This window comes from Alternaria ethzedia (genome assembly GCF_023757985.1).
Source record: "Alternaria ethzedia strain BMP 0044 chromosome Unknown scaffold_4, whole genome shotgun sequence".
Classification (NCBI taxonomy): Eukaryota; Fungi; Ascomycota; class Dothideomycetes; order Pleosporales; family Pleosporaceae; genus Alternaria; species Alternaria ethzedia.
In genome coordinates, this window is record NW_026056197.1 from 1 (window position 1) to 1077916 (window position 1077916).

The 1077916-nt window shown below is 53.0% G+C and overlaps 375 protein-coding genes and 2 non-coding genes across 377 annotated transcripts in view; 183 read left to right on the forward strand and 194 right to left on the reverse strand.

The window, feature by feature from the left end:
- Positions 1 to 1826: 1826 nt before the first annotated feature.
- On the forward strand, positions 1827 to 2627 carry J4E87_002118 (uncharacterized protein; the record flags this gene model as incomplete). Its single annotated transcript, XM_049373757.1, has 1 exon — positions 1827 to 2627. One exon carries the CDS (start codon positions 1827 to 1829, stop codon positions 2625 to 2627), a length of 801 nt encoding a protein of 266 aa, XP_049235897.1.
- A 4185-nt stretch (positions 2628 to 6812) lies between these two features.
- On the forward strand, positions 6813 to 11273 carry J4E87_002119 (uncharacterized protein; the record flags this gene model as incomplete). The annotated part of the gene is made up of 3 exons (XM_049373758.1): positions 6813 to 9514; positions 9568 to 9660; positions 9719 to 11273. The coding sequence occupies 3 exons, from the start codon at positions 6813 to 6815 to the stop codon at positions 11271 to 11273; spliced, it is 4350 nt and encodes a 1449-aa protein (XP_049235898.1).
- Positions 11274 to 12128: 855 nt separating this feature from the next.
- On the reverse strand, positions 12129 to 18027 carry J4E87_002120 (uncharacterized protein; the record flags this gene model as incomplete). The annotated part of the gene is made up of 2 exons (XM_049373759.1): positions 12129 to 17444; positions 17491 to 18027. 2 exons carry the CDS (start codon positions 18025 to 18027, stop codon positions 12129 to 12131), a joined length of 5853 nt encoding a protein of 1950 aa, XP_049235899.1.
- Positions 18028 to 19810: 1783 nt separating this feature from the next.
- J4E87_002121 (uncharacterized protein) lies at positions 19811 to 20757 on the reverse strand (the record flags this gene model as incomplete). Its single annotated transcript, XM_049373760.1, has 2 exons — positions 19811 to 20590; positions 20644 to 20757. The coding sequence occupies 2 exons, from the start codon at positions 20755 to 20757 to the stop codon at positions 19811 to 19813; spliced, it is 894 nt and encodes a 297-aa protein (XP_049235900.1).
- A 1765-nt stretch (positions 20758 to 22522) lies between these two features.
- Positions 22523 to 23500, forward strand: J4E87_002122 (uncharacterized protein; the record flags this gene model as incomplete). Its single annotated transcript, XM_049373761.1, has 1 exon — positions 22523 to 23500. The coding sequence occupies one exon, from the start codon at positions 22523 to 22525 to the stop codon at positions 23498 to 23500; it is 978 nt and encodes a 325-aa protein (XP_049235901.1).
- Positions 23501 to 24002: 502 nt separating this feature from the next.
- J4E87_002123 (uncharacterized protein) lies at positions 24003 to 24791 on the forward strand (the record flags this gene model as incomplete). Its single annotated transcript, XM_049373762.1, has 1 exon — positions 24003 to 24791. One exon carries the CDS (start codon positions 24003 to 24005, stop codon positions 24789 to 24791), a length of 789 nt encoding a protein of 262 aa, XP_049235902.1.
- A 405-nt stretch (positions 24792 to 25196) lies between these two features.
- Positions 25197 to 28682, forward strand: J4E87_002124 (uncharacterized protein; the record flags this gene model as incomplete). Its single annotated transcript, XM_049373763.1, has 3 exons — positions 25197 to 25354; positions 25423 to 27190; positions 27237 to 28682. The coding sequence occupies 3 exons, from the start codon at positions 25197 to 25199 to the stop codon at positions 28680 to 28682; spliced, it is 3372 nt and encodes a 1123-aa protein (XP_049235903.1).
- Positions 28683 to 29011: 329 nt separating this feature from the next.
- J4E87_002125 (uncharacterized protein) lies at positions 29012 to 30393 on the reverse strand (the record flags this gene model as incomplete). The annotated part of the gene is made up of 4 exons (XM_049373764.1): positions 29012 to 29172; positions 29231 to 29524; positions 29575 to 29645; positions 29696 to 30393. The coding sequence occupies 4 exons, from the start codon at positions 30391 to 30393 to the stop codon at positions 29012 to 29014; spliced, it is 1224 nt and encodes a 407-aa protein (XP_049235904.1).
- Positions 30394 to 31075: 682 nt separating this feature from the next.
- On the reverse strand, positions 31076 to 32567 carry J4E87_002126 (uncharacterized protein; the record flags this gene model as incomplete). The annotated part of the gene is made up of 4 exons (XM_049373765.1): positions 31076 to 31620; positions 31669 to 32201; positions 32288 to 32432; positions 32504 to 32567. 4 exons carry the CDS (start codon positions 32565 to 32567, stop codon positions 31076 to 31078), a joined length of 1287 nt encoding a protein of 428 aa, XP_049235905.1.
- A 917-nt stretch (positions 32568 to 33484) lies between these two features.
- J4E87_002127 (uncharacterized protein) lies at positions 33485 to 35281 on the forward strand (the record flags this gene model as incomplete). The annotated part of the gene is made up of 6 exons (XM_049373766.1): positions 33485 to 33508; positions 33566 to 33693; positions 33745 to 33958; positions 34005 to 34254; positions 34300 to 35062; positions 35122 to 35281. 6 exons carry the CDS (start codon positions 33485 to 33487, stop codon positions 35279 to 35281), a joined length of 1539 nt encoding a protein of 512 aa, XP_049235906.1.
- Positions 35282 to 35536: 255 nt separating this feature from the next.
- On the forward strand, positions 35537 to 37217 carry J4E87_002128 (uncharacterized protein; the record flags this gene model as incomplete). The annotated part of the gene is made up of 4 exons (XM_049373767.1): positions 35537 to 35725; positions 35777 to 36045; positions 36096 to 36942; positions 36990 to 37217. The coding sequence occupies 4 exons, from the start codon at positions 35537 to 35539 to the stop codon at positions 37215 to 37217; spliced, it is 1533 nt and encodes a 510-aa protein (XP_049235907.1).
- Positions 37218 to 37300: 83 nt separating this feature from the next.
- On the reverse strand, positions 37301 to 39033 carry J4E87_002129 (uncharacterized protein; the record flags this gene model as incomplete). The annotated part of the gene is made up of 2 exons (XM_049373768.1): positions 37301 to 38581; positions 39025 to 39033. 2 exons carry the CDS (start codon positions 39031 to 39033, stop codon positions 37301 to 37303), a joined length of 1290 nt encoding a protein of 429 aa, XP_049235908.1.
- Positions 39034 to 41977: 2944 nt separating this feature from the next.
- Positions 41978 to 43254, reverse strand: J4E87_002130 (uncharacterized protein; the record flags this gene model as incomplete). The annotated part of the gene is made up of 2 exons (XM_049373769.1): positions 41978 to 43106; positions 43163 to 43254. 2 exons carry the CDS (start codon positions 43252 to 43254, stop codon positions 41978 to 41980), a joined length of 1221 nt encoding a protein of 406 aa, XP_049235909.1.
- Positions 43255 to 43577: 323 nt separating this feature from the next.
- J4E87_002131 (uncharacterized protein) lies at positions 43578 to 45535 on the forward strand (the record flags this gene model as incomplete). The annotated part of the gene is made up of 5 exons (XM_049373770.1): positions 43578 to 43602; positions 43671 to 43702; positions 43754 to 44935; positions 44984 to 45248; positions 45300 to 45535. 5 exons carry the CDS (start codon positions 43578 to 43580, stop codon positions 45533 to 45535), a joined length of 1740 nt encoding a protein of 579 aa, XP_049235910.1.
- Positions 45536 to 46267: 732 nt separating this feature from the next.
- On the forward strand, positions 46268 to 47307 carry J4E87_002132 (uncharacterized protein; the record flags this gene model as incomplete). Its single annotated transcript, XM_049373771.1, has 2 exons — positions 46268 to 46992; positions 47046 to 47307. 2 exons carry the CDS (start codon positions 46268 to 46270, stop codon positions 47305 to 47307), a joined length of 987 nt encoding a protein of 328 aa, XP_049235911.1.
- Positions 47308 to 47801: 494 nt separating this feature from the next.
- J4E87_002133 (uncharacterized protein) lies at positions 47802 to 48687 on the forward strand (the record flags this gene model as incomplete). The annotated part of the gene is made up of 2 exons (XM_049373772.1): positions 47802 to 47860; positions 48126 to 48687. The coding sequence occupies 2 exons, from the start codon at positions 47802 to 47804 to the stop codon at positions 48685 to 48687; spliced, it is 621 nt and encodes a 206-aa protein (XP_049235912.1).
- A 180-nt stretch (positions 48688 to 48867) lies between these two features.
- Positions 48868 to 49332, reverse strand: J4E87_002134 (uncharacterized protein; the record flags this gene model as incomplete). Its single annotated transcript, XM_049373773.1, has 2 exons — positions 48868 to 48994; positions 49049 to 49332. The coding sequence occupies 2 exons, from the start codon at positions 49330 to 49332 to the stop codon at positions 48868 to 48870; spliced, it is 411 nt and encodes a 136-aa protein (XP_049235913.1).
- Positions 49333 to 49597: 265 nt separating this feature from the next.
- J4E87_002135 (uncharacterized protein) lies at positions 49598 to 50653 on the reverse strand (the record flags this gene model as incomplete). The annotated part of the gene is made up of 1 exon (XM_049373774.1): positions 49598 to 50653. One exon carries the CDS (start codon positions 50651 to 50653, stop codon positions 49598 to 49600), a length of 1056 nt encoding a protein of 351 aa, XP_049235914.1.
- A 2159-nt stretch (positions 50654 to 52812) lies between these two features.
- On the forward strand, positions 52813 to 54168 carry J4E87_002136 (uncharacterized protein; the record flags this gene model as incomplete). Its single annotated transcript, XM_049373775.1, has 1 exon — positions 52813 to 54168. The coding sequence occupies one exon, from the start codon at positions 52813 to 52815 to the stop codon at positions 54166 to 54168; it is 1356 nt and encodes a 451-aa protein (XP_049235915.1).
- Positions 54169 to 56617: 2449 nt separating this feature from the next.
- Positions 56618 to 57956, reverse strand: J4E87_002137 (uncharacterized protein; the record flags this gene model as incomplete). The annotated part of the gene is made up of 3 exons (XM_049373776.1): positions 56618 to 57014; positions 57062 to 57666; positions 57714 to 57956. 3 exons carry the CDS (start codon positions 57954 to 57956, stop codon positions 56618 to 56620), a joined length of 1245 nt encoding a protein of 414 aa, XP_049235916.1.
- Positions 57957 to 58456: 500 nt separating this feature from the next.
- On the forward strand, positions 58457 to 63023 carry J4E87_002138 (uncharacterized protein; the record flags this gene model as incomplete). Its single annotated transcript, XM_049373777.1, has 3 exons — positions 58457 to 58895; positions 58946 to 62493; positions 62544 to 63023. 3 exons carry the CDS (start codon positions 58457 to 58459, stop codon positions 63021 to 63023), a joined length of 4467 nt encoding a protein of 1488 aa, XP_049235917.1.
- Positions 63024 to 66803: 3780 nt separating this feature from the next.
- J4E87_002139 (uncharacterized protein) lies at positions 66804 to 69118 on the reverse strand (the record flags this gene model as incomplete). The annotated part of the gene is made up of 3 exons (XM_049373778.1): positions 66804 to 66953; positions 67184 to 68847; positions 69091 to 69118. 3 exons carry the CDS (start codon positions 69116 to 69118, stop codon positions 66804 to 66806), a joined length of 1842 nt encoding a protein of 613 aa, XP_049235918.1.
- Positions 69119 to 69650: 532 nt separating this feature from the next.
- On the reverse strand, positions 69651 to 71306 carry J4E87_002140 (uncharacterized protein; the record flags this gene model as incomplete). Its single annotated transcript, XM_049373779.1, has 4 exons — positions 69651 to 70780; positions 70831 to 71006; positions 71061 to 71118; positions 71174 to 71306. The coding sequence occupies 4 exons, from the start codon at positions 71304 to 71306 to the stop codon at positions 69651 to 69653; spliced, it is 1497 nt and encodes a 498-aa protein (XP_049235919.1).
- A 682-nt stretch (positions 71307 to 71988) lies between these two features.
- Positions 71989 to 74100, reverse strand: J4E87_002141 (uncharacterized protein; the record flags this gene model as incomplete). Its single annotated transcript, XM_049373780.1, has 3 exons — positions 71989 to 72858; positions 72918 to 73824; positions 73871 to 74100. The coding sequence occupies 3 exons, from the start codon at positions 74098 to 74100 to the stop codon at positions 71989 to 71991; spliced, it is 2007 nt and encodes a 668-aa protein (XP_049235920.1).
- Positions 74101 to 74603: 503 nt separating this feature from the next.
- Positions 74604 to 76557, forward strand: J4E87_002142 (uncharacterized protein; the record flags this gene model as incomplete). Its single annotated transcript, XM_049373781.1, has 5 exons — positions 74604 to 74711; positions 75026 to 75039; positions 75085 to 75349; positions 75404 to 75961; positions 76009 to 76557. 5 exons carry the CDS (start codon positions 74604 to 74606, stop codon positions 76555 to 76557), a joined length of 1494 nt encoding a protein of 497 aa, XP_049235921.1.
- Positions 76558 to 77005: 448 nt separating this feature from the next.
- On the forward strand, positions 77006 to 78200 carry J4E87_002143 (uncharacterized protein; the record flags this gene model as incomplete). The annotated part of the gene is made up of 5 exons (XM_049373782.1): positions 77006 to 77050; positions 77107 to 77167; positions 77219 to 77298; positions 77350 to 77954; positions 78008 to 78200. 5 exons carry the CDS (start codon positions 77006 to 77008, stop codon positions 78198 to 78200), a joined length of 984 nt encoding a protein of 327 aa, XP_049235922.1.
- A 591-nt stretch (positions 78201 to 78791) lies between these two features.
- J4E87_002144 (uncharacterized protein) lies at positions 78792 to 80278 on the forward strand (the record flags this gene model as incomplete). The annotated part of the gene is made up of 2 exons (XM_049373783.1): positions 78792 to 78854; positions 78905 to 80278. 2 exons carry the CDS (start codon positions 78792 to 78794, stop codon positions 80276 to 80278), a joined length of 1437 nt encoding a protein of 478 aa, XP_049235923.1.
- A 7367-nt stretch (positions 80279 to 87645) lies between these two features.
- Positions 87646 to 89645, reverse strand: J4E87_002145 (uncharacterized protein; the record flags this gene model as incomplete). The annotated part of the gene is made up of 4 exons (XM_049373784.1): positions 87646 to 88774; positions 88826 to 89301; positions 89356 to 89537; positions 89597 to 89645. The coding sequence occupies 4 exons, from the start codon at positions 89643 to 89645 to the stop codon at positions 87646 to 87648; spliced, it is 1836 nt and encodes a 611-aa protein (XP_049235924.1).
- A 2868-nt stretch (positions 89646 to 92513) lies between these two features.
- On the forward strand, positions 92514 to 94586 carry PCN1 (DNA polymerase delta processivity factor; the record flags this gene model as incomplete). Its single annotated transcript, XM_049373785.1, has 6 exons — positions 92514 to 92594; positions 92692 to 92869; positions 93653 to 93693; positions 93741 to 94170; positions 94235 to 94521; positions 94569 to 94586. The coding sequence occupies 6 exons, from the start codon at positions 92514 to 92516 to the stop codon at positions 94584 to 94586; spliced, it is 1035 nt and encodes a 344-aa protein (XP_049235925.1).
- A 5562-nt stretch (positions 94587 to 100148) lies between these two features.
- On the forward strand, positions 100149 to 101860 carry J4E87_002147 (uncharacterized protein; the record flags this gene model as incomplete). The annotated part of the gene is made up of 3 exons (XM_049373786.1): positions 100149 to 100246; positions 100293 to 101252; positions 101305 to 101860. The coding sequence occupies 3 exons, from the start codon at positions 100149 to 100151 to the stop codon at positions 101858 to 101860; spliced, it is 1614 nt and encodes a 537-aa protein (XP_049235926.1).
- A 1108-nt stretch (positions 101861 to 102968) lies between these two features.
- Positions 102969 to 104333, reverse strand: J4E87_002148 (uncharacterized protein; the record flags this gene model as incomplete). The annotated part of the gene is made up of 1 exon (XM_049373787.1): positions 102969 to 104333. One exon carries the CDS (start codon positions 104331 to 104333, stop codon positions 102969 to 102971), a length of 1365 nt encoding a protein of 454 aa, XP_049235927.1.
- Positions 104334 to 105643: 1310 nt separating this feature from the next.
- J4E87_002149 (uncharacterized protein) lies at positions 105644 to 106296 on the forward strand (the record flags this gene model as incomplete). Its single annotated transcript, XM_049373788.1, has 2 exons — positions 105644 to 105779; positions 105875 to 106296. The coding sequence occupies 2 exons, from the start codon at positions 105644 to 105646 to the stop codon at positions 106294 to 106296; spliced, it is 558 nt and encodes a 185-aa protein (XP_049235928.1).
- Positions 106297 to 106817: 521 nt separating this feature from the next.
- On the forward strand, positions 106818 to 107876 carry J4E87_002150 (uncharacterized protein; the record flags this gene model as incomplete). Its single annotated transcript, XM_049373789.1, has 3 exons — positions 106818 to 106907; positions 106970 to 107039; positions 107095 to 107876. The coding sequence occupies 3 exons, from the start codon at positions 106818 to 106820 to the stop codon at positions 107874 to 107876; spliced, it is 942 nt and encodes a 313-aa protein (XP_049235929.1).
- An 89-nt stretch (positions 107877 to 107965) lies between these two features.
- J4E87_002151 (uncharacterized protein) lies at positions 107966 to 108733 on the reverse strand (the record flags this gene model as incomplete). The annotated part of the gene is made up of 1 exon (XM_049373790.1): positions 107966 to 108733. One exon carries the CDS (start codon positions 108731 to 108733, stop codon positions 107966 to 107968), a length of 768 nt encoding a protein of 255 aa, XP_049235930.1.
- Positions 108734 to 109471: 738 nt separating this feature from the next.
- Positions 109472 to 111030, reverse strand: J4E87_002152 (uncharacterized protein; the record flags this gene model as incomplete). Its single annotated transcript, XM_049373791.1, has 2 exons — positions 109472 to 110958; positions 111006 to 111030. 2 exons carry the CDS (start codon positions 111028 to 111030, stop codon positions 109472 to 109474), a joined length of 1512 nt encoding a protein of 503 aa, XP_049235931.1.
- A 1295-nt stretch (positions 111031 to 112325) lies between these two features.
- Positions 112326 to 113156, reverse strand: J4E87_002153 (uncharacterized protein; the record flags this gene model as incomplete). The annotated part of the gene is made up of 1 exon (XM_049373792.1): positions 112326 to 113156. One exon carries the CDS (start codon positions 113154 to 113156, stop codon positions 112326 to 112328), a length of 831 nt encoding a protein of 276 aa, XP_049235932.1.
- An 884-nt stretch (positions 113157 to 114040) lies between these two features.
- Positions 114041 to 115773, forward strand: J4E87_002154 (uncharacterized protein; the record flags this gene model as incomplete). Its single annotated transcript, XM_049373793.1, has 3 exons — positions 114041 to 114619; positions 114670 to 114910; positions 114971 to 115773. The coding sequence occupies 3 exons, from the start codon at positions 114041 to 114043 to the stop codon at positions 115771 to 115773; spliced, it is 1623 nt and encodes a 540-aa protein (XP_049235933.1).
- Positions 115774 to 116045: 272 nt separating this feature from the next.
- J4E87_002155 (uncharacterized protein) lies at positions 116046 to 117614 on the forward strand (the record flags this gene model as incomplete). Its single annotated transcript, XM_049373794.1, has 2 exons — positions 116046 to 116774; positions 116826 to 117614. 2 exons carry the CDS (start codon positions 116046 to 116048, stop codon positions 117612 to 117614), a joined length of 1518 nt encoding a protein of 505 aa, XP_049235934.1.
- A 412-nt stretch (positions 117615 to 118026) lies between these two features.
- J4E87_002156 (uncharacterized protein) lies at positions 118027 to 120799 on the reverse strand (the record flags this gene model as incomplete). Its single annotated transcript, XM_049373795.1, has 4 exons — positions 118027 to 119241; positions 119292 to 119342; positions 119392 to 119514; positions 119564 to 120799. 4 exons carry the CDS (start codon positions 120797 to 120799, stop codon positions 118027 to 118029), a joined length of 2625 nt encoding a protein of 874 aa, XP_049235935.1.
- A 1296-nt stretch (positions 120800 to 122095) lies between these two features.
- Positions 122096 to 123132, reverse strand: J4E87_002157 (uncharacterized protein; the record flags this gene model as incomplete). Its single annotated transcript, XM_049373796.1, has 3 exons — positions 122096 to 122750; positions 122799 to 122969; positions 123023 to 123132. The coding sequence occupies 3 exons, from the start codon at positions 123130 to 123132 to the stop codon at positions 122096 to 122098; spliced, it is 936 nt and encodes a 311-aa protein (XP_049235936.1).
- A 491-nt stretch (positions 123133 to 123623) lies between these two features.
- On the reverse strand, positions 123624 to 125191 carry J4E87_002158 (uncharacterized protein; the record flags this gene model as incomplete). The annotated part of the gene is made up of 5 exons (XM_049373797.1): positions 123624 to 124129; positions 124183 to 124687; positions 124735 to 124861; positions 124912 to 124943; positions 124994 to 125191. 5 exons carry the CDS (start codon positions 125189 to 125191, stop codon positions 123624 to 123626), a joined length of 1368 nt encoding a protein of 455 aa, XP_049235937.1.
- A 267-nt stretch (positions 125192 to 125458) lies between these two features.
- Positions 125459 to 127173, reverse strand: J4E87_002159 (uncharacterized protein; the record flags this gene model as incomplete). Its single annotated transcript, XM_049373798.1, has 3 exons — positions 125459 to 125790; positions 125842 to 126831; positions 126879 to 127173. The coding sequence occupies 3 exons, from the start codon at positions 127171 to 127173 to the stop codon at positions 125459 to 125461; spliced, it is 1617 nt and encodes a 538-aa protein (XP_049235938.1).
- A 449-nt stretch (positions 127174 to 127622) lies between these two features.
- Positions 127623 to 129050, reverse strand: J4E87_002160 (uncharacterized protein; the record flags this gene model as incomplete). Its single annotated transcript, XM_049373799.1, has 1 exon — positions 127623 to 129050. The coding sequence occupies one exon, from the start codon at positions 129048 to 129050 to the stop codon at positions 127623 to 127625; it is 1428 nt and encodes a 475-aa protein (XP_049235939.1).
- A 302-nt stretch (positions 129051 to 129352) lies between these two features.
- Positions 129353 to 130669, reverse strand: J4E87_002161 (uncharacterized protein; the record flags this gene model as incomplete). The annotated part of the gene is made up of 3 exons (XM_049373800.1): positions 129353 to 129797; positions 129841 to 130478; positions 130526 to 130669. 3 exons carry the CDS (start codon positions 130667 to 130669, stop codon positions 129353 to 129355), a joined length of 1227 nt encoding a protein of 408 aa, XP_049235940.1.
- A 266-nt stretch (positions 130670 to 130935) lies between these two features.
- J4E87_002162 (uncharacterized protein) lies at positions 130936 to 132392 on the forward strand (the record flags this gene model as incomplete). The annotated part of the gene is made up of 7 exons (XM_049373801.1): positions 130936 to 131032; positions 131084 to 131246; positions 131296 to 131552; positions 131602 to 131663; positions 131721 to 132179; positions 132227 to 132311; positions 132364 to 132392. 7 exons carry the CDS (start codon positions 130936 to 130938, stop codon positions 132390 to 132392), a joined length of 1152 nt encoding a protein of 383 aa, XP_049235941.1.
- A 597-nt stretch (positions 132393 to 132989) lies between these two features.
- Positions 132990 to 134740, forward strand: J4E87_002163 (uncharacterized protein; the record flags this gene model as incomplete). The annotated part of the gene is made up of 5 exons (XM_049373802.1): positions 132990 to 133458; positions 133514 to 133912; positions 133965 to 134161; positions 134211 to 134358; positions 134412 to 134740. 5 exons carry the CDS (start codon positions 132990 to 132992, stop codon positions 134738 to 134740), a joined length of 1542 nt encoding a protein of 513 aa, XP_049235942.1.
- A 99-nt stretch (positions 134741 to 134839) lies between these two features.
- On the reverse strand, positions 134840 to 135869 carry J4E87_002164 (uncharacterized protein; the record flags this gene model as incomplete). Its single annotated transcript, XM_049373803.1, has 2 exons — positions 134840 to 135522; positions 135575 to 135869. The coding sequence occupies 2 exons, from the start codon at positions 135867 to 135869 to the stop codon at positions 134840 to 134842; spliced, it is 978 nt and encodes a 325-aa protein (XP_049235943.1).
- Positions 135870 to 136216: 347 nt separating this feature from the next.
- J4E87_002165 (uncharacterized protein) lies at positions 136217 to 137300 on the forward strand (the record flags this gene model as incomplete). The annotated part of the gene is made up of 2 exons (XM_049373804.1): positions 136217 to 136247; positions 136297 to 137300. 2 exons carry the CDS (start codon positions 136217 to 136219, stop codon positions 137298 to 137300), a joined length of 1035 nt encoding a protein of 344 aa, XP_049235944.1.
- A 74-nt stretch (positions 137301 to 137374) lies between these two features.
- J4E87_002166 (uncharacterized protein) lies at positions 137375 to 139194 on the reverse strand (the record flags this gene model as incomplete). The annotated part of the gene is made up of 5 exons (XM_049373805.1): positions 137375 to 138001; positions 138051 to 138421; positions 138468 to 138643; positions 138690 to 138983; positions 139028 to 139194. The coding sequence occupies 5 exons, from the start codon at positions 139192 to 139194 to the stop codon at positions 137375 to 137377; spliced, it is 1635 nt and encodes a 544-aa protein (XP_049235945.1).
- An 879-nt stretch (positions 139195 to 140073) lies between these two features.
- On the forward strand, positions 140074 to 140752 carry J4E87_002167 (uncharacterized protein; the record flags this gene model as incomplete). Its single annotated transcript, XM_049373806.1, has 3 exons — positions 140074 to 140353; positions 140403 to 140415; positions 140491 to 140752. 3 exons carry the CDS (start codon positions 140074 to 140076, stop codon positions 140750 to 140752), a joined length of 555 nt encoding a protein of 184 aa, XP_049235946.1.
- Positions 140753 to 141536: 784 nt separating this feature from the next.
- On the forward strand, positions 141537 to 148118 carry J4E87_002168 (uncharacterized protein; the record flags this gene model as incomplete). The annotated part of the gene is made up of 7 exons (XM_049373807.1): positions 141537 to 141647; positions 141705 to 142395; positions 142457 to 142942; positions 143004 to 143313; positions 144122 to 144300; positions 144351 to 146613; positions 146981 to 148118. The coding sequence occupies 7 exons, from the start codon at positions 141537 to 141539 to the stop codon at positions 148116 to 148118; spliced, it is 5178 nt and encodes a 1725-aa protein (XP_049235947.1).
- A 288-nt stretch (positions 148119 to 148406) lies between these two features.
- Positions 148407 to 148836, reverse strand: J4E87_002169 (uncharacterized protein; the record flags this gene model as incomplete). The annotated part of the gene is made up of 3 exons (XM_049373808.1): positions 148407 to 148554; positions 148605 to 148723; positions 148777 to 148836. 3 exons carry the CDS (start codon positions 148834 to 148836, stop codon positions 148407 to 148409), a joined length of 327 nt encoding a protein of 108 aa, XP_049235948.1.
- Positions 148837 to 151945: 3109 nt separating this feature from the next.
- On the reverse strand, positions 151946 to 152895 carry J4E87_002170 (uncharacterized protein; the record flags this gene model as incomplete). The annotated part of the gene is made up of 2 exons (XM_049373809.1): positions 151946 to 152298; positions 152352 to 152895. 2 exons carry the CDS (start codon positions 152893 to 152895, stop codon positions 151946 to 151948), a joined length of 897 nt encoding a protein of 298 aa, XP_049235949.1.
- A 3429-nt stretch (positions 152896 to 156324) lies between these two features.
- TIM10 (protein transporter tim10) lies at positions 156325 to 156713 on the forward strand (the record flags this gene model as incomplete). Its single annotated transcript, XM_049373810.1, has 2 exons — positions 156325 to 156422; positions 156518 to 156713. The coding sequence occupies 2 exons, from the start codon at positions 156325 to 156327 to the stop codon at positions 156711 to 156713; spliced, it is 294 nt and encodes a 97-aa protein (XP_049235950.1).
- Positions 156714 to 157505: 792 nt separating this feature from the next.
- J4E87_002172 (uncharacterized protein) lies at positions 157506 to 159891 on the reverse strand (the record flags this gene model as incomplete). The annotated part of the gene is made up of 3 exons (XM_049373811.1): positions 157506 to 158657; positions 158706 to 159606; positions 159884 to 159891. 3 exons carry the CDS (start codon positions 159889 to 159891, stop codon positions 157506 to 157508), a joined length of 2061 nt encoding a protein of 686 aa, XP_049235951.1.
- A 223-nt stretch (positions 159892 to 160114) lies between these two features.
- On the forward strand, positions 160115 to 161640 carry J4E87_002173 (uncharacterized protein; the record flags this gene model as incomplete). Its single annotated transcript, XM_049373812.1, has 2 exons — positions 160115 to 160210; positions 160267 to 161640. 2 exons carry the CDS (start codon positions 160115 to 160117, stop codon positions 161638 to 161640), a joined length of 1470 nt encoding a protein of 489 aa, XP_049235952.1.
- A 165-nt stretch (positions 161641 to 161805) lies between these two features.
- Positions 161806 to 163188, reverse strand: DLH1 (carboxymethylenebutenolidase; the record flags this gene model as incomplete). Its single annotated transcript, XM_049373813.1, has 8 exons — positions 161806 to 161873; positions 161930 to 162115; positions 162165 to 162383; positions 162433 to 162504; positions 162551 to 162687; positions 162743 to 162846; positions 162902 to 163093; positions 163147 to 163188. The coding sequence occupies 8 exons, from the start codon at positions 163186 to 163188 to the stop codon at positions 161806 to 161808; spliced, it is 1020 nt and encodes a 339-aa protein (XP_049235953.1).
- Positions 163189 to 164191: 1003 nt separating this feature from the next.
- Positions 164192 to 165008, reverse strand: J4E87_002175 (uncharacterized protein; the record flags this gene model as incomplete). The annotated part of the gene is made up of 4 exons (XM_049373814.1): positions 164192 to 164385; positions 164433 to 164733; positions 164823 to 164868; positions 165001 to 165008. 4 exons carry the CDS (start codon positions 165006 to 165008, stop codon positions 164192 to 164194), a joined length of 549 nt encoding a protein of 182 aa, XP_049235954.1.
- Positions 165009 to 166192: 1184 nt separating this feature from the next.
- On the reverse strand, positions 166193 to 167986 carry J4E87_002176 (uncharacterized protein; the record flags this gene model as incomplete). Its single annotated transcript, XM_049373815.1, has 4 exons — positions 166193 to 166264; positions 166317 to 167051; positions 167111 to 167692; positions 167834 to 167986. 4 exons carry the CDS (start codon positions 167984 to 167986, stop codon positions 166193 to 166195), a joined length of 1542 nt encoding a protein of 513 aa, XP_049235955.1.
- Positions 167987 to 168467: 481 nt separating this feature from the next.
- J4E87_002177 (uncharacterized protein) lies at positions 168468 to 169853 on the reverse strand (the record flags this gene model as incomplete). Its single annotated transcript, XM_049373816.1, has 3 exons — positions 168468 to 168651; positions 168700 to 169474; positions 169526 to 169853. The coding sequence occupies 3 exons, from the start codon at positions 169851 to 169853 to the stop codon at positions 168468 to 168470; spliced, it is 1287 nt and encodes a 428-aa protein (XP_049235956.1).
- A 507-nt stretch (positions 169854 to 170360) lies between these two features.
- Positions 170361 to 173109, forward strand: J4E87_002178 (uncharacterized protein; the record flags this gene model as incomplete). Its single annotated transcript, XM_049373817.1, has 5 exons — positions 170361 to 170553; positions 170602 to 170672; positions 170722 to 170788; positions 171018 to 172341; positions 172389 to 173109. 5 exons carry the CDS (start codon positions 170361 to 170363, stop codon positions 173107 to 173109), a joined length of 2376 nt encoding a protein of 791 aa, XP_049235957.1.
- Positions 173110 to 173830: 721 nt separating this feature from the next.
- On the forward strand, positions 173831 to 175275 carry J4E87_002179 (uncharacterized protein; the record flags this gene model as incomplete). Its single annotated transcript, XM_049373818.1, has 5 exons — positions 173831 to 174375; positions 174456 to 174692; positions 174779 to 175002; positions 175054 to 175156; positions 175212 to 175275. 5 exons carry the CDS (start codon positions 173831 to 173833, stop codon positions 175273 to 175275), a joined length of 1173 nt encoding a protein of 390 aa, XP_049235958.1.
- Positions 175276 to 175349: 74 nt separating this feature from the next.
- J4E87_002180 (uncharacterized protein) lies at positions 175350 to 177626 on the reverse strand (the record flags this gene model as incomplete). The annotated part of the gene is made up of 4 exons (XM_049373819.1): positions 175350 to 175572; positions 175632 to 176295; positions 176733 to 176817; positions 176868 to 177626. The coding sequence occupies 4 exons, from the start codon at positions 177624 to 177626 to the stop codon at positions 175350 to 175352; spliced, it is 1731 nt and encodes a 576-aa protein (XP_049235959.1).
- A 293-nt stretch (positions 177627 to 177919) lies between these two features.
- Positions 177920 to 179236, reverse strand: J4E87_002181 (uncharacterized protein; the record flags this gene model as incomplete). Its single annotated transcript, XM_049373820.1, has 3 exons — positions 177920 to 178661; positions 178722 to 178967; positions 179016 to 179236. The coding sequence occupies 3 exons, from the start codon at positions 179234 to 179236 to the stop codon at positions 177920 to 177922; spliced, it is 1209 nt and encodes a 402-aa protein (XP_049235960.1).
- Positions 179237 to 180945: 1709 nt separating this feature from the next.
- On the forward strand, positions 180946 to 182468 carry J4E87_002182 (uncharacterized protein; the record flags this gene model as incomplete). The annotated part of the gene is made up of 2 exons (XM_049373821.1): positions 180946 to 181142; positions 181220 to 182468. The coding sequence occupies 2 exons, from the start codon at positions 180946 to 180948 to the stop codon at positions 182466 to 182468; spliced, it is 1446 nt and encodes a 481-aa protein (XP_049235961.1).
- Positions 182469 to 184010: 1542 nt separating this feature from the next.
- J4E87_002183 (uncharacterized protein) lies at positions 184011 to 184877 on the forward strand (the record flags this gene model as incomplete). Its single annotated transcript, XM_049373822.1, has 2 exons — positions 184011 to 184192; positions 184250 to 184877. The coding sequence occupies 2 exons, from the start codon at positions 184011 to 184013 to the stop codon at positions 184875 to 184877; spliced, it is 810 nt and encodes a 269-aa protein (XP_049235962.1).
- Positions 184878 to 186877: 2000 nt separating this feature from the next.
- On the reverse strand, positions 186878 to 188475 carry J4E87_002184 (uncharacterized protein; the record flags this gene model as incomplete). The annotated part of the gene is made up of 4 exons (XM_049373823.1): positions 186878 to 186961; positions 187071 to 187503; positions 187552 to 187763; positions 187819 to 188475. The coding sequence occupies 4 exons, from the start codon at positions 188473 to 188475 to the stop codon at positions 186878 to 186880; spliced, it is 1386 nt and encodes a 461-aa protein (XP_049235963.1).
- A 355-nt stretch (positions 188476 to 188830) lies between these two features.
- Positions 188831 to 189839, forward strand: RPL20A (60S ribosomal protein L20A; the record flags this gene model as incomplete). Its single annotated transcript, XM_049373824.1, has 4 exons — positions 188831 to 188864; positions 189216 to 189400; positions 189451 to 189627; positions 189681 to 189839. 4 exons carry the CDS (start codon positions 188831 to 188833, stop codon positions 189837 to 189839), a joined length of 555 nt encoding a protein of 184 aa, XP_049235964.1.
- Positions 189840 to 190140: 301 nt separating this feature from the next.
- Positions 190141 to 191276, reverse strand: J4E87_002186 (uncharacterized protein; the record flags this gene model as incomplete). The annotated part of the gene is made up of 3 exons (XM_049373825.1): positions 190141 to 190297; positions 190346 to 190813; positions 190939 to 191276. 3 exons carry the CDS (start codon positions 191274 to 191276, stop codon positions 190141 to 190143), a joined length of 963 nt encoding a protein of 320 aa, XP_049235965.1.
- Positions 191277 to 191760: 484 nt separating this feature from the next.
- Positions 191761 to 194946, reverse strand: J4E87_002187 (uncharacterized protein; the record flags this gene model as incomplete). The annotated part of the gene is made up of 3 exons (XM_049373826.1): positions 191761 to 192681; positions 192730 to 194822; positions 194940 to 194946. 3 exons carry the CDS (start codon positions 194944 to 194946, stop codon positions 191761 to 191763), a joined length of 3021 nt encoding a protein of 1006 aa, XP_049235966.1.
- A 907-nt stretch (positions 194947 to 195853) lies between these two features.
- Positions 195854 to 197775, forward strand: J4E87_002188 (uncharacterized protein; the record flags this gene model as incomplete). Its single annotated transcript, XM_049373827.1, has 2 exons — positions 195854 to 196037; positions 196085 to 197775. The coding sequence occupies 2 exons, from the start codon at positions 195854 to 195856 to the stop codon at positions 197773 to 197775; spliced, it is 1875 nt and encodes a 624-aa protein (XP_049235967.1).
- Positions 197776 to 198508: 733 nt separating this feature from the next.
- J4E87_002189 (uncharacterized protein) lies at positions 198509 to 199557 on the forward strand (the record flags this gene model as incomplete). The annotated part of the gene is made up of 2 exons (XM_049373828.1): positions 198509 to 199115; positions 199172 to 199557. The coding sequence occupies 2 exons, from the start codon at positions 198509 to 198511 to the stop codon at positions 199555 to 199557; spliced, it is 993 nt and encodes a 330-aa protein (XP_049235968.1).
- A 512-nt stretch (positions 199558 to 200069) lies between these two features.
- J4E87_002190 (uncharacterized protein) lies at positions 200070 to 204309 on the reverse strand (the record flags this gene model as incomplete). Its single annotated transcript, XM_049373829.1, has 4 exons — positions 200070 to 200086; positions 200199 to 203455; positions 203695 to 204041; positions 204094 to 204309. The coding sequence occupies 4 exons, from the start codon at positions 204307 to 204309 to the stop codon at positions 200070 to 200072; spliced, it is 3837 nt and encodes a 1278-aa protein (XP_049235969.1).
- A 1045-nt stretch (positions 204310 to 205354) lies between these two features.
- On the reverse strand, positions 205355 to 207625 carry CAT1 (catalase A; the record flags this gene model as incomplete). The annotated part of the gene is made up of 2 exons (XM_049373830.1): positions 205355 to 207346; positions 207395 to 207625. 2 exons carry the CDS (start codon positions 207623 to 207625, stop codon positions 205355 to 205357), a joined length of 2223 nt encoding a protein of 740 aa, XP_049235970.1.
- Positions 207626 to 214551: 6926 nt separating this feature from the next.
- Positions 214552 to 215859, forward strand: MDM12 (Mitochondrial distribution and morphology protein 12; the record flags this gene model as incomplete). The annotated part of the gene is made up of 1 exon (XM_049373831.1): positions 214552 to 215859. One exon carries the CDS (start codon positions 214552 to 214554, stop codon positions 215857 to 215859), a length of 1308 nt encoding a protein of 435 aa, XP_049235971.1.
- Positions 215860 to 220045: 4186 nt separating this feature from the next.
- On the reverse strand, positions 220046 to 220882 carry J4E87_002193 (uncharacterized protein; the record flags this gene model as incomplete). Its single annotated transcript, XM_049373832.1, has 1 exon — positions 220046 to 220882. The coding sequence occupies one exon, from the start codon at positions 220880 to 220882 to the stop codon at positions 220046 to 220048; it is 837 nt and encodes a 278-aa protein (XP_049235972.1).
- Positions 220883 to 221367: 485 nt separating this feature from the next.
- On the forward strand, positions 221368 to 222315 carry J4E87_002194 (uncharacterized protein; the record flags this gene model as incomplete). The annotated part of the gene is made up of 1 exon (XM_049373833.1): positions 221368 to 222315. The coding sequence occupies one exon, from the start codon at positions 221368 to 221370 to the stop codon at positions 222313 to 222315; it is 948 nt and encodes a 315-aa protein (XP_049235973.1).
- A 1313-nt stretch (positions 222316 to 223628) lies between these two features.
- Positions 223629 to 227252, forward strand: J4E87_002195 (uncharacterized protein; the record flags this gene model as incomplete). The annotated part of the gene is made up of 3 exons (XM_049373834.1): positions 223629 to 223724; positions 223774 to 226917; positions 226968 to 227252. 3 exons carry the CDS (start codon positions 223629 to 223631, stop codon positions 227250 to 227252), a joined length of 3525 nt encoding a protein of 1174 aa, XP_049235974.1.
- A 959-nt stretch (positions 227253 to 228211) lies between these two features.
- J4E87_002196 (uncharacterized protein) lies at positions 228212 to 229561 on the reverse strand (the record flags this gene model as incomplete). Its single annotated transcript, XM_049373835.1, has 3 exons — positions 228212 to 229355; positions 229411 to 229443; positions 229494 to 229561. The coding sequence occupies 3 exons, from the start codon at positions 229559 to 229561 to the stop codon at positions 228212 to 228214; spliced, it is 1245 nt and encodes a 414-aa protein (XP_049235975.1).
- A 640-nt stretch (positions 229562 to 230201) lies between these two features.
- On the reverse strand, positions 230202 to 232415 carry J4E87_002197 (uncharacterized protein; the record flags this gene model as incomplete). Its single annotated transcript, XM_049373836.1, has 4 exons — positions 230202 to 230546; positions 230595 to 231425; positions 231484 to 232253; positions 232313 to 232415. The coding sequence occupies 4 exons, from the start codon at positions 232413 to 232415 to the stop codon at positions 230202 to 230204; spliced, it is 2049 nt and encodes a 682-aa protein (XP_049235976.1).
- Positions 232416 to 233883: 1468 nt separating this feature from the next.
- J4E87_002198 (uncharacterized protein) lies at positions 233884 to 234951 on the forward strand (the record flags this gene model as incomplete). Its single annotated transcript, XM_049373837.1, has 2 exons — positions 233884 to 234181; positions 234230 to 234951. 2 exons carry the CDS (start codon positions 233884 to 233886, stop codon positions 234949 to 234951), a joined length of 1020 nt encoding a protein of 339 aa, XP_049235977.1.
- A 4-nt stretch (positions 234952 to 234955) lies between these two features.
- On the reverse strand, positions 234956 to 235934 carry J4E87_002199 (uncharacterized protein; the record flags this gene model as incomplete). Its single annotated transcript, XM_049373838.1, has 3 exons — positions 234956 to 235194; positions 235244 to 235767; positions 235825 to 235934. 3 exons carry the CDS (start codon positions 235932 to 235934, stop codon positions 234956 to 234958), a joined length of 873 nt encoding a protein of 290 aa, XP_049235978.1.
- A 797-nt stretch (positions 235935 to 236731) lies between these two features.
- Positions 236732 to 237644, forward strand: J4E87_002200 (uncharacterized protein; the record flags this gene model as incomplete). The annotated part of the gene is made up of 5 exons (XM_049373839.1): positions 236732 to 236738; positions 236770 to 237138; positions 237329 to 237442; positions 237492 to 237541; positions 237600 to 237644. 5 exons carry the CDS (start codon positions 236732 to 236734, stop codon positions 237642 to 237644), a joined length of 585 nt encoding a protein of 194 aa, XP_049235979.1.
- Positions 237645 to 237730: 86 nt separating this feature from the next.
- On the forward strand, positions 237731 to 237822 carry J4E87_002201. The gene has a single exon. It is a non-coding gene; the product is annotated as a tRNA-Asn (tRNA).
- A 522-nt stretch (positions 237823 to 238344) lies between these two features.
- On the reverse strand, positions 238345 to 239161 carry J4E87_002202 (uncharacterized protein; the record flags this gene model as incomplete). The annotated part of the gene is made up of 2 exons (XM_049373840.1): positions 238345 to 238977; positions 239039 to 239161. The coding sequence occupies 2 exons, from the start codon at positions 239159 to 239161 to the stop codon at positions 238345 to 238347; spliced, it is 756 nt and encodes a 251-aa protein (XP_049235980.1).
- Positions 239162 to 242248: 3087 nt separating this feature from the next.
- J4E87_002203 (uncharacterized protein) lies at positions 242249 to 243460 on the reverse strand (the record flags this gene model as incomplete). The annotated part of the gene is made up of 1 exon (XM_049373841.1): positions 242249 to 243460. The coding sequence occupies one exon, from the start codon at positions 243458 to 243460 to the stop codon at positions 242249 to 242251; it is 1212 nt and encodes a 403-aa protein (XP_049235981.1).
- A 662-nt stretch (positions 243461 to 244122) lies between these two features.
- Positions 244123 to 247239, reverse strand: J4E87_002204 (uncharacterized protein; the record flags this gene model as incomplete). Its single annotated transcript, XM_049373842.1, has 2 exons — positions 244123 to 246887; positions 246945 to 247239. The coding sequence occupies 2 exons, from the start codon at positions 247237 to 247239 to the stop codon at positions 244123 to 244125; spliced, it is 3060 nt and encodes a 1019-aa protein (XP_049235982.1).
- Positions 247240 to 247951: 712 nt separating this feature from the next.
- Positions 247952 to 248869, reverse strand: J4E87_002205 (uncharacterized protein; the record flags this gene model as incomplete). Its single annotated transcript, XM_049373843.1, has 1 exon — positions 247952 to 248869. The coding sequence occupies one exon, from the start codon at positions 248867 to 248869 to the stop codon at positions 247952 to 247954; it is 918 nt and encodes a 305-aa protein (XP_049235983.1).
- Positions 248870 to 250625: 1756 nt separating this feature from the next.
- On the forward strand, positions 250626 to 253142 carry J4E87_002206 (uncharacterized protein; the record flags this gene model as incomplete). The annotated part of the gene is made up of 5 exons (XM_049373844.1): positions 250626 to 250833; positions 250887 to 252155; positions 252695 to 252700; positions 252765 to 252857; positions 252946 to 253142. 5 exons carry the CDS (start codon positions 250626 to 250628, stop codon positions 253140 to 253142), a joined length of 1773 nt encoding a protein of 590 aa, XP_049235984.1.
- A 4315-nt stretch (positions 253143 to 257457) lies between these two features.
- Positions 257458 to 258252, reverse strand: J4E87_002207 (uncharacterized protein; the record flags this gene model as incomplete). Its single annotated transcript, XM_049373845.1, has 2 exons — positions 257458 to 258046; positions 258098 to 258252. 2 exons carry the CDS (start codon positions 258250 to 258252, stop codon positions 257458 to 257460), a joined length of 744 nt encoding a protein of 247 aa, XP_049235985.1.
- A 574-nt stretch (positions 258253 to 258826) lies between these two features.
- Positions 258827 to 259583, forward strand: J4E87_002208 (uncharacterized protein; the record flags this gene model as incomplete). The annotated part of the gene is made up of 2 exons (XM_049373846.1): positions 258827 to 258981; positions 259031 to 259583. 2 exons carry the CDS (start codon positions 258827 to 258829, stop codon positions 259581 to 259583), a joined length of 708 nt encoding a protein of 235 aa, XP_049235986.1.
- A 917-nt stretch (positions 259584 to 260500) lies between these two features.
- On the reverse strand, positions 260501 to 261182 carry J4E87_002209 (uncharacterized protein; the record flags this gene model as incomplete). Its single annotated transcript, XM_049373847.1, has 2 exons — positions 260501 to 261100; positions 261153 to 261182. 2 exons carry the CDS (start codon positions 261180 to 261182, stop codon positions 260501 to 260503), a joined length of 630 nt encoding a protein of 209 aa, XP_049235987.1.
- A 239-nt stretch (positions 261183 to 261421) lies between these two features.
- J4E87_002210 (uncharacterized protein) lies at positions 261422 to 262491 on the forward strand (the record flags this gene model as incomplete). The annotated part of the gene is made up of 2 exons (XM_049373848.1): positions 261422 to 261955; positions 262405 to 262491. 2 exons carry the CDS (start codon positions 261422 to 261424, stop codon positions 262489 to 262491), a joined length of 621 nt encoding a protein of 206 aa, XP_049235988.1.
- A 315-nt stretch (positions 262492 to 262806) lies between these two features.
- On the reverse strand, positions 262807 to 263906 carry J4E87_002211 (uncharacterized protein; the record flags this gene model as incomplete). The annotated part of the gene is made up of 3 exons (XM_049373849.1): positions 262807 to 263073; positions 263147 to 263722; positions 263808 to 263906. The coding sequence occupies 3 exons, from the start codon at positions 263904 to 263906 to the stop codon at positions 262807 to 262809; spliced, it is 942 nt and encodes a 313-aa protein (XP_049235989.1).
- A 489-nt stretch (positions 263907 to 264395) lies between these two features.
- Positions 264396 to 268541, reverse strand: J4E87_002212 (uncharacterized protein; the record flags this gene model as incomplete). The annotated part of the gene is made up of 6 exons (XM_049373850.1): positions 264396 to 264517; positions 264570 to 264839; positions 264888 to 267237; positions 267953 to 268111; positions 268160 to 268240; positions 268293 to 268541. 6 exons carry the CDS (start codon positions 268539 to 268541, stop codon positions 264396 to 264398), a joined length of 3231 nt encoding a protein of 1076 aa, XP_049235990.1.
- Positions 268542 to 269172: 631 nt separating this feature from the next.
- J4E87_002213 (uncharacterized protein) lies at positions 269173 to 269903 on the forward strand (the record flags this gene model as incomplete). The annotated part of the gene is made up of 4 exons (XM_049373851.1): positions 269173 to 269205; positions 269254 to 269277; positions 269334 to 269393; positions 269442 to 269903. 4 exons carry the CDS (start codon positions 269173 to 269175, stop codon positions 269901 to 269903), a joined length of 579 nt encoding a protein of 192 aa, XP_049235991.1.
- A 1062-nt stretch (positions 269904 to 270965) lies between these two features.
- Positions 270966 to 273091, forward strand: ATP1 (Alpha subunit of the F1 sector of mitochondrial F1F0 ATP synthase; the record flags this gene model as incomplete). The annotated part of the gene is made up of 5 exons (XM_049373852.1): positions 270966 to 271037; positions 271229 to 271437; positions 271491 to 271886; positions 271939 to 272109; positions 272287 to 273091. The coding sequence occupies 5 exons, from the start codon at positions 270966 to 270968 to the stop codon at positions 273089 to 273091; spliced, it is 1653 nt and encodes a 550-aa protein (XP_049235992.1).
- A 763-nt stretch (positions 273092 to 273854) lies between these two features.
- J4E87_002215 (uncharacterized protein) lies at positions 273855 to 275056 on the reverse strand (the record flags this gene model as incomplete). The annotated part of the gene is made up of 2 exons (XM_049373853.1): positions 273855 to 274557; positions 274605 to 275056. The coding sequence occupies 2 exons, from the start codon at positions 275054 to 275056 to the stop codon at positions 273855 to 273857; spliced, it is 1155 nt and encodes a 384-aa protein (XP_049235993.1).
- Positions 275057 to 276270: 1214 nt separating this feature from the next.
- Positions 276271 to 278598, forward strand: J4E87_002216 (uncharacterized protein; the record flags this gene model as incomplete). The annotated part of the gene is made up of 4 exons (XM_049373854.1): positions 276271 to 277193; positions 277244 to 277957; positions 278007 to 278179; positions 278228 to 278598. 4 exons carry the CDS (start codon positions 276271 to 276273, stop codon positions 278596 to 278598), a joined length of 2181 nt encoding a protein of 726 aa, XP_049235994.1.
- Positions 278599 to 279124: 526 nt separating this feature from the next.
- On the forward strand, positions 279125 to 280971 carry J4E87_002217 (uncharacterized protein; the record flags this gene model as incomplete). Its single annotated transcript, XM_049373855.1, has 2 exons — positions 279125 to 279858; positions 280206 to 280971. 2 exons carry the CDS (start codon positions 279125 to 279127, stop codon positions 280969 to 280971), a joined length of 1500 nt encoding a protein of 499 aa, XP_049235995.1.
- Positions 280972 to 280995: 24 nt separating this feature from the next.
- Positions 280996 to 281999, reverse strand: J4E87_002218 (uncharacterized protein; the record flags this gene model as incomplete). Its single annotated transcript, XM_049373856.1, has 3 exons — positions 280996 to 281423; positions 281498 to 281735; positions 281961 to 281999. The coding sequence occupies 3 exons, from the start codon at positions 281997 to 281999 to the stop codon at positions 280996 to 280998; spliced, it is 705 nt and encodes a 234-aa protein (XP_049235996.1).
- Positions 282000 to 282300: 301 nt separating this feature from the next.
- On the forward strand, positions 282301 to 282702 carry J4E87_002219 (uncharacterized protein; the record flags this gene model as incomplete). Its single annotated transcript, XM_049373857.1, has 2 exons — positions 282301 to 282372; positions 282433 to 282702. 2 exons carry the CDS (start codon positions 282301 to 282303, stop codon positions 282700 to 282702), a joined length of 342 nt encoding a protein of 113 aa, XP_049235997.1.
- A 633-nt stretch (positions 282703 to 283335) lies between these two features.
- On the reverse strand, positions 283336 to 284747 carry J4E87_002220 (uncharacterized protein; the record flags this gene model as incomplete). Its single annotated transcript, XM_049373858.1, has 2 exons — positions 283336 to 283489; positions 283561 to 284747. 2 exons carry the CDS (start codon positions 284745 to 284747, stop codon positions 283336 to 283338), a joined length of 1341 nt encoding a protein of 446 aa, XP_049235998.1.
- Positions 284748 to 285664: 917 nt separating this feature from the next.
- Positions 285665 to 286368, forward strand: J4E87_002221 (uncharacterized protein; the record flags this gene model as incomplete). Its single annotated transcript, XM_049373859.1, has 3 exons — positions 285665 to 285859; positions 285909 to 286073; positions 286123 to 286368. 3 exons carry the CDS (start codon positions 285665 to 285667, stop codon positions 286366 to 286368), a joined length of 606 nt encoding a protein of 201 aa, XP_049235999.1.
- A 1386-nt stretch (positions 286369 to 287754) lies between these two features.
- J4E87_002222 (uncharacterized protein) lies at positions 287755 to 289032 on the reverse strand (the record flags this gene model as incomplete). The annotated part of the gene is made up of 3 exons (XM_049373860.1): positions 287755 to 287810; positions 287861 to 288504; positions 288563 to 289032. 3 exons carry the CDS (start codon positions 289030 to 289032, stop codon positions 287755 to 287757), a joined length of 1170 nt encoding a protein of 389 aa, XP_049236000.1.
- A 704-nt stretch (positions 289033 to 289736) lies between these two features.
- Positions 289737 to 290280, reverse strand: J4E87_002223 (uncharacterized protein; the record flags this gene model as incomplete). Its single annotated transcript, XM_049373861.1, has 2 exons — positions 289737 to 290156; positions 290203 to 290280. The coding sequence occupies 2 exons, from the start codon at positions 290278 to 290280 to the stop codon at positions 289737 to 289739; spliced, it is 498 nt and encodes a 165-aa protein (XP_049236001.1).
- Positions 290281 to 293185: 2905 nt separating this feature from the next.
- On the forward strand, positions 293186 to 295113 carry J4E87_002224 (uncharacterized protein; the record flags this gene model as incomplete). The annotated part of the gene is made up of 4 exons (XM_049373862.1): positions 293186 to 293336; positions 293398 to 293493; positions 293569 to 294314; positions 294364 to 295113. 4 exons carry the CDS (start codon positions 293186 to 293188, stop codon positions 295111 to 295113), a joined length of 1743 nt encoding a protein of 580 aa, XP_049236002.1.
- A 638-nt stretch (positions 295114 to 295751) lies between these two features.
- Positions 295752 to 296837, forward strand: J4E87_002225 (uncharacterized protein; the record flags this gene model as incomplete). The annotated part of the gene is made up of 3 exons (XM_049373863.1): positions 295752 to 295830; positions 295887 to 295984; positions 296037 to 296837. The coding sequence occupies 3 exons, from the start codon at positions 295752 to 295754 to the stop codon at positions 296835 to 296837; spliced, it is 978 nt and encodes a 325-aa protein (XP_049236003.1).
- Positions 296838 to 300345: 3508 nt separating this feature from the next.
- On the forward strand, positions 300346 to 302244 carry J4E87_002226 (uncharacterized protein; the record flags this gene model as incomplete). The annotated part of the gene is made up of 2 exons (XM_049373864.1): positions 300346 to 300567; positions 300616 to 302244. The coding sequence occupies 2 exons, from the start codon at positions 300346 to 300348 to the stop codon at positions 302242 to 302244; spliced, it is 1851 nt and encodes a 616-aa protein (XP_049236004.1).
- A 773-nt stretch (positions 302245 to 303017) lies between these two features.
- Positions 303018 to 303628, reverse strand: J4E87_002227 (uncharacterized protein; the record flags this gene model as incomplete). The annotated part of the gene is made up of 2 exons (XM_049373865.1): positions 303018 to 303174; positions 303228 to 303628. 2 exons carry the CDS (start codon positions 303626 to 303628, stop codon positions 303018 to 303020), a joined length of 558 nt encoding a protein of 185 aa, XP_049236005.1.
- Positions 303629 to 304482: 854 nt separating this feature from the next.
- Positions 304483 to 305276, reverse strand: J4E87_002228 (uncharacterized protein; the record flags this gene model as incomplete). The annotated part of the gene is made up of 2 exons (XM_049373866.1): positions 304483 to 304727; positions 304781 to 305276. The coding sequence occupies 2 exons, from the start codon at positions 305274 to 305276 to the stop codon at positions 304483 to 304485; spliced, it is 741 nt and encodes a 246-aa protein (XP_049236006.1).
- Positions 305277 to 305585: 309 nt separating this feature from the next.
- On the forward strand, positions 305586 to 307256 carry J4E87_002229 (uncharacterized protein; the record flags this gene model as incomplete). The annotated part of the gene is made up of 1 exon (XM_049373867.1): positions 305586 to 307256. The coding sequence occupies one exon, from the start codon at positions 305586 to 305588 to the stop codon at positions 307254 to 307256; it is 1671 nt and encodes a 556-aa protein (XP_049236007.1).
- Positions 307257 to 308142: 886 nt separating this feature from the next.
- On the reverse strand, positions 308143 to 309981 carry J4E87_002230 (uncharacterized protein; the record flags this gene model as incomplete). The annotated part of the gene is made up of 2 exons (XM_049373868.1): positions 308143 to 308955; positions 309004 to 309981. 2 exons carry the CDS (start codon positions 309979 to 309981, stop codon positions 308143 to 308145), a joined length of 1791 nt encoding a protein of 596 aa, XP_049236008.1.
- Positions 309982 to 310827: 846 nt separating this feature from the next.
- Positions 310828 to 312338, reverse strand: J4E87_002231 (uncharacterized protein; the record flags this gene model as incomplete). Its single annotated transcript, XM_049373869.1, has 2 exons — positions 310828 to 312162; positions 312324 to 312338. The coding sequence occupies 2 exons, from the start codon at positions 312336 to 312338 to the stop codon at positions 310828 to 310830; spliced, it is 1350 nt and encodes a 449-aa protein (XP_049236009.1).
- Positions 312339 to 312611: 273 nt separating this feature from the next.
- On the forward strand, positions 312612 to 314261 carry J4E87_002232 (uncharacterized protein; the record flags this gene model as incomplete). Its single annotated transcript, XM_049373870.1, has 2 exons — positions 312612 to 312662; positions 312765 to 314261. The coding sequence occupies 2 exons, from the start codon at positions 312612 to 312614 to the stop codon at positions 314259 to 314261; spliced, it is 1548 nt and encodes a 515-aa protein (XP_049236010.1).
- Positions 314262 to 317398: 3137 nt separating this feature from the next.
- J4E87_002233 (uncharacterized protein) lies at positions 317399 to 319441 on the forward strand (the record flags this gene model as incomplete). Its single annotated transcript, XM_049373871.1, has 2 exons — positions 317399 to 318201; positions 318301 to 319441. The coding sequence occupies 2 exons, from the start codon at positions 317399 to 317401 to the stop codon at positions 319439 to 319441; spliced, it is 1944 nt and encodes a 647-aa protein (XP_049236011.1).
- A 2649-nt stretch (positions 319442 to 322090) lies between these two features.
- J4E87_002234 (uncharacterized protein) lies at positions 322091 to 324624 on the reverse strand (the record flags this gene model as incomplete). Its single annotated transcript, XM_049373872.1, has 6 exons — positions 322091 to 322121; positions 323097 to 323161; positions 323427 to 323733; positions 323829 to 323922; positions 323975 to 324014; positions 324064 to 324624. 6 exons carry the CDS (start codon positions 324622 to 324624, stop codon positions 322091 to 322093), a joined length of 1098 nt encoding a protein of 365 aa, XP_049236012.1.
- Positions 324625 to 325652: 1028 nt separating this feature from the next.
- Positions 325653 to 326953, reverse strand: J4E87_002235 (uncharacterized protein; the record flags this gene model as incomplete). Its single annotated transcript, XM_049373873.1, has 4 exons — positions 325653 to 325841; positions 325916 to 326090; positions 326377 to 326806; positions 326860 to 326953. The coding sequence occupies 4 exons, from the start codon at positions 326951 to 326953 to the stop codon at positions 325653 to 325655; spliced, it is 888 nt and encodes a 295-aa protein (XP_049236013.1).
- A 570-nt stretch (positions 326954 to 327523) lies between these two features.
- Positions 327524 to 328275, reverse strand: J4E87_002236 (uncharacterized protein; the record flags this gene model as incomplete). Its single annotated transcript, XM_049373874.1, has 2 exons — positions 327524 to 328064; positions 328115 to 328275. 2 exons carry the CDS (start codon positions 328273 to 328275, stop codon positions 327524 to 327526), a joined length of 702 nt encoding a protein of 233 aa, XP_049236014.1.
- A 2166-nt stretch (positions 328276 to 330441) lies between these two features.
- On the reverse strand, positions 330442 to 331157 carry J4E87_002237 (uncharacterized protein; the record flags this gene model as incomplete). Its single annotated transcript, XM_049373875.1, has 4 exons — positions 330442 to 330498; positions 330556 to 330771; positions 330823 to 330995; positions 331046 to 331157. 4 exons carry the CDS (start codon positions 331155 to 331157, stop codon positions 330442 to 330444), a joined length of 558 nt encoding a protein of 185 aa, XP_049236015.1.
- An 807-nt stretch (positions 331158 to 331964) lies between these two features.
- On the forward strand, positions 331965 to 334884 carry J4E87_002238 (uncharacterized protein; the record flags this gene model as incomplete). The annotated part of the gene is made up of 4 exons (XM_049373876.1): positions 331965 to 331978; positions 332030 to 332085; positions 332318 to 334326; positions 334378 to 334884. 4 exons carry the CDS (start codon positions 331965 to 331967, stop codon positions 334882 to 334884), a joined length of 2586 nt encoding a protein of 861 aa, XP_049236016.1.
- Positions 334885 to 335888: 1004 nt separating this feature from the next.
- J4E87_002239 (uncharacterized protein) lies at positions 335889 to 339085 on the forward strand (the record flags this gene model as incomplete). Its single annotated transcript, XM_049373877.1, has 6 exons — positions 335889 to 336093; positions 336146 to 336375; positions 336433 to 336741; positions 336794 to 338194; positions 338247 to 338804; positions 338855 to 339085. 6 exons carry the CDS (start codon positions 335889 to 335891, stop codon positions 339083 to 339085), a joined length of 2934 nt encoding a protein of 977 aa, XP_049236017.1.
- Positions 339086 to 339684: 599 nt separating this feature from the next.
- J4E87_002240 (uncharacterized protein) lies at positions 339685 to 341128 on the forward strand (the record flags this gene model as incomplete). Its single annotated transcript, XM_049373878.1, has 3 exons — positions 339685 to 340058; positions 340131 to 340902; positions 340961 to 341128. The coding sequence occupies 3 exons, from the start codon at positions 339685 to 339687 to the stop codon at positions 341126 to 341128; spliced, it is 1314 nt and encodes a 437-aa protein (XP_049236018.1).
- A 760-nt stretch (positions 341129 to 341888) lies between these two features.
- J4E87_002241 (uncharacterized protein) lies at positions 341889 to 342872 on the forward strand (the record flags this gene model as incomplete). Its single annotated transcript, XM_049373879.1, has 1 exon — positions 341889 to 342872. One exon carries the CDS (start codon positions 341889 to 341891, stop codon positions 342870 to 342872), a length of 984 nt encoding a protein of 327 aa, XP_049236019.1.
- Positions 342873 to 343562: 690 nt separating this feature from the next.
- Positions 343563 to 346157, reverse strand: J4E87_002242 (uncharacterized protein; the record flags this gene model as incomplete). The annotated part of the gene is made up of 3 exons (XM_049373880.1): positions 343563 to 345073; positions 345121 to 345822; positions 345872 to 346157. The coding sequence occupies 3 exons, from the start codon at positions 346155 to 346157 to the stop codon at positions 343563 to 343565; spliced, it is 2499 nt and encodes an 832-aa protein (XP_049236020.1).
- A 3133-nt stretch (positions 346158 to 349290) lies between these two features.
- J4E87_002243 (uncharacterized protein) lies at positions 349291 to 351813 on the reverse strand (the record flags this gene model as incomplete). The annotated part of the gene is made up of 1 exon (XM_049373881.1): positions 349291 to 351813. One exon carries the CDS (start codon positions 351811 to 351813, stop codon positions 349291 to 349293), a length of 2523 nt encoding a protein of 840 aa, XP_049236021.1.
- A 270-nt stretch (positions 351814 to 352083) lies between these two features.
- Positions 352084 to 352742, forward strand: J4E87_002244 (uncharacterized protein; the record flags this gene model as incomplete). Its single annotated transcript, XM_049373882.1, has 2 exons — positions 352084 to 352126; positions 352183 to 352742. The coding sequence occupies 2 exons, from the start codon at positions 352084 to 352086 to the stop codon at positions 352740 to 352742; spliced, it is 603 nt and encodes a 200-aa protein (XP_049236022.1).
- Positions 352743 to 352881: 139 nt separating this feature from the next.
- Positions 352882 to 355548, reverse strand: J4E87_002245 (uncharacterized protein; the record flags this gene model as incomplete). The annotated part of the gene is made up of 5 exons (XM_049373883.1): positions 352882 to 353440; positions 353495 to 354277; positions 354324 to 354439; positions 354490 to 354768; positions 354817 to 355548. The coding sequence occupies 5 exons, from the start codon at positions 355546 to 355548 to the stop codon at positions 352882 to 352884; spliced, it is 2469 nt and encodes an 822-aa protein (XP_049236023.1).
- A 437-nt stretch (positions 355549 to 355985) lies between these two features.
- J4E87_002246 (uncharacterized protein) lies at positions 355986 to 357266 on the reverse strand (the record flags this gene model as incomplete). Its single annotated transcript, XM_049373884.1, has 4 exons — positions 355986 to 356668; positions 356717 to 356969; positions 357019 to 357043; positions 357097 to 357266. 4 exons carry the CDS (start codon positions 357264 to 357266, stop codon positions 355986 to 355988), a joined length of 1131 nt encoding a protein of 376 aa, XP_049236024.1.
- A 1354-nt stretch (positions 357267 to 358620) lies between these two features.
- On the forward strand, positions 358621 to 359440 carry J4E87_002247 (uncharacterized protein; the record flags this gene model as incomplete). The annotated part of the gene is made up of 2 exons (XM_049373885.1): positions 358621 to 358841; positions 358894 to 359440. The coding sequence occupies 2 exons, from the start codon at positions 358621 to 358623 to the stop codon at positions 359438 to 359440; spliced, it is 768 nt and encodes a 255-aa protein (XP_049236025.1).
- Positions 359441 to 361156: 1716 nt separating this feature from the next.
- On the forward strand, positions 361157 to 362101 carry J4E87_002248 (uncharacterized protein; the record flags this gene model as incomplete). The annotated part of the gene is made up of 2 exons (XM_049373886.1): positions 361157 to 361532; positions 361578 to 362101. 2 exons carry the CDS (start codon positions 361157 to 361159, stop codon positions 362099 to 362101), a joined length of 900 nt encoding a protein of 299 aa, XP_049236026.1.
- A 10873-nt stretch (positions 362102 to 372974) lies between these two features.
- J4E87_002249 (uncharacterized protein) lies at positions 372975 to 374687 on the reverse strand (the record flags this gene model as incomplete). Its single annotated transcript, XM_049373887.1, has 2 exons — positions 372975 to 374478; positions 374530 to 374687. The coding sequence occupies 2 exons, from the start codon at positions 374685 to 374687 to the stop codon at positions 372975 to 372977; spliced, it is 1662 nt and encodes a 553-aa protein (XP_049236027.1).
- A 2199-nt stretch (positions 374688 to 376886) lies between these two features.
- J4E87_002250 (uncharacterized protein) lies at positions 376887 to 379516 on the forward strand (the record flags this gene model as incomplete). Its single annotated transcript, XM_049373888.1, has 4 exons — positions 376887 to 376890; positions 376911 to 377396; positions 377839 to 378627; positions 378681 to 379516. 4 exons carry the CDS (start codon positions 376887 to 376889, stop codon positions 379514 to 379516), a joined length of 2115 nt encoding a protein of 704 aa, XP_049236028.1.
- Positions 379517 to 379812: 296 nt separating this feature from the next.
- J4E87_002251 (uncharacterized protein) lies at positions 379813 to 380547 on the forward strand (the record flags this gene model as incomplete). Its single annotated transcript, XM_049373889.1, has 1 exon — positions 379813 to 380547. The coding sequence occupies one exon, from the start codon at positions 379813 to 379815 to the stop codon at positions 380545 to 380547; it is 735 nt and encodes a 244-aa protein (XP_049236029.1).
- A 2926-nt stretch (positions 380548 to 383473) lies between these two features.
- J4E87_002252 (uncharacterized protein) lies at positions 383474 to 386099 on the reverse strand (the record flags this gene model as incomplete). Its single annotated transcript, XM_049373890.1, has 3 exons — positions 383474 to 384218; positions 384267 to 385954; positions 386004 to 386099. 3 exons carry the CDS (start codon positions 386097 to 386099, stop codon positions 383474 to 383476), a joined length of 2529 nt encoding a protein of 842 aa, XP_049236030.1.
- A 712-nt stretch (positions 386100 to 386811) lies between these two features.
- On the forward strand, positions 386812 to 387948 carry J4E87_002253 (uncharacterized protein; the record flags this gene model as incomplete). The annotated part of the gene is made up of 3 exons (XM_049373891.1): positions 386812 to 387340; positions 387391 to 387808; positions 387858 to 387948. 3 exons carry the CDS (start codon positions 386812 to 386814, stop codon positions 387946 to 387948), a joined length of 1038 nt encoding a protein of 345 aa, XP_049236031.1.
- A 372-nt stretch (positions 387949 to 388320) lies between these two features.
- RPS15 (ribosomal protein S15) lies at positions 388321 to 389013 on the reverse strand (the record flags this gene model as incomplete). The annotated part of the gene is made up of 4 exons (XM_049373892.1): positions 388321 to 388565; positions 388616 to 388737; positions 388817 to 388874; positions 388977 to 389013. 4 exons carry the CDS (start codon positions 389011 to 389013, stop codon positions 388321 to 388323), a joined length of 462 nt encoding a protein of 153 aa, XP_049236032.1.
- Positions 389014 to 389863: 850 nt separating this feature from the next.
- Positions 389864 to 390258, reverse strand: ALTA5 (60S acidic ribosomal protein P2; the record flags this gene model as incomplete). The annotated part of the gene is made up of 2 exons (XM_049373893.1): positions 389864 to 390133; positions 390187 to 390258. 2 exons carry the CDS (start codon positions 390256 to 390258, stop codon positions 389864 to 389866), a joined length of 342 nt encoding a protein of 113 aa, XP_049236033.1.
- A 498-nt stretch (positions 390259 to 390756) lies between these two features.
- J4E87_002256 (uncharacterized protein) lies at positions 390757 to 391912 on the forward strand (the record flags this gene model as incomplete). Its single annotated transcript, XM_049373894.1, has 2 exons — positions 390757 to 390762; positions 390818 to 391912. 2 exons carry the CDS (start codon positions 390757 to 390759, stop codon positions 391910 to 391912), a joined length of 1101 nt encoding a protein of 366 aa, XP_049236034.1.
- A 1906-nt stretch (positions 391913 to 393818) lies between these two features.
- On the forward strand, positions 393819 to 394636 carry J4E87_002257 (uncharacterized protein; the record flags this gene model as incomplete). Its single annotated transcript, XM_049373895.1, has 2 exons — positions 393819 to 393823; positions 393859 to 394636. The coding sequence occupies 2 exons, from the start codon at positions 393819 to 393821 to the stop codon at positions 394634 to 394636; spliced, it is 783 nt and encodes a 260-aa protein (XP_049236035.1).
- Positions 394637 to 394854: 218 nt separating this feature from the next.
- On the forward strand, positions 394855 to 397660 carry J4E87_002258 (uncharacterized protein; the record flags this gene model as incomplete). Its single annotated transcript, XM_049373896.1, has 3 exons — positions 394855 to 395288; positions 395337 to 396212; positions 396307 to 397660. The coding sequence occupies 3 exons, from the start codon at positions 394855 to 394857 to the stop codon at positions 397658 to 397660; spliced, it is 2664 nt and encodes an 887-aa protein (XP_049236036.1).
- A 933-nt stretch (positions 397661 to 398593) lies between these two features.
- J4E87_002259 (uncharacterized protein) lies at positions 398594 to 399487 on the forward strand (the record flags this gene model as incomplete). Its single annotated transcript, XM_049373897.1, has 1 exon — positions 398594 to 399487. One exon carries the CDS (start codon positions 398594 to 398596, stop codon positions 399485 to 399487), a length of 894 nt encoding a protein of 297 aa, XP_049236037.1.
- A 640-nt stretch (positions 399488 to 400127) lies between these two features.
- On the forward strand, positions 400128 to 401362 carry J4E87_002260 (uncharacterized protein; the record flags this gene model as incomplete). The annotated part of the gene is made up of 2 exons (XM_049373898.1): positions 400128 to 401150; positions 401198 to 401362. The coding sequence occupies 2 exons, from the start codon at positions 400128 to 400130 to the stop codon at positions 401360 to 401362; spliced, it is 1188 nt and encodes a 395-aa protein (XP_049236038.1).
- An 834-nt stretch (positions 401363 to 402196) lies between these two features.
- J4E87_002261 (uncharacterized protein) lies at positions 402197 to 404051 on the forward strand (the record flags this gene model as incomplete). The annotated part of the gene is made up of 2 exons (XM_049373899.1): positions 402197 to 402482; positions 402592 to 404051. 2 exons carry the CDS (start codon positions 402197 to 402199, stop codon positions 404049 to 404051), a joined length of 1746 nt encoding a protein of 581 aa, XP_049236039.1.
- Positions 404052 to 406007: 1956 nt separating this feature from the next.
- Positions 406008 to 407690, forward strand: J4E87_002262 (uncharacterized protein; the record flags this gene model as incomplete). Its single annotated transcript, XM_049373900.1, has 3 exons — positions 406008 to 406133; positions 406184 to 406270; positions 406320 to 407690. The coding sequence occupies 3 exons, from the start codon at positions 406008 to 406010 to the stop codon at positions 407688 to 407690; spliced, it is 1584 nt and encodes a 527-aa protein (XP_049236040.1).
- A 2015-nt stretch (positions 407691 to 409705) lies between these two features.
- J4E87_002263 (uncharacterized protein) lies at positions 409706 to 411642 on the forward strand (the record flags this gene model as incomplete). The annotated part of the gene is made up of 2 exons (XM_049373901.1): positions 409706 to 409731; positions 409809 to 411642. The coding sequence occupies 2 exons, from the start codon at positions 409706 to 409708 to the stop codon at positions 411640 to 411642; spliced, it is 1860 nt and encodes a 619-aa protein (XP_049236041.1).
- Positions 411643 to 413887: 2245 nt separating this feature from the next.
- Positions 413888 to 415365, reverse strand: NUO49 (NADH:ubiquinone oxidoreductase 49kD subunit; the record flags this gene model as incomplete). The annotated part of the gene is made up of 2 exons (XM_049373902.1): positions 413888 to 414646; positions 414697 to 415365. 2 exons carry the CDS (start codon positions 415363 to 415365, stop codon positions 413888 to 413890), a joined length of 1428 nt encoding a protein of 475 aa, XP_049236042.1.
- A 231-nt stretch (positions 415366 to 415596) lies between these two features.
- J4E87_002265 (uncharacterized protein) lies at positions 415597 to 416838 on the forward strand (the record flags this gene model as incomplete). Its single annotated transcript, XM_049373903.1, has 3 exons — positions 415597 to 415635; positions 415689 to 415793; positions 415852 to 416838. The coding sequence occupies 3 exons, from the start codon at positions 415597 to 415599 to the stop codon at positions 416836 to 416838; spliced, it is 1131 nt and encodes a 376-aa protein (XP_049236043.1).
- Positions 416839 to 417420: 582 nt separating this feature from the next.
- On the reverse strand, positions 417421 to 418424 carry J4E87_002266 (uncharacterized protein; the record flags this gene model as incomplete). Its single annotated transcript, XM_049373904.1, has 2 exons — positions 417421 to 418200; positions 418296 to 418424. The coding sequence occupies 2 exons, from the start codon at positions 418422 to 418424 to the stop codon at positions 417421 to 417423; spliced, it is 909 nt and encodes a 302-aa protein (XP_049236044.1).
- Positions 418425 to 419654: 1230 nt separating this feature from the next.
- Positions 419655 to 420724, reverse strand: J4E87_002267 (uncharacterized protein; the record flags this gene model as incomplete). The annotated part of the gene is made up of 3 exons (XM_049373905.1): positions 419655 to 419914; positions 419964 to 420553; positions 420663 to 420724. 3 exons carry the CDS (start codon positions 420722 to 420724, stop codon positions 419655 to 419657), a joined length of 912 nt encoding a protein of 303 aa, XP_049236045.1.
- An 803-nt stretch (positions 420725 to 421527) lies between these two features.
- On the forward strand, positions 421528 to 424601 carry J4E87_002268 (uncharacterized protein; the record flags this gene model as incomplete). Its single annotated transcript, XM_049373906.1, has 5 exons — positions 421528 to 421576; positions 421775 to 422016; positions 422072 to 423916; positions 423967 to 424416; positions 424467 to 424601. The coding sequence occupies 5 exons, from the start codon at positions 421528 to 421530 to the stop codon at positions 424599 to 424601; spliced, it is 2721 nt and encodes a 906-aa protein (XP_049236046.1).
- A 2026-nt stretch (positions 424602 to 426627) lies between these two features.
- On the forward strand, positions 426628 to 427995 carry J4E87_002269 (uncharacterized protein; the record flags this gene model as incomplete). The annotated part of the gene is made up of 5 exons (XM_049373907.1): positions 426628 to 426670; positions 426729 to 426890; positions 426968 to 427531; positions 427589 to 427856; positions 427917 to 427995. 5 exons carry the CDS (start codon positions 426628 to 426630, stop codon positions 427993 to 427995), a joined length of 1116 nt encoding a protein of 371 aa, XP_049236047.1.
- A 674-nt stretch (positions 427996 to 428669) lies between these two features.
- Positions 428670 to 429327, reverse strand: J4E87_002270 (uncharacterized protein; the record flags this gene model as incomplete). Its single annotated transcript, XM_049373908.1, has 2 exons — positions 428670 to 429201; positions 429251 to 429327. The coding sequence occupies 2 exons, from the start codon at positions 429325 to 429327 to the stop codon at positions 428670 to 428672; spliced, it is 609 nt and encodes a 202-aa protein (XP_049236048.1).
- Positions 429328 to 431862: 2535 nt separating this feature from the next.
- Positions 431863 to 433062, forward strand: J4E87_002271 (uncharacterized protein; the record flags this gene model as incomplete). Its single annotated transcript, XM_049373909.1, has 1 exon — positions 431863 to 433062. One exon carries the CDS (start codon positions 431863 to 431865, stop codon positions 433060 to 433062), a length of 1200 nt encoding a protein of 399 aa, XP_049236049.1.
- Positions 433063 to 433689: 627 nt separating this feature from the next.
- On the reverse strand, positions 433690 to 434576 carry ATP3 (atp3 gamma subunit of the F1 sector of mitochondrial F1F0 ATP synthase; the record flags this gene model as incomplete). Its single annotated transcript, XM_049373910.1, has 4 exons — positions 433690 to 433709; positions 433759 to 433981; positions 434035 to 434486; positions 434546 to 434576. The coding sequence occupies 4 exons, from the start codon at positions 434574 to 434576 to the stop codon at positions 433690 to 433692; spliced, it is 726 nt and encodes a 241-aa protein (XP_049236050.1).
- Positions 434577 to 434781: 205 nt separating this feature from the next.
- Positions 434782 to 436474, forward strand: J4E87_002273 (uncharacterized protein; the record flags this gene model as incomplete). Its single annotated transcript, XM_049373911.1, has 2 exons — positions 434782 to 435407; positions 435457 to 436474. The coding sequence occupies 2 exons, from the start codon at positions 434782 to 434784 to the stop codon at positions 436472 to 436474; spliced, it is 1644 nt and encodes a 547-aa protein (XP_049236051.1).
- Positions 436475 to 437588: 1114 nt separating this feature from the next.
- On the reverse strand, positions 437589 to 438163 carry J4E87_002274 (uncharacterized protein; the record flags this gene model as incomplete). The annotated part of the gene is made up of 2 exons (XM_049373912.1): positions 437589 to 437881; positions 437935 to 438163. 2 exons carry the CDS (start codon positions 438161 to 438163, stop codon positions 437589 to 437591), a joined length of 522 nt encoding a protein of 173 aa, XP_049236052.1.
- Positions 438164 to 440719: 2556 nt separating this feature from the next.
- Positions 440720 to 442789, reverse strand: J4E87_002275 (uncharacterized protein; the record flags this gene model as incomplete). The annotated part of the gene is made up of 2 exons (XM_049373913.1): positions 440720 to 442373; positions 442422 to 442789. The coding sequence occupies 2 exons, from the start codon at positions 442787 to 442789 to the stop codon at positions 440720 to 440722; spliced, it is 2022 nt and encodes a 673-aa protein (XP_049236053.1).
- Positions 442790 to 444757: 1968 nt separating this feature from the next.
- On the reverse strand, positions 444758 to 447823 carry J4E87_002276 (uncharacterized protein; the record flags this gene model as incomplete). Its single annotated transcript, XM_049373914.1, has 1 exon — positions 444758 to 447823. One exon carries the CDS (start codon positions 447821 to 447823, stop codon positions 444758 to 444760), a length of 3066 nt encoding a protein of 1021 aa, XP_049236054.1.
- A 2543-nt stretch (positions 447824 to 450366) lies between these two features.
- Positions 450367 to 451366, forward strand: J4E87_002277 (uncharacterized protein; the record flags this gene model as incomplete). The annotated part of the gene is made up of 2 exons (XM_049373915.1): positions 450367 to 450644; positions 450691 to 451366. 2 exons carry the CDS (start codon positions 450367 to 450369, stop codon positions 451364 to 451366), a joined length of 954 nt encoding a protein of 317 aa, XP_049236055.1.
- A 1422-nt stretch (positions 451367 to 452788) lies between these two features.
- J4E87_002278 (uncharacterized protein) lies at positions 452789 to 454022 on the forward strand (the record flags this gene model as incomplete). Its single annotated transcript, XM_049373916.1, has 2 exons — positions 452789 to 452837; positions 452908 to 454022. 2 exons carry the CDS (start codon positions 452789 to 452791, stop codon positions 454020 to 454022), a joined length of 1164 nt encoding a protein of 387 aa, XP_049236056.1.
- Positions 454023 to 454535: 513 nt separating this feature from the next.
- J4E87_002279 (uncharacterized protein) lies at positions 454536 to 455388 on the reverse strand (the record flags this gene model as incomplete). The annotated part of the gene is made up of 3 exons (XM_049373917.1): positions 454536 to 454586; positions 454625 to 455291; positions 455348 to 455388. 3 exons carry the CDS (start codon positions 455386 to 455388, stop codon positions 454536 to 454538), a joined length of 759 nt encoding a protein of 252 aa, XP_049236057.1.
- Positions 455389 to 455884: 496 nt separating this feature from the next.
- Positions 455885 to 456539, reverse strand: J4E87_002280 (uncharacterized protein; the record flags this gene model as incomplete). The annotated part of the gene is made up of 2 exons (XM_049373918.1): positions 455885 to 456410; positions 456460 to 456539. 2 exons carry the CDS (start codon positions 456537 to 456539, stop codon positions 455885 to 455887), a joined length of 606 nt encoding a protein of 201 aa, XP_049236058.1.
- Positions 456540 to 457288: 749 nt separating this feature from the next.
- ARG4 (argininosuccinate lyase) lies at positions 457289 to 461069 on the reverse strand (the record flags this gene model as incomplete). Its single annotated transcript, XM_049373919.1, has 6 exons — positions 457289 to 457393; positions 457445 to 458809; positions 458857 to 459053; positions 459108 to 459124; positions 459183 to 460674; positions 460730 to 461069. 6 exons carry the CDS (start codon positions 461067 to 461069, stop codon positions 457289 to 457291), a joined length of 3516 nt encoding a protein of 1171 aa, XP_049236059.1.
- A 944-nt stretch (positions 461070 to 462013) lies between these two features.
- Positions 462014 to 462917, reverse strand: LCL3 (putative endonuclease lcl3; the record flags this gene model as incomplete). Its single annotated transcript, XM_049373920.1, has 2 exons — positions 462014 to 462466; positions 462546 to 462917. The coding sequence occupies 2 exons, from the start codon at positions 462915 to 462917 to the stop codon at positions 462014 to 462016; spliced, it is 825 nt and encodes a 274-aa protein (XP_049236060.1).
- A 1506-nt stretch (positions 462918 to 464423) lies between these two features.
- On the forward strand, positions 464424 to 467823 carry J4E87_002283 (uncharacterized protein; the record flags this gene model as incomplete). The annotated part of the gene is made up of 2 exons (XM_049373921.1): positions 464424 to 466643; positions 466693 to 467823. 2 exons carry the CDS (start codon positions 464424 to 464426, stop codon positions 467821 to 467823), a joined length of 3351 nt encoding a protein of 1116 aa, XP_049236061.1.
- A 1234-nt stretch (positions 467824 to 469057) lies between these two features.
- Positions 469058 to 471454, forward strand: J4E87_002284 (uncharacterized protein; the record flags this gene model as incomplete). The annotated part of the gene is made up of 4 exons (XM_049373922.1): positions 469058 to 469093; positions 469144 to 469284; positions 469344 to 469357; positions 469411 to 471454. The coding sequence occupies 4 exons, from the start codon at positions 469058 to 469060 to the stop codon at positions 471452 to 471454; spliced, it is 2235 nt and encodes a 744-aa protein (XP_049236062.1).
- A 1171-nt stretch (positions 471455 to 472625) lies between these two features.
- On the reverse strand, positions 472626 to 473593 carry J4E87_002285 (uncharacterized protein; the record flags this gene model as incomplete). Its single annotated transcript, XM_049373923.1, has 2 exons — positions 472626 to 473050; positions 473098 to 473593. 2 exons carry the CDS (start codon positions 473591 to 473593, stop codon positions 472626 to 472628), a joined length of 921 nt encoding a protein of 306 aa, XP_049236063.1.
- Positions 473594 to 474108: 515 nt separating this feature from the next.
- On the forward strand, positions 474109 to 474759 carry J4E87_002286 (uncharacterized protein; the record flags this gene model as incomplete). Its single annotated transcript, XM_049373924.1, has 3 exons — positions 474109 to 474243; positions 474297 to 474503; positions 474568 to 474759. 3 exons carry the CDS (start codon positions 474109 to 474111, stop codon positions 474757 to 474759), a joined length of 534 nt encoding a protein of 177 aa, XP_049236064.1.
- Positions 474760 to 477563: 2804 nt separating this feature from the next.
- On the reverse strand, positions 477564 to 478740 carry J4E87_002287 (uncharacterized protein; the record flags this gene model as incomplete). The annotated part of the gene is made up of 2 exons (XM_049373925.1): positions 477564 to 477691; positions 477741 to 478740. 2 exons carry the CDS (start codon positions 478738 to 478740, stop codon positions 477564 to 477566), a joined length of 1128 nt encoding a protein of 375 aa, XP_049236065.1.
- Positions 478741 to 483353: 4613 nt separating this feature from the next.
- J4E87_002288 (uncharacterized protein) lies at positions 483354 to 487798 on the reverse strand (the record flags this gene model as incomplete). Its single annotated transcript, XM_049373926.1, has 8 exons — positions 483354 to 483950; positions 483996 to 484037; positions 484098 to 484250; positions 484306 to 484456; positions 484510 to 485180; positions 485233 to 486692; positions 486744 to 487392; positions 487445 to 487798. The coding sequence occupies 8 exons, from the start codon at positions 487796 to 487798 to the stop codon at positions 483354 to 483356; spliced, it is 4077 nt and encodes a 1358-aa protein (XP_049236066.1).
- Positions 487799 to 490070: 2272 nt separating this feature from the next.
- J4E87_002289 (uncharacterized protein) lies at positions 490071 to 490727 on the reverse strand (the record flags this gene model as incomplete). Its single annotated transcript, XM_049373927.1, has 2 exons — positions 490071 to 490638; positions 490693 to 490727. 2 exons carry the CDS (start codon positions 490725 to 490727, stop codon positions 490071 to 490073), a joined length of 603 nt encoding a protein of 200 aa, XP_049236067.1.
- Positions 490728 to 490906: 179 nt separating this feature from the next.
- J4E87_002290 (uncharacterized protein) lies at positions 490907 to 493539 on the reverse strand (the record flags this gene model as incomplete). The annotated part of the gene is made up of 2 exons (XM_049373928.1): positions 490907 to 492968; positions 493031 to 493539. 2 exons carry the CDS (start codon positions 493537 to 493539, stop codon positions 490907 to 490909), a joined length of 2571 nt encoding a protein of 856 aa, XP_049236068.1.
- Positions 493540 to 494811: 1272 nt separating this feature from the next.
- Positions 494812 to 495644, reverse strand: J4E87_002291 (uncharacterized protein; the record flags this gene model as incomplete). Its single annotated transcript, XM_049373929.1, has 3 exons — positions 494812 to 495213; positions 495274 to 495499; positions 495550 to 495644. The coding sequence occupies 3 exons, from the start codon at positions 495642 to 495644 to the stop codon at positions 494812 to 494814; spliced, it is 723 nt and encodes a 240-aa protein (XP_049236069.1).
- A 1361-nt stretch (positions 495645 to 497005) lies between these two features.
- On the reverse strand, positions 497006 to 499003 carry J4E87_002292 (uncharacterized protein; the record flags this gene model as incomplete). Its single annotated transcript, XM_049373930.1, has 1 exon — positions 497006 to 499003. One exon carries the CDS (start codon positions 499001 to 499003, stop codon positions 497006 to 497008), a length of 1998 nt encoding a protein of 665 aa, XP_049236070.1.
- Positions 499004 to 500962: 1959 nt separating this feature from the next.
- J4E87_002293 (uncharacterized protein) lies at positions 500963 to 501589 on the reverse strand (the record flags this gene model as incomplete). Its single annotated transcript, XM_049373931.1, has 1 exon — positions 500963 to 501589. One exon carries the CDS (start codon positions 501587 to 501589, stop codon positions 500963 to 500965), a length of 627 nt encoding a protein of 208 aa, XP_049236071.1.
- Positions 501590 to 504309: 2720 nt separating this feature from the next.
- On the reverse strand, positions 504310 to 505393 carry J4E87_002294 (uncharacterized protein; the record flags this gene model as incomplete). The annotated part of the gene is made up of 2 exons (XM_049373932.1): positions 504310 to 504984; positions 505034 to 505393. The coding sequence occupies 2 exons, from the start codon at positions 505391 to 505393 to the stop codon at positions 504310 to 504312; spliced, it is 1035 nt and encodes a 344-aa protein (XP_049236072.1).
- A 650-nt stretch (positions 505394 to 506043) lies between these two features.
- On the forward strand, positions 506044 to 506509 carry J4E87_002295 (uncharacterized protein; the record flags this gene model as incomplete). The annotated part of the gene is made up of 3 exons (XM_049373933.1): positions 506044 to 506116; positions 506170 to 506315; positions 506369 to 506509. 3 exons carry the CDS (start codon positions 506044 to 506046, stop codon positions 506507 to 506509), a joined length of 360 nt encoding a protein of 119 aa, XP_049236073.1.
- A 1027-nt stretch (positions 506510 to 507536) lies between these two features.
- J4E87_002296 (uncharacterized protein) lies at positions 507537 to 508262 on the forward strand (the record flags this gene model as incomplete). The annotated part of the gene is made up of 2 exons (XM_049373934.1): positions 507537 to 507927; positions 507982 to 508262. 2 exons carry the CDS (start codon positions 507537 to 507539, stop codon positions 508260 to 508262), a joined length of 672 nt encoding a protein of 223 aa, XP_049236074.1.
- A 1555-nt stretch (positions 508263 to 509817) lies between these two features.
- On the forward strand, positions 509818 to 510528 carry J4E87_002297 (uncharacterized protein; the record flags this gene model as incomplete). Its single annotated transcript, XM_049373935.1, has 1 exon — positions 509818 to 510528. The coding sequence occupies one exon, from the start codon at positions 509818 to 509820 to the stop codon at positions 510526 to 510528; it is 711 nt and encodes a 236-aa protein (XP_049236075.1).
- Positions 510529 to 515739: 5211 nt separating this feature from the next.
- J4E87_002298 (uncharacterized protein) lies at positions 515740 to 516229 on the reverse strand (the record flags this gene model as incomplete). The annotated part of the gene is made up of 2 exons (XM_049373936.1): positions 515740 to 515922; positions 515993 to 516229. 2 exons carry the CDS (start codon positions 516227 to 516229, stop codon positions 515740 to 515742), a joined length of 420 nt encoding a protein of 139 aa, XP_049236076.1.
- Positions 516230 to 516507: 278 nt separating this feature from the next.
- J4E87_002299 (uncharacterized protein) lies at positions 516508 to 517425 on the reverse strand (the record flags this gene model as incomplete). The annotated part of the gene is made up of 1 exon (XM_049373937.1): positions 516508 to 517425. One exon carries the CDS (start codon positions 517423 to 517425, stop codon positions 516508 to 516510), a length of 918 nt encoding a protein of 305 aa, XP_049236077.1.
- Positions 517426 to 518799: 1374 nt separating this feature from the next.
- PRP10 (U2 snRNP component prp10) lies at positions 518800 to 522396 on the reverse strand (the record flags this gene model as incomplete). Its single annotated transcript, XM_049373938.1, has 1 exon — positions 518800 to 522396. One exon carries the CDS (start codon positions 522394 to 522396, stop codon positions 518800 to 518802), a length of 3597 nt encoding a protein of 1198 aa, XP_049236078.1.
- Positions 522397 to 523843: 1447 nt separating this feature from the next.
- Positions 523844 to 525445, forward strand: J4E87_002301 (uncharacterized protein; the record flags this gene model as incomplete). The annotated part of the gene is given in 3 exon segments (XM_049373939.1): positions 523844 to 523848; positions 523866 to 525162; positions 525335 to 525445. 3 exon segments carry the CDS (start codon positions 523844 to 523846, stop codon positions 525443 to 525445), a joined length of 1413 nt encoding a protein of 470 aa, XP_049236079.1.
- An 828-nt stretch (positions 525446 to 526273) lies between these two features.
- Positions 526274 to 527020, reverse strand: J4E87_002302 (uncharacterized protein; the record flags this gene model as incomplete). Its single annotated transcript, XM_049373940.1, has 2 exons — positions 526274 to 526569; positions 526627 to 527020. 2 exons carry the CDS (start codon positions 527018 to 527020, stop codon positions 526274 to 526276), a joined length of 690 nt encoding a protein of 229 aa, XP_049236080.1.
- A 1031-nt stretch (positions 527021 to 528051) lies between these two features.
- On the forward strand, positions 528052 to 529407 carry J4E87_002303 (uncharacterized protein; the record flags this gene model as incomplete). Its single annotated transcript, XM_049373941.1, has 6 exons — positions 528052 to 528086; positions 528209 to 528455; positions 528506 to 528543; positions 528591 to 528692; positions 528741 to 528990; positions 529054 to 529407. The coding sequence occupies 6 exons, from the start codon at positions 528052 to 528054 to the stop codon at positions 529405 to 529407; spliced, it is 1026 nt and encodes a 341-aa protein (XP_049236081.1).
- Positions 529408 to 531241: 1834 nt separating this feature from the next.
- Positions 531242 to 532693, forward strand: J4E87_002304 (uncharacterized protein; the record flags this gene model as incomplete). The annotated part of the gene is made up of 4 exons (XM_049373942.1): positions 531242 to 531482; positions 531680 to 532082; positions 532217 to 532552; positions 532603 to 532693. The coding sequence occupies 4 exons, from the start codon at positions 531242 to 531244 to the stop codon at positions 532691 to 532693; spliced, it is 1071 nt and encodes a 356-aa protein (XP_049236082.1).
- A 401-nt stretch (positions 532694 to 533094) lies between these two features.
- On the forward strand, positions 533095 to 534730 carry J4E87_002305 (uncharacterized protein; the record flags this gene model as incomplete). The annotated part of the gene is made up of 2 exons (XM_049373943.1): positions 533095 to 533331; positions 533387 to 534730. 2 exons carry the CDS (start codon positions 533095 to 533097, stop codon positions 534728 to 534730), a joined length of 1581 nt encoding a protein of 526 aa, XP_049236083.1.
- Positions 534731 to 535026: 296 nt separating this feature from the next.
- J4E87_002306 (uncharacterized protein) lies at positions 535027 to 538581 on the reverse strand (the record flags this gene model as incomplete). Its single annotated transcript, XM_049373944.1, has 1 exon — positions 535027 to 538581. The coding sequence occupies one exon, from the start codon at positions 538579 to 538581 to the stop codon at positions 535027 to 535029; it is 3555 nt and encodes a 1184-aa protein (XP_049236084.1).
- Positions 538582 to 539175: 594 nt separating this feature from the next.
- Positions 539176 to 539410, forward strand: VMA21 (vacuolar ATPase assembly integral membrane protein vma21; the record flags this gene model as incomplete). Its single annotated transcript, XM_049373945.1, has 2 exons — positions 539176 to 539230; positions 539277 to 539410. 2 exons carry the CDS (start codon positions 539176 to 539178, stop codon positions 539408 to 539410), a joined length of 189 nt encoding a protein of 62 aa, XP_049236085.1.
- Positions 539411 to 539881: 471 nt separating this feature from the next.
- On the reverse strand, positions 539882 to 541062 carry J4E87_002308 (uncharacterized protein; the record flags this gene model as incomplete). Its single annotated transcript, XM_049373946.1, has 3 exons — positions 539882 to 540696; positions 540747 to 540824; positions 540876 to 541062. 3 exons carry the CDS (start codon positions 541060 to 541062, stop codon positions 539882 to 539884), a joined length of 1080 nt encoding a protein of 359 aa, XP_049236086.1.
- Positions 541063 to 542266: 1204 nt separating this feature from the next.
- Positions 542267 to 544047, reverse strand: J4E87_002309 (uncharacterized protein; the record flags this gene model as incomplete). Its single annotated transcript, XM_049373947.1, has 4 exons — positions 542267 to 542443; positions 542494 to 542733; positions 542785 to 543428; positions 543480 to 544047. The coding sequence occupies 4 exons, from the start codon at positions 544045 to 544047 to the stop codon at positions 542267 to 542269; spliced, it is 1629 nt and encodes a 542-aa protein (XP_049236087.1).
- A 1798-nt stretch (positions 544048 to 545845) lies between these two features.
- J4E87_002310 (uncharacterized protein) lies at positions 545846 to 547748 on the reverse strand (the record flags this gene model as incomplete). Its single annotated transcript, XM_049373948.1, has 5 exons — positions 545846 to 546361; positions 546413 to 547066; positions 547112 to 547242; positions 547294 to 547576; positions 547629 to 547748. The coding sequence occupies 5 exons, from the start codon at positions 547746 to 547748 to the stop codon at positions 545846 to 545848; spliced, it is 1704 nt and encodes a 567-aa protein (XP_049236088.1).
- A 762-nt stretch (positions 547749 to 548510) lies between these two features.
- On the reverse strand, positions 548511 to 550359 carry J4E87_002311 (uncharacterized protein; the record flags this gene model as incomplete). Its single annotated transcript, XM_049373949.1, has 2 exons — positions 548511 to 549588; positions 549698 to 550359. The coding sequence occupies 2 exons, from the start codon at positions 550357 to 550359 to the stop codon at positions 548511 to 548513; spliced, it is 1740 nt and encodes a 579-aa protein (XP_049236089.1).
- Positions 550360 to 552346: 1987 nt separating this feature from the next.
- On the forward strand, positions 552347 to 554380 carry J4E87_002312 (uncharacterized protein; the record flags this gene model as incomplete). Its single annotated transcript, XM_049373950.1, has 2 exons — positions 552347 to 553741; positions 553871 to 554380. The coding sequence occupies 2 exons, from the start codon at positions 552347 to 552349 to the stop codon at positions 554378 to 554380; spliced, it is 1905 nt and encodes a 634-aa protein (XP_049236090.1).
- A 1369-nt stretch (positions 554381 to 555749) lies between these two features.
- Positions 555750 to 556202, forward strand: J4E87_002313 (uncharacterized protein; the record flags this gene model as incomplete). Its single annotated transcript, XM_049373951.1, has 2 exons — positions 555750 to 555975; positions 556114 to 556202. 2 exons carry the CDS (start codon positions 555750 to 555752, stop codon positions 556200 to 556202), a joined length of 315 nt encoding a protein of 104 aa, XP_049236091.1.
- Positions 556203 to 556629: 427 nt separating this feature from the next.
- On the forward strand, positions 556630 to 558102 carry J4E87_002314 (uncharacterized protein; the record flags this gene model as incomplete). Its single annotated transcript, XM_049373952.1, has 2 exons — positions 556630 to 557790; positions 557845 to 558102. The coding sequence occupies 2 exons, from the start codon at positions 556630 to 556632 to the stop codon at positions 558100 to 558102; spliced, it is 1419 nt and encodes a 472-aa protein (XP_049236092.1).
- A 76-nt stretch (positions 558103 to 558178) lies between these two features.
- On the reverse strand, positions 558179 to 559318 carry J4E87_002315 (uncharacterized protein; the record flags this gene model as incomplete). Its single annotated transcript, XM_049373953.1, has 1 exon — positions 558179 to 559318. The coding sequence occupies one exon, from the start codon at positions 559316 to 559318 to the stop codon at positions 558179 to 558181; it is 1140 nt and encodes a 379-aa protein (XP_049236093.1).
- Positions 559319 to 560450: 1132 nt separating this feature from the next.
- J4E87_002316 lies at positions 560451 to 560536 on the reverse strand. Its single transcript has one exon. It is a non-coding gene; the product is annotated as a tRNA-Asp (tRNA).
- Positions 560537 to 561062: 526 nt separating this feature from the next.
- J4E87_002317 (uncharacterized protein) lies at positions 561063 to 562281 on the reverse strand (the record flags this gene model as incomplete). The annotated part of the gene is made up of 3 exons (XM_049373954.1): positions 561063 to 561297; positions 561351 to 561521; positions 561569 to 562281. The coding sequence occupies 3 exons, from the start codon at positions 562279 to 562281 to the stop codon at positions 561063 to 561065; spliced, it is 1119 nt and encodes a 372-aa protein (XP_049236094.1).
- A 4185-nt stretch (positions 562282 to 566466) lies between these two features.
- Positions 566467 to 567635, forward strand: J4E87_002318 (uncharacterized protein; the record flags this gene model as incomplete). Its single annotated transcript, XM_049373955.1, has 4 exons — positions 566467 to 566469; positions 566521 to 566572; positions 566634 to 566930; positions 566977 to 567635. 4 exons carry the CDS (start codon positions 566467 to 566469, stop codon positions 567633 to 567635), a joined length of 1011 nt encoding a protein of 336 aa, XP_049236095.1.
- Positions 567636 to 567947: 312 nt separating this feature from the next.
- On the forward strand, positions 567948 to 569717 carry J4E87_002319 (uncharacterized protein; the record flags this gene model as incomplete). Its single annotated transcript, XM_049373956.1, has 2 exons — positions 567948 to 569073; positions 569122 to 569717. 2 exons carry the CDS (start codon positions 567948 to 567950, stop codon positions 569715 to 569717), a joined length of 1722 nt encoding a protein of 573 aa, XP_049236096.1.
- A 416-nt stretch (positions 569718 to 570133) lies between these two features.
- On the forward strand, positions 570134 to 571126 carry J4E87_002320 (uncharacterized protein; the record flags this gene model as incomplete). The annotated part of the gene is made up of 3 exons (XM_049373957.1): positions 570134 to 570151; positions 570198 to 570269; positions 570323 to 571126. The coding sequence occupies 3 exons, from the start codon at positions 570134 to 570136 to the stop codon at positions 571124 to 571126; spliced, it is 894 nt and encodes a 297-aa protein (XP_049236097.1).
- Positions 571127 to 571197: 71 nt separating this feature from the next.
- Positions 571198 to 574060, reverse strand: J4E87_002321 (uncharacterized protein; the record flags this gene model as incomplete). Its single annotated transcript, XM_049373958.1, has 2 exons — positions 571198 to 572158; positions 572208 to 574060. The coding sequence occupies 2 exons, from the start codon at positions 574058 to 574060 to the stop codon at positions 571198 to 571200; spliced, it is 2814 nt and encodes a 937-aa protein (XP_049236098.1).
- A 1327-nt stretch (positions 574061 to 575387) lies between these two features.
- On the forward strand, positions 575388 to 579368 carry J4E87_002322 (uncharacterized protein; the record flags this gene model as incomplete). Its single annotated transcript, XM_049373959.1, has 7 exons — positions 575388 to 575454; positions 575510 to 576568; positions 576624 to 576837; positions 577489 to 577704; positions 578061 to 578765; positions 578816 to 579017; positions 579054 to 579368. The coding sequence occupies 7 exons, from the start codon at positions 575388 to 575390 to the stop codon at positions 579366 to 579368; spliced, it is 2778 nt and encodes a 925-aa protein (XP_049236099.1).
- A 142-nt stretch (positions 579369 to 579510) lies between these two features.
- Positions 579511 to 580092, reverse strand: J4E87_002323 (uncharacterized protein; the record flags this gene model as incomplete). The annotated part of the gene is made up of 1 exon (XM_049373960.1): positions 579511 to 580092. The coding sequence occupies one exon, from the start codon at positions 580090 to 580092 to the stop codon at positions 579511 to 579513; it is 582 nt and encodes a 193-aa protein (XP_049236100.1).
- Positions 580093 to 582204: 2112 nt separating this feature from the next.
- J4E87_002324 (uncharacterized protein) lies at positions 582205 to 582747 on the forward strand (the record flags this gene model as incomplete). The annotated part of the gene is made up of 1 exon (XM_049373961.1): positions 582205 to 582747. One exon carries the CDS (start codon positions 582205 to 582207, stop codon positions 582745 to 582747), a length of 543 nt encoding a protein of 180 aa, XP_049236101.1.
- Positions 582748 to 584670: 1923 nt separating this feature from the next.
- On the forward strand, positions 584671 to 587526 carry J4E87_002325 (uncharacterized protein; the record flags this gene model as incomplete). Its single annotated transcript, XM_049373962.1, has 3 exons — positions 584671 to 585036; positions 585086 to 585802; positions 586996 to 587526. 3 exons carry the CDS (start codon positions 584671 to 584673, stop codon positions 587524 to 587526), a joined length of 1614 nt encoding a protein of 537 aa, XP_049236102.1.
- Positions 587527 to 588318: 792 nt separating this feature from the next.
- J4E87_002326 (uncharacterized protein) lies at positions 588319 to 589140 on the reverse strand (the record flags this gene model as incomplete). Its single annotated transcript, XM_049373963.1, has 1 exon — positions 588319 to 589140. The coding sequence occupies one exon, from the start codon at positions 589138 to 589140 to the stop codon at positions 588319 to 588321; it is 822 nt and encodes a 273-aa protein (XP_049236103.1).
- Positions 589141 to 589736: 596 nt separating this feature from the next.
- Positions 589737 to 592942, forward strand: J4E87_002327 (uncharacterized protein; the record flags this gene model as incomplete). Its single annotated transcript, XM_049373964.1, has 4 exons — positions 589737 to 590173; positions 590227 to 591153; positions 591385 to 591683; positions 591732 to 592942. 4 exons carry the CDS (start codon positions 589737 to 589739, stop codon positions 592940 to 592942), a joined length of 2874 nt encoding a protein of 957 aa, XP_049236104.1.
- Positions 592943 to 593123: 181 nt separating this feature from the next.
- TRM5 (tRNA(m(1)G37)methyltransferase) lies at positions 593124 to 594596 on the reverse strand (the record flags this gene model as incomplete). Its single annotated transcript, XM_049373965.1, has 2 exons — positions 593124 to 594268; positions 594323 to 594596. The coding sequence occupies 2 exons, from the start codon at positions 594594 to 594596 to the stop codon at positions 593124 to 593126; spliced, it is 1419 nt and encodes a 472-aa protein (XP_049236105.1).
- Positions 594597 to 595138: 542 nt separating this feature from the next.
- Positions 595139 to 600062, forward strand: J4E87_002329 (uncharacterized protein; the record flags this gene model as incomplete). Its single annotated transcript, XM_049373966.1, has 2 exons — positions 595139 to 595199; positions 595249 to 600062. 2 exons carry the CDS (start codon positions 595139 to 595141, stop codon positions 600060 to 600062), a joined length of 4875 nt encoding a protein of 1624 aa, XP_049236106.1.
- A 396-nt stretch (positions 600063 to 600458) lies between these two features.
- On the forward strand, positions 600459 to 601999 carry J4E87_002330 (uncharacterized protein; the record flags this gene model as incomplete). The annotated part of the gene is made up of 4 exons (XM_049373967.1): positions 600459 to 600467; positions 600651 to 601019; positions 601081 to 601728; positions 601838 to 601999. 4 exons carry the CDS (start codon positions 600459 to 600461, stop codon positions 601997 to 601999), a joined length of 1188 nt encoding a protein of 395 aa, XP_049236107.1.
- A 1665-nt stretch (positions 602000 to 603664) lies between these two features.
- Positions 603665 to 605512, reverse strand: J4E87_002331 (uncharacterized protein; the record flags this gene model as incomplete). Its single annotated transcript, XM_049373968.1, has 2 exons — positions 603665 to 603913; positions 603965 to 605512. 2 exons carry the CDS (start codon positions 605510 to 605512, stop codon positions 603665 to 603667), a joined length of 1797 nt encoding a protein of 598 aa, XP_049236108.1.
- A 2508-nt stretch (positions 605513 to 608020) lies between these two features.
- Positions 608021 to 609172, reverse strand: J4E87_002332 (uncharacterized protein; the record flags this gene model as incomplete). The annotated part of the gene is made up of 3 exons (XM_049373969.1): positions 608021 to 608805; positions 608859 to 609042; positions 609104 to 609172. 3 exons carry the CDS (start codon positions 609170 to 609172, stop codon positions 608021 to 608023), a joined length of 1038 nt encoding a protein of 345 aa, XP_049236109.1.
- Positions 609173 to 609814: 642 nt separating this feature from the next.
- TIF1 (translation initiation factor eIF4A) lies at positions 609815 to 611240 on the reverse strand (the record flags this gene model as incomplete). The annotated part of the gene is made up of 4 exons (XM_049373970.1): positions 609815 to 609825; positions 609881 to 610882; positions 610939 to 611082; positions 611207 to 611240. 4 exons carry the CDS (start codon positions 611238 to 611240, stop codon positions 609815 to 609817), a joined length of 1191 nt encoding a protein of 396 aa, XP_049236110.1.
- A 462-nt stretch (positions 611241 to 611702) lies between these two features.
- On the forward strand, positions 611703 to 613638 carry J4E87_002334 (uncharacterized protein; the record flags this gene model as incomplete). Its single annotated transcript, XM_049373971.1, has 2 exons — positions 611703 to 612052; positions 612462 to 613638. The coding sequence occupies 2 exons, from the start codon at positions 611703 to 611705 to the stop codon at positions 613636 to 613638; spliced, it is 1527 nt and encodes a 508-aa protein (XP_049236111.1).
- A 210-nt stretch (positions 613639 to 613848) lies between these two features.
- Positions 613849 to 614994, reverse strand: J4E87_002335 (uncharacterized protein; the record flags this gene model as incomplete). Its single annotated transcript, XM_049373972.1, has 3 exons — positions 613849 to 613972; positions 614022 to 614779; positions 614875 to 614994. The coding sequence occupies 3 exons, from the start codon at positions 614992 to 614994 to the stop codon at positions 613849 to 613851; spliced, it is 1002 nt and encodes a 333-aa protein (XP_049236112.1).
- A 353-nt stretch (positions 614995 to 615347) lies between these two features.
- Positions 615348 to 618122, forward strand: J4E87_002336 (uncharacterized protein; the record flags this gene model as incomplete). The annotated part of the gene is made up of 1 exon (XM_049373973.1): positions 615348 to 618122. The coding sequence occupies one exon, from the start codon at positions 615348 to 615350 to the stop codon at positions 618120 to 618122; it is 2775 nt and encodes a 924-aa protein (XP_049236113.1).
- Positions 618123 to 618420: 298 nt separating this feature from the next.
- Positions 618421 to 620374, reverse strand: J4E87_002337 (uncharacterized protein; the record flags this gene model as incomplete). The annotated part of the gene is made up of 2 exons (XM_049373974.1): positions 618421 to 619895; positions 619948 to 620374. 2 exons carry the CDS (start codon positions 620372 to 620374, stop codon positions 618421 to 618423), a joined length of 1902 nt encoding a protein of 633 aa, XP_049236114.1.
- Positions 620375 to 623328: 2954 nt separating this feature from the next.
- Positions 623329 to 624150, reverse strand: J4E87_002338 (uncharacterized protein; the record flags this gene model as incomplete). The annotated part of the gene is made up of 1 exon (XM_049373975.1): positions 623329 to 624150. One exon carries the CDS (start codon positions 624148 to 624150, stop codon positions 623329 to 623331), a length of 822 nt encoding a protein of 273 aa, XP_049236115.1.
- Positions 624151 to 624996: 846 nt separating this feature from the next.
- Positions 624997 to 625776, reverse strand: J4E87_002339 (uncharacterized protein; the record flags this gene model as incomplete). The annotated part of the gene is made up of 2 exons (XM_049373976.1): positions 624997 to 625379; positions 625773 to 625776. 2 exons carry the CDS (start codon positions 625774 to 625776, stop codon positions 624997 to 624999), a joined length of 387 nt encoding a protein of 128 aa, XP_049236116.1.
- Positions 625777 to 626146: 370 nt separating this feature from the next.
- Positions 626147 to 628863, reverse strand: J4E87_002340 (uncharacterized protein; the record flags this gene model as incomplete). The annotated part of the gene is made up of 7 exons (XM_049373977.1): positions 626147 to 626628; positions 626677 to 627343; positions 627393 to 627654; positions 627704 to 628242; positions 628298 to 628340; positions 628430 to 628524; positions 628780 to 628863. The coding sequence occupies 7 exons, from the start codon at positions 628861 to 628863 to the stop codon at positions 626147 to 626149; spliced, it is 2172 nt and encodes a 723-aa protein (XP_049236117.1).
- A 415-nt stretch (positions 628864 to 629278) lies between these two features.
- J4E87_002341 (uncharacterized protein) lies at positions 629279 to 630764 on the reverse strand (the record flags this gene model as incomplete). The annotated part of the gene is made up of 6 exons (XM_049373978.1): positions 629279 to 629695; positions 629743 to 630128; positions 630181 to 630337; positions 630390 to 630597; positions 630651 to 630702; positions 630758 to 630764. The coding sequence occupies 6 exons, from the start codon at positions 630762 to 630764 to the stop codon at positions 629279 to 629281; spliced, it is 1227 nt and encodes a 408-aa protein (XP_049236118.1).
- A 1000-nt stretch (positions 630765 to 631764) lies between these two features.
- Positions 631765 to 632126, forward strand: J4E87_002342 (uncharacterized protein; the record flags this gene model as incomplete). The annotated part of the gene is made up of 2 exons (XM_049373979.1): positions 631765 to 631918; positions 631972 to 632126. 2 exons carry the CDS (start codon positions 631765 to 631767, stop codon positions 632124 to 632126), a joined length of 309 nt encoding a protein of 102 aa, XP_049236119.1.
- A 406-nt stretch (positions 632127 to 632532) lies between these two features.
- On the reverse strand, positions 632533 to 633212 carry J4E87_002343 (uncharacterized protein; the record flags this gene model as incomplete). Its single annotated transcript, XM_049373980.1, has 2 exons — positions 632533 to 633120; positions 633207 to 633212. The coding sequence occupies 2 exons, from the start codon at positions 633210 to 633212 to the stop codon at positions 632533 to 632535; spliced, it is 594 nt and encodes a 197-aa protein (XP_049236120.1).
- A 192-nt stretch (positions 633213 to 633404) lies between these two features.
- J4E87_002344 (uncharacterized protein) lies at positions 633405 to 634419 on the reverse strand (the record flags this gene model as incomplete). The annotated part of the gene is made up of 4 exons (XM_049373981.1): positions 633405 to 633908; positions 633973 to 634002; positions 634057 to 634218; positions 634270 to 634419. 4 exons carry the CDS (start codon positions 634417 to 634419, stop codon positions 633405 to 633407), a joined length of 846 nt encoding a protein of 281 aa, XP_049236121.1.
- Positions 634420 to 635099: 680 nt separating this feature from the next.
- Positions 635100 to 635432, reverse strand: J4E87_002345 (uncharacterized protein; the record flags this gene model as incomplete). The annotated part of the gene is made up of 2 exons (XM_049373982.1): positions 635100 to 635231; positions 635289 to 635432. The coding sequence occupies 2 exons, from the start codon at positions 635430 to 635432 to the stop codon at positions 635100 to 635102; spliced, it is 276 nt and encodes a 91-aa protein (XP_049236122.1).
- Positions 635433 to 635760: 328 nt separating this feature from the next.
- On the reverse strand, positions 635761 to 636306 carry J4E87_002346 (uncharacterized protein; the record flags this gene model as incomplete). Its single annotated transcript, XM_049373983.1, has 1 exon — positions 635761 to 636306. One exon carries the CDS (start codon positions 636304 to 636306, stop codon positions 635761 to 635763), a length of 546 nt encoding a protein of 181 aa, XP_049236123.1.
- Positions 636307 to 636930: 624 nt separating this feature from the next.
- Positions 636931 to 638462, reverse strand: J4E87_002347 (uncharacterized protein; the record flags this gene model as incomplete). Its single annotated transcript, XM_049373984.1, has 6 exons — positions 636931 to 637024; positions 637072 to 637141; positions 637188 to 637807; positions 637853 to 637971; positions 638035 to 638094; positions 638145 to 638462. The coding sequence occupies 6 exons, from the start codon at positions 638460 to 638462 to the stop codon at positions 636931 to 636933; spliced, it is 1281 nt and encodes a 426-aa protein (XP_049236124.1).
- Positions 638463 to 638634: 172 nt separating this feature from the next.
- J4E87_002348 (uncharacterized protein) lies at positions 638635 to 640220 on the forward strand (the record flags this gene model as incomplete). The annotated part of the gene is made up of 3 exons (XM_049373985.1): positions 638635 to 638944; positions 638992 to 639962; positions 640011 to 640220. 3 exons carry the CDS (start codon positions 638635 to 638637, stop codon positions 640218 to 640220), a joined length of 1491 nt encoding a protein of 496 aa, XP_049236125.1.
- A 72-nt stretch (positions 640221 to 640292) lies between these two features.
- J4E87_002349 (uncharacterized protein) lies at positions 640293 to 641329 on the reverse strand (the record flags this gene model as incomplete). Its single annotated transcript, XM_049373986.1, has 2 exons — positions 640293 to 641215; positions 641293 to 641329. 2 exons carry the CDS (start codon positions 641327 to 641329, stop codon positions 640293 to 640295), a joined length of 960 nt encoding a protein of 319 aa, XP_049236126.1.
- Positions 641330 to 641584: 255 nt separating this feature from the next.
- Positions 641585 to 642321, forward strand: TVP23 (Golgi apparatus membrane protein tvp23; the record flags this gene model as incomplete). The annotated part of the gene is made up of 3 exons (XM_049373987.1): positions 641585 to 641681; positions 641766 to 642101; positions 642167 to 642321. The coding sequence occupies 3 exons, from the start codon at positions 641585 to 641587 to the stop codon at positions 642319 to 642321; spliced, it is 588 nt and encodes a 195-aa protein (XP_049236127.1).
- Positions 642322 to 642518: 197 nt separating this feature from the next.
- On the reverse strand, positions 642519 to 643983 carry J4E87_002351 (uncharacterized protein; the record flags this gene model as incomplete). The annotated part of the gene is made up of 4 exons (XM_049373988.1): positions 642519 to 642873; positions 642941 to 643160; positions 643249 to 643596; positions 643782 to 643983. The coding sequence occupies 4 exons, from the start codon at positions 643981 to 643983 to the stop codon at positions 642519 to 642521; spliced, it is 1125 nt and encodes a 374-aa protein (XP_049236128.1).
- Positions 643984 to 647079: 3096 nt separating this feature from the next.
- On the reverse strand, positions 647080 to 648790 carry J4E87_002352 (uncharacterized protein; the record flags this gene model as incomplete). The annotated part of the gene is made up of 5 exons (XM_049373989.1): positions 647080 to 647881; positions 647933 to 648321; positions 648371 to 648525; positions 648577 to 648669; positions 648715 to 648790. 5 exons carry the CDS (start codon positions 648788 to 648790, stop codon positions 647080 to 647082), a joined length of 1515 nt encoding a protein of 504 aa, XP_049236129.1.
- A 5514-nt stretch (positions 648791 to 654304) lies between these two features.
- J4E87_002353 (uncharacterized protein) lies at positions 654305 to 655214 on the forward strand (the record flags this gene model as incomplete). The annotated part of the gene is given in 2 exon segments (XM_049373990.1): positions 654305 to 654312; positions 654332 to 655214. The coding sequence occupies 2 exon segments, from the start codon at positions 654305 to 654307 to the stop codon at positions 655212 to 655214; spliced, it is 891 nt and encodes a 296-aa protein (XP_049236130.1).
- A 209-nt stretch (positions 655215 to 655423) lies between these two features.
- Positions 655424 to 656985, reverse strand: J4E87_002354 (uncharacterized protein; the record flags this gene model as incomplete). Its single annotated transcript, XM_049373991.1, has 4 exons — positions 655424 to 655616; positions 655679 to 656638; positions 656770 to 656874; positions 656927 to 656985. 4 exons carry the CDS (start codon positions 656983 to 656985, stop codon positions 655424 to 655426), a joined length of 1317 nt encoding a protein of 438 aa, XP_049236131.1.
- Positions 656986 to 657235: 250 nt separating this feature from the next.
- On the forward strand, positions 657236 to 660236 carry J4E87_002355 (uncharacterized protein; the record flags this gene model as incomplete). Its single annotated transcript, XM_049373992.1, has 4 exons — positions 657236 to 658019; positions 658068 to 658418; positions 658468 to 658554; positions 658603 to 660236. 4 exons carry the CDS (start codon positions 657236 to 657238, stop codon positions 660234 to 660236), a joined length of 2856 nt encoding a protein of 951 aa, XP_049236132.1.
- A 791-nt stretch (positions 660237 to 661027) lies between these two features.
- On the forward strand, positions 661028 to 662791 carry J4E87_002356 (uncharacterized protein; the record flags this gene model as incomplete). Its single annotated transcript, XM_049373993.1, has 3 exons — positions 661028 to 661340; positions 661388 to 661558; positions 661608 to 662791. The coding sequence occupies 3 exons, from the start codon at positions 661028 to 661030 to the stop codon at positions 662789 to 662791; spliced, it is 1668 nt and encodes a 555-aa protein (XP_049236133.1).
- An 8004-nt stretch (positions 662792 to 670795) lies between these two features.
- Positions 670796 to 672568, forward strand: J4E87_002357 (uncharacterized protein; the record flags this gene model as incomplete). Its single annotated transcript, XM_049373994.1, has 1 exon — positions 670796 to 672568. The coding sequence occupies one exon, from the start codon at positions 670796 to 670798 to the stop codon at positions 672566 to 672568; it is 1773 nt and encodes a 590-aa protein (XP_049236134.1).
- A 1869-nt stretch (positions 672569 to 674437) lies between these two features.
- On the forward strand, positions 674438 to 675621 carry J4E87_002358 (uncharacterized protein; the record flags this gene model as incomplete). The annotated part of the gene is made up of 2 exons (XM_049373995.1): positions 674438 to 674908; positions 674962 to 675621. The coding sequence occupies 2 exons, from the start codon at positions 674438 to 674440 to the stop codon at positions 675619 to 675621; spliced, it is 1131 nt and encodes a 376-aa protein (XP_049236135.1).
- Positions 675622 to 675969: 348 nt separating this feature from the next.
- Positions 675970 to 676537, reverse strand: J4E87_002359 (uncharacterized protein; the record flags this gene model as incomplete). The annotated part of the gene is made up of 2 exons (XM_049373996.1): positions 675970 to 676162; positions 676209 to 676537. 2 exons carry the CDS (start codon positions 676535 to 676537, stop codon positions 675970 to 675972), a joined length of 522 nt encoding a protein of 173 aa, XP_049236136.1.
- Positions 676538 to 677548: 1011 nt separating this feature from the next.
- On the reverse strand, positions 677549 to 681865 carry J4E87_002360 (uncharacterized protein; the record flags this gene model as incomplete). Its single annotated transcript, XM_049373997.1, has 3 exons — positions 677549 to 681463; positions 681606 to 681648; positions 681744 to 681865. 3 exons carry the CDS (start codon positions 681863 to 681865, stop codon positions 677549 to 677551), a joined length of 4080 nt encoding a protein of 1359 aa, XP_049236137.1.
- A 1936-nt stretch (positions 681866 to 683801) lies between these two features.
- Positions 683802 to 685061, forward strand: J4E87_002361 (uncharacterized protein; the record flags this gene model as incomplete). Its single annotated transcript, XM_049373998.1, has 1 exon — positions 683802 to 685061. The coding sequence occupies one exon, from the start codon at positions 683802 to 683804 to the stop codon at positions 685059 to 685061; it is 1260 nt and encodes a 419-aa protein (XP_049236138.1).
- Positions 685062 to 685915: 854 nt separating this feature from the next.
- J4E87_002362 (uncharacterized protein) lies at positions 685916 to 687852 on the forward strand (the record flags this gene model as incomplete). Its single annotated transcript, XM_049373999.1, has 3 exons — positions 685916 to 686195; positions 686247 to 687524; positions 687581 to 687852. The coding sequence occupies 3 exons, from the start codon at positions 685916 to 685918 to the stop codon at positions 687850 to 687852; spliced, it is 1830 nt and encodes a 609-aa protein (XP_049236139.1).
- Positions 687853 to 689272: 1420 nt separating this feature from the next.
- Positions 689273 to 691282, reverse strand: J4E87_002363 (uncharacterized protein; the record flags this gene model as incomplete). Its single annotated transcript, XM_049374000.1, has 3 exons — positions 689273 to 689632; positions 689682 to 690771; positions 690969 to 691282. 3 exons carry the CDS (start codon positions 691280 to 691282, stop codon positions 689273 to 689275), a joined length of 1764 nt encoding a protein of 587 aa, XP_049236140.1.
- A 559-nt stretch (positions 691283 to 691841) lies between these two features.
- J4E87_002364 (uncharacterized protein) lies at positions 691842 to 696572 on the forward strand (the record flags this gene model as incomplete). Its single annotated transcript, XM_049374001.1, has 8 exons — positions 691842 to 691869; positions 691946 to 692199; positions 692259 to 692881; positions 692948 to 693834; positions 693900 to 693987; positions 694337 to 695519; positions 695828 to 696439; positions 696492 to 696572. 8 exons carry the CDS (start codon positions 691842 to 691844, stop codon positions 696570 to 696572), a joined length of 3756 nt encoding a protein of 1251 aa, XP_049236141.1.
- A 493-nt stretch (positions 696573 to 697065) lies between these two features.
- J4E87_002365 (uncharacterized protein) lies at positions 697066 to 698109 on the reverse strand (the record flags this gene model as incomplete). The annotated part of the gene is made up of 3 exons (XM_049374002.1): positions 697066 to 697353; positions 697411 to 697599; positions 697660 to 698109. 3 exons carry the CDS (start codon positions 698107 to 698109, stop codon positions 697066 to 697068), a joined length of 927 nt encoding a protein of 308 aa, XP_049236142.1.
- Positions 698110 to 699156: 1047 nt separating this feature from the next.
- On the forward strand, positions 699157 to 702173 carry J4E87_002366 (uncharacterized protein; the record flags this gene model as incomplete). Its single annotated transcript, XM_049374003.1, has 3 exons — positions 699157 to 699683; positions 699761 to 701984; positions 702036 to 702173. The coding sequence occupies 3 exons, from the start codon at positions 699157 to 699159 to the stop codon at positions 702171 to 702173; spliced, it is 2889 nt and encodes a 962-aa protein (XP_049236143.1).
- Positions 702174 to 704241: 2068 nt separating this feature from the next.
- J4E87_002367 (uncharacterized protein) lies at positions 704242 to 707072 on the forward strand (the record flags this gene model as incomplete). The annotated part of the gene is made up of 6 exons (XM_049374004.1): positions 704242 to 704255; positions 704358 to 704447; positions 704612 to 704743; positions 704898 to 704926; positions 705276 to 705469; positions 706239 to 707072. The coding sequence occupies 6 exons, from the start codon at positions 704242 to 704244 to the stop codon at positions 707070 to 707072; spliced, it is 1293 nt and encodes a 430-aa protein (XP_049236144.1).
- Positions 707073 to 707709: 637 nt separating this feature from the next.
- On the reverse strand, positions 707710 to 708505 carry J4E87_002368 (uncharacterized protein; the record flags this gene model as incomplete). The annotated part of the gene is made up of 2 exons (XM_049374005.1): positions 707710 to 708240; positions 708293 to 708505. The coding sequence occupies 2 exons, from the start codon at positions 708503 to 708505 to the stop codon at positions 707710 to 707712; spliced, it is 744 nt and encodes a 247-aa protein (XP_049236145.1).
- A 549-nt stretch (positions 708506 to 709054) lies between these two features.
- J4E87_002369 (uncharacterized protein) lies at positions 709055 to 710378 on the forward strand (the record flags this gene model as incomplete). The annotated part of the gene is made up of 3 exons (XM_049374006.1): positions 709055 to 709214; positions 709278 to 709762; positions 709809 to 710378. The coding sequence occupies 3 exons, from the start codon at positions 709055 to 709057 to the stop codon at positions 710376 to 710378; spliced, it is 1215 nt and encodes a 404-aa protein (XP_049236146.1).
- Positions 710379 to 710906: 528 nt separating this feature from the next.
- On the forward strand, positions 710907 to 713240 carry J4E87_002370 (uncharacterized protein; the record flags this gene model as incomplete). Its single annotated transcript, XM_049374007.1, has 3 exons — positions 710907 to 711812; positions 711865 to 712235; positions 712286 to 713240. The coding sequence occupies 3 exons, from the start codon at positions 710907 to 710909 to the stop codon at positions 713238 to 713240; spliced, it is 2232 nt and encodes a 743-aa protein (XP_049236147.1).
- A 1183-nt stretch (positions 713241 to 714423) lies between these two features.
- On the forward strand, positions 714424 to 716773 carry J4E87_002371 (uncharacterized protein; the record flags this gene model as incomplete). Its single annotated transcript, XM_049374008.1, has 3 exons — positions 714424 to 714564; positions 714849 to 715703; positions 715796 to 716773. The coding sequence occupies 3 exons, from the start codon at positions 714424 to 714426 to the stop codon at positions 716771 to 716773; spliced, it is 1974 nt and encodes a 657-aa protein (XP_049236148.1).
- Positions 716774 to 717375: 602 nt separating this feature from the next.
- Positions 717376 to 718904, forward strand: J4E87_002372 (uncharacterized protein; the record flags this gene model as incomplete). Its single annotated transcript, XM_049374009.1, has 3 exons — positions 717376 to 717384; positions 717425 to 717526; positions 717912 to 718904. 3 exons carry the CDS (start codon positions 717376 to 717378, stop codon positions 718902 to 718904), a joined length of 1104 nt encoding a protein of 367 aa, XP_049236149.1.
- A 758-nt stretch (positions 718905 to 719662) lies between these two features.
- On the reverse strand, positions 719663 to 720896 carry J4E87_002373 (uncharacterized protein; the record flags this gene model as incomplete). Its single annotated transcript, XM_049374010.1, has 2 exons — positions 719663 to 720681; positions 720740 to 720896. The coding sequence occupies 2 exons, from the start codon at positions 720894 to 720896 to the stop codon at positions 719663 to 719665; spliced, it is 1176 nt and encodes a 391-aa protein (XP_049236150.1).
- Positions 720897 to 721022: 126 nt separating this feature from the next.
- J4E87_002374 (uncharacterized protein) lies at positions 721023 to 721417 on the reverse strand (the record flags this gene model as incomplete). Its single annotated transcript, XM_049374011.1, has 3 exons — positions 721023 to 721068; positions 721121 to 721175; positions 721309 to 721417. The coding sequence occupies 3 exons, from the start codon at positions 721415 to 721417 to the stop codon at positions 721023 to 721025; spliced, it is 210 nt and encodes a 69-aa protein (XP_049236151.1).
- Positions 721418 to 721711: 294 nt separating this feature from the next.
- On the forward strand, positions 721712 to 723190 carry GCN5 (histone acetyltransferase; the record flags this gene model as incomplete). The annotated part of the gene is made up of 3 exons (XM_049374012.1): positions 721712 to 722220; positions 722277 to 723102; positions 723161 to 723190. 3 exons carry the CDS (start codon positions 721712 to 721714, stop codon positions 723188 to 723190), a joined length of 1365 nt encoding a protein of 454 aa, XP_049236152.1.
- A 2848-nt stretch (positions 723191 to 726038) lies between these two features.
- Positions 726039 to 728081, forward strand: J4E87_002376 (uncharacterized protein; the record flags this gene model as incomplete). The annotated part of the gene is made up of 2 exons (XM_049374013.1): positions 726039 to 726484; positions 726539 to 728081. The coding sequence occupies 2 exons, from the start codon at positions 726039 to 726041 to the stop codon at positions 728079 to 728081; spliced, it is 1989 nt and encodes a 662-aa protein (XP_049236153.1).
- A 1715-nt stretch (positions 728082 to 729796) lies between these two features.
- On the forward strand, positions 729797 to 732029 carry J4E87_002377 (uncharacterized protein; the record flags this gene model as incomplete). Its single annotated transcript, XM_049374014.1, has 5 exons — positions 729797 to 729867; positions 729914 to 730322; positions 730369 to 730471; positions 730525 to 731093; positions 731148 to 732029. 5 exons carry the CDS (start codon positions 729797 to 729799, stop codon positions 732027 to 732029), a joined length of 2034 nt encoding a protein of 677 aa, XP_049236154.1.
- A 713-nt stretch (positions 732030 to 732742) lies between these two features.
- J4E87_002378 (uncharacterized protein) lies at positions 732743 to 733924 on the forward strand (the record flags this gene model as incomplete). The annotated part of the gene is made up of 1 exon (XM_049374015.1): positions 732743 to 733924. The coding sequence occupies one exon, from the start codon at positions 732743 to 732745 to the stop codon at positions 733922 to 733924; it is 1182 nt and encodes a 393-aa protein (XP_049236155.1).
- A 151-nt stretch (positions 733925 to 734075) lies between these two features.
- On the reverse strand, positions 734076 to 737168 carry J4E87_002379 (uncharacterized protein; the record flags this gene model as incomplete). Its single annotated transcript, XM_049374016.1, has 2 exons — positions 734076 to 734802; positions 735370 to 737168. The coding sequence occupies 2 exons, from the start codon at positions 737166 to 737168 to the stop codon at positions 734076 to 734078; spliced, it is 2526 nt and encodes an 841-aa protein (XP_049236156.1).
- Positions 737169 to 737886: 718 nt separating this feature from the next.
- Positions 737887 to 738344, forward strand: J4E87_002380 (uncharacterized protein; the record flags this gene model as incomplete). Its single annotated transcript, XM_049374017.1, has 2 exons — positions 737887 to 737902; positions 737971 to 738344. 2 exons carry the CDS (start codon positions 737887 to 737889, stop codon positions 738342 to 738344), a joined length of 390 nt encoding a protein of 129 aa, XP_049236157.1.
- A 588-nt stretch (positions 738345 to 738932) lies between these two features.
- J4E87_002381 (uncharacterized protein) lies at positions 738933 to 740594 on the reverse strand (the record flags this gene model as incomplete). Its single annotated transcript, XM_049374018.1, has 2 exons — positions 738933 to 740386; positions 740435 to 740594. The coding sequence occupies 2 exons, from the start codon at positions 740592 to 740594 to the stop codon at positions 738933 to 738935; spliced, it is 1614 nt and encodes a 537-aa protein (XP_049236158.1).
- A 1717-nt stretch (positions 740595 to 742311) lies between these two features.
- On the reverse strand, positions 742312 to 743855 carry J4E87_002382 (uncharacterized protein; the record flags this gene model as incomplete). Its single annotated transcript, XM_049374019.1, has 2 exons — positions 742312 to 743475; positions 743529 to 743855. The coding sequence occupies 2 exons, from the start codon at positions 743853 to 743855 to the stop codon at positions 742312 to 742314; spliced, it is 1491 nt and encodes a 496-aa protein (XP_049236159.1).
- Positions 743856 to 744556: 701 nt separating this feature from the next.
- Positions 744557 to 745996, reverse strand: J4E87_002383 (uncharacterized protein; the record flags this gene model as incomplete). Its single annotated transcript, XM_049374020.1, has 8 exons — positions 744557 to 744582; positions 744635 to 744669; positions 744723 to 744845; positions 744900 to 745134; positions 745181 to 745308; positions 745473 to 745705; positions 745751 to 745758; positions 745813 to 745996. The coding sequence occupies 8 exons, from the start codon at positions 745994 to 745996 to the stop codon at positions 744557 to 744559; spliced, it is 972 nt and encodes a 323-aa protein (XP_049236160.1).
- A 523-nt stretch (positions 745997 to 746519) lies between these two features.
- Positions 746520 to 747133, reverse strand: J4E87_002384 (uncharacterized protein; the record flags this gene model as incomplete). Its single annotated transcript, XM_049374021.1, has 6 exons — positions 746520 to 746684; positions 746747 to 746847; positions 746898 to 746906; positions 746959 to 746992; positions 747044 to 747082; positions 747131 to 747133. 6 exons carry the CDS (start codon positions 747131 to 747133, stop codon positions 746520 to 746522), a joined length of 351 nt encoding a protein of 116 aa, XP_049236161.1.
- Positions 747134 to 747311: 178 nt separating this feature from the next.
- Positions 747312 to 747616, forward strand: J4E87_002385 (uncharacterized protein; the record flags this gene model as incomplete). Its single annotated transcript, XM_049374022.1, has 2 exons — positions 747312 to 747407; positions 747458 to 747616. 2 exons carry the CDS (start codon positions 747312 to 747314, stop codon positions 747614 to 747616), a joined length of 255 nt encoding a protein of 84 aa, XP_049236162.1.
- A 1482-nt stretch (positions 747617 to 749098) lies between these two features.
- J4E87_002386 (uncharacterized protein) lies at positions 749099 to 749959 on the forward strand (the record flags this gene model as incomplete). Its single annotated transcript, XM_049374023.1, has 1 exon — positions 749099 to 749959. One exon carries the CDS (start codon positions 749099 to 749101, stop codon positions 749957 to 749959), a length of 861 nt encoding a protein of 286 aa, XP_049236163.1.
- A 9461-nt stretch (positions 749960 to 759420) lies between these two features.
- J4E87_002387 (uncharacterized protein) lies at positions 759421 to 760262 on the reverse strand (the record flags this gene model as incomplete). The annotated part of the gene is made up of 2 exons (XM_049374024.1): positions 759421 to 760017; positions 760071 to 760262. 2 exons carry the CDS (start codon positions 760260 to 760262, stop codon positions 759421 to 759423), a joined length of 789 nt encoding a protein of 262 aa, XP_049236164.1.
- A 1837-nt stretch (positions 760263 to 762099) lies between these two features.
- On the reverse strand, positions 762100 to 764051 carry J4E87_002388 (uncharacterized protein; the record flags this gene model as incomplete). Its single annotated transcript, XM_049374025.1, has 3 exons — positions 762100 to 762372; positions 762472 to 763818; positions 763872 to 764051. 3 exons carry the CDS (start codon positions 764049 to 764051, stop codon positions 762100 to 762102), a joined length of 1800 nt encoding a protein of 599 aa, XP_049236165.1.
- Positions 764052 to 765042: 991 nt separating this feature from the next.
- Positions 765043 to 766672, forward strand: J4E87_002389 (uncharacterized protein; the record flags this gene model as incomplete). Its single annotated transcript, XM_049374026.1, has 3 exons — positions 765043 to 765606; positions 765655 to 766068; positions 766121 to 766672. The coding sequence occupies 3 exons, from the start codon at positions 765043 to 765045 to the stop codon at positions 766670 to 766672; spliced, it is 1530 nt and encodes a 509-aa protein (XP_049236166.1).
- A 288-nt stretch (positions 766673 to 766960) lies between these two features.
- J4E87_002390 (uncharacterized protein) lies at positions 766961 to 771823 on the forward strand (the record flags this gene model as incomplete). The annotated part of the gene is made up of 6 exons (XM_049374027.1): positions 766961 to 767087; positions 767140 to 767770; positions 767821 to 768012; positions 768424 to 769007; positions 769302 to 769411; positions 769508 to 771823. 6 exons carry the CDS (start codon positions 766961 to 766963, stop codon positions 771821 to 771823), a joined length of 3960 nt encoding a protein of 1319 aa, XP_049236167.1.
- A 2821-nt stretch (positions 771824 to 774644) lies between these two features.
- J4E87_002391 (uncharacterized protein) lies at positions 774645 to 775416 on the forward strand (the record flags this gene model as incomplete). The annotated part of the gene is made up of 2 exons (XM_049374028.1): positions 774645 to 775133; positions 775240 to 775416. The coding sequence occupies 2 exons, from the start codon at positions 774645 to 774647 to the stop codon at positions 775414 to 775416; spliced, it is 666 nt and encodes a 221-aa protein (XP_049236168.1).
- A 1267-nt stretch (positions 775417 to 776683) lies between these two features.
- J4E87_002392 (uncharacterized protein) lies at positions 776684 to 777718 on the forward strand (the record flags this gene model as incomplete). The annotated part of the gene is made up of 1 exon (XM_049374029.1): positions 776684 to 777718. The coding sequence occupies one exon, from the start codon at positions 776684 to 776686 to the stop codon at positions 777716 to 777718; it is 1035 nt and encodes a 344-aa protein (XP_049236169.1).
- Positions 777719 to 778040: 322 nt separating this feature from the next.
- J4E87_002393 (uncharacterized protein) lies at positions 778041 to 779177 on the reverse strand (the record flags this gene model as incomplete). Its single annotated transcript, XM_049374030.1, has 1 exon — positions 778041 to 779177. The coding sequence occupies one exon, from the start codon at positions 779175 to 779177 to the stop codon at positions 778041 to 778043; it is 1137 nt and encodes a 378-aa protein (XP_049236170.1).
- Positions 779178 to 779859: 682 nt separating this feature from the next.
- Positions 779860 to 782032, reverse strand: J4E87_002394 (uncharacterized protein; the record flags this gene model as incomplete). The annotated part of the gene is made up of 2 exons (XM_049374031.1): positions 779860 to 781741; positions 781791 to 782032. 2 exons carry the CDS (start codon positions 782030 to 782032, stop codon positions 779860 to 779862), a joined length of 2124 nt encoding a protein of 707 aa, XP_049236171.1.
- Positions 782033 to 782318: 286 nt separating this feature from the next.
- On the forward strand, positions 782319 to 783401 carry J4E87_002395 (uncharacterized protein; the record flags this gene model as incomplete). Its single annotated transcript, XM_049374032.1, has 2 exons — positions 782319 to 782499; positions 782557 to 783401. 2 exons carry the CDS (start codon positions 782319 to 782321, stop codon positions 783399 to 783401), a joined length of 1026 nt encoding a protein of 341 aa, XP_049236172.1.
- Positions 783402 to 785012: 1611 nt separating this feature from the next.
- J4E87_002396 (uncharacterized protein) lies at positions 785013 to 786643 on the forward strand (the record flags this gene model as incomplete). Its single annotated transcript, XM_049374033.1, has 4 exons — positions 785013 to 785019; positions 785081 to 786075; positions 786128 to 786265; positions 786443 to 786643. The coding sequence occupies 4 exons, from the start codon at positions 785013 to 785015 to the stop codon at positions 786641 to 786643; spliced, it is 1341 nt and encodes a 446-aa protein (XP_049236173.1).
- Positions 786644 to 788428: 1785 nt separating this feature from the next.
- Positions 788429 to 789969, reverse strand: J4E87_002397 (uncharacterized protein; the record flags this gene model as incomplete). The annotated part of the gene is made up of 3 exons (XM_049374034.1): positions 788429 to 788520; positions 788575 to 789662; positions 789716 to 789969. 3 exons carry the CDS (start codon positions 789967 to 789969, stop codon positions 788429 to 788431), a joined length of 1434 nt encoding a protein of 477 aa, XP_049236174.1.
- A 2331-nt stretch (positions 789970 to 792300) lies between these two features.
- J4E87_002398 (uncharacterized protein) lies at positions 792301 to 795125 on the forward strand (the record flags this gene model as incomplete). The annotated part of the gene is made up of 3 exons (XM_049374035.1): positions 792301 to 792480; positions 792531 to 794998; positions 795050 to 795125. The coding sequence occupies 3 exons, from the start codon at positions 792301 to 792303 to the stop codon at positions 795123 to 795125; spliced, it is 2724 nt and encodes a 907-aa protein (XP_049236175.1).
- Positions 795126 to 796488: 1363 nt separating this feature from the next.
- On the forward strand, positions 796489 to 799652 carry J4E87_002399 (uncharacterized protein; the record flags this gene model as incomplete). Its single annotated transcript, XM_049374036.1, has 4 exons — positions 796489 to 796896; positions 796943 to 798840; positions 798890 to 799396; positions 799445 to 799652. The coding sequence occupies 4 exons, from the start codon at positions 796489 to 796491 to the stop codon at positions 799650 to 799652; spliced, it is 3021 nt and encodes a 1006-aa protein (XP_049236176.1).
- A 746-nt stretch (positions 799653 to 800398) lies between these two features.
- Positions 800399 to 802246, forward strand: J4E87_002400 (uncharacterized protein; the record flags this gene model as incomplete). Its single annotated transcript, XM_049374037.1, has 1 exon — positions 800399 to 802246. One exon carries the CDS (start codon positions 800399 to 800401, stop codon positions 802244 to 802246), a length of 1848 nt encoding a protein of 615 aa, XP_049236177.1.
- Positions 802247 to 802473: 227 nt separating this feature from the next.
- DUS3 (tRNA-dihydrouridine synthase 3) lies at positions 802474 to 804784 on the reverse strand (the record flags this gene model as incomplete). The annotated part of the gene is made up of 3 exons (XM_049374038.1): positions 802474 to 802561; positions 802612 to 804525; positions 804573 to 804784. 3 exons carry the CDS (start codon positions 804782 to 804784, stop codon positions 802474 to 802476), a joined length of 2214 nt encoding a protein of 737 aa, XP_049236178.1.
- Positions 804785 to 805174: 390 nt separating this feature from the next.
- Positions 805175 to 806019, forward strand: J4E87_002402 (uncharacterized protein; the record flags this gene model as incomplete). Its single annotated transcript, XM_049374039.1, has 4 exons — positions 805175 to 805195; positions 805337 to 805471; positions 805520 to 805620; positions 805668 to 806019. The coding sequence occupies 4 exons, from the start codon at positions 805175 to 805177 to the stop codon at positions 806017 to 806019; spliced, it is 609 nt and encodes a 202-aa protein (XP_049236179.1).
- A 569-nt stretch (positions 806020 to 806588) lies between these two features.
- J4E87_002403 (uncharacterized protein) lies at positions 806589 to 808461 on the forward strand (the record flags this gene model as incomplete). Its single annotated transcript, XM_049374040.1, has 3 exons — positions 806589 to 806725; positions 806771 to 807363; positions 807416 to 808461. 3 exons carry the CDS (start codon positions 806589 to 806591, stop codon positions 808459 to 808461), a joined length of 1776 nt encoding a protein of 591 aa, XP_049236180.1.
- A 2557-nt stretch (positions 808462 to 811018) lies between these two features.
- J4E87_002404 (uncharacterized protein) lies at positions 811019 to 811745 on the reverse strand (the record flags this gene model as incomplete). The annotated part of the gene is made up of 3 exons (XM_049374041.1): positions 811019 to 811112; positions 811162 to 811266; positions 811417 to 811745. The coding sequence occupies 3 exons, from the start codon at positions 811743 to 811745 to the stop codon at positions 811019 to 811021; spliced, it is 528 nt and encodes a 175-aa protein (XP_049236181.1).
- Positions 811746 to 815551: 3806 nt separating this feature from the next.
- On the forward strand, positions 815552 to 817391 carry J4E87_002405 (uncharacterized protein; the record flags this gene model as incomplete). Its single annotated transcript, XM_049374042.1, has 4 exons — positions 815552 to 815612; positions 815684 to 815731; positions 815796 to 816785; positions 816835 to 817391. The coding sequence occupies 4 exons, from the start codon at positions 815552 to 815554 to the stop codon at positions 817389 to 817391; spliced, it is 1656 nt and encodes a 551-aa protein (XP_049236182.1).
- A 221-nt stretch (positions 817392 to 817612) lies between these two features.
- On the reverse strand, positions 817613 to 818324 carry J4E87_002406 (uncharacterized protein; the record flags this gene model as incomplete). The annotated part of the gene is made up of 2 exons (XM_049374043.1): positions 817613 to 818268; positions 818318 to 818324. The coding sequence occupies 2 exons, from the start codon at positions 818322 to 818324 to the stop codon at positions 817613 to 817615; spliced, it is 663 nt and encodes a 220-aa protein (XP_049236183.1).
- A 383-nt stretch (positions 818325 to 818707) lies between these two features.
- Positions 818708 to 819525, reverse strand: J4E87_002407 (uncharacterized protein; the record flags this gene model as incomplete). The annotated part of the gene is made up of 2 exons (XM_049374044.1): positions 818708 to 819457; positions 819520 to 819525. The coding sequence occupies 2 exons, from the start codon at positions 819523 to 819525 to the stop codon at positions 818708 to 818710; spliced, it is 756 nt and encodes a 251-aa protein (XP_049236184.1).
- Positions 819526 to 820126: 601 nt separating this feature from the next.
- On the reverse strand, positions 820127 to 821371 carry J4E87_002408 (uncharacterized protein; the record flags this gene model as incomplete). Its single annotated transcript, XM_049374045.1, has 1 exon — positions 820127 to 821371. One exon carries the CDS (start codon positions 821369 to 821371, stop codon positions 820127 to 820129), a length of 1245 nt encoding a protein of 414 aa, XP_049236185.1.
- A 1986-nt stretch (positions 821372 to 823357) lies between these two features.
- J4E87_002409 (uncharacterized protein) lies at positions 823358 to 824254 on the forward strand (the record flags this gene model as incomplete). Its single annotated transcript, XM_049374046.1, has 2 exons — positions 823358 to 823420; positions 823475 to 824254. 2 exons carry the CDS (start codon positions 823358 to 823360, stop codon positions 824252 to 824254), a joined length of 843 nt encoding a protein of 280 aa, XP_049236186.1.
- A 107-nt stretch (positions 824255 to 824361) lies between these two features.
- On the reverse strand, positions 824362 to 825442 carry J4E87_002410 (uncharacterized protein; the record flags this gene model as incomplete). The annotated part of the gene is made up of 3 exons (XM_049374047.1): positions 824362 to 824796; positions 824853 to 825305; positions 825359 to 825442. The coding sequence occupies 3 exons, from the start codon at positions 825440 to 825442 to the stop codon at positions 824362 to 824364; spliced, it is 972 nt and encodes a 323-aa protein (XP_049236187.1).
- A 228-nt stretch (positions 825443 to 825670) lies between these two features.
- Positions 825671 to 828127, forward strand: J4E87_002411 (uncharacterized protein; the record flags this gene model as incomplete). The annotated part of the gene is made up of 3 exons (XM_049374048.1): positions 825671 to 826027; positions 826080 to 826352; positions 826403 to 828127. The coding sequence occupies 3 exons, from the start codon at positions 825671 to 825673 to the stop codon at positions 828125 to 828127; spliced, it is 2355 nt and encodes a 784-aa protein (XP_049236188.1).
- A 388-nt stretch (positions 828128 to 828515) lies between these two features.
- Positions 828516 to 831125, forward strand: J4E87_002412 (uncharacterized protein; the record flags this gene model as incomplete). The annotated part of the gene is made up of 4 exons (XM_049374049.1): positions 828516 to 828585; positions 828664 to 828850; positions 828907 to 829440; positions 829487 to 831125. The coding sequence occupies 4 exons, from the start codon at positions 828516 to 828518 to the stop codon at positions 831123 to 831125; spliced, it is 2430 nt and encodes an 809-aa protein (XP_049236189.1).
- Positions 831126 to 831571: 446 nt separating this feature from the next.
- On the reverse strand, positions 831572 to 833080 carry J4E87_002413 (uncharacterized protein; the record flags this gene model as incomplete). Its single annotated transcript, XM_049374050.1, has 4 exons — positions 831572 to 831884; positions 831937 to 832746; positions 832814 to 832894; positions 833019 to 833080. The coding sequence occupies 4 exons, from the start codon at positions 833078 to 833080 to the stop codon at positions 831572 to 831574; spliced, it is 1266 nt and encodes a 421-aa protein (XP_049236190.1).
- A 1495-nt stretch (positions 833081 to 834575) lies between these two features.
- J4E87_002414 (uncharacterized protein) lies at positions 834576 to 835718 on the reverse strand (the record flags this gene model as incomplete). The annotated part of the gene is given in 3 exon segments (XM_049374051.1): positions 834576 to 835086; positions 835098 to 835275; positions 835331 to 835718. The coding sequence occupies 3 exon segments, from the start codon at positions 835716 to 835718 to the stop codon at positions 834576 to 834578; spliced, it is 1077 nt and encodes a 358-aa protein (XP_049236191.1).
- Positions 835719 to 835958: 240 nt separating this feature from the next.
- Positions 835959 to 839409, forward strand: J4E87_002415 (uncharacterized protein; the record flags this gene model as incomplete). The annotated part of the gene is made up of 3 exons (XM_049374052.1): positions 835959 to 838165; positions 838571 to 838831; positions 838881 to 839409. 3 exons carry the CDS (start codon positions 835959 to 835961, stop codon positions 839407 to 839409), a joined length of 2997 nt encoding a protein of 998 aa, XP_049236192.1.
- A 484-nt stretch (positions 839410 to 839893) lies between these two features.
- J4E87_002416 (uncharacterized protein) lies at positions 839894 to 840799 on the reverse strand (the record flags this gene model as incomplete). Its single annotated transcript, XM_049374053.1, has 1 exon — positions 839894 to 840799. The coding sequence occupies one exon, from the start codon at positions 840797 to 840799 to the stop codon at positions 839894 to 839896; it is 906 nt and encodes a 301-aa protein (XP_049236193.1).
- Positions 840800 to 841705: 906 nt separating this feature from the next.
- J4E87_002417 (uncharacterized protein) lies at positions 841706 to 843250 on the forward strand (the record flags this gene model as incomplete). Its single annotated transcript, XM_049374054.1, has 1 exon — positions 841706 to 843250. The coding sequence occupies one exon, from the start codon at positions 841706 to 841708 to the stop codon at positions 843248 to 843250; it is 1545 nt and encodes a 514-aa protein (XP_049236194.1).
- Positions 843251 to 843316: 66 nt separating this feature from the next.
- On the reverse strand, positions 843317 to 845412 carry J4E87_002418 (uncharacterized protein; the record flags this gene model as incomplete). Its single annotated transcript, XM_049374055.1, has 4 exons — positions 843317 to 844245; positions 844307 to 844558; positions 844610 to 844776; positions 844832 to 845412. 4 exons carry the CDS (start codon positions 845410 to 845412, stop codon positions 843317 to 843319), a joined length of 1929 nt encoding a protein of 642 aa, XP_049236195.1.
- A 995-nt stretch (positions 845413 to 846407) lies between these two features.
- On the reverse strand, positions 846408 to 848518 carry J4E87_002419 (uncharacterized protein; the record flags this gene model as incomplete). The annotated part of the gene is made up of 3 exons (XM_049374056.1): positions 846408 to 848001; positions 848156 to 848266; positions 848514 to 848518. The coding sequence occupies 3 exons, from the start codon at positions 848516 to 848518 to the stop codon at positions 846408 to 846410; spliced, it is 1710 nt and encodes a 569-aa protein (XP_049236196.1).
- A 7226-nt stretch (positions 848519 to 855744) lies between these two features.
- Positions 855745 to 860345, forward strand: VPS10 (vacuolar protein sorting/targeting protein PEP1; the record flags this gene model as incomplete). The annotated part of the gene is made up of 4 exons (XM_049374057.1): positions 855745 to 856191; positions 856240 to 856430; positions 856478 to 859672; positions 859724 to 860345. 4 exons carry the CDS (start codon positions 855745 to 855747, stop codon positions 860343 to 860345), a joined length of 4455 nt encoding a protein of 1484 aa, XP_049236197.1.
- A 2668-nt stretch (positions 860346 to 863013) lies between these two features.
- Positions 863014 to 864429, forward strand: J4E87_002421 (uncharacterized protein; the record flags this gene model as incomplete). The annotated part of the gene is made up of 1 exon (XM_049374058.1): positions 863014 to 864429. One exon carries the CDS (start codon positions 863014 to 863016, stop codon positions 864427 to 864429), a length of 1416 nt encoding a protein of 471 aa, XP_049236198.1.
- Positions 864430 to 866589: 2160 nt separating this feature from the next.
- J4E87_002422 (uncharacterized protein) lies at positions 866590 to 868450 on the forward strand (the record flags this gene model as incomplete). The annotated part of the gene is made up of 4 exons (XM_049374059.1): positions 866590 to 867167; positions 867223 to 867490; positions 867542 to 867963; positions 868018 to 868450. 4 exons carry the CDS (start codon positions 866590 to 866592, stop codon positions 868448 to 868450), a joined length of 1701 nt encoding a protein of 566 aa, XP_049236199.1.
- A 3744-nt stretch (positions 868451 to 872194) lies between these two features.
- Positions 872195 to 874455, reverse strand: SDH1_2 (succinate dehydrogenase flavoprotein subunit; the record flags this gene model as incomplete). Its single annotated transcript, XM_049374060.1, has 4 exons — positions 872195 to 873638; positions 873687 to 873851; positions 873909 to 874201; positions 874414 to 874455. The coding sequence occupies 4 exons, from the start codon at positions 874453 to 874455 to the stop codon at positions 872195 to 872197; spliced, it is 1944 nt and encodes a 647-aa protein (XP_049236200.1).
- A 1282-nt stretch (positions 874456 to 875737) lies between these two features.
- On the reverse strand, positions 875738 to 877074 carry RPL3 (60S ribosomal protein L3; the record flags this gene model as incomplete). The annotated part of the gene is made up of 4 exons (XM_049374061.1): positions 875738 to 875993; positions 876042 to 876715; positions 876768 to 876924; positions 876983 to 877074. 4 exons carry the CDS (start codon positions 877072 to 877074, stop codon positions 875738 to 875740), a joined length of 1179 nt encoding a protein of 392 aa, XP_049236201.1.
- Positions 877075 to 877604: 530 nt separating this feature from the next.
- PAB1_1 (Protein phosphatase PP2A regulatory subunit B) lies at positions 877605 to 879393 on the forward strand (the record flags this gene model as incomplete). The annotated part of the gene is made up of 6 exons (XM_049374062.1): positions 877605 to 877648; positions 877757 to 877797; positions 877874 to 877971; positions 878025 to 878676; positions 878726 to 879321; positions 879370 to 879393. The coding sequence occupies 6 exons, from the start codon at positions 877605 to 877607 to the stop codon at positions 879391 to 879393; spliced, it is 1455 nt and encodes a 484-aa protein (XP_049236202.1).
- Positions 879394 to 880266: 873 nt separating this feature from the next.
- Positions 880267 to 881466, forward strand: J4E87_002426 (uncharacterized protein; the record flags this gene model as incomplete). The annotated part of the gene is made up of 4 exons (XM_049374063.1): positions 880267 to 880329; positions 880376 to 880401; positions 880452 to 880809; positions 880861 to 881466. 4 exons carry the CDS (start codon positions 880267 to 880269, stop codon positions 881464 to 881466), a joined length of 1053 nt encoding a protein of 350 aa, XP_049236203.1.
- A 593-nt stretch (positions 881467 to 882059) lies between these two features.
- On the forward strand, positions 882060 to 884534 carry J4E87_002427 (uncharacterized protein; the record flags this gene model as incomplete). Its single annotated transcript, XM_049374064.1, has 3 exons — positions 882060 to 882329; positions 882393 to 884025; positions 884119 to 884534. The coding sequence occupies 3 exons, from the start codon at positions 882060 to 882062 to the stop codon at positions 884532 to 884534; spliced, it is 2319 nt and encodes a 772-aa protein (XP_049236204.1).
- A 618-nt stretch (positions 884535 to 885152) lies between these two features.
- J4E87_002428 (uncharacterized protein) lies at positions 885153 to 887146 on the reverse strand (the record flags this gene model as incomplete). Its single annotated transcript, XM_049374065.1, has 2 exons — positions 885153 to 886910; positions 886976 to 887146. The coding sequence occupies 2 exons, from the start codon at positions 887144 to 887146 to the stop codon at positions 885153 to 885155; spliced, it is 1929 nt and encodes a 642-aa protein (XP_049236205.1).
- Positions 887147 to 887698: 552 nt separating this feature from the next.
- Positions 887699 to 888931, reverse strand: J4E87_002429 (uncharacterized protein; the record flags this gene model as incomplete). The annotated part of the gene is made up of 4 exons (XM_049374066.1): positions 887699 to 888158; positions 888208 to 888702; positions 888756 to 888846; positions 888910 to 888931. 4 exons carry the CDS (start codon positions 888929 to 888931, stop codon positions 887699 to 887701), a joined length of 1068 nt encoding a protein of 355 aa, XP_049236206.1.
- Positions 888932 to 889516: 585 nt separating this feature from the next.
- On the forward strand, positions 889517 to 892869 carry ADA1 (putative zinc finger protein; the record flags this gene model as incomplete). The annotated part of the gene is made up of 4 exons (XM_049374067.1): positions 889517 to 889526; positions 889583 to 891114; positions 891160 to 892280; positions 892335 to 892869. 4 exons carry the CDS (start codon positions 889517 to 889519, stop codon positions 892867 to 892869), a joined length of 3198 nt encoding a protein of 1065 aa, XP_049236207.1.
- A 1428-nt stretch (positions 892870 to 894297) lies between these two features.
- Positions 894298 to 899455, forward strand: J4E87_002431 (uncharacterized protein; the record flags this gene model as incomplete). The annotated part of the gene is made up of 6 exons (XM_049374068.1): positions 894298 to 894564; positions 894627 to 895723; positions 895772 to 896034; positions 896102 to 896530; positions 897642 to 897906; positions 898069 to 899455. The coding sequence occupies 6 exons, from the start codon at positions 894298 to 894300 to the stop codon at positions 899453 to 899455; spliced, it is 3708 nt and encodes a 1235-aa protein (XP_049236208.1).
- Positions 899456 to 901841: 2386 nt separating this feature from the next.
- On the reverse strand, positions 901842 to 903692 carry CCT4 (T-complex protein 1 subunit delta; the record flags this gene model as incomplete). Its single annotated transcript, XM_049374069.1, has 6 exons — positions 901842 to 902447; positions 902495 to 903331; positions 903379 to 903408; positions 903461 to 903483; positions 903539 to 903590; positions 903639 to 903692. The coding sequence occupies 6 exons, from the start codon at positions 903690 to 903692 to the stop codon at positions 901842 to 901844; spliced, it is 1602 nt and encodes a 533-aa protein (XP_049236209.1).
- Positions 903693 to 904016: 324 nt separating this feature from the next.
- RPT1 (26S proteasome regulatory subunit 7) lies at positions 904017 to 905485 on the forward strand (the record flags this gene model as incomplete). The annotated part of the gene is made up of 4 exons (XM_049374070.1): positions 904017 to 904111; positions 904164 to 904278; positions 904325 to 905325; positions 905377 to 905485. The coding sequence occupies 4 exons, from the start codon at positions 904017 to 904019 to the stop codon at positions 905483 to 905485; spliced, it is 1320 nt and encodes a 439-aa protein (XP_049236210.1).
- Positions 905486 to 905867: 382 nt separating this feature from the next.
- J4E87_002434 (uncharacterized protein) lies at positions 905868 to 907016 on the reverse strand (the record flags this gene model as incomplete). Its single annotated transcript, XM_049374071.1, has 1 exon — positions 905868 to 907016. The coding sequence occupies one exon, from the start codon at positions 907014 to 907016 to the stop codon at positions 905868 to 905870; it is 1149 nt and encodes a 382-aa protein (XP_049236211.1).
- Positions 907017 to 907806: 790 nt separating this feature from the next.
- Positions 907807 to 908848, forward strand: J4E87_002435 (uncharacterized protein; the record flags this gene model as incomplete). Its single annotated transcript, XM_049374072.1, has 2 exons — positions 907807 to 908646; positions 908705 to 908848. 2 exons carry the CDS (start codon positions 907807 to 907809, stop codon positions 908846 to 908848), a joined length of 984 nt encoding a protein of 327 aa, XP_049236212.1.
- A 488-nt stretch (positions 908849 to 909336) lies between these two features.
- Positions 909337 to 912331, reverse strand: J4E87_002436 (uncharacterized protein; the record flags this gene model as incomplete). Its single annotated transcript, XM_049374073.1, has 2 exons — positions 909337 to 911827; positions 912285 to 912331. The coding sequence occupies 2 exons, from the start codon at positions 912329 to 912331 to the stop codon at positions 909337 to 909339; spliced, it is 2538 nt and encodes an 845-aa protein (XP_049236213.1).
- Positions 912332 to 913865: 1534 nt separating this feature from the next.
- On the reverse strand, positions 913866 to 916316 carry J4E87_002437 (uncharacterized protein; the record flags this gene model as incomplete). The annotated part of the gene is made up of 1 exon (XM_049374074.1): positions 913866 to 916316. The coding sequence occupies one exon, from the start codon at positions 916314 to 916316 to the stop codon at positions 913866 to 913868; it is 2451 nt and encodes an 816-aa protein (XP_049236214.1).
- Positions 916317 to 916995: 679 nt separating this feature from the next.
- J4E87_002438 (uncharacterized protein) lies at positions 916996 to 917709 on the forward strand (the record flags this gene model as incomplete). The annotated part of the gene is made up of 2 exons (XM_049374075.1): positions 916996 to 917072; positions 917133 to 917709. The coding sequence occupies 2 exons, from the start codon at positions 916996 to 916998 to the stop codon at positions 917707 to 917709; spliced, it is 654 nt and encodes a 217-aa protein (XP_049236215.1).
- Positions 917710 to 918131: 422 nt separating this feature from the next.
- J4E87_002439 (uncharacterized protein) lies at positions 918132 to 919354 on the reverse strand (the record flags this gene model as incomplete). Its single annotated transcript, XM_049374076.1, has 3 exons — positions 918132 to 918398; positions 918813 to 919199; positions 919250 to 919354. The coding sequence occupies 3 exons, from the start codon at positions 919352 to 919354 to the stop codon at positions 918132 to 918134; spliced, it is 759 nt and encodes a 252-aa protein (XP_049236216.1).
- A 1177-nt stretch (positions 919355 to 920531) lies between these two features.
- J4E87_002440 (uncharacterized protein) lies at positions 920532 to 923219 on the forward strand (the record flags this gene model as incomplete). The annotated part of the gene is made up of 1 exon (XM_049374077.1): positions 920532 to 923219. One exon carries the CDS (start codon positions 920532 to 920534, stop codon positions 923217 to 923219), a length of 2688 nt encoding a protein of 895 aa, XP_049236217.1.
- Positions 923220 to 923601: 382 nt separating this feature from the next.
- Positions 923602 to 924056, forward strand: LSM2 (U6 snRNA-associated Sm-like protein LSm2; the record flags this gene model as incomplete). Its single annotated transcript, XM_049374078.1, has 3 exons — positions 923602 to 923615; positions 923670 to 923817; positions 923922 to 924056. 3 exons carry the CDS (start codon positions 923602 to 923604, stop codon positions 924054 to 924056), a joined length of 297 nt encoding a protein of 98 aa, XP_049236218.1.
- A 1784-nt stretch (positions 924057 to 925840) lies between these two features.
- J4E87_002442 (uncharacterized protein) lies at positions 925841 to 926338 on the reverse strand (the record flags this gene model as incomplete). The annotated part of the gene is made up of 1 exon (XM_049374079.1): positions 925841 to 926338. One exon carries the CDS (start codon positions 926336 to 926338, stop codon positions 925841 to 925843), a length of 498 nt encoding a protein of 165 aa, XP_049236219.1.
- Positions 926339 to 927224: 886 nt separating this feature from the next.
- J4E87_002443 (uncharacterized protein) lies at positions 927225 to 927599 on the forward strand (the record flags this gene model as incomplete). The annotated part of the gene is made up of 1 exon (XM_049374080.1): positions 927225 to 927599. One exon carries the CDS (start codon positions 927225 to 927227, stop codon positions 927597 to 927599), a length of 375 nt encoding a protein of 124 aa, XP_049236220.1.
- Positions 927600 to 928353: 754 nt separating this feature from the next.
- Positions 928354 to 929009, reverse strand: J4E87_002444 (uncharacterized protein; the record flags this gene model as incomplete). Its single annotated transcript, XM_049374081.1, has 2 exons — positions 928354 to 928721; positions 928781 to 929009. 2 exons carry the CDS (start codon positions 929007 to 929009, stop codon positions 928354 to 928356), a joined length of 597 nt encoding a protein of 198 aa, XP_049236221.1.
- Positions 929010 to 932057: 3048 nt separating this feature from the next.
- J4E87_002445 (uncharacterized protein) lies at positions 932058 to 935016 on the forward strand (the record flags this gene model as incomplete). Its single annotated transcript, XM_049374082.1, has 8 exons — positions 932058 to 932112; positions 932169 to 932213; positions 932262 to 932786; positions 932836 to 933168; positions 933218 to 933499; positions 933546 to 934099; positions 934147 to 934619; positions 934671 to 935016. The coding sequence occupies 8 exons, from the start codon at positions 932058 to 932060 to the stop codon at positions 935014 to 935016; spliced, it is 2613 nt and encodes an 870-aa protein (XP_049236222.1).
- Positions 935017 to 937869: 2853 nt separating this feature from the next.
- Positions 937870 to 939690, reverse strand: J4E87_002446 (uncharacterized protein; the record flags this gene model as incomplete). The annotated part of the gene is made up of 2 exons (XM_049374083.1): positions 937870 to 939462; positions 939517 to 939690. 2 exons carry the CDS (start codon positions 939688 to 939690, stop codon positions 937870 to 937872), a joined length of 1767 nt encoding a protein of 588 aa, XP_049236223.1.
- A 4815-nt stretch (positions 939691 to 944505) lies between these two features.
- Positions 944506 to 947559, forward strand: J4E87_002447 (uncharacterized protein; the record flags this gene model as incomplete). The annotated part of the gene is made up of 6 exons (XM_049374084.1): positions 944506 to 944839; positions 944892 to 945290; positions 945340 to 945641; positions 945861 to 946098; positions 946273 to 946931; positions 947260 to 947559. 6 exons carry the CDS (start codon positions 944506 to 944508, stop codon positions 947557 to 947559), a joined length of 2232 nt encoding a protein of 743 aa, XP_049236224.1.
- Positions 947560 to 948294: 735 nt separating this feature from the next.
- J4E87_002448 (uncharacterized protein) lies at positions 948295 to 949107 on the reverse strand (the record flags this gene model as incomplete). Its single annotated transcript, XM_049374085.1, has 1 exon — positions 948295 to 949107. The coding sequence occupies one exon, from the start codon at positions 949105 to 949107 to the stop codon at positions 948295 to 948297; it is 813 nt and encodes a 270-aa protein (XP_049236225.1).
- Positions 949108 to 949297: 190 nt separating this feature from the next.
- On the reverse strand, positions 949298 to 951871 carry J4E87_002449 (uncharacterized protein; the record flags this gene model as incomplete). Its single annotated transcript, XM_049374086.1, has 1 exon — positions 949298 to 951871. One exon carries the CDS (start codon positions 951869 to 951871, stop codon positions 949298 to 949300), a length of 2574 nt encoding a protein of 857 aa, XP_049236226.1.
- Positions 951872 to 953343: 1472 nt separating this feature from the next.
- Positions 953344 to 954246, reverse strand: J4E87_002450 (uncharacterized protein; the record flags this gene model as incomplete). Its single annotated transcript, XM_049374087.1, has 3 exons — positions 953344 to 953627; positions 953690 to 954049; positions 954234 to 954246. The coding sequence occupies 3 exons, from the start codon at positions 954244 to 954246 to the stop codon at positions 953344 to 953346; spliced, it is 657 nt and encodes a 218-aa protein (XP_049236227.1).
- A 160-nt stretch (positions 954247 to 954406) lies between these two features.
- On the reverse strand, positions 954407 to 955496 carry J4E87_002451 (uncharacterized protein; the record flags this gene model as incomplete). Its single annotated transcript, XM_049374088.1, has 2 exons — positions 954407 to 955157; positions 955207 to 955496. 2 exons carry the CDS (start codon positions 955494 to 955496, stop codon positions 954407 to 954409), a joined length of 1041 nt encoding a protein of 346 aa, XP_049236228.1.
- A 2154-nt stretch (positions 955497 to 957650) lies between these two features.
- On the forward strand, positions 957651 to 958512 carry J4E87_002452 (uncharacterized protein; the record flags this gene model as incomplete). The annotated part of the gene is made up of 2 exons (XM_049374089.1): positions 957651 to 957832; positions 957882 to 958512. The coding sequence occupies 2 exons, from the start codon at positions 957651 to 957653 to the stop codon at positions 958510 to 958512; spliced, it is 813 nt and encodes a 270-aa protein (XP_049236229.1).
- Positions 958513 to 960823: 2311 nt separating this feature from the next.
- On the reverse strand, positions 960824 to 965149 carry J4E87_002453 (uncharacterized protein; the record flags this gene model as incomplete). The annotated part of the gene is made up of 5 exons (XM_049374090.1): positions 960824 to 960900; positions 961449 to 963242; positions 963385 to 963445; positions 963524 to 964840; positions 964952 to 965149. 5 exons carry the CDS (start codon positions 965147 to 965149, stop codon positions 960824 to 960826), a joined length of 3447 nt encoding a protein of 1148 aa, XP_049236230.1.
- A 545-nt stretch (positions 965150 to 965694) lies between these two features.
- On the reverse strand, positions 965695 to 967215 carry J4E87_002454 (uncharacterized protein; the record flags this gene model as incomplete). The annotated part of the gene is made up of 2 exons (XM_049374091.1): positions 965695 to 966510; positions 966574 to 967215. The coding sequence occupies 2 exons, from the start codon at positions 967213 to 967215 to the stop codon at positions 965695 to 965697; spliced, it is 1458 nt and encodes a 485-aa protein (XP_049236231.1).
- Positions 967216 to 968535: 1320 nt separating this feature from the next.
- J4E87_002455 (uncharacterized protein) lies at positions 968536 to 969558 on the reverse strand (the record flags this gene model as incomplete). The annotated part of the gene is made up of 1 exon (XM_049374092.1): positions 968536 to 969558. One exon carries the CDS (start codon positions 969556 to 969558, stop codon positions 968536 to 968538), a length of 1023 nt encoding a protein of 340 aa, XP_049236232.1.
- Positions 969559 to 974863: 5305 nt separating this feature from the next.
- Positions 974864 to 975862, reverse strand: J4E87_002456 (uncharacterized protein; the record flags this gene model as incomplete). The annotated part of the gene is made up of 1 exon (XM_049374093.1): positions 974864 to 975862. The coding sequence occupies one exon, from the start codon at positions 975860 to 975862 to the stop codon at positions 974864 to 974866; it is 999 nt and encodes a 332-aa protein (XP_049236233.1).
- Positions 975863 to 976673: 811 nt separating this feature from the next.
- J4E87_002457 (uncharacterized protein) lies at positions 976674 to 977147 on the forward strand (the record flags this gene model as incomplete). Its single annotated transcript, XM_049374094.1, has 1 exon — positions 976674 to 977147. One exon carries the CDS (start codon positions 976674 to 976676, stop codon positions 977145 to 977147), a length of 474 nt encoding a protein of 157 aa, XP_049236234.1.
- An 878-nt stretch (positions 977148 to 978025) lies between these two features.
- J4E87_002458 (uncharacterized protein) lies at positions 978026 to 979252 on the forward strand (the record flags this gene model as incomplete). The annotated part of the gene is made up of 4 exons (XM_049374095.1): positions 978026 to 978264; positions 978347 to 978434; positions 978490 to 979074; positions 979124 to 979252. The coding sequence occupies 4 exons, from the start codon at positions 978026 to 978028 to the stop codon at positions 979250 to 979252; spliced, it is 1041 nt and encodes a 346-aa protein (XP_049236235.1).
- A 566-nt stretch (positions 979253 to 979818) lies between these two features.
- J4E87_002459 (uncharacterized protein) lies at positions 979819 to 981536 on the reverse strand (the record flags this gene model as incomplete). The annotated part of the gene is made up of 2 exons (XM_049374096.1): positions 979819 to 981345; positions 981396 to 981536. 2 exons carry the CDS (start codon positions 981534 to 981536, stop codon positions 979819 to 979821), a joined length of 1668 nt encoding a protein of 555 aa, XP_049236236.1.
- Positions 981537 to 981779: 243 nt separating this feature from the next.
- Positions 981780 to 984633, forward strand: J4E87_002460 (uncharacterized protein; the record flags this gene model as incomplete). Its single annotated transcript, XM_049374097.1, has 5 exons — positions 981780 to 981910; positions 981976 to 982280; positions 982332 to 983409; positions 983464 to 983950; positions 984004 to 984633. 5 exons carry the CDS (start codon positions 981780 to 981782, stop codon positions 984631 to 984633), a joined length of 2631 nt encoding a protein of 876 aa, XP_049236237.1.
- Positions 984634 to 989605: 4972 nt separating this feature from the next.
- J4E87_002461 (uncharacterized protein) lies at positions 989606 to 991129 on the forward strand (the record flags this gene model as incomplete). The annotated part of the gene is made up of 4 exons (XM_049374098.1): positions 989606 to 989710; positions 989760 to 989895; positions 989950 to 990625; positions 990679 to 991129. The coding sequence occupies 4 exons, from the start codon at positions 989606 to 989608 to the stop codon at positions 991127 to 991129; spliced, it is 1368 nt and encodes a 455-aa protein (XP_049236238.1).
- Positions 991130 to 991284: 155 nt separating this feature from the next.
- Positions 991285 to 991899, reverse strand: J4E87_002462 (uncharacterized protein; the record flags this gene model as incomplete). Its single annotated transcript, XM_049374099.1, has 2 exons — positions 991285 to 991820; positions 991893 to 991899. 2 exons carry the CDS (start codon positions 991897 to 991899, stop codon positions 991285 to 991287), a joined length of 543 nt encoding a protein of 180 aa, XP_049236239.1.
- Positions 991900 to 994970: 3071 nt separating this feature from the next.
- Positions 994971 to 995788, forward strand: J4E87_002463 (uncharacterized protein; the record flags this gene model as incomplete). The annotated part of the gene is made up of 2 exons (XM_049374100.1): positions 994971 to 995035; positions 995083 to 995788. The coding sequence occupies 2 exons, from the start codon at positions 994971 to 994973 to the stop codon at positions 995786 to 995788; spliced, it is 771 nt and encodes a 256-aa protein (XP_049236240.1).
- Positions 995789 to 996755: 967 nt separating this feature from the next.
- Positions 996756 to 997943, forward strand: J4E87_002464 (uncharacterized protein; the record flags this gene model as incomplete). Its single annotated transcript, XM_049374101.1, has 1 exon — positions 996756 to 997943. The coding sequence occupies one exon, from the start codon at positions 996756 to 996758 to the stop codon at positions 997941 to 997943; it is 1188 nt and encodes a 395-aa protein (XP_049236241.1).
- A 543-nt stretch (positions 997944 to 998486) lies between these two features.
- J4E87_002465 (uncharacterized protein) lies at positions 998487 to 999412 on the forward strand (the record flags this gene model as incomplete). Its single annotated transcript, XM_049374102.1, has 2 exons — positions 998487 to 998826; positions 998886 to 999412. 2 exons carry the CDS (start codon positions 998487 to 998489, stop codon positions 999410 to 999412), a joined length of 867 nt encoding a protein of 288 aa, XP_049236242.1.
- A 919-nt stretch (positions 999413 to 1000331) lies between these two features.
- On the forward strand, positions 1000332 to 1002064 carry J4E87_002466 (uncharacterized protein; the record flags this gene model as incomplete). The annotated part of the gene is made up of 2 exons (XM_049374103.1): positions 1000332 to 1000634; positions 1000769 to 1002064. 2 exons carry the CDS (start codon positions 1000332 to 1000334, stop codon positions 1002062 to 1002064), a joined length of 1599 nt encoding a protein of 532 aa, XP_049236243.1.
- Positions 1002065 to 1002944: 880 nt separating this feature from the next.
- J4E87_002467 (uncharacterized protein) lies at positions 1002945 to 1003805 on the reverse strand (the record flags this gene model as incomplete). Its single annotated transcript, XM_049374104.1, has 1 exon — positions 1002945 to 1003805. One exon carries the CDS (start codon positions 1003803 to 1003805, stop codon positions 1002945 to 1002947), a length of 861 nt encoding a protein of 286 aa, XP_049236244.1.
- Positions 1003806 to 1004908: 1103 nt separating this feature from the next.
- On the reverse strand, positions 1004909 to 1005806 carry J4E87_002468 (uncharacterized protein; the record flags this gene model as incomplete). Its single annotated transcript, XM_049374105.1, has 2 exons — positions 1004909 to 1004983; positions 1005039 to 1005806. 2 exons carry the CDS (start codon positions 1005804 to 1005806, stop codon positions 1004909 to 1004911), a joined length of 843 nt encoding a protein of 280 aa, XP_049236245.1.
- A 343-nt stretch (positions 1005807 to 1006149) lies between these two features.
- Positions 1006150 to 1007182, forward strand: J4E87_002469 (uncharacterized protein; the record flags this gene model as incomplete). The annotated part of the gene is made up of 2 exons (XM_049374106.1): positions 1006150 to 1006163; positions 1006222 to 1007182. 2 exons carry the CDS (start codon positions 1006150 to 1006152, stop codon positions 1007180 to 1007182), a joined length of 975 nt encoding a protein of 324 aa, XP_049236246.1.
- Positions 1007183 to 1007359: 177 nt separating this feature from the next.
- J4E87_002470 (uncharacterized protein) lies at positions 1007360 to 1010705 on the reverse strand (the record flags this gene model as incomplete). Its single annotated transcript, XM_049374107.1, has 4 exons — positions 1007360 to 1010196; positions 1010368 to 1010430; positions 1010479 to 1010568; positions 1010624 to 1010705. The coding sequence occupies 4 exons, from the start codon at positions 1010703 to 1010705 to the stop codon at positions 1007360 to 1007362; spliced, it is 3072 nt and encodes a 1023-aa protein (XP_049236247.1).
- A 344-nt stretch (positions 1010706 to 1011049) lies between these two features.
- On the forward strand, positions 1011050 to 1012181 carry J4E87_002471 (uncharacterized protein; the record flags this gene model as incomplete). The annotated part of the gene is made up of 3 exons (XM_049374108.1): positions 1011050 to 1011234; positions 1011326 to 1012046; positions 1012095 to 1012181. The coding sequence occupies 3 exons, from the start codon at positions 1011050 to 1011052 to the stop codon at positions 1012179 to 1012181; spliced, it is 993 nt and encodes a 330-aa protein (XP_049236248.1).
- Positions 1012182 to 1013182: 1001 nt separating this feature from the next.
- J4E87_002472 (uncharacterized protein) lies at positions 1013183 to 1017196 on the reverse strand (the record flags this gene model as incomplete). Its single annotated transcript, XM_049374109.1, has 4 exons — positions 1013183 to 1013410; positions 1013475 to 1013767; positions 1013947 to 1016569; positions 1016615 to 1017196. The coding sequence occupies 4 exons, from the start codon at positions 1017194 to 1017196 to the stop codon at positions 1013183 to 1013185; spliced, it is 3726 nt and encodes a 1241-aa protein (XP_049236249.1).
- A 661-nt stretch (positions 1017197 to 1017857) lies between these two features.
- Positions 1017858 to 1020621, forward strand: J4E87_002473 (uncharacterized protein; the record flags this gene model as incomplete). Its single annotated transcript, XM_049374110.1, has 5 exons — positions 1017858 to 1018062; positions 1018194 to 1018306; positions 1018357 to 1018431; positions 1018477 to 1020486; positions 1020535 to 1020621. 5 exons carry the CDS (start codon positions 1017858 to 1017860, stop codon positions 1020619 to 1020621), a joined length of 2490 nt encoding a protein of 829 aa, XP_049236250.1.
- Positions 1020622 to 1021424: 803 nt separating this feature from the next.
- On the forward strand, positions 1021425 to 1023083 carry J4E87_002474 (uncharacterized protein; the record flags this gene model as incomplete). The annotated part of the gene is made up of 1 exon (XM_049374111.1): positions 1021425 to 1023083. The coding sequence occupies one exon, from the start codon at positions 1021425 to 1021427 to the stop codon at positions 1023081 to 1023083; it is 1659 nt and encodes a 552-aa protein (XP_049236251.1).
- Positions 1023084 to 1023869: 786 nt separating this feature from the next.
- On the forward strand, positions 1023870 to 1025289 carry J4E87_002475 (uncharacterized protein; the record flags this gene model as incomplete). Its single annotated transcript, XM_049374112.1, has 4 exons — positions 1023870 to 1023875; positions 1024065 to 1024200; positions 1024432 to 1024510; positions 1024566 to 1025289. The coding sequence occupies 4 exons, from the start codon at positions 1023870 to 1023872 to the stop codon at positions 1025287 to 1025289; spliced, it is 945 nt and encodes a 314-aa protein (XP_049236252.1).
- Positions 1025290 to 1025509: 220 nt separating this feature from the next.
- J4E87_002476 (uncharacterized protein) lies at positions 1025510 to 1026325 on the reverse strand (the record flags this gene model as incomplete). Its single annotated transcript, XM_049374113.1, has 1 exon — positions 1025510 to 1026325. The coding sequence occupies one exon, from the start codon at positions 1026323 to 1026325 to the stop codon at positions 1025510 to 1025512; it is 816 nt and encodes a 271-aa protein (XP_049236253.1).
- A 2613-nt stretch (positions 1026326 to 1028938) lies between these two features.
- J4E87_002477 (uncharacterized protein) lies at positions 1028939 to 1030748 on the reverse strand (the record flags this gene model as incomplete). The annotated part of the gene is made up of 2 exons (XM_049374114.1): positions 1028939 to 1030051; positions 1030098 to 1030748. 2 exons carry the CDS (start codon positions 1030746 to 1030748, stop codon positions 1028939 to 1028941), a joined length of 1764 nt encoding a protein of 587 aa, XP_049236254.1.
- A 1673-nt stretch (positions 1030749 to 1032421) lies between these two features.
- J4E87_002478 (uncharacterized protein) lies at positions 1032422 to 1033194 on the reverse strand (the record flags this gene model as incomplete). The annotated part of the gene is made up of 2 exons (XM_049374115.1): positions 1032422 to 1033025; positions 1033073 to 1033194. 2 exons carry the CDS (start codon positions 1033192 to 1033194, stop codon positions 1032422 to 1032424), a joined length of 726 nt encoding a protein of 241 aa, XP_049236255.1.
- A 397-nt stretch (positions 1033195 to 1033591) lies between these two features.
- On the reverse strand, positions 1033592 to 1034461 carry J4E87_002479 (uncharacterized protein; the record flags this gene model as incomplete). Its single annotated transcript, XM_049374116.1, has 1 exon — positions 1033592 to 1034461. The coding sequence occupies one exon, from the start codon at positions 1034459 to 1034461 to the stop codon at positions 1033592 to 1033594; it is 870 nt and encodes a 289-aa protein (XP_049236256.1).
- A 1350-nt stretch (positions 1034462 to 1035811) lies between these two features.
- J4E87_002480 (uncharacterized protein) lies at positions 1035812 to 1038471 on the forward strand (the record flags this gene model as incomplete). The annotated part of the gene is made up of 4 exons (XM_049374117.1): positions 1035812 to 1035910; positions 1036008 to 1036400; positions 1036450 to 1038105; positions 1038154 to 1038471. The coding sequence occupies 4 exons, from the start codon at positions 1035812 to 1035814 to the stop codon at positions 1038469 to 1038471; spliced, it is 2466 nt and encodes an 821-aa protein (XP_049236257.1).
- An 861-nt stretch (positions 1038472 to 1039332) lies between these two features.
- J4E87_002481 (uncharacterized protein) lies at positions 1039333 to 1039794 on the reverse strand (the record flags this gene model as incomplete). Its single annotated transcript, XM_049374118.1, has 3 exons — positions 1039333 to 1039397; positions 1039482 to 1039665; positions 1039771 to 1039794. The coding sequence occupies 3 exons, from the start codon at positions 1039792 to 1039794 to the stop codon at positions 1039333 to 1039335; spliced, it is 273 nt and encodes a 90-aa protein (XP_049236258.1).
- A 408-nt stretch (positions 1039795 to 1040202) lies between these two features.
- J4E87_002482 (uncharacterized protein) lies at positions 1040203 to 1042447 on the forward strand (the record flags this gene model as incomplete). The annotated part of the gene is made up of 3 exons (XM_049374119.1): positions 1040203 to 1040340; positions 1040391 to 1041248; positions 1041299 to 1042447. The coding sequence occupies 3 exons, from the start codon at positions 1040203 to 1040205 to the stop codon at positions 1042445 to 1042447; spliced, it is 2145 nt and encodes a 714-aa protein (XP_049236259.1).
- Positions 1042448 to 1045229: 2782 nt separating this feature from the next.
- Positions 1045230 to 1046138, reverse strand: J4E87_002483 (uncharacterized protein; the record flags this gene model as incomplete). The annotated part of the gene is made up of 1 exon (XM_049374120.1): positions 1045230 to 1046138. The coding sequence occupies one exon, from the start codon at positions 1046136 to 1046138 to the stop codon at positions 1045230 to 1045232; it is 909 nt and encodes a 302-aa protein (XP_049236260.1).
- An 828-nt stretch (positions 1046139 to 1046966) lies between these two features.
- Positions 1046967 to 1048295, forward strand: J4E87_002484 (uncharacterized protein; the record flags this gene model as incomplete). Its single annotated transcript, XM_049374121.1, has 1 exon — positions 1046967 to 1048295. The coding sequence occupies one exon, from the start codon at positions 1046967 to 1046969 to the stop codon at positions 1048293 to 1048295; it is 1329 nt and encodes a 442-aa protein (XP_049236261.1).
- A 3141-nt stretch (positions 1048296 to 1051436) lies between these two features.
- On the reverse strand, positions 1051437 to 1052161 carry J4E87_002485 (uncharacterized protein; the record flags this gene model as incomplete). The annotated part of the gene is made up of 2 exons (XM_049374122.1): positions 1051437 to 1051906; positions 1051960 to 1052161. 2 exons carry the CDS (start codon positions 1052159 to 1052161, stop codon positions 1051437 to 1051439), a joined length of 672 nt encoding a protein of 223 aa, XP_049236262.1.
- Positions 1052162 to 1054086: 1925 nt separating this feature from the next.
- On the reverse strand, positions 1054087 to 1054991 carry J4E87_002486 (uncharacterized protein; the record flags this gene model as incomplete). The annotated part of the gene is made up of 3 exons (XM_049374123.1): positions 1054087 to 1054307; positions 1054386 to 1054767; positions 1054986 to 1054991. The coding sequence occupies 3 exons, from the start codon at positions 1054989 to 1054991 to the stop codon at positions 1054087 to 1054089; spliced, it is 609 nt and encodes a 202-aa protein (XP_049236263.1).
- A 298-nt stretch (positions 1054992 to 1055289) lies between these two features.
- Positions 1055290 to 1056135, reverse strand: J4E87_002487 (uncharacterized protein; the record flags this gene model as incomplete). The annotated part of the gene is made up of 1 exon (XM_049374124.1): positions 1055290 to 1056135. The coding sequence occupies one exon, from the start codon at positions 1056133 to 1056135 to the stop codon at positions 1055290 to 1055292; it is 846 nt and encodes a 281-aa protein (XP_049236264.1).
- A 1493-nt stretch (positions 1056136 to 1057628) lies between these two features.
- On the forward strand, positions 1057629 to 1058985 carry J4E87_002488 (uncharacterized protein; the record flags this gene model as incomplete). Its single annotated transcript, XM_049374125.1, is given in 3 exon segments — positions 1057629 to 1057634; positions 1057654 to 1057953; positions 1058002 to 1058985. 3 exon segments carry the CDS (start codon positions 1057629 to 1057631, stop codon positions 1058983 to 1058985), a joined length of 1290 nt encoding a protein of 429 aa, XP_049236265.1.
- Positions 1058986 to 1061415: 2430 nt separating this feature from the next.
- J4E87_002489 (uncharacterized protein) lies at positions 1061416 to 1062972 on the reverse strand (the record flags this gene model as incomplete). The annotated part of the gene is made up of 1 exon (XM_049374126.1): positions 1061416 to 1062972. The coding sequence occupies one exon, from the start codon at positions 1062970 to 1062972 to the stop codon at positions 1061416 to 1061418; it is 1557 nt and encodes a 518-aa protein (XP_049236266.1).
- A 588-nt stretch (positions 1062973 to 1063560) lies between these two features.
- J4E87_002490 (uncharacterized protein) lies at positions 1063561 to 1065248 on the forward strand (the record flags this gene model as incomplete). Its single annotated transcript, XM_049374127.1, has 2 exons — positions 1063561 to 1063741; positions 1064266 to 1065248. The coding sequence occupies 2 exons, from the start codon at positions 1063561 to 1063563 to the stop codon at positions 1065246 to 1065248; spliced, it is 1164 nt and encodes a 387-aa protein (XP_049236267.1).
- Positions 1065249 to 1066334: 1086 nt separating this feature from the next.
- Positions 1066335 to 1067299, forward strand: J4E87_002491 (uncharacterized protein; the record flags this gene model as incomplete). The annotated part of the gene is made up of 2 exons (XM_049374128.1): positions 1066335 to 1067054; positions 1067111 to 1067299. 2 exons carry the CDS (start codon positions 1066335 to 1066337, stop codon positions 1067297 to 1067299), a joined length of 909 nt encoding a protein of 302 aa, XP_049236268.1.
- Positions 1067300 to 1068975: 1676 nt separating this feature from the next.
- Positions 1068976 to 1070038, reverse strand: J4E87_002492 (uncharacterized protein; the record flags this gene model as incomplete). Its single annotated transcript, XM_049374129.1, has 4 exons — positions 1068976 to 1069261; positions 1069315 to 1069456; positions 1069506 to 1069929; positions 1069979 to 1070038. 4 exons carry the CDS (start codon positions 1070036 to 1070038, stop codon positions 1068976 to 1068978), a joined length of 912 nt encoding a protein of 303 aa, XP_049236269.1.
- Positions 1070039 to 1070942: 904 nt separating this feature from the next.
- Positions 1070943 to 1072947, reverse strand: J4E87_002493 (uncharacterized protein; the record flags this gene model as incomplete). The annotated part of the gene is made up of 3 exons (XM_049374130.1): positions 1070943 to 1072619; positions 1072679 to 1072835; positions 1072892 to 1072947. 3 exons carry the CDS (start codon positions 1072945 to 1072947, stop codon positions 1070943 to 1070945), a joined length of 1890 nt encoding a protein of 629 aa, XP_049236270.1.
- Positions 1072948 to 1077040: 4093 nt separating this feature from the next.
- J4E87_002494 (uncharacterized protein) overlaps positions 1077041 to 1077916 on the reverse strand; it is a gene marked incomplete at both ends in the record, with an annotated part of 3404 nt that continues 2528 nt past the window's right edge. The window contains one exon of the mRNA XM_049374131.1: positions 1077041 to 1077916. This exon is cut by the window's right edge and continues 1666 nt beyond it. Coding sequence (XP_049236271.1) covers positions 1077041 to 1077916 — 876 coding nt within the window.

The window sequence follows — 1077916 nt, forward strand, 5'->3', positions numbered from 1 at the left end:
TTATTAGTCTATGCAATACAACGCATAGACTAATATAATTAGTACTAGTCTAGATTATAAATCTAGAAGATAAGAAGAATTTAGCAGACTTAGATTATAAATCTAAGAATTAAGTAGATTTAATTATAAATTCTTATCTTATAGCAGAAATAGGCAGATATTTACGCAATTATTCTAGTAGCTATTTTCTATAAAAAAAATAGCAATTCTCTATAGTTATTCTTTACCTAGCAATAATATTATTACTTTTTACCTATTATCTACTTTATAATTACTTTATTACAATCTTTATTAGTTATACTATTTATTATAGTATTTAACTACTTTGTTTTAATAAAGCTATATTCTATTATTAGAGAATAGTTCTTGTTACCTATCTATTCTTTACACGCTTAGATTATCTAAAACAATTCTTAATAGTTTTAAAATAAAATAAGTAAGTAAAATTAGAATTATAGAAAAGAAATATATATATATAAATATATTCTTAGATATAAGTAAATAAAACTTACTAATAGTATTTTTAAGCTTATAACTACTATTAAAAGTTAGCTATAACTAGAATAAGTTATAAATATAAAAGAACTTTCTACTATATAATAAATTTTTATATCTATATACTAGTTTATAATATATAAAAAAAAAGCTTACTCTACTAGTAGTATAAGTTCTACTCTAAAGTTAAAGTAAGAAATTAAAAAAGTTAAGATACTATAGTGTAGTAGTATTAATAATAAAGAAAAAATAAAACAAAAGTAAGATATAAAGTACGTAAGGTATTTTATATTAATTAAAATTACTTATTTTTATATATTAATATAAGAAGTAATAATAATAAATAAATTATTATTATAGCTTAGCTTTCTTAGTTTTGTTTTACTAAGATACTAGTGTCTAGTTATTAGTTAAAAAAGAAAATATAGTATTACTACTTAGAAGATAAATCTATTATAGACTTAATAGTATTATATAGTACTAGTTTAGATAAGAAATAAGCTATTATAATAGACTATACTAAAAGAAGTTTTAATTTAAAAGTTTTAAAACTTTAGTCTAGAGTTAGCTAAGTTTAAAAAATAACTTTTAAAGTTTATAGCTCTTTAGAAAGCCTTCTCTTTCTAAGTAATTTAATTATTTATAGGTTTCTAGTATATACTTCTAGAGTTTATTTCTTATAAGCTTAATAATATTATTAAATTAATACTAGCTTTATTAGTATTTTAATCTTATAGTTTTTTTTTAAAGGTTAAGCTATTATATATTTAATAGTTATTAATATTAGTTTAAAATATATTTAGCTTAAAGCTAAAGACTTTATATATAAAAATAGTAATATACTAGTATAAATATTACTAGTTATAGAGCTCTTCTCTTAGTAGAGCTTTAGAAGTACTTTATTATTAGACTATATAAAAGCTTTTATAGTAATAGTAATATATATAAAATTTATAAAGTTTAAGAAATATTTAATTTTTTAGTAGTTCTAAAATAATCTAGAAGCTAAGTATTTTTTAATACCTTTTTACTATATAGAGACTTTGAAGTTAGATAAAAAGTACTATAGCTAATTCTATATAGCTATTAGTCTACTAATTACTATAATCTATAATTGTAAGTTGTACTAAAAAAAGTAAAAATATCTTGCTCTAAGAAGGGTTAGAGACGTGCGATTGTCTGATATCGCTAGGCGTGTAGGTTTAGCCTAAGTTGGTCCTGCGCCGCAACCTGCAGCCTAATCGCGGGCTACTATAGTCAGCATCAGCTACAAAGGCAGGTCGTCTCGGCGTCCCGCGCTTTTTGGTCACCTTCAACCTAAACATTCCGACATGTCCAGAGATATCTCTGAACCAACGGACAGCGCAAAACCACCGGCCTACGAAGTCTATCGCGAAGCGCAGCAGCCCATCGGTCTCAGTTTCGATGCCCAGCGTCTAAAGTGGGCGCTCGACGGCCCATTGAACCGCGCGATCGAGGTCATGCAGGCCATCAATTACGATCCCAACATCGCGACAGAGCCATATTGTGACCAGACGGCCTCGAATACCACCTGGCATCCGGTATCTCAATCGCCCCTCACCGAACCCAAAACTTCCTCCGTCATCGTTCATATTGACGTTCTCGAAGACTGGGAGTTCCAGTGGCTCGAAATGCACCGCTTTTGTCATGATCCTGAGGAGAATGGAGAGGACCCCGATGAGTTTCTCTTTGGAGAGCTTCAAGATTACGATTCGGACTCAGACGAGGTGGAGGAACCGCATCTATTAAGGTGTTGTCGCGCTAATCGGCCACGGAAGAAGGGTGAGACGCTCCTCGTCAAGGCCAGTGGCGCGTTCCTTACCATTCACGACTACGTCTCAGCGGTGCACCCCTGGTTGCTAGGCCGACGTGAAGACATCTTTGGGGCAGAGGGGGACTTGAAGAAGAATGAGCCTCTGGCGGCAGACACCAAGTTGATGATTAGCTATGGTTTGCCGGACCAAGTGAACTTCGAGACAGTGGAGGATTGGCGAAAGAGCATGTCAGTAGATACTGTGAAGATTGACTCCGCGGACTGGCGCTCCTCCGTCTTTCAGCGGCCTCTCGATTGGTCGTTTATGGACGGATTCAACGGACCGACCCCGTCGTAAAATTTCCCATTGATACGGGTGAACATGGAGAGCGCAGTGGAAAATATTGTGTCCAGCGAGGTACGTTTGATTTGCTTAATGAAAAAGATAGGATCAAGTGTGTGGTGAATCACGTAAGAGCTGCAATCAACACGCTTCCGTTGAGACAGTGTTTTGAAGTGCTAGGCTGGCGTAGCTACAGTCTGCATCTTGCTACCTAATCCATTCTTGCAATCGTCTAACATCAAGCTACCGGAGCCCTCACAATCTTGACGATGATATCTTGATGTTTTGCGCCTGAGGCCTTGTAAGCAGAAGTGCTGTATGCCGGGTCCTTGTCATCAACTGTGACTCCCATCATACCGCCTCCAGACCCGCACGCTCCCAGCAAAGACTCTGCCATTTGAGCGGATGTCGCCTGTGCACCACCGTCGATAGTGCGAGCAAGGTCATAATAGGTGACCGAGGAGTTGGTGCGTGGTTTAGTGTGTTTGGCGAGCACAAGCACAGTCCCGGCGTCGGCTATTGGTAATCCCCACTCCGAGCAGTCAAACTCGGGCGGCATTGTCCATAGTGGGTTGTTGCTGTTTTCGGCCAGAAATCGCAAGTACGACGCGGCGTATGCGATGTCGGCCTCGTCGATGTTTTGCGCCTCACCACCGCCAATCCCGTAGCAGACACGGCCGTTGGTTTCGCCGCAAGTTCTCTTTTGAATTGTGGCTTTTGTTCCCCCTCTCAAGTTCGGTACGGTATCTCGAGAGCTTCTAGATTTGAGGCTGGACCCTAGAGCGGGAAAGACAGAAATAAGGAGGAGTCCGAGTATCTGCATGACTGCGCTGGCGGTTCAGCAGAGTGAGTTTGCAGTGATGTTATGAATGTCACGATATTCGAGGAATTCCTGAACTGGCTTGGACAGAAACAAGTTCCTCGCAGCGGATGTTTCAGCCCACGAGATGAGTGCAAAAATGACATTAGCCTCAAATACATGCACATAGCCTTAATGTACGCAAATAGCCTCCATATTAGTGATTTCGTGTCTGCACGTCGATAACAAGCATGATCGTAATCACGGTCAATTACCTAGGTACCACGTCGCTTGCCGAATGCAACCCTAACTGTGCCACCAACCGCTACCACAACCATTCAGCAGCACAGAGACCTCCCTGAGGTTAAACTCTTCATTTTTTATCCATAATCATTTGATAAGTACAATTAATAGCAATGCATCGTGGCTCGGTGGCAGTGGGAGACAATCCCACGACAACATGATTATATTGCGATACGCAGAGGCAACACTGCCGTGCGTTACACGAGGTAGACTTCAGGCTATGTTGAATGCAGCAGTCTGTCGATCGCTCAACGGTTTTAGTACCGAGCTCCACAGAGGCTTACCCGAATCCACAGTGCGCATGCCACTAGTGTCCCGACGACTGCCCGATATTGAGGCAGACGAGTTTGTAGGGGCGTGCACCTACTAGTATGTTTCTACCAGTCCATGTAGCTCAGCGCATCGTTCAACAAGCACTAACTTCCCACCTCATTCAGTCCAAAGAGTCACGTCCTTCTGTCCTCAGAAATGTCTTCTTTCAGAAGGCATACAGTGTTCACCATTCTTTTCACGTTGGCATTCTTCCCAACCGATTCGATCGCTGATGATTGCCGACCCGTTACGTGGTCCAACGATGCAAAGATTGCTCGTTTTGCAGAGATGACAGGGACTGCTACGCTGTCGACGCCAATCGCGAGTCCTGTGAGGAACACTGGTGGCAGAATCAGGATTCTGGAAGTGAAGCCTGGCGAACTCAATTGTCGAGCTTGGGCCAGAACCCACGAGCATGTCAACTATTATACTTGCACAGAAATCTGCGACAAGTATCAAATCACGACCGACTATTTCTTCTGGTTGAACCCAACGCTGAAGACGGATTGCTCGGATATCCAGCCAAGATCGAGGTACTGTTACGATGGCTGTAAGTCTTCAATTACATACTCTTTCGAGCAAGATCAAGGTGCCAAGAATTGACACGAAAGATGCTAGATATCGAGCCTGTGAGGGCCTTGGATGGTCTTTGCGGCCCAAAGCACAACAATGCAACCTGTCTTGGGACCGAGTTTCCGTGCTGCAATGCCAATACATTTACTTGCGGCGCATCTGAGTAAGAATCTTAGCAGAAACAGAAGTAGGAAAATCGAATTCAGCCTGACAATCATCTAGGGAAGATTGCGCTGATGGCACGTGTTACGAGGGCGGCTGCTTGGGGGACAAAACATACAGCACCGACGGTACCTGCGGTTTTGCACACAGGGATCGGCTTTGCGCAGGAAAATGGGGACATTGTTGCAACCTTGACGGCAAGTGCGGCGATGGCGCATCTTTTTGCGATTTTGATTCTTGTCAGTCGGGGAACTGTACGCGTGCATCCCCTACTGCGACTATTCCGTTACCATGGCAGACTGGAACTACACCGGATGGTAGCTGTGGAGGCCCAAACAAATACACTTGCAACGTGGTTTATGGGGGCTGTTGCAATAAGAATGGTCAATGTGGGATACTTCCGGTTGACTGCGGTGCCGGCTGGTGAGTCTCCCTTCCGAACTCCATAAGACCTGCCCAAAATTCGTGTTAGCTGAAACTGACATCAATAAACACGTAGTCAACCTCAATTTGGGCAATGCGGCTCTGCACCGTCAACGAGTGTAGTCAACTTGCGTTCATCTTCGTCCTGAGGCAGAGCATCTTCTACTTCGACTTGTCACTGGAGAGCTTTGATCTACTTGGGTTAGCATGAAGAATTTCATTAACCGTTGTGTCCGCTTCAAGGTGGACCAAACAGCATGAATTATGTCTTCATCGTATTCTGCAACATTTGGCGCTCTGCTTGCTTTAGAACGTTTTGGTCCCACAGTAACGTGGTGAAGCCGCGTAGCCACGTCCTACGCATGGCTCTATCCTGACTCTTGCACGCGCAATATGCATTCGCCCTTGTCTATTGGCATTCAAATCTTTGCTGCATCTGTCTAAGAAACATGGGGGTACAAGCTTTGATCCAAATGACGTGTAACATATAGTTCATTCGCGCAACAATTTGGTGGCTGCGTGTGCTCGTCTGGATGTACAAGTAACTATCAATGCTTGGGCTTCGGACACTCTACTTACAGTATTCTCATAAGCAATGAGTAGGGATACCTTGGGTTTCGATTGAAAGGTATATTGCCAATCTACCTGGCAGATGTCTATGAGTCTGGTACACTGTTGAGCAAGGACTTTGGCTAAACTCTAGTCTCACAAAGTCGAAAGTCAAGGTGGTGTAGGGCCATACGACGGCTTCCACGGGTCAAATGTATTTCATTCGCTCCCAGTATAGTCTCCTGCGTGATAGCTTCTCTGGTTGCTACACGGTATTGTCCTTATTACCTAAGGTGGATATACCGCTCAGGAAACGACATTGCACCCTGAGAACAGACCTCTCTGCTCCTCATTGTCATCCCAAGAATGGCTTCATTGTATTTCTTGACGTGTCTTCTGGCCTTTCAAGGTGTGCTACTGGAACGTCTGGCCCTCGCTCAGCTCGACCAGGATTACAATGTCAGACGGGTGATCGATCCGATTACCAACAACTTTGTGGATGGATACTTCTAGTGAGTTTGGGATGACATTAGAGAGCTTGAAACTCGGCGACTAACGAGAGACTATGCAGCCGTCCCAATCCGAATGCGGCCGAGCAGCGCGTCATCGATGTCTCGCCAAAACAAGTGGTGCTAGTATATAACTGCAACTATTTGAGGGACATCTGCGAGAATGCCATGAACTGGTACAGCATTTCACCACGAGCACAAACTGGTAGTTCTAGTACACGTCGAACTCGTTTGCCAAACAGCATTTTCGGCTATGACTTCAACACTGGCAAGAGAGCCAGATTCCGGTCATACCAGCGTCGATCACAATCCTGCCCTGGATCTTGGAAAAACATTCATCCTTGCCCCGAGACGAGCCAGCGAGACGTAATGCGAAACGACGGTGTGTGGTGGCACAAAGATTTGGAGCCTGGCACTTCTATCAATCAGATCAGGAACCATCGCGTGGGCGCGATCACAACACTTTCCAAAATGCGGTATACGTGCGACGAATTTCCACCAGCTACATGGGTAGAGGGCGGAGGGGATCGCAGCGATCCTAACGTAGCATCACAGACACGCTGTGCTGCCATGAGTTGTGCACGAGGATGTAAAGCCGAACAGAACTGGCAGGCCGATGCGCATGGTAAGCTACAGCGTCAGCTCAAATCTATCATCGAAAAGCAGAGACGGGATTCTGGTTTCCGTCTACATCCCACATATCAGAGCAAGGATAGCGTAGCATTCTTCCACTTCAGAGCCATCAATTCGGCGGACGGCGTCGCAGCAAGGGTCTGGACGTTTGACGACCCAGCCGGTAATGTGCGTTCTGACGAGAGGGTCGTCAACCAGCAAAGACGAGATGCACCCGAGACACACTATGCAAACAGTTCAAGCAATTTTTTTGGCTCGAGACAGGTACTGGACATGGATCGTATCCAAGAGCTGATTGACGCCGGTCTTGGTAGCCAGTACATTGTCCCAGCAAATGACTCCGACGGTTACGACTCATGGTCAGATGCTGATCTGACCGGCACGACGATCCCAATGTCTCACATGAACCCCACTCGCTGGATGGATGAGGAGGACGATAACGATGACGACATCTTCGACGAGCATTACGATATCGATGAAGAGAGTGCGATGGAACGTCTTGAATCTCGTGAAGAGTCTACAAATGTTCAAACTGAGCCCCGCAACGAACAGGTGTCTCCATCGTACCCCATAATCGCACGAGAATCTGACACTAGAACCATGTCCGGATCTGATGTCACTCCTCTCTTGACCAACGCCTCACTGTCCGACCTGGCAAAAGCGCGAATCATCGTTGAGAACGCTATCGCGGAGTCTTCCAAGCTCAACCAAGCTCGGTTGTTGAGCCCTATGCGAAACAACTATGGGCTGAAGCCTGGCACTTTCATCGGGCAATCGAAGGTCAAGCGTCGTCTACGTGCAAGAGAAGACGGCACACCAGTGCCACCCCTCCTAAACATTACCGACAGCATCGCGGATGCTGCAGCTCTAGTCGCTGAAGCTGATGCAGCTGGCATACCCGGAAATTTAACGAAGCGCGCTGTGGCTGCCAAGGGCACCTACTGGATGGGCAGTATCGACAGGAAGGGTACGGTACCATGGGGCGACAACGCGACATACGCAGTTTTCCGGAATGTGCTCGATTATGGTGCAGTTGGTAACGGTGTTACCGACGACACCAAAGCGTTCAAAGCCGCCATGCTAGACGGCAAACGTTGCGGGAAGGACTGCAACGGCTCTACCCTCAAGAATGTCATTGTGTATATACCGCCAGGCACGTACCTGATCTCGACCACCATTCCCATGCCATTCGGGACGCAAGTCATTGGAGATGCAAATGACAGGCCAACCATTCTGGCATCTAAATCGTTTATTGGTATGGGGGTGTTGTCGACAGACGAGTACACTGGCGGAGGGACTGGCGCTGATGGTCTAGATGAGGAGTACTACATCAACACGGCAAACTTCTACCGGCAAGTTCGCAATGTGATCATCGACGTTAGACAGACCCGTGCTTCACAGAAGGCCTCATGTTTGCATTACCAGGTTGCTCAAGCTACGAGCACGCAGAATGTACTCCTCATCGCCGGTCCGACACAGAATGGCATGTATGCTGAGAATGGCAGCGGTGGGCAGATATCAGACATAACATTCCAAGGTGGAGCTATCGGCCTCTATGGCGGTAGTCAGCAATTCACAGCCCAACGCTTGAAGTTCGAGGACTGCACGATCGGCGTCCATCTCATTTGGGATTGGGGTTGGGTCTGGAAGTCCATTACCATGAACAACGTCGGCACTGGATTCAAGCTTGTACCCGACAGTACTTCCGGTGCAGCGGCGGGCAACATAGGCTCAGCGTCCTTCCTCGACTCGTCTTTCAACAATGTCAAGACAGTCGTTCAGATCTCACCTTCCACTTCGACAGTTGGGTCAGGCAGTACTGGGCTCATCCTCGAAAACATCAGGCTTTCAGGCGTGGGTACCACCGTCGCTGATACAGGAGGAAAGACGATATTGGCCGGCTCCTCATCCAAGATTGACGAATGGGCGATGGGCCCGGTTTACAAGGGCTCGGCTGATAAGAAAGACCGCGAATTCACGACAGGGGAAAAGGTCGGAAGTTTCCGCCGCCATTCAACTCTTGTCGATGGAAATGGAGCATACTTCGAGCGTGCCAAACCCCAGTACGAAGACCGTCCAGTTGGCGACTTCGTACACATCAAGGACCTTGGAGCCAAGGGTGACGGAATCACCGACGACACCGCAGCGTTCCAAGCTGCACTGCATTCAAGGCTGGGTAAAATACTCTTCGTTGACGCCGGCTCATACATACTCACATCGACGGTGACGGTTCCTAGCGGCACCAAAATGGTTGGCGAAACATGGTCGCAGTTGGTTGCTTCCGGGTCTTACTTCGAAGATGCGCTCCATCCCAAGGTGATGCTCAAGGTCGGTACCAAAGGCCAAACAGGAGATGTCGAGATGCAGGATCTGTTCTTCACTACAGTTGGGGCGACGGCGGGAGCTATCCTGGTTGAGTGGAATCTTAAAGCGTCCAGCCCCGGATCGGCTGCGTTGTGGGATTGCCACGCCCGTGTTGGAGGCGCTACTGGGACCAAGTTGACGCCGAAGGAATGCCCACCAGTCACCAGTGGTGTTGACCAAGGATGCAGCGCCGCAAGCTTGATGTTCCATCTTACATCGTCTGGCTCGGCATATCTCGAAAACGCTTGGTTCTGGGTTGCAGATCACATGATTGAGTGAGTACCATCTCTTCTTTCTCGCTCTGCGCCTTTGACTAACCCACCTGCAGCGACCCTGATCTCGAAAGCGGTGCCAACAACATGGAACAAAACTCGGTGTATGTTGCGCGTGGCTTCTTGGCTGAAAGTACCGAGCCGACATGGTAGGTCCAGCTCTCTCTCCGCTGTCGTGATCCTCGCAGTCCGACTAACGCAAACTAGGCTCTACGGTGTTGCATCTGAGCATGCAGTGTTTTATCAGTTCAACTTCCACAGAGCCCAAAACATTTTCGCGGGCTTGCTCCAGACAGAGTCACCATACTACCAACCCACGCCACCTCCACCCGCTCCATTTAAATCCGCGCTTGGTGTTTTCCCGGGCGACCCTACATACGAATGTGCGGCCGGCGATGAGTTCAGTGGGTGCGACGAGTCATGGGCGATCATAATGCGAGAGTCGCAGAATGTGTTCATTGCAAGCGCGGGCCTATACTCTTGGTTCTCCACCTACGCGCAGACCTGCATCGACCAGCAGCTGTGCCAGAAAGCTTTACTTTTGCTCGAGAAGAACTTCTCCAACGTTAGAATTCAGCATCTCGTTACCATCGGCGCCAAATATATGGCAATCATGGATGGTAAGGGCATACTTGCCAAGGACAACCTCAACGTCAACTCCCACCCTTTCTGGTCGCAGATCTCTGTGTTGGACGTCAGCAGCAATGGCTCCATGTACGACGAGTATACCTGGGTAGATCCCAAAATTTGGGACATGGATCAGCCAGCGTTCACCTGCTCGCCGCCTTGCAACGTCAAGATTCCTCCATGGACCCGTGCAACAAGCACACTGAACTACCCGTTGATCACTGTTAGCGACGGCGATTGGACAAGCACCATCACGAAACCGCCCATGACGATATCGGAGTGGATATTTGAACCCGTGACACTGACTGGACAAGCTGTCAACCAGAAGCGCCAGGGTTTTGAGGCCTTCTGGCCCAAACCCGCAACCACACCCCATTGGCCTTCGGTGATCTATGCCGGCCCAGATGGTGAGTCTACCACGGTAGGGCCTAAGATATCTTTTCCAACGCCACCACCATCTGTCGGTCCCAATGCGCAGCCACCACCGACAGGTAGCTGGCCCAAACGGCAAATTCAGCCAATCATCGGGCAGCTGGAGGAACCCTTGGTCAAGGAATGTAGCTTCATTGACTTCAGTTGCCTGACCGAACCATGGATCTTTGGCCAAAACAACACCATCTCAGATGGGGACGACGACGATTTTGATGAGAATTGGGAGGACAGCGACGTTGTATGTCCATTACCGAGCAGTTCCTCATCTAGCTCATCGTCTTCGACGAGGACGACGACTACCGAAGACCCACCAGAGCCCACAGCATCTCCGCGCGAGGGCGATCCAATGCAGAACAAAGTCGATTGTTACGGTGGTTTGGATCAGAAAACAGAACATGTGCGCATGGACAGTGCCATCAATAGCTTCTGTGGTGGACTAGGGAGCCCCGGTGACGTCTTCAAGGAAGACTACTTCAAGTCAATAACCTTCCCATTTCCCCAGGGTTCAGGAACCGGTGTTCAGATCCTCATATCGCTCAGCGTGGAGAAAGGCTGCCAGTTCAAGTATAGCTATGATCTGTGCCACAGATATCTGGAGGTTCCCGTCAATAGCTGTCAATGTGGAGGCACAAACGGTAAGCAGGGTGGTTTCTTGAACAACGACTGCTATGAGTGGAGGATCGATCCGCAGACTGTGTTTTAGTCGCGAAGCACTATTCGCTGCCTGTGTTTACCACTTCGCGATCTTGTGGCAGTAGATGTAATGGATTCAAAGAGTTCTTTAGCTTGTGCTGTATTCGCTTTCTAGCATGTAGTAGTCGATAGTCAACGCCAAATTAAGGCCGTGCGTGAATTCGAATGGACCGCCTGCCTAAGGATTATATGTGCCGCCCTTCCTTCATGGGTCGTAGTAGATCTGAGGCCTTCTTTAGTGAAACGTGTTTTCGGCTTTGAGAGAAGACCGGCTTACTGCGTTCTGGCTCTCACTGCAATTCCGGGGGGAAAATGTTTCCAATAACGGAGACAACATCAGAAGCTGCAGTTTGGACAAGGTGATCTCCATTCAGCTATTTACGGCTGTTATATCGGTGATTCTCAAACCCGGAAGTACAAAAGTTTCGCAAACTTCAATACGATAATAGTACACCTGATACAGGCAGCAGCCAAAGAAGAAGCGAGCGACAGTCTGAATCCAACGAGCACTTCGTGTGTGGACTGGGTAACAACTTCAGTAAAGGAATGACAAAAGTGCCTACTCCCAAGGCACATGATACGAACTCAAAAAACGTCCAAGCTGTGGTAAAGAGAAGAAGATGTTGACTATATGGACATTGCTTGGAAAACAAGGGCTCTCAAAACGACACGCAGTCGCGAAGCAACGAAAGTTGGACAGCGCGAAGAGACAAAGGAACTATGTCGAGTGCTTCCTGAACTCGCTGTCATTGGCGCACCTCCCGGTAGGAACACCGCCAACGCCATGCTGCGAAAGACGTGCTTAAAATGTAATATCAAGTGCGCAATTTAATGAATATGTGCGGGACAACTGCCACGATGCTGCCTAGGGGTCCACTGGACTGTTCGCTCGGAGGGTTGGGTCTGGGTCGGGTGTCGTGGCAGGCTTTGCTTTGGGCGTGGGATCCGGATCCGGATCCGGACTAATCACGTCCTTCTGCGCCTTGGGAGTTTCGATGACAAAGTCAGTCACATCATCGCCGGGTTCTTCGGGAAAGAGGACTGGCGGTGTGAGCGACGTAGGCGCGACTGCAGGTACATCAAGGCTACCCTCATATTCTTCTGCCGCACGCTCCTCTGTTATCATTGGAGGCGGAGAGGAAGGTAGGGTTGAATCTGGCTGCCCAGGGTCTTCGACAGAGATGACACTGCCTCTACTGTTCGTTCGCATCATCTCAATTCCAAGTTTTGACGTAGACTTTGGTCTTGACCTTGGACTCCGAGTGCGCACTGGAGCATGACCCAACTCGTCGTCTTCATCGTCCCCAGACTCTGCCGACTCGTGTTTGCGGGTCTCCAGAATGCGACGTTTGGCGCCGACTTGCTCTGTCGATCTCTGGCGGCGGATCGTTGCCTCCTCGAGAACGGCTGGCGCGGAGTCCCCGTGGGGCAGGTCAGGTGCACCAACACGATTGGGAACAGCTGCTTTCGCATCGGCATTAGCTGCATCGTCGCAAATCCCTAAGCCACTCATAGCTCGTGCGATGTCGCGCTCCCGCCAATCGTCGGCGTTGTGGATTCTTACTGGCATATCCTCGCCTGCACGACTGTCGTTGTCACCGAAGAAGCTTGAACTAATAGAGTCTTCGCGGCTCGAACCTCGGTAACTGGCAGAAGGGACGGGTGGGTATCCTGAAGAATTCGAGGTCGTGGGGCTGTCCTCCTGGCGCGAAGACTCTTGTCGAAGCCCAGAGGGCATCATCGATGGGTACAACTGGTTCGGCGTCCAGCCTGGCGGGGGTGCTTTCCATTGGCACAGTCTGCTCAACGTGTCCGTAAGCTTCGCCACAGTAGGAGGCTTTTCGATAAGTGCATCGAAATAGTGAGGCGCCTGCAGCTCCTTCAGGTATCCAGTAACAGCGACAATCGGAGTATGCGTATTGGCGTTCTTGGTGTCTCGGATCATGCGAGCGACATCTGCACCATTGACCTGAGGAAGGCGGAACTCCATCATGATCACATCAAATTTGACCTCGCCCATCGCATATCGTATAGCTTCTGAGCCATTGGTAACGGTCAAAGTGCGGCAGCGCAACTTCTCGAGCAGCTTCTCCATGACAAGCCGTGACACTGGGTGGTCCTCGCAAATCAATACGTCTAATGGCCGGAAGAAAGGACCGTCGCCAAAGCTGATCTGCGAGAGTCTTCGAGAACTCTGACGTCGTCGCTGGACACGAAGCAGCGCTTTCGCACGAGAGTCTTCCGTGTCCGACGACGATGGGGATACATCAAGCACCTGACTCCGGCGCTTGTAGTGCCCAGGTAAGAGATCGCGCACAACATCGTCCTCTTGAGACCCAAGCGTTTGGGACCGAGCACGTGGTGAAGAAGCATTGGTTTGTGCCGATGACTGGCGTTGTCCAGTGACGGGCTTCTCTTGAGAAGCCACGGGAGGTGCCGACGGTGTCTTTGAAAGCCTGTTTGGTGAGACAGCTTCTGGCGATGGTCGCAAGCCTGACACACGGGAAGGATCGAAGAAGCTTCCAGGTTGTAGCGAGGATGGGTTGCTGGTCGAATGCGACAACGTAGACGAGCTGCTAGACGTCTTGCGTCGGTCATGTTGTCCCGTGCTAAACTGTACGAGCAGAGGAGATGAGGGCTGTGAACCACGACTTGGCGAAGAATGTGGCCCGCTCATCGAGGGGGAAGAGGGCCGTCCGGTGGCTCTGTTGGAGGATAGCGTACGTTTGAGCGGGCCGGGTAGCATCGGGCTGTTCTCCAGCGATGGCGATGGCGACGTGACACTGGGCGACTGCAGAGGCGGTGCGGGCTTGTTTTGTGGAAGCATAGCTTCTGCACGCAACTTCTGGATGACGTCCTTGTTCGCTTTCTCCAGAACAGGCAAGTTCTTGTAACTGAAATTACCAAAGTCGTCAGTTGCCATTGGTTCACTGAGTCTCCTAGACCGGCCTTCCCGCACATGAGCTGGGATATGGAGAGGGATCAGTCCTCGCTTCATAGTCGAGACAGTCACCTGAGAGCGTACTCTGGACAACGCATCGTGTGGTCGGTCAGGATAATCGGTACTTGGCGTTCCTGCTGGTGTAGTAGCTTGGTCTTCAAACTCAGGACTGAAGTTTGCCATGGCGGCTCCTCTGGTGTCGAAATATTCCGTGTCCTCTGGGTTTTCAGGAGCAGGAATGAAGGATGCTTCGTCATCCCGCAAGGTCTCCCAGTTGACATCCGCAAACCACGGATGGCTACGAATTTCCTCTCCGCCACTAGCGTATTTGTCGTCCTTGTTCGCTCCAAGACGGTGTGCAGGATCAGAGCACATCAACCGATTCATCAGATCCTTCGCATCGTCTGATATATCGTATAGCTCATCATCATCTTCTGGCCAGTCGATTCTACGCGCGAGAATGTTTTGGAACACCTCATCGGGCGTATCAGCGTGGAATGGAGGATATCCGTACAAAGATTCGAAGAGGATGCAGCCTAAAGACCACCAATCACTGACTTCATCCTGGCCATTACCAGCGATAGTTTCAGGGGCAAGATAGTCCGGTGTCCCGACGAATTTGCGGTCGCTATCCTCTGGGTCGAACAGAGCCATGGGTGGCGGTGGCATTGCTGACGACGAAGGCGCCAACGCACTATTTTGAACTACTGCAGAGTGACTCAGAGAATGTGTAGCAGGGTAGAGGTCGGGAGAACCATCGTCGCTGTAGGCCTCCTCTTCTATCGGTGACCGTCCACGAGGCTGACCAAAGGAATCGTCAGCTATACTGAAGCGACGGAACATGGCTTGTAGCGCATCACTGTCTTGGCTGTCGCTCCGAGTGCCCGAAGTCCGCCTTGAAGGCTCACGACTTTGTTGGGAACCGTCTCGATTGAGGCTAAAGTACGACGGTTGACCGATGTCTCCAGCGAGAGCAGGTGTCATGGAAGGCGTCTGTGAAGGCGAGTGGTTTAAGTCAAAGGATGCAGATCGTGAAGAGCCTACAGACGTAGCGCGATGGAACGGGCCGGTTTTGAGCAGGTCCGGCGCAGGCTCGACAGACTTGAGTGCACGTTTCTGTCTGCCAATCATACCCATCCGCGATAGACCGAAATCAGTCAGTTTTAGATGACCTTTTCCATCGATGAGCAGGTTGTCCGGTTTGAGATCGCGGTGGACAATGCTCCGACTGTGCAAGTGTTCGACACCAAGTACCACCTCAGCGAGATACTTCTTTGCCCAGTCTTCTGGCAAAGCACCCAGGACCTTGATGAGCGAGGCACAATCGCCACCGTTCAAATATTCCATGACGAGATAGAGATAGTCCTTGCTAGAAAAGGTCCAATACAGCTTGGCAACAAAATCACTCTCGCCTTGCCACATCATGATAGCTCGCTCAGCCTTCACGTTGGTGACCTGATTCTTGGCTACCATGTCGGCCTTCTTCAACACTTTGATAGCGTAGTATTCTCCAGTGGACTTTTTCTTGGCGAGGTAAACGCTTCCGAAAGCGCCTTTGCTGATGGGTTTGATAATCTCGAAATCCTTTATTGACGGTGGAACTGCGCGTGGCTGTGGCTGAGTGGTGGGAATCAAACGAGGAGAGACGGGTCTTGGGCCGTCTGATCCAGCCGTAGACGACTGTCTCCGGTGGTGGTTTAGAGCATGCACCATTGCTGGCGAAGAGAATTCGGTAGTCGGCAAGATTGGCGACGTGATCGGTGATTGTAAGGCCTCCATGCCACTAGGCAGGCGCGGCTTGTTTGTTCGCAGAGGTGAAGATGGCGGAGGTATCATGGAACGGGCAGGCGAATGTTGTCGACTAGACATGACACTCGGCAAGATCAGACTCTTGCGTTTGCGTTCACGTGAACTGGCTACCCTGCTCAGTCCTACGTCGGATGTCGCTGGTGAATCAGCTCGGCGAGGGCCAGAAAGCACTGATGAACGCATGCTGGTATCACTCTCAGCACCAGCATCGCTCTCGAAATGCATGGATTGGCGCTTGCTGTGGGTGGCTATACTGATGGCGCCCGCGTGCGACCGCGGTGTTTGACAACCCCCTTTAGGACTGCTAGATCGATTTGAACCGGCTACAGAAGACTCACGCCGTCCGACTCGTGCTGGTAACGAGGCGTCAGAAGTATTACGGAGAGCTTGTGCCATGGAAGAAGGCGCATCGAAAGATCCAGGGAATATGCCTTCTTCGCCGGGAGCTGTATCGGTGTCATTGGCGTCGGATTGAACCTCTTCTTCGGGTCGCTCGTCTTCGGAGGAGCTGTCCTCGCCGGCAGCGATACGAGCAGCTTTCAGGATCGCGGCCTCGATGCATTCCTGAACCAAGATGTCGAATTCAATGCGCAGTCGTTCAGAGTACTCAAGCACCCTCCTATGGCGAGTGACTGCATCGATCTTTGCCCTGGCAAGCCTGCTGGTATCTTCACACAATAGCTTCAGGCCCTCGGTGTGGTCGACCGAGCCTGTGGTAGGCGATTGCCATTGGAGGACTTGCGAGATGCGGTTCTCCGACTGTGGCGATTGTGTGCGAATCTCCGTGGCTGCTTGACCACGTCCATTGTCTTTGACTGCTGGTGTATTGATCTCGAGTGCGGTGTCGCACAAGTCCAGAACTAACTCAACGATGCGGGCTAGAGGCCTCCGAACGGCGAATGATCGCGCGCGGTGATGACCAAAACCAGACGAGCGCTCCGAGCGTTCGCGTGATCTTGATGGCGGCGAAGCAGGAGAGTTGCGTCCAGAGGGTGTGCCAGACGATGGCGTCGATGTCGCGTGGATGATGAGGCCCTTGTACTCGGCGGGCTGGATTGGCTGTACCGAGTCTACTGCCGCAGCTCTTGAACGCTGGCTGTGAGACTCCAGTGTATCGAGTACCTTGACGATGGCATTGCGGTGCTCAGCAAGAGTCTCTTGTGCCATCTGTACATCCATTTCCGCACGGTGCTCTTGTAGACACAGTTCAGAGTGCTTCTCGAACCACCAAGGTGTGATTTGCCGTTCGCAGATTCGGCAGAGTACCGGTAGCGGCGGTGCGTGTTCGCCCGGGTTGGTTGCGCTTTGCTCGGCGAGGCCAGTGAGGTAATGGGCGAGAACCTCAGCGCCGACTCCGAGAGATTCCACGAGGACTTCCGGGAGGTCGATTGTCACTTCGCGAATGATCGATGGCCGGACCATCCACATAGTCTGTTGCGGTTAGTCTAGTCCAAGGTCAGAATGGATTGGTACGTACGTGGCTCTCCGCTCCAGTCGTGCGGTCGTATACCATGATTCCTTGAGCCTCGAGATTCAACAGCTGCTCCTCCTCTTCCTCTACGTGGGTAGGCGACATTGGCATTGACTCGGGGGCCTCGGTGGCATGCCTCGGTCGCTGCTTGCGCAGAATGGAATGAGGGCCCAGTCGTACGGTGAAACGGGCAATGTGACTCCGGGAGTCGTCTTTCCTAACCGACTCAATCGTCTCGGCGAATCCGTCGGCACCGCCGCATATGATTTCGAGTACAGGCTTGCCCGTGACTTCCTTGGGCAGTGAGCCAATGACGTCGGTCCACGAGGGGCTGACATAGCGGATCTTGCCCTCGAGGTCCAGGTCCATGATGATGTTCAGACTGTGCTCGGCGGCCTCCTTGAGGTCTGCACGCTCGTTGCGCATGTCCTGACTAACACTGCGCTCCATGTTCTGTCGGTGGCCGCTGGTGCCGACAGCCTCCTGCTTGAGGGCAGTGACTGCGGGCGGGGCCAGCGTCGGGGGTTTCTTCTCGTCGGCCATGGCTGGGGTGGGTGGTGCTATCGTCGCGAGAGCCCGTCGCCGGGGGGGATTGGGCGGGTGCCCGAGGGCTGGCGGGTGCTGAGCTATGCGCAGAGAGCTGCCAGGACCATGGTGGGAAAAAAGCGACGGTCCGGGAGAGTCGGGCGTGCAGCTGGGGAAGGAACGCGTTGACGAGCAGTGCGGTAGTGCTTGCTGACTGCAACGAGAGTGGGTCTCGAAACCGGGATGAGGGGACTAGACGAGCTGCATGGTAGTGCGAGCGTGCGAGAGGGCGAGGGGGGCAATTGGGCGATGTAATGAGCGTCGCGGGCTGGGGATGGATGAGGGCGGTGGGTAGCAGGCGGCGGCCGTGGCAGTCGTCGCGGTCGTGGTGGTGGACGGGGCGAGAGGGGTACACAATGGGCGTCGTCTCAGCCGGCAGCACAAGGCGTCGGCAGAAAGGCGTTGACAAAAAAGAAAGCACGCCAGGCGGGCGGATGAGCAGCTGCACGCATGGGATGGGCCTCGTCGGCACGCTATCCAGCTGGCAAAAGTCCCCACGCAGCACCCAAGCACGCGTCGAGAGAAAGTCACACGCAAAACAGCCGTGCACCAGCTGCGCGCGGAGCTAAAGGGTCACTGGCCCGAGCGCCCGACCGTGACGGCACATCCTGGCCGCCAACACAACGGCAGAACCTCTCGCGGGCTTGTCCAACAACACGGCCACAGTGCTGCGGCATTGGCAATCAATCGCGAATCAATCGAGACGGCCGTTGGCCTGTCGACAAGGCGGGGTACAGCACTGCAGCAGTCGTCACTCTCTGCTCCCATTGTCATGACCTGCCGCAGACTCCCCCTCTACTGACCGCTTCGCTGCATGCTCCCGGTAATCCCTGGACGAGTGCAGGCCGTTGTGCTATTTGCTCGCCCATGTCTTTGGTCAGCTTGGGCAACACGAGACGAACCACGGGCAGCGCACTCCCAGACAGCCTGCGCGCACCTAAACACTATTCTGCAAAACAGCGCTTGTGTGTAATCAGCCCTTAGTGATCGCCAGCCCCTCCCCAAGGCCGGCTACGACAAAGCCAGAGGACGACTAATCCGTTCGGACAATAACATCGAACGGCTGTGCAGCATCGCGAACGCATGTTCACGCCATCATCAGCCGAGCACCATGACCGCTGCCCCCTCGACAAGACGGCCCAACGTTGCACGACTGCCCTCGTTATTGCGCGCGACAACAGACGAGCCCCTCGCCAGGACCTGCAGCGTCGCCGTGGATACACCACCTGGGGAGACGTGCAGATCGCTCCTGCCCGCCCAATCACACCCTCGTCGCATGCACCTCTGCTCCTTCCCCGTCTTGCCTGGATGTGGCCCAGGCCCGCTACGTCTGCAACTAAGCCCGTCCTGTCGGCGGTCATATAGACGTACACACAGCGGAGCGAACAGCTTGCCATTCCCGCTCCGTACACTTCCTATTCGACCTTCGCCTGGTGAACCACGTCCAGACCTCGACGTTGGATGCATCCAGGCAACTACCTGGGTTTGAGTGCCGCATCACACCCTCACAACACTAGCTCTGCGCTACTGACAATCGCCACCTGGACCACGACGTGCATCGAGTCTGGAGTAATAGAATGGTTTTTGTTGACACAGCACTGCTGCTACATGCTACGGCACCTCCCTATTCACCGACGCCGAATAACGAGGATGACACCCGTGGACGATTCAGTCTGTCACGTGCTCTTCCGAACGTCCGTGAACTCGTGCTTCCAACTCCAGTTGGCAACACTACCATGCTCTAATCGAAGTACACTGCCTCGGGCTTGTGTACACAAATCTTCCCCGATGCGTCGCTCTTCAACACCACCCTGGGATCCTCTTTGCTTGCCTTGACCTTCTTGCCGTCGACCTGCTTTTCTTCGTACAGAACCTCCACAACCTCGCCGTCAACGTAGCCAGGGAGCGAATGCCATTGAACTTTCTGGCCCTTCTTCGGCACACGGGTTATGTCACCGGCAGCTGCAATAGGCTTATCGTGCTTGTTGACTGTGCTCTTCTGTCTCTTGTTGGCACTGGGAGCCTCTATGTTTGCGCCACGTCCTCGCTTTTGACCTGGATGATCGTCCTGCGGGGGACTCTTGGATTTCCGGCTGCTTTCCAAGAACTTTTGGTATGCGCGTTGATCCTCCTCCATATGGTCCGGGTCGTCCCATTGCGTGGTGCAGTCCGTCTTGCTCTTCTTCTCGATCTTGGTGAAGCCATTCTTCTCACCGTCTTTGGTGGCATCTTTCTTCGCTTGTGCAGCCTTGGACGTGTTGGCGACATGTTGCTTGCCCTCCTTGCCTCCCTCCTGCTTCTTGGCATCTGTCTCCTCCTTCTCCTTTTCGCTCATCTCTTCCCATGCCTTCTTCGGCAGGTAGCGGTGTTCCAAGCCGTTCTTGTCTTTTGCGCTTCCGCTGCCGTCCTTTGTCTGCCACTCTTCTTCCGTCCACTCATCCAGATGATTCGCTTTCTCGTCTTTCTTGTCCGTGGTATACCCTCCGCCGCGTTTCTTGTACTCGGATGCCATCATCTGTGCCTGCAATTGACTGTGTCAGTGGTGCAAAGAACACTCGCACTAGTCAAGCCTACCTTTCTGGCTGACCATTGGCCGGGCTCGCCTCCCTTGTCACCAGATTGGATCTCCTCCTTGACTTCATCACGCAGTTGCGGATCCGTGTACTTGTCGTCGGTCTTGGAAGGCATTTTTGATGAGACTGAGCGAAGAGCAAGTCGAAGAGGAGTTGTAGTCACACGAGGTGCGCGATATGCAGCAACAAGCAAAAACGGTCGGGGGAGAAGCGTGCGATACATTCCAGAAGAACGAGCGTCCAGCAAACAATCTTTGTACTACCCCAGATTCCCTCCACTGACGTACAGGTACCTGCGCAAGCTTCAACCGTTCTCATCTTAAACAGCCAGCCACCCTGAATCACCTACATCATGAAGTCTTCACGATTCCGTATGGCGCCCAGAGCACCTTGGAATCTGGTAGGACACGTCTCGTTCCTCTCAAACGCGCGCCGGGATGACATCAATGACCTCTCGATAGACCGATTCGGGTTGGTGTGAGCGCTCGGACCTGATCGTGCGCTGAGATCGAGGAGAAGCCAGCTAGCGTGCGTCTGCCAGATCACCTACGTCCATGCCTTCTGGACTACCTAGGAAAGGGCGACCCAACATTTGTGCGCAGGCTGCTGCTTTTCCCAGCCACCCTTCTCATTTCCTTGCTTTGACGGGAAGTTGCTCGTGCGTCAACTGTCGGATGCAAAAAGCTCCTTGAGCCATGTCTGCCCCAAGCCGATATGGGCCGGTCCGTACGTAGCGTGCCACCGGCGTGTGCTATAGCATAAGTGCAGCCACCGCCCGGCAGATGTTGCACACTGTCTTGGAATCGTCCGTGCGAGCAACTCGCACATTCCCTTCATCGTATGTCTGTCTGGTAGCAACGGCTCTGAAGCCAATATCAGTGCGACTTTCAAACGTCTCGTCGCGATACCGATACCAATAGCCCCTCTCGCAGCGAGGTAACACGAACAAACCAAAGTACTTGCCGCAGACTTCGCAGGGCATTATCGCAAGCCATCATCGTTCGTTCTACAATGACTCCATCTGGAATCTCTTCATTAGTGGTGTAACATGACAGTACCTTTTGTAAAAATGACGGTCGCATCTCACCGGGAAATGGAGGACACGTCAGCGAAACCCTACACAATGAGACAATGCTCCCGTCATCTTCCAGAGCCATTGAGGGCGCATGGGAGAGTGTTCGTCTTATACCACGGCCTTTGTAGCCGTGCTGGAAGAGGTCACTACGTTCCGAGCAGCCGACGTCTTATATCTCAGTGACTGGTGCGAAAACAGGTCAAATCATTTTCGATTTTGCGACTTTTCCGATTGGCTCACATCTTTCGATGCAATTAATGTGGGCTGGCTAATGTACGGTTTAGTAGAAGTACGGTACACACTACCTTAGCAAGAGCTGTTGGTACCTCTCCATCGTGGCATTCTGGGCGCGCCTTGACTGAAGCCAGGAGTGCAAGAGGATCGACCGTCGTTCCGTTCATCGGATTCATCTAGACGTGATGGAGAGGCTAAGATACCAATGAAGTCACAGCGACGCCTTTCTTCCACGCGGCTTCTGATAGCTTCTAAATGTCTACTAGAATCCACCTCCTCTACACTCGATGAAGGCTTCCGGTCGGGTTCTAGGGCACACTACAGCATGCCGGCGTCCTTTCGGCCATGAGGTAGGAGTATCTAGGCCCGAGAAGGAGCGCCTGACTTACCCCAACAGGTGTCTACGGAAAAGGTCTGCCAAACACTGAACACTACTACAATTCGTGTATGACGCAACGCGGCCAGTGTGACATAATGGGAGTCGGTGATGCCATATAAAACCGTGAGCATGATATCGCAGGAACAAAGATATACTGATTTCGTTCCACTGTCTTCGCTTCCAGACTTTACAATGCGTCTCACCCCATTTATCTTCGTGGCATCAGCCACAGCCCTTCCCGCCATCTTCCGTTCCCGAGCAGCTCTTGCAGATGCCCTCCTGCCCGAAATATCCCTCCCAATCGATTACTCTTTCGGCGTGCGGGTACCAACATCTTCCAACCCATCATCATCCAACCCTCTGGCACTCCTTGTGAACGGTTACACGGTCAAAATCCCACTCATCGCCAGTTCAGGTACTCTCGTCTCCTGGATAGCCAACTACGCAGACGGAAAGGCGTACAACACACAGTTCACTTCCATCAACCCCTCAGCGCCTAGGAACATCACCACAGACTCAGACTCCACCTCGCAGCAAGGTGGAAACAGCGTCTCAAACGCAACGGCGCTGGCAGATGGCCGACAAGCTCGTGTGATCACAACGTCCTTCTCCTCAGGCAACGCCGCGTCCGCGGCAGCAGCCGCCCTCGACGGCACAAACTCCGATTCCACATCCTCATCCGGCGCCGCAAACAGCACCGCAGTCGCTACAACCAATGCCCTAGGCGAAGTCTTCATCTTCACCTCCGCCAACACCGCCAACGCCCTAAACTCCCAGTCCATCAAGAACGCCAAAGGCGCTGAAGCAGCCTCATCCTGCGCCGCCGACTCCGGGCCTGCTGCATCCGCGCAAGCAGAGCAGGTCAACAGTCTTTACATTCCCATTGGCACTTCTTCAGACGGCAAGGAAACACAATGGCTGAAGAGCTCGGCTTATGCGGCGTGTGCGGCGGGTGTTGATTCGCCGAATCAGGGAGGTAGTTCGAGTTCGGGGAGTCAGTCTAGTTTGACGGGCGTGAAGAGTAGTGTTACTTGTAACGGGGCTACTAGCACTGATCAGACGAAGAGCACCACATATAAGGTTAGTGTCAAGGGAAGGTACACGCTGTTGAAGGGGTTTAACGGTGCGGTTGGTGGGCAGAGGGTTGCCGATAGTAAGAGTCAGTGTTAGATGTGTCGTGGTTGTTCAATGTTCAGAGGGCTTTGTAAAGTTCAGTCAAGAGTGTTGTCTTTGGTTTATATCATTTACCTAGTTGAACAGCACGTCTTGGACCCTATAGTAATTATCACAATGCAACAAACATCGACGTCTCACTTCATCACATATCCTTCGTGTGAACATTATCACACATGCTTCTAACTATCACAATATTCTCAACATCATATATTTCTCTCTACTGCGTGTCTTCTTATCCTGATTTCTGGAGAATCGGGCTGATCCATTTCACTTTCACCTTGGAATTCCCGTGCGCACCTTCACTTACCCTGCACCGACGCCGGTATGGTCAAGTCGCACAGTGAATACCGTCTCCCAAATTAGACTAGTTTGACGCGCACTCCGCTTTGACAGAGACAATAGCAGAAGCTCAATTGCCTTTACGATGTCAAAGCGCTTGCTTCGCAAGATACTCATCTCCTCATCGTCAAACCCATTTGCACATCATCCCAGCGACATGGCTGACTTGCTATCTTCATTAATTCTCACACCTTTGGCTAGTAGGCCGCCACCTCCCGACGTCTCGGACTTGACATCGTCCCTGCTCACCTCATATCCGCGCCCAAAGACACCATGGCGCGACCCATACTATCCCATATATGGTCACAGCCCGCTGCGAGCCGAATACATATTGCCCAATGCATGGCCAGACGGGCGCAATGGTGAGGCGACAAGTCCCTTGATGTATCGAGACTCCTCCACACCACTCTCACAGGAGCCAACGTCGTCCTCAGCCAGCCACGACAGCTTGACTGCTGAGGCTTTCGAATCGCTTGAAGTCGAGCAGGGTGATACAGGCTATCGAGGTCCAGCGGCCAATCTGGTGGCCAGCAGACTACCGCGGGTAGAGGCTGATAAGATGGCCCAGCGTCGTGAAATCGAAGACGTCTACAGCATACGAAATATTTTGAACAAGAATCGACAATGGGAAGATCGCATGGCGGTCTTGCTTGGTGACAAGATGCTGGCAAATTCTATCAATAGACATCTGGGAGCCACGGAGGTGAAATATCCACCAGAAGATGAAGATACAATGGGGAAAGGGACAATTGGTACAAACGGGCACCGAAGAATGCACGAATTCCTGCACAGTAAGGAGAAGAAGAGGAAACGAAGTGTTGAAGACATTGGGAATGAGGTCACGGATGATAAGGGTGCCGAGAGGACGCGGACAGTGCCTCGGGGCATATTGAAGATGCACACCGAGAAGAAAGATCGACTATTAGCCAGCAGACATACCGGATGAACACAACATGGACCTGGCATACGAGAGACAAGTCAGACGCAGACGGAGTACAGCGCAGCGAAACCACATGTCGCGCCTGCATGATCAGCCCAATGTCACCCAAATACGCTACAACTTCAGTCTGGATGGACGAGTATTGGCAGATCCACCGCCTTGAGCTGCCGATTATCCGCAAAAGATGGAAAAGGAAGTTTGACTGCAAGATGGGACCAAGTGGAGATGAGTGGGTAATGGATCATGGGGCAGGGAGCATGGGCCTCCATCGCCAAGATGCGGGGAGAGCTCCTCCCCAACACAGCCGGAGCCATGCAAGGTACCACAGCTGCTGTAGCGTGCTGTTGACGTTGTCGACATTTCCACACCGCCTCGACCGAGTTCCAATCCCCATCTCCAGCCTCATCCACCATGGGAGGAGAATCGCACCGCAACATGCCCGTCCCCGTGGCCAAAGACTACCCACAGCTGGCGGCTGGTCCCGTTGGCAAGCAGATCCACAGCATCTACCAGAGCCGACTGAGGCAGTTCCTCGATGCAGGACAGTACAGGGAACAGAGTCTTATTGGGTGAGTCTTGAGCTTCACGCCTTCCTTCTCCTCCATCCCCAGCTCCAAGATGCTCATACGTCATACAGCAAGCTCACCGAAGCTGTCGCGTCCGGTACCGACTGGGTGAAGCTCTCCGTCTACTCGCCCCCGAACCTCTCGCGCCCGCTCTTTAAGGAAGCCACCGCCCATGCCTTCCATCCCACCAAAGTCGGCGAGTCATTTGGCCCCAGTTGGTCGACCCACTGGTTCAAGGTCCAGCTCACGGTGCCCAAGCACATGCTGGACAAGGAACATCTTGAATTCGTCTGGGACGCGAACAACGAGGGCCTGATTTGGACCGAAGATGGGCATACTGTCCATGGACTGACGGGTGGCGGCGAACGCACACAATGGATCCTGCCCGAGGAGTTCAGAGACGGCAAAGAGCATACCTTCTACATCGAGATGGCCTGCAACGGCATGTTCGGCAATGCCCCCGGCGGCGACTCGATCCAGCCGCCAGACCCAGACAAATACTATACGCTGCACACTGCTGAAGTCCAAGCAGTCAACCTGGAGGCGAGAGGGCTATATTTTGACTTCTGGGAGATTGGAGATGCCGCTCGCGAGTTCCCTGGGGACTCGACGCAAGCCCACGATGCCCAGCAGGTCGGCAACCGCATTATCGACACTTTCATTGCGGGCAATGGAAGCCAAGAGAGCATCAAAGCATGCCGCAAGATCGCGGCTGAGTACGTCGGCAAGGACGTAGACTCGCACAAAGTATACGAGACGGACCAGGAGGCTATCGTACACGGTATAGGCTACTGCCATATCGACACGTGCTGGCTCTGGCCGTTCGACGAGACTAAGCGAAAGGTCAACCGATCCTGGTCGAACCAGTGCGACCTCATCGAGCGATACCCCGAGCTTCGTTTCTGCTGCTCACAAGCGCAGCAATACAAGTGGCTCGAGCAGTACTACCCTTCCACATTCGATCGCGTCAAGAAGAAGGTCAAGGAAGGAAGCTTCCAGCCTATCGGTGGCAGTTGGGTCGAGCATGACACCAACCTTCCTGGCGGAGAGTCGCTTATCAGGCAATTCTTGTATGGTCAGCGCTACTTCGAGAGCAAATTTGGCCAGCGTTGTCGCACCTTTTGGCTACCAGACACTTTCGGGTACTCGACGCAATTACCACAGATCTGTCGCATTTCGGGTATGACTAGATTCCTGACTCAAAAGCTGAGCTGGAATAATATCAACAACTTCCCACATACGACATTCAACTGGGTCGCGTTGGACAACAGTCAGGTCATCTGCCACATGCCGCCATCTGAGACGTACACGTGCGAAGCGAACTTCGGTGACGTCAAGCGCAGCGTCACGCAGCACAAGTCGCTCGATCAAGACAAGTCATCGCTGATTGTCTTCGGCAAAGGAGATGGAGGCGGTGGTCCGACATGGCAGCACCTTGAGAAGCTTAGGCGTTGCCGTGGTATCAGCGACACTGCTGGTCTGTTGCCTCGCGTCAAGCTAGGCGACTCAGCAGACGACTTCTTCGACCGCCTAGAGAAGAAGGTCGAGAATGGTACTGAGCTCGTGACATGGTATGGCGAGCTGTACTTCGAACTTCACCGTGGTACATACACTACACAGTCGAACAACAAGCGCAACAACAGGAAGTCTGAGATTATGCTAAGAGACATTGAGTACCTGGCGACTCTGGCGACAATTAAGAACGGCTTCGGCAAGAAGAGCTCGTACAAGTACCCGAAGAAGGACATTGATGACATGTGGGAGAACGTGCTCTTGTGTCAGTTCCATGACTGTCTGCCTGGAAGCTCCATCGAAATGTGCTACGACGACTCCGATCGGGTATGTTGCTGATCCCCAAACTTGACTTTATGACTGACCTTTTTAGATTTACGCCGAAGTGTTTGCTACTGGAGAGAGGCTGCTTTCCGACGCCCTTGCTGAACTTGGCTTCAACGATGAGACTAGCTGGGATCAAGACACAAAGCTATTTGCGATAAACACCCTGCCATGGAGCCGTACCGAGATCATCAAGTTGCCGAGTGAGGCAAGTCGAACGAAGTATAGTCCCCCAGGGGCGGAGTACGGTCTTGCTCATCGTAACGGATCTCAGAAGGGCTTGGGCGCTCTGGACGTATTCCCACTCCACTCTGCGTACCCTGCTCAGAAGGCGACTATTGAGGAGATCCATCCCAATGTTTACGAACTCCGCAACTCGCAATTTGTCGTACAGGTCAACAACGGTGCCATCACCTCGCTCTTCGATATTGGCGCCGATCGCGAACTGATTACGAAGGGTGCCAAAGGCGGTCAGCTTGTAATCTACGACGACAAGCCACTTTACTGGCAAGCGTGGGACGTTGAAGTCTACCACCTCCAGTCCCGCCAAGAACTCGAGCCCAGCAAGGTAACCATTGCGGAGAACAGCGTTCACCGTGTGAGCCTGGTGATTGAGACGAAGGTCTCAGACAAGTCGTGGGTCAAGACGACCATGAGTCTACCTGCAGCCGTAGGAAACACACCCAGTGCTATAGAGTTTGACGCAGAGATTGAATGGCACGAGACAATGAGGTTCCTCAAGGTCGAGTTCCCAGTCGACATTGTGAACACAGAAGCCAGCTACGAGACGCAGTTCGGTATCGTGCGCCGACCCACGCACTACAACACTACATGGGACATGGCCAAATTCGAAGTCTGCTGCCACAAGTGGGCCGATCTTTCCGAGGCTACCTACGGTGTCTCGATCCTGAACGACAGCAAATATGGTTTCGCAGTCGCCGGAAACGTCATGCGTCTCTCTCTTCTCCGCTCTCCCAAGGCCCCCGACGCCCACGCCGACATGGGCAGCCACAAGACTCGCTACGCCATCTTCCCCCACAAGGGCGGTCTAGACGAGCGCACAGTCCGCAAGGCCTTCGAGTTCAACAATCCACTCAAGATTGTTGGTCGCCAGGGCCTGCACGCCCCGCCATCCGCCATGCACAATGGTCTTCTGAACCCCTTCCACATCTACGGCGCCCCCAACCTTGTGCTAGACACCATCAAACGCGGCGAGGATGATGAAGATGTCAGCCGTGGTGAACTGCCCATCAAGAAGGGTCATTCGATCATTCTACGCATCTACGACAGTCTGGGTGGAAAGAGCAAGGGCGTGCTTACCTGGGGTGATGTCGATGTGAAGAAGGTGATCAAGGTCAATGCGCTGGAAGACGAAGAGGGCGAGCCGCTGGACATAAGCGACATGAGGGTAGGAGCGGAAGAAGTGAAGGAGAAGGGTGTGCCAATCGAGGTTCGCGCATTTGAAGTGGCGAGTTACAAACTGTTGTTGGCGTAGGTATGGTAAAGGGGAAACGGTTGATGGGTAACGAGTAATGAGAGTATGGACGGTCCTTCGATCACTGGGGAACAGCTTTGTTGGAGTACTGTCAGGGCGTTGAGTATACATAGTTGGGCATCAAGCATAAGCAATATCACTTTTCGTAACCAGGACGGTCAACCTGTTGTTCAAGACCAAGGTGAAAATAGTATCATTGTGTCCAGAACGCCTATAATGCCGTATCCCATGCTCTATATCTCGATTGATGCCATCACGCTACCCTAATCCTAGAGTAGGCTTAGTTGCACTCGAGACTAGCATTCCGCTCGCCTGGCTAGAGTGCAGACCTAGTGGATGCGATCCAACTTGAGCCTGTTCCTGGCAATCTTGTCATCGACCGAATCTGTCTTGCCAGTGATGCGTGTAATGTGCGTGTTCTGGTTATCGACCTCCTCACCCATCGCGCGACCGAGTTGGTTGAGGTTCTTGGCCATGCCATGAAGTTGGTCTGTTGAAAGAAATCTGTTAGAATGCACGCATCAATGGAATAGACGGGGAATACGTACCCAAGTTGTTATCGATCTCATTCTCCATCTCATCGTCCTCCTCGTCCGCCTCGAACTGGAACTTCGAACGTGCAGCCAGCGAGCTCTTGTTGTTGCCTTGTGGACCACCGCCTGTCGCCAGCTTACGCTGAGCTTCGTTTGCGCGGGCTCCAGACTCCCATTTGGCCCGGTTAGTTTGTTCTCGGGTGTCACGGTCGCGTGCGTGCTGATCCATGGCTTGTTGCATTTGCTTCTCGCGCTTGGAGTTGCCTGTGAAGGGGTTGGGGACGATGGAGAACATGCTTGCGTTGATGCCTGGAGTCGGGTTAGTCATGAATGATACGTGTTGAGGGGTGCGTCCTTACGGGCCAGTTCCTTAGTCTGTCCATTTGCTCTGTCGCTCTGGATAGAGGCAAGGTCGAGATTGCGTTCCGTGCTAGAGACGAGTTAGCTGTGTATCAGCATGTGAAGATGAGTCCAACGTACTTATGAATACGCTCTCCCTGTGCTGCTAGTGTGCCTAGAGTCCCTCGACCGGTTTCCAAAGCCTGCTCAGCTAGACGGAGAGCGTTTCTGGTGCTCGCAACATCTTGCTGCTTCATGAACTTGATCTCCTGCTTTGTAGCGTCGATGTCTTCCTCTTCTTGTTCTTCAGCCGTCAATTGGCGGTCCTCGTATGCTCCGTAGCCACCAGGCGCAGAGCCATAGCCACCGGGAGCACCAGCCCCATATCCGCCACCGGGGGTGCTCCCATAGGCACCGCTTTGCCCAAGAGCGCTAGGCTGCTGAGGTGGCTGCGCTTGCTGGCGTTGGGGAGCGTTGCCAAACAGCTCATTACGGCCTGCCTCGGTGCTCATGGTGTCGTTGGATGCAGTTCTGCCCAGGCCTCCGTAGCCGCCGGGCCGCTGTGGTGCGCCTCCGCCATAGCGATCAGCTCCATAGCCTGACTGTGCGCCGTAGCTGCCTCCTTGCGCGCCATATCCGCCTGGTCGCTGTCCGTAGCTCTGGCCCGGGCCGGTGACAGCCGGCGTCTTCTCTTGGCGGAACGAGTTGTCCTGGCCTTCGTTCGAGTACGAGGGCGGTGGTTGTGCGTATGGGTCCTTGCCTACAGGCGCGGCATACGGGTTCTGGGCGGCTGGGCTCTCCTTTCCGCCCTTGTCCTTCTTCTTGGAGAACAGACCCATGATTCAGGTGTAGAGTTTTCGGTGTGGTGAAGAAGATGAGGAGATGAGTCGCGTCTTGTATGCGTCGACGTCAGGGGTGGGTGCGGTGAGGGCTGACGGGTCGGGGAGCACCAAGGGAATTGTGGGGTGCGTTCCAAGGTTATCGATTGGGCGAGCCAAGGTTCAGGGTCTCGCGGCGGGAACTCGAAAAGTGAATGAAGGAAGGCACGAGATGAAGAGGTGATGCAGTAGTATATGAATGTCACAGGTAGAGGAAGTCGCGTTTGAGCAATGAATGTTTTGCTGCGTCTGGCGTTTCAATCATAAGAAGCGCCCAATGCCACTAGCGAAGGCGGAGCCCTGGGGTGAGTACGCCACCGCTTGTGGCTGAGGGCCGCTTGCAAGGAACCGCTCAAAATAGCTACAAGACATGTTCCAACCGTGGTTCGAGTGAAAGCACGAAAGAATCTGCATCTTGTTTCGAGAGTGTGTCCTGAGCAGCGGGTTGCAAAGTTGAATACGAAGATTGGTAGGGCTGTCGCATAGCTGGGCCCACATCATTTGGTCCCTGCAGCCGCACTCAGGCACCGCGCCTAAATTGGCCCTTTGAAGGTCCACCCGTACGCATATATTGAGCTCTCCGACATTGTCTGGGTATCTTTCGTCCTGCAATCTATAGCGTGGATAGCAAGCATCTGCGACGCTACGTCGTCCAAATCGCGCTGTCCTCCTCGTGTGTAACCTCGCCGTCGGAAGAGGGTAAATCTTCGTGCTCCTCTTTTGTCCAGATCTCGTTCCCCGTTACCACTGGAAACGATGTCAGGACGCGGCTTATGTCTCCCCACCATACTTCGCCGAACCTCCGATACCAATCCACTGTCACCTTCAGACCTTCATCAAAGCTTGTCTTGGGTTCCCAACCCAGCGCGCTCAGCTTGGTCCCGTCCGTCGCATAGCGCTGGTCGTTGAACGGTCGGTCTTCAGTGTGCTCGACCCATTTCGACAGCTCGGCAGGTGAGTCATGGGATATTTCGAAGACATCCAACAGCCTGCGACATATGTCCGAATTCGATATCTCGTCCTTTGACGCGATATTGTAGATCTGGCCGATGTCGCCCTTGTGCAGTATCGTGTCTAGTGCATCTACAATGTCCCCTGCATATAGGTATCGTCTCGTGGGTGAGCCGTCCCCGTGAAGCAGTAGCTTCTGTTTTCGTTGTAGAAGCATGATGAACTTCGGGATGATCTCTGCATAAGTCAGCTCAGTCATCAACCCCAAGATCTAGGATGGCCTACTCTCGGGGAACTGATGTGGTCCATATACGTTGTTCGCTCGAACCGTAATCAGCGGCAGCTTGAAGCTACTCCTGTAGGCGCTGACCATCATCTCTGCCGCTGCTTTACTCGCCGAGTATGGATTTGTAGGTGCCAGTATGCTCGTCTCGCCCAGGTCTGCCGCTCCAACAGGAACATCCCCATAGACCTCATCTGTCGAGATGTGTATGAACCTATTGATACCATGTTCCCTCGCTCTTTCAAGCAGAACATGTGTGCCATATACGTTGGTATTCGTGAATTCATATGAATTGCCAAAGCTAAGGTCGACGTGCGATTGTGCCGCGAAGTGGAAGAGCGTGTCGATTTTGTGTTTTCGCAAGACGCGCTTTACGTCCGCCGGTGACGTGATGTCACCCTGTTCGAAGGTGAAATTGGGTCGATCATCGAGGATTCGCGTGTTGTTGAGCGCAGCGCAGTAGTCCAATTTGTCGAATGATACAACATTGTAGTGTGGGTATGTAATCACTAGATGCCGTACGAACCAGCAAGCTCTACTCAGTGGTCAGTTGTGATGCATCATGACGAAAGATCAAGAGACGCACAGCTCACAACTTTCCGTGCTCTCGTCGCAACGTACATGAAGCCAGCTCCACCAGTTATCAAAATGTTCTTCGCGTCAGGAAGAGGCTCGAAGTTGGTGCTGCCAATGAGTATCGGCGCCTGCTTCCATAGTTCCTGCTTGACATGCGACCTCGCATTGAGAACGGTCGACCGTCGCCGGCCTGGTGATGTTAGCGTCGGGGTTGGACTGTGCCTTGCATTGCATCGTGCAGGTGCCCAGGTGGAGACTCACGCTTTACGCCATTGGTGCCATTGGGCACATAGTGGGTGCTGTCAGAGCCTTGGGTGGAACCCATAGTAGCGGTAGCTTGTGTTGTCATCTACCAAGCGTCGTCGAACGCTTGCTTGACATGCTCGAGTTTAACATACAATAAGTTGTACTGGTCACGTATGCGCGCGCTGCTGGCCGCGTGTCTGCGACGAGCGCGATACGGCACTAGCCCGACACGGAGATGCATCCGTCATTGCGCGTTACGTCATCAGAATGGCGAATCTGTCCAGGTGCTCAACACCAGCTGGGCGAGAACGCTGCATCAACACCGCATATGCCCGCATTGCGACACAGCGAATCGTTAGGTCCCGATACATACCACGCATTGGAGCTTCGTTGAGCGAAGATCAGCCGTCTGCTCCGTAGATACCGTGTCTACCGCACCGAAAGTCGAGCCATAACAACGCTATGCATCAGTCTGAGCGAAAGGCGCATATTCTTCTAATTCGAAACCAAGGATCTTCTCCGGCTGGCCAGCGGAGTCTGTTCCATGTATTTGTACTTCAACGGAAGCCAGCACACGAGACGTGACAGGGACGGCGTTACACATACCCCGCTTCCCACCCATCCCGTCAACACCTATCTACGCGTCTCGTAGCTTTCGCAGCGAATTGGATATGTCGGCGCGATACACATGTTGCGGATTACGCATGTCTTTATTCCCGGCCCTCCCGCGAACAGCCAAAGCGGGCTGCCCCACCACTGTAATGTGGGGATGATCCCCAGCCGTAGCATTCGAAAACAAAGTAACGGGTATGATTACGTGAAGGCGCGTGTATAAGCTTCTCTTTAAACATCATGACCATTGCTGGCACAAAACTCTCTGCACCCACCAGCTTCTTGGTTTGCTATTGAGATAATCGCCTTTCTGTAATTGCGAGCATGTGGGCTACTTATCTTATTCTTTCGGGCATCATCGCTCTTGTACTTGACTACAGCCGCATGCTGTACCTAAGATGGCGAATGGTAGTTCCTCACTCCTTTGCCAGCTTCATGTCGGGTCTGACACTAATACGCCAACAGCCTCCAGGACCGTTGCCTTGGCCTATTGTTGGAAACACCTTCAGTCTACCGGAGGAAAAGCCCTGGTATCTCATGGAACAACTATCGAAACAATACAAGTCACCGCTCATCACGTTCTGGATCGGGCGGTTAGTTCCACAGCAGTTTTGCCGTTCTGAACAGTGAATAACACAGCACAGGAGACCGACAGTCTGGGTCAATGACGCGTGGACTGCTGATGAGCTTCTCGTCAAGCGGGCAAACATCTACAACTCTAGACCCCGCATGCTGATGTTTGCGGAGCTGATGTCCGGCCAAATGAATCTGCTGCACAAATACACGTACACAAAAGAACAGCGTGAAAGGTTTCGCGACCTCAGGAGAGTTACTCACCAGGGTGTTGGGATACAGCAGGTCAGCGTAACACAGGGTTTCATGTTACTCATACTAACGTTACCAGATAAAACGCCATCGAAGCCTTCAAGACGACGAAAACAAGATAGTAGTATGCGACCTACTCGACACCCCACACAAATTCGTAGCTCATTTCGAGCGCTACGCTACGAGCGTTGTGTCCATCATCGGCTTTGGACGTCGGATTGGAGACATACAAGATCCGTTGATCACTGAAGTTATCGCGCAGATGCAGACCTCTGCTAAGATGGCAGTCGTCGCCAAGGATTTTCCGCGACTGATGGAGACCTTCCCATGTAATTTACGAATCCACCTACTCAAATTCATACTAACAATGACAGGGCTGGCCAAGTTTCCCAATTGGATGGCTCCTTGGAAGCGTGATACTCGACGTTCAGCAAAGCCCAAATACGGCCGCAATGATTTCTTCTATGCTTTAGCCGAGGAAGCCAAGCAATGTCCAGAAGAGAACTACTCCAAGTACCTGTTTCGCGAAGCACCTCACCTCAATCTTCATCCTCTCGAAATCTCCAATCTCGCCGCTAACCTACTCGGTGCTGGAGCGGACACTTCAAGTAGCACTCTACAAACAGCGGTACTGGCAATGCGCGCCTTCCCCGAGACCCTTGAACCCGCATGGGAAGAGCTAGACCGTGTAGTGGGTCGATCGCGAAGTCCGACGCTCGATGATGATCTTCCGTATCTCCGCGCTTTTGTCAAAGAAGTCTTCCGCTGGCGTTCGGTCGCAGTGATAGGAGGTACTGCTCACGCACCCACACAGGATGACTATTACAACGGCTACTATATCGCGAAGGGTACCTGGGTGCAAGGCAACGTTTGGGCGATACATCATAACGAGCGCGAATTTCCCGACCCTGATCGCTTCAATCCAAGGAGATTCCTCGACACGGATGATAAGAGACCGTTTCCTGGTGAGAAGGGATATATGACTTTCGGATGGGGCAGAAGAAGCTGTGCTGGTCAAGCGTTGGCTGAGCAGGGTACGCATCTCAGCATTGCGCGATTGGTATGGGCATACAAGGTGGAGCCAGAATTGGACCCAAGAACGGGAGAGGAAGTGCCTGTTGACATCTTCAAGTTCACGTAAGTCGTGTTTCGAGACCCCAAGGCTATAAAGCGTTATGGGTACCAACTTTTAGCAGGAGCGGATCGAACTGGCGACCTCAGCCATTCAAAGTCAAGTTCACACCCAGACACGAAGAGATCAAGCAAACGGTTATCCGAGAGGCGCTGCAAGCACGGCAAGATCTGGCGAAGTATGACCGCGAAACCAAGTACAAGTTCAGCACGTTTTACGAGTAGGGACTGGTTGAGATGCGATATCATTCATGGATTGTATGTATGCGTCGACTCGCTAGGTCGATCAACTCTCGAAATGGCAAGGTGTCGGGCATTTCCATACAGCTTTGCATAACACCCCTGCCAGTGCGGAGAAGACATGGGTTTCTCCTCACTGCCCCACGATGCTAACCTCGCCTGACTCGCATATTTCGCTGTATAAGGCTGCGATCCCTTCTTCTCGCAGACGGATACCGGTCAGTCTCTGCGTGGGCAATAATGGCAAAACTTCAGGAGACGTCCTTGTGGGCGAATCGCAAATGCTTACTGATATGCTCCGCCGTCGCTATTGCTAGCATGCAGTACGGCATCGATACCGCTGCAGTAGGCGGTCTGCAGGCGATGCCTGGGTTTTTGATGGTGTTTGGATATGAGGACCCGACAAGCCCGCTTGGCTATGGTATTGATGCAAGTCCACATAGCCTATGACATCGCGAAAGCTGCTGACGCGCAAGATAGTCGACGGTGCAACAGCTCATGACCTCTTTGCTAAATCTGGGTTCGTGCGTATCTGCCATTGCTGCGGGTGTGTTTGGCGGCTACTTCGGTCGCAGGAAGGCTTTGTGGCTCGCATGCATCATATGTCTGGCTGCAGTGTCGGTACAGATTGGCTCTACCTCCAAGGCCGGTTTATACGTTGGTCGTCTGTTGCTAGGCTTCTCCAACGGGTTCTTTGTCGTATTTTCGACCGTGTACTGCAGCGAAGCAGCACCTGCGCATCTCCGGGAGTACGTTTCTGGATCTCTTCACAGACGATAAACACACTAACAATCAGCAGAATCATGGTCGGACTCTTCTCTTTCTATGTGAATCTTGGAAGCATCATCGGTTCCATCATCGACAACTACACTTCACGCTACCTCTCGAAACTCTCCTACCAAGTCCCTCTCGCCTGCATGTTCATCGTCCCGGTTCTACTCGGCACAGCGCTTTTCTTCGTCCCCGAGAGTCCGCGATGGCTTTTACATCGTGACCAGCATGATGCGGCGCGCAAGTCTTTGGAGCGTCTTCGTTTCGACCATGGTGAAAAATTGGAGTTGGAGTGGGCAGAAATGATCCGTGGTGTGGAAGAAGAGCGTAGGCTCAGTCAAAGCTCAGGCTTTCTGGACCTATTCCGCGGCAACGACTTGAGACGCACACTACTTTGTTGGGGCACGATCGCGAGCCAGTCAGCGAGTGGCGTCTGGTTCTTCATTGGTTATCAAACCTACTTCCTCGCCATCGCTGGTATCACGAAAGCCTTCGAGTACAGTATTATGACCTCGTGTATCGGTTTCATCGGTGTTCACCTTGGTCTCTTCTCCATGAACAAACTCTTTGGCCGAAGAACGATCATGATCGCTGGAGCGATAGCGTGTGGTTTATGCGAGCTTGCTTGCGGGATCGCCAGTAGCGTAAAGCCCAACCCAGTCGAGACTGGAAACGTGTTAGTGGCTTTTACGGCACTGTTCCTATTTTGCTACAATGCCGGAGTGGGCGTTGCGACAAGCCCTCTAGCGACAGAGCTTGTCAGTTCAAGACTTCGAGCTTGGACGGTTGGCAGCGCGAATGCTCTTGGATACTTCCTGGCTTGGCTGATCGGCTTTTGCTCGCCATACTTCATCAACCCTCAGGATCTTGACTGGGTGAGTAAGCATGCTTTCTCTTCTCTATAACGCTAACACGATCTCAGGGCCCGCAATACACGTACATATGGGCAGCTTCGAACTTCATATGTGTGGCCTGGTTCTACTTCTTCCTCCCGGAGACGAAAGCGCGATCACTAGAGGAGCTGGATGAGATCTTCGAAGCTAGAGTGGCGGCACGAAAGTTCAGGCTGTACGAGTGTAGGATTGTGGAGGATGCGAAGCAAGATGTTTATGGGAAGGAGACAGTTGAGACAACAAAGCAAGCTGCTTGAGGGACTGTGTACGTTTTGGGCAGATGTAAAGTTTTACGCTGCATACTCTACGTTTCTCTGCAGCTTTGCATGCTCCTCTATCCCTACTCATCCTCATGAGGCACTTTCACTCGGATTCTCACAATCTCATCGACGATCGTGGACGGGTCGTCTGGTGCGGGGAGTTCATAGGACATTTTCCATCCCAGAGAAGGCAGGGCCAATACTTCTTCACGAGTCCGATTGGGATGCCAATGCGACTCCTGGAACCAGTGTGAAATCCATTGCCACGGGATCAATGCCTTCTCATAGCTCGTGAAGTCAGTCGTGGCCTTGTAAGTTTTGTCGCCAACGGTGAAAGTAGATGATGTAGCAGTACCACGATCGTCTTTGTGGCTGAAACTCGCGACGGCAAGGGCAGCGATATCTGTGTATTTCATTGCTATTTTGCTTTGGTCAGCGACGAATTGATGGAAACGGATGCAACGGCCTTGGAAAGTTGCCCGTTCCCAGGAGAGACCGCATTCGGGAAATGCGAAAATCCTGGCTTCTTCCTCGTTAGCAAAAGCTTCCATCGATAGACCTTGGGGATCATTGCACTTGAAAATCGGAAACTTGTCGAGACAGTGGGCCAACTCGTGAAGCAAGACGTGGGCGAGAAGGAATTGGGGTCCAAGGTTCTGTACGCTAGATGGAGGGGGAGGACCAGAATCATCTGTCACAGTTGTCTCGGAGTCTGGATCGAGCACTTTGCGAAAGAATGAGTGCAAGAGCACGCAGGGACTTGTCGGTGCTCCCCTCTCTGGTCGAAACCGCAAGCCCTCGCCCATCATATCGGCGCAATAAGCCAGCATACCGTTACGTACCTTGGCGCTCCTATCCGCTTCGCGCCAATTGCAAAGCCTTAAAACCTCGTTATAAGTCTTGTCATTGGTCGCGTGGTCTGAGAAGGTTGTTCGGAGCTCATCAAAAGCGAAAGTTAATCCCAAATCCATGTCTGTCGGGGTACGGTCGGATTCTTGCACCTTCCAAGTCAAAACGCTAGTTAGGTTATCCAGTTTCTCCCTCCATTCGGCCATCAAGACGGACTTCTCTACTAGCCGATAGTTTGAAACGTAAATTAGCGGGGGCGGGGCATCTCCTACGAAGGTCTGGGAAGGTAGTGTCCGACTCCTCATCTGATGCCAGAAATAGTCAAGAACTCGTTCGTCTCCCACGAATCGACTTGCAAGTTGCAGAGCAGGCCTCATGTTATCATACATGTGCTGCGAAACGCCGATGAACCGGTTGCGGGCGAAAATTGGTGAGATCTCGTTATTGAGAGTACTTGTACTCGAAGTGACATTGAAGAAGCCTTGTTCCTGGAGATGCTGGATCGCGTCTTTCTGTACGTTATCGACATGGCCTTTGAACTCGTGCATGATTGGTAAGATACGAACTGTCGTACTGCGCCCGTCTGGACACTTTAATAGTGATCTCCAGGGTATGCTTGCTGTTAGCAAAGTGTGTCCTGATGCGATGCTACTAGTCACGATGGATATGTAGATTAGTTTGCAGCAATCAACAACTTATCCAACCACACCGAGATGATCGGGAACTCGCAGGGCTTTGCAGTCATCATGAAGTATGGCCATTTGTATGTAGTTCAGTGTATATCTCCATGCTCGCTCAAACGTGGCCATCAACTAAAGCCAAGCCAGAACACTGAGCGTTGCAGCCATTGCTAATGCTGTCATACCGAGCTTGTGCGCGGCCAAGGTGTTTGTACCAGCGTCTTGTTTAATCAGCAAGCTGTAGTAGTACGAAATTAGATGAGACAGATACATACCTTCGACATCGGGAGTCTCCGTTGCGTCAGCGCCATCCTCTTCTGACTCAGTGGTGGAAGGCGACGCCTCAGTGGACTCGGGCGTCTGAGTCTCTGGGGAAGTAGACGGTGTCGATGCGACTCCGGTGTTGGATGATGACATCGCTGAAGTCGAGCTCGCAGACACGACTACACACGGTCCGCCAATGAAAGGGTACGGTCCTCCAAGGAAAGGGTACGAAGAAGGAGCCATGTCGTTGACGCAATCGAAGAAATCGCTCCCATTGTCTGCCTCGCACCACTGAGTGCAGTCGTTCAGGACACGGACCTCGGCATCGCTGTTGCAGCAGGATGTGATGTTGATATCGTTCGGAGGAACGTTGACCTGACAGATTTGACCTGTGAGTCCCGTAATGTTGAGACCATTGGGAGCGATGCCTGGAGAACAAGACGTGGGTGTAGGCAGGGCTACGCTCGATGGGATCGTAACGACTTCTGATGCGATCGAAATGAGTGTTGAAGTCATGGTGTTGGGGAGAGGTACAGTCTCTACAGTGAATGCTGAAGTCATGATGTCGGTTAGAGATTCAGTCTCTGTAATGAAGACGGCAAAATGGAATGAGCGAAGTAAGAAGGCGAACAGGGAGAGCACGATACGTGGTAATGCTCAAGTATACCTAGGTAGGTAGCAGCGATGCAACAAACGCGACGTCATCTGTCATACTGGAAGCCGACCGTCCCGGAACCGTGTCTTGGTACACAGCCAAGACAGAATAAGGCAGAATCAACATAACATCACCCTTTGTTGTCTCAGTGCATCGTCCACTCTGATGCCGCCTGGGAGTGCGCCAAGAGCGGGCACGGTTAGCGCGGCACTACTGGCGCCTTCAGGTACCCGTGCCTCTCACACCTTTACTTCCAGTTATCCGGTAACCTTGATGATACGGTACGCCCCGTTATAGCGGCGCTTGAAGTGATGTTGCTGTTGCGAGTTCGAAAAGGGGTAAGATCGTCGTGGCTTTCGCATCAAACGGAAGGTTGCAGCGTTGTGGCAAAGTTGACGGCTATTATATCACCGACGTTTGTGCTATCTGGACGCGTCCCTGACATGAGCTCCATGTTAAATATCGATTACGTTTATACAGCGTTCTTATTAGGACGATGAGAGGAAGCGTATTATGATCGTTACACACGATATTCAATAGCACTCACTGCTTGGGGCTGGCAAACTCCAAGAGTGAGCAGCCAAGATGCAGTGTTAGACTGTATTAGCGTGTGCAGCAGTCACTGTAAGCCGCTTAAGCAACTATGTTTGACTGTGTTTACCCGTTTCGTGCTTTGCCACGGGTAACGGCTTTATATACTTCTACCCAAGTTTTGAACGACGTGAACTGTCGCCGGAAATGGAAGGAAGAATGGCATCTTCATGTTATCTCGCGCGAGGGTAACATACCAACAACAGCAATTCCTAATTCATATGAAGTACAACTTAGTTGTTTTGTAAACACGGATTTCATACTTTGCACGAACGACTAAACTAGTAGTTCTACAATCAAGAGATTATCTAAAACCCAACTTCTCAACTTCTTAGATTTTCGACTTTGTCTAATAGTTACTTCATTAATGTAGCATCTATCCTACTATCTATTATCTACAATTACTAAGATAGCGAAATGCTAGACTAGCCGTTCTGTAATGTGCTTCTTATCTTTTCGGTAGAATCTCCAGAACGGCAAATCGCCAGAGCGGGAATTCCACAAATCTGCTTCCTACCTTTGTATAGAATTGCCGGATCGGCAAGATACCAGAGCGGCAATTATACAACTCTAATTCTTACCTTTCTGTAGAATTGCCAGAACGGCGAATTGCTAGAGCGGCAATTCTACGAATGTAATCCTGATCTTTCTGTAGATCTGCCAGATCGGCAAGATACTAGAGCGGCAATCCTGCAAATCTAATCCTAACCTTTCTGTAGAATTGGCAGAACAACATAATGCTAGAGCGGCATTCCTACAAATGTCATCCTAGTCTTTCCGTGGAATTGCCAGAACAGCAGATTGCCAGAACGGCGAATCCACAAATCTGCTGCTCATGCTTTTTGTAGACTTGCCAGAACGTCGAAATGTCAGAACGTCAGATTTCCAAAAAGTCACGCTGCCAAAACGTCAGATTGCCAGAACGTCAAATTGCCAGGACGGCATTTCCTCAAATGTGTTCCTAACCTCATTTGTAGGATTGCCAGAACGTCAAACTGCCAGAACGTCAGGTTGTCAGAACTTCAGATTGCTAGAACGTCAAATAGTTAGAACGTCAGATTGCCAGGACGTCAGTTTGCCAGACCGTCAATTTGTCAGAACGTCAACTGGCCAGAACGACAGATTGCCAGAACGTCAAATCGCCAGGACGGCAATTCTTCAAATCCGTTCCTCGTCTTTTCTGCCTGTGGACGAAAATACCAATTCCTTTTTGTCGCAGAACTCACTCCCGCAAGGCTCTAGACGAGCTTTCTACGTAGTTATACCTGGACAGATATAGACAAGCCCGCGAGAAGCTTCCCTTATAAGGGCGCTTCCCCGCAAAGCTTACGATACAATCATCACATTTGCTAGGGCGGTAGACTCGTGGAACACGACACTAGTGACTGGCAGCTATGAGCTATACGAGGATGAGGATGTTGAAGTCTTGATTGAAGGGCTAGTCTAAGCTCTTTGTCGCTTGCTCCTACGTGTGCCCTCTTGCTTCATCGTGACCACTGGCTGCTCCTTGTCGGGCTCCTTCTTTATACGCTCCCGCTTGGCAGCCTCCTTTTTGGCTGTTGTATGTTTTTGATCTTTTTTGCGTGTGAGGGTAAAAAGAGCTTTTTTTTTTGGTTGCAGCGGTGCAATGATCGAACGTGACACTACGGTGACGGACAGCAATGAGCTGCCCGGTTGTACGAGGATAAGGGTGTTGACCTGTTGATTGTAGGGCTGACCTAAGTTCTTTGTCGTTTGCTCCTGCGAGTTCCCTCTTTTTTCACCATCACAGTCGGCTCCTCCTCGGGCTCCTTCTTGATACGCTTCCGCTTGACAACCTCCTTCTTGACTGTCTCTTCGAGAACAACGTCCTCTTCCTCCTTTTTTATTGTCACCTCTTCCTCCTTGACCTCAACCTTGGCGACAACCCGATCTGAGAATGCCTTGAGGTCCGCCGTGAACAAGACGGAATGCGCCCATCCAGCTTCTTTACCCCACAGCTTCCGAAAGAGGTTTCCAATGGCAGCGTATGTAGCAGCGGTCAAGCTGCTGTGCTTGCCCTTGCCGAACCTGTAGTCCTTCTGCGCAATCTGCCAGACATGGGTGTCGACGGGAACAGACTCGGACCAGCCGAGTCCGAAGAGACACACACAGTCTGCGACCTTTGGACCCACGCCGTGGAGAGCAAGAAGCTCTTCGTGCGCTTGACGGTATCCTTCTCGACCACCTTCGAGCATCTCTCCGGCGGGCTTCTCTTCCATGCCAAACTGCGGACACTCGGGATTGCTCAGGTCCTCCAACCACTTCATGCCCTTGTCCTCGGAAACCATCCGCGCAGTCTTTGCAATATACTTGGCGCGGTATCCAAACCCAAGCTTCATGAGATGCGCTTCGACGTCGGGGCCCGAGAGGGCGTCGGGTGTGGGGAAGTCGTGGTAGGGTATGTCGTCGATGGTGCCTATATGTGGTCCGTAGTGCAAGCATAGATTGTGTACCATGCCCGATATGCGACTGATATTGTTGTTGCTACTGCATATGAAGCAGATGAGGGCCTCCCAAGCATCTTGTCGCAGGATCCTGATACCCGTGAACTTGGGTGCGCGCTTCTTGAAGTTGGCGTCGGAGGCTGCCCATTGCTCGTACAGCTGGCCAAGATTGGGCGCGAGGTTGAAGTAGTGCTTGATAAGAGCAGCAGTATCGTCTTCCTCGGGGGCGACTGAGGGCGCTTTGGAAGGAGGTGGCGTAGGGAGAGCGGTGGTGGCAGGTGGGTAGGTGGCGCGGTAGTGGAGATATTCGGCATCCTGACGGAGGGACAGTATGCGACCATGGAGAGCCATAGACCACACGTCATCAGCTGACTTGCGCCATCTGGTCCCATGTTAGGAAATGTTGCGACTCGAGTACTTGAGGAAGGGCGAAGGTACCTGAATGATTGTCCACATCGCAAAGTCGTGTTGATACATAGCTCAGTGAGGCTTGTAGGCAACTTGTGCCATTCAGCGGCGCGTAATGCCATTGTCGTTATAGTCGTGGTCTGCGCCAGGAGTGAATGATGCATCATGGTCTGGCCTCGGTGACAGGGGTAAGGCGCCAAGGGAACGGCGCGCTAAGGCAGGCCCCGACTTTCTCTCACACGTTTTCCGCGACGGCAACCGCAACCACCGCACAAGCATCGCGTCCTAGAGCCGGGACTGTTGCGAGTTGCTGATTCATCCACTGTTTCTTGATCAGATCTGCTAATTGCAGCTTCTCCCGCCATCTCACTCCCGACAGCAGCAGCATCTTACGCGGCTGAACACACGAGGGCGCAAGAGCTCCTAGCACCCACAACCGCCCACCATGAACGGCGATAGCTATTCCAGAGGTAAGCGAGTCTATCAGTACACGTACTGACTAGTGCACAGCTCCCAGAATCAAGACTAACAAAAGCAGACGGTGGCCGATCCAGCGGATCGCGCAACTACGTGAGTGCCGACACTCGTCGCGACAAAAGCGAGCGTACGCTGACTGAACAGTCCTCGAGAGATGACCATCGCGATCGCGGCGAACGGGGCGACCGTGGTGGCGACAGGCGCCGCCGTCGCTCCCGCTCCCCACGCCACGGCGGAGGCTCCCGCCGCGACTACGAGGTAGACACGTACTCTTCCAGCCGCGACTACCGTGAGCGCGAGCGCGAAGATACATACGCCCGCCGTGAGCGTCGCGATGACCGGGGCGAGCGTGGAGGAGAGCGTGGTGCCGAGCGCGGTGCCTGGGGCGATTCCTACTCCCGACGCGACCGACCTCGAGGAGGAGACCGCGACCGCGACGACGACCGTGGCCACCGACGAGAACGCGGAGACCGCAACGAAAGGGGCGGCGACCGATTTGGAGGCGAAGAGCGCAGAGGCGGACGGGGAGGACGTGACGGTGGCTTCGGCGGCGGACGTGATAGGATGCGTGCGCAAAAAGAGGAGTCTCCGCCATTTAACAAGCCGCGCGAGGCCACCCCCGATCTTACCACCTTCACCAACATCCAGAAACGGGAGCGTCGCATGACCCAATGGGACATCAAGCCAGCAGGTTACGAGAATATCACCGCCGAGCAGGCCAAGCTGTCGGGCATGTTCCCGCTGCCAGGAGCTCCTCGCGCTGCGCCCATGGACCCGTCCAAACTCGCCGCCTTCATTTCGCCTTCTGCAGGAACCGCCACCGCTGCCGCCCTCGCAACATCTGGCGCGAAGCAGTCGAAGCGTCTTTATGTACACAACCTGCCCCAGGGCTGCACTTCCCAAGAGATTATGGAGTTCTTCAACAACCAGCTCAATGGTCTCAACGTCGTCTCTGGCAACGACCCTTGCCTGTCTGCCCACATCGCTACCAGCAAGGAGTACGCCGCATTGGAGTTCAAGGCAGCCGAAGACGCGACCCTCGCCCTCGCTATGAACGGCATTTCCATGCGCGATGACGGAGGCGCACCTGATAGGTCGGGTCTATCTATCCGCCGTCCCAAGGACTACATTACTCCCACCGCCGACGAGAACGCATACCCGCCTGGCGATGAGGTTTCGTCCGTTGTTAAGGATAGTCCAAACAAGCTGAGCATCGTCAATATCCCCACATATATCGAGGAGGAGCAGATTCGAGAGCTCGTCGAGACCATGGGCAAGCTCAAGGCCTTCACTTTGGTCAAGGACACAGGAACCGACCAGCACCGTGTAGGTATCCTCCTAACCCACTGAACCTACTGAACTAACACAGCCCAGGGTATTGCCTTCTGCGAGTATGCTGACAACGGAGTCATCGACGCCGTTATCGAAGGTCTCAACGACATCCCACTCGGCGATGGTAACCTAAAGGTTTCGCGCGCAACTGTCGGACTTCAGCAGACGACTGGTCTCGACGGTGGAGTCGGCGCCATCTCAATGTTGGCAGGAGCCAGCGCTGCTGAGAACCACGAGCACAGCCGTGTGATCTGCCTGATGAACATGGTTACCTCGGACGAGCTGCTCAACGATGATGAATACGAAGGTAAGCTCGGCAACATTACTTGAAACATTGCGCACTTCTAACATCGAACAGAAATCAAGGAAGACATCGAAGAGGAGTGCGGCAAGTACGGACCCATTATCGAGACCAAGATCCCCCGCCCCGCTGGTGCCCGCGTCAACCTCGGTGTTGGCAAGATCTACATCAAGTACAAGGATACAGAGTCTGCGCAGAAGGCTATCAAGGCGCTTGCCGGTCGTCAGTTCTCTCGGAGAACCGTTGTCGCAACGGAGTTCTCTGAGGAGGGCTTTGACGTTGATGCCTGGTAGATATGAGATTGTTTGAGTTGCGCGTTCGACTTCTTCGGGTTGGTGCAGTTGCCCACCATTATTGCCGCGTTGGGGAGTACCAAAAAGGGAGAGTGAAGCTCAGCATTTGTACACTAATTTGGTTCCAGGGGATGTTAGCATGCCCATCGCTGAGATGGTACGAGTATGTGGTCGTATCTTGAATACCTAGGCTAGAGTGCCAGGCGCTCAAAGTAGCTTGCCTAGATATCACACCGCATTGTTATTGCACTCGATGAATTTGCCATGTGAACACTGTTTACCGTTTAAAAACTGGTGGCCTGAACCCGCTGCGGTACTGTTGGACCGCCCGTGAGATGATGATGAATTGGAGCTAATTCCGCGTTAATGCCGTAGCTGCCGTCGCTAAGCCCGACGCTACTGAAGATGAGGGAATCGTTTGGTCCGTCACGGTCCTATGTGGTTCGTCGCACTCCACAGTAGCTGGTTTTGGCGTGAGTCTCAAGGATGCTGCCCAGGAAGGTCTGGAACTCGGTGATATCATATCCCAAGAATACACCATTTCGGTGCGGGACGGAGGGATTGAAAGCGAACCCCCGAGCGCCGTCAAGGTGCGCGCTTGCCCTAGTCAAGCGCGACCTTCAAGCCCACCGTGATATCACGACGTTAAAAGCGCAAGAGCGCCCTCAACTTCGAAAGCCTTCATCACCTGTTCCGACCAATACCTCCCACACTCGTAGCCCAGCAACGATCATGGCCAGCATCAGGCGCTTCTTCTACTCCCAACTTTTTGTTACGCCACCCAAGCCCACCGGCGACCTGACTGGCAAGACTGTCATCGTCACTGGCTCTAATGTCGGTCTTGGAAAGGAATCCGCACGTCACTTCACCCAGCTCAACGCCTCCACCGTCATTCTCGCCGTGCGCTCCATCGAGAAAGGCGAGGCAGCGCGCAAAGACATCGAATCAACCACAGGCCGCAGCAATGTAGTCAAAGTCATGCAACTCGACATGTCATCCTACCAATCCGTTCTCGATTTCGCCCAGAAAGCAAGCAAAGAGCTCGAACGAGTGGACATCGCAGTTCTCAACGCCGGCGTGACCCGCGCCGCGTGGGAAGTTTTCGAACAAGACGAGTCTACCATCACCGTGAACGTCGTTTCCACCTTCTTACTGGCCTTTGCCTTGTTGCCTAAGCTTAAAGAAACGGCAAGCAAGTTCAACATGAGACCCACGCTTACCATTGTGAGCTCCGAGGTGCACGAGTGGGCGACTTTCGACGAGAGGAAAGCACCCGATGGCAAGCTCTTCGAAAGACTGAACGAGAAGGTCGTTAATGGGAAGGATGTTAGCCTGAACAACCGGTATCAAGTTAGCAAGCTACTGGAAGTACTCTTTGTACGCGCATTCTGCGAGAGATGTCCCGAATCGGACATTCCAGTCACAGTAAACTTGGTCAACCCTGGCTTCTGCCACTCGTAAGTTTACCGTACACTCCTTTACTGCCCGTATTATGCTAATCCTTTGAAAGCGAGTTCGGTCGCGAAAATGGCATTGCCGTCGCGATTGGACGCTTCCTGCTTGCGCGGAAAACGGAAGTCGGGTCGAGGACTCTCGCGCACGCTGGTATTTCAGGTGTTGAGACGCACGGGAAGTATCTCAGTGATTGTGAGATTACGGAGCCGAGTCCTTATGTGCGGAGTGAGGAGGGGAAGAGGGATCAAGAGAGGGTTTGGAAAGAGTTGACGGCGAAGTTGGAGGGTATCAAGGCTGGGATTACAGAGAGCTTTTAGGGCGATGATACAATGAATCAGCTTTTGAACTAGATGAGCTGCAGTCAGTGACTTACAGAGCTCACTTCAACTGGCACAGACATTCTTGGCTGGGTATATTCGCCTGTATTTTGGAGTTAACCCCCTTGCAAAGTCCTGACATTCACCAGTTCTACCCACACACAGGCCCAACTGAGAGCTCAGGTCTATAGCCATGGCCACCTGTATAGATACTGACTATCCGCTTGTCCCAATTCGAAAGTATCTTAATACTATCGAAGACATGGTCGTACCATCTAGTCTTTCAAAGGTCCCGGGCCGCGCATCTAGACATCGACCGTTATCGCCATTTGAACGGTTACCATTGGAACTTCGTCAAGAGATCTATGGCCGGCTTGGCGTTCTCATCGGTGGTAAGGTATGGAGGTATTACTATCCTGGTCGTGTCTATTACCGCGCGACTGTAAGATATTTCCTCTTCCCGCGATGGGATTTGCGCCCGGGTGGTTCATATGATGTCACGTATGCAACTGAACATCCATCAATACGATCTGAATGCTATGGGTCAAATGAGGTAAGTTCCACAAGAGTATATCGTCCATCGCTAAAATCCTGCAGCATCTTTGGTGGCCATCACAACTTCTATTCGTCTCCAAAGGCATTCGACGTGAAGTCTGGGACACGATGTTCCAGAGCACTGACGTTGCGTTCGGTTTCCAAGTCAGCAGCAAGGCTGTTCATTTTAGTGACCCACACGGAGGATGGAACTACGGTAACGATCGACCAAAGTAACCTTGCCACAACGCTCATATCATTGGTGTTGGGGGCTGACATTTTAGGGGCTTCTATCGCATGCATCTCAAGGATGAGCAATTTGCCAATCTGACCAAGGTCACTCTCACTGAGAAATGCGGTCATACATATTCCACCGACAACCCTCATCGCATGGCCAAAGTATCACCCCGCTCCATACTAGTCCGCCAAGCACACTCTGTACGCTACATCGCAGATCACTGTCGCTTTCTTGTCTCCTTCCGGATACAGCCCTACCTTCAAGGTTCAGTGACTTGGAGTGCACGGAAGCGACGTGGTCTTCGTGGCGTTGCGCCAAAGTCTACAGAAGCTCTCATCCAGGCCATCGTATACCTCGTAGAGACGTGTGAGCATCCAGAGACCATCTGCATCCGATACGTAATCGAAGTTCACGAGACAGAGGACTGTTACCTGGATCAGAGGCTGTGCGAGGACTACTTCAGCGATTCGTGCAAGTGCCGGGAGCAAGACTATGAGTTTCTAGTACCAGAAAGGGGTTACGTAGAACGTCTAGAGTGGGCAGAAGAGTGGACAAGGGATCATCTTGATTGGTTGCGGATGCAAAATCCAGAATGGGAAATGCTGTAGCCTCGCAACACTCAACGCAGGTGATATTTTTGTGTAATATCCCGAAAGACGTCAAATACTCGGACCAAAGCTATAGCATGGAGCTTCAACTGCTCCTACATACACTCAATGACTAAATATCCTGAGAAAAGCTTGTACTGTGCGCCAGCCTAAGTTCATCTCACTGCTAGTTGCTTGTCCTCACAAATCTATCTGAGCCGCAGGTCTCGCGATGTTGGTACGCCAGGTGTGCTCATCCACTGGGTTCTTCTGGTAGATGTTGACTTCGAAAAACTTGTTGTGAGCCGCACACTTGAAGTTCTTGTACCTAAAATGATGTTAGTCACAAATAGCGTCAATTCATTGTCTTCGCCACACTCACGTGTTCACCTTCTCGAAGTCCGCGTCAATGAGCCATTGCTCAGTTACCTCAGCGAATGTGCCGTCGGAACCGGTAACAAAATATCTCTTGCTATCCAGTGGGCCATAGTTCGTTTGCTTGACAACTTGAACTGCGAATGTGATGTTGGTCGCTGACGGCGGAGTACCCGTGTCACTTGCTTTGGGGTATTTTGCCCAGTCCATGAATGTTTCGAACTTGGATTCGTGGGACAGATAACGGTTTCTATATCCCTGGATATCTGAGCAGCAGAAGATCGAACGCATTATTGGCAAGCAAATTGGATATCCGTTATAATGAGCGGTTTCTGTGGCAGGGTAATGAGCTTCGCAATTGATGTGTCGCTCTTATAGTTGCGCAGTGTTTGTTAGCGACTCATCAACCGCAGATATGAACAAAAGAGGCCCATCACGTGCAGTTTGTGTCACTGATTCTTGTAACTAGGGCATGACTGGTGAGAAAGTAAGGCTCAATTCGTCTATACTACACAAACTACAACTAAAGGGTATCGTCTCATCTAATCATAAGCTCCTAGTTCTTGAGCACGTAACGGTACCTGGGAAGGCCCTTCTCGAAGTCAACGATGACATCGTTGGCCTCCGACATAGGCCTGACCTGAACCCAAGCCTTGAGGTTGGTCTTCTTGGCCAACTCCAACATGTCGCGGATGTGCTGCCTGGTACCGATCAAGCTACCAGCGATCTTCAAGTTCTTGAAGATAAGGCCCATGGGGGAGAAAGAGGGCAATGGGTCGTCGGGGGCACCGAGCTGAACGAAAGTACCGTTGACGTCGAGGAGGTTGAGGTACTGGTCGAGAGGGAAACCACCGGAGATGGTGGAGATGATGATGTCGAGGCCAGCGGCGTTCTTGTTCATCCAGTCGGGGTCCTCGCCGGTAGCGATGAACTTGTCAGCACCGAGTTCAAGAGCATCGGCCTTCTTGCTGGAGGAACGGGAGATGGCGACAACCTCGTCGCATCCGAGGGCCTTCGCGAAGAGGAGGGCGAAGTGGCCGAGACCACCGATACCGACAACACCGACACGCTTTCCTGGACCGGCACCGTATGAGACGAGAGGGTTGTAGACAGTTACACCACCGCACATGAGGGGGGCGGCGAACTCTGAAGGAAGACCCTCGGGGATGGGGATAGCGAAGGCGGCAGGTCCACGCCAGTTCTTGGCGTAACCACCCATGGCCTTGTCGCCAGTGCTGTACTTGGCGTTGTAGGTCATGACGAAGTTGTTGCAGTTGCTCTCCTGCTTGGTCTTGCAGGGCCTGCAGCCCTCGCAGCAGTCGCTCTGAGCACCAACACCAACGCGGTCACCGACCTTGAGGTCTTTGACATCGTCTCCTACACGGGTGACCTTGCCGATGATCTCGTGACCGACGACGAGGGGGTAGTCTGAGGGGCCCCATCCGGAGCGGAGTGTGTGGATGTCGGAGCCGCAGACACCGCAGTGGCTGATCTCCATCTCGATGTCGGTAGGCTCGAACTTCTTGGGGGTGTAGTCACCCCATTGCATGTTGCCATCGGCGGCGGAGGGGTCATGGGCAACCCATCCCTTGAAGTCTGGTGAGGAAGACATGTTTGTTTGGTGACGTTACTGAATGGAGGGAAAGGGATGAATTGTTGTGAGAGACGTTAGAATGGTTTGATGAGATGCAGAATCTACTACTACTTCTCGTCAGTCTTATACCTATGCACATTTTCTAGAAGTTTTCCAGCATTTGTAATACATCAAGAGACGGTATGAGGTTGCCGTTTCGTTATCCTAGTGTTTTGCTCTTTCGCCGATCTACGCCGACGGCATCGGACCCACTTTGACGACGTTTTTGAGCCTCAAGCGGTGCGTGCACAGCATATCCGTTAAACCCGCCCTCACCGGTCCGATAAGGGTATGGGTCTGAGGCGACAAGACTGCAAAACTCTCGGACGAGGCTCGCGGTGAAGACGTCAATCTGGGGCCAGTCCCGTAACGTGTATCATCGATCTGCCGCGACACGTGGGAAGCCCAAGGAGGAAGGCGTTTCGAACAGCGCTAATCTAGTTCCCGTTGACGTGTCGGGATTTAGAATCGGTTCGAATCTTTCTGTGCTTCTAGACCTGGTGGTGTTGTTATGTCAACATCTCAGAGATCTCCCTTTGCGTTGACCGCCAGGCTGAACACGCGCGCTCTCTTCAACATACAACCCACCTCATGCCATTGTCTCATGCAGTTGGCCTGACACTACCGGTTTTTATATCTCTCAGAAAGGGCCGGGGTTGTCATGCACAAGATCGTGTGACCGGAAGTTGCATCACCACAAGTTAGCATATCAGGGACCAAATGAAGTAATCGCAGATCTCAAGGAGAGACACTGCAGTCTTATTAGCGCGGAGATATTCCTTCCTATCATGCAAGTTTCTCCTTTATCCACTCAAGACCTTTTTTCAGCGCATGCTTCGCTTCTTCGTACTCTTGCCACTGAAGATTCACTTCGGCCCTTTTACGTTCAAGCGGTTCGCGTCCTGGTATCGAAAGCCTTGCGTCATAGGTGTCGGCGCCATCATCGAGTTTGATCTTGATGATGCGCTCCTCTTCGACATGACCGCAAAGGAGATCCCATACATGTTTCGTCACTTTGTCGAGTAAGAGCGTTGGTCTGTTGTCTTCGTATCGACAGATAAGTGGCAGCTTGATGGAGAATCCGGAGGTGCGAGACCTCATCTCCAGTGGTAGTGTTCGTTCTCCGAAACCATGTTCGGAGCCATATAACGACTCATCCAGGGCCTTGAGCGCACTTGTCCTCATAGACACTGTAAGCTTTTTTAGAGACATAGAAAATCAGCTAGCCAGAGTATGTGTGTAGAAGTTGAATGTGGGTTGCTTCGCGCAGATGACAAGGATCTTAGGTACTGTGTATTTTGCTTACCGGTAAGCAAGCCCAAAATTGCGCTGAAGTCACGCCTGCGGTTGAAATGACCGTGCAAAAACCTTTTACAGTCGCTCAATGACAAGTCATATGTAGCTTGATGGAATCTTTGAAGGCGTGAGTTGGGCAGCGCCACGACTGCACCACGAGGCGTTTTAGCTTAGCACTTCCAGCCGCTGCGTCCGCGGGTATGTGAAGCATGGCGGTGAATTCTGGATACCAATATAAAGACATCAATAAAGTTCACAAGCTGCTGATAATATGGCGATGAAGAACAATGGCTATGTTGAATTGCAGCTGTTGCATCGTGAAGATTGTTGGTGTTGAGATCTCGGGAGACATGGGCCGAGGCGGAGATGACGTCTAGCGTCTTGGCAGTCGTCATAGCCCAAACTCCCGGTGGCAGACGATTCGGGAGAAACCACGATACCCTTCTACAGTCCCGAATTCGAACGTGTAACGTTTGGAGTCCACGCGGAAACGAGTATCATGGGCTCAGTATGGATGGACCGCGGCGGGCAGCAATGTGAACATCTGAGTCCATGTCTCCAGATGATTGAGACAATGACCACGGCTACGAGACATCAGCAAGACCGCCTTCTTCACTGTGTCTAGGTGACTGTATAGTCTTTGCATGTGCGACAAACACAGAGTTCAGGTTTCACATCATGTAAGCCAGAACAAAGAAACTAATACTTATTTCATTGACAATGTATGCCCGTTGGAGCTTTGCTCAAAATCTGACAACACCATCTCTCCCCGTCAATATTCGCGGTGCGCGAGTCGGAATTGGACGAATTGACTATTGACACACCTCCATCAAGTGGACAAAATGGCGGCTGCTGAACCCTTGACCGATAAGCATGCCGTAGGCGACCAGACTGAAGCTGATGCGGTCTCCGTCATTAGCGATGATGAAGACATTGGAGAAGACGCGCGGAAAGATGTCCCGCTACCACCAGAAGTCAAACGCGGACCTGAAGATGAGCCTTTCGAAACTCTTAAGCACAAAGCTTCGCAGCTCATCCTCGATCTTTTTCCTGGTTACTGCGCCCGAGACGTAAAAGTCGAACGCATGCAAGACGGAGAAAACAATCGCTTCCTCAGCGTCACGCTTTGCAAGATTCCACCTAAGGCGCCATGGTACACTCCCCAGAGAATTCGCGAACTACTTCAGCCATGTCTAACAGGTCGGCCGACACGTCAAAATAAGCGAAAGCGTCTTGTTCTACGAATACCACACGATACTGATCAACACATGCACCATCAAGCTGTCATGCTAGCGTATCTGGGCCTGAAGCTCGAACATCCAGTCCCCAAGATTGTCACCTTCGATCCGACCGCACATAACGCGCTTGGTCGATCCTTCATGCTCCAAAAGCGGCTGCCTGGCCACCGCCTGGACGTCCTCTGGCCAACGTTGAACCAAGTCCAGCGACTCAGTGCCGTGCGAGCCATCTCCACCATCTTGCTAGATGTAAGGAAGATACGGAACAAGTGCCCTGGTCTCATCGGCATCCGCAACACGACCCGGGACCTCAAGAATGATTTCGTCAGCACGGAGCCGATACCCATTCCCCGTTCCCGGGACACAACCCACCAAGTAAGCGTAAACGTCGCACTTTCAGAGCCGCAAAGCACGAAAGACTTCTTGCTCGATCTCTGTGCTCGCCAGCGTGCACATGCGACTGCTGCGAAACAACCTGGTGGCAAAGAAGTCTGGGTTAGGATCGTCAAAGTGATTGAGACATTACATGAGTCCGGCCTCATCCCGGATTCTTCACCGTTCCACTTCTACCATGACGACTTCAATGCACACAATCTTCTTGCCTCTGTCACTTCGGAGTCAGAAATAGCCATCACTGGAATCGTAGGCTGGGATTCCGCGCTATTCGCGCCGGCTTTCATGAGCACGCGCGCACCGTTCTTCCTATGGAGTGGCAATGTTGGTGAAAGAGGCGAGGACGGCGGTGCGTTGGATGAACCGGAGGGGGCGGATTTGTTGGAGGCTAAGCGCGCTTTCGAGGGTGTTGTGGGCGAGAGCTTCCTGAAAGAGGCGTACTCCCCAGAATTAATTCTCGTGCGTCAATTGTGGCGTTTTTTGGTTAGTGGTTTCACGAATGGAGCGGATATCTTTCTTGCGGAGGAGATCGTGGAGGAGTTTGAGAGATTATATTCATCAGCGTAGGCTGGGTGTGGATGAGCAGTACGGAGCTATCGGGACGTAGGGTCAAATTGTTCGTCGATACAGTGGTAGCCGTTTAAAAAACCCCAAATTTCGTCGTTTAACAGTAACGCGGTGTGATTGTACTAGATGTTGACTCGGCAGCAAAAACAAAGAGGCTTCCTTCTCTGCAACGAGGTCGCTATGCGATCGCTTCCACCCCATATACAGGCAGCTATATTGGTATACTTACAGTCAGTCGTCATCGCGCTCTTGAGTGCTCAAGAAGATACGCGTCGTCGTATGTATCGAAGAAAGCGGGTTTCGAGATACCCTGTAGTTGGTGGCCACACGGTTGCCAGCTATTCGATACCCAGCCATCTGGACAATAGAGGTGCTGCATGTACTCATTCGCAATCTCTTCATTCGCTGTAGGCCATGCTTCAATAAAAGCTGGTAGAACTGTACACGTATAGTCAGTACGCGGAACGAGACATGCCAGTTGTGGGGTTGGCCTTACTATCTCCATGAGTGCGAACTTTGATGACAAAGTCAAAGTGAATCCCGCATTGTCTGCACTGGATGGCATATTCGTGGAAGTTGAAGTGTGCGTCAATCTCCGTCTCTGAGACGTCATGATTCTCGCCCAGCACATACATTATGATGCCAAATTTCTGAAGACGAATGCTGCCACTCTGACATGCATCAAGTAGGCTTTGGACATGTGGATCGCATTGAGGTCGTTCATACCGTAAGTCAAACACGCCTCGCCCGCCGCAAGAGTCCCAGCCCTTGCTGAGTACGAGTGTTTCCAGACCCATTGGCAGAAGCTTGTCGAGACTTCGCTCTTCCGGCTTGTCGAGAGGACCTAGCGTGGGTTAGCAAGTTACAGATCAATGACGGGTATTGCATACTAATCAAGAGTTCAAACGGTACAGCAAGATACCGCAGACTGGCAAACTTTTGGAGTGTACCCAACCTCGTATCGCTGTATTCACGGCGTTCGCACAACTCCAGAGCTTGGAGTCCGGGTTGTAGCGTCTCCAACAAAGCCTTAGCCTCAGACCACTGCCACTGAGTATTGCCTGTGGCATGTGTTGACGACCCCCAAGAGAAGGATGTAAGTGCCTTGCATGCGCCAAGAAGATTTTCCAACAATCCAAGGTGACACTCGAAGTTATCCAGTCGTATTTTTTCGACCTTGGACGTCTTTGAGGGACATCCCCAGGTAAAAGGGGGGTCGCTGTGACTGGATTCAACGTAATCATGGTCTGACAGGACTACTTCCCGTATAGAGTCTAGCCGAAGGATGGGCGATAGAAAATTGATGTGCAATCCTCGCATTCGGACACTCAGTCTTTTCAGCCTTGTGAACTGGTGCACACGACCAAAAGGTATCCCTAGGCTTGCGCAGATAATGGGTTTCAACGCCGCCTGTGGCTCGCGCTCGACATAACTCCGATTCTCTCCTTCGGCACGTGCTGCTCTTGGACAATAATTCAGAGCGACGGTCTCGATGTTGGGCGTGAGCCACAGGATCAAGGCTGACTCCAAAGCACTGAACGCGTCTTCACCCTTGCGGAAAAGTGTAGCATATACTTCTCCGGTAGGAATGCCGAGACTCTCAATTCTAGAGCAAATCATCTGTACGTTTTGAGAGCTGCGAATGCGAGACTTCATGTGCTCGTCTCCGATAGATGAACTGCCAATCTCTTTCATTTCTTTAACCAACGCACCTAGCGCGGGGTTGGTGATCAGACTCCTGATGAATCGGGTTGATGGTTCGGTATCGTAGCAATGATCATACTTTCTATACATCATGGTTGTGGCGGCGCGGTTAAGAGAGCGGCATGTCAGAGCTACCGATGCATAGTCGAGAATCGGCCGTCGGGGCCGGATTGCGTCGCCTTCGAGGTCTGTCACTGTAAATTTACTCGTTGGGTGCACAATATCGGGTAGGTATTCCAGGATTCTCAGTAGTATCTCGTCCGGTAGTGCACTGATGTGATCTCCCTTGTTCGTCGATGCGTCCTTCGAAAGCGGGAGGGATTCTGACAGCCTAACGCCGCCTCTGGCAAGGCTCCTTGTGGTCGGCCGTTCGCGGTTCGTCGTCTTGACCATGATGATTGATGGGACTTTCGAAGTATGGGTCGTTGTAGAGACGTATGTGCCACGGTGCCTGGAGAGGATGGGATGGATCGCACGGAAGGTGGGCCCCGGCGGTCAAGCTCGCTCCGGCAGCCGGTTGCCGCTAAAATCAAATTTGACCCCACCCGGCTGCTCCGCCGACGCGTCAGTTTCGCGTTCGCCGCGACGCGCATCTTGGCGACACTTGATCACGACATTGACACTCAACAGTATATGCGAGACTCACTTTTCGACGCGATCAAATTGTCTGCACCTTAAATTTCCAATAAGAAAATAACACAGCTATTTGGCCAGCGCCACTGATGCATCGAGCCTCAAGTTCTCCTTAAGCAGCCACCGTCTGTACATGGAAAGGATAGTCTGTGTACCCCTTTTGCGGCGGATCAGCGCCATAGAAGGTGTCGCGATCATACTGATTCAGCTCTAGGCCCTCAGCGAGGCGCTTCGGCAGATCCGGGTTCGCTATGAACCACCGACCAAATATGACGAGGTCAGCATCTCCGGACTCTACCTTCGGCGCGGCATTGTCTCTATTGAATCCACCAGCCGCAATGAACTTCACGCCACCCTTCTTTAAGATGTTTCGGAAGTTGACGAGCGTGTTGCCCTTGACCTTGACCGTCGCCTCCGCCTCCACGCCCTTGCCTCCTTGTGTGGTGTAAGCGGCCAGAGCGTCCATCTTGGCTTGCTCGTCGAGGACTTCATCGAAGCGCGGTTCGACCCTGGCTATCGTCAGCATCAGCCTGGGGGCCGAAGTGGTTCAACTCACATGTGGACATACGCCGGCCTCTCACCCTGCGGAAGCGACGCGATCTTCTCGCATAGGTACTCCCAGTGATCGTTGGGATTGCTGTCCTTGGTGTTCTGGAAATAGTTGTATGGGCTGAGACGGATGCCAACTCTGTCAGCACCGATGGCTTTGGAGCAGGCTTGGATGACTTCAAGCGGAAAGCGACTGCGTCCTTCGATTGACCCGCCATACTGATCCGTTCTCTTGTTAACATTGTCGTGTAGGAACTGATCGAGCAAGTATCCATTCGCGCCGTGAATCTCGATACCGTCGAAACCGGCCCCAACCGCCTTCTTCGCGGCTTCTGCCCAGGTCTTTGTCAACCCTTCAATTTCTTCAACAGTCAATGGCTTAGGTGGATGATCGGCGCACGCGACACCGTCAAGCCAACTACCCTCCATGGGCACGTCGCTCGAGCTGACCGTTGGCGCTCCGGCCCGGAAGGACGGTGGACTAGCACGTCCAGTATGCCACAGCTGGCAGAAGATGTACCCGCCTTTTGCGTGGACAGCATCGGTGACCTTCTTCCAGCCGGCGATTTGGGAGTCCGAGAATACACCCGGTACACCTGGATATCCGCTGGCCTAGTACAAGTCAGCGCGTTTGCTTCGACTGGTCGCGCACTACCCACGTATTTGGCAATGTCAGTAGCCTCTGTCAATTGCAATCCACCTTTGCTTACGCGTTGGCTGTAGTACTCAACGTGTAGCTCTTTCGGCACGAATACTCCATCTCCCTCTTTGGTTGCTCGCATGCGTGTCAATGGTGCCTGCACTATTCTGTGCTCGAGATACAGAGGGCCGAGTTTGAACGGCGAGAAAAGCGCAGTCTCTTTGAGTGGCTTGAAGCCTGTCGGGCTATCTGCTTTCGGCATATTTGTTGGTATCGCACTTGCACTGATGACTGAGAAAAGGAGAGAATGAAGTCGTTGCTGCCACAAAAGATTTGTAACAGCTACATGGCTGCTGCTCAGGGTCTCCTATGTACCTGGCGCTAGTGCCAGAAACGGTGGTCGCCATCGTCGCAGATCCCATGTTAGGGAGTGGTGTTTGCAGATACAGAAATGGGGGAGGGGCAGATGCAGCAAAGCGTATGACGAGGCTGATGTTTGCGGAGTACGAACGAACCGCCATCTGTACGACGCTGCTGCGCTGTGGTCCAAGAGTGGGGTACTGTGGGCCCGGCCATCGGAAAGGCGAAATCGTCTATCATCGGAACAGTCGTCTCGCGCAAACAGGCCAATCAGCGATCGCATTACGTGAGAAGGGTGTGAATACTGCGGAAACGGATGTTGGGTGAGGATATTATGAAGAGAACATCGCATTCTCTATCTCTTCGGCCTCATTACCTGTCTGCTTAGGTTTGACACCCGTCATGTCTCTGCCGATTCCGCCGAAAAGCAGTGCAGATCCGCCGCGGGGCCTTTCCGCTACCGAAGCCCTCACACCTCTCATCGAGACGACATTCAGAACACCAGACATAACAACGTGGATCAACGGAAGGAAAACAATCATCACTAACCCAAACCCGCACTGGACTCTGCTAGACTACATCCGCGCTCAGCCGAACCTCAAAGGCACGAAGCTGGGATGTGGCGAGGGTGGATGTGGTGCATGCACCGTTGTTCTGCAGGTTGCAGATTGGCAGTCTGAAAAGAAGAGAATCAAGCATTTATCGGTGAATGCGTGCCTATTCCCTCTGGTCGGTATCGACGGCAAACATGTCATCACCGTGGAAGGCATCGGTAATGTTGGCAGACCGCATCCTCTGCAAGAGAGGATCGCGAAGTTGCACGGCAGCCAATGTGGCTTCTGTAAGTCAACGAGGCTTTGTTTCCTACACTGAAACTGACTATCTCCATAGGTACGCCTGGTATCGTGATGAGTTTGTACGCAGTGGTGCGCAACGCATACGACCCGGAGACGAAGAAGTTCCATCTCAGCGCACGAGAGATCGAGATGGAAGGTCACTTGGACGGCAACTTGTGCCGCTGTACAGGTTACAAGCCGATACTTCAAGCTGCAAAGACATTCGTCACCGAGGATCTGAAAGGTCAATTAGCAGAAGAAGACGAGCCAACGACTGCCGACGCCGAGAACTTTGAGAAAGATGTCATTGATCTGACTCGCAATGGCTGTGCAGGTCCTTCCAAGGTCTCCTGCGGGCGACCGGGTGGCTGCTGTAGGGATAGCCCGTCCGACAGCAGCTCAACAGACACCAAGTCAGATACCTCGTCACCTCCAACGGAGCCAACATCGGCGTCAGAAGACGAGCACATCACTGCCGTTCTGGATGCAAAAGAACAGCCGCAACCGGATCCCGAGATTAGCGGCGCTGACTACGCGAAACCGCTAAAGAGTAAAGAGCATGGTGCGGCTGCCGAATCCAAGACTGTCACATCCACTATCGAGGCACCGGCGGCCGCTTCAGAGAAGGGTGTCCCCAAGATCGAGTTCTCTGAATACGTTCCGGACACCGAGCTCATTTTCCCTCCTGCATTATGGAAGTACGAGCCGCAGCCACTGTGCTACGGTAACGATAAGAAGATCTGGTTTCGTCCTACAAAGCTCGAGCAACTTGTGCATTTGAAAGACGCATACCCCTCAGCCAAGCTCATCGGCGGTGCCAGTGAAGTTCAAGTGGAGGTTCGCTTCAAAAACTCCGACTTTGCTGTCTCCGTCTACATTTCAGATATACCAGAATTGAAGCAAACGCGGATGCCAAAACATGCTGAGCTTGAGACAGCCAAGGAACTCGTCGTTGCAGCGAACACTCCGCTCACTGAGCTTGAGGAGATTTGTAAAAAGGTTTGCACAATGCTCGGAAAGCGTGCGATGGTGCTAGAGGCCCTTCGCAAACAATTGCGATATTTCGCGGGTCGTCAGATTCGTAACGTTGCATCATTAGCTGGCAACATTGCAACAGCATCGCCAATCTCAGACGCCAACCCTGTGCTGCTTGCGGCTGGTGCTACCTTGGAAGCTGTAAACAAGAAAGATGGCAGCGTCGATCTCCCCATGTCAAGTTTCTTCATCGCCTACAGAACCACATCACTCCCGCCTGATGCAACGCTACATCGAATTCGAATCCCTTTGCCTCCGAAAGGATCACGAGAGGTTCTCAAGGCTTACAAGCAAGCCAAGCGCAAAGACGACGACATCGCAATCGTCACGGCTGCATTCCGAGTGCGTCTAAATCCTGACGGCCTAGTGGTGGATGCTTCGATTGTATACGGCGGCATGGCGCCTATGACGAAAGAGTCACCCAAAACCCAGACTGCCCTCTTGGGTAAGCCCTGGTTCCATTCGGAAACCCTTGATGCTGCTCTCACGGCGTTGTTACAGGACTACGATCTTCCATATGGCGTCCCAGGTGGCATGGCAGACTATCGGAAAACACTTACCCTGTCGCTTTTCTTCCGGTTCTGGCACGAGTCTGCTGCTGAGTTTGGTCTTGGCAACGTTGACGAGCAGGTGATTGATGAGATTCACCGGGAGATCTCCAGTGGTGCTCGTGATGATTACAATCCCTACGAGCAGCGCGTAGTAGGTAAGCAGGTGGCACATCTATCTGCTTTGAAGCAGTGCACTGGCGAGGCGGAGTACATCGACGATATGCCACGACTAGATCGTGAGCTATTCGGTGGACTCGTCATGTCGACAAAGGCCCACGCCAAAATCCTGAACATCGATTGGGAGCGAGCGCTTGAGCTGCCTGGTGTTGTTGGCTACATCGATCGACATAGCATACCCGCGGATGTCAACATCTGGGGCTCGATCAAGAAGGATGAAGCGTTCTTTGCGGAAGACAAGGTTCTCTATCACGGTCAGGTCATTGGCATGGTTTACGCAGAGTCGGCTTTGGAAGCCCAAGCGGCCGCGCGGGCTGTGAAGGTCGAGTACGAAGAACTACCCCCTACTCTCACTATCGACGAAGCTATCGCAGCCCAAAGCTACTTTCCGCATGGGAAGAATCTGAGGAAAGGTCTTGCAATCTATGACAAGATGGGCGATGCCTTCGCCCAATGCGACAAGATATTCGAAGGTGTAAGCCGGCTAGGCGGGCAGGAGCACTTCTACCTCGAAACGAATGCAGCGCTTTCTATACCTTCCGGAGAAGACGGGGCTATAGAGGTCTGGTCGTCGACACAGAACACCATGGAAACTCAAGAGTTTGTTAGCTCGGTGTTGGGGGTGCCAAGCAACCGCGTCAATGCCCGCGTGAAACGCATGGGAGGCGGTTTCGGTGGCAAGGAGTCTCGCAGCGTGCCGTTCGCCGTATACACAGCGATAGCTGCTCGGAAGGAAAAGCGGCCAGTGCGCATCATGCTGAATCGCGATGAAGACATGCTGCTCAGCGGCCAGAGACATCCTTTCCAGGCTCGTTGGAAGGTCGGTGTTTCGAAAGAAGGCAAGCTCATCGCGCTTGAAGCTGATGTCTACAACAACGCTGGCTTCTCTCAAGACATGAGCGGAGCTGTCATGGATCGATGTCTGACGCACTTTGACAACTCTTATGAGTGCCCACATGTGTTCTTGCGTGGTCATGTATGCAGGACCAACATCCACAGCAACACTGCCTACCGAGGATTCGGAGCGCCTCAAGGCATGTACTTTTCCGAAACCGTCATGTACAACATTGCAGAAGGTCTGGGTATGGACGTCGACGAACTACGATTGAAGAACCTTTATAAGCCTGGAGAGCACACTCCATTTTTCCAAAAGATCGACGAGGACTGGCACGTTCCTATGCTTTTGTACCAGCTGAGCAAGTCTGCCGACTACCAGAATCGCAAAGCTGCTATCAAAGACTTCAACTCAAAGAACCGATGGAGAAAGCGAGGTATTTGCCTCGTTCCTTCAAAGTTTGGTCTTAGCTTTGCGACAGCTCTACATCTCAACCAAGCCGGCGCTTATATTAAGATCTACCACGACGGCAGCGTGCTACTACATCATGGAGGAACAGAGATGGGTCAAGGTCTCTACACCAAGATGTGTCAAATAGCGGCCCAAGAGCTTGGCACACCGCTCGATGCCATCTACACCCAGGATAGTCAGACGTACCAGATTGCGAACGCATCCCCTACTGCCGCGTCATCCGGATCCGACTTGAACGGCATGGCTGTCAAGAATGCATGCGATCAGATAAACAAACGCTTGAGACCGTATCGCGAGAAGCTAGGAAAAGAAGCGCCACTGAAGGCGCTCGCTCATGCAGCTTATGTCGATCGTGTCAACCTCGCAGCGAATGGCTTTTGGAAGATGCCAAAGGTCGGGTACACGTGGGGCGATACAAATTTGGACACCGTCAAGCCTATGTACTACTACTGGACCCAAGGAGCGTGCTGCTCCGAAGTCGAACTTGACCTACTCACTGGCGACCACACCGTGCTGCGAGCAGATATCATGATGGTAAGCGCGCATGCCGATGCATTCATTTCAACATGCTAACAACACTGCAGGACGTTGGCAACTCTATCAACCCAGCCATAGACTACGGACAGATTGAAGGCGCGTTTATCCAAGGCCAAGGTCTCTTCACCATCGAAGAGACACTCTGGACTCGAAACGGCCAGCTTTTCACTCGGGGTCCTGGTACATACAAAATCCCCGGATTCAGCGATATTCCACAGGTCTTCAACGCCAATATGCTTCGTCATGATAATGACGGCAACCCGCTGTCGTGGAACCACTTGAGGAGTGTTCAAAGTTCCAAGGGTATTGGCGAGCCACCGCTCTTCCTGGGATCAACGGTCTTTTTCGCGCTGAGAGAGGCGGTGTTGGCGGCGAGGAAGATGAACGGGAAGAATGACGAGGGATGGAATTTGGATAGCCCGGCAACCTGTGAGAGGCTCAGGTTGGCGGTTGGAGATGACCTTGTTGACCGGGCAAGGACGGTAAAGAAAGAGGGTGAGACGAATTTCTTGGTTGCTGTAGCGTGATCATGGGTATGGGAACACGCGTTCACCATTCCATATAACATTTCATGTAATACATGTATTCATTCATGCACGGCGCCTCTCTTGTGCATTGCTTGTCCGAGGTTTGACGCGTCCCATACGCGTGCTACTCTTTGCTTGGCAAGAACATAGATGCCGTCGCCCGTTTCAACATCGCCTACAGCAAATACACTGGCTCTCTTCCGATAGCCTTTATTACAATGCCGTCGGTTGAGAAATGCCTATCGCGCAGCTTATCGGAAAGCACAGCCGGTAGCGATGACCTCAGCGGTGGCATGACTAATGGTCGCGCGGCAGTGTGTCAGGAAGTCGCGTCGGGCCATGATAGAACAAACCAACACCAATCCTCTAGGGCTACCCCCTTGCATGAATGCAGCTTGCCTGAACAGGTTCCTAGAACTTCCGTGCCGTTTAATATGACAGCTCCACATGAGGCCACCATGGTCAATCCACATGCGAACCACGCGCGGCGGAGATAACCGCAAATTCTCCGCACCTTACTGCTGACGCGCCCGACAATCGAGCAGCATCGTCAACCACCGCCTACGTGCCTGCTGCCGTTTGCCAGGCCGACACACGGAAACCAAGATGGAGTGAACGCGCTTGACGATGGATGTTGATGGCGTTGGGAAACCTCACCCCCACTCTTGGAAATGCGTTCCCAAAGCTACGCCACCACGCGCAACCCCGCCCACTAGCGGCACGACTCAACTCCACACTCGGCCGCGATAGTCGGACTTGTCGACCCCGATAAGCATGGCCTCTATCCGACGCGATATCGTATAGCATTCCGGGAAGCGGAGTCTTGAGCCTCTCTTCACCCCATTTCATCTCCAGTGCCCCCATCCTTTGATCAGATCATCGAAATAATCTCTCAGATCCTGCGCTATGGCATCCACTACTGTCGACAGTGCGAGCTCAGGGACCCGCGGGCGCAAGAGAAGGAACTTGAGCAAGAATGAGGGCAAGAAATTCGTCTGCACGAATGACGGGTGTGGGCGGTCTTTTACTAGAGCCGAGCATTTGCAAAGGCATTTGCTGAATCATTCGACGGGGGAATACACGTGTGATCGATGCAGGGCTCACTTTAAGCGGAGAGATCTTCTTGGTAAGAATGATGCACTCTTTCCTTGGCTTCGAGAATGTATGGCAGTTTTTGCCCATGAGCTGCTCTTCGCTGAGACGCACGAAACTACATGCCCTCAAGATGCCGCGCTCCAATCGTGCTACAACATGAAAGAGCTCTCCATGAAATTCAGCATCTAGACTCTTGTTTGTTGGTTCTCGCATCTGATGTGTAGCATCGCGTCGTTGCTCTGTTATTGATCGTGGTCACTAACCTATTCGCGCAGAGAGGCACATCAGTCGGCATCGCCAAAAAGACGAAGAAGCCGGCGCTGAGGGTTGTGGAGTGCTCAATACCCGAAAGCGAATGTGGAAAGATGCCGAGGGCAAGATAGTAACGAAAAAGCCCACCTTATCTGACGACAGTCAGAAGACCGGGTCGCTGTCGCTATCGCAAACCGAGGACCTCTTGCAGTCGATGCCAGACTTTGCCGAGTTTGCAACATACCAGGGTCTTCCCATATCACCACCGACATCGAGTGGCCCGTCCCTATCTCATTCGTTGGATGATAGAGACTCTGGGATAGGAATTAACTGCCCCCAAACAAACCTCGATCCAAATAGCATTCCTTCATCTAGTTCATACTCGCCCACAGATCAGCGCTTCTGGTCCGCCAACAACACGCAGTCATCAGCCGAGTCACTTAACTCTGGGATTTACGACAATGCGCCATTTGACGAGATATTCAATCCAGATACAGCAAGTTCTTTCAATGCGCCCTTTACGACCATGAGTAATTACAATTGGCTTTTTGATATGGACTGGACTAGGAACGATCAGGCCCAACAACCAATCATAGAAGACCCATTCCCTGCCCTACCCTTCGAGAACAATACGATCTCTCAATCGATTCAGGGTTTGGATTTTCAATTGGATCAGGTGGACATGGAAGGTCCACTATCGACGGTCGGCCAATTTGGCTCACTTCCGTCCCAGCCAAATGAGTCTCTTCACCACCAGCACCACCACTCACCAACTGCACAATTGATCACGCCGCCAATCGATGAGACGAACAAAACAGCTGGTTCGCCGTCTGATTATGAGCCCTCCGGATCAGCGACAGACACTAGTGCTTCCCTCGACATTGAGCGACCACTGTCTTTGCTGCAACCATCGCGAAGCCTACCGATCATTGATGAGCTAGCTCGTCAGCAGCTACTTGACCTCATCGACATCGTACAGCCTACTGTACCAGACGGTAGTATAGTCATGCGAGACCACCCGCTGCTCTCGTTATCATGCTTGCAGACATACTGCGACCTGTTCTTCACGCGTTTCAACACCACATATCCGTTGATACATATGTCTACTTTTGATCCATCAGAGGTCGACACACTTCTTCTTGTATCAGTCTTGCTGTTAGGCGCAACGTACGGAGAGAAAGACGCACACCAGCTTGCAGTAAGTGACCACGCAATATGGTTTTAAGCTCCGACTCACCCGAACTAGGTATGCATCCACGACGTGCTGCGTCCACAGATCTTTGCCAATGCCGGTTTTTCGGCGAAGCCTGATCTCTGGGTTCTTCAAACTATCCTATTGGTCGAGTGTTTTGGTAAAAGCAGAGCTGGACAAAAGCAACACGACATGTCGCATCTCTTCCACGGCTTACTCATCAACCTCATTCGGCGGAGCGATTGCCAAAGTATCCGGCCACCAACACCGGAAGAAGCCACAGATGATCTCGAAGATGACTGGCGGACATGGTGCGAAGCAGAGCAAAAGAAGAGGTACGTATTCATCAACTGAACCCTCAAGGTACCTAGCTCAAAGTGCGCAGGCTGGCGTTCCTATGCTTCATGTGGGATACGCAACACGCAGTGCTTTTTTGCCAGTCGCTCTGCATGTCCGCTTTTGAACTCCGTTCCAACATGCCATGCGATCAAGCCATTTGGGAGGCCGACTCAGCCGAAACATGGCATCAGTTGCGACAGAAGCAACCGACGACCCCATTGTTTCTATCGTGTCTGAAGATGTATCTTCACCCCGATGCTGCGACTATCCCCAAGAACCTGAACGCTTTGTCTCGGTCGTTGCTTCTACATGGCCTAATGTCTGTAGCATGGGATATGCAACGGCGCGACCAGACATCGCTGGGCGTCATTGAGTCAAACCCACTCGGCAATTGGCAAGCTCGTCTCGCGGCCTCATATTCCGCGTGGCACGCAGACTACACTGCTTTCTGCGCCGCATATATTTCGTCGCTTCCACCATCCACACCCTTCCTCGCTAGAGAGTTCCACGTCTGCCGCACCGCCACACTAGCGCTTTACCACTCCGCGCACATACTGCTTCACACGCCCTTCCTGGACCTCCAAATCTACGCCGGATCGCGACATATTCTCGGCCGCCCAGTCGCGCGCCATGACTACGCACGCTCTCAGCGTGTAGTAAAAAAATGGGTAGCGGAGAACACAGAAGAAGCCGGGAAAGCAGTCTGGCACGCCGCCGCTCTCGTCAGCGAAGGCGTAGAAGTTCTTGACGGCGACCTGAGCTGTTCAGACATTAGTGGAGGGAGACTTTGGCATCACCCTTGGGCCGTGTACCTTGGTACGTTGGTGGTATGGGGTGTATGGTATGCTCGGCCAACTCCACCACCGCCTTCTGGAGGTCAATTACCGCATCATCTTCAGCATCTAGACGATGAGGATGAGATCATCTGGGATCCTGCTGCGGAAATGAAGACGTTGCTTGGCGCCATTCTTGTAGCTCAGCCTGAGAAGCTGCTTGAAACCGGCAGTGAAGGCGTTTTCGCTGGCGGTCTGGGGAAGAGGGGGACGAATGGGCTTGCAGCTGTAGTGAGCAAGTGTTTGAGTAAGGTGCGGTGGGCTGTCGTTCATGATGGCATGATGGTTCTTAGAGGGCTTGTACAGTGGCGTTTAGTTGGCGGTAGTGGTGGCCTATGAAATGCCAATAACTAGAGATTCCATCGCGACATCTATCTCTTCGGCACCTAGTCGCTTCCTTCTCCCCGTGTAATTCCAAGCCATCTATGGCGATGACCAAGAGTCCTTACAGGCTTCTTATATGGCCACTGTGCGTTCACCTTTGCTGATCTGGCCGGGCTATCATCGTTGGCGGTCGAGGATCGGGGACTAGGAGTCGAAATACCTGAACCAGTGGTGGACGTGCGCATGTTTTCTGCGTCTTTAGTGACCTCGGCAGTCGTTTCAATTTTCGGTCTATCGTGCGTGGTTGCGTATTCTTCGTAGAGTGTTTTCACCAGACTAGCAGCCCAAGACGAGTCGCCTAACCCCAAGCGATATCGAATGGACGAACCGAGCGCAAAGTCCTTTAGCTCGCTAGCCAAGTTCAGCTCAAACTGAACGTACTCTGCTCTGGTGGCGGCCTTTGACTCCTGTTGTATGCGCTCGATACGTGATTTCTCTGCCCGATACCGCTTCGTGTGGGTTGATGTACAGGAGTGATACAATCGAGTTTTCGCAATCTTGAGCTGCTTGTTTGCGGCCGAATATCTCTGGGAGGCCAACTGCCTCGGGCCAGCGCACTCATCTAAATACCTCTTGCCATATACTGTTAGCAGATCTCTGTACTTTTGCGTCAGAATGACGAGGGAGCTATCTTCAACAAGCCAAGCAATGCTCTGAGCATCAGCAAGCAACTCCTCAAGACGGTCCAGATTCACCTCCGTGAACTCGTGTGCATACGCATTGCGGATGAAGCGAAGAGATTCAAGCCTTCTCTGGATGATCTTATAGAGGTGGCGCCAATGTTCGTCCTCTCTTAGGAGTTTTTCAAAGTCCCAGATAGATAAACCTTCGGGGTCATTCAGGTTCTTCTCTTGCATTACATCGGGAAAATAACGTCGGCCAAATACGAATATGGCTCGTTTGAACCGTTCATGAACATCACCCAGAATGTGGTGTTGGACTTGGTACGGCACCATGACCATGACGGGTTTCGAAGCTCCACGGGCAGAAGTGGACCCCGGACTAGAGCCCAACTGCTGACCTATCGTGTCTGTCTCTGGCTCGATTGACAACACAGACGTGTTTTCTGCACGGAGTCTCTCAAGATAGTCGCCGGAAAAGAGCAGCTTAAGGCTAGTAACCTTGCTTTGCTTTTCAAGGACATGTTTTGACATCCCATCAAGCTTTGTGGTTGGCTTCAGGTCCTCCAGTGTTTCATTATAGAATGAACTCTGAGCTGCGCGCCAACGCTCCATCTGTTGAATCTCCTGTCGTAGAGTAGAGTGAGAGGCTCTTGTGAACGGATTAAAGGGCCGCCTCAACGTCGCAGTATCGATGGATGCATGCCCGAGTATTCGAAGCTGTCGGTACGATTGGTCGATGTCGTGCAGGAGTGCAGTAATCGTGCGTTTCTGAAGGCTCTTTGCTGAGCCCCTAGTTTCGTATTCTCGTGCCTTCGCCAACAGTATCGCGGTCGATTCACGAAAGAGCCTCGTTTGCTCATCCGGCGGTAGCCTTGGGGCAACGCGCCTGAACCAACCTTTTGCCATGTACTCATCATTGGCAAGCGACCTCTCAACGAATTGCGTGAAAGATTTTCGGGGCTCCGCCTTCTCCCCCTCTAGATTCGTGCCGGGACTCTCGTCACTTGCTTTGATCTGCTTCTCATATTCAACGATATGATCTTTGTGCTTACCCAAGAGCCGGAGTCGGCGTCTTAGGCGATCCCGTGGTGCCTTTTGTCCTGGCACTGTGCGCTTGTACAATGATCTCGTCAGTATGATATGAGGCCGCAAAATCTCCAACAATGCAAGAGCCGCTGCTCTCTTATCAGAGGGTGTAGGTAAGAGTTTAACGTAATGCATCCATGGCATCGCGGTCGGGAAGCTTTTGTCGTCATCGATCGCAGCGCTAAGCGAATGAATAGCAGCTTCATGCCGTGACTTGGCCTCTGATGTCACTTCGTGTACAACATCTGCATCGTGCTTCGTACTTGTATCCAGGGCTGTCCCATCGCCCATTGATGGGTCCTGTTGCTGGGTGGCACGCGTCTCTTCCTCATCATCTCGCTTCTGCAACCCTTGCGACGACCACCGTGACGACGAGAACTGTATGCCTGCTGGCCTGCGCGAGACTAGAACCTTGCTGTTCCAGCTTTGTCCCAGCGATGACGTTGCTGTATTTCGTGAAGCAAGCCATGCTCGGCAACTTGCGTGTGAACCGAGTGCAAGACTGCGCCAGAGAGTGTCAAAGTGCATCAATGATAAGGAATGTGCGATGAATCATCGAAATGGACGCGTGAAGGGTATGGCAACGCGACGACAATTGGGGCTGCTATCTCGAAGGAAAATGTGGATCGAAGAAGGCCGTGCGTGCTAGTGACTGCGCTTACCGTATCGGGCGGTGTCAACGCCATTGCTTGAGGGCGGGAACAGCGGAACGCAAAGCAATCCAACCGGTGACTCTTGCAAAGAAGTGAGGTTGCATTCGAGTATGCATTCCATCTGCGCAACCTCTCGAAGTCACCCAGAAAGATAAACGATGCAGCTCTGCCTAAGTGAAGTATCGCCACATCTCGCTCTCTTCCCCGTCGCCCAATTCGCTAGTTCTAACATCATCCGCCCTCAGTCTAACACCTTGCACCTTATCTCTCCGTCGATTCTCCAGCTTCATCCACCCTCCCAGCCACAGTGTGAAGCAGATACACGTAACATTACAAGCCGCAGTTGCATAAAGCGTCGGCAGATACTTTGGCGCGTACTCCTGTCTAAAGGTCGCAGCGGAGACGATGCCTCCAAGATTGCCGAGTCCGACCATGAGGCCCGTCGTAGCAGCGCGAGCGTTCTCATTGAGATTGTTGTTGTTGTGCCAAGAGTGTACGAGACAGGAAGGTACGTACGCGCCTGCACATAACAAAAAGCAAGCGAAATATGCGACGGCTTTGTTGTTGAGAACGTCGATGGTCGCGAGAACGATGAGTCCGGCGAGAGAAATGCAAAGAGCGCCGCAGATGTGGAACGTGCGTTCGCGGAAGAAGTCGCTGCTGTACGTTATGCAGAGCAAGACGACGAAGCCCACCGCGTTTGGCGCTACGGTCCAGAGATTGGTCTTGATGACGGAGAATCCGAGGCGTTGGACGATCTGAGGCAGAAAGTTCGAGGTCGTGCTGAAAGCTACAGGGTAGGTGAAGGCGATGATGCACCAAGGAAGCATCTTCCACGTGTTCCACTCCTTGAAACACTCTCGCATGTTAAACTCGTGGGAGCCGGATGAGGATAGATCGCGCAGTGTGCGACGCTCGGCTACGTTGCGTTCAGCCTCGTCCAAGAACCACGCCGATTGAGGAGTCGCTGGCAACCAGGCATACGCTATCAAAGCGAGGACCACAGTAAGAGCGCCCTCTATGATGAAGAGAAACTTCCAGCCGGGAATGTTGGTATGCTCGATCTGAAAGACGCCGAAGGAGATGAGGCCGCTGAAAGCACCGGCAAGAAGTGCACTGCCAAAGAATAGTGCGATGCGGAAGCCGAGTTCGCCGCGCGTGTAGAAGAGCGTGAGGTAGAAGACGACGCCAGCGAAGAACCCGGCCTCGAAGGCACCGAGAAGGAGACGAATGACGAGCATGCCTGCGAAGTTGTGTGCTGCGCATTGGAAGAGAGCCATTGCGCCCCACCCTACCATCACTGTGGTTTATCGTCAGCTCATGTTGCGGGATCTGAGAACACGGACTTACAAGTCGGAAGCATAACTCTGCCACTCCATTTCTTCGTCAACATGTTGAGTGGAAGATCGCAAAGTCCGTTCGGGATGTAGAATAGCAAGATCAACAAGCTATACTGTTCGCCGGTAAAGCCAAGGTCCTTGTCCATTCCATCCGTCTTCGCATTGCCCAGATTCGATCGGTCAACGCTTGTGTCGGGTCAGTCTGCCATGAAGGTGAGAGTATGAAGGAGACGAGCTCACCTGTTGAAGAAGTACATCAGCGAGAGGAATGGCAACAGATAGAAGTCGAGCTTTCGGACTGCATGGTCTATCAATATGTGGTCATTGTTTGGTAATGACAAGTCAGAACATACCATAGGCGCTCTCGATATTCTTTTCGAAAGTGTCAATGACTATGCCAGCTTCTTCTTTCGATGTGCTCGAACCGGATAGCCTTCGGGGCTTCTCTTCAATCATGGTGATGTCTTTCTGTTGCTCGACTGGCATGGCAAGGTGCGCACCGAAGCAAGGGTAGACCTGAGAGGGTCGAAAATACTAGAGAAGATGCTAGCTAGCTATTATAACGGTATTTGCTCAGTAAAGCGCGATGGCTTTAAGTAGTATCCTGTCATGTAGTGTCTCAGCTGTTACTTATGCATATACAACGTCACTGAGCCTCCCATCTTTGAACCCAGTGCACATGCGTCTGTCTTGCCTATCGCCACCGAACAGATCAGCAGCGTAGCGCATAAACGGTGTGAACCGAGCGTGCAGCACATTGGGGCCCGAAGGATCGCGCTGCAAGCGAACTTGATTGATAAAGCGGAAGTCTGAAAGAGGAAATGTTGATAAGAGTGGGGGAGAGACACATGCAGAAGACTGACTAGGTGCAGCGGACATATGCTGGAGATAGGCGTAGGTCTGGCTAATGCCAAGCCCGCAAGAGAAGGGCTTGCCAAAGTTGTATACGGATTTCCTTGGACGGGAGCTTTGTAACCATAGCCATGATTGCGATACACTAAAGCCAAGACTTACATTCGACACGTGATTTGTTACCATGATGGTAGGAAACAGCGGTAATCATAGTCATGAATCTATCTCTGCCAGGTTGATACCGTGAATATCCCCCAAACTCCGAAGCCATGCACCTCAATCTCGAAATTGTCGAGATGACCCAAAATGTCTGCTTCTACGTATCTCGCAGGAACTGCTCGTAGTATTCGTCCATCCATTGTACAGCAGCCATCCCGTTCTCCCTGGTGCCGTCGGCGAATCTCCGCACTGTTCCGACATAGCCATCTGGACGTACGTTGACAACAACGACTTCCTGCTCGTCAAGACCGTCCAGCCACTTGTCCATGCATGTCTGCTTCCGAGTGTCCTTGTCTGGAACATCGTCAAGGTATAATGTGAAGGCGGACTCGCGAAGTACGGCTGGTAGGTCTCGGATTTCGAAGTTGTTGCGATCCTCGTCAGTCACTAGAGCATACGTGAAGACACCACTGACGGGAGTGTATCGCTCGGGCAAGACAAACTGGTCGTGGGGTGCTGCGAGAGGTGGCTGCATGGTGTATGAGGCGTTGCCGGCAGCTGTTACGCGGCCGACATACGAGTTGTTTCCAATATGCGAGTGGCACACATTTTCCAAGAACGACATGGATGCATGGACATTGTGGGTGAAGAAGTAGATGCGGAATTGACCGAGGGCGGGTATGTCGGTTTGGATGTCGACCGGATTGGCATCGATATAGCGTGTGACCTTGGCAGGTGGCAGCAAGTAGCCCGGCTTCAGATGCCCTTTATTGTAACCCTTCGCTTGCACGTTGAGAGTATTGAGGTCGTAGCTGACACCGTAGCCAGAGATGAACGCGACGTTCTTCGCGAAGTTCGCCGCAAGTGCTACCGGGTCTCCGTCGTGGAAAGCATTGGCGTGCTCGTAGTCGAAGTCGATCAGGTCTTTGGCAATTTTCTGTCGTTCCTGCTCGTACGTTTCGAGAAGAGCAGGCTTCGCAAGGCCGCGCGTCGCGAAGTTGAGTTTCCAGGCCAAGTTCCACGCATCCTACAGAGGTAGAAAAGTCAGTGCATGTTTTGCGTTCATTTCGTCCAGTAGGCACTTACATGCATCCCTGTGTTCATGCCCTGCGCCGCCTTGGGAGAATGAGTGTGACTAGCATCGCCAGCAATAAACACTCGTTGCTCGTGGTCAGTGAAACGCGCTGCGACACGCTGTCCGATCTTGTAGCGTCCAAACCACTCAACAGTCTTCCACTCGAGTCGATATGGGCGTAGTATAGCCCGCGCTCGCTTTTGAACAAACTCTTGTGTAGTCTGCTGGGCTCCCACTGCCTCCGTCGAATCCGGCCGCAGTTCAATGTATAGACGGGTCAGACCTCTCTCGCGAGGGATCATCAAGACAGAGCCTAGAGCGTCTGACTGTATGACCACCTTGCTCCAGATATCAGGAAAGTCGGTTTCGAGGACACCATCGAGCACGCCCCAGACGGCATCGGTTGATGAGCCTACAGGTGTGGCTCCCGGTATGCAATGGCGCACTTTTGAGTGAGCTCCGTCGCAGCCGACTACGTACCGTGTGGCGAAGGTCTTCTTGGTGTGACTGACGTCTTGCTGACAGTTGACCGTCAGTGGACGGATGGACATGGGTGTGTAGTCAAAGTCGACGAAAGCCGTGTTCCTGGAAACGACGACGCCCCTTTCCCGTAGGTCGTCTTCCAAGACGCCTTCGACCATGCCCTGGTGTACCAGCAAGATGTATGGATCGAGTAAGTCGACTACCGGCGGGTAGTGAATCTCACGACCGGTGCGGTGAAGCGACTTGTCGGCGGTTGACTTCCAGAAAGCAATGTCATAGATCTTGACACCCTTTCGCAGTAACGGCTCGGCAAGGCGCATCTGTCGCAAAGTCTCGATCGTCTTTGGTTGGATTCCGTCGGCGCGTCCGGTCGAGGTGCGGTCGGGTCGGTCGTCGATGATGCGCGTCTTGATACCATATCGTACCAGGTTGTCGCTGTCACTGTTAGATGGTGTTTGCTTAACTGGCCTGCATTACCTACGCAAGCATCAGACCGGCCGGTCCTGCACCAACGACCATGACATCGCTCATGAAGTTTGAGTAGTCATCGTCTCTGGTATACGAGATCTGCGACGCAACCTCCAAGCTGTTGCCCGACGAACGAGACTCGGAGTCTGGCACCGTAATGCCAGGAGCCATCTTCTGTCTAACCGAAGACGGCGGGCTGTTGGATGTTGAGCGCTTCATTAGATTCCATAATGAAGGAGCCATGCTATAAGGCCTATGGGCTGCGCTGATGACCGGCCACTAGGGGCAAAGATGGGGGTCCGGGTATACGTGTGGAGGATGGAGGGGCATCGTTTGACTCTCTGGCAAATATCTGCCCATTTTGATGCCATTGAAGAGTGCCATGACGTCTGCAAGAGTGCGTCAACATGCCGCTGAGCGCGAAAATGTTTGCTGCGATGGGGTGATGCGAGGCAAGGGGGAGTAGCAGACACATGCACTCCGCCGTGGACGCGTTCAGTCCGGCGGGTGGGAGCGCGCGCCCGTCCACCTCGGCATCCCTGCATCATCTCCCCCACCTGCGCCCCAAACGCCAGCAACACTACGCGCCTGCGAGGGAGATCAAAAGCCGATGGATCTGGAATTGCCGTTATCTATACCATGCTGACGTTGTGCGATGCGTCTGATATGCGGGCATCGTTCATGGATTCATGAGTGACTTCAACGCCTCTCCAGGGTTCCCTCCCAGCCGTTCAACTACGCCCAACATGACGACATCTGAGTTACCGCAGTGGCTTCAGACTGCTACTGAGAAGCGCAAGCTCCGGAACGACGCTATTCAGAAATTCATTGATGCACAAGCACCGCTGGCCGAGGTACTTTACGCTCGAACGCGCCGAAGACACACATTGACGACGCCAGCAGCCCAATGGAACCGGGGAATCCCATAGTAATCAAGATGTGACAGCCATCGACGATGGCCGACTCATTCCAGAAGCCATAATGTCGCGTGCTGTGACGGCATCGCTGCTGCTCAATGCCTACATCAACCGGTGAGGTCCGCGGCTTGCTCTTGTATCGTACCATTCTCACGCCACATCTTCCAGCGCCATAGACGCCCACAAACAAGTACGACCCCACAATGGTGTCTCAAGTTGTGAACGCGGAAATTTGCTGACATATATCCAAGACGAACTGGCACGTGTCTAACCCATGATCCTGCCTAAAAATACTTGCTGATCTACGTAGCCTTACCGAGATCCTTTTTGACGATGCGATCAGACAAGCCAAAGCGTTGGATGATCAGTTCGAAAAGACTGGTCAACTGGTAGGGCCCCTTCATGGGGTGCCCATGACTCTCAAGGATCAGTTCGATGTCAAAGGCTACGATAGTACGCTTGGGTATGTTGGGCGCGCCTTCAAACCTGCCCGGCAGGACTGTGTGTTGGTGTCGCTGTTGAAGGAGATGGGCGCGATTATTTTTGCCAAGTCCAACCTCCCACAGAGCATCATGGTACGTCTTGCGATGAGCTTTTGCGCATGGTAGCATGACACTCAAATCTCTTAGTGGTGCGAAACCGACAATCCGCTATGGGGCCTCACTACTCACCCGAAGAACGCCGACTTCACCCCTGGTGGCTCGACCGGTGGAGAGTCCACACTTCTCTCACTCCAAGGCACTGTGGTCGGCTGGGGTACTGATATTGGCGGCAGCGTGCGAATACCTTCACATATGAACGGGTTGTACGCACTAAAGCCTAGTAGCACTCGCCTTCCATACCAGGGCGTATCCGTATCAACCGATGGTCAAGAACACGTTCCCTCGGTCATTGGGCCGATGACACGCAATATGGGTTCGCTTACTGCAGTCACAAGAGCAGTCATTGACGCAAAACCATGGGAACAAGACCCAAAGTGCTGTCCGGTACCATGGCGATCTGAAGCTTTCGAAGATGCGCGTACACGACCGCTAGTAGTTGCTATCATGCGTGACGATGGAGTTGTGAGATGCCATCCGCCCATCGCCCGCGTTCTAGATGAAGTCGCCGTAAAGCTTCAGAAGGCCGGACATGAGGTTATATCGTGGACTCCGGGCACCCTCCACCAAGACTGTATTGATATCATGGTAAGTGTGTGAGATCAATGTATTCATTTTGAGCTAACCAGGATCAGGATCAATACTATACAGCAGACGGTGGTGAAGACATCAGGCGAGATGTTGCTGCTGGTGGAGAGCCATTCATTCCGCACGTAGAAGCTCTCGTCAACAGGGGAAAGGCCATCTCCGTCTACGACTATTGGCAGCTGAACAAGAAGAAGCTTGAGCTACAGAAGCGCTACCTCGACCTCTGGAATTCGACAAAGTCTGACAGATCTGGCAAACCGATTGATATTCTTCTCACACCTGTCATGCCTCATTCGGCGGTACCTCATCGGAAATGCAGATGGGTTGGATACACCAAAGTCTTCAACTTCGTCGATTACCCGGCAGTAGTCCTGCCAGCTGGTGAAGTCTCGCAAGAGCTTGACAGGGAGGCTGCGAAGAAGATGGGCGAGTATGAGCCTAGGAATACACTAGATGAGTGGAACTGGAAGACTTTCGATTTGAACACGATGAATGGTATGCCGATAGGCATTCAAGTCGTTGCCAGAAGACTACAGGAGGAGAAGGCTCTAGGCGCGGCCACGGCTATCGACAGCATCTTGAAGAAGCAGGCCTAGGATAAGTCTCTACTATCACCAATGTATCTTGCATGTATAATTCGTCCAAACTTACGATCCAACTGTCTATCTTAGCTGTGTCGCTCTGCAAAAGTCCAAACTTGAAGATTGCGTTGTCCATACTAGTTGCCGAGTTCGCAGGATGAACGCTAATGCACGTGTCCACGCGAGCACGCGTTGATAAGCTCCGCAGCAGCCGTCGGCAGGTACGATGAATCATAGCATCACCCCACCTTCCAATCGAGCAATCAGCTCCACCAGATGGGTTACCCAGCATTGGCGGTTCGAAGAATAAGCGGGGTAGCCACACATGCTATCATGAGCTATGCGACCATTGATCGCTCTTGCTGCGTGTTTGCAGTAAATCTCACTGTCTTTATTCCTGCCCGAATCATCGCGTCAACTTCTACTATACTGCAACATTATCGCGTCTGGAATAACAAACACTATGGGAAAGAAGAAGGTTCTTGTGAGCTATGGAGTTGACATCGATGTAAGACTTGTTGTGAGCAGCAAGTTCTTGCGCAATTACTGACTGGGCGATACTAGGCTGTTGCTGGCTGGCTTGGTTCATATGGAGGTGAAGACTCCACGAGTGACATCAGTCGGGGTATGTTTGCTGTCTGGCACTGGAGTTCGGGCTCTTGCTTACATGATGCAGGTCTCTGGGCTGGAACAATAGGAACACAGCGCCTGCTGAAGCTTTTCGACAAGTACGGAATCAAGGCAACATGGTTCATCGTAAGCCCCAAAGCTTTCCAAAATCAAGATCGCTGAACTGATGGTTCATAGCCCGGTCACTCTCTCGACACCTTCCCCGAAGACTGCGCTGCCGTACGAGATGGAGGACACGAGATTGGACTACACGGCTACTCGCACGAGAACCCTGCCGACATGACCTTCGAGCAACAACGCGATGTTCTTGACAAAACCTACAAACAACTCACTGCTTTCTGCAATGGTAAACCTCCGCGAGGCTCCGTCGCACCATGGTGGGAGACTTCCAAAGAGGGTACCGAGCTACTGCTCAGCTACGGCATCGAATACGACCACTCTATGTCGCACGAAGACCATCGCTGCTATTGGCTACGCACGGGCGATGAGTGGACCAAGATTGACTATACCAAGAAGGCGACAGAATGGATGAAACCCCTCACGAAAGGGAAAGAAACGGGTCTGGTAGAGATACCGGGCAGTTGGTACATTGACGACCTACCGCCAATGATGTTCATGAAGAAGAGCGCGAACAGCCATGGATGGGTAAACCCTAGGGACGTGGAACAGATATGGACGGACCACTTCGATTACTTTTATCGGGAGTACGACGAATTTGTCTTCCCAATGACAATCCACCCGGACGTCAGTGGAAGGCCACATGTTGTGCTCATGCATGAAAGGTGCGTTCAGTGAGCAAGTGAAGTATGAAGAAGCGCACTGACAATTGTGGTAGGATAATCGAGCATATCAACAAACACGAGGGCGTAGAATGGGTGACCATGGAACAGATGGCGGACGACTTCAAGAAGAATAACACGGTACCCGAAAATGCGATGATGCCGTCGCCACGTGGTGAAATCCTGAAGTTGCAGAAGGAAGGGAAGGCGTACTCTCTGCTTGATTACGATGGTCCTATGCCAAAATAGCGACCAGATAGTCCCATTGCTGTATAATTCAATAGATGCGCAGAACTTCATCAGCCGTGACATCAGTCGTCTCCATGCCTGTGAATGAGACCCGCGTGCCTATCTCGGAATGATCGGAACAGGATTCCGCGGGTTGGAGCTATGGCCACCGCGTTACTGCATACCCCTCACGCCAGCCACCTGTGCATCTTCCAACCATCACGTTCCCCCCACTCTTGCATCAATGCACCAAACCACCATCCGTAGACGCGATTATGCCTTCATACCCACCAATCGAGCGTTCCCCCATCTTGGACCTCCACTGCACCAGAGCTTGGATGCCGGACTAGCTCGATAAGCGCCATGGACTTGACCTCCTTGCATCGGTCCAGTGACTGTCAGCCAACTAGCTGTCACGCGTATCAATCGCGATAGGTGGGTGAGCATGGCCATGTGTGATGACGGTACGAGTATTGAATGTATGCTGGAAGTGTTTACACTCTTCATGGTCGATACGTATCGACTGTAACGCTGGTATCGACCTTGCTTTTTCCTTGGTTATCCAGTACTGAACTTACTTTCTTTCGTTGAGAGCATCATACTTGTGACATCATGGTTGGTGTTAAACCCCAGGTTATCCAGAAGCAGCATAGAGATGAGTCCAGCAAGCTCGACGTAAGATTCGCCGACAAGCCTAGAGAGCGACAGCTAACGCGAATATCAAGGTCATAATCGTCGGCGCTGGTTTGGGTGGTCTCGGAGCTGCCATATCAATCCTCCTCGCCGGTCACAACGTACATATCCTCGAATGTACTTCAGAGATAGGCGAAATCGGCGCTGGCATACAATGTCTCCCCAACTCCTCGCGCGTCCTCATAGCCTGGGGTCTAGAAGACTACCTGTCGAAACACGCTACCTCGCCACGGCTGTGCAACATGATCGGTTGGAAAGGCAATAAGATAAGCGAGATGGACTTCCACGAATACGAGAAGGAATGCGGCACACCCTTCTGGGACTTCCACAGGGCGAACCTGCACATGGGACTTTTGGAAAGAGCGGTGGAGCTTGGCGCGAAGCTCACGACAAAGGCGCGTGTCGTAGATGTTGAGTACGAGGCTGATGTGGAGAACAACGCCGCAAGAGCCGTCGCCGTGTGCCAGGACGGGACAAGACACAAAGCCGATCTGGTTGTAGGCGCCGATGGCATCAACTCGAAATGCAGAGAGATACTGCTCGGCCACGAGGACCCACCACAACTCACTGGCGACCTGGCTTACCGACTACTGCTCAATACCGCGGACATGCTCAAGGATCCTGAGCTCAGAGGCTTCGTGGAAGACCCGCAGGTCAACTACTGGATAGGTCCAGATGCCCACGCCGTCAACTACGTCCTCCGCGGCGGCAAGCTCTTCAACATGGTGCTGTTGGTGCCCGATGATATGCCCGCCGGCGCGAACACACTTGCTGGGAATGTCGAAGAGATGCGTGCCCTGTACAAAGACTGGGATCCACGGATACCCAAGTTGCTCGCACTCTGCCAGGAGGTGGCCAAGTGGCGGCTGATGATTCGGCCTGGTCTCGATCCCACTTGGTCTCATGAAACGGGTGCATACACCATCCTCGGCGACGCTGCACATGCCACTCTTCCTTACCTCGCGTCGGGCGCTGGTATGTCATTGGAAGACGGACATGTTCTTGGCCTATGCTTGGGTAAGATCAAGAGCAAGTCCACGGCAGAGAAGAAACGTGCACTAGCAGTTTATGAACGCTGTCGTCGCGAACGTACGGAACGCGTCGTTTCGCGCGGCAACCGTCAGCAATATCTCTATCATGTCCACGATGGGCCTGAACAAGAAGAACGCGATAGGACGCTGCGCGCTTTTGGTGAGTTCAATGGTAAGGGAAGGATAAGCAAGGAGCAATATGAAGAAAAGGGACTAAAGGTTGGTGATGACCCTTTGGCGTGGAGATGGGGTGGTGTGGGTAGCTGGCTCATCACATATGTTTGTGAAGATGATGTTGAGAAGAGGTGGAAAGATTTCGAGAGAGAGACGAGGGCTGAGGCAAGAAGTAATGGTGAAGTGAGGGCTGTTTTGTAAATTACGGATGATTAATGGGGTTGTTGTTGGTATTGCCGACTTTAAATGAAGAGCTGTATGTAATGAAACCATCTAGATTTTATCCGCTGGGTATCCAATTTGCGTCGAACTGACTTGTCTCTGCGAAATACCTTGTGTCTGCCTAGAGAAGTATCTATCTACGCCACAACCTGCAGGGTCTGTTATGAGCAGGCATCAGCGCCACCACCATGCACAGCCGCAATGCTGCCACCATCGTCACTGACGCCAACAAGCCAAGCAGGCAGAACCACCACGTCAGTCACCTTGAACTCTAAACATCCAAGCACCCAAATCGTGCGTGATGTATCCTACGTGTCAGGCTCTCATTTCCCGCCTTCCAAAAGACGTGGCACGCCAGCAGTGGTATACACGCATCAGGCTGACCACTCCGCCTCGTCTTCTGTGACGCAGCAGGCCTCATGGTCGCCCTCGATGCTGCAGCGGAGGAATAGCAAGGCTTTACGTTTTTGACTTGCATCGTCCGCTTCACTGTTTGGGAGACGAGGGCAAGTTGTAACTGATGCCCAACATGGTCGAATCGTATATCAAGATAGCGCATCGTCTTGCTTTCTGGTTCACCTTAGCTCCCGTCTCGCATGCTGCTGTTGTGCCCTGTGGGGCACGTTTTCTTTGCGCAACGAAGTGCTGTTGCCCCGCCGCCACAATTCGTCGATTACATTCACTCAGCCACGGTCGAGGAGCTGTCAGGCGTTGAGCTACCCGCCATCACTCGGATTGGCTGTGTCGGACTTCTGAGTATGCTTATTCGCTGACTGAGAGTACAACGATGGATTTAGTGACCTAGATCGCTCTAGTATGCCTTGCAGGACTTACAGCGCTACCTGCACTCGTGCGACGTGGACTCGAAGCAAAAGAGTAGGCAGACAATCCAGGGTTATCCCGGATAGCCCTCAGGGCGACATCAGATCGTTTTGCGACACGTTGGACTTGCTAACACATAGCGTGCGCCGAGACACTTCGCCATTTCTTCCTGAGGCCGCCCTTTCGAGTCCGAAATGCCGGTATGGGCGCCCCCCGCCATGCACAGCAGAGACCGTCATTCGTCCACGTAGGTTGGAGGACCGGTGAAGGAGAAGGCAACTAGTCGCCAGCTAATCGCAAAAGCGAGGCAACCACTGCCGTCAGCTTGGGTTGGGCGGCATCCGTTCCGACAGCTACTTTGCAAAGACATCACTCGCCTCGAAATTTCAATGGCAATGAGTTGTCCACGACACAAGGCAGGCATGAGCTGTCGTGTCCGAAGTGTCTCTTTGAAGACAGCGGCTCTTTGAAACAGTCAGTTCAGCGGTCCTGATGTGACTGGTTAAAATCGTTGGCTACCCGGTTCATGGAATTTGCGTGTACTTACAACCGTACGCCTCACACTTTGTAATCTAACCTGACCTACGGAGCTTGAACCGACTGCTAGGTAGACCAGGCCTACGATGCGGCCATGATGCCTGTGCGGAGACAACAACCCTACAGATGGTCTCCCGATGTTGGCGGTATGGTTAGTAGAGCGACGCAAACCTCTTGGTGGTAGTGATCGTGCTAAAGCAGATGCAGCATAGTCCAGATGAGTACGGCCGAAACGAGACGTACGATGATCCGGGCATCCATGACCACCAAACCGGACACAACTACCATCCCGGCTCATTGCCATCAGGAGATTACGCTTTTGATGCCTGGCCGCCGTCCATATATGAAGCTGCGCAGTATGCGTATCCGGGGTTTCTGCCATATAGGCAACCTACCAACCCTCCCTTCGAGCTTACCGTACACCCGGCTGGCGAGTCATACGACTCAGTTGGTGGACCAAACTCAGCAAGAGATGACGCTGGGCCATCAACTTTCGATCATGGCAGAGGACATGGAGGCCTCAAACCAAAATCAGCAAAGTAAGTGGCCCGCCTTATCTCGTTTACGTACATTATTGATCCTCCTACAGCAAGAAGACAAGTCTACGTTGTCTAGTATGCGTAGAAAAACCCTTGTTCACTGGCCAGTATGCGCAGAGGAACCTGAATCGCCATATGGAAAAGCACAAGGCATGCACAGGAGCCAGAAGTAATAGGCATATCCGTTGCGGGCAACCAGGATGCACGTCAACATTCGGACGAGAAGATGCACTGCTCGTCCATCTCAGACGAAGCCATCCAGAGCTGAACACCCCACCTGCGAAGAAGCGGAAAAGAGAAGACTAGACCAAAACGGGCAGTTAAAGTCTTCATTGGGTGCTTCCTAGGCGTTACAATCGGGGTCTTCATTTGGGTTCGCGGGTGGTGTTTCCATGCGCTCTTTAGACTTTTGGTCTTGCATCTCAGCGTCGAAGCACAAACATGAGTGCTCATAGATTCCGCAGGATCGTTGGTCATTCGTACTACCACTCTGTAATCCCACGTTGTTAGAATAAAGTTAGCGTAACGTTGCTTCTTGATTGTCGACTGATGGTACGACCAGCGCACTTGACACTACTTGATACGTCTGTCGTGTAAGAAGATTTTCCCTTGGGTCATGAATCATAGCTTGCCGATAACCTCGATAGCGGACATACAAAAGGTTTCGTAGCATATCAATAGGTCTTTGAATAAGACATAACCATGCCGTCCGCGAAGCCTGACATCGTTTCGTGCTGGTGCTGCGGAGAAGCCTTGCCAGCCTTCGACGACACTGCGATGACGTATGCTGATGGTCGGACAGCGTGTGCAAGGTTCCAAATCTATCTCGCCATGTACTACGAGCAACTTTAGAGTAACATGCTTCGTAAGTTTGCTGATATCCCTCTCGAGCTCTACATGCAGTGCATCACGTTGCGTGCATGGATGATTCGTCTTCCCATGCATTTACTGCCCAATGTGGCGAGGGCGCAGCCTCGGGCCAGAAGGCCGCCAAATCCTCCGACGCATTGACAGCTTCAATGACTTGATCGGTGAGCATGGCTGGTTGAGGCGCCATCTTCAAGCATTCGACATTCGCAGGCGCTGCATTTGAAGAAGCTCCCAGACTGTGCAGCTTGCAGAGAAGGCAAACTTGCATGTCCACGATTGCAGAGCTTCACCGCTTTTTCTTGCGCGAAGTCCTTTGCATGCGCACCCCGACATGATTTACCGCTGGTTATGGACTTCGAATGTGGGGGCTCTTTTGGTAGGTGAGAACCATCTGAGAAAGGCCAAGAGTAATGCAGCCATGTTGCTACTGCTCGTGTGTGCAATCCTTTCCACCAGTGTCGATCAGTGCGCGCAGAGCATGCATGCACATATCGCACTATTTAGTAAGAACCCTGTTCACTTAGTGCCATTTTGTCGAATAGTTGCACGCAGTGGTGATCAGAAGCGCGACGAGATGTGATTCGGGCCGTCATACATTCTTCGACCTAAGCCTCAGGTGTATGTACACTCCCGCATCCCAAACCTTGTTTGCCGCGGGTCGTGTGGCTATGCAGCCATCTTCGTCATCGCCCTAGTAGCACGGCAAATCGAAACGTCGGTGTATGGAAGAGCGTAAAGAGTTTCTTTGTTCCGCAGGCCCGGGTCGCACCCACTACTATGGAGCCAAGTAGCCGGGTATACATTTCGCGGCGGCAGTGAAAGAGACTGTTTCAATGGGTTGACTCTTTCCCAGAAGGGCACCCCTCTCGTTCCTCCTTTTCTGGATCCTCGTAGTTCCTTGCACCATAGTAGCGACCCCAGTGGGACAGTGAATGTAAGCATATGGGTCCAGAAATGTATTCGCCTGCTGTGCCTCGAAGTGACGCCTTTGCCGACAGACAGTGAATGCAAACATGCTTCATCATGCGGGAAGTTGCTCCCTGCGAATGGGAAAGGTCTCGGGCCGGCCGTGCTGATCGGTTAGGCACGATTGTGCGAGAACGTGTTCCACTAATAGCCGGTGCTGCGCCGGTCACGAGCCGTCCCGTCAACCCACTCTCTTTTTCGAAAAGACCGTCCTCGATACTGCAATATGCGTACCTGATCGGGAGAGCCCTTGATAGACGCTAGATGTTGGCGAAACGCCATGCGGCTTGGTATTCGTCACAGTGCCGCTGCAAGTAAGACGCGCAGATGGCAGGCACGGGCGACCGAGGCTAGAACGTATATTATACTCGTCCGTTCCGCCCGTCCTGGGTCCTGTTGCCTATATCCGTGATATAACCATCAGATCTTGTACTAGTCTGACATTCCATTACGGCTATCCAGTCAAGAAGGTGCTAAGACGAGCATACAATGGCTAGAATACAGCTGGATTTGCTTGTCGATTGGACTCGTATGAGCATTGGCCTTGTCAATGCGCTTTGAGCCTTAGTGGCGGGAAACCGATGGTCTACGCCTAGTGTTCAGAGATAAACGACTATGCGCGCACATGGCTTCAGGGTAGCCCGGCAGGAAATAAGCGTATATGCTTTTCCTGGTATATCTGCCTGCTTCTTGGGGTGGTCTTTGAGGATAAGCGTCCCGCTGCAGCAGCCGCAGCCGCAGTACACATTGAGCGACAAGGCCCATCGCATAAAGACCAACAAGTGTCATGTGCTGTGCCGCATCTGGTGCTACTGTTGCGTATCTGATTGGTGTACTGTAAACTAACGAATGTCGCACAATCCCTTGCCGTTTAAGTTGAGACGCAGATACGTCGACAGGGCTGATCCGCGTTCCGGTTCGACACTCGAACACGCGGTGAGGCGCGACATGCCCTGGCGTCGACTTTGCCGACTGTCGTGTCTCAGCTCAGGGTCCTCCATCGGCTCCAGCGCGTCTTCTTCCCCAATCGAATCGGTCGCCGTTGGATACGGATAGCGGCATAAACACTGTGCGGACCCCAGGTCACTAACGAAATCGCTCCTGCGTTCATTCTGTTTCTTTGCATCTGGGAGACTCTGGTTTGTAAGACTGGTTTTTTGTGGGGTAGTCTCTAGTTGAAGCGTGATAAAACTGACGGAGACATAGCGCACGGAGGTGCTTCGCTGAACTCAGTACAATTTGGAGGCCTTCGGACGAAATTCGCGTCACCTCATGGGCGTCGTCAAGATCGTTCTCTTGAAAAGATCATCCCTTTTCATATCTCTTCGTGGCCCAACCCTGCTCCACTTTGATCCGGGACGTTGTTGGGTAGCTCTGGCCGCATGGCGTACGATCAGACGCAGGGTGGCGACGAGGGCTCGTGGTCGCAGCGAAGCGATGCGTATAGAAGAAGAGCCCCGTTCCCAGCGACAGTAGTTTGCGATACTGGAGCTGAGCAGACTTTGAGAGTAACCGCACCTTCATCCGGATTCGGCGGATATCCTCAGCGCTGGGTGCCGGTATCGCCTGAGTATCCTCAGCCTTATGGAATACACTATCCCAACAGTGGTTACCAACAACCTCTGTCGCCAGGACACAATACCGTCGAGAGTAGTGCATATCAAGGTCATACTGACGCAGTAAGCGCTCCGCAGAGTAGTCCCATCGCGCAATTTGAGTACGCACCACCGAATCCCTTCCCTGGTGGGCACCGGTATGTGTCTGGATAAAGTCCAATATCGTCCGCCCGCTGACTGAGTAATAGCTACGTAAGTACCTATCCACCAATAGGATACAATACGCATCAAGGATACCATGCCATGGGAACGACCCAAGCGCCTTTGACGAACTCCATGAGTGCTAGCTAGTATGTGGTCTCCTCAAAGTTCGTTCGCTTATGCTGATGTTGCTGTGAAGCCAGGGTCCAACATATCCTTACGTGGCTCCGGCATCGAGCGTACCGGCGTCGCCTCCTACTGCCATATACCCGATACCGCCGATACAGGTTCCTGAAGGATCCCACATCGACGCCGAGTATAGCGTACCGTGCCCGTATCGCTGCGGGACCGTTCTGACAGGTGTACATGCGCTGGGAAACCTAACGCGTCACCTCAAAACCCAGGCTTGCGCAGGGTCCAGTCGGGCGAAGGTTCGTTATCCTTGCCCCATCGACGGATGTGGAAGACAGTACGCTCGTTCGGATGGGTTGAGAGTGCATATGCGCAGACGGCATGGTGCGCCTCCACCTGTGCCGAGGACCGATGGCGTCGTTGATGAGGATGAAGACTGAACGAGTTCCTGGCGGTGCCGTCTGTGTGGAGGGTTAAGTCGGCCCGATACAGCCATTCACAAAGAAGGCATTTTGTATGCTCGCTGGTCGTAGCTCTTTCATTATCCGTCTCTTTTGTGTGTTCATCTGTCAATTTTGACTCTTTCTGTTATATCGTCGATATCTTGGAGGGTTTGCTGCGCGCATATGTCGGTGTTGATGACGGAAAGAGCAATCAGGCGGTCTACGTAATCGGTAAAGGTCAGGGTCGTTAGCTGCGCTTTCCGCCGGAGACCCGGAAGAAGGCGCTCATGTCGGGGCGTTCGTCATCGGCAAGAGTTATAGAACAATGGTAGAATATGGCAGACTCAGTTGGGGCTCACCATGACTGGCGTGAAGCGATGGGTGAAGTGACGATGGTTCTCGGGGAAAGTAGAAACGGCGTCTGAGGTTCATGGCAGGGGCACTGAGTCGTCAGGCAGCCCAACGGGAAGGATCACCCGGTCGTCTTGGGCAAGAGCGGTTAGTCCACGGGTCGCAGTCGATCGTGAACCCAGTTTCAGCTGCTCCTCATCACCCTGGAAGCGGAACGTCACGGGCGTTTTTGCAACTGCCATCCAAAGCATCTCATGTTCATTCGATCCAGTAGTCATACGTTGTCCATTCGACTCTGCGCACGGATGAATCACGCCTTTCGCTGCTGAGGTCATCTGTCTTGCCTCCCATGTTGGTGGAGTAAGATTGGACCTAGATGGATGCCGTTTGCGCAAGAGCAAGTGACAGCGTCTCGCATCGTCATACAGTACCACGTACCTGACGTCAATACAATACGTATTGAGTGCATGAGGTGGTTTCGCAAGCCCTCGCATATGCAAGCTGTCCCAAAAGGCGTATACTATATAACTTGCCAATAGCCGCATCTCGCTACCGTGAGGTCCAGGGATGGTCAATTCTCCGCGGCCAACACCCGTCAGCCACGTCGACGCTCCATGGCCCGGAAGCCAAGTGCCGAGCGAACGACAGATCGTTTGAGAGCACCCCGGCTGTGGTTCGCTGTGGTGGTATTGATATTTGTCATTACTATTCTGTGTGGATGTTCTGACCACAAGGTATGCGTTATAGACATTAAGCCTTCGACTCCAAGACATGTGTAGGAAAGTAAATGCGACCGCGGCAATGGTATAGCGTAAATGCCCAAAATCAAATTGAGACCCGATGCGCGCCAAGAAGTAGAGCAAGCGAAAGAAACGCGGCATCTAGCGACCGTCGTTAGTCCAACCGTATAAACAAAAGGAAAAGATGCCTCAAAGGCTCGTAATTCGAGCGCCAGCAGGGGGCGCCGAGACTCGATGTGGTCTGAGATTGATGACAGACTCTAATTCTCTCAGCATGTTGGTACTCGCATCTCGCTGCTCACGTAGCGAAGCTTGCCGAACGCGGTCTTCTTGGATCTTCTGCATCCGCTCTTCTCTCGACATAGTGGCTCGTGTCTTGGGTATAGCAATAGCTTCGAACACTTCGTCGTCGGAATTGCTGCCTTGATCGCTCGACGGAGCACTCTGATGGGGGCTCAGCAAGTCACCATTGAGGGCGCGTAGAGCATCAGACGGACTGCCTTCATCTACAGCAGTCAGGCCGCCTAGGCTTGGAACTGGCGAGCGCAGCCCACTCGATGCCTGCGATATTCTGCGTTCGTGGCGATCGATGTTCAGAGCCAGCGCGTTCTTGCCAGCTTCCCAAGCTTGGACCAAACTCTTGAGATCCGCGCCAATGGAGTCGTATTGCACTAGGAGAGAGTGGCCCAGATCGGTTACGTCTTCCGTGTCCTCTAAGCTTTTGCTGGTCTCTTCGCGAAGCACCTGCATCTTGGCTTGCAATCCTCGGATGCCACTCGACAGGCCCGACAGTTTGCGCACGGAATTTCGTATCTTTTCTCGGCCAGGGGTGGGTGCAACCTTGGCCGGCGATGGGAGTACGAACTGCTCTTCCTCGGCGAGCACGCGGTTGAACTTCTCACTCCATTCTCCCACAGGACGAGCCGTATTGAGCATCGAATCTACGACTGTGGACCACCGCGCAAAGTCAGGCTTGCCGCCGTCTGCCTCCATGGCAAGAAGGGAGCACAGGTATACGCGTCGGAGAATGGACAATCGATACTGCAGGATGCGCAGCGCTTTCAGCGTTTCGGCGTCATCAAATTCGGATTCGCTGTAACTCAAGGCGGCCTCTTGCATGTCCGGGTTGCTGATTTCGTACACATCGAGGTACTTTTCCAGATCATCCTCTTGTATCAATTGCTTCAGATTGTGACACTGTTCGGCGAGGATGGGGACGATGTCGGCGTATGCAGCGCGGAGGTTCCGACGCAGTCGCTGGCAACGGCGGGTCTGTCCCCTCTCTTCCATGCGCGAGATGGGAGGCAGAGGACTGCTCCTGCGCGACGTTAGTGTGGATACCATGGGCCGTGGTTAGATGGGAACGTACAATCGATAGCCACGAGAGACGAGTTCGACCTCCTGGATCAATGCAAGGGCAGACGATGTCGAGGCTTCGAACGCCTGCAGGTTCGCGACCAGGTCGGATGCGCCCTTGACTGCCTCCTGCCTCAGATACTGCAGCCATTGCCGTCGCAGGTACGTGTAGCCGGCGGTAGCAATGGCAGCGAAGACGAGAATGACCAGCAGGGTCCTACTCTTGCTGAATGCAGGTTGGCGTCGCGACCAGTGAACCAGCCATGCCAGTATGAAGGTCGCCGTGCCAATGAAAGCGGCGCCGACGGGGTTTATCGCTGCGACCTTGAATTCGTGAGGGCCAGGGCGTCCGTTGGCCGCGAAGCTGGGAATGGCGGATGCGCGAAGGCCTCCCTGCTCGCCGAGCAGCTGGGAAGCGACGATGAGGTAACGGAACTGCTCCAAAAAGCGCTCATTGTCGGCGCGCCCAATGCGAGAGTTGACGGCTTTCTAAGTCACGTTAATAAGCATCCATATGCTGCCGGGGGAATATCGCAGTCGTACCGAACACGCCGTGTGTATGCGAGCGATGGAGCCATGGCGGGCGTGGATGCGCAGCGGCTGGGGCAGCCTGTCTCGTATCCGCGATTGCAGCGTCGAAGGGCCTCGGGGCGCGAAGCTCTGCGGGAAGGCGGATTGCGATGGGGATTGCGCTGGGGAGTTGTCGGGTGACCCAGTACCTTGACCTAAGCCACAGCGGTTAGCATCCGCAATATCGTCATCGTCGTGGTGCGGCGGGTCGCACCTTCTAGTAACTGCGCAAGAGGCGAGCCGTCGGATATGATGTTCTCCATGTCGCTACCGCCGCATGGTGCGATTTCGAGTGTTGTTGTAGGGTCCCGCTCCAACGCTTGTGATGACTGCGGGTGCTCTAGGCTAGGGAGGGAAGGTGCCCGTGATATGGAAATGGCGGGGATGGCTGCTGCAGGGGCCGGCGCGTGTTGTGCGTGGGATCCAATCGTGGGCACTGTCAACGGGTAACGAGGCGGCTGGTGGCAGGAAAGGAGCGTGGGAGACACATGCGCGGTGTAGGTGAGTGTGAGTGGTTCTGGTAGTAATAGTGGTATAGGTCAGGGTCCGGAAATGAACTCGTGATTGGTGTGAAACAATCATGGGGAACGTTCGCTCGTTTACGCACCCCTCGACAAACGTGCCCCTGGTTCCTTGCATACGCGCGCCTGCTCTGTCCTCGAGGCCGGTGTGGATGACGACTCACGAGCATGGCATGTGCGTGCATGCTGTGCATCGTCGTTTCCCCTGTTAACATCTGGCTACACACCAACAACGACTCATCTAACGGCACTCTTAACTATCACTTCCACGGGTCGTTCACTCGCTCTCCGATATCGAGGCTGCGAGTCAGCCGCACGTCCTCCGACATGCCATCCTAGCCCTCGCACAGATGCTCCGGACTAATCTGTCCATACCCATCTCCGCCGCATTGTATTGGCACCGGCGGTACACTAATTGCGCAGTTGCTGCGATGCACTCGGCCTTCCACTTCGACAATAACGTTGCCATGCTCGAAGAAGCGGAACCGCCTGAATTGGGCACCAAATGTAAACTTTACCTGTATTATGCTTTATCGGTAAAGCGTTGCCCGGGTACCTGAGCCTTCTGCAATGTATGGTACAACCAAAGAAACAGCCGTTTCTATCCATGGATAATCGATAACGCTATCGATGACGTACCTGCAGCATCGCATCTACAAAAGCATGTGGCTTGCAGATCCCGCAAAAGCAACCTCCAGGTCGCATTCAAAATTCTCCGTGCTGACCGCGGAAGCTAATGGAAGTGTGAGCCTCAAGCTTACAAAGCATGGAACGGCCGCTGGTGAATATCCTCCCGTGGATAACTTCGGCGTTACAGACGGAACAAAACCGCAGGCAACGTGCTGAGTACGATGTATCGACAACATCTCGGAATCGCCTAGATGTCACCTCTGACCGCTCGCCGCCACTGCTTCCTTGGCCGGATATAACTGTTACAGCCACGAGCATGAAAACGTCGCGAAATAGTCCTTCTTCGGTGCTTGATGCGCAGACTTGTCCGGGTGGGTGACTGGGTTGCAGACTAATCGGTCAGCTTACACTACACCTACACATGCAATGACGAACAACGTTCGGCAACTCCCATTCGTCTTCCAGTCTATCCGGACGTCAAGAACAAGGCTGCGCCTCTGGACAGTCATACCGTGACAGGGTAACAAACGCCACAGATTGTCAAGCAGGCTGTATCTTGACTTTATACTTCATGTATTGTCTTTGTCACGATCATGTGTAGCAATCATTGCTTTTCCCACCTAGCATTCATCATTTTCTTATCAGCATGGACAACAGTATGATCGAACGTTTACTGACTACTGTCGACCTGATCAATACCAATCTCGATACGTCACCTGATTCGTGGCAAGACCAATTACCAGCCATTCAAAGCATTACTGCCTCTTTCGAGATAAACGATACAACTCCCGACGAAGCACGCCGGCATTGGCAGGTACCTCTCATCAGCGTCTTTCAGCGTGTGGCTTTTGTCGATGCTGATCATGGTGCTGTCAAAGACTTAGCAGACTGGTGCCTGCGTCAGCTACTAGTCCTTCTTCAAATATACCCAGACGACGTCGACATCCAGGCTTGTGGGTTTTCTCCAGATGATATCGAGCAGCGCTGACTGCTGCAGTAATTGGCCGCAACTGGTTACTGCGAGCGCAGAGGGCTTTTTCAAGCATCTCTCGGGCGGAGAGGGCATCTTTGAGCAGCGAAACAAGCAACACTGGATCGGCAACGAGGGCTTCGGTTAAAGCTGAAGAACGACTGCATGAGCCAGATTATGTCGAAGCCAGAGGATTGCTTTTACCAGCCACCGAATATCTCCAGCGTGCAGTATACGCAGCGACGGAACAGGGAGTGGTTACAGGTTACCTGCTGTCTACAATAAGTAAAGCCACAGTTGATACGTTCTCTCGTTAACTTTAACCAGGCTGCCGAATCGTTCATGAGTCTGGGAAATGTCACGTCAGTAAGAGCCAACGGTCGATATTTTCAGCATGCGATTGCATATCTACGAGCCGCAAGGGAAATGCCAAATTACTTCCTGGCCCCACATTTGGATCGGTGAGTGCTCGTCCTGTACGATGAAGCGGCGCATCGGGCTGACAGATCAAGGTATCTCGAGGGATATGGTCCCCTTTATGACGATATATGAGTGTATGTAGAGAACAGTAATCTCATTGAATAACTAGAGCGAAACCTAGATTATAGAACTCGTGCTGTCAGACAAATTAAAGGGTGATGTGACAGGTGTTCGTGGGTCGTTCGTGTTCGCGGGCGCATCCATGGATGATGGCAGGGTCCAGGCACGGGCCACCCTCCACTCAACTCCACTACCGTCGGAAGGTCCAGCCAGCACTGCGACTACCCCAAGCAGCCAGCACAGCATCATCGCGCATTCACACGACACTTCGCGCATTCCACATACATCGCGGGCCTTTCCACCGCCTGCATATATCTACGACGTCACAATCGATCCTGCACAGAGGCGCTCCGGACGAAGCAGCAACCACACGGCCGAACTCATCGCCCGTGTCTTGACCGAACACCTATCTCCGCAACAACCAGTCGGGATCTGACGCTTCAATTGTCCAAGATCACAAGACATACACAATGGCGGCATCGGCACTGAACGAAGAGCGAGAACTCGCCATCCACCCAATCGTCGCAAGCAGCGTACAGCACAACACTCAGGTACGCCCTCCACCAAGCCCTTTGAGCCCCATTGCGCGGCACCGACCTTTCCTCCCTCCCTGTTCAGCCTTCTTGGACTAACATGAGCCCAATACAGGTCATCTCCAACATCCGCAGTCTGACCGCATCACTCTTCGGCGTCGCCGCAGGCACATTAGGCCTCGAGTCGTACACAGGCTTCATATTCTACCTCCTCGGATCGCTCGTGGTATCGGCGCTGCTGTTTGCGCTCAAGACAAATGGCAAGCCCGGCGCATACTTTTACCGGCCGCTGGGTGACTTGTGGCTGGGCGATGTGTTTGGGGGGTTGAGTGGATTCGTTCTTACTTGGACGCTGTTCTACGGCTTGGTCAGAGCATGAGAAGGCGATGTTGCGATATAAATGGACCATTTGGTTGAAGGCGCATGTATACCGCGGATGGTATGGTATCGATGGATTATAGAAGCGCTGGGCTTCCATGCCTGTGTGGTGGACACGACCGCAAGCGACAGATGTGTGGGATACAAGCACATGGCCATGGAAAGAAGCACTCTGTGGCAGCTCAGAGCCTATGCAGCTGGTAGAGTGAGCGAGTAGTAATCGAAGGTGCGAGGAGTACCATCGGGATGCGGATGGGTTGTTTCTGCATCACTTCATGATACCCACCTGAATAAATCAACGCGATGTTTGATATCTGAATCAAATTGACATGACAACGCATGTTCTGAAATGTTGCGAGCCCTCTAGTAGAAGCGTACTATCATGTCAGACACTCAAATAACAATGAATGTATGCATTGTCAGGAGCAATTAGTACAGCAGCAATCCGGAACCAGTCAAGCACGAAGGGTATGGTCTTGGCGGTACTTTATGCCCTGTGCTGAGTTAGCGCGTGGCCGACGCGTTCGCCAACCACTTTCGCGTTCCCCTCCATTGATTGTTGCCTCCACCGCAATTGTCTCCTGCACCACCGCGCTTTGTATACCCCCGTCAGCGTTATCGTACCCTCTTAATCTCAATCCATAGTCAACAGTATGTATCTTCGTTGACATGTGGCTAGCATAGTTAACCATCTGCAGTGCTCGAGGCAAAACTACCCCAGGCCCAAATCCTCAAGAAGGTGCGTTCGCGTAGGAAGCGTAGCAAAAGCTCTTCTGACAGCAACAGGTCGTCGACGCCATCAAGGACCTCGTACAGGACTGCAACTTCGACTGCAATGATTCGGGCATCGCGCTCCAGGCCATGGACAACTCGCACGTCGCACTTGTTTCCATGATGCTCAAATCCGAAGCCTTCGATCCCTTCCGCTGCGACCGCAACATTGCGCTAGGAATCAACCTCGGTTCTCTTACAAAGGTTCTTCGTGCCGCTGGAAACGATGACGCCCTTACCATCAAGGCTGAGGACTCGCCTGATGTCGTCAACCTGCTCTTCGAATCCAGCACCACATCGAGGCTGAGCGAGTACGACATTAAGCTCATGGATATCGACCAGGAACATCTCGGTATTCCTGAGACGGACTACGCGGCAACAGTCTCGATGCCATCGGCTGAGTTCCAGCGCATCTGCAGGGACCTAGGCGCATTGTCCGAGTCAGGTACGTCCCGAACCAGACGCGACAGCGCGACAGCACACTATACAACAAACTAACTTTGCTTCAGTTTCGATTGAGTGCACCAAGGATGGAATCAAATTCGCATGCTCTGGCGACATTGGTTCGGGCTCCGTCATCCTCAAGACATCCACCAGCGTCGATAAGCCAGAGGAGAACGTTTCGGTTGAGATGAATGAACCTGTCTCACTCACTTTCTCTCTCAAGTACCTGATCAACTTCTGCAAGGCGAGCGGGCTGTCAACTCAAGTCAAGCTCTGTCTATCTAGCGAGGTTCCCCTTCTTGTCGAATACCCCTTTGAGTCCAGCTACCTGAGGTTCTACCTCGCGCCCAAGGTATGTATCTATACCGCAAGACACCAACACATTGCTAATATGGACAGATTGGCGACGAGGACTAAACGCATCATGACTTCATTCACGCACGAGCGGCATGTTTCCAGGATAGATGTGGGGGATTTGCGGCGCAATGGCTTTGATATGCATCGAGCGTCTGTTAGTTCAAGGTTCTGGCGTGCGACATTGGCGAAAACGCGGTGCCGCGTGGTGTGTTCCGCGCCCTAGGCACAAAAGGAAAGCTACTGCCCCACCAACGGGTTCACGTCATGTCGCGGAATTTCAGATAAGGAGATCAACAGTAAATCAACAACGTACCCCGCCTGCACGCTCTATTTCACCTCCCTTACTTGACTGTTTCTTACTATCATACATCATGGCTTCTGACACGCTGATACCGGACACGCGCGTGCTCGCGATTGCCAGTCATGTAAGACTCACGCGCGGGATATTGATTCTAGCTAACATGCTATAGGTGGTTCATGGGTGAGTCGCGTGTTGTCGCGATAGATGCAGTACACTGACATTGAGCTGAGCTATGTTGGGAACAAAATGGCCACTTTTGTCATGCAATCGCTAGGTTGCGACGTCTCTGCGATCAACACTGTGCACTACAGTATGTACATCATTCCCGTCGACTGGCGCATAGCTAACAGTTCAGGCAACCACACAGCGTACAAGCAAGTCAAAGGCACAAAGACATCCGCGAACGAAATCCTCGAGCTCTACGAAGGGCTACAGCAAGCGAACCTTACCAACTTCGACGTCCTCTTGACCGGATACATGCCTAGTGCCGAGGCCGTACAAACGATAGGGACGATTGGCAGAGATATCAAGTTCAATGCTGGCACGAAGCCGGGCAGCTTCTTCTGGGGTGGGTTCACACTTAAGGTGGTTGGAGGCAGGACTGACAGAGACAGTACTCGATCCGGTCATGGGCGACAATGGCAAGTTGTATATTCCAGAGGATGAAGTACCAGAGTACAAGGGACTGCTGCGCGAGGCAGATCTCATACTCCCAAACCAGTTCGAGGCCGAGTGCGTATATCCGAAGACCGGTCCAGCACACGCAGCAATTACTGACAGAGACACAGACTACTATCCGATACCCCCATCACCGACCTCAAGTCCCTCGCCGCCGCCATCCAAGTCCTCCATAAGACCTACCAAGTCCCCCACGTAATCATAACGTCCCTCCGCCTGACGCGCGATAACCAGACCATACCCTCGCGCCCAGTATCGAAAGCCGGCACCGGCACCCACACTCCCTCAGACCCCCATCACCTCGACGCATCACCATCCCAACCAACCCCTCAACTCCAAGCCCCCCAAATCGACCTCTCCTCCATCGAAAACCTCACAATCATCGGCTCAACCGCAACCTCAGACTACAAACCGCGTCTCTTCCGCATCGACACCCCGCAACTCCCGCTCTTCTTCTCAGGAACAGGCGATATGTTTGCCGCGCTCACGATCCCTCGTCTTATCGAAGCCGTACACGACGCGTCTACGCCCGAGTTTGATCTACATGCGAAACCGAGCTGGCGCTCACCAGACGATGTGGCGGCGCAGGAACTGCCGTTGGCGAAAGCGTGTCAGAAGGTTCTTGCGTCCATGCAAGCGATACTTACACGTACGACGTCTGCGTGTCAGGAGAAGATGGCTGCGTATGATGCGCGTGCTGCGAAGGAAGGGCGGGGCGAGGGGGATGAAGCGGATGAGGAAGTTAGCAGGAAAAGGCATTTGGCGCTTATGAATGCGAGTGAGGTTACTGTTCCGCGGTATGTCAAGGAGATGATTGATCCACCGGATCTTGAGCGGTTCAAGCCACGCGCGGTGTATGAGGGGCAGAGTGTACCAGCGGATGTTGGGGAGAGGAAGCCGGATGAGTTGAACGTGCTGCATTTGGGTGTTGGGACGAAGGATGGTGGGGCGATGCAGGTGCTTCAGTCGGGGACGCAGGGCAAGATTGTTGGAGAGGGAGAGAAGAAGGAGGCGGGTGATTCATGATATTGGGTTGTGTAGACGTTACGCGTTGAATTCTATGAATGCCAAAGCATCGTCAGTTCGTGGCTACCACCTCATACAAGAAAAAAACTAAACAGGCCTGCGGATTACATCAGGACAAAAACCTGCAAAATGGGTGACCTAACGTCAACGTAGGCTCTAGAGTGTTCATTTTTTTCCTAAGTTGGCGTGCAGCCACCTAAGCCTTCACACTGTCCGCGGCTACTTCTGCCACCTCGGCAGCTTCTGTCGCGGTCTCCGCCGCCTGGGTTGCAACGGCCGCCGCTGCGCCAAAGCCTCCTGTGCTGCCGAAGCCACCGGCACCCCTTACTGTGTCTTCCAATTGATCGACGACGACTACGCTGGGCATGACGACGCGCTCGACGATGAGTTGTGCGATGCGGTCACCGATCTTGACGGGGAAATCGTTCTCGGAGAGGTTGGCGAGGATGACGCCGACGGGGCCGCGGTAGTCTGCGTCGATTACGCCGGCGAGGGTGTCGATGCCGTGCTTGTAGGCGAGACCTGAGCGGGGTGCTACTCTTCCATCTATTGAACAACGATTAGCATGGTGTCTACGGCAACCTCCTCAAGGGCTGGAGTATAGGACATAATACGTACACGTCCCATCCGGTACTGAGATCTTGATATCCGTCGCTACCAATGCTCTCCCCCGCGCTGGAATCACAGTCTCTACTGCACTGTACAGATCGTGTCCAGCAGCGAAAGCGCTTCCCTTTGTCGGCGCCTTGGCATTCGGGCTCAGCAATTGTACCTGCAATTGTTGCTCCGCCGCCGCTGCACTAGCTAATGACGAAGCACCGACTGGCGCTGAAGGTTGTAGTGCTGCCATGTTGTCGTGGCTGGGGAGGTGTGAAGCTGCCAGAGGTGTGGGTGTAGCGGCGCCCGAGTCTGTACCTCGTGGTAAAGTGGAGGCGTGGGAGAGAGGAGTGGGGTCGATGACTTTGGTTCGCTTGGGGAGGGGTGACGATGGCAGAGACGGCGGCTCGTGGATAGGAATTGGCGTGTCTGACATAATTTTTCGAGAATGGAAGTTGGGTTGTTTGGAGGGGCGGTGAGGGTGGATGAAGGACGCGTTTGGTGGGGAAGAGACGACGCGTTGGGGTGCGTTGTCATTGGCTGGTTGGCGAGGAAGGTGCGACTTGCTTCTGTTGACCGTGAGCACCTTTCTCTTTCTATGACTTACTCAAGGTTCTGCATCAGCTTGATGTTTGCCAGAACGAGATACCATGACATCTCCTGGATTAGAGCTTGAATCGAGTGTTGGGTCCTCAGACTACTTGTAACCCTCCTGTAAGCACCGAACTCGTCTCAAAAGTCGATGAGATCTTCCTCTATTGCAGAGTACCACATTGAGCTTGAAATGATACAATGGTAGTGGAGAGCTCCAAGAGCAGATGAGATTGGTGCCAGGTCGAGGAACGTCGCTTGCCTGGCCATCATTGCTTTCTGCTAATGGCGAGGAAAAGTCGCATTCGCTTGCGAGTGTATATATGCGCATTGAGTGTATCCATTTTTAGATCGCGGGCAGGGCTTGTCATTCACATGTCAAGCGCGTACTGCGTTCCGTGGTAGACCTGGTGCTGCGTGCGCATGTTCTTCAGCTGATGTCGTGTCGCTCGTGACCTCGCAGACAGTGGCGGGAACATTGTGGCTTGCGTCGATCCCCCGCATTGACCGCATTGGTTCACACTGCGCAGATGCTGTCGTCATGGCTCCAGGGATATGAGGGAGCGCATGAGACCCTTACAATAAGATCGCTTTCAATTGAGACGTTGTAGCCCAGCCATACAGCAAGGAGGACTTCATGAGAGTGTGTCATGACATGCTCATACCGAGAACACCACTAGTCAGTGCCTCCGACTTCTCGGATCGGAGGAAGCGACTATCCGGCCTGGCGACAGCGTGCCTCGGCCAAGCCGTCTTGGCTCGCGAGCTTGAACGGGGATCCGACGAGCTTGACCTGACCTGCGACTTTGGCACAAACCCGTCATCTCTGCAAAATCGCCATCATCCTGGCACAAATGTCACGAGACAGCTGAATATCGAGTCTCGTGATCCCCATGAAACTCGTACTCCACGGGGAGTCACGCTGGTGTGACGCGCCCCATGCATAGTGGAGGCGACTCCGACTTTACCAACACTCCGTGCCGCGATTCTCTCTAGACACGCCATGTCGGAGCCGCCTTGGTGGATCTCGGTATCCAGACCACATGACCAGCCGTGTTCTGTTCCAAGAACACGTCTCGAGTGGACCCCGATTATTGAGCGGAGTTGCTGCCAGACTCCATGCATACGAGATTTTCGCCTCCAGATGCATTGCGCAGCTAAACACTACCGGACTGCCAGCCCTACATCGGTTAGGCCAAGAAAATCCTCCCGACAGTTCGACCAAGCGCTGGGTGCATGGTTCGAGGCTACCGTAGCCGCCCCATCTGGTTGGCCGAGACCACGCTATCGTGCTCTAGCATGCTTGTTGAGCCTCACGGAGGGCATGGGAACTAATGCACCCCGTTTACCCTGGGGTCTTTCTGCGACTTTGGCGCGGCCAGAAGCAAAATCCTGCACGCTACTCATCTCCCCACCTCTTCGTTATGAGCTTGCTTTCCCACAGACTACCCGCTGGTACCAGCTCTTCGGCCAATGTTAGCAACACCGAGCACCGGAGTCGCGATATTCCAGAATCCTTCTACAACCATACTGCAAACAGTTGGATGCCGTCCGTCTAAGCAATCGCGCATGGAAAGGCTTGTCTGCATACGCGTTGCCAATTGGTGATCGTATTGACCAGCGAAACATCACGGATTCGTTGAGTAATGTGCTGTGCCCGTCTGGCGATCAACAGCAGACGAACATCAGTTGATGGTTTGCTCCGCAACCACGTCTATCGAGCAGAGGCGATGAACGGTGTCTGCCTGCATACCAAGATGCATCCCCGCAGAATGAGGTCAGTGGTTCATGGCTTACACGCACCCGACTTGACAGGTCATGACGGCTAAAGGCGACGCTTACCATCTAGTGTCCTATCAGCTAGCTGCTCCTACGCCCCGTCTTCGCCCCGGCACGCGACTGTCATCTCACTGTTGGGTGCGTGTGCCAGCAGACTGACCATGCGTGTCACGTAACCCGACGACATTTGCCATCGTTTTCCAGCAACACGAACGTGGGACCGCTGGGTAACGTTGCGCTAACTGAATCTCGGCTCCATGATTTCCAAATCTACTAGAATTGGCTCACGATGATTTGAACGCTATGGCATCCACAGGCCAGCGACGTGCTAGTGGTCAGCGTCTGGTCTGCTCTAGCTCCAACACCATCATGGCTAAGACCACCCACTAAGCTACCCCAGTCGCTTCGGACCTACTGTCGCTAGCCTGCTGGCCAGCCGCGGGACTAGCGTGCTCACCCCATGCTTCCAGTCTCCAGACTAGACAGCTGCGCATGGAGATCCCCAGGCTCGGTGAACAGTTCCCCAAATGTACTTAAAGATGGGCAGCCCGCCTTGGAGTGATAGTCATCCTCATCCGAGTACTCAACCATCTCTCTGGACTTGAGTCTTCCTTCCACACCCATTTTACTTCCACAGACAGTTGCCAATCATGGGTCTGATGCTGAAGAAGCCTGAGGGCGTAGCTGGCTCGACCGCGCCCGCCATCTTGGTCGGCCTGTTCGTTGCCTTTGGTGGTGTTTTGTTCGGGTATGCAAACTCGATCCCTCTTCAAGAGTTCTACTAACAAGTATAGTTATGATACTGGTACCATTGGTGGCATTCTTGGAATGCACCACTGGCGACAGCTTTTCAGCACTGGCTACGTCAACAAGAAGGACAACATGCTCGATGTCACCGCCGAGCAGACCTCCTTGATCGTCTCTATCCTCTCTGCCGGTACCTTCTTCGGTGCTCTCACCGCAGCACCCACTGCTGATTTCCTCGGTCGCCGCCTCGGTCTCGTCGTCAGCAACATTGTCTTCTGTGTTGGTGTCATTCTCCAGACCGTCGCCACTGCCATCCCCATGTTTGTTGCTGGACGTTTCTTCGCCGGCTACGGAGTCGGTATGATCAGTGCCACCATCCCGCTCTACCAATCCGAGACTGCCCCCAAGTGGATTCGTGGTACCATTGTTGGTTGCTACCAGCTTGCTATCACTATCGGTCTTCTACTCGCTGCTATCGTCAACAACTCCACAAAGGACAGGACCGACACTGGCTCCTACCGTATCCCTATCGCTGTTCAATTCGCCTGGGCTATCATCCTCTTCACCGGCTGCATCTGGCTTCCTGAGACTCCTCGCTGGTTCATCAAGAAGGGCCGCCCAGAAAAGGCTGCCAAGTCTCTCTCTACCCTTCGCCGCCTCAACGTTGACGACCCGGCTCTTGTTGAGGAGTTGGCTGAGATCACTGCCAACCACGAGTATGAGATGTCTCTCGGCAAGGCCACATACCTCGACTGCTTCCGTGGTAACTTGGGCAAGCGCCTTTTCACTGGTTGCGCCCTCCAGTCTCTCCAGCAACTCACTGGTGTCAACTTCATCTTCTACTACGGAACATCCTTCTTCCAGAACTCGGGCATCAGCAACCCCTTCGTCGTCACCATGATTACTTCCTGCGTAAACGTCGCCTCCACCTTCCCCGGTCTCTACCTTGTCGAGAAGTGGGGTCGCCGCAACCTTCTCCTCTTCGGTGCCGTCGGTATGGCTGTCTGGTAAGTTCTGATATCAAGAAGTGCAAATGAGACATATACTGACTTTCTGCAGCCAATTCATTGTTGCCATCACCGGTACCGTTGCTGGTATTGATAACCAGGCTGCCCAACAGGCCTTGATCGCATTCGTCTGCATCTACATCTTCTTCTTCGCCTGCTCATGGGGACCTGTCGCATGGGTTGTGACTGGTGAGATCTTCCCCCTCAAGGTCCGCGCCAAGTCGCTCTCCATGACAACTGCATCCAACTGGCTCCTCAACTTTGCCATCGGATACGCCACCCCCTACATGGTCAACGACGGACCCGGCAACGCCAACATGGGCGCCAAGGTCTTCTTCGTCTGGGGCGGATGCTGCTTCATCTGCATCTTCTTCGTCTGGGCCATGATCTACGAGACCAAGGGTCTTTCCCTCGAGCAGGTCGACGAGCTCTACGGCAAGTGCTCCCAGGCCTGGAAGTCTCCCGGCTTCGTCCCCTCCATCTCCTTCCAGGACGTCCAGGACATGCATGCCGACAACCGCCGCGCCAGCCTTACCGATATCGAGGCTGATGCTTCCCGCAAGAGGAGCGCTACCTACACTGAGTACCCTGAGAAGACTGTTGTCTAAGCATGTACCTCACGGATTCTACGAAGAGTTATGAGAGATTCCCTACCACACTTGTAAATACCCCGACTAGCTGTTTGATTTTCGCTTGATAGCGCAGCATTGTATATATCCATCATCTATGAATTATGATACTATCACTTCCATCTACATTACCACTTGCTGTGCTCCCTCTTCCATTCCACCTGTCTTCAATCTCCATCTTTCGTGTCTATCGGACTCATTCCACCGGAGCGAATATAGCTCATAGTCCAGCTCTAATACAGGCCTCTCCACTTGTGCGCCATTTTCCCAGCATGTCTTTAAGCGGACCAACCAGCGTGCGGGCCGTCTCACAACTGTATCTGCCATCGACATCCAGCCGGAGACACTCCGCAGCGCCACGCGCGCTTTCCCCAGATCTACCCCAACTTTAGTGTTGCGACTAAGCTAGCGGCGGACTTGCATCGAGCCGCTCGCAACCTTGATATGCATCACACCAGATGGCTTTTGGTCAGATGTTTGATCAGCGAGTGTGATAGACGGCGGAGATGCGCGTAGGTTGTGATCAATAGTGGATGTGGCTTGTCTAGAGATGCTAGATGGGTCTTCTGTAGGCTGGGAGTAGGATGTCTCTTTGCACATCACGACCCCTCACTGTTTCAGGAAACAGTTACTTTTGATCTGCAGAGGGATGCGCCGCCTGAGCTGGGTGATCCATGTGAGAGATATGCGACAATGGATGGTGGTCATTTAGCTGTTTTCAGAACTTGAGCTGTTCACTAGAGAAAGCATATCCAGTGGGTCTATGGTTGATCTGCAACGCATCAATTGCATCATGTTTTTTTAAAGAGGAGAATCTGACATGGCAGTACAACTTAAAGAGAATACTTATTCTACTTGGTTATAACAACGTTAGAATCCTCATCAACGAAATCTATGAGGATAACATAGAGCAGATAAATGAAAACGATTTGCAGGTAACGGCTTGCAATGGTATGACAAGAGAAGAAGGGTAAGTGTTTCAAAGTTACCGAGAACAGCCAAATAGTACACACGTGGTATGTCATTCATATGTTTCTTGTAATTTTCTTGTACCATTATTGCGACAATATAGCACAACCTCTCAACTCTAGTCTTCATCTTCCTCAAAATCAGACATTCCACACACCTTCAAATGCGGGAACATCTCGTTCCACTCCTTAATAATCTTCTCGGCGACATCATAGTCCATGTTAGAGAAGAAGCCCGTAATAGCCAACTTTGCGATACCTCGCGCAAGCCTACACTCCTTCGTATAGGCCCACTTGCAATACTGCTCACCAACACCTTCCTCAAACGCCTTTTTCACAGCCGCACGGTCAGCGTCGTTAGGTGTGACATGAGCATCAGCCTCATCCATGTCATCGTCATCATCATCGTCTTCATCGACTTCACGATCCCAGAGCCAGAATGGCGGTCGGCAGTTTGTGAAAGCCGGGGCGAAGACGGTCTCATCCCAGTCGAGGATTGCAGATAGCGAGGCAGTGGTGGGTGACACAACGTGAAGGAGCATGTTTCGGGGCTCTAGGTCCATGTGTGTTAGCGCGTAAATGTTATGGTTCAGGTGACCCATTGTGTGGAGATATCGGATGATGGCTTCGAAAGGTTTCCATGGGTTCAGATAGTCGCGGTGGAGGGTAAGATCGTATGCGCGTTGACGAGCGAATTGCGACATGAAGAATTCGTAGACGGTCTGGGGCGTACATGGTTCGGAGACGTCTTCAGACTGACGGAATGCGTTCCGTGGAGGGCATTGTAAGCGGAGAAGCTGGGTGTCTGATGATCCAGCGAGTATGCTATCAGGATTCAGTGTACCGGGAGAGGGGGATTGAATCTCGCCCATCTGCTTCAGTGCGCGACCCAGATCTCTTGCGAATGAAACACGTTGTTGTGTGTTCAACTCAAGATAGACCTCAGTTACTGGCTTCCCCGGAAGACGTGGCTGGATCATATATGGGCTACCGACTGGGTTCTCCGCTGAGAGGCTGAAGATTTTAATCCTGGGTACCGGAAGGTTCGTCGCTGCGAGAAACTTGAGGATTGAAACTTCATGTTCAACCCACGCATGCTCCTGGCGTGGTATACGCAGGACGTAATCTTTGATCTCTGTCTTGCGGATTACACCCGGGCAAACCGTGCGAAGAAACATTTGTGCTTGACGCTTCAGCCAGCTCGTCTGCCTCCAAGAGCCGTCAACTCGGACGCCAAGGACGCGGTTGTAGGAGCCTCCATCCATACGTGTGATTGTGAAGGCGTCCTTGGAGAGATGCGGCCACTGCTTTTCGCACAGCTCCACCGCTTTGAACTGGAAGGTATCAAAGGGCTCGTGTTCAAACTCCTCAGTCGAAGTGGTCGAGTTCTCAGAGCTCGCGATGGAAGCCGCATCATTATCAACCTCTGGTGCAGGCTCTACATGCTCGGCCACGACCCTAGGTGACTTAATGTTATCCGACATAGTTGTTCGAATTGAGAGTCCGATTGGATCGAGCTGACAGATGGAGACAATGGTATAGCTGAGTCTGGCGATATAAAGGTCTTCGTGAACGTTGTGTGAAAGCTGACAGTGTCGGGACAGTGACTTTCACAGAGTAGTTGCTGTGACCAAGTTGAGACCGAAAGACTTTCCGTATGCGAGTGAGATGATGAATGAGCACTTATCGACAGCAGTGATCACACTGCTTTTCACTAATACTCAGCAGGTTATCCAATCGATACTTAATGCGAGCTGAGTGCTCCCTCGTTCAGCAGACGCAACAGGAGAATACTCGCCCACATTAGCAGTCAACCGAATAACTTACTGAACTTTTCTGAATCCTAAATATGGTTCGCACGCTTACCTCGAAGGTAACGCACCACTGTTGGTGCGGTAAGACTGGCCGGTGTCGGAAGCATATAGCGCGATGCCCACAACACAACGTTGACTACTATGACAACGGTAAATGCAAGCACTGCATAGGCGAAGCTAGCGCTGTGGATCGAGAAGAGCACAAGCAGCGACAAGACCAGAGGAAGCAGACCGAAGAGGCAAAGAGACTTGAAGAAGAGTCTTGGTACAAGGAGGGCAAAGGTCGGAAATAGAGATGGAGCTACACTTTTCACGGAATGGAGTTGGGCGTGAGTCGCGACGTTCCGGATGTCGTATGACCTGGGTATTCAGAGGATCGGAAACATTGCCCTAGCAATTCCTGGATGTTAGAGCCATGATAGAGCGGATATAAGCTTGCTATGATACGAGACAACAGGTTTTCCCGAGAAGACGGTTAACAAAGAGAATGAGACAAAGAAAGTGGAGTGGTTTGAACACGTTCTAGAACGCATCTGGAAATGTCGCCCCTGTTACCTTCTGCCATGGCTGAGTGTTGAGAACTGAGTACCTGGGCATTATTTGTTGTTGTACTGCATCGTTGCTCAGCGTGTGTGCGGCGTGTTTTAGTCATTTGTGAGGCAGGGAGGCAACCGGCCGAGCTCGAGGAAACAACTGCAGCGTCCTGAGTATGGGCCAGGGTAGGGGTGCAAAACGAGATTTGCTACCATCAGCAGTACCACAAGACTCGTACCCATACGCTGGCAGAACTGTTATCTGACAGCAGTCAGCACCTCGTATGATGTTTGTGTCTTCCGTAATGCATCGGAGGTAGCCGAACCTTCCTTTGTCGCCATAGCTCAGCGCCCCACTGGCAAACCTCGGCTGGCGTCATCCAGTTCCCCCAAATGCTCCCCGCGTCGCGTCGCACTCTTCTCTTCCCTTCCTTTCCTTTTCCCACCATGTCAACGACCGCCGTACCAAAGTTCAGCCCTGGTGAAGCTGTGACGGAGAAAGATGGGTTGATCCATGGCGTTTCGGCGCAGGAGCTGCAGGTTTTGGGCGAGCAGTGCTTTGATGCTAGGGCGAGGGCTTATTGTATGTTTTCCTGGCTTCTACGATGCAGCGCATGATGGTAGAGGATGCTGAGGACATTTGGATTGGGGGTTGGTACTAACATAATGCTTGATTAGGCCCATACTCGCTCTTCCGCGTCGGCGCATCCCTCCTCCTGACCACCTCCTCCGCAACCGATACTTCCGCAGCCCACACTATCATCGGCGCAAACGTAGAAAACGCGGCCTACCCCGTTGGAACATGCGCTGAGCGTGTCGCCATGGGTACCGCTGTCATCGCAGGCCACCGCATCGGAAGCTTCAAGGCTGTTGGTGTTACAACCGACATCGACGACTTCTGCTCGCCGTGCGGAATGTGCAGACAATTCTTGCGCGAGTTCCTCGCACTAGAGACACCCATCTTCATGTTTAACAAGGAAGGAAAGTGGATTGTGAGGACAATGGGCGAGCTGCTTCCGCTCAGCTTTGGACCCGACGTGCTGCCACCAAGGGAAAAGCTGAGGCAGAACCAGGAAGATGATAAAGCGAAGACGGCATAGAGTGTGTCATGGGAAGCAGGCATTGGCGGCGTTGTGAGGCAGATATCCGGGGTCTGAGCATCTTGAAGGGCGTTGGTGGGAGGTGTATGAGTATGATGGGACTGGCTGTCAGAACCACGTGGTGAATGCTATACAACAGAGCTTCAAAGCTCATAAATGCACATCTCGAATCTCCCTCACAAATTCATCTCCATCACGCGTATACTCATTGGAGTTGTCTGTAAATGAAGCTACCCAGACCCTTCCCTGCCCCACGAGAGCCCCGCGGAAGCCACCATGCAGCCCGATAAGAAGCCGATAAGCTGCCAACCCAGCCAGCAATCGTACGCCTGTTCCGCATCTCCGCGCCCCGTGGATATGTACACTGACATAATACCTCCTGCCCAAGCAAGCAACAGTCAATCAATGGTTAACGATGATGTGATGTCCTATAGACGCGCTGGTGCGCGTGTCTTCTTTTTCATGTTGTCCTTCGTTCATCGCGAATTCCCGATACCCAAGACCCGTGGAGACTTGTGACCATGGCCAACAACACGAACGGAACTGGCGTTAGGGACGCTGGTATCACTGATTCTGAGCACTTTTCGCCATACAGAGCAGATGGGAAATTGGTGAGTGGTCGTCATCCTGGGAGACGAAAAGCAACATTGGCTAACATTGCGATATGATATAGTATGGCTTCGTATGCGTAGTAACAGGCGCAACACAACCCGTAGGCAAAGCAATCGTCGCTGAACTCGCCGGTACATCACACCCCCTCAACCACACCCACAGCTACTCGCTAACACCCCCCTCCAGCCCACGGCGCAGCATGCATATACGCCTGCTCCTCCCTCCCCTCCGAACCCTACGCCTCACTCGCCGACTCAATAAACGCACAATACCCCAACACAAAAGTAATCGGCTACCCCTACAAGATCAACTCCGAAGAAGACACCCTCGCCCTAATCGACGACGTGCTAAACTCCTGGGGCCGCCTCGATGTCTGGACGTCTTCGACCGGTCTACTCGGTCCGCCGTCCATCAATCAAACAGGTCCAAAGGATCTGTACGCCGCGTTCGACACGAACGCCATGCCGGCTTTCTTCGCGCTCAAGTACGCGCCGGCTGCTATGCAGAAGACGACGCCCAAGGGGAGTTATCCTAATGCTGCGCCGAAGGATGTTCCGTATGGGAGTATTATTGTTGTGACTAGTGTTGCGGGGACGTATGGTGGGTGTTGGGCTCCTGCTTTTACTATGGCGTCGCATGCTGCGCTTGGGGTTGTGCGCTCGGGCGTTTTGGTGCTCAAGGGGACGGGTGTGCGTATCAATGCTATTACAGCTGGGCAGATTGATGTTGGTGTCGATTTGAAGGACTGTGGGGTTAAAGAGATGGCGCAAGGCCAGTTTCCGCCTGCTGCGTTACAAGGAGAGGAGAGCCAGAAGAGGACGATTGGGCTGGAGAGGGCGGGTAGGCCGGAGGAGGTGGGTAGGACGGTGGGCTTCCTGGCGAGTGGGTTTAGTAGCTATATTACAGGTGCTGAGTTGAGGGTTGATGGCGGGGCGGGGGTGATGAACCCCATTACTGTTCCTGTTTAGAAGAGATGAACAGCCGATGGATGGCTGTATAGCTTCGGCATTTCGAGTTGTAATATCGTACAAGAGCCTCCCAACCTTCCACCACACATCTAATGTTGCAGCACAACCGGCGCCCCCTTCTCCCAATTCTCAATGCTCTCTTTGATATTGACCCAATACCTTAACTTGACCGCCTCGCTCTTCGCAGCCTCTAAATCGTCCCTCTTGAATGCCTTGTCAATTATCTCCGTACTCTCCGCTATCCTCTCTTCATTTCGCTCCCGCATCTCCACCAGATCTTCTTCATTTTCTGCCTCTTCTATGCTCTCTCTGGCGTCCAAGACCTCCATCAACAGCTCCGGGTCTTCTACCTTCGCTGTCTCATCTTCTGCGACCTCTATTCCGCGTAAGGATAGCAGGTATTGCGCTCTTAACAGCGGGTTCTGGAGTGTTTTGTAGGCCTCGTTGATGCGTGATGAGAGGGCTTCGGCGCGCTTCTTGTCGGCTTGTGGATGTAGATCGGGGTGGGCGCGGGCTTGTAGTTGGAGGAATTCCTTCTTGAGAGCGGAGAGGTCGATGGCGAAGGGGCCTTCTGGGGGCGGGCCGGATGGCAAGGAGTTGGGGAAGAAGGAGTAGTGTGTTTGTGGAACTTGGGAGGATTGCGCTGTGGAGGATTGCTGTGTCTCGAATGGCTTTTCGACTTTATTGGAGCTGGAAGATGAAGATTGGAATCGACGTGATATCGTCTGGGGCGGCATGCGATGTGCGCAGAGCATGCACGGTGTTGCGCGTGGTCGCGTGCGGAATGGCGAAGTGGTGGTGGTTTCGGTGAGGGATGCGCGGATTCTGCGCGCTGCAGATGAACGTACGGAGCGCATTATGGAGATATTAGGAGGTGTATAGGATGGTGATTAGGATACGCGATGCGGTGGTGAGTTTCGTGGTCAGAGTGAGTCTTCTAGAAGCGCAGAGGCGAGAGATTTCCGCGTTGAGTTCCGAATGGTTACGTCATCCGTCGCCGTCTCTCACCCACGGCGATATTGAGGAATGCCGATGAATATGCACTAGATACGTTCAAGGAGCTTTGTACGGCATTTCGTGCACTATGAACAATTCGAGTCATAGTCTGCACGCGGCCTAGGTGAAACCTGGCCGTCTGGATCTTTTGAATATTTTACCATACACAGGAAGCTGACTACAAGAGTAGCTTCCAAAGTGCTTCGACTTGATTAATGTACCCCAGGGATAGACTGCGTCTCTTGCAATAAGAGCAGCCCCTTCTAGTGTCTCAACGACACTGACAGGATCATCCACAGACAACGCCACGGATTTGCGTAGAGAGCATCGTTACTGCCTAGGTATCGCAGCCCACACGGCTTGTTGTGCTATTCTAGCTATGTATGTTCGCGGATGTATTCGAGCCATCGGGCTGACTTCGCGACGTGGTTGATAGTTCATTACTCGCCGTATTCAAGCAAGGCATGCATACCTACAGGCCAATAGTCTCATGATATCAGTCCTTGCAAGGTATCTGACCGAGCAACCTATAACGCCTGGCTTCAACGAGTTGGCTCATGACAAAGGCAGAGTATACCCAAGCGCGACAAACATCCATCTCAAGTAGGTTTCTGCTCACCATCCGAACCAACTCCGCTTTGGCGAGGCTTTTCTTTCGCCTCCTCATCAGCCTCACGCACCCGATCCTCAAACCGTCGCAGCAGACGCCCAGTGGCTTCGACGTTCTTCCGCATCTGATCAGCATCCTCTTTCAGACGCTTTAGGTGCTCAGCGACGTGGAAACCGCTATCGGCTTCGGATATCTCACTGGCACGGGCGGCAGCGTGGTCGAAGTGTCGCAACAACTCTTTTTGTCTTGACCAGGTTGTGCGGATTCGCTCGGTGGCGATGCGTGGGCCACGGTGGTTGCTCTGAGCAACCTCGGCTGAATCGTGTGGAAATTCGTACGGCACCGTGATGGATTGGGATGTTGCGTCGGACTCGACGCTTGATCCTGTTTGCTCGATTTGCCGTAGTTGCTTTAGGGCATCGCGTTCGTGGTACTCGAGGATTGCACATCGGGTAACTATATCAGCGGCCATGTTGTTCAGCAGCTGGATTTCCCGTCGGAGCAGATCCTTCTCTCCATCTTCCTCTGCATGCTGATAAAACTCGTCTTCTTTCTGCCCAAGGCATCCCCAGACGTATTGCCATTCCGAACCGATCTTGTTCTTGAGCTCCCGAACTTGCTCCAACCAGTCTTGTATTTTGCTTGCATCTCTTGACTTGAGGTTGTCTTTGTACGCGCGGTAGCCGTTCTCTACATCGGGTCCTGCAAGTTCGCCCTCCTTGAACTCGGTCTGGAAGACAGTCTCTTTGTCCATCTCAGCCTTCAATGCATGTAGCGGGCTACCATGCGGTGACTGCTGACCACCAGGACTACCGCTAGATCCTCCTATCCCTCCGATACCGCCGAGTTGTAGAGGACTCCGAAGAATAGTCATCGTCTGAGACGTGTGGTACCAGAGCGCAAGTTTGCCGATTCGAGAAAGGGACGATTTGGCCTTTTCGTTCTCCTGCAACTTTTCATACTCTCGTGCCCGGTTTGCGGTTATCGAGTAATCGAAGAGCTGTAGGAGTTGTGGGGGCAGGCGAACGATGTAGAATTGTCCGGCCTTGTAGCCGAGCGCACACCCAACTGTAGCCGCTCCGAAGAATCGCGCGAAGCCGTAGACGCCGGGTAGGGCACGCGGGTTCAGTGCCAAAAATGCGCCCACCACTCCTCCCCCAAGTGTCGCATCTTCCCACGTCCAGTGCTTTGTCCGTTCCCATAACTTCCCCGGCTTGGGCTGTATCCCTTCCATCTTGAAGACGCCCCGGTGCAGTTCATGTCGCCCATAGATTCCCGATGCGGTAAATGTGAGGTCTACGGCACTGATCAAGGCGGCGGACTTGAGGAACACGCCAGGTCGTGAGCGGCCAACAAGGGCGAAGCCGCCAGTAACGGCTGCAGCGGCGATTGAGGACCTCCATGGCGATGCGATCAGATCGCGTTGTGTGGCGATTGCGCCAGGTGGTCTCCCGGTGATGGCATGCTGACTCTCGCCTGGACTATGTTAGAATACTGGAGCTGGGCCTGGTCGCGTAACTCACCTTCAGGAACCAGCAACCGCACCATGGTGGATTATGACTTTTCCAACGTGTGCAAAGGTGGAGGTAAAGCCGTGGTCGCCATCGGAGTTTGATGTTGCGACGTTGATGCGGCGTAGACGGAGGTGCTGGAAGGTACGCGCGCTTCCAAGATTCCGAGGAGCGCGTCCATGATGTCGAGGCGAAGATGCAGCGACCCTTGCGATAGCGCATCCGCTGCGACAATCGTACTTTGAATACCCTTGCATTACCATTGTTATCGCCAGTGCTGAATCTCGATAAAATGCATGCGCCTGGGAATATTTTTTCGTATGCAATGTTACCCTGGTATTACCCTGTGAATCTCCAGGCTGTTGTATCTTGTTGTACGCATCGTTGATTGAACTTAGTGTGCTGCTTGTTTGGAGTGGCAAAAAGGATATTGTGTATAAGAGTACCACGTCAAGCTTACAACCCGAGGTTACTTGAGCTTCCGACTATCTCAACAACCAATGGTCAGATCACTCTAGGACTATCAGTGTGCATCGTCTCTACCATCGTAAGCTAGTCAGATTACCCCTCCATCGTTCGTGTTCGTGTTGTGGTCCCCACATGTGGGAACTCAGCCGCTCAACACTGAGCCGTAGCTCCACCGTGACTTAACCAATTACTTCATAATTGCTGTGGGTTGTTGATGCAGAGCGGGGCAACGGGGCGCGGCCAAACCATTTGCACTCAGATTATATTGTGACTAATTGGCCATCCCTCCATCAACAGCTGCAACAGCACAAAATTGGTCTTATGGTGTATGTACAACGCATTCGACTTCCGACCAACAAATTCTGACATACAACAGCTAGTGGTATGATTCTCGCTTAGTAAGTCGACTCAGAATCAACTAGCTGCCTTCCCATCCTAACAAGTTCCAGGGGTAAACCCAAGCACAGCTTGCGAGAGGCCCCGCGTTCGAGTCGCGGTAAGACCCATCTTTTTTGCTCTTCTGCACTATTCGGTAGTGCCAGAAGGATCAGGAATGGCAGCAGAAACTATTTTTGCATTATTAGGTAGACTAGTTAGATGTTTAGAGCGGTGTGTTGACAGATACACATGCTCCCGTCAAGCAAATCAACTTAGTTGTACGGTAACGTGTCAAGACTTGATATGTTTGGTGCGCAGCGATGTCATACTCTATCTCGTGACAAAGAGAATGCCTGCACTGCGATTATAATCTAGTGTTACGTCTATGTTGCACTACTAGCACATCAATCTAAGGAAGTTTGAACACGTACACTCACACATTGGAAGGCCATGACGAGGATAGCAGTAGTTCGGCATCTACTCTATCTACGTTCCATTCGACTTCGCGGTGTCACCCCCCTGATTTTGCGCAACCCCAAATGTTGCGCCGCCCTCCTCCATAAACCTCCTCTCCTCCTCTGTACTAGCCCTACCCAAGGCAGCATTTCGATGCGGATACCTACCAAACCGCTCCACTGGATCCCTGTGTTCCTTCGCAGCTTTCTGGTAGTTCTCAATCAACATCTTCGTGCCATTGTACCCGTCCAACCCCTCGAGTTCTTGCGCGAACTCCGCTATTATCTCCTCGGCGAGATCGTGGGCGGACAGGTCTTCAGAATGCATGAGCGGCATGTAGAACCAGGTCCTATGCGCGGCAGAGAAACGGAGCGCAGGATGTTTGTCGGGGCGGCCAATGGGCGATAAGGGGGATAGAAGTTTGCGGACGAGCGCATCGCCCATGCGATCGTAATGCCCATACACTAGGCGCAGCCCTTCGTCTGTGCGGTAGATATTCCGCGGCATCTGGTCTAACAGGAGTGCGAAGCTCAGTGCTGTCCAGACAGCGTCTTCTCCTGTCGCGCCATCTGCCTTGTTCTCTTCCTCCGCGACGCGCGCAATCTCGTCCAGGAAAGGTTGCGCATTCGCTTCTGGGAACCTTTCTGGGCCAATAGCCTCCAGGGCTTTGCCGCAAACATCTCTACATTGGCCGTCGAGGGCAAGTCGCTCTTCGGGACTGCCTGCGAACCAGCGCTTCGCGATGCTCATGTCAAACTCCTTGCCGCTGGTGTCGACGCCAGGGAACCATATGTCTGTTATCTTTTTGTATAGTGTCTTGTTGAAGATTGTAGAGTCGAGGGTGAACGTAGAGGTAGACATCGTGCGCGGTAATGTGTTCGGGACGTTCCACGATTGGAGGTTCGACGGGCGCAGACTGGACAGATACAGGCTGGATGTGAGGAAGCGCAAAGGCGTGCGAGCTGTGAGACGAGTAAGCATATCCTACGATGTCAGTCATGAGATTATGCGCGCAAGCCTTTATACGTAGAGCTGAATGGACTCTATGACGCGCCTCGTGAGCTTGTTGCGCGCCTGAATCACGATTCTCTGGCTGCCTGGAGGAACGATGGATGCGCTCGGTGGCTACGAAGAGCCGACAGGGACGGCTGACTAAACGACTGCCAGAATTCCGGATCTGGGATCGCTCGGCCTTCGTCGCGCACTCTGATTACCCGAGACAATCTAATCATCCTGCGCATGTCATCGCAATGGAGGTAGTGTGCAGACAAAGTTAGCAGTACGCGATGTGTCCTTGGTGATGAGGGTGACGCGACGGACATCGGCCGAGCTTGCGTCGGCGCGCAATCTTGGAAGTACGCGCTACGAGACCTTCCCCAACACCAAACTCGAAGTCTTGCCCAGGTGTACACGGACCGAATACGTCAGAAGTTGGAGTAACGTACATGTCCAAACAAGCTCACCAGCATAGCTCCAGCACCTACTCCGCATTCCCCTCTCCCGCTTTACGTACGCAAAGGGTACCTAGGTAGGATTCATCCACCCGAACATGTGGGGAACCTGCATGACGGTGCATCAAGCACTCTACGCTTCGCGATACGTTGATATACTATGGGCATGTCCGCGCATGTCAGATCATTAAGATAGGCGGATTGTTAGACGCAAAATTCGCTCCTATCTAGATACTTTTGTTCAAGTTTCCTTCTGAATACTCCACGAGCGGTATCGTCTCCAAGTAGCCCCACATGTACACCATCACTTTACTCCTGTTATCCGTTTTGGGCTTTATACTGTACACGCGATACAACAACAGACCACCAACCGGAACGAAAGTCGCACCAGGTCCTGCTGGCCTTCCGGTTCTCGGGAATGCACACCAATTAGGCCAGCAACCGCACCAGCAAATCACTGCGTGGGCTCGCGAGTATGGCGAGGTGTACAAAATCCGTCTGGGCTGGAACGACTGGTACATGATTTGTTCTCCCGAAGCATGCAAGGAGATTCTGGATAAACAATCTGCGCATACAAGCTCTCGAACGCCGTTGCCGGTATCTGGTGATGCACTTGGTGGTGGCATGCGATTCCTGTTTATGGAATATGGACCGGAATGGCGGAAGCTGAGAGGCATCAGTCATAAGCTTTTGACACCTGCTGTCAGTGCGACGTTCAAGCCCAGTCAGGATTTTGAGGCGAAGATGTTGCTTGAAGAGATACTGAAGGGTGCAGATGCAGCGAAAGGGAATGGAGTTAGCTACAAGGCCATCCGAAGATACACTGTGAGCGTCATCATGACTAGCACGTATGGGAGACGCATTCCAGAATGGGTGAGTAGCGCTTTTGAGCAAATGAGAATATCAATGCTGACATGTGGCAGGATTGCGACGAAGTGCACGGCATTTATGACATAATGAACGACTTCTCCACGATCGCGAAACCAGGGACGTACCTAGCAGACACGCTTCCGTTTCTCGGCAAGCTACCCCCGCAACTACAATGGTGGCGTAAGGGCGTCAAACCCTACTTTGACAAACAAGCCAATTTGTGGATGTCTTTCTGGAGTACACTCAAGACTCAGATGGAGACCAAACAGGCCCCGGAATGCTTCGTCAAGCAATGTAAGTGATGTCGCTATGAGAACTTCATGTGAGATATATCCTGACCCCTTACACCTGTAGTCATCGAGAGCGATTACGAGAAGCAAGGTATCAGTGAACTGCAGGCGGCGTTCTTAGCTGGTAGCATGATCGAAGCGGGCAGTGAGACAACATCCGCGGCACTCAACACTGCTATTCTCTACCTCAACGCGAACCCGGACGCACGACAGAGAGCAATCGACGAAATCAGAGGTGTCATTCCAACTTCTCGGTCACCAACATTTGAAGACGAACCGGGGCTGCCCTTTATCCGTGCCATCGTGAAAGAGACTCTACGCTTACGCCCCGTCACTAACATCGGTACACCACATTACACGACTGCGCCTATAACCTACAAAGGCATCCACATACCCGCGAAGTCAGTCGTATGTCTACAACAATACCCGATACACTACGACTCCAACGTGTTCGAGGACCCTCATAGCTTCAAGCCCGAGCGCTATCTAAACCACCCTCATGGAAGTGGACACTATGCAGCCGGACCAGCTGCAAGCCGCGATCATTGGGCCTTTGGTGCGGGCCGCAGGATCTGCTCGGGCGTGCATCTGGCCGAGAATAGCATGTTCATCGTGTTAGCCAAGCTGTTATGGGCTTTCGACATCTTGCCGCCGATAGATCAACAGGGAAATGAAGTGCAGGTAGATACCAGCGATGAAGCGTTTGATGCTGTCGGAAGCACGACCATGGCGAAGCCGTACATGGTGAGATGGAAGGCGCGCAGTGAGGAGACCGAAGAGACGATTGTGAGAGAGGCTGCTGAAGCTAGGAGGGATGGATACGTATTGAGGGGTGTACGTGTTGGTGAGGAAGGTGTAAAGTCGTAGGCATGCTGATCTGGCTGTCGCGTGCGCCTGTTATTACTTATCCCAACTTTGTTCAGACGTGCTTGCCCTGTCCTGATTTCGTCATCGCGCTTGTTCGTTGTTTGTCGTGTCCACTTAGGCCAGCACTCTCCCGTCCCACGCCTCGTTCCTACCTCGCCGTCGCCTTCCATTTGATCGCGACTACCTCAACCAGGGAGGCATTATTCCACGTGTTTATCATGTCGTCACCAAACAACAAGACCCAAGATGATCCGCGGCCACCACCGACCGTGATGCCTTCCACGCCACCTCGACCAACCTCACTAGACGATAGCCAATCTCTGCAAGGGGACGACAATATGAGCTCACGCTCAACACCCACCAACTCACGGGGTTCCAACTTTTCCCCAGCCGACTGTCGCACCCTCCAAAAGATTCTCCATGACGTACGCAGCCCTTCACCTCTCTCCGCAACGTCATACTTTGACGAAACACCCGCAAGGAAGCTCAATCTCACTGCGACACCTACTGGTAGCCTCGCGGGAGAGCGGGTCGCCCAGAAGGAGAAGGTGTTCGATTCTTGCGATGAACGAGAGGAAGGCTACGAGGATGAGGATGACAGCATGGAACTGAGCGATGGTGAAGACGCTTTTGGTGTAGACGGAAAGGAAGCCGGAGACACAATCGAGGATGTTATGAATCTTCCTGGTAAGATTGCGCCACCTGCGCCTGTTCAGGACTACAGCAGGTTCTATGCTCACGATAAGTCCACGCCTGATGAGCCTGGCAAGCTGCAGCTTCGTCGCGCTTCGATCGAAAAAGACTTGAAGGAGCAATGTCGCCAGCAAGAACGCGCATCAGCGATTGCTGCAACAGACGGCGTCTTTGACACCGACGCGCTAAACCACGGTGTGTCAAGCCAGACGTTAGCTATCGATGGGGGCAGTGCTCTCAAGAATCTCCAAGAAGATATTGGGATGCACCCAGTGGAAGACGAACAGGTGGCCGTCAATGCGCTTAGTGTGAGTGTCTACCATGGAGAGCTTGATCGACGTATACTGAAAATTTAACAGTCCCTTGAAGCCCACAGCGACCGACCTCGAGCGCGCATCTCACCTCGAAACGTCCGCCGTGCGTCTGAAGATGCACTACCAGTGTCAACCTCGTTCATCGCCTTCCCTTCCCCTGCACGTGCCGTCGTTCAAACTCCCAACGGCAGACACATCGACTTTGCGCCTCCAGCTACTACACCAGACACGCCTTCAGCGAACACTCCCGGTTACTTTGATTCTCACCAAGTCAAAGACAGGACGCCGCACAAGAGTCGCCGTAGTGCCTCTTCGCCGACAGAAATTGTCGACCTAGCACGGGAGGCTAGAGTGGAAGAGGAGGAAGCGGCGGAGCAGAGGGAGCTCATGAATCTAAATCGATTTAGGGACATGGATCTTGCACCGATAGAGACTGTCATGGAGGGCGGACCAGCTGGCGACTTGATCATGTGCGCAACTCCCGTGAGAGCCAGAGATAATACCTTGTTTCTCCAAAGCGCATCTGATACCGCGGATTCCGAGATTGAAGAATGGATCGACCTACAACGCCCGCAGTCCAGACTGCCTTCACCACGTCGGCCAAACCTGCTTATCGAGCAGGACGAGGAGAATGACGCCGATGTTGAGGAGTCAGATAGTACATCTGACCCAGAACAGCAGCAGATCGCCGGTCTCCCGCGATACCCTACTTTCATCACTGTCATCAGCATGATACCAGCGGCTGTCTTCTGGGCTACTGCTGCATCAATCGTTGACTGCAGTAGCAAAGCATTCGATATGCTCATCGAGAAGCTAACTGGGCTAAAGGTCTAGAGTGGGACTGGGCTCCAGTGCAATACTATTACTGTGTTCCCAGAGAAAGGGATCACTAGGAGAAATGGCGCGTTGCATGATTGGAATGAAGTATGATATATTAAGTAGATGGCCATGAGGAAAAGACTGCTTTTTCGAGACCTCGGATCCGCATCCTAACTCTGCCTGTCGCTGTGCAACACCGTTACTATGCGACTCAACGCCACCCAATGCAAATCGTATACACCTTCCTGGACCAACAAACCCTCCGTACTGTTCTATACCACGCTGTTGAAGCGTGCCGAACTAGCTCTGATCACAATCAAAGACCACCAATAGATCTTTTCTTTTTCGGTCATCTCCATCATCCTCTTCCCCACAGGCCTTGCAATTGAGTAATTGAAAGACACTGCTGAGAAGAGGACGCTAACCGTCACCGGGAATTCCTTTCGCCCTCTTCCCCATCACCCTCAATCTCATCGTCCCCATCGTCGTTGCCGCGACCGTCGTAATCCGTTAGATCGTCGCTCATGATGTGTAGTATCTGGCTGAACGTCCTGCTCTTCCACCGACCCATGCCCTCCATGAGGTCTGAACAATGTAGCAGAGTACGGCGAGCAGCAAGATAACCGCCTTCCAGTGCGATTCCTGTTATGCTGAAGCTGCCGCCGCGGTGTATGAAGTTGACGACTTGGGTGGCGTCGCCGAATCCTATGGGCGATTGTGGGGTATCGATGAAACCGAGTTGGCCGACGGAGATCCAGTCTACAAGGTCGAGAAGCTCAATGCAAGAGTCGCTCATGGGCCTATTGTCGGTTGGTGGAAGAGCGAAGATGTACAGGCCCAGGACGAGGGCGGCGTGGAACAGCGCTACCACGCTGTGAGGGTTGACGATGTCGCTGACTTTGCGGTCGAAGAGCAGCTTGTATATATGTGCAGCGTGCAATACGCTCCTTCTTGCGCTTGGTGTTTGGCACCACATCGAGATGTCTTCTAGAGCGTTAACGGCAGGCTCCGGACCGGAACGTCCTGCTGCGAGTTCGAAGTAGCGTATATTTGCACCGAGCACCATACAGGAGGCGTGCCAAAGGACGGCAGAGTTCAGATCCGCAGTGCGAAGTGCGTCTATTGAAGAGCCGGAGAGGTTCACCAGCAAGGGAAGAATGTCTCGACTCCGGGCATCCTCGGCGTATATCCGCCAGGGCTCAAGCTGCTTCTGATTTCCTGTCGCGGGAGCAAGTCTGTCATTGCTCTCGTAGATGCGTAGTAAGAGGAGAGTTAGTAATGATCGGAAGCTTGATGCGTCGAGCTTGAGGCCTGGGGTCGGATGGAACGATGGTGTTATCCTCTGTGAGTGTATCCTCGCACCGCGCTGCACGAGATGGAACCACTTCGCCGCACTGTTGACGTGGTAGAGCGAATAATCCGAGGGCGGCAGAATCTGGACTGTTTCGGGGCGGATCATTGGAGCTGTGGAGAGGTAGCCTGCCCACCAGCAGTCTGCTTCGATAAGACCAAAGATGATGCGTTTACTGCATTCGACCTTTGACCAAGCCTTCCACTTTGAGTCAATGTCGATCATCTCATCCAAGAGAGGATCTATCTTCACGCCCTCGTTGGCGGAGAAGAGACCTTGGCTTTGCGCGAACTACGAAAGTCAGTCTGATGTACGAAAGCGTAGTACAAGCGGCTACATACCCCGATAAGCTCTGCATACATCTTCTCGGCTTGCGCAATACGGCTTTTCCGCTGCGTGAACGTTAGCTCATGACTTGCATGATCAATGATTACTACCTACTCCGGTGATAGACGCTAGATTCAAGGCTAGCAAGCTAGTGGCAATGATCCGCATCTGCCGATGTGGCGGATGATCTGTTGTTGGAAGGGTCTGTAGCTCGGCCAACGCGAGTTGTAACACAGCCTTATTAAGGGTCAGTATATGTGAGATATACAGCTATCGCGTTGCTTACCGGGAATGTGCGAGTGACAAACTTGGCTGCACCTGCGGTACCAAGAATGCTCAGGCCGATGAGACACATGCAAAGTAGTAATGGCCGTGGCGCATTCTTTGCAGAGAACGTCGGAATGTGGATAATCGGAAGGGTCGGGTGGAAGTAGTAGAGATACATCTCTAGAGCGATGTCCAAGATCTCGGCAGGGGGAAACTGTACACCTTCGATGCTCGGACTTCCTGCGGCATCCCCGCTCGAAGATGCAGTATCGCCATATGATTCAGATCTTGGTGGATTAGATGCCGGTAAGTTGTGCAAGGCGCTTTGAAGTCTGCCTCTGCACTCCTCGTCCAATCCCCATCGCGAGTTACGCCGCTCTCTTTCACTCATAGGCGTCTCCATTGCTCCAGAGCCGACCTCCGACAGTATGTTGGTACATTCACATGCTACAAGGTTTTGCCACAGATCGGGCATAAGCCGGGAGGACTTGCGATTTCGGGAGGGCCAACAACTTTGGACTCGCTGGAATCGTTCTCGCGGCACTCTGCTTGCTATTGAAACACTGCTGCCCGATGGACTGGCCTGGTTTTCTGGGAGTGCTTGGAATGCTCCGTGCTCGAAAAAGCCTTCCACGCCGAGGTGATGCGATCCTTGGGGAGTGTTCATATCGCCCTCGAGCGGAAACAGCCACGTTTGTAACGCATCAGCGGGAGTGCGATTGGGGACTGGGTTGTTGCTTTGAACGAGTTCGAAAGCCCACTGGTCCAAACTTGAGACATGGCCGGCTGGCGAGAACGAGAGCGCTTCCATAGCTGGGTCGATAGGTGGACCCATACTCTCATGGGGATTTCGATTTGACACCTGGACATTTTCGGCACGCGCGATAATCATAGGCGATGGTGACCGCCATGGTGTGTCTGCTCCAGGCTCGAGATGTTGGGCCGCGTTGATCAGCGCTTCGATCCGGTCCTCACCGGGTGAGGGCGGTTGTAACCGCGATGAAGAATGACGGCCATCCGTGGGGGGTGATAGATGCGCATTGTAGTGGTTATTCACATTTATCTGCGGTATTTGCGATTCTCTCCTCCTGGACATGGGCGAGAAGTTGGAGTCTTCGCGGATCAATGGTGTTGCTGCTGGAGTCGGGCCGTTTACGTTCCGTGAGGCAGATGGTCGTGATGTTTGATTCTCGTCCATGGAGTTGTGTCGGAACTCTTGCTGGTCGTTGGTGTTTTGTTGTTCATTACTCTTCATCCGGTTCATCGCATTCTGCGCATGGCCTTTGCAGTGCCGAAACAGGACATCGCTATATGAAGAGGTTGGACGCTAGTACGGAGGTTTTTCATTGGGGGCCTCACCTGCGCGAGAAGTGCTTTTTGCATGTCGGGCACTCATAGGGGCGCTCTCGTGTGTCTGAGATGGTGTTTAGCTCACTGCTGATGATGGAGGTCTGAGATGGACGAACGGGACCGCTCGTGCCGCTTCACGTGCTCTACTGGAATCGGGGTCAGTACACTTTCTACACGCGTTCGGCAGCCACGTACACTTGGTGAATGTGCGATCGCACATGCTGCACTGCTTTAACGCCATGTCGCTCGTCGCAAAGATTTGATGTGTTGGCTGAGGATCGGAGGACCCTTCGCAGGCCGGAGTCTGCAGGTGCTGTCGGTCGCCAAGCGATCGCGGCTGCGGGGGAAAGCAAGACCATGACTCGGCCTAAGCATTATAGGCTCATCTCAACTCATCTACAAAATGCATATAAACCTGCAATCCTGCTGCTGCAGATTGCGCCGCGCGCACATCTGCGCATCCGAAGACTACAGCTGATCCTTACGTTGGTGGTCCATAGTCGCCGCTTGGAGATACCTCCGGCGCTCGGGACCCTCATCTGATCGCCAAACACCGTACCAGCTCCTAGCACCACCGATCGCTCCGTGCCTTATCACGGCCGTTGGATGACGAGGTAAATGATCCTTTGAATCGCCCTCAAATTACCAGACTTCTCGAAGGATTTCGTCCTACACCAACCCCGGATCGACTCGCATGTGGGACTATGAGGCGTACGCTAGTGGGGCCTCCCCTGACTGCTGACCGTTGTTGGAATCATCCACTGTCTCATTCGCCTCATTAAGGTGGCTAGCTCTGCTTGATCTGGTGCGTAGAATCAATCAATTGCTACTTTGGATATCGGCTAGCTGCGTTTCGTTGCGTCAATCTTCCGCTAGAGGGTCGCACATCAGACAATGGCGTCTCAGATAAGTAATCAGCTAATCGACACTGAATCGCTACAAGCACAGCGGCAGGTGCTAGCAAGTTTGTGACATGTCTTTGCCTAGCTCGACGAGATTGTGAAGCTGTATAGTATTGAATGTTTGGTCAATACGCAGGGGCATGCAGTTGGCCATGGTCTGATACTCTCTGCCTTCGGCGGTGTATTGGAACCTCCGATATCAATGTCAAAAATAGGCAAGCGAAGCACATCATCTTGAACCGAACGGAAAGTCGGAGATCATTGGCACCGATACTTCCATTTTCAGAACACGAGGATGTCTATGCCACCTTGGCGAACATGTCCAACACTGCGGAATACACCACCAACAATACGCCACCACCAGGTCCAAACCTTAAGATCTTCGCCACATAGCCCTTGTACAACGCTCTGAACCCTTCTTCCCTCGCAACAACCCCCAAGCTTGGCCACGCCCAAGCGTACTTTTGTCTTACACAAGGCGTCTTGGCAACGCTCTGTATACGACTCTTGACAACATCCAGTGGTGTGTTGAACGTCGTCCCTACAACACCGCCTACGAACCCTGCTATGAGGTCGTTCCCCATCTTCTGCCTTCTTGGATTGCTCGAGGTTGCCGGGGAAGGCAGCTGAGCCCGTACCTGGAAGATGCAGCCAAAGTACCCAGCATTCCATACAATATGTCGCCACAGAGTAGCTTCGAAGCCGTTGTATAATGCCAATGGACCTTCTTGACGGACGACCTTAACAAGACAGTCGAGCAGCCCATTGTACCGTGACGCGGAGGTCTTGTCCTGAAGTCGGATCTTGAGGAGCTCGAAGGGAACGACAACAAGAGACTCGGTTGCGCCAGCGCTGGCACCGGTGAGGATGGCGAGAGGTTGGGTCAGGGTTGGGGCTGAGAAGAGGCGTTGATAGAACTGCGTGAAGGAGTCGTTTGCGGAGAACTTGATAGCACTGTTTTCAATCAGTCGCAATTGAGGAAGGTGTCAACTCAGGTCATACCGCTTGGGCACTTCCATCAGTATAGGCGCAGTGATGCCACGATATAGTCTTGATACACCTTCATTGCGAATGATCTTTCGGAAGCAGTCCAGAACACCATTGTACCCTTCACCGTCGACAACTTTGCCATGCTGAAGTTGAATTCGTGTTTTGACTACATCAAGCGGGTACCTATCTACATTCTTAGCACTCTCTTCCGACCTCCGATACCAAGACAATCTCACATTACCAAGATCTCCGATATCCCAGCTACAGCCCCGGCAGCAAATTGGTAGCGGAAAGGCAGTGGTGCTGCATCGTTGCCATTCCCAACGGTAACCTTCTTAGCCGCCATGTTGAAAACACGTACTCTCTACTTTCACGCGTTCAGTACGCGGTTACCAACCATACAGCCCTTCCACCACACTACCAGTACGCCTCCCACCCCCACTACCTCCATCATTCCACACGAACGGCTCTTGCAATATCCAGGCCACATGGCACATGCAGGGCACAATACACCCGCGATATGGCCAAGAGCGTGTCGCGTGAAGGACGTTGTGGGGTGCATGGCGATGGCGCATGTGGGGCCAGGCGTTCCGGTGAGATGTGGGGCCTACGCGAAACGTCACTTTGCTGACAATCGACACGCGGCTTAGGAAATTTCGGTGGCTGACTCTCGGACAGTTGCGTCCCAATGCGTCGGAAGAATCGGACCTCGGAGATGAAGAGTCTGAATCATGTGAGGACGTGTGTGCTCGCGCTTGGTACTCTAGTTGTTTGTTTTCGGACGCGTCTTCGCGATGGGAATTTGGAATACTGGGTACGCGACTACTGCGCCACTGTCTATGCGACTATCTTCTTTTCTCTCAGCTCTCTGATTCCGGCCTCGTCGTACCCCAGTACGTCCCTCAATATCTCATCCGTATGCTGACCCAACAACGGCGGCGGACTCCTGATCCGCGGCTCTGCTCTCGAATATTTGACCGGATGATTGACAAGCTTCACCTTGCCTACTGCAGGGTGCTCAACCTCTTCGATCATATTACGCGCAAGAACGTGCTCGTGCTCGACCGTGCCCTTGATGTCGTTGACAGCCGCGTATGGCATGCCGCTACCCTCGAAGATTTCCAACCATTCCTGCGTTGTCTTGGTCATGAGCTCGGCCTCTACGAGCGTGTCGATCTCGGTACGATGCTTGACGCGTAGTGCGTTCGTGAGGAAGCGGGGATCGGTCTTCCATTCTGGACGCTGTAGCTTGTCGCAGAGGATGCCGTATAGGCGGTCGTTGCACCCGCCGACTGCGATGTTGGTGTCTTTTGTCTTGTAGGCTCGGTAGGGTACTACTGTTGCTGTGGTGGAGTCAACATCGCCATTCTGGCACAGAACTCATGTATGCGCTTACCATGTGCAGTCCCCCATCGTCCGCTGTCGCCCTTACCTGTCACCAGCGCGCTGCTGGCGATGTTTGCCAAACCCGATACCTGCACGTCGCTTAAACTCGCGTCGATCCACTGACCTAAGCCGGTCTCTTTCCGCGAATACAACGCTGCTTGTATGCCGATCGCAGTGTACATCCCGGTCATGATATCCGTCACCGCTACGCCGACCTTGACTGGGGGCCCGTCGCGCTCGCCGGTGATATGCATCAAGCCCATCTCAGCCTCAACCATCACGTCGTAGCCCGCGCGGTCGCGGTATGGCCCAGTTTGCCCATAGCCAGTGACAGACGCGTATATCAGGGAGGGATTGAGCTTCGCAAGCGTCGCGTAGTCGAGTTGGTACTTGGCGAGTGATCCGGGGAGATAGTTTTCGACGAGGACATCGCACTCTTGGGCTAGTCTATGGAGGATGGAGATACCGGTGGGGCTGTTGAAAGCTAGCCCGACCGACTTCTTGTTGCGATTCACCTGCATAATGTTAGCAGTATGAACAGCATAGCCGTGCGGCAACCTACAGAAAGATAGTATGCACTTTCGCCAGGGAATTGACGCTCGATGCCATCGATATAGGGCGCATCTGGTGGACCCCAGGACCTCGTGTCGTCGCCTCTTGTAGGGTGCTCGATTTTGATAACGTCCGCTCTGAATGCTCGTCAGCATATGTAATGTTCAAGTTTCCATTCATTGCTTACCCCAAATCTCCAAGAATCTGTGTACAGTATGGCTACTCGATGTTAGCGACCATGATCCTCCGTCGGGGAAACATTTACATACTCCTGCAAGCACCCGCGTCATATCCAGTACTTTGATGCCGGCCAAAGGAAGTTTCTCAACCATCTGCTTGTTTACATCACTCTTCGTCGCAATGTTCCTCCTCCATATTTGCCACGTTCGACTCGAGATCCGATTAGCCGCATGTCGAAAGTGCGCGCGTTGAGCCGCTTTCGCGACAGCTCCAAAAGAATACGACATGGTCTTACTCCAGACCTGCCATGCCAACACACAGTCATGTTAAAGAACACGAGCATGACTTCTTGAGATTCCTGCCCCACATGACGCTTGTGGGGTCGGCAAAGGGCATGGAGTGTGAATGCACAGACGTTTCTAGTTCGCTATGTCAAAGCTTGCGATGCTCATTGTATGGAATTGGAATTATCGTGTACATGTAGTATCGGAGAATGCAAAATTACATCGCTAAAACGCCTACAAACTCTCAAGACCGTGAAAATAGAGACCCAATCATGCGTGGACGCCGTTCGTCCCGTTGGTCTTTGACTCGGGGCTCAAATATTGCTTGAGCTCCTCCGCGTGGACACCGTCTGTATCGCTGGTGTTTGCGCCGTGTGAAAAGCCACCAAAGTAGTATGGTGCAAGTCTTTTCTTCTCAGCGATCTTGTCGTCTTTGATCCGGGCAAGCAACTCCTGGGCTCTTTTGTTGGCGGAGAAGCGGTCCGGAAGAGCATCCCAGACCTTGTAATCCGTACCGTGGGTCTCGATTGTTCCGCAGCCTTTACGGGCGTACTCGGTAAAGAGGAACAGACGGCTCGATTCGACCATGATGGTCAGTTGGTCTGGTTACCGGTCAGTATGCATACAACCACTCGGCGATGGGATGAACTTACCAGTCAATATCTTCTCGGGTTGATTCTCATGTATCCGCATGCCGTGCTGGTATCCCTCATGAAATCCTCCGTGAGGCGTGTGGCCACCCTCGAAACTACCACCGCCGGGCTGGAAGTCGTCGCTTCGTCCAAGACCTTGTCCGTATAAACAGGCAAGGAACTCTGACGCGGAATTGCGGTGGAAGTATGGTAACCGGAATGTGTTGGTCGCAACGTCCCATCTTGGGCCGAACCAGAGAAAGTCCGCGAGCGGTGTCATGGGATCACGGGACTTGGCTGTGAGCACTGTGAAGATCGAAGGATCAGTGTGGTCGATGGAGGTACTGTTCTGCGACGAGAACTTTGTCAGATCGTATTTGTAAGGTACGACATTGCCGTGCCAAGCGACAAGGTCGAAAGGGCTGTGGTCTTGTTGGATCGCCACGAGCTGACCGTTCGTCTTGTTGACAATCTGCCAATCGACGTGCAAATCATCGTCGATAGCAGCTACCGGGTAGAGGAAATCGCGAGGATTGGCAAGACCGTGGCCGCCTAGTGGGCCGAGATCAGGAAGCTCCCACATAGAGCCCCATACTTCTGTGATGTAGCCACGTGCCACTGGCGTGCCCGGGGCTAGATTGAGGCAGAAGCGGATGCCGCGCTGGATGACACAGATCTCACCGGGCTGTAGGAAAATCTTGCCCATCTCTGTCTTGATATCTAGATTACCCTGTTGGGCACAGATGAGGAAGTCACCGTCGGTATTGCAGAACGCTCGCTGCTCCATACTAGAATTGATCATGTACACGTATAGCGCAAGACCCTCCTTGATGTTTGGGTCCCCGCTACCGCAGAGAGTATGCAAACCATCCGCGAAGTCAATCTTCTCATCGTCTTTCGGCAGTGGGAACGGACGCCATTCTGCTTGTTCGGGGAGCGTCTCAACCTTGGGATTGATGGACAAGAAGCAGTTTGTGATGTTGGACTTCGTCTGGATCGGAATGTAACCCTCTGTCACATGTTAGCCAATGTTTGCGAGAAAGTGCCGCAGTACATACTGTGAGCAGCCGCTGGTCGACACCGGTACATATAGGTACTGAAGTTGTGTGCACGAGGAGCTGCGAACGCTGAATATGTAATGCCTTCGGTGTAAAGTCCAAACCGGACTTCTTGAGGGTTGTTCTGAGCGACGGGCAGAGTGCCAGGAATGACCTCAGACTGGTGTCGATTTCCCCATCCTGCTTGGTAGTCGTAAGGATCGTTTGCACGCGTTGGCTTCAGTCTTTGGAGATCGGTGAAGTGAAACGCCTTCTGGGGGTCGGTGACGAGCTGGCGTTCTTTGAAGTCTTGCATGGTGTTTAGCGTATGACGATGATTGTAGGAGTGATCTAGCTTACCATGTAAAGATTTCAGCCTTATATTGGAGTATCCATGGCCGTGGAATGCTAGGCCGACATCTGCCGCACTTGGGTGGTCCGGCCTGCGCATCGTATGTGGTGGCGGGGCCCGACCCTGATAATAGCGGGGTTTCCGTTTCGGTAACTGGGCTACGGGAGCTGTGAGAGGCCCACATAGTGGCCGTGACCGGGTTAGTGGAACTCGTCAGATGAAAGTATGATGGCCTTTCCCACATGGAGGTCATGGTAATGTGGACGTGGCGCACTTGCGGGGTTCTTGATTACTTCTGAGAAGAGCACCAATCGAGAGTATAGTGCTGACTCAGATGAACCAGTCGGAATGTGATTCTCTCTCATATCTACGCATGGCGGTTGTTATGCCCTGATGAATGACATGGATGTGATCTATTTGGATGCAGCTAAGACCTCGTCCACCATGAGTCCACATGAGCCTAGATAGTTCTTTGCGTCGCACAATGAGCTCAGCTCTTCACCGGAGATCTTATCGGTAATCTCGGGTCGTGTCTGTAGAGCTTCCAACAAGCTGGTGTCTTTCTCAATGCTTTCTTTGCATGCCTCGTAGACAACATCGTGCGCTTTTGACCGACCGACGTGTGGAGCAAGACCCATCATGACAGCTTCTGCGACAATAAGACCTCTAGTGGAGTAGAGGTTCGTGAGCATCTGCTCCGAATTGACTACAAGACCAGAGAGCGCAAAGTCAGCTTGGTATAGCGCTCCAACAGCCATAACGAAGCTCTCCGGGACGGCCACCCATTCGAGATGCCATGGACCGGAAGCACGCTCGAAGTCCGATACCATGCCATCCAGCACCAAGCCAGCATTCGATCGCAGGACTTTCGATGCGGCTAAGATGACCTCGCTCGAGATGGGATTTCGCTTCTGAGGCATAGTTGAGGAAGCACCGCGGTGTGGTACAAAGGGCTCTGACACTTCCGAGAGCTCATTGGAGGACATGATGATAATGTCTAGGGCAAGCTTGCCGAGGGTACCACCAACAAGCGCGAGATAGTTGGTGATCTCTGCAACACCATCTCGGGCGACGTGCCAGGTGATCGGAGGATCCGTCAGACCCAGATCTCTTGCCATTTCCTTTCGAACACGAATGCCATCATCGCCCGAACCTAGTGAAGCCAAAGAACCTGCGGCTCCTCCGAACTGTACCATCAAGGCGCGAGGTTTGAGCTGCTCAAGACGCTCGAGATGCCGTTGGAACCCAGATAGCCAAATAGCGCACTTGTGGCCAAAAGTGATAGGAAGAGCATGTTGAAGATGGGTGCGACCAGCCATGGGCGTATCCCGGTGCTTCCTTGACAGGTCTTCGAGGTTTTTGATGACGGAGCGGAGTGTGCGCTCAACGATCTCGAGGCCCTCCTTCATCTGCAGAATGCTTGCCAGATCCATAATGTCCTGCGTTGTTGCTCCCCAATGCACGTATCGCCCAGCCTCCTCACCGCATGATGCAGAGAGCTGTCGCACCAAAGGAAAGATGGGGTAGCCGACGATCTCAGTTTCGTTGCGTAGCCTATCGTAATCCAATTCGACTTCGCGAGCTTTGGATGTCACAATCTCTCCGATGTGAGATGGTATGACATTGCATTTTGATTGCGCTCTTGCCAAAGCAGTCTCAGCATCAACGCATCGATTGATATACGCTTTGTCGTCGAAGACCTTCCTGATCTCATCGGTTCCAAATAGCGTACGGAAGATTACTGAGTCGATAGCGCTCACGCTGCCGAGAGATCGCCGTTGGAGACGAAGGGTGGTTTGCCGGGGGATGGCACGCAGTGGGACGCGTCGAAACAGGAACATGATGTGTGTTGCAGTTGTGCAGCACCTCAATGAGTCAATGAGTGACGAAGGGGAGGTGAAGCTCCAAAAGGAGCTCCAGCACTATACAAGACATAGCGGCCTTGAAACGGTGGACGTGTGGGACGCGGGTGCAGCCAGCATCCATGGATCGTGTGGGGAAGACAATGCCGGCCTACAAGCTCGGAAGCGCCCAGCCTCTGCGTTCCGCGCTAGCAATCCGAAATGGCTAGAGCCATCCGACACGTGACCCGCGCGACACTTTCGTGATTCTCATCATCAAAGCCTCTAACATTTCTACGGAACTACGACTCTCGGACGAACAACGAAGCAACGCCTAAGCCGGTACTCGCGCACATGCTGACGATACCCATCTCTTTGTCCTGACGCAGCAGCTCGCCGAACAATGTGGCAGTCTGCCGTGCCCCGGTCGCGCCGGTGGGATGCCCAAGAGCTATCGCACCTCCGTTCGGATTGACCTTGTCTTCATCAAGACCCAGCTCCCGAATGCACGCGATGGTCTGGCTTGCGAACGCCTCGTTGAGCTCAATGATGTCAACGTCTTTGAGCCCAACGCCTGTCCACTTCAGCAATGCTGGTATGGCGTATATCGGGCTAATGCCCATCTCGTCGGGGGCGCAACCCTTGACCTGAGTGCCAACGAAGCGGCCAAGTGGCTTCAATCCACGCTCTTCAGCCCACGAACGTCGGGCAAGTATGGTAGAGGATGCGCCGTCCGATATTTGAGATCTGAAAGTCAGCTTTGCGAGGGCTTTGAGTCATGTCCACTTACGAGTTGCCTGCGGTACTCTTGCCGTTCTCGCCGAACACAGGCTTCAGCGTCGACACTTTCTCAAAGGTCAACCCATGCCGAATGCCGTCGTCCTTGGTGACCTCGTGCCCTGCAGGCTGGCCTGTTGTCTCGTCCATCCTCTGAACCGTCACAGGCTCGATCTCCCAATCAAAGCGACCTTCCTTTTGGGCGCGACTTGCGCGCCCATGACTTCGCACCGCATATTCATCTTGCGACTTCCTGTCAACCTTGTATCTTTCCGCTACGTTCTCAGACGTGATCCCCATAGGCATAAGACAGTCGCGCGCATCTTTGACGGTCGACCCAAGCAGCGTGGGTGAGACATCGGCTGGGATGCCCCGCGAGCTGTAGTTTCTCGACATGCTCTCTACACCGCCAGCCAGCCCCACGTCAATCTGACCCACCATGATCGAGTGTGAGATGTGGGTGATGGCTTGTAGACTGCTCGAGCATTGCCGGTTGACTGTATGGAAGGTCGTCGAGTTTGGAAAGCCGGCATGATTGAGCGCCATGCGTCCTGTCTTCGCGAAGCCCAGTTCGGCGAGTACATTCCCAATCATAACATCGTTCACGTCGACTTTTTCGATGCCAGCTCGCTGTACTGCCGCTTTCATAATCTGTTGTATTCAGCAACGGTGCAGCGCGTTCTCCTGCCGAGACTCACCGGCATCAGGATGTCTTCTGGATGAGCATCTTTGTAACCGCCCTTGAAACTACGATTGATTGGCGACCTGACCGCAGAAAGTAAAACTACATCGTTCGGGCTTTTCTGCAGCACATTCCGCGCGGCTTTGCTAAAGGACGCCATTTCGGCACAAGAACTGACAGTCTACGCGTCGCATTGATACATGAATGCCTATTGTATGATCTCACAGGGCCGAGGAAGTGCCGCATCGTGGTTGCGGCCAGAGCTGTGGCGGGGCGACGTGTATGTGTGGGGCAGGAGCGAGAGACCCCTCCATGCCGACTCGGGCAACAACGCAATGATGCTTGCCCAATCTAGCTTGCATGCGGACGCGACCATTTACTTTGAACATTTTCACGCGCAAACTGATCTCAACAAGACATTACACGATGGCGCTCCCGAACAAGTACCAGAATGGCAACATTGACTCCTCTGCCAAGGGAGTGTACAGGGCATCGCCCGTCAAGCTCATGATTTACGGAAATGGTAGGCAGACTGCGAATAGTGATCGAGGAAAAAACTTACAAGTTCGCACAGGAACGAGCAGCCAGCTTTCAGATGTCATTGCCGAGCTCGGTGCTACAAAGGCCTTCATCATCACCGGACGATCCTTAAACGAGAAGACTCCCGTGATCAAGAATATTGAGCAGACACTTGGTTCTGCGCATGGTGGTACATTCAGCAAGATTGGACAGCATGCGTATGTGAAGAGCCGTTGAAATATGGACAGCAAGGCTGACAATTCCAAGACCGATCCAAGATATCAAAGAAGCCACCGCGCTGATGACCAAATCCGGATGCGATGTACTCATATCCATAGGCGGTGGTTCGCCCATTGACTCAGCCAAGGCTATTGCATACAATATCCACGAGGAGACCGGAAAGTGGATACCTAGTATCGCTGTACCAACGACACTGAGTGTAGCTGAGACGACGCAAAACGCTGGCTTCACCACCGAAGAAAAGCACAAGATCGCCGTGAGCAACCCAGAACTTGTACCCAAGGGTAAGCACGATGTCGGACGATCGGAGAGACTCAGGCTAATCAAATTCAGCTGTGGTATACGATGGTGAGCTTGCCGTGTACACACCTTTGAACCTCTGGACAAGCACAGGAGTACGTTCATCACCTCCCCAGGCGCTGAAGTAGAACCTATCTCTGACACACTCGCAGATTCGATCACTGGACCACGCAGTTGAGCTGATGTACCACCCCCTGGCCGCCGAGATCCCTACAAAACGCATGTCTCTGGAAGCTATCAAGGATCTCTTCACATACCTACCGCAATCGAAAGCCAACCCCAACGACGCCGAAGTGCGAACAAAGCTCTTCGTTGCTTGTTACTCCTCACTCTTCCCCTTCCTGTACACCGGCGGAGTCGGCCTCAGTCACAGCATCGGCCATGCGATTGGTGCAACGTACAGCATTCCGCATGGCATCACCAGCTGCCTCAGTCTCGCACCGACGGTTCACTTTAAGGCGAGCAACCCAGAGGAGGCGAAGCAAATCGCTAGGATCATCCCATACATCGGGAAGCAAGGTACTGGTAGCGATGAGAAGGATTCCCACGTCGTTGCCGATGCCATTGCTGGACTAGTCGAAGAGCTGGGACACAAGACCACCTTGACAGCTGTAAGTAGCTGAAGTATGTCGAGGAGGTCATTGCTAACGTCCAATAGTACAACGTGCCGTCTGGCGATGCGGAAGAAGAGGCTATCGCATCTCGTGCGCTACACAGCAAAGACCACAAGGACTTCGCTAGCTGTACGTTGTCGTGCACATTCTCCGAAAATCCTTTAGCTGACATTTGCTGCAGTGAAGCAAATCGTGCACGATCTGTACTAATCGACTCGATGAGTTTGTCATGTAGTGTCCATAGTAATACATATCTACCAACTCTTCAATATAGACATCCAAATGTGCCCGCAGCCCGTCAATGACCATCAGCCTTTCGCACACGCGTTGGCTCGTCAGCACGTGAGCCAGCTATCGTGGCTCGGCCTTGGAAATGTTTTCCACGTTGCCTTTTTCCGCGTGTGGCTTCGCCCAATGAACGTGCGTTTTGGCCGCAACCTCCGCATCTTGGCCGGCTAAGTCCTCATCCACCTCCGATTGTGGAGCTTTGCTCTTACCCGCCATCGGCACGGCATTTGCATCGGTCTGACCCAATCGGTTATTTGCTGTCATGCATGCCCTCGTGGTGCTCGTGTGGGGAGCGTCATCTCCGCTGTACACTACAATTCTACACGCGATCTTTGTGCACTGAGGTTTGTGGAGGGTCTGACGCTTCGATCTGGTGTCAATTGAGCTGAGCTTACACTTTGGAATTGGACAACCCATCAACAACCTCTGTGCCATTACAAGCTGAGCCAAGCGATCCGAAACCCATCGTTCCGACTTCACTTCCTCGATACTTTGCGACTCACGACTACGAACCTCACGATGCAACGTTCTCTCCTTTTCTCGGCGCGCCGACGCGGCCCAGCGACGGGCATGCGATTCTTCTCTGCCAGCGCCTCTCGACCAGCCATCAACAAGATCGTCTCCTCCGCACAAGAAGCTATCAAGGACATGAAGTCCGATTCCACAGTTCTGGTCGGTGGATTCGGCTTCTCTGGAGTCCCCAACACCCTCATCAACGCTCTACGCGACCGAAGCGACCTTACAAACTTCACAGTTGTCAGTAATAACGCTGGTATGCCCGGCGTTGGGCTTGGACAGCTTCTGGAGACGAAGCAGATTGGCACGATGATTGCGAGTTACATTGGCGACAACAAGGTGTTCGAGCAAATGTACCTGAAGGGTCAATTGAGTCTGCAGTTGACCCCTCAGGGTACCATCGCAGAGAAGTGCGCTGCTGGTGCTGCGGGTGTACCGGCTTTCTACACACCAGCGGCATATGGAACAATAGGTATGCGGATCTCACCATGATTTGACAAGTGCAGGGCACAGCTAACACCCTCCAGTACAAACCGGCGAACTCCCTGTACGATACAACACCGACGGCACCATTGCGAAAATGGCCCCTCCGAAAGAAACCCGCGAGTTCAACGGCAAATCCTACGTCATGGAAGAAGCCATCTTCGGTGACTACGCCTTCGTCAAAGTCGCCAAAGCCGATCGTCTCGGCAACTGCCAGTTCCGCAAAGCACAGAACAACTTCAACGAAGCCATGGGCAAGAACGCGAAGATGACGATTGTCGAGGCCGATGAGATTGTTGAGGATGGAGAGATCGCACCAGAAGACATTCATCTCCAGGGCATATACGTCAAGAGGGTGATCAAGAGCACAGTGGGCAAGGAGATCGAGCGGAAGGTCTTCTGGAAGAGCCCCGAGGAGCAGAAGAAGGCACGGCTGGAGGGTGGCAAGTTCACGCAGATGATGGCATAAGAGACTGTGGCTAACGAAGGTACTAGGCTCGACCGAATCATCACAGAAGCGCGAGCGCATCATCAAGCGCGCAGCACAAGAACTGAAGGATGGCATGTATGTCAACCTCGGTATCGGCATGCCGCTGGCAGCACCTGCCTTCCTGCCCGAGGGTACCGAGATCGTTTTGGAGTCTGAGAACGGAATTTTGGGTATGGGACGGTATCCCAAGCCTGGCGAGGAGGTGAGAATGCGATAACGGAGTAGTGTTACAGTGTGGCTAACGCGCTCAGGACCCCGACCTTATCAACGCCGGAAAAGAGACCGTGACTCTGATCAAGGGTGCATCAACTTTTGGCAGCCACGAGTCTTTCGGCATGATCCGATCAGGTCGGATAGACGTTGCCATGCTGGGTGCCATGCAAGTAAACCAATACGGAGGTTCGTTCCATACTGTTATCACACATACCCTTCTTCCCACTAACTATTGCTAGACCTCGCAAACTTCATGCTTCCCGGAAAGGTCAAAGGCATCGGCGGCGCAATGGACCTAGTCGCGAACCCCACACAAACCAAAGTCGTCATCACCATGGAACACGTCGACAAGAAGGGCAACCCCAAGATCCTAAACCAATGCACATTCCCTCTCACAGGACAAAAGTGCGTGAGCACTATCATCACGGACCTGGCAGTATTCGACTGCGATCGCGTTGAAGGTCTGACCCTGAAGGAGCATGCGAAGGGCGTCACCGTGGATGAGATCAGAAGCAAGACGGAGGCGCCATTCAAGGTCAGTGAGAATCTGAAGGAGATGAGCGTGTAGGAGAGATGAGCAAAAAAGATACCAAAGAACAATTTCCATCACTGAGCGAGCAAGCAAACAATTTCTATCCCTTCATTCGAAGATTGTGCTAATCTGAGCCTATCTACTACCACCCTCCACAGCATCCAAAAACACATACGCCGGCGCCGGCATATCCTCACTGATATCACCCCAAGCACTCCAATGTTTCCAGACCAATTTCTTCTGCTCAATCTCATTCGCAATTGCAATCGCCATATCCGAGACACTAATCCCCGTCAACCTCCCCTCAAACACATCTTTGCCCTCCTGCTGCTCCCCCAACAACACCATCTCATCAACACTAATCTCGTACTTCCCAGTCCTCTTCCCAGGACGGTACAAAGCAGACGGCGAAACAAAACTCCAATCAAAGTTCTTCCGGTCCTCAAAGAACATGTACGTCGTTCGCCCCGCTTTAATAAAGTCTGATGCGTTGTCTTTGGCGCGGATTTGTTTCTCGTAGTCTGCGATCACAGTTCTGTCTTCTTCCGTGGTGATCCCGGAGCTCTCTGCTAATCTGGCTTCGCGGTATCGTCGCAGTGAGGTGCCCATGATACCGAGGCGCTCTTCCATGTATGCTATATGCGCTAGTGATGTGGAGATGGCGCGGCGGTAGGCGAGGAAGAAGTCTGGGTGGTCGACGCAGGAAATGTTAGTGCCGGGAACGTGGAGGGAGCCTGCGCCGCCGACGAAGATGAAGTATGACGCGGGCCGTAGCTTGTAGGCGAGCAGGATCTTGCGAACGGATTCTAGTAACGGCACTGTTGTGGATCAGTCATTGGTTACTGGTATCTTGAATTGGCTGAAACGTACTGTACAATAAAGCCCCAGGACCAGCTGTATGCGGTCCAAACTCGCTGACCAGGACATCCAGGCCATCGAAAACTTCCGATAGTTCCTCTATCGAGACTTGGTCGACATCTACTGGCCTGGGGATGTAGCGCGGATGCTTTCCTACTTTCTCGGGGTTGCGTGAAATGCCAATCACGGTATGGCCTCGATTCAGCAACTCGACAGTGAGATAGGATCCTCCGAAACCTGCAGGGCCGATTACGCCTACCCGCAGGGGCTTTGATGACATGATGGAATAGAACAATAATGAAGTCATTTGGGATTGCGCTCAGATTTTGGCACTTGAGTGTGAAGTAGGTGGGCACATGTCGCGTCGCGTTCACATGACCACTATGCTATGTCGTCAAATGCAAGGTTACGCGTGTTCAATGGCAACGATTTCGGAGTAGTACGCCGAGGTTGTTGTATTGGGGAAAGGCAATTGGGGAAGTGAGGGGATGATGTGGGGCTTGGGTAAACACCAAGGAGCGAATGACGCTAGCCGATCCAGCGAGTACATTGGAAGAAAGACGACGAGCGTTGTGAACTAAGGCATCTTGAAGAGGAAAAAGTATCAGAAGGTTGATCCTACTACTGTTTCAAGATAGAGTATCATTTGGAAACATGGCGTTGGCAGATAACTACGCATTCATCGGTGAGCACTCCTACTCAGTACCTTAGTAGGCATTTCTAATAACGACAAGGTCTCGGAGCGATGGGCTACGCGATGGCAGCCAACATCCGCAAGAAGATCGACCCATCTTCGACCCTCTACATCAACGACATCAACGCCTCGGCATGCTCCCGCTTCAAAACCCAATACTCGTCGCACGGCCATATAGAAATCGTCGCTACAGCACGCGAAGCAGCGGAAAATGCGAAAGTACTGATATCCATCGTACCAGGAGGTGAAGATGTAAGGAAAGTGTATCTAGACGAGAAAGACGGAGTGATTGCAGCGAAGAAAGATCAGGAAAGGATAATGCTAGAATGCAGCACCATCGACGTCAACACCACGAAAGAAGTAGGCCAAAAGCTCAAAGAAGCCGAAATGGGAACATATATCGACGCCCCCGTATCCGGCGGCGTTCCAGCAGCAGAAGCAGGCACACTATCGATGTTAATCGGGCACCCACCGCCAGCACAAACACCAACTTCTTCCGCTTCTCCAGACTCTCGAATTACGACGATCCTCACGATGCTTGGCCCACCATCCAAAGCCTTCTACCTGAACACCCTCGGCGCCGGTCTCACCGCTAAAATATGCAACAACTACCTCTCCGGCACCATTCTCCTCGCCACCGCCGAAGCCCTCGCAATAGGCGTATCTCACGGCCTCGACCCCTCCGCTTTATACTCCGTGATCAAGAACAGCACTGGTCAGTCTTGGATGTGCGATCACGTCATGCCCATTCCCAATGTGCAGAAGGAGTATTGGGTGCCGAGTAACAGTGGTTATAAACCGGGGTTCAAGACGCAGATGATGCTCAAGGATTTGGGATTGGGCATTGAGAGCGCGGGTCAGGTTGGGGTGAGGCCGAGTATGGCGGAGAGGGCGTTGGAGGTTTGGGAAGAGGCGGCGAAGGACGAGAGGTGTGTAGATAGGGATGGTAGCAGTATATATTTGTATGTTGGAGGTCGTCTACCGAAGGGATACGAAGACAAAGGGAGAAAGAATGAGGATGGAACGTGGGAGTTTGCGGAGTAAGGCTTCTGTCATCTTTAATATACATAGTGGTGTTGCGGACCTGTTCTGATGCACTCATGTAGTCTTAATACCGTCTACTTTCCTTGAAAGAAGTTCTGGAAGACCTCCATAATGGCATCAAACCCAGCCGTCTCTCCCAGCTTGAGTACCCTCTCATCTCTTCCAATCTTTGCTGGGTCACCATCTGGAACCCATCTGCTCGTGACACCATCGGAACTAGGCCCGTAAACCTTGGCACACAACTTGTCGGTCTTTACAGGCGGCCAGGGGTCCTCACCGTTGACGAATTTGATGAAGTCTTCTCCGTACTCTCGTGCTACCTTCTGTTGCGCGTCGTCCAGGTGCTCGTTGTAGTTCTGGAAGAGGTACGATACATCGAGAATGTGGCCTGCTTCGCCCTTGAAGCGGCCTTCCCAAGGTATTCCTTCGTTGAAGTGGTAAAGGAAGAACTTCGAGTCGGGTGTGTTGGGCCAGCCTTGAGCGAAGGCACGAGCGGGCGCATAGAAAGATATCTCGGAACCAAAGCGCAGTATTGAAAGCATAGCCTCTTCGTCCGGGGTCTCGGGGGTTATCTTGTAGGATGTGAGAAGCTGTTCCGCAACCTCTGGCTTGGCGGACAGTGTGGCGTTGCAGGAGTCGATGAACTTTTGCGCGACGCCTGGTTTGCGAGCATCGAGACCAAGGTATGCGATGATGTTCGCCTAAGAAAAATGAGCTCACATATCTTGAGTATCGCGATAGTAAACTTACGTCCAACTTTGACTCTCCAATCATGAAGGCCTTGCACCACTTCCTGCCCGGCATCATGAAAGCTGGGCTGTCTTCTTGAGATGAGACGGTAAGGAAATCTGGTGAGCCCGGCATAGTATCTTTGTCAACTGAAGGCAGCATCGGTGCTGTGGGTGGCACCTTCTGCCATAGATCATCCAAGGGTATACTCAGGAGGGCCTTGATACGATCCTCAGGCGACTTGTCCGTCAGACCAAATGCTTCGATGGCTTTTTGGTACGAGGAGTCTGCCACAAAATCTGGAATGGGCTTGAACAGTAGCACAGCTCCTCCAGTACTAAGACATCGCTTCATCAGCGGCTCCTCCGAGCAGAGCAATACTGTCGCAGACACTGCGTACGTTAGTCGAGCTCTAGATCAACAGCGTCCAAAACATACGTCCACCGGCGCTCTCTCCGCATACTGTGATCTCATCTGCGTCACCCCCGAATCCGCCTATGAACTTCTTGATCCACTGTAGAGCCGTGCGCTGGTCGTGAAAGCCGTTGTTCGCTTTGTATCCTGCTTTGCGCAATTCTTCGGAAGTCGCAAACCCTGTGAAACCCAATCGATAGCTGTATCTGTTAGTAGACGAAGTGTGTTTCAGGTTGTGAGACCCACTTGATGGTAATGCCGATGATGGGTTTTTTCCTCTCGACAGACATCTTCACAATAGGAGCTGGATCATAGTGCGGGTACCAGCTACTCCCAACAGCAAAACCGCCTCCATGTATGAAGACAAAGACAGGCAACTTCGCGTTGGAATCAACAGCTCCATCCTTGTTGGTCGGCACCGTGATGTTAAGGTTCAGACATTCGAGGTCGGAATGCGTCGGAACCTCTGGGAGTGGCAGGGAATGTTGAATGAAGCCGAACTCGCGTTCAATGGCACCGACTGGAGATACTGGAGGAGGACTGTTCCATTAGTAAATGGTAACCGGCGTCACCAGTTGACGTACCCAAATTTGGTGGCGTCCGTAGTGCCAGATCCATAGCTATCAACGAGCTGGGGTGCAGCCAAGCGATCTTTTAACGAAGCATACTTCAGGCCAAGAAATTGCACTGCGCCATCTACTGGCTTTCCTTCTATTTCACCTAGGTGTTGGTGCTTGAGGGTTTCCGACATGTTGGCTGCTGCATGGGATGGGATGGTAGGAAGCAAAGGATCGTTCCATAGACTAACGGATTGTTTACTATTGCCTAGTGTCTGCTTGGATTGGCTGAAGGAAGTTGCGCATCCCTGAAGCTGCTTCTCTGGAAGCAGGTACGTTGGGGGCAATGATGGTCCGACAATTACCCCGCACCTGTACCTGCCATTTTAGTAGTGGGGCAATCACCCGCGACCAAACATCGCGTGCGGGATGTGGGGGTACTGCAGCGACTGCGCCTCGCATCGATGAGGATATCGTATTTCGTCCGATGTCTGAGCTCGGCAATTAGCAAGCATGTGTTCGGCTAGATAGAGTGCTACCTAGGTAGATGTACATGTTACACGCAGTCAGTTTCTTGCGCAAATGACACCAACAATGAAGGCCGGCCTCCCTCATACTGACGCCTTTGTCAGTCTTGCTCTCCTCGATGGCGGCAGCTTTCTAGGAGATCTGAGCCGCTTGCATGCTGGTGAGAGTGGCACATTTCGCATGTACAACTGGGCGTTTTACATCTCGCACCAGGGAAGACACATACTTTGGGATCTTGGGTTGGATGAGGTGCGTAGGCCAATATCGGGTTTGGCTACCTCAATCTTCTTCTAACTAGTTTCTTGAAGGACCGAAGTTGTTATACCCCTTGGGTTAACAAGTTCATGTTGGATCTCGTCAACCACGTCGGGCCAAGGAGAACTATCGTTCAGCAGTTGGCGCAAAGAGGCGTAGCTGCGGAAGATGTCGATACTGTCTTGTTCAGGTATGGTAACAAGGCTGGCGTGAATGAAGTTCGCTGAGCAGCCTACAGCCACGCTCATTGGGATCATTCGAGGCCTATCAGCGATTTATTTCCAAATGCGATGGCGTACTTTGGTCCCGGTACGAGAGCAGCATGTCAGCCAGGGCATATGAGAGATCCAAGCCTACAGTGGGACGGCCGCTTCTTTGATCCGGAGAACTCGACAGAAAAATGGGATGAGCTACATGGCGCGTGGAAGCCCTTTGGCCCTTTCGAAAGAGCAATGGACTACTTCGGAGACGGCAGTTTCTGGATCCTAGATGCACCTGGCCATATGCCTGGTAACTTGGCTGCTGCTGCAAGACTGCAAGATGGCGAGTGGGTAATACTTGGCAGCGATTGTATGTTATCCCATGGAGTTTCCATTGGCGCTCGCTAATCTTGTGCTAGGCTGTCATTCGCGGTACGTTAAATTGATTGCACCAGGCGTTTGCTGACGTGCATGGTGTACACGACCGGGCGTTTACTGACCGGTCAGGGATTTGCTGGACGGCACGCGAACAATTGCAGAGTTCCAAGGCCCAGGGGCAGTGAGCATGTCACTGCATACAGACCTTTCTTCGGCGAAAGAAACCATCGCTAAGATAGGACTGCTTGAAACCAAGTTTGGTGCTCATACAGCGCTCGCACACGATGCTAGCTGGCTGAAGAAGGGCACGGACCAGGTGCTCATGTCACTGCTGGACGACGAGATGCGAGTTGCAGCCCAGGAAAAGATACCGTATGATGAGATACCGTAGATGGAGTTTGAGACACGAACCAGATTTAGTAACCGAATGTTGGAGGCCTAATGATCAGTAAACGCGTCAGTGGGTTCGCTACGCGTTTTTTCGTGGCGCGATTGCTGTCCGCAGGTTGGACGCACGAATGTGGAATGCGTCAACGTTGTCTTGCTAGATGTCGACAAAGCAACAAGCCAGACGTGAAATGTTTCGAGGTCGCTTAGAGAAGTAAATGCAGACGTCCATTTTGCTGGGCGATGCTCGCGCATAGTCTATTCCAAGGTTGTGAGTTGGCTGTCTCACCATAGCCATCACGCTAAAGACGCGCCTAGCTGAACACCAACATCATGACGTCTCGCGTCGCAGGGTGCTGTAGCGCCCACACTACAGACAACGCCCCGCCAGCCTTACAAGATATACCGCAACCTAGGAGCCTAAAGCGCATGGTAGGCAATGGCAACGGAGGAGATGAAAGAGATGTTCAATAAAGAATACGTGGTGACGTCAGTGGCCATGGCTCAAGCAAGCAACGCCATCTTGTCACACCCTGAAGTTCATCTCCAACATCGCAAGCCTTTGACGAAACGGGATCGATGCTTCCACGGCCGCAATTTACAAACACGCGCCTTTCCAACACACGCTAGAGATATCCCACCACCAAGCGCCACAGGATCGCCTAGTGCTGATTTACTCCACTCAAGCGCCAAGATGCCACGATCGGGGGGCCTGGATCAGCACGACCTCATATACATAGGTACTTCAGTCCTCCACACCTAGCAGACTTTACACTTAGCCCTTCACAATGGCGCTTCGTGACCTACCATGGGTGACGATACTCTTCTCTGGCATCATTGCGGCGCTCGCATATGGCGTAATGAGATTGATCCAAGTTCGGCGATTTTACAAAGATGTCGTACGTTGGCAGTGTTCGGCACGGGCTATAATCAAGACAGTACTGACGGTATATCAGCCCAAACCGCCTCATAGCTTCTTCTTCGGTCATTTGAAACTGCTCGGCGAGACCTTCAAATCGCTACCCAGTGATGTACATTATCAGGCAGCGGTGGTTACGATCGCCAGGAAGTACAACATGCCAGGTGTCTTCTACCTCGATTTGTGGCCTGCCTCATTTCAGCAAGTTGTGGTGACAGATCCGGATGTTGCACTTGACATGACAGTCATCCGGAATCACCCCAAACATGAAATGGAGGCAACAATGGTCGACCCCTTGATTGGAAGCGGCAACATCGTCACAACGAACGGACCACAATGGAAGTATCTCCACAAGATGTTGAGTCCTGCTTTCGCCACTTCGCACATCACCAACATGAGGCCGATGGTTGCTGACGAGGTTATGAAGTTTCGGTCGAAACTTTCCGAGAAAGCTGAATCGGGTGAGGTTTTCAGGTTGGAGGACCATACTCTGTGCATGACGTTTGATGTCATATCGACTATGACCTTTGGCCGATCTCTTGACGCGCAGACCAAAGGTAGCCCTGCTCTGCAGCACTTTGAAAAGATGTGCCGTGCTTTTATGATCACGCGAGAGTCTCATAACTATATCCGCAACTTCTTTGTCAACCGGACGGTTTTCGCCGAACGCGCAAAGTTTGATGCTATTGTGGAAGGGCTCATCAAAGAGAGATTCGAGATAGTCAAACGTAAGAAATCCAATGGAGTCCCTGCATACTTGAACTTCGTGCGGCTAACACATAGCTGCAGGCGACAAGCTCGATCTCTCGGAGAAGCGAGGACTAGGGATCATGGACCTCATCTTGCGAGACTATGTTGCAGAGCGACAGGGTGACGTAAAGGAGCTCGACCCCCAATTCACCAAAGATGCTCTCACACAAGTGAAGACTCTTTTGATCGCTGGACTTGGAACTACGTCGGATACCATCTGTTTCGGAGCTATGCTGCTTAGCGTTCACCCTGAAGTGGTACAAAGGATGCGCGAAGAGCACGACCGTGTTTTCACCCCTGGTATCGAAGCGACGTACGAAATGCTTAAGAGGGAGCCGTATAAGCTGAATGAGCTCACCTATACGAACAACGTCATCAAGGAAGTCCTGAGGTTCTATCCGATAGGAAATACCGCACGCAAGGGCATCGATACTCTCACGTATCAGGGTCGCGAATGGCCGACCAAAGATCGCATGATCTGCCCCGTCCAACTGGCTATGCATATGGATCCAGCGATATTCCCAGGCAAGTGACATCTATCGATCCTTCTTTGTGACACACATCCGGTGGCTAATGCTTCGTCCAGATCCGCTCAAGTTCGATCCAGACCGGTTTACACGAGAAGACCATCCGCGGCACGCCTGGCGTCCATTCGAGAGAGGACCGCGTGCGTGTCTGGGCCAACCGCTGGCTATGGACGAGTTCGTGATCGTATTCCTGCTGACAATACGCGATTTCGACTTTACTTGCGCGGATCTGAAACCCAACAAGACGCCTCGAGCAGAGTGGAATGATCTGGATCTGACATTTGGTGATCGCGCCTACCAGGAATTTGTTTTCGAGGCCAAACCACGAGACGGCATGCCGATGACCGTTAAGAAGTCCAACTGGTCAAAGTAAGCGCGGCAACGGCTGCCAATTCGGGTCAATAGACGACATCAGTGGCGGTCGCTAGTATGGACCATCCCAGGGCTCCTGCTCCGCAACGCATGTGTGTATGTATTGACTCGGGAGGGGCGGATGGCGGATTGGGGTCAACGTGTCATGGGAAATTAGGAAATGTGCCATGGTTGTCATTCGGAGTCTTATTGCCTGATGCACGTTGACAAACTGCCGCGCGACACTGACGGAACCTGGGGTAGGTAACTTCCAAGGTTGGAAGCATGGCTGTTGAGGCATAAGCAAATACCATCAAGGTTCCATCCCGTCTTCCGTCAGCCCACATTGGCGCATCCCTTGCGGATGCTCGGCTGGTGCTTATGCGAGACCATCCTGCAATTCCAGTATTTCACCGACGTCTTGTGCGTGTAGTTGCCGTGCCTTAAACTTACCGCTTCTCGGGTGTGATGCTTACAGTCGCAGATTTACATTCAGCCTGAATGCATAGCCAGGCGCAGCCAATCGGAGGGCGGGGAGATCCACATAGCGCGAACCCCTCACAGATTTTGCAAGTACCATGGGGCTCCGCATGCGGCTCGGGTACAATCTTGGCTGCCGTATGCCTCTGGGCCAAGCATCGGGAGTGGCTTCGGACACAAGACTGGCTCGGCGCTCGGAAATAAGTGGACTGGCGACCGCTGCTCAACCGCGTGGCCGACGAGACCATGACGTACAGGAATCGTGGGCTATGGTGTTTACCAACCGCGTGCTGACGCAGGGTCGGTGACTACGGCTATTTACTGTGCTATAAGACATGGAGTGAAGACGACGACGAGCTGCATCCGGACCATCCGAACCAAACCAGACAACCGGCGTCATGTTTACCTCGACGCGTGCGCTGCAAGTATTGGCCTTCGCTGCGACAGGAGCGTATTCTCAATACGTGTTCCCGGACTGCAGCAGTGGACGGTTGAGCAATGAGACCATCTGCGATCCTTCGGCGTGTACGTTCATCTCTACTACACAACATTTCAGCCATACTAACGCTTTCCAGCTCCGCTAGCTCGTGCGAGAAACCTCGTGTCTCTCTACACTCTCGAGGAGAAGATCAATGCTACGAGCAGTGGCTCGCCAGGCGTTGCTCGTCTCGGCATACCACCTTACCAGTGGTGGAACGAGGGTCTTCACGGCATTGCTGGCCCTTACACCAACTTCAGCGATGAGGGGGAGTTTAGCTACTCCACCTCGTTCCCCCAGCCCATCTTGATGGGTGCGGCTTTCGACGATGAACTCATCACCGAAGTCGCAAAGGTCATCTCCACCGAAGCGCGTGCTTTCAACAACGCGAACAGGACTGGCCTTGACTTCTGGACACCCAACATCAACCCGTTCCGTGACCCTCGCTGGGGACGCGGACAGGAGACACCCGGTGAAGACTCCTACCATCTGTCTTCTTACGTCCAGGCCTTGATCCACGGTCTTCAGGGTGACGCGTCTGACCCGTACAAGCGTGTTGTCGCAACTTGCAAGCATTTTGCAGGTTATGACGTTGAGGACTGGAACGGAAACCTCCGCTACCAGAACGACGTGGAGATCTCACAGCAGGATATGGTCGAGTACTATCTCGTTCCATTCCAGGCCTGTGTTCAAGCGAACGTCGGTGCTTTCATGTGCAGCTACAATGCGGTAAACGGTGCCCCACCATGTGCCGATCCTTACCTGCTGCAGACCATTCTGCGTGAGCACTGGGGCTGGACGAACGAAGAGCAATGGGTCACATCCGACTGTGATGCTGTTCAGAACGTCTACCTCCCGCACCAGTGGTCATCATCTCGTGGTGGCGCTGCTTACGACTCCTTGAAGGCCGGTACCGATCTCACGTGCGGTACTTACATGCAGGAGCACCTTCCCGCTGCCGTCCAGCAAGGTCTTCTCGATGAAGCTGTCCTTGACCAGGCCCTTGTCCGTCAATACTCTTCGCTCGTCCGTCTTGGCTACTTCGACTCTGCCGACAACCAGCCCTACCGCCAGCTCGGCTTTGACGCGGTTGCCACCAACGCTTCGCAGGCACTCGCACGCAGGGCCGCTGCCGAGGGTATCGTTCTGCTGAAGAACGATGGTACGCTGCCGCTCTCTGTCGATTCGTCTATGTCAATCGGCCTCTTCGGTGACTGGGCGAACGCAACCGATCAGCTCCTCGGTAACTACGCTGGTGTTGCCACCTACCTTCACTCTCCTCTGTATGCTCTCGAACAACTCAACGTTACCATCAACTATGCTGGCGGAAACCCCGGTGGCCAGGGCGACCCAACGACCAACCGTTGGTCCAACCTTTATGGCGCGTACTCTACCAGCGATGTCCTAATGTACGTCGGCGGTATCGACAACAGCGTTGAGGCGGAAGATGACGACCGCACTTACCTCACATGGACTGGAGCTCAGCTCGATGTTATCAGCCTGCTCGCCGACACCGGAAAGCCAGTCATCGTTGTGGTCACTGGAGGTGGACAGATTGACAACACCCCTCTCGTCAACAACCCCAACATCTCTGCCATTCTCTGGGCCGGATACCCTGGTCAGGATGGAGGTTCCGCCATCATCGACATCGTTACCGGAAAGACTGCTCCCGCTGGACGTCTCCCTACGACCCAGTACCCCTCCAACTACATTGCCCAGGTCTCCATGATGGACATGAACATGCGCCCTGGTGAGAACAACCCTGGTCGCACTTACAAGTGGTACAATGGTTCCGCCGTCTACGAGTTCGGTCACGGTCTGCACTACACCAACTTCTCCGCTGAAGTCACTAGCGAGCTTCAACAGAGCTACGCCATCTCTGCCCTCACGCAGAACTGCAACAGCACTGGAGGTTTCCTCGAGCGTTGCCCCTTCGTATCTGTCGATGTTGAGGTCTCCAACGATGGCGATGTTAGCTCTGACTATGTTACTCTTGGCTACATTGCTGGAGAGTTTGGTCCTGCGCCCCACCCCAAGAAGTCGCTTGTCTCTTACAAGCGTCTCCACAACATCGCTGGAGGCTCTTCCGCCACTGCGACTCTCAACCTCACTCTTGCGTCTCTTGCCAGAGTTGACGAGATGGGCAACAAGGTCTTGTACCCCGGTGATTACACCATGATGATCGACAACCACCCGCTTGCGAGCGTCAACTTTACCTTGACTGGAGAGCATGCGATGCTAGACATGTGGCCTCAGCGTCCCAACCAGACCGCTCAGGGCGTCGAGTACGTTGGTGACTACTGGTACGGAGGTTACGGCAGCGACTATGGTGCTGAGCCTGCGGAGTTCCAGAGCACCATGTAAATGGACTTTCGTATACCTATACATACAAAATGTATATAGCAATCTACCAAGTGACTGCAATTCTTACTGAACACTTGCAACATGTGAATCTACTTCCATCTTCATCTCACCTTCACCATCGAACTTGCGCTCGGACCATAATGTTTGTTTGCTACACCGACTGGCTCTTTCCACCTTTTGTCATCCGCTCCTTCCCACACATTTTTCCACCCCCGATACTGAACGACCGATCAAGACAGCGATGACCCTTTGCGACGAGTGCGACAACGAGAGCAAACTGCGTTGCAGTGGTTGCGGCGCAAGCTGGTACTGCTCGAAAGAGTGCCAGAAGAAGGCGTGGCCTCTTCACAAGATTCTCTGCAGATCCACCAAGGACTTCCAAGACCGCCCCGAAGCCGGAGGACCTGGTGAGAAATACACTCGCGCTATCTACTTCGATCCCGATGAAGGCGCACCCCGATTCGTGTGGCTCAAGACTATGACCAAAGATGGAGAGTACGGACACCCTTGCCTCACAGCTTGCCCCGGTGCGCTAGCCGCCAACAACGAGAAGGAAACAGAGTCTGAAGAGGAAATTGGTATGACAGATATGAAGATCCGGCATAATCACGCGCTCGCCCGTCGTCTCCCATACAACTTGGTCTTGTCCTACCGCGAGAACTTTCTCCACGATGGATCGACGCACAACATGGCCATCGACAAGATCATCGACCCTAACTCTCCTCACCTACACGCCTGGCGGGGTCCGATGATTGCTTATGGAACCGATGCTTTCGATGACGTCCCTTTCAGTCAAGATCCGTCGTACAGCCAAGATCTCGGTCCTTCCGGCCTTCGTATTATCGCGCACAAGCTCAACACTTACTACTCCAAGTACGCTGTTGGTCCAACGATTGAGGACATCAAAGAAGAGTTGAGTAGCGTGATCGGCGTACGCATCAACTGCGATGGCGACGTCGAAGTTGAAGGCCGCCCTCGCTATGAGCCTATGGAACTTCCGGCCTACCGCTCATTCTTCCACGCAGCCACCGATGTCTCAAAACACATTGAGCTACCCTTCACTGTTCAGCGCATTCCTGGAAGTGTCGCCAAATGGAAAAAGCGACCGGAGACTCCGTCGGGCAAAAAGTCTTGGGTCAATGTTGCTGGTACATTCCTCAACATTGGCTGCAAGCCCGAGCGTGCGGACACCGGCTTCAATTGGGGCCTCGCACCACCAGAATGGCAGAATGACGTTGGTTCTGTTGTCGTCATGCGCAAAGACAAGAGGCCTCTCCTTCCGATACACGTCTTCGCTCTCGCCGACTATCATCAGCATCGTCTCATGGATGTCTTCGAGTCGGAGGGGGAGAGTGTGCATTCAGATAAGGAGCCTGAGCTGAAGCGCGACAAGGCGTGGATCATGAAGCAAATCACCAAGGACAAGTTCGAGGAGTACTACATGACTTGGAAGTCGGGAATGACAAAGGAGGTGCCCCGCATCTCGCCTTACGACTTCTAGTATTGTTGTGAGCTCGGCGCCAGGCAACGTGGGCTTTGTCTTCTCGTTCAGAGATCTATCATGTCGAAGTTGGCGTCCATATCCGGCTTGTAGTACCTGAAGCAGACGACGCGCGCACAGTTTCCATGGGTGTTGGCAATGGTTTCGAGAAAGGTCGTTACCTAGCTGGTTATTAGTAAAGCTCGACTGATACAACATGAATCCATCCAGATCACACTCTCGTTTCGTAGGCTTGGTGACGTATTTGCATCCTTCATTATCGTCTAATATGTATTGATTCCACCCAGCCTACAACTTGCTCTTGAAACCGCCTACATCCTTAACGATCATAACCGACATCGGCTCCCTAAGTAGATCCTCCCCGTTGACCGCCGCTTGTAACTTCTTCAATCCCGCGCTCTTGGCATGGAACATCAGAGCATCTTTGTCCGCATATCTGATGACTGTCAGTTTTGAATTTACCTCAGACATTGCGGCGTGACTTACGTTTCGAAGATGACAAAGCTCGGCGCGTCGCCCTTGGTTTCGCGCTGTAGGTGATACCGGGTGGTGCCGGGCTCGGTGGCTTTTACTTCTTGGGCTGCGATGTTGAGCAGTTCTTCCACCTGTGGAGGGCATTAGTTGTTTGTAATTGATGAGATGTCAATTTCACGCGTACCCTGTCTTGGTTGCCAGGCTTGGGCTTGAGGATGGCGATGATTTCGTAGCCTCTGGACATGATGACGTAATGTTCGACGCGCGATCGTTGGCTTGAGGAGATGCAGATGTTTCAGCGCGCAAAAGAACTATAATATGCAGGAATATTGAGAGATGCGGGATATTCAGATAACGCAGCCAAGCCACAGGTCGCGTCGTTGAGCTCGTTGCCGTCAGCTTACTTTCTCCGCTTTCCCAAAGTAGCGCCGAACCGAAAGATGCCGAGGCACGATTCAGGAGGTATCCACGCGTCGCAGCACATACTGCGCGTTCACTCTACTACCCGTCACATCACGGTCGCAATGTATAGCGGTTTTGTGACGAGAGTTGCCGCTTGGCAATACGACTGCATACTCCACACGCGCCTCTGCCGATGCAGTTCGCTTGCAAGCATCGAGAGGTCACGAGGTGCGGGGCAGACGCGCACCCAGTCCGTGCCGCATCATTCACTCTAATACCTAGGTACTTATGATTCTAGTCATCACCATTTTCAGATACATTGACAATCATATTATCCTTGTATACGTCAGTATAGTATTCAGATAAGCTCTGGGAACTTGTACGTGCTTTCATATGGCAACGCTTAGCGCGATCTATTCTTCCAAGGTTGTTATCGGTGCCAGGGTCTTGTTCTGCGAATTACATCCGATTGACCAAGGCCACCAGGAGCGATAACAGTTTGATAGACTTCATCAAGATGGATCATTCTGAAACACCGGAATCGACAATAGATTTGAGCACGACAGATTTGTCACTTCGATCGTTGTGGTCCGAGAAAGAGAGACTTTTAGCAAGGCTCCATCAGCTCGCAGACGAGATGTCCAAGGAACGGGCCGCACAGCTTGAAGATCCCCAAGCCGAAAGGGCCGAGTCTGGAGATGAAATTGTAGTGACAACGTCAGTCGGTGAAGGTCATGTTGACGTTTGTCCGGCTGCTGGACGGCGGTCGGACTTCACCATGAGCTGGGATGCGTGGGCGGTGTGCGTTCGATCGGGCTGTCCAGCATGTATCCTACGCCGCAAGATCGTACTGGACTCTGGGTACACAATGTCTCAAGACTCTCAGGACTTGCCCGCCCTCGTTCTTTATGATCACGACCTTCTATTCGACAGCTTTGAGTTTGATAAGAAGCTTTTCGAATGGGTCGTCGAAAAAAGCGACCTGGTCGAGGAGTGTGAGATATATGACAGACAAGTGAAGTTCGGTGGCACGGGGACTTACGGGCCAGATGTTGGGCGAATGCTACAACCATGTGATCCGAGTTTCGGGGCGAATCTACCCATGGCATTAGACTGGATCAACAAATGCGACAATGAGCATCCTTGCATAGCCGATAAGCTCCCACCTTTACCGAAGAGGCTACTGGATCTCCGCGATGGAAGAGTACGGCTTGCTCGAACAGAGGGGAAGCGTGGGCACTACGCTTGTCTCAGTCACCGATGGGGCTCGACCCTGATGTTACAGACAAACGCGGTAACAATGAAGAAGTTTGAACAGGATATTCCGTGGCTAACCATACCACAAACATTCCAAGACGCGATTAAATTTACACGTGGGCTTGGACTCGATTACCTATGGATCGATTGCGTGTGTATAGTCCAAGACGATGCAGTGGACTGGCAGGAGCAATCCGGCGCGATGGCTGAGATCTACAGCAACTCCTATATTACCTTGGCGGCAGCTGTGGCTGAGGACTCTAACTCGAGATGCCTGTCTCACGGCGATCGGAGGTCTAATTTTGAGAAAATGCCCGTGGAACTTACGGTAAATGGGGTCGAAATTCCTGTATTTGGCAGACAAGCTTTAGAGCACGGTTCTTTCCCGTTGCTAAAGCGCGGCTGGGTTCATCAGGAACGCCTTCTTGCGCCTCGCATCATCTACTTTGCCAGCGAGGAGCTGCTTTGGGAGTGCCTCGAGAAAGAAGATTGCGAATGTCAAGGCCATCATGGTTGGCAGCCCCGAGCTAAGATACCTAGAGAGTCTGCAGCCGATGGGCCCAACGATGACTCTAGCGATGAGACCAGCGACAGTTCCAGCGACGGCTCCAGCGATCCCTTCTCTGACATGATGGATCCCAAAGATCCCCACGAGATGTGGCGTGTTATCGTGGCCGACTACTCCACACTGGACCTTACCTTCCCAAAGGACTGCTTACCAGCCTTGTCTGGAATCGCTCAAGTTTTCGGCAGAGTGATGGACGACGACTATGTAGCCGGCCTGTGGAAGAAATTCCTCATATCGGATCTGCTCTGGTTCAGGAGTCTAGAAGAAGCTGAAATGATCGCGGAACACTGGAGAGCGCCATCCTGGTCATGGGCGTCTACAGAGTCGGTAGATGAGGTTCAATTTCATGATGTCGAGCGGCCGCTTGCAGAACTTATCGAAGCGGTTGTCGAACCAGCAGGCAGGGACCCTTACGGGGAGCTGACCTCTGCATATATCCGGATCAAAGCGAAGGGGATTTGCGCAAACATCCAGCGTGATCTGACGTCGCCGACAGGATATACTGTAACTTTCCGTTCGGGTGACGACGCCCCCCTTCGCTTGAATCATTATGTCTGTCCACTATTCAGCTTACGAACAACCAAGATCAAAGCGGAGGCTCTACAGCAAGTTATCATTGTCCCAATTGGGAAGAAGATCACATCCTATGGAGTAGCGATGCATTCAATACCTGAACATGGACTCAAGATTGGATTCACATATCCAGATGAGGCGCTATCATGTCTCCTAATTTCCAAGGACAAGACAGGTGAAGAGCGATGGCAGCGGATTGGGCTACTGCACCTTGGAAAATTTCCATTCCGGAACAAGGAGGATTGTCCCGCTACTGAGGTATACATGCCGCGCGTGTATTTAAAGCTGAAGAGGCAGCATGGCATGTCAGACAAAGAGATTCAGTCGAGATACGAAGAAGGGTTTGAAGCTCAAGAGGCCATTTTTCGCGCTTTCGATGAGGAGCCTATGCAGGAATATACCCTTTGGTAGCTACCCGACGTCGCAGTCGTCACCGAGTTATACCCTAGCTCTATGAACAGTATGCTTTACCAAGAAGAGCGTGACTTTGGGCCTCGCAAGACGTCCATCGTAGATCTTGGCAGGCCTTCTCCATCATGTCAATTCAGCATGATCATGCGTCGTCACCACTGCCAGTACTTTCCGGCTCGATAACTGCTCTAGCTTCAAGATCATACCTGTCACCTTCCCGCAAAAAGTAAAACCTCGCGTTAGACGGCGGTAGAGGCCTCTCCCAGCTTCCTTCTCTCGACCAAAAACCACCATCGTATACCAATGCATACGTGCTGCCGATGACTTCCATCTCGTTCTTGTTGACCACCAGCGCAGTGTCTTCGTCAATTGCTAATCCTAGCAGCTCCGGGTAGGCATTTAGGATCTCAAACATATCGAAGTGCCTGTTGCGTACGAGGACATGCTGATCGATGGCCGAGTTCTTCAAATATCCAAAGCCGACCGTATGATCGCCTGCAAACCACGTTAGTCTTTCTTCTTCTATGACATGTATCCGAGAGGCTCACCTATCATGATGGTGTTGTTCGCGGTGTCACCACGAGCAAGGAAACTGCCAATGATACTCGCGCCAGCACTGGATCCAGAGATAACACCTCCAGCATCGAGGACGTCCTGAAACGCTGCTTCGGTCTTGGTGCCAGCGTAGGCATCGACAAGTCTCCATTGCCTACCTCCACCGAAGAAGATGCCCTTCGCACTCAACAGTGGGGCAATGAATTCATCGGTATCGGCAACCGCGGGGTCGTATGTATGCAATACCGTCACGTTGTTGGCACCATACTTGCGGAACGCTACTGCGGTCGTGAAGTTCTGGTCGTATGTATCCTCGCCGCCTGCCGTGGGAACCACAACAATCGAGGCGTCGGGGCCGCCAGCAAGGGCAATGATGCGCTGGTAGATGCTCTCGCTCTGCAGATTTCCTCCAACGATTACGAGGTGGCCGTTTTCTGGACCGACATAAGTCGTGTTAGTGCCATTTGTTCCGTAGATGGGAGTCGCGATGGCCGTAACCGCAAGAGCGGCGGTATAGAAGAAGGTGGTAAGCCGCATGATGAATATGTTGATACCCGACGGAATGGATGACACTCAATGCGCAAGCCTACTAAATATACTGTACATCTTCAGTGACGGCATCTTATCACATAGTTAATGCTGGGCATCGCATCATCGTGGGTCTTGATCTAATTGGGCGGAGATCGACAGCACCTGCCTGAAAGGTATTAAAACCTCAACGGCAACCCCACTCATCCATTTCCCGGGGCATTGGCACGGAGATGCGCAGCGCAAGATTGAATAGTTTTGCACGAAGTTAGTGATTTGGTGATGGAACTTGATACGAGCTGTTGGGAGGAGTGAAAACACGCGGGGCGCTAAGCGAGGTGATGATGTCATGCGTTCGGTACCTTCAATTCCAGGATATGGTAGATTACTGCTACCATTTATTTTAACACAATCCATTGCCTATTCTAAGTGCGAAAAGATTGGCATCCGTTCACCATCCGGCGTAGCTGGGCTTACGAGGCCAAATCATGAGTGCTAAGCTGTCCCACATTTCGCCAAGCGATATACAGCCTTCTGGGTGAAGAAACTCTTCCTGGTATCGCAAGCTTTGTTTATATCTCTTCGCTTTCTTCGATATCGATTCTTGATTTGTGAACACCTGAGACTGGTCTGGTAGCATCTTGATGACATCATCCGCGTGATAGACGAGCTCCACTGGATGACCCTTGCCGTTGATGTAGACAGCCGGACAGCGCCCATGCTTTCTGTAGTCCTTGTCCTCGAAGACTTGAGACAGAACGATGAATACTTTCAGTCTCAGCTGTTTGAGTGTGAATGAGGACTGGGTGTTACTGCTGACACCGTCGCGTGATGAGCGCAACCGAACAGTTATGACCATGGACGGGCGCGATTGATACGTGGCTCGAAGCAGCTCGATTATGTTGATGCGAACATCATCCAAATTCTGATCTTCCGGCCGAACACTAATCCCAAGCAAAAGTTGGAAGTTTCTCGCCAAGCGGTCGACATCGCTGGCGAAACCGTGGGGCCAGACTTGAGCTTCATTTTTTGAGTCGGCTCTTACCATACGCAATCTCTCTATATGTGAGAATCCGCCGAAATTGGGTCGGAGACCTTCTGAAGCGAGCATGAAGACGAACTGAGTGGCTGTATACGCGTGGTACAGGGCGTCTGACCGTACCTTGCGATTGACACGGAATACAGGGGACTTCCAGGGCGGCAGTATCGTAGAGAGTGGGCTGGCGAAGAGCTTTACGGTAGGCCGGACTGCATATGCAATGATAGCATGATAAACGGATGCAGGTAAAGCTGAGAGCTCTGGTTTCCGCGGAATTTGGCTCATAGTGACTACCTTCCCTTCATCTGAGCATGAGAAAGTAGATTGCACGTTCGCTTCGGGGGTGGTGCTTGCGAAGGTAACTGTGCCCGTGGTCCCTTCAACCCTCAAGATCACCGATGCAAGTAGATTTGAATACCGTCTGAGGTTTAGCTGGTCTTCCTGAGCAATGGATCTGAAAGCGTTGTTGAATATGGCGGGCGTATCATTATAACTTGAAGTCTCGATCGAGATTTGCAGCATTGCTCCAGACTCGGCCCAAAGCAATCGTAGCAACGGCAGCAAGTCGAGAGCGACTACCCAACTAGGGCCGTGATCTTCCTCCAGCTTGGAAGACAAAGCGGCGTAATCGATGGTGACATGCCTCAGGGATTGCGCCCGAGGACCTAGTTGTTCGGACCATCTCTTGAAATAAGCCTGTTCGTACCAGGATGACACGAAGAAGTGGTTCCGTTGATATAGAACGCTGGCAGCTTCCCAGTAGATTTGACGACAGCTGAAAAGTAGCCCCAAAGTCGGTGCCACTTCTGATGGGACACCTCGTGCGCACGTGTCCCATATAAAGAGTTGTTCATCAAAGACGTACAGTAGGTCGTATATCTGATTTCGGATCTCTGAGGGGAGCGAGATGAAAGAACGTGCGCTTGAGTTCGCCGGCAATGAGTACGTCTCTGGGATTGCCGTAACCCTGTCTTTCTCGTTGGGTATTACGGTAGTTGATTGCTTGGCTCTGTCATGTGCTGACAGGGGACTTGATATGGCCGTATGCTGTTGAAGGCCAAAATTTCCGTTGGGATTGTCCGAGCCGAGAAGCGCCTCCAGTGCAAGTGACGTGCCATACCCCCCGGCGTCCAGAAACCTTCTTGCATTCAGATCGCGTCGACCCATCAGAGGTTCCATGGCAGAACTGATGATGTGTGAGAAACAGTCGAGTGTAAAGTATAGAGGAAAGTACGAAGAGTAGAAGACAAGCAGTGTGATCCACCGGGGATATAGGAAGTAGAAGTCACGCCCTGTGCGCTTTTACCTACACAGGCGGCGACTTACCGCATGCGGCCTCGTGCGCAACTTCGCCGCTCTCACGTCGGAAAGTGGGTCCTCGTCAAGGCTCCCATTTACTCACCACGCAGCTCTCAGACCTTCACCCCATAGCGCGATCCTCAGATCGTCCCACACCCTGATCAAGCTACCCGGAAGTCCACCTCAAACCTGCCGGGCTGGGCTTCCAGTACGTGAGACAGGATAATAAAAGCGTTAAGCTATACATAGCAGAGGGTGAAGGCGCTTTCGTAATGCGCCTTGTAACCATTTTTCCCAAGATAAGTAAATACGCATTTGATGATGGCAGTAAAAGGTTTGTCCCATGTTGTCGTTGGAGTAAGTCGATGATGCTGATCCGTACGCTCTTCGGCGACGTTCCTCTGCTCAAATTGAATCCAAACTTAAAGTGAACAGCTTTCATCTACCCCAGACTGGCCCGTGTGTCTTTCCTGACTCTCGACTGAGCCGCCTTCTCTTCATTGTGTTCGTGTCGCTGCGTACCTTTGGGGTTAGCCTTCCATCGTCTCATTCTTACATCATTCTCCTTTTCGTACCCCGTCGCAGACCAAGATTTGAGTTTCGAAGACATGTCTATAGGCTCACCTGGACACGTAAAGCTTAAAACCATCGATATTAGTATCCGGTGCAGGTCTGGACAGTCGCGTCTGTTTGGGGTCTAATGCTATGTTAGCGGCGACGAATTTGGGACATCAGCCATTGCGTCGGGTTTGAGGAGATTGTAACGCGGATAATGTCCTGATACATTGAATAATCGACGCCGATTAACAAGTAGCCATGACCGCGAAGTTTGCCTAGCGACGAGGAGACAGATTGGTGGTTGGCATACCGCGTCATCAAGCCTCCTCCGCCGCACGTCCCCCACCGCGCACCCAGCTCCAAATTCCTGCTCGCGCGACATCATCGCCCGCCGTCACCCATGTCCAAATCCATCACCACGGCCACTCCACCCCAACAAGCCACCACTTACCTGTCCCGTACCTACCAACCCAACCAACTCGCCAATTGCGCACCTCTATCACCTACCCTAGAAAGAAAACAACGACCCACCACCATCCAAGATGTCAATGTTCTTCGGTCAAAAACCCCAAATCTCTTCGGAGCAAAAGATTGCACAGGCCGAAGCGGAAATCGACATGGTTTCTGACATGTACAGCCGGTACGTCTGAATCACTCTCTTAACCCTCCCTCAACCCTCTCTTCTTCCCTCAACCTCTTCAAGAAACAAGCATTTACTAACTTCCACTACTCCAGCCTCGTCAAATCCTGCACATCCAAATGCATAGACACATCGTACCGCGAAGCCGACCTCAACAAGGGCGAATCCGTCTGCCTCGACCGCTGCGTATCCAAGTTCTTCGAGGTCAATGTCAAGGTTAGCGAGAAGATGCAGGGTGAGGCGCAAGGAAAGCAGGGTGGTGGCGGTGGCATGTTCGGTGGTGGCATGTAAAGAAGGATGCTATATGGAATGCGCGATATGCTGAGGCTGGATGATATGGAAATGCCTCTTTGTTTTCGCGTTGGGCTATGGCAGGTCCTGCATTTGGAAGTAGAGGCGCCATGTCGTTGGGTGACCACGGCTGGGTAGGAGCACCATTGCAGCAGATGTTTCTCTAGTTTGAGATGCTGAAGGGTTGCTTTACGTACTCCACTCCAGCCTCTTGACGTGCGACTGTTGATGTGGTTGCAGTCTCAGCAATGATATAACACGATATGAAGGACATGTACAATACAAAGTTTATGTTTTCAATTCGACCGGTCTATGTATCAGGGTATCTCCCAATGTCGCACCTTACGTGTTGGCATGTAAGTGCAGTCCGATCAAGTAACTCAGTGTCCAGTCGTTCAGTCTTCTAACCATTAGGTGATGTCCTTGCTGAATAATGAGCAAGACATCGTGTCGGTCCATGAGCGTGTGCTTTCATAGCATCGCGAAACCGTAAACTCATGCAATCGTTGGGTATCGTACAATCGTCCCGCCATGGTGTCTCTCTCATGTGAAAGAAGTGTCGATAAAAGGAAATGTGGTGTACAAGAGGTCATCTGGTCCAGTAAAAACCGGAAAGCCCAGATCCACGTAACAAGATCAAGTCGTAGATATGACCTTGCGTCAATCATGCAAAAACGAGCCCCGAATAACAGTCGGATGTGTTCAGTAGCAGAGCATACGAAGCGGTGTTCAAGGCGCGCTATTCTTTGTCAGCTGTTGGTTTATGGATACATCAAGAATGCTACCATACCTTCAACATGCTGTATGAAAGCCCGGCATAAATCCTCGGCGAATCTCCTCTCTCGATCGTTTGCGTTCAAATTTAGGTAGGAAACTCTTGATGTATCTCGTGGACTCAGCATCCATCGGCGTGGTGTCGAGTAGCTCGCGCAGGCGTGTGAACTCAGACGTGACACGGTCTGCATGATATTCCGCTTCAACAGCACTCTTCCTCGCTTCCATCGCGCTGATATTGGCCTTGCGAGAACTGTCGGCGGCCGAAATGATACACTGTTTATTTCGTACAGTCAGGACAAGCTCTTCTTCAGCAATGGTTTTCAATCGGAGGGCTTCATCCGCGGTATTGATTCGGAGGGCTTCACTTACCTCTGCAATCTCCACGTGACGCAGACGCTCTTGTGAGTTCTCAGGTTGCGCGTCTATGCGGTCGACAATGTCGTGAAGCATCTCATCTGCGTGGCTCGGTCTACCAGACGATGGCTGTTCGGCCGGGGTGGCTCTACCGCTGGGAAATGCACCGAACATGCCTGGCTGGAAGCTCCTCTTATTAGAGACGTGATCAGACTCAGTCTCCAGCTTCGGTTCAGTCTTTCTAGGCAGATGAACTTTCGAGAGGCTCTTGGAATCGCGCAAGACCTTAGCGAGCGAGCTTCGCGTGCTACTCATGAATCCTTGTTTGGACGCCGCCGCCTCTGGTGATTTTGGGCTTGTCTTCTCACGGTTGAACAGGTTGCGAATGCTGCGTTTGGCTTTGATCCTGCTCGTCACAGTTTCCTTATCATGGTTGTCCGGGGGTGTATCTTCTGCAGGTGACGAAGAGACCACAGGTGTGACGTGGCGGCGGAAGGGCTGACGGGCTTTAGGTATTCCACGGCCCAATGGGTTATCAATACTGATCGACCTGGCAGTCTCCGCGGTCCTTGGATTGGGAGGAGCCTGGGTGCGGACCGTCTCGCGTGAAGGCTCGGCGTGAGGCAGTGACGAAGAACTCAATTCGGCAGCACTGGGGTTTGCGGTCGAGTCGTCCTCGACAGTAGGGTAAATCGAGCTTGGTGAGGGACTCGCATTTTCGCATGCTGGTGCTGTCCGCCTGACTTTGCTCACGGTGAGGGAGTCGTCGGGTCCTGGTACAATCGTAGGCTCAGAGAGCTCCTCAAGCTGTTCCTGAAACAATTGTTAGTACCGTCACGCCACGCAATCGAGTTCACATACCTGATAGGCGTCCCAGGAATCAACAGGCGGGTCAGAGGAGTCTCGAAGCAACGGTACAGACCTGGGCTCAGGTGTAGGCGTCGCAGACCTATCTGAGATCGGCGATACACTGCGCTCAGTCTCTACAATTACCTCAGGTGTGTTACCGACAGTTGTCGCGTCTGGGAAGATCATAGACGGAGACGAAGGCAGCTGGGGAGAATGAGCATCAAGACTAGGCTTCCTCGCTGGCTGCATCGATCGAATGGGGCTGATCTTGACAACTGGGCTGCCGTTCGCCGTGAGTTCTGCCGTGCTGTGTACTGGCGATGTAGTCGCAATGCTCAAGGATGCTTTGGACGTTGTCGCCCTGGTGATTCGACTAGCAAGAGCACCTAGAGAACGCGGCTGAGGGGTACGCTCTGGTAGTACCGCGGGGATAGCGGGTACCGCCGGAATAGAGTCGCGCTGACCGAGAATGACTGCGTCTGCATCGGCAGAGATCGTGAGGATAGGTCCAGTTCCTGAGCTTGAGCCCGACGCCGTCGAATGCCATGATAGTCGCTTTACCCTGTTGCCTTCCTTGCCATTGGAAGGCGTTTGACGGCCAGAGTTGATCCCGCTTCGCGTAGGGAGCGAGCTCCTCTTGGAACTCAGGCGAGGGGGGATGTTCTCCGGGGCGAGAATGGGCCAGTTCTCCAGCGTTGGGCTCGGCGTAAAGGCATCCACCAAGGTGCGCGCAGCCTTGGGAGGCGAGTTGGGGTCTACCACCTGCGCGACAGGCGGACTCGGCAGCGGTTTCTCGCTTTGAGGGCGACGAGGGAGGCGAGAAGTGCCCGTAGGCGTCGTCGTCGCGCGCGTTGCCGGCGACAATGCCCTCTCTGGCAGCGGACTTCTCACGCCAAACGAGGCCGGTCGGATGCTGGGTATCTTTGATTTGTTAGCGCCCGTCATGTTAGCATGTGTTGACAGCTTTGACAAGCTGTCAGGAGGTCACAGCAAAGAGGTTCGGCACGTGTCGCGGCGGGGCGGTCGCGATGCGGTGGGAAGGCGCTTGAAGTCTCTATTGTAGCTGCCAGATCTGGAGTTCTGCGCACGGACGCGTCTACTCATGGATGAGCAGTGATGGTGAAAGAGGAAGTCCGGATACGTGCAGTGCACTCCTACTCTTTCTGGCATCTCTGGCGAAAATCACATACGGTTCCATGGTATCGGTGTCAGCTTTGACTGCTAGTCCTTGGAGTTTGGTCATATTCTCTACATCACGCTGTGCGGTGTGTAAAGGAAGGGGTGTGGAAGTCGCGATGTGTGAGGTCATCAAAGCTCGGGCCATGTTCCGTTTGCGAAAAGGCCAGCCAGACGCGTCAGGATGCACCAACCATTGCATTGTATAGTACACGACCAACTCGCGCAACGTTCTTTCTAGCATCATGGCGAAGACATACAAGCAAATGAAGGAGGCCTGGGTGTCCGGACACACGGGGAGCTCCGTAGCAGACGTGAACAGCGTCTCGCTCGCAATGCCTGTACCGTACACACACCCACTACTCAAGCAATGCACTCTTACTAACCGCATGCACAGCTGAGCATTCTACTTTGGTCCGTCATCCAGTCGCGCATGCGCCTCTTCACGCCGTACACGCCGCCTGCCTTCCTCGTCGACTTCCTGCTCAACTGCGGCGCCACGTTGTTCGCGACTACCATATACTCCTCCTCGCCATGGATCCTAAATCTCCTTCTGCTGCTCCCGGCAATCACGTTGTACGTCTTCGAGAAACCGGTCGCGGTGAAGGACGCTCCGAGACCACCGAAGATCGATCAGCCGGAAAAGGACACGAAGCTCGATGCGCTGCCCGTCAAGCCGTTTATAACGAATTACCGTGGCGCGATGATGGTTATAACGTGTGTTGCTATTCTGGCAGTCGACTTCCGTGTCTTTCCGAGGCGTTTCGCGAAAGTGGAGAACTGGGGTACATCGCTCATGGATATGGGTGTGGGATCTTTCGTCTTCACAGCCGGGGTGGTGTCTGTCCGGGCGTCTCTCAAGGAAGGAGCTGGTCTTCAGCCACTGTCAAAGCGCTTGACAGCATCGGTCAGACATGCGATTCCCCTCCTTGTCCTAGGCATCATACGGCTCATCTCTGTAAAAGGACTGGACTATGCCGAACATGTCACGGAATATGGGGTACACTGGAACTTCTTCTTTACCCTGGGCTTCCTTCCCCCATTCGCCGCTCTTTTCCAATCAGCCTTTGACTTAGTACCTTCTTACGCTATCCTTGCGTTTACTTTGGCTGCCGTCTACGAGATCGCTTTGGACTGGACCTCCCTCGGGTCCTTCATCCTGATAGCCCCACGAACGGACCTCTTCTCTCAGAATCGAGAAGGCATATTCTCCTTCTTCGGCTACCTCGCCATCTTCCTCGCCGGTCAATCGTTGGGCGCCTCCGCACTACCTAGGCAACAGCAGATTCCCAAGGATGCGTCATTTCAGACGAAGCTCCGGCAATCCACATTCGGCAAGCTGATCATGACCTCCATGCTTTGGACCGTGTTGTTCTACTTCTCAACCAGCTACTACGGTCTCCGACTTCCTGTATCGCGCCGCCTAGCCAATCTGCCCTACTTCCTCTGGGTCTCGTCGTTCAACAGCTACCAAATCACCATTTGTTACGCTATCGAAAGTTTCCTCTTTCCAAACTTGTACAAAGCTACGACCAGAAGTGAGGAATCGCGGAGAAGCAGGGATGCTACCAGCACTGTACTATATGCCTTCAACCGCAATGGTCTCGCAGTCTTCCTTGTGGCGAATCTGCTCACAGGTCTGGTTAACATGACGTTCCCGACCTTGCACATGAGTGTTGTGCAGTCCATGGCAATACTCGTCGCATACATTGCTGCGGTCACCGCAGTTGCAGTGGGTCTAGATATGTACAATCTTACTATAAAGCTGTAGGCTTGCTGTTCGTAGACTACTGCAATGCGACTACTAAGAAATGTCTCCACATACAGCCTTCTCATGACCGAGAATCAATGAAGTACATTACTCCGTCTCGTAAACCACCACCTGTTCGTAAATCTTCCCTCATAGATGCACCGAAGCGAGATCACTACATATCTGTCACACCTTCTCCGGATCGTTGATACCGCCGTTGGTAATGATGTACGTCGCCTCCTTCTCCGGCATGTCTGACGCGGTCAATTAGCGGAGGCAGGAAGAATAGCAGCAACAAGGGATGACATACCAGGAGAGTCTTGGATCTTGGCAACACGCTCCTCGCCGCGACCTTTGCGGAGCAGAATCCTCGTAGCAGAAGCGTGAGCGAGGATGTGGCCACCGATCGGCTTGCGCCCGTCTGCGCCAGCAAAGAGAGCGCTGGCACCGGGGTCACTCTGGACTTGGTTTGTCAATAGCACGGCGACATTGAACTCTGGGCAATGTCAGCAGAGATCGAAGATCAAGGGTGATATTCCGCGCACCTTCAGCGACATGCGTCAACTTGGAGAGGAACTGGTTGAGCTTCTGCTGGCGCTCATTCAGTTCACCTCGACCTGTATAATCGACACGAAACAGGGCCATGATACTGTCGATGATGAGTAGTCGGTACTCGTTGCTGACGAAGAATTCGGCGACTTTGTTGAGAAGCTCCATCTGATGCTCCGAGTTGACAGCGCGGGCATATGTGATGTTGTCTTGGGCTATGGACGGTCAGTAGAGACGCGATAGGGATATGAGAACGGTACCCACCAGTCTCAGGGTCTACTCCGAAACGCTCTGCGATCTGGGCTATCCTCTCAGGCCGGAACGTACCCTCAGTATCTGCACAGTGGTTAGCCGGGTTCGAAAAGAGCGACACCCAACGTACCGATGTATGCCACTTTGCCTTCTGCGCCACCCATGTCCTTCGGCAGCTGCGCAATGACGGACATGGTATGAGATAGCTGAGTCTTTCCGCAGCGGAACTCTCCGAAGACCTCGCTGATGCTCATGGTCTGGAAGCCACTGTTGTATATCGTCAGCGTCAATGCTCGGAAGATCAACTGCGATGTTGACTCACCCCCCAAGGACCGCATCGAGTGCCTTGCTGCCAGTGGAGATCTTGATCACACGCTTGCGTAGATGTCCGAGCTCATGGGCGGTCTGGAAGCCTCCACCAGAAGGCTGCAATGGATGTCAGTGATGCGCACTCGTGTGCTGGCCCACTGCAGTGACGTACCTGGCATTTGGCGATGGCGTCCTTGACTTTGTCAACCTTGATCTCACTGAAGCCCTTGATCTTGAGGAGGTTGCGACGAGTAGCCGAATGCACCGATGCGATCGTATAGTAGCCGTTTGACTTGAGCTTCGAGATGTCGACAGCACCGATGCCGTGCGCCTGGATCGCATCGATATCGACGATGAAGCCGTCCTTTTCGTGGTCAGTCAAAACCCATCCTACTTTGGAAAGAGGCAGTCACTCACATCGTTGTTCGAGTCGTCGCTGGCCACTGAAGAAGCACCCATAGTAACTGCTGGTGATAATTGACGGGAAATGGTATGAAAAGGAACGACACGAGCGAATTACGAATGATGCGTATGTGAGCGATGCTTGGAAACACGAGAGGGAGATTATGCGAGGAGAGGACGGAGAAAATTCTGCGGAGGTGAGATCATGGAGGAAGGCATGATGGGAAGGAGCACTAGGCTCAACTCCACGTGTGTGAATGAGAGGAAGGAAGGAGCAGCCACCACCAACGCGATAGCCTTCAACCCTGAGATATAGCTGAACTTGCACCGGCTCGATCGTAGGAAGAGTCCGAATACAAAGACAGTAATGTACGTCCCTGCCTGGTATGTTCATAAACAGACATCGCGACAGATCTTAAGTTTGGGTAGTTTAGATGCTTGCGGCCGTGACTAGTGTCGGCATTGAAGTCAAAACTTGAAAATAATTGTTCATGAGATTGCATATATTCGAAATAGATGATACAATCTAGATCTATCATATGCAAGCACAAAGAAGTGTAAACATGATAACAGACAGATATACCGACTCAGCTCCCGACAAACACACAGTCTCCTTCACTCTTCCCCCTCAACCCCTGGGGGCACTCTTTCCACACCAAACCACCACAGCCGCCTCCAGCTCCATAAGCGAACCTGATCTATCCAAGCATATTCGCATCAACAACGCTTCTGCCGAAGCCGCAGTCGATCCAAATCACTTACATGCAGACAGGCCGCCGTCCAAATCGCCAAGCCGTCGTCTGTCGAAATAATGGTAGAATGGTCGAAGTAAGGGATACAATGTTCGTGGGGTATCAGTGTAAGAATCGTGAAGAACTTTTGCCGTATCCGTTGATGACTCGTGAATGCGTGAGATATGCCGATATGATGCTGAGATTGGCCAGGAAAACGATTGTGATGAAATGACAAACTAAGGGAAGGCATGGAAATGCATGCCTGGTAAGCCAGTGGTCGCCGCGATGTTACTCGATGGTGGACCTCTGGCGAAGCTCACAGTCGTCTAAGCGACAGTAGCGGTAGGAGCAGCGGCCGGGACGGGTGCAGCAGCGACAGGGGCAGCGGTGGCATCGCCGTTGACCTCAGCCTGTGTGCAGTCGCGGGAGATGTGACCGGTCTCGCCGCAGCGGTAGCAAGTCTTGCCGGCAGTGTTCAATGGGCCACCGTTAGGAGCAGTGCAATCGCGCGAGATGTGCCCTGGTTTGGTCAGAAGTTGTAATTAGGAACGCGCTCAGTTTACTCACCAAGCTTGCCGCAGGCGTAGCACTTCATGGCTTGGGCCTGGCAATCACGGGCAAAGTGGTTGGGTCCACCGCACTTGTAGCAGGTGGCCGGGCGAGCGCCGCCAGCGAAGCCGCCACGGAAACCTCCTCCGTATCCGCCACGGGGAGCACCAGCGCCGCGACCCATTCCAGGGTTGGGGCAGTTGCGGGCAAGGTGGCCGGCGATACCGCAGCTGTAGCAACGTCCACTAGTGCCGGCTCCGCTCAGGCGCAGAGTTGGGCAGTCAGCCTGGACGTGTCCGAGACCCTGGCAGTGGTAGCACTGCTTGGCTGTTCCTTTGTCAGTCCTTCATTCTCTGGATGTATGGCCGCCTGTGTTCTCGACATGCGCCAGGACTCGGGGTGACGTACTCTCGGTGGTGCGTGGGTGTGGGCATCCGTTGGACTCGTGGCCTGGCTGCTTGCCTGTGCAAAGGTTAGTCGATAGTCGCAAGTGGTGGTCAGGTGTGGTCTTACAGTTGTAGCAAAGCCTCTCAGAAGAAGAGCAGACCTCTGCGCATTGTTGTTAGTCGCGGTTTATGATACAGACTGCCCCATCGCTCGGGGTAACGCGATGCAGACACCGCGGTCAGAGACGATGTTCGCGATACGTGTCCCGACAATGCGACTGCAGCGCGCGCCCCGAGCAGATGCGCGGATATCGCTTACCGGCGTAGTGGCCAACGTTTCCGCACTTGAAGCACGCACGACGGGATAGAGAAGACATGATGATGTTCCTCTGCGTATTTCTGGGCAGCGAATAAGTATATAGTCGGTGGTTGTGTGAGCAGCGAGGAGGAGTGGATCGCGAATGAGGGGCGGTTGGTGGTGTGTTTGCTGCGACGTGTGCTTTGATCCTCTGGTTTGCTCGAGGGAATGCGCGCCGAACAGCAGGAGTGATAGGCGCACGTACCTGCTTCGTTTACTTCTTCAATTTCTTCACCTGCGTTCGCCAGTCAGTCGCAGATTTTTCGAGGGGCTGTTGTCGAGGGGTAAAGACTGCGGACGGAGCACGCGCCAGGGCGGAACCTCGCGCGCACCCTCGAGACGGAGGAATCCTCGGCAGGCGCAACCTACTTTCTTTCAACTTTCCAGACCTTCTTCCCGCTGCAACACTTCTTCAACCTCCTGCCAGTGTAATTGTGGTGAGAGAATGAGGGGATCGTAGAATGTTCGGGCAACGGGCAAAATGCATCTCCCATGACGGTGGTCCCTGCTCCGTGCGCTAGCGAAATGCGCAATCTGGTTCTTCCCGAGGTCGAAAGTGCGTCCCAAACGGCCCCCAATTGCATCATGCGACGTTTCAAACGACTGCAACCTTACCCTCTTCACCCTAGACGACTTCTGTCTCCTATCCTCGTGCAGCAAAGGCGCTTTCCTCATGCCGTCGGCCCCTGACCTATCTTTTCCAGTTCCTCCGCTGCTGCCGCCAGCTCGAGAACTATGTTTCTGCCCCGCTTCATGACACCATGGCTGCAGTCGCATGTCTGGAGCTAGGACGCAAAGTTAGCTTCTCCACAAGTCAGTTAGTAATCACCCTTTGGGAGATCCAGATATGTCAGAGGCGCCGAAGAGGCAAGTGGCCGATATATTCATAAGTATTCGTGTCTATGTATTATTCAACGCCAACAGTAGTGGAGCTTCTGTTGTAAGAGTGGGTGGCCATATTCCTTACTCTACTGTGTCGTTCCGAAGAGAAGGTCTCGGGGCGTTTGCACGTTGCATCGAGATTTGTAGGTCTTCTAGTCTTCAGACTCGATGACCGCAGGTGCCTTAATTGTCCTGCTCTTGAGGAAGTCAAGGCCTTCGCCACCCTGTTTTCGATTAGCATATAGTCTCATATCTCAAACAGCCTCGAGAACTTACGTAGGAGATCAATGGTGAAACTTCGACGTAGGAGTCGGAGTCCTCGCTAACGACAGTCGCACCAGCGGCTTGCACCCATTTCCTGCCCTGGGTCATGATGTCCGCCTTGCTGGTATCCGGGTCGTCTTCACCAGTACCGCGAGCGTTCTTCAAGGGCGAGAACTCGTCCTCACGCTTCACTTCCATGCAGGCAAACTTCTCCAGAGTCAAGAAGGGGAAGCAGTCAAAGACAAACTGCTCCAGCTTGATGCCATTTGGCTTCTCTGGCTTGACTGTCTCTCCGGTCTCGGTGTTGACGAAAGGAATCTTCTTGCGGGCGACGTGGTGAGGCAGCTTCTTTGCCCACTCTGGGATGCTCTCAAGGAACTTGTATGAGTAGTAGTGGTTGACAATGTTGGCAGCTCGGAACTTGAGTAGGCTGGAGTCCTTGGAGTCCTTGGCCTCTGCGTCTTCGCTGGAGATTTCCGAGTATTCGACAACGTCTGGCTTGCCGTTCTTCTGCAGGATAAGTCCGACAGACTCCTTGGCGTTGCGCTTGCGGACGACCTTGGTAGCGATGTCAACGTTCTTTGAGGCGGAGAAACCGATGAAGACGGGGTCGGCGACCTTGACGAGGCAGTTGTCGACGCAGTATGCGTGGATGTGCTGGATGCCGCGCTTGCCCATGTCTTGCACGACGCCGGACTGGATGAGAGCTTGGTAGAGACCGCCATTGCCGTCGGGTGCGACGGCGACCTAGTCATTCTTAGTATGTTGTCCTGGTTCTGCAGCATCCAGAATGAGAGCGGACGTACCTTTGACTTGCTCTCCAACAGGATCTTGCCCTCGTTCGAGATGCATGGCAGGACACCCTGCTCGAAGATGACGACGTTCTCCTTCTTCAGGCCAAAGTAGTTGTGCTTCTCGAAGAAGTCGGCGGTAGGGCCGCGAGTAGGACCGCTGGTCATGACGTACCATGGAATGGTTACGCTCTCCTTGTTGTGCTTCTTGGCGGCCAACATCTCGGCCTTCCTGATCCTCTCACCCTGCAGTTGGAACAGGCTCTTCTTGCTAGGAAGGCCAATGTCGAAGCATCCCTTGGGCGCTGAGCTGCCCAGACGGGTGCCCTGACCACCAGCCATGAGCACAACCGCGACCTTGTTCTCGGCGATCAGGTCCAGTCCGCTGTCGTACCACTTGTCGAGGTCCTCCTGGGAGGACGAGAGGACAGATGATGTGGCATTCTCGGGGAGGGGCTCGAGCTTGTTCTCGCTGGCTTCAGTCTCGGCGGGGTGAAGGGCTCGCTCGGTGATCTCGTTGATGTAGTCGGGGCTGAAGTTGCTCAGCTGCTCGAAGAGGGTCGCCTTCTCGGCTGTGGAGAGCTTGTCGTAGAAGGCCTAAATGCGTCTATCAGCAAAGATGCATGTGATGAGCACAAGTCCTGGGGCACGTCGCGGGGTTGAGCAAGCCATGCAGTGCTCACACAGTCCAGCGAGGTGCTCCCAGACTTGCAACACCAACGCCCGGGCTGCACTTACAAAAACCTGCTCTTGGCCAGCCTTCTGGTACTTGGCCTTGAGCTCATTCAGCTGCTCCTCTGTTGGCTCCTTCGCCGGTGTGCCCTGAGGTGCGCCCCCAGTGATGTTGAGCTTCTCGAGCGCGCTGTTGACGGTATCCTTAATGGCGTCCATGGTGATGCGGGGTATTGGCGGGGTAATTCGTGCAATGCAGAAAGGTGTTGCAATTGATCTCGAAGGTGTATGCTTGATATAGACACTGAATTCGTGGAAAGGTACAGTTTTGCTGGCTCACCGCGTCCTTATGAAGATTCGACTGCAGCATAGCACTGACGCCTCGTGTTGCCCCACTCGGCGTGCGTCCCTGCTGCACATGGGTGCGATCGAGCCTCCCGAGATCGTCAGCGCCCGCGTCACTAATTTTAGACCTGTTGTGTACCCTTCGTATTTCATGAGCTGCGACTACATCGTAAAGCTAGCAGTATGGCCAGTCGCTTAATGCCATTCGTAACTACACAATCCCAACCAGAAGCCTCTAGCTGAGCAAACAACGAGCAAAATATATGCCGCTTCAGCGCAATGCTTAACACCAGGCCATCCAAAAAGCAAGCCATATGCAACTCCCGCAACGCCATGACGTCGTGTAACCATCTTACTAATGTCCGTTGACCTCCGCCTTCTCAGGCTCAGCAGGCTTGAGCGCTTTCTGCGGCGCTGGGTTCAGTATGCGAGTGGCGTCGATCAAGCCGGCGTTGGGGTTCAGCTTAAGACCAAAGCCTGGAAGGTCGAGAGTCTTGACGTCGAGATATCCCTTGGTGGGAATTGGCTCGTTGGTGAAGCTGCACAGTATTAGCACAACACTTTGCGCACGCGGAAGGGAAACTTACAGGTTGCCGAACACGGGCAACACAGACTTGCCATCCGGTGAGTTCGCGAGGTACTCCTGGAAAGGCGAGTTGGCCTGAGAAACGACGAAATGGTACGAGTATGGTCCACTGGCGTGAGGAACAACGGGAATATCGTAGGCAGCAGCCATGGCCGAGATCTTGATAAGCTCAGTCATACCGCCAACCCACATAACATCGGGTTGGAGAATGTCCAGGTTGCGGCCCTCGATGAGTTTCCTGAAGCCATATCGTGAGTACTCGTGTTCGCCAGTGGTGAATTTCATGCGGGGGTGAGCGCGCTTGATCTGCTCAAAGCCATCTGAGTCGTCAGGCGACAAGCACTCTTCCCACCAGTTCAAGTTGAGGTGCTCGGTGGCCTTGACCACTTCGATGGTGTAGGGTACGTTCAAGCTCATGTAGCAGTCGACCATGAGGGGAAAGTCTGGCCCCACGCTTTCGCGATGCTTGGTAAGGAACTCGACATTCTTCTTCAAGCCTTCGACACCCTCACCAGGGCCGTATGGTAGTGGTACCTTGGCGCCGAAAAAGCCCATTTCCTTTGCCGCCGCTGGCTCGGGACCAGTGCAGTAGAAGTTGAGCCTTTCCCGGGTCGCTCCACCGAGCATCTTGTATACGGGCTCGTTGCGGATGTGGCCGAGCAGATCCCAAATAGCAAGATCGATGACTGAGATGACGGCGACCGGAAGACCCTTGCGGCCGTAGAACATGGACGCACGGTACATTTGCTCGAACATGTGGTTTGTGTCTCTGGGATCTAGCTTGGATCAGAATGAAGACTCGTAGCGTCGCACAACTGGATACTCACCTTGGCCTATTAAGAAGCGCTCAAAGTGCTCAGCGACTAGCCAGCACGCTGGCGGCCCGCCAAAGCCAGTAGCGAAACCCTTGGTGCCGTCACTGGCCTCGAGCTCTACACAGAAAGATCCCAGAACATTGATTCCCCAGCTAGTTCTTGACTTTCGGTACTGCTCATATCCGCTCATGGGGGTGGAGATCTTGCTGTCGATGAGCCAATGTCCGCCAGCGACATTATGGTAGTCTCCGCCGCTGCCGGGGCCCTGTGTTATGAATGTTCGCACGTGTTTGATGGTCGGGAAGGAGCGCGCTGCGCCAGATTCTTCGGTGGAGGGCATGATCACGTTAGGGAGAGGAGTGTGGAATCGACAAAGCAGAAGACCACAGAGTATAGAGGAGGGGTAGATAAGTGCACGGAGGGTCAGAAATGATATTTAAACCGCGGAATAGCGGCGTGCCAGGCTTCGCGTCTGCTCAAGAGGGTCCCTCGGTCCATCTCGCTGCGATTTGCGACGATTTGCGACGACTTTGGAAGAGCCATTGATACCTGGGCTAAGAAGTGGAGCGCGAACGCGTGAATAGGCGTCGCTGTGAGGCGTTCGGCACCCAGGTCGGAATGTGGACAAGGCCGAAGCATGTGTTTTTGCTGACGAGTATTGTACCGAAAAGCCAGCGGCCCACTCGGTGCCACCAATCGAAGGATGCGGAGGGCGCGCTTGCCGGTCTATACGATTTACGATATCTGGGGTAGGGAACTAGAGCGTGCAGGCGGGGCTGCAAGAGTAGAACCCTCGGTGTAGCTCTTCCGAACCTGCACGCCCCCAATCGCATTCGCATTCATCATCATGGACGCCAGCACAACCCACCAGCAGGCGGCAAGTCCAAACGGCACTGCGAAGCTCTCCAACCACTCTCCTGGCGATGCGCAAGACTGGAGTGGTGATGAACGCTCCAGCGACGAAGAAGCCCACGACAGAAGCCAAAGCGGCACATCCAACAAGCGGAAGCGGCCGCTTTCTGTGAGTTGTGAGACATGCAGTAAGTGTGACACAACATGATGAGGCTGTTGAGGCTCACCATACGTAGAGCAGCGAAAAGTCAAATGCGACAGAGGCGCGCCTGCCTGTTCCTGGTGCTTGAAGAACCACTCAGCATGCGTCAGTTGCGCCATCCACTGACATCACCCCCAATACTCAATCGCATCAGGTCTACCTTCCGCGCAAGAAGCCCGGCCTGCGCGCTGGCTATGGACGAGAGCTTGAGTCGAGACTTGGTAAGTCGCGCATCCTCACCACCCTGTTCTGGAGTAGCCGAGGTCTGGATAAGCAGACTGAGTTGTCGCTGGCAAACTTCGCGCGCCCACAGTCACGACAGTGCCCAGGTTGGACTTGATGGAGGTCACGACTGCCGCGCAGCTTGACTAAGCGGGCGCTCCTTCTGTCCGCCAGCCAGAGACCCTACAGGGCACTCGCGACCACAGCTGACAATCGTCCCTTCCTCAGACAAGCTCGAAGCGCTCCTCGTCCAGCAGCAGTCGCAAATCAACCATCTCTCCAGCACCCAGGTCGCCACGTCCGGCCCGTCACCGCAAGAGGTAGCCGCGTTCCGAAGCCCGCCCGTCATCCAAACCCCCCATATACCGCGTCCCGAAACGGCCCTCTTCATTCAGAAGCCCACCTTCCCTTCGCAGAGCGCAATACAGAACCAATATGGCAACGGCGTCACGGACAATAGACCTACCCCCTCGGTCACAGGGAACGGCTACCAGTCCGAGGATGTGAGCATGAGCGGCGGCTTGTCCAGAGATGGCTACACACCATACAATGAGCAATACCAGCCGGCCATATCGAGAACTCTCGGCCACGCGGATGCCGACTTTCCACCGTATGACCTTCTGTATGGCCTCGTCGATCTTTTCTTCAAGCACATCAACACCTGGTGCCCCATCCTCCACCGCCAGAGCACGCTGAACTCGCTTTTCGGAGACGCGACGCTAGAAGAGGCGGATAGAATCATACTACACGCAGTTGTCGCAACGACTGTCAAGTTCTCTACCGACCAGCGCTTGACTGCCGAGAAGCGCACGCGCTACCATAAGAACTCCAAAGAGAAGGTCCTGCTGTATGGCATCGAGAACAGCTCTGTAAAGTCGTTGCAGGCGCTTGTGATCCTCGCTCTGGACGTCGTTGGCTGCTCCAATGGCCCTCCCGGCTGGAACCTTCTGGCTCTTATCACGCGCTCAGTCGTCCAGCTAGGATTGTCGGTCGAAAGCTACTCACCGAGCGTCGCTCCTCAATTTGCGTCAATATACACCTTGCGCGCCATGACGCTGCCTGAGCCCAAGGACTGGATCGAAGAAGAGAGCCGACGCCGCCTGTTCTGGATGATCTACGTCCTAGACCGGTACGCGACCGTTGCCACGGCTTTCGAATTCGCTCTCGACGAAAAGGAGATTGACCGTCGGTTGCCGTGTCGCGACGACATGTATGCGCGAAACGTGCCCGTCGAGACGCGATGGTTCCACACTTCGACAAGATCTGACTACAGCATGAATAGACCAGAAAACCTGGGCTCCTTCTCATACTACGTCGAAGTCCTGGGGATTCTCACACGCATCCACAAATTCCTCAAGAAGCCTGTAGACATTACATCCTTGTCCGACGTTGAGACCTGGCAGAGCGAGTATCGTGAGCTTGACAATGCCATCGAGCAATGGAAGTACAATCTTCCTCAAGAATTTGGCAACTCTGCGAGATTGTTTGCAAAGGCGGGCATGGGACAGAATTTGGACAGTGGTTTGGTGATGCTCCACGCGGCCTTCCACACGTAAGTTTGTCTTCCCTTTGCCTTAAGGAAGAAACTAACTCTGGCAGCACTGTGATTCGTCTTCACTCATCCGCGGCCTACCCTACCCATCGTTCACCCATCTTCACACCGTCCTTCAGCGCTAGCCAGCGATGTCTCAGTGCTGTTGAGAATATCACAGCCCTTTGTGCTACCGTACGCGACAACGGTTTGCTGAGCAAACTTGGCCCGCCCTTCGCATTCTCGCTCTGGGTAGCCGCACGTGTTCTCTTGGTCCACGGATCCACCATCGATCACCGAGTCGATCAATCCATCAACCTCCTGGTCAGCACTCTCCAGGACATGGGTCAGTACTGGGAAGTAGGCACGCGCTATGCAAGTCTTCTTTCACGCGTACTTTCCGAATATCAAGAGAGCCAGGACACCCCCGCTGGTGCGAATGGTGAACGCGTGACACCTTCAACCGTCAAGATCCTCGCCGACATGCGACGATGTGCATTCGATCTCGACTTCCTCATATCCCGTCAACCTAAGCTCAGCAACAAACAAAATCTGAAGATTCCATCGGTGACTCCAGCTCGAACACCTGCAGCGAATGAGCTAGAGTATCTCGATGTGTTCGACTTCTTCAACATGCCTCGACTCCCTGTGTCGATAGACGGAGCCATGAGTTACCCTGCGCCAGACGGCAATATACAATTACCGGACGGCGGGTTTGGAAACGAGTCGAACATTACCAATTATATGGTCGATGCGAGCTCAGATTGGTTTATGAAGCAGTCGGCATAATATCTCTTTTTGTGTCTTGGGTGCACGGAAAATGGACTGTAAAAGTTGGTTGATCTTTCGGTACATAATATTGCATTTCGGACCCTGTTCATAGTTTTGTCCATACAATCTCTTCTTATTTTGAATGATACCCTATTTTATCCCTAATAGACTCGGCTGTCTTATCACCAGTGATCCATACATGTGATGAATCCAAGCAGCTCGATGGTCAGGGCCGTACCTGGGCGTGGCTTGTCGTGTACGCTTGTCCGGAACCGCTCATTCCGATCGGAACGCCATCGGTGCGTTATCTGCATCCTCGCTCGACCTCTGTAATCGACACTTGACAACACTTTTCGCTGGTCAAGCATTACTGTCCTCTCATCTATTGTAGTCTACGCAATTGTTTACATGCCCCATCAAACTGGCGTCGATTTGCTTTTCGTACAATACCTTGTAGAAGACAGTCGCCGTTTGCCGTCGGAATAGGCTGGTGAGACTCGGGATAGCGTACAAGGTATGGGTGAATCTTACTCCGCTGTACCGAATATATGATAGAAATGAGTCATTGACATACATGTAGCTTCGTATATAGCTTCGTGCAACGCTTGAGCATTTGATACTCAAACTAGGTTCAACGCAGGACTCGCACTTCGGCCTGGATATCATCGAAGGATCCCGTCTTCGACAACTTCAAATATCTCCCATATCGAAGCCATCTATCATTACTCAATCACCCATCATGGCTTCCCAAAAAGACCAACAACACATCCTGATTCTCGGCGCCGGCGTAATCGGTCTAACAACCTCACTCGTCCTATCCCACACGTACCCCACCGCCAAGATAACCGTAGTAGCAAAGCACTTCCCCGGAGACCGCTCCATAGAATACACATCGCCCTGGGCCGGTGCCAACTGGTCCTCCATGGCCCACGACAACGGGCCGCTGGAGAAGTACGACGAGGTCACCTTCCGCCGTTTCGGTGAGCTTATCGACGGGAAGAGCGTGTTTGGATGCCAGGCGCTGAAGGCTGGTGAGACGGAAGGCGTCGATGGGGTAAATGGAGGAGGGAATGAAGCGGGGCTGGGGAGAATGGGTATGTGGGCTGCGTTCGACGAGCCGATTGAAGAGGCGGGTGTTTTGACTGAGGAGACGGGTAGAGTGTGGTATGATGAGTTAGTCGGGGGTTTGAGGAAGTTGGGTGGAAGTGAGCTGCCCAAGGGAGCGAACTTTGGGTTTGAGTTCCCAAGTACGTTCAGGATCAACACACAGGTCTATCTGCAGTGGTATGTTGTCCTGATCACCTTTCCCTTAACGCAGACCTCTAGGTAAAGGGCCATGATCAAAGAGACTAATGCTGTACCAGGCTCCAAGCTCAAGCTTTGTGCAAAGGCATCACTCTCGTGCGCCGACACTACACTTCCGTCTCAGAGCTCCTAAGCGACCATCTATCCACCACCCTTCTGGTAAACTGCACCGGTCTCGGCTCCCTCAAACTCTCCGACATCAAAGACACGAATCTATACCCATCACGTGGTCAAACACTACTGGTCGCTGAACCCAAAACGCCAATCACCAGAATGTATGAAATGGAACGAGTCAAGTACGACAATGCCATCCTACTTGTCTTCCTCCGCCCCAGACCCGACTATTTTCTGTATATCCAGTTTGACTAATGAACTAAACTAGGTCTTTCCGCTCTCCGAAGCGCATCGATCCCACGACAACCTACGTTTTCCCCCGTCCGCTGGGCGGCGGCGTGATTCTAGGTGGCAGTCGACAGGACAACGACTGGAGTGAAGAGTGGGATGAGCAACTCGGTCAGGATATCATGAAGCGGTGCTGTGAGTTGTGCCCTGAGTTGGGGAAGCCGGAGGATCTGCAGGTTATTGGGCGGAATGTGGGCTTGAGGCGTAAGTATCGACGTGCGAGTCATTTCACGGGGGCTGGCTGACAGTATCTAGCGTCGCGTAAGGGCGGTCCGAGGATTGAGACGGAGATGGGCAAGTGGAAGGTCCCGGTTGTGCATTGCTATGGGCATGCTGGTGCGGGGTATCAGTCTTCGTGGTGAGTACATTGAAGCTCGTCTGTGTCGACAGTACAATACTAATGTTTCTCGCAGGGGCACCGCCGAGCGTGTCCTTGAGCTCGTTCAGAAGACGCTGACGCCCAGCTCAAAGTTATAGTCACTACGCCATTAGCTAGTCCGGACTAAATCTGGCCTCGCTCAACACACTCATCTTTTCATTTCCACACATGCTTAGCTCTCCATCTTCTCCTCTTTCCTCCCCTCATCCCTGCTATTCCACTCCCGATCAAAAACCTGCAAACTCCTCTGTGCAGTAGGCACAACATCCAACGCCTTCACACTAACCCTATCCTTCTGACCCAGCATGAACGCAGCCGCTTCCGCAACATCTGGCGCAACAAGAGGCTCGAAACCCGACATGAAAGTATCGTAGCTCTGCTTTTCGTATCCAACACTGTATGTCTTGTCAGCTCGGAACTCCGTCGCAACACTAAAACGAGGGAGAGATCATACCGTTGTTCATGGAAGTTCGTCGCTACAACGCCGGGCCGTAACGCGAGGACTTTGATATCAGTGCCCACTAACTCCGTTCTCAGCACGTTGGTGAAAGCCTCCTGGCACGCCTTGCTAGCATGGTAGACAGCCTCGCCTGGGAAAGGTGGAACCTCTAGCCCCGTTGTGCTGGTGACGTTTAGAATCGTCCCCTTGCCACGCTCCTTCATCTTTCCCTCGTTCAAAACAGTATAAGCAGCAAACATGTATCCATTGATGTTTGTGCTCGTCATTGTGATGATGTCTTGGATCTTGAGGTCAGGGAAGCGTGACGGCGCGCCTATAGCTAGACCAGCATTGTTGATGAGGACATCGATGTGGGAGACTTGCTGGACGATGTTTGAGACGGCGGTGCTGAGGGATGTGTGGTCTTGTACGTCGACGACTGATGTGAAGATCTTCAGGTCTTTGTGTTCTTTTTTGAGTTCGTCGGAGAGGGCCTTTAGCTTGTCGTCTGAGCGTGCAAAGAGGATGAGTGTTGCGCTTTCAGCGGCTAGTCGACGTGCAATAGCTGCGCCGATGCCCATAGAAGCCCCTGTGATGAGGACGGTTTGGTCTTTGAGTGACATGGTAAGGGGTAGAAGTATGAGGATGAGATGGACGGATGAATTGAGATAATACTTCACTGGATGTGAAACCTCGGGACTGTTTTGTTACGACTGACCGTGAGAAGACGATGAGAATGACAATGATTACACAGGGAGTACATGTGCGGAGGATGAACATGCTAGTAGGCTTTCGGTGGAGCAAGAATGACGTCATCAGCATCGCATTTGTCATCTATGAATGGCGTCCGATGTGTATAATACGTTGCATTGGGTGTGTAGTAAATATAGTCCATAAGGGTATCTCTGTAAACAATCATTCTGATAGCGTGAGTCATGTAGCAAATCAAAGGTCTCAGGCGTTGACTTACAATTCGTGTCTGGCATTGCCATCGCAGCGCGAGTCCGTGTCTTGTGAGCAGTGCGACTCCCAGTCGCTCATGTTTATGAGCTTTAGACTTGAAATAGTCGAGGCATGTCGAAGAGTGCTGCTGGCTGTTCGATCGAAACCATCAACCATCCCACCTCTGCGCCTCTTTGTTGTAACCGATGAGCTTGAGGTCGATGTTCAGGGTCTTGAGCATCATGTCCATCGTGAACGACTGCATCAACGTTAGTATCATAACGTACGTGTACATCTTCGCGCACTCACATCATCGTCTGCTCCCTTGAACGTCTCCTTCTCCTCCTCTCCCTTGTCCCTTTCCGAATCCATCTCGGCGTAGCGATCATACGCCTCTTCAGAGACCTCACCACTCTCTTTCGCCTCCTCCATCTTCTCACGTTCCGCCTCCATCTCTTCTTTATCCCATTGCATCTGCCGTTCCTTGGATTCTTTTTCACGTTCCTTCCATGCGCCTACCCCGCCCATTCTGTTAACCCTGTCTCTAGTGCTACCAAACAGCTCTTCCGCCGCCGCACGACTTGCTGTACGCCATTTGTCGACCAGTACGACCAGGTCGTCATCCTTTGTAGACGTTGCCAGGGTCTGAGCTTGTGTAAGCATCTGGATCTCATTGCGGATTTGCATGATCTCGCGTGCGACCGAGGGTTTCGACGGTGCCTTCTTCGACGCGACACGTGACGGGGTAGATAGGTTCGGACGTGAGACGAGAGGTTTCGAGACACGTGGTGTCACCTTAGACGTTGCTGGCGTTTTGGGGGGTTGCATAGAGGCGGTACAGGTGGCCGCTTGCTGTGCGCCATTGCCTGCAGGGGCGGTACTTCTAGCAGGAGCGATGGTTGTCCTAGGTGTATCAAGCGCAGGAGTGTGGACCTCAGGCGGATCTGAGGATGGCGGGTCGTCGCCTATGCTGGGCTTCAACGGTGTGCGGAACGGCGATTTGAACGGCTTCTGGAGCGTTTTCGTGGCTTCGTTCAGCCGGCGACGTTTCGCTTGCGGGGTCGACATCTTCGCGGGTGTTTGGGCATTGGTGTGGGTGGTCAATTCTCGAAGTGGGGGGGGGGGGGGGGGGAGGGGGTGGTGAGTGTCTTGAGACTGGCGATGTCATCTGTCGCTTCTGATTGCGGATGGTCTGACGCGTCGCGCTAGAGCCTCGTCATCACGTGTCCATCAGGGTGTCTTTTCTAGGAACTGACGACCAGCAACTCTATCAAATCAGGTAGGTACGCAACTCATACGCGTTTTATGATAGACTCAATTTTTGGGACGAACGAACGTTGTATTGTGATAAGCACCATGATCTAAGCATATACATAGCACAGCGGCCCCGAGGTAGTAGAGAAGAACTCCTTGCTCGCGATGTGGTTCTGACCTGGCGGTGCCACCACATCCAACTCCTGCTGATCTGTCGGTTTACCTTTGGGACTGTTGGGTATCGACCAATGGGTGCCGCCTTCGTACATGCTTGTGCGAGACTTGACCTCCTTCTCTTGATACATGGCCCACATCCACCAGTGCCTGTCCAGCTGACCATGATGCAACCAGAAGGCTGGCTCCGCAGGGCTCACATAGACATCGCCTCCAGGATCACCCCAGATAGAGAAGTGACCGCCAATGTGCAACGCTGAAAGGCTGTTCGTCGCGTTGGTCTGGAGTGTGTCCTGGAAGGTACCAATGGCCTTATTGGTGGTGATATGGAATAGAAGATCTTGAGGCCGGAGGTAGCGCTCGGTGAAGAAGTTGCTTACGTCGCGACGGTGGCAACGTGGATTGTCACCATAGCCATCGGCGCGTGGGTTTGGTGGGATGTTGAGTTTAGGGTCCATGGTGGGCGCGAGGGGACCAAGACGAATGGTCAAATTGGTGAAAGGACCTTTACTGATACAGCCTCCTCCGGGTCCACCAGGAAGCGTCTCACCCGGCCATAGACTCATGCCTGCATGCGGTCCGATTGGATCACCATTCCCACCCATGCTCCATTCGTCGCCGTTGAAGATGGGGCTGTTAACGAGATCGGTGTACTTGGCCCAGTTCCAGTAGGGTCTGTGATGAGTAGGCGAGGTTAGTGTATGCTTTACACAAGATCTAAAGAAGAATACTCACTGGTAGCCTTTGTAGCCACATTCCGTGCGAAGCGCTGTTTCGTAAGCCCATATGTAGTAACGGTGCCAGTGCATGAAGTTTGCGGTGGCGTGAACCGTCGGTGTCATGTTCATATGCACCACAACAAAGTCTTCATAGCGAGACTTTGCTCCAGGATATTGACCAGCAGGAAGTTTGGAGGGCGCCTTGAGCATGCAATTGACGGCCGTGGTGTATGCTTTCCGTTCCTCTTTCGTGAGGTCGCCGCTATCGTGTGTTAGCATCATGACCGTGGCAGTGCCCAAATTTACTTACAACTCTTTGCGTACAGCAACAGTGTCCTTGTTACATGTCGCAGGCCTCGTCAGACCGTCTGACAGCGTCCCATCCAGTACCTTGTATGCATTTGCGAGAGCTTGCTTCTGGACGCCGTCGAGGGTAAGCGTGTCTTGCCTCTGAGTAAAAGGAGATGCTGAAGCGCTAGAGAACAGAGACAGAGATGCCACAAGGGCCTTGACAACCGCAATGCCTGCCATCGATTGATTTCTGGCGATTCAGCTAAGTGCGGATCTCAATGCTTTTATGTCGAGCACCATGATCAGCCTCCTTCTCCAATGCAGGCCAACATCAACCGTGCCATACTACTGCATGTGCTGGGTCATTTATTTAGAGGGTTGCCCGACGTGGGGCGAAGTTCTACAAAGCTCTGCTGTAATGAACACCCTTGGCATGCAACACACGTACCGACGAAATACTGCTGTGCAAGGGTGTTCCAATATCATGACTATCTCAACGAACAGCCATTCCTGTTCATGGGGTCTGCAGCATGCCATTCATGGTGGCCACGAGTGGTCACAGAGTCCATACTTTTGATGTCCAAGACCTGAGCTGCATCTGACCGCGTTGATGAGCGGCAGTCAACTGGAAGCGGTCAGCATCCTTGTATGCAATGTAAGGCGCCTGGTCAGGACTGTGAAGTCAACTCCGATTTACTTTGAGATCGAGCTTTCCCCGTAATAAGCTCTAAAGGTTGTTTCTGTTGTGCGATGGCGAAGACCCTCGTGATACCTCGTCTCTTAGGTTGAAAGTGTCGAAAGCTACAAACAGGTTCAGACCAAGCGCCCGAAGCTCTTGATGTTCGTGGTCAGCGTACAAGTATGTGCCATTGGCAACAGGAAGATCGTCGTTGCCGTTATTCATCCCTTGCAAGCCAGATAGTCCCAACCGGACAATATGGCGTATGTAATACCGGCTATGATACCCCTGGTGTTCGGTAGGATTCTGCCGGGCGCAAGGTGTGTTTGCCAAGCTTGTACATGTTTCGATGAAACTGTAGGACATCAACATTGATTACTACTCAGTACACCTGAGGTGGTGGTATTCGTCAGCTGCGCCACGTAATTCTGCATCGAGGCATTCGCAAGGAGATGCGCGATACCTCATATAATGCACAGCGCGGCAGACTCTCCGGTAGTGTTCGCGTGTATGGAGGCGCATGGCGCTTGCTGAAAATGCATGCCGACGGAGGCTTCCATCAACTTCGCGCCATGCGTAAGAAGCCGGCCATTTATCTTCTCGTGAAAACTGGTGATGCTTAAGTAGATCAGCTTGGGAGAGCTTCGGCGACGTCCTTGGCGTCCAATTCGATTGATTGAAGGATCAGGATCCCTGGCGGTGCGTCGCCTTCGAACGAAAAGCACATCGAAGTAGATGGTAGATGGGGCGTATGCTTACAACCGGACGGAACACGGCATATGCCGAGGCCTGTCCTTGCTAGATTCAGATACTGTTGAACAAGTGTGGCGTGCGCTGTTGGATCGGGCTGCGAGCAAACCCAAGCAGAGCGGCGGAGCGGCGGAGCGAACGACGCAAATGGAACCCAATAGAGAGCATACTTTCGTGGCTTGAGGAGACGACTGACGATGCAATGACTGTTGGCGATCATTCCGATCTGCAGATGAGGGCAGCTCACACAGCTTGGACGGTGCGACATGTGGGACATGTTTCGGCTGTCAAGCGTGATGAAGAGGGGTAGAAACGACGAAGAACGGCGTTGTGAGAGCGGAAAGCTCTGCCGCACATCGATGCGTCACAAAATGATGCGCCCAAAGCATGCTAGGTGCTGCTGCCGTCGTTTATGATGTTTGCGGACGTGGTGAAACTGCGCTGTTACTTTCCCAGCCCTAAAGGCAAATACCAAAACATCAACCCCAGCAATTGCATTCTGCGTACGACAGACACTACAATGGACGATAAAGCCAAGGCATTCCTGGCTAATGTGGAAGGCGGAATCGTGCCAGTAACATGTCACGATGATGTCTTGCGAATCGCATACATTTATATCGATGAGGGGCTGTGGGACAGCCAGGGCGTATATGATGTTGTGGAGAAGCTGCACGCGCATGGCTGGTCTTTTGGTGAGGACGAGCTCCGCTTCAATCGGTAAGCTACATCCTCATATGAGAATCCCTCATACCGATGTACCCAGCACCTGCACGTGTGTGACTAAGATAAAACAGTACCTTGGATATATTTTATCTCGCCCAGATCGCAGCAGCCTACTACCGCTGGACCGACCAACTAAATGGAGACGACCCTCTCACCTTCTCAGACTTCGACGCCTTCTACACTGCGCACCATGACCTCTTGAGTCCCACAGCCTGGCGCTCCTACTACTCCACCGCATTCCTTACCCAACCCACCACAGCACGCTTCTACCGCATGCCCGACCTCCAGGATCTTCCGGACTCGTCCTCCCCACTGTGTCTGCCGCGTGACAATCCGGTATCCAAACACGTCCTAAAGCTCCCCCGCTGGGCTTATACTGTGGGGCGGACTTGCCACAGGCAACCGTTCCTTCCATTTGACACGATTACTGAAATAGCCCTCCGCACGCTTGACACAGCCTTGACACGCCTACACGCGGCCTACCCCAGCACACCCCCCTTTTCAGAACCACATGCGCGCTTCTGGCTAGACGAGTACTACAAACCTCCCATCGCAGAATCGAAACAAGAAGCGTTGTCCACGAACACCAACACCCAGCTGGAGGGAGAGGAGAAGATCCCTTCATCTTCGAGCCCTACATCTGACCCATCGCCTCGCAAGGACAACCGCGAAGCATGGGGGCCCCATCACTTTGGGCTCAATGTCGCGTCGGGATTGTATGATATACACAGTTTGGAAGCACAGTACCTCGCACAGGTTTCTTCGGGTAAGGTTGTCGAACCAGAACCTAGCAAGCCAGTGTTTTTCTGGTGTGGGATACCGGATGGAGGGACTGCAGATCAAGCGTTGCAGAGGGGGTGGCAGGAAGAGATTGGGAGTGAGGAGGAGGTCGAGTTCCTAGCCGCTGTTGCGATGGAGGAGACAGCCGGACTAGGAGCTGGAGCAATCAAGGTGGATGAGTTGGACTGTTCAATCCGGTCACATATCCTACTTGCGGTCATGCAGGCTGCGTTGGTAGAGAACATGCAAGAGAGAGAGCATTTCTTGGGGGAGCTGGAGAGGCGGATGGTACAAAAGGGGAGGATTGGCGAGGAAAGAGCAGGGAGATGGGTTAGGCAGGCCTTGGAAATTATGGTGCCTTATGTACGCGTGTGGCAGGGCGAATGGCCAGGTGCAGAGAAGAGAGGGGAGATGCTGCGCCGGATCTTGGTGGAGAATCCACTGCTCTTTGCACGCTGGAAGTTGTCGCCTGTTTTAAGGCAGTTCGCTTTTGACGACGCAAAAGTTGACTGTCTCGGCTGCCAAGCGGCGTACTGTTAACTACTGTCGAGATCCCTTCACCCGGATAGTAGACAACTGTTGGCATACCCTACTGGTGAATGTAGTCGACAATCGTGTAGTATCTACTGCCTAACACGGGCCGATACCTGGGTGGGCTCAAAGCAGAACTTGTGTCGCAGAACCGTGAATCTTGCTAATGATCAAAGCTGCTTTTGAACGGCTTTTGGTATCCGTAGTCGACCTATCCAGACGCGATTGACTGTAAGCTGTCGTGGAATTCCACCGTCGCGGTTTACCACGCTGCGATGCCGCTTACATGTTTGATTGGAATTCCCAGAATAAATAGAGTGCGCCTTTGACGATAGCCCCCCACAAAACTGACGTTGTATCCAAAGGAACAACGGCTAATGCGACAGCCGCTGGGTGCTGCTGCTGCCGTCATTTATGATGCTTGCGGACGTAGTGAAACTGCGCAGCCGTTGGGTCCCCTGATAGCGTTGGGCGCCATGCCGGATGCGGGCTTAATTGGCAGCCATGGAGGTAACGTGAAGACGCGAGGACGCGTCGAGGGGCGCTTTTCTTTGTGCGTGCCTGGCCAGCTCCACCGACGCGACCCATCGCGTCCGAGGTTCATTGATCAGCGACGCATAATTTCACGGCATCAGGGACCGTGTCATGGTCGCTGACATCGCCTTTGCCAGCCACGAATCCTGTCATTGCGCGGAACCGGATCGCAGCCTCGCGCTACGCCTCTCTCCCACCATCGGTCCTTCAACACGACATTTGCCCCTCAGGGGAACGCCAAACGGCCTCTAGATGGGGCCTCCGGTGGACGGCCGCAATTCGTTGATTCGCGGATGCAAGCGATGAGCCGACGCTGGCTGTTGCACCGCGGCGGCGTCGATTGCTTTTCGCAAAGTTTCTTGGGTGCCTGGCCAAAGCTTCAACCCTTCAGGGAGCCCTGCGCAAAGAACGCGACCAGTCATCTCATCACTCTATCGTGCCGTGCGAATGCTCGTCGCATGCCTCAAGCAAAAAGCACGGCTTGAGACATTGGAAGTGTCGGTCCTCAGGTCCTGCTAACATGTCCTGAGCGGGCTCAGTTGTTTGCGGTAGAGGAACACGCCATGCCACCGGCGCACAACTAGCGCCATCAGCCTTCTTTGTTCCGCCCTTGTTTCACAACCTTGCACAAGTGTTACTTGGTCCAGGACCGGGGGCTCAGCCGTCCTGACTCTTAGCTCTGGAAGAGGCAAAGTGGAACATGTGATATCGCGTTTACGCGTTAGGTCCATTTACGCGTCCAATCGCGTCGCAATTCACCCTCACCCTGGCCGAGGGCCGGAGAGTGGCCTCCTGTGAGGAGTCAGGTATATATACACGGCTGCAGTCGCCTAGTACTTGCGTGCTATCGTCTTATTTGCCCTACGACGTTTCTGCCTAAGGATCTTTCGGAGTCGTCTGCTTTGCCTACTTGTACTCGTACGCTTGCTGCCTACTCACTGCACCTATAAGTATCAGCGATACCTCTTCGCACCGAACCCATCCATCGTAAACACAGCATCTCAGCATCGCATCATCATGTTCTCATCAAACCGCACGCGCCATCAAGAGGGCAGCTTCTCGAAACATCGCGCATCCAAGTCCAAATCACACAAGAAGAACCCCTCCTTCAGAGACTCACCGAGGAGAGTAGAACGACTAGCACAGCATGCCCAGGCATCATCACCACAATCGAACCAAACTTCTCCAACACTGGGAAGGTGAGTTTGCTCTTTTACGATGAAAGCCGAAGAAACTTTACTGACAACTTCCATCAGTGCCATCATCACTATCTCCGTCGGCCGCGAGCAGCGACTCTTTGCAGCGCACGAAGACGTTTTATCGCATTCTCCCTGGTTCCAGACTCTCTGCAGCGGTCAGTTCTTCCAGTCTACCAACAAGCGCATCGACCTACCCGACGAAGAGCCCGAAGTCTTCTCATCGATCCTCGAATATCTCTACAAGGGCGACTACTACCCGCGCATGGAATATGACAAGAAGCGAAACAGCTGGAACCTTGAAGATGGTGGAAACGCCAACAACGCCCACGAAGCCATCGTTCAGTCTTCGGTTGGACCGATCCTGAAAGACACCGTCATCTACTGTCAAGCCGACAAGTACGGACTCCAAGAACTGAAGAAGCTTGCGCTCAAGAAGCAAGGCCTTCAATCTGGCATCCAATGCTCGACTATCTTGACCTCCGCCCGTTACGCATATGCCAACACTCCTGACAACGACTCGAAGCTTCGCGCACACTACCTCGCGCTCATCATCCGCGCGCGACACACATTCAAGCGCAGCGGCACAATGCAGAACGAGATGGAGAACGGCGGCAAGCTCTTCTTCGACTTGTTCGTTGCCATGGTCAATCACATGGACGACCTTTCAGCGAAGTCGCCGCACTAAGTTGCTGCCATCGCATTTGAATTCTCGAGCTTCCCTTGAGTAGCTTGCCGTCTTCATCGCCCCCAACTAATGACTCCTTTCATCTGCTAGTTCTTGACCTTCTTGTATATACACCTTGCGTTTCAGCCTCGCGGCTATGCCTTTTCTTTACTGGGGTCTCCTTCAATCTGGGTTTGTTGCTGCACGGCGTTACGGTCTGGATATACCTTTCTGGCACTCATTCACGCCACTGTTGTACTATACTTATCTCTTTACCTGGATTGGTTTCACTTATCATTCGCGTCTTCCTTATCGGCCTCAAAATTGCCTAGATGCGCAGGCCTTGGTCGCATTGGTTCAACTTTCCTCTCTGCATCTCAAGACAGAAAACACTTCCTGGCTGTCATGATACCAGAATGATTGCGCTTTCCCTTTGCTCTTAGTCGCGTTTTCGACTCTCCTTTAGGGAAGCCAGTTGCTTCTCTACAATTGTTGCAGTATTATCTGCAGGACAGCAGCATCAAATTGTAACAGGATATGGTCGCATCCTTCTTACTATGTTTCAAGCGATTAATGATAGCATTCAATATCACGAATACTGACGCTTACAATCTTGAGTACCGTATCTAACCTGACGTGATGGCGCATGGCGCAGTAATTCATTTAGGCCTCCAACGGCTCACAGCGACCATGCTGCTCAGCCTTGATCCTCCGTCTCCACCCTGGCTTGGCTGATATCATTGGCCGGCAACACGGCATCTCCGCAGTACACACTTCACAACCTCCAAGTATATAGTTGGAACGATAACCAAGCGCATGTGGACTTGATGATACGATAGACACCGTGATCACCATATCCGCAGTACTTGCCAGTTTTGTCACAACTTTACACACCACGCAACACGATTACCACAAAGCCACCACCATGTTCCCCGAAAAACCACCTCGACACTCAGCCCAAGCCATCGGCGCGAAACGCGTCGGAGGCAAGAAAGTTCCAAAGCAGTATCGCAAATATCACAAGAACCATAAGAACAACGGTAAAACGGGGGGCAATGTCGCTACCAAGTTCGCGCACAACCTGATACGCGGAGTGAAGTCTATCATCGAATCGCTCTAGACGTGGTTAGCTCCGGAGCAAAGCAGCAGAGTACATTGCGACTAAGGCATGTGGGCTGCGAGCGGAAGCAGGAGGAAAGAAGGAAAGACAGAAAGGGTGAGCCGTGAGCTGAGGTGCGTCGGCGAACGCTATACATGACGCCAGTCCGGGATGAACCATACAACGCGGGATGGAGAACGAATGCAGCGTCTTAACGATGCCCGAAGACAAAGCCAAGTGGATAAGCAGGACTGGGCATGGAGGCGAGGGAACACCGCCGATCAATACGCGTTGACTCATCTTGTCAAACGCTCCACATGCGCGGACTAGGCGTGGTACTGGTACTTGCTGGTACAGTCACAGTTATTCAGCCGGCATACTTCGCTGTTCATGCAAGATGCGACAAGGACACCGTCTGCACGTCGAAGCGAGGCGGAAGCAATGTATCGCGTCGCGTCGCGTTGGGCTGGTAGTGCAAGTGGGGTAAAGATGGACAGGGCGGCGGATTGGGTGTGGGCGGGGGCCTGCAACGCGATATCAGCTGAGAGGGCGACAGCGCGTCTGTGCGGGACGCGGCTTGGGCTGCACCAGTCACTGGCCGCGTCGAAGAGCCGGCTCGTCTCACGAACCATGCAAGGGAGGGGTTAGACAAAGGAAATACCAGGGAATCAAAGTTTGAGCTGCATCGGTAGCATTTATTGAGATATTGGCGATTTCAACTTGCCTTCCTTCGTCGTCACTCCCCACTTGGCGCGATGGTAAGGTGCATCGCACATCGTCGTTCCATGCGCATCGAGGCTGCTTACACATGCGATCGCGCATCTGCTCCCAGCTTGGACAGTGACGTGTCGTGGTTCGTGATTGTGATAGAGCAAGAAGTCGATCTGTATGGTAGACGGGAGCAGGCCGACGTTTTTAGGCATCAGACCCCTGTTCCCGGAAATGCGCCCTTCTTGTTCATGACTACCATGCCGTGTTCGCGCGAGATGTAGCCTTTCATCAGACCCTGCAATCTGGGTTAGCCGAGTGGGTTCTTGGTGTGACATCCGTGACGAGGCTGCCTCAGAGCCGGGTAAGACCTATAGAAGCCCAACGCTGAGGCATAGCGTACGCACCTTGTAAATCTGGTTTGCCAATAGGCACTCGACCTCGTCGTCCTCCACTGCTTGGCCGCTGCCTTCGCCTGCAATACCCATCCTGAGCGCGGCGGCAAAGTTTGCTAGCGGTACTCGCGACTTCCGTATCCGGTCCTTCTCCGTCTGTCCTTCTTTGAGATCGTCAAAGCCACCAGCGAGGTAAACCTTTCGGAGAAGGTTGCGCAAAGCGATGTCGCGGCTCCGCTCCAGAGTAAGGAAGATGCGCCGCCTGACAAATTCGGGCTCGCCTTCTGCCAGTGCCTTGTCGAAGCCCGTAAGATCGCCTCGTTTTATGCAGGATACGAGGGGGCCGAAAATGCGTTCTAAACGAGGGGCTTCGGCGAGTAGGCTGGCGGTGGGAACCTTGTGTTGAGTGATTAGGCGGCAGGGAATGAGGTATGTGAGTATGAGCCTGAATTGTTAGTTCCGAGGAGTTATCCGTTGGATTGACCTGACTCACGATTTGTTTTGTTGCGACTTTGACCAGCAAGATTCCCATGCTTGCTGCAAGCTGCTCTCTGCCTTGGCGTAGTCTTCCTGCAGGAACGCCAGCACTCCAAGATAGTATTTGTATGTGACTCTATGTGCTCGCGGGTACAGCTCAAATGTAGGTAGGTCGGACTGTGCTTCGATCGATCGTACAACGTTCTTGGATAAGCTGATTGCTTTCAACTGGGTACATGCGCATTAGCTGTCGTTACACCACGCAGATTGCGACAGGGCTTACTTTGAAATACGTCTTGAACTGAAGGTTGGCTATGCAATATACACCCCACTTTCGCGATTGTGACATGTCGGGGTTCCTGTCACCCAGACAAAGGGCAAAGATCCTGTTGAATACTCGCGCAGCTTCTTCAAGCTTCTGGTTTTGAGGTGCTGTGCTCACGATATCGTCTGAGTAGCCGGTGTTGAGAGCTGCTGGTTTCGACTTGGCCAATTGCTCGTCTGCTTTGATTGCTATCTTCCTAAGATGATTTGCAGTGAAGTACAGGGTGAATATGGCCCATGCTGGTAGCAGTCCACCAGATATGTGCTTGATGAAGATGCTCGTCAGGTCCTTCCACGTATCGTACACTGCTAGGTATTGACGCTCATTCAGCTTGCCCTGATTTGCTGCTTCGTCGGTCTTGATGATCTCTTTGACAGCGCGCCAATAAGTAGCAATGATATCAACCCAGGGAGAAGCCTTGGCCTTTTTTAGGTTCATTCGCTGTTCGAGCGCATAAACAACATCGCCTTCAATCTTCTCATCACTGGATGCGCGGTAGAAGTCGTATAGCCGGCCAGGGTCATGCGCGGGTGCGACTGGACTGAAGAAGTCTGCGACGGGTTGCGCAAGGCCACTGGCCAGTGCCTGATGGAAAGGCACGAGTGCAGCTTGCATGGCGGCCATGAGGGATTCGGTCGGGTTACGGGATGTCGGTTGTCGCGTGAATCTGAAGGTTTGCGCGACTTCAGTTGGTACTCTCAGCCCTTTGACATGGTGCGGATTGTTTGCTGAGAACCAACTGGTGGGTGATCTAGTGGTCCTCGAGGTGGTCGGGTGTTTGGGCTGTTTGTTCGCCGACGTCCATAGCGCCTGCTGCCAAGTTGTTGTGGGCCCCTGCTCAACTCGGCTAGCGCGCACAAGGTGGTGTCGAATTCGCTTGTCAATCCACGATGGAGACGACCTGACTGAACTTCTCAACTCAAGGTACTAACCTCACAGCACATTCAAGGTCAGTCTACATCGCCAGCTTATGCCCATACCGCCCGCTAACCAGTCGCAGATGGGTAAGCAATTTTTCTTCGTCCGCAACACCGTCCCGTCCAGCAATTGCAGCCGATGGAATTTTCGAACGAGGCCAGCGCGGCCGTGACCGTCCCTCACCATCGCGATAAAACGACACGAAGCTGGGGCCGAATGGGAAGGAGCTTTGGTGGTGTGCATGCACAGCGGAGAGGCCAACGGCGCTGAAAACTTATGACGATGGCAGCGAAGCCCGCGAGATCGTCCGCATGCGACAAACTCGAATACGACCGGACTCTATTGCCCTAACCCGACCGCCGCCCCCAACCACGACCGCTGCAATTACTGGACTAGGAGAGACTATTGTCATTGAAGCATTACTGACGATGCTTCAGCACGCTTCCAGGAATACCAGATCATCGGGCGCCATCTGCCCAGCGAGACCAACCCCTCGCCCAAGATCTACCGCATGCGCATCTTTGCGACCAACGAGGTTGTCGCCAAGTCGCGGTTCTGGTACTTCCTTGGCAAGCTCCGCAAGATCAAGAAGGCCAACGGTGAGATCGTCTCCGTAAACCAGGTATGTCGAGGCGGCAGAGGACTGCGCAACAACAAATTGACCCGGTTCAGATCCACGAGAAGAAGCCCCAGAAGGTCAAGAACTTCGGTATCTGGCTCAAGTACGACTCGCGCTCCGGTACCCACAACATGTACAAGGAGTACCGTGAGATGTCCCGTGTCGCCGCCGTCGATGCCCTGTACCAGGATATGGCCGCCCGTCACCGATCGCGCTTCAGGTCCGTTCAGGTATGATCAAATCGACTCAACCGCCTGCGTCAAATCACTCACACTCAATCTAGATTCTCAAGGTTGTTGAGGTCGAGAAGGCCGACGACCTCCGCCGCCCATACATCAAGCAGCTCCTCACCAAGAACCTCAAGTTCCCGCTGCCCCACCGCATCAACAAGAAGGTTGGAAAGAAGGTCTTCTCCTCTACCCGACCATCCACTTTCTTCTAAGCGTGTTTCTCATTACGGAGTGCGGTCTGGATGGGAAGGGATGTTATGGGTTTCCCTCGGTTATGCATGCTTCACGAAAAGAAGTACATTAGGAACGAATGAAAATCCCTGATACCTCCATTCGGCCGTCGGTGCGCGTGATGCAGTTTGGGGTGCTAGCTAGCCACGCGCGTGAAGGCGATACTTGCAGGGACGTCGAACAAAGGCGATACCGAGGGATGAGTTGGACGATAGACAATGAAGTCATGCCAATACACTTGAGCAGTACATGTTGCATTTCGACCCATTTTCTAACATGCGATTAGATCTTCGCCCTCCCTGTTGGCGCCACCTTTGGCCTTCCCAGTGTGTCTATTGGCATCCACCATGGGTACCCAGTCACATTTGTCTTGTCCATGGTCCCCGTGAAATTCGCCGGCCTCTTCTCCATGAAGGACTTTACGCCCTCGGTGTTATCCCTGTGGCTAGTCAGTTCTGAGTACAAATTAATACCAAGGAAAACTTACGGCGATCCAAACAACTCGTAGATAACCCTACTATCCAAAAAATGCTGACCCTCAGGACTCCCCGCATCCCTGTACATCAGCTCCTTCATCAGATACGTACTCACGCTACTCGTGTTCTTCACCACGTCCTCTGCAACCTCGAGCGCTCTCGGCAACACATCTTCCGCCTTGTCGCACACCTCTGCGAATAGTCCGTCCCAGACCTTGTGGCTAGCAAGATAGGTGCTACCTGTCGTCACGGCCTGCATAGCGCGACTATGGCCGATCAACCGGGGCAGGAAGAAGGAAGAACACGCTTCCATGATGAGTCCACGGCGCGAGAAAACAAAGCCAATCTTCGCCGACGCATAGGCTATGCGGATGTTCATGGGCAGCGTCATGGTGATGCCGATTCCTACTGCGGAACCTTGCAGAGCGGCAATTGAAGGCTTGCGGCAATGATGGATGGCTAGGGCTACGCGTCCGCCTCTGAAATGTTCTTCTGTTAGCATACTGTTCTTTGTCAATATGGCCAGCCCAGTCTCGTTCTCTTCATCCGCATCAAGCCGATTTAAAACACATCACCAACACAGCAATAAAAACACCCAACATACCCATCCCGATGATCCTGCACCCTCTCCGCGTCCGCCCCATTAACCCCCTCCCCAAACCCCTCATCTAGATCCGCGCCCGCACAGAAAATCCGCCCATCTCCTGTCACCACGATGCATTTCACCCGCTCGTCTGCATCGAACATGCCGTATGCTTCTTCGATCTCCGCGCGCATCGTGTCGGTGAAGGCATTGTGGTTTCCTGGTCTGTATAACGTGAGGATGATGACGGAGGGTTCTTTCTCGTGGTGCTGAGTGCGGATTTGGGTGAATTTCAGGTCGTTGTAGGAGGTGGGGAGGTGGATGTCGGGTTTGTGGCGGGGGGTCTCTTTGGGGGGCATTTTGGCTGAAGTTTTGGTTGAATTTGAATGAGTGGGTGGATGACAGAAACGATTGACGTCTTGGGGAATTAAATGCTGGTTACATGCGCGTGGTACGTACGTAACCCATGTTGTCCGGGAGCGTGGACGTGCTTGTCGCGTTGATGATGCGGGGAGACGCGGAACCGAGGTACGCGTTGGCGGTGTTCGACGTCGAAGCTTGGGTTCGGGTAAGCTTATCTCAGCCATTACAGCCTCTTTACACGGAAGATGCTTGTGAACACTGTGTTTGTTTGCGGGGTGATGAGTGATCCAAGCATACGGTATAACACCTCTTGCGTGTTATCAAATTGATGTACCTTTGTCAATAACGCTCAGTCATGTTGTCAACAGAACGCTGCTTTTTCAGTGTGAGAGGATGCAATGTCCAAATATCGTCTTGAATGGTCAAAGCCAAGTCGCTTTCTACTATTACATAGTGGTATCATTTCTCCGTACGAGACATCTAAGCGGTGACCTCTCCCTCAGCAAAAGCTCTGCCAATTTCCCTCGCAACTCCCAATCTTAGCACCGCAATAATATCTTCACTCTTTGCACCCTTCGGGAAGCCTTTCCGCCAGTCCCACCCACGCTTACTATCGTCTACGTGTCCACCCTTGACAAAGACCGTCGAGCCCTCTGCGCTCTGACCGTCTGCGGAGCCGAAGTCGATTGAGCCTATAAGCGAATATTGGCTTGACGCTGTCGTCAAATTCGATGTCGATTTCGATAGTTGTTGAGAGGCGTTGGGGTCGTGTGCAGAGAGGAGGGTAGTCGCAAGTACTTCCTCACATTGCGTTCGGATCATGCTAGGTGCGGTATCAAGGTCCTCGATGGCGGCGAGGAGGTCGTACAAGTGGCGGAGCGTTAATGTGCGCTTGGGTTGGTTGACAAAGATGAGTGCCTCGCCTAGCAACGGTAGAAGGACGTCGACTTGAACCACAGTTTCTATCTCTGGATCGTACAGTCCTCCACGGATGCTGGATGACGCACTGGCGATGATGACCATGAGAGCATTGGCTGCAGCTCGTTTCCGTGCCATGGGTCGATGTGCCGGCTTCTCTCCGGGCTTCAGTAGCACCTCTTCATCTCGTAGGTCGTAGTATTTGCGTATTGTTGCGTAACCGCTCAGGTGGTTTGAAAGGAGGGAAGCTGCCTCAGAGTCTAGGCTTGCGAGTTTTGTCAGGGTTTGCTTTGGTGAAGTAATGAGCGAGTTGAGCGACTCGTCTAGTTCATCTAGAGGCGGATAGGCAGTCGACTTGATAAGGCAGTGGGCGACCAAGACTCGTAGCACCTCTTGAATCTTTTGTGCGTCGTGGGCACGGGCGTAGTAGAGCAGTGTATCGCCATAACTCTCGGTGTTGGTGCGGAGATGGTCGGCGTATTTCTGCAATTGTCAGCTTATATCCGGGAGTGTTCCTGCTCTATAACATACCTGAGCGATGATGACGGCATGCTGTGAGAGGCCCAAGTTATGGCAAAGCTGGGTGATCTTGTCGACACGAGCTGAGGACTCGAGTTGCAAGTCGTTTAGTATCCGCTCAATACGCTCGTTTGCTGTGATACCGTCGTCTAGTCTACCGAGAATCTGCACCGCGATCTCCCATCCTTCTTTGGATGTTTGGCCGTCTCTAGCCTCGAGTTCGCCCCTGGCAGGCAACAAATTGGCGTAGGCAATAAGTATATCGTCTTTTCTCACACCCTTCGGCTGTTGCTGTTCAGTGTAGCTCAGGACCATCAGATCACTCTGGTCGAACTTATCCATCAGGCCCCTTGCGCTTGTGAACCACTCTCCCGCACTGGCAAGCTCCGCGACCGCAGAAGCCATGGTGAGGGACCATCCCTGCAGGATTTGGAGCGCGCCCTCAACGTTGTCATCAAGTATACATGCTATGCCCACCTCGAAAGAGTCAACAGCATTGACACTGAAGTCTTCGTCGCTGTTCTGGATGACAGCCGCCAGCGCGGAAGATAGCCGTTGGCAGTACGCTTTGACAGGAGTCACGTCGACAGGGCGAACTCGTTGAGACCGCATGATGGAGCGACGGCTTGCGGCCAGACTACCCTGTGCGGAATCTTCCTCTTCTCCATTCCACCAGACGCTCAGACCCACTACTGCTTCGATCCAGTCGGCCGATAATTCGAGGATCGCTTCTTCATCGCCCAGCAAGAGCTTGTAAACCGTGCTGAGGGCCTCGTACACTGACCAGGGCACTTTGCTTTCGGCTTTGCGACTGGCCACACTAAGCTGGAAGCTTGCCTGAGTTTGCGATATGCCAAAATGTGCCGCCTTGAAAGGCTGAGAGATAGAGTGTCGGCTCACACTTTCGCCCTCTGCAAACTCCTCCAAGCTAGCACTCACTTGGTGAACGCGCTGCCTGAAGATGCTCCAATCGTGTCCCTTAATGTCCCAATCCTCCGATGCGATGGCTGGACATTCCCGGAGGAGATCGATTGCTTGACGAAGCGCGTGGTTTGCGTATGAGAGGTGTGACCCGACGTATCCTGAAGTACCCAATCCGTCGTGTTGAGCTGTCTCAGCGTGCTCAAGCTGAGCGCCCTGAAGTAGTCTCATAGTCTGCGAGAAGTTGCCCCTGACAGTAGACACATGGACAGCTTCCCAGAACGAGGAATGTCTTGAATATCCGCGGGTCTCCTTCAACACCAATTCGGCCTCGACCTGAGGGAATGTGCTGTTCAGCCAGTCGAGCAGCACTCGCGGGATGGGTGTGTATTGTTTCGAATCGGTTCGCGCTACGAGGGAGAGGGCGGAGGCTCGCTGGTTTAGGCCAATCTGTGGGGGGTTGTGAAGGGTCAGCAGAAGAGCGGCAAGCTGGCGTGCTTGCGACAGCTCCTGTGAAGTCGACCTGTGTGCATCTGGCCAAGTTGCGATCAACTCCTGAGCGACTGTGCCAAGCACCTCAGTCCGCTTGTCTGGCGAGTCTGATTGAAGAGACTCGTGGACTTTCTCGACCAGACGCTCCGTCTCCAATATGATTTGGTCGGACTCGCGCAGAGCCTGTCGGTCGCTGTTGGAAGTAAGGCCCTTAGCGAGCGCGAGGAGATCGAATCGCATCTGTTTTGCGCCTGACCGCACCAAGGCTGGGCTTGGCTCCATGTCGGTTGCGCTTGTTCTTGAGACAATTGACTGGGAGAACCTGTTCTGTGTTTTGTTGCGGCGCTGCGGTGAGAGCGGCTCGTCCTCCTCGGTGCCCTCATCTTCGTCCATGTCGTCATCTTCTTCCTGATCTTCGTCCGTGTACTCTTCTTCTGATTCGCCCTCCGCGTCCTGGTGTAGGGTGTGTGTGGGCGCTTGGAACTGGCCAGAAGTTGCGATGCGTCCGCGTTGTGTTGGGGGCCGTCCGGAAGTCGAAGTGCCTATAGAGCCGAGCCCATTGCCTTCAAACATGCTTCCTTTGGGCGGTGAGCTACCGAACAACGAGTTGCTGGCGTAGTCATAGCTGTTTGGGTTGAAGGTTGGGCGTGCATTGCCGAAGAGTCCTTGGTTCATGCCTGGCGGCGGGCCAGCTGGTGTTGAGGAGGGATAGTGTGATTCGTCTAGGGGCGGAGGGCCAGCGGGTGTGGTCGAGGGGGCGTGTAGGCTGTCGTCGTAGTAGCTGCGGCCGGGTGTTGACGGTGGTCCACGAAACATTGCTCTCTAGTCGCAAGTTTACCTGGGTACGCGGTGGAACAGGCGAACAGGGATCCAAAACCAAGGTATTTTCTCCACTTAATTTCCCAGTTCACACGTTGCGCCGCACATGCGCCGTAATGAATTATCTCGCGTGGTGAAAGGGTTTGATTGTTCTTGGTCTAGCTACTGTCGCGGTCGCAAAACATAAACTCTGGACGAGCTCCAGCGACGCGCTGGGCTTGGCGCGTCCGCGGGCCGGCGTCCGGCGAAACCTTCCCCCGGCTTCACAAAGTGCGCGCGCCGTGCAAGAGCGGCACCTGCGTCCATGGATGTCTTGCTCGCAGCTTGCTTTTAGATTGCAGACCCGCCCGGCTATCTAGACTCGACGACACGTGCGCATGATTCACGACGCATGCCTAGTTCATCCCGCTTGTCTTGACTTTTGGTTTTTTCTGCTCGTTCCTGGTGGCGGCGCCATGAAAGCGTGCCTTCGCAACGAATCAGGCGGCGTGCATACCCCGAGATGGTGTGGCTGCCACCCGTGTTCAACCCCGCTACGGGCTGTTTCTGGTAAATCAATATCCCATCACCCTCACTAAGTCTTTCGTCGAGTCGTGGAGCGCAGGGGTCAAATCACTTGGTAATGCCTAGGGTTCCTTATTAAGGTACCCGATGCTAGACTGCGCCGTCGCCAGCCTCCGCCAGCATTAGCCTACAGCTGACGTACCGTGCGACTCAAAAACGGTTGGAGCCCGCTGGTCGACCACACCCGCTGCTTCCGTCGCCTGACCCTACTCTTTGCCTTTTCTCGTGCGCGTTGTCCTACTTGAATGCTTCTCATCTCTAATGTGTAATGCTGCTTGCTGCGCACTCATACCCCTCGGCCCACCTCTGACGTAGTGCTGCCCGTCGATAGCCCGCCATCATGGCGCTCTGGTCCACCGCGAAGACGCAGTCAAAGCAAGGTTTCGACAAGGTCTACACGTGGGTTGACAAGCTCGGTGCCCCCGTCAATCGACTGTCCAACAAGGTCGGCTCTGAAGCCTTCTGGCCTACGACGCTAGACATCGAGTCGGACAAGGCTGCGAGGATCCTCAAAAGCTTCTGCAGTACGTCAACTTCCGATGCGTCCCGCCAAGTACTGACACGCCCGCAGAGGATGGTTTCTACCAGGAAGAAGACCGACCCATCACCACCGACGTCCCCAAGGGAAAACAACGAGTCCTCAAGAAGATACCCTCCAAGGTCATCCAGAATGCCAAAGGCCTATGCATATTCACCACCATGCGGTCCGGCCTTTGGGTCTCCGGATCTGGCGGAGCCGGCATATTGGTCGCACGCAAGGCCGATGGAACATGGTCACCCCCGTCAGGCATCATGATGCACACCGTGGGTGTAGGCTTTCTCGTAGGCGTAGACATTTACGACTGCGTGATTGTCATCAACTCCGACAAGGCCATGGAGGCATTCCAGTCCATCCGCTGCACATTGGGAGGTGAAATCAGCGCAGTCGCAGGCCCAGCCGGCGTTGGCGGTATACTGGATTCGGAGATCCACAAGCGCCAGTCACCACTATTTACGTATATCAAATCGCGAGGATTCTATGCTGGCCTCCAGCTAGACGGAACCATCATCATCGAGCGAACAGACGAGAACGAACGGTTTTACGGCGAACGCATAGGAGTCAAAGACATTTTGGCAGGCAAAGTGAGGCACCCGCCTTACGAGATAAGGAGACTCATGGAGACTCTGAAATCGGCTCAAGGCGATACGGACGTGGACGAGACTTTGATACCAGACGAGGCGCCACCTGCCGACTTTGAGATTACAGGTCCGGAAGACAAGACATTTGGTATTCCAGACGCTGTTGACCCCGACCCGTATGGCGTACTAGCATTACAAGAAGCTGGTCTAGAGATCAGGGAAGCTGGCACACACAGCCGTCCGGCAAGTGAACAATTCGAGTTCAAGCCGAGCCCCACAAGCCCCATCTACAACACTTTCAGAAACTCTACATTCCGGAGAAGCATGGACCGCTCGAGCTATGCTGGCAGTCGGCCAACGAGTTGGCGCACAAGCACCATCAGCGGCGTATTGGAACCCCGGACGCCAACAGTTGACATGAGCACCCAGACCGACGATCTACCGCCACCACCTCCGACCATCAGGAAGTCACCCCCCACGCTACCGCCAAGAACAAGCGTCGCACGCACACCTACTCCTCCCATAGTGGAAGTACCCGAAACCAGGGTCGAGCAAGCTACTCCGCCACGAGCTAGGAGTGTAGACAGACAGGCCGAAGAAGCAACACCTACCGCTGCAGGAACAAAGACAGACAAAGCTGCCGGCCCAAAGTCCGACGGCTCTCCTCGGAACTCCATAGCCACTGAAGAGGCTCATGATTCCGAGTCAAGTTCCGATTCGGAATCAGACGAAGAGGAGGAGGAAGATGAGTTTGAGGAAGAGCCAATCGTCCACGAGGTCCACCAGGCCGCTGCCCCACAAGCCATTCGCGCACGCGTTGTCCAAGTTGCCAAGCCAATGCCTCCAGCTCTACCGGTCAGAAACCCATTCCGCAACCGCGTCTCAACGAACTCAGACGGGTCTCTGAACTCTCCAACCGTACCGAAGCATAGCCCGGAATCAACCCCCTCGCTTATGCGCGGTGATTCAACGTCTTCTCTCTCTTCCGTAGAAGACAACAGACTCGAGCAGATTGGCAACAGGCTCAAGCCCAAGTATTCTCACGAGCCGTCACCCGATGACGAGAAGAAGGAGGACAAGGACGACGCCTTCCACTCGCTTCCAGAGTCCCCGATGAAGAGCATCCCAGGAGGTTTCAACTGAGCAACCGAAGTCTAACATCCAATCGACTTCCGCCTCTCTCTACACCGCTCTTTCGCTGCACATATAGAGCTGGGATGACCATCTCATCCTGGACTACACCCTCACAGATTACGCTTACAAACTGGCGTTGCGACCCCAAGTGCATGATTACTGCGTCTTGCCACTTGCTTATTCGGCTTGGCCAAAACGCAACCATGCCCGGTCGATCAACACACCCTGATAGGAGACAGCCTTTCACCGTCGTTACGAATTATGATTCCCATTGATATCCACTTTATTGCTTTACTTGCCCTGCTCACGCATGGCTCGCCATAGCATCTGCATGTATCTAATGCCATTTCAAAACTGCAATTCGTTTGCTTGCATACCGATAGTCACCATATACGAATATTATGTCTAATTCGAATCAGCACGTGTCTGGCATTGTTGAAGGGTGATACGTAACAAATTCATGGCTCATCTGGAAGGCAGTGAGAGCGTGGGCGGCCGGCTGCGCTAACGCGGCCGTGACACCCCTGCCAAAATTTCGTGAACGGAATTCCACCACGAGCTCGACTTGCGCAGACACACAAACCTCCACACCAGCATTTGCACCCTCAAGTACTCAGTCGGCGCGTTTCTTACATATTGCGCCCGAAGTCGATCTGTAAAAAGTCTCACATCAAGTCCTCTCGAAGGCCGACCGACACTCCTTCCAACCACACAGCGCCGCCCGTCGCAACCCACACCCGCAATGGCACCCGAAGCGCCGCCAAAGACGAAGAAGTCTAAGGCAACGCCGAAAACAGTCGCCGACTTCACCGTTCTTCCTCTCACATTACCCACGCTGTCTGGTCTGCCAGCGCACTGCAACGATGCAAAGCATTACATCTACGTCAAACCACATGCGCCCAGTATACCCACCGCCGATGACGAGCGCAGCCTCTTTGTCGCAAACATACCCATCGATGCCTCCGAGCGCAACATCCGCGCGCTCTTCCAAGAACAATTAGGCGGCTCCATGGTCGAGCGCGTCGAGTTCGATGCCTCGGTCCCCGCGCAACCAATGCACAAGCGCTGGAAGAGCGATAAGCCTACGACGCAAGATGACTCAGCTACCTCGAGAGGCAAGAAGAGGAAGAGGACCGATGACGCGGCTGTGATAGCAGAGGGTGTGGTGGAAGACGCCGAGAGTGCGCTACCACGGTTATGGAACAGCGAAGTACGAAAGAGCGGGAGCGGCGCCGTCGTTGTCTTCGTAGACAAAAAGAGTGCGAGAGGCGCTTTGAAGGAGATTCAAAAGGCTGTAAAAGAAGGTAGAAGCATATCATGGAAGGGAGGAGAAGGACTAGGCGTTGAGCGTAAGTCTTCACAATCCCCTCTCACACTCATTCCACGTCTAACCCAAGAACAACAGGCTACAAATCCCACAACTCCCTCATCTACCCCACCCCCACCCTCCTCCAAGCCTCGCTAAACGCCTACCTCACCCAATTCAACGCCCTCGAAACAGCGCGGAACCGCATTCGCAAGACATCCCGCTCTGTTCCTGACGAGGAGGGCTTCATGACGGTTACAAGAGGCGGCCGCGTTGGGCCGGCTAGGCTGGAGGAGGCGGAGAAGAAGAAGGCCGAGCTGGATGAGCGCAAGAGGAATCACAGGGCTACGGATGACTTTTATAGGTTCCAGAATAGGGAGAGGAGGAAGGAGGCTGAGGGCTTGCTGAAGAGGAAGTTTGAGGAGGATAGGAGGAGGGTGGAGGGTATGAGGGAGAGGAGGGGGAGGGTTAGGCCGGAGACGTGAGGGTGAAATATGTGGTGGGCGTGCGATTAAGAGCTTCCTTTGGGTAAGATGCTGTATGTGAGTCTTTGGAGTGCAACTGCACGCAGTTTGTGCCACCCGATGATGTTCTTACTGAACTGTTCTCTTCAAATCAAGACTCACTCAGCATGGCACAATTGTGAAGTAGATGAAATCAACACATTGATTCATGGTCATAAACTAGCACTCATAAAACTCAACATAACAAAGAAAATAGGAAACCAATCTCGAGTCTTTCCTTGAAGAAAGAGAGACGAGTGTGTGCAAACCAGCGACCTAAGTCATCCCATTCCCGTTCCCATATGCGTTCCCATATGCATTCCCATTCGCAATTCCACCACTCATTTCTTCATCTTCCCCTCCGCCTGGGTTCTGTCCAGGTAGTGTTTTCGTCTGAAAACACGCTTTGTTGAGCCGACGGCTCCCACTCTTACTCCCACTCCTGCGAAATTGGCACATGGAAATCGATTGCGATCCTTGGGTTTGGTCGCCTTCTATCCCATTGAAGACACTATCGCCTTGCTTGTGTGATGATTGGCATTCGCGCAAAGGAATTGCCAATGGAAGTGCGTGATGCGGCTCGGTGCTTGCAGAAGAGCGAACATGTTTGGTATCGGACGTACCGTCTTTCCGATTGTCCAGATAGTCGTCGTCGAGGCCGTTCAGCATCAGCTGGACTGCATTGCTGCTCTTGCTATTCCCATTTGCAGCAGCGATTGGCATAGACGGTATACCTTGATCAGATTCCGTATGCACCTTCTCCCAGACTAGTGCTGAGAGACCGCGGGGGAAGGTTTCAGAAGCCTTGAGCGTGTTGCATTCCCAGTACAACTGTTCACCCAAGTGGAGGAAGCGTCGACTGAGTAGGCGGTCTTGTAGCGCCCATGCACGTGTATCCCAGCCGAAGTTGGGTGTAGTCAGGATGCCAGCTGGCAGCAAGGTAGAGGCCGGCTGTCGACCTGGAGTCGGGCTTGTGCTGTTTGCTGATCCAAGTAAGGACGCTGGGTAGTTCTTTTCAGGTATGCCCGACATGACCACTTCGCCGGTCAACTGGTCAAGTACGACTGTCAGTGCTGCGTTACGGAAGGTGGACGCCATCCTCGTGCACTCTTGTTGCTTGTCTTCTTCCGAATCTTGAAGCACACATAGTGAATCTAGCCAGCAATAGTTGTGGCCCAGGCGGTGTGCTGTCGCAATCGCATTCGCGACTGTGATCGGGAGTGTTTCTAGAGGCAGCTCACTTCGCATGCTCAGCAGTGTGCTGCTGGAGAGTACTGGCTGGTTTTCGCCCCATACGTAGCTCAAAGCGACATATTCGGTAGACGACTTCAGGCTGTCGGTCTGAACAATTCTCGCGCGAATTGCATCACCCGGACTTCCCGGAAGAATCTCGATCAGACGTGTGGGTAGGTTGCTGGCATCGCGCTCAGCTGTATGGTGACAAGCTTCGTGAGTGTGTGTACACTCGTCTAGCCAGCTCTTTGCATTCGAAAGGCTAGGCTCTGACTCAGTACTGGTCTTGCCGTGAGCGTGGGAATGGCAGCAGGTTTCGTCGCCGCCTTGGTGAGCAAGCGTCTCTACTCCACCGAGTTCCTCTTGTGGGCCAGGGTATGTCGCCTTGTCGTTCGGCCAGTTGAGACAGCATGGTGCGGGAGTAAAGATCATGGTCAATGATCGTGCGTCCGGCCGCTCATCTGGATCGGCATTCAACATGGTCTGAAGCGTACGCACAACGGTCTGCTCCGTCGTAGTATTTGCCTCAGCCAAGAATGCGGCAAGCTTGTCTTGTATACCGGAGACGTCCTGCCAGTAGTGCTTGCCAGTACGACCGCTGAATGTCTTGTGGAAAGCTAACCATTCCGTGTTGCCTTGGCTGAATGATACAGACGCCATCTCGGCGAAGACACAACCAAGACTCCATATGTCAGCTGCCTGCTTGCGAGTAAAGCCCTCAAAGACTTCAGGGGCGATGTATTGACGTGTTAGCGGTTTGCGCTGGTCGTCGCCCACTTCTTCTGCGGAGCTAACACCAAAGTCGCTGAGCACCACGTGTGGGAATTCCTGATCGCCTTCTACGATCAAAATGTTCTGAGGCTTGATGTCCATGTGCTTGACAACAGGTCGCTGCTCGTGGAGATACCTCACTGACGAGGCAAGACAGCCAAACATCTTGGTAATGGTCTCTGACAGGTTGGCAGGCTTCTGCAGCGCTGTTCGCTGCAGCCATCCTGCAAGCGTTGTCTCCGCAACAGGTGAAAGAAGGATCGACATCTTGTCGCCTCTAGAGTAGGCCCCAAGGAATCGAATGATGTGAGGATGGCGAAGCTTCTGAAGAACGCTGACTTCCTTCTTGAGCTCTGCAATCGCGGTCTGGTCACGATTCTTGAGTGTCTTGCGACCGACGTGGAGTCCCGTTTGCTGATGTACGACTTCGTCGACTGTACTAAAGCCTCCGGAGCCCAGGAGCTTGACACTTAGGAATGATGTTGTTGTTGGACGTATCTCTGTCCTGGATAGTGTCATGGCTGTATTGTCTTGAGTAGACGTCGTCGTCGGACCCGTGTGCCATGATCCTTCGGTAAGCGGAATGTTTCCATATCGTGGGCTGGAGAGAGGTGCGGCAGATGAACCGGGAGCAGCAGCGGCTACGTCAGCCCTAGAATACTTCCAGTGAGGGTATTCTGATAGTCGAGCATCCGTTCTACTGCCCGGCGATGGGTTTAGAAGCTCACCCTTCATGGGCTGGGAGAGCACATCGCTGGCCATAGCATTCTTGTGGTCTTCCTCTGTCGCAATGTGGCTGACTTGCAGTAGTTGCTGGTCAGTTGAGACGCCGAGCGATGCTGTTGCATCCGTTTCAGGTGAGATCGATGACTGAGAGATGTTCGGCGAAAGTGTAGTGGGTTTGATAAGTTGGTCCACACAATACAACTGGCTCTCACCGAGTTGTGAGAGCTGGAATTGGAAGAATCCGCCGCTTGATGACTGGCCTGCAGAACCGCCGCTGCCGCCCGAGCCAGTGTGTTTGGAGCCATCGTCACCCTGTGGATGGAAAGGCGGTTGAGGGGAAGGCTTGCCACCGAAGCCGCCATCGCCTGGCCCGTCGTCATTGTCGTCGTCTGCGGAATCGAGGCTGTCGTTGTCTTCTTCGTCGCGCCAGTCAAGCATAGATTTGCCTTGCTTGAAGTGATCCGCAATATGATCTATTCGTTCTTGTCTCGTCTCGAAGCGATGTCGGCAAAATCCACACTTGCGTGGGAATTCGGTCTCAGAGTACACGGTGCTGGCCTCGTCGAAGTCCTCCGCGTTCATCTCAGGGTGGATATTGCGGAAATGCTGGACAAAGTGGTACTTTCTGAAGCACGGTCGAACGTTATCGACACCCCCAACTGTACACAGGCTGCAGACCCATGATTTACATGGGTAGCCTTCCTCCTCATTCCGCTTCCAGTCATTCTTACGGCCATACCGCTTGCCGCATTTCCGAGTGCACTGGTAAATTTTTCTGGGGTCCCTACCGAGCAACTCCAGGTCTTCGGTAGGTGTGCACCGTTTCTTACCCCGTGTGGTGACTGGCTGTGTGGTGACGGTGGTGTTGTCGCAATTTGGTGACGAGCTGGGGGTGACCGTCTCTCCGAGTGCTTGTTGTATCGTGTTCCCATAAGCAGTGTACGCCCCCGAAAGCTCTGTTTGGTACGTCTGATCATCCCAAAAGAGTTCTGGCTGCTTCTGCTGCCGGTCTTGTTGGATGAGTGCCGTTTGGGACTTGTAGGCCGAATCGCTCTGGCTGCCACCCATGCCCTGCTTCAGGAGCTGACCGAACCAGCTTCGGATGGCATCTGCAGGCTCACCGGTGAGCTGGCTTAGTGAGTCTATGTGCCTATCGCTTTTGAACTGTTAGCATGATGAACATTACTCTGGTCTTACAAACACGTATGTACTACACAACATCGAAGCTAAGGAGGGAGTCGCCAGCCAGTGGAATACATGAGAGTGTGCATGACTCGGAGATGACCACGAAGCACAGCTCCGCGCACCCCATAAATGCATGGACAGACTTCCCTCTGGCCGTGGTATCCGTCTGACTGAACAATCTTGGTCGGAGGGTCATGAGCTTACCTGGGCAGCACATTGTATTTATGGAACCACGTTGCGCAGACATCGGCTGCCTCATCTGGAAGACCTTCTACGGCCACGGGCGGGGTCGCCTCCAGACCCCAGCTGGATGTCGTTGTTGCAGGAGGTGTTGGGAATAATGGGAAATCAAAGCTTGCGTGACGCTTAGATTGAGGGTAGTCCTGCGTCTCAAGCTGCAGCGGCCGCTTGCCAAGCGCATTAAACTGCGTAGACATGGCATCAAATGAGTGAAGTGGTGTAGGTGGGTATGCCTTCGCAGTATGTTGGAGCTGCATATCAGGTGTGAGCTGTGCCATCCATGCTGGGGTCGCCGAGGTGTCATCCAAGGTCTGCTGCATGGTTAGCAAGTATGCAATATGGCGAAATGAACAATCAGCTTACCAGACTTTGTTGCATTGTGCACTGCTGAGCGTTGGTTTCGAATACAGCCGGATCAATGAAAGATGATGATGCAGAAGTATCGATACCCTCGTCAGCGAAGAAGAAGCCAGAAGTGTTATCCGCTGGCGTGTACGACTGCTGCTGCTGCGGCGTCGCAAACATGTTGCTGAAATCCATGTTGGTGTCAAAGGCGAAACCTGCGCCCTGATGGTCCATGACTATGTGTGGTGTATTTGTCAGAGGGCGTTCAGTTTCGACGTAGTAGACGGTTAGCAATCACGGGCTCAAAGAAAGAGCGTGAGCGAAAATGATGGAAAGTGAGTGTTCAGGAGCCTGAGGCTTGTCGCTCAGTATTTTAGATCAAAGGGCGCTGCGCCCACGAGTGTTGCAGTCGCTTTCGGAGTCATCCACGCAGCCCTTCAGCTCTGGGAAAGGGCGATGGAGATCCAAGGTTTAGGCAACCGGTCAGACGATTAGTGGGGATTCGCGGTAACTTTACGACCCCGCCAAGGCGGTCGTTCGAGACGCGATTGTGGCGCTGGGAAACCTGCGGGATTTGGCAAACCTCCTAAATCCTTCCAGTCGCCTTATATATTCTCAAGGCGTGTCTAATGTAGGAGTGCGAAATAGTGATGATGTTCGGACTCGTCGTAAAGTTCAGTGTCGGGGTCGAAAAGAAACGGCCGCACATTCGTAAGCGCTAATTTGCTGTAACGCCCTTTTCTCGCTGCGCATCCAGATGGGGTTAGCCGAAAGTGGGGCGTGTGGCTGAGCTGCAGAAGATACGGAGAACGCGAACTTGGACTCATCCCCATATTGAGGTTTAGCTGCCCTCTTGACAATGTGCTATTCATCAGGATCGCATACTCATCTCCCTGGACTTGCATAGCTTCTGCTCTAGCGATACGCCATGTACACTAGTTAGTCGACGTGCAACCAACCTCGAAGTGTACTACCCTCGCATCGTTCTCGATGCTTTGTCTGGGTTAATGGGAACATAGAGAAAAAGTCGAAGTGTGTGAAAGCCGCGACGGCGCTTACAGATGCTGACAGAGTTGGATATGATGGACGCCATCTCTGCTGTTTATGGAAGGCGTTTGCTCTCGCATCATAGAATATAATCTTGGTAGCTTAAGAAGGAACATGAGTGGCTTGGAATCTTTTGTAAAATTGTTCATGTGGTATCATTGAAAATTATCTACGTTCATGAAAGGAAGCATCTCTTGGCCTCGTATCATCATCATTCTCTTCCCATCAAGCCTTAGTAGGCAGCCATCTGGTTAAGCCCCGCAGTCTCACGCTCAAAGTTCTTGTGTTGCGAGATGCTGAAGAGGTACGCGCTGGTGAAGTCCTTGGCCTCCTTGGCCATGTTGACAGCCTCCTTGAAGCTATCGGCGTGAACCTGACCAGCAGTGACGACACCGTAGCTGTTGACAACATCAGCAGCAGCCGAGAACTCCATACCGGGGAGGTCGACAGCTTGCTTGATGAACGACACGCCTTCGCCGGTAGCGCCGATCGCCTTCAAGTGACCGAAGGCTTCGCGGATCCAGTGAACAGCGCGGCCATTCTTGCGCAGGGTCTCGATGGACTTCGCGCCACCGGGCACAAAGACACTGTCGTACATGGTGGAGCGCTGGCCCTCAAGGTGGTGGTCTGCTACAACGCCGGAGCTGCTCTTGTCCTCACCTTCGGCGAAGATCTTGTTTCTCCTGGGAGAAATGGTGAAGGGAAGGGCGCCGGCAGCGGTCAGGGCGGCCTTGATGCCGTTGTAAGCGACCTTGTCGTAACCATCAGCGATGAGAATAGCGACCATGCGGGTGGCAATAGTAGGCTTCTCGGGCATGAAGTCCATTTGCGATAGACCCTTGGCCTTCTTGTTGTGCTTGGGGCGAGTTTGTTGAGTGGGCACATCGCTACCAACCATCTCCGCAACCGTCTGAGCAAGCTCAAGATCAATCTCGCAGAGACGCTCACAGAGGCGCTTGTAGACCACAGGGTCGTCGCAGTGGTCGAGCTCAAAGGCAAAAGCGTCCTTCATGTGCATTTTCTCGTTCTCCGACATGGAGTTGTAGAAGAGCTCGGCCTGGTTCTTGTGCTCCCTGAACTTGCTGCTCTGCATGCGAGCCTTGATACCGGCGGTCTTCTCTGGGTAGTCGATGTAAGCACCCTCCTTCTCGGTGGCAGGGGGCACGGTCTGGTAGCGGTTAGGCCAGTAGTTGACCTTGCCCTTGGTGATGGTGTGGCGCATGGCACCGTCACGGTTGAAGTTCATGACGGGGCAAACTGGCTTGTTGATTGGCAACTCTTCCCAATTAATACCCAGACGAGAGAGCTGAGTGTCCTGGTAGGAGAAGTTGCGTCCTTGCAAGAGAGGGTCGTTACTGAAGCCGATACCAGGAACAATGTGGCTTGTGCAGAAAGCGACCTGCTCAGTCTGGGTGAAGAACTCGTCAGGGTTCTGGTTCAGCTCGAGCTGACCAATGTATCGGATAGGCACCAGCTCCTCAGGCCAGACCTTGGTAGCATCCAGAATGTCAAAGTCGAAGTCGTGCTCGCGAGACTCTGGGAGAACCTGGATACCAAACTTCCACTTGGGGTAGGCGCCGCTCTCGATAGCCATCCACAAGTCTTTGCGGTGGAAGTCAGGGTCTTGACCAGCTATCTTGAGTGCCTCGTCCCACACAAAGCTGTGTACACCGAGCTCGGGTGTGAAATGGAACTTGACAAAGCTCCTCTCGCCCTTGGCGTTGACGAGTGTGTAGGTGTTGACACCGAAACCCTGCATCATGCGGTATGAGCGGGGGATGGTACGGTCGGACATGGCCCACATGAACATGTGCGTCGCCTCTGGGTGCATGTACTGGAAGTCCCAGAAGTTGTTGTGTGCAGTTTGTGCCTGGGGGATTTCGCAGTCAGGCTCTGGCTTGCCGGAGTGAATGACATCGGGGAACTTCATGGAGTCCTGGATGAAGAAGACGGGAATGTTGTTGCCAACGATGTCCCAGTTGCCCTCCTCTGTGTAGAACTTTACGGCGAAACCGCGAACATCGCGCACGGTGTCTGCGGAGCCACGGCTACCCAGTACAGTGGAGAATCGTAGGAAGACGGGGGTCTCGCGCGATGTGTCGGTAAGGACGCCAGCTGAAGTAACGTCTTCGGCCGACTCGAAGAGAGTGAACTTTCCGAAGGCGCCGGAACCACGGGCGTGGACAACACGCTCGGGAATGCGCTCGTGATCGAAGCGGTGAATCTAACATTGTTACTACTCAATCTTGGTGGCCAGATCTGGTCTGCATACCTTCTCACGGGCGAAGTGGTCCTCCAAAAGAGAGGGACCGGTCTGGTCATCGGTCGCCACCTTCAGCCAGTCGTCGGTGTTGTTCTGCTTGACACCGAAGTCGCTGGTGATGCGCCACTTGTCGTCGTGTACATCCTTGGTGACGGCTGCGAGCTGGGCCATTTTGCCAGTCTTCTCGCCAGTGAGGCCCTTGGCCTTCTCTGCGACGTTGCCTATGATTTCGGACGCCATTTTGTCGAGTGTGCAAAGATTGAGTCGATTGGCGATGTCAATCGGTGTGGTGGCCCTTTGCTGCGCGCGCCGCGCCCGTCTTTGTACTGCCGGGACTGTTTACTTTTCGACGTCATAGCGACGTGTGTTCGGCTTGGAGTTGCCTAATGCTTCTACCGTACAGCTCCATCAGGACAGCGACTGCGTGTTTGCGACGCGCTTGAAAGTGGAGTATGTGGAGCCCAGCCAATGGTAAAGAAGATGATGTTCGATCATCGTGATTGAACGTTTGCATCGACTGCCGAGCGATGCCGATGTGCCACGCGAGACTCAACTTTGCCATGTACCCGGCAGCTAGTCCCTGCCATTCGAGAATCGCATGCTGAGAAATGGCCTTTGCTGAAGCCCATCCTGGAACCCGCCACTACATTTTCTTTCTAGCGAACCAAGACCGAGTCGTCCGCGAATGTGAAAAATGCCGTTGCTCGCAAATATCCTGCTGTGACGTCAATGATGGAAAACCGTTAAGAGGCCCACGTGTGGATGCCCCGCACCGCCCCCACCAGCTGCATGTGCCAGAACAGATCATCACGATATTCTGGGCTGCGAGAGCTTCAGGCGCGAAGGGAGGGGATCGCAAGAAGAAGGTCCAGAATATTCAGGGCGACGAAGACGAGTTCTCAGGCTGCGTCGGGCTACGCATGGTCCGGCACATAAGCTTTCGCACTCGCTCCTGGCTCCTAAAACGTATCGCATCTTCCCCGACAAACTTTCCTAGAGCTAGCAACTCACCATTAACGCCGGACACTACGACGACCGTTGGCTTGCGTGCGAAACGCACATCCGCCGCGTGACCTGATCTTGGCGAACCGCGAAAGCCGGATGACTACGCGTCTATAGCCACACATAACGTCCGGAACTTTTCCTGGATCAATGCTCGCTTTGCAGCTTCATGCAACTCGAGTAGGCCGCTCTACGCTAATGCCGGGGTTGCTTTTTCGCACAGTAGGCCACTGGATTGCGAAGCGTTGATAGCGCGCTTCACAAAATCATCTGCTAGCCTATTTTGCACAGCGTGTATATGCGACTGGCTTATCTCCAAAGTCACGATGTGTTGACGCTGATCTATGTTATTTGCCGATGGTGTTTCGCAAATTAGTAGCAGCAAATGGTCTTGCCGCATCCTGCATCCGCCATGAGCCGTGATGTTCCGGACAATCCTTCCGCCAATGAACCACGAGTACGTTTTGCAGTGGTTAGCATTGCCTGCTCGGTCGCTTTGCCTGATGATCGACAGGCATTGTGCGTGTCAATTGTACCTTGCATCTATACCGAAGGCCTCCGCGGCTTCCGGAAGTTACAGTTGTCAAACGGCGGAAAAACTCTCTCGTCGGCATTTTGGCAATGGAACCGGTACGTCAGTAGCCTAAGCCTCGCTTTCGCTTAGAGGGGTGATAGGAATGCGAACATCCAAATTATATCTTATCATATCAGTGAACTAACCGTTGGCTTGTGCTAAGGCAGGCACTTTCGATATAACCCTTATGTCGTTCATGTTGTCGCTGCCTGAAAAGGTGCGCAAAACGCCCGTTTGGCCGCTTTTCTAAGTATTGATGATCTGCTGCTAACCCCACAAGCTTTATCGGTTTCAGTGTCCAATGCTTTCGAGTACGGATATAGATGAGCAACATTTATGCGGAGCTTGTACGCACCGTGAGGCTGCAATGGGCTCTGGAGCTGGGTTCCGGTAACTACCGCTGTCCATGGATGCATCTCCTGTGGAGCTGCATCCTAGCTGCATGTGCAACTATATTCTTTCTCACCCTATGCCAGCGAGCTTTCTGTTTCGGATGCAGGCCGTACTGTAGATGAGCTGACAAGGGAAGAGTCTCAACAACATGTAAGATTGCTTATGATGTCGTCGATTATAACCAAGAAGTCATAACGGTGCCGAGAGTAGACGAGACACCCTGTCCGTCATGAGGCGGGGCAGCCCCGGTCCTCATAGTTGCTGATCAGGCGTACGCCGAGGTTGACGCATGGCTTTGGTGCTAGTCATGGCGGCGGCCATGATATATGTACAGGTGGAGTGGGGCATGCTGTGCCTCTTAGCAATTGCTATCCTGATAGGAATGCTAGCGAGAGGAGCTGCCAACGGTTTTGTGGTCAGCGGAAGAATGTAAGGATAGGGCCGCTGTCACAAGCGCACCGTGGCATAGCGTGGCCTGAGCTAGTGCCTTCGCGTGTGGTAAGCGCAACCGAGATGCGCATCCTGGAGATTACCGCCAGGCTGACCTGAACGGCGCTGAGTCGCAAGTGATCCTTTGAGAATTGTGCGTGAATCGGCCGGCACTCGCATGGGCACTGGTGTGGCTCTTCTCGTAATCTCCACCTTGTACTGCACTGATCTGCGGACGATGCTGATCGTTGATCAGCTCTCGAGTGTGGTCGACTGCCGAGCAACAGCCGGAGCAGGTGACATGAGGCTGCTGTGATGCGTGGAGACGTGGGACAAGCCACACACAAAGGGGAAAACGAGTCACATCTTAATCTTACAGCCGCGAGCCTCCGTGCCTCAAACGTGGATGGATCTGCCGAAACACAACCCTGGCCCAAGTGGGCGATAGCCCCCAGGCGAGGGCAACAGACTTTACAGGATTGTTGCAGGTAGAAAGACGTAGGTTGCTTCTGCGCGCCAGTTCTGCAGTCGCGCGGACTTGATTCCTGCGTCTCGCAAAACGAAACAGTCCGCGTTGCTTTTTGATCACCGACGGCGCATCTGCACTTGTGGAGCTCCAGGTCGCACAAGTCGATCAGGTAAGAGCGGGCCGTGACGCTAGGCCGCGTCGGGCGAAGCGCGCAAAACTACCCCTGTCGCCCGTTGGAGACTGCTTGTGCAACACATTTTTTTGACAGGCTAGGTACACAGCATGCGACGAGTAGCGCCTGTATCTCGATCGCGGTCCGTAAGGGGACGTGTCCATTCGTGTAGGATGGCTCTGCGCTCCAGGTGACTGCTCGTACTGTTGCCGGGATGTGGAGACGGGCAGTCATCACGTCTGGTGAGCGACGGGCCAGCTGCGCAAGCCGGCTCAACCACGATCCCCTTCATACCGGCGCTGACGTGGTGGCTCATTTGACGGGCGTGATGTCGGCTAGATGTTTGCAATCCGCAGTTCGTTTGGTGCCAGGGTTCTAAATTGGGTAGGCGACTGAGGTGAGGACGTTTCCATCTCGTCTCGACTCATGGGCGTAGGTCGCAATCACTACGCTAAAGCTTGCGTCCAAATTTGGCCCACCGAACAACTAGACTCGACAGCAGACGCTTCACTTGACCTCGCCCTAAGGTAGCTGTCGTGGAGTTGCGTTGACGTTATGCAAGGACGGCCCTTATTATTGCCTCCAATGTTCCACCCGTGGTGTCCGTCGCGCTGGAATCGACAGCGCATGACGAGGACTGTAGAGCCCCGGGCGTGTTTTCATCATGTCGAATTGCATTCACAAGGGTGCCATGTGCCAGCGATGTGCGGTCGCGACAGGAACCAGGGTGCGTTTATTTGGTCGACGACCACTTCTGCTTGAGTCGAGGCGTGAGTCAGGACGCGCAAACAGACTCGGGCGCTGGCCGCCGACAATGCGACTGAGGTCAGTTGGCGATATCCACATTGGCGTCACAGGCGAGCATGCGGCTATCCGTCTGGCACAATGTTGCAACTAGCCTTGTAACGAACGGACTGTTGCAGTAGTGGAGGTCAACGTCCATCAACAGCACATGTTGTACCGTACGAGTAAGATGCAGACGAGAGAGTCAGCCCTGTATGGTCTGATGCACGGGGCCCTCATCCGACCAGCCAAGGGAACCTGCTGCCGCCGCGAGAGTGCTGGCGTTGCATGTCCTGTTTGCGTGGTATCCAAGTACCTCAGGCGCAGATGAATGGAAATGGACGAGCATCGGAGCTGGCGCAGCGGGTGTTTCCTGGCAAAGTGCCGGGTTGACTCCGCAAGTGTGCAGACCCTGGGCAGGTGAAGGAGGAGAGCAACGGTCGTCGGGTGTCCAGGCACGGCGATTGGGCCATTCACGGCGTGTTGGTCACAGCACTGGCGCTCGACAAGGAGGCGGGATCACCCTGGCTGATGCGATGCTGGCTTGCTGGCTGCAGCTAGGCGTCAAGGCTAGTAGCTCCGCGTATGTATGTGCTTGCCTTTCCGCACGGAGCCAACGGCTGTACAAGACTGTCGCGTCTTGTTGCAAACGGGAGCGAAGGTAATCTAAGAGCTTTGGAGCGTACCGTCAGACTGGCTCGCTGCCATGTCGAAGTTATAAAACTCTCCACGCTGCCCGCTGCATCCCCTCTGGACGCTCCGACCAATTCCTCACCCGCTCGACCAAGTAGACCTACCCTGCTGCTGCTCTTCTGCTCTCCTCCCCGACCAGTCCAGCACCATCCCACGCCCGCCAACAAGCTTTGATACCTCCGCCGGCCGCCTATCTTCTCCGCGTCACGCTTGTTTTTTGGCCTGCCTTTCTTCTTCCTGCTCCAACTCCGTCTTCTCCTCTGCTTCCCCGCGAGCCCGTTGAGCTGCGCTCCGCACGGCAGTCTCGCCCTCACCTGCAAGAAGAAAGAGCTCCCGTCCGCCAGCCAATCAGCGCCCCCAAGCTGCCACCCCGCCTTCCTCGTCTCCCACGCCGCTGCAGAAGGCGCTACCCCCGCCGTACGACCGCGCCTGCCCCATTCGCCGGCCCCCGCCAACATGTGCACCAAGGTCGTACACAAATATGGCTGCGGCCACGAGATTGCTGAGAAGGCGCCATGCGCGACGTCAAGAACAGCTCCTTGCGGCGTCTGCAACACCAAGACCGTCAAGCACGACGAGAAGTGTGATAGATGCGACCATTGAGACAGGTGCGCCCGACCCTCCCCAAACCCTACGCGTCACACGTGTCTAACCCCCCTCGTCCTATAGTGTACTCCCGTCAAATTATTCGCACGATACCCCATCACGGCCAGCCAGTCACCCGCATCGAGCCCGCCTTCGCACTCGCATTCCAAGCACCTCCTCTCTCTTAGCTTCTCGTCGCGCGACTCTCTGGCCCTGATACACAGCTAGCTCCCCATTGAGGCTCTAGCCCTAGGACTGCATTTCACGGCGTCACGGATTTCAAAAAAGTATTGGTCCCCTTTGGGTGTTGTCTCTTAATTGGACTGTGGGCACCGCAAGTCCGGCGTTTTGGATACAGGCTGGTGTTGCGAGACACTTTCTTACTCGTGCCACTCGGCAGCTTTCTTACTACATGGATACCACGCTCTCCTAATATTGTCGCGCCATGCGCCGACGGCGAACCGCACCGGTTCTCTCTTCTTATCTTGTCATTGTTATCACTATATCTCTGTCTGCAGTCTCTGGCGCTCCGCGACGTTGACACGAGGGGAAACGGCCAGTATACGAGCAAGTCAATCAAACCCTGGGCATCCGAGATGGGCACTTCGTCCTCTCTCGGATTGCCATAATTCATCTGTTGAGCCCATTCTTCTATTGCGCCGCCTCCGCGGATCTCGAGACCGTCGCGGCCCAATCAATCTGCGCTGATCTGCGGTACAGTATCACGCATGAGGAACATATGCAATGCCGTTTTTCGCCAATCGCCCTGGCTTACGGCCTCTGCGATGCCATCAATCACATTTCATGTAGCTCTCGAACCACGTCGGCGAGCTGCGCCAATCACGCGAGCCGCCTATTTGCTCTGTATATTGGGTCTGACTCCCTTGTATACCAGCCCTGCACTAATACCCAGGTAAACGAGACGACGTGGTCAAGGCACCGTCTATTCTAAGCCCGTGATAGGATGCCATCAATCAAGCTCCAGTCTTGTCATGCAGCACATGCTAGCATGTGCACCGGGCACAAGTCTCAACCTGGGAACAGGAGCGTCGCCGTCGTATGATGCTCAAAATATGGCTGTCTTATTACACCTCCGATCATGCTGAGGGACGGGCCGTAGCATGTTCAACGCCGTAAGCTTAGAGGCGTCTCTCCCAGCCATGCTGCCACATGTATCTCAGCCTCCATGGCCGCCTGAATACTCTCGCAGTAAACCCAGTCCAAGTGAGTGCAGTGCTTTCATGTGACCAACAGCAAAGCCGCGGCCTGTGCAGACATGTATCCAGATCGCCAAATAACCGAGACTCTTGTATATTGGCACCTGATATGCGTCAAGCTCCGCACTGGTCATCTGCAGCCAACCGGGTAACGCGTCTTCTAGAAGGCATTCAGCCTGACCACCTTGACGGTTCAACCGAAGACTGAGCCACATAGACGCAGCAATAGCGTCCTTTGTCATGCGTGTGATTGTGCACCGGCCCCATCAGGCTTTTCTCGCCACGCTGTTGAAGCTAGTATGGTTGATTGAATCGACACTCGAGAGCGCCGTGGCCCCTCTGAATTGGCATCTTCAGTCTAATTAATCCCCTGTGGTGGGTGTTTTGCATGTACCAGTGCCGACCCTTGTGAGTACCACTCTATCCCTTGCTCTTGATTCCGCGAGACATCACATGGTCGATCTGCAGCAAGGCGCTTGTACTAGTACGTGCAGCGACGCAAAGCGGCTCCTTTCGCTTCATCAATTAGACGACCTTCTCGCGAGTGCAGTCGCATCCTGTGCCAACTTGAGACAATACCGGCAGCGGGTCTCGCTATGAAGTGTTGAGTCTAGTCGGCTCGGGGTCGGAGGAGTGACAGGGTGTTGATGCAGACGCGAATAGCTCATCACACCCGCACGTTTCGTGAAGAAATGAGATGCGCAAGCGATGACTTCGTTGTCAGGATGATGAGTGGTTCGACGGCTCGGCGTCGTTTGTGCGCTCGGCCCGGTAGTCGCTTCCTCATTCGGCCTCGGCAGCCGCGAGTTTCAATGTTCTATCGACAACCCCAACCTCCACTCCGCAGCCATGTCGATTGATATCAACTGGGACACCATCACAGGCGGTGCAGAGGGCTCCGCGCGTGCTGAGACAATACGCGCCTTCATCCACGACCGGTTCCAGCAGGTGACGCTGCCACGCTTCATCCGCTCAGTTCACGTGCACTCATTCGACTTCGGCAGCGTACCCCCGGAGATTGAGATTAAAGACATATGCGACCCACTACCTGACTTTTACGAGGATGATGAGGACTACCCAGATGAACAAGGGGACGGGCCAGAGGAAGGCGACACGCAGCATGACGCCAAGTCACGCGACTCCAGCAACCCACCCAGTCGTTCACGAAGGGATAGCCATTCTAGGGAACGAGGCCGAGAGGTAGACTTGGAGGAACACACTCCCATTCAGACGAGGTTACGCCCTTTTCAACCTCTTCCTCGGCCATCCACGAAACGCGCGTCATTGGCTCCCAACGAACTAGGCAGCCCATTCTTTCATGGAGCGCTCACGCCAGGCATCCCTGGTGGCACCTCCAATATGAACTACTTCCATCTACCTTTGAGTGCAGGTCTCTCCGGCGCTACCACGCCTCTTGCTGCTGTAGCTGGTGCGCAATTGCATAATTGGCTTGAGAACCCTCACGGTCGGCCAACTACGCCAACAAATATGCGTCTGCGGAACGCAGCGTCCATGAACTCGCTAACCCTCACACCGCAATCTCACCCAGATCCAAGTTCAAGGCCTTCCTCAAGGCACCAACAGGACGATGGAAAGAGGCCGTCCTTTGCCGGATCAGACGACGGTACTTCTCAGCATAGCTATGCGCGGACACCGTCTGCGTCTCCTCACCGCATGCGTGAGAAGAGTCCTGATGACATACAGGTTGTGACACATGTGCAATACTCCGGCGACATCAAAATGTCACTGACAGCGGAAATACTGTTGGATTACCCGATGCCAAGCTTTGTCGGCATTCCTCTTAAGCTAAACATCACCGGACTCACCTTTGACGGTGTTGCGATATTGGCATACATCAAAAAGCGGGCCCATTTCTGTTTCTTGTCACCAGATGACGCAGATGCTCTAGTCGGCGGCGAGACCGGCTTCAACGGTCTCCAAACAGACGCACAAGGCCAAAACCCGCGGCCTGTGCAACGACCCAAGATCGGAGGTCTGCTGGAAAACATCAAAGTCGAAAGCGAGATAGGTGGCCAGGGCAGTGGAAAGCAGGTCCTCAAGAATGTCGGGAAGGTGGAGTCTTTCGTGCTAGAGCAGGTCAGGCGCATCTTCGAAGATGAGTTTGTCTATCCAAGTTTCTGGACGTTCCTCGTTTAGAGCTCTGGAAGTCGCTCCGCGTAAAGAGCGATTGTATGTATAATTGCATGCGCTACATACATTACATGTACAGCCAGCCAGCCTCAGCAACGAAATGGCGATGTGACATTCCGCATCGGCATTGTTCACCGCCAACGGTGGATGGGATTCATTCGAGCACAGCATTTCATCCGTCCATTATGGACCTTAACACACGGCATGCATGCATACAATTTCGGGGTCACACAACAGCGTTTTTCCCCACCCGAGTGACAAAACTAGTGTCTCACGGCAGCAAAGAGCCTTGTAGCAAGCCCTTCCTTTGTGTTCACTACAAGGGTCATACGGCAGACGCTCCGAGAACGTGGGTTACTTGCAGTCACTATGGGCACCCGCAGAAGCGATGAGGGACGGCATTTTGACAGCTATGTTACTGACAGCGGGTGTGACGGAGTTAGGCCACGTTGGTACCTTCAGAACAGGGACAAGGACAAATGAAGCATTCTTTTGAGCCGTTAGTGCGAGTGTAACCTGCCTGTCAAGATCACTACCCGTCGGCGTCGGCATCGGGCCCATACAGACAAGCCTCGCACCGCGGTTGTGTCCCGTCAACTAGCGCATTGCCCATCAACCTTGTTATCATGTGTGTTGATCATCGATGCCGCATCCTGTCCCTCGTTTCCCGCCATTCCCGCCTTCATTGTAATCACCCTGGCTGCATGCGCCCTTTGCTGGCATACAGGTATGCATTTCGCCAATGATACCCACATACGATGTTGTGCATTCAACCTCACCGGTCGTTGAACCGCCTTTGTACCGACTGACCAGTGATATAGAGGCACGACAGATCAGACCCAACAGATTCCGTACAGAGTCTGCAATTCCCCCAGACGATCACATTGACGCAACACCTTACTGCTAGAGTACTGCAATGGCCAATCCCAGTATGCCAACAATTCGCAATCTGGTAGCGCAATCTCACCACGTAAACTGAGATGAAATTCATGCCTCTCAACATCAAACACGAGCGCCTTCTAATGTTCTCAATCACATGCGACCTATTCTTGGACAATCATAAGATAGAGTTTCGATAACCCTTGGAATGGATGACAACCATGTCGCATGCTTTGCGCAATATTACCGTACCTTGTGCCGTTATTGTCACATATAGGCTCTTGGGGCCATAGTACCGGCAAGGATTGCGGCGCTATGGCGTGTCTTGCATGGCGGAAGTTGTCACGTCCGTCTACAACTGCTTTAGCCAAGCAAGCAACAGCACGTTCTGGTAATGTTGAATGGTTTAATCTGACGATGATTGCTCGAATATGGCTGGATTGCGACGGTAAGACTACAGAGGTCGTACAAGAACATCCCGAAGCGGGATGCTCATGCAATAATAAAAACCACTTATATGTCCACGTCCATGCATTCCTCAATGGTCTTTGGCGCCCCGAGAGTTCACACTTCCCAGGCTTGGCACATCCATTTCTTTTGGAGGACGGCATAGAGGTCAATCTGTACCGATACCACACCATTGCTGATCGGTCTACAGCCTGGCGTATTTGTTACTACTGTATGAAATTGTCGCAAGCTAACTGTAGTTTCCATCACTAATCTGGTTGACATCCGATCAGGCCTCCAGACATTTTGAAACTTGGATGATGTGCATGCACCGTGCCTGCTGGTTAGGCTTGCCGACAAGGCCGCGTTCAAGCGAGGCTTGCTGACTGAGCGCGAATGGGCCAATGACGCACACCATTCCCCACATCGCGACCCCGCGCGTCATTGTCCAAAATGACGCAGGACGCGCCTGTGCGCCCTGACGCTACTCGATCCACTCATGAGGCTGCGGAACTTCGTGCGCCACGCCTGCGTCACTCGAAATGCGCGGCTGTCTGTGTTCAGCAACAGCAAACCCTACCAGTATGAGCGTCTGCCATCTCCTACCTGTATACGCCTATTGGAGCTCCTACCAGTGACAAGCAACGGTATCATTCGCTGCTCGTTGAAGGTTACTGAGCTTGCAGATGCGCCTTCCTTCAAAGCTCTGTCATACACATGGGGTAGTCCTCAAGCCAGTTCCATATCAGGAACATCGAGACAATATGAAGTAGGATTCAAATCTGCATCGAACGACGAAGTAGACTCGACCCGCCAGCATACCATCATATGCGATGGCTGCCTTCTCAAGGTCACCAGTAACCTTCGAGATGCACTGCAAATGCTCAGCAACGCTATCAACATGCCACACATGCCGAAAACCCCGACCTACTACTGGATAGACCTTTTGTGCATGAATCAAACAGACATTGAGGAGAGGAATGCTCAGGTTGCCCGTATGGGTGATATTTTCAAGAAGGCCGATGGAGTTGTTGTCTGGCTAGGCAAAGAAGATCAGTACACGCTGGATGCTGTCACTACCATGCGGAAGATAGCGGCTATTCCCGAGAAACACTGGCCGCTAGTACCTTATACATCTTTCTACAATCCCGAAGAGAGTCAGCTAGTATCCTCTACTGGTCTCACCTTCTACAACTGGCTAGGCTTCATAGTCCTCATCAACCGCCCATGGTTCAAGAGGGCTTGGGTGAGTGTGTAACGAATAGCTACATGCACAACCGACGACTGATTCCATCAGGTCGTTCAAGAGATCGCACTTGGCAAATCGGCTCTGGTAGTCTGTGGCAACAAGGTCTTTCCTTGGGAAATTCTATCCAAAACGCTGTCTTTTGTCAAACTCACGCGGTGGTATCATCATCTCCATGCAGACAAACTAAAGCATGTAAAAGAGCTGCGGAAACATCCTGGAATCTACAAGCAGGTCCTCAAGTCGAAGCTAGCTGTCGGCATCAGCCCTCTATATCTCAATGATACCCGGCTATTCGCATCTTCACTGATCAGAGACGACGGTCAAACGACCAAGCAACCGTCTTTCCGGAACCTGCTTGACAAGCACCGCTTTTCAGAGTCTTCAGATCCCAGGGACAAGGTATACGCTTTTCTCGGCCTGGCCAACCGGGGTATGTCTCCATTTCGCACGCAGCCCAACGCGCTCAAGCCGGATTACAATCTCAGTGTACAGGAGGTCTTCACCCAGACTACAGCGGTACTTATGTCGTCTTACAAGAACCTTTCGTGGTTGTCACACGTGGAGGATTCCTCGCAAAGACGAATATCAGGGTTACCATCCTGGGTGCCCGACTTGAGCGTGCCGCTTCAACCCTACCCGCTTCGCTACCGTGGCCCCGCGTACTGGCATGCTGCTGGAAACCGCGCATGGCGTCCTGATGTAGAAAACATGAAGAGAGGACTTCTCCCGGTCCAAGGACATCGATTAGATCAGATTGACCAGACCTCTCTGCTTACTGACGAATCGGAAGACCCTCCAGCGGTATGGGCAAGCATCGTTAACCTGGCCCTTGCGCTTGACTCATCCTACCCCGACCCTGGCGGCACTGGCAAGGCGCCATCGCGTGTCGAAGTACTCTGGCGAACGCTGACTACCGACATCTACAACCACACATACCCCGCCCCGGTACAAACAGGTAAACTGTTCATTGATTACATCCTCAACCTCCAGATCCGGCATCGCTTGACTCCATGGTCCAGCGCTGACGATTTCCAACCCCACCATTCGCCATTGACAGAGTCTGTATATCCAGATTGGCGCAAACTCCTTGAGCTCGAACCACCGGACTCGCCGTACAGCTTCGACTCATATTCTAAGCGCTTAGTTGCCGTGGTGGAGAGTATGTTCAATGGTACATATTCGCCAATCGGGCTTGCGCAGCTACAGCACGAGCTCGATCAAAGCGCAGGCCGACAACGAAGACTGTTCAAAACACGCGGAGGGTTCATGGGCACTGGAGCGAGGTCGCTGCGTGTAGGCGACGAGGTCTGGGTGCTGTATCGCGGTGGTCTTCCCTTTGTGCTGCGGCCTTTGCCTAATGGCCGTTATCGTCTTGTCGGAGAATCATTCGTGTACGGGGTGATGCATGGGGAAGCTCTAATGATGGATCTTCGGCGACAGAATATTGTTCTTGAGTAGAATGCTTGAGTCTGTTACCATGGGGGACAAAGCGTTCATCCGGTTGACCCTGTATACCAGTCGCCTCCATAGCAGCGGCGCTTGTCTCATTCCACTACCCCTTCGCACGATATTTCTCATCGGATTCTGTAAGGACATTCGCTCCTCAAAAATGGTTCACTATACGCACACAAAGTACTTCTCCTGCAACGCATCATGCAACCTTCCAAAAACACCTCTATGCCACGTCCGAAAATCGTCCCATTCTTCAGTGGGCATACAAGAAGCCATCATGTTCACCCATCCACCCACAATTAAATCCGCATAATTCGCCTTTTCGCCCTCCAAGAACGGCCCCTCTTCGTGAACCATGAAAAGATCTGCCAGCGACTTCAGCGCCGCCTTGAACGCTACCTTGAGTTGCTCCCTAGCCTCGCCTCGAATGCAGATACTGTCCCAGGAGTCCAAGTGCGCACGTTTGCTCATCTGTGCTTTCGCGGCATCTGCCGTCTCAGGGTTGAAAGGCATGTACTGAGCAACAAACACTACGTGAGCAGAAAACGTGGCGTCAACATGGGTGTTGAACTTCGCATACGCCTCATGTTTGGCCCCTTCGTTCAACGTGAGGGGTGCATAGAACATGGTGTCTTTGTTCGGACTCTCGTAGTCAAGCCCCGTGTGAGTTGACTCTTTAGGAAATAGACAGCCGCCAGAGTTGGGAAACGTGTCTTCGAGGAAGTTGGCGATGTCGAAACTGTCTCCGATGACCTTGTCTGCGGACGGGTCTTGTAGCATGGGTAGGGTGTGGAAGTCGGATCCGTCGTCTAGCTTACGTGTGGCTGGACAATTGAGTCCTTTGCGGACGGTGGAGATGTCGAGGAGGTCGATCCATGTTGTTTTGAAAGGTATGCCCTTGAAGCTTAGGGCGAGGCGGGCCTTGGAGGGGTTGGGTGCGTAGGAGCGGGGCTGTATTGGGGAGGAGATGTCGTAGAAGATGAGGGGGTTGGAGTCTGTCATCTTGGCAGTGGTTGTTGGCATAAGAGTACAGCTGCCTTGTCTTGAGGGCAAGTGAGGGTGGAGATGTTGAGTCAGGGAGCTGTGATGTGGAAGACATGCAGGTAGGCCATGCACGTAAGACTAAAGGAGCTTGGCGGGTTGCGGGGCGACACGAGAAATAGAGAATAGCAACGACATGTGTTCGCACGTGTTGCAAGACTTTATGATGGGTTTTGCCAGGTCTCACGATGTTAGCTGGTGTCGACTGAGCTGGTGGTCCTGCCGGTATCTCAGACAGTGTGAGAGCGCACGGACCCGAAAGCAGCTGTTAGAAGCAAGATGGATCTTGTTCCTGTGGAGCAGACACTACCCCACGAGCTTTGACGCGTCTGCAGTCTATGAAGTCGATTTTACGACGGGCACCCATGTTCGTTTGTTCGGCGTGTAGTGGCCGATGTGAGCAGCATCGGGCAGGTTCACGCGTGTAGCGATGACTAACGCAGCGAATGACTGGCTCGGCACCAGCTCTTGTCCTCGTCATAGGCCAGCCGACTGCTCACACGCGCGATGGGTGTCGCATTCCCTACGAGTGCAATGCGTGCGGCGAGGGTATATATGCCACGGCCTTTGGACTAGCAGCAGACAAGACAACTAGATGCACCATGTCCGCCACTCTGCGTGCAAACGCCTTGGACTTCCTAGACGTCGAGCACGATGACGAGCTTCCTGGCTATGACGAGGCTATGCCAGCTCCTGCCTACGGCGCACACGACGGGCCCCTCGCTACCTACTGTCTCCGCCAGTATGATCGCAAGATACAAATGCTCGCTGCCTACGATGCGCCCGTCGCTCCCTCGTACCGGATCACAACCAACAGCTTTCGCGTCTTCTCCAAGAAGCCGGAGATGGAGGTGCTCCATACTTCGCAGGACATGCGACAGCGCAACATAGCCGCACTGTCCTATGACAACGACGGAGGCTTCCCCTGGCGGCCCCGCGCGCATTTCGATTACACCGTGGAGGATGGTTCGTGTACGCGGTACAAGATGGAGTCGTTGAACTTTGAGGACTGGAGTTGCACCATCGACGACAAGACGTACGTCTGGGCACTCGACATGCGACCAATTGCACTGGTGCTGAGCGACAAGGACTCTGGCAAAGTCATTGCGCGCTTTACATTCTCAGACAAGGGCGTGCTCGCGCTGAGAGGTGCAGAGGTTGGCGACTTGGCCATCTTCCGCGACGGACTGACGCTGGCGCCAGGCGGTATCGACAAGGTGGTCTGTGGTGTCATGATTGTCGTTACCTTCTTCAAAAGAATGGGTAGGAACTACACGAACCCGAAGACGTATGGACTGGGGCGAGTAGGGTCGGTGGCCAGAGAGATGCCGCTGCCGTCGCTGCATCGGGGCTCGACAGCAGGCTACTCGAGTTTGGGCAACTGGGCAGGATAGCATGCATGTAGCTGAAGGTTGGATATTAGGTGGTGCAATGCAGATATTGGCTGACCGAAAGACGCGAAAGGTACCATGTTGCTGTGCTTGTGCCACGCGTGGAAGGGCCGAGAAAGCACCTAGAGACGAGATGGGTGTCGATCTGGGGCATGGCCTACCAGAGCGTGGGTGACGGCGTCATGAGGCTAGAAAACGGCGTGACAGCGCTCGCGCACTACTCGAGACAGCGGCGCGGACCGGGCAACGACTGCTAGCAACCACCTAACAGCCGTTGTAATGTTGATGTTTCGACGTGATGATTTATTTCTTTGTGCCGGTGGCTTCATGCCAGTCATGGCTCGGAGGCGAGGCAGGACGCTTAACCCCTATGCGCGCCCGACCCGGGCGAAGGTTCTGGATCGCACCGACTCGAGCCAATCTGCCGATCAAAAGAGCAGGTGGAGACGGGCCCGTCCAAGACGACAAGGCCATCCCCGCTTGCCAAGTCGCTCGAACTCGTGTTTGCTGGTGGAGAGGCAACGCTGCGAGGGCGCCCCAAACACCACAGAGCAGACAGCGTGGTGACACCGAGTGTGGCTGATAGCAGTGCGCGTCCAGAGGGCACGCCTCTGCACAGCGCAATCTGCTCTGTCCATGCATTGCCCTGGGCCAGCTTGCACGCTGTGGCGAACCAAGCCTTCGCCTGGGTCTGGAGCCATCAGCCCATGTTCAACGTTCGAGGCGTCTAGCCCAAAGGGACCAACGCCTAATCTCGCCCCGGGAGGCCCGCCCTCTGCCCTTTTCCACCACCGTGGACGCGACTGCGACCTGCACCGAGCCGCCGCCGCCGAGCTGCTCGTCCAGCTTCACACTCATCGTCAGCGCCCGCCAGAGCACCCGCTCGTCCTCTCTTTTCGCCAGTCCGCTGCTCGCAATCGTTCGCCCGGGACCTGCGGCCAAAAGCAATATAAACCCTGCACCACCAGAGGCCGACGCACCTGTCGCGCTGCTTCGGGCCTAGCAGCCTTGGTCGTGCTTTCACTCCACCTCGCCTGCGTGCCTGCCCTCTGAGCCGCGCCCCAGAGTAATCGAGATCCTGTACTGATCGTCGACGATACGCTTGGAAAACTCCGCCGCCGCCCGCTGCGAGGAATGGGATTCGCACATTCCCCTCTGTCTACCCACAACACCCGCCCTCGCGTCTGTCAGCTCGCCGGTACCGCTTGGACAGCTGAGTGAGATCCGCCCCGGCTGCGCATTCTCCCACTATTCCCGGGCTGCGTTGCTCCCCTCAAAGCACGTCGGTAGAGTAGCCTGCGACTCTTCGCAGAGCCATGGTCAAGATGCGGATTCCCATCCGCGAACAGTTGGGATGTCTGGTTCTGCTGGCGTCCATGATAGGCCTGGCCGTCATAGCCGTCGCAACATGGGTACATATCGACGCTGCATACTCGTCCATGCTGGTACTGACTTTGCCAGCTCACCAACCACAACTTCGTGCTCAACATCCGCTCGACTCGCCTGACGCTGACAGCCTCGCTCAAAGCCGCCCAGCTCTCCTCGAATCTGAACTTGATGCAAATCCTGTCCCAGCAGGCTGCGAACCGCCTCTCCCCGCAGGCCGCCCTCAACCGATACTACGACGGCAACACCTCGGAGACGAACTGGGCCCGAGTCGAGGAGGACTACGATGCCATCTTCTCTGGTGATATGCGGACCCGTGTGGCTGTCCAGGCCCAGATATACCCCTTCAATTCCTCCGAGCGCTCCGTCTTCCACCGGACCGCACAGAGCATGACGGACGTTGTGCTGCCCATACTTAAGCCCGACGGCACGAATGCGACGCTAGGCGACAACGAGTACGGCTTCATTCCCGAGCTCTACCCAAAGTTCTCTGTTGAGACGATTCCCTACAACGACACCTTCAACACCTACAAGGCACACTACGAAGGCAGGACCATTGACAACACGAGCTACCTCTTCACCGGGCCCTACCGCGTCAACGAAACACTCAGCTTGGTCTCAGTCACCATACCCATCATCAACAACACGTCCAACATTGACACTCTAGGATGGCTGACGGCTGTCCTGGACGCGTCGCTGATTACCAATGTCATCAACGCCATGGAAGGTCTAGACAACAGTGGTCTTACCCTGCTGTTCGGCCCGGACAATGCCACGAATACCTTTCCTCCGGCATATCTGTACGACGCCGATACCCCCAACGCTCCCGAGAACGTACAGGTTCGCTACCTCGCCCCGCCAACACAGCGAGCAAAGGTGCAACGGCATGGCCAATACGACACCTCTCTTGATCCGCCTCCATTCGACTGGGCAAGATATCCCGCCATTCGCAAGGGTTTCACCAAGCCTACCGGCGCCACCAACAATGCTGGTAGCATCATCTCTACTAGAAACGAGGATGGCGACGATGTTGCCGTTGGGTACGCTGTCGTTAACAGTCCCATGGTCGACTGGATGATTGTGGTAGAGCAAACCCACGATGAGGTCTGGGGACCCATCTACCACCTCCGGAACGTCATCCTTGCCTGTGTCTTTGGCACAATGGGTGCAATGCTACTTCTGGCGTTTCCCGTGGCACACTTCTCCAGTCAGCCCATCCGAAGATTACGCGACGCTACCAAAAAGACAGTAGCGCCTCACATGTTTGAGGACGACGACTTCAGCTCGCAAAACGATGGCGCCAACGACAGTTCGGAAGATGCGGCCCTTGCCCGCAAAGAGGGCTTCTTTGGTCAAATCATACATTACCGGAGAAACGCAAAAATGAACCGAGCAGAGAAGAAGGAAGCCGAGAGGCGGAGACAGTTCCGCATTCCAGGCAAAGTCAAGGATCGTAAACACTTCATTCACGATGAACTCACGGATCTGACAACGACCTTCAACGAGATGACGGATGAGTTGATGATGCAATATGAGAAGCTGGAAGAGCGGGTGGCACAAAGAACAGCTGAGCTCGAACAGAGCAAGAAGGCGGCCGAGGCGGCAAACGAGAGCAAGACGCTGTTCATTGCGAACATCTCGCACGAATTGAAGACACCACTCAACGGTATTTTGGGCATGTGCGCCGTGTGCATGTCGGAAGACGACCCAAACAAGTTGAGACGGTCGCTAGGCATCATCTACAAGAGTGGAGACTTGCTACTCAATCTATTGACAGATCTCTTGACGTTTAGCAAGAACCAGGTCGGTCAACAGCTCAGTCTTGACGAGAAAGAGTTCCGGCTACGGGACATCAGCTCTCAAGTCTTGGCCATTTTCGAAAAGCAAGCAAGAGAGGGCGGCATCAAGCTCGCTGTCGAATTCGAAGGACCATACGAGAACAACCTGGACGATAGCGGACGGCCGAACGAGCTTCGCGACCTCGGACCTTTCGGGCTTGGTCGACTCAAGGACATGGTTCTGTACGGCGATCAACATCGAATTCTTCAGGTGGTCATCAACCTGGTATCGAACAGTCTCAAGTTTACGCCACAGGGTGGTTCAGTCACGCTCACTATCCGTTGTCCTGGAGAGGCACACATGTCAGACAGTCGCAAGGCGTCTCTGCAATCAAGGCAGAGCTCAACGCGCAACTCGAAAACTCGCGTAAGAGCCTCCGCATCAGAGGTAGGATCCGTCTCAATTGCGACACCGAGCGACAACTTCGGAACCGCCAACGTCATCAACGTCATGGGCAAGGGAGATGCGTTCTCCCGCTATATGGCTCAGGAGCGAGCCCCAACACCCCCACCGGGACGGTGGTTGTCTTTCGAGTTCGAAGTCGAGGACACTGGTCCAGGTATTCCCGACCATTTACATGCCAAGATATTCGAGCCTTTCGTCCAGGGCGACTTGGGTCTAAGCAAGAAGTTTGGTGGCACCGGTCTTGGCCTGAGTATCGTCTCGCAGCTGGCTGGTTTGATGAAGGGTACGATCGGTCTCAAGAGTGAGGTCGGACACGGAAGCGTCTTCACTATGGTAATACCGTTGAAGCACCTTACAAGTCGGGCCGACAGTACAGCCAGCTCCAGAAACGTGAACCTGGAAACCGGGACACCGCGCCGCAGCCTGTCGATCGACGAGCCGCCGCGAGGTCGCTCACATGATGACGCGCTTTCGGCCCGCTCGATACAGTCCGCTACAAGTGGCCCGATCGTCGCTGGGAACACCGCTGCTACTGCTCCGTCCGGGCCAGTTGCATTCGACACCGATACCCAGCCTCGTCTTGTCGGCCTTAGTCAGCCTTTCTTCGCTTCGAATGCGCCATTGGAATCACCAAACTCGCAGGTTGCAGCTATGAAGCGCGTTGAGGCTGAAGCAACAAAACGTGGAGACAAAGTCAAGGTGCTCGTCGCCGAAGACAACAAGACAAACCAAGAGGTCGTGCTGCGCATGTTGAAGCTTGAAGATGTGTACGATGTCACTGTCGCAAAGGACGGTCAGGAAGCGCTCGACTTGGTCATGGAAAGTATGGAACGTAAGGCTCCATACAACCTCATCTTCATGGATGTCCAAATGCCCAACCTAGACGGTCTGCAATCAACGCGACTGATCCGGCAGTCTGGTTTCTCGGCCCCCATCGTCGCTCTGACAGCTTATGCGGAGGAGAGTAACGTGAAGGTATGTAATCAGCGTCCTGATTTCCCTACTGTTATACTAACAAGCCATAGGAATGCCTCGACTCAGGCATGGACTTCTTCCTCTCGAAACCTATCCGCCGCCCCGCCCTCAAACACGTCCTCAAAACATACTGTCCTACTATTCCAGAAGAAGAGTCGGACACAACGCCACCCGGTTCTGCGGTCTTGACGCCGAAGCCAAATGGTGTAGCGGTGAAGCCTGCCCCACCAGCGGCGGGGTCCACAGCGCCATTCACCATCGTCTCGGGAACGAGCGATAACCGGCGTGCCGATGAATCGCCAGCCATATCGCCCATGACCTCGCCCGCAGCGTAGCGCTAGTGATGCATTATCTTGCTGCGCTCTCATCTGATCTTTCTCGCTGGATCCACTATCCCTATGCAGCGACACCTCTGTCTACGAAGTTCCTTGTAATGTCCAAAGCACGATACCACTTAATCGCTACTTTTCTAATCTCGTTTGCGAATTACCAGTTTTCCTTTTCCTTTTGCGGCAAATGTACATAGCAAGCACGGCGCTGGTCGGGTACGGGTCGATTTCTTTTTTTCTTCTGCTGGTCACAAAACATCTGGGTGTGCGTTTTGGCGTTTACTCTTCGGCCTGCAATTGCCAGAGCCTTCTTATCGCTGGGCTTGTTTCTTTGGAGAGATTCTGATTTGTCGTCATCCTTGACGGTGTTTACTTGGTGTTGATCAACGGGGCGATGTGACGTCCGGCGGGGTCCTTTACTAGGCAACAAAACATTTGGTGGGGATCTGGGATGAATCAATTGAACTTATCTTGCAACGCCATTTTGGCTGTTGCGCATCACATATACTGTCTGAACTGGTTGTATCAGTGTGTTGTCCTTGTGATACTCTGCGATAGATGTGAATATTTCACGAGATGGAAGATCTTGCATCTTAATACCACCTTGTGCAGCGAAGGTGCGCTGCAGTCTAAGTTGGCATAAAAAGGTATAATGACAAAATCCCAAGGCAGTGTGGTCTTCTAGGCCGACGGTTTTATGTGGGTGTTAGACTTTTCCTAGGATGTTGTGATACTATCCGCTTGTCTGCAGTGTCCTCACGTGAAAAAGGAAAGAGTAATGGGATGACTTTGTCTTTTCTTATATATCAGGGCTAGGGAATCTGAGATAGACACGATTATCTTTTGGCATCCATCATGATGTCTGCTAGCTCAACAGTAGTATCTAGTACTATACGCAGACGTTCGGGGCGTTAAGCACCAACGCACGCGTGTCCGAAACCGCAATGTATGAACAATGACCAGACTCAAAAAGAGCCCTCCAGATCGGAATCTCCATCAGGATGTGCGTAGTAGCCGGCGAACGGGTTAGGAACACTCCTCTTGGGACCTTCCAAGCCAGTCAAAGCCTTCACAAACGCCTCGTCTTCCAAATTCTCTCGTTCTGAATCATCCATGAGGTCATCGTCAACAATGCCGAAGTCAACTTCGACAGAGTTATCGATGAACGCCATCATATGGTCCATGTAGGAGTTAGAGCGACGGCCCTCCAGACGTTGGTCTTCTCGCACCTTCTTTATCCACTTTGCCTGCCAGGCTTCCGGCGCAAGTGCGTAATAGTCCGAGACGATGTACTCCGTTTGCTGGCACTTCTCCCAAGCAACCACAGTGACTACGGTACCCTCCTTCATCAACGCGTTGACAACGCGACGTGAGCGCTGTAAGACCGGCGTACAGTATATGAGAGCACCATTCCATTCGAGCTTGATCGTGAGGTGGAAACCCTTCTTGACACGCACATCCAAAAGCTTCTCGAGATGGTACGCGAAGATGTCTAAGCCCTCGTTGCTCTGAATGGGGTCTTTTGATCGGCCTCCGTCTTGGATGTAAGCGTCCGGCGCCAGGGTGAGCTCCAGGCGACGAATGTGGTCGAGAGGTTTGACGCCGAGGTGGAAGTGATCTTTAGACAGGAAGTGGGTGAGTTCATGGAGGCTATTAGCATCCAACTGACGGCCGGACATCTTGCGATAGTATGCTTTGGCGACTTCCTTTGCGACGTCCATACCGACATACTGGTGTTGGACCCAGAGTGGAAGCTCCCACCAAAGGAAACAGCGACAGTTGTCTCCCATGCAGGGTACGGACCAAGGCGCCAAATTGATCTTGTCCTGCCCTCGATGGCCAGTGGACGCGAAGGACCGTGGGAAACTTGTAGTGCTCGAAGTCTTCTCGTACAAGGTCACGTCATCGAAGACTAGCCTGAGCATGGGCTCGTCCCAGACGTAGTCGTAGACCATCTCGCGGAGCTCTGGTGGTAGAGTGGTGTGGAACTTGTCGACAAAGTTGCGGCACAGCTTCTCAGCGACGACGCGGCTGAGGTGATGACATGCCCTGCCTACGTCCTCCCGCCTGGTCTCGAGCTCTGCAACCTTGTTCTTGAGTTCATCAAGCCTGCGTGGGAGTTCAGCCATAAATCCTTGTGCGATCGCTCCAAGACAGGACTTACTCGGTCTGGACAGAAATCTCTTCTGCGAGAAGCCTATAAGGTGTGAGCAATCGTTTGTAGATGTCGCGAATGTTATCACTGACCTTGACAGCTCTGCCTCGGTTGCCTCCAGCGTGGGCGCGTCGTTGCGGAAAGAGCTTGCGTTCGCCATGCTAAGGACTCGAATATAGATGTTACGCTGAGAGTGTTTTTTGTGAAAGTATTGGGAGTCGTAGGCGTGGGATAGCGGATGTCAGGGTCCGCGCTAATGACGCGCTAACGCAATGCTGGTGGTGTCACGAGAAAGGGACCGAGCTTTGAGACACCGGGCAGTTACGACGTTCGTGTTGCCGTTGAAGCGAAAGGGTATGAGTAGAGTGTTGATTATGATTGAGACAGTCCTTCCGGCCTTGGTGTCGCGCGCGTCTATCGTCTAGAATCTTGCATCGACCCGTCCTCGTCGTCCATTGCGGATGTGTGTATGACGGCCTCGCGCCGTATCTGTCTTTTCGAGCCTCCGTTTCCCCATTTGCATATCCCAATGCCTCATCCGCCGTTCATACATACCTTGGTCCCTTCTCGCCAACTGCCGACGCTTGTCTCGTTTCTGAGCCTAGTACCATCTTCAGAGGACGAAGCCTCAGAAGAGTACAATTGCCCGAACGGAGGAGGAGCACAGTCTATTCTAGACTATTGCTGTACGCCCAAATGTGGCGATGGCGATTGAGAAGGTCGGGAGAGGAAACAGTACTTCTGAAGTGGCATACAGCGCAGTTCGCAATCCATATGGATAGCCTCGATGTTCTGCCCCATCACCTATCATAGGGAGCGTCCGTCCTCATGATGTAGATCTCGCCAACGAGAACTACCAGACCGACGAGCATGGTGATCGCGATGATAGGCAGATTGACGCGCGCAAACTCCAGACCACCAACACGGATGTGCTTTCTGCCCAGAATATCGCGCCAGAGCATGCCCGCCAGCGATGCACTGAAGGCAAGACTGAAAGCACCGTAATTGACGCCAATTGCCATGCTGTATATCGTGCCCCAGAACGTTCGATCGGATATTGGAATGCCGTTTTGACGGTGGATTTCTTGCCACGATTGTACCACCCTAGAGATCAGAATTGTGGTGCCGATATTAGTTCCAGCAAACTGGTACAAAGTTAGCTACGGGAGTTTTATGGTGAAATGAACACTCACGTTACACAGTATGACTGAAACGAAGCCCATGCCTCCAATCGCACCAACCGTCCCAGTCTTCTCAACCCAGTGGTCCCACCCATGTGCAAAGACCGGAACCCAGCCCTTGGTGACCAAAGCCTGGACCAGCACGAACATGCAAAATGCGAAAGGAACGAGCGCCAGCGGGAGGTGGTGGAAGACGGTCATAGTTGTCGGAAATGTCTCCTGTGCCCATCTATACGTGTCTGCGACGAGTGACGCGAGGGTGGTTGGCATCGGCCTCTTGGCTGGCTCTAGCTTCTTCTCGTCCTGCGATACGAGTTCAGCGCCCATCATCTCTCGTGTTCGACCGCTCAATATGTGACTAGACGCCTCAGCCAATGGTCGCGACTTCTCCTCGGGGTTCCGGGCCGTCTTGTGATCCGCTTGAGTGGAGATCGCGTCCAGCTCTTCTTGTATGACAGACTGCCTCCTAGTCTCAGCTCTTTCAGCAAGTGCGGTCTCTGCCCTGCGTCGGCCCTCGTGGGCGATCTTACGTGTCTCTGCCCGATTGAGCCAACCCATTGTGAGATCGAAGATAAGCATGACGAATGCTGCGGGTAAAGTGACCCAGAACACCGGACGTTCATGAGAGCCTTGAGAGGCAGCATTAATCGCCAAGACAGTGATTAGTGTAGCTGCCATGATGGCTGCTCCAAACATCGCGCCTTTCCTATCCAAGAAGGGGTTCAGGACTTCCTCGAGGGATAACTTCTTCTCTTGTTCGTCGTCGTCACTGTTGGGATCGTTCTCGTTGTCTTCGAGTCCACCTTTGGCGAAGGGAATATTGGGATTGACCGGTTTCTTGTTCTGTTGGAGAAAGCTTTGTCAGCACACACTAAAACACCTCGCTTGTGGGAGTGCTTACCTTGAGCTCATCTGGAAGATCTTCCATCTTGATAGAGGCGGGGATGAGAGATTCGTCGTGGAAGATGATGTACAACAAGAAAGGATACAGTACAACTCCCGTGACAAGAACTGGTACGATAATGTTGGCCGTGTACTTGATGAATGTGATCCCAAACGCGCCGGCCAAGACTAGGTTGGTCGGATTGGATGATACCAGTATCGCCGATGCGATGTTGGCGACCGAGAACTGTGTGAAGATCCACGCCCTTGGATGCTTGATGTTGCTTGATACACGCGTCATGTACGACAGGAACGCAGTGCCAGACAAAATGACCGGATCGTTACCGATGAACGCAGTGAGAAGGAAGAAGAAGGCATACAGGTAGAAGAAAAGCCGGTGACCGACTTTCCCTCCTTTCTGCAACACCTTGAAAGCTAGCCATCTAATGAGACCGGAAGCATCAACAGAAATGGCGATGTAAGCAAGAGAGAGGAAGAACAGCATGATATCGTATGGAACAATACCCTGATCACCCAGGGTGCCACCCTTTACTTCTTTTGCGCCAATAGCAAGGATGGCTAGTAGAAAGAGATCCGCTACCAGAGGTGTCGTTATGAAGTTCATGGGAAAGTCGAACCGGACGAATGGTCCAGGCTTGCCATTCCGGACCCTCGTTGGGTGTTGTGGTGGTGCAATGATGCGCAACGCGCTCATGGTCTTGACGAGTGGGGTCCATATTATCCGCGGCACATAGATGGGTATGTGGAATGGAAAAAGAACATTGATGTCTACAAACATTTGCTCGTTAGTCCGCCATCTGCAATGTCAGTACACACACGCTACTTACTTGTCAATACGAAAACAATAAGCGTCACTATAGAGCGCCACTCTTTGATCTTGCTAGTATCAAGGTCAGGCCTCTCTGTCTCTGTGGCGCGCTGGTTCAACATGTTGCGCCCCGTAGCAATGCTGGAAATCCACACTGCAAGATGATCTTGGGGCCAGAAAAACCCCAGGAGGTGTCCTGACGTTTAAAACGTGCAAGAACAAGCTTTTGGGTTCTGGGTAAGGGCCGATTAATGGGTACGTACGCCCGCTAGACGTTGCAGGCGATCTGTGAGCCGGCGTGCCTGGACCGCCGTCGCAACCGTGGACTTCAGTACCGATGCCGAGAAATTGCTTGTACGATGACGCGCGACATGGGCATGGCGGCAGGCAAGTGAGGCTCTTGTATTGTCGCGACATCTGCAGCCCAGGAGGCTGAGCTCGCAGCCCAGGATGACAAGATGATGGCATCTCGGCGCCGGTTGGGCCGCTAGCAAGTAGCGCCTCCCGTATCGAGAAAGGGTCCAGCGCTGACAGGTCATGCCTTCCACTCAGCCTCTCGCCCTATGCAACTGCGACAGGCGAAGACGATATAGTTCACCGGTAATCTGCATTGCCCCAAACCATTGGAGATCTACATGGCACGCCTTACCCCGGAGTCGCGCCCTTATGCGCGCTGCGCAATACCTATGCCGCTGCTCTTCCTTCGTGACGGCTCATCCAGCAATGTCTTCATCCCATCTGTCTTTACCCATACCAGGGAAGCATGTCTGCAACTACAGCGCTATCCAATTTTGCGACCGCTACTTCGACCGCTACAACGTCTAGCCCAACGCTACAAGTTGTCTGTGCCTGGCCCATTTCGTCCAACTATGGAGCAGGGTCGCGTGTTAGTACCAACTCCTTACCACGTGTGGAGTGGGTCTGGACCTATCAGAAAACTGACGCATGAATACAGATCCTGTACTATGTTCTTGTTGCCGCATGTGTAACTTTTCGCAAAGCAGAATGGCTACGGAACACCTGTCTGGCTGCCGTTTTAATTCTGCCGGCCATTTCGGCCCTGCAGGCCCTCGTGCTAGCAGCCGCGCATACGAATGGTCAGTATAACGGCCACCAAGAACTTCAAGAAGCGCATTTCTGACCAAGAATCCTAATAGGCGGCGTCGATATGGATATTTACGGCGTAAGTTCTTGGTGCCAACATGCCGTGCGACAAAAACTGATCGATTGTTTTCGCCTGTGCAGGCTTTCCAGTTTTGCGCAATTGGCATTTTAGCAGCGCCTCTCACAGTGAGACTGTCGCGAACTTATTTCCAGTCTCCTGGTCGCAACATCATATTTCTCTGGACGATACTGATCCTGATGGGGCTGTTGGCCCTCTGCGTCGAGTTCTACCGGGTCACTCCAACGGCCTGTAGCAGCGACGATAATGGGAGTTCTTTCCGAGGTGCCGCTAACTTTCCGTATGAGCATGCTACTTGCAATCTGACGTGCTCTGAAAGCGTGGGTCCGAATTCTCCGATGCGAGGCGGATCTGCCGCCGATGTCTATGTCATTCCCGTGCCGCGCATTCTGACTTTCAACGCCGCCATGCTGCTCTCGGCCGGATTTTGCATACCTGCGATACTGTCCCTGATCTTCACCTGGGATAAGATTCTGGAGATCAACTGGAAGAGACGACGTCACGTGGAGCCGCTAGACACTCGGATCGAGGGCGCCAACATGACGGTTGGAGAGTTGAAAGGCATCAACAACGTCGTGAGAAAGTTCTTGAGTGTCATAGAGATCCCCTTATTTGGCGGGGTGATCATCACAATCATTGGGGTTGGCGAAGCAAATTTCTTCAGTCCTCAGGTGCGGTATATGACGGAACCTATGGCTTCGATTGGTGAGTAGTGTAGCGCAGTGGTATGTTCGGTGCTAACAGAATCCCCAGGGCAATGGTCACCCATAGCTGGAACAATCTTGGCCGCACTTGGCTCTCTATATATCCTGTGGTCGACTGGTGGTGATGAGGCTCCGCAGGAGAAGCATGTGGACCATTGTGAGAACTCTGGCTCATCGCGCCCCAGTCGCAGTAGCGAGCGACGACCATCTCCCCGGCCTCCTTCCTCCACCTACTTCAGCCCCAAGGGTACTTCAGAGAATGGCTTGGGCATACGCTCAGAGTCGCCCAATGCTATTGAACTGATCCCGACTATCACGCATCCCGGCTCCGAATACCCTCAACCGAGCCCTACTTCTCACGATGATCAACAAGAGAATACCCAAGCTGATCAGCCGACAGCCGGTAGAAACGTTGTGCGCAAATGGCTGACGTCTGCTGGCAATTACCTGGGCGATGCTGCGCATGAGAAGCTCGATACAGATCATGTCGGCAATGACGAAGACACTCATAGGTTTCCCGAAGTTCCTGGCGAGATCCTACGAAATCCCGATCTAGAGAGGATCAGTCGCACGTACAGTAAGCTCCGAGAAGAGAGGGAAAACAGCGTATATGCGGCAAGCATTGCATCTACATCAGGTATCGAGGGCAGTGCATCTCCGCCACCTATACAGGATTCGCCGCGTCCCGATATCAGCCCTGTCCGACGACCAGAACGAAGGGCTACGCTAGAAGTACCAAAGGAAGTGCATCGTAGAAGCGAGAGCCATTGACCGGTTACAGGCCAAACCAGGCTTCCGATACGGTCAGATGCGAAGGAACGCTATGGCCTACCCCTACTGCCCAGATACCTTCGACACTCGGACCGAAGTCGTCAGTGCGGTAGTTGCGCTCTGGCGTATCTTTCTTCGAGCTTGTCGGCGTGGTACTGATACCAAACACGTTGGTCCACTGCTTCAGCGTCTCGTCGTAGTTCTTCGGGCTCAATGTTCCATCTACCGAGCCATGCCAGAATTCTTGAGAAGTCAGTACGTGGTTCATGAGCGCACTTAACCGGGGACTTACGCATGCGCGGTCGTGTTCCGTTATACCCGGGATACATCCCTCGAGCTACGTCACCCCAGTGCTGCGCAGTCGAGATGGACTGTCCGCCGGAGCAGGTGTTATTCCACGCTGCCGCTGCCCCGGATGCAGAGACGAAACATCCAGCCGGTACACCCGAGTATAGAGACACTGCGCTGATGAGCTCGGGATAGGTGGCGGCCAGAACGTTGCTCATCATGCCACCTGAGGAGCCACCCGTCACAAATACTTTCTTGGGGTCGATCTTGTACTTGTCGATCGCATAGATGATCATGTTCGCGATAGCATTCGAATCGCCACCGCCATTATGCGACAACGAAGCTTTGCTGGATACATCCCAGCATTCAGTCGTGGAGCTCGGCCAGACCGTCACGTAGCCTTTGCTATCCGACCCTTTCTTCCATGGAATCAGGGAGTTTTGGAAATACTTCTGTGCCGACGACTGGCATGAGTGGATCGCCACGACTAGCGCATCGCTCTTGACCTGGTCAGGCACATACACCCACCTTGGGTGGCGTGTTAGTCAATTGCAACCTTGGAAAGGCGGGGCGCGGATCACTCACATGCCTGGCTTTGCTCGCGCGCTACCGCCATAGTTGGAGACTTGTGTCAACTGTGCAGCGAGAACACCCGAGGCAAGTGCGAGGGTTGCAACAAAGGTTCGGGTAAGCATCTTGGAGGAGCTGGAGGTAGTTTGGCAGTTCCATGTCTGAGCCTGGTCACTATATACACGCAACAGCTCCCCATGGACAGAGTGGGGTCGACTCTCATTCGTGGAAGTTAACACTCTCGTCTCGTCATGTAGTGTCCGAAGCCTGTGGCGCCACATGAAGTCCAGCGTTCATCAGAGCGTTTGTTAGGTAGCTCCGGATAAAGGGGAAGATGCTCGCAATCAAGCTTCATACCAAGCATTTTTCGCACATTACCCGCATATGTCTGTATCCCTGCATTCCACGTCTACCACTTTGCAACTGCCGATATGAAACACGAGGACTCGATGTTACTGGTCGGCCCATCCTCAGAGTCTAATCCAGCTACTCTAGTTGCCGGACGAAGCTTGACGTCAGGCGCAGCTTTTAGACAAGCCTCGCGAGGCCTGGAGAGTAGCGCAATATAGGGACAGGGCAATGAGCAAGTGCTGCTTAGTGAGGCCCGCGGATAGAAGGGTGGTTTCGCTGAATGTCTGGTACGTTATATGAGGCCGACATTGGTGCCATGTGGGGAGCTTCGCGCCGGTCGTCCTGCTTTCTTTGAGGAACTTTGAGCAGACAAGAAGACATAATATCCTCCTAAGAATAGATCAGCTTGCTCGAACAGTTACTTTTCATCGCATTCCGCTCAGGGTAAGGACATTCACGATGTGTCTTCTCCTCGCAACCACCGCCGTACTCTTGGCCCGTCGGGTCTCCGCTCATGGCGGAGCTTTGAACTATACTGTCGGAGACACGTGGTACCCTGGGTAAGGCCAAGATGCAGTGTCCTCAAAGAATGTAAACAAGTCGATCCAGTTAACGATCTTTATAGCTACGATCCTTATGGCGACCAAGCCATGCAAGACGCTGCCGCATGGATGCCACAGCGAAAATGGATTTCCAACAACCCCATTTTCGAAACTACCAACACGTCTCTTTCCTGCAACACCCCCGGTATACCCGCTCGTGCATACATACCCATTCGCGCGGGCGAGAACATAACCGCCGTATACTCGTACTGGGTGCATACCGTCGGCCCTATGATAGCCTGGATGGCATACTGCGACAACGCCGATAATGACTGCGCGACCTTTGCTAGCGAAACGGCAAATTGGTTCAAGATCGGCGAAAAGGGGTTGCTGGAAGGAAGCATCGAGACTGGAGAGTGGTTCCAGAAGGCGTTCAGTATGTGGGACGGAAGTCCAAGCCTATGGAGTGAGACGGTGCCTGTAGGGCTGAAGGCGGGGAGGTACTTGGTGAGGCATGAGATCATCAGCTTGCATTCCGCGAATAGTACGTCCAAGGTTCCTTCGTCCAGATGCAGCTCTTTGAGGATGACGGAAGGTGCAAAGCGCTAACGATCTGGGGTGCTCAGAACCACAATTTTACCCCGAATGCGCGCATTTGGAGGTGACGAACGATAAGGGGGGAGGCTCGATTCCTAGCAAGGAGTATATGGTCAAAATTCCAGGCGTATGGAGTATGGACCGTACGTATGCCAATGGCCGAGCAAAGAGTATGCGACTGATGATAGATAGAACCCGAGATCAATATCGACATTTACAATCCCGAGGTCTCGGCAAAGACGGTACGTCCGACGGAGACATGACTTGCTGCAAAAGCCTTGTGCTGACAGCATTTCCTAGGTATACAACATCCCGGGCCCACCTGTATGGACTGGAAAGCCGTAGGTTGGCATGTAGAAGGCGTGATGGATTTCGCACGCCCTGGAATCACGATCCAGTCAATCGAGGATTTGCACATCACAATTCAGTTATCCTCTGTGGCGCAATTGGCTAGCGCGTCTGACTGTTACAGCTTGCAGTAGCAGTCATCAGGAGGTTGGAAGTTCGAGCCTTCCCGGAGGAGTGAATTTTTTGGTTGCTCATGTGGACGAGGCGGCAGGCTGGCGTGGGTTAACGAAAGAGTACATTTTTGGATGCTAGGGTTGTGGGTAGTGGCATGGACTGACAGCTACCGAGGATCCACGGGTCTGTGGGCTTACATAACCGGTAAACGTCATCAATTAGCGCTATGGCCACGCTCCTTCATGCGCGTCCTTACAACAACGTTACGCGTCGACATATACAAAAGATGTTGCAAGCGGCAGTTCATACCGTCATGACGCGATATAACGCGTGTTTCAATGTGATCGCAATATTGTACGTTTCAAAATTCTCATTCGAAGTCTTTTGCCGCCTGACTGCCAAATCTCTCGAGGACTAGCACTATCTGAACGCACACTCCATACCATCCACCAAACCTTTGCTCGCCCACACACCGTGCTACAATGTCACCTTCTTTCGATAGGCCTTGTGCGATTGAGTCAATTTGACCTTCCGGTCTTTCCACGGGCACCCAGCCTTAATTTCGCGAGCGTCTCACCTCCTCTCACGCCGATCTCACCTCTAGACCCCTTGTCTCACTTGACACATCGTGTTCCTCGGCCATCTCCTCGGAGGCCTTTGCATTATCACGGTCTCTGCGTGCTCTCTGTCTCTTGGCTTTCTTGGTATCTTTTCGGCGGGGTCGGGCGGGAGTCGTAGTGGGTAGACGTGGTGGAGACTGTCCTACTTCCTGGGCAGTATCCTCTTGGTCGACACCAAGCTCCTTCTCGAGACTTCTCCGGAACGCGGCTTGGTCTTGCAGCTTCCGGTAGCGGTTCTTTTGAGGTTCGGTCATCTTTTTCTCCTTCCTCACTAACTCCTGTTGCTCCGTCTTGTCTGCCACAGCTGCATCTTGCTCAGCCTTGAATGACTCGAAAATGGCCTTCCACTCGACCTTGACATTCGGGTAGTTGTTGCGCGCGTTCTTGACGTCGAGATTGTAGCCCGCTAGGTATGGATGCACGGCGCATCCTTTAGGGGAGATGCACTGGAAGCGCTGCCCACAGATCACAACCTCGTCGTATGTATCTGACTTCTTGTCCTTGTCGATGACGGGAGCGAGACACCAGCAGAAGTGCAGCGCGCTGACACATCTCATTGATGGGCCGCCGCCACACTCCTTGTCCTCGCAGTGGTGCTGTGGTAGGAGAGGTCAGTGTATTCCCTCGACATAAGACTAGTCCCTCCCGGCTACCTACGGCGCTGCTCATTCTCTCTTTGGTACGAATGTTTCTCATCATGGCGGCGTTGCTGTCGTTCTTGATATAGTGGCCGAAGATCTCGTCCAGGTCCAAGGAACTCTGTCGCGCGTAGTTGGGCATCTCTGTGGCGATTGCATTCGATGTTTGCTATATTGCAAAGGTTTATGGGTAGTGAAATCAAGCAGACAGAGTCGGGGAAGTTGTGTAGGTTAGTGAGGTTGTACCTTTCTTCGGCAGAACGAGGGATCACTATTGGTTGTTGCAAGAGTTGTACGCCTTTACTACTCGGCTAATAGGCACTATTTATATTGCTATTGTTGTGGTTGCTGCCTATCAATTTACTCGGCTCAGGCTGCCTCGCTCGCTCCGAGTATCGCCGACATTGTGGTTATCTATCCCTACGAGCTTCACTGGAATTGTATCTGCTGAGAGCCCCCTGAGTACATCCCCTCTCGAGGTCATGTCGATTGGCCGCTGCGAGCCGTCACTGGAGCTCTGATCGGCCCATATCACGATAACCTGTTAGTTGGGCCCCTAACAGCGACTCACACACGACGATGCAGATATTATGACTGAATCGTTAGTCATACAACAATGGGCAGCTCCTCCCTAATTTCAACCCCCAGAAATACACCGCATCAGACACGCCCGTCTTTTTACACCTATACATATAGTACCATCCTAGACTCTCGGCTAGGCTCGCATGGGGAAGCATAGTCGAGGAATTAAATGAACATAGGCGATGACAGTCTTTATCAAGCTGTTACTTAGAGTTCTGGTAGTCATAATCCGGTGTTCCATCCCGCAGCGCATATCCATACATAATACGAAGACACTATCGATATACAGTAACCAACACCCTAATACCCTTAAGTGAGTAGTCAAAAAAGACGTAGCTGCCTCAGTAGCGCAATGTAGCGTCCCTCGGTTCTCTCGTCCAGCAATCTGCGAGTGTTTCTCCTCCTCTTTTACGACACATGCTCCCTTCGAAAGAGGGCGCTACTTGGGCCTCATAGTATCTTCTTCAGTTCCTGGTTTTCGTGTCAAGTCGATTGCCAGCTCTGATAATCCTGGCCATCCTTTATGAGATTCCAGATCTTTGATAAATGTCGACAGTGTTACTATGGTCTCGACATCCGTCTCTAGTTTGTACGGGATTCCGTGCCAGTAAGTACTGTATCTGTCGTTCGTGGTCATGCGTACCTTGCTGCTTATAGCTTCTAACATCTCCATTGACCGTTGCTGAATGTTGTGAATAAGCTGAGCAACATCCCCTGAAGCATAAGAGGCGAGTAGTGGTACATCAATTGATGGATTCGGTGCTGGATCGTGGGTCTGCCCAAGGTCGTGGGGAAACTTCCATGAAAAGCCAACAAGTGCATGGGTGGTGCAGGTAGTGGCGCACCGTGAGTCGCAAGCTTCAACTAGGACGTCCGTACAAAGAGAGCGCGCTTTCGTTGGCTGTTTATAAATCCTGTACAGTCCGACTGATACGCCACTTTGTCCAGAAACGGTACGCCATTGCGGCGTGTACATTGCGACTTCGATAGTATCAGCGTCGGTCTTTTCGCGATCCCTGATAGCTTGGTACATTCGTATAGCCATAGCCATCTCCAGGGGGGAACCTTCAGTGCGCCCGTACCGACTGTCATTGGCACCGCTTAGTGGCCAAAGCGGGCGTCCCATCAGTTCCAGACCAACGTGACCGCCCATGTACTCGTCTCTTTGTCCTTTGATAACAGAACGATTGTACAGCTCGGCAAATCTGAAAGGATTTATGAGAATGTCTAGTGCCAAGATTTGCTGGAGAAGCTGCCATACGGTGAGGCTGTAATCGGCGATACTGATGAGCCTCAGTTCTTCCTCAGTCCCTTTGAGTAGGCCAAGTAGAGCGAAAACGCCGTCTACAGGAACTGAACGTGGTAACATGCCAAAGTTCGCAAACAAAGCTTCAAAACTACTCGGTACGCGTCGGAAAACCATGAAGTTGAATGCGTTAGTTTGCGATATGACAGTCGATTTCTCAAATAGAGGTCGATTTCCGTTAAAAGTTTCCAACTTGCTGTAAGGGAGTCTGTTTCTTCCCACCAACAACTGGACTTCCTTTGCAAGAATAAATTCTTGAACAATCCACATCCGTGACCAATACTCTGCTTGGAAGATGTACTCGAATTGGTCTCTTTGTCGTGTATCCTGGCGTTCATCACTTCTGCACCGATAGTACAAATCGATTATGTACTGCCGATTGAAAATGCCAGTATGAGGCAATGATTTGTCATAGCCGAGCCAGCTGTAAACGCACTTGGCGCCAGAATAGATCTGTTTCATCTCTTGAACTTGATGACTCCGCTCTTCAATATCGTCCTGGTTGATGCATATGGCATCCAGCCATATGACCTGCGATTGGTAACGGCTGCGGAAGGCCTTTAAGAAGCGGAAGAGATTTTCTCGCACTTGGAAATGTTCGCCGTTCACGAGTATGGACATTTTTGGCTCGGGTGGACCCCAGACATATGATCCAGCGATATACTGGTCTTCTTTGCCTGAGATCGAAGACGTGAACAATTCACATCGTATTGGAGAAACTTGGAGCAGGCTAGGCAGCACGCGCAAAAGCCGAAAGCTGTCACCGTTATGCAGAAGAGGCGAGAACCGGGTAGAGGCAGACTGCCGGACCTGTGTTGAGTTGGTAGAGACACTGGTGCTTGTGTTGTTTGTTGACATAGCGAACGCCCTGGCCATAAGGTAAAGCCCCGGTTTCGAATGCGAGATGCAAGGCAGCAGTTTCGGATGAAGGGTGTTCTGAGGAGATATACTAACGGGAGCAGACAGAAACGAGGGAGGCTGAGCAACGCCACAAACTTGGCAGCTGACATCGGTACTAGTACTGAGGCCACACCAATCGTATCACCCGTGAGAAGCTTCGAGGCCATCATCGCATGAAATAAAAGGCGAACTAGTTGGATATACTACATCTCAATCATACGAAGGATGACCATAAGGCTGCGACAGAGCTCGCTCTTCATGGAGCGTACCTGACCCTGACGTATTCATTGTGCAGGATTCCGCAGCCTATCAAATGGAAACATAGCGTACATCTCCATAGCGCAGACTACATCAGGTACATCTCGGGAATACGGGCTCGTCTTTATTGCGAGCGTTGCGGCCGTAAAGCAGCCCCGGGGCTCCGAATACAGCTGTGAGTGGTTAGTCCCCAAACTCGATGAATTCGCCGTTCCTTCCTCCCGACAGCTGTTCCGCCTTCTTCTCCCATTGTCCCATAAACCATAATGGCCAGCCTCTCGCTCGTTTCCCGTACGTCCGTCGGAGGGGCTTCGACACAGAGTGTGCAGTCTCTAGGTATGTCGCTCTAAAAGCATTCCACAACTGTCTACCTCCGTCTTCTGTAGCCGTAGGATCGGGGAAGTATGGGTCGTTGCAGGTCACCGATGTGACTAATCGCTGTATGGCGGCTTCGGGTCGATCGAAGGAGAGGAGCGAGGCTTTGTCGAAATCGAGGACGTAAAGGCGCATTTCATCTGACATATGATATGTTCGGTCCCATCGGTTCTGCTTTCTCCAGTTGGGTTTCGACATCGGGGCGCCGAGAACGAGATTTGGCGGTGAGGAGGAGCAGAAGGGTTCGGAGGTCTCGAGATCGCTGGCAAGAATGACTTGCTGCCCATCCCAATCATTTGCTCCACCAAGTACAAACTCGATATCCATACCGTCTACGAGAGCATGCCAATGTATGATAGCCAGGCCTGTAGCCATTTCTTTCGCCAACTCCATCGCCAGGTTGTCGTCGAATGGAAACGATCTGAGGTCCTCTCTTGTGAGAGGAAAGTTCCAAAGGTTGTCCGACCTACACAACGGTTCGTCCTTGCGTGTTGCCAGTCCAAGATATGGTCGCACAAGACAAAAGTCGTTCTCGGGATTGGCGAATACCGTGGCTGTGGATGTAGTGAACTCGTAGCGCGTCATCAGAGCCTGTCGAACCTCAGGGCCTAATGTAGGGATAAGGGATAGGGAAAACAGGAACGGTGCCGTCTTCTTGTCTTCGGCTTCCGTGAAACAGCCAGCGAATTGTGCCCAGAAGTCTTCTTTAGCTTCATCTGCTATCCAGCCCTTGATAGCTGGCACTCTGGGAGTGTAATCTTTGATTTTCCAGTCGCGTTCTGAATCCGTCAACGACCGATGTACGTGAGCAGTCAGCCGTATATCATTCCATAGGGCGTCTCGGTCCCGACCAATCTTGTATGCAGACGTGGAGAGATCCACGCAGGTATAGATGGTGCCGCATGTACCGCGACCGATAACGTGGAGATCTATGGGGTTGTCGCCCAATGCGCGCGCCGAACTCGTTTGGAAGCCATCTCGAGGGTTATCGCTCGCGTGTTCGTTCTCTGCTTGCGCCATGGCGGCAGCTCTGCGAGGAGAATAGGTGGTCTAGATTGCTATTAGAATATCTGCAAAGTCTACGTTGTATTCTTAAACAGTTGCGATACAGTTGCTAGATATCAGCCAGGCGCAATTGACTCAGAGGGCGAGCCATGGTTCGTTCTGGTATGATGATCCATTCCAGGCGTGCCTATTGGAGCGCGCGCAGACGTTCGCAACTGTCGTGCTCGAGTGGATGTACAGGGTCGTCAAGTTGCGATAGCTTGCGTGTATGGAGCCCGCATCTGTCGGAGGCTGCCAGGCGTTCACCGTGGTCATGTTCGCGCTCACATGCGCGTGGATCAGTCCGCGTTCTGGGGCCGTGCCCGGGCTAGACTGAAAACAACCGGCACGTGACTACGCGGTGACGATGACGCCATCTCAGAACCTGCCACCATCATGATGCCACTTTCTAAGCGCGGCGAATGTCTGTTATTGTGCAGGTCTACATCGCTGTTCTACACGCGTTGGTTGTCCCTCGATTAGAATCAACAGACATTTTCGTACAAGATGTAAATTACAAGACCTTGCATCGAAGAACATCGAGGCTCGTACATCGTGAGCGTACAGTTTTTACATACATCATCCGCATGTCTCATGCATGCTTCTACATCATCATCCACAGGCCACTTAGCATATTTTCATTCCTCCACAAAGAACCTGGCCGCAAAAACGACATCGTTCTCGCTGAACACTCCCTGCCTCTCACTCTTCACCTGCCTTAGAATGCCCTGTTTGTTCTTCTTGTCCTTGCTCTCCGCGTACGCAATGACACAATCTCTGTTCAGCGGTGGGTTGCTGTTCGTCTTCAAACGTGTGGGACTTCTAGGCTCTTTCGGTAAGGTGCGGTGGAGGTTCTTGCGTTTCTTCGTAGCCGAGGATTGAGGTGTAGAGGGTTCGTGGCGCGCAAGTTGAGGTGTCGTCAGAATTGAAGTGAGCTTCACTGGTGACGGGGTTTCGTTGCCGCGACGTGATCCGCGCAAAGGTTTGCGTTCTGGTGAGCCATCTGCTTGCGGAATAGGAGCAGGAGACGATCTAATAGGTGCTTGAGGTGACCGGGTGTATGAAATGGGGTCCATATCAGGCTCAGGAGTTGTATGTAGGCTGGAAAGAGGGGACGATGTAGCAGTGTCCCAGATCTTAGAGTTCTGGACGACCGGTACCGCGATCTTGGACGATGGTCCTGCATCCGGCTTGTTTCTCGGTTTGGCGAAAGAGCGAGATCGACGTAGTCGCGCAGATGCTTCACGAAGAATCTCTTCTGGATCCTCGAACCAGAATGGATTCGCCTTTGGGCCATGTACACCAAGAATGTTGTTGCTAGAAGTTGTACGACGCAAGAGTTTTGGTTCGGTTGCATGTATACTATGGTCGATTGAGTCAGCACCCTGCTGATCGCCATGCAGCTTGACCTCCTCCACTTCAGGTCGTTCGCCCTTTGGGATAGATTTCTTGACAGTAGATGCGGGTTGTTCAATTACAACATTCTGTTGGAAAGCGCTGGTCTCTTGTTGGTCGTCGATAACGAGGGGCAGGTCAGTCTTCGCGTGCTCTAATGGTGATGTAGGTGGCGGTGTTCCCATCCGGACCGTACTTTTCTTTGACCTGCGAAAGTCGGTATTTGCCTTCATTGAATCAACCGATCTTTTCTGTTCATCATCTCCTGGGACTATGTCCTGTCGAGTCGAATTCTGGGCGGGGCGATTGGAAGCCAATTCTAAACGCAGTTCAGGCTCCCACCTATGATCCACTAGAATTAATCTGTCTTGCCCATAGACCACCAAGCGTCTGACCACGATATTGGAATTTGTCTTCACTGACTGTTTTGGAGGAGATGCTTTCTTCGGAGAGACACTTCGTTTTGGTTTTGTAGGTACTGAGTACAGAGCTGCTGGCGGCAACGGCAGGGACAGTCTGCGATCAAACGGCGGAAATGACAGGTGTGGTGGCCGAGATTCCTGATATCCATGGATGTTTGCGACCTGTGGTAACATGTTTGGCTTGTAGCTCTCGGGAGCTCCGCAGAAGTTGGACCCCACACCGGACATGGTATAGTCTTGACGCGTGTATTGGCTTTCGGGTAAGCCACCGCGTGGTTCTCCAGGCAGAGAACCCGCATGCAGCCTATGGCTTGAGGGTGCTTGTCTGACCCCTGGTAAATGTGTAGGAAAAGGTGATGCGTACTGGTAACCTGGGCCCTGAAAAGTCGTGGGAAAGCGATCAAGCGGACTAGACGTCAGACCAGCGTTGTCGCCCGGTATCTGCCGCATGAGATCACTGGGTGCGACTCCTCCCAGTGTTGGATCCGAGAATTGAATGGTATATGGTGATGGAAGCATGTGAGTCGTGTGCGAGTTTGGGGTCAGATCTGGATACATCATCTTCGGAGTGAACCCTGCACGCGACGTGAGCTCCGCTTCTGAGATGTGTACTGCGTCGTGCGTATGCGCTCGTCCGGACTCCAGTGCACGCGGTGTGTTGGGGGTATCTGCACTTCTTCGAACTGGTGAAGACGTAATTCTTGCATCTGTAGTGTTTGGTGCTATCAGTGCTGGAATGCTTGATCCGACACCGGCGAGTGGTGGATTTGACAGCGTCAAGGGTTCCATGGTTAGAGCTGATGGCAAGATAGGTGAGATATCCTGCCTCGACTGCACTCCGGGCCGGAGAGTTCGTCTCTTTCTATGAGGCCCATACTCTGGATCGCTGTCTCCTTCTGCATCCACGTCGATGACCTCCGAGCTCGGCTCCACGGTATCTTGAGGTTCCGCGTCACTCTCACTCTTGCTAGGCGCATCGACACGCAGATGTATAGTACTGCCGTCGGCTCCAAGTACGAACGGGTAACTCTCGTCGATCATGCGCTTCGGTGCCTTCAAATAGCCGACGCCGCTAGTGAGCTTCCTACCCTCTCCAGATGTGATGACTACGTCGATGACTCCGAAAGTCTTTCCACCTGGCCTCTGCATAGTGTGCACTTGCTCCGGCATCTGCGTTGTCGCAAGCGCGCGGAGGAACTCGGCAGTAGGAGGAATGCTGCCTTGTTCGTCGGTACCCCGCTCGCGTGCTTCAGCTTGGAGCGCCTGGCCGATGTGTTGCCATCGCTGTTCTACCGAAGGTGGTGTGTTATTCTTCGCAGTACTGCCATCTGCGGCGACTCCGGGTGGTAGAATGATCCATGGCCGCTCAGCGAGAAAGTCGACTCTAGTGCCCGCGAAAACCTGGTGATGGTCTTTCGAGCCAGATTTGCCGTCGTAGTTGGGCATGGCCAAACATGCGGCGAGTGTTCCGTTGAAGAAGACTTCGATCTTGAGCGATGTTCTCTGGTTGTAGAGGCCGGAGACATAGGTCTGGTCGGAGAGGTTGACGTGGAGGGTAAGTGCTTTCAGTGTGCGCTGCGAGACATCTGAGAAGCTATCGTTAGCCGTGATGGTGCTGTTAGTATTAGGCAGAAGGTACGTACCCTTCGGCGCACCCTGTGCGTCCCCCGGAGCTTCCTCTTCGTATATGTCACTCCCGACCCGGGTCTGCATGAAAGGCGCTTGTGCGAGCCAGTTGAGCTTGAAGGCGGCGTCATCACCGGGGAAAGGCACCTGCTCTTCCTTCAACAGCTTGCTCCCCAACAGCCTCTTTTCAGCTAACGCAGACTGCTGCTTGGCTGCCTCACCCTTTCTAAGTATGATCTTTGCTGTAGTCGTATCGCCGAGCGTAATTGCGCCCAGGCGCACGGAGACGCCGCGCGCGAAGTAGGTAGGCATATTTGCGGGAGGTGAAAGAATATACACGTATTACGACATGGCCGTTGCAACAGGCAATGCCGCAATGCCTGGCAATCGAGTATCTTCGAATCGGATGGGTGCGGTGAGGCCGTCTAGAGCGTGTCGAGCATGGTGGGGGAAGGGGGACGCGTTGCGGTGACCGAGCGCTGCTGAAATTGCGTGACGTATATCGTGGACTTCCGTTTCCGGCAGGTACCCTCCAGTGCTCTTTCCACACACGCGTCCTCACCGCCGTGACCGGACCTGCGTCTATGTACACCCTTCTCGACGTATGGCTATCCTAGATGTATCCAAGTATGACGATAGCGGATCTTACAATGAGAATTTTCATGCGATGGACAGAAGTGAAAAAGATGAAAATCAAGGATTTTGGAAGATATCGACGCGCCGGCAGCCCATGTAGAGAGAAGACTGAGAGTAAGCATCCCGATAGCAATGAGTGCTATCCGGACGAAGAGACATTTACATGGATCGCCTAGATTGCATGCTTTCGCCGCCTACACCGACCTCCTTCATAGACAAAATTAAACATCCTCGGGCCTACGTCAGCTCTAGGCTACCTACGTTGTGTAATTTCATCTCAGTGCAGGATGCAGACCTGTTCAGTCCTTTGCACCCACAACAATCCGACACATCTAATGGAGTACCTCGGGCAAAAGACCACACAGCTGATGCCAGCTGATGTAGTGCATCAAAGTTCGATTTCACCCCCGGACTCAACGAAGCCTCCGCCGCTTCTTTGCTGCTCAGTGCCATTGACGCCCCAGTCGTCGGTAATGATGCCAATCGGCGGTCCGCCCAGGACGTCGCCTAATTCGCCTATTGTCTTTTCGTACACGCTCGCAACACCGCGCTCTTCCCAGTCCTCATCTTCCTCATCGTCATCATTGTCCTCGAAGCCTTCAAAGGTGACAGTGCCTTGACGTCCACCAGCCTCTGCCTCTCCTTCCGTATCCGTGTCCATGGCCTCACCTACATCATCCTCGTCACCGACCACGCTGTCTCCGCTCATTACACGGGTGACCGTGAGCCTGGTCCGGTCTACAACGCCCTTCAAGCGAACCTTGTCCGTTGTGGTGACTGTACGACCATTCTCAAACCCAGGTAAGAACTCTCCGGTCGCAGTATCGTGCCCGGTAAGTAAAGAGGAGAAGGCGTAGTCGAGTTTCGAGAGAAGACGGAAAGTAGCCTGAGCGGAACGCGTTGAGGAATCGAATAGCGGGAGGAAGTCGGCGGTGAGGACGGCGAGGTTGAGCAGATAAGGTATCTGGAGGTTCGGTGATCCAGATACCCAGACAACATCTACCAGGCCATCGAGGTCTTTTGCGACTTCCCAGAGCGCCTTGTATCCGTCCTCCTCGCCCGGCGCCGGCTTGAGCTTTCGGTTCGTCATGCGATTGTCCACCCGCTTCTGGATGCTGTTGACGCCATGGTCGAGGTAGCGTATCAGATCAGATTCCCTCGGGCCGCCGGGCTTCAGCGGGTGTTTGCGGGCTTGTGGGAGGGGCGATGCGTGCTGTGACGGCGCGGACGACGCTGGGGGAGTAGGAAGTTCGGCCATACTAAACACCCTGGAGCCTACGTTGACGTTAGATCGCCTACTTTGCATAATCTTATCTTAGTGTAGGCTGCAGACCTGTTTACCTAATATAGATTGTAGACCTTTCCAGCTTTTCTGGTGTATAAGGTGATAGTGTGTCTATGGTTCCAGGGTTTTGTTCACCGTCACGGTGGCAGGTGGAGACGCAAGGTAGTGGGTGAGGGTTGAGGTGCAACCGTCATTCTACGCCGTAGGGTGAGCGCGTTCTTCTTCGTCGCGTGCGGAATCGACTCGCGTCGTGTCTTTTGAGTTGAGAAGTTGCACTGGTGCTGCGATACCTGAACGTGGAGCTCCTGATGGCGAGATGACGTTCGCGGGAGGTTCCTCCGTCATCCCAGCCCGTGCCCTGGATCATCCCGCAACACCATCAACAGAGTATCACCAAACTGTCGCCACACCTCCGACACCGCATGTACTTCTATCATTACTTACCCACCCATCTGTCAGTAGCCTTTGCTTGGTCATCAGGTACTCCTATCACCGGAGAACCTGCAGTAGCTGAGGCAACGACAATCACGCTCACGGCTTTTCCAACGGACACAAGGTACGTTTCCGCCAGGAATGCGATATGACGGAAAACTTGCATGCTTCGGAATAGCATGCCATCGGAGTTCAGCTGCTATGCCGTGCATCTCACAACAAAGTAAGCCGCTACCGCCATCGGCCCGTCCTGAGTGGCCAGGAGCAAGACAAGGGCGCTGATTAATCACCAGCGCGCCCTTCTCCAACGCGTGCGCGTGCGCCCTACATGCATGTATCATACGTCCGCGACGCCGATATGCATACCTAATTAAGCCGCCAACAATCAACCATGTCAGTATACTTGCGATGGCCCACCAGGTGCCGCCCCTTTTCTAGAAGTTTTCTTAGCTGCAAGAAAGGGAAAATTTGCTAACAAACGCAACTTCGGAGAGCCCCGATTGTTGGATGAGGTTGAAACGCGACGTTTATTGACTCTACCACTTAACGGCATAACGTTGAAAATTTGCAATGAAGCCTATGACAAAAAGTATCCACCCGTCGTGTACTCTCAGCGCGAGTAGTCAGGAACGTGTCGCGCTTGTTCAACTTTTGTGGCATGAGATCCTGTAAGGCTGGCTTGAGGCACATAACTGACCGCCAGAGTACCGCTATGGTTGGTGGGTGCGCCGCAAGCTAGCACGTTCGCGACGGGCAAGATCACAGAAGCTGAGAAAAGCAAATTCGAGACCGTTTGACTTGTGGAGACGCCCTGTGTCGTCCAGTACTCAGCTTTGCGGAAATGTAGAGACAGGCACCTGTATGGGCTTAGCGCACGACGCTATTGGAGTCAAGGGCGTGGTTTGTGATGGATGCAGGATGACTCCCCCGCGTATCCGACGGCAAAGCAAGCCATCGCTCAGCGCATCATCCATCTGCAGCATGCAACCTTCTCATCACCTACCAGCCCTAGTTTTCTGCCGCTTGCAAATGACTCAACCCAGGGCGTGCCTGAGTGCCATGTATAAGACAATCTTAAGGCCCACTTGTTTGTGGTGCAGTCCTGGAACAGACGTCTTATCTTCACTCGCCACCTACTAGTCTGATCTCTGCCTATTCGCACTACCCCAGCTGCCCAGCTCTCAGCTTCTCCGCATTCGAGACGTCTTATCTGAGCAGGATTGTTCCCCGCTTTCTGGTGCGACCTTGCCTTGGCTATTGCGACTAGCAGGCCGACCTTAAGGCACGCGACAGCATCGACATGTCTTCTTCATCGAACACATCAGTGTTTGCGCCACCAGACAGGATGCAGGCGCTGGGCAATCAAATCGGCTACAAGGTCCGCAACATCTCGCATCATGGCCAGCCTACCATCGTGATCGATCTCAACGACAGCAATGGCCACTGCCACAAGTTCATCACAAGCTATGCTTCCATGGATACTATCGAGGGCACAGTCACCATCACTGCACCGCACGACACTCGTTTTGAGGACATCGACATCGCATTCACTGGTAAGCTCAGATCATACACGAACTTCGCAATCATCGTATCTGACATAACACAGGTACAAGCCAGGTATATGTGGATAGGATGACGACTACGCCAACAATGACAGGACGAACAGAGGCAAAGCACCGGTTTTTGACTCTTAGACAGCCAATAGACCAATCAAACTTCCCCTCCCCAAGAATTTTTGAAGCTGGAAGACCCTACAAGTTTCCCTTCACATTTACCATCCCTTCGCAACTACTACCAAAAGCCTGCTCGCATCCAGTAGTCTCGGATCACATACGCGACGTACATCTCTCACTACCACCCAGCATTGGCGATCCCGATCTTGCTGGTTTTGGCAGTACACTGCTTGATGACCTTGCGCCGGAAATGTCAAAGATCACCTACGGAATCCAAGTCAAAATCGCGCACACTCGCGGATCAGAAGGCATCTCGGTGCTTGCTGATAAGCTGAAGAAAGTGCGCGTGAAGCCAGCCTTTGCAGAGCAGCCCCCACTGAACATTGATCACAACGACGAGTACCGATCGCGACAGGAAAAGACAGTCAAGAAGGGTTTGTTCAAAGGAAAGCTCGGGACGTTATCTGCGAAGACTATCCAGCCGCCACCTCTTGTCATTCCGGGCGCAAGATCAACAGAGGGCAGAACGATCACGACTATGGCCAAGTTGGTTCTCCGTTTTGATCCCACAGAGGAGACCAGCGCACCACCGAAACTCGGTTCATTGGGGACAAAGTTGAAGGTCGTGACCTACTACGCCTCAGCTCCTAGGCAGAATCTACCAACGCGGTCTACGCTCGGGTTCGATCTGTCGCAAGGCCTATACTCCGAGTACGTGCCGCTGTCCAACCTTTGCATCGCCTCCGCCCAATGGGAACAGCACGATGCGGCACAAAACCCTAGTCCAGAAAGCCTGGTTCGACGCGACTCCGGCATTAGCGATTGCTCAACTCTGAGCGAAGCGGAGAAAGCCTTCGCGATTGGCATCCTACCTGCATCCAAGGATTACAAGCAAGGTGCCTTCTACACAGCGCAGATCTTGGTGCCAATCACCCTTCCCATGACACAAAACTTCATACCAACGTTCCATTCCTGCCTCATCTCACGAACATATACCCTCGCGCTGCAGTTCTCCGCCCACGGAAGCTCCAGTATACATCTGAAGGTCCCGATCCAGATCTGTGCCGAAGGCAGTGATACTGGTATTGAGAATGCTAGGGCGAGGAGTGTCGAGGAGACGGCATTCAGAGCTGCCTCTGATGTCTTTGCTCCACGCAGCGTTGCGCCTCCAAGCCCTGAGACGGCTCGCAGCGCAAGTGTTGGTACGCGAGAAGAGATGCCGCCCGGCTATTCAGCTTTTGCGCCGCCCAGCACGAGGTACAGCGTGAGCCATTCAATCGTGACCTGATGATGTTCCAAGTTGTCACGGGAGGATCAGTGACGAAATCAAGATAATTTTTGTTGCGTAACAAACTGACGATTATTGAGCGATGTTTTTCTTGGACAAGGATTTCGCTTTTCGGCGTTTTGGTATGGAAGAGTGGCAGGGTTTTCATTCATCGCACCGCAGCTCATACTCTTTTGGAGTCGCCGTTTTCTATCGTTAGATCGCTCATCAGATACCCATACATATAGTAATGAACTTAATACGTTGTCAATCTCATGCTAGTTGCATCCTCTGCTCTTGCCCGTTTCCCAAGATAGTGTCATCGTGTCTTGGCACGTCCGTGCTGGCCCTCGGCAGCTTCCCAATCATCTCATCCTGTGGTACCACATCAGCACACCATCACGCACAAGCATCGCTTTCCATCAAACCAACGTGAAGAAACAATGGCCGAGCATCCATCTTTCACATTGGCAGGCTTGTGTAAGTGCCACAACGCCATCTGCGTGTCTAGTTGTGTGAGAGCTGACTGAGAAATGATGTGCAGTGGCCGTCGGAGGAACTGCTGGCTATCTCCGAACACGCTCAACACCAAGCCTTGTCGCTGGAATCGGATTGGGTGCTTCGTATGCTCTTGCTGGTAAGCTGTTTAGCCCATAGGCTGTGTTTCCGGCTGCATTGGACGTATACAGCTGCTTGTGAGCGCCTCAGCTAACCTGCGATCCAAGGCTACCGTATCAAGCAGAACCAGGATTACGGCACTGAACTTGCGCTTGGCAACAGCATCATGTTGATGGGCTCTGCGATACCGCGCATCATGAAGACCGGCGGACGCGCGCCTGTACCGATCGCTCTGGGTGCGACTGGTGCGCTGGCGACTTACTACTACCAGAAGAAGGTGCGCGAGTTCAGGTATGGTGTCTGAGAAGCATTCAGTCTCTTTGAAAAGAGGGCTATCATTAAACGGCGAAGGCGACTTGTACAACTACTCAGGGTGGCTATATACTACCCTGCTTTACTCTTGAGTATCAACACCCCACTCCCATCCTCTTCCACTGAGTATATCCTTTTCCGCGCCGTTTCTTTGTCTCCGATGCCCTCAAGCTTCGGGCTTCGCTGCGCAATCATCATCATACCATCAAGCTGTACCCACGGACCCGGTGCCATCCAGTACCGCAGTGTTTGATATATGCCAAAGCAAGACGACAACAGCACAATCGCGAGGACGGCAACGGCTACCCACTCCCAGCCTAGACGCGGACTGGACCCGTACAGTTGCCATTGAATGGGATAGGATACAATCTTATCTTCCGATTTGGAAGGCAGAGACGACGGAAGATGAGACCAGTACTTATTGCTCATGCTGAGGATGTTCTGGAACAGGATCCCCATGACGATCGACAGGCCCATGGCGTCGGAGTTCACAAGTGGATCGATTGCCTGTAGGTTGCGACTCATCAATAGGAATTGCGGCAGCAATCTTGTTGATGGAACCAATAGCTCAAGCCTCGGCATGACGTCCCGTGCCTGCATACCTACTCCATTGGCAACATCAAAGTCGCTTGCAGTTGCGCGGCCGTAAACGATCTTCTGGTTCAATTCAGCACCGTAATGGTTGAAGCTAAGGTCGGGACTTTCCCCGTCCACGATCCACACATTGACTGCGTATAATCCATGTCGGAACAAGCTGGAACAAGTGACACCGGCAAAGCCTAGGGATGGGACTGGTCCAAAATCGGTCATGATCACGGCTTCCGACGATTCGTTCCTAGCTGGCGGCCGCACAACGATTGACGCCTCCGGGTCCAATGACTCCATTGGCGTGCAGACAGTGTTCAGTACTGGCAGTACGAGCGTCAGGTTACCGGTTCAACCGATCGATGAAGATGTTGGCTGATGGTCCGTGTTCTTGAGCCAGTCGTAGACACTGGTTACTTGCTCATCGTCTGCGGAGGCCGTCTCGACTGACCCATTTGATAGGCCGAAATCGGTATTGAGTGCAGTCCAGCGCTTCCATGAATCTCCGTCCAGCCGGTAATTATACACATGCCTCCAGCCTTTCTGCGTTTCTTTTACCGTGGACACAACATGCGTTAAGCCGGTGAACGCGAGAGAAGCGGACATGCCGAGCGCCCAGTCCCATGGTGGGTAGCCTTCCCCTCCAATATTGGATTGGCCGACACCAAGGATGTTTAGCCAGTCCACGCCGAGGAGTGATACTTTAGGATACTCGATTCTCATTGTCGCTCGATCATGTGCCGTCGTTTTCCAACCGTTCTGGTAGTTAGGATACCAACGCTTCTTCGGTATCGCCACAGTATTCACGGCCAAGCCTTGCAACATAACCGAGACAGATACGCAAAGACAAATCAAACAGCGGGCAACGCTCTTCCAGCTCAAGCTAGACCTTCGCCACCTTGTGACAAAGCTGCTGACAGTCATCCACGGCTTCGTCAACTCCTCTCTCAGACCAAAGTCGCTGTACTTCACACCACGCCTATCACCCATTACAGGCGTCTGAGCCATCCAGACTGTGATAAAGAATGAAGCCATATATTCCAAAGAGCTCACCAAGAGGACATCGAGGCTTTTGTTGAAGAAACCAAGAAAGGCTAGCTTGAGATCCGCATCTACTTCTTCACCGAACACACGGCTTAGGCCTATGGAGATGTATGTGCGCATCGCTCAGAGCGAGATTCCGGTGACTACAATTCCGATGGCAGACATACGAATGGCTAGCATCCAATAGTCGGCGAACTTCAAGCCCGGCCGGGTCGCCACAGCTGGACGGTGTCTAATCTTGGCGTATATATTCTTGGCGACTACCACGAGTCTTTCTCTGATGGCATTGTCAGTTTGATCTAGAGGTAGCCGCTAGGTTATTACTTCAAGGCTACCGTTATCGCTTTGTATTCGCGCATCCTGCTGGAAAAGCTCTTTGCCGGGGCCTTTGGAGCCATATCCTCGATCTATACACAAACGGCGTTTCGTCGCTACGCGTCAGTTGCGAGGCTGTTGGTTTTCGCAAACGATCCCAAGAAAGACCAGAGGCTCAATGGCGGGTATATCTTTCATGGTAAGCATGCAAGGCTGAGAATGTGGCGAGGCTGAAAGATATCCATTTGGGGTGGTGGCTGCATGCATGACAGCCACAAGCTGCACGAATGTCCTTATCTGTGCGACAAGATACCCGCGAATCCCACGAATCATGCCATAGAGAGGGGCAAAACCTTTTTTTCCACCGTTGACAAGGTTCGAGTTGAGAAATACCAATCATATACAGGTACAAAAGCAACGCGTCATCCATGCCCGCAGGTACTACAACAAACGACCACGACTCCTTTCACGAGCTGCTGGACGCTTCGCAAGCTTCCAGCGGGCTAAGATCGCCAGAATCCATTCCCACAAGAGTGACATGTGAGCCGAGCGTACCACGGTCGCCTTCCGCGCGCCCCTTCCTCGCCGCATGGCCAGTAAGCGAGTCCCACTTTCTTTGCGCAAACCCCGTTACAACCGCCAAGAACACACCCAGAACACCGCTTGCATCAATCCAAATTCACGTGCACACCATCCATCGGGTATATGCCAATAGTGTATGTCTGCCTTTCCGCTCCAACAGGCTCGTTCGGAACCCCAGAGGCAATCCGGATGTTTGGAAAGACTTGGAGGATTCGAATCACCGCATAGCTAGCTTCCATCAATGCGTAATCCTCTATTCGGAATCAGCATTTCGCGACTCAGAAACACACAGTTGTTCGCTTACTACCTAGACAGAGTCTTGGACCGCCATTGAAGTCGACAAATCCAGCGCCTGGACGAGCCTTCTTAATCAACTCCCCACTCTCCCACCTTTCTGGCCGGAACACTCTTGCGTCTGGACCATAGATGGACTCAATACGGTGTAGGTGGTATACCGACCAGACGATCCCGGCGCCCTTAGGCATGAGGACGGGGGAAGTGCCATCTGGACTTCCGCCTCGGGGTAATACGGTAGCTTTATTCGTAAAGCGGAGATTCATCGGCAATGTTGGGTACAGTTGCAAGACTATATTCGTCAACGCGTGTCAGAAATCTGGCAAATGTGAAAGATGTTCAAGATGGACTGGGCTTCGAGACGTCAATGACATGCGCGTCGACACCACGTATCCGATATTCGATTATAGGTAATTGCAGCAAGATTCTATCTACTCATTACATATTGAAGTCTTCCCCATTCAAGAAAGTCCAAACCCAATCATGACTACCTTGCCGAGCTTGGTATTCCAGATTCACGTTCATGGTCTTACCAAGTTTCCCCTTCATCTTGTCCAACCCAGCTAGTAACTCCTTAGTTACTTCAGCATTGTACCCATAGTACGATATCTCAACCTGAGTCAACCCCGGCAATTTCTTCAATTCTTTGGCAAAATTTCTCGACATCCACCTTCGTAATATGTACTCATAGCGGCCAAACTGTACCTTCTGGACGGCCTTTCGCTGAGAACTTGTAGCATGATTGAGCCAATATTGTAAACTACCAAAGTGGTAGAAGCGAAACACGCTGACGTGCCGAGAATACGCAGCAGCTTCCGAGTAGATCTGGCGGCAGACGCGAAGGAGGGCGAAGCGGTGCCTTGGTGCGGGGAATTCAGACGCACGCTCCTCAAATACGGCTCTATATTTGAGTGGCTTAAGAGGTCCACCCCATGCTGGGCGTATGATAGGGTTTCCAATGGCGAGCTTCCAGATTATGGCGCGGATTTCGGCAGGAAGTCGTAAGAGGGGCGATTCTTCGGCGTTTCGCTGTACACTACGCTGGCATTAGTATTGCAAATTTAGATGTGGTGGCGCTGAGCTTACATAGCAATTTCGCCACCGATGGGTTTGACATTGAGTAGGCCATCTCTGGATTTTCGGTAACCGCGCTTCCCTCGGCGAGGCTTGTCATTAGGTGTGTCGGTCTGAAGAGTAGTTTGAGCGGCCGACATGTTGAGTTGAAAGTCGAATGGATGCGTCGGTGGAGTGGTTGAGAGTGGATGAATAAGCCAAAGATAGATTTTTATATCATAGCAAAGGACTACTTAGAGTGAAAGATCGCCCAATGTGGCACCATATAGAAAGGATGATAGTGAAATAAAATGCAAAATAAACAGACTTTTCCGGGCAAGATGTAGTAGTTTACTCGCACGTTCGCAATTGGATTAGACCGATTCCAGAGTACTTTTGCCAAAGGAGAAAAAGAGAAGCAACTATCTCAACCACTAGAAGAACAAGAGCGGTCTCCTACTTCTGGTGAATTTGACCTCGCTGTTCTCTGCCTCATACAGACCTTTTATGAACTGCCAACCGTGTTCTTGCAGCTTCTCGTTATCTTTCCTTGGGCCTCTTATCCACATGATTACAGCAAGCTGTACGTTCTTGAGAGAGGTTAAAGATGAAGACAGTCGCTTATCTTCACGACCTAGGAAGATCTGCAATCGTGGTATTCCGCTTTGCGTGTCGTACCAGCTCTCCTGAAGAGACAATTCTATGCGAGGATGAAGTCGTACGGAAGTGATAGCATGAGCGAAAGGTGGGGGGAGGTCTCTGATCCACATGTTGAGAGTTTGGGGGTGGAGAGCTGAGAAAGTGTTCGAGCTGAATGGTAGCAAGGCAGATTCAGCAAAGACCTGGCGGCAGACCACGAGCAAGGCAAGAGCGTTCTTCAAGAGCGTTCTGTTCTTTGCAATGTCTTGATTGACGTAGTGGTCGATGACAAATGTCTTGCCACCGAGTACATATCCGAAGATCAAGTGGCGGATCTCTGCTGGCAACCGCAATAACGGGGAGTTTCGCTGGTTCTGCCTCGCGCTACATTCAAATTAGTGAACCAACCGAACCCAAGTCGACGGAGATACTGACATCTGAAGGTACTTTCCCGTCTTTGTCTCAACGTTGAGCAAGCCATTCTCATGGAAGCGAACCTTCTTATAACTGCGCTTCGCTACTCCTGCGCCGGTAGAAGCCTTCCTACTCTTGGCGACGGTCGCAGTCTGCTTAGGCTTGCGGGATGCCATGGTGAGGATGTCGATGATTTGGGGAGTGTAGAGGAGATGTCTAAGGAAAAGAGCAGAGTAGATATCTACTTATGGAACTACCGGGCCCTAGCGGTCAGGTAAAGGCGCAGTTCGGGCTTACAGGGTGAATCAGAAGAGATGAAGTACCTAATGCGAGCGGGATGTAAGAGGTGAAGGTAGGCGAGACCGGATATAATGCCAAGTAGCAGCACGAAGGACAGGGTAAAGTCAACTGGCCATCCTCGTCTCTAACAGTACCGGCGCTCGCTCATACATCTCGCGTGAGGTGAGCGACGATACGGCGTGGATCAGGTAGCAACCCATACTCGGTGACTCGTATCACTATCACCATCATTCCTCCCCTCACCAATTTCTGATCGCCGCCACGTGCTTGCCTCTTCGCTCAACGCACGGTCACACGCTAGTCTTACGCGGTTTCCTTCGTAGTAGTTCTCCGCTGCCAGGTCTTTCCTAGCTTTTACCTCAAAGGTCAATCATTTCTTGATTGTACCCCAACCCAGAACACCGCGCATTACTCGAACAATCTCAGCAATCTCGACAAAGTACACCAGCAATGGCGCCCCGCAAGACCGCCGTCGGCGACAAAGCCCCGAAGGCACCTGCCACCAAGAAGAGCGCAGACAAGGTTGTCAAGCGACCGGCGCGCGGATACCACAAGTTTCGAAACGGCCTCCTCAACGTCACACCCAAAGGTGGTGAAAAGGAGCTGTGAGTGTACCTAGTCTTTCAGGAAGAGCAACTGTTAACGGACTGCCAGCGTCAAACGAAATGAGAAATCCCCGTTGCTTCGAATGCCTGCCGAGATTCGCAACAAAATCTGGAAGCTTGTGCTGGGCGGAAAACTATATGAATCAGATTGGACATTGGGATTCTGCTCTCCACCGACAGAGCCAGAAGACGCCACAGCTCTTTTGAGGACCTGTCGTCAGATATACTCAGAAACCGCAATCATGCCACTAGCTCTCACGACATTCTCCGCCGAGACTGTTCGGGAAGCAGCGAGATCGCTTAAGAAATTGAAGCCAAGCCAGCGCAAACAAATCACGACCCTACAGCTCACAGTCTACTGGCACAGCATGCCTACAGAACTCGAGTTGTTCTGCCTTGGAATCCGCCATTCTAAGCATTTTCGCTCGCTCCTCGCGTTGCGAGAGGTACGGATTATGGTATACTCGGTCCCAGATCTGGATGGGACTCGCGAGAAAGTCGAGGCCATGTACGAACATCTCAAACCAAGCATCCAAGATATGCCGTTCGCAGTGAAGGTAGACTACACCCATCAGCGATGGAGGGATTATCTGAACTCGTAAGTCGCCCAGATATGGAGTCGTCCGCCTGGAAGAATGCTGATCAAGTTGAAGGTGCCACGACCTCACTCCTGCGACGCCTAATACCAACAGCGATTGAGATTATTTGCCTGTCTCGTTCGATGGTCTTCGGACGGTTCACTGGCATACCGGTCTAGCTCGCACACGATCAGAGCACTCACATATGGAAGAAGGGCACTTGCCAGCGTGGCGGCGAGCTCCCGTTTGACTACTTATCAAAAGTTTCTGCTGCATCTTGGGATTGTTCGCGTTCGGCATCAGTGGTATTCTGGTAAAGGTCTCGGAGGATAGGCGGAAGACTCTATTTTTATGGCTTCAATGGCTTCAAGGCATCTCCATAGTGTGGCCATTTCCATGAAAAATCGACTCTCCCAATTGTGTACCTAAGTGATTGTTCAGATGCAATCAATTCTCCCAACTCTTATAGATTCCACGTTTGGTGACCGTGAACCAACGAAGTGCCTAGAGTCTTCCCAGTGACGCGGCGCAATCACAGCTATTGCCGGTCTGCGCGTCTCTTCGAGGTCCCCCGGTGCAAGTCGTGGTCTCATCATTTAGAACGAAGCCTAGTAATAGTCAGTACAGTGATACAGACAGTATGTTGTGTGGTTACGAGGAGAAGCTGTGCTCAGTGAGAAGATTATGAGTCGTCTTGGAAAGCGCCAGACGAGTCAAGAGATCAGACCGCAAGCAGTCTTTCACCCTCGTCTCAAGCCTGACGCCAGCTACGCCTAAGGATGATAACTAGAGTTTCATCATTGCATATGGGGGTGAAGAGAGAAGAGTACTTACGACTTGAGTCTGGCTGAGTGTGTTGGATCTGTTCCAAGCCAGCAGTTGGGGTGGAAGGCCTGCTGCGTTGAATGGGAGATTGAGCATCAGTGATCGGTGTCGTCCGTTCAATAATCCAGATCGAGGGTCTCGTCCTTTTGCACGTCGGGCCCGTTCGCTTGGTGCCAGGCGTCCCATTCGTCGCTTCCATCGTCACTATCGCCGCTGTCTGCGCCGTCGCGCCCACTCCGTCTGCGCGGCAAGCCTCTCTCCAACCTTCTTTCTTTCCTCCTCTTCGCGTACCGATCCCGCTTTCTCTTGGCCTTGGCTTTTGATGTGGCACTGTTGGTCGCCCACTGTTGCTTCTTCGGTTCTGCAGACGCATCAGGCAGCGTCTTATCGACATCAGCCGTACATGAGGAGCTTTCTTGGGTAGGTGGAACCGTCGCCGCTGGGCTTGCAGGGGTAGCGTCATCCCCGGAGACTTCACCGTTCTCCTTCTGTACGCGCCGTTTGCGGAGCATTGCATGGATTTCGGAGTGTCGAAACATGGCGATTTGCTCGTCGGTCAGGGTGCGCTTCGTGCCGTCGGGGTAGTAGCCCAGCCCATCGTCGGCTTCGTCGTAGTATTCTTCAGCTACTTCTACCTCTGGCTCGAAGCCATGAAGTATGTGTTCTGGCGGCGGCGCGTGTGGGAAGTGTTGCGCATGGAAGGCGCGTAAGTCGTCCTGAGCTACTTAGTGACTGGCTACGAGCGCGATACTTGACTGCTGCACTCACGGTAGTGACGGTTGGTATTTGAAGCTCCATGGCTGATGTGTAGATTGTGGAGCGACTGGATTAGAAGCGCTCCAGGGCGCGGGGTGTCACGTTGGTGAAGGCATGTGAGGAAAAGAAGAGTTGGTCCCCAAGCTCGGAAGGCCCCCGTGGACCCGTCGCGTGGTCACGAGGTCTTGGCTTCACCGCGGCATGACGTCTGTGCTCCCATCTTCAACGCCGCCTTCACCCAGAACCTGTAACTACACCCTAATGCACCATCTGGAACGATCATGAAGCCCGTCTCTTTCGTCGCATATCCTCTCGCAACCATCGCCCTCACCCTTGCCACGTCTGCGCAAGCCCGCCCCTTCGACAGCATCCTACAGTCGTTCAACATCCTCAGCGAACAATCACCTCTCCAAGACTACATCATGAGCAACCCTGAAGGCCAGGCGACGACCGGCGTTATCATATCCGATGTCATCGGCAAGACACAGAATATCGCCATCTTCAGCGGCCTGACACGTGACATCGACGCAGTCTCCGCCCGCCTCGACAACGCCTCGCAGAACGCCACGGTGTTGGCACCGAATAACAGCATCATGCGCGACCTGAAGAGGAAGCCCTGGGAAGACCCCGACGACTACGACAGTTTTGGCGCGGACGCGTACGAGGGCACCAGCGGCCAAGACCGAGCGCGGGGCAACCTGGAGCGCTTTGTTCAGCGCCACATCATACCAGAGAGTCCATGGGAGGAGGGCAAGAAGGTCAAGACGCTTGCCGGCAATGAAATTTGGTGGGAATCCAAAGACGGCCAAAAGAAGGTAAGCCATGCCGCTATGTCGGTAGTCCCGCCCTCTGGTTGGCACTGCCCCACCATTTGTTCCATGCCCACACAATCAACAATATATTTGCATCTATTCATCAAATCTCCATCAATAGCTCCTAGAGAAGGACAGATGGCCGTAAGTTTAGTCAAACACCCTCAATTCGACCAATTCTAACAAATTATAGGAGCTGGTTATGGCGCCAGGTTAAGGTTTCTTAACGTTAAGTCTAGAATGAAAATTCAAGACATCCTGGTCACGAAAGTGGCGTGGGTTCGAGTCCCACTCTGTTCAGCATTCGTCTGGCTATAGTCAGATACTCCAGGATCTTTTTTTGCCAATGTTTTGGTCATTTTTGACCACTTTTGAATTTTTGCGGACACTTACTTACTGACAAGCCAACCTGGCTCGAGTTCAATCTGTCCTTAGCTAACACAAGCCTGCAGATCCAACCTGCCGACGTCGAAGTGACCAGCATCGCCGACAAGGTATCCAACGGCGAAGTCTGGGTTCTTGGAGGCTCTCTCGCATAAACACGGAATCTGGAAGTTCCTGCGAGTCACATCAGTGACATCGAAAGCGCTATTACCCGTCATTACTCTCATGAACCATCCCTTACGATCGTACATACTTGTTTCACATCGAGCATTAGACGGATCTATGATAAGCCTGCATCGACTGGGTGGTGGTAACGGTCCCTATAGAATATAAGTCTTCTTTACTCTGTACTGTGTCGCGACGAATCTGCTTGCTGAGCTGCATTTAATTAACGCTTATCTTCGCAGACATCCATTCAGTCTATCAATTTCTATCTCGCCGGCCTGTCACCAGACCCCTTCCAGTTCATCTTAAACATTTTCCTCATATATCTCCGCCTTCTCATGTCCACTTCTCCCCAGGAATATCTTCATGCTATCCAACACTTGCTTCTTCAAATCCGGCCTCTTCAGATCCTGCCCTGGAAACCCTCCGTACGTCCTGTCAAATTCGAACGGCTTGATCGCTTTCCAGATTCCATGGATAGCCCTGGGCGTTAGTGGAATCATATTGGGATACGCCCACATGAACGAGTACGATGTCGTAACAGGGACGCGGTGCGCGTTGTTGAAACCAGACTACCACGATTGTTAGCCGTGTTAAGCCCAATAACGTTTTTTTTTTTAAAAGAAAAAGGAGAACAGGACTGACAGGTACACTCATAAACGTATCAGCGATGAAAAGCTTCCGATCCCACCACAGCACCGAGCTGCCCTCGAAGTGCCCGCCGCATTGAATCATCTTGGCTTCGCCCCCAATCTCTTCAATCTCAGTGACGCCCTTGACAAACTTCCTCACACCATTCTGATCCTTCCGGTTCAACCACACCCGATCATCACCACACATATACACCGGGCACCCGAATACACTCGCCCATTCCAAGTGCGTCGTGTAGAAATGCGGGTGGCTAATAACAATTGCCTTTAGTCCACCTTTTCCCTTGATGAAGTCGATGGTAGCAGGGTTCAAGAAAGCGACACAGTCCCAAAGAATGTTTCCGCGGGATGTTTGTAGTAAGATGGCGCGCTGCCCGATACCAAGTTGCTTGCGGGTCGTGCTAGAATCGGCCAGACCGGGAGGAAGTTCCGATGGAGACAGAGGCGCAGTGGTTATGTAGTGAATACGAGGGTCTTCTTTATCCGTTTCGAAAGTGTTCTTTTGAAGGGATTGGCAGGCGGAGAGTGAAGTCCAGGATTGGCCTGATGCGGGGACGTACTGGCGGGGATCCTAGACATTGATTAGCTTTACTTCTCCTTTGTTTTGTATCCTAGCTGTGGTGTTTCTGGGTTCTTGGTGCTGGTGATGGACGTACATCACAAATCCGACATGTCTCAGGGTGCTGCTCAAGCGGAACGTCGAATTGCGTGCCGCACGTTTCGCAGACGGCTAGGTTGCTAGGCTCGAAACCCATTCTGTCGATGTTTGAGGTTTATATATCAAGTCACAACTTAGTCGAGGCGGAAAAGGTAAGAGGATGGGCGAAGATGCCGTCATGCTTGCGATGTGGGATGTAGTAGCTTCAAAAGTGGGGTTCGAGAGGGGAAGGACTGATGAGAGCTTCCTCAATGACAGCCACTTTTGAGCCTGCAAATGCATAGATTGAGACTTCTTGTAACCACATGGCGATATCACGATTTTCAAGTAGGTTCAAAGTCGCGTGAAAGTGTGGGGCTTACTTGAGCATGTTCCTAGGTTTACTCCTGTACTCAAAAGCCGCGAATCAGCAAGCACAAGCACAGCATTATGCATATTAACTGGCTTCGCTAACATTGTTCGACTTATTAGCTGCAAATTTCAAAGGTATCTGGGCATTCGAGATGGCTGATGAGAATAGTTTTGCAAGGTAACGATATTAGAATTCCGCGCCTGTAACGCCTGCGCATTCTATACGCGTCAAACACTATACATGCCGAGCCTTTGACTCACGTCCTATCGACTTCGAATCAAGTTGCGATTTGGGCACCGCATTCGTGATCCTCGACCATTCGCCGTTGAAAGCGTTAACGAGCCACCACTTGAGCTCTGGAATTACGTTAGTTATTTCCTCGTATCAATGGCACACTGATTCACTTACTGTCGTAAACAATGCGGTTCGCGTTGTGGAAGTAAATACTATGATCCGAGTCGGGGAACACATGAACATCGTAGTTTTCGATACCTGCAAGATCCAGCCGGTCAAGCAGGGTAAGCGTGTTCTGCATGTGCACGTTGTCATCGGCGACACCGTGCATGACCAGGAAGCGGACATTCTTCGCGAGGGAAGTAACATCGGTGATGGTGGAGTTGTCGTAGCCTTCGGCATTGTTCTGCGGCGTGTGCATGTAGCGCTCCGTGTAGATGGAATCTGGGGTAAATAATTAGCGAAGTAGATGAGTACCATGAGTCTTCTTACCATAGTACCGCCAATCAGTCACAGGAGCGACAGCCATCCCATATTTGAACGTCTCTCCTCCATCCTGCTCGAGCGTCTTGAGTGTGTTGAAACCGCCGTAACTCCAGCCCCAGATCGCGAGTCGATCAGCGTCCACGTACTTCTTGCTGGCCCAGATTTTGGCCGCGGCGATCTGATCGTGCGCCTCGTAGTATCCAATGTTGCCTCTCGTGATGCATCGAAGCTTCCGACCAAGGAAACCCGTACCTCGCCCGTCCACTGTCACCACAATGTACCCGAGACTGGCGGCAATGTACGACTGGAAATCAACCTTAAACTTCTTGTTGACTTCCTGCGAGCCTGGTCCGCTGTATTGGTAGAAGAGAACAGGGTACTTCTTCTTCGGGTTAAAGTGCGGCGGACGACGCTCGAGGACGTTCAGCTCGAAGCCATCGACGTTGATTGTCTGATAGTTGAGAATGGGCATCTCAAGCCGGCGTACGAAGCGGTCAAGCGCTTTGTTTTCCTCAATGACCTTCTCGTACTTGTCATTGTTCGATGGCGTGCTGATAATCTTCTGCCATGGAACTCCGGGTCCGTTGTAGGTGACCAAGGCGTAAGAGCCACCAGCTGAGAAGGAAGCGTCGTAGTAGCCTGAGCCTCCATTCTCCAGCATTTCGCTCTTTCCGGTACCGTTCAAGAGTACAGAGTAGACGTGTCGTTCCATAGAGCTCTTCTCAGTTGAAACGTAGTACACCAGGTTGTTCTTCAAGTCCACGCGAGAAGGCGCATCAACGACTTCCCACTCGCCCTGGGTAAGCAACACAGGCTTGTCACTGTCCAATGGTGAAAAGTAGCCGATATGGTCGTAGCCTTCGTGAATGATTGTATCAATGTATCCATCATCCTTACGACCGTTGTCAGGATCAGCCGGTACGAACGTTGTCTTCTGTGAGACCTCCATCCAGCCTCCGTCCAGCTCAGCGACGTTCTCGGTTCTTACCGTCTTGCCGGTGCGCTTTTCGACGTCCATCAAGACAAGCTTCAGGATGTCGCTCTCGCGATTGGTTTCGCGAACAAGTACTTGCTTCGTCTTTCCGGCCCAGACGATCTCGGTGATCAGACGGTTCTCGTCACTGAAGTCGTCTTCTATCTCGACACTGAAGACTTCGCCCTTTTCGACGTCGTAGAACTGCAGTGAGACGATGGGGTTGGGGGCGCCTGCCTTGGGGTACTTGATGTCGCGAACCTCGGGGTAGTTCTCTTCGCCAGCCTTGGGCTTCTCTCCGCTAGGCCGTGACACGAAATACTGGACCGGGTATGTCGGGACGGTGGACTCGTCAGTACGCAGGAAAGCGATGTACTTGCCATCCTCAGACCACCATGTCGCACTATTTCCTTGGAAGACCTCCTCCTCGTATACCCAGTCAGGTACACCATAGAAGAGCTCAGAGCCACCGTCTTTTGTAATCTGTATAACCTCCTTGGAGTTCAGCTTGCGCAGGAACATGTTGTTGTCTCTGGTGAACACGACCGCATCCGACTGCGGAGATATCGAGGCTAGCTGGATTACGCCGTTTGGCTGGTCCGGATCCAAAGCTTCGCCAGTCTGTGTCTCAACATCAAAAATCCAGTACTTCGCAGTACCGGAATGTCGCCAGTTCTTTTGGTAATCCGACGTGACAAGCACCTTCTTGAAATCTTTGCTTGGCTGAACATCACTGGGATAGACGTATGTGCCATCCACCTCAAATGTGTTCTTCTTCATCAGCGTGGTCTTGCTCGCAGAAGACGTTGCCTCGCCCTTGGACCTTATGTCCTCAACGACCAGGTATTCCTCGTTGCTCGAGCCCTTCTCAAGCAACAGGCCATCCTCACCCTTTGGTCCCGGTATCCATGCGACGCTTTGCTGTTGGGCATAGAAGCGGCCTCCGAAGACGTCGTCCAGCGTAATCTTCCTCCCCGAGCCCTTGGTAGAACTGGCAAGAGGGTCGTGTGGCCTGGACGAAGCGTGCTTGTAGCTGCCGTTCATCAAGAAGAAGACGAGCGCAAGCGCCCATCCAGCTACACAGGCCGTGCCCACGATCCATAGCCACCTCCTTGTCTTTTTGTCTACAGCAATGGGGGCCTTGAACCGCCCATCTTCGACGTCGAACGGCTCGCGCGCCAGGCTTGCGTCGTCATCGTCGTCGTGGTACTTCTCCCCACGCTTCGCTTGCGACGCACGATTGAGGGACGGGTCGTTGATGTGTTCGAGGACGAGCGACGTTGTGGAGATGGAGGATATGGATGTCTCGGAGCCGTCTTCTGAAGTGCGCGCGGATCTCTCTTCTTTGGTTAGCAGCTCCGTCTCCTCCTCCTTCGCGGCGCGCTGTCGCGGCATGGTAATGATCAAATATGAACAAGAACGCAAGCAATTATAACATGGTATTAGAAAGCGACGCAGGATCAGATGAGACCAGGCTCAAGAAAAAGGTATAGTGGCAAGGCGCAGGTGCGAGTTATGAACAGTGTCCAGCTGGGCGGAGTTGCGGAGTTCACGCGGAGGTGCGGGAGCTGGTGTTGGCCGAAACGCCCCAAGCCACTCTTCGACGCAAGGGGCCGCCCGCGCTGCACTAAGACTTGCATTACAATGAGATTGTGCGACGCGTTCCTATTCAAGCCTGCTCTGGGAATTTATTGGAATGCATGGCGCTACAAACTGTGCCAAATCCAGATGGTATGATTTCCTTCCGCTGTGGTCTTCAATACAGCCACATCTGCTCTGGTTCTGCAAACCCTTGAACCAATTGAGCAATTGCCTTGCTCCCTACGAGCACTGATACAGCCAAGAATTCGATATTTCGCTTCGTGTTTCTACGACGGTGTTGATTTGTGCATGAATTGTCAGATGGTCCCGCCGAACAATAACATCTGTTCTGTAGTGAAGATTCCTGTTTGAGTAGACTGCTCACGCACTGGCCCTCCACAATGGCGCATACTGTCAATGGCCGTCGATTCGTCCGACTATGAGGGCAATGGGCCAAGATAATCCTAGAAGTTTTGCTTAGCCGATGGTCGGCAAAGCCGACGTTCATCTTTCTTACCTCCTTCATGGTGCCGACCGCATACATCTTGTCCACCTCTGATCTCAGACCCTTGATCTTTATGCGGATGTTGGTGCCCTTCTCGATAACCTGCTCTCCGTCGTCGGTCCACTGCGGGGGTGTAGCGTTCGCGTCGAACTTGATTTCAGCGGGGATCATCTGTCGCTGTTAGTGATGGATGGAGGCATGAATTAGGGTGAGATGTACACTGCGTCCCACAAAGGCCTGCAAAGATCCACAGTCGACGAAGAATCCAGTGCGGAGTACTGAGGTGACAATGCCGTCCATCTTGACACTGTTAGCAGTGGACTCGATAATCACGTCGGCCGCTTCCACATACCACCTCGCCCTTGTATGGTCGCCATACGACCGCCTTGTAGTGGACAACATACTCCGCAGAGCCGGAGCCAGGCATCACCTTGCCATCGGAGATGTCGAACGAGTCCAGAATGCACACGATGGTGTACTTTCCCGTGCTCGATCCCTCCTCTTTTTGTAGCAGCTCGCGGTGGATGTGCTGACGGATGAGCGGGCCAAAGTACGAGGGATGCAGCTGGATCGTCTTCTCAAGCTCTTTGAGGAAGAACATGTTGCGCGTTGTACGGCGGATACGGTAGAGGAGATGCGCGGTGTGGACGAGTTGCACGGTTCAACGGTGAAGATCGAGACAAGGTAGAGACAGGACCGTCGTCCTTGCTATTATGCGACTTTATTGTCTTTATGCTGAGCGGCCCAGTCAAGAGTCGACAGTATGCGGTAGGCAGCGCGCGTGCTTCAGCGAGACGCGCCTTCGGCCTCCAACGCAGCCCTGATTCTTATATGCAACAGCCCATGCACCCAAGTCGCAGTGTGATCGCGGCGCCCGTGCAAGTCCGAGGGTACAGTGGTCGCAGATGTGGGCGGAGTGAGTGTCTTGTAGCCGTGCAATGGTCGCGACAGGAAAGGTGAGCTCCAAGGGCTGCAGGGCTCTCGGCGCGGAAAATCACTCGCTAAGGCCCGAGCAGCGACCCAACTCCCACCTGCCAGCTTGCGCACCCCCACACACCCATGTCGTGATACCCATTCACCCTGCGCCATCATCTCTCGGCTCCCGCCGCCGGTGCCTTGGTCCTTCCACACTCCCCGAGCTCGACTCTCCATCCTGCGCTTCCAAGACATGATTTAGTCTCTTGACGTCCATCCCACTCTTTGACACGCGCCCAAGTTCCCCATCCGGCACCATGTCTCTCAATCTAGAGAAACAACTCGTCTTCGTACGTCATTCTTCAACAGATGTCTGTACTTGGCTGACTGGATTCTAGTACGGAGCATACCACCATAATAAAGTAGGCTCTGCCGCCAGAGAGCATCTTCACATGTCAGCTAACATGCCATGTGTCAGGTCAACGTCGGAATACATCTGCTCTGTGTACCTCCGATCCTGTTGACGTCTTTCCTACTGGTGAGGAATCCGACTGCTCTCATCGCGGCACATCTAACACAGCAGTAGCTCACCAACACGCCTGCCGTCCCTATACCGTCATGGCTCTCGGTACCTAATCTCCCGCTCAACGTCGGCACGGCCGGAGCCGTTCTGTACTCGACCTTGTACATCCTCATGGAACCTGTCGCAGGTGCCATGATTGCCCCGATCCTTATCGGCAGCACCGCGTATGCGAACCACCTCACGTCAACGTACGGTGCGACTGCCAACTCATGGGCCGGCGCAATCAACATCGCATGCTGGATTGCCCAGTTCGTCGGACACGGAAAGTTCGAAGGAAGAGCACCAGCGCTTCTGGACAACCTTGTGCAGGCCATCTTCCTTGCTCCGTTCTTCGTCTGGTTCGAGATACTCTTCATGCTCGGCTACCGCCCCGAACTCAAGCGCCGGATAGACCAGGCTGTTGAGTTGGAGATTCAGAAGTTTAGGAAGAGCAAGGAGAAGGGTCAAAATGGATCCGCGAAATGAGACGCAACTCGACAACGGATGTACAGCGCGTGAGCAGACAAGGACCCAGTTATTGGCACTTGCAGGTTAATCGAAGCAGACATTGGAGGACCAGAAGACAGTGCAAATAGTGTATGAATACTGCAGGAGAAGGAGCATTGCGCAGGAGCAAGGTGTACGCGGCGTCTTGAGGTATACGTTGTCTTTGGTAGTCAAGTTTGCATAGGTGGCAGCGAGTTTTTAAAGATTCACATAACATAGTAGGATACCAATTTAGAATGTTGCTATTTTATATTGGGAAGCCATGCTATTTTGGCCATGATCTCGTGGGTAACCCGTGCTGGAAGATTACTCGACACATTGGGGTAGCTATTTTCGCCTACTGCAACAGGACAGCAAGGTATCAACAGCTTTGAGACCTATGATACGGCGGAGCTATTGTGATCTTCCTCGCTATTCGTTTATGTAGATTGTAACATGGAGGATGGTCCGTCGACTTGTGTTGGAATGCGCCCTTGTATGTGTTACAAGTACTGATGTATCGGAAGGGCCATTGAGGCAGATACGCCATCTGTACAATGCATGCTCCTAGTCGATGCTAATTCTCTGATACTAGCCATATGAGATTGCAAGCAAGGCCGTGATACCAACTGTACAGTACACCGAAACGCAGTCCGAAGGTATCCACAAACATTTACTTTATCTTTATCAAAGTGTGGGGTACTGACCATGTAGACGAGGATCGTGTATCGGATCGGGATGTCGTACGAAGAGTTCAACGCAATAATGCGTAGCAGCTGAATGCCCCGTTTCTTTGTCTAGTGTTTCACTCAAAATCGCCAGTCAAATCATGGCTCGTCGAGTGCCAACGTGGTGTTGCAGTGAGAGAGCTCGGTTGAGATGCGGCTTTTTTAGGATTAGGGTAGACGCCAAGGTCCGCGCTTTCCTCCCGAACCGCAGGACTTTCTTCCTCACAGCAGAGCTCCCCATCCTGCACTCCATCACCATCTCCCCTCTTCCATACCTGCATCAATCTCAATTGGTTGCAGAGCCTCCGAATTAGACTCTTGAGCAGCTGCAGCCATGTTCTCAAGGGCCATCCGCCAGTCGAGCCGCCGGGTCGCTGCAATCTCTGCCACGAGCAGGATTGCGTCGGTAAGTCCATCGCAACCGCCTGCAATTGCGCCTGCCGCCCGTCCAGCCATCGCCAGCAGCCTCCAGAACCGATATCCGATGCCATTGGCGCCGCAATGGAGCTTCGTTGATGGAACTGCCCGGGCTGCGCGGCGGCGGGACCAGCTCCCCTCTACCCAAGTCCACCACTGACGCCTTTTGCCCGCCCACAGACCCGCGCTCCCGCGTTCACCAACGCCATCCGATCCTACGCCGCCGATGCGAAGGCCACCCCCACCGAGGTTTCCTCCATCCTGGAGCAGAGGATCCGCGGTGTCCAGGAGGAGAACAGCCTCTCCGAGACTGGACGTGTCCTGTCCGTCGGTGACGGTATCGCCCGTGTCCACGGCATGAACAACGTCCAGGCTGAGGAGCTTGTCGAGTACGCCACCTGCACTTTACGACAATTTGCCATGGAAGCTAACGGGGTGACAGGTTCGCCTCCGGTGTCAAGGGCATGTGCATGAACTTGGAAGCCGGCCAGGTCGGTGTTGTGCTCTTCGGTTCTGACCGTTTGGTCAAGGAGGGCGAGACCGTCAAGCGTACCGGAGAGATTGTCGACGTTCCCGTCGGCGAGGCTCTTCTCGGACGTGTCGTTGACGCTCTCGGTAACCCCATCGACGGAAAGGGTCCCCTCAAGACCACTGAGCGCCGCCGTGCTCAGCTCAAGGCCCCCGGTATCCTGCCCCGCCAGTCCGTCAAGGAGCCCGTCCAGACTGGTCTCAAGTCCGTCGACGCCATGGTTCCCATTGGACGTGGTCAGCGTGAGTTGATCATTGGTGACCGTCAAACCGGAAAGACCGCCGTTGCCCTCGACGCCATGCTTAACCAGTACGCAAATATTCTTCCGCCTGCAAGCAACACAAGCTGACATGAAGATTAGACAGCGATGGAACAAGGGCACCGACGAGAAGAAGAAGCTCTACTGTATCTACGTTGCCGTCGGTCAGAAGCGATCCACCGTTGCCCAGCTCGTCAAGACCCTCGAGGAGAACGACGCCATGAAGTACACCATCATCGTTGCCGCCACCGCCTCTGAGGCCGCCCCTCTGCAGTAAGTTCTATTCGTACGAGCTCAACTCATACAAGAAAAAACCCGAATAGGTCCGGAGCCTACATCGACGCCAGGTCACATACCTTGTGTGCTTCCATGTTGATGTAGGCTGCAGGCCTGTTCAGATTTTCTTGCTTGACGTGAGCTGATATGAGACATCGACTGACACAACCTCAGGTACATCGCGCCATTCGCAGGATGCTCCATGGGTGAATGGTTCCGTGACAACGGCAAGCACGCCTTGATCATCTACGATGACTTGACCAAGCAGGCCGTTGCCTACCGTCAAATGTCTTTGCTTTTGAGGCGCCCACCTGGCCGTGAGGCTTACCCCGGTGACGTCTTCTACCTCCACTCTCGTCTCCTTGAGCGTGCCGCCAAGATGAACGACAAGCTTGGTGGTGGTTCGCTCACTGCTCTGCCCGTCATTGAGACCCAGGGTGGTGACGTGTCCGCTTACATTCCCACCAACGTCATTTCCATCACTGATGGTCAGATCTTCTTGGAGGCCGAGCTCTTCTACAAGGGTATCCGTCCCGCCATTAACGTCGGTCTCTCTGTCTCCCGTGTCGGTTCCGCTGCCCAGGTCAAGGCCATGAAGCAGGTCGCCGGTTCCCTCAAGCTCTTCTTGGCCCAGTACCGTGAGGTTGCTGCTTTCGCCCAATTCGGTTCCGATCTCGATGCTGCGACTAAGCAGACTTTGTCCCGTGGTGAGCGTCTTACCGAGCTCCTCAAGCAGAAGCAGTACTCTCCCATGGCCGTCAACGAGATGGTTCCTTTGATCTACGCTGGTATCAACGGTCTCCTCGACTCCGTACCCGTCAGCAAGATTCTTCAGTGGGAGGCTGACTTCCTTGCCCACCTCCGATCAAACGAGCAGGACATGCTCAACCAGATCGACCGGGAAGGTGCGCTCAGCAAGGACCTCGAGTCCAAGCTCAGGGAGGTTGCACAGAGCTTCACCAAGAGCTTCGCGGCATAAACGTGTTGAAGGCTGGAAGAGTGGGTACTGTCTATTCCAATGTTCTGAGGGGCCAAAAAAGTGCTGATTGGTCTTTGAGAATAGATGTATAATAGAAGATGCGTCCTCGCCATCAGCTGTGTCTCAATATGGAAGATTTGTTCGTTTTTCTGCATTGACATCAGCCTGGCAACGCACGCCTACCTTGGTCGACGAATACCTCTTGTGATTCCCTGTGCTCCTGTTAGCGGTACATATACGGCTCTTTTTCAGCTCATGGAAGTGGGATGGTGGAGGCTCTGTATATGACAAATGAACGTTTCCTCTGTTATACTTGTTGTTTCTGACGCATGTGACAATGATGGTGATGCTAATACTAAACTACGCAGGAAGTCGGTCATGTCCGCTGTAGCTAGCTGTCATCTTGGAGCATACGGTGATCGTTTCGGGTAGCAACCGAATAGTTTAGAGGTACCCTGTATATGTACATTGCTTCATACCTCACACCTCTATCCATGGGGGAAACATTGAATACCTCCCGGGACCAGTATAAAAAAAAGCTCTGAAGACGCAAAATTGTCTGTAGCAGACAAACATCATGTGCAATGTGTGCAATATGGAACGAACTTAAGAGGCTTTTCCCATGGCTGGTAGCCAAATGACACCTGGGTCACGATGTACTGGGGAGGGAATAACGTTTGACTACGGATTCAATTCTAGTAGTCTACAGTAGGTACGCGTCTTATCCAAGCGATCTAAGCAAAAGGACCGTATACAAATACGTCTACTTCTGCCTTCCGCGTCCCCGTTCCTCTCCGTCACTCGCATCACCATCCTTGAAAGGATCGTCGCCGATTTCCACGGCATCACCCGTCTCGGGTGGTTCATCTCTGTATTCATCGTCCCACGTAGTCCGAAGACTGATGTCGTCATCCTCTTCACGTAACCTTTCGGCAGCTTCCAGCGCTCCCGGATCGTCCGCGTATTCATGTTCAAGGTCCTCGATACTCATGCGACGGATACCCGCACGCTCCTCAGCTTCTAGCTGCGCAGCGCGGGCCTTGGTCTTGCGGTATACGAGCCAGCCCGTGGTAACACCCGCAACGAGACCAATGAAGATGGAAACGTAGGATAGAGCTTTTGTGCCAGGGTCCATTTTGCCTCCACTTTCGGCAATCTTCTCGAGTTGGCTGCCAATGAATATGTGTAGCATCAGCTTCGGTGATACTATGGCTGTGGCTAGAGCGTAGGATGCCCAATGTACGGTGGGGAAGGTTGCGACAGCACCGTTGGAGATGGAGTATGGTAGCGGACATAAGCGGTACATGACGAGAAGTTTGAGACCATCGTGTTTGAGGGTGAGGGAGAGGGCAGCGAAGCGCGTGTCATTGGCTATGAGGCGGTGGACCATAGACTTGAGGAGGGTGCGCGAGAGGAGGAAGGATGCTGTGCTGCCAGCAACGGTTGCTGTCGCGGCTATGAACCAACTGGTCTAATGTTAGATTGCATGTTGTGAACGACGTGTGAAGCATACCCGTTTGGAAAGCCATAGACAAAGCCGGCTATGGTGAGTAAACTCGAATACCCGATTAATGGCGGAAATGATACGATGAAGATCAAGACCCAGAGGATCAGCCATCCGGCTGTCACGTCTCTCCATTTCTTCGCGACGGGCAACAGGGCCCCGAATATGCGCTCGTTGTACACCAAGAACAGTATGCCACCGACTGCCAACACCAGGTTCCCTGCGAAGAACAGCACTTTCTGCAGGGGAGAAAGTTTGTTATATTGATCGAGGACCCGTCGCGAGAGTGTATCGTACTTGTCCATGGCGCGCTGCCGCCATGAGCTCTGTTGACTGTGGTGCGATGCGTTGCGCCGGAAGGTGGATGATTGCGGACGTCGGCTCCATATTGGCGTCTGGCCTGTTTCCTCATCGTCTAAAGGGAGCGCAAGAGCGCGGACATCATAGTCGCTCGCTGGCATGTTGGTGGATGCCTCTATACAATACGGGGAGGTGCGCCTAACGGAGTGGCGCGGAAGTATGCGGAGGTAAGAGGATGTGAATGCGGTAGGGAAGTGAATAGAGAGGTAATGGGAGATGCTAGCTGATACAACTGAAGACGGACATTCCGCGTGGTGGTAGTGGAGCGTCGGAGGCAGCTTTGGTGTGAGATGCTAATGCTAGTGTGGTGTGGGCGCTGTTGGAGAGCTCTGGGTTTCATCGTCATCCGGGCGGACGAACGCGGTGCATCCGCCATGGATCCGCCCTGCATTAGGCGATTAGATCAGATCGGCCCCGAGTTGAAAAGCAGTCTTGCTCGGCATGCGCGTGGGACAACTATAATTCGATGATTGCAAGTCAACCTAGCAAAAAACTGAACACCCTGGAGCCTACGTTGACGTTGGGTTACCCACTTTGCAGGTTTTTGTCGTGATGTAGTCCGCAGACCTGCTCAAGTTGTTTCGTGTATAGGGTGATTGCAGCATTGTATGCGCATATACTGTGTGTGACATGTGCTCTGGTCATGTTAGACAGCTCCCAGCAACCTACAACGTACTGCATCCATGGATGTTTCCGCGGACCCACACGACGCAGAGCACGTGATTACTCAGCCTCTCGCAGTCTGTGGCGCCCATAGCCCTATTCGATACTTGAGGCATATGTTGCAGCTTGTTTTTCCGCCGACGAATGCTATCGCAGCACTTCTTATCCAGCCCCAGTCGTCATCATCCTCGCTCAGCTGAGACTCCTTCGCACCGCATCACCACCCGCTCGAGGCTCCAGGGCCATGTAGGGCAGACCGGGAGCAAGTGCTGGAGATTACCGTTCCCGCTGTATGGTCGACGTTGCTGCACGGTGCAAGCATCCCCCACCCCTACGTAGTTGAGCCTAGTCCCTTGAGCTTCATTCGCGCTCGAGATCGCCCCAGGCATTCCATCACTCTGCCCGTTTTGGCGCACTTGGTGTGTCCTGCAGAAGAAGGCTGCGGGACTGGTTATTGCCCTTCGTTGCAGCTTCATTCCTCCTGTGACGCGCCGGTCGCTCCTCTGCCATTACCCGCAGTACTTGTAATCACCCCCGACGGCCTCCTGTCTCGACCTGGACCCCGACCTCTGACCTCTGACCTCACCCGTCCTGCGCGCCACACCCGAACACCCATCGCCCAGTATCCTTTGCCTGCTTGGAAGTAAACGCCATGGTCGCCGACGACTTGTACGAGAAGGCGCTGCCTGTGCTGCAGGACGAGGCCCTGGATGAGGAGGACAAGACGGACAAGCTCGAGGAGCTGATGCGCAAGGAGACCAACCTCACGGGCAAATCACTCGAGAACATCGTCCTGGACTGCCTCTGGCGCTATCGCGACGCCGGCAGCTCGTCCAGCTCTCCCCCCAGCCGCCATACCATCATCCGCCGGCCCTCGCCAGCTCCCTGGCAGGCCAATCGCGCCCCTACTCCTGTCAACGCCTCGCCGCGCATGGTACACCCGCCGCCGGGCTTCCCCATGCCACCTGGATTCGCGCGCACAAAGTCGTCCACCGCCTCCCCCTTTACTTCCCCGCGACCCTCGCCTCGCCTTGCTTTTTCCACACCGCATATCCCCCACAGCCCCAGCCTGAGCGCATACCAGTTCAGCGAATGCGCAAGTCCCAATACCGAGTCGTATGGCGACCTCGATGGCCACTCCGTCGACTGGCTAGTCAACGATGACGTCGCGAGCACTGAGTCGTCTCTCCTGGGCGACGGCACGCTCAATGGTGCCGCGGCCGAATGGGTGCAGCCCCAGACCATGGACATGGGCCCATACGACATGCTGCGCTCGATTCTCAGGGACGACCGATCAGACGAGGAGCTGGAAAAGGTCTTGGAGGCCAATGGCTACGACCTCAGTGCTGCTCTTCTCGCACTGATGGGACAGCAACTCGACGTACAGCAACTCCCAACCACACCCTCCGAGCACCCAGGATACGTCATCGGGAAGTCTATGAGCCCAGCATTCAGGCCTAGTACACCCGTGGGCCAGCAGAAGAGCAACATCGTGTGCAAGTACTTTCTGTCAACTGGACATTGCGCCCGAGCAGACTGCAGATTCAGCCATGACACCAGCAAGACGTTGTGCAAGTAGGTATATACACAGCTCTCTAGGTAGCCCAGGCTAACACCCAATACAGATACTTCCTGAATGGAAACTGTCTAGCCGGCGATACATGCCTTTTCTCACATGACCCCTCTGCGCTCATGGCTCGTATGGCTGTGTCGGACGTCCAAACTCCACCAATACCCAACTTCCAGATGTCCGATTACGAGTTTCCCACCCTCCACTACAACGGCTCTCCCCTAGGCACACCGTCGATAACATCAGCCGCGACCTCTTTGGAACAGCTCTACGGTCTGACAGGTGGTGGCCCCACACGCCCTCCACCAGGACTGAGTCCTTTTGCAAACTTCACTCCCGGAGGCGGTAGTCGCCCGCAGTCTAGAACCGGCAGTCGCCAGACTTCGCGTGCCACCACACCTTCGGTGCTCGCAGTCGATGATAACGACGCTTTCCCTAGTTTGGGTTCCGCTGCTGCTGCTAAGACTGGAAAGCGTCACCACGGCAAGCGAGGTGGACATGGCCATCACAAAGATGCTCCAGGACCTAACAATCTTGCAGATGTCGTTCGCATGTCGCCTGTTCCGGCTCCTGCCACTCCAGCTCGCAAGGGATTGAGACCGACTAAGAGCTTCACAGGATCTCGCGAGAACAGTGTGGCTGCCCAGGCGATACCCGCTCCTCAGCACATTCCATGGCTAGAGACGGGTGAGAAGGGCAATCAGGCTTATCTCAAAGCTCGCGCCGAGGCTTTCAAGCATGGCAGTCTGCGCAACAAGTTTTTGCAGAGGTAAGAGGCATGCCTCGTCCTACGACACTCCACCACTAACATATAACAGCGCTGCTCAAGCTTGGAACCGCAGCGATTCGCGCGCGGCTAAAGCTCTTAGTCTTAGGGGGCAGAGTGAGAACAACCTGATGCGTGAAGCCCACCGTGAAGCTGCTCGTATCCTTTACGAAGATCGCAATAAGGACAGCGACGGCTCGAGAGAGCTGTATGTTGATCTTCACGGTACGTCGAGATAAATTGTGTGTTCATACCAAGACTAACATTACCCAGGTCTGCATCCAGATGAGTCGGTTTCGTATCTCGAAGGCATCCTTCTAAAGCACAGCTCTTCTTCGCGTCCAGTCTACGCTATTACAGGAACAGGTCACCACTCCAAGAACGGCAAGGACAAAGTTGGCAAAGCTATTCGCGGCTTCCTAAATGAATGGCGCTATGCCTTCCGCGAATTCTCTGTCCCTGGTGACCGCAACAACGTAGGTGGCATTCTTGGTATCGACCCGAGTAGCTACGACAAGAGTGTGGCGGAACGGCCAAAGGAATCGGAGTCGGATGGAGACAGCGCAAAGAAAGACACCAAGATTCGCATCATGAAGAGGGATGATGTAATAGATGCGCCGAAAGGACCGAAGCGTACTGCTTGATCTGATTGAGTGGAAGTGGGGTGTGCCCAGTAGGTAGCATGAAATAAGAAAGAGTTTACTTCACTACTTGTTTTGTGATCTGGTCTTCGTTAAGGCGTTACGGTAAGCGTGTTGCCGCACCTCGTTCAAGAGGAATATTGGCAGGTGCGCTGCAGACTACATTGGTGTCAGAACGAGAGTCAGCAAACTACTAATTTAATGCAGACTTCCAGATTATTTACTTCTATTCACGTCTATAGGTGGTGTCCAATCTGTCCCTTGGATGGGGTGGCGGAGATGTGCCAGCTCGGTGAAGCTGCTCGACTGAGGAAGCCACACCCAACCTCGTGCCTGCTTCTCTCGTCTGGACCCACCATCGCGTCGCGAATATCGCCTCTCATCTTACGGCGCACACAACCGGTCATTCTCGTCACCTCTCATGTAGCGGTTAGCGTTTTCTACCTGGCCTCACCGGCGACATTACCTGCCCTCGTCACCGCATCGTACTAGCTAACGCATTATCGTCACTGATTCGCATCCCCTCGCAATGGGTCCCAGAAGACCTAGTTCGGCGACAGATGTCGACTCACGTATGCCGTTCGCATCGGCGGAGGCACTGCTATGGGGGCCAGAGATGAAAAAACAGCACGCCCACCTGCTCACGGAGATGCGAACACTTCAGAAGCATCATGAAGAATACGAAGCACGCATTAGATCTACCGAACACGTTGCAGAGGCTGCCGAAGCTGCTACATCGAGGGTCCGACACTTGGAGCAACAACTCGCAGCGATCGAGGCCGAAGATGACGACAAGGCTTTCGAGAAGTGGGCAGCAGGCGAGATGACGCGCCTCGGCATCTTCGTCGACACGAACAAGCACGTCAGGCAGAAGCAGATCGAGCTGGATAATGTCGTTTCTCATGCTGTGGACGATCTCGACAAGCTCAAACATGTCCCTAGAGAACTGAAGGGTGTTCTTCGACGTCTTGATCTTCTCGAAGCTGGTCGTAATCAAGACGCGCGTCGGATCAAGAGTTTAGAGCAAGAAGTCACCCGGCTCAAATCTGCGCGACAGGATCCCAAGTCCAAGTCCAACACCGCTGGCCCACAGACCGTTTCTAAGCCTCAGCATGGCATGCTGAGATCCATGACACCGTCTCAATTGTTCAACGCCGGAACTTCAGAAGTAACAAGTGACACGGACGATGAAGACCTGATACTCATGCCTGGGTTTGCACGTGAAGAAATTCAAGTACCCCGGAGTCCGGAGATGAGAGAAAGGTAAGAGCGGCCTTCGGAACGAACTTTGGTAAGGCTAACGACTATTGTAGGGGACTGATAGATACCTACACTTCAGCTGTGCCTCCAGGTCAACCAGTGAAGTCAGCAAGACAGAGACTGATGCAGAGACCTTCGATCCACAACTCTATGTTGCCACATCTGGCAGAGGAACAGAGACAAATCCGAACACCTGCTCCAAAATCGAGCCAATCAGTATATGCTGCTCCAGTTGCAACACAGCTGGTCCATCACAACCGCCCGACTTATCCTTCGCCCCCGGCTCCGGTCCCAGCCGCAGCCGCAGCCCCAGTGCCGGTTCCTACGCGAAAGCCTCGCCCACGTGCCAGAGTCGCCCCGCCTCCAACACAGCTGACCGACAAAACCATCACACGGAAGCGAAAGCAGCCTACAAAGGAGCCCCTCACTCAAAGGCTGACTCGCGCTCAAGCCAAGAAGATTCAAGAACAGGATGCTGAAGAGCGAAAGCCGCATGTAACAGGTAGCGAATCACTCCTCCCACCAACACAGTTGGTCGAGCCAGCTCTTTCATTGCGCAAGAAGCAAAAGACTGCCCATGATCAAGGATTAGACAATATCAAGACCAGATCCAGCACAGCGATACGTCCTACTGGCAGAGCTCCAGCAACCACAAAGCGCAACGTTGCTGCAAATCAAAGCAGAAACACGGCGATTGAACCCACTCAGTTGGTCACGAGAAGTCCTGCCAGGTCGAATATAGCAAAAACCACCACTTCACCTACCAAGAAGAGGAACCCCTCACCAGTTCGGCCGAGTGCTCCGAACGAACAGGGGAAAAAGTCACTCGTTGTCATTTTACGCAGTCCACAGAAAGCGACACGGATTGAACGTAATGAGAGCGATGATATGCAAACCACTGTAGCAGACAGAGCTAAGAAGTCACCCCGCAAAGCAGCAGCAGCGCCACTGTCACGTTTGAAGGCCATTCCTAAGCCTCCGAGCTCGCGTAATACGGGCAGTCGAGCTGAGCCAGTTGTTGGGTCTGGCACTAGAAAGAATCCTCTTAGGACGAAACAAGAGGTATCGGAACTCGATGCTTTTTGGTATCCATCGGAAGCAAACGAGCCTCATTGATTTGCCTTGATTAGGGAACTGACTCTATGTCTCGCTGAACTCGTACAACCCCTCGCGATCCGCGACTGGCACCTCCAGGTTTGCCTCTTCGATATCTTTTCCATCGACCTTCAGCCCTGCACGCATAACGTCACCCGTCTTCACTGGGCCTACACCCTTCGGGGTTCCCGTAAGTACGATGTCGCCTTTCTCCAGTGTCATGACCCTGCTAATGTCGCTCAGCTGTCTTGGGATTCGGAAAAGCATCAGCTCAGTGTTGTCGGATTGCTTCATCTCGTTGTTGACTGAAAGCCAAAGGTGTGCTTTCTGTGGGTCTGGGATTCTGTTTTTAGCGATGAAGTTGCTGATGGGCATGAATGTGTCGAAGCCTTTTGCGATAGACCATGGGAGTCCTTTTCTTTTCGCCTCGTCCTGCACGTTACGAGCTGTCATATCGATGGCGAGAATGTAGCCTGAGTACTCAATGTTAGTCGGACGGATCCCGATATACTGTAACATTTTGCTGGATGTATGGCGTTCTTAGTACCTTCGATAGCATCCATAGCACCCTTCGTATCTTCAGGATGCAAATCCCGCAATGTCTTTCCCATGATGAGACCAAGCTCAACTTCATAGTGCATGTTTACACCACGTGGGCGTAGGACTGGGCCAGCGCCCGGCAGCAAGATAGACGACGGTGGCTTCAGAAAGAAGAAGGGCTGCTTAGGCGTAGCACTCGACAACTCCTTGATGTGGTCTGCATAGTTTCTGCCTATGCACATAACCTGTGATACGTTAGAACACACGAAGAGTGTCTTTGCCAAACATCGCTCTTCAAGGCTCCCAAACCCAAACTTCATGACACGTGTGCCAGAGAGACGGCACATGTCTTCACATGTGATGACAAGTGAGCACCTCTACAACTGCAGCCCTCACTTTAACGCGACATCCCAACCCTTTCTTCTTCTCTTAATCCGTTGATAGCGCGAACATGACACGAAATCACGTACCTTGCGGCAATTTGCCCTGATAGCTTGGATACTCGCCATAATGATAATCAACGAACGTGTTCAAGACAATAACCCAAAATTGCGCAGAGATGATTGAAAGCAAAGGTCGCTCACCGTCTTCGGCAAAGTACTTAGCCGGCAATTAACGGGGGAGTTTTAAGCTGGGCCCCTGCCCGCCACGGGGAGTTGGGAACCGAGATGTGGGGTGAACGTCAGAGCTTCCAGACCATGCATCCCACTTGCGCTCGCATCGCAACCAAACTATCAGAACCCGCCCACGCTGCATTACACAGCTGTTACCAAACACAACGGACCAAGCTTCCCGTCAGCAATAGCAGATATGGCGCAAACCCAAGGAAACACAATGCAACTCGCGGAAATACTGTCTGACCTAGTCTCCCTGCGCGTCTGTGTACGTCACCCTTCCTACACCAGCAAACCTGTACCCTGTCTAACACGACTTCGACTGTAGGACCCCGCCGCAGCACTCGCCCTCGTATCCGCGCACTCGAACACCTCTACCTCCACATCACTCCCATCCTCTCACGATGCCGGCGCAAAGACACCAATAACAGACCCAACGTCGACAACAATGGTGGACGAGGAGCAAGACCCAGAGCTGAAGCGCGCAAAAGACCTGCTGAAATTCCACTACGAGGTCAAGGAGGCGCATAAGAGGGGCGAGTTGGGCAGAGGCCTGGAGGAAGCGAGGAGTTTGGTTAGGAAGGCTGTTGGGGGGTGAAGAGGGTTGGGGTTGAGGATGGAACTACAATACTATGAGTGCAAGCATAGAGAAGTGCTGGGGGAAGCCCAGCGCGAGAAGATGGGACTCTGCGGCGAAGGTCAAGAGCGAGCCTTGTCTGGGGTCAGGGTCGATAGCAGAGCTTGTGCGCTGGGTATTGAGGAGGCGGAATGGATGGGAACGTCAAGACGGAGTGAGACATTGTGATATCTACTTACACGTCGCTTCATGTCATTAGTAACTTCTTGCGCGGAGTTGCAGTACACAACACAGAATCTGAACAGGAGACACCAGGTGCATCTCGTGTACTGCAGTCTACATCGATAGATGGAAGGACTTTGCGGAGGGTTCCAGGGAGTTGTAGCCGTCTGGGCTACTTTTGTATCAACACAGCAACCCTATTACACGAGTTGTAGTCGGTAAAGAAGAGCATGCTACGATGAGTTTGATCTTTATCATGTACGGTATGGAGCAGAGAAGAGGCGTTACACGTGAATGAAGACAATGGTAATGATGGAATTAAGCTACGAGTAGCATCTACATAGAGATAGGTAGTCAAAGCCAGGTAGAGGGAATTCTTAGGGAGACTTGAAGTTCACCACCACGATCCAAATACCAATCTTCCAATTCACTTCAAGATCCCGCAGCCGCGAGCATGGCATCGGCAATGGCCTTGACATCCTCACCAGCCTTCTTCTTCTGGCGAAGAAGCACCATTATAGGGACGGACTCGGGCGGTGCGCGCATTGCTGCGAGAAGCTTGACTTTGTCGCGTTTACGGGTTTTGCTGGTGGATGTTAGTATGAAAATAACGGTAGTGTAGTATAGCGATATCGGAGGAGGAGCTAGTGTACTCACGTGGCAGTAGTGGCTACGGAAGGGGCTGGTGCTTCCGTTTCTGCTACAGACGGTGCCGGTTCCGGCGCTGGCGCTTCTGGAGGCTGAGGAGGCAGGTCTTCGGTCTCTGCGGCAGTGTATGCAGGTGCTGCTTCCGGTTCGGGTGCTGCTTCTGCTGGTGCTTCTGACTCTACTGCCCTAGACACCGGTGCAACCTCAGGTTCAGCCGCCGGTGCTGCCTCGGGCTCTTCCGCGACAGGTGGTGCGGGTGGAGGTTCTGTTGGTGCATCTGGAACTGGTTCAGATGGTGCTTCCGGAACTGGTTCAGATGGTGCTTCCGGTTCGGCTGCACTCTCGACAGGCGCGGGCGTAGATTCAGACTCGGCAGCTGGTGGTAGAGGCTCTACGGGTGCTGTCTCAACGGGCTCTGTAGCAGGCACCTGCAACGTTGGCTCTGCTTCCGGCTCAGGTTCTGTTGATGTAGCCTCCTCGGGTGTTTCAACTTTGGGCTCTGCAGCTGGTGGCTCTGTTGTCGGCTCCTCGGGGACAGGTTCAGGTGCAGGATCTGCCGAACGCTGGAGTGGAGCAGGAGCAGCTTCGGGCTCTTCAGCTGGAGGCTGTGCTGCTGGCTCTTCTGGCGCGGCGTCAGGTGTTGGTTCAGCGACAGGTTCAGACTGCTTTTCTTCAGGGGGTTCCTCTACAGGCTCAGGAGGTTCGGTTGCAGCTTCAGGCTCTTCAGCTGGTGGGTCTGCTGCTGGTTCTTCGGCGGCAACTTCAGGTTCTGCATCCGGCTCAGGTGCAGGATCTGCGGGAGGTTGATCCGGGGTAGGCGCAGCTTCAGGCGCAGCTTCAGGCTCAGCTTCAGGCGCAGCTTCAGGCTCAGCTTCAGGCTCAGCTGCAGGCTCAGCTGGGGTAGCTTCAGGTGCCTCTTCAGCAGGTCCATCAGTCTGAGCTTCACCAGGGCCCTCCTCGGGTGGATTGGGAGGAGGTTTGAAATCAAGTTCCGGCGGTTCTGGCTCATCATCTGGCTCAGGTGCAGCTGTATCGGTGTCTTCAGGATATGGGTTAGGAGGCGGTTCGACAGGCAGTGGTGGTACGGGCCTGCCATGATGTCCGGGCTTCGCAGGCTTGTGAGGACGTTTGGGCTTGGTACGATTCTCGGGTTGCTCCACAGGAGACACGTCCGAAGCCGCAGCTTGGCCCGCCATGACAAGTGCGAATGGAATTAATGATAGACGAAAGCTGCTAAGGAGGGGCTGTGAGAAGCAATTCGAGCGGTGAGATTGGACGCGGGAGAAAATGGTATGCTGGCCCAGGTAAGTGGATGGTTGTAGCCAGATCCTATTTGATCGAGATAGCTTGACTCCGGAACAGAAAGAGAAGCCTTGACCCAAACATCCCGATTGAGTGACGGCAGGAAGAGATGCGTAAATACAGCAAGTACGCGTTCAGCCTTTCCCAACTTGAACTGCTGAGTTTATGAGCGCAGCGACGTGGGGGGAGAAGCCGAGCTGGATATGCCGCGTGAGGTAGGAAGGTAGGGGCGCGTTATCATGGTTATCGTTGCTACTGCTGGAGGAAGAGCAGGAGCCATTCCTGCTGCTGGGATGCCGTGGATTGCTGGAGGACGAGGGGCAGATGCCGAGGAGGCTGCTTCTGGGGATGTTCTTCGAAGGGGAGTACAGCAGACTCATCGCTACAATAGCAAGGCCTTGTATTTCGAGTGTACCACCTTGTTCAGGGAAAAATCTAAACACTGTAGAGCCTACATCAGGTTGAAAACATGCAAAGTAGGTGACCCAACGTCAATGTAGGCTCGAGACGTATTCGGTTTCTTCTTGTGTGAGGTGGGACGCTCGCAACAACGCAGTATATGCCGCGAATCGCGGCTTGCAGTGTTCGAGTTCAAGATGTCCACGGGTGGCAGGGAAAGCGTGAGGGTTGAGACGGGTTACGACAGCGTTAGCGTCGGTCGTACCTGCATGAACGACGTAATTCCCGGAGGTTGCCGCCAAGCCCGCAGATGGGCCCGCCCGAGCTCCAGCTTTCACTGTCGCGAACTCGTCTTCCCGCACACGCGTCACCCCATTACTCTTGCAACTGCATACTATCTCAAGTCCTCAACATGGCGCTCAGCATCGATCAGAAGCGCCTCAAGGCGACAAAGTTCCCTCCCGAGTTTGACAAGAAGGTCGACATCGAGAAAGTCAACATCGACCTGATGAAGAAGTGGATTGCTAACAGGATCACCACTATCCTCGGTGACGAAGACGATATTGTGGTCGAGACGTGCTACAATCTCATTGAGCAGAATCAATTTGTCAGTCACCCTCCAGTTGACACAACGGAATGTTTGCTGACAGACGCAGCCCAAAATCAAGGAAATCCAGATTCAGCTCACGGGCTTCCTCAACAAGGAGACCGCACCTTTCTGCAAAGAACTATGGGATCTCATGCTGAGTGCGCAGGATAGTCCCATGGGTGTGCCCCGAGAATTGCTCGAAGCGAAGAAAGCCGAATTGCAACAGGAGCAGGTAAGTTAGGCCGGAGGCTTGCTCAATTACCATCGCTGACAACTCATAGCTTTCCAAGGCTGCTGCCGATGCTCGTCGTGCCGAAGAACAAGCGCAGAACGCTATGATCGACTCGTTCCGTCAGAGCGAGCGTCCGGAACGACCCGAGCGTGGCCCTGAACGTGGCCGTGGCGGAGGAGGAGGACGATACCGTGGTAGTGATCGTAGGGGACGTGGAAGGGACTTTGACAGAGGACTTCCGCGTCGCGATCGCGACTCAAGATCACCACCGTATGTTCTAGGCCTCTACGCTTAAAATTAAGACCGCTGACATGTGACAGGAGACGAAGACCCTCCCCACCGAATCGCGAGCGCGATGTCTACATACCTGGAGGAGGTCGTGGTCGTGGTCGTGGAGGCCGTCGCGACAGATCTCGCGAGCGTCGTCGCTCACCCTCGGGCAGTCGTTCTGCATCTCCACCAGCTCGTCGTACACGTCGCTCACCATCGTCAGAACCCTCTCGATCTCCACCACCACGACGTCGACCGCGGCGTTCACCGTCAGCTGACCGTTCAAGATCTCCTCCTCGTCGTGCGCGTCGTCGGTCTCCTTCCCGTAGCAAGTCTCCACCTGCAAGACGAAGGAGAGACCGGTCTCGAAGCCGGGACAGCAGGAGGCCACCCAGGCCCATTTCGCGATCTAGTTCCCCACCAGTCAGAAACAAGTCGAGCTCACCAGCACCCAGGCTGCGATCACGTTCACGTTCACGAACTCCTCCCCGCCGCCGGCGTCGCTCCCCATCGAGCTCTATGTCTATAAGCCCTGCACGACCGCGGCGGCGCAGACGTTCTACTTCGTCTGGGGCTGACTCAAACGGCTCTCGTGCCGACATCAAGAAGCGTAAACGATCCGTTAGCTCTAGCAGGTCACGTTCTCGCAGCAAAACCGGTAGGGCTAGACGTCGTGTCACTCGCTCACCCACAGGGTCACCGGCTCGTGGAGAGGGTACTCCCAAGTCATAGGCTGTCTATAAGCACGCTCTCTGCAAGGCATGCTTAACGGGACCGCGTTCTTCCTATGCAGAAGCGAAGCGGTGTTGGCGGTGCCGCCCAGTGAAGAGAGCATACGATCGATGCCAGTCCCTACCATTCACATCTGAAAAGCAAAGGAAAAGGCGACTATGATCGGTTCAATCGCTGCTTTCCACTAAATGCTTGAATCACATCCTTGCCCACGCGCCATGGAGGACCTCAAAACATGATGACACGGATGGATAGAGAATGTCTGTACTGCAACTACGCCCATTAATATTCCGATGGTCATTTGTACTCTAGACCGTTTTACATATCGCAACCCTGAGCATTCATTTCCAATCATCCCTTCTACTACGTCTCTGATATCAATGCGGTGTATCGCATACTTCTTCGCGGTTTTCGCGTAGATACTAGTATACGGCTTCTCGGCGCGATATACGTCGCTGGCTTTGGTGTGGCGCTGCGACGCTATGACACAGTAACGCATGCGTGCAGGGCCGTTCGCGGAGGTACAAGGTGTGACCTGTGATCCGGTACATTTCCATGGCCTTGCCATGTGGCCTTCCGTGGCCAGAGCGGAACCTTAGTGCCTTCCGGGGTCATCGGCGCGTGGTGAGACCTGTAGTCTTTTGCAGAAGTTCAGTCATTCAAACCGCGTTTCGTGACTTCATCCTTTGCGCCGTTTACACTGTGCAGCTACGACGCTAATGTCGTCAAGTTTACCTAGAGTATCGTCAGCAAAGTGCCGAGTCCATGCAGCTAGCTGTACGTACCTCCTTCAATAGACAAGCCCTCATCAATGGCCTTCTCCATATACGGACTCTCAGCAAACGGGTCTTGAGCAATCTCTCTCGCAGCATTGACCAGCTGCTGCGCTACAAATTGCATGCCATCAGCATAAGTCTGATCTTCCGCGTCTTTCTCCTTGTCACCATTCCACTTCTCCATGCTCTCGCAGATGTTTTCCACGATTTCATGTTCCCACAGGTTGTCTACTACGCCATCCGACATTGCCAGGACGACATCTTCTTCTTGGATTTCTACACAATCCATGGCTGCGTTGTTGTCTGGCGTGTCTGGACTATTAGTCCCTAACTGCCGTGGACAATCGAACCAGTGCCACTGCTCTTGCGTTTTGTATATAACCTCCTTACTACTCGGTCGTATGACAAGGATCTGGGAATCGCCTAGTTGCGTTACGTAGAGTAAGGGGTGGTCGGGTTGCTCGTTGTCTGCACCGAGAAGCGCTCCGCAAGCGGTGGTCGTCCCGTGCCATTCGTTGGGCGAGGAGGTCGCTTGCTTTGTGAGTTCGTATGCGGTCTGGAGGTATGTGACGGGGTTTGGAGGTGAGGTGGAGGAGTAGGATGCGCTCTCGATTTCGAGGGACCAGAAATGGGCGATTAGGCGGGACCATAGACTGCAGAGTATGGTTAGCACTTGTACGTCTTGTAGCGACCATACGGCACGCGACTTACGCAGCATGACCCTTTTCTCTTGTTGCCCATGCGCCCACGCCGTCGTTCGCTGCAATGAAGCTCTCACTGACTAGCACCGCATCGTCCCCGTTTGTGACACCTCTTATCATCTGTCCGTTGACAGTCGGTCGGCGATCGCGACTCTTGTTGTGCGTACTCAGGGGCTCAGAGAAACTCGTTGAAGGCAGCGACAGGAAAGGCGGGGGAAACGGCCGCGAAGGCCTCTTTGCGAAGAGCGCATATCCAGCCTCGAAGTAGAATGGCAACTTGGACTTGGGTGGCTCGGCGTTATCAGGAACAGGCGTAGTCGTGCCAGCGCCCGTTTGCGCTTTGGACGCTTGCTGAGAATACCATCTCGAACGTTGCGGGAAGACGATTACAGGCGACTTTCGTTGTGCTAGTCTCCAGGCTTGTGATAGTTGGTGCTGGAGGAGGGGTCTACTGCGCATGCGAAAGGAAGGTGCGAGCATGCCAGCGATGGAGTATGCAGAGAAAGAAAAAGTTTATGTTGAGGACTTTTGCGTCCAGGAATGTTCAACCCAAAAAACCATGCGGAGCCATCGCTCTACCTTCCGGTGTGTGGGGAACCCGAGAATGCGGTTTGCGCATGGCGACCATGGATCGGGAATGTGAGGACATGAGTCAGCAAGTGGTATTGCCGTCTACCATGACGTGTGGGGGAGTCGAAGGTTCACCTCGCGCGAGAAACGGCCATGTAAAGATTAAGGAGATTTAACATAATCGAGTAAGGTTGCACAGATATGATCTACGGGACATGGTCTTGTACACATCTTTAGGTATTAGTGCAGCGTGGACAGGCTAGAGATCATCGCTACCTCTGGCGCTGTCGCAAGGCCGGATAGGCCTGGGTACTGCAAACACGTATTTATAATATTCTGAAAGAGCATGTGTCGCTTTCCCTACTACTGAGATCTGTATATGCTTTTCTGTAGTTTCTAACTTAAGCTGTACGGCGCAACGATGTGTATATCCAGCTTTCGCAACAGCCCAGAGGCTACCTGTGTCGTAGATGACTACTTTCTGAGGATCATTGTCCTTCAAGCCGTGTTGAATTGAGCTTCCGTAGCATTGCCATAGGGTATACCAGATAAACGCCTGCCAATGCATCCTGTGAGGTTATTCCACTGCCCATCACTGAGCATCCCAAGCCAGCTTATGCCCTCCTCTTCGCAAAGTTTTCTAGATCCGCCCGTGTAGCCACGCCCAGGACGAACTTCCTGCTCGCGTCTGTCACTACGGCAAATTCCTGCTTCCCGCTTCCGTCTACCCCGCCGGCAAAGAACTCCTCGAGCTCTTCCAAGGGCGTCTCGGTGGTGATGACCTTGTATCGCCTGCCGCGACGTTGGAACTTGTGCATGGCAGCCTCAACTGGGTCGCTGTCCTTGACTTTACCGTCTTTGAGGAGTTGCTGGAGATGCGGGATGCTGATGTAGCCGAGTAGGGCGCGGTTCGTTTGCGAGATGACTGTGAGGTGTGTGTAGTCGCGCTCAAGACCGGACATGAGGGCCCATGATATGGGGTCCGAGGGCTGAATGGACAGCGCAGGCGGGGGGTCAAGGTCTTCTACGGTGGCCTGCGGGTCGTTAGACCTGGCATGCTGGGTAATCGAGCATACATACACCACGGTATTTGTCCGCCCATAGTGCTTGGTAGTCGCTGGTAGAGGTGCCGTTGGCGGTGGGCGCTTCAGCTGCCATTGTTCTGGTGGGAAGATATTGCGGGGATGTTTGTTACGCAACTTTCAGAGGAAAGCTAGGGATGCAGATCGCCGGGTCCTCGATGGCCATGCGCTAGTAATTGCAGCATGCGCGGACCGGGCTCTAGCGGGTAAGGCTTTTGCAGTACCTGTGTGTTTCAGAACGTATGACAGACGTTCTAGCCGGCCTGCAAGCACCTGCGTAAGCCTACCCAGGTACGGCCGCAGGTATCCTGATTGCACCCTCGACATTGCCGTCTGATCGTCCCGACTAATGCACTTTCCATGCTACATCCTTCACGTGTCGGCTTGGTCTTCGTGACCAGATTGGACTTTCAGGCTGCGGCTCTTCTTAGGGCACACATGGTTTTGCAGCGCTTAAAGGTACACGTGATGGGCGGTCCACTAGCGACAACCACAGGTCTCGCTCGTGGGAGCCGCCCGCTTCGAACACCATCAACGCCCTCACATCGCGAGCAAGCGGATATCTTGCATTATTCGTGTGCAGATCTCGGATATCCGCTCTGTACTCTTACTATTTATGTACCGCACGACGACCACACGATGGCACTACCAGCGCACCACTGCCCCTCGATCGCCCACGTAAACCGGTCGGACGAACGACAATCGCATACATCGCACTAGTAACCACACCGAACGAAGGCATTGATGGATATGGAGGCCGTATGTCTGGGGCCTCGACGCTGGCCTGGTGCTGGCCCCCGTGCCTTGGCTCTGCGAAAGCCGCTTTGACGAGGCCTCTTGTCGGGGCGCTTTATGTCCACAGGTCGCGACAACCATCATGATCATCATCATCGCATACCACAACAGGGGACATTTTTTCGTATTGGGTCTCTCGGCATTGCTTCGCACATGTCCAAAAAGGGAACACTGCCGGTGACAGAGTTACTCGACGCGATAGAAAGCAAGCCATCTTGCTTCACAGCATTTGCACGATATCGCATCATCAGACAATGGTCAAGCATGGGTTTACACCTGGAAGCGATATACAACCGTGTTACCGCCGTGGGCATTACACAAGAGACGGCAGATGCAGGCTTATCGATAATCGCGCGGATACGGGCCACCCCCGTCTCGGACCATGACAATCTGGGGAAGCCTTCCACCTAGGAGGGACCATTTTCAATCCTGACTGAAGATACTACTGACCCTGTATCCTTTTCTAGGAAATTTGTCATGCGTAACAGATATGCATACCTTATTCATCCCCGGGTTCTACGAGGTGATCCAGACAGTACGGGAGCATGGCCATTTCTAGGTCTCGCAGTGTGGTTTCGAATACCACTGTCGAGGCTCATGATTGTGGCCATTGGCACGGGCATGATTGCGCTCTTATCCCGTATTTGAGTTGGTTACAGATCCTCTCCGATGCATACTTTCCATGCATATCGTACGCAGAGTCCCACTGCTGTTACCTTTCCAACTCTGTACAGGGCATCTTCATTTTCATTACGCCTTCACTCACTAGAGAAAGACACGTCTGAGAATTCGGTAAAGAGATGGAACTTGTGCGATCTGTACAGGGATACAGTGACGTATGAACCGGCCTGTATTGAAGTACGCAGCCAGGTTATCGAGCTCATGATGCCCTAAAAGTAGATCCGAGGAACAACAAGGCTTCACTCGTCTTGGGACTGACACAGCATGATGGTCGGTCCCTAATGGTGGGGTTTACTGATTTCATCTATCATACTACAAGGTATTACTGAAGGGCCTTGGAGACGTCGCGGTGTACTTCATCAAGGCCGATGTACCAAACGTCCATGACGCCAGCTCGAATGCGCCCTCAAACCCTGGCCATCTCATCTAATCAAGGCAATGTATTCATCTACATCCAATTATGACTGCGCAGCTAGAGTTGTCGCGCAGGAGATAGGTTGCGAAGGCATAGGGGACAATGGAGCTGGCAGGGTCGTTGGCTTTGTCTCGATGGTAAGATCCGGAATTTTGGTAAAGTGCAGGCTAGACTACGGTGAGTGTTTCTTTGTTTTATCTTAATTCAACAATACTTAAGCTGACGATGTTCTAGTAGTAACCGAAATGCAAAATACCCTGACAAGCCTACCCTGAGCACGTCCAAAACCCCGCAGCTCAGCGTTCTCACTTGGTGCCACGCAACTTAGCCGCTCATATCTCACCATCGTCGCAACACGAGCGTCATCTTCTAGCGACGAGCACACTGACCTCACAGAACGAGAAAGAGCTGGGAAAGGTGGTCTCAACAAGTGTCGCTTCCATCGGCCTGCGCTCTTACCTCGAGGGATTCGTCTAGCTCGTCAGTGGCGGCTTCTCAGTCACAGCCGATCGACCGCTCACCGTAGCCCAACAAAGCGAGAAAGGCATAATCGAAAGAGCTGCGCCGACGTGGAAAAACCGTCACTTTCGCATCATCAGCAAGCTTCGTGCACAAGTATCAGAACAGTGGGTTTGCTTGGCCGGAGGCGCGGCTGCTCTCAGGGCTGTACTCCTGCACGGACCCAAGTCATCGCATCGCGCGAAACCTCCCACGACGCAGCAAACACGCCACACGTGCTGCAACATTACCAAAACTTCACCGGTGCCTAAACGAACGATTCCCAATTACCTCGCGCTTTTTCGAACGCGATAGCTCGTGTGGTGCGTGCAGGCCGAAGAACGTCACGTGCTGCGCCTGGCGTCGCTGGAAAGTTCAAGAGTTGCGTCTCCGATCTCTTCTTTCTTGCCCTCCCCACACCACCACAATACGACCCAACCACCTCACCCACCGCGCACCATCGATCTACCCGGTCGACCATCAATCACGCGACACTGCCATCGCGCCCGACACATCGACGAGGTAATTCGCGAATCTGCGCCTCCCTTACGCGTCGACACGACATCGTACAAGCGTGAGCTCGACTCGCACAATGGCGGACGAGGCCAACCCACCCGTGTCTGCGGACACCACCAACACTGCTGAGTTGCCGACGCGTTCTTCAGACGCTGTTGCAGAGCCTGCTGTCGCTGAGGCCAAGCCGGCTGAGGACGGTGTCATAGCCACCTCAGGTGTCGCCGAAGGTAACCAATAGCCTGCTCGTAAAATCTACAGGGCGCAGTAGCTAACGCGATCGCGAACTAGTTCCCGAAGACGACGCTGCTCAAAAAGACGATGCCGCGAAGGAAGACGTCACTGCTGACGCGCAGGCAGAGCCAACCACGGCCAGCGACGACGCAGGTAAGTCCAGCCATGCTTGATTTCGAGCCTCGGGCTACCAGCGTATTACAATCGCGTACTAACCTATTATCTCAGATGCCGCCCCTGCCTCCGACGCGCCAGCAACGAATGGCACTCCAGCACCGAAGAAGGCTGCCAACGGCAAGCGCAAATCAGGCGCAGGTGTCCCCGAGCACAAGAAGAAGACACCGGCTAAGAAGGGAAAGAAGCCGCCCCCGGAGCTGCGTTTGAATGTCTCGCCTGGTGACATGTTCATGGTCGCCATGCGGGGTTACCAGCCATGGCCAGTCATTGTTTGCGATGAACAAATGCTCCCAGAGTCGCTGCTTAGCAAACGTCCTGTCAGTGCTAAGCGCATTGACGGTACATATCGCGAAGACTTTCTCGAGGGCGGCAAAAACGCTAAGGATCGGAGGTACCCGGTCATGTTCCTGGGCACCAACGAATTCGCATGGCAGGTCAACACTGAGCTGTTATCATTCGACATCGAGGAGGTGAAGAAGGACGTGGAGTCCAGCAACCAAGGCAAGAAGAACAAGCAGCTCTGGGAAGCGTATCAAATCGCGGCTGAGGGTCACGATCTGGCACACTTCAAGGAGATGCTGGCTGCCCACGAATCTGCGATGCAAGAAGACGTGGAGCAGAAGGAGCAAAAGAAGAAGGAGAAGGCTGAGAAGTCAGCCAAGCGTAAAAGCACAGCCCCTGACGACTCAGAAGACGTTGAGATGGGAGAAGCTGGCGACGATGCTGCCCCTGCAAAGAAGGCGAAGGCCACTAAGAAGCGCAAGAAGGATGATCAGAGCGATGGCGAGAACGAGAAGGTATGCGCCGCATATACCCGTCGATTTACGCACTCTAATTTGCTTACAGGCTGTAAAGACTCCCAAGATCAAGTTGACGACTGGCAAGACACCAAAGGCCGCATCGGCCGCGAAACCCAAGAAGGAGCCCAAGTCTAAGAAGAAAGCGAGTGAGGAAGCTGCGCCCGAAACACCAGAGGAGGCTCCTATGACTGAAGAGGAGCGGCTAGTGAAGCGCGAGAAGCAAGTTCTCTACCTCCGTCATCGCTTGCAAAAGGGCTTCCTCTCGCGCGACCAGAAACCAAAAGACGAGGACATGACGAGCATGGACGAGTACCTGAAGCAGCTTGAGGCTCACGAGGATCTGGAGGCCGATGTCATAAGGAAGACCAAGGTGCACAAGGTACTGAGGGCAATTCAGAAGCTTGAAACTATTCCGATGGAGGACGAGTACCACTTCAAGCAGCGCTCCAGTGATCTTCTGTCCAAGTGGACCCCTGCTCTGGCGTCTGAGCCTGAGGCTGCTGCTGCCAACGGCGTCAAGAGCGAAGATCGGGAGAAGTCTGAGTCTGCCAAAGACGAGGCGCCGTCTGCTGAGAAGACCACAGAGGAAGATAAGAAGGACGATGCTAATACCGATGCCGCCGTTACCAAGACCGCTGACGAGGATGGCGATGTGCAAATGTCGGAAGCCGACAAAGAGGTCATCAAGGATGCGCCTGCAGCGCAAGAAGAGGCTGAAAAGAGCGCAGAAGGCGTCGAGAAGGCGACTGCTGAGCCTGAGACTGCTGCTGCGGCAACGGATGATGCGTCCACCTAAACGCGGCGCGCTCATGAGCAATGAGCAAGGAACTGGCGTCTTCGGCTCGGTTGCGGTCGTCTTTCTGCAGTAACCTGACTGCAATACTGAAGCGCAACGGCTTGCGATGGTTGGTATGAGCATGCCCTAACAAAACGCGTTCGGCTATCTCTACAGCTGGCGCACCAGTTTTCGTATTTGGACGACAGGGGTCATCGGTGTATATACATATAGTGCTGAACAAGCAGGGTTATTGGGGTCCGATGAGAAGACGCGGGCTTATTCTTTGCGACATGCGTCTTCTTTCATAGGTTCTCAGAGATTAGTGAGCTTTAGCGGAGTAAGAGACTGTCTTAGCAATCGATAACACTTAGAATTACCTCTTGAATATGCCACTGCTGTTTCCGACAGTGATCAGATTGACTACTTTTCATATCTTTGTTCTCTCCACGCATATATCATGGTAATGTGTGGCGCGCGCATCGCGTGGAGCAATGGATGCCCCGCTATCATTATGACGTACTCTTCGCTCGTTGAGCTCCATAACAAAACCATAGCCGCGCAAAGCTCCTCACAGCCATTAACAACAATTGAAACTCGATACTTCTTGTCGTAAAAACACTCAATACATCAACCAACACCCTGAACACTATTTCAAGATGGCCAGCGCAACTAGAAAAGACCTGCTCAAGAAGGTCTACAACATGGTACCGCCCATGCTTGAGAGCTTTCACAAAGGTAAGGAACTATCTATGATACTAGCCCCCGACGTGGATTCTAATGTATTCGAACAGGTCAATTGGGTCGTGTAGCTGTCATTGGTGGCAGTGAAGACTACACTGGTGCGCCTTACTTTTCTGCTATGGCATCCGCAAAGCTAGGTTGCGACATGGTAGGAATATCCAGATCAACCCATGTCAGACAACGTACTCACCTGGCTGCAGTCCCATGTAATTTGCGAACCCGGCGCCGGTGCGGTAATCAAGACATACTCTCCCAACCTCATGGTACACCCATACATGCGTCAATCGAAGAACCTCGCCAAGTCCGAAAGCGCAGACAGCATCACCTCGGAAGTAGTAGCCATGCTATCACGTCTCCACGTCATTGTCATTGGTCCCGGTCTTGGTCGCGATGAACTCATGCAAGAAACCTGCGCACAGGTCATCCAGGAGGCAAGAAAACAGGGCATCCCATTTGTGCTGGACGCCGACGGCCTCTACCTCGCTCAGACAAGGCCAGAACTCGTGGACGGCTGCACTGAATGCATTCTCACACCCAACGTTGTCGAGTTTGCAAGGCTAGCCAAGGCCAAGGGCGTAAACGTCGACGAAGGCGATCCCTCAGAGCTGTGCGCCAAGCTGTCAAAGGCATTCGGCGGTGTGACCATCATTCAGAAGGGCGCCAAGGACTACATTTCCAACGGTTCGCACACACTCGTGTCCGAGGGCGAGGGTGGCTTGAAGCGCTCTGGTGGCCAAGGTGACACTCTCACCGGCAGTCTGGCGACCCTGTTGGCATACAGGAAAGCATACCACGACAAGATCTGGGACATTGGCACTGAGATGTCAAGGAGCGAGACGCTTGCTCTTGCGGCGTATGGTGGATCATGCATCACTAGGGAGTGCTCGAAGCTGGCGTTCAAGGAAATGGGCAGGTCGCTGCAAGCCAGTGACTTGACTGGCCATGTACACACTGCTTTCCTAAACGTCATTGGCGAGAGGGAGGAGACTCCCATGTTGTGAGCTGGAGACGGCTCTCTTCGTGATGATAAAAGTGGGTGTCTACGGCAAAGCATATCTGGTGTCAAAGACTGGCGTTAATACATAAGTAAATGTAATGATTCGTATGAATACATCTTTTCGCTCGTCTTTGTTCGTACCTTTGAGCAACATAGTGGCTTAATATCCGAGTACATAAGGCCGCTTGGTTCTCATACGATTTGCTAGGTGTTGTCTATGAACAGGCAATTTATCAATTCATGTCTGCACATGCTGGGCGCGGGCGCAGGATCGCTGGGTAAGACTCCCGCGGTCTGAAGGCATCTTTGGATACTGTACATTGTCATAAGTAAGTTGAAATTCGAAAAGAGGAATTGACACAAGAGCATGATATAATTATGTCCCATCACGTATGCAGCATGGTATTCTACTGTAACGAATTAAAAGTATGTAAGACAATGTACACATCTACGCAGACGAACGCATTGTACTCTACGAAACTGGATTACTAGAAAGCAACCTACAAGGAGGATTTCAAGGCAAAATAGATATCTGCAACTCCTTACCATCGTGAATATCCACTCAAGGCTAGACAATACAGAAAACGTAGCACATAAACGATACCTCAAATAACGTCACACGGTTCAAGGAAGATGTCATGAGCGCATGCATATGCAGGGCATCTGAAAATAGACGGCGTGCATGTGGAAAATGTTCCGGTTATTGAGGATCGCGTTGGTGGTTGTGCTGATGAGGCTCGGCGACTGCGCATATGCAAGGGGCGATTTCGGGCTGAAAGAGGATTATAGCCCGGGAATCTACCCCCAATGTAAGCAGCTTTGATCAGGTTCGGGGCTACGGACTTGATGTTGGCGGATAGAGAACTTCCAGTCTAGGTGTATGTACGCGCTTCGCCCCAAACGGATGCCTTTCTTTGTCCTCCAAAATATCGGAATGCATTCCCGCCTCTGTCTGTGCAACAGCAGGATCAGTGCAGCCATGTGTAGACAAAGGGAGCCTTTAAGCAACGCTATCGTCATCGAGGTGTGTGTATGTGCATCTGTTGGTTCTCTTCTGCACTTCTAATTATCATCGTTGCAATATGGCACATAATGCAGAAGATTACTATGACATGCCTGTCGAGATGCTGCCGTCTGCAAACTTCGCAGGCCGCCCTACGAGCGACATCAGCATAGGCATGTACGACGGACTCTGGGATTTAATGTTCTCACCCTCCTCTTATTCGTCGGAAGACCAAGCAGCAGAAGAAGACAACGAAGCCGCTCTGCAACAACGGACCCCACCGAGATCACCTCCTTCGCCGACGCAGTTAGAGTCGCCAGTAAGACCAACAATCAGAGTAACGTCACCGACGCTCAGAGATGAGGAGAGACTATGGAGAGAAAGCTGGGCCAACGATGAGAGCATGATAGATCGGCCACGATTGAGGAAGAAGTCCCAGACAGCACCTCCCGGCGGCTTTGAAGCACAGGCTACACCACCCCTGGAGCCACGGCGAGCGATCAGTGTAAGGTTGAGCTACTCGAACACAATAAGGAGAAGGCGGCCGAAGTCGGATGAGGGGGTTGCGAACTGTTTGGACACCAGGAAGGTCTCCAGGGACGGGCGATTGGGACCACGCAAGGCATTGCCGAAACCACCATCATGCCAGGATAACGAGGCGACACCTCATCGTACGACGCGTGCTCTCGGCTTCTTTCCCGAGAAATCACGAGGGCAGGAGACTGTGAAACACAAGCAGCTTGGAACGCTAAACACTCTGAACACTGCTTTGGCGGACTTTGAGTCGAAGAGATTGCCTACCTCGCCCAGTTCGATGCTAGAAACACCACGAGAATGTTACGCAACACCACCAGAGCGGCTTGGGACAAGTGAAACCTCAGGTAGCCCACGCTCATCTCGCTCGTGGGGTCGGAAGTCAGTCCGGTCTGTCAGACCTGTTGCTCATACAACCCACTCGCCCTCCTCCGCACGGCCAAACGTAGAAGCCCACCATACGCTAAAGCGCAAACACCAACGTGGAGATGTTGACGCGGCTGAACGGCGGAGAGTTTATCTACCCGGGGCCATCATGCTGGCAGAGCATCCAGCTAAGCTTCGCAGAGATTCTGTCGCAACGCTTGACCCATTTACGTTTGACCCCAAACTAGACTCGCCAGGAAGGCGAACATCGGATTCCGCAGGGCTGGATAGTATAGTAATCTTTTTCGAGGAGTTTGGTGTGGTCGCAAAGGTTACTGAAGCCACCTTTGACCAGTATTGGCTACGACAAAGTCTAAAGATGAGCGACGCCATGGATGAAGAGATGGAGGACTTTGTCGCCCGCAAGGCAAGCGTATCAAGCGTGAGGGAGGTAGGGCCAATGGGTCCCCGTGTCACACAAGGTCCTCCCGGGTTGAAGTCCTCGTTCTCGTCCGCGTCATCTGTGGTTTCTATGCACCCACCAGAAAAACGTAAGCGGAGCAGGCTGCGAGGACTGCTATCACCAGGCCTTCCTGGCGCAGCCTTTCTCAAGTCCCCTGCAGGCCGCGGACAGCAGATGGAAAGTTCATGACCAAGATAGCAATAGTGTAGATTGGATCAATCAAACCTTAGGGAGATGAGCCGCGTGTCACGATTCAGGCCGGGGTACCTGGGTACCTGGGGTGATGTTCTGCCAAGGTGTGATCGCGATGAGGTGCCATCCTGAACGGGTAGTTCACGACACATGGGCTGGCGGTTGCCAGTATGGGAGACGATCATTGAGCCTGGACTCTTCAATTGCTGACATGTCTAACGCGAGGAAGAAAATTGATGGCGATCCGCCGTTTCCGCATTTCGCGTACCCATGAGCGATGACGACTGATGGCTGGCGATTCAGCCGTGCGGTAGACGCTTTGGGAATAAGACGGACATTGGCGCGGCGCCAGAGGAAAAACGTGTGGGTGACGCCTCTGCCACTGACAGCACAGTTTGCCAAATGCGAATGGACGCATGAAACCTGGTGGTCCCTCACCGAGTGTGGGTTCACGATAGGGTAGCACTGGGGAGTCCCCAGGATCGAGTGGCCAGGGCCACGGTGTTGGCTTCCGTGTGCCAAAAGTGAGGCAGCGAATGAAAATCGCGTCCGCCCCTTTATGTCCAATGAAACGCCAGACGGATGGCATCGATCGCCGGCGAGGATAGCCCTTCTGAGCTCACCTTGGCCCTTCGTCCACCGCTCAGCGCGGGCCGCATTCGTCAGACGCTCTCTGACACGAGCCAGCGCATCGCTCGTCCCCCATGCACCCAAGTGGTGCTAAAAGCACATCTTCCCCTTCGCAACCCGCATTCTCACTTATTCATCGCCTCGCAATTCTGACATTACCCCATTTGCTTCCTTCTTCACCACAACCATCTACCACCACCGTAAGATTTTCCTGCACAGACAAGCCCTTCTTTGGCCGTTGTTGCTGATCATCGTTTCGCCCAGCTTGCTTCTTACACCGCTACCACTATTCTTACCATCCCATCCCACCACCCCTCAGACGTCATGGCCTCGACTCTTGCGAGTAGTAGCAGTAGTAGTAGTAATACCTACGTCGCCTTCCTCGAACAAGCCAAGCACGACTTCTGCATGAGCAACGCACACCTCTCAGAGGAGGAGCTAAACCGCGCGTGGTTCCAGGCTGCCTGCCAACCGTCGCAACCCTCCATGGCCCACCAGGTCCCACGGTCAATGGCCTTCAACACGTCAAATATGACCCAGCTCCCAGTATGGACACATTTTTGGTCTGCTCGTCCCTGATCTAACACCCTCTAGACAACTGGCTTCGAATCAATGGACCGGACTCGTTCTGCTCCCGTCATGAACCGCTCAGACTCGGCCATGACCGACAACCTACACCGCTCAAACACCACCTACTCTGACTGGCCTTCAATGTCCCAAGAGTCCAATACCGACTACACGCTCTACTCTGATACTTCCATGCGAAGACAGCCGACTCTTCAGTCGATGCCAGAGACTGCTTACAACAGCATCGCTGAGTACAGCGTTGGCGACTACGTCAGCAGCTGCATCCAGCCAGACTCATCTTCCCTCCCCACCCCCCAGCATTCACAACAGTTGCAACTGACACCCAGCTTGCAGTGGAGTTCGTCTTCGGACGCCTCTTCACCCAGCACACCGTCAACCGCTCTGATGACGCCTGTTACTCAATCTAGTAACATGAGTCGTCAGGGTAGTTACAACCCTCTGTTTTTTGATAACATTTCCATGTCGCGTAATCAGTCAAATTCTTCATGTGTGCCCATCCTCCCAGAGGATGGGTCATTTCCTTATTCCTTTAACGTCGCATCCAAGCCCATCAGCGAGTCCGCTGATGGTTCTCATTTTCTCAACTTCACTGGCTCCTCCAGTGAAGCTTTCCTTTCTTCATCTGTTCCTGCAAGTGCGCATGCACTTGCGTCTTCCGACAACGATCAGTCGTGCCTGGCGGAGGATATGCGGAGGTCGACTTCAGCTTCATCAAGCGAGGGTTACTCGAGCGAGGTCTCTGCACCTTCATCGACCAACTCTCGTCAATCGCAACGCGAACGCGAGATCAACGCGCAAGCTGCGTCTCGCAAGATTGCCCCGAAGGCAATCGACAACAATGATGCGACCGAGTCTGCGTCATCAAATGCTCAGATGACAAGGATAAGGTCTGAGGATGGATCCTCTAAGACTGTCGGTGTTCTGTCAAAGACACCGTACGTGCGTCCTCAACACCCAAAGATCAAGTGTAACTTTTGCAACGAGCGACCCGATGGGTTCCGTGGCACACATGAGCTTGACCGTCACATTGCTCGCGCCCATGCCTCTCGCAGGAAGGGCTACATCTGCGTCGACTCTTCAGCCGACAAGAAGTTCCTCGCCAACTGTAAGCACTGCCGTAACAAGAAGGTGTATGGCGCGTACTACAACGCTGCCGCCCATCTTCGCCGTGCGCACTTCCATCCCCGCAAGAGGGGCAGGAAGGGCAAGAACGACGAGAAGCGTGGTGGCATCGGTGGCGGAGACCACCCTCCCATGGAGTATCTCAAGCAAAACTGGATCAAAGAGGTGGAGGTCGACAACAAGCCCACCCCTCAGTCGCCCGAAAGCGCTTCCGACAACGACGCGTCTGAACAGATCGACAACACCTTCGACACTTCTGCGTACGAAGTCGACAACACCGCTGTTCCTGCTGCCGCCTACCCTCCGTCGCAGCAGCCGCTCCCCATGGCCATGCCCATGCAAGTACCCATGATGGACCAAGTCCCTATTGACCCAAATCAATACATGGACTACGGTATGAACATGCATGCGAATGAGCCCATGGTGTTTGACAACAACACCTTCTTCGACCCCAACCTCCCTGTCCCGACCGACATGAGTAACTTCCAGTTCGACGCGTACATGGGTCCCTGAGCCCATGTATTCTTTTCCTCCTTCCTCCATCATCCCCTTTCGCTTGACTCATTTGAGTCACTGATGTACATAACGTTGGGTTTGCGCTGTTTGCTTTTTGATCTTCGGCGTTCGATGTATTGACCACCAGCTCGACTTCCCATGGAGCAGCTGTGGTAGGTCTGCATCATGGCGCTTTCTTGGTTTTGTCTTTTCACGCTCGTCGACGTACATGATAGAGATTTGCTGGGCTTATAGAGAGTGACGCTGTCCCTTGGGGCGCTCACATAACGTACCGATGTTACTGTCGCATAACGTTAATGCTCGTGTAGCTACTGCTACTGGGCTTCAAAGAAAGAAAAATACAATAATCAAAATAAACATGTCTGCGTTGGTGTGATGCTTGGTTCTATGAATTCCTTTCTGACCCAGCTTTACAATGCTTGCCTTCAGTCTTAACAAACAGTAAGTAGATATGTTCCTATGCTCGCATGTGTTCTCTGGATAGATTCCTAATAACGTCTTCACCCACCTTTGTCGATTGTCATGTCTATCACGAAGATGCTCGTCGCCAAGTCGTCCATATTGTAGGTTACAAACAACATGCCTTCGTGTACTTTTGTTCGCCCCCAAAACGAAAGGCTCGTTTGACTGATAGTGAACATTGGTTTGATGGCATATCTTATTCATTACTCTTGCCATGTCCTAGGCCTGCGAGTATACTAGCCAACTCTTCCAAGAAGCCCGCACAACCCAAGATGTAGTCCTCGCCTTCGTCTCTAGACCAAAAAGACCTAGTAGCTAGAGTTGGGGTAGTTACCACCACCCTGTGTCGAGTTGTCAACGGGGTTGGCAGGTCCACCAGTCTGTCCCAATGCACCACCAGTCTGTGTTGCCTCGCCCTTTGACTGCTTAATAGCCTCTCTCGCCTCGGCTTGTTCAGCCTTCTTTCTGTTCGATTGTTAGCACACGTCCAACCCATTCATATAGTATCCACCACTCACCTGTCCAGATCGCTCGCCAGATCAGGCTGCTCTCCACCACCACCCAGGCCCTTCCCTCCCTGAGCCACCGCATCGGCTACACGTCCCTCGCCCGGTGCAGCCATTTGTTGCCCGTCTAACTCTTTGTGCCTTCCTACGTCTTCATGGGTCAGACCTTTGCTCTCTTCGCCCGCTGGTGCGCCGTGGACTCCCATGCCTTCCTCGAACTTTGCATTTCGTAGGCCCTCGGCGTCGGTAGCTTGCTTGGTGGGGATACGTTGGTCAACGGTGGCGGCGTTGTCGGTGGCGTTAAATTCTGTCTGGACTTGCTCTTTTGGGTCTTTTTGCGCTGGGTTGCCGGGTGTGGTGTAGGCTTGGTCTAGAGAGGGCTGCGAGGGGCCCTTGGGATCGAGACCGGACATGGTTGGTGTTGGTAGATGTGGTTGTGGTTTGGGTAGGTAGAATGTCAATTGACAGACGAGAATTTGAGTGCAGAGAGTATGTGAGGTTGGAAATTATGTGGATTGGGTTTGTATATGGGAAATCAGGCTGGAGCTGTCGAGGATAATGTTTTGGCTATCTGCCATTGCTATGACGTCTGCGGGGTGGGCCCGTCATTCATTCCCGCCCCACCAATGCGCGCCGTTGTCATGTGAGGACGTGGAAAACAAATGTCTGAGCCGCGTTTTAGTCTTGTCTCGTAGTCATTGGTATCCGCGCGGCACGATGGCGGGAAGACTAGGTGCGAGATCGGTCCCAAAACTTGCATGCGGCCGTGCAACGAGAAACCAGATAGATACACGCAGGTCTTCGTCTGCGCTGCCGCCTACAATATAACCAACGTACTGAGATGAAGAGCGGTGCATCCATGTAGACTTCTGGGTTATACATACACATATAGTATATGTGGTATTGTTTGTTACTTGCTGATATAGTAGCTGGCGGGTTCAGTACTTCTCTTGAACGGAGAGCGTGCTTGCTAATGAAACACGCCTCGGACGACCTTACTCAACTAGTCTTATGCTGCTGATTGTAGGAATAAATATCATACCATCGCCACAACCTCGTGTCGCCTAATGTATGATGGAGGTATACGCACTGTAACCACTACAGGCCGTGCAATGATGAGCACGCGAGCTCAAACTCCCAACAAACCCATGGAGTAACCATGTGGGCTACAAAGCCGACCAGCCCATAACCTAGACATCCCTGAACGCCTTAAAGATGATTCCTGACCAAACGCCTTCGCTATGCTTGTAAGATGAACAGCCAGATATCACTCTGTTTCCATTTCCACGTCTGCCGAGGGCTCCCTTGTTTCGACGGTGTTTGTAGTTTCGCGGCTCTCTCGTTTCGATTCGGCTGCTTTGGCGGCTCTTTCACGGGTTCTGCGACACCACTCTTCTATCGTTTCGGCGCCTCCTCCTTCGATTTTGATGGTCTTTGGTTCGGCCGGGACTCCCAGAACGGTCCCTTGAAAACGTGATTCGACGCCGGTCTTGCTGTGTTTCTTCATGAGAGCTAGGGCAGTGATTAGCAAGTCTACAGCTGTGTAGAGAAGTATTTCGACATACTATTCAAGTAGTCCTCCATTTCCTCCTGATCAAGCTGCTCTGTCGGGTTCGTCGCAACTGGCTTGTAGATGCCCGCTATGCGCCGAATCTCCTTGTTCTGGTCGCCTTTGACCCATTCAATGAATTCGGTCACGTCTGCCGTGTCCTCGGCGTCGCGGCGGGCTGCCTCGTTCTCGCGGGCGCCCGTCTCCTCGTTGTACTCATCGAGGGGTTTGCGCAGAATCTCCTTCCACAGTTCTTCCCCAGCTGTCATGGTGGGCACGAGAAGGGCGCAGTCCTGCATTGCCATGCGCACATCGCTAATGTCTGGGGTGAGGTCGTTGTGGTTAGAGAACGCATTGTAGGCTGTGCGCTCTGCTAGTAGGGATAGATAGCGTGCCGTGAGGTCGACGATGGTGTCGACGGCCGAGGGTTTGCCGTGCTGGAAGCCCGTGGCGCGTAGAATGTGGAGGACGGCGGGCCGCAGCAGGTTGAGGAAGAGGTCGTTCTGGGACATGCTGGCGATGGCGTGGGCGATGGAAGATGCAGAGGTCCGCTGTGGTGTGGTGCTGTTAGGGCGGGAACAGCAGGCGCATGGTGGGACTGTCCGGCGCAGCGAGTGTAAGGAAAGTGAAGGTACGCGACTGGAAAGCTTTGGCCCTTCACTGCGGTGACCGCCAAGGCCGCCGCCCATGGAATGCCAACGCTTCCGACTCACCTACCCCAGCTTTCTCACAACCGCGCGCCCTCGCAAATGTCGCGCACCCGAGCGCGTAGTTCGAAATATCCGTCTTGAACAACGAAACTCCCCGTACCGCCGCCCAAGATGAAGCTCAAACTCAAGAACCTGAATGCGCCTTCTGGCGATGCGCCGCCCGCCGCACCTCCCCCAGCCGACGCGCCTGCACCCGTTTCCGCGAAGCCAGGAGGCCTCAAGATCAAGTTCAAGCCCTCAGGACCCGCGGCTGGTGAGCCTGCCGATGGCCAGAACGGCGAAGGTGCCAAAGTCAAGCGCAAGTACACCAAGAAGCCTAAACTCGATGAAAGCGGCAACGTTATTCCCCCGGGAAAGCCTGGACCCAAGAAGAGGGCACGCGAAGACGGCGACGATGTCGACTCACCTGCCGCGAAGCGCAAGCCGAAACCCACCGCGAAGAGCCTCGCCATGGCTAACGACAGCGGCGACGACGACGACGATTACGCCGCGGTCCAACAACCTCCGCCCCAGCCTATCAAGTCACACAACCGCACTCAGTCTATCAAGCTCTCCATCAAACCGAAGGGAAGCATGACCTCGGCGAGACCAGCCATCCTAAAGGTCAAAGGCGCTGGAAAGCCACCAGTTAGACCCTATGGTGTCGGATACGACAGCGAGGCAGAAGAGGCGGAACCTGATCCGGCAATCGAGTCTCAGTTTGTGTTGCGTATGAAGCCAGGTCCAGACTGCGATCTACTGCGCAAATCTATCGAAGAGAAGACCATCGGCAAGAGTGTGTCACAGGGAGGGCCCGGCGTACACTTCCGATTCTTTGACCGCGAGGGCCGTCGGGCTATGGTCACTGTACAAGGCCGCCATTACGCTGCAACTATGGTCGATTTACCCGCAGTTATAGAGTCACTGAAGAGTTGGAACAAGAAGGACTGGGTTAAGACCGCAGATGTCTGCCAGATGCTGTTAGTCCTGGATGAAGTTAAGAACGAGGAGGAAGCGAAGAAGTATCCACTTCCATCCTATATCTCCCCAGACACCCACCGGTTTCCTCACGGTCTGACGCCACCTATGAAGTGGGCCCGTAAGCGACGCTTCCGCCCTCGCAAATCCTACATCGACGTTGAACGCGCCGAAACAGCGTTACACAAACTACTGGAAGCTGACGAGCTTGCTGAATCAACCAAATATGAAATGGTAGACAGTGAAGCCGAGAGCTCAGAGGAGTCAAGTTCAGAAGAAGAGGTCGACGACGAGGAGATGGCAGACGCTACCCAAGTGGAAGAAATGGATGCCGACCAACTGGAGCAGATGCTTGCCGAAGGACTCATGGACGACGAGGTCGAGTTCCAGGGCGACAACGACCAACTGAAGGCCTTGCTCGCAAACAACGACAACGTGCAAGTCGAACAAGCCGACACGCCAACCACCGCTCACGACGTCGCCATGCACGCTCTCAGCCAGAACGGAAACGTGGTTGTTGAAACCGAGACGGCAGCCTCTACACCCGCAGCCGCGACATCTGCAGATGACGATGATGACGACGACGACGAAGATTCCGATGAGGACGTCGATGAGGTGGACGAAGCCGCCGCAGCAGAGGAACAGCGTCAAGAGCAGCTTCGGGGCGAAATCGCAGAGTTGGAGAGAGCTATTGTTCAAAGCACAGAAGCCCGCGACAGACACACCAACTTCCTCTTCAAGAAGCGCGCACAAACTCAAATCGACAAGCAGAAGGCGGATCTTGCTATCAAGCGTAAGCAGCTGAACGAGGAGGCTGATGAGTGATCTTGCTTCTCCTAGACTTTGCGCTTTCTATGAAGGGTTGGTCATGAATATTGGGTAGCGGTGTTTATTATATGTAGCATCGCTTTGGCGTTCTCACTGGACACGGAGCATTTACATGGCGTTATCTTTAGGATAGGGTGTGGGATTTATGGCTCCATAGCGGATATTCCCAATTTCAATTATTGCTCATACTAGGACCTGGTCAAAGAATGGGTTGTCTTTAATCGCTTCCATGGGGAATTCTGTACTTTGTCCAATTCTTTCATAACAGCACGCTGTTGTAGGCAAGCAATCTGCTTAGAGTAATTGAACTTATGTCATCGAAGTACGATCCTGAGATTCTCGTGAGAGTTTAGTCACCAGATGCGAACATGCAAACTATCTCGGTCCGCGCAAAGTTTGTTGTCTGGCTCTTGCACTACACATGAACCATCACACGATATCACAAGCAGCAGCAGCAGCAAGTCATCCAATAAACGATTAAAAGAATCGATTTCCCCAACTCTCCAACACGGGTATATACAACGAACCAAGGAAACCGTATGCGACTAGAGTGAGACCGCCATTCATGAGTTCATCCAACGAAAAGAGACCATGCGCCTTTTCCAAACAAATAGAACACCCTGGCCAGGAACGCGACGCTTGAACGCACAAAAAGCGGCGATACCGCGCGAACAGAAGTGGGTAGCAAGAATGCAGTAGCTGATGGCAGCAGGAACAAACAACCCAAGATGGAGATAAGCAAAGGAACCCCAGCGCCAAGTCGTCATGATGATGATGATGGGAAAAGAGACAAAGAAAACAAGGCGTGTATGTACATGCCGATGCCCGCAAACGGAGCACCAAGAATAGACAAGAGTACAACAAAGAGAAGAAAAGACAAAGATTAATCGCTTTCCAGCAACTGTCTAATCTTCTCGTAGAAACTCGCTGGATACTGACGAATCTCATCGTCGGTAGGCGGGCTCTTATTCGGATCTCTAAACCGATCTGCGACCCGTTGGATGATTTGACCGAGCAGTTCCTGTGGTATTCTCAGGTCTTCTCCGCCGTCGGGGTAGAGGAAAGGGTCTCGCTCGTCGAGGAGTTGGGCTACGTTTGGTCGGCGCGAGGCATCGCGTTGCAGGCAGCGGCGAAGCGTAGCTTTGAGGCCGGGAGGGACGCGGACATCGCCGACACCGAGGTCGGGGATTTCGATCTTGTAGTCGCGGTTCACAATGGCGAGGACACGCGCCATTTGGTTGGTGATGTGCGCGAAGGGAGGGCGGCCGTAGACCATTTGGTAGAGGATGCAGCCTAGACTCCAGACGTCGGAGGGTTTGCCGAGCGCCATGTCCTTGGAGCCGTTGCCATTGGAGAGTAGACCTCTGGCGCCTCCGGCTGAGTCTTCCAGCGACTCTGGTGACATGTAGTTTGGGGTACCGATGTGCGAGTCGCGGTGCACGTTTACGGTGTGGTCGACTTCGATGGCGTTTGCGATGCCGAAGTCGATGAGCTTTAAGCGGCCAGAGGTGAGGAGAAAGTTCGCGGGTTTTAGGTCAGAGTGGACAATGTCGTGGTCGTGGACTGCGCCGACGCATTCGAGCATTTCTTTCCAGTAGTAGCGTGTGAAGCTTAGGTCTAGTTTGCCGTCTCCGTCTGCGGGATCGAGCTTCATTCGTATTATGCGGGCGAGGTCAGATTCTCCGAGTTCCATGAGCTGGTGCATGTTAGTATAGAACTTTGCCTTGTTTCAAGATACACGTACCACACTCAGCACTTGACGCTGCTCATCGACCTCCCAATCGTATAGTCGCACAACGCGGTCAACGTTCTTCAGCTTCTGTAGGAGGTCGATCTCGCCCTTGAAGCCCCGTACAGTGGCCTCGTCTGCATCCTCAAGCTTGACTCTCTTCAGCGCCAAAAGCTTGAAATTCTCTGCCATAACGCGGTACACGGCCGAACTGCCTCCTCTTCCTATCCTGTCCATTTGCGAGTAATGCTTTCCGTTGACTGATAGTGTGCTCCTCTTCTTCCTTTCTCTCGTCTTTGTTGTGGCTGCTCCGGCAGCAGTAGTCGCTGTCTCCAACACTGACATCTTCGGTGGTGGCGGAGGTGCTGGTCGTCGTGGAGTGTTCGCACTTAGCGCCTGGAGCGGCATCTGCTTTTCTTGTTGCTGCGAAGATCGTTGTATCGGTGACTGGTGCTCTGGCTGCGGTTGCATATGGCGATCCTCTGCAACCTTCATGACGGAACCGGTGACTTTCAGGACGGAATCGGGGACGTTCTCAGGCTGCGACTTGACCGCGGAGATGGGCATGTTCTCCTGGTCCTGAGATGGATGATGTTCCTCCTCGCTCTGAGGTGTCCTCCGAAACCGTCTCATCGGCGCACCTCGTAGTGGCACTCGCTTGATTCGCAAACTTGGTGCAGGTGTGACGGTATCCTGCACTGGCGTGTTGGAGCCAGAGGCATTGCGCGATATCTTCAGCTTAGGTTTCCTCTTCTCAGGCGAGTCGACGTCACTGCCTTGCGCAAGGAGTGCCGTCGTCAAAGCGCTGAGCTTCATGGGTTGTGGTATCTCGTCATCAGAGCTGTCGCCAATGTTGATGTTCTGCATCATGGGCGCGTCCGCTGAGAAGCCCTGCGACTGCCCCAGTACGGATAGCGGAGAGTCTCTCCTGGGTCGTATTGAGGAATGCGCACGCATGCGCCCATAGGAGGGCGTGGGAGAAAGTGTAGCCATTCGATTGTCGCGTCGAGATTCGGCAAGCGCGTTGCTTTCTATGGGCTCGTCGGGTTACGTGGATAGCGATTGTTAGCTAAGGGTTAGTTGCGCATTCATCCGGAAGGTGGGCGGGCGATTTCGTGGTAAAGATGTGGTGAAGTTGGCGTTCATGGATACTTAGGTAGCGCGCGAATCCTGAGACTCGCGTGGCCGCGTTGCTGAGGTAACTGCGATAAACAAACAGCCGAGGCACCATGCTGCAAAATGCCCCACACGTTTGACGTCAAAGCTGCTTCGCTATGCAAGACTAGGCCTGCCTGTGCATTCTATCTGTCTTGACATGTAGACGTTGCAGCAATCAGTGCTCTGACATATGACCCTACTATCATCAGACGAAGACATGGTAGCTTCAGTACCTAGGTAGTCGATAGATGATCAACATAGCGAGTAGGAGTATACCATAGATGTCATAGCCCAGCTCGTGTACAGTGCATGCATGCATCATGTGAAAATTGGGCAGACTGCCTCAACTTGAGGGCCATGTCGCACGAAATTTACAAACTTGAGGTTTACTTTGACACAGAACAACAACAAATGTATACCGTGATCTAGACACACCCACCTTCAGATCCACTCTCTGCATCTACACAAGAGATGGATCGCAAGGGCTTAATGTAATGAACGATCTTTTGATGTCGCTATCTAGTCTTCAAACATTCGTAACCACCACTGAACTTCATAAGCTAAGACGATTACCAACCCATAGTGGCATGCGCAGATACGCCTCCGATTCCGCGCCTGAGTCCTCTCCAAAACGCCATCGCCTACCCATGCAGCCAAACAACAGAGATCTAATGCATATAATCATAGCTTTGCGCGCTGCGGTGCATCCTCAAGCACGACAGCTACCACGGCAGCAATGTCGTCCGGTTTGCCACCGTGCCAATTCTCCCCAGGGTAGTATCGCTGTACTTCTTTGGCGAAGGGGCCATCCCGACGAGTGTTAAGCCCCGTCACCTTTGCCTCCTTCGCGACCGCAACAGCCACCTTGGCTTGGAGGGAGGAGCTGTCAGCTTTACGAGCTGAGTCGGCCTGTACCAGCTTTGCTAGATCCTGTCCAACCTCAATGGTGCCATCTTTCTCGACCCAAGCACCCAGGTCGACCATGTGACGACTGACAATACCGAGCGCATCCTGTGGGCTCAGGTTGTCCCACACACCATCGGTTGCAAAGAGGAGAACATCGCCATGGCGTACTTTGTGGTGCGTTATACTCGACTCCTTTGGCATATCCGAGAGTGTGGATGGGCCTCCAAATACGGCCATTTGCACGAGCATGCGCTGGGGAGTTTTGGAAAGCTGATACGGGGTATTGAAGGCGTGCGTCTGAGGCTGCGTGAAATGTCGTACGGCATTGAGGCCGAGATGCATGAATCCTGAATCTCCCAGGTTGGCTACCTCGACGTTGCCATCCGGTTCGGCAACAGCCAGGCATGCGGTGCTACCACCACCCTCAATGGTGTCATCATCCGTGACCTCGTCGTACGCGACCTGGAGCAGGTCTTTCGGGTGTAATGCTGTCGTGTTGAATCCGTGCGGCCATGAGCGCGCGGCGCAAGCCATGTACTCGCACAATCCATGAGAGAAGTCGGCGGGGTCCAATCCAGACTCGACCCATCCTCCTACTCCATCTGCAACACCAAATGTTGTGGTGTTTGTGTTTCCCACCTGGCTGAAAAAGAAAGCATCCTGGCCACTTTTCGCTCGTTTCCGCTTGTCTATGGCCTCCTTGCATTCGCGCAGGTCCTCAACCTTGCTACTACTGGGGTCATGCAGCGGTCGTGTAAACAGATTCTGCTCCGCGTTGAAGCGATCCTGCTTGGCTGAGTAGGATGCCGCAACATGGTATGTATATTGCGGCGTACTCCGCCAGTTGTGTGAAGTCGAATGAAAGGAGCGTAAGCCGACAGTGGCCGGAGAGGTATCTCTGTTCAGCGGGCAGGTTGGTTGTGCGAAATTGGAAGGCATGCGCTGCGAATGAAGGCCGCTTGTTCGACTGGACGAGGCAGGCGCTGCCAATGGAGATGCGGCGAGAGCAAACAGGAAGAGGCCACTAGATGAGGCGCGTCGCGACACAGGTGGAAGTCGCGCAAGGCCCGCAGCGCTGGTAATCGCAAATGACATGGCCACAGCCAGAGCCTGGAGACGGGAGTCAGTACGTGGGAATTGGCAGCAGAATCAGCGCCTGTTGGCGGTGCCGTACCTCTGCGACAAATTATGTTGAAGGAAAAGGGACTTCTGGGCTAAGAAATCACATTGGCCGTCGTCATTGCCGATCGGCTAGTTCGTGGAGTACTTACAATTATCTGGAGCATGCTTGTTGGGTAGATATAGCAAGAAATACCCCAATAGCAAACTAGGAACAACAGAAAGGCATTGTTTTACTGAGATCTGGTCTCTACCTGCAGAGCATATTCGTCTAGACCAAACACTGCAGGTGCTTCAAGCTTCGTCTCAAACGCGGAGTATGACATAACCGGCGCTAGCTCAGCCCTATCGCCTAAACCCGTGGTCTGGCTCGGAACTTCTTTTCGAGATACTCCCCCCGAGCACCAACATCCTTCCCCGCCGCGGGATCCGTAGTCACCATGAGCATGCACCCGGCGCGACAAGCCTATGTTGAGGAGGAGAATGGCGCGGTACGTACCCCGAGTTGCAGCGACAGACTGGCGCAGAAGCATCGCGGGCTTCGTAGCTCAGTCGCAACTTCTGACCGCATAAAAGCTGACTATAGCCTCCAGGCTGATGCGATGGAGGGCATCGACCTTTCCAGTGTCCCGCTCGACCGTAACCATGCCATGCCCGGTGGGGGAAACGCGTCGGCCCATTCTCTCATGGAGGACTTCGACCGCAAACGACGAGCAGCGCAGTTAATCGTACCGACCGCCGACCGCGATGTCAAAGCAAAGCTGCGATCGCGAGGTGAGCCCATCACCCTATTCGGCGAGGGGCCCTCTGAGCGACGCGACCGACTCCGAGCTTTACTTGCAGAGGCAGCAGAAGCACTAGGCGAGGATGCGGCAGACGTGGACATGCAAGATGTGGAGGAAGCCCCAGGTGATGAGCAGGAAGAGTTCTATACCCAAGGCACGCAGTCGCTACTGGACGCGCGACGGAACATGGCCAAATACTCTTTACCCCGCGCAAAGGAGCGCGTCGCGTTCCAGCGTCGCGAAGCTACCATTCCCCTCAAAACCCACGTCGAGTTCCGGAACAAGATCAAGGAGCGTCTCAAGGGGTTCGAGCTGTACGGGTCGCAAACCGCAGATCGTCCAGTGAGCATTGTGCGCGTCTCGCCCAACGGCAAGTATGTCGCATATGGTACCTGGGGTGGAAAGGTTGCGTTGTTGGAAATTCCCAGCTTGGAGCAGAAGAAGGCGTATCGTGGTGGACACACGGAGCGTGCTACTGGTATAGACTGGATGCCAGGCGCGACATTACAAGGTAGTAACGTCTCAACCTCTAGCGTAAACTTCGCATCTGGCGGAGCAGGGGGCAAGATTCAGCTTTGGTCGCTAGATGACGACAAGCCCCTGCGCACCCTCGAAGGCCATACCGACCGCGTCTGCAGAGTAGCATTCCATCCGTCGGGACAATACCTGGCTTCCGCTTCGGACGACACGACATGGCGACTCTGGGACGTCAACACCGGTCAAGAACTTCTCATGCAGGAGGGTCATTCAAAAGAAGTCTATACCGTGAGCTTCAGCGGTGATGGGTCATTGGTTGCAAGTGCTGGACTTGACAGTATCGGCCGCGTGTGGGATGTGCGTACAGGTCGTGTCATCTACATGTTGGAGAGCCACATCAAGCCGATATACGGTCTCGACTGGTCAACGGACGGCCATCGCCTTCTATCCGGTTCAGGTGACGGTTTCATGAAGTGCTGGGACGTTCGAGCGATGAGAGAAACAAACTCAATTGCAGCCAACACAGGAGGTGTCACAGACCTCCGATGGTTTAAGGGTACAGATGGACCAGCCAGCGGCGTATCGTTACAGGAGAACAGCGAAGGAGAAGTCATACCAAAGAAAGCCTCTACGTTTGTCATCTCGTCAGGCTTTGACAAAAACGTTCAGATCTTCTCCGCGGATGACTGGGCACACTGCAAGACACTCCAAGGTCACTCAGGTCCTGTTTTCAGTACTGACGTGACGAGTGACGCGTCTTGGATCGTCAGTGGAGGCAAAGATCGCACTGTCAAGTTGTGGGCCAGGGATGACAACGGCGGAATATGAGAACAGAGCTGCTACACAACGCTATGGCTCATCACGTCAGACGGCAACAGCCACGAACACGCGACAAAAGCAAGGGGAGCGGAGGCCATGCGTTTGAAAGGAGACACAAAGGTTAGTGCTTTCCCTCTCTACACTGAAACGGGGATGTTGAACACAGAATGTCCATAGCTTTGAACCGAGATACCCAGTACTCCCGAGCGCGTGGAGTTACGAATTCACAGTACGTTGCGCAACTACGAGTGTGCAACGTCATTCTTCAACCCAGCCTCCTTCACATGTTTGCTCGCTGCTTTTCTTCGATTCCGAAACTCACCGCTGCTTGCCCGTTTCCGCGCCCCATTGGATCAACATGCCAACCTCACAATCCGGCTCGCGCGGTCGTGATGTGCTCATCATCGCGAGATAACGGAAGACCGCTCGGCATCAATCGCACAGGAAGAGGCATGTGGTTATGCTTCCGCCTGTAGCATCGCGTCACCTTCTCTATGGAAGACTCTACCCATATTTCCAAAACACACCACGTCCGTTTCAGCAAGCAAATCTGTCTCTTCACCGCAATGATCAGAACATTCAAGAATCCTTCTTCTTCACCGCAAATTGATCGACATCGGAACAAGACATGCGATAGACTGTTCTTGGATATCGGCCGGCAGTCTAGCTTGATAATGGACGACCGACGGGAAGCGTAACCGGGCCCGCGAAGTGTTTCAGGTCCACTACGATGGAGTAAAGGCACAATGGCCTCGACTTCTAGCTTTTCCACCGTCTTCCACGCCCTTGCCGTCATCGGCCGGTACTCTAAGCTTTTGGTGATATGCAGGCCCCTCGCCAAAGCCGGGTGCGGAGAAAGAAGACGAGTGACTCATTGTTTCAGATCAAAACTCGGTGCATGGTGCCAAGATGTCAACGATCGTGGACATTCCCTACGACAGGAATAACTATGACGGCGAGGTTCTAGTGATGATGGCCCATGCGCGGATGCGGAGAGTGGGTCTTTCACCGCTACAGCCTCACCTTTTTGACAGACACGATTAGTCGACGTGAATTGGGGCCATTTCTGTTATGCGCCCCAGAGATTGGGCTTCAACGTGTTTCTGATGCTGTCTGTTTGATCCTCTTGCATCAGCGTCTGTAGCGGGTTCCGGTCAACTGGAAGCCCTCGTCTCAGGGTAGACAGGTCGGAAGCATCCGAATACAATAAGTGGAGCATTACATTCGGTTTAGTATGCAGTCCCTGGCCCCGAGTAACGCGAGCCACAGTACGCGCCATGATAGAGAGGATCAACAGCCACGGCCGATCCAGATGCAGCGCGAGCAGCGTTTACGCGTCGGCGAGTTGACCTAGCTTGTCAACAAGAAGAATGACGCGTTGCCATTTCCGACAGACGGCGCGTTGATTTGGTGTAACGCGATCTGGAGAGTTTGGCTTGGGGATGGATGTCTTAGTAGCCGCAGTACGCGTTGCACGGCACGGGCAGGGCGCACAAACCGCCATAGCAAGGCTCTATTACGGCGTGCAGATTGTAATTGGGGTGGAGATGAAGATTTCGCAGCGTCCTACTTTTCCTACTACGGGCATCATGCGAGACTTGAGACAAACCGTCCGATGATGCTCGGCGGAAGAATAACAAGCGGTAACAAGCAAGCATGATAAGGATTTGCGAAAAGTGACCAATGATCGGCGGGGAAAATCTGGAGAGTTTCCAGACCCTCGGTAAAAGAGACAGTCGGATCTCGAGGGTGGCACAGGACGGCAGGCTGTGGCTGCGGTGTTTGCCTCTCGATGGGCACGCAGAAGAGTCCAGCCAGACGGAGCGGCGGCCGCTTGGTACCTTGCACGAAGCAACTGCCCACGATAATAACAAGAGCGGACACGGAAGTACAGGAACGGTAGTCGAAAAGCCAAAATAGACAGGGAAGGGTGGTGCGGGCAGGGAGCGGTGAGATGACTCGCGGACGCCAGAGGGCGCCGGAACTTGGACAGATGACACCATGATGAAGAGCACCGAGGCGGCCAAGAGGGCTCACCCTGCGCAGGAAGGGAAATGAGATCAGAGTCGGCTGACGGCCAACTGCCGTCTGCGAGTGGCTGTGGGCAGTGTGGTGAGGGACGGGGTGTCGTTGCGTGAGGGCGGCCGGGGCTTAGGCGGGCCGCGTCGTGCTCAGCAGACAGTAGTCATGATGGCGATTACGCTGTAAGCCCGCGATGCGCCGCTACCAGGACGAAACAGCAATTCCCATAGTTGCGGGAGGGTATTTTTTCGACAAGCGCGCATCGCATCTTGACTCTTTCGAGCAGAGTTTTCACGGCGGGCGGCCGAGGAGGGTATAGGCGAATCGCGATGGGGTTGTCCGGTGGAATATGGCAGTACATGGGCCGGCCCGCGCAGGCTAGCCAGTCATGCTGCGTATCGATACAGGCAGAGCAGCGGTGCAGCAGCGCAGAGCACAGGCAGGGCGGCACGGGAGCTGAGCCGAAGCTGTGGCAGCTGTCGTACCAAGCGCCATGTCTGGTAGACGGCGGCAGTGACAGAAGGCCCTGTCCCCGTGAAGCCAAAGCCAGAGGCAGATGCGTGACAGCGGGCGCGCGACAAACGGCAAAGCATCACTTACGCAGACGGCTCGTCCAGCGACGTGCAGCGCCGGCCCCAGGGCAAACACTGGGTAATCGGTGCGGAGGGTGAATGGGCCCATGGCGGGCGTGACAGGACAACCCCAGCCAGTCGCTGCTGGGAAGAGTGCTGGAATGATGCATCAATACCCGACGCTATTGGGGCGTCCTATCGCAGGGCCTTGCTCGGTTTCGTGCCCAGATGCATCCCACGGAAGCGTGACCCCGGTCGTCGCGCTCAAGCAGGCTTGCGCTTCCTGCACACCCCGCCCGAAGCCTACCACCATGCTTTAAGCCCCCTCTCCCACCTTCACCTGCCACCACCCAGACCCTCACTGAGCCGCTACCTGCCCATCGCTCGCTATCAGACGCGCATCGCCTCTGCTGCCCGTCTTCCTGCCCCAATACCCGCAACCGTTGAAGTTGAGTACAATCGCTGGGGACATCCTGCGATCACCTTTACCGAAAAGAGCAATCCACACCGCCAGTCCTAGCCCACACCGGTACTTTGATACATAGGCCCGCCATGGAGCACCAATACTCCAACAACGCACACCACATGGATTTTCACAGGCCGAATTCCACACTGAACAACCTCGACAGGAAACCTTCCGCCTTTTCCTTTGACGACAACGCCACCCTCGACTCTACCATCCTGGACACGCCCGTGCTCATGTCGCCCACCACCAGTACCCAGGGCATCTTCTCGCCCGACACCTCCATCTGGGAGGACTTCTCCGCCGGCCAGTTTGTCGACCGCACCGCCACCAGCTCCGTCGTCAACACCAACGGCAACAACCCCTTCTTCACCGAGCAAAGTAACAACCCCTTCGCCCGGTTACCACCCAACCAAGCTGCTACCTACGGCCAGCAGTCATGGCCTGTGACCGACAACTCTGGTTCCAGGACGCCCACAGCCCCCAAGCCGCTGAACCCCTTCGGCCCTGGTGACTTTGGAGCGGCACCCTTCGTCGAGCAGCAGCAGATGCCCTTCCACGGACTCCCCGTGCACCAAAATGTCCGACCTAGTGCCGTCTTCCCCTCAGCCCCAGAGCAGCCCATGTCGCCCCACACCCACTCCGACTGGATGGCCTTCAACCAGCAGGAGATGGACGCACGGCCCGGACCCAAGCGCATGAGACCCAACACCCCTCCCCGCTCCTTCTCCCCTCGTCGTGACGGCGGCATCCGCAAGAAGAACGCCCGCTTCGACATCCCGGCCGAGCGCACCCTCGTCAACATCGACAACCTCATCCAGAGCTGCACCAACGAAGAGGACCTCAAGGAGCTGAAACAGCAAAAACGACTCCTCCGCAACCGCCAGGCCGCGTACGTACTCCCATTTGGTTCTTGGTTCCACGCTCCACGTTTGGTCCAATCTACCTCTTGGTCTATCCTCTCCCTATTCATCAGCTAACATCATCATAGACTTGACTCCCGGCAACGAAAGAAGAAGCACACCGAGGAGCTCGAAGAGGAGAAGAAGCAGTGGATGGAGAAGATCTGCCAGATGCAAGATGACTTCGCCTCCATGCGCATCGAGTACGACTCCCTTGTCGCTGAGAAGGAGAAGTGGCACCATGAGTCCATGGAGATGCACCACATGATCAACCAGCTGCAGTTCGACAAGGAGGAGCTTGTGCGCAACCACACCCTCGAGACCGGCGAGCTTCGCAAGAAGGTCTCGGTCCTCACCGAGCGCCTTGAGGCTGCCAGCAGCACCGGCATGGCTGCCGCACCCAGCAGCACCTTCACTGACTTCGCCTCTGAGATGGACAACCTCAACATGGGCAACAGCGACTGGGACAACTACATCTTCGTCAACGACTTCGCTTCCGAGGACCAGCCCACCCCTCAGCAGAACCAAGAGCTCTCTCTTGTGTCCCGCAAGGACGAGGACAAGCCCGTCGCTTCTGGCCTCCTGCTCATGCTCCTGCTGTGCGGTGCCTTTGTCGCAAGCAAGTCCGGTGGTGCCGCTCCTCCTATTCCTCGCATGCCCGACGAGGTCCGCGCCGCTTCCGCTACCGTTCTCGACAGCATCTTCAAGGATGCTGGTGTGTCGACCGCTATGAGCGAGCAAGGTCTCATTGCCAGCCACGTCACCGGTCTCGAGCCTACGCCTTCCGGCATGGCCTGGCCCAAGACTACCATGTCTGGCTCTGAGCTTGCTGGTATCTCTGGTTCGCACCTCGACCAACTGCACTCTCATCTCACTGGGCCGACCAAGGAGCAAGAGCACGAGCAGCTGTTCTCCATCACTCCCGACCAGTACAACAGCATGACGTCTCTCGACTTCACTCGCTCGCGTTACAGCATGACCAGCGACGACCTCAGCGACCCTCTGTCGCCTGGCTCTCAGCCATCGCACCGTCGCAACCTTGCCGAGACCCTCGCCGCCATGCGTGAGCAAAGCAAGGGCGACTCTGCTGCTGAGATCTACACTCGCAGTCTCCTCTGGGACAAAATCGCCCCCGAGGTTGTCCACGAGTTCAAGCGCATCGTTGAGGAGTCTGCTGCCATGTCTCGACCCAGCACATCCGACGGCACCAAAGTCGAAAACATGGGCTAAATAGCCCCACCACGATCACTACCAACAAACCACCTCTCCTTTGTACTCCCCTAAGTTGCATTTGTCGTTTATCAGCATAGCGCTTCACTTCTTAGCACCCCTTCTATAGGGGTGCCTATAGGGTCACAAGTTGCATCATGGTCCGGCTGGAACCTCGTTCTTCTGCGCGTTTCTCCTTTGAGCGCCTACGATGGGCATCGCCATTTTCCTTTCTCCCACAGCTCTGGCGCTTGCCAGTCTTCTACAATATGGGACGGCAACGTCGAATTTTGGGTCCACCTCATCAGGTACCCTTCTTCGCTTGAGCATAACATGGCGGTTGTTTTCCTTCCACGTCGAGACCTGGTTCACGACTTCACCTATTTAGTTTTGTGTTTATTGTTTCCTTTGTACTTTGGTTTTCCCTTTGGCATCAGACTGGTTCAGCGAGCAGAGCGAGCACACATTCGCGGTTGGCTTCATCTTTTGTATTTACTGCAAAGCGTAGCGAGCGTTGGATATTTTCCCTTAACGTTACCACGAGATATGGAGAGAGATTGAAACGAAGGACATGGGACATGTATCCGACGACAAACGACGAGAGTTGTATATGATGGCACGAGAGCGAGACAGATTGGCAGCATTCTTATTTTCTGGTACTTGAGCGAGGAGGATGATTACAAGTTTTGTTTTATTGCTTGAAAGAGACGATGCCTTCCCCTTCTCCTTCCCCCTTCCTCCTCCTCTTACGACTAACATAAGTTTTATTACGACCTTTACGCTTCTCACGGCCACTTACTTACGCTATCACTTTTCGTAATACCCCCTTCCGGACCTGTTGTCCGCGCATGTTTTGAGATACCAGCTTTTTCACGATTATTCCCTTGTCGCGTCACAGATGCGGCCGTTTCTGCGACCTTTGTCACAGGGCCTTGGTGGGCAGGGCTCGATTGGTTGGCATGGCACCACCGGGACAATGTCTTTGTACCTAAGTAGTCGCCCACTCTATTGGCGAGGAGAGAAGTGCGAACGAGTCAAGTAATGCTATCGGATGCCCTTCCATTCCAGCGCTTACATCGCTTCCTTGAATGTGCACCCGACTTCACCCACTGGCCTGTGAAACCCGTCTTCCTCGCCACTGACTGCCATGTTCGAGACTCTTGCATCTGACAACGCCAGCCCGCCCACTTGGTCGCAGTGAATCATTCATTCACCACCAGTCCATGTCTCCACCGCTTCATGTGTGAATTACCCCTTCTCCACTTACGGCTTTTCCGTCGAGGACCCACGCGGTTGACCGTCCGTCGCGTGCCTCGCATCGCGCGAAGCGTCCATGAAAGGATCTCCCTTCCATAGCAACCGGGAAAACGCGCCATCCGCGGGTTTTCTGACATGCTTCACAAGTCTACGCGCGGTGCATAATGCATGGCCTGAAGCACGTACCCTTCGACTGCACCGCCGTTCACAATATCCAGTAATTCACTCTCTTTACTGTGGGTATGACGCTTCGCCAACGCAAGCCACCCAGCCGATTACCTTCCTTCACGCGGAACAATAGCCCCAAAAAACTGCACATCCCCCACTCTGCTCGCAAGGTGAGACCTGGACAGTAACGTCTGCGGACTGCGGATTTACCACAGGGTCCAGCATATCATGCAATATGCAAGTTATCGGGCCCTCAGTGGGGCTGAGCCACCTTTTTTTCCCTCGTCCGATGGATGACGAATGTTGTCTTACGCCCCACCCCATGTTAAGTACCTTGATTGGTAACATGTCGAAAGGATCTGACTTGACTGTGCAGAAGCGTGCAGCTATGGTGAAACACGATGAATGGAGAGGCTAATGCAGCAGAGAATGGTATCATGGATGATGGATGATTCATATTCGGACCGCTTCTTTGTGAGAGGATCAGATGGGTCGCGGGAAGCCTGAGATGCGTGGTGTGAGTGGCTGAGCAAAGAGGGTCAGCTTTCCCTGCAGTAGTCAACACGATATACGATACATGGACACTTGGGGAGGACGATCTATCGAAAGAGGACATCAGAAGGGCAAGGCCAAAGACCGATGTCTTGACCGTCACACACGATCCGATACGGGTAAACACACCATCGCCTAAAACGCAACATCCAGCAAGCTTCATCTGACAAACTAACAAGAAACGGGCTGCTGTACTACGACATACGCCGTTGCTGTGCCACACCACATGCTCCCCACGTTCTGAAAGCGGAAACATAGCCTATCGCGTACCAGAGACATTGTCCGTGTACAGCCCTCCGGACCTTCGCTTCCCAGATCCAGATGACGGCCTTTCAGCAAGCCACTTACTCTACGTGCATCCTCAGCAAACGATAGCGTGTGAACTAAGCAACAGTCATGGGGGGGTAAAGGAAAAATTCAAGATAGTACAGCGACGATGATAGGCCAGCAATAGTGTGAATTATTGGAAATAACGTTATGCAAGACATACGGTGTGAGTTTCCGAGCAAAGGAAAAACAAAAACAATAGCTTGTTTTTCCCTTTCCCCGCGCGGGAAAGGGACCAGGCTTCCGTCACTGTCCTCACACGACCACTTCCGGGTGTGTGCCCTCATGACTCCCAGGATAGGCTTGTTGAAGTAGAGTCGGACCGGGACGGAAGGACCTGTCCGTAAGCGGGTTGCGGATCGCGCCTTATTTGGGGTTGTATTTGTCCTTCCAGATCCTGTAGAGAGAGATAAGTCAGCACGTTGTTCATCCCACCAATCAGTGAAAACATCCTCGGTATCCAGTCGGTGCAGACCAAGAAGGCAACGGGATTCCGAGACTACTGCGGGCTAAAGACCCAGATCCAGATCGTGATGAAGTTGTTGATGGGTCGTTGGTCGTCGTCCCGAGGCTGCCGTCATTGTCGCGATAGCCGTCATACAATATTCCGCTTCTCTTTCAGCACCACCATTGTCGCGCCATCAATGCAACTCAATCTCCAGCTTTGCTCAGACCATCCGTACATGCACCATCTGACTGTGCTCCACACACACCACAACGTTCGTGGTTCCGTCATAATTGGCTAAACCTCCCCATCGTTCCGCTTACTCTTCCGCTTCGGAACCGAGGCCACCAGCGACGCGCCACGTGTATCCCCGTAGACAAGCTTGTGTGTACTATGCACCCAGCGCAACGGGTCTGGAGGCATGCCACTATCCATTATTGGAACGGGAGAGCGAGGCTTGTGCCAAACGGGACATGTGCTACTGGTCAAGTTTTTCTTTGCGAATGCCATCATGTGTGCGTAGCGGGGAACTGGCAGTAAGTGTGACAGGTCGTGCTGCGGGTGAGGGCGAGGGCCGTCCAGCGTCCGCATCGACTAAGCGAGCAGGACTGTTCAAAACGGTGCATCGAGGGCCAATCGATTATGCTTGGCAGATGCGCGTTGAAACCGGTCGGCCGATGCGGACAGTAGCGCTGTGCGTTGGATTGTTGGATCCTGTCTGGTTGCTATGGTGGCTTGGTGTTGAGGATTGATTGAGGATGCAACACCGGCTGGAACGGGATCGCGCGGATCAAGGTCGTGATGGCTGCTCGTGGTGACCACCATGTGCTCCATCCACACGGCGTCAAGGTGGTCCTCGGTCCGGCATATTCTCGCTCTTCGTGCTCGATACAGAAGGGGATGAAGGAAAGAATCTATGGGGCTTACCATGTGTTGCCTAACGTCTTGTTCCCTTTGGATTCCGCGAGGCGCAGAAACTGAGCCGCTTTGAACTGGCGAGGCGCAGTTAGCATACCTGCCGCTTAATCCGAATACAATCAATGCTGCCCAAACAATGAGGCGGGATAACGAGGGGAAGTCGTGTCTCAGTGCATATTGCGCGTGATGGCTGAGGTCGAGGCTGTACAAGACCTCCGGGCTGACCGTTCGCGTCGCTATCGCATGAACCTCTAAACGAGTCGACATTGACCGGTGACGCAGGCGTGCACTGCAGGACGGCCACAGTTGGGCTGAGGAGAGACGACACGGCTTGCTTACCTTATCCTTCTTCGTTCCAAACCCCTCGGTATAGCACCAGGCTACCTCGTTCATCGCATCTGTGTCACCTAGATTGGCGGCGGTCTCGTAGTATTGCTTTGCGGCTGCGGGATCTTTCTTGATACCCCAGCCATTGCGGAAGCAGTTGGCGAGTTCGTACATGGCCAGCACGAGCTCCCCTTTGGCTGCACCGCCTTTCTTCATGCCGGCTCCGAGGGCGAGTTTCTCGACCTCAGCGCTGTTCGCCGCTGCCATGGACAGGTATTGGACAGCTTGTTCCTGGTCAGGCTCACATCCCCAGCCATGGCTATGTTCTAGTCAGTACTGCCTTGGGCAACATCCGGGGCAACATTCGGGTATGCTCTGGCGATATCAGGCTGCGATCAGTGAAGCTGAACCTACCGTAATGCGAGACCGTAGAGAACCTGCGCTAGAGCGTTGTTCGCACCCGTTGGTTCTGCAAGTCTGCCAAAGAGCGCTGTTGAGGCCTCAAGATCTGATCATCCTGTCAGCTTCATCATGAGAACCCACCTCGTGTGACTACTCACTACTACTCTCATGCAGACGGATGGCCTCTTGGATCGTCTCCTATGCAAAGCTTAGACCAATTCTTGCCCTTTCCCAGAGTTATGCATACCTCGTCCGCAGGCGCACCGACAGTCCCACTACGACTCCTTGCGCTCGTCGGTCGTCCATGTGACATTGGATTCACAGACTCGTGGCTTGGTGTATTGGGCTGACTAGATCCATGTTGCCCACCCATTGTGACCAGCACCGTAGCCCTCGTCTCCCACCTGGCCTCTTCCTCCTCTGTTCGTGCGACGCCGTCTCCTCCGACTTCTGGCAGATTGTCCGGCACGTTTATTGAGCTGCTCGACCTGCTCCGTCCAAAGTGCAACCGCTCCGCCAGTTTGTCATGCTTCTGCTCCCCACCAGCTTGCGATCCCTGAGAGGAAGCGCTACTGCGACTTCTGAATCGGCCAAACTTGCCGCGCGACGTCGGCGACAGTAGAGGAGACTCGCGCGTGGGATCGCCGGGGAAGCTGGGCGGCTCGATGGTCTCTTGCGTCGAGGTCGTGGTGCGGAAGAACTGGAACTCTGGGACGTCGGGGGACAGCGTAGGGCCCGTGGGTGACGTGGGAGTTGCGCCCTCATCCCTAATCTTGTCCTTCTTCTTCAGCAAGTCTTTGAGCGCCATGGTGGTGCGCAAAGGAGCTGTCGCGTCGAGTTTCGCGTTGCCAGCGTAGGCAAGGGGTACGCGGCTCGAGACCTAACAATATCCAAGGGTAACTTCACGCAACGGAAAGCGAGCGTCGTGCGGTGGGTATTATTCAATTCTGAGGGTGGTCCTATATCTCCGTAGATTCATCGCAAAGGTGAAAGCGCTCATGGTCCTGCCGGCGCGGGCTGTCGAATTGTAAGGCACGATTGACTGTAGGACGAGGGCCAAGCAGTAGCCGCAGCCCGTCTCAGCCTCCACTGCGCGCCTCATATGTCAGACGCAGCGCCACGAAGCGCAGCAATCACAATTTCGTAACTCCACTGCGGTAGGAGACGTACGTATGTGGTGAGACCATTATCACGAATACATACAAGACATTCCAATGAAGAGGGAACATTTTCTATGAGGTTGTCAAGCCTAATAGCCCGTCTCACACTAGGAATCATGGTACCTGACGCTACTGATGCCCGCGTCGAAGCATTAATTAGTGCCTGTTGAAGATGGCGACTGACTACGTGTAGCAGTCTATGGCATCACACAACAGACGGAAGAGATTTATCTTAAGTTCTTGATTTTTTTTACATGTTTTTTTCTTCTGTGATCTTTCACGTACATGTCCTTCATGGGACGACTGTATCCATCAGCAAGCCAGCAGCGACTTCGTGAGCCTCTGGGCAAAACCCGCCAAGCGTACAACGTCGCATCGGGTCATATGATACGCTTGCAGCAGGAGCGAGAGATTTCGCTCGATTAGAAACAAGGAAAAGACAAGAGAGGTAGGAAATCGTAAGAGGGGGTATCATCGAAAGAACCCTGGACGCCATGAATAGCTCTGGACCTTCAAAAGTCAAGACAAGCTGAATGCGTTCCAGAGATTACCTACCAGGTCGGAAACCCACAGGTTGGAAACTTTGGAAACCTCAAATTAGGAAGGACTGTAATGGAAGCTGAGCAGAGGGGCACATACTATGTCCGGATATCACGGATCCAGTGAGTGGGCAATGCTACTCGTCGTCGTTCTCAAAGGCAACGAAGTCCGCCTGCTGTGTGAACTGCTGTGGCTTCGGAGAAGTTCCAGTCTTCGGCATCATCCACTCATGAGCATCCTCGGCAGTATCCATATCATCCTCTGGGGCGTCCGAAGTAGCAGGGGTGTGTGATGAACGAGAACGGACGGGGGAATTAGGCGGGGACTGAACTGGAGAAGACAGACGGGTGGTCTTCCTCATGCGAGAGGCAAGACGAACGTGTGGATAGTGAAATTTACCGGTGTAGGAACACTCTCCCGTGTTGGCGAAGGTGGGACACTCATATGCATGCAACTCGGCACAGGCATCTCCTTTCTGGCAGTAACCCAAGCGTCCAAAAGCTTCGCAGTTCGGTGCAGATGGATTGACACGAACATGAGCAAAGCGGCAGTCTTCTTTGGTGCATCGGCCTGCCTGGAAATGCTGGCACGTAGGCGTGTTGTGCGACGATGCAGTATGGGACAGCTGACAGTTGCTGTCGGAGCAAACACCTTTGAAGAGAAACGACTTGCATACGGTTTGTGTGTCCGGATCATGACCAAAAGGACAACCCGGGATGGAACACCGACCTAGACGAAAGTTAGAGGCGAACAATGGGTGAGGAAAGGTCCCGAAATGTCGTTTCGTCGAAATACCTGTATGTGTGAAGTTGGCACAAAGTCTTGATGGTTCGGTCGGCTGGTGATCTCTGGATGAGGACCTGGTGCTGGCCGCCGGTGCCTGCGCTGGATCCTCGTTCTCTTTGGCCTCGCGTGGTTGGGTGACAATACTTGTGCCATTGGAATCAGTAGCGAATCCAGTGTACGTAGGTGCATTGGGAGGACGCGCGTAGGGGTGGTAGGGTGTGTAGCCTCTGCCTCTGCCTACGGCGCCACGGCCTCTGCCTCTACCATAGCCACCGCGCTGGTTGAACTTGTTGTACGGAGGGTTGTAGGAAGTATCAGAGACGGGGGTGTAGACGGGATTGAAGACGGGGTTATGAACGGGGGCGTAGGAAGGAATGGAGGGAGGAGTGTAATGGTTGAAGCTGCCGGAGGTGGTGCGGTAACCAGAGCCAGAATAAGCGTTCGACTGAAGCCTCTCGCGCTCTTCCCTCTCTTGCCTCTCTCTCCTGGCGCGCGTAATGTAGCCTAGAATTAGATCGTAAGTATCTTTCTGACCTTGCGACTCGGCTTTCACATACTGGTGAGCTCTGCCTGGGCGCGAATACGTTCCTGATGTGAGGTTATCGCTTGGAGCTGTTCGGCCGTGTACGGAGGCGGACCGAGCGGCGCCATGTTAGCACTGGCGGGTCAGGAAATCTGTCACTTTCACTTGTTAGTAATGCGCACCCCTTCCACTGCAGCGAGATTTGAGGTTCGGCGTTCGGCGGGCGGTTGTTGGTGAGGTTTTGCCAAAGCAGAGCGTGGGGCAACAAAGAATAATACAAGCGGTTAGGCTGCAGCAGCTCTTGGCAGGGTCCGGGTCACGTGCCGCATGTTTGCGCCCGCACGAGCCAGCCCTGGAGGGAACTGACGCCACAATCTTTCGGTGTTCGTACGCTTAGTTTTAGTTGAACATCTTACACCCGAAGGAGCAGCCCTTTGAAGTAATGCAGTCACAGCGGAATGTTCAAAGATCATGTTCTCCACCGTCCAGCTAGACCACACCCAGAAGGCATAAGACCCAATTGCTCTACGATAGTGTCAAGCATTGCGCCCACCTTCAGAGTGCGATCTCGCTGGTACAGTTTGTGGCAATGTACCTCCTTTGTGAGGCTTATCAACATTAATGGATGACAAGAGTTTCATTTCCGACAAGTAACACAGTAGAAGCTAAATATGACAAGCACTCAGACACACGACACCTCAATCGAAGTACCGGACCGCGACCTTGATATCTCCTCGACCCGCCTCCTTGAAGACGTCCAACACTGTCGCATTCAAGTGCTCCTTGACAACTTCAATGTCGCTACCAAACCAGATCAGTGTCACGTCCTTCAGACTGATAAGCTGACACAGGTCCCCTAGTTCCTCAATGAACCATGCCTTGAGTCCGGCCTCTGGAATCTTACCATCCCTGTACACTCCGAAGGCGTCAACATATAGCCGTACATCGGATATAATGTCGGTTTGGGAAGGAGTGAAAGTCGTCAACAACAGCTCGATGACATGCTCTGCGTAGCCGACGAAAACGTTGAGGGCGAACGGGAAGAGGTTGGCTTCGAAGTAGATCTGGCGGCAAGTCTCCAGTAGGTTCAATTGTGATCTTGGATATGCCCAGTGTGGCCACTCTCTGTGCTCACGGGTTGGGCGGACTGGATGGGAGAGGAAAGCGTATTTGTAGATTTTGTTGCGGAGCTCTGCTGGCAGACGAAGGAGGGGTGACTTTCGGTGGTTGCGCTGTGAGCTGTGTCTTCGTTAGCTAGCAGTACAACGAATGCAAGATCCAGTACTCACATTGCTGCGAGGCGATCCATGAGCACAACACTGCGATCGTAGTAGCGTACACGTTCGGGAACAGACATAGCCTCGGCGGGCGAGTACATGGCGGATACAGAGCCCTGGGAGTTGAGTACTGATAGTAAGATCAAGAAGGCTGCGTAATCACTTTTGAGCATGTGCGAGGAAAGTGGGGCGGTAAACAAGGAGCACGGTGTGGAGGGAAGGCGCGAGCCATTGCAAAAAAGTGAGATTTAGATGACGTGCTCGCGGAACGAGCATGCGTGACGGAACGTGTCGGTGACTATGCATGAGTTATTCAGATGTGTCGGTGCCAATGGACATGTATTTGGTTGCTGCCACGCTTACGATCTGGACGGTTCAATTCACTCTCAACAGCGTCACCACAAGAGATCACGAATGAAAAACGCTTCTCCATGGTCCAGAAAAGCTTTTATCGAGTTCTAACATGATCGTCCACACTATTCGTGTACTGCAGTCGAGTACATGGATTCCACTTGCTCGGAGAAACACACCAGAAGCGACTCCTCACTGGCTGTAACACAGCTCCCCAGAGGCCTTAGATGCGAGCTCTCAGTAGCAAGCACCTATCTCGGCTTCACACGTAGCATCTCATTTGGGAATGAGGTTGACACGATCTCATTCCGATGTCATCGGCATCCTTAGCTGCAGTGACTGAGTTGCTGCATAGTCCCATCTTATCCTTACGCAATGGAGGCTCAAAAACATTTAAGGTAGGATTGAACAAGTTTGAAAGACCATGGAAATTACATACGACCAGAGTGTGAGTCCGAAACTACCGGTAGGGGCGGTGAGGCGACATGAAATCACAGTACAAACGGCCCAGTCCCTTATCTCGGCCTATCAGCTGTGTCGATGCCACAACATCGATACCCAAATCCAAAATTGTTACTGTTCAACCAGCAAACGAGTTTCTATCTCTTTGCGGCGAGTTCTCTGCTGTCGCAATGCGTCTACTACCAACAGTCTGCAATCCTCCGCCCAACCGAATTTCCAGATCTGCTTCCAGGGGTTGTCCTCGTATTGCGAGGGAGAGAGAAGAATTTGTTTCAGCTCCGGTAGCCTTGCAAGCCTCTCTAACGTCGATAACAAAGTATCATGTAAAACCAAACGGACGGGCGCGTATAAATTCTCGAATGAGTGTCCCGGTTCCGATACATCCATGGTGTAACTGAAGTGATAGTCATCGACCACAATATCGATAGTTGATATGGCATCGGCTTGATCCCAACTGAGAAGCTTTGTAATGCTTCGCAGTGCCCAATGACCACCCTTGAATGTATTCGAGGCGAAAGGAAGTAGCCTGGCCTCGGTATAGATTTGACGGCAAGTCCCAAGTAGCTGTAGGTTCTGTCTAGGATAATGTGTGTGACCATCATTGCTGGTATTCTCGCCAATTGGGGCGCAAATCTCTATGTCGTCTTCTTGAAAGACGTACCGATAGACTGCGTTTCGAAGCTCTGGGGGAAGGCGGAGAAGGACGCATTGCTCTTGATTCTGGAGACTGCTATTTAAACATGTTAGCTGAAGTGTGTATCAGAAGAGATTTGACCTACAGAGCAGCGAGTGCAGTGGCGATCCCTGTGCTATCGTCGCTGTGCTCCGTTTGTTCGAGTGATTGTTGCCTTGACTGGATTTGTAACATTGTGTTAGAAGATTGAAGCTGAGTAGTCGAGACTGTGGAAGGGCTCTGGATTGAGCGACATTGGGAATCTAAATACCAGAACCAGAGGGTACGGACCAGGCAGTCGTAATATGAGGCGATAATGGAGAATGAATCAGAAAAAGTGCACAGACCTATAGGCCTCCGCAACCCGGAACGTATGAGTAAAACGTCACGACTTGGTGTAGCGCTTAAATCCTGTACAACCACTTTCCTGTCAGATGTCTGTTTCGCATGCTCAAGATCTTTCGCTCATATCTTCTGTGTCTCTTCCTCCGTTACAGACCAGTTCTGTGTGCTCCACCACTTCCACCGGCTCACTCTATAGCAAGCTTGCTAAGTCCGCGCAGACTTTGTATTATTTGCAAAGTAAATATGCAGTGGCTAAACCATGATTAATGAAACCGAGAGGCCTCGGACTCGATGAAACGTCTTTGCCAAATATCATGACAATAGTTTGTTACGTTAGTGTCAAGGAGGGGGGAGGGCACCAGTATCTCCAGGAATTGTAATGTACATTTATTGGACAATATGATAGTACATGTGTATACTTAGCTCCCGTAAGAGGATCTATGTTACACTGTCAAGTGATGTGGAGATACAACCTTTTCTGGAGACTTAGTCGATACCGACGAATATCTTAATCTTTCTTCGAGATGGCCCTGAAGTCCCAGTTGTTCAGGTAACCTGATCCAATCTGTTTGCAGCATCAGCCTTTGGCAATTCACGAACGTCGAATGGTGATGGTACTTACGCAGAGGTATGTTGCGAAGCTGACCCAACCAAGGTAGGGTGCGAGCAGCCATCCGCAAACTGGGTCCACTTGTCCCCAGACATTGATAAGGTAGGCAAGAGTTCCACCGAGAGCGAGAATGTCAACTGAAGCAGGAATGGGACGACCGAGACCAAAGTAGAGAGGAGTCCATATGAGATTCAAGGCGAGCTGGATAGTGTAAAGAGTGGCTCCGTGCTGCACCGGGTTAGCTCGGATATTAGCAGATCGCGCATAGCATTCTCATACCTTCGCCAGAGCAACAGTATTGGGGTTAGCAGACGTCGCTCCAATAGTGTACGCGCGATAGGCTGTGTAGCCCATGGTGGCATAGAGTGCTGTCCAGACTGGTCCGAATACATAACCAGGAGGATGTAGTGGAGGTTGCTTCAGCGTTCGGTATGCTGTTTGAGACACACTTGCTGTTTTGGAATCAGAAAACCATTCCGGCACGAATCTACCACCGACTTACGGCTGATGGCAAATCCTGTGGCTGTTCCACACAGAACAGGTAGCAGGATAGCCACTGCAGGGTTCTCGAAAGCAAAGCTGGGAAGCGTGAGGGAGGGGATGTAGCTCGTCATGATGGCGTTTAGTGATGAGATTCGTGTGTAACTGTCGATCAATGTCACATACGCAATAGCAGAAGTCGCCAAAGAAAGAAGCGTCGTGTACCTGCACTCCGCATCTCGTGATATTTTCGGAGCGCCAATCACAGCCTCGGCCAACGCGTGGAAGGCCGGGTCCACTTTCCGCGTGGAACGCTAGCCCCGTCTCAGCCGTCGTTCGGGTCTCTCCAGCCCTCCGCGACGTACCTCACCCTTCTCTCTGCCATCGCCCTCTCCACCGGCATCGTTCTGCCCGGGAGTCACTTTAGCACATCGTGAGTGCACCTTCTCGTCCTTCAGCTGTCCCATTGTTCGTACCCCTTCTTCCTCTTGTACAGCTGTCTCGATAGCTCGGACAGCTTCGTCCCCGTGGCCCTGCGCCCAGCCTCCCTCCAGCTGCCTCTCTGACCTTATCTTCCTGCGACGCTGCCCGTGTGCTCTCAATCGCACCAGGCGTGTCGGCTTCTTGTCACTTCTTACCCGCCTCTTCTTCCTCGTTACTAATCGCATTCCTTCTCCGTCACCTTGTCCCTGACTTGTTCCTCTCTGACCGAGCCATCATGGCAAACAGCTACCCGCGCCGATTGCCTGTCGAGCATCCACTCCCACCCAGCGCATACTCCCGGCGAGATTGCGCGTCAAAGCAACCGAAGACTACGCGCGCTGCCCCCAGGCTCGCTGCACTACACTCACTCCGAGCTGCCTAAACACGACTGCCTGTCTCGATTTCGCGCCACATATTCATAACCATTCACCATCTTATCACGCGTGCATACCGCAGCGATGGACTCGTACACGTATGTTGGTGCAGAAGACGGTGCGCAAAGTACGATGCTAACGGCTCGCAGTGCAACGCGTGAGGACTCCAGGCCGCCCGCGGATTCGTACAGACGCCGTTCACCAGGTAAGCCAGATACCCTTTTTGAGACGTGACAGACTTTCCTTTTCACCGTCACCATCACGCGAAACTATTCCGCGTGTTTGCTCCGGGCCTCTCTCGCCAAGCGCTGTTAGCACAGACCGATTGCGCGTACTTTGGCGTTACTGTATGACTCCTGGACATGACCGGCATCGTTTCTAAACCTCATCTTGTATCGCTTCTGAAACATCAGACTGAGCTAACATGCGTCACAAAGGCTCCGGAGACCGTAGGGCAGGCAGGCGACGATCGCGCTCGCCCCAGAACATCGACCGCTACCAACCTGATCGCGCGCGCGACTACGACGGCCCCCGCCGAGATGGCAACCGACGACGCTCCTCGCCTCCGCCCGTGCAGGCAGGCATCGATCGGTACGTGCCTGGTCAGGACAACTTCGCGCCGACCTTCACCACAAACCCGGTCCCGAACCCTATGCACCTCGAATACCAGGTCGGGTTCAACTACTTCGCAGAGTGGTGGCGTGTGGAGCAGCTCATGAAGGAGGAGAAGGAGCGCGCAAAGAATGGCGGACGCAAACCTGGTCTCAAAGGCGAGCGCGAAGCTCGAGAGGAACGGGGCAAGGAGCGCGAACAGATCCAGGCCGCGTATGACGAGTACAAGGAGAAGCTACAAGTCCAGATGGCGAAGACGTTTGTAGACAAGCATAAGAACGAAGAGTGGTTCAAGGAGCGCTACGACCCAGACTATGACTTGGCCTTCAAGGAGAAGCTCCGTCAATATCGCCACGGCATCTACGAGGAGTGGGAGAGACAAATAGATGAGGGTTACTTCGACGAGTTCACGCTGGAAGGTATCTACAAAAACGATTCGAACGGTGCTGGAGGGATCGTGGAAAAGGAAGAGGGCGAGACAACGGCTGCCAACGAGGTGCTTGGCGTGGGCGATTTGTTGCCTTGCAAAGGCGGCGAGATCCGCGATGAGACCGCGTTTCAGCCTACGCTACTCATCAAGACTATTGCGCCCACGGTCAACCGCGAAAAGGTCGAGGAGTTCTGCAAGGAGCATTTAGGAGAAGGCCCCGGCGGCTTCAAGTGGCTCAGTATGAGCGACCCCAACCCACTTAAGAAGTGCCACCGCATCGGTTGGGTCATTCTCAATCCAAGCGACGAGCAGCCAATGGTCATCGACGACCGTGGTGATGGACGCGATGACGATGCCGAAGAAGGGGCTGTTGAGGATAAGCCTGAAGCTGCCCAAGGCCCACAGTCTACCGCTCACAAGGCTCTCGAAGCTCTCAACGGCAAGACCGTGATCGATGAAGAGCGTGGCAATTTCACCTGCCACGTCGGCATTCATGAACCTCCTGCCGCTCCTCGCAAGAAGGCACTTTGGGACCTCTTCTCTGCGCCTGAGAGAATCGAACGTGATCTAGAGCTTGCTGAACGACTCGTGAGGAAGCTCGACTCCGACCTCAAGGCGCAACACGAAGAAGAATTCTCAAACGTCGACGGTGTCAGTAAGATCGAAGAACGTGTCGAGGCTCTGCGCTCGAAAGGCTGGCTTCAGCCCCCAGCCAATGCCCCGGTGCCGACCAAGAAAGCGCGGGATCCAGAAGACCTGGAGGAGGGTGAAGATGAAACCATGGAAGACGACGAGGGTGCTTTCGATGATGAAGTGGATGATGAAGAGCTGCTGGCCAAGAAGAAGAAGCTTGATCTCCTCATCGAGTATCTCCGACGTGTCTACAACTTCTGCTTCTTCTGCGTCTTTGAGAGCGACTCTGTCCACGAGTTGATTCGCAAGTGCGCGGGAGGACATCTTCGCCGACCGCGCGCTAGTCTTACAACTGCGGCCAAGGCTACCGCGAGAGCTACGGCTACTGGAGACCTCTTTCCTTACAGGAAGCAAGAGTCTTCAGGTGACGCAGAGAATGGCGAGGGCGGTAGTCCTGTGCAAGAGAAGAAGCCGATGCGGTTGAGTACCAAGAACCAACAACAACTTCAACGAGCATTCAACTGGGTGAAGACGTATGAGGAAAAGCTGCTACAGCTACTTGAGCCGGAGAATGTTGATATCCGCAAGCTCGGCGGCAAGCCTCTCGACGAAGCTATCGAGGATGAACTCTCGCGTTATGTCAAGCAGGAGGATGAATCCAAGTGGCGTTGCAAGGTTCCGGAATGCACAAAGTTGTTCAAAGGCCAGCATTTCTGGCGAAAGCATACTGAAAAGCGTCATCCTGAATGGCTTGAGAAATTACACAAGGACGTAAGTGTTCACAGGAATGTTTGTAAGGATACATTTGCTAATGCGAAACAGCTGCGACTGGTCAACAGCTATGTTGTCGACCCTGCGCATATTGCTCCATCCCGTAGTGATGCCAACAGTAATGGCCACTTCCCGATGGGCAATCATGTCCAGGCCACTGGAACGCCGCGGGGATTCAACTTGGCCAATATGAACATGGCAATGGCGAACAACGGTATGCAGAACGGCGTGCATTTGGGCGCTTTGTTCAATCCTGCTATGGGCGGTAACTGGGACCCCAATGCTGCCCACGATGACCGTGCCGGACCTATGCGACGAGGCGGCCATCGCTTCAACAACCGTACCGGACCTTACGATCGTCAACCTCGTGACGGCCGTGCTCGTCCCGCTGTTAACGGCGGCCGATTGACCCCTCCACCTCGTGGTAGCCGTCAAGGTCCTCAGCGATACGGTGAGGGCGGGCCTGGACCTGTACAGTCTGTGCAAGGCCGATCAATCAAGAGCTACGAAGACTTGGATGCGGTTGGCGGTGGTGGCAGTGGCGAGCTCAACTACTGAGCCTTGGACCTCCGAGTGCATTGGTGGTTATCATGTAAGATGTGAAGTGGGCTGGCGTTAGCGTGGGTAACTTGAATTCTTCTGCCGAAATGCCATGAAAGGTCTTGGCAGCATTTTGGGAACAGAACAGGCCGGCGTCCTGGGCTAATTATCGCCATAGACTGGCATTTTGATTTATTTACCCATCGGGCTTGTACGAGTACAATTGAGTAGATATCAACCTTAGTCAAATTGTAACTGAAAACCTTAATGTTCGCACACGATAGTACCCGGCGTGATGTTGTACTAGTTAGTCAATCAAATATCTTGGCCCGTGGCCAGAACGTGTTCGATGTCATATTTCCTTGCTAGATATGAGTGACAGGCTGCGCCAAGGGGAGTCAGTCAGCCATGCATGGCCTGGCGATGTGCGAGTGCGATCTTCGAGAGCAGAAGCGAGCCGAATGCGGTCCGATTTCAGGTACTTCCGAGTCTTAGGCACCGTTCCGAGGAGGGGTACTCTTGTCAATTTGACCAGAACGCCTCGTATTCATTCCCAGGATACGCGACGCGTATTGTGCAGACGAGATGGGGAACAAAGGGCGAACACGGCCAAGACATAGGATGCCGTTCTTTCCTTCGTTTGGCCTCGTGGGCCTCTGCGCTCCATACGTCAGATGAGCTAAGGCATCGGGTTGCGTCACTCAGCCACAATCCTTTACGCGCCCGACTCTGCTTCAGTGCCGACAAGCATTGAATTGATCCACTTTGAGCAAGAACGGGCGGTGCAGACCCATCGTATCTCTTGTCCTTGGTGCCGTGCCCGCATCTCCGCAGTGCACCAGCCTCAGTTGCAGCCACAGGTACTCCGTCGTGCTAGTCAGGCGTCATACAACACGCGTCGACGGTCATCTGCAGGGACCCCAAAGTCTGCTTTTCGCTATTCCTTCTCCTTCTACACCTTATCTTCTTCTTTCGGATCGCGGCTCCCTAGCCCGCGCGTTAACGTTGCTATTAATCCAACTATGCCCGCCAACCTCGACACCCCGCCTGCCATCCAGCTCAACGGTGCCACAGAGCCCACCACGATGAATCCTCAGCCCTCAGTACAGAACTTTGGCGAGCCCGCGCGGCCGGCGGTGCCCCAGCGTAATGATACATCCTACTCGAAGTTCTCGACCATGTCGGTGCCGCCAGAGGGGTCCATATTGACAGGCAAACAAGAGCACTGTAAGCCGTACAACATCATCCATAGCCCGTGGCGAAGCTAACGAAGGCGCAGACCTCAAGCGCGAACTCATCTCCCAGCAAACAAAGTACGAAATCGCCGAACTCTCCTCTCCTACAGCGCTGCGACGCTTTGGCGCACCCTTTCGCTCAGATGCCGGCGAAGTTGCGCCGGAAGACTCAGAGCTGCCCCTCCTCCGCTACATATTCGTCAATCATGTTCGGAACTTTCCCTTCCTGGACAAGGCCAAAGAGAAGGAGTTCTGGCAGGACAAGCTACAAGTCGTACGTTGTATGAGGTCATACTGGGTAGAGAAGGAACTGACAAAGGTGCCGTTCTAGTTCCTGGAGTCATTCGCGAGCAAGGATATCTCATCTTCAGAAGACCGCCTGGAAGAAACGAAGAGGAGAAAGCTAGCGCTCAAGGCCGAGAAGCTGGTCGAGCTGATGATGGTCTCTGGCATCCCCACCGCCTCAGGCTACGAAGAAAGAATACGCTTTGCCGAGATGGAGATTGTGGACCGACAGGCAGATGAAAAGGGTCTTACGATGAATGAGCCGAGCGGACACGCTATCAATGGTTGGGACGTCAATGTCGCAGGCGTCAGAACAACATCGGTGAAGAGACATCTCCGCTACCACACACATGCGGTAAGTATGTATACACGTTGGAAGAAGACAGAACCTAATTATGCGTTTGCAGGAGTACCTCATTCGTGTAAAGCACGACGGAGACAAGGACTTCTACATTGGCCGCCGATACGCAGACTTCGTTCAATTGCACAAACGCATACGTCTCGAACTTCCCGGAAAAGTGCTCGCTCCATTACCTCGAAAGAATGCGAAAGATGGCCTCCTACAATCAAGTGCTGATGACGACGATGTTAGCTCTATCTCGTCAGGATCTACCCAAGGACCTCCCCCTCCTGAACCTGTTGAGAGCAGTGGCGGTGGTTTGCGTAGCTATCTCTGGGGCGGACATAAGAAGAACGCCTCACAGACATCACTAGGAAGACGTTCGCCGAGAGCCTCAGCGGACTTTTCAGCGTACAAAGCTCCTCGTAAGCTGTACAGGGAAGAACAACGTGTTTCTCTTCGCGCATTCCTCCGATCATTCCTACACAACGAGCGAATCGCCCAGTCAAGTGCCATGGCTGAATTCCTGACACACGATCCCATTGAGGTCAATGAGGAAGAAATGGAAGACATCCAGAGGCGAGAAGAGATGGACAAGAAGCGCATCGAGGAACAAAAGCAGTTCTACGAAGTCGCGCGGAAGCGAGCAGCGGAGCTTGACATCCACATGGAGAAGTTCAGGAGAGAAATTGTAGAGAGCAATGGACTCTCACACCTGTTCCAAGAGGTCAGAGTCAAGAACACCATCCGAGACCTGAAGCCAGAGTACCAAAAGTTCGCAGAGTGGTTACGGATAGAAGTGGCTGCTACCATCTACCATTTGTTCCTAGCCGAGGACAATTCCCCCGAGCTGTTTGCACAGGCGAAACGCATACATTCTCTCGTTCCTTACGGTGTCCTCAAGAACGTCATTAGGATAGCCAACCCTGCAGCCGTCATGAGTGGGGTTCTGGATCTGTTCCTTGCACAGCCGTTCGGCGCTCGTTCATTACTTCAGCGTATATTTGGTATGGCCATCAACGACGGTGTCAACTCTGTACAGAAGACGATCGACACACTTGGTTCCACGAGGATCAAGGATGATGTTCTTTGCGACAAGATCAAAGCATACGTACAAGCGGATGAAGGTGTCAAGGAAGCGATTCGACAAGAAGCTGCGCGCGACAACGTCGATGTCGTCGTGACCATACTGCGCTCCGAGTTCTTCCAACCAGAATTGTCTTCGCAACAAGTGGAGAAGGTTTTCAATGCCTACGTTGCATGGAACAACGCGGTCGAAAATGTGAGATCGAGCCGCCTCAGCAGAAGAGCTAGCACCCGCAGCACCGTCAGCACAGCTACTAACGCGACCGGTCAGGTCGAGAAGGAGATGCGATCTGGCGCTGAGCTTTTCGCGCACCTCAAGCAATACTTGAAGCTGTGTCTCAGACAGAGGGATAAGCTCATGATGCTCCAGATCATCGAAGAAGTAAGTTTGACGGAAAGGCGATTCCAGAGATGAATGACTGACGTACTTCTAGCCGACCACGCTGCAGCTCTTCCGGGATTTGTTCACCATCTTCTACGAACCTCTTGTCCGTGTATACAAATCCGCAAACGTTTACAACAGTATTACCGACTTCGCCATGTTCGCCGATGACACCATCAAAACCATCGAAGCTTGTCAACGACAAGAAATTTCTGCAGACCCCAATCAAACCGTGCAGGCCTTCATAGATCTGTGCGCCCGCCACGAGGATAACTTCTACAAGTTCGTTCACGAGGTGCACAAGCATGACAACGGTCTCTTCGACCAGCTCATGGGATGGCTAGAGGGTATCTTGGACTTCCTGCGTCACGGCCCTGGAAGTGGCGGTAAGCTTGATATGAATGCGCTCTTCCAGGGTGGAATCGATTCAAATATGATCGACAAGAACAAGGCCATTCGTGAGATCAACAGTCTGATCAAGTGGCAAATGGCGAGGAAGAAGTGGCATTCGGACAAGACAAGGCAAAAGATGGCGAGCGGTGGTGATGACCCTGATCCGCTTATGGGTGGTATCGCCGGCTTCAAGTCGAGCGACTTTGGGCTGAACGCGGTTCGTTTTCCTCTCTGACAACATATTGGCCATACACTAACGAGATACAGATGGACCTCCAGGATCTTGAACTCGATGATGATGGTAGCGACTCCACCGACTCGGAAGACATGGACGATACAGATATCGCAGACCCGATTGAGGCTGAGCGCAAGAGCCGAGCGCGCGCTGCTGAGAAGCTTCGGAGAAAGGCAGGCGAACCGAAAAAGCCACCTATCGTGGAGCTATACAAGCTCAGTGATGGTTTCAACAGCATGCTTAGAAACGTTCTCGCTTCGTAGGCTATTTATAATATGCCCCTCAGATGGCACAACGCCAATCTGGTTCACCTTTGAATAGCGGTATGATGGAGCATCCTGCATGCCTCTAAGACCTAATGAAATTACTTCAATTCTGTGTACAACTTGACTGCAACTCTCAATTCCCCCTTTAACTAAACGGTTCCTGGTATTGGTGAACCACTCCAGGGCTGCAGCTCCACGTGCTCGGTATGCGCACCTACCCGAAGCACGCTAGCGTGGTGCGGCGCTCGGAGCTAGTGTTCAGTCGCATAGCTGTCCTTTAGTTCAGCCGAAACGTTGCCGCGTCCACGCGTTGACTTGCTTGCCAGTTCTCTTCTCTGGACGATGATACTGCGGCTTTTGCACGGACAGTGCTGATATTCATTCCTTCACTTTCACCTCTTTCAAGAAGCAGCGCCAATTGCGTTTGCAGTTCAAGTCAACTCGGTCCTTGTTCAAGACGCGAGCTACGACCACGTCTCGAGACAACGTTCGGCTGCACCCTCAACCCCACTGGTCTCGACCCCAATTGCCTTCTACTGTAGGGCTTCACACAACTTCCTGCAATCACACCTACCCTGCAGCGGTAACCCGCCGTTATGCCCGCCAAATCGCGATTCACGAGGCTCGACGCCTTCACCAAGACGGTCGAAGATGCGCGCGTGCGCACTACATCTGGTGGAATCGTCACCATAGTCAGCTTGTTGGTTATCTTCTGGTTAACGTGGGGCGAGTGGGCCGACTACAGGAGAGTGACTGTGCGACCGGAATTGGTGGTTGATAAGGGCAGAGGCGAACGCATGGAAATTGCCCTGAACGTAACGTTCCCACGGGTACCATGCGAGCTGCTCACGCTCGATGTCATGGATGTTTCTGGAGAGTTGCAGATGGGTGTCACGCATGGCATCAACAAGGTGCGATTGAGCCCTGAGAAGGAGGGCAGCACGGTTATTGATATCAAGGCTTTGGATCTGTAAGTCTCCATGGAGTCGCTGTTGGGCGCAGGCGCATACGGGAAGCAACAGAGTGCTAACGACGGTTTCAGGCACGCGGACGAAGCGTCACATCTTGCTCCCGACTACTGCGGCGAATGTTACGGCGCACCTGCCCCCACCAACGCAATCAAGCCCGGCTGCTGCAATACCTGCGACGAAGTCCGCGACGCATACGCCTCGATCTCTTGGTCTTTCGGTCGTGGAGAGGGAGTCGAACAATGCGAGCGGGAACACTACGCCGAACATCTCGACCAGCAACGTCAGGAAGGATGTCGTCTTGAGGGCAGCATCCGCGTCAACAAGGTTGTCGGTAACTTCCACATCGCTCCTGGAAAATCGTTCTCGAACGGCAACCTGCACGTTCACGATCTCGAGAACTACTTCAAAGACGAGTACGCGCATACCTTCACCCACAAGGTTCACCAGCTTCGCTTCGGCCCCCAGCTTAGCGATGTCGTTGTCCAGGACATGCAGAGGAAGCACGCAGGCTCTGGCGCCGGTGGATGGTCAAACCACCACATCAACCCTCTTGACAACACCGAGCAGCATACCGACGAAAAGGCCTACAACTTCATGTACTTCATCAAGGTCGTGTCGACCGCTTACTTGCCACTCGGCTGGGAGAATCAGCTTCCTCGTTCCGCAAAACATGATGAGCTCCTTGGCGCGACCATTGACGCTTCATACAAGGGCAGCATTGAGACGCACCAGTACTCTGTGACCAGCCATCATAGGAGTCTGCAGGGTGGTTCTGATGAGAAGGAGGGTCACAAGGAGAGGATTCACGCTCGGGGTGGTATCCCCGGTGTCTTCTTCTCTTATGTAAGTTCCCAAGTACCAACTTCGTATTGCTTGATATGGTTACTAATGATTGCAATAGGACATCTCACCCATGAAGGTCATCAACCGCGAAGCCCGTGAAAAGTCCTTCTCTGGCTTCCTCGTTGGTCTCTGCGCCGTGATCGGTGGTACTCTTACTGTCGCTGCGGCTGTGGACCGCGCGTTGTACGAGGGTGTCAACAGGATCAAGAAGATCCACTCAAACTAGATGACGATTATTGCCTGAAGGTCGTCTCATTGTTGCATTTACGCGCGTTCATGTGTGGAGTTTTTGGCGTCACGGGACATCAACGGAAAGACTAGATTTATTACAAGTCTGGGAGAGTGGTGTAGGTGGTGGGAGGTATGGAGAGGTATCAGGACTTAGAGATTTTCCTCTGAACAAGGCTTGTATCATTTAGATCGGAAATCTATGAAACGCACACTTACTTTACTGTCGTTCTCAGTCGACTACCAGATGACATTATTGCTTTCCTGTGTTCAATTATGCTCACATTTCTGGGTTTCAAAAACTTGATCTTTTGGTAGCTATAGAGAGCATTGTGCAACTAGAGCCTCAAAGGTCCTGAGCTCATACTCCGGGACGGCAGGAGAGAGCTTCGCGGATGGCTTTGCTGGCTGACGGGATCGATTTCCTTGGGCTGTCATCAAAGTGACTGCCTTGCTGCCTGACCTCGGGATTGCAACCCGAGGAGTCAGCACGAGAGAACCGTATTGTTTGCACTTAGAGCACAATTTTCAATAAGCAGACATGACTAAAGAGCATGAAACAATAGGTGAGCAAGAGCACAATAGCAGTGAACTTGGTCGACGTCGAAGGTTCCATGGGTTTTGGCCAATGACAATTGGACGAACTGGAAAACTGTGGCTTGGCGGCGCACAGACCTTCCGACTTTATAGACAATCCCATCTGCTCAGTCTTGCTTGATTGATCTCTTCCACTTCTAACACACAACCAACATACTCCAATGAACATGAACGATCAACCAAGAGGTGGGCGAGGACGTGGTCGCGGCCGAGGGCGCGGGAACTGGAGTGTCTCATTCACACCACAAAACCATGACGACGATCAGATGATGGTCGATGGCGAGTCCTCACGTGGACGAGGCAGGGGACGAGGACGGGGACGAGGATTCAGGGGAGGCCAAAATCACTTCCAGCACGACAATCGCACAGACAACCGCTCAAGAGAGCCGGCGCTCGACAAAGAAACCCTTGAAAGACTCAAGTCAAATCCGTCATATCCGCTGATGGAAGGCTTCCTGGGACGACGCTACGATGCAACCAACAAGCTGTTGAACTTATCAACTATCGCCGGCGACCAAGAAATTCTCCAATCCGGCATGTTCGCATCGGAAGGCGCACAGAAGAAGTTCTTTCCCGCCCTCATGATTGTTTGCGACGCCATTCTCGAGACGCAAGAAGCGAAAGAAGCAGCAATCCACAGCGTCACACTTGCAGGCAACAACCTCCAAAACACACACGCCGTCTACCAACTCTGCAACCACTTCCGCCACATCCAAAACCTGGATCTAAGCAACAACGCTTTCGCGACGCTGGACGCCTTAAAGCCATGGAAAGGTCGCTTCAGAAACGTCGAACACCTCATCGTCGACCCGTTTCCCAACCCGAACTGGCAAGACGAAATCGTCTCGTGGTTCCCCAAACTCAAAATCTTGAATGGCAATCAGGTCCGTCCTGACGCGCCGGCAAACACCAACGCAGCAAACGCACAGCAAATACCGGCTGCTACCACACCAACACCAACACCTGCAATCATCGACCCGGAGCAGCAGAGGAAGGAAGAGATGATTCTCTACGTTCAGCGCGAAACCAACCTTAAGCGCGACTACGCTATTCAGTGTTTGGAGGCTGGACAGTGGAATATCGAGCAAGCTGGTGCTCTCTTCGCACAGAGCCGCGAGTCTCTACCAGCTGAAGCGTACAACTAGACGTTGATCGTTTGCGAGCTCATCGAGATGAAATATCGCAGGACATGAGAGGAAGAAGACTTTGATGTCATCTGTACGACATCAGGCATGGAACAACGAAGAGCAGGGATCCAGTGTTGCTACTACCTTTACAACATCACAACCCAGGCAGCACATTTTCGGAAACATGAACGTCTGCGCAAAGAGAGCGGGACTTTCAAGCAGGCGCGGACATCTTGGGGGCAGCATCTGGCTGTTATCACGAGGAGCACGACTTTTCTTTCACTGTATGGGGGCGAGGCAAAAATGGTTCTGGACAGAGCATAGCATGGCGTTGATGTTTTGTGTTTGGGGCATGACGCGGTACATATACCCACGCGTAGGAAAGCAGGAGCAGAAGCACGAAAATGGACTAAATAGAATGAAAACAATCATCAAAGACAACATGACTGACCAGATCCCACCTTTGCCATCGTGATCAGTCTAGAAAGGAAGCAGTGGCCGCCTAACGAACCATCTCACGTCAGCTACCAGCAAGACCGACATCGCACGCTTACGTCATCACACATGCAGATCGTAAGACGAGTCTTTGAACAGAGAAAGCAACACTCAAGGCAAAGAGCCGAGCGCAAATAGATATCATCTCTACATAGTATGTACTGAAAGAAAACGAGTCCTTATTACCACAACGCAAAGGCCGCAACACCCTGGTTAGTGACTCTTCCTCTGCGCATTAGCCAGCGCACTGTTAAGCGCAGCTGTAACATCCACATGGAACAGCGGCCTGTTCAGCCCTTGAACAACCGCTATCCGGCCCCTATGCCTAGCATCCTGCGCATCGGCATGTCCATACGCCTTGCTGTGCTCCAGCTGCTTGGTGATGCTACCCGTCTCGGAGCTATCGCCCGAGTCGGGATGCGCAGCCTCAATGTCGCGACTTCGTACTTGCGATAATGTGCGTTGTGCGAGGAGGTTCTCGCGTGCTTCTGCTTCCGCGGCAGCAGAGTCGGAGCCGCCGATTTCGGCGACGCTGAAGATCGGTTTCCATCGGTGGGTGATGCCGCTATCGGGCATCTCAGGAGTGTAGTAGCCGAAGCCGGCGGCAGCGAGCGAGCGCTTGGTCCAGCGGTTATTGATGTTGCAGAAGTGCCAGTCGACGGTGTCTGGGGCTGCGTACTTGTCGAGCTGGTTCCTTACGTCAATCAAATTCTGGATTGAAGTAAGATCGACATTGTTAACTGAGGAGAAATCGAGGATGATAGCCTTGAGCGTGGGTCGATCGTCGGTAATCTGAGTATCTTTGCCACGGCGAGGACCAGGGTCGTTCCATGGGCGGTCGCCCGGTCTGTTGTACGTTGCTTGGTTCGTGCGGCGCGTCTTCGCAAAGATGATATCGGTGAGCTGGTCGAGGTAGTGGTTTGCGTTGGGGTAGTTGAACCCTTCGCTGAATCGGTAGATGAAGATACCTGGGTAAGGGTCTTCCAGCTGAATGCTTGGGTTGGATCCGTCTTTGTGATCAATGGGTAGGAAGACTTCACGAACAGAGTGCTCTCCCTCCGAGGGCTTTTGCCGAACACCAGGTGGCGACATCTTGTCTTCTTCTGTTGGGTCCAACAGATGGTCACCAATGACGGAGTGAATCTTGGCCCTACCCATGAAGCGACCCTTGGCCTTGAAGAGACGGAAAGCAAACATGCCTGCGGACACTGACACCGTGACAAAGATGCCATTCTCGATGCTGGAGAAGACGGTAACGAGAACACCAACGAAGAAGATGATGACTTCAAGTGGTGAGATCCTCCAGAATTGGTATACAGTGTTTGGCGGGGTAATCAAGTCCAGCACTGCGTGGATAATGACTGCCGATAGCGCTGCGTTGGGAATGTACCAAAACATAGCTGGGAGTGCGTAGATGGCGAGTAGCACTACGGCGGCCGTAATGACACCTGCGAAAGGCGTGCGAACACCAGCCTTTGACTTGATGGCAGTACGTGAGAAAGAACCAGTCGCGGGGTATGCTCCCAGGAAGGGGCCGAGGCAGTTGGAGACACCAATGGCTACGAGTTCTTGCGATGGGTTGATAACGTAGTTGTTCACACGTCCGAAAGACTTGGCAATGGAGATGTGCTCGATGAGGAGGACGATGACTGTCGATGGGAGTTCGGTCGCGAAGGACTTGATGATGGGAATCGTAATCTTGGGCACGCGCGCGTGTTGGAAGCCTAGAAATGTAAGTAATGAGTTTGACCAAGTTCAGGAAGCATCTTACCTCGTGGAACAGTTCCGAGGGTTTTGATAATCGGCTTGGTTCCGTTGGCCCTGTGCTCTCGGTTTGCCAGGTAGCTGAATAGGATATACAGCAAAATGACGAACACCGTTCGCAGAGTGTTGATGAAGAAAAACAGCTTGGCGCGGGCGGGGAAGCGCTTTGCTAGCTGACCGCAGGTAAACCTGATTGCATATAGGAGGAACAGGCAAGTCAGGCCGAATGATGCGTTGAGATCGGTTCGTCCAAGGTACTTCAGCGAGTTGATGACCACTTTGTACGTGGGGTCCCTAGTCGAGAATCCCGTGATACCCATCATGGCAGGGAACTGCCCAGCAGCGATACTGAGGGCAGAGCCGGTCATGAAAGCCGAGATAGCAGGCAGTGAGATGAGGTCCACAATCCAACCCATGCGGACAAGACCCAAGAAGAGAACGATTGATCCGGCAATGATGGCCAAGGCGGACGCGATCATGTCTCGTGAGATGTCTTGGCCAGCAAGTTTCTCTTCTGCAGACAGCACGACACCGCCCGTGACTGTCGATAGAACGGCAACGGGTCCAATGGTGATGTCCTTAGAGGTAGCGAAGAACCAGTAGATGAGTACACCCATGAAGGAAGAGTACAGTCCAAATTCGACTGGAAGCTCAGCGAGCTTCGCATAGGCCATACCCTGAGGAACTACAACAGCGCCCACAGTTATACCTGACGGAAGTTAGTAGCTATAAAATATTGCTGTTAGGATGTGACGTACCAGCAACAAGATCTCCGATCAACCATTGTACGTTGTATCGGCCTATCCAGGAAAGGAACGGGAACAAGCTGGAGCAGTACTCTCTCAGCTCGTGACCACTGGGAAGAGTGTCCTTGATCCATTCTTTCGCGGTAGGTTCTTCCTCAACATAGGTGTCTGCTGAGTCGATAGTGAAGACGCTTTCGCCTCGGGTTATGCGTTCCGAGCCAGTTTCGTTCCGGTAGTGCAAGTCGATACCGAACACCTTTGCTAGGCCTTCGCCGACTTTACTGGCTGTAGAAGCCATCGTTGCGATGAGAGGTCTCCAACGCGCTCGAACGAAGATGCACTGGATCAGCACTGGAATGCCACGTGCCTGAAATCCAGTACTAAGTTTGACAAGACCGAATAAGCCTTGGAAGCAACGACAAGAGCTGACGGAAGTCCGAAAGCTTATCTATGCGGTCCACCGAACGGGCGGGTGTGAACAAGCACAGCGCAAGCAATTGGTGGCTTGGGGTGAATCGCACGCGGTCTCTCTGGGACGAATGACGGTGGTGCTGTGCCGGGCTGGGCTGCAGGATCGGCCTGTGAGCTTCGAAGTCAAGGTAGCTTGGGAAGCTTGAGTGCCCTGGATGTGGGAAGGACCGAAGCCTTTACGACGCCTCGGGATTGCTTGATATGACGAGAAATTGCGTGATCGCTTCCGTTACTGGATCGGAATTGGTGTTGATGTACGCTAGTACTCTATGCGCAGTCGGGGGGATGTCGAGGCAATAAGGCCACTGCTATGATAGAGAGGATGAGATGGGTAGGAAGTATTTCCAAGCAAAGCCCGAGTGAAGGGATCTGACAAGTGACATAATGCCCTGATATGCCGATCAGATCTAAGTGATTATTAGCGACCGTGACGCTTTTCGCCGCGGTACCGGCAACAATCTGATGCTCGATGGGTCGAGCTTGCAAGGGTGTGCGGGTGCGGCGACAGGGATGGGGCGCGAAGGATGTGATGGTCGCTGACGGTTCGCACTAGTGTCCAATAGAGATCCAAGACCGGAATTGCGTGCTCGGGAGGAAAGATGTCGACTTCGCTGTGCGAGTCCGCCAAGTGAGCTTGGAAAACGGTTGAGGTGTGGCACAATTGGCACACCAAATCCTTCCGAGTAATCGTAATTGTATTCCCAGCTGACGTGCGGCTACATCATGTGTTTGTCTTGAGCAACCACGCTGAGCACAGCAGCTAGCCTGACGCATACCTACAGTGTGTGCGACAAATTAACTCTGCATCGAAAGATCCTCCAATGGTAAGAGGCGGCATTTTCAGAACTCCGAGGCTCTTGGTTGAGCGCAGTCGTGATGTCGCGAAATAGCATCTGACGTCATGCTCTGGGGAAAGCCGGCTGTGCGGGTACGTTGAGACGGCACTTGGATCCTCGACGGGAACTTGCATCCAATCCAGGGCAATTCTCTCAGCCTACCACGATAAGCCCGTGATAGAACCGGCGCTGTTTGTCGTGAAAAAGATGTCTGTGGGTGCAATTAAGGTTCTTTGCAGGATGCCAGCCCGCACGTGGGGAAAACTGGTCCTTACTAAGCGAGCAGCCGCCACTTAAATATGGGGTGTACGTTCTTTTAGGAAGGCTGGACACAAGAAGTGCATACCGCTTTTGTCCATGCTCAAAACTCAGCAGAACACAGTTGATGGGTTTTCACGATAGCTCTGCTCTAGATTTCCATGAGTGGGCGGCGAGCTATGCCGCTCTGATTGAGATGCACACCTCAAAGAGATGGATGCGTTACTCCAAGAGGTGCTCCGACCACATCAAGCTAGTCTCGCGCGTTCGGCGTCAACGCTTTCCGACTTCCTTCTTGGCTGACCCTCAGTCCTACGTACTCGGTTTCCACCGCTTGCCCACCTCAATTACTTTCTCACGACACGATGCCTCCACCCAAAAGGCCCAGGACTGAGTCGGGAGAGTCCGCCTGTCCGATCTAGGCCGATGTCGTCATGCCGTAAGCCGAGAGATGTGCCCGCTCGAAACCCACTGTCACATGAGACTACGGCGCATAACGTCTATCACAAGAGATAGTTCATGGCGATCTTTCTAAGAGTTTTCAGGGTCTCCCCACACTCATGCAATGAAGACACTAGACAGTTGTGGTTGTCCATCTTCTACTAGCCTGGAGTCTACGACACAGCATATCTAAAAAAGTGAAAGATTTGATATTAGTATAGCTTACAAGCTACCTGCGGCAAAGCGGTTTAGTTATTCAATCTACAAGCCTCGTATCCATGAACAGCTAGACTCTGTACCCAAAAGTATCCAGATCATCATACTACACGAACCAAAGGATTGATTTGCCAAATACCACTCCCACTACAACCGTCTTCAACTCCATATCTCGTCCTGAAACAACTACGTCCTACCAACGCTCATCTCTAATCCGCACACCTTCCCCCACCATATTCTCTACCAACGACACCCCATCACCGGCACCTCATCATGTAACCCAACACTCTCATCCGTCCGCTCATTGATAAGCTTCTCAAGACCATTAAGCAAATGCCGACATTGGAACAAAAACGCAGCTGCCGACTCGGTACGCGGGGGAGAGTAACAATAGTTCACTTTCATCAGTCGAATAGTACGAATAGCGTCGCGCTGCTGAAACGTCAGAGTCCAGAGGAAATGCTTGAAGCCACGATTGTGGTGGGCCCGGAAAGTGTTTAATTTGAAGGGTAGCCATGTTGTCTCGGATCGCAATTGTCGCGAAGTGGCTGTGAGCGCGAGGAAGTGGTGTGGTCGATTCCAATCGTCTTTGTTGTGGGAGGACAGCTGGATGGGAGGATGACTGGACATATTATAGCCGTGGGGACGACTTTCTGTACGGATTTCATGACCGCCTAGTACGTAGATGTATATTTGATTACGTAGCTCAGCTGGGAGACGGAGAAGCGGAGATTCGCGTTGGTTGCGAAGGGTTCTGCTGATGTCAGTCTGGGTCGGCGAGGTGATGGGGGTGTTCTCAAGAGCATACATTGGTTCGCATATAGATGCGGCGGCCTCGGACTTTGTTTTGACGTAGGCCATGGTTACGATTTGAGCTGATGTAAACTTGAGCGTGTGTGGTTCGGAAGAGTGAGCAATGAGTGGACGACGCAAGCTTACGAGGTAATTATAGCGGTAACCCGATTGAGTAGCGGTGCTAGTTCAAGAACGTGTGCGTTGTGATTCCAGTGAAATGTGATTTTGCGCTCAGGAACTAACGTCAAGGTGACTTCATTTTGTACTGGACATATAAACATCCCGTGCACGAAACGGTAGCAGACACGTGCAATGCTCGGTACCATTCCATTACCGGAACAAAGCGACCAACTCGTCAACGCCATGATAAATGCACTCCTCTCCCTCCCGTCCCGTTCTCCACAACAAAACAACCTATCTACCACTCTTCCTAGCCTTCTTCGCCCGATCATAAGCATTCTTCTCCCTCCCCTCCTCACCCTGAATCTCCGCCACAAGCCTCCTATACTTCGTCTCATACGCCTTATCCTTCTCCTTCTTCTCCTTGAGCGTCTCTCTCGCAATGAAATTGGCATCCTTGCGCAACTCCCTGAGCGCACCTTTCCTCTCGCGCTTGTACTCCTTCTGCAGCTTCTTGGCTTCCGAGCGCTCCTTGTCTGGGTCGTAGTGGCGGTTGGGATCGAAGGACTCTTCGAATTTGGGAATGCTGGATTTGATGGGGAGGGGGCGGTGGTGGTGCAGGAGGAGTGGTCGCCGTTTTGAGCGCGCGAGGGAGAGGCGGGCGAGGAGGTTTTGGTGGGTGGAGGTTTGGTTGGCGGATTTGAGGGGGGCGAGCAGCGGAGTGAAGATCTCGATGAAGGCGGTTGAGGCGCTCCAGAGTTCGGCGGCTGTGATGACGTTCTTGCTGTGGGCGGCCAGGAGAGTGGGTGTGGCGTGCTCTGATTTGAGGGACAGTCCGGTGTAGCGGATGAACTCGGGGATGTATCGCTTCGATAGCCTTTGGTATTGCAGACACAGCGCACCGATGCATGCACCGGTTGCAACATCTTTAGTAGAAGCAGGTGAGGTAAGTCCCATCCATCGAGCCATGAGAGTGATGGCGGGAGTGACGACTTGGTGAAAGTGGTCAGAGGTGGGGAAGATGGAGCCAATGCCTGCAAGCAGAGCCAAATCGCCCGGAGTTGGGTCATTCGATATCTGAAGCTGCTTCAAGTGTTGTCGGATTTTGGTAGCAATCTGAACTGGGTATGACCGCGTCATGGAATGGATATGACGGATGATGGCTTCGATGACAGCCAACGATGCAGCGGGCGTCTGGTTCGACAGGTAGGAGACGTGATCAATAAGCGCGCATGCAAAGTCGGCAAGCTTGTGCTTATTGTCTTGGTGTAGTCCAGCATGGTAGAGCGCACGTATCCGCTGAATGACAGTGGAGGTATCGTTGGGAGCAACATCCTTGAAAACCTTCAGCAGCTCCTCGTGAGACCGCGGGCACGCGTATGTAAAGGCCAATTTTGACGAAGGCTCGGCAGAGAGTGTAAGCACACCGTTCACGGCCTTGGGCTGCTCTTTCCGCTCTGGCATGACGTGCTTCAAAAAGTCTGCATCCTCTTCATCCATGGCCATGGTGTCGTCAATCGCAGAGCCAGCATCAGACTCATCGTCAGACATATCTGCTTCCGAGTCCGTAGCCACGAGATCATCGTCCATGATGAAGTCGTCCTCATCTTCAACGCCTTCTGGTCTCAGTTGGCCTGGTAGTTTCAGACCGAACTCGGCAGCGTCATCGGCAAGATCGTCTTCATCTTCATCTTCATCCTCTTCTGACTCCTCGGCACCATTCTTGCGTGGCTCTTCGTCATCGCTGACTGGCTCTCCTCGCATCCTCTGCAACCGCTTCTGTTCGAGCTCCTTCAAGCGGTCGGCCTCTTCCTTGGCCTTCTCCTCTTCCGTCTTTGTCCGCTCCGTTGGCTTCGCTCGCTCATCTTGCATCAGCAGGCGCACGCGCTTGTCGTATTCTCGGTCCTTGTCTTGTTGTGTGGTTCCAGCGAGGAGCGCAGCGCGGTCGGCGTTCATGCCAAACTCGTTGACTTGGGGGTCTTTTGGCTTCTCGGGCTCGGGCTTCTTGTTGATGTGTCCTCGCAAGGCAGACAGAACGTCGTTGAGGTCCTTGTCGAGTTCGTCGCGCAGCTCGTCGTCGTCCTCTTTTTGTGCCTGACGCTCGTATTTGTGCTGCTTTGACTTGGCCACGACTTCCTTCATGACCTCTGCCTTGCTCTTCTTCCGCTCTGGCTGATCTGCAGCCGCTTCGCCGTCCACTTCGCCATCTTCATCGTCATCGTCTCTCCGCCTCTTCTTCTTCAGGAAGCCATCTTCGCCGTCGCTAGACCCAGCAATGCTAGCCGCGTCGTAGTCTTCCTCACCAATCTCATCGTCAAAACGGAGGGATTGTCCGCCGTGGGTGAGCTCCACCTCATCGGCATCGTCCTCGAGGTCAAACACATTGCCACCTCTCTTGCGCTGTTGTTCTCTCTCGAAGCGCGCCATCTCACGATCCTCCAAGCTCATAGTCGGGTCATCTTCGCCTATCCGCCTATCCAGGATGCCTCCAACTTTGTTCTTGCGATGCATCTCTGGAAGCAGCGACTTTCTTCGTGCCTCTTCGCCCGCGCTCTTCGTAACGCCAGGCCGGCCGAGGATCTTCTTGGGGGCATTCTCAGCCTGCGCAGAGACGTACTCATGCTTGTGAGGGCGCGCAAGGTGCTTGAACTCGAAGGGATTGAAGGATTCGCGAATCGAGGCGAGCGCAGAGGCTTTCCGTTCGTGGTGGTCGGCGTTCTTGGATTGCGACTTCTTCTGCTTCTTCGACTTTTGCGGGCCAGTGATGCCCTGTTCGCGCAGGGAGGCTTTTAGCCGCTTCAGCTGGGAGGGCGGCATCTTTGCGGGTATCCGAAAGCCTGGAGACCTTCCGATAGAGAATTCGGCGTTGAGAGGGCTCGTGGGCGACACGAGATGGTCAACCTGAAATAATTTCGAGAGCCAAAACTTCGGGCATGGATGACCCCAGTCTAGCGCCACCTGTGAGCCGCGCCCCACTTTCACACGCGACGAGCGCCATGACTGCCCGCGCGCAACTGAGTCCACGACCGCATCATGCTTCCACCCTCGCCGCCATAGGCTTCACGTCATGACCAACTATCCCTCACTATGGCATCCAACATTCCCGACCACTGGCTCTGGCTCGGCCTCGGTACAACTCCTTCTTCCACCAACCTCACGCTATCAGCCCCGCTAACCATCTCCCAGGCGTCTTCACCTTCATAGCCGTCCAGCAAGTCTCCCACGGCCTCAACCACATCCGCACCCTCACCGAGATCCGAGACCCCCAAAACCTCCCCCAGCAGCGCCGCGCCATCCCCTCCGGACCGCCCACCCACCAAGAAGATGCGATCAAGACAAGCTCCCTCTTGACACTGGCGACGAGTCACAACAACGATATCCGCGCCTCCGCTACCAAGATTCTATGCACACGCTTCTACGCCTCCAAGTCCGCCAAGGACCTGCTTATCAAAGACCTGTACTGTGCAGACGGAGAAGTACTGCATCGCGCCCAGTTGGCCTTCAATTTGTTGGGCGACATGGGTGTCTGGAGGGATGATGGGTTGTTGCCCAACAACAGGTTCAGGTGGGATGTCGTTCAGCAGCCTGGAATGGGGAGTGGTTCGCAGAGGGATGTAAGGAGGAGGCGGAGAGAGGCCATGGTGATAAGTGATGGTGAAGGGCTGATTGGAAGTGACGATGTTTACATGAGGGAACCAGAGGGCGAAGAAGAACATGATGATGGGGAGTCATTGTTTGTGTCTTGAAGAGGCCAAACTATGAACACGATGTAGAATTCGGACTATGATACCCCAGCGATGCTAGAAAGCATCTTTTTTTCATGTTAATACACTACTGCCTCAGTTGCTATCGATGTACAACAGGGCAAACCATACTCAAGCCTGTCTATCGTCCATCTTCACTGCGTCCAAAACCTCTGAATCCTCCGACGTCTCTTCTGAAGAATTTACCAATGTTCTTCAGATTACTCTCCAGGTTTGCGCCTCCGTCTGCACCTCCAGCCTGTTGCTGCTGGCCCGGCGCAGGACTGCCGAATCGGTCAACACCATCTCTCGCTGCATTAACGAGCATGTTGCCCAGACCTGTTGCGTCGAACCTGCCTCCACCAAGACTTGGTGTGCCCATCGTGCCCATCACACTGCCCGCCGCACTCCCAACGCTACCTCCCGTCTGAATTTGCAGTGGAGTAAGGAAAGGGGAGTTCTGCACCAGGTTTTCATGGTTGGGCGAAGCGCGGAAGGCAGAGAAGAGGTCGAGGAGCTGGGTTTGCTCCGCCTTGCGGATGCCCTTGAGATCCATGATCTTCTTGAAGTTGGTGTCCGATTTGTCGGCAATGTGGATGAGGTAGGCTTGTACGAGGGCCTCTGGTGGCGAGGGGCGGACTTGGAGTGTTTTGAGGAGAGGGTCGATCTTAGACATTGACTGGTTTACGCGTTTGATGAAGCTGATGAACAGATTAGCCTTACGTTACGCTAAACAGGAGGGACTCAGAACATACCTTGCTGGTGGTGCTGTACCAGGCTCCTCATTGAGCGTGGGTAGCTCTGTGAAGCCTTTCTTCAGCACGTACGAATCTAGCAGCATCTGCTCCGCGCCAACTTCGGAAATCGGCTTGCACTGCACTATGTTTGCAATGTAGATGGAAGCCATTAAGTCGACAAGGTTATCGCTGAAAGCTCGCGCGTATTGCTGCTTGTGAAGATACTTCAGGATCTCCCCAGATCTCTCCTTGACGTTACGCAGAAGCTCTCCCACGTAGGAACTTTGGTCGCCAACACTCTCGAGCTTTGCCCAAGGCGTGTTTCGCATCTCTCTCCAGCTAGGTTCGCACGCGATTTCCACTTTCCGGACAAGCATTCGAACTGTCGCGCTAGCGATACCCATGAAGGCGTCCGCCTGGCTCTGCAAATCGACCTTTTCCTTGAACTCTTCGTCTATGCGACCTCTTATCTTCTCTTCTAGTTGATTGCACGTCATATAACAATAGTCTGCAGTGTTGAGAATGAGAATGGCGTCTTCGACAGATGGTCCTTGTGCTCCTGCCTTCTCACTAAGGAAGTAATACAGCACTTGCTGACCGTACTGGTCCAGGTACTTGGCAAAAGTCATAGATAGCTCCTGTAGCCGCGTTCCCGTCGAGAGTTTGGCGCACTGCGCCAACGTCATACGATAGAATTGGAACAATTCTGTCGACGAGGGTATCACAGCTTGATGCGAGAAATCCTCTTCTGGATTGCGCAGGGGTTGTTGCCGATACTTTGGCATAAGGTTGGCAAGTTGCCTACAAAGTCAGCATCGTGTTCGACAGACATTTGCTTGTAACCTACTTGTCTTGAGACTCGACCCAGAGGCTCATGTAGGGTTCAAAAGCCTCAGAGATGGCTTGACTAAAGCCATGTGGACGGTCGTCCTTAGAAGCGACTGTGTCCATCGAAGAACGTGACTGCGGGGGAATGAGTACGTGTTTCAATGTGATAGACTGCCTACACAAACCTCGTTGGAGAATCGCCTTTCCAAGCTGTGTTCGAAGTCCAGCGTCTCCTGTAAGCACGAAAGGAGTAGTTCGACGTCCAGACTCTGCCCGTCGCCTCTCCGTACAGCCTTTTGTAATATAGACTTGAAGTCTTCGCGGGTTCCTTCGCAGAACGAGTTGGCCAGCATCTCGTTCACTCTCCAGTAGGCTGGGAAGATAGAAGCATGTTCGACATCGTACGTCTTCATCATCCGGTTGAACCAGCTGTACCTTCGCCCGATATTGTCTAAGGATCCAGCCTGTTATTGTTAGCATCGTGTTACCATAGAAGAGTGCAAGTGTCCTACCTCGTCGTTGCCCCGGAAGACCTGGCGGTACTCGCGAAGCTGCGTGTTGCAATACCAGTTGATGAGCCGTGTACGAGCGTGCTCCCCGAGCGCATCAATGACCAGACATGCTTCCGCCAGCATCCCTTTCCGCTGGGCTGTTTCGCCCTTGGCAAATGTCACTTCGAAGTCCTCGCAGACCTGCTCCAGCAATTCGCCCTGCACATCTGCCACGTTGCGACTCAGCGTTGCGATCTGGTCTATCGAGCGATAGCTCTTGAAGTGTGCCACGAGCTGTATCACAGCCTGTAGAAGCTGTGCGCATTCCCGATATTGCCGCGACTTGCTGAGGCTCCGTAGTTGTTCGTATGCCGTCGTCAGCATTTGAAGGCGCTTCAACGCCGTCATGGAGAGCGTCAGGTTCTTCTTGGTGCTATCCAAGCGCTTTATGTCTGCAGTCATCTCGGTGATGGTCTGCTCCGTCTGCATGGCCCGCTCTCGGACGCTCTCGATCTTCTTGAAGAGGTCAGCCAGCTCTGCCTTGGCGGCCTGGATGCGCTGCACGCTGTCGGCATCGGCAGTGGACTGTGAGGCGACAACGCCCGCGATGTCTTCGTCGAGGTCATGCTGGTAACTGCGGAGGGCGTCCGACGTGGCAGATACGGACGAGAGCGCGGCGGGGTGGGAAAAGATGGCGTTCAGGTGATCGATGGGGTCGTATGAAGCTGCATTGAGCGTCAGCGCGGAATCCATGCTTGTGGGTGTTACTGGGACTGCGTACCAGATTCCAGCGAGGTGGAGGGCGCAGGCATGTGGTTCGGCGGGCGTCCGCGTCAATGGCATGCGCTCGCGGTACACGGTTGCAGTCGTCGCAGCGGCAAGGAAGGCACGGCCGGGGTGCAAATTAAGACGAGATATCTTATCTATCTAGGACGCAGTACGCACGATTCGGTATTATCGGCAATTGCCTGACGTCCTCCATGCTTCACAAGCCAATATCCCACGCGTCCTCAATCAGGGTCTCTACTCCGAGGTCCGAGCTCATCGCGCTAGAGCACCCTGACGTGTGGTAACATCGCCTTTGAATGTATACAGAGTACAAACACAACACTCATGCACATCACAGTCTATGAATACATTTGGATACCACCCAATTCTGAAATCCGGGGCTTACTACTACGACCCGGGCACTATTGCGGGAATAGACCCAGAAACCCGTTGTAAACTAAACTGCGGTCTTTCTGTGTGAGCGAGCTTGCATCCCCTGTACCGGTCCAATAGAAGAGTCCACCTAGTCCGTTTTGACGCACGTAGTTGGCCTTCATCCTGACTGTGTGCGGGGTATCGTATGTGACTAGACCTCCGTCACCACCAATGCAGTAGGCTGCGCCCAACTGCTCATCAACGTGCTCTTCCGCACCCGGGCGTGGTAGATCTCGGTACTCAAATGTGCCCTCCTCTCCTGCCTGCCCAGAGAACGAGTGGCCAATACCACGGGTTCCGGTGAAACTGCGGCCATATGCTGGCACACCCATGACAATCTTGTGTCTTGGGACACCTTGCTGCATCATGTACGAGACAGCTGAATGGCAGGATATTGCGGCCTCGGGACTGTGCGGGATGTGTGGTGTGAAGAGTTGAGCTTGATGTCCGCACTTGCTGACCCACGGTCCAGAGTAGTCGTAAGCCATAAGGTTGATCATGTCCAGATAGTGCGAAGCATGTCCCAGGTTGATGTGTTGAAGGGCCCATTCGCCCGCTGGAAGTGCCGAAGAGAGAGTGTACTGAGGGGCTGGCAAGTACTGACGAAGTATAGCCAGAAGAGCGATGTAATCCTGACCTTGACTGGCATCTGAAGGGTGCTCCCAGTCGACTATTGCCTGGTTAGTAGAGGCTCTTCCACCTGCTTTGGGGAACTGACTATCGATTCCATCGATTCCGAACTGCTGTACCAGTGCCAGTGACGACTGAGCGAAACGCTCACGGCATGCAGGGTCTCGAGCTACACCAGCAAAAGGCTCACTGCCTTTCCCGCCTCCACCGACAGACAGTACAACCCGTAGTCTGGTGTATTTTCGCTTCAATAGAGCAAAAGAGTTCAGACAGCCCTTCGTTGCAGGAATGTCGTCAGTGCCTGGAACCTCGATTTGAGCATCCGCCCATTCATCGCTCAGCTACAACGCAAGTCAGTCAGTGAGACTCCTGTAAATCTGACATACTTACGTAGACAGTTCCATCATCTTTCACCCTGTGATCGTATTAGCCCCATCACCCAGTAACTCCATCTAGCACTTAGCGTACCAGGCAAACGCATAGAAGACGTGCGAGATGACATCGTAGTTCAATGACACGGGTGGTTGGTCGCGATAGATGCGCCAGTTGGGATAGTAAACTCCGTTCCAGTACATGGCTTGCAGCGGTGTAGAGAAAGTGGTGTCGTGACCAGGCGGGTTGAAGTAGTGTCGGCTCATTTTCGGTCGTCGTCAGCTACAGCCTAGCTTGCTGCACGTCAGAACACCCTGCAGGTATAGGCGGGTACCCGGACTTTGAAGGATCAAAGTTGGACGGCTATCGGAAGCTCCTTCTCGTCTTGGTTTCGAGATTTGGTCTTGGTAACGAAAATGTACAGGTATGTAAGTAGTTCAAAAGAACGAGTTGTGTGCGTCGAAGATTCTGTGGCTGAGAAGTTAGTAGGCAAGAGAAGGCGAAGGAATAGGTCGAGATTGTCCAGTGTAATTCTGAAGCACTTCTTGCTTGTATATGAATATAAATGCAACGCAATCAGTAGTGCCACCAGAGGCCATCGGTGATGCAATGCTTCGGATGATCGTCTTGAGACCGACGGACCGCGCAATCATCCTAGAAAGGACGAAGCCTTCGATGCAGGCCTTGCTATAGTGGCTTTACTACAGATTAGACGGTGAGGCCCAGTCTGGCAACTAATGGACTACAGGTAGACACTAAACTGCTACCCCAAGCATCCATGATCGCGTGAAGCAAGCCTGCGTCGCGTACGAGGTTGCAATTTTCTCAATATTCCGTCCTCGTAATGTGGGCCTAGTGCTTCAAGAGTAGAACGATGAATTCCACCACAAAACAGTCCAGCTCTACCCACACCAGCAGGAGTGCAAGGATATAGTGACGCGAAACTGGGTATCAAAGCAGTCAATATTGAGCCGAGGACAATTTCTCGAATTATTGCGGAACACAGGCGGAATATTGACTGCTGATTACACGACCAGGAACGGCTTTCCGGATCCTTGTGGGGAGAGGGCATGACGCAAGCGGCTAGGAGTATAGCAGCCAAGGAGCATCAAACGCCGTGTTGCATGAATGGTGACTAGGTGGAGGGACGACCCCGCACGGAAGCAAAACCTGGAAACGATCATGACTGCGAACGCGTTGATGAGAAATCACAGTTCCTGCAAAGCGTATCGACGGGCCGAGAAGAGCAAAGTGAGCACCGTGAAGCGTCGTATGCGTGGGGGTCTCAGGGTTGCACGATCGGTTCGACGGCACGCAGGAAACGCACATGTAGTGGGTAGATCAGGGTAAGTCGAAGGCCGAGCGGGATGTAACCGCCATGTAATACGCATCCGGTAAGTTGCAGATGCAGATGTGGATGCGGAAGTACGGTGATCGCCGTCGGGCCGGAACAATGAAGCTCAGCATCTTAGCGTCCACGTGATTCCGCGTCCCTGCTCTTTCGAGGTAGGTGATCGCGCGGGCTCCAGCGACGTCACAGCAGCAACGCAGCACCCCAACTCTATCCTTTGCGCCTATTGCATACTACTCACCCACATGAGGTAGTCAGAGCGCGCCGCGATGACTGAAGTTATGAACCCCGTACCAACGCCCGCGCCCGAAACAAAGCCGATAGAAGCTCAGCAGCCACAATATACATTCAAGTTCAGCGAGTTTCTTCGGCGCGAATATCGCTTCGGCCTCAGTCCCGACCGCCCAGTATGCAAGGCGTATCTTCAAGGCCACTGTCCCGATGGAAACAGGTGTCCAAACAAACACAACGTCTCGTCATCCTACAACAAGTATGCGGATTCGTAATTGAGCATGTATGCACTCATAGCTAACAAATCCCAGTCTCGTATGCAAACATTGGCTGCGTGGCTTGTGTAAAAAGGGCGAAACATGCGAGTTCCTCCACGAGTACAACCTACGACGAATGCCCGAGTGCTCCTACTACGCTCGAACACAGACGTGCTCTAACGGTGACGACTGTCTCTACCTCCACATCGACCCCGAAGCCAAGCGCCCATCCTGCCCACATTACGACCGAGGCTTCTGTCCACTAGGGCCATACTGCGCACTCAAACACAACAAGAAGGAGAAGCTGTGTCCTTTCTACCTCTGTGGATTCTGTCCCGAAGGAAAAGGCTGCAAGTACGGTGCACACCCACGGTTCCCCACGGAACTCAAGAAGCCCGAGGTGCGCGTGGAGAAGAGCCCCGAGGAGCTTGAGGCAGAGCGGATAGAGCGCGAGCGCGAGATGATGAGGAGAGAAGAGGAGGACCGCGAGCGCGACGAGAGGAACGGCCATCAAGGCGGTCGCGGTTTTAGGGGCAACTGGGATCGCAAGAAGCGCGGAGGCCGGAGGGGCAGGGGTGGCAGAGGACGTGGGGAATACTGATTGGCTATCATCTGGCACACTGGAGCCTCAGAATGCTACAAAACGCCCTTCGTTCGGGCGGTGGCCGACTATCGCGCCCGGCGCGTATCGGGCTGGAGCTGAGAAATTCGAGACGGAAAGGACAGTGATACCCCCAAGCTTGATTGTGGTATCAAGCGCTGAGTAACAGAGGTGTTGACTTGGATGGCCATCAAGTGGTCTTAGTCTGAAACTAGAGTTGGCTTTGGAGAGGCCAATGTACAAAATTCATTGGCTTATGGTTGTCACGGCGGGAGTAAATCTTGGGCCCCAGCGCCTGACTAAGAGGAGATGAGTTCGGCACATAGTACTATTATTACATGGCTTTGAGATGTAATCTCTTCTGACTGATCTAGCATATCTCTCCACCAACAGAGTAAATCTCTCAATTAATCAAAATTACACCCTTACTTATTTGTAATTACTGTGCTGTTGATTCACATGTCAGGTCGAACCTGCCCAAGTGGGTAGCATGGTGGAGACTCTTGCCTAGCTTCGTTCTAGCGCACCCAGGTGTCACTCAGCTCTGGGTGCTGGTGCCATCCAAAATCATCACTCGCAGCCCATTCTCGACCTCAATTCTTTGCATTCATCGGGCACCATTCTTTCTGCGCATGCTAGACGCCTTCTCACAGGAAATTGACCGCCACGATCCAGCGGTGACACAGTCATGATCTGGCTTCATCAGCTCGAGGCTTCCGACAGCATTTCAAGCGACGCCTGTGATCCCATATTCTCCTGGTAACCACTGCCAAAGATAGTGACTGCTGCACAATCATCGTCTCTGCACTCGCCACTTACCCTTGCAGGTAGGTGGGATCATCTCTGCGTTCAGAACTGGCGAAAGAGATCGTGTTTATCTTTAGGAAGTTGATCGGAAGACCTTAACACCTATCGCAGCCATCCATCAGCCTTGTGAGTGAGTCGCTTTGGCCAAGTATCGAAGGCGTTCAACTCTCCTAGCGCTTCTACTCTCAGTATACATGGAATGGTTACCCCGTGCCTCTTGTGCCGTCGAGTTCGAATTGATGTTGTGGTCGCACAGATTCCTTCTCGATGTCGGCGGCGCAGGCTGTCCACCAGTGGCTTTGCGACTCGACCACCCACGAAGCCCCGACCTGCATCTATATGGGCGTCTGCCCCCGCACTCTATCAGCGGCAACCGCATCAGCGGACATCTCTTCATTGCATCAGCCAGAGATAGCTTCGCAGTAAGCGCGAGTCAGGCACCACACCTCCTTTGCGGCTCACATACTGTCAAGCACCTAGGTTTGGGAGGATGCTAGGCATCATGGTGTTGTTCTCTCATGCCTCCCCTCTTCCCAATCTTGCAGCCCGGTATCTGGACGTTAACACTCAAAATTAGATGATGCGGTCGCTTTCTGGTGACCTGCTGGGTATATAGTCCAAAGGGACAGCGTTCGATTTCATCACCGCAAAGCCGCGTCAGCCCAAACCAACTCAGTTGAATCCAACAGTGGAAACTCGGGTCTTCTCTTGGGTATTTTCAACCCTCAGGCTCTCCAAACAGTGCTCTTTTCTTTCACCTTGTCTACGGATGTCAGCTACCTTCTTGTCTTGAGGATAACTCAGTCGTTCGGCGATTATACTCTAATTGTTCCACGGTCCTCTGCGTTCTCGCCTTGCCTCTTTCGAACGTTGGTTCCCTTACCAGGTTCTTTCCACACCATCGGACGAATGGCGGCCTCAGCCAGTTACGCGACGCCTCAACACGCATCCTCGGCACAGCCAGCCCCAGCAAACCCGGGCAACCATGCGACACTCCACAAGGACGGCTATCCTAGTCTTGCCTTCTTCTTTTCGCAAAACAGCAGATATTTGCATTTGCGAAAATTCTCCGCTCTCGCAATCCGCGTTCTGCTATATCGCCAGTACAAACTGACGAGGTTGGAAAAGGACCTGCTGCATCTTGAACAACGCGATGCTGAAAAGAACCCGAATATCTTGAAAGACTTTGCTCTCATCGAAGCAGAATCGAGAAGTTCTGGAGTCCCTCCAGAGGCTACTCAGTGTTGGCTGTACGAAGAGCTTCAGAGCGAGTTGAAGGAATATGGTAGGCATCTTGGAGCTGCAATCAACATAGACTGACCATCAGCAGAAGAAGCACTGCTGCGACTCAATCGCCTTGCCGGGAAAGGCTACGATGTCGCGGACCTTCGTAATTTACAGGTCTTGTTTGACCAGACTCGTGGACCACCGGGTGCTCTTTTGGGACTCGACGGAGCGGTCTGGGGCTCGACGAACGATCAGGAAGGCCACGCATTCGACATCTACCAGATCATCGATCAGCCAAGTCTCAGTAAGATAGGAAGGTTCTTCTGGGATAAGTTTGCCCTGTGGGCTCCGTACATTCCAGCCTGGCTCTGGATGGCCCTGACCTGGTCAAGACCACCCCCAGTCGGGTATGTGTATGAGGCCTTCAGCATGCGCAGATTCGAAGCTGTGGTTGAACTTTCCGGAAACATCTTAGCTTCATTGCTCATATATGTGGCCGTTACCTCCCTGTACCTCACCGCCGAGCGTGCATCAAGCGTCGTAGGGGTTATCGTTATTGCTGTAATCATAACCGCTTGCAGTCTGTTGTTTCGCAATCAGAAGTTCATCTCTATGCTTTCGACGTAAGTACAGATATCTTCTACTCCCGGAGACTTACCAACTATACAGGGTATGCGCCGTCCTTGTAACGTTACTGCTCAACGACAGCACTCGGCAGCGTGAAGCAGCTCAGACCCTTATGCATCCTGTAAACGTTACGCATACGACTTACGGGACAGGCTGAGTGTGCAACACATCTCCGTCAGGTATGGGCGCAGATCTCGTTGCATCGCTGGTAGCTCCAGCGTGTCATGCACCCTCTTTGGGAGATAAAACTAATAAGCAGCGCTATCTCACGATGAGATGTTATCAAAAGCGTTCAACCAAACCGACACTGGGCAAAAGTACCAGACCCAAGCTGGGATCCACTCTAGACCGGATCGTGATGCGCTAGACCTACATCGGCTGCAGTGGCGCTGCCTCATCGTCGGCGAATGGAAAGTGTACCTGGACAGGACGGCGCACCGCAAAGCCAAAGCTTACTGCCGCTCCCCGGCATCAGATGACATAACCTGAACGCACTCGTGGACAGAGGACCGCCACGCTGTTATTGTTCTTCTCGGATCCGTGGCATTACGGAACCGGAGAGCATATGCTGAGTCGTCTCGGTAACCCCAACCTTTCATGTACTCCATCGAAGCGGACCTAGCTAGGCCAAGCTAAAGCGGTCGCTCCTGGTAATATACCAATACCCAGCTACGGAGCGCTGGAGGTATGCGAAATCACAATAATGCTCGATGGATCGCGTCACCTAGTCACCTACCCATCCGACATCTTTACCACTCCGTTACAGACATTATGAATTATGAAAGCACTGCTTTCGGCCCATTGGAAGCCTCTACGTGGGCTACCTTGGAATTGGACAGCGCTGCAAGGCTGATCGGTCATGGCTCCACCTGCGCGCACCAAACTCCAGGTCAAATTCGCACGACTTGTCACTTCGGCTAGCACAGATAGCACCCGTTATCCGACTATAAATCTTTTCTTTTGGCCTTCAGCTGTTTAGCCCTCGATATTCTCTACCGCGAGAACTCCTGCGACGGTCAATCAGCTCAACTAGCGAAAGATGTCGTCCAAACTACAGCCACATGACTCTCGGATCGTATGGTCGAAGGATGGTATGAACCTCTCATTCTCCTCTGGCATCGTCGTGGACATAGGCGCTGATGCGATGCTTTAGCCTTGGAAAAGGGCCTCACATACGGACTTATTTGCGCAAATCGAGAGAGCGCCATGCAACACGCCCACAAAGCTCACGAGGCTTCATCGATTCGCTATCCCAACTCGGCAGCCAACCAGCCACCACAACCACAGCCTGCTGCAACAGGCGTCCAGTCTCAAACTACCTCATCGAACCAGCAGGGCGCCCAAGACGCCGCTGCCGTTGCCCCTTGAACTTTTCACGTCTACCAATCCCGGCGGTGGGACATAGCGATTCTCGGAAGAAGTAGCGTTGCCCCAGCCACGCGACCTGAGTCAGAGACCGACCGGTCAGCAAACATTGGGATGAAGCTTGGGCAAGGATGGAGACCCGCTTTTGACAGCCGTTGCGGCGCTTCCGCAGCAGGCTCCCTTTCGACGGTCTTTGTATGGCCGACAATGTACTGGGGGATTTGATCTACTGTTTCGCAACTCGGTTCGGATAAGTACAGTTGTTGATGCTGTAGAGCCAATGGACTTCAACGTTTCACAGAAATCTGAGAAAATATGAGAGGATGCTGTCCTCCACTTTTGCCTCTCCTTTCTTCAATTTCGTGTCGGATGACGATGCGTGCCGCTCACACCTCCAATCTCGCTTGACAGGCCTGCAAAAAGGTCCGCTACGCCGCCTAGAGGGGTTCGAGGTTGGAGGATTCGGAGGCGCAATGTCTGAAAGATTAGACAGGGGTGGCGCAGATCCTCCACCTGGTGCCGCCCGCGAGGAAGAGGCGGGCCATGCGTTTGGTCGGTGCGAAGTTTTTGGCCCCCGCCTTGGGGTCATTACGCTATCAGAGGATGAAGGCATTGTCGAAGTCTTCATCGGCACCAGGCATACCAGAAGACAAGATCTCGGTATCTTCATGTTCTCACGTAACCCTTCCTTTGAATGTTATCTGGACCTTCAGGCCGCCCGCATTTGCTTGGGGACGGAGGCAGGATCTGGGGAGTGTCTGGGCGCAAATTCCCGCCGCACTGGACGCCTGTGGCCACCGGGGGCTAGCCGGGGGTGATTACAAGGTGCGTAGACAGTTCGGCGATGGTCTGTCATGAGTCTAGAAGGCGCGACGAAAGTCTCTTTCGCGCGCTCACGACGCGTTCGATCCATCGTTGTCTATGCTACGACGTCGCACCCGTCAGACAATCGACGTTTTCGCTCGCGGTTTCGTCACAGCTGTACAAAGCTTTTCCAGCTCCCTACGATTATTAAGTAGAGCTCACACTCTGCTGTTGACAAAGGTACGCCCGATCATCTCCAAAACACGAGCTGACCCATCATCCTACTCAGATACGACCACCTCTCGGACAAGAAAGCTAATGCTGGTATCCACGATTAAGCGACCGTATTCCTTGCAAGCTACACTTTACGAGAGCCAGGTACCCGTCCCTCCTACGCAACTGCCGAAATTCCTGCAAACGCGCCCGATAACCTTGCCAATCACGTTAACGCGGTGGCACTCAACGAACCTCACGATCTTCCCCACGCAACGGTACCGAGTAGACGGCGGATACGGAAGCGCCTGCGGTTCACATGCCCATGCATGCCTGAGATCTCCGCACCGTTAGGATTGTTTTCCCTAGCGGCACCCGTCCTTCCCGTGCTGTGCCGCAGGGGAGGAACAGATGAAGGTGTAGAGCAAACAGTACATACGGGCATCGCATAGCGAGTCCGTTCACACCACTGTATGAATACCAAGAGACAATACGAAGGGGACAGCAGCGACAGTAGGCTAGATCTTTAACCCCAAAGATTCTGGCTTGGTGGCTCATGAAAGGGGAGGGTATGCGCGAAATCTACGCTGTTGATCGTGGTCACCTTTGGACATGGTGAGGAGGTAATGATTGGCGACAGCTCGCTACTCGACTGGCGTGCGAAGGTTGCATGGCTATCCTTGCACGCACATTGCACATACACTCATCTCACAGGGACGGAGAACGGTATTCGGGGCAGACTGTAACTTGCATTCACTGAAAGCACCTAGATCTACAAGCGCAATCTCACAGTGCGACCTTCAGGCTGTCAAAGACGGTCGTGACCAACCCCACCCCCGACCCGATAACCTCCACTCTCGTAACCTGGCTTCGACATGTTGTGGCTGCAGATGTGGCTCATCGCCTAAAGCAATTTCGAGCATGTTCCTCGTGCAGCCGTTGAACGCCTTCGACGCTTAGTAGGCTACATCCCCGACTCCAACGTACCAATTGCAGCAGCATGCCGCCCACCAACTCAATTCATATGCGCCCCGCTTAACGGCGCCCGTCCATCCACCGTTCAAGTCCTACAACCTGTTGGGAATGCTTATCTCAACCGCACATCATCTGTATACTTGGGCGCGCGCTGCGAGGTTGCGATGAATGTGGGCATAAGGGCGGGTGGAGGGCATTACAATAAGAGGTAAAAGGATAACAGGGAGCGCGGTGACAGATACTAGCTCAAGGCTTCAGGTCTAGCATGGTCGCAGCTGAGTGCTGCTAATTTCCGTGCCACGGCCAGCACGCGCATCGTAGGCTCGGATACGTTTGCTAGTCCTCGCTATCTGAAGACATTCGACTCGCGAAGGGGAACGCGAACAAACCTTTTAGTAGGCTCTCCTGCGAAGCTTTGGATCAAACTCGGTGTTGAAACGCTGGTGATAGGCTTGCGGGCGATCTACAGGGTCTACAAGGAGTTTACGACTAGACAATATATGAGTATCATAATAACATCAACCGTGTGAAGTTTCGGGATCTCCGATTGTCGAGTGACTAGCTCTTTACCGCTCAAGGGATTCGCTGCGGTGATGCAAGTTGGCAGACCAGCCACCCCCTACAGTGACACCGCCCGATATTGTCGTTTCTACAGATTGTATTCCGCGATCGATATCAACGACATTCAAAACCTCTCATTGACCAAATCTACAGGGGTCGGATAGCGATAGGCCTGTGGTCGCGGCGGATATTTCTCGCCGTTCGGAGGTCCTTCATCGCTTGGCAGGCCTATCTAGGGTCAGTGCTTCTCCATCTCCTAGAGCTGCGCGTCTCGACAATCTAACCTCTCAAATCCTCTGGAAAATTGGCTCCGTTCCTCATGATTCCACCTCTTTCTACCCATCATTCGCGTTTTTCTCGTCCCGAGACCTCTTTTTGGGCGGTCTCGCGCGTCGACGACAATTAGAGCTCCGACTCCCGCGGGGAACACGTCTAGAATTATGTCGTATACGCGACGCGCAATATGAATAGTGGGAAGAGGATAATACGTACACGCTGGATCCATGTCAAGGCGTAGAGAAGTCTCGAGCCCAACTCCTGAGGTTCTTTCTGTGAATGGGGACCGCGTATATATACCACCTTCTGTTCCGTTCACCCGCTTCTTGAATTGCCGAGGGCTAACGTATTATGCATGTAGGTGATCATACAGCTTCCATTCATCCGAGACCTAGTAGCACGTATTCGAGCCATCGTCAAACGACCTCCTACTCCACGCGAATCCACCTGCCTCTTCAGGACCGGCCCGAAAACGATCCACCGAAACGTCACATACATAAACGTAGCAGTTGGGATCATAGCGGAGGCTTAGAGCTATCTTTAGCTCTGGAGTTGGGATACACGCGTGGTCAGGGGTGGTATACTGATGCATTGCCGAGGGATGTACGCATCTACAGTGGAGTGGAGTACTTTTTCTTTACCAAGCCCGACAAATTACGGTACCACATTGCGCTAATGGCGTCTGTGTATGGAATGTGAGATTACTAGACCTCATGCTCTACCATTTCACAATGCAGTGCTTGCGGTGGACACAACAAAGCTGGAAGGCAATCAACCGTGGCTACATGGACACACGCGTGGCATCCTGTCATGATCGACCCATGAATTGTGTACACACACGTTGACACCAAACAACAGAGAGTTGGTAGAGCGTCCGTTCAACAGCATGTATATGCTTGCTGCAAATGTACGCGTACAGTAGGCATCACGATGGCGCACTGGCATTCAGGTAATGCTCTGCGTCAAGAAAAAAGATGTGCTCTTGCTATTGAGTTTAAGGCTTGATTGCTAAGTACATAGCTATGGATGATGTGTTGGTTCGACGCTTATGCGCAATGAGAGACTCAGCTCTCGCGTGATCTCATCTCGTTGCTTTGCGTCCCCTTGGTTACGACCGTAATTCTCGAATCCGCTGTGAATAGATTCCAAGGACGAGGTTATGAGCTGCGGATCTGGACAATGAAGCTTCGTGATGTTGTTGAAGCGCGTTTTATTATCTGCTGGCTCAATCGACGCGTTCTATGCCTGGGTGATCATTTTGGTGCTTTGGTTGCGTTGGTCGGGGGGTCTCGTGTCTTCTTTCGCTGTTGGCAGGCGGGGAAGCGGTATTGGTCTGACTTGGAGTGGTGGATGCAGCGGAGGCGCGTCGCTCTGTACTATAGTCAGCTTGCTGAGGACATTCAACCGGTGCCATGGTGAATCAGACCATGCATCTTGATGCCGTCCGCCGTGATGAGTTTTCTAGACGGGGGAGCCATGATGAAGAACGAGTAGGATACGCCGTGCCGTGTCTCGATGCTGGGCAAGTATAGCTCGGAGAAGATTCAAGTCGAGTGATGGGGTCACCTAAGGAGATCGAATACGGACCAGTGGGTAGATGATAATTTTGTAGCGGTGCGTCCCTAAGCGATTGTTTGTGGCTGAGGGGGGAGGGGAGATGTGACTGAAACAGAATCCAGCCTCACGTGTGTGATCCGATCTTCCGTACTCATCAGGCGGCGCTGTGAAAGTCATTAAAGCATGCGCCCCTAATAAGTCCAGTGCGCGCGCCTGTACTCTACCTAGGTAATGTTCGTGCTAATATCTCCTTAATGAGCTCAACCTGAAGCATACTTCAAGATGCTTCCTCGTCACGTACTCTCGCACCGTTGAGAGAGGCGAGCTGTCGCCTCTGAATCCGTAGTCGGAGAGAATCTACGTCTAGTTACTCGCGTGATAGCTTCCTCAAAATACGAGACAACACAATGCTATATCAAACGGGCGTACTTGGAAAGACTGCAGGCAACATTGATGTATAAACGCCTGGATGGACCATCGTCGCGGGTACCAGTGCCTTGAGGCATTCATCATAGTTGTTCCGGATGAATCGCTAGACGTATGACTCGAAACGCACTGTTCCGATTTGGTCTTAGCACCTGATCTGCAATTGGCGGTGAAGAGGGCACAGGCTTCCATTCCGAGCTGATTAGACGACACTACACTCCAACAACACAATCCATCGCTTACTGAATAACTTGTCGCTCATTCGTGATAGTCACGAATACCACCATCGCCTGGAAATATCTACAGCTCTGTCAGTAAGTAAAGGGAAAGAGGGCTTGTTTACTTACCCGGTCACCAGTGTGAAAAGAGGCATTGATCGAGGGCCCATGAGCTGCGCTGACGCGGTGAGAAGCAGACAGAACAAAGGCATGACGACGATTCGCAATGTTTGCTCCTCAACGACAGTGAATATCGCAATTGGGGCAATTAGGACCAAAGTGGCCAACACATGCACACAGGCATTTGCGATAGCTGATACAACCTTCCCTTCGACGTACTCCACATCGATCCCAGTGGGTGGTAGCTCCCTTCTATGCATGGGCAGTACATGCAACAGAGCTTTCGAAGGCCGAACAATACACTGTATCACCGGGTTCATAAGCCGATCTCGAATAAGCTGCGCCATCGGCTCGAGGTCGTCGCCATCGGCTGTGGCCAAGTCACTCGGTATGAGCTGACCTCTGTCGCCGTATAGCGAAGCAAGTTCCCCGTTGGCGGCGCGTCCACTACCACCATTGTAGATGCGATACAAATCCATATCGGCTTTCGAAGGCGAAGGAGCCGTGCTCATCTTCCGGAAACCCTCAACGACCTGGGCTACCACGATCGTCAGCTTCTGCTTGCACACATGTGATGGGTATTACATGCAGTGGAGTAACAAGCTCTCGGTCAGGGCATCCATTGATCTCGTGAATCCAGATTCCGCTGGATCAGTGTCCTCCTGAACAACATCGTCCGGCGACAAACCCTGTTGGAGGGATGCATCAGCGGCTCGCAGGCATCGATGAACTTTGCTTTCCGTATATGGTATGACGCGTGCCCACTGTTCCCGAAATCTTTGGTGTATAACAGCCTGTGGATAGTCGGCTGATAGTTCGAACAGTTGACTGTGCTCGCGCAAAGCCATGATACGTTCTCTTGTGGAAGGTGCATCCCGAACGCGCAGGTTGAGTTCGACAGCCATTACAAGTCGCAAAAGTGATCTAGGAAAACAGCGGAAGGTTAGGGAAGCAAAAGAAGAAAACCGCAGTCGTGAGGACTCAATCACACCATCAGGGGAGGACATTAAGATATAAGAACAGCTCAAGAAGAGACCTCGTCACCCAACAGCCCTGTCGATGTAGCAAACTCCGTCGACCGGTCAACATTCTTTTCTTCGCGGGAGCCTCATATGAGCTGTCAGGCAAAGCCACACCACCATACTGTCGCGACAAGACGCAGAACATGCATAGACAGGGCTCGATAGTTCGAGTCATAGCCGCCGCGCCTAGTATGTGATTACACCGCTTGAGGCCATCTCTGAGACCATGTCAATCGGAAATATGCGACAGCTCACCGGACATACGACTCTGGACACTGCGATAGGCTCGAACGTGACGGAATAGGAAGATATACTCTCCAATAGGTACCACACCTGGCTGCGGTCGACGTCCATGAGCTTTAATGGCCACTCCAAACGCAAGTCTTCGTGGTCTTGCAGGCTATGCTGATCCGCAAAAGGAGCCGACCGGGGTCGTGGGATGGTGTGCGGACATGCATGCTGGGATAAGATCCTCTGGAAGCTGATCGTTGCACCCTACGATGGCTGGCCCGACCGTGAGACCCGTACCGAACACACCGCGTGGCATCGGTCGCAACATCAAAAATACTGTCGAAGATTGGGGTGGACGGCTGTAGGGAAGCAGCGCTGAAGCTCTTGACTTTAGTGCTCCTGCTAGTTGGCAAGCGAACCTTGGGGCCAAAGACCGCCAAACTTCAACAGCCCCGCCGTCGAGAGTCGCCATCTACGCTCTCGAGCCCGCAACTTGTTCATTATAACCTGGGACCGTTGTTGCTTCGGGAGCGGTCCACGGAGAGCGCGCGATTGAAAGTGAGGCGACAAGCACAATTCCATCTCGGGTTGCTGCGCAACAGACTCTTCCAACAGCGACAGAATGGCCCCGGTTCGACTTTTCTTGTGTGCCGCTGACGCGCTTTCGCGGTATCAGATGACTCTGCCTCGCAGCAGCATACGCTGTGCGACAATGGCGTTCCACGGATCACGATGGGCTGCGTCTATCAAAGCAGTACGGTTACGACATTACTCTCTTACGAGGCGGTGTCCAGGTTTCTACGTCAACAGCATCCAAAGCTCTGCGCCTAGCTATTTTTGCGATGATGTTGCCACCACCAAGATGCCAACGCAGATGGCAAGCGCCCAGGTCTGCAGCTCGAACAGATCCTTTGGCCTTCACAGACAGCGAAGACGGCCATTACACAATTAGAAGCCGAATAAAATCGCATACCAGCCCCCCATCAACTGACCACCCATGAGCCTTGGGTCTTCGTTGTTGTTCAAGCAATATTGGTGGGTATGGAAGCCTACACCGCCTGTATGCTGGAGCTTTCAGCCTCGTCAGTGTCAATCCGTTGAAAATCGAGGCTGATTGAAAACCTCATCCATAACTGCAGCCTCTTCTATCGTTACTGCGACTATTTGTTTAAAGCTCTAATATTGGTCTCGCAGAAGAGAACGGGTACTCTCAATTATGCCCTACTCAGAAGCTGTGTTCACGCCTGACTTTACGTTGCGACACAAAAAACTACAACAGTGACTTTAGGAGCTTGGAACAGTACCACAAGTCCACAACCATAAGCTGCGGTGTTTCCGTTCCACGCTGCTGTCAAGATTCCCCGGATTGCATGCCACCAGCCTCGTTCTGCTATTGGTTGACTGTTCAGACGCCAACTCGTGACGAATCTCGTTGGGTATTCACCCAAAGAAATTCGTCCATTCTGGCTTATGCGTACCTTTCGGATCATACCGAAAGGCGTAATAGCAAATGGCTAGCGAGAAAGTGCCTCCAAGTATCGACCATGCCGCAATCGACCATCGTGTTTTTTCCATGCCTTTTTCCTCTTCGCGATCAACTAGCAGAACCTTATACCTAATGAAATCATCTAAGGCAAGAACTTCCCCAAGAACCCACGATATACCCATAGCGCCAATGCAGGCCAGAATCGTGATAGCCCAACCCGTCAAGAGCTCAAGAACTTGTTCCTTTTCAACTAGGGTGAACAGCGTGACTAACCCCACAGGGAACGCTGTCAGCAGAAGAAGGCCAATGATGGTACCAATGATTTTGGCGAGGGGATCTCCACTACCCCAAAGAGCTAGCCAGATCCATGCTCCACACATATAGGCCAGGGTTGCCAAGTAGATGACTGGAATCCATACTACTAGGGTAACAGAATACAAAGAGTTGTCGGTTTCGTCCTTCAGCAGACCAGTGAAGTCGATGAATGGGTGAAGAAGTACGTAAGATGCCCAGCCGAGAAAGAGGCAATGTAAGGCGAGAGCGAGATAGCCCCAAAACAACTCAAAAAGATCCAGATTGCGCTCCAAAGTATATCGCGCATCCCTCATCCACCTCGGTCTAAGAGCATGATTCGTTTCATCCTCTTCTGCTAATAGTGTGTATGAGCCTGAAGTCGGTGGTTGCCGGAAAGATGCAGCTACGATGAAGCATTCCATGACTCCGAAGCTGGCTAGAAAGAGACCACCCCATGCTTTCGTCCAATGCAACCCGCTTGTAGCCATGAGCTTGACAGCCTGAGTGAGGGTTCCGATAACAAAGATGAGCCATCTAACACTGGTCAGGGTTTCGAGGGTCTGGAATCCTTCTTGAGGTCCAGAGTCCCGCAGCGGCCGCGTTCGCACACGCATCGCTCTAGTGGCAGCATCCAGTGGCGAAGTATAGTATCCCGAGAGTAGATATACCGAAAAGCGAATGAGTTGTGCCAACGCATCAAATGCGCAGATGATCGGAGAGCTCCGAAGATAGGTCCTCAACTGATGGGGGTACTGTAACACTTGGCCAGATGGCTGGGTCATACAGCTCAAAGCGAGAGGAAGCAAGGACCAAAAAGCGCTCTGCCATGATACCTCTTGGGAGGGCGAATCTGCAAGTTGTGTAAGTATACCTATTCCAGCCTTGCACGAGTGGAAATGAGCTTGCCTTGCTCCCAGTACCAAATCATGATGACCCCGATATCTAGGTGTGCGTCGACCGGTGAACAACGGGAAGCGAACAGTAATCGACGGTAGTGAGGTTCGATAATGTATCAGAAGTCTAAGAAGGAAGTAGAGGCCGTCAAGTTGGATCAGGCTGAGCCTTGGCGGGGTGCTCAGCCGCACTCTTCGCATGCACGATGTGGTTGGCCAACCTTTTCCTCACACGTCATCGTGGTTGCTTTTGCACGCAAGACGGAAGTTTGATCTTTCCTGTGTTCGCAACAAGGGACGAAATCGTGAACTACCCAGGTGGCATTGACTCGAAAGATCAACTAACATGATCTCGTTAATCGATAGTATCTACGGAGCAAAAGACTTTAAAGTAGGCACATTAAATCGTTGAAAATGCTCTTTAGTGCGATACTAAGCAATCCAGTACCAGATCTTCTGCATAACGTTCTTCGGCACTGGTGCACCGGTAATATCGTCCTTGCACAACTCGTTCATCTCTCGCACACCCGTTATAACATCAATGTGCTCGACCTTGATGGCAAACGGTGTCCTGAAGTAGATCTTGTGGCCAGCGTAAAGTACGATGAAGATTGGAATGGTGATATAAGCGGCAAGGAAGTCGGAAACGGCCCAGTTGGCAGGCACGAAGACCTGGAAACCGTTGGTCAGCGTCAGGAGCGATACTACGCCGAGAACAAAGTATGTAAGATATGGCTGGAACGGTGTGCGGTAGGGCAGAGATTCGAGCAAGTTGTGGAAGATCATCGCCTTGCGGAAGCGGATGTATGTGATCATGACAACGATCCAGGCAATAAATCCGGAAATGGTGGAGATGTTGGAGAACCACAAAAAGACCTGGGCGCCAGTGCTGGAGACATTCAGGTACGCCAGGAGTCCGATGGCCCATGTAGCGAGAACAGCCACATATGGTACACCTTTCTTGCTGGTCCTGCCGAAGATCTTAGGCGCTTCTCCGTTGAGAGCCATACCATACAAGACACGAGATCCGGAGAACAAGAAAGCGTTTCCGGCAGACCACGCTGATGTCAAGACGGCCGCGTTGACGACGTGGTTCAGACCTACGATTCCCGCACGCTGGATACCAATGACGAAGGGAGAAGCTGAAGCGTTGGAGCTCTTGCTAAGGAGGCGATCATCGTCTGATGGGACAATAACACCGATGATGAAGCTACCCAGACCGTAGAAGATGGCGAGACGGTAAACGAAGCGGCCAGCAGCCTTGGGGATGTTCCGACGTGGGGCAATAGTCTCTCCGGCGGCAAGCGCAATCAATTCAGGCGAAGTGATGAAAGCGAATCCGGCACGAACGAACGCAGTCCAATAGGCCAGAAAGCGCCCAGAGTTCCCTTCCACGATGTACGGTTTGAATGCGCCAGGGTTGTTCCAGTATCTGAAACCTAGCCTTCCTTGATCGTTAGGGCTGCCACCTAACATGATGACAAAGCCGAGAATAACAAGACCGATGATGGTGATGAACTTGATAGAAGCGAACCAGAACTCGGCTTCTCCAAATACCTCGACAGCAACGATGTTGAGGAACAAGACCACGACCAGGAATATGGTGATCCAGACAGCGTTGTGAACAGGCGTCTCCCAGTACTCCACAAGAATTGCTCCGGCTGTAGCTTCAGCAGCGACCAAGATGGCGTAGGCGTACCAATAGTTCCAACCGGCTGCGAATGCGAGACTCGGGTCTACGAATCGCTTGATGAAGTAAGGAATGGTGATGCCGCGCATTGGGAGGTAAGTGACGATCTCGGCCAAATTGTTCATGACGTTATAAACAACAAGCATCATACTGAGGTAGGCCATGAATAAGGGAGCAGGGCCGACCAAAGCAAGGATAGATCCAGATCCAATGAAGAGACCAGTTCCGATAGCACCACCAAGCGCACTGGCGAAGGGTCAGTGATTGCTCTAGCGATACAAGGTAGGGCGAACTTACAGAAATTGGATGTGTCGACTCTTCAGTCCACGATGTGTGTCTCCTCCTCGTCCAGTCTCACCACCAACAGTAGCGGCGCCATGAACAAACGGCTCTTCGAAGCCAACCTGACTCTCATCGTAGCCATACGGCACAGCCTCGGGCTTCTCGTCGGCCATGTGGTGGTTCGGCATGGTTAACACGAGACAGAAGGAGGGCTTGGTCGGCGGTACCAATCTTGCTTTCGCCCTAGAGGGATGCCTAGTGGTTATATAGATGGGATGCCAAAGGCGGCTGAAGAATGCGCCGGTCGTGATAGCAGATTTTGTAACAAATGTGGTGTATGGGCCGGCGCGAGAGGAGGATTATTCCACGTTCGCGGTTCGGACCTACCCAAACATGGTACGGCTTCGGTGGCCAAGTCCTTATCGAACGTATGGGACGATTGTAGCCCAGACCCTTGTTAGAACGGGTTCTGGGGAACCAATTATCGTTGGCTAGTACGAACTACCGGTAGAAAAGGCGGGGGAAAATACCTCGAGCGCTGTGATGGTTGCAGCCCGTTGCTTAACTCGTATGATGACGTCCACTCTGCGCGGCGCGCATTCCTTCGGGTTTACTTCCTTGCGCCATGGGCACTGTTCGTCTGTTGGGGTTTGGAGACGCGCCCTACGTGCGGAGTGAGGTGATAAGAACTGAGCCGACGTCAACCGCGCGTATTGTGTGCATGAGGCTTAAACTGGGCGTGTCCAGAGCTCAGACAAGCTTCTGGAAATACGCCTAGAAGGCTTAGCGCTCGAGGTACCCGCCGCTGGTTTGCGAGCTGGATCTGGGTAGAAATGGAGCTGATCATGGGGCGCATGGAGAATGCACTGACTGACAGTCCACTGCAAAACCTGGGGATCGCGGGGATGGCGGTTCGTGCTTCATCCGGCAGCGCGATTGTCTGGTTTCACCGGACAAGCCGCCGATGGTACGAACCAAGACTGTATGCGCCGTATAGCAAAAGACGCAGTAGCTCGACACTCGACATGTTGGCACTCGCTTAGAAGATTCTGACACTTGACTGCAATGCTATTAGGCCTCCTTCGTTATCATAATGTGCTACTCTTATCTTCAGTATTCGTGCCGTTCAGGATTTCAAACGTAACACTTTCACCCAGGCAGGATCTCAGAAGCTTGGACGTCGCTTGGAGAATACTCACTGCGGGTCTCTTGTGGGTACATCATCCGTAGGGCCATGCAACTATGGCGCGACCCACCGTCCTACCAGACAACAATCTAGCAGCTTTAGCATGTACTCGGATTTCTGAGTGAAGGAACCCTTTTCGCAATTCATCCTAGTACTTACTTACTTGCCGACCTTCAAGAAGAAGCTGGCTGTCAGCTTCGGTAAACTTCAGCGGGTAACACTGCGCGGGCGTCCACCCCAGTCGACACGGCTGGTCTTGCAATCCTGCGCACGCCAGCATGTGGGTCTCCTGATACTATTCAGTCCACTCGCATGCCCTTTTGAAGGCAGATAGCAACATAGGACATGTACTCTTGGAGCACACTCATCTCTCTCTTTAAGCACACATGACCCATGGCATCGCGCAGGTGTGAGTTCTATGATTGATCATGTAAGCTTACAACAGCCCAATATCCTCCACAGTCGATCATATCTCAAAACGTAAGTTGGGTCGTTCTCATGGGCCTGTCGAGTTGGTTGGGTCAAGCTTCGAGGGTGCTTGGAAGGAACAATAACCCCTCACCAAGCTTTCTGCACCTGCCCGCGGCAGGAAGCGAAGGCGCGGAGATGACACCATATGCGCGCGTCGCCAACGTCATACCGCAGACGTGTATGCACGCGCTTCGAAGCTACAATCCCCGTCGAACTCTAGGAACCAACATAAAGCATCAATCGGGAAGTTCGCGATATGATTCCGCGGGTCGCGATCGACAAAGTTCTCTGCCAAGCGCAAGGAACTGCGTCGCATAGCTGGGAGTACGGCACCGTATTTGAAGCGCTACTTGAGTACAGAGATCCTCTTCACAGCATCTTCCATGACCCATTCCCAGGGGGCAAGATACCAGAGTTGACGGTAGAGGATGTAGAAGCGTTGCGATATGTGAAACCATTCATACAGACGAATAGGGCGAGACTGTGCGAAGGTAACGGTAAGCTCCCTTCTCTCAGATTTCGTCCAACGCATGCTAAAGGCAGTAACTAGGTTCGTCGTCCGATCCGACATCTCTCTGCATTCCGGCCTTGTTGTTATACAAATCAACAACCTCCCAAGCGCCTGACAATCCTTACCTCTCTGCTGTAAATCGCCAGCTACACGACCTGCTCTCCACCACGCCCAGATACAGCAATGGCGCGATATCGCATCGCGATGCGTACCCTTCTTTGTGGGCAGACTTCATCTACATGGTGCCGCCTGCTCTTGCATACCACGGTGTCTTCACCTCAGACATAGACATGGTGAAAGAGAGTGTACGGCAGTGCCAGTTATACTGCGAAGTGCTGGGCACGTCGAAAGGGTATTGGCGACACATTGCCAATGCCGAGGGCACAGACAGCTTAAAGAGCGATGGAGGCGCGTGGTGTACGAGCAATGCCTGGGCTGCAGCTGGGATGACTAGGGTCCTAGCAACGTTGCGCAAATCTCAATATAAACCGGAAACCGCTGATGAGCAGAAGATGCTACTATATATGACCAAAGGCATTCTTGACGGCGCGATAGAGGCTGATACCGATGCATCCGGCCTGTTGCGTAACTATCTCGATGACGAGACATGGTTTGGAGAGGTTGCTGGAACAGCGTTGATGGCAGCTGCGGTCTTCAGAATGGCGGCCCTCGAGCCTGGCACATTCGGAGAACGGTATGTAGGATGGGCGACGCGTAAGTTGGAGTCTGTTGGTCACCATCTAGATGAGGAAACTGGTGTTGCGGCACCTGTAGTTAACTCACTGAAGGAGGGTCAGCGGACCCCGCTCAACGGCATCAATCCGGAGGGACAGGCTTTTGTCGTATTGTTATACGCTGCATGGAGAGACTGGAGGACTGTTGCAGATCATGCATCAATCACTATGACCGGAACTGACGCGTCGAGGACATGAGCAGCGCGTGCCGCAGTGGTTCCCGTCGTTTGTACCTCGGCAAATCCGACTCCTCACGTCAACCATGACTCGCCGACATGCAATGGAAGCCATGCCTTCAATCACGGAGTACGTGACATAAGTAAAACTGCATTCCACACCGAGAGGTCAAACTGCGCCCGTCTTGCGCTTAATCTGTTGACACGACATGACGTCCACCAATACCCCCGTGATCATCGGCGTAGGCGACATCAAGAACCGCTCCACCGCCATCGCGGATGCGAAGGAGCCCGCGACATTAATGCTAGAAGCCATCCAGAAAGCCATCAGCGACACCGGATGCCTTTCGAAAGCTGACCTGCAGTCAGCAATCGACAGCATCGATGTCGTCAAGACGTGGACTTGGCCGTATCCAGATCTACCCGGGCTTTTGGCAGAGAAGCTAGGCGTTGATCAGAGTCTGAAGTGGAAGAGATATTCCGAACATGGAGGCGATAAACCAGGAAAGCTCTTCGATGAGGCCGCTAAGAGGGTTGCGAAAGGCGAATGCAAGGTCGCAATTGTAACTGGAGGTGAAGCATTAGCTTCGTGTACGTACCGCATGCCTTTCCGCCGTCTCCACTCATCGCTAATTGTACCAGTATCCGCGTGTGCAGCTGCAAAGAAGCTTCCTCCACCAGGCTGGACAGCTCCGTCCGAAGCCGTAGATTCGGTCTTCACACCAACAGGTCGCGACCTAGGAAATAGTGCGGTTTCCTCTCTCTGGCAAACCCTTTCTTCTACTGACTCTGGCAAAGACCTTGGAGCTATTCACAAGATTGGTGCGCCGATACATGTTTACCCACTTTACGAGAACGCGTTCCGTGCGCATCGCGGGCAGACGCTGAAGGCAAACCACGAAGAGAGCGCAAAGCTGTATGCTGAATTTGCAGACGTCGCAAAGAATAATAAGTACGCTTGGAGTCAAGGAGCTTCAAGTAGTGAAGAAGACATCAAGACTGTTGGGAAGAAGAACAGGATGATATGCTATCCTTGTCGGTCTCCCCTCTTTCCGCATTAGGAACGGAAGCTTACATCACACGCGCAGATCCTCTGCTTATGAACGCCTTCAACACGGTGAATCTTGCCTCTGCAATCATCCTCACATCCACTTCTTTCGCCAAAACTTTAGGTGTTCCCGAATCGAAATGGGTCTATCCGCTTGGTGGCGCAGGAACGAAGGACGCCGATGAGTTCTGGAAACGACCGAACTTCTACACATCGCCCAGTATATCGCGCTCTATCGATGCGAGTTTGAAGACTTCTGGTGCGACCAAGGAAGAGATGGATATCATTGACATTTACTCCTGCTTTCCCATTGTGCCTAAGATTGCGGCGCAGCATCTAGGAATACCTGTAGTTGGTCGTCAAAAGCCGTTGACGATACTTGGTGGTCTGACATCGTTCGGCGGAGCTGGCAACAATTATTCGATGCATGCGCTCACCGAGATGACTCGGCAGATAAGAGACGGTAAAGGGGAAAAGGGACTCGTGCTCTGCAATGGCGGCGTTCTGAGCTATCAGTACGTCGTGATATTGTCAAAAGAGCCTAGAAGAGAAGCAAACTATCCGATAGAGAACTCTCTACCGCCACAGATTACTGATATACCCACGCCTGAGCTGGTTTTCGACCCAGAGGGCGAGGCTGTTGTCGAAACTTACACCGTAGAGTTCAACCGAGACGGCAGCCCGCTTCGAGGTCACATTATTGGTCGCTTAAAGAGCAGCAACAAACGTTTCCTTTCGAACCATGGCGATGAGAGTACATTGCGACAGATGGCTAGTGGTGCGGTCGAGATTGTGGGTAAAAGCGGATGGGTATGGCAGGATGGTGAGATGAAGGGGAGCTCCTTGTTTGCATTCGATAAGCCAGCAAAACTTTAGCGACTTATGAAGCGCGTGAAGAGAACGATAAGCTAGAATGTTTGCGATGAAGCGCTGACAGGCCAAGTGAATGGAAGTGTCATTTCTCTGCGAGTACATGTGGCGAATTTAATTAGATGAGCTACAGGCTGCCGCGGTGTGGACTTTGCACAGTCCCCTAGCCTACTTATCTACCCGGGTGCAGTCTCTCATCAACAATACACGCAGTCAACCATAGGTATACCTTCTTGATCCCTCAACTCGCTCTGCATTCATCTTCAAGATACTGCGGCGCCATCGGGCAACATCTCTCAGTCATGTCTTCCTCATCTGCAGCACTAGATGACATGACGACGTCCCTATCTGCGATAAAATTAAACCTTACAGTCTCATCCCCTCCGAGTCAACCCGCCCAATCTTCCTTCGAAAAGCTTCCCCTAGAAGTCCGGCAGCAAATCTACCGATACCTCTTCAACAAACGCGACCCCGATTCGCTGTCGGTCGGTGTCCGCCTCTGCTACCGCCGCACCTTTCAAGCACTCCAATCATCCGCGCGGCCCATCCTCTGGAGTCTCATGAGGACAAGCCGCCAAATCTCACAAGAGGTGCGCACTTACTTCTTCGGCTTCTACTGCTTCAATCTCATACCCGCACACGGGAAATACGGCTACCAGAGTCTCCTCACGACCTTTTGGCTGAAGATTGGGGCACATAACCTTTCTCTTATACGGAAGCTTTCGCTGCCGTTGTACTCTATCCGTTTATTCGACGAAAGAAACGGTCTGGTGGAGCAGTCTAGATTATGGTTTGCGTCGAACCTTCTAGCGAAATTCCCGGCGCTTACCCATCTCAACCTGGGCTTGCTTGTGCTAGAGTGTCTACCACGCGATCACTTGATCTTCTCAAAAACGCTACCAACGGCTGAGGAGATGAAAGCCATGAAAGAGTGGGAATGGAGTGGTATCGAAACAAACATACCTTTGCGAGAGTGCTTCGAGGAGATGGGCGGCGCTATACAGGGGAAGAACGTAGAGGTTGGGATATACTGGTGAGTGGTCTATGGTTTATGGAAAAAGTTCAGCAACGTGTTCTTACTGACGTGCAATGTAGGTCAGACTTGCTTCACGTGGAATTACTGCGGGAGCGTAAATGGCAAACGTTTGAACGACTTGAGGCAGTCTATAAAGAGAGGCTGATGGTGATACTGCGGAAGTGGCTTAAAGCGAAGCCAGTGCAGAGCAAAGGGCCACTTCGAGGCTTTCGAAGGGTTGGTGATCAATCTTCTCGTATTTATGACATTGCGGATAACTACCATTGAGCCACTAGGTAGAGGATAAGTTGGCAGGTAGTATGGAAGATGGGAAGATCACACAAGGAAGCATTACGTGAGTCAATGTTCTTGAAAGCGGTTCAAACCCTTTCGTAACCTATGTGCTGTGAGAAAGGTAATCATTAAAACACTTTTGCCGCTTCGCATAAACAAATTGGGAGCTGAAAAAGGCCATCGCAAATCTTCCGTAACAGCCCAGCGACTGGGGGTTTGGAACGCTTTAGCTAGGAAGGTAATGAAACTTTCAAGTCTGATGCTCGTGGCGAACCAGCAGACATCAGGATCGAACGGGAAAACAGCAAAAGAAAGCCAAAATCGTGAAGAAAGGTGATATCCGAAAACGACCAGTGTCTGGACTGACGCATGACTTTCTGCTCGCCATGAAAAACAAAGTCGATGGTCTTAATGACGGATCAAGGCCATACGTGCGGACGTTCTGACGTTTGGTGTTTGCGACTTCTCCCATCCGAGATGTACCTTTGCGCAATCTAGATATTCAAGTTAGCAACTATAACAAAGAAGCGATAACATGTTTACCCACTGATGAGAGCATCATGTACGCTCATACCACGTCTCCTTGTACTCCTCATCCGTAACCTCGTTATAGTCATAGCTGATTGTTTTCGTAGACTTGAACCCTGCAGGTTCCATGACTCGTTGGTCTACCTCGTGCGACCTCGGAGCATAACAGAACCATAACTTCACCTTCTTGATTCCTTGCCGGCTGTTTAACAGAGACTTTAAAGCCTCGAGGTCGGCGGTTGATCTCCCTAGAGTCCAGTATATGCTCTGTATGGCATTCGCCTGATATGGCTGCAGCAAGTTCATCCATTCCTCGAGGTTCAAGGTAGATTGCGCGGCTGTACTTTCGAACATGTTGTTTTGGAAAGGCAGTAAACAGGTTTCATGGTGTAATTGGCGGCAGGTTTGCGAAAGAGCTATCTCCTCACTCCAATAAAAGCCATAAGTGTCGAGATAGCGTGCTTTCCCACACCGCTGTGTGTCTCGCAGTCTGTATACCGTTCCTCCCATAACGTAGTTATAGACCTGATTTCGGATCTCAGCTGGAAGGCGAAGGAAGGGCGAACTGCTATTGTGTTGAGCGCTGGCGCTGAATAACATCTCGTCAGCTACTTACGGACATCGCGACGATCTGGAAACACTTACATAGCTGCCAGGCGTGCTAGACGTAATTTTTTATTCCTCCATATGGCAAGGCGGGAAACTCCGCTCTTTTGAACACGGCTTGCCGCCTTGAGTACAGGAGCCTTTGGATCGCGTTTCTCTATATCCGGAGGCGCCATGATGTGGTGTAGGAGTAGTGACCTTGAAATTGATAGAAAGGCCTTTTTATGGTCAACCAGCGCTCGGCCTCACGGTAGCGTTTGGTATGTGGTGAGAGATGGGCAGCAACTGTGAAGGTAAAGGTGAAGATAAAAGTGGACGAAGTAGGTAAGTATTACAACTGTTTTCAAGTTGTGCATGCTGGTGAGTTCAGGGTAAAAGGCATCTGAATAGCTGGACGTACATTGCAGATGTTGGACATGATATCGACGCACCAAAGTCGAAGTAGCTGAACATTGACATCAGAACACGAGCACGCGTCAATGATAACGGCTTGCTGATGGAGTCCGCCGTGGTCGAATTCAATCCTGATATGTCATCTAGGTCACTTGCCGATAAATAAGTTCCAGTCACAAGATGCTCCAACAAAGACCCTGCCCGATCAGGGCTCCAAATAAAGCACTTCACCGAAGTGACAAATTAACACTCTGGACTGCTTCCTTCGACACTGTCGTACTTGCTTCTCAGACCATGCTACCACAATCACCTCTACCTGTGATTCCAACATCTCCTATACCATCCAACCTCCTTCAATCTAGTCCCCCAGAAGCTCACTTCCACATGACTGGCGAGACCGCAGAGCCCATCCCCTAACCCCCGAAAGACAAGCCACCTAGTAAACGCGTCTCGGAGCGTGCGAATGGCGCGGATAATCTCTCGAACTCCTATGCGGATGGCCAGAACGCGTGGATCGCTTGCTTGAACTTCGTCTCGGCCTGGACTTTGATCTCGACTTTGATGAGTGCGATTGTGAGCGTAAACGTGAGTGCGATGACGATTTGCCGCTAAAGCAGGCGAGCAACGCCACGAGGGCGCTTGTGATACAAATGGTTGCGGTTGGGAGGGTGGATCTAGTGTATGTGGATGGATCTGTTCGTTTGGAGAAGGAACGATTGTCTCAAGATGAGAGTTTGGATGTTGACTTTGTGACCGCCAGATTCATGGATCGTTACTTCCTCTTATACACCACATGATGTGCAGTGCGACAATTCACCTTGGACGTCACTTCCTCCCCGCTAAGTACTGATGACACGCGCTGAACCATACTTTTCAATAGTCGAGGCCCCTAGGTCCGAGTTACCAGGTCGATTGTTAACTTCAGACCCGCGATATCCGGACCCTGCATATGTTTTATCGCTTGGCTGTGCCTGGCGTCCGGATGCTGGCATCAACATGATTGGTGGATGGACTAGCAAAATCTGTGGCGCATGTTCAGAGTGACGTTCGCTGTGTATTTCATGGACAGGATCAACATGTGTTTAATACATTCGTAGATTCGCAAATCTTGTAAGAACATTATATCTTTACAAACCACTAAGCACGCTCTGTACCCCAATAGTTCCAACATCATCTCTCCTAGCAATGAACCCTTTCAGCTCCTGCGCATCCTGTCCACCCGCAGCCCTGAGTCTATCCCTCAGCGCCTCAGGCCCGATGATGAACAACGTACTGACATCCGTCAGTACATCCATGGCACCAGGTTCCAGCTCATCACCCGTAGGCCATGCTCTCACGAGCTCAACATAGCGGTTCATGTCTTTAGATACACTGAGACCACCGACTTGTGAGATGGTGAACTTGAGTAAGTGGGATAGAACGAGGGATCGCAGGCCGCGAGCGAGTTCGGCGAGGAAAAGGGAAAGGTTGCGGCCGGAGAGAGCAGCGGAGGCTTGAGAGGCGACGCGGGTTAGGAACGCGGAGACATCGCGGCAAGCTTGTGTCTCGGTTGTTACCATCAGGTCGTCTTCTTTGGGCCGGAAGTCGGTCTTCTTTTGCTGGGACAGACATCTGCTCACCCAGTTGAGAGATGCTGTGAGTGTGAGATTGAGGATGTTGGATAGTTTAGATTCAAGGGTTGACGTCGTGCTGTTCGCGGACTTCTCGATGTCGCGGCGAATGGTGAGGTTGGGTGTGCAAAGGGGGAGGACGATGGTTGTAGTGGTTTGTTGGAGAAGATGTAGAATTGTGGTGATGGCGTGTAGCGACGGGAAGTGGGCGAGATCAGGAGCTGTCTTGGAGTTCTCTTGGGAAACGGCATGGTCTTGTGCACTGTTTTAGTGTTAGTAAGGTTGCGTAATCCAAGCAGATATGACTTACGCGTCTAGTGCCGTCTCCAGATAGATCTCGCCCATCTGCCGTAGCAGTAAGTTCAGTAATATCTGCACGTCCTTCGGCGTCTCATTACCAGGCGACAGCTCAAGTCCACGCCCAACACCTTCTGCCAGCCACTTGAGCATACGCTTAGCGACTGGTAGCGATAGCCTGCCATCTTCATCAGTCACTTCAATGTCTTTCTTCTCTTGTTGGTCTTCTTTCAAGCCAGCAATGCGGAGCAGCGTTGCTTTTTGACTAGCGGGCAACTCGGTGCTTTCAAGGCGTTCCATATACTTATCACGAGCGGATGCAGCCAACTCCTTGCCTCGCTGGGCCAGCGATCCAAAGTACGAGGTTGGCATCTTGCTACGTCGCGAGTGGTAGATGGTGAATTTGAGCAATAGCGAAGAGTAAAGCTCCTCCAGGTTCTTCTTTTCGCGCTCGATGTACTTCTCTCCGATAAAGTAGGAGGAGAAGAGCTCTTCCAGCTGCTGATCAAGGGTAGCTGCGACCGCCGAAGTAGCAGGCTCTGGGTGCTCTGTCAACCCATGTGATTTTAGATCGTCCACCAACTGCGTGATGTAGCTCCTAGATGCCTGCAGTGAGCGCAGGAATGCGAGTGAAGACAACTCTCCTGCTTTGTCGAGCACCATCTCCAACCGACTTTGTATCGACTGCTGGAAGATGCGCTCGAGAAACTTGATGAGCACCTCCTCGTAGTACGGGAATGCTCGTTTGATGATGGCGGACTCATCTTGAACGACAATCTTGACTTCGTCGATCAGAGACTGTAGTGTAGGCTCAACGCCCGGTGGTTCCGCATCAGGATCTTGAAGGCGGTCCCAAGTCTCCAAATCCGTCGCTAGGTCTTCGCCATTCAGTTGCATGCGGTCGATGAAGAAAGAATGCTGGTTGACGTATGTTCCAATGACACTAGCTCCGTCGTTGAAGCCCTTGAGCGCAATGGCACAGTCGCGCATGCCAGCGTAGTTTGGACGCGCATAGCATTCCTGAAACTTGCTGAGGAGATCCTGCTCCAGGTTCTCCAAGAACTTCTCGATGACCTCCTTCGTGTTGTGTCTCGACTGGTGCACCGTTCTCCTCTTCATGCCGTTTTGTACCTCTCCGTTGACTCGCTGGCTACCCTCCGGATCGAGACGCGTGCTGATGCGCAGCAGTTGGCGTGCAATCTCAGCGCACCGTACTATGTCGCCGTTCTTTCGCTGGTCCTCGAGGATCATGAGTTCGCCACGTTCGCTGACTTCTTGCCAGCATTCAATCAGGAATTTTGCGTCCAGAGCTCGCTTCCGCTGGCGATCGAGCTCTTCGAGTCGCTCTCCGATGCGCATGGCCACGTTACCCCCAGTATCGGACCCTCCCTCATCATTGCCGTTCAGCGAGCTGTCTAGCCTTTGGAACTTATCCATGGCCGTTTCCAACCGTCTCCCAAGCGATTCGACATTCTGGTTGTGTTGCAGCTCCGCACGGCGCACGGCTGTGGAGAGCTCAGTCTCCTTCTCTTCTAGGTCTTCAGAGAGACTGTTGAGCCGTGTGAGGGCGTGTTCGAAAGTGCGAATGAGCGGCTTGGGGTCGAATGTCTGCTGGCCGGCAGCGCCTCCGGAGCGTCGTGTCGCAGGTACGGCAATTTGGGAGAGATCTTCGATGAAGTCTTTGACAAGGAAGTCTTTGCTCTGTGAGAGTCAACAGAGGAAACCAAGCGGAAGCTGTACGGCTGCTTACGGTGAACTTCTCTAGGGTGAACTGCGGCGCGCGTATTGAATTCCTCGATGTCTGGTGGGTGAGTACCGACGAGCCATCGGAGCTGATGCGCTGCATGGTTGCAGAGGTGTGGGCAACTGCGCCTTGGGTGCTGGGTATCACTCGAGTCTACTATCACGGACGTCTATCGTAGCAGCCCAGCGCGCCAATGCCCCCGGTTGCCCTGGAGGTGCTGATTGAGCTGTCGCGGGGCATGAAATTGCCGGGTTTTGCTAAAGGATACGCCTCTTTCACTCCCGCATGGTATTAGGCGTAAATGTCTCCTGTTGCAGTGATTTGCATGTGGTGATGTAGCGTGTAACATGTCCGAGTCGCGACTGTGGCTTGTCGCACCCGTGGACACCCCACGCCTCGGTACCAGATCCGCACTCGCAGCAGCTCCAGCCGAACGAACAACGGGTGACCCCATGCACTATGATGCCACCAGTCCAGCCTGGGTAGGCCGTATACAAAGATGCAAAACAATGCGTTCCTTGTCTACAGCCTCACAGTACTTGCGAAAGCATCCGCGTAATGACGCCTCAGCGCATGGCGGAGCAGGCGGGATGCGCGTCTATACTTGGCTGTGCTCGGCAGGCACGGCGCCACACGTACTTCGTATGCACCAGCCTCACCGGGATATTTCATCATCTTACGTCTGCCAGACATGGCCAGCTAACGCGCGCATTGTTCCTCTCTTTTCTGTCATACTCCAACTACTTGACCCTGTTCCCACAAACGTTGCCTGTCCCGTTCATTTTGTTGTTCAACACCCTCCACACCGCCCGTAATGGCTACCACAGGCCTGACTCCCACGCAAGAGGCCGCTTTTAGACGAAGCAAGCAACTCTCCGTCCAGCAACGCGAAGAACTTCTGAAGCCCTTTCTCCCCTCCGAACCATCCGACAGCGAGACGCAGGCGCAGAAGAAGAAGGCCCTCCGCGACCGCCGCCAACGCGCAGCCCAACAGAACCGCAAGCCACTCGCAGGCCCCATTAAGACCTTCCTCCACCTCGCAATCTACCACGTCGTCGCTCTCTTGTTCAGCATCTTCTTCCGCTTCCGTCGCGCCTACCGACTTGTCAGGGGCAAGGTCGTCTCGCTGCTCAAGTACCACCACCGCACGCCGGAGTTCATCGCCCACGATGTCAAGGACCTCGAGAAGCTGCCAAAGCACCTCAGTGTGATAGTTGAATACCAAGAGGACGACGGAAGTCAGGGCACAGCTGGATTGGAAGGACTCGTGAACGATGTTTGCGAGATAGCAGCATGGGCAGCGAGTGCCGGCATACCCTTTCTGAGCGTCTACGAACGGACGGGTAGGTCTTTCACATTCTGGCCGTAGAGCTATGCTGACAAGAACGAATAGGTGTACTTAAGAACTACCTCCCCCAAACTCACGCCTCCATCTGGTCAACCCTAGAAGCCTACTTCGGACCCCATCGCAAGCCTACGCTCTCGCTCCGTGCACCGCACCTATCCTCCTACTCTCCTCCCAACACGCCTCCTCAGAGTGCAGACGACGATCTTAAGGGAGAAGAACGCCAGCATCTTACCGTCCTCCTCCTCTCCGAACACGACGGCCGCGACACCATCGTCGACCTGACGCGCACACTGGCCGAAATGGCCCAGAAGGGAGACGTACGACAAGAGCAGATCAACACGGACCTGATTGATGCGCAGTTGAACGACCACGTTTCGAGTGAGCCGGATCTTTTGATTTTGTTCAGTCCTACGGTGCAACTAAAGGGATACCCACCGTGGCAGCTGAGGTTGACGGAGATCTTGTAAGTTGACATACTTGAACCACTGAGTCTCTACTGACATACAATGCAGCCACCTACCAGACAACAAGGGTGTCAACTATCAGGTCTTCCTGCGAGCCCTGTATAACTTTGCAAAGGTTGAGATGCGCCTAGGGAGGTAGCAGCATCGCATCCTAGTCGACTCTCTTATTGTAACAATACCCAATTAGATTACTATTACCCATCGTCTCGTTGGCTTACCATGTCTTGGTACAATTCGAACGTCGGAATGTCAAGTGCAGCATAGCGCCATGTTTGATTAACCAATAACTGCATCGTCACCATCACATGTGCATATCACGTAATGAAGGAGCAGTCTTGGAGGTATCTCGAATGTCATGGTGGTGCTATCTACACCATATCTTCATGCCCGCTGTGACCGTTGTGTACGTCGTAGCCATCGAGAGTAAATGCACCTAACACCTTATTCATTGTAGGTCATCAAGTACATATCCGCCCCACGAAAGAACCCATGCAACCAAAACCCAGTTCGTTTACTTGAGAGGAATGAAACGGGAGGAGTGAGTGGCACCAATACCCGGCCTTCCGTGCTTGACGGGCCTGTATGAAATGGAGAACTCGGCGAGGTAGTGGCCGACCATCTCGGGCTTGATTTCGACCTGGTTGAACTCCTTTCCGGAGTAGACACCGATGACGGAGCCGATCATCTCGGGGACGACAATCATGTCACGGAGGTGGGTCTTGACGAGGTCGGGCTTCTCGTTGGGCTTGGCCTCCTCTGTTTTGTGTTAGCAATGACCCATCGGCTGAGCGGATGGTGGTGCGTACGCTTGGACTTCCTGAGCTTCTTGATGAGACCCATGGGCTTGCGCTTAAGACCACGGTTGAACCTGCGGCGGGCACGGGCGTGGACGAGGTCGCGGAGTTCCTCAGAGCCGAGGTCGAGGAGCCTGTGTATCGATCAGAATACCGCCACACCTGTGTATATTTCCAGCGCGTTCGAGGAGTCGCAGGGATCGGAAGACGTACTGGTCGAGGTCAACGCCGCGGTAAGAGAACTTGCGGAACGCCCTCTTGGCCTTAAGGGCTGTTGTGTTTGTTAGCCATGTCCATCACGTTGTGCGTCTACGTATCCAGGGAGAGCGGTGCGGGAGTGTGGGAAGGTCTGGTGCGGAGGGCAAGGGCGTACCAGCTGCGGCCTCGGGATCGTAGTCAGCGTCAGCCATGTTTGTGGTTGTCGAAGTGATGGGAGAACTTCGTTGGGTCGCGAGGGTAGTTGTCGGTCGTCAGTTCTCGATGGGCGATATTGAAATTAGAGCCCTGGAGGTGTAGCTGCCCCGTGCGCTAAGCGAGACCTTTTAGCGCCAGTCCAGACGGGCAGCTGCGATCATGCTATTCACCCAAGAACATCTAGAGAACATAATTGATGTGAACATGATTGTGACGATGAATTGTCGCTCCAAAATGTAACAAGCTACTACGTCCTGCCAAAAAGTTGCAGAATCTTGACAACACCCCCGCTTCACATAAGATGCATACAACGACTTCAAATACCTGATGACGCAGTGAGTTCACACGCGACTATTCTTCTCTAAGTCTAGATGATGATCCGAGGTCACTTCAATACTTCCCCAAGATCATAACATTCTCTGTTATGCTCATTCATGGTAGCTGTGGTATCTCTATACATCTCACTGTCGGTTCGCCAGTCGCGAGATTTGACATGACATGTTGTTGTAAGTAGATGAGAATGCGCCTTAGACTCCAACTGGGACCTGGTTTAATTGGAGACAACGCACCTTTAGTCAAAGATGGTCATGCCAAACAATCACAGTCACCATGCGGGATTGGTTGGGCATCACACGGCACTAGTACACTTGATGAATGTTTGAGGGTGCATGGCTTCATTCCGGGTATCTCAGCAGGCAATTAATCTAGTAATGCCGCAGTGTCCTTCTCCAAATCCCTTGTAGTGCTCGCTCGACACTCCCCAAATCGAACTCGTTGCGCATGATTCTCGTAATGGTCGAGAGATTTGCTGGATCATACATCGTGAAGAGGTGGTTGGCGACGCGCTTAGTCGAAGAGTCCGAAACCCATGTCGTCGTCAGACTCCTCCTTCTCTTCCTCCTTGGCGGCCTCGGGAGCGGCCTCAGCCTCAGCGGCACCGCCAGCGGCAGCAGCACCACCGGAAGCGGCAGCGCCACCGGCACCACCAGAGGGAACGGAAGCAAGCTTCTCGGAACCGGAGGCGATGAGCTCGTTGATGTCCTTGCCCTCGAGCTCGGAGATCAGCTTGTCGAGACGGTCGGAGTCAGCCTCGATACCGACGGACTCAAGGACGGCCTATTGCGTTGTTAGAACGTGGTATAGCGATTTGTGTTAGGTTGTCGTCTTACCTTGACATCAGCGGCGGAGGGGGAGGTGTTTCCACCGAGACCGAGGAGGAGGTATGCCGCAAGGTGCTTCATTGTGATTGTTGGGGTGGTTTGTCTGGAACAGGAGTTCAATCGATTTAACCTGCGCTTGTCAGTATTGCGCTGCTAGATGCGATTCCAAAGTAGTGCGTACCGTCGGGGCCGGAGACTGAAGCTACAAGTTCTTCTGTAGGTTGTCGTAGAAAAGAAAAGTTCGAAGTCCGCGAATATTGACTTCGGGTGGGATCTCGCTACCTGGGCTATGCCGCAATGCGACTAGCGCAAATCGCCCGCCTTGTCACGTGTCGTCGGGCTAGGCGCAAAGCCATGTATAAAAGCGACATGTCTGCGCCGCCGCCGACCGCTCATTCTCTGGCCGCTCCCCTCTTCAATCCACGACCGGTCCCGTGCGCCCATCCTCCTCCCCGCGCGCGTGATCAGTCACCGCCGACTATCGACACCGGCGAATCTCACCCGGAAAGCATGTACAACTTGTCCTCCAATCGATTTGACGACCGGTAGCCTGAGTCAAACGCTTATCAGTTGCCCATCATGAGCGTGAGTCCGGCGACTCCATCCCCACCAGCAGTCGTATGCTGACTGCATCATCTAGTCTCTCAAAGACATCATGTCTATAATCGACCGTACGGGCGCGAAGACGCAGGCGACGGTTTCGAAGCAAGGCCCGCCCGCCGGAGCCCCTAGGCCAGCGCCGCGACCGATCGGAGGGGCAAGTAGCGCCTCGCAAACCCCCCAGCTGAAGCGCAAGGCCTCAGGTCCAGTCGAGAGTACACAGGTCAAGATACAGCGGAAAGAGGCTGTCGGGGGATCAGCGCAGGCAAATGGTGCCGTGCGCGCCACCTCATCGCCTGCCACGTCGAAACCAGCTCCGTCCGCATCTACCACCGCCGTCCCGTATCGTGGCACTGCTGCACCAGCATCCTCAAAGCCGGCGAATCCCCCCGTGCGAAAACCTCTACAGTCGTCAAACGCACCCGCTGCCAAACCGAAGGCTGCAGCTCCTGCACCCAAGCCTGCGCCCGCCGCCACCACCTCAACACCCGCCTCGTCTGCCGCACCCAAGAAAGGATATCTCGCTATGCTTCAGAAGGCGAAAGAGAAGGACTCAACGAAGCCTATCGTCCCACCAATCAAGCATGAACCAACAAAGATCCTTACACGAAAAGAACGCTTGGCACTCAAGGCAGAAGCAAGTGCCGGCGCAAAGGGCAAGAAGCCCGTCGCTGGATTACCCTCAAGAACAACAGACCCGAAAGCCGATCCATCGAAAGACAAGAAGAAGGCTGTCGAAGTTGGTTATCAAGGCACAGCACGACCTGCCAAGAAGCCTGTTGAGGTTGGCTACAAGGGAACCGCCCGTCCAACAAGCGCACCTGCAACGTCTAGTCGAAACGGCACACCAGCCGTCAAGGCCAAACCGAACCCAGGCAAAGGACGATATGACGGCTACGCAGACTGGGACGAGCTCAGTGAGATGGAGGACGAAGAAGAAGATTATGCCTCTGACGCCTCTTCTGATATGGAAGGTGGTATCTGGGACGTAGAAGAAGAAGAACAGATAGCCCTCAAGGTTGCTAAGAAGGAAGACGCGGAGGCACTAGCGGAGGAAAATCGGTTGAAGCGTGAGAAAGAAGAACGTAAGAAGAAGTTGATGGCTATGGCTGCCAAGGCGAAGAAGAGGTTTTGAGGTTCTTCGGCGTTACGGTTTACGATCACACGGCATGGGGGCGTTTCATCTGCATTCTCGCGGTTGCATAGCCATGGAGCGGTTTCTTCTTTTTTCATGGCGCATTTACGGTTGTTGCATACCCGGAAGAACGATCATGGCTTCACAGTAAGCATCTCGCTGCAAGAGATTACAATGCAAGTAGTGTATATTTATAACGCCGTCGGCAATAATACCTTCAGGCTCCAACATATCACGGTACCCCTCTACTCCGTTCCAACCTTACCGCATGGACTGTGCTCTGTCTGTGTTGTCCCTTCCAAACCATCGACATCACCTTTGCCGAGGATCAACGTGTCCAGATATCACCATGGCCACGCACCGCTCTGCGATTGCATTGAAGCGAATGTTCAGCCAGCGCGTTCACAAACGCCCCTTTGTCACAACCGAGCACATGGAACTGCCAAACAGCCCAGCATGTATCCTCACCATCGAACACTCATGTTCTGATCTCCTGTCCAGTATCTCCGCCACCTAACTCCCAGTATCAGAACCACGACGATGCCATCCTTTCAGCGACTCAAACACCCATTCCGACGCCCTACTCATTATTACACGATCCATGAGCCGTCCCCTACACCGAGGCAGCTAGAAACACAACGCGAGAAGGAGAGGCAAAGGGCTCTCGACAAAATCGAAAATGACCTCGATGACGGACGTATTGGGCCCAGAAGTGGTGACTCGCCTGACGAACTTCCGGTGATCATCGATAGGGGTCCGTACCGAGGCCATATATACCCACGAGAGCAGCTCTTCTTCAACAGCATCATGCTAGCTTCGGACGTTGAACCAATATACGCTGGTCCACCAGGTGGAGAGCTTCGGCAGGAGGTGCATAGGACTCCAATCCGGCGTCCGAAAACACAAGCAGAGCAGAAGCTCCCTCCAAGACCCGTACCAAGTGAGTACTTGACGGCCTCACAGAACAGAGAAAACCTGAGGAGGTGGGAAGAGAAGAACAACAAGTCTGCTGCGGCTGGGCAAACACTGCATCCAAGGCCTGTACCGAGTGAGTATCTGACTTCCGCACAAAACGCAGAGAATCTTAGGCGATGGGAGGAGCGAAACGGCAGAACTCCTCCTGTTCGGCGGGCACAGGTTCCAGAGCGGCGACTTTCTCCCCCAAGACTACCAACTCCCCCGAGGGTGCCGATCACGCCAGGCACAAGTGAGTGGGATGGCTTCATGGACTTCCCTCCAGGTAATCATCAGTCCGGCGATCCTGGTGTACAGGCTACTGTGAATGAGTCGAGCGCATCACACAGCCTGCCGACAACGACAACCCCCGCAGCCCGACTGCACCCAACAGCGCCGCCTCGGTCTACTGTTGATTCGGTATTGCAGACGGATCCACCTGTCCCGCTAGTTCCAGCAGATTCTGTGAATATGCAAGCTCAAGCGGAACCTTCGACAGAACTGCCAGATCGTTCCTTAGGCCGGACCGAGCAGTCTGAACTACTAACATGGCTTACGGCGCTTAACAGTATCATTCGCAATGATGTTGTCGACCCGGCCACAAGGGCAAGGATCCGAGAAAGAGTGCCTCACGACTCTACCACTGTTGATTCTAGGAATGAAGATACTCACCCTATCACGATGGCAGACGCTGGTCTTGTTCCAAACTTCAGCTACCCGATTGCTGGAAGTGCGTTTCATGATCGCCTTCAGGCTGAGCAGACGCCTCCATCGCAATCACCAGGGGATATAAGGGGGAGTGAACAGCAGCAGCAGCAGCAGCCGCTAACAAATGGTGTTAGTTCTGAACATCACAGCGATTCAAGCTCAAGCCGCACACTCTATCGATCCCCCACGCCCGATAACTGGCCATTACGAGGAGGCAGTGACGAGACCCCAGCTCTACTAACAAATGGTGTACATCCAGGTTACTATCCCCCATCAAGCTCTAGCGGAGACTCCGGTAACGCTGCCCTCCACTACCCACCTGCGCTTCCCGACAACGTGCCAGAGCACGTCTTCAACCTCCTCTGTTCGCTACTAACACCGTCCGAGCTGGCCCTTCACTACGACGTCGTCCAAGACTCGGCACCTCCGCATCTGCCGCCATTCCCTGCACTTGTGCCGCCCAGTAATGCCGCGTCGGATATTCCAATAGTAGTGCGTCTTGTCCAAAGGTTGCATGCTGCTGTCTACGGTCTCCAAGATCGCGTCTGGGGCCTAGAAGAAGATCTCATTCCGCAGCTCAGCACGCAGCTCGAAGAGAACCACCTCCAGATCAGAGAACTTGATCGAGAGAACAGTAGTTTACAGGACGAGATTACCGAGCTAAAGCGCATAGCAGATTTCAGCACCAAGATCCTGACTGGATGTTGGGAGCGCGAATGGGAGGTTTGGCGCACACTCCTCGACATTCAGAAAAGGCGCGAAATGTACCGTAGTCCTTTGGCATGCATCTTCTTGCGCACTCCGACACCCAGTGCCCAAGACGACGGGCTTTTAGAATTCTGTAAGCCAGAAGGCTATGTCGCCCCGCCTCTGCCGACTGGAAAAGTGACACAAAGCCTTCTTAAGAAGAAGGAACTCGATGCTCTTCTGCTGATGGCAAAACAGAATGTTACTATACTCATTGAGGATTTGGGGGAGTTGAAGGCGTTGGCGGAGGCGTATGACAGGAGAAATGAGGCAGAGGAGGAACGGCCTGTTGAAGGGTCGCGAAGAGATATTTGATGATATTCCTGGATTTGTAGTATAAACGTATTGCCTTGTTGCTTTGATTCCATGTAATTGCAAGTGTTGGCTGCTGAGCGTGAGCGCCCAAGTGAAGTGGCTGGGGTCCTCCCCGCCTTCGCGCTGAACTTCAGCTCTGACGCGCCTACCATCCTAGACTCCTACACTGCGCGCACTCACAGCCATCGACCACATGCATTCATTACTGGCTGCTTGCCATGGCTGAGGTCGTTGGTACAGTTGCATCTGTCGCTCAGCTTGTCCAACTGAGCGGTGCCCTACTCGCTGGCGGCTACAACTTCCTATCGAAGGTCGCGCGAGCGCCCAGCGAGATCCGGAGTCTCCTGACGGAAACCGCGGCCGTCAACAGCCTTCTCGCGCAATTACAGCAAATCGCAGATACATCGCCCAAAGCAGCTGCAGACGATGCACTGCAGGCTCTTGAACGGGTTGGTGTCTTTCAAGAATGCCAGTCCACGCTCAAGTCGATCGAGCGGGCGCTGGCGAAATGCGAGCAGGTCAATGGTCAAGATGCAAAGAACTTTGGAAGGAGATTGATGTGGCCGTTCAAAGAGAAAGAGACCAAAGACGCCCTGCAGAGGCTTCATCACATGCGCGGATTACTTGCGAATGCTATCGATGCCAACTCTGCGTGAGTATGTATGCTTCCTAATGAGTGTCTGGCCTAAACGGTCCACAGATCCGCGATTCGGCGTATCGAACTAGGACAAAGCCTCATATCAGATGAGATGAAGAATATGTCTGAGCAGCTTCGTACGCAGATGAGTCGTGAGGAAGCACAGAAGGTAATCACGTGGGTCTGTCCAACGCCATCTGATGGTGCGCATGTCAGTCTTGCAAGTGCTTTGAGTCGCCATATTCCTGGGACCGGAGAATGGCTCTTGCACTCAAAGGAGTTCCAAGATTGGAAACAATCGGATTCTGGTACCATGTGGATTACTGGTCTTCCCGGAGCAGGGAAGACGCTTCTTTGTGCTTCTATTATTCGACATATTCAACAGATGTGTACGGATACCAGCGCGGTCGTATACTTTTTCTGCGATCATCGTGATCGTGCGAAAACGGCGCATGAAAACTTCGCTGCAAGCATCGTGAGGCAGATGATGGAAGCTTCACCATTGTCTCTCGAACCAGGCAGAGCGCTGTACAATGAGAAATCTAAGGAAGGCAGTCGTCCTTGTCACAAAGATGAGTACATACCACTGATCTGTTCGGCAACGGCATGCCTGAAAGAGGTATCCGTCATCGTGGACGCGCTCGACGAGTCCACTGAAGGTGATGCTATAGCTCAAAGCCTCACAGCAATACACAACTCCGGAACGAGCGCGGGCTGCCGTATCAGAACCCTCCTCACGAGCCGATTCGATGCTCGCACTCAAGGGCGATATCCAAACCTTGGCATGACACACATCGTTCTTGCAGAGAATATGCGTCCCGACACCCAGCACTACATCAAAGAAGAACTTCAATTGCGCCTAGCCAAGGGTTTATTGAAAGTGAGGAACAACAGCATCCTGCCTGTCATACAGCGGCGTATTTCCCTCTGCGCAGGCACGTAAGTTACCTTTTCCTTTAAGCCACGTGAGCTGGGCGCAGGTTTCAGGAAGCATAATTTGTTTTTTCTTAGAAAGACAGCTAACAGTGTCTAGAATACTACAGGCACGTTTGCAGATCGACTACATTTGTGCAGCGAAGTCGGATAAGGAAATCAAACACATGATTCAAAGACTACCAAATGGGCTTGGATACACGTACCAGATACTTCTACACAACATCGCTGCGCGATACCCAACTAAGATTCAAGAGGTACGAAAGTTGTTCCGGTGTCTTGTTGCTGCTGCTTCACCCATGACTGCTCGCCAGCTAGCAGAGGTCTTGGCCATAGAACCCGAGGAACATGATCTGGACCATGACGCTGTAGCTACGGATCCGTACGATATCCTGGAACCTGTATCTGCTCTTGTACGCATCGAAGATTTGGACGGCCTAATCAGCGTAGTGAAGCTGTGTCATTACTCATTTCAAGAGTATCTCAGCTCTGATGAGATTCGACAAAGCCCAGCTAACAATTTCTACGTCGACAAGGACGAGGCACATGCTTGGATGGCTGGATTGTGTCTACGATATCTCACTTTCGATGCGTTCAGGAAGCCACTGGACGAAAGTCTGGATCCGGATGTCGGTGAGACATACGTGTTCCGCGTATATGCCGCGTTCAACTGGTACAGGCATGCGACGCTTGCAGGAGACTATTGGTCAGCGCCAAACACTGCGATACCTTTCGTGTCTTTGTTCTTCAATTCTGTGGAGGGGCCACCTTGCTACACAAGATGGCAGGATCTGCTTTCGACCACCTACACCGACACCAACTTCTTCGATTATTCCCCTATCTGCTTATGCATTTGGCTTGGTTTGAACGACACTGCAAAGAACCTGATCCAACAATTACCTAGCCTGGATTATACCTTCGAAAACGGTCTGACATGCCTAGCTGTAGCGGCCAAAGAGAACAACATTTACATAGCAAAGTATTTACTGCAACATGGTGCGAACGCTGAGCAGCCAAGTTCCGAACCGGAGTTCACAAGAGCTATGACTCCGATACATTTCGCGGCCGAGTATGGTGCGTCCGAGGTGTTCGAGATGCTGCTGGAGCATGGCGCAAATCCACATGTACCTTCGACATCCGGAGCCACTCCATTCTACCGAGCTTGTCGTGGTGGAGATCTGAATATAGTGCAAAAACTCAAGGAGTACGGTTGCGACATCAACGTGAAAACTTGGGACAACTGGACACCAACTATCGAGGCAATTGCGCATGACCATGAAGACGTGTTGGATCTTCTGATCGAGTGGGGCGCTGATCTTTTTACTGTCACGGACAATGGCATAACGCCGGCGGCGTTTGCAAGATATCTCTGTCAAGGGTCAATGGCAGTAAAGATCGAGCGTGCGACCTCTGAATTGAAGCAGAGTCTTCCTGGCGATGAGCCTGCAATCTAGAGCAAGATACGTATGAAGGCAACCAACAGCCTACGCAGTATGAGTGGAAACGTACATCGGTGAACGAAATTACAGTATGGGTTCAGCAAGAGCCTTTGCTGGTGCCACGTACGCTGGTGATGGTCCAAGTCCAGACGGACGCGTTGGTCGCACAAACGAAGACAAATGGAAGCGAACTGTACCGCGTAATCGCAGTCACGTGGAACCTACTTACTGTCTGGAGGTATCTCTCTAGCACATACATTAATCAATTGTGGGTTAGGCCGTGGCTGGAAGCGTGGCTGAGGTGGCTGTGCTGGGTAGGTCCAGCTCGCAACCCATGTCGCTTGCGTGCTCGATGTCCCACCCCTCGGTCATCCCGTGTCCGATCGCACTTGCTCTATTCGCTCACGCCCACTCGATAGCTACCCCTCCAACTCTCCAGATGCGTCCGAACAAAGTGTAACCACGATCAGCCACCGCATTAATCCCGCAATTTCAGCTTCGGTGCATCCACGGTAATACTACAAGAGTTGGTGAGGTCGTTCGATGCTGTAACAGGCCACATCAAACTTTCTCATCCTTCCTGGACCATTTCTTTGCGGTGGCTTTGCGGTGCCACGATGAAGACTCAATCACACACCATGACAGTTTTGGCGATGAGCTGCCGCTGAACCAAGGCACATCCGGACTTTGCCGAGATCTAGAGCGGTCCGAATGTACGGCTCAGCTTCACAGGGGTCACAGCGATAGTAATACAGCATAGACGGGATGAACAACACCAAACCTGCTTTCGGCGTTGCGGGGTGATAGAGGGGTACGCTGCCCTCGAGAGGACGCATATAAAGAGGAAGAGACCTGCCACGATAGTCAGTGTTCAGCAAACAGCAAGCAACTTCTCTACCAAATATTCCAACCCTTCAGAGTCTTTCACTCAAACACATCTCTATCAACATGTCTTACAACGACAACGACCGCGAGGATCGTACCTCAGGCTACGGTAGCAGCAACCGTGAGGACAACGAGTACGGCTCCAAGTCTTCCGGGTATGGAAATGACCAGGACTCGTCCTACGACAACAAGAAGTCTAGCTATGGGTCGAATGACAACGATAACACTTCGTACGGTTCTTCCAACCGTAAGAATGATGACGACGATACCTACGGGTCCGAGAAGAAGTCCAGCTACGGCTCCTCAGACCGCAACGACGACTCTTATGGGTCTGGCAACAAGTCCTCCGGATACGGCTCCTCGAACCGCAACGACAACGACGAGGACTCCTATGGTAGCAACAAGCAGTCTAGCTATGGCTCCTCCGACCGTAAGGACAGTGACGATACGTACGGTTCCGAGAACAAATCATCGAGCTATGGCTCATCAAACCGTAACGACAACGATGAAGACTCGTACGGCAGCAACAAGAAGTCCAGCTACGGTTCTTCGGACCGCAACGACAACGACAACAATGATTCCTCGTACGGCAGCAACAAACAGTCCAGCTACGGTTCTTCGGACCGTACCGATGACAACGACTCATATGGTAGCAAGAACCAGTCGAGCTACGGCTCATCGAACCGCAAGGACGATGATGATTCGTACGGCTCGTCCAACCGCAAGACGGACAGCGACAGCTACGGCTCCAGCAACAAGTCCTCCGGTGGCTTTGGAGCTTCTGAAGAATCTTCCTATGGCTCCGGCAACACTTCTTCAGGGTATGGAGGCTCTTCGGGCCGTGACGACAATGACTCGTACGGAAGCTCTGGACGCAAGAACGAAGACAGCTACGGCTCCAACGACCGCGAGAGCTCGGGATATGGTAGCTCAAACAGGAGAAGCGATGACTACTAAAGGTCGGTGTAATGCCATGACGGTCGGTAGATTCGGTATGGCCGCTCATAGCTGCAAATCGTCGCTTGGCTCCTGTAGTGCAATCTTTGCGCCGAGGCTACTATAGTATGATTGTAGAAGTGCAAGCCAATTGTACCCTAAAGACCCTGACCGCCAATCGATGAATCGCGTGACGTGACATAACATGCGAGCCCAGACAGTGCAGATGCTACTGTAACACTAGCGCGAATCATGACAGGGAAGCTTGCCGCGTGGTGTACGTCACTAGCGGGGCAATCTCATGCTGGGAGGGGTCCAGAGCTATAGCTGCCAGTCTGTCACTTGAAGCCAACATCCCCTTAAACACACATCTACGCATACACACTTTGTCAACACCCAACCTATTCACTCTTCTACTCACCACACATTGTAAGTTTTCCACTCTCATAGGCATTGATCAGCTGCGAGCTTGGATGCTCGCCTCGGTCTCATGAAGCTTGGCTGCTCCTAAGCATCGGAGCAAGCTTCTAGTGGAGCGTTCTGAACGTTCGTCAGACTGGCAAGCATCGACGCTACGCTTCATAGTTACATCGGCACTTTCAGAGTAGTGCAGCCTGGCGCATCCATTGCTAACACGTATGTAGACTCTCGACCCTACAAAATGTCCTACAACGACGACCGCCGCGAGTACGGCCAGGAGTCTGGCTACGGTGGCCGGGGAGACGATCGTCGCGGAAACGAGCAGGGCGGATACGGCGGTGGCGGTGACCGTCGCGAAGAATACGGCCGTCCCCAGGAGGGAGGCTTCGGAGGACCTGCTCTTGGCGACGAAGAGAGAAGGGGTGGCAGTGGAGGTGGCTATGGCTCCTCAGGTGGTTACGGTGGGGGCGGTGAGCGCAGAGAAGAACATGGAAGACCACAGGAAGGCGGCTACGGTGGCCCTGCGCTAGGTGATGACAGACGCGAAGACCACGGTGGACGACGACAAGAGGGTGGAGGAGGATATGGCGGTGACCGCCCCAGTGGAGGTTACTCGGGTGGCGGAGGATATGGAGACGAAAGCCGCCAGGAGTCACGTCCAAGCGGTGGCTACTCAGGCGGCGGCGACAACTACAATGACCGTCCGTCTGGAGGCAGCAGCTACAACGATCGTCCATCCGGAGGCAGCAATTACAACGACCGCCCATCCGGAGGTGACAGCTACAACGACCGCCCATCAGGCGGCAGCTATGGAGGAGGTAACTCGGGAGGCTACGGCGGATCCGGTCACCATGAAGGCCAACAATCTTCTGGCACATCCTACGGCGGTGGCGGCGGCTACGGCGGCAGCTCAGATGATTTTTCTGGTGCAGCCCAGCACGCATCGAGCGAGTCTGGAAACAGCGGCGACAACGACCTCTTCAGCAATGTCCTCGGCATGCTGTCCGGCAAGAAGGACAAGCTCAAGGATGAGGATGTTGACGAGGACGACGCTGTCAAGCAGCACGAGAAGTTCTACGGTAGCGGTGGCGGTAGCGAGCAAGCCAGCTCAAACAACGTCGGAGCTGCTGCTGCTATGCAAGCCATGAAGATGTTCAACAACAGCAGCAACGAGGATGCCAAGGGCGGACAGAACAAGTTCATCGGCATGGCCATGGGACAGGCGGCCCAGCTTTTCGACAAGCAACAGAGCGAGGGCAAGACCGTAAGTCACAAGCTCACTATATCTGTTATCGTTACTGACACGCGTAGGACCCGAGTGCTACTAAGCAGGATGCCATTGCGCAGGCTGCACAGATGGCTCTCAAGTTCTACTTGAAGTCGCAGATGGGCGGAGGCAATGCTGGTAGCGGCGGTAACTCTGGTGGCGGTCTTGGGAGTGTATTAAACATGGCCTCAAAGTTCATGAGCAAGTAGAGCCGGTCTGCACAACAGCCCAAGAGGTCAAGACGGTAACATAAGCCGACGAATTCATCCTGACTTGGCATCACGATGCATCCACCGACCCACCCAGAACCTGCTTCATGTAAGTGGAGATATGATGCCGCGCTAACCAACAGTAATTTTCCGTAAAACCTGGCAAGCGATAAGCGAAGGTGAAAGACTGTGGCGGTGGTGTACGAATCATCCTTCAAGCCCCGCTCGACGCGGCAGCCGCATTTCATTTTGTGGCGCACACGGCACAGTCGTCCGTATCATCAACGCGTGCCGTTAGCACGCCTGACTTCAGCCTGCTGTTTACTTTGCGTCACAACAAAGCCGTCGTCAGCCTACGAACAGCGTCTGCAAGTACCCAAGCCGCAGAGCCAGAACCGGTGAATGGGCAGCATAATCACACGTGTAATAGATGGTTTGTAGGCTGCTATACTCTGGGCCCTTAACATGCCGCGGCCCCACACCCTGCAGCTGTCCAGCCAAAAGCTACAAGCTGCATCGAAGAGGATCACGTACCCCATGACCTGCGCCTAAGAGAGACGTGTTAGGCCCAATGCGCGTGGCTTGCTCACCTTATCCGGGCCAAGTGTAAGCAATCGACAGACCGGATTGAGGAGATGAGCTGGGAAGCCAACAGCCGCACCCTGGCCGGGGTACATGACGGCTGGCCGCCTTTTTTGTGCAGGTGCCTTTTGTTCTCAGCCTGATTGTCCTCTTTCTTTGTGCTCTGAATCCTTTACTACTATATCCTGTCGCTGTCTACTGTCGCTTTCGTCTCGTTCTGCTCCAGTCAGTCGTTAAGTGTGTGCCGTCACGATGCGCGGAGTTCACTCTGTCGTTACTCAGGCTAGCCTTGCGCTGTTGCAGCTCTCGTCTCTACTACTGCCTCTCGTTACCGCGCAGGACTCTGTCAGCTATGACTTCGATAGCTATGGAGCTGAAGACCCAAGCGGCACGCCGTACCAGACTTACAGATCCAATGTGGACGTGAAGCCGCCGCAGATGCAGATCAATCGCAACGGCACAGCATTGATGGATGGCCATGTGTTTCTGGGAATCAACGGTCTGCCTACAAGTGGGCAGAATTGGCCAGCGATATTCGGTACGTCGTTCTATTTCCCAGGAAGTTGGTTGAAGGTTGTGACATGAACCCTGCGTTGGGTCAGCCCTATCGTATCACGCGACATCCATGTGCTAATCTGTGTAACCAGAGTTCTCGGACGACCGCATGGGCTCGCTCGTATGGACCGGGAATTACAGCGAACCCTTCGATTTCAAGACGCAAACATACAAGGGCGAGCCTGTACTCACACTCTGGTCGGGCGAGCTACTGAACGGCTATGGGCGCGGCTCTTATCACATCCTCAACCAGAGCTACGATGAGATTGCGCACTTCCAAGTCAGCCGGTTCGGAGACGAAATGGGCGATATCCATGAGTTTCTCATCACCGCCGATGACACTGCGATCGTCCTGATCTATCATGGCATCCCATGGGATCTGACAGCGTCTGGGGGTGTTGAGAACGGTTGGCTGTTCGAGAACACGTTCCAGGAAATCAACATCGAGACTGGAGATATCGTCTTTGAGTGGAACGCCAGTACGCATGTTGGCATCAACGAGTCGTACAACTCTCTACCATCTGACGTCGGCCAGTCCGAAGAAGCGCCGTGGGATTACTTCCACATCAACTCGGTTGAAAAGGACAAAAACGGCGACTACCTGGTCTCAGCGCGTGTCATGGACTGTATCTACAAGATTTCTGGACAAGATGGAAGCATCATCTGGCGTCTTCAAGGTCGTCAGTCGGACTTCGATGTTGACCCAGCAGTTACCTTCGCGTTCCAGCACGATGCTCGCTGGGTGGACGAAGACCAAACGCGCATGACGCTCTTCGACAACGGGCCCACCGAAACGATCGGCTACTCGCGAGGCCTTTTGCTCGACGTCAACCAGGACGAGAAAACTGTCAAGCTTATCACCGAGTTCACCAATCTAGGCAAGACCTTTGGTACATTCGAAGGCAGCTTACAAGCCATCGATCCATCCAACGAAACCACAAACTTTATGCTTGGATTCGGTAGCCAGCCCTACTTCACCGAGCTGGATCACGAAGGCAATGTCTTGCTCGATGTGCAATTCGGCAAGAGCAACGTCGTAAACGCATACCGAGCGTACCGCCAGCAATGGGAGGGTAGGCCATCAACCAAGCCGGATGTGCACTGGGACCAAGAAGGCAACACAGCGTTCTTTTCTTGGAACGGTGCCACCGAGGTTGAGAGCTGGGTAGTATGCACAGCCAATGCTAGCGATTCACGTACCTGGACCAACGTTACTCTGGCAAGGAGAACGGGATTCGAAACGACAATCAGTCTTCAGGATGTCGAGTTGGAGGGCTTTGTACGTGGAAAGGCTGTTAGCGGTGATGGTACCGCGCTGGGATGGACCATGGCGACTGACGGGAATGAGCTCTTTGATGCGCCGGATGATGTTGAGGAGACTGGGTCTGCAAGGACTCCTACGCCTACTGCTTCTCCTTCGAGCTCAGCATCTAATACGGAAGCTGCCCCTGCGAGCACATCGAGCGGTGCTGCGGCAAGAGCGACACATGGGGTTATGGAGCAGGTGTACGTTGTTGCTGTAGTGGTTGTCGGTGGGTTGGCGCTTGCATGAGGAAGCCGTTGATAGGAAGGGAAGGAGGTAGTCACGAAGAAACACGTGAACGTAATATTAATATCTATTATCATTGAAAGTTCGAAATGTTGGTGTAAAACATGCGGCTATGAATGAGCTTCCTAGGGTAATACGCCGATCAGCCGACCGACCAGCCGATACCGTCACTTACGAACCAAGGAAGTATCACCATGTCTAATAACACGCTCTCACTTTCACGACCGATCCACAACTTCAGAAGCAACTGATGAGCGACCCTACCTCTTCTCGCGCACTATCACCACTTGACCTGCCTTCGGCTGCTCTGCATTATCACGCTCATGCTGCGCCACACCCTGATTCCGAGGACGCAGTGCGCTACGAACGACAGCGCTTTGCAAAGGAACTAGTTCCCGTACATCGCGAAAGGATTACTGAAGCAAATGAAGCGCATGCGACGCCCAGTTTCGCTAGCCTACGATCACGCGACACATCACTGCGCAGCTCGTCGCATGGGTCTAGAGATGACCTAAGACGCCGTACTTCTGATGTGGATGGTGTGAGTACACAGATTGATGTGTATGAGGATCGAAGCGATGGAGAGGAAGTGGGTAGGACGGAGCGGTGGTATGCCCCAGCCATTAGGTTCTGGACTACACATATCAGTCTAAGCATCGATGAAGGAGCGCATAGAGATCATCTAGGTACGTCTCCTTCCATTTGCTTCCTCAGACGGTCCAACCGCTGACTACGCCTCAGCACTCGAGCGTACTTTCCTGGGCTACCTTCGTACCTCCCTCATTCTTGTTATGACGGGCATCGTGACTGCCCAGCTGTTCCACTTGCAACACTCGTCTACGCCCAACTCGCGCTTTGGCTTCTACAAGGTTGGGAAACCACTTGCAGCAACCTTCATCTGCATGGCTATTGTGGTGGTTATGATTGGAGCAATCAGGTTTTGGAGACTACAGCGAGCGCTTGTGAGAGGGAAGGCGATGGCGGGAGGGTGGGAAGTAGGACTCGTTATGGCGTTGATGGGGTTGTTGCTGTTGGGGACGTTTGCGGTACTTGTTGGAGTGGACGTAGAGAAGACGTATTTTGGAGGATGAATAGTTTCTGGCGCACGTCAACCTAGGGAGAAAGTGAACACCCTGGGGTCTACATTGATTTTGACACTCCCACTTTGCATGTACTCATCTTAATGTAGTCTGCAGACCTGTTCAGGTTTTTCCTTGTACGAGGTGGTCGTACTTCACATGCTACACCATGCGCGAATATGGTTAGTCAGCGCACCAGCCACGGGCAGAAGTCGAGGACTAGTCATGTAGGAGTTGTACGAGCGTCGTTACGCTTCAAACATGTCTCGTATAGCGGATAGTCATCGTTTGCTGTGGGTCCATGTAAGACCCTTTCGACTAGCCATGCTCACTGTTCAAGCTGCGGCACTGAAGTCGGCGGAAGGCACAGCGGCAAACCGTAGTAACTATGCGGGGCAAAGCGTTGGAAAGGTCTGCCGTGTTTGTGGGTATGTTGGCTATCGAAATGGATGCATTTGGTCCTGGGCCTCGGTATACGTTCGAGTTGTTGGGGGCAGTCAGCAAGCAGCAAACAGGACCGCCAAATGTCCCCAAGAATTTGGAGAGATGATGATGTTTGAGGCGATTAAAGTTACATTGGGCAGATAGGGCCGTTACGCTGCCTCACAGAGCCATTTTGGGCGGAGTGCTTAGGGTGCTGAGGGCAGATGGTGGCGGGGGACGCGGACCGGCCTGGATGAGCCTTGACGCAATGTCTAGTGCGACTTTGTTTCTGAATTCAGCGCGCATTGTGAACCGTGGATCCAAACCCTTTTCTGCGTCCTTGCCAACACAACAAACCTCTGCAGTTGTATAATAGGCGACGAAGCCCCGATCGCACCCTTTGCGCCGCCATCACTCCAGTCCGATACAGCGTCCACGGCGCTCCGATACCGCCACCATGGGGCTCTCCAAATCGACGCGCATCATGATCCTGCTGGCTATCGACACGGCCTTCTTCTTTGTCGAGCTCATCGCGGGTTACACGGTGCACTCTTTGGCGCTGGTCGCCGACTCGTTCCACATGGTGCGTATATCTGGCCTCGCCGCCAGTGATGATGCTGACACGACGCGCAGTTGAACGATGTCATATCGCTCCTCGTTGGATTATGGGCCGTCAAGGTCGCTAGCCAAAAGACCAACTCGAAGACATACACATACGGAGTAAGAAGCCTCGCGTCTGGCGTGTAATGGCTATGCTAACTTGGAGCAGTGGCAACGCGCGGAAACCCTGGGCGCTCTCATCAACGGCGTCTTCCTCGTCGCGCTGTGTCTCTCCATCTTCCTCGAGGCCATCCAGCGCTTCGTCGAGCCTCAGGACGTTTCCCACCCGGTTATCATCCTCATCGTCGGTTCTTGCGGCCTCCTGTCCAACATTGTCGGCCTCTTCCTCTTCCACGACCACGGTCACGGCGGCCATTCCCACGGCGGTCATTCACACGGAAACGACGCACACTCGCACGCTGAGGAGGGACACTCTCACGGCATCGATGCGCATGACCATGCCGTTGCGGACGAGCGCGGTAATGTAGCCGATGTGCTGCCCCAGAACCGCGTTGCCTTCCCCTCGAACGTTACCCAAACCCCCTCCAAAGCCACCGCAAAGAAGAACAAGCGCCACAGCCGGTCGCACTCGCGCAACTATGCCACCATCGACGAGATCTACGTACACCCCTCTTCCTTCAGGAACAGCATCATCGAGTCTTCCCGTGCGCACGACGATGAGGCAGATGATGAGGACAACGATGTCGTCGAGGACGAGGAGCCTACTGAGCAGACTTCGCTTCTATCTAAGTCTAAGAGCCACGGCTCGCACGACCACTCTCACGGCCATGCTCACGGAAACGGCAAGACTAGCCAGAAGGACAACCACAAGGGCCACAAGCACAACCAGCCCAAGAAGGAGGCATCGGGAGGTGGACATGGTCACTCTCACGCTGATCTGAACATGCGCGGTGTTTTCCTACATGTCTTGGGTGATGCCCTGGGCAACATTGGTGTCATTGCCACTGCCCTGTTCATCTGGCTTACCGACTACTCCTGGAGGATGTATGCCGACCCCGCGGTATCTCTGCTCATCACCGTCATCATCCTCCTGTCTGCTCTACCCCTGTGCAAGGCTGCATCTCGTATCCTTCTTCAAGCCGTCCCGGAAAACCTGTCCATCGACGACATCACCGACGACATTACTGACCTCACAGGCATCGTCTCCTGCCATCACCTCCACGTCTGGCAACTATCAGACACTAAGCTCATCGCATCCCTCCACGTCCAGGTCGACTTTGACTTCAAGGGTCAGGGCTCAGCACGCTACATGGATCTCGCGCGCCAAATCCGCGAATGCCTCCACCAGTACGGTATTCACTCTTCGACCATCCAGCCCGAGTTCTGCCTCGACGCTAGCCACGACCACTCGGCACATGGCTCAGACGAAAGCGGCGCGGAAGATGGTGGTCGCAAGAGCAAGAACCCCAGCGTCAAGGGCGGCCCTGACGCCTGTCTTCTAGAGTGCCCCGACAGCTGTGGTGGAGGAAAGCAATGTTGTGACCCCAACACTACCGGTCCCAACGGTCCATCATCATAAGCGTCGACTGTTTCCTTCTGTTATTCACAGTACCCGACGCATCATGTGTCAACTTTCTTTATTGTTTGGGAGGATATTTGTACGAAAAGCTAAGGCGATAGGTTGTCGTCGATGGCGGGGTGCGTGTAGAGAGCCGGATGAAGCTTGATTGCATCGTTGTGTATTCGACGAGTAGATGAGGTAAACATAATTAAAAGATATCACAAAACGTGACTTTGCGTACTCGTATCCTTATCTCACCGTTTACACCAACCACCCAACTAAATTAGTAGCTGGCAGGTCGCGTGTCTCAGTTGCTCCGTGCTGATGCTGTGGGTAGTATACCCAAGTGGGCAACATCTCCACTCGCGCCCTGTGACACGAAGCACTCCAAGCATATACCAAGCTAATACTATGGAGCTTATGTGGGCACAAGGATAAGCAGCTTCCAGATCTGTGGGTTGAGCCGTGGGTACCGGCGTACCGCCATGCTTGCTGCAGGAGTGACCTTCTGGAAGCCTCAACGACAGGCACACGGAAAGCCGCAAGAATCGCATAGGCAAGGGAAAGCCCGGGATTAACGCGGGGATTGCGCGCTTAGCCAAGGGCCATGTAGGCGTCCCGAGGTTCAGGCGCGCCACTGCGCCGCTGACAGATTGATGTGTGTCGGTAACAAAGCTTGACCGCGCCTTCCGTGTCTGGGCGCTGCAGCCCAGCCGTGCTTGTAACGGAAATTGCGTGTGATGACGGAATGGACATATTGAATCTCAGGAAACATCCTCCAATGCAGTGCTTTCACTTTCACATCACAGCGCTTTCACAGTAACGAGACACACGGCAATGGCGACTGTCCAGTCATCACGCTGCCAGATCATCATCGTCTTACGCCCGTTACTCGCCTGATCCTCGGTCACCGCTATCAGACATTGATCCCACACCAACATCCAAGACCCAACCACCGCTTAAATTCCCCACTAAGCACCTAATAAGCGCGCGATGCGGAGATCCTCCCAGACCCATTGGCCATGTCGAGGCAGGAATCCCCAATCGAGCGTGTCTAGGCGAGATGACCATGCACGAGAGAACAGCTCCACGGCGGGTCAGAAGCTTATCTCTCTCGGCGTTGCCCGAGCTAGTGTGTACCCGGGACCGTTTAGAGAAGAAACCGAGGTCGTTAGACTCGGCGGACCTGGTCCCTGAAACCGGAGAGAATGGCAGAACCATTACTACTTTCCGCGTATCGGAGTGGGCCGGCCACGCAAATTTTCTGCAAACAGATGAGTGTCTGGAAGGCTGGAGATTGGAAAGATTATGGGTCGGTCGGTGCTGTGTAATGGATAGTGTTGGATCTTTTGGTTGCAGGATTGCCGATGCCTTCCTATCTCTGTGGCGGCACAGTGGTTAGCATGACTGCAGCTAGACTTGCGTTTGCGGTTTTTTATACGAGTATTGATCATGCCGGGGTGTGCCTTACATCGAAGCGAACTGGCGGACTGGCGAACCACAACAACTGTATTTCCAGGCGAGGGCCCGGCAGCCCGGCACGACATTGAGGTGTGGTAACCAACTACTCTGTCACAAACACCAACGTAAGATCACCGCGTGCCATCGCCGCGTTTGGCAGGTGCTTGCAGGTGTTCCGGGTTGGGGGCGAATCGGTTGTCTGCACGCCGAGCGGGCAGTGGCGCGACTAAGCTGCCAAGGGAAGGCTTCGACAGGCTTTGTACCGGACGACTATGCTTATCTGGTTAGAACCAGGGCTATCAAGACGTTACATCGGGCCTGGCGAAAGTGCTTGTGCGTGCTTGGTCCCACTGCCCTTGAGCGACAGAGGCGAACGTCGGAGCCATTGGGTAGGTGAATGCCATGTGGGTACCGCGTGTGCTCAACGAGGGGGTGGGTTAAATATGGAGGTGTCTTCGTTCTTCTGGTATGACTCCAGGTGTTACCGGATCTCCCTCTCACCCTCTGGTCACACTCACTCTGGGCTGCCTCTCTATTGACCGAATCTTTGGTCGCAATTGAGATCTGAAACCATGGCTACCGCCCACGAGACTACTGCGTACGTTCTGCTTCCCCGTCGGCCCTTTGGTACTCGGGTCCACTGGGATTAATACGGGTTACTGACATGTTTGACAGCGCTGAGGCACTCCAGCACGGCCAAGAGGTCGCTGACAAGCACCCTCACCTCTACGGTGCCACCATCAACGACTCCAACGTTGCCGGCGCGCATGTTTCCACCGAGAAGGACGCTGCGCTCACTGCTGGCTCCCACTCCGATGCTGCTTCCTATGTCCAAGAAGAGGATGGCATTGGTGGCATCAGGCCCACCGCCGAGGAGTTGAAGACACTCCGCAAGGTTGGAGAGCCTCTCCCCAAGAGCGCTTTCTTGGTCGCCATTGTCGAGCTCTGCGAACGTTTCACCTACTATGGTGCTTCCGGTATCTTCCAAAACTACATCTCGCGCCCTCGCAGCGGTGAGGAAGGTCGAGGTGCGCTCGGTATGGGTCACCAGGGAGCCACTGGTCTCACCACCTTCTTCCAGTTCTGGTGCTACGTTACTCCCATTCTCGGTGCCATCATTGCCGATCAGTACCTTGGAAAGTACAACACCATCGTCATCTTCTGCTGCGTCTACATCCTCGGTCTTATCGTCCTTACCTGCACATCTATCCCTACCGCTCTGGATCACGGCGCCGGTCTCGCTGGTTACATCGTTGCCATTATCATCATCGGTCTCGGAACTGGAGGTATCAAGTCCAACGTTGCGCCTTTGATTGCCGATCAATACAAGAGGAGACAAATGGTCATTGGAACCGATGACAAGACTGGCGAGAAGGTTATCATTGACCCTGCTATCACCATCCAGAGGATTTACATGATCTTCTACTGGTGCATCAACGCCGGATCTCTGTCTCTGCTCGCTACTCCCTACCTGGAACGTGACCGCGACTTCTGGAGTGCCTACTTGCTCTGCCTCTGCGTCTTCTTCGTTGGACTGCTCGTCCTCGTCCTTGGCCGCAAGGTCTACGTTGTCCGACCTCCTCAGGGATCCATCATTACCGACGCCTTCCGCATTATCTGGATGATGATCAAAAACCGTAACATGGACGCTGCTAAGCCATCTTACCAGGCCGGCCTCGGCAAGACCAAGGTCCTCAACTGGGACGACCACTTTGTCGATGAGGTCAAGCGTGCTCTTATTGCTTGCCAGGTCTTCTGCTTCTACCCCATCTACTGGGTCGTCTACGGCAACTTCTCCAACAACTTCGTCACCCAGGCCGGTCAGATGCGTCTTCATGGCATTCCCAACGATCTGATGCAGAACTTTGATCCCATCGCTATTATCGTTTTCCTGCCCATTGTCGACCAGTGGCTCATGCCCACACTCCGCAAGCACAAGATCGCCTTCCCTCCTATCAACCGTATCGTCGCCGGTTTCTGGATTGCATCCTTCGCCATGATTTACGCTTGCGTCATCCAATACTACATCTACCACTCTGGTCCTTGCTACATGACCCCTCTAGCCTGCGACGCTGATCTTGTCGATGGCGTTCACCAGGGTAACAACATCCACGTTGCCGCCCAAACCGGTGCCTACATTCTCATTGGTCTTTCTGAGATCTTCGCCTCCGTCACTGGACTCGAGTACGCCTACACCAAGGCCCCGCCCAGCATGAAGTCCTTCGTCCAGTCCATGTACCTGCTCACCAACGCTTTCGGATCTGCCATCTCCGAGGCTCTTAACCCGCTTGTCGTTGACCCCAAGATCCAGTGGATGTTTGCTGGTCTTGCCGTTGCTTCGTTCATCGCTGGTTGCCTCATCTGGATTCTGTTCCACCACCTCAACGAGACTGAGGACGAGATGAACCAGCTTGACCAGGACTACGACAAGGATGAGACTTTGAGGAGGAGCAGTGTGCACGGAGACCGCACTGTCGGTGTCCACCATTCTATCGATGAGAAGGCATAGATGGTGTTGCGGAGATCCCGAAAGGGATGCTAGTATGAAGTTAATGTGCCATATTGCATGGCAGCTATGATACCAAGATGAGAATTCAACTGTTCAAAACAAATCGTGTGTTCTTTGATAAAGTGATGTGCAACTCAATGGCTTTCTGTTTCGTCCTCTAGAAGCAGTGATGTCGATCCAGTCAGAACTGTTCTGCGTAGCCGGAACTCGATTTACCCTAAGACCACGTTCCTGTGTTCCACGGTCCGCTGTTGTTCGGCAGCGTACAACGAGTCCAGATTGTCTGGTATTTGTTGGAAGAGCGCTCGGAACCTGCCCAGACCACCGCCAATGAGAGCTAGTGGGGAGCGCTAAGCCAGCCCCGCATTTACCGTGAAGCCCACTGGCGAAGATACTCTATCCCCATGCACTTTCATTCACTCCAGTTGATTGTTTGCTTTGCAGCGAACGCTATGAGATAGATGCCTAGATTCGCCTTCCGCATTTCGTCTTTCAAAACGTGCCTTCTCCGCAAATTGTCGACGATCTCGCTTACCTGCTATTCTGGGAGACTAAGCAAGCCTATGGTCACCTTCTAGATTTGGCCTGTCCTAAGCTCGTATACATCGTCACACCTCGTATCGTTTGGCCCCTACGTTCGAGACACCGCTTCTCTCCACCTGTGATACGATATAGCTCTTTTGTTCAGACGCGTCAGCTCGTGCGCTCGTTCCTAGCTGAAGTTTATCTTGTTTGCTTTTGTGGTGGTGCTCAACCTCCTTCAGCCTCTCTTTCCAACTAGCTAGCTACTCGTCACTCACCACCTACCAAATTTCTCATTCGCATCACGCTACATGCAGCAACAACTGTTCAAAATGACGTCTACAATCACCACAACACCGACGACAACGTACAACTACGTCTACACAACTTACACAAATGCGTCGCCGAGCCCCTTCACCAAACCCACAGAGTTCCCGTCCATCTTCAGCTACGGCCCTGCAGTAGGATGCGCCTCGAATTCTGCCATGCCCGACACACCCGCGCAGCCTTCCAATTACCCTCTCGGTCGACCGTCTGGCCGCGATGGCGGATGCGTCATCAGCAACGACGCGGACTTCAACGACCATGCTTTCTGGGACATGTACGCGTGCTGTTCGGGCAACGATAGCACAGCGATGGGCAGCCCGTTTCCTTGCACGGCAATGTGCTCCGCTAGCGACGAACAAAGCTTCTTGGAACTGGGAGAGTGTCTGAGCAAGAGGGTCGACGTTGTCATTTGCACTCCGCCGTTCGACGAGATTAGCCAGAATTCGACGGACCCGGATACAGCTAGTAGCAGTGATTCTATGGCGCAGTCGTCATCGGCGGGGACGATGAGCGAGCGCGAGAGCGCGACTGCGAGCTCAAGTGGCGATGCGAGCGCGAGTGCTAGCTCTTCGAATGCGGACTCGACGGGCGCTGCCAGTGCGGTGGGTGTTACACATGATGTGTTTTCAAAGGCTGGGCTGGCGGTATTCGGCATCATGGCGCTCGGCTCCGCTGCGGGTATGTTCTTGTAGGAGGGTATGGGATAGGATGATGTGTATTACAATTGAGCTGGTTTTACTTCCATGACCCCTTCCAGTACCTTAGTGTAAGTTTATCTAGTCGTAACATAATTCACGAATTGCTGTCATGCATGCCAGTGGTATGATAGTCTCATGTCAATCAAGAAAAAAACCGAACAGGCCTGCAGCCTACATCAACATAAAACCCTACAAAATAGGTGACCCGGCGTCGATGTAGGCTCTAGAAATGTTCGGGTTTTTTCTTGCATGAGGTGGTCTCATTGCATGGTTGGTGCTTTCCTGAGATGGCCCCATGCCCACAAACATCTCAGACACTACCATGCTCATGGCCATTCCATAAAGTGACACCTTCATGTTGCAATACAATGACAAAGAGAAAGACTCGAAGAGCCAACGAACACGATCTCGTGCAGATCACTCCACGATACGCAAGCAGAAAGGGACGGACTGAACATGCAAATATCAATTGACTCTCAAAAAAAGCATAGGTACAGTATTTACAACCAGTCACCTAACCCGCTACTGCCGCTTCTGACCCATCACACGGAAGACAAAGTCGTCTTCTTGAATGATCGATCTTGTCAAAACGCGCGTGTCACCCATTGGCCATGTATCCTTCATGCAACGCGACAAAAACCCATGCTGTGCAAATCGAAGCAAAATGCTGCGGCCTTTCTATTTCATTCTTCTACTGCTTACCTGTCAACTTCACCGAACACAAGATCCATGGTTCCGATAATGGCGACAGCATCGGCGAGCAAATGACCTCTTGAAATCTGGTCCATGCAGGCCAAGTGTGCGAATCCAGGTGCCCTAATCTTACACCTGTACGGTCTCTCGCTACCATCTGAGACCAAGAAGACACCCATCTCTCCCTTGGGCGCCTCAATAGCGCTGTATGTCTCACCAGGTGGTACAGTGTAGCCCTTGCTGAAGAGCAAGAAGTGGTGAATGAGAGCCTCCATGTTCTCCTTCATAGCAGCACGTGGTGGGGGCGCGATCTTGTAGTCCTCAACCTTGACTGGGCCGGCTGGCATGTCGTTCAAGCACTGGTGGATGATGCGGAGAGACTGGCGGAACTCCTCCATACGGCAGAGGTAACGGTCGTAGCAGTCACCGTTGACACCGACTGGGACATCGAAGTCAACCCTGTCGTAGGCGTCGTATGGCTGCGATTTGCGGACGTCCCAGGGAACGCCGGATCCTCGGAGCATGACACCGGAGAAAGAGTAGTTGATGGCGTCAGCAGCCGAGACAACGCCAACGCCCTTTGTGCGGCCAATCCAGATACGGTTGTCTGTCAACATCTCCTCAGTCTCGTCGATGCGGTCACCGAACTGGGTAGCCCATTGGTAGATATCGTCGAGAAGACCGAGGGGGAGATCCTGAGACACACCGCCGGGGCGGACGTAGGCTGCGTGAAGACGGGCACCAGAGACACGTTCGTAGAATTCCTAGACGTAATCAGCATGTGCAATCTATACTTTTGCCACACACAACTTACCATGAGCTTCTCACGCTCCTCGAAACCCCACAAGAAGGGCGTCAGAGCACCGACATCCATAGCGTGGGACAAGACCGACATGAGATGGTTCAGAATGCGGGTGATTTCACCGAACAAAGTACGGATGTACTTGGCGCGGATGGGGATATCGATGTTCAGCAGCTTCTCGACAGCCAGCGAAAAGCACTGCTCGTTGGTCATCATGGAGACATAGTCGAGACGGTCAAAGTATGGCAGGGCCTGGAGGTACGTCCGGTACTCGATGAGCTTCTCTGTGCCTCGGTGGAGCAGGCCAACGTGCGGGTCGGCGCGCACAATCTCCTCTCCGTTCAGCTCCAGAATCAAGCGCAACACACCGTGGGCAGCGGGATGCTGGGGCCCGAAGTTGACAGTGTAATGCCGGATCTTCCTGGTGTCCACATGTTCGTCCTCCTCCGCTCTGGTTTCCTGGGCCGTCTCGGCCGGTGCAACGCCACCGAAGTTGGAATCGGTCGGAACCAGTCGTGTCCGCTGGCTCTCCTCGACTTCAGCGTATCGGCGGGGGAATGTAGTCGACAGGCAGCGTGCAATGGGCCGTGAAGGGATTGCCGATCGGAGCTGGGGTCGGGAGGCGTTGAGGCACGCTCGCTTCGCCGCGGGGCCGGCCAGACGCGCAAAGGAGACGGGCATGGTGGTGGTATCTCTCCCTACGTCGAGTATAGGGCCTCAATGGGCGTGTAGAGTGGAGAGTGAGGGCGTGGCGTTGGAGGGGAGCTTTCCTCATATCGATGATGCTACCAGATTGAGTCTACCGCCATTGGCTGCGTGGGTCTTGGCGTGCCGGCGCCTTCCTCGAACTTTTTGTGAACATGGAAAGTGCTCCCCTCCGAAAACACCAAACTTGACCCCAACACCGCAACCATGTCGACGCCGAGTGCACAGGAGCAGATCAAGCGCAAGGTACTTACGCGACTTGGAATATGTGGTTGATTATCTGCTAATGCCACGATCAGACGCTTGGAGTTGGTCCAGAGACCGTCACCAACCAGCAGTCTACCGACTTCCCAGGACACTGGCCGGGCGAGAACCACGAATGGGACTTGGAATACTTCAAGGAGGTATGCGCGACCAGATTCACGTCAAAAATACATGACTGCGTACTGACCAAAAGTTCAGAACTTCAACGTCACCTTCCACAAATTTGTCCCCAACAACGCCGAGTTCTCCCTCACTGGTATCGACACCTCGGTTGCAAACGCCTTCCGCCGCATTCTCCTCTCCGAAATCCCTACGCTCGCCATAGAAGACGTCTTCATCTACCAAAACACATCCATCATCCAAGACGAAGTGCTCGCCCACCGCCTGGGCCTAATCCCCCTCTGCGGCGACCGCGAGGGTCTCCGCTGGCTGAAATGGTACAAGAAGCCTACAGACGATGACGAAGGCTCCGGAACACCCTCAGACTACAACACCATTGCGCTGCGATTAGACGTGGAATGCACATGGCAAGAGGGCGGTCTGCAACGAGCAGTAGCTGGAGAGACCGATCCCGATAAACTCTACGTCGGCCACAATGTCTACGCTAAAGACATTGTCTTCCAACCCCACGGCCGTCAAGAGGAGAAGTTTGCGCAAAGCGAAGGAAAAGAGATTCGGTCGACAAACCCGGATATCCTGATCGCAAAGATGAGGCCAGGGCAGAGCATTTGTCTCAGCATGCACGCTATCAAGGGTATCGGACAAGACCACGCCAAGTTCTCGCCCGTCGCAACGGCTTCGTACCGCCTTATGCCTACCATCGACATCACGAAACCCATCATCGGCGCCGACGCAAAGAAGTTCGCGCGCTGCTTCCCCCGGGGCGTCATCAAGCTCGACAAGGTCACTTCCGAGGATGCTCAGAAACACGCCGAGCTAGAAGGCAAGGAAGGCGAGCCCAAGGCTGTAGTCGAGAACGCCATGAACGACACCGTCAGCAGAGAATGCTTAAGACATCCCGAATTCAAAGACAAGGTGAAGCTGGGTCGGATACGAGACCACTTCATCTTCAAGGTAGAAAGCACTGGCCAGTGGGAGAGCGACGAGCTATTCTTGGAGAGTGTCAAGCTGCTCAAGATCAAGTGTCAGAGGATTAAGAGAGGGCTGGATGAGATGCAAAAGTAGAAAGCTCTTTAGAACAGGAGTGTGGAAGAATTTGCATTGCAATGGCGTTTTAGGGCATTACGGTGGCGGGTTTCGAAAAGTCTACGATATCACGGAGCGACTTCTTTTGCATGGATTAGTCCATCTGGCATTGTGCCTTTGAGCGGTTGTCAAAAGGCATAATAAATGATTACACCATACTTTCACATCGCATCTCGCATTAAGGGAGCAGGTTTCATGTGTATGACCTGGTACCTCAAACTCAAAACATCTTCATTGACGTTGACGACTATGCTAGAACAAGATCGAAGCACGGTCTAGAGAGAAAAACAAGCTTGCTTCTATTGATACAACTAGACATTCGTAACTGACGCGTATTTGTACAAAAATCATAGCTTTACAGAGACGAAACCGATAAGTATCAACCGGGGTATATGAGAATTTGTCCACCTGGGACACCTTGCTAAATGAACATCAAAGAAAGTCGTGTAGGATGTGTGTCTCGTTGACCGTGACAAAACGCATGGGTATGTTCGTGGATCATCCGCGTTGAATCGTTGCGACGAGAGTTGAGGAGATTTCCACGAAAGGACATGCTGACAGCTACGAGAGCTCTGCCAGCGCATCGCTACACAGCTTCTGCACGCTTTCAGGGTTGAAGCGTGGGCGCCATGTCATGTTCTTCCTCTTCTGCTGCAGCTTCTCCCGATCCTCGTCTGTCAGCATGCAGCTGCTGCGAGGATCTTTAAACTGCGACTTGGTGGGGGATGGCGAAGGAGTCGGGAATGCGAAACGCACACCACGGACACCGGTCGTCTCTTTTAGGGTCCGCACACTAGTAAGATGGCCCTCTACCATGCGGACAAAGGCGGGGGTGCCACTCGGAAGCTGGACCCCTGGTTTCGATCGCACATGGTCTGTGGATAGAGGTGATAGGATGCTGTCGTTCTTGATGTGGCGGGACAAGGGTCTAGGGTCGGCACACGAGTCCCATTCCACGTTTTTGCCGGGTGGGGATGGGAAGCGGAAATTCCTCAGCGCAAGATCTGGATCTACCTCCAGGTCGAAGGCGTAGGAATCTGTGCTTGAGGTCGAGCTGCGATAGCTGCTTGTTGAGTCAAAGGACCTGACTCTGGATGAACGCCGGAACCAGGTCTGTTCGTCTGGGATGGTCGCAGAGTCTGGTGTCAGAGGCTGGTCGTCGTCCTCCATCGGCGCAGTGGAAGATGGCGAAGGTGGTGTAAGAGCGACGATGGTCTCATTGTAGTACTTTTCCGCCGCGTTCAGTTCCTTGTAGCGGTTTTTCAGCGTCGCTTCTCTCGCTAGTGTGTCGTGAGAGAGGGCGATGTAAAAGTTCAGATAAGCGGAGTGGATGGGATGGATCTGTTGTTCGTTAGCACTTGCTTCTGACGTGTTGCACCTGCTTTGGCGACCTTCAGATCATGGAAGGTACGCGGCGTACTATTACTTTTACATACCTTGTCATTGATATCGCCGAGCAAACGCTCTCCAAAAGTTGCGCACTGTGTGTAGTGTCGACTAGCATACAGATCCTTGAGAGCCTGCATTTTCGCTTTCAACATGTAGGTTCCAGCCTGCGCCAACATATTGCTCAGGCGTTCGAAGTTGTGGATCGGTGACTGTGGGTCGAACTTGATTGAAAGACAAGCAGCGATTGAATTGTAGTTGCGAATGTGACCTTGGGCGTGAAGCAGACCGGGTAGAGGCGGAACGAAAAGAGAGAAGCGCAGCCTCAAAGAATGAAAAAAGTGAAGCCGGCTCCAGGGTTGAGGTCGTCAAGACTTGTTGAATTGGTAGCGGCGTAAGCAGTAAAGGCAATAATGCAGGTGCGCTTTCCACTTGTTGATGCTACCTAGGTATTGAGACCTCGGGATATTTGCCAGCTCCTCAGAACGACTACCGGAGCGTTGAGTGGAGAATCAAGATCAAAAGCAATGCGAACGCCCATAATGGGCCATATTATATGATGCCTGAGGGCCTGACCGTGCCTGACTAGGCCTGACGTACTATTTCTGCGGGTGAGGGTGTGGTAAGAGGGGCGAGTCCGTTTCGAATGCAGGTTACGTTTCATAAACCAGCTATCCCTACCCTTAGCGCGCCGAAGGTGGTCAGGTACGCAAACACTTGCCGTCATTGGGGTTGAAGCACGCATAAGGTTTGAAGAACCCTCGTGCAGACTGCTTGATTTGCAGTCTCATGGCTGTTGGTGTGCATAGTTGCTGCCTCACTGAGTAGTGGTGTAGTCGTCTGCCGGCGATTTTTTCCTCTGCCGTTGTCTGCGACTCATGACCTACAGCTAAGGGACAGGTCGGCATTGTAAGCCGGACATTAGCTTTGCCAATTTGCTGTTGGACCATGACGAGATATATCACACACATGCCAACTTGCAGATGATTGATCTAGATCCGAGGCCGATCGCGCTGCACTGCAGCACACATCAGCGTGGTGTTTACCCAAGCGACCGTTTCCGATCTGGCGTGGAGATCGTAGCGAGGACGGAGGATGCCGGGGCGCTCCTGAAGGTGGCTGGTGATCTTAGCCTCCATTCCTGCGACGACAATGGTGCTGCAGGAGAGCTGACACACGTGATGAGCATGACAGTACCTAGATCTACACGGTGCTGCCCAGATGTGACGTAGGCCGCAGCGTAGATGCGGTCGAGAAGCAGACATGACACAAGGCACGAGATTCAACCATGAATGTTTTCCACGAACTGGCTGGTACAAAAGAGCTATGAACAGATGGTTATTCTACACAGCCCATGAGGGAGATGGAACCAGATCATTGGGATATCAAGTCTAAAGCTCCTGGAGCGCTTAACCCTCGGAAGCAGCGGCACCGGTAATAATCTCGACAAGTTCGCCAGTAATGACGGCTTGACGCGTTCGGTTGTAGAGAATCTGGAACTTGTTGATCATGTCTCCAGCGTTCTTGGAAGCATTGTCCATGGCGTTTTGACGCGCAGACTGCTCGCAAGCGTGACCCTCAGCCAGCGCCCAGAAGAGCGAGTTGGCAAGGGCGTACTCGCGGAGGTTAGGGAGAACCTCATCCTCAATCTCGAAAGCAGAGAAGTTGGCTAGATAGATTGTCAGACATGAATTTTGCTACTTGGAGGTGTGACGTACCAGACTGGGCAATAGCCTCCTCAGAGTAGGCCTCCTGGATGGTGGCCTCGTAACTCGAAGCGTTGATGAACTTGTTGTAGACGATCTTGATGGAAGCGTATTCGGTGGGCAGCATAGAGATCTGGTCGGCAATGTGCAGGGAGTCGGCAAAGGTAGGAACGTCCTTTCCGGCACCGGCGAAGGACAGGACCATGTTCTTTCCGTTGGAACGACCAAGTTGCGCCTTGCACTTCTCGCCAATGACAGCCAACTCAATGTCGGAATTCTGTTGGAGCATAGCCCTGACCTTCCTCGACATTCCCGAGTGGATACCACCGCAGAGGCCCTTGTCGGAGCTGCAGACGATGACCAGGTTCTTCTTGCCCTCACTCTCGATGGGCTTGGTCTCGGCGCTCTCGAAAACGGTGTTGGACGTCTGGCCGTACTTGCGGGACTCGGTCATGGCCTTCTGGGCACGGGTGAGCTTGGTGGAGGCGACGACCTTCATGGTCTTGGTGATCTTCTCGATGTTGCGAATCGACTTGAGGCGGCCCTCGATTTCACGGAGGGTGGCATAGCCGGCAGCGTTGGAGACGGAGAGGGTGGCGGGCCTAGATACACAAGTTCCAGTCAGCGATTGATGCAGTGGGCGATGCAATGGCTCCGGCAATGGGGGGTCGCAGAGCGCGAGAAAAGCTGCGGGCTGAGGTGGGAGCGTACCGGGCGGCGGCGGCGGCCATGCCCGCCTTGAAGGCCGGGCGCGCAGCTCGTGACAGCATCATGGCTACGGATTGAGATGAGTGGAGATGGCGACAGCCGGTGGTGGTGCTTCACTGCTGTCTTTGCTGAGCGGAAGCTCTCATCGGGCAGTCGGGACACTGAATTGCTTTCCGCGCTAACACGCCAAGTGTCACGTGAGAGATTCCAGCAGAGGACACCGGATGCGGAGCCTCTCACCGGCGCCGCCACGCTCGTGGCAGTCTGCGTGCAGTGTAGAGTGTGTCTTTGAACCATGCTGAAGTCCGAGGAGTCTGAAAATGGCCCCAAAGACGACATCGTCGTGACAACATTAGGAGGACATAGGCACGAACAATGGAGGAACAGGTGGCAGGCACCAACTAGGCACCCACCAAAGCCTTGACGCACCGTTCCGCATGTTCCGTATTGTAGGAAAAGCAAGCAGCTTGCACAATGGCTGTGTTCGCTGGTAGCCGATTTGCAGCGTCCTAGTGCATCGATCGATGGTGAGGTTACGCATCTGCTGCAAAGGCCGAACGCCCGTGCGCTGGTGGACTTAGTGAAGCACAGCTGGGCAATGGCTCCCTGGCTGCGCTTCACTTAACTCAGCATCCTCTGTCCGCCCTCGTCTATTCCCTTCGTCCCTGCTGCCTCAAACTTCAACATCGCCTCAATCGCACGACGTGTTTGCCCGCAAGCGGCGCGCGTCTCTCCACAACTCTCACCCTTCCACGGGCTCCGCTCTTTCATTCCCACTAGGTTTCCTCGATCTGCGCCAGATCTCGCTGAGCACGCCCGTCCTGTTTTTTATTATCCGCAATCCCGGCGCGCGCCTGTCTCTCCCATCATGTCCTCTTCAGACGACGACACTCCCCTTGTGAGAGGAAAGAACCAAGGTGAGTGCGCCCGGCAATCTGCGCTATCTCCACGCGCCACGGCTATCTCCCTCTCACGCGCCCCGATCGCCCTTGTCAAATTCCACCCTCTCACCTCCCAACTATTACCAACCTCCTCCCTCGCTACCTTACCCAACGTAGCGCAACCAGTGCGCCTCCACTAAAGACGCAAAATGGCTAACGAAACTTTTCCAACAGCAAAGTCCAAAGAACAGATCACCAAAGAAGAAGACAGAAAAATGGACGCCCAAGTCCCTTCCAACGGTCACGTCGAGCCAGGCATCTCAATCCGCATGGGTCCCGTCGCCGATGACGACAAGATGGATATCGATGCGCCCGAGACCAACGGCGCCAACGGAAAGCGCAAGTCGCGCAGCAGCGTCACAAACAGCAAATCGTACAAGGACGCCAGTAGCTCCGAGGATGACGACAAGCCTTTGGTAGGTCGCCCTTGATGAAATTCACGCGCGTTAAGCTGGACTAACTTTTCAGCAGAGTAAACGGCGGCGGACCTCACAGCAAGCAAAACCCACCCAGGACGACTCCGAGTCAGAACTCAGCGATGTGCCTCTCAAGGCCAGGGTGCTCCCCAAAGCAAGCGCCGAACAAATCGGAGAGTCTGCCGACTCCGACGTGCCTCTCGCAACGAAGCTCACTAAGAAGAAGGAGTCCATCGAGAAGGCCGCTGCAAAGGAGGCCAAGGCCATGCGCAGCAAAGAGAAGGCTGCCCCGAAGCGCAAGCAGAAGGTAGAAAGCGACAGCGACGACGACATTCCTCTTGCGAAGAAGAAGGCGCCGGCCAAGAAGACAAACGGAGTCAAGAAGGAAGAGTCCGATTCTGACGCGCCGCTCGCCAAAAAGGCTGCCCCGAAGAAAGCCACCAAAGCGAAGCCTGCCGCCGCCGCGCCTGTCAAGAAGGGCAAGGGCAAAGTCAAGAAAGAGGAGACTGAGCAGGACGAGGAGGCTGAGAACGAGGAGGAAGAGTACCGCTGGTGGGAGGACCCAGGCAAGAGTGATGGCACCAAGAAGTGGGACACACTGGAACACGCCGGTGTTGTCTTTCCTCCCGAGTACGAGCCGCTTCCCAAACACGTCAAACTGGTATACGATGGTGTACCTGTTACCCTGCACAAGGACGCCGAGGAGGTAGCTACTTTCTACGGAAGCATGCTGAACTCCACCCACAACGTCGAGAACCCTACCTTCAACAAAAACTTCTTCGAGGACTTTACTAAGGTTCTGGATAAGACTGGACACGGCAAAGACAAAGATGGAAACACAGTCAAGATCAAGAAGTTTGAGAAGTGTGATTTCAAGCCCATCTTCGAATGGTTCGACGCGGAGCGCGCTAAGAAGAAGGCTCTCTCGCAAGCCGAGAAGAAAGCGCTCAAGGCTGAGAAGGAGGCTGCTGAGGCTCAGTACATGTACTGCCTGTGGGATGGTCGCAAGCAAAAGGTCGGCAACTTCCGCGTTGAACCCCCCGGTCTTTTCCGTGGTCGTGGTGAGCATCCCAAGACCGGTCGTGTAAAGGAGCGCGTTATGCCCGAGCAAATCACCATCAACATTGGCGAGAATGCCAAAGTCCCTGAGCCACCCGCGGGTCACAAATGGAAGGCGGTCAAGCACGATCACGAAGGCACATGGCTGGCTATGTGGCAAGAAAACATCAACAGTGCTTATAAGTACGTCATGCTCGCTGCCAACTCCGACATCAAGGGCCAGAGCGATTTCAAGAAGTTCGAGAAGGCGCGAGAACTCAAGAAGCACATCGACCGCATCCGCAAAGACTACCGCAAAGATCTCAATTCCAAGATGATGGCTGATCGTCAACGTGCTACCGCCATCTACCTCATTGATCAGTTCGCCCTCCGTGCTGGTAACGAGAAGGGAGAGGATGAGGCTGATACCGTCGGTTGCTGCTCGCTCAAGTTTCAGCATATCACTCTGAAGCCGCCGGAGACTGTCATCTTTGACTTCTTGGGTAAAGACAGTATTCGGTTCTACGACGAAGTCAAGGTCGATCCGCAAGTCTTCAAGAACCTGAAGCTGTTCAAGAAGGAGCCCAAGACCACAGGCGATGACATCTTCGATCGACTGACTACGTCGGGTCTCAACAAGCATCTGACAAGCTACATGCCTGGTCTCACCGCAAAGGTATTCCGTACCTACAACGCCTCGTACACAATGGCCCGGCTGCTCAAGGAGATGAAGGCTACTGGCACAGTCCAGGAGAAGGTGAAGGCTTACAACGATGCCAATCGTGAAGTTGCCATTCTGTGTAACCACAAGCGTACTGTCGCTGCGAGTCACGCAACCTCCATCGAGAAGATGAACGAGAGGGTATGTTGTCGTCGCACATTCCGCCATTTTACTATGCTAACTTCTGTCAGATTAATGGTCTTCGTTATCAGGTTTGGAGGACCAAGATGATGATGATCGACGTGGACCCGAAGATCAAGAAGAAGAAGGGTGCTGAGTACTTTGAGCGACCCGAAGACCTCGACATGGAGTGGGTCAAACAGCACCAGGAGGCAGAGATCGAAGAGATGCGACAAAAGATCACCAAGAAGTTCGAGAAAGAGAACGAGAAGCTCAAGGCCGACGGCGAGAAGGAGATGAAGCCTAAGGAGCTCGAGGAGCGTATGGAGAAGGTCAATGAGCTGGCCGCCAAATACAAGAAGGAAAACAAGACTGGCAAGGTCGAAGCTGAGGGCAAGGGTCCAACAGTCGACAAGCTTGAGGGTAACATCGACAAGCTCAACCAGCGCATTGAGAACATGAAGATACAGATGGAGGACAAGGAGGGCAACAAGGAGGTTGCCCTTGGCACGTCCAAGATCGTAAGTCACTCCCCGTCCATCTTGCATGATCTCTGACTAACCGCAACTAGAACTACATCGACCCTCGTCTCACGGTGGTCTTCTCCAAGAAGTTCGACGTACCCATCGAGAAGTTCTTCTCCAAGACACTCCGCGAGAAGTTCGACTGGGCCATCAAGTCAGTCGACGAGACCTGGGAGTTTTAGAGCGAAGCATGCATGCAAGGCGGGGTTTCCTTGTCTTCGGACATCTTCTTAGATTTGCATCGGGTGCACACAGCATCATAGGGTGAGACTGACTGGGCGACATGCGGCGAAGAAAAGCACGATGGCATTTAGTACTATTTCCGTATGAAAGGGCATGGGTGATACGGTTCGGCGAGCATGCGATATGACGTTGCGATCTCATTTTACTTCAGGGAGTCCACTGCATAGCTTTAAGATATTCATAGTAGCTCTGCGATCTAGCCTGTCATCTACAGCGATATATCAAATAGAGACTCAGCTGAAAAGGATTACTGATGCATATGCAAGTGCGGGACGATCACCATCCTTAGTGACGTTCTATGCATGAACTGCTGTTCGACTCCGAAGTTGTGCATGCATGCCTGTCTTGAACTGCACCGTCACACAACCTGCTCTGGATGCAAACTGCATGTCGGCCGGGTCGCACAATCACGATGGGTGGCATAGAGCGGTGTAAGAAAGTGCGTCGCAGCCAATGATACGGCCTGGGTACCTGCGTTACATTTATTGATAGGAGGTACAGATCGAAGAGATCTCTAGATTCGCACGCCGTGTGCTATGGTACCCGGCGCCGACAGGCCTCGGAGCCCGGAGCTGCATGACACAACGCCGGTACGAACTGTGTATGTTGGAGGCGCCGTCCCTTGGCTTGACAATAAATGTTAAGTCGCCGACGAGGGCGTTGGGCTGATGAGTAGTCCCCATTCCGCGGAATCACAGCAACATCTGACAGCATTCGTGCTGTCTAACTCGGCCGCTACGAGGTCTTACTTGACTCAATGACCATAATATTGAATACATATCGGCAATGCTACGAGCCGAATTTCTTGTCACATTGCCTAGCCCGGTGAAGTTATCTGAACTTGTTACGAAGCGAGGGTTTTATGCAGGCTAGACGTTAAGCTAGAAGGACAACCCCAGCATCGTGTCTGTAAAGGGGAAGGCGATTTAGCGACAGACCTCGCGGCTCCGCACTTGTTTGCTTTTTATTCGGTAATCGCTCGTTGAAGGATGGCGAATGTGGCTTACACATTGTACACAACGTCGGACAACGCCCAAGGATGGATGGCTACGTCAGCCAGGGATTACCTGATAGCTCTGTTGGTGTGAACTCAGGGGGAGTTCACCCCCACTGTCGGGCTGTCATGCGCCCAAAGTATTGAAGCTCGAGACAAGGTCCAGCACTGCGGGAGCGCGCCGTCGTTCACCGCCCGCTTCTTGTACATCTCCCGCGACAACCGCTATGTATCCAGGAGATAGGAACAGCAAACGTCATGCTGTGAATATGAGGGGATACGGTGGAGCGGATCGCATTGTGTGCTCGTGCCCAAGTTGCATAATGTGGCGGGTGGCGGCGGGCGCCTTCAATACAATTGTCGCGGGCTCGCTACATACGAAGCCCACATAATCTCGGTCGACTTGCTTGCGGAGCGGACCACTATGGTGTGCATTGGATCAGCCACAAGTGCCCGACCATGACTGCTACTGGCGGCCATAGTTGGTTTTTGAGCCTCAGTGATGGGCGTGGCCTCTTGCGAAGAGAATTATCGCCGGGCTTGGGTGTGCACATTTAAATATCGGCCTGACTGCCCCCCTCCTGCAGGTCAATGAGTCGCGCATATTGGGCCTGAGTTATATGACATCGTTGTGGTGCCGCGGTATCCTACTTGGAGTATCTCTCTTCGTGGTTAGTCCCTCTCGTTCCAGCTCGACGCCCGCGATCACGAACGCCGCGTGTTATCTTTCTTCCAACGTGAGCAAGACAGACGATCGCAGCAAGACACTTCGCCTATAGCAGCCGTGATATTGTCCCTCGCCAGTTGGTTCCTCGCAAAGACGGTCTGAGCGCGATCCGCACCGCTCAAATCTCCACCCCCGACTTGTGCCTTAGCAGACACCATCCGCCCACTGCGCCCTTCAGAATCCCCTAGCGATCTCTTCTTGCGCGCACAGGAGACGCAGATCACGAACATACGCGACCCCAGAAATGGCTTCAGAAAAGCCTTCGGTGCTGATAATAGGAGGGTTGGGTAAGGCTCGCGCTGGGCACAACCTAAGCATGCCACGAGGGCTGACCATGTGCATTAGGCTACACCGGGCGACACCTCACCAAGTACATCCACGACAACAACCTCGCCTCGCAGATTCGCATCGTCGACAAACATCTCCCGGAGCTGGCATGGCTTGCACCTGAATTCAAGGAGGCGTGCTCAAGAGAGCGATTCATACAGGCGGATGCGGCGCAGGAGAGTGCGTACCCCTGACCGTGTCTCTGGGTCCAAGGGATGTCTACAACAAGACGCTCGAGGCTAATTCGAACCCTACAGAATCCCTCCCGCGAATATTCGACCGTGAAGGCGGCGCCGAATTCGACTATGTCTTCAACTGCGGCGGCGAGACCCGCTTCGCCCAAGACGAGAAGGTCTACGAGCTCCGCTCCTACGGCCTGTCCATGGCCATTGGCCGCGAAGCCGCGAAACGCAAGGTCAAATGCTTCCTCGAAGTCAGCACCGGCATGGTCTACAAGCCCGACAGCGCACCCAGCAAAGAGTCCGACAAGCCGAAACCCTGGTCGAATCTCGCGAAATGGAAACTCAAGGCTGAGGAGGACCTGGCCAAGATCGAAGGATTGAACCTGATAGTGATGAGGATGGCACACGTCTACGGGCCGTACACGAGCAAATACCTGAGCACGGCGCTTTGCATGGCGAGGGTATACCAGAGCAAAGGAAAGGAGATGCGCTTCCTATGGAAAGAAGACCTGAAGACGAACCTGGTGCACATTGAAGACTCTACAAGGGCGCTGTGGCATGGTGTCGAGTGGTACATGAAGGGGCCCCCAGGACGCAGACCGGCACCCACCTTCAACATTGTGGATCATGCGAATCACTGTAAAGCCTCTCCACACCACGTCATTCTATCTCCTGAAATACTAACATGACGTTTAGCCCAAAAAGACACTGCCGCCCTCATGGGTAAGATCTTCAACATCGAAACCGGCTTCCACGGCACACTCATCTCAGCCTTTGCACGACTGAACCTTGACCATGTCGTCGACGAAGTCAACGACGAGACGCTAGACCCCTGGGCGGAACTGCAACAAAAAGCCGGCATCAGCCAATCGACACCGCTGACACCGTACATGGAGAAGGAGCTGCTAAAAGATGCGGATCTGAGCATGGACGGGAGTCTGTTCGAGAAGGAGACTGGCTTCAAGTAAGTCACACCACTGTTCACATAAAATATCAAGCCGGCGATATACTAACAAACCACCAGGTACAACGTAGAGAAGATCACCAAAGAAAAGGTCGAAGAGGTCATTGAGAGCTACAAGAGGATGAACTGGTGGCCATAGCCTTGGCCGCTCGACTCGCCAACTTCCTTTCCATCGATACCCTCCTTCTTGTCACGACCTTCCTCACGACGAACCCCCTTTCCCGTATACCCAACCACTAAAACCCACCACCTTTACATCTTCCAAAACGACGACCGATTGTTCAGTTCAGCATAGCATAGCAGCGAAAGCATGCATTACCTGGAGCTCTGGGCTCCCTTCGACCCCATTCGACAATTTCACCCCTTATGGTCTCCTTATGTCTTGCGGGCATTTGTATCTGGCAGTCGCTTTTCTCTTGTGTGTGTGTGTCAACCTTCTTCCTGTATCTTTGGGGCATGTATCTGGTTTGCGCACGGTACTGTATGGTGTTGATCTTTGCTGCTGCTGTCGGAGCATGCGAGTCTTGGTGTTACATACCCCTCAATCTAGCATTTGTTCTTATACACCGCGGCTTGTCGTAAGATGACTAGTTGTGCTCATTGACTGTTGGCTTGTGCTATGGTTTCTGTGAGGTGCAAAATGCTGAGGAGCATGTGCGTTTCCTAGGCTAGAACCATGATTGTAAAACATCGCCGGAATCCTACCCGCTTACTATGTGCTATCGATTCCACCGACCCATCTCCATTATCGAAAACTCATTGCATCCCTCATCCTAAATGTCGATAGCTTGATTATTTCGCCAGCTACCCGTGCTACGAATGATCTTCGGTGATGACCTCAAGCTTGATACCCTTCTGGATCCCGAGGTACTCCACCCAAGTGGTGCTCCCTCCCACCACAGCATCACGCTCTAACATGAACGTCAAAGTAACCCCCTGCAACACAATCTTCTTCAAGTTTGGAAAAGTCCTCATACACGGCGTCCAGGGAAATTCCCACTGTCTTCCATTCCAGAAGTAAATCCATGACTTGTAGAGAACAATGCTCTGGATATTTTCCAACTGTTCGCGCGAGAGCGCGCACTTCTCGGCCCAGTAGCGGTCGAGGAAGGTTTCGTAAGGAAACTTAAAATTGTTTCCGGAGTAGAATACCAGACGCGATTCAATGTAGATTTGTCGACAAGTCCTCAGTAAAGCGAGGGCGTGGGGGGCTAGTCCGCGGTCGAACTTGACGCGTCCCTTGTACACGGTGACCTCCTTGTTGCTAATGAGGGTAAACTGATAAACATTTTCGCGAATCTCGGCAGGCAGAGCGAGAAGACGTGTACGCGCGTTGGATAGTGTACTGTGTTTGGTCAGTTAATGGTTGCTACATTGATCGCTCTATTCCCTACCGAGGGCGCAGATACGCGGGAGTATTCCCTGGATTCGGCAGGGCATCATCGGGACGAACGCTCAACTTCGGATCCATGATCGCGGTAGTTGAAAGTTAGAGAAGGTGGAAAGGGTTTGTTGTGATAAGCACGCGACTGGACAGACCACGAGTAGCGCAGACGGTCAAGAGCCATACGCATCTGGAAATGGAAAGTCTAATTCACTGTGCTATTAGATTACCATAAGAGTAAGAACTTCTCGTAGCGATTCTTTCTTCGTGCATTCTCGAAATTGGTAGAGACAACGTGAGTATAAGTATTATCCTAGTTGACAGACTATACGAGCTTAGTGGTTATCATTATATAGCACTTTGAATGAATAGTTCGATTACAAATGCGCACTAGATAATCTGTTAAAACGAGACCGATAACATCTTTAACTCTAGTGCGAGCTCTCCCACTATACCAAAGCTTTCTGGATTTGAATGCTTTCACAAACCTCCAACCGATGTTGACAAGTCCAACATCTTGCTGGTACGGTTAGAAGCATCTTGATAGACGCGTTCTGCCGAACCTGAATCAGGAGCTATTGGTCATCGATCTCGACAGGGTCAACGACCTCGACGACATCAAGAACACCACGCTCCCGCATCGTCACATAATCCTTCCAATCATTGAAGCCAGCATGTTGCGCCAACAACTTGACGAAATGGACGTCGGAACCAGTTTCAGTGACGTCAACCTCAATCCAAATTCGCCGCAAGTTCGGGAATAGGAGCGTGAACGGCATAGCTAACGGTGGTGGGGAATGAGAACGGTAGGATTTCCAGTCGAACGGGCAACTACATCCTCGTGCGTACCGCGAGCAGCCTCCAAACCCCGTTCCGTTGACCGAATCAAAAAGGAAGGGATTGTTAACTTGGATAGTTTGTATGGCTTCTAGCTGGGCTTGGCTGCGGTTTCCTGCAAAGGCATCGCGGTGGGAACGGCAGCTCACGACGAACGTGTTGAGTGCGTAAGGCAAGACAGCGGTCTCTGTATAGATCTGGCGGCATACGTATGGCAGCACAAACGCGAGCTTTCGGAGTTCTCCAGGCTTGTAGTCATCACCACCATCTTGCCAAATATCGAGTCCGGGGACGTCCATTGATATCTGGAAGCCGCCTAGAACTTCCTTAAAGATCATGTTACGTATCTCCGCAGGCAACAAGAGGAGATTCGTCGACGCGTTGTGTTGGGTCCTATTACATTAGCGTCTGACGTGACCTTGGAGATAGTACTTACTTGGAGAGCAAATGCTCTGGGGTGGGATCCATCTGCACCAGTCCATTCTTCTGGTAAGTAACTGCTGGCGAAGGGCCTCGATAATAAGTGGCAGAGTGTCGAGGATTCACCATAATTTGAGCCAGCTTGCGCTGACGATCCAACGCTTTCCAAGCGCCGAGACAATTTGGCATGGCTACTAGATCTGACGGTTAGACGTATGATTGGAAGGACAGTGGCCGGTTTGTCGGGTCGTATAGAGCCGGTGATGGAGACTGGGCAACGGTTACAGTGGTAGTGTAGAACTGTGGTTCCTTCGAGATCGCTTATCTTATAATTGGGCAGATTATCAGAGTAGAGACCCGTTCTTTGAACGGCCAGTCACTTTGAGTACTTGCAGGGGAATTGCTCGATATCTGGCTGCCTGGGGACAGCCTTGTTCGGTCACTCACGCCACTTTCATTGTCGGATACGCGCTACTCTGTCACATATATCACTGCCATATAGTGAAATAGTTATAGTAATACAGCCGGAAACAGTTAAGTGGAAGCACTGACCCTGTCTGATGGGTGGCAGTGATGGAGAAGGGTTGAAGTGGCAGGAAGCGCAGCAGAATGGATAGTCGGCTGGGGTGTCGGTGGCCGCCCAATCATCACTCGTGTGATGTTGGAAGCGGCCCCGGGGGGCTGCACCCGAACCTTCCTGCCTGCGACATCACTACAACGACATCCAAGCAAGCAGGTTATCTGAATTTTTTAGCAGGATACAAGTAAGACTTGCTGTAGTTTCACCAGATATGCGACTCATATCGCTCTGCAAGTCAAAAACGCAAGCACATACAGATGAGCTGCGGATGGGAGGCAAACGCGGCATGTAGCTCGCTCAGCCTCTCAAGATGCAGCCTGACCTTTACGTGCTCAGAAAGAATCAGTACTGCCTAATCTGAGGATAGGAACGGACGAATACGCTGCTGCGCCGTGTTGGTTTGATGGCTTCATATATCCATGACCAACATGGAAGAAAGGCAGGCGGCATTCTGTCTTCCCTCCTTGCTCCCTCTCCACCACAATGTCCCCTCTCCGCCGCACGAAGCGACCACCAGGCAAGATGGCTGCAAAACCTATCTGTCACCTACTACGCATGCCGTTGGCAATACTTCTCATCGTACTAGAAGACGTGCGTATCCGAACAAATGCTTCACATTGTTTCCCTCTTCTGATCGCACTTGTCAGGTTTACGAGACTGATCGGGAAGCATTCTCGAACTTTCGTCTCGTCTCTAAAGCATGTCGCAATGAGTCTCAATACTTGTTCTTCCGCAACTTTACTATCCATGATCGCACCCTCCTTGGGCCGAGTCTGTCATCGCCGATGCTAGAGAGGCTCAGGGACAGAAATGGAAAAACTGGAGAATATGTCAGGCATCTAAGGATAGGCCCGTTCAAGGATGAAGACAAGTTCAAGCTCGAGATTTTGCCCTTGCTGGAGACTATCCTGAGGAGCGTCAGTAACTTGCAAGACCTTACCTGGCGTGTGAACTGCGAACTTCCGCCAGCCCTGCTCAACTTCTTCTCCGAATTGCATTCCTCGGCGCATTTGCATTGGATTCTGAAGAATCGCAGATTCCATCCTCTGGATCAAAGTCTGCTTTCGTCTCCCCAACTTTACACTCTCGATGCGGAAATTTACGCGACCGTACCTGAGCAGACCGGACACTCCCTGAGTGAACTTGCATATATCAAAAACACTATACCAGCCAGTCTCCAAGTTCTGCGTCTCTCTACTATCGACGTTGATGGCTCTGTCCGGCGTGCGCAATTAGGAAAACTTGCATACGTCGAATACGGCATGTTTCATTTCGACTTCCAGCCCGGCGATCAGTTTCCTGCCCTCTTGGAGTTGGCCTTGAGGCAGGGCGATTTTGCGTTGACAGAGCAAAACTGCAACCTGTGGACGCGCACAACGTCCTGGGAACGCCTGGAACGCTTAGATCTCCCCAACGGCACGTCGCCTCAGTTCATCGCCTCCCTCACCAACCGCGCCATCAATCTCAAATACCTCAGATTTCACATCAGTACGACGAACTTCATGATCAGGAGACAATATCGCCCATACAGCGGTGGAAATTGGCTTAACGCCGGCGTTGACACTATGTCTATCATGACTAGATTTCTAGCTTCGATCAAATCTCTCCATACCCTTGACTTCGCGTACAAAGATAACGAGGCCCTAATAAGATATTTACGCGTCATGTTGCAGAGTCTCCATGGAAGTTTGAGGAGCTTGACCATATCTGACATGGCTGGTTACGATTACTTTCCCATGGACCCCTTACCATCCGGAAAGCCGTATTGGGATCCGGAGCAATACCAAGAGGTGCTTGAGCTAGTACCCGGCTTGGAGCATTTTGATGCGCGGATTGGTACGAGAGACAGTGTTGTGGGAGATTGGGAAGGCAAGGATCGCTATGCAGATGTTAAGAAGAAGTGGAGGACCGCGAAAAAGACCATTACCGCTTCCCCAAGGGTGAAAACACAACGGGCCAAGAGAGCGCAAAGGTTGATCTTGTAGATGGCGGCGTCGACGCTTACATGCGTCTTTACGCGGATGCGAAAGTGGGCTCTGCGCAGTACTTTGTGTATCGTCACTGGGCTGATGGTGGTGCTGAGTTCTTTTGCGAACGTCGAGGCGCATCCCAACTTCTCGGATCTGTATCGGAAGCATTGGCCGCTTTGGACCAAGCCATTCGTTGTCATCGACAGAACCTGCAGTGATGGCAGCACGGGTTGAGGAAACGGAGAGGGATGTTGTTGGGTTGGGTGTCGTTACGAAATGGGAAGGTGGTGGGTTCGTAAACTTCGCGGGGTAATAAACCTGGTTCCCTTTGTCAATTCGTCTTGTCCAATACCCAATGAAACTCGTATAGCGTCTCTCGCTTCTGAATGCCTGGTGCCTGTTAAAGTATTCGGTACTATGGCGATGCTAAACGTGAGAAGGGGGTTTCCAGATGATCAATGGCCCCGCCTTGTCTGAGACCGAACTGGAAGATGCGACTGAAAAGACACTTGTATTCAGGAGACAGAACGAAATCGATTTCGGCCTTTTCCCGAGCCTGAGGTACTCTATATTGAACGAGCCTGACTATTGCACAGATTTATATAACATTGATTGACTTGACTGGTGGATGCTACAGGACGCTTATGCCTTCTGGACGATCCCTGTTGCTTGTTAGTTCATGCCACACGTTTGAAATGCAATGCCACATACTCTCAATGTCAGTGACGCTCTGGTCAAGGATCTGCTTGAGGGTCTTGGGGTTCTCGAGCTCCTTCTCAATCTTGGCGATGATGGACTCGGCGAGCTCCTTCTGCTGCCTCTGCTTGACCTGGCCCTCGTAGCGGACCCACGAGTCGAGGACGGACTTGGCCTCGGCGGCGATGGCGGTCTTCTGCTCGAGCTCGAAAGCCTGGGCCTCGAGCTGGGCGGTCTCCTGTGGGGGTGTCAGTGTGTGGTCCTTGCATGTCCTCTGCCGTCGCGTCGCACCTTGGAAACCTCGAAGAGGGTCTTGGTGATGTCAATGACACCGCCGAGGTCCTGGACGCTCTCGATGCGCTGCTTGACAGCGGTGGTGTGGTCCTGGCGGGCAGCGTTCAAGATGCCGGAGATCTTGTCGGCCTGCTGTTGCGCATACTCTCCCCAGGCAGGTCCAGCGTACTTGGCAACGGCCCAGAAGATGGTCAGGAGCGAGAGGGCGACAATGGACTCCTCGTTGACGACGTAGAGCTCGTTGCTGATAGCGGCGACACTGAGACCGGCGCCGGCGGAGAGGACAGCGGCCTTGGTGAGGGGGCTGTTGCCGGGGACGGGTATCGAGTCGAGGACGGTCTGGGCCTTCTTCTTGGGGTCCTCCTGGGGCAGGTTGGAGTTGTAGCGGGCCTGGACGGCGATGGAGGGCAGGGCGCGGAGAGGGAGCGATGGGCGGAGACGGGCGGCGCCTATTGGGGTGAGCACGGGGTCAATGGCATCGCAGAATCATCGGGCAGGTGCTACTCACCGACCGCGCTCCTTGCAAGACGTGAGGCCATGGCTGTCTGATGGGCGTGGGGAGTTTGGGGTGCTGGTCGTCGTCGAGAGCTAGCTTTTCGTGATGCTGCGTGAACTCTGAGCCAAGCGCCGATGCCCATGCGCTAGCCGAACTTCGCCCGGCCCGCCCTCACTTTTCGACATCGCCAACTTTTTTGCGCCCGCGAGCAATTCAACTCCACGCCAAGAAATCAGTCACAGGAAAACATGCCGGGTGCAAAGTCGGCCAGCAAGTCTGGTGTCAAGAGGAAGAGGGACCCAAGCAAGCCAGATCGCGGCGAATCCAAATCGAAGAGCCGGCGCAAGTCCCCCAGCGACGACGGCGAGGACATCCAGTCGGAAATTCTACAGCTCGAAGCACAAATCCTCGAATCGCGGAAACACTACAACAATATTGCAACTCTTTTGCAGCGAGCGAGACAGCCAGACACCGAGAATGAGGGTCCAATCCTCGCCGCCGTGGCCCTCTGCCGAGTCTTCTCACGACTACTCGTGACAGGCGACATGGTGAAGAGCAAGGGCATGAGCGAGGCAGAGGGTGTCATTGTGTCGTGGCTGAAAGAGCGCTACCGAGAACTTTCCGACGTTCTCATCGACGACTTCCTTGGCAGCGAACATCCACCGAAGCAGTCTGTGGCCCTGACACTGGTTCTGCGACTGGTCAAGGAGGAGGCAAAGTCACAGAAGGACTACAAGATCAAGAATGGGCCGCTGCCGAGACTTATTCGGGTGCTGCTATGCCTCCCGCTAGACGATCTGAACCGCGAGGAATTTGCAGAGAAGTACCTCAAGCAGTTCGACGATATCCGATACCAGACTTTCCAGACCATCAAGTAAGTATATAGATATGCTAACCCTCATGACACCCACTAACACGCCCAGGGATGTACTGGACAGCGAACTCGACATTACGACGCGCCAACTCGTAGCTGCGAACAGCCTGACCCTCCTATTCACACTTACCGAAGTCCCCAAATCTAAGACCGACATACAAAATTTTTACGTACAAGTACAAGGGAAGAGCCCGATACCGTCACTCCAAGCATACAAGGAAAAGGCACAGGCAGCATGGTTAGCGACGATGCGCACGGGTCTCTCCAAGGAGCAGCGCAAGTCTATCCTGCACAACTTTTCTCACCAGATTGCGCCGTGGTTCCAGCAGCCTGAAATCTTGTCCGACTTCTTGACAGACTCTTACAACGTGGGCGGCGCAACGTCATTGCTGGCACTGTCCGGAATCTACTACCTAATCTCAGAGAAGAACCTCGACTACCCGTCATTCTACCTCAAGCTTTACTCCCTCCTCGACGAAGGCCTCCTCCACTCCAAACACCGATCGCGTTTCTTCCGCCTGCTAGACACCTTCATGTCCTCCTCCCATTTGCCCGCCAACCTCGTCGCCAGTTTCATCAAGCGTCTCTCGCGATTAGCTCTTCACGGCCCGCCCGCCGGTGTCGTCGTCGTAATACCCTGGGTCTACAACATGTTCAAGAGACATCCAGCTTGCACTTTCATGATGCACCGCGAGATCAGAGACCCCGCTCTGCAAAAGGAGCTGGAAGAGGAAGGCATGGACGACCCGTTCGACATGGAGGAGCTGGACCCTCTCCTCACAAACGCCATCGACAGCAGTGTCTGGGAGTTGGAGGCACTACAGTCGCATTACCACCCCAACGTTGCGACGCTGGCAAAGATCATCTCGGAGCAATTCACGAAGCGAGCGTACAACCTGGAAGACTTCTTGGACCACTCCTACACGGCGCTGCTCGATGTTGAACTCGATCGTGACCTGAAGAAGGAGCCAGAAGTAGAGTTTGAGATACCCAAGCGCATCTTCACTGCGGATGAGGGGTTGAATGTATTTGGACAGTTGTTGACGCAGGTTGTAGAGGCAAGGTAGTCGATATATGTATAGCTAGAATGATACCCGGAATATTCACATCACTTAAGCAACTTCCTGACCAACTTCCACACATTCGTTCGGATAGCACACGAGCTCTCACACATGCAAACGTTCATTCGTCGGAACAAGGCGCCGTAAAACTCCCTCACCCGTCATCCAAGCATGAACATGTGGGGACACCTCTAGCTCCCTACCATTCCAGCCAAATCATCCATCCAGATAGGGCCAAAACATATGCACCAACACTACCCAGACGACAATTCCAAACTCCGTTTCCTAGCTCTACTCAAGGATGATAAAATTGGTTGAGACGCACACTGCACATGACCGGTGCTAGTCTAATAACCTGCCAAGTGCCATTTTCATCGTTTTCTAGCTGCAAAGCTTGCCCACGTAGCGTTTTGGCTAGTGGTGTGGAGCTAATGCGCTGGGGGCAGCTCGTTGGCTCGGGGTCGCCCGCGCGCCCGCTGTCTTTCTCGTATTGCGCTGAGGGGAGAGCTCGCGATAAGAGACGTACGTCGCTGTCGGAGGTAGCATGAGCAGAAAGAGTAGGTGTGGTCGTGTGTGGTCGCGCAAAGAGGGGAGGCAGGTCGCGTCTTGCGGGTTGACCGAGGCAGGGGCAGCTGGAAGGTCGGCGATTATCTTGCATGCGTTGGCGCGGTCGGTTCCAGGTACCACTTTCCTTTGCGCTGAGCTGCATATGTCGAGAGCTTTCACATGTGTCAAACAAGGTAGCTAGGAAAACTCTTCTGAACTACACGTCATGAAGATGGAGCATTGTTCAAGCGCATTCACAGTTGTGGGAAGTAAAGTTTGGTTCAGATCACCTCTCGGTGACTGATATCTCAGTTGAATTAACTATCTATACATGTCAAGCCATGTGTATGCATCCCCATTGGAACATTGTCGCATTAGTAGGATACATGAGAAGAAGAATCATTCGTAACCCGCTAACCCCGACCTGAATGTTCCCCGAATTAAAAATCCCCGCCATTAATGCTTGGAAATGTGTTGTTACTCCGTGTTGCTTTTAAACAAACATGCAACCCAATCGTGACTGAGTTGGTGGTATATCGTGAAGAAGGGGAAAGAAAGGGTGGTGGTGAGGCGCTTATGCGACGATGGCGGCACCGATGGCGAGGACAAGGCCACCGAAGGAGACCATGTTGCCGGCGGCGGCACCAGTGGACTCGGGGATGCCACCGCTCTCGGTAGCGCTGCCAGCGACGCCGGAAGAGGTCTCCTCAGAGGCGGGGGTGGAGGCAGTGGCGGACATGGAGCCGGTACCGGTGACCATGGTGGTGTTGGAGCCCATGGGGACGGACATGGAGCCACCAGGGACGACGGGAGTGGCGGTGGGGACAACGACGACCGAGGTGACGGAAGCGGTCTCAGTGACGGCGACTATGGTGTTGTTAGTATCGTGATTGACTGAGTAGAACCGCAGAGAAACTTACCAGTGGAGGTCATGTCGCCAGAGGGGACCATGGAGCCGGAGGGCATGGGGACAGCGGGGATCTCAGAGACCATGGAGCCGGAGGGCATGGGGACGGCGGGGATCATGCTGGTGGCAGGAGGAGCCTGGATCTGACCGTCGGAGATCTGGGAGATGGGCTGGACCTCGTACTGAGGAACAGCGGCGACGGCACCAGCCATGATGGCAACGGAGGCGATGGAGAAACGCATGTTGATGATGTGGGTTGGTAGTAGTTACTTGAAGATAGCGACTGTGTAGTGATCGACTCGTAGATTGGAGAGTTGAAGCGGGTGGAATCTGTTTGTGCGTTGGAGTGAGTGGATGAAGAAGAGAAAGGGAGGCAGCAAACGGGCTATCTATTTATTCGCCTGGAGCCGCAGGGCAACACACACGCAAGACTTGCGGCTGTTGTGTCGCAATGGGGTCGGGCGGACCCACAGTACCCAAAGGTGCCCTGTGCGGCCGTGGACGTGGTAGGCAGAGTAATTGGAGAGGCTTTGCGCCCGTGTGTTTCGACAAGAGTAGAACAACCCAGCCCCGGCGCACAGACACGAGGCGAGTCCGCGATTGGCAGATGGACAAGCATCGTTCCAAGAATTTTATCCAAGTTGGCCCACTCGAACCGTTGGGCGAGGCTAGTCCCCTGCGAGAGAGCTTGTCATGCTGGTGAAAGCGGCCGAATTGCTTCGTTTTGATTGCCTGGGAGCTTCCATGTCGCTGACTACCGCCAACTTCGACGTGTAACCAGCTTTTTCCCCTCTCCCAGACTGCCAGCCACACCAGCCATCGCCAACGCGCAAGCAGGCGAAAGAGTTTGACTTCAGAAGAGGCCCGTTTCGCAGTGCCACGCAACATCTCTCCACTGCTACTCGCTTGTGCGCACCTTATCGCGACGCCAGCAAACGCCTCCCGCCAGTGGCCGTGCGACTAGCAACCATAGTGCCAGGGGCAGGTCCGTCACCATTCGATCGCCTCAAGCCCGTCCATAACGCATGCAGATCGTTGCCCGGTACAGCTGGCGGCCCTATGCATCCCTCACAGTTATTGTTGGCAGCAGTTTGCCTGCGCACCGCTGTCTGATCGTGTTTCGTCTGCTGGCCTGCGATGCTGCTTCGTTTTTACTATCCTTAGCAACAGGTGCCTGGGATTGCTCATAGCCATGCTCGGCAGCTGCATCGGTTTTGTTGAATCCCGTGATCGTGGGTGCGGTGACGCGTGTCCCTTGCCCTTGTTTTCGCTCTGGTCGCTAACGCGCAATCAATCAATCGATCAATGCTGCCAGCACTTCGGTCCTCTCCTTCCCTCTCCTGATGATCCATCCCCGTCCCTTGCAGCTTGCTTCTAAGTAAGGAACATTTGCCACCAACACTAAACCATCTGTTCCATGGCCCGAGGAAACCCCCCAAGAATCTCGATTGAAACCCCATGCAAACACAATATATTGAAACAAACAACGTGCAATCTGTACCTACATGTCGACGCATTCACCGGCAAATGCGAGCAAAAGGCTAAAGGGAATGAAGCGCACGGCCAGAAACACCCCAGTCCCCCCATCTCCGGACTTTTCACCAGCATGCAAGGACCACGCTCGTAATCTCGTTTCGCAACGACGATTGCTTGCCGCTGCCGTAATACGTGATAAGGATTCAAGGAGAAGGAGATCATGACGTCGTCATATGCTCTCCTTCCCATCTCGTGTTTGACGTATTCTCCATCTCGTCGCAACAACATGGTGTGGATGGGTGCGCCGGCGCAACTACGGAAAGACGGCCATGGAAGCACACTGAAGGAGAGTGCCTGCAAATCTTGCGCCTGCAGATTGTTCGGCGAAAAAGCCGCGAAAGCTTTCGGGAAGATTCCTTTCACCCTGTCCACACATCAGGTCCGACGCTACGACTTGCATTTGACAAGCTGCACTTGCGCAGGTCCCAATGTCGTAGACATCTGCACAAGACACGACTGACACCAGACACCCAGCCTTGTTGCTGCGGTTCCCAAGCTGCCAACTGTACAGTACACCGGTGTAGCGCCGGCGACCCGAAGTTCAGGCAGCTGTCACCGCCAAACCGCCGCGCGCATCGTGGAGAAAAAGCGGGTGGGTGATAGTTGCCCGGGCTACCACCCAGCCTGCCCTTTTCCAATTACCACGTCCTGCCACCATGGCTGACCGCTGAAACCAAGCGTGTACCGAAACCTGTGAAGGTTTGCGGTAAGGTTTCTTCAGGTGCGCCGCCAACTGCAGGTGTCCGTCCGCCTATCTGCTGTGTCATCCCGAGGTGTCGCTCGTGAAACCAGAGGCCGTTGTTTGGGTTGCGCCCGGGGCTAGGCGCCGGTGGCTGTCTTGTTGGCTGGGTCGAACAGCCGAACAGAGGTTTTCTGTCCAAGCGACTGCTGTGCGTGCACAACTTTATGTATGCATGCTCAACATCGGTCACGACTGCACGTCGTGTATCAGAGAAGCTTAGCCGGGCGCGTTTATATTACTTCTGATCGAGTTCAACAATGCACCGAGATTCTGTCAATGATTGCTTTTGCCGCGCCGCTCTCCTCATCAAACTCAACAACTCAGGCCGGGAACGGAAACGGTCTGGATGGGTCCAAGAACATACTTGTCATAACGATCTTCATTATATGTATCATGGTACAACCTCTGCGTCGAGCGCAAGACGATAGAAACGCCTTTGTAATGCTAAAAAGAACGATAACGCTAATAATCAACATTTTATCCATCGGATCTACAACGAAACTTCAAATTCGTAGCTCCACTAGAGCTGCTTCTCCCGCGTAATTTCATCCGCCGAGTCACTTTCCGACACCGTCTTGGGTGCCATCATGGGCTCAGGGCCGTGCGATGAGCCAGGTGTGGTACGCTTGAAGTAGTTGTGCACGTCGGCGTGGTCGTCCTCGTCCGCCTCAACACCTTCCCAACCATTCTTCTCAGAGAACTTGTGCTGTTGGCGTTCGACCCAATCTGTGCGCATCTCAGCGATCTTCTGCTCGTAGTCGAGCTTGGCATCGTAGTCCTTGTGCTGGCCGCGGAAACGCTCCCACCAGGACATGTGCTTCCAGTGGACGGCAATACCGTGGTAGTCGTGCTCCTTGCCGGCGCGAATGTAAGCCCAGCGACGCTCTTGCTCCTTGAGATCCAGACCAGTGGTGTCTGGGAGGAAAAGCAGAGTAAGGAGAGCACCGACGAGACCGAACCAGGGGACAAAGTAGAACTTGGTCTGGGTGTCGATGTAGTTGTACAGGACGGCAGCGAGCAGGGCACCCGCCTTACCGCAAGCAGCGCTGAATCCGTGGGCAGTGGCGCGGACGGGTGTGGGGAAGACCTCGGCAGCGACGAGGAAAGTGACACTGTTGGGTCCGAACTGGTTGAAGAAGGAGGACAAGAAGTACATGGCCTGGAAACCGTGAATGTTCTCGGGTTTGGTGAAGTATTCAAAGGCGAAACCGGGAATCATGAAGAGGACGAAGTCAGCCAGGAAACCAACGATCATCATCCATTTGCGGCCGTACAACTTGTTGTCGATGAGCAGGGAAGCGAGGTAGTAGCCACATAGCGATACACCGACGTTGATCAAGTTGTATAACCAGCCGGTCATGACGGACTTGTTGCCAGGCGTAATGATGTCGATGAACTGGTTCTGGAAGAGCTTGTTACCGTAGAAGAAAACATCGTTGGCGAACCAAGCACCCGCAGTGGCTAGGACACGGGGCCCGAAATACGTGAAGGTGAGCTTCAAGGACTGGACGTCGTAGCCGGTGACGTTGGACTTCTTCTTAGACAGCGCGAGCTGCTTTGAGGCAGACTTCATCTTGTAGTAACGGAAGTAGACGAGCCAGAGTGTGCCGACAGCGGGGATAGCGAAGGACACGCGGTAGGTCCACTGAGCCAAGGTTTTCGAGTACGGGGGCGATGATCCACCGTGGAAGATGAGGAGCAAGATGATCAAAATGACCTGGTTGAAGAATTGTCCCCAACCTTGCATCAGGAAAGCACTAGTGACTTTCCTACCACGGTGAAGACGGTCGTCCTTGGTGGACACCTTGCCAGAGCCAACGGCGTTCTCCATACCGGCAGTTGCAGTCATCGGGTATTCGCCTCCGACACCGATACCGTAGAAGAAGAGAGCCCAGACATAGCAGATGACCCATCCGTTCTGGGTAACACCCCAAGCCGCGGTGAGCATGAGAAGACCGACAAACATGATGACGGCGTCCTGGATAAGACCAAAGCGACGACCGAGCCAGTCACCAATAATGCCAACAAGGATCTGACCGACAATGATACCACAGATCTCTAGGTAGTCCACAGCCTGGAGCCAGGTCTTGTCGCAGATCTCGTGATCATTCCAGCATTCTGGGAAAGCAGCCTGGAAGAGAGGCCTGACGTTACCAATAGAGAAGAGCACGTATCTATATTATTGTCAGTAATGATCCAAGCTACAGTATCGTAGAACTTACCCCTCGAGACCAAGACCAGCACCGGGGATCACACATGTGCGGAAGTAGTGGCCCATAGGCGCAAGCGGGTCCTTCTTGAACATATCCCAGAAATAGCTCGCTTCGGCTTTCGCTTCAGCTTTGTCGACTTGGCCGATGAACTTGACCCGTTGACCCAGGGGCAGATCTGCCCAGTAGGTGCCGTTGGCATTGTAGAGGTCGTCCGGGTGCAACAGCGCATGGAATACGCTCGATTCATTTTCGCTCATGTCATTCCGGATGTCAATGTCTTGAGTTGCTTGGTGCTCGCCAGTCATGTTGGGTCCATGGGGTGCAGCGATGCCATAATCCCGGAGGGAAGGTGGCGTAGGATCGCGAAGTTCCGGCATTGCAGCAAGTTCACGAGAATCGAGGCGATCTCGTTGTTGTATGCTGATGGTGGGGATGGCTGGTGAAAGCGTTGCCCAGAAGCGCGGGTCCTAGTGAAGCTTATATGCGCTTTGGTAGTAATGCAAGAATGCTGAGTGTCCCACAGGGATACCGATCACCCGGTGGTGTCTGTAGCGCGAGTAGTCCCACGTACAATGCAGAACAGTACCACGTTCGATGGGGTGGCCTCTGAGTGGTGGATGGGATCTGCGATTCAGCACGCTGCCAGATCCTAGTACTAGCCGGACGGTCCGATGACGAAACCGACTCCGGGGAGTGTGTATGCGCTGATTGATGATGAATACGCGCCTTCACGTGGTGGCAGTGCGCTTTTTTGTTCTTGAGGGTCGCAGTACGTAAGAACTGAGGGTCAGAGGGTCCCACGCGTTCAGCCGGGAGGCAGAGAAGAGGCAGGGGCGCAAAGAGAGCGCGAACTTGGGTGAACAAAGTTGAGCATTTCGCAAGACGCCGATGCTACCAGGCTATATAAGGGACCACGGATGGGAAGAAAATTCTAGTGTAGAGACCGTCGCTTCCGGCGGGGGCATAACGTTACGGACGCGAGTATGCTACGAGTTTGGAGGGCCCACCCAGTCCGGAAGGAGCTCACGCGACAGCAAATCCCAGCCATTTCGGCACAAGCAGCAGCCTCTAATTGGGCCGAGAGCGAGCGCATCTGCTATGTGCCTTGCTCTATGCCCCATAGTGCTAGAGATTGTCTTTCTGAAAGACCCTTTTTGTGCCATAGACATCCGCCCAGTCCCCAGATTTCCGGTGTAACCAAGGTTTACTTCGCGATAGCTGCTGGAGCGATGACGTTTTGGACAAGCCTTTTGCGGGCTTGGACAAGCACCACCAAGCCTGCGATCAGGAGGCATGGCAACAGATCAATTGCCCAGGCCGCCCGCGCCATTGACGCACTTTGACCCGCGTCGCCACTACTTTGCACGTACGAGGCGACGAAAGGTCTTCAAAGGATGAGGCGCTGGAGGGCCAATGAGAAAGCCGCACAGAGAACGTGGGCGAGATCAGTGGACATGGCGGGGTCCAAGAATCTGGGCCGTGCAGGGCTGCTAGACCGCCTAGCCGCATGCATCCTCGTCAGTTCTGCGGAGTATCCACACTTCCTCCGCTGCCATCCTCCCACGTCCCTATCAACTCCAATAACGCTGGCCAAGTGACATCGCCCTTATTATCTCCGAACGTATTGGGGTACGTGCTGCCGCCTGACAGACGCATATCCGAGGAAATCTCTGTTGCTTACTCCCGAAGTGGGACTACAAAGAACGACTTTCATATCCGAGGATTCGTCTCGAACGGCCACGGCAGTAGAGTCGGGATGATGGACCTGTCGTTGATTCTGCAGGAAAATGCAATATCAACCCTGCCATGCAAACACCGGCATGATGTCTTTGCCACTACCACCAGCGTAATCATTCTCTCTTCACCCAATACACACATACGATACTCGGCATTTCAGCTCTCAAAACACAAGGCCCAGGATGTCAGCGGAGATGCCACGGTACCATCCGACGGTACTGCACAGTATCCACAATCCCTCGAAATGGCTCGCCGAGCCGCATGTGGACCAAACACATACTTAAACTACGGCTACAGCTAGGCTTAGCGACCATGCACGGTGGAGTTGAACTGTTCGGTGTTTGAGTTTTGATATCAATACGTATTAACTAGAGATCCAAGCTAAGGATATTTTTATACAAGAAAGCCATCCAGTGGGTAAGTATTATAATCGAGCTTACTCCGGTCGCCGACGAGAGAGGCTGCAATTTTGATAACAAAAGTGAGAGACATGAAAAGGCGCAGTATCTTCTATGCGCAAAAGCCAAACGCTATGCAAGTTCCATCAACCTGGAAGTGTTCGTTCGACAAAGGAAAACTCATGACTGGGGTCCCGAGTGAGTGGACCCTTAACTCAACCAGTTCTGCCACTGGCATCGGCAGCCGCCAGTCCCACCGTCGATGGGTCCGCTGACACTTCCTTGTCCCTGCGTGCCCTTGACAAGGTTGCCTCCGAACCCGCGGTCTTCAAACTGGAACGACTTTTTCGACTCTTCGTCTTTGATGGAGCCGTCGTCCTCCATTTCGTAGCAATAAAGGTTCTTTTTCGATGGGTCGCCGCCGTGACGGTCCATAGTGACAGTGACTGGGTAAGGGAAGGTGCCTGGCCGCTTGAACACGTCTGATGCGCCTGAGGCCGAGTTCTGTAGCAGTGGCTTGCTTTCTTTGCTGCGTGTCCAGATCTGTACCAGGAAGCGTGTCTGCGAGTACGTACACCTCAGTTTCGCGGCGTCCTTTGCACTCCCTCCGTCGACGTCTGCAGGGTTGCCGCCACGGTTGGTGCCGTTGATCTGCTTCAAGAAAATGGAGCGATCGAAGTAGTTGTAGAAGCCGTAGTGCTCGTTATCCTTTCCGCGGTTGTACAGTCGTAGAGGCTGCGCAGATGGGAAAGGCAGCAAGTTTGCAGGAGCGGCAGTTCCGTCAGATGCCAACATCGGCGGTGGGATCGCCGCGGTAATGTTTGTCGGATCGCTCGCATCGGCACGCTTCATTAGTCGCGATGAGGTGACAGTAGGATCTTGCATGCTGATGAACAGGCCAGTCTCCTCACCCTCGAATGGCGCAGAATTGCCGTCAGTGGTCTGTCCCAGAAAACTCATGTCAGCAGTCGATGGAGGCGCAGGAGATGGCGAAGGTGCAGCACGTGCACGTAGCAGTGATCGGATGAAAGCACCAGCAGAGACTGCATTTGCCGCCCTCTTTGCTCGTTGAGACTTTGGTAATTCAGCCGCACTGCCATTCTCAAACGTGATTTCGATCTTGAAGTTCGGTTGGTCGGGCTTGTTCGGCTCAACGGACTGCTGAAGCTCTTTCGGTAGTGCACAGCTCCACAACGTCGTAGGCGCAACGCAGCCGCTTTCTTCCTCTACAGCTTCGGGTTGCGCAACAGTCAAAATGCCCGTTGGTATGGGAGGGTAGTCGGTCAGGTTGAGCCACTGGTTGCCGACATCTGCGCTTGGCTGAGTTGCCGTGGGCTTGTCGTCGTTGCCCTTCCTGAGGAGGACCACGATTAGAGGGATGATGATTGCCAATAGTATGAGGAAGACCAGACAACAGCAACAGCCCCAGAAACAGATGCCTCGCTTCTTTTTCTTCTCCTTTGTGCCATCCTGGTTCTTTTGGATTGTCTTCTTCCCAAACGGCCAAAGGCTCATCATGTTGCAGACTTTGCGATGCTTCTTTCGTGATTTGAGATCAGGTGAAGACGCTTGTGAGCTGGAACGACTGACGTTATCGTAGCTCCAGTGTGAGGCCTTCTGGGCGAACTTGGGTGGCGGCGCAAATACCGGCAAGCTCTGCTGTGAGTTGTTGGCATTGGCGGATGGAGACACTCCCCTCTTCACTTGTTGTGCTGGCGCTGACGTGTGCAAGTTCTGTGCAGGCGGTGGGTAATTAGCTCGAACGGAATAGTTGTCCGGCATCGGTCGCCTATCTTGCAGTTCAATGTTGACGTTGATCTGCCGTGGCTCCTCGATCTGACGGGGCATCAATACAGTTCCGATGGCGGCCGTACCAACAACTGGCGAGGCTGACATAGTAGAAAGTGGCGACGTGACACCGCGATGAGGATCAGAAGGTGGTTCTTGCGACGAGTAGGCTAAGGCCTTCTCCGATTCTGCTTCCATTGAAACGCTGGATCCTGTGGCCGCCGTGGTGTTGGACGTGTTCGGAAGTGGCACTGATTCGTTTGCCTTTCGGGTACCATAATGGAAAGGGACCATCGGCACGTCTGGTGTTCGGTCCCCACCACGTTCGGTCCAGGTTGACGATTTTGGTGTCATAACAAATGGGGTTGTGATGACATTCCACCAACCTTGTGATCGTCGTGGAGTGGGCACCATAGATGTGTCAATAGCCAGAGAGTTCTCTACGGTTCTTTCTCTTAGAGGTGTTTCGTCCTCTTCGAAGACGGTACTGGTAGACATTATACGATCCTTCCTTTTAGCGTCATCGTCTTCTTCTTCAAAGGCAGTCCCCGCTGAATCCAAAGTGTCGTTCCTGGCGTGACCAGTCGCTCCTTGCATGTCTCTGGATGCGCTAGGGACTGGTGCCTGCGACATACCAGCCGGCAGAGCTGGGACTGGAGGAACGTTCGAGCTCGCGAAAGTCGATTGGTATCGAGAGTAAATGCTCGGCGTATAATCGGATTCTGTAAAGGGCGTATCTGGGGACCAAACGGACTTCACTGCTGCGGGAGTGATGATAATGCTTGGTGTCACAAGAGTAGCGTCACTACCAGCGCGCGGTCGGTTGGCTTGCAGCGTGCTGAAGTCGGAGATGCTGTCGGTGGGTACCGATATTCCGATTGGGATGCGTCGATCCCAAGGTGATATTTCTTGCCAGGACTTGCCGCCGGGTGTCATCGAAATGGCTGTGTCTAGATCGTTCCGGTCGACGCTGGGCTTCTTCCGATGTGTACTGTTTGGTTGAGGTGTACCCTTGGTGATACCCAAACCCTTGTTCCTGGTCGAAGATCGTCCTAAGCCAAACCATGGCGACCTGCGAACAGACCCGCTTCCTCTCTCTCCACCTTGGGGGAAGACTTGGTGGGGTTCGGTGCCTCTATGTCTTGTAAAGCTCGTGTCGACAGTGATTCCAGGCTTCGCGGGTCTTCCTAGAAGCTCTCGCCGCCGACTCTTCTGCCTTGAAACGCGTCCTGCGAATGATCGCGAGTTGTGTCTTGACGTTCTTCGTTGCGACTCAACATGGGACTCGGTGTCCCACGTTGACCTGTCTGGGTTTGCGCTTCCGTCAAACTCATCGTTGAAGTGCACCGATATTTGTTCTTCTCGATCCACCTGTGCGTCGTATGCGTAAGGATCGCTGTCCGTCTGGTGTGCGGTATTGAATGTCGACCTCGATGATGGCTTGAGAGATAGCTGCTGGCCGAATACGTCTCTCCTCGTCGAGCTCATCGTTGGCGCTATCCGTCGGTGTCTTCCGTCGGTGGGTATTCGATACTAAACGAAGGTGATACCAACAATGGCTTATGTCGGCGTCGAAGTGATTGTGAAGCCGAGACGTTTTGTGGCTGTGCTATTGTTGATGCTATTGTGGAGGTGTCGCGGGGCCCGAAATCTATTACGTGACGACGAAAAAAGAAACCGAGGAAAACGGCATAAAGCAAATGACAGCGAAAACTGTTAAAGAGAGTGATATAAAGGTACGGAAGACGGTAAAGGCGCAACAAAAGGAGAATGGTGAGGCTCTTGCTCTTGGGCGAACACGCAACCCCGGATCTTTACATGGCCATCGATGGCCTTGCCGCCTACCAGGCAAACTGCTGCCATACCGCATAGTGCATAGCTCCGTCACCTAGAGTTCTGCTCCAGCCTGTAATGTGGCAGCACTGGCGACTACGAATGAATGAGTCAAAGCGTGCTGGACGCAACAGGCGTTGTCAACGGGTCCCGAGTGAAGGTGATTGGAGCCACCAGGTGGATCTGCTTCATGAAGAGCGCCATGTATCCAGGCTTTAGGCTCAGTAACCGCCGTGGATTCGCTGGGCTGGAATTGTACAACACTATGCGAAATCTGAGACGCTCCAGAAGCATAGCTGGATGTCGTGTCTAGTGAAAGTTGAGATGGGCCAGTGAGGTGCGAGGACGACGTAACTCAAGCGCCAGATCAATCAGGGCTGCCACCAACCGTTGGACGAGAAAGGCGCCGCCAAGATGGCGCTAGCTAGCCGTCGGTGCGGTCTGTATGCGCCGACCATTTCCCTGTCTACCCTTTGGTGGATGCCTTTATAAGTACCTGCGGAGGCTCTTCTACATTTCATGAGCCTTTCGCAGTCAGTGGTAGCAGTGATGAACTCGTGGAGATTGGGTCAGTGGTGTTCAGCCGAACAGGTGCTTGGGACTCTTCCTCTTTGTACCACCACTATATAGATGCGACTCCATCGCCGATTATAGGTACTCTCGTGAACACACTGTCATGCTGTATAGCATATAGTGATATGCATACCTCTGCGACGTCTACCGTTAGGCGGCCACGGCTTAAGCGTGCACAATGTGGTCAGCCGAAGCTGCGACCACACGTTCGCATTTAACCTTCCGGGACACATGCAAACACACTGCAACGTGCCAAAATCTTTTGGGAAACATCAGACACCTCATTTGGAGTTGCTGGACGCACAACAACTCATGACAGCTGTTATCAAAGTCGGTCTTGCGCGCCTGCTGGCGATGTGGGTGCAGCTATCCGAATACGAACTATTAATATCACCACACGATGCCACAGCTGCTGTATATCAGCGTCTTTCGCGCTCCACGAGACGCATTGAAGCCATACAAGGCCGTAGAGCAGAGGTCTATCGTTGCCGCGGAGTAGATTGGAGTCTTGAAAGGTAGTTAATCCTGGAGGTGCGCTCAAGGCGGAATTAGCGTACTCCTTTTGGATCCACGCCAAGCAGCGAACTCGAAGACCTAGATTGGGTTATCGCCAGACTCCTTTCCAGCAGCTATACACCCCGACGTATTGTAGTATTTTATTGTTTCCCGTCCCTCGTTATATCAATTGCCATTGACGAGACGACAGCCTTGGACGTTGCACCGCATTCTCCCCGACGCTCCTTCCCGCTTCAAGTGCGACCGCCGCGCTCCTGCCGTTCGAGAACTTGGCTACCAGCCGCCAGCTGTCCTCAGTAATACCACAACGCTGCCTCTGCAGTGCCGCACGCTCGAGCAGCTGCCGTCGAATCACATCGGCGACTGTAGCTGACTGTCCCGTCGCCACGACCCTCACGTCGGCGTCGCTCCTCCATCCCACCCGGCCCGTTCAACGCCGCCAAAGTCACGCTGGCTTCCCAATCCTCCTTCTCCGCTTCCAGTGGCCAACGCAGGAGGCGCTCTTCTGCTGCAAGGCAATTGCCGCCCAGTAATATCAACCTTCCGGATAGTGCAGAGTCGCGAAGCAGGTTAGGCACAACCAGCGGTCTTCACGGCCGCTCGCTGGGCGAAGCCTTACCCTCCATTCCTGGCACGCCAGGTGCCTTCGAAATGTCGAGATCGCCTTCGCCTCAGCCAGGCGGATGGTCGAGCCCGGGCTTGAATACCCCATACGATAACAGTGGGCGGACGAGCCCCTACCCGAATGGCTCCTCTTCACACAATGTCACTTGGGCATCGGCTCAACAGCGGAGTGCTGAGGTGAAAGGATACCCCGGCTTCACCCCGAGAAACCAAGGCTTCTTTGGCAAGCACTTTCGCAGAATCTCTACAAGCTTGCCCTTCAACCACGGCGACAAGGAGAAACTAGGTCGTGGGCGGTCGCAAAACAAAGTAATGCGGGCTTTGAATGGCATAGCGTGGACAATATGGCGTCTGCGGAAACGGGTCGCATTGGTACTATTCGTAGTATTCTTCTTCATTTTCTACAATTCAAACACACGTAAGTCGTTACCCCATCCAAGCCCCTCCTCTGGCGATTGGCATTGACAGCTCTAGCCATCCGTCGTATGTACAGACGGTCCGCATGGTTCGGCGGCGGCAGCAAATACGTCGTTATACTCGCAGCGAACCAAGGTGGAGGTGTTATGGAATGGAAGGGTCCCCGCGAATGGGCTATCGAACGCGACAGCGTCAAGAATAAGAAGAAGTACACAAGAAATTGGGGCTACGAATTGGAGATCGTAGACATGAGCACCAAGAAGCGTTATGCGCACGAGTGGAGAGAAAGTTGGGAGAAGGTTGACACCATTCGCAACGCCATGCGCAAGTACCCGCATGCTGAATGGTACGTGCTGCGTGAAGATGATGTGGTCTAGGCTAATAATTCGCAGGTTCTGGTGGCTTGATACGAACACGTTCATTATGGAGCCAACATACTCCCTTCAGAAGCATGTCTTCAAGCAGCTACAAGACGTGACATATCGCGACATCAACGTTTACAACCCCCTCAACATCACCCATCCTCTGACCGATGAATACCTCGACCCCGAGACTCGCTCACCAGTGGGAGACGGCAAGGTCGACTCTGTCAACATGCTCTTACCCCAAGACTGTGGCGGTTTCAATCTGGGCTCATTCATGGTGCGAAGAAGCGCGTGGACCGACAGGCTGCTTGACATCTGGTGGGACCCTGTCGGCTACGAACAAAAACATATGGAGTGGGAGCACAAGGAGCAGGACGCTTTCGAGTACATGTACCAGAATCAGCCCTGGATCAGGCCTCACGTCGCCTTTATCCAGCAACGCCAAATCATGAGTTTCCCACCAGGCGCATGCGGTGAGAATGGCGACAACCCCGATATCCACTACCAAGAGCAAGACCGCGACTTTATGGTCAACATGGCTGGCTGCGAATGGGGTCGCGACTGCTGGGCTGAGATGTACAAGTACCGCCAACTCAGTAACCACCTGAATCGCACACCCTGGGAGAAGTTCAAGGACGGTATTTCGGACTTTTTCAAGAGCAGGACAAAGAAGGAGGAGAAGAAAGAAGAGAAGAAGAACTAGAGATTTCACGAAACATGGGGGTTGGTCTGGATGAACTGGAACGCATTTCGATATATTTTGGATTTCCCTAAGCCTGCGGCTCGGCTTACGATTTTGCTATAATACCCGCACGCATAGAGGAGGATGTATGACCGTGGTATGATATCTGCATGGATCGGAGTCGATGTTCCATACCTGTACCATACGAAATTGACTTTCGGCGAACTGGACACCGAGCTGGACGGTGTGTTTGCATCTCATTCGTAGGATCGCTATTTGTATTGCAAGGTCTCCCCAGTTGTTCATACCAAGCCTGTGACGTACTCCAGAAGCAGTATGGGGATCAAGGAAAGGAGAACTTGAACTCGATACAGATGAGCGAACCTACAGTATGCGGTATTGGAGGACGCGAATCTCCTGCAAGGCATGCACGGGAGAGCTGGCCTCCCTTGTCAAGTCCATGTCGAAGAAGAACAAAGTCTACGTGGCGCAACTCGACTCGCTTCACACCCCAGATAATGACGTGATAGATAGCGTGTAGTAAACAAGCGTCGAAGAAGGTGGATTGATGGTCGACTGTATAAACTTTGGCATGGTTGTACGTAGCACTGAGAGATGAGGCTACGCGACTACGCGACCATGTCTTGCACACCGCAGACCACAGGGCAAATGCGCTCAGGAGGTAGATGCGCATGTCCTGGATAAAGGCAGGTGAGCACGTCTAGACTCGCCAGGCTTGGATAGGAAGGGGAGTGAGCGACGTCTGATTCGTCCGTCACCCACACCTACTGCCCATGGTCATACGCCAACGACCAGACGGGACACGGGGTCAGGAACGAGCAGCCGTCTACGTACTCCAACCTCGACCTTGCGATATCTCTCCTTACATCAACTCGTCTCCTTCCGCTTACTACGGTCGCTCTCTGTCGTGTTCCTTCGCGCCCCGCCCAAGGCGATTACCGTGATCTCCGCTTTCCACCCTTCCCCACGAAACGTCATTACGCCCAGACCCTGGCTGTGCGCAAGTTGGGGAGCCAGTCTACATAGCGTCAGCTCGTCCGCGGCCTTATCTCCAACGACGACTCGCAGCGTCGCCGCGACAGGATTCGGTGGCTCTGGGTGCCGTGCCTTGTTTCTGGGCCCCGATAAGCTGTTTCAGAGCTGCGCTGGCCTTTCTTGCTTCCATCAACAAGCTATAGCGTTCCGAGTCCTAACAAAGAACCGAAGTCGGAACGGCCCTTGGGATCCACTTGAGCGCATACCTCCACACCACCGGTCAACCTAAGGCTCGGGGATATAAGGACTATCGCTGAGATCCAGCGCCGCAGAGCTCTTTCCAAGGCTCGGATTTGTGAAGGCTAAGGTGCGATGCACGATCACCGTCCACCGCGAGCAGGCAGACAGAACATAGGGGCCGACGACGCGAACCACCAGGACCAAGCCATGCCGCCTTCTCGACATGTCGCTGCGTCTTCAAGGCAACGCTCAGAGGGTATGACCCCTTCTCTTTCAATACTTCCCTGCATCTGTACGTCGAGCAACAGCTGACACATCGTACACAGAGTCATGGATTGATCTCGCATCGGCGCCTTCGTCCACCTCCCTATCCTCTGCGACCGACGAGATCATCACGACGGGCCTCACGGTGCAGCACGACTCCAACGCTCACAGGCGGCCCAACAGACGCTCACGAGGCGGCGGTCAGTTCTCAATAGGGACTGGACATCGCATCACAACGGGAGGGAACAGCAGCCAGGAGGAGTATGAGGAGAGCGAAAGCGAGTCGGACAGGGTCATGACATCCTCCAACGAGGCCATCGCTCCGTCACCTTTGAGGCAAACTCCGCAGTCGGTCGCGTCTTCGGAGACCATGTCTGAGAGGGAAGATGATGATGATGAGAATGCGACGGCGGTCAACTACCCACGTTCCTCAAGACGGGAGTTCCAGCCACGGCCAAACGCCTTCTCGCACCCGAATAACCAACAAGCTATTCGGTCGCAGTCTGGCACCCTGTACACGCCTCGAAGGAATGCGAGGCCAGCTGGACAGCGACAGCACTCCTACCCTCAGCATAACCCTTACAATGCCATGGCACCCAACTACCAACCCGACCACGACGAGGCCCTCCGCGCCAGCCTATCCACGTTGCTCTCGGCTGCCGCCGCTGTGCGTGGCCTCCCGAAGCCAGGCCAACCGCGCGCGAACACTCCCTCATCCACTCGAGTCGATCCATCCTCCCTCCGCATGGTGCCAGAGTCTGTGGCCTTGGGCAACATATCCGAAGAGGCCGCATCATCCCCATGCAGCACCAGTAGCAGCCCTTCCGAGAAGTCCAAGCGCAAAGCCAGTCCGCCAATAGCCGGTGCTCGCAGCAGCAGCAAGGACCGCCGTACTGTCAAAAAGGCACGCAAGACAACCCCGATGATTGAGGAAATCAGCCCGACGCTGCTTACCTGGGTCGTCAGTGCTGGCGTCGTAGTCCTGGTCAGCGCCATCGGCTTCTCGGCTGGCTATGTCGTTGGCAAAGAGACCGGACATGCTGAGGCGATGGGTCAGATTGGCACCGCAGGTTCCGAGGCCGGACGCTGCGGTAAGGAAGCTGCTGCAGGCATGAAGGGCACTGGCCTCGGCTTGCGGAAGCTACGATGGGGTTCTGGCGCGGGAATCCGCGTCTAAGCATCCACGATAACGGTGACGACATGACATGCATAGCATTTAGCGAACACGAATTTGCAGGTATTGCGGGCGTTTCCATTCTTTTCTACTACGACAGTTTGCATATTGATATCACTCGGCATGGCGCTGGTTTGGCGTTGGGCTTGGTCTGAAAGTCAGGAAGTCTTGGGGTCGTGGCTACGACTCCATGGAAAGTGAGAGGAAAGTTGGTGCTGTTGCATGCACGTATAATGTATTGGATTGCTGGTCTGTTAGCTACGATGGCAGTTATAGACTCAATATAGGCATTTTATTCTTACAATCCATGCGTTGCTATCACGCCAACCTAGGGAAAAACTGAACAGCCTGGAGCCTACGTTGACTTTAGGTCACCTCCTTTGCAAGGTTTTGGGTCAATGTAGTCTGCAGACCTGTTCAGTTTTTCCCTTGTATGAGGTGCTATCAAAATCGGAGCAGCCTGTGAAGTTGTACTCTGCAAGACGTTCATTGACTACAGTTGCAAGTAGGATAGTGTTACTTCTCCATAGGGTCGTCCTCTTCCGCTATAGTCTTGGTGTCCGATGCCTTACTTTTCATAGATGTAGACTCATCGTCATCGCCACCAGTCCCTCGTCCTCAGGCTCAGCTTCTTCGTCGGGCGTTGTCTCTTCGTCGGGCGTTGTCTCTTCATCGGACGTTGTCTCTTCTTCATCCACGTCCGTTTCCCCCTCATCGTCGTCTTCATGCTTCAACGCATTTGTGACTTCAATTGGCTTACGCCGAGTATTCTTCCTAAGCGCCTCGCAAAATGCCTCGCACTCGCGCTCAAGTACATCATCCTCCTGGAGCCAACAGATCAACCTAACGCTTACCCTCTCGAGTCCCAGCATGTTTTTGAACTCCCTGGCGAACATTCTGCTCAAAGTAGTCAAGTTCGGCATACAACCCTTTATGTCGTAGAAGATTATCTCTAGAGCTTTGATGGCTTCGAGCTGGTGCGGTTCTAGCTGTTCAACGATCTTGAAAATCTTTTGGTCGTCTATAATGATTACGTTGTTTTTGAATAGTAGCGTAGAGGTGTCTGAACGGATTTGTCGGCACGTCGATGTGACGTCTAGTAGATCGGTGGGCTCACATCCTTCCGGTTGGTAGTCTGTGTCGCTTGTGCGATAGTGGTGATGTGAGCGACCGAAGTAGACGCTGCCAACCGAGAAGACGTAGTTGTAGATTTTATTTCGGACTTCTCCTGGCAGCTTTAGGAGTGGTGACTCGAGCTGGTTGCGTTGTGTACTGTCAATGTAGTCAGCATGGGGGTTTGTCATGATGACTTCAGCGTTCAGACGTACATTGTATCTGCCTCGGCCATCAGATTTTCTTTATCGGACATGGTTGAGTGCAGGTTATAGGATATCTAGAGTTGCGGAAGAGTGTTAAGTAGACTTTAGGTGTGACAGGGGTAACAGATACAGGGAGGAAGATTTTTGTATCACGCCCGATGTTGATGATCCTGGGTGAATGGATAGGGTGTGACTTCTTTGTCATGTATTACCCTGTGAAGCTCCTACTACAGTGTTGGGGTATCTGCGTAGGCATTCATTCCATCGTCACGTAGGAATGAAGAGCAAGTTGGATATGCGGTTCTGTGTCACCGTTCGCTTCATCAGGCACACGGAATACAAAAGATGGGTGCAAGTGATGTGAAGAGTCCTCGATTTATTCATGTGAATAGCTCCGTCCTCTCCCAGTCAATGAAAGAATACCCTGTTCTATCAATGGCTCAAATAGTTGCCTCTCCACCGCGACCATTGATGTGTTATTCGCCAGCTGGGGTCGTATGAACCCATGTCTTCGACGGCCTCGTGCCGACAGCTAAGAGAAAAAGTTCACCTCTCAAACTCGACCAGGACGTCTACATCGTCTCGACCAAGTCCCTTCTCGATAGTCTCGATTAGACTTCCAGGCTTCAACTGCTCCATGGTTGGACAGCCAAAGACTACCACACACTTTAACCCCTTCAGCGACCTGACCGCTGGCCAATCTTCCCATGCTGTGCCATTACAGGCGTCCCGGTAATGCGCACGTATTGTTGATATGGCCTGGCGCTGAGTGATGTTCAGCCTCTCTATCAGGTCATTGAACGTGAACCTCAGGGCAAGCATGGTGCATAGCTCGAATGGTAGGATCTTGGTCTCCGCGTAGAGCTGCCGAGATACGAGTGTCAAGCCAACGAGTCGATGGAGAGATGTGAACAAGACGGGCGTATTATAAAACATTGCAGCAACGAGGCCTAGTTCCCTGTTTCTGTAGGAGATGCGAAGCTCCATACCACCGAGCGCGTATTCGTAGATCTTGTTCCGTAGCTCAGCAGGTAGGCGAAGAAGAGGTGAGCGCTGGCGGTTCATCTCGGAGCTATACATCGGGTAAGCTTTTATGAAACGTTGTGTTACTTTAAACTTACATGATTTCTGCGGCTTCGCTAGAAAGTCTCTCGCCCGAAGGATCGATGATGGTATCGTAATAAGTTGGCATATTGTCCATGTAGAGTTTGCGCGTTTCGAGGGGTAGCTGTGGGAAGTTGAAGAGTAAGTAGAAGTGGAAGTGACAAGGTAAGTGACAGTGCCAAGACTAGGCTCACCTTCACTCTGGCCAGTGGTCGCACCTGCCTCCCAGAGCCTCTCATTCGCCAAGGAAAATTGAGTAAAGACAAACAAAACGTGGCTTCCAGCACCTCATCCCAGGGCATTCAACCTAGCTGTCGAGATACACAGACAACCCAGAAGACTACATTGCCTCAAGATTTCTCTTAACCCTTTGTTTCATACTAATGTACACGCCAGCGTACCTGTTACTCAAGCAAGCATGCCAGCTGTTTGTTGCTACTATACTGTCGATAGGAGCGTGTATCATCGTCTCAATGGGAAAAGGACGTGAAATGCCCCACGATCTTCTCACGGCATCACAGAACATCCACTTCAGCACAAAATCTGCAAAGATCAGCGGACTGGAGTAGAACTAAATGTATCCTTGACTACCTGACCACATGAGCGGTAAACTTTTCAAGTAGATTGAAAGTAAAAGGAACTGATACAACTCCCGCTGACCGACCCATAGAGCTGATCGCAAGCTGGAAACGCTATACACATGAGAACATAATCTTCATCCCGATCATCCTGTCCCAACATCTTGATCCCACCTGACCCTACATCTGGATATATCTCTTACAATGAACCATTCCTTTTCCCGATAAAACATCAATGATTGCCGTAGTAACCAACAAGATTCTTCCTCTATGGTCGACCACCAACGAAGTCGCTCCATGACCTGACTTCACTTGGGATGCCCTCCTTCTTGGGAAGCTTCTCGCTCATGCATTGAGCGAACAGAACGGCAGTCTATATTGAAGTTAGCTCATCATTTCTTGAATGTCAGGGTGATGGACTTACCTTGGGCTCCATGAATAGCGGAACACCGAAGTCGACCGCGTTCCTCCTCATTACGTAGTCCTCGTCAAACAGGCCACTCGCCCTGTACTTGGCCAGGTTGAAGCAGCCGCGGATGTCGTTCTTCTCAAACACCTCACGGAGTTTCCTCTTGTCATCCTTGGGGAACTCAATGACGTCGACGCTGATGCCCTCGGTGTTCTTCTCCAGAAGCTCCTTGACGTCCTTGTTGGCAGCAAGGAACCTGTAGCCAAGTGCGTGGACGTACTTGGCGATCTGGATAAGGGAGTTCGCGTGGAGCGAACCGGGTGTAACATCACCACCGAAGAGGAGACCCTCACCGGGCTGGGGAAGACGGAAGTTCATCTGCGATTGCGCGGAGGCCCAGTAGGCCTCGACCAGATCCTTACCGAAGCAGGCCATTTCACCAGTAGATGACATCTCTACGCCAAGGTAGGGGTCAGCACCCGCCAACCTAGTCCAGGAGAACTGGGGAACCTTGGTGGCGAGGTAGTTCCTCTCAACGGTCATGAGGTCAGTCGGCTCGGGTACGTCACGGCCGACGAGAGCCTTTGTAGCAACTTCGATGAAGTTGGTACCAAGGACCTTGCTGACGAAGGGGAAAGAACGAGAGGCGCGGAGGTTGCACTCGATGACCTTGAGGTTAGGCTCAGAGCCCTCAACTTCTTCCTTGATGATCTGCATGTTAAAGGGACCAGTGATGTTCCAGGCCTTAGCAACCTTGTCCGCGATCTCCTTGACACGTTCCTGAATGCGCTTGTCGAGGTGGACAGGGGGCAGCACGAGGGTGGCATCTCCGGAGTGAACACCGGCGTTCTCAATGTGCTCACTGACAGCGTGGACAAGGACGTTTCCGTTGGAGGCGACAGCGTCGCAGTCAATCTCTTGAGCGCCGTCGATGAACTGAGTGATGACAACTGGGTGATCGGGCGAGACGTTGGAAGCAGCAAGGAGCTTCTCCTTCAGCTCGTCCTCACCGCGGATGACAGTCATGGCAGCACCTGACAGGACGTATGATGGGCGAACGAGAACTGGGTATCCGACGGAGTTTGCGAACTTCTTTGCTTCCTCATAGGAAGTAAGCTCCTTCCAGGCGGGCTGATCAACACCGATTGAGTCAAGGATGGAAGAGAACTTGTGGCGATCCTCGGCCTTGTCGATGTCGTGAGGGTCGGTTCCGAGAACCTTCGCCTTTCCAGACTCTTGGAGCTTGAGAGCAATGTTCTGGGGAAGTTGGCCACCGACAGAGACGACAACGCCGCTGGCAGTCTCCAACTCGTAGATATCCATGACACGCTCGTAACTGAGTTCTTCGAAGTATAGCTTGTCAGCAACATCGAAGTCGGTCTGGAAAACGGTTAGTTCGGTCCAATGTATGCGTCCATGCAGCCTACAGAGTATGTCTCGGGGTTGTAGTTGATCATGACAGTCTTCTTTCCAAGCTCGTTGAGGGAGCGGGTAGCGTTGACGGCACACCAATCGAACTCGACTGAGCTTCCGATACGGTAGACACCAGATCCCAGAACAATGATGCCATGGTCGTCGAAGGTGACATCGTGAGAGGAAGCGTTGTAAGTGGTGTAGAGGTAGTCTGTAGATTTTTAGCAATGCTCATAAATGTAATGGATAGGCAAGATTTTCGTACTCGTATCCGCTGGAAATCTAGGGTAATGAAGTTAGTATGTGTGTTGCATGAGGTTCAGATAGGGGCATTGCTTACTCTGCAGCCAGTGTGTCAATCTTCTTGACCCATGGCTTGACGCCAAAGCTCTTCCTGCGAGCGCGGACCTCGTCTTCAGTGCTGTTAACGGCCTTGGCGATCTGCTTGTCAGAGAAACCGAGCTTCTTGGCCTTGAGGATGATCTCCTTCTTCAGGCCGAACAGGCTGCCTATCTCCTCAAGCTCGTGTGTGCAGTCGACGATGTTCTGAAGCTTGTGCAGGAACCACTTGTCGATCTTGGTGAGGTCGTGAACCCGGTCGACAGTATAGCCTTCGTGGAACAGCGCCTGACCGACAGCGAGCCATCGGCGATCGGTGGGGTTCTTGAGTTCTTCGTCTAGGCTCTCGCCGTATTTCTCGCCCTGGAAACCGAGGTACTTGGGGTCGACTTGGCGGCAAGCCTTCTGGAAAGACTCCTCGAATGTACGACCGATGGCCATGACTTCACCGACGGACTTCATGGAACTGCCGATGTCGCGCTTGACGTTCTGGAACTTGCTGAGATCCCATCGAGGCATCTTGGTGACAACGTAATCCAAGCTCGGCTCGAAGTTTGCGGTGGTGGTCTTGGTGACGGCGTTGGGCAATTCAGGGAGAGTGTGTCCGAGACCAATCTTGGCCGCGGTGTACGCGAGAGGGTAACCAGTGGCCTTGGATGCCAATGCGGATGAACGAGAAAGACGAGCGTTTACTTCGATGACCCTGTAGTCGAGGCCATCTGGCTGCAGGCAGTATTGCACGTTGCACTCGCCAACGACTCCCAAGTGACGGACGATCTTGATGGACGCAGACCGGAGCATGTGGTATTCCTCGTCGCTGAATGTCTGACTGGGCGAAACGACGATACTGTCACCAGTGTGCACACCAAGAGGGTCGAAGTTCTCCATGTTGCAGACCGTGATGCAGTTGTCGCTTGCGTCGCGCACAACCTCATACTCAGCCTCTTTCCAGCCCTTGAGGGACTTCTCGACCAAGATCTGGGGTGAAAGTGTGAGGGAACGAGCTGACAAGTTCTTCAACTCCTCAGGGTTGTTCGCAAAACCTGAACCGAGACCACCGAGCGCATAAGCAGCACGGACGATAATGGGGTATCCGACCTTCTCGGCAGCGTCCAGTGCCTCGTCGACAGTGGAAACGGCAATCGACTTGGCGATGGGAATGTTGATCTCGTCGAGCGCGCGCGCGAAGAGGTCACGATCTTCACTGGTCTTCAAAGTCTGGACGCTGGTTCCGAGCACCTTGACGCCGTACTTCTCGAAGATACCCTTGGCATCCATCTGTACACCAAGGTTCAGTGCAGTCTGTCCACCGAAGCTGAGGAAGATGCCATCGGGCCTCTCCTTCTGGATGACATATTCGGCGTATTCGGGAGTTACAGGCAGGTAGTAGATTTCGTCGGCGAGCACGTGGGATGTTTGGATGGTAGCAATATTAGGGTTGAGAAGAACAGACTTGACGCCAGCTTCCTTCAGGGCCTTGAGTGCTTGCGAACCTGATGTTTGGTTAGCATGGCGCAAGTTTGCGTGTGCGTGAGAATGTATGCGCACCTGAGTAATCGAACTCTCCGGCTTGACCAATGCTGAGACCACCGCTACCAATAACTAGGACTTTCTTGACATCGACCAAGTTCTGCGCGCCAGAAATGACGCCGCTCTTCAGGTATGCCTCTGCATTAGGCGCAGTCTGTGTCTTATTCCATGTCGACGCGACCTTTGTGAATGCCCGCAGCTGCCGGAGGGCGGCAGGTGACTCTGTGCTGGAGCGGAGCGAAGTCAACGGCCGAGCACTTCGGGTTGTGAAACTTCGAGAGTATGTGGAAGGAGCAATAGAGCGGGTGTGACCTGTAAGGGAAGGTACGCGACGTGCTAGACGTCCGCAGAGAGCCATTTGCAGGCAGTCAAGCAACTGGGTAGCTTCGGGCTCGACAAAGGATGAGGATGGAGGGTTAGGCGTCGAACGCGCGGGAGGAAGGTCGCTCGGTGGCCGACGGGTGCAATTGAAGGCTTATAGCTCGACCCAGTTGAGCAGAGCACGAATGACTCCCTCCGGGTTTATGTATAATCTGTGGGGAAGATGTGATGCGGCAGCCAAAAAATTCCAATGATGCGCGACGGGCCAATCAAGCTATCTCCGATAACGCACAGATAAGACCGTCGGCGATCCTGGGAAGCGGGAGGGATGAAGCGTGGTATGCGGTCATTTACTGCCTCTATTTAATTCGCATTTCTTCAAATTGATCCACTCATTATACGCGACCCAGTCACAAGTACGCCCGATGTAAATGCGAATTGCTCTGTTTGCTACCATATTGTCGCGAGCAACATCGATGCGGAGCACCGATTGCGGCGCCGAAACTCTGATCCCCAGCATTCTGGCACGCAAGCACGGATGAGAAGAAATTTTGACATGGTCGTGCAGAGCTTTCTCCATACAGTCACACTAGCGCGTTGCGGAAGTCATTGCATTACTGCTTTCAGCACCATGCGCACCTTCTTAGTAGTCATTCGTCTGTGAGGGCGGGTAGCACGAGTCGTGACACTCCTAGACGTACACTCGTTGTAGTAGAGTATGCCAACAAGTCGCGCCCTTCAAGACCGCTTTCTTTGCGGTCTCTACGATCACACATCCACAAAATGCCAACATTGAACTAAACCAGTATCACATTGTGCCAATACGCTAATTCACTTTGTGGGGTCTTCGGACCGTTGGTGACTCCTCATGCTTGGGCCGGCACGATGAAGAAGCCTGGCGCGTTTCTGCCACGATCGCAGCACTCGTGTGCTTCTGCGCACGAGCAGGTGTATGACTGTGCCTCTAGCCGAACTTCCTCATCATGCCTTCTTTGCCTTGTCTGCTTTGTCTGCAGCCGTGTGCCGATTCTTGTATTCGCGTGGGCTCTCCAGTGTCTTACTGCTGGCACCTCCCATCCTCTGTATGAAGTTTGGCTTCGACCACATCCCGACCCTGTTCTCGCGAGCCTTTCTTTCTGCAGCACGATACTTTTCTTCAGCGGTACCGAACTCAGCACCTGTTTTGGCCTCGTATACGGTAGCCAATCCAGCCTTCAGCATCTCCAATCCAACGTCTTTCCTGAAAAGCCATCTGCGCACAAAAACCTGGGCGACGATGCGATCGTATTGATCGCGTCGGTATATGTAGGCGCGTACTCGGCGGTTATGGATCAGATTGATGAGCCATTCATGGGCCTCTTTCGAATACGGCTGAGCTTCTCGGCCCCAGTGTGCAAGTTCTGGAGCGTCGACTCCAGCAAGCCGAATATGTAGCTGGGCGCAAAGTTAGCCGTCGATAACGACGTGAAGTCCTGCCGTGACGTCTGGTACTGTCTTGTTACAGAGCACTTACTGTCTGCCTGACGAGATCCTCTCTTTTCGATGGCACCTTCTTCCAGGGCAAGATACCCCACCCAGCTATTCTCCCACCTGGCGTGTGGAACAACCTGAAGTTGTCTGCATCTCCAACACTCGTGACTTGGCCAAATACACCTTTGCGGCGATAGTAGTTTGGCTTGATGTGGTTGACGGTTGGGATGCGACGCAAATAAGACTTGTAGAGCCGGACACCAGCAACCGTCGAGACTGTGAGCGCGATCGCCGGAATCAGGGTCCTCGGCTCATACAGCGCGCTTGACCAGTTATTTGGCTTCGCTGGCGCGATCCAGTCTGCGAGTCCACCTTTCTTCTGGTCATCGTCGTTGCGTGACCACGGCCATCGCATTGTTTAGTATGCGAGGTCGTGAGGTGTGGGAAGTGAAGACAGAAGACGGTGTGGGCCTCGAACTGTTGGCAATTGGAGCAGCGCGATCGCCTCGGTTTACATAGAAGGTTAGCGTCAACATGTATCACGTGATCCACATGCGTTGTCAAGACTAAAACGACAAGGGCAGAGGATTCTGAGAGAGCTGAAGAAGTAAAGTGCATTTGATAAAGCTGCCAAATGTTCTATCATGTTTCGGCGCATTGCCAGGATGTCAATGACTTGACAGTCAGCTGGCTTTCGACCCGGAAACTGCAAAGATACGGCGCGCCACCGTTCAAGCACATATTCTTCTAAATATCGATACCTTCCCGAGCGTTGTATGTCCCAGAATCAGGCAAAGGCTGGGATGGGTTGTGCTAGCAGGATCTGGTAGCCCTGAGCCCATGGTGTAGCACCAGCTATTGTCTTCAAAGTATATCATCGGCTTCGCAGGCCATCACAACCCTCGCAGCACCAAGGATAATGTGCAGCGGATGACACATAAGTCTGCGAGGTAGCAGAGGGCATCTCTGATAGTCCCTTGTAGATTGTAACGCGTAGTCAAGATCGTCCAATTCCGATAATAGGAACTCGGTAGGCCGCGATCCACATAGACGATATGTATGATGAGTCTCGATTGAAGGATATGATATAGTCGCAATTTCGGATCTAGTACGGTGAGGGTTTGCGCAGGAGTTTGTGAAGATAGGAGGCTTCTAGGGTCCTGTATGTCTCATCAGTCACGATCCAATCAGAGCGATATATACATATCGAAGTACCTGCTATGTACAATAACATGTATTGCCTTTTTCCCCTCATGTGCTTCTATATTTCTCTCAGTTAGCTTCGCCAGTCGAGGCTTACCCCATGAGGCGCAATATGATGAATGCAGACATGCATGGAATGATCGAAAGCCGCGAAGCCATGCTATCGCGACTGCTGGTGAGGCATCAACAGATTGTTTGCATGTCTTGCGCAATATCTAGACCTAGGTGAAGGCCTTCGAGATGGACATACGGATGTCTGGGGCTGGGTGTCGCAACGAGTTGTAGCACTGCTCGCTTCCGTAAGAGCGGGGTCGGCATTGCAGCTATCGGCGCTTCCTGGATGCCAAGCTACACATTAACATTGAGAGAGTATGCGCAAGTCCACCATGGCCATGATGGATGGCAGATGGGCGCCTCGAGGTGGGTGGGAGAGGGATGAAGTCAGGAACGACGGGGTTGGCTTGGACGGATTTTGCCTAGGTGGGTATGGCGCGTTTCTTTTCGTGCCTCGACCTCCAACTCTGGGCATCAGGTCTATCGTCTACTTGCATCCTGCCACCATCGCTACAACTTCAACCGAACCCCTCATGTTTTCGCAATAACTCTCACTCATTACACGTTCTGACATTCGTAGTGGAATTGTGGTCAACTACTGACTGCGGCCCGTAGCCGCTTCCTCGTCAGGTGCCTCCCATTCCCTCCCCGGGTCTCCATCAGCATGTTCTCCATCGCATCCACAGCCGATCCCACCGCACTCGATGACGGCACGTATCTCTTCGACCAAACTCACGATGATCTCCTATCGATGCCAATGTCTAATGATAGCATACATCTGAAAGGCGGCATCGCACCTATACCTGGGTTTAGCAACCTGGGCTACGGCCGGGAATCGAGTGCGTCGTCTGTGCACTACGGCGATTCTCGCGATACATCAGAACTGGGCACAAGTCACGAAGGGGAGGAGTCTACTCCAGGTGCATTCGTTAATGGATATGGAGCCAACTATACACCTTCGCCACTGCAAAAACCATTCACACCAAACTCAGGCATCAACGGCCTGACTAATATCCCGAACAAACATTCATCGCATCTGAAGGGCGGCAGTTCGCATGCGATTGCCAACGGAAACGACGCGAAACCTCATTCATCATTGAAAGACCATCGAAGGGACGCAGCGTTTACGACAAGAACACCACAGAGCCTGAGTCGCGCATCACATGCATCTTCAACCCCCGAGCTTCCGCAATCACACGAGCAGCCGAAGAAGCATCGAAGGACAAATTCTCTTCCGGCGAAAGGAAAGGTCATTGAGATGAAGGCGAATTCAAGCATACCTGCAGAGCTTTCCTGGCCAGAGTTTGGCAGGCAATGTATTCTAGCAGCAGAGAACAGTCGGCTCAACCCATTCACTCTACATCCTGCTGAGTACGAGCTACTACGAGATCATGTAACTCACGCCCAGGTTACCATCTACCTCAACATCAGGAACGCGATACTCCGCTTGTGGCATCGCAATCCTCTGGTATACGTCTCTCTTGAAGAAGCGGCGGGATGCGCTCGAGACAAGCGTTATTTTGGCCTCGCGAAGGTGGCACACTTGTGGCTCATGAGGAACGGATACATCAACTTCGGATGCGCTGAGGTGCCTGATACTACTGGTACACTACCCAAGTCGAAAGCCAAGGTCGCGCGAAGACGGACCATAATCGTGGTGGGTGCGGGTATGTCAGGTTTAGGATGCGCTCGCCATCTGGAAGGACTGTTCGCCCAGCTGGGTGATCAGTTGACAGAAGCAGGAGAACTTCCACCTAAGATTACTGTCCTTGAAGCTCGCCCACGCGTTGGAGGCCGTGTCTATTCACACCCCTTTCTCAAGCAGTCTGGTTCTACACTCCCGCCCGGGCATCGCTGTACAGCTGAGATGGGCGCTCAGATCGTTACTGGATTCGAACACGGCAACCCGTTGAATTCGATCATCCGGGGTCAGCTCGGCATACCCTACCACGGTCTTCGCGACAACACTATACTCTACGACTACGATGGCACGGTTGTAGAGAGGGGTCAAGACATCTTGGTGGAGAAGCTCTACAACGATGTACTCGAACGAGCGGCAGCATACCGAAACAAGCCAGCAGCTCATAGGACAGTAGAAGGCGATCGTGACCTGATGGCCTTTGGCCGTGAGCCAGCTGATGCTGGTGGTCCTACCGTCGCCGAATTGGAACACTCCGATGCTCCCCTATCCGCAAACGCTGCGAGCACCGCGTCAATGAAGCAAGAAAAACCGACAACAGGAGTGGAGAAGCTAGCTGGTAGGGCGTACCAACTCAGCGCAGGCTTCAACCCGGATGTCACAGCAGCTGACACGGTGCAAAGTATGGGTTGGGAACTCAAAGCAGGTGCATTAGGGACGCAGTCTTTAGATCTTGACACAATTGCGAAAGCGTCCCAGTATCCCACACTTGGGCAGACAATGGACGAAGGCCTTCTTCAATACCAATCGCTTGTCGATCTGAAGCCTAGAGACATGCGTCTGTTGAACTGGCATCACGCTAATCTCGAATATGCGAATGCAGTAAGCGTCAACCAGCTCAGTCTGAGCGGCTGGGATCAGGACATCGGCAATGAGTTCGAGGGCGAGCACAGCGAGGTGATTGGAGGATATCAACAAGTTCCGCGCGGCCTCTGGCAATGTCCCAGTCAGCTTGACGTCCGTTTCAACACCCCTATCAAAGCCGTTCATTACAACATCGAGGAGCAGCATCTAGGCAAAGCTGTCAAGATTGAGCGCACGAACGGCGAGTTTTACGAGGCCGACCAGGTTGTTTTAACAACCCCACTGGGAGTGCTGAAGTCCGGGTCAATCAAGTTCGAGCCTCCTCTACCTGACTGGAAGCAGGACGTTATCGAACGAATGGGTTTCGGTCTCCTCAACAAGGTCAGTTCAACTATGAGACGATTGCTACCTTTTCTAATAGTGTGCATAGATTGTTCTCGTGTACGAAAAGGCTTTCTGGGAACCAGACCGAGACATGTTCGGCCTGCTCAACAAAGCAGAGGAGGAAGCCAGCATGCGACCGGAAGACTACTCTGCGAAACGCGGACGATTCTATCTCTTCTGGAACTGTATCAAAACAAGCGGAAAGCCAGTGCTGATAGCGCTGATGGCAGGCGACGCTGCTCACTACGCCGAAGCGACATCGAACGATCAGCTCGTTAAAGAGGTCACGGACCGGCTCGACGCGATGTTCGCACCGAACCATGTTCCACTCCCAACAGAAGCGATAGTGACGCGTTGGAAGAAAGATCCGTTCGCCCGCGGCAGCTATTCATACGTCGGGCCACAGACACAAGCAGGAGACTACGATATCATGGCGCGACCCCATGGCCCACTACATTTCGCAGGAGAAGCGACTTGTGGTACACATCCCGCAACGGTGCACGGCGCTTACCTGTCAGGCCTTCGGGTTGCTGCGGAAGTTGCTGAGACAATTTTCGGACCTATCAGAATACCCAGCCCACTTGTTGAGAAGAAAGTGGTCAAGATCGAACAGTCGCCAGGGACACCCAGCGTCGAGACGAAACGCCGATTCGAGCCTGCCGTTCCAGCATCAACGTCGAAGTCGAGAGACAACAAATCTGGGCGGATACAACGCGACGAAGACTATGAAGCTGCCATTATAGGGGCTATATTGGAACAGATTGGTGAACGGCCAATCAAGCCAGGACGTACGGGCGTCAACCCATTCCTGCTTTTCACCAAAGACTTCTGGTACATCTGCAAGCAGGAGTGCGATGACGCCCACAAAGCCAGGACAGGCAATCCTGAAGCCAAAGCACCGAAGCAAGAGATCCGTAATGCTGTGGGCTTACGGTGGCGCACGGCAGAGCAAGAAGTCAAGCAGCCCTACCTCGACCAAGCCAGCAACGCACGAGACGACGCGACGGCAAGTACAGCAGATTTCAAGGAGCGCGTAGACACGTGGGACAAAGAAGCCGCACGCATACGGCGCGAGTACATTCAGGCCAACCCGCCAGAGGGTGGAAACGAGGAGCTCATTCTTAACAGCCGCACAGCTATCGAGCTGGGAGCTGGCAAGCGACTGCGGAGACTCTAAGTCTTGTTTTGTTGTATCATTCATGTGTCATATTCGTGTTCCGTGGGCTATCAGCATTTGGAGGAGTTGAGATGGAGTTCGGGTAAAAGGGTGGCTGATATTCTCGCGTGGCTATTTTCAACGGCAGGCGCACAACAATGCACATCCGCCTCGGGCATTTTCGTGAGGCAAGTGTATTTAGTACGTGTATACTCCTTGTAATTCGTCGTCCACAGCGACAGAGGTAGAAATGTAGTGAGTAATACGGAACTAACATGAACGCATGACTGCCGCACACCCATTCGGACCCACCATGGATACCCTGTCGTCGAAGCTGATATGCGGGGGATGTGTGCCGTGCTGCACAAGACGGGAGGGTGCCCGCCTGCTATTGAATCATGTGCATGGCCCCGGCAATATGTTGAGATGGGTGTCAGTGTTGGACTTTGAGTGTAGTCGACAGCGACTTGGCGGGGGTGAAATTCTGGACTGTCAGGCCTGGTGTCGTCATGCTCTGGACTTTTGCAGTGCATGTCACAACCACAGTATGGGAAGACGCTAGAAGCAGTTCCCTCGTCCCCCAATGACGATCGCGCTCTGGCAGCCGACAAGCGCCACGGTTGCTTGCCAGTCTTGTTCTAGAAGCGCGGCGCATGACTGGTGGGAGTTTAGCCTCGATGCAGGCGGCTGAGCGTCTTGTCCATCAGGCACACCGTCGGCGGGCTGGGCAGGGTGCCGTCGAGGGTCAGCGTGTTGTGATGGGGCATCAGCATCAGATGTTCTATGCATGTTCTTCGGTATCGCGCCCCACCGCGTGGGTGATACAATTCGCTGGCCGGGACAGCATTGGATGGAACGGCTGGCTTCAGCGCGTTAGTCCGAGGCGGTTCCTCGTTGGCGGGGTCGCGTGTGCCAGGTCGTGGGGATCTCTCGGCATCGGCCTCTCTTATGGCGCCTCTAGTCGCGTTAGCTATCCCAAAGAGCCATGCCTCGCCTCGCCTTGGTCCGTCTTCCGGCTCTGCTTCCCCAACCTGCCAGCCTTCCAAGCCGCTGTGCGTGAATTGCATCCTTCACGCCTCGTACCTCTGCCGGCCTCCATGTTGCCTTTCGCTCCTTCCACAACCCTGGGCCCGCACCCAGTAGCACCTTCCCCAGCCCGTTCGCACCACGACCGTGCCCACATCGCCTGAAGTGCTGTCGCATTAGCCCTCGTCCGCCTGCACCCCACCCTTTCCCTGCGCACGATACCCCAGCCATGAGTTCCTTTTTCAGTCGCATCAAGTCCGGTGCTGTGAGTCGCGCGTTCATCGGCAATGGCTGGCCCTGACTGACATACCATAGCCGCCCTTGAGCCCAGCGACCGGCAGCATACCCGTCAGGAAAGACCCCAACGCGCCCGAGGTGACGCCGCTCGAGAAGCTGCTGCTCAACGCGGGCCCTCTGCGCGGCGACGGCAGCGACAAGTTCTTCGGCTTTGAGAATGTAAGTCTAGCTACGTAACCGCCCTTCGCGAGCCGCCCGCTGACAACGCTATGCTCTAGTTTGGAAGCACATGGTATGCACACGTCTCGTCCACTCCCGTCCCGACACATACTGACTGCCCGCCAGCTACTGCAACTCGATAGTCCAGTGTCTATACTACTCAGTGCCCTTTCGAGAACAGGTCATCAACTTTCCCGCGCGCTCGCCCCCAGAAGCCCTCGAGAGGCCCACGTCAGGCCCCCTCAAACTCAACACAAACCTCCCAAATGGCCAGAGTACAGCCCTCTCACCCACAGGGCGCACCTCACTCTCCAGTCCAAATGCCAAAAGTCCCGCAAAGCCAGCAACCACGCCAGGCGCGACGAACCAGCCTCCAGGCACCAAGCCCGAGGATAACAAAGACTCGCCAGAGTACAAGAAGAAGCAGGCTCTGGCGGCCGGTCCGGTTCTGCAGATGGACTACGAGAACGCAAACGCATATGGCATGAACGAATCGCTATTTTCATCGCTGAAAGATATATTCGAGGCCGTCATAGCACACAGATCACGCATAGGCGTCGTCAGCCCACACAAACTTCTCGAGATATTGCGGCGAGACAATGAGATGTTCCGGACACCTATGCACCAGGATGCACACGAGTTCCTGAACTTACTGCTGAACGAGGTCGTAGATAATGTCGAGAATTACTCCAAGAGTCGCCCAGCCCAAGTGGAAGAGATAACCGAGGACGGCGAGACTGTAACGGATGGCCAAGTAGTGACCGCGCGGAACTCGGTGGCCTCTGCCAAGTCAAACTCTGGGTGGGTACACGAGCTGTTTGAAGGCACATTAACGTCCGAAACACGATGCCTCACATGCGAAAACACATCACAGCGAGACGAGGCATTCCTGGACCTGTCTGTCGATCTGGAACAGCACTCGTCAGTGACGAGCTGTTTGCGCAAATTCTCAGAAGAGGAGATGTTGTGTGAACGGAACAAATTTCATTGCGACAACTGTGGAGGCCTGCAAGAGGCGGAAAAGAGGATGAAGATCAAGCGATTGCCCAAAATCCTGGCCTTGCATCTCAAGCGTTTTAAATATACAGAGGATCTCCAGCGCCTGCAAAAGCTCTTCCACCGCGTCGTATACCCCTTCTACCTCCGGCTGTTCAACACCACCGATGAAGCAGAAGACCCAGACAGACTATACGAGCTATATGCAGTTGTGGTGCACATAGGAGGTGGGCCCTATCATGGTCACTACGTATCCATCATCAAGACGCAGGATCGAGGCTGGCTATTGTTCGACGACGAGATGGTTGAGCCGGTAGACAAGGCCTACGTCAGGAACTTTTTCGGTGGAGAGAATGTGCTGGCTTGTGCATATGTCTTGTTTTACCAGGAGACAACAGAAGAAGCCATGATGAAGGAGCAAGAAGCCGACGCTCTCGCCGAAGCAGAGCAAGCTGCCAAGATGGCACAGGAAGAAGTCACAACACCGAAAGCGAACGGTGTCAACGGCCAGTCATATCATACCTTCCACAACGCGACCACACCCACGATGGAAGAGGCCGACAAATTCGCGAGCCTCGACCATGCAGCTACCGCCCCACCGCTTGCACAGGTTCAAACGAATACCGACCATCACCCAGTCGAACATACCACAACTCAGGTTCCCGTACTCGCTGCGCGTAAAAGCAATCTCGGGCTCTTCGGTAAGAGCAAAGAAGAGAAGGAACGCAAGGCCCAGGAGAAGGCCCAAGAGAAGGAGCTTGAGAGGCAAGCGAGGGAAAAGCGCAAAGAGATGGAAATCCAACGGCGCGAAAACTACCGCAAACAAGAAGATGACCTCCGTGCAGCACTCGAAGCCAGCAAAACATCAGCAGCTGAAGAAGAGAAGAAGCGCGTCGCGAGTGGGGAGGTTATACCACCACCTCCAAGTGCGGTCGGGGAGAAGGACAAGGCTGCGAATGGCTTTGGCAGCGTCAAGGGTATGAGCGGATTGAGTCGTTTTAGGCATACATCAATGAGTCTCAAAGCCAAACCCAAATTCTGGTCCGGAGGCAAAGACAAGCACGACGGCACGACAGACGAGCACAACCCACCCGATACACCCACCACCGACACCGACAAGGACGGCAAAAACCGCTTCAGTCTAGGGCGGAAGAAGAGCACGTTCAAGTTCTAGGAGACTTGGAGTGCCGAGCCGTAACCGAGTGTCGTTGATTGTTGCATTGTTAGCTTTGGATCCAAGATGTTCACCTGTTGGAGTCTCTTCTGAGCGGATGAGGACGAAAGCCAAAGCGTCGGCGGTGCATTGCATAGTTATCTTTTTTCTTTTCCCTCTCGCAGTCTCTCTCTATGTCTTGTTAACTTGACGATGGCGTTGTAATTACCACCCCGCATGGATTAGGCGGGTGTATTGTGCATATTCAATCTTCGGAATACCGTTGTAGCGTACTCGTTTGAGCAAAACTGCGAGTCCATGGCGACGACAAGAATAGCGAATTATACTGTTTCTCAGATTGTTCTGAGTTCTTGTTACTCTTGTGCAAACACATGTTAATGGTTTACGGGGTTGGGTTGTGGACGGTGAGGTTGTTCACTTCGTGCCTCCTTAGCAGTGCTGTGCTCGGCCGGCGATATCAAAATGACTTTGTGTGGTATGGCATTCGACAGAGAGGCTCCTTTAAACCCTCATTTCTCATGTTGTATAGAACTTACCTAAACTCTTACGACAATGCGGAGGGAATACGTTGAAGTCTCGGAAGTGTTGAAGCAGCTCAACAGGCTGGAAACAAGGACAGGAAGACGACTCGAATCCCGTCAGGACATGAAAGCTTGTGTACAGCAAGAGACAAAGTAAGAAGAGAATAGAGTCTCTACTCTCAACGATATCTGTGCTTGTTTTGGAAGGGTTACTCATACCAGCGATAATTAAGCCGCTCGTCATTCGTGTAGCAAATACATACTTATAAGTATCTCCAGTCAGAGTTTTAGGAAGCAGCTAGCTTGGTCTATGCATAGTGTCTGATCAACCTTACAGAACGTCCGAAGGTATTGCAGACACACGTTGGAGAAGAGTGTGGAGAAGTGATGGTTGTGAAAGAATTGGGTCCAAATTATATTTGATATAGTAACCATATCCATCAGTGCCGAAAGAAGAGAAGCTTGCATCTGCTTTTTTCCTCCGCAGATTAGACTAAAAAGTCGAAACGCAGACACTCTTCCGCAATGGACCGACGCCCTCGATGCCACCTTTATAAACGCCCGCTACTCAATGTTTGCCGCAACCCGCTATACTGATACACCACGCACGCGTACAATCTGCACCACACGTGAACACAACCGACCACTGTCTATGAGAACTTCCACCGGTTACCACAGTTCATGCACTCGCAGAACGTAGTCATAGGTTCATCAGCGGACCTAGTCTGTGCTTGACTGTAGCTGACCATCTTCTGCTTGCATTTTCCGCACTGGAACTCCTTGGAGATCGCCTTTTCGACTTGTGCAACCATGGCTTGGTTCATGTTGAGCTTCTCCAACTCCTCGTCCTCTTTTTTGCGCGCATCCGATTTCATTTCGTCGTGTGTCATGACGACAAATTGCTTCGCGGGTATATCGCCGCTGAATACGCGCCTGCGGAGTTGAGGGTTCGATTTGTTCTTGAGGTTCTGGAAGAGAGAGCGCATCTTTTCCTTGTAGGTATTGTTTACGCTACCTGCGTTACTGTAGGCGGCGGCTTCGACTTGCTTTGCGACACCGAGGATCTCGTCGGGCACTGCGCATGTCAGTCAAGTACAAGGTACACGATATGCTCGAACTTACTCGCTTCACTCATAAAGGCCAGGCCATCGTACATCAGCCTTACGCAGTTGTCGCGTGCCTCGTCCCCGGTGACCTGGTATTTGACCTTGTCGGTCTTGTGATTGCGCTTGTCGGCGGCGACGTCGTGCTTCTTCTTGGCCAGGCTGGGGGCTGGTGACGCAGTCCCTGAGGGTGGAGGAGCTGGCGAAGATGCTGCACCTCCGTTCGCGGCTGCTTTTGCGGGACCATTCATCTTGGGTGGCTGCTTCTTCTTGACCTCGTCCCTCCACTTTGCTACCAGTTCTGTCGCCAGCTTTTGTACAGCCGGGTCCTTGTGCGATCGCAGACGATTGATGGTGACACCAATGCGGGTTGAGCGCAAGAGATCCTCGGTTGCTTGCACACCCGTCTTCAAGTCGTTGAGCAGCTTGATTACAGAAGCGCTTGGCTCGCCCTCGGCCACGGCTTTTCCGATGGCCTTGCCACGGAGCTCAATCTCTTTGGCGTCCATTGCCATAGTTCAGGCAGCAATCCTCGAGGTTTGGTATACAGCGGGCGCAAGATTGTTGTTGTCTTGGTAAAACCGTCGACGATGTTTGTGAAGTCGCAAACACAGTAGGATGGGCCTGCTGCTTGGGTGATTGGGAGAGATTCTGTCGCTGTCACGCGGGCAAGGTCTCTCTGATTTGTTGTTGCGACTGAGAGGTCGGAGGTTCGGCGCGGGGTGCTTGAGCGCGTCCGGAGCAGGTATACGCGACGTTGGTAAGCGGAAGGTGTCGGCGACTGTACAGGCGACAGATGGCAGCTAGGCGGGAGGAGGGAAGGAGATGTGGTGCGATGGCATCGTTGCTCGAGATCTAGAAGTTGCGTTTGCTGAAGAGGCCCGAGCTCACCAACGCTAGCCTCCGCGTTCACCCAAAGGCAACCGCGACCGTTTACCTGGGATCTACCGGACTAGGGACCGACGACAACTGCTGCAGCCGTGAACCTCTACCTCCGGAATTACCAAAAGCCAGCATCCGAAGTATCACTATGGCCGAAAACGCGGCGCCAGGAAGCGCAAACAACACGGGCGCAGACAGCTCGCGCGGAATGCCCTACTACGAGAGACTGCGACGCGACTTGCGCGAATCGCTCAACAAGAAGCGCATCATCGACAACAGTCTGGTCAGTACAGCCAATGACGCGTTGTGAACTTCCGTGTTGACTTTCCCCGGCAGCTACAACTAGAGGACAACATCCTCCGAGTCGAGACGCAGTACCTCGAAGAGACGAGCGCCGGAAACATTATCAAGGGCTTCGACAACTACATCAAGGGAGCGGCGACCACCACAACAGCAGGAGGAGCAGGCACTGCCACCAGACGGAAAGCGCCCATCAGTGATGCAGACCGGATATTCAGTCGGAGCTCTACAAGCTTCCTGAGGGTACGTGGAGAGATACCGCGCTTGCTCATGGACAGCCAGAGAATTGATGCTGACTGCACTCCAGGAATCCTCCACACCGGGCTCCGCGACGCCATCGCACGCTCCTACCCCGACTTCGTCCTTCCCTACGCGCGAATCGAGCCAACCTACAAACGGGGCGAGGCCAGGAGGAAGCAAGAAGAAGAAGGCAGCCGACGACGACGACGATGACGGCAACAAGACGAAGCGACAGAAAATTTCCTACGGCCGCGAGTGAGCACCGATCCCAAGACTCCGACACCGCTCGCTTCGAAAGTGGCGGGATACAAGAATCCTGAAATTACAAAAGAGTACCAAAGTTTCTCCAGGCGAGCAATTTGCTCGAGCGGACGATTGCGCGTCCTATGGGTCCCGAGACACGGAATCCAACACGCCTACCAACAAAATAGGAAGGCACAAAAGCATCGGTTAGGCACCCGGAGCTGCGCGTGTTCAGCGTGTGGATACCTTACAACAGGCGCGGGAGGGCTGAAACTGTCGTAGATCAGACTTGGGAACGCGGGGTTGGTTCAATCTCGATATGAGACCCACTTTAGGGAGGATAACGTACTACACCACCAGCGGACGACAACGCATCTGTGCTGACTAGCTGGCGTTGTAGTGGAGATTACCTGATGCTTGAATTTGGTGCTTGCTTCGAGGAATGGCGGTGGAGTTCGGCTTGGCATTGTGTTACGCGCAAGCCGTGTTTGTAGTCTCTGCTGGCGGCTTCATCTCTGCGAAGCGGATTTCATGCTGGACGAGGGTTAGCATAGTGGATCACAAAGTAGAATGCAAAGTGCAAGTCCCGCTTGTCGCAGCCAGAGATTGTGAAGGATTCGTAGTACATCATCTGGGGATAGCGGTAGCGAATGAGCTTTTTGAACCTGCTTCCCTCAATTCTTCATGACATGGTAGCACCGCAATGTGTAGTGAAGATGAGGCGTATAGTCATAGTCCTACCATCCTTGTTGTTAACCGCTGCAGAGACCCTTCTTTTCGTCAAGATCAAGAATAGCAAGGGCATTAATGCATGCAATCCCAAGCCTCATATGGCTGTTTTCAGGCGGCGTAGACACGACCAGGATTGAGATTATACTACCAGCCATGGTCGCTTAACATGAGACGGCTGCGCAGGAAGTGCATGCTGGTAGGCTGTGGACTTCGCATCCTGGAATATCATGGTATGCGGAACTATAACCCAACGACACCAGTTCGCTTCAGCTAAGGCACTCCGCCCTCGCTTCGTGAGCGTGTCGGTGCATGGTACTACTTGGAGATGCGATCGTCGGAGATTAGGATAGCAAAGCGAAAGGGTGTCTCCCTTACGAACCAACGGTCCAAAAACGCAACACTGGCTTGCATGATGGCTTGCAATTCCGTGTGGTGGCCACAAGGTTTGCGGTTTCAAAGGCCGACCGAAATAGAGGAGCCGGAGCGGGTGGCGAAAAGACAGGTGTTTAGGACCATGGCGGAGATACTTTGTCCTGAGTGGTGGTTCGGCGGTATTGCAAGCTAGATTACAGCGCACTCTCCGGGCACCAACAGGCGCGGCGGACACCAGTAAGGAGCGGAGCGAAAGAGTCACGCACTCGCCTCGTCACGTTCTCGTAACGCGATATGTTGCCTCAAGTTTCGCGATGCTGTAAGTCGTCGCGTCCTTACGACGATCTTTACTCGAAAAATGGCACGACTCTACAGCCGTCAGGCACACTACGATCTCATCTCAGGCTGCTTTCGGACCGTCTCCAGCGCGTGACCCACTGTTACAAGCGAGCATCGTGATTGGCACTCCCTGCAAAGCAGAGAAAATAAAAAGTCCCGCAGCCGACGCGACGCAGAGAGAAAGCCCGACGTCAGCAGCTATGGGGCTTTGCGCTTTCGAGTGAAACAAGTGACATCGTTGCGTCCCACTCAGCCTCGTACGCAACTCCGACTTTGATGGCAGGGGCTACCATGAGTGACGGGACCGGTGGGTGTGAAAGCGAATGATAGCATAGAACCAAAGCCTTTGGCGGCCCAAGGTGCGGCGGCAGACATCCCACTCGCTGAGGTAAGAAGGGTCTTGCGGCTAGCAAGGGGCTGACGCTGCATGACGGGAGCCAAGACCGACCCCTTGTCGTAAGCCCACCGCTCACGGGACGCCAAATGATGGCATTGCGGAGACAAGGTCATGACGAGGTCGCGTTGGCTAAACCGGCGACCGAGGTATCGCAAGTGAGGACCGGAGACCGCGCCATGGTCCCGAACCAAAGGGCCGCTGCCGTCACTATGTCAGCTGGTGAGAAGAGTTTGGAAGTTTTCTAGACAGAGAAAAAACGGGAGATGGTATGCATGGGATTAAACAAGGGTCTTTGATTTCAGCCGCGTTCCTATCCACAATATGGAGGGATGCGTCATTTCGATCCCGCTGCCTGTACTCGACGACTCAGTGTCTGTCGGAAAGCCATCCTGGCTTGTACCCCCATTCGGTGGGTGGCACCTATGCGCGCGCGCTGCAAGCTACTACTGTACAAACGTCATTGTGCTAACCGACCCTCCGCACGACTCTATGTCGGGAAAGGGTGGTTGCTAAAAGAGAGTCTAAAATATTAAAGGGTATAAGCGAATGGTGATGACAAAATGCTCCATGACGACTATGGGTCGAAGCCCTTGTCGAGCGATGTCGAAAGATTAAATAAGCAACGGCGGACGGCAAGGGACCAGGCCCGGATAAGACAAACGCGTAATGTTACAGGGTGTTGAAAATCGCTCGGAAACGGAATACTCGTAATTCGGAACACCAGAACGCCGTGGTGGTCTCTCGGGTCGAGGGCCAGGTGGTATCTCAGTAAAAAATCCGTGGTGGGCAGCGATGGGTAGAAGGGAAGGACCGTCCCAGATTGTTGTCGTTTCGATCTATGGTCGTGACTAGGAAACGCGCGACGGTGGTATCTCAAAACATTATATGTACTGAAGACGTGTGCGACGAAGCGGTTGAAGCGAGTCCTGGGACGGGGTCGAGACAAGCAAGGCACTAAGTGCGACCGAGGTGGTGATCACCTAGTGATCGACGCTCTCCGGTGAAGGGTGGTCGATGCTGCCGTCGTTCTTGTGAACCTTGCGATGTCTCCTCAGGTTGGATACGACGGAGAAGTGGCGGCCACAGCCATCGACTTCGCATGCGAATGCTGTCATAATGTTAGTGATGTAGGTGGTGATGTGCTAGGGAGTGCTTACGCTTCTCGCCAGTGTGGCTGTACATGTGCGTCTGTAGCGAACTTGGTCGTGTGAAGCGCTTGTCGCAGATCTTGCACTTGTGCTTCTTTTGCGAGCTGGAGGAGACCTTCGAGCTGAACTGGCTCATCATCGACGCAGGCGCGGGAGGCATGTTGGCACCGAGGAGCGCATTGGGGCGGGGCAAAGTGCGCGAGTTGCCAAGATCAACAGACTCCGATGCAGAGCTGTAATCTGTCACAGAGCCCTCACCACCGTAGTACCCGTTCGGGCCATAGCTGCCTGATGAGATTGACGAGTGTGTCGAGTGTGCGGAAGGGAAGCCGTAGGAGTCGGTCGAGCTGCGGCTGGTTCCTTGAGAGCCGTAGATATTCCTAGGAGTAATGTCTGACTGACTCAGGGAAACCATGCCACGGCTTGCGTCAAGCGCATCGCTAAAGCTGTTGCGCGGTTGCTGTGCGTTCATTCTGCTAAAGTCAACAAGTGAACTTTGGCGTTGTCGTTGGGCTGCGCTCTCTACGGACTCGTAGAAGGCTATTGAGGGGACTGACGGATGTGAAGAGCGGCGGGAGGCATCCTGTTGGTATGCGTACGGGCTCCTTTCTGTGTTGCCATATTCCACCTGAGAGTAGGGTGCGGAAGTAGGAGCATAGGTTTGGTTTGGTGATGACCCAGAGGTAGCATAGCCAGTAGGGTATCCTCGCGACATGATATCTTCAGACGTAACAAGTAAGTTCTCTGTTCCGAAAGTGCCGTCCGGGAGAGTAATACCTTGTCCCATGGGAGGAGCTGTGACTGGCAGACTGTGGAACGGGATCGCAATGCTGGTAGGCCGTTGCGCGTCTACATTGGGTGCGACCGTTGTTTGGTACAGTTGCTGCTGCGAGGCGCCGGTGGACACCCACGGGTTGGTGAAGTGTGGTTGTTGTTGGGGGTAGCGCATGTGATCGTAGCCCATGCTGCTAAGCTGGGGTTGCTGGCGGTTGTCGACTGCCATTGCCATTGCGATGTCGAGGGTTGCGGAGGTGAGGTGGAAAGGACCGGAGGAGAAGGTGGTACAAGAAGACGAATGTGAGTGTTACAACAGGCACTCTACTCGTAGATCCAGGTGTGAAACGTGATAGTTCGAGGGTTGAAAACGTGGAGATAGTCGATCACAGGTACTCAGTGGTGGGATCTGCGACCTTTTGAATTCACTCTGACACTGGGGACTCCCGTGCAGTGGTAGTCCAAGTCGAGTAAAGATAATCCCTCTGGTATGTCGATCAGTTGACCTGTACTAACCAGGAGCCGTGGCGATGAACCAGCGAGATTAGGTGTAGGGCGAAAGCGGACACCAGTGACTGGGTGGCAGACGCTCGAGCGTTTCAAGTGAAGCACAGTGCTTGCAAGGAGCAGAATGCCCAGCGGGTGCAGGGGCGGACCGTGTGGGCTGGGGTTGCGTGTTGCGTGTCGCGGTGGAAGGTTCGGTAACGTTATTCGCTCCAAAAGCAAACCAGCGACAAAGAAGTAAGGATGTGAGGGTAACGATGATGAAAGCAGTATTGATAGTCTCTGGTACGAGTTAAGGCAAGAGACAATTTAGGATTGAGTAAAGCTTAGAGGTTGGGGAGTGTTGATCAGCAGGCGATTTATCGGGGAAGAGACACTGATAAATTCCGCTCCTTGAAGCGTTTACGTCTTTTGGGTTCACAGCACCTCCATCATAGGCTGGCAGCCAAGCATAGTGAGCAGGCAAGCTGGCTGAAGACCCCGGAAGCACCTACGTCGGTGACGACAGGGATGGTTTGCGCTAAGGCATCTTTCTGCACGCTGCTTTTAAGCGTGTGGGGAGCGTTATTCAATGGCCTGCCCACGGCCGATGTGGCATCCGCGCCATTGAGCGCAGTGGGCTCAACAGCCTTCAGCTCCCGTTTACTCACGCCAGCGTCTACCGCTTCTCCATTGCGCTATCACCGGCAGCCCTCTCACCCGTGAGAGGCCAGTGGTGCGCCAAACAAGCCCTCGCCGCTAGGCGAGCCTTTCGTCTCTGCCAGACAGCTGCGAATCAGCGGGCGGTAGGCGCGGGAGGGATTTTTGGCTTTTGTTTTGGCGTGCATCCACTTGGCCAGGGTCGACGAGGGGCATGGAAGCGGACTAGTGCATTCACTCACAATTGCATCCTGCCGTTTTGGTCAATGAGCGCTAGCCTGATGAGCGATAAGAGTGAAATGCTCCGCAGTAATGCTGACGAGTGCGGCAGGCCTGGGAGTTGCCCTGTGTCCTCATCCTGGCGATATCTGATCACCCCCTAAGCATTGCTTCTGAGACTGTCGACACTCGACGCTGCAGAACAACGGTCGCCTAGCAGCACGCTCCACCGCAAGCAAGAAAGGGACCGAAAAGGCGGCTTCGCAAGCTTGCGGTTTCGAGGTGCATCGCGCCGGACACTGGCCGGAGAGGCTGCTTTCGCGTCGCGGAGTCGGACCGCCACAACTATCTCCACGTTGTTGCGTAAACTCGAACTCTGTGAGTTTCTCTCCCTCTGTCCTAGCGTTGGTTCCGCCCCTCTCCTGACTCTCCGTCGTGCACGGCGCACTCAGAAAAAAAAGCGCCCGACGTGAAATTAGTCCCCTGAAGCAGCGCCTGTGCGCATACCTAAGCAATGGGCAAGCGTTTGATCGCCGTCCATGTTGCTTTGGCTGCAACGACTGTAGCTTAGCCAGATGGCGGGTCAGGAGCTGCGGCATCCACGACAGTCTCGGGAACTGCCTTGTCCAATAGGGGCACCACAGGCACGTCGGTCGCAGTCGGTGTACCTGCTCGGCACCATGTAACTGTACTCGACTCACACGCTGGGCCGAGTCTTGAGGAAGACACCACTTTGGCTTCCCACAGAGCTCCAATCAGTCGCACTCCCCAATATCGGCTTGCCCTTGGGATGGAGGCGTCATGTGTAGCAGGGCTGGTTGTGTGTGCGGTCGCTATATCCACCAATGACGAAATCGTGAGCCGATAGCACAGCGTCGACGATTGGCCTGGGGCAGGTTGTTTCGTGCTCCGTATCTTCGGCCTGTCATTGACGCGGACCGGATGGTTAGCTGGGAGGAATGATGAGAGCCAAGGCCCATTTGCACACCCCGCTGACACGCGCGCTGGTGGAAGGTGCTGTAGGATGTGGGCGCATCATGGGTGCTTGCTGGCAATGTCGTCATAGGAAGCCCGCCCCAGCGCAGACGCTAGAGGCCGTAAGCGAGCTGTCATTGGCGCAGCCCCCAAGCGGTACCTGGCGACAGTGAAGGCCATGCAGGATGATGTAGGAGCGGTCAAGCATGCAGATGATTTGCCGCCCGGGATATTGACCATGCTGCACAGCAGCCATTGTTGCAGTGCGTTATACCAGCGGGCAGAACGCTGTGTTGGGCGTTCAGCGCGCGTCGTGGCTTGGGGCCTTTGTCTGAATGCGAGCGCGAGCACGAGTGGCAATGGGCAGAAAGCATGCACTCGGAACCTGCCATCTCACCGCTGCATGCCTGGTCGACGTGAGTGGTTAGGTGTTGGGACAAAAGGGCCGCCTTGCATCTCAAGCGCACGGAGCTGCTCTGCAAACCCCCTCACTGTGTTCGTGGCTCCGCGGGGCCTGGTCATGCAGGGCAAGATCTGTTGGAGCAGCGCCATCCCGCTCAACATCGAGCGTGCAGCCTGCACTATCAAAGTCACTTGAGCGTCAGGCCTCCACTTCGCTGCGTCTGCCTCTGCCGCTACTCTGCGTGTGCAGCTGTCGGCGGGAGTGGTACCCTACTCGAGTGGCCGGTGAATCGAGTGCAGCATCTGACGCCGCGCTGTGCATCGCATCAGCATCAGAACAGCAGGCCAAAAAGAAGTGGACATGGACGTGACCCATCCCCAGCGCTATCTGCTGTCGCAGAGGTCGTAGGGTGTCGGCAGCCGCTCGCTCGGCATTTGGACATTGGACCCTGCATTCGCAAGCCATGCCAGATCACCAAAGTTTATTAGCCGTTGTCTGTGAGCATCCTGCGCCCACCTACGCCCACCGCCAAGCCATTTGGGTACTCGATAAGCTCTAGGGTGGATTGTTTTTTATTTCCGAGATCGCACACTAGCTTTGCAATACGAGCAATAGCACAAGGCGTGTGGAGAAGCAAAGCCGGCTCTCCAGATACCTGCGGCTTTGCAGACAATCTATGTGCAACAGCATCCCATAGTTCTGGAGATCTTCAGTAAGCGTTCCCCGCGATCTTCATATGAGCCAGATATGCGGCTCTGCGAGATCGATCAGCAGCGAGTGATTGTCAGGCACACGTGTTGGACACGTTCACGACGAAGCTGCGCAGCACCGAATTGGTTGCGCAAACCATCTCCGCCGAGGCTTGTGTGCAGCTAGTGCTCAACAACCGCTCCATAGCCACGTAGCGCACGAACAGACTTCTGCTAGATCCGGGCAGCAGGTGAACCGAACAGCGCCTAAACCAGCGACAAAAAGCCAGCAGTAAAACCGCAAAACAAAAGCAGTCGGCGAGGCAGCGAATCAAGTGCGCCCGACACTCTGGTACATTAACCACCAGGTCCATTTTGCTAGCAAAAACACTAGTCACGGGCAGCGGTGCAATTGCGCGCTACAGCCAATGGCAACGTGGTGAGCCAAGAGAGCGCTACGACTCGGCAAGCCGCACTTACGAGTTCTCAACCCGCCCGATGTAACGTTCATCGAAACTGCGGGAGTAACGCGGGCTGTCAGGCTGTCAATCTTGGGGGTGGCTGCGCAAGGCACGTCTGTGCCATAACAAAGTTTGACCTGGAGATTCTGCATGTCCGATTTCTATCGCATGATCTCCAGAAAGTTCCCGCCCTCCTAACGGACAAGGTACATGATCATCACTGTCAAGCCAAGGAATTGGGTACGAAAAGCAAACACTTTCCCATTCGAGAGGCACGAGAGACCAGGGACACGAGAATTGTGATGTGGTTCGCAGATCAAAATCTTTTTCTTTCCTAATCTGATTATGCGGCATTACAGCCGTTACTACAGCCCTATCTCCCCTTTATGCGCCCGAAAGGACGCGCAATGCCAATGCTTCTAACTTGCTGGTGGGGTACTTCTGACAGTTGACTCGAGTCGACATCCACGTTTTCATTCTTTGACCGGCTTCAAGGAGAATCATCGGACGACCAGGATGTGATCAGATGCACATGATCTCCCCGAGCACGTGCATGCTGCATGAGGAAAGCTGCATTCTCCTTTCTGCCAGGACATCGCATGGGTCTTCGCATCTCGGGGCCTGAACGGGTCAGGTTATGCATTGGCATTGAAAGCCCTGCCAATGAAGTGAGGCTGCATGGTCGCCGAGCACCACCAGCATCTAACTTCCTGTCGCTACCCTATGATGCATCCCTATCTTTCAGAAAAGTTTCCGGTACTGTGGTTGAGTGTCTAAGCGTATCTGCATGACTTCTTTCTTGCAGACTGACTTGACCTTTCGAGCAATTGGTGCAGCTGTGCGCTGTCAATGCTTCGTCTCTAAAAGGAAGGAAGGCGCGGGTGTCTTCCCGACATGTCGAGGCTCTATCGATGTTGAAATGACGGTGGTCGTGATGGAGCATTCGTCCCTGAGCATTTCATCGAGTGACGTGCTCAACGACCGTCCGTTCACTGTCATGGAGGCGCGAATTTGAAAGCCCCGGTCGTGCCAAGGTAGCCTGTCTCGCGTTGCTCATACTATGAGCATTGTTTGCCCTATTCGAGTCGGCCTCATCCAGAGAACCGGGCTTCTTTGTTGTGAGAGAGTCTGTTTCTTGTTCATGGGCCAATTTCTCAATGTTTGCCTCGGTCAGAGGCATCGATGGTTCGTTGTGTGGCCCCTGAGAGCTGTTGTGACGGATGAGCTGTGGCCCGACTAACGAAAGCAGTTTTTCGTCGCGCAATTTCGTGTCTCTTTCCTCAGCGTGAATACGCCGCATAGCCCTCTCACCCTCGTTCTCGTTGGACCTTGTGAATGCTGCATCGCTCTGGTAGTGGAGGCGGTCAAGTTCAGCGGTCAATGCCTGCGCCGTTGTTTCAGATTCAACCGACAAGTCTGCCGTTCGCGGGTGATCTTTTGCCCTAGAGCCCACCTTGGAGCTTGGGGTTGCGACGCCATGTCGATCATTGTCGTTTGTGGGTGGCTTGCTTTTTGCCGTCTTTCGCCGGCCTTCGAGTGCCCACTTCACAAGCATCTTCTGATTGTTAGCGGACCCACCAGTTGGCTTGGGGAAACCTACCTTCTCCAGCAGCTTCCCTTTGACTGGCTTGGCGAGATAGTCCTACTGAGTCTTAGCATCTCCTATATCACGAATCCGAAGATGTGCCTGGTGAAAACTTACATCCATACCACACGATACACACTTCTCCTTGTCGCCCTGAATCGCGCTAGCCGTCATGGCTACGATCGGAACACCTCGAATTTCGGGCATATTGCGCCACGGCGATTCTGTCCTGATTGCGTGGGTAGCGGAGTAACCGTCTCGAATAGGCATCTGCATCTCCTGTCAGCAAGCAACACGTGCAAGATCTCGTACGAAGCTGCCTCACCTGAACGTCCATCAAGATGATATCCGGGCGTGGGTGCGAAGGGCCGAACTCCTGCATTAGATACTCCAAAGCTTCTTGGCCGTTCCACACTGCATTGACCGAGAAGTGAAGCTTCTTGATCGTCTTGAGCGCGATTTGCTGGTTGATGTGACTGGTCGTTTGTTAATCACCTGTTCCATGAGATCCTGCTCAAGCGCAACTTACTTGTCCTCGACAACGAGAACGTGAATCTCCTGTCTTTCGTTGTCGGGAAGGCTCATCAGATGATCCGGAATTGCTGATTTGAGCAACGGGTATGATGAGTTCCCATTAGGAAGTTGCGGTGTCAACGGCGGTGTATGGCCTTCCGAGCTGCCACATGAGACTGACATGTCGCTCTGAAGTCGATCCGGAATTGACTCTAGATGAACCAAGGGTGATTCTCCATCTTGCGAAGGTGCACGAGTAAATGGTATCCAGAAAGTAGCAGTAGTACCCTGCCCCAGCTTCGAGTCCAGCCATATCTGACCTTTCATGAGCTCAACGAGGTTCTTGCTGATGGTCAAACCCAGGCCAGTTCCGCCGAATCGTCGAGCCGTGGACGAATCTGCCTGACTAAAGGGCTGGAATAATCGCTTGCGGACCTCCTCTTCTATACCAATCCCAGTGTCCTCAACGTTGAAGTTGACCGTGACCATATCTTTTGATTCTTGGCTGATGGAGACGGCAAGTCTTACAGTACCCACCGAGGTGAACTTGATGCTGTTGGTTAGCACATTGGTGAGAATTTGCCGTAATCTGCCTGGATCTCCCATTACGCGCAGGTCTGCCCCAACCTCATCTTGTATGGAACTCTGGTAATCCAGACCCTTCCTCTGTGCAGCAAACGACATCATCTGAGCGGGTCAGTAAGGACAACGAGGTCATACGCTGTAGTCTGCGACATACCTTGTTCACGTCTCGGAGGACGACGCTGAGACTGAACTGCACCTCCTCAACGTCAAGCCGTCCTGACTCAACTTTCGAAAAGTCCAAAATGTCGTTGATTACCGTCAAGAGACTGTTGGCGCTTCGATGGATGTTCTCGGCACATTCTTTCTGTTCCTCGTCCAGGTTCATATCGAAGAGGAGTTCAGACATGCCAATTACGCCAGCGATAGGTGTTCGGATCTCGTGTGACATGTTAGCCAAGAACTGCGACTTCATCCGACTTGCTTCTTTCGCTGCCGCTTCGTTGGCCAGGAGCCTCGAATTCTCCTTCTCTTGCTCCTTGAGTTGTTCTTCTCTTTCTCGCAGCTCGGTTATATCCATGGAAACACCGATCACACCATTCACAAAAGTATTGCCGTCGACGCCTGCAGTCCTGGAAGTGCTCATAAGCGGTACTAGACGGGTCCGGTAGTAGCGAGCTTCCGACATGTATCTCCCGTTCACGATCTCAGCTGATTGTTTTCCCTGTAGGATCTCCTGAATAGGTCCATGCCATCGCGCTCGATCATTGCTGGGCAACTCAAAGACATCGAAAACATTTTTTCCAACCAATTTTTCCTTGTTGGTTCGTTCGGTAGCCGCCATATCGCCTTCCAGGACCTTGACCTCATTGTTGCGATCAATAACCCAGAGGACAATTTTCGCGTGCTGGATGACCTGCTGCAATTGCTCTCTTGTTTGACGAGCCTCTTGACGAGCCAAGACAAGATCGTGGATATCGGTGCATGTGCCGAACCACTTGACTATACGTCCGGAGTCGTCGTAAAAGGGCAAAGCTCGTCCTAACATCCAGCGCCACTCTCCATCATAGCGCTGGCATCTGTATTCTGTGTTGTATTCTTCGCCTGTCTTGAGAGAGTGGAACCAACGTTGAGCAGTTGCTGCCATGTCATCTGGATGGAACGGTAGGCGCCAGCCTTCGCCTATTGATTGATCGACTGTCAACCCTGTGTAGTCATACCACCGTTGAGAGAACCAGTCGTGAAGCCCATCAGGCGTAGTCGTCCATACCATGACCGGCATGAAGTTTGCAATGTACTCAAACTGCTTCTCGTTCTCTTCAATCTGGGCGGCAATTTGCTTGGTATACTCGGTGATATCCTTGAAGATCACTATACCACCAAGGAAATCCCCAGTCTCTTCGTGGAATACAGGCTCGCCGTTGATCTCATACACAATCCGAGTACCTGTGAGCGGATGTCGCATACCGATGCGCCGTCCTCCGACTCTCTCTCGTGTACGGCAGACCTCAATAATGGGGAACTCATCGAGGTTCAGAAGGCGCTGGAAATCTTCGGTCCAACAGTTGAACTGGCTGAGAAAATCTAGCTGGTCTCCGGGCGCATAGGTGGAATCTTTCGAAAGTAGCCGCAGGAGGGCTTTGTTTGGAATTCCGAAGCTTTGGTCTTTCCACATTGCTGTAAAAGAGTCAGTCGGAGAACCTCAGGTAGGTGTGGAATCATACATACCGTATGCGGGCATGGTAATAGAGTTCAGGATAGCATCCTTGAGTTGTGTTGCCTTTTGGAATATAGAGGCTGAATTTGCAATGTCGGCCTTGCCCCTAGTAGGAGGACCTCGAGGTGGAAATTCTGGCTGCTGTAGAGTAGGCGTAACGGCTTTCGAAGTCGAATTCGAACTGCTTCCCGAACGCCGGCCTGAGGAAGAGCTCGACGAACCCGAACTTCGTGACTTGTCGAGGCGAGCTCCTGTGTTTGTACGAGTGACTATACGACTGGTGGGTGGTGGCGCACTATCAGCAGCTACTGCACTTGTGAAAGTCAGCGTGTAGTATTGGTTATCATCAATGCTCCAGATGGATATAATGCAAGATGCCTGCATTGCATTTTCGTAATCTTTCTTCCTTTCTGACTTTTTCAAAGTGCCGTCGGGATCCAAAGAAAGCGGCGCAATGACCACCTCTACTGATACGTCGCGTACCATTGTTCGCGCAAGGTTTGTACTGCTCAGGCGCGGCAATGGTTTTGTTGACTTGGGTTCTCCTAGAGATGGCATAGTCGCTGCGGTCGGTGTGGTATGGCCGCTGCCCATATGAGAATCTCCATCTTCGTCTAAGCTGCTTGCTATTGAGTCGTCGATTACGCAATCCAGAAAGCTCTACAAAAGTTAAATAATTGATCCATGGGCAAATGCATGGGCTATAACGAACCTCCCATGTGATCAGAATTGGAGAGCCGTTCTGTAGAATATCTACACCAAGATCACCCATAGTCTTGTCCTGCAACGCTTCCGCTATTGAAAGATCATGATCACCTTCCAAGTCAATACCAAAAAGGCGACCCATGGCCTCGTTTGCAAGCACTACGGTCTTCTGGGCAGACAAGACAAGAACCGGTACTGGCAAGTACTGAAGCGCAGTAAATGCAGCCATGGTGGCTGACGGCTCTGTGAGATGGATTGACATTGAGTCGCTACGAATCGAGCTGGGAGACGCAGATCTGGAGCGAGAGCGCTCTCCCATAGGAAAGTAGCCGCCATCGCCGCTGTCGGTCTCTGTCATCATGATCACGGTGGTGTGGTGGCGCGAGTATTATGGCCGCGTAGGGTTGTGATGCGACTCGTGTATCCGCGAACCGTGGCGACCGCCGAAGATAGAGCCGATTCGGAGCGCCTCAACCAGACCAGTCAACAACATGGAGTAAACGCCGTATCCAGATCATAAGAAGTTTCGCGCGCAGCCGTATTCGAGATCGGGAGAGAGAAGTGCGAGTTTGCGGCGTGGAAAGATGTTGGGCGGTGTTTGTCGACGCGCTTCGGTGATCGCTATACGAGGGGTCGATCGGTAAGTCTAGACCCTGACAGACGCTACCAAGGTAACAACTACCGATGCTGCGAAAAGTGAATCGAGAGAGGCGACAAGCACACGAAGGCACCACCAGGAAAACGTATGAGTGAAGGTCAAAGATGTCGCGAAGTTCTAGAATCACGCTTCCGGGATGCCGGGTGCTATAGCAATGACGCAAATTTGGCAGGTGAAAGAAGTCGACGCACCTTTGAGACGGCGCGCGTCCGTAGCGGCCATGGGGAATGTGCCCGAGCTCTGCCATTCGACGGAACATGGTTGTCGGTTGTTTGGCGCGAGATCTGGGGGGTCGATTCCTTTGGCTGATGCGACGTCGATCATTGTGGGCTGAACACTGTTCGGTTAAGGGTCTCCACGGCTACCTTGGTAGGTACCTAGGTACTTCCCCGTCCTGTCTCTATCATTCTTGAACTGGGCATCATATTGTGTGTATTGAACATGTCGACAATTTGATCTGATAATGATCTCCACTAATGTTCATGGTCTTTAGTTGAGGTTGGGATGGTCGACCGGCGGTCTAGAATGCCGCCTACTGCAAACGCGATTGACAAGCCATGCACGGCAATCGAGAAATTCCCATGATCACGATGCGAATATACCTCTTCCGGGATCACAACATTTTATGCACGTGCGGAACTGGTATTAAACAGACATAGTGAACACAGTCCTCCCGTGCCATTTAACTGGGGCGATGTCCTGTCAAGAAGCCCGAGCTGCTTCCAGATACGCTGTGGTAGGCGTTGCGCTTACATAATCCCGATGATGGTGATGTTGAAGCCCAGGACGACAACTGTCTTTCTACTAGGCAGCTACATCGACACCTGCGACTCTCAGCGATACCCTCTTCACACCTCCTAGTGCACGACACAACAATTCGATCCTGTCCAAGACTTACAAATGTTCTTCTTCGGGCTCGGCGGGCTGTTTACAGGTATTACACGTGAAGTCGCATCCGATAGATTCGCTCGCTAATACGCGCAGTCGCGGTCCTCCTCGTCAACGCCATAGCAATCCTCTCCGAAGACCGCTTCCTCGCACGCAGTACGTTTACCAGGCCCTCATGACCCGCCGCGACCTTTGCGCATCTACGCATCCACTGGCACACGCGAATCTACAATTGAGCATCCAACTGACCAGGACACAGTCGGCTGGACAGCATCTGCAGCAGAACCCGGTTTCGGCGGCCCTCGCGACGATGCCAGTATAAAGGCGCGACTGATCAACCTCGTATCCTCCGTACGGACGCTCATGAGGTGTACGTGTACCCCACCATCCTCTCCATACCCACGTCCCTTGGAGGGGTGGAAGACAAAGCCAAGACAGATTTGCTGACACGATGCAGTACCGTTGATGTTGATCAACACCCTCATGATAATCTATCTACTGGTCCTCGGCTGAGCGCGGCGCATACACGTTACGAACCAAATCTCGACGATTTCGATTAGCATATACACGGCGCAGGAATGGGCGTACGCAAGCGTTTGGCAGTGCACGCTACAAAAGGTTGACTTTATATGAAGGAGTTCATGGGGCCAAGGACTGCATTGAAGAGCATCTGATATCCCTGCTTGAAGCGAGCAACTTGAGACAGGACATGGAGGAGAGAATGCCCTGATGCACATGGGCGGGGCTGTTGAATCACAAGATACCTTGCTATTCTTCCGTTGAGTGGGCAGAATATATCTCACAGATCATTCTGCTTTCACGCACAACACGAACGTGATCCAGATATTCGTATTTATCCCACACGCAGTCGCAGATTCGGAACTGCAAGCCTAAGCATTATAGCGTATAAGGAGACTGGTGAGGTATATGAAGTGAGTGAAAGTGAATGGAGATATCGGGAGATCATGTGTAGGTCTAATAGAGAGCAGCGATTATGTCGTCCAAATGTAGTGTATGATCTTGTCATCTACGATCTCCGAGTCCCTAGAGAAGAGTGTAAAACTCGCTTCCAGTCCAAGGAAAAGAACTACCACATGGTGTACTCGAATACCACTCTGATTTCTGGGTTTCCAGCACAGCGACGAATACACGCAGACATTTCTTTTTCCAAGTGCTGAGTCCACACATTTTCGTTTTCCTTGTCCCAAGAAACGCAGCCATAGACCACAATGCGCTGGAGGCCTCTCATTGTTTCCAGAGTCCGAAGGGCGGCCAATGCATCGTTCTGCACTGGATGCCTGTCAGTCACCGGGACAACGCCACTGGGGAACTCGAAAGCCCTTCTAGTGACCCGGAACGTGGTTATAGCGTCTCGCTGCTCGTTGCTGAGCCGGTTGATGAATGTGCTAATACCCCGAGGCAAGATCTGGAAAGCGTAGAGCTTGAAAGGTAGGAGGCGTGTCTCCGCATGGACCTGGCGGCTGACAGCGAGGAGCCGGAGATCCGCAGGGAGGGGTAGGCGTCGATCAAGATGGCTCACGTACATCTCTGAGAACTTGGCAATCGTGGTGTCGCGAAACACATAGGCATAGATCTGGTTGCGGATCTCGCCCGGGAGGCGCAGAAAGGCCGACTCTCGCTGGTTGCGCGTGGCACTGCAGCGATATTAGTTATGATCTGAGCAGCGCGAAACTTCCGTAACAACTTACATGACGGCTGCTTCTTGAGCAACTCGAGCGTCCATCGTGGTGTTTCGTATCCGTGGACGCTATTCAAGCTTGGTGGTGAGCAAAACAGAAGGAGCGTCTAAGGTGGTTTCCAAGGATATGAAAACAGTCCAACCGGGCTAGTGAGAGCAAACAGTCCTCTGATGTCATCCATGGATTGCTTTGCAATATCGGAAGGTGCGCCTCTTCTCTCACTTCAAACGACCTTCACCTCTTTAGCCACGGCAGCGCAAAGCTCGACCGTCACTCCCGCCCCAGAGAGCACATGTATCCAAAGCCTCTGTGTGTCACTCAAACGGTCGTTCTCACTTTTCACCTCCGCGAACTTGACTTCGCCCTTCTTCCCCTCTTCTTCTGCAACTCGCCAAAGAAACAAATCGGGTACACCGCCACCTCTCTGTCCATACTCTTGCGCCATGACTTTACACACTGTTGCCAACGCCTCGCCGTCAAAGCAGCGAGCAATCTCAAGCAGATCAACAACGTCATAGGTCCAGTCCAGACCTACAACGCAAGTCCGACGCTCATGGTGGTCGTCGTAGATTCTCTGGATGATGGCGGGTGCATCACCGTTTGATATCTCATTCAACCTCGCGTTGATCTCGGATATCCGAGAGGGATAGAAGGCGTCGGTATGTAGGTCCAACGGACAGGTCTGGTACGGAGTCTGGAAGACATTGGGTACGTAGGTGAATAGGACGTCGTAGAACAAGTATGCGAAAAGCGTGCGCACGATACCACCTTCAGCGTGATAGCCTTTCCAGCCTTGGTTGCGGTAATGCGAGAGACACATTGCTTCGACGGAGCATTCGCCGTCCTCACGCGGATCAATCCATATTGTCTTTCCACCCCGCCGACCCGATTTCGCATGTGGTGAGCTAGTTCGTCTCGACAGTGAGGGTCTTTCACGTTCGATGCGCGTTCCCTCCATAACGACTTCGACCGGCTTCGTCAAGCGGACATGTGAAAAGTCGTGTTGCAATCGTTTAACAAATTTCAGAGACAATTCAAGTTTGGTGATACGCTTCTGCAAATCATAGTGATAGATAATATGCACAAGGTTATCCTGCAACCCGTCTTCACAGGTCTGCAAAGCAATAAGCTTCCAATGCCTCTTTTGTTTCTCTGTGCTTCTGTTCTCCGCATCGGTCAAGGCGGCCATGTAGTGTTCTTCAAGCAATGCTTTGCGCTGGTACCAAGCTCCTCTGCGAGAATGATGGAACAGTCGCTGTTGCAGCAGCTCATTCAAGAGTTCGTGCTCGCGCCTATGCTCCTTCCGTCGTCTGAGTATGTCAAGTGTCTTGTGAATGATGCGCGTGTATACCCAAGCTGGTGAAAGACGACGAAGGTATGACCCTTCGCCGCTGTGGTAGACACTGTCCTCTTTTCGCTGCTCTTCTTGAACAAGCACTTGCCAGCGCGGATATACCTCCTCAAAGGTATCCAAGATTTCTTGATATCCTTTCTCCGTTGGTCTTCCGTTGAACTCCAAGATGCTATCGATCCGGTACTGCGTTCGTATAGAAGCCTCATACTCGAGCAATAGGGACCGAGAGGCGAAGATATTCGCAGATCGAGAGACAATGTACTCTGGAAAGTTCCAACGCGCAATCTTCGCCAAGATGATGGTTGTCAATGACTTCTCGGTCCACTCGGTAGAGCGGTAAAAGACAAGATGCACACGTTCAAAGAGCTTCAAAGTGGCTAGCGAGAGTCGTATACAAGGGCCTGTTTCTTGCATGATCCTCCGTGTGAAGTGCGCATCGCGATTTGCATCATCGGAGAGATCAGCTTCGGGCTCCAGCTCGACATCGGGCGTCTCCGTTCGTGACCTGGATACAGAGGATGCTCGCGACATCTCTGAGTCCGACCGCGTCAACCCAACATGGCCCAGACCGGTCTGTCTCTGACTTGTGCGTCGTAAAGCCTTCAGAAGCTCACCCTTGTTCTTTCCCTTGACCTTGGCATCCTTTGCAAGAGCCTTCAGTTCATCGAGTTTCAGCAAGGATGATGCTTCCTCGAGTGTGCTTATCTCCTCCTCAGATCGATCCGCGAACGTGAATGTGCTGCCCAGTGTTGTGCCTGCTGGTGCCTCTAGTTCGCCCGGATGTGACTCGACTTCGGAGGAGGAGGCCGGTAGGTCGTATGTGCGTTGCAGTATTTCGGCTGCTGCGTCAAGGTCTGAGATGTCGCTGTGGTAGCCCAGGTTCTTTATGCGATGCCATGCGGAGGTCTTGCGAAGGAAAAGGCGTACGTATCTATGGAAGGAATCGTAGTTAGTAAGACCCTAGTACTATTTTTCTTAGAGCTTTAAGCTTACAGATATTGCGCCTCATAGCCTATCTCTCTCCACATTCGAAAGACTTCTGTTTCGGCCTCATCAAAGAGGTGGCCTTCCTCGTCCAGCACAGTATCCAGCGCGAGGTTGAATGCGTCGACATAGAGCGAGCTCTTGCCTCGAATCCATGATCGCTTTTCCAAGCGCTCATCTGTCCCGACTGTCTTGCTTTCTTCCTCCGCCTTGTACGCTTCATATGCTTTGATGGCGTCATCGCCTGTATCGACTTGGGGTAGCGCACTTTCCAGATCTGTCTTGTGTTCTTGTTCTTCCTCTTTGATCACAGTGCCAACACTCTCGTCGTCAGAATCAAGCACTTCGCGCTTGACGACCTTGCGTGGTGTTGGCGGTGGTTTCTTGGGGCTGTTGCCCGTCTTCTGGCGCTTGACCGGTCGATCTTGCTCGCCATCGAAGTTGGTGGATTTAGGATGCTTGATGAATCGGGTTATCATTTTATTGTGTACGGAAGGGCTCCGAGGATTAAGCGCCATTGCGAGGTCGCAGCAAGCTGCGGAGCGGCGCCTCGAACCAATGCAAGTAGCACTCGCCACAAGCCAGGGCCACGCGCGAGATCGCGCTGTCACGAGGCACTAACCCCAGCGGAACTTAGCGTGATCGAGCCTCTGACGTCATCGCGATGCCCTTTCGATCTTTGAGTGAAGGACCTCCGCCAGGTTCAACAGACCTGGAAGGTGCCTAATCGCCGAGGAAAAACCTTTATGCCAGAATGTACGGTAATACGAAGGAACTTGTACAGGACTTCCGGACGACGAAGAGTAAACCTCTACCCATTCTACAAACGTCTGAACGCCTTCCTGGGGAATGGTCTAGGTGAAGATACCGCAGCTACAATCGACAGCTCTCAATACTTGCCTAACGCGGTAACGTCCGTCCCAGGTTGAGATGAGTTGCGACAGCAATGTACGTGTGAAATCCCACTCCCTAAAATCTACGGTGGAGAGAACCCATCTATAGAAGGGTATGCACCAAGAAGAATAGCAACGCTAGAGGAGTGGGTGGAGGGTAGAGGGTGAAGGATATGCTGCCGCAATCAACGGCTTGCGATATTGCTTGATTGGGTAACGTCTGGTTCGAGATGAGATGAAATTTGATATATTCAGCACACCCGACGAAGCGCATCAACTAACAACAGTCACATAACTTGGCATCATCATCTTCCTGCCTGCGCCTCCGGCCCTTCGCACCGGACCACTCTCGACTGCGCCAACTCCAACCCACTTCCCATCCATTGATCGCTCTGAATCTCTACTTCGGTATCAATCTGTACGCCCATATAGGGTACACCATTCATTCCCTTCCGACCACTCCCCACTTCCAGATCTTTCCTGTCGTCGCTCCTTTGGATATCTTCTCTTTCCACGAAGGGGTTCTCGCTTCCTAGTACTCTTTGCCCAGATGTATGTATCGAAGTAATGCCAGATTTGATGTCATAGGCGAGCTCAACGTCGTGTGAGCTGAGGTTTGTAAAGGTGTGAACACGGCTCTGGCGTTTGCTTATGGATAGGTTACCGTATCCATGCGAGCTCTGGCCAGGCATCTTTGATTGGCTGGTGGTATAATAGCTTGTGTGTTCACGAAGGAAGCGTATGTGTTCGCGGAGAAGAGGCCAGATGCCGGGGAGATTGGCTACGTAGACGGCAACGGATGCCTCACGGGTATACCACAGCATGTACGTGGTGGAGTATACGTCCGATAGATTGTAAACTTTTGTCAATATTGCTGCGACGATCTTGTCGGTCGTGTCAGTAAGAAGAAACGTGAGTTGACAGGAGGGAGGAACGTACAACAAAAATACCCATGCTGAATAGTATGCCTAGCACAACCTTCTGTTTCAGAGGAAGTGAAAGCGACATGATCATCGGTATCGGCACAGCGATGATGAGGACATCGCTGCTTATGTTGAAAGTTGCCTGTACTATCGCAAAGTGCTCAAGGGTCGTGCATTGCGGATTTGGGGGCGGCACTGCCCAGTATCCTACGAATGGGCGACACGCACTGAAGAAAGTAATCTGGACAGCGAACCAGCCGATAACGACCCATAGTGCAGCCGCTTTGATCCACTTCATATTCGTTGTTCCGGTCAGCATACGAGCAAACATGAACAGCATACATGCTTTCAAGGACCATATAACGTTCAGCATACACTACTACGTGTTAGTTGTGCTTTATAGTGTGTTTGCATGTCTCATGGTCTGTTGACTTACTTGCTCGGAAACGACGACGATCTTCGATCCTTTGATTCGCTCATCGATCTCGGCTTGAGCGAACGTAGAAAACAGCTCTGGTGGGAAGAGGTTACTTCCACCTCCTGTTGCGATTGTGTTCAAGCATACAATCAGCCCAGTGTAGAAGATTGGTACGGCCGTTGCCATGATCCAGTCATCTACTGCAAAGGCGTTTAGGCTTCTGACTCGATGCCATCGCGCGTATCTGTAGCTGAGAGTGAGCACGGCGATATGGTTTGGCTAGGTATTACTAACGTGCGGAGTAGGATCATGACCATGCCGGTGCCGTATAATATCCATGACTGCACCGACAATTGCTGCGGGAAGTCGGACAGGTCGCTCTCGCTCATGATCGAGAATACGATAGTATCGCCTGAGAGTCGTTCGGCCAAGGGTGTTGTCCACGAGATGTTTCGTAGAAAAAACGAATGTTTGGAGGTATCAGTCGCATTTCCTCCACATGTAATGCTCCATGCTTTGGATTGTTAACTGGTCGATCCAAACATAGTGTCGGGATGAAAGGTTTGGAATTCTTGAAATGAGATGACAGCCTTGGATAATAAGAATGGTAGACCGCGGGAAGTCTATTGCTTGGCCAAGATAGACATGGTTTCACTGCACCTATCAGGACACCTAGACATCAGGTCATATTTGGATACGGCCCAAGATACGGGACGGGTATCCTGAGACTAAACCCACAACAAACATCAATGAACATCTCCGTGAAGTTGTAATCGGTATCTTGGAATCCTTCGAGGTTTAATGGCGTGGATGGCCTGTGGCGACGATCACCATCAAAGTCGACCTAAATAGTTAGCATCACATGCCAGCCCATTCATGCTTCCAAGAAATGCCAACGGGAAGGCATGATTGGTGAGAATTGGCGCTGACAGCCAAGCTTGTCCCTGAACGAAGCGCGGGGTGCAACATTCAGCGTGATGGGGTCGACCGCAGCGTGGGATGTAGGCGCTGTCCGAGGCGGACGCCTCCAGCCGCACGGTAAATACTGTCCGTATTGGTATCAGAAATCACAAGGATTCACGTGTAAGCGATGCTTGTGATAATCTTACTGACGGCAGGACGAGCGGTGAGTAATAACCTCAACAACGAGAGAAACACCGTATACCAAGGTTGTTGACAGAAACGTGTATTCAACACGTACTGCTTCGTCCAGAACACACTCAAAGGCTATTCGAACCACTCAAGCCGTATACCTAGGTATGAGCGCAGTAAGATTCCGGTAATAAGACATGAGTTGTCCTGCCGTATATGCGTCTATCTGCGGCAATATCCACACAGAGACGTTGAAGCGTGGAGGCGGGGAGGTGCGAGATAAGGGAAAAAGAAACCACGACGGAATGCGGATGTCATCCGCCAAGCGATCCCTGCCACTGCCAAATCCTACATTTCATAAGCTTTTAGAAACCAACCACGGCTTGATTACAAGGGACCTATCTCAAAAGAAACATATATACATTCTCAAGATAAGGAAATATGCAGGTCCCAACAGACCCTCCGGCACCATGAAACAGACAGCGGAGAAACCGGAACAGCTCCATAGGAGATCTGCATCCAGGTACCAAGCCACATCATGCAGGGAAGGACCGACCACGTACACCAGACCCAACGCCAAAAAAAAACGCTGAATGTAAACGCTAAACCGCTCAAAAAGCTCCATGTACAGGATAGTATCCATGAGCGCAACACTCATCTAAAGCGCCCAACTGCCTTTCCTAACGGCAGTTCCACGCCCCCCAGCCATGAATTCATCTTCAGCCATGTGGGGGTGTTGTCTTGCCCATTCCTGGATATAGATGCGTAAGGCGCGCCAGCGCATGCATGTCTCCTCGGTAATCTGGGTATCCTTCAAATTGCCGTCGTTGCCTAGACGAATGTAGCCACGGGATGAGGCGAGGTGATCGTCTTGCCTCAACTCGGAAATGGGAATGTGCGAAATCTTTGAAAGCTCTTCATCGAACGGACGTGCCATTGATGGATATCCGAGTGACAGGTAATTGTACACTTGGGTGACAAAGTTGTCACCGAATTCTTCTTCGATGGACTGCTCGACAGCGAGCTTCTCATCGATGCCCGAGAAGTCTGTTTGCCCAAAAGTGACGCCGGAGCTCGATGCCGGAGGCGTAGGTGGCAAGAGGCTCGTAGAGGGCGTTGGACAAGGCGACATGGGGTTTGGCTTCTCATTGTGGGGTGTGAGTAGACCGGCTGGCCCGCGTGGGGACTTGTCTCCACCGTTGACACAAAATCCACCCCACAATCCGTGCGTGCTCGAAGCTCGGCTGTTGGCATTGGACCACAATGATGGTGTTGTACTTGTTTGCCTGCCGTTGCCTTTTCCACACCATAAGCTTTCTCCTGTTTCAGACGCGGCCTTGGACTGCTCAGAGAGATAGCACATAGCCGTCCGGACCGCATCGCATCCTTGAGTAGGGTCAAAACGAGATGGCTCCGGTGATGCACATCGCGGGAACTTGATGTCCTGTCCAAGCATGGGAGGTCGGGCTTCTTTGCGCTGACGCTCTAATTCGGGGTCTTTTCGCTCTTTCGCAAACTTCTTGGCCGTAGCAGCATCCAGAAAGCCGGCTGGGTTTCCAAATGGACTGAAAGCAGGCTTGACATACTCCTTCTGCTTCTGCTCCTCTTTACCGGCTTTCTGCTTCTCTTGATACTCACGCATGGCAATTAAATCCCAATTAACCTGCGTGAAGGACGGTTCTCGCTGCGGCTTCGCCTCAGTGACTGATGGCTCTGAGCCTTCTGTATCATGATCCACGTAATGAGCCACGGGTTCGTGGAAGTCGCTGTTCGGGAATGCGGCCAAGGCCTGTTCCCGAAGCTGTTTCTCTGCAGCCTTAGCAGCCAACTCAAGTAGGTAGCCAGCAGAACTGTCGTCAACACTTTCTCGTCGTCGAGTAGCTTCTTTGTACATAAACGAATGGTCTGAAATATAAGGTGGCGACTCGGTCGGCGATGGCGGCGCAGATGCTTCAGACTCGGAAGACTCAATCGGGTCTAAGTCAGGTACACGGAACGAGTGTTGCGAGCAGCTAAAGTACGACCGGCGTCTACACGGTGAGGCGTTGCGTTGTATCTCCAAAAACAAAGGGTTCTGTTTGATATCAAAAGTCGGTGTGTTTGTTGGCGGTGTGGGAGGGATTCCCAGTATCCTTGCTTTCCGGGCACTTATTGCAGAGTCCGGGGTCGCCTCAGTCTTGTCGGACGGTTGTATTGCGGGAGTGTCGTCCCCAGCCTTGCGATGTCTTTGGGCAGTTTCGATCAATTGTGGTCGAAATTTCTTGGTAGGCAGTTTTAGAGAAGCCCTGTACTGGCTACTGTAGCTTGAAGCCGCTTCCATAGGATCCGCTTTGAACTTCCCGGTGGGGGATGTTTGCTCTTCCCAGTCCTTGGCAAACTTCTGACGACTGCTTCGTGTGGTCGTCTCCAAGGGCTCGGGAGCAAAGCGACGGTTGGACTTCTTGGTAGTCTCAACGGGCTCGGGCGCAAACCTACGGCTAGACTTGGAACTTGATTTTGTCGTCTCTATTGGCTGTGGTGCAAACCTCCGTGGCTTCGGCCTCTCGGCCTGCTGTGCCGGAGCTTTGTCCTGTTCTGCCGCAGCCTTGTCCTTGGAGGACGAGACAGTTGTCTCGATGGGCTCGACCTTGAAACGCCTGGGAGGAGCTGACGCCATCTTTAAGTATTTCCAGCACTTGAAGGGTGCTCCCTGATGCTATACTTATACAGGCAATCGGATATATGACTAACGGTGTCTTCGCCAATCGCAAGACTATGCGGTCGCCCGGGTAGACTAGTGGCAGAGGCCTAGTATCTGGGGAGGTGCGGAACCGAAGCGGGGAATTTACTCGGAATATTTCGGAGGCATGTAACTGCGTAGGGGCGCTGTTGAGTGTGGCAGCGACGTTGCGGACAATGCTCGGTGCAAAAGTAAGCACACGCAAGCCCCGCTGGCGGTATGTTGTGGTGGAAACGCTGGGATGGAGGGTGCAGCCGATGCTGGCTAGTTGGGGGCAGGGAATTGTCTACGGCGGTCAATTCGGAGGCGCGTAGGGCTCAAGGGTACTCGTGTGGTCTTGGAGCATGTCAGTCGCGTGCCATTTTGCTTCTGGCCGTCTCCCACGCCCGGGCTCAACTTACTGGACCCCGTATCGCAGTTCCCACACGGCCAAGGGTTTGTCGAACTGCGGAAAGCGTCTGAAGGAGAGGTTGCCGAGAAACATGTGAATGGCACAATGTCTAGTAGCTGGCGCTGGCGTGTGTGGTGCAGGATGACGTATGGTGGAGCGACTGCTAGGGACAGCCCAGAGCTACCGCGGGGGTTTGCGGGTTTGGGGATGCGTGGGCGTGCACTGGTGGTGAGGGCCGTTGGTTATATCCAGGGCGGTCGCGGTCGTGTTCAGTCGTGGGCGCAGCTCGTTGGACGACAGGGTTGAGTTTCCAGCGTCTTGTTGAGGTTCGAGAGCTGGTCGGAGCGCCCTAGGACCAGCAAGATCCAGGCACTTAGATGGTCTTATCAATGCGTGCACCGCTATTGACACACGAGATATCCCTCGGACTTGGACTAAATGGGCAGTGGCAGAAAGTTCTAGGGCTACATGGCTGTCTACCAGCTGCCCGATGACCAGCCTCGTGGGCGGAGCGGTCAATCAGTGGAGTCAGCACTCTGCACCCGACCGCATCTTCGGCACGTTAATTCGTTCCAGGATGCACGGTGCGAACGTGCAGCAGCCGTGTGGGTCTGCGATGAGAACTAGACAATTCCATGTCGAGCATCGGGGATCGACAAATGGCATGCGCTACTCCACGACTCCAGACTCCACGCCCGCTTGCTGATCGAGAATGACTACAGCCGTTGGGGAATTCAGAAAGTCTGATCAGGCCGTTGTCTCACAGTGAAAGCTATGCGGCATTTTGTGTGGAAATTAATGCTTTATTTACGGAAACCCTGGCCACGTACTTGTCTCCGCTGTGAAGAGCCCACAGAAGGTCATGGCGGCATCGTGTATTCCCGAATGCGGCCGTTGAGGCAGGAATCTTTTCATGTGTGCGTAGCCATGATAGCATAATCCATAACAACTCCACTACACAATTGCAGTATGCACATGCGCTTTCCGTTTACCGGCGTCGTGCTCAGGCCGCATACTTGGAGTCCAATCTCGCGCTGACCATCCGACGTTGTGAGGAGTGATCGGGCAGGCGCGGGCGATTTCGGGTGGCTTTTGTAGTTGACACATGTAGCATGAACAGCGGTCATCGTAACCAAAATTAGACAAATCTGCCTAGGTACCATAGCTCCACTTCGTGAGAGTACTCCGATGTTATTTTTGCTTTGTTCGCCCCGCTACGCCTATATCGCTTTCCACTTCACATTGGCCATGCATCTGGCTGGGACCTCACGACCGCTTCTCTTGAAACTGACACACTTTTTGGATACATCAACTAGCACAGTTCTCTCAAACGCCAAAAGAAAAACCTAGGTACTCAAGAGTTCTGTTCGTTATACACAACATTGAAGGATGATCTGAATGTCCACTCCAAAAGAGAGCGCGCCTGAACTCCAACCACCAACCACCAACCACCAACCACCAACCAACAAAAGCCTTCCAATCGAATCAAATCCTACCGCCCCAAACTATGGCGGCGAGATGTATCCATAAGCCGGCGCATACCCATTCCACGACTGCTCCACCAGATACCAGAGGGGCGAGCGATCCGGCACGACAAGGTGACTCGCTGGGTCTCCGCGGCAATGCTCGTACTGGGGGCTGAGACGCAGAGGCGACTGCAGAAAAAAGTACTCAATAGGCAACGGCGTGGCAACTGGCATGCTGTGGGCAACCCAATAAAGAACACCAGGATCGGGTGATCGGCTGCGAGCGCTGCCGCCCGCAGATGCTACTGGACTGTGGTCGATTGTGGCACAGGGTTCGACGACCATGCTGTCTGACATGGCGGCACAGTCTTGGATCGTATCTGTGGGGTCTAGGTCTGAAGAATGGGTCGTGGCATCGTTTGCATCTTGGAACATTCTCATATCTTCCTCTTGCGGCATGGGCGTCAAGTATCGCTCTTCGTCCGGGTCAACGGCTGTCTCGTCGTCGCTCACTCCGCCACCTCCCTCGTCGTCACTGGCTTTCTCGCACCCTTCACCACAGTCATAGCCACAGTTCCTCCATTTGAAATGAGGTGGTCTATCAGACGATGGGCTATCCAGAGCCGGCTGGTGGGAGGGGTTGTTCGGATCATCGTGGTCGTACATCGTGGCGATAGTAAGAAGACCAAGCAGTCTTTCCTGAAGGCATGTTAGTCCATCTGGTGTAGTATCGGCTCAAGTACCCAGTACCATCGTTGCCAAAGGCGAGGACGTAGCTGAAGTCGAGTTGTTGCATACATATAGAGAAGCAGCGCATCTTACCTCGACAGCTCTACGAGAAGGAACAGGGACAGCAAGCAACGGAAGACAACTCTGTTTGTCACAGGACAATAGTCGTTTTGGCAAAGGTAATGGTATACACGCTAATAACACAGATCAAGACACTTCTAAACCAACAAACGCTGAAGAAGGGATCGGAAAGAACGACTACCGCACATCCTCCAAAGTCTTTATGCACAAAACCTACGAGCGATCATCGGCCAGCCAGAATATACGACAGAACAAAAGGGAGTCATAACCGCCTCCGCGACAGACACGTTGCTTGACCCCAAGCCTGAGTCGGTCACCCACCTGGCTCCAACAACCCATCACTGGACCCCCTTCCCCGCATTTATTCCAACCGAGATCACACCAGTACTCTGAAGGACCAATATCCTCCGCTCATCTATTACCGTATTCCGACACCGGCCAGCGTGCTCATAACCTGGGGTAGTCGAGAGTACCCTCGAGTAACCACGCGACGGAAGGATAGCATAGGATACCGTCAAAGACAAGCTGGGTAAAACCCGAAGGTAGCCGGCATGTAGATGGTTCTGCCTGATGACGGCATGGGGACTTTGTTTTGGGGAGAACGCGTCGCGTGTGCGTGTCCGAGATGGGCTCACCGGAGGCCGCCTACATGGGCGTTGGAAGTGGGGTAAAAAGCCACCGGTCAACACCGAGAGCGATTGTAGACCAAGGAGTTAGGTATGACTCTGATGAGATTGGTCGCTTTGTTTTGGCATGGTGCGGACCTATGTCACTGTGTATGACGGATATTTGGGGTCGCGTTAAGCAATGTTGCCGCTTTTAACCTCGTCGGTCGGTCGATTTTGTTACTGGTGGATGGATTTAGAAAGGAGATATCATTGTCTCATGATTCTTTGGATATTTCCTGATATCTCTCTTGTATCATGGTCATGGTGTAGCGCGCCAATGTATATGCATCTAAATTGCCTTCCATTCGCCTCCGCATGCCGGGTCCTCGATCCGAACACGACGTCTTCTCCTGTCACTCGATGCCCTTTCTCTCCACTTTGCTCATTTGTTATGCCAGAGCAACGTTCGTAAGGAATTCCAGTCGTCCGACTGAACGTAACTGTCCACACGTTAGCATAATCCCATATTCTTTGAGCTTCAAGGGTTACCCACATGTAACTCATACTGCTCCTCAAACTGCTCTGCACAGCCTCAGGATGCCACCTGAAAATATACATAACCATCGCCCAACTCAGACTGGCAAAAACCGGCCACCCATTCTTCGCCATCGTTCTCCTCATCTCGCCATTACCGAACAGTTCCCACCCGCCACCACCTCCCTGAACTCCTTGTCCACTAGCTCCACCTCCAACCTGTCGGGGTTGTACTGCCAGCTTTGCCAGCGCTAACAATACGCGTGCAGCTACGTATATGACGATTTGCTGAGACACGGAATTGTGAATTGTGCGACCAAAGACGGTGTAGCCGCCTAGAAGACCGGCGAGGAAGGAATCGTAGTGTCGCTCTTTGCCGGTCGGGGACGCGTGTCGGAGGAAGATCATGCAGGATTTGTAGACGAGGGCGAAGAGGCCGAGGTTACGGGCGTGTTGGCGGGTCGCTTTGTAGACGAGCAAGGCTTTCGACCGGAAGCTGTTTGAATTTTGTCAGCACGAATATTCTCTAGTCACGGAGTAGAGAAGAGGTTTGGCAGGGAGTGTGCTACATACCTTCCAGATCTGAAGAGGAAGATCATTCTGTAACCACGCGTCAGCTATCCATCTCTCCATAAACGCACAGTACTGTAAAAACCTACACCAGCGCATGCGGAAAGCGCACTTTACTTCCGTATACGATGCCATTCCTTACACCTTTTACCAGTGTGAGGATATCGTGGTACTTTGGATCTAGCACAATCCTGTCGAGTGCCGCCTGATCAAACCGTCAGCTCGCGTTTGAAAAGATGCGACACCCTAATTTCCTGCAACATACCTCAAGGGCATGTAATCTGTCCATGTCGATTGTATGTGTGTGTGTTATGGCCTGGGTGTTGTGTTCTGTCGTTGCTGGCTTGCGTCCGGCGAAGAAGAGCCTCGGTCCAGCGCGCGCGCGTTGCGATGACGTTTGCCGCTACTTTTTACGGTCGCGAGAACTCTAGAGGAGAAAATCGAAGGAGTGAAGAGAAGAATGGAAGTACAATGTACGTATCATGAGGCTGGCATGGGAACGAGAGCGAGGTTTGCGGTCGGGTATAGATAGCGCAGAGTCGCAGTCGCGGAATGGCTGCTGGCATCTGATCCTCGGCTCGCGTCACATTGCCGGTCGCTGCTTCCCCACATCCGTGGATTGGTGCGCTAAGAGAAGGAAAGGACAGGGGTGTTTGCGCTTTGACATGTGAAGGTAGAATAATCTGGGAAAAGTTGCATGTGCATGCGTTCTATGATCTAAGACTGCTGCTTCTTTTCTATGCGCTCAATGTAACAATACATGGTATCTCGACGCTCCCGCCTGATGCTATACAAACGCCCCCAAACACCATGATATGCTGCTCGACGAATTCCGCGCATCCAGCGCGAAATCCCGTGACGGTCCTAGTCTACCCGTCGAGTAGGCCATCGCTTCTTCAACTCTTCATATACTGTGAATATGAACGCAGAACTGGGTATGGATCTCGCCACTGTGATGCCGCATCCACGGTACATGCCTTTGATACCGTGTTGCTTCCAAACCGCCTTTCCTACAGCGCTGAATGTTGACTTTCCACCAGTCAATTGCTTGACATCTTCCGTCTGCATTCTCGACTTGATCGTGTCCGCAGGGTAGAACATGAAGTTGTAGGCTCCACCTGCGACAGAACCAGAGGCCATGCGCTGCCAGACGGGAATATCTTCGTCCTTGGCTGAAGTACTGGAGCCTTTGAACAGGATCTTCATGCCTTCATAGCCACCGAACCACGCTGCACCGCCTCCTGTCTCGCGAATCAAGGTTCCAAACTGTCCGTGCCAGTAGCCCTTGAGGCCCTGGTGACGATAGATAGAAGCAATGACTCCTCTGATAGTGGGTGCGGCTACGACGCTGCCTTTCGTTTCTAGGGGAACTTGCATCTTGCATTTGACGAGTTCGATTGGTGTTAGGAAGAGTGACGTGATAGCGCCTGCGACCATTCCGCAAAGGAGCATGCCGGAATAAGGTAGGTCTCGCTCCGGGTGTCTCTTTAATTCAGGATAAAATCCGGAGGACTTGAGTGCATCGCCAGCCAGACGATACTGCAGACCACGTCAGTTTGATCCCCTTCGTCATTTGCATACTACTCACACTAAAGAATAATGTGCTTGTCTCTACGGCAGCGCCTACCAGAGGCGCACTGATGCCCCGGTATATTCCAAGGAAGCCATCCTGCTGTAAAGACTTCTTGAAGCAGTCCAGTGGCCCAGTGTAGCGGAGTGGCACCTGGTCGGGCTGTGACTGTAGCCGAACCTTGACCGTGTCGAAGGGGTACTCGATGTACTTTCCGACAATTCCAGCTGCGGATCCACAGAGAACATCCTTCAAGGCCTCTTCGCCCTTGCCTATGGTATGTGCTGCAGCAGGACTCCGGACCTCTTCCATTATAACTGGGTTGGGCAGCCGGCCTCTTCCCCCCACCACCGACACCGGACTCTCTTGTGCTTCCATGAATGAGGAATGTGTATGGCTCGTCAATGGATATGTGTAAATGGATTGAATGTATGTTTATGAAGCCGAGCGCATGTTGCGTGCGAAGAGTCGTGGGCGGTGAGAGGGCGCGTGGCTACTGTTATGAATCGGAGCCCATGTCAATAATGGGGTACACCGGTCGCGTTTGCGTTATGGCGAGTGGAGGAAGGTTCGGAAGTGTGTAACACGACGAAGAGAGTTTGCTCGAGGGAGCATGCAGCGGGCCGTGTGTGCGACGGGGATGGAGAAGATGATAACGCCCAACGTTGTACCAAACAGGGCTGACCTTTGTTTAGCTAGCCTAGGAAAATTCTGCAGTATCGGAAGAAAGTATTACAGGAGTGGAAAGCGCACAGCGCCTGCTAAGCCAGACCGTCTGCATGCGCGAATAAAGTATGAGCGCAACGAGCAATTGGGAGCGCGCTCCGGCCGCACTTCTGCAGATGCAGCTTATCAGATCAATTCGATCTGATAACATCTGAGTTGGGCGGGATTTGGGGATCCCTGGCTGGCAGCCCGCGCCGGCAAAGTGCGCTAGTTATCGATAATCGGCATTAACTTTTCTCGCGCCGCCGTGTTCTGGGTTCGAGAACTTCTGCGAGATCCACTGGTCGCGCAACACCGCAACCATGTCTGAATCTGTGATAATCGAGGCGCCTCCTGCGACGGAAACTGCCCCTGTCAAGGGCATGAAGAAGAACGGTATGCGACCGCTGTGCGTGGTAGTTGCGACATGGCGATCTAACTTTCCCCAGGCAAGCAATGGCACGACAACAAGGGCCCCTTCCGACCAAAGGCTGGCCAGACCTCATGGGAGAAGCGCAGTGAGGAGAGGAAAGCGCTCGCTGCTGTCAAGGCGAAGGAGAAGGAGCTGAAGGACGAGAAGGAGTCTGAGAGACAGGTAGGAAACCGCGGCTTTTGGTTACAAACAGACAGGAGCTGACCGTGCAATAGCGTCGAGTTGAAGCCATCAAGACCAAGCGCGCCGCCAAAGCAGAACGAGAACGATTTGCCCAGATGGAGGAGAAGATGCACAAGAAGCGCGTCGAGCGCCTGAAGAGGAGGGAGAAGCGCAACAAGATGCTGAAGTCATGAGCTCGGGTCGGTTAGACTAGAGCCGAAGCATAAAATATGCGGTCAAGGAAATGCCGCTTCGGGAGGATGTTGAAAAGGTGCAGAGGCAGGCGCGACTGCACGCCCTAGAAACCACCGGGAAAGCAAGAGCGACCGGCAACAGTCCAGAGAAGTCCAGTCTGTAGGGCGGGATGCAAGCAATGATACCCTATCGAGACTTCCACAGTGGAAGACGCAGCAAAAAGCAATCATTAGAATCCTGTACATGATCCAAGACTTTGAAATCACTACTGAGAATACCATGCCCACAGACGTGGAATTGCGTGCACAAGCAATTCGAGTTCAATATCTGCAAAGCCACAATCATCATCACTGTCTAGGCTGTTTCATGACTCTCTTCACATGCGCTTCCCCAGCTGGCTAGCGGAAGGAGACCCCTGCAATTACACGCGAAACTCGGAAGTCGATCTTGGAACCCAGCACCGACAACTGCCTCGTTGCGCCGACCCAACCACCACCATGACATGGACGGACAGCTTCACCTCCATGCCGGCCTGGCCGACCCCAGGTCTTTCCGTCCCAACCTCTACAGCTCCCGTTCGGCGACGCGCGTGACGACTGACCCCGAGAAGAAGTCGCATTCCCACCTGCACAAGCACAAGTCGTCGCGACACCACCACGACCGTCACGATGACCGGCACCGCCACAGCTCCAGCCGACGCCATGCTGCCAAAGAGGCGATGCAGTCAGCCATCCAGATACAGCCGCCCACCAGCTTCGGAGACTTGCTGAGGCAGGCGCGAGGGAGCAGAGACACGAGCCCCAGTCACAGTCGCAGGGAGAGCGTCGCACCAGGGCAGGCGGATGGCAGCGTGCATGGGAAGGAGGAAAGCACTCCAGGCATCACCATCCCGCCGCGGAGACCAATCCGGCAGGCGGATGTGGAGCTAGAGGCTAAGAGAGTTGAGGCTAGAGAACGGTGCGTCTGCGTCATTCACTACCAACCCCATGATGCTCCGTAGCGTTCCCCCAAGATGCCTTCTCTAACATGGCCCGCAGAGACCTTCGTGCGGTTCTCCAGACCCTTTCCGACCAGTCCCTCAAGACGTCGCGCCGTCTAGACGACACCTACTATTCCATCCTCGAGAAGGTCTCCGTACTGCGCCAGACCATCGGAACGCTGCAAGAGCTCTCTGGCCTGACCAAAGAGCTCCACGAAAACTTCGAGTCGGACACGACAGAGTTGCTGGAGGATGTGACGGGCCAAGTGGAAGCCTTCGATGGCTTCAAAACACAACAGGAGCAAGTGAGCGGGTTAGAAGAGCGCATCAAGGCGGGCAAAGAGAAAGCCGATGCACTGACGGCGAGGCTCGAACGAGCCAAAGAGCGTGTCGATGCGAGGGCCAAATCGGAAGCGCAGTGGCAGGCGAAGAACACCCGTATGGTTATCCTTATAACCTTCTTTTGTTTCCGTCCCAACTGACATCACACAGATCGCGTGCGCATATTCTGGGCTATAGTGGGCTTTGTAGCTGCACTCATACTAGCTCTCGTTTTCTTCCGCCCGTCGCAACCGATAGACAACTTACACGAACCGAAGAATACACTCGATCCTGCGACCAGGGAGGCAATTCTGAATGCCGACATTCCAGACATAGCAAAAGAGGCAATTATAGGGCCGTCGTCTAGTACTGCAGGTCCAAAAGTGGAGACCTCCGAAGCGCAGCCTGTACTGGATGACGATGAGCGACTGCGCGCATTCGACGAGCTGTAATACTTCGAGCTACTTTCCTGCCTATTTTGCTTTCGAACACCATGATACCCCTGCAATAGTTTGGCCACGTTAAAGGTCAATCACGAAATAACAAGTCCTTGCGATGCTACCGTCTACACATGATCTATTCCTGTTCTTCAGTACAGCATGCGTTGTCAATCCTGAACGCCTTGCCGTACCACAGCCAATGACCAGAATTTGTACCACAGCCCGGCCGCTTTTGGCCCCTACACAGCCTAAGCCACCCAAGCCATCCAAGCCAGCCAGTCGGCGACCTCATCTGGTATAAATCATACTCAGCCCCGTTACTTTACCCAGATTTTGATACCGTAGGCTACCACTGTTCTTCTGTATTATGCAGCATGGCTACATCGCGCTCTGTCTCGATGCATTCGCTCGAGCTTAGCCAAGAGTATTTTCCGACGGCCACCACTCCAACCAGATTAGACCCATTTACAAGCAGTGTCAGGCAGAATCGCTTACATGGTAACCCGGATCACGGCCCCGCCACTCACACCGAAAGACTGCTCGGCAACAGCCCCGCGTGGGGCTCAGAGGACCACGATTTCATAGCTCTAAAGGAGCGGACCATTGTTCAACAGCATTACGACCCGCCTAAGCGTTCCGGAGGCTTGCACTTCACAGACTGGCGATGGGAGATTGCATCTGCAGTCCTCAGTCTCCTATGCGTTGTCGCCATGTTAATCGTATTGAAAGTCTACCAGGAGAGACCCTTGTCCAGTTGGCATTTTGTTCACGACGTCACGCTGAATACGCTTGTCGCTCTTCTTTCAACTATATCACGGACGGCCCTGATAGTATCAGTTGCATCATGCCTCAGTCAGCTTAAATGGATTCATCTTGTCAGATCACCGCGTCCACTCCAGGAGATGCAAATCTTCGATGACGCCAGCCGCGGCCCTTGGGGCTCTCTGGAACTTGTATGTAGGATGCACTTCAAGACCAAGTTGGCAACCTGGGGCTCTCTGATAACGATACTATCCCTCGCTATGGGCCCTTTGTCGCAGCAGTTGCTTTCTTACCCTTCGAGACTGCATTTTGAAACCTCCGGTGCAAGTTTCTACCGGAATCAAGTTTACGATTCAGGTGCTTCCAGAGGCTCCACCAGAGGAACTATAGGTAAGCTTCTGAGCTTGGTTTATTAGAGGTCGTTTTCAGGCTTACAAAGCGAACAGAAAATATGATGGACCCCAAGATACAAGGCGCTATCCTAAATGGGCTATACAACCTCAGTGCACCAGTACAAGTAGAATGTCAAACTGGAAACTGCCAATGGGATGACTTTACAACCCTGGCAGTGGCTAGCAATTGTACAAATGTCACATCCGTCTCTCACATCGTCTGCCATACGGGACAAGGAACTTTAGCATGCAACTATACAACTCCCACTGGCTTCTTCATCGAATCGTCTCAGAGTGGTAGCTCAAGAGGCCCAAGGGGAACCTGGTTCAACAGTACCGCTCGTATGCACTCGAGTATGACCATGGATGGCGCTGCATTCAACAGCTCCATAATCAGCTTCGCAACAGCCAACATGACAGGGCAGTATAGCACGGAAGCCCCCGATATCACAGAGTGCAACATGCGTTGGGTCGGTCGGCATGTCCGCAACATGACCGTCGTGAATGGTACCTTCAACCCCGGTATCATTCAAGACCATGAGCTATCCGGTATCTCCAAGTCATACGAAGAAGAGATACAATGGGCCTCTTTCAACCTTTCAGATGAGACTACAACGCTCACCGGTAACACGACTTTCAGCATCAACGCAGGCGACAACGGAGGTATCAGGGCATTTCTCTCCGACATATTCTCCTCTTCGCTACACGACACATACGGTCTCGCTTTATACAAATCCACAAACCTTACGCAAACTGTGGAGGCTATCAGCACTTCCATGACGTACGCTTTCAATACGGGAATCAGCAGCATCAAACTCTCTGGTAGAACAATCACGACGGAGCAATACATAAAAGTCCACTGGGCCTGGATAAGCGTACCAGTTGTTGAAGTCATCATGGGCATTGCGTTCTTCGTAGCTACGCTCGTACATACATGGAGGAGGGGCGTAGTGGCCTGGAAGAGCTCCGCCATCGTACCGTTGTTCACGCACATTGAAGGATGGCATCCTGAAGAAAGTCGAATGGGCAGCGCAAGAGAGGTAGAGAAGAGAGCTAGGGAGATGAGAGGACTGCTAGAGAAGGATGAAGACGGTGGTCAGAGGTTCAGACGCATGGATGCATGAGCTATCCTAGGAGCCACAAGATGTACGACCATGACAATACGACACCGACGCCGATGAAACCCCCCAACTCCGCACCTGACGATACACTGCGTGTTGCGATTCCTGCGATGACCGCTACGACTGTCGCAATGGCAAAGGATAGAGCTAGTGGCCACACTAAATACCTCTTGTCGACGACATGGCCGATGCACAGGACTTTTCGCTTTAGTGATACCTCTGTGTTCTCCACATCGAACGACTCCGTTTCGTGGAACATTCTCCCACTATCACGTAGTAGCCCCGGTCGCAGCAAAGCAGCCGATAGCGCATGTGACGTCTCAATGTCTTCGAAGTGCACCTCCAAAGGGAAATTGCATCTTTGGGCGTTTGCCTAGATCGAATCAGCATACAGCAGTTTTCAACATGTTTTATGGCATGGACCTACGGCTGTGATCTCGCACACCTGGATGACGGGTCTTTGGCACCACAGCCAGCGCAACATCGCTCGCTCCATCGTACTGAAGCGTATCTTGTAGAACTCGATGAGACGAATTACCTGCTGTTCCGTATTGGGCGCTTTGGTCTGCTTTTCGAGGTAGTTGCGGCCGCGTTTGGTGTATCCGATCCAGATCTCGAGCTCTTGGTTGGGCACAGGCGTTGTCATGACTTGCTCGACTGGGTTGGTGATGGCAGACATTCTCATTGAGCTGAAGCAGGTTGAGGTGATGAGACTCCATTCTTATTATTCACACGCCCTACATCATATATGATGGGCTGTTGTACGCGGAGTATCTCAGCAATGCTCTACTGCGCCTCGGACAAAGTGTTTACAACCCTGATCATCTTCATCAAGATGCCTTTTGATGCCTACAATTCATCAATTCTCTGACCCTTTGATACAACGACCGTAGAATCAGTATTCAAGGTCAAAAACAATGAAACAATTTGTTTGCATACAGATTTGTGACGGCGTTATGGAGATAGGGCAAGCCACTTCTTGGCTGCATGGGTGGCGTTCAAGTACTTCGGATTTGGGGGCCAAACAATTTGTTCGCGTTGCTGGCAATTCGTGGCGACGCGTCCAGACTCATCAACACGGCGGGTGCCATCTGCTGCCTACCCATACCTGTCGCACTGCGCCCGCTCACTGTGTTATCATATTCCAACCTCCTACGTCCCGTATCTCACTCGCAATTCTCTTTCGACAGCTATGGCAGCTATGAGATCTTATCTAGCGTCTTCCAAAGTCAGCAGGCCACCTACACACCGCAACGATGTACAGGCACGATATGAATCACAACCCCCTCGATCACCTTTGCAGTCGGTTCAATGCGACACTTTTGATGATTTCATGCCCTGGCCTCCCGATGACGTAGATCTATTACTTCCTCCAAGCCTCCTGTGGGGAGACGGCGACAGTGGATACAGTGGGTCTCCCGAGGTTGAAGAGGAGAGAAGGTCACAACTTCTCCTGTCATCAAAGATCGATGCGAACACGCCAGAATCTCTGGCTCAAAACATTTTGGCCCATGCCTTGTTAGGGCTGCGCAGACCTGTGGAAGACATGAGGAGTGATCGACTCCACGTCAATAAACAAGAGCCTCCAAAGTACACAAATACCATCACGCCATGCCAGGAAGCCTCTACTTTACAATCTTCCTTGTCTCGGTATAATCGCCCTGAGAATGTCAATGCCAGTTCAGCTGGGCATCCACGGAAGGCCTCGTTCAAGGCTTCCTCTGGAAGGGAGCGATCTCAGGGGGATCCCCGGATAGATCAGACAAGAAATGCGTCAATCAAGGGGAAAAGCTCGGAAGCCTTGATCGACGGTACTGTACCAGCAAGAGAAGGTCTAATTCAAGATACCACTCCGAATGACATGATAAAACAGCCGAGCACTACTCTTCGTAATCAATCCGATGAGGGCTCGGATACTCACGATACCGGAAAAGTCGGAGTCCTCCAATGGGTCGACGCAACCAGAAATGCAAGCTCCTTCTCGTCTTTGACTCCTCCAGTGATTCCACGTGCAGGCACTAGTAATAGAAGCTCCCCAGCTGCTCCTGTGCAGGCTTTGAGTCCAAGAGCAAGTCCAGCATCATCTTCGAGGGCGCTGGTCCTCGAATTCTGGAGCATGCTACAAGATAGAGACCAAGACTACGACGCGTACGAGTCATCGCCGGCAGACGAAAGCATAGAGTGGTTTACTGACGACATACACTCGTTGCGAACATCAACGAACGGATCTGGCTCAAACGGATCCCCAAATAGCTCTGCGACATCGAACAGCACTCCAATCGGAGTAATCAGCAAGACCGCGCTGTCAACTAACAAAAGAGGCCTAGAAGAAGAAGGTGATGAGAACGGATGCCCCAACAAGAGGCCAACCCGGGAGCAAGGCGTTTCTGTTCCAGATGCAATTCAGGATTCCAGTTATCCCGGTCAGATGTCCTGTCCAATGCTTGAATTGCATGACTGTCAAGGAACGAACACGACAATATCAGAGCTGATGCGAAGTCTCATGAACCGTCATCGCATAGTCATATGCAAGGAATGCTGTACACGATTACACATACCAGACGAGGAGAAAAGGCCAGTGACTATACTGCAAAAGCATGCATCGGATGGCTGTGAGCGGTACTGCATCAGTAATATTTGCGCCAACAGTGCCGCCGACCCTACGGTTCTTCACCGTCGGACGGAAAGATGTCCTTCCTGGGCGACGCTTACCAAGGAAGCGAGATGGACGTTCATATGGAGACTGGTGAATCCTGAATCAAATCCGCCGGAACCAAATTTCCTCCCAGGGCCGGCTTTCGAGCACAGTCAGATACGGAGGCCCTGTAAACAACAAGCTCGTGCTAGGGGCAATGAGATATGCGCACAGCTTATGCGAGATATTGAAGCTAAAGAAAGACGCATCAGTACACTAGAGAACGATTTGATCACCGCCAAGGATGAGAACATTCAGACAGAGCAACGATGCAACAAGAAGACGGTCAATCTGGAGAACATCATCGAGAGTCTCCTAGAACGGCTATGTGAGAATGGAATTGGTCTACCAGGATCATTACGAAAGCGATTGCAGAACGAGTGCCCCGAAGCCATGGCTGCAATCTTCGTCAAAGAATCGCAGACTGTATCCACGCTACCAACATCAACTCTTACGCCAAATCATGCATACTACCCGGGTTCAGGCGTGTCATCAACGTGGGGAAACATGTCTTGTCCACCACCAACAATGCCCACGATGCCTGTAACCTGGGATGCGGTCCCTCAGCAAATGGTCGGGTCAAACCCAGGTTACTACTTCCCAGATTTCAACGACAAACCTTCCACAACGAGCGCGATGTATTCAAGCAATGCTTATATCCCAGTTTCGAGTTCCATAAACATGAGTCCTAGTGCCATGCATGCACAAGTCGGAAGATACAGCTCTTCCGAAACACCGGAGATCGTACAGCCGTGTGAGTGACGGGAAAAAGACTATCGCGGCACACCTGCTGAATGTGTGCGAAGAGAACTTTTTTGTTTCGTTTTCCCCTCGGATGCGTGTCATCGAGAGACCTTTGCTATGAATCGCCCGTCACGGTTTCATTCATGGTGTCGCTTCACTAGCGTTCTTACTGTGCAACATTTGAGTATCTCTTACTCGGTTGCAGCTTCGAACAGTTTCTGCTACAACTGCAAACTTATCTCATATATCTCTGTCAGGGTTCTTCTGCCAAAAACATTCTAAATGCCATGGGACTTAGCTAGCTCTTCTTCCACTACAAACAACATCTTCCCCTTGATCGCACTTCCATGGATAAGAAGCTCATGCGCTTCAACCGCATCGCTCAGTCTCATCAGCTTCGCGACAACCGGATCCAACTTCCCCTCTCTCACCTTCTCCACGAGCGCAAAGAATTCCACCACTTCCTTCTTCTTTGGGTACTCGATATCAAGCGCCCAGAAGCTTATTCGTGGTGGCTGGAGTATTGTTTCAAGGATCTCGTCGACCTTCGACAACATTTTACTCCCATCCGCAGCGATGGCCCCCATAACTCCGAAGACAACCACTTTGCCGATGTCCTGCTTAGTTGCTGCAAGGAAGTCTTGGACGCTCTTCTCACTGCCAACGCCGTCGTATGCGACATCCACACCCTTTCCATTGGTCAGCGCATGAACCTGGTCCACAAGATCCGGGGCGTTTCGGTCAAGTGGTTCCACACCCAGTGAGCGCACGTAATCGAATTTGCTCGGCGAACATGTACCGTACATCTTGATGCCCATGTCGAATGCCTTGACAAGCTGAGCCATGGCTGTTCCCAGTCCTCCACTTACACTCCCGATCAGGATGCTCGAGCCGGGTCGTAAATCGACACCACTGTGCTTCAACAGACCCCATGAAGTCATGTAGTTTAGTGGAAGTGCGCAACTTTTCAGCAGGTCGTCTCCCGGCTGCAGTTTCATGACTTCTTCGTGTGGCAGGACGATGTGTGTAGCATGTCCGCCGAAGATGCTCAACGCTGCGACCCTATCTCCGATGGATAGTTCTCTTTCCTTTGGTACAGCATCGCCCAGCGCAACTATCTCGCCTACGAGGTCATAGCCAGGTGTGAAGCCCGGTTCCTTGGCTAGGGGATGAGGGTAACCGCCGACACGCTGAATGTTGTCGACTCCAGCAATACCAGCAATGAGGATGCGAATGAGCACTCCGCCAGCAGATAGCGCGGCCATGGGATCAAATGCCTCCCATTTTAGCACGGATGGCTTGCCGAACTTTGGTATAACCCAACGGCCTGGTGAGGTTGGTGTGGGTGACGTGTTGGGCGTGGAGAGTGATGGAGACATAGTTTGAATGAGTTAGGAAAGCGCTTGTTCAGTGTATGGAGGTATCTGAATTGGTCAATGCAGAGAACGGAGACTGTGTCAGCTATTTATCGATGTAACGTATGTCTCGTACTACCGCCCGAACCTGTTATGTCCGATTCAAGTACTAGAGTCGAGCCTCTTGTGTCCGATTTTATAGTTTCACTAGCAATGGCTCGCCTTAAATCAGCACGAAGTTGCATTTATAATATTGCACGCCACACTTTTGTCAGCAAGTACGAACTGTACATGCAGAAGCACAACGAATGAACAGCGACCGGCCCCTCACACCATCAACTCCGGTCCTCGTTCGCCCTCTTCCCGACTAACACCATACACGCCTAACACCATCTGCGCCAAGAACCCCACTGCAAGCTCTCAGAAGCTCTTCCCGTCGACAGACTTGCGCTTCAATTTTTCAAGTTCAACGCCGTGCAGCATGCGTGCATTGATACACGTCATACCGGCAAAGAAAGTGGGGTCCTTGGAGCGGATCATGCACGATGCGCCGCAGGTACCGCAGAAGTAGTGGCCCATTCTCTTAGTTCCAAAAGAGTAAGACTGTGAACTGACGTTAGCTGACCTAATCGTTTGAGGCATTTGCTACGTTTTCGGTCCCATATTTGCTTACCTTGAACTGCTCAATGCTACCATTTGAGAAGACGATACGCTCGTTGGGCACGTAGATAAGAAGGTAACCGTTCGATACGCAGATACTGCAGTTGCATTCCACTAGAACCGCGTTGGGGTCGTCAAGCGGAGGAGACGCAGTGACGGAGTACTTGAATGCGCCGCAGTGGCATGATGCATCGTAGGTTTTGGTTGGAGCGTCGGCTGGGGGCGCGCCAGGAGGACCAGTATCGGACATGATGTAGTAGTTGATGAAGCTTTGCCTTCCAAATTTGGTATGAGATAGTTAAACACAGTAGTCTGTTTTTTGTGTACCTAGATACAGCAGGTGAGGTTGTTGTCAGAGAGGATATTTATTGAGATCTAGTGGCTGCTGCCTAAAGTGTCGCATTGCATCTACGTCCAAGCTGGGAAACTCCACTTCGCGTCGCGTAAGAGTCGCGTTGTCATACGTAGGGCGCCCTGTTGCTAACGCGAATAGGATGTCCCTAGGTGTTGGCACGCATCGACCGGCTTCTAAGTACACAGCGCCTTCCCCATGAAATCAGCTAGCCTTGGAACACTCTCCTCAGTATCAGCATATAAATCGAGATGTCCTTTTCCTTCAATGAAGAAAAGTTCCTTCGGCTCCTTGGCCTTCTTGATTGCATCCTTGCTGTAGCAAGCGGTGTCGGCTGGGCCTCCATTACCCGTATCTGCCAAACTTCCCGTAATCATCAACAGCGGTCGCGGAGAGATCCAGTCGATGAAAGCAAAAGAATCGTATGTGGAAAGCTTTTCGAAGCTCCTCACAAGCTGCAGGTTGTTACATTTGGGATGGTACCCGAGTGGAGTTTCATAGTACGACTTTGCCTCCTCGAAAACGTCTAGCGTGCTGAATGTGGCAGGCTTTCCTCCCTTGGCTTCTGAGATGCGCTCTTGCGCTGCAAAACTCAGGCGCTGATGCAGTGTTTCTGGGTTGATGTTTCCAGAGTCGTCTCTCAAACTGTTGCGATGCATACCACCCACGCAAACGCCGACTACGGTCGCCACGGCCTTCATGCGCACATCAGTCTGTGAAGCGAAGATCGCGTAGCCTCCAGAAGCACAGATCCCAACAACTCCGATCCTTTCGGGGTCAACGTCGCCGTCAAGAGTTGAAAGGAATGTTACGGCGCTCTTGAGGTCCTCGACTCGTTGGTACGGATCTTCTAGGTAACGTGGCTCGCCTCCGCTCTCACCTTGGAAGGCTGCATCGTACGCGAGGGTTATGAAGCCATGTTCGGCTAGCTTTCTGGCATATAATCGAGACGCTTGTTCCTTGATAGCTGTACCGGGGTGGCCGATAATAAGGGCGGCATTTTTGCGGTCTGGTGCGTTTGGGGAGGGTAGGTATAGATCGCCGATTACGTTGATGCCATGGCTGAGGAAGTTCACTTTGCGAACAGTGGCCATCGCAGTTGATGCGTAAGAAGAATCGGGTTGCTTGGTGGTTCGTGGAAGCAAGTTGATAAGGATACGTAAGAAACGATGGTCTTATTCGTCTGTACGAGCTGCTCAAGGTTTCTGCTAAACGCTGACGTGAAATGCCGGGTGTTTATGTATTCTTGCCAAGAACATGTGTAGATTCATAGGGACTACGATACCGCCGCGATACTCACCATGCTCGTGTTTGAACCTGTACTTTTCTGTTACCCCCCGGCTGAGGCTCCGTCAGCACTGATTCGTTCCCCAGCCATTCATGTCGCATACCACGCTCAAACGTCTCTAGCATTCACGCATATTGCTAGGATGCCAGTAGACGGATTTAGGTTTTAAGACTTTCTCGGCCAAGGTTTCGCGCGCATTCGGTCGTATACATTCGTCCGCGCACCAATAGAAAGTTGGGCATTTTCCCCGACCTCAGCATCGCCCACTTCTTTTCTCAACCGTGAGGTGCGACATCAACTCGAAATTTTCTTAACGCTGAATGATAACTTTTCATGCAATGATATAAAGGATGCGTTACAGGATCTTGCAAACCGATGGGCTGTGACTGGGAAATGCTTGAGTTTGCGATGTTGAACTGCGCAGCTGATATTCTGGTATCAAAAGTCAATGACACCGGCCCATCATACTCACGCTGCACCATAACTCTGAACTGATGCTGGGTATGTAAGACATTGAAGACCATCAATATGTCTAACCCGCTTGAAGGCCAGCGACTGTGGCAACAGGTGAAAGCTTGGAGCCGGCAACATTTGAGCACAGTCCAACGAAAACCATCATCATAGGACGGGGCTATCAAACGACGAGAATGGAGTCCAACATGGTGTTCGATGGCCAAGAACGAAAAGAAGTTAAGAGCACATATACTTATCCCGGTATGATGTGTGCGAGTGAATGACATAGACGTACTCCCCTCTGGTAGGGGGCGCGGGTTCTCTTCGATGGTTCAGCATACAGGACAGCGACAAGCACCGACTTACCTTCTGACAACGATCAAGGGCTGGGATAGATGAGATGACTTCACAGAAACCTAAAGGTGATCAGCGTGTAAAGTGGTTGCAGATTATCTTTTTGTTACCATAAGAGGTCCTAAACTGAAGTGGCCTGGTAATGGCGACTCATGCTCTCTCTGATCTTAGCGTACTGTAACGCCGCATACTCCGATCCAACCCTACTGTGATGTACATGATAAGCTAGACAAGCCCAGACCCTGACAGGGTTGGCCTACCATTGTTCCAACTATAACCAATTCCCAGTTCGCTGAAAGCAAGAAAGTGCAACAAATCCCCGGGGTAGTGGCCCCAGGAAAGAAAGCAAAAGAAGGTACTGGGGATCTTACGTTTAGATGAAAATATCCAGCTCATGTCTCCTGACCTCGTCCTCCTCGAAAGTTGGGAAAGCTGGGACCATGGCGTCGGCGTTCTGAACGTAGGCATCGTTGTAGATGCGCCAGTAAGGGTTTCGCACTTTGCGTGCTGGATGGAAGAGACCAGCCCAGACGTAGTTCATGACAAGCGGGGTACCGATCGCGTTGCGGACACCTTCGATAGCCTCGATGATGCGGTCGATGACGTGAGGACTGGTTTCGAACAAGTTTGGCCAAAGAAGGTTGAGCAAGTGAATCATCGCATCTTCGCAGTCGAGACCGACACAGCCAAGAGCAACGTGCTTGACGACCGAAGCGGCAGTCTGGCGATGCACTTGATCTCGGTCGATGAGGGCATCCTCTAGAAGTGGTGTGATGGCATAGACATAGTCCTTTGCCATCTCGCCGATGTACTCGAACATGAAGGACAATGATTTGAGGACACCATTCTGTACGTTGAGCTCCGGTACGCGGTACTCGTTCATAAGAGCCGGTAGGACAGTGAAGGGTGCACAAGTTTCGGCGACGATACCAATGGCGACGGCAGTACAGACACGGGACTGACGCTCCTGAACTCGAAGGTTACCAAGCAAAGTGGCCAGCACATCCTGGGGACCGATAGCTTTGGCAATATAACCGAAGGTGTTGTTGGCAGCACGACGAATACCCTTCTTATGAGCCTTGAGCATGTCCAAGAGTTCGAAGCAGATACGCATCCACTCACGAGGGTTGACGTAGTTTGCACCTCGATCAGCAATACGTCCTACCAGATCGATGGTGTTCTCCTGTACCTTCTCATGTCGGTTACGAAGGATGGGCGTAAGGCGGGGCAACAGATCCTTGATAGGCGGTTGCATGGCGTGGAGACCGACGACTGTGACGATAGCACGAAGAGCACCGAGAATGGAACCAAGAACCTCAGGATACTCCTCACCAAGGTATTCGTACAACGCCTGCGCAAGCTTGATGAGTTGTGGGTCCTCGTCGCACTTCTGCATCACGAAGGTGATTCGCGAGATGAGATCTGCTGCTTGCTGACGGACGGTTGCGGATTTGTTGTTGAGCCTAGCAAGAACTGTTGCGACGATCTGCGGGAGATAGGTCTTGGTACGCTCACCCAGTGCGTTGACGACCGTAGCAAAACCGTCGATGACAATGGGGTCCTCGATGGTTTGGTCCTGGAACGCAACAAGCACACCATCAATTAGCTGTTCTTCCAAACGCTGGTCGACGTCGTGCGCTCCTAGTGTGCTGATAACCTTGTCGACAGTCTCGACAGTCATCTTGCGGTATGCTTCGTTCTCGTCCTTCATGTTGTTAACAATCCTGCCGACGATCTCAGCAACACCAGCTTTCTGCGCCAGGTCCACGGTCGTGTCCACCACTTGTCGGTAGTTGCGCTTGTCAAGAGCCATGCGGCGTACCCAGAAGTGCTTGAAGAATTCAGGGAGAACATTGTCCTTGAGGTAGACTGGGGTTACTCCTGCGGTGTTCGAGCACTGAGAAACGACCTTGAGCACGACCTTCTTCATCTCTTCATCGGGTGATTGAAACTCGCGAATGACGATCTCCATGATCTGACTGGTATAGTAGTTGGAGTACTCCTCGTCCATGAGCGGGATGACATAACCGACCGCCTTCAGGAAGGATGCAAGAGCCTTACCACGTTGGCGACGGGCTCCGGTCCAGAGAGGGTTCAGAATATCGTCGAATGACTCGATACCGTACGGGCTCGCGGCTTCAGCTAAAGCTGCAAGTGCAAGAGCTGTGACCATGCGGACCTTTGGCTGTTCGTCATTCAGGTTGTCGCCGATGCACTCCACAAGTCCCTTGAGGTGAGGAAGAATAGCACAACCCATAAGGATAGGGATCTGCTGAACAATCTTCACACCAGTATGACGTGCGTGCCACGACTTCTTGGATCGACACACAGCGCGGAGGAAGGGAAGGAGGGCGGGGATACCGAGGGCAGATGCGACGACAGCGAAGGCTCGAGCGGTGGTGTTTCGGACGTATTCGTCTTGGTGGTCTAAATCGGGACGCATTGTACTGATCATGTGTGCGAGACCAGCGGCCTTTGCAAGGTTAGAAATAATCTCTCGACCTTCGACACGGGCGTAGTAGTCTTGGTCGATAAGGAGAGGCTCAATGACGACGAGGATCTTGTGGACGTAGGGCCGAACAAGGTCGTCGAGCTTGTAGAGGACACGATCGATGACTTTGACGAGCAAATGTCGCTCCTGATCCTCCAAGGTGCGCTCCATGAGGAGAGGCAAGATCTGGTTGAAGAGAGCGCCAGCACCGAACTGCCGGGCGTTGTCGGTAAGTTGTCGAAGCGCGGTCTTTCGCATGGGTGGTGTTCCGTTCTTGACCTTGAGCAAGAGTCGCATGATTTTGCGCTCCTTGAGTTCCTCGACGGTCATGTCGTTCTCGTCTGCACCGTCTGTGAGCTTTCCAAAGTATTTCATGTCCTCGTTCTTGAAGAACTGAAGATCACCGACACCTGGAATCTCTGTGGGCAGCTGCTTGCCCATGGCAGCCAAGCTGTTGTCTGCTTCCGGAAGCAAGAAGCCTTGGTATCCCGTGGGAAGTGCTGGCATGCCCACTGGTCGCCGCACTGGCTCGTACCCAGGAGGGGCCTCGAGGACCTTGTAACCTTCAGCCTCACCAGGCAGCATCATGTCGAGCTGCTCGTCGGATAAGGGAGCGTTGCGGTTGGAGATATCGGTGCCGAATGCGAACGTCTGCGCGACTGGACGGGCGCCGTTGGTGGCGGGAGCAGGCGTTGCGGCGCTGGCGGGGGCTACAGCTGTGGTATCCCAACGCGATCGAGCCGGTTGAGCAGCCTCAGCAGACTTGTCTTCTGCCTTTTCTTCCTCGGGTGCCGGTGACCATCGCGATCGCTTCTTGGGCTCGCCATCTGCCGTGGCCTCGTCGGCCTCTTCTTTGATCGCAGGTGTTTCGCCGTCGCCGCTCTCGTCCCAGCGTCTCCTCTTGCGAGTCTTCTTCATGGGTGGGGTCTTGTCGCCATCGACAGGGGCGGATCCGTCGTCCTGGAGCGTTGGCTTGTGGTCAAGGACTTCGTTGCCTCCCTCCCTCTCCCTCTCCTCGATGAGCCTCTTCACACGCGCCTCTTCGCGCTCAAACTCGCGTTGCTTCATCACGTCCTTGTACGATTGGCCGCCATCTTCGCCATCCTTCGCGAAGGGGTCCGCTCGCGACGGAGAAAGGGCGCGGTCGAATCGTCGTCGTTGGTAGTCGGTCTCGCGTGATGCGATCTGAGCCTGCTTCTCGCGACTGTCGAGGATGTCCGCCTCTCCGGCATCACCATGCGCAAACTCGTTCATCATCTCCTTGGATGCCGTGTATTGGCCCACAAGGCTCCGGCCGTTCAGCTGCACGTCGTCCATGTCGGCGTCGTCGTCAGCAACGGCGATGGAACTGACGTAGTCGCCATTGTTTCCGCCGTAGAGCTCCTTGTCGAGGGGCTCGTTGAGCGATTGCTTGTTGTTGGACGTGTCCCCGTTGGCAGCGCCGTTGGCCCTCGAGTTTCCTGCGCGCGGTCCGGCCATGTTTGCAGCAGGTGGTGACGGGTAGATTGGGGTTGGGGTGATTGGGGCGACGACAGCCTGTGAGCTTCTCCAAAGTTTCGCGATCCAGGGCTTGGCAGAGCGGCCGCATTGGCACTAGCGTGAGCGGCTTAGTCACCCACCCCCTTCCTCTCGAAACCCATGGCTTGGAGTCTCAACACAGGCGTGCAAAAGGTCGCCAGGCTGCATCACGTCGCTGCAAGGCCCACAGACAATGACTTCATCGATACCCGCCACATCCAAGCCGAGCGGCGCAGCCTCTCTTCTCACTGTGCCCACGCCCGGTACCCTAGTCCGCCTCGCAATATATCGAAATGCGGCACAGCCATCTACCAACGGGCGAACGTAGGTCATATAGCATTGTCCGTCCACTCACGCCAGCTTTGTGTGCATCGTCCCTGGGTTCAACTCAGAGTTAAAGTTCTAGTTTACTCATCGGCGACAGATGCCAGAGCCTGCAAGAATGCGGGCCCGACACGTTGCTTCTTCTGATCGTCCCGAACATCTTACATGTGTGCTGCATGATCTTCGAAGGCGCGAGATAGGCCTGGACTGATCCGTCTTGAGTTCTGTCGCCTTGGTGGCGCCTAGCCTGCATGCGCGTCTCCCTACAATGGGTGGCACACCAAGTGGCTACTCATCAGCAAAATAGATCCCAAGAAGCCGAGGAGCTCCAGGTCTCCCATGTCTCGAGCACCAGAGGCGACAGACCCACTCCAGAAACTAAATTGAAGCACAGGCACGACAGCGGGCACTGTTCGTCAGTCGATTATGTGGCTCGCTGATCTTTTTCGTTACCTGAGATTGCGCCAGCCATCACGCGATGCTCACACCGCCAGCGCGAACCACGCGTCGTCATCGTGGAACTTTGCAGCCTCATGTCGACGCAGTTACAGCCATTGCAGGAGATTTTGTCAATGACCACAAGTGTCGGCATCGCGTGGGCTATCCGTAGCCATGCCCACCAAGCCCTACTACTAGTTCTAAAAATACGTCTCACGCGGCGGGGACCACTCGAAACCGCCGAACTACTCTGACTGCAGGCCTCGCAATACGGGCCCTAGCAACGAATAATCGAAGGCGCAGTGTTGCGCGAGCCAAGCTAACGGTGATTTACGCAGCTCCGGGCTCTCTGCGCAAGGGCTTGAAACGGATTGTCGGTTCTGTGCTGCTGCCAGCCACACAGTAAAGTCGTACCGTGCCGGGGTCCGTGGTAGTGGTAGGGTCGCGGCATGTTGCTGATATGGAGGGACGCTGTCCCACGTTCTTACGAGGGGTTGATCCTGCCTCTTGTTTTATTGTGTTGCTCGTGCCCACTGTTTCGTTCCCCCCAACCACGTTCGCTGTTGTTGGTATTTCTCCAGGCCTCCCTCGTTTCGGCTGAACGGCTTCACAACTATGGCGGCTGTGGCGCAGAGTCATGTTCAAGATGACGTACATCCACTTTTGAGGCATCCACGGCCGATTAAGAGGGATTCTGCAAAGGCGCAACGCATGCTTGGCTTGATCGCAGATTCTGAGGAAGCTCTAAGAAATTTGCAACGCGAAAAATCGGTAACAACACGATGGTTGGAACGACCGATGTACGAGCATTTGGAGATTTCCGATGTCGAAGAAGAAAAAGACGAGTCTCGAGCGGTGATACAAGAGCAGAAAACGGAGGCCGTCGTCGAAAAGGTAGTGATTGAGGACAAACCAATCGAGGAGAAGCCAAAGGAGGACAGCGACTCTGACCTGCTGGACAAATGGACGAATCCGAACCGCCCGGCTTCCTCTTTCAATCCCGAAGAAACATTGAGCAAGCTTCCGGAGACAGAACCAAGCACGAAAGTCAATACATCCCCGATTAAGCGACGACCGCTACCGCTCACACGACCGACATCATACAACGCGCAACACCTGTTATCGCCAGAATGGATTGCTTCGCCAGCCACCATGAGCCCTAATACACCAGGTCAAGGGCCTGCATCATCGTATCTTGACAGTTCAGACAAGCCCAGGAGCAGCATTTCTTCCCGCGGCAGTTGTGAATGTGAGAGGCCACAAGTAAACCCTACGCAGTGGACATATCCGCCGATGAACGATGCAAACGGTCCACACACGCAACGACCCATCTCATATCACCCTCAAAGCTCCACTGCACTCGACAGCCCGCCAATGCAGCCGCGACCACGACCTACATCCTTCGCGACCTACCACCAACGGAATCGCTCCGGAACCAAGATTGCGTCCTCGCGAGGACTACGGAACAACAGCTACCCACAAAACCGCTCGCGACCCGTGTCAGGGTGTGCGCCTAAAGCCATCGCAGGGGAGAACATTGAGAATGACATGGTTTATCAGCAGTACGGGGATGACGAAGTCGGTCCACCCACGCCTGTAACATCCTCGAAACTTGCGTTTTCACCCCCACCCGTCTTCTCTGCTACGCCAGCAACACCAATACACCCCACGTTGGATGCCTTCGCGACATCGGAAGAGAAGAACAAACCAGAGAAGAAGATCAAGCACAGATGGTCAACCATACCGCAAGCGTTGAAGAACTTTGGCGCTAGGAGAAGAGACTCTTCAGCTCAACATGAGCAGCAAAAGTTTGCAACGGTTGTCGAAGATCTGCGGAGAATGAACTTAACGCAGGAAAACCTGCAGGTCTACGAAGCCGAAGCCAACCAGGACCCAGCAGCATCCAAACGTCTCTCGGCGGTCGACCTCATCCCGACACCAACCTACTCGCCCTTTGACATGAGCGTCAAGTCAGCCCAACTCGAAGCACCCCTTCCAGCACCCTTCGCGCCCTGGACCGACGCCCCACCAAGTCCCGCCGCCTCCGCAGAGCGACGCCGCAGCAGCGGAAACTCGCTATCACCAACTGCACTACCCTCACAGCTATCCAACGAAAACTTACGGCAAGCACGTCCAGTATCGATGCAATCCCAAGGACGACCCGTTTCGATGCAATCCCAAGGACGTCCTGTTTCGTGGCAATCCCAAGCACGCCCCGTGTCGATGCAATCCCAACGTAGCAGTATAGTCGCCCTGCCTTCACCGAACATTACCTGCACCGCCCCCCAACCATATCAGCGCCCCGCCTTCGACGCTTCTCTTAGCCCTCGGGCAATGACCCCTAGTTCCCGACGCAACACACCAGCTATTGAACGCACGTGCATTCTCTGCAAGACGTCAAGGCCAGTATTCGAGTTCAGCGAGCGCAGGATCACAGCGAATTGTTGGCACGAGCCTGCGACTTGCGTTGGGTGCTTGCAGGCGTGGGTCAGGCAATGTTCGGGTTTGAATGGATTGGATGGATGCACATGTCCTGAGTGTGGAGAGGTCATGGCAAGGGAAGATGTCGGGGCTTGGGGTGAGGTCTCACCGATTTGAAGCGGACAATGGTATACATTATTTGGTAGGAGGACTTTATGAAATGTCTGCTTGTATATATTTAAGCATAGTACCGCTCTTACATTCGTTCTCTTCTTTCTCTTCAGCCAACGCAATGTATCGGCCGTTCATTTGCAGTCGTCAGGCTGCTTTAGTATAATGTATTCAATATAAGATTAACTCTTTATGTAAACACCTGGTATCTCCACATCTTGTCACGCTAACTGGCCAGGTTTACGATGATTACCTTCGGTAAGGTATCGTTTGAATGGAGAGATGTCACCTAGTCACTACACAAACACGGTGCACACATGATGGATGATGAAGTTGGTATGATTGAATAGGAAATTCGTAGCAAGTCGTTACATCTGAAAACTCCGCCTTGAGTGAAGAAGTGTACATTGGGCTTACCACAGCCCAATACGCCATGAATAAAAGCTCTGTCACCGACCCAGTTTGGTGACGTTTCTCAGTCACCTCACTGGACGTTAGGTGTGGTCGCAGTCCACAGAGTGTCACGCTCAGCAGCAGGCGGGGTGTTGACACACTCCGTCAAGAAAGCGTGCCAGCCCTCGATGGTGGCCGCGTCAAGACCGGCTCTGACCTCCGCACTGCACGTAGTAACGTACCAGGCCGCCGAACCGAAACTCTTCTCGTCGTCGGAGTTCACGAGGTCGAGAACGGCATCGACTCCAGTGGCCTTTGCTGTCGCGACGGCGTCTGCACCTGCAATAGCGGTTGCGTACTTCTCGATAACTTCTGGCATGGCCATCACTAAGCATGAGAGTTAGCTGATGTCTCACAGTCAGTCCATGTAGCAGCATTACTTACTCCTTGTGCCCTGACCAGGTTTACCTGGCGCGGGAAAGTGGTTCCTCTTGTACTTGAAGTTTCCGCTCTCAAAAAGCTCATACGCGACGATCGCCGCTCTCTCGCCCTTGGATGTGATCTTGTAGGTCTCGAAGGCCTTGTTGATAGCAGTAGCGGCTGCAGTTGCATCTGCACACTCGTCGGGGAATGGTGCACCGTCGCAGGACGCGGTGGTGGGGGCGATGGCGATCAAGTTGTCTGCAGTCAGGCTCGCCTCGGTGGTTGGGGCATCTGCTGGGGGAGCTGCCGGGGCACCGTCCTCGAGGTCGCAATCAGGGCCCCGGGCCGGGACAGGTGCTGCGAAAGCGCAGAGTGCAAAGGCACTTGCGACGAGGATGTTCTTCTTGAAACCCATGTTGTTGATCGGCTGATTGGTGGAGTATATAGTTGTAAGGTCGATGTTCTTTGGTGGTGTGGATGTATATATAATGAGTGATGTTTGAGGCCAAGTCTGGTGCGAGGTGATGGCCTTAAGTAAGAAGGAGCTCTTGAATAGTCCGAATGCAAAACTTGTATTGTAAAGTGAGTGGCCGGAACAGTGTTCTTGAATGAGTGACGTTGAATGGAATTTGCTTCAGGCCAGCAGAAGCTAGTGATCTAAACAAGGGATTGGGAGACCGTGAGTAGGCAGTGTATAGAAGTGATAAAGGAAGGTGACGGCCAAGATATATGACCTTAGGCGCACCACGACGCGCGCCTAAGGGTCCCCCTTGAGGTGCGCCGTCAGCACAATAGTCAGGAACCCGTCTTACCGTATTCCCCAGATCAACGAGCAGTGACGGCCAATCATTGCCTGTGCGAGGTGACGAACTATGCACGTGAATACGCGTTGTGCGACTGTGATTGGTTCTGCGCCACCCAGCTGCCGGGGATGTTTGAAACATGAAACGAGCGAGGTCAAGCTTTCGCCAATGCCGCTGGACAGGAGTTAGACAGGAGTTTAAACAGCTTCTAGTGCCACCGCAACAAAATTATAGGGTAGTTCTGGGACGATAGGCATCCAGCGAAGAGCTGAATGGGGCATTCTGGTTGGTAGCGGGCGGAAGAAAGGTTGTTGCGGCTTACGAGCTTGGCCACGGGTGCCTCAGCCCTGACCCGCCGCAAATGTGATAGCCGTAAGTAAGGCGGAACGTTGCGCCGCTTGGTGTGTACAGTAGCTGATCTTTCCCAAATCTTTCAGTCGCGTTTACCCAAGGCATACGGCAATTCTTCTACCTTGTGCCGTTACGGAGTTTGCCTTAACCCCGCATGACGTGACCTCATCATAGTTGCCGTCCACGGTGGGGCAACTGCTTCTCTATGCCTAGGTGTCCTGCCTGCCCCTCATTTAAGCTCATACACAACCAAATTTCCTCTTCAGCAAACAACTCGTAATAAACATCCAAAATGCCTGCAGTCGAGACAAAGTTTGACCCCAAGGAGTAAGTCACGTCAATTGCTAGTACGAAATAGTCTGCCTCGATGCGTGGTTGTGTTCAATTCGCAATTTGACATGTGTACTCTTACATCTGTTACATCTGAACATTTGCTAATGTCAAGATAGCATGCAGTTCCGTCGCCTTGGACCCGCTGGGTTGAAGGTCTCGGTCCTGTCCTTGGGAGGTTGGTTGACATACGGAGGAACGCAGAAGGGTTCCATCGTGAAGGACTGCATGCAAGAGGCTTGGAACCATGGCATCAACTTCTTCGACACTGCCGAGGTATACGCAGCCGGTGAGTGCGAACTTGAGATGGGCAAGGCTTTCAAGGAGCTGCAGTGGCCGCGTGACGAGTACGTCTTGTCGACAAAGGTAAGATCAGTCTCATCATGCCATGAGTGGGGACTGACAGTAATGGAAAGGTCTTCTTCGGAACTCAGAGGAAGGAGCCAAACACCAGGTAATATGGCCGTCTTGCATACTCTTACTCAACTAATGAACGCGTAGGGGTCTATCCAAGAAGCACATTGTCGAGGGCTTGAAGAGCTCCTTGAAGCGTCTTGACCACGATTACGTCGACGTTGTTTTTGCTCATCGCTACGACCCTGAGTATGTATTAGCTTTCTGCTTTCCGAGTGCCTACTAACGTATGTTTAGCGTTGGCATGAAGGAGATCGTTGAAGCTTTCACCCAGACAATCCAGATGAACTTGGCATACTACTGGGGTACATCCGAATGGTCTGCGGATCAGATCCAGGAGGCATGCGATATCGCCGAGAAGTACAACCTAATCGCCCCTATCGTGGAGCAGCCTCAGTACAACGCTTTCCACCGTGAGCGCTTCGAGAAGGAATACGCTCCATTGTACAAGAAGTACCAATACGGAACGACCATCTGGTCACCTCTGGTAAGAACTCAGAACGAACCTACTACATCTGAGATCTATGCTAACGCGTGTACCAACACTTAGGCTTCGGGCATGTTGACTGGCAAATACAACGATGGCATTCCGTCCGACTCCCGATTCGCGACTAACCCCGAATTCTTCAAGAACTCAATCGAGGCGCTGAAGAGCGACGAGGGACAGGCTAAGATCAAGAAGGTCAAGGAACTGACTAAGATTGCTGAGAAACTTGGAGGCACCACGACTCAACTCGCGCTTGCCTGGGCAGCTAAGAACCCGAATGTGTCTACTGTTATTCTTGGCGCAACGAAGCCCGAACAGGTCAAGGACAACTGTGGCGCTCTCAAGCTGCTCGAGAAGTTGACACCGGAGCTCATGGAGGAGATTGAGAAGATCCTCGACAACAAGCCAAAGCTATAGGCACTCCGATACGGCTGCGGGATCTGCTCAAAGGCCACAGTGATTACTCAACCGATCTGGAGCATCTAGAGCAGGCTATATAGTACAATGGAGGATATGTGACCAGTCTTGCTTCCTAATCGCATTCCGATGGTACGATCAAGTAGGCGCTATGTCGTAAGGGTCGACGTCAGGAAATATAGCGATTGGCTGCCCCGCAAATCGTATATACCGCACAACGTGACCGTACGGAGTAGGCAACTGCATGTCTAAGTGGATAGCTGTTATACGAAGTACGTTGAAGTGTGGTAGAGCAGAATGCACCCGCCACAGGACCTCGGGAAGGCGTGCCCGAGACTTATCGGGCGGTCGAAGTGGCTGGGCCAGGTTTTGATACCCAGCCCTGACCATGCATCGCCCATGACACAATGCCATGGGGTATTTTGCGCGCCGACCCTTTGTTTTTGCGCTGTAAAGCTGGGATGTTGGGTGTCGCACGGCGCCACTGCACTGCACGCCAGCTGCAAGCTCTAGACCGGAGTCGCTGCAGAGCCGCAGAATGAAGCCGCTAAACACCAGCGGATCACAAGCTGCTTCCGCGCTCTGGCTGTGATTGCTCCAAAGGCTGTTTGGCTCGATCTTGTGCACTGACCGCCTCATCTTGCAACCTCCAGACCCGGATGGCAGGCAGATTCCAAATCGTTAGCTGGGGCTGTGTTCTCGCCGACGATCTCGAGTGTGTAGCGCATTATTTCGTGCATGGCTGGCTACTAAATCGCGTTGAACATCGCACTGCAAGTGTAGGAGTCGAGCTACCCTGGCACGTCCTTCCAGACCAGCCTGCCCTTTCCTGTGCTACATTCGACTCTGCGACGCCAAGGGCACCATCGCTTGTCTCAATTGACCGGCAGCTCGTCGCCCATTGCAACCGTCTCTTCACCATCGCCGTCTCGCCCAACTCGGAAGGACGGAACAGGAGGACCTCGGCCGCATTCCGAGAGAACTAGAGTACCCTTCAAGTCTCGCTGCTCAAATACCCAAACACCCCACGGCAGAACCGCGGGCACCGGCTCTGTCTAATCGTCATCTCTGCGCGCCGGCGAGCCTGACTTTTGTACGTTTCGGATGTGCGCAGGGGTTCATTGTCGCCCTGTGGACTGACTTGCCTTTAGCGCATCGCTCACTGCAACTCGACGGCTTCTCCGCCATTTCGGCGCCGAGGGAGAGAACCGTTTAACCCATAAGTGCGCGTCGCTGCCAATGCCGCTCCTATAGCATGGCAACTACTATCAAAACCGACCCCTCCTCCGAGGGTGCCAGTCATCGCGACAACAGCAGTGGTATGTGGAATTCCTCTTGGCAGTCTCCAGCGCTTTAATCGCTCCACGTTTTGAAGTTGTATCTGTTTTGGCTCCGCCTCGCGATTCCTACAGTTTGTTCTTGGCACGTAGACATGGCAGCCGCCATTGGGTCGCTGCCGCTGAAGCTTCTCGCTTCTTTACTCCACTCCCAGAAACGTGCTGCAGAGACATGACCAGTCTCGCCATGACAACCTTGAAAGCTCTACTCGGGTTAGCATGAACGTTGCAACATTCCCCGCGGCTCGCATGGTTGCCGGCCGTTGAGTTGAGATCGATGCATTAACGGCCAAAGACCCTGCGAACGCTTGCGTGCCTCACCCGGCGAGGCGCTGGCGACACTACATATACATGGCCGCACTACTCTCCTTTCTCGTCAAAGCTCATCATACACACATACATAATATTCCTTTTTGTTTCTTTCATCTCTTACCTAATATCGAAACATCATGTCGCATGCTCGTTATATGTCCTGGCCTAATGCGCATGCGCTGACCATGGCGCCCACCTACCCTCCATCCGGCGCTGCCATCGAGTACCCCTCACCTGCTGCTTCTCGTCGGGCTTCCGAGTGTTTCTCGGAAGTGAGCATGAGCAGCAGCAGGCGGGGCAGCTTGGCTGGATTTGCGTCGGACATGGAGAGTACCGGGCAGTGGCACTCTGTAGGAAGCGAATCTAAGAGTCCTCTAGCACAATTTGGATTCTTCAAGGGTCTGACCGACAAGAAGACAACAAGAGGTTCGTTCATCGAGGTATCGCCTCGATATGGTGGCTGACTCCTGCAAGATGGCCAACCACCCAAGAGAAGAGGACCCAAACCGGATAGCAAACCGGCTTTGACCAGACGGCAAGAGCTAAACCGCCAGGCGCAGAGGTAACATCAGCCAAGCCATGTATTGTATCATGCACTGACTTGTTGACAAGGACACACCGAGAGCGAAAGGAGCTGTACATCAAGGCCCTCGAGCAGGAGGTGATCCGTCTGAAGGATACCTTTGCGGCTACTACGAGGGAACGGGACGCTTTCGCAGACGAGAACCGTCGACTGAGAGAGCTGCTCATGGCACATGGCATCTCCTTCGACCACTCCAGCCCGGGGAGCAATGGCATGGGCCGCGTCGACAGCTCCGCCTACGGAAGCTCCACTGGCAGCATGTCAGGCTACGGGCCAGGATCAGCGTCGACTGGCTACACATCGCCACCAACACGCGGATCAAGCTCTCATGATGGAATGAACGGTCAAGCCTTGACTCTTCAACAGCAACAAGCCCAGCAGTCTGGTCACCATCAGCAGCATTCGATGGACTATGACCAGATCGGCATTGACTTCGTCTTAACGTACGACCGATCGCCTTATCTTTCTCCTCCACCCCAGCAGTAATGCGCTTACGTCTTTTCTTCTTCATTCTTTTTGGCCTCCGTACGTCATTCGTTATCTTTACGAGATCTGTTCTGACGACTGCGTCTAACAGGCTCGAGCGACCCTGCATGGACCACATGCAGTTCTTAATGGTTCGCGCCAACGAGGCCGACGAAAACATCAGCGGCCATGCGCTCATGGCAACGGCACCTCCCGATGCGCACATTACGAATTGCCCCGAGGAGAAGTATCCACATCAGATGCCGGACGTCAAGATGCCGGATTTGATGAAACTACTCGATCTCAGCAACCGTCTGCCCCTTGATGGGGAAATCACGCCTATCATGGCCTGGGCGAAGATCCTCCAAGACGAATGCTTCAGGGATCTTTCCAAAGAGGACATTGAGCTCGTGAAGAAGGAGCTCCTTGCCAAAGTCCGTTGCTACGGGTATGTTGTATCACTCTGATTTCAGCTGAGCATGCACTGACACTAGCTAGCTTTGGCGCAGTCCTCGAGGAATTCGAAGTCAGCGACGCCCTGATGACAGTTCTTGCTAGCAAATACTCCAATGGTCCCACGCCAGCATAATGTGTAGTCACGAGAAAAACGGCACTAGTTATGTTTTCTGGAATAATCTGTAATGTCATTCGCTCGATATGAATAATGCAAACATATCTTCAACTTTAAAATCCCAAATGGTGTTTGACATGTGCATGGTGACTCGCGAGTTGGCGCATGCCCGCCGATCTCTTGTGAAATAAAGGGTCCAAGCTAGCGCCCCACTAGACCCTCGTCCTGTCAGGGCGGTGTTATGAAACCCGTGGACTTATGAAACTACAATCGCTACACGTCGTCGTCTCGAGGCCTATAAAACCTCCGCAATATACGCCGGCTTGCCTTCCTATTCTTTCTGCCTCTTTCGCCACCGTCACGAGGGCACATCACAGCTATCCTCCGTACCCCGCGCGACTCCCGACCGAGCCTCAGTCATGGCCGAACTAAGCGTCTACGACAACGACCCGACGATATACCTCTTTACCTCGCTGACCGCCGGGTCCTCTCACATTGTTACTGCCACGTCTCGAATCGAAACAATCCTACGGGCGAACAAGATCCCTTTCCAGGGAGTCGACACGGCGACAGATGAGCTCGCAAAGAAGCTGTTCCAGCGGAGAGCAAGCGGGAAGAAGCTACCGTTGATAGTCAAAGAGGGATATGTTCTGGGTGTAGGTACAGGAGAAAGCGCGTAGCTAGGACATGAGGCTAATGCGTGTCTTGCAGGGCATCACCGAGATTGAAGAATGGAACGAGTACGACGAGATTCGAGAAGCGCTGGGCGTCACGGCAGCCTTCACGCCCTTTCCTGCGAAGCCCGGCCCACCGCCCATGGCTGCGCCAGCTACGACCACCTCCTCCTTCTCATCTACAAGCGCAGCTGCGAAGAAGGAGAATGTCATCATACCCAGTCCAGAGACAAACCTGGCGCTCCGTGAGCTAGGCGCGGAAGCTGCGAAGAAGGCCGCGTCGATGAAGCCTACTCCAAGCAACATCAAGACTACGAACCCATTGCTGGCTGAGAAGACGAACACACCGACCTCGGCGACCTCGAAGAAGAGTCCTACAAAGGAAGACCCTAGCAGCATCCTCTCGCCAAAGTCTGTCCCATTACCCGACACGCCGAAGCTTGCGACGCCTGCTACACCCACCGCGACCGAGACCGCGACCAAAGATACAAAGGCTGCTGTCTCGACTGCCAAAGCGGAGGCCAAGCCTTCAGCCTCGACCGCAGCGACGAAAGACGCGAAAGCCGCTACACCAAGCACGAGCAAAGACACAAAGGCGAAGGACACCAAGTCAAAGGACGCGAAAGACGCGAAAGCAAAGGACTCCAAGGCGAAAGACACCAAGGCAAAGACTACCACATCCTCGAAAGATGCAAAGTCAAAGTCTACAAGAAAGCCCGCAACAGGAGGTCTTTTCGGCCTCGGAAAGCCCGTCGCAAAGTCAAAGTCGTCGAAACCCACAAGCAGCAAGGACACAAAGAGCAAAGATACGAAGTCGAAGAGCACAAAAGATACCAAGGCTGCTGCGAAACCTGGCATTCCCAAGCTCTCCGATCTGCAGAAGCCCGTACATGCGCCTCCATCCATGCACGACGATGCGAAGAACCCTGCGCTTAGTGCCGGGCCGATAAGCTCGACAAGGAAGGAGGATGAGGAGAGTGGTGAGGAAGACGAAGACGAAGACAGCGAGGAAGAAGCATCCGAGGAGGAGAGCTCCGAGGAAGAGGATGCCGATGCGGATAAACCAGCGGCAGCTAAAGCCCCAGCAAAAGCGACTGCAGCTACCGAAGAGAGTAGTGAAGAAGAAGAGGACAGCGACGAGGAAGAAGAGAGTGAGGAGGCAGACAGCGAAGAGGACAAGAAACCTGCACCACTGGCTACAAAAGGGAAACCCGCAACACAAGCCAAGAAAGAAGCTGAAGCGGAGGAGAGTTTAGAAGAGGAAGATAGCGATGAGGACGATGAAGAAGAGAGCTCAGAGGAAGAAGAAGAAGAAACACCCAAGACGCAGAAGCAATCTGCGAAGGACGCGAGTAAAGCTGGAGTGAGTGTAAAGGACTAGAGAGAATGCAGAGTATGTGTGGATATTAGGAGCAGGCGCTGTATATAGTTTCAAGTACAAGATAGAAGTACATAATTCAAGTTTGGGCAAATGCCGTAATATTGCATGTGCAGATAAATCGCATCATTCCAACGCCATCGCTGGATGCTGATTCTGCATATGCAGTACAGAAAAGACGGGATCTAACCAAAAACATATCTATAGACCTTTGAATGGCAAAGGCCGTCTGGAATCTGTGCCAACAACACCTCGCACACTCCACTCCACTCCATCCATTATGTGCCAGTGGAATAGAATCAAGCAGCAACATCCAAACCCGCCTTCTTCAAGCCATTCAAAAACCGCTCTTTAACATCCCCCTCACCATGCACAGCCTCAGCCGTCTTCTCCACCTCTGCAGCCGGCGCACTAAGCTGCGCCATCATCATCTTCTCCACCGCTGCAATACCCGCCTCCTCCGCTTTACTCAGACTATCAGCCGCACCGGCCACCTCGTCCTTCTTCTTCGCTTTACCCTTGCCCTTGGCGCCCTCCTCACTCTCCTCGCCCTGGACCATCTTGTCCAGTTCCAGTTTACTTACACCGAGCGCGTAGATCTGCTCTTCGACTGTTCCCTTGGTGACTAGTCTGACGACTTCGACCTCGCGCGTCTGACCAACGCGGTGCGCGCGGTTCTCCGCTTGGATGTCATCCTGGGGGTTGAAACTTGAGTCGAAGATGATGACTTTGTTCGCGCAGGCGAGGTTGATACCTGCGCCGCCGCTCTTGGTGCTGATCATAAAGAGTTGGATGGATTCGTCCTGGTAGAATACGTCCATGAGGGACTGGCGCTCTTGGATCGGTGTGGAGCCGTCCATGCGCATGAAGTTGATGTCGTGGTCGTCAAAGACCCAGCCGAGAATGTCCATGACGGACGTGAATTGCGAGAAGACTAGGGCGCGGTCGCCGTTCTCTTTATACTTTTTCAGCAAAGCGAGGAGCGCGGCGACTTTGCCAGAGTCCATCCATTCCTGCTCTTGGAGCTCGAATTTCTTGAGCGCGCGGTACTTGGAGGCGAGCTGGTGGCATTGGTAGTCTTGGTATAGCTGGAGTTCTTCGTAGATGATGTCTGGGCTGCTTTCGGCGAACATGTCTTCTTTGAGACACGCCTTTGACATCTTCCGGATCTTGTCGTCGTTGTACCGGTGGCGGAAGAGTAGGGGGTGGATGGCTGCTTGTCGCAGCTTCATCATAACGTTGGCATGGTCCTTGACGGGTATGCCTGCTGCTCGGTCTTCAAGGATCTTGCGCTGCTTGGCCAACTGCTCGTTGTAAAGCGTCTTTTGCGTATCGGTAAGATTGCAGTACTCGACACGGGACGTCTTCTTTGGTAGATGCTTGAGCACTTGAGCCTTCTTTCGTCGGAGGATAAACGGTGTCAGCATCGTACGAGCGCGTTGGATACGTTGAGCAGAGAGCAGAGAGCTATGCGAGTCGCTCTCCATAGTCTTGGCCTTGTGTTTGAACAGAATCTGCAGCATCTCCTGGACCTCCTCCTGCTGGTCGCCGTAGAAAACCTGTGGCATGAGGAAACCCAGAATCGACATGAGCTCCTGAAGACTGTTTTGAAGTGGCGTTCCGGTCAACAGGATCCTGCAAGTCGTAGGAATCTTCATCAAGCTCTTGTACCGGATCGTGTTGGCATTTTTGAGCATGTGCCCTTCGTCAAAAATACAGATCTCAGGCCTGCACTTTCTCAAGAACGAAGAGTCGTCCTTTCTGAAGGTAAGGTCGTACGTCGTGATGATCACATCGCACGTTCCCTGACGAATATTTTGGAGAATGCTCTCCTGGTGAGAGAACCGCTCCGCCTGTGATCCATAGTAGGGCGTAAAGTTGATGGTGTTGGAGAAGCGCTCAAACTCACGACACCAGTTCTCTAGTGTAGATCCAGGAACAACGATAAGCGCAGGCTTTCCAACGCCTTCTTCTTTGAGATGCGACAGAAAAGCGATGATCTGGCATGTCTTTCCCAGACCCATATCGTCGGCCAGAATACCCGAGGTTTTAGTCTTCCATAAGAGGTTCAGCCAGTTAAGGCCTACGACCTGATAATCCTTGAGTTCAATGTCGTCGTTCATGATCGCGGGCTGTGTCAAAAGCTTTGTACGAGTGGCCGCTTTTCGTATGCTGTTAGGCTCCGTATCGCTGCCATTCGGGCTCCGAGGGGTATGATAACCTGAGTCGCGAGAAGAGTTCGTGTCGCTAGCATCATCGAGACTTGTAATCTCGACTCCATCCTCTGTGGAAGCACCAAAGATATCAATGCCCCATTTTGCCATGCCCGCAACCATCGGCTTGCCCAGAGCCTCACACTGCTGAACAACCGAGTCGATGGTGTTGTATGCATTCCACATGGCCTCGGTAGATTCCACAAGTCGCTGTCCGGTTGTTATACGTGGCTTGCGAGACTTCTTCTTGCCCTTCTCTACTGGCGTGAGATCCACATGGACCTTGCGAATAGCATCAAGAGACTTGAATGGGCGGTGCTTGAAGATCTCCTTGATGTCCTCTTCTTTGTGACTGGATAAGTCGATCAACTCCTCCACTGTGCAAGTGTTGAAGAGGTTCAACAATTTACTATCATCAAAGCTGTTCTCCACCACCGAGCCACCTGCTTCCGAATCGTCGTCGATCATGAGATCCGCAGCAATACCCTCGTCTTCGTCGGAAGAGACAACGATCGCCGCCTCCTTCTTTGTTTTCTGTTGCGGTCGTGCGGGTGCGGGTTCGGGGGAAGGCGAGAAGACGGCTTTCTTGCGGTCCTTTCCGCTCTTGAGTCGACGTTTTGGCTTCGGTGGTTCCTTCTCGGGGCTTTCGATGGTGACTGGGCTGTTCTGAGTCGCGCCCAACTTCGAGTATTTGTTCTGCAACGACTGTACAGGTTGCTTAAGACCTCGCTGTGCCGTCTTCTTCACAACTGGATTTGATGCTGTACGGGCTACTCCTGGGCGAGGTGGAGACCGTAGCAGCTCATCCTCAGACTCCTGTTCCGCCAGATACTCGGAAGCGTCGTTGAAGTTGCCCTTTCGCTTTGTCAAAGCATCGTGTATTTGCTTGACAGAGCGATTCGGGTATATAGCCTGTAATCGCTTGACTTTGGTATACGTGCTCAGGTCATGGATGTCTTCCATGGTCATCTCCTTGTCTTCGGTCAAGTCTATAGGTATAGCGCGTGAAGGCCCCCCTTGCGGCTGCAGAGGTTTCTGTCGCTTAGGTGGTGTACTCGACTCGAATCGTTCCGCTGGTCGTTTACGCGACTGGTCGCTGTCGTATTTATAACTCGAAAGGTCCCAGGTCGGCTTCTGCGGTGTCTCTTCGATCCTCGATGTCATGGATGCCATTTCGATCTTGGACAAGGGTATATTAGACCTATATTCCGACTCGTCCTCGTCTGGGTCGCGCTCAACAGGCGGATCGTCCGAGGTGAGGTCGACGACTGGTTTGCGGACTGCTTGTGGGGGAAAGAAGCCTGTGCCGGGCGGTGCCATTGGGTTGCTGTAGCCCCCGTATGGGCGTTGCGACTGCGACGGCGGCGACATGACAGGCGACGAGTCGCGCTGAGGGGCGGGCGACGAACGCGGGACTTGTAATTGCGACGAAGACGCCGTGGCTTGAACTGGGTGCGCGCGCGGCGTGACTATGAGCGTGGGCTGCGTAGTATCAGACGGCGCCGCAAAGAAGGGCGAGCGCTCCCCAAGGATTTGCGTAGGCTGCGTGACGTAGGTATCGCGCTCGTCGTCGCTGTGCGGAGAGGCGCGCGGTGCCATCGGGGGCGGAGAAGACGATAGTATGGGATCGCGGCGGTACATTGTGCGACTGCACTATGGCAGCGAGTTGAGCAGAGTAAGGATGCCGTCGTGGTAGTGGATGCCGTAGTCGATTTCGCCGCTTCGTTCGCGGGCGGAAGAAGTAGAGCAGCGCAAAGAGAAGACGCAGAGAACAACGGCCAAGCGCACTAACAAAGGCGAAGTGGACAAAGCAACGGGTATGCTAAAACACCCACAGAGCGCAGGCAGGAAGGAGCCTGGGAAGGGTTTGCCTGGCGACGCGGATCACCAAACACAACGCGTTAAAACCACTTTACTACGCGTAAAGATATTGAGCTTGGACCATTCTGAGAGCCTATTACGTTGCTGAATTCGGCTGAGGGCCTGGTCCGTCGCTTCCTCACGAGCCAGGACACCACGACATACAGGCCCCATTTGCATAATGACGACTAGAAGAACCGTAAACGAGCAGAAGTCGTCTCTAGACTATGATGGAAAGGCTGCTCCCGAGCCGTCCAACACCTCGCCAGCGGTGCCATCGTGAGTCGCTTTTATGCTGGACATGATGGGTATAGTGCAATGGCTGACAATGGCAACAGATCGGTGATTTGGAAGTTGATGAGCTTCACATTTGCCATGATCACACTGCCAATTGGCACATACTTCTTCACAGTCAACTTTGTCTTCAAGGGTAAGTTGTTCATGAGAGGTTTGGAACTGGCACTGACTCTACCCAGGCAACGCAACATGGGCGGGTGGTCTGGCAGCACTTATGGCGAACGTGGTCTTGATCGCATATGTCATCATGGCATTCAAAGATGATCAGGAGGAGATGCGAGAAGAAGCAGAGAAGTCCAAGAAGAAGTTGTAGGGCTTGCTCGTGGAGATGACTGGGGTATCGATGCATGCTGGAAGGATCGGCTCGACAGTGTAAAGTCGCCAACACATGTTCTTGCGGACTATGCGTGGTAATGATAGTGACTGAATCATACATCACTTGAAACAATAAGATCAAAGACGATTTGCTCATCAACCATTATGATTACCACATTACCAGCCGGCTCAAGGAGCGAACTTCTACTGTAGCAGCACATTTCAAAACTACAAGGAGTGACAATCGCGGTATATACCCTTTCCACATTCCTAAAACGCCACAGTAACGCCAACATGCTGTATACGCAGGCTCGCGCAACAGTGATTCGATCAGAGGACTCCAGAGCCCCATGGTGAAGATCTTCATTCATCATCATGGCAAGCTCGCGCCTCTCGTTGTCGAATGGATTCCCAGGAGCGCCGTTCGTTATAGCTAGTCGCCATCTTCCTCGCCATCATTGCTCGTGGCTTAGTCTTTGCTGAACCGTCTCTTAAACCAGCTCTTGCGCTTCTCGCCAGCATCGCTGCTCTTCTTCGAAAGCATAGCCGGTCTTGTGTTCTCGGTAGCGGGCGGTCCACCACCACCGAGTTTAATCGGTGCTGCCTGGGTGGAGTGCCTCGGGGGCGGTGGTGGCATGGCGTGAGCGGGCGGTTGCGGTGGTCCTTGTGAGTAGTTACCCGACCCCTGTGCGTACTCCTCCATAATGGGGCCCCTTCCGAATCCATTAAATCCGTACTGTGCACCCATGTCCTGTTGTGGTGGTTGCACGGGCATGCCGCGTTCGATGGAGCTGTTCTCGCTGTTGCTGTGGTCGTTGGAGTAGGGGCCGTCGCTGTGGCTGCCATTCGAGCCGTTGGTGTTGACAGTGTCGCGCGACTGTTGGTAGCCGTTCATGGGGTAGACACCGCCATGGGCGCTCTGTCTGTTGTTCCAGCCCGGGTCGGACTGCATGCGGTTGCCGTATCGCATGCGTTGTGGCTGTGCGCCAACAGGGCCACCGTTGCCGTAGCCGTCGACATAGCTGTCGCGCTGCGTCTGTCTTTGGGGAAAGTAGCCGCTGACAGACGAGAAGCGGTTCTGGTCGTTGTATCCGCCGCCGCCGCCGCCGCCGCCGCCATAGTAGCTGCTCCGTCGGCTCGCGTAGCTCATGACGTCGGTCTGGTCGGCGCGCATTGACTGCGCGCGGCGTCTGTATTCGCCATCAATGGCAGCCTCGAAGGAGCGGATCGTGTCGAGTGGTCGCTCCCATCGCGAGCGCGTGGGGTTGGAGAGATCGGGATCGGCTGGTACTGGTTAGATAACGAATGTACGCAGCGCTGACGACACGACTTACCAATGGGATTACCGGCTGAGTCGGTATGGTTGAAGGAGCGGAGAGAGGCGAGAGTGGGCTTGGTGAGGGCTTCGGCGACTGGGGCAGGTTAGCCACGATAAGATAGACAGGGTGCACACGACGGCATACTGGGCTGCTGTTCGTTCATGGCGGCGTTGGGGTTCGCCTTTGAGTTTGGGTCGTAGTGGTCAGAGTATTTGCGCTGGTGCTTGGTCGGGCTTTTGGGCGACGCGGGAGTCTCGCGGCTCTTGTTGCTCTTGTTGCTGTGGAAGCTGAGACCGCGCGGGCGCGATGGCTGCTGTGCCGCTTGCTCCATTCTTGCAACGATGGGCGATACCCAGTTTTTTCTGCGGAGCGTCTAACGAGTCGTGCGAGCCGGGTAACTCGGTGGAGCTGGTGCTGTAATGTGGCGCGTGGTGAGCAAGTGGAGCGTGCGGCGTATCGTAGTAACTGAGACGAGAGATGTCGCAGAAGCAAATTGATGAAGGATCAAGAATGCGTGCCGGTAGAGCTATGGAAACTGGGTGTTAACACACGAAAGGCGGACCAAGTCTAGGCTGCGTAGTAAGACAACGTACCTAGGTAGTGACGCGCGGTCCATTCACTCTTCGACGCCGAGACGCGACTCGTCATCAAGCCACGACCAGACTAAACGGTTGGGGAATATCACCATCACCCACTCTGAAACAAAAGTACCGAGCAAGGGTGTCTATCTACTCTTATCGCTCCGCTGTGCCCTTCTCCCAGCCTGACTCTACAATGATACTCCCACTCCACCGCGACCGTCCGTTCATCTGTGAGACAATGGAGGGTCAAGTCTCACTGCACAGCCTACTAGTTCAACCCAAACGCCCCTCGTATCTCCCGTTAGCTGGCAAATTTAGACAGCGTCAATAGTTTACTTCCGGAAGCGGACGCTATCTTCTCACCCGCACCTCCACGCCAGCCACCGCGAAACTCAATTCACCATCTCAATTACATTCAAGAGAACCACCACCTGTTAATTGCGCAGCACAGCACAATCTGGCTATCACGGCACCTGCACTGCTGTCGCAGCACCTCTGATCTTCGTCGTGCATCCCGCAAATGCTATCTATGGTACACCATGCAGACTAGTGGCTGAGGCGTCCCTTCAATCCAGCAACCAGCAGAAATCTAGCCGCGTAGCCGGACTCTTGCAGAATCTCTGACAAACATGGACAGCTTGCATTTTGCCGCTGTTCTTCGTGTGTCAAATCCCATCTTTAACAAAAGGCATGGAAGATCGCGACATGGGTTACGCGCGGGGCGGTGGGTACTATCATCGTCACCTAGGATACGTCAAGCACTTCGATAGGCACGGCGCGGCTTTGCCGACGTTTCCAACGCGCCAAGATTCCCACTGTTAACTCAGGTGGGCTTGCATCACTTTGCTCCCCGTGAACATGACCCTTGCGCGCTAGCCATCATTTATTCGTTCATGAGTGCTATATGCTCATCATATCCATTACATATGCTTAATCCTTTTTCACGTCCCCCCACTAGCTGTGTGTAGGCATATTGACCGACGCCTTCGTCGCGACCGCATCTTCACTCCTCCAAAGACTTGTCACTGTCTTCTGTTGTGTGTAGAACTGGAGACCTGGCTTTCCATAGAAAGTGTTTGCACCGCCGCCTGCGACCGACTTCTTGTTACCAGTGAAGGAGAACATGGGGAGCTGCTGATATTAGCGATCATTCGTTACGTTTGGTTCCAAAGAAAACTTACAGGTACGGGAATGGGTACGTTGATACCAACCTGACCGGCTTCAATCTCACGCTGGAATTTGCCGGCAGTGGCACCTGAGCGAGTGAAGATGGCGGTACCGTTACCGTACTCGTTTGCGTTGATCATCTCGATAGCCTCGTCGATGGTCTCGACGTTTAGGCAGACAAGGACAGGACCGAAGATCTCCTCGGTGTAGCACTTCATGTGCGGCTTGACGTTGGCGATGATGGTAGGACCGACCTGAAAAGCCCAGTCAGTATGCGATCATCCTCACATATCAGCAAGACTTACCCAGTTGCCGTTGGCGTACTTGTCGGACGGGGGTTTCTGACCACGTCCGTCAAGGAGGATAGTCGCACCCTCTTCCTCGGCACTCGCAATAAGGTCTTCAATCCTCTTCTTGGACTGAGGGCTGATGACGGGACCAAGATCGGCGCCCTCCTCGAAACCGCCGTTCATCGAAAGTTCCTTTGCGCGCTCAGCGATCTCAGGAACCCATTCCTTGGTCTCGCCGATCATGACCAGAGTGCTCAAAGCCATGCATCGCTGACCAGCAGCACCAAAGGCAGCACCGGCAATCGCGTTCAGAGCATGGTTCTTGTTGCAGTCGGGAAGGACAGCAGCGTGGTTCTTTGCGCCCAAGTTGGCCTGGACACGCTTGCCCTGGGCCGATGCGCGCGAGTAGATGTACTCTCCAGCCTTGTTGCTACCGACGAAGCTTATTGCCTTGATGCGGGGCTCGTCGATGATGAAGTCAACTGTCTTGGCTGAACCGTGTACAATGTTGATTACACCAGCGGGGAATCCAGCCTTCTCCGCAAGCTCGGCAAGGATCATGCAAGCGCCGGGGTCGCGTTCCGAAGGCTTGATAACGACAGTGTTACCGGTAACAGCAGCGATGGGTATGGTCCAGAGGGGAATCATAGCGGGGAAGTCTGGGGTAGCACATTAGCACAAACCTCATTTACCGCCAGTCGTGCACTCACTGAAAGGGCAAATGGCAGCTACAACACCCAATGGTTCTCTGTAGCTGCGTGTCTCCATGTCCTTGGCGACCTCGAGGACTTCGCCAGTCATCTGTGTTGTGATACCGCATGCGGTTTCCGCAACCTGCAAGCCACGGAGCACATCACCACGCGCGTCTCCAAATGTCTTGCCCTGTTCCAGGGTGATGCTAGCAGCCAAACGGTCCCAGTTCTCGCGAATCAAGTGTGTGTATTTGAAGAGAATCTGCTGCCTGTGAAGCAAGCTGGTCTCTTTCCATGGCTTGAAGGCCTTCTCGGCGCTGTCCACCGCGGCCTTGAGCTCCTCGTCTGTGCTCTGCGGCACGCGTGTAACCAGGTTGTTGGTCGCGGGGTCGTGTAGATCTATCCATTGTGTTGCTTTCGATGCCACGAACTTGTTGTCGAGGAAGTTTGGTGTGTCTGAGGGCGATTGGATTGGCTCGTGGTCCATGGGGTACGACTGGGCCGCTGACGATGCGGGCTTCAGGTGCTGCGCCGTGGCATGCAGCCGCCGTGCGGCGACTTTACTTTGGCTGACTGGCGACGACATTCTCGTACTGAGAGGGGCCGCGCGCGCGACAGACGAGCGAGCACTCAATGTTGGGAGGCGTGAAAGCGCGCGACGAGAGAACATGATCGGGAGCAAGGTAAGCTCAACGCAACCTTGGAAGACGCAATTGAAGTTGAGCAAGTCTTCTGCAGGGTCAGGAAATAGAGATTGCACCTAATCAAAGAAGAAACCACGTAGTAAACAACCGGCACTTGCGGCTATAGGGAAAGTGAATCCGGGTTGCCTTTCATAGCAGGAAGGTGTACAGCCGAACTCTCCCCGCAATGCCCAGGTGCGCATCCGTCGATAACCAGCTCCCGAGGTCGGTAAGTCGCTCCTCCGCGGCGTGTGCAGCGTTTATGTCATCATCCGCCCCACTTCACCTACACTGATACACACATCTTGACAATTCATATGCCTGTCAAGTTGGAGAGTATATCTTTCAATCTATATATTACTTAAAAATGTGGCTAAGAGTCTCAGGAAGTCTTACCTTCTCTCTAGAAGTGCATACACCTTTGTCCATTGCCCAAACATGACCCAGCACCTTCAAGCTATGCCTCTCATGACTAGGGTCGCAGAACATTCCGGTGTTAACATTTGAAAGTGCGCGATACATGAACTAGATTGGATCCTTGTTGCAGCCGTTGCTGTTACTCAGTATTCCGTGGTAAAGAAGACAATTGAATAGCATGCTCAGTGGCGTCTTGCTCTAGGCTTGCAGACTCGAGATTGTAGCTGATTTGGTACTTCTACGGATGTTGCTGTCGTGAATGTCGTTGCTGCAGACTGCCTTCGTGCCTAGACTGTGATCGTTCTTGCCAATGACTTTACTTTGTGTTTGTTCCGTTTGGTGCCATAGGTCTTGACATGGCCCACCCTTGCGAACTCAGCGAGGATCGTGCCGGCCTTCTGCAATACCTCACTACCTCTTCGTGATGGCGCTTCAACTCCATGGTTAGTCGACGGATACGGGAACACATCCGACATGTCGATTTGGGGTTACATTTTGCGGGGCACATGTGCATGGTGGAGACGCTAGAATAAACTGGGACTCGCTGAAGCGCAAAGTCAGTGTCGATTGGATGGATATCTACTCTAACGGTTGTGCCCCCACCACTCCATTACCAGAACGTCGACAATATCTGCGACTATGCCGTCCCTCAGCCCATCTGATGAGCTGTATGCCCACAGGTTCCACGCCGTGACTAACCTGTCCCGCGAAGAGAAGTACGAGGAGGCATACGCTGCTTGTCGGAAGTAGAAGACGCGGAAAATGACGAGATTGACGAGATCGAAGATTACTATGTACTGGATGAGCCGCAGGTAATCTTGTCTAGCGACGAAGAGGACCCCGATACCAGCGACTCTGACGCTAGCGACGAAGAACGTTTGATGACAGTGATGAGGAGGATCCCGCCGATACAGGCGACGAGGAATTGGACGTCAGGGACAAAGGCAAATTAAGCGTGCGAGAAGAAGAGACACGAGAAGAAGCCGAGTAACAGCACACATCCAAACAAGTCATAGGCTTATCGATGAAATCTGAACATATGTTTCTACACTCCCTATCTCCCAGCCTGTGACCCGGGGCGCTGCACATCCCATTTTCAGGAACAAAGCCTCAATACATAATCATAGCGCCGAGAACCTCGAAATGATGTGTAACTGCAAATCAGGAATCCAAACGGGGAGGGGCGAAGAAATACCCTCTGAACCACACTTTTTGGTAGTCTGTTCCTCGTACTCTGTATCTCCCAACAGGGTACTACTCCTTTCACTTAATAGTCAATACTGCCTATGAAGCGTTTGAGCGAGTGGTGCGCTTGTTGATCTCAGCCTGGGCCTTCTCAGATCCGGTAGCGACAGCCTCGGCGGCCTTGTCCTTGGCGTCAACAGCGGACTTCTTGGCCTTGTTTGCCTGGGCCTTGACCTGCTCCTTGGAAGGAGCGGCACCGGAGCCGAGAAGAACGGAGGCAAGGATAGCGAAGATGGTGACAGCGATAACACCAATACCACCAGCGACCTCAGGGACGAACTTGGCAGCCTCAACAGGGTCGCGCTTGGCGATCTCGAGGAAGAGGGCCACCTTCTCCTTGACGTAAAGGACTGGGTCATCCTTGAAGACGAGGTCAGAGGGCGACTTGGGTGTGTCCTTGGGCTTGGGCTTGTTGGCCTCCTCGTCAGCCTTCTCAGCGGGGTGCTTGAGATCGAAGGTCTCGGCCTTGAGCTTCTCAGCGTCGTCGATGGAATGGCCAATGTAGATGTTGTCGAAGAGAATGTCCTTCTGCATGGTCCAGATTTCGAAACCAATCTACGGCATGTTAGCAAAGAGTCTGTGAAAATCAAGATAGAGTCAACTTACAGCACCGATGGGCTCAAAGTTGGCAGGGGTCTTGTCCTCGAAGTAGTCAGGGTTGGCGATCTTCTTGGGGGCCCAGACGCCCTTGTAAGCCGGGTTGTCGATGAAGGGAGCGGTCCACTTGCCCTTGTAGGCAGGGTTCTTCTTCATAGGAGGCTCCCACTTGCCGCAGCCAGAGACCTCGTCACACTTGGGGTTGGGAACGGTGGGAGGGACCCAGTCACCGTCCTCCTCGTCATCCCAGTCCTCAGGCTTCTCAGCCTCGGGGTCGGGAATGGTGGTGGGCTCATCCTCAAGCCAGTCTTCAGGCTTGGTGGCCTCCTCGTCGACAATCTCGAACGGCGCATCCTCATCCCAGTCCTCGGGCTTGGTAGCCTCGGGGTCAGCGATGCGGGCCTCGTCAACCCAGTCTTCAGGCTTTGTGTCGTTGGGGTCGTCAATCTCCTCAGCGGGGTTGACGGAGGGGGTGAAGTCCTCCAGGAGGGTTCCGTTGCGAACGGACTCGCCGTCGATCTTCATCTCGAAGCTCTGGTCGGGCTTGACGATGAGGGTGTAGAGGCTGGTGGTCTTGACAATACGAGCCATGGGAGGGTTCTTGAGGTGCTTCTCCTCGTACTCGCCGGTCTTGGGGTTCTTGTGGCGGAAGATGAAGTGAACCTGGAAATGTCAGCGTAGTTGGTTGTATTGAGGGAAGTGTCGTACCTTGTTGGTAGCACCGCACTTGTCGGGTCCGAACATGATGATGTAGGGAGAAGCGTTGGAGAACTCCTCAGCGTGGAGGGCTGCGTTGTCCTGGAGGAGCTTCATGTACGCACCACCGCACTCGAGACCATCTGTTCGTTGTTAGAATAACGTGATATCCCGAATTTGGCTAGAAAACCTACCCTGAAGCTTGACTTCGTACTGAACAACAAGGGTGTCATCCTTGTTGTCAATGGCCTTGGGGAACTTGGCGGAGATGGCATGGTGAGCCGCCTTGTCCTTGATGACCAGTCCCTTGTCACCCTCCATACCCTTCAGTACGGAAGGCTCCTCAACGGACCACGTGCCAACGTATGCCCATTCCTCGTCATCGGCCTTGACGTCCTTCTTCGCGTGTGAGGGGTTCCATCGGGACTCCCAGTCGTCGGTGAACTGCTCGAGGAAAGGTGCCTTGAGTTTTGTGGGCTATACGAGTGTTAGAGAGAGCCTCGGCTACGTGACTGATTCAGAGACGTACAGTAAAGGTCGGCTTTGCGACCGTGGTCGAGGAAGAAGACGCTGACTCGGAAGAGCTGGCGTCGTCTGCGCGCACAACGGCGGCAGCGAGCGCAACGGTGGCGCCAATTGCAAAACGCATTGTGCTTGCCTTGGTTGAGGGTTGAAGTGGAGGAGAAGAGTTCACGGATTCAACGTTGGGGCAAGGTGATAGTTAAATGCCCAGTACACAGAAAGGCCACCTTAGTGAAATGTGGCAGGAAGCGGGCCCTTGGAGCTCCCCACTAGCGCCGCGACCCATGCACGGTTATGCTCCAGGGTTATGGATGCTTCTCGAATTACTTTCACGCCAGCTGGCCAGATCTGATACACTTTCACTTAAGAGTTCATTGCATGTAATTACTGTCAAGTGTTAAAGAAGTGCCATTAACCCAGACACCTGCCCAGGTGCTTGCTCACGATCGCTCTTGCCAGGATTCTGTGACCGCGGCGCTAGTGCAGACCTCGGGAAGAACAAACGTGTTCTCCACACGTCAACCCCGAATCCAAAGGTCCCAAGATAAGGAATACAGTTCAGGCTGCTTTTCAAATCTTAGGGAGATACTTCAAACAGGCCACGTTGTTCACAACAAACTCGCATCGATCACGCTCATGCGCTGTACAACCAACACAACACACTGCATCACCTATTACTGTTGTTGAACGTATGTGGTATCGATTGTGGGTGAGCTATATCCATAGTCACACCAATGCATGCAGCCAACGGCGCTTCAGTGTAGGTATTCCCAAAACTCCGCCGCCTAGCCAGGTCGTAAGATGTGGTCTGCGTATGTATGCTACCTGTTCCCAAGTCCATCCCGCAAGTAGTACAAAGCCGCGAACGCCATACGCTAAAGTCAAAGTTCTAATTACTCCATGCCGCATTCCATATGACATGGCCTATGTCGCGTGCAGTATTTACGGTGTCAACAACTCTGCCGATGAGAGTGGGTGGTAAAGGCTCTTCTTCGTCGCCTTCAAATGGCATGAACATGCCGGATGGTGTTCTTCGTAGTGCGCCGCTTTCCAGTGAGGCTGACGACCCACTCCGGCGCAATGAGTACGGATCCGAAGCAGTGGGAGTGCCGGCCCTTTTTGAGCCGTAAGCGCTAGAGGGCTTGAGGAACTCCTCACTCTCTTCGTCGTCCTCTTCCAGCAGGAAATTTCGTGATGGATTGGACGGCTTCAGGGTCTCGGAGGACGGCGACGGAGAGAGTCCGCTGCGCGACTTCCACATGGCGAGGGAGTGATGTTGCTGCGTCTCGGGGACGTCGGGAGAGTCTGTCCGGTACTTGAGCGTCGTCGATGGAAGCTTAGCAATGGTCTTGTTGTCCGTGCTGATGCTGACGGACGAGGCAGTCCGTGAAAGAGGCTTCTTCCGGCGCGACCGCTTCATCATGACGACACCCTCGTCCGACGAGGAATCCGCTTCCTGGTACTTGGCCCAGGGGTTGTGGTTGCAGTCATCCTCCTCATCGTCGGCGTCTTTGCACTCGACGGCGATACATTGCTCGACCTTGTCGTCGAAGCGGATGTGCCGCTTCTCCCCGTGATCGGGAGTGTGCAGTCCGGAGGTGGACTTTGAGGAGAAGTAGTCCGTGCCTTCCCAAAGCAGGCCTCGGGACAATGTGGAAGATGTGGGGAAGTCGGGGGTTACACGGCCGATGATTGGTCGGGGCCGTCGCAACTCCAGCGTCACACCGGTTGTTTGCTGGGCCTGCACCGACTCGGCCGCTTGCTGCAGCAGTGACGACGACGACAGAGACTTTTGCAGCATGGCCTCGGACATGCTGCGCTTCTTGAGGATTGGCTTCTTGACGCCATTGACGAAGGAGTTCGTCTTGGACAAACGGCTGGCTGGCTCCGAATTCTGCTGCGAGCAGAAGCGATTTGAGGCCGGCTGCATGGGCCCGTACAGCCAGGTCACGTCAACGTCTTTGAGCCTGGTGATTCGTTAGCAGAGCCCAAGAGTTAAAAATCTGCAAGATGGTGCACGGATGGGGGTGATCGACACCCCTGCCGTGGCTGCAGATCGAAATATTCGGGACTCACCAATTCAATGTCTCGGGCGAGATGGTCTTGAGCTTAAACTGGGCCTTGGCCCACGTTCGCCACGAGGCATTTTCGAGCCTGGAGCGCTCGCCGTAGACGCTGCGGTGCTCGACGATGTGCCGCCATGACGACCAGATGTCCTCCTCGCGCCACTCGTACGAGAGGTAGTCGACATGGTGTGAGGGCTCCTTGCGCACAGCCGTGTCGTCTTCGGACATGGGCATGGGGTCTGGCGTGGTCATGGGAGTATCCGAGGAGAAGCCTTCGGTCGGCGACGGTGAGGGCAGCGAGCCCGGACGCATGGCTGAGGATGCAGGCTTCAACGAGGCCATGTCGATGGGAGTGACGCCGTGACTGATGCCCTTGCCCTTTGCAACACCCTTTCCCTTTCTGTACTGCCGCGCCGAGGTGTAATTGGGAAACGCCAGGCCATCGTCTTCGCTGCTCGACTCGTCTGACTTGGGATCGAGCGAGACGCTGCTGGAGGGCGTCGAGTGCATGGACGAAGTGCGCGAGGAGCCGCTCAGCGACGGCGAGCGCAGGTCGGGCAGCGAGTACTGGTTCTTGCGGATGGGCGTGTAGGTGTCGTAGGCGAGGGACGCGGACGAGGGCGAGCGCTGGAAGGGCGGGTTGTCTCGCGGGAGCGACAGCATGGCCGTCATACCGGGCGGGTGCGGGTCAATGCCTCAATATCTATCACAGCGTGGGCCCGGCGGCGGCGAGGGAAAATCTCAGATTGTTCGGCGTAGACATGCGGTCGTGACTTGGTATGTATGGGCGTGCGGGGACGGAGGTGCAGTGGAGCGTGGCCAGGAATCGGGCTGACGACGCAACGGCGGATGTAAAGGCAGCTGTTGAGCAGTGGGAGGTGCGGAGATTGTCGAGACAGAACCACGAAGCGGAGTAGCGGCACTGGCCTAGCCACGAACTCTGGAAACCTGAAGAGGCGCCCCTGCACCCTCACACCAGGGCTACTCTGGGGTCCCGTCCAGCCTTTCACGTCACCCCTCGCCTTCAAGCCACAAAGGACCGACCGCTCTGCCGCTGCGCATCCGTTTGCCCTCCAAGCACGCTTCGCTGCACCTACGGGGTAGCTGCAGAAGGCCTTTCGGTGATCAGCCTGCAGATGCCCAACAGAAGCATGTGTAGTCTAGACCGTCGCTAGCACCCTCGCGTGGAGGCGCCTTTCACATCCTGTCGCGACACCGTGCCGGGGGCTGCCTCATTTCCGAGATGCGCCGGCCGTTGCTGCACCTCAGAGCGCCGAAAGTGAACTGCGGAGAACCTTGAGAACCTTAAGAGCCAGCTGCGCATGTGTGCTCACGCTCGTTTCCCCCGGCTCGAACGACGTTGACGGCGAACGCCACAGCCATGCACTGCGATGCACCCCCCACTCAGATGCAGGTTAACTTAGCCTTCACTTAGCCTCTCAACACGATGCCTCTGCTCCATCACTTCACCGATGCTCAGCATACAGCAGTATGACGAAAACCATCCATGCTTCTCGTCCAAACACCTGCTCCTCCACATGCGCTTCCTCTCTCGGCGCCTGGGGATTTTGTGGAGAATGACGCGCTGCTCATCGATCGAACTTCAACATTTCAATCTTGCCTGGATCTCTTCTTGGTGTACCTCCAGACCGCTCAGCAAGCACGACGAGCCAAAAGCACTTAATTCTCGGTCAAGACACACATTTCGCGTGGATCAAGGATTTTCGCCCATACTAAAGCGCGATTTAACGTACTCGCCTTGCCAGATGCCATAGTTTTAACAAAATAAAGGGCTGCAGACGACTTTAGTACGTTTCGTATCAGGACCAAACTCCTTCGCAAGCTCCGTGCTGCGTGCAACCATGAAATGGTCCTCTGCTAGCCCTCGCCTTGCTAATCATAGCTCACCCTAGAGCGCGCGAAGAAGCGAAGAACAAACTACCCACGGGTATTACAGTGGAGATGAGTCGGGGTTCAAAAGGAATCATCTCGTTAGGGCCTTGGTGTGAACATCAGCAACACAACATGTTAAAGTACAGTCGTACTCCTGTCGTCCTTTCTCTCCGCGGCATTTGCAATCATGTCTTTGTCCCCGGCTGTTCAGTGGCACTGCGTCAAAGCCGCTGCTCCAGCCGCATGGCACTCCACCACACATCGATAATGGAAATACCATTTGTAGCAACCCGAAGATAAGCCATGCGTTCCCCAACGGCGTGGCAGACTTGGTCAGTCTGTGTAACGTCGCACAACAGTAGCCTCGTCATGGACGGTTCATCAGTTTGCAGGGCCAAGCAGCGCCTCTCCGACGACCACGAACGTCAAAGGGGCTTTATCAGTCGCACACCGTCTCGTACAGCAATCTCGCGAGCAGTTATGCTATCTGCGAACTGCAGCAGCCCCTGGGATTTATTTCCGGTAAAATGCAGAGCGGGAATGATCCAGCTCGTGCGATCGATCTCAGCGCAGTATGTAGCGCCATGACGCATCTCGCGTCGGTGTTCGAGAGCCCCGAGAGGCGCGAAAGCGACCCAGTTTGTGTCATCGCCTGTCGCAAACGTTTTGCACTCAGTTTTGCACTCAGCCTTTCGTGCGCCTTTATAACATGTCACCGTCGCGTCACACGTAACCTTCATAATAGTCATTCCTTAGCATCTATAATATGAGCGCAACACACGATGCGCCAGTCCCAGCTGGGGACTCACACCTCGACTCGAACGCGCCGAACGGACGTCACGATATTACGACTTCTTCTTCGACCGATGTCAGTCTCACCGAGAGAGACGGAACAACACAAAATGGAGAGAAAGCTGTAGAAGAGGGCGCTACTGGAGCGAATGGCGCCGCTGTTGCACCGGGCGCACCTGGTGCGCAAGATGAATTTCCTCAGAGAACGAAGCTACAGATATTCTTGATCATGCTCTCTCTGGCTGTGGCGGTTCTACTCGTTGCTCTGGATATTACCATCGTCACGACCGCCCTACCCACGATTTCGGCAGAGTTCAACAGCGCTTCGGGATATACATGGATAGGCTCGGCGTACCTCATCGCACAGTCAGCAGCCACGCCAATCTGGGGCAAGATCTCTGACATCTTCGGACGAAAGCCCATTTTGTTGCTCACGAATGCCATCTTCTTCGTCGGCTCTCTTCTCGCAGGCGTGGCTGTCAACATGGACATGTTGATCGCTGCAAGGGTGATACAGGGTATTGGCGGTGGAGGTCTCATCACACTGGTCAACATTACCATATCCGACCTCTTCTCTGTGCGGGACCGAGGTGCATACTTTGGAATCATCGGCGGTGTATGGGCCTTGGCGAGTTCTCTAGGACCTGTTGTTGGAGGGCTCTTCACGCAAAAGGTCTCGTGGAGATGGTGCTTCTACATCAATCTACCTTTCGACGGTGTTGCGTTCCTCATCCTCCTGTTCTTCCTCGATGTCAAGACACCAAAGACTCCGCTCCGTGAAGGCCTCAAAGCTGTTGATTGGCTGGGTTCGCTCGCCATGGTCGGTGGAGTCATTATGCTGCTCCTCGGCCTGGAATTCGGGGGCATCTCACATCCTTGGGATTCTGCCACAGTGCTGTGTCTTATCATCTTCGGAGCCGTAGTCATTGGCATCTTCTTCGCCATTGAGTGGCGGGTAGCACCGTATCCTCTCATGCCCCTCGATCTCTTCTCGAAGCGATCGAACTTGGCTGCATTGGCTACCTGCTTCTTCCACTCCTTCGTCTTCATCAGCGGCAACTATTTCCTCCCACTTTACTTCCAGGCTGTGCTTGGTGCGACACCTATTCTTTCGGGAGTGTATCTACTGCCTACCGCAGTCTCACTTTCATTCCTCTCAGCTTTCACTGGTATCTTTATCAAGAAAACTGGGCAGTATCTACCTATGATCTGGTTTGGCATGATTATGATGACACTGGGCTTTGGACTGTTCATCGACTTCGACGTCAATAGTTCTTGGGCCAAGATCATCATCTATCAGATCATTGCTGGAATTGGTGTCGGTCCAAACTTTCAATCACCGCTCATTGCACTCCAGAGTCTCGTACCGGTAAGTTCCATCAAAGTTTCTTTTTCTGCGCCTGCACATGTGATCATTACACATGACACTAGAGGCGGGGTTGCGGTAGAGCAACCATAGTTGCCATTCGTTAGTCTACCGATGCTGACATGCTCCCAGAAACGCGACATTGCTACTGCGACTGCAACATTCGGCTTTACTCGGAACCTTGGTAGCGCCATCTCGGTCGTTGTAGGTGGGGTCATCTTCAACAACGAGATGAAGTCGAAGCAGTCTCAACTGGCCACTTCGCTCGGTCCCGAAACTGCATCGAGGTTCGGTGGAGGTTCCGCCGGCGCCAACGTCGGGCTTATTCAGTCCCTCCCCGATGAGCAAAAGTTCGTTGCGCGAAAGGCATTCGCAGACTCGCTGAGCACCATGTGGATACTCTACGTCGCATTCGCTGTCGTGGGTCTCGCAGTCAGCCTTTTGATCACGCGTAACAAGCTCGACAAACAGCACGAGGAGACCAAGACTGGAATCGAGGTAGAAAAGGCAAAGAGGCTCGAGAGGGAAGCCGAGCGCGCAGAGAGGCGGAAGAAGAGGGCCAGTAAGGGGTCATTACCGCTCGACCCTGAGGCGCAGGCAAGCAATCCTGATGTCGCGAAAGAGAAGGAGACAGCGGTATGACGAATTCTCAACGATTCCTTGTAGCATCAAGCATAGCGTAGGTGTTCGTGTCAACATCCTTCAATAGTTCGTTCAAGATACCACTGTATGTAAAATTGTAATATAACAGCCATGTAGGCCCACAGAAGTGTCAGTGCGTTCCAGTCATAGTGTGCTCTTACTCACAATGTCGTTTGCTCACAGGGTCCGACGCTTCGCTGAGTCTTTGTCAATACGAAATTAGACATGTCCGCGGTGAAGTAGACAAAGCACCACTGGTACACGTTTCATAACAGCGTGTTCAGCGAGCAATCACCACTCACTACACACCGATATCTTAAACAAAGCTCCATGTTCCCAGACAGAGTTTGTTGTCAACGTCAACGCAATGTGCTACTATCGACTTTACATCTTTGTCGGCTGCGGCCACTCAACTTTTTCAGAGACGCCGGTTAGGCACTGTAAGAATGCGCAGACGAAGAGCGGAAAGAAGTCAAAATCGCCATCAACGCAGCATGAGGATCTAGCTACTGGAGGCGAGAGTTCTTCGGGAAGCAGTCGCAAGGGCAGAGACTCACAAATGACGTTGGTGCCAGACGATGACTCCACCGAAAGAACAGACAAAACAACCACGTATGGAGATACTTCGCAGACTTTGCACTCTGCTGCACAATCAGACCATGACAAGACACACAATACAAATCTTGTGTCAACTACCGACGTTCTCCTGACTCCAAGCGCAGATGGTAGGACTGCCTCGTCGCACACACCTACTACTAGTTCAAGAACCAGAACTTCGCCGCCGAATCCTCCAGCTCTAGAGGACAGCGACACCCAACCGACTTGCGAAGAAGGTCGTGTACATCCCCTGCACACTGTCCGGCTCGAGCGCATGTGCCCACTTTGTGAACAAGAGAGAGAAAAAAGACTACGACTGCTGTACTCTTCCATGAGGGAGATCAGATTCGATCCTGCGAGATGGCATGTGAAGTATCAAGGAGATGTGAAGTTGCAAAGTGATGGAAATCAGCAGACGGGTGCGGGTTGGGGTGTTGCAATGGGAGGATGGTGGGATCGGGGCAAGAAAGAGAACAAAGATGGTGTGACATGAACATGAGTTGATTGTACCTAAAAGAGGGAGGAAACAATATCATTGCGAAAACTGAGAGTGGTCCTGCGCGGTCTTGGAAGGCGCTGCCCGTGTGGTGATGCAGCATCACGTGCACTGCCGCCAATCGCAGCTCGGCCCTTTCAAAGCTCACTAACAATCAAGACCACGACACCTCGCAACACCGCCAATTGCCCCGTCGCACGTCTCCAAACTACTCGACGGAGTCCTCGGAATCTATATACACGACCGTCGCCCCCGAACGCACTCCCCGCCGCCGCAATGCCGACCCCAGAGTCCGAACTCTTTCTGGCCAAAAAGCCCAAGGTTGCGCCAACCTTCGACGGTGTCGACTACGAGGACAACACTGCGCTTAAGGGCGCGCAAGATGCTATCATCAGGGAGCAGTGGGTGAGGAGCATGATGGCGAGGTTGGTAAGGGACGAGATGGGCAAGTGCTACCGGAGGGAGGGGGTTAACCACTTGGAGAAGTGTGGACATTTGCGAGGTACGTCTTTCTCTATTCCGCAGGGTAGAAGGATGCGCGCAGAAGGAACAGAGGTAGAATTTGGGGCTGGCTGCAGCGGTGCAAGGCCGTCTGAGGATGCACGCCATGACAGAGCGAAGGCTAACACAGGCTGAACAGAGCGTTACTTTGAGCTCCTCAAGGACGCAAAGGTCAAGGGATACCTCTTTGCCCAACAGAATTACGTCGACGATGCGTTGAAGCGATAAGCGGCCCGCCAACAGCGGTGATCGCTTGCATGAAGGACGGACAACTGGCAGACTATACACGACACGCAGTGGGAGACACGGCCAGACGAAGACAAGGGTTTATGGCGTTCGGCAAGCGTATGCTGAAGAAACGCACCAATTCTCTCGTACTGGCGAAACTGTACATATACATGCCGGAGGAGAGACCGATGTAGCACGAATTATTGGAACAAGTGTACAATTGCAGTGGTACAGTTCGCATGTTTTCTTTTCCCACTGATGTGAACCCTCAAATTTCTAGGTCTTCTGTTCTAGGCGCGTGTTCCGGACGCTCTGTGGCTCCCCAGGCTCTTGACATGATGAGGCCAAGGCTAGCTCCCCAACCCCGCTACCACGGCGTACCTGCGTCAGCGACCGCTCCGACCAGCAACAGTCAATAGTCAACACGATGCCCTTCCCCTTCGTCCTACCAACTACTTCCAGCATATCCTTCACCGAATACTTCAACAGCAGCACCCACCCGTCCCTGCCGAACTGCGCGACCACTGCGCGAGGCGTCCTTCGAGACGTACTCAAGCGACACAAGCGCATACCACCTGCCTCACAGGCCTCGAACCTCTCCACCGTAACATCCGCTCTCAACGACTACATACCATATCTGTTCGCTCTCGATGCAGGACTGAGTGGTGCAAGCTGCGCCGGCGAAGAGATCGACCTGGTCTTGGTCAAGGAGCTGGAAGTAGAATGGCGCTCGACGCTGGGCTCTTCGATACCGGGCCGCGAGCCAGCAAGAGTTAAGCTCAAGAGTCTTGAGAGCGAGCTCTGCTATACTCTCTCAACACTCGCATACGTATACAGTCTCCAGGCTCGAGCACAGCTACACACCCTCTACAATGCGACCGTACCCACGCCCGAACAACGCGCAACTGCAATCGGCGCTGCTATGAAGCACTTCCTCGAAGCAAACTCTATACATACATACTTGGTGAACCGCGCAGGGCAGTACAACTCACAGCCCGCGGCTATAGACATATCCGCGGCTGTGCTGGGAGCGTTGGCAGAGCTCACTATGGCTGAAGCTACACTCATCACCGTCCTGAAAGACGATCCATACCCAGCTGTCGTGATAGAAGATCGGAACAAGCAGAACAAAGACTGGATGTTCCGGGGTGTCGATATACCCAAGGTCCGCGCGCATCTCTTCGCTCGACTGTGCCTTGCTTCTTCAGAACACGCTGCGAAAGCCCAGGCTATGTTGGGGCGGTCTTCCAAGATCAATGACGATCTGCTGAAATATGTGGATGATCTGAGGCGGACCGCCAAAGGCAAGGCGTGTCGGTTCCTTGCCTGCGATGCTGAAGGCGGTGGTAAAACAGGCGAAGGCATCGCGTGGCTACGAGGCGCAAAGAAAGAGCTGGGGTTTGCATCGCTGGGCGCGGAAGAAGAGAAGAAGTCGTCAGGTTTCTCCAAACTGAAGAAGGAGTGGCAGGAGAAGAGGGAAGACCGTAAGATTGAGAAAGGTGTAGATTGGGGTACTGATGCTGGCAAGTTTGAAGAAGGACGAATTGTCGATATGCTGCTGAAGAAGTGGGAGAAACAGAACGACACTGTATGTATACCCGTCTCTACTGGTTCACCGCGCATGATTGACTGACTATACCAGGTGGGCATTCAAATAATACCTCCCTCAGAGCCATTGCTAGCAAGCATGCCCTCTGGACGCGAGTATCACACCACCAAGATGTTCGTCGTCCCCGCGCTCGACGAAGACGCTTTGATTCGCATGCGGGCGCCACCGGATCCAAGCGAGGCTTTCGAAGGAAACGAAGACGACAGCGCGGACGAGGACGACCGCAACCCTCCAGCTGGCGCATTCCCAGGCACAAAAGCAGACTATGCACCAAGCTCAAGCTACTATTGAATTGCAAGGGTATATAATACAATTGGAATGAGACGGTTTCTGAACAAACAAAAGAGCTAGTTGACCAAATACGCCATCATACCCCATACCCAAGATCCCTCCAAAACTCCGCAACCTCACCCGAAACATCTCTCTGCACCCTACCCTCCTCCCATACATCCCCCGCCCCCTCCAACATACCACTCCACGCCATCAACAAAGTGCCCCTGTTCCCCCTCCCCGCAAAATGAACCAGGTAATCCCCCCTCCTAACATCCCGTTCCTTCAGCCCCTCTACATCCTCCCTCTCCAGGAACTTCTGCGTGCCTTCCTCCTCATACCCGTTGAACCAGTGCTGCGGCACATATCTCGCTTGGTCTCTAAATTGCTCTGTTTTGAGCACCTCTTCCATGGCAGATTGTTCGGTGAAGGGGAGGTCGATCTCCGGTTTGTAGTGGCGGAATGCGAGGATGGCGGTGAAGAGTTCGATGGCCCAGGCGTTGACGCGGAGGAGGAAGATGCCGTTGTTGAGGCCGTTCCAGTCGCGTGTTACGAGGAGGTGTGTTGTGTTTGCTGGTGCTGACGTTGTTTCATTGTCGTCGCGGCGCCACCATGACCCGAAGCGCGCTTTTTCTGGTGGGAGGAAACTCGATATCGGACGGCATTGATCGAGGATAATAGTATCTCGATCAACCCATTGTATCCATTCCAACCGCTCTTTCTCTGGCTTCAACATCTCTCGCATGAGTAGGTTGAGGATGAAAGCGGGTTTGTTCCACAGATCATCTACGATTGGATCGCACATCACCCTCACCTCCGTACCATGCACCAAGGCATGCTGAAGATGCGTCTTGAGCGCTTTCTGATAGTGTTCCTCGGGCTTGCCAAAATGCGCCGTCACAGTCGCGACGCGCGCCCGCCCCGTTGCAAAAGGTGAGTACTTCCGACATGTAGCGCGCTTCGCAGTCGCTGCTTCGATGAGCTCAGCCGACACTTCTGGTAGGCATTTGGAGTCGCCGTGGGCAACGAATTGGGCGATGGGTCGCGGTTGGGGTCGGGCATACGGAACGGAGAGGTTCTCCAAGTTGGGGTGGTTCCAGAGGAGGATGGGGAAGCCAATGAGGAAAAGACAGAGCCAGATGAAGAACTTGCCGGTGAGAAAGCGCGGAGGTGCGTACATGGCTTTGGAACGAGTGGAAGGGATGGAGATGGGCGCGTAGCTTGCATGTCCGAACATCTTATTGCTACTGGGTGCTAGCTATGTATGTGTGAATAAGAAGAAGAAGGGGGGAGAAAAGGGACTTGGGAGAGGTCCTTTCAAGACATGGTCGAGATGACAAGCTACACGAGGTGACGAATGCTACGGCGGTATTCTCTTGGGATGCCAACGTCGCCGGATTATGCGGCTGTGTATTCGTAGTAACTGGGCGTCAGGTTGACAGCCAGCCTGGCATGGCGGCGTTGGCATGTCCGGTCCCAAGAGCTTCGCTGTGCTTGTCTTGAGCACAGAGGTTCTGGCATTGATCTTTCTAGCTGAATCATACTACTAGCGGATTTTGGATCCAAGTTGGTGCATGACGGAGGCTTACATAGCGGACGCGCTGTGGTCGGACTTTGTTGTCAGATATGGTATTTGCGGACTTTGGTTACACATCCTGCTCACGGACTTGCTGGACCTTATCTAATACGCGAATTCTGAACGGAGATTGTCGAAGGGATGGTGTAAATGGAGACGTATATTTTGGTGCAATTCCACAGCACGGTTTGGAGCTGACGAGTTCATCGCATTAGATGTTTCTGCTGCTCGGGGAGATACCTTGGCCTCTCGTCAGTCTTGGCTTGGTTGGCGTCAGCGTCACTACGATGAAGTATGATGTAGATCTGAAACAGATTGAGGCTTCCGAAAGAGCCTCATCAGTATTTGGAGGCTGATGGAGTTCCGACGTAGCGGTGCGCCCTGGTAGTCTTGGTCAACATACCGCCGACGCGCATGCTATCCGTTTTACAGCTTCGCGGCAGGCTTCGTAACTGCGCATTAGAGTATAGTAGTGAGGAGACGTCTAGTCTATTAGCTCTGAGATATCTTTTAGATATTGTGGTGTCTGGGTATATCCCGGACGGTCCGGGGAGCATGTTGAGGGTGGAGGTAGCTGCGAGGCGCGCGTCGTGAGAAGCACCGCAGGCGCGAGCCGCACCCTTGGCGAGGACGTGAACAGAGTACATGGACATAACTGAAGATCAACATTAGTGTTGACTTCGTGATGTGACTTGCTTCTGAAAAAGAAAAGTACAGATTCTCCAGAGGATACATCCTGCTGGTGGAATCACCGGGCTAGCCTTGACTACCACGCAAAAACAAAAAATGATAGCTCTCCAGCGGGGAATTGAACCCCGGTCTCCCGCGAGTTGCCTGATAGGTGACAAGCGGAAATACTGACCACTATACTACTGAAGATTGGTCAACCTGGTGGTTGAGTAGTTGGTTGATGACAAAATGGCGCAATACATGCTATATAATCTTATGCAATGCAGCGAACACATCAGCTTGGATGTAATTATGCCACAGTTTGCTTCAACCAAGTCTCCAGTTTGCCGATCAAAGGTGACGTAAGTTCGCTCATGTGCCCCGCGACACGCCGTCTTGCAGCCGAAGCGCGGGGCCAATGACCAGCACCCACCCAAAATTCGCCACACCACGCCTATATAAGTGCGTTGTCTCGCAAAACCCAGTATACGACGGGAAACAACCAAGATGTAACCTTGGCCGACCCGCTGAGAAAATCAGGCTCATTTGTGTGACACCTGGGCAGGATGAATCTGCCAGAGTTGTATCCTACCCTGCGCATCACTCACTGTGGACACATTCGGACTAAATTGGCATATCTTCCTGTTCTAGTAGTAGGCCCAAGAGAACTCGCTAATATAGCAATGCTCTGTCATGCTGTTCATGCGAGCCTTCGTACACCAAAGTCAGCCTCCATTTACGACTTTGTGATCTCCTCAGGACCTTTCATATCACCCAACGAGTTTTCACCATCTTTTCCATCGCCCACTGACCCCTGTCCGATCAGAACAGCTTCTTCCCGTCCAAGCATCATGTGCTCAACGTTCACCTTGGGGCCCTTGAACCACTTGTGTGCGGAAACGAACCACCAAATCGTCACCAAGAACATCGGACCACCGTAAACGACGCATGTCCAGTTCATGTCTGCCACGCTATTGATGCGTTAGTCTTGTCAAAGCAGCGTGGAAGTGTTGGTGAGACTTACGTCAAGTCTGGTCCGGTTACGCTGGGGAAGCATAAGATTGGTATCATGAGCAAGACAAAGACGCATGCAACGCTACCAATAGCGCTGGAGTACTTGCCCAAGTTCCATGGACCAGGTCTAAAGCGATTGCCTACGAAGAAGACACGGATGGCGATGGGTATGGTAAAGGCGCTATCAGATGTCAGTAGAGCGCGCATACCATGCTGACCAGCACTTACACAAAAGCTGCTATGGCACCAATGGAGAACAACGCTCCAACAGCCAGCTCACCGCCAAATATGAGCAGCAGGCACAATATGCCGATTGCGCAATTGAACCAAACGGCATTTGCAGGTGTCTGCGTGTGTTTGTTGACCCTCTTCCAGTACTTGGATAACGGGAAGCAGTCATCACGCGCGTACGCGAATGTCACTCTGCTTGCCGCAATCATACATCCTTGACCCATGCTGAACCCTGCAATAATAGTGAGCGCAAGGATGGCCAGCGTCATCTTCTGCGACATGCATTGCATCAGGTAGGCAGCGAAGGGCTGCCCAAGCTCAGACTCGAGGACTAGGTCGATATCAACGACAGTGTATGCCACGACAAGCTGAAGGAACCAGCCAAAGAAGCCTCCAGTAGCGGATGTCAGAACAATAGCGCGCGGAGAAGCCAGGTTAGCGTTGGAGCATTCTTCCGCAAGATGGAATGGCGAGTCGTAGCCTGACATGGTCCAGATGACGCCGATAAAGGACATCAGGACTGATATACCAGCTGGGAAGGATGTGCCTTCATAGATTGTGCCCCAGACCTCGCTGGACGGGGCAAATCGGGGTAGACCGCGCTCTGTACGGTCTGTGCCAGCTGGGATCATTATGATGACCACAATCAGCGCAATGAAGTTGAATGTGGAACCAGCGGAGTTGAACTTTGCAAGCCAACGTGTCGGCATAGAGGAAAGGATCGCATGAAGAATCATGATGAAGACCGTCAATAGGAAAGTCTGATAATCCGTGGGGACGTAAGACGGGTCATTGATACTAGCCGCCGCCAGTATCATGGCCGCAATTCCATAATTGACTACTCAGACAGTCAATTCTATGTCCACACCCGTCGCGAACGAGATAGCGGTTTGTACTTGCCGGACGGTGCCGCCGTGATCTGGGCCAGCCAATTACTCCAGCCAGTAAGCCAAGCAGCAAAAGGTCCCCAACCAGGTGGTGCCAGGACAGCAGAAGCATAGTATAAACCTCCGCTCGTGGGCATGCTACTACACAGCTCCGCCATACTCATTGCCACACATTGAATACCAACCATGGCCACAATCCAGCCCCAAGTCATTCCAGCGGTTCCCGCATAGCCCATGCCATAGTAGAGCGTAGACGCGAAGCTAGGCAGTAGACCCAGAACCGCAAAACTGACACAGAAGGTGGTGAACAGCGAAAACTCTCTCTTGAACTCTGATTTGTATCCAAGGGCCGCTAGAACTTCTTCATCTGGATTGAGGGAATGCGTGGGATCGTAGGGTATGTCGCCATCTGGAAGCACCGATGTCACCGGTTCTTCCGCGACGGAGTGGTTCCGATGCTGGGGAGTCGTCATCGTTGCAACGCGAAATGCATGCGCGCGCCGTCGCAGTCGCAGTCGAGAAATAAGAAGAAGTCGCGATACGAAGTCTTACTCCAATAACACCGCAACGCATAGAAGCGCAGCATCTTGTCTATATACACCCACACCCCAGTCTGCATATCACCGCGCAGCAGGGTTGCAAGCGGGGTGTCACTACTCCAAGTGGGAGAGTACACGCGAAGCCATGCTGCAACGGTGTTTGGGTGCGGCGTCATAATCTCTTAGTAGGGGTGGTAGGCGTTCATCATTCGCTGCGCGAACGCCTATCTCTCTGCTCTTTATCAGTTGCGTGGTTCGGCGGTTCGGCTAGACTAACTTAGAGGGAGAGGTGTGGAGGAGATCGCGGGCTGCGACACGCCAGGGCACACGACACCCACGACAAAAAGGTGGCTTGTCAAGAGGTTGGGCAGCCGTATCCTCCGACCGCCATCTTTCTTGTGTTGTGCGATCCGTGCAGCGATGTCGTAGGAGGTACACAGAGGTATGGAGATGGGTGACCGCTTACATGAACGGATTAGTGTTGGCGATGGATAAGACACCTTTTGTGCTTCCAAGGTTTCAAGGTTTGTTCGGAAATATTCCGCCCGATATCTGCGACCGGGGACTGCATATTGAGGTACCGTGTCCTGGGATACCTCAACGCTGCGATACGGCTGGACATGCTTCAATTGGCATAGGCTTTCGTAGAATAGATTTGCCTGTCAGATTCCACGTGGCGTGGCAGGAGCGATAAGCTCACCGTCGATGTCACTCGTTGAGAGATGGCGAGACGCCTACGAGCTGCTTACCGTAGCTACATTATGAGGAGCGTGTAATGGACAAGTAAACATTGCTGGAATACCAGAAGGATTGATACGTATGCGCAGCTGCTTGCTTGCGTTGAAATACCTTGGTGCCCAGGTGAGTAGCACAGCATGGGCTCATGCCCCTTGATATCCCTGTTCGTCGATCCCATGGGTAATGTCTACCCCAAAAACATTGATGATTAAACATACATCCCCTGTTTGCTTAAACTGTGTGATGGAGATTGACCAAACGCTCGTTCCGGGCTGATCCTCTCCTCCATGTCGAACGAGGCCATGACCACCATGCAACTGCCTGTATTCCAAGGTTTGTATGAGCAGTCGCGTCTGTGCTAGAGTATACATGCCGAACTACCACTTTCTTTGAAAGTATTTCCAGTAATCTTCTTCGCTTAGAGTACCTCTCCAGATGTTCTACTCGGGAGGCGAGACTGCCCAGGTGTGCACTCAGGAGGGCCCGGGTCGATTCTGCGAGATCAGTGCAACTTTCAACTGGACGCCGGCGTGTAGCTTCTAGGCAATGTCCCTGCGTGGGATTTCGGTCCAACGATCCTATATTCTTACCTTTACATAGGTCTTTACAGCCATCCTATATCTTCCTTCCTCATGGTTGACCATGAGCACCTCTCAAAGTGAAAGAAATGGCCTCTCCAAACTGACACATGCGGCGCAACGGCACCGGTGCCAGGTACAAGAGTCACCGAACAAGCTGAGTCGGTCTTATGTGTGTTATATCGAATCTGCTCCGGGTTCGTACAGCTTACATGATGTGGGTCGGGCGTGAGGGTTGATCATTCAAGTCCCTCTTCATTGGCAAACGCGAAACCACTGACTCGGACCTCCGCGGGTGTGGCGAAACGACACATTCACGTGCAGTTCGCGCATCGCCGACAGAATGTCACCCTGGTGCTGCTTTGCCGAATCTGACAGTAGACATCGCTCAATGCCGACTGAAACTGCCCAGGTGAGTCTGAGCTTTCTTCTCGAAGGCTGAGTCTTCTAAGCCGCTGTTTCCAAGGTCGTGGTGTCGGGTCTTCCTTGTCTATATCGCGCAGGTGTTTCAATGTTTTCGACAGTTTCCGAAACTTGCATTCAATAACCTGACTGTTTGGCGATTGAACTTCAAGACCTTTGTGGGTGACATGTGTTTGCTGGTCAGTTTTCGCTGTCTTTCAATCGCAGAGATTGCGATTTGCATGACCAACAGCGGACGGTAGAACTCTACCAATTGTGGATGTGCTGAAGTCAATCATGTCTGTGTTCGAAAGAGACCCGGGTTTGGGGTACTCGGCGGAACGCTGCGACTTCCCTTCGCCCTCGTGCTTCTGAGGCGCCGACGCCGCTACACTACCTATGCACACCCATGACAGCACAGTCTCTTTCTAGAGCTATTTGTATCAGCGACAAGGCTCCTGGGAGTTTCTTGTCACTGCGCGATTTTCATTTCTCCTTGACTGAACGCCTGAAGCAAGGACGAAAATTATGCGAGTGTTGACCTCGGGACCAGTACAACTTACGGCTACGGCCCGCCAAAGGCGTCAAACTAAGCGTGCCGGGACACCCGATGTCACTCACGCAAGCTGACGGGCACCGCCAAACTTTCCTCAACGCCTTCAATTTGCGCTGCGATGTTACCGATATCTTTTGCGAGTCAGAATTCCAGTGACACTGGCAACAGCTGTATAGCATACCTACGATATTGCTCGCCTGAAGTCGCAGTTTGCAACACTACCAGGCATGAAATCACCGAGGCAGCGCCGGGAAACCCATTGCGCATTGGACGCATTTGATTTGCTGTGACATTTCTTCTTGAACCGTACCACGAATCGTCGCGAAATGTTTCCGGTCAGCAGCCAACATCGCCATATTGCCGCGGCCTTCGAATTGGACGCGCCTCTCTGACACCTGGGCAGCCTCAACCCAGGTCTGAGTCGTCAAACTCGTCATCCAATTGGCGCTACCGCGAGTCCCACAAGTGTCGAAGCTGGACCAGGGACGTCCGTCTTTAGTCGATTGTGCAGATCATCGAGGATGCACAGCTCCATTGAAAGTGGCGCTTGCGACACTTTTAGATGCCTAGTCTGATATCTTGGGGTCCGGGGGTCCGCGATTTCTGAGCGCTGTCTCCTCAATCCGAATACTTCCACTGAAACACTGCGCGACCACCCCAGGGCATCCATCCACAGCGCCACCCCGGAACAGTCCAACCAAGCAACATCCCAGAGCACCTATCAAATTGTCAATGAAGCATTTTGTGACGGAAAGCCGCCGACATCACAGAGAAATGCCGAGTGATTGCTGAGTTCACACCCGGTCTTCACAACATAGCGCCTGTGGTCACAACAAGGCTGCTGACCGGGCGCTCGGCAGTTCTTCATCGACTTACTCTGTTTCCCAACGCACCGTGGTCCCTATCGCATCGATAGATTTCCCCTGATATTTACGACAACTTTTGATCAACACCCACTAAAGCCCTGAGCAACCAACTCCGAGACTACTCGTCGTCTACTGGCCCGGCCTTTGAACGTTCCCACAACCTCGGCTCGCGAGCCAACCAGTTATCCATGGCCGGAGTTCTTGAGCCTGAGGCTGGAATTTTCTACGGCGTGTGCTGGATCGTCGTCATCATCCGCCTTATATCACGAAGAATACATCGTGGATCATGGAAATTATTGCAATTAGATGATTACTTAATACTTGTAGCCATGGTTTGTGATCCGCAGCATCGAACAACTGCAAGTACTGATTGGTGACACAAGGCTACCGACACAGTGCTGATTGCTATCATGCACGAAGTCACAAAGACTAGCAGTACGTCTTTCCATGTGCAAACTGCAAGAGAGACACACGCTGACTCTATACCGGTATATAGGCAACCTAATACCGCCTGGAGACGACGTCTCTCAATATTCAGATGCCGAAATCAAGATGCGTATATACGGATCCAAGCTGGTCTTGGTAGTAGAACAGATGCAACTCCTCACCATATGGCTGGTCAAGGCATGCCTGCTCATTATGTACAACCGTATGACGATGGTCCTCCCGCAACACAAGATCGTCATCGCCACCTCCATATATGTCGCTGTCGCATTTGTGGTCATGGAAATATTGTACCTTGGGGTTTGGTGTCGGCCGTTCTCGCAATACTGGGCAGTACCGCCGAATTCGAGTAAGTGCCTTTGCAACATCTAATCTCACGATACTGACGATACCAGAACAATGCTCGGCAGCGACAAATCATCTCATCACAAACGCCGTCTTCAATATTTCCAGTGATCTAATCATCATAAGCATACCCATGCCGTTGCTCTTCAAAGTACGCCTACCGAAGAAGAACAAAACGATCCTTTTCGTGATCTTCTGTATAGGTGCGTTCACCATCGTCGCAGCAGTCCTCAACAAGTACTACTCGTTCACAAATCCCTTTGGAACTGAGTGGACGATCTGGTACCTTCGAGAGTCATATACAGCGATACTCTGCGCGAATCTGCCCTTGACCTATCCGCTTATACAACGGGTTCTCGGTCTAAGAAACTGGAGCTCCAACACATACACTGCGGAGAACACATACGGGGCCAATACCGTCACACGCGCGACGCAGTCTGCACACACGCGCGCCTATTGGCCGGAACCTAGAGCGGAACCGATACCTAGAGGCTTCCGTGATATTTTCAGGCGGACGGAGAGTCAAGAAGACATGAATGGCGGTCTTGGGAAGCAAAGGGAGGACCAGGATCCACAATTTATCACCAGCGCGATCGAAATGGAGGACGCGAGGTCACTACGAGTGTCGAGCGTGAGTAATCCTGCCAGTTGGAGAACGTCCGCAACGACGGAGGGCCACAAGGATCAGGAGATTTTCCATGCCGTATGAATGAATACACGAGTTCTTATCAACACAACAGGCTACACTTCCGCTCACACATGCGCGTAATTGCTACTTTCCAGAAAAGCTATGATTGAACATGTGTTCGAATTGACTTGAGCCTCTGGCATCGGTCCCTCTTTGTACGTGGAGTCGTGTTCTCGTCATCGTGTGCCTTTAGCACCATGATGGATGCACCCAATTTGGAACGCTAGCCATCAGGTACTCACATGGGCACAAGACACTCGAAGTATCTCGACATTTCATAATACATACGCTCTTCAGTAAACTCCCAAGCCTTTACTCCCAGATTGCAACACAATGCACATCCACGACGTACTCATCATCGGTGGAGGCCCGGCTGGTCTAGCAGTAGCAGCACGGCTCCGTGAACAGACACCCTCGGCAACCTTCACAGATGATGAACATCAACGTTACCACTGGATTCGTAAACATGGTCGGAAAATGAACATCAAAAACTACCGGACGAACAAGGACTCACTACCAACCCCACCGTCAACACCCGGGAACTCAGACTGTGGCTGCGACCATGAGGTAGCACCCGAAGAAGCGATAGATATGCTAGTGCTTGACGCCGATGGCGCGGACTGGATGTCAAAGTGGAAGCGCCTCTTCAAAACTTTTCACATTGACTACCTTCGGAGTCCGATGTTCTTCCATGTCGATCCTGCTGATCGAGATGCATTGCTCGGGTATACGTACGAGAAAGAGAGAGACAAAGACATCCAAGCACTACCTGGAGTTGCCGGGAAGGAAGTGAGCAAGCACAAAAAGAAGAAGAACCTGAAGTCGCAAGGAAGGTTTTTGAGCCGCACGCCAGACGTCGATGAAAGGGACCGAAAGGACTACTTTGTACCACGTACCGATTTGTTCGACGCTCACTGTGAAGAGGTCATCAAGAGATATCGGCTTGGCAAGGACGTATTGAGGAAAGAGAGCGTCGTGAACATCGAATACGACAATATCTCAAAGTTCGATGAAGCGGATCTAGATAGTGTCGTGTCAGATGATGCGATGGCGGACGAGAGAAAAGTCTTCCGCGTCTCCACAGACCAAGGCGTGCGTTTCGCCCACCTCGTGGTTTTGGCTGTCGGTCCTGGAAATGCGCCCTCGATACCTCCTGTCCCTGGTCTACCAGCTCAACGTCCACACGAAGGTTTCGCGCACGCGATGCAGATTAAGCAGTTCCCACCACACCATGTAATGGCCAAAGTCAAGGCTCGCCAGTCGACCAGCATGCTCATTGTTGGTGGCGGCTTGACAAGCATTCAGCTGGCAGATCTAGCAATCAAGCGAGGCGTGAACAAAGTATGGATGCTCATGCGCGGTCCGCTCAAGGTCAAGCACTTTGACGTGGACCTAGAGTGGGTGGGCAAGTTTCGGAATTTCAAGCAAGCCGAGTTCTGGACGGCAGATACTGATGAAGGTATATCAACGCTCCTACTTGATAATCACATCTAACAGTCGGTCATAGAGCGCTTTGAGATGATAGTGCAAGCCCGGAACGGAGGAAGTATGACGCCGCGGTACCGGAAAATTCTTGATACGCATGTCGCACACGGGAAGATCGAGCTTAAGACCTATACTCAACTCCAGTCCGTATCGTGGGACCAAAGCTCGAAAACATGGGCCTGCGAAGCCGCGTCCACAGATTCGGAGCCCAAACTGCCGTCTATCGACTACATGGTCTTTGCCACTGGCATTCAGTCAGACATCCGTACCATCCCCTACCTTCAGAACATCCAACAAGAGTATCCTATCAAGTACGTTGGCGGTCTGCCATGCTTGAATGAAGACTTGATGTGGGACGATGAAGTTCCTCTGTTCGTGACAGGACGACTGGCCGGATTGAGACTTGGCCCTGGCGCGCCGAATCTGGTTGGCGCAAGAGTAGGCGCTGAGCGAATCGCTTGGAATGTGGACGATGCTTTAAAGAAACTGGGGAAGCTGAATAGCAGAGCGCAGGATGAAAGCGATGATAACAGTGGCGACGAGAAGATGGCGGCTTATGCTGCAGCGAGGGATAACCGGTTCGATAGTTTGTTCGAGTTGGATGATGCGGCAGCGTAGTCACAGTAGGCGAATCGGGCTTGTAGTCAATGAAATATCAGTTTTCAAATGGGTTTGTACTTTTGAGTCCAGTAATCTCCGGTATCGCGTGTGTTCAAAAGGTCGGGTCCACGGGCTCCCGTCCAGGAGCGATGAGAAGGCCCGCTGACGTCATGCACCACACGATACAGTTTTGACTACCTCAGGAGCCTGGATATGCGCGAGAAGTGCGCAAGAATGCAAATTGAGTTTTGAAGTAGCCTCCCCCATGGCCGTGATATCATTCGGTTCGGCGCGTCGCTTTCGTGTTCCATGGTCGATGCCGCTGAGGACACCCGGAACGGAACCGCTTCGGCTATATCTGCATCTTTTCTGTCCACCATCCCGAGGTCACTCTCATCACAACATCATCTTTATCCCTATTTTCCTAGACGCAAATGGTTTCAGGCGGCGATGTAAGCTCACGCGCAATGTGTAAAGTTCAAGTTTAACAGTTCAAAGGACAAGAACACACCTGCGGTAGTCTCTCTGGCCGCCGGCGGCATAGCTGGCGGTGTGGAAGGCTTTCTTTCGGTACGTCCAAAGAGGCATTCCGGCTCAGATCCCGTGACTCACACCACTCGCAGTATCCTCTAGAGTTTGCGAAAACGCGTGTGCAATTAAGAGCTGAGAAGGGCGTGCCGACGCCGCGAAATCCCTTCCTAGTCGTGACCCAAGTCTATCAGAATGAAGGCATTAGAGCGCTATACAAAGGCTGCGGAGCGCTGGTCTTTGGCTCAGTAGGCAAAGACGCCGTCCGCTTTCTCTTCTTCGACCAGATCAAGTCGTCTTTTGCAGACCCAGAGACGGGAACGCTCTCCCCTTTGCGCAATTTGTTGGCCGGCATGACTGCGGGAGTAATCGCGTCGATCACCGCAGTTACACCCACAGAGCGCATCAAGACTGCCCTCATCGACGATGCCAGGAACGAAAAGCGCTTTCGGTCCGGTTTCCACGCTACAACCACCATCTGGAAGGAACACGGTATCCTCGGGTTATACCGCGGGTTCGCAGGCACTACCCTGAAACAAGCATCAGCAACCGCTTTCAGAATGGGGACCTACAACATCCTCAAGGATTATGAGAAGGCCAAGAATATCGAACAAAATACGCTGGTGAACTTCGCAAACGGATCAGTAGCAGGCGTTGTGACAACGCTTGCAACGCAGCCTTTTGACGTTATTAAGACACGTTCACAGAGTGCGAAAGGCACGAGTACTGCCGAGGCTGTAAAGAGTGTTTTGTTGGATTACGGGATCAAGGGTTTTTGGAAAGGCACGACGATGAGGTTGGGTCGCACAGTGTTTAGTGGAGGTATTCTATTCACAAGCTACGAGGCTGCTGTGAAGATCATTCTGCCGTTATATCCTGGCACAAAGCAGGCTGAGTAATCCTAGACGCAAAGACATCTAAAATATCGCATACCTACTCAACCAGTTCAGCCAAGTGCCGGGCCTGGCGCTCATGCCTTTCCGTCATATTCGTCGATAACGCTAATAGGCTTCACAAACTTGCCCAAAGGCTTGTACTCCAGATGATCTAGCCCAAATGCCTTCGGGCCTCCAATCTCAATACCCTTCGGACTAGTCCAACGCTCACTCGCAGTGATACCGATCACCGAGACTAACAGTCCGTACCGATACTCTGGCGTTCCGATAGCCTCGCCATTTTGCGCATCAATGACCGCGATAAGGTCGGGAACGATAGCCAGAACATCTTCGTTCTTTTCCTCTCCAGTCGTGCTTTCTCCACTATCTGGTATCCGTATTGCAGCAATGTTCTCGTTCTTAAACGGTATCTTGATCTTGCCCTGGTACTCGCTTCCCGTAGCTTCTATGATCACCTCGCCGTACACATGGCCCATGTATAGCTTGCGCTCTACACCGACAATCTTGCCCTTGAAAAGCGCACGGCCTGTTTCAGAACCTCCAACCGCATCGATGATTGATTGCGCGACGTTGTCAATTCTGTTCTCTTTTCGGGCGCGTGCTACTTCTCTCCCTATCCTCCACGATAGCGAGATCGTGTGTTCAACGGCCCAACGTCTTGTTTCAGCGCCTGTAACCGGGGCATCAGCTGTTCCGACGGAGCTACCCATCTGGCTCAATGCTGCTCTGATGACCTGTTCGACTTTGAGGTCACTCGTTGCGGTCGGCATGTATAGTGTGTTGCCGTTACCATCGGCCACCGCGACAGGCGCGAACACGATTTCTCGCTCGCCGAAGACGACCGGGGTTGTCTGCCACTTTGTTGGATATGCTCGGCCCATCCAGTCACCGTCTACACATGGCACATTCATGTTAGTTGATGCACCCAATACGAGACCCTGCAAGCCGTTCGAGCCGCCGATTTCGAGAGGGATGATGTGCGTCGCGTAACCACCCTTGATGAGATCGTAGAGGTGATTCTGAGCATCCATCATTCTGAATGAAGGTTAGCAGAGACATGGCGTGATGCCAATACATGACTTACTCATCAGCGGACAGCTTCTCGATGCCGACAGTTGGGCTACCAGCACCGCCACCACTTCCCACTCGCGCATCATCTTTGAGATCATCTGGGCTGACAACGCGAACTTTCCCACCAGACCGTAGGATACCACGCACTCTGAGCATGGTAGAGTAAGGAGAACCTCCGCCGCCAGTACCGAGTATGTAGCAGCCGATGGTGATCCAGTCGAGATCGGTCTCAGATATCCACCACTCTCGGTTGGCTACTTTGGGCTTATACGCAACGATGTCAACCTCCGTTGCTGCATCAACTTCGCTAGAAGCCTCTTCGGTCGAAGGTGCTGCGATGGCATCGCCCGTACCCTTTGACCCAGTCTCTACGTTGCCTCCTTCCTGGTTGACGTTCAGATCTATGAAATCTCCAGCTCGTGAGAAGTCAAAGTCTCCCGCAGCTCTGACCATAAACCGTGTTTTGTGGGCTACGTATTGTAATGGTAGATCCTCCACTTCGACGATAGAGACCGTCTCCGCTGATGCACCTGCTTCGATGGTCTTCCGTTTGGCCTCCTCGCATATTTCAGCTAGTAGTTCTTTCTGCGTCTGCTTCTCCGTAGACTTGACCGTGTCGACTACGGCACTCACTCGCGCCATTGCAGCACCAATAGCGTTAGCTACACCGGACCATTGAGGCTTGATTACTCTGCTTGCTCCCTTCAACTCGTCGGGAGCTATGACTGCACCACCACCGACAAGCAGGACGGGAAGATCATCAGGTGATGTCTTCATCTTGTCAATGATTGATTCAAGCATCTTTGTCGTCTCAACTTTGAAGGCTTGGATGTCATCGTCTTGCAGCTTCCCTTGTACTTTTTCCGGCTGACCAATCGCAACCTCGGATGAAGCCGCGACGGTATAGTCAGTCGCTGTTGGAACGTCACCACCGAAGACGAGCGCCTTTTCTGGTAGCTTATAACCCACAGACTCAGGCCCTACTTGCATCTTCTCTCCAACTCTTCTCACCAAGCTACCGCCTCCTAATCCTATGCTCTTCACATCGGGATACGAGAAGTTCATCCTCACACCAGAAAGCTCTGAGTACGCGGCCTGTTGCCTGGGAAAGCCGTTTGCGAGCAACAAGCCCACGTCGGTGGTAGTTCCACCGACATCCACAACCATCATTGCTTCGCCGTTCTCTTGCCTTCCGACAAGAAAAGCAGCACCACGCATACTGTTCGTTGGGCCGGATGAGAAGGTTCGGATTGGTAGTCGGCTTGCGGCTTCGCCACTCAGTATCGTGCCGTCGTTTTGAGTAATGAAAACAGGGCAGTTTAGTCCGAGTTCCTTGATTGGTGTCTGGAATGATGCTATCGTCTTCCTGGCGAATGACAGAATCGAGGCGTTGAGTATCGCAGCGTTCTCTCGCTCTAGAAATCCGAGGTTTGCGACCGTCTTGCTAAGAACGATATCGACACCATCCCCTAGCTCACGCCGAATGATGGCCGCAGCACGCTCTTCTTGCTTCTCTACTGTGTCGATAGGACTGAAGACGCCGTTCACGACTATACTTTTGATTCCCTTCTCTTTGATAATCCTGCATTGCTCTACTATCTCATGCTCTTTGATGTCGGAGATCAGGTTTCCATCCACCTCTAGCCCTCCTTTGATGAGCGCATAGTGCCCAAGGATGATGTTACGCAGAGAAGCTGGCCAGTCCACACATGGCGGCGCATGTTTGCTGAAAGACCCAGAAAGACGGAGGACGGCGACTTGAGAAAGACGTGTTCGGTCGCGGGTTACGACCGCGTTGACAAAGTGGGTCGTTCCGATTGTCACACTCGCAACGGACGATGGATCGACTGAGGCGGACTTGAACATCGTGGTGATGGCGTCGGCGATGCCATGGCTTGGGTCGGTAGTAGTGGGTGCCTTGTGCCTGAGTTATGGTATGAGCTCGCGTTCTCATCAGGGGTGATCGACTTCCGGTAGGCATCATCGTGGGTGTTCTTTGGATCTTATGAGGGAGTGGGCTAAGCGAGAAAGCGTGGTGTTCAACGTATGGATATAGGACTCGTACCAAGCAACAATTCCTCGATCATCTTCACTTGATCTTATAGGATCAATGATGACTCCGTCAGTGTTGGTTCTATGCACAGTATTAGCCTCATGGCTGTCGTAGTCCTGATGTACAGTACGTACCCACCGACGTCAACGCCTATTCGCAGATTCTTCCCTGTCGTCATGATAGCCGTGGATGCTTCCAAGATGAAAGCCTCTTCTGATCGAAATGGAGTTGGCTGGTCATGATGCGTCCAGAATCCATCTGATAAGATTTCGATTGGTGGGGCGAGCTAGCTCCGGGTTTCGGACGTTCGCGCCCCAAGCCGCCTTCCTACTTTATCGCTCACCCATACCCCACTTTTGGAGTTACATCCTACTCCAATTCTATACCCCGTCATCAACAGCTTGCCCATTGGTAGCAGCAGAGCTTGAGATGGGATTTCTTCGGCGCTGATCACTGCGCTCGGATGATCAGATAAGATAGGCGCAAATACCCCTCTTTCTAACGGCGGATAAGGTGTTCTTCCCGCGTGTGCTGCATCGTCGCCCCCGTCGGCGCATTATCATCTTCACTAAACTTGGGTCGGCGTTAGATCAGCTAGATTGGGGTGACTCCGAGCGCGGTTGATAACAAGGGTAGCAACACTAAGATGGTGGAAAGAGCTCACCACTGGCGTTCGTCGCAATTACTTCTCTCCCAGCCTCCTTGACTAGCGACGCGTCCCTTGGTTCGCGTTCATCATGACTTTGAGACAGCGCTTGAGGAATATCGATGAGAAAGTACGTCTCCGTGGAGACGATGCGAAGCATGAGCAAACAGATGCATGGAGCAACCGCGATTTGATCCCCCTCCCGCCAGAGCGCAGGACATGGGGCTGGTTCAATTTCTTCGGGTTTTGGGCGATTTCATCGCTGAACCTCGCAAACTGGCAAACACCAAGTACCTTCTTGAGTAAGCTACACCACCTGACTCTTGTCGCTCTCGATCGCTGATATCACCGAAGCTATGGGTTTATCCGTCTCACAATCTATCCTTATCATCGTTGTGAGCTGCCTGTTAATCGCTTTCTTCTCCACACTTATTGCTTGGGTTGGGTTGAAGTGGCATATTGGCTTCACAGTGCAGAATAGGTATAGTTGGGGTATGCGCGGAAGCTTTATACCTTTGTCGCAAAGAATCTTGCTCAACTTCATTTGGAACGCCGTTCAATGTAAGTTGGAGTACTGTAAGGATAAGCCTGGTACTATGATGCTAACCTAAACCAGGCTGGAATGGTGGCCGTCTAGTCGCTGTATGCTTGACCGCAATCTGGCCTTCGTATGCCCGTATGCCGAATACTTTTAGCCCCAACTTCCCTGCTACAACCGACCAGTTTGTGGGATTCGTAGTCTTCTGGTTCATATCGACACCTTTCTTGTGGCTGCGACCGGAGAAGTTTAAGATACCGTTCCTTATAGTCTGCCTCTGGTGCGGCATCGGAATGTTAGCATGGATGATCTGGGCAGTGACGACTGCTAAAGGTGTAGGCCCTCTATGGAATGCTGGCGAAAACATTCCCTCGGGTTCCACTTGGGGTACCTCGTGGCTCATCATGGCTGGCATCAATCAGAGTCTTGGCGGTATTGCTGCGGGTATCACAAACGGCAGCGACTTCTCACGCTATTCACGTGGAAGAACACCCTATATGGTCGGCACTATCACTAGCTGTGTCATCACCAGCGTCATCGTCTCCCTAGTTGGTCTTGTTACAACTGCGTCGGGACAAAAGTTGTACGGAGAGATCTATTGGAACCCACCGGATCTACTCATGCGCATGATGGACAACGGCAACGGCTCATCGAAGGCACGTGCGGGGGTGTTCTTCCTAGCTGCAGGTTTCGCATTTACCGCAATGTTCGAGAACATTTGCGGGAATGCTGTCTCTGGTGGTATCGATCTTGCTGGTCTTTTTCCACGTTACATCAACATACGACGTGGTGCCATCATTACGTTTGTGGCGGCATGGGTCGTCCAACCCTGGCAACTCATCAACCGTGCCACTACATTTATCGCCGTACTGTCTTCCTTCTCGGTGTTTCTAGCACCAATCATCGGCATAATGGCATGCGACTACTTCCTCTTGCGAAAGAGAAGGATCCGCTTGAGTCATTTATATCGAACTGAAAACTCGTCGTATTGGTTCACCAAAGGTTTCAACTGGCGGGCGATACCCTCATGGCTATGCGGGTGGATCCCGACGATTGGGGGTCTTATAGTGACAGTAAGAGGAGATGTAGATCCACCACGGGCTTTGGTACAGCTCTACAATATGGCCTTCTTCATAGGTGAGTAAATTGTTTCACAACATTGGAAATTGAAGGGCCACTGACACCTTGCTAGGATTCTTCATCAGCGCTTTCGTCTTCTATGTCCTCAACAAGATCTTCCCAGTTCTAGATATGGACCAGATCGATCCTATCGATCTATATGGTACCTTCACAGAAGCGGAGGCAAAGCGAGCTGGTGTAGCTCCGCTAGACGACAGCCCTATTCTCAGAGGGGTATCTGGGCGAAGATCGACCGAGCATGTTGTCATTCATGCAGAGAAGGATGTGTGAGTGGGGTTAACACATAGATTAGAACCATGTAGAATTCGTCACATGGAGGCTTGCAAGGTAGGCTCGGCCAATCATTTGACGTTTCACAGCCTAGCCACGCCGCAATACTGCATAAACATCGCCCAAAGAGCTATCGAGGACTTATAGGCTTTGGCTAGATGGCGGGGCTGAGCACAAGAGGGATGCACCACAAGAAGTACCTGTTACCTTGGAATTTGTCGCGCATGTTCTTCGTTTCGTTGCTTCGCTCTCACCTACGCTACCAGCTCGGTACATCTACACTATTGATCCTGGTCTGAGCTCTAACACCACAGATCGCAATGGCTCATCGCCGACATGATAGCGCAATGTCTCAAACGGACATACCGCTGATACCCCATGCAAGCGATGGCGGCGCTGCATCTGCTCTGCAATCACTGACAGCTAATTCTGGGCACAACACTAACTTCCGAACACTTGCAAAATCTCATTGGCTCACTCCGACAAACATGTTGGCTTCTTACTTCTTCGGCATTGCTCTCGCAGTAGGACATCATCGATATTACACAGCGCTGGATGGTGATGTGATAGGCTCGACAGGACGACAGCAGTGGTCATTACGGTATGTACCAAGACATACGCCCACGTTCATGACTGACACTTGTAAGATTCGGTAACGCTTTCGCAATCAGCATCGCTCTGAGCCTCAAGATCGCCGTCGGCATCGCATACACGCAGTATGTATGGATGCGTCTCCGGAAGCGATCGATAAGTTTGAGATCTATCGACGACTCTTTCGATATTTCGAGAAACTTATCCGCTTTCTTCAACCTTGAAGTCATCCGGAAGCTGCACGTAGGGCTCATGGTTGCACTCATACTATGGTAAGTGATAGACGCACCGTTGGGTGCTTATTACTGACGGTGCGTAGGTGTCTACCATTACCAACACTGTTTGCTCCCCCAACATTATCAGTCGAGACAAGAACAACGCAATCACACTCTTTAGAACAAACGCTAACAGCGGACGTTAACAATCTCAACATGTCAGACGCGTTCATACTCAGGCAATCTGCGAATCGTCCTTGGATTACGGGTCCTTCAGCTCGGCTTGGACGAATCGTCAGCGCAGTCATATATTCCGGTGGCCGTCTTCCATTCGAAACACCTTATTCGCATCTAAACACGTCTTACGAGACAGAAGCCTATTTGCCGGTACTAAAATGCACGGCAGCAAACAGCACCGTTCACAACGACATACTGCGGTTTGCCAATGAGACAAGAGTCGCTGCAGCGAACAACTTGACCACCGATAGTCTAAAGTGGATGAACTCTGACATTCCTTCCGGCGGGGAGATTGGATACCTCGGACTCTCATATCCAAACACTCTAGGAGAATCTACATCGGGTCTGAACTGGAACAATACTGAGCAAACCGCCAATGAGTTTGCTTTTGCTATCCAGAAACGTCCAACCAATGTAGCGTATCAGTCTGATACCGAGTATTTGTTGTGCGAAGTGTGGAACGCTACCGTATCCTACACCGTCAATACCCGCAACAGTATAGTCAGCATTGGAAACGTCCATTGGGAGTTGCTCAACAAGTTCGATCCGCAGAGTGCCATCCCCATCAACGAACTTGGGCCAGCCTCCGGCTCTCCCGCCTATTCTGGATATACTATAGGCCTAGCGAATTATTTGCTTGGGTATGTCGCCTGGCGCAGAGATAACTCCCGTACTAAGCTGGATTCTACTGGTCCACTGGACACGACATCCCTCTCTACAGGTTCGCAGTTTTACAACATGACACGCAACATGAACGAGGCAATTGAGGCTGTCAACACTCTCCAAAATCCGTCAAGCGTTCGGGATATCTCATTCCGTGAGGACGTCGAGGCGTTTGCGCTAAATGTGTCTTTGAGCATGATCAACGATGATTCGCTTTGGTAAGCTACCATTCCATGATGTGTTCGAGTGCTAACGCAGCGGAACAAAGTACCAAAGTCCCTGTCAATGTCACTACATTCACCTCTGCGGTCGTCTACGCCTATAACCCGCAGAACCTCCTCCTCTCATACGGACTGGCCATTCTGGGCAGCACCATCGCCATTGCCTTTGGACTGTTTGCGATGTGGAAGAACGGTGCATGCTATGATAATCGAATGTCTACTTTCGGCACAGCAATGCAAGGTTTTGATGTAAGTGTGAATGGAAAAGATATACCCGGTCAATAGCTCACAGCAAGCCAGGTCAAAGAGGTGTTTGAAGATTCTAAAACACGGGCGGCACAACCGCTAAGAGGTCAAGCTGCGAAGACAAAGCTGATGTTCGATGCGGAAGAAGGTTTTGTACTCGGCCACCGCAAGAGGGCCAGCGAAGGCTCAAGTATCGGCACGCCTGTAAGAGAAGACGGTTTCGTACTCGGCCACCGCAAACGGCCCAGCGAAGGCTCAAGTGTTGGCACGCCTATAATAGAAGAAGGTTTCGTACTCGGCCACCGCAAGCGGGCCAGCGAAGGCTCAAATATCGGCACGCTTATAAGAGAATGAGGCCTGGGTAATCGGCACGCAACGTACACATACGGCGATTACACGGTTCCGATGCATTTGAGATGCTTATATAATTGTATTTTCGTACAGGAAGCTCCGCTGATCAGCGTGGGAAGTATCAGCTAGACCAGATCTCATACATCTAATTAATCTCCGAAGCCTTCACAACGGTACCAAACATATCATCAATCTCCGTCAGCGCAACCTTCTTGACCTGCGCAGCCGGAATATCCTTCATATCACGCTGCCCAACGCCGTCTTCCACAACAAGAGCCTCGTAGCCCAAAGTAGTCGCTTCGCGAGCGGTACTCGACACACAGCCATGTACCATGTACCCCGTAAGAACAAGTTTCTTGAGTCCAGTCTTCTTAACAACCTCTGCTAGATCTGTCTCCGAGAAAGATCCAGCGTGCTTCTTCCACACGATAGATTCGCCGTCGATAGCTTCGATGCCGTCCATTTCCTTGGTGAGCTTGCCGTTGGGCTTGAAGATGGCCGCTTCGTCGTCGCCCGTGTTGTGCAGCACGTGGACGACGTGGCCGTTTTGCTTTCGGTATTTGTCGAGGAGGCTTGAAATGGCGACGTTGACCTCCTTGTAGTCTTGAGCAGGTAGGCTACCATAGATGTATTCGTCTTGAGCGTCGATGATGACGAGAACGGAGTCCTTGACCGACGCTGTTGAGTTGGGGACTCCGATGACCGAGCGAAGAGAGGGAGTTGACATCTTGGAAGGCTGGTTTTGGGTGATTGGGAAGTTGAGGAGTAGATGGTGTATATAGAAATGATCAATCGTCAGGCAGTTGATTGAAGCGTCGAGGGTGATGGATGTGTTGGTTGTCCATTTCTGCAAATACGTCGACCTTTATACCGTCGACTGACAGCCGCTGCGAGATTCTCGTACATTCGTCCGTCACATTCCAAGACCAAGATTCTGATCTGATATCGTAAGCCAGCGTTATGTTTCCTTAATTGTTCGGACCGTGCTGTTTGGTGAGCTAGCAAAGAAATAATGTTACCCCATACGGTTAGCCGGTTTTCTGTGGACTGATCACTAACCAGAGCCTCTTACTAAGGCGGACACGTCTTGTGCGAACATCACTTCCTGTGCCTCAACACCTGTCACATCGTATAGTGTGCGATTCAGCCCCTCTAGTCCAGCAACACTCAGTCTCCCCCCCACAGCTTTCGCACGCTTTTGGCTCGCTCTGGGTGTTGTTCATCTCGTCGGGCAGGGTATGTCGCGGAATGGTCAGACGCTTTACCTCGTCGGGCTTCTCAAGCTACTGCGGTGAAGGCCAATGATGAGTAGACTCGTGGTGATGGAGTACGGATAGCCACGAAAGAAATCGGTGCTCTTTCGGTCGCTGCAAAACCCGTAGTGTAGGGTCGTTGCTGGTTTCCCTTATAGCCCACTCCGCAGCGAGATCGTTCACTTTAAGGTGCGCGAATGAATATGTTCCCCTCTTCGTATACAAACAAGGGTATTTGTCTGCGAACGTATCGTAATTCATACTCGTCAGGCTGAACTGTACAAGAGGAAACTGTCCCGCCATCTGCCCCCACGACCTGTTGGAGGTCGTGAGTCCGTCACAACCTGGGAAAATGAAGAGCACACGAATCGGGCGCCCTGCTAGCTCTTGGTAGTGTAGGATAGCCTGCTTGATCGACTCGCGGTAATGAGAGGGTTGGCTTAGCTGACCGAAGACGGTTTCCATGGAGGAGTCGTGTCCCAAAAAATACTGTAGGTATATTGGCGATGCGATTTCCATTTCCCACACGTTATTAGGATGCGCGAGTCTGGTGTGGGGCGTAGCCAGACGATTGCAGACACGGTTCCATGTGTTGTATAGCGCATCCACGTGAGCGTGCGCTTCCGTCTCTGCGTCCTGGCATGCGGAATCTTCCTTGGATCGGGGTCCGCTGGATCGCGAACAAGACAGCACGATATCGAAGGTTTCTCTAATATCGTCGGTATTGTCGTGGACATGTACGTCTGTCCCAAATAGTGCTCTTGCGTCAGGGCAGCACGCATAACTGACGGCAGGGTTGATAGTAATCGGTCTGTCTGAGCGGGTGAGAGAAGGTCGCACCTCGACTACGTCTTCGTCGATCTGTATGAGTAGACCCTTTGAGCTGCTGAAATCTCTCCATTTAGGCTCCTTTATATTGGCGGTCCTCGTAGCCGAACAACGTCTCGTCAATCTCGTGAAGAGGACGTTCGGTATCAGGCCGTCCGGCTCGTGCTCGAGAATAGCCATGATTGTGCGAAGCTTTGTGACTACGAATGCCTTTCTTTGAACGAGTATATCCATGTCGTCGGATGTCGCTCGAGCCAGTATGTCGACATAGGGCGCTGAACTGGACACGGATTTGAACGCTGAGGGGGACGCGGAGGTGGACGCGGAGGTGGGCGCGGGGGCAGCGATGATGGTACAGTATTCATCCAGAATGGCCTTGCTCCATGGTCCCACTTCAGTCGTCTCAGCCGTACGGCGCCAGAGTAATTTGGCTTTTTGTGGCGAACATCCGATCCATGGCTGGGTGATGGCGTTCGGGTCTTCCTTCTATGAAACGGTACGATGGTAGGTAGGTGTACTCAGCATACGCACTGCGTCGGGTGCACTCGACCATGTTTCTTTTCCACTCGGACCGATCGCAAAGGCGAATCCAGATGCCGGCTTCCTAGTAGCGTTGCATCGCGCGAGATCTAGCTCTTCAAACTGCACCTACGTCATCGATCCGGTAGTGCCGAGCATCAACTATATCCAACTGAAATCCATCACCATGCTTGGTATCCTTACCTCCCTCAATACCAGAGAACAAGCTTTCAGACACCATGGCACCAGGCGATAACCTACCCGATTTTCTCACGAACACCAAGCTCGACCCCAGCTTCGACAAAGACATTCTCGACACACATCTAATCTACGATTACGATGCGCAAGACAACGATGGCAACCCCGAAAAATGGCGGTACGAACTATGGTGTTTCTCTTCGGAACGTGTCGTATATGCCATCCACGGTGGTCCAATGGCTGGCCGCATCAACTACCAGCGCGCAACATACCAATGTATCCGCCCCGGCGAACTATGGCAGATCAACTGGCTCGAAGAGACAGGCAGCATCGTTTCTGCAGTCTACGACATCAAGGAGAAGAAGATGACGACGTTGATCGCCTTCTCGGAGGGCCACTGGAAGAGGGCGAAAGAGGCGCTGGGCGACAAGAGGAAGAAGGAGGATCTGGAGAGATGGAGGGGGCTGGCTGGTGTAGGAAACCAAACGTCGAGGTTCATGCTGAGCGAGCAGGCTCATGTTGTAGAAGTGTTCAAAGGCAAGGGTGAACTGGTGCCGATCAAAGAGAGCGATCCCCTGTTCTGATTGTGTACAACCGATGGACATCAACCAATGAAGCCGTTACCATGTACCATTCATCTCGCATGGTATGTCCGTTCTTGACTATGACAAAGATGTTGAACGAGACCATGATGTTGGTACCATTGCATGGCATGAGATGAGCTTTTCAAGGGATCGCAACCTGTCGGAACCATAGTGCCGGTAATGAAGTCGAAGCAACGTACCTTGCATTGCAGACTGGCAGTGCGACCATCCACGCGATGCTGTGTATCAAGCCAGTGCCACAATGTAACCGAAGCGGTGAGCCATCCTGCCACAGTTCGGCGACCTGTTCGGCGTTCTGGCATACCGTTACATGTTGTCGCAGACATCCATTACGACGCCATTCGGGTTCTCGTGCGCATGCGATACGCGTTTGTCCTCCAGACTTGGTATATTTGTGTGTATGTCTCAAGGGCTTATGACATGTGGAAACCGTCGCCCAGGACTACTCTCCATATTCCTCTGGCACTCCTCGCTTGAGTACACAAGATGCGTTACACCGAGAGAGCGGGAGGCGGAGGACAGATGTGGGAATGTCTCAATATCGCTTGGTTTCAATAAGTCAACAAAACAGTCGGATTCCGTTAGGGTCAGAAGATGCGCTCGGAGCAGTAGTAGCAAGTCTCGCTTGTGCTCCGGTGGATGCCGGGGCATTACCGACCCGGTGGTCCTTTGTTCCTATGGGATACTCAATGCTTGTGATGATCTTGGTCTTTTGGCAGGTTTCTTCAGTACGACGAAGGCTATAACGTGCTGCGGTCAGAATGTAAAGGCATTGCTGACGTTGCTCTTCAGTACGTGTCGTCATCTTTCCGAACTCTTACGTTGCTTTTGCTCGCATTCTATGGGAACATCGTGTAGTCACTTGCGACCACGTGCGGTGCTGCGGGTATCGCTGTACTGAAGAAGTAATGGATTAGTTTTCTCCTTCCGTACAGCCGGGCGAAGGCGCTGCACATGTCTGATAACGGTGTGGGGTAATGCCCGTCAGCAGCCAGGTCCCAGCGCAACGCTTCCTCGTATGCCCAGCGGGCTTCACGGCATTCCTTCAGCGCTGGGTCCTCTGGCCCTGCGTAAGATATGGGCAAGGTTTGTACCGGACGTTTCAGTCGCTTCTCGAAGACACTGAAGATCCAGGGATGGTGGTAGCGGCGCACGCCGTGGCTGTTAGCGGCATGTTGTGAGTGGTGTGTGGCTTGGTTGGACAAAGAACAGACCGCATGTTCGGAGTCCGATGCCTGCTAAGCGCCCGCAGTCTGCTGCTGTAAGGACGGTGAGACTCGTCATGCGCCATTGGGCTGGTCTTGCGCTAAGACCAGATGTGTAGAGAGATTGAGCAAACGAAAGGACTCCATGGCAATCTCCACTCACGCCATGTTAGATGATGGACGAAGGCATGCCGACAGCTCCGGGCCATCGCACGAGAGCATAACAGATGATCGGGACCGCCAAGGGCATGCAACCAACCGTGCTTTGATGCTGCAAATGAGGGAAAAGTCAAAGGGCAAAGTTAATCTTCCGATGCATTGCTCCGGCCTTGGAGTATGGAGTGTCAGTCTCGCACTACCGCATAAGCTAACCGAGCGCGGCCGTGCGTCGTGAATCCATGTCACGGTCACTTCTGGCCCCCCAGTACGCCATGTACCACAACAGCAGACAGTCGGGCGCGCGACGCTACTCGCCCATGGACTCTTATGGTGCTTCATCAGCTGCTGCCAGCCTAGCAGCTATGTCCAGCCCGCCGTCCCTCATTCCTCGTGTGCCTCCATATTCCTTTTGCTGCCTCGCGACCCCAGGCTGAATCACCACCCCGTTTCATTTCGACTTGCTTTTTACTCCTCGGTCTGGAACAAGTCGCCTTCAAATATTCGCCAGTCTGACTTTCACACCACACAAACCCCGACCATGGACCGCCCAGCACTCACATCACGGGAGCACCTGGAGCTTTTGCGAAGCTCTGCGTTTGAATCCGAACATGCCTGGCTCTACGACACTTCCTATCTGCAACATGAGGCAGCAGCGATGGCGTTGGAGCAAGAGATTGAGCAATCGCATGCCAGTATATCGCCAGACGACAACTCAGACGAGCAAGTGCGCATCATCAAGACGCAGATCAACATCCACAGGGAGAGGCAGCGGGCGCTAAGGCCGCATCTTGAAAGTGGGAGCGACCAGATCGACGAAGATGGGAACGAGTGTGTCTTTGTACCAGCGCCGAACCAATGGGGTGCGAACGGAGACTTGGACGAGGAGAGCGAGAGTCTGTCTGCAGTGAGTAGCAATTCCTGTCCACCGCTGGGTCGTGACTAACATGCCTCAGATCCACAACCTCCTTACATGGCAAACTTCATACTCGCCCGTCTCACATGCCCCGCGTGACGAACTTCCCTCTCCAAATACACCGTATCACTCGCTGCTCGACCCTCACCAGCCCACGACCACGTACAATCTCCACCGCACGCGAGAATGGACGGGATCTTCAGGCTTCAGGAAATTCATCTACAGCGCACGCGACTACTCGGATAAATACGCTCTGTACATGCTTGAAGCCACCCACCGCGACGACAGCCAAGTCAACGCTGCAGACTTCTTCCGTGTCGCCGAATACCCACAACCATGCATAAATATTCTTCTCTCTGGCATCGACAAGAAGCGCGCCATGACCAAAGACGCAGCCTACAAGTCGCGGGGCATACATCTGCGCGGGCCATTCTCACAACCGATTAAGGAATACCCAGACAGGCAACAGAAGATACCATGGTCACCGCGACGATTTAAATATGGTGGACGTCGCTTCGTGTGGAAGCAAGGAGATCCCAACGACGATGCCATGCCGGAGACTTTGTACGAATATCAGCAAGACTGGGTAAAGCCAGGAAGCAGGACGGGCAAGCGATGCGACGATGCAAAGCTGATCAAACTTGTCTGGGGAGAAAAGAGGAGGAAGGGTAAAGTGGACAGTTACACGATCCATTTCAAGGGCGGCATGGATCAAGTCTTTAGGGAGATCTTGCTGGCCAGTCAGATGGCCAGGCAGGTATGTCTCTTCACCGCGATGGACTGAAGTCGCTATCTTTCGTCGGCCAAGGTTGAAATTGTACTTGTATATAACCACACAGCGCGAGGCGTTCAAAGGGGCCGTGGAACACGGGACGGATACCATGGAACAGCATTTTGCATTCAGTTCCCAGCGGAGCTTTCTGCTATTACAGTTTACAAGGTCTTGGGAGTGGGCAGCAGGCTTCCCTACTACCTTGGACATAATTTAGGCCCAAGGGCAACACTAATCAAACTCAAATATTAGTCCTTCCATAGGGCAGCAATGCAGTCTTCCACCAGCTTCTCACTTGACAACTACTCACTTGAAAGGAATTGCAAATAACTGATTGACTTGCGTAACATATGTATGCAATTCATCTGACTCATATGAATGCCCACGTTGAAGCGAAGAGAGGGAACATCCGCAGGACCGTTACATTGTGTAAGCTGCATATGCATGCTACGCTGTAGATTAGATGACAGCCTTCCTAACATACGCCCCTTACGGTATGTTGGCACTGGTCGCATTGGCGGACCCTGCGATAATTGCATTTGGTACTTTTTGGGAATACAAAACTATGCACCATCGGCTGTGGCTGAAGTTGGTCGCAGGTGGTAATGAGCATGTTGTTTTTTGTGGCGTGGCTCTACGCGCGAAATCCAATGCACATGACCAACTTGAATACCACTAGGATAGGCAGGCTCGGATCTCTCGGAGGAATGCGATTAGGAAGGCGTGCTCATCATGCTCAGGTGGAACAACGCTCCTCCCTACCATGTCGCCTGAGCCAGCATGTAAATGCAGGCGCTGTACACCGGCGTAGGTAAATATCACGATGACTTCATCGCCAGTCATTCGTGCATGCTCTCCAAACCCATCATCGATCGCATCTCCCCACGCACTCATATCGCATTATTGGTCACAGCGTACCCACCTGTGATATTCGTTACTGATATCTTTCCTGGATCAAGGGCATCAATTCGACGTTGAAAGCTGCCAAACCCAAAATCTTACCTGCGTCTTCGGCTGACGCCCACCGCTTCGCAACAGAACCGACAACCTGTTAGCACACCCTGGTGCATACGCCACTTTCCGGGTATATCAAATCACAACTCGGAGCGTGCGATACTGCATACAACCCGACCGATCAGCACGCAACAGGGCCCACGTCCATCGCTTACAGCTTACAGCGAGGGCCAGCAACACCAACATACCGGCTTCACCGTCTCGGAAGGACCCTCGCGGAGGAAGACCCACCAGTCATGTTTGCAGATCGTAACATGGAGCTGCGAATGTCAACATACCTCTTCTGCTGCGCGTTGATCTCGCCCCCTCCTCCCTCAGACCTCCTATCAAATTACTTCACCAAGTCGCCCAAGATCACAGAGCACGGCCCTGAGTGGTCACGCTCGCGGCTGCCTTTCCTAGCCAAGACGTTCTCTGGCAAAGACGGCTGCGAGGAGTACTTCAAGCTGATGACTGATGTGCTGGACATGGCCTTGCCGGATGATGCGTTCCCGCGAGACAGCGGGTTCATTGTGGATGCAGATGCTGGGATGGTGAGTGTTGTTGGCAAAGGAAGGTTTACGAGTAAGAAGACAGGCAAGGGATGGGATGAGCAGTTCATCTATCGGTTCAGTGGGTTTGATCATGAGGGGAAGATAGGGCATTGGGAGATTTGGGCGGATCCTTTGAGTGCTTGGGAGGCTGTTGGGGAGTGAGCCTTCCCATGTCATCGTTGGAACTCGTGGATATCGAAAGACCGATTGAGGATTCGAAAGCTAGGTATATACCTTCAGCGACAAGCTTAAAATGCTAAAGATTCGAAGTTTACAGCAAATATATGGATGCAGGTGGAGCTAGCGAGTGAATGCCGTTAGCGTCTCGCTTGAATAATGTGGGTCCCCGGCGGCGGCTTCTGCAGCTTCCTCTGGGCTCTCAACTTTTCTTCATCCGCTCTTACACGCCGCCAAACCAACTCTCCAACACCATGGTGCAAGCTGCGCAAAGCCCTACAGAGCAGTGGCGCGCATCAATAGTAGCTCGCTGATTGTTCAACACTAACCTACAGCCGCTGCCTGCTGTGCTTCATTTCTCATGGTACGTTAAACATCTCCTTCTATTTACCGCATCCGCACCTTCGCGACGCGCGCGCACAGCTCAAAAGATGATATGTACATCGACCATTAAACACTTTAGGAAGAGCCGGAAAAGGTATGGCTAGCATCGACAAATGCTACGCCGTCGCTGCTTATAACTTGGTCTCTGAAGAGCATCATCAATTTCACGTTATGGAAACTGGGTTTCGAACTGTCGCTGACGATGCAAAGATTAGGTGTCTGCTATTTACGATGTCCTAAGCGACCGCTACGCACAACGCGTGACCTACACGATGCGCGATGTCGATTCGATGGTATGGAGATGACATATCGTGCGAGCAGATGTGATGACAAGGGCACAATGCGACATCTCGAGAGATGGGCATGGCATACTATGTATTGACGCTACGGAGGCTACGTCTGCAGAGTACTGCTTGCGCTATCGCTGTCGAATAAGGCCGCGGCATCCAACTCGAGTGTGGAGACGGACGGCCTCGCCTTCTCGTACAAGCCCATAGTGTCTGGCAACCCTAGGAAGGGGTCGGCAAGGTTGTCGCAACCGGCAGGCCACGAGACCGATTGGCCGAACGCATAGCTGTCGCTCCAAGACTGGATAAAGTTTGTCATGTCAAAGTCGAGATCGGGATTGATCATAGAGGGTTGCCCTTCGAGCACGGCGAGATCATCCGTGTTGAGGGCACTTGAGTCCGTACCCAAGTCGACTAGATCATTGAAATCGAACGTATCCCAATCCCAGGATTGATTACTTCCATGTGCTGCTGTCGCCAATGTCGATTGCGTGCTGGGGCTGTTGCGCTCGTTCGCCTTTCTCTTTGCGTATTCCTTCGGCGTCAACCCCGTCTTGTCCTTGAAGATCTTGTGGAAGTACCGCGGCGTGAGGTTGACCTTCTTGGCTAGATCTTGCAGTCTCAATGCGCTGGCGTCCTCGTTCTTCAAGGCCTCTTCAATCAATATACATGCTTTCTCCACCGCTCGCTCCTGTGGATCTTCGAGTACGGTGTTGGGCTTGCATCTCTTGCAGGCCCTGAACCCAGCTGCCTCTGCTTCTAACGGTGTCGCATAGAATCCGACATTTGCTCTACGCGCTAGTCGGCCCGGACATGTTGGTCGACAGTATATTCGGGTGGATTTGACGGAGTAAATGAAGTGCCCATTCGCGTCTGCGTCTCGTGTCGAAAGGGCTCGCCACCGTGCAGCGTCAGTCGCATAGGCCATGGTATATGATTCTCACAAGAGGGCTACGTAATTAGCATGAATTATATTCTCGCAGCGATGGTGCGCAAAGTATACCTTCTATGTTGTACACCTAGAGATGTTTCCAGACAGCAAGAAAGTCTGAAGCTCAACAACGCGAATGTACAGCAAGCCCAAATTTGTCCTGCGTGAAACTCATATGGCAAAAAATAGTCAGTCAGATACGTGCAGCGACAGTAATCGCGGCAACGGGCCCTCTTAAGAGCTCTGGAAGTCTTCCCGCACCCCAAGGCTATCTACGCTGTGATTGGATACTTTGAGAGCCAGTTCGAGAGCACGCGATGACGCACGCTAAACTCATCTCCATGAACACCTAAACATCGCGTATAAACACGCGATTCACGCAGCGTTTCTTACATCGCAAAGACAGATGTAGACGAGATGAGTGCGCACGCGAAGCAGTCGGCGCGTCGCGTCGGGCTCTTTCCACGTCGGACGCGACTTCGGTAAAAGAGGTAGGCACGATGGAGGCACCACTACCAAATCATGAGTCTCACTCGGGTTCAATCTTCTGTCACCGATGGGACCCCCGCAAGTTCATTCTCGCTCCTACCAGCATGGCGGAAGGCCTCGACAGTGTTGCGGTACCCAGCATCGCGGCTCTCCCACCAACGACAACGCGACAGATCGGTTCCGGGCAGGTCCTCGTCGATCCTAGTTCCGTCGTCAAGGAACTCATAGACAACGCTCTAGATGCGCGAGCGAAGAGCATATTTGTGGATATCACTGCTAACACGGTCGACTCTATCCAAGTCAAAGATGATGGCCATGGTATACCAGCTGAAGACCGCCCTCTCGTATGTCGCCGCTACTGTACCAGCAAAATTCGAGACCTTCACGACCTGAGAGAAGTCGGAGGGAAATGGCTGGGCTTTCGTGGTGAGGCACTATCAAGCATGGCCGACATGAGTGGCTCGCTCTCTGTCACTACTCGAGTAGAAGGAGAGCCAGTCGCTGTCAAGCTGAAGTATGATCGGAACGGCGAGCTGACTTCGTAAGAAATCAATGGTAGTCTCACGGATAGCTATCACGGACTAATGTATGCAGCACTGAACACGACTCCCATCCAGTTGGTACGACGGTCAAGGTTACCAAGTTCTTCGACTTCGTACCCGTCCGAAAAGAGACGGCGATCAAGAATTCAGCGAAAGTGCTTGCCAAGATCCGGCGGCTGATGCAAGCCTATGCACTGGCCAGGCCTACTATACGCTTCAGGCTTCGCGTACTGAAAGCGAAGAACAGCAATGGTGACTTCGTCTATGCGCCAAAGGCCGACGCCAACGTTGAAGACGCAGTTCTAAAAGTCATTGGTAAGGACTGCGCTCTACAGTGTGATTGGACTGCATTGGAGGCCAATGGCTTCGAGGTTCATGCTTTCCTGCCCAAGCCAGGTGCAAGCGGATCGAAGATAGCTCATCAAGGGGCGTTCGTCTCGATCGATGCAAGGCCTGTGTCGAACAGTCGTGGTACTATCAAGCGGATCATCGCAACTTACAAGGAACGACTCCGCAAATCAGCGCCTTCGCTGGCTGGCGTCAAGGATCCGTTCTTCTGCATGAACATCATTTGCCCGCCTGACAGTTACGACCCCAACATCGAGCCAGCCAAAGACGACGTTATGTTCGATAACAGCGAAGTGGTTGTTGCGGTTGTGGATAAGCTACTCAAAGCTTACTATCCTGAGGCTATCCAGGCTATCCAAGATATTCAGGATGCTGAGATGCCGACATCTGCACAACAACAGTATGAGCCTCAATTTGAGGAACTACCGAGTCGCGTCGAAAGCTCCATCACGATACATGAGGATGAGCCTGCAAACCGGAATGAGCAACCCACGACTGATCCAGCTCAGGCGCTGCCACGCTGGAGGTCAAGCATGTATGGTATTGATGAGGACGACCTTGAGTTTCTGCAAGAAAACCCAGCACCTGTGGTCGAAGAGGAAGATGAGAAGGGTCTACGCGCAGTGGAAGTGTCTAATCCATGGACCATTGCTCGAATGAACACTACGATCAAGCCCAAACAAGCTGCGAGCAACGAACAGCTGCTGAGCCCGGCCAAAAGCCAGAGAGGGAGCGACGCGCATGTCCTCTCTCCCAGTCCTGCTGTTACTCCACGTCGTCCATTGTCAGCGGCGCCCTTAACACCTCAGACGTTGTCAAAGACGAACATGAGGTCTTCTTTGGATGCTGAACTGGAGCGTAGTATCCATCATATGCCGGACCTCAGTTCAGATGCTGGTGCTCTCGACGATAGGACACAAGAGCGGGATACGGACAGTCGAGATTGTCACGAGCGTCTCGGTGCTCCGTCGCAGAACGCCTTATCGAGCCATTTTGCACGATCTGACATCAACTCCATCAAGTCAGGACTCACGGACTACAACCAGATCGAAAAGGGCTCACAGCGGTTGACCTCTCCAGTAATGTCAGCTCCTCGTAACCGCCGCACTCAACCGGCCTATGTAAATACACCAATTGCACCACCAAAGCAAAGGTCAAATGGTATGGGGCTTGGAGAATATGTACTTGGCACACAAGCTCTCGAACCAGCTCGTCGGCAGAAGCAGGCCAAGAAGATGGGAGGATCGCCATTCTCTAACAACGCCTCATCTTCTCCAAGCAGACCCGTGTTGGACCCAGCAGACCGGCTAGTCGCTAGACAACTTCATTCAAACGACAACACTGATATCCGTAACTTCTTTGCGCGCGGCAGAGATAAGGGCACAAGTGATTCGCTGGTTGACGGTCTTTCTCGAGCTTCCTCAGCGGAACCGCAGTCCCGCTCAAAGCGCATCAGAAATTCTTCACTGGTCAACGATGACGTTCAGATGAATACTGATTCGCGAAGAGTGGCCGACCAATTTCAAGCAGTTGCTGAACCTGAAGATCGACCCCTTGGGCTTCAGATATCTACCCGAATCTCAAAGCCTCCAGAGACGCACCGTCCCGACCAAAGCACCAAAGAGATGGAAGCATATTTCAAAACGCAAGTACAGCAACACTCCAGCTCCCCATCCCGCTCCCAAAAAGCATCTCAAAGGCAAGAACCTCGCATCGCACCACCCCACGAAACATCAAAGAAACCGCATCGACTCAGACGCCGCACAACAGACGCTCTCGAGCGTACCAAGTCCTCCAAACTCCCCTTGGAGCGCACACCCGATGGCTTCCAGATCCAAGACCTAATTCTCCACCTTCCAGCCAGCATCGACACCATCGTACAAAGCTCGCGTAAACTCGACATGCAGCGCAACAGTCCAGAGTGGGGTTACGCGTCGGAAAGCGCATACGACGTGTTCGGCGAGCCGGTGTTTGAAAAGAAGATCATGGAGTGGGTGGTTACGTTGGATGCACTGTTGTGTCAGCGGTATGAGAGGGTCGATGGACCGGATGCGCGGTGTGAGTTGCATGAGGGGATTCAGCGGGCGCTTGATGCGAGGAAGGAGGCGGATGATGTTACGCAGAGGGAGGAGAGTATAGGTCAAGACGTACGACGCGCTGCAGGCGAGAGAATCGAACATGATGTCTCGATGGATTTCGGTGGTGCTTCTGGCGTCGTGGTTCAGCAGCCTGTCGTCGAGGAAGAGAAGAAGGTGCAAGATGACTGCGAGTTCGATTTCGATATGGAGGAGTTTGTTGATCTGACGGGAGGGGACGGGAGACAGAACCTGTCCATAGCTGGTCAAGAGAACGTGGAAGAGGATAAAGTAAAGGGAGAGTTTGATGACGATATCGAGGATGAGATGTTGATGGACTTGTAGAGTATGTGGGGGAGAGCGACGTGATGGACAAAGAAGACTCGGTTTCAATTTACCCTCAACGTAGAAGGCGTGTCCAAGCAGGAAGAGCATCTACTGCCTCCGTAATTGGCCGATATTGTGACATAATCTACGATCCATGACATGTCATCTCATCCCACCACTGATCATCTGCAGAGAATCCTCATACCTCCCTAAAAGCAACCTCTTCAGGCAACCTAAAACTAGCACAGAACATCCTCTTCTTGGGCGCCACATCTCTCACATCATACACGTTCACATCCTCCATATCGGGTGTGATCACGGTACCCAATTGCCTGCTAACCTCTTCGCAAATGCCCTTGATCTCCCCTACATTATCATCGCTCTTGGTCGAGAAGCAGTGTACATGGATCATAGGCAATTTCTGCGAAGTGTGCGGCGCGAGGAGTTTCTTGATCTCAGAGACTGGGTATCCGGGGACGTTGGCGTAAAGACCAATGAAGGAGGGGAGGAAGGTAATGGCGGAGGCGGGGAGGTTCATGACGTAGTGCGAAAAGAAGCGTGGTTGGACGAGTGTCTTGAGGGGTTCAGGCTGCTTCTTCTCTTCTGGTTTGCTGCGAGAGGATTTGGTTTTGGGGTAGATAGACACGGAGTGCTCGTCGCTTGTCAATAGATCCGCGGAGGCTTGACGGATAAAGGCCCCACCATCGGTGTTGAAGGAACGGACAAAGTCGCCTACTTTGTTGATCTTGATGTTGCCGACGAGCGAGTTGTAGGATTCGGGGTTGAGGTCGTTGGCCCAGACGAAGCACTTCTTCTTGCCTGCGGGTATGGCAAAGGGTCCTACGCCAGCCATGACATCGCAGATTGCCTCGCCTTCGCGGAACATGTTGCAGAGCCGCTCGTGCTCCGTGTGCAGACGCGTGTTCCAGTATACTTTGGCGAAGTCGAATTTGAAGGTGCAGCCCTGCTCGCGCAGTTCGACGTTCATGTCGTCTGGGCCGTGGAGCACTTCGTACTGGAAGGTGCGGAATGCGTTCTCGGTGCCTACATTGTCGAGCTTGTTGATGACTGTCTTGACCATGGGGTTCTTGTCGGCGAGGACGGTTGCAATGAGGTGCTTGTAGGGCCAGTACCGTTCGCGGAGATTCAGGTGGGCGACGTGGCCGGCGAGGGCGAAACCTTGGGGTATCTCATCGTCGTGGACGGACTCGGGTGGGGGAATGGTTGCGCTCGTGATCTCGGAGTAGGTGAAGTAGTCGTAGTTGAGCTGCAGCTGGTAAGGTATGACGCCTAGGGTGCCATCTTGCTCGAGATCGCGCAGCTTAGGGGACCAGGTCGTCCGATCTGCCTGGTTTCAGACTCAGTACTCCCATGTACTACCGCCGTGGGGTGACTCACCGGAGTGGACGACTTCTGGTCGCAGGAGCAGGCATTTGCTGCCTTTGGACGCTTGTTCTGAATCGGGGTCGACTCTTATCGGATCTATGCGATTACTTGGCAGCGTGTCCTTGCTGGCGGTGAGTTCCTTGCGGCAGCGCGATATGTCCTTGGGGCTGAAGATGCGGGCGGCCGAGGTGGGGATGGTCTTTTGGAAGAAGCTGCGGTCCAGCACCTTCATGGCGCGGTTTACGGGGGGCGCGAACATGTCGGTGGTCGCTTCTGTGGCCGACATTGAATCGTGGGCGCGTGGGGAATTGGTGTCGCGTGGGTGTGTCGCGGCTGGGGAATTATTTTTTGGTGAGGGATGACGCAGGCACCGTTAGGATGACCCCAGCATGGCACATGTCAGGTACCGACCGTGGACCGCTTTGGGCGCGACCCTCGAGACGTGAAAGACATATGCTGGAGTAATCAACTTTAATCCGTCTCGACTGCGTGCAGCGTGTCAGTGTCTTGAACGGCGTCAGGGTCCGCTGCACAGGTGACGACAGGCCAGTCCAAGCGCAGTGGTCGGCTGCAGGGGTTGGACACCAGGATCGCGTACCTAATCTTGCACCTGCGTGGTCAATCAACAAAACAACTTCGCCGTAGCACCGCCTCCTGAGCCGTGGATGACCGCGACCGCGCCCTCGCCCTCGCCCGTCCACCGTCGTCGCCGCCCATGAAGTCTCCCGGATCCCGCGTCTGACCGCTGCATAGACCGAGCGGCCCGTTGCCATCTCCTTTGTCCGCATACCCCGGATTCCGACCACGAACAAAGTTACCGCGCCCACCATGGCGTCTGGCGGAGGAAACATCAAGGTCGTGGTGCGATGCAGGCCCTTCAACGGCCGAGGTAGGCAGCCCCCTTGCGTTACTAAGGCGCTGCAACTAACAACGCGCAGAGAAGGCGCGCAATGCACAGTGTATCGTGCAGATGAAGGGCGACCAGACCATTCTCTCCCCTCCCCAACATGCCGATATCAAGGGGAAAGCCGCAAAAGCCGCCTCCGAGGGCACCAAGACATTCGCCTTCGACAGATCCTACTGGTCTTTCGACCGCGACGCTCCCAACTATGCCGGCCAGGACAACCTCCACGAGGATCTTGGCAAGCCGCTGCTCGACAATGCCTTCCAGGGCTACAACAACTGTATCTTCGCCTACGGCCAGACGGGTTCGGGAAAGTCGTACTCCATGATGGGCTATGGCGCTGAGTACGGAATCATCCCCAAGATTTGCCAGGACATGTTCGAGAGGATCAAGGGGCTACAAGCGGACAAGAACTCGTCCTGCACCGTCGAAGTGTCCTACCTGGAAATCTACAACGAGCGCGTACGCGACCTGCTGAACCCGTCGAATAAAGGGAACCTGCGAGTTCGCGAGCATCCGTCCACCGGTCCCTATGTCGAAGATCTCGCCAAGTTGGTCGTCCAGTCCTTTCCCGAAATCGAGAACCTCATGGACGAGGGAAACAAGGCCCGTACCGTAGCTGCCACCAACATGAACGAGACGTCCTCGCGATCGCACGCCGTCTTCACCCTTACCCTCACCCAGAAGCGCCACGATGTCGAGACGAGCATGAGCGGAGAGAGGGTTGCCAAGATCAGTTTGGTCGATTTGGCCGGATCAGAACGAGCTCAGTCGACGGGTGCGACTGGCGCGCGATTGAAAGAAGGTGCCGAGATCAACAGGTCTTTGTCGACACTGGGTCGTGTCATTGCAGCGCTCGCAGACCAGTCGTCGGGAGGCAAGAAGAAGGGTACCCAAGTGCCATACCGAGACTCCATCTTGACATGGCTCTTGAAAGACTCTTTGGGAGGAAACAGTATGACAGCCATGATTGCTGCCATCTCTCCGGCCGACATCAACTTCGAGGAGACCCTCTCCACCCTCCGCTACGCCGACTCCGCGAAACGCATCAAGAACCACGCTGTCGTAAACGAAGACCCGAACGCGCGCATGATCCGAGAGCTCAAGGAAGAACTGTCAAAACTGCGGACTCAGCTGGGTGGAGGAGGCGGTGGAGTTGCCGGAGCGAATGGCATCATAGAAGAACAGTACGCACCCGATACACCATTGGAAAAGCAGATCGTTTCCATCACACAAGCAGACGGTTCGATCAAGAAGGTGTCCAAGGCCGAGATTGCAGAGCAGCTTGATCAATCAGAGAAACTCTATACCGAGTTGAACCAAACTTGGGAAGAGAAGCTGCAGAAGACGGAAGAAATCCACAAGGAACGAGAAGCCGCGCTGGAAGAACTTGGTATCAGCATCGAAAAAGGTTTCGTTGGTCTGTCAACACCAAAGAACATGCCTCATTTGGTCAACTTGAGTGATGATCCACTCTTGACTGAATGCCTCGTCTACAACCTAAAACCGGGCACGACGACCGTTGGCAATTCTGATGTTGAAGGCCAAACCGCACAAATACGTCTGAATGGCTCACAGATTCTTGCCGAACACTGTCACTTCGAAAACGTGGACGGCAAGGTGACGGTGATACCTCAGGAAACCGCTAGTGTCATGGTCAATGGTGTACGCATCGACAAGCCAAGGTTACTCAAGAGCGGCCACCGCATCATCCTTGGCGACTTCCACATCTTCCGCTTCAACAACCCGCAAGAGGCAAGAGCTGAGCGTGCTGAAGTAGGAACAAGCCTACTTCGACAGACGGTTACCGCCAGCCAGCTCAACTCCCCCTCGCCTGCACCAAGACCCGGTCACGACAGGTCGTACAGCGCCATCAGCATCGCAAACTCTGACTTCGACCCTGATAGTCCAAGGGCAGGATCGCCTGCATTCTGGCAACGCGGCCGTGAATCCGAGTTCTCCTACGCGCGCAGAGAAGCTCTTACGGCGTGGCTGGGACCAGACAAACGCATCGAAAATCTGCCAGACGAAGACTTTGAGGCTCTCTTCGAAGATCTCAGCAGGTTGCGCGAAACCCGAAAAGCACGTCCCGAGAGTCGCATCTTCAGCGACGAGGATACAGAGTCGATGTCCTCATATCCTGTACGAGAGAAGTACGCTTCTGGAGGGACGCTAGACAACTTCTCGCTCGATACCATGTTGACGATGCCATCTACGCCTAGGCAAGACGGTAGCGAAAAGATGGAGGAGATACGAGAAGACATGGAAGAGAAGATGGACAAGCGAAAAGAGGACTACAGTGCCAAGCTGAAAGCTGACGCAGAAGCTAAGGTCGAGCTGGAAGAGCTGCGGGCTGCGAAAGAAGCAATGCAGAAGCAGCTACAACAGCAGAAAGAGGCTTTTGCACGTCAAATGAAAGAGCTTGGCCACGAGTGGGTACCTGAAAGCAGCGGATCCCCGGAAGCCGAAGCTGAACCGGAAGCTGAAGCAAACAATGCACACAACGAGCAAAATGAGCAGCAACTGGAGTTGATCCGGACTGTTTTCAAACAGTGGCGGCGAAGAAAGTACGTCACAATGGCCGAGACGCTTTTGCAGAATGCCGCTGTTCTGAAGGAGGCTCAAGTTATGAGTCAGCAGATGGACAAGCGCGTGGTCTTCCAATTCTGCATTGTCGATATCGGGCATACCGTCCCGTCATCTTACGACTTGGTGAACATGGGCATTCCAGGTGAAGACGATGAATATCTCGACAGTCAGTCCAAGCCCTGCGTTGGTGTTCGCGTCATCGACTTCAAGAACGAAGTGGTGCACCTATGGTCATTACAGAAGCTACGCGATCGCGTACGACGGATGCATCAGATGCATCAGTATATGAACCGACCAGAATACTTCCAGCACTTCAACCCGGAGTCGCCGTTCTCAGAACCTTGCATGCCCGAGTTCTCGCGCATCGGCGATGTGGACGTTCCGCTCGCTGCTGTGTTCGAATCAAGAGTACGAGACTTCAGCCTGGACGTCATCTCTCCTTACACAGCAAACCCGATTGGTATCATTCGACTATCACTAGAACCTTCTTCTGCAGAAGCACCTTCGACTACGCTCAAGTTCAATGTCGGTATGCATGAGCTTGTTGGGTTTCCGGAACGAGAGGGCACCCAAGTCCACGCTGTGCTCTTTGTACCCGGCATCTCCGACGAGAGTGGAGCAACGACCACGACCTGGATCACCGATTTCAACGAAGGTCCTATCCGATTTGAGAGTGTGCACAGCATGAGTCTTCCATACCCGAGCCCGCGCGACACCTTCCTTCGAATTTCCATCTTCGCCAAGGTTACCGACATTCACCTCGATAAACTGCTGAGCTGGGATGACATGCGCGACTCTGCGGAAAAGCCTAAGCAGAAGCGCCGTCACGCTCGGTTGCCGGAGTCGGAGTTCTACACAGAGGATACACATGACATCTTCTCACGCATCCAGATTCAAGAGATTACGGACGACGGCACATACCAACCCGTCGAGGTAACGCAGAGCAACGTTATGGATGCTGGGGTATACCAACTCCACCAGGGTCTAGCACGTCGCATCGTTGTCAACCTCACCCATACTTCCGGAGATACGATACAGTGGGAGGATGTCAAATCGCTGCGCATGGGTCACATCCGATTGGTCGATGCAGCTGGTAACAGTCCTAACTACGGCTCACCCGTCAAAGAAGTGCCTGTCGATCTGACATCCCCACCTGTCATCAGGAAGAACGCCGATGGCACCACAAATGTCAAATTTGTAGGACGATGGGACAGTACGGCTCACGCGTCTCAAATTCTCGATCGGGCGACAAAGGATAACTTTCGCGTGAAAGTCACGCTGCTGTTCGACGTCACATCTTCCAAGCTTATCGAACCGATGTCGTTCTCCTTCGACCTCTTCGTACAAATCCGGGGCCGTTCTTACCTGCGCCAGACCTCTCTCTTCTCGTTGGCGAACATCTGGAATACGGTGAAGGTCGTTCACTCGACAGTAGGAATCTTCAACGTTGCCATTCGCCCCACCTCCGTCAAGCGTGCGACAGATCTCTGGCGAATGAACACGAAAGACGACTACGTGAAGGGTGAAGAGCAGCTCGCAGGCTGGACGCCGCGCGGTGTTTCGCTGGTACGCGACTTCATCCACATAGAAAAGCGCCGCGCTCGAATCGCAGAGATAGAAACAGCGCGTTCTGTTTTGTCGTCCAAAGCATTGAGCATACCTGCTTCCGCACTTGCTTCCTCAAAGGATAAGCCCCTGGAAGAGGCTCAGATAGCACTCCTCCAACGCATGGTCTCGCTCTGGAAGACCAAGAAAGCGCCTGCAGAAATCATCCTCAATCCCACGAATCTTGAACCTCCCACCAACGGCGCCGCTTTTGCGGCACGCTCTCCTTCTCCATCGCCAAACCCAACCCCCAGCTTGACAGCTACCGTCCGCTTCATTAGCAAGAACCCTAACTTGATGAAAGCGTCCTACCTTCTCACCCCAGATCCGACGAACACGCGCTGGATACGGCGATACGTCGAACTACGAAAGCCATACCTCCACATCTACTCATCAGACGGCGACGAGATCAACGCCATCAATGTCAGCACAGCGCGTATCGACCATTCACCGCAAATCGCGAAACTACTTGGGGGTGGACAGCAAAGCAACGGCCAAGGAAATGCCGGCGCGCACAAGGACGTTGTCTTTGCTGTCTTCGCGAGAAGCAACACGTACATCTTCCGAGCGCGAAGCGAGAGGGAGAAGATCGAATGGATATTGCGATTAGATCAAAGTTACTTCAGCAGCGAAGGAAGCGAGGCGTCGACGTGAGGACGCGTAATGAGTATTTGGCTGGAAAAGTTACATCTAGACATTCGGCGCCATGTGGAAGGGTTTTTAATTCTTGTACCGAAGTTGTAGAACAGTGGAAAGACGGTCGGTCGAGGTGTTGTTGTTGCTGTCCCCGTCAGGCTTTGGCGTTATAGTCGGGCTTTTGTATAGCTTTTCTTGGGATACCCAGAGTATAGTTGATACTCGTTTTGCGCGATAATTTAGCGTAGAGATTCTGTCAATTCAGCTTCATTGCTAGAGTATAGCTTCGTTCTGATCCTGATGGCGGTCATCTTCGTAGTAATTTGCACCTCGTTGCACTGCGCGCAGCTCACCCCGCAAGCAAATTCAGCTTCATTGCTAGACTATAGCTTCGTTTTGACCCTGATGGTGTTCATGTTTGGAGTAATTGCACCTCGTTGCTCTGCGCGCAGCTCACCCCGCAAGCACTAGCCTGTTTCCAGAACCCCTCACACGCGATTGCCCGAGGCTAACTCGACACAGCTTACTCGCACACGACCACGACGCCAATGTAAACCTTCAGTAGCATCATGGGTTTTACGTATCTACTTGTCTGTGACGCGATAGCTGAAATCGAAGGAATCAGGCAAAGCACACTCCACGATGGTCAACACACAGAAAGAGAAGACACAACATGGTCTGGACGACCAAAAGCTTGGTCCGTACCTGCAGCAAGAGATACCCAATCTGAAAACGCCCGTGCTATCGACAAAGATCGGATACGGACAAAGCAATCCGACATACTACGTCGATGACGCCGCTGGTACACGCTACATACTCCGAAAGAAACCCAGCGGCACCATCATCTCACCTGTAGCACACCAAGTCGATCGAGAGTACAAAGTGTTGAAAGCACTGGGGTCTGTTGAAGGTTTCCCAGTTCCAAGAGTATACTGTCTATGTATGGATGCATCGATCATCGGAACAGCGTTCTACGTACGTCCCAGTCATCCTCCCGACAAACGCTTCCAATCTAACATACGTACCTCTCCACCAGGTCATGGAGTACATCCAAGGCCGTATAATCACAGACCCCAATCTCTCTACTCTGCCTCTCTCCGACCGTCGCGCAGCATGGGAATCCGTCATCTCAACCCTAGCGTGGCTACACTCCATCAACCCCGACGCCATCGGCCTCTCCACCTTCGGCAAAAAAACCAACTTCTACGCCCGCCACTGCAACACCTTCTCCCTTATCGAAGCCCAACAAGCCCAAGTCCGCGACATAACCACCGGCCAGCAACTTGGCCGCGCACACCCGCATTTCGACGAAATCGTATCCTACATACGAAGTCACCTGCCCCAGGAACGCACCTGCATCATCCACGGCGACTACAAGTTCGATAACATCATTTTGCATCCTACTGAGCCCCGGGTGGTTGCTATCTTGGATTGGGAGTTGAGTACGCTGGGGCATCCGCTTATGGATGTTGTGTATGTGACGGGTCCGTATTGGAATCGGGCTAGTAAGGTGGGGATGCCTGGGGGGCCGATGGTGCAGACGGTGAGGGATGATCAGGGGGGTGATGTTTATGATGAGGCGAACCAGGCGGAGAATGGGTTGCCGAGTATGCAAGAGTTGTTGGAGGTTTACGAAAAGAAGGCGGGGTGGGATCCGAGGCAGGATCGATGGGATGTTGCGAGGGTATTTCATTTGATGAGAATGAGTTTTCGATCTTCATCTTTCCCTTGATTGTCGCGTGGCAGAGAACTAGATGGATACAGAGTGCAACACAAGCTAACACAGATACCAGGGAAGTGTGATCAGCCACGGTATCCAGGCGCGAACCATCAGCGGGCAAGCCAGCAGCTCCTTCTCACATGTGTACTTCGAGAACACGAAACGGGGACTTGACGAAGCACTCCGACTAGTCCGCTCGATGAAGGACAAAGAAGGGCCCAAGAGCACGCTATAGTAGAAATCATACATTTCAGTCATGACCGCCACAACGTCATAACGGCCAACTCTCCACCTCCCCGCTACAACATTACGCGTCAAACGTGCTTGAAGCGCTGGCCAGCTTCACACGTACCATACAACACGCATTCACTGATCTACATCTCCACCTTCCCCATCCAATGCTCCCCAACACTCCATCTTTCCCTCTCCACTACACTGTCAGAGAACGTACTCAGTCCCCACCCCATCATCATCCCGTCTCCACGCGCGGTATCTACTCGCCAAGTCCGCATCACTCGCTATCCGGGGAGGGAGGGTACGTAGACCAACGCATCAACATTCACAGCCCCAGCCCAGCCCACACGCACACGCAGCAATCACAGCCCTTGCACACACTTCCCTCTCCATCACACACACAGTCTCAGTCAGTCCCATTCCCTTCCGATGTATTTTCGTGGCTCCCCATCCTCCCCATGTCACAAACGCCAACCACACCCACCCACACCCACCCCAAGCTTTCCCAAGGTTCAATTGCAAATCCCACGACCTGCATCCTAAATCCCCCCCCCTCCCCTCAAACTACCAAGCCCTATGCACATACATGAAATCCCACGCGCCCCCCAAGCCCGTCTTGGCTCCCGCGCATGCATCAAACAAAAGCGCTTATCTCAGAGCGCAGCGCGAAAACGCACGGGCCATATGCGGCAATTTGAATCGTCGTGTTACAGTGCAGAGGCATGTGAAATTCCGCCAAGCGGGCCAAGCTTTTTTGCTGAATGAGATGCGAAGGGCTGGCGCGGCCACTAGGATCTGAGACTGTTGAGGTGTTTCATTTACTGTGGCATTTGCTGTGTGGTAGGTAGGGGAATTGTTTGGTCTGGAGTGTTGCTAAGAATGGGATGCCGATGCGTTGCTTTGATGATGGTGAGCGGAGTGATGGTTAGTTAGGTGCCTAAGGACGGGAAGTTACGTAGATGGATATCTGGCCGATCGTAATCTGGCTATCGTGAAGCTTGCGAAAGCTGGCGGGAACTGAAGAAACCTTTGAAAGCGAAGACGAAAGAAAACACGATAATATGGTGGGAAAGAGCAACAAACGCGCGCATGCATTCGAACATTGTTTGTGGAAGCTATCTACAACTATCGGAACGGGTGTCTTGACTAACTTTCAATATCTCCGTCCTCCAGCCCCCATCAAAGTGCAGTGCAGCGCAAACTTCGTGTCGAGAAAATGAAGTATGTATAAGAAAAATTGCCCGTGGTATCTGTTGCCCCTTCCCGATTTTTTATGACGCCGACGCTATGCAAAAGCCGATGGATAGAGAGTAAAATGGATAGAACTCGGGGAATACAAAGAGTGATGGTGTGTGTGTGTGTGCATTACAAGTGTCTGTTGGCGCGCCCTAGGTCTAATGCTGGAATGGAGATGGAGAGTGTGATGTCTAAACGAGGGAAGCCTGTAGACCTGCTGGCGGCTTCGGAGAAGGTACGGAGAAGCGATGGCGGAAACATGGGGGTATAAAAGGAGCGTGGTGCTTTTGATAGACTCACGACAGGCGTATACGTGGTGGTACAACGAGTGAGAGAAACGTAAACCGAAGAGAAACGCCGTTGGGAAGGAAGTTGAAAGCAGAAATCGCCTGGCGAGGAGCGACGGTGCTGAGATTACTAGGTTTGGCGTCTAGTGGTCTGCAATGTCTTCGTCCATGCCGGGGTAGATGATGTCGGCGACATAGATCGCCTGTACGTGTTTGAATAGGACGAAGCACCACATCGTGATGATGGCGATGGTGAGGCCGTTCCCCACGAAGAGCACCGTTTCGTCTTTCAGCGCGTTGCCGATCGAGATGGTGGCGATGACGAATCCGGTGTTGGGGAAGACCATGGCCCACCATCCGAGATGGAAGTAGACAGCCCACGAGTTGATGACCTGGAACCGATGTTAGTATTGATATAGAATGAGACACTGTGGCGAACTTACGGCGACGAGAGTGATCATGAAGAACCACATAGCCAATACCCAAAGGAAGAGTGCGACAATGAGAGCCAGAGTCCGGAGTAGCTTCGCGTCGACAAGGCCGTCACCTTGCAAGTCAAAGTCGTCAGGAAGAGCGTTGGCCATACCAATCAGGGCCAAGCAGGTGAAAGAAGGCGGTCCGACAGCGATAAACATGGCTCCTCGATGCTCACGATCGGGGTATCCGACTTGCATCAGACGACCAATATAGTGCGCATACATGAGAATAGCAACCGTGAATCCAAGACCCTGGCATCCAAGTCCGGCAACCAGGATAGGCATTCTGGACGATACGGGCTGTGATTTGGCAATGACCGAGGCGATTGTACCCGCAAGCATGATAGGGAAGATGGGGAGCAGCCACGAGGGCATGAAGCTGGTAAGCTTGTAGGTGTGACTGCAGAACAGGAACGAGTACTGGAAGGAAGCCAAGCAGAAAGTGATGAAGGTGTATGCCCAGAAAGCGACTGCCATGGTAGTGATTGCCCACGCCCGATTCGGGTGATCCTCTTCGTACGCTTCTATGACATATTTCTGCGTTCCGGTAATGATTGTAGCGATCGACAGGAAGAAGGGTCCGAGGAAGAGTCCTTCACGTTCGTGTTTGATGGATTCCTTGAAGGATCCAGCGTACTTGGTGAAGCGGAGGACCATTGTCATTGTGACGGCAGTGAACAGCATAAGGTTGAGGATGTAGAAAACGGCGCCGATGGTGATGAGACCGGGGAAAGAGTGCGGCTGGATGGCGATAAGCGTGCCGAGACCACCAGTAGCCATCGTCAGGGTGTAGTTCGCCCATGTGTAGTGCTTGAGCCGTTGTCCGAAAGTGAGGTATGGCTGGTTGGGATCCTTCCTGCCAGGGATCTTGGTGTGCTTGTCCCATTCCGAGTGGCCATCGGCATGCTTGTGCTTCTCGAGATCGATATCGTCCATCTGGGGTGGCGACTGAGGAGGTTGGTCCCTGAAAGGGTTCTCTGGCTCTGGCTGCCTCTCCTTCGTGTCGATGCGGTATCCATTAGCATCAACCGGACCGGGAAAGTAGCCTCCTCCATTAGATGCGTACATAGGCGCAGGTGTTGCTGCTGGTGAGTTGGCTGCCCATGTGTTGGTGCGAGTAGTCTCGCCGGACTCAAAGGAGAACTGGTTCTGTTGTGCGACCTGAGGTTGCGGCTGGTACTGATTTGGCTGTAGCTGTTGTTGCTCGGGTGTTTGTTGTTGCTGTTGAGGGTTTGACAGGCGGGAGTAGTTGTTCACATCCCGACTTGATTGAGGAGAATGTTGACGGGGTCCAGAAGGTAGACCATACTGTCCTTGCTGCTGAGGAGTTTGCATACGAGGTCCGGAAGGCAGACCGCCGTACTGCTGGCTCATATGCTGAGGCTGAGGTGGAGGTGCATATTGAGGTTGCTGCTGGTTTGGTGGGAGAGGGAATTGACCGTTGTTCTCGAAATTAGGGCTGAAGGTGTCTTTTGGGCCAAAGGACAAGCCTTCTGGTTGGTAGCGAGTATCCATTGCTGAAATGATAGAATAGGTGTCCTGCACCGTAGAGACTAAAAGACGGAAGAGACGGCAAATAAAGGAAAGAAACCAAAGAAACTATGACCACAAAACGCGCAATAGGGACAAGTATTGACCTGCACGGGGCAATTTGATAGAAACCCGAGAGGCGATGCTCGGGAATAGACCAGTGTATTAACACGCGCCGAGCGGGATCAGCATGGGTCAGCCTCTCTAGTATCGGTCCTGTTTCGAACTGCGTGCCAATCTAGCGCAAATACCTCTGGCAGCTAGTCAATGAGGCTCCACGGAGTCATGGTGGGATCTCAGAGTGCTTGGCGAGGACGAAGTGTTGCGTACATCCTCCTGGTATCCACATCAAAGCGTCGAATAAGCTCCGAGCAGCGGCCAGCGCACGTACTCTTAGATAACGACCTGAGGTCCTCTTCGCTTCATCTAGTTCCAGGAATGGTAACTCCACCTTGGCGGTGCACGATGCGCCAAGATGTTGAGCTAGCTTCCGTCGCTTAGTACATTCAAGACGAATGCTTATCGCCTTCCTTGATCTGCATCGTGGCTATGCTGCTTGCGTACCCTGTGGATAACTCAGTGTATGATGGATAGTATTCGTGCACTACATCCACGTAGTTGCCATATTGCAGTTGTCCACTCAGATTGACAGTACTGGGGAGTCCTTCCTTGCTTCATGTCCGTCATACATAGACATCTTACCTGTCATATTTGGGCCTAGAGCGAACCTGACGCATCGCTTTCAGGGCAGCAGGACCGAATAGCTGTGACGCGGGCGTCGGCTTCGCGCCGCAATGCAGGGAGAGTCCCTTCGACTTGAGAGAACCCCTAGGCGGCGGGCATGGCGGTCTCCAATCTGGATCACCATGCGATGGTGCGGTCCGGATTCCTCCGACTTGACTAGGGCATGCTAAGCGCGGAACATGGACTGGGCAACGAGAAAATAAGATGCGGCTCAAGCTGTCGAGGGACGGTGATTCGTGGTGCCAAAAAGGGGCGTCGAAACGGATGACGAAACGCTTAAAGCGGAGCCCGTTGCGTCGGCTTCGTTGCCAAGCATCCCGCGCAAGACACAACCAAACAAGGGGCCACCGTTTCGCAGCCCGATGCAGCCACAGCCGCATACTAGAACGCAAATAAGGTTGAGGGAAGTTTGACACTGGCGGCTCTGATTGCTTGCGTGTGTGCGAAGCTTGTCGGGCCAAGATCATCGGGTGGAAGCTCGAAGCTGTCTCAACAATGCCAGAACCCTCGCCCAAGCTCCACTCTGGTGTTTGACTCTGCTTCGGCCAAGGCTAAGCCTTAGGCAAAAAGCCTATCTCGACTTATCGTCATTCCTCAAAAAGCGCCGAGTCCCCACGTGCGTTCCAGAAGCCTGCCCGTATAGTTGATGCCGCCGCAAGGTGAGCGCGTACAAGCCTGGAGGTTGCTTGTAGAGGGTGGGAACTGATCGAGAGCTTGCGAACTTCGACTCCGGCTTGTCTTCGTTGTGAGTGGATTACACGCACTGCGTCGCGTCCGGTGGGTCTGTAATGATGAGTTGCTCTCTGGGCGTGGGCGGTGCACTCAACGTCTTTTCAAATCCGACCTGAGTCGACCAATCGGGCCGTGATCCAGTGTTCATGGCAGTGCTGAGTATGTCGGTGCGTCGATGATACGCAGAGCCCAAAGGCGATGCAAATTGTGAATGATCGGAGACAAGGAAGGAACAAGGGCATGTGAAGATGGCCAACGGGGCAAGAGCTGCCGGATGATGATGATCTACACCTGGGCCTGAGGCTGAACGCTAAAAAGCGGGCTGCGCCGTGCACTGCCAAGGTCCATCGTTGGGCTTTTCACATGTCAACATCGCTATGATCACAAAATGCACTCCGTCGCTCGCGGGCGGACAGGACGGCGCGTCGCGGAGCACTGCGGAAGAGACAAGAGTTCGCCAAGCAGATGCATGTGTGTCGTCACTGGTTGTAGAGAAATTACGCTGGCCCCTTATCTGGCAGCGTTTAAAGGCGTTGTATACTGATTGCTTTTCAGGCACTTATGCTGTAGAGGCACGGTTTCATGCAGAGAGGTGCTTCTTGGTGTGGTTGGCCTTCGCATTTGCTGCAGAATCCTCTCATTGAAGTAACGCCGCTGAGGTCTCGGGTTGAAAAGAAAACGCCCGAGATCACCCGAATCGCCGTGGTAATACGATGTCATTGCCTTCCCGACGATGCCCATGTGTAAAAAATCTTATCGTGTCAAGATGGATCGTGCAGCGGTATCCTTCCCTGTGCCCAACGAGCCTTGTCGCCTCGTATCTTTGGAAGCCGCTGGGCGAGGTCCACATCGCGACCTTGGCTTCGAAAGACAAAACAGGCATAAATGAAGAATGTGGATACTTCATGTTAGTATTAAAGTGTAGCGGTTACCTATACCATGCCTCCCCCGTTGTCTGTGATATGTCGTGGCGTATAATGGTACGATTGTCTGGCTGACTTCGCCTTCTCTAATCTTCTAGATTTTACTGGCTTCTTTCAGTACCTCGCGCGTAAGTACCTCACCTTTCTTCCTCACTTCACTGAGCCTGCCCATCTTCAATAACCTCCCTATCATCTCTTCGTCTCCGTGGTGGCTGTTGTGCTCGAATTCAGGCTCTTCGCCATATGCTACTCGGGCTGCATCGACTAGTATTCTTGCTGTCATGCCAAATACTCTGAACGTGGTGAGGCTGTCGATTGCGCTAGGCTCTGGGCGAGGGTCATCTCCATCAGGTAAAGTTTGATGCGAAGAAGGTTCTGGTGTGGATGGCGGAGAGGACCGCGCGGAATTACGTAGGAGTGTCGGAGATGGAGGGGGTCGTGGCATGTAGAAATTGTGCATTCGCCAGCGTGACTCGTGCCAGTCTGTCCAAGAGCCTCGATACCATTTCTCGGGTCTACCGTCTTTCTGCACCGGTGGCGGGCCTTCACCCTCCCACCCTTTGCGCAGGAAGTTGTGAAACGGCGCCGTGAAGACCGCTGCTACTTCCCTAGGGTCGAGTCGCGGCATAAGCCTTTCTTCTACAGAGAGACCATTCGCGTCGGAGGAAGCGGGCACGTCGGAGGATGTCTCTGCCGGACGCAGAAAGGCGACGCAGGGCCGCACTCCAAGTTCGGTCTTTGCGAGATTCGCGGGGAGTTCGCAAAGGTGCTCCACGGTAAATCCTCGAAGCTTCTCCTCATTCATGGGCAGCCCGATCTCTTCGTCCGCTTCGCGTCGTGCGACGTCCCACGGCGACTCGTCGAGTGTATCTGCTTTGCCTGAGCCATGTTAGTAGGCACGTCCGATCCAACTCCCATGTGTGATCCTATACCTCCGGGCAGCGCAGCCTGTCCCGCATAGTTGCGTAACTGCGCGCTGCGCATCGTGAGGACCACCTTGAGCTCGCCATGCCGGTCCGGAAAGAGCAATATAAGGACTGCCGCGCGTCTCGTAAGGGGGCAATTATACCATTGCGTCGGCGGAGGGGAGTACGTTCGGAGGCGGTCCAAGGCGCGCTGTTGGGCGTATCAGCAAGATGAAGGCCTGCTGCGGAGCGCAATCGTATAGAGTACTTACAACAGATCTTTGGGAAAGCGCCATTGTCGCAATAGCTTTGCTTTGGGCGAGCCATGCTGTCGGTCTCATGGGATGCGCGTGCGTCGGGAGGGTGAAGCTCAGTGGGGTCGTGGACCGAGGTTATCGATAGGCGGCATGCAAGAGCCTCGTGGCAGCCCCAGAATCTCCCGCGCCTTAAATAGATGCCGTGTGGAGATCGTCACGTCTGCCATTAGTCGGCATGGACAGTAGTCATAGCACTCAGTTGCATGGCGAAGAGCAAGTTAAGTAACTTTCATGCAATTGAATCGCATCTCTATATGAAAGGAAACTCCCGATCGTTATCATCGACATGCGTGGCCATGGTGAAGTGCTACATATCCCACCGCGTGAGCATGCGTTGACGACGTGCAGCAGATCCCCGAGGACATAGGAAAGTAGCATGAAATTGCAAAACAGGACCCATCCGTCAACTACGCACCGTAAGTCTATCATATGCAGACATTCTTTTAGGGAAATCATTTCGCACATGAGAGACCAACGCCAAGATGCCGCGATGTATAGACGATTACTCGTCCTACCTCGAACCACTTTTGAACCGGACCAAACAGAGAGCACCCCTGGCCGTGCAGGCGTACTCGTATTAGAAGACCACCGCCTCTATCCAATGCGCCACTGAAGCGTTAGTGGGCAGAGTGAGGCGGCGATGAGAAGATAGCAGAGCACCACTTCTTAGATGAGGTCTGTCGAGCACGTTAGTAATCAGGCTTGAGGTACGGGGATACAATAAACACTTACCAGCCACGTTCATGGGCATCTCCTCGATCTGTGTGCTGTAGAACTGCTCGATTTCGCGCATCATGCGGACATCGTCGGCGGTGACGAAGTTGATGGCAACACCCTTACGTCCGAAACGTCCACCACGACCGATGCGGTGGATGTAGTTCTCGCGGTTGGCGGGCAAGTCGTAGTTGATGACCAGGGAGACCTGCTGGACATCGATACCACGGGCCAAAAGGTCAGTGGCGATGAGGACACGGGAAGATCCGGAACGGAACTCCTTCATGATGACATCACGCTGGGCCTGGTCCATGTCACCGTGCATGGCCGAGACAGTGAAGTCACGGGCAGTGAGCTTGTCGGTGAGCCAGTCGACCTTCCTGCGGGTGTTGCAGAAGATGACAGCTTGGGTGATGGTGACGGTCTCGTACAAGTCGGACAGAGTGTCGAGCTTCCAGTCCTCCTTCTCGACGGCAATGTAGAACTGCTTGATACCTTCAAGGGTAAGCTCGTCCTTCTTGACAAGGATACGGACGGGGTCGCGCATGAACTTGGTGGTGACCTCGAGGACGTCCTGGGGCATGGTGGCGGAGAGAAGGACGACCTGGGTGGACTGGGGGAGCAGCTGGAAGATGTCGTAGATCTGCTCGGTGAAACCGCGAGACAACATCTCGTCGGCCTCGTCGAGGACGAACATCTTCATGTGGTCGGTCTTCAGGACACGACGCTGGATCATGTCGTGGACACGGCCGGGAGTACCGACAACGACCTGGGGGCCGTCCTGGAGGGCCTTCATGTCGTCACGGACGCTGGTACCACCAATGCAGGCGTGGCACTGGACGTCCATGAAGTCACCGATGGCGACAACGACCTTCTGGATCTGCTGAGCGAGCTCGCGGGTGGGGGCGAGGATGAGCGCCTGGCAGGCCTTGACGTTGGAGTCGATCTTCTGGAGGGTCGAGATGGAGAAGGTAGCCGTCTTACCGGTACCGGACTGGGCCTGGGCGATGACATCGTTGCCTAGAATATGTCAGTCGCTTGCTTTGTTGTGCGGTGGTGGGGGTGGGCAAACGTACCCTTGATGACGGGCATGATGGCGCGCTGCTGGATAGCAGAGGGGCGCTCGAAACCGTAGGCGTAGACTCCACGGAGGAGCTCAGCCTTGAGGTTCATGTTGTCGAACGAGTCGGTGATCTCATCGTAGTTGGACTCGATCTGGCCTGCGCGTGGGTTAGCCGGCGCTCGCAGAAATGTTTGCAGGTGAGGCTATCGTCGCCGCCGCCCTCGCACTGCGGGGCGCGCAATGTCGAGGAGCGGCGGGACAGCACTCGGGGCACAACTCACCCTCGGGCACGTCCTCAAGACCTTTGTCAGCCATGATTGCGACTGGAAGGAGCGACTACTGGTGCGGGACCGTAGTCGAAGTGTTGCTCGTGGCGGGGTTAAAGCGGAGGATCCTCTGGATGCCGCCGCGTGTGTAGAAAGTTGTGTAGTAAAAGCTAGATACCAGATCCTCTGCAAGAGAATCAAACGGGTATCTAGGGTAGTGTGTGTATTGGTTTTGTGGTGGATTTGGTGATGGAGGGACAGAGAAGGTGGGCGCTTTTTGGCTTAAGAGGTCGGCCACAAAAAATCTCAGCAGTGTGCTAGTGCCAAAAGCACGCTAGTTCAAATGCGCCCACGGCTCCCACCTTAGGTCCGCCTTCACTTCCACTGGCTCGCCTCAGTGTCAGCCTATGACTCTGTTCATTGTCCCTTGGTTTGCCTCCTAGACCACTTGCAGCCCTGAAAGCGTCTGCGCTGAGCAAACACCAAGCATCGTGCCCGGTCCATCTTTGACATGGCGCCCGGCATTCTGGACCACCCCGGCATTGCCACTGTCGAATCACGACCTTCGAAAAGAGTCAAGACTTCTGTGGCGACTGAAGTCGAGAGCGACGACGATGATGTGGCGGTGGCGGCAATCGCAGTCCCCTCGCATCCTCTGGGTATCAAGCCGGCCGGCAACGCGTATACTGCGTCCGAGAATATCAAATCGAGATGCGGACTGTTCGCCAGCTTACCCGATGAACTACTGAGCCACATCTTTGAGTCATTCGAAGCTGATGTTCTGATACGCTTGGGAAGTACATGCCGCGCTTTGTATGCCTTTACGAGGTTGGACGAATTATGGCGGGCTTTGTTCGTAAGGTGAGTACCACGGTTGCTATACACAACATGTTGCATTCCCCATCTTTTTCGTATACAGTCATTCCCACGTTTCCAGTCATCGTCCAGTCATGTAAAAGGTCAGGCGGTGTATGCGAAGGAAGGCGTTCCTTGTAAACTCTCTTAGGTCGGTATGACTGTGCCTGCACGCCTAACCGCGCCTCGGCCGTGGAAGTGCAGGACACCATCGTTTCAGAGCGTTCTGTGTTTCCCTGGGATGAAGTCTTAGATCGTTGCTCAGGTTTTTTGTGTGTAAATTCGTGGTATATACGAAACTGCATTTTCCCAACGGAATAGAGCGTTGCTTCTACTTTATACCAAGCTCAACATGCATCACTCGTTTGCTTGCGTTGAAAATACCAGACAATCACGAACGCTAACAATCAAACAGCTCCCCAGCTGAAGACTTTGAGTGGCGTGGAACCTGGCGAGCAACCTACCTGAAGATCCCAAGAGAGCACGTCACTTCAATATCATGCACCAACCTCTTCTCAGACACTCTTTATCGACCATTTCAGTGCGCCCACACAGAACTAAACTCCTACGCGGTCAAAATTCCGAAACAAAATGAGATAGCCCGACTATCAGATCTGACTTACGCAGAGTACGCGGAAACCTGGGTGGACAAGCCCTTTGTGCTCACTACACCCGTCAAGCAATGGCCTGTATACGGTACCTGGACGCCAGAGTACCTCCTCGAGAAATTCCCAGGAACTAAATTCCGCGCGGAAGCAGTAGACTGGCCCATGAAGAAGTACATGTCCTACATGCACGACAACGCCGACGAGTCACCCCTGTACCTGTTCGATCGCGCATTCGCCGAGAAGACCGGTGTAGACATCACAGCGGCACCACATTCCAAAGAAGCCGCATACTGGAGCCCAACATGTTTCGGCGACGATCTCTTCAGTGTCCTAGGTGAACACCGACCAGACTGCCGATGGATGATCATGGGTCCCAAGCGCAGCGGCTCTACGTTCCACAAGGATCCAAACGCAACTTCGGCATGGAACGCAGTCTTGACAGGCAGCAAGTACTGGCTCATGTTCCCCGCCGGCCCAGGTATCGAACCTCCACCCGGCGTCATCGTCAGCGACGATCAATCTGAGATCACCTCTCCACTCAGCATCGCAGAGTACATGCTCACTTTCCATGAACTCGCCCGCCAAACGCCCGGCTGCAAAGAAGGCATCTGCTACGCTGGTGAAGTACTCCATGTACCGTCCGGCTGGTTCCACCTAGTGCTCAATCTCGAAGACAGCCTCGCTTTGACGCAGAACTTTGTACCCCGCAAGAAATTGCCGGATGTACTAGGCTTCCTGCGTGACCAGCGCGGCGAAGTAAGCGGGTTCAAGGAAGATGTTTGTGATCGCGCCTATGAGCTTTTCGTGGAGCGACTTCAGGAACAGCATCCCGAGTTGCTGGAGGAGGGCCTCGACGAGTTGGAAAGGAAAGGGAAGAAGGGGAAGGGCAAGTGGGAGCAGCTGACGAAGGGAGACGAGGAGGAAGAAGTCAGAGGGTTTAGCTTTGGCTTTGGTGGGGATGACGATGATGCCGACATTCCATGAGCGTTGGAGTGATTGTAGTAACAGCAATTCCGCATTTTGCTCGAATACACATAGTGTTCAACAGCTCCACAAGTAGTGAATCGTTTTCTAATCGTGACATTCATACATTGCTATTTGCAAGCCATCTCTCGTGGGTATCATCTAATCGTTAGGTCGTATCATACATCGTAATCGCAGCGTCATATCTCATCCTCCCCGATCTGCGCCAGCTCACTTTGCGTGGTTGATGATCTCAGCGTACATGTCCTCAGGTATCTTGCCGGCGAAGCTCATAGCCACGGCGACAATCTTCTGAGCGTTAAGACCAGGCAGGTTACGTAGGATCGTATTGGGGCTATGAATACGTCAGTCTTGCTCCGAATATGTGTGGAGATTGTACTCACCTCGGGCTGTTCAAGATATCCCCACGGATCAGAACCAACTGAGCCACAATGCACAGAATGTTCAGATGAGGTCCATATGCGAAGAGGAAGTCCCAGAGCTGTAGCACCTCTGGCAACGGGGGTGTGCACGCGCACATGGTGAGGACGGATGCGAAAGCGTAGATCTTGGCTTCCATGTGGTGTGCCATAAGATGGCCGTACAGCTTAGGGTCGACGACCTCTAGCACCCTATCCACCAACGCGAGACCTTTGTGCACACCCTCCATCGATCCTCTCACATAGCCCGGACACTCGTATGTAATGAGCCGTTCGAAGCCCGTGAAAGCCTCGACTTCACTCCTCGCCGCGTACAGAAACGGCCCACAGAGCACATTCATGCCCTGCACGTAACCAATCTGCTCCGCATCGTTCGTAGTCGACGCCTCTGTACGCGTACCCGCAGTGAGGGAATGCCGCGACATCATGGAGGTATCTGGGCTACCGCCGAACTCGGATAGTGTTGGTGGGGACTGCCAGCCATTGACGCGTGCTTCGTGCGCATCGTTCAGCCTCCACGCGACCGCGTTGAGCACACGCGTAATGCTATTCTGAGTGACGCGTCGTCGGAAGAGGGGATCTCCCTGGAAGGTGCGGAAGGTATCGTTTTGGATTTTGGCGTGCGCAGGAGAGGCGCCTTGACGGACGAGATCGAGGTATACGTCGGTGCGGAGAGGAGGCGCGTTGAGTAGGATGAGCCAGATGTATATGCGCAGCTCGGACTGGACCGGTAGAAATTAGTATACGGAATTCATTGAGCGATTCTAGATTGCGCCCATGCGCAGTATGATCGCATGGGGTAGTGTGGAGAACATACCATGCCCTCGCTGTTGGCGGGAATGCCTTCGGTCAAGATTGTGTAGCGCAATTCTTGGAGACCCTCCTCTGGATTACTCGCAGAGGCTCCTTTGAGCAGCAGCATATCCAGATTCGTCATTTTGGTGAATTGGCTATGAAGGGGTTGGATTCGCTCACTATTCGAAACTCTGGTTGGGGTCTCCGCATGGCGGTCTGCACTGACGCCTTGGCGCTGGACCTAGGAATTGTCCCGCGTCATCCGAAGGCGCTCACTCCACTATCCTCAACACATACGCTGCATCGAGATTTGTGTGCCTTTCTTCACTCCTAGATCGGTTTGGAGCTGATCCTGTATCTTTAGGATTCCTACCACTATTTCATTTCTCCCTCCAACAAAACACTTCTGAATTCGCATGACAGTCTGTGACCCGCCACAGTAATGTCTTCTCATACCATTGTTTGCCCGTACTTATGTTGGCAGCAATCTTGATCATGAAGCTACCGCCAGAAACAGAATACAACCGCAGCGAGTATAAGCGCGACACCAAATACATCGCAGGATATCTTCTGAAGAGTTCACTGAAATGCGGTTTTGTACCGACACCTTCCAACAACTCCAAGGATTATGAGGTTGCAGAACGCGACTTTGAGCCAATGGCGAGGTGTATCGCGGAAAACTCCAAGAAAACACCCATACCATCATTCATACTCACCATCCTTGTTCGAGCTATTCGGTTCAGGCGAGAAGTGACGGCCTGGTATCGACTCAAAAGTTGCGACCCAGATGCGGATCAGCAGCATGATGCTTTCGTTTCGCGCCTTCAAAGAACACTAGATATCTTGCGACCGTATACACCCAAGCCGGAGAATAAGCAGACAAACGCAACACCGGCGTCTTCGAGGACAACCGCATTGGAGGTAGAGTTTGCCAAATTGGACTTACAGGACACGACCGAAGATGACGAGGAAGATACCGAGCCGCCCATTGTTGTGGGAGATCTGCCATCTGTCCCATCAGTGGAGATCAATCTGAACGATGAGAGTTTGGAAGAAAACTTCTTCCTTGATATCATAACTTTCTTGAAGGAGATGCAGTCTATCCGGAACTATGTCTTGAAACGCTGGGCGGGCGGGTCTGATATCACGACCAAAGCGTTTGTTACCAATACAGCGATCAACATCGTGCGACAGAAAGAATACGAGTTTGACCAAAGTCTATCACGCCCTCGTCAGTATCCCGTGGACAAATACCCTGTTTGGTGCCTACCTGCTTTACTCCTTCATCGGGCCAATAAGAGGAAGAAACTAGGGCATACGCGACCCCTCGAGCCGTTCATCAAACCTTCTCCTATGGCCATTACATTGACCGTCTTGGGTCAACATTCTTCGCTTTGCTTCTATCCTGTGTACAATGGTCTCAAGAAGCTTCTCCACGACGTCAAGAGCGCTCCTCGAGCGCGGCCCAGAGCAGAGTTCTTGTTTCACAATCTCAGACGGCAGTATGAGGATTTGGTCATGCATCCAAACTTTTTCGATGCGCGGGACATGGCTTCAGCGATTTACGTTATGGATGAACAGCCGACATATTTACGGTTCCTCCCAGAAGATGAAGTCACACGTGGTATCCGACATATGTTCAGAGTACGGAAAATACCCTTCTGGGTTACCTTTGCTATGCAGATTCTACTCGACATTAACGACCTCCCCGAGGGTTCTGTGGGAAACCCGTACAATGATCTACGACGAGAAGTGACAAAGACCTCGATCATTCTTCAGGAGATCAAGACGCATCCTAATAGACTTGTCGATGTTCATAGAGAGGGGGACTTTAAAGCATTCGAGCGTCTCGTGACTAGCCTCAAAGCGATACTTTTCGAAGATGGAGTTACCGAAATGCTACAAGGAGCTATAGAGGATATACCGCAAAGCAAACTACTGGGCTGCAGCGACGGAGCTGTCTATTACCTACAAGAAGCTGTGGAAGGGATGTCATTTACAGACGACGATCTCGTTCCATTGGTGTCTTTGGTTTACGAGAAAGGCCTGTTCTGGCGCCGCCATCACCTTAGATGTGGCGTCCTCATATACGTGCTAAGACTTTACGTGCGTAAGTTCACAATACGTCACGACGAGGACTATTATCACGTACTCAGCGTTGCTCATCTGTACAACATATGCCGCAATCTGTTCCCTGATGCTCCGCACTTTCCTGATATGGAGTTCTTCATCCAACGACAGGATCTGGAAAGGTTTTTCTACGGAAAGATTCCCCAGGATATCGACGAAGCTCAGAGGCAACTTGAACTCGTCATGCGGGGTGCAACTGATGCAATTGGCGGCCACTCGTACCGTACGATTAGCAAGATCGGGAAACGCCTCATGCAGAGCAGATGTATTCGCAGTCCTTCCGATACGGATGCTGTGTTAGGAAATCGATTCGATTTTCGCGAACATCCATTGCTTCCGAAGGAAGCCGACGAGTCGACTCGTCACTTCCTAAACAGCTTTCGCGATAAGAAGCAAGAAAATGAGCGAATAAAGCTGTTCAACTGGCCAGATGATGCACGTACTCCCGATGGCTCGACTTACCATAGGCTGTACTTCCACGAATTTGATAACACGTGGGATCCGCTTCCAGCCTTGCGGTCGGTCATGTTATGGCTCGAAGCGGATGTCGTTAATCTCAACTTCTGCACGCCGAAGTTTGTCCTCCTCTGTACCGACATCCTTTTGGAGATTCTTGAGATGTTTCGGAACGACCCTGTTTTCGAGAAAGACTTTAAAAAGGGATCAGTGAATGCATCCACCTTGGCGCCAGATGTCGCTCTTCGCCTTCTGACACTCACCGCCAACGAGACTAAACTACGCCAACGACAGCCAGGTCTCCCAGCGAAGAGAATGGATCAGCTCCGCGAAGTCTACAACATTATGCAAAAGCACTACCTGCGACCTGTGAGAACCAAGCCAGGCGAAAAGACCTGGGCTGGCGATGTCTGCATTGCGAACCTAGTCAACACGGAAAAGGAACCTCAGATCGGCGAGTATTGGAGTGCAGTGAACTTTTTCAGTGGCCGCGACATATTCGGGCACCCTGGGCGCAACATTGACCCAGATAATTTGGGGCCTGCTGCTGCTGAGAATTTGTACAAGAATTGGGACTTCGGCGGGAGTAAAGAGGAGAGCAGGATGTTCAACGCCCTCTCTAGGTTCCACGCCGGGCCCGGTTCGAACGTTATCGTGAGGAGAGCTATGGAGGGGCGCTACTGATAGCCTTTCGTAGGCACGCCGAACAAATCACTTCTTCGAGGCCGGGTGCTAGGGACAAGTGGTAGGGTGGTTAACAAGCATGCACCATTCTATCAAATCAGTATCGCCTCTACTGCACGGGCTTCATGTTCACATTGTCAATAAGGGGTGTCATTGTGGTGAAAAAGAGAATATCATTGAATGATCTCGCTATATAAGGAATGTCGTATCGTCATGATGTGTATCCCACCTGCCTCTAGAACGCCTTGAGAAATTATGTACAAATAGGAAAGCAACGCCTAAAACCTTCAACCCTCTTCTATCTTCTCCTGGTGGACGATGTCGATGTCTTCTTGTCATCCCTCCTCGTACTTGTACTTGTCGCCTTGGGCGCTGAAGTTATCGTCGGAGAGGAAGAAGCAACTCCAGCAGCAGCTATAGACGGTGGTGTAGAACTTGTCTGCAACGTCGTAGAGGAAGCAGCGTCTGTGGCAGACGAGGACGATGATGAAGAAGAAGAAGAAGCTGGTCGAGTGCTGGTGACTAGCGTGCTTGGTCCCTTGCCTCCGTTGGCCCAGTATTCTACAAGCGCCTGCTCAACCTTTTCAGGTTCTGTGTAAGCCTCTAGAGCCTCAAGCTCAGCGCACTTCTCATCGATGTGCTCGTCGTCGTATTTATTGATATCCTTGGAGCGGTACTTCTCCTCCATCGGGTCAATGAACTTGGTTGTCTCGGGGTAGCCGAAGTTGGCAAGGCTGGTGACGTTGAAAGCAGCCATCATGTCGTGGTCCTCGTGGATGAGGTTGTGGCAGTGGAACATGTATACACCATCGTATGGGGCGTAGCGGGCGATGACGGTGACCTTCTCGTTGGTACCAAGTAATACGACGTCCTTCAAAGCTTCTCGTTCGTAGGGCAGAACGCTTCGTTTACCTCCGGTGCGGCTCAGGATCTGGAAGTCGACGAGATGGATGTGGACGGGATGGCTCCAGCCGCCGGATGAATTCTCAAGCTCCCAGACTTCGACAGCGCCGCGCTGGGGCTTTGCGAGGATGCGGTTGTTGACGTCGGCAAAGGTGACGCCGTTGACGGTCCATTCTCCGCCAGTGCGTCCAAATTTGAAGCTCCTATCGATGCCACTCTTCTTGGGCGGGAAAGGTACTGTACGCAGGGAGCCTGGGAGAGGGCCGTTGCCGGCGGTGCTGGAGACGGAGGAACCCACGACGAATCGCATGACTTTGTCAGTGCTGTTGTAGTCCTCGTCTGCTTGTACGTCGCGCGCATTCTTCATCGTTACGTTCTTTCCGGAATATGCGCTGAAGTCGACGACAATCTCCCAGCGTTCAGCCATTGAGATCTCAAGGTTGTCAGTCGGCACAGGCTTGGACATGAGACCAGTGTCTGCAGCGATGACATTGAATGGAACCTTCTTGGCTGAAGGGTCCTCAAGAGTGAGCTTGAAGGCACGGCTGATGGCTGTGTTGAGCACCCTGAAGCGGTATTTGCGTGGCTCCACCTTCATGTAAGGCCATGGTTGGCCGTTGACGTGGATGACGTCGCCCCAGAGAGAAACGGTCTCACTTGCTGGATCAAAAAGCGTGCCGTCACTGTTGTACTGCTTTGAGGCCAGTGCCAGAGGCACATCGTATGAGCCCGAAGGAAGTTTTAATTCATCCTCAGCAGGGTCATGGAGGATGTAGAAGCCCGCTTGTCCGAAGTAGGCGTTCTCCGCAGTGTGATGAATGGCATGGTCGTGGTACCACAAAGTTCGCGCACTCTGCTTGTTGGGGTAGTCTAGAACTATTAGCATTCATGTGGCATAATGCCAGTGACAGCCGGTGCTCACAATAGTCCTTGTATTGTCCGTTCTTGGTAGTGTCCTCAGCCCATCCATCGAAAGGTGCTCGGCTGTATGAACCATGAAGATGCACCGAAAGGTCCTTAGGGCCGTGGTTCTTGAATCGAACAATGGCTTCACGACCTTTGGTCATGCGGAAAGTGGGACCAGGTGATACTCCATCGTATCCAACAAGGTTGGCAGGCTTAAGCCCAGGGTAGACTTGTTGTGTGAATGGCTTCACATCGACCTCGTAGAAGTCAATCTCATTCCCTGTCGTCTTGTTTCGGTAGGTGTACGACTTGGCCTTATCCTGGGGGATAGGAAGCGGGTTCTGAAAAATCTGCTTGTAGACTGGGCTGAGCCACTCGTCGTCGCCAGCAAGTGCTTGCGATGCCAAGAGGGCTGTGATTCCAATGGAAAGATAGTTCTTCATGGCGTAGTGAAGGCGGATGAAGAACAGGAGATGAGCAGATATGCGTGAATTGGGCTGATGCTCTGTTGTACACTGGCGTCTTGGAACACTTTATACATCCCCATCTCATGGTATACAGGAGTTAAAAGGTCTCGAATACGCCTGCTTCATGGTATCCGGCCAGACCCCCGTTCCCACCATCCCTCATCGTGGCAAGTGTACTCCCACAAGAATGGGATGTGAAGTCTAGGGCCGGCAGGAGACGCCATTCGGCGTTCTCGCTACTGTTGCCTGAGTGTGTCGATATTCACCATATCGTAGTCTGCTTCAAGCCACTGCCTGGAAAGGCCGAGAATATGGGATCCATGCCTAGACATGGCTTGAGAGGCTTGGTATGAGCAAGAGCTAGGCGATGAGCGAAAGCTGATGAGTCTTGGCGACCAGTAGGATGACTAGCCCATGCTGATGGAACAACATGAGAGACTACTCCATTTACAAGTGCGGGATGAATTCGATCAGTATCTCCGAATGGTGCATATGAGTAGGTGATGCTGAACTCAATCTTGACTCATCTGAATCTTCTCGACCACGAGAATCCCAGGTCTTCCCTGCTCTTCACCACGACCACGTGACGGATATCAGTAGGCAAAGTGAGCAACGAACGAGTTGCAGAGTCTGTTTCGGGAAGACCGACAGTCTCAACTCGGAAAGGTGTAGTCAGGAAGGTCTTTGTTTACGGATGGCGCTCTACATGCCTAGACGACGGCTGGGTACGAGCGGTCAACACGATTCAGGCCCTCCATGAGAACTTTCGTAGCAGTCTCGCCCTGCTAGGGCTGAACATTGTTGCCAGCGTGTGAGCTGTGAGGCGCTAATTGCTAGTGCATCGTGGTACGCGAGAGACCGGTCAACTTGGCCAGGCTTGTTTGGGAGTCCCGTAGATCCAGGAATAGCAGTTCCGCGTCCGGGGGACTGCTGGCCAGTGTGCCGGTGCTGTGTGTGTGTGTGTTCATCGCAAGCGGAGAAGGTTGAAGGGAGGCTGCGGAAAGGGAGGTCTGGACTGTGACCAAGCTGCGATCGGCGCTAAGCTAGCGCCCGTCGGCCTTGGCGTGGAGAGCGCTCAGCCTGTCAATCGAAGCCCTCCAAGCCACCACGCCTCTCCACAGCTTAACCTCAGCTACCCCGTAATGCAGCATCAGCGCGGAATTCATGCATGCCGAATGCACGGCTCGTGTCTTCCCTTTCCATTACACAGCTTCACATTGGTCAAGTCGTACCATCGCGTGTACAAGCTCCAAATCCCTTCCCGTCACGATCCGCCAAAACAATTGCGTCGCCGAACTGGAGTTGACCCAAGAAACAAAACAAAAAGCATGTGAGAGCGATGAGTGTTTGTTTCTGTCGATGGCCTTGCGCGCAATGTCAAACCTCAACGCTTGATCCCATGTTCTTACTATGACCTCCACGTAGGACCACGCAACGATCATTGCCTGGAACAGCTGTCGCACCACGTTGAGATCAGAACATGGTGGAACGAGAAGACCCCCACTCTGGCCCGATCGCGGACTAACAGTAGCAAGATCATGCAATTGCTATATCAGAGTGGAGTCTGTCCTTCACACCTACTTCGCAATTGATTCCGAGCTAAGCTCGACCATGGCACAGCGTCGGAAAATATCTAGCATAGGAAAATCCCCGCTAATTCGATACCCCGCTTACCCCTGCGAGACCACCCCGCGACGGCACTTGGACACGCGAGAAGGGTGATACTAAATCGGGGGCCCTGTTCACCAGCAGACCCCTGTCAGCAGTATCGCCTCTGATGTCTCTCCACACCTTCGTACAAACCGCTGTCAACTTTCCAATAGACTCGTGGCATGCAAATGTTGACACTGCATGGGAAAATTCCACGTCGTCTCTGCTACCATCGTGTTGCTTCGCTGTCTTCACAATGGCGCCGCCATTTTCTCAAGTCCGATAAGCTGAGGCTGTCAGTGTGCAGTAGCGAAGGACTAGATGGGACTTCTGCGGCACTTTTCCATTCTGGTCTCACCGATGCTGTTCGAGAATGTCGCCTCGTTCAATAATGGCTTGCAGATTGCCAAGTCCGCTCAGCAAGACGCGAAAGCTTGGCCTTTGCTAGACCCATGGAAATACGACGAGCCTCAGCTGTGGCTCCCGCTGCTACTGCAATGTCGTGTCCGGTGACCTGGTAAGCCGTCGTTGCTACCGCGTTGCTCTACCTCGGCCTTGTGGCAGGCAACAGTCGGAGTCCGTTTTCGAAAACTTCGCCTACTTGCGGACGAACGATATCATGACAATGAGTTTACTGTCTGTTCACATGTCAGACCTTTGCTCTCGAGAACTTGAGAGGAACGCCGTCGCGAGACTAGAATATCTTTTCAGGCCTGCCCGCACATACGTTATTTGCAAACTTTTCAGCGCTCAGCCGTGTCTTCGCTCATCCAGAACCGAAAGCTTGTTTCTATCGCACGACTAACGTAAAGAATAACCCAGCGGAAGCCTCGGTTGGAGCATGAGAAGGTCATTGATGCGTACCAAGTACCCTAGCGATAGCTTGTCATGGTTTGTTGAGGTGAGATCTCATGATGTACTCATCATTGCTATGCATGTCGACTACGTGCCATCAATCACTACGAATGCCTATGATGCGTTCCAGATCTTTCGAGAAGACCCCCAATTAGGCTTTCTGACAACTCTGTCGAGGTCGGCGAGACAGTGTCTGGGTAGCTCTGCAATCGAACATGACCAATCGCCACCACATTCCTGATAGCGCGCACCCAAGACCTTTCCCGCGATCATGAACACGAGGCCACGATGTGCGGGAAGAAGCGGATTCCGCCATTGCTTTTGCGATGCCTCGCTAGTCTTGCCCGTTTCCATTCCGCCAAGGAGCCGACATAAGAGAAAACACTCTATGCGATGAGTCAAAATCCCAAAGCCGTTTGTTGTTCTCACCGACCAGAGGACGTTCGCAGTATCAACTCCTTGGGATCTCGCGTTGTCCAGAACCTTTTCATTGCCGAGCTGTCATCGAAGTCCTTGTACGTTACACGCACACTAGGAAGCTTCCGTTCCATAGTTTTGGTGAAGTTCACTCTGGATTCCTCGATATATTCGCTCTCATACTGGGTTGGCTCAACCTCTTCAGCTTCCTCGTCGTCTTCGTTATCAGAATCCGCAAAGAACCCCGTAGCGGACAATAGTAAATCCACATGCGTTAGATTCTCGAAAGCACGGAGCGTGGGACGGTATTCACCCGTTTCGTCATCCACATCATCGTCAGTCCCCGGATCTACTATCTGGGCTAGCATGTATAGATCCGAAGGATCGACGCCAATCTGTATGGAGTGTACGAGGCGAATCTTGTGCTTTGGTCCTTCACTATATATTATGTCCCAAAAGAAGGATTCGTAGTCTCGCAGGCAGACGAAAGACCAGGTAAGGAATGGTCCCGCCACACTGATAGCTTCGGTGTAGATTTGTCGGCATACGGTAAGGACGCTGAATGGAGAGTATCGGGAAACCTTGCAAGCGGGTTTTGCAATCCCCGTAAAGGTAAAGGTCCATATGAGATCGCGCAGTTCGCGGGGTAGACGCAGTAGAGGCGATTGAAGCGCATTGCGCTCAACGCACCTTGGTGTCAGTATGTGATACCTTGACGCTGAGCGTAACGAGACTAACGCGGACTTTTGCCAATCAGTTTTTGGCGTGACATCAAAGACTCCATTCTCTGTCTTTGACAAGCCTGGATGAGATTCCGATACCGGCGACATGTTGCAGGATCCTGGGCAGACTTCGATGTTGGGTGTGGAAACGAGAATGATGGAGACATCGGGTTTGTGCTCGCGGCGGTGTGTAGCTCCGTTGATGCGGGGTGATGTCACCCCTCATGACCGACGCTCAGGAATCCACGGGCTCACAACACAACTAAATTTCACGTCCTACCTCCTACGCGCATTGTATGTCGAGCATCGCTGATAATCTAAGACACTAAATGAAGACAGCCGGAAGCCATATCGCAAAGCGTCATTATCTAGGCATAACGCACCCATTGGAAAATTGTGAAGCATACCTACATCCTCCATCAGCATCTCAGCCCACCTGGGCACCCAATGTGACCCAGACAACAAAGGCATTCTCAATCAACCCATAAAAACCTCTCCTTCCCAAACCCCAAACTCGATGCGCCCATCCCCCACCTTGCCCCTCTCCTCCTCAACCCACCCTTCCACCAACATAACAGCATGCCCTCTAACCAGCGTCTCCCCCTCCTCATCAACCAACAAAAGCAGCACCATCCACTCCCCCCTGCCATCCTTCCCAATCAGCGGATGAGAATCCGGCTGCGCCTCCACCCCCGCCCATTTATACAATGACGAATACGGCTTCAGAGCCGGCGGAACAACAGCCTTGAAGCGAGCAAGGAGAGAGTCGTGAAGAGCCCGCGGCACAAATGGAACATCCAAATTCACAGCAACAAGCACAGATTTCGGCGCTGCGCCCATCCGCGAAGCGAGATGCTTTGGTAGACGTTGAAACGGCATCTCACCTTCCCTTCCCAACCCCCCTACTTCTTCGTACACGGCGAATTGGGCATCCACGATATCAAACACCATCTTCTACTCCCCTTCCTCCTCTTCTTCCAGAAACCCAACGCCCACCTCGCCCTCCTCTAAGTTCCTGCTCTTTTCCAGGTTCAGTCTGCGACTGACACCCATGTATGGTTCCGTCTTTAGAAACGCAATGTCATCCATCAGGCACGTGTAGAGGTACTTCGGCATCGCGCTCTTACCACCTTCTCCTTCTTCTTTCTTCTTGTCGTGCGTATGCGTATACCCATCGTCGCCCTCCGGCGCAACGAACCGCAAGTCTTGTGTGACGCGACCGGAACCGGTGTCGGGTATATTGAGCATATCTCTGAAATGGAGTTTCGTCCAGCGGAGGAAAGTGGTGGCATTGGCTGGGGTGGGGTCGTGGAGGCGGGGGTGTACGAGGAGGAGGCCTGGTTTGGGGGGAGCTTGGGGAGGTGGTGAGGGATTCCGGGATGGGAGGGTCATAATTGTGAGTCTTGGATGCTTGCGGTTTGAGATTGCAAAGGGAGGAAAGGTGCTGTTAGTCGGGTCTTTATATGCGTGTCGAGTTCCCGTTCCTTTTATGCTGCGCCTGCCGTTGTGTATCCTCGGACGGTAAGCGCGGAGTTCCGAAGCTGCAGCTGCCAGCTGCATGAATTTCCTGACTGCATACCGAACCTTAACTTTTTCCCGAACGACTAATCTGAGTTGCTGCTTGGCTCCCGAGATGTGCAGTTCGGCTAAAAACGAATTCTGGAGGTGCATGTCGCCAGGGTAGTCAACGTAGATTGCGAGACGACGCACTGCACGCACAACCATCCAACCCATGCGGAGAGGCTTTGTAATTCAAATATTTGATTCGTTTCAAAGAAACTAAGTAGATAGATGTGCACGTCTCAATCGACAAGGCCCTATTCTTACAACGCGGAATTTGACATCGCGCTTCCTCCCCCATAGTCTCAATCCTCTGTTATCCCGTTGCCATTCTCCCAGCTTGACAACACGCTCCAATCTCAGGTATACCGCCAGAAATAAAAGCAAGCAAGCACCGTAACTCCTGTCATCCTGATGCTGATGCCACCACAATGGTAAACGCCAATACCCCAGGCGTTCAAGAAACAATGTGAGCGTCTAACCATGACGCGAGCGAGTCCAACCATTTGTATCCAGGGTCTGCCCTGTCCAAGTCGTCGGATGCCTAATGCGTCGGTTGCCGAGGTAAATGTAGGAAGATTGTACACTTCTCAATCTCGACATCCTCTTTCTTTGCAGTGCCACTCTCAGACTGAACCTTGCGCTCCTTCTCTGCGACAATCTCAACCTCGATACGATTGACGCCAGCTACGAGTTTCGCTTCGAACAGTGGCTCGCCCTTCTTCTTGCCACCCTCGTAGCTGGGACTTGGGCTTGTGCCGTTGATGCCTGCCGTGACAGGAACACGATTCGCTTCGAGTGTCTTATTGCCATTCACAGTGACAAAGAGGCGGTACATCCGGCTTGTAAGCGCGATAGGGACCTTGGGTACAACTTGAATGTAAGAGTTGGATGGTGCGACCACCATCGTGGCACTGTACATGGTTTTTTGTTTGTTCGCCAGGATGCTCGTAGACCATGGCTTCGACGGGTTAAGCGCTGGGTGGGTGTTGAGTGTGATTTTCGGTATTAGTGCTTCGTCGACGCCTGCGTTTGTTAATGGAAGATCTCTTGAATCAGGATTGGTACACTTACTCTTGAGTGGCACCTTTCTGAAACTATCTACGCGGGCTACTGGTGGAGGCGCGTAGTAAGTTGGCGTTTGGAATGAGGGAACGTGATTTCCATTCTGCAGCCCAATACCGTTCGGATGTGGACTGCCGCTTGCCTGGCGAGACACACTCTGTGGAGGGGCCATGCTCGGATGTGGAGTCTGCGCTGGGACGCTGAGTCGGGCAGCCTGGCTATCCGGTGCGGTGCTGGCCGGCCTGATGGCACTCAGGGCAGGGGATTGGACGTCTTGCTTGACACCGTTGACGGCGGGCGGTGATCCTGCGGTTTTGTTCTGGGCGGCAGAGAGTGGTGCAATCGACGAAGCACCACCTCTCGGTCCAGTGAAGGGATTGGCAGGTGCTGTTGGCGTCGCGGCTTTCCCAGGTGGGGCTTGAGATAATCGGTTGCCCACGCTATCGAGAACATGTCGTTGTTGTCGCTGAAGAGCGTCGTTGTCAACAATGACACCGGGCGTCGCAGAATCGCGAGCACTTGGAGTGTTACGCTCTGATCCCGGGCTCGGCTTCAGCTTCAGCTTGAGCTGCTGTTTTGGAGCCGCTGCGGCACTGGACATGTTAAGCTTCAGCTTCGGTTGCGTTGGCTCGCTGACTTTGGATCTGGCTTCTTCGAGTTTCTTGTTGAAGATTTCCTGCGACGGTCAGTACTCAGGTGTGAGAGCATGCAGACAGTAGACGTACTTCAAGCTCGAGCGAGAGGTTGTAGATGTCGCTACCATCTTCGTTGTAGATACGAGCATTCTTCCAAATCAGACTGAAAGCTTCTTCGAAAGCGTCCCAGCTCTTGAACAGTGTATGGCCTGTCGGAGCCTCGCGTCCCACTACTCCGCGAACCTTCTTCTGTATGGCGGCCAGCGACATGGGGTCTTTGATCAGCTGGTAGTAGTCCTTCAAGCTGCGCGACGGGAGGTTCTGGAAGGGTAGGAATATCTGCAGTCCTTGGCTGGAGAGTGTTAGCTGGCTGGTATTAGAGCACGGAGCACGCAACTTACTCTTCATAATCAAGGATCTCCCTCACAATCTGCTCCTGTGCCTGCTGGAATGTCTTGCCTGCATAATCAGCACTATCATCGTCCTCCTCCAGCGCAGCAGACGCCGACTGTCGCAACTTTGACGGTGCTGGTGTAGCCGACGCCGCGATGGCGGCCGCGCGTCGAGGGCGGTCGGCTGTATCTTGCGTGGCAGGTGTATGTGCGTGGGCGGTTCTTGGGGTCGAGGTAACGCGGGGGGAAGGTTTCGACGGGGTGGAGTTGTCTTCGCCTGGGATCGGGGTGGCTGTTGCGACATAGTTGCCGTCACGGTAAGCGGGATTGTGCTTGACCATCCAGTTGGAGGCGGTCTTGCGTAGACGCTCGGCATCTTGGTATATGACGGAGTTCTTGTCGTTGAAGGCCTTTGCGTTGTTGACCAGTCGTTTGCAGTCGCTCTCGACTTGAGCTAGGGACGCGTACTCGCCGTTGTTGAGTTTGTTCTCGATGGTATCAATAGCAATGGGCAGTTTCGTGAATTCGTAGTAGTCGGGCACCTCGGTCTGCATGCAATCGTCAGTGGACCTGGTGTATAGAGGGAGCGCAACGGGGACATACCTTGACGGGGAGAGTGAGGAAGTGGACGGCGATGGGGCGTCCGCTGCAAGTTGTCAGTGGGGGTTCCTAAGTCGGCACACTGTGGAGTATGGAAGCTGCCAGTGCGACAGGCGTCAGGAGGGCGTCACGTACGTCTTGTCCTTGGCCTGCTTCAAGCTGTCGAGGAACTTCAAGCCTGCCGTCGTGGTCGACTCGACCGTCTCAGATCGGGAATTGGGCGTCTCGGCCTGCACGGAAGCGGTCTCCTGTCAGCATTGTTCTCATTGTTGTCTGATCCAATTCCCGCCATGGCTGAGTGCATCGCCGGCGCGCGCGTGGTGTTGAGGATTGATGAGGGGCCGACGGGGTGATGGCCTGGTCGTCGAACCCCCCAGGTGTCGCGCTGGTGGACTAAGGAGCATCCCGCAACGCGCCCATCACGCCTCGTCCATCTCCAGGACACGCCCGACGATGCATCGCCCACCACCACAGCCTGCACGTACCGTCCCTTTTTGTCGCTTCGCAGGGCGCCCGTCGTGGTCGCCCGCTGCAGCACTCGCGGCTTTGCGCTTGGCCGCGCTCTCCATTTCCGGTTGATTCGTGATCGCGTAGTCGGACTGAGTGGTTTGCCGAGCGTCTCGAGGCTTATAGGGATCGTGGCGGCGGTGCAGTGAAATGCGCGTTCCGTCGTCAACCCGGTGGACGCGCCGCAGTGTTCAATCTAGGCTTCCCAGTTTTGCCAAGCCCCCGCGCACGGTCCGCTTGCATCACCAGATGCGTCCTCCACCACACCATGGCTACGGCAAATAGTAAACACTGGAACTTGCAGCATCACGCTTCAAACAATCAAATTCAGCCAATCAAGTGTTTCTAGGTAGTGGGGCCTGGTCGCTATCTTCCAGGGGTATACTTGGGAAACGAGACCTCCGCTAATACTGCAGCAAACTCAACATGTTTGTAGGATTACGCCAGAAACAAGGAAAGTCGTCCAGAACGTCTCTCTCACTTCTGCACCGGCTCCGACGCCTTCTTCTCGAACTCTGCTCGCGCCTCCGCTTCCTTCATCTCGCGCACCTTGGCTAGCACAACTTCCCGGAAGATGGCGCCCTTTGCGATTCTGCTTAGGCGTCCAGGTCCCTTGCCTGTGTCTGCATTCTCCTTGGTTGCCAAACTCTTGTCCTCGGAATGCGATGCAATGGCTTCACCGGCTGCCTCGCGGGCGTTGGCGGGCACGTCTGCCTCGCCTGGTACATCCTCTTCCTCGTCTTCTTGCATCTTGAGCGCTTCGATGCGGTTGGCAAGCTTGACGAGCTCGATGCCGCGCTTGAGACGGGCCTTTGCCGCGTACGCCTTGATCTCTGGCACCAAGTTGTGGTCGGTAGCAGTGCTTCCGCTGAGCCACACGTGTTTGAGGGCAGCCTAGTATTGTTAGTGCATTCCAACAGACCCTGACTGCTTCATCGTACTTCACTGGTTGGTCGCTTGTCTGGGTTGGGCTCTAGCAGCTTCTTGATGAACTCCTTGGCCTCCGGGCTCACTTCCTTCCAGTAGCGCTCGTGGAAGATGACGCGACCGTTCTTGCATTCCTCAATCAGGTCCGCAAGGTTCTCTGACCGGAACGGCGAGTATCCGCACAGCAGTGTGTATGTGATGACGCCCATGGACCACATGTCAACGGGCTTTCCGTGACCCTTCTTGAGCATGACCTCAGGAGCAGCGTATCCGAATGAGCCAGCCATGGTGGTCAGGACTTCGCTCTTCGAGTCGAGCATCTTGGCGATACCGAAATCCGCAAGTACGAGGGAGGAGTTCGCGTCGCGTGTGAGGTACAACAGGTTCTCTGGCTTGAGATCTATTCGGAATTAGCTGCTGTAGTCGCATCCGATCCGAGGCGGAGAATATACCTCTGTGAACGACATTGTTCTTGTGGAGGTAGTTGACTGCATCGAGTACTTGTCGGATTGTCTCAGCGGCGTCCTTTTCTGTGAATTTGCCCTTTTCGCAAATGCGATCGAAGAGCTCTCCACCCGTCGCCAATTGGGTTACAATGTAGTACTTGTCCTGGCAGGTGTCAGCTCCACAGTCCCACAGAAGGGACCCGTATCGCGCGTACCCTTGACTCGAACCAATCGTGGAACTTGACAATGTGAGGGTGCTTCATGCGCTGCAGCATCTCCAACTCATCGTACACCATCTGCTCGTTGCCGCGCACATTCTTCTTCAAGATGATCTTGACAGCGACCTTGCCCTCGGGGCAGTCAGCTTCTCTGACGATACCGTAGGTTCCGGCGCCGAGTGTCTTTCCGAAGCGGTATCGTGATCTGTGAATGGCATGTTCAGTACACGTCGGGGCGCAGGGCAGCAGGATACAGACTTGCGATCATAGCTGTCGGGCTGGCCGTGCAGCTTGTTGAGCATGTTTGTCACTAGACCAGCAGTCAGTCCTGGATATGGCAATGCGCACCGCAGGGAGGGAAGTACAACTCATGATGGGCGAGCTGGTAAGCAGTTATACGACTGCCGCGAGCGTCGTCTCAGGCTGAGGGTGAGATTTGGGGTGCCTATCAGGCGCGTTCAGCTGGTGGTGGGGTGGGTGAGGGGTAAGAAACAACAGTTAGGTAGCAATGCTGTCTTAGGAGCAAAAGGCAAGGCTGCAAAGGAAAGTCGTGAAAAGGAGGCACGGAATTGGACCGGGTCAGCAACAAAGGTCGAGCGTCTTGGAAGGCTTGCTGGAGTAGCACCTAGCCTGGCTGTGGGGCAGGCGCATTCCATGTTCGTGTCCGCCTCGCGGCCTCCAGGGTTTGAGCCTTTGAGGCGCAGCGCCAGCGGATGGCTCAAAACCTAGCAGCAGCTCTCAACGCTTTCTCCATGCCATATTTGTCAGGCTCAATTGAACACAGGTCGATGCTACCACGTACTGTCAGATGAGTGGGCGGACATTGCATACACGTTCTGTTGCAGTATACACGCGTCGGGCAGGCTCAACAGGGACTGTCATCTTGACTCGCGAAGCATAGACATCTCTCTGCTCGCAGCTTCTTAATCATATCCTTAAGAGCCGAACAGTTAATCTCTCTTCTGGTACGAAAGAGGCCGTACTTTTCGTATATTCCCTAATGGTCTGCTCTAGTGTACCGACACCAACGGCCGCTAGACAATGCACAGTTGCATTCGCAGTATGACTCTACTGCAGCTTGAAGACGCGACCATTCCAGTGCTCTCGAAATGCATGCGCCACAGCAGGTAGGGCCCAGTTCATGCCAAGAAGGAACCGCTCGTTTGGTCCCGCAGTCGCAACGCGCGCAGGTTTGCATGTGGAATTCCTACGTCATGCCCTCCCGTCTACATAATCTGGGCCTTGATCGACAAACACCCACCATACCACGCACATCACTTCTTTATTCTGCCAAATCTCCTCTGTAGCAGCACTACACACCAATTTCCTCACAAACTCACACACACAAACGAGCAACCGCACAGTCTCCACTATGGCTATCGGCATCTTCACCATCCTCGCTGGCTTGATCGCCTTGGCCGCCGGCTACTTCTACTTCTTCGGTATCTCCCCGGAGATAAAGCGCAAGATGGAGAAGCAGGCCCTCCAGACCATGGGCGAGAACAAGATGTCCTACATGGCCAAGGGTGAGTCTTTCCATACTCACAAACACCACCCAGCAAACACTGACATCTTCCAGACCAGATCAATAAGATCCCCACCTCCGATCAGGAAGACGTCAAGAACCTCAAGCAGGGCATCAGCAACCTCGCGGGGGGCGCCATGCAGAACCCCATTGGAGAGCAAGCTGGTGAAAGCGCTGATAGACTCACATCTCCGCTCACCGGTCGCTAATGCCTCTTCTTTTGTACAGTCCGAGCGGCGACCCAAGTCTGGGATCAGACCAAGGACGTATCGAAGAAGATCTCGGACCGGTTCCACTAGGAGGTGGTGAAGGCGTGTCTGAGGGCATTGCTCGAATGCCTTCGGGGATGGGTTATCGCATCCAAGGAGACGATTCAGCGAGACGCCCGGAAGTAATTGGAGTAGCGACACGACAGCAGAAGGCGAATGCTGGGCATACCCTCGGTAGGCGTTTGGTGGTTCCTTTGTGGCTCCTCTCACGGTAGCCTTTTCCTTGTATACCGTCCCGTCAGGTTTGGGCAGTACTCTCACGACCGTCATGACTCTCATAACGGCCTCCCATATCCCTAATGAAATCTCTTCCCCGTCGTCTTGATAGACTTGTTCCAATTCCTCATCATCCAACCTGTACCCCACCACTCCACACGAGCCACGCGACACCCTCCCAGCCCAGAACGATCCCCCAGAACACAGCCTGAAACCTCACCTTCCTCGTCTTATGCTGGAAATAGTGCATGCCTGCCAATGCTCCCGGCCACCCTCCCACCATCGCCAGTGTATGCAACGTCACTTCTTTGACTCTCCACTCCAGATTCCGCGCCTGCATCTTATCGTAGCCATAGAAGAGAAACGTCACTCCGCTGATGAAGCCGGCGTAGATGAGCGAGTATACGGGTAGCGCCGCGATGGTGTAGAGGCGGATGAGCGTGACGGTGGGTAGGATGAGGGATGCGGTACCGCAGATGGTTGCGATGGTCAAGGGTCGGTGACGGGGTCGCGCGCGTGGTGGCATACTTGCAGGTGTTGGTGATGGCGTAAGAGGACCCGGGGGCTCGGGCGCATCGTGAGCGGGGAAGGAGCAGTATTGGCGACGTGCTGGTGAGTGATGGGCGAACGCGAGCGAAGCTTTGCCGATGCTCTGTCGATCTCCCGGGCCGTTGGCGGTTTGGTGCTTGGACGGAAGAGGTTTAGTTTTACTGGAGGGCTAGCGTGAGGTGGTCAATTGCCCAGGTGGGCTGCGACTCTTCATCATCAGCCTCCAAGGTTTGCCGTTGGCATACACGACCTCACATGCATGGTGGTGCATTGCGCAATCCAGGAGTGGACATAGGTCTAGCTATCGTTGCTCTGGACAGTATGACCACCTCCGAGATACTACAAATTATCTGGAGAAGCCGCTCTACCCTACCTCACCCCTTCATCAACGCAAGATGAGCCACATGAAGGCCCTTTCGCATTTCAATGGTGTAGGAGATGACGTAACCGCGCTTAAAGTTCGAACTCTACCAGAGCTTTGTTGTCGTACGGCCCGAATTTCCGACCGTCATACGTGTACAACCAATATCGGCTGGAACCCTCTGATGATGAACCTGTCTTTTCCGGGACTCCCACCACATACCTCCTATCAGTATTCCACAAGGCACTGATCTTGTCGGCATATTCCCAATTGCTGCTCAGAAATTCCGCATATTCCGCGTCCTCGTCCTCGTCCGCAGACGGCGAATCACTGTCCCTATCAAGGAGATCTCCGTACGATGGAGCGTCAGTGCCTTCGTTTGCTGGCATTGACTCAAACGGTCCATCGCTCAGCGCGGCAGTTCGCTTGACATCTTCTTCGGAGTTCGCCTTTCTTACCAGTTCTCCCATCTCATTTGTCGGATAGTAAGTGAACTGGCTTTTCAAGTTCTCGATACTTTCCAAAACGTGTCTGTAGTGGTTGTTTGGGTCCGCAGACGGATACTGAATGTTCGCATCAAGGAGATCCCGCAGCCACTGTCATTTGGTCAGTACATCACATTCGGCATCGGGATGAACGTAATCCTTGGTGCGAACTTACAGAGGCTCGTTTGCGTAAGTATTTGGGTGCCTGCGCTGAGTAAGTAAGGTTTTGATGCCGGTGAGGACATATCCTAGTACTGACCCTACTGAGCCCCTCCAACGCCCAACCATAGTGAAGCATGTATTCCAAGGAATCGTCTGGAACTTTCATTGTGCCGCATGTGTATGCACAACCGATCGCACTATCCCACTCAGTAGGATCTTCGTCTACTCCGGCGACTCCATCAAAACAATATCTGATACACTACACCGTGTCAGACTTTGGATGTTACTGAGAAACACAGCCCAATCTCACCTGGCGGGTAGCCTTCTCGCGCAGTACGTCAATGCTGGGTTGGGCTTTCGGAACTTCGATGTCGGGAGTTTGCTGTGAGTCGGGTGCCCGTGCATTGACGGCAACGGCACTGCACAAGACAACACCGAGGATGTTGGTAAGGAGCTTCATGATGAAGGAGTTAGTTTCTAGGTATTAACGGCTGAGCTGTTGTTTAAATAGATGTGAACCCTCTTGACGCGTTCGGGTGCGATCGCTTCAGTGCGGAGAGAACAGAGGTGACATGGTTCCTGAACCCTTGAGTGATGGCTTGATCCATTGAACTCCAAACCCTATCCAATGAGCCATCGTCAAAACGCTCAACATCCTGAAGACGCGCGTCTCCAATCAGCAATCAAACGACAACCATGTGCGAAAGCAGGATACCGTCGCGAGAGAAGGGTTTATATGGCAGGCTTTCGCATGCCTTCCTTTTGTACTGATCGTTGAGCTAGTGCTTTGGGACGCGATACAGCCTTTTTCCAAGAGCTCTCGGGTATCTTCATATGATCGCGAGAGCTGACTGTACTACAACCTACTTGAAGATGTCCAAATCCTCTCGGTCTTGTATTCCGAATGCATACTGTAACTTTCCCCGTTAAACCGCAATGCGCTCCTCTCAACACCCCATCCGCTTCAAATGCTCCGGAAGATCCATAACATCACGTGGATGCTCTTTCATAAACTCATCTGCCACACGCTCACAGTCCTTCGCCTGCAACACAAACATGGCCCGCCACGTCTCAGTAGGCTGCTCGGCATACTACACCCTCGTCAGCACACCCAAGTCCACAACCACACCCACAGAATTCTCAGACGTTTATCCTAGTCCCACTCACGTTTGAATCCTCCTTGCATGCCTTCAAGCAGCGGATGTAATTCCAATCTCCTTTTCCGCCTCGGCGAGCCTTGTACTGGAGCGTGTCCATGCAGTAGTTGTAGCACTAGGTTTTGTTAGGCGATTTTTTCATGCAGGGGGGGATTTAGTGCTCTTGACTTACTTGTTTGAGGGGTGTTAGGGGTTCGAGATCGGCGAGAGGGATGGTGTCGGGGTTTTGACGCAGCTGGGATTCGGATAGGTGGACGGAGGCGGTGGTGGCGGCGGCGCATAGGGCTAGGCGGAGGATGGTGGTGCAGAGTTTCATGGTGGTGTGGATGTTATTGTTGAATATAGGAGCTGAGGAGTCTCAAGTTGGGTGTTGGAAGTATTTAAAGCAATTGCATGAGGTCTGTGGACTGGTTTTGCGATTTGCGAACCCATGGTTGATAATTCGGTACTACCAGAATCACACACATCCAATACCCTGTCCACGTATTGCTGCAATATGACCACTTATTTTGGGGTACGGGAAGGTAAAATCAAGAGGATACATTGCTGCCATATACGAAGCTCGTCAAGGCAACGCTCTAACAAAGCTGCAACCTCCCTTCATCCTCACGCATGACCGGCACGCCCGACACCCTTCGAAGCCCTCATGGCCTACTAACAGGACCTTGATAAAATTTCCTCAGCACCTTCTCCTCCTCATCCGTAATCCTCCTCTGGATCTTATTCCTCAAAATCTCAATCTGACGGTCATACTCCCACCGCGGTGTATCCGCACCCCTCATACCAATGAACCTCGCAAACATCCTCATCTTGATCTTTAACCGTTCCAGTTCGCCTAATTTACAGTTCTCAGGCAAGGTGTCGCTGGCGTCTAAGAAGGGTTGTTGCCAGTTCATCGTCTGAGGATATTGGTTTGTGAGATCTGTTGAATGTGTTTGGGAATAATAGGCGGCTAGCGCATCGAGTTGCGCTTCGGTGAGGAGGAAAAGATCGAGCATTGTAGAGGGGAACTCGGGTGCTGGTATCCCTGTCTCCACGTGCACAATGGGGGCGATGGTGAGGCGCATTTCGGCGATTTTATTTGCGAGGGCTGGGTTGCGGTTCCATGGTGACATCTTTCTGGCTATTCGCCTCTGAACAATGCTCGATGTAGGACTTCTTGCTTTGTTGATTCCGTTTGTATCGCTCATGCGTCGGTTAGGCATATGTTCGTTTGGTAAAGAGATGCTGGTCGGGCAAGGGCTTGCTGAATGGAGATGGTTTGCTGCGGGAGGACGTGTGCGACGATATTTGGTATGAACCAGCCGGGAGTGTGTAGCATGCAGGGTTGAGGGGTCGCCGTAGTATATAAAGGCGACACAAACGGGCGTGGCGGCTGTCAGAAGAATGGGTTTTGTTGGAGCTTTGCTCTTTGTTAAGACACCGCCGCTCAAGACTTGCTCTTCTGACTCCCAGTATCTCGTGAAGAGTAGAACCTTTGTCTCTCTTCTGTCACGTGTCCATTGTTTCCGTGTGGATGATGGAAGGTTGCTGCCGCACAATGTTGCGCATTCATGGCAGTGATGGTAGTGCTTGATGAAGGCGGGGGGGCTGATCACCCTTGTTGAGGATGCGGTGGCGTGTTGGCTGACATTGTGATGCGTTGGCAAATCTTTCATGATCTGAACGCCGCTGTACAGCTCCGTTTCAGACACGACCAGCGGTGAATTTGTCAACCTCTTCGTTTTCGAAAACTGTGGTGCGGTTAGATAATGGGAATGAAGGCCTTGATGCGTCAGATATCTGAAGGCAGATAGCGTTAATGGAAGGAGGCCTCAAGCGTCGAGAATGGCTTGGAGAGAGACATCGTTCTCGGCGCCACCAACTGGTTCGGTATTTTTCCAGAACTTGCTCAAGTGCCTTGCACCACTGTGAAGGTGTTAGTGGGTACTTGGAATTTTGAGACATGGTCTTACCTGTCGCATAATATGGTGACGATGCGGTGTCCTGGACCAAGTGTCTTTGCAAGTTTCGTGGCAGCGACGCCTTCAATAAGTCAGTGCCGCCTGCTGTTGAACGCTTCACAACTTACAGTTCACAGCACTAGAGCTTCCAACAAAGATGCCATCGTGCTCAACCAACCAGCGCGCCATGGAAATTGCTTGGTCGTCGTTAACCCTGATGGCATCGTCGATCAGCTCCCTACCAACGTCGAAGTTGTGAGTCACTCTGTTGATGCCGATCCCTTCAACGATTGTGTCCACTTGGTGTCGCCGCCGCGTTCCTTCTCTTTCCTTGGGGTCGAACATAACACCGTACTTGACGCGGTTGAACAAGCCGCTGCCAGGGGGATCCGCAAGGACGACCCTGATGTCGGGTAATTTGGACTTCAGGAATAACGCTACTCCAGAGATAGTTCCTCCAGTGCCAGCGCCGCTAACGAAAGCATCCACACGACGCCCAGTTTGCTCATAGATCTCAGGTCCCGTGCCAGTGAAGTGTGCGCGCCAGTTGGCTTCCGTTTCGAATTGATCGGCAAACAGTCCTCTCCCAGGCTTTTCAGAACTTGCAGTGTGCTCTTCTGCTCGCGATCGTGCGAGGTTGACAAATTGTTTCTGGTCCACGATAGGCGCTGGGCGCACTCTTTCTACTTCAGCACCAAGCTTCAGCAGGAGATCTGACTTTTCGATTGCCATGTCGTTTGGCATGCAGCTTCGCTTGTCAGCCAACACACCTCTGAGTCAGATGACGGCTTACATGTGTGCTTTGTAGCCTCTTGCTCTGCAAATAGCGGCTAATGATATGCCAGTGCTCCCCACAGTGCCTTCGTATATGGTGTCACCAGAGTGTGGGATCAAAAGACCCTTCTCTTCAGCCTGTTATGAGAATCAGCAAACATAAATGATATAAACGGGAGGCGGAGTAGAGTCTTCTCTTACCATCTCGATGATGCTTAGAGCGACTCTATCTTTTGGACTGTTGCCGGCTCCATTGAGAAACTGTTGCTCACGTTAGCGAACGTTAAGGCAAATTCATGTAAGTTCTCTACCTCGGCTTTTGCAAGTATGTCACATCCCGTGAATTCCGAAAGTGACTTGATTTTGATGAGGGGCGTGTCGCCTATGCATCCTTCGATGCCTTCCTTGATGTTGACGGCGCCGTGCCCACCACCAAATTCCAGTAAACTCTTCTTCAACGTTTCCAAGTCATTAATTTTTGCGAGTTGCGATAGCCATTTTTGCTGCTGCGCCAGAAGTTGATCTGCATTATCAATTCCTTCTATCGACCTCTTTTTGTTATATGCAGTCGTCAGAGCAATCCCTAGCAGGAAAGCGCCTAAGAAGTAATACTTGGAGCGATCCGCCATTTCGAAAAAGTTGGGGAGTTGTGGCGTGCAGTTTGCAGAGTTGACGCGATCGGAGCTGGTGGAATCCCCGTCTTGGCGCGGCTGCCCGCAAAGCTCACCACGTGCATTCGCGCGGAAGACCACTGCCACCACTACTGTCGCGACGCATTCGTGACAATCGTCTTGGGCGCCAATGGACTCGCCGCTCGCCACACAGCTCTTCCGTCAGCTGTTCTCGCATCGAGCGTCGCAATGTCTTGCCCGCGGAGCTCGACCAGCGCTCGCAGGCGCCCGCATACCACACCACCAAAGACGAGGCAAGGCCACACGGTTGGGTGAGGGAGAAACGAAGCGCGAGAGCAGATGGACGCCGAGGAAGAATGCATTCCCTCATGAGAGGACGGAAGAGTTTGAGAGATACCCAATGGTCACAGCGGACATGCTGCGGAGTAGGAGAGAAAGACCGCGCAGAGTCAAGATGTTGTTGCGCGACTTTATAGAAGGTTGGGACTCTTACATGTGGTGTTGTACCATACTAATGGATTCAAAGATAGCTTATACAACCCCAATTACGGCTACTTCTCCAAGCAAGTCGTCATCTTCTCCCCGGGCGATCCATTCGACTTCAACTCCATGGGCTCCGAGCACGAATTCTTCCAGCAGCTGCGGCACCGCTATACTGCCTTCGAAGACGATCTTGATTACCAAGAACCGAATGACCTGCGCCAGCTCTGGCATACGCCGACCGAACTCTTCTCGCCCTACTACGGAGAAGCAATCGCACGCTACCTAGTAGAAGACTACAAGTACAACTTCTACCCATACCACGATCTGAACATATACGAAATGGGCGCGGGTAACGGTACAATGATGTTGAACATTCTCGACTTCATACGGGATGTGCACCCAGACGTGTACGAGCGGACCAAGTTCAAGATCATCGAGATCTCCAGTCAATTAGCCGACCTGCAACAGAAGGGTCTAGGACACTCAGCATATGCGCGAGGTCACTCTGACAAAGTGGAAATCATCAACCGGAGTGTCTTTGACTGGAATATCTACGTCTCCTCTCCCTGCTACTTCCTCGCATTGGAAGTCTTCGACAACTTCGCACACGATGCCCTAAAGTACGACTTCGAAACGGGCCTCCCATATCAATCCCACGTCGTCATAGATCCTCGTGGAGAGCTCTTCGAATACTACTCGCGCACCATAGACCCCCTCGTTACCCAATTCCTCGAGCGCAGACACGCTGCCTGTACCGCATACCCACACCCGCTGCAAGGCTCGCGGCTCATGAACAACCTGAAGAGCTTGGTACCGTTCCGCTCTAATATGAGCATGCCGGAGTACATCCCAACGCGGCTGATGCAGTTCTTCTATATGCTGTACGAGAAGTTTCCAAACCACAAGTTGATTAGCAGCGACTTCCATAAGCTGGGCGATGCGGTCGAAGGTATCAATGCGCCTGTTGTGCAAACGAGGTATAAGAGGCAGATGATTCCTGTTTCGACACCTCTTGTAAGTTTGGTCTGTTGTGTTTTAAAGACAACTGCTAATACATTCTAGGTGCACCAAGGCTACTTCGATATACTCTTCCCCACTGACTTCGAAGTCATGGAACCCATGTACACGTCGATAACCGGGCGCTTCGCACGAACATACCTACACGAAGATTTCATGGCCGGCAGAGCAGACATTGCGGAGACAACGACGAAGAATGGTGACAATCCCTTGCTGAGCTGGTACAAGAACGCCAGTGTCATGATTACGGTATAGAACAGAGCCATACGGTCCTCTCACGGTCATCATGTAGGAGAACAATATGAAGATGCCAACATGCATTGGCAGCTATTCAGGCTCCTGTCCCTTCCAGGTCTCCTTGACAGCAGTAACATCCATCTCACATACCTCAGCATGTCTCAGTATCGCATGCGCCTTCTTCACGACTGGCGCATCGATCATCTTGCCGTCCAATGTCCAGGCCCCTCGTCCAGCTTTGCTTGCCTTCTCATCCGCTATGACTATCCTGGTCGCCCACTCGAGCTCCTTCTCCCCAGGGCTGAAGGCTTTATGACACACGGCGACTTGACTTGGGTGTATGCATTGCTTGCCGTTGAACCCGAGCCCTTTGCCATTCAAACACTCTTCCTCCAGTGTCTTGAGCCCCTGCTCGCCCTTGTAGCTCGTACATACCAAGTCAATAGTACTAGGAAGTCTGGCAGCCCTCGCCGCCGTCGCAATCGCACTCCTTGCATACAAGAACTCCATGAGCGAGGGTGTACGCGTGAGACTCATGTCCTTAGCAAAGTCCTCTGCTGCAAAGACGAGCCCCGAAATATACGGCGAAGCAGCGCAAATCTCACTCAGATTCTGGATCGCCCTTGCGCTCTCTATCAGCGCTATTATGCGCACTGGCTCCCTCTTCCCTTGTGTCCCTGCACTAGGATGGCGGTCGGGCGAGAGATGCCGTATCACGTCCGTGACGAAATGCAGGTCTGCAGCGCTTTCGCACTTGGGCAGCATGATGGCATCGAGGTGCTCGCCTTTGAGCACTTCGGTTAGGTCATCCAGCGCGAGGCCCGTGTCTACGCTGTTTATCCTTACGCACATCTCTTTTATGCCGGCGGGTCGGGGCTTGTTGAGGATGGAGCGGAGGTTGGAGCGCGCTTCGGGCTTCATGTGCGAGGCGACGCTGTCTTCGAGGTCGTAGGTTACGTTGTCGGCGGTCATGGTGAAGGACTTTTCGAGCATTCTCTTGGAAGAGGACGGCACTGTGAGGAGTGTTAGTATGGTACTGGTGGAACTGCTTGTATGCTATGTGAAGGTGAATGGAGTGGTGATGGTATACCGTACATGCACGCCCTCCGTATAATCGGCGCCGCCATCCTGCTTCAAAACTGACTTAATTACTTCCTCTGAGATACTCGCCTCAAGCAAGCCTCAATGGCAGAAAGTCATATAGCCGTTACACACCTCGGACACTCTCGCTAGCCTATGACGTGCGGGGAAGTCGCAGCTCCACCAAAGCTCCCCAAACGCCGATCGCCGACGCGTCCCTGAGAAAGCCACGTGAAGCTGATCTTCACACGTCTCGGACTGTTTCCCCCAGCACCACGCACACCCCGACGGCACCAGAAACCATGGAGAACGCACAACAAGAGCCGGCGCCTGGTTCGCTGAGCTGGAGACTAAGCAGCCATCCCATCACGCTGCTTACCTTCCTCGCCTTTCGCATCTGTATGTTATCCCAACTTACAAGCTCCAGGCACCATTTCCATACATGCCCAGTGCATTACATTCACAGCTAACCCTCTCCCCCAGCGTCCCTACTAGTCTACCTCCTCGGCCTCCGCCTCCTCACCGCAAACTTCGTCATGATCTTCATCATCACCATCCTGCTCCTCGCCATGGACTTCTACTACCTCAAGAACATTGCTGGCCGCCGCCTCGTCGGCCTCCGCTGGTGGAACGAAGTCGACGCCAACACGGGAGACGGGCGCTGGGTGTTTGAGAGTCTGGATCCGGAAACGGGGCGCCAGATCAATGCGACGGATAAGCGCTTCTTTTGGCTCGCGCTGTATGCGCAGCCTGTGTTGTGGGTGCTGCTGGCGATTGTCGCGCTTGTCAGCTTGGAGTTTATTTGGTTGACGCTGGTTGGTATGTGGAGACTTTTTCTGTTGAGGTGATCGAGGAAGAGACATGTGCTAACGTTTTGGTCTCAGTTATCGCGCTCGTCCTTACGATTACGAATACCCTCGCCTTCTCCCGATGCGACAAGTTCAGCCAAGCGACAGGCTTCGCCTCAAACGCCATGTACGGTTCGGGTCTCGCGAGGAATCTGGCTGGCGGCATGATTTCTGGGCTGTTCAGGCGGTGATACACGGACGTTTTGGTGTTTGCGCGAATTTCTCGTTTCTCTGCTCTGGCTGTTGAGACGAAAGCAGGAGAGTCTTGTACGACTAGGCATATGGTCTATTACTTGGAGTCTACCCAGGGCGTCTATGATACCCTATATCGATCTATCAAATCGAATTGAATGTTCTACGGAGCTATAGTCTGGGGTGTTGTGCTGGCTCAATAGCCTCTCTCGCGGTTCACCTCGTTGATCAGGTTGCCGTTACTTCGATCCCGCTTTATGTTCTCGACCAACAACTGGAACGCGCGGTCGGCGTATGCATCTGACGCTCCACTGCAGTGCGGTGTGATCAGCACATTTGGTGCATCCCACAGCGGATCATCCTTAGGCAGTGGTTCAGGGTCAGTAACGTCAAGGGCAGCACCACTGATATGTTCTTTCTCCAAAGCAGTGATGAGAGCCTTCTGGTCGATGATTTGCCCCCGCGCGATATTTGCGATATAGGTGCCCTTTGGATTGGACTTATGCAGGAGCTCAAATTCCTCGGTAGAGAGGAGATGCGTTGTCGCTTTTCTAGTTGATGTGTTAGTGAAAAATGATCGAACCGTCTCTCAGTGCAAGACGTGGGCTAATCACTCACGTTAGCGGCACAGCGACGACTAATAGGTCGATTTCCTGCTTCAAGAACTCGTGCACATCTTCTTTGCTAGTTCCGCTGTACCACGCGCTGGGAATACTGCCATCAGGATCACCAGTCCCAGGGACGATGTACCCGTTGTCGTGCTTGGACTCTGGGGTTTTGCGTGGTGAGGCTGTGTAGGCTATTACGTCCATGCCCATTGCCTTTGCTACGTGAGCGACTGCCGTGGATTAGCATAGCTTCCATATGCAGCAAGTATGCTAGCAAAAGTTGTGTCTCTCCGTCTTTTCCAAGTTGATTAAACATACCTTGTCGACCAATGCTACCATAACCCAATATACCCACTCTCTTCCCCACCCGATCACTGACACTCAGCCCCACCTTCTGGTCCCAAACCCTGTTCTTTTGGTTGTCATAAAGCTTAGTGTAGCTATGACTGTGCACCAAATTCATCATGATGACCCATTCGGCAATCTGCGGGCCATGAACGCCATTGGCAGAGCATAGCGGGATCTTGGAGTCAGTGTAGATTGGGTGGCTGGAAACGTGGTTTGTGCCTGCAGAGAAGAATTGGATGAGCTTGGTGTTTGGAATGGACGATGCGGATTCCGGGAGCCAGGATAGCGTCGCAATATAGGTTGCGCGCTTGATGTCGTCTGGGATGATATTAGCCACGTTGTGTAACGGGTGTAATCGCGGGAAGCATGGAAGCTCTGCAGCTGCAGATGGGTTATGCTTGTTGGACGACTGGTAACGCGCGAACCCGTCATCTCGGTTTCGATCTCTTCTTCAAAACAACCAATACTCTGCAAGTGTGTGTGTGTGTTTACTGCCAACTAACCTTCAGGTGCGTCCATCTCCGACTTGCCACTATCCCACTTGACTTGGAAGTACTTCACTTCCACATCGTCAAAAGCTTCTCTGAGAACTTTCAAGCCACGCTCGCATAGCTCTTGAGGCCAGTGCAATGCGCACAGCACAAGCTCCTTCTCTTTCGATGCATTTCGAGACGGTAAATCTGGACCTCCTCCCATCGCGACCATGCTAGCTTTAGAGACAAGTAGTGGGTGTGGACTGAGGGTCTAAAGAAGAGCTGTAAAGTCCGATATGCGAATTGATCGTGCTGGTGATGGCGAAAGTCGAAAGTCGTACCTCGTTGCTTGGTAATGACGATGGAAGTGGGGATGGAGTCGGTACGTATACCTAGGTACGCTACATGGTGGGGTATCGCCTTCCTTACCCTTCGCCCTGACCATTGAAGTCATGACGTTGTTTAGATCCTTCAAGTCTAGAACACGCACGCGTTTTTGTGCCATATGTTGCGACTCCGTTACTTAACTTTGCCAATAATGCTTTCTGGGGAAGTATGAGTAAGAGTTAGGTAGGCTCAAAGATCTGTGCCTGGTGTTATGGCAGACATGGCTATTGTGAACAATGTGTTTGTGACATCAGCGCCTGTGTTGAAGACTCATCTTGTGCGACGTTGAATTTAAGCTGATTCTAAAGTTTTAGCCACACTCTGCTATGCAATACTAGGTAATTTCGGTCTGGGATTCAGGATGTAGTGGAGTCGCCAGCCAGCAGTGGAAGCTGTCACACCACCACGCTAATTGCACCGACTGACATCCGCTCTTCTTAGGAACCTATGCACTATCAGATATTCATCACTGGCCTGCGCAAGGGCTTCCTGGCTTTAAGAGCGAACAGCGCAGTAGAGATGTGCAACATCGCAGGCCGATTTTGTTGAGTTAGTGCACGTCAGCTGTCAAGGCATACACAACATATTTCAGTGCTCATAGTAGCATGGCCATGTCGAGACATGTATTGTTCCAAGTCTGCGATGATTAGAAAGCATACTTCGTGTGGATTCTATCGGCCTTAATTATGTGTAGCAGGCTCGAGGGCGACTGGAAAGAGCCTTCAGTACGTGAACGTGGAGCTGCACGACTATCACGCCGAACTATACGAAGGGAGAGCCTGATGCTGTAGGCGACGCGGATAATAACAAATCTTTCCGCCGCGGACCGGTCCACTTCTCTTATTCAGGCGCACATGGAAAACGGAGCATGGTCGCAGAGTCTGTCAGGAGCCCTGCGTACATCTATCGCGCGCAAGCTGAAACTGAGTCGACTTTCATGCCTCGTGTGGGGCCTCAACGTCCGACTTCGAAGCCGCTCCCACAACCCATGCCTTCGTCGACAACTCTTCTATCGGACCGTCCACGACGCACCACGTAAGGCTATAAGTGCCGAAATTATCATGTCTGACAAGTCAATACATCCCGCAGATACCGACTTCGCTATCGCGTCCAGCATTTCTCCCCAGGGCACATCAGCCCTCAATCTCGGTTGCTCTTACGGCCTGCTGAGCCGAGCCGTTGGATAAATCCTGCCTCGAGACGCGCGGGCCACGCAACACCCATGTCACGTCAGGCCAACCGCTCTGCGGCCCAGATACCTGTTCCTGCAGCTCGAGCCGAGCACGCGTTCATGCCTGCTCCTAAAGAGGCGTTTCGCTATACCGATAAAAACAAGGGGCCGCTGTCAAGATGCGCCCGTGTACCCACACGTGGAAGGGGGACCTTCTCTTTCCATAACGTTCCTCCGTCGTGTCAGTCGCGTGTCTTCCCGGGGAACGATGTTCTGGAAACTGGGGCCTTTTGTTGAGGAGGATGTGCAAAGGGAAGGAGTAGTGCAGATCCATTCCCACCATGCAATGTGAATGTGATCTGATTTCCTTGCTCCTGCAGCCGCGGAAGTGGAAACAATTCTTTTCGAAAGGTGGAGTCGAAAGATTGCATCGCATTGATGGGTTCTGGTCGCTGCTGCTGGGCGGAGAGAGGTGCGGAGTACGGAGGTGTCAGGAATCTCTCTGAAAATGGTATAGCGACCCAAGGGCATGGTGAAGAATGGGGCGTAAGCACGGCATAACGCTCATTCGCTGTTATCGAGTAAAGTTCGCAAAATCCCGCGTGCGCATGTCACTACACGAAAGACTAGTCAAAGTCTGTCTTCAACACGACGTCGCTCATGGAACCGAGCAAGGGTTCCATTATCAGGGAGGAAAGGATGTGCCTCCCATCACCACGTTTTCTGGGCTGTTTCTTTTTGCTCGGCGACGTCTTCCTTGACCCTGCCAAGATCGACATATCATATGCTTCGAATTTACCCATATTACCGGTACAAGCCAGGTCCCGGCCCGTTCAAAAGCGATCGCACAACGGCATTGGACGTTCAGCCGATCCATGCGGCAGCGGACGGGTGGAGGTACGCGAGTAGAAGTAAGGTTTTCGATGCGTTCGGCTCTTAATTTACGTATTTTATTGTAGGATAGCTATACTCGCTATATATGTGAGCTATGGTAGAGCTACTACCAAGAGAAGCGGGTCTTAAGTTCGCGTGGAAGGCAAGCGTGGGAGCCGACGAGCTTGTGGCTTCGTGCGATGCTGAATCCGGTACATGCGAATGATCGACTCCGTACAAGGGCGAGAAGATCGCCTGCAATGATGATACAGGGAATGATGAGTTGCACCGAGTTCCATTCCGTGCAACGAACAGATGTGTAAGAATACAGTAAGAAACGACCCGGAGAAAGGAACTACCACGGCCTTAGCCAGGCGACAAGACTGTTGCTGTTGCAGTGACAGACTGTCATCTGCATACACACCCATGTATTCTTTCATACAAGGCGACGTGTACTGAGGCGGGTGTAATGATGCCCAACCCCTCGTTCGCCTTTGGCGATGAATCAGCGATAGAGTCTGTGAGGAGGTCTTTGAACTCTATATCAGCAGTACACCTAGTCAGAGATGCCAAGCTAGTGGTCTGACATATAGTTCAGAGACAAAAAGGGAATGGCGTCACTCATTGACATGAGAATGGCTGCGTTGAGGCTGATCCGTATCATGGTCTTGCGCAAAGACCGCGTATTCTCTGTCGCGACCCATGGCCATATGCTGGTGCATGGCCAAGTGTGCTAGTCTCGCGACTGCAACCCGCTGAACTGGGAACCTCGATTCGGCTCGCGTGTAGTGACGGGTAAATCAGACGGTTGATTTCATACCCATAGCATGATCATCCCAGATTCAGCACTTATGTGATGTGATGGAGTGTAGCGAAGGAAAATTGTTGTATTCATGCTCAGATCTTAGATTCGTAGTCTGGAGGATGCAGTCCGAGTCCTCCTCTTGCCATGGATGATCTAGGATCCCAGTCGACATGGGTAGCCGCCCGTGATTGGGGTCTTGGAGTCGAAAAGCTGAGTGTCGGGCTCTTATAGTCGCGCTGAGTCTCTTTGTGGAAATGATCCGGGGTGTCCGATCGCTCGTTTCCCATAGCGTAGCTAGCAAGTCCAGGAGTACCATAGTATGCATCTGCTGTCGATTTCGGCTCGAAGTTCTTCATTTCGAAATGGCGTACATCTTCCTGGGGATTCCTGGCGTCCAAGGATACGAATTCGCGGTTCTTACTGAACTTGCTTCTAATCAAATCTCGCCAGCCGACCACCATGCTCCATCGGCTAAGCAGGAAGAACACTTGAAGACCGGCAATGGACAGCATCATCAAGATTGCTGTCACTGTAGATTGGTCGACAGCGAGAGATTGGCCGAGTGCATAACATGGCTCTGGGCCTTCGTCGGCGTGTGTTACCAGACAAAAGACATACGGAAGGAATTTGTCGAGGTCCTCAGTAGCGTGCGATGTTACGGAGTTCAGCCAGATGAAAACGATAGAGAAGAAGATGACGTCCACGAGGATGAAGACCACGATCGTTATGCCACGCCACTGCAGGTATAGCACTTTGCGAACACGCCGGTAAACAGCTCGTGCAGATCGGTTCCGTATGCTGGTCGTGTAAGAGGGGAGACCAGCGCTGCTTTGTGTTTCGGTCTTGTCGTCGCTGAACATGTTCTGAAGGTACACCTTGATACAGTATACGAATCTGATAACGGTGTTAGCAATGTCGTCTCATTGTCTCTCCTAGGTGACTTACGTTGCGACCTGAATAACCATAGCTGCACCTGCAATGGCCAACAAGGGACCCCAAAAGTCCTTCATTGAGTGCTCGGCATTGACGTGGCAGACGTCACCGAATCTGAACGAGACTCCAGTGATGGTGATAGTGATGGTGAAGAAAGTGGCCGCGACTGACCAACCCAGACCTTGCGCCCAGTAGAAGAACTTCTGTCCCGGCGTGACGTCCCAGCAGATCTGAAGATGCATCGAGAGAGCGCGAATGAAGATCCAAACTGCCATCGACATACCTCCAGAGATGAGGAAAGCACCGGAGAAAGCACACGTCAGACTTGAGTACATATCGTTTGGGGTGATCTCATCGTAGCACTGCTCTGGTTGAGCACCAAAGGGTATTACGAAGCCAAGCTAAAGTCGATCAGCAGATACAGGCTGGGTAGGCTGAGTTCAGACTTACTGCCATGAGAATTGCGGCTATGATGAGACAATAGCTGAGATAATGTCGACGAGTCTTTTCGGCCGGCAAGACCAAGTAAGTGATGAGCAGGATGACCAGACAGATGAGACCAGCCACATTGAGCGCTTCAGCTGCGCGATAGGCGGTATTGAAACCTAGAAAAGATTAGGAACGTGAATCTCGATGTGGGCTTTCCAGGTACCTACTTTCTGGGTACAGGAAGTCTGTCAGAGGACAGGGCAAGCAGCAGATAATTTCACTGCCTGGTGTGACTGGCGCACAAAACCTTCCAGCAAGAACTATTAATGTCAGCAACTGTATAAAATCCAAATTAGACCACTTACAGCCGTCGAATCCAAATTTCGACACATCATAGAAAGGCGGCGGGCATTGTCCCCGCAACAGTGTGGTGTTGGCCATGTCGAATTTTCTTACTCTTCTCACCAAACGAACCGAAGCGTTCAGTTAATATGCAGCATGAGAGTCCTTCCAGCGGTGATCCCCACTCTTGTCCGAAGTGCGATGTAACAGGGTTATAGGCAGTACGTGGACCCTACCGGCAAGACTGTCTCTGAGCTTCAGTCAAGCGCGGACGTGGGCTGGTATAGGATGGCTTCTTGGAAGACAATGCCGTGTAGATGAAACTGGTGACAGTATAGGCAGTGTCAGGCGGAACGGATGTCGCAGATGAGAAAACGAAACGATTGTGGAGTGAGTTGGTTGCCGTTAGCTCGAACGCGGAGAGTCTAAAGAGTGAATAAGGTTTTGGTCGGATTAAGGGCGCGTAGGGCCGAGCAGATGCAAAAAGAACGACGGGACGTTTTGGCAGAAGTAAGAAAAGCCGTCACGGCATGAGAGCGAAGCCGCAGTGATGCAGGAAGACGGCCTGGTCTTGAATGTGGCTCCTGGTTGGGCGGCCTGGGGGTAGGTCAAGTGGGTGCGGCGATCCAAAAGGGAACGGACCATCTTCACCCCTGCAGGTACACTTCTCCCCTGGTTTAGCGCGGCCTCACCCCCAGAAGCTTAGTGGCCAAGACATGCGAGGACGGCTAGGATTCGTAGCAGAGGGCGGGTCTGCAGACATGGATTACGGTTGGGTTCAGGAACAGGGCTCGCATGCGCAAGGACACTGGCTCGAAGGAGCCGAAGGCAGCACGGTCAGCTCGCATGTCTTTTCCCAGCTCGTGCATCGTGATTCGCGACAATGGACAAAGGGCTTCCCACACCGAAGCGCGACAGCATCCAAGACGGCATCCACGGGCGTCTAGCAAAGATCTTTGCGGCGTAGTAGCTCGCAGAGGTTGAGATTAAAAATCACCCCTTCCAACAGGATCCTTTTGTGGAGAGGCCCAAATCTTCGGTTCTGGTGGTGTTGCGATGGAGTCGAGACTCGACAGGCTGCCTGCAGGATTGGCTTTCCAGCCACCACGGATCTGCGAGATTGCTGCTGACTGAACGCCCAGCACTGATGCTATCGCGAGCCTTCTCGTACAGAACTGTCTGGCGCGTCCAATTGACTATCGGCAACGACCCTCCGAGAACCGTTGAGGAAATCAATAGCTCGCTACAAGTGGTCCCGGGTCATCGTTCACAATCCCTAGCGGTTCATCACTGACGTCCGGTGGCGGGAAGCCCAACTGCCCTCGATCCACTTGGTCATCATGAAGAGTGGCCATCGATCGAGGTCTCCTGCTGTGGGACTGTGAACCGTTCAGCTTGCCTGTGCCTGCTCTGCCGGTTGGAGTAAGCAAAAAAAACGCGGGAGGCACAAACTGTCCCATAAATCTCCGGTCTGACACCTGCGTTGAGAGCCTCGATCGTAAGCTGCACCAACCAGGCTCCGGTGAGCACTGGGTGGCGTAGTCAGCTCTGCAACGTCCGGCGGTTTCGAGCACTCTTTCCCGCGTTAGCGCCGCTTGGTGGGGTTCCCCAACAAACGCGTGCCGACGCGTAAAAACTTCTCGTTGTTTTGATCGGGTCACGATACTGACTCGATTAGGACAGGCTTCGTCATTGTGATGCTGCGCCGCTGACTTGCTTGTGGACACGAGTTTGTGTTGTCCGAACGTTGGATGAGGTCTGTCCACGGGTGGCAGGTCGGCACGTGTCCTGACCCTGTCTAGGTATGACGCACGAACCGACCATCCCAACTCGTTCCCAAACCATCTATGGATGTCTCAAGTATAGCATTCTCTCGCAGTGACCTGCTCTTGATGCACCCTCATCGCGCGATGATTTCTGGCTTTTTCAACTGGCTTGTGGGAAGGGCGCTATGCCTCAGAAACAGTGTGGTCCGTCTGAGGTAGCGAGACGGAGAACGCGCATTAGCCCTGCACTGTGCCTGCAGAAGCCCCGTCGCCTTCTTAGGCATCGTTCAGACTGGAGACGCACAAAACTCTGATTGGCGGACATTTCAGCAGACTTCTTCTTGGTACATGTTGACCCGTAATCACGAACCACCGCTTGGAAGGCAAGATGAACCCGAGCCGCTGTCGTGCCGTTTGGATTCGTGGGGAAGGGAGGAGCTGGAGCAAGTTCAAACGGTTCGGTCGTCTTGGTTCCGCCACTCTACATGTGCCTAGGCTCACGAAACCCGCGTAGAAGTATCTATCCCAGCATACTAATCATTAGCCTTCTGCCCTGCAAGGAGACCGTCGTCGCCCGAAGTCACCAACTGCCTGGTTCAGACTACTCTGTCTCGTATAACCCAAGGACCTGGCTTGCCACGTCTGATCTACCACGAGCTACGCATCCCATGGTTCTGCAGAACGCTAAGAGACGCTACAATCACTTCACACCATCCGGAGCCTGCACGAGCAAGTACTTGCGACCCAAATAGAACCCGAAGAACGCCTCGTTTGTGGGTCAGTATGTGTAGAGGCGGTAAACCATCGCGATTGGGGAGCTGGTCCGAACTAGAACGTCACAATCCTTCGAAGCTTCTGAGAGTAGTCGGCCCGTAGTCAGATCAGTACATGTGTCTCGGGCCTGGACATATTGTGACTACACGTCTACACTTCGGTAGGTTACATAACAAGACGCCCTTGAACTGCGTGCTCTGATACTCGTATCACGGCCTGCCAGGCCTGCGGCTGATGTCTCAGAATCACTCGGCAGGCGGAGTAATCGTTCTCCGCATGAACCAAGGAACGTACCCTGAGAGCGGCAGCCTTACCAGCCGTGTTTCCAAGCACTCGATGCCAGCATGCAAAGGATAAAATATGATTGGCATCCGTTAGGCATTATCGATGTCCGCACACAATTGTGATAACCTTCCCACCTCATACAAGGGAAAACCTGAACACCCTGGAGCCTACGTTGACGTACCGCTACCTACTTTGCATGTTTTTATCCTGATGTAGGCTCCAGGGTGTTCAGCTTTTCTCTTGTATGAGGTGTTCCGGAAAAGGCATATCAACAGGCGACCACTATGACCCAGGAACAAGACGGCATTGAGCCGTCGATATCTCATCTCGATAATACGATCAGCTCGCCATAAGTACGCCATACCTCGAAGCGACGCACGAACCCATGTTAACTATGCATTACCTCCAGCCCTATAAGCTCGCGTCGATGAACCCGTCAAGCCTTATCGCCATATGCGATCTTTTATACCTAGGAAGAAAGCAATCCATCGACATACTAGCTATATCTATGAGTGAAATGTAGGTCATCCCGCTTCTCCCTCCACATTACGACTCTTTCCAAGGGTCTCGAACTTGGACCAAGAAGCCGTCTTCCAATGCAACCCTCGATGTGGTGGCGGGTATGGCGTTTGTTAACGGGCGTGGCTGTCGTTTTGGGGTCGATGTCCGGACGGGGATGCTGGGACTTCGAGCCACGAGCCGCATTGCCTTCGCTTATGCTTGCGATGTGGTTATAATGAATGTATACTATTGCTTGACAACTACATAATGGTCTTGGGGACATAATCATCTGGCATTCAGCTATCGGGACTGGAAATGAATTCAGCAGTGGCGAGGAGTAGAGGTCTACCCGAGACTCTCGTACGTAAAGCGCTGCTGGCGTCAGATCCTTCGCCCCATTTACCAACGTTACCGAGTGCTTGGGTGAGCGCACACACGGGACGTTCACCAGGATTGCAAGCCAATCCGTTGACACGTAATGATGTGAGGGAAGATCGGTGTGCAAAAGTGACCGCCCGTGTTGCCGCAAAAGCAAGTCGTGGCCCACCGGAAGGGTCTCGACGTCCCGGGACGGCACGCTTCGTTGATGCGATTGGTAACGTTGACGCTGGAGAATGTCATTGGTTCATTCGGAGGTTTCTCTCAGAAGAAAAGCAATTTGGTACTGTGATGTGGCTGGCGTATGATCGTCCGCCATTTATCGAGTACAACGACCTTGAGTAATGCCAACCACATGGTTACTGTCACTGTCACTCTGCACTGGCAAAATTGGCAAAATTGGACAAGAAACGTTACATCTATCTGTATCAACAGATACGAAAAGTAAGGAATTTTGTGTACATTCAGCTCCCTCTGACCCCTACAAACTGCCAGAAGGCAAACGACACTTTATAGCTTTTTGGTCTTCTTTACATCGACTATAGTGCGAAACCCAACACCTCGTTTATCAGGTACATACATGGATACAAAAAGAACAGTTCTCTGACTCATACATAGCCTAACATTTCTCCAGTTCCCCAGATTTTTGTCACAATGACTCGGACATGCGTGAATAGCCTGCTACGTGTGAGTAGGTACACGTTACAGTCGCTTCCAGGAAATTCCAGCATACCAACCGATGGCCGTAGAGCAAAGCCGTAAATGTTTGCCAAAACGCGCCACGGAGAAATTCCAAATTTTTGTTGATACAAGATGAAGCCAGAAGAGTCGCTACTCGCAAACAGATCGGATGCGAACACGCTGCATTTTAAAGTGTCGCAAAGAACCAAAAGCCGAGGATAAAGCAGTAAGATGACTCGTGGAGACGTCAATGGTCGTTAGATGGAGCGGGCAGGGTTCTTCAGTAGCCCTTTCCAGTCCCACCCATGATACGGTCCTTGGTAGACTTCTGCTTGGACTCCTTGGGTTTGTATACGGCATTGGATTCATTCGCAGCGATCTCAGCTTCGAGCTTCTGCTGAGCCTCGTGGAGTTTGCGTTGGCGACTAGCTTCCCACTGCTCAATGTCCGCCTGGGTGAGGGTGATGGTGGTGGGTGTGCGTCGGAGCATAGCGATGATGTTGGGTTGTGGATTGAGAACGTGGAAAGATATGCGGATGCGCTGAAAGTAGCACAGAACAGGTCTGTATAGAAGACTGTGTTTGAAGTAGAGGCTGATGGAAGTAGTGATGTGTGTTTGTTGTTGATGTTATCCCGGTTTTAAGTGATGCGGCGTTGAGGCAGACTGCAGTTGAGGTGGGATGCAACAGTATGTTTAAAGAATGACTACAGTTTGTGTAAAGGAGCCCAAAAGAGTGGCGACCGAAGAGTCGGGCTGCAGGTGGTGTAGATGAGTTGCGATGAAAGGGTCGAGGGTGTGGTTGAATTGGAGTTACAGTCACGCGCACGCGACACGAAGAACGTGCTTTCAAAACAAAGCTTAGCTCTTTTGAGACGAGATGACTGGAGTACGATGAATGTGTCGCGGAACTGTCACTGCGCCCTTTGTCGGCGGAGTGAGAGCGGAGCACGTGGTGCGGAGGCCCAGCGGGCAAGATCCCTGTCTGCCAAGACATCGCGATCTTGAACTTTTGGAGTTTGGAGTGACGGTGCCGAATGCAGCCATCCACACAGCATGGCCCAGCGACACATGTGCCCTTCAATGGGTGCCTTACGGCGCTCATTAGCAGCGGACGTATCAACTCTGCCCAAGTGCTCAGCGAGGGCACTCCACAGCACCGCGAAGAGACTGGAAGAGCAACCCAGCGACGCAGCATCTCCAGCCCACCGTACGCCTTGAAAACGCTCAATGGCCCTGTCAAGTCAATGCTGATAGATATTCAGCACCAAATACCCGTAAAGCCCGGCAAGCGACGGCGCTCAAGCAAATCACCTCGCTCCAAAATCGCCGCATCCAGCCCGGCGCACTCGCACGAGGCTCTTTCCCCAGCGGCCAAACGGCACGACGAAGTCCGGGCTCGCCTTCTCCTCAAACCAACAAAGATGGCTTCATCCCCGAAAGCAATGCCCCCGCCGATGCGCAGCCAGACGCGAACCCCCGCTTCGCCCGCAACACAGCGCGCCCAACGACGACCCGCGGCTCCACCCCTCCCCAGGGCCAGATGGTCCGCGCCCCCTCTACCCTGCGTATAACCCGCGAAAAGGTTGATGGCCCTGCTCGCGGGCCTGGTGGTCCACGAGGACCCAACCTCCGTGGGCCCAATCTACGTGGCCGCGAAGGCGGTAGACCAGGACCAGGTGGAAAAGGTCGCGCTGGTGCGGCAGGTAACAAGGGCAGCGGAGGAGGCCCCAAGAAGCGCGAGAGGAAAGCCGGCGGCGACGAAAGGATGGGCACTAAGCTCGCGGATATCAGGCTTGGCGATACGGTCTCGGATAGCATGAAGCAGCAGCTCCTGCGCCTGCAAAGGAAGGAGTGGGATCGCGTGGCTTATGAGCCCAAGTACGCCAAGGGCAGTTTTGCGGCCAACGAGCTGATATACGCTGGACGGGAGCTGTTCAAGGGTGAGGCGCCACCAGTCAAGATTTGGGGACCTTTGGAGAGGAGGATTGGCGTTGTGGGCATGTTTGGAGCCGAGGCAACGCTCAAGGTTCGCAGGGTGCTTGATGGGGATGCGGAGCCGTTTGGGCAGGAGATACTTGAGGAGGAAGGACCAGTCGAGGTCAGCGGTGCAGAGAAGAAGCAGGCGGCTGTACAATAAAGGGCCATGGATATCTGTGTTGTAGCTGTACACTTACGGACACCAAAGACACATGATAGCATACCGTGCGATTGCCATTTCCCTTGCATGGCATCGATTTACATGTTGTGCAGCATATTTACGTTGCTCTGACGGGCGCGATGTGTCCCGCAGGATCATTCCACCGGCCTCCCCCTATCAGGTAGCTCAATGCGACTGAGCCCCGATACCTACTTGGATGCCCATACGACCTTGTACTTGAACTGGGTGGGGAAGCTTCTATCCGTGATGAGCAGCTCCTCTCCCTCTTCCACCAGGTCGACCATCTTCTTCTCTAGATTGGGTCGGGTCTGTTCTTCGAGACCTGCGAGCTGCATGTAGAGTGACTTCTCGCCTGTACGAATGGAAGGCTTCTTGAGTTGACTGGGTAGGTCAGTATACTGTAGACAGAGTTGGGGATGTGAGATCAGGATTGGGGTACATACGCTTCTGGTCGCTCTGCCAGTCCCTCAATGAACTCCTGCAGCGTGATACCGGGAAGAACTTGAAGAGGACGAGCAATGTTACCAGCGCCACAGACGGGACAGTCATCTTTCTTTTGGTGCTCGAAGGTATACGTGTATACCGAGTCATCACCAGTATACATCATGTAGTTGTCCGTGCCCGGGAAACCCATGAAGGGAGCGGTGTTGGTCGCCACCTTGAACGCTTCGTTGCAGCAACTGGCTGCTACTATGGCGTTCGTACTCGCGATGGCCGGAATAATGTTCTTAACGACACCTTGCGTCATGCTGTAGGTAACACCTTCGATGTTGAACTCCTTGGCACGAGCGGAAGCCTTGTTGAACAGCCAGGTGATGTGCTCCGGGTCGTCGGTGTCGAGAGTTATATCTTTGCGCTCCTCGTCCCAGGCGATGATATGCGCCCACTCGATACAATGTTGTGGTTGACGTGGAATAGTAGCAAGTGTGCAAAGAGGGACTGCCGCGCGAGGAGCGTGCATATCCAGTTGGCACTCGATGCATGAGGTCATGGTTGGGAAGATGACACGTGCTTGGCCCTTGAAACCCTCTGTTCCTCCGTCGATTAACGGCTTCATCGAATCCGGGTCATTCTCATCCACCATCCCCACCAAAGTTGCGTTGATCCATCGTCTCGCTTCTATAGAATCCAGACCGCATACGATGAGACCGAATTGCATGTAGTAGCTTTCGTCCTTGTCCTGGATTTTGCCACAGTAGGGAGTGATCTTGACGCCCCTTACACGCTTCTCGACGAAAGCAGCAGCTGTTTCGGCCTTGTATTTTCCCACATCCGAGGCGCGGAATAGGAACTGTCGGTTCAGGTTGCTGACGTCAATGGTGTCCATATCGATAACGTGAATGTCTTTGAATCCGGATAGGGCAAGATTCTTGAGGATTTCGCAACCTAGACCACCAGCTCCGCTAAACGATAATTAGTAAAGATGCGACATGAGGGGCGGTCGTGCATTATCATCGAGTATTGGTATAAACGTACATGACGCTGCAAATGGTTAGCTATGACACCCTGTGCTTCGGAAAAGTAATATTCTTACAGAACTTTGAGATTACTCAGATACTCGATAACTTGTTCGCCGGCCATGAAAGCTTCATCATCTGTGAACGGGCCCTTGCGAGTAAGGAAGTTGTCCAGGTACTTCCTATTGCGTGCTATCAGTCAAGAGCTCTGACCTTTCTCATTATCCAGCTTACCATCTCGCTCGCGGGCTGCTTGTCGATGCCGCACTCATGTTATCGATGCTGACAGCCATCCTGTAGAAATGTGTGGAGAACGACTGTTGGCAGAGTCAAGGGCAGCAAACGGTGGTTGTAAGCATCAGAGCGTAGACGGTCTGCCAAGGCGCTAGTCTGTGGGCCCTCGCATGGGGAAGGAAACACCGATTGGGTAAGGTCCACTGAGCGTCTGCCTTTCGCATTGATCACGAATAGAGCAGGAACAACGACTCGCGTTTCCGTTGGATTGGTGTGGGTATACACGCCTGGATACCTTTTCTAAACGCCATGGCCGACTTTCTCACGGCCGTATCCACCAGGAAAGTCAAAAAGGAAGAACCTCTCATTCAGGAAGTCAAGAGCTTGAGCATACAAGAAGATGTAGTTTCCATCAACTCGACAGAATCAGCGCTTGAGGCACTCAAGAGCCAACCCAGCCGCAACACCGTCAATGCCGTTTTGAGCTATCTTACCACAGAAGGGTTCAGCCTCATACTACCAGAACCACTCAACGCAAGCATCGCGCATCAACTCATCAACGACACCATTCCGAACTACTGGAGAACTATCAAGGACGCCGACGAAGTTTCAAAGCTCGAGAAGATACTCCGAAACCCAACATGTCTTGGACATCTTAACACGAGACTTCGTTCGCTAGTTGCAGATAGTCACCAAAAGAAGGCACCTGGCGAAGCGAGAAACACAGCTGAGCACATTGCGGATGCTCTCCAAGTCTTAAGTCTGGTGTTAAGCCGCGACGAAACATCCCATCTCGTGTTGCAAGACGTTTTAGCGTTTGGGAAAACCCCAATACAAAGAAAACTTATCTGGAGAGAGTACATCACGCAGGTCGCTTCCGGTCGATTACTATCAATGGCAGCGGAGGCCGAAGATGTGCTCAAGAAGAGTGATGAGGCCCACCAAGACGCAAACTGGGTCGCGGATGGCAAGCAGTATGCAGCGTGGTTGGGACGCAATATCGCCGTCTCGCTCGAGCGCAACTCAAATAACGAGGAGTATCTTGCCGCCATTGTTGAGTTATGTTCGAAATCGCTAGGATTGGGTTACACTGGTACGTCAAAACTCTGTCGAGGTCTGTTGCTACATACTGACGATACAGATGATATCATGAGCGCCCTTGTTCCGACATTGATAGGTAGCGGGGCCATTGCGCGCCTGACCGATCTTTTGTCCCAGATGAAAACGTTCGAGCAACGGAAGTATCTCAACGCTATAGTTGCATTCGTGGCCAAGAAGTATTTTGGTACGGAAACTATTAGTAAAGACGACGCCCCCGTTGCAACCTCTGTCACCATAGCATCTGCCGCCGCTCTGTTTCACATGCTCATCAAGGATAACGACGTCCTAAAAGAGCAGCTCGTGATATCACTTACGCGGTCAACGGTTCCTGCGCTTGACGACTCTCTATCAGCCAGGCGGAGTGTTCTGGCCGCTTTGGCCAAAGACGAGTGTCCGTGACTATCATACGCCCATGGATAATCAAGACTGACGATATCTAGACAAGCTATATACTCTTCTGGAGGGTCTCATAAAGATGTTTGGCGATTCAGTATACGTCAGGCACACACCTGTGCTGCAACAAGAAGGTATTGCGTATTTGCACTGTATCGCTATACCTCACTAATATACTCTAGCGCTTTCTCAGACCTTAGCCATATGCAGTGGCTATGTAAAGCGTTCCCAGCCCATGTTCCTCACCATGATGGCAAAGTCAACCCATCACGTCAATGGCATGTCAAATCGCATAGGAGCGGCATCTACAAGGGCCCGATTTCTAGGCATCGCAGTTGGTGTTGCTATCTCGAAGATGGTGGACAACCCTGAACTTCAACTTAAGTTGGAGTTGGAGGGTAGCGAGGCAGAAGAAGCAAGCTGGTATCAACGCCTTACTGAGGTCGACGATAAGATTGGAGAAGTCACGAATCTTGCCACTAAACAGGATACTGTGGCGAGCACGAAGAGAGTTCAGTCGAAGCCCAAGCCGCCTCCCAAGGTATCCAAAGCTTCCGGTATTACCGAGATACAAGGCCCAAGGGTCATAGAGGTCCTGTCTGATTCCGAAGACGAAGACGCAGACCTGATGGTGTACGAGAAGCCAGACTCCGACCCAGAAGACGATACAGATGATGCAACGGCTATAAACCGTAACAAGCCCACCGCGCCGGTCTACATCCGAGACCTGATAGCAGGGCTGCGTGATCAAGAAAACTACGATCGCCACGAACTCGCTTTAGCCACAGCAGCATCATTGATTCGCCGAAAAGCGAACTTTGGAACTGAAGTCATCGATCATCTCGAAGAACTAGCCACTTTGCTTACGGGATTGCAAGACAACTCGGAGCTTGAAGGTTTCGCGCAGCAACGGCAACAAGCCTTGATTGCTGTTCTTCTCGCGAAGCCAGCGCAGATGGCACAATGGTTCGCTCGATCTTTCTTCTCCGGTGACTACAGTCTACAGCAACGCATCGCCATGCTCACGACTCTCGGCCTGGGAGCGCGTGAGTTGGCGGGCATGAAGGACACATCGACCGACGATTTGGTGCCTGCAAAGCCTGACTTCCCTAGCAAGCAGCTTCCGCCACACCTCCACGAAATGTACGCCGAGGATAACAAGGCACCCACAGTAGCCAAGATCTCAAGCAGCATGGTGCGTGAGATGCTATCGCCTATGGCTAGTCAAGCAGCCGATCAGCTCAGCGGCCCGAACATACTCAAAGTCCGAACTTTCTCTTCGCGCATGGAAGTTGAGAAGAAGCGACACAAGCCAATACCCAACGCGCTTGCGCAGATTGTGGCAGATAACTTCTTCTTCCCCCTCACGGGTCGTTGGTGGCTGCAGATTCGCGCGAACAACGACTCGATATATGCGTCTACTCACCTTCTCCCACCATTTCTGCAGACTCTGTCGTTGTTGCTCAACGCGTCGGGCCCGAACACGCTCGCGTTGCCGCAGATGACGCGCGAGTATTGGGATCTGCTACTGTCGGTGCGCGGGCTGGCGAGCAAGGATAAGAATATCCTGAACGCGGTTTTATTCGGCTTTCTGATGTTGTTGGAGACCAACGAGAATAAGGAGCGAGTGGCTACGGAGCAAGGCAAGGAGCTTATGGAGACGCAGGCCTGGGTAAGGATGGTATTCGAGGGTCTAGGAGCGGGGAGCGAGGAGGACGAGAGGGTGCGCGTGTTGGCTGCTGGCGTGGTGGTTCGTTGCCAGGAGGTGATTGAGAAGTATCAGAGGAGGTTGGCGGGTGAACTGATGAATTATTAGCGCGTATGTAAAGTTGGTCGAATACTAGCTGTGAACTGCGACTCTGAGCGACCGACGAGGTGATACCTGGAAAATTCAAAAATTTGGCCAGACTGCACGGTGACCGAACGATAAATATACGTTGGGTAGAAAGATACATCGGCTTGGGAACTGTCGACTCAACGCGATAGAATACAATGTATCCATCAAAGTGATGTAAAATTCTTCTTCCTCAAGACACTGCATAGAGCAATGTCATCAATGAAAAAGCAACACAGATGTGTGACCAGCAAAAATTGCCCCGCCGAGATTCCCGAAGGAAGCTCGTGAGAGCCCAGTACCGCGTTGTGCAATGCAGACCAGGCGCTCAGATTAACCCAATCTTTGAGCTGGGTAATCGCAAGAAGGTAAGTATGCAGGATTACCATAGGGAACCGAACAGAATAAATAGACAGCAGCACTTGGCACGCTAAAGATCACGTGACAAAACACAGACGCTTTAGAGAGGCTTTATGCTCGCTTAACGGCTAGACTCCGGGCGCTGGGTGGTGTCCGAGCTGTGAAGTTCTCTCACCCAAATCTTCTTCACTGCTTGTCATTGCATGCCATGACAGGCATGTTCCAGAGAAAGGTACGTTCAGCGCTCTCAATTTATACACCCCCTTTCCTATGATGATCCAAAACAACCTTAGAACCGTTGCGAATGACGCCTTCGGGCGGTTGACTTCACCATACCCTTTACTGAACCACCCTCTATCGCAACTTATTACAAAGCATTGTCAGCGACTTGTAGCTAACAAGACAAAGGAACCATGAGCCGCCCAGTCCTCAGCTTTCTCCGCCCATACCTTCACCAGGCTAGTCGCTCCGTTAAACCGGAACATGCTCGAGCGTACCTCGCTATTCAGCGGCGCTTTGCTCAGAGCCTAGCCGCCGATGCATACACAGGCCCGCATGACGTAGAGAAGCAGAAGCGCCTGGAGCACTTGGGCAAGGTAAAGCCGTTGGGCGACTACCACCCCAGGTTGGTTCACTCTGCGGATGCTCAAAACTTGTCGATACGCGACTTCAACGCCAAGTACGATGGCATCCAGGAGACGAAGGAGGACCTCGTGTCTGTGTTTGGTAGGGTGCACCACCCATGAGCACCATTCTGGTTCTGACAATGTCAGGAAGGGTGCGCTCCGTGCGGCTGCTCGGCTCCAAGTTGATGTTCCTCGACATTGAACGCGACACCCAGCGACTGCAAGTCATGGTGGAGCTCAAGAAGCTCACGCCGCAAGACGGCTTAGATGAGAACTTCAAGAGTTTCAAGAAAGTCGCCAGAATTGGCGATTGGGTGTGTAAGTAGATAAATTATTTAGCTTCAGATCAGACTCTGATTCCGCATAGCTATCAAAGGCAACCCTATGAAGACATCTACTGGACAGCTCTCTGTCCTTGCTCTTGATGTACCTCAAATCCTCGCACCATGCCTTCACCACCTCCCAGAGAGGATTGACGATGCCGAGACACTTGCCCGACGACCGCACATCCACGCGCTTACGAGCGACGAGCCTGGCGATGTCCTTCGATTGCGAGCGCTGATCTACGACTACGTGCGCACATACTTTATACAAAGTGGGTTTCTGGAAGTGGAGACTCCCATGTTCGACGTCAACGCTGGAGGTGCCATTGCGCGACCCTTCGAGACTGTCGCAAATGAAGTGTCCAACACCCCTGTACGGCTTAGGATAGCACCTGAGCTCAACCTCAAGCGGTTAATTGTTGGGGGGCAAGACAAGATCTTCGAGATCGGACGCGCCTTCCGAAACGAGGGTGTCGACAACACGCACAACCCAGAGTTCTCCACTTGCGAGTTCTACGAAGTTGGCGCGACCCTACCCACTGTCGTCGCCAGGACGGAGCAACTGGTACACGGACTCCATACCGCGATCGAGTCGCTGAGGCCGACGTACTTCCCTACCCTAGAGGCGCCGGAAGATATCGACTTCGCACAGCCCTTCGCTCAGCTTCCCTTCATACCCACCATCGAGCAAGCCTGCAGTCGTAAGCTGCCTGATCTATTATCACCGAACGCTTCCAAGGAGCTGCTTCAGCTATTTGACGACCTTGAACTCACCGTTCCGCCCAACCCCACACTTCCACGTCTTCTCGACACTCTTGCTGAGATATACATCGAGCCGCTCTGCAAGAACCCTACTTTCATCACTCAGCACCCTGAAGCGCTCTCTCCACTCTCAAAGTCGTATCTTGACGAGGCTACTGGACAACGCGTTGCATCTCGCGTGGAAATGTTTATCCATGGCCGCGAATACGTCAACGCATACGAAGAGGAAAATTCTCCGTTTGAACAGCGTCGCAAGTTCATGCAGCAGCGTGAGTTCCACCCCGAGGGTGAAGGCGCGATTGACGAAAGTTATCTCGAGGCGCTGGAGTGGGGTATGCCTCCCACAGGTGGTTGGGGTTGTGGGTTGGACAGATTGGTCATGCTGTTCGCCAGTAAGAAGAGGATAGCAGACGTGCTGCCTTTCGGTACATTGCGAAATGTTGTTAGCATCTCCAAGACGAAGTGAAGTGCTTCGATCTTTAATAGAGTAACTATCCGTGTAGCTCGCTCCCGCCACTGAGATGACTGAAACCGTGACGCTTGCCGCCCGCCGCTTACATTCTGCTATGCTCTTCTTGGTAGACTGTGTGCAAGGTGATGTGTGTCTATACCCGTATGTTCCAATATGTTTGATACAATGTTGCTCTTTTGCGGGTGTCTGATGCGAGACGAATTGTTCAGCTTCGCAGTTTTGGAGCCTGGTACGCTTAGACCCGAACATAAGGCACACGCAACCTACGCGTACCCACAATCGCACTTGTCCCACGCTACCCAATAACGCAGTGGATGCAGGAAACTCCCAATGGTTGTGTCGTGTTGCTTCATCGTTACAGTAGATGAGGGAGGCCTCAAGTATAGCCAGCCGCAGTCAGCATGGCTTGAGGCGTTGTTTCAGGCGCCCAGCAGCCCGCGGCTGCAGTCAACAGGCACCCGCTCCTTCACACGCTCGTCCTTTACGCTCGCCTCACAAACTTCGCGTAGTCTGCTTCTTACCAAGACATGTTCCGCTTCTGTTGATCGTCCTCATTGAGATCTTCCCCGAAGGTTCCCGTTTTCTGGGGTAATGCGCGTTGCGCATAGCGCGTACTGTACAACAACGCCCCGTGTTGATTAACATGTTTTGGGATGGGGCGAAATCTTGCAGATCTTCCTATACTTGAAGACGTCAGCCCTACTCCTACTGCGCTGCCCATCCCAAGACGTCAGCTTAGCAGGAAATACCATGTCGTCGCCGATTCCTAATCCCCAATGGCAGGGCTGGGAGACACATCGGCAACAGCAGTCGCCGCCGCAACAGCCAGTGTACCCATACAACCGATACTCGCAGGCCTCTTCGCCCAACCACTCATACTATGGACACTATGCGCCTGCGCCAGGGTCATATATTCAACCACACTACAGCGAAGATGCGCCAGCGCCTTTCATCGCAGAGCTGCCAGCGCCCTTGCCTCCAGCCCCTCCAACTACGACGTCTGAGGAGCAATTAAAGCAAGACGAGCTGCTCGCGCATAGGATGCAGCATTTGGAGGTGGAAGGGGTTCGAAAGAGATCGCTTAGTGCAGTAAGCCAACAGGAACGCCCTGCCAGTATGATGCCGCCCAGCTCCCAGCGTCTGTCACCACTCCTGCATCATCAGCGATCTGCGCAGGCTTTGCGATTACATTCAAAAAGCGTTTCATCCTTTGTCGACCAGAGACCAGTAAACATGGCACCAGTGACCACCCAGCTTGCGCCTCTACCTCTAGCGCATCAACACTCTGCACAATCGCTTCGACCTCACTCGAGAAGTGTCGGAGCGGCCGCTGAACCATGGAGTCCTGGATCGTTCGAACAAGCGCGAGATCCAAATCTGTTCAGCACCTTACCGGAAGTGGTTGTAGGGCAGCATCCGGATAAAGACTTCGAGTCACCGCTTGAGGATTTACCAATTCCAGTCTTGCTGGATCAGCAGCCCATGGAGCGACTACAACAACCCATAAAACGCCCATCAGTCGCACTAGAATCAATGTCGTTGCCCGGGTATCTCGAGCAGTACCGCCAAGCACCGTATCCGCCTCAATGGAACCTTCCACCCGTTGTTTCTACACTGCATGCTTATCAGGAAAGCAAACGGTCATCCGGGTCCAGCTGGCTGGACACGCCAGAGTCGTGTGCATGGAGAACAATACGCCCCTCTGAACATTCGCGTAATCCTGTTCCACCGGCGTTTACATTCAAATTCAAAAGCACGACTGGTAGCTTCCGTAGTCCCAAATTCTCGTGGACAATGACATGCCCCGAGGAGCCGACAGAGTCAGGAAAGAAGGTACCGAAATCACAGCAGACCGCATGGTCTTACGAACTGAAGCTGGACCCCAGGACCAATCTACGAAAGTCGGAAGTCTTACTCCAAGGTGGCCCAAACGCAAGATCCATTCTGACAACTTATGTGCATGCGCTCAACTACGACTCACTGCGCTTCATCGGTCCAGACGGACGCGCATATATGTGGGTTACAAGCACCAAGGTTTCCTCGATCCACGGTTCACGCTACGACACGCTGAGACATGCGCTCTTCGCCGCGATAGGGAACAATCCCGATCCGCTGTATGGTGGCATCGTGGCAGATCACTGCTTCTGGGATGGACATGTCGATTTAAGCGGAGGTTATGCTCCTGATGAATCTGTCTACATACGTCAGACGACTGTGGACCCGGCACTTGTCGTAGCGACGTTGCAGGTGATGAAAGAATGGGAAAAACACACACTCAGACAAGAGAAAAGGAAGAATTACAAAGCCTTTTCTGCGGCTGAAGAAGAAGCCCGGAGATGTGAACTTGGAGCCTCAAGCTATTGGCAAAAATGAGAGGTCTTACAACACCGGGCGCGTAAAGCCAAGCCTAACTCATCAACACCTGGTATCGAATTGGTGGAGACTCGCTAAGAAGTTACCGCGACGCGTCAGTGTAGGAAGACTTTCCAAGCTATACGTTTGGCTCCAGCCTCGTATTGCACTTCAACTGCGCTGGCGTGTAAATACCTTGCACCGCGTTGTTGAGCGGTGTGCGACTGTGGCTGTCTCGAACCGGAAGCTGTCTCAGGATGTGAAAGGGAACACTGGCACTACCGTATCTATTCTGCTACCTGTCAAGATGTTCACGAGCCCCGCTGGAGACAGTTTGAAGGAGCGGCTCGATGCGCTCGTTCGTGTTATTGTCTTTGCCGAGAGCTTCTATATAAAGGTTGGCACTGCGGATATGGAGGGCCGAAAGGCGACCCTCAAGGCGAGTTTTCGTGCATGGTTATCCATTGCGCATAGAAGCATCCTTGATTTGCTTGTATCTAGACGTCAATTTGTCGTCCGCCTCAAGATAGCTCAAGAGTGTCGCAGAACAATGCTGTGGTACTAATAACAACAACCCTGATATTTCACACAATGCATTTTGTGAAGACTACACAACTTACATGCTCAATGGAAGTATACGTGATCCTCCTATGTCTTCGTCTAGTCCTTTATCACTCTGAGACTCGGAAGTCTGCTCAGCCTCTGGACGCCATCAGCACCCTTGCGCCCAGATTACCATCCTGCAACTGATTCCGGTGATCAGTGAAAGCAGGATCTCGAATTTAGTTACGCGTCGACATCCTAATACATAAGCCAAACTCAATACCATGAGTTCTTCGGCTGCGCCTCGACATGCAAGCGCCTCTGGTAGACGGTTAACTCCTCCTCGGTTTGAAGAATTTGAATTGCCTTCGACCTTTGAGTCACTTACACCTTTGCGTCAATATACCTCTGCATCTGTTATAGAGGAGACAGAAAATGGAAATGACTACCTGGATGTCCTTGCAGAAGTTACTGACGCCGACGAAGTCTTGGCCGAGCAGTGGGAATCTGGAGCAACCGAACAGTCTACAACGACTCTGCTGAAGCGCATTGATTCCTTCGATTTCGTTACAGGAGGAGTCAATGAGCCATCATCGATAGCAAAGACCCGGACAATGTCGACCATCGCTACATTGGAGCCAGTCAAAGAAGACAAGCAGCCGGCCTGCGCTTCTTATTGCAGGGCTCCTGCGTATGTGGAGCTGCTCTTCGATGCAGAGACTCCATATGCCAGCGACGAAGATCTAGCCAACCGCAGTATGTTTACTACTGGCTCTTTGCCTGAGATAGCGACGTATCCGCTGATACATCATCAACAACGTTTGCTAACTCCAGATCTTCTCGATACCAATGATCTAAAACTTCAACCGTCCCTGGCAGTGCATGAATCACACGATCATGTATCAGTAGCCTCCGACTTCAACACTTCCCCGATCTTTCGCGAAGATCAATATACCATGCCTGAGCTTCCATGTAGCCGTCCAGGCCGGTCTTTGACACACCCATCCCTGTCGGCTACGGAGGGAGATGCAGCTACACAGGAGCGTTGGCAACTCGAGCACGACCCCGTCCTCCGATATGCTACTAGTCATTCGTTCCTTCCGGGACGGGATTCTCTTCGTAACATCACCACCTGCTCTTTAACTGTCGAATACGACCGCGATATCGAAGACCTCTATCGCGCAACTGCTTGCTTCCTTGGCGATTGCCATGATGGCGAGTGTACCTGTTTGGACAACAAGAGAGGTACTCGTCGTGTGCCAGGAGAAGATTTCGTTCTCGCTGACAAGTACGATGACTTCAGTCTATCGTCGAGGTATCCCACGGCAAAAGACATTTTTGAGCTCATAGACGAGCTAGTTGATGTGGGCATGTTCGACGTGGAAGATGACTTTGGGAACATCACGAAACAACCACCGGTCCTTTTAGACACTTCCTTCACCTCTTCACCAGATATGGACGCCTTTGTCGCATGCGGCCCGCTGCTGTACTCACCTACTTTGGACGATGTCTCAGATGTGTGTGACAGCGACAATGTCTCAGAGACATCGGAGACAAACGACCAATCAGGTTTGTCACCACCTCGGTACTCTGAAATAGCATATGTCGATGCTGAAACGCACAAATGCGTCGCATATACCGCTTTGAACCAATTATTATCGATGCAAGAAGACCGACCGCGTCCGGTGATTCACCGAGACATCCCCGATGATGAGGATTTCGACTCAGCTGAGCTGAAGGAACACAGCGGTCTCAATCTAGAAGATCAAGGCCACAAATCTCGGCTATCGCTACGAGAGGACCATTGTCCGAGCAAATTCTGGACTGATTTTACATCAGGCATTGGCCAACCACTAGCACCTCCACAGCCCAATCTTCAAAGCCAGTCAGCTGTGCGCCAAAAGTGTCTACCGTTTGGGCTGTATTCCGGCAATCTGTCTCACCACCAACGTCGCTTTCCACGGCTGACACTTGCTACTCAGCTCGTGCCTGCATCTGAGCCTTTGTCCACGGTCGACGAGGAACAGCCGTCTTGGCCCAGCCCGTCTTCCTCAGGAGACTCTATCGGCTTTGCTGATTACCGGGGGTTTGCGAAACCCCCTGAGGAGCGCCAACAAGGGTTCTCAGATAACGAAGACGAAGAAGAAAGGACCTATGTTGATCATGGCCTAGACGCGCCAGTGATGCCGAGCTCACCTCCACACCTCACATGCGAGGATATGTTCACTGATGTTGTTTGGGACAGCGCACCAGATCTCACACTCACTCAGCCTCATTGCGAACCACATGTAGCAGCTACGACAACCTCGCGTATACCTTCAGCCCCACTTCTCGAAGCGTTCGAGACTGAAGTTCATATTCGTCTCACGTTCATCTTCAGCTGCATGAACGATGGACGCTATGATGAGCTACCAGTTTTGTGCAATGACCTTCGCTGGACCTTGTGCGCTCTCGCGCATGATTATCCAGCTATGGCAGTATTGGACAGCCTAGGAGCAGCTGTAGAGATCCTAGCTGAGCGGATAATAGCCTCGACGCCTGCTTCGTAACTTGACACCCTAGAGCGTACGTTGACCTTAGATTACTTACTTTGCATATTTTAATCTTAATGTAAGCAGCAGACCTGCTAGGAGTTTCCTTGAACGAGACGGATGCGGACGACAGACAGAATGAAGCTGATGTAGGTGCTAAGAGTAGACAAACTGAGCGCCGCCCACCTTTAGTGAATCTTATCAAGTCAACCGTTACTGCCTCTTTTGTGATCAATAAGGACTGCAAAATTGGTGAAGTATCTGTGCCCCGTGTGTTCGGCATGCTGCAACGGTAGTGACTGTTCTCCGAAATTAGCGAGTGTGCTGTAGCCTCAGGCTGTTGCTTCTGCCTCTTGCGGGGACACCGGACCCGTCGTCATCGCTACCAGCCCAAGTCCTGATAGTGCCAAGCTGCCAAACCAAGCCCTGTACTGAGCCCAACATGCATTAATCTCACTGCTTCGCTGCACCTGGAGATAATAGTGCAGGTTTTACAACGCCTCTATCGCATTCCTGCTCTAGTGTGGTGACAGTCTGGCTGTAGTTCCCTCATGGGAGCTGGGTACCAACGGCCTGTTGCTGTGCGCTGGACAGTATCGAGACCTGGATCTAGAGCGATAGCCTAGTGTGGCTGGACCGCCATCCGATGCTAATAATGGCACTCTTCGGTGGAATGACCATGCTGATGCTCGTATCAGCGAAATATCGCATGACAGTGCGCTGAGTTGACAATGATCACGATATTTTACCCACGCCATGACGAAAACTGCGTCAGACCATATTCCTCTTGCGAACTCGGTGAAGGTACGCTGGTTTGAACATCCGGTTTGAGCTTATGATCAGCAAGATGTTCTCTTCCATTTTCGGTATGGATACAGATACATGGCCGTCTGGGCAAATCCGCTGTTTCGCCAAAAGATTATTGCGAATTTGCATCCGTTGCGATGAAGCTGGTCCTTCTAGCCATGAAGACGAAGTCAAACGTAAATGGCAGCGGGTGTGTTTGCGAACGGCCTATACGGCATCGCTGAGGCACCAGACAAGGTCCGCCGGTGCATTCGAATGTTCTGGTAACAGAAGTACCGAAATCTTGATCGTGCTCCCAGCTCAATCAAGGAACAACCGAAAACTCTGGGGCCTACATTGGCGCCAGATCTTCCGATTCGTACGTTTTATCATAGCGTAGTCTGCAGATCCGTGCAGGATTTTGTTGTCTGAGGTACTCTACTTGCTATGATCTGTGAGAAGCTTGAGAGAAATAAGCTTCCACCAGATTCAACAAAGAGCGGAGGCAAGTCGACTTGTGGGCACAACCAGCACTAATTCGATGTGTGATGTATGTGGCTGATATGCTATATAGCCGAGCCTTCCTAACAGCCCGGTATATTCCTGGAGGTAGTGATCCTAGTGGCTGTCGATTGGAAAATACGAGTAGCGTGGTGGAGGGGGGAGGCATTCGCCCAACCCAACGCTTGCATCTCGTGTCAGTGCGCACACGGCTCTACTCGCGCAGAGTACTGCAGGTTCAGTCACATAGCTTCATGGGACGCGGCATAGAACGTTTTCTGCCGCATTCGCTAGTGGGTATGACGGCCGACGCTCATGTGCATAGAGACTTGGGTCAGCGGTGCAACGTTCATGCCAGGTCGGACGCCACAGACCATCAGCGCATTGCTTGTCCTTCGCGTAGATAACCCTGGAGGGTAAAGCCGACATCTCGTAACTGCAAGTCAGCATATGTGGCGTCGCTGGCGATGGAGTGAGGAAGTATTGACTGCGCAATGAGGAAAGGCGATAATACAATACTCATCCGAATCACCGAGGGTCTGTTATCAAAGACCCGATTAGGTATAGCCTCCACGGTGGCTGGTAGTAGACATCTGGAAAATTCAGGCTCCGGCTCGTGGGTCGCCCGAGGCTACGGCCCTGGTGGATCTTCAGGAACGTGGCCGGCTATCTTTGGGAGCGGAACGTGGGTAGCGTAGCAACACCGGCAGTGTCTCCGAATGCGCGAAAGTCGCGAACGGCTGTTGTTGAGGTCTGACGGACGATGGGCTGGACTGAGATGAGGGTGATGCGATACGCGCTCCGGGTGCCGTGAGTGGATGACAGCCGCACACTAGTCCCGAAACAGCCAAAGCGTGGTGCAAATATAGCCCACAACGGTCGCTCATCCCGGCAGCGCCGGCATCACTGTGCGGTAGGGCTGTGCCTCTACTCGCTCAACCCCTGCGGGTTTTTCGCTGATGCTACTCTCGGGCTGCTCACGCTATCGACAGCTCGTACGTAGAGCGGAGCCCTTCACATAGCGAGATGTTACTTCGTGTTGACAAAGTGGAGACGGCATCGACGTCAGCCATCATGGAAGCGTATAGACTCTGGGGACTATGGTATATAACTTTCGTACCATCTCAACTATCATACTCATCCACCAACCATCACCTTCGCTTTCCTACAGTTTTCCTACACCAACACTCGCTACGGTGTCCTCACAAAAGCCTTCTAATACTTAATACCATCTCGACAACTTCCGGATCAATCACCCAGGACTCAAGTCAGCAATACCATCAAGATGCGTTACTCTTACGTTGCTGCTACCCTCGTCGGCTCGGCCTTGGCCATGCCTCAATACGGCTACTCAGCGGTTGTCCCCACTGGATACCAGCCTGCACCAACTTCTTCAAAGCCGTATGAAGCAGCATCCACTCCCAGTGCTTACCACGCCTCGACTCCCTCTTCCAAGCCGTACGAAGCGTCCACACCCAGCAGTGAGGTTCACTACCCAGCTAGCACACCGGTCTACGAGGCATCCACCCCTCCCGCTTACAGCGCATCCACTCCTGCCACAAGCTCATCGGTATACCATGCTTCGACTCCAGTCTACAGCGCGTCTGTCCCCGCCTACAGCGCTTCCAAGCCCGCTGAGAGCTCGTCGGTCTACCACGCCTCCACCCCTGTCTACAGCGCGTCTACTCCCATTTACAGCGCTTCCAAGCCAGCTGAGAGCTCGTCGGTTTACCACGCCTCCACCCCGGTCTACAGCGCGTCGACTCCTGCAGTGAGCTCGTCCGCATACCACGCCTCCACTCCAGTCTACAGCGCTTCTGTCCCCGTCTACAGTGCTTCCAAGCCTGCCGAGAGCACTCCGGTCTACCATGCTTCAACTCCCATCTACAGTGCCTCCAAGCCTGTCTACAGCGCATCTCACCCAGCCTACAGTGCCTCCACCCCCGTCTACCACGCCTCTTCCTACGGAACTGGTTACGTCAAGCCTACTCCTAAGCCTTCATCGGCTGTCGAGTACCCCCACAGCGACATCACGACCACGCTCACCTCCACCCACACAGCTTGGGTGCCATGCAGCACCTCTGTTGGCCACGGAGAGCACTCCAGCGTCATCTACTCAACCTACTTGACCCCAACCTACAACACTGTCACTGTGACATCGACCATCCACGGCTCGAAGCCCACATCCGACATGCCCGTTTACCCAGCTGAGACTCCTTCGGCCCACCAGCCCACTTACCCTGCTGGAACTCCTGAGGCTCCCAAGCCCACGCACCCAGCAGGCACTCCTGAGGCTCCCAAGCCATCCCACCCAGCCGAGACTCACCCCGCTGGAACTCCTGAGGCTCCCAAGCCAACCTACCCAGCAGGCACCCCCGAGGCCCCCAAGCCTACATACCCCGCTGGAACTCCCGAGGCCCCTAAGCCAACCTACGCTGTCGGTGTCCCTCCCGCTCCTCAGTGCCCTGCCCAGGTCACGGTCACCAAAACTGAGCACGTAGTCGAGACCAAGACCGTCACTGTCGGTGGAGCTTACACTCCCGGCCCAGCCCCTTCTGCCTACCCCGAGGGTATGAAGCCATCCACTCCTGCGGAGCACTACTCGGAGGCCCCTAAGCCATCAGAGTCCGGAAAGCCATACCCAGTCGGCCCCAAGCCTTCAGCTTCCACCAAACCCTACCCTGTTGGTCCCAAGCCTTCTTCTGAGGTCAAGCCTCCCTACCCTTCCTCCGGTAGCTCGATCCACTACAGTGCTTCGTCCGCGCCTTACCCGATCCACACTCCCTCCTCATCCAAGGCCTACCCCACCGAGTACCCTACCCCTTCGTCATCCACTAAGGAGTACCCGGCTGCCACCCCCTCTTCCTCCAAGGGCTACCCAGTTGCCACTCCCTCTTCTTCCACCAAGGAGTACCCAGCTGCTACCCCCTCCTCGTCTACTAAGGAGTACCCCGCTGCCACCCCTTCAAGCTCGGCGGCTCACTACCCCGTGAACACTCCTTCGTCCTCGAAGGTGACCCCCCAGCCCACCGGCTACGTCGCCTACCCCCACTACTAAGCTACTCGGGTAGCTTGAGCAGTTTCTCTTCACTCATCAAGCAAAGATTTTGGGCGGCCTAGGTGTTTTGACGGCAAAATCATTGCTGTAGCTCTTCTGTCTTGGAGCCTTCATTCCCTCGCCTTGTATAGCTCCAGCGTTTTAGTTCTGCTTTATCATGGTTTTCACGCGTTTGGATTTTCCTCTTCAACTGTTTATATTGAACGAACAACTGGTATAGAATGGTTACGACGGGTACGAGTTTAGTAGTAGTAGACAGAAATTATGACCAACTTTTGTCACTCCTTCAAATGTGCTTGCTCAGCTTTCCCCGTGAGTATTTTGTTAAGTGATTTCGAAGCATGTGCGACACCAACAAACAACTCTAGCACCCAATGACGTCGGCAAGACTACTCACACAATATTCCTCAGATACTAGCACTCGCTGGCGCAGAAGAGCCAACAACGCGCTTATGCACGTACAATCAATCTATGCAACCCCGTACTCGTGTTACCAGCGACGTTGCCGCATTCGGCAGTCTTCCCGCGCAATCGATAGTCTATCTCGTATCAGTGCGCGCGAACATTTCTTTCACATCGTCAACCCACGAACATGCATCGTGAAATGTGCGCATGATGGCTTTCGTCAAATCCTGCGATAAGACACTGCGGGTGACTCCGTATTTCTGGATATGAGACGAATGACCGACATTTGGCGCCGACATGCGTAAAACTTGCTCATCTCAGCAAGCTTTCATGTTGAGAGACTTGTTCGGCTAGTCGATGGAGCGGGATGACTGCATGCGATGGCCTGGATGGGCACTGTTCGTTGTCATAGGCTATCGCAAAGACTTGTACGTGCTAGGGTGTGGCCAATGCTCGTTGAAGTTTATCGGCTGGACGGCAAGTCTAGACAGACTCAACAAGTGTACTAGTAAGAAACAAACTAGGAGACGGCTTGAATTCATATTTCCTTCAGCGATCAAGATAGGCAGAAGGATCGAGGGTTATCAGTAAAAGACCTTTGTGGAGTAATGGGTTACGGCAGAAAGTGGAGAGGATGGCGCACTGAACGCCGTCGAGCGCGATAAGCGTTTGAGACGACTGGTAGAAGGGAGATGTAATTGCGTTGAGGCATCGGACTGGAATAATTGACCAGTCATCGTTTGGCTCATCCCCGTTCTTTCCGTCTCTTGCAAACTCAATATCAATGACACTGATGATGCCTACAAGCTTCCATCAGACGATAGATATGATGATTCCAGGTGGAAGTCTCCCACAAAGGGCGATCAACGATACCTCAGGTCGACGTCCTTTCGCGTCTTCGGTCCTAGACATGTAAAAGAGCTAGAGATAGCATCGAAATAGTGGTCCGTAAGTCCATGAGGATGCGACCAGTTGTGGTTTTGTTATACCGAGCGTGAGATGCTACGTCCAAGAAACAAACCAGAAAACTCGGCTTACACAGTCATTCTGGTGGGAACAAAGCGTTCACGTTCTGGATTATGGCGCGGAGATTGTGGTAAATTGATGGGCGACGAGGACTTATTCGATTGGAGAACCATCCCTATGGCCGGGTCCATGTGATTATCATATCGCCGCTCCGAGATCAGAACTACCCAGTGGATTCGTTGACACAGATACAAAGATAGTTGTGAGATGACTGTCTGAATGTTGCAAAGCTGAGGTCGTGAGGATGGAATGAAGCAACGGGGGCCTCCCATGTCGCCCGTGCGTCATCGCCACGATTTCCCCAGCCTCCGTTAGCGCCTTTTCGTCGCATCGTCACCGTCTCGACGCGCCAGATGTCGCCCTGAAGTGCGCAAATCCGGCGCGTCCATCTAGCGCAACCGCAGAATCAGCGCGAACATATCACGACATAACCGAAACATGGACGAGCCATCTTCACAACTCCATCTCGAGATTCGCGACGCCGTCGTTCGCGCGCTCGCAACGCGCCGGCCCATCCTCCACCACCTGAACGCCGACTCGTCTTGGCTTCTTCAGATACCGCGTCCAGCAAACGCCGTCAAACACGGGAGCCGGGTATACTACAATGTCTTGATAGATCCGTGGTTCGTCGGTGGACAGAGCGATGTCGCAAAATGGTTCAGCCAGCAATTCCACGCGACGGAGAGCGCCGTGAAGAGTATTGCCGAGGTGGAGGAGTTGGCACGACAGGTGGAGATAATGGCTGGAGGACTGCGACTAGGCAGAGGAAGAAGCAAAAAGAGGAAGGTGGAAGAGGTGGATGAGGAGAGTTATGTGGACTGTGTGGCTGTTAGCCATGAATTCACCGACCACTGCCATAAAGAGACGCTTCTAGAGGTGCATCGTGATGTACCCGTGCTCGCGACAGAGGTGTGTTCTCATACTACATAATGTAGGGTACTTTGGGCTAACAAGCATCGCAGCAAGCCGCCAACCTCATATCCTCCTGGAACCACTTCCGCACCGTAATCACAACACCCACCTTCGCCGACCACTCTGACTGGCACGACTACAGTCTCTCGCCGCTCCCCTCATGGCTCAGCATATCGCGTCTCACAGCGACGGGAGACTCTCTCTACCTCCACTCCGCGCTCCTGATAACCTTCGCCACGCATCCCTTCCTGTCGACAGCGACGCCTAAGAAGCGTCTCTCTACACTCAGTATAAATGGCGATGGAGCGGAAGAACTGTCGTCTAATATCAACGGCGAAGAAGCGGAATGTGTAATCTACACACCACACGGCATCCCCCACGAAGCCCTTGGCCCAATCGCTACAGCCGACCCACCACTACATACCCTCGCTTTCCTACACGGCCTCCACGATGTCTCTATATCCTCTGCCCAACAACTCAACCTCGGCGCGAAGAACGGCATTCTCGCACAACGCACACTCCGAGCAAAGTACTGGGTCGCAACACATGACGAAGTGAAGAAGGGAGGAGGCCTGATAAGTTGGTTCCTCCGCCGAAAGGTGTGGACAGTGGAAGACGCGTTGAAAGAAGCGAGAGCACAAGACGGGGATGTTTTTGAAGATGTGCACTTTCAGGGTATGAAGAATGGAGAGAGTAGGGTCTTGGAGTAATAGGAACCGTTTCTTTGGAGGGAAGGCGAGGATTGGCTGTAAGTAATTTGTTTTGGTCCCGAGTATATACCCAATTTCGCGAAGCAGGGCCGAATCAAAGGCATTTTCCAGATCATCGACGTATGCAACACACTCGCAGTACTCTTCCACCTCAACCTAGGGGAAAACTGAACAGATCTGCAAACCCAGGGAAGAACTGAATAGCTCTGCAGGCTACGTTTTTTTTGTAGTTACAGCCTACATCAACATAAAAACATGCAAAGTAGGAGATCTAACGTCGATGTAGGCTCTAGGTCTGTTCGGTTTTGTTCTTCTGTGAGGTCTTTCCACTGAATGAGGGGGTAATCACTACCGTGGGCTCAGATCAAAGTTGCTTCGCACAGCTCCGCAAGCTGGCCCCGGATCCCCTGCCTCCACTTCCCCTTTCGCTATCTTCTCTTCGAGGATTCTTCGTTCCTCGTTGAATCGATCTCTCTCTGCCATACGTTCGTTCTTAGTAGTCAGAGGTGGTAAAACACCAGGGAGTGGATTGAACCATTGTCTAGAGAAGGCATCAGCTTATTGTTACGTCATTCCGCAACACTGACTCTTTCGGCGTGTTTCTGCCGTCCACGCCACGGAAGCGGTCTTCAGTCGCCTGACTCCAGTCGTGTCGATCAAGGTACGCCTTCAATAGGAACGGTGACATGGGCTGTGCATCATAGACCTCTATGTCATTTGGCTCGTCATCCGGTCCTGGCATCCAACGAAGGGTCCTGCAGATGCCGTCACAGCCTATTTGGCGGAAGCACTTGAGATCTGCTGGGCGCTTCATCGTTGCGGAGAACTCGGCGAGCGCAGCTTTGCCCTTCGAAGGGTCTGCAGGGCCCGCTTCGTGGACGCCGGTCTTCTTTGGATGGGGTTGTGGCGTAGACATACTGATGTGTAGAAATATCGATGCTGTTGAACGCAGATATGAGGGGTGTTGCTATTGCGGCACAGGCGCACAATATGAGGGGAATGTGCTGACTACATTAAGTTAACAACTTGCGAAGTAGGTGACTAAACGTCGATGTAGGCTCTAGACCTGTTTGTTGATTTTCTTGTCCAAGGCAACAGCCATCTTGTAGAAGTCTCTAGGCAGCTTAACAGCGGACGAGCGCGAGCATGCGACAACGTAGGCTACCGTTTAATCTTCGCCCGCCCACACTTTCCTTGTTGTGCCGAGAACTTGTCAGTTTTTAGGGAGGCGGATAGATGCTGCATACCTAGGTAGCTGTTCAAGAGGGTACATACCGCAGTCTCGGCATGAATAACCACTCAATATACGTTTGAGTAATTGGTATCCAAATTCATCTTCACGACGGTTGCGAGATTGCACGTCATGGGTAAAACCATCTATCAGTTGTCCACAACGGGAATTCCAGGCCGAGAACTCGAAGTAGCTTCGTCTACGTGTGGTGTTAGGAGTGTGTATAGCACCACAGTCACACGTAGTCATGCACGTGAACGTCCCAAAAATGTGTTCAAAAGATAGCGCGACTAATGCGCTGATGCATATTAAGGAAGAAAGCTCATAGTATACTACATGAAGATCAAGATCCCATTTTTCCATCCATCGTCGCTTCGCATAAAAGAAAACAAATCAAGAGGGGCTCCTTGCCACCAACGCCATTACTATGCAATGCTCATCTCTCTGTGATGATGTTCCAACAAGCCCGAAGTAAAGGGGGAATGAAGAAGGTAGTCGCTGGGGGAAAAACAAACAATGTCGCCAATCTTGTGGGAATATATAGGTACACGTGTATGGAGGTGTCAACGGAAACAGGGGTAAGGTGAACAAACAAATGCAAACAAAGTGATCGAATCCGTGGATGCAGGTGATGAGCTAGACGCTCAACCCCACGGTTCGTAGAATGGGTATGAATGTCGACATGGACAAGGTCGCTTACTGCGATTTAGGTACACACTCTGTGTACTTCGCTGCGAGTTCCTGTGCGATCTCAGGCGTCTTGACTGCGTAAAGAACAGACTGGAGTCCGCCTTCCTTGGCAGGCTTGGTCGCCATGACCATCTTCTTGCTACCGCCAGTGACGGTGGCAGGCAGCGCAGGTAGGATCTGGTAGTTGACTGGGGTGGCACCGCTCGGGATGCGCACTCGCAGAGAGCATTTGCCCGTCTGCTTGTCCTTGAGGATCCAGAGCGGGCCCTTTGCGATGTTCGTCCAGCCCTTCTCTCCCTCCTGGTGTTTGGCGAGTACAACTTCGGTGTGGAAGACAATGTCGTAAGTGTTGAGCTCATCCTCAGTCAACTTGGTCAAGTCAATCTGTTCTTGCTTGCCGCCCTCTTCGTCATCCTCCGCTGCAGATGCGGCACTGGTATCGCCAGCTTCAGAGAGAGGCGTGTTTGCGCGCGAAGAGAATACAGACGAGGTCACGGAGTTACCGCCGGATGGAGCGAAAAGCGAAGATCCACCTGTGGACGGGGCGAAATTGAAGATCGAGCTGGGTGGTGGTTTCGCCGGCGTTGTGGAGAACTCGCCAGCACCAGGCGTAGCAGGTTGGAAGTTGAATTTGGGTGCAGTGTCCTTCTTCTCAGTAGCAGGAGCTCCGCCAAACTTGATCGGAGTACCCGCCTTGAAAGTCTGATCGCCGGCAAACGTGTCGGTCTTCGGCGGCGCGGTCTTGGATGCAGCACCGAAATCGAAGAACTGGAAAGGTTTGTTGGAAGGAGTGGTAGTACCGTTACTCTGTCCGAACAGAGAAGAGGCGCCACTGTTCTCCTTCTCTGCCTCGGAATCATTATCCCTGGTGATCCTTGAGAATAAGCTGCCCTTGGAACTTGACTCCTGCTGATTGTGCTGTTGGGTATCTTCGGATTCGGTCTCCGATGCATCGACGGAGCGCTTCGGAGGCGAAGGCGGCTCTGCTGACCCAGCATTGTCTTGTTGTTGGTCGTCGTCATCCGACTCTTCCTGGTTGCTGGAAGAAGGACCTGATAGGTGGCCGAAGATGTTGGGGGATGATGCTTGCGACGTGGAGGCATTGAAAACCGATTGACTGCCTGTAGACGGCGCCGGGCTGGGAGCTTTGGGAGTGGAAACTCCGCTCTTAGGCTTCAAAAGTCCAGTGAACGGGTTCTCCTTGGGTGAAGTGCTTCCAGAACTACCAGGTATCACAAATTTGGTCGAGGCAGCAATCTCCTTCTCTTTAGCGAGACGCTCAGCCTCCGCCTTGTCGTACCTGGCAGACCACTCATCCTTGGTCTCATCATCTGAGTCGTAGTCCTCGTCCATAGCCTTCCTCTTGCGTTCTGCGGCGAGTTCCTCGTAAGTCTTCGCGGTCTTAGTGAACTGAGCCATAAAGCCGCCTGCCGGAGCACTGCCGAAGTTCGGCTTGAAACCAGCAGAACCTGATGTACTGGTGGAGGAAGCACCGAAGCTTGGCTTGAAGCCAGACGAGGCTGCCGAAGTTTCTGCACCGTTAGTGGTGGGAACTGAGGGCTTGAAACCGAAACTGGGAGTCGATGCAGCTGGCTGCGAGGGCTCGGTGGCGGGCTTTTCAGCTGTCTTTGGGGCGAACAGGCTTGTCGATGACGCTGGCGCAGGTGTGGAGGGCTTGTTTCCGATCGCCTTGGCAAACATGTTTGATGTCGCCGTGGCTGGGGCACTGAGCTTCGGTGTAGAAGCCGAGAGCTGCGGAGTCGGACCAGCAGGTGCTTCCGTCGCACGAGCTCGCTTGGAAGGGGATGGATCGCGGACTTCGTGGCTGTCATCGTTGACCTTGCGCTTCGTGGACAAGCTTGATTCATTGCCGGTGATACCTCGTCCGGCTGCACGTTGCTTCTTCACGTTGTCGATCTTCTTCTTAATGTCGACCGCATGCTGGTAGTGCCAAAGCGACACGCTTGACCAGTCTGCCGTGGGAGGAAGGTTGCTCAGCTGTTGTCGGTACTTTTCGTTCAACATTTGCAGTTGAGCAGTCAGATCGGATATCTGCTTCAGTAGACCGTCGCTGGTCTGCGCGCGAACGGCACCTGGAACAGCCCAGTCTTTGGGAACGTGCACCTTGGGAACCTTGGGCATCTCAGGTGTCTGCGATTCTCCCCTCGACTCGGAGGTAGTACCGTTGAAAATCGATGTGGCCGGCGCAGGGGAGGGTTGCGAGGGTTCCTTCGAAGCGCTGAACAAGTTGGGACGATCTGTCGAAGGTTTGGGCAAGGAGGCAAAGGGGTTGGAAGCCCCAGGTGCAGCCTTGGGTGTTTCTGATGCCGATGTCGATGCAGGGGGGAAGCTTGACTGTGGCTTTTTGAACAAATTGCTGGAATTGTTGTTCTCGGGCTGGAACGTTTGGGAGAAGAGACCAGAGCTGGTTTTGGGCTGAGCAGCAGTGAACATGCCGCCTTGCGACTTCTCCACGTCGGCTGTCTTCGCTGGCTGTGGTGTGCTGAACGGCTGGAATAGACTTGACTTTGGCGCTTCGGGAGCCTTCACTGTTGCTGCGCCCGCATCCTTGTTGGCACCAAATATGCTGAAACCTGAACTGCTTCCTGTAGTGGTAGGTGTGTCGGCTGGCTTGGGAAGTGCCGCGAACGGGTTGGACTTGGGGGTATCGGCAGAAAGGCTGCTGCCAGACTCTTCAGGCTTCTTGAGGCTGCTGAACAGGTTTGTGGGTGCAGCTGCTCCAGAAGACGTGTTTTCGGCGGTCGGGAGGTTTGCGAACGGATTGCTGGACGGAGCAGAACCAAAGAGGTTTGTCGGGGGGGCGCTTGACGTCGTGCTGTCAGACTTCTGTGTATTCGCGCCGAAGTTGAATAGATTCGACGCAGGAGCGGTGGCCGTCGCATTTGGCGTGCCTTGCGCGCTCGTACTCAAGCCTCCAAAGAAGTTGTTCTGCTTCGGCGTTTCCGAGGTACCCTCCGTCTTCTGTGCGTTGGAACCGAAACCACCAAACATGTTGTTCTGAGGCGCAGCCGCCTGCTTGGAGGCATCTTCCTTCTGCGCATTGGCACCAAAGCCGCCGAACGTGCTTGGTTGTGAAGGCGCCGTAGATTGTGTTGAGTTGCCAAATCCGCTGAAGATACCGCTCGTCGCCGGCGTGCTCGTGGTGTTCGAGGCTGTCGTCGTTGCGGCACCGAATGTGAAGGGTGTGGATGCGGGAGCGGCGGTGCTCGTAGCGTTTGGGGCGCCGCTGGTGGTGCCAAACATGCCACCGGGGGCAGCACTCGATGTGCCAAACATGCCACCTGAGGTCGCAGCGCTAGATGTACCAAACATCCCGCCGGAAGAAGCGGCGGTGGATGTACCGAACATGCCTCCTGATGATGGTGCAGCACTCGACGTTCCAAACATGCCTCCAGTAGGCGCAGCGCTGGACGACCCAAACATACCGCCTGTGGGAGCTGAACTGGTAGTGCCGAACATACCGCCTGATGAGGCTGCGCTTGTGGTGTTGTTCTGGCCTAGGCCGCCAAAGGGATTACTTTGCGCCTGGTCGTTGTTGCCAAACATGGACGATCCGCCAAATGCGGGCGCAGGCGTGCTGCCATTGGTCGCGGGTCCCGAGTTGGCCGTCGCGAATGGGTTTGCACCTCCAGCTGTGAAGTTGAAGCCCGCAGACGAGGGCGGTGTAGGGTTGAAGCCTGTGCCCTGGTTGCTTCCTCCGAACGCTGGAAAAGACGAGGCAGCGAAGTTGTTGCTCGGGGCAGCGGACTGCGCGGGTGGGAAGCTGTTGGTCGCGCCGCCGCCGAAGGCATTGCCGCCACCGAAGCCGTTCGCGCCGTTGCTCGCGGGGGCGGGTGTTGAGGCGCCGAAGCCAAAGGCGTTTTGTTGTGGTGCGCCAAAGTTCGCGCTCTGTGATAGACCCTGGTGAGCGCGTGCGTTAGCAAAGGCCTGCATCCTGCGTTGCAACTCGCGTCGCCCTTTCGGGGTGTGGCGGCTGGTCGACATGCTTGCGCAGCCGTCGAGGGTGCGGTGGGGAGTGTGGTGTTGTGGTTGGGGTACTCACGGAGGTGGCGCCTGCTGGTCGTCGGGCTTTCGCGGTCTTGATTCTGGGGACAAAGAGTCAGCACGCGACGGACAAAGCGCATCGTGACTAGAGAGGTCTGGGATAGACTCCAAGCGATGACTGGTGAGGGTGACTTACTTGCGGGCTGCCAGCTGTGCTGCCGTCGCCTTCTGGGGTACATCCGCGACTTCATCGCGATCGTCGTAGGGGTTTTCGGGCCTCCCCTGGTCAAAAATGTTGCCCCGCTTATTGGACGACATGGTCGCGATCACTCGAGGAGTCTAAAAGTGATGGATGCGGTCGGTGGCTGGTTGGGATGGTTATAACTCCATGGGACGCGCGTGGTGGATGAAGATGGTGCTGAGATGTTTTTGATGTTGGTAGGGAAGTTGCGACCCGTGCTCGACGTCAGGGTGGGCCTTGTCCATTGCCCAGCAACGCCGCGACTTTCTCTCACCCTGACAGCAAACTAGCCAGAGCATAGCAACACCGCATACAAAGGACTAACTATGGCGCTTCTACTTCCATGCGCATATTCACAAACTCTTACCACTACATGTTCTCTCACTCATATCCAACGCCTCTTGTCGGGTAAAGCCATGACCTGCCTTGCAGCACTATCGAATACAAATTTTCGATGAGCCTGAACCAATTCAGACGCTGACTACTCTCGAGCACATTCGTCATCTTCTCGATGCTCGAAACGCGTCCAATATTGTGGCACCGCGTTGAATGGTAGCGCATCACGTTGTGACACAACTAAGAAAAGAAGGTTGTCAAGAATGCATTACACGCATCATTCTGACATGAATTCGATAGGTCATAAGGCGTTTTTCCTCGTGATCGTATCCTACAAGGTGATGTCTTTCCAATGTGATACATCGTTGATGGCGGAACGCGTGCTGGCTCCCGATATGCGTAGCGTGAAGGTTCCAAGATTTCAAGGTGCATGCTGTTGGTGCAAGACCGGCCAGAGGAATCACAGTTTTTGCCCGTATGGGTGTTGTCATACATACTTGACTCTCAAAATCGAGGAACGGTGCACGTGTGGTATCGCTTGAAAGTGTTAGAGAGGAGATGGTTGGACAAGAGTGAGGGGTAAAAGATGTGTTTCATCCCAGGGTGTTTCAGGCGGGCCGCGGTGAAGAGCGCGCACATGAGGAGGTACTCGAGGGCTTTTGTGGGCCAGGCCTTCTCTCGTCACATGCATACTGCGTTGATAACAGCCTTGAATGTCTGATGTGGCTTGGACTAGGACCAGGTTGAGTACTGCGGGGTAAGAGTATCGTGAGATATCAGCCAATTCCACGATGGGCGGAGCACTTGCATGGCTGAGTCGTGCGGGCTATGAGAATCTAGGTCAGCTTCAGCTTTGCAGCATCTCCGCGCCGCGAATCGACTCGTGGCCTCTAGTGACGAAGTGCTGCGCGTTCTGAGCTGCTGTGCCACTAGATTGCGCGGTGTTGATGCGCGACGGGGCATACGGGGCGGGGCGAAAGAGGAGCGAGATGGAGGTAGCGGTACGGAAAGCGCTGAGGCATATCGTCGGACGGCACGGTAGCACTCTATCCCGTGGCTCACGAGCGGTGAGGCTCTCCCAGCCAGTCATATTGCTATCTCGTTCCAAGCAGGCGGCGATTCCGCTTCAGCCGGTCTCCTCTCCTAGGTGTACCTCCACCATCCTGCATCTACTAGAGAAGACGCTCACGGCAGCGAGCGCATATAAGCACCCAGGCCCCTAAACGCCGTGGGCGTCTGCGTCTCGAGGTGATGCTCCTCTTATCACCCCCGGCAACATAAATCTCTCACCTACTCTCCCACCGCCTAGCCGTCTAGGCGCTTAGAGCTGGGGCCGGCTGCCTTGATCTGAGCGTTCGCAGCTAGTCGGACCAGTCCACGGGTTCCAGCAACCAAGAAACCAAGGAAGCGTCTGCCGGCTAGAGAGGAAACCGCCGTCTTGTCTACGCCATCGCTACCCCGGATCCCGCGCACGAGTTGACACCTTCGTTTCGTCACCATTTTGTGGGCGCTTGACAGCCGCGGAACCATCGGAAGATTGCCGCCAGTCCTGGTCCTGACGTTGGCTTGGTGATATGCTATTGCGTGCAACAACCACCTGCGCCGATCTCTCCTGGTCTACTTACAGCGTACTTTGACATGCGCCGATAACACGCGCGAGCACTCACTCCGCCCACGATGTCCAACCGGCATGCGCGTCTCCATAAACGAGGCTACTCAGCCTCCGCTGTATCGAGTCCGCGCCCTCTGAGCCCCGTTGCTGACTACGATGTCGTTACCTTTAACCGTTCAGACACGCCCAAGGTCTACGAAGAATCTTGGATAGAGACACAACGCCCCATGCCGTCTGCGACTTCCTCCCACCAGCTCAAGATCAAGCCTTACCTGCGCAAGCTCTCGTCCAAGGAGACCAGCGGGCTCGATCTATCACGCCCTGCTGCCGAGAACGACCTCACCGGTCTGGGTATTTCAGAATATGGCGCCCACTCACGGTCCATATCCGATGTTTCTTTTTCGCCCGTCAACGGCCGCCACAGACACAATCGCTCCACATCCAACACCTCGCAGTTCTCCTCGTCGTCTGGTCTGCAGCGGCCGACGCCCCTGCCTGCCATCCGCCAGACTCCGCAGCCATACACACCGCCAATAGCCCACTCGTCGCCGCCATCAATTCTCGGGAGCGAGCACGAGGGCGATGATATCATGTCGGACGACGAGTTCCGCTTGAGACAAAACGCGTATGAACCCGCGCGCAGATCCGGTTCCATCTCCTCGGCACAGGGAACATCCCTACGCATCCACACCAACAACTCGTCCACCCGCCTTGCTGGCAGCTACTCCCAGTCGTCCGTCTCGCTCACCTCTCCGATTGCCCAACCCAGGGCGCGTGGTGACACGCTCAAGTCCATCGACACCACCTCGCCCAGTTCGCGTACCTCCTTCGATCAGACCTACCGCTTTATCCGCGGCGGCCGTGACTCCCCCGTAGACCCAGCCTCGAGAGCTGCCTCCATTCGTGCTGCGCGACAGAAGTTCGAGGAGGAGCAGCGAGCCAAGGAGCGAAAGTACGAAAAGGTGGCACACAAGCAGCAGGAACGCGACTACCGCAAGCAGCAGAAGAAGGAGGATCACCAACGTCGCAAGTCAGAGACGCTCGACCGATCAGAGATAAACCGCACGCGCACTGTATCCACCGACTATGAGAAGACGCCACGACCCTCGATAGCCGGACGCCCTTCAGTGGGTGGACGCCAATATTCAGACCACCGTGAGGCACACTCCAACTCGCTGCCAAAGCTTGTGGCAACCGTCGACCCCGAGAAAGCAGCCGTCTTTTCCTCTACGCCCAAAGTCACCAAAAGCCGAGCTGCGAAGGGTACGTGGCAGCGTTTCGTAATCTGGCTCAAGACTCGACTGCTGCGCATGTCTGGAAAGTAGGCCGCATGCACCGCCACAGACACGCGCAGCGGATGTGGGCAACCTAGCCGCGTAAGCAGTCGCCTTAGGTGCCACCCCGCTACCTCTAACCCCGATGCCCTACACACCCCTCTCACTTGGCCCGACACTTGAGCAGATTGGTTTTGCATCTTATCCTTATACCCCATTCTTTCTTGCATATATTCTTTCGTGTTTTTAGCATGGCGTTTGGTTTGGGATTACGGCCTTTTTCATGATACATGCTCCTCCCATGCTTATGCTATACATCTTGCGAGCATCTTCAGAGACTTAGCATTCTCCCTTTGGGCGCATTGGTAGAGATTTGCTTTGCTTACTTGCTTTTCACCATATCTTACACACTCATCACTTGGACATGCACAGGCGTTGGATACGCTCTGGGTACCTCTCTCAAGGCCAGCACTATGTGTCTGGCGGCGTTGCGAGAATTTGGGTACGGCGACTGGGTTTGCTTTCGGTATAACACGCTCTGGTATCGACCATCGAGCTTCTCAAATGCATTCTATCCTTATCGAATCTTTATCGACTACATGTGATGCTTGCTTTTGTTCGCATGTCGTAATTTGACAGGCTTACACGTGATGACGCATCTTTTCTAACAGATCCCGATGTCGTGATATCTGCCAGTAATTGCTCAGTATGAGATTACGCATGAACGCTTCTCCACAACCACATAGAATGCTCATCACTAGTTGCGACATGCATAGAGAACTCTTGGCGGTCTCTTAAGTCCGGGATTTACCCGCGCAGCATCATCGTTCAGCTCACATGCAAAGCTTTCCCCGCTTTTGTCGCATCGACGCCTACGACATGAATCACCGTTAATTCTAGTCGCAATGCCTCTACGAAGCCTGCCACGAGGCTCATTCGCCGTAAGAGGCGCAACGGGAGGAGCGCTATGGCGGACTTGCGGAGCTGGTGCGGGAGTCGGAAGAATAACGCAGAGGCGATGGGCGAGCGAAAGGAAACCGATGGGCCGGGAGGACGAAAAGCCATTCTACCTGCAACTCAATGAGAGTATCTACGAGCGTGTACAGAAAGAGAAGGCCGAGCAGATCCAGATCCAGTCATTACAGCAAAGAACGGCAAGAGGACAATTCTTTGCGACGGTGTTTGGTACCAACAGTTCATACACCCTATTTTTCGCATATACTAACAGTTGAGTAGCATGTCTTATGACCGCAAGCATCGGCTACTACTATGGCCAGATGATGCCTCCGATCGCAGACACGAGTTCGACCGCACCACTCGAGACCTTCAATCCTCCTAAGCATAACATCTCAGAGGCAAACATGGAAGCAGCGTGGACAGACTTCCGCGACATTGTCGGAAAGGAAAATCTTACACTGGATCCCAACGATTTAGAGTCGCACAGCGGATCATCGTGGTCTTCGCATCCCTCTCAGCCGGGCGATGTGCCATTCTGCGTCGTGAAGCCAGGCAGCACACAAGAAGTCAGCGCGATCATGAAGGTCTGCCACGAACGCAAGATACCAGTCACTCCGTACAGCGGAGGTACAAGCTTAGAGGGTCACTTCGCAGCAACAAAGGGTGGCATTTGCATCGACTTCAGCCGCATGGACAAGATTATAAAGCTACACAAGGACGATATGGACGTCGTGGTTCAACCAGCAGTGGGTTGGGAACTCTTGAACGAAGAGCTTTCGAGAGAAGGTCTTTTCTTCCCTCCCGATCCAGGTCCAGGCGCAATGATCGGCGGCATGGTCGGGACAGGGTGCTCCGGTACCAACGCATACCGTTATGGCACAATGAAGGACTGGGTCGTATCGCTCACTGTAGTCCTGGCTGATGGAACTGTCATCAAGACGCGACAACGGCCGCGAAAGTCTTCCGCTGGATACGACCTTACGCGCATGTTCATCGGTAGCGAAGGCACGTTAGGTCTCGTCACAGAAGCTACGCTGAAAGTCATTGTAAAGCCACAACACACCAGTGTAGCCGTATGCGCGTTTCCATCCATCCGCGCAGCAGCAGATTGCGTCTTCAAGGTCGTTGGCGCTGGCGTACCTATCGCTGCCATTGAGATACTCGATGATGTTCAGATGCAATGTATAAACGACGCGGGACAAACTTCCAAGACCTGGAAGAACGCCCCAACACTCTTCTTCAAGTTCGCCGGCACTCAAAGCTCCGTCAAGGAACAAATTAGCCAGGTGCAAGGTCTTGCCAAGAAGACCGGATCAGTAAGCTTTGAGTTCGCCAAGTCCGAACAAGAGAAGGAGGACCTATGGCAAGCGCGGAAGGAAGCACTCTGGAGCGTAATGGCCAAGGGCGAGGGCAACCCAGACATGGCTGTCTGGACCACAGACGTCGCCGTCCCGATATCCAAGCTGCCACAAATCATCGAAGAGACCAAGGAGAAGATTCGACAGAGTGGACTACTCGCCAGTATCGTAGGACATGTTGGAGACGGAAACTTCCACTGTAGGTCTATGCGTGCATCCTCATCTTATGACTCTTTCGCTTACATATCATCCTAGCCATCATCCTCTACAACCGTAACCAGGACTTCGACAAAGCCTCCCACCTCGTCCACGAAATGGTCAGGCGCGCTATCGAACTCGAAGGTACAGCCACAGGTGAACATGGCGTCGGCCTCGTCAAGAGAGACTACCTACCACACGAAGTGGGTCAAACTACGGTGGACGCAATGAGGCAGCTCAAGAAGGCATTCGATCCTCTTTGCTTACTCAACTGCGATAAAGTTGTTCGGGCGACGCTGCCCAAGCAGGGTGAAGTCGCTGAGTGGTAAGGTGTATGGCCATAAGATCAATTTCCTGTAGGAATACACTTTTCAAGGAGGTCTGCACACTCCGCTTTGTATGCGATTATGTATTACTACTTCTTCTCCAGCCTCAGTCATGTGCTTTCTCATACTTGCACACTAAACAAACATCCCATACACCCAATACCCAGGGTTCCTCCACGCTCCGTTAAGCCACACTTGCCCCTCTTCATGCTTCCATCCCAGTTTCTTGAAGCCAACTTTCTCCAGTACCTTTACACTACCGGGGTTATCTTCGTCTACTGCTGCTTCGATGTACGTCCTCCCTTTTTGTGGTTCGATTCCGTCGTTGTCTTCTTGAGCGCCCGAGAATGAGGAAGATGAAGATACGAAAGCAGTATAGGCGTTCAGCAGCGCATGACCGGCTTCCGTCGCATATCCCTTTCCCCACGCTGACGGAAACAAGGCGTATCCCAGCACCCTCATATTGGTCGTTGTGAATGTCGATGGGATTGGGAGAGAAGGACCGCTAGGTTGAAGACGTAGGCTTACGCTGCCTATATGCTTCCCCAGCCCAGTGTCATCATCGCCAATAGAGGCTGAGTTCGATGTATCGGATTTGACGAATACAGAATAAAACATGCTATCGTGTCCAGGCGCCAATTGCTCTTTCATCCACTCGTAGCTTTCGGGGAGGGAATGCGTGGGCCCGTGCAGACTCCATGCTGTGGCGTCGGGATTCGACCAGTTTTCGTGGAAGAGGTGGACGTGTGGAGATGAAGGGGATGAGGTGTCTGTTAGGCGGAGGAGCGTTAGGCGGGAGGTGTGGAGGAGTGCTTCCATGGCTTGAGAGGCTCGGATTGAGATAGGTGTGTTTGATCGTAAAGTATGGGAGCAGTCAAGAGACCTATGAAGGCTGATGTACTTATAGCGGAATCAATACATGTCAGGTGCAAGGAGTCACGTCAAGGATGTATGAGTCAATGGCGCTTAGTCTTGATGATGAAGCTTTCGTGTGGATATGGGAGGTGCGAATGACGTTGGCTCTGACGACGTCTCGCATAGTCGCCCATCCATATCCGAGGAAAGAACTAAGCACCCTGCAGTCTACATTGGTGTTCAAATAGAAGTTAGCAAAGTCTTAACGCAATGTAGACTTCTAGGTTCTTTACATCTATTATCCCCTATAGGTAGATGTTCATCCTTTTCCTTAGATGGCGTGCGCCTAAATTTGACAGTCTCCCAGTATGTGCGAATTCGTACGTATGGTTTGTGTGAAAGATGTTGAGCTTGTGAGATGCCCCGGTGGCTATCAAATTGTAGTCACGTGAAGACGCGGGGACGCGTAGGCTAGCGCGCTTTCCCAGCGGCATCTCACATGGGCACTTTCCGTCTTCGCCTGTTCACTTGAACACACCAAAATCAGATTTCGCCAAAAACGATGACATTACGCGACAACCTCAGTCAGCAGGTTCTTTGGCCACACCGGCCGATCGACACCATTTCCTCGCGTGCCTATACTGTACCCCAACTTCACATTTCCCTGTGGATATTGGATGATCGGCTTGACCCCCTTGATGTCCTTACCGATGGCGCCCGCATGTCGCATCTCGAAGAAATCGGGTTTGAAGAGCACGGATCCCGAATTCTCGAATAGCATCTTCATGTAGCGCGGCAACGTATACTGCATGTTGTGGTAATGGCGGAATACTTGGCGACCATTGCGAGTCCAAACGTCTTCCCAGACATCTGTAGGGTAGGTGCCGACGCTGTTTACCAACCATTGGGAGTAGTAGTTTAAGGCAATCTGTAGAAGTTAGCGTCTATAACGCTACCGAACGGTGGAGCTGACTTACATCGACTTTGTAGGAACCGCCTTCAGTACCCCTTCGGATTATCGCGTTCAAGACGGCGATCACCCCAGAAGTACCAGTGCAGAAGTCGCTGTTGGGGAAAACTGGTGTAACAGGCTCGTCATTGCCCATGGCTCGTCCAAACTCCATCGAGACGCCACAGCACGCGTCAGAGATTTGTTGCCACCCGCTGCGATACGACCAAGGACCATACCAGCCATAGCAGTTCTCCCGCACAACAATGAGACCTCGTTCTCGATCTTTCGTCAGATCGAGTAGGCCTTCGGGCGAGAAGCCATATTTATCCAGCACGCCAGGTCGATAGCCTTGTACTACGACATCGGCTTCTCGTACTAAAGCGCGCAGCTTCTCTCTGTCCTCTTCATTCCGGAAATCCAGATGCGCGTTCCACTTTCCCCAGCTAAGATCGACGTGTAGCATGGACATATCAGTGACATGCTCTGCTGTTACTCGCATCACCGAAGCACCCAACTCAGCGAGGCCTCTGGTTAGAGCCGGAGCAGCGATAACACGGGTCAGATCGACGACTTTGAGACCTGCAAGCGGTCTCTTTGCGCCAGTTTCCGGGCTATCTGGCCACCAGCACGCCGGTTGTTTCACATTCTTGATATCGTGGATCTCGTAGAGGCCTACATGGGCATTTGCTTTTCCATGTTCGCTATTCTTGAACTCCTCGGTTGTCCAGCAGATGGTACCAGCTTGCTTGTAGACGTCCGACGCCAACCTTTGCATCTCGTCAGATTCAATGCCTGCTAGCTTTTCTTCGTACGGTCTCCATGGATCCTCCGACTCAGCCAAGTCCATATCATGCGGTAACCCAACACTCTCTTGTGTGGGTTCAGGGTTCATGGAGCCATGTAAATGGAAGTACCTTCCATCTTTGCAACGGTAGATGTTCGTAGCCGCCACGCGATACGGAGTCCTACTAGTATCATGCAGATCGCAGTTCTTGAAATATCTATTGTATACGTCCGATCCACTCGCGAATGGTTTCGTCAAGAACTCGATGTGCTCGCCATCGGGATCGATGACGTTCAATAGGATCGACATGAAGAAGAGTTGCGCATGGTCGCTTCACCGAAACGCGTTAGCTACTCAATGGCAAGAACTCCTTATAATAGAAACACCTTATACAAGAAGAAAACCGAACAGGCCTGCTGCCTACATTGACATGGAAACCTACAAGATAGGTGACCTAGCGTTAATGTAGGCTGTAGGCCTGTTCGGTTTTTTCTTGATTAGCGTGGAAGCTCGGATATTTCAACTTACGTATCTATGACAGCGTCTTGGGGTTCCAGTCCATATTTCTGCTTCAAAAGGACATTGATCATGGCGGCTTCCAGCCCCTTGAGTGCCGAGATGCTTTCGGCGAAGCGCCAGTTGATGGGTATACTAGGCTTATCGCTGCCTTTGAACTGGACTTTCTTGGCGCATTCTGCGATGTCGTTGGGTAATGTTGGAGCAATGAGGGGATTGCTCAATATGCCCTTCTCGAAGATGTGTTGGGTTTCGCGAGGGACAGAGTAGTCCTTGTGGCTACCATTCGTGCCGGTAGTATGGCCGTTCGTCATAGTGTTTGACATTTCAAATAGTTGTGGAGCCTTGACTTCGACTTGGGAGAACTGAGAGTGTGGCAACGAGACGCGGATAGCATGAGCTTTATCGTTTGTGCTGTCCGAAACACGTCCCACTCGACCCCATCAGCTACTTGGTCGCCTGGTAACATGGTGCAAGCAACGCCAATCGGCGCACCAGCTCCATCGTCCTAGTTGTCACCGGTCTTACTCAAGCACTGCCGATCATGGTAGATGGACGGCAATTCGTTTTCGGCCCTCGGGCGAGTAAGTCGACTAGCTCAATCTACCCGACAAGGTGGGGTATCACCCCGCAATCTGGATACACGTTACGCAAGAAGAGGATCACATCTGTTAAGATAGTAGTATGATGTGGACATGTTCGTGATTGGAAGTTTGGTGGGAGGATTTAAGTTGCGGCTGTATCGCGATAATGCAAGTCTTCTTTACACGCATGTGCATGCGTTAGCGATCTAATCCTAGAATACACAAAAAATTGCACCACAAGGTCTTTCTCGGCTATCTTTATTGAAACAGTAGCTATGGCATCGTCGGACTACAGCACGAGATGGACAGCGCAGCGCGGAAGCCGTCCAGTGAGGATAGCAAATTGCTCAGGCTACAAAGGTGATACGAGCCCTACGTATGCTAAACCAGTCTGACCAACGCAAGGTGATCCCGGATATCACATGCTCTACCAAGCAGAGCTAGGAGATACAGACTTCATTACAGGTGACTATCTTGCCGAAGTCAACATCGCAGAAAACGCCCAGGCACATGCAGCGGGCAAGCACCCTGGATGGGAGAAAACAGCTTGGGATGGTATCGAGCAGACGATCGACTTATTGGATGAGAAGAGAATCAAAGTCGTTGTCAATGGTGGAGCGCACAATCCGAAGGGATTGGCCGAGAAGGTGCATGAACTCGTGAGTCTTCCCTCATCGATTTAGTCGCTACACGGTCTAGTTAACTGACAGACGAACAGGTCTTAAGTAAAGGATATGATATGAAGGTTGCGTACGTGTCTGGCGACAACCTAATGGACGAAATGAAAGATATCAAGGAGAAGGGCCTACCGCCGCACCTAGACTCCGACAACAGCGAAGTAACGGTCGCGGACCACACGCTTGACGTCCTAAAAACCGACAAACCGATCGTCAGCGCGAACGTCTACCTCGGCGCTCGCGAGATTGTCAAAGGTCTCGAAGAAGGCGCAGACATCATTATTGCTGGTCGTGTTGCGGACGCCAGCCCCGTCATCGGTGCTGCATGGTACTGGTACTCGTGGCGTGACACCGACTTCGATGCACTTGCAGGAGCCCTTATTGCGGGTCATCTCATCGAATGCAGTGGCTATGTGACAGGCTCGAATTTCGCGGGCTTCTACGAGTATCCATTGGATGACATGTACGACATCACTTTTGGTATCGTAGAAGTCGAAAAGGACGGCACATGTGTGATCACGAAGCATGAAGCGAGGAAAGGTTTTGTTACGGAAGACACTGTCAAGTGTCAGTTTCTGTACGAGCTTCAGGGCAATGTATATCTGAATAGCGATGTCAAGGCTATCTTGAATGAAGTTCAGGTCAAAGCTGAAGGCAAGAACAGGTACGATCAGTTATCCCTCACTTACATGGCATGCTGGAAGGAGCGATCTCGCTAATATTCAGAAAGAGTTCGCTTGTGGGGCGTCAAAGGCAAACCACCCCCACCCACTACGAAGCTCGCAATATTCTATCAAGCAGGTTACCAGTCTGAGATTGTTGTCAATGCAACTGGTTACGCCACGGCTGAGAAATTCGATCTCTGGGAACGCATGATCAAGTTTGGCCTGAAGCAGAAGGGCATACTGGACAGATTCGACATCTTGGAATTCCAGCGCATAGGCATGCCGGAGACCGATCCGAAGAGCCAGCTCAGAAGTACATCGTATTGTCGCATCTTCGCGGAGAGCGGCGATCCAAACGTGAACCTGGGTCTAGCGAGTCTACTGGCAGACTTTGCGATGCAGCACTACTCTGGCTTCCATAGTACGATGGACCATCGTACGGCGATTCCGAAACCGTACTTGAGCTTCTATCCAGCGATTTGGCCGCAAAATAAGCTAAGGACGGCGATCAATCTACTCGAGTCTGGTGATACGAGGACATTCACGACCACGCCGCCACCGCAGTCGGAAGAGATTGGGAGACGGGAAAGCTACGAGACTGTGAATCCCGTAGATCTTCGGTCTTTTGGCCCAACAACGCGTGCGCGACTGGGAGACATTGTGCTTGCCCGCTCAGGCGACAAGGGTGGAAACGCAAACATTGGCTTCTTTATACCCACGAGCCTACCTTCCTCCTATCCACAGTCATCACCGCTGTATGCCGAAAGTTGGGACTGGCTCCGCAGCTTTCTCACCATGCCCAAACTCAAGGAAATGTTCGGAGAAAGCTGGAACGACAGCTTTTTCATGGAAAGGGTGGAGTTCGAAGGTATCATGGCGGTGCATTTCGTGGTTTATGGGGTGTTGGGCAGAGGCGTTAGCGGGAGTAGCAGGTTGGATGCTTTCGCGAAAGGTACGATATGTCCCTGTACGAACTGCATATGAGACATTGACTGACTTCGTACACCCACCTCTTAGGTATGGGCGATTGGCTGAGAGACGTAGAAGTCGAGGTTCCGGTGAAGTTCATAGAAGGAAGGGCCCGCGGCAAAGCGGTGGCTGGAAGGTATGCGGGGGATGCGTGACCGAACGGTCTGGTTGCCAGACTTCCATCGCGTTTTCAACGCGCGTTTGTTGGAGCGCGACGCGGGCATCCGTGATTGTGGCCGAGGTTTAGAGGACCCTGCCAAGCCACCAACGATGACGTAGACGGGTAGGTGACAATCAACTCGGGCTTTGTTGCGCGTGCACAGCCACAACCGGCCACCTTCGCTACATCATCATTCAAGTGCGCCCGCTTTCCTAGTATGTGACTCAACAATACTACTCACCCCTGATCACGATCTCTTTGACTACCTTCCGCTCAACCAACAAATTAGAATAGGGCATCTTTCGACACTGCTCCGAGTTTCCAGCCCCACCATGTTCAAGAAGTTCAAGGACAAGATAAAGGGCGATGACAGCTCTTCCAGGCCTTCATACGGGACAGACCAACACAATCAGCATTCAAACAACCCTTACTACAGCTCGCCTCAAGACCAGCAGCATAACATAGCGCCGACGGAGAAGTATCAAGCACCGCCTGGCCCGCCGCCGAACCAGGCTTCATCCTCGTCTGGGTACTCCGCTCCGCCAGGTCCTCCACCGAGCCACGGGTCGTCCTCTTATACTGCTCCTCCGGGGCCTCCACCTAAACAAGAGTTTTCAGGTTACGCACCCCCAGCAGGGCCACCTCCGTCGTATCCACAGCAACCCCCTCCTAGCTGGGATCCTCCGCCATACCACGACTGGACAGTCGTACCTGACACTTCTCTTCTGCCCCCGCCACCTTCGATGGGTTACGATAGTTCTCCCACTGCTAATGCATCTACTGAAGATGGCGATCGTGCCTTGGCTTGGACCAACATGAATCCTTTGTGGCCACCGCAGAATCTGCAGCCTAGCACTCATGCTGCGATTCAGAACGGTCAGCTTGCTCTACTAAAAGCACCGTCTTATCTGGGTGATCTACTCCCTCAACCTCAAGCAGGCCACTGGCGTTGTCGCACCCATGCGAATTGCAGAGACTCGAGCATTCTCACAAATCTGCCTATGTACAGCGTGTTTTGGGACTCACCGCTGAACACACAACGCTCCAAGACTGTGTACTTCGAACTCAAAGTCCTTGGAATCGGTCGCGGTGGCTTCTCATTCTCGGAAGCAGACGCTGGTATCGCGATAGGCTTCGTCGCGCCGCCTTATCCTACGTTCCGTCTCCCAGGCTGGGAGCGTGCCAGTCTTGGAGTGCATGGAGATGATGGAAGAAAGTACGTCAATGATGCATGGGGCGGCATCGACTTCACCTCGGCTTTCAAGCCCGGCGATACTGTAGGGATCGGTATCACCTTCTCGGTTCCGCGCAACCCACCATCATACGAGCAGTCGCAACAAGGAAGGATGCTAGATATCGACGTGTTCTTCACGCGTAATGGAGTAAAGGAAGGTGGCTGGAATGGCAACGAGGAGCTCGACGTACGAAGCGAGGGGGGCAATACTGGTCTGAGGGGCGAGTGCGACCTATTTCCCGCGATTGGCGTGTTTGGCGGTGTGGATTTCGATGTCTTCTTTCATCCATCGCAGTGGCTATACCGCCCATACTGAGATAGCCTGGGTACTTAGTCAAGGCTCTCAGGTAAAAGCAGTATGTCATTTGTGGTGAGATAGACGTCATGCGACCTCATTTATATGCCGTACGACTAATGCTAGTATGTCTTCGAATCTCACAGCTTGCTTGCTGAGCTCTCTATTTCCTTTCAAGTTACGATTTAGGATACATTCTCCAATCATAATTAATTCCTGATATCGCTCTGATAATCTCGAATCTACAACCGCTCGCCATGTCCTCAATCACACCATACTCATCTCAGGACTTTGGCTATCCGTTGATGCTCGAAGACTACGTCCCGGTCCCTCCTCCACCCACTGCTGTTGCAGATCAGTGCGCTTACTGTCGTACTCCTGGCGCGAAGAAGATATGTGGCCAATGCAAGAGCATGCTCTACTGCTCGCCAGCCTGTCAAGAACGCGACTGGGTCTCCAGCCACAAGCTCGTCTGCAAGCCCTACGCAAAAGCCATCAAACAATACATTCCTAACAACATGCGGCGCGTTTTGCACTTCCCCGTCGATTCAGCCAGACCTGTCTTCTCCGTTCTGAGGTTCGATGAGGAAGGTACGGTAGGCGGCCTCGAACATTACTTTCCCGGGGTACCGGTTTCGGAGATCAAGAAACTATCATTCCACAACCGCCACTTTCCGTACTTCATCCAGATCAACTACGACATGAATGCGAAGGGAGAGCGTGCGCTCCCTGAGAACAAGAGCCTTGGACTGCCGTTTCGCGGTCCAGTCGTCGTCTTGGCATATGACCTGGACATTGCGCTTAGTGGTCCAGCGTTGAACGCTGATGCCTCGATCATGCGGCCTTTGATGGAGTACGTTGAGCTGTTGCGCGAATACGATGGCCCGAAGTTCGTGGAGGTAAGTTGTTGAGAAAGCAGGTTAGGGTGATGGTGCTAATTGTGCTTTGCAGCAGCCGCAACGGAGGTATACGGAGGCAGAGTTGGACATTATTATGGGCTCGGCATCTTCGTCTGGTGGAGGAAGGGTATGAGTTAGTGTGGATGGAGACGAACAAGTCAGAACTTAAGTATGGGAGAGAAAGAGCTTTGCTGGAATGCTGATTGCGGACCTTTCATTGGGTTGTCCTCTTGTTCTTTGGCACATCGAAACTTCCAGGTTATCACGTATGGAAAAGGTAGCTACAATTTAAAGCTATACCATGCCGCCACGCCAGCCTAGGAAAAAGCTGAACACCCTACAGTCTATGTTAACGGCGTGTCACCTACTTTGCACGCTTTTGACTTGATGTAGTCTGCAGAACTGTTCAGTTTTGCCTTTGAACGAGATGCCGCAATGCCCATTACTATACTGCTCATTCCTCATAGATGCTTCAAGATAAGCTCTACCTCTGCATCTGCCGCCTCCAAGATGTGCTTCGGCACATGGTCTGGTCTCCAAGCTAAGCTATAGGCCCTCTTCGCTTCAAGTGTGCATCTGTGTCTGGTGTCAACATCCGGTCCATGCTTGTGAGCATACAAGTAGACTTACTTTCCACCCAGCTGAACTGCAACAAGCTCTTTAGGGCAACCCAATGCCTGTGCCATCTTATCTAGCGCTGCTTCATCCGCTTTCTTAACTTCAGGACTGTCGATAATTCCACGGTTCGCAAGCGCTTTCGCCATTGCGGCGTATATGTCGTACCAGGCCACACTTCCGGAGGAAGCAAGATAGTAACCATTCTCGCCATATCCTGGATTCTCGTCGCGTAAGATACTCTTCAGCAGTTTCACGTACAGTTTTGAGTTATCGTCGATATGACATACGGGCCAAGTCTGAGTATATAGTTAGTATGCGAGTGGTTAGCTTGGTGACTATTCAACAACACCTACCCAGCCTTCCGGGTTGACATCGTACACGGCGCCGGCCCCCTTCGCGGCTTTGACCACAGCTGTGGTTTGGATCGAGATCTTGTTACCAAAACCTTTGCCTTCGCCGTATACGATACATGGGATGAAGATGTAGCTGCGAACTCCATATTTCTCCGCCGTTTCGATGATGACGTTGTTCGTTGCCGTCGCCTGAGGTCATTTGAGTAAGAGAGATTGAACTTGAGCCGCGTGCACGTAGTTGCCTCATACCTGCGTTAAGAGTTGATGAGGAGCCTTGGCACTCTTTTGTAGTTTGTACAGATCCTGATCTGTATCGGGAAGTGGTCGATCGATAGGCATCCCCGCATGTTCGCTGAAGATCTTTGCGCCACTGGTGTGCAAAAAGTGGACTTCGCGTCCAGTTTGCTTCTTGACTTCTGCAAGGCCCTTTATCATAGGTACCTGCATATCGGAGTTCATAGCGTCAGCAAGGAAGAACATGACGGATATCTGCGCATCGACGATGCTCTTGACAACACTCTTTTCATCTTGTAAATCGAGAGTGAGAGGGCGCGCGCCATACTTCTTCACCGCTTCCGCTTGCTCTTGGGATCTGACGAGAGCATACATGTCTTCGTGCTCCGGAAGTACGGTGTTGTGTAGTGCCGTAAGCAGCGAGCCACCGAGATACCCAGAGGCTCCCGTGATAAGGACAGACATTGTGGAAAGTGAGGCTCAGTATGAATGTGTAACCAATGGAGTTCTGTTCCTACATGAAAATGTATTTTGCATCTCAGGCCTATATCAAGTGGTGCTAGAGATCAATCTTGATATGCTTTGTAATGTCTGGTTGGGCGATTGAGCGAGTAACCACTCAACGGCTATCTCGACGAAATGACGTAATGCTTACAAACCGCCAGTGGAGCAGAAATAACCCTGGAGACACCAAACGTCGACAGTTGTAATGTTCGAAAAGAGGAGAAATTCTTGTTGACCGACAGCAGTAGGCTCTCAGCAATCTTGTAGTTTGATTCGTAACACGGTAGCAGAGCAATGCAGTACACAGGCATTCATGCGTATACAACCAGCAATTGGCATCTCTGTTGCATCCGGTGAAGAGTGCGGCGAAGTGAGTCAGACACGCTCGGTTCGGACAGACATGATACGAGCGAGTGGGTTGCAGTACTGGAATAGTATCGGGCGTGAATGCGATGGGCAGCGACGAGCATCTAGCTGCATTCGGCGAGGCTGCAAACACGGCGGATACAGCGCCCCCTGTTCTTCATGTCGAAAAGACGGTGATCGGTCGATGAAGAAAAAGGATCACCCGCTTGTGGCGTCGCAATGCCTGTGGAGGAGAAGGTTTGCCCCGCCAAACAGCGGCTGTCTTGCTGCTGCGCGAGGTCGGAATTTCGTTTGCTCCCATACAGAGTGTTTGGGAAGATGTAGATGGATGTACAGGGTTGGTACGAGGGCATGCAGATGGGTTCAAAGGGCATGTGGCCCGGGGCGAGGCGATGGGAATCTCGGCAGATCGGCATGTACGAGGGGAGGTGCGAGATGCATCTTCGATTGTGCCCGTGCCCACATGCAATCGACGCCAGTACTGGCCGAAGAAGCACCGCCGCAGCCAAAACCGAAGCATCGCATGGGAATAAGATAACCGGGGCCTGACCGCGTCAGTCTGCGCAAACGTCGATTCCTTTTGAGGATGCTGCAGCCACTTTGTGTCTCTCTCGCGACTGCCACCTCTGCGCCGGCAGCTACATGCAGATGCTCACTCCTCCCCCCGACGAAGAAGGCTTCGGCGCTCCTCCCATGAACCCCGACGATGGATGCGCATTCGATTGGACCGCGGCGTTACCTCAGACCGACCATATCGCCTTCTTCCGCACCACGGACTGGTCGCGCAGCCGCCTGGGGCCACTGAGCACGTGGAGCCCGACGCTGCGCATGTTCGCAAGTTATGTACTGGCCGATTCGCGCGGAGCCTGCCTCTGGTGGGGAGAAGACATCTCCAACCTCACTGCCATATACAACGAGGCCTATGCTCCCTTGGCCGGGGGCGCTCACCCCAACCTCATGGGCTCCCTATTCCAGGATGGCTTTCCCGATCTCTGGCCGTCCATCAGCCAGTACTTCACACAGGCCAAGCGGACAGGCACTGGAGTCAATTACAGCTCTGCCATGCCCACGGTTGTCGAGCGCAGAGGCTACCAAGAGGAGGCCTTCTTCTCTGGCGGCTTTGTTCCAGTCGGCATGCCAGGCGCTGTCGAGGGCTTCATGAATACAACGTGAGTTACGTGTAGTAATCAAGCTAGAAAACGCGTTTTACAGTGACCTATTTCCAATACACAGCTGACCCAACTAGCTACGAGGTAACAAGCCAGAAGCTCGCAGACCGCCGTACCAACTGCCTGAATACTCTCGCCTCCGTGCCCTCACAATGTGTCGACGCAGTCTGCTCTCACATCCTCACCACGCTCGAAACCAACGCCAACGATGTGCCCATGTCCATGCTCTACCGAATGGACACAACCCCAGGCTCGAACGAGTTGATACTCCATGGCCAATTTGGTTTCCCCGAGGGGCACGACCTTCTCATCCAGACAGCCACTATCGACAGTGAGCAAGGACTAATACCAGATCTGCGACGAGCTGGCATAGACACTATGGTCATCGAGCATGATGAACGATTTCTTGCTACCTCGTGGAGAGGTTGGAGCGCGCCTTCCAAGAAGATCGTCGTAATGCCCATCATGAGTGGAACACGCCTTTTCGGCTACCTCGTCTTCGGCACCAATCCATTCCGCCCCCACGACGATATATGCACGCAATTTATCCGGGATCTAGGTCGCATGGTGTCAAGTATCATATCTTCTGCCGTTGACAATGAATCCACCAAGAAGCGTCAAGAGCAGCTCGAGACTGATCTGGCTTTCAGTGATCTCAAGCTACGCCATCTGATCGATCACGCGTCTGTTGGCATGTGCCATGTATCTCTTGATGGTGATATGCTATGGGCCAACGATCACTATTATGAGCTAGCTGGGAAATCTCCTTCGGAACATGCCATCGGTCTTGCCTTCCTTGACGCATATCACGATGATGATCGGGTAAAAGCTGATGATGTTTGGGAGCGTCTGATTAGAGGCGCCGACCACGTCACAGCCGACTTGCGCATGAAGCGCATGTACACGCCTCCTACTGGAGATCCCGAACCCGCCCAGATCCAGGTTCTGGCCTTCCCGTACCGCGACGAGCATGGAAGCGTGAGAAGCGTAATGGCTTGTACGACTGACATCAGCAGGCTGTGCTGGGCGCAGACCTTCCAGGCTCGATTAGCCGCCGAAGCAAGAGAAGCCAAAAGACAGCAGGAAGCCTTCATTGACGTAGTTTCACACGAGATGCGGAACCCATTGAGCGCCATTGTACATTGCGCAGATGCGATTGCCAATGCGGTTGTCGAGTGCCAGACGCAGCTCGCCGATATACCTGTACCGTGTCTCGATACTCTCAATGACAACATACAAAGCGCAAACGTCATCATGCAATGTGCAAATCATCAGAAGCGTATTATCGACGATGTACTCACTTTGAGTAAGCTCGACTCCATGCTCTTGTCCATCACGCCCGTCGCAGTCAAACCCGCAAAGCTCGTGGAATCCATCGTCAACATCTTCCAAGCTGAGATGAAGACGCACAACATCTCTTACAGTGTCACACCTGACACGTCGTTCTTGAGTCTAGGCATTGACCACCTTCATCTGGATCCGTCCCGCGTGACACAGGTCTTCATCAATCTACTGACGAATGCCATCAAGTTCGTCAAACCATCGAAAGAGCCAGCCCTCTCCATCCGCTATGGCGCCAGCACCTCAGATCCCCGCGAACTCTTTCCTGAAGACATGTTCTGGGCTACTGAGGGCAAGCAAGACGGCGATGTTACAAGCAATCCAGATTGGGGCACCGGTGAAGAAATCTTTCTTGCGTTCACCGTCAAGGACTCGGGAATTGGCTTGCAAGAGAAGGAAATTCACAAGATATTCGAGCGCTTCCGCCAAGCGAACGTGAAGACGCATGTCAAATACGGCGGCAGTGGGCTGGGTCTGTTCATCTCAAAGGAGCTTACTGAGAAGCAAGGCGGCGAAATAGGCGTGTCATCCATCCAGGGCCAAGGTTCGACTTTTGGATTCTACGTCAAGACGCGAAGAGTAGAATGGAAGCCCAGGACCCTCAAAGAGATGTTTCAACAAACCGGCAACGAGGAAGCGGCAATACGGCAACTCCACGTACTGTTGGTGGAAGACAACATTATCAACCAGCAAGTGCTCGGCAAACAACTTAAGAAAGCGGGATGCCACGTATCCGTCGCAAACCATGGTCTGGAGGCGCTCGAGATACTGGAGAGAGAAACATTTGACATCGTGTTGATGGATCTGGAGATGCCGGTACTTGATGGGCTTGGCGCGATGCGCGAGATACGGAAAAGGGAGGAAGAGCAGGGGGTACTGTCTTCTGAACGGTTGCCTGTGATTGCTGTCACGGCGAACGTTCGGAAAGAGCAGATCGACACTGCTATTGCTGCTGGAGCAGTAAGTATATGATGACCGTCGAAAGCATTTTTAGGCTAACAGGCTGTACAGGATCGCATCATGCAGAAGCCGTTCAAAGCGGCCGACTTGGTGTTGATGATGAAATCCTTGATGCCACAACTGGCACCTTTATCCATCGACCCGCCGACACCAGGCCTCGGCCTCCGATCTAATGCATTGGTGCCTTGAAACGAATTTTCTTCGGCACTTTGCATAATTCATTCGACATTCTCAATCGTCGAGTCTAGAAGTCTCTACACTGTCTCGTGTCCCACCTCGAAGCGGTCCCTGAAGTACCTAACTTGAAGCTGCAGGAAGGACGAGAATCATGTGTTTTTGTCGTGTAGTCCACAGCTGCGCACCAACTTCGGTGCATATCACATTGCTATCGGGACAGGCACTCGACGCCTGGTAGCACATGCAGGTTGTTTGAGCTCTAACAAGAACTCACCCACAAAAGTATTTTACGAAACATCACCAGCCAGTCTAAGTCTAGCCGCATGGGGTATCACAGGATAGTACTTGACACCGGAAGACTACGTCTCATCGGCAATTGAGCAGTGCGGTGCGCAAGGACAGGCGAAAGAACATCGGCTTTTGGAGAGCGATGGGGTTGGCGCACGATGCACGGACATAGTGGACGTCAGGGATATGGGATTGTGAACCCTTGATTCTCACGAGAAAAATGAATATCTTGCAACATACTTCCATCTTGATGTTGACGTTCTCATCGCAGAGTCATCTCGAAGACTTATCGCCGTACCGTGGATGCAGATGGAGGCGTTGAGGTTGGGTTTCGCGGTGATTCTCCAAGCATTATTGTTTCTAGCTATCGTATGCCATCTAGAATTGATACTAACAGGCATAGACTAACCCCGTCATAGACTCATGACGCCAGCGTCGCCAATACCCGTCGTGTAAGAATTAGATCAAAAGTCTTGGCCGCTACATTTGTTTCTGGCCGAGCCGTGAGAACGGCCCTTTTCACATGCTGGCTTTGGAACATATATATGCCAAGACACGAGATCGACCGACGATCCAAAGTTGAGATGTGCGGGACGGGACCTGCAGTAAATAGCGGAGAATAACAAGGCCGAGATTGATGTTTTGATGCGCCGGCCCGGCTTCTTGTTTGTGGTAATGCCTGGTGCTGCTGAGAACTAATTGTAATTGTGAGTATGCCGATCGCTGAGTGGCTGACGCACTTTGGTAACCACCACCAGGAGAATACTCTCGCTAGGCTATCGCTAAGGTAGGAGGACAACGCTCAGGAGGAACGAACAAGGGTGCAGAGTTCATGCTGCTGTATGAACCTCCACAGAACTTTGGGCAACAACCTAAATCCTCAACGCGGCGATTTGACGAAGACGCTGCTGCAGATTCCGGAGGTTGAGACGTATATTGTGGCGATAGAGGCTATAGAACCGGTGGATAGGAGCTATCCGGAAAGATTTCGGTAGTGTTTGTATACATTGCATGGTGTTGTTGTTTGAGGATGGCGTAGCGGCTGGCCTTAGTTGAATTCCTAAAGAACCGGTGTCCCGTATGCGTCAGGCTACGCCATGCCTCCCAGCATGAAGCCCGTAGCAGGTGCCACACGTGGCTGTTATTTGCGAGAAGCACAGGCACGCGTCTGAGCACATTCACCGCTCGCTCCGCTCCGGCAACTACGTATGGGTCGGGAGATGCCGCATGTCCGAGTGCTTCATGCGTCTGTCTGTGCGATGAGGGGGAGATGCTAGAGGGGCTTGGCGCAAGGACGCGTACAACTCTGCTTTGTACACTGAAGCTCTTTCTCTTGGTGCATGAAAGCGATAAGGTGGTGGTCGTGTGTCGGCGGGCGCGTCGCTTTGTTGGAGAGGAAGGCGTTGGCCCGAGCGCCAGCGATCGTCCGGAACGGAGTGTGGGGACTCATCCCATGTTCAAAGACTTTGCGACCCGCGGGTAACCCACGCAATGCATGATAGCCAGTTCGGAGGGTGCCAATTGCGCGCTCGTTATCCGCGCTTCAGTCGGCTCGAGAAGCTTGTCGCGGTAGCTGCATTACATCTGCAAACCTGAAACACCGTCTTTTGCTGTACTGCACACCGGGTTAGCCTAAGCCCCGGACTCTCAGCCTTCAAAACCACACTTACGCACTCCTGAGCAGCAAACAAGCTCGCGCTGACGTCCGTCAATTCTTGTCTTTCATCGCTCAAAGACTATGCCGTGCGCCTGTGCAGGGGCAGAAAGGTTGTTATCTGCAGAGAGGCCATAAATGGCGAACAGCAAGTGAGTAATCAATAGCTTTTCGAAGCGGGTGGGGAAGCTGCCGCCAACGTCCAGAGCTGGCCGCCTGCACAAGCTCACCGGACCTCAACTAACAGACTCCAGATTCGAATACGTGCGCGGGTTCGAGCAGCCCGACAATCTGATTCCCAACACCTGGATCGTAGTACGGATAGACGGACGTGGCTTTTCCAAGTACGCTCACCAGTTCTCTCTCCCTCACTTGCGCCGTGGCAAACTTTCTTGGTCCGGGATATGCAGGTACCCGTCACCATGTTGCATGAACGGAATTGCTGCCCCAGGCCAACATCTCGGCTATTGTACACCAACAAGGGCCATTGTTAACAACGCGCGAACAGGTTCACGTCCAAATATGAGTTCCTCAAGCCAAACGACAAGAATGGCCTTGATGTCATGAATGCTGCGGCTGTAGCGGTCATGAAAGAGCTGCCCGACCTTGTCCTTGCATTTGGCAACAGCGACGAATACAGGTATGTTGCATTCTTTTATTCGAGCACGTTGTGTTTGAGATTGATTATGCCTCCATCGAGCTGCCCAATGTTCCCAGCGCGGTATACACAGGGGTGGGGCAGCATGTTTCGGGGCGGCTTAGCTGACGTGGGTCGCAGTTTCGTCTTTCACAAGGACTGCGCCTTATTCGAACGACGAGCCAGGTACGGGAATCCTCCTATTGGTGCAACTTTATCACCTCCGGTGGTCATTCGTCTAGAACTGATCCCCGTTTAGCAAACTGACTACGACGATTGTCTCGACTTTCACTGCTTACTATGTGTATTCTTGGTCAACATACTTTCCGGATAAGCCACTCACAGCACCCCTACCGACATTCGATGGGCGTGCGGTTTTATACCCAAGCGATATCAACCTCCGACACTATATGAGCTGGCGGCAAGCCGATTGTAAGTATTTTGATGCATCGCCTTCATCCTGCCTTTTCTTGTCGGACTCGATCTTTTGCTTGCTCTTGGTGTCGGTCGATGAGTAAATCTGACCATCGTGCAGGTCATATCAACAATCTGTACAACACCACTTTCTGGACCCTTGTTCAGCAGGGTGGCATGGGAGCGCGAGAAGCAGAGCAAAGACTCAAAGGCACAGTGTCATCCGACAAGAACGAGATCTTGTTCAAGGAGTTCGGAATCAACTACAACAACGAACCAGAGTGCTTCAAGAAAGGAACGGTGCTGTACAGAGATGTAAGAGATGCTTCAGCACCATCAGCATTCACGTCCACGTATCTAACCGTGGCAGTTTTTCCCTACACCACCGACCGAGGCATTGTCGTCACCCGTGCTGTCGGACTTCCCAACGCCACCAATCGCTCAGCCAACACCAAAGCGAGCGTCCAATCACCGGGCATCACAGTCTATTGAGAGGTCTATCCCCTATCTGCCGGACAAAAAAGAGATGATGGAGAATCCAGGCCTATGCAGACGTCCAACCTTTCTCTCCACAACATCGACGCCATCACCGCCGCCATCGCCACCTACGATTTCGAGATCAGCATTCCCCAACCCACTCAGGTCCAATCCGATTGGCTCCGATGGTGAGGGTAACATGCCAGGTTCGTCCATGCCGCTCTCCCCGCCAACGACTGCCACCTGGAACAACAATGGCTCCTTGAACGGCAAGCAACATCTACCATCGTTGACGCCTTTGCCGCTGTCCCCACCAATATTGAAGCCAAGCAGCAAGCCTCCGATGTCATTGAGCCAACCGAATCCGACAACACGTACCAACTTCTCCCCAGTGACACCGCAGGGCGATTTTCCCGCAGATTTTCCTATAGCAGGCTACCGCCACCATGCCACTGCAGCGGCCAGCCATGGATTCTCCCACTCCGCTTCCGCTTCTTTGACACATTCATACCCACCTCAAGTGAAGCCTTCGCGTGTCAAACAACGATCGCCGAGCCAGCCTTCTCTGCCTTCATATTTTGCATCATCTAGCACACCTGCAGTGAAGCCCCCGTCTATACCACTGCGAATATCCAGCATTCCTGCCAACAGCAAGCCGCGGAAACTGTCTTTACCGGTCCATCGATCAACGTCAACACTCAAAGCCACGAGAGATACTTTGGATGAGAAGGAGAGCATCGTTAGCCCCCGAGATGCGACATCGACGCCGCCCCGCAAAGTCAGTCCGCCGATCCAAAAGAACAAGGCTCTGCCCAGTCCGCCAATGAGCGCAGAAGAGGAGATGCGCACGCGAGAGAAGGTCAAAGGAAACAGCCCACGGCAAGACTGGAGCAAGTACGCCATCGACAGCACTGAGTCACCTCAGCGAAGGCCGAGCGACTCAGACAACAGAGCGGGTCAAGGCTGGGCCACCCAAGACCACGTCTCCCACCCAGGCATTGCAGAACTCCACGCCTTTTCCACACCAACACAGTCTGCGCCCACATCAGCAACCTTGCCATACCCTCACTCAGGCCCTGATCTCCACACTCTAATCTCCTCAACATCCGCTGCAGGGCAAAGTTCCCAAGCTTTTCCCACCAGTCGTCCGTCCACCAGCAGCCGCAACAAAGACGCCAACACAGCCAAACCCTCCAAGTCCAACTCTTCAAAGGCAAGGCCGGATAAAGGCAAACAACCACAGTCGGAAACGAATGGTAAGGCTGCAGCTACTGCGCCTCAACAGGCGAATGAAGGATGGCCCGTACCCATGAGTCGTACGCAGAGGGATAAAGATAAGAAGAAGCGGAGTAAGGCGACGGTGCTGATGGAGCACGTGGATATCATCAAGGATGACTTTTGGGAGAAGAGGCCCTGGATTCTGAGTGGGAAGACGGGTTGAGTTAGCTGGGCGAGGTGATTTGTTGGCAAACTTCTGCTTTTGGCAGGTTTTTGTCTTGTCGATGAGTTTGGTGGGTTTTCTTTCCCTTCTCGACTGACGATGACGATTTTTACGATGGGGTTGTTTGTGTGTATTGGTGGAGTGAAGCAGTGTATAATAGTGGGGATGAGATGGGGGTGAAATGTAAGATGTGGATGCTGTTCATGTTGTTTATTTGAGTGACCGAATAATACTCGTCTGTAACAATATCGCGATATTGGTATAATACAGTATTCCGCACGTACGGTATGCGTCTAAAAATCCCGACTCTACAACGTTGCGCTTCCCGGTCAATTCTCAGCTCCGGTGCTCTCGTTGTGGCACTTGTTTTGCATTCAGACCACGTTCCGTGGGGTGGTCGTCAGCGGCCCCTCCGGACTTGGGTATCATTCCTGACGATAACGCCCGGCTCATTGAAGATGGATCGGCGGCATATAGCCCCTCGAGCCAGGATCCTTTTACTTCTGCCCTCCGGACAGCTCCCACATGCGCTTCACGGGCCGGTCGACCCTGGGAAGGCTGCGAGCATCCTGCGCCGACCCTGAGAGTGATGTAATCGTCCACTGTTCTCTCCATCTACACCATTGTATATTCGTGGTTATTGCGCCTTCTTGCTCTTCTTCTCCTTTTTATCTGACTTCGATTTCTTCTCCTTTGTGACTTCGACCGGCTTGAGAGCGCGCGTTTCTGTCTTCTTCTGGATGCGACGGAGGACGTATTGCTCGAGTGTCTGGCCCTTCGCTTTCGCGCGTGTCTCGTACTCGGCTTTTTCTTCGGTTTTCAGCTTCCCCAGCTTCTTCGTTACGGCCTTCAGGTCTTTGCCCGTGACTGCCGCCGGACTTTGTTCATTCTTCGATCCGACCGCGTCGCTCTTCGCCTTTTTGCTAACCGAAGCATCACCCTCCTCTCGCTTGCGCTTCTTCTTGTCGGACTTCCCCTTGGTAGGCGCGGGCGTTTCGGTGTCGGACGCGGATGTGGGAGGCGTGCTTGCGCCGGAAGCGGGATTCGATGCGTCTGTGGTAGTCGCTGAGGATTCTCCAATCGTACCTCCAATCATCTCGCCCTTTACGAAGAAGCCATAGAGACCTCCGCGATAGATGCCTTGGGTGCGGATCTGGTCAAGCGTGCTCTGAGTGGAAAATTAGCTGTTTGATTGCGCGCAGTGGTGCATGACTGCATACATCCTTGCCTGTACCAATGCTCTGCAGACTCTGGTCAAATGCGCGCAACCACCACTGGTCGTCTGTCGTATGCGCCTGCTTCTTCTTGCCGAGTCCTAGCTGGTCGTTCTTGTGCGCGATGAGAAGCGGCTTCTTGATGCCGCGGCCGGTCTGGTCGAGCGAGTGACCTGAGCCCTGCCAGCCTTGCTTGCGCAGATAAGCCTCGGCGTTCATGGCGGCGGAGGTGAAGGACTGATCGCTAACTTCGCGTCTGGAAATTTTGGTGGGGAAGTCTTGGCTAGCGCGAGTGTCCAGAGCGGACCCCCGGCCGTTCATTCCCTGCCTACCTTCATCCACACTTCAAATAGCCCCAATCTTGAGTGGGCTGGTATTGGGGCCGTTCGTCCTTGTGTTTCTGTCGGAATGGCATTGGATTTTGCGTGATGAGGAGATTGTAGGGGAATTGAGACCACACACACGACTGCTGCATCTGAGATAGGCGGCATCGACGTTACAGCGTAAAGTATCAACGAGACCTGAGTTGAGTTCAATCAGCTCTTTCCCATGATGCCGCTCGCTCTTCACTTTCGACCCCATTGGGTTGTAGGCCCCCACGCCCCTTCCTGACTCTCGCCCTCGCTATCTGCGTGAGTAAGTCTTTCACTCTGGTCTCGCTTCCTTTGCCAGCAATGCACACTCACTTCGACTGATCTTGCTTCACCTTCGGCTCGACTACCTGCTACCTCTAAGTGCTCCAACTTACAACATCCTGCTTAACCCGTTATGGCTACTTTGAAGTCTACCCAATTCATCTGGCTGCTAGCTTCAACAGTGAGTGCCGCTGTGCTTCACAGCAGATCCGCGCCCTACTATGCGGGTATCCAATTCGCTGCGGATAGACAGTTGTCGATTTCCGTCTTCAGTGATCTTCACTTCGGTGAGCGTAAGTCATCGCATCTCTTTGCGTCGTATCAACCTGAAACTAGTATATACTAACGACTTGTAGCTGAGTCTCAGCGCGGCCGTCCGTTCGCAGACTTCAAAACAATCGGTGTCATGAACTCAGTCCTCGACAACGAGCAGCCCGACTTCGTCGTCCTCAACGGCGATCTCCTCTCCTGTGAGTGGGTGGCCCCTCAAGACGCAAATCCGTTGATCGATCAGATCGTGGCTCCACTCGTCGCCCGCAACCTGCCTTTCGGCGCAACATTTGGCAATCACGATGCTTCCAAGACTTGCAGCACTAGTGCCATGTCCGAACACATGTGGTCGGATGTCAAGGGCAACAATGGCAAGAAACTCTCTTTCACGACGCAGTCCGTGTCTGGCGATATCAATCAAGTTGGCTGGAGCAACTATTTCGTCCCGGTGTACAGCTCTACGGATGCTTCTGATCTGAAGATGCTGTTGTGGTTCTTTGACAGCAAAGGAGGCATGAAGTATCAACCCACTGGTGATGATGTCGGTGTTCCGAACTGGGTCGACGAGAAGGTATGAGACCCTTGTTACTGTTTTCATAATGTACTGATTCTTGCAGGTTGTTGAATGGTTCCGCAATACCAATAACGCCCTTCGCCAGCAATATGGCCGCGCGGTTCCTAGCATGGCTTTCGTGCACATTCCGATACACGCCGCAGATTCTTTTCAACATAACGGGCGTTCCAAAACAGCCAACCCAGGCATCAACGAAGAGAGTGTAGGGAACCAGGGCGACATTTGCGATCATACTGGGAACAACTGCAAGTACAGTGGAGCCGATATTCCCTTCATGAAGGCGCTCGTAGAGACGGAAAATCTCATGGCCGTTTTCTCGGGTCACGACCATGGCGTAGACTGGTGCATGAAATGGGCCAGAGACCTCCCTGGCAACTCTCCTAGCAACGGCAACGGGCTGAACATCTGCTTCAATCGTCACTCAGGCTATGGTGGCTACACTGATTGGACACGGGGCGCGCGTCAGATCGTCGTCAAGGAGGATATGCTGGATGCGAAGGTGGTCGACACGTGGATCCGTCTGGAGAACGGTAAAATCTCGGGACAGGTGTCGCTGAACTCTACATTCGGTACCGATCAATATCCGGTGGTGGACAGGTCGAAGACCTCATAGCCTGAGCCAAAGCGACCGAGTCTGCACCCATAACATGTTGGGTGCACATGTCTTCTATCTCGCGTTATGTGCTGTATTGCACACTGTACAACTTTTGGAAAAGTATGTTATTCACCATCTTAGTTGATAGCTCAATTCAACATGACTTAAGTTGAACGCCAGCAAATTCACGTCATGCTTGATGTAGGCCGAGTGTCTGCGCTCGTCAGGGACGGCGAAGGGGTATCGGCCCCACTTACGCGCTCCACGGGAACCGGCCCATGACATCATCGGCATTCTCACAAAACACCAAACACTACAGTTAGGTCTCCCGGGCGCATCCGCACAGTCTCGCCAGCGGAGCAAGCGTTTCAGGCGGGGCCTCCTAGCGCCTACTAAGCATGGCGAAGCATTCTCGGCCGTTGTTCTTCACGATCGCTGTATCGCTTTCATCACCCAGAGGCGTGGTCCTACCGCGTCCGTTTTGTTACGCGCTTTTTCTTCTAAGATACCCTCGATCACCCTTCACACCACCGCTCGCCATCGACCATGTCCTTCCTTGAGCGTCAAAAGACGCGCATCACGGGTGACGAAGATGGCGCCCGTCGACACAGCATCCTCAATCCCTCGTCCTCGGGCAAGATACCCAACGCGAAGAAACCACGCACGAGACCGCCCGCATCGATACGCGATCATCTCCCTTACCCGAACTCGACCCTCTCTCCCACTTCAGGGCCATACTCCATAGGCAGCATGGAGATAGAAGTCCCTGTCGAACACCCTCGTCCGATCTCGAACATCAAGCGCAAGGGCCGGCACCTTCTGCAGTTGGAGACTGTTTTGTTTACACTATATTATCCAGCCTCGTTCGGGAGTGGTAACGGGAACGCCCCAGGAGGAGAGAAGAAATGGAGTCGCGAGACATGGCTTCCAAGGCCGCGCATGGAGACGGCGAAGGGTTATGCGCGGTTTGCTGGCATACCGAGCCCTATAAGCATCGGCGTCTTTGGCGCGACCACCATGCTCACCAAATTGCGCGGTTTTAGGAACGCCCCTCCTGCGACTCATTGGCCTCCGGAAGGCAACATGAAGAAAGACGGGTATGAGATCAAGAACCAGCAGGGTAGTCCGCCCGAGGGCATGAACGATGAGCCCATGTTCCCACTGTTGATGTTTAGTCATGGTCTTGGTGGCTCTAGAACCGCATACAGCAGCCTATGCTCTGAATTCGCGAGCTACGGCTTCGTCGTGTGCGCGGTGGAGCATAGGGACGGGAGTGGACCGCGGACTTTCATTAATCACAAGAAGCGAGGGAAGCGGAGAAAGGATGCCCAAGGAGGAGGGAAAGCGAACCATACGAATTGCGACGGAGACGCAGAAGACGACAAAGACTTTGCCAAGTTCCAGCATCTGGATCACACTGACGAAGAAATTGCGCAAGGTTATCACTATGTCGTGCGTAGTGTGAGGTTCTGTAATACAGGAACTATTAGGCTGACTATAGCAGGACTACATCTTCCCCAAAGATAACCCGATGGACACCGCACCGAACAATGAGCACGGCGTCGACGGCGAACTGCGCAGCGCACAGATAGAGCTGCGTCTTTGCGAGCTCGAGGAAGCATACCGTGTACTCAAGATGATATCTGACGGCGATGGAGAGGAAATCGCACGACAGAATCTCCGAGGCGAAGGCTACGTCGGAGGCTCTTCCAGAGGTCTAGGCGGAATCGATTGGGCACAATGGAAAAATCGTTTTCACGTAGATAAAATGACAGTGGCTGGTCATAGTTTCGGAGCAGCAACAGTGGTAGAAGTGCTCAGACACACCGAGAGATTTACTAATGTGCAAGCGGGGATAATCTACGACATCTGGGGGTGACTATATCTTTCTCCCCATCGTTACATTGGAACTAACACATTTGTAGCGCACCTGTAAAGCCACCTGTGGAAGACCCGAAGCACCGAATACACCTCCCCCTGCTGGGAATCGCCAGTGAAGCGTTCATGTATTGGCAGAAAAACTGGGATGCGTCCATGTCTCTGATGAAGGAGGCCAGCGAGCATGGCGCCCCTGCATATCTTCTTACGGTCCGAGGCTCCGTTCACATCAACCAAAGCGACTTCTCGATTTTATATAAGCATGTCTCATCGTTGTTCATGAAGGCCACCGTCCATCCGCAAAGAGCTATTGATCTCAACGTCAGCACTAGCCTCGAATTCCTCCGCTTGGTTACGCCCGACTCGGGAGGCGGAAAGTCCATCATTAATCGATGTATGACAGATGAGAAGATTCTGGACACGCCTCTTATGGAAGACATGCCCAACGACCACCGACCGAACGACCAGTGGATAGCTGCCCGACTACGAGTTGACAATGAGTTCAGGAAACGGTTAGCTGCTGGTCTGCAAAGAAAGTTTAAGCGCAACTTTCAAGGCGGTATGGGCACTGGATACACGACTTCTGATGAGATGTGGTGTTTCCATAAACCTTCAGAGGAGGATCTGCAAACATGGATCAAGGCAGAAGACAGAGGAGAAAAGCGCATAGATGAGGATCGTGCTATTTTATCGGCGGAGGAATCTCGGACTAGTCATCATGCGGCTGCCGATGCGCCTAGATCTGCAAGCCCCTCCCGGAGAGAGGCAGAGAGAAGCGAAATACCGGTACGGGAACATGAGGCGGAGGTAAAGGATGCAAACAGTCAGCAAACAGGGCATGGGGTTCGAGATAGATATGATGATGCGGAGAAGAACACTAGTGGGGAGTCTGGGGGTGGGCACGCAGCGGCCGCTGCAGAGCAGGGCGAAGATGAACAATCGAACAACTGGTTGGGCGTCGTGCCGAAGCTTAGACACGGTCCAGGGCAAGCATCAGCATAGATATACAACGTTAGATTATGTGATCATACACAAGCTCTAAATATCCTTGACCGGGCTAGTGCATTGGTACCTGAGACGCATGGAAGTCGTGATTGTGACATCGTCAACTTGTAAGTTGGACAGTCTCGTTCACTCGTTCATTAAAACATTGACGTCATGATCTGTGTATTCTAGGATCTACGTTGTTCCCGGTGCCGCGTCGCCCGTATGCCGTATTGACTTGGCTGAAGCTACCCAAGGAAGCGCCTGCCCAGGTATCGCGCCCTGAAGCGTAAAGGGGGCCGTTTGATTTACCAAGCTAGAGAGGTTTAAACAGCTTATATAATCAAGCGCTGACAAGAAACCAGCTGACAATGAAGCGAGGGAAAAATTTATAACCGCCAGCCCTGCAGACTGCTGACAGGAGTCACCTTGGTTGTCACGTGCAGCGCTTGGCATGCGGCACTTGCCGTTCCGGGAAATTTGTTGTTCAGTAATCATGCTGCCAAAGCCTCCCGAACTGCACCAGAGCTACAAGACGCACAACGAAACAATTGGTCACACCCATCTACTAAGGTCCGACGACCTCGGTCTCAAACATCTCACCATCAAGAATGTCTAGGGTAGGCTTGCGAGTTATAAATTTGCACGCAAATAAACCCACGTAGATGGGACCACAACGCCTGCAAACCTATGGTCATGAACCCACCCGCCCATGCACTCGTCCGCCTCTTCGCCCTACAGACAGCAGGACCTAGCCGCATCCTGTGCGGAGACGCGCATTAGCCCCGTGTAACAGCGGACCCTTGATCGATCTCGAACCTTGTGAGCTGTAGCGGCCGTTCACTGAATCGGCGCCGGAGCATCTTTTGCTTTTCCATACCTACCGTCTGGCTTGCGTCAGGTTGAACTAGTTCTGGATGCAATCTACATGTACACAACGTCTTCCCGCTATTTTTACGCGAACCAAATTACTCCATTAAGAATCTGTACGAAGCGTTTACGATTTTCCTCACAAGTGAACGATAGCGGTGTTTCAAGAGTCGGAACGGAGTGATTAGTAGTCCGTGGAGACCGACTTCGGTTCAGCATCCTTTCGCCTTTCGTAGTCAGTCTCGCTATTGGTTCCACCGAACTCCTTCGGTGACATACCTCCGGACCTTACTCTGTTCGATCAGCGGTATCAGAAGCGAAAACCAGAATCATGACGAGCTCAGAATCAGAACAGGCGCAGACATCACGGAAGCGCTCACGCAGGAGGGACAGCGTCGATGACGGTGGTGCTGGAGGAAAGAAGGCTAGGGGCCGTCCACGGGTAGACACACAGGACGCCACGGCTGCAGATGTGAGTGGAGACGCAACGTCCTTTTTGTTCTATCTACCCGATTCGTCGTTGTCAACTCTTGGAGCGGGAGGGTAAACGGGACATGCGCACCTGTCCTGATCGAAGAAGCTGTCAAGTTGTTGATGTGTTCTCCAGCTCGACCCACTGTGAGCTCCTCATCGTCATCCCCACCTCCTGTGAACGACGCTGATGAGCCTACCGTGCTCCAGATGACACTACCCAGCATGGAGCTCCTCGCGATCCGATCTCAGCATTCATGTCGAATGTACTGACAGGTGTACCAGAGACGAAGAACTCAAATCCGGCTTGCGCAGCGTGCATATCGGCAGCGGAAGGAAACCACCATCGCGTCGTTGAAGAGTCAAAGCACACAGCTCCACTCGATTATCGAGCAGATGAACAAGGCCTTCCTAAAGCTAAACGAGTCCACCGTCAAGTCAGGTCTGTTACAGCTGAATCCGAGTTTGGCCCAAGAGTTCAAGCTGGTAACGGAGACGTTCGCGAGCTTGACAAAGACAGCCAACGAGGGCCAGTACGAGGGAGACGAAGATGGTGAACACGGCGAACACGGGATTGAAGGGAATGGTGCACCAAAGCTAGCCGAACCGGAGCCTGAAGTGCAGCACATTGGATGGGGATATTCCGCAGTTCCGAAACCAGCCGCTGAGAAGCGTCCGCAGCCACAGTTGTCAACACCGGATAGCTACCTCGCCCACATCAGTGCTGCATATGGCAATGTAGACTCCCGCAGGAGCGATCTGGTGGGTTGCCGTCAGTTTGGAGCTGGTTCGGTCTTCGACCAGTCGCACCGATCTTCGCAGCCTCCAGCAGACCCATCACCATCGCATACTTCATCCCAACCGACGCAGCTGCCTTTCGGCCTTGTAGACCTTCTGAGTCAGCACCAAGCACCGTATGGAACAACAAACCTACACACGTACTCCGTCCGTGTACCGACGCCTGAAGCGACACCGCCATCGAACAGACTGCCCACGCCGCCTCTATCGAAAATATCGTCGAAGACGCTCCCTCCGGTCACAACGTACAGTTTCCAAGAAACAACATTTGCGAGACGATTGTCGAGGGCGGCGCTTGAGGCGGGGTTTCATTTGCTTAGCAACGCCCAAGCTCGCCCTACGGTACGTTTTCAGCTAGTCGATGTAGGAATTGTTTCTGTGGCTTCACTGCCTTTTCTCCTGAGTAGTGATACAAGGCTAATCATGACAGCTAGGCAATCAACCGTGTCTTCAAGCTTTCTCTACCTCATGAGACCCTCGATCAAATACGAAGCCGCTTCCGAACTATCATGGCCCGTGGCATTGACGAAGACCTGGATTGGTGGGAGTCGCCATTTCTCCATCTCGGTGGTGCAGGAACTCATTATCCGCGACGGGACGCTGCCGGCAACGTAAAGTCTGTCAGAAACGGATGGAACGTACGGCAAATTGGGCCAACAGAGAACAAGGTGCTCATAATAGAGAATACAGAAGACGGTAGGAGTGAAGAGCTACGCGGCGTGGACCTCCGTGGATACGAGGGGGAATGGTTCGATTGTTACGACGTACAGGGCTACTTAGAAGAAAAATACTCGTGCAAGCTCGACCCGAAGAGCTCGTTCGCCGAATGTGTCATCGAGGTTGACGACGAAGAACTGTCTAGAGCCCCCAACAGCGCACTACGGCAACGACCACACAACGCGACGAGTCTGCCTCCTCTTCACCAGAACCCCGCAAACGGATCGGCAGCTCCGTCAACCACCTCGACAAATCCGCCAAACAACTCTTACAACATCGCGGATAGTGGATCTTATGGGCTAGACCTGTCTTTTGGGAACACCGGTGAATACCCTAGGCTTGTCAACTACGAAATCTCATATGATCAGACCCTGGGTTTGGATCTCGCACCTGGGTATGATTATGGGTTTTCGCATACACCCGCCTTTCACATGGACAACATAGATCTAGGCATGAACATGATGAGCGATGTAGCGGCAGCTCTACCAGTGGTGAGGCAGAAACGGAAGAAGACTGCCTGGCTAGACGTTTCGAAGCTGATTGATGGTGAGTGTACACATCCACGAGAGGTCAACAGTTGGCTGACAATTACGACAGAGATCATTATACACGGCGTGTGTCTCGGGCGATCACCGGGGTATAGGCGCAAGGACGTTGATGCAGCGGTACAAAAGGCTTTGGTGCATGACCATTAGCCGGTAGCGATTGCGAGGAGCATGCCAAGATACCCAGGTGCGATTCGAGTGCAGTGGCGGGAGTTTTGCTTCTTATGGGACGAGGTTGGCTGTTTGAGGTGCAATTGATGAACTGACGACGTTTGTACCAACATTTGAATCGGTTCGTATGTATATTGATCATGAGCACTACTATATTTTGAATCTGCCAGAACATTGCATCGCGTTTTTTGGATGTTGAGCTGTGAGCGTGGTCACGTGTGGCGCTAGAGTAGCGTTAGGCGCTAAGGAACCGGCGCCCTCAATGATTGCCGGAACGCCGCTCACTATCACTCATACACCCACGACCCCGAAAGCTGAGGGCACCCGAACACGTCGTACAAAGCCTTCCGTCTGGGCTAGCGATATCCGTAGAACTTCCTTGACCGCGCAGAAGCTTCCTCAAGCGCTGACGTCGCCTGCCTGGCTTGCCTGCCTATTCCTCAATCCTCTGCACGCGAGCAACCATCACAAGCCGTCGCGCAGCTATCACAGAGCTCGCATCGTATACTAGATAGCTCAGACCATATCAAACAGTCGCGATCATGTCGAACTCGGTCGTGGTTAGTATCCCCAAGGCGCGCATGCGAGCGGTGGAAGGGTAAAGGCAGGCTTGCTAACAGCAACCACCAGGGCGGCGTGTACCAGCAGATCATCGAGAAGGTGATCCAGACCTCGCAGAATGACTTCGAGGAGTCGGGCGTCGATCATAGCACGCTCGACGAGATGAAGCAGGTATGTTGCAACCTGGCCTCCATCTCGGCCAGCGCGCCTTCCTTTTCTTTGTCGCAGCACAGTTGCGACCGCCGTCACACCGCTTTTCATATCTCTCACTTTTCTTGTCAATTCATTCCTCGCATCGGTTTCGCTGGCTGCGGCGATCGCGCGGTGTCCACCTGGCTTGGGTGATGGCGGCTGGAAGCGGGGCGGAGTTGCCGGTCGGTCTGGCAGCTCCGGGGGCGCCTCAGTATTTGAGATGCCTTCTTATAGCCCCTGCACAGCTCCCCCACCCGCCAAGACCAACGCATCATTTCCCAACAAGGCATAGTCTGTCATGTGACGGCTGTTCTCACATCATGTTTTGTTGCAGTTGTGCTGAGCATATACTGACTATCGCCAGGGCTGGCAAGAGAGGCTATCCGCTCTCAAGATTGCTCACTTTCCATGGGACCCTGCTCCTGAGCCTGTTCGTCAGCCGCCTACGGTACCGTCCAACGTAAAGGTTGACAATGATATGCCTTCCGTGTCCGGACCTCAGGAGGCTCTCAACTTCCCCAACGTGCCCGTGAAGCAAGAAGGAGGATACCAGCCACCAGTTGCCAACTACCCTCCTGCTCAGACTGCGAACAACGGCTACGGCGGTACTTATGATCAAAACCAGCAGCTCGCGCACCAGCGTGCAGCTGCTCTGGTACAGCAGCGAGTGCAACAGCAAGGACATGTGCAGCAGAACTTTCCTAATCTGGCGCAACAAGGCCATCTGCCTCAAATGCCTATGCAGAACCAGCAACAGCAGCAACAGCAACGCATGATGGCACAACAGCAGCAACAACAGCAGCAGCAGCATCAACGACCTCCACAACAACAACAGCAGCAGGGAATGCCACAGCAGCGTCCCCCGCCGCAAAATCACATGTACACCTCACAGACTGATGGTTCGGGTGATGCTATGGCTGACTGGGAGGCCTTGAAGGCCGCACGCGCTGCTGATGCAGTAGAGCGCATGGCGGCGGACGACTTCATGCGTTCTCATGTTGATGCCATGGCTATGCGTCAAGACAGTGGTCTCATGGTACCGCTCAATTCGATGCCAAAGGGCAGAAAGCGCAAAGCGGCTATTCGTGTCCTGCAGGCCGAAGACGCAGAGGCCTCGTCAAGCGCACCGGTTCCCGCGCGCTTCGACGGTGACGACGATGTGAAGCCAGAAGAAGATCCGGATGACGCCATTAACTCTGACCTAGATGACTCGGAGGACGAACTCGGAGATGGCGATAACAGCGACGATGAAATGGTCGACTATATGTTGTGCACCTACGACAAAGTCCAGCGCGTGAAGAACAAGTGGAAGTGCACGCTCAAGGACGGCATCTTGACCACGAACAAGAAGGAGTAAGTTTGGTGTTGAGACCTTGAAGAGATTTTGCTAACGATATTGAAGATACCTGTTCCACAAAGCAAATGGTGAATTCGAATGGTGAACATTCGCCACCCATTGCTAATGCCCGTGGTAGCTGAACTCGAGTTCTAAGTCGCTCCGTGCAGCGCACGAACCCCACTCGATCGAGACGCGAGTCTAGCACGCCTGATACACGATTCACCAAGCTCGATCCCCCCTTCGCGACGACAAAGCGGCTCGGTACGAACATGGATAACGGGCATCAGATTGGATACTATGGCCTGGCGCGACACTCGAGAAAGAAGAAAACAAGAAAGAAGCTGATTCCCATGACGCACTACATAAAACTATGGATAGGACGACTGGGCGTCCTGAGTATCCCTAGTTTACGCTATTCAGATTGATTTTGCACTCAGGTCAGGACTAGACGTTTGGCTGACCTCACATGTCCAAGCACAGGCGTATGGACTCCATGGCAGGTTTATATTCCATCAGGTGGAGTTTTTCAGCTTGAGTAAAAGAAGGAATTGTCGAGTTCGGGGCCTCATTCACAACAAAACGTCAGGACTTCTAAGTAAGAGGCTGCCAAACAAAGGCTCTTGATTGCTTCATCACAGAAGACATTGTACGATTGTGGATTTCATTTCCTACTCTGTTCGGGTCTGGACAGACTAGCAAATATAAGAACTAGCAAAATCGGCATATGCTGAGCTCAAGCTCCCTGTTTTCTGCCAGTAGTGATGCCTATTGTACTCTCATAGCATGTCGTAAGCGCCACTCTCGCCATCACTTCCTGGGCCATTCTGCATGAGGGTCTCGTCAAGGTCTGCGCCCTCAGCCTCGTCGTCATCCTCTTCCACAAGCGGGACAAAGCGAAAGTCAACGAAACTCACTTGTCCGCCTGTGGCCCCTCCAGGTCCAGTCTGAGAAGACGACCCACTACCCTCGACCTCAATCATGAACTGTAGACTCAACACGCCTTGGGTATCTGCTCGTATACTGACTTTAGTCGCAACGTTCATGGCACGCGCAGCCTTTTGTATCAAGCTAAACTTGTAGGACGAGCGGAGTACGGCTTGTGGATCGCTGAGCTGGAAGGTCTCGAGCAGATTGGTGGGTTTCTGATCTGCTGCCTCATTGTTCGTATTGAGGTTCGTAGATGCAGGAGTGCGGTAGGCAGAGGGCTGGGGCTGATTGTTGAACTCGACGCGCGCTGAGCCTAGAGTGCCTGATGACGATAGAGCGAAGAAGGGCTTGCCGCGCACGGTTTTGGCGTACATGGTCAGCTTCTCTGGGCTTGTAGATGATAGCTCTTGTACTGCGTCGTACAACCAGCTGCCTCGCATGATGATTTTCAGGGCGAGGGCTTGTCGATCAAAAGGTATTTCGTCTGTGTACTCTGGCTCGTACGTCGTGAGATCGCATTGCGTGCGTATGCTCGCCTCTGTCAAAGTGACCGCCAGTGGAGCACCGGGGCCATCGTAGCTTATCCGACAGAGGTTGTTCATGCCACCTAATATGTTGTTCCCGGTGAAGGCCGTGCTGGTGGGATATGCACCATCGCGCGCCCATGGTGGTTTGGAAGTGGAGGGGTCGGTGAGACCGAAGATCTGGAGGGTCTCAAGGAGAGCGGGAAGAGATATTTGAAACGCGGGGGTGGTAGTAGATGTTGGGTCGGGTTCATCGTCGCTGTCGGAGTGTTGTGAGTTCGGTGGTGGGGCGGGCGCATTGAAAGTGTAGGTTGTGAAGAGAGATTTGTCTAGGAAGGCAGATGCTATAGTTGTGTCAGATTTGGAATGTGTCAAAATACATTGCACCTAGACGCTACGTACCTTCCATGACGCTCGCCTCATCCACAGCGAGCTTCATGCCAATGTCGCTGATCTGGACATGAGCCTTATTGGAGAAGGCGATGCAGCGAAGGAGCAGGTACAATTGTCGCGCGGAGCTTGACACTGCCGTGAGTATTGGGGGCTCCTCTTCGTCCATGGTGCTGTGTTGTGAGTGTGAGGGTACGGGCTATCGTGCAGGTAGATTCGAGAGTCTTGAACTTTTTATTGGTATTCCATAGATTGTACACAGTATGCCCCTAACGCCGGATGGAGAAGTAGGAAACTAGACGTATACGCCGACTGCGCAGATCATGTAGACGGCGCCGAAGCTGTTTGCAGTCAGTGGGCGCATGTTGTAGCTGGGCTTCCGAGGCCACGTACCCGAATGCTAATGACGCGGGAACACCGAGAACGGGGAGGTTGATGAAGGAGCGGTCTGTGTGCGCATGAGTAGAGGTTCGCTAGAGGGGCGTGGCTATTTCGCGTACTCAAGCCGAAGATGGTAGTCAAGATGAGAGCTGCGCGCGTTGTTAGCAGAGGTCCACTAAGCAGCAGAGCTTCCAACATACAGATGGCCAGCAGCACGAAGCCGACTGTGAACTGCGTGTTCTTTCCGACGGCAGGGCTGAAGGGCGAGGACGCAGCAGCCTCCCAGACGTCTACAAGTGGGCTCGACATGTGTGCAGGCGTGCAATTGGGTTGTGTAAGTGTCTCTCTCTCGTGAAGCTGCTTTGGTGGCCTTTCGTGTTCACTCGCAGGTGATCGGCCGTGATTGGTGTGGGGCGACTAGCGCGGGAGGCGCAACTTCCCCGACATTCAGTCAACACCACGCACAGGACTGAGAGAAGGCGCGACGGCACACAGAAGGCGCCCTACACTGCAACATGGCGGGCGCGACCGACGACAGTAAGTGCGCATACCCTCTCCAGCTCCATGCGCGTCAACAGACGTGCATCGTACCCACAAGCCGACATGTCTCCCCGCAACGACATCCCGCAGTTGCGCGACGTGTTGGGCTATCCCACCTCTCCCCCAACTTCACCACTGCTCGCTCCTCCCCCCATACCTCGCCGACACACCCGGCAGTCTTCTTCCAACACACGACTTCGCGAACTACAAGCTAACCTGGCTCGCGATGAAGCTAAGCGCAAGGCAACCACCGACCCTCCCAACGGCTCTCCCAAGCGCATAAAGCAGGACCCCTCGACACCTTCTGCCGCCGACGATGCCCCCGCGCCTCCCGTGAAACGTATAGTGCCGTTCCCCGAGAAACCTGCCGTCATAGAAGAGCGCAATGGGGAGATTGAATTCAGAGTGGTCAACAATGATGGGGAAAGGGAGAGCACCATCATCTTGACAGGCTTGAAGTGTATCTTCCAGAAACAGTTGCCCAAGATGCCAAAGGACTACATTGCGCGTCTCGTCTACGACAGGACCCATCTGAGCATAGCCATCGTGAAACATCCCCTCGAGGTGGTAGGGTATGTAAAGGCTCTCGTCCCATGTCTGGCCAGATGCTGACAATACAACCTTCCAGTGGCATAACATACCGTCCCTTCGACAAAGGCCAGTTCGCCGAAATTGTCTTCTGCGCCATATCCTCGGATCAACAGGTCAAGGGCTACGGTGCCCATCTCATGTCCCATCTCAAAGACTACGTCAAAGCCACCTCGCAGGTCATGCACTTCTTGACCTACGCCGACAACTATGCCATCGGATACTTCAAAAAGCAAGGCTTCACCAAGGAGATTACCCTGGAAAAGTCAAGATGGATGGGCTACATCAAGGACTACGAAGGCGGCACCATCATGCAGTGTAGCATGGTGCCCAAGATAAGATACTTGGAGAGTGGCAGAATGCTCTTGAAACAGAAGGAATGCGCAAACGCCAAGATAAGGGCTGTGAGCAAGAGCTACGAAGTCCACGCGCCGCCAGCGCAATGGGCAAAGGGCGAACTGAAAGCCATCGACCCCCTGACCATTCCTGCCATCAAGAACTCCGGCTGGTCACCTGTCATGGACGAACTCGCTCGCGCGCCCCGCCACGGACCCAACTACAATGCCCTTCTCCATCTCCTCAACGACATGCAGAACAATAGCAACGCCTGGCCGTTCCAACAGCCCGTCAATAAGGATGAGGTGCTTGACTATTACGACGTCATCAAAGAGCCCATGGATCTCGCGACCATGGAAGAGAAACACGAAAAGGATCTTTATCCTACCCCCGAGGACTTTATCAGAGATGCCAAGCTCATCTTCGACAATTGCCGCAAGTACAACAATGAAAGCACGCCGTACGCAAAGGCGGCGAATCGTTTGGAAAGATACATGTGGCAGCGGATACGTGACATTCCAGAGTGGTCGGTAAGTACTCAACATTTTCGTGCCTGACGCAGCAACATCGTGACTAACAAACTACCAGCACCTGGAAGGCGAGTTGACAGGCAAGTAAGAGGTTTGAGGTCCGATCACTCTGATTTCGCCGTGCATAGGGGGCGTTTGTTATGTGGGTTATGGCAGCTTGTATCATCATCACCAACAGGCTTGTTGTTTAGCGGCATTGGGTAAGGTGTAAGGTGTAAGGTGTATGGTATGATAGCATTGGTTTGAGGGTTCGGTCGGGCTGATTATACCCTTTGTCGTTACGTATTCGAATCACTTGTTCGTACTCATCTTATGAGAACATGCAATGTGATGCTGGCTGTGCAGCGAATCTGTGGACATGTGGTTGAGCAATCATATGGGGCGCAAAGTGTGATGAAGTCCCAGACCGATGATGGAATATTGATTTATCTATGTGGCCTATTTGCTATGCGAGCAGGCCTTCCCCGTCTTGTCAAGCACATTCTCGATTCGTCACTATGCACATTACAAACTATGTGATTACGTGTTTGCTCTCCGCACGAGGTTCACATCACGGGTTAGCACGCGGTAGTACCAAGCACACGTTCGCAAGGCTAGGTACGTGGGACCAGATTCTGTGATCAACCTAAACGAAAGTAGGTAGCCGTGGGCCAAACATGCTTGGTACAATCGCACAATGCTAATATGTCGTGTCCCGCAACCTTATTGTGGCGTCCGTAGTGGTTGATGTACTCGGTTGATGAGGTTTGAATAAGGCTTCGCGGTTTAGCGACGGGGTGACAGCCACGACAGAGAAGCGAGTGAACAAACAAGCTTTGTGGCCGGTAAGGAGGCTTGTGCAGTGCGCGCTAGGAAGTATGAGCTGCAGTGCGGTGGACGAAGAAGATGAGGATGCTAAGCTCATTGGGATAAATAACGCGCGAGAATAGCCAAAGGCCGTTCGGAGGCTGCGCTGATCGTGTTTCGGGGGAACCGTGATTTGATCAGTGAAAGTACAACAATATTAAAGAAAGATGACTTGCCCAAAAGAAAGTGTGTTCAGCGATTCAATTCACAACCCCAAAATGGAGCTGTGCTATGGATCTAGGGGCACACCTTCCTGTCGCTGACGGGTATGCCTAGATCAGCTCTGGAAATCCCGGCATGTGCTTCGCAAACATACGATTATAATCGTGATATCGCTGTGATTTGCACCCAATACTAGTCGAAAAGCCTTACGCAATAGCGCAGATGTACAGGCTCGTGTTTGCTTGACGTGGTGTACACACATGTATTCCTCACCCGTGTTTCGTCTCGGAAAGTGGAGACTGTCTTCCAGACACTGATAGGAACTCACCGAGATGACGGACAGCACGGATGCAAAAAGTAAGTTGTTCCGGATTGCGAATAAGGTGCTGCATCGACCATAATCCTTCGAATCGAATATATGTAATCAGCGAATGGAGGCTCCGCGGATGGCTGTGCCTCTTAGTTGTTAGTATTCCGTGATTGTGCTCTTAGCAGACGCCACGTGAAGTATGATTAGGTACAGTAAATTGTAACCATTCGGTTGGCCTCGGGTGGGGTGGTAAGCCTGACATGGGAGAAGAGCCGACGACTTTGCCTAGTGCAGTGCGTAAGATGTTACGCTGGAGCAACGCGAAGCAGACGTTTCCCCATGTGATGAGCACCGTGAAGTATGAATTCGAGAGGGCTGGCTTCGCAGTCCAGCTCGAAATGATGCCAGCCCACACGATGTGCTACCGCATGGAGCTGGGCCCGCTGCGGGGAAGGGACAAGGCTAGTCCCAAGGCCACCTGCGGATCTTGAACGGCATTCATTACAATGCGCCTGGCGTCCAAAAGCATGTCAGGATCGCTCGGCCAGCCAAGACAGCGGCTATCCAAAGTGTATACACAGGCGAAGTCCGGGACATGATTCGGCGCATCTATCTCGATGCGTGCCCTCGTGATAAGAACCCCAGCTTCCCTCAGCTGCAGGACACCACAAGCGCGCTCGGTGGTCCAGCGTCCCTAGCGTAGACCTGGTTATCGGAATGATGGTGATAGCGCTGGTCGAGACCCGTTGGTCAGATAGCATTGAGGGACACCAATCCAACACTCGCTGATGGAGGCGCACGCCGTGTGCTACCATGGCGTTCGCGCGTGTTCCGCTGCAGCGTACTGATAGGAGTGGGTTGGTCTCCTTGCGTCAGACGGAGTACCCGGTCTGATCTGCATTCCGGAGGGTCCACAAAGACAAAGTACAAGCGAAATTCAGCGACGCAGGACGGTTCGCAGATGCTGTCTTCGCCCCTGTGTAATTGCTGCGAGACCCTGGGAGTTGCTTCTGCACATGACCCAGGGCAGCGGAAACGTCGACCTCGGGGAAGACGATGGAGGTCGGGTTGTCAAGGCAGAGGTGTTGCTTCGAGAACGCCACGCGAAGCCCAAAACAGAGCCTCAACCGAGGAGGGGCGCATATTCGCCGCCGCTTATCACGGACTGGGCGGGCGTTCCAGCACGTTCATCTCCGTGATTGGCGCTTGGACGGGCTATCAAGGCTGGGGAAAGATAAGAACCTGGTCCGGGTTGCAGAAGCGCGGTAGGTCGGCCGGTACTGGGTCGGGTTGACACAAGAGACAGGCGTGTGAACAGCGAGTAAGCGAGCACCAACATGAGACGGTAGATATTCCAGAAAGCGGAGACGACCGGGAGCCAATGGAACCCTGTGCTACTGTGCTCTAGCCAGTGCAAAAGAGGAAGTTGCCAAGTGACCGTCTGGAGCCCGTTCAACTGTTTGTCTGGGCCAGCGACGGTGCGATCCCTCCACTTTGGTGGTAGCGCGTGCCACGGTGCGAAAATATAATTCCGCGAGGGCCGACCTCGATGTGAGAACCAACAGTTCCTCGTTGTTCAACCTCTGTTCAGGAATTGTCCTTGTGCCTATTCGTCGCCATGGCTGATATCCGCGACCAACACAACGGCTCACCAATGCCCGGTGTCGCCCGCAATGACGACCCGGCGCTAGACATTGCGCGCGAGCACCACCACGAACACGTGCACCACAGCGCGCGTGCGGCCCACCCTGACAACGTTGTCTACACCACCGGAACCACAGACGAGCCGACCAGCAAGTTGTTCCGGCCCAGTGGTCTTGACAGCGCCAGCCAATTCACGCCCATTGGTGTTGACAGCACCAACCTCCACCAGCGCCACCCTGTCAACGAGAAGCATGACATTGAGAAGGCCGGTGGCTACGACTACGAAGTCGAGAAGGCTACGCGCAGCTCTTCTGATCCCGAAATGGAGGCAGAGAAGAAGCCCTGGTACTCTTCCTTTGGTGCTTTCTACCGGGCGTTCAGACTGCCTGTCCACATCTTTATTGGAGCGCTCTTCACCGGGTAAGACGCATTTTAACGTCCATCGTCTCGAGTGCTTCGGGCTAACAGTATCAGATGGTGGATTGCCAGTGTAGTCGTGCACCGCAATGACAAGAACTGGATCATCCCATTCTTGTTCTGGCTGGCCATTATGATCCGCCTGATCACTCTGCACATTCCCATTACCATTGTCACCAAGCCTATGCACTGGGTCTGGGCCAACACTGGAACGAGAATTGCCAACCTCATCCCGGAGAAGATGCGCATTCCTGCCGCTGCTTGCCTTGCCATCGCTGTCATCATTGTCGGATCATTCGCCAGCGAAGAGAGCGAAGACAACACCCGCGCAAACCGGGCCGTTTCGCTGTTCGGTCTCGCCGTCTTCATCTTCATGTTCTGGGCGACTTCCCGCAACCGCAGCAAGATTGTATGGCATACCGTCATCGTCGGTATGCTCATGCAGTTCATCATCGCGCTGTTCGTTCTGCGTACTAAGGCTGGATACGACATTTTCAACTTCATCTCCGAACTCGCTCGCCTACTCTTGGGTTTCGCCAGGGATGGTGTCGCTTTCTTGACCACCCCAGAGATCTCTGAGAACACGTACTTCATGTTCAGCGTCATTCCGGCCATTATCTTTTTCGTCTCGTTCGTCCAGCTCTTGTACTACTGGGGCATTCTCCAGTGGTTCATCGGCAAATTCGCCGTCTTCTTCTTCTGGTCTATGCGAGTATCCGGTGCTGAGGCCGTGGTCGCGTCTGCCTCTCCTTTCATCGGCCAGGGTGAATCTGCTATGTTGATCAAGCCCTTCGTTGCCCATCTTACCATGGCCGAGATGCACCAGGTGATGTGCTCTGGATTCGCTACCATTGCCGGTAGTGTTTTGGTCGCCTACATCGGTATGGGCCTTAACCCGCAAGCCCTGATTTCATCTTGCGTCATGAGTATCCCTGCCTCGCTTGCTTTCAGTAAGCTGCGCTACCCGGAGACTGAGGAGACTCTTACCGCCGGTCGTGTTGTCGTGCCCGACGACGATGAGCACAAGGCCGCCAACGCTCTCCACGCATTTGCCAACGGTGCCTGGCTCGGTCTCAAGATCGCCGGTATGATCGTCTCTACGCTCTTGTGTATTATCGCTCTTCTCAACCTGGTCGACGGTCTGCTCACCTGGTGGGGACGCTATATCAACCTCGATGGCGACTACGACTTGACACTTGAGTTGATCCTCGGTTACCTTTTGTACCCTGTCGCTTTCCTCCTCGGTGTATCGCGCCAAGGCAACGATCTGATTCTTGTCGCTCGTCTCATCGGTATCAAGGTCATTACCAACGAGTTCGTTGCGTTCCAATCGCTCACCGACGAGGACCCCGCGTCCCCCTACCACGACCTGAGCCCACGCTCCCGTCTTATCGCTACCTACGCTCTCTGCGGTTTCGGCAACATTGGTTCCCTGGGTACCCAAATCGGTGTGCTCAGTCAGATTAGTCCTGGCCGCAGTGGTGACGTTTCGCGTCTCGCAATGTCCGCTCTCATCACAGGTGTTTTCTCCACTCTGTCCAGTGCGACGGTCGCAGGTCTTGTCGTTCTAGACGGATCCAACTTCAGCTCAGGCTCGTAGGCCTAGAGCTGGAAATGTGTGAAATGTTGCATTGCTGAGGAGTCGCTGTTTGGTGGTCCTAAAAGATTATGTTTAGCCAGTTTTGGTGTACGAGATACCCACAGTAGTACATGGAATTGATGAAGAATCAATACTCTCACTTCAAACCTCTTTCTCAAATCTCTGACCGTGAGACGTGATGATGACTTTAAACGTGGACATGAGATGGGTTATACACTCCGCCCTTGGACACGAGCTCTACCTTGGCGTCGCCCTTTTACTCACGACATGTTGCCTCAATCCGGTTAGCGTCTCCAAGAACGGCAGTCTCTCGAACATGAACAACACAGCAATCTCGCTTGCAATACAGGTCAGCCTGTGCGGCGTATTGGCGACTAAGAGTATCGTGGGGATAATGATAGCTTGGAGTAGGATCTGCTTTGATACTGGTGTTCACACTGCACTTGGGCAGCTGCTGATGAGCACGTGCTGAGGCCACGACAGCGTTCGTGGACTTGAAGAAACTACGAGCTCTCATATCAATGATCGTGCGAGTCTATTTGACCATCATATGTCTCATTAAACTCGCAAAATGCGACGATGCAAGGTCGAGGTTTACAGCGTTGATGTTTGCTCCTGCTCCGCCAAGCCGGAGCTAGCTGTGTCAATGGAAAGACCACCTGCGATACCATGACGCTCGCTCCTTCTCAAAGTCCAAGACCAGTACTCTACGCTTGTCGCACACCACATGAGCCAGCTATACAATGCATTAGCGACACGTCGAAGGGAAGGGTACGTTTCGCATACAAGAGCGCTAGTAGGTGCCATGCCACACCGTTGAAAGGCAAGATCGAACGTCTGCCCGACCCGCATAGACCGATTGCACTCGATAATCCCCGCTGACGGCGTGATCCCAACGCGATGTGGCATCTGGGGCTGCCAATCCCGCCAGCAAGATAAGAGATGCTGAACAGCCAATGACGCGTCGCGACGGGCAACTAAGCGAGTCTGCTAAGATTGCCGCTGGAAGCTTGACGGAAGAGATGCTGGACGATTGCTTTTTCCGTGTTCCAACGGCTTTCCTGCACCTTGCCATCGAGTTTACAACCCTTCGCCTCGGTAGTTTCGACGTTCATGGCTGAAAGGCTGCGAAATCGTCAGCGTTTACCTCTCGCGATGCCAAGTACTCAACAGGACCATATACATCCGCGCTCTGACGACCGCGAGCAGCTGCCTGACCTGAACGATCACAATCCGTGCGAGCCTGCGATTGGTCGCAGCTTGGCTGTGAGTAAAAGATGCCACACAAGAGTTCGCGTCTTATCTGCATTGTTCCGCAGCGTTATCGGACCATACCGGGGTTGGAAGATCGTTTCCGCACATGGTGTGCATCCTCCTGTTGCCCAACCCCACGAAAGCCTGCAGAACCATGCAGATGTCAAGCTGTGATCGTTGTCACCTTTAATAATTATCCGCGAATATGCAAGCTAGCCCTACGGTTGGCTATACCTGCCTTATGCGTCCGGCCGATGAACGGTAATGCTCTTGCTTTATCATGGTTAAAGCCCTCTCCTAGAGGTCGTATGCCGGCAGATCATCACCGAAGCTTTCTGCGAAATCTCCCAAGCGAAGCTAAGCAGGAAGGTTAATTATATTTCAACTTCCTACATCCCTCTGGCATCGAAACTTTCACTTGCCAACTGCTCGTCACCTGAGGTGTCTTTAACCCACCCAGCATGAGTACACCTCCGCCGCTAAGCCAAGCCTTTGGCTATGGCATTGTGATCGGTTTAGGCTTTGCCTTCTCGTAGGTCTTACGTCTCCCATAAATCGGCATAACTGACTCGGCAAAGCTTCGGTATGATCTTGACGACATTCGTGCTGAAGAGATACAACTATGAACTCCAAACCTCTGAGATGTTCTCGACAGCTGGTCGTACAGTGAAATCGGGACTCGTCGCGTCAGCCGTAGTATCATCTTGGACATGGGCAGCAACGCTTCTCCAATCGAGCGCAGTCGCCTACCGATATGGAGTATCTGGCCCCTTCTGGTACGCCTCGGGAGCGACTGTGCAGATCATCTTATTTGCTACGATTGCTATCGAGCTGAAACGAAGAGCACCTAATGCACATACCTTCCTTGAGGTCATTCGAGCCAGATACGGTCCAGTCACGCACGTCGTTTTTATGGTCTTTGGTCTCTTTACCAACATCCTTGTCACTTCGATGTTGTTGACTGGAGGCTCCGCTGTTGTGACTTCGGTACGTTATATGCGGCGAATGATATATCTGTACTAACCTACTCAAGCTCACCGGCATGCCGACTGCTGCTGCGTGCTTCTTGTTACCTGTCGGTGTTGTTCTATACACCATGTTTGGAGGCATCAAGGCCACTTTCTTGACTGACTACGGTAAGTTACTCCCTTCTGGATTTGCAGCAAAAAGTCGCTAATATCACCTCTAGCACATACCGTTGTCATTCTGATCATTCTCTTGATGTTCGCCTTCACCGCATATGCGACCAACGAGAATCTCGGAAGCCCTGGGAAAGTCTTCGATCTATTGGTACAAGCCGCAACGGATCACCCAGTCGAAGGCAACGCCGGAGGCTCTTACCTAACCATGCGATCGAAAGAAGGTGCAATCTTCTTCGTGATCAACATCGTGGGCAACTTCGGTACTGTATTCTGCGACAATGGATACTACAACAAAGCCATCGCTGCCAGTCCCGTCGATGCTCTTCCCGGATACATCATTGGTGGTCTGTCTTGGTTCGCGATTCCATGGCTAGCTGCTACCACAATGGGTCTCAGTGCGATCGCACTGGAAAATAACCCTGTTTTCCCCGGCTATCCTAACCGCATGGCTGATGCTGACGTAACGGCTGGGCTTGTGTTGCCCACGGCCGCTGTTGCCCTGATGGGTTCGGGAGGAGCGGCTGCAGTTTTGCTTCTCGTCTTCATGGCTGTGACCAGCGCCATGTCTGCTGAGCTAATTGCTGTTTCTTCCATTTTCACTTATGACTTCTACCAGGTAAGCATGGCTTTACTGGTCATGAAAACGGGTTGTTGAGCTGACGAAATATAGACTTATGTCAACCCTAAAGCTACAGGGAAACAACTCATCTACATGTCTCACACCATGGTTGTCGGCTTCGCTGTCGCAATGGCAGCGTGGAGTACAGGGCTATACTACATCGGCATCAGCATGGGCTACCTATATCTCCTCATGGGCGTCATAATCTCGTCCGCTGTCCTGCCCGCCACTCTAACGCTGATGTGGTCAAAGATGAACTGGGTCGCAGCAACCTTCACACCACCTCTCGGCTTCGCCTGTTCCCTCATTGCTTGGCTCGTCACCGCCCAGAAAGAGAGCGGCGAACTCACTGTGCTCACTACCGGCGCCAACAACCCTATGCTAGCAGGAAACGTTGTCGCCCTCCTCTCCCCCGTTGTTTTCATCCCCGTCTTCACGTACGCTTTTGGACCCCAGAATTACGATTGGCAGAGCATGAAAGCTATCCGCAGAGGCGACGACCACGATCTTGCTCTTGCCGCGAACGTCGATCTAGAACGGATACCCGGTGAACAACGACGAGCCATCGAAGCTGATGAAGAGGAACAAGCTAAATTACTCAAAGCATCGCGTATTGCGCGCTGGCTCACGCTCTTCATGGCGATATCTTTCCTCGTGCTGTGGCCCATGCCCATGTACGGTTCTTCGTATATTTTCAGCAAGAAGTTCTTCACTGGATGGGTGGTTGTGGGCATTTTGTGGATGTTCTGCTCGTGCTTCGCAGTAGGGCTATATCCGCTTTGGGAGGGGAGAAAAACAAGTGTCAGGACATTCAAGTCGATATACATGGACATCACTGGGAGGAAGAAGCCGGGTAAGGGGCCGATGGTTGTGGAGGGTGAGGGCACGGATACACCTCCGGAGGCTATGGATGAGAAGATGGTGGAGAAATGAGTTGTGATCGGAAGAGAGCAGTATTGTCTGTCCATCACTGTCTACCTAAAGAACACAATCGTAAAGGCCGCGTAGCCGGAGACTGAGCAGCCTGGGCATTAGCCCACAAGGCGGTTCCAAGCCACTAGTGCTACAATCGACGTGTTGCGCGAGATTCCTGATAGAGTATACCAAGATGTTTCAAGGCTATTTCCGTCGGCACAATTCGTATTTGCCGGTGTTGACCGAAGTTTTCTAGGATGGGTCTCTGACCATTGGATCTGGTAGCTATGCCTTCCGTGGTCTAGCGTCGATGAGGCTCGGCTTAGCGACCCACGTGGCAATCCCACGCAAAAATCACTACCCCTAGATGTACCGGCTGGCCTATTCACAGTGCTGCATACCGTCTTGTAGATTTCGAGTGTGACGGGTACTACGATTTTAGCATGCAATGTGCAAATCCGACGAAGCAAGCTCATCCTGTGCACCTGCCTTCTCGATCCAAACATACGCCCACGATGCCAAATGACAGGCGGTGAAAAGATCTAGAAGTCACGACTTTGCCCGAGCGTGAGGCTAAACTAAGTATCGTCAAATTGTCCCTTGCCTTGGCCGATTGATTTTTCTGACTGAACCCTTGTCTCCACGTCTTCTCCAGTTCTTTTTTCCTTCTCTCCACATTCCTTTTCCCTGTGTGCGTTCCTTGGTCTGTTCATTTGTTAGCGAGGCGTCAGATGAGTGTCAGTCTTACAGGCAGTTGTCTGCCACCATCAAGCAGCTTACCACCTATTCGTTCACTGCTATCGGCATCGGAAGATCAGATCTTCGCCGCTCTTAAGAACCTACAGACGCTGTACTGTCCTGTACGACTTCCAACTACTATCTCACACCCGACATCGAAAAGAGAGCACACATCTATCGTCTCACCCCCTGGACCCGCGGATTCCGGTTACGCGTCTCAAGACGAAGGCGAAGATGATGAGAACCAGGTCACACCCGAAGAGGTGACAGCAGCTCTCCGTGCAGACCCATTCGAGCGCACTTTCGCCACCCAATGGCTGAACTCGCTCCTCGCGCGCTCGGAAGAGATCGAAGTCGATGACGATGTACGGGAAAAACTTGTCGATGATGCTGGATTCATTCTATCAAGCTTATTCGAGAATGCCGATGAAGAGGAAGAGGCGCTTACACGAGACTTCTGCTTCCCCACATCATCTGGAGATTCAGTTAAGGTCACGCTCAATGATGCGCCACTGTCGAGTACAGATCATACAGCTGTCGGACTTCAGTCTTGGGGTGCCAGCATCGTACTCAGTAGCATGATGTGCGCCGAGCCAGAGCGCTTTGGACTGACTGAAGACAGTCTTGCAGGGAAGCGGACAATTATCGAGCTCGGTGCAGGCACTGGACTCGTCAGCTTAGCAGTCGCGAAATTACTACCCGTGGTCGGTGCTGGACCTGTCAGCATCACGGCGACCGACTATCATCCTGCGGTTCTGGAGAACTGCAACGCAAACATCGAGACAAATTTTCCTTCGAGCTCATACGACCGACCACCTGTAGAGACCGCAATACTGGACTGGGCCCAACCTCCTACACACATGAAATCAGCATCCGATCTTCTCATCGCCTCGGACGTGGTCTACGCTCCTGAACATGCCGCCTGGCTACGCGATTGTGCGGCGCATCTCCTGGCTCGGAACGGTGTATTCTGGCTTATGGTCACAGTGCGCAAGACGGGCAAATTTGAGGGGATTCCCGATACTGTTGAAGCCGCTTTCGAACCAGAGCTCTGTCCGAAGAGCGACGGCGGGATGACATTCACAATTCTGGAAAGAGAGTTTGTAGAAAAAAGACGGGGTATTGGACGAGGTGACGAGAGCGGATATAATCTTTATAGAATTGGATGGGCATAGACCAGAGCAATTTATAGACTAGACAGCGCAAGCGACCTAGCGGGCTTCATCAGTGCCCACGATGTTACGAATTCAACACCCAGATCTAAGACCTTCACAACGAACTGAGGTGCTCTTGCTTACGCACCAAACACTTCCTCATTTCTGACACTCAGTAATCCCCAAATTTGTATCTTGCTCGCGCAAGTTTGTCCGCTTCTGGGTACTTTTCGACGTTGACAGCCACAGTCGCAACACCGAGGCCGATATCAACCGCCCGCACGATGCCCAATAGCCTTATTGCAAACACCCACATCCTGTCTTTGACCTCTAATCCCTTGACTACGAACGGCTCAAGTGGCAGCGCCAGCTCCTCGATTGGTATGAGCACAGCAAGCTTCTCGAGCGTGTCCTCCATATCGTCAAATCTCGCCTGTATTCCAGGAATAATCTTTAACCCAACATCCCAAGCATCCCTCATATGCTTTGCGTATTCGCTATGGATCTTTCTCGCCATGAGGAATTTCGCGTTGTTCATGGGATCGGTCGGGTTGTCGAGCCATTCTGCACCGGCTATTTGTGCTTCCGTTTCTACCTGCTTCAGTTTGATCTCTGCCAAGTCGATGAGCTTTCGCAGAAAGTTTTGTGTCATGTTCAGCAGTCTTCCAGTATCTTCCATGGGGCCATTGATCAGGTTTACAAGAGCAGGATCCGGAGTATTTTCGGCGAAGTCTTTCCATGCCCTGCGCTGCGATTGAAAGAGCGAGTTGATGTGAGTGAACAGGTATGTAAGCGGGGTAAGAGAGAATTTCAGGACGAGCTTTTTAGTCTGGGAAGACATGCTTTGGTTGAAGGATCGGTGCCGGTTCTTGGAGGGCGGTGAAAAAGCAAGTGATGCGCTCGTTTGCTTCTTGTTTGCATGATCGTAAAGAAAAGGGTGAACAAAGCCGAATGTGTCGCAAAGCCGGAACTTCATATACTATTAATCATTTGAAGAGATAGATCGCATGTACTAGCTGCCACCATCCCTCTTCCTCTTCCTCGTCCTTCCCCCGCCGCCTGCTACGGATTCTACCCGATGTCGATCTTCGGTAATGCCCGCGAGAGGAAAGACATATTTTCCCATTCGCTGATCTTGCGCGTACCAAACTCCATTCACCCATCCAGCGCTATACAGCAAACAATCCCGCTTGCCACGAGCCTCTTGGATCCTCCTACCGACTTCCAAGCTTGCCAGTCGTTCAGAACCATGTGATTGATCCCAGCTCGTGAATATCTTTGCAAGGCAAGGTGCTCCGTCAGAGTTTAAGTGGGTTGCTTGCTCTGTCCTCCAACCATCTGGCTCCGGCCTGATGAAGATGGCAGTTGGCTCTGTATGCGGACGTGCTGAAGCCAGCCGCCCCAAACGAAGCTCTTGATCGTCGCGAAGAGCTTGATAGAGTGCGAACATCATGTCTAGTACGTACGGTGCAGACGGTGGTAAATCTGATCGCGACAGATGTTCATCAAAAAACAGTTGTCTGCGCATGTAGCTGGCGAGCTTGCTACCTGGCCATAGTGCTTCCAACTTCTGAATCAGTGCATCCAATGCCGTATGTACATCCTCGTCGAGCTTCGTACCCCGAAGCACTGGACCTCGGCCTAGATCAGATAGAGCTTCTCGATCCGAATCGGTGAGACGGAGGCTGAGCTGGTCTGCTCGTATTCTTGATCGCTCACGAGGGAATAGTTCGAAAAGCCAGCCTTCCGTCTGAAGACCACGAGACGTGATAGTTGGGGATTTGAGACGACAGTGGTCGACGAAAGTTTGCTGGAATCGCAGATTAGGGACACTAAACTCGTGTTGACATGCCGCGAGATACGATTGTAACGTGTGCTGCATCAGGTTACTTTCGCAGGGCAGACGCGCACGGTCAGATGGTTCCCATGTCGTACTCTTCAATATCTCCCCATTCACCAGTATAAGTGCGAGCAGAGCTACAGAGAGGCTGTATTTGTCTGGCTTATGTATCGGAGATCCTTTCCCGATATCTATGCGCTTAGTAAATCTTAGAGCGTTTGCAAGGATAGCGATTCTGTCCTCCTCGTTCTCCAACGAACGGCTGCAAATATCGTCGAGCACACAGTTCGTAGTCGTTCGGTACGCTGCAATCTCGTAGTTGCTTCCGCGCTGATAGTTCTTGTCATCGCCAGTGTTACCGCGAATACCATTCCTCCCGGAACGCAACAGATGGTCGTCCTGTAGCAATGTGTAGCTCCTGTTGCAGATGTTGTATTGTTTGAGCTTTTTCAGTATGTCGGTATTAGGCCGCCGTTCCTCAGGGCGAGCCAAGCAAAACATGGTCGCATTTTGTCGAAGATCCTTAAGCTTGATCTTCAAGTCCCCAAGGATATCACCAAAGTCATAGCCCTGATCTTTTCGAACACTTGCAGAACACGGTATGAGTAAGATCATCCTGTTCGAGGCCAAATGATCTTCTTGGAAGATCCAGCCACGATCCCAGCGAGGGTCGCTGAGAATGCGCCGAATCAGCTTTTGTACTGCTAGAACATTGACTTCGGGTCTCAACTTTGGATTTTCTCTGTCCTTGGGGTCGACGAAAATGCGGCCCTGTAGGAGTTCAGATAGAAGATCGACTTGGCGTTGATGCGTAAGCTCCACCGTGAGTAAGCCAACCGAGACTGTACTGTCGCCGTAGACTAGATCCATGATCTGAACTCCCAATTCCTTGTCTTTTGGCCACCTTCTTTCGTCTCCCAATCTCTGATATATGCACTCCTTGTCGATCCATACTTTGGACACATTAACGCTCTGTGCGAATTGTATTACCCGATCCATGTAGCGGTCCGGAAAGTCACTTTTGTGCCGCTTCGCACGCGGCCTCCTGATTCGATAATCGAATACAGGGGGGTCGGACTCATCGAAGAGAGCCTCATGTTTGGGCACAGCCCACCTCCATGAGACAGCAATGTATGCGTCTTCGTCGTCGTCTTCACGCTTCGTGATGGGGACTTCGCATGACGGTATCTTTCGCTCGTAGAAACGAGCCTTAGTTAGTGCGTAGCGGCGGTCTCGCTTCTGCTTCTGCTTCTCTGCCTGTAGATCCGGTACTCCGGAAATATCCAGAAAGCGCAAATCTGCTGCCCATTCCTCAGCTTTGCTTCGATTAGTTGTGAAATGTTGGACCTCTAGTAATTGCTTGCGAAACGCGGATGGGTCGCCGTTGAAGATCTCGCCGAACGTCTGATGAAGATCATTCTTCATGGTGTAAGTAAATGCTCAAGTCTTGTGGTTGATGTTGAGCAGACGGGATGATGAGATGAGAGGAGAGCGAGAACGCGTCTCAGATCCCCGCATGAGACGCGTCCACTGTTCCACGTCATCACGTGTTCAGCTTGGCGGCGACGTAATAACGCGCAACCATCCCGACCTCTTCATGCAACAGCATTAGTCGAGTCAAACGCAGAAGTGGATGCGCCGCAAGCTGCTCGGTCTCAATGTCCGCCGCAAGTACCTCGCCGGCGTCCAGAACTATCAGGTCGTAGCAACGGCACTTCGTGGACACACACATTGACTGCAATGGTGCGACGAAATGCAACAGAGTAAGCCGCTGCGAGCAAGTTCAATTTACTTCCTAGCAACTTGAAGGTGTTGTCCGCTGCTAGAGATCGTTAAACTTTGAAGTAATTTGAGGAAAGAGATGCGAGCCTGCCGAAGAACTAGTCCACGTGCTCCGTCCAAAAGCGGTTATGCCTCGGCATGATCGTTTCAAGGGTCTCGGCCCACTCACTCATTCACATGCTTCCCCAGATTCGCAGCTGCACACATCATCACTGCTGTCACAAGCCTCCGAAGCTCTTATATACCCCAGACTGTTCCGCATTCGCGACTTCGACTCCACAAACCTCTTCCGCCTAGTTACTATCGCCATCAGTCTCTACCTTTCCCGAACGCGCATCACCACTAGCAACACATCGCCAATATGTCTCTCAAGAACGGTATGCACATGCCGACCCTACGAAACCTCCTATGGAATCTCAGAATAGTGTAACTAACACACGTCTAGACGAATTCCCCGCCTCCGCCGCCTTCGACGAGATCGCGCAAGCCCTTTCCGCTTCCGACGCCGACCGCAAAGAGGCCATCAAGAACGGCAAGGCCATCTTCGCTTTCACACTCAAGAACAAGGCCGGCACACAAGAAACATGGTACCTTGATCTCAAGGAGACCGGCACGGTCGGCAAGGGTCCCGCCCCGGCTGGCAAGAAGGCTACCGCCACACTGGTGTTGAGCGACGAGGACTTCGGCAAGCTTGCGGCCGGCAACGCGAATGCTCAGAAGCTGTTTATGAGCGGGAAGTTGAAGGTCAAGGGAAACGTTATGAGCGCGACGAAGCTAGAGCCTATCTTCAAGAAGGTGCAGAACAAGGCTAAGCTATAGATGCGAGGCTGGAGGCGAATATGTATACCAGTTCTTTCAATAAACACGCTTCTAATCAATGGGTGTTCAACAACTCTGCGGATGCCAATGACCACAATGTATGCGCGTGACATATACGGATATTGAGCTTTGGGCATGAACATGGCCTGTGAACAAACGTGCGGACACCTTGTAGGTACGGCAAAATATGAGCACAGCTCTGAAGTTGGCTCATTTCAAAGTGGACATCAAAATCACGCTGGACCGATGCGATGAGCGCAATAAGGTAAGGACCAGAAGGAAATGTCATTGAATGATCGTAAGGTCATACTATTCTACTCATACCATCGTAACTATGCGCAAACGTGATATCTTCGGAGTAGTCGTAAATGCCGTGAAGACGTCGAAGTCGTAATGAGCGTGAGGAAGACAAGACAAAGGAAAGACGAAAAGAGAGGACATGAGAGGCCGTTATCCGAAACCCAACAACAAGAACGATAAAGACAGAAAGCAGACGCCATAAACCATGCCCGAGGGGTATCAACCGTGACGTACCACAGCAAAACTCCCTAGTACCGACAAGAACCCAGGAAAACACGCACAGCCACTTTACCTAACCATGACAGGCGAGCTGCCCTTCCAGCTCGAAAGATGCAGGAACCTCTTTCCTCCACCCCAGAAGCTATCTTTCTTACTCGACTGTCGCGGTCTACCCAACCACCTCGACAGCGCATGTTCTCTCCTCTCCTTTCCACTAACCTCTTCAATGGCCTGTTCGACCTCCTCAAGCAACGGGCCCATGACCCGCGGCTCGGCATCAATAGGCGAGAGCATAATGGGAACATCCATGACCTCTTCTTGGTATTGCTTCCATCGATCGCTTCCAGAGATGGTAGTCAGAGGTTCAAGCGCGAGATCCCAGTCGCCCTCGCGCAGCTTAACGTCTTCAAAGTTGAACTCGCGGAGGGAACGCTTGTGCTTTGTGATGAAGTCGCTAATTTGCGCGGAGTCCATGAGCGCGTTTTCCAGTTCCATGACGCGGAGGCGAGGGAACTTCAAGGGGCGGGGACCATTGGTTTGGCCGCGAAGAGAGGGGTGGGTGGACTCCTCTCGGCTGGGAAGCATGCAAGGTTCACGATCGAGTGAGAGGGGAGAAGGTCCTCGCTCGCCTTTCCAGCGGAAGAAGACACGCGTTAGGCCGCGCGAGAGTGTGGCGAGGTAGGCGTGTAGGATGCGGAGGTGTTCTAGAGATTGGGCGCGGGTGCGCGATGAGCTTGAGTTGAAGGGTATGCTTTCCATGCAGATTGAGAGGCGACGGATTTGACCCCAGCGCTTGGCTGAGGATGGTGTGCTGCCGAAGCCGTGCATGGGGTGGAGGTATAAGAGGCCACCAGGGTGGATGGGGTGGAGGGAAAGAGCAGAGAGGCTGTACAATGGAGCGCGCTCAATGGCAATGCGAAGAGAGATGAGCGCATAGTCGACTACACCTCGTCGGTGTCGAAGTGAGCCAGTAGATCCCGGACATGAGACCTTGAGATGTGTGAGGTTGATCAGTTCAGAGAAGGCGGCGCAAAATGCAGGGACATTGGTCGCGGCATGGAACAGTGGTGGGTACTGTTTGATGAGCAAGTCCTGCATCTCCCAGTTGCCATACTTGGGTGCCTTGTCTTTGGCTGGTCCATGTTGCGGCGTCTGGACTTGGGGCTCGTAGATGAACTGCTTCTCTGTGCCAGTGCACGGGTCGATGATGGGTGGCAAGCAGGTCTCTGGGCCATGTGGCATGTGGAAGGTAAAGGTCTTGACGTGACGGCCTATCCTCGATAGCGCTTCGATGCGCGCTGGCTTGGAGAAGGTAGATGTCTTGAAGGTCACAGTCATCTTCTCAAAGAGCCGTGGCGCAGCCTTTGATGAGAAGTCATGGCATACAAGGCGGAAATTGGATAGGTCTTCAGTTTCCATGTGATCCAGTACGTTGTCGCGGCAGGCGTCGTTTAACCAGAAGCGCAAGAAGACTGAGCTTGTGGAGAGGACCAGGTTGCAGATGGAGCCATTGGAACGAATCGCTTCATAACGTTAGGATGAATGCGCGCGCATTGCGACGGGGTACTTACATCGTCCATCTACTGTCGTCGCAGGTGTCAATGGGATCTCTCCAAACAGTAACTTGGAGCTTGCGCGCGATACTGTTGTCGCAGCGCTGGCATAGCTGTTTTGGCTCTCACCCGAATGTGAGCGCTTCAGTGGCGGTGGCGACGATCGCTGTGAGTACATGTTGTAATAGTCGAGTGGGTCGCATGCAATAGTGTTGGTTCGTAAAAAGGTCGTTTATTCTTCAAGGTATCAATCTCGTGGTAAATCTCAAGTAAATCGTAAAAGTCGTTTCAAACATCCAGCATTCGAAAGAGTAAGAGCGAAACCTCAGGAAACAGAGAATCCGACGGGACCAGCCACGACCTCGTCCCCAGCTGTATTTACCACAGCGCGGTGCATGGTTGCAAAGCGGGGCCAGACGCTACTACACGTGAGCTGCAGGTGTGAGTCAAAGGTCGTTCCCCTAGATGCCAACGAGCCCGCCACCGGATTCCCAACTCTTAACGCAAAGCAGCCGAAGAATTGATCAGAAAACGCGACCATCTCGCGGTGGGTAGACGTGTATATATGGTGTTAGACGCGACGATTCGACCAAGTGGTCGAGTGGGGCTGCAGCCTGGAGCCGGCTTGAAACGTTTCACTCGTTCTGACCAACCGGCTCGAAGCATGCACGGGATAGTGTATGCGGCTCTTGCATTAGTCTTGCATCGTGTCTGCATCCGGGTCTTGGAAGCTGTGGCTAAACAGTCACGACTGGCGGTCAGCTATCCCGTCGCGTGCAGGGCTGTTACTCATCCCGTAAGTCAGGCACGACGCGTCTGTTAGTGCGCACAGTGGGCTCCGGACGTTGCTCTGGAGAGTCGCGATTCGAGGACCACAACAACAACAAATGCCGTGCTTGCATTGGTGCCGGCTATGCGCGTCTGTTTTGAAGGTGAAGGCTGTTTTGGACCAAGCTATCGATAGCTAGCCGGAAGGCGCGTCTGTGGCTAAGGCAGTCACTCAGTGTCAACACCACCAGAGTATCGTGACCGCATTGTGTCGCGTCGAATGCACGATACAGCCTTGGGAGTGGGCGGCAGTATCTTTGTTTGTGGTTTTGGTACATCCGATACCTACAGCGCGTTTAGCAATGTTGCTCCCACAGACGCGTCTGCGCAAAGCTCGCAACCACAACAAAGCTAGCCGTCTACCAGTGGCACACCATGACCGCGTTAATGCCTCACACGCCTCACTTGATGGCTGGTGACAGGCATGGCTTGCATAGTGCCATTCTGCCGCTCTCCACCGATCTGCCGTGTAGCTTCACCGGTCACACGGTATGCCCCGCACCTGAACACATCTATCCAAGCATGTCGTCTGGACGTACAAACGTTTTGAATGATTACATTGAGCTACATAGTGATTCGGTATTAAAGCCAACTGTAACGATGAAAAGCTTGCGACATACACCATACTACAATATATTGTTTCAGATTGCTCCGCCGATAACTACAGAAAAGCTATCAGCAAGGGTGATTACTGGGTAGAAAGAGATCAACCTCCGCCATAGAACTGCTGCATGCCCCCCACTTCGGTTGCAGCACGCATGCTTCTTACGCCGTTCGCTGCGGCCCAATGGTTCTTCTTGGTCGCATGTCGCCCGCCTAGACTCGCTCATCCCCTACCATATCGCCACTTCTCGACGCGTCCAGGGTTCTGATCCGCGGCGTAGCCCTGTTCCTTGACGTTTACAGAGGAGTTCGTTTCCTCTCAGGTGGTAACCATTATATGGTGTCCATGGAAGGCCTTGGCTGTGATTCGTGTTGATGTGCCGACAAACACGTAGTGTAATCCTCAGGGTGCACAGCAGCTAGACTTCAGGCTGTAGAAACGAACACAGGCGTAGTATGCGTCTTCATCGTCTCTTTTCGTCGGAAAACCTAGGCTCGCCTTCGGGTGCAGGAGGGGGCTGGTAACTACCTCTGTACCCATTGATCGGGGGAAGATCCTGTCCAATCGCGTCCTCGTAGCTCGGCGGCGCATCGTCATAAGCGGGAGCATGCTGGGGCTGTACTGGCTGCCCAAAAGACGCGTTAGATGCGTTGAAACCTCCTTGTGTTGGCGTTGTTGGTGTGTGAGCAGCTGCTTGGGGCGGTGGGGCAAGTGTGGTGGGTTTGTCTGCAGGGAAACCACCTTCCAGGAGTGCTTTGGGTGGCGCGATGCCCGAGTAGACCTTGACTGGTAGTCTGAGGGGTAAGACAATGAGCTGATCTTCACCGTGCTTGTAGCTCCCATAGCCAACGCCAACACGTATCTCCAACTCGTAGAAACGCGCGAGGTTGCAGGACGTGAAGGTGGGTGGCACAGTGTTGGGTACCGGTTTCCCAGACCAGTACTCGGCATTGATGGGCACTTCCGTATCGAGAGGGTCAGAGGGACTTCCAATGGGAATGGCCATGTTACTGAAAGAGCACAGAATCCAGCTGTTCGACTCTGTCCGTGACACCTCATGCGCGCGTACCTTGGTATACCCTATCAGCTCAATCTGGAGCATCTGCAGATATATGTTCTTTGTGCGCGCGCTGACGTTCTTCACAAGTAGTCTCAGCGGTAAGTCTTGGTTGCTAGTGAGAATAGCAGGATTAGGCAATCGGGCATCAATGGCTATCCGAGGTGGCACACTGCCTGTCGTCGGTGATGGCGGAGCACTTCCTGTCGAGTTCTTTCTATCAAAGAAGCTCATTCGTTTGCCTGCCGCTACGCTGGGAGCATTTTCGAGGAACTCATGTTGTCGCCTCGCATACGCCTCGCCGTCTGTCTTGTCGGGTCTCGGAGGTTCAATCGGAAGGAAATTGAAGTTCGCAATTGCCCTGGGATTCTCCTTGAAGAACTGCGGTCTGTTTACTGTGACCTTGACAAAGTATCGTATCTCTGCCTCCCCCGGAAATCCACCCAGTGTAGGAGGTAGTGTCGCCTTTACGTGTTGTGTCGGTGTCTTCGCGAATTCGGGTATCGCGTTCGAAAAGGAAACGTTGGAGATGGGGTTGTTCGTCTGCTGGCATTGCGTATTGAGAGGAAGCTGAGAGGGTTGTTAGCTATATACGATATGTTGACGTGTATTGCGCGTTGTACCTTGAACTGGAACGGGTACTCAAAGGACCCGGCGTTGATGGTGAAGGCTGCCTTCGGATTCTGGGCGACATCTTCGGGGCGCACATTTGTCGGCCAGACCACCTGTGTCTTGTACAGGAACTTGTGGACTTCCAGCACTGGTCGCTGTTTGTCTGGTCTGTTTGGGTGTATGGGTGCCAGCAGTCGCGTCCTGCTTTCGCCCTCTAGCTTCACGATAATGCTGCTAATGTTGGTCGGATTCGGCACCCGCAGATGGACTCTGCCTTGGATGACGTCGAGATTGGTGTAGTGCTCGTGAGGGTTCTCGAGCACTATGTTGACGATCATCTTGAAGGTTCGCGTTCAGGATTAGTGGCCAGTATTCCAATGTTGCTTCCAGGCACCGGGTGACTAAGTAAACGGGTAGTCGCGAAGCTTGTAGAAGTGAACCGACATGTCAAGGATGAAGGTTGTAGCTGGGGAGCAGAGGATCAATTTAGCGCATGGAGTCAGTTGGTGATGCAGCGGCTAAGCCAGGAGAACGCGTGTCATGTCGTGGGAGTGTTTGCGATGCGGGCTGGGCATCTCCAGAACGGATGCCCGCGGGGTTCCTTCTGCCTGACCAGGGTCCGTCCCCAACGTCATAACCCAACGCGAACGCTTTTCAACGCAACAATCACCCAAACCACTCTCCTGCACGGCTTCTGCGGCAACGCTCAAGGTTGTACCCTGAAGAGAGTATCATTTTGCGTATTTACTCAAACTTTGAGTGTACATATTCGGCATGCCATGTGCCCATTTCGGACAATGTGCCGCACACAGCCACAGCCATAGCCGCACTTCCGGGCTGAAGCTGATCCCTGTCTTACATGAGCATCGCGTCGTGTGACTGGGCGCAACGCTTCCTCAGCTGAGGCTCATTAATCAACAGCCTTTTCTGAAAGGGCGGAGCTGAATTCCACGACGACGCACAAGCTTGCTCAGACGTCAGATACAGGAGGACCAGAACGCATCCACAATTGCGACTTGTTGCTGTGCATCTGGCAAGTTCACAGATCTTCTTTGGCCAGCATATCTGTGATCTGTGTCAGTGATCTGTCACGAAAGTTTGGACCAGAGCTACTGACCGCATATGTCAAGATAGAACGCAATGGCATTGAAGCTACATCATGGTCAGCTCAAGTTCAGCAGTCGTTGTGAGCGTTGCTTCCATACTTGCGCTTGCTGCCCGTAAGCTCCCAAAAGAACCACTTCAGCCGGTTCGTCCAGTTGATCAGGTCGAGATGGCTTACACCAATCAAGGTGCCTTTGTAGTCGCCCCACCGACTCGACTCGACGCTATCAACGTGATTAGTTGCCATTAAGCGTACCAAACGCCAGCCGTCCACGCACCTGACCAGGCCATCGTTGATGCCCTCCTTTGCCTTGACGATACTGTGGGAAGGCGCAAAGACGGACCATCGAGTGGGTTCGAGAGATGCGCCATATGAGTAATACTTGACATCAGGTATGTCTGGCGTCTTGGGATTGAAGTTATTCTTCATGTACTCTTGCGTGAGTTGGGAGAAGGCGCCAGTTTCAAGACCGAAGTACTCCATAACACTGTAGACGCGTTTGATCCTGCGTGCTAGAAATAGTTTAGTAGAAGCATTCAAGAAGTACCACTGACGTACGACCGATCGTCTCGAACATGTAATCTGCAAAAGCAGAACCCCTGTGTGGAGTGGCTATTGTGGTCAAAGAGAGAATCTTGAAGTCAGTTGGCCGGAGCTGACTGATCATGTATCGTGAGTCGAGACCCCTACGTGTATTTAGTAACTGCACTGCGTGGGTGTAGGCACTGATTACCCCTAAGTAGAGGTCAGTCACTCATCATTGTATCATGTCAATATGTCAATACCATGCTATGCCTATGAATTGTTAGTGGTCTGCGATGCAGCATCTCATTGGGTCAATTCAGCTTACGCGATAATGTTGACCTGCTTTCCCTTCGCTTTGAGCGCAATGCTCTCCGCCAGTTTCGCAGAGCGCGCCTCGATACTGCCACTGGCTGGGACCGCAGCCACGATAACCTCGATGCCCTTGTGCGCCAGCGCATCTGTGATGCCACGCCAGTATTGTATGCCAGGTATGAACTGTCCTGCGAGCCGTAGTTCGTCGAAGCCTAGCAAACCGTGCGCAAGGACTATGGTGTGTTTCTGGAAGGGTCAGTGGTGCGATGTGCGAAGGACGAAAGCACATACAGGTGCATCTACTTTTCGTTAGCTACTTCCAGAAGTTGAGTTTGATAGTGGCATGGACATACCATATTTCTCGCGCATTACGGCAAACTCATCTACAATCTCGCGACCAAAGTCGGAGATGCGCGGGTCTTCTTTGCGACATTGCGAGCTGCTGAATTGGCGTGTCGCATTTATTGGTGAGAGTGTACATGATGTGATTCTGTATACAGGCGAGCGAATGGTCGCTCGAGCACAGATTCGTACCATTGGGTGCAGCGCATTGTATTGCAGTTTGGGGACGCGTTGATGCTCGAGCGATAAAGTTCCACAGCAGTGACGTAGGCCCTCGGGAAGCTAGGACGAACGTGGGCCAGGGTCCGCAACGAGTAGAGAGGTGCAGCAACAACGGAAGATATAAGCATTTCGTCTGCTATTCACACATGCGAGGCTAAGAACACAGTACATATGCATACTTCTAGGACGTCACCAATGTAGTTGTATGCGCTATACAAGCGTGTCGGGTTGGTGACCTTGGAAGACTGGAATGTATTTCACGATAGACATCAACTCGACCATTAAGCCTAGAAGAAAAAGGCAAGTTGAACTGGAGTACATTCACCAAACTCGCAGCATATCGTCTATTGTTGGTATGTTCGAGGCCGATAGATCGACCTTGACTGTCTTGGGCCCGTCAAAGATCATGTTCAAGGAGCGCTCTTCGTCACATGTCTCCTCAACAGCATCGCACCAGTCTGACTCCACGCTTCGTCCTTCCACTTGTGTTGGCGCTCTAGTCCTGCTTGCCCGGTGGCTTGGGGTGCGCGTTTACGACGGCCTCGATGAGCTGATCGACGACCTTGCTGCCAGACTTGTTGCCGATCTCGTCAATCTCCTTGACCTTGGCATCTGTGTCCTTCTTCGCGTCCTCTTCAGCCTTCTGGTTGCCTGAGCTGTGCTGCGCCCTAGTTAGTCTCCCACTTTCGTTACGCGTATAGTAGATCGTCTCGGCCAACGCACCTCCTTCTCGAACTTCTGGTATTCGGACTCCTTCTCTTTCCTGTAGTCCTCGATCTCCTTCTGTGCTTCGTTTCGGGCGTCCTTTACTCGCTTCGTACGGTCTGGGTCGGTTAGAGTGTTGATACGGCTGGGTACGTCGGGCGTTGTTTACATTCTCTTGCTGGTGAGCGGTTAGCGACTACCCGAACAGACAAGCTCATGTGCTGAAATACCTTGCTGAACAATCTTCTGAGCTTCGCGCTCGGCCTAGGTGCGGTGTGAGCTATATGGAGGTTGTAGTGGGTTGCGCTGCCTTACATCGAGCAGGGTCTGGATTCCCGCGGAGTTTTGGGCGGACTGCAGCTGTCAGTATTCGCTCCGGTATCCTGCTATTGGTTTCCTCACCATCTTGAGTGCTGATTTGCGGGGATGTTGGTTGTCACAGGGTAGAGTTGCGGAGAGGCACGATGCAGCCGTAGACTTGGCGGAAGGAGCTCCAAGGCCCGAGCTCCCACCCGCAGAGAACCCGCTCCAACTTTACACAAGGCCTCGTCCCCAACTTCGCCTTTACTCCACGGTCCCCGCCATGTCTCGAGCGTCGCAGATCACACTGGCGACTACGTGCGTCACCGCAATCGGTACCGTAGCATTTGTGCATTGGTCGCAGAGGAACGACAAAGCCGTGAGTACTGCGGAACGGACATGGTCCAGGAATTATCTAACTTGTATCAGGCAATGCATATGGGCGTCATCCGGGACTTCGAACAGCAACGAGTTAAGCGCGAACGACAGGCCGACTTCGAGATGCAGAGAGAACTCGAGCAGGAATACAGGAAATACCAGACAGTGTCGGATGGAGGTCCCGCTGAACCACCACCGCAAGCACGATGATAGCCCGAGTAGACCATGTCTGCTGCGCAAAGCCCGGCGACTGATAGGCATAGCGCCACATCAGCCTTGCTGCCCGCAGATACGGTCACGAAGTACCAGGCCTACCATGTGCCCTGGCTGCGCCACCGTTGAACCCAGACCAAGGGACCGGCGTATACATAGCCCTACGACTATCGGTGGCCCATTAACGGCTCGAGATGCGGAAGCTCCATTCGCATGTGCAGTGACAATATGTAGGGTCACGCGAACAAATCAACAATTATATCGTGGAAATTGTTCACGATGAGGACCAGGCGCTCGACGGACAACAAAGAGCTTTACTGGAGAAGCAGGCCAGCGGAGGAATGGAGCATGTGGTGCGGCCATTATCTAAGTATCACGAAGCATCGTTTACCGTTTAGGCGCCCTGCACCGCAGTGAGATGATACTCCCTCACAATTGCCAAGCCTTTTAATCCGGTCCTGTCGTTGATCCTGCCACGATGCTGCCCATTGTCAATATCGGGTTGTGCCAACAAAGCATCATGCGCTTCGAGATCCATACATGCAAGACACAACATTCATTGTTATTGTTCGCGCACATTGATGCGTGCAGTCCCACACACCCAAGATTGCGTTCTTGGCGTTCGTTGTTTCCGCGCCGTATGCCCAGAGCACATTTGCGCACCAATGACGAGATTCCATGGTAGTGATTCATAGCGATTGCAATGCCTCCCGCTAGCAAACCACATCGAGGCGCAATCGGTTATTCGGCAGAGCTTGCTCTTCTGGTTTGTTGGTCATCCAGTCTGTGATGCGTTTGGCCACACCTCTGGTTCGGGAGGCTCGTTTAGTGCCTCGGCAGATCAGCAACCATGAGGTCATATACCCTGAGTAATGCGATGCACTTGATCGATTTGCACGTCATGAATATTCTATAATGAAGACTTTCAGGGACAGACTCAGGTTGTGGTCGAGAGTGAGAAGGTATCCAAATTGTGTCAGGCGTTTGTGCAGCATTGCGCCCATTCGAGCAGATCAACGGCGTATACCAAAGGGTGCCCAAAGAAATCGCATGCTACAGCCACAAAAATCCATAGGATTTAGCCTATAGCATGGTCAGATCGGGAACAACTGGTCAGGCACCCAACTGCCTGCTAGATTATGGCGTTGAGCTTGGCTGGTATAGTGGCGGGTCGCAACCGACTAAGCTTTACCCTTTGCCCCAGGCTTTCTTTGATGACGCAGGGCTGTGCAACCCATGTCTTGCGCCAGCACAACATTAAAGACCCACGCCTGCCTCTTCACAAACCCGTACATTGATCCTACCCTATACCTAGCAACTCCGCTACACAATCACACTGCAAACATCTCACGTTTTGCTTTCTCATACCACACTACTATCACATCCCTGTAGCTTTATCGGTATTACCTCGACCCGACATCTGGTGTCGCAAATTACATCCGCGATTCTCCTGTATCACCGTCACACATCAACTCCGTCATGAAGTTCTCACAGATCCTCACCGGCCTCGTTGCCGCACAAGTAATCAGCGCCGCCTCGATACCCGAATCCAACGCCCTCAACGTCCTCCACGAGCGACGAGTTGTTCCTCCCTCCGAGATTGTCTCACCAGACCACACACTAGAGCGTCGCAAGGGAGGCGGTGGCCGTGGAGGTGGTGGCGGAGGCGGTGGCAGTCGCTCGGGTGGAGGAAGCAGCGGTGGCGGCTCTTCAGGACGTACATCACCCTCCTCCAACGCTGGTGGTCTATCCTCCGCTGGATCAGGTCGACCGCGCACTTTCGGTGGTGGACAATTCTATGGCGGCGGTGCTCGAACACCCTACACCGCTGGTTCGAGAACGCCCAAGGGACTCGTCGCCGCTCCTCTGATTGGAGTAGCCCTCGTAGTGGCCATCATGCCCGGCCTGTGGCTCCACAGCGCCTACCCTTACTATTACAACAACCCCTACCGTTTTTACAACCAGTCCGCGACCAACGACGATGACGACAACGACAATGACCGGCGCGCACTGTGGACACGCCAAACGCAGGGCCGCAATGAGTCTCTTCCCGTCGTATGCTTGTGCGAAGAGGAGTTCGTCTGTGGATGCGACGAGAACGACGACCAGCAATACCTCAACGATCTTGTCGGTAACGGCAGCTATGCCGCACTCAACAAGACCCTCGTCACAGTTTCTGATGTCAATGGCACCAGGTCTCTTGTTCTAAATGGTACCCTTGAGAAAGGCACCACTGCGCCTGGTGGCACTGACGAGAGCGGAGCTATGAGCTTGAGTGCCGGAAAGTACGTCGGATACTACGCCGTTGGCATGATGGTGTTGGCTGGTGTCTTCATGTAAGACAGAGCAACGCTCGACTTCGTGGATGGGAGATGTATAATATGACGACGTTACGACTATTTTAGAAGAACACCGGGGGCGTTTGGAGGAATTTTTCTTTGTTCAGCGGGATTCTTGTCTGGATAGGACATTTGATCCCGCCAGGCTTGGTGGAAGATATGGATATACCCCCAAGTCGATTGTTCTGGCCTTTTCTGCTCTGAGGACCTTTATACGTATTACTCAATAATAGACCTTCTCATTCTCAAGCAGGACGTTTGCCCATTGTTGGGATATGCTGTAAGGAACAAGTGAATCTCCACTGTGACTTATCGTAAGCTTTATAAGCTGTTAACCCTGTCATGATTCCTTCGTGTCGCCTCGGGCAACGAACGGTGTTGGGTTGCTCGTCCTGTGTGCAATGATTCCGGTCAAAACAGTGACGCCTTGCTACTGACTCATAGATCATTGTGACTTCGTGGAACCCACACGCGGAGGAGCAACCCAACATTTGGAGATAAAGAAGGCGGTGTATACCATGTATAGAATGATGCAAGTGGGATATCGTATCCAATGCTATCCAAGGAACATACGAACAGCAACCGGATATATCTTCGCCCTGTTTCCGGTGAGTGATAACTAGGCAGTGCCGACATCGTTACAGGTCCCGAGACACTCGCCTGGTACCGTATCTGCGGGAACGATGGGCGAGATGGTGCGTGGGGTATTCGAGCGCATGTAAGTCAGCTGACGCGGGGTCTAAGCGGTGAAGTGGCACATCGTACAATTGCTACTTAGGAGCATATGAAGCGATGGTCTGCCCGGACATGCGGTTCTCGCTTGTTTGTACGGGCGCATCCGTGGAGCGCGATAGGTTTACGAAGCGCGGGTATATATCGGTAGTAAGGCTGCTCTGTCAGCTTGGTGGCGTTCACAATATAGCATCTTTGTTCTTTGGCTAACCTATTCCATAAATGCTGCTGCATTTCCTACATACCAATCGTGATGCCTCGGCAGGTCATCGTGACTCTGCTAGCGTTGCGTTGCTCAAGGAGAGGGACACCCAGCGCAGCGCAGCGCCTCGCACAACGGTGTCACTCTATTTTGGTTGGTACCTAAAGGTAGATGGCAGTACGTGCGCTGGTCGCAGGTACGGTCGGACCTGCGTTCGCTGCCCGCAGTCATTTTACGGTGTCACCTCTTCCCTTCACTAGCTGAGTTGTGTTCGCAACGTCCAACGGATATCCTGGAGGTGAAGTCGGAAAAAGCTGTCTGTACAATTACGAGCACACAGTGACTTGAACGGACCGAATGAGATAAGACAAGCACGATTGCATCATGCCCGTCTTTTGGTGGACCAGCTGTAGGGTTGGGGGCCGAAAGTTCTGATGACTGCTGCGGACCTACATTTTCGTTTACTGAAACAAGTAACAATGGCATGGGGCCGGTGTGACACGCACACTTTCCAGAGCGCTTGCGGCCATGCAAAGGATGATGGTCGTCAAGGTTATTGGAGATGCGACCGGTAACCGCAAATGAAAACGTAGGCGGTGCTGCATCCGACATACTGACCGCCACCACGTGTTCCCAGGAAACGGGAGGGTGCATAGGGCTGCATGATTGTCAAACGTTGCAGGTCAGCCTCGAGCCGTGTAACAAGCCAGTGGCAGGGTCTTCAGCCCTAACAGGGGATCGGACGCAATACTGGACCAACCAGAGGATAGCCACTGGGTAGACGAGAGTGTTTCGATATGATAATGACGCGATGGAAGCTCTTGAAGCTATCCGCATCTGATTGTATCAGCGGGTGTGCTCAAACACTTGACGTAGGTAAAGGAACTTTGCATGCTCGACAGATGCAGAAAGTTACTCAGTCATGGAATGTGACCAATGAGAGAAGCGGATATGCATCTGTTTTCGAATCGTCGACGTAGCTCTGGCGTCGGCCCATAGGTCGCCAGGCAGCACTCAGCTGGTCAGCCTGAAGCTCCAGGCAGTCCCGCCCATGGACTTCAATGGGAAGTTGGTGAAGACCGTTAGCTTGCGCAGCCATGTAAAGTAATCGGCTCTGCGATTGAGTAAACCTGGTTCATTGGAGTGTGGTGGGTGGAAAAGGGCGGAAGCACCAAGAATACTTTGTACTGCTAATTGCCCTGCAACGGAGACTTCCACGTTCATTGGAGCGCAAAGACGCGCACGTGCCTCATCCTACCCCAGCTTCGACTTCCGCGTCGTCGGCCTGCCCACGCACTCTTCTTCTCACCTTAAACCTTTTGCTCGGTAGCAGCTCCGACCCGCGCGACAGGCGCCACTGGCCAAACGATACTTCTCCAGCGAAACCGCCGTGGTCCGCGAAGAGGCCCGAACCTGAGTAATCTACGTCAGAAATGACACTGCCCCTCCTTGCCTACCAACAGATCGATCGCTATATCAGGGAACGTGGCTGGGACTAAGCGGGCTGTCAGATACGATTAGAGTCACGCAGCTATCGTGACACCCACCTCGTACACTACGTACCGATTTGAACATGAGCTCTTGTGCGGTATCGTGGCACGTTCACATGGTCCGCGCGCTACAGGGGTTTTGCAGCCCCGGTTAGCTTCTACTGCGCTTCCACACCCTGTACAGCTCTGCTTTGCTGCGCGCCCCGTTCAAATCTCTACTGATGTGCTCAGCGAACCGGCAAGATTAGATGGTATTGGCCACTGACCAATTAGAACATGGGATGCACCATGCACAACAGCTGAAGAGCCTCCAAGAAGCGAACTACCAACCCCTGCGGGATGTCAAGACCAAACCTTTTTCCCTACCGTCAACAAGCTAACGGGCACGATGGCTGTGTTAGTTGCCTCTGGGAATCCCATCTTAGCAGCGTCCGGCTGACTGTGCACTCATCCCTACACTTGGTCCCCGTTGCCTGACGGACCTGCGGGTAGTCAACGATGCCTACCGGGTGACCCACACTGGCCTATGCGTCCGAGTTGACTTCACGCCTATCGCTATATATGCTACCGCTTGCCACGTCGAGTCAGGATTCATCACTACAAGTCTCAGTTCACTCTTGTCAACACATCTTCTTTTGTACCATATCGTTGGCATTCACGCCATCCAGATCTTCAATTTCTCCGGGCCACTTCACATTTGGGCACTGATATACCCAACCACACACTTCTCGAAATGTGCTATCAAGTCATTGAGCGCTATTCGGTCTGCCGGTGCCTATACTACAAGCACGCAATCGATCCATGCGCCGCCCATGGTCAACGAGGACATGGGATCCAAGAGAAGACAGTTCTCGTAGGCTACGCCTGCAGCTCTCATAGCAACCATCGACCTCAAGTCTACTATGCCGGCGTTCTCCCAGATTCCGGCTATGGTAGCGGCGGATTTTCTCCGGCATACCTACGATGAATGCATGAGGTTGTATGTCTACAACTCACATTCAGCTGCGAAGACGGGCTATCATTCCATCGCTAGGCCTTTTGCTCACTTCAACACACAAATATCTTCTCGAGCTGGTTACTCAGCGCTGTATCTTCAGCCACTTTACGTTCGCATCATTTCACACTTTCGACGATACACGCATTACCATGGAGTTTAAGAGGGTTTGGATCGACATGATGGGTTACACGCATGGAACACGGGAATGAAGGAGGAATTGGCGTTTTCTTTTGGGTCCGCACAGTAACATCACGAGGATATGGGAGTCATCATAAGAACTGGCGTGTTGCGCATGCTTCGGGCAACACCAACTGCTTTGCTCTTTGTTACATCAGTAGCAGAATCAATTTTCCACGTCGTGTGGTATCCTTACTCACAGTTTCTTCAATCGTAGCTTTAACCTTCAATGTCATTGTGCTATTTTTACGAGCACATTTGAGTCTGCCTTGTGCAAGGCATCACCCCAATGAAGCCCACTATTCCTAGACGGAGAAATTCGCCCCGTTCAGCCCCGATAATTGACTTAAGTCAACACGAGAACTTGTTGTATGTAGTCGTAATGATTCAGGTCTAGGTGATAGAATGAAGCATCGTAGCGTGTTCGCAAGTGCATACAGAGTTCAGTGAGACGTCATCTTCGCCAAGCAGACCCACCTTTGGCGGCCCATGCACGTGCCACTTCAAGGGTCACCGCCATCTCTACGAGCAGAACGAAAAGTATACACCTAAAACTCGCCTTATCCGTCGGTGTAGAAACCGTTACTCTCCACCCCACACTTCAGTCGTCGTATCACACATGTGTAGTCTATCTAGATCGCGACCACGCCCCGATGGTGCTTGCAGGACGACTCACACCCCGGCCGCTTCCGACGTCGCCGGTGAACGACATTCGGCATTCTCAAGTCTCGGCGAGTCGGATCATTGCGCCACAGTCCATCGGAATCCCTACATACCGTTGGTACCGTGAAGGCGATGCACCTCGTCATGACCCACGAAGGCCGTTGCTTCCGCTGCAAGCTCACGAATCCACCCTGTAACGGACCACGCGTAGGCTAGGCGCAGGGCGAAGGGGTCACATTGCCGTAGCCAACGGTACCGCGACTGCCGCTGGATAGATCTGAGTCTTCCATCCTCGTATCCGTGGATTGAGGCTTGCGTGGCAACTCTACAGTCATAGCTTGAAAGCTAGGCATCCATTGCTTCTCACCACCGGTTGGCTGGATTCCCTCGATGCCTTCATCTGCTCGCCTTGCTCTCATCATGTCAATGCTATATTCTTGTGCGGTATCCAATATTTCCGGCATGCTAGTGCTGCTACTTGGGGTCCAGGAAGCCCATTCTCCAGATTCGAGCCAACATGGTATCATATCTCTAAAGCTTCCTAGTGCTCCGCCTATCAGCTTGCCCAGCTTCATAGACCCAGATGTTTCTCATAAGCTAACATTTCAAGCCAGGTTGCATTACCCCTTAGGCGCGTTTGGCGCAACCCTTCCCCTGTTGGTCATCTCCGACAATCGACCTTGGACCGTTGTACACTAGATCGGGTATAAGATGCGTCCTAGCCGAGAGGCTCCCGAACGGACGCTGCCGAGACATCGATTCAGCCTTGTGGACTGCTCGCGAGGACGCTGGGTGGTCGGCTGTTGATCCACTGCGGCAAGACGGGTCGTGGATCCATTGCCATCCCGAATCTACCGTCACCAACACGCTGGTGTCACGAAAGACCCCTGCATTAGCTCAAAGTCTACAGAACATGTTACGATTGGAAGCTCGATGTTGTACATATGATTGGAGACGAGGCTAATACTTCGAGATGCATTGGCACTGCTTGTTTTGCCTAATCTGGCCATGAGGCATCCTAATGTCCTCATTCGTTCAGGTTGGCTCCAACATTCATATACCTACTCACCATCACACTGCTGTGGAAGTCCAGACAATTATTACGCCCACGTTCACCGACCAGCAAGTACTCAGCCCCCAGCTCTGCATACTCTAGGGCCTTCCAGCATCAAACAAGTATCATACCCCAGATGATCAAAGGATAGAACATGCCGACTGGCTTCATCAACCCATCGAAAAGATATTGGTAACCTCGGCATCCACACCGCGCACCAATCACATTCTTCAAACCCAATCGCCTTGGCACCAAATCCCGCCTTACGTGAGCCTGCCCCTACAAGCGCTGCACTAGCGTACACTGGCACATATTCGCATACCCACCAACCACTCCATGCCCCACTTTAATCAGTCACTGCCTCCACATGAGCCTCTTCTGGGAAACCCATGATAAGGCTTAGTTGGCGTTTCCATCGTGGCGAGCGGGATCCGGCCAGGGGCAAACGCTCTCGCGTAGTACCGATTCTAAGCCAGCGGCGCAGTCGCGCGGAGGCTGATTATGGGGCTGGAGCCTCTTGCTAGGAATGCAGGCGGCCTTGCAGCAAGGCGTGGTCATGTGTTATTGAGGGACCAAGTGACGATTCATTCGTTAGGTGACAATACTCGTAATATATGGACCCAATACCAATTAGTGTATTCTTCTAAGATACAACTCTTCTCGATGGCAGTCAGCATTTTTCTCCCAATCTCTGGTGCTCTCCGGTTCGCTACGTTCAGAACTGAGCCAAGGTGCTATAGCAGCGCATCCAATCGAAGCTTGCCCAAAGCAGCGTCTTTCATGAACCATCTGCTAGGGTAATTCGAAGGTCCTAGTAGACACCAAGCTACTACATCCGAGTCAACTCATTCCAGGACAATTGTTTCGAACGCCGGTGACGCTTCAACCCATCTCTTCAGATAAACCCTTCCGATGCCCAGTCTCCGATATATGACGACGCTTTCTTCTTGAACTGGAGCCGGCGCAACTACCATTACATACAACTCAGGTATGTACTTCAGATCGTGAATAGGATTGCCGTCGATGCCAAAATAGCTCATGCCTTCCCAGTGCTTGACAAATGCCCTTGCTTTCTCGGTCTGTCTCTGCTCAGGAGCAAATCTGTCGTTGGGAGACAGTAGTTCCCAGTAAGGGCTGGGTGTATCGAAATCCACGTGTTTGGGACACTCTACCAGATGCGCTTCCGGTTCTAAATCGATGCTTCCATTTGATGAACATATACATCCAAAGAACTTGCTGATCGACGAGCTGTCAGATGGCGAATCGAAGCACGTCATAACTGGCGGGAATCTATGACTCTCAGGGTCTACTGAGAGTGCAATCAGGTCTACGTCACAATGGTCCATCTTTCGGCTTCCGGTGCTATCGAGGAGATCTTCGTCAAGCTCTACAGCACCTGCTACCAAGCCCTTGCTGCGAATCAGGATCGTGGCATTTCCTGGGTGTTCCCATGCTCGCGACATGTCCTTTCCAATTCGGCTACTTCGATCCAGGGTGAAGGAAGCCTTTTGTGTGTGCACTATGATGCGTCTAGTGTTATCTGAGAAATTACCAGGGACGCTCTCAAATAGCTCATCCGTCGTATACTCGCGAAAAGCATCTCTCCAGTATTCGGTGGGATCATTATCGGACCATCTCTCCTCGAGACGTTTCTCGTACTCCGCACTCGAGCAGTCGATCTTGAGATAGGCTGGTGGTTTTGAGCGCACGCAGCCAGCCAACCATGCAAGTGCGGCTGTAGTATGATCGCTTCTCTCTCGTCTATCTTGACATGTTCGGTTCGGTGGTCCAATGACGACCTTCACCACCCTGTCTTCTTCGCAGACGAACCTGCCCCAGTAAGCAAGGCTATACGAATAACAGTACTTCTGGTAAAACTCTATGGTTCCTCCAACCGATGTCCAAGACCATGTGGGTATGGTATTCTCTTGTTCCTGGGTTCTTGGTTCAATTTTCGATCCTCGTCGTCGCCACAGAACACTGCGATCGAAGTCGTCAATGGGCACTCCGTACGTTGTCCTATTACCATGGGTCGCATACAGTATTCCCGAAAAACCGCGCAGTCTATCCGATGAGTGCGTAAGCGACTTGGACGTGTATGTTTCACATGCGTCGAACGGATTGTGTAGTCGATCATATGTGGATTGGTGTACCGCGGGTGCTTCGGTGTATACATCGATCGAGCCCGGTTCCGATCTGTGACCAACGTAAAGTCCATGTTCGGTGAAGAACATCATGGTCGTTGACGACAGGTACTCCTGAAATGTCCAAGCACGACTGCTCCATGTAGTCTTGCGTAAGACTTGTTTGAGATCTGGTGCGGGCTTTACCAGTTGGAGGCGACTATGAAACTTCAGCTGTTTTTGCTCTTCCCTCGCGCGGCTCACTCCCAGCAACCCATATGCTGCATTGGAACCTGCAGCTGCAACAATTGTCAAGGCTGCTTGGTGGTATAGACTTGCCATCTGTTCTAACTGAATTGCTTCCGCGTACAGTTCGTCTTGTATAATGCAAAGTCGGTCTATCCATAGGAATCGACGTTTTAGCTGTCTGCATACTGTGATAGCATCTGATATTGTCGAGGGCAGGTCAATCTTATCCAGGCTACCGGGGGTTTCAAGGTCGCGCAAATTGGTGCGCAAGGTCCGAAAGTCTTTGGCGGAGTCTGGTCCCCATACATACGACAGGGCAACGTACTCGGCTTCTCGAGGTAAATGTACGATGCACGCATCCACAACATCTACCACGCGAACGTCTTGGAGTGCTTGTCGTAAGAACAGTCCTCCGGGCTTCTCCTCCGATGATCTCAGTAATGGTAGGCTTCCGAACCAAGTCCGGTGTTGGCTCCAATTAATATAAGGATGGAGATGCGACATTGATGCTTTGGTGTTTTTCTCTAGCACAGAGGATGATGACACCCCTGCATCGAAAAAGGCACGATCAACAGGTCGGTCTATGGTGTCTACAATATACTCGTGGTCGCCCGCAAAAGGCTCTTCTTTGCCATTGATGATGGCGGATAACTTGTAGAGAATGCAGCGTACGAGTCCGTCGCCACTGTCACTACGAATCGCGAATTTGACGCTGTCGGCATCTTGGAGGTCCAATGTTCCTCCATATCCTCTACTAGAGTCCTGCGCCGCTGAGATGATGGAATGGCAGAAATCGCAATGCCTCTGGCTTTTGTGACAGTGTTTGAGGAGGCCATGCCATTCCATTTGGCCACGGCAGGTGAGCAGATGCCAGATACGGAAGTGACGACAGGCCTCGCACAAGCGTAACGAGGGATCCAGCTCCGTATTGTCGCATTTTGGACAGGGCTCATGGAGAAAAGTTGAAGCGTCGTCCCATCGAAAAAAAGCCTTCAGTATCCACGCCTTTTGTGTTTAGGCGAATCCCATTCAACTGACGTTTTTGACAATCGGCGTCGTTAGCAGTGGCTTCCATAATGTTGTGCTCAAGGGCGAAGATCAGGTTCCAGACGAGGGGTCTTAGAAATGGCAAGACCGATGGGGTAGGTGGGTTCCAAAGAGGTGGCGTTGTTGTGTTGGTAATAGAGCGGGCCGAGAGAGGCAATGAAGATGATGGTGTCGCGTCAGAACGGTGGCCTGAACCTGTTGAGCTAGGCAGTTACCCCTCAACGAACGTGGGGAAGCTGCGACAGCTGGGCCTGACGAGGCCACGATGCACCCTGCCGCTTACAATGCCTCGAAGTCACTCAGGGTGCATATTTGAAAAGCGATGTATCTTTCCGCGCACGAGCGCATGCGGATCCGTAGATTTAGTAAACTATAGACTACATGAGCGTGCATTGGCACGATGAGAACATCTAGCGTGTTCTCTGGGTGGCTTGTTAAGCCATTGTCGTAAGGTGCAGGCAGTTGCCTCGTTTCCCCCCAGCATAAAACCCATGGGCAGCTCCCATACCAGCAGCAATAATACCCGTCATAATATCCCAAAGAGCGGAAGCCAGCCTCTGAACATGAGGCCGGTCGTAGTTGATAGAACAAGATAAGAAAGAAGATTCGTAATCATAATATGCACAGAAGAAAGAGGTTGAAAAGGCGCATCGGCACATTGCGATAGAAGATGCAAGGATGCAGGTGTCGATGACGGAACAATGGTATCCAGGAAGGTAGTGAGGCACTTAGGAGCGGATGACGACACCCTGGCGGCGGGTGGTCTTCTCCTCGTACACGTACTCGTCCTCGGAGGAGCAGTCAGATGAGTCATCAGAGTATCCGCAGCGAGCACCACCGCAGTCGAGCTTGACGCGGTCACCAGCGCGGGTGATTCCGTAGCGTTCGCATGTGCAGCATGAGCTACCAGAGCTGACACTGGACGGGCTGGAGCTGTTGGTGGAGCGGCTGGTGAGCGAGGGAACGTCGGAGCCCTCGTCGGAGTCGTAGTCTGAGTCGTCGGACGACTCCTCGATTTGCTGCTTGGCAAAGCGGCGGTTGAGATCCTCAAGAGTGGTCTTGTCGTACTGGGTGTTGATGACCTGGCGGGTCTCGTGTGGGCGCTGGGGCTTGGGCGCGACGATGCGCTCTGGGCTGAGGCCACGGCCCTTGGGGATGGTGGCGGTCGAGACGCGGCGGGACTTGCGGTCTGAGCTGGAGGTGGTTGTCTTGGAGCTCGACTTGGCAGCGGGGATGTCGATGATGTTAAGCTTGCGGCCAGTGGTGGGTTCGGTGGTGTGGTCCTTAGCGGGGTCGTGCGAGACGTGGTAGCCGTCGATGATGTACTGGGCAAATGTTAGCTTCTAGTTCACCATGTAGTGTTAGAGAAGAGACATACGTAGTACCAGTAGCGCTGTCCCTGCTTCAAGGTCTGTCCTTGGAACTTGAAGCATCCGACCCAGCCTCCGGACTTCTTGGGGTCCTTGGAGAGCGGGAGCTGACCCTGGTAGCCGTCCCAGGAGCCGAGCAAGTGCACGGTCTTGCAGTTGGAGGAAGTGCGGAGAGTGAAGTTAAGCTGGATAGCGGCCATTGCGATGTTGTTTCGTTCTTTCTGTTGTAAAGATTGGTATTATGATGTAATCGTTTCTTTCGAATTCGTCCGATGCCAAACTAATGGATAGACGTCAAGATTGCTGAAGAAGCTGTGTGTTGAGAGTTTCGTAAAGGTTTGCGAGTATTGCGTTGTCGTTGTGAGTTTGAAATTTCGTTTCGAGCAAGTAGAACTGTGTATTACGTGAAAGTGGACCGGCCACAAAGAATTGGATTATTGTAAAAGGGTGGGTATAAAGGTCGACGGTGAGGTAGTGGGAATTAAATGGCACCAGGCCTGGAGAGTAGAGGGGGAGAAGGGGAGGGGTAAAAAGAATAGACAAAAGACGAACACAACAGCTCTGAACTTGACACACTTGCTGAAGAAAAAAAGACGAGATGTGAGCGGCGCCAGGCCTACTTATCTATAGACACAGCATCGCACAGCTGCTGAGCGACCATTGGGCGTTAGCGAGGGGCTGGCAGGCCGGCACATTGCACTACGCCAACTATGGGCCAGGTCTCGCTGCACCCGGTAGCGATTGATTACCTGCGCTGCGTAGACACGCCATGTTCGCAGGGTGTAAGCTGGTAGCGGGTGTGGAGAGCAGTCTATCGAATGTACGGCGAGCGCTTGATGGTGAAGCGGGAGTGGTGGGCGGGCTTGACGTGTGTAGCCGGGCGTCTTGCTTCTGCGCCCTCATTCGCCAACGCGGGCGGGGAATACATAAGTGGGCCGTCACGTAGCGCACGGGCTTGGGGTGAAAACACCACACCAATGAGCAGCAGAGAACAGGTGAGCCATGTGATGCCGGGATGTGCAAGGTGCAGATAATCGCCTGTCACACTGCATAACAGTGCATTTTCGACGGGGGAACTGTGGCTCGAGGGCTGACGACAGATGCAGAGAAATTTGCTTTCCAAGGCTGCTACCTTGATCGCGCTGCAGCTATCCTCCCTGCCGCATAGAGACCTATTTACAGCCATTCTGCATCCGCTTCTCGGCCTCTGCCCAATCACTGGAGCTGTGCTCATATCATCCATCACCTAATGTCCCGAATGAGGACAATGGGCGGCTAATAAACTTAGTGGCTTGCAACGCCGTCCAACCACAACACCACATCACCAACCTCAGGAATGCTGGAGGCGGAGCGAGCGATTTCTACGGCCACACTGCGGTCACAATGTGCGCCATGTGGAGGAAAACCGGTGTCTCTCGTGATGATGTGCAGAGGTGCATGTGAAGACTAGAGATTGAACGAGTGCAGAGTTGTCAGGAGGAATGACGGGCGGGCGGGAGGATTCAGGTACGCGAAGCGACCGAGGACGATAACATTATCGATGCCCGACTATGAGCACTTCCACCAAGGCATGTCACTGCGTCGGATACGCAGCCCCTTGGGCACACAAGAAGCAGGGGAGACGCTGTGTTGCTGCTGTGCCATGGCCCATTCGCACGATGAGGTAGGTCATTTCTCATGGACGTCCTTCAAAATCAAGACCGTTCACAGTCGCGCATTGACTGAACCTGTGCGAGCTCGTGAGTGGGCCTGGCGGGACCTGATGGTCCAGCCGAGGAGGGCCTCAGGATACGCGCCGTTACCCAGTGCATAAGGGCCACAAACGCACTGGCATCTATGACCTACCCAATAGAGGAGAGCGTGGGTCACGCCCATCATTCACTCCACCGACCGACTCCTCAACATGCAAGCCTCGCATATAACTGGAAGCCAGTTGATGGCATGATCTTGCATGACCAGCCGCCGATGCAGCCTCGAGTCGCTATTAAGTCCTAGTTTACGGTGCCATCGTGAGGATCGCACATGCTCCAACCTGGTCTAGCAGCCTAGAAGATTTGCCAGCTCCTCTGGCGTCAAGGTGCTTTTTCTCCTCTTTGGCCTCCCACTGATTCGTGTCTTGACGGGAGATCTAGGTGCCCGCTTCTTAGGGTTTTCCTCGGACACTTCGGTGCTTTCGTCTGTCTTCTTGGTGGAGATGTCTCCGTCGGTTACAGCGGCTGCTTCCGCGGCCTCTCGTAACTTGTCTTGGACCGATAGCTTTGGCGATCGCTCGTCGGGATGGGCACGTGGGCTCGACAAGCGCTTCTTGGTCTGTCGTAGATTGTCAGATCTGTTGAGGGATGGGTGTGGTGCTGCTGGGCTGGAGATTGTGGAGAGAGTGGACGTAGAGGGAAAGATGTCACAACGTACATGGCGTGGTCTGTCTTGACTCGTTGGTCTTGACGCTCGTTCTTCAGAACGAGGTGGTTTGGCTGCAGAGGTTGGCCGACTAGCCTTCTCCGCATCGACTAGATCTATCCCAGACGTGTCTGCGTTCTCTCCGTCCACCTGAGACGGTGTATTCGGTATGGACGCTGAGAAGGCGACTTTGCGGGGCGATCGACTGGGCGACTTGTTGCCGTTGGTCTCCCTCAACGCTGGCTGGCTGGGTTGCAACTTGATGCTGAAGACATCGGGCCCAGTTGTCTTGTCTGGTCTCGCGTGTGGATTGGGTGAGGGCAGGTAGACGGCCTCGTCTTGCTCTTCTGTATTGTCCACGTCTTCTTCCAAGGCTGAGCTTGCAGCTTCCTCGGCCTCGCTTTCTTCGTCAATCACGGAGAATCCTTCCCTGTCGACCGTCTCGAACCCTTCGCCAAATCCTAGTCCCATCCTAAGCTCCTCGAGATTGATGGTGTCGCCATTGGTCATGCGCTTTCGCCAGGAGTCCATGAGGAGGAACGACTCGCGCAGCCGCGCCTCCATCTTCTCCCAGCCCGCGCGCAGCCTGTGTATCTCCTCCTCGCGCATCTCGACCTCGTCCACTGCTACAAAGTTTGGATTTGTGAGGAGGTTCTTCAGGTTGTCCAAGACCGTGTCCATGTCGTCGGCGAGAGTCTCGTAGTCGGTAGGCAGCGTGTGCAGCATGTCCTGTTGCGTGTCGTCTTGCTCGTCGCCCGCGACCGAGGCGTCGTCTGCGTCTTGTTTGCGATTGACTTCGGGCATGCCTTGTAGCTCTCGCAGCGTCACCAGGGCGCTCCGCACGAGGCCGATGAGGTTGTCGTTCTCGTCGCTCAAGCTCTGGCTCAGCTGGGTCAAGAACTCGGTCGTCTCCTGCTTCAGGCTGTATTCGGGGTCGTCGACATTGGGCGATTCGTCGCGCGCATGGCCAGTAGCGGCGCCCAAGCCCGTGCTGCCGGGGTTGATGGTGATGCTTGCGCCGACGAGGCCCGTCTTGTTGCCGCGCTGCTGGCTCGTCAGGTGGCTCTTGAGGCGTGCAATCTCCTTGTCGCGCTTGCGCACGTCGTTGGTGCAGCTGGTGCGCACTTGGTCGACCGTCGTCTTGAGGCGCTGCATCTCGGCGCGCAGCTTCCGCGCCGACGACTCGGCCGTGTGCAGGGCTTTGCGCGCCGACTGCTCTTGCGCCTGGGCGAGCGAGAGCTGTCGCGATAGGTCGGCATTGCGGTTGTGCTGCTTCTCGAGGGCGGCCGTCTGGCGCGTCGACTCGGCGCGCAGGCTTCGCAGCGTGTCGGCGCTGGATTCGCGGTATTCCTGGTCGCGCTATCTGCTCATTAGGACCCTCTCCACCAGAACGTAAACGTGCATGTGCCTACATCGCGCTTCAATATCAGGTCGTGCACCAGGTTGATGATCTGGGCCATGGTGGCCTCTTTCCCCCCTTCTCCCCTCGACGGATGCGCAAACTCAATGGGCGTGCCATTGCGCAACAGCCCCCGCGCAAGCAGCAGGTTGTTGATGTACGTCGACGCCGTCTTGAGATTGTACGAGTCCATGGTGAGTGCAGCCGTCGTGGTCGGCTACCGGCGGCGTCGTCGGATGTGGCGGCGTTGTGAGCTTGTCGGCCACTGTTTGTTTATCCCTGGGTTCCGATGCCCAGGTAGGAGGTAGAAGGAGCAACCGAACAAGCACGGACCCACGCGTTCCGATCCTTCCGCCACGACTCCATGCAACGTTGACGTGATACGACGACGTCCACCTTCAGCCAGCCCGTCACAGCCGTGCATGCAGCCTCTTCGTGTCCTGCTCGCATCATCACCATTGTTGCATCCGCCTGCACCCGGCTTCACCACCACTCGCGCTTCAGCAATTATCGTGATTACCAGCGACATACATATACTTCTCTAGCGTATCTGTGCGTGACTCTCGTTTCGCATGGCCCAGAAGTTTAATGCCACAGACGTGTTTTTCCCCTGAGATCGGACTCGGACTCGGTCCAACCATCAGCGCACCCCACCATGACCGTCGATGACAATTATACGCACTGCTTGTCTGACAAACCTTCGGGTTCCGAGAATGCCAGTCCTGCAATTCGGCACTCAAGTACCGTTTCCAATACTGGGCTCGCCTTATCCTATCCAGGCTAAATACCCATTCCAGCAAACCATATAGTTTTACGACGGTGTGCGTCGATTCCCCTCAAATGTCGGGCCCATTGCCGTAAGCTTCGCAGGGACTCTCACATGATCTGCACTCAATTCCTTATTTCATGCGTCGCCATTGGAGGGGGTTTGCCGTATTTTACGATTCTTCCACGCGACCTGCCCTAGCCATGGTTCTCCCCAGCTTGTGTACATGTGCTGCTCTCTGCATGGCTGCCATGGCGTCCGGAACCAAGACCGGGGACAGCTAAACCTAACGTCGAAGAAGCCCACATTGTAGTACTTAAGGCACATCGCTCATCAAGAGGTGATCTGTAGGCTGCGTTCGTTCTTCTGCGCTTTCGTCCATCTTTCGCTCGTTCCTTACACTCATTCACTTCCAGACATGGACAAGTTCACTTCTCTCGCTCTTGCGACTCTCCTGTTAGGAGCCCAATCCGCCTTTGCTATTCCCACAGAGGCCACTACCAAAGCGTGTAACGAAATCAACAATGCTCTTCCAGGAAAAGTCCTCACTCCGGGACTTCTCAAGCTCGAATACGCACATGAGACGCAGCAATACTGGGCTACCAATCTCCGCGAAGTCGATCCTGCATGCATCGTTCAACCAGACTCTGCCCAAGATGTGTCCATTGCTATCAAGATCTTGAACAAGTACCCGACTGTCAAGCTTGCTACACGCAGCGGAGGTCACGATCCAAACAAGCAACATGCTGCGGTCCAAGACGGTGTTCTCATCGCCATGACCAATCTAGTCGGAGCGACGTACGACGCAGCAGAAGATGTTGCATACGTCCGACCGGGAGGCGAATGGAACGACGTCATTGGCGACCTTGAGAAGAGCGGCGTGGCAATCGCTGGAGGACGACTCGGTCTCGTCGGTGTCGCGGGTCTGCTGCTGGGTGGAGGTCTTTCATTCCTCGGTGCTCAAGAGGGTCTTGCAGCCGATGTCAGTTTTCCGCTATATGCAAAGGGAAGCTATGCTAACAAGCGATAGAACATCATCGAATGGGAGACTGTTATGGCGAACGGGTCTGTCGTCAACGTCAACGCCGCAAAGCATCCCGACCTTGCGCAAGCTATGCGTGGTTCCGGTAGCCAGTTCGGTATTGTCACCCAGTTCAAGACTAAAGTTCATCACATGGGCGACGTCTGGGGTGGCTCATGTGTCTTCGACGACTCAAAATCCGACGCACTATACGCTGCTTTGCACAACTTCATGGCACACGGTGCCGAAGACCCCAAGGCGGCCATCATTCTTACGGACCTCGTAGTCGCAGCTGGAATCAAGACGAAAATTCTCTTTTCCTTTTACGACAACCCTAAGCCACCTACATCGGGTCCATTTGCCGATTTCTTCAAGATCGTCAACCCTTTGTGTCTACCCAAGACACAAAAGTACTCTGAGCTAGTAAGTCTATAATCTAACTTCAATGTGCCGTACAAGCACTAACAATTCTCAGCTGAAGGCAAACGGCGAGCCAGTCCGACTCTTGAACGCCCGCGCATTCTTCCGTACTTACACTGTCCCATATATTGCATCCCGGCCTCAGATGTACAAGGAGATTCGCGACAAGCTTGCTGAACTCACTGGTATCTTCCTCAACACCCTACCTGTCGTTCGCGCTATCCAGTTCAGCGTTGACTTCCAACCTCTTCCATCCCGCTTTGGAAAGATGTCCGAGTCCAAGGGCGGAAATGCCATGGGACTTTCGTCCTCTGACCCTGACCGCATCATCTTAATTTACCAAGGAGCGTGGAACTTGCCCACCGACGACGCTCTTGCGTTTGGCATCGCCAGGGAATTGACGGCTTGGTTGGACAAGGTCGTGCCTCAATGGATAGCAGAAGCGGGTATGCCAAGCGACATGTACATGCCATTGTTCATCAACGATGCCATGTGGGACCAGCCAGTTTTCCAGAGCTACAAGGATTACAACAAGTTTAAGGCATTGCAGAAGAGTGTTGACCCGAAGGGCTTGTGGAGCACCAGGGCAGGTGGCTTTAAGTATTAGGTCCTTGTCGCCAACGTCATTATTATCTAGTACATACAATAATGTGTATTTTAAATACCATCTTGTCAATCGCATCTTTCGCACGCTTGCTGCCGTTAGTCAGTCGCATCCTGGAAGCAGAATAGGAAGGTGTTCTTGAAGCAGCGGGGCCACTATACTGAAAGCGGGGTAGTCGTACCTAGGTGTCTGACTCCATCACTACCTGTATGACTGTCTTGCATACATGTCGACTACAAAAGCTTTTCCATCTTCTTATCTCGCCGCAAATTTTCTATCTACCACCAGGGCATGATGGCTCAAACACTCCAGTTCACCAGCTACGAGCATGAAGATGCCTGGGACGTGAATTGGCTGCGTGTGGATGACACCCATGAACTTTACTATCAACAGTTCGGCAAGAAGGACGGAAAGCCTGGTAAAAGTGCCAGCCATGTTGTCCAACTTTCCTGATAGTTAACGCTTTGCAGTCATCTACCTCCATGGCGGTCCTGGCGGGAACTGCTCCAAAACCAACACCGTCTTCTTCAACCCCTCTGAATACCGAGTGGTTCTGCTCGACCAGCGAGGCTGTGGTCAATCGCGCCCTAATGCCAACACAACAGACAACACTACTTGGCATCTCGTCGAAGACATCGAAAAGCTGCGCAAGCATCTGAAGTTTTCCAAATGGCACATGGTCTTTGGTGGCTCCTGGGGATCCACACTCGCTCTAGCATATGCGCAAACACACCCCGATAGTGTAGGTAGTCTAGTCCTGCGCGGCATCTTCACCGTGCGAGACATCGAACTCAAGTGGACCAACCATGCAGGCGGCGCGCAAATGCTGTTTCCCGACCGCTGGGAGGACTTTATCAAGTTTTTACCAGAGGAAGAACGTTCCGATCATATCGGCAACTACCACAAACGCCTCATGTCTTCGGACTCGTCTATCAGTCATCCCGCGGCTGAGGCGTGGAACACGTGGGAGCTATCAATCAGCACCCTGTATCCTGACCCACACGCGTACAAGAAACTGAAAGAACCAGCCTATCTGCTCGCACATGCTAGGATGGAGATCCACTACTTCATCAACAAAGCATGGATGGAAGACGGGCAGCTGTAAGTCTTGGCTGTACGGAATGCAGACAATTACTGACTTCGTCCTGCAGGTTGAGGAAGGAGAACGTGGACCGGATCCGGAACATTCCGACGACCATCGTGCAGGGCAGGTACGATGTTGTCTGCCCGCCGGTTACAGCGTGGGAGTTGTACAAGCAGTGGCCGGAGAGCAAATTGCACTTCATCGACGACGCTGGGCACAGTGTTATGGAGCCCGGGACGAGAAGGAAGTTGACTGAAGTGTGCGACGAATACGCGTCTCTGAGCGTCTAGCCCTATGCAGCCGCGGAACCCGTTTTAGGCTAGCGTTATTGTGAGACATCACGATCCGATGAATTTGACGGAAAATTAAGCCGTGCTCGAGCATCGCAGCTTTGGTTTTACGGGCCGTTTATGTGTTGGCTGACTAACGCCAAGACTGCCTGCTAAAGCCCAGAAGACTGCTGGGGCCCGCGCAAACGTCGCACGCAGCACCAGCAGTCTTCATTCTATGTGAGTGACGTAATGGACCATGGCTACGACCGCGCCCATCTCGACCACGACGCCACCCGCAGCTATCGATAACCACGAACGGGTACGCGCATACGAGATCGCCGCGTGAGAATTGCCAGCCGACGTCACATTGCCGATTCCTGTTGCTAACACGGCCCTAGATATCTCTCTGCCGCGTCGTTCCCCTTCCACATCCCAGAAGGACCGCCGTCCGAACCAGTCCCCAGCAGCGACATAACCCTCAACGCCCTCGTCCAGCATGGCGTGCACAAGATGGACTGCGATCGCGCATTCCTTTCGCTCATTGATAATCGAAATCAATTCATATGCGCAGAGATGACGAGGCACCAGTCGCTTTCGAGTGCAGACCCGGCCGAGCCGCTCTTGCTGGGTACTTCGCGAATCGCTCTCGAATGGGGCGTCTGCCCATTCACCATGTGCATCTTCCAGGGCAAACCAGTGCCTATGCCGGACAGTCCCTATATCATTGCCGATAAGTCGTATTTCTGCATAAAAGACTTTCGCCAGGTTCCCACATTTGCCGAGCGCCCGTTCGTGGCTGGCTACCCGCACATGGTTTCATACCTCGAGATACCGCTGTTTGCAATGTCTGGGCAGATATTGGGCAGCTACTGTGTTGTTGACACTAAAGAACGGGACTTCCTGCATCCCAAGTCTCTGAGCACTCTTCGCGAAACTACCTCGGCTATCAGTGCATACCTCGATATGCGACGCGCCGAAGCTTGTAAGTCTCGATCTGCTGAGATGATGCAAGGTCTTCGCCGCTTTGTAGCTTCAGATGACATGGTTCCAAGGTCTGTGGCCCCTGTGCGCTCTGGAGCTCACACAAGCCAATTCGACCTAGATGTTTTTGGCGCCGCCTCGCGAAGAAAACCTGACAAGAAGTTGTCCGACGGTACAAATCCAAGCGTCACCACGTCAGACCATGTCCAGTCATTGCCTGTTTGCGATACATCTGTTATCGTTTCGCCCCAAGATAATGTCTCGAAACGGGTCAAATCTGACTTTGCTACTCAAGTCGACACTCTCTTCATGAGAGCCGCAGATAGTATTGGCGATGCTATGGGTCTGGATGGCCTAGTCTTCTTTGACACTGTTTCAACTGGCGCCCGAAACAAAGGTTGCCAGGTACGAGACATGTCTCCTGACAATACATCTTCGCCAACATGCGATCTCTTTGCGGTACCTCTGTCCTATTACCACAGAGATAACGCCCCCGGACAGCTGAAATTGCGTCAGTCGCTCATCCAGCGCTTGACTGCCAAGTACCCTCGAGGGCATGTCTTCGCAGTCGATGAACATGGGGTCTTCCAACACGATTGCGATGACGAACTTGACTCTGGTGCGGATGACAGATGGAATGACCTCTTCAGTTTATTGCCAAAGACCCGCTACGTAATATTCCTGCCTATGTTTCACTACTCAAGAGAAGCTTGCTACGCAACCTGCCTAGCATGGGTATCTGACACCGGCAAAACACTTGATACTGGCGATGTCAATTCATTGACAGCTTTCGGTAACTCACTGATGGCTGAGGTCTTTCGCTTAGAAGCATGCGAAAACACACTTTCCAAGTCGGATTTCGTTTCGACCATCAGTCACGAGTTACGAAGTCCCTTGCATGGCATCTTGGCCAGCATTGAGCTGATCCAAGAGAACTGCCAGGGATCTGGTTTGATGTCGGAGATCTCCATGATTGAGTCTTGTGCGGTCACTCTTCTCGATACATTTGACCATCTGTTGGAATATTCCAAAGTGAATAGCCGCGCCAGCGTTGGACAAAGAGGCGGAAATGGAGATCCTCGTTTCACCACCCACGTTCATCACGGTGCAGTAGCTGTCGACTTGGCTTCTATGGTCGAAGACGTTATTGGGACTGTTTCCGTAGGTCATGACCATTCTTCGCGCCTCTCTTCTGGACTTAATAAAGAGCGTCAAGATTTGTTGGTTGGATCGCCCGCAACGGCACAAACCGAGCCTGTCGTCGTCACCACACACATTGAAAAGGCCCGTGATTGGACCTTTGTCATTGACGAGGGTGCTTGGAAGCGGATTCTACTTAATGTCGTCAGCAACGCATTGAAGTATACCAAGTCGGGCTACATTCACGTAGGTCTAGCATTTTTGGAGGCTGCCGATGACAGTCAGTCACAAATCAGTCTTTCTGTGACCGACACGGGTGTAGGCATGAGTGAGGATTTCCTCAAATACCATCTCTTTACACCCTTTACTCAGGAGAATCTACTAAGTCCAGGAACTGGGCTAGGTTTGAGCTTAGTGAAGAGCATCGTGGAGTCACTACACGGAACTATATCAGTCTCTAGTCGTTTGGGCAAGGGAACGAAGATCATCATCAACATTCCGGCTAGTCAAACGGCGCAGAGACCAAAAGCGCCACGTGGCGAGAACGTTTCCTCTCACGAATGCCTAAGCGGAAAGGCAATCGGTATGCTCAGTCTCTCTCGACCCGAAGATCAAGGCAAAGAATTTGCACCCTCTATCGATTCGCCTCCCGAAGCGCTGGAGCGGGCCGTTCGAAATATCTGCGAGGATCGCTTCGGCATGAGGTTCACCACTGTTTCCACAGACACACTTCCGGTTCTGGATGTACTCCTCATCGATCACCATGCCCTCTCTTCGAGACTCACGTACGACTTGAAAACTTTGTTCCCTACGTATACGGGAGGGACTTACCCGGTCATGGTCGACTTGCGCAATATCAAAGGCGCACCTCCCGAATCTGGCACTAGCAAGCCCATGCACACAGTACTAGTTACTGCAAACTCGCTCGGACCTGCACTCATCTCGGCTATGAAGGATGCCACTAACAAGGAGATGGCAGACTCGGTGCCGTCCATAGAAGTCAGAAGCAGACCTGACATGGAGCCAACAGAGCAATTAGAACATGCCGACACAAATTTAGAGCCAGACCCGCAAATCAAAGTACTTCCACACCGCAGCTTATCGTTGCAGCGTGTGACACTAGCCGACGCCGCCACAAGTCCTGCTCTACAAGCACCATTACCAACACAACCACCTACCCCGCTTACAAGCAGCCCGACATGCCGATTCCGCCGTCTGCTCTTGGTAGACGATAACCCCATAAATCTAAAAATGCTTTGCGCCTTTGCAAAACGCCTCGGCGTACCGTATTCCAGTGCCACCGACGGCGCAGAAGCGGTGCGTCTCTATCAAACCGCCACTGAGCAAGAGGACCCAAAAGCAAATTATGACTGCATCTTCATGGACATCAGCATGCCAGTTATGGATGGCTTCCAGGCCGTGTCAAAGATTCGTGGAATCGAACACGGTTTGATGGAAAAAGGCATACCAAGACAATCCGATGACGCTGCGAGACATGGTCTAGATGGTACTCTAGAGGATGAGAGAGGTACCCGGGCGTACATCTTCGCATTAACGGGTCTTGGTAGCGAGAAAGCGCGAAAGCAAGCGAAGAATAGCGGTTTCGACGAGTTCCTTCTCAAGCCAGTGAGGTTCAAGGACGTCCTACCGTTGTTGGCACGTCTGCCGACTGCATGAGGGCTATGGGTCATCTGTCACATTTAATGCAGACTTCGTTGTGGGGGCGTTGGTTTCATTTAGTTTATGTAACATGCTGGCGTTCAGATTCTGGGGAAGCTCTACTCAGAGCATAGGATGTAATAACGACCTTGGGAATAAGGCTTCCGGTAGGACCGCTTGCTCGACATACGAACAATTTCAAAACAGTGACAACATCGTACGTATACGATACTCACTAACGGCTGTCTTGCAGTGACCTAAGGGTAAGCGATGTTGTCTTGGCTAGCCTTCATCACGTCTGTCAGTGTTTGCTTTTCTGTGTCTTACAGCAAGGCGCTTGTAAGTCGGTTCAACTCCTCCGACGGCAGCGAGAGGAGCTACGAAAGCCCGCTCTGTAATTGCAAAGAACGAAAAAGTAAAGAAACACGGACGGGAGGCTGAAAGTAGAAGGTGCTGTTCTGCTTGGAGGACTAGGAGCTTAGTCTCGACCAAACATCTATAATGGTAGATGCTGTCATGCGGAGGCGCCTCACGGCTTCGTGATACCTGAGGGATAGAGAGCTGGATCGCATTCCCGTTGGCCGAGTTCAAGATTGAGGTGACATTGTGGCGCCGTCACATGGATGAGGACGGTCTCGTTTATGGTCTTTCCTTCACGTATGTTGGTGCGTTAACGATGGGGTTGGAGTCTGAGCGCTTATTCGAGGACCACACGGGCTTGCTATATGCACACGCACTTGTATTCGAGGTTCATGGCAAGTCTTCCACTCACTGCTGGACGTGACTGTAGTCTGTCTCGAGGCCTGAAGTATGGCCGACTGCATGAAAGACTGGCTCGTACATGGAAGAAGCCATTAAGAATTAATCAGAGTATTGAGCCAGACTCAGTACGGCGTCAATGTGAGTTCTGCCCAGTTTCGTCAGAATGTGGAGTCTAGTGTCCTGTGTCAAAGCCATTCGTCTAGCCATGCGCAAGTTACATTGCAGTGCAGACAGTACGGAACACCCGGCATCGTGCTTTCTACTGGTGTAAATTGCCAACATGCTTTTTCGTTCTCGTTGCTTTGTTCATAGAGGCTATTTAGAAGTTTGGTAGCTTACAGGGTTGGTCACAACGGTCGCGAGTGAATACCCGCAGCAAATGCGCCTCTGCAATTAGTTGGTGGTTAAGCACAAGCTGGCATCACATCAAGTACGCCGGCAATATACCGGTGGTTTTTGCGGCTAATGGTGTTGGCCTAAGGTACGATCTCACTAAACTTTGAGCTGACGTAGCTATCTGGGAAGGATCGGCCGATTTATACCTATCGGAACATTCACTCTTAATACCATGTCTCTCATTTCCTAATCGACATGTGTTGAGTATTCCGGTCGCTACAAATCAGCAGAGATTGTGCAGCGAAGTCGCCGAAGTTGAGCTACCATGAGAAGCACAGGAACTAGCTCCTCGCCAAAGTATAGGAGCTGTCTGTACGGCTAGTGTCGGCGAGCGTCCGCGACTCAGCGGGCTCGGCATTATTCCGAGCCCTGACTTGGACAAAAGAAACAACAACACATCAGCCGGACCCTTTGTGTTGCTTTTGGCGGACCGCGCCACGCAGCGAACATGTCGCATTTCCCTTTTCCAGGTAGTCACCTGCATGCCGTTGTACATTATGAGACTAGATTGCCATCTACACGAGGGGCAACAAAGGCCTCCACGTGACTTGGCATTGGTTGCGGCCGCTCCGGACACGGAAAAAGCAGATCTGCATAAGGCTCGGCGACCCTACTTCGTTGCTGGGATTTCTGACTGGACGATCGTAGGTGCCTGCTTTTGCATGTTCGGGCGGCTGCATCATCGCACTGATGTTCGACGGCTACGCCCGCAGAAGGATCGCCGACCCGTAGATACCGCTACTACACTACACCCTTTCCAGTGGGGCGCCGCTTGCCAACAAAGAGCTACTAACTGAACAACCTCAGCTGAACTCGGGCACGTCGACAAGAAGCCTTGTTCACAGAAGGTAGCGATCTACTATGCTACTGCAAGGCTAATCTTGGCGCGGTGAAGCGATCGGGGTAGTCTGAGCTCACCCTACAAGTTGGGAAGTGACTTGAGCCCCTTAGCCCTGAGATCGGTTAGTGCTCTCTACCCAATACGGCGTCTCTTGATTCACTGGGAGTAAATTGTTGATCATGTATTAGACGAGAGTAGTGGGAATCGATGATCGCAATGCCATGTGCAGATTCAGCCGCAAAAGCCCCACTCGGCGATGGATTATGGCAGATCTCTCTGCCAGAGACGAGTTTGGTAGACCCTGTCGATAATCACTGTGAGGTAACATCAACCACAATACTGAGAGCAGAGTGGTTACCGACGATAGTTGAAAGCTGCTTCAATATGATGCGATAAAACATGTCAACTCATGCCATACTCCGATCAATGATCTTTTAGGATCAACGTCCAAGAACGTTTTGTCAACTGATTCAGAGGCCTACATGCAAACATCTGCGTGTTTTCGGTCAAGACAAAGTGGGTTGTAGTGCATAGCCTCACTTGTCATTAAACTTTGTTCTTTTGACAGTAGCGTACGCTACATCACCCACCTTCTGGGTTATGGGGTTGATTGGCATCTCAACGCGGTGTACAGGAGGATCAGCGAACCTAGTTGTGGTTCAGGACTACGGGAAGCATTTGCTCCGTTGACTCGAGCTTGGCTACATCGCACGTCGGGTATAAAGACACCGCAGTCTCCCATGAAAAGAAGGTATCGCACACCTTCATCTGCAATCATCACTCCTCACTTCTACCATCTACCACCAACAACCGCTTTCACAGCTTCTTCCCACCGCAATCATGGTCTCATTCCGCAACTTCTTCACCGCCGCCTTGGCCTTCTCCGTGCCTATCTCGGCTGCTATCACGCCCGCTGAGGTTGTCACCAACATCGAGTCGATCACGCAGAAGAGCATGGCGCTTCAGACGCCGGCCAAAAGCGTCACCGTTATCAGTGGACAACTGCTCCTCATCGGTCAGGGACCATTCCCCGAGATCATTAGGGGCTTCGCAGACATTGTAACTACCGCCACCACCGCCATCGCTCAGATGCAGGGCATGCCCAAAGAGCCCGCAGGCGCTTCTACTGATGCCGTCTTCGAAGCCTTCCGCGAAGTGAGTACCATCTGTTCCGCAGATATACATGTTGCTTACGACGAGAAACAGTTTGTCCGAGTTCATCAAGCGCTGCTCAACATCCTCATTGGCAAGGCCGGTTTGTTCAGTACTCTCCCTTTCGTCGGTGCGCCCGTTGCGGCTGTACTCAGGCAGATCGAGAAGGTCGTTGATGTAAGTCTTTCTTCTCTTGTAGTTTTCACGCCTAGCGCCCGCTCCGATACTATCTGTTGAACTCGAACGTAATTCCTTGAGTCTGCTCGCTAACAGCCTTTCGCAGACGATTGCCTTCATGTTGATTGATACCTTCGAGGCCCGCGCCGCAGACTTCAAGGATGAAGCAGGTGCCCTTTCCGGAACTCTTACTGTTTGCATCAACCAGTACCAAGGCATTACCACCGGTATCACCAAGAGGAACCTCAGGTTCGCGCGCCGCGAGATGGTTGCTGCTGCTTAGATAGGCTTTCAGCCCAAAGATCACCAGGCGGAAAGCTCTCGGAGCTGAACGATGTCTGTGGATGGAGTGGGGGAGGAGTGTCGAGGACGATGGGCAGTATTTGTAAAACCTTAGAAGGTCTCAGGACAGTCATTACCACATGGTTGGCCATGTTTCTGTTTGACAGCTGCGCTTTACGGTCGATTGCATAGTTAATGTAAAGTCACTTTCGTCCAAGAGTCTACCATCACGATATGAGTGTTTTGCATCTATTCCTTGCCTCTGCGCATAAGTCGTAGGAACTAATCACTAGCGCTCTTCTAACACCTTTCATCTCGGGTACATCTCTCTATGTTTGCTACTCAGCAAGCGTGAGCGCACTTGCGGGACGTCTGGCTGCTGACGTCGATAGAAGCGCCGGGAGACGGGTGGACACATCCTTCGGGTCATGGGTCCTTGAAGAGAAGCCAGCGAAACAAGCACCGATAAACAAAGTCTTCATATCTAGTCTCGGTGATGTTTGGGGTAGTTTGTGGGTGAAATGCCTGCTCAAGTGCAACTGAAGAAAGAGCGACACTCTCTTCCGGCCTAGCGCGGTGACATCATCCCTTCCGCTCTCCTTGGGTGCTCCTTCTCTCTTCATTCCTCTGTACATTCTCCCAAAGAACACAATGCGTTTTCTCTAGGTTCAGCCGTATTCTTCCAATACATGCTCGCGTACTGTTACCAGTGCGCGGCTAGCAGACAGATATGAGAGCGCAGGCTACATTCTCATGACCGTAGCTCGTAGAGCAACTCCAGATTAATCGACAATATTCACTGGTGGTCTGACCAAATCATTCATCGTTGGTGCACGGACAGGCTTTATCATCTAGGCAGCGGCAGCTTTTAACCTCTGGACTACAGCAATTCTGGCTCTCTACGTTCGGTCAACATAAACCAATCCCTCAACCTAGCATCGTTTGACTCACCCTCTGGAGACCATATAAGGCCAACTTTCTGATCAGATCACCAGCGGAAAGACAAAATGGACTTGATCGAGCTTCCAGTAGAGCTCCTCAGTCGAGTGTGTCGCTTCCTCGGACGAGCGTCGGGTACCAACAACACCAAGTATTCATACAAGAACAGAGACTTTGGATCGCTGCGATCGACATGCAAAGCCATCTACGCTAGGACCGAGTTCGACGCAAGCATTCGGTACGGCCTCCAGGAATGCCGCTTATATCTCGAGCCGTCGTCGCTTGCTCTCTTCCTACACTTGTCCCGTATACCCGCCTTCCGCAATCGAATGGCGCGCATAACTGTATGCCCGCTCAAAAAGCCCAAGACGATAAGCGACTATGAATGGTATCTGCTACACGAGGACGAGTACAGCTTTGTGAGGTCCGGTGAAGCCGCCCATATGCTCGCCCAATGTTTCCGACAACATCAAGACGCGGAGTCTTTCATGGAGCTAGAGCTACCCTTTGGGACTCATATTTTCAGTGAACAGACAACTGTGCTGCGAGCACTGCAGCTGTCGCAGTTTCCAGAGAAGATCGCCTATGTCTACCTCTGGCTGGAGAACTCTCAGAAGCCCGAATGGCGACTGTTTGCAGACTCATTGTCGGAATTTCGACCTTGGATCAAGAAAGCTGTCTTCTTAACACCAAATGCATACGGCAAAGATGTTGCGAAGAGTCGCGAAGTTGGAGCTCACATCAAGAATGTGCGCCCGGTCCATCCCGATGTATTGAAAGTTGTTGCTGCCACTACTAGTGTTGAACGCCTACAACTCCTAGGGTGCAACGAAGTTCCTGAGCTTAGGATATGCCATGGCTGCGAAAGTCTATTCTCTACACACATGATGGCCCGCTCGTACGAGCATTTGCAATCTCTAGAGCTTTCCGATCTCTACCTAAGTGGTAGCCGACTCCGAGGATTCCTCAAACGCGCTGAGAATCTGGTGTGGTTCGAGGCAACGGAAGCGACCTTAACGGACGGATCATGGAAGTCGATATACCAGAGATTGAGGAAGCTACCGCTCTGGCATGTCTACCTCAGTCGAGATTACCAGAAACATGGGCCTCTCACACCAGCCGTACTTCCCCACGCTTGCCGTGACGGCCACGCAAACAAGGGCAGGAAAGGAGCCTACCATGACAATATCAACGTGCTACTCAATGCTTTGATAACGCACTTTCACGTTTGTCGCGTGCACAGAGAACAGGGGTATCGTGGTCCGACATACTTCGAGGTCTGCTTCTTTGATATTCCGGGGTTGTTCAGAGATGTTTACAAGAGCGACATACAGAAGTATGCTGTAGAGGTAGAAGGGAACTGAAACATCAGAGGCAACATCCATGACAGCTTGTGGTTGGGGTAGCGAGACCACCCTGTTGAGTAAAACGCTCAACACGAGATCTGTGAACTGCAGAGCAAAGTGCCGCCTGGTTTCAGCTGTCCATTATGTCACTGGCATGTGATGACGCGGCAATGTTGATACATTTGATACATTTGATCTCACTGGGGTTGAACCGTTACTTCATAATACATACATGGATCAGTCGTTGAGACCTGATCAGACCACTTTTACACAACACCGTACTCATGCTTTCATCTCAGTACCAGCACCTCAAACTCCCCCAACCGACACAAGACACTTCTTACTTGCTAATATCATCGCCCCAGACCTGCTTGGCAATCTCTACACTCAGCTTAACCTTAGCCCATTGCTCCTCCTCCGTCAACTCGTTACCCTCAGCTGTGGAGCTGAATCCACACTGGTGGCTCACGCAAAGCTGATCGAGACCCTTGGGGGCAACCTTAGCCGCCTCATGTAGCCTCTTGATGATCTCCTCCTTGTCGTCTAGGGTGTTCTTCTTGCTGCTCATGACACCGAGCACAACGACCTTGTGCTCTGGCAGATGGCGCAACGGGGAGAAGTCGCCAGATCGCGCATCATCGTACTCGAGGAAGTAGGCATCAACATTGAGCTCCTTGAAGAGAACTTCGGAGACAGGCTCGTAGCCGCCAGAGGCGAACCACTTGGAGCGGTAGTTGCCGCGGCAGAGGTGGATGCCGATCTTCATGTCTGCGGGTCGCTTCTCGATGGCCTTGTTGATGAGCTCGGCATATTTGCGGGGGAGGGTGCTGAGGTCTTCGTTGCGTTCTTGCTCGGCGGCTTTGCGCATGTCGGGGTCGCATAGGTAGGCCAGGTTGGTGTCGTCGAGTTGGACGAAGCGGCAGCCAGCCTTGTACAGGCTGTCTAGCTCCTCCTGGTATACGCGTGCGAGGTCCTCGAAGAAGACATCGAGGTCGGGGTATGCGGAGATGTCGATCGAGGCGCGTCCACCACGGAAGTGCACCATTGTTGGCGATGGGATGGCGACTTTTGTGCTCGCCTTGCCGCCATTCTCTTTGATCGCTTGCTCAAGGAACTGGAAATCCTTGACCTGAATGGCCTCGGGGTGGGCCAGCTTTCCCTTTACGACCAGCGTTGGTGGCGAGAAGCCATCCTTGTGCCTGATGTTTCCCACTTGACCCTTCTCCTCGATACCTTCGACGTGCTTGAGGAAGTCGAGATGGAAGTATGCGCGGCGGAACTCGCCGTCGGTTATGGATCGGAGACCGCTCTCTATTTGCTTCTTTGCGACGTGTTTGATGTGTTCGTCTTCGACATTGCGGAGCTCGTCGGCGGTGATCTCACCGTTGGCTGCCTTTGTACGCGCTTCGAGGACGGCTTTGGGGCGGAGGAAGGAGCCGACGTGGTCGGCCCGATATACACCAGTGGGCAGAGGCATTGTGTCTAGTTCTGTACGACGGTTAGCATGCTGTGGCACTATCGCGGCATCAACACTTACATGAGATATTGTGGTTTTTGCTATGCAATAGTTTGTCCGTCAGACACAATGATGCTGTAGTTTGGCTAGAGGCTTAGCAATAAGATGACGAGACGGGACGCATCTGCCGAAAATTCGTACACGGCCTCGTCGGTTCTCCATCGCATAACGACCCGTCCACGTCTAATCATGAAGCTAGTGGGCCACGGCAGTTACAATTTTGGGGCTAAGACCCTGAATTGGGGGCGCCGAGGAATAGCGGGCGCGGGCAACTTGCTCCGAAGGGAAGTCACACCGCCGGCGAAGGCTGATAGAAAACATCAAACGCAGGCAAAGACCCTGTGTATATGAGACGCTCGCCATGGGAAACTTATCCCGTGGGAGTGAGTAGTGCCGGTGGCTGTCAGCTCTGCAGCTTCTGGACCTGGAGGGGTTTGCATGACGTTCGGCGGGGTAACCTCACCAAACTCCAGTTCGCGACACCACACTCGGATTCACGGACCGTGCACCTACCCAAATGTCAAAAGTAGATGAAATTGGGTATATTGAAAGATGTACGATGAAGCAAGATAGAGGGTGTTACATGTGGCCGATAACCATACGAACGGTCGACCAAGCAACGACGCATACCTCGTGGTATCACTTATGCAGCCTTCACAAGCTTCGCTTCAAGTAGCTCGCCAAATGAGCCTTCCCACAAGCCCTCATCCTCGTCGTCCTCTTCCATGAGGAGAGCGTCGGCCGCGTTGTAGATGCGATTGCCTTTGCTGTCAAACTTCTTCTCCCTCTTTGGGAGATCGCGCAAAGCAATCTTGAGTTGGATCGTACCAGCGCCAGGGCCTGAGTCGCCTTCTTGCTCTACAGTAGCTGTCTTGTATCCGCTAATCTCGGGTGTAACAGTGACAGGATTCACAGTAAAAAATTTGCAGGCGATGACAGCACCAGCCTTCATGTCGGACGACGTGAGATCTGGCAGGGTGCTCATGTCTTCAGGAAGTGGTGGCAGATCAGACTGCGCAGCCATTGCAAGATCTTGACGCAGCTGGTCCTCGACGGCTGCGTTGATGGACTCAGAGTCGGGGTTCGTTGTGGGAGCATCGTCGTAGTCTAAGATGATCTTCTCTTCCTCCTCCTCCTCCTCCTCCTCTTCTACTGGCGTTGCCTCCTGCTGCACGTTACTCCGCCTCTTTTGCTTCTTTTTCCTAGCCTTGTCATGCATAAGCTTGCTGGCTGGGTCCCAGTGCTGCTGAAACGGGAAGGGCGGGGCGCTGAGCTCAAAGTCCTCTTCCCAGCATTCAAACGCCGAGAGATTGATCCGTGTCTTCCAGAAATCGGGATTTGACCACTCTTCAGGCTCAGGTGTCGGTGCCTTCGCTTTTGTCTTCCGAACGGGCCCAGCCTGTCGAGCAAGTATCCGACCAATGGCGCGGGTGTCTGGTCGCAGTCTTCTGGAGGTAGGCTCTTTCTTCGCTGGTGGCTCTTCTTCCACTAGGGTAGTAGTGACTTTCTCAACGACCGGAGTCGTTGGCTGTATGGCCTCGTCCGCTGGTGCCGTCGCTTCTGTGCTTTCTCCGAACCTCGCCATCAGGTCCCGTTTCCTTCGCTCCAGCTCTGTTGTGTCTTCCGCGACCTCCTCTGCCGGCTCATCTTCGTCTAATCGTTTTCTCTTGCCTTGTGATTTGGCAAAAGGTTGTGTGTGTCGAGGTTCTTCCTCATCCAGACCATACCTGCCGTCTTCGTAGGCGACCAGGTCGCTGAACGTAGCGGTTTCGGGAAGCTTACCCGACGCCTTGAGACTACGCAGACGATTAGCTCTTGTACGTCGCGAGTTCCTCAGCTTTGTAGCTTTGAGTCCATCGCCGGGGGGTACATGCGTTGTGGCTGCTTTGGTCTTGCGACCGTCTTTGGAAGACAAGACATCGGGCGGGGAGCTTGCGTCGCTATCGTCGGAGTCGGAGTCGGAATCGCTCGAGGTGTCTGTCTCTGAATCTGAACCTGAGGTATCTGAGGCGCTAGACGACGCGTCCGACTTTGCCTTTGCCGTTGCGTCTGCGTCTGCCTCTGAATCTGAGTCCGAGTCCGAGTCTGAGTCTGAGTCCGAGTCGTCTGAAGAGGACGCCTCCTCCTCTGCTTCTTCGGGTGCAAAGTCATCATCATCTTCCTCGCTGTCGTCCGAATCATCAATTTCGGGCTGCTCGAACTGCACCGACTTGACTGCCCGTTGCGCCCTTGATGCTTTATTCCCCGACTCCTTGTGACCGTTCAGCATCGCAACATCGTCGCGCGCTTCGGATGGTTCTCCATGCTCCGTTAGAAGTCCCACAGCTTCAGTATCGTCGTCGGACTGCCCATCGTCTAGTCGGCGTCGTTTGCGCGGAGGTATGCGAACAGCAGGTCGATTTGGTTGTCGCAGGTAGGGTCGACCGAAGGGAACGCCATCGACGAGATGTTGGCCTCCGTCTGATATTTGATCACGGCCGGTGAGGGTGCGCGCGCGCACTTCGGCCGTCATAAGTGGGCGGATGCTGGTAGGCTGTTAGCAGATATTAGGCTAGAGATTCTAGAATCACATACGAAACATGATCGTCTTCTTTGAGCGCATTCGTGACGGGCATAAAGTGCAGGCACTCGAAGCCGCCCACCTCGACGACATAGTGCTCCAGGCCCCAGTGCTCGGCCTCTAGCGGGATAATGTGGTTGACATCCTCAAGCAGACGCGTAATGGTGTATGCCTGCGTGCTGTTCGTTTCGGGCACGCTCCAGAGTATGTTGGCGGCAGGCAGGCCATTCCGCTGGACCGTCAGTCGAAGCCTCATGATGGCGTGTTGAAGCGCATGTGTTCGCGCGTCAAATGCGATGGTCGCGAACTTTTGGAAGGAGCTAGGGCGATGACGATCCCTGCTTTCGAGGCTAGCCCCATTTGCTTAGCCCCTTCTCCACTTCTAGATTCACCAGCATGTCACTGCAAACAGCAGGTGTATTACCACCCGCACATGACGCAATCCTCGATTTTGATCTGAGCTATATATCACTAATCTAGGACTACAAGTTCGACATAGTCAATTGCTGTCCTTTCCAGTTCAGAGTTCACAAACTGCAACGATGCCTATGATGCCCATCAGTACGCTCAAAGGTTCCTGGAAGCGTCTTCTCGACGACGAACGTCTGCGCCGATCTTCCCAAGTCCTTTCCGTTGTCGACGATCATGTCTGCATCTTCGGTGGTGAAGTGAAGCCAAGGGAGCCACTGGACGATAAAGTCGACATTGTCTCGCTCAAGTCTGGTATGACTTCCCCTCATTGTAGTAGGCCATCAAGGTACGGCACTAACGGCGCCACAGATGCAAAGCGTTTGGAAACGAAGGGTGTCTCTTCGGCGCCCACTCCAAGGGTTGGAAGTGCATCAGCTGTACTGAATGGGAAAATGTACCTTTTCTCTGGTCGGGGTGGCATCGACATGGCCCCAATAGAGGAAGATGGCGCAGTGTGGTGCTTCGACCCCTCAAGCTCAGCCTGGTCCAAGATCATGCCTGCTGATTCATCTGCGCCATATCCACCAGCTCGCAGTTATCACTGCTCTACTAGTGATGGCAAAGATACCTTCTTCCTCCATGCTGGATGTCCCGCAAGTGGCCGTCTCTCAGATCTGTGGATGTTCAACATCAACGAACGTACATGGAAACAAGCCCCCGACGCTCCGGCGCCACATCGAGGAGGAACTTCTATCGCTTACAGTGGTGGCAAGCTTTACAGGATGAATGGATTTGATGGAACCACGGAGCAGGGTGGTAGTGTCGACGTCTTCGACCTTGCCAACAATTCTTGGTCAACTGACACATTCAAAGCGGATGGCAACGATGGGCCTGAAGCTCGCAGTGTCTGTGTTCTTCTGCCAGTCAAACTGGCTCGAAAAGACAAGCTCCTTACTCTTTTTGGTGAACATGACCCTTCATCGCTCGGTCATGCTGGAGCAGGCAAGATGTTGAAAGACGTCTGGATCTATGACATCAGCGAGAAGTGGTGGACTCAACTACACCCCGATGGTAGCGATGGTACTCCTGACCCCCGTGGTTGGTTTGATGCCGATGTGGTCAAGGCTGAGAGCGGCAACGACAGCGTCATCATCCATGGTGGGCTTGGTGAGAATAACGAGCGTCTGACCGACATGTGGCAGCTCGCCTTCTAGATATGTACATGATACAAAATGGATGCCTTTTACTGCGTTTGCGATCACGAATTCTTTTGGCGCTTTGATTTGGTCACCAGTCATAAGTTGCTCATTGTAGCACCTACGCCTGAGTACCAAGCCGCAGCTCAGCGATCATGCAAATACGTTAAGCTAAGTACATTGTCGTACCTAAATTACTTTTCATGGCTCTTGAGTCCAACGCCCCGCTGGTGATCGCGTGTCAGCAAGTCTGGGTAGTACCTTCCGTGCCTATGCTCACACTGGGGAAGGAGCCTTCATCTAGGAAATACCAAAAAAATAAGAATGCGGCAAGTATACTAGCATATCAGCTTCACACGAGGTAGAATATGCTACTGGTATAGAAGCTATCTGGATGCATGTTGCTGCTGCTGCTGCTGCTGCTGCCATGAACAAACGTCACCGGGTCAGTACGAGCTCCATGGGTTTCCGAGGAAAAATAGTCGACTGTTTAAATGTATCCGGAAAGCGCTGTCACTGCTTTATTGCTGCGGAACGAAACCTCAGGGTTGTGATGAGGAGACCCAGTTCGGCTCTGTAGATATGAAGAAGCCACCTGAGCTTTGGAACTGAAAGTTGCGCAGTCGCGCCTTCCCGATGGTGCGACCGCCAGAGTAGGAATCTCAACGTGTTCGGTTCCAAATGACCCGGTGCTCACGATAGATGAGCGTTTCTCCCAAGCCCTTTGTCTAATCTGGTTTCCAGTCGGAATGTGGAGGAGAGTGTAGAGTAACCGCCCGTGGTATCTATTCCGCTCGTTGGGTCAATGCACAGATGCTGTTGTATACAATGATGCCCTGTACCCAGAATGGAGCTTTGGATACTTGTAGATGCGCGACACGAATATTTCGTCGATGCGATCACAGTGGGCAGGATGCATCTAGCAATGGCTCAGATGGTTAATGAGTCTGAGAACCTTGATTCTCCTAATTGTTCCCCAGCTTTCTGTAGAACAGTCAGATCGTCTGAAAATAGAAGAATTTATAGGCATACTTTTAGTTTTGACATGGTGGAATGGTGGTGCTTCTCCATCGGGTGCAGTTCGTGTCAAGTACGCGTTTACCTCGGCTATACGACTTTGATGTCTGCACATCGATTCCATACACCCAACAACGCGGTTCGCTGTATCATCTCTCAACCGCGAAAAGGCCAGTATATGCCGAAAGCAAATGATGTGAGGTCGCCAGCATCCGCTCAATGTTCGTACGAGCATGCTGGGCTCCGCTCCACATCCCGCTCCCGCCATCCGCCCTTCTCCGCGCGTCATCGCTTCCCCGCACAACGAACCTTCGGACGAGCCTAAACATGTAGCAAATCGCGCGAAATGCGTCGCGAAAGCTATAAGAGCACATCGCAATTAGACTGCTGTTGTATCTGTGACTGAGGTTGTCAAAATGCATTCCGAAGTCCTTGCTTTCGCAGCTGTCGTAGCAGTTGTTGCGCGCATCCTCTTTCCGTTCTTCAAAAATGCATCTTCACCATTGCGAAATGTACCTGGACCAGCCTCAACGCGGTTTACAGACCTGTGGTATCTTTGGAGAGTGAGAAGAGGAGGCTTTGAACAGGACAACATTGAGCTGCATCGAAAGCATGGTGAGTTGGACCCTGCCGGCCTGTTCCTGATCTGTCCTGATACCATACTTACACTATTACCACAGGCGAAATAGTCCGCTACGGTCCGAATCGATACTCCCTCTCCTCTCCCGAAGCTCAGAAAACGGTCTACGGGCATGGCGCCAAATTTCCAAAGTCTTCGTGGTACGCAACCTGGCAGAACCCGTCGCCCTCGCAGTGGTCCCTCTTCGCCGACCAATCCATACCAAGACACAGCGAGAACCGGAGGCAATATCAAAGCGCATACACAATGTCATCGCTCGTGAGCTACGAGCCGTACGTCGACGAGTGCACAGACCTATTCAGCCAGCGCCTCCAGGAGGTAGCGAGTGCGGGTGCGTATGCCGACATGGGGCATTGGCTGCAATGCTATGCCTTCGATGTTATTGGATTGATCACATACTCGAAGCGACTGGGCTTTTTGGATAGGGGTGAGGATATTCGTGGCGTGATTGCGGCTCTCGAAGATCATCTGTGGTATGCTACCTTTACGGGCATCTTCTCCTGGCTCCACAAATATCTCTTTCCCATCCGAAATTGGCTGGCTGGTCCGACAGGCACTGGGAGGGCGTATGTAATGAAGTTCACGCAAGAGCGCATTGCAGAACACGAGAAGGAGGAGACCAAAGCCATTCCTGTCGATGGCATGGAGGAAGGCAAGACGAGCATGGACTTCCTTTCCAAATTCTTCAAGAAGAATGCAGATGACCCCAAGGCGTTTACAATGTACCATCTCAGCATGGGCTGCGTGTCGAACATGGTCGCTGGTTCAGATACTACAGCTATCAGTCTCTCTGCAATCCTGTACTACCTACTCAAGTTCCCGCAAACATTCGAGACTCTGCGTCAAGAGATCGACGAGCGGAAGCGCGAAGGCAGGATTGGCCACTACATCACATTCAAGGAAAGCCAGGAAATGCCGTATCTTCAAGCCGTCATGAAGGAGGCGCTGCGAATGCACCCGGCTACTGGCCTACCACTCGAGCGCGTGGTACCCGCTGGAGGAGCGAGCATATGTGATCAGTTCTTTCCCGAGGGCGTAAGTTGCCGTGCATGCCAAATCGCGCTCTCTAGGCTGACTGCTTGTGTAGACTATTGTCGGAATCAACTCCTGGGTGGCTCACCGCAACACATCTGTTTTCGGCCCTGACGCAGACGTGTTCAGACCTGAGCGCTGGCTCAGCTCCGATAAAGAAAAGCTTAGTCTCATGGACCGCAACTGGATGCCGGTAAGTCGTAGCACCCGAATGTCACCTTGCTCGGCTTCTGCCGACCGCTGTGTCGTCGTTTCCACAAACATAACGCCACTCGTTCACCATTGCCTCTTTCGCCATCTCAGCCAGCCTCACCATATCCTTCATCTCTTTTATCTCACGATGGACAGCGGCTAACAAAAGTGGCAACAGTTTGGTCTAGGCTCACGAACGTGCATCGGAAGACATATTTCGCACTTGGAAATGTCCAAGCTAATCCCCATGCTGGTGCGCGACTTTGATTTTTCGCTCGCCCCCCACCTGCAGGCTGCAGATTGGGAAACGACGAATTACTGGTTCGTCAAGCCGAGGGATTTCCAAGTCAAGGTTATGGTAAGGCGACAGGGTCTCTGATGTTGAGGAACGTATCGCAGCAGCGACGGCCCGTCGGGTAGCTGAGTACCCGGTTCTGGGTGCGACTGTGATTGTCGGTTGCTATACTTGGAATGACAGATAGAGTAGTTGAGCAATCGAGGACGAGATTGACATGGTAACGTGCAGTAGCGGAGTGGAACTGCAAGGTATCATAGGCCCGATGTGAGCTGGCAGATAACAGCCCAATCGCAAAGTAAAAAGTACTTACCCTGTTGCTGCAACTGCTAGGGCTAGCGAGCATCGCAATGCATAGACGAAGTATTGTATATTGTGAGAAGCCTTGGTGGCGCTCCGAGTTGCAATCTACACCTTCTGGAATACCGTGGCGCCCAGCCGAAGCCTCCGCGGATTGTGCCGTCCCACGTTGTCCTCAGCCCGCCTCATCATGGGTTCTGGCTTGCAGTATGCAAGGCGATGGAGCAGACAAGTTGCCACCGGTAAATTCCTCGCGTGGCTGCCTAGCAAGGCTGTTGCCGCGGTTGATGAGCGACAAGAAAAAACCTGAAAGTAGGGAGATTGGTGTTGGAGACCGGAGTGGATGATGCCTTGATTGTAAGCACACCATGATGTTGGAATATGCACGAGAGATGAGAGGGTGTTGGCTAGTCGCTGCCCCTCCTCTGCGGCATGTAGTCCAAGTAGGCAACCCCTCTTGCATCATACCTGTGATGAACCATGGGTGAATCTCGGTACCCTAGCCACGCCCCTGATCCCACGCCTGCGGACTTGGAAGTTCGGAAAAGCAAACAAAACCTCCTGCGGTGACTGAAACGGCCAACCCCAGAAGGTCCCAAAAAAGTAAACACCCTCCCAGTTGCCAAATTGACTGGGTACCAGCCTGCCAACTGTGGGACAAGTGGGACGAGACAATCAAAATCGGGATGATGCGGCGCAGTTCGTGCGCTCCCGTGTACAGATAAGCGGAAGCGCCTCCGCCGGTGAGCCCCTGCAGCAACTTAAACAGGTGGAAGTCGTGCTCGCACCCAAGGCCTCTGATTCGCCGGCATTAGCGTTGCGACTACTGCATTTGGATTAGGAGACTGAGTCGCAGGCTAAGTCGTGTGGAGATTAGTGCGAATGTTCAACAGAAAGTTTATCGCGCTTTGGCATCGACACCGTACGTGATTTTCTCAGGGGTGCGATGCATAGCTGGGCAAAGGCGAGAACGGGCGATGGACATGGAGATGCGCGGGAGTGCATTGTCTGCGTGTTCGCTGGGTCAGGGAAGGAAGGTGAGACACGAGTGCTGACGCGACATGCAAGTGATGGACGCGAAGCTGCGAGTGTCTTCGATGCGAGGCTGGAGTGGATGCTTCGCAAGGCTTGTGGGACCATGATTGCGGATACGAGATGCGTCGTACATACGGCGATTATGCACGACGGTGAATTCGTTTATGTCGTGTCGCTGGAGGCCTGTCGCTAGGCTGTCAACTTCCGCTGCACGTAAGCTGCATGGGAATGGTGTGATTGCATGGAAGCGATTGGTGAGAAAAAATCTATTAGATACTACAGTATTGTTTTGTCCTTATCTGTAAAATGTTCGATGCGGACGTTTGATGCCCAAGACGCCTCGGCGCCTCTACCATGCCAGGGAGGAAAAGAAATGGGAAACGTTCATCTAATGTGCCCTTGTGCCCTGACTGACGTTGTGAAAAAGAAATGTGATACGTCCGCGATCGTGAACCCGGTTTATAGTGCGAGGTGGACCCGTGGGGTTATCGGATAGAAAAAGGAAGGAGCGTTCGGCAGTCAGACGCTGGTGGTCTAGCACTTGCCGGCCTGCCACATCTTGACAGACTTGACAGTCATGCCGCGCTCGGTGCCCTCGCCCCAAGTTGGGAGCCAGTCATCCTTAGCTATTGCAGAGTTAGCATAGTGATCATAGTGTTGCGAAGTGGGTGTGAACATACCATTCCAGAAGTCGCGGACAGCAAAGTCACTGCCATCAACCCAGGGCTTGTTACCCTCGCCGTCAAAGAACCATCCGTTTTGCGCACCGACGGCGACGTTGAGAATGAGGTAGAACTTCTCGTCGAAAGGCGCGTTCTTGCCGCCTTGCTTCCAGGGGTCCTCGAAGAGAGTGCCGTTACTGGTGGTCAGACCGTTGAAGCCACCCTTGTTCCACAGCTTGTTCTTCTCATTGAACTTGAAGTACATGACCTGCTTGAGACGGCTGTCGAGGTACAACATGAGGTAGTTCTCAGTCCATTCCATACCGAATGTGTGCCAGCTGGAAGCGAAGTCTGTGCGGCGGAAGAAGGCAGTACCGTGGGTGTTGATGTAGCCGTCGTGCTTGTAGTCGGGACCCCAGTGAAGCGTAGAGGAAACGAAGTCACGACCCTCAGGGTACTTGTACGAATTACCGCGGAACTCAGCAATGTCAATCTCTCCACTGCGAGGCCATTCACCGTACTTGTCCTCCTCGGGCATCATCCAGATGGCGGGCCAGAGCCAGTCACCCTTGGCTGTCTTTGCCACAACCTCGACGCGGCCGTACTTGATCGACTTCTTTCCCTTGGTGGTCATGCGTGCGGATCGAACAGGAGGAATGATAGTTCCAGTGGTCGAGTTGGAGCGGATACCGCAAGACTTGTAGTCGCTGGATGTGCAAGAGCCGTCACCGTCTGCCTTGGTGATGTTCAGTGTGTAGCCATTGACGATCTGCTCCTCGGTAATACTGGTCGATTCGGTGGTGAGGGTTGGGACAATGTGAAGACCCTCTGCGTCGACGAAGCTGTTCTTGGGGTCGTTGGTAGTCCAGTCAAACTCTCCGTTTCCGTAGCCGCCAGTCTGGATCTCGTAGCCCCAGTTGGCAGGGTCAATCTTCTCGAAGTTGTCTTCCATGATAAGACATTGCTCAGGTATTTGGGCCTCTTGCACACCAGTGTACATGATGTATCCACTGACACAGAAGCCGATGATGATGAAGCCAAGGGTGATCCAGTTGCCGACCTTGGTCTTCTTCATCCTTGGGTCGTCGACCCATGGCTGCTCACGCCTAACATGGAGATTAGATCAAAGTTGACAGCGGGTGGAATGGGTACTACATACTCTCCCCGTAGCCTGTAGCTTCTGAAGGGTCGCGGTTGTTTCCGTATTTCGGAAGCGCTGATCTGGCTTCCATATATAGGACCGAATGACAGGTTGGAAGGGTTTCTGGGAATGTATGCTCCCTGGTTAGAGGACTCGGGACGCATCCTTTGTGACATGCCGGCAGGAAGGTCTGGGACATCTTGGGAGTGGGCCTGAGGCGGTGCGTCCTCCTCAGGGCTGGCCTTCTTGTTGCGCTTGAAGAAGGAAGGCATTGTCGTACTGTAGAATGAAGGTATCAAAAACGGAATAGAAATTCCAAAGTATTAGCGATGGGCAAGGTAGTTAATTGCCGTACGCGACCTCGTCTAAGGAGATTAGAAGAGTACACAAAACAACGCAGGGGACGTTGTTGGGAGCTGAAGTATCGATACCACAAGCCGAGCGAGCGCCGCGCTGAGTATGCGGCACCGATAAATCGATAGTAGGCTTAAGCGGCGTCGGGAAGAGCGAGGTTCACGGATTCCAAAAGCCTAGATTTAGAACATTCAACACACTCTAGGCGTATCTGCCGTTCTCGACGTGATGGCTTCTGCAAGTGCAAGGGGCGGGCAGTGCCCATGGCAGTTTCATCCCAGTCGCTTGTTACGGTCTTGGAAATAGTGCACAGTAGCGTGGCTGTTTCTAGCGTTCGTTTAGACGCAGGTACGTCAGGAAAGATGAGATAGGCGCAGACCTAGTGTGACAGCCTTGCAGTCAACGTGCCAGGGGGTAAAGCCACACACCGCTAAGGATACGGAAGGATTTGACCGGCCGGTGCTAGGCTTGTGCTTGAGGCTTGACGTTGGAGAGTTGACTTGGATCTCGGGCGCCACGGCACATCAATCCATGGTTCATGTTTTGTCTAGCGCCCGGTCGATCGCTTTTCAAAACCCGCGCGATCTACACTTGGGTTTTCCACGCTTGTACCCAGAAAAGTGTGGACCTGTAGATGCGCCTCCGTAGTCCTTTATGCAGCTGTCTATGCATTGGCGGGTCAGCCTAGACGCGGCTTGCCAGTATGCAAGATTCTGATGTTGTATTCTCCCCTCCGTATCTGCACGTTGGTGGCTAAATCCTGCACCTCGGCTTGCTGACCAGAAGCTGTTGATTGACTTATCGGCGAGCCGGCTAAACGCACTAACCACGACGGGTGTCGCATATCTAGTAGCTCCGCTGCTGCAATGGAACTCTGTTGACTAGCAACTGGGCTGTGACTCGAAATAACCCAGCTGGGCATCGCGTCATGCAAAGTTAAAGAGTTGAGGCAGAAAATCTGTGACGTGTGGCTGATGGTGGCGAGCTGCTTTGTGTGTTGTTCGATATGTAGACGGGGGTACAGGATCAATAGAGGCGGAACAAAGTCCTAATCTTAACCACGGGAGAGTCAGCAAGGGTGCTTATCAAGGGCAACATGCAGTAAGCTGCGCATTGATCATTGGCTTGTTTGCGACGTGGGATTCATCCGCTCCCGGAACGTGGGCATCCTGTAAAAGCAATTCGCAGGGTCTTGTCCCCCTTCTGAGGATGTGTACCGCTCGCCCAGAGGTTGTCGGGATGGCGCACGCGTGGGCCAGGACCTCATCTTGGCTTGCAGGACGTCACTGTATTTGCGGCGTAGGGTGCCGGCAAGACTGAGCGGTCCAGCGCTCCAGATGCCCGGTTCGGCGCTGAGCTAGGCGGCCAGCTGTCTCCACTTCCGACCTGACTCTTAATCGCAACGTAGGAGGCTGGCTGGACAGGTCCGCTACGTGACGCCGAGGAGCTGACCGAACGTCGAGAAAAGTAAATTCTCCTCCGGCGGAACGTCAAAAAGTGGTGGCGCACGCCCAGTATAGCAGCGGCTAGGCTAAACCGTTCCACTTAGCTCAGGCACAAGCGTGGGCGTGCAAGGTACCCGAATGCGACAAACAATTGCACATCCCCTTTTGCTTCAGATCTCGATGATGACCCATAGCTTGATGGTGTTGCACCGGCGAAACATATGTTCGTCGATGCTAGTAAGGGAGCCACTGTCCCAACATTGAGGACCACCATGGCCCAGCGGACGGGAGAGCGACCGGGGCGTGCGCTGGCGAAATAATCGATAGATGAAAGGATTGCTAGGTGCAGCTGGCGGTCTGCGCTGCCGCCGATTCTGGATGGTGGTGAATGCGAGATAGCGTTTGTGACAGACGCAGTGACCTTAATCGGGACATTCGCGTAGCAGGTCTTGTTGAGACTCGAACGTGCTAGACAAGGGGTCTGCCGAACATTCGATAGTGTGTAGCATGAGTGTATCTTTGACCTGGTCGCTAAGGATTGTGGCGGGGCCCTGTTTCGCGTAGTCGGAGAGAATTGTGTAGACACTACCAACTGTGCCGCGTTGATAACCTCTGCTCGTCGACCGCTTCCGTTCTCTTTCCAGTCTCTACACACTCGCGCTTTACTGATCTTCGCAGGGCTCCTTGCCCATTCTCTCGTTTCTTGGCTCCGACCACAGCACCTGTCTTTAACAGACTCGTCTGCTCCTTACAATCGCTTACTATCCCTACCGCTCCTCTTAATTCTTTTGACATCCCCTCGGCATGTCTTCCGCCACACCTTCCCACGATGGGGACAGGCCCTTCATCCCCTCCAGCAGGCAATCGTTCAGTGGCAGTGTCAATGACTCCTCCCGCTACTCCGTACCCCAGACACCGACGAGTCGTCCGGCCCTGTCGCGGCCGTTGACCATGAAGATTGACGAAGACTCAAGATACCGTGCCGTAAGTACAAACAACCTCAAGATTGCATAACAATGTCTCACACAATCTAGATCATCAAGCACCTTTACGCTAAGGCATGCTCCATGCGATGGATGACATCCAGTGCCCTGACACCTGGCTCCTGCGAAGGTGTCCTGATCCGAAAGGGTCAAGGAGAATACGTCACAGAACCCGTCGCGGCCAACAAGGACCTTCTCTCGGCAGTAAAGAGGATCAACCCTGGTGTCGCCCTCACCATGAGCACCGATGGTACCCAGGCCATCTTTGATGTCCTCGAGCCCTTCGAGACGGAGTTGATGTTCCAGAACGGCTCCCAGATCCAGATCTTCGAGTCAATGGCAGAGGTCGCTACCTCAAGTACCATCCGCAAGTTCCAATACGCAGCTCTTATCCGCCAGGAGAGGCTCCTCCTTGTATGGCACGATGACCTCGGTGCGATCCTTTCCCAGGCGATGGAGATCGAATCAAGGATCCTGGCCTTGGTTTGGGGTACATCAAAGAACCCCTTCAGTGGTTTCGACAGCGCCATCCAGTCCAGTGCCAACTCCACCCTTGGAGGATCAACCGTCGACTTCGCTATCGACAGCAAGAAGGACGATGTTGAGGTCAATGCTGAGGAGGTTGATGGTGACCTCGAGAAGGCCGAAGGTCCTAAGGAGTCGCTCGCACGTCCTCTCATCTTCACAAGTTCCATCTTCGTCGGTCTCGCCATGGTTTTGATCATCGTCCTCGTCATCGGTCTCGGAAACAAGGCCATCATTCTCCAGACTATGACCGATCACTTCTACCCCCGTATCCTTCTCGTCCTAACCGAGCCACTGTGGATCGCCCTTGGTCTCTTCTTCGTCGTTGTCGTCCTGGGTAACATCTTCGAGGTGTTCGGACCCGTCACTGGTGTCAAGTCTAACAGCCGCTTCCACTCCGCCGTCAAGCCCAACCTTGCCCAGGCACGCGCCATGGGATTCACGCCGTCGACCATCACCATCCAGATGCCCATCTACACCGAGTCCCTTGAGGGTGTCGTCAAGCCTACCGTCGCCAGTTTGCAAGCCGCCATCTCCTACTACGAGTCCCGTGGTGGAACTGCACGCATCTTCATCAACGATGATGGTATGGCCGTCCGATCGGCTGAGGATAACGAGAAGTTCCTGCGATTCTACGAGAACAACAACATTGGATGGGTCTCGCGCCCCAAGCACAACCACGAAGGCTTCGTTCGCCGCGGAAAGTTCAAGAAGGCCTCGAACATGAACTTCGCTCTCAACACCTCCAACAAGGTCGAGGATGTACTTCAAAGCATGGTCGACAACCGTTTCGACAAGGCTGATGGTGATGCTTCGATCTCTGAGGAGGAGGAGCTCGCTCTCTATCACGAGGCTCTCGAACAGGTTCTGACCGCAGACCCCCGCGCGAAGGCTGGCGGTAACATCCGTATGGGTGAAATCATTCTCATTGTCGACTCCGATACCATCGTTCCCGAAGACTGCCTCATGTACGGTGCCGCCGAAATGTACCTGTCGCCCGAAGTCGCCATTGTTCAACACGCTACTGGTGTCATGCAGGTCTCTTGGGATTACTTCGAGAACGGTATCACCTATTTCACTAACCTTGTCTACACCGCCATTCGCTTCTCAGTCGGTAGTGGTGAAGTCGCACCCTTCGTCGGTCACAACGCCTTCTTGCGATGGCAAGCTGTCCAGTCCGTCGGCAACCCTCCGGAAGATGATGGCTATGTCTGCTTCTGGTCCGAGAGCCACGTTTCCGAGGATTTCGATATCGCGCTTCGTCTCCAGATCAAGGGTAACATTGTCCGCTTGGCCAGTTACCACGGCCGTGGCTTCAAGGAGGGTGTGTCTCTTTCTATCTTCGACGAGTTGGACCGATGGGAGAAGTACGCGTACGGTTGCAACGAACTGGTCTTCAACCCTGTGCACACCTGGTTGTGGAAGTCCCCCTTCACCAAGCTCTTCCGCACCTTCATCTTCTCCAACATCCAGCTGTCGTCCAAGATCTCCATCTGCGGTTACATCTTCTCCTACTACGCTCTCGGATCGGCCGTTCCCCTCGGTTGCCTCAACTACTTCCTGGTCGGATGGCTCAACGGTGATCTCGACAAGTACTATGTCGAATCGTGGAAGATCTTCATCGTCCTGCTCATCGTGTTCAACGGAATGTCCAACGTCTGCTTCGCCATCATGCGCTACCGTATCGGTGAGGCCAGTCTACTGGGTGCCTTCTTCGAGAACCTCAAGTGGATGCCCTTCTTCATGATCTTCTTCGGTGGTGTCTCGTTCCACATCCTCCTCGCCATTTGCTCGCACATGTTCTGTATCGACATGAGCTGGGGTGCCACAGCCAAGGAAAAGGACAACTCCAACTTCTTCGCCGAGCTGCCCAAGATCTGGAAGCGCTTCAAGTGGATGTACATGATCATGATCCTCATGATCGGAGGTATGATCTACCTCGGATGCTTCGCTCCCCACGGCTGGGAGATTACCGGTCTGACTGCCGTTCTGCCGTAAGTACCCTCCTACTCTGATATCATTGACATCTCGCTAACAATACCTAGTTGGGCTGTAACGGTTACCATGCACTGCCTGTTGCCCATCGTACTGAACCCGTCATTGACGGTCTTCAACTACTAGTTGGGTCATGACTGGATGTATTTTCTTTTGTTCGATTCACCTGTTGCGGCGTTGGGAATTGGAAGCCAGTTGGCACCATGGATCGGGATACATAGAGCGGGTCATCGCATCATGGAGGGCACCATTCCCTTGTCGGCGTTGGTTCTAGAGTTGTATGACCTACTTTACAGGTTAATTTCTAATCTCGTTACAAAAATGACAGTTCTTTCACCTACACATGCTCACCGCTTGATGACTATGTTCCCCGCGATATGCATGGATGTTTCGCATTGGTCCCGTATGATTTCGCCGGATTGGGGTCGTGTGAGAGGCGATGGCGATGAGATGGAAGGGGTTGCGGAGGTGTGGTGTTACCTGGGGGCGTGATGGGTGCTGTGTGCTCTTCATACGGCAGTCGCGGGCGGGCTGGCGGTGGAAAGCGTAACACGGCGCAACTTGGACTGCGCACCAGGCCATCAAGCCACAACTCACTACCGTCACCACATGGTCATTCCTAGCCATTCACAACACCACATAACCGAACAGATTTCAGCCCATCGCGAAACCCCAATCAGCATGAAGTCGATCGCCTCGACACAGCTGCTCTCTGACCGGGGTTCCCGTCGCGGCTTGCGCTTTCTTACCTGGCCAGTTGAGGCAGCACCATTCAGATGATAGCACACCACACCTCGCCATGGATCTAGATGCTACCGTCGGCGTGCACATCGACGATATGTGCAGTCTCTTCAGCGACGGCGTTTTCTGCCGCTCCCGTCTCAGCGCACTTGGTTCAGAATGAGAGTACTGTGCATGCAGCAATGCGAAGACATCTGAAGGGACATCCGCATGATGAGACTATGGTAACGAACAGATAGTAAACAAGCCGATGGATACATCGGTACGGAGTATACATTATGAGTTGTGGAGATGGCGGTTCTGTAGAGATCTACCTGATGCGACACAGATTCTGTCATGGCCCGGTGCGTTTACAAGGTAGCCGCCTGGGGCCACATGCCAGCTGAGGATGCACGGCAATTTCCTGCAGTAGGAAGCGGACATCCAATGACACGCGTGACTTTGGTATCGCGCACGTTAGGGCAAGGGCGAGGTTTGCGCGAAACGAGGGACACGCGTGTTTGACGGGTGTAAGAGGCAGTTTGGTCGAACAGCGCTCGCTGGCGATCTGTTGGCGTGTGGGTGGGCTGTGGCCCCTCTACGTCAGCTGTGGTGGGGTAAGCTCAAGCAAGACCAGCCACTGAAACATGCCACTAGCAACATTCACATAGACACCGGTGTACACAAGGCACCCCTCTCTCCTCGACCTACAACCTCTTCCTAGACTCTTCCGTGCATATCAACAAGAGTATACGAAATCACGAGCACGATGCCGCAAATCAGCGACATCTGGCTGCCATGCCTCATCGTAATGGTGTTGTGGGCGCGCCCCACGGCAGCTTTCGGTGCGGGCAACATTGCAAGCCTGAGCGCCATTGAGGGACAGAACTGGCGCCATGGAGATATCGAAGACACCCTACTCACCCTGCTTATCAGCGGCCAGACGGGCAAGAAGTTCAGCAAGATGGATGTCAAGCGTGTCTACTTTGGCAATTGGCTACGCGACTACTCCCAGGCCGTCGATGTCGGCACTGTCAAGATGGTCTCTGCAGAGGCTATCCGAATCCTCCTCTGGGTGCTCGGCTTCATGAGCTTCGGCTACGGAACCAAGGAATTCGAGGTCACCCGCGATCGCCTTGGATGCTACAGACCTGAAGAGCACATTGACAACCCCAAGGTTGGTACACCGCTTTATTGCTCAAGTCCTGATACTGACTATTCAGGACTACGCCGACAATCTCGATGCCCGCGACTACGACCGCCGCCTGCGAGGTCCCGTTGACGAGAGACGCGAGCTCAGCGTCGACGAGCGAACCGGCCTGAAGAACTACATCGCTTCCGAAGACTTGGGTATCACAACATCGGCTGGCATGGTCCGCGACCTGCTTCGGCGTTGCATCGACCTGGGACGCCGCTCGCGAGGAAAGGGACCCGACTTCTACGAAGCCTTGAGGTTGCTTGGTACTGCGACCCACTGTCTAGAAGACTACTCTGCCCACTCCAACTATGTCGAGCTTGCCTTGATTGAACTCGACGAAGACAACCAGGGCATTTTCCCCCACGTCGGAAGGAACGCCCTGTTCGATGTCCGCGCCGCTGGAAAGCAGGTATACCCCATCATCACAGGCACATTCGGTGGCGTCGACTTTTTGCACTCGGTCTGCGGTGAGATTACCGACAAGGCTACACAGTCCGAGCTGCAGGAACTTGAAGGCGCAATTGCCAATGCCGACAGGAATGAGAACAAGAGCAAGATCCAAGAGCTCCTTGCTAAGCTCCCAGACGGCATCTTTGGTGGCAAAGACGAAGCTGGTAAGGCCGAGGAGCTTGCCGACAACTCCAACGCTGCTGCGATGGGCAACATCCAGATCACCCCTAAGGAGCCTGAGGCATTTACTGAGCAGATTGGAGAGCTAGTCAAGCAGATCTACCCCATCATGGAGTTCCACGATGAAATCATGCAGTCCATCACCGAATTCATTGAGAAGATCCCAATTCTGCCAGATCTGATCGAGGAGGTCCAGAGCCAGGTCACCATCTTCGTCTTCAGTCTTCTTGCTCCCTACGTTCTGCCCATTCTGAGCCAAGTCAAGTCTGAGCTTGAGACGGGATCCAGCGAAGTCATTGCAAGCTCTCGTGAGAAGCAACACATCGTCTTCAATGACGATGACTGTACCGACCCGACCCACAGCATGCTTTCCAAGGATCATTTCTCCAACGTGCTCAACGAGCCTGCTGGTCGCGTAGCATCTGCCGTGCTGAGCTGGGCTGTTCCGCAAGTCGTCCAGTGCTGGGACGGTGAGGCCGACCCTGAGGAAACCATTGACCGCATCATCAAGGGCGTGTTCCACCACCCTGCGGTTGCTGCGGCAGAGAGAAACCATGGAGGACGGGGTGATCGCGGGGTCCAGGAATGCCACCAAATCATGTTTGACACGGTTGGAAAGTGGTGGAGCTCCAAGGACAGGCGCGCACAGGAGGAGTTCCGTGATCAGCTCAGTCGGGACGGCGTACAAAACCTCCGCAACCACAAGGAGAACGTGCACGACAAGGGCCATGGTTGTGGCAAACCTCTGGGTATGGCCAACAACTTCGGCTCTTCCGGCGGACAAGGTGGTGTCAACCCACAGATCCAGCAGGCCTCTGACCATGTTGGCAAGCTCGCAGGCGAAGCCGTTGGTGGTGGCGCCCTAGGCGGCCTTGTCGGTGGTCTTGTTGGCGGCATCGGCGGCTCTCTGCTTGGTGACGCTTTTGGTGGAAAGGAAAAGAAGAGCCACAAGGAGGAGAGCTACGGTCAAGACGGCTCTTACACTCAGTCCTACTCGGAGACTGGTCATCACCAGGCATCTTCGTATGGCGACAACGATCGCTATGGCCGCGCCGAGTACGAGCAGACACAGTACCCGAGTGGTGGGCGTCGCGAGGAGTACTCTCGTCAGGAACGGGACGACCGTGGCGGATCCTACAGCTACGAACAGCGTGTCGAGACTTCGAGCTACAGCAACACCGGTGGATATGAGCGTCGCGAGGAGCGTCGCGTCCAGCATGGCGATCAATGGCGCTCTGAAGAGACACGCGAAGGGATCGATCGGTCTGGAGAATACTACTCCGAGGAGAGAGAGTAGGCGAAATCCTCAATTCATGACGATGATAGGCTAACAATTGTGCAGACGACGTGGTAAGTCCAAGAAACACTCCGATGACGACGATTCGAACGATTCGGGCGGCGAAGATTCATACGAGAAGCGGATGAAGAAGGAGCGCAAGAAGCGTGAGAAGGAGGAGAAGAAGCGCCATAAGCACAAGAAACATGGCAGCGGTGATGAGGATTCGGATGATGCTGACAAGCGTCGATCAGGATCTGGTGAACACAGGCGTCGCTCTCGCTCCCGTGAGCATGAACACCGTCGCAAGAAGAGCGGCAGCCGCTCCCCCCAGCGCCAGTCCGGAGGGTACTCGCAAGGCTACGGCCAAGAGCAGCGCTACGGCGAGCAGTCAGGCTACGGTCGTGAAGAGCAATCCAGGTACGGACGCCAGGAGTATGGCGGAGACGTTGGAGGCTACGGCCGTCAGCAACCGCAGTATGGTGCTGACTCTTATAGCACTGGCGGATACGGTCGTCAAGAGGAGTCTGGATATGGCCGTCGCCAGGAAGAGTCGAGCTACGGTCGTCAAGAGTACGTTGGCGAATCTTTTCACCGGGGCTACGGTACTAACCCTTACAGATCCAGCGGATACGGTCGTTCGGAGGGCCTCGAATACGGTGGTGAGCGTCCTGATCAATCTTACGGCGCCTCTGGCGTCCCCGGTGGTTTCGGTGAAGAGACTCAAGACTATGGCCGCCGCCGTGACGATGAAGATGAATACGGTCAGCGAAGGCAGGAGTATGGCTCCGGTGGTTATGGTGAGGAGGGGTATGGAAGGCGTTACTAGACATGACGTCTTTTCCGCGGGGTCTTAACGTGGCTTGGGGCTGCTGGGCCGTGTCCGGAGCACCATGATGACTATGCTGTAGTACCTGCATGAACCGCCCAACTCTGCCGATAGACTCGCCAATGTGAACATCATCGTGGCTGACATCACCAACGCGCTTAGTTTTACAGTGGCTTCTACAGTGAACCGTTTGATTATGCGCTTGAACTATGCTATCCTCGTATAGAGTGAACGGGCCTCCTTATGAATAGGAACTGGAATGCAGAAGGTGATGTGTGCAAATGGGCTTTGCACCCTGCAACAGTACATGCGTTATAGCCTTCAAGAGTATCTAGCAGCCCAGATGTTGGTACCGGGGAGGAGGAAGCAGCATTCCACTTCATCCCTATCAGTGACACTTTCATGACGTGCCATAGCAACGCGTGAGTAAAGCAGGGGGCCGTGCGAAAGGAAAGATATGTTTGGCCTGAATACAAGAAGTGAAATCGGTTCGTGGATGTTTACCATACTTTCCGGATGACCAGAGGAAACCCATCCGTGCAGATGATGTACTGCGGATGGAGAGGGTGCGGATGAGAAGTGGATCCGACACAGGTGAGCGTTACGGCGGAGAAAACGCGCTAGTGCCGAGCTGGGACCGGCTGGATTCCCAATGTTCAGCGACTCGTAAAGACGCGACAAGTCGACCAATTCCGCTTCGCTGTACTCGCCTTTCTTCTGCTTCTGCTTGCGTCGCATTGCGCAACATGACGAGCATCGACGACCTCTTCAAAAGCGCAAACGGTTCGGCAAAGCGCAAGTTCGAGAACCCAAACGAAGCCGACCCGACCCAATCATACAAATCTGCAAAGCTGGACGCAGATGGCGATGTCAAAGCCCCAGTGCAAGCCTCGGTAGCTGACGAAGATGATGACGACGAGGCTGGTCCCTCGCTACCGCCCGACTTCGAGGACGGACCCGGCGACGACGACGAAGGACGCTTCTTTGGCGATGGCCTGGACGAGAATGCGCGGGACGCCATGGAGTACATCGATGCGCAAGACGGCGATGGAGCTATAGGCGAAGAGAAATACGACGTGCCGTGGGTGCGCAAGCTGGCGCTCAACTTTGAGAAGAAGGTCAACAAGAACGCATCGCTGCGCGCAAAGTACGAGGACGACCCCACCAAGTTCATGGAGTCGGAAGGCGATCTAGACGAAGGCATAAAGGCGCTCAGCATACTGTCGGAGCACCCGGAGCTATACGAAGAGTTTGCGAAAAGCACAGCGGCCTCCAAGTTGGTGGAACTACTGGCGCATGAGAACACAGACATCGCAATCGCAGCGATCGAGATGGTCTCGGAACTCACAGACGAAGACGTTGGAGGGGAGCAAGAACAATGGGATGCGCTCGTCACCGCCTTCATGGAGGCCGACCTGCTCAGCCTGCTCGTATCCAACTTCTCCCGCTTCGATGAGACCGACGAAGCCGACGCATCGGGCGTCTACAACTCCCTCAGCGTCATCGAGAACCTACTATCACAACCCACATACACAGACATAATAGGCAGGGAGACAGCTCTGCTAAAGTGGCTACTGGACAGGATACAGAAGCCCGAGAAACCCACAACACAGAACAAACAATACGCCTCCGAGATCCTCTCCATCCTCACACAGTCCTCGCGACCGAACCGAAACCACGTAGCCGACGCGAACGGTGTCGAAATCTTCCTCACAAACCTCGCGCCGTACCGAAGAGACGACCCAGAAAAGGACAGCAACGAGGAGGAATACATGGAGAACCTGTTCAACTGCCTCTCGTCAGTGACAGAAGAGCCTCTTGGAAAAGCCAAATTCCTAGAAGCAGAAGGTGTAGAGCTCTGTCTCCTCTTCGTCCGCGACGGCAAGACCAGCAAGAGCCGCGCCCTGAAAGTACTAGACCACGCCTGCGGCTACGCAGAAGAAACAACACCACCACAAACCAACGGCAACACAAGCGCAAAAGGCAAAGAAGCCGCAGCAGAAGTTCCCGAAGCCACAAACAGCGCCACAGCCGTCTGCACCAAACTCGTCGACAGCCGCGGCCTGAAACCTCTCTTTAGCACCTTTTCCAAAACGAAAAAGTCCCACGACCCCCAGCAAACCGAACACATACTCGGTATCTTCGCCTCTCTCCTCCGCTCCTTACCCGGAAACTCCGATACCCGTTTCCGCCTCCTAGCCAAGTTCCTCGAGAAGGACTACGACAAGATACACAAACTGGTTGAATTGCGCAGAGGCTACGTTACCCGGTTATCTGCTTTCGATAGCAAGTTAGCAGAGAAGAAGAAGGCGTTGCGGATAAGCGGGAAAGATGAGCTCGAGGCTTTTGAGCTGGAAAATATTCCAGACCGGTTGAGTGAGGGGCTGTATTGTCTGGAAAGGATCGATGCTGTGTTGGCCTGGTTGGTTGCTGAGGATGAGGGTGCAAAGGTGGCTGTTGAGAAGGCACTGGCAGAGAGGGATGAAGGATTGGGAGACGTTAAAAGGACGTTGCAGGCGCAGCTTGACGGCGTGATGGCTGTCGAGCCAGCTGAGAGGGAAATGTTGGAGACGCTTGTAGGGTTTTTGGTGTAGATATATTACGGAAGCAAATGCTATGAGCAAACGCATGGGATGAACGTTTCTGGTATTCAAATATGACTTTTCCATGCGAAGCCCTATAGAGGCACCTACCGAGACCTGAAGACTTCAAGAATATACCATGCAAATGCATCGAAGTCGCCACGCATTTCTGCTCCTCAACCAATGCATATACGCGGAAGCTCCCCATAACAATATGATTCCTTCATTTCACCCATGCTCTAACCCTCCGCCTCAATCTCATAAGCATTGGACTTGTGTTTAGGCTCAAATTTGAAGTTAGGGTGAGCAGGACCCAAGAACATCTCACTGCAAACACGTTAGCCAAAATACCTTCCCACGTCGTAAGTGGAACATACCTGAGCTTGATCCAGTCCGTGTAGTGCTCGCTAGCCATCAACGTCTCCAGGTCATTCCTACCCTTGAACCTCGGGGGACGATCCTGGATGTTCGGGGGCAAGTGTTCCAATAGACCAACCGGCACATAGCGATGCGCAAAGCTCAGCCACTCAAGGAGGAAACGACGAGTCGTGCCAATGCCCATCTCATCAGAACCCCAAGTTTGCAGACCGTACTTGGTAAACTTCTCAATGTAGGAGAGGCGCTCTGATGCGGACTTGTCAAGGTACTGGCCCTTTTCAATCTCTTCAAAGAGCCAGGGTTTGATGAGTGCGCCACGACCGACCATGACAGTGTCAACCTTGGCGTTTTCGAGATGGTTGTAGTAGTCCTCGTGAGAGTAGCAGTCACCGTTGCCGACAAAGTAGACATGGCCGCCGTTTGCGAGGTCACGGGGATCAGCTTCGGCGGCGGTATCTGTTTTGACCGCTTGTTCTTTGCGGAGTCGGTTGATGAGGGCGGAGCATTCGGCGATGTAGGACCAGTCTGCGCTTCGAGAGTATCGCTGTTGCTTACTCCTGCCGTGGAGGGTAATGGCTGCGATACCCGAGAGACCCTTCCCAGACTCTACGGCTTCGTGGCCGCCAAGTACGAGGCGCTTAATGAGTTTTTGCGCGGTCGGGTGGTTGTCCTTGGTACCCATGCGGATCTTGACGGTGATGGGGACCTCCTTGGATACATAGGTCATTCCACGGAGGATACTCTCCAGTTTTGCCTCGCTATCGAGTAGTGCGGAACCACTTCCCTTCTCACAGACGAGGTTGATGGGGCATCCGCAGTTGAGATCGATAGCGCGCAGCCTCGGGCAGTATTCAGTCAGTACTTCAACCGTCTTGGTGGCCAGCCATGGCTTGTTCGCCGCGATTTGTGCGCCGAACTTGAGATCAGTCGAGTTGTCGTAGCCCTGGACCACAGTGTTCTTGCCCAAGAACTTTGGAGGGGTTACCTCAGATTCGTGGGCTTTGAGAAGCGGCCACTCGCCCTTGTCACCTTGGATCAATGGCATACCCATGGCCATCTCACTCCAAGTCACTTGGCAGCCAAAATCCACGCAGAGCCGGCGGTACGGCATGTTGCCTTGAGTGGTGAGGGGTGCGAGCATTGGTGTCTCGGGTCCGTAGTAGAGCCTGCGCTTCTCTGACGGCCTGAAGGGCGCCTCCACAAACTCGGCTCTGCGCGCCTCCTTCTCCTCCTTGAGAGCGTCCATGTCCATCTGAGCTGCATCGAACATTTCTCTTTCGTTGCGAGCATTGGTCTCGATCCATTGCAGGTACTGGTCAGAGCGCGGGGTTCCAATCTTCCGTCTCGATAAACCAATTTTGATATCCTTTGGCACAATGTTGACCACTTCAGCCTCTGCTTCTTCGTCGAAGCTGGAGAACTTGGATTTCCGGTCGGCATCTTCTTTCAGGACTAATTCTTTCCGGCCGTCTTCTAGGGTGCGCTCTTCGGAATGGCTACCGACGAACCGACACTTCCAGCCGAAGTGGCAGAATCCCTTGACAGCATAGACTGGACATTGGCCATCAAAGGTAGTAAGATCTTCTCGTCGGCCTTCCTTCAGGTACTTGCGGATATCGTGTTCGAACTTGCACTTCTCGCCAAACGGACACTCCTTGGGTGAGAATTCATTGTAGGCTGCGCGAGTACCACAGAGCGGTATCTTGTCGCGCGAGCTGCCGAAAGTGCGGCTGGTGTTTTGGCCCTTTTGCTTTTTGTCTTTCTTGTTGTTCTTGCCCTTTCTGGGGCCATCGCGAGCATCAGTCTTTGGTAGGCCTTCAGATTTGTGCTCAGCATCAGCGCCCTCGGCTGCATCGTCGTCAATGACTCTGTCCTTGGTCGCGGCCTTGTTGTTATCCAGTCGTATCAGGAATCTGGTGTTCTTAGCACGCGAGTTACTTCAAGTGGGTGGCGCATATACTCTGCCTTGATGGGTGCGACACCCTTGACTCGCTTCACAGAAGTATCCGCATCCTCGATGTCTTGACTGCTAGTCCTGTTCCTCTTCTTGGGGCTCGCAGGTGGTTCGGACTGCACATTGACTGTATCATTGCCGCCATTGATGCCATTGGAGCCCTCGCCGTCTGGGGCCGAATGCTCGGACTCGAGCTTGGTTCCCTCACCTGTCGTCATTTCATGCAAGCAAGGCGGCCAGGCTGAGAATAGGCGTGCGTGGTTGGCGTTGTTGCTCAAAAGAGAAAAGCACTCGCTCAAATTGTGAGGGCAAATGCGGCTAGAAGAGGCTAGACCGGCGGCCCATGCGCTAGTGAGCAAGTTGGGAAAGCTGCGATCATACGTCACAGCCAGGCACTTGCGGCTCCCCTACATCACATCGCGTTTCCCGTTCCCACTTTCACATCAACCCTCCTGCAATCCTTTCCGGCCCTCCGCACGATTCTCATCTTCCTGCTGGTTCTTTGCACGCACACGCAAGCCAGCTCCTCCCAGATCCATTGTTGATCCAGCTCAACCCCGCTCCCACACAAACACACACACACCAGACAATAATACCACGTAGCCATCATGACGCTCTACTACAGTCTGGTAAGCAGCCCCTCTCCTTGCAGGAAAGCAGCGATCGAGAGAGATGCCAATGGTGTCGTCTCGTCACTGCTCGCGTGCTCGTCTACGCGCCTTACGTTACAACCGCGTATGTGGCCTTTGTGCTAACTCTTCATCTTCTAGGTCTTCCTCCTCCTGGTGACGGAGATGCTCATCTTCTGCGCCCTCATCGTCCCTCTGCCCTTCACATGGCGCCGCAAGCTCTTCACCTTCATTTCGGAGAGCCCTATAATAGCAAAGCTGCAATATGGCATGAAGGTATGGGAGTCAATGTATTCACGTGGAGGACCCGTCTGACATGCGTAGATTACGTTCATCTTCATCCTGATCCTGTTCATTGACAGTGTCAACCGCGTATACCGCGTGCAGATTGAGCTCTCTGGCTCAGACGACCAGGGTCGTGGATCGTAAGTTAAAGCATCCCACCTACAAAGTGCTGTACTAACGACACAAGAAGCGTTGCTGCTGGAGGCATCGAGCGCATGGAGGTCCAGGCCCGCAAGTTCTACTCGCAGCGCAACATGTACCTTTGCGGTTTCACCCTCTTCCTGTCGCTCATCCTCAACCGTACCTACGTCATGATCCTCGATGTTCTCCGTCTCGAGGAGGAGGTCAAGACCCTCAAGGGCGACCCCAGCACCAAGAAGGGCTCTTCGCTGAAGAACGTTGGTGGTGCTGGCGAGGTTGGAGCTCTCAAGGAGGAGCTTGCTGCCAAGGACCGCGACATGGCGAACCTGAAGAAGCAGGTTGAGAACATGCAGAAGGAGTACAACCGCATGGGCGATCAGGTCTCTGGCAAGCAGTAGACGCGTACGAATGGCTTCGAACGGACACGGAATGCAGGCTACGGCTATCCTGTAGGACGGCAGGCGCACGCCCGGGAGAGGTCGTCACTACAATTATACTTTCAAAGTTGAAGTTTCAAGGGCTCTATGCTGGTGGATGCCACGCATACGACTATTTTATCTTTGTCCTCTGGGTGTTGCGGTGTGGTAACTAGTTTTGAGGGGGAAGGAGAGCTACAGTGCTGACGTAACTTTCGCATATGGCTCAGCAGCAATAGACAGTAAACACGATTGAATTCATATGCTCTTTGATCAGTATCGGACCTTGTTCGGAAAGCTTCTTCTGTTGTTGCTTACGTTGGGACCTTCGGACGTCTTGGACCTCGGGAGCTTGCGCGATGACAAAACACCCCAACTAGTAGCATGTGAAAGCTAGCGCAGTGCTTCATGTATCCCGAGCACTTGAGGCTTATCAAGATTCCGCATAAAGGCAGTGGAGGAGCATACAAGCGTTTACCAGTGTTACCAAAGGCCCAATTGCATATCGCTTCAGCTTCACTTGCCATTGGTTCCGTGCAGCCACAGCCAAGATGTCGGGAAGCAGCCAGACATCCCCGCGCTTCTTCAACTATCCGCGCCCCAAACCTCACGACGCGCCATACAAGGCCCCGCCGCCCGGAAAGAACCCCGTAGTCAAGGGCGCCTTGCTGCACTATCTTTCCAATCTGTCAGTCAATTCAACATTCTTTTGTCACCAAGCTAACAGCTCCAGAGTCGCGACTGTACCGCTAGTCCCTGGCATCCTGTGGAGCAATGCCGGCTTCAGCTCCTTGCGAGAATGCAGGCAACTCGACGGCATCGACCCGCGCTATGATCCCACCGTAATCCCGTTGCCTGAATCCGACGATGTTCCCGTCAGCTACACCGATAAATCCAACTTTCGCGCATCGTCCCTGCGCGCGTCCTCCAACCGATTCTACACGATCAAAGACTTCCACGATGCCTACTCGAGCGGCGCACTTACACCGACCGACGTAGTAGAACACCTCCTGCCCCTCATACGCAGAGATGTCGCACAGCGCTCGCCCTATTCGACGGCCTTCATGGACAGCAAAGTGGACATGATCAGACAAGCTGCCGAAGCCTCCACGCAACGGTATAAGCAGGGGCAGCCATTGGGTATACTGGATGGCGTGCCGTTCGGAGTCAAGGACGACCTTAAGGTCACGGGATACAAGCATTATGTCGGCACCACTTACGACTACAGCCATGGAGGAAATAAGGAAACGAGCTGGTGTGCGAAGATGCTTGAGAAGGAAGGCGCGGTCTTGGTCGGCACGCTGACTATGCATGAGATGGGAATGGGTGAGTGGAAGCGTCGGTTCTGTGTTTTCATGGAAGATACTGACTGGTCTAGATACCACAAACAACAACCCTAACTGGGGCACACCGCGGAACCCATACAACAGTTCATACTACCCAGGAGGCTCATCGGGAGGCGCTGCGTCTGCAGTAGGGCATGGCCTCATACCCTTTGCTATTGGATCAGATGGAGGCGGCTCAGTCCGAATCCCCAGCAACTACTGCGGTCTATATGGTCTGAAGCCATCGCACTCCCGTGTCTCCGTCGCGCCCATGCCAGACGCCGGGAAATCCGTCACCGTTCGCGGGCCCCTCGCGAGCAACATGTCAGATCTCGAGATCGCATACCGCGTCCTTGCACAGCCCGACCCATCAACATACCCCTCATCAGAATTCAACCCACCCAAGAAGCACACTGGGCCTCGAAACAAAGTACTAGGTGTATACAAAGCCTGGATCGACCGCGCAGACCCTTCAGTACAGGAGGCCTGTCAATCAGCCCTGCGGTACTTTGAGTCAGAACTGGGATACCAAATTGTTGATATCAGCATCCCGCTGCTGACAGAGGGTCAACTTGCCCACGCAATGACTATCATGGCCGAAGGCGCAGCAGGACACAGGACGTCCATATACGACCTCACACCCGCCAACAGGATTCTCATGAGTGTGGCGAAACAAACCCCAGCAACTGACTTCCTCTTAGCCCAGCGTCTGCGGAACGTTCTCATGGAACATCTTGCCGACCTTTTCCGCAAACATCCTGGTCTCATAATTGTCACGCCTACGACGCCGAATGCGGGCTGGCCTATTGATGAAGCCGAACTTTCACATGGGGTGACGAACGGCAATATGCAAATCAGGAACATGGAGTATGTTTGGCTGGCGAACTTCACAGGGATCCCATGCATACAATTCCCTATTGCATATGTGGACGGCGTGAAGGGCACTGGCAAGGTCCCGATCGGGCTGAGTGGGAACGGAGAGTGGGGAAGTGAAGATGCGCTGATTGAGTTTGGGTTTGATGGAGAGCAGTGGCTGCTTAATGGATATAAGGATGGGAAGGTCATGCCAGAAGGATGGGTGGATGTCATGAAAGCTTAGGAGAGTGTGAATAAACACCGGTTCTGACGGTACTCTATCTCACTGATCCAAGGAATTGTTGTGATTATCTCACTGCCTCCAGTAGCCGGTGTTGATGCTTGGTATACTAGAATATGGGCGTGAATTCACACTACCCTGATGCCTAGCAGTCAAGAAGTCTGGTGGACGAAAGGATCAAGAAGATTTTCAAGTTCGCGATATGGTCAACCGATATCTTGCCGCAGCCTATGTGTAAAAATTCCGGCTTCGGTGCGGGTGTAGCATCCAAGGCATCGACGATGTGGCATACTCCATTACCACTTTTTACATCAGTCAAAGGTAGGTACAAGTCTCCAATGCCCGGATCGGAGGGAAATGACTCGGACCATGCATATACAGCATCGTGGATCAGACGATGACCAGACAAGCTCATGTGCGGACACGTACACCTAGTCACCACACTTCATCTGCAACAACCCGTTGGCGACTGCAGGAGACCGTGTCAACTGCGGGTCTGTAGTGCCTTGCTCAGATCTACAGAAGAGGAAGTCGACGAGACCAAAGTGGAAAGTTTCGAGAGCTCCATGGAAGCATACGTGTTCAGCTCCGCAAGCACAGTACCGAGATTGACATGAATGCCGGCGCATGTGAGCGGTTGTTATCAAGGTATTTGCGTGTCGTCGGAGTACCAGGGCAAGATGGGGAAGTCGTGATGCAAGGCTGATAAAGATCGTCGGCGTGTTCCCCTCACCGCACCGATACCGAAGATGAAGAACAACAACAATACAACGTGCCCACCGAGCGCGATGGCCTGCCTTTGGCTTGAGCTCATGAGCTTGTCAATCCCAATATTATCGATAGCAACTAGCACTCCCACCTATTTCGCTTCAAGGTTGCTAAGTTGATGTCGCGGAACCCCCTCCCCGAGCGCAGGGCGGCCAATTTCGCCCCCACGAATCATAATATCCGCACCTTAATCTCCCATTTCCCTCGAGGGGTTCCGCACCAATCATGGCATGCAAGAAGCTGCGGACCAACACCCGAGTCGAGCATGGTAGAGAGTTTCAAGATTTATTCCCATAACCTTCCTCCACCTTGCACTTGCCTTACGTCCTTCCTTCCGGTAACAACTCGGCAAGTGCGATGGATGCACATGTGAGCCTTCCCACGGCAGAGCAGAGTGGAGTGCACCTGCATTACCGCAGCGTGGGCTTAGCGCACAAGTCAGACACACGAGATCTGTGACACGACGTTGCAACGGCGAATCGCACACTAGAGGCTTGTGTATGATTGATGATTGCATCGCGTGGGCGCCCACGCGCTAAAGCGGAACGTAGGCAAGCAAGCGAGAGGCGCAAGAGAAGAAAAAAACAGCATGAGTCGTTAGATTTGCGCGTGATGGATTAGAGTTCTTTGGTGCTTTAGTTCATCGTGGGCAGTCCGATCGCTTTCGCTTGGATGCAAGCGGAGAGAAACAAGAAAGCGTCAAAGTAGGAACAACGGAGAGCGGAGACGGGCGTGCGTTACCAGCGAGGTGGGTGTTGTCTGCGTGGTTTTCTTAGTTCAGTCAAGCTTAGTGTGGCGGCTGTCAGTTTTCCTTGTCTTGCGTGCTTTGGGTTGGAGCATGGTCCGACAAAGAGAGGGGCAGCGGTGCGGGTCTGCTCGAACAGTTTTTCTTGCGTTGCGGCAGCCTTGTCATGTTCCTTCGTGGAGCCTTGGACGGGTCATCTGCTACGCAGCTCACCGTATCTGGCATGGGCATGCAGGGTCCTGCCTGTTTCGATGCTAGATTGGGCATACATGCACTGGCACACATGCAGTCATGGAGTTGTCATCTACATTGGAAGATGATGATGGCAATGTTGGGCGGCAGGAACAAAACGGTTGTGCGACGGTTCTGTGCATGAATAACCATTGTGCTTATTCGCTCGTGCAAACCATGTTACTTCTAATTTTCTCTCAAATAAGATGAAGCCTTACATAGCGCCGAGTATCAGACAAAGCACCGATACTTCAGCTATAGGCTGGAAGAGGTTGATTCAACTCTTCCATTGGTAGCAAAAACAAAGGGGGCTTGGGTACCGTACAGAATCCTGCCATGGTATAGAATGGAAACAAACAGGAACTCCTATAACACCGTAGTCGCCATGGCCCCGTAAAGTGGTCGGGTGAAAGTGTAAAGTTATTGTAATGTAAAACCCAATGGTCAAGGGCGCAATGTGCCGTGGTATAATCGCAAAATCGAGTGCGACAACACTGAGCCAGCGGTGCCGAGTTCAAATGGTTGTCGGAAGGGTGGTAAGACAGAAGCTGTATGCTGAATCGAAGTGTAATGACGAACGCCGGTTCCCCAATCCTGTGCCGCTATGCAGATGCTCATAAACGCGGTATCAACGTGCGTGTTTCGTGTATTGGAAGGAGGTGGTGATGATCAGTATGTGAGACAGTAGACCATCATGATTGCGTGGTAGTAGGGGTTCGAGAGCCGAGTGGCGTCCATGATGAGTCGGGGCCTGGGAGGAATGCCGACGTAGTGGAGGCTCACCGCGCCTGTGGGTAGGAGTACGAGGACTGATTGTTATTTGATAACCCTGCCCTTGCCCTTGACTTTGGACGCTTTGCCAGCGCCGGTGGAGGTGAGCTTGCTGGTCTGCATCAGCTCGCCAATATATCTGCGCGCCGTTAGCCAGTCGTCACAATGGAGATGCGGAGAGTACTTACGATTGGAGAAACTTGTTGCCGCCCTCGAGCTTCTCGTGTTCGTTCTTGACGACCTCGACGCGGTCGACAATCTGCATGAGGCTGGCTTGGAGGGCTTTTGCTTGTCTAGCGAAACGGTTAGTCTGGTAAGGGCTGGGACGAAAGTCAAAAACGCGCACACAAACGAGAGAGGTAGCACAGTGGGCGACAGCGACACCGAGGGGGGTCGCAGCGTTGCATGCCACGTACGTGGAGATGCAGGGTTGAGTTACTTACTCTATCAGAGCTTGGCGAGCATCCTGGCCCATCTTCTCAATCTCTTCGCTACTCCGGCGAGGGCTCATGGTGCGCGCATCGCCGTCGTCGTACTCCTCCTCTTCCTCCTTCATCTCGACGTTGGGGCTGTCGCGGGGTATTATGATGGTGCCGCTCGACTTTCTGCTCCCTAGCCGGGGCCGGGCCTGTAGTGTGGGGTCGTTCTTCATCTCCTGGTCGCTGATGGAAGAGTTGGAGGAGGAAGTCGACATGTCGTCGGGGTAGGAGGGGCGGCGGTCGTCTTGCGTTGAAGTAGACGGGTAGGAGGTGATGGAAATGTGCGGGTTCATGGCACGAGACAGTATAGTGCGGCTCTCAGAGTGTAGGTTAGGGATGGAGCCAGGTGGGCGAGCGTCGGCAAGAGTATGCCGTGGGTGGATTCAGGCCAAGATAAAGCCACACGGTTGATGTGGAAGGATGTTAGAGTGGGTGGGCCCCTGTCCGCGCTAAGCCAGATAATGCTTCAGGGTCTCCCGAGACGAGGATCCCTGCGCGCGGGCGTCGAATGTGCACGCAGCGAGCGCTCCTAGCAGACAGCTCGGGGTGGCGGCGGCGGCAGCAGGCAATAGCGCTCTCGTATGGCTACCAGCGGCGTCTACTCACGAGATGACTGTGACTGTGTCTGTGTTTTGTTGTCGACACGCAGGCAAGGTTTGCGTTGCTGATCGGCAAGGGCAAAAGCACCCACCAGAGGCGCGGATGATTAGAAGCGGTCAATTAGCGCTGCGATGGCCGAACAGCTATTGCCAGGCCTGCGAGAGGGCAACTGGGGCGTGTTGGCGAATGTGGTGCGGGCAGTGGATGAGCGCAGCGTGGACCGTGTCGTCGGCGTGATTCAGGGCGTGCGCGCGGGCGAGGGGGTTGAAGACGTCGCTGCGGCGCTGCGACTGCAGAGGTCATGATGGAGGCCGAAAGCGGTGCATGACGTCGCCGGCCGCTGTGAGACATGGGAGAGCTGATCACTTGCCCCATTCCGCCACGTCCCACCGCACACTGAGCACGGCTGCGCGTTGCGGGCGGCTGACATCACTGAACACTGCCGTGGGTTCCGTCAACCGCCAATGGCGTCGTCGCTGACGTCTCTGCGCGTGTGCTGCGGGCGGCGACGACGGTGCCTGCGTCCAACGTTGAAAGTCACGATGCGAGCGGGCAGCCTCATCGCTGCGTGCACCCAGACAGCAGTGCATCACCACCACGCTGTCTCCGCCCAAACTACCTAGGTACTGTACCCACAGCGCACAGCGACGCGTTACAGACCGACTGACTGCGGGTCATGCTGTCCATGCGCACATCACCAGCCGCTCGTGTTGGGCGTGGTTGCTGATCCCTCTTTGTGAGCCATCCGTTTCGTCGAGCTTGCGCACCAGAAATATATAAGATCGGCTAAGGGGACCCTGCGGCGGCGGCGTTGGCCTGCCATTTTGGCTTGCATGGTATTTTGTAGATTGCCGTTGCCACCAATCCTCGCCCGTTGGCACCACCAGCACGCACACAGCCAGCGCCCGGCACACACAAAAGCCCTTTTCGCGCCTCGTCTCCAGCCCCTCACACTCCCTCGCGAGCGCCATAGACCCTTAGATCTCGTGTGCGTTGACTCCGCACTATGCCATGACCAATGACGAAATTCTCGTTTGATCAGTACGTCACCCTGGCCGCTGAGCAACCGCTCACGGTGCTTCTATTCGACCTTTGCGCGCCGGGCCAAGAGCTTCTTTTCGTGCAATATGACAGCCGTGATTCTGTCATAAGTGCATGGGACATTTCCCGCCTCCGCCGCGACTCTGTCGCACTTTGTCCAATCCGTACTTCTCCTGCATTGGACAACGGCGATCTCCAGGATCATGACGTTGAACGTTCCAACGTGAGAAAACATATTCATCTGAGTGGCCTACCGCTTCCCCATTATCAATAAGTTGTTTCAGCGCGCATAGCTCCACCTCGCCGGTACGATCCGCATCTCGCTAGGTTGCGACTTGCGCTGGGTGAGCTTTCTGAAGCATCCAAAGGTCACCGCTGTTCTGCCTCGCGACGATCCTTCGGGAACACGGCTGCTTGGGGCAAGACTGAGGAACGAGTGTCATTTTCCCGCGGGTGTTCGAGTAGGACCGGCTGATGCCGGCCTTGCAACTACTATCTTTGCTTTATTCGGTCCGGCCTTGCGCAGCATGCTTCACCACGCGTCTACATACCTTGCCAGCGTGCCACTGCTGTTTTCAGTCGGCGACGATCCGCACGGGGTTTCAAGGCGACACACATGCTCTGTAACGTGAGAGCGACAGGCCGACGCGCCTGCAAGACATCATGACAATTAACATTTCTGCGCGACTCGCATGGGAGTGTGACTGCATCACACTGTCCTTCCACTGGGATACCGTTTGCTTTGCTTTGCTTTGACTTCCTTCTGCAAAACTTTCTACTCCAACGTCTCCAACATCTCCGACATCTCCAACTCAACAAAACCGTCACCACAGCTCGCTTATTTCACTCAATCAATCGGTTTGCATGCTGCTAGCACTCTTCCCGTTGTCTCTGCATCATCGCTGGTCCGGCAATTCGCTGTAGGGTGTCCACTTTTCGTTCTTCGGTGGTTCTCCAGCAGATGGTACCTGAGTCATGCTCTTGCTGTCCAGGGTCCACCTGGTACACGCAACCAATACACTTGTATCGGTCCGACACCTCACTTGATATTTCAGAACAAGGCTACATCAATCACGACACTTCGATCATGGAAGGCTGCCGAACCCAGTAATCAATCGCTGCCGAACCAAGTCACAACATGCCGCTGTTGCGCCGGCGTGCGAGCAATTGTGGAGCTGCGGTTTATATGTCCGGTAGGGCTGCATTCGGAGACAGTGCGGCGATTTGTGTTGCAGAGTGACGCCGCTGGGATGTGGTGATGTAACTCGCAAAGGACGCCTGGTATGCATCACGGGGCATGAAGAGCTGGACGCGAGGCACCGACAAATTCGCCGGTGGTGGATTCCGACAACCACGCGTCCCTATAACATGCGATATATACCTATTAGACCTGGCCTCTGGAAGAAACAGTATCCAGATGCCTCTGTGCACTGGACGAAAACTGCCTTCAACTCCGGCGTGCGAGGTCTATATATATCTACTTTGGAAACGCCAATTTCCCTTCACTGGATATAAAAGGTGACCGTCATTCGAAGAGACAGTCATCAGATACGGTGTAGGTAGATCATTGAACACACCGACACCAGAGATATGTATGAAGCGCTGCCATATCGATTAGCAGTCTTTCCCCACTTGATTCGGATGTGGCAGTTCCAGACCAGATTGTTGGGGATTCCCCGGATCCCCTGCGGCCACAAACATAGTTTTCTGAAGATCATCGTTGCCCATCTCCGTGGCCGAGGAGTCAAGACCATATCAGAACTTAATGAGGCAACTAAAGCGCGGACGCGAGGTCCCGACAAACTCTTTAGATTCTCTTATTGATCGCCATTTATCAACGATCTTCGGAGAACATTGGTCTGAGAAATCGGCGATCGATCTGCAGTTGCGTGAATGTAGTTGACCGCAATCTCCAGATAAGGGTTCGTGGAGACAATCCGGTGTTGAGGCATTAAGCCTCACCCTCATCTAGCCTTCCCGCCTCATATCAAGCCCTGAAGGTACATCAACCATGTTCATGCGATTGCGATTCAAAGTCAGGAACAATCAGCTGCCATGCGTCCCAGCTGTTCGCAGCTATGCTATTGTACACGACGACGCATGCATTAATCTTTTTGTATCTTATGCGTGATGAGTCAAAACATGACCATAGTGCACGAAAAACAGTTCGTCCGCAGTACACGTTCCTCGACTCAAGAGCGTGAGCGGAATGCGAAACGCCCATGTGGACGATATGGTCCAGGATACCGTGTTGGACAGCCCTCGGCATTGCGTCACTGCCAACTCCAACTCCTGGCCCAAGCTCAAGCTGTCTCTTAACAATCTGGACGCGAAAACTCCAGTGTAGCGACAGCGACGCGTAGTGAAGCGGTGATTTGTTTGCAGAACGTCCATCGCACCTACCTCATTAGACCTGGACTTTGCACGTTGCTGAGTAAGAGCTCGCAGCTACCCCACCATGCACGGCATCCTCGAGCTGTCGCTGCAGCTCCTCAACTCGTTTAGCCCGGCCAATCTCGGTGCGTACGCCTCATCCACTAGCCACCTACTGTTGCTGTGGCTTAAATTAACAGTCACTAATTATGAACAGGACGATCTGGGCCTCAAGTACCTCTTCAAGGCGAACAGGATGTGAAGTGTAGGTACTCCCTAATCTTACTGGTTAGGCCAGCAGATTGAAGCAGCAACTAACAATCGCACAGCAATACCAACAAAGTCATCTGTTCCAGACTACTTTGTCACGGACGATGGACACTTCCAAGGTCCTACCAAGACGGGCGCTGCACCGTTCATGGCGCAGACAAACCTAGCACCTTTTGCCGGCGTGTCATACATTCCAAATACGCCTCTGGAAACACAAATCCCCATTGCTGGCAATGCGGAAAACAAGAACATATTCCAAAGTATGGCAAACATCAGCCCTTACTTTCCTAATCCCCGAGGCTTCGGAGTAAACGAGTACTCTATACCGCCTGGCACCAACGTAACATGGCTCAACATGGTCCATCGCCATGGAAGTCGGTACCCCGAAGTCAGTGGTGAAGCTGCAGAGCGGACTTTAGGGAAGAAGCTCACGGACGCGGCTGGTAAGTTCACAGGTCACGGACCCCTTTCGTTCCTCAACGATTGGCAGTTCCTACTGGGTGCTGAGATCCTCGTTCCCAATGGCAAGCAAGAGCTATTTACTTCTGGTACTCTGCACTACTACCAGTATGGCCATTTATATCCCAACAATGGAAGCAAGGTTATCGTCCGGAGTACGACCCAACGACGCATGACCGAGTCGGCGGAGTACTTCCTTGCCGGCTTTTTCGGTCTAGGCTGGGCGCAAAATGCAACGCTTGAGCTGGCAATTGAGGCGCCTGGTTTCAACAATACGCTTGCTGGCTACAAGCAGTGCAACCATTCGAGTTGGCCGACGGCGCGACAAGGGCTCATGGAATGGATCGGCGTGTACCTTCATGATGCTCATCAGAGGTTCAGAAGCAATATCACCGGTGACCTTGACTGGACAATCACCGATACATACAACGCTCAAGCTTTGTGTTCGTACGAGACAATTTCGCTTGGCTTCTCTCACTGGTGCGGCCTGTTTACCTACGAGGAGTGGGAAGGCTACGAGTACGCCCTGGATCTTTCATTCCAGGCAGGCACAGGATTTGGCTCTTCAGTCGGTCGTGCTATTGGAATCGGTAAGGATTGACGATGCCTCTTCTACCTCACTATACTAATACTGCACAGGCTACGTGGAGGAAGTCCTCGCCCGCATGCAGCACCACGTTATCACCTCCCCTTCCGCCCAAATCAACGTAACTCTTGACAATAACACGGTCACCTTTCCTATCGATCAGAACCTGAACCTAGACTTTAGCCACGACGCCGGTATCATCAGTATTCTCGTCGCATTCGGCATCACCCAGTTCAGCGAGGTACTTCCCACGACCCACATCAAGACGCCCCGCGAATTCATCCTCTCGCATCTCCAGCCGTTCGCTGGTCGTCTCGACATCGAAGTCATCAAAGCACCTGCGCCCGTCAACCCTAACCGGACGGACGAGAAGATATATCTTGACGGGCCGCCGACGAGCTACGTTCATTTCATTCTCAACCAGAGGACTATTCCACTGGGTCGTAGTCACAAGGAATGTGGTGATAGAGACGACGGATGGTGCGAGATGGAGACATTCCTGAAGGTCCAGCAAAAGCAGATTGAGCTTGCGGATTACGATTTCGCTTGCTTTGGAGAGTACGACGATCCGACGTACGGAGAGGTCACAGACGGACGGCCGCTGAAATAGGCGCTGGGATGCCGTTGAGAATGGGGGCGGCATAATGATTTGGATACGTCGCGATGAGAAGATCTTCGTTCCTAATGAATTTACTCCATTGAAGGCTCATCGTTTAGCCATTCTATTCGCGACTTCGCTATGCTGGTAACCACACGTTTCGGCAAGGTCTTGTTCGCTCTTGCAGTTGCCAATAGCACAGCAACAAATTCCTGGCTTAACATCGTTCTTGCTCAGTATCCAAAAGGTTCCGAACCATAATCAAAATCGTCATCCGAGTCGTTCATTCCATCCCAGACACCAACGTAACGCACAGAGGCAGGCAATCCTTTGCATCTCAATTTGTTGCCTGGAAAGCAGAGCTCCAAAACACCCTCACCCAAGAACATGAGTTGACAATCAAAGGCAGCCTCTTCCACAGTGCCATAGGCAAACGTTCCAGCTGGGTCTTGTGACGCGAACTGCGGAGGACTCCTGATGTCCATCCAAAACCCGTCTTCCGGTTCGTCCATGAGATCGAGCTTGATACCAATTTCTTTATCACCTTTAGGCAACAATGGCTCTAAGTATTGCCTACCGATTTTCAGGCTTCCGGCTTCCCAGTCATCGATGTTATCTCTCTTTTCCCACCACTGGTCTGGATTCTGAGCATAGATGTCCAAATGTTGAGACGAGTAAAGCGTATAGTTGCCGCTGATGTCTCCCAGAGGTATCCTCTCGCCATTTTGTAGTCTCTCCTTGAGAGCTTGTGCTTGATCCTCGAAACGGGTTGCTTCGGTCTTGTGTTCGGCAGCAACTTCTTGATGATTTACGTAGTATTCCTCTTCCTCGTCCGTTTCTGTTTCTTCGTCTTCGCACTCTTCTTCTTTCTTTGCAACCGGCGTCTCTTCTAGAGTATGTAAGCTTTCATCTGAACAAGAGTCGTGGCATCTTACCACTATGCATGCCAAACCCTCTCGGACCGTCGTGATTATGCTGCGTCGCCATACCGAAACGGAACAGGGCGCATTCTGGTTTGAACACTCCAGGGAGAGGATTACGGTTCGATTCTTCGCCTATACAGGTCTATGCGCAGATGGAAGAAGTAAATTCGTTGGTGGAGAGAGATAATCTGTGATGCTCAAGGTCGGGTTGAGGGTCGCGCCGAGACGCGTTGCATTGTTTTTGGTCTACCAAGAGTAGTGCATTGGGTTCGGCCCGACGCCACATCGTCATCACACGTCGAATTCACGATCAGAGATCCTCGCACTACAAAACCAAAAGGATATATTACAAAGTCGTAAATGACAACATTGAAGTGTATACAAATTCGGAGATCGCATGCTTTCTCATTCTCCATCTTCGTCATCGTCCTCATCGTCGCTCTCGTCAAAGCTCCCAGAATCAGAGTCTTCCAAGCCAACTGGCACTCCAAACCCCGCCAGCATATTCGACGGGTGCGTATGCCTGGTATACTTGCAATTCCGCCACTCGTCATCGAATTCCTCGGCTGCGCGCTTCACAGCTTTCCGATCTTGGACCAGAATCCCAGCAAAGTAGATACCATCCATGTGCAACTCCAAGTAGCCATCTCCGAGAAACCTGAGTTCGACGTAGATCTGATCTTCTTCACCCTCATCGAAGAGCTGGACGCTTTCGGGAAGCGTGGATGTATATTTCGGTTTGTTGAACGTGGTCGCATGGGCGTCTACAGGCCCACCCCAGATCTCGAGTTGCATGCCCATATTACCAGCATAGGGACCGAAATCTTCGACGATAAGGTGCTTTCCAAACTCGATGCTTCCCACACCGTCGGTCCAGTCGTTGTCTTCGAGGTCTTGGTCCTCCTTGCTTGCATAGTCTTCCACCCATTGCGCGGAGTAGAGATGCCACTTTCCGCGAATGTCACCTACTTTGCGCTCTGTGTCCCCAAGCTTTTCGGCGGCGGCCTTGACTACTTCTTCTTCTTTGGCTTGATCTGCTTTCACTGCTTCGAGCATCGCTTCAGGGTCTTCTTCGTCGGTGTCCTCTGCGCCTGAGCTCTCAGCTTCCGATTCTGTTCCCAGTTCCACTTCGCTGTTCTCCTCTCGGCTCCGTTCCTGCGCTAGTGGGATCGGTTAGAGCGTCACATTAAGCTAGCTGGAGGCGTCTATCAACTCACCTGCATTCGCGCTGGGTTGTGTAGCAGGCATATTGATGTTGATTCGTGTCGTGGCCTCCGATACAATAGAGATGCATGTGTTATGGAGAGGAAGTGTTTACATTTAAGGTTTCTAGAAAAGCCATTGTGACGTAGCTGCGGAGATCTTCCCGACTGGGGTGTTCGCGCTACGGCAGGAACGCCTGACGCGACGACGCGTTGCCCCCCATCTCCTCGCCCCAGCTTTGCGTCCAACACGGCGCTATGGCGCTCCCTCGCTCATGCTTGGAATCAAATGTCGCTTCCATCACCAGCGATCCTTCGGCAGCTTTATGAGCTTTCGCATGTGAAACCAATGCTAGGCGGCTTCGCTCCCCAGGTCATCTAAACGAAAAGAAAGCAGACCTTGGAAGGCGCACCGGATCCCCAGAAACCGGTCAATACCGCGCGCCCGTACTCATCATGTCTAGGGGTATACAAGCGTCTCAAACAGTTCCCAGAATGTTCACTCCGACCGAAGTCGTCTGAACCACTAGTGTTAATCTCAAGGTCAAATTCTCGATTTCGTAGCGGCAATCACGACCCTGAGCTTCGCACACCCTCGCACTTTAGAGCCAAGTGCAGTGGTCTACCTCACTTCCGTCTCCTCACTTCGTGCTAGCATTTCCATCTTCAGCTTCTCCAGGTCCAAGTGCGGAGCGACCTTGTTCGCCCACCAAAGCGCCACCCAGCCTCTGCTCGTCTCCTTCAGCTTATCCGCCAACATGTGCTCCTGCTCTTGTTCTGCTGACTCATCATCGTAGTGCTTCTCCATATCCTCGCGCGACATGCTAAGGAAGCTAGTATTCACCTTTTCGCTGAAAGCATCCGATGCCCATACGCCGGGTGTGTAGGCTGAAGTTGTGCGATGGAACTTAGGTCGCGGGCGATGGTTTTCGGCAAGTGTATGGTCGGCGTGGGGCAGCACAACTGCGTTGCGAGAGAGCGGCTGGAAGGGCGAAGGATTGACGATGTAATGATGCTCGGGTGATATAGTCACCGAATCTGTTGTGCGGACCCGTTTAGGCGATGGTGAGGCGGATTGGCTGCCTGGAATGGTGCGAGTGCGTAGGCGCTTAAGGATCGATTTGGGGACTGCGGAGTTATGCTGGGATGCTAGCGGGGTCGCAGTCATCGCTGTGGCTGTGGGATGTGCGTCTAAACTTTCTTTCGGTTCCGGTTCTGGTGCTGAAATCCACTGAGACTCCGGTGGCTGACTGCGCAAAGCTTCCACTAACGGATCCAATCCAGTTGACTCCGGCATCGTGAGCACCTGCTGCGGTTCATTCAATCCTGTTGCGGATACGGATGATGTTACCTCGTCTCTCCACGCTTCTTCCATCTCTTTCTCGATCACCGTTCTCAACCATACCATCAACAAACGCGCACCCTCCTTCTCCAACTCGGTCGGCTCTCCCTCCTCTGCACCGTCAACGTATCTTAGACCCGGCACTCTACCCAGCAAGACCTTCTTGTAGTTCCAAATATTGAGCGCTTCTCTCAGCTTGGTCAGGTCCTGGACTGGCACACTTGTGTCGTTAAGTAAGTCTTCGAACAATTCCACAGTATTGGTCAGTGCAATTTTTGCCCTGCGCCAGTTCCTTCTGACGGCCTTGTGGCCAGGGCTCGCATGGTCGCCTTTGCCGCCTTCTTTGGACTGAAAAAGACCACCGCGCAAATCAAACTGTTCCTGTACAGCCTCGATGTCTCGGGCTTGTGAAATTATCATGCATGATGGGCAGAGCTGCGGCGAGGGGAGCCTGGAAGCAAGAGTGGTCGGTACGGGGTGTGCGCATGTGCTTAGAACAGGCGTGGCAGGGTTGAATCGTACCATCTTGGAGGAGCCGTGGGTGTTGAGCGTCGGGGTTTAGTGGACGAGTTGCTGTATGCGACAGTTTGCTGCGGCTCTGCGTGAGCAAGGGTCACCTGTGTCTGTGCGTTAATGTCCTTCTTGTCTCAGATAGGAGAAGCGAGTTGAGGTCCAGGCTGCCACAATATGACGTAATAGTGGAGTTTCAAGTGAATAACCACGGTACTGCGATGACCTGTAAACAACGAGTCACTCACAACCCCCATAATGCCAATGAGATAACGGTGGTAAGCCCCCTTCCCACGAGGGGCCCCAAAGAAAGAGGTGTGAAGTAGATTAGAATAGCTATCGCATGGCTCGTTTAAATGGATGAAATCAAATTCGACCGGCCTTCACGAAGGCGCACCTCATATGAGGGTAAACTGAACATGCGCGCTGAAGGTGACGTTACTATCAGAACGCAAGTCTGCAAAATTTTACGACAATGTAATCTTACCAGTTATTCTTTTTCGTACTTCGTTGACGCGGATGGACATTTGATCCTCAAGCGTACATGAGATGTGATGGCAATGCTAGGCACTGGCGGGAACCGGTAGAAAGTGAAGTTGGTAGTTAACTCATGAAACCGCCCGACTACAGAGCGCCGCTTTCCATGTTTCCTTCTAGAAACGTCCGATGTATGTGAGACAGCTAAGGAAAGAACGTGAGTGCTTGACCAGCCAATCCGAGAGGTGATCAGCTTCCATCGCAACGCATCCTTTCAGTCACCGTGATGGCATACTGTCTGATTACACCCCCTACTTGAAGTTCACAGGCTGTCCATCCAAAATACATGTACACATTCACAAAGGCAAGGCCAAAGTACATGCTTCCAAGACGTGCCGATGGAATAAGCAAGACTGTTGGTGGAAAGGTTCGGCGACCTGTGATGGCAATGCGGATAGGAGACCAGAAAGAAGCAAAGAAACCGACTAACGGTGATGTCATGGATCATATCGTAATGTTTAGTATACCGACAGAGCCGAGTGAGGGAGATCGATATATAATGGGAAGAGATGCCCACTTGGCGAGGCTGAGGCCGAAATGTCGCAGTACGTCCACACCAGCATTCTAACGAGGTACAAGCTCTTCCAGTACATATCTGGAGAATCCACTCACTGTTCAATATGGAGATATAGACGCAGGTTTTGTATCACACCTCGCAACAGGTACGCTATGTGCCAGCTGCGCAATACGAGTACATGCGCTTGCCTTGCTGAATAGTCTGGTTAGTTCATCATGGCTGCTCACACGCGCTCCAAGACGATTCGGCACTCTACCAGCAAAAGCATCGGAATCATTCGTACATTGGTCCGGAGCAAATAACCGTGCAGCCCGTTCTCCTTCGGCACGATGTATCTTCCGCACAGCTGAGGCACGTGGCGCGATATGGCTCTCCCGTGGCTGCCACGATGTTCCACACATGGCCGGACATTACTCGTCCATGGAAAAGTAAAGGCCAGTCGGTAGTGCAATTGAATGACACCATATGGGCGACGAGACAGTTGGAGTCCTGCTTGTAGAGAAGAGGTCTCGAGGTGGGGGGTCCCATGCAGGCAATACGCTAGTCAAGGCCGCGGCAAAAACGAGGCTGGGATCACGCCACGAAGAGAGCCGTTACATGAGCACCAACACACGCGCCACGAATACTGCATCGCATCGCATCGCATCGTCCATCATCGACCTGCAGTCTTTTGCATTGCAGCAACATGCATTGCTGATAGACAGTGATAGAGCAGAGAGGATAGATACGCATGTTGTGGACGTGATCGTCGTACCGCAATCTTCGCATCCATGGACGATCGTTTAGATGAGGGGCCGCATGAGAACCGTGGTACTGCTCCGGGTCCTCATAGGGGAACTGTTGTACAAATAGATTCCGCGGCGCATCGAGCAATAGCAGTACAGAACAGCATGTCGACTTCCTCATGGCTGTCGTCATTGACGCAGCATGGATCCAAACCGCCGGTTATGCTCAAGGTTAGAAGCTCAGATGCTTTCATAATCGGGACTGTGTCTTTGGCCGTCTTTACAGTAAGTCCTCAATGCAGGTGTAGCTAGGTGCTGAACAAGAGCTGATTCAAGAAGGACATGTTTCTGTACGGCGTCATTGTACCCGTCATCCCATTCGCAATACGTTCGCGTAGTCATATTGAGGAGGACCAAGTTCAATACTGGGTCTCGGTGCTGGTTGCTGTATATGGCGCCGCTCTTCTTGCATTCTCGCCCATATGCGGATGGCTTGCGGACCGCGGATCGACGCGTCGCTTTCCGCTTCTTCTGGGCTTGTTCGTTCTCCTAGGAGCTACAATCCTGCTGAACCTTGGCAAATCGATTGGGGCTTTGATTGTCGGAAGGCTCCTGCAGGGGGCTTCGGCAGCTGTGGTATGGGTTGTTGGTCTGGCCCTGTTGGCTGATACGGTGCCCCAGGAACGACTCGCAACTGCTGCTGGGTGGCTGACCATAGGCATGTCGATTGGAATGCTCATATCGCCTCTACTCGGTGGCATAGTCTACGACAAGGCTGGTTACAATGCCGTCTTCGGCATGTGCTATGCATTAGTCGGCTTGGATGTGATTCTCAGACTGTTGCTCGTGGAGAAGAAGGTGGCTGCGAGATGGGACGCAACAGTCATGGGACGCTCATCTGGCGAGGGAGACGCATCCTCAGAGGATAAAGAACTAGGCTCCATCGCCATCGCAAGTCGAAGCGACAGCTTAGGTCTCACCAGGACGGCAACTCAGCAAGACGCGGAGTCTGCTGAAGCGCACCAAGAAAGTCCGCCTCGGGGATTTCAGACGTATGAAAGGAACGGCCGAATCAACGTCGTCGAAAACGGGGCGAGGTCTAAAGCACAAACATGGTAACTTTTCTGCATCCTGGCTACGCGACTTTTCCTAGCCGTCTTTCCTAGCCGTCCACCCATTGAGAAATGCAAATCAAGAACAAATCAAATCAAATCCAGCCGAGCTCCCTATGCGTCCCAGTCCTCGCCGAGCGAACATCCTTCGTCGGCCACCTTGCCTGACCTAAGTGTCTTCGGGGTCTTGCGCATGTTCCTTCTCGCCTTCTTGTCAATGGACTCTTGGTGTATACGCGCTCTGTCGCGCTCCAGTCTCAACTTAGCCGCTACTCTGCCTTTCTCTAGGTCGTCATTGCCGCGCCGCTTGGTACAGCTTGTACAGTGGCAATACTGGTGATACCCTTGGAGGATATACATTTTCATGTCTTTGTCAGCCTCGCCATTGATGCTGTCAGGTTCTCCGTCGAACTCCACGACTTTCTTATTCACAAACGGACCTATGAGGCAGTCTTCCCAGAAGTCGGTGGAGTAATCGCCCGCTTTGAACGCCTTGTTTCCCGTGTCCGTGAAGTGATGCTGGGTCGGCTTGCCCCTCATGTTCTCGGTCTGCAACCTTGTTAGCAGATGATTCGAGGTCCTCGTTTTCGGCTGTAGGTACATACCGCGCGCTTGATGATGGCGTTACGCGTCAATTTGCTCTTCGCCTGGATGTTCAAGTATCGTGGGTCCGTCTTCATGCTGGCGACGATGTCGGTCTCCAGCTTGACGCCGCCACCCTTGGTGAACACATAGCTTCCATCTTTATTCCTCACTTCACTGTCGCCATAGCCAGGCATCTGAGCCTGCGATATGACTCGGACTTCTTTCTTGTCGGCCGCCGGCCCGTCGTCCTTGACCACCGTGGTGCCTCCCACCTCAGCTTCGTCTGCCTCGTCTGCCTCTTCATCTTCCTCTTCCGGCTCGTCCTCTTCCTCCACCTTGGCGTCTTCAGTGCCGACAGGTTGCAGCAAGTCTTTGGTATCGACATCGCTGGCGTCATCAGTCGCGCCGCCCTCGTCGATGTCGTCCGTGTCCGCTTCATTGGCGCCAGGTACGTAGTCCTCATTGTCCTGTACCTAGGAGGGTAAGCGAGGACCTCGATTTGCTGCATCCGAGCACATTCACTTACAACGGGAGGCACTTCTGCTCCGCTACCGAGCACGCGTCCTGGAGTAGAGTGCCATGTTGTCTGCTTGCGGGTTCGGGGAGGCATCGTTCTTGTTATTATTTGACTTGTATACCACCAAAGAATAAGGAAGAATTGCAGAGAAGAGGGTTGAAGAGAGTGCGAAGCTGAAGTAGGAGTGCAGGTAAAGGTAAAGGTGGGGTCCGAGCTTCTGCAGTCCCGCGACCGCCCTTGGAGAGCTTCCTCCACACCACCACAACAACAACAACCAACCCTACCATCACATTCCCACAATCAATCCATCCTCACATCGAAATGTCAGCCAAGAGGGCGAAGAAGTCGGTCCCCCCCGATGCGGCCGCAACAGCAGCCATCGCTGCTCTGAGCGCGCTGGCACTTGCGCCGTCAGATGCACTCAGTCCCCCAAGTGAGCTAAGACAGTTGATCTGCCCAGGCCTACATCTGCAAGGCAACCATAAAGAGATGGAAGCCGCCAGAATCGACCTCGTCGAAACCGAAGACGAAGATCAGTCGAGCGAAAGTGGTGACAAGGCTCACACAGAAAAGCACAAGGAGCGCGATGATGACGCAGCAAGCGACCTAATCCAACTACCAAAGGGCAAATACATACACATCAGTATGTATCTGGGCGACGAGTGGCAAGAGGCCATTGTAAGTGTTCTGTCTGACTCACGACTGGTTCCTTCACTGACGATTATGGCAGGTTGCCCTAGATAACGTGACACCCGTCGATATCGTTGGTCTGCGTTTTACACCACACGCGTGGCAAAAGAAAGGCGCAGCGCAAGGTCATTGGCTCTGCGAGCAGCCGAAGTTTAAGATTTTCTTTTGCGGTGATGAGATGGGATTGGGTAAGACAAATCTCGCCGTGATGATGATCAAGCTGGCTCAACCCCAGCGAGGGTTTTGCCTCGTCGTAGCACCCAAGACAGTCGGTCAACAATGGGCGGATGAGTGCAATGGAGCATTTGAAAAGGTACGAATGACCCAAATCGAGCATGTCGATTGTGAGCTGACGCCATGCAGCAAGAAGCACTACGAGTAGTGCGCGTGACAGACTCGAGGATGACGGCGCACCAGCTCTTCGCCCAGAAACCAGATGTGGTGATTGTATCTTATGAGCTGGTCGAGAATATTCATCGCAGCTACCTCAAGGCCAAGGGACGTGCCACCTCATTTCTTCACACCGAGTTTTGGCAACGGCAAGATTACCCGATCAAGCGGCTATTCTTGGACGAAGCCCATCGCACCAACAACACAAAGTCGAAGCGCTATCACTCACTACGGACCATCCCCGCCCAAGCCACAGTCATGCTGTCGGGAACGTTTCCGCATAATAAATGGAATGGGTGGGCGGGCCCGGTTTCATTCATCAAGCACCAGCCGATCAAGGACATTGGATCCTTCAACAGACTCTTCGGCTCATGGGATTACAATGGCAGACTGGAGCCGGAGCCAGCTATGGCCAGGCTCAGGCTCCTACAACGCTTCCTGATGAGATTCACCGTGGCGAGGCCGGCTGCTGTCCTAGAATTACCCGGGGTTGAGCATTGGAAGTCGACCTTCGAGCTCAACAAGGATGATGCGAATCTCAGCGAGAATCATTACCTCTCATACATACAGGCGCAGCAGTCGGAACAAGCAAAGAGCGAGAAGAAGGCGAAGGGCAAGAAGGGCAAGCGAAAGAGGGCGGAAATCGAGGGCATCGAGTTTGGTAAGAAGGAAGACTCGCTGCAGGTACTCGTCCACGCCATCAGGGCACAGCAGGCATCACTCCACCCAATTCTGCTCGATAAGCGATTCCAAGCGAAGAAGAAGCTCGGCTTCATCATCGACGACGCCGACGACGCCGACTACGCCGAAGAGGACGACGGTGACTTTTCTGGCGGCGACGACGAAGACGAAGACGACGACGACACCGAAGAGGACGACGGTGACTTCTCTGGCGGCGAAGACGACGACGAAGAGACAAGCCGAGGAAACCTCGAGTCGACTACTGCAGCGCCAGTCAAGCCTGTACACAAGTTCAGCCAGGCCGAAATGGACGCTATTCACGAAAGACTCCACGGTGACCGCTCTGAAGAGGAGCAAAACGGTCGAAAGGCTTGGCTCAAGCACCTCAAGGAGAACGTCAACGTACCATTTGAATCTGGACGAGTGCAACGCGTGCTGCGACTTTACACCCACCTCCGCAAGAAATACCCGCTACGAAAGATGGTCATTTCATCACAGTACCTGAGGTTTTTAGACTTGGTGAAGTCAGCGCTGCTTCAGCAGGAGGGTATCGAGGGCCTCGATTACAACGGAGTGATGGCGGACAGCCAGAGGCAGGCCAATCTCGTAACATTCAGATCATCCTCCACTACCCCGTCAAAGCCACTTTTTCTCTCCGGAAAGGCCGGTGGAGAAGGCATCAATATCCCAGAGGCCTCCATCATGATCCAAACCGAAGTATGGTGGAATCGGAATGCCGAGTTGCAACTTTACAGTCGGCTCCTTCGTCCCGGCCAGCCGTATACCGTCATCGTCATTCGACTGCAAGCGTTGGAATGCAGTATTGATGACTGTATCATCAATATCCAGTCGAAGAAGAAGACCGTCAACACTGTCTTGATGCGACCGTTGGTACGCCCTCACGATGAGCCGCCCAAGGTCCCGGATATGTCATTTCCGCCGCAGTGGTACGTTCAGACAAGCGAGGAGGAGGAGGGAGACGAGGAGGACGAGGAGGACGAGGAGGACGAGGACTAGACGGGTGTATATCGAAGACGTCGATACCTACACGGTCATGAGTTGCCAATAAGCTTGGTTCCGTCGGCACTTCCTCTTTCGGATGTGTGACAAGCTTGGATGTTAGCATGATTCTATGCCGCATTGGTCGAGAAATGAAAGCCACTGCTATAACACGAATCAAAAGGATTGTCTCCATCAGCCTCTTGATCTTGCATCACTACGTTGCTGTCCAATTAGCTTGAAAAGGTGGCGGTGTGCCACGTTTACCACGCCATTCGCTCTTTCCAACCTCAGCGCAAACACTCACCTTGCCCCGCACACGTCAAAACTTGCAGACTTTTCCCTCACCCGTCCTCCATCAGCCTTTCCGTCATCCTCGTTACCTCGAATAGTGCATGCGCTGACGATGGCCGGCAACACGGCTACCCTCGCGGATGACTTCAACTCCTCCGACATCGAGATTCCGGAACGACAAGGTAAGTGCGCCCTAATTCAAGGCCTTCGATTCTTTCCCGTGCACTGGAGAGCTAGAAAGCTAATGCGTTGTTCTGTAGATGAGTACGCACATCTAGGCGGCGACTCATTGCACCGGGCCCTCGCCCGAGCAGCAGAAGATCGCGTCTCGAGCAAAATTGCGTACAAACAGCGACCCATCTACTACGGTTCCCCCAGGACGAAGAACGCGCAGGCCGTTTGGCGTAACCGATTCCTTGGGTTCTTGAAGGACAGTCTGAACGTTGCGTAAGATACCCCGACACGCCAAACTTCGAGGTCCTCGATTCCTAATAGATTTCTAGACCAGACCAGATGCCTACGAGCGAGCACATTATACGCTTCGCCTACGCATACCCGAAGTACATCGAAGGCCGCGGCCCCTCTGGAATCATGACCTACTCAAGCCTCTCTGATGGCATTGCCTGGATCATCATCACCACGCAAGCCGCGCATCCCGAGTTCAAGATCAAACCAGGAGAAGCCACCCAGATCAAGGCTGCATTCGGCGAAATGCTTGAACAGGGTCACATAACTAAAGATGAGAGTAGGGAGAAGAAATGGATGAGTGGACGCCTCGTGTTGTTCATCGCCACCGCGTGGCTCCGCGATGCTGCCATGAACGGATGCCGTAATTGGGATTTTGTTCTTCAAGGAGCCTTGTCTATGGCTCTAATGGTATCAACAGGGGCTAGGTCGGGAGACCTTGCACAGTCGTCATGCTTCAAGGGCAGAGAGTATGCCAAATGGGGTGACTTCACCGTGAGGCTCGTCACGGATCAAGCAGGATTCGAAGCACTCGATTGTCTCGTTGAACTCCGCTACACAAAAGGCAACAAGTAAGTCTGATAACGCTACCCTGAGCTTCTTTCTGACCATCTATAGGGATAGTAGCAACATCGCACACTCGATTAAGCTAGAGCTGCTGTCGCCACAATTCAACGTATGCGATCCGATCAAGCTTCTCGTCGTAATGGCCCTCCGGAGCGGCAATGTCGCAGAAACCTCGATCGAGTCTCTCCTGGCCACAACCCGTGCACGGCAAAACAAGACGATCTTGTGGAAAGATCCTACACTGCCCATATTGATGGCGGCGAATGCTGGTCATGCCCTCACTCACGATTCCCCAGCGCCAGAATCGCAACTGCGCACGGTTCTGCAGCGGGCTTCTTCCTTGGTAGGGTTGTTGTCAACCCCAGGGACGCATGACATCCGCCGCGGTGTAGCCTTCGAGGCCCACCACTTGCCGTCCACCAAAGAAACCTCGAGCCACGAGCGTGCCAGAAGGTTGATGGGTCACACGAATGCAGCTGCCCAGTCAGGCGTCACCCAGGACTACATAGGTGGTGCGGTATCAGGTCTCATGGAAGAGCGCTTACAGGCCGACTGGACGAAGATGCCGGCAACAAGGCTTCACGAACAGTCACAATCAGAATACAAGAAACCGAAATTCAGCACGGAGGAGGTAGAAAAGTACCTCGGCAGCAAAGGGCCGGCGTCCCAGAATGATAAGAGGAGAGCAAGACGCCACATGGCAAAGGCTCATCGTGACGAATGGGTCAAGACCAGCAGCCTGTCCGGATTCAACCGTGTCGATTCGGAAAAGGAGAACGAGGACTACATCCCTATAGATCCACAGTTGACTCCGACCGTGTCAGCCCCGAAAAGGCGCAAGACGAACCCGCTGTCAGAAGCCGATCAAAACGCCATGACGCATGCCCCAGCGCTGGCAGAGCGCCAGTATGCAGCAGCACCGGCATTCGAAGTTGACATGGTGCAGAGCGAGATCCCAGTAGATCCGATGTTGTCAGGCTTCGTGGAAAGCCTACTATCAGATAAAGTATTCGACATGAACAGTTACTCGGAAGACATTTTCGATCTCGAACCACTGGCCGCCGCAAACTCTCCGAAAGACCCGTATGAATCAACATCCTCGATTTCCACCGAGGAGGACCCCTTTACACTTTCGTGGATCTCGTTCATCGAACACTTCTCCAAGATCAACATCAGATCAGCTCAGACTCTGGCAATCAACGGAGGCAGCAAGGACTCTTCTAGCATTTTTGGCATGAGTTGCTCAAAAGGATGCGGCTTCAGCGCAACAATCAATCAACGCATGCAGGCGCACGAACTGTTTTGTAAAGGAAAACAAAAGTCGCATGACAAGAACGTTCCTTGCACAACAAGCGGCTGCGACAAAAAGTTTACGGCTCTCAAGGGCATGCAGAACCATGTCCGTAGAATTCACGACTTCAAGCCTTCGCCCTGCACTCGCAAGGATGAGTGCGACCAGACTATAGTGTACCCGACTTACGCAGCGAGGCAGAAGCACTACCTGGCGACACATTGCTCGTACAAGCCGAGAACCTGTCCGCGCTGTGTAGGTACTCCTAAGGAGCACAAGAAGCTCCCCCAGGAGCAAGATTTCCGCGTCCATATGGCGAAGGTGCACGGGTTGTCCATGGCGGAGGTGGACAAGGTGCTAGCGGAGAACCTTGCTCCCACTGAGGAAGAGACCCAGTAATCGACGACCTCGGTTCGCGGGGGCTCCAGAGGAAATGAGGTGGTATATGGAAACAACATAGATGTACGTATAATAGCGGAGGTTTAATCATGTCGGCGGGGTAGTTATACCTTGATGCAGAAAATACCAAGACTCTTTCCTGACATGAACGTCGCATTGATACTCCGAGCCCACTACTCGTGACTGGTTCCGGTGAGAAGCCCAGCCCCGAACCCTGGAGTCTTCGTGGTCTTGTCGCAGAGCAAAGTGGTTCGCGCGACTTGCTTTTCTCACGTTGCAGAATGCCTGAGCTCCAAATGCGCGCAAACGTAGTATTCTGGTATATAGCCCACCAACCAACTGAACAATGTGCGTTACCTTGCTCGTGTATATCGCCCCGTCTATCCAGGACTCTAGGTCTCAGCCCAATTACCCGGAGGTTGATAAGTCACCGTCCCATTCCGCTCCTAACAAATGCGGCCGAACTTATACTCTACCTGCCCGTTTCTGATTGCCGGAAAGACGCCAGCGTCGATAAGTCGGAATGCATCCCATTCAGCCGCACCCTCCGTCTTGAAGTTCCACCAGAACCAGCCCTGAGTCTTGCTCTCGAAAGCGGCGATCTGGGCTTCAATGTAACGTCGGCTGTCGTCCTTGTAGGAGGCTGACCACCGTGATAGGTCGTTTTGCCAATCGCAAGATCCAATCCTGGAGCTGCCTGGGAGGGTTCCATCGTAGCGGGCGCCACGGTCGAAGCCGTTGAGGTACTTTGCGCAATCCCTAGTACACGTTAGTAGACGTCTCATAAACTGTAAGAATGCGGACTGCTCACGTCATAGCCGATGTCCACTCGCCAACAAACGTCCATTTGTCCGCACCGCCGATAGTCTGAGAGTTGCTGCAAGCGTAGCGTGCGTGGTCCGTAGGTGACATGCGGAGGAGATTGCTGTCAAACACTTGATATTCGTGGTGGTCAACCGCGACGTTCACCGCGTTCGCATCCGAAGGAGTGAGGAAGGCGTTCCACGTGTTCGGAGGCTTGAACCCGTCGTGAATGATGACTGGGGTGTCGGAAACCTCACGAACCTGACCGTAACCATCGCGATAGAACTGCCTGGTCACGTCTTCGCTGATGCCAGTGTACAACGCGGGCTCGTTGAGTAGTTGGATACCGACGACGACGTCCTGGTACTCTGTCCGAGCATACTTTTGCGAGATTGTCCGTAGAACCTGGACAGTCTGCTTTACGGTGTCGCCGCGTTGCCATCCAGGGTAGTCCATTCGTTGACCGGAGTTGTCGAATCCGTTTTGAGAGCCTGGTGCACCATGGAGATCGATGATGATCTTCAGCCCTAGACTTCGAGACCAGTCGATGGCAGCGTCGATGTAGACACTCGCACCGCTGACATACGGTGTACCAAAAGTGTCGTATGCCCAGAACCCGATGGGGATACGAACGACATTGAAGCCTGACTGCTTGATCTTGTTGAAGTCGTGCCATGATACGAACGAGTCCCAGTGCTTCCGTAGAATGCTTCCCGCCGCATCTCTGCCAAGCTTCTCGCCCAATGTGTATTCGTCAACGATGTCCCTCTGCGGACGGCCTTGGTTCGCTCCATCAAAGATAGAAGGCGTAATCCAACTGCGTAGAGATGGTTAGCAACACAACTGGGTGGCGATTGGTGACGAAGACCTTCGGGAATACGTACGGTTCCAAGACCAACCATCCACCAATGTTAACACCACGAATCTTGTCAGACCCCCACTTGAAGTCGACACCGCGCTTCTCTCTTTAGATGGGTTAGCGGTTGCGTCATATGTGCGTTGGGACGAAAGGAGTGTCGAATGCGGAAGTGACTGCTCTATCACCGGAAAAGGAAAGACGTTCTCTTCCGCATCGTGCGCGTGACTTACGTTGGAGCTGCAATCGTGGCGGCGCATAGCGATAACGCAGTAAGTGCACGACTGATAATCATGTTGTCGGGTAGTATTGTTGGAAATCAAGGGTAGCAGTACGGGCTCTGAAGATGCGGTGGCGCTCAATCCAAATAAGATGTGATGGTATGTCTGTAGATGGGACCAAGTGAGTGCATTTAACAAGTTGCCGAGCGAACACTGTGGATGCGGCCAAGGTGGAGTTTGCGCGCTTTCCTGGAGGCAGCGAACTCGATGGAGTCGCGACTGCTGTGTTATGGCCATGTGACGGATATCCTCTAGTCCGAACTGGGCATCTAAGTTGGTAAGCCCACGGGTCTCCTGGGTCGTGATTGGTGATGGACCCTTCGATCTAACTAGAAACGCAATCTGGGGGATTGTAGTGAACGTCTTCCCCCGGAGACGCGGATCGGGACAGAAAGCTACATGGATGACGACGCGGTCAGGAGGCGGGTTTGCTCAGCACGCCGAGGCGCATGTGACGCGTTCACACGAATGAACGACCTACATCGCACTCAGATTCTGGTAGCGATGAGCATTCTAAACTAGACGTCTTGTAGTGCATACTCGCACATGAAATGTGACTGCCGTGGAGAAGCCTGAAGTAGAAAAATCTGCCGTGGAGTGATCATCAGCCATGGTGAAATTTGTAGCGGTGTGGGTAGTTGCTTGAATCTGAAACACCTGATCAAGTTGGACCCCTTCTAACGCACCAAGCGGCTTGTGGGATGCGAGCCTAAAGCGTTCGGAGTAAAGTTAGTACCATGTGTTAGTACTCAGAGAGGCTGTTCCTGACGATCTTGGAACCTAAGATGCGTGGCATGGACCATCTGACCCCAGATCTGCAGACTAATCTTTTGGCAACCTATTACATCGTCGAAGAGAGATCGCAACACGCTCGCCTATCTCCATGCGTTGTTCCAGGCCGTCAGAGGGAACCTGTTGTCAGGCGGGGTTGCGGTGTTTGCTCCGCGCCTCCTATGTCTACTTCTCGGTGCATGACGTAGTGATGGCATTGTACAAAGCTCTCATTAGTGTTCTGATGCCAATGAACTCTGTTGCGGCAACTGCACTGGCGGTGCAAATCTTGGGAAGAGAGCTGTAAAAGGGGTTTGATTGCACGCAGCATGCATCTCCCGGGTGAAGTGGCGATTGGACCTGGACGTGCAGTGATAGATTGGGGTGACATCTGGAGGGCCGGAGATGATGCAGGAGCGAATGCCATCGCCGCATAGGAGAGATGGAGCCCTGTTTCGAAGACCCAATGAGGCGCTTGACAGCGAGATGGCGATGTAGCGATGCAGGCGGTGGCGAGCGGAGATGGACGTGTGGTGGAAGACAGAAGGGAGAGTGCGATCAAGGTGTGGCGTGGCGCCTCCCGGCCAGTTGCAGGGTCCCGGCGTCGGGCAACAACGGCAGTGGGGACGAAGCCGAGGCAATGACGCCATGTATCACGACTCACAACATGCAGAGTGCAACCGACTAGAAGTCTGTGTATGCGGCCGATGTTCGGAGAGACTATCCTATCGACCGTGTCTAGTTCTTTGCTAGCACCCATCCACCTAGCCAGAGAAAACCCGGGACGGCAGTGACAGCAGACAGCGCGCCCAAGACGGCCGCCATAGTCCCCCAGCCGCTGTCCTCCGCAAGAAACCCGGCCAACAGAGGTCCCGCCATGCAGCCGGCAGCGAACGCAGAGTTGTACAGTGCGTAAGCCTGCGCAAATGCACCGCCTTTGCCGAATCCTGGGCGTCCATCTGCGATCATCTTTCTTTCCTTGGCCTCAGCGACAGCCGATACCTCTGCCATGACCGGCGCGAACGTCATGCCCACAAAGAGCCCCGTGACCGCCAGTAACGCGCATAGCAGCACCTTGTCCTTCATCGTGTTCTCATCGACAAACCGGAGGCAGACGAGGGGAGGGCAACCGCATAAAAAGCCCACGACAATCACGTAGCGTCCTCCGTATGTGTCACTCCTCAATTGTCTGATGAGCTGTCTGATGAGCTGTCTGATGAGCTGTCTGATGAGCTGAATGGGAACTCGTCTATGGGGTACGTTTCCCTAGTCAGAACAACGTTCCGCTCGTCCTCGGAGTTGTCCTCGTCGTACTCATCGGGTTCAGCCTCTGACACCATATCGTCAAAGTCGGGCTCGTTGGTATCATAGTGAATCTCGCTGGGTAATGGCAAGCTGGCATCTTGCTCGGCTAGCAGTTGGCTTTTCTTCTTCTTGGCTAAGTGGAATGTGTCAGCAGAGAATACAGCAAGCAGACTTGGAGGCCATGTTACATGTTGCGAGATATATCTCGGGTACCCATAGTTTGCCATTGCCCTGGGAGCTTGAATACGGGCCAACTGCCATGTTACGAAGTTGTTTGGACAACACTTGGAGCTTGTTTGTCATGTCTGCCGGTTTGTCCTCGATGATGGCTTGCATCCTGCGGACAATACCCCTCATGCCATCGCTCAATTGGAGGATAGGGCGGGGAGGCAGAATCGATCTTGTAGTTGCGAGTACCGAGAGCTCATGGGCGACCTCGTGCAAATTGTTCATGGCGTAAGTCCTGAACCCGTCCTTGTCGGCGGAGTGCCGGCTGGCTGTTTCGACGGCTTTCTTCACTCGTTCCAAGAGTTCAGAATCGAGGACTTCGTTTGACGCAGTCTTGGTAGTTGACATTGTGAATGCCCTGTAGTTTCGCGGTAGTGTCGTTGCGGTCGTGTCGTTGCGGTCGTGTCGTTGTTGCAGTCGCCATCTCCAGCCCGGTAGATGCCCAGGTGGATATCAGAGCACGGGCCACCCACCTGCGCTCAACACCGCCGCCTTCACCTCTTCTCAACTTGCCCAACCCTCCCCGAGCTGCACATTTTCTACTTCACCATCTCTCCCTCATTTCTTCCTCATCTCGTCCCTGTCAGCATGGCGCGCACACGCAGCGCCAAAGACAAGGCGCTTGCGCCACAGCTTGAAGACGTCGCCTTTACTGCCCGCGGCCTCGCGCTGCAGTTCTCTTGGCCAAACCGTATCAAAAACAAGAAGATCATGGCACAATCCAACCTCTCTTCGAGCTCCTACAAGACCGCCGTTGGCGACGTAGAGTGCCGTAACTTTACATTCACAGAAGAGGAAGAAGCGCCAGAGCCCGGTGTGATGCAGATCCAAGTCGTGCTCGTCGGCCTGACCATACCAACAAGCCAAGCGTCGAGCGAGGAGACGCAGCAAGACAAGAAGGACGGGTTGCATACTGGCGTCATCGGTCAACACCTTCCGGCGAACGGGAACGACACCTTGACGCTGAACTCCCGCTTTACCGGATCGAAGCATGTGGACCAAATCGAGGAGGCCGAATTGAACGCATCGGAAGGGTTCGACAAGGACGACCATGACGGCGTGGATGCCTTGCTCGTCGTTACACCGTGCTCCAAGAAGCAGCCCGCCCAGACAAAGTTGTATGTGCTGGTGCAGCCGAAAGATGGTTTGTGTAGGATGTATAACTGCCCTGGGGACGAGGTCTACTACTTTTCCGAGTATAGGGATTACTCAAAGGCAGCCGGAGGCCGGGCGTCAAGGTGGAACAAGTTGGTGCGCGCTGTTGCCGTCCATGACGATGGCCAAGTCGTGCAGCCAGATTTAACAGCATACGCAACGCCCAGGGACCAGACGGTCATCGCGACCGACCCAACGCTCGCCTTTGCGAATAAGGTTCACATGCTGTCGAGCGCCCTGTCGCTGAAGAATAGTCCCTGGATAATGACGGAGCTTTCCAAGACATTGGACGACGCGGTTGCGCCCCTCATGGAGCTGGTTACCAACTTTCCACACACCAGGCTCTTCCTCATTCCTCCCCAAACCGACGAGGTCGATTCCGACGTGGAGATGGCGGACGAGGGTCAGGACGGTCCGGATCAAGTTTCGCTAGTGTGGAGCGCCAAGGAGATGCTCGCCGAGGTCGCCCAGCAATGGCCCGAGGCAGCCCAATCATTGACGCCGGAGCTGTTGCAGCGTCTATTTGATGGCCTGGACCCGACCCATCACCCACTCTCTGCCCAAGACGTCGAGCCCTTTCTCCGTCTCGCACCGCGTATCGAGGGATGCATGGGTGATTGCACAGACGACCATCTAGTTGAGCAGACACTGTTGTTCCTCAGCGATGCCCGATGCAACGTACCCGTGCAGGGTGCGTTTTCGACCACTTCGATTAACCCCGCTTCGCTCCCCTCTCTTATGACTGCCACGATCAACGCTCTCGTCAAACTACGCAGCGACAACGTTGCACACCAAGAGGCGCTACAGTCTAAACTGGGCAATGACGTTGTTCCTGTGTCACCAGCTCAGCTATGGCAGATCTTTGGGAATGCTTCGGACACGGACACTGCCAGGAGAGCTTTCGACACGTTCTGCAAATTCATGGCATATTGGAACGTAGGAACTGCTGATATAATCAATCCTCAACTCACCTCAATCATCGATATCCTTCAAGTTGCAATGGGCATCAAGAAGTCGCCGCAACTAGCCAAGAACAAGGTGGAGGATGACAAGGCTGCTGAGAAGAAGGAGGCTGAGAAGAAGGAGGCTGAGAAGAAGGAGGCTGAGAAGAAGGAGGCTAAGAAGAAGGCTGCTGCTGACAAGGCTGCGGAGAAGAAAGCTGCTGACAAGACTGCGGAGAAGAAGGCTGCTGACAAGGCTGAGAAGGCGGCCGCCGACAAGGCTGAGATGGAGGCTGCTGACAAGGCTGAGAAGGAGGCTGCTGAGAAGAAGGCTGCTGAGAAGAAGGCTGCTGACAAGGCCGAGAAGAAGGCTCAGAAGAAGGCTCAGAAGGAGGCTGAGAAGAACGAGGATGCTGAGGAGGCTGCCGACGAGGCTGCTGACAAGCCCAAGAAGAAGGTTAAGAAGAAGGCTCAGAAGGAGGCTGAGAAGAAGGCTCGAAAGGAGGCTAACAGGAAGGAGACTGCCGAAACAGCTGCTGAGGAGCCTGCCGACGAGGCTAAGAAGGAGCCTGCTGACAAGGCTGTTGAGGAGGATGTTTCCATGTCGGACATTGACGAGGCGAAGCTACCTGTTGCGGACCAAAAGAAGCAATGGAGAGGTCGAGGAGGTCGAGGCGGCAGCAAACGCGGCAGAGGAGGGTCAGCCTAAAGCTAAGTCTAAGCTCTACAAGGACTGAGAGGAAGATTCGGGTCTCACGTGTGTATGTTATGCGCAGTCATGATGATTGAAATCGAGTACGTCGATTTGTATTGTGTGTGTGTTGTGTGGGTGTGTGTGTTGTGTGTGTGTGTTGTGTGTGCGTGTTGTGTGTGCGTGTTGTGTGTGAGGGTTGCTAGATCTCCATCATGCAAGCAAGCTTGCATGATGGAGATCTAGCGTGTATTCTGGGTTAGGCTACTGGATTACTTTTGGCTACTGGATTCCCATCATGCAAGCAAGCTTGCATGATGGGAATCCAGCAGCCAAAAGTACTGGCGCTGGCTGTTCATAATTTAGGTCTATCTTCTCTTGCCTGAACATACATCGTGCTAACCCATCAACAGCGAAGGAGCCGTGACCGCATTGGTCGCCATCTGGGGTTTCTTCATGCTTCCCAACACCCCACTCACCACGAGCTGGCTTAACCCACGGGAGCGCGAACTCGCTCATGCACGTATGGAGCGTGACCGAGTCGGCGATTCCACCGAGCCTGTTAGCATGATGGAGGGACTGAGGCAGGCGTGCCGCGACAAGAGGACGTGGCTGTTCTGTCTCATGCAGAACTTCCATCTCAGTGCTTGCTCGTTCAACTCTTTCTTCCCAACGTAAGTACATTCGTATACTCACAGGAAAGTTCGCTGACAATAATGTTAGTGTCATCAAGACCCTCGGTTTCAATACAACGATTACTCTCCTACTGACCTGCCCTCCCTTCCTGCTTGCCGGCGCGGCAGGTATCGCTACAGGCTGGAGTTCGGGACGTATGCATGAGCGCACCTGGCATATCACTGGTGGACTGCTAGTCGCCATTGTCGGATTCGTCATCGCTGCCAGTACGATGAATACAGCGGGTCGATATGTTGCCTGCTTCATCTTCCCCATGGGCGCGTATTCCGTCAACTCCGTCATCATTGGTTGGGCATCTTCGACCCTCAGTCAGACGAAAGAGAAGAAAGCTGTCGTGTTGGCGATGACGAACGTCGGAGGGCAGATCGGGTACATCTACGGCGCTTACCTCTGGCCAGACACCGACAAGCCTCGATACGGAATTGGATTCGGTGCTTCTGCTGGATTCGCGCTGCTGTCGATCGCTTGTGCCTGGGCGATTCGCGTGATGCTCATTAAGGAGAACCAGAGACTTAAGGCGTCAACGAATGAGCGTGTCAACTTGTACGGATACTAGGCGGGTAGCTGAGCTTGAGGGGAAGTCACAGACCGGACGTTGGCTTGCATTTGATCGGACGGTTTGGCATATCGCGGAGTATGTCATAGGCCAATAACTACGAACATTTGGAGATAACTACATACTTCGCTGTGCCACTCATCTCTTCAAATGAAAATGAACCATGTTGTTTTTTCCTCGTCGCTAGCTGATGTTTCATTAACTCGAGTCCCCAGGTGACAAAGAAGTGGAACAAAATTGCAGGCCGTCGGGGATGTCGCAGTTATGCCCTAGATGGTGCTTAATGCTGAACCAAATCCTAGAGCACATACCGCCCTAATCAGCCGTTAAGCAGTTGCAGCGTTCGCATCTCGCCCTGCAGTCCGTAAAACCGGGATGGCCATACAAGTGATCCATTCCCCATTATTCCACGTGACGCGCTACAGAAGGAAACCCTGATCCCCAAGCCGTGATCAATGCATCCAAGTGAAGCAGAGGCTACCGGTCAGACGAAAGAACTGTCTGAATGGCCGACAATGCTCCTCGCAGTAGGAAGACTTAGACATAACGCCTCCATAAGCATGTCGTGGGCCTTTTCCTCAATCTCCCCACTGCATCTGCCTACGAAATTCCGTTTCTTGCCAAGGAAGTCATCCCAGATAACGCGAATATCGAGGTTGGCGATCCCTACGAGGTTTGCAAGTGCTCCAAACCCACCCGGAAGCGGTCCACTCTGAAGCAGATTCATCCAATCAACCAAGCAAGTGGCTTCAAACTTCATGGCGTCTTCTGGAGTTCTTTGCAAGCAGTCAATGATGTCGAGACGGAGATCCAGTTTCGTGAGCGAAGGAAGCGTAATGGGTAGCAGCTGCATACCTCCTGCGATGTCTTTCTTGATTTGCATAATTATCAAGAGCCGATCAAAGGATGTCGAGGATGTCGTAGCGCCTAGACGTGTGAAGTAATCAGAGTAGGGCCTCGGTATAGACGGTTCCGACAATCCCAAGTTCTCGAAGCTTGTGGACTGAGTCGCAGGATTGATGAGACCATACACGGTGACCCGAGGCAGATAGGCATGCTTGATTCGCTGTCGAACTTCCATTGGGACCGAATTTCGGAAAGCACGGAGAAGGTATCGATGTGGCTGTGTATCGCTGCTGAAGGCCCACCGAAAAATTGATCCTGTAAGATACTCCAAGGCCTGGTTGTACGCCTTGGCTGAGTACTGGTCCTTCAACTTCGTGAGCAGGTCGACTGCTGGTGCATGAAGCCGGTCTGCGTTATCGTGTAAAAGCCTGATCTGGATCTCGCTGCTGTTGTCGCTTGCTGCCCATTTGAAGATTATCTGCTTGATCTCGAGTGGTAAGAGCTCGTCAAATGCCTTTGCGAATGACATATCCTTGGAAGACATGTTGGGGACGAGTTGTGCTGGTGGTAGTCTGGTCGACCGTACTTTTGTTGATTATTGCAGTCCGACTTGGTAAGATTTCGGTAGTACCTGGTAGCTGTAGGCTCAGTCGAATGGAGGATAGAAAGAGAGCCCCGGAGGATCTGAATGTACCTCAAATAGCTGGATTGCCAAGTCTTGTTATACTAGCAAACATGGTATCTAGGGATTGTTGTACTCAACCTGTACTCTCACCTTCGGCGGTCACCGTGCGTTCTCAGCTCCACTAGTCACCTTCATCATGTTATCTCACTTGACGAAGGCGAGCATCTAATTGAGTAAGGAACAATTGCCATGGCGACGATAAGGGAACGTGACTTTGCAATAAAGCATTTTCCTCAACCACGAGCCTACGAAGACCCATAAGATCTGTCGAGCGCTTTGTTACTGGTTTGAGATCCGTTCACTTAACGTATCGCGCTGGTAATGATGTTGTTCGAGGCACGCGACGCGCGATCGAAAGCGCAGGAGCCTGGCGATGACGAAATCTGGCCCCACTCTTACCGCGGGGCAGATTCGGCCGCGCAGCATCTCCAAACCAGCACATCAAACGTCGGTAGTAACGCCGTTAAGGTCGCTCAAAAATGATCTAGAACGCGCTTTGATGGAGTCGCGCATATGCAGGCAGCGCCATAGGTGAGTCAGGCAAGATGTAGCTTCCAAGCTTAAACCCGTCTCGGGTTTAACGCCCACACTAGCAACGCGGGTGGTCACCAGTCTTTTGTAGGATGAGATCTTTTCCGTGCTTTTCCGTTTCTCTTCATCTTTTCTTCTCGACATCTATAAGCAGTTGACGTTGAGTTTGCCTTCTTACGAAACGTCAACTCGCGTTCTCTGATCCAACACGCGGCACAGTCCAACATTGCCACCATGGCCCCCACGGCGATATCGCGGATCGCTGGGTTTCTCGGCATCACATCACTCAACGCGACTGGACGAGATGCGTACATCATCATCACACTGCGATCGCTGAGAATGTTCACGGCCGGCATTCCGTCGCTGATTCTCGCCCTCTTCTTCTCCTCACTTAAATTTCCGGATTCGAGGATTGGGGTCTTCATGACATTGACATTGCTCGGAGATGTCCTACTGTCCTTGCTGCTTACTCTCGTGGCGGACAAAATAGGCAGGAGAAGGATTCTTTTCATGGGTAGTGTGATGATGGCTTGTTCAGGCGTCGCATTTGCGATGTCGGAAAACTTCTTCATTCTTTTGGTTGCGGCGGTGTTCGGCATCATTTCTGTCACCGGTGCTGACTGTGGTCCTTTTAGGGCTGTCGAGGAGAGCATGTTGAGTGGCCTAACAGACGAGACAACAAGAAGCGATGTACTCTCGTGGTATGTCACAGCGACAACATTGGCAGGGGCCATTGGCGCAGAAGTCGCAGGGAGAACGGTAAATGCTCTCGAGAAGAGCAGCGGTAATGTGACCAAGGCATACCATGCCCTGTTCTGGGGCTATGCCGCCTTCGGAGTGCTTGGGAGCATCCTTTGTCTGGGTTTGAGTAGCAGATGCGAGGCTGCAGGTGAAAAGCGGGCGGAGATGCAAGAGCGAGGACGTGGTGGGGGCCATGGCGAAGAGGAAGAAGTGCTACTGGAGGCGATGACACCCAGCACCACGGACGGCTTCGACCAAGACCGCGAGAACGTAGGAAGACCTGTGGGTGTCAGGAACCCGCCATCGCAAAAGGCAGCAAGCTACTTTAGTCAGATCTCGCAGAGTACACGATCCGTCATGTACAAGCTCTGGATCCTCTTAGCTGTTGACAGTCTAGCAGACGGCATGACACCTTACTCCTTGATGAACTACTACGTCGACCAAAAGTTCCACGTCTCAAAGTCTACGCTTGGGGATATTACCTCGGCTTCGCAGTTTCTCTGCGCAGTTGGAGCTATCTTCGCCGGACCATTGGCCAAACGCATAGGTCTCATCAACACTATGGTCTTCACTCACCTCCCATCATCGATCGCCAGCGGCTTCATCCCATTACCTTCAAAAGTCGGTTGGACAGTGGGCCTGCTGCTATTCCGAGCTTCCCTCAATAGCATGGATCAAGCACCGCGTACAGCTTTCATTGCAGCAGTCGTGAAGCCTGAAGAGCGTACGGGTGTCATGGGCATCACTAGTATGCTGCGCACGTTAGCCATGAGCGTCGGGCCATCAATCACAGGCTTCCTCTCCGGTAGCGATAACTTTTGGGTGGCCTTCGTGGCTACGAGTATTTGTAGGATCACCTACGATATTGGATTATGGATGTTGTTCGTAAACGTCAAGGTAGAGAAGGACGTTGGAAGAGAAGACGATAGGGATAGCGTCGATGATGATGCTTGGAATGGATTGCTCAGCGACACGGAAAGTGATATCAGTAGCGAGGGGAGAACGAGCAAGGATATTGATCGCGAAACTAGGGTATAACCCAAAGATTGTATTGAGTGAGGTGTTGTTTTGCCTATCGAAGCATGATCACCATCGCCTTTCAAACTAGCATGCAGCCTTCTCTGCTCCAAGCATTGTGCTATCCCGATTATCAGTAAGCAATTTGACCTTTACCGCTCTTGCCTGTCTCTTCTGAGCTGGCAAACTGTCTTTAGTACCGAACCTCTCCTTAGTATGATGATCCAAGCCGTGTAACAACGGCACAAGCGCACTGCTTTTCCACACTTGCGTACCAGACGTATGCGTTATCGTCATCGTCGCGAGCAAGAAGATCAGAGTGGCCACGACAGCCGCGATCGGTAACACAGCAAAACCCCACCGGATGTGGACATAGGACTCTACCGTTATCGACTTGCCGTTCGTATCAACAGCGCCATTGAAGCCGCGAAAAGCGGTTGTCATCGATACAGCCAAGTCGCTCATTAGCATATTGAGTCCATCGGCGTACTCGTAGTAGTTCCAGTAGAACGCTGTGACAATATCTGTGTCGAAGAAAGTCTCGCCTGATGAGATTCCGACTGTGAGATTGACAACGACGGCACGGTCTGGGTCTGTGACACTTCGAGTGAAATCGCTAGTCGTACGGGTGGCGGAGCCGTTGGTAAAGATTGCACTAAACCATCCGCGTATGCTCAAAAGCGCTTCCATGCCAAGCAAGTACGCAGTGTCATCGGACTTGCCAGTGATATAAACACCATAGTCGGCGGCAGGATCGGGGGAGCTCATGTCGATGACAGTGTGGTTGAGAACAGAGTGCGTGACATTCTCTTGGTGCGTACCGTTTGTGACCGATGCGGACAGCGTATTTGCACATGCTTGCAGACTGCATTGTGATGCCCAAGGGTTCAGAGCGTTGGGTGTATCTTGAAGCTCTGTACCCATGAAGATGAGTCGGATTATCGTGGAGTGGGGCATGTCGCCATACGCCGACGGGATGAAGGATGTCATACTGAATACATCGGAGCTTGTGTTGACTAAAAAACAGTGTAAGCAATAAGTACCCGTCAATTTACAATTTGCACATGCGAAACTTACGATGGGCTCCTTGTGGTACTTGCCATCCGCATGAGGACATGTTTGGCGATGCACCCAGTTCAGTTGGACAGTAGCGCGTCATGAGCGGAGTGATGTCTGTGCACTCATGGCAAATAGCCAGCGTCTCGAAGGGTTCCCAGGTGCAAGTACCACTCTGGCACTTGAATGGTAGTGACGCAGCAGGTCTATTGTTCTCCGCGAACAAGCCGTTGTAGACTGCGGCTTTAAGTGGGAGAATTGGCACGAAACCCGCTAGAAACCTACGTCAACGAATGATACCGAAATGCGCTTGATGCTACTTACTCGTGCTGGTGTTACCCGGTAACGCAGGGGTGAAGTTGAGGGCTCTAGGCATGATGGCGCCAAAGTCACTTTCCACGTTACGGATTTTGTAGGTTGCGATCTGCTGCGCGAAAGGCCCAAGGGCGAGACCTATAACAGCGACGATAGCGCCGAAAGACCCGAGGAATCTGATGAAGCATTCGTCAGTCATCTGTCAACCATGTCCTGAGCTGAGAAACGTACCCTCCTCTGGCAGTCGCCAGCAGTTTGATAGAGCCCCACGAACCACGACTAGCGTCATCGAAGGCTTCCATGTCAGATAATGGAGCCGATGTCTGCTTGAACCGGACCCATTTCGCCTGCGATAGTCCACTCGACAGGCAAACCGACATTGCAGCGTTTGCAAAAGTAGCCAACAGGGCAATGAGAGCGTTCAAAGTTATGCTGTAAGGCCAGTCTGGCAATGCGTGTCCATTGTATTTGGCTACCACGCCGACAATGGCGGCGACAGCACCCAACCCGATTGCGACAGCCATGATCTCGAAAGCCCAAGACCGCGCACGGGACGCGCCAGCCTTGCTGTCAGACTTTGTGCTACATACCTCCGACGACGTCACAGCCGTGCTGTTGGTAGACGAACTCCAATGCGTTACATGCTTCTTGATAGAAGGCGATTTAACAGTCGAACGTGGACTCGTGGGGCTGAAATCGAAGTCTCGTATCTCTTCATAATTTTGTAGGGTGGACGAAGGCGGAGTGTAGTCCTCGTTGACCGGCGTCACTTCCACGTTGTGCTGTAATTTGGGTAGTTGCTGGTACGCCATCGCGAGGCTGAGGCTGAGGCTGAGGCTGAAGCAGGTAGTACCCGAAGATGAGCCCGAATTGCAGTGTTTCACAATGCGGCGAAATGCTCAGGTCTGAGTAACCTAGATATCTATGAATATATAAGGGATTCCCACTTTGGTCAGCCGCTGTATAGTGCCCCGCCTTCCAAGCGTGATAAGCACAGACAACCCGCTCTCAAGAAATGGTAAGCTTATGCCGCCATGCCCACGTTTGGGGTTCAGCTCATGCAGCGCCACATCGATGCAGCTTCGTGGTGCAGGCGTACTCGTTCTCATTCGCCAGTCACGCTGCAAAGATTACCTGCCACATGCGAGGCCCTTGTATTAGGCACTGATTGTCTTGGAAACAATGGAGGATGTTGGCGATAAGCAAGGTGGCGGCGCAGTATGTTCATGGCAGATTGGCCAAGAGTGCCTCGTGGAGCAAGCGTAGTATATGATCGGCAAGACCATGCAGAAGCTCTAGATTGCATTCACCTCTCGGTGTCCATACTCCGAGCCTGATCCGCTTCATTAGCAAGCATCCTCACTATATATAGAGAAGCTGCTGCGATGCCCGCACTTTCCGCCCCATCCTCGGTCGACATAGCTTCATCCGGCGTTTGCGATCTTGGCAAGATATGCCTGCAGAAATGCGCTAGAGCACCATTTGATGGTACATGGTATGCGAACAGGTCTTATCGCGCGGGGCTCGCGCAATGTCTAGGAAGGATTGCCGTGCATATCGTGGTGGAAAGGGCCTCCCTGGTGGCTGTCGAGAGGTGGGGCCGAACACCACCTGGACACTTGAGCCGGCTTGGCGCAGACATACGATCAGCATCAACAGACAACCCATTCTGCACTTTTATCGATGTATACGACTATACAGAACAGGCTAAGCCGCACAGATTCCAGTGTGGGGTGTGGACGCAGAGCGACAGTGTGGCATTGCCGTGGACAGAAGTATGGTTGCTTCGTCAAAGCATGGCGAATGCTCAGAAGTCTTCGTCTTCGTCATCGAAGTCGTCCTCGGCTAAGGTGGCTGCGGCGTTCGTAGCATCCAGGTAGGCTTTGATATGCGCGATGGTTTGCTTCTGAGCCTTCCACCTTATCAGATTCTGGCTCTCGCGATCCACGACTTCCTTGGACCAAGTCATCGGATTGGGATCAACGTCATGATCGATTTCCATGCGACCTAGGCTTAGATTTGGTAACCCGAGCAGGCTTTCCTGCCATTTCTTGAATTGCTCGTCGACCTCCGCCACTTCCCTGTGCATTATAGCTCTTTCCTCTTTCATTGTGTACAATGCATCTCGTTCCCGATATGACATTGAAGCTTCTCTTCGCAAGAGCATGAGGGTTTGAGCGGCATTGCGCTCGGCAAGTTCCACATCTTCGTAGTCCCGGATAACGGTCATAGAAGAGTATTTGCCCCATAATGGGGTCATGTTGTCCATCTTCCAAATGTCTCTACCGTGCTTATTGTTACGTGGATTCAACTTCGAACGATAGCGCTTACGTCGCATGTCTCGAAGGCCGTCCTCTAGATGGCTGTATGTAAACTCGTCTTCTTCGGTGTCTTTGAGTAACAGGTTCAGAGCTCGTTCTTCTCGAAAGACATTCTTCAGCATACGCTTCCAATTCGTAACCCGGACAATGATAGTGTCTTCGTCTTCGCGCTCCACCAGTTCAATATCCACGTCTTGCTCGTCTGCCATGCCAAAATCCACAACCGTTGGGCCTACTTTGACACACCAACGTAGCTGCCCGTGCACTGAAGATGGCTTTCGTAAATCAAGATATTGTACGGTATGGTGCCACCACGGATTGTCGGGTTCAATCTCGCCGACACTGCGGACAAACGTGTCATGCCAGGACTCCTTGATGCGAAAGTACGCATTTTGTGGATCCCATACGGCTTGGTTGCCCACGCGCTCGTCTAGACGTTCGAAAGTCGCGTGGACAAATGCCAAGTCCCAGTAATCTTGCGCATTGAGTTGCTCCATGAGTTGACATTCTTTCGGTCCGAGATAGCCGATCAATTCCACACGTTGGATGTGATAATAAAGCACAGACGTGTCAATCACTTCTTTGAAGGCTTTGCATACGAGCCGGTGGTCCAAGATGTCCGCTGGGTCGGCGTTGTCAAGGACGGTCAAAAGGACTTCGGCAGGTAGAGTCGGTAGCTGAGATGGGGATGCTTTCTGGCTTGCTGCAAGGCTGCTCAAAAGTAACTCGTGATCTCTGCCCTTCTCTGGTGGCTGAGATGTAGCTGGAAGATTGGACGGATCGCTCTCGTTGTCCTCTTCATCGTCGTCGTCGTCCAGGACCACACGACGCACTCTTTTGTGTGTTGTTGTGGGCGAAACATCGTCAGATCCCGAATCGGAGTCGTCCACAACTAGCGGTCGTTTGCGAGGAGATATTTGAGGAGCTCCAATACTCTCCTTCTCGCTCTCGGACTCCTCACGAACAATCCGGCGATTCCGGGGGCTGACCATCTCCCATGTGACTTGCGTTGGCAGGCAGGGTGGGGTGAATGGCGATGTGCACGAGTTCGGTGCAAACGATACAGGGACGATGTATTTCCTGTGGAATTGAGGTCAGTGGTGATAACACGTTGGTGTTGATGCAAACAGGAGAGCACAAAGAGCAAGGTGGGCCAGCCCGAAGCCGGCGGGGACTGCTGCAGGAACCCGGCGGGTCCATCCAATCACGCACCGAACTGCCGGTGGTGACCGACCCCAGCGTCATCACTTTCCTTGTTTCTCCAGTGTCTGCGCGTTTGAGTTGTAGCGCTGGTCCATTCGCACTCGTCTCGTAATAATCCGGTAGCAACGATTTTGGGGCATACCTTGGCTGGGGGTATAATGACGACGCCGATTTGGCGGCGGCAGTGATCGTGTTCCGTCTCCGTCTTCAACGTGACTGTTCAGCACATTTTACGTGTTCGTCGTGCTCAAAATAGCGTACGCTGTTCCGAATATCGCGGACACGACTGGAGTTTGGCGATTAAAGGAATTGGGGTTCGGCGCTTTTGCTGGCAGGGCGCTGTATCCGCTTGCTTCTGTGACTACACGCGCCGATCGTCGCTGGGACACCACATGATCGCGGGTATACGCAGAGCTTTCGCACTAAGACACATGAATGTTCGCGTCGTGCTCATTCATCATACATAGTGGCATTAGGATAGCGCGTTGGCATTGATTAACCTCTTCCCAAACCTAAAGGGCTCTAATAAACGCTGCAGTAGAGAGCAGACCAAGTGTGCTAGAACAACAATGGTATTGTCGTATCTACAAGGCTTGTGTAAATTTCTAGCGCGCTCAGCATTCAAGACCATAAGATTTCTTGACCTTCACCGAGACGACAAGCCACAGCAGAAATTTTTGATCCTTATCCAATTGCATACGCACCGAAGCAATGGATCAGGTCCCGCTCTTCATATCCTTTATGAGTCTCTCGAGAACTGTGTCGGTAAATGCCCAAACAGTTGAGCTGTATTGCGCTCCCCAAGCGTATCCAGTATACCACATATTTCTATATCCCTGCAGGGCATATAAGTCTTGAACAAAACCTGCTCGAAACCGCTCAGCAGACCGCGGCCACCAAGGGCGGCTATGATCCGAAAGCGCTTTAAATTCCGCTTCGCAATCCGCGGGGACAGTTCCAACATTCTGCATCTGTTTGACGCTTTCCAAGACTATGCGTGTGAAGGCGTCCGGAGATACCGTGTAGTTGGCGCCGAAGACGACTCGGAAGAGACCTTGGCCTGCAGGCCCTGTCGAGTCTAGACGCAGGCTGTGTGGCCAGTCTTTGATCGCTAGCTGGTCAGCCGGCAGCGCTGCTGAGGGCAAATATGTGATGGAATAGTTTTCTGGTAAGCAAGGCGCCTTCAGAATTCCTACGAAGTTGGACTCTGTGAGCCAGTTTGAAAAGGCAGCCGTTTCCTTACTATCGAGATGAAAAGAAGCCAGATCTTCCAGGCTTGGGCCTGCGGTGTACAGAACGCGACGTGCCTTGATGATGTAGCTGGTATCGTCCTGTTTGATTGATAGCCTTATCCCGTTCCTGGTTCGCTTCACATCGTGAACGGTGCTCGATAATAGCACGTCCGGCTTAAGGAGCTCGAGCGCGCGTTCGTAGAGGACACCGTTATTACCAACAGGTCTGAAATGTGTGCCGCTCAATAGACCTAAGAACAGTAAGCTAAGACCCCCAGCGAAAGACAGTCTCAATTTGGGAACAAGCCTGCAACATCGACTGACCTTTCGTAAGTGACGCCCCAAAAGCCTGTAAGACGGTGAGCGTCAAAAGATTTCGAATGCCTCCATAGCCCACACCAGATATCACCACTATCCGTGGAACGGCGGCTTCCAACTGATGGAGCTTAGCAAATTCACCGAATGGCGTAAGAAGATCTTCAGGGATATCCGCCGGAGATGGAAATTGCCAAAGCCCGGGCTCCAATATATTCCTGTATTTCGACGTGATCGCAAGCCATCGCTGCAATGCTTCGTTGGTTGCATTTGCACTCGGGGCGCTGTAGTTCTCCAGTTCCTCACCCGTCTCGACATCGATATTGAGTCCCGTCAACCTCTGATTAGTGGGGATCACCGTATCAATCCCAAAGCGTGTAAAGAAATCGGTAGCCGGCCCGTAAGGTATGTAGCTTTGGACTCCGTAATCAATCGAAATGTTTGTTTCGGGAATGTGGTAGGTGCTAGTGTGACCACCCAGATTTGGTCTGGGCTCGATGAGCACTATGCTCGTGTTTAGGTCTTTGCGAAGTCGAACGGCGGCGTACGTCCCCGATGCGCCTCCGCCGATGATTGCAACATCTCTGATCAGCTCGATATGATTTGGGGTAATTTTGCCCTCGGCAGTTGCCAACGTGACGTACGAATACAGAGAGCGCACCAATATATTGATCAATCGAGTCATGGCGAGGATGGGGTGATAGGTAGCAGACTTAAGGAAGGCTCAAGGTAGGCCTTAAGTATGACCTGACGCACTGTATGCAGCAGACGTCTTACCGGCTTCATCAATATTGCTAGTTGAGTGCACAAGAAAGGCCGCCGGAACAGCCGGAGTCGAGTACGGAGTGGCTGTAGACGAAGCTCATAGGACATCCAGCACAAGGTGGGAGCTTCCAGTCATCGGTGGCGCCTGCGAGATGTATGGCCATGCACCTGGGCAGCTGAAGGGCCTTTCCGAGGAAGCGTGGTTTAAGTGTCGTTGGAAGATAGACGCATTAATGCATCCTCGCAGTGAAAAATTCAAGCGCCGCGATCGACCTATTTCTCAGAGCTTGCTGCACACCTGGGCCAGGCGCAAGGCCGCCGTGACTGAGAAGAGTTGGGATGCGGAAGCAGCAGTGGAGACACCCCCGGGCCCCGGAAGGCTTTCTTGGCACGCTAAAGCCACTCAAGTTAGGTAGCGCTGACGCCGACGCGCTCCAGGGCTGCTTCCCCAGTAACACAGAACGAATAGAGTGCGCCTTTGACTCAGACTGCGGTCTGGTCCTGGTTCGTACTGGTCATTGAGATGGTACTTTGGTATACGGTATGATTGCGATAGCTTTGATGTTGTTCTCCCCAGTAACACGCCAACTTCAAACTTGGCACGCGTCGCGACAAGTCAACTTCCTTCATTTACGAGGCATGCCTGCATCTAACATGCATGAGTAACACATTCATTGACCGCTCCAACAGCTCAGTGCGCCATGCGAGGAGCTACCCAGAGGCAACGCTTTCGATCCCGCGTGTCGTGCCACGGAAGCTGTCCTCAGATCAGTGGAGACCATCATCCACAGCACAATCTCGCGACAAAATGGGGAACTTACCGACTTAGCACATACCTTGCGCAACGGCTCATTAAGGCCGTTCGATTCGGCTCATATTTTCCTCTTACGAAGGGGGATGGAGTGACCGGCAACTGCGAGTACACGTACGGGTGACTACATCGGGTCACAGTTGTTGTAATACCATCGCGACCTTCTCGGCTGATATCACAGATGTTTCCGAACACCATCGTATAGTCGCAAGGAAGATCGAACAGTCAACAAATGGACGCAAATCTGTCACAGGAAGAAGATGCCAATGCATGCGTAGTAACATCGCCAGGTTGACGATTATCAGCGATGGGAACATCGCACTCGGGGGGACTTGCGATGGCCAAGAAAAGGTACCACTGTCACTTTATTGTCAGGCACGGCCCTTGCTGGAGAGCAGCAGTGTGACTACGTGGCGGGCCTGGTCAAGTTTACCGTCTTCGTCAACTGTTCCGGTGAGCAGCAATAGGGACCTGCTCGAGCTATAAAAGCTTCCTGGTATTGCGGTAAGAACCGTTGACTGCACAGGATAAAGACGCGTTATCCAGGCTTCTCACCTCTTCGAGCACTTTGCGACAGTACTGATAATGTCTTCTTCAAAGATCATAGCAGGATTGCTGATCTTGGCGATGCCGCCCTCCGCCATTTCGGTCTTCGTATCTCCAATTGCTGTCACGTCTATTCTTTCCGAGACCGCTACAGTGTCTAACTCTATATCCTGGTCAAATGCCTCTACCACGAGCTCGTTCACGGACCCTACACACGCGACGGAGAATCACTCCATCGCTAACACAACCCTGACTTCAATAAAGAGCCAGAAAACAATCACCGAGACGTTCCCCTTGGAACAGGCCACCTCGACTACTCTATCAGGGTCGCCACAATGGACAAATGCTACTGCATCTGGCTATGTCAACACTAGCACCATGATTGGACATGCAAGCAGGAGCTCCATCTCTTCAGTATATTCCAGGAATGAAACACTAAGCCTCGTATCTTCGCCACCGACTGTTACAGATATCAGCACGTTGAACCCCAATTTGTCCAATACGCCTAGCTTGGAAACGCTCTTGACGACTAGAACCACACAACAAGAAACATCAGGTTCATCGTCTACCGAATCAGTGGTGCTATCAGGAAGTCTGAACTCTACTACAATTGATGAGCACTCCTCTTCGGCTTCGTGGACGTCGCATGCTGACGAGTCCACGATATCCACGACACCCGCCACGCCCCGAATTACCATGACACCGATGCAAACCCCAATCGCACCTATCGTCTCATACACTATCGGTGGTCAGGTCTTCTCTACGATCATTACAGCTCCATTCGCAGCACCAACGCTAGTGATGATTACGACTGTGACCCTGGGGCAGACTGCAGTTCTGCAGTTTCTCTCCGGGGGTGCAATAGTCACGCCTATCCCGATACACATTTCGAATGCACCTACTATGCCGACATTGAATCCCACTGGTTTCGAGATATCTTCTGCATTGACGATGGCGTCACTGCAGTGGATGGGTGTGGTGCTAGCTGTGCAAGACTGGAGCGAGAGTAGTATGAATCCAGCAAAGCAAACCGTGGTTGCAGAGGATGTCAGCATGTTCCTGGAAGAGATGGGCTCTCTCATGGGTCGAACATTCCCAGACGACGAGGATGACCACGACGATCACCATAAGAAAGATGACTCATGCATACGGTCTAGCAATGGGCTTCCGTTCATTGGGGATATCTTCAAAACGATTTCGTGCGTTGTTGCCATGGCGTCAGACATTAGTCATACGTTTGGTATGTTGATCAAGGGGGCAATGGACGTTCAAACAGCAATCTCGACATCAGCTGTCCAGATGGCGGCTATTGTTGATGTGATCAAGTTCATGGCGAATCCATCCTTGAACACACGACCAGCCACCCCACCACCTTCGCTTCCTTCTACAAGCAATGGGCCACATATTACTGAGTCTGCACACGCATCCACCTCAATGCCGCTATCAAACTCCGAAATCTCGACTGATACTTCCCGTTCCAGCACTTCGGTATCATCCAGTGTCTCTAGCTTCATGGCTTGTGCTGTGCCAACTTCAATTATCGGCGCTTTTCCAGGGGAACCGTATGCTAAGAAGCCCTTCTGTCTTCTATTCCAGCCATGCGGTATTTCCTGTAAGACGTGCCTCCAGGATATCTATGTGGAGGGTATGGAAGGATCTGGCGGAGGTATGGCCGATGTCGCATACAACAGGTCGGATACGCTCGACTCGGCGATTTTGGCACAGCTCGACCGTCCGGAGAGTACTACGGAAGAAGGCATCAACGCTTTTATGCGTTCCAGGTTTGCTGATGCAAAGCATGCATTGGAAACAAATAACGAAGAGCGAGTCTTCGTTCCCCATGGCCACACGGGCACGGAGATTGGGAAAGGCGTTCCTTCTGCGCTATTTCGCACATACGACCACGCAAAAATGGTACTGGGTTTGGTAAATTTGTACGGATGCACGTCTGTGTTGGTCGTGTCAAAATCTGCAATATGGTGGTCCCATCTCTGGGAGCTTCCTGGCTTTCTAGCCTTGTATGATGAGGAGTCCCCGAGCGATGGATGGTACAACACCTGGGATGAACCATTGGAGGATGAGGAAGAAGGCAACCAGAGTATCTTTCGAACCTACGTGCTCGACGTTTTGGAGTCAACGAACAGCTGCTCTATGGACGAGGATCCCAAGAGCTTTTTGAGTCTGGCATGCCACGTCGACAAAGCCTTCGCGGAAGGCGAGGAGCCGCGAGTCATCGTTATCACCCCTAGGTCTTTACACGGTTCGGAGCTAGCGTACCCGAATCATATCAACGCCATCCGAAGCGTCCTGAGAGACAGCGTTTTCAAAGACGTTAGTGAATATGATGATAATCATGTGGTAGTTGTGGCTTATGATCGCGGAATGGGTGAGGATCCAAACGCGAACCCACCCCATGAAGGAGGCGATCCAGAAAAGTATTCGTGGCTGGATGGCAAATTCATGCTACAGTTCGATCCACAGCATGAGCCAGACAGGGCTGCATTGGAGTTATGGGCCGAACAGAGTTCGCAGCCCGTTTTCTCTACTCAATGGTCATTCTCACAGACTGTGAGTATCACAACTACAAGCCCACCGACAACTACACCGAGCAACGTTTATACAACCGACTCGTCTTCTTTCACAACGATCGTGACTCCACTAGCTTCAGGTGTACCGAGACCCGGTATCAGTGGGATCCCAGGGTGCGCCTACGTGATTGCACAGAATGGACAACGCTGTGTCGAGGACTATTGCAACTGCGGAGGTACCGTGGCACCCTTGTTGACCATGACCGTAGACAGTACCCTAGAGCTCAACTGCGAATACTCAACTCAGCCAAGCTGGAACCGCTGTCCAGGTGACCCAACGGCGTCGCCAAAGTCTACGTCTGCATCGCTTACCACACCGTCTCCAACGCCTAGTCCACTTTATGAACAGGGTATTTGCAGGCTGCATATCAAGGAGTCGACTAGAAGGCGTGGGCCTGCTGAGTTGACTCTGGCTGTGTTCGACAACAGCGGCCATGCTCCACTTTCTTCCAGTCATCACGATGCTATGCGTTTCGGTGATATTGCTGTGATTGAAGGCAGTAAAACGATATTAGGCTATCCAATTGAGGTCCACTTGGGCGATCCGGAACAGTTTGAGGATGTGTATGACTCTCTTAACATTATCATCACTTTTGGCGATGTCGCGACCGTGTCTTTCCGAGATCAGGATGCATCGAAGTACCCACACTGCAATGTTGGAGGGTGGGATCGCAGTCTTTTTAGTCTCAAAGCGCCCGTAAGTTCATCAACGAGATCTCGTGCATGAGTTGAATCTGGAAGTGTACTAACTAAGCTATAGAATCGTCAAGCAGACTGCTTCTGGGCGTGTTGAGCGGCGGAGTTGATCAATCAGGTGGGGCTCGTAGATCCACGGCGAGTGAGCGCGCGGAGGATTAGGCTCATGTAGTCGTAGTCGTAGTCGTAGTCATCGAAGCGTAGTTTCCGTTTCGAAGACGATTAATGATGAAGTTTGTGGTAGTGAAGTGTTCCACGACTGAGACGTGGGTGAAGGCGCCAGTCGCATGCTGTTTCCGGCAATAACAGTGGCAGGGATGGTGGGTGCGGCGAGAAGCCGCGGAAGCCGTCACGACGCGCGGGAGGGCTGCTTGTGTACGTATCTGTCCAGTTGGCAGCCCATCATCGCGCAACTGCGCCTCGCAACCTAGAATTTGTTGCATTCCCCTGCATTGTTTCCCAGCCATTTCTACGCTTTCACAGCAACGTTTGCGCGCCGGTTACGCCTACGCCACCACGGCGCATCGACTGTTTCAGACTGCCAAGCGTCATCGGGGCTGCCATTGCATAGCTCTGAGGCTGTGATTGTTCCCGCAGCCAGCTGTTCTTTCGCTTTGCGCTTTCACCAGACTCCATCACACACGTTTACGCTCGCCTCTATGCAACCATGAAGTACAACAAGGGCCTCCTGCTGCCCGCCCTGCTGGCACTAGCATCCACCGCCGCCGCGAAGAAAGAGGACCCGCTCGTTGCGGTGACGCCATTCAAGAATGACCTCGTCAACCTCATGTACTTTGACGATTCCGGCGTCGCCTTGCTCCAGGAACTCGAGACGGGGAGCATCTGGCGGTCGCAAGATGCCGGCAAGGGCTGGGGCAAGATTGACGAGCTGCGCGGACTCGGCATAATCAAGAGCCCGTATGACAACAAGGTCGCGCTGGTCCTGGGCGAGAAGAAGCATTGGATCACGTACGACCGGGGAGACAACTGGGACAGCTTTGAGACGGAGCTTCCGCCGTCACCGCAAGTACCCGTCAACTGGCATGCGCAGGACAACAAGAAGATCATGATCCACGAGATTGAGAACTGCTTCACTGCGCCATGTCTTGGACGAGTATGTGTTCTGTACGCTTTGTAGAAATCAGCGACTGACCCAAACCAGACATACTACACAACCGATGGCTTCAAGTCAGAGCCCAAGGTCCTCGTTGACGACCGCCGCATGTGCCAGTGGGCCAAGGGCGCCGAGCGCTTCCTCGAAGGCAAGGACAAGCACGACGACCGGATACTGTGCATTACAAGAGGCAAATACTCGGACAGGTCAAAAGACTTCAGGCTCCTGATATCCGACGAGTGAGTGGCAACGGGCTAGAACCGCAGGCAACAGCTAACAGACGCAGTTACTTCAAGAACGAGGAGGAGCCCGTCATGTCCTCCGGCCGGACCGTCCAGGGCATGGCCAACATGGCTGCTGTCAAGGGCTACATCGTGGCCGCCGCCAAAGCCGAGCACTCGAGCGAACTCGCCCTCTACGTAACCCAAGACACCGAGACATGGCACCATGCCCAGTTCGGCGACCACAAGATTGAGGAAAACGCGTACACCATCCTCGAATCAACCAACTACAGCATACAGGTCGACGTCACGACTTCCAAGTTCGTCGACATGGGCAACCTCTACACAAGCAACTCAAACGGAACCCACTTCACCAAAAACGTCGAACACACGAACCGCAACGAGGGTGGCTACGTCGATTTCGAGAAGATCGCCAACATACAGGGTGTCGTTCTGGTCAATACTGTGGATAACTGGAAGGAGGTGGAAAGGTCAGGCCGGGGCAAGAAGCTTAAGTCGCGCATCAGTTTCGATGACGGCAGGTCGTTCGAGAAGCTCACAGTCAAGGGCAAGGATACGGAGTTGCACCTACACTCTGTAACCAACCTGCATAACAGCGGGAGGGTCTTTTCGAGCCCAGCACCCGGTATCGTCATGGGCGTTGGAAACACTGGAGAGTACCTGGGCAAGTACACCGACGGCGATCTTTACGTCTCCGACGATGCCGGTCTCACTTGGGAGTTGGCACTTGAGGAGGCGCACAAGTACGAGTTCGGCGACCAGGGCTCCGTTCTAGTAGCCGTGTTTGACGAAGGCGACACCGATGAGATCAGGTACTCATTCAAGCACGGACGAAAGGATACCTGGCAGAAGATCAAGCTTGACTACAAGATCCGCGCACGCGAACTCACAACCCTACCTGACTCGACGAGCTTGAAGTTCATGCTGTACGCATCCAAGAAGAAGAAGGAAGGTGGCGGCCGAGAACATGTCATTATCCACCTCGACTTTACTGATATGATGAAGAAGTGCGGCGACAGCGACTTTGATGACGAATGGTCTGTGCGCAAAGATGCGGACGGTGACCCGAGCTGTGTCATGGGCCACAAGCAGTTATTCCGCAGGCGCAAGTGGGACGCCGAATGCTTCGTTGGTGAGGTCTTCAAAGACCCTACACCAAGCTTCAAGCCATGCGATTGTGACATGTACAGGGACTACGAATGCGATTTCGGTTTCACACCCACTGGAGAAGGCAAGGACAAAAAGTGCGAGCCTGACAACACATTCCGCCTACCGAGCGGCGCTTGCGAGGGTGACGCGAAGACATACAAGGGTAAGTCGGGATGGAGGAAGATACCCGGCGACCAATGCAAGGGCGAAACGGATAGAGACAAGGAGGTTGAGCGCGAATGCGACGACGCAGAGAAGCCACCACCAAAGAGTGATAAGATTACCAGCGAGATCACCCGGTTCAAGGGAGGCGAATTCTTGGAGCAATACTACCTCGAGGGTAACACCCAGAGTGACCCTGAGGGTAATGACCGGGACAAGGACGAAACAGTCGTTATGTTGACCGACGAGCGAACGGCTTACATCACTCACGACCATGGAAAGAAGTGGAAGAAGGCCGTCGATGATGAGGTCGTTCGGATCTATCCTCATCAGTACGATAACAACAGAGTCTACTTCCTAACCGCCGGCAAGAAATTTTACTACTCTACAGATCGTGGACGTCATGACAGCATCCGCTCTCACCAGGCACCCGTCATGCCCAACAAGGAAAGGCTGCAGATCATGCAGTTCCACCCCAAACAGCAGGATTGGATCATCTGGATGGGCGGAAAAAACTGCGACAAGCTTGGTGACAAAAACTGTCATACTGTAGCCTACGTCTCACAGAAGAATGGTGAAGAGGAAAGCTGGGACCCGCTTGTACCTTATGTCAAGAAGTGCGCCTTCGTATGGCGCGAGGCAGGTCGAAGTGTCAAGGAGGAGCAGGTATTCTGCGAGCAACACACAAACGAGGAGATGAGCGCCCCACTTGAACTCATTTCCAGCGAAGACTGGTTCAAGAAGAAGGATGTCAAGTTCAAGTCTGTTGTAGAATTCGCGACCATGTCCGAGTTCATCGTTGTCGCAACAAAAGCCGATGATGGCACCCTCCACCTGGATGCCAGTCTCGACGCCAACACCTTTGCCGATGCCAAGTTCCCTCCTAAGTTCTTCGACGTCCACCAAACTGCCTACACAGTTCTCGATAGCTCCACTCATGCAGTCTTCCTCCACGTGACAGTCAACCCAGCACAGGACCAGGAGTATGGCTCTATCATCAAGAGCAACAGCAACGGCACGTCTTACGTGATGAGCCTGAGCGCCGTCAACCGGAACACAGAAGGCTATGTCGATTTTGAGAAGATGCAAGGTCTTGAGGGAGTTGCTGTCGCCAACGTTATTGTCAACGTCGATGAGGTCAACAAGGGATCCAAGAAGAAGAAGCAAAGTCGTATCACACACAATGACGGCGCGGACTGGGAAGCTCTGCAAGCACCCGAGAAGGACTCGGAAGGCAAGGCATATGACTGCGACGTTTCGGATAAGAATAAGTGCGGTCTACACATCCACGGATACACCGAACGCGCTGATGCTCGGGAGATGTACTCTTCCCCGACAGCAGTTGGATTGATGCTTGCTGTCGGCAATGTGGGCTCAGAGCTGACCACCTTTGGCGAAGCCAATACGTTCATGACGACCGACGCAGGCATTACCTGGACAGAAATCAAGAAGGGCACCTACGCCTGGGAGTTTGGTGACCAAGGTTCCGTAATCGTCATTGTCCGCCGTGGAGAAGACACCGATCACGTCTACTACTCGCTTGACAGCGGTGCGAAGTGGAACCTATATCAGTTCTCCGATCACAAGATGCGTGTCGAAGCCATTACCACTGTGCCCAGCGACACTTCTCTAAACTTTCTCCTGTGGGGTAAGGATAGCAAGGAACTTGTTGCTGTCAACCTTGACTTCTCTGGTCTACCGGAGTTCAGCAAGCCTTGCGAGCTCGACGAAGAGCATCCCACAAGCGGTGATTATGACCTTTGGACCCCACAACATCCTCTACAGCAAGAGGAGCCACAATGTCTTTTCGGCCACGTAGCGCAATACCACCGCAAAAAGAGGGACGCCAAATGCAAGAACGGCCAGCGTATCGACAAGATGCACAAGATTGCCCGAAACTGTTCCTGCACCAGACGGGACTTTGAATGGTAACACCCACTCTTCACTTTTAACAGGCGACATAAGTTAACATTCAACAGTGCATACAACTACGAACGCGATGCAAGCGGCGACTGCAAGCCTGTTGCCGGTCTCGAACTCCCTGAAGCCTCAGCCGTATGCAAAGACAAGAACGTGAAAGAGTACTACACGGACGTCCGATTCCGCAAGATCCCCCTCTCTACCTGCGAAGGCGGCCGAGAGCTCGACAAGACGGGTGACGTGCAGCCTTGCCCTGGCTTCGAAGAGGACTTCCAGAAGAAGCACGGCATTGGCGGCTTCTCGCTCTTCTTGGCTATCGTCCTGCCTTTTGCTGCCGCAGGTGGTATCGGATATTATGTGTGGAAGCACTGGGACGGCAAGTTCGGTCGCATTCGCCTCGGTGATGGCAATGGAGGTGGAGCGTTCGACTCGGACCAACCATGGGTCAAGTATCCCATCGTCGCTGTATCAGGCCTTGTAGCTGTCGTCAGTGCGCTACCCCTACTCGTGGGCAGTGTGTGGCGATGGGCGGCTGGCAGAATGGGTGGCGGAGGTGGCTACGGGGGATACGGCAGGACGTATACTTCTAGAAGCAGTTTTGCGCGTGGCAGGGGTGACTACGCGGTTGTCGATCCCGACGAAGGAGAGCTGCTGGGCGATGAGAGTGACGAGGAGGTATAGAGGTCCTGTTATTAGATGATTAGGATGGACATGGGAGACTTGGTATTGGTCATGGTCATGGTTATGCTAGTTGGTTGAAACGATGGGTTTGGGGAGGTGCAGGGTACGATAGGATCGAGTTTGTACATTCTTTGTATCAATCGAGCTGTTTGATGGCTATGTAAATGTAACGCGATATTCTCTTTCTGAAAAGACTACGTGTGTTGTTGTAGTGTCGACTGGAGAGTGCGCAGATACTCCTGCGCAGGCAGAGCCGCATACCCTACTTTGGCGGGTTCACGGGTGGCTAAAGCTTATCGCTTTCGCGTCTGTCAAGATGCTGTGCGTCATGAAGAGAGTTTAGTGTGCATCGCGTAGAATTCTCTACCCCAGCCGTTGGGCAGATAGAGTAACGGTACGGTCTTCCGTGGTGCATCGACAATCTAAAGTCCGACATCGAGCGACCCCAACCACGACCATGCTGCTCCACAGTAAAGATCGGAAAATTTGACATTCCCTACCAGTGTTCGCCATAACTCCACATGGTTTCTGCATCGTTGGCTGAGGTAGATTGCATCCTGTAGATCTCCATCTAGTGGCGCGATGGAAACTTCCCCATCCATCTCGAAGCGAGGGATTGGTAGTGTGGTTTCAAGCGCCGCGCCTAATCCCGACTTGTGTGGCCATGATTCGAAGACCAAGCCACGATGCGGCGCACATAGATTGAGGGTCTCAGTGGTCGTCGTCCTGCGACCAGGGCATCCAAACCAATCTGCTGGGCCTTGCTGGACGTGAGGCGCAATTATTGTCCATGGGCCAAAAGTAGGCCGCGGATCAAACATTGTCATCTTGTTTGTTTCTGACAGCTTTATGCCTCTTTCTTTGACAGGTGAGACTGCTCTTTACAGGTCATGGTTGTTTATGCCGCAGTTCTTGTTGTTCAGGCTGAAGTGGTCTTGTAATTGGTGGTGCGTGGCTGGTGTTTCTTATGCGTGCTATATCTGACATCTCGAAACAGACCCTCGGGTGGTACGAGTCGAGGACGAAACGTTGGGGAACTGGACGCTGTGTTCAAGGCACTACGGCAAGGGCGCACGTCGTGAAGACGCTTCTGCCAGTACTCGGGGTGTGTGGCTACTGCATGGGACGTAGTTATGCACACAGACGCGGTACAATGTGCAGCGTGAAGATTCGTCTGTCCCCAGTCACCGGGTGTGTAACGCCATCAGTTCGTGCGAGTCCCCTTAATAAACATTGAAACGCCCCATTCGGATATGTGGCTCTGGGTGTTTAGTTTCCGGGTGGTGGACGGCTTGACACATTGCGGAGAGAGACCATTGTGTCGCGTCAAACTATGCACTCTCCACGGTGGCGACTGGATGCAGAGAGAGGAAAAGCCGTTGCGGTGCCGAGTGGCTCAGGCATTGACGCGTTCATAGGACGCCACGGCTCTGCTGGCGGTCGTGCATGATCTTTGGACGCGCAGACGGGCCCCTTGGCCGTGCGGACTGTTGTCTGGATTTTCTTGCGTTGAGTGCAGGTTCATGCATCATGTGGGGATTGGCCCTGGGCGCTTGCCTGGTTTGGGTTTTGACGCAGGCCCACGCTGTTTCAGAAGCGGACAGCCAATCAAGCTCGAGTCGGCTAAGGCTGCTCCTTCCCTCTGTGTCAGTCAAACTACCAACGCGGCAGGGGCGAGTGTTTGCATTCAATTTCCGCATCTCCCATTTCAGCAACTCGAAAGCCCGGGAACGGTACTGTGCGACCAACAACGGATTGGTGCGCCCAGATATATGAATGTTGGCCGTGCAATACAATGTCGGCTATTGGCCAGTCGTCGCTCTACCACGAACAATCTCCCGAGGCGCCCCAATCGTGCGTCGAGGGTCCCTAGGGCCCGCTCTACCCCTGGTTAGCGATTTGATGCAGACCGTCGCGGCTTGGCTACCGGCGCGCAGTAGTGAATTGGGCCTGGTAGCTCGCGGGAACAAGCCCACAGCCAAGCCGTTTCACATGCGGAGGCTCCAACGATGAGCTTGGTGGTTATGGCCTGGACACTTGCGAAGCGAGTACATGAGGCCGTCTCGTCCGCCTGGGCAGGTTCCCATCACTCCTTCCCAACGGTCTTGGTCCTTCTTTGCTCCTACAACCCCACATTCACTTTCCATTCATTAGGAGTGCTCTGTCTCTCTCTTCAACACTCACTTTTTTCGTCTCTCACTCACTTTGCTTCCCTTCACCACCCTCCCTTTCTTCTTCTCGCGTGCTGGCACGTCTTGGCCGATACGCCTTCCTCCTCAGACACGTCCTGCCTGATACACGACTCCGTCGCACCTGCACGTTGATGTGAGTACCCTAGCTTTTGCCAACCCAAGGCTGCTGCACATTGTGTGCCTGCCCTACCCCAATCTGTCCTATACCTGGACCCCACACAGCGCTATTATAGCCTTTTTGTATGCTTGTCTCAAAAGGCGTAGCCCCAACACCGCTTATGTTCACGGTTATAAACCGACAAAGACAGTCGCTGGTCCACCGCTTCACTAGTCGTTTGTTCACAGCAGGCCTGTCACTGACTTGCAACTTGTAGCGTCCCTTCCACATTCATTGCCAGTGACTACCAGGCTCGCCCCACCTTCGTTTCTACCCCTCCAACAACTTTTTACCGGACCGGATCCTTACCGTAATCAACATGAAGTCTTTCTTCGCTATCGCCGCCGGTCTCCTGGCCGCCAGTGCCTCCGTCTTTGCAGCTTCTGGACCCAGCAACCCCGGCTACATCAGCAAATACTCTCTACCCGCGAACCACTCCACGGAGACGAAGGAGTACATCGTCACTTGGTGGCGTAACGACACGGACGCCAGAAAGATTGACGACTATGTGGACCTCCTGCAGCTCAGCAAGACGGACAGTGTTCAGGCTGTATCTTCAGAGGGTGTCAACCCCCAGTGGGCCGTTATCATAATGTGCGCCGAGCACGCCAAGATCTTCGCCGACATGGCAGAGATCAACGTCGTCGAAGAGAAGGCCGACGTTAAGTCCTTCGCGGAACAACAAGGCGCTCCCTGGGGTCTGCAGCGAGTCTCGAGCGCAGCCGGCGCTAAGGGATCCCCTCAGGACCAAGATTTTGTCTACTCTTTCGACGATTCAGCTCTCGGTGCCGGAGTCGATATCTATGTCATTGACACTGGTGTGCGCACTTCCCACGCTGTGTTCACCGGACGCGCTTCTGAAGGTTTCACCGCTACTGGTTCTTTCGTTGACGGTGATGGTCACGGCACTCACGTTGCTGGTACCGCCGGTGGCGCTAAGTTCGGTGTTGCTCAAGGCGCCAACATCATCGAAGTCAAGGTTCTTGGAGACGACGGCTCTGGTGCGTCTTCTGACACCATCAAGGGTATGGACTGGGTCATTGCCAACCACAACAAGCGCAAGGCACAGCCAGGCTTCGTCGGCTCCATCATGAGCATGTCCTGGGGTCTTCAGGGTACCGCCAACTCAGTCGATGAGATTATCCAAGGTGCTTCAGACGCTGGCATTCACGTTTCAGTTGCCGCTGGTAACGACGGTGTTGACGCTTGCGGCAGCACTCCTGCTCACCTTGGTGGCAAGAACTCCAACGTCGTCACTGTCGGCTCCGTCAACATCGACAACGAGATCTCTACCTTCTCCAACATCGGTCAGTGCGTAGACATCTACGCTCCCGGTGAGCAGATTCTCAGCTCATGGGCCACTGGCGACGCTGTCATCAACTTCCTCTCTGGTACCTCCATGGCTTGCCCTCACGTCACTGGTGTCATGGCCACTCTCATGACCAAAGATGTTGCTGGACTTGGTCAGAACCCTGCTGCGCTCAAGGCCAAGCTCCTCGAGACTGCCCGCCAGGGTGACGTCAAGGGTAACACTGCAGGAAGCGCAAACCTACTCCTCAGCAACGGTGTTGATGGCAACGTTGCCAGGCGTCTTACCAAGAACTATGTTGTGCCAGACCACAGCGGTCTGAACGGTAGCCCAGCTGCCCGCGCCGCCGCTGCTGTCATCGCTAAGGACATCACCCTCGACAAGCGCTTCCAGCTTCACTCCCGGGAAGCCAAGCTTCGATTCTAGAGCAAGCAAGAGAGCATCACATGAGAGCATAGCGATTGCATGATACCCCTCATCGTTGGTACTTCTTGAGAAAAGTTACCGCGGCATTTCTGTCTCATCTTTGGGCTCTTCTAGCTGCCCCATAATAATCCAATGTACCTGCTTCAGCACGGACTGGTCTCTTTTTTTGTCATCAAGTGGGGAGTGTGTCGGATCTTAATTTCGCTGTCAATACTTTTATTCATCGCATTGACCGGCTGGGGTGAAGAAGGGCATTGGGTATTGGCTGTGTACGAAGTGATCCTGCTATGAACTATCTCATGCGCAGCCGCACCGGTGGGCTTCTAGCAGTATGTACTACATAGACGCATCTAGTCATTGTACATACCAACTTTTACAGCTTTTCCAACTTTGCATTTGACAAATCTGTGAAGAATAGTGCATGTGGTTGTGACTACCATGATCTAACATAGTACTTCACGCTCATCGCGCGGACAACGACAAGCGCACTTTAGCATTACAAGGCGAAATCGTGTAGATGCCTGTAGACATTGACTCCACAGCCATCTGAAGCATTTATGCACCGCCACTCTGCCAAGGTGGCGGAAAGCGTTACAGGCTGCAGATAAAATGCTCGCCTACCAGGCCGCCTGTCTGACATCCCCGATGCTGGACGTTGATCATACGGCAGATTCTGATAGTGTCTTGGCCAAGTCAGTGCGGCAAATGCAAGCGATGTTGGTCCATGCGGCTGTGTGCAACCTTGCGGTCAATCAGACAGTCGCTTACTTAGAGAGTCGAAAGACGGGAGCGAACGTGGCCCAGACAATTCCGAAGTTTTTCTGGAAGCATATATAGAGCGCTCTCTGAAACATCAGTGACCAGCAAAATCGGGTCGAGATCGAGCGACTTCTAGATCAGGCCCAGGGTGTCTCAAAGTGGACTAGCGCATCATTTGAGGGCGGGCGGTACCTACCCACCTCTCGCAACTCCTTGTGACCACATCCAACCTGTCTACAACATCACAGTCTTGATTTGAACACAACCATAGATGTCTCAGCTCTGAATAGAGAGGGATTCACTCCTCCGTTCCGTTTTCCGTATCAACCTTGGAACATGCCATGTCGATGGTCTGACTTTCTCCCGATCTGGCGACGTCGCAACGGCCCGAAATGGCTAGTGGAGTCCTGCCCATTTCGAGTGCGCTTGTCCATCGCAACTCGACTGTTCATGCGGCAAGTAGGTCTCTCAGGTGAATTATCACGCCTATTCGTGATGTGGTTCTCGGAGATCCTGAAGATGGCACAGCTGCGCCTGAGTGTACATGCACGTTAGCGCCGACATCGCGCTTGCAGTCTTCTAGGCGCCGAGCTTCCTCAAAAACACCATGCCAAGCATTCCCGGATAACGTGGAGAGCTAAAAATGGTGCATCAGTTACGAGCTCGGGTCTCAACGCCCAGTGTGTCGAGATCCAGGCGCCAGGAACATCATTCGTCGTTTCCTCGATATCCGTTATTCGTTGCACCGCTCGCCAAGCATCGTAGATCAACTGTGCCACCTTCAGGTTGAGCGATGAAGATGCTTTACTGCGCTTTGTAGCAGACTTCATAGTATTAAAGAGATGATGCTTCCCGCTGTATAGAATTCCGAGCAAGCACATCTACTCGTAATCTTCATTAGCGATTGTTAACGAGCCATGTCTTTTGAGCTAGATTCGCGATATGTTAAGACAGGTGCATGGTAGGCATCTCGATTGTAGCGCTTCGTGTCGTCTCTCGATAGTTACTGACAGGACACTATAGGACAAATGTGGATGGCGGGCCCATTCTAGGAAGAACAATCACAACCGATACTCAGACCGGTAACCTCGTAGTTGCCTTACTAGCCATACTTTCAACACTCGGTAAGGTAATCAGCCCAACTACCAAATTCAAGTTCTGATAGTGACAGGTACCGCACACCTGTGGCATCTGATCGCTTTCGCGATCCATCAAATCCGAGCCAATGGCCAGGAAGCAGATCCACTCTTCAGACAGCAACAAGCGTTACTGCGAACGCTCCCAACACCCAGCTCTGTAGTTGCGGAAGCACTAAAGCTATGGTGGGCTTGGAGAAGAAAAGCAGACCGGCCTTTCCTTCGATCAGTGTTCTTGGTACTCATTGCAGTTGTTTTCACGACTATGACAATCGCAGCCTCAGTGTTCTCCTCGCTCATAGTCGATACTGGAGCTATTGAGGTACTGGTCGACTCCCCCTTCTGTGGAAGCACGAACCTCATCGGAACGGCATGGCGGACACATGCGAACGAACTCGATATAATTGCTCCAGCGTATACACAGGATTGTTACAGTAACGGATCACTTCCTGTGACGTGTAACGTCTTCACGAAGCCCAACGTCCCACTCACAGTCGAAAATGTGCCTTGCCCATTCAACGATACCATGTGCGATACCGAGGACTCTGTTAGTGTCGATTCTGGCCTGGTCGACGTAGGCAAAGCCTTCGGTTTAAACTTGCCCCCCAAGGATCGCGTTACCTTTCGAAAGAAGATCGAATGCACTGTCTTACCGGTTGATGGATACTATGATGTCATTGACCTGAAATACATGCCCATGTGGAAACCGGACTTCCGAGAGATATTCCCAGGCGAGCAAGTTGCAGCTATCTTCTATGGACCCACGCCCCCACTTGATACTGGCGAGAGCTTCCTTGCCTACCTGGTCGCGTCCAACGTTAGTGGCAATCCAAAAGTTCCACGGTAAGCCACCGCAACAACACGCCAAGTATACTGTTTACTAACTCATCTATCAAAGAGGCGGCATATTCTATGCCGGACCAAACAACACAGTCCTTCCTACCTGGTTTCCGAAGGAAAGCTTTTACCCTTTGAGTGCTGAAGGGCCAGAAGGCGATGTGTTCTGGAAGCCTTTCTTGCCCAACTCTCTAGAGTTCGGGGAACCTGTCGACGATCCTCTTTACTCAGCACACAAAGAAGTGAAGAAGATTGACGCAGCAAACGACAAACCATTCTCGCAATATTTAGCGGATCATCCAATCAAGGGTGTGGGGTGTACGCAGCATGTGAGTCAATCATTGAGAGTCAGGTGGAAGCGAATGCTAACCATCACCCAGCTTCAATATTGCCATGCTAGAGATGGTCAAGAAGACTGGTGTACCCCGTTCGAAGGTGTTCCCTATCACACGTTCCGCGATTTCGATTTTCCCGAAGCGAACAGTGTGCAACGAGCGGTGCTGCAAGTGATCGTTAAAGCGGTCTGGTTACATGCTACCGTCAACATCATGTCGTGTAAAGTAACCACCATGATGTCTAGAGGAGATTTCGACATTCCATCTGTACCCAATGGTTTCTGGAAACAGGAAGTATTGGGATGGGAACAAGAGGTCTGGGCGGCCATGCAAATCCAGGTCTCACAGCATGCGAGTGGACCTCAATTCGGCGACCCGTTCAAAGACGACGTCTTTCTCAAACCAGAGACAGAAGGCGAAAAAGCTCTTTGTGGAGCTCAGAAGATGAGAAAGTCAGGTGGATTTGTGTAAGTTCCTCACTTGCTTCTGCAGGACCTGAGACTCCTGCTAACTCATATCAGCAACATCAACGTCTTCGGTTTATCATTCATCATAGCCTTCTCCGTCCTCGTCGCGATCATCGACATCACACTCCTCAAGTTCCTCGTCTACCTCACCCGCTTTCGCCGCGCACTCGGTCCTCGCATCGCACGCTGGACACAAGATGGAGTATGGCAGTTGCAACGCCGAGCCTACGAGGGCGAAGGTCACCGGAATTGGACTGATCTGGAGAGCGAAATCCCGCTCATGGAGAAGGGTCATAAGCTCAAGGATCTACCGATCATGTGGCGGCCTGGCAAGAGTCCGATGATGGCGCAGACGTCTTCGTTCGCTTCAACGAATTCGATAGCATCGGCGCAGCAGTCGGTAAGCGAGTTAGCGGCGGAGGATGTAGAGACCGTGCCGGTCGTCACTGAGCCGCGGAGGGGCTGGTTTAGCTTTGCGCGACGTTGATACTTGTGATTTGGGTGCAAGCGCCCGAGGTTTATCATGACTTCATGATCCAATTTAACATCTTCTAGCTAATTCCTCAAAGATACTTCTCCCCAACCTTCGGTTTAGTTACAGGTTTCGATGAAAGTGAACAATGCTTTTCCCCTTCAAACATGTTACCCTCCGTGACGCCCCACTGAACAGGTCGCAAGTGAGGATCGACGTCGTCTGGTGGTGGATGACATGCCGCACTCATGACTAGACTACAGGATGCCGCGAAGGGTATTCGAATCCTCATCTGTCTTCGCCCTATCCACGCCACAGATCCTACAAGGGCGTAAAAGCAAAGAATCAAAGTTATGAAGCTTATTGCCGAGAACCCAATTGCGGACTGAGAATCTTCTTGCATGATCTTTCCCTCCCGGTCATAAGCGTCGATACGGACAATAAAGATGCTCTGGGATAAGAGCCAATGTAAACCACCGCTCACTGCAGCTAGAGGAAGTGACCAGCGATATGGCAGCTGGAGAATGTACTTCTCGCGTTGATCCCCGACGGGACGAGTCACGCGTAGGCCTTTGCGCGAGACTGCCAGGTTATTCCACTCCGCAGCTCCAGCCATAGCGGTACATTCGCTATTAATCGCGAGATAAAAGTAGGACAGCACCAGTTGGGCGATGTTGGCAAGCCACGCGTTCAGGAGTGTGGCCTGGGCGGACGTTTCAGTTTTGCGGAACGCGGTAAGGCTTGAGGATCCCCATCTAGGACCTGTGAGTCCTATAGTCGAGAGTAGTATCACTAGACCGTAGAAGAGTGCACAGCCAATTGCATAGCTAGTACGATGTTAACCTCGCCTTTTTGACTTCACAGTTTCAGGCGGACTTACATGGCATACGAGGTATATACTCGATCTCTGTCGAGGGCAGTGGAGTATTGACTGCGTCGCTTGGCCCAAAGGTTGCCACATTTACGGACTATAATCGCAAGTAGATCTTGATCTTCTTTCATGTCTGTGACGGCCCCAACTTTGGCGATGACTTCGTGTTTGGTTGATACACACATGCCCCTGGTCGTTGAGTCGGGATACTCTAGAAACGAGGCTGCACCATCCCCGACCGTAACGATGTAGTCCAGATTTTCCATGAAAACTACCCACAACATCGTAAACAGCTTCACGACGTTACAGACGATCACAATCGCCATGAAGGTGAGACTTAGCTCGATGCGACTGGATGTTTTGACGTGATATTCTGCAAAGCCATGGGCGCAACGAGCCCATACCTGGGTGTCGTTCTCCAGAGAAGTGGTGATATTCGAATCGACCAAGATATAAGCCCATGTTCCGTTGATGATAGTCCAGTTGAGGGTATTGTCGGGTATTATTTCGAGGGGCCAGGATATGTTCGGGTTCCATTCCAATTCATGACCGCTATCTGGCCAGCCATTTCCGAGCAGTTTTGAAAATTTCGACTCATTTGCACCAAAGTAGCCATCTATCGCAAGATATAGGTCTCCATACTCATGGAAACTGTTGAACCATCCGTACGCGCTATCTATACTGCCATTATCGAGTGTTACATTGCGATCGTCGTTGATGGCTGCTTCTGCCTGACGTAAAATCTTCTCGTACTCAGCAGAATCTTTGAGCAGCACGGAGATGTTCGCCCTGTTGTCTGCACCAATGTAAAAGACTGCGGAGTTGTAGCTGGCACTCGTAAGCCAACAATCCGGGTTGATAAAGAGCTGATAAAAACCTACAATAAGTGTATAGGTATCGAAGACAATACCATGATGACGCACAAAAGCCTTCGTCGGTTTGGGATGTAGCCGAAGTTATGAACGCTGAGGATCCCGATATCAAGCCAATGGCGTGCAGAGTGAGCTCGATCAATATCTCTTCTTGTTGGCGAACTCAGTACCTGCATGGTATAATTGGAGGCAGCTAAAAGAATTGTACTGAGCGCATTGATCACGATGTGAATAGCGCTAGACCACCAAGACATGTCTTTGGCTTTTCCAGTTGATAGCACGGTAAAGTTGTCCGCGGAGCCGTGTCGTAGTGAGCCGAATACCAGGATGCCTATGTTGCAGCAAAGAACAAGCGACGAAGCAAATGAGCCTAATAAGACACCCATACGCCAACCATGAAACCGGCTGTTCGAAGTGATGTCTTTGAATCGGCGGCTGAGCCACTGAAACGGCCAGGTCATGTCACGAATGACTGGTAGCTTCCAGAAAGCCTTGACGACCACGTTGATCTGGTGCAATCTTTGCGTTGGCTGATCGTCGTCAGCTTCTGAAGGGGATGAAGACATGACTGTTGAAAATGAAGACCTGGCGTTCTGAGTTGTGAGCAGGATCTGCGTGTCTGGACTGCTTGTTCGGTGTGATCTGTCTGCCTGTAAGCTCCGACGTCGGAAGATGATCATGGTATGAAATAGCACTTACGGATAATATGTCAGTTCAGTTCCTCCATCGAACGCCTCTGCACCAAAGGAACAGGGCAATCTTTCGGGTTCAAAGTCTTGATCATCGTCTGGCAGATATGATCTTGTCGATGATGGAGTTGACAAAGAGGGAGTTGTCTGGGACAACGATAATCGACGCCCTGCTAACCCAGAAGTAAAAGAGGCTATGTGGTGGTCTTGGGAAGGATCCATAATAGCTCAAAAGCCTTCGATTTCTTGCCCAGAAGTGTATTCCGGATTCCACGAGGTTCAAGTATTAATACTATAATTACGGTGCCGCATTCAGCCTTTGGAGCAAAATGGGAGACAGAAACTGCATTCGCTTTTTGACGTGGAATTCAAGCAAGATTTTAATGCAGAAGGCTGAGAAGTAGCCTCTAATAAGTCCAAGACCCCCCAAATTTCTGATGGAGAAGGCTGAAGCATGGCAGACTTAGAAGCATTGTGTCGCCCGAATTCGGCTTGGTGGTGGCTGTGATAGACCTTCGGTGCAGATGGGGGCTGATGAACGTGCGTGAAATCGAACCGATCTTCCCATGGTCGGATGGGTTCTTGCAGGGAGCTGAGGGCCTAGCTGCGTCCTCCCGGGACGATGCGTGACCAAAATAGGTATGCCTGCGTGCAAGCATTCTTCGCGCATTCCGCCTTGGATATCACAACGTGTAAAAATACGGTTTCTGACACAGGCTCCACCATGGTGATGTGCCAGAGAGCGAGAAAGCCTGAAAGTCTTGTTATTGCCATGAGCGGATCCCCATCTGGCGTGGTGACAGCCACTGCAGCCACTTCAGCCCTCGGGTAACGATAGACCAGGCTAGAAGCTAGCCTTGCTTACACACGGCAGGAGCCATGTTCGGTTCGCGATGAGTGTGGGTGCACGAACGTCGAAGCGAAACCCTGTTCCCTGTCTGGTTGAGACCGTATTCATTGCCCGGCGTTGAAGTTAGCGACGCTCGTGACGTGTTCGAATAGCTGATGTTGTCGTGCTGCGCGGGTGAGTATCGCACTTGCCGAGAACACCAGCCCCTACCACAACAACACAGTCAGGCAGGGAATGAGTGCTCCACACGCCAGGACAGCTACATCATCCACGGACAGCAGTATTGTGGAGCACAACACCAGCAAGCGCTTACACATGCTGATACCACGGACAAGACATAACAACATGAACTTGAATGATTCGATTCTCAACCCTAAACGGCTTTCGCTCTTAAACATGCTAAAACATGCAATCCATCATCCGATGTACATAGAATACAAAATACATCCCTCATTTCCTTTCCAAATTACCAATCCTCTAGTATGTACGCTTGAATGGTGGTACAGCCTTGCACTCAGCCTCGTCCAAAGTGGTACCAACAACCTTTCTGTAACCTAATTGAGTCTCGCCGTGTGGCTTCTTCTGCCACGACAATGTGTGCTTCATCCACTGGTCATCGTCACGGTCGGGGAAGTCCTCACGGGCGTGAGCACCTCGTGACTCTTTACGGTTGGCGGCGGATTCGGCAGTCTGTACGGCGCAGGTGAGGAGGTTGCGTAGCTCAAGGGTCTCGACAAGGTCGGAGTTCCAGATCATGCTGCGGTCCTTGATACCAACGTTGGCGAAGTCGGCGTCGACGTCGTGGATCTTCTTGACACCCTCGTCGAGCGACTCTTGGGTTCGGAAGACGGCGACATCGGTCTGCATGACCTTCTGCATCTGGAGACGGACCTCGGCAGTCGACTTGGCGCCGTCAGATGTGCGGATCTGGTCGAGGACAGAGATGGAGTCGGCACCGGCATCGGCGGAGACGGGGTCAGCCTTCTGGCCGGGGCTGAAGTTGTCGCGGATGGTGTGAGAAACAGCACGGCCGAAAACGATAAGGTCGAGGAGGGAGTTGGCACCGAGACGGTTGGCTCCGTGGACAGAGACAGAGGCAGCCTCTCCGCAAGCGAACAGACCTGGGACGACCTGGTCGTTACCCTGAGCGTCTTGGGTGATGACCTCACCAGTGTACTTGGTGGGGATACCACCCATGTTGTAGTGCACAGTAGGAAGAACAGGGATGGGCTGCTTGGTGACATCGACACCAGCGAAAATGGCGGCAGTCTCAGAGATACCGGGTAGACGCTCGTGAAGGACCTCGGCGGGCAGATGGCTGAGCTGGAGGTAGATGTGGTCCTTCTCCGGTCCGACACCACGGCCCTCACGGATTTCCAGGGTCATTGATCGGGATACGACATCGCGGGAAGCAAGATCCTTGGCAGTGGGTGCGTAACGCTCCATGAACCGTTCACCCTCGGAGTTGAGAAGGTAACCACCCTCTCCACGGGATCCTTCAGTGATCAAGCAGCCGGCGCCGTAGATACCAGTGGGGTGGAACTGGACGAATTCCAGATCCTGGTTGGGAAGACCTGCGCGAGCAACCATAGCCATACCGTCACCAGTGCAGGTGTGGGCGGATGTGCAGCTGAAGTAGGCACGTCCGTAACCACCAGTGGCCAAGACGGTGTTCTTTGCGATGAATCGGTGGATGGTTCCGTCTTCCTGGTTGTATGCGACAACACCCTTGCAGACGCCGTCCTCCATGATCAGATCAGTGGCGAAGAACTCGATGAAGTACTTGGTGTTGTGTCGTAGCGATTGTCCGTAGAGAGTGTGGAGGAGAGCGTGACCAGTACGGTCGGCAGCAGCACAGCATCGGTATGCTTGGCCACCCTTGCCGTACTTCTGCGACTGTCCACCGAAAGCACGCTGGTAGCTGTACGACGTTAGTATGCTGCGCAAATTAGAGCTGGGTTGACCCTACATCTTGCCATCGTCGGTTCGCGAGAAGGGGCAGCCGTAGTTCTCAAGTTCGATGACGGATTGGGGCGCCTCTCTTGTCATGTAGTGAATAGCGTCTTGGTCACCAAGCCAATCTGATCCCTTGACTGTGTCGTACATATGCCACCGCCAGTCGTCCTCGTGCATGCTACAAGTATCCGTCAGCTGCTGTCGTACCCATCGCATGTTTGTCCAATTCACCTACTTTCCGAGCGCGGCGTTGATACCACCCTGTGCTGCGACTGTGTGCGATCGAGTGGGGAAAAGCTTGGATATACAGGCTGTGTTGAAACCAGCTTCAGCGAGACCGAATGCCGCGCGGAGACCAGCTCCTCCAGCGCCGACAACAATGGCATCGTATTCGTGGTCGATGACGGGGTATTTGCTCGAGATGAAGCCTGACGCTTCCTTCGCCCTCAGGTTCTCGGTAGCGAATATGCGCTGCGCTGGCCGGGTGGAAGAGAAGGCTCGTGTAGTTGGGCGGAAGCTCCTCGCGAGCTATGAGGCGAACATTAGCCATTGAACAGTAAAGACTCGTAAGAAGACGTGGAAGATCCAAGGGCATTGTCCAGCACTGCGAAAGTGTCGTGTCGACATGCGACATTCTGCCAACGCCATGTGGGATGTGGCACACGCCTCGGTGCGGCGGATGCCGGGCTTGTCGACCGTCGACTGCGACTGCGTGGTGTGGGAGGGCTGTCAAAACTCACCTGGCTTGCAAGCTGCGTACGACGCATCCTGAGACAACTCATTTTGGCGGTAGCCGAAGAGCGGAGAGTATACGACGGGAGTGCGAAAGGTCCTGGTGGATTTGAAGTTGGAGGTCAATGATGGCAGTTGCGACCGACGGCGTTACTTACCAACTAAAATCGGAGCGCGCTAATTGGGTCGGTAGGCCTCGGCTGCATTGCCTCCCAAGTACCTGCCCTTCATTCCGGCTTTTCTTCTTGATGAACGTGATGCATCTTTGCCTCTATTGCAAGGTCACGCAGGCCATATAGGCTATCAACATAGAGGCTATTGATCTGATTGCACTTTGCGCTGCAAGAATCTTCGCGGTTATAGACATGATTCTAGCTAACAAACTCATCCCACACAAAATCGTTACACGCTTGACAGCCAACTTTCGGCTTTGGACGTTCGGAACAATAATGGTACTTGCGAAGCACATGGCAACTGCTGTCACTTGGGCTGACTCATGCACCTTGTCTGGGCCGACAGTTGTTGCCGCTGGCGCTCAAGATGTCGAGCCTCATTCGTCGTCGTCATAGACCTTCTCACACGATCACAAGGCTGTTCCCCAGTCGTTGTACCAGGGAATTTTCTCCGCACGTTACGTTGCTAATATAGGTGTCGCTACTACCGTTAGTATACCATTCTTATTCACTCCAAGACCCTTTTTTTCAACCGCATCAACGTCTGGATTGCGCATATGCACACAAACTTCTTGAACCCTAGTGCACATGGGGTGGCACTCGCAGTTCGACATTGTGTCGGCTTTATTATACCACCTCGTACAAGGGAAGAAAATCAACATGTACCACCTAGAAGTCTACATTGCCGTAGGGAATATGTATATTTCAACTTTTATACTGATGTAGACGGCAGAGCACCTGTTCATAGTCGTTTCCATGTTTTTGATGCCCTCACCGCATAGCGCAACATTTCGCTGGGCAGGACTCTCACTACCGAACCAAGTCGCACACGGGCACGCACCGTGATTAAATTCCAGCGAGCGCCTCACACAAGAAAACTGAATAGGTCGGGAGCCTACATCAGCGTTGGGTCTCCTACTTTGCATGTTTTCATGTTGATGTAGACTGCAGACCTGTTTAATCTTTTCCTAGGTGAACCAGCGAGCGCCACTGGGACAGACGGTTTCCACGCATCACACATTGATAACACATATTTGAATTGGGGAATCGTTGAATTTTTGTTCAATCGCTCATGACTGGCATCCATATAGTAAACCTATCCTCTGCGCCCAAGCCCGTGAGAAGAAAGCATGCACTCCGTAGCACCATCTCGAGACTTCTAGGACGAAGTCTGGAGGTCCTTCTTGAGGACACCCTCGTATTGCCTCTTCTCCGCCGGTGTCTGGTAAGCACCGTGACCGAACTTGGAAGAGGTGTCGATCCACTTGAGCTCGACCTTCTCCAGCGCCCTCCTGCTGGTGTGGGTGAACATGGACTTGCGCAGGGTCATGACGCGCTTCTTGACACCAGGGCAGTTACCCTTGAGGAGGAGGAAGTCGTTCTTAACCTCACCGTAGCGGACGAAGCCACCCATTCTTATTTGTGTTAGTAGTGATTACCGGCCAGTGTGACATGTGACTTACGGTGTGATGCGCTTCTTGGAGACGTCGAACTCGGTGGAGGCGTTACCCTCATCCTCGCCCTTGCCGAGACGGTAGATCTTGTGGTTGACGGAGGTACGGTGGTGGTAACCCATCTGACCAGCACGGGCAACAGTCCATTGGACGTGGGCCGGGTGCCAGGCACCGATACAGGCGACCTTGCGGAGACCCTTGTGTGTCTTACGCGGGAGCTTCTTGGTGCCCCATCGGGAGGTGACACCGTTGTATCCGTGACCCTTGGTGACGGCGATAACGTCGATCATCTCGTTGTCCTCGAAGATGGAGCCGATCTCGATGGGCTTCTCGAACAGACCGTGGGCGTATGAGACCTTGTCGGCGATGCTGCCACCGTTGACCTGGATCTCCATGAGATGGGCCTTCTTCTGCTTGAGCGGGGTCTTGTGGATCTGGGTGTGGGCGAGAACGCGGATGACGGTGCAGTACTTCTTCATGCGCTCGAGCTCCTTGGTGATGGACTGGCCGTTCTCCTCGGAGTGCTTCTTGGCGTACTTGGTGAAGGCCTTCTTCTTGCTCTTGTACCAGTTGCGGTAGAAGCGGCGCTTGACCTCGTCGCTCAAGTGCTCAGCCCAGACGGTGGTGAGCGAGCGGAGACCACGGGGAGTCTCGATGTAGCCGACAAGACCGACAGCGATCATCTGCGGCCGTGTTAGTAGTGCGCCAAAACTGCTCGGAATTGGCTGTGCGTACGGGAGGAGTCTCGATGACGGTGCAGGCCTCGACAATCTCCTTCTTGTGCAGCTTGGCACCTGGTCGGTCGAGATCGCGGACGATTGTGGTCATACCGGCCTTGTAGCCCATGGCGGCCGTCAGGTGGACGGGCTTCTTGGGGTCATCCTTAGGGAAGCTGGCAATTGCAGTGAGCAGGCTGTCCGACAGTGGGCGGTGGTGACATGGAAATTTACCTCTTCACCTTACCCCGGTGACGGGCGGCGCGCTTTCGCGGCAAGAATGCCAGAGACCCGTGGCGGGGGGCTTCGAACTTCCTGTGTGACATGGTTCGATTCCTGTGGTTAGTTGGAGGAGTTGGAGGAGTCGTCAAGGAAAAGTCCTCTTGAATATTGAGGTTGACGGAGGAAAGTGCGAGCGGACGGCGCTAGTACAAGTTAGCGCGCCTTCCGACCTTGCTTGCCAAGACACGTCCACGGATCGCAGTTGCCCCACGTTAGAGGCAGTGAAGGTAGCAACAACACACTTGATCTCTGTAACGTGCGCTGTTGCTCCCTACGTCGTCGCCCGCCCTCGTCATTCCGCCGTCGACTCGATTCCGCCGGAGCTTCAACGATCAGCCCGCCCAACCGCCAACCCCGCCATCGGCCACGGCCAGCAGACACCGCTCCCACTACATCATTCCCAGCACTCACTCACCCACCACCCTCGACCTTGGCGGCGCTACCTCACCCGGGCCCCACGACAAGCTCAACAGCTCGCACACTGAACACCATAGTACACTGCGTACGAACACGACAGAGCACTCGCTACCCTTGACCGCACGCCGCTGGTGTCCCGCAATCCTTGTCCAGAATCATGGTAGAAGCCGAAGGCAATCCCACGACGTGGAAATTCACCCAGTACGTACCGCATGCTACGCATCTCCTTTAGGCCCCTCATCTCAGCTCGGTTGCTGCTGTGCTCGCCACTATCTCAAATCGCACTGGAAACGCCACTGACTGGAGCAGGTGCTTCGGCGACAAAGGCGATGTTGAAGACATAACCGAAGGTACGTACCGTTTCTTACCGTTGCGCTCTCTGTACATTCATTAATACCTGCATGCAATTGCTGACAGCGAGCGCAGCCGACATCATCTCAACCGTCGAGTTCGACCAGACGGGCAACTACCTTGCAACCGGTGACAAGGGCGGTCGTGTAGTTTTGTTCGAGAGGAACGAGACGGTATGTCCTTCTCTACTATGACCTCGCGCTGGTTCAAGACTGACAAGATGCAGAAAAAAACTTGCGAATACAAGTTCCACACCGAGTTCCAATCGCACGAGCCTGAATTCGATTACCTCAAATCTCTCGAGATCGAAGAGAAGATCAACAAGATCAAGTGGTGCCGCCGGCAAAACGCTTCACACTATCTGCTTTCCACAAACGACAAGACAATCAAGCTATGGAAGGTATTTGAAAAGTCGCTGAAAGTGGTGGCGGAGAACAACCTGTCACACGAGTTGACACCTGGAGGTGGGGTTGCTGGTGGAGGTGGTCCCGTCAGGAACCCGAATGCACAGTTCCGCAGCGCCACCGATCTGAAGCTCCCACGGCTCACACATCACGACACAGTTGTCGCCGCAGTACCGCGAAAGACGTATGCCAACGCACACGCCTACCACATCAACAGCATATCAGTCAACAGCGATGGCGAAACGTTCATTAGTAGCGATGATTTGCGAATCAACCTCTGGAACCTGAACATCCAAGACCAGAGCTTCAACATCGTCGACATCAAGCCCGCCAACATGGAGGAGCTGACGGAGGTCATCACCGCTGCCGAGTTCCACCCTATCAGCTGCAACTGGTTCATGTACGCAAGCTCTAAGGGCACCATCAAGCTGGCCGACATGCGCGAGAGTGCTCTATGCGACCAGCATGCAAAGCGTAAGCCGTCCGTCTTTCCGCCTCAGCTAATACTAACCTCGCTCTACAGAATTTGAGCAAGAAGAAGATCCATCTTCGCGATCGTTCTTCTCTGAGATCATCTCATCCATCTCCGACGTCCGGTTTTCACACGACGGAAGATACATTCTGTCACGCGACTACCTGACTGTCAAGATCTGGGACGTAAACATGGAAAAGACTCCGGTCAAGACCATCCCAATCCATGAACATCTCCGACCGAGGCTCTGCGACACCTACGAAAACGACAGCATTTTCGACAAGTTCGAGGTTGTTTTCTCTGGGGATGCGAAGAATGTCATGACTGGTAGCTACAACAACAACTTCATGATATACCCATCCGATAACGACAAAGACACCGAGGTAGTTTTGCAGGCCGACAAGTCTGCATTCAAGGCGAAGAAGGTTGGAATCCCAACACCCATGAACTCGTCGACAAGCCCGACAGGCAGCAACACAAGTAAGAAAGGTGGCTCGAGGGCCGGCAGCCCTGCTGCTGGTGCAGTTGGACAGGGCCAACGCATGAGGAAGGAGACGGACGCAGATCAGATCGACTTCAACAAGAAGATCCTACACATGAGCTGGCATCCATTCGAAGACAGCATCGCTATAGCAGCAACAAACAACGTAAGCAGGCTTGTTCTCTTCACATGACCAAAATCTAACATCCTACAGCTTTTCGTCTTCTCCGCATTGTAGGGGTAGCCTTGGTTCGCGAACATCGCCACAAGATACATGTAAACAGGAGCATCAGCTTGTTGGGTTTCTGGTCATCTTTACTCTTCCATCTTCCTTTCAATGTTGGCAGCAGCCTGCCAGGCGGCGCTAGGATGATAGAACAGGAGCATTCTTGGCGAATCGGCGTGGGAATGCAGATGAGGAACGACGCAATGTGGTTTAACGATCGGGTAGCCGCAGAGCAGTGTAGATTGCAACACCACTATAATGACTCTGGGTGGTGCAGAGAAAGAACAAAAGAAACACTCATCAATAGGTCTTTGTCCCACCTCTGCGTGAAACAGCCCAGGACATATCGCAGATGCTAAAAGACTGCGACAAGCACATGACAATTTCATATGTGCTTTGTAGTATCATGATGGACGTGAAGCACTCATATGCTCAAACTTGTTAACGTCTCTAGTAAATTGTACGCAAAGATGCCTGACGAGGCTCTGTTCTAGAAGTTTGCTGGATTCGGCAGTACCTAGGTTGATCCCGTTAGCGCCCGCCGTGAGGCTCATGACATCCCAGACTTCCACGTTGCGTTTCATTCCTCTAGATTCCTCGCAACGTTCACCATATTACAAGCCATGCTTAGTACATAGAGGTTTGTGTGCAATTGTACTCACTTGAGTGTTTTCTGTATGTTGCCTGTGCGATGGAAGATGGTTTTCGCGGAATGCGCTATGCGATTCTGCACTTGCCAACTTACTGTCATCCAACGCTCACCTACGTCACCTTTCTGACAAGCAACAGCTCCACCAACTTTCGCTTCGAAAAGTGTACACGGCCGAATTCCCGAACAATTGCTCAGGTAATCTGTGCCACTCCTCACGCCACGCGACTGCTATCATGGCCGCTCTTGCGCCCGTTATCAGCAGCTTTTCGCTCATCTTCGGAGGGTGTTGCGCAAATGTAAGAAAGTCAAAACTGTTATGATGCCACTACTAAAGTCTGAAAGGTGTATTGTCTGGAAGCAATAGTAAAGTAAACAGCGTGTAGTCCCTAGTAACAGCACAAAATCTAACACAGCCCAGGCAAGAGCCTGACAGTGGCCTACTCATTACGCTCTTCCAATTCGTGTTTACATGTCTCTCGACATTGCACTACCAGTTCGATCCGAATGGTCGTTACTTCATGCGGAGTTCGCCCGTGCCATTTCGCAAATGGTGTGTCAGCGCTGCGTTGTTCTTCACGGTCAACATGCTGAACAACTGGGCTTTCGCATTCAACATCTCAGTCCCTGTTCACATCATCCTCAGAAGCTTTGGTAGTGTGACTACTATGGCGGCTGGCTGGTTCCGTGGCAAGAGATACACACCTCTCCAGGTCTTCTCCGTTGCGATCCTGACGCTAGGTGTCATGGTGTCAGCATGGGCAGATGCACAGTCAAAGGTACAGGAGAGCGATCAACGACTCATTTATAGACGCTAACCACGGAACTAGGGCAAGAACATGGATGCTTCGAGCTCCGATGAGTCGAATTCTTCTCTACAAGCAGGTCTTCTTATCCTGCTCATCGCGCAACTACTCTCCGCATGGATGGGCGCCTATGTCGAGGACGTCTATAGTGAACATGGCAAGGACTGGCAGGCCAACCTCTTCTACTCCCACTTGCTGTCCATCCCGTTTTTTGCAGGATTTGCACCGGTCTTGACGCAACAGTTCAAGCGCCTGCAGGCCTCGCAATCATTTGAGGTCCCACCGAAAGTCGCAGAAAATCTCCCGCCAATCGTCAACAGCATCTTGGCTTCAACATCACAGCATGTTATCTACCTTACCGCCAATGCTCTCACGCAACTACTCTGCATCACTGGGGTCAACATGCTCAGCGCCAACACTTCCGCCGTTACTGTTACGATCGTGCTGAACATCAGAAAGCTGGTGAGCTTCTTGCTCAGTATCTGGATATTCGGAAACCAGATGACTGGATTGATGAAAGTCGGCGCTGCCATGGTGTTTGGTGCGGGTGCTTTGTATGGGTGGGAAACATCGTATCGCATCCCGCAGCAGAAGAAGTTGGCAGCCGAAAAGGGAAAGAAGGGCCAATGATTCCAGAGTGTTACCACTCGATCCGCCTTTTAGGGCGAGGCGAACACCTCAATCAAGGAGAAACTGAACACCCCAGAGACTACACAAACGCTAGATCTCCTGATTTGCCTATATTATCCTAGTGCAGTCTTTAGACCTGCTCGGTTTGTCTTTATATGAGGTGCGAACATGACTTTGTCTTGCTTGTTGGCAGCGTTTGCAAGGCTGCAATGAGATAGGCTACGGCGGTATCTCGGGAGCATGTAGAGCATGCGAAGATCATGGAGATGCCAATGCCAAGAGCATATAGACGAATATACTTGACCAGACTTCTGTTACCCCTCGCTGGGGGGCTGTGATGATGGTGGACCAATGACCGCTAATGCAGGGGCCAAGTGCAAGCGAGAGAGCCCATTAGGGATTGGCTCCTCCGGACCCTGAACTCGCGATTAGGTGTCGTGTTCTCACAGCGCAACCCCAACTCTCTTTCCAATTCCATCAAATTCGTTCCTTTGTTTATGGGAGGTAGGCGCATCCTCGTAGCCCTCAACGTGTTGCGGCATTGGAAGCTAACATCAGAGTCCACAGGTAGCTTCATTGAGCTATAGCCCACCATGTCTTCACCAGCTGGTAGCGTCCGCCAGCGCGCAGGCAAGGACAAGAAGCGAGGAACCTCACCGAACCCGGAAGCCCTCGCCGAGAAGGTCCAGGAGAAAGTCGCCAATGTAGTCGAGAAGGCCAAACCATACAAGCCGGTCCAGCAGGGCGGAGAATGGGACTACAAGCTCGCTATCGCCGTAATGACCGTTCTGGCCTTCATTACGCGGTTCTGGGGCATCAGACATCCTGATCAGGTTGTGTTCGACGAGGTGCACTTTGGAAAGGTGTGTATGCCATTGAAGACAGAAAGAGACACGATGCACGTCCAGATCGCTAACCGCACATAGTTCGCTTCCTACTACCTCCAACGAACCTACTTCTTCGATGTCCATCCTCCCCTCGGAAAGCTCCTCTTTGCCTTCGCTGGCTGGCTCGTCGGATACAAGGGCGACTTCCTGTTCGAGAACATCGGCGATTCCTACATTACCAACAAGGTCCCATATGTCGCATACCGCGCCATGCCCGCCTCGCTCGGTGCTCTTACCGTTCCCATCGTCTTCATGATCATGTGGGAGTCTGGCTACTCGCTACCTGCTTGCATCACTGCGGCCGGTCTGATGCTTTTCGACAACGCCCACATTGGCCAGACGCGCCTGATCCTGCTCGATGCTTCGCTCATTTTCTTCATGGCGCTCTCCGTACTATCCTACATCCGCTTCTACAAGGAGCGTCACAATGCTTTCGGGCGGAAATGGTGGAAGTGGCTCCTTCTGACTGGTATCAGTCTGAGCTGCGTTATCTCCATCAAGTACGTTGGTGTCTTCACCTTCTTCTCCATTGGTGTACCGGTCATGATTGACCTCTGGGACTTGATGGACGTCAACCGACGACAGGGTGCCTTGACTTTGGCCGAATTTGGCAAGCACTTTGCTGCTCGCGCTGTGGGCTTGGTCATCGTTCCGTTCTTCCTTTACCTTTTCTGGTTCCAGGTCCACTTCTCCATCCTCACACGATCCGGCCCTGGTGACGACTTCATGACCCCAGAGTTCCAGGAGACTTTGAGCGACAACGTCATGAGCCTTCAGTCCGTCGGTATCAACTACTATGATTCCATCACCATCCGTCACAAGGAGACCAAAGTCTACCTTCACAGCCACCCTGACCGCTACCCGCTGCGTTACGATGATGGACGTGTTTCTTCCCAGGGACAGCAGGTTACTGGATACCCCCACAACGACACCAACAACCACTGGCAGGTCCTTCCTTCAAAGCCCCTGGACAGTGAGATCGGTCAACGCGTCAAGGTCGGCGATGTCATTCGTCTTCGCCATTTGATCACGGACACCGTTCTCCTCACACACGATGTTGCTTCTCCTTACTACCCTACCAATCAGGAATTCACTACTGTGAGCAAAGACGAAGCAACCGGTGCACGCTATAACGACACTCTCTTTGAGCTCAAGGTCGACAAGGGCAAGGGCGATTTCAAGACCATGTCTACTCACTTCAAGCTTGTTCACGTGCCAACGAAGGTCGCCATGTGGACCCACACCAAGCCTCTGCCAGATTGGGCCTACAAGCAGGCTGAAATCAACGGTAACAAGGCAGTACAGCAGTCCAGCAATGTCTGGTATGTCGATGACATCCCTTCGCTTCCTGTTGAAGACGAGCGCAACAAAAAAGAACCGAAGCAGGTCAAGCACTTGGGCTTCCTCAGGAAGTGGGTCGAGCTGCAGCGTGCCATGTTCTACCACAACAATGCCTTGACCAGCTCGCATCCTTATGCATCCCAGCCCATCTCCTGGCCTTTCCTCCTTCGCGGTGTGTCTTTCTGGACTCACAACGACACTCGCCAGCAGATCTACTTCCTGGGTAACCCCATTGGATGGTGGCTCGCTTCCTCGCTTCTTGCTGTATTTGCCGGTATCATTGGTGCCGATCAGCTGGCTCTCCGCCGTGGCATGGATGCCCTCGATGAGCGTAAGTTACCTCTCTCGTACACGAAACCTAGGTTATTCGCTTTTGTATTGGCATTTGTATTTGAAGGGGAGGTTCTAACATTCATGTCTGCAGGCACTCGCTCCCGTCTTTACAACTCCACTGGATTCTTCTTCCTCACCTGGGCTGCCCATTACATCCCCTTCTACATCATGGGTCGTCAGCTCTTCCTGCATCACTACCTACCCGCGCATCTTGCGTCTTGTCTAGTCACTGGTGCTCTGGTAGAATTCGTGTTCTGCATTGAACCCCAGGACCCCGAGATGCCCGCCGCCGTCAAGGGCCACCGCCGCACTCACTCGAAGCCTGTTCGCGAGCGTGTCGCCTCTTCTAGCCTCATGGGCAGCTGGATCGCTATGGGTGTCATCCTCGCCGCCGCCTTCTGGTGCTTCCTCTTCTTCGCACCACTTACATACGGTAGCCCTGGTCTTACTGTTCCCCAAGTTCAGTCGAGGAAGTGGCTCGGATACGACCTCCACTTTGCCAAATAGATGGAGCATGAGTGAAGGATTCGCTTCGAATTGGGGTTGGGGTGTCTTCTATTGGATTAACTAGGGTAAAATGCACAGCGCGGAGTGCTGATTGTGTGGATTAGGGTCTTCTATGTATTTTAGTGTGTTCTCTTTTGATGGGGCCGAGTAGAGGTCACGCCTTTGAGCACGCAAATATTTCCTATGTAATAGATATAAATACGGTGGTGAAGAGTTCATGGTTCGGCCATCAATTTATGAGCTCACATATCCATGATATCCCCTTTGCAGTGCATCCCTCATACTCCTAAATGGCCTGGGCCAAAGATGGTAGCATGCAACTAGAGATTTGTAATTATGCTCATGCGAGCCAGTGGAAGATGACATGATTTCTACATCGTAGCGATTGGCTTTGCAGTTCCCATGATCTAAATGCCTCCATGCAGCTTCCAAACGCAGTCCATACCCATCTCCACAGTGCGTGTGCCAAAGCAACAGCTGTCACCCAAATCACCCTCATCCCATTCATCCTTACGCGGCGTCTTAACTTTCCGTTGCAAAAGCCAGTCATCGTAACTCTCACCGTCATGACGTTCAATCTCTACTTGCTCCGTGATACCAACTCCACTATCATGCTGCTCAAAACTCAAACTCGCCTCGAAAACGCTCAACATCCATCCCGGGACCCACGATATCGGAAAGATCTCTACGGCCCATCTGGCCAAACACCCTCCGTAACGTATCGTACAAGTTTGTGCTTTGGTTCTGGTGGATCATGTTGTCGAGTTGGCTGTCGGAAACTCCCTCGCCAACGACTTCCCTAGCCTTCTCCTTGCCTTCGCGCTCGACGACCTTGTGCATGGCCAGCGCGCCGAGTAAGTGCTGTGCGGCTTCTGTGTAGCAACCAATGTTGATACACGACACGCCCAGGTTGTAGCGTGCGCGGACAAAGTTTGGACGGAGAGCGAGGGCGCGTGAGTAGGCGTCGATGGCTTCTTCGCTGCGGCCGGAGTTTGCGAGGGTGGCGCCGAGACGGTTCCAGAGGAGGTGGACTTGTGATGAAGAGTTTGAGACGCCGGATTCGGTGGATGCGAGGGCGGCGCCGAAACAGTCGACGGCTTTGTCGTATTCTTCTACGCCGTAGAATAGTACGCCTAGACCTACTTGCACATCGGGGTCCATTTGCTCGCCGGTGGGCGAGAGTTGTGCGGCTTGAATGAAGAGGTTGGTGACTTTCTCGTGGAGTACGTGGCGGTCTGTGAAGCCCATCTCGGCGTCTGAAGAGAGTGGCTCTTTGATGAGTGATGGGTATTTGGTGGCCAGCCAGCGTTCCAGTGTCCGGTATGCGGTGCTCTCGTAGCCTTCGTTGGTGTATGATACAGCCAGACCCATCAGCGCCTCCAAATTCGACGGGTCCTGCTTCAGAGCATGTTCCAACGCTCTTATAGCCGGTGTTTCCTTCTCGTTCTGCGCTTGTGACTCTCCCAACCTTACCCAAGCTGCAATGTGATTCGGGTCTTTCTGAACAGCTGCTTCGAATGCTAGGGCCGCCAGCGAGAGATTACCACCGTCTTCCATTATCTTGACGCCTTCTTCGAATGGATTCGTGACGTTCTTGAAGAGATTCTCTTGTTCGAATAGGTAGTCGCCCATGGCTGGATCGCGGACCGAGTGTGTGTTGAGCCCGTCGAAGCCTTCCCATTGATCCATGTCGCCCATGTGTCCTTCGACGAAGTTCTCCTCGTTGGCAAGTTGCCTAGCGTATTCAGTCTCAGCTTGGATACCCTTCCAAATGGACTCGAAATCGTCGAAATCAACGGCATCTTTCTCTACTGACCTGTCCATTTCGTTCAGCTCTGCCTCCATGGCCTTGTTCGCCTCGGCGTCAAGAGCGCTCAGGTCCTGCTGGTCTGTCTGTTCGAGTTGTGCGAACTGGGCCTCCCAATCCTGATCGTCGAGTTCTACCATGCGCTCCTTGCCTTTGCCAGAGTTCTGCATGGGCTGCTGGAAGTTTTGTGGTGCGAATGGCTGCTGCATGCCCATACCGCCCATTCCCATTCCCATGCCGCCCATGCCCATGCCCATTCCGTACATGGGCCGCTGGTATCCCGTCATCGAAGGCTGAGAAGCGGTAGTCGGGCTCGCCGTCCGCGCGTTCGGGTTCATCTGCTGGAACTTTGCGAATTCAGCAGGGTTAAATCCGGCTGGTCTTTCTTGCATGGCTGGCCCTCCCATCTGTGGCGCCTGCATGCCTGGATCGAACTCTGCTGCCCATGCTGGTGATCCGCTGTGCTGTGTCCGCTCCAACTCTCGTCGCATTTGCTCCATGGCGAATGGAGACGCGGGACCGGGCCCTTGTGGGAGTTGTACGTTCTGGTTCATGAACTCATTCATCATCTGTGGATCGCAGAGTTAGCCATGATTCCTATTTGTTCGCCCTCCTGCTCTTCTTGTCAACTTACGCCATCTGACGGGCCGCCCATCTGCTGGCTTCGCATGCCCTCCTGCATTCCTCCGGGCCCCCGCCCAACCAGGCGGTCTCTCTGTAGCGACTTGTCATCCTGCACATGCTTGGTGAACTGGCTGAGCGGGTTGGCGCCCGTCGAGCATTCTGCGCCGCCGAGAAAAGACATGGCGAAAGGTAGAGAATTATGTAAGGTGAAGCAGCGAGTATGACGCGGTTAACAGCGAGGAGGAGGTGTATGTACAAGTCGGGCGGCGAGCGGGTGCCAGAGGCGCGTCGGCCGGTCTAATTGATCAGCATGTGGAGAAGCTACGCGGGGCGGCCGAGGTCGCAAATAACCGCCACACAGAGCGAGTGAATCCGAGCTTGTCCAGTAGAGCTCGGCAGCAGCACATGACTAAACTTTGACGAACAGCACGCACCACGATACTGATGGGTTATATACATTGCAAGAGTTCATTAGATCGATTTACTTTTCTAGACCTAGACCCTATACCATGTACAAAAGAAGAGGGGAATATAACAACGCCGGACGCTCTTCCACTATGATACACAAGACCCATCTATCAACACAGCATGCAGCCAACAGGACACATGTCCCAGTCGTGCAGTCGTACAGATACGTCGACCATTTCCTCCATACATCATTCGTTGTAGAAGCGTGGGGCGGCCGTCCCGTTGCAAGTAATCACTGTCCCTGGCCTCCTTTCATCATCATCACTTAATCCTCTTGGGTGGAATCCGAGCGCTTGTTGTCGCGCTGGTTCTGTGTGCCAGACTTGCTGAAGTCAACGCGGAGTTGCCTGCCGTAGATGGTCTTCTCCTTCAGGACTTCCCTGGCCTTGGTGGCGCTAGCGACATCGATGAAGTCTGCGTGAGCAAAGCCTCTGGGCTGACCAGTTCTCCTGTCAATGGCGACACGGACATCCATGACGTTGCGAATATCACGGAAGAGGTCGTTGAGGTCCTTGTCAGACATCTCGAACGACATGTTGCCGATGAAGAGGGTCTTGGACGGAGGGTTTTGCTCAAAGTTGCCAGAGGTGCCGCTGCGGGTCCTGGAGTTGGGCTTAGGCGCGTGGAATTGGACAACGAGGTTGCGGCCTTCGAAGACCTGCATGTCGAGGTTGTCAATGGCAGCTTGGGCGTCCGCGACATTCTTGAATTCAACGTATCCGAAACTGCACGAAGGTTAGTGTTTGGTTTCCGAGACTGGGCCATCTAACATACCCTCTGCTCAAACCCCGGTTGTCGTAGACAATCTTGGTGCTCTCAAGCTCACCGAACTTGGAGAAGACACGCTTCAGCTGCTCTGCGGAAACCTCGTAGTACAGGTTGCCAATGTACAGCATGTTGTTCGGGGTAGTGTTCCTTGGGGCCCTGGGCTTTGATGACCTCTGGGCATTGTCTGCGGTCTCAGCGGCAGCCTCCAATGCATCCACGCCAACAGTAGCAGAGGCGTCGGTAGGCTCGGCCTGCACCTCCTGCTGCGCCGGCGTCAGGTTCTCTTCGACAGGTGCCTCAGCCGCTGTCTGCGCAAAGTTCTCGTCCCCCTTGGTCGCCTCATCGCTAGCGAATCGTCGCTGGAAGGACGAGATTGACCATTGCTGTTGCCTCAGACGGAAAGCCGAGGGGGTTATGGTGTTGATGGATCGCGGCTTCGCAAGGAACGCCTTCGAAGGCGACGCGGTGATGGCGCGGACGGCAGTGCGGCGGAGGAGAAACCTGCATGGCCATATCAGTATTACGATTTCAATTGCAGACGAGGCGATTCTTACATTTTGGCGATATGGGTGAAGTTGGCAAATGTGGATGCGTTGCTAAAAGTCGGAATACCGTAAATTTTTGGGCATGGATCATTGATCCGCGCTAAGCTCCTAGCACGTGAGCGGCGTTCTCAAGCCCTGGACGCTCTCGACATGTGTATTGTACTTCTTGGTGACGCATTGCACATTTTGGGCAGCAAGAAAGTAATTATTTGCCGGTTTTTATCCCGCATAATACAGGTCATTGCATTCAACGTCGGACATCCTTCGCCAAGATGTCAATCCTAGGACAGGTTGATTGGTGACTTTGTGGGGTATTCATGAGGGGCAATCCTGTGCCCTGTGAGGGAATGATCCCGACTATTCGCCCACTCCAGTTCATGGGGATATCTTAACAAACGCATTGGAACATCAGAGTGCATGTAGCGCGCCTCACATGCAAGTGAATGTTGTTGGTAGCCCGAATGACTCTCGGAAAGGATCCCTTGACCCTGCCGATAACATCACCAGCCGAGGATGGAGGGGCTAGCCTGGTAACTTGCCCGAATGAAACGTGATTGCTTGTAGCCTCGAAGTCTTGCTCGCTATGGTTACGTACTCCTGCTGGAAGGGTATCCAGGATAAGTATGCCATGGAGTCATCGAATCCATAATCCACAAAATGGCACGGGGTCAGGCGACAGGCCGGCCGCCTCCGAGGCGCGTTCCTGGTGAGGCTCGTCTTAAAGTTTGTGTTCGCTCTAGCAACCACAACTACCATCTCTCCATAGCACCATGCTGAAAGGTAGCGCAAACCAATTCCTCCATACAAATACAAGCGGAGACTGATCTGAGGAATAGGAGCCTTTTCTGCTGATGCGGACGCGTCGCCCGACTTTGGCCCTGCCCACGACGACCAGATACCCTCGTCGGAAGAGGAAGAGCTGAGCCATGACTTCTCCGAAACTGAAGCTGGCGGTAGCGGGCGCACACGACTAGACAACGGTGCGACTGCAACCGCACAGGAGAATGCTGGTACCAGCGACGAGGAAGAGGACGACAATGGCATGCTGCCCCGCGACAAGCAGCGACGAACCGCCTTCTACGACTATACTGCGGAGAAGCAGATGAGCCACACAGAAGCCAAACAGTTCTACCAGCGCCATCAACTAGAGACACAGTATGGAGGTTCACAGGCGGGAGAGACATACAGCCCTGCCATGCGCGCAAAGACATTCCCCGCCAACTTTGGCGGCACAGACGGTGTAGACCTCCATGGCAAGGCAGAAAGCATTCGCTCTAGGAAGAGCAATGTCACGCTCGCGAATCAAGGGCATCGGTCCAACCTGCCCATCGGGTTGTCACACACAGAGCAGTCACAGGATCCGCGCCGACACATGACTCAACACGGAGCCAACACTGCAGGTACCGGCAACGAAGGCGACGCCTTTCTCCAAGCCGACCAACAAGCCCGATCTCACGCGCAACACCCCGGTCTCCCTCACGAAGAAAAACCACTTCTGGCTGAAGAAGGCATCCACGGTGCGGGCGCAGGCATTGGTGTTGGCACAGGAGCAGGAGGCTTCGCAATGAACGATTCCAGTATCACCACTGAGCTTAGCTCCATCTATACGAATATCCAGAAAGTGCTAGATTTACGTCACAAGTACATCCGCTTGTCTTTGCAGCGCAACTTCGATAATCCCAAAGATGATCCAGCTTGGCGCATTTACCCCACCCCTCCTGAACCAGTGTGGAACGACTCTTCCAAACAGCGTCGCAACGCAGGCGGCAGCAGCTTGCAGAACAGCGGAATCCTTGAGCCTAATGAACCAGCCAAGCCACCTCGCAAGATGGGAACAAATATTGGCGAGGACTTCCATCTGGAGGACTGTCTTCCCGTACCAGGTCCCGGAGAGATGTCGTTCCGCCTGGACAGCAGCGGTGTCTACCAAGTGTACGAGACCGCCAAGTCCGCTGAGCTGGATACGCCCATCGTGTCCATCCCTACATTACGCGAATTCTACATCGATCTCGATTCCATCCTTGATATATCCTCAGACGGACCGAGCAAGAGCTTTGCTTTTCGTCGACTTCAATATCTTGAAGGCAAATTCAATCTTTACTACTTGTTGAATGAATACCAAGAGACGGCCGATACCAAGAAAGTGCCGCACAGAGATTTCTACAACGTCCGAAAGGTCGACACCCACGTTCATCACTCAGCATGTATGAACCAGAAGCATTTGCTGCGCTTCATCAAGTCCAAGATGAAGAAGTCTCCAGATGAAGTGGTCCTGTTCCGTGATGGCAAACATCTCACACTAAGGGAGGTCTTCGAGTCAATTAATTTGACAGCGTACGATCTAAGTATTGATACTTTGGATATGCATGTGAGTACAGGCATCTGGCAACATGACATTTTGCTAACCTACTAGGCTCACACGGATTCGTTCCACCGATTCGACAAGTTCAACTTGAAGTATAACCCAATTGGTGAATCACGCCTGCGAACCATCTTCTTGAAGACAGACAACTTTGTCAAGGGCCGATACCTAGCAGAAATCACCAAGGAAGTCATCTCTGACCTTGAAGCGAGCAAGTACCAGTTTGTTGAATGGCGCATCTCCATCTACGGTAGAGACATTGAAGAGTGGGATAAGCTGGCAGCTTGGGTCATTGACAACAAGCTATTCTCGCCAAACGTCCGCTGGTTGATCCAAGTACCTCGTCTGTTCGACGTCTATAAAGCAACTGGGCTCATGGACAACTTCCAGCAAGTCATCGTAAACGTATTTCAGCCATTGTTCGAGGTCACGAAAGATCCGTCCAGCCATCCTAAGCTTCACGTTTTCCTGCAGAGGGTCATTGGATTCGATAGCGTCGACGATGAGAGTAAAGTCGAGCGACGCGTGTACAGGAAGTTCCCATTTCCGAATGAATGGGCTACGAAGCAGAATCCACCGTACAGCTACTGGATGTACTACCTTTTCGCCAACATCTCATCACTCAACGTATGGAGAAAGCAGCGCGGCTTCAACACGTTCCTCCTGCGTCCTCACTGCGGAGAGGCTGGTGACACCGATCATTTGGCTGCCGCAGTACTATGCTGTCACAGCATCAGTCACGGTCTTTTGCTCCGTAAGGTGCCTCTTCTACAGTACATCTTCTACCTTGAACAGATTGGTGTCGCTATGTCGCCTCTCAGCAACAACGCACTATTCCTGGCGTACGAACGCAACCCGTTTCTGAGCTACTTTAGACGCGGTCTCAACGTCTCGCTATCGACAGACGACCCTCTTCAATTTGCCTTCACAAAGGAGCCTCTTATCGAGGAATATTCAGTCGCAGCGCAGATCTACAAACTGAGTGCTGTGGACATGTGTGAGCTAGCCAAACATTCTGTCGAGCAGAGCGGTTTTGAGCATGTCGTCAAGCAGAAGTGGTTGGGTAGCAACTACCATCTCCCTGGTGTTGCAGGCAACGACATGGCGAGATCCAACGTGCCCAGTATTCGTGAGGCGTTCCGACACGAGACGCTCATGGGCGAATTAGCTATGTAAGTTTCGAACAGACATTCACATCTTCGCGTGGCAGTACTAACACCGTATAGGATCGACCGCTACACGCGCGCTGCGCAAGCTGGTAGTCACGATCTTACTAGCTCTAATCTGCAATCGGAAGTGCCACAGACGCCGAAGTCACTCCAAGGAACGCATCCCACTTCTCCTACCCATGCATCCGCGGGTGGAAACCAAGTGTTCTCCAAGCTACCTCCAGCCCAAGTCGCTCGGCTCAAGCCATCTGCCTCGACGACCGACATGGGTAGTATGCAAGGCCAACCAGCTTCACCTTCAGGTACGAAGGACGGTGCCAGCTCTAGCATGACTGTCAACCCTAGCACGATTTCTGTCGCTCAGCCGACAGAGCCTGAAGAGCCGGATCAGGGACTGACGCGCTCAACAAGCACGATTACGTTGGACGGGGAGCCTAGGTTGTTCCCCGGCATTGTCAGTAGCAGGAGTAGGAGACGGAGCACTAGAACCAGCCAGGCCGAGGATGGTGACATGACAAGCTCGCGTTTGAGGTTCCGCACGGGTGATCAGGAGAGTGTTGTGGAGGAGAGGGATACAGATGATGAAGATTAGACGTCACTGGGTTGTTGGATACTGTGTATGTTTAACAATGGGACAGGGATCACGAACGACACAAGGTCTGGTTTATGATAGAATCTTCTCTTCATTATGATGCTCGATAGAGTCTCGCTCGATGCAGCTGCTAGTAACACAAGGACGCCCGCTTTGCTGCAATAAACCAAAACAACCAAACTACCTTCTCTTCTACCGATCATGAGTTGAGGTTCCGTGAATAACAGTCGAGACACCATGCGTCCCCCTCTTCTCCGACTTCTACTATGCACTTCTTACATGTCGCCTTGCTGCAGCCTACACATTGCCTCGCACAGATGAAACAGGTCCGGCCTTCGCATCTCGTGCAATCGAGGTAGTTTTCCAGATCTTTCCGTCGCTTGGGCGCTTTGTTGCAGGCATGACAAGATCGCAGGTCGGAAACGGGGTGTGATTGGGTTTGGCAGGGTGATGGGGCGTCCAAGTCGACGTCCATTAGGTGTGATGTTGACTTGACGAGCGACGCTTTCGGGCTCAGGCGTTTGAGTTGCTTGACCGGCCGGCGTTCTGATGTGTATTCGTGTGGCTTTGAGGGGAAGAGAGCGTATGGCAGGTTGTTGTTGTTGCTCTCGAAAGGCGGGGTATTGTGGAGATGGAGGCGGTTGGAGTCGCGACTGGGTGATGAGCGGTGTTGGCGTGACATGCTGCAGATTTGTTAGAATTGGAGCTCTATTTTGGGTGGAGTATTGGTGCATACGGTTGCGGTCCGTCGTCGCCAGCCATTCTCTTTCTCTTGCCCAGGCCGGCGGCGTGTTGATCGTGGGCCATGGTATGCCAGTAGCTGGGGGTGGTGTCGTATTGGCGCTCGTGCGGTGTATTGGGACCGAACAAGTCAGAGGTGATGTAGACCATAGTGGCGGCGACTTCGCGGTGATGGTGAGGGTGAAGCGGAGAAGCTGTTGTCGGCCTCAAAGGCGGAAGGAGCTGGAACGTGCAGCGGCGGCGTCAACACAGAACAGAAAGCGGCTTGCAAAACAGGACAAAGGGTATCGAGGACGGCGCGCTAAAGCAAAGGGACGCGGATGGGCCGAAAGGAGCGCTGATGTTTAGTCGCGATGGTGCTCAGGACGGACCGGACGGCGCTTTGGATGTTGTCGGCTCGGCGACGTACCTGACTAGCCGGCCCAGGCAGCCAACAGCATGTGGGCCGGCGCACGTGAAGCGTGTCGCCAAGCAAAGGGTCGCGCGACTCAGCTAACGCGCGACGGCGCAGGACAGGGTGAAACATCGTCGACAGCAGCGACGAGCATCCCGCCCGCCAACTCCGCCGCCTCGGTCTCTGGCGCGTGTGCCATGTCTGCCCTTCCTGCGTGACTTGGGGCGAACGAACCATCTCCACATTATTCTTACCTACCCCACATCCTCCCACCCTGCGAAGAAGCTTGAGCCATGGATAGCGTCAATGTGTCGGAACTGGTTGCGCGCCTCGGCGCGGAGGAGGAGTCGGTGCGGAAGATGGCGGTCTTCAAGCTGCAGAATGCCATTGGCGACCCCTCCTTCGCCGACGTCTTCATATACGAAGGCGGCCTGCCCAAGCTGCGCTTCCTGGCCCTGCACTCGACCGGCAACACCCTGGCCTACTGTCTGACCTCTCTCGCACGCCTGCTGGAGTTGGACAAGGGATGGGACCATGTCACGGACGATCTGGTCGCGAGGGTAAGTCGACGACGACCTTAGAACGAGGGATTGCCTGAAGAGGTCTAACAACTATACTCCAGATCGTCGACCTCGTTGTCGCGCAACCTCTCGTCAACGTCAACCGCGGTGCCATGTCGGTCCTCGCTGCCATTGTCGGCCACCCCTCACACCGTAACTCCCAGGACGGGACCACGGGCTTCCAGCGCCTGAAGCCCGCCGTCGACTCTCAGCCCGACTTCCTACCTTCCCTCGTCGAAAAGATCACCTCGGCCGACCACGCGTTATGTGCAAACTCCCTACAGCTCATCAACGCGCTCATGCGAGACGCCATCGCAAACGACGCAGCCTTTGAATGGCCCAAGTTCATCAAGCAGCTGCAGGAGCTGGGCGTGATCAAGAGCGTATACGGGCTTATGCAGAGCTCTGCGATACAAGATCTGGCCCATCCACTACTCGACTTCCAGTCTTTGACCAAGATACTGCTCAGGAACTGGAGGGAAGAGAAGGTCGACCTAGAGAACCCCGACCACAGGAGGGCGATCCGCGGGCTACACACAGCGAGTAATCCAGAGAAGTCAGCATCAGACCCCAAAGGAAGCAAGAAGCACAACCCGGATAAATGGAAACGTCTGGGTTTCGAGACGGAATCACCTGCGTGGGAGTTCGACGCGACTGGCTTCCTAGGCCTCATGGACATTACAGACTTTGTCTACAAGAACGAAGACGGGTTTCAGAAGCTCTTGCTGGAGCAGTCGGCAGAGCCACTCGAGCAGCGATGCCCAATCGCTCGCGCAAGTCTGTCGGTCACCCAGACCCTATACGAACATTTTGAGATAGATAAGCTCGACGATGTGGACTCCCACCGGCCTACCGACTCGCGGGCCAACTTCGACCGCTCATTCAAGCCCCTCCTACTCCACTGGTCCAGGTTACATACGAGTGGTCTGAGTGCCTTCATCCGACTATGGAAGGTAGCCGGCGCACAAACCGAGGACTTTGAGAAGATCGAAGAGCTTATCCGCATCTTGATCGAGCAGGTCGTGGGCCAGGCGCCACGCATGAGGGATGTCAAGGACGTGGAGGAAGATTTGGCTGAATTCGAGCTGAAACGCCTGAGGGAACTTCAAATGGAAGTACTGGAGCTGACCTACGAGGATGCATGGGGCCATCATCTCCGGTATGCAGTTTGCGTTGATGTAGTCTGTGCTCAGCTAACTCTCTACAGTCAGGTCCGTGACGAGCTCAACCACGAGGCTCTGCAATTTGTAAAGGAGCAGCGTATAAGATGCCTGCTACAGGGCGCGTGGTTTCCAATGGGTATCGACTACGGCACGAGTGCGGGTCCGGTAACCAGCAAGACCCTGAATCGTTCTGTGCCCTCATCATGGCGTTTTGTCCGATTGTCGCACAACCGGCGATATCTGCATTACGCTGACTTTGACGAGAAGACGGCGACTGAGCCGAGGCTAGACACGCTGCAGGAGAAGAGTAAGTGTAACGAGTCCACGCGTCGTTTATGGTTTGCGTTACCGCAGTGGCTGACCCGCATGTACAGTCGATCTATCCATTGTCTCTTCGGTGGTGAGCAATGTCTCGGCTTCGGCGCCATCGACCGCATCGTCAGACAGTACGGTCACAACCCTGCCAGGCCACGAGCGGGCTTCGACATCGACCAAGATCACGATCCACGGTTACCTGCCCCCGTCCAATCACGCGCGGCAGGCGTCCAGCGGCTCAGGTGCAGGGCGAAAAGAATCCGTCCTACTGCATCTGCATCCCCAGAGCCATACCCTTGCTTCCGAGTGGCTTGATGGACTGCTGATGCTACTGAACCAACAGCCAATTACCGCCGACACCAATAAGTTGGTAACCTTCATCGGCGGTTACGGGCTCAAGATCCGTCTGCTCAACGTTCGCTACGAAGATGTCGGGCTGGAGGAACCAGTGCTCCCCAGCCGTGAAGGTCTGGATGACGAATACTACTGTACGTGCTTCTCCTTTACACCGTGGCACGGGCTCAATACTGACTTGATACCTTAATGCAGATGACATTGCGGGTGCCTGAAGATCTAGAAAATGCTTGTTCACGGACAGGAGTCCTGGACAACAAACATCGATCTTGTGCAGGTAATAGTGAAATTAATGGGGCCGCCAACGTCCAAGCTGCATGATGTTGGGAAGCCTAAGCCTACGCTTCCGAAAGCCTAATCTTTCTCGATGCGGAACTAGGCAACGGCGGGGTGGAAGACGTTCGCCGTCTTGTGAATAGACGTCTGTCGACGTTCAAATTGGGAACCAGGTACCGCTCTCTGGGAACCATATTAGGAACTGTGCAGGGGGCGGTAACATTTGTGTTGGCGCGGGAGCTGGATGCGCTTCTCTTGAGATACCCTTGCTTGTACCTGTGCAATACGCTGCAATTAGACAGATTGTTTGGAGCGTGCGTGCGTGTTGTCAGCCTGTCGTCGTTACGCAGCGCATGCTCGACGTTGTACAAGGCGTCTGGCAATCGACGGTGATCTGTGCGATATTAACCCGTGACACGCTGGCGCAGCCATTGAGCCGGCCAGTCGGGCGGCCTGGTAGTAACGCCATAACGCATATTCCAGAAGCAAGTATATTTGATGCGGAGGCTTAATCAGGCAAATGTGATGGAGAGCATCTGTCGACTCCGCGAGCCGGGCACGTTGGCCAGCGGTGTGTCGCACGCTAAGCATCGTGGCTCCGCTGACGGTGTGTTCCTGGCGGCCACGGGCCTGAAACAGCGGACGGCAAGGTGGAGAGAAGCGGGGAGGAGGCCTGTCTGCACTACCTGACTCAACCAACGACCGCACGCGGGCCTGGCGTGCTCTCGGATACATCAGCCACGGTTCTACTAGGGCCCAGGTGTGAGGTGGAGAGCAGAGAGTGCGTCGCTGGCGGCGCGTTAGCCTGCAGCTGCAGCATCCCGCGACACGAATATGCAGCCGCCCCAAGTGCGAGCGACAGTCGTACGCTGCTGAGCCCACTGATTGTTTCTATCCCCCAGCGGCCGTCCTGTTGGACCTCATATAATTCCTTCTTCTTCGGACTTTCGCTTGCTGCTGTTCGGATAGCCCTCCGGTCGATCCTCGAGAACAAAGCACACCAGCATTGCTCAACCAAACGTTCACGACCAAGTGCCCGCCGCACCGCCCGGCCACGGCGTCAGGGCCGCCATTCGCAGCGTCGTCCGCGCAAACCACGCCCCCATGTGCCTGAAGCCAAACGTTGCGCCATCGCCGACGTCGAGATCCGAGCCGAAGCCATGAAGAGCAAAGCCAAAGGGACTATTCTGCCTCTGCGGCAGGCCGAATTCGACGCCCTGCCGTATTCAGTCCAGTAAGTAATATTCCGCGCTCCTGAGTGGTCGGGACGTGTGATAAGGGCGCGTTATGCGCGTGCATATACCGAATCCCCCACCATGACTTTTTGTGTACCTTGCAGTAGATGAAGGGCCTGTCAATTATGCCATGATGCCAATGCTAATTCGTCCCGCTACAGGAGAAAGTACTTTTCATCCCTGGAGCGTTTGCAGATCGCCCAGCACGCCTCCGACGAGCCTACTACATCAGGCCGCTCGTCCCAGGCCAGCACCGCTTCCAAATCCCACCGGCCCTCGCTATCTCTCGGCACCGGACGACGCAGACGCAAATCCGAAAAGGCTGTGCACGCTCACGACATTTCCCACATTGACCTTGACTTCTTTCTCTCCTTGCCTGAAAAGGTCCGCAAGCAGCATTTCTCCCGCGAAGAGCAGGCCCTCCTCCAAGGCAGGCACGAACAGGCGTTCCTTCCCGACGACCAGGATCCCGAGTGGGCACAACAACGCTTCAACGATTTTCACTTCGACTTCTCCCACTCGACGCTCGACCTTCCGGAACGCGGCCGTTCACGACGTCGTTCATCTTCGGCCTCTTCGACCGTCAGCCCTTCCCGCCCTACTTTCGGGCCTTCTAGTACATCAAACACGGACAAGGACCGAAACACCCATTTACTATATCTCGATACAATGGCCACGCCCATCTTCCACCGGAGGGAAACCTCAACGGCAGACATGAGACGAACCATGTCCCTCACGTCGCACCCTGTCCGCCTTGGATCTTCATACATGGCGGATCCTCCACTCTTCAATGCTCGGCCGAATCGACTTCACCAGCGTGCCCACTCTTCTTCTCTTACAGGCCACATATCGCCGTCTACGCCGCCAACTCTCATGATCGACCCCGAAGCGACACACTACCAGGACCCAGAGGCGAGGAAAAAGCTGCGCATGTATCTTGCGTCTCCCCAAAAATTCGATGAAGCAATTGAATTTGGCTTCCCATCGTCCGCTGGAAGCGACGCCGCTACACCCCACTTCCAGCTACCACAGATAGACAATCATGCTCGCAAATTCAGCCGAGACATGCACACATTCCTTAGGGACGGACAGCTGTCGTTCTTCGAAGACCATCCAAAAGAGAACCAGGGTCTGGAATCTGATGCCGGCTCTGTAGCCGACATGGACTCACCTGCCACGCCCTCCAGCACCGGCCTGTCTTTCCGCATGCACTCTCGCCAAATCTCGCACCGCAAGTTCTCGGTTGATTCGCCGGCTCCGTCACCTGTCCACTCCGCCAATGGGCATTTTAATCGCGAGATGACGCTCCGTATGACCTTGACCCGGCCCGATTTACGAGCTGACGAAGATCAACTGTATGGCTGGCAAGGCTCAGGCTCAAGCTCAAGCCCCAAAACCTCGAAAGACGATCCTCTGGCACTGGAAGACCTTGTCTTCACTGACGACATGACCGGTACCAAGGGCGCCTTCTACGTCAAGCCCAAACCGCGTGGAAACCTCGTGAGCCGCCTACTGAAGCGTGCCAGCCTCAAGGCCACCAGTCGCTGATCCCCATTTCAGCTTGCATCTATTAATTCACTTCTCACATTGTACTTTTTGCCTGTCTTTCCTAATAAAGACCAACAACAGGTCTGCTGCGTTTCAGCGAGCGACTTTTATTTCCTTGTCCAACCATTTTCTAGACATTTACGGGGGTTTACGAAAGCTCATCAGACTGTACGATTATCACGATGCACGAACCGAACGATTCAGATGCATGAATGAGGCGTTTTCCTTTCATCTCCCATGTCCAGCTACCCTGCTGGTATTTCTTCATACTTAGCTAGCCAAGAACTTCATCGAGAATGATACCCAGTCGGCAGCAACCAAAACTGGTCTGTCGCTTTGATACCACCACCTTCGCCTCATCCTTGTCGATAGCATTGTTTCCGCGTATTTCCTATTACATCAAGCAACAACGGTTACTCATCGCAATTGCCGATACAGTCCAGCGTCTCAACTGACAGCACCTGACTTTTGCCGAAGGAGTGATCGCCCCCAGCGATCATGACTAGGTCCTCGTACTCTCTACCGGAGCTTTACCTACCCGTTCACACTACCCGTCTTATCTCTCCACATGTTTCGCCAAAGAACCACACTAACCATATTATCCGCAGCGGAGAGATCTATATCGCATAGATGTTAAGGGTAGGGATGGCTGTATGACGTTGCCGTTTTCATCCAGTGGCTAGGCAAAGATCAACATTACAGTACTCGTACAGTTTGCATGCAGTAGCTGATACTAGGCGTTGTATGCGTTTGGTGGTGCTGGGTGAATGTGTTTCGGTGGCGAGGTAAGATGCATGAGAAAGAGGGTTATTGGGCAGCTAGGTTGAGGTTGAGTATATGTGAAAGCATTGGTCGATCCAACGCATCAACACATCACACAACATATTCCACCAACCATCTTCCCCATCTTCCCTCTTTTCTCCTCCACCCCTCCACCTGCAGTCAACAATGACGTGCCCACTACACTTTCCGCAAAAATACAGCGAACATCCCATCAGCCACTGCAACATGAAACACCCACTCAACTCTTATCCTCCACCAGCTCCCCCAACTCCACCACCGCATTCCGGTGAAGCTCCACCTGCCCACCCGGCTCTAGATTCCTAATGGGTTCCCTTGCCGAATAAGTCTGACTTACCTGTACGCAGTTCCTGGTACACTAACCCACTAGATGCCGAACCGAACTGCTCCAATCTTCACGGTACGCTACGTTTCAGCTTGCGCTAGATTTTTCTTCACTCCCACAGGGCTCGATCTTGCGTTCGCAGCGGATAGCGCGCGCGTACAGTCAATCGGGTCATGTGTGTGGCGGGGTCTGGATTCATTGAGTGGATTTCTTGGGTCGGTGACGCATATGCGTGAGGTGACGATGTTGTTTACATTGTGTGCTGGGTTTTGCTCGTGTGGCACTGCAGGTCGTTGTTGTGGCGTTGGCTGATCGACGGGAAAAGAAAGTTAGGGAAAAAGGTACGGCATATGCATGTCATTGTCCTGTGATGCGAAAGTGAGAGGAATGCCGTTAGATTGCATACGGCGGCTGGGAGGTGGTGTTTTCCGGGGTTCTTTACTTTTTTTTCGCGCCTTTGTTTATTACGCGCGCGTAGTGTAGCCGGAGTCGGATATAAGATTTATTGAAGGTGCTGATGATGGATGTTCTGCTAGTCAGCATACCTGTGTATGAGTTCCGTGGCCGCAGCTAAAAAGTGATGTTGCTGCAGATACGCTGTCCGTCGGCGTTCCCGAGGTCAGGATTCACATCATGGCTGGGTGATAAGCGGCTACAGCAAGATTACAAAACCGATCGTCTGCTTGCATTGAAACGGTTTTCATGTTGTGATCTTCTGCAATGTTAGGTGCACGACAAAGTCGTTAGGCCAGGGTGCTCGCGTTATCGTGGTGAGGCATCACACACATACACTACTCATGAACACGGCACGGAAACACTGCGTCTACATGCTGACGGCCGGATAACCTATGCGGGCGAAAGATCAGCCCGAAAAGCAATTGCTTCGTCACGCGCGCGGATAGTCGCATTCGCATTTCTCCATTTTCCAAACGAGTCAAGTCGAAAACAGTGCTCATTTCAGGTGCATACCCCAGGATCAAGGTGGTCCGAATTCGGCATCTGGAAGAAGAAAAGTGATCCACGGCTTATCCTTTCTGGACACTTTGCAGAGAACGACGTGTCCCGCTACTGCAGTCCCATGCTCCCCCACGTGCAGGTTTTAATTGCACCGTTCATGCATTGAACGCAATATACGCGTAACCTTCACATGCAATGTCATGACATTCCAAACACTTATTTGGCATCAACAGTTGTTCGAATTTTTTCATTACTCGTGGTATCCTGCGTCTTTCGCTGCCAAGTCAATCCATTTGCAGTTCTTTACCTCGACAAGGCGATGTCGTCAATTCGCAGAATCATCTTGACGGTCTCGGCTGCAAGCTCGATAGCGCTGGTGCTGACCAGCAGTGGCTGCAGTACGTTCTCCTCGCTGATGTCGTTCTTGACACCCCCGCTCTTGATGCTGATACCAGCATTCTTCTGCTCCTGTGCATGCCTATGCCTTAGCTCTGTGACGACCTTGATGCTGTTCAGACCGGCGTTTTCCGCCAATGTTGTCGGAATGACCTCCATGGCATCGGCGAAAGCTTTCCAGCAAATGGATTCAGTGCCGGAGAGCTCACGAGCCTTGAGTGACAGCTGATGCGCAATCTCAATCTCCGGGGCACCGCCACCAGCAAGTAGCGCCTTCTTCTTGACCAACGAGCGGATGGCGCAGTGAGCGTCGTGTAGAGATCTCTCGGTCTCATCCAGAATGAGGTTGTTAGCACCGCGGCAGACGATGGAGACAGTGTTGGCTGCTGACTTGACACCCGAAACCTTGACGTATCGTGCGCCTGATGCCTGTACCTCCTCGACAAGGTCTGCCGAACCAAGTTTGTCTTCTGTGAATGAGTCGATATCGGCAATAGGCTTGCAGCCAGTGCTCTACTGTGCATTAGCTTCGTTACATGTGAATCACTTCTCTTACGCACCTTGCAAATGAACTCAATCTCGTCACGCTCAATGTCCTTGATGACCAGGATCTTCAGCTTAGACAAGAAGTGCAGACTGAGGTCGTTGACTGCGTCTCGGAGGATAGACTTTTGGATGAAGAGAACGTTGCACTTGGCTTTCTGAATCTTCTTGACCATGTTCAGCAGGTATGTTCGCTCCTCCTTGAGGATCTTGTCCATTTGCCTGTAGTCGTTGACGACAATCTGGTTTTCCATGTCCGGCTTCGGTGGGCTCAACTGGAACTGAATGAGACCTATCCGTGCCTTCTCCTTCAATGTGGGACCACCGGCGCTCTTGACTACGGGCTGGTTGAGAACCAGTCCGTCGATCATCTCGCTGTCTTCGATGGTACCGCCTGACTTCTTGATCATGCGGATGTTCTTCAAGTCCACATTGTCGGCGGTCTTGGGGTCGATGACCTTGAGGACTGAATCTACAGCCATGATGGGTAGCTTGGGCTCCTGAGCGACGATCTTGGAAGAGAGTGCGGTCGTGGCGGTCTTGAGGAGCGTTTGCCTATCCGTGAGCGAGATGGGGATGGCCATCTCGGTCAATATCGATATCGCCTCCTGCGCTGCCCGTTGGAAAGCCTCTGATATGACTGTGGGGTGGATGCCCTTGCCCAATAACCTCTCAGCAGCGCCCAACAGACTTCCAGCAATGACTACGACCGACGTTGTACCATCTCCAGCTTCGATATCTTGGGCGTGTGCGAGGTCGACGAGCATCTTCGCGGAGGGATGCATAACGCTCATCTGGTTCAACATGGTGGCTCCGTCGTTTGTGATGATGGTCTGGCCTTTGCTGGTTTGGATCTGGACAAGTCAGCTATGATGGCTAGCGGTTTGCGCCTGGCTCGTACCATCTTGTCCATGCCCTTTGGTCCCAAGGACTGCCAAAAAGTTAGTATTCATCTCTTCCCCGCACCTCGTGGTGGGACATACAGTTCGGATCGCATCTGCCACAGCTGCACAATTTGAGTTAGCGAAATGCTCCTAAAAGAGAAAGAGTAGGTTCTGTACCTCTTGCGGCAATGATGTTAGCGCTGCGAACAGCTCTGGGCTTCTCCTTGTCCTGGGCCAATGTCAGTCAATGTTTTCAGAGCTTAGTGACGAAGCGCACCTTGAAGGCAGTGTTACCGCCACCGGTACCGCCATTTGCAACTTGAGCGGCCATCTTTCAGTATACAGGAGGAACAAAGCTAAAAGAGGGGTATCGTGGGAGTTTGGCGGGGAAGTTGTGGTGCCTGGACGCGAACTGACAATATTTCGAGAACGCGATAGACGTAGCGCACGGCCAATCCCCAAGCTCCGACTCGCCGGGCCATTGCCGCATCACAGCTACACCTTCACCCAGTCCACAACAACCAACCCCATACACTCGCCGCGCCGCCGCATCTACTCCCACTGTCGCTCCTACCCGGACACATCCACAACTCGACTGCACGCATAGCCCGAATCCTATCTCGGCCACACGACAGTCGCCGCCCACTCCGCAAGCATGCCTTCAGCCACAGGCCAGTCCTGGGAGAAGTACCAGAAGAACTTCGCCGACGACGAGGTTGAGGAGAAGAAGATCACACCTCTGACCGATGAGTAAGAGGCGATAGGTCACGTTCAAAGCGGGCATGGGCTAATGGCATCACAGGGACATCCAGGTGTTGAAGACATATGGCGCGGCACCCTATGGCGCCGAACTCAAGAAGCTCGAGAAGGAGATCAAGGACAAGCAGCAGACGATAAACGAGAAGATTGGTGTCAAAGTACAAACTCCTTCACCCTTCGTCCATGCTCGACTAACGCCTCCAGGAATCAGATACCGGACTCGCACCTCCACATCTCTGGGATATCGCCGCCGACCGCCAACGAATGCAAGAAGAGCAACCCCTCCAGGTCGCGCGATGCACCAAGATAATACAAGACGAGAAGGATTCGGAGAAGAGCAAATATGTCATCAACGTCAAGCAAATCGCCAAGTTCGTCGTCAACCTCGGAGAGCGCGTCTCACCCACCGACATCGAGGAGGGCATGCGCGTGGGTGTTGACCGCAACAAGTACCAGATCCTGCTTCCCCTTCCGCCAAAGATCGACCCTTCAGTTACCATGATGACGGTTGAGGACAAGCCCGATGTCACATACGGAGATGTTGGAGGTTGCAAAGAGCAGATTGAGAAGCTACGAGAGGTCGTCGAGATGCCCCTACTATCACCAGAGCGCTTCGTCAACCTGGGTATCGACCCTCCGAAGGGTGCTCTTCTCTACGGCCCTCCAGGAACCGGAAAGACCCTTTGCGCCCGAGCTGTTGCCAACCGAACCGACGCCACCTTCATTCGAGTTATCGGTTCAGAGCTTGTCCAGAAATACGTCGGAGAGGGAGCCAGGATGGTGCGCGAGCTGTTTGAGATGGCACGAACAAAGAAGGCGTGTATTATCTTCTTCGACGAAATCGATGCTGTCGGTGGCGCTCGTTTCGATGACGGTGCTGGAGGCGACAACGAAGTACAGCGTACCATGTTGGAGCTTATCACACAACTGGACGGTTTTGATGCTCGCGGTAACATCAAGGTCATGTTCGCGACCAACAGGCCTTCGACTCTGGACCCAGCCCTCATGCGTCCTGGCCGTATCGACCGAAAGATCGAGTTCTCGCTACCAGACATGGAAGGCCGTGCCAACATTCTCCGTATTCACGCCAAGAGCATGAGTGTAGAGCGCGACATCCGTTGGGAGCTCATCTCTCGTCTCTGCCCCAACAGCACAGGTGCGGAGCTGAGGAGTGTAGCTACAGAAGCGGGCATGTTCGCAATCAGGTAACCACTGTCCGAAGTGCATGTGAGACATTTACTGACTTGTATTTCTAGGGCTCGAAGGAAGGTTGCCACCGAGAAGGATTTCCTGGCTGCTGTGGACAAGGTCATCAAGGGCAACCTCAAGTTCAACTCGACCGCTACCTACATGCAGTACAACTAGACGGCGCCACGTGCGTTGCGTTGAAAGTAGCTTATGTATTTACATTAGAAGGCAGCACTGGTTTTGTATGAGTACTAACGATAGTGCTTTTCTTCCACTTAGATGGATAGGACATAATGCATTATTCGAATCATTCTGTTCTCTACAGTGAAGTCTTGACCAAGCATAACCCAGTCGATATGGTTTGTGATAGATATAAGTCTCGTACATGTCGCATTACTCGTCTAATTAATCAAACGACTTGTTGGATACACATCAACCTAGGTAAAACCTAAACACCCTAGAGCCTACATTGACGTTAGCTCACCTACTTTGCATGTTCTCATCTTGATGTAGTCTGCAGACCTGTTCGGGCTTTTTCTTGTATGAGGTGAATATGCCATTAAACTACGACTGTCCCGCCAATATCGCACAAATCAACATCAACACCCCACTTCAACCCACTTGCCTCAGCACCCTTCCGCCATCTTTCAGGCGGCTCAGTAACCGGTTCGTAACTAGCCGAGTAGGCACCACGGAAGGTACCAAAGTGCATGCCTATACTCTTCTTACTCCTCACATCCCTATGTATAGCCAAAGAATCCTCAGGACTAGAATGCTGACCAGACAAGACAGACCTCGGCTTGAAGCAACCCACAGGCACAAGTGCCAGATCAAAAGGTCCGTATAACTCGCCGATTTCTTTGAAAGCCGGACAAGGCGGGTGTGGCGCGTCGTGGTGTGAAAATTGGTCGTCGGAAAGAACGTGGCAGTATCCTGTGTCTCCCGCGAAGAAAAGCTTCTTGCCAGAGGAAGACGGTTCCTTGACGATCCAACTACACCACAGTGTGCCGTCGAAGTTCCAAGGCGTGCGTCCAGATCGATGTTGCGCAGGCGTGCATATCAACTCTACGCCTCCAGCACCCTTTTTGAACACAGTTATGCCACCCCACCAGTCCATTTCTTCGATTTGATCCGCCTTGATGCCTGCGCCCAACCCCGTCAGAACAGACTTGACGCCTAATCCGCAGAAGAAGCGCAAGTCGCCGCCTTGTTTCGCATTCAGCTTCTTCAGCGTGTCCGAGTCGAGGTGGTCGTAGTGGTCGTGGCTGATGCATACAGCGTCGATTTCAGGGAGCTCGTCAATGGTGCATGGTGGAGGTGTGAAGCGCACAGGACCGACCATGCCATAAGGTCCTACGCGCTCACTCCATACGGGGTCAAGGAGGATGCGCATTCCGCGTTCGTTTCCCTCTGAAGCTGTTGTTTCGATCAGGAAACTCGCGTGTCCTATCCATGTTGCCTTTAACCCGTTCTGCGCATTGCTGAAGTCGGGCTTGCGCACGTCGACCAGGCCTAATCGATCGGCGGGAATGGGGACGAAGTTCTTGGGTGTGCTGAACCGCGTTCGGACGGCAGCAATTATGCCGTCGTTCTTATACGAGGGCCATGGGTTCTTGAAGCTTGTGGGTGGCTTGCCGATGTGATGGGCCGTCGTGTATGTGTCTGGCTTGTGCGGGGGTAGCGGCGTTATGGAGGATGAAGGAGGCATTCTCGGTGTTTGGTAGTGCCTAAAAAACAGCGCGAGGATGCAAAGGGCTTGATGTGGGCGCGCATGGCTGGTTGTCGTGTAGATGGGACTATGACGACGAATGGCGGGTGTGGAGGCGGCGATAGGCAGCGCTCGTCGGAGGCCACGTTCGTCCGGTCCACCGTTGGAGGCGCGTTTGGGATTCGAGGGTCGCGTAGGGCTAGGAAACCTTCGAGACGTTCATCGATGACTTCACTGCCCTTGAAGCAATGTCGATGCAGTTGTTGAGTTTGTGCGTCTGGTCGTGGAGCGTCATCGAGCAGGTCCGACCCAGATAGACCCTGTCACCTATCGAGCAACCCACGTTCTGCCCCAGCCATCCTTCGCGACGTAATCCCCAACTCTTTTTGCACAGAGAGTCAAAGCCGTAATTGTGGCTGATCCTACCCACCAATCTCACATCCCAACGCGCATCTCCAACATCATGGCCTCGGAGACAGCTCAAGGGTACAAGCACCAAGGCGCGGCTTGCGTAGCCTTGTTCTCTTATCATCCAATAGGACCGACACGTGAGCCGTCTAGTTTACATGCAGGTACTGTTCGTCTTTCGCTCATCGCCGCCGCCGGAGCTCTAACCAGGAGTCTGGAAGATGTACCTTCTACATCTGGTAAGCACCGACTGGGGCCGCAGCGGCCTGGGTACGCCGTGGCCAAAATTTTGTGAGCTTTATAGATGTCGGCTTCCCAGCGTTGTTGAACTCGTAGTATACCTTTGCGTCAATCAATCTTTTATCTTTACAGTCAAGGCAAGATGAAGGGTACCTTTTCCAAAGCCGGCACTGCGGCTCTACTGGCCACAACGGCAAACGCACAACTCTATCCCAACCAGAGCCCGTTAAATCACACCTGTCAGTTACAAGAACCACTTCTGTCGTGCCCATCGCAAGATCCCTCCAAGGTAGACTCCTGCTGCGTCGAGACATTCGGTGGACTTGTTCTGAGCACTCAATTCTGGAACACATACACCGGCCGCGAGTCTGAAGGCCAGCTTCTCCCTACCGACACATGGACGCTCCACGGCCTCTGGCCCGACTTCTGTAACGGTAGCTACACACAATACTGCGACCTGAGCCGTCAATACGACCCCATTCCGGGACCGAACACCACGAACGGTCTACCAAACGGCACATTCGTCCCACCCTACAACGGCTCCAACATCGGCACCTTCCTCGAGCCATTTGGCCGTTACGACCTCTTGGAGTACATGAATACCTACTGGATCGCATGGCAACAAGACAACCCCGGCTTCTGGGGCCACGAGTTCTCCAAGCACGCCACCTGCTTCTCTACCTTCAACGTCCCTTGCTACGGCCCGCAGTACCGCGAGCACGAGGACGTTGTTGACTTCTTCGAGACGGCTGTCAAGTACTACAAGAGATTCCCCACCTTCGACTGGCTGGCTGCTGAGGGCATCACACCCTCCAACTCAACCACGTACTCGTACTCTGATCTTGTAGATGTTCTGTACGAGCAGCATGGTGGTATTCCTTTCTTGGGTTGCTCGGGACCCAGGTTCAATGCTACTGATGCTGGGAAGAACTCGACGGATAGAGGCTACACTATCTTGAGCGAGGTTTGGTACTACGAGCACGTAAGTATCCGCTAAGTGTGCCCAGTATGCGAATAGATAGGTGCTAACATGCGATTAGGTCTACGGCCGCCCTCAGGAAGGCAATGCCATCCCCGTTAATGCTTCTGCTACCTACCTCACCAACTGCGCCACTTCCGAGGGCGCAATTCACTACCCGGAAAGGACCAATGGGTCGGAGAAGGCTCCCACTGTCCCGTTTTAGGAAGACATAGTCGGGTTTGGTGTATTGTAATGATCAATATCAATCACTTCGTGAACGCAAACGAAGTTGCTCTTCACATCCACATTATTCACGGAATTACTGAAAACCCTAGAGCCTACATTAACATCACAAGATGTAAAGTATGCAATCTAACGTTAACGTACAGCCTACGTTAATATAGAAAGACGCAAAGTACATAACCTAACGTTAAGGTAGGGCCTACATTAACATAGCAAGATACAAAGTATGTAATATAACGTTAACGTAGGGCCTACATTAATACAGAAAGATGCAAAGTGTGTAATCTAACGTTGATGTAGGCTCTAGGGGTCACTGAAAGTCAAGTGAATCAACGCAGAAGTATGAAATTCCTTCGTATCAACTGACACTATTGATAGTCTACCCAGTACTAATACAAAACAAAGAATTTACTTGTTCTTTACCCGCACAAACTTTTGCACCCCAGTCTTAGGATCGAATCTGCTCTCCTAGTTGAATTTACGCGGTTTTCCAGCTACCTCATCTTCCGGACTAGTCTGCGAGGCAGCTCTTGTGCCGCGTTCTTCCTGCATATTCGTATCCTGAGTCTGGTCTTCGGGATCTAAGCCGCCTTCCTCGGGCGTCTGTCGCTCGTCGTCTGCGTGATCTTCCCCTGTATCCATGTCGACGTCTGTTTCCTGCACCCGTGGACTCTGTGTTTCGGAGATTCGGTTCCGCTCAACCTGCTCCCTCTTGATCTGGACTGCCGCCTTTGTTGCTGGGGCGTGGTTCTGCGACCGTGGGTGGACGGTGTGATCGGTGTTTTCTTCAAAGACTTGACGAGTGTAGTCTTGTTGTTTCCGTGCTGCGTCAACACCAGCGGGAAACATCTTGCCCATTATCGCGTTGTGCTTATCGCTGGCGCTTGGGTCCGCTGCGTACCCGCTTGGACTCGGCGTGTCCGGTGCATTGGTTGAGGCCGCATATTGGTGATTGGTGGGCGTGAAGCCAGTGGGTGAGTGACTTGCTTCGCCTTCGTTGCGTGAATGCACCTTGCGGAGGTTAGCTGCTGAGGATTGTGAGCGCATGTCTGGGCGGCCGTCTTTGCGAATCAAGACTCCATCTGCATTCCTAATAGGTTTGGTGCGTGTCTTTTTTGCCGACCCAAACATATCGCCTGGCGATCCGAAGCTCATAGCAGCTGTCACACCTTGTAGACCTAGACTGCTAGCACGATCGCTGGTTGGGTAACCGCCACGACCACCCCCACCGCCACTGCCTCGCCGCGCAATGCCCCCTCGTCCTGGCTGCGCGACGTGTTGGTAGTATCCGGACGGACTGATCTGAGAATCGGGAACACCTTGCCAATCAGGCCTTTCCCAATCAGGGGTTCCGAGTGTACCGTGGGCTGGCATACTCTTCCTAACTCTGCCACCTCGACTTCCAGGACCCCCACCCCGACGCCCACGCGGTCGATGCTCGATCATACGCTGGGACTCGGGTTGCCAGCTGGCGTCTGAAGGGCCATCTTGTGTGGCGTAAGGGACGTAGGAAGACTGTTGCGATTGCGATCCGAGAACAGATTCAGGTACAGTTTGTTGGGACGGTATCGTGGGCGTTTGGAAGCGATGGTCTGTCATGGGAGTTTGTTGCGAGGCTGTGTAACCTGAAGGACCACCATCAACAAGCCTCTGCCTCTTGGGCGAACCGGGTGCTTGAGTGTTGGCCTCCTGTGGATTCTCAACGCCGTTCTGATGTGTTCGTTTCACTCCCGCGTTGATGGTGGCCCATCCGCCAGCCTGACTTCCAGTGGGACCGACGCTCGTGGGATTCGGCGCGTTCATAGGTGTCGCCGTGGTGGAAGGAGCGGCGAACGACGATTGCTGTGGCTGGCCATTGGTTACCGGTTGGGGTGCTCCATTGCTCGGCGTCATCGTTGGTGTACTCTGATGCGAGTGAGGTGGGCGTGCCATTGATGCTTGCGGAGCTTGATACGTATATGGTGGTGCTTGTGAGGGCTCAGGTCCGGCGCGCTCTTCCAGTCGATAGATTTTCCCCTTCATGATCTCGATAGTAGTACTGAGAAGGTCTACATCACTCGCCTTATGCGACAAAACATTCATCTGCTGCGCCATTTGCTCTAATGCTGCATTCTGCGCCGCGAAAGATGGAGCGGCATGGGGCGTAGCCGAAGCTCCTGATTGCCTCTCCATCCTCATCGTATATAACTCACGATTGATGTTTTGCATGGCAAGGTGCATGCCTTGCATCTCACTTTGTAATCTCTCGGCCAGCGCTTCCACCTTTTTGATATGCTCATTTTGCTGAAGAAACTTGAACTGGTATTCCTGACGCAGTGCCTCTGCTGTTTGGTCCATCTTCTCCTGGTGAAGCCTAATGTCGCGGGTATGCGCAGCTAAGGCGCCACTGTTGTGGGACATTTGCGTCTGTATACGCGCCATAGCGTCTATGCTAACGTCTTCTGGCGAACGAGGATAGTGATGGCCGTTGGTCTGAGGGACCATTGTTGGCACCTCAGGTGGACCGCTCATTGACTCAACGCCAGGACCTTGGTGAGACTTAGGAGGTTCTTGATGATAGGGAGCATTTGACTGCGGTGCAGTGCTCAGCGCGTCTTGAGCAAAAGCATGTGGGGAGTTCCGTATCGAAGACTGCATCGATGATGGTGCTGGTAACGACGGTGTGTTGTCTCCGACAGAGTGCAACGACTGCTGCTGCTGTTGTAAATTACGGTCTTGGGATGGCTCGTACCGCCCGCGAGTGTGATCTGGGTGATCTACAGATGGCGCACGCGAGTCAATCTCCATAGCTTCAGCCGAGGACGCTTTTGGTGTTGCTCTCGACGAGGGAGGACTTGGGGTGTCTTCGTTCGCTAGTAGGTCTTGCGAGGCATCCACTTCAGGCTCGACTACAATGGTATGATTTGGTGCTGTCTCGCATTGCAGTTCTATGCGACCCAGCTTGAAGAAATCTCGACCGCTGTCACAGGTCAGCCATCATGCAAGGACTTGAAAGGCCATTGGAGAAGTTCCTTACCGAAAGGATCCCTTTCCTGCAGGTGCGGTGACAACGGTGAATCCGATAGCTGTCTTTACGCAAGCCGGATCTGGGCACGATAAAGGCTGAATGGTACTGGTGTTGAGTTAGTCCCAAGATCGCTGTGCGAACAAAATGATAGCAATAAGGAATGCGGGACGTAAAATGCGGGCGTACACGTCTAATAGATGTTAATCTATAGTGTGGAAAGATTTGGTGCAGGCTAGCGTCGGTGCGTCTAGAGGAAGAAACTTAAAATACCATGTAACCATCGGCAGCCGGGATACGCCAACTTGTGTGTTGGGGTTTGTTGATAGCCAGCCAAGGCTATAAGAGGGAAAGGTGCGACAAACAATTGTAAAGGGAGAAGGAACCAATGCCATGTCTGGGTTCAGCTTACCATCCTGCTAATTCGGTGCCTTTTGACGCCGCTTTTAGTTTGCCCATGGGCTGTAAGGTAGAACTGTAAGAGCCGAGCATGGCGGGAACGAAGTAGCTGCCGGTGACCTTGTACCAGGAGTTATAGAAATCTCCAATGCACTTCTGACAATTCTTGCAGTATGCTTTAGTTGCACGGTTGGTGGGCGGGGAAGGTGGAGAGGCCTCATCAGCACTCTCCACAACCTCTGGTGGTGATGGCTGAAGTTCATGTGTATTCATGTCTGACTCCACCTCGCCAATTCCGGATCGCCTGGAGCCCGCCATTGATGCAGCCCATTGACACAACAGTGCCTAGGCGATAGCTGCAAGTGAGCGGAGAGGCTGCACGAAAAGTGCTAGATAGCAACAAATAAAAGTTGGATGAAAGAGGGTGGGCCTAAGCAAGCTGAACTACCGGTCTCGGGTACGCGACGACGCGTCTCAGTCCAGGATAGCGTTTCAGCAAGCGCAGTGAGATTGGAAGCGAAGAGGAAAAAATGGTAGGCCCCAACAAGAATAGGCGGTTGCGGCGGAGACTGGAAGGAACCCTGAAAGACGAGAGCTAATTCAGAGGAGGGAAAGGGCAAGTGAAATAATTAGCAGGAGTTATTCCATGATTAGCCATGCATGAGTCCGAGTGGGGTTAGCGCGCCTCGCTATCAATTTAGATGCGCTCTATTGCGAAAAAGCCCTGAAGCCGTCTCGTGTCGCAAGCGCAACACGCTAGCTGTTCCATCTCGCGCAACAGCCAGATCTCTTCAGCTGTAATTTCGTCCGTCTATCGAATGCGAGCAGTTGCCTACCGTCCGAGGTACGCATGTGTCGACGTGCACAGGTATGAACTCGTGTCACAGCATCCCAACACCTGATCGGTAGTCACTGTCGTTATGGGGCAGTTTACTCATCCCGGGACCAAGCGCCGGCTATCTTTATTACCATCAGATTGCGACGATTACAGGTTGCCAAGTTTGATCCGCGACATGGGCCAATTAGCATAACATGTCGATGCAGGATGATAGCTATATGTCCGAATTTACATTTGCAGCTATATCTGGGCCAGACTACTCGTTTCTGGCCTTTATCCATGCCATTTTCCATGTCGTCGTCAGCAGCATTGTCCCAACTGGTACCCGCCTCCCATCATGACGGAATGATCGTCGCTGAGGACACTGCTGTACCGTGGCAGCGATCTCACACAGGCAAAGATGGGATTGTGGTTTTACAGAGTTGAATTTGCGCAATCTTCGCCCACTGTGAGGCGGCGAAAAGCTTTGCGCTAATTTAACTCCAAGTAAGGGGAAAGTGGACAGGGATGTTGATTGATGTCATGCAGTACTTGTGCCCTTGGCACGATAGTTATTCGCGTTTAATCCTTTCTACCGATAATTGCAAAACACAACGCATGTTCTAGAAAGCATTCAGCCTCTCAGCCTATGCATCCCGATTATCCGTTCATACGCCACGGCCGAGACTGTCTGTCAAGCGATATGCGCTTGGACACCATGTACCACGACACGTTGCGCTTTGCACGTAGCACGCGCGAGGTACGAATACTCGTACTTTACTTGACAACAATAAAGCCAACGCCGTTGCGAGCCTCTTGACAGGCTTTAGAGAGAGCCTGCACCTCCGTATCCGTCCATTTGACGCTGAGGTTGTCCCAATTCTTGGTAGCGTATTCACGGCGATACTGCTGTTGCATTGCTTGCAAGCGACGGATTTCTCGAGGGTCGCCTGTCCCACTGTACACAATAAAGGCCGTGCAGCGTGGCAAAGCGTCGTATATCTGCCCGATACGTTCAATGGTCTTGGAGACGGCATCGCCGAGCTCAGGTCCGTGAACCTCAACATCTGTATCCTCGCCGTCCTTCAGAAGACCCAGTCGTTGCAAGGCATTCTGTCGAATGAGCTCGACGTCGGCCGTCTTGGCGTCGTCCCACCAGCCTCTTGCAAGCTCCAACTCGCGCAAACGTCCCCAGACAAAGTCGATCTTGTCAGTAGTGCCATCCTTGCCTTCAGCTTGACCCTTTACTGTACGCTCAATAGCTTCCACTACTTCCTCATCGGTCTTGCAGCCTATGGAGACTCGAGCTTGGCCACCGTGACCTCTGTTCGGGTCGCCCCAGTCGATGACAGCTCCTGCACGATGCACTTCGTTTGATTTTGGTCGTACAGAACGATCCATTCTCTTGAAAATAGACTCCGCGTTTGTGTCGCCCGACCCCCAGCGCGGGCCCTTTTCACACTTTTGTTTGACTAGATCGAGACATGTCCGAGCATCTTCCACACTGTCGTGACCTGCTGAGCCCTTTTGCACTTCGCGCTTGAGATATTTCTGCGCAAGCCACTTCAGCGACTGCTTGTATGGTGGCCCACGAGGGTGCGGGTAGAGGATACCAGTGTCGATGATGAAGGGGTGGGTCAACTTGAGTGCGTTGAGATCAGAGTTTAGCGAGTGTCCCACAAGGATTGTACGCGGTGTGATGAGTTCCAATAGCTCCTTCTGTATGTCCGCTAGAGTAGTTGTGACGTCTTGGAGCATGGCCGCTGTAATACCGGACCATTGGGTCAGGTAGTCCTTGATGGCGACATCCGGCTTGACAAGCTTGTCGAGGGCCGTAGTGCCGTCCCAGTTCAATAGACTGATGCGAGTGAGTACAAGCTGGTCATTCTCAGCTTTGCACATCTCACAGTCTACGGATATAATGTGTCTTCCAGCAGTCAGACTGCCTTGTTCAATCTCCATCTCGGGTACTTCTGCATCTTCCAAGGTAGCGACATTGGTGTCGACCCAACCGTCATCAGCACTCTGATGGGCAAGCTTCCTTCTCTCGTTATTGGCCTCCTTGGATTCCGAAGTGGTGAACATCGCTGGATGTAGCACGTATTCGTTCTCTTGCTGTTCCATTAGACTGGCGATGTATTCGGTGATGCGTGTGCGCTTGTTTTCCCAGTTCTTCGAGTTCTGCGGCAAAGGGCCTTTGTGGTTCCCCGTCTTCTTCATCTGCTTCTCTTCTTGCGTCTTGGGTATTTGTGAGGTTAGCATCGTATGAATGGGCGAATGCACCCTCATATATTGGTTGTTGCGATGTTCGCCTATAGCCTTGATGGGCCAGACATGCTCAAAGATTTCAGCGAGGGGTTTCAGCGATGCAGGTAGTTTTTCGGCCTTGAGACTAGCCGGATAAAAGTCATCACGCGAAATGTTTAACCGCTTGGGCTTTGCTGCCTGTGCATCCTTTACAGCCTTTGCAGCCGTGAGCGCAGCATCAGTCTGCGCATCTGTTGTCTCTGCTCCAACAGAAGGGTTCGACTGAGGCGCGGCGTCTAGAGCAACATCGCCGTTGAACATACCCAGGTCCAATCCCGGAACCATAAGCATGACGACCTGTTGGATATTGGCACGACTGCGTACAGAAACCCACTGCGGCGCATTACCGTCAGCAAGCAAGTACAGTACCAGTGACTGGAGGTCTGTGATCTTCACGTGCGAGTTCAGGCGGGCATGATGCGAATGCTCAATGGCTGGGTAGCTCCTCTGCAGCTTGCGCTCTTTCCTGCGCTCCTCCCTGGTCATGTTCTCGCTTGACTGCTCAGAGCCAGCTTTGTATGTGACGAAAGGGTTGTCGGTGGAGGAAAGGCGATTTCCTAGTTGGGCGTCTTTGCCTGCGAATGGGTTGTCGGGAGTTGCATCTTGCTGCGGCGGTGGCGATCGTGCCTTGCGCTTGCCCTGCCCATCTGTGTCGCGCGAATGGCCAGGACTGCGAGCTGGCGAAGGCGAGTTTGAGGCGCGGCGCCCGTTGTGCTCAGAGTGCGATCCGCGTTCCTTCCGTCTCCTTTTCGAGCCGCTGACTACTGTCCAGCCCTCTTCGTCTCCGTTAGTCGTGGTGGTTGCCGCATTGTCGGATTGCGCTTCGCCGCGCATGTGCGCCAGTGTCGCACCGAGTCCCATATCGGCAGGAGGTGGCTCGTCGCGAGCGCCGCGCTTTCGTTTGGCCATATCAGAGCTCATGCGACCCGCGTGAGTCGATTTGGTGGGCGCGAGGTGTTGTTGTGGAGAAGCTCAAGAAAATGTTCGGGGTTCCGGCGCATGGGTACGCGCTAGCCATGGCCCACAGACATCCACTACTCTTGTCTCTGTATTCATTTCACTTCGCAACACGCAATAAATTCTTTATTCTACAATGAGGTTCGCGTTCCGATATCGAAGAACCCAGTCTTCATAGTCTTCGTCGTCTTTGTGGTCTTCGCTGCATAGTTCACTATATACATACCCGCCGACGTCATATCGTCACAGCTGCGCTCATGCATGAACCAAGTGAAAACATCACGAGGAGATGCATTCAGACCAATTCTACAATGTGGGGCTGCTTAAGAGCCTATCATGGAGAAACCATCGCAAGAAGCAATAGATTGTCGCTTCCGGACACACAGCTAGACTGAAACCGGAAACTCAGCAGTGGAGTATATGTCGAGTTTCTTGAGCAATATACGAATCGCGGAGAGGGTGAACGGTGAAGTGAATCCAAGAGTAGATATTCGAGTGATGAAAGTGATGCGATCTCATGCCGGCTCCGCGCATACCATGACACTCCTTCTTTCAACTGCACAAGACCTTTTCCTTAGACTCTACCTCACCGCCGAACCTCTGTCTACATCTGCATCTATTTCAGCGCAATCCTACAGCAAGAATGCTGACAAAAGACCAGTTCGTTCAGGGGCTAGAGCCGCTCAGATGTGGTATCTGTCTGGACGACTACAGTACCGAGTAAGTAGCACTTGGTGGTCCCTACTGCGACGGCACACTGACTTGGCTGCTCTCTATTAGGCACGTCCCGGTGCAACTTCCGTGTGGCCACATCTTCGGAGACCACTGCATCGTCAAGCAAGTCGAGGCTGAAATGCCCAACAACAATCGATGTCCACTATGCCGCCAAGAGCTTTTCCACCAAGAAGATACACATGTATACATCAGCGACGACTCGGAATGGGGCGATGCCGATGACGAAAACGAGGAGGAAGAATGGGACTTCGATGAAGAGAGGTATCAGGAGACCCTTGCTGGGCTTCTTCAAGATAGCGAGCCAGGTTTGGCACACCTTGCCTCCTCGGATATCGAAATGCTTACGGACTCAGGGGAAGAGACATATGGTCTAGCACCCAGTGCACTTCACGCTGAGACCATCGCCACGACAAGGAGGGAGCGCCTCAATCGCCAACGGGAGTTCAGACTGCATGCTGGGCGGGGGCGGGATGGGGGCAGGACAACCGTCCCGAAGCTACCCGGACGTACACGCACCTACAATCAGATTGAAGCATCTGATGTAGAGACAGATGCAGACTGGTCTGGATCTGAGTACGAGCCAGAGGAGGACAACGACCCAGCCGATGAATGTGAGGAGTAATTTGGCGTCGATGTAGGTACCACGGTACGGTTTTGTGTGGCACTCAACTTGAGCCAGAGGATATGTAGTAGCCAAGATAACCTTTTGCGAGGCAGTTGCTGGGTTCCGAAAGAAATGTAGCCTTCACAATCTCTCAATGCAAGTGATAAGCTAGGTTCCGAAAGTGATGTAGCCTCCACGGCCCTCTTTGTGATATCATGTGGAAATACCACTAGCCCTGTCGATAACATCTGCCGAATTTGCTATCTTTGTGGATATGAAGACCCACAGGTGGCCATGGGCGTAGAATTTAGCCGGCAGGTTGTGTAACATTGCATCGACGCATGTCAGCATCTACATGGTAAGCTTCCTCGCATTTCTATTTGTACATACGCTCATCTACAGTCATTGTCATAATTCGTCGGTCTGTATCGTTATCCCTTCTATAGTTTTCCTCTCCTGCTATCGACCGCTTCCCTGAGCTTCTTGATAACGTCTCCAGGGTCCGAAGCGCCGAAAACAGCACTGCCAGCAACTATGACATTAGCGCCAGCATCAGCAGCTTGGTCAATGGTCTTCTCGCTTAGACCTCCGTCGACCTCGATCTGTAGCTCTGGGTACTTTTGTCGAAGCGCGGTGACTTTGGGGAGCTCGGACGCCATGAATGACTGGCCACCGAAGCCGGGCTCTACAGTCATGATCAATATCATCTGTGGATGTTAGCATGAAATCTCTGCCGAACGCGACGTGGCCTAACGCGGGCCTTGAGTTGAGGTTATTGATCCTGCGGGAGCAGCCAGCGGCGTGGGCGGGTAGGTACCGATGTCAACTTTGGGGATTACTGAATTGACAGGTGGCCAATGGATGGACAGTCGGTTGGGCAGCATGCGGCAGGCTTCTCGAAAGAACGCACAGGTCAAGACTGATTGACAGTGGGCTTACGCAGGCTGGTATGCCTAAGCGCCAGCGCGTGCCGCCCACGCCCCAACAGGGTCAGCCCTACCCAGCCTGGCTTTGCTCGACCACTTCCGAGGCCTCTCTAACCACCATATAGCGCGTGCGGCCCTTTCGTGATATCGATTGTGATGATGGAAAGCATGGCAGTGCAGGGGTGATGAACTCACATCCGGAACCTCGTCCTTGTTTGGGTTCTCCATTATCTCCCACAGCACATCGACCGGTGTGCTCGGCTTGATTGCGATACCAGCCTGCATACCCTCGCTATGTATGAACTTGACCAGCTCTTTTGGAGATGTCTTCTGGTCCGATTTCCCACTGGGTGAGTCTGCCGCGGTTGACGAGACGGCGGCTTCGTAGTGGAAGCAGTACAGGTCGCAGCCAGCCTGCTTGAAGTCGCGCACCCATCGCTTGGGCTCGGCGATCATCATGTGACAGTCGAATGTTCCCTTGCCGTGGGCGGTGGTCGGTCGGTCGACGTGTGAACGGATCTTGGTGACAACGGGCGCGCCAAAGGTCATGTTGGGCACAAAGTGGCCGTCCATGATGTCGACCTGCACGTGTCAGTCGCGTGCACTCCAGCCCAAAACTCAGCATCGCGTACATGGAGCCAGTCGGCGCCCTGGGAGATTGTGTCTGAACAGGCCTTGCCCAGCGCTCCGAAGTCTGCCGACAGAATCGACGGCGCGATGATGGCAGGCGGTGACATGACGGGCGGTTCTAGTGCGGTTTCGGTGTGTATAAGTGATCTAGAGAAGCGCCAATGGGAGGTATGGGGAGATTGTGGAAATTGCTAGTGTGACGGAGCTCACGATAGCTTTTTGGTGTTGACGGCATCAGCGTCACGCCTGCCCCTCCATCCATGCCCCGCTGCACGCCTTGGCACGCCTCACCTCTGTTCTTGTTCATGCAGACCGCGCAGCTCACCACCTCACGTTTCGAATCAACTATGTTTGCTGAACGGGGCCGTCAATGCTCTAAATCGACTGAAACCTTCTCTATTGTTATATCTTGGTGATCGGCAACCGCGTGGCTGGTCGCGTGTTTGTACTGCCGAAATGGCTGCGACGGGTCTCGGCACCTGGTCTTTCCCTCTCACATGGCACGGGATGGCTACATGACAGCCTTGAGGACAGCCACAACCACCGCCTCGCGTCCAACTCGAGGCCGTGAGACAATATCCAGCCCCGCAGCAAGAATCGATTTCGCGGAGGCACTATTGGGCGAGTATGCTGTCCAACGCCGCTGTGTCTCGTCATTGGACAAGCGTGCAGAACGCGAGCGCTGCAAATAGCACAGCCCGGCGCTTACAACCAAACACCCAACCACGCCGTGCAGCGCAACGCTCCTCTAGCCCAAAGTTTCTAGCGCATGGTATTGACCTTGCTCGCCATAAACTTACACTGGCCAATCATGCCGCCTTCACCCTCTTTGCCATGTCGTGGCCGACCTTGAGCCGCTACTGCCTCTCCACCCAGACTCGGCCCTCTATGCGAGTGGACGGCCAACTGGCAGTGTAGCTCGGACGAATGCCACAGTAACACTAGCCCACAGTCACTCGACGAGTAGGCGTCTACGCGCGATATATCCTCTGACCATCGCGCTCGCGCCGCATCGACTCTCTTTTGCCATTCACTTCTAGTCCTCTTCCGAGCCCCTTCTTCCGTCAAGTCTTCGTTGATCGAAGCAATTCCATTTTTACCAGTAAGCTGTTGACCAGCGCAGTTTTGGGCTATAGCTCATCTTAATATCGCCTCTATTTGGTCCCCTGTACTTCTGTATTTGGACCCCTACCACCCTCGCCGCACTCCCGCCTACTCGGATTTTCATAGGTATCTTTAGTAATATTAGCACAAGGCGGTGCTCACGTCACCGCAATATACAACATGCCTGAGATGCTGGAGCCTGCAGTATACCATCCTGCGACCTTCGGCCCCATGGCCAACTCTCATCAAGCCATGTCTCCGCTGGATCAGAGACAGGCACTTAATGCCACCGACGACGAGTCCTCAATTCCCACCTACTACTTCGGAGCAAGATATTCCACCTCGTCGATATACCTACCCACTCCCGCGTCACCAGCCAGCATTGACGACGACTTCCCAACCCCCAAGGCACGCTTATTCGATATGACCCCGCAGCCGTCGCCGCGCTTTCCAGTTCACTCGGCTACATATCCCCCAGTAAACCGGGCGAGTCGTGCTGACAGCGACTTCGACTCCCTCTACGACATCACTGACGATGAGGCTGAGGTACCTCTCCATGCATCCGCATCAGTCAAGAAGCTTGCGACCCAGCCTAGACAGAGACGCTACCCATCCATTGTCATCCCTTCGCCTTCCGCATGGCCAACCATTGAGAAGTTGAAGAGTGCAAACTCGGCGATGCCCGTTACCCCATCGTTGCTACTGACCCCATCGCGTCGCTTCCTTGAGATGATCGACTCTCACAACCTGCACGTGCCTGAGCACTCAGCAGCCCCTTCCCTGGACGGCAGCCTCACATCAGAAGAGATGGACAAGCTCAGTTGCCCTGCCACCCCAGTCTCGCAACGTAGACGCGGATCCATGTCCAGCGTTGACTCGTGGGGACCTGTGCAATTGGACCTACAAGCTATGGAGACTCTTCAGCATCTCGGAAACTCGCCATCTGCTGAGCAGTACGAGGAACCAGAGCAACAGGAGTTTCAAGTGGTTGAGGCTAGAGGCGAGATGCAAGAAGTCTCCCGACCAAGTCTCGGCTTAAGCATCCCTTCAACAGTATTCGGAAACGGTTCCTCTGGTAGCACACCGATTTCCGCGCTCTCTGTCCCTTCTCCCGGTGGTTTCTTCTCATCGCTTCAATCGACTGCTCGTCACACCTGGAGTATCCCCAAGCGCGATGAGTCAATCCCAAATACTTCAACTGCTGAGAGGTTTTACAACCTTCCATGGCAGAAGGAGAACCGAAGGAACACTTCCCCACACCCCGTGCCAGCTGTACCAGCTGTGCCAGTTCTCCCGGTACGAAACTCGACTCTTGCCGGATCCACTCTCGATGGACACGATGAGCCTCTGGCGACATCGCGCCCAGTCCTCCTTAGCAGCCCAACCGATGAGAACGTGGAGATCAAGGAGATCAACCCTAGCAAGACCATCTTTCAGTATGACGAGAACTACAACGCCGGACTTCAAAAGGTGTCTACTGCTAACCTCGAGATGACCGGCCGATGGTTGGAGGAACAAGATGAGCTACAGGCCGCTCTTCGTGACATGAGCGACATTACCTCTCCCAGCCTCTCCAGCGGAACCCACAGCCGCGGCAACTCGATCGAGAAGACTGTGGTCAAGAAGTCGGTCAAGTTCGCGGATGAGCCGGCCAAGTCTCCAGTCAAGGAGTCGGCGGATGAGCCCATCACCACATACGTCCAAGGCCTTGAGTACCTTCACTCTCGGTGCCAAAAGAAGGATACGTTCATCCACCGCCAGACTCGCGCTGAGGCTATGCACGTACAGCGACGCTGCAATCCTCTCGCACATCGCGATCAGCTCCTGGGAAAGTTCGAGCTTTGCCAGCCAGAGCGCCCAGCGCCACCGCGACCTGTGTCTGAGTTCTTCGTCAATGACCCAACTGTACTAAAGGAGAGGATTGCGCGCGCACAGACGGAGCGTCAAGCGCTCGACCAGATGCTGCCCATCCACTGGGTCTTGCAAGCCCAGAAGCAACTCAACGGTGGCAAGCTTCTCAGCAAACCTGCCGCGCGATGCATCACACGCGCTAGTGCTCCACGCATCCTTGACGTTGGTGGTGTCGCTACCAACGATTGGGCGTGGGATGTTGCCTACGACTACCCATACGCTACAGTGACTACTGTCTACACTGCGGGTAACAACATGTCATCCAACGTCAAGGGCCCCGACAACCACAAGCACCTTACCGTTCCCAACCTGTGGACTCTTCCATTCCCTTCTGGTCACTTTGACGTCGTTTCGGCACGCACACTTTACGAGCTCCTCAAGACAAGCAAGCCTGTCGGCAAGTCATCAGACGAGTACGACCTGTGCTTGAAGGAGTGCTACCGCTGCCTCAAGCCCGGTGGTATTCTTGACTTCAGCCTCATGGATGCCGATGTTGTCCATGCTGGCCGTAACGCTCAGGCCATGGGCGTCGAGTTCGGCTTCAACCTCAAGACCCGCGGCTACGATGCGCAGCCTACCAAGACATTCCTCCCGCGCGTCTCCAAGGCGGGCTTCAAGGACGTTCAAAGGGCGTGGATGCTCCTTCCCATGGGAAAGACGGCAGCGAACTGGAAGGACACACTTGCTGTTGGCGCCGAGCCAAAGCACCAAGAGCGTCGCATCACAGAAGACGGCGAGATTGAGCTCGAGGACGCGCCAGTCTTTGGTACCACCATGGACGCGGCGATGTTGACAGGTGTAGTTGGAAGCTGGGCATGGGAGAGGTGGCTGCTTCGATTGCAAATGGAGATGGGCAAGGACGAGGAGAAGCTATTGGAGGGAGTCGTCAACGTGCTAGAGGAGGGCGCGACAGGCCACGCTGGATGGAGGACTTTGTCCGGCTGGGCGAGGAAGTAATGGCAACGGGATTGAACATGATGTGATACAGTTACGATGGTTTTGGGTAGACGGTGTTGGATAGGCTGGACTGGACTGGACTAGGTTGATACCACAATAGCGAATTTCCTTTGTAGATGAATTGAAGACAGTGTCTCTCACAGTCGTCATATTTGGTTGTCTGAGTGCCTGCCTATCAATGTGATGGTGATGGTGGAGTGAGAGACATGGCGAGGCGGCAGATCAGCCTCGCTCGCAGCGGCGCGAACCCCACGCGGCCCATGCGCAGCGCATAACCTCGTCACTGTGCCATATGCACCCCAAGTCGCGACCACTCGACCCAACTTGCGCCTAGCTGTATCTCCGACGTCTCTACCCCAATCCTTTTTCTCACATATACACAATGCTCTTCTTCAGGTTAGTCCCCGGACCACGCCGATTATGACGCAACAGCAACTGACAGGGCAATAGCTTCTTCAAAACGCTCGTCGAGCACGAAATCACCGTCGAACTCAAGAACGAAGTCCAGATCCGCGGAACACTCAAGAGCGTGGACCAGTACCTGAACATCAAGCTGGACAATGCAGAGGCGGTGGATGAGCTGAGGTGGCCGCATTTGGTACGTTGGTGCATCGCGACTCTCTTCTGCGTACGGACCAGACAGCGTACCAGAGAGATGGCGACATAAACTATGGGAAGAAATTGAAGCTAATTTGACGATAGTGCTCGACAAAAGACATGTTCATCCGCGGTTCCGTCGTTCGATACGTACACCTTCCTTCCGGCGCTGTCGACACCGCATTGCTCGAGGACGCGACAAGGAGAGAAGCTGAGGCGGCGAAGAACAAGGCGAAATGAGAAAGGAAGGATACCAGGTGCTAGGATAACGCGTGATGAAGCGACCGTTCGTGCGGCAACATGAGGAGGGCAACGCGCGCGTGGGCGGACGCAATGTGACATGACAACCCACGGTATATAAGAGCGTGGCCAAGCGCAAGAGTTGAAATTCTGGACCGGGAGCAAGCGGAGAGGTTGCGCAAGCACGAAGAGCGCTTGCAGAGCTGGTGATGTGAATATACCCTTGAAGAGAGTGAGGTGACATCCTCGCCTATCTTTGTTCTCGTTCTACTTTTCTACTCTCTGTTCGACTCGAATCGTTTGCACGCCCTGCTTCAATTCCTCCCTAGCTCACGGGACATGAGATTGCCCCTTCAGGCTCATATTTGACATGGCCGTCGACATCAAGTTGCTTTTCCACATACGTGCGTTCCTCCTTCATGTTACCTACCCACAACTATACCATTGAACTTTCAACATCACGAACGAGCCTTCTCTTTTGTCGTCCATGTCGATTCCCCGGTGCATTATTTCTCGTACAGTCTCTATCTCCAAGAGACGAATCACTGCTCTGTGTGCGATTTGATACTTTGGTTGCCATCCACTCCATCCACTGGTACTGCGATAAGGCAGGGCGACGACAAGCCACTTACGACCCCCACAATACATCACCATCCCACACACAAAGATACTCCTCAAATGAGAGAGATCGCAATGATCAGACCCTAAGAGACGAGGCCGCACGTGTCTCCCCTCGTTTTCACCTTTTTCGTAGCAAACGAAACATGTCGCGCAGAAATTACGCTCACCCACAGTCCTGTCCACTGGCAAATTGCGCAACCTTATGACTCTGTCTACCCCCAAACAACAGCAACACCGCAACCGCTCTTCCGCCGGTTAACAACGTCCACGCACACACTTTTAAAAGTTCTCAGTTCAGTGCCTTCGAAACAATACACCACGCAACGAATATACTCGCAAAAGCGACGACGCCCTCAACAATCATGGCGCCCATCTCCTACCCATCTTCCACTTCCCCAGCCACACCAGCGCCTTACCTGCACACCCGCTCCACACTCTCAGCCTTGACCTCCGAAACCCTGACCCCAACAGCCATCGGCCTCATATGCGTAGTCGGCACCATCGGCATCACCATCTACATCATCAGCGCCATCATCTATTTCCGCACCAAACCAATCAGCCTCCCCAGACTGTTCCGCACGGGCGCGCACACCGACGAAGAGAGCAGCACGGACGGCAGGAAGACAGCCATATCCATCTGGGAGCGAGGCGTACCACTATACGACAGAAGTGGTGTTACGACGACGGCAAACTCGGCGTTTGGAGACGTGTATCCTTCTGAGGGTGTTGCGGTGAATGCTGGGCTGGAGAGGGAGATATTGGAGATTCTTGAGGCGGAGGCGGAGGTTAGGGCTATGTCGAGGGTTGTGGGGAGGTATTGAGTGGGTGGAGAAGGGAGTGTTTGTGATGGGAGGGTGTTGGGTAGTTTTGGAGATGATGGGCACGAGCGTTAAGATGTGAGTGTTCAGCTGGTTTTGTCATGCGCTGGGATTTGACCGACCGAGGTTTAAGTTGTGCTTGCATGTACGTTGCCCGAGTGTTCAAACTTTGTGCTCGCTATCTTTTTGTACTTCCGGTGTCTACCAAATGAGAATTACGATGAAACGGGAAGAAGCAGCCGGGGCAAGTCACCAGTGATTGGTGTCACACCCAAATACTGTCCACAACCCTGCCTTCTTGTATACACTCAGAAGATCAATCGTGCCTCTTCCATCCCTCAGTATCTAGGCCCAAGGATCTTCCCGCACAACAACCTCAATAGTCTCTTTCCTACCCCCAAGCATTTCGTTCCTCTTCGGTTTGAACTTCATCCATAACCGCTTCCTCAGCGACTTCTCATCCCGCCTCTCCTTCTTCTCTTTAACAAGCTTCTGCTTCACTGCCTTCACATCCTCCTCCTCCGACGAAGAGCTCCAATGAAGAGTCGGCGCAGTGTTGACGCGCCACGCCTGAATGCGCTCTTCGCGCAAGGGTGAGACATTGCGTCTCTTTCGCAGAACGTTTCTGGTGTGCGGCTGCGTGGTCTCTAGAGATTGGAACAGTGAGGTCGCTGCTGTTGTGGTGAGAACGAGTGTCGCGACGAAGATGAGCGCTGCTTTGGCGACTATACTCAGGCCGCGCTCGTTGTGTGATGTGGAGAGTGCGGTGAGGAAGCGGGTGATGAGGAGGGAGAGGAGCATGCATGGGAGTACGAGCCATGCGGATGGCTGGGGTTGCGACATGGTGGAGAGAAGTGAGGTGTTGGTGCGCAGCAACAAGGCACCTTAATCGAAAGTTGGCTTGTGAGAAGGCTCATAAGCTCCAAGGTAACTGCGTTAGTCTTGCGGTTTGGTAGAAATCGGATTGGGCGGAGCTAACGGCGGGAGTGTTTGGCTTCTGGTTCATTCACTTCTTAGTATCGATTACTTTGGTAACTGAGGAATCAAAAACGCTCATATAATTTTCACATGTTGCTGTCTTCTCTCACAGTTCGCTTCAAACTTTTGCAATTAGGCAGGTTACCTAGGTACTTTTCAACCCATTTATTCGCATTTGTTGCATCTGTTTCACCTTTTACTTCGCACCCATTCTGTTCCAAGTCTTCCAGCTTTCTGTTAAGCGCCATACGTGAATTATGACGTCGCTGGATGGAGTAGACGCGCGATTACCGTTTGCCTCGAGGCCTCCAAGGCTGCCGCAAAAAAGAGGGTGGAGACGTTTGTGACCCTGGTGCATCTGCCATACGATGAACCAGAAGTTCACCGATATTATAGCATGGATGAACCAGTAGAGGATCTCACTTAGAGCTGGTACGAGCATGTTGAGTTTTTTTGGGGTTGCAAGGAGTCGCGTGTAAGAAAGCTGTTTTTTAGGGTGGTTGTATAGGGAGACTACACTGTGAAATCATCGGCTGTGATTACACCAACGCGGTACTATGGAACATACAGCGGTTGCCAGTAAATCAGCTTTTGCTGAGCTGAAGTGAGGGCAGCGGCAAGTGTGTACACACTGTGCCTGCCCGCTAACAAAGTCGTCGTTTACTTCTTCGTACCTAGACAGACCAGGACACCACTCACATCATCGCATCTCTACTCAAACAGCCGCGCCAGTTTCCCACCAGCTACCATCATGGAACTCTACATGCCAATCTCCATCTCAAAGCACTTCGTTGCCTACTTCCTTCCTCTCGCGGCCTCCATCGCAATCTCCGCGCTAAACTACGCCGGCCTCACAAAAGTCCCACACATCTTCATAGTTATCGCGAGCCCGGCTCTCCTCATCCTTCAGCCAATCTGGGAAGAAGCTCATTTCTGCGAGTTGGAAAGACAGAACGAAGAACTGAGGGCTAAGAACATACGTCTCAGAGCGCAGTTGATGGCATTCGAACACGCGATTGAGGAGCTGGAGAACGAATCCGACGACTTGGATGACAAGGCTAAAATCTTGGCCAGGATAGAGAAGATCAAGGCACTACAGGAGGAGTTTAGGAAAACAATTGGATGATAACAGGATTAGGAAGGAGGATGGGCAGTGAGGAAGAGTGATTCGAGGTTGGCCAGGGTGTAGAGACGTCGTGTTGTTCATAGAGCAAAGTTCCATGTTGCCAATCCAAATATGGACTTGGCTTGTGTACGCTGCGTCAATTACTATCTGTATTGTGATGTGTGACTTGAGCACGTGAAAGATGTGTGCCAGCATGAGCCCAGTCAATCTCAGACTGTTCATAAGACGTCTATACATCTATGTCTGCTCATAATCCTACTCGCCTCGTAACCTCCAAGGCCGAGGAATGTGCTCGCGGCTAAATCACCGGGATGTTACTGTGAAGGCACATCATCCTGCGTACCCATTCGGGCATCTTGGCCATCGAAACTTGTTTTCGCCTGGACGGACAGCGAAATCACACCCTCCGCCAGCGATGCACCTGTGGTGAGGTCGGAATTGACTTTGTGTACGACATTAGCCTGCAGGAACATGCTATATCCAACACGACGCTAATGATCGACGCAGGGATAGCGTACGCGCCGCATGCATGTGCGGTTTGCATATTGCCGGACAACATCAATATTGTGAACAGCCGAGGCTTTCCTCCTTGGGCGACCAGTCATGCCGGTGTCCGTCGGAGGGATGATGCCATGTTCGTAGGAATACGGTGTACGGTGTGCGGGTGTGGCGGAGATGATGTCTTGGTGACGCCGATGCAAGAAGAGCCGATATCGTAATATGACTTTCGTCCAGACAAATCATGGCGGGGAATCTACTCGCAAGTCGAAAGCATCTTCTTCAGCACGCCCATCAGGGTGCCGTTCTCGAGGGCAGCGGCGACGCGCTCCTTGTCGCCCAGCTGCTTGTTGACCTGCTCGTCGGTGCTGTGGGTGCCCTTCTTGATGCGGACATCGACGCGGAAGCGCGGAGGTAGTGCCTGTTCGAGACGGACGCGCACGCCCAGGCCGATGACGGTGGCCAGCGAGCAGTGGGTGATGGTCGGCGTGATCTCGACGACGACGGTGCTGATGCTCGAGAGCGGTGAGGAGGGGGGCAGAATGTGGATGTCTGGCAGGTTGACGACGGACAGCGAGCCGAGGGACAGCGGGTGTTCAGGGTCGCAGATGGTGGAAATGAGGTCTGTCATGCGCGGGGTGAGCCAAACGTTAACGCCATCGAGGGCCCGCGGGCGCGCCTACCGTAGATTTCCTGTTCGTCAATGTCCTCACGTGCGTCGTCGCTGTCTGAATCGCCGGCTGAGACGCTGTCGTCGAAGGGGTCGCTGAGGTAGTTGTAGCGCGGTATCAGGTTGTCGAACAGGCCGGTCCCGCCGTCATCGCGCCTCTTTGCCGTCGCGTCGCTGCGGCGGGAGGGCAGATCCGAGGGATTCAGGATGGTCGGGTTGGCGTTGTCCTTGTCGAGCTCCATGGCGGCGGTTGGCAGGGGTCGCGGCGTCGTGGTGTGATGGTGGCGGAGGGAAGGAGCCGTCGTGGGCTCCTGCCTCTCCAGCAAATCTGCGAGGAAGGCGCGCCCGGGCCACCAGCAGCCCCTCCTCGGTGTTCGTCATCTAGCATGTGCTAGCCAGCCAGACACTCGGAACATGTCACCCGCCTGCACCTTCACCCTCACCACCACCTCCACCACCGCCGCTGCCCCCGGCCATGCCCGCCGCCTTAGCAATTGCTCTGTAAGCCCTCAATTTCCCGCAGATTATCCGCGACATACAGGGGACACTTGTGTGGGGTGCACCGTTCACACCACAGCACCAGGGCACCCGTGTGTTTGACTAGTGTCTGCAGCTTCGTGTCATTCCATCACGCCGCCGGGGTATACAGTTCGTGGCCTCCTGCCTGCTGCCGTTCTGCTCGGCCAGCCTCGGCAAATCCCCAGTGCGCATCCAGAAGGTGAGAAACAGCGCGGCTGGCGACTGCCCTTGGGCTTCAACCCCATCGGCAGCCGACGCTTCCGGCTGATCCACCACCTGCTCACCTCCCAAGCTCGCGCGCCCATGGTGATCGTGTTGACGACATGTTTCTCACTAATCACTCCCAATGGCAGTCTCGTCCCAACGACCTGTGTCGGCTCCTCCCGCACTTGTGCCTTCATAACGGAAGTGCTGCCTCATCCGGCGTACGACTGACCGCGCTGCTGGATTGTCCCTGCTTTGCTTGCCGTGTTCCTGAGCTGCAGGGAGATCAACGGCAGTGATCAGCGCAGCATGACTGATGAGGTCAGTATCGTGTTATTTTACCACGCGCGCCACGGAAACCACTGCTTCTATCGACCTTCCAAAGGTCGACGGTAGCCTGGCGCCAGCACCTGTCAGTCATGGCACCATCCCGTCTTGCTCCATACAAAGCACCCCTTGGCAACGCCCGTCGTGTCTCTGCGTGATCGAAGCTAGCACTCGTAACCTGACTGCGCCTTGACTGCCATCGCCATCACCATCATACCACCTGCGTGGTGGGGAACTAATCTTTCAGCTGCCTTGTCGCCTGCCGCGCGAGAGAGAACGCGACCCGGCAACATGGTTGACAGATTACAACAGCCCTTAAAGAAAGGGATTTTCGACCCTAACTTTAGCTCTCCATGCAATCTTCGGTCGTTCTTCATGTCATGCAATCGCCAGTGGCGGACGAAAATACGATCCATGCGCCGGATCGAAGCCCTCGACAAGTCCCCTCAGCTACGTTTCGCTTCGCGGCCGCAATATCTCGTATTCGGCTCATGCAAATGCTATGCCGTCTGTCTGTGCATGCTACCTACATATTCGAGAATCTTGTTAGCCCAACTGAGGGTAGCATCTGGAGTAATATTGTTTCATGCGGGCTACGCTGATGGTGATGCGTCTGCCGTTAGAACCTTGCCTGCACATGGCCCTACCAAGCTTCCGCACGAATCAATTCGCCGATGTGTCGTGCTCAACGACACACACCGGTTCTGCCGTAGCCTTTGCGGCATGCGACGGGATCCCGTCTGCCCAACCCATGCAAAGTCTCGAGTGAACGTCGAGTCTGCGGCCATGGAGATGCCACCGATCAGAGCGGCACATCAACGAGGCCAAAGCGCGGCGTCGAGTAGTGGACGCCTATCCTCATGCTGCCTCCAGCCAAGTCTCTTCCGCGACTATGTGGACAAGACTTGTTTCGCTTTAGCTCCTGGCAGGTTGTGCAGCGTCCTACCAGAGCCATCTGTGTACCCCTATCTAGCCAGCTATAGTCGTACACCTGCTGTATTATATGTCGGCTAAAGCATAATATTCGTCATCGAGGCTAGCAGCCGGAGATCACTTTCTAGAAGGCCCACCTGTCATTGCGGTGACACTGCCAGACCATGTCTCAAACATTCAGGCACCTAAGGCTGTGCGAGATGAGAAACTAGGTACGACTATGAACCGACTAAATGCATGCGCAAGGTTTTCGACATTGTCCAGCCCTATCACGGCCAGGTCCGGGCTGCTGCAGTCTACTGGTCACGTCTGATCTTCTTTTTCTGGGCAATCCAGCAAATGCAGCCGCCACCAGAGCCTCGCAACAGCTTGCGTACTCGGTCCGCTGAAGTTTTTTACTTTGCCTTGAAGTCTGCTGAGTGAGAATGCCGCCATGTACCACCGTCTTCTCAGCTGTCAGACTTTGCCCCCGCTGATTTTATAGCAATCGTTCCCGGCCCATGGCAGTGCTTCGAGGAGGTCCACACTACCCGTCGTTCTACGTGTTACGATTCAGGCCGTCTCCAACGGGCACCACTATCCCTGCTGCCCATTGCCTCACACCCCCACAGCACGGCAGTTCCCTGTGCCCGCAGCATCTTGGTAGCGGACGCTTGCGCTCACGCGCGTGCAGCTTGGGCGCCCATACCAAAGGCGCTACTTGTGCAGCAGTGCGGCTCCTGGATCCTGCACGCTTAAGTCGCATATCGTCTACCCCTCGCCCGCCTATCGACCCCTTCATACACGGCCAACCGCCTAGGACCACAATACTCTCGCCTTTCAGGAGATCCATACACTGCGACGCCACTATTGTGCGCGTGAGCCACGCTGCGAGCCCGCTGCCAGTGCGTCTTCGAAACCCCGGTATGCCAGACATCGTCTCCACCTACCATCCCTATGCGCCTTCTGCCCTGATCTGCCGTATAACCTAACGACGCCGCGGCGTCGCGGAGATTTCCCTTGCGCTATAGCATTCTACAGTGCATCTATTCTCGATTTCGCTTTCTTTGTGTATAGTTTTGGCCATTCCGCGATTTCTTCCGTCCGCCGACCCTCAGGACATTCTGGACCGTCATCGCGCGCCGCTACCATTGGCTGCACACCGACCACCGCACACAACCTCATCGACTTAGTGGATAGCCGACAACCCCGCTGCTTGCAACCATTGCGCAAGGCCTTGCGCTGTCACTCCGGACCGGCTCGTGGTAGCTATTAACGTTATGCCCCCGGAGACCACTGGACGGCCACTGCTGCCACAAACGGCGCAAATGCAGAGCTTCACCTTTGCGCCGCCCACGCTGGCACCGCGCGAAAACCAGCGCAGTGAGTCCACACGCCGCTCAGCGTCTTGGGGACAAGGCAGCTGACAACATCTCCAGATTATGTATTCGTAGACGAACACAATAGACACAAGCGACTGAAAGGTATGGAGGCACGTTTTGACTTGACATGCAGATGCTAATACAGAGCAGTAATGAGAGCATGCGAAGGATGTCGTAGACGCAAAATCAAGTGCGACGCGGCAACAACGAATGCATGGCCCTGTGCTGCTTGCATTCGTCTGAAGCTTAACTGTGTGCCGCCTACAGTCAGCTATGACAAGGACTACAACGGTTCGCAAACATTTGACCTGGAGCCCAAACCGCTCGAGTATGCCCCGGACCCATCTCCTCAACATGACTATCAGCGCCATCCATCCATGTCGCAGGCCATGTCTCACCAAATGCCGCCTTCCATGCCGACTACCCAAGGCATGTACCAACCTTCGCCCTACGTGGACCAACAGTCCCAGGAGTCGTGTCATTATCAACCCATGTCTCAGCCCCAGGTCATCCAGCAAACCATGAGCTACGCGCCTCAGCATGGCTACTCACAACAATCCTCTGGCCCGCCTGCGATCCTGACTCCACCGGAATCGGAACCCCATTGGCGAAGCGACTCTGTATCTAGTCTATCCGAGGCACTGGGTGAACTCAAGATCGACCATACAGCCATTGGTGAGCTTCATGGCATCTTGCTGCAAAAACATCAAGCTAACTAGTCTAGCCCCATACATCACTAACATGAAGAAGGCACTGGCCGAAACACCCGCACAAGAGGAGTACGAGGTCGTACTACCAGCTTCTGTAAGCCTCGATCATACGGTCCGCATACCACCGGAGATGATGCCTGATGATGATCGGGCAATGCATTACTTTGACTACTTTTTCGCCAACGTTCACCCATATTGCCCCGTCATCAACAAGGCCTACTTCTACCAGCAATGGCACAGCGCTCCGGACTCCATCTCTCCACTCATGCTAGAGTCCATCTTTGCTTGTTCTTCGTTAATGCTGGGTGACTCAGAGGAGGGCAACAAATGGCTGGCCCTTGCCACAAGTCAGTAGCGCCCTGTATTGACAAAAAAATGATTACTGACAGATTACAGAGCACGAGGAGAGCTTCAAAGACGTGTCCCGCTTGAGTACGATGCAGGCAATGATTCTATTGCTGAAAGCTCGTGAAGCTTCACCAAAGCGAGGTTACTTTTGGCGTTCTTGGATGGCGACTGTCAGCCTTGTAGCCATGGCGAAGGACCTCGAATTACACGAACATTACGACACCCACCAGATGGGCAAATCATGCGGATCGACAGTACACGACTGTGTTGCCAAAACGAGGGTATGGCAGATGTGCATGGTCTTCGAGGTCATGATTGGCGGTCCTCAAGGTATGTTGGTTTTGAAGAAGGTACTTGGAGATGCTGACTTCTATAGGACGCTATGACTTTGGTGTTACCACTGATACCGTAGACTTGGAGATGCCCAGACATATCGCAGGACAGGATCCTTCCGAGCTTCAGATTGCGCGTCAATTCGTACAATACGCCCGTATTGTTAAGAACGTTCACCACTCGGCCCTCGTGTACGGAAGACTCAGGAAGAAGAACCCGGACTGGGCACTGGATCCAGCATTTGTTGGCCACAACACCGACTTTTCCCTCTGGTTACGAGAGCTTCCTGAGGACATGCAGATTGTGTACCCCCAGGATGGCTCTGCTCCTTGGATCCCATCCCATCAGCTGGCGAACATGCACGCCTATCACTGTTTGGCCATCATTATGCACTTCCGCCCGCAACTACATGCCGTATCAGAGTCATATGATGGTATATGGAAGCAGCATATGCTCACATGCTACTCGGCCGCCAAAAACCTATGCAAACTTCAAGAGGCGATTCTCAAGACCTACGGCATGCCTGGATTGCTTTGCATGATGCGAGGCATAAGTTTCCATATTTACGCCGTGTTGACCTGCACCATGCTGCACCTGGTATGTCATATTCATTGTACAGTAAAGCATCTGACTAACAGCCGTAGGTTGCTGTGACATGCCCGGACCCAGATATCAACCATGATGCCAGGAACTTCTTCGTACGCCACATGCGTGTCCTGGAAACCATGTCTCCCTCGTTTCCGATGCCTGAGATGCAACAGCAAGTCAACAGCCTGCGCCAAGCGTTCTCGGCCGATTGTTCAAAAGCTTTTGAACTGAAACCGACATTCCCATTCGGAAGCCCACAAGTAGCTCCACAAACAAGCCCCATGGGTCACCAGGGATCGTACCGACCTCGTCACCCGAGCCATCCCTCGCCCTTGGAACAACCAGGTCAGGTCAACTACCATGCACTCCCCATTACTCCACCAATTTCGGCATCCGACCGCGGTTCCAAGGCTGACTCTCCCGTAGCTCAGTCTTTGGTCATGATGGCGTCTGGTCACCGTGCAGCTCAGCCACAGTCTGGTATGCAAATGCCGGAGAACGCCCAATGGAACCCACAACGCATCTTTGAGTAAGTTCAATCATCACGTTCTCATTGAAACAACAAACTAATACAATACAGTCAATGGAATGTAGCCTTTGGTACGCCCCCTCCTACTAGCGCGTCCTCTCAGGCTTCTCCGCCGCTAAGACCCAATCCTCCAGGAACCAATTACGATATGCGGCCAGCACAGGAGGCTATACAACCAGGCTACCAAATGTCGAACACATCGCCCCAGTCCAGCAATGTCCATGCAGTCCCAGGGCAGATGCCACCGGCCTCGACATATGGAAACACTGCACCCGTATACGTTACCCCTTCGATGTGGCAGGAAGCAGTTGCCAGCTCTTTACCGGACGGGCTCAAGCGCCGGTGGGACGACAACGCTTCCATGGGGGACCAGTCAATGTACAAACGCGCGCGTTGAGGCATGACGTCAACCCTGATCAAGATTACACCGCTTGTGCAATGCACTTCGCGGGAACCACAGTGAGCGGAGAAGTGTGGAGAGTGGCAAGCGCATGACCATCACATTGTCTGACCTTGGTCACGGCGAGATGATGGCATGACACGCTTCGGCGTCATTCACATTGCTGTCCAAACCACTTTTTGATGGATGAAGGTGCGCCCGCTTGGAAAAGAAGGTCGATTGAGAAGACAGTTCAGCTGTACCACCACCGTGAGACGGGAGTCCCCCAAAAAGCGCTGCAACAAGCGCGCCTGTACAATACGCTGATCTTGCGATACCTGCAAGCACGACCGCAATGACGATTACGCGCCGCTAGCGATATGAACTAGCGTAAACACCATCACTGTAATAATACTCTGAACAAAGACACTGTACCCTCATTATCGCAACGTATATTATTGACCTTCCTCATTCATGATGATACGGAGCACGGTACCCACTTCTCGTGTCCCAGCCTACGAATGATAACCTCAACAACAAAGCCAACGTACCCAGCCGCTCTATCAAACCTTCGAAGGCCCAGTTGTTCCAAGAACAGTCTCGAGTTTCAACATTGGCATCTTGAAGTTACATCATAAGCGCGCCAGCTATCCCCACTCAATCTATTCACCCTGCTTCAGTCCCACCGGTGCCGTCCGACGCCTTAGATAATACCAAAACAGAAAGTGATCGTACATTAACATACACGCGTCATATGCATCTTTCTTGAGATCACCACTCAAAAGCATCCCAGCCACCAGGCTTTACTAATTCGATGAAGCCAGAACGTTCAAACGGGCCGGTTTAGCAAAAGCACCAATCGCCATGTCGCACGTGGGGATGGCCTACCGTCCGTCTCGACCTTCCATCCTTCTACCCGCTTCTCGTACCGTTTGTAAAAAGCAGTTAGCCGTTGTTCCTGATCGTCGAGCAAGTCAATGCGATGCGACGTTGACGACGTTGATCTCGTAACAGTTTGGGTAACCGGACCGCACCATGCGTGCAACTTTAGTACACAGATGCAACAGGGTCCCTTCCAACCTGGTTTGTCAATAGTATAGACAATAAATCCAACGGTCTTTTCAATCCGGGTTTCGCGGCTCCAAGGGTCAATATCGAGGCACACGCCCTCCCACCCGCCAGCCTGGAAAGATCCCGAGGTAAAAACCGCTCGAGCGTCCTCGTCCCCTGAACTTTTCGGCATGTGAAAAAAATTAAAAGCCAACCTTGCAACGCACGGCCCCCTGCAGTAAGCCGCCCTGCCAGCCTGGCTCGAATGGAACGCTTTTCATGATTGTGGAGAAGACGCTAGAGATCAATGGGATCTGACATGGGAGCGAAGGAAGGGGGATAAGCGTGGAAAAAACGTACGCTACTGCATCATGTCACAACGCGGCGGGCAACATGTAACGTGAACATGCAGCTTTTGCATACCGCAGATACATCAAACCTTCTTTCCAGATGTCACACTTTCTCTGCCGCGTGTGCGTGCTCTAAACAAGACTACTACGCACACTTCACGGCACTTTCCATCAGCCACCACTACGACGACGACAGCAGACTAACACTAACCCGGGCGGAATAGTCGCCGACCACCAGAACCCCAGCAAACCGCCCCCTGACCCCTGGTTTCATCGTAATGTTCCCCCAAGCGACTTACCCACAGTGCGTTTTGTTCCCAATCCCAGTGAACGAACCCACCCATCACCCAGTTGCTGTCCCATGTGTCTTGGCCAAGCAAGTTTCCAACGTCTACCCTCCCTGACTAATGCATCCGACTCGTCAACTTGCTTGGCGAGTCATGCTTTGCTACAATGCTAAAAAGTGGATTGTACGAGGTCTCTCACCGATCTGAACGATTGCGCGAGCGCGCGTTGTTTGATACGCATGCAATGCATTGATGATCAGCGTTCGGGAACAGGGTCGTGAGAACCAAGAGGGCAGGGGCAGCGGGAGAAGAAGCGGGAGAATTGGTCGTTGGGGACTAGGAAAGGACCGGTTTGGCGAGTACTGCGTGTATTGTTACTATGTATTCTTTCTCGGTCGGTCTACTCCGAGGTGGAGGTAGGTAATGATAATTTTGGCACAGCCTCGTTTTCAAAAATATCATCATCAATGCCATGAATCACCATCGTAATCTCCAAAACTCCTATCGTTGGCCATGTCAGGTCAAAACCCACATCGAGGGAAAACTCGCATTTCCACTGTCCGCTTCATTATCTCCACTTTCGCCTTGCTGCGATATTTTACCTGCCGTCCGCCGATGTAACTCGGCAGGGCAGCCGAGAATTCCTAGCCTTGATGATCTTCACAGACCAACCTCCCCCATTCTTGCAAATGATGTTCGATTCGGCTAAGCCCTTACCCACACCGCATCGTCGTTGGTATCCGCATTTCTGCCGCGCGCCGAAGACTATTCGAAACCACATACCACTTCCACGCGAGGCCACTATGAAACTTGGATGTGCTTTGTGATGGGGCGGTTGTGGGGTCGGGAGGCCGACGAGGCATGTGGAAAAGGACCGAATAGAGTGGCATGTTGGTCGCGTGTTAAGTGGGATGTTAAGGCATGTATTGGATGCCTGGATGGTTAGGCAGAAGGTAGAGCGAGGCTGGTGGCAGGATGGGATCTGGAAGTCCTCTCCGCAAGTAGCAAGTTATCATCTCCAGAGATAGACGTCGCTTCAATAAGCGATGAAAATCATTATGCGACAGCAGCAGTACCGAGACACCGCTGTATGCATACAAGATCGATCACATAAAGATGAATACACAAAGAAGACCATCACGCCATGACTCGGGAAAAAGCCTCTTAATATCTGTGATATATGTCTAATCCTCACGTTGCCCTATCCTAGGATGTTTCTGTTCATCACCGTATCCCACCATCGGCGCCGCGCTTTTGTCCTTCGGCAGTACAGCGTTCAAGAATATACCAACAATAGCAGCAATGACAAACGGAGTCTCCACAGCAAGGTTGATGCCTTGCTCGAATCCTACCAGATTCTCATTTGGCCCATCGTACGATAAAACCTGTGAAAACCAGTCGGGCTGACATATGTCCATGAACCCAATGCCCAGGGAGACTGCGAGGATGAAGCGATCGCGGCGGGTCCATGGGATGAGTGCGAGGACACGGATACCGGCCACAGCAATGGTGCTGTAAAGGAAGACTTGCATACCGCCGAGGACAGACGGCGGCATAGAAGCGAAGACAGCACCGAACTTCGCAATGACCCCCATGAGGATCAGGAAGCCACTTGCTGCCCATCCTGCACGGCGAGATGCACAACCGGTGAGAACAATAACGCCGTTGTTGCCTGCCTGGCTGACCATCGGTGGGCCCGTAGCCAGTGCACTGAAGAAGCTTCCGAGTCCGTCGCACAGAATGCCGCCTTGGATCCTGCTGTTGAACTCCGTTCCTTCGATGTCAACACCTGATAGCTCTGCAGTGGCCAAGATATCGGGAATGCAAGACACGGCTTGACAAGCAAACATGATTATCATAGGCAATACTAGCGCGCCATCAACGGATAACTTGAACGTGTGCACCCAAAGAAAGGTTCCGCCGGGTGCTTGGTTGAGCTGTTCCGTCGACCAGTAGCCTGTTGCGCCTGAGATGGCACATCCTACAGCTAAACCAATAATGACCGAAGCTGAGCGCATGAGTGGCGCACCGACGGCTTCGACCAAGATGATAGTAGCAAACACACTGAACCCTAAGCCGATCAGCTTCGGATGTCCCCATACGAGCGGTCGCGGCGCAGTGATATCCGGACACAGAGCGTAGAAACCATCTCCTCCGTGGCAGTTCGATGACCCGCCCCAGTTCTGCAGTCCGTTGCCAACGAGGTAGACTCCAATGAGGGTTAGAAGTGATCCAGTAATGAGCTTGGGGAAGATCTTGTTGAGCATCTTGGGCGGTACAAAAGCCATTGCTATCTGGATCCAGACACAGCACAGCATAGTGCCTAGGCATGCACCCCACGCGTCAGGGCATGGCCCTTGAGTTCCGTCTTCAAGAACTGGACAAGAGCCGGACCTGTATCGTAAAGCGGCGTAGTTGAAGACGATGGGGAGGATGTCGAACGTTGGTCCTACGACACTCAAGAGTCCAGTGCCGATGAAGAAGGGCGTCTTCATGATATGCAGCCGAGTAACTTGCAGGGCTGTCGCGATACCTGTGGTGATGAAGGCTGTCGAGACTAAGTACGTCGTCATAGCTGGCTCGAAGTTGAACGCCCCGGAGGCGATTGCGAGTGGTGGTGACACAATGGACCCGATCATGGTGAGTGCATGTTGAAGGCCGAGGAGTAGTGTCAAGAGAACGGGTACGCGGTCGTTGAGTCCGTAAAATGGCGCTTGATAGTTTTTGTACTTTCTGTTCAAGGGCCAGATGTTGGGAGTGATCAAGTAGACGTAGTCCTGGGGTTGTCAGCTACTATGGCAGATAGTCGGGTAGGTTAAGTATTGACATACGTAGTCGCCGATCCATCCATCTTTCGTTGTAAAAGCATACTTGATCTCTGCGAGCGTATCCTGCCACTTCGTGGTCACTGTACCTATCTCTTGACTCTCGGTGGACGAGTATTGACCCGTTTCTTCAGCGTACTTGGATTTCGGCTCCATCTCGCTCCGGGAGTCGATGACCATTATTGTTCCCACTCAACCTAGTGGGATTTAGTATGCTGAATGAGTTCTCGCGGCAAATGCATTTCAAAATCGAGCTGCATGGTTATATATCAACCTATTAGCCATTGTTGACTCGTGGTTCTAGATCGACAGGAGCCTTTCCCACGATAGGCGTTTCTGCGTTTGTAAACCCCGCGATAACCAGTCCATCGGAATCCGGCTATTGCTTGTACCTGATAACACTGCGATGATACTTGTGCGTATGCCGTGAGATGTGCGACGAGTGACAGAGTACGTGAGCTAGATAAGAGGGGAGATATCGCTAGCGTCGGCCGCCCCATGTCACCTTAGCGAAGGCGCGAAAGCGGAGAGCGGCGGAGGCGGCTGTCAGCGCACGCCTATGGGAAGTCGCGACCATGCAAATAGGATGTTGAGAGTAATCGCGTGAAGTAATCACTCGCTGGTTTCCCAGGTTGATTGACGAAATGAGGGACGGATGAGATCTCCTGGAAACTTGGACCTACACCTTCACAAAGCCCTCCAACGCCGCACCTAGCATCCTCGTAGATCCTAGCCAACGGTATCAGCACCACTTCTAAAGAATATGGCAAGGCCGAATCAGGCGCCGCTGCGTCTCTTGACGAATGCGACCATCGTCACTGTCAATAAGAGCCGGGAAATCATACTCGATGGCGCAATCCTCGTTGAAAACGGCCGTATCACAGCACTCGGAAAGACTTCTGATCTCATGGATCAAGTCAACCAGAACGAAGACAGAGGTGTTGATATCATCGACTGCAAGAACAAGATCATCATACCGGGCTTGGTTAACACACACGCCCATCTTGCGCAATCACTACTCCGTGGACTAGCCGAAGATCTTCCATTACACAACTGGTTATGTGACGCCATCTGGCCATTAGAAGCCAATTATGCCGAAGATGATGGCTATGTGGCTTCAATGCTGACGATTGCGGAGATGCTGAAGACGGGAACGACATGTTTTCTTGAGGCTATGCTCACGCATGGGAGCGGCCTTGAGAACGTCGTCAGAGCAGTGGAAGAAACTGGCATCCGTGCGTGTTTGGTGAGTGCGGCGAAGCAGCATCAATTTGACGAGCTGACCTAGCTGCTAGGGCAAATTGATCAAAGTCGGCGAGACGAACTCAGATCTCAACATGAAAGATGCCCGAGATCGGGACGTGGACTCAATGTCTGTGGAAGTTGCACTATCAGCGCACAAGAAGTATCATGGCTCTTCCGACAACCGTCTACACATGTGGTTTGCAGCGGGTACCCCTCGGGGCTCACCAATGGCGGTCCATGCTACGATCGGCGAAGCAGCGCGAGCACACGACATCGGTCTCACTATGCACTGCGCAGAAGCTCCTAAAGACCTACCCATTTACCGACAGTATTATCAATGCAGCCCTTTCGAGTTCTGCCGAGACACGCAGCTGACAGGATCCAAGTCGGTCTTCGCTCACTGCGTACATCCGGACCCAGCGGCTGGAGACTTCGACATATTGCGGGAAAGTAAAAGCACTGTCTCGCATAACCCTACAAGCAACCTCAAACTTGGGTCTGGTGTGGCACCGATACCAGACATGGTGGCCAGCGGTGTAAACGTGGCTCTGGGAACCGACGGCGCACCGTGTAATAATACGTATGACATGTTTCGAGAGATGCATCTAGCATCCATTCTACACGGCGGTGTCGGGCAAAATGCCGGGATCCTCAGCGCGTACGATGTTTTGGAGTTCGCGACGATCAACGGCGCAAGGGCGCTAGGACTGGAAAATGAGATCGGAAGCTTGGAGGTTGGGAAAAAAGCCGATATCGTAGTTGTTGAGCCGAAAGGCGTATCTTGTGCTCCCTGGGACCCTAACGAGCAGGCTTCCGGTGGCATCGATCCGGTCACAGTGCTGATCCATTCCTCTGGCGCCGATGTCGATACAGTTCTTGTAGATGGTCAGTTGCTTGTCAGTAACGGCAAGTTGTTGCACATTGATGAGGGGACGATCATACAGAAAGCAAAGAAGTCAGTGGCAGACATACGGAAAAGGAGCGATGTAGGTGCGCGAAACCACATGTCGTTAAAGTATATGTGAACTTAAAACTGAAATGAGAGCAAGTCATCAAATAGACTTTGCCCTCCAAATCCTGTTTGTGGTGGTAGCAAGTTCATGAAAGAGCTCCATGAAGTATCTCCTACGCTTATAGGAACATCCTCCGTCGATGAAGACGAAGGAGTTGTTACCTGCAAGTCTTGGGCTACGTCGCTGATAAAGGTCTCCACGTTGAATCTACGGGCTCGCTTGCCAGATGATGACGATATTCCACCATTTTCTGCAGGTCGTGCACGCTTCTTGTTGTTCACGCCTCCACACTGGAGCTCGCGCTGCAGTCCCGACAGCAACCGCACGCCGCGCGAGGCAATCTTGCTATGTTCGAATCTACTCAAGTATCCGATTGCATCAGCGACAAGCCTGGTATGTTCGTCAAACTCTCTGTCACTGGCCGACCGATGAAGGGTATCGAGACTGAGAATGATACCTGCTGCGACTGAAAAGGCTTGCTCGATCCATAGTATTGGGCCCTGCTCATCGCTGCCTGATAGTGCCTCTTTCAATATGGTCTTCGATGCCGCGATACAGGTACGCCGAGTGAATGAAAACGCGGAATTGGTGAAGGAGAGACCGATGAATTTTCGATGTATCATGATGATCTTATGTGAAGCACATATAGCCAGCGAGCGTCTAGCCCAGCCAACATAGATAGGCCAATCGGTCGCCACCGGCGCATTCGTTGATAGAAATGTAGGTATATATGCAGTCGCAAGCTTGCGCATCTTCTCGTCGTAATGAAGGACCTGTTCATACTTCGTGAAAAGCGTGTTACAGCCTGTCATCGCATCTAGGAGTTGCGGCATAAGCGCTGCAATGTCATAGCGATAGTTGCAATAGCTCGCTTGGGTGGGTATGCTCAATGGATGCGGTACCATGTCGTCGTCATCGCAGTTCAGCGGCTTTGCGGTAGTAAAGAAGCGAGGATTGAGCGAATATGATTCGGAGAACGGAATCTGGAACCAATCTTGCGTGCAAAGCTGATTGAAGACTCGTCGACCGGCTTCACGCTGGCGTAGCTGCTCCTTCGAGGTGGCAGAGGCCGAGCTTTCTGGTCCAAGTCGGTGCAACCCAAGACTCTGGGCAATACGACCAGCTGAGGCGAGCAGTATCGACTGACTGCTCGACTTGCCAAGGATATGAGCCGCAATGGTCAACGTCGCGATGGCTTGAACAGAGTAGATGGTATGAGCCTCGATGTAGCCAGCGATTTCGAGGCACGTCACAGTCGCTTCGTACCATCTTTGTGACAAGACCTTCCTCTCTTCTGATGAGAAACCCCAAGACTGATATACAGATGGCGGCGCACATGTGATACTGCCTGTTACGATAGCGAATAGTAAACCAAGCCATTGCAGATTCAAGCCTTGGTGCCGGACGTCGCCTTCGTAGTCTCCAAGAAAGATATTCAGGTCTTCCCTGAATATGGCTGAGGAGTAAGACCCGTGGTACCATAGGATGGTGGTACTGTGGTACTCCACAAGCTGGACGATATGAGTCTTGTTCGGAAGAAGAGCTTCAAGTACGTCAAGCTGTGCATCTTTGCTGTTTTCATATAGCATACTGGATGCAACCGCTTCATCCTCATCCCTGATACTCAGTCGCCGTGGCCCGCTGTTCTGCTCTGGTGATGTCCCATAATCGATGTCTTTTTTACGGCCCCATGCTAGAAACTCCAACACGGTAGCTGCATCATCAGTGTCCGCAGGTTGTGACGCGTTATTGTTAAGAGGTGAAGTGGTCGCTGGATTATGAACTGGACTCGCTGGTGTATCAGAGATTTCCAGAGGCAAGGGTGCTTCGCTCGAGGCCATATCACATTGTTCCTGTAACTTGGCTTCAAGCTGACTTACGCGGTCGAGTAGAGCGCGCACTAGATCGTCCGGTGCTGTCGCTGCACCTTGAGCTTGGTAGACGGGTGGTGGTGGTACTGAGGATGTCACAGCCGCGTCTTCTCTCGTACAGAAGCTTGCATATCCCCTGCTTCATTTAGCATGAGATGGCTCGGGCAGCTTGCGCAGTACCAAGAAGCTCTGGGTTCCCAGCGAAAAGCAATACACAGTCGCGCAGGCTCGGTCTTTGTCGAAAATCGCGGATACTAGACTGCCTTGGAAGCGGAGGAGCTGACCTTCGAATACATGTGCTGCAAGGCACATTCTTATCACATTTGATCTTCCTTCTATAGCACTCTGTACATGTCAGACGGGGTCTCGGCCCTTTCGAGGTGCTGTTGTCGTCCATGGTAAGGTTGACCATGTCGGTCGTGAACTAGGTGTCACGATCGAGGACATCTCGATGCAATGAGAGCGTCTTTCCCAGCATCGCGTTCCCGGTGATTGGCAAGGCGCGTTGGCTATCAGTTGGCTATCGGCGTACATTGTGGTGGGGAAGGAAAATGAACAGGGTGCGGCCGACAACGCGGAACCTTCCACAATCTGGCCTCGGCCCCACTTCATCTCGACCGCGACTTCCGTCTCGCAGGCTGCGGGTGTCTATCTAAGCAGCACGACACACGTGTTGGTGATGACGGCCGATGTGAGCGGCCGCCCTGGCCGCGTCGGCTTTGGCACGCCTGAACGCATATTGCGACACCACATGCATAGAAGCAAAGATGACCGAACATAAGAATAGGTACAGTCTGCCCTCAAGACACTACGGTCACATATGAAACTCACCAACCTCACCCAGCTCGAATATCAAACCTCTCATCATGGCACCGACGAAGTATGTTGATCGCCCTGTGCCGACAATCTCCCTCCGCGACTTCGATGCGCGCATCGATGTGATTACACAGGAACTTGTCGATGCTGCAGAGAACCACGGCTTCTTCTGCATTGTGGACCACGGCATAACACGCGACGCTGTTGACGGCATATTCAATCAGTCAGCGCGTTTCTTCAACCAGCCCGATCGCGTGAAATCGCAAGTGCCATTCTCCCCTCAACACAACGCCGGATGGGAGAAGAATGCTCAAATCCGGCCATCTACTGGTGCAGTCGACCGCAAAGAGTCTTATCAGATGCAATTTGGCGAAGGCATGAATGGTGAGCTGACTTCTCTCGTCTTATGCGTTTGGCCGTGCTGATCTTTGGATAGGTCGATGGCTGAGTGACCAGACCCTTCCGGGGTTCCGAGCGGAGGCTTTGGAGTTCATGCACAGAGTACAGGCAGTCAGCGAGAGGCTCATGAGGTGCTTCGCGCGAGGGTTGAACTTTGCGGAAGATTACTTTGTCAAAGCTCACGATGTCAGCCGACCAGAGTCTCAGACTGTCTGCCGATTACTACATTACTTTGAGACTCCACAGGTGCCAGATCCAACAGGAGAGGTGCATCATCGAGCAGGCGCACACGCCGATTGGGATTTCTTGACTCTGCTGTTCCAGAAAGTAGGGCAGTCTGGTCTTGAGATCTGTCCGGGGCGGGAAGTATCCACTTCGTTCGGATACGGGGATGCGTGGACCAAGGTCGAGCCGGACGCAGACAAGAACGCAATCGGTATGTTGATGTACTATGTCGACCTGAAACCTTTACTCATGCACCACAGTCTGCAATGTCGGTGACCTCCTTATGTCGTGGTCTGACGACCGCTTCAAGTCGACCTTTCATCGTGTCAAGGCTCCATGTGAGCCTGATGACTTCTACGGCGAGCGCTACAGTATCGCCTTCTTCAATCAGCCATGCAAAGACGCCAAGATCCAGGGTCCACTGAAGAAGTATCCAATGGTGACGGGTGATGAGTTTACGAGGAATGCCATGAGCCGGAACTATCAGGCTATACAAGATAAACTAAAGAAGGAGAAGGAGCCGGCGGTAGCGGTTGTCGAAGTGAGCGCGACGGTAGCTGAGGTAAGTGCTACGTGAAGTTTGTCTCTGGAATAGTAATCGATTTCTTCAAGTATCCACTAAGATCTTTCATCAATCGGAAATAGCCCTGAAGTGCAGAATGATGCGATCTCGATTGTGACTTCAGGGTCTTCGCGTTCTTTCATTTCCGTGGTTTCTCACAGATCCTAGCGCGGATGCCTAGTCGACCCGCTTATTCCTCGCACCTGCCCCAACGTTTAGCCTTCTATTCTTGAAACCAAGTTCGACCGTCTAAACCCCACAAGCAACACGACAAGCACAATACCAATGGTTCCAGCGACTCTGCCCTTGGCAGATCCTTCGCCCATCGAGAAGCTGCCCGCCGAGTTACTAGAGTGCATACTGCTGGAAGTTGCGAAGCATGCTGTACCGCCAGTTACCGAAGACGAAGACGGTGAATCTGTTGTCTATCGATACGCCAAGGAAGAGGAGCAAGCGTGTTCGCTCGCATTTCGCCTCACTAGCCGTTGCTTTCGTAATTGTTCATGGAAGGCTTTCGGTGCTTACCTGGGCGAAACCATATTCGATCTGAGATCGCGTCAAAGTATATCCAACCTTACTGCGGTGTCTACATGCGAGCATCTGGCTCCTTGGGTTACAAAACTTATCATAGCCTGCGCTGAAGTGCCCCCGGGGTACCCACTCGATCATGGGGCAATGCCGATGCGGATGGAGCAGGCAGAGTGGGATCAACTACGCCAAGACTCCTACTCAGATCTACTTCAAATCAAATTGGCTGAAGAATCTTGGTACCCCCGCATCTGGAAGCAGAAGGGCTACGGATCTCCAATGACGGGTAGCGGCATTCCTACTTCCGCATCGCCTCCACGTCTTGCTAGAGCCTCCACCTCTATGAGTATCATCCAGGAGGCCGGGATGAGGGCCCTTCAAGAGGTCTTGGCCCAGGCTTTGTTCTGCTTCAAGAACATCGACAATATCGAATTCTGCCACCAGCCTCGTACCCGACCCGGGCGATATCATAACCTATTCCAGAAGTTTCGAAATATCCCACGCTACCGCGAAGAAGAGGATATGAGAAATGCTGGTAATATAGCTCATCTTGGCCTTCAAATTCTCATTCAAGCCATGGTAGCATCGAAGATCACAGTCCGCACGATGACTCTGGCCGTCGATCTCGATGAACATCACGCGTTCATCACCAACATCCCCTCTGTAATCTTCGCGAAAGCCAGTCAAAAGGTAGAAACGCTTGTTCTAAGAGACATGTACTGCCCCTACTACCAAACACCATTACATAGAAAGAAGGGTAAAGTAGCCGCCACGAATAGCTCTTAAGATATCTTGCTAACTTGTTACTAGTATGTATCTCTTATGCTATGCTTTGGCAACGCGGTTCTGAGACATCCTATTATTCGTGCTAACAGCTTGATAGGGCAAATTGTCGATCACGAGGAGTCTCTTCCCTCGCCTTCGCTCGTTGGTGGTCGATCATAGCGAACATAGCGAATTCATCCATCCTCGGCCGATCATCCCGCTTCCTTCGCTTTCTGACACGCCTGCTCTCGACAGATTGACTGTGAGAAATACCAAGATGAATGCCGAAAATTTGCACTCATTTCTACAATGCTATGGGCAGCAGGCTCGGTGCATATCATTCGAGAGCCCGGCAGATCGTGAATACCGCTCCGCGTTGGAGTCCGTGCGCAATCTCCACGTTGAGACACTAGAGATTGAGCATCGTTACAGGAAGGAGTTTATTTGGAAGTCGATCAACGGCGAAGAAGCGGGTGACAACTCAGAAGATCCAGAGCTATTGTATCTTGAGGAGTTCCCGGAAAATCTTGCGAAAACAGTCAAATTGCACCCGCCTTCGTTCAAAGTTGCACTAGAGCGATACTGGCTCAAACATCCTGAAAAACAGTCAGGTGGCGATGAGTGAACGGCAATAGAAGATCGAAGCTGCTGAGAACTTCGATCATGGCTCAGAGTAGCTCCATGAAAAGTGCGCGGATGGTGAGGTGGCTTGTATATCCTGGTACACATGCAGAGGTAGTCAATGAAAAGTATTAAGATCTTAACTCCATTTCACACAAAGTCCATACCGCTGAAAGATAGCATGGCTATAAGTGACATCTGACACAGCGCATGGGGAACTCAAGCCATCTCCTGTCTCTCCACGACAATCACCGCTTCATCCGCGCCCTCATTTCCCCTCGCAACATGCTGCCTACCCAACATGTACGAATGCGTCCTTAGTCCTGAGACTTCCCTCTCGGATTTCGTTACCCAGAAAATGCGAGCCATCACCCACAGAAAAGCGACCACCACGATCAATAGAACAACAATGACATTATCGGCTGCTTTGCTGCCCAAGAAACGGTAGGAGTATGCGCCGTAGCCGAATGTTACGTCGACGTAGACCGACATGATGAGGGCAAGGCATACAAGAAGAGCTGCGCCTGGAAGTCCGAATCGCCTTTGGAGTTTGAAGATTGGGGAGTGGCGAACAAGGTCGACTCCATAAGTGTGTACGAGATGTTCGAGGCGGTCGGCGGGTCCGTGAGTCTCGTGTGCGCTGGTACTGTCTGAGTAGGGGCTGGCCATTGATTGATACATCTTGGTGTTGGTTGCGGTGGCAGGGGTCGTTCGGGTATGGTGGAAGCCAGTGGGAATTTTATATGTCGAGGTCGATAGTCCAGCCTTTTGTTTCACCCCATATCGCCGCGTTCACTAGCACGGAACTCGTCCCTCGTTGTTTCTTACCGATGCTAAGGACTTTGCCGTCATCTGGCAGTACCTTCACTCTTTCGTTCCCATTTCTCGCACCAGACCACTGCATCTTCACAGTGCCTCTCCCTTCGTGCACATGCCCAAAGCAGTGCAATCTTGGTTTCACTCTGTTTACTGCATCGCCCAGCATTTTGCATCCGCAGCTTTCTCCTTTCACATTGACATCGAGACCGTAGCCAAGTTCGTCAGTGAATGAGGGCGGTCCATGCGTCATCAAGATGTCGATGTCTTCGGGTATGTCGCGGAAGCGATTCTCGTCTTTTCCGTATGCAAACGCATACCCATTGAACTCCGGCGTATACGGACTCGCCCAGACACTGAAGCTTCTCCCATCCTTCAGCTTAAACTCATGTCTACCCTCTTCCAGGTAGTAAACCTCCTCTTTCTCGTGGGACTTCATGAAACTGACACATTTCCTACTGTCCTCTATATCTTCTTCCTCTTCTCCGTCTTCAGCGTTCTTGCGCACCCACTCTTCATCGAGATCGAGGTCATGGTTGCCGGCGATGACAAGTTTGAGCTCTGCGTCGACGGTCTGAATGTCTTGCATAGCCCTTTTGTATGCAGGAAGACCGCCGACTTGTGTGAGATCACCACAGTGGATGAGGATGTCGCATGGAGGTGCAGGGCAGTCGGGGGTGTAGGGCCAAGTGGAGTGAGTATCGGAAATGACGAGGATGCGGATATTTGACGACATGGCGGAAGCGAACTTGGGGAAATAGTAGATGAGTGTGTCGAGTAGATGCTAGAGAATCAATAGCAAATTGTAGTGAGTTAGAGTCATGTTGAAAGATCATTGGCATTGGCGTGAAGCCAAGGTTGGTAGAATCGCTACCAATTTATAGACTTGGGCCCACTATTGCAACGGGCATGCCAATCAAGTCTCACTATGACCAACCCTCTCCGTCTTCACCCAGTTTAAACAGCCCGTTCTTCTTCTTATCCGCCGCCCACCTGTCACACCAGGCCTTCATCTTCTCTCTGCTCTTTGCGCTGCCCACGTTGACTGTCGGGATGATCTTGTCGATGCGCAAAGCGCAGCAAAACATAGTCAGCTCTCTGAAGCTGCTATGCTCACTGTACGGCACACCGAAGCAGCTTGCCCGACTTCCACTCCCAGCTTGCGGCGTTAGTTCTTTCATAGAGAAGGTACTTCTCCAATTGTCAGAATGCAAGACAGTCTGTACTTGGGGTGACTCGGTAAAGCGACCCTTTGGTGGACGATAGTTCCAGCCCGAGGGTCTAAAGCCGACAACGCGCGTAAAAGTGTCGGCATAATCGCGCAGGTAGTCGTCCAATGTCTCCGCACGGATCTCAAACAACGGCGTCATGTGGACTTGAGCTGCCCGGGGATCTGTCGTGAGTAGTGCATCCAGTTCGGGGTCCTCGAGAGCTTTGCATATGCGCTGTTTGTTGGCAGGCGCGAAGATCTTGCTTCCCAGCGCCTTCGCAATCCCAGTGCAGATGCGCTCCTTTCCGATGCTGTATGTGCCCACCACAACCAGAAGTCGGCCTCGTGCAGGGCTTTTGGGCTCGCCGGTAGCGTCGGTATTAGAGTCTTTCCGAACGAACTTGACCATGCCTTGGCCTGCACGGTCTCGCTTCATCTGCTCCCATCCATCGGAATCGTCCGCGCGGACTTTGCTGAGACTTACGCACATGTCCGCGCAAGCTTGGATGACCTGCTTCTGAGGCGGAAAAGCGTATTTGGGGTTCAGGTAGGTGGTGTCAAGGTAGCAAGCGTCTAGCTTTTGCTGCCGATTCTTTCCACTCACAGCATCAAGGACGTCTGGGCGCAATAGCGGATGTTCGATGTGCGCTTGACACGCACGGAAGTCTCCGCAGTGTAGCACTCGTTGTAGCTTCGGGTTCTTGCCCTTGCTAAGTTCCTTCTCGAACAGGAACAGAGAGCTGCCAGGGCAATGATTCGCAGAGATCATTGTGACGTGGACGCCTTCCGTTCCTGGTACTTCTGTCTTTTTCTCAAAATCCAGATCGACCACCCACTTGGGGTCCACACGAAGCTGTTGTCGTACCAAGTTGCCAGTGACTTTGCTACAGTATATCGGTCCATGCTTCCATGAGGAAGTAAGCCCGATGTAATGATCGCTATGGAAATGACTCAGGAAATAGGCATTCTGACCTTTGACGGCTCCATACCGAAACGCATCTACAGCAATGAACAACCCTGGCATAATTTTGTAGAATGGGCAGGTGCGTTGGTATGCAGGTTTGCCGCGAGACTTGTTGTTCTCGGCTGCAGCAGATGCCCACGCAGCATCCTCAGCATGGCCGGCCATAAGCTTTGAAAAGGCTGAACTTGGCTGAGCGCTGGGCTTCGCAAGCTGAAAGGGGTTGGCTTGGCCAGGTTTAGCTGGCCTGTCCGGCTTTTTGAAAACTTTCGCTTTACTCGTCATGGTCGGCTTGCTCTCCTCCTCAGACTTCACTACAGGTAAAGGGAGTGGATTGCCGTCTAGGCACGCATTGACGTGTACGGAAACGTCTTGTTCTGACAGGCCTGGAAGATTGTTGCCGCATATCGGACAGGAAGGTATATCATTGGTACGTGGCTCTTCGTGTTTGACTTCGGTAGCATCGCTTTCAGGGAACAGAGGTGGCGCGTCGAAATCGTCCGGGTCGCCCTCAAAGCCTGCCTCTTCCATCTCGAGCTTCTGTTGTTCCTTCATCCACCGTCTCTCATCGTATTCTTCGCCTTCGAGCAAATCATCGTCTTCCAGATCTTCGTATTCCTCCAGCTCTTCGCCCCCGTGTTGAGATGTCGATTCGGACTTTATGGGTGTGGTATCGTGGGATTTGAAGTGTTCGGCACTATCCGGGGGTAATAGGTCCTCCGTTGGTTTAGTCATTGGCGATTCCTCAATATGGCTTCGTATGGTCATACCTGGAGTTGTAGCAGGCATTTCCACTTCGTCGTCTTCGGAGTCTGAGTCGTCCACGAAGGGTCCAGACTTCTTCCGCAGTTTTGGCGCTTGCTTAGACACGTCGGCTGCCAATGCATCCAAAGCATTGCTTTCAACATCAGCCGGCGGGGGTGGTGAACAGGCCGGCACAGGCGCTACCGCCTCTTCGCTAACTTTGCGCCTCTTGTTGCTCCCACCATTCTCGTTGTACCGCTCATCGCTGTTGTCTGTAGTCATGACGCCATTGCTCTTCTCGTCGCTCCAGCCCACGTCGTCCTCGTCGCCGTCGAGCACTATCGTTGGGTTTGACCCTCGTTCTTGTAGGAATATACGGCTGTTGATCTCCTCGGCTTTCTTGAAGAATGCCATGATGTTGCCGTTCGGAGTACCGGCCGGCTTCTGCTTCTTGCCATTGCCAGCGGGCGACTTCTTAGCAAAGTCGGCTGGCGTCAAAGTTGTCTGAACGCTGGTTTTCTTCGGTGGGGGCGCTTTTGTGCTCGGCTTGTGCGCAGCCTTCTTCGTTGCGGTTTTGGCAGCCATGTCTGCCACTCGAGACGATGAGCGGGGTGGCGATGGAGCCCGACCGGTAGAGGGTGTTAGTCGAGACGATTCGGGCAAAGAGCGGTTTTCTCGAGGATTTCTAAACATCGAAGAAGTAATTGCGCATGGCTGAGTAGTGTTGTGGTGCTCGTGTGCTGTGAAATGTACGAGTGAACCAGTGGCGACCGAGCGGCTTCACGCGCGCCAAGACAAACGCGTCGACACGTGCGGAGACGCGATCTTAAAGTGCCAGCTGCTCAATCACGGCATCTTCTTGCGGTCACAAAGTTCCTCGTGTCTATCACGAGCCATAACACTTATGATACCCATCGTCATGCATCTGGTATACCCTCTAGTGTATGCGTCCTCCAGCCTGCCTGCCAACCTGTCAAGGTTGCTGGCGGATTCGGAGAGCGATTACGTCAGCGAACGCGCTTGTGCCCGCCGCAATGTCTTCCAGCAAACCGACATCCACTCGCAGTTGTCTGCGAGCAACTAAGCTTCTCAATTCTCATGCCGTAAGCATTGAAACCTCATCTCCGATTCGATTCGCACTGTTCAACGCATTGTACTCTCACTGTCCATGGCCGGTCTGAAATCCTCAGGGGTCTTTTCATCATGTCTGTTCTTCCTGAACGGGCCCCTCGCCTGCATAGCCACTGCTATAAACAGATAGGTAGTAGGATGGCACGCTCATCCGGCCTAGTATTGGCATGAGGACACGCCCTCGTGGGCCAATTGTCGACAAGCTGACGCGGCCACTGCAAGCTGCTGAACGCCATGTCACGTGGCTTTGACGCCCCCGCGATGACTGCGCTTCACCTCGTCATAGGGCGTTATCAACAACTTGATCGTTGTGGTACGATGCTATTCCCTTCGTGTGCACAATCGCTCGGTTGGCGCGGAATCGCATCCCCACAATTCAATGGCCGTGCTGCCCAGCTAAGATCAGCATCAAACATCACCTCGTATCCCAAAACGGAAGCCCAGCCTCGAGACGATCAAAATAGCAGCACCTCAGAAGTACCATATCTTGAACGCCCTGAGGCGTCGAAAATCGTCTCACTCACACGCGATGAAGCGCAGACCCGACGGCCTCTTCCTACTTTTCTTTCGTGTCATGTACCTCACTATCTTCACAGGGTTCACGTGTTTTACCATTCTGGGCTTTGCGGCTATTGGAACTGGCATTGGCATTGCAGCAACAGTTGTAGTTGCTATTGGGTCTGAGGTTGCCTTTGTGCTGGCTAAGAAAGAGGAGGCAGAGAAGCGGAGACAGGAGCGATATCTGGTATGAAAAGAATGTACGGCATGACAATCTCAAAAGGCTCGGGAAAAGAAGAGGTTCAGGCAGAAGGCCACTCATGGAAGAAAGATTTTGCCGAAAGGGAGGATTCCACAACACATGTTCTCACAGCTTCCGCATCGACATCGCCGGCGCAACCCATCGTTTCCACCAGTTCCGGAGCAGCTCAGTTGCCTTGCCACACAGCAGGTCCAGGCGCAGTGTAGCTCGTAGCGATCGGATAGTACGACCACCTCAGGCCAGGATCATTTGCATTGTATGCTCCAGGGAACGCAACCAGAGGCCCAGGCTGTCCACTACCACCGCCGATAATCTCGACTTGCGCACAAGACAGATACATCTGCGCGCCACCAACTGACTGGGCTTGGTGGAGGGCGATGGATTCTACCCGAACAAGATACTTCCCACTCGGCACGTTCTTAGGGATCTGGAACTGTACTTGCGACTTTCCTGCCCTAGGGTTAGCAACTGAAGACGGAAGGAAGCCACAAGGAGGGGAGATGGGAACTTACCATACGCAGGCCAAGTGCTCTCCCCACTCGTCAACGGACTTCCCACTGCGCTTATACTCGCCGCCTTGAACCAAACGTTACCCGCCGGCTCCCACGTATTGACATTCGCACTGTCTGGTACTTTCGCCATATAGAACTGCACTGGTCCGAAGTGCGTGATCGATGTCTCGGCAACGAAGCCAAGGTTATCACCAGCAGCGACAACAGCAGTACCCGTCCCAGGACGGTTCTGGAAACAGCGCATGTCGGGACTAGTGATGGACGTAACACCCGAGTTGGTTTGGTAGTTCTTCGTTTGTCGGATCGAAGTCCATTCTGCCGATTCGGGCACGCCATTCAGGATGAGCTTGGAGAAGCGGTCTTTAAAGAGTCAGTTCAACTCTTCTAATTACACTGTAATGAACTTGCAATGAGCTTGTGCCGTTGCAGCGAGGGCGGAGAGGGCTAGTAGGAGATGCATTTTGGACTGTCCAGTCGAGAAGCTATTCTGTGAACACTCACCCAAAGCATCGTAGCAACCCGAATAATATATACAGCAAGTCACTCTGGTCACGCATGGTTTCTTAGATGTGCACTAAGATCTTTATAGTGTTCGGCAACTGAGGATGCACAGGCGGGATGCATATAGATTAATATCATGCACACTTATATTGGGCCAAACATGTAGATGAGGTGCGTACAATGAAAACACGCGTGACCATATCACACCAGCTCAATCTACTTGACAAATTCTATCTGAAGCTCGTCTCGTCTGCTGAAAAGGGAACGGATATTGTGCGCGAATCTGGCCTTCGAACCGTTTCCACGATTCTGCGCAGACCACATATGCTCGACAGCCGCCACAGACACGTACACTTTCTTGACACCGTGGATCTTTCCAATATGAATAAGGGCGCCTAGGTATGTGTAGGGGAACAGTGCGTCACTGCGCTGCCATTCCTGGTCAAACCACACCGTATTGATAACTCGCTTTTGAGCAGCCGCTCTATTGCCGAACCAATCTTTCATCGTCATCTCGTCCTGAAAGGAGAATTCGTTCAACTCGTACGGAATGAATCGAGTCTCATGATAGATTTGTCGACAGACGGCTTGGAATAGCGCCATGCGATCGTTGGTCGCGGTGATCACTCGTTCGTGTTCAAATCGCTGCTGCTGCGGCTGATGCCGCATAGTAGGAGACACAAGATATGGACGAGATTTGTACGGCTGAGTACGATAGTAGGCCTGCCAGTCAATTGGAAAGACGCAGTTGTGGAACTGCCGCGCTTGTACCTGGGATATCGCTTCGCGTCTATGAGGCGGATCCACACCGAAACGAGCTGGACCGGGAAGATCCACAGAGATGTTCGTGTCGTAGTCGTCAGTGAGGATGTGTACGTGTTGGTGACCAAGAGCATATTCGAAGATGACGCAACGGACTTCTGCTGGGAGAGATAGCAGAGGAGACTGCAAGCTATTACGTTCCACGCTGCGATCTCATTAGCTAAAGAGGAGCTCTTCGTGAATTAAATACATACATCTCACTGCGTGGATCATCCTTCGAGAGTTGTGCGTTGAGCTGACTGCCCCGATAGAGGGCGGGTTTATGGCCGTCTCGAAGATCATCTGACCCAGCCATAGCGTCCCTGATCATGGTATCCGCTGAAGAGGTGGACTCGCCATACTCTAGTCGCTGCCTCTTTCGCGCACGCGCGGCTTCTTCGAGTTTTTGGCTTTTGGCGCTGACCGCGGCGGTATCTAGATCATGGAAAACTTGCACCTGGAGTCGGTCTTCGGGTTTCGCAAGGCGAACAGAGCGGCGGACCATGATGATGTTGGGAACTTGTATCGTTGACGTGTTGAGTGTGGGAAAGAGCGAGTAAAAGCTTGAGCAGGCCTTCAGCTCAAGGCAGGCGCAGTGGACCAGTGTGGGTCACCTGGGCAACGGCTGACTTAACCCCTCGCACGTGCTTTAGGCTTCACTGATGTAGCACCTGGGCAGTCATCGAGCATAAGGTAATGAGACTCAGCAGTAGGGAACCGTTAGATGGTGTAGTATGTACCTACGAGTTCGGCTGCATCCGACTACACCCTTGGAAGATCGGGCACATTAGTATATGTCACCTGTACCCTACGCAATCGCTAATGACTGAAGGCGGAGAATCTTCTTAATACTAAAACTTTAACAATATAATGTGCTATTACGACTGTATTGGACAATGGCTTCACTGCAAATAGCTACCCAGATACGAGCGGAGAAAGCACGCCAGAGTGTAAAGGCCTAGCGTGTCGTTAGCGTGCCTTCCACACACTCACATCTATGGGTCGCTTCCTACTCGTCTAAACCCGTAGCACTCTCAGCGTCCGGCGTACCCTCTTTGCAGAGCTTCTACCTAGGTGCATCCCTCTCCCCGTTTTCCGACACAACCATGCCCCTTATGAGTTCACATCCGCCCGTTATGCGCCTCTGTAAAGAAGGCGACACAGTCGATAGCCGTGTACGGCTGTGTCTCACTAAACATGGTCTCCTCGACACGAGCAGATTAGCTGTCTGCCTTACGTGAGCTACGAACGATGCACCCACGGTGACACAAGCTAACTCACGGAAGTGCTGAGAGAAACAGGAGCGCGTCGCCACTTCTTCGTTTGCCGGCAGAACTGCGAAATGCGGTCTTCACCATGGTTCTGCAGAAGCCATGTCTGCAAATACGCGATTTTGTTGTTCACACCCTGACTGCGGATGTCATCTTGAGAACGGAGATCTGCCACGGGCAACTGAACAAGGCGCTTGTATCAGATGACGAAGCTGGATCGTACCGGGCACTATCGCTTGTCTGCAGACAGATGTACGACGAGACCTGCTTGTTACCATACGCCCTGAACTCCTTCGGCTTCACGTCAATGAACGCCCTGAGAATCTGGACATCAAGCCGTCTCCCCATACAGTTACGGCAAATCAAGGTGCTAAAGACTCCAATTTCTTTTGAACGAGCATACTTCGAGCAGTCATCCTGCAGATTCACAGACCTATTCCCACACCTTGAAGTGCTTTACGTCGACCTATGGAACGCCCGGTTTTCTTGCGAAATGAATGGTTGGTCGGCCGACCAGATTGAGCAGGATATTCAGGAGAGGACTAAAGTACTGTTGCAAAGGGAGAGGAGTGGCCTGAAGATTGTCGTTACGGAGTACACACATGTCGGTGTTGCTGGGACAAATATCCTCCGGGGGGTCTGAAAGAATTGGATACGGCGATGACTGCCAAAAGGGGGTTACAAATGAGATGTGGTGACAGCACAACATATTTGTCGTTACTGTATTTTATGGACATGGCCGGATTCTGCCCAGGTGCAGAGGTGGGAGACAGCAAGTTCTCTGACGTCATCTTGATACAGAAATGGCTAGACTACATCTGAAGATGCCTCCATCGAAGTCTTTTCAACCGCTCAATTATGGTTCTCCAATCCCAAGCCCTATATGACATCCCGCTTAGGTACCCAAGAGCTTTATTGCAGAGAGTTTCACGGAACGATGGATGAACTGTCTCTCATTGACCTTAGCGCGGAGAGTCGTGGTGTCCGTTACATTCACAGGTCGCAGATGAGGATACCGACACTACATGTGCGCATGATGAGTCGCATCATCTCCTAATACAAGAGCAGGCAGTTGTATCACCAGCAATCACCGTGCCAGATACCTTCGAGACGCGGTGAGGTTTCTAGATAAGCGTTAGTCGCTGGCGCCGGCAACCCGTCGTTCCTCTCACCATCACTTTTCATATTGGTCGACGTACGGGCTTCACCAGTCTCAAAGCGGATAATTCATCTAGATCAATCTTCGCACATGTCCCATCTTTCATCGTTCATTTCATCGCCCAATATGCGCACGTCTCCGATCTTGCAGTTATCAAGCTCTCTTGAGTTTGTTCTCCTTCAATCACACGCTCTCTTCACAAGCAACAAGACCATATTGAGCCTCAAGTATGGGATCACCCGAACTGCCCGCTCGCTCTGCGGCGCCGAAAGATCACACAATCTCCTCGAAGCGTACAAAGGTCGTCAAGAAGAAAGCTCCCACAGTCCGCAAGCCCAAACAACCTGGTCGGAGGTACATGAACGGGTTGATGAAAGCCGAGATTCCTGCTCGCTCAGAATTGATGAAGATGTAGATGCGACTCCACGATCTACCTCCTATGAGAGCTAACGCACAACAGCGCCAAAGCCAACTCCATCCAGTCTCCGCTTCTCAGTCTTCCGGCAGAAATCCGCAACAAAATCTGGCAGTATGCTGTTGGCTATCATCAAGTCGACATCCACGATTACTCCTGCGTTCGAAGATGGGATATCAGGCTCACGCATGTTACGCACCCTCTGACCAAAGGCCCGAATACTCCGTCCAGCTTCGTCCAACCCACTTTTGCGGTCCCAAAAGTATGCCGCCAGATGTACGTTGAGTCATCGGCAATGGTCTACAGCTTGAACAATTTCGGATTCGATAATCTGGACACATGCGACCGATGGATCCTGGGCCGCCCACTCGGCCAGCGACGTCTCATCGTTTCAGTGGACATGCCATTCGGGTACTACAGCCTCTACAAGGACGGTTTCCGCAAGTTGCTCCGGCAGACGTTCCCAGGCATTGCGAGAGTCAACCTACACACTAAGATGGCTGAGATGAGCCAACGTATCGTTACTAGCACTTGGTTCCACGCAGTACCTACCAGGGAGCCTCTCAACGACACTAAGCAGAGGTTCGTTGACCAAGTCAAGAAGAAGGAGGGTGATGAAATTGAGGTCGACTGGTACAGTGGGTCCGCCAACTCTTTGGTGTACCTGCACTATTGAGAACGTTCGGTATGTTGTGGCGATTTCTTATGCAGCGAGTCGTTGTTCAAGAGTTTGTTGGGGATGTTGGGGAACGAGGTCTTTGCTGGGAGCCGATACACGACACTTTGCGGTGAGTGACCTTGTATAGACTGCCTACGAGATGTACACTGACTATGTAGACCTGCATTTAGTGTACACGACCTTTCACGATCAATGTCCGGCAGAACTTGCGTATTGACCCCACCGGTTTGGCATTCTGAGACGCATAATTCATCTGGCCATTGTGCGCTCAGGTTCCTGGAGCCAAACACCCATTCGGAAGATGACGATTATCGAGATACGACCAACTGGGTAAGTATCTTCTTCCATTTATCAGCATTTGTTGCAGCTTTTTCTCCAGCGTTTGTACCAGCGTTTGTTTCATTTGGGCGTTCACCCAATCTAATACGATCCGATCTTGTGTTTTTTTGTTGAGGGCGCCAATCTTCGCGCAGAGTAAGTCTCTGGCTATAGATCGGGAGAAAGGTTATCGGGTGGCGAGAAAGAGGGTAGAACATGATGTCAGGGCTTTGAGGGGGGTGGAGTGGCTACAAGGAATTAGAGTCTTGAACATGAAGGTGCTTGCGCTGTCGCACATGATTCACCGAACCTCGACCGGCAGTGAGATCTGGAGCTCCCGATGACTACGAACGATATGCACCTAACAAGATTCTGGACTTATCTCTCGTCACGCCGAGGAATTGCATCAAAAGACATGGATGCGAACAACTTTCGCCATCATATATCAAGAAAACAAGATCGAATTGGACCTGCCTCAACGGAACAGACAAGCCTTACATTGAATGTGATAAGAAAGACCAGAAGTGGTCAGGTATACTCGAAAACAAAAGGAAAACAGCAAGAGGTCATGCACATGCCGTTGCAACCCAATCGCACGTTCCCCGTGCGAACCTTCGACTCGAGAGAAGCACCATGCAACACATTGCCTCAGTGCCGACCAACACCCCATCTGGCCCATCCAGCTACTCCACGTTCTCCGTCTAACAACACTCCGCCGCACACTCGCAGCAATCAGCGCAGCACTCGCAACCCTCTTCGCACACGAAACAACAGCACAGTGTCGCCAGACTAGTCTTCCGTTAGCCAAAGTTCAACCCTCGAGTATACCCTGCCCACTTACCAAGCCGCCAAGCATCCTCTGTCCTTCTTCTGCTTTGGTTGTGGTGGTGCCTGTTGGTATTGTCCTTGCGGAGGACCGTAGTACATCTGCTGTTGTGGTGGTGGAGCGCCGTATTGTTGGGGTTGGCCGTAGCCGCCGCCTGGGGGACCGTAGCTGTGATGGAGTTAGCACTTGGTCGCTCTTCGACTACGTAGATGTCTTTTGCGATCGCAGGAGGTATTGGGTGTACGCGCGGCTTTGCGCGATAACGCCAGTCCTTGTAGACGGTCGTGGGAAGCGTACCTTTGTTGTGGGTACTGAGGCTGAGGCCCGCCTTGGTAGTAGCCCTGGTTCGACATGTTGATTTAAAACGGCCTTTGAGATGTTCGTAAGGATGGGAAGTGCGGATCAGAAGTCGCGCTCGTGATTAATTCAATACGTGCTCGCAAATTGCTCGTTCGTTCGTCGATGATGGAGGTAAGACAAAGGCAGCCGGTAATGGTGAATCAGGCAAGCAGCAGTCGCGCAACCGAGTCTCGTATCCCCAAACCAAGCTTTCGCCGAGAAGCCGTCCGAATCTTAATTTCTCGCTTGTGAAAAACCCGCGTCACTGTCCAGGGTCGTTGCGCAACGGTCAAAGTAAAGTCAGGAGTAAAGTGAGTATATGGCTGGAGGAAATACAGTGGACCCTTCTTACAGTCTGGGGAGGGGATGCGCCGCCTTTAATCTGCAGCGCGCTCGTTCGCGCCCTCTTTCTCGCGCGGACAGGGCAACGCATCACTCGGCCGGTCTATTGGGCTAGTTAGCCTGAGCCACATTCGCTGCCCGGCTGTGCGCCGGGCTATTGGCGCAAATAAGCCGGGGGCGCGAGACATGCTGTGGGCTTTCGTCATCGCCACAGATGCTTGTCATGCTTTTCGACAGTGCCAGCGCGATATCGGGGGATTTCAAGGCGTGGCTGAGTTATGGCCGAAGCTGCGATGATGATGTAGTTGGCCGAGGTCTATCCACATACTTTACGGTGGGTGCAAGGTCTGGCATCACTCGATGAGCAGAGCCACAGACGCGTGCGCGGTTTTGCGTGGATACGACATCGAATCGGCCTGCTAGCTAGCCAGCCACACATGCACCGCAGGGATGGTCGTGCCACCTGATGTGTCAGGCTAAGCTTTACTTGGCAAAGGCTTGGTCTCGCATCTGCCTCGCGCCAAGGGTGAACGACAGCTCGAGAACAGGGGTGATTCGTCCTGCACATGTAACGTGTGCAATGTCTGTTATCGCAATGCCTTGTTAGAAGTATTCCAAGGTTAGTTGACGTGCAAAAGTTCACGTATTATCGAGACTGCATCTCCCCGCCAATCCTCTGAGCAACTCAGCCATCACGCCACGCATGTCAGCCGCAGTCTAGACCACACAATTGCCGGACCGATAGTACCACGTCCACATCTGAACTAGAGGTTCACTCAATTTGAAAAGATGGCTACAGAGGGCAAGATGCTAGCAATGAGGGCAAAACGAAGCTGGTAATTCGGAGTGTTACGTGCACGCAAATGCTATGTGGCTTGATGAAGAATGCTATCGAGCCTTGCGAACCCACTCCGCCAAACAACAAACAGGTACGGTAGAACTTATGTACATATACAGTAGCAGGGTAATTAAGTGGATGCCCCATAGGTAAGCAAAGGGGTACGAAAGAACAAACAACCACCATGAGCGAGATTAGAAGCCGAACGGGTTTTGGGGTGCTGGTCAACGATTAGAGAGGTCTTGCATAGGTATTTTGTCGAACACTTACTGGCATTGGCAAGGTTCGCCCTCCCCGTCGGCTGGGGCGTTAGCTTCTTTGCGGGCTGTACACCAAACTTGATGGTCGGTGGTGGGCCAGTCTTCTGGGGCACCAAAGGCTGCGCCTGGGGCATTGGCGGCATGGGAGGGACAGGCGGCGGGCTTTGGTTCGACATGTAGCCAGTCGGCTGTGGCGCAAGGGCCGGGGGTAGAAAGCGGTTGACGCCAGTCGCCTGGGGGTTAAGCGGCGATGGTTGGAACGAATTGTACCCTGTAGGCTGAGCCTGTAGTGGTTGGAAAGGTGCCCGTGGTGGGTCGGCAAAAGGGCTACCATTCCCGAAGCCTTGTGTGAAGTGTGGCTGCTGCTGCTGGAAACCTGTCTGCATGGGCTGCTGGAAGCCAGTTGGCTGCTGTTGTTGGTATTGAGCGAAGCCAGTCTGCATTGGCTGCTGCTGGGGTGGAGACATGGGGTTGTAGCCTGTAGGTTGAGGCATCATGCCGTTCTGCTGGAATCCGAAACCGCCATTTTGCTGTGGGAAGCCTGTCATTTGCTGTTGCATTGGTGGCATACCCTGCATGCCTTGGCCTTGTCCAGAGTTTTGACCCATGAGGTTGGGGTTGTAACCTGTGAGCTGAGGTTGTAGGGGTGGTGGGGGACCGAAGGCACTTTGTTGTGGGTTCATAGGGGCAGAGGAAGAACGCTGCGGTGGTGGAGCAATGAGACCTCCTGGACCCTGCTGCTGGGGAGCTTGTGGGCGCATGCGCGGTGGAGCCATGTTGTGAGGTTGGGTAAGGGCCTTGATAGCTGCAACCTGCTCGAAAAGGGTAGGAGTAGCGCCTGTTGGCTGCGGTTGCTGAGCGGGTGCTGGAGGCTGTTGAGCAGGTGCTTGTGCTGGCTGAGGTGCTGGAGCAGGAGGCGTTGGCTGCGCGATCTCGTCAGGCTTGAGTGCAGGCATGTCTAGAAGAGACAAATCGTTCATGGATCCAGTCAGCTGGGGTGGTTTTGCGGCAGGGGCTTGTGCAGCAGGTGGAGATGCTGGCTTGTCAGATGTTGACTTGGATGGCTTGACATCCCACGCATTGTCGTCAAACCCATTCGCTGTCTTGTCAGATGTCGCTGCTGACGTCCCGTCTGCGGGCTTCTTAACGGTGTCATCGGACTTCGGTTCAAACGCCTTTGGATCAACGACATCGTTCGTCTCAACTGGTGGTGCAGGACGTCCCTTTCGGGTGTTGTTCCTCAGTGCACCTCCTGGACCTGAGAACAGCCCACCAGAAGCTCCCTCTCCTCCCTCTTCAGCAAAGCTAACACTTCGCTTATCTCTTCCGAACTGCGCGTCCAAGTGCTTGGTCACACGGAGAATGTCACCTTCCTTGAGACCCAACGTACGTAGCAGCCCAGGAGTGATGTCTGGGATATTTTCTTCCGTCATTTCATCCTTGGTAAATGCCCTGGCGTATCGTTCGCAGATCTGTGGGTTGACACCACACTTGAGGAAGAAGTCGAACCAGTCGTATTCCGGCTTCTTCTCGACGGAAATACCGGTTGGACCTGAGTCCTTCCCGCGAGGCTGTTGCATGCTCCTCCTCTTCAAATCCGATAGGGGTTTGTCGTCATCTAGAGACTCGCCTGTGACGCGTTCGACGTACTCGAGGTCTTCTACTGACATCTTTGTGACAGGTACAGCGATCTTGACGCCATTGACTTTGTGTAGGTGGATCTTGCCATCCTTGATAAGAATGAACTCTGCCTCGACCTTGAACGATCCGGATCGGTCGGTCCAAGTGCGTACCTTGGCGGAATCTAAGAAATTTGGTCAGCATCCTTGTACACAATGCGTGTTCTGTTGTCCCACTAGGTAGATGTTCAGCGCCCACGAACGGCGCAGAACCCTTTTCAGTAGACAGATCAAGAAACTCAAGTAGTGAAATTGCTGTATACTGACTTGGTTTGGAGCCGGACTTTGAACTCGAGTCCTTTGCGGAGCTTTCGCGCTTGCTTGATCTCTGTGAAGTACGACGATGGTCAACGTTTGTTTGCATAAGACTAGAGTTACGCGAAGGCAAGTGCAGGCCAGGGCCTACCTGATCGTTCCTTGCCTCACTTTCTGGCTTCTTCCGTCTCGCAGCCTGACGAGCAAGCTCTTCCTCCTCCCGCCTATTCTGTTCGACGACGGACCGGCCAGCGTTGGTTCCCGATCGAGCGATGGCAGCTGCGGGAGCGTGTATGGGGACGGTTTCTGTGACCTCAACGTAATTAGCTGGTACCACACCCTCTTTGCCATTCTTCAGCCGCCTGACTTTCCACCACTCGTCACTTGCGGAATCGTCGAGGACTAAGATCTCGTCGCCGAGACCAACGGTAACTTCGTCATCACCCTGTGCCATGAAGTCAAAAAGCATAACTCCCTTCTTCTGCACATTAGAGTTTCCGGAGCCAGCAGCGAGTACTTCGCGGAGTCCTGCGCTCTTGGCCGCTCCTGCAAGCTCACCAAGCGCGAGCATGATCTCCGATGCAGTGTCTTTAGCACCACAGTGGAAGTCGACACTCTTGCTTGGCTGCTTAAGCTCCATGAAGATGTGTTTGCCTTCTTGCGAGTAGTATTCCATCTTGTCCGCGCTCCATTCCTGTTGCGGCCCGTCGCGCGACTTCTCGGGTGCAATCATGATCATTCCTTTCGGGATGTTGACACCCAGGGTGATTGGCATTTTCTTATTCTTGCCCGGCTGTGTAATGTACTCGTAGATGTTGTACAGATGGTATCCCGACCCCGACATGGGCGTCGCGGGCTGCTCGTCCCTGCTCGGAGGATCATATTGGTCGAACGTGACGCTTCGGGGCGGTGGCGATCTGACTGGGGGCGATGGGGATCGCGCGTGTGCGTATTGGGTAGGCGGCGGTGAGTAGACCTCGGACTCGGGTCGCTGGGGAAGACGGGGTGCTGGCACTTCTTCGTCCGACTCTTCCGGGGTAAATTGCACGCGTCGTTGCTGTCGCGGAGGCGCGCTTACGTTGGGCGGAGGAGAAATAGTCGATCGCGGTGCTGCCTCTTGCGACTTCTTCTGTATGATGCCAGCCAGAGCCGCAGCGGGACTCGGTTGTGGAGGAGTGTCTGGAGTAGGCGGCTGATCGTCATCGAAAGAGTCGGTCGCTGGTGGCATGGGCGGGCGACTAGGCAGCGCGGGAGACGGCGCAGCTGGTGCTCCTCCTGCTGCTCCCTCTTCAGTGAGCTCGATGTAGTTCGCGGGCGCAAAGCCATAGTCGTCTGCGACTCCCACCAGTGTCCAGTCCGGGTCGGTGGTATCGTAAACGTCTAGGACGGCGTCCTCTTTGAACGAGAGCTCCTCGTCCGTCTGGCGGTCGTAATCGAAGAGGGCTTTGGCTTGTGCGACTGGGGCGGCCTATACGTATCATCAGTCTCTATGCTGCAGCATTCCACACAATGCCTGGTGAAGCGTTGGGCATGGTTTGCGACGCGGATTGGGCTGTCATCGGGGTGAGGCGCAGCATACCTCTTCAATGTAATTGTTCGGGATCAAGCCCTCGGGCTCTTCCTCGTCGCCATCGCGCCCCTTCTTCTTTGCTTTCCACCAGGCGTCGATGGTCGACTTCTCCAGCACCATCAAGATGTCGCCTTCGTTCAGGGCGATCTCATTGTCGCTCTGGGGCTCGTAGTCGTAGATGGCGCGATATATGCCGAGGAACACCATTGTGGCGGCTACACGTGCGGCGCAGTCTCAAAAAGCGTGTATGGCGTGGTGAAGTAGATTACTGAATGTGTGTACGGCCGGCGTCGATGCGCATAAGCTCGGCGGAGGGCCACGGGGGTGCTGTTGCCCGGTCGAGGGGCCAGCTGGACAGGGGGAAGCTGCGTGACGCTACCAGGTCGGCGCCAGCAGCTGGAGAAGCAGAAAACAGCGAGATTATAATAGAACGGGTTGCTTAGGGCGGTGGGCCGGGACTGCGGGATCGCTCGTGCTGTAGCAGCGGAAGTGGTGAGGCAGCTGCGAGTTGGGTCGACGATGCAAGTGAGGACTCAGCACGAGCCAACTGTCCCATACGGTCGTCCCCACCGACGACGTCAACCCGCTTTCATCCCATGTTCCTGCGACTTGTCAAGCATGCCGGCGGACGACTACCTGCATGACAAGTTCAAAAGACTACATGAACTCAACCAGAACCAAGCATTACGGTGTATTGGTAGAGTAGATATTTCTTAGCGTCTGCCTTAGCTCAACCACATTCCGCCCTTCACTCAGTACGTAAACCGGAAACCTTCTGTTCCCTCTAGGAGACGCTTCCCCCTAGTCTGCCGCTTGTTCGCCATGTAGAAAAACACCGAGAACACTCCCACCAATCCAATGATCAACATGTGACTTCCTATGCTGACCCAGATGGCCGTCATATACCTGGGACTTTCTGGTGCTCTCACAATGAAGCTTCCAGCGATACCGCCAGCGCCATTGAAAGCTGTGACCATTGCGGCAGTAAAAACCCTCTTCCACTGGCCGACAATGTTGTTCGCCTGATAAGTCGCCATGGCCGCCCAATTCGCCACGTACGCTCCGGTAGCAAGGTAGGTGCCTATATACCTCACGGTGACCTGGTCCGAGAACCCTAGCATACAGAAACCTACAATCAAAGACACGCAATTAAAGACTATAATAGGCCCTCTCAACTGGAACTTGTCGCCGACGATCGAGGACAGGATAGCGGGAATAACAGCGTAGTAGTAAGGTGGTGCGGATAGCAAAATCGCTTTGTTTGAAGAGAAGCCCATGCCGGTTTGCAAAATGATAGGTAGGAAGTAAGACAGTGATGTCGAGACGAGGTTCTGCAGGAAGTAAAGGGTGCAGAAACCGTACACCTTCATATCCTTGGCGTGAACGAAGACTTTAGACCATGCGAAGTCGTCGGGTTTGACATCGCCCCTATCGTTGTCGATTCGAGAAGACGCCAGTGCACTTTCGTGAGGCGTGAGGAAGTAGAAGGAGTTTTGGGCATGTTCAGGGAAGTCGACCATCCACCAATATGTCAGAATACCGAAGAACGCAGTAATGCTTCCCTGTACCTAAAACTCGGTGTACGAAGTCAATACCCGTCTCACACCAATTCGCACTCGCATATCACTTACAACAAACATCCACTGCCAACCCTTGAGATATTTGCCGTCGAGCTGATTGAGTCCAAAATTAACGATGCCACCGGTTGCCAAGACAATGACTTCGCCACTCTGCATCAGAGCAAAGCGAAGCTGTTGCTCTTTCCGTGTATACCATGTTGAGATGAGGTACGTCAAGCCGGGATAAATTCCCGACATAGCTATTCCCAGCAGAATGCGTAGCGCGATCATCTGTCGCCATGTCTGCACGAAAGCTGTGCACAGCGTAATGATGCCGAAACAGAAGGTGATGAAGGCAAACCAGATTCGCGGTCCGAAGGTGCGCACAGCGATTGTCGATGGTAGCTGGAAGGCAATGCTCGCGATCGTGAAGATGAATATGGAAACAGAGTATCGGTTGCCGACATTTAGTTCCAGATCGCTGAGCATAGAGGTGACGGATGCGCTAGAGATGACGCCGCTGTCAAGTAGATTGAGCGAACACAAGATGCCAGCAATGCTGCAAAGTCGAAGGTCGACCTTTAGGCGGATGCTGTTGCGCCACTCTTCTTCAATCCTCTCTCTTTCTCCATCGTCAATCTCATCGTGCTGTTGGTCGTGCAATTCTCGGATGGACTCGTCCGTTGACTGTTGGCTGGTTGCACTCTTCTTCATGTTCTCGCGATTGGGAGGGATGAGGGGTAGCAGGAGCCTGCGACGAAAAGCTCATCATGTAAATCGCCTATGGAAGTAGCCAGAACGTGCTTATCGTAGCACAATCCAAATTGGTGTACATATCCGGCTGCAGAAGCTCCGCACTTTCCCAGGTGCAGATCTCCAGGGCTCCGTTGCTTACCGAGGCGCGGTTCCGCACGATAATTCCGCAGCAGATTACTTAGCAATGACCAAGCCGCTGATGTGGAGATCTGCATGCGGCTATCATAGACTTACTTGTCGCACATGTCGTCAGGCATGTTAAAGCGCCGTCCGAGTCTGGCGAGAGGCTGACGTTGCGAATAGATGGACTTGACATGCAGAAAAGCAGGCATCATCGGGGTGGCCAGGATTTGTGTCGCAATTCCAAGGCTTGCTGCATGCACACTGTTATGTTCTTAGTAAGTAAGTTGTTTCCCAGATATTGTATACTTTCAGTCAGCCATCTTCCTGAATGTCACACAAGTTGTAGACACCGCTAGTGGCGTAGCTCTAGTGAGCAAGACAGAGCCCTAGTCTTGGGTAAGCCGGTATATGCTGTCCAAATGCCGTAAACAAGAAGACGCCTACAGTCTCTGAGCGAACATCGGACTTTGCCATGCGACTGTGATACACATCACACACCTCCCGAGAACACAACTCGATCCTGACAGGTCGGTTTCACGCACAATGTGATATACCACAAAGTCATACATGGAATTGGTGAAGTGGGCTGTCACGTACAACTTGAACTTCAAGGATGCGACATCAGTTTGCATGCGCAAAATCCAATCTGGGGGAATGGGATGATATTGATTTTCTCCGATGAAGGAAGACCCTTTCTAGTATAGCCACTGGCTCTCCTGGCCAATGGTTTGGGTATCTTCGCCAAGCTAGATAGCGAGTGTGGGTATTGATCGTAACAGACAAGACAAGAAGAAGAAAAAAAGATAATGAAAAGATACAAAGGATAGTCCACAATTCAGCAGACGAGAAATAGGAAGTAACAACAGAACTCCCAACATCCGAGTGAGTGCCGTATGCTCCGACCGCCCTGCCTTATGTGTGACCCGAATCCGACCCAGTCCATTGATAAGACAATTTGTGTGTGAAAGTGTCATTAATCTGACAACAGGGGTAAAATGCATAAACCAACCGGGTGTCCCAAAAGCACTCGCTTCGTAAGTCGTGAAATGAAGGGGAGCTCCTTGGAGGAACTCTCAAGAAGATCAGGTGTCGAAATTAAAAGGGTATAGAAATCAGATCGACGGGAGTGGGCAGAGGCCCGGGCGGGAGGAGAGCTTAGCCTTCATCCTCACCATCGTCTTCGTCCTCGTCTTCATCCTCTTCGCTCGTGCTGTGACGCTGCACGGCACCTGCCTTGTTCTTCTTGATGGTAGGTGTTCCCTTGAGTTGTGTAGATGATGCCTTGCGCTTGGGGCCAGAGCTGGCAGGCTTGGGAGGCATGGACGCGTTTTCCTTGTTGCCGTCTTCACCCTCGCCTTTTCCGGCTGCGTTGTCCATCGCAGCCACCTCTTCTGCGGTCAAGAAGCGACCACCAGGACCACGGGGACGGCGCATGGCGTGATTGTGCCTAGACTCGTGTAGGTATGGCTTTCGACCCTTGGATGTCAGCCTCAGTGCATCCTCGAGTTTCTGTCGCGCGAGACGCCTTTTCAAGATGCGATGGAATTGTTTCGCGTTGACATAGAGTGGCGCCTCTTCTGGTTGTGCACCTCCAGCGACAAGCTCAGGCGATTGTTGGTGCTGCGATTGCTGGGGCATCGGAGGGACGGAGGGTCTGGGGCCGCCATGGTTCATGACAGGCTGTGGCTGCTGCATCGCAGGACTACTGATTTGAGTGCTCATTCGCCTTTGTTGCATCTGAGTCGGGGTCATCTGAACTTGAGATGGGAGCGCGTTGTTCATCGCATTGGAAACGTTTGTCGGCGATCGTGGAGCGCGTCCATCCCCCTTCATCTGGGATACTGACATGCGTGGAGATGCGCGTGGGTCTTGTGCTAGCTGACCTGAGATGGCGGTTTGATCGTAGTATCCGGCTGGTCCTGCTGCTGCTGCCGTAGCTAACGCAGCAGCCTGTTGATGTTGTTGCTGTTGAGAGGGCATGTATGGATTTTGCATACCAGCCATGTAGGCCTGATGCTGAGGGAAGCCCATCTGCGGGTGGTGCTGGGGATGTGGTTGGCCGTTATGCGCGAAGTTTCCATTCGATGGAAGGATTGGGGACGACTGCTGCTGTCCGAACTGCATTTGCTGCGGGTTGGGCGCGGGCGCATGCCCGTGGAATTGTGCGTAGTCGGTCATGGCTGTCTACAATGCGTAGATTGTGGGCCTATTTGCGTGAAGACGAGGTAGCGAGAGGCTCGCAGTTGAGGCGCGTAATACAGGCAGGCGGTCACGTCGCGGCAGGGCCGATACTTGATGCGCTGTCAATGGCCAGGCGTGCTTGAGGCGAATTCGCTAGAGCGCACGGCTTTAGCTTCCAGGTTTGAGGCGCAGCAGCGGTGATTGGACGTCGAGGGGCAGTGCGCGTTTACAAATGATGGAGCGATTTGTCGAGGATGAAGCTGCACTCTAGAGGCCCGCGCCGTAGTAGTGGGGAAGAGCCGTTGCAGGTATTCACCAGTCACGAGAGGAAGATGAGAGTCGCCTACAATGATTGTCAGCCAAATCAAGAGAGCATTGGACGCTGTGCTGGCGGGGTGGGCGATTGGAAGGGATGATGCGCTGGCATATGCATGCGCGGTGAGCTAGTGCGCTTACCTTGTTTCGTCAGTTGGCGGGCGTCAAGGTCGTATTGCCGGTCTGAATGCTCTTCGGGTTTGAAGTCTAGGGCGACCAGCGAGCGGACAAATGTATATTGTCGTTGCGCAATGACAGCTTTAGCAGCGGCGTGGTCCAAGTAGCGGACAGAACGCGGGATACAAAAGGCTTGGTGAGCTTTGTGTTGCCTTGAATGCGACGTCAGCCTCTAGCATGTGAAGTGGAGGCAAGGCGCGCGAATGTGTAGCACCAGAGCATGCGGCATGCCTGTAAGCCGAAAAGGAAAATGAGAAGCATAGCGAGGGACGGTAATACAGTCTTGCGACGGCGACGGGAGTGTCTGAAGCGATGCGCCGTCGCTTGAAAGGACTTGATCGTCGGGCATGGTGATAACGAGTTGCATAGCGCGACGGAGTGGACTTACAGGTGCTTGCGTCTTGCAGGAAGATTGGATCCCGTGATCTGCTTGCCGTTCTATGGCTGCCCAGGTGGGAGATGCAGACAGGTCTTGAGTCCGGCCTGACGAATTGCTGAGAGCCGAGAGCAGGCGGTGCCTTTTGGAGGCAAAGCAACCTTGGGAGCGGCGGAGAAGCTAGGGTTTATTCTTGTGGTGTTCCGCGCGCCAGTCCGCGCAAACACGTCTTGAGTGAGATGAAGATGGCGAACTTTAGTGAGGGAAAAATGATTCGTCGAGGAAGGAACGAGGGCAGGCGCTGAGGACGCTTTCTATTCGTGCCTGCCCAACGCGCTAAGCGAGCAGGGACCCGCTTAATACCTGGTGAGTCTAAGGCAGCCACACACGGCATCTCTCTACGTCACGACGAGACGGTATGCCGCTTCCCAGACGGAACGACACAGTTGAGTGCGCGTATCTGTCTCTCCCCATTTCATTCTCGAGTTTTTACGTTGATACTGAATGATGGCAGAGTGTATGCCATTCGAGCGGGGTTGAGATGCAAGAGCCCGAGGCTAACCCGACCCGTGACGCTCGTGGAGAAGGCACGTGCATTTCCAGCCTCCGCGCCGCCCGGGACTATCCATCTTCTCCTCACACGCGCTGCGATATCGAATTTCCTGGTTCAGACAAATCACAATTCACGCGACCTAAAAAACAATCGGACAATTTGGTGTATAGCCAACTGCAGGCGTCAGCTAAGCTGGCATATCGCGGGTGATTGGCGCCCCGTCGAAATTGCGCCCAGTGCCCCCAGACGGATGATCCGTCGGGGCTGTAGGCGCCAAACTCTGAACGAGCTCTAGCTTCTGAACCCACCACAGCGATTCCCAGCAATTCCCAGCAGAACGCTCCGCATCGAACAAGGAGTCGTTTGCGCAGCTACCTTCCATAGCCTTCAACGTCTGGACGCGCTCGACTAAAAGCCGCCTCCTACGTCTATTGGCCCAGTTCCTGTCTCGCCTCCGTCTCAACCCATCCAGCATGATCTGGATAGCTCAATGTCATGGAGTACCACGTGAGCAAACCTCATTTCTTCCCTTCTCTTCAGACCTGCATATGTGCACCGCCGTCACATCAGCTGTAGCGTAAGCACAACAGAATGCAGATGCAAATGGGCCAAAGTCAGACCCAGCCTCCACTTCGACGTCCAAGCTTGTGATCGTCAGACCCTGCTTCGCACGGGAAAAACTGTACAAAACAAAGGAAATGCTCAAGCTGGACTGGGAACCTGGCTCTTCGAGCCGAGACGCATATCGTCCCTCGTCTCAAGACCGGTAAGCCTGAAAACCAGCCACCGATTTCTCCTGTGTCGCACATCGCTGCGTCATCCTAACCTCCACGCCTCGGGCCCGCGACAGTGGCTCGGCCGCTCTGCCAAGTCACACCACTTTGTTGATACTTCGGCCCATCCCTAACATGTGCTCTCGTCCGCGGCTGAAGACGGATGTCATCTATAATGCAACCACTACTCAGACGTAAGGGGCACTAACTCCTTGCCCGGATCTTTGCTTCGTGCTGCTTCGGCAAACCCGTCAACTCTAATGACACCCAACCCTACCTCTGCCGGCATGTTGGGGGTAGTTTGGGTAGTATCAGCCGTTGTTGGTTGCTTTTGTTCTGGACTCTGACCGCGATGATGTGATTTCATTTGTCCATGTTCCACGACAGTCAATCAAAAGCCTCACTCATGCCGTCGCATTTACGCGAGGTGTGATCCCAAGTACCAGAACCGTACCGATCCAGCTCGGCTACGTATCTGCCAGCCCTAAAACGCAGCGTATCAGTTTCGATTGCTCATCATGTTAATCTAATCAGGTTACATCTTCCGCTGACGTGCATGATCCCCTCCACGCGTTCATCCTTCGTTTACCACAAGCTTGGTGTGCAAAACACGAGGGCTTTCACAGGAAGTCGGCATTTGCAGAACTCGTCGTTACTGCACCACGCTTCATTCCACTCTTTACAGCATGAATACCGAATCTTTGCCTCGATAACGAAATGATCAGTGGTGTAATCTTGGGTTCTTGCTAGAGTTTAGTTCAACTGCTCCACATGGGCTTATCCGGACACCCGTAGCCGTCCGTTTCGCGTTCCTCTTCGGATCAGGCATTTATCGTCAGCACACCCCGGATGAAACCAATGCGAGTTGGCAAGGGAACATCGGTGAAGTGCCTGTCGCATGCGTCACTACACTCGTTTCATCTTAATCTTGCTACACAGTGCGGCTCTTGCAGTCGTTGATGTGCGATTAGCATCTGCCCCATCGCAGATCCCCCAGACGTTCGACATTGCGCCCGCGTTCCCGCACCGTGGCAACACCAGTCATGGTCGTTACCAGGAGATGGGGGCTTACCGGCCTGTAATCTAGTTGCTCCTGCACGTGAACCGCCACTGTACACGGCAGTCCATGGCTGCCGGTGTGCGATAAACTTATCAAGGTTTCACGGGCACCTTTGATTGCCAAATCCTACAAGGGTTACAAAAAGCACAATATTCGACGATTACCACACAAACCGTGTTGAGGTGACCAACCTGGCAAATATGTGGCCATTTATCACAATTCTGATGTCATGCTTCATGCATCTGCGGTCCGTCGGTAATTCTTGACAAGGTTGTGTTTCGTCTGAAGTCTCTCCCGTTTGCTAAGTGTATATGCGCTAGACATCTTAATTCAAAAGACTTCTACGAACGTAGAGCAGATCGCATACGCGCAGTCAGAAATTTGCGTGGTGAACATTGGACCAACAGTTCCTCCCACAGTTGCTCCATGTCGAGGTCCATCTCCTCGATGCCTTTGTCGTCTATCACATACGCAACAACGAATACGGCTCTTGTGATCTTGATCTATGGTGGCTTCTTTGGTGTATTGACGTTGGGGTCATCCTTTGATGATCTGGCGGCGCGTCTCAACACAAGAGTGTCCTGCTCAAAGTGGAAGCTGTTGAACCGGTCTCCTCTCTCGAGGTTGAAGCTGCCCGAATGAAGTGGGGCGGCGCGGATCAATCTCCGCACCGCCACGCCTGTCATCAGGGCATAGCTGCGGAATTCGCGGCTGTAACCGTGTAGGAATCAACCAACCGACCATCAACAGAAGACGGGCTGTTCTTAACGCTCAATCATGGAACACTTCGTCACCCCACTTCCTTCAGCCGAAAGCGAAGCGAACAGGGTCGAGTATCAACCCACCAACATCGAAGCCGAGGCCAACAAGCAGCGCAGGAAAGTCCAGAATCGAAAGAACCAAAGGGCGCATCGTGAGTTTGGTCTTAAGCATCTCGCCCTTGGCTGAGCTCATCTCGATGAAGGACTGCGAAACAAAAAGCAAACCCCAGATTCTGTTCAGACGTCGCGCCCGTTCCAAATTGAGCGCTGGCGCCTGGATGAAGTTGACGAAAGTCTATCCCATTCCACAGAGCCCACTGCTCAAGATGTGGCAATCAACGCATCGATATCCATTCCTGATCGCACAGTAGACCTCTGGAAGCCGCCTGCATACACTCAGGGTCAAGCTCCCACTACGCTAACACCCCCGTCCATGGTCTTTCCCCTCTCTACGGACCACCTCCTTCACCTAGTTCAATACAACGTCTTTCGAGCATTTGTATCAAACAAGCGTACTCTAAACGCGCTTCTTACAGGGTGGACAAACGATATGCCTCCTTCCCCAACCACATGTCCCATCAGCCTTCCTTACATCGACGACACGAACATCTATCCCTTGAATCCCAATATACCTCCTTCACTCTTCCCGACTCGCATCCAGCAAGAGCGTTTGCACTCTTTCTGGATCAACCTCTTTCCTTTTCCTTCAGTGCGCGACAACCTCATCAGGCATGAGGGACTCTTCGATCCCTGGGAGCTACTGCAGGATCTCATTGGCGAGCTCATGGGTGCCACGCCAATCCAAGAGCGACGAGGTACGCCTCTTGCTATCAGAGTTTCTGACCCTAAGGTTGTGTCGACACCGCCGACCGCAGTAGTAGGACGTGATGAGGATGAGGTTACTGCGGGTCGCAAGGGACTCGTTGTTTGGGGTGAGCCGCACGACATGAAGAGTTGGGAGGCTACCCCTGGCTTTCTGGCTAAGTGGTCATGGGCCGTACAGGGATGCAACGATTTGCTTGTATCTAGTAACCGCTGGAGGTTGATGAGGGGAGAAGAACCTTTGCGTCTTCCTCTAATGGAAAATTAGTCGACATGTCGAACACCTCCCAACGCGAATCGAGCATGATCTACCAGTGCAATATTCGATATCACGATTTCACAATGAGAACTATGGCCGGTGATAAGATCAAGTACGGTGTGCTAATGCGCATGGATGTATTCATAGAACTTGTATCATGTGTCTAATTGTACACTGGGTTATCACTGCTGTCCCTTTCTGAACGCTCACTCATCACTCGGCAATCCCACAAGCTTGAGCGAGTCGTTCCACAGCCTCTCCGCCTTCTCCACATCGTAAGCATGCGGAGCATAACCAAGCGCAGTGTACTTGTCATCGCCTTCTTTGTATGGCTCCGCAACAGCGCAGTCGACGAGGTACTTGCCGCCCCTGTGCTTCCATGTTTCGCCGATCGCCGCCCATACCGATGTTGCAGCACCCTGTTCGACGCTCTTCATGGTAGGATACAAATGTTCCATGCCTTTGAATGCGTCCGGGGGCATATGCTGCGTCAGCCCCGTCTGAACGAGGCCGGGATGGACGCTAGTGGCATGTAGATGGCGCGAGCCATAGCGGCGCTCAATCTCGTTGGCCATGTATATGTTTGCCGTTTTTGACTGGGCGTACGCTACGCTGGGGTCGTAATCGCCTTTCTCGAAGTTGTAGTTGTTGGAGTCGTTGATCCCGCAGACATTGTGCGCTGAGGAAGCGAGACTGACGACACGAGATGGGCGGCTGGAGCAGGCGGCTGCGAGAAGAGCGGGCTCTAGAAGCTTGTAGAAAAGAAAATGCGACAGGTGGTTTGTGCCGAATTGAAGTTCGTGGCCATCTGCCGTAAGGCGATAGTCGGGAATTGCCATAATGCCGGCATTGTTCAAAAGAAGATGGACTTTAGGAGTCCTGGTAAGAATGGCGGCGGCGGCGGCACGTACGGAAGAGAGGTTTGCCTGGTCCATCTCGATGATGTGCATACGCGAAGGTTCGAAGATATCAGCAAGGGCGGATTGGGCTTTGCTCGTGTCTCGGGCCGTGAGAAAGAGAATGGCGCCAGTGGTGGCCAGGGCACGAGTGGTTTCGATGCCGATGCCAGAGGAGGTACCAGTGATGACAATGACTTCACCTTTGAGTTTGTTCTCAAGGTTCTCGTCTTTGATGATCTGCAAGGCTGTTGGGCGCGCATCGCCAGGGCCATTCGGCTTAGCATGAGCTTCATCGTAATGAGGCATTCTTGTGTTGGCGGGATGCTGGGAGGGATAAAGGCAGAAGATATGACTTGCGTAGAAGGCGTAAGCTGGATTGATAAGATCTTGAGGGATTGGATTCTGAGTTTGGACGGAAGGAAGGGCAAATGAATCATTTATTCACTCAACTCACCCAAGCTCTGTACGCAACATCTTGGTCTCATTCGTAGACAGCGTCGCTCAAGAAAGACACGACTTAGAAATCACCGTACGCTTTAGCATGCTTTCTCGGGGATAAGCTTGAGAGAAGGCTCACACCGCCTCTTCATATCGAAATCTGGGCTTAGTTTACAGGTGCGGTACCTTCAAATTGCTGATTGAAAGGAGAAGCATCGTTCGGGCTGTGTGGATGCTTAGGCCCCAAGCTGCGAGCTAGGCTGAAGAGGGCGATAATGTCATCGGGTGGAGCTAGAGCTAGACTGCAGGTCCACGGGTACGGCCGAAGATCCTCCGTGGCTCAAACGCACTAGGCCGAAACGGGAGAAAATGTCATCGCACTCTGATGTCGACCCTCAACGGAGGTCTTGGAAGGCAGTACTCAAGATGATATGATCTATTCTTGTTAACTAAGCATCATCCAAAGGACGGCGTTAAGTCATGGACTTACGTGCACCGCCGCGAAGGACTGTTGGCGACCTCGGGAACTTGAGGTAGACGGTCGCTGATGCTACCTAGGTACGCGCGAAACATAAGTAGGCGTCAAGTGCAACCAAGTATGCAGTCAATATCTCCACTACTTTCCACTATCTACACCTCCATCTTCAGTTCGCACGAAACTCTACCATAGTCCTCCAACATGGCCTCAACTCCTTCCACAACGAAACTCAGAGAACAAATCGAGGCAACAGCTCGGGCCTTCTTATCAGCATTCGAAGAAGGCGGAGCTCAGAGCGACGCTTCTATTATCAATCGCGACGTTACAGCCGACTGCACACGTCACCTACTTCCCGCATCCGTCCCCAAAGCTTTCGGTCTTGCAACAGACTCGTTCTTCGACACGACCAGTTTCCAGGACCTCTTCGGGAATGACATCAAAGTATTGTTGTTCAAGGATAACATCATGTCGAATTTGATCGTCGACACGGAGGCGCGCAGCGCGGCCTTCACAGCTAAATCCGACGTGTATGTTAGGAGCAGTGGAGAGACGTACCCTTTTGAGGGTGCTTGGTTCTTGTACTTTAATGAGGATGGATCTAAGATCAAAAAGGTGGTTGAGTTCTGCGAAAAGGACGCCATCTTGAAGATGGCAAGCGATGTGGCTGCTGCCTAATGAGTCTAGAGTAGATACAGGCTGGAAGCGGGATAGTAGGTAGAGACCAAGATAGGGCCAGACTTAGCGAGCACATTCTTAGACAATACTATCTCTTGCAGCTCCTCTGATTGTATCAGACCATTACGCCCTTAACGAAACCCGGTTTGTCTCTAGGCACAAGTCCAAGTTCACCTCTTCCAAGCCCGAAACCATTGAAGAGATAGCCGCGGTCTAGGTTCATGCTGTCCATCAAGTCGGCTATGACATGAGCGGTGGCGATCTGCCAAGGTGGTTCGTAATCATCATGCCGTTATGTGTGTTGACCCGATTCATGAGAAGCTCCGGAGTGAGTCATTAGACCGAAGTGATCCTTCTGCCCCGCTTGATCGTTTCGCCGTTTAGTGCTGTCAGGACAAAGAACCAATACAATGTCCGTCAGGGCTGGTGTATCTGAAGTTGATATGGATTTCATGCTTCCCATGTCGCCGACCGTGGGTTTATTCCGCTCTAGATCAGTAATCGGGCCAATATTACTAGCATCCCTCTGCACAATAATTCAATAGTCACTTATTCAACGCCAAGGGCTGTGTGCAGGAAACCAAGCCAATGAAGTTTACGTACAGTATAAGACGGGACAGCACTACGCGATTTTTGATGAAGATAAAGAGAAATCAAACCCTCTTCTTACCACAAGAACGTCCTCCAACCATGGCATCTTTCGATGAAACCTTCAATTCTCTTCGTCATCGATTTGAGGAACACAAGCAGCCTATCCCTCCAGTTACACTTGGCGCCATCAGCAAAAATGGTATGATACCTAGGAGTCCACCTTTCCCTGTCTCTTGTTTTGTTTCTGTTTTGCTGACCAGACGTGATCAAAAGGTCCTTTTCGCTACATGAAGGCGTTTGAAAAGGTATCCGACGACGCTGAGTCCAATGGTGTGCATTGGCTCGCCTCTTCCACCAAGCTGGTGACTACGATTGCTGTAATGCAATGCGTCGAGAGAGGATTACTGAACCTGAATGACGATATCGCCAAAGTGCTACCCGAGTGGAAAGATCCGAAGATTCTGACCGGTTTCAATGAAGAGAATGAAGCCATCTTCAGGCCCGCAACGAAGGCTATCACCCTCCGGTAAGTCTTGATATGTCCAAGGGCTTACCACGTTTTGCTAACATATTATGTTGGTGACCAGGCAACTGTTGACGCACTCCAGCGGCATGGCTTATACATTCATGGATCCGCTCCTGACCCGCTACGAAGAGCTTCAGGGTAAGCCACTGCCTGGCCCTCCCACATCTGTCGTAAGCTGGCTCACCCCGCTCGCCAATACCATTAGCTTACCACCAAGCGCTATAGGCAGAAAAGTTCCCCCACCACTTTCTCGTGTTTGAACCCGGTGAACGATGGATGTATTCGCCTGGCATTGACTGGGCTGGAGTTTTGGTCGAACGAATCACCTCCATGAAGCTTGGCGAGTACATGCAACGCCATATTTTCGACGTCGTGTCTGCCAATGACGCTACTTTCTATCCCGACCAGCGAGAAGAGACGCGAGCTCGAAAGGCCAAAGTCTGGGAGCGAGTGGGTGAGAGGTTGCAGGAACAGAAGCAGCCTTACTGGCCGGACAAGGTTGAGGCAGATTTTGGAGGGGGCGGACTGTTCGCAACTGTGGACGACTTGCTCAAAATATACCAAGGTGTCCTGACAGGGGACTTGCTCCGGCCCGAGTCTGTCAAGGAGATGTTCCAGCCTCAGCTCGAGACAACCAAGGGCCTCGATCCAGCCGAGTACTCATTGCCGTCCCGTAACGCTATCTGGAATACTGTCCCAGACGACGTCCCTGTCAGCTTTGGGATTGGAGGTTTGATCAATCTTACTGCAGTACCGAAACGACGCGGAGTGAATTCACTCACCTGGTCGGGCATGCCAAATTGCTACTGGGTAAGTCTTCAAACTGTGATGTGGACTCTGGCTCATCATCAAACTATAGTGGATCGACCTCAACAACGGTGTCGCCGGGGTGTATCTCTCTCAGCTTGTACCAACCGGAGATGAGAAGGCTATCGAGCTCTTGACCGAGTTTGAGAAATTTGTGTACTCGAGTTTGGATAAATCTTGAATGTTGATCCACAATAGTATCAGCAAGGCAAGCTCGCCAGGAGAAGATCACACTCAACGAGTATCATGTTCAGCGGATACTCATACTTATCAGAAATTCCATCCCCGTTTCTGTATGATAGTACGGTTATCTGGATGAGGGAATTAGTCGCTTCTCCTCGTCGGACAGTCTGTGTTGTGTGCCTGCAAATGTAGATGTTAGTATATGTCTTGTATTGTTTAAGTGGCTATGCTCGCATTTCTACAACTCGCGCTCCGCTCTGGTCGTGTCAGATCAAGCTACCACCTATCCTTCTCTTCTTTCTCTACACCCTTCTCTGTCGCAAGACTCAAGTTCACGTACCTTTTTGCTTAGCCACTAGTTCGGACGTGAGCTTCTTTACGCGCGAACTTCGCGACCCCTACGTTAGCAGATCCGTAAAAAAGATTGAGGCACGGGAGCTCCGAGGTAAAGATGCGCATGTAATGTATCGATTGAACGCGACGGTAGCTGTCTGAACCAGACAGCTCCGATGCTCGCAGGCTGAATCTCGTGAATAGTAGAATGTATGCTCAACGCAGGGCAGCCTATTTTTTTCCGCCGTTCTTTTTCCAGCCCGCACTTCTGCTCTTTCGTCCGTTGGCACCCTTCTTTTGGCCGCCGCTGCCCTTGAACTTGAGCCCACTCTTACCCTGCCTCTCACTCGCCCTGTGGCCTTCAAACACGAAACCCTCTTTTGTTTGTGCCTTGGCGACCTTGCCCAGCATCGATCTAGCACGCCCTTGCATCGACTTTTGCTCCTCAGTCAACTTCTGCTTGTAACCGGCACCAGGGTTGCCGCCCGGTCTGGGTGCCTTGGATGGCGGTGGACCTCTTGGCTTCTCCTTGTTCTTCTTCTCCGCTTTGCAACGTGTAATACGGAGTTTGCGAGGGAGCATAGGTGGGTACATCTTTTCGTTGAGTTGCAGCGCGGCTTCGACGCCGTTCTCATCGACGAACTGAACGTAGGCGAAGCCCTTTCCGACTCTTGTCTTGGCATCGCGGACTACGCGCACGCTCTCGATTTTGCCGCATTTGCCAAAGTGTACCCAGAGACCCTCTTCGATGTCGGAGGCGGCTTTCTTCTTTTTGGGCTTCTCGCCTTCTGCGACGGGTGTTTGTGACTGCTCGTCTACGAAGGGAAGGTTGCCGATAAAGACACAGCGGCGGTGGTCGACCTTCATGGGATGGGCTAGTGAATCGACATGGAGATGGCGGTTGAGCAGCATTGAGCCATTGAGTTTCTTGACAGCTTCTCTTGCGGCTACCTTGGTCGTGTAAACAGCATATGCGTTCGTGCTCTTGGTGGTCGCGTCTATGATGTCCTTGGTTGCAAAGGCAGCGCGTTTGGGAAGCGAGGGATCGAGAGCCGTTGATCGGAAACGTATCGACTCAATCTTGTGCGGGGGCTTATTGTCGGCAAGGTCGGGTATGAAGGACTCCAGGTGCTTCTTGAGAGCCTTTTCTGCGGGCTTTGAGCTTATGCACTCGACCGAGACGTTGCTCAGGAAGACAGTGCGGGACGCCTTCTCCACCTCGGATGCGCTCTCGTCGGTCTTCTCCATGAGCGACTCATGCTTGGGAATTGCGATGTCTTCGACCTTGTCCGCATCCTTGGTCTCTTTGCCCTCATCTGCCTCATCCGAAGACTCATCCTCGTCGTCCTCGTCTGAAGAATCCTCGTCCTCCTCTTCCTCGGTCTTGCGCTTCTTCTGTCTTTGCTCCTCCTCCTTCTCCTCCTCGCGCGCTACTTTGCGCATATATGCATCCTCGATCTCCTCCTTGTCGCCGCGCTTGCGCTTCTTTGGCTTTTCCTTTGCGCCGTGCAGTACGGCTTCACCCAGTTTTGCTAGCGCGGCCTCGTCTTCAGATTCAGCGTCGTCGCTGGCATCCGACATGTCCTCGTCTTCGTCTTCCTCTTCGTCCTCATCGTCGGAAGGCAAGCTTTCGGATGCCGAGCTCAGTTCCGCATCGTTCGCATCGCCTTCATCTTCATCTTCGCTGGATTTTTTGGTCGCTTTCGCTTGTTCGCGCGCTTGGTACCGTGACTTTGAAGGCGCTTGCACAGGTCCGGCCTGAGAACTATTAGCAATCACTCTCTAGCACAGACATGCGATCAACGTACACTGGCAGCAAACAGCGATGCTAGCGCCGGGTCAAACGCTTTTTTGTCGACTTTGATGAGGGACTTGTCTGTCTTGTCTGACTTGTGGCTCTTCTTGGGCGTGTCCGTCTTAGCGGAGCGTTTGTCCTTTGACTTGGCCATGGCGACAATGGAGATGTTGGTGTTGGCGACAGCAAGCTCGTCAAAAAGTTTTGGTGGAGACGCTTCACGACGAACGCGCGCTAGGCCCAGCTGGGTGGTGCAGGCGGCAGAACGACACCGCCCGGGGCAGGGCAGTGCGGTCATTTGCAAGCCTCAGGGCCTCTCCCGGCCGTCGACCCGCTTCAGAGCGCAGTTTACACCATCCCGACCGAGCTGCCCTCCGCATTCACCACGCACACAGGAATGCCCGTCGCTGTCCCGCGTTTGCACCCCCTCCCGTACAAACATCGCAGACCTGCCACCCGGTCGCTCCTGCCTGAGACATCCCCACACGCTCCCTCGACGCCCGCGTCCCTCACACCCGCCGCAGCTCTGTTTTTGACCGCTCGCCGGGCCCTGCATCCTCCACCTAAAAGAACGCCCATATCGCATCGCGAAGGCCCACAACACCGTCCACGGCATATTTTTACGACATTGGTCACGCGGTGAGGCTGTCTTCGGCGTGGGCGCACTATGAGCGCGCCCGAACAGACCAGACGGAGCACCTCGAGAACAGCTGCCGGCCCCAGCGAGGACGTCGCGCACACTCAAAGTACGTTGTCACCTCTTCTATCCCGACCCCGATGCGCTTTTTCGGCTTCCTCAAGCGCGGCACTGCGCCTGGGGTCGCCGCTGGAGAGACTGTCGATCTTTGCGTCAACAACCGAGGCGACGACAGCGTCGCGAACCTGCCTCTCTCACCGCGTCTATTACCACGCCGTCCGAACCTGCACCAGATCTAACAGCCCCTCCCAGGTCCAACTTCGACCCTCACCACAGCATTACCTGACCCCACCTCCACCACCTCTCCCTCCAACCACTCTGCGCCAGCGCAGATACCCACACCAGCTGACCAAGACCCCACCGCGATCGCTGCTGCAATGCTGTCCACCATGGCAGCTCCGACGACAGTGCTCACCGAGTCCCTGCCCGCAGAACAAGCTCCTAATGGCTTCGATGATGTTGCCGACAACGGCTCTAGCAGCTTGAGCGAGCTCGGAGACGCATCGGACGACCAGTCAGAGTCAACACCACGGCCAGCCGCAGTAGCCGATATGGACGAGGATGATTCAGAGGCCGAGACGGAGCGACTGGACAACACGCCTCGAAAGTTCGCGCGCACAGCGACCGAGACGTCATTACTCTCTGAGGCCATCCACACAAGGACACCGAGCAAGCTCGCGCACTCCAAGACCATCGAGCACGACGAATCTGCCCCACCCACACCATCTGCGATTACAGACGATGTCGCCATGGGCGAGGCACCTACAACTGAAAACCCTCTGCATTCTCTTTCGCTGATCGCAGCATCAGAGGCGGCAAATCTCGAACACGTGGGCATGAAAAGAAAGCGTAGCAGTGCCGAGGGAAGCCCAGTGGACGAGCGCGAAGAGGAACCATTACGGAAACGAAGCGTAAACGCGAAGGGTTCGGCGCTCGATGGCCTGGCTGATGCTGCAGCAGACAGGCAGGGGCAGATGGACGCAGACGAAGAGCTCGAGAACGCCGAAGAGCACCTGTCGGCACTGGCTCGCGAGGAGCTAGAGCTCGAGGAGCGACAAGCCAACATCGCCGCGCAGACTGTCAGCGAAATGGCCACCGTCGCGAAGCACACAAAACCAAGAAAAGGTGGCAGAAGAGGGAAACGGAAGACGGAAGACGCTAGCTATGCCTACGCCGAGCCGTTTGCAGCTGCTGAAGCCCACGAGGCTGAAGCTGATGGCGAGCACGACGATGAAGACAGCGCTGTACTCGATGAGGAGGTTACCAAGAAGAAGCAGGCGATCGATGAGCTTGCAAAGATTGAGAAGAAGTTCAAGCTTTTCCGAGAGAAGTAAGCAATTCACTCAGTGCATGATCAGAAGGATCGGCTACTAACCGTTACCAGGCTATGCGACGAGCAAATAGCGCAACTCGAACGAGAGCTCGACATGCTCAAGCAGCCAAATTGTGTCCACCCAGAGTACGTTGCTATGATCAAATGCGTGGACGATCGACGTGCCGACAAGATCGCATACGAGACGAGGCTTTTGGAATACAAACAGAAAAATCTCGAGATAATCACAGCAGCAGAGCGTCATCAGATGCACAGCCAGTACTTCCAGACTGTGCGCCACATCCGCGAGGACATTCTCGAAGAGTGCAACCAGCGGGTTTTCGAACTACAACGCGGACGACGTCAGCTTGGCTGCGATGACACTGAGTACATGGCACGATTACCTGAGAAGCGATCCGACCAGATCCGACACCAAACAGCATACAACCTCGAGGTCTCCATTCTCTCAGGTGTCGCCAAGTACGTTGGGTTCCCAGCCGCCCCAGATATCAGCGCTGCGCGACCAACCGAGATCGACGAGGATCTTCGAGCAATGAAGGTAAGTGGCTGAACGCATCTGCTAGAGAACTAGCAGCTGATTCGGCGCGTTAGATTGCAACGCGTGCTCCAGTGCCGCCCCCATCGTTCCGCACCTACAACAGAACGACAACAGCGGACGAGGCAGCTGCAGAAGAACAATTCTTAGAAAGCACGCCATGGGCCAACCCACGACATCCTTCACATCAAGAGAGTCGGTACCCTCCAGGGCCGTCACGAGTACCTAGCTACCAGACACCAGCTGGTCAGCGTCGAATGGTCGACCTCTCAGCTCCCAACGGATCTGCCTCCACCATCGAAGCGAACTCCAATCCTCCGTCGTCGAATGCTCACAACGCCAACGGTCTGCTAGGCGAAGCAGAATCACCGGTCCTACACATGAAACGCGCACCGGTCGACCACATCACATACGCCGAGACACCTGGCTCAGATCCTCGCAACAACATGGGTGTTCTCAGTAGGGAAACGTACGGGATGATGTCGAGTCCCGCGGCCCAGCACATGGAGATACCCCACGAGCAGGTTGGGCCACGCTGGGTTGGCAGCATGCGACCCATGAACGCAGAGCCAAACACCGCGCCAGGACAACCAGGTGCAGCCCGACCAGATGCGGCGCGAGCACCTCTCCCACAACGCAGTGGTCTCGGCACGATCAGCGTTGGCAGCGGCTTATTCGGACGGTGACTCGAATAAGCCCCACTGAACCATTGTTCTCATATCTGTTTTACTATCTGTTGCGTCATACCAGCAAAGTTTCATTGGGCGGCGTTTTCCTTGCGTTAGACTTGGGGGTTTTGCATCCATAGCGGGCTGGCCAGGTAACATGAGCATGACATGATGGGAGGTATAATCCCTTTGGCGTTACCTCGCAGGCAGGCAGGCAGGCAGGCAGTCCTTATCTCCGCTTCCATGTTTTACCTCCCATGGAGGCTATGTCCATGTCCCCTTTTATTTCCGTTATGTTCGAGTTCATACTTTAGACTCTTGGTGAGCGGGCTGCGCAATGTGTGGGTATGGTTTTAGGGAATGACGGAGATGATACCTTTTGAGAGTCGCCTTGAGCGTAATCAATGATATTCTATGCATCAAAGCTGGACATCTTGCGTGCATGTGATGTGTTTGTGTTTGTGATCATCGCTGTGTCGGTTCGTGTACGTCGCTGTCGGTGTTGAAGAGCGGACTTGGGAAAGCTTCAAATGACTTTGGCAGGGTCACTTTTCCAGACAGAAACAACTTGGTTCGTCTGTTTCTCTTTTTTTTTATAGCTTGAGACACCACGTTGTTTCACTCTACTCTGGAGACAAACATTATATAGCTCTGTACGTTTTTGACAACTCCCGATCACATCTAATGTATGCCTAGACAGTGACTATCCCTCATCGAATGGTAGAGCATGTCTTTTGGTCAACGTTCTGGTGTTACAAAGTTGTAAAACGCTGCGGAGACTAAATCGATGGGTTCGTTTGATGCGAGAAGTCGCGAAGCAGCAGGAGACCTCATGTAGGCGGTGTTTCGATCTTTTGGAGGCAGAGGGACGAAACCATTTCTCTTTCATCAACTCATTTTGGTGAAACAAGAACTGAAGAGTGTGTGGGGAAGAAGAGATCGGTTGTAGAAAACGAAAAAGACAGCTTTATATATTTCCAAACACGCGGAGTCTTACTCATCGAAGACGGCAATATTCTTTGGAGACGCCAGGCATATACATACTCCAATGTCGCGATATTCATTGACCCAGCGGTGCGTCTTGCACATGTCCATGGGAACAATCACTTTTGAGTTTTGCGAAAGAGGAATTGAGACATGACAGACTTCGGCAAGCGTTTTGCTTTTACAGAACATGACTCTAGTATTAAGAATGTCGTAAAGTCAGGCGCGGGCTTGTACATTTGAATCCTTCTTAGCCCCATCGTCATTGCGGTAAACGGTTTTGGAAAATTGTCGCCCATGTAAACGATACTTCGCATGTTGGTAATGAGAACCGGATTTTGGTTTTGCACGGAAAGATCGAGCGATATGATGTCTTATATACGATTTTGGGAAGCGTTGACCGAGACCTAATTGGTTACCAGACTGTGGTAAAGCATACTGGCTGGCCTAGTCGTCAGGATTTGACTGATCGATATGCGTATTTCGAATTGACAAAGACCAAACGTTATGTTGCGACAACGGGTCCACCGTGCTCTGGAATGCGGTGCAGTAGCGGATCAAAATCGTATTGAAAACTCTACTGCGAGGCGAAGAGGGAACTAGAGTGAGTCAAGGCACTTGATCGTCGTGATCACGTTGCGATATGGCCACGAGGCACATGCGTCAAAGTGGAGATCCCATGTGACAGCCTGGAGAGCTCCAGCGGCAACCTGCATGTGTCGGTTCGTAGCAGTTTTGTCAAATTAGCTTTTCGGATATGCAGTGACAGATGCGTGACCGGAGATGCGGCTCGTAGTGAAGTGTCGTGAAGCTCACGTGTCGTTGATTACTTACATTCCTTTCTGAGATATGCCATCTTCACGGAAGGTAGACAATGCTAATCCACGAGAGCATCAGTATGTCGATGATTTCTTCTGATCCGAGAGAAACTTTCATGGCAGGAAAAGAGGAAGTAGGATGCAGGTTTCTGCGTCATTGTGGAATGCATCAGCCACATGAGAGGATGGGCTTTCGGCACATGACTTCGGTATACGCTCGAAACTACCGGTGAAGCTCGAGCTTTGTCGATCATGAAGAACGGCTGCTTGCGATTTTGCTCGCCAAACACATGAAGATAGTCACCACTAGGACAAGTGGGAACCCAGAGTCGAGGCGAGACGGCCAGCGTTACTGAAGAGGTTGGTAGTCTTGGTATCGTCTTGGACTCGTGTTGATAGGGAGTCTCTTTTTTGCCGGTGGTAGGAGTAAGTACACATGTGGTGTAGAGGCAGCTGAATGTTAGAGTTTTGATACCAAAACGCGGTCACATATAGACATGGAGTCTCGAGAAAGGGCGGCCTATGAGGGCTGCAAGACCAAAGGGGTTGAAAAATCAATTGGATGACTCTCAATTAGGAAGTACCAATGGCAGCTCCTTGCAGCGTGGTCGATAATGCCCTTGCATATAGAAACGGCTTTGGCTAGTCACCCGAGAGTAGTGGTCGTTTTCGTCAAGCCCACGTTGTGATCGTCGGCCCCTGGCAGATGCCGATGCGTGATGCCGGTGACTGACCGTTTGGTACAGGCAACCGAGAGATCGACCCGTGTAGATCCGAGGGTGGTAAACGAAGACCACACGAGTGAGTTACCTATGTTTGCGTAAAGGCAATTGCCGATGCCTGCCTTGGCCGCATGTCGTCACGCGTGGCTCTAGAGATACAAAGTTTGGTTACCGAAACGTTGGCTCGTTGCAGAGGGCGCGGCCCGAAAGTGACAGCTGGAGCTGACTTGCGGCTGAGCAGAGTGGGGACTCAGCTTGTATGACCTTCTCGATAGTAGGTTGCCTGAGTGTCATAGAGGATGGGATCTGTAAGGATTGTTCTCCTGAATTTGCAGCACTCGATGGTTTCGCTGGTCTTTGCTACGTGGAGATCGTCGACCTCGCGTAACTGGACGACGACACGTGCACGGAAGTTGCCATCTGCTAACGCGTTAGTCAATCGTAAGGGTGCCATTGCGCTGGATCATGAAGAAATCTTTGGATGTGCGTCGGGATGCTTGCGTCTAGTATACGCAATCCCGAAGATTTGCGCCATCATGGCTGGAACAGAAAAGCAAAACCGCAGGGTTCCGCGCTCGTGATCTGGGGATTCGACTTCGGACCGACAACGAACCAGCGAAACCTGAAGCGCGCCACATATCATTCGCGAAGTATCGTGATCCTGAGGGATGCGCACGCATGTTTTGCTTGAATCGAGGAAGACGCTGCGAGTCAAATCTCATGCCATCGCTAAATTGCCCCACTGATACCGACTCGGATAGTGACGATTCTCACGAAGAAAGGGGACATTGGACGCGATAGCGACGGAGTTTCACGCAATCGCATGGGTCTGTTTCGAGCGTGCATCAGGTATACCTTGTAGGGCTGAGGTATCAGCCGGGATACGTTTTGCAGCCATGTCATGGAACGTCGACGAATTCGAGAACTTTTACCGTGGCAATGCTGTTGAGTAACGCTGGTGCACAAAATTTCTCACACCAATCAATGACCGCAACAGACATGATGCTTCGGACGCGGCTGAAAGATTTCGGGGGTATAGCTCCTAGATCGTTTCGATTTTTCCGGATGCTCGACATGATTGAGGGCTTCGCTTCTTAGCTCAGAAACGGCGAGATTGGGACCGTACCAGTAAGTTGCTGATGCTCAACAAAACGGCTGGGTCTTCAAGGCTACCACAGACCTTGGGTATGCTAAAGAATACGTGCCACACCATGCTGCGACACTGTGGTTTGGAACGTTAGCCGAAGAAATGGCCGTTTCCAGGCCGTCAGGTTCCTGCACTCCGCAGTCTCTCCCGTCAGTGACACTCAGACCAGCGTCCAAATGACATGTGAACAAAAGCGGCACGTTCGTATGCAGCTCGATGATGAGTAGTAAGACGAATGTCGTGAAACACACGGAAAGGCTGTATTCCTGCCTCGCGTATCGCGAATACCGCATCGGTCTCCACAAGTCGATCGTCGACGTTGTGAGAGTCAGTGAACATGATCTTCGAAAAGCAAATGGGCCCCCATGTGATATTTCTGAGCCGCGAAGAGTGCAGCGGTAGCGGTCGAAGCTCGGCGGCGGTTGAGCGGACGCGAGGTGGAGCAAACGGCATGCACGCGTGCTAGTGGCGTACGTACGCCAAGCTGTTTACCTGTGCGCAAAATCGCTCGTCTGTGGCGTTGCGGAACGAACCACCATCTTTGGTCAACCTTCCGGAATCTCAGAGGCTCCAATGCACGCGGAAGCAAACATGCTATGGCAGGTTATGCATTCAAATAGCAATGATCGGGAAATTCCCACCTTAGTTTCGTGTGTTCTGTGCTAACCAGGCAGATAGATACCTAGGTAAGGTTGCTGGTAGCCAGGGTGCATAAGAAGGACGTGTCTCCTTTCCTGGGCCTCATGAGCGACCTGCATATTAGGCGAAGTCCACTTAGCGTCGACAAACCACTGTTCCTGAAAAGTATAACCTCCGTCGTCGGTAGCGTCTGCCCTGCGAAGCGTCAGCAAGGGCCCACTTCGACTGGTCTGGGGCAACACCTCCATTCGCCCTGGGTTTCAGCCGACCCATTGGTTGTATTCAATAATCATGGAATCTAGTGCAAGTCCTTCCGTGCATATGCCAGGGATCATCTCTACGGCGAGACATACACCTCTGGTACGGAAGATGCATGACCCTCGAAGAGCAGCACTAGAGGCGGTCCAGCCCCACTGTACACCTCAATCTGCACTTGCCGTCCCCCATGCCCAATGGTTAAATGTACCTGCAGTTATTCCCTTCCCTTATGGTCTCATATAGAGCAGGCCCCGGAAACTAAGCGACCGGGTCTGGCACTCTTGACAGCTCTTGATGTTCTCCGACCTCCCACGGAGTTTATAGTAAGGGTCTGAACCGGTCCATCGCAGTCTTTTCCATTCCGCCTCACACTTCCTGGCCGTTCGATCGTACACGAAGGTCGTGTGCGAGTACGAAGAAGGATGAGGCCCCTTCATTTGCTCTTCCCATTGCTGGCATGGGTACAGCTGGTAGTCGCTCAGGAATCGGCTCTACTGGCAGTGATTGAGCAACTTCCTCAATGCGCGGTATGTTCAAACGGAGTAATATCCCCAGCATTTATTGACTGTTTTCCAGCAAGTGTGTCTTGCCACTGCAGTTGCTCAATCGCCAGTACAGCATACAGATCAGGCCTCCGTATGTGCAGATGCCAAACTGCAAGGCGAGGTAGAGGCATGTGTCATGAAGTCATGCACATTGAGACAGAGTTTGAGTGAGTGCTCCAGGCTATGTCAGCATGCTTACTGTTGCTGATTGCGATTCTTAGCAACCAAAAACGTTACCACAACAAGTTGTCACGCTCCGATCCGTTACTCCGGCGACTCAATTCGTGTATCCAACTTGATTCTTTCGATCGTCACCGCCGTTTGTGCGCTCTCCAGGATCATATACAAAGCTGTTTTCTCCGTCGGTGAACTCGGCTACGACGACTACAGTGTTTTGGCCGCACTAATAGCTGGTGTTCCATCTGTGGTCATCATCGATAGAGCTATTGTTCCAAACGGTCTAGGACGAGATGTATGGACCGTCAGCTTCCAACAAATCACCGACTTCGTCAGATATCTTTACGCTCTGGAAGTCCTCTATTTCATTCAAGTCGCGCTTCTGAAGCTTACGCTCTTATTCTTCTTCCTGCGAATATTTCCGAAACCCAGCATCAGGCGACTACTATGGGCAACCATCGCCTTCAACTGCCTCAACGGTCTTGCCTTCACGTTGGTGGCTATCTTCCAATGCCGACCGATCTCCTTTTACTGGACCAAATGGGATGGAGAAGGATCCGGCCAATGTATCGACATCAATGGGTTAGCGTGGACAAATGCCATCATCAGCATTGTCTTGGATATCTGGATGCTCGCTTTGCCCTTGTATGAGGTGTTCCACCTGCAGCTCTCCTGGCGCAAGAAGCTTAGCGTCGCTGTTATGTTCTGCGTCGGTACATTGTAAGTTCCGCTTCCAACGGTCTACAGACGATGATTACTGACTCAAACCTCAGTGTGACCATCATTTCAATCCTCCGTCTATCCTCTCTCGTCAACTTCGCGGCCTCATCCAATCCAACATGGGATCAAGCGGATGTTATCAATTGGTCTAACATCGAGATCAATGTTGGCATTATCTGCGCCTGCCTGCCTGCGCTACGCGTCATACTCGTACACTTATTCCCCAAGATTCTCGGCACGACCAAGGCCACCGAACGACCTTACTACGCATACGGTAGCCAAAGTCATGGCATGAAGAAGGGCGGCAGTGCGCTGGCCAGTGGTCCAGGACGATCGGCCGTCTCGAACGGCGCGCGAGACCCAAACGCTATCACATACACCAAGACTTTCGAAATACGGCATGCAGATCATGATGAGCAATCACTTGTGCAAATGGAGATGGACCAGTTTGGACCACATAAGCCGAAAAACACTAGTAGCAGCACTAGCATTTCGAGTTTCTAGATACCACTTATTAAAGATACCCTAATTCCTTTCTCAACGCTCGTCAGTGGCTCCTCTTACATACACACGATGTGATATATGGCACATGTCGACATTGTTATTTTGCAACCACGTAAGTAGATGCGGTCTCAGTGTTGTAACGACCGCTATGTGTTTCAGATACCGTACTTCTTCAGATCTTCTGCAGAGTCGGAGTAATGGACCGTAAACTCTTCGCCCTCCTTCACATCTCGAACGGTCTTGAACACCATCTGCTCCAGCTGCTGATCCCAATGCCTCCTGACGTTTGAGTTACTTTCGTGATTGAACATGGATCCAGTCAAAAGAACCATTCCAATTGGACCAAATGAAGCCTCCCCTTTGAATGAATTGGAGTTTACGCAACCCATGAGTGTATCTAGGAGCCGGTTGTGGGCGTTGTCTCCTCTCTCCTTCGTGAACCGCATTTCATTAGGTCGCGCGTTATGCAAGAGCAAGATAGCTTCCAGGGCCTCCTTGGGTAAGAGGAGGAAGATGAGCGGCACAAAATCGGGGTGTGGCATAATCAGGACGGGTGACTCCTGCAGAACGATCTCGCCAGCTTTGATGTCGCGGGTTGCAACGACACCGCGGCCTGTGCCTTCGATGGGGACTATCTTGTAAGGCGCTCCAGTCGGTGATCGCATGAAAGCGCTAGGGTTCTCGCCGCCGGCTGCGTACTCCCTCCCACGCGCGACTGATGCTCCGGTATGTGGCTTTTTTCATTTCTTCTGATGGAATTAACATCTCATCAAGTTTGCCACGCAGCTTGGACGGCATGGGTCGTTTTTGATGTGTCTGTAACGCCTCATGTGGTGCAGGGGCGTCGGTGAAGCATTGGTCCAACATGTCCCTCTTAGGACCCGTGAGGCGGTAGGGCTCCAGGACTTCCGAGTCGCCCATTTCGATCGTAGAGGAATTGAGTTGATAAGGAAATAGGTTCTCACAGAGGCGTTGGCCCACGACTATGTATCGGGTACGCAGTGTTTATTGGGAAAGACGATGTTCGGCGTCCATGGATCGCTGCGCATCCATCCCTGTGGCTCGGCCCAAGTGGGGTTAGTTCCTTGGCGCGGGATCTATCACAAAGGAGTCGCATCCATGGATCATTTTGTACATCAAAGTGGTTGCAATACTCCCTAACGACGCTTCCGTTAGCAGTAGACAGTGAATCTTTGTTCCCCTAACTGTGGTTACATGTTTGCAACCCGCAACCACAATCGTCAAAGACACGTCTCTCGCGGCGATCGAGACTCATTGTATCGCCCCGAGGTCCTCTTCGCCATGCTTCCGCCACCGGGTCTACCATCGCCCTTTGGGTGTATTCGGCAAAGTTGAATCCCAAGGTTGTCAGAATCGTCTTACAGTGTATGGTACCGGGAAGGCTGGCATTGCGGGCAGAATATAAGGGCAGTTGCAGTGGGCGGGGGGTTGAGCCGATGCACACAGCCACTGTCATCTGCACCTCGGGCGGTTAACGCAGCTGTACCATTTCTGCCTTGCCCCTACTCATGTCGAAGGAGATAACGAGCGGATACAGATACTTCCCTTGGAACGAACTGAAAACTTCCCGCCCACAGTGATACCTGCGGCATCCGTCAACAGCCTGCTGCTGTATTACAATACGCAGCAGCTTGCGCGATCCAATCTGTGGCCCCGCACAGGTCCTCCACACGTCCGACAGCTCTCAGCAACCGCAACCTACGAGGTGTTGGTGGACAGAAGCCGACGTTCCTCTCCTCCAAGGCATGATTGGTCTTTGAGTTGAAGGGATCATGCGCCTCCTACACGCTAGAACTCTTGAGTTCGAAGTCTTCCACGATGATCAAATCCCGCGATACGTAATACTTTCCCACACTTGGGGAGACGAAGAGGTCAGCTACCAGGAAATGCGCTTTCTGCAACAATACAACGCCTTGCCAGCCGAACTGGAGGAAGATAGATTCTTCGTAGCCGCGATGAAAATGTCGGTTGAATTGGACATTCTATTGGACAGTAGGGCGATCGAGAGTCGTACTGGCTACAGCAAAATCCAGAAAACGGCTAATATCGCAAGGGAGAAGAGAATGGACTATTTCTGGATAGACACTTGTTGTATTGATAAGAGCAGCAGCGCGGAGCTGCAGGAGGCAATCAATTCCATGTACCGATGGTACCAGAATTCAAGCTTCTGTGCTGTACACCTGGAGGGTGTTGACATCACGCTCCATAAAGGGTGGGGGCCTATGATTGACTTTGCCACGATATTGCAACCCTGCAAATGGATCACTAGAGGTTGGACCTTACAGGAGCTTATCGCACCAAGAGAACTCATATTCTACGATGGAAACTTCACTTGCATCGAGACCTGGAGAATGTATAATGGGTTAGCGAGAGCTACCGGGGTCTCAGAATACGTATTGAGGACCGGAGATTTGAGCCGGTCGTCTGTCGCTCAAAAGATGTCATGGGCGGCTACTCGCAAGACGACTCGAATCGAAGACCGCGCGTATAGTTTGATGGGCTTGTTCGGAATTCAGATTCCGATGTTGTATGGCGAGGGCGAAAATGCGTTCAGTCGATTGCAAGAAGAAATCATCAGAACCACTCCTGACGACTCCATATTTGCCTGGAGAGCAGCTTGGGGGTCGACTTCTAGTTATTGCGGATTGCTAGCAAAGTCGCCAGATGTGTTCGAACAATCGCAAACCGTCGATCAAGGCCGCAGCACGTTTGCTATGTCAAATTTGGGTCTGAAGATTGAGGCGCTATTATCTCCGGGATACCCCAGTAACGATCCCATTCGCTTCCTTGTACTAGATGCACGCCAAAATGGGAGAGCGATTGGTCTAGTTGTACGAAAACTAGAGTCCATCTTCTATGCTAGAGTTGCGCCAAACATGTTCTACGATCCAGATGAGTCAGTGCTGAAGCGCGAGACTCTTCATTTCGAACGTATGCTCCGAATCCCGAGGCAGTTCACGAGCTGTGCGATGCATTGTCTACACTTCGAGTTCGACAATTCAAAATACCACATACTAAGCGTACAACCGCGAGAACTATGGAATCCAGATCGCAAAGAGCTCCTGATCAGATCAGCGTGCATACCTGGTAGATACGATCCTATCTTCTTTCGTAGCTTTTTCGGCATGGTTTGGTTGCGCTGCAATAGACCTGGCAGTGCGCGTCCGTTTTCATTATTCTTTGCGCATGATCAGACAACCGGACACTTTTGGGCGAAGCTGTTGAACTTCGATCTCACGCCACATGAGATGGAGTGGCATAATGCAATCCAAGATACCGAGGTGTCTAGAAGATATGAAGAGGTTAACATCGCAGAAACATCGCATGAGCTGCAACTTCCTTGGGGAGTTCTTGTCGAGATCGACATTCGCGCAGGCTTGCGACGAGGCTTGATTTCATACATCGTCCGTATATCCTGAAATAGGAACCCACTTCACAGCTGGTTGGCTCGTTGCGAATCTCTTTACCCTTATCGTGCTCATATGTCCGGCTATTCGGCGATCCCGGTCAGCAATATGGATGTCCAATTCAGCCAGCGTATCTGCCGTAACCGACTGCCATTGGACCGAACGCAGTACCTTAAACCTCTGGATGGCACACTTCGCGAAGACCGCTTTATATGCAATCTGGCATGTTATTTGGAGATCGTGGCCGGAGACGCGGATGATGCTTCCACCCGCTGTCAGGTACAACACGTGCCGGGCCAATGCGGTCATGACACAACGCAGCCTGGCTTCTAGAAGACCGTCTCCATTCCGGAAGGCCTTGTAATGTCAGCTTTCTGATCCCCCATTGCCATCGCTCAAGATAACGCTTCGACATGTCCATACTTCTGCCGCTTTACGTGTACCCAAGCGCGGGCGCCTGGGAACCGCTATACACAGCGTAGGCATATCCATCTCGAGCGTTGTTACATACTGACAAAACCCCAGAGCAAAGGCGCACAGGAATGTAGACTTTAACGTCATCATCAACCCCTGCTCCGGTCCTTGCATGGGATCACTCCCCGATCAAGTATACCTAGACGAAGTCCCAAAACTCCGAACCTACCCAAACATTCGCACATTGGGATACGTCGCAACAGACTACGCAGACAAGCCTATCGAAAGCTTATTGGCAGAAATCGACACCTACGCGCGTTGGCCCAAATTGACAAACATTTCCAAGATGCGCGTTGATGGAATCTTCTTGGACGAGACGCCAAGTACTTTCGATGAAGACGATTACGAATACTTGAAGACAGCAAATCAAGCGATCAAGAACAACACAGCATTCAGCGATCGCTTCATAGCTCACAACCCCGGTCTGATACCCACGTCCATCCTCACCTCGCCCACGGTGCTCCAAGAATCCTACCTCAACCTCACGGATCTCACCGTCGTATTCGAAGAGACGTTCGATAAGTGGCTGGATAGAGACGTCATGGTGCCATTGCAAGCACACAAGATTCGGCGTTCGAAGCTGGCTGTCATACTGCATTCTTTGCCTAGTTTGACTGAAGAAGTGCTGGAGTTCATGGTGCAGCAAGTTGAGAACACGGCGGATTGGGTATTCTTGACGGATAGTGCAGACGACTATTATCACACCTTTAGTGCGATGTTTGGAGATCTGGTGAAGGCGGTTGATGGAAGTAGTTGAGTGGGGTGGAGTGACTCAAATTCACGACGCCAGGGGTGGCGGGAATTCGTGTCACCTTTTACTTTGGCATACACGCAATCAAAATGTAAAGAAAGAAGCAGCTTCTAAGGCTGCGTATACTTCTGCATCGATGTCCCCCAAGACGTTTCTTACATTAGCAAGACCAAGGCTCTTGTTGCAATTACGGAGATGTCGTGATAATCTTTTGTTAGAGCCGGATCAAGAATTCTCCCGACAGAGGTGTCCTGACGTTAAAGGCTAGATCCTAGATACCGAATGCTCGGTCGGTGTTGTTGTTCTGTTCATGGCTGCTACTTCCACAACTCGTGGCAAGATTGTTCTGCGGAGCCGCTCAGTCCTGCGCCTGCCTTCAGGGAGGAAGCGGAAGCAGAAGCGGAAGCGGAAGTCTCAGTGCATTTTGACTTCAGGTCTGAATGCAAGCTGCAGCACGGTGTTCATACAAGAGTATGGCTACTCGTGAATGAAATGCATAGCCAGAATACGTTCACAAGGCGTGCGCCAGGTCACACGTACTGTCGAACCCTCTCCCACCGACGCCGCTGCTTGGGTGGTAGTGGTTTCCGTCGGGAATGGTTTGTAATGCAGGAGTTACTGCGGTACTCGGGTTAGTCGCCTTCCCGTTGCGATGGTTGTAGAGGTAAGGTTGGGCGAATCGGAGTGGTGGGGTTTCCGCGTTGGCAGCAGCCTCGCCCGCCGTAATCGCCTATCTTCGGCTTGCTTCACGCCTTGCGCCCTTCCTCTCAACATGCCGCCGCAATGCCGCCACTGCGTTTATATCCCCTCACTCGCCTCTGCAGTACGTGGTCCCGTCCACCGACTGTGCGATTGACCTCACCTCCAGCCAGCAAAGACCCTGAAAGCGGCTGATCGAGCCTTCACTGCACCCCTCGTCCACCCCGCGTTGCACCCCCTGCGCCAGCTACACCCGTCACGGCCATATTCAGTCATGTCGGAGCTCTCCCAGTACACTGCTAAGAGCAGCAAAAGCACAACCAATGGCACAAGTCAGAATGGAAATGCCTGGGGCGGCGAGAAGAACCCAGCAGCCTTTGACTTCCGCTCCGATGTGCACACTACACCGACCATGTCGATGCTGAAAGCCATCCAGGAGTGCACCCTGCTCGACGACGTCACCATGGAAGACCCGACCACACTGTCGCTCGAGCGATTCGTTGCCGATCTCAGCGGGAAGGAGGAGGCACTCCTGGTGCTCTCCGGCACCATGGGCAACCAGGTGGCATTCCGAGCACATCTTACCACCCCTCCACACGCCGTCATCGTCGACCGACGTGGCCATATCATCAACTACGAGGCGGGCGGTGTAGCGACCCTGAGCCAAGCCATGGTGCAACCGCTGGATGCGAAGAACGGGACATACCTCACACTGGAAGATATCCAAAAGTACGCGGTCATCTCCGATGACGTCCATGCCTGCCCTACACGCCTCATATCGCTCGAAAACACGCTCAATGGCGCGATTATGCCTCTGTCCGAGGTCAAGCGCATATCAGCTTGGGCGCGCGAGCACGACATCATAATGCACTTGGACGGTGCGCGTCTGTGGGAAGCTGTAGCTGCAGGTGCCGGTTCTCTCAAAGACTACTGCGCCGAGTTCGATAGCATAAGCCTGTGCATAAGCAAAGGCCTCGGCGCGCCGATTGGTAGCATCCTCGTTGGTACGAAGGCGTTCATCAAGCGGAGCCGCTGGATCCGCAAGTCCATTGGTGGAGGTTTGCGACAAGCTGGTGTTGTTGCGGCTCCGATGCGCGTTGCCATTGAGGAGACCTTCCTCGGCGGCAAGCTCACTCAATCTCACGAGAACGCGAAGAAGATTGCGAGCATTTGGACAGATCTCGGAGGCAAGCTGCAATACCCCGTAGACACCAACATGGTTTGGCTAGATCTGGATGCGCATCATGTTGACATCAACAACTTTATCGAGCTAGCGGAGAAGTACGGCGTAAGGGTGCGCGGTGGTCGATTTGTTGTGCATTACCAGATTGGCGAGGAAGCGATTGAAGCGCTGCGAAAGGTATTCACCGAAGTGTTAACTGGTAAGGAATCGGCAGGGAAGAAAGCCGAAGCCCCACATGACCCCGAAGACCTCAAGATGAAGGGAAAGGGCGTGGAGTAGATACAGCAGCCACATCATGAGATTAGTCGGTAGATGAATAAACCTTGGAACGAATCAAACCGGTGCGCTCAGCCACGCAGCCACATGAATCTTCAGTACCTGCATGTCTAGCGTGGTAGCGTCTGTCATGTTCCGAATTCGCCGGGACATCGGAATCCACCAGAGCTTCCAAGACCTCGCTATTACGTTAAACTTTCAACTTTAGGCCAAAGACTCTGTCCACCGCTACCCGACGTCAGAGCGAACTCGTCATCGAACCCTCAAACACGACATTGCCAAGATGGAGGCCGAAGAATACTACATGAGACTGCTCTGGACGGCGCGGCGGCGCTGCGTATTCGCATTTGACTCCTCGGACTTGCTCTGATTATGTACAAACCTGCACGCGTCGTCACCTCTGGGCAAAGCTTTCTCCGACAGACGTCACTCTTCGCAAAAAGAGCAGCTGGACCCTGTGTACATAGACCTACGGCCTGCAGACCTGGCAACTCACACAACTTTCTTGTCTCCACACTACGCCAATTCCACGCGACGACAGCAAAGATGGTACCACCGATTGCACAAAACCGGACACTCCTGTCCAATCATCCGGATAAAGTCCGCATGCTTGTGCTTGAGACTGATGAGACACATCCCGATACGCAAAAAGAGACAGGATCCTTTGGGGTTGTTTTGGGCCAACTTCTCAAGAAAGCCGGAGACGCGCACAAGCCCAGTCTAGGTATCGAGACTGCAATGCAATATGTGGTCGAACCGGAAGGTGGCGCCATACCAAAGTTGGAGGAGATTGGTGACGATGTCCATGCTATTCTTATCACGGGTAGCTGCTGGGACGCGCACGGTAACGACCCTTGGATCCTCAAGCTCATGCAGTTCATCAAAGGTATGTGTCTCAGATTAGTCTTGAGTTGAGGGGAAAAGCAGTAGCTAAATACATAACAGACGTGTGGCAACATCGCCCCGATATCCGCTTCACAGGAATCTGTTTCGGACATCAAATCCTTTGCAGGACCCTCGGCGCAACCGTCAAACCCCAGAAGGACGGTGAATGGGAACTTTCTCATCAACCCATCCAATTGTCTGAACTTGGCCGCAATCTTTTCAATCTGCCCGAAACCGAGTCCAAGATCCATCTTCATCAAATGCATCTCGACCACGTCGTCAATCCTCCGTCTACCGAGACCACCGATCTGATACCAAAGAACACCACGGTACATGTCTGGGGTACCAGCGAGCATACAGGTGTGCAGGGCGTGTATATCCACAAGAGGTTGTTCACTACACAAGGCCATATGGAGTTTGATGAGGCTCTCGTGAAGAGGCAGTTAGAGATGAGGGTCGAGAGTGGGAGTGTCAGCAAAAAGGATGCGAACGAAGCCGCAGAGAGAGCAGATTGGATGCACGATGGCCTTCTCGTTGCCCAGGCAGTTTTGAGATTCTTCCACGGTGACGACGACATATACACGTAGGAACCATCATCGGGCTAGGTTCCAAGCGAGTCCTCCACGACCTTATGAGAAAGAGCATGTTATCGGCGTTAATTGAACTGAAAAATTTAAGAAGCATGGGATTAGGAGCACGTGGTATGTACTCAATACTGTTATAGAAGTTTGTTCGGTGTCAAGAGCGTACTTTGCGTCGTTACAGTGACGTACGCCGCTTCGGCTTCGAAGCGTTCAGTAGGACCGTCCGCAACGTCTCAGAGGGCAAAACGCACCAATCGAATGAAGTAATTTACAACCACATAGGGCCTCGTTGCAAAAGCTTGTCTCAACCTCGATCGAAGTCGATCCTGTTAGAGCAGGCTAAACATCGGGTGGGTGATGGCCTTCGGCATTAAAACGCCCGATGGCGCGCGGATAAGAGGTTCCGATATCTTATACCCGGATGCGACCCGGCCACCAACCCACCTGCCTCTTTCAAGGCGTCTGCAAGTGCGTCATCGCTCCACAGAGGCGTACCGTAGGGACAGAGATACAGCAGCAACGCCTTCATACCCCAGCTGTCTACATCGGGTGCCATTCGATACTCACACCCTGCACAATGGTCGGTCAACATCGGCCGGCTGCTCCCCGGCGTGCATACAGCACTACTTCGTTCACACGCATCCAAACCCTGGAATTAAGAATGTTGCGGAGCGAGATTCAACGGGGCACGGCATGCTCTCCACGTCCCGGCGCTAGCGTCATGTTCGACAGGCGACCAGACGGATTAAGGGTGGGCACATCCCCATGACCTGGGTCGATAACTCTTCCAGCCTCGCCTTCCCTAGACCTGGAAATAATTCCCACGCCACTCTGCACTGGCAGCTTGTTGAGGCATCTGCTAGCATTAACATACTACTCAAATTCACACCGCCCCTCATGCTAAGGTCATAATAGCATCGCCATGGCCACCCCCAAAGATACAGCAAGCGACGATAACCTCGATGTTGTTAGTGACAAAGAGAGAAGGAGCCAGGAGGTGGATATCGAGAAAGATGGACTGCAAGACGACCTGGAACGACAGGCCTCTGAGCCTCCATACTCCGTCTTCAGCAAAGGCATGAAGACATGGATTATCTTCTTGGTGTCTATTTCAGCTCTGATATCGCCGTTTGGCGCGTCCATGTTCCTCCCGGCGCTTAATGTGCTCTCCGACGTCCTGGATATTACACCTACGCAGGTCAATATTTCAATTACAACGTACATGGTATGTCTAAAGATTTCTTCCTCACATTCAACGAGATAGGGAACGCTTTGGTTACCCGGAAGGCCTCCCACAACGCAGCTACCGCTGACACTGTACAATCAGTCGATGATCTTGACCACAACTGACTATTATAGATCGCACAAGCTATTGCTCCCGCTTTCCTTGGGACTCTATCGGACAACAGCGGGCGAAGGTTGACTTTCATCATATGCTTCATCATCTACAGCATCGGCAACATCGGCCTCGCACTCCAAACCAACTACATCGCCCTTCTCATCCTGCGCATGGTACAAGCCGTTGGTGGCACCGCTGCTATTGCGTTGACAATGGCGGTTGTCGCGGATATCTCCACGTCGGCTGAGCGAGGCACCTACATGGGTTACGCACAAGCCGGTGTCTTGATGGGTCCTGCTTTCGGTCCGACGATAGGCGGTCTGCTGGCGCAGTACCTGGGCTGGCGATCCATCTTCTGGTTCCTTGCCATCTTCTCCGGCGTACTGCTTGTGTTGTTCGTGTTCTTGTTCCCCGAGACTTGCCGGAAAGTCGTCGGCAACGGCTCTATCCCTCCTCAGGGCGTCAATCGCTCAGTCATCAGTTGCATACAAGCTCGCAAGCTTGCAAAGCTGTCACCCGATGAGGTAACCCCTAAGCCCGAGAAGAAAAAGGTTGCCTGGCCAAACCCGCTTGCGACGTTCCGAATTCTAGCCGAGAAGGAGTCTGGGATTCTATTACTCTATAATGGCCTCTTCTTCACCGGTATGATGGTCACTGTCTCCGCGATCCCAGAACTATTCTATGCCGCATATGGCCTCAACGAATTGCATGTCGGCCTTTGCTACATCTCTAATGGTGTAGCTTCCCTCATCGCCTCGCTCACCATGGGTCGAGTTGTCGACTGGAACTTCCGCCGCTATGCCAAAGCTGTTGGTATGACCATCTCCAAGGGCAAACAACAAGATCTCAGCAACTTCCCCATCGAGCGTGTTCGCCTGCAGATCCTAATTCCGTGCCACATCATTGGCATGTTTGGACTCATCATCTTTGGATGGACTCTCAAATTCAGAACACACATTGCGGGTCCTGAAGTCGCTCTGTTCATCATGGGCTTTGGTGTCACTGGTGCTTTCAACATCACTAATGGCTTGCTTATTGACCTGCATCGCGATAAGCCCGCAGCTGCAACTGCGGCAGTCAACTTCGCCAGGTGTCTCATGAGTGCTGGCGGTACGGCGGCAATTATTCCAATGTGTCATGCTATGAACCCGGGATGGGCATTTACATTCATAGGGTTTATCATGGCGGTATTATTAATTGTTGTGTTTTGGGTCATGAAGAACGGAATGAAATGGAGACAAGAGCTGGCGGAGAAGAGGAGGCTAAAAAGCGAGGAACAAGAGAAAAGGGCAAAACAGGAGGAGAATACGACGTGACATGACTAATATAATTTATCTATCTTCTTCTTGACACTTTTCTTGAAATGCTATACGTTGGATACATTACACGAGTAGTCAATGAATGGCCAGACAGAAGCTCAAGAATCGTACGGCGAAGCTATATCGCCATACTTTTCCCTTCCAGAATCTCGCATGCATTCGTCCCAAACTATCAGAAAGTGTTGCTTATTCGCCTTCTCCAACACGTAGTCTGCTTTCGCTTGCATCCATGGATCTACTTCAGATACTATGTTACATAGTGGATCTATGTCGTTACTGTTTAAAAGCATGGCACCCATGCGACAGCCCAGTTCCACGTACTATAGTTTCAACGCATGCACGTGCGTAACGTGTAGCGGTTCGCGGTCTTCGCGTGCTACTACCAACGAGGCGGGCATCACCCACCAGAGAGCTGGGTTCTTCGACTCGAGACAGTGGTTCCGTTCTTCAGTCATCTCAGTGTCTGGGTTATTGCCGGATATCAAGCGTCGATCTCGCCACGCAAGGCCAGGCCACAAGGAATAAATAACGAAAGGGAAACCGAGCTTCTTTGCTATCGAAATACCGAGGACTACTCGTCCTGGGCCTGGGATCTGACTGGGCGCGAAGTCGTCGTCTTAACTGTTATTGATCAAGATTGCAAAATCCATATACCTGCAAGTACCAGAGTATTTCGTCAAACAGTTGGCAATTTCCGGCTCGTGATGGAACAGCGTGAAGCCAATACGGGCGTTGTCCTCACGCGCACATAATTCTAACAGTCTTTATCGAATAACGTGAAGACAACAATCACTTGAAGGTCAGTTTGACCTGAACGTTGCTGGCAGCGCGACTCATCCTCATCAAAATAATTCATTTCAGCTCCCATCTCATCATCTCAAACCGTCCTCAAGACTTTCACCCCCGTCATCTCAGCAATATCATATATCGCGTCAACTACCCGATCAACGTCCATGCTCTTGAGCGGTATTCTATGTGCACCTTCCCATTCCACCAATGTCACCGTACAGTCTTCACAATACTCGTGTAGTAATTTCCGATGAAGGTGTAGTCCTGGATCCGCCATGCCGTGGACATGCAGTGTGGGTTTATGCAGTGTAGCCTCCTCGTCCACCTCTCTGCAGAATTGAAACCCTTCCGATATGTCACCCGCACTCACAAGAGCCTCACTCTTCATGAGCTCAGGGTTCAAATTGCTCAGAGGCGCCCGACCAGCCAGTAGTATTCCGAACCTCCACCTTATGCCTGAGATGCCTGTGATACCGGTAGCGATCTTCGTGCCTTCTTTGCGCGCCTGTGTTTCCCTCGCTTGTTGTTCGAGAAGGAGGCTGGCGGATAGCTTCGCCCCTTGACTGAAGCCCATTAAGCCTACCCACTCGCCTGTGCCGCCTTCTCGATCATCATCCTCCATTGCTGTGCGCATCGCGTATCCGATCTCTTCAATACATGTGTCCGCATCGATCTCAGGGTGTTCGGGAAGCCATCGCAGCCAGCGTCGGAAAGGCGCGTAGTCGCTGTACACGCCGATGATGTCTGAGTGCGGATCGCAGAAAAAAGGGCCGTCAGCCCATACGAGGCGGAAGGAGTGTTGAAGGTGGCGGATAAGGGATCGCGATTGCGCTTTGAATATCGCGGCGTTGACACCGCCGCCGTGCAGACAGAGGATTCGAGGGAGAGATCTCGTGTCGGGCTTCGTTGGCGGTATTTTGGAAACTGGCTGTGAGTATGTTGAGGGCATGTTCGCTGTTATCTGTCCTTTTTACTTGACGTGTTCGCGATCAATCGATAATCGGCCGAGCCCGGAGCCTTGAAGAGTAATGGTTAGAGATTAGTACCGTGAACTGATCAAAATCTAACGTGGGGGCGAGCAGGTCATGCTCCAACAAGGCTGACACCCAGATAAAGCAGTTTTGGCGGCATGCGACTGACTTGCCGTGCTTAGGGGTCGGAGTCCGAAGCGTGGTTGAAGACGTCCTACCGCTGCCCCTGCATACAGTCATGCTACTATGTGAGACACATATGGTGTGCAGTGCTCTCCAGAGCCTGTGAATGTCCAGACTAGAGTTTCTTCCTAAGAATACATGATCTATGATGAAAAAAGAGTGTTGCGGTGAGGTGGAATGGGCAGCGACGGGCGGGGAACCGTATCGGAACAACAACGCGCTAGACGCTCATCATAGAATTCGCGATCGATCTTGCTCCATGTCAACGCATCGATTACACATTTCTGGCGCCAACGCTCACCTATCGGACTGATCGCTTTTCTTATATAGAGTATCCTTCAAATGAGCGTTGTCAACGCATAATAGTAATGTTATCCATCCGACTTGACCAGCAGAGTGTAACTGCAGTGAGGTACCAAAACGCGCTACCAGTGTTTGGAAAACGTCTTGAAACAACGTTTTGCTTTTTCGGACAGAATAGAACTTAACCCATAAAAGTAGTCAGGTTATGTTGGGCCTATCAATGACACAAGGTAAGCCCAAACAAGCCAAGAGTTGTCCTAGAGTTATGGACAGGATGAAAGAAGTTTAAGATTCGAGACGACTACCGAACAGTCCACTTTTCAATCCAACGCTCTACTTGCACCGACGATGATAACCACGACATCGATCAAGGTGTGTACAGAACCGGTACCCCCTTGGCATATCTGCTTGCGTAACTGCCATCATCATTATCGCCCCCCCAGATGCGCCTTTCGCGTGTCTGGCTTTAAGATCCCTAGTATTCCGTAGGTTTGATCCCCTGTTCAGATTCCCCTGGTGCTCCTAATATTTACATTCCCTTCGTTTCGTCGAGGTCGCGTTCAAATCCTTACTTCAATGAGGTGGTTGCAACTCTCTAAGCTGCCGTCTTCGGGGCACCTGCGGCGTGCTGGGAGAGGAAATCGGGATCATTCTCGAACTCTTCCTTGACCTTCAAGTTGTTAGCGTCTGTGCACACGCGAAGTTGCTCATGATAATGGACTTACGATATCAAGACCGCCTACTAGCTCACCATCCGCCCAGAGCTGTGGGAAGGTTGGCCAGTCGGCGAACTCCTTCAGTCCTTGGCGAACCTCGTCGTCGGCCAAGATATTGAAGAAGCCGTACCTTATACCCTTCTCACGCAGAATCGCCACTGTCTGCCGACTGAAGCCACACTGCGGTGAGCTTGGTGTGCCCTTCATAAACAGCATAACTGGCGCTGCCTTGACCAATTCGCCTAGCCTCCTGTGTAGTTCATCCTTGTTTGTCTGTTGTTCGCCTTCTCGGTGCTCGCCCGCGCTGTAGTCGGGTGCGGTCTTGGGGTCCTGCGAGCCAGGCGCGTACCCAGCGAGGTTCTTGCCTGTACTGTCCCCGTTCTCCTGTGGTCGTGTGACGGTTTGCGCGGGTGGTAGACTCGAGGATTGGCCGCTGCCTGCGCCGGCGTATTTCTCGACTGCGGCTCGTACTTTGGATGCATCTGAGCCCGACACTGTCTCCAGTGTCTTCCCGTCTTTCTGTAGGACGATGTATGGGACCGCTGTGACGTCGTATTGCTCAGAGACCTCGGGCAGCTCTTCGGCGTTGAGGGAGAGGAACTTTATCGGCGCATCGGCGGGGTATGTGCTGGCGAGCGTCTTCAGGATGACGCCCATCTGCTCGCATGGCTTGGCCCATGGCGCGTGGAAGTAGATGATGGCGAGGGTGGAAGGTGGGAGCGCGGATACGGTCGACTGGAAAGCCGACTCGTCGGGCATCTCCTGCATGGTAGCCATGATGCTAATCGTATGTCGAGGGAGGGGCGGTCGATCGAGCGTAGCGGACGTATAGTTGCCTAGCTGGTCTATGGGCGTGGTGTCGTCGTGATTGTGGGGTGTATGCGGCAAGAGTGCTGGGAAGAAGTCTGGAATGATGGTATGATCTGATTAATATTTAGTTGCCGCCCGAAGCAAAGCGCCTATGAAATCACGTCAGAGGCCGAATTGCGGAATCACCCCGCCATGGTCTGCTTCTCCGTTATCAGATCGGCGAAACGTGTCTCCGGCGCCGTTGATCCCGGGAACTTTTTTGTTAGCCAAGATTTCGGCATCAGCAACCAACCCAGATAACAACGACAAGATGCTGAAGACGGTGTACGTAAAGATGAATACCGCTTCTGCACGCATGAGCGACTCTAACATGCCACTCTAGCAAACCCAAGAATGCCCGCGCCAAGCGCGCAATGGCAAAGCGCGAGCCGCAACAGAACGAGAACCCCAAGACGACGCTCTTCGTCTCGGGCCAGAAGACGTCTCAGATCCTCAAGCTCGCCGTCGCCGACCTCTGCACAATCAAGCGACCCTTCATCGAGCGCTTCACCAAGAAGAACGACATCCACCCCTTCGACGATGCAACTTCGCTCGAGTTCTTCTCCCAGAAGAACGACACCTCGCTCCTCGTCCTCTCTCTACACTCAAAGAAGCGACCACACTGCTTGACACTGGCAAGAACATTCTCATACAAGATGTTGGACATGCTGGAGTTGTACATCAACGCAGAGACTTTCCGGACACTCCAGCAATTCAAGAACAAGAAGCCTTCCATCGGCCTCAAGCCACTAATCAGCTTCCACGGCACCGTCTTCGAGGACCCCAACCAAACCAAATACACACTAGCCAAGAGCCTGTTCATCGACTTGTTCAAGGGCCAAGACGCAACCGAAGTCGACGTCGAAGGCCTCCAATACCTCATCTCCGTGTCAGCCGAAGAACCCACCGACGCGCTCCCCAACCCGCAAATAAAACTCCGCTTCTACCTCCTCCGCACCAAGCGCTCCGGCCAAAAGTTACCGCGCATCGAAGTCGAGGAGATGGGCCCGCGCATGGACTTTACCCTCGGCCGCGAAATGTTCCCGGACCCGGATATGATGAAGCAGGCGCTGAAGAAGCCCAAGGGTGCTGAGCCGCGCACCAAGAAGAACTTTGACACTGATATGATGGGTGACAAGGTCGCCAAGGTGCATCTTGGCAAGCAAGACTTTGGCAACCTGCAGACGAGGAAGATGAAGGGTCTCAAGCGAGGAAGGAACGAGGACGACGAGGAGGTTGGTGTCGAGGACACGGCGAGTGAAGGCGAGGAGGAGGAGAAGACGCCCAAGAAGGCCAGGGTATGAATTGGAACAAGACATGAGATGTAACTGCATGGGCGGCGTTAAGGGTGCCTCTGGCGTTCAACTGTTGGGCGAGACTATACCAATCTGCACGTTTGTAGCAAGTCATAGGCGTCTCAAAAGTCAAATCGATTCGAGTGATGTTCAGACTTTATGATCTAATAATGCCCTGTCTACTGTCTAATCATCGTCCGGTTCATCGGCCAGTAACCACTTCGCCCGGCATTTCACAGCCGCACTTCTGACCTCTCTCTTCCCATCATCTAGAGCAGCAATGAGTCTCCTGACGACCTCTCTCCGGTAGCCTAGTATTCTCTCTTCCTTGAACTTCTCTGCAACCAGGTGCAGACATTTCAAAGCTGCTACCCTCACTGCTGGCGGTGGTGGCGTAGCCTTGTTTTCCTTCGTAACGGTAGCGTTGTTCAAAAGACGAGAGATGAGTGCACCAGCATGCTCCTCTAGCACTTCCGGCTTCTCCGTGAGAGTTGACGTGAGAGTGCCGATGGCAGCCTCCTTAACAACGTCCACGCCCTTGAGGTCCAGAGATTGGAGAAGCAGGGTAACGAGCTGTCCAACTTCCTCGACGACTATCTCAAACGGCATCCATCTAAGTGCTCCGCTCAGTGCGATGAGATAATTAGGCTTCGTCTGGGCATCCGCTTCTCGGAATGATTTTGTGATGTTCGGTACCAGTAACGCGAAGCTCTTATGCTTATGTAGACCGAGAATCTGGCAGTGGTTTTCCTTGGCGAGAAGGTCGTCGGGTTGCAATAGAGTTGTGAAACCTTGCGCGACGGTACTGCCATACTTCGGATGTGATAGCAAGGACAGGAGCGTCGGATACAATGTGTTCAGCGCAGGGCTGCTCCGCAATACAATGCCCTTGAGGCACGCGAAGATGATGCGTATCCGTGGCGGATCAAGCTTCTCCGGGTTGAGAAGATCAAAGTCCGCGACGAGAGGGTCCATGCATGTCTTGAGTGCAGCGCTGGTATAGTATTTGTTGATGATGAGAGACATCTGCCGAAGGGATGCTGATCGGACTGGTAGGGATAATGAGGGCTGCTGAGCGTAGTTTGCTAGAGAAGTGATCAAAAGTTGTAATTCGCAAGGCAGCGTCGCGTCCCTGCGGAGGGAAGCGAGGAGGTGTGTAGAGACGATCATCGTCTTGTTCGCTTCCACACTGGCATCCAGACTAAAGGGTGGAAGTTCAGTTTGTGGCTTGCCGCGGAATAAGGTGTACAGCTCCGCAGCAACATTATTCTGCTGTTCGGTAGGAAGGTACCTGATGATCAAGTTGCATATGCGGCCAACAAGGTCGAGTGTGGTCTCGTCGTCAAAAGCCGCTGGGTGTGTTTCATCAGAACTCGATGCGCGTTCGATGAGTGGCAACGCGATGTCCTTGTAGTAATTAGAGCTGTCTGAGCCCTGCGACAGCTTGGTCTCGCCCTTCTTGAGGGCGTACAACATCGCGGAAAGTAGCGCGACAATGTATGTTGAAGAGGCACCCTGTTGGACTGCGGCGCTGAACTTGTTCTTGAGTCGCAGTATGACCGTGTCAAATACCTGCTCCTCGCTGGCCAGCTTGGCGAAAGCTTCGAGAACAGTCGAGTAGCTTTTCGACCCGTCCGCGTCGGTGTCTGGTAGTTGCGCAAGGAAAGCCGGAAATGCTTTCTCGACTACGACCTGTGGCTTCTGGTGGGCAATCTCAACGATACCGTTGATGGCTGCTTCCTTAACCTCGTCCTTTCCATGTGATTCCTCGTGGATGACGATGGAATGCAGAAGCTGAATGATTCTGCCGATATCGTCGTCGCTGAGTAGTCCTCGCGCTTTCGATAGCTGGATAAGTCCATCAAGACAGACTAGTCTGAACGACACTTCTTTGGCCGGGGCTGTCTCGAGACCATTCAACATGACTTCTAGCGCTTGGTCTCGGAATTGAGCGAGCGCGTTGTTGCTGATTTCTTCTCCACCAGGGCCCATCTTTCTCCAGTCACCATACACGTCGATATTGGCTTTTATTAGTTGTACGAGAACTTCCAGTAAGCCTCGGCGCTTTGCCATGGTGTCAGCTGTCTGGAATAGTAGGAAGAGATTCGGTAGCACACCGGCTAGTACGAGGCTAGTGACTTCGGGAGACACATTGGCGATGCTTTCGAGAAACCTTGCGGAAGCTTGGGATTGCTTCGTGGGCGCATCTTCGAGGTGTTCGTTGCACTCCTTGATAACTGGTTTGAGATACGCATTGAGTGATCCTGGGGTGCCCTTCGATAGTGTCCTTGCAATCGCGGCTAGGCCTGCAAGCGCTTCCTTCGCTAGGTCTTCCTCTTGCACGTTCAAGACTTCAAACTTCAACGCATCCCATAACGTCACTGCGTATAAAGATACTGTCCTTGGTCCGTATTCAGTCACTGAGGCGGTAATCGTTGATAGAACGTCTCGCTTGGTGTTCATCGATGTGGAATCGAGCTTGTCCAGAAGCGCAGGGAACGCATATGGCGCAAAGTCGGCCGTGGATGAAATGCAATCTCGCAAGCGATCCTTCAGATCCTGCGCCGTGATGCCATACGGATCATCAGGTGGCGGCCTGAAGGTAATTGGGAAGTAGTTGAAGACTGCGTCAAACAGATCCTGTGCATCTCCGCCGATGTTCCATTCCGTCATTGGAACCCTGAGTATAGAGAAGACGACCATCAAGTTCCGAGGATCTTTCTCTCCGTCAAAGTATGATATGAAGCGTCCCAAGAAGTCTGGTGTCGCATCGTGGTGGGCTCGGAGGGCATCGCGGTATTTCGCCATAAGCGTATCGATCAGGCGCAGCACGGGGTAGCGTTCGCTCTGCTGCTTGTATTGCCGTAGCGGATGTGTGTTATTGAGGAGTGCCTCAACGATGCTGACTACCCGCTGGTCGTCCCACTTCCCCAGCTCTTCCAGCGCCAGGAGTGCCTTTGCGCATGACCCGAGGCCTTCGTTGTCTTCGGTTCGGGAAAGGGTGAAGTCGCAGAGCAGGTTCCCTAAGCTTCCCGTTAGCCCGTTTTATCTCATGACACGATGCTCTCGCCCTGGAAATGTAATCCATAACTAATGCTCCGCCCCACTACCAACAATCGTTTTGGTCTGCGATATGCGATGGATGTGTACGGGGAACAACGGAGTATGGACTGAGCGTTCGCGGGCTCACGTACGTTGTTGGAGGGAAAGAACCTTCTGTGGGACGGCTGCGAGTACCTCCGCAAGGTAAGACATGGCTACGATGAATTAGCCCAGCTCCTAGTATATTCCAGAGCGATACGTACTCTTCGACCGCGTGGCTCCATCTTCACTGTTCAAGTACTCCCCCAGGTCAGTGACCAGGCTGATAAGCTTCAATTCGCCATTCTTCAGTCCTATCCACAATCAGCCCTCATCCCGCCAGATGCCCCGCCGGAACCTCGTACATACGCGTCGCGCTCCGCTGAGCAGTCGCCGTGGCTTCTTTCTTGTTCCTATCAAAGTCCAGCAGATACTGTTGAGCATCTGACATGTTGATCGTCGCGGGTGCGGTATGCTGCAATGTGTTGCCGTATTCCTCGAAGCACGCGATTCAGAAAGTTGCAGAGTCGCGGCAATGACGTTACGGAGTTGCGGTGCTGCTGATTGGCCGGTATCGGAAGGGTGGGGCAGGTCGCGCAAAAAAAGTTAATGGGAAGTGTCGGCAGTGAGGAAAGTGTGCTTAATTGACCCGATGGGAGAGGCTTGACTGGTCCCTGTGGCCCCGTGCTGTGAAATAAATCGTCTTCTCTGGACCGACTCATATCTTGGATCTACTATTCCAATCGTCGACTATTCCGCTGCCCATCATCCCCAGAACAGCAAAGTTACCCCGCCATGGCCGACGATAAACCTAACTGCAAAGTCATCCTTGCGAACAACATCGCCAAAGGTCTTTTGGACGAAGTGCGCGACGGTCTAAGTAAGATTCCGCGCAAGCCGCTACTCGTTGGCTTCCTTTCCAGCGCAGATCCTGCCGCCAGGGTATACGCAGAATGGACAGGCAAAACTTGTGTTGAAAAGTGAGCGCGTCCACTAGTCGATACTCAGTTCTTCTATGGCTGAGGCTTTGGCTGGAAGTCGGGTGAAAGCCGCCTACTAACCTCATTGTAGTGGCTTCGCATTTGACCTGCGCGAAGTCGACCGCGAGCTCCTTGAGGACCGCCTCATCGAAGCGAACAACGACGCTGCCGTGGACGGCATCATTGTCTACTACCCCATCTTCGGTAACCGCCAGGACCAATATCTCCAGCAGATTGTCTCCATCGACAAGGACGTGGAAGGACTGTCGCATCGTTACATTTTCAACATGTACCAAAACATTCGCTTCCTTGACCCTGCCAACACCAAAAAGAGCATCTTGCCTTGCACACCCCTGGCCGTGATCAAGATCCTGGAGTACCTGAGAATCTACAACACCATCCTCCCATACGGTAACAGACTGCACGGACGCACCATTACCGTCATCAACAGAAGCGAAGTGGTAGGCAGACCGCTTGCAGCACTACTTGCCAACGACGGTGCTCATGTCTACAGCGTGGATATCAGCGATGTGCAGGAATTCACACGAGGCGTTGGTCTACGAAAGCGAAGACACGAGGTAGTGGAGAAGCCTGGCTGGACCCTCAACGACTGCCTCCCACTTAGCGATGTAGTCATCAGCGGTGTACCTGGAGACAAGTACAAGGTGCCACTCGAGTTGATGAGGGATGGAGCCGCATGCATCAACTTTTCCAGTGAGAGGAACTTTACGCCCGAGGTTAAGGAGAAGGCCTCCATCTACGTTCCTGCCATCGGCAAAGTCACTATTGCTGTGCTCTTGAGGAATCTGTTGGTACGTAATCATGCGTCTACCTACGGGACTACACTGACAGTGTTGCAGCGCCTCGCTCAAAACAAGATTGATGCTGCTGCTCAGGGCGTGGATGAGAAGTCCTCGGTTGAGCCAGTGATTCAGTCGACCGCATAGACCTGTTTATCATTCTGCATCGTGTCCTCATTTTGATACCCTATAGAAGGCACGCGTGCCATAACAAAACTCGCTCGTCATCCAGCTTTTCGCAATCTGAGCCTGTGTCTGATCGACGTCACGCATCATGAAATTGACTTGACAGTCACCCAGAGCACACAGTCTCGTAGAAGTAAAACCATCATATTAAAGTCGAGCAAGAGATTGCACAAGAATTTGTGACTGAATAGTACCAACCATTTGATCGTGATAGATAGGATTAACCCATTAAGTCCACATGACCCAGCCAGGAGAAAACCACATGTAGAAAAGTAAAGGTATAAACAAGGTGCGAAATTCGTTACACGATTGAACGCCACGCTAAATGTGAAATCAAGACGCCTCCGGCGGCATGGGCACAGGCACGCTTTCCACCTTGATTTCTGGTTGCGGCGGCTCGTATACATCACTCTCTGCCTCCGGCGCCGCTCGCCTAGGCAAGGGTCTCTCCCTTTCTTCGTAGTACATATAGTCGTCAGGGCGACTATTGTATCTCTGTGGTGCAGGCCTCTCGTATTGGACTGGGACGTATCCATATGAGTCATGTTCATATCGGTGAGGCTGATGTGGCATATACGGGGCCCGATACCTGGTGTCACCACGTACACGAATGACCTCGTAGTCATGCATGGGATGCCCGTACTCGTCAACATAAACTGGTTGTGGACCGCGTGGTTCATCGTAACGATATCGTGGTGGTGAGTACCCGTGTGCATGTGGATGCAGACGGTCTTGCACAGAGACGTACCCGCGGGGATGACGGCGGGCAAGTGGATAGAACCCTTCATCTTGTACAGACTGATCAAGGCTGTGCTCTCGAGAATACGCAGGCTCGTAGTCAGGCTCAGCATTGGGCTGCGGTGTTTCTTGTTGATCGATGCGACGCTTTTGTTCTTCATATCTCCGGCTTTGCGATCGGCTCATGCTGGAACCACGTCCATAGGGATCTTCCCGCGCAACACTCATGTATCGCTGATATCGAGACGGTCCCCGGTTTTCGTTAGGCCGATCTCTTCGGCGTTGAGGTCCAGCCCTTCGTGGCGGACCGCTTGGTCCAGACATTGGCATCCGATACCCGTTAGGTTGATAGTCGTCATATCGGGAGTTGTTGGAAACAGTGGAAGGAGCTCGAGGATGTGGGGGCGCAAGTGGGCGAACAGGTGCTGTTGCATCTGCTGGTGCAGGAGCTTCTGGGGGCGGAGGCGTGTAACGAGGCCCATCCCCGTTTTCCTGCGCTGGTGCAGCAGCGTCTACTTCGGACTGTGGTTGTGGTTGTGGGGGTTCGTTCTCTGCTAGGAACCGATCTGCTGCAGATTGCCCTTGAGGTGGACTGGCATCCCTTGACTGACGCTCGTTCATGAACCGGTATTCGGGCCGATGATCATCTTCTTCATAGTATCGAGCCTGGCGGGGATAGGCACTGTATTCCCGACTGCCGTGGCTTCCTTCCCGCGGATGTGCGTAGACCACGTCCTCGGGTGGTCCATAGAATCGCTCTTGCTCGCGGAACGCTGTTCGGCGGCCGGTGTAATCCTCATATGTAGGACCTGCATGGATGATCCTTGGGCTGGGGGCGTACTCCACATACTCCCGGGGGCGGTGATAGCCGTCATCAAGGTGATCCCTCGGCAGCTGGCAGACAAAGATGTTAGTTTCACTAATGTTTCTGCGGAGTTTGGTAGATCACGTACATAGTATCGCGGCTCAGCATAATGGTGCTGCCTACGCTCTGCGGGGGAGCTCTCTCGATATGAACGTTTCCTGTTCATGGAGCCCGACGCCTCATTCGATTCGCCGGCAAGGCTTGGTCGAACAGGCTCATAACCAGCCTCCAGCGGTTTAGGTGGTAGCGCCGAATTTGCTTCTGCTGCTTTCATAACAGAGTTGGGGCGTGCTATTCCCTCACCAGCAACATCGGCTGGGCCAGTCGTTTTGTCTGAATCCTTCGGTCCTGACGAGGCTGGGGAAGCTAATCCATGGCTATCAATCACGCCGATCTTAGGCAGTGGCATAGGGAACAAGCTGGGAAAGACGGTCGCTATCATTAGCAGCTTCTCGTCATCCATGCCTGGGGCGTGTATGAGACCAGAAATGAACCGTTCGCTTGGAAGCTCGATCATGTGTTCCTTCCAGTCCAGAGGGGCAATAGGCATTCCGTGGCCAGGCATTGGTTGCTGAAAAGGCAGATGCTGGCTCCTGAAGTGCGATAACAGGCCGAGGACAGTATAAGTTGTTCTTTCCTCCGACTTGGAGTAGTAGGAACCTCCCAAGTTATGCGAAGCGCCCGTCTGACAAGCTTTGCATGAGAGACCTGGTGCATTCTTCAAAGCCTTTGGCATCTCATGATTAGACAGAGCATCAATGAAGTGGTTCAGGTTCGGTTCATGATTGAACTCTACATGAAACTTGGAGATGACGCGATGGAGCAACACATAGATCCGGAGGCTATTCGGCATGTCCTTGATCCCCGAGGTGCGTTTCCAGATGTCCTGGGTCATGTCGATGACGGTACTTACTTGCTTGTCAAACGAGCTAGTACTTTGGCCAGTATCTTCTGTACCGCTAGGAGCGATCTCAGGAATTCCTTGGCTAGGTGGTGGCATGTTGGGTGGTGGTGGAGCTATGGCATTGTTGATCATCGCTGGAGAAGTCAGGTAAGGGTTCTGGGCCGCATGAGCACCATAACCTGGTGGACCCATTGCTTGATGTGCATACATATCCACGGGTGTCGCATATGGCTGGGGGTACTCGAAGCCAGAAGGAACCTGTGGTGGAGCGAATGGTCCATTGTACTGGCCTCCATAGTTGTAAGGACCAGGGCTCGCCTGTGGATGGTGAGTTGGCATGTGAGGTGTTGATGTCCCTGCGCGTGAGTATCCGCCAAAATAGCCACCAAACCCATTCGTACTAGAAGAGGGATGATGACCATGTTGAGGTTGCTTCACAGAGAGAGGATCTGGGTGGAAGGGAGTCTCCTCCGGCCACTCGGCTTCTCTCCATGCAACGACCACGTTTCCTGAACTGAAGGCAGCAGTATGTTTGGCTCCGTAGTGCTGCGTGACGCCCTCGAAACCATAGTACTTGTTGTTGTACTCGCATCCGCCACCATGGCACAGGAAGATGTCCTTCCGGAATGGTTCTGTCAAAGGCTTGATCTTGTTGTCGTACACCCATTTCATGTTATCCAGGACGAGCCTGGGCCTAGTAGTTATATTGTCAGTAGAAGGCTGCGTATGTTGCCCGGGATGATCAGAGTCCTGTTCGGGTTCCTCGGCATAGTATGTGCGGCGCACGTGAGCAAGGAGGTCGGCCGCAAACTTTGGGCTGTTGTCGTAAGTGACGGCGCTGCCATGGTCCCAGCTCTGATTGATGAAGTCGTCGGCGATGGCTTCGAGTCTGTCGCGGATGGGTCGTTGCGACTCTTCCCACTCTCGGTCCATGACTTCCCTGGCCTCCTTGGAATTGGCGTCCGTGTGGCGGCGGTCGGCAGCTTTTGTGGGAAACGAAGCAGCCCGAGCCACGTGGTCGGCTTCTGCTTGTTGGGCAGCAGGGAGCTGAGCGATCAAGCGGGGTTGGAGCACACTCCATGCATAGTCGTTCATTGGCTGTGAAATCTGGATAGCCGCTTTGAACGAGTCCATGTGGCGCAAGACGTTGGGAGCGATAGGAGGGTCCATTTGCTGACACCGGCGTTCTATGTCGGTCTTCCGGGTCGCCTTGGCCTCGTTTGCATCGTGTAGGTTTCTCTGGCCAGAAGGGGTGAAAGCCTGTGGTGGAACAGTAGGCGGTCGCGCTTGCGCATGCTGCGACGATGGTGCTACACCTGTTAGGGAGGGGACTGGAGAGGTGTTGTTGACATATCGAAAGGCATCGCCATGTGTGGCAGCAAATGAGACAGCAGAGGTATACTTACTCGCTGGAACCGGAGCATGAATTATGGGAGAGGGAGTTCGACGAGGGGGTGATTTAGACGGGTCCTTGTGTGACGTGGCGGCATGCGAGGGAGCTGCAGATGGAGCGCGCTTCGCACGCTCGTGCTCCTCCTGCCACAGGTTCTTGACCTCCCAGCGTTCCCAGTTCTCGGCGACTTTCATGCGTTCTTTTCCGCGAGCATCGAGTCCTTTGGACCACTCCTCAGCTGCTGCAGGGCCACGGCTGATGGCCTCGTTCATCTCCTGCGTGATCTCCTCGACATGCTGCTTGTAGTAGAACTTGGCAATGTCGACGTCGGCCGGCGTATTCGCAGATTGCAGGGTGTATGCCGGAATGTAGTGCTGGTCGCTGGTGAGGAGGGCGAACGGGAGGGCGGGCCGCAGGGCGGAGGCAGCCGAGAAGAGAAGGCTCGCGTCCTATACATGTCAGTCGCGACCCAGGAAGCGGAAGGTGCAACTCACCGTCTGGCATTGTTTGAGCAGGCACGGCCCGCAGGCTCTGATGGCGAAGGGCCAAATGACGCGGACGCCTTCTTTGCCGGGGCCCTTTTGCCATATGCGCTCGCCTGGAGTCAGAGAATCAAGCTTATTGCAGAACTGACATCTCCTGGACCAAGCCAGCTGCCACATGCGCAGCTCGCTGAAGCCTGGGAGCGGCTTCGGGGGCTTGGTACACATTGCGTTGCGGGCAGAGGCCCACAACGACTCGGACTTTAGGAGATGCAGACGGCCAGGATGCGACTTTGAAGTCGACAGACTGCGCACGTCTGTGAGATAGGATAGGAAAGATCGATTGACCTGGATCAATCGACCGAGATCTGCAAGCGAACAAAAAGAGAAAACATGCTGCCACAACTCGGGTGGTAGCTTCACGAGCGGCTTCGCGCTGCTGAGCTTGCGCTTCTTTTCACGCTCATGGGGCGCATCCTCTGCCTTGCGCTTTGCGACAGACGCGTCGCTGTGCGCAGGCGTCGCCTGGGGAGGATTCGCATCAGAGCCGTAGAAGTCGACCGACGACGCTGGGCTTGATTCGCGGTCCTCCATGGCGGCGCAGCCGTGCTGGGGCAGCGTTCACAACAGACTCATTGTCGGCATGCGCAGGCTAGATACACAGAGACAGCGACATGCGATGGATGACGATGCGATGGAGCAGCGCGCGATGAGATGGAGCGCGGAAAAGGCGGTGCGCTGCGTGTGTTGGCGATGCTAGTGTTTGTCGTGGCAGAGTGGAGGTGAAGAGGGCTAGAGGGCTAGAAGGATGGAGCCTGGGGTCTAGGCGGCGGTTTGAAGGATGCAGAAAGCTGCTTTGGCATGCAGCGAGGGCAGGCAGTGCGAGGAGCTATGTCCAATTATTCACGGTGAAGCGGACGAGGGTCTCCTTGAAGGTCGTTGGGCGCGCCGTCGGCACCGCTTGCCTGCCACCAGCGCCAGCGCCAGCCGCTCGAGGGCGCGGGCCAAGCATGACATAGCTGCCAGCTCTGCACACCGAACTTGTGGCCCGCCTGTGCTGACCAGCCCGACCCGACTAGGTTAATTCACGCCCAATTACACAGACACACATACGGGATACGCGTACGCTGCCTGTCCCACCACGCATCGTGCTAGCTGTCAATTCCGAGTGCTGCTTTTCCTCCTCCACCTCCTCTTCTCCACCACTCCCCCAAGCTTCGTCTCCCACGACAGCTTCCCCTCCACGCCGCCCACCATGGCCACGCTCAATACCTCCAGCAACGGCCCCAACATCACCCGCAGCTACCAGAATGTCGTCAATGCCCCGGCGCCCTCTGGTCCCCAGGCCAGCTCGCCCACATACGGCCAATGGGCCGTCTTCACAGTCGCTGCCCCGCTTGTCAGCGCATTCCAGCAGGACGGCGGGAAAGAGAGCGTGCTGAAAGTGCAGAGCACCGGAGGTACGTGGAACAGCGCGGCACACTTCAATGGCCATCATTCCGCACTCGAGAGCTTGGGCTATGGCAAGGTGGCTGCCCAAGCTCGGGTGTCGGCACATCACGAAGCGCAGCACAGTGCTAACATCCTGCAGAGGGCGAGCTGCTCGACCTGATAGACGAGTTCTCAGACGGCCGCATCCAGTTTGCATTCGTCAAAGTCAAGGACCCCAACACATCGCTGCCCAAGAACGTCCTGATAGCATGGGTAAGCTCTCCGCCGCAGCTGCCAGGGATACAATGCTAATTCACACGCAGTGCGGCGCAGGTGTTCCAGAGCGGACTAAGGGCTACTTTGGCAGCCATCTCACGGTTGTCTCCAAGCTGCTACATGTGCGTACTCCCACAGCCCCTCTACGCACAAGCTAATTTCCATAGGGATACCATGTCCAAGTTACCGCCCGTTCCGAGGACGACCTCAGCCCAGAGAAGATTGTCCAGAAAGTTGCAGACGCATCAGGCGCCAAGTACGGCGGCGGTGCCGATGTCCCTGCCCCGCGCGGCCCTCCTCCAGTTGCCGCGAAGAAGCCCGTCTTCACACCTACCTCGATAGGCGGCGGAGGCGCTGGCTTCAACCCTCTCGGCCGCTCGCGTGCACCTGCGCCAAAGGGCGATGAAGATGCGGATGGCTGGGGTGCTGACGCCCCGCAGGTCTCCAGATCCCAGCTGGAGAAGGTCGGAACTGCTTACACTCCCACGAAGGTCAACATGGCCGAGCTCACCGCGAGAAAAGACGAATCCACCGGTTCCCAGCCCTCGGGCTCGCAGAACGACCGCCCTGAAGTCGTCAGGGGCGCATACCAGCCAGTTGGCAAAGTCGACATTGCAGCCATCCGAGCCCAAGCGCGCGATGCCAAAGACGACCGGCCCACTGTTGTCAAAGGCGCGTACGAGCCCGTCGGAAAGGTCGATATCGCGGCTATCCGCGCAAAAGCCCAAGCCGGTCCCCCATCCTCTGGCATGTCCCCAGCCCCAACGGGAGCGTCGAACAACGAAGAAGAGGAAGAGAAGCCCAAGTCTCTCGCAGAGAGATCAGCAGCTTTCAGCGCGCAGCCCGAGCGCCTTACCAGCTTGCCGAAGCCCAAGGTTGCCAACAAGTTTGCTGGTGCGAGCACATTCACCGGCACCAAAGCTCCTACTCCAGGAGGTTTTGGTGCAAAGCCCGCTCCTCCAGCACCAATCGTCGGCGCCGCGAGCAAGACGTTTGCTGACCAAGGAGGAAAGACTCCTGCTCAGATCTGGGCGGAGAAGAAGGCGGCCCGTGGAGAAGCCGTTCCTTCTTCTACTGCCGATGCTGGAAGCCGCCCAACTCCCCTCCAAAGCCAACAGAGTGGAGGTGGTGGCTGGCAAAGTGGCTACTCCGGCAAATCATGGGCTCCAGTACAGACTACCCGAACAGGTCAGTCTGCGACTAGCAACCTCAGCGAACAACGCACGGGTGGGGCACCTCAACAAGAAGAGCCAGCCTCTCCTGCAGCTGGTGGCGTAAGCTCGCTCAAGGACCGCTTCACAGGTGCCGCCCCTATGGGAGCGCCAACTTCACGCCCTGTACCAGAGCCGCAAGCTTCCAGCCCACCGCCTCTCGATACCTCGAGCAAGCCCAATGCTGGCCCGAGGGGCGTTCCGATGCCAGGCCTGCCTACCCGACCCAAAGAGCCGGAATCAGACGAAGAGGATGTGCCTGCCACTCAACACCAGCGTATGCCATCTCCACCACCTCAACCACCTCGCAGCCCGTCTCCTGAGCCTTCCGGCTCTCCTGTTCGTATTGCCATGCCCGTTGCTCGTGGGCGCGAACCAGAGGAGATGTCTCCTGCCGAGGAACACGCACCGCCTATGCCCGCGCGATCACTTGATCAAGCAGCCAGGCAAAATCGTGACATGTCTCCAGAGCCACAAGTCGAGGCCAAGGACCCTGCTCGTGGAGCTGGCGCTGCCGTTGCTGCTGCCACTTTTGGTGCTGCCGCAGTAGGCGGTGCTGCCGTCGGCGCAGCGGTCGCTTCTCATGACGATGACGATGCCGGTGCCGGTGGCTCCGGCAAGCGCGCAGTCATCCAATATGACTACGAAAAGGCGGAGGACAACGAAGTCGAGCTCCGTGAAGGCGAGTATGTCACAGACATCGACATGGTAGACGACGACTGGTGGATGGGCACAAACTCTCAGGGCGAGCGTGGTCTCTTCCCGGCCAACTATGTTGAGCTGGTCGAGGGCGACGATGCCGCCGCTGCACCAGCACTGCCCGCACACCCCTCGGCGCCGCAAGAGCCCGAACCTGCTGCGGCACCATCACAGTCTGCTGGCCCTACAGCCACCGCTCTGTACGATTACGAAGCAGCTGAGGACAACGAACTGAGCTTCCCCGAAGGAGCCACAGTAACTGAACTTGTAAGACTACCTGCACCACTGCTAAAACCGATGCTAATACTCTTGCAGCAATTCCCCGACGAAGACTGGTGGCTCGGTAGCTACAATGGCCAATCGGGTCTCTTCCCCGCCAACTATGTTGAGTTGAACGAGTAGGCTTGCTTGTTGCCATGCATTTAACCTGAGCGATTTGGAGTCAGCTCGCGTCGGCGATTTTGTTGTTGCATTGTCACGCACCCGACTGGCTCAGTAGTCGCAGGACGAAATCCTGGTACAAAAGTTGCGGCCTACAGTCCTACCACTCCAGTCGCATTTCCAAACGATTTACATTGATAGGACCTACACCGATAAAGATTCACTGGGTCAACCAGCATCTTCTTGTACATATCAAAATTTCAAAAGCGATTACCATGGCTCCAGTATTGGTCATACGCTAAACGAGATCATCAAGAGTGAGCACTCGTTGATTCTGCGACCCAGCATCCAGTGTCGTCCTGCGCGGGCACAAGGTACCAGTCAATGCATATGCTTAAGCCTACGAGTATCCTATTCTACGATGTTCCAACGGCCGTTTTGATGTTCACTACACGTGGACCAAATTGGCTATTTCTAAAATCCACTTTCTATTTGGGTCTCCACTATTGATGCCATGGTTTGCCTATAACCGTCACAGGATTACGATGGGAGTGCCCATACGTCCCACGGACTGAGGTGACTGCGCACCCACGATATATGTCCGCAGCAGCCTTATGATCATCTGAACCATGGATACCAAAATACGCGCATCTGGGCAAGGAAATTCCCACTCAAGTATAAAACTATGTAGTACGCTGCACCACTGCTGATTTACTTCACAACCTTTCTCTCCAAGATACCTGGTTTTCACGACGAACACAAATTACCACAACCACTTACAGCATAACAGAGAGTGTATCTTACACTTCCATCTGGCGATCACAATGGTCTCTTTGGCCTGGTCCATGGCAGCCGGAATAGTTCTCCTCGCTGCTCTTATCGGCCTGGTCCACTACGACGAGAAACTCAACGAAGCGATCTGTCGAGCAAAATTTCAAGAGGAAGTACTCAAGGCCACTCAAGCCGAGCTGTCTGAAGTCAAAGACGAGCTCCACGTCTCCCAAACCAAGCCTACTAGTACTGACCTCTGCCTCGTCGATACCAAATCCATTCTCGCCAACACCGAAATTGCGCTCAAACAGAGCGAAAAGGAAGTCGTCGCCCACCTCGAATTCCGCGATGGACTCGGTAGGGAGCTGTCCCAAGCGCGCCGCGAACGCGACCGCGCAGAAGGCGTAATGGTGTACCTCACCCAAGCACTCGAGGAGTCCAAATGCAAGAATGCCTCCAAGGAAGATGAGTGCTACGAACTACAGAGTCAGATTCAGTTCAAAGCCAAAGAGCTCCAGTCCATGACACTTTCTCTGCACAACACCATGAAGGAGTTGGAGCGTGCAAACAAGTTTAGCCAGGAGGCGCAAGATAAGATTGACGAACAACACGCGACGATCATGTTCAACGAGGAAAGCGCCAAACGTGTTACCACACATCTCCAGGCTATGACACATTCTCTGCACAACACCAAGAAGGAGTGGGAGCGTGCAAACAAGTCTAGCCAGGAGGCGCAAGCTAAGATTGACGAACAACACGCGACGATCATGTCAAACGAAGAAAGCGCCAAACGTGTATCTACACAGATCGAGAAGCTGACCAGGGACTGCAATGCCCTGAAATCCCAAATTCGAAGCTTACATCTAGGATGGATGTCGAGGTGTGACGAATCCTGGCGCGTGAAGAAAGCTCTCGAAGAAGAGAACAGGCAGCTACGCATCGCGAACGAATCTTGGACCAAGAACAACGCCGGCACTATTCGCGCCATGCAATCTCGCGTCGACGAATTAGAGGGCCAGCTTGCAGAATGCAGGATGGAGAATGGGTGCCTTGCCGTAGATCTCGAGATCATGGTTGAGCGCGTCGCACACTACATGGAGGAGATCGAGGCCTTAGACCGAGAGGCTGAAGAGCGCGAGTGGAACTTCATCCCGGGCGAGATGACTGAGGTGGCTAGTGAAATGAGCGAGAGCATCACAGATGAAGAGGAGGAGTACGAGGAATACGAGGAGTATGAACCAGAAGGATACCACCTGTGGGCTCACGACGGAGACAGCGATGACGACGCCACGGTATACGAACTCGACGAAGATAGCGAGGAAGAAATGCCAGAGTGGTTCATCCACGCGCCCACGGACCCTAGCGGCATGCCTTACAAGCAGATGTGGGAGATGACCAACTTCGAGACCGAGGGACTCAAAGAGTGGGATGTGGACAACTGGGCTGTGACCAACGGTCAGGAGGAGAACGAGATCCTCGAGATCCTAGAGGGCTTGGAAGAACAGCACACGGATGACGACACTCTATCTCAGAGCGACGATGAGAGTCTGGACTCATGGGACGCGGACGATGAACTCTGGAGTGGGAGTGCTATCAAGAACAACACTCCATGGAACTCGTATATGAAGGATACTCTGGACGAAGATGATGAGGATTGGGGTATGGTACATACATGGGATTGCGAGCCCAGTACGGTGGATTGTGATTGGTGATGATGTCCGAGCTCTTCATGTGGCAAGGCCTTATGTGGTGTCCTCAACCTTCGGTTAGGGATCCGCTTTCAGTATTCATACAATGGGGTTGGGCATTGTTTGTTGGATGTGCTGGTTCTACAACGCAGATACGACGCGGCTGGAACGAGGTTTGGTATTAAACGCTGGCATCGGCCCTGTTCGGTCGCTACTCTCAAATATAACTGTCTGCCCCTAATCTTGTTTTGGTGGAAATAGCTTGTGTACACGTCGCCATCATTCCAGTGCTCGTGCAAACATGGTCTATATAACCTAGCTACCACCACTACGTGATACCCCCACAGCCATCCGCAAGTATGCACTTCATGTTCACTCTCTTTACAGTATCGCTGGCGCTCAGCACAAGCGCACACCCTTTTATCACGGCCAGAAGTCTACCTCCGGAGTCTGCATGGATGACGATATTGCTGCCTCCTAGCGCGACTACACCAGTCGTACCACCGGCTGCTCCTTCTTCGAAACCGGTGGGTCAGCCGCTCCTTCCTCCTGCGCCAACAAGCCATATATCTCCAACCTTACCTTCATTTGTGCTTGCCTCCACATTCACACCATCAAGTAACATTGCGACACCGGGAGTCCCAGTGGCGACCACGCATACTGTCCCGGCTGCACCTTCCAGCTCAGCAGTGCCTGTTGTGCCCACACCATCTTCATCCCCCACCTCCCCAGCAAACCCTTCGCCTTCAATGCTCCACGCTCAGATCTGCTCAACGGACGATAAGTGCGAAGACGTCGCATTGCTTCCCCATGAGTGTCGGCTACTCACCACAACTCTGTAAGTCACCACAGCGACTCCCAGCTACTTTGAGAAACTCCTAACGTATATAGTGGTGCAACCGTACGTAAGGTGACTGTTCAGTGGCCAGCAGTATGCCTCTTTACCATGTAAGTTTCGTTTGCCTAGTAGACAAGACATATACTGATAGACTCAGAATGTCGCAGTGCACTACGTATAAGTTTCTGGAGAGTCCTGAATTATTCCTTGCGAGGGAAGTGTCGGGCGGTAGTGTTCCGGGCGGAAGCGTTGTAGTAGACGACATCCAGAAGGGTATGACGGGGAAGGTGCTGTATATGATCTGTAAGCTCTGAGTTCAAGTAGCGAGCTAGTGAAGGAGTAACGAACGTGTACTGTATCAGAGACCCACATTACTGCGATCTCTAGTGGGGCAAGCGCATGTATTCAACCAAGCGGACTCACCTTCACCTCGACGTAAGTGTACTAGCTTACATTCTTGCCACAGAGATCGCGACTTCCAATCTATTTCTCCTTGCCTTTCTCCAATCATCAATCCCCAAGGAGCGCCTTCAGGTTCGTTACCAAGTATGGCAACCGCTGAGATGTCGAGTACCGCCGACCCTGCTGAGCCAAAGGTGCTGCCATTGATTGGGTAAGTTTGGTCAAAAACCTTCCGTCCTTTACAATGTTGTCTAATCGTTTAATAGAAGCGTTACAAGAAGCGGTATCGTCGTCATTGAGATCGGCTCAGACCGCCAGCAGCACCACGTACACGAAGAGTTACTTTCGCACCATTCGGAATACTTTCGCAAAGCCTTCAACGGCTCTTGGAAGGAGTCAGAGGACAAGCGCGTAGCGCTGACCGACGTTGACCCAATTGCTTTCGATATCTTTGTCCAGTGGCTTTATACTCAGAAGCTTCCGACTTACCTCGAATATCGCAACATGGCAAAGGCCCTTCCACCTACCTTACCAGACGACGATGATTGGATCACCGCCCTGACAAAATCGCTCGTTTTTGGCGATAGGTTTCTGGTTCCAGTATTCTCTCAGACCGTGAACAACCTCATTGTCGACAACATCCTCGGTAACGCCGGCTATCTTGCGATGTCGCCTCCTTTCTTCACTGCTACCAAGTACGCCTACGAAAATCTTCCCGAAGACCACATCATACATGAGTTCTTTCTTGAGGTTCACTGTCGCTACTGGGAAGTTGAGTCATATGCTGTGGAGCGTACAGTGTCGGAAACACTACAGATGCAGGTACCGCCTAACCTACTTGTCGAGATGATGGTGCTATTCGCTTGCAAGGCTACAGAAGGAACCGCATGGCGCAATGTTCCGTTGGATGTCTGTCACTATCACATGCACGCCGATGACGAAGAGCGGAAGCAATGCGAGATTGATCAGCGTGAGGATCCATCTATCTAGAATACTGGACAACTCATGATTGACCAAACGGGCATGATGATATCGAAAGGTCCGAGCCTGTGCCAAACACAGAAGGCGCGAAGTGGGTAGAGATACTAGAATAATATTTTGGCATGCAAATGGGCCGCAGAACGATAGTACAGTGAACCCAAACACTTCCCATGCAGCCGTAATTTCTCTTTACAAGAATTTCTTCAGTTGATAGACGAGACTCTCAGGGTCACAACATCTCATTCAACATATCCACCCAAAACCTCTGCCCCGCCTCGCTGGGCCCACCAGTTCGCATCTCTTCACAGTCTTTGTGCTCGCACATGATACGAAGAGATCCCATTGTACCATTTCCGCATTTCTGGACCTTAAGGAGGTACCGATCGACAGCCTCATCAGGCGTTTGATCGAGCGGGCATTTAGGCGTACGCTTCGCGACCTCCCACACTTGTTCGAGCGAGTACTTCAACATGACGAACCGTTTATCATGACCGCGGTATTCTTGAATATCTTTCACACCGAAGCGATTCAGTTGGTGGCGTTGCATGTGGAAGAGACCGATGATGTCGGATCCACAGATCCAGATAGGTTTTCCTCCAGCAGTTTTGAAGCGCTCTGCCGACGAGACAGAGACGACCAGCTTCTTTAACAACGAAGACGCATTCTTCCCCGTGGCGTAGGGAGGAACTTCGTCCGATGGAGGTATCGTGGCGCGATACCCAGCTTGATTGTTCCATTGGAGTAAACCCCTTCGCACGATGTGGTTTTCGTCCACGCCTTTGCACGCTTTCTCGGCGGTCAACATCCATCTTAAGTAACTGACGCAATTGTCGTCGCTTTTATCGCTATCCAGCTGCTGTAATGTGCGCCCGGCATACCTCCCAGTTCTCAATACGTAGCGCCAATAAGGATCGGCTTTGATCAACTGGCCTATCTCGGAGTCTTCGTCATCGATGTATTCCTGCGACGGGTCGTATGCCTCTGAATAGCGGACAGACTGTCCTGGCTGCCTATAGATTGTCTTCGCTGTTCGCTGGGGCGGCATGACTGACTGTTACTGCTGGACTACAAACGGGAATGAGTGGTATGATGCGAGGATGACCGTACTTATGTGAAAGAAAGCCGAAGAATGAACAAAGGGTGAGATTTCGAATTTGTGCCGATCGCTCATCTTCGTAAACATCTGTCAAAGAACATGACGGTCATACTGAAACGCATGGCTCATTTAGATAGGAGTAGACCTGAGACATGTCTTTGATGCAGAAGAAATAGGTGTAGTAAGTGCTACCCACGCAAGGACAAATGCTCACTAAACGCGCTGGTATCTACGTTAGTATACATATTAGAGTTGATGGGATTTGAAGTGGGAGAGGCATGCGTGTATCAAGGCAGTATTTTATCATACCCAATGCTCAGTAAGTAACACGATCGCGAATCCGCAGGCAGATTGTTTCATCGGTTCATCCTCCAAGCTTCGCAATTCCATCGCAGGAACAAGGAAAGGAGAATATCTCTGTGGCCAAAAAGTGACATTAGAGATCGACGAAAGAGAACCCCGCTGAGGGAGAGCGGAATTATATAACACGTATTCGCTGGACATGTTCTTGGTCCATCCACGACCGGTCTCGCTCAAAAGCAGCGACTCCTACTCGCTCGTAGACGTCACTACCCGTTTCTGCGGCAGCAACAAGTAGACCATAATGAGTCAACAGACTACTGTTCGGTAAGTTCTGCATACCCAGGACCATACATTTAAGAAGACTGTACGAGAACCAATCAGTGTCTGGGCTTCGATCGAAGAATACTCGATCATTTTCCTGCTTTTCAAAGTCCCTAGCATCGCCACGAAGAGCCCCAGGTGTGCCATAATCGTCGAAGGGCGAACCAAGGTCTGGCTGCCAGTGAACTGCGCCGAATGGAACATTCATGAAGCATATAGAGCCTGTTACTGCCATCCAGGACCATGAGAGCACCCGCCTATCTGCTGGGTAGTCAATCTTGATCATCTCTTTGGTGAGATCTGCACGTCGCCAAAGAAGACTACGGCGTAAATAGCTTCGCTCGCGGATATCATCCAGAATACCATGTCGTGCTCTACCGAACAATTCCGCGAACCGTGATTCAATGCCAGCCATACCCAACGACCTATCCGTAAGGTGCGTAAAGTCAAGCTCTGAATAGTTTTGATATATCTCTTCGAAGAAGGCGATGCGCATCCCCTTATATAGCTTCAGCATAGCATCAGGGAACTGGGGGTCGGAGAGAAAGGATGTTTTGTGGCTGATAGAACAATGAGCTTAATGTCGCAGCATGAGAACGCATAGTGATACTTACTTGTACTGCGTCGACAAGGTCTCGCATCGGATTCCCTTTCCACATTCCCAGTAGACTTGAACTTCCGTGAAGTGGATGATGCGTCGAGATAGCGCTCTTTCTTGGAAAACCCATCCCCTTTGACTCAATGCTGACTGCTCCACATGGCGCTCAAAATCATCGATAGGATCGCATAAATAGATCATATCAAGGCTACCCAGCTGATTGGTATACGAAAGCGGATAGTGGCGTCTCATTTTGCGATCCGTTTTCAGGAACCCGTCATCGCTTCCAGTTGCACAAGTTGCGGAAAGTGTGACATACGCACACCTGAAGACATCCTCCATCTTCCCAATTTGAGCTTGCAAGTCCTCTAAATCATCCTGAATTATGCAGAGTGCATCTATCCAAAGGTACCTGATCCCGAGGCCCCTTGTAATCTTTACTGCATCTTGAAAGGTCCGCGGTAGCATCTTCAGATCGAGGTGAGTTTTCCAACGTTCCAGCTTTTCATGACTCAAGGAATGAAAACCTCCATGTAGCGATGGATCGCCCCACCGGTGTGTCAATGCCACGTATCTAGTTTCTTTCCTATCCCTTTCGCAGTCCAAACGAAGAGTGGTTGGCTCTCCGCGATCGTGAAAGTCGCAAGCTTCGTGCGGAAATACATCGACGAGTCTTCGAGGCATAACTATCTTTGTGGGTCCGCAGTCGTGATGCAGATCACACCACTTTATCCATCTTTTTAACAGTTTGATCTGAATAGAACCTCCAGGGATTGGTAGAAGTGGAAAGCCTCGTTGGTAAGTGTCCGAGAAATGGTTGAGGCCTACGTCCGGAGTAAGTATCCTGCCTCGAAACGTGATGTACTACTTACCGGGACTTGGCCCTACAACCCAAGAAAGCAACGGGGGTTCTCCTCTCGAAGTAGTCAAGCAAGACCCTTCTTGTAATATCACCTTGCTTGCATTGTCTCCTGTCGCACTACTCATCCTGTCGTACACGATAGCGCAGAGAGCACATTTCGTTTCGAACGCGCGTGCTTGTTCATAAGATATTGAGAAATAAGCCCTCGAGAAGACTCCCATTTGAGTGCTAGAGCATACATGACATAGATAAGTCTGGACCGGATACGCTGGAGCAAGCATGGAGATTTCGTCGTCATCCAGCGCGCCAAATACGGTCCTTGCGAAAAGGTTGTCAAAATGTGTCATCCATGCATCCAACGTGATGGGTACCGGATAGGGATTCTTGGTGTTGGCTTTCCCGCCGTTATTTTGTCGTTGGTGATATACACGGATCAGATCACGCGATTTCTGCTGACGAGTTGACATCAGAAGTTTGCTCATCGGTTGTCGAGGGGACCATTCACCTCTTGACGAGAGCTGGATATCGGAGAAGGCACCTGTAATTTGCTCGGTGTGGGTTTTGATGGACCCCGACCGTTCGGGCCACTCATGTTGACTTTCGGGTTATACATGTAGTTCCGGCCGTCATTCGGAGTCGAGCTGATCTTTCTGAGCTTCATGCATGATTCATTGCACTTCGCCCTGCCTGAAAAAGACGTAACCGACTTGGCATCCGGGGTAGTCGTGATCAATATGGATAAGCCGCTGTCCTCGTTGGACTGTTGGGTTGAGTCGGTTGTGTCATGATCTACTGGATCTGGCACTAGCAGTCTGTCTCTCACGAAAATGAGAAGTTCACGCAGAGCAACGCTGTAGCATTGCTCTCCATCTACCAGACATGTGTCAGCCATGTATTTCATCCAGGAAATCACTACTGGATGAGTGGGATGATCATCGCTATCTCGCGACCAGAACGGGTCATGATCCTCGGGACAGGCTTGGTCGTGAAAGGCTTTGAGCTCATCAATACCATAGACCAACCATATTATCCACTCCAGGGTGATGCAACCCATGCTCCATATGTCGTAGGACCTAGAGATCTTTGCCTTGACCTCAGGTGGCTTGTATCTGGCGGTTCCATCCAGAGTTGACGATGGGTTGTTTCGGGCGTGTGTTGGAAGCGAATGTATCTTGGCCAATCCTAGGTCGGCGATCTGAAAGATCCCCCGTCGGCTGTCTTGCGCTTCTAAAGACCTAAGAATGTTCTCCGGCTTCAGATCTCCGTGTCGACCGTTCAATGGGGTGCTAGATAGCTTCAGATCGTGCCACTTTTCAAGTGCTGAGAAGAGACCTGTTATCTGCTCGATCGTCCAGCTTATAAGATCTGCGTTCCGAGACCAGTTCTTCTTGTTGTTCCAGTACGATCGAAGGTTACCTCCGTCTGCCCACTTAAAGAGCAAGTGACTTGTGGGACCTTGCCTGAAACCGCCGACGAACTTTACTATATGTGGATGTTGCAACTGCCGCGCAAGGTCCAGGGCAGCGAGTTCTCTCTGATCGGCCCCCACTGCTGTATCGCGTAGCTCTTTGATTGCAATGACGAGGTTTGCCTATCGCGGTTAGCAAGATTCCGCCAATCGAAGACAAGCTACTGACTGAACTAATCTTGTGATGAGCATGGTGTATGGTAGCTTTGTGTACGAAACTGAAACTGCCTCCTTCACGTTTCGAATCACATGTGATGAAGGGTAAACGGCAGTCTCTATGTAAGACTTCCATCATGCTATTGCTCTCGAAGATCGGTGACAGAAATGTCCATTGCTTCTCGCAGAAGTCGTTTTTCTCTTGCGTCCTCCAGCTGTTGAACCATTTCCAGGCGTATCCATCTCTAGATAAGCCGTTGAGCGAAGTAAGCACCGAGTCTTCATTAGCAATAGGAAGATAATCATCGTTGAACTTCGATTTCTCAAGGTTCATAGCCTTGAGGACTTTGTCCTGAATGACCAGAGTGGCGAAGGTTCTCGGTGCCTTTTTTGCGATGTACTTGGCAAGCGACGAGTCCAATGTCCCGAAAACCTTGTCCAATTCTTCTTTGATGGTATTTTCGGTGATGAGCGTTTCGAAGTCATCCTGAGGGAGGAAAGATTTCTGTGAGAATTCGCTGCGTACTAGCTTTTCGAAAATGGCATCGTAGAGCCCTCGCTGCTGGTTTGGGGCCATTTCATCTTCCCAGGTTGCGGACGTTGGTTCGTTATCGCAGAGACCCTGCTGTAACCGCAAAGGCAAAAATTGCTGTTCTGCAGGCATAGCTGACCTTGGCGCCTTATCATTGGTTTGCCGCTACGTTGGAGTCAAGTGACGTAGTGTGACACAGCCCTAAGGCAGTGCGGAGGGCAGTGCAGAAGTGTACAACGAGGTAATGCAGATAACTCCGAAAGATGAAGCACCGGTCAGTTGTCCGAGTCAATGACTGGCTTGTTGTCATGACACAGGGCCATCAACGACATTTAAATAGGTAGTACTATGCAGCCTCAAGTCGGACAGCCTCAAGTCGGAACCAATGTCAACTGGGTATAGACTCCAATAGTGGTGCGATTATGCTCTCAGCCGTCGCCAAGTATGTTGACGTCCATATCACCTACTGGTGGCTTGCAGAGCATAGCTATTGCGGCTTTGGAATGACATTCACCGGTCGGAAAGCATGCTGGCTGGCTCCACTCGGTCGGGACGCTCAGCCCTGGATGTAAGTGAGATTTGTGTATCTCGACGGAACATCAATCCTGGCTTGTATCATGATAGATCTGTGATTGTTGTACCGATGCGCCTATATGATTTAACGAGCGCGTATGCAAAGCTGTCGGAGTTTCGAAAGCTGACCGGTACAAGGGTGGCATACGTCTTGCAGCATCCTGTTTTGTTCAAACACCACTCGTTACCAACCATTGGAGAGGACTGTATGCCGCTGATAGGAGCCAGGTGACGTTTAGTCTGACGCTCGTAATTGCCGTATGCAGCCGGCCAACGATCGTCAACGCCCCCGTCCAGTGGAACGTGCATAGTGTTCGCACGATAGGAACGCATCATGGGGCTATGCAATGCATGCTTCCCGTCACGGTGCAAAAGAAGACCAGCTCAGTAGTATCGTGGTGATTTGTCGGTGTTGAGCCTCAATCCAGCTCGGTCAGAGCCCAACCGTCATCGCCGCAATCTCGACCGCTTATGGTATGTCGCTCATCAGGAAGTGAGGCTCGGTATCTTGTTGACATCTAACACGAGAAGGACTCGGCGAAGGTGTAATCATCGCAGTGAACGTGCGAAGACGACGTCGCATCGTATGTTTTTCCCCAGTGGTATAGACTTCATTGTCGTCGACCGGCCAGGCGCGTCGATACGCAGCTTTGAACGAGGGTGTGGAGAGATTGTGAGGCTCAGATTATCTCCGTATCGATTCGTCTCGGACGCGCAGGCCTCTGTTCGAGGTGCTGGTATTGGTTGCGTGGCCGGTTGATACAGGCGCTTTCAGTCATCACACCCGTCCGGATAATCAGAGATGCAGTCAACGGCTACTGATTCTTGACCGGAAACCAGAGTGGCGCGATACTGCAATGCATGGACGGCACAGAGACAAGTTGCCGGAAGCTGTGGTTGCGGGTTGTTGGTGGTAGCTGAAGACGCGCGCGGGGTGCGTGCAACCAGCTCGGCCCGGGAGCTGTCGCCCCACAAATTTCGCGATCGGGGCGCCGTAGGGCTACTCGTTCGACGCACGGCACGAGGAACGATGGGATGATACGATGAGAGCGCTCGCTCTGGAGAAACCAGATTACGTGCATTCGTTACGAGCTTGTTGGTATCAATGCTATGTGTACGCTACTGACAGTACGCCTCCGCCGTTTGCAGAGAGATTTCGAAAAGAAAAACAGCCATTAGATATGCATGTGCCCTCGGCATTCCATGCAGACAATAAGCGCATCAATGGGTGTCTACTGCTTATCATTTTGCGAGTAAATGAAGTTGGCAGCAACAGGCACGAGGCCATTGTGCTCAGCCCACTCTCGCACACCACCACCCTCCTTTCCAGTACCCCAATGCTGGCGATCCTCTGGCTTACTCACATGAAGCGGCTCGGTTGTTCCGTTCTTTGGCGCAAAGACAAGGAACACATAGCGATGCTTGCCTGTCTTTGGTGGTGGGCCAGGAGGCTTGTACTCCATCACGTCTTCCGGACCGCCGTCTGTCGACTCGGTCTCTTCTGTAAGACCAAACTCTGGTAGGGGTAGGATCGAGAACGTGTTCGGCGCTGTGGTGACGTTTGCCGCAATCCAATGACACATTTCTGACCATGCTGGATTATCGCGGGATGGCGCGTCGGGGTCGGTGAGTGTGACGACGTAGCTCATGTCAGAGGTGCTGTGCATTCCGTCCGGACTTGTGTCATCGTGCAGAACAATGGTGGGTTGTTCTCCAAGATAGTCTGGCTCGATGGTGTTGCCGAGTTTGGCCTTGGCATCTGACCAGAGAACGGACACCGTGAGACTAGGCAGGAAGTCATCAATGACGGTGGGAATGATCTCAGCGTGTTGAAGTCTGTGGAGATTTAGTACGGTGCTCGTAGTTTTGATGAAATTCCTTACTTTGTCCGAACAGCCTGGACGTTCTTAGGGCCGTTGAGTATCAATGGCCTTTGCTCAGTTGGTAGCGCAACGGCGCAGAACGGCAGCAGGCACGTCAGCCCAATCGAGACTTGGGAAAACATCGTGCTGGCGAAATAACGGCTTGTTGATTTGGGGATAATCTTTCAGTTTCAAAATAGCTTCAAGCCTCGTCGTTGTCCGGGATGTGTGCAGCAGAGCGTTGAACCGACCTCAGGAACGTTATCGCGTGAGGTAGGCCCTTATGGGGAGGAGTCTCCACCCAACCTCGTCGTGCGTCATTCGTACCTCAACTTATGCAGATCCACAAACGTTCGGGGATGCTACAACGTGATTGGGCAACGTCGATCTTGCAACCCTTGGATAGCGCGAGTCATACAGATGTCATATATTTGTTGTATTTCTGCTAGGCTGGTGTAGCTCTACGGGTATTCGGATAGCACGCTCAAGAACAAAGAAAAAGACAGGAAACCGCCAACGTAGAAGACATGTGTCGCTGAATCAGCAACCTTCAAAATGTTCACAAATCTGTGCCTCGCAGAATGCACTGCTGTCCATCACAAAACCCATGTTCTGCGAGACTTGATACTCGGCAAGCTCCTGAGCTCCTCGGCCTGTCATGGTGCCTGTGCAGTCGCGAAGCAGGACACAATCCCATCCATAAGAGTAGGCGTCTGACACGGTGCCAAAAACACATTGGTCCGTGTTGACACCGGCGAAAAGTAGTGTTTGCTTGCCAGATGCGCGGAGATACTCGTGAAGAGGCTCCTTCTCAGACCAAAGTCCCGACATGCGCGTCTTGTCGAAGAATAAATCGCCAGGCTGAGCGACTGCCTTGAACGGGTCGTAGAGTTCGGCGTTCCAGGTCCGCTTGAACAGGCACCTTCCCTGACCATCGGGCAGCTGCGCGCCAAGTCCGACGTGCCATCCCAGAGTCTTGCTGAAGCCTCGCTGGATAGCAGGTGCCATCTTTTTCAAGTCATGGTCGCTGATTCCCCAGTTCAGCCAGGCAATCTGGATCCCCTCTTTACGGCATCTCTCGATGACTTTCAGAGTCGGCTCGATAGCGGCGATGCCTGCGGCGTGATCCCGATAGAGTGGGTGAACAAAGTAGTTTTGCATATCGACAACAATCAAAACCGAGTTGCCAGGGTCGATCATGAAGCCGGTGTGGTTGCGATCTTCCTCATCGCACTCGAAGACCATCTTCTGCTGGGAGCCCCGAGACAGATCGAACTTCTTGGTTGCGGGCAGGTAAAGCCATTGTTCATCCCCTCCAAACGGGATAGGTGCAGTGCAAGTGATAGTCCCCACTGTAACGTCGTTCTGCTGTTCTTCGGTGGTAGTAAGTGTGAGAGACTCCGGGGCCATGGAGGCGTCGGAGATGATGAGAGCGAGGTAGGCGAAAGCTGAAAGCAGCAGAAACCCAGGATAGATTTAGGGCTGAAAGTTGGTGTGGAGGTGTGAGGATGATTAGGAAGGGGGAGAACAAACGAGAAGAAGGCACGCTACCTTTGTAGTCGGTGTGCGAACGCTCCTGCTGCGTTCCAAGGTTTGTTTGCGGTGAATATGATAACAGTGCTTATCACAATGATAGGCTTCCCTCGGGAGGAAGCTTGGTCGTAAGACAATGAATCAGTCATAGTAGTGTAGACCCTATCAGCTTATGCGGAGACGGACTTCCGCAGGGACTTGAAGGCTACATGAGCCTTTCCCAATTAGCAGTAGAGTACGTCGAAGCGACCTGACGATCACAATGCATTCCCCAAGATGCGGAGATAGGAGCTGGAGATCTTCTTTGATAATTTGGTGTTGTCGCGTCTGGCCGCGTCTCGCAGCGAGATAAGGCTGGAGGGCTTGATAGATAGCCGTCGCCTAGTACAAGGGAAATCCCGGGGTCCGACAATACCCGAGCGCGAGCCAGCGTACGCCAGCGTGTCCATGGTACTTTCTCAGCGACCAGAAAGGTAATGCGATACTACGTGGCCGGACTAGGGGAGTGTAATCCACATATCCTCGAGAAATCCTAGGCGACTCGTGCGCCAGCTGTGTTGCGAAGCCAGCCAGTCTTATGTTGTCCATATCCAATGCTGACCACGGGTCGTGCATCACCAGGCACTGCTGATGCTGCTCATGTGGTAGAAAAGTCTTGTCCTGTTACCCATTTGCTCGTGTGCACACTCTACATACGGTTTGCTGCAGCCTGTACACCATGTCCGGCCTTGGAGCCGAGCCGCATGCTGCCTCGCGTGTGGTGGCGTTCGCAGGGCTCGCGACCAGCAGAAGAGGAGGTTTCAGCAGCCGTGTGCTTGCTTTAACAACACGGGTGCGCGTGGCCACATGGCTGAGGGTGTTGCCTCCTTTATGCGAAAGGAATGAACAATATGACCTAAGATTAAGGAGACATGTGAATGTTGAATGTGGGGTTGGCTGCCAGGTGGATTGCCATGCTGGCCGTCACGTGCACCATCATCAAACCTTGGAACTTTCAAGCGAAGTGACGACGGAGCTGCAGCAAAGGCACTCCATCACGAGCCTCTGACCCGACGAAGCCGCCATCAGCCACGATCACTTCGCCGATCCCGCATCTGCACCGTGCAACACTATCTCCACGCCGCAGGACGACATCGGGCTCACACACGACTCCGCGGTGTTGTTTGGCTGTTCTACCAACAACCGGACCCTTAAGGAGCAGAGAAACCACACATAACCACCAGCGCAATGGCGTCGCTGGGCGAGGAGCTCCTCAACATTGTCAACAGGCTGCAGGATCTGGTCTTCAACACAATTGGAAATGATTCCCTAGATTTACCCCAGATTGTATGTGCGCCCCAGCCCGAGAAGAGAATGCGGTGAGCGCAGAGCAGATTCTACGCAGCTCTGCACAGTCTATCAGGATTTCTACTAACTGCCTCAGGTCGTCGTGGGATCACAATCATCCGGAAAGTCGTCGGTACTCGAGAACATCGTCGGCAAGGACTTCCTTCCCCGTGGCAGCGGTATCGTCACACGCCGGCCGCTCATCCTTCAGCTCATCAACCTCCCGAGCGAACGCGACGAAGACGACGATGACGAGGTCCACGTACCACACACACCCGCAAGCGTAGCCGGGCAGCAAGAATGGGGAGAGTTTCTCCACATCCCGGGCCAGCGCTTCTACGACTTTGCCGACGTCAAACGCGAGATCGAGAACGAGACGTCGAGGATAGCAGGAAACAACAAGGGCATCAACAGGCAGCCCATCAACCTGAAGATCTACTCCCCGCACGTCCTCAGCTTGACGCTCGTCGACTTGCCTGGTCTGACAAAGGTTAGTCAGGCAACTTTTTTCTGCCAGGACCCGGAGCTAACTCCCTCAGGTGCCCATTGGCGATCAGCCCTCCGATATCGAGAAGCAGACGCGAAACCTCATCACCGAGTACATTGCGAAGCCCAACAGTGTCATCCTCGCCGTCTCCCCCGCCAACGTCGATCTCGTCAACTCGGAAGCTTTGAAGCTGGCCCGCCATGTCGACCCCATGGGCAAGAGGACCATCGGTGTCCTTACAAAGCTGGATCTCATGGATCACGGTACGAACGCCATGGATATTCTCTCTGGCCGCGTATACCCTCTCAAGCTCGGCTTCATTGGTATTGTCAACCGGTCACAACAAGACATCCAGGGCAACAAGTCGCTCTCTGATGCCCTGCAAGCCGAGCGGGACTTCTTCCGACACCACCCTGCCTACCGGAATATGGCCAACCGATGTGGTACCCAGCTGCTCGCCAAAAGCCTCAACCAGACCCTCATGGCCCACATTCGCGACCGGTTACCAGATATCAAGGCACGTCTCAACACGCTCATGGGCCAGACACAACAAGAGCTCGCGAGCTACGGCGACGTGGCTTTCACTGGAAAGGAGCACCGCGGCTCGCTCATCCTGCAGCTCATGACCCGCTTTGCCTCATCCTTCATCTCATCCATCGACGGTACTTCCACCGAGATCTCTACCAAGGAGTTGTGTGGTGGTGCCCGCATCTACTACATCTTCAACTCCGTCTTCGGTAACTCGCTCGAGCAGGTGGACCCAACCCAGAACCTCTCTGTGTTGGACATCCGGACGGCTATCCGTAACTCGACTGGTCCAAGGCCTAGTCTGTTCGTACCCGAGCTGGCTTTTGACCTTCTCGTAAAGCCTCAGATCAAGCTTTTGGAAATACCCAGTCAGCGTTGCGTGGAGCTTGTATACGAGGAACTCATCAAGATCTGCCACACTTGCGGCTCTACCGAATTGACGAGGTACCCCAGGCTACAAGGAAAGCTCATTGAGGTCGTCTCTGACCTTCTGCGAGAGCAACTTGGCCCTTGCTCAGGTTACGTCGCTTCTCTCATCGATATCCAAAGGGCATACATCAACACAAACCACCCCAACTTCCTTGGAGCTGCTGCCGCCATGTCATCTGTCATCAACGACAAGGAGCAGCGAGAAAAGAAGATTGCCATGGAGGCCGAGAAGAAGAGGCGGGAACAGAGGAGGATGAAGGAACTCCAAAACGGTGCTAATGGCGAAGAAGCTGAGGAAGGCGAAGGGGGCGAGGGTGGAACTCTCAAAGCTCTCCCTCTTCGGAAACACCAGTCACAAACCAGCCGCAGCATGTCGCCTGCCGTCGGGCGGATGATGAACGGCTCGCAGAGCACCACGGCCGCGCTCAACAATCGCAACCGGTCACCTCCTGGTACTGCACGCGACAGCTTCCTGAACTACTTCTTCAGCAAAGATAGCAACAACGCATACGCCAACCCACAACAAGCAGCACAAGCAGCGCTTGACAACAGGCCTGGCAGCCGCCACGTCAGCCAAAACAGCGAGCCCAGCTTTGCGCAGAGCATCCGGAGAGGCGACAACAAGCAGCCTGCTCATGTATTGGCCATGATGCCACCAGACACCGATGACTATGACGCGCCATTGAGCGCTGCCATGAGTGCCCCTCCCCGAAGTCCAAGTATGGGAGGAGACAACTTCGAAGGCGGCTTTGTAAGTTTCTCCAGCACACGTCGCTCTGACTATGCTAATGTCCAACAGCCATCAAACCCCGAGCAAGCACCTGCGCTTACGGAACGCGAGGCTCTTGAGACCGAGCTCATCCGCCGCCTCATCTCATCGTACTTCAACATTGTCCGGGAAACCGTCGCCGACCAGGTCCCCAAGGCGATTATGCATCTTCTCGTCAACCACTCCAAGGACGTGGTACAAAATAGGCTCGTGTCAACGCTGTACAAGGAGGATCTCTTCCAGGAGCTCCTGTACGAGGACGACACAATCAAGGCCGAGCGCGAGAAGTGCGAGAAGCTGCTCAAGACATACAAGGAGGCAGCCAAGATTGTGGGCGAGGTGTTGTAAGAGATAGGTGTTTGGATAATGAAACGAATCGTCACGGGTTCCTTGTAGGTTTTGAAAATGTGCGATTATACGACCTTGGCCCTTCTTCCGACTGGTGTCGTAGGATGGTCGTGGCAAACGGTCGGGCTGGGGCCAAGGTTGACAAAGCGTTATGGAGGCTGGCCGCCGTCTGTTAATATTGTCCTTGGCCGCTCCTCTGCGCTTTTCATTTCTACTCTTCTGTTGCCCTGCTGTTTTCCAAGGGTTGCAGGGCGTTTTCCGCGGCTCCGCTTTTCATCTTTTCTGCGCGTTTTGATGTCCTGTGTAGCATAGTACCTGCCCATGGCGGGTCGGGGGTGGAGATGATACATGTATAGAATATATCATTGGCAACAATTATGGTTTTGAGACGTAGGTAATGTCCTGAATGTGCGAGGAAGTGACAACAATGACTTCTATAGCTCAAGGCGTGTCATCACCAATGTCGGCTTCGGTGCAAACTGGTTCTCCAGGAATTCCGTGCCTGTTCTACGTCTACACGTGGATTGCAGCAACCCCGCTGATGGCGTATTTTCCGAATTAGTCCCAGTCCTTGCATGATCACGCAGACCAGCTTTATTGTACGCCAAGTTTCGAAGAGGTTGTACAGAATTCAGATATGAACGAGCATCGAAGGATCGAACTGAAGCATGTATATTGAAAACGTGACCAACTCGACGTCTATGTTGTACAAAAGGTACATAGTACAAGAGATTGGTATCTCGTAGATGTCGTACCACTATTGACTGCTCTCCCCCACCCAGCCGTCTCTCGGCTCGATGGGGTCCGGCCGCATTATGCCCATGCTAACGTAGGAAACGGAATCACTCTGGGTGTGTGTGCTTATTTGTCGGTTATGCCGAGGAGTGTGTTGAGGTCGGCGTTGGGGTCTTTCGGGTCTGCGATGGCTGTTTGGTTGTCAGTATACATTCTGCCGTATCATACACATGGCCAAGTTGAGAATTTTGACATGTGTCGTCGGTCTGACGTACCGCCTGATGACTTTGGCTGTTCTGAGGGGTGGTCCCGTGCCCATTGTTGCTTTGCTTGCCTGATCAACGACTCCTTGTGCTCCCAGTCCTTCTGTGCGGCCTTTGCCCTATCGGCAGCGGATAATGAGAGCTGGTGGTAGGCACCGTAGAAGACGCCAAATCCGAGGGCGGACCATCGGAGGACCTGTAAATACCACTATTAGCCTGGTTGTCCCATCTCTAGAGCTAGCGGAAGGCTCAGACGGTCGTGCTAGAGACCTTGGCAAGCGCTTCGAGGGGCAGAGCGTACGTTGACACCGACGGAAGTGGACATGGTGAGGGTCGTGCGAGGACTTGCGATAGGCGTTATCGAGCTCGTATATGTCCAATGGCAGGTATTCCGGACGGGCGATGAAAAGTCACCGCTGCAGGGGATCCGGAGAGTCGGGACGAGGGCGTCGGGGCGGATGCGAGATGTTGGGCGTTGAGCTGTGAAAGTTGAGGTTGGCTGGCGCAAGATTTGGTCGGGATCGCTGGCTGCGAGCTAGTGCGTCCCTGAACCACCACCGCTTGGCGCGACAGCATCACCCGACGCGCCTGCCTTTGTGTACATTGCACTTGCCTTTGTCTGTGGATAGCTGAAGGCGGGGAGGAAACAGCCTCTGGATACACGACTCAGCTTAGGTCTTCTACCAGCGCCGACATATACTCGACCAAGCATCCCACCTCGCCCGTCTCCGCCATGGAGTCGACAATGCAGCAGCGGCGCGATGAGATTCTCGCAAAGAAGGCCAAGTTGGCCGAACTCAAGCGCCAGCGAGAACTGAGGAAGGCCGAGTCAGCCAGCAGGCAATCCGCGACTGGTAGTCCTCTAGGAGAAGTAGGTTACATATCCAATTGCATCTAATCAGTGACTGACTAACATCACAGGTCCTCTCGCCAACACCACGACGCAGCGAAGATCTCGACCGCAGAACCGACGTCACCAATCTCATCAATAGCATCCTTGGGGAGAGTAGACCCGGCTCTACACAACCTGGCTCCCCAGCAGGCGCAGGACGACCAACCCGCCCAACATCGGTAGTCAGCGCAGGCCAACTGAGCAGCGACAATGAAGGATCCACGGGCTTCCCATCCCTCACCGGCATGGTTGACCGAGAGATGCAGACTCTCTCGCTTGCTCCGCTAGCGACAGTCTACGAGGCTGACGGCCAGGTCACCAACGAGGTCAAGAAGGAGAAGGAAATCATCACATACAGCAAGGGTGTACAAGCAAGCATAGAGTGGACCCCGTCTAAAGACCGAGGTATCGGCGGAAGCGATACAGAGCGCGACGAGAGCCCTACGCGGTCACCCAAGAGCAAGAGGTTGAGCCGGAGACAGAAGGAGAGGGACGAGGAGATCCGAGCGCAGCTGCGCAAGGAAATTGAGGAGGAGCTCAGGGTCCTGCAACAAGCGCCCGAAGAGGGTGCACAACAACCAGGGTCAGAAGAGAACTTCCCGTTCAAGACCCTCACAAACGAAGAATTGACGGCTGTCGAGAACTCGGAGGAGTTCATCGGCTTTGTCGAGCGCAGCACGAAAGTGCTGGAGCGAGCGCTTGACCAACAACTTGGCTACGACATTTTGGCAGACTACGCAAATGGTGGTGTAGACGTCGACGATGACGATGAGGGTTACGGTTCAAGTGGAGGCAAGAAGGGTCGCCGCATCAAGGAGATTGCACAGTTCTGGGATGAGCGATGGAGCAAGAAGAGGATGATTTCAGATCTGGGCTTCTCAACAAAGGTATGGAGTGCGGTGACGTCTGGCGATTATCACACTGACATGCTTCACAGTTCCCAGAACTCGTCCTTGCCTCGTACACCAAGAACCCGTCCGCGCCACACGACCCTGACGGTCTCGTACAAGTATGGAACCTGCACATGCACGATCGACCCGAGTACATCTTCCATGCGCAGTCCGATATCCTTACTGCAAAATTCTCCCCGTTCCACCCGAATCTCATTGTTGGAGGCGCCTACTCAGGGCAAGTGCTGCTATGGGACACTCGCGCGAAGTCCGCACCAGTGCAGAAGACACCGCTCACTGGCTCCGGTCACACACATCCCGTCTACTCGTTAGACATTGTCGGAACGCAGAACGCAAACAACATCATCTCGTGTTCGACGGATGGTGTCGTGTGTGGATGGACTGTTGACATGCTTTCACAGCCCCAAGAGTTCCTTGAATTGACATCACCGCCGCCAGCCAAGACAGACGATATGGCAGTGACCAGCATAGCCTTCCCGCAATCGGATCCAACTTACTTCCTCGCAGGCACCGAAGAGGGTACTATTTACCCATGCCATCGCTATGACCGAGCCGGTGCGAAAGCAGGTGTAGACGGCCGCGTAAAGTATGCTGGCCATGCTGCGCCCGTTATGAGTCTAGACTTCCATCCCGCCAAGGGTCAGATCGATCTAGGGGACCTTGTTCTGTCGTCGAGTGTCGACTGGAGCGTCAAGCTTTGGAAGGTCCGCCCGCCGGCTGCTACAGGCGCTACCAACCCAACACTTCCTGGTGCAACGCAACAAGTAACACCCGTTCTCGACATTGCACGCGAAGATCTCGTTTATGACGTTCGATGGTCGCCTGTCAAACCCTCCGTTTTCGCGCTTGTCGACGGAGCGGGAAGTCTCGAAGTTTGGGATATCAACGTAGATGTCGAGGTTCCTGTTCAATCGGTCAAGCCCAGTGACGGTAAGCGTGGCGCGTTTACGAACATGCCAACGGGTCTTGGCTACATGAACAGGAGTCTGAACAAGTTGGCATGGGAGAGGAACGAAGGGCGCAGAGTTGCAGTGGGAGGCATGGATGGCGTCGTCACCATCTTCGAGGTGGGCGATGATCTTGGAGGTGTCCAGACACGTAGCGAGGAGTGGAGTGGCGTCAAGAGGTTAGTAAACCGGTTGGAAGGTCACGGTGATGGTACCAACGGGAAGTAAGATTCTATTGAATGTCTCTCAATGGACACTTCCAGGGCCTGGAGGACGGTTGTGGCAGTGCTTCAATACCCATTTCTTTTCAGCGGAGCATCATTCTGGAGTCGGCAGTTCACTTTCTACCATACCCCAAGCATCACAAATCCACATTCTATACAGAGTACGCGGGCCCAGAACACTACAGGTGTGGCGGTGCATCGACGCTCGTAGCACAATTGCGCACGTCAATTATCCTAGCTCGACGCGTTCTCGTCTCACAAACGGTGATCATGCCCAAACTCATGGTCTCCACGTTGCGATGCCATCAGGGCAGCCCGTTAGCGCACGAGGCTAAAGTTCCCCCCACCAGTTAAACCTCACGGATCCCCTGGTTTACCCAGCCACAGGTAAGCCGCACCTCCACACCTACATCATCGATGGCCAACAGGTTTCCTATCGCGAGACGGGTGCTCGGAACAGAGCATTGCATAGATGGGTCGGTGTCCCCGCTTCTGCCGGTGCAGGATCAACGAATCGAACGCCCGGTTACCGCCACTTCGCAAGCCTGATGAAAGTAGGTCTGGCTAGTACGTTAAAGCGCTGATGGTGCTGTCGCTTCAACCGGGTCCGTTCATCCGTCAACAACGCTTCTGATGATGCTTGGAGTCCTGCTCAAGCTCGCGCCGGCGCTGCGATGGCCCATTGTTTCGGCTGGTCAGGGCGCGAACCATGAACAGATGTAACTATGCATTCTCAACCGCGGATTGGTCAACAGGAGCGAAGTTTACTGACATTGACCAATCTAGTGCCATAACTTCCTGCATATCGGCCGTTAAGGGCTACTTTCCCTGCAATACCACCCCGATTCCCGACTATACGTGCCTGTGCGAACAGTACCTATGGCGCGTCTCATGCTTCGACAACCACGCGTCGCATCCAACATCGCACCCGGATCGTTCGATCGCCGAGAGTTATACGAGCGACTACTGTCTCGCGGCAGGTAGCATTGGCGCGGAGAAAGTACGGAGGAATCATCAGCTCCAACAGAGACAAATTGGCGATCTGTTATCCAGCATCGTTGGCGATGTCTCGTCGGTGCTGTCGAGCAATGGCGTTACGGTGCCTACGGCCGTTATCGAGAGTGTAGCGGGTAGTGTGGTGAATGCTTTACCAACACCTGCGAATCCTACGAGCATTGCGGCTGAGATCACGGCAACGAGTGCAACAGAGGAGGCAAGCAGTACAGCGAGGAGCACCGGACCGACAACAACAGAGGCATCGTCAACTGCGGGCGCAGCTTCAAGCACCGCATCGGAAGAACCAACGTCGTCGAGTGCAGCTGCCGCAGGCGCATCATCCTCAGATTCAAGTTCCGGTCCCTCAACAGGTCTCATCGCTGGTGTGGTAGTAGGAGCGGTCGCAGCTCTGGCCCTAATTGGCATATTCGTCCTCCTTCTCCTCCGTCACCGGAAGAAGAAATCCAGAAGCGCGGTTTTGAACGACAAAGAGGCCAGCCCAGCAGCATCTTCTTCGTCTGACCACTCCCCGCCGACGAACAGCGCATACACACATATCCCGCATCCAAACACGTATTCTACCACTACTACCCTTCCTGCGCAAACCGACAGGTCTTCAACACAACCAACAACAATGATGTCTCCTGTGTCTCCTATGGAGTCTGGAAGCCAGGCACCATGGGCATCGACGTCAACCTTTGGAGGCACAACAGCAATGGGAGCCGGTGCCGGCGCCGTCGCTGCACGTCACTCTCTATCTAGCTCTACCCCAGCACCCAGATACTCCGACGAGAAACCAGCACAACAACACCAATACATCGATTCAAAGATACCAGAAAGCAACGAGATGCCGACCAACGCAAACGTCTGGGAAATCGACGGCAGAGAGATGCCGCCGCCCAGCGAGTTGGATGCAGGCAAGAGAGATGGGTTAAACTTGGGCGATGTAGGCAGTAATACACAGGGGCAAGGGCAGCTTCAGCAACAAGAGTATGTCGCATATAGACCGCCGACCGTGGAGCATGCGCAAAATGGCGAGTATTTAGGCAACAGACCGGTTGGTCAGGCTCTTTGAGCAGATTGATAAAGCAACGAATTTATGAGTTTCTTATGCAATGCTTTGGAGCTTTCTTTCTGACTGTGCTGTCGACCAATCTTTTGTCGGACCTCGAACTTATCAAGATTGCAAGTCATCGTACGGACAGGGGAATTCCATGTCCAAGCCATAGTCCCGAAATGCCCAATCTAACTGAGAGTAGGATGCATCGAAGCTTGACCAGATGTCGGTGAGATATCTTTGGAAAGCCTCGTCGTTATATAAAACTCCTATCTGGTCCGTAACAGCATCGTTGTTGACGGGTATGGCCAGATTTGAAACTGTGCTGTTGGATGTGGTAGTACCACCTCGATGCGCGTCTCGCAAGCTATCGTGTGCACCATCGCTTATCAGTCTGCAAAGCCGTTTTGCAAGCTTAGCCATGCCTCTCACGCTAGTCCATCGTTCACTCAGGTCATCGAGGGTATCGCAGCACTGGCGAAGGTCCACTCGTGCTTTATCAATGTCTCTTACACGATCGTGCAAAGCGCGGTAGATGACCGTTGTGGACATGGACATGGCATAAGGAACTAGTGGAAGCGGAGGAAGGCCTTCGCACCCTTCACGGGAGACTATTTTGAGCATTCTATCCGCGGACTTGAGGCGCCTGTTGTATTGTTCGGTGTTTGGCCCGCTATAGCGACAGGATAGCATTGCGGCAACATGATACCATGTTTCCAGGTATACTGCTGCTTTAAGTAGATTGAAGAGCCAAGTTGATAAGTATCTTACCTCGATGCGACATGTGGAACTGATCGAAATTACTCCCATCCGTAATTTGTGACAGCGAAGGGAAATCCCAGCAACTATCGATCGCCGTTGTGGCGCCAGCTTTGTAAGCTCTAGTCGCGGTTGTCATAAGGTCTCCGAGAACGAGGGCGACAGCCATGATTTGAGAGCGGTAGTCGTCTCTCTTTGGTTCTATCCGTTCAACACCGATGTCTGCATCGTCGATGAAGAAGGGTGCAGCTGCCATGATGGGTTTACCAAGGCGGTCAAAGTTCCGGAGTGACCACCACAGATACTTGCATTCGTGGTTGTCAGGGTTGTCGGGTATCTTCAGATGTATGCACATCGACCATGCTTCGCATATGGCCTGCGACAGGTAACTGGACGCGCGATCCACGCCGGCTAATCCGTCGTTATGCAGGTGCATCAGTGCTAAGATCTGGATCTTGACAATGCGATTAGGTTCCAAGTCTGCTTTAATGGCAGCATCTAGTCCAGCTAGAAGCTTTGATGCAAACTCTAGAGCTTCGTGTAAGGGCCCGTGATCAGCCAGACGCAAGAAAGGAGCTGCGTGTTTTATTTTGCAGACGACAAGGCATATTGCCCTGACCAAGTAGATGGATGCCTGTCCATTACTGTGGTCGCGGAAGACGGCGGCGCCATCCGTGATGGGGGTGAGATCATTCAACGTCGATATGTACAAGGGTAGGAGAGCGTCCGTTGTTGTTTTGGGTAGTGACGCGAAAGCTCCTTCTTCCTCGAGATATTTTCGATACGACTCGGATAGGCTCGGCGTGGTGATCCGGATCTTATGTTGCTCGTACCACTTCAGTCGACGCTGTGCTTCGTATGCAGCGGAAGAAGTGAGTATCATAGCTTGTCGCATAGGTTGTGATGACGCTGCATGTACTGTCTGTCCCAAGGCGCTTGTTCCTGGATCGGCATCTTCTGACAGAGCTGCAAGGACGGATTCAGGGTTGTATTCGCTCACGCGACCGGGGCTTGGAATGGGCTCGCCTATATCAGTGTATAGATGAGGCTCTTGCGCTCGACTTCCTATTCCGCACGTTCGCTCCTTCCTTCGATATCCGCGGTCCTCCAAATGGTAACATCGTTTCTTGCGTGACCGACATGTGGAGCATGCTGCAGCCGTCCGTTTCTTCGGTGTTTTCCCTCCCGAGTGCCATACAATCTCCATGTTTGCAGCAGGATTCCAGAGCCATTGGCCGATCGAAGTGTGTAACAAGCGGGAGCAGTGTCGATGTTGTTGTTGTACCGCCCCAGAAGGAGTAACCACTACCTACCCCGCACCTCTAGAAGATGACCCACCATCACTATGCACGACACCTGGATGAATGTTGTTGGTCGTCTCTCTTCCCGTGCCGACCCAAATTGGGATGTTGCCGCTTCTCCACTCTTGTCATTGGAGAAGACTGCGGGGTGACATAGTCACTAGTCTCTTTCTGGGTCGGCAAACGTCGAAAGACCCGATTACTGGACACTATCAACTTGTTTCTCTACGAAGACCTCTGATTTGATGCTCTACTGTTAACGATGCATAGTACCAATTCACCTTGAATCATGCAGACTCAAGGAAGATGTCGTATAAAGATGGGTGTAGGGCCATTCTGGTTGTCGCCAGTTCCATATCCAAGCACCATTGTATTCTAATTCTAGGTATTCAAGCCTCTTCCCTAAAGCCATGACTTCTCCACAGATCAAGCGCTATGTCATTGTGGGCATGGGCGTTAGATCCGCGTTCTACTACCAGAGCATCATCCAAGACTTCAAATCGAGCGCTACAGTCGTTGGTATATGCGATACCAATGAGACGCGCATGAAGGCTGCAAATGATCGCATTGCCGAGATTGGCGGCGAACGCGTCCCGATGTACAAGGCAGAAGACTTCGACAAGATGGTCAAAGAGCAAAACGCCGACGTCGTAATCGTCACCACTATCGACAAGTTTCACCACGTATATTGCATCCGCGCTATGGAGTTGGGTTGCGACGCGATTACCGAGAAACCGATGACTATCGACGAAGAGAAATTGCAAGCGATGATCGATGCGGAGAAGAGGACAGGCAAGCAAGTTCGTGTTCTCTTCAACTATCGATATGCACCTCATCATACAAAGCTACGCGAGCTTGTTGATTCGGGCGTCATCGGTGAGATCTCAACGGTACATATGGACTGGATTCTGGATTGCGCACATGGATCTGATTTCATGCGACGATGGCATCGAAACAAAGACACCAGTGGTGGTATACAGATGCACAAGTCCATTCATCACTTCGACCTGGTACATTACTGGCTGAATACGGAACCCGAGATGGTCTACTGCGTCGGTAGCTTACGTTTCTACGGTAGAGAAAACGCTGAGCGACGTGGAGAGAAGAATCTAGGCGAACGCTATCTCAACAACGAGGCTGCGAAAGACGACCCGTTTGCCATTCATATCGATCAAAACGCCCAGCTGAAGAAACTATACCTCGAGGCTGAACATGAGGACGGCTACATCCGTGACCGCAACTGCTTCGCTGATGGTATCACTATTGAAGACAATCTCTCCATGATCATCAAGTACAAGAATAAAGCCGTCATGACATACAACACGTATGCCTATGCGCCATGGGAGGGGTACCGTTGCGTATTCAATGGTAGCAAAGGCCGCATTGAGATAAACGTCGTCGAGGGCGGGTACTCAGCGGGCGGTGAGACTGTCACCAACGAAGGGCTGGGTGAGCTTGAAGCAAACTACATCCAGGGTGGCGTGGAGAAGACGAATATTGTAGTGTATCCCTTGTGGGGACAGCCTTATGTCGTTGATGTTGTCAAGAGCGAAGGCGGCCACGGAGGAGGCGACCCTCTGCTTCTTCGAGATGTAATCGCTACCAGCGATGGTGAAGACAGCTTCAAACGAGCTGCGTACATTCGGGATGGCGGTAACGCTGTCCTTGTCGGTGTTGGTGCAAATCGCTCCATGGAGACTGGTATGCCTGTTCAAGTGCAGGATCTCGTCAAATGGTAGTTGAGCTCTTTCCTGGCCGAAATTTTGATGAAAAGAGATGGATTTGACTCCTAGTAAGCTGTCCGTAGTGCAATTGCAACTGTTGTCATAAGATTCTGATGACGGGTTGGTGTCTTGGTTTCCGATGGTAGATCCCAACGCCACAGCAAGCCACCAGAATCTTCGTAATATGCACTTCTCCTACAATAGAAATGAGTGCATATCACACTGCAGGATGTTGCGCGTCGTTTCGGCATCGCAAAATCTCGGGGTCCGGCAGTGGTTCGCGTGCGGCAGCATTGCGGAGACCCGAACGAGACAGCACTAAGCATTCACGACCAATCAGACACTTCCCGTCCGGACTGACAGCCTATCAGAAACCAGGAGGCTGGATGTCTCACCAAGTTAACGCGACACGCATCGCTGTTTGTGCTGGAAACTTACGTCAGACTTGTGAGTACTACACGCTCAATAGGGCAATTTCTGGGTGGATAATGATGATCCGGAGTATCGGGATGAGCGCAGGGTCCCCTGGCATCCAAGTAAAAAGAAGCCATCGCCGTGAAGCTTGAAACCCTGTCATTCAGTGTACGCATCTCAAGAACAACCTACGCAAGCTCCAAGCATCGAGGAGAGACAGTAACGAAGTTTCAAGACCTACCGAGAAAACACCGCCAATATGCGCAAATCCTCCCTCCGAAAGACGACTCTCCTCTCCCTTCTTGGTATCTCATCCGCGACAACACAGTCATGGGGTGAGCCTTTCGCCGTCAAACCCGCAGCGGAAACATCAACAGAGAACCTGCTCCCATCCGCGTCTCCAACCCCGTCATGGGGCGACGCCTTTACCGTCGACAACAGCGTCAGTACACCAACAAGCTCGCTCCCAACATCAATAGCTGGAGCACCGAGTCTGGCAGTCGATACAGCCTCACCTGTGCCTTCCAACACAGTGACCGAAGATGTTACAGTGATCACTGGGATCCAAAGTGCTGTTGGTTCGAGGACTGCGAGCTTTGATGCAAGTTCACAGAGTGTGACGGGAACGCGGAGTGGAGGAGGCAGTACAGAGAGCGCTACGGGTGCTTCAGGCCTTGTGGAGGCTACCGGTGCTGCGGTTCCAGTGAGAGGATTTAACAAGATGGGTTTTGCGGGGGCGATGGCTGGGGCTGCGGGAGTGCTATTTGTGTAAAGTGAAATGAAGAAGGGGAGACACTGTGAGGAGGGGTAATGTGCTCAGTGAGCGAACTTCTATGGATAGAAAGAGTGTTGGAAAGTCGACGCTAGCTGTTCAGATACAGACACTGGACTGAGAAAGAGCCACCTGAGTGAGAGAGCCGTAATACCCTGACGAGCAATGGGAGGTTGGTAGACGGTATTGCGTAAAGAAATAGAAAGATGTCAAATTACGGATACCATGCCATAGCACCAGCAATGTGGCTACATAGTTCTAGCTACAAGGATGAAAGGCTGACTGAATGAACTACAAAATCTTGGTGCTGTAGCGTAGTTCATTCAATTCAACTCGACTCTACCCGGCAATGTCGTGATCGTCGTTGCAGCAACGGTCCTGGTATCCTAATCAGGCTGGAGTCAACTTGTTAGGTGTATGCGAAGGTTAATGATATGTTGACAACCTAGTCATAACACCGAAGTACGGGCGAATGCAACAATGTCCGTTATCGAAAGCGAGGGAAGCGGCTACGTAAGCATTGAGGCATTTAATGATGCCCAACGTTAGACTGTCGCCTCCGCGTATTGCGCGGACTGAGAAACGGCGAAAGGCTTGCACGATCAAGAGTACTTTGAACGGTGAGCCTAAGCAAAGGCGAAGACTGACCATACTGTTCAAGGCTCGGCTTCAGCTGCGCTTCATTAGTTCCCAGCTCGCAACCGCTCTACCATCGATTCAAGCCTCTTTGACTAGCCTCTTGTTATTACAAACTAAATATATCTTTCAGCGCCACCGCATTGGCAAGAAGGCCCTTTGGAATTTTCGGTATGCAAGGTATCAATCCATCTCTTCTAAAGCTAATAGCACATCAGCCTCGGCCTGGCCACCACTACTCGGCGCTAGCGTGTGCAAGCCGTGGCAAGTCCTGGTTCGATCAAAACGCTGTTGACCGCGTGATACAGGACATTTGACGCGCAACACACGGTAGCAGGCAGTGCTACATGTCTACTCTCTTTTGGGTTGGTAGGCGGATGGCTTGCTTGGTAGGCTTGCGCAGTCCTTGTAGTTAGTGATGGTGGAACTCGGTGTACGCCGGCTGGTTAGAAACTAGCTGATGGTGGCGATGCGGGTGCTGCTGCTGTTCGCGTCCTTGGGGCTGTGTGCTTGTCAAGACGCAACAGAATGCTGAACCCTCCAAACGATATATGCGACGGAGAAGAGAGAATCGATGGGGGGTAGTTACGGTGTGGCAATGAGCAGCGGGTTCTTGCAGCTTGCTTGATGCATCTGTGGAGAGGTGGGGAACAATCCCGCTGTGGGGTCACCTGGTCAGTCAACCACAGTTTTCCTGGCGCGACGAACGACAAGATGCGATCTTCAACTCCGCGTTTCAGGTTCTTGACACGCGCCAAACGCGACGTCATGTTGCGCACACGCCAAAGAGTGATTGACCCCAGTACCTACTGTGTACTACCAGGCTGCTGTGATAGACATGCGGGGATAGCGCGCATGTAACGCATGATGACAGCCTCGTACCACGGTACCGTTGAGACATGATGGATGCGGTACCACGCGGATGATTGATTGTGACGTCTGTGCTACGATGATAGAGATCTTCCAAGCATTGCGGAAGTAACAAAAGAAGCAGGGAAGCGGGACGGATGTTTCACGGTAAGTGCGCATAGGTCGAAAGCACCTATGCTCGCACAAGCAAAACTACATCTGATACATCATGAGACAAGAGGCATGGTGTCATTGCGCGCATCACTTGCAAGATCATGGATGAGTAGGCAAATGCTTCCATATTATCATTTTCTGCTACGTCTATACAAGCTCTTTGCATAGCGTTCCCATCAGACACACCCATCACGGATGCCAATGCTCGCGTGACTCAAATTGACAATAGATGATAGAGGGGGTTCCCACAGATTCTAATGCTAACATGTCGTAAAAGGACAATTATAGTATAAGGTCGTGAAGGGAAACGCTTATGCGAAGTAGGCGAAAGCGGCGGCGGCACCGAGCATGGCAGCGACGGGGCTGCGGATGTTGGCACCAGAGTCAGTGACCTCAGGAAGGCTGGCGCTGCCAGTGGCAGAGCCGGAAGAAGAGCGGGTAAGAGTGGCAGAGGTGACAGTGGAGTTGACGCCAGCGGAGGGGCTAATAGTGGCGGAAGCAGAGGCAGCGCTGGTGATCATGCTGGACTTGGCGCTCTCAATGGCGCTGCTGAGGGCAGCAGAGGCGGAAGAAGCAGCAGATGCGGTAGCGGACGAAGCAGAGGCCATGGCGGAGGAGACGGCAGAGGAGACAGGGGAGTCATCCTCCTCAGCACCACCAGAGAGGGGGAACTGGGCGGAGTAGTTGATGGTGGTTCCCTGCTGGATCTGGAGAGCGTAGTCGGGCTCGTTGACGAGAGACTTGGTAGGGGTCCACTCGAACTTTCCACCGGTAGCGGAAGCTGGAGTTCAGTTAGAATTGGAAGATCATATTACTGTCAGGTTGGCAACATACTGGTAAGAGTGGCAACGGTGTCGAGGTCAGTGGACTGTCCCTGGCGGAGGATGAAGGTGGTGGGGGTGTCGTCCGCGGGGGAGTAGGTGATGGTGTAGGTCTGGCCAGCAACAACACCCTCAGCAGGGAAGTCGTTGATCTCGAGGGCAGCGACGGCGGCAGCGAAGGCCGCGGCGGAAAGGATGGTCTCGAAGAAGCGCATGGTGACGGTAGTTGGATTGGTGATTAGGGTATTAGAACTGTAGTAGCTGTATGGGTATATGTAGTTGGATAAAGAACGAGTGACTGTGTACAGCGATAGTGCGACGTGGGAGTGAAGAAGGAAAGACGACGGTGGGCGACGCGGTATAATAAAGAATACGCTGACACCCAACGGCTACCTGGACCGGATCGAGACGCCAAAGCAACGGCAGAAGACGCAAAATTGCCGGACGAAAGCAGTATAGCTCGCTCTGGAGCTAATGGATGAGGATGCTCATGCGCCCAATCGGCCGTTCGCCAGTGAGACGCTTGGCCAGGAGCCCCCTTTTCCCTCTGTTCGCACAGCCCTCGAGGCATCTCGCCTAGGATCAGAGCGAGCGTCTAGCCCAGGAGCCACTCACCGACGATGCATCCCGGCGCATGAGGAGCACACCAACGGCCGCCGTGCCACGATGCTAAGCTGTTTGGAGGTTAGAAGACAGCCACCCAATAATCCGGGGAAAATTCAGGGGCCTTGCTGCCATCCTGCTGCCGCATAACCGCGCAGGAACACGAGGTGTCGATGCAGACTACAAGAAGATGGTGACAGACCGTCGCTCGAGATTTGGATGTTGAGTAAAGTTGCCGGCGCAAACTACAGGCGTCGAAGCTGTACCTGCATTGGCGCCAAGGTCACCCCTGCTTACTCGGCCACCCCCGGCACCTGCCATCTTCTGTAACTTTGCTCGCCTAACATGTCAGCTCCACCACCACCTCATGCGAACGCCGGTCTCGCACATGACCTTAACCGCCGGGGGCGACGTCATCCTCTACCAGGGCGACTCCAATCGACGCCTTGATCTCCCCCTATCGATATGCGCCGACATGACTGCGATCTACGACCTTCCCTGGAAGACTTTGCCAGCCTAGGGGCGAGACTTGGTCGGTGCAACACCGGTGATGAGCCTACGGTTTTAGCACGGAGCCGATGGGTCTGCAGACGGCCCGAGATTTGGGCCCCACCCAAAGGAGATTTGACTGTGGGCTGGCCTTGACGAAAATGACCGGCAGCAAGATGCAAAGTTGGAGAATGAAGCGGTGACTATTGTTCAAAAGATCATATCGCACCTGGTAGATGCACATGCGCATCGCATATGTCAGAGCGGTATGTCGAGCAGGATCATGCCGTCTGCGAACATCTTAGCAGCATGCGCCTATTGCTTATGGTAAGCTGGATCATGTTATTATTGCATTCTTCCAAACAATCGCATGCACGCCCAGCATCGGCAACGTTGGGACCAAGGACGACAAGAAAGTCGCTGAACCCCAAATGACCGGCGTTAATTGTACGATGTCATATGTGTATGGATGTAGGGAGCATCCTGCAGGGCGTACATGTCGCTGACAGCAGCCTGAGGTATCGATCTCTCTCGATACAAGAAGTCAAACTGGATGAGCATGTCATAGAGACACGGAAGCCGCGCGCATGCTGAACAGGTCTGCAGCCTACATTAGGATAAGAACATGCAAAGTGGGTGACCTAACGTCAACGTAGGCTCCAGGGTGTTGAGTTGTTTCCTTGAATGGGGTTAACTCATCGTGCTGCAGGCTCCCCATTCATGTATTACAACTGCTTGTGCACCTGGAGTGCTGATGTCGGTGTGAAAGTTGGAGCATAAACCACAAGTCATGAGCAATGAAGACGTAGACAAATGCTCCATTTACTATGGAAGATCGTTGATGATCCTCATAACCCTCTTCAGATACGTGTGGTGCATCTGGCTTCACCGCATTTTTCGTGGAGGCCGCCCATACTGGAAAAAGCTGAACCCTCTGGAGCCTACATTGACACCAGATCTTTCAATCTGTTTGTTTTGTCATGATGTAGTCTGCAAACCAAAAACTTTTCCATGTCTCATTCCATCTGTCTGCTCAAAGCTGGATGCTTCAGGTGAAGATATCCTCCTCCCACTTCTTCTCTCTCTTGATGAACTCCTCAGCGTCATCGGGGAAGTCCTCTTCCATGGTGTCCTCCACCGTTTGAGCCTTCTTGCCACGGGACTTGGGAGTCGCCGTCTTCTTCTTAGACGGTGTAGTGTCCTCGGAGCCGGAAGACATGTCCTTTCTCTTCTTAGGGGTTGCCTTGGAGGTCGCTGGGGTAGTCTGACCTGTGCAGTGTTAGTTTTGTCAGAAGGCAGATACTAGTTGATGTCGCAAAACTTCAAGCACGTAGGTAAAGAACATACCACGCTTGCTACCAGGCGGAACCGGCTCGAACTCCTCGCCGGACTCGAGGCGCGCTTTGAGCTCTTTGGCCTTGGCGAGTACGGAACGGAAATCATGCTGAAATCCGCTTGCAGTCTTGACACCGTCGAGCGCGCTCATCATCTCATAGTTCTTGTTGGACAGGCTGGTGGTGCCAGTGCTGCAGAGGACAGCGGCGACGACATCGGCAGTGAAGACCTTGCCGGCCTTTTCCGCGGCGGCCTTGGGAGGCATGTTGATGATGGTGTAGTGTAAGGGAATGTTGTGATGTGGCTTGAAGAGATGATGCTGGAGAGCGATGGTCGTCTGCGAGGTAGGAAGATTGAACTCGAAGTGCGGTGTCAAGAGAAAAGAGTAGAAAGCCTGAGGACAAGCTGAAATAGGCAGGCGCCTTACTACTGCGCTGGCGTAGTGAGAGAAGTCGCTGTTTAAGCAAAGCGGTGGTGACGGTGAGAGCTCGTGGGGCTTTGGACAGGTTCACCACTCACCTTCACCTAGACAAAGTAAGCCCATACCCAACTAAAAGCTGGCGAAAGACCGCGCTTTCCTAGGCCACGCAAAAGTAGGATAATGCAGCCTACCTCCATGCTAGTCATTCGGGCGACTGTCCATATCGGGGTGAGCATGTGAGAAAATCTGGTGCACTCCAGGTCTCGAGCAATGAATGCAGATTACGGTCATTGTTTGGTGAACACTCTACAAGTCGTTCAGTGTCATAACACCACACTCTGGACCACCTGTTCAACCACTGAAGTTTTCATGTCGACCTCATAACACACTGTGAGCCACCTCTTCGATCACTGAAAGTTGCACGTAGATTCAAACAACGAACGTATCCCGCATCTCGCACGTCAGCTGCCCATGATCTTTCTATTCGCATCTTCACTAATCATAATCGCCCATCCAAGGCTCGATGCCGATCCATCTACTATCCTCTCGCTCCTGCTGCTTCTGCATCTGCTTGAGCCGCTCCATCTGCAACCCCGAAACAAAATGTAGGCCTCCTTGTGTCGGACCAGCGCGAAGGTTCTCGCATTCAAAGCACTCACAACATTCTGGCATGAAGAACATAGTTCCGTGACCGCACCTCTTCACCTTGTCGAAGTACCGCTCCAGAGCCTGATCAGGAGTTTCGTCCCTAGGGCAGTTTGGTGTACGAACGGCTGCGTCATACACGTCTTTCAGAGAGTACACATTGCTCCAGTATTGCTTGCTGTACATTACGTAGTTGGACTCTCTTTTCACCCCGGCGGTCTTGAGCTGATTCTCTCTCATGTGGAAAAGCCCCGCGATATCCCCTCCAGAGATCGTTATGTTCTTTCCTTGAGTATCTTTGAATCGGGAGGTTTCCGTCTCAGAAGCTGCACTGTCCCTCCTTGAAGTGGGTTTTGTCGGCGTTTTCACCGGTTCGGTGCTGGATACGTGCTCTTTCCAATGTAATAAGCCCTTCTTCACAATATGCTCCCCATCAAGGTCCTTGCATGCCTTTGGTGTTCTGAGCATCCAATTAAGGTAGCCCTCATTGCGGCCTTCTTCATGGACCTGCTTCAAGGTCTTGCCCCTGTGCTTTCCCGTCTTAAGGATGTAGTGTGTATATGGGTCGTTCACCACTCGATTGCGGTACTCCTCGTCGGCTTCGTTGTCGAGGGTCTCGTTGGCAGGAACGAAGCTGTTCTTGTTTGGGTTTGACGAATTGCCCCACGCCTTCTTCGGTGTCCGGTAGGGTGGCATCTTCGGTCGCGCAATACAGCGGGTACGATACGGGGGCTAATGCAGAAGCGGCAGCGGTGGGGCTGTGGCCGTGCCAGGAAGAGTAGCCTGACTATGTCATCGCATCGGCTTTCCACAAATCTACACGAATGGTAGTGTACTTACTGCTGCGACTGTATGTCAATGAATTGAATGAAAGCGGTCGAGTCGAAGACGGTTACGGAGTTTATGATCGTTGAGTCTGTGACGCGACCGCGGGAATGCGGAACCGTGCCGCCGCGCGAAACCCTGGCTGTGACGTACCCCTGGTTCATCACCAATGCTGCAATTGGACACTCGACAGCTGTATACATCAAATTGCTTGTGAGATCGACAAGAATGCTATGTGTAGTTTCTTTGTTTCGCATCATGCCTACAGCTTGGATACGTCTGGCTAATCAGCGACGTGTCTCTCTGATCACGAAGCATCTTTCCGATCCATAGGAAATGCGAAGGTCAGCAGCCATCACCGTAACAATCGAGAAGCGGAAGGCATATCGCGACGTTCGTCAGAGGCATAAACGATGGATTCTTACACTCGATAAGAGATCGAGATCCTAGATATACGTTCTTAACAAAACGCTAAGTGCACCCCATTTGAGGGAAACGGTATACACCTAGCTCTGCGAAGTGCAATTATCTTAAAGGAAGCTTAGAAGGCTACAATGCCTTAACCAATCTACAAACTCGAGTTTTTATAGCAATGTAGACTTTGGAGGACCTGTTAATATTTCCTTTTGAATGGGGTGAATGCGAGCTTTCTTCGATCATGCCATTTACCACCACCTGGGCAGTGTTTAGGCGCACGGTCATCGAATTCGGAACGTGTGCATGTCGCAATGCTCGACCCTTAACCTATATTCATGTAAAACGAGACGTTAAATCCAAAGCAATATGTGTAGATGCAATGTTCTCGTGTTGGAAGTGTGTTGAGAAGGTGAGGGGTAGGAGCATGGGCAGCTCGTTGGCCTTGGCCTAATCGAGCTAGTTAGTCGCGAAACTCACGTTTTCACGCGAGCCCTGGAGATAACCGCTGATTTGAGACAACATGACGTCGCACGCTACGCGTCTGAACCCTTTGACTTGAACCCCATCATTCTAACGACACCAACTAAATATCTATCTACTACCTCGCGTCATGTCAGGCGAACCGAAGTCTTCCGTGGCAGCACCGGCACCTTATTACATTTCGAAGTCGGCTATCTGTACCAACAGCAAAGGCGATAGCATTGGTAATGGTCTTTTTGCTAACCGAAGGTTTGGTTCGGGCGAAGAGATTGCAAGCTTCACGAGGCCTCTTGTTGCTTCATTGGAGACGGAACGGCTGCTCGATACCTGTGCGAATTGCTACCTCTGGACTGAAGGTTCATCGACTGGAACAAGGTTGTATGTACCGGAAGGCGCAAAAGTGAACAAGTGTGCTGCATGCCAGATATTCCGCTACTGCAGCAAGGTACGTCGAGTTATCTGCGGGTATGTTCGTAAACTAACATGCATCAGGCATGCCAAAAGGACGCATGGAATCGGGGACATAAGCATGAGTGCAAGATGCTGAAGCCAACGGCTGGTAGACCTCTCCCCAAAGCCTTACTTGCATGTATGGAACTATTCATTAGGCGAAAGCATGGTTTGATTTCCGATGAAGAATGGGAGCTGCTTTGTCGCTTACCTTCGCACATTGACGACTTCAAGCGGAACGGAACCTACGAGAATATCGAACTCATGGCTATGGGTGTCGGTCAGTTCTCGTCGTTGCAAAACCTCTTCGACAAGGACTTTGTTGCAGCGATGTATGGTCGAGTAAGTCTGTGATGGACTCTTCTAACTCTCTCACTGACATGTATAAAGGTAATGTCAAATGCTCTGACACTGATCACACCTACGTTAGATCCTCTAGGTATCATGATCGACCCTACACTCTGCCATATGAATCACTCCTGTAACCCGAACGCATACATCATGATGGATGGTCCGCGAGTAAGCATTCGTACACTCCGACCCATCAAGAAAGACAAAGAAATCTACATTTCGTACATTGATGCTACGAATCCCTACCACAGGCGACAAGAAGAGCTCCAATCCCGCTGGTTCTTTACCTGCCGCTGCGCCCAATGTCAGGAAAAGGCGACTCTCCAGGAAGACAACTGGCTGGTACCATCAAGGCCTGGATGGGTCTTGGGAGCCGAAGTTGCGTCCATGGCAGAAACTCAGGAGAAGCTGTTTGGTCTCTATGCGGAACTCCAAGCAACAGAAAGCCCCCTGCTTGTTAGAGCAGCGATCAGGCAAGCACTCAAGATTTGCCATGAGGCAATGTTTCTGCCGATTTATCGACAACCATATGCTGCACTCCGCGACGACTTGATTGTGAACTTGCTTTCCGAGGGACGTTACCAGGACGCATGGGCGCAATGTGCAAAGCGGTACAAGTACATCCTTCCCAAGCTCTACCCAGTCTCGTTCCACCCGGTCCGGGTAGTACAAACATGGCAAATGGCGATGTTGGCCGCATACCTAGCAAGTACTCCAGAGGGTGTAGGTGCACCAGAGGTGAATATGGGTCTCATTGCCATGATGCTGGTAAAGCAGGTGTTGAATGTAGCGCACTTGAGCCATGGGCCGGCTAGTGCATTCACAAAGAGTGTGAAGGCCAAAGCGGAAGAGATGACAGAAGAGCTCAAGAGGAGTCTTGGGAACGCAAACAGTGATGTCATGAACAGGGAGCTTGAGGTTCAGAGAGACAGGCTGATGGAGATGGGGCATTGGGCTCAGGACGGCCAGATAGAGGAACGGGCAAAGATTCTAACACTGCACGAGAAAGCCTTCAGTGTATGAGGTGGAAACAATTGGTCAAGAGACCAGAGCTGTCCCCAGTGTTTGGTATTCGTTACTGAATAGTCTGCGAAAATAAACTATTGCCGACATGCAATCTCCCATTCACCATAGTTCATTGCTTCCTTATTTTAGATGATGGAACAGCACTGACTGGGCCAAACCTTCTCGACACTCTCCAAAGGCTTGCAACACGACTGTATAAGAAGTATTTACTTGGTAAAAAACCGTATCCTAAATCATGAAATTGATATCGGTCATTTTGACTCGAGTGAAGATTTGCCAAATGACGTGGTAGTGCGGGAAAGACGAACTCATCATAACACCAACCGCCGCGCCGAAACAGTTAGTATACAGGCCCATAGCCGCACAGCGCGTTCGTATACGTGCTGCAGGCAAAGCATATAAAAGATCGCATGATGTTACTTTCTCTTAATCTTTATCAACGCCACAATTGCTTATAATTCGAAAACTCCAGACCTCGAGTTCATGGCTCGTTTGTCGTTCTTCGTTCTTCAAAAAGTGTCTACAGGAGTTCTATGTGCTGCTTGACGTCTCAGAGTACATTCATATAAACGACCGGGTTATCCAAAATGAAACCCATAGTGCAAATATCGATGGAAATATGCCACCGTCAAAACTGCGCATCAATATGACATGTTCAGATCGTTGACGGTAACGTCCATATTACTAGCATCACCGGCATCATCTCGCGCATGCTATCTCCCATGTGTACAAATATACATTCCGAAGCTCTTCCTCTCTTCAGCGAGCACATGAATAAGAAAGTAACAAAAACGATGTACAATATATTGATGTTGCCTGTGTGTCAGCAGCGCGCTCCGAAAGTAAAACACGCTACCCGCATGTCTCTGATGGTTCACCATCAGCTTTGCTCTATATCCTCCTGTGGTCTCTCCAATGCCAAAACATCTACCCAAAAAGATATGGCTCAAGTATATGTTCGGCGGCTGTAAGAGCAAGTGGAAGAAACGTAAAAAAACGAACAGAACTTTTCATGTGGAGCATGTTGAGTGGCGTCGTATCAAAATTGATCTGGACCAATGCCATGGTGCGTTCTGCTCTGGCAGTCGGTTTTATCGGTGCACCATCGACCGCGTCTATAAACAGTGAATTACAGCCTCATAAGGATCCTTCCCCGACGCTCATATTTCTGAAACTCAAATTGCTACCAACGCAATCCATGTCCAGGACTGGGCTCTTTCATGTGCCATGCTCTGCGCCGCAGCTTCCGCTTCCAAATATCGAAGCTCGCGCTTACTTCGGCCATGAAAACCTGTTCAAAGTTTACAGCAACGTATTGCTATCCCCCTTCAAAGCTCAACCTGATCCAAGCATGGGCAGTCGCTTACCCTTCCGAAAACACATATAGCATTTGATCGTGGGTATCCTAGGAATACGGGGTGTGGACGCGTCTGCCCTGTCGATCAAGCTAGCGACACAAGGGAGTACCATGCTGCGCCATGTGATGATCTGGAGAAAGCTAACTCTAGCGGGAGTGTGTCGGCAATCATCACGACATTCATAGGTCAACCAAAAAAGGGCCTTTGAGCGGAGCCGCCGGTGCTAGATACTCGAGCGTGTCCGCCAAAAGAGTTTACTTCTGATGCAAGCGCACCTTGCGACAGCCAGCGTCAAACTATTGGTATGGTGTTTCGATGGCTCGTGTGATCTGGTTTTGGATTGACTTGCTCGGCGAGCAGATCGAGTTGATCGACTAGATGACGTGTGAGCTGGATTGGAACAAGTGTCCGCTGGGCGAATCACATTAAGCCTGTCAAATAGAGTGGTAAGAGGGCGTGCTCGTTCCGATACTGCAAGGGAGTGGATTATGGCGTTAAGGTTTCGACGGGCTTGTCGATCGGCAAACAGTCACGCTAGACCAGGGCTGAAGAACCACGGCAGAAGCAATATAGGGTTCGAAAAGGTGGACTAGTGAGATTGGGGCTTGCATGAGATACGTGCGATGGACGCAAAACGTGCCACTATAGTAAGCCCTATGGTGTGATTATGTAGTGCCTTGCGTCAAACCTTCGAATCCACGCGCGATTCGCGCCATGTTTCCCCACAGCTCCATGGGATCGGATTCGTAACGAGGCGCAGCCATATGTAAGAGTGAATTAATTATTACGTTACCTGAGAGAGTGATGCGTGATGATGTAGCCATTAGAGAGCAGATTGGTAAGATTCGTGAAATGGGTATCTATGTTGGAGAAACTGGCGTTCAGAAATGCCGCCGTACAAGAATGTCGCCGAAGCGGGGGTATGCTGGATATCGCTAATCGCAAAAGTTTGTACACAAGTTGGCGTATCAGGAGCCGAGTGTTTTTGTAGCACCGGTCGGTGATCGCTCAGGTTCGCACGAAGCTACCCACTGGGAGTCAGTCAATGCGCGAGCTTTGCCCGCAAAGCCTATCCTCTCGACACCGCCTTCCCAAACATTGACAACCGACTTTTCTTGGGCTTACCTGCTGCCCCTCGCTGCTCCTCCCATGGTGAGACATCATTGATCTGAAGTCGCCTACCAAGACCTAGACGTTCACGTGGAGACTCATACCAATGCTTGGAGAGCTCGGATGGCGCAATAGTAGATGGAGCAATGGAATACGAATCGTCATCGTCGTCGTCATCGCGATCCTCTCGAAGATCATCAGTGCTGGCTAGCGACGCTTCGTACAAAGTTGGTAGCGCTGGAGCTGATGGTGTCCTCCTATAGTGCGGCATGTGTGCAGACCGCTGAACTGGCGGTGGGCCCTTCGTTGCCATTGGCCGACTGAAGTTCTGGACCGGTCGCTGAGGGGCATAATGTGGGATAGACGATGCATCCAAGGGCGACTCGTAGATGGCGAGCGGTTCGCTTTGTCGGCGCTCTACAACAGGTTGGGGTTGGAAGAGGAAGTCATGTGAGTCGGGCACATCGCCAAAATTGTTTTCAGCAGGCGCCTGAACAGCATGAGCATCCGTTCCCCATGCTCCTTGGTTGGGCCGGTCGTTCAATTTTCGGAAGATAGTATCTGCAGTGTCCATGACGATCGTATCTGCGGATGTCGTCGAAGAGGCTGGAGAATGTGGTCGCGAGTCTACTGATCCGTCTATGCTTGGGCGATCGCTCGAAGTGGAGTTCGAGAGCCGAACTGGTGACTGCGTGGTAGAATCATAGGATGCGCCAGCGCTCTCTGATCTGGGAGGTAACGCGCCAGACGCAGCGGGGTCATCCGGGAAATAGTAGGACATCTCCGGGAGCGTGGTAGTTGATGGCGAGGATCCGAGGCCAGAAGCTCCATCTCGGATAGTGAGGTTTGATATGGAGGCAGATGCGACAGAGTTGGGTGGGTTACGGGTGCCGTCTGTCATGACAGAGAATCTCGACTCGTTCCAGGGGGTGTTTTTAAGAGGCGAGCCAAAGGAGCCCTTGGACGATACGCTGATTCTGTTGTCCTTGCTGTATGCGCTTGTTGTTGAGTACCGGGTTTTGACGGATTCAGGAACACCGTCCCATTTTGAATTGACCTTGGGGACAGAATTTGGAAGTTTTTGGCCGACATAGTTGCTGCTGGCTCTTGACTGCGGCGTAGAGGTTCCGGAGTTGAGGTTCTGCTTGCGCTGCTGCTCTTTGAACTGCTCCAAAGCGACTTGAGACGGTTCCTTTAAAGAGAGAAAACCGAGCACGGAGCCCTTTTTCTTCTTCTTCGATGACTTTGAGCCATTTGACGAAGAGTTGCTGGAGGATATGGAAGCCAGACTGGATGACGTCAGGGAGGTAGTGTCGAAGGACGGACGGGAGATGTTCGAAGGAGCGTTTGGATCCGGGGTCGCGGGCGGCTCTTGACTATAAGCAGAGTCGGGCCCAGAGTCCTGGGAAGCAGAGTCGGCGATGGAAAGGCTGTCGGACGGAAGCGGATTTCTGTACTTCAGCTTGGGCATGCGCGCCAGCGGGGACTGTGCTGTTAAGTCTGCATTCGGAGCCATGGCTAACGAAAGTGATTTCGGTCGGGTGGGCCCTTAGGGTTTAGCGGCCAGTCAGTGCCAGTTTGATCGTCGTTTGATTGGCAGGCCGTCGCTAAGGCGTAGCGCATGTCATGCAGGTGCAGGTAGCGGACAGTAGTCGAGGGTCGAGAAGTGAGGAATTTGAGTGGCATTTGGAAGGATGATATGGAGGTGGAGAGGTGAGGGTCGAGGACGGGACGGCAGATGAGGGAAATGGGCGTGTCTGTACCGAGCTGGAGAGTCTGCAAGTAGAAGGCGCAATTGAGGGCTCCAAGGCTAGCAAAAAGCAAGAGCGACTCACCGTGGAGGACGCAGGCTGGGACGGGTACGCTACGCTTCAAGAGACGTGATTCTGATGGCTATCCACGCGGCACCGCCTATCAGAGTATTGCTATTGGCGGGCTGGGCATGGCGTTTTGGTGGATTACTTGGGTGGCTTCTCGCTCTGGCGCTGACCCTTGCAGGCGTTCGGCTGCGTAAGACTCTCATCTGCGAGGATGTCGCCGGACTAGACGGACGCGTTTTGCGACATGCAAATTGGCAATCAGAGGGCAGATCTTGAACGCCGTTATGTCGGTTGTGAGATGGCAGTTGCTTCAGAGGAGTGCACTGACACTGCCTCGTGCCGATGCCGTCTTTAGCCCTTACTTTGTCTCTCCTATATCCCTCAAGGAACTTGCCATTCTGTTCGACCAGACCGCATGGAGGTCGGATAGACATGACGAGATTCAGACGTCGGGAATAGCGGCGCGTCACGCAATCGCTGTCTGAGAATGCCACGCACGGCTACAAGCAAGTGCAACCGAGGTCAGTGTGCAACTGGCATCGTGATGGTGTACACGGAGTACTCGGAGCGCGGATTACCATGTTCGGACACTCCTTTCTGGTCACCGCTGGGTAGGAGTATGATCAGAGGTGTAAGCCCTTCCAATTACCACAGACGATCATGTGACACTCTTACTCGAATACGAGAGACCAGGCTCAAGATGTCTTCTTCCAATATCATCGAGTGTTGTCGGCGGACTGTGTGACGTGTGGCGGTTGATGTTGGATGGCCGGCTTTGTTACAAGATAGACGAGATCGACTCCCGTACAGCCGAATCGCAGCCAAAGAAATTATCGCCCGCAGGCCGGCTCCGCACAACCCTCGCACTCATCTCGCGACGTGTCGACTGCAGCAGCCAGCGTGGGCGTTCCCGCGCACAATCTTGCACGACAGACACCCCCCTCGCAAATCGCACCTGGCATGGACGGCCCCGGCACAAGTCTAGACAGCGCCTAAGACGCCGCCACCTCGCGGCGAACCACCGCCGGAGATTTACCAGCAGCGCTCCCAGGCCTCTGCGTGGCCTGACCTTGCTTTCACCGCAGCGTGGTCGCCGATCGCCCTCCTGCCACGACTCTCCGGCTTTGCGCCTGGCGACGTCTCCCTCCACCAAGCCATGCCTGCGCTCCTGGTCGATACGAACGCGCGCCCGGTGTCCTCCAGCGATGCCTCGACCGCCTCGGAGCACTCTGGCGCCCGCTCCAAGTCGCCCACGCCCGACCGCCCGCCTGTGTCACCTCTCACGCCCACGGCCTCCGCTGCCCAGTTAGCTCCTGTGGAGCGCACCGAAGCCCGACCCCGCCCTGCCCCTCCGCCCACGGCCACCTTCAGACCGCAACCGCCGTCCGTCGCAATATCTGAGAGCGAGAACCCAGATGCCATCGCCCTGCGCTCCGCCATCTCGCTCCTGCAGCTGCAGCGCGAAAAGAGCAAGCGCGACCTGAGGGCCCTCCAGGACCTCAAGGCAGCCGCTGTTTCCGACCCGCAGGCGTTTGTGCGGTCGCTGCAAGAGCAACGCGCGCAGGCCTCTCAGTCGCACCAGGACATCCTCACGCCAACACTGGCCGGTCTGTCCGACGCAGCAAGCAGTAGCGAACAAGACGCGAACAGCGCAGACACGCGCAAAGATTCCACGCACATGGAGGCGAAGCCAGACCCACCCAAGTTCCCCGCAATACCGCAGCCGCAGAACATCGTGCGATGTCCACCCGTCAATTGGGACAAGTATCACATAGTCGGAGAGCCACTGGACAAGATGCACGAGGAGCAGAAGAAGTGGCCAGGCTCCGCTGAGCCTCCGCGCACAAAGTCTGGCCAACGAGCACCCCCGCACTCAGTGACAGCGCCATACTCTCCTTTCACTGACGGCATCAGCGCTGGCTCGTCGTCAACACCCCAACCCACCAAGAACTCCAAGAAGACGCCGTCGTGAGGCCGGATAGCACCGTGCCAACCGGCTGCGACCCAACACCAATGCGCAACGCGCAACACTTCATCACTACCACAACCGCTTATAACTATTCCACTCCAAAAGTCCGAGAGCACAGGCTGCTCTACGAAAGTAATGCACTTATGGTCATCATGATAGACGATGCCTCACGAATAGACGACGAGACCATAGCGATAGACCCGAATACAAACAGACTAGACAAGCCAGTCCTTGACCTACATGGTGCGTTCGATCACTCACCTCACTCATGGAAAAGTCTGAATACCACGGAGCCGACATCAAGATGGAAACATGCAAAGTAGGTGACCCAACGTTAATGTAGGCTCTAGACCTGTCCCAGTTTTCTCTTGTGTGGGGTGCACTCATAGGCGATCTTGTTGAATCCAGCTTCTATTTGTGTCACCGTAGTCTGCATCGATTCGTACCTGCACACGCACGTTGCGGCTGTGCACCCCACAGTGGTCCCGTGTGGCTGGCACATCTGCAAGCGCCGCGCTCCTGCCTACACCGATGCAGCGATTGACAAGAGTTTCGGCACTCTTTCTTTTTTCAACTCTGCCATCATCACCCAGCCAAAAATCTAGGCACGTCAAGTTGCTGACGTTCCTGCTTTACCCCTGCGCATTTGCTTCGCTTAGCGCTGCGCTACGTCATAATCCCAGGGTCTGTACACCACACGCCCAGCAACACGTCAACATCGTGGTCAGTGTGTTGAAAAGGCCCTGATTCGTATTCAATGCCGTTGATCTTGAGGCTGAGGCCCCGTTGGTTGGGTTTGCTATTCGCTTGTTGCCATGGCCGGGCCCTAGCAGTGACGTGCGGGTCTTTTGCACGGTCGTCGCATCGCAAGCTTGTATTTGCGCGTCACGTATAAGTGGTTGACTCTTCCTTTATCGCCTTTGACGCATACTCAACATCTATCGCTTTTGTGTTCTATCTGCGTTTCAGCCTTGCAGCGCTGTTTGAATACATCGCCATTCACGGGTAGCACATAGAGGGATCGCGACCACCTGCGCCTTTACACCTACACCACACCTATACCACAACCGCAAAGCCAACACCATCGCGATGCGCTTCATCGCAGTACTACCGGTGCTATGTTGTACCGCGGCCCTCATCCTCTCGTTTCTCTGCCTATTCGCCGGCCATAAGAAAGGCTTCATGGAAGACTACTCTCTCCTCACGCTCAACACGTCCGCCGTTGGGCAAACGCTCATCCAAGCTCCATCAGAGGACTCTGACTCCACACTTTCATCCATCATAAACCTCATCCCCGACTCCATTACCGACAGCGTCACCAACGAAATCAACGAGCAGATCGACGAGTTCCGCGAGCGCATTGGCATTGAGGACTGGTACTCGGCACACATGCTCAACTACTGCCAAGGACAGTATGAGCCTGGAGAGGTGGCCAACGCCACGCTGAGTCAAGATGACATTACCAAGAACGTCACCGAGTGCGCAAAGAGCAGGGCTACCTACAAGTTCGACCCTACGGCCATTATTCAAGAGGCGATCAACAAGACGGGCGTAGACATCACCCTGGAGGACTTAAACTGGCCAGATGACATCCAGAACGGAATCGATGCACTCAACGCGCTCATGGCAGCCATGTTTGTGCTCTACGTCATTGCAATCTGCCTCATCTTCATCACGCTTGTCACCAGCGTTCTTGGAATCTTCATTGGAAACGGAAGGCTCACACCCTGCATCAACTTCCTCCTTGCGACACTCGCCTTCCTGGCTATCGGCCTCGCGAGCGCCCTTGTCACTGCTGTAATGGTCAAGGTAAGTTCTGAATTTACGAAGTGCATGTGAGACATATACTGATTTTTTTTCAAAAGGGTACGGACATAATAAATAAGCACGGCAACGACATCGGATTGAACGCGAACTGGGGCGGCAAATTCCTTGCTTTGACATGGGCCGCAACTGCACTTATGCTCATTGCGCTTCTTGGCTGGATCGCCAGCTTCTGCATTGGCGGCAAGGACCATGGTTCTCGCCGTGCTCGCAAGCCCTACAAGGTCTAAGGATATGAAGAAAGAGGATCATATAGTCCCAGATTAACAGATTGACCATGTCGATGCGGGAGCAATCTTTGGAGCATTGCGGCTTTTTGTCTTTATACACGACCTCACGAACGAGTTCACGTCTTTCCTTAACGTTTTGTCATATACCCCCAGATACCAGAATGTGTTGTTGGACAGATTCAGCGATGAAGATTGTATACCTTAGTTTATTATGAATGAACATACTTAAACAAGATCGTTGTTCTCTTGCACTACACAGGTCTGCAGACTACATTGACATTAAAGCATATAAAGTAGGTGGCCTGACATCAATGTAGGCTCTAGAGGGCTCCGTTGTCCCCCAGGTTGAAATGCGTGCACTCTTCTCATACCCCAAGGCCAAAAGATCCGCACGCGCTATCGATCAGCCACGCAATGAATCATTTCAGTGAAGAGCGCCTCCACACACTGTTGTCCACCATCATATGTACAAACTCGTCATTACTGTTTACCATATGCGCGTCCACGATACGCAACACGAATTACTACAACGTGTACTCAACACCGGTGTATGCCAACTCAAGTATGCATCGTCATTCCGACATTCATGTCATTCTCTTTTGTACTATATAACCAGAAAATCCAGCATAAGCCTCCTTATACTTTATCATCGCCGTCTTCGCAAATCCATCTCATTTATCAGCCTACCTTCTTCGATTAACGTAAGCCCACATAACCACTCTTCTTAGCCCTTAACAAGTAACATATCCCCCAGCAAGATCCCATCATGCCACGGTACCAATCTCGACCCCGAGGCTTTGGATATGACCAAGCTCCGTAAGTTTATCTATTCTCTCACAACACTTCACGCCGTCTTGTATATAGTTTTCTTTCCTACTAGCACTGACTGCATTTCAAGACAACTTCATTACGGCCCCGCCTTCGACTACAACGGCTTCCATGAAGGCCGCGAGGGAGGGCGTCGCGTGCGGGAACACTCATACACGCACGCTGGGTCAGGATTAAGAGTGATGAGGTACGATGCTGGAGGCAATGATGACGATGACTATTACTACCGTCGCCGCGGCGGTGACGGAAGGGAAAGATGGGGATGGAGGGAGAGGTTCAGGTGCTGGTAGTCTGTCGACGTTGAGAAAGCGGAACACCCTGGAGGCTACATCAACGTTAGGTCACCCACTTTGCCTATTTTTACGGCGATGTTGTCTCCAGACCTGTTCAAAGATAGCGAGCACGTAACTTGAGAGGTGAATGTAGTATCAATGTTTTCGTTTGTATCAAACGGGTATCTAGATTCATTACCTTCATCAAGTATGCCTGGTCTCCAACCATAACTACGCATGTTCCTCGCTCGTTTGAATACCAGTTCAGATTTTCCGTCATAACCCGACGTGACGTGGCACTTGGGGATGGGCCATGACTACGTCTTGCTCGCTTTTGCGTAGGTGACCGAATGCCGGAGTGTATCCAGAGTAGCAACGCATCCAAATGTTGCGCAAATGGTATACATGTGTTCCTGTTGCTCATCGCTGGCGGATGATTTCTAGTAGAGTCCGGTATCAGTGGAGGCCGAAATCGAGTTGAAGAGGAATAAAGCTTGCGCACCTGTGAGAAACTCCTCGCTACGGATATAGTTAGCCACCGTTCAGAAAGCATTCCTGCACTCTCTTGTATGCTACTTACAAACTCAGCGTGATATAGCCGTCGCGATCCTCGTCATACTTCTTGAAGACGTCTGTCATCCTCTTCAGACTAATGCACGCTTGCACGAACAGATCGAAGCTCAGTGCGTTGCGTCCGTCGCGGTCGTACGTGCGGTACAGAAGAGTGACGAACGCTTGGGAGAGACGGTATCCGAAAGCGATGAGGGCTTCGTTGAATTCAGCGTAGGATATGCTGCCGGAATGGTCTTGGTCGAAACGGTCGAACAGGCTGCGCCAAGCTGAGAGGAACCCCCAGAGCCCACTACAAACAATGTGTTAGCTTGAACCAGTCAGGAGAGGGACGAGGCCAAGTACCAGAATTCGTCAAAGTTGACGGAGCCAGATCTATTAGTGTCGAACATTCGGATCATCATACGGACGGTGTGTGGATCGAAAGGTGTCCAGTCGCCGTTGACCAACGCTGTTCGCAGCTCGGCTTCTGTGAGTTCACCACTCTCTGTCGCATGCGTTAGCATTGCTTATGCGTGAGACTTGTTACAACATACTGTCTTTGTCGACCGCGCCGAACAGTCTCCACAGCGCTTCGCGGTCATTCGCATCCCTTGGCGGCGGTGCAGGAGTAGGCGGCGGCCTCGACTGCTGCGCCAACTGCGGTCTTCCATGGTATCCCTGTGGCGGAGGTCCATGGCCATAGTTGACTGGCGGAGGCGATCCTACTCCCATTCTGTTGTCGGGCCTCGCATCGTACCGGCCGTCGTATCGCGGGTCGCTGTATGCGCCTGGTGGGGGCCTGCTGTCATATCCACCACCTCCTGCGCCGCGTCCACCACCGTAGCGCTCATCGGGACGGGTGTCGTATCTTTGGCCGCTGGGAACGGGCGGGGGAGGTTTGTTGTAGTCGGGACGCGCCGAGCTGGTGCGCGGTGGGCGTGAGGCGGCGGAAGCGTTTTGCGACATCATCGCAGCAGCCTGGTCTACGTCAGTCCTGCAGGCGCGTCGAGGGACTGCAAAGACGTACCTGCTCAGGCTCGGCATGCATAGGCAGCCTGTCCGGGTTGAAGCCTTTGTTGTACGCCATGGTGGGAGCGAGTCGTCGTGTGTTTGCAAGGTGGAAAGCAAGATGTCGCAAGGTCGAGGGCTGATGATATATGAAGGTGACACCAAGCTTCAGCTTCTCGGCGCGGGCAGCAATCGTCACGCAGACAAGTGGCTCCCAAACACAGGAAGATGCTAGTAACTTATCGTACAAAGGCTTTGCGATCAGCCGAGTAAGATGCGGCTCCAGCGATCAAAGCCCAACGTCGCCCTTCACAGCCCGGTTGCGGCTGACACCAACGGCGACCCCTTGGGTAGGCATATGCGCAGCGGGGCAGGAGGCTTGGCCCTATGACGCACTAGCCCTCGTGCCGGTCAACAACAAGGGAATGTCTACCGCGATGCGAATACGGGCAAGTCCGTGTAGGCATAGCGCAAAATTTGATCGTGGTATTCTTACCCAATGTTCCGATTTCCGAAGGTTCGGCCAGTTGCTGTGGGGTTTGCAGGTCATTCGTTTCCTCCAGTGCCGAGTCACGTAGAGCTTGCGTAATGGGGTATCCTTGTATGTCTAGGTGGACTCGTCCAACTTGTTCATTGATTATATTTTTTACAAAGAAGTACAAATCGCAACTCTGATCTTTCGTCATGCCATAACCGGGCGCCCGAGGGTGTCCAAGTGCAACCGTCAAATTGTGAAACGAGACAAAATACTAGATGATAACAACGACAATCATCCTGGGTATCCAACGCCCCTGCACCCAAGTTCTACAATTCCTTCAAACAAAAATAACGGTATATAGTATGCATCGAGCATCGCTGGCTGGCCTCCAGGAAGTAAAGACCGTAACAGAAAGATAAAAATAAGGGGTACAAATACAGCATGGCCGAGGCCACACGAGAAAGGAGATCGCTGCAAAAGAACTTTTCGAGCTCCGCTACGCTGCTCAAGTCTTGACTCGCTTCTGGTTGCCGTCATCTGAGCCCTGATCAGACGTCTTGCGCTTGCGCTCGGCAGAATCGTCGCGGGCGAAGCTGGGTCCGTTCGGGGCTACCGGAGTCTGGAAAGTCAAAGGGCTCGGCAGCATGTTGGAGTCGCGGCCAAAACCCCACTCGGGGTAAAAGCTCGAAGGCGAGGGAAGCAGGCCATTCTCAACAAAGCGACTAGGAAGTGCTGAGATGGGGGTTTCCATGTTGTCGCGACTACCGTATGAGTTGCTGTTCGACGGCGGCGGAGGACGAGCGAAGGGATTGGGCGGGCCAGTTGCACCGGCACTGAGCAGCGAGTTGGCGCTTGGTGACGGAGGAGGCAGAACTACGCCGGAAGAGTGCGATGCGTCGGTGCTTCGTCCAGGAGTTGCACCCGTCGTTCCAGAATCTTTGGGAGACGAATCGGCCGTAGCACTTCCAGCGTCTGACTGTTCGCTCGGAATCTGCACCCTCAATCTCGGCTTGCTTTCACCACCCATGCGTAGGCTGTTTGTTCGCGACGGAGGAGGAATGGTAGGCATGGAAGACGTAGACTGTGTTCGCTGCGGCGGCTGCTGGACAGGCGGTTGTGGAGGCTGCGCTTGAGGCTTCGGGTCCCCGTTTGGCTGCAATCGCGACATGGCGGCCACGTCAATCGATTGCGCTCGGTTCTCCTGTTTGATGTAGGGAGCCTCGCTGCGAGACAGGTTTGAGTTGTTGCTGCTGCCCCAGTGTGCTGCGAGCATGGACTGGCTATCGTCGATGGGTGTGAAGATGCTGTGTCTGGCAGACGCGTGTAGTGGCTTGGGCTGAGGAAGAGGGGGGCTCTGGAAATCGTTCTGTTGCGGTGGGGACGGAACGGTGATTGTGGGCTGTTGCGGATGCTCTTGTTGCGGCTGGGACACTTGCGGGGGTGGAGGTGGTGGAGACAATCGATGCTGCTGAGCCTGTTGCTGTTGTTGCTGCTGCTGGGCTTGTTGCTGCGCCTGCTGTTGTGCTTGTTGCTGAGCCTGCACCTGGGCCTGTTGTTGCGCCTGTACCTGGGCCTGCTGCTCTTGTTGATGCTGGTGTTGCTGCTGCTGATGTTGGTGTTGTGCCTGTTGCTGCTGCTGGAAGGTGGGTGGCATAGACTGTCGGCGCTGCTGCTCTTGCTGCATGTACTGAACTTGAGAATGTGTGGGCATAGGGTGCGTGAACTGGTACTGGGCCGCGGGCGGAGTAGGCTGAGGCTTGGGCGCCATCTGCTGGGCAGCTTGCGGGTTGTAGAAGGACGGGGTCGGCATGTAGGCATAGTTGTTGGGCGGCTGAGGGGCTTGCGACGGGTAGGGCTGGGGCGGCGCGAGGTTGGAGCTCGGTCTGCGGATGTGGCCTACTCGCGAGTTCGGTCGCGACAGGTGGTGCGGCGGCTGTGGGGAGGGCCCTCGCTGCTGGAAGGCGCCGTTGCCGATTGGCGGCGACATGGACGGCGCGCCGTGTCTTATGTGCTGGAACTGCGAGTGCTGCATGTGATGGGGCATCATCGAGTGCTCGGGCGGGGTGTGCGAGTCCCGGGGCAGGGCGCCCTCGTCGTCCTCATCGTCCTCGTCGTCGCCGTCCTTCTTGCCCATGAAGTCCTCTGGACCCTTGTGCTCGTGGGCTCCGCCATACTGCGTGACCTGTCAGTGTCATTCTGCTTTAGCGCGGCTCTCGATCCAGGGTCGGAGGGTGTGCCTACATATTGGTACCGGCCAATGGTCTCGTTGATGTCGCCGGAAGAGAATTCGTAGAGCTTCTTGTTGTGGCCGAAGATGATGACGGCCACGTCGACGGAGCAGAGCACCGAGAGCTCGTGCGCCTTCTTGAAGAGGCCGCCTTTGCGCTTGAGGAAGGTGCTGCAGCGGGTTAGTAGCTGCAGGTGAGGGCGCTGGAACTGCGGCAGCTGACTTACACGGAGCGGTTCCGGTCGTCCTTGATGGCCTTGATCTCAATCTTTCTGCGACCCATGGTGGCTGGCGATGCTAGACGGGCAGGCGCATGGAGCGACGGCGAGGCTTCGAGGAGCAGAGCACGATGGCACTAGCTTGCGCGGCAGAGGCGTGTTCACGAAGACGTGCAGCGTTTCAGCGCGGCCAGGAGGGAGTGGGCGGCGAGAATCGGCGCGGTGGATGCTCGATTCTTTTTCGCGACTCCAGGGCTATATGGCTGTGATGCGCGACACAAAGGTCGGTTGCTGCACTCACAGGAAGCGTGAGGCTCTGAACGTGATGTGCAGAGGAAACGATGATGGAGTGGGTGGGCGCCCCTATATTTAGAAATCTGGCGTCTGCAGAGCCCAGGCCATCCGATCGCTAATATGCCCGGTTACAGCTTATTTGCTCGGTTTGGACCTTCGTGCCACGTCCGCCGTGCCCTTGCAATTGGGTGTGCAATCTGTACGTCAATCATCGCTGGGCCGGCTAACTGCACTTGGGCTGTTTACTCCACCTGCGACGCCCAGCTGAGTTATTTTAGGGACATATCAGAGCCGGGGTCCAGCGACCTCACACGCGCAGACAGACCCTTGATGCCGTACAGTAGCAGAATGAGACAGCTGCCTTTTACCGGCATTGCGCTACGTCGCTGCTCGAGTCTCTCAGATTAGCAGGGCCGTCTGACCGGCTCTGCAGCGACCAGACGGGCGTCGCTATTCTTGCGTGCCACGACCACCGGGCACGCGAGTCGGCGCTTGCAGAGATAATGACGAGAGTCGACCCAGGCTGCAGACGTTGGCCAGCGTGGGATAGGCGCAGGGCGGAGGCATTCGGTCGGCCGGTGCTCCTTGTGCGGCATTGCACTTACCGGTGCGCCATTTGCACCCTTTCCGAGACCGCGTTTTGCTAGCCACACATGGCGGAGCACTGGCTCAATCATCTCTCTCAAACAATAGCCTCCTCGACTGTGAGGGCAGTCCCTGGGTGAGCTGCGGCCCGCCAACGAGTCCTCCGCTCTCTACGACTGCAATCATTCAATACAGGCAGCCGTCGAGGGCACCCCGCTCCCCCCGCCGGATGCGGCGCGGCACCCATGTGCTCTGTATCTTCACACTCCCTGTCAATCTCCATGCAGTCACGTCGCGTGCAGACGGTCGGATAACGTCCATACACATCGTCTGCAGTATCTGCTTCCATGTCCCCAGGCGTTGAAGTTGGATTAGGGCTCGCAGCACGCGGTTCCTAGCGCGGCTGCCTCCCATGTCCGAAACGCGATATTTTTAGAAGGCCATGCCGCGAACCCACTCCCACGCCTGGCATGACGCACCCACGACCGCGTCTGATTGACTGACTGCCCCAGCTTACCTCACCACACATCCAAAGCTCCAGATCGTTACACATTGCTAAGCTGCTGTTCGTCTATCACTTCCTGTCCGCCCTTGTCGTTTTCCCGTTGACATGATCTCACCCGCCTAGCCGCCGGCATCGTGTCCCTTCCCCAGCTTTACTAGCTCATGATTCCGCTTGCGTATACTCCACCGCTGCGAGACTAGTCTATGTGATTGCGGTCTTCACCTGCTGAAGCGACTGTGCCTCACACAGGGCCAGCGGCTCTACCGAACAAATGCTCTCCATTGAAGCTTGTTGGTTCTAATTGAAGCATCCCAGATACCCGCATCACTCAGCAACGCGTCACTTCATCTTCATCAAAGAAACGACGCCCGCCGGAAAATAAGCGGCCCGGCGCGTCTAACCCCTCTATCAGACGCAGGTACACTCTTCGGCTGTTATTCTTAGTCGCACATGCACACCACCCGGTAACCATCCCTTTGTTTCTTATCATCACCTAACCCTCTCCCAGAGACCTGGTCGATGCAGGTACACACCTCGTGTTATTTTGGGCCGCATGCTGGCCCTCAGGATTCTCATTTCTCCAATCACTACGACCTCTGGCCCCAACCCGAGACCTGTGCTTCAGGGAAGACCGCGTGGTAGATGCAGGTACACTGCTCGGACGTTATTTCTGGACGTCTCAGATTTGATATACTAATCCCAACTTCATGATGACAGAGACGATGTGCTCTCGATCTTCACTAGCAACTACTGCACGTCGTCGGCGCCTACAAGAGATCGTCAAGGCACACTTATCAGGGGAGCGGGGATGGATAGGTCGTTCAGAATAGAAACCGACATCTTGAGCTTGTCCAATTCTTTCGAAAGCACTCTCTGAGCGCGTAGCTTCAGCGATACAGCAATCGATCAGATCCATGGATGAGCTGTTGGTACTATGACTTCACCATGATGAAGCGCTTCGCCAGATAGGGGTACTCTATTGTTACGCGTTGCGTACATCCCACTATACTGACCCCAGACATATGAGTTGAGAGAATTCAGTAAGGGGTGTAGGAGGCTCTATGGGAACAGTGAGGAACGTCTGAGACTTCCGAAGCCCTTGCAAATCTTGGGGATCTGGCAACGAAGAGGCAGATTCCTTTCCTTGGGAGGACATATCATGATACGCGCAGTGACATGACCCTTTAGTCTGCATCTTTTTGTCCGTTTCTGAGACTGTACTGAGAAGGGAATGCTTGAATCAAAAGCTAGAGACAGAGGAAAGTCAGATCCTTCTACATCGATTTCGTCTCAAATCCTTCACTTTCATGATCATAGTTCGTCCTTTCCAAGTATAAAGCGTCTCTTGATCGCTACTATTTCCTACATTTAAGAACTACAACTTAAAAGCCTTGTGCCCTGACTTTTCACCAAAACCACGCGTGTCAACGTTTATGAGTCCGCGTGGTTTTGCGCTCCCTACACCCAAAAAAATACGAGACGAAATTACGATGACGAAGAAAGCACATAGCGCCGTCCCATGCAAATTTCCAGTGTAGCTTTTGAGCCGCGCCACTGCAGCCACACGGCATTCTCAGCTTTCATTTTTGGTAGAAACCTCAGGGGAATGAATTGCAGAAAGAGAAAGTCTAAACATCCCTAGAGCTTTATATGTTTCTCACAAGCTCTAATACTGTGTTCTCACGCGTGATCGCGCTCGATGCAGCACTGGCGTGAGCTCCGAGATATAAAACACAGTCATTCCTTAGAAGACCTCACTTCGATACTTCACAACATTCTGTGAAGCGTCCAAAAACAAGCAATCAACGAGATGATGGAGTGCTTCTTCGCCCGCTTCTGTTCTAAATAATGCAAAATGAAGGCCGATACATGCATTTTGAATAGCTTTTGGCTACATGACAGCGTACTGACAAGATTCTGGAAAGAAATTTCAAGGACGCCATGTGTACACCCAGTACGTGGGAGGTCGCCACATCAGTTGTATATGGAGTCTTTTTCGTAGAATCTAAGCAATTTGGCATGGCTGGCGCAGACATCAACCGTCAGCCCCTGTGATTTGAGTCGTCGACCCGGACTCATGTACGTATTGTCGAGTGTTTTTGGTGTGACTGTTGAAGCAGTGTGACAAAGGAATTGTGACGTGATCGGGAAAAACATTTATACGAGCCAGAACGCACCAGAATATGGCTGCATGGAAGTCCCAATCCCCCCGTCCCACAACCTACCTTCCAAATGTTTCATAAAGATCAGCATGAGAACATAAACACCAAAACACGATCGAAAGCACCTCAAATTCGCACAAATCAAAGTGATTACACAAGCAAAACGTCTTGAATTAAACATTCCAACAGTCTCTCTTTCTAGAACATATAACACGCTACGTCGTCTCCACCATGGTATGTATTATCGCAGTCATCGAGCATGCATGACCACGTAACTGTGCATGTCCGCAAAGATGTGTACCTAGACAACGATGTACATTCCTCCCGAGGTATCTCAGCAAAACGTAAGAAAAATCGAAACAGATACAGAGGGAATGAAGCAAGCCGATTGTCAGCCATAAAGTGTATGAAGCTGACGGGTATTTAGGCGTGGAAAGCACAAATTAATGCCCAGTGTCGTAGAAGAAAAAAACCAGAAAGTCGAAATGGGAAAGGGTATCGAGCAGTTTGTACGCTGGGAAAACAGAACGGGTATGTGATGCTAAAGAAGATCTGAGGGACCGTTAGCGAGGCCTAAGCAGAAGAAGCCCACGATGCTCACCAAAGCACATTCTACCACTGTCTTCCGGCGCCAGATCCAGCTGCTGCCGGCTGGCCATCAACGTTGCCAGTAAGTTCGGCGACACGCGCCTTGATACGGGCAACACGGCTTTCGATGGTCTCTTCGCCACTGGTTTCACCTTCATCGGTGCGCTGGCTCTGGCTCACACTTCGGCTACGTCGAACCTGTTCTTCGCTGAGCCTTGCGGCGCGCTCTGCTGCATTCTTTCTAATTTGCGCCCATCGGTCTTGAGACGGCGATTGCTGCTTTGTGAACTCGATAGATTCCTCAGAAATGTCATCCGCATACTCCGGTGCGCGTTGAGTTGGGGTCCTAGGGTTCGTCTGTTGCACCTGTCGACGAGGCACGGTCGGGGCAGCGGCGGCGTCGTCCTCGCTCTCGTCGTCAGCAGGGGCAAAAGCAGGCATGTCATCCATAGGGCCTTGGTCAAATCGAGAGAAGGCTTGGTCAATTTCTTGTTGCGTTGCTGGGGCTCCAGCAACAGTGCCGCCTGCTTGAATCGGCTCTGCGACCTCGGGCGAGGATGCCGCGGGGCTAGGTTCGTAGTTTGGCGATGGTGCCTGCACAGGCTCAGGATGGTGATCGGTGTAGGTTGGCGATGGCTCTCGTACGTTGGGTTGATGATCATCCAGTCGAGAGGTACTGCGAACGGCATCGGATGCCTGGAAGTACGAATCATCCGCAGGCACAGGCGCAGGTACTGCTGCAGGTGTCTCGGTCTTCTTTCTTCCGAAAAGCTTCCTGAATCCACTGCCTTCCTTCTTCTTCAGCTTGTTCGGTGAGATCTTCTTTCCAGGTGCGGCACCCTGATCTTCACTGACGCGAGTCTTGGGCTGAGGAGCCACGACTGGCTTGCGATCGGGGAT